The sequence below is a fragment of the Symphalangus syndactylus genome, chromosome 21 (genome assembly GCF_028878055.3).
Source record: "Symphalangus syndactylus isolate Jambi chromosome 21, NHGRI_mSymSyn1-v2.1_pri, whole genome shotgun sequence".
Taxonomy (NCBI): domain Eukaryota; kingdom Metazoa; phylum Chordata; class Mammalia; order Primates; family Hylobatidae; genus Symphalangus; species Symphalangus syndactylus.
The window spans coordinates 39,344,603-40,498,035 of NC_072443.2; the positions used below are offsets into that span (position 1 = coordinate 39,344,603).

Here is a 1,153,433-nt window from a genome sequence, read left to right on the forward strand (position 1 = left end):
TGAGTCATTTGTTCATTAAAGCTGTTTCACAAGTTTAATATTCAGACATAATAATGTGAACAAATCAAATTAAGGAATCACCAGAGTGATAAAATCAGAATTTCTGGGTTGTTAGATAACTTATAGGTCAGCCAATGTAAGCTCTCATTTAGTGGTTGAGCACCTATTACTGCAAGGTACGGAACTCTTTGTACAATACAAGAAAGTATAAGTGGCCTTTGCTCTCAATGAACTTAGATAGGGGAAGTGAGGTATAAACATGTGAGATTTAACTAAAAAGCTTTAAATCCTAGTGAAAAAGACTACTAAAAATGATAGCCTAAGAGAGCATGATATTAACTGCCAAAACAATTAACCAATCTAATTGATCTTTTCAGAGGAAGCTATCCAATCTATCCCACAGACTGTTAATGGAAGAGAGTTCTATGTACATTCTTTAAAACCTGCAGCACATCCTTTTTGATAATCCAACTCAGGTCTCTCTTAATGCAGAGGTTTTGGTGACATTTATATATAGGGTATTCCTTGAGATACAATATAGATTTTATTATATTACATTAGAATTTACACATAGTTCAAAATAACATTAGACTCTCAGGTGTAAGATCTTTTTTGGTTCATGTGGCAAGAAGAGCCAGGAAGATGTAACTAATATAGGAGAAGAAATAGGAAAAAAAAGGGAGAGAAATTTCAACTGAAGCTTTCTAAAATTTTTGTGGATCACGGGTTAAATCTAAGTGTTAAAGGACCATGTTGTAGTAAATAATTAGCAATGAGGCTATAGTGGTGGTGTTGGGACCAGGTAGATAATGATTCTTCTAGTCAAAGGTTTTGAGCTCAGAATCTTCCATCCTCTTTGCTCTCTTTTTCTAATTAATAAATTAAGATGAAACAGTTTCTCTTTCTATCTTTCTGTTCTGCTTTTCCCATCATTCACTCTGCCAAAAAGAAATCTCCCTAGATTCTCGTGTAAGTTTTTATTGCCACTACTTTCTGAACTGTGTTAAGTTCTCCTCCAAAGAATGTGATACTGAGACTCAAGGTCTTTCCCCTTTTTATATCTTTTCAAACATCACTATCTTGTGTTGTTTCCTGCAGTATTCTATTGTAATGGGCATGACGATTTCACTTTACTGCAAAGGAATATGAGGGTTGAAACTATAATTGGATTAAGTTACAGTTATGCATTATTCAATTACTGATTCTATCTTAGCTTTGCAAGCTAAACCTGCAATCACAACTATGTCTTCCTCTCTATTTTCTTCATTAAATAACTCTATGGTGAATCCACTTTTACCCTACACTTCCAACATTTCAGCTCTCTGCATTAAGAGATTTAAGAAATTATCCTTCAAAGCACAGACACACACACACACACACACACACACAACTATGTAGTCTTACAGATGTAAAGAAAGACACTGCCTAGTCCATCTTTTTAACTATAAAATTGGATAAGAAAATTTAGACTCAGAGAGATAATGATTATAGAGAGTGGTAGTACTGAGATTAAGCCAAAGCCACCTGGCTCCAAATTCAGTGCTCATCCTTATCGTTCCTTTTGTCATCAGAAGAATTTTCCTTTCCCTATAGTATTAAATTGTACAAACCCCAATAATTATTATAGAAAAACTTCACCACTCTAGCCTGATGTAAGATTTTCCAGAGCCTGGTATCCACTCAAATAATCTGGTATTTGGGGATTTTTCAGAGTAATAGAAAATTAAAACCATATATAAATAGCCATTCTTTAATCATTAAACAACAAATTTACTTGATCCCATAGTAGGTTGTTCTGAGATTAGACCTCAGAACTTCTGAATCATTAATAACTAGAAGCAGGGATAAAAACATTTTTCTAAAATTTCCATATACTTGTCTCCCCTGGTTCTGGGGTGGAGGCAGGAACTTGGTAAATACAAATACATTCTTGCTGCAGGTGTATTCATAATTGGGCCAGGCACATTTTCCCTCATTCCTTTCTCATAGTACATAACACAGTTGTTCAGAAAAACAAATCCTCCCTTCATTTGCTTCCTTATTATAGCTTCCCTTTCCCACCAGCGCTTGCTCTTGCACCTGCCCTGCCATTTCTTAAATGCCAAGGTGATTAATGAGTGCCAGAGGCAGCAGATGGGAAGGTACTTTCCCTGTCTGCACTCTTACATTAGCCAGTAGGAGTTCTTGTTCCTTCCCATAACACTCCATTCAGTTGATCACCAAACCGTCAGATACAATGTGAGAGGCATTTGGTACTTGTTCAATACAAAGATCTGAATCAGTGATTACCTAAAGTTCAGCTGAAAACAGTGTTTGTGAATTTACTTACCAATCTCACGCCTCAGTCATGAAAGTACATTTGAGCCCCACCCGTGATGCAATGCACCCATAGCTCACCTCCTAAGTTTTGCCCCAGACTTGGCCATTGGAATTTTGTTAGAGATTATAATAAAATTTTGTAGTAGATCTACCCTAATCCTGACCTTAAAATTAGCATCATCATGCTATAGACCATATTAACTTCCTACTGGATTTGTAAAGGAATCCATCCTTCCAATTGTGTAAAGGAGCTCTGAATTATGGTGGTCATGCCTTCCCTGATGTAGTTCCCAATTATTCAGGGACTTATTTTCAAGTCAGAGAATCAGTGGGGTCTTTAAATTTTTTTTCCCTTTCTACAGTAGCTTTCCTTTTGGTCTTTTTGCTGCTCATTAGAACCCCCCAGTATGCGGCCAGGGAAAAAAGATGTAAAAATCAATTCTGTCTATTTTGCTGGTAGTGAATAAGAAAATAAGCTATTGTGACAAAGGAGAGGGTATGGAAGCTACTGGCTATAATGAGGCTTATGGATTATCCACACATTGATTATCTAGGCTCATCTTACAGCTGCAGAAACTGGGTGTAGTCTACAGTCTATGTAGAAACAAATTTTCACTTTTCTAGCCCATCTTGACTGGTTTTTTAAATCATAAAAGCAGTGGTAATAAAAATCCAAGAATCATATATAGGCATGAAATAAGAATAAACTCTCTTTCCCTCTCCCATAGTGTTACTTCAAAGACATTTGTGGACACCTTTGTTTTTAGATTTCTGTTGGTAAGCTACATTACTCCAAATACTATATCTCTGCTATTTTATTTAGCAATTCTAAACAGTTATATCTTGCCTATCAACTATGAAAGATGAAGAATTTAGCCCCTTGATACTATCCTGTTCCCTCCTCTCTTCGTGCACAATTTAGTTTTTTAGCTTTTCTATTGGTTACCTTTATAACTTTAAACAGTAGATTTAAAGCCATATCAGATCGATCTATCTATCTATCTATCTATCTATCTATCTATCATATCTGTCTATCATCTATCTGTTACTTATCAAATTATCTACCCATCTTTCTATCTAATACCTACCTACCTGCCTAGGTCTACCATAGACACTATTTTTGACTCTTTACCATGCAAGGTAAAATGTAAGTGTCCATTATATATCTATGCTTTGGTTATGAGTGTGACTGATTGTAAAAATTAGAATTACATAAATTGTGTAAATGTTATTCACTGAAGATGAATGACCTGTGGAGAAGGTGATGTTTTCTTTGGGTCAAAAGCCAAAGAAATTCCTCCTGAAGAAGAGTATCTCTTGGAGGAACATCAATTGCTCAAAATCCTGCCTCACTTTTATTTACTTCAGATACGTACTATGACTTTTATACTTTCACATATGCTTCTCTTAAAATTTCTAATTGTTTTTATTTTTTATTGTAGTTAAAATAATCATATAACCTTACTTTATCCTCAAATTTCCTATGTATACTGCTTGTTACAAAGAATCAATTTTCTTTATGAAAATATATTTTTCAGAGTCCTCTAACTACCTGTTATGATTTGGCTAGCCTGCTTTTCAGCCTTATTTCTCAGTAGCCATGCCAGGATTTTCCCATTACCAATCTACATTATTATTGTATTATCTCAGAATTTGATCTTTTATTCATCAAGCTTGCTATAATAATCCTAAATTTTCACACCTTTCATCTTGTTTCTTCCAATCCACTCTTCACAATAGAATTCTTTGCAAAACTCATGTGAAATGAAATGTTTATCTGTTTTAAAAATGAAGAATTAAACTTGTTTTCTCTTCTGCTTTATACCACTATGAAAAGTGATTTGACTCACTCTGTAGGAAAGGATGAAGCCATTTCATCTCCTAAGGAACGGAGGCCAAGCAATTTTTATTTTTATTTTTGAAGATACAGTCCATCCTGCACTGAAGGAAAGAAAGCCAGCTTTCCTCATGCTAATGGTTTGGACTGTTTATAGTTTTAATCCACCAAGGTAGGTAGTGTGACAGAATAGAAAGGAATGTCATTTTCAGGAGAATAGAAATTTGTCTGTATCTTTTTACTTTCTTTGTAGTAGCTAGAACAATGGTTCTTAAGGGGTGCTCCAGACCAGCATGTTTATCCCTTGGGAACTTGTCAGGAACACAAATTATTGGTTCTTACCCCCATCTACTGCATTAGAGATTCTGACGACAAGATTCTGGCAATTTGTGTTTTAAGAAGTCCCCCAGGCAATTCTGGTGCAAGTTAATGTTTGAGAACCACTGGCCTAGAATGATGTCTTCCATATACTGGGTGTTAAGTCATTATTTGTTAAGAACATACATAAACATTGATAAAAAGGGATAGAAGAGCCTTGAAGTTGCTGAGTTGCTGTGAAAGGCACTGTGGAAACCCCTAAGAAACTTGTTGAATTAGAATTCTTTCCAGTAAAAGACTGTCTTCCTATGGGAGGCACTTTCAGGTTGCCTTCACTTAGGACTTAAGTACTTCAATTATCTGGTCTTTAAAAGAGTAGACCTGTCTCTTCATCTGCACCCAGAACTTTTCTTTGCACAGTCTTCCAGGACAGCCATACTCCAATAACAGCCCCTGGATACCAATCAAGGAATTTGCAAGGAGTTTTGGCTTGGGAATAGCTGTGAAGAGACTGAGCTGGGCCAGTAGGGGACATATCCTGTTATTGTATGTAGCCACCATTCATTATAATATTAACATGTCAGTCTGGCTGAGGCTTAAGTTACATCGCAGGCATACTAGCACAGATAGACTAGAACAAAGTATTTTTTCCAACACCACTCTTAATACTATATAAGACTCTATTGTCAACAGAATGGTTTAGGAGGACAGAAAGAAACTCTTTCTAGTTGCTTTGGATGTCAGGGTAATCTTCAATTTATAATTAAGACTAGAAGATAATTAAGACTTGTGGCTAATATATGAGCGGGATAGTGATTTTGATGTAATTTTTATAAGGTACCTCAGTCTGTTGACTCTAATTGATTTTCCTAAGAGGGCCATGAAACATGATCCACAAATCCATCCCTCTTCATCCATCTTAAAAAAGGATGACCTCATTTTTGAAGGGAGAGCTCTAGACCTTGGATGACATAGTAAATATAGTTAGAGAGAAGGACCCTATTGCAAGTAGCAAGTTAAGATTTGGTGAGGGGGAGTGCTTTTCTGGTGCTAGTGAGGAAGCATGTAAACCTTAACTAGGGAATAGCATTATAATGCTACAAAAATACCAGATTCATGAGCTTAAGAAATGATGAAGGCAAATGACATCTCTCAGAGCCGTCAGCCTCCCACTCTCAGGGGTTGAGGTCATCAACTTTCCCAAACTGAATTAACGTTTTGGTCTTTGGTCTTAATGCCTAAGCATTGTTGAGCAAATCTTTGGACAAGAAGAGAACTGAAAAGCTGGATAAGCCACCCTCCAGAATGTCTGTGAGGTTAGTAAGAGCTGACCTGCATATACCCTGCACTGGAGAACTGGCTCAGAGAATACTAGTGCAAGGAGCTTTAAACATAGGAATTAATTATTCTACCTGGGATTAACGTGGGCTGGGGTTTCTCAGTGAACTTTCCATTCTAAATGAACTCTGTTAAAAACTAAACAGTCCCCCAAATTGTTAAAGACTGCTCAAGGGAAGGGAAAAGAATAAAGTGTGGCTATTCCCTGCAAAATATTTCCTTCTGCCCACCTATCCACAGGAACTGGTGTGAAAGAAAAGTACAACAAGAGCTGAAAAGGCCTTGAGCATAGATATATAGGCTGTCTTGGAGTCAGCTGCTGGTGTACTTGGCTACAGGCTGTTAGATAGCTGCCGAGGTCAGTGGATTCTGATATCCTCTGAGAGGAAACCAACCCAGCCAGTTCTCACTGGCGTGGTTCAGAACACCTATAGTGGGAGGGTGACAAGGAAGGTCCTCCAGGCCCAATATCACTGGAGGACTTGGGGGTTTGAGAGCAGATCATGAACCTTTCCTGGACAGCAAGGAAAAGAGATCCATTCTAGGCTGTCTTGAAAGCTTTAATTTTTTCCAGGACTACTGGGGCCTCTGAGTAGAGGTAGCAGGGCAAGGAGAAGGCAGTGGGCATTCTTACTGGGTGACAACAAATCACTGTATTCCAGACATTGTGTGGAAAACAAATGCATCCTAAAGACTAACTTGCCTAGGCCAGAATTAGGTGACTATTGAGCCAGAATTTCCTGAGAAGAGAGTGGTTGGTGGTCAGTGGTTGAAGTCAGTAGGTTATAACCAGAACTTGAAAGCAAGCAGGGAGTCCCACTGTGGTTGGAACCAAGTGCAACCTGTTTAGAATGCTAAGCCCACGCCCTTGGAAGCATGCAAAATGAAGGCCTTCCATATCTTCCCTTTTCATGTTCTATGTTTTGATGTCTACAGAGAATCCAAAGCACATGCCATGACATCCTATCTCTTTTCTAGGGGGTTATACTTCCCAGATGTCTCAAATTAAGCACCAATAGCTTTGATTTCAGAGACTTCACAATACCCAAGGAGTGAAAAGAAATGAATAATAGAACTTTCAGCCAAGCGTAATGTTTTCTCTCACCATAATTAAAATGTGGAATGTGTTCAGACAGAGAACACAAATAGACATGAATAACCCTGACTATGTGAAATATCTCATTTTATGAATTAAGGACCCAAGAGTGAACAAATGAAAGAGTTGCCAAATACTGACATAACCTCTGAATCTATGTAATCCTTTTGTGTTCCCCACCATGACAGTGAGTATGAAAAGAGTTCTGAGAAACCCATCCTATGATTCTCTACTCACAAAATCTTCAGATATGAAGGCCAAAATCCATACACAATATATAAGGCCTTCTAAAATTGAAAGCCTAACAACTCTGCAGCCTTAGGTCTCATCATATTTGTAGTTTCCCAAACAATGTAGCCAGACCAGGATGAGCACTCAGTACAAAGGTGTGTAAGATAAAGTCTCCTGTCTGGAAAATACCACATCTTTAAATACCATTCAGGGCTACAAACACTCAGCACTCTCCTCCTTCCCCAGACATTACAATTACTATTGTATGCTTCTATAATAGTACCCATGAAGCTCCTTATGCAAAAACAAGATCATTCCACTTTGTATCCCTAGAACTTAGCATAGTCCCAAGTATTCATAAAATAAACAATAAATATTGAATGCATGAGTAAATGAATGAATGAACAAGTAGCCTAGATACAAGCATGTATAGTGCCTTAACTAGGATAACTTTGTAGAACCAAGACCAGGACCAAAAATTAAATACAGAAATTTAAGCCCCTGCTTTCCTCAAAACCCCACCACAAAGGCTATGTTACGTGAGTCCATTTATTCTTTGTTTTGCATTGAATATCTATAGCTATGTATAAAGTGAACGCCTGGTGAGTGGGTGGGTAGTGGTGTTCACTCTTATTTAGTGGAATGTGAATATGTCAGAATCACAGAAAATAGAAAGAAAGAGGTTTATTCAAAGCTGTCAGTTCTCATGCCTGCTTTTAAAATCTGAGATGGTGCCTAGATGGTTCAAATTTAATATTCACATCCACTTTATCACATCAAATATGATCATTAGCAAATAGTGTTTGAATGGTAGCTATTTCCTGACTGACAATAGCCATCCGGTGGTACCCACTTTCCCATATGCCTGGGACTGATACAATTCAGATAGTCTGGAAAACAGTGGGAGGAAGGAAGTAATTAAAAATGAGGGGGAAGCTTGGGGCAGGGGATAAGCATCAATTTTATCTCACACAAGAATATCCCTATATTTATTCTCTTAAAAGTTATCGGTGGGGACAGAAAGACTATTTTTAAACCTATTTTATATCCTCAAATGGACATGCAGTCTTGCCCATAGAGTGTCAGGAAATCCTGAGGATGGGCACTGGTATTCAAAATAAGCTTACACTGTAGGCTAAGAAAACAGAAAGAAATTAGCTCTGGAAAACCATGGAAGTGGATGAAGCTGGAAAAGTGGACAGTGGTACTATTATAGTAGGTTGCCTGCCCCACACCCACCCAAAGAAACACTTTACTGTCATCAGCAGTACCTTTACCATGTCGGGGGCAGGGGACAGGGGTGAGTGAGTAGGAGATATACTTTGCCTTCAGGGGTCTGTAAGCACTGTAGAATCTTCTCAGGCAGCAGCTTTACCCAGAAAGATGGAGGAAAACGTGTTCAGCAATAATTTGTAAACAATGAAGAACCAAGGTAAGAACACTTTAATTGCATTCTTAATTTTAGGACTAACTGGTTGCAAAAACTGTCCTGTTCATTACATTCCTATCCTGTTTATTTTGAGCATTCACCTAAATTATGTTTCCCAGCCATCCCCTGCCTCCAGTTAGGTGGGGTCGTGCAGTGAGTTGTGGCCAACGGAATATGGGAAGAAGTGATTGATGCCATTTCCAGGCCTGAATCAGGATACCCTACTGTCTCTTTCCTTATCCATAGACTGAATGGGGAGGAATCTGAGACTCTAGAGAAGGAAAGTGCCCCAAGACAGATAGAGTCTAAGTCCCCTTATATGAACTACTCATAAGGCAGTCTACCAAACAAGAGGGTCCCTCCCCTGCAGCCATTTGGATTTTATCCCTGTCTATAAAGCCACCCGACATCTGGAGTTTATCCATTACAGTAGAGATAAAGCTGCTGCTTCCAACCCTTTCACAAAAATGACTCAGATGGTCTCACGTACCATGTCCTTCCATGCTTTCTGTCACTCTCAGGACCATCTTCTTGACATTCCTTCTCCCATTTGGACCATGCAAGCCAATTGTTGATTCAGAATGTCAAAAACTCATTTGTGGCTAGAATAACAATGACATTTAAATAGTCAAAAAAATCAACAGAGTAATTTTTTGGAGAAAAGGTATAAAGAATTGAGGGAACATGATGAGCAATGCTTTTAGTCACCATGGCGTTCTTTTATTCATTGATGCACACAAGTAATTTCAATTAAAGTGCCAGGTCCAATTGCATGTAGCCTTCCCTGTGGTTCCTGAAAGCACCAGGATTTTACTAGCGTAATGGGGCTATTTAAACAGCTTTGGGCTCTCAATTTAAAGCTGGGATGTTGAAATGAGGTTAATAAACAAATAAATAGATGAATAATGAACCTCTGTATGTTTGGAGTATAATCATGGGAAGCTGGAAGTTAGTTAGGGACTGGGGAACAAATAAAACTGGGACTCTCATGAGTAAAGAATTTCCTCAAGATCCTGTTCCATATTTGAATCTTAATATAGATACACATCCCTCTTATTTACCCATATGATGAGTTAGGATGTAGAACTCCAGTTCAGAGAAAGAGTAACCTCTAAAAGACTGACAGCTTCCCCAGGTGCCTTATGCCTATCACTTGCTGTCAGTTTAACTTTTTCTATTGCTTCTACCTAAAAATAAATGAGAAATTCTTTCTTCAAAAACAGTAATTCTCTGGCTTACTGCCTTTCCTTACTTTTCTAATTCTACTGTGGCAACTCTGGCCATTTAATAAACATAAAGATAAAAGTTCATTTAAAAGCAGAACCAGTCAGGATTACAGAGTAAAGGAAATAGGTGTACCTGCCTGTGCAGTTGAGGGAACCAGAGGATGGGCTTCAACTAGAGATCCTCCCTGAGCAACTTGAGTCAAGGAAAAGGAACTCTGTCTACTCAATCTTACCTGGGATAGCTAGTGAGCTGTTAGAAACAGAAAAACATATTGCAGGTGCCTCCTCCCTGTCTAGTGTTTAGAAAGATTCCCCTGAGTGTCCTGAGTGACCCAACCCTCAGCGCACCATGGTAATGGTCAGTAATTGCTAAGCCATGTTTTGACTGGTACCTCTTCCCTCCTTTCATATATATTTTTTTGAACTTCCTTTTGGATTTGGACCTCCCTTGCCCCCAAACACAGAGCTCATGTCTATTGTTTTCTCGAAGGTTTCCTACTCACTACTTTTATCTTTTTCTCAGAGAGACCCTAGACAATGGTTTTACCCTAAGATGGAGGAATGATATCTGGGTGACAGTTTGAAGAAATGTTTTCCAAGACAACAATCCATCATAAGTTACATCATAACTCACAGGTATATTCACTTCCCTGGAAGAACCCCTGCCTATTGATGTCAAGCTCAGCTGTGCGATGTGCTTGAGCTAATGCAATGTGAGCATACATGATACATGCTACCACCTTCCAGAAGCTTTGGGAGGCACTTTGAAATTCTGCCAGTTCTTTTGCTTCTGCCTCCTGCTATGAAAATGGTACATCCCACAGAGAGATTTCTTCTTTATTCTGGACCCAGGAATAAAAACACACTTGGAGTACAGCCAAATGGAATCAAGCAGAGACAAAACACCTGCAGCCACCACTATATAATGTGGACTATTGTTGTAAGAACTAGGATTTGGGGTTTCTATATGAATGCAGCAAAGCTGACTAAAATATCACCTGACTAGAGGCATTAGAAATGGATTTTGTGAATGACAAATGAACTTTAATCCCCTAAGGTTTTTGAGTTATTTGATACAACTATAAGTACCCTCATATAATAATTCCTCCCCACTTTCAATATCTTAGGACACCCATTAGCCCCTCAAACAGAAGGGCTATGACATGAAAGGGAAAGTCTCAAGCTCCTCAAACTGGGTAGGATTAAAAGGATCCAGTTTGAAATTTCTCCAAAAAGCTGGACAGTGGTGACCATCCACCACCCCCATTTTCTGTAAGTCAGCACATTACAAGTAGAGAATAGTAGCTTTAGACTTTATCTTTGTCATAGCCACATAGATAAACTTGAATTTTCTTTTTACCTTTACCCTAATTCATTACAGATTTGCTAGGTACTATTTCTTAGAAACATAATTTTAGAAGGAATAACGTCCTTTCAAGCTGCCACTGCAACCAGAAGATGCCCTTTCAGATAACCTCTATATTCTCTAAAAAGTTTCTTATACTTTGTTTCCCACAGAAAGCTTTTGAGTTATTTTCTCTCCATGATTTAAGCATAGGTCAGCTGTTCTACCTGCATTTCTCTAGCTCCTGCTCTTGCTTAATTAGACCTAGGATTTTTTATTTTAGCTGTGTTTATTTTTTGGTATTTTTTTCTCAATTTACTCTTCCTTTTAATTGTCCTCTTCTTTATACATCAAAGGTAACACTATACTGTATCATTATACTGTTGGAAAACAGTTCTCCATGAATCCCTTGAGTTTCTGCACATCTTGAGAGCGGAAGAACTGACAGATTTTTGTTCTAGACTTTTTCAAGGATGTTTATATAGCAAACAGCCTTGGAAAATATACTGTCATGCTCCAGAGCAAAGAACAAAATTGTTTGCTGTCCATTATAATAAAAATAATACCTCTGACATGGTTTATCTGTGTCCCCACCCAAATCTCACCTTGAATTGTAATAATTTCCATGTGTCAAGGGCAGGGCCAGGTGGAGATAATTGAATCATGGGGGTGGTTTCCCTCATACTGTTCTCATGGTAGTGAATAAGTCTCATGAGATCTGATGGTTTTATAAGGGAGAGTTTCCCTGCACAAGCTCTCCTGCCTGTGACCATGTAAGATGTGCCTTTCTCCTCCTTTGCATTCCGCCATGATTCTGAGGCCTCCCCAGCCATGTGGAACTGTGAGTCCATTAAACCCCTTGTTCTTTATAAATTACTCAGTCTCATGTATGTCTTTATAGCAGCATGAAAACAGACTAATATAGTAAATTGGTACTGGTAGAGTGGGGTGCTGCTGTAAAGATACCCCAAAATGTGGAAGTGAATTTGGAACTGAGTAACAGGCAGATGTTGGAACAGTTTGGAGGGCTAGAAGAAGACAGGAAAATGTGGGAAAGTTTGGAACTTCCTACAGACTTGGAGAACTCAGAAGACAGGAAGATGTAGGAAAGCTTGGAACTTCCTAGAGACTTGTTGAATGGCTTTGACCAAAATGCTGATGATGATATGGGATATAAAGTCCAGGCTGGGGTAATCTCAGATGAAGATGAGGAACTTGTTGGGAACTGGAGTAAAGGTGACTCTTGCTATGCAAATTGACTGGTAGCATTTTGCCTTTGCCCTAGAGATGTGTGGAACTTTGAACTTGAGAGAGATGATTTAGGGTATCTGGCAGAAGAAATTTCTAAGCAGCAAAGCATTCAAGAGGAAGTAGAGCATAAAAGTTTCAAAAATTTGCAGCCTGATGATGCAGTAGAAAAGAAAAACCCATTTTCTGGGGAGAAATTCAAGCTGGCTGCAGAAATTTGCATAAGCAACAAGGAACCAAATTTTAATCACCAAGACAATGGGAAAAATGTCTCCTGGACATGTCAGAGACCTTCACAGCAGGCCCTCCTATCACAGGCACAGAGGCCTAGGAGGAAAAAATGGTTTCTTGGGCTGGGTCCAGGGCACCCCTGCTTTGTGCAGCCTTGAGACTTGGTGCTCTGCATCCCAGCTGCTCCAGTCATACCTAAATGGGGCCAACATACAACTCAAGCCGTGACTTCAGAGGGTGCAAGCCTCAACCCTTGGCAGCTTCTATGTGGTGTTGGTTATGTGGGTGTGCAGAAGACAAGAATTGAGGTTTGGGAACCTCCCCCTAGATTTTAGAGGATATATAGAAGCGCCTGGATGTCCAGGCAGAGGTGTGCTGCAGGGGTGGAGCACTTAGGGAAAACATCTACTAGGGCGGTGCAGAAGAGAAATATGGGGTTGGAGCCTCCACACAGAGTCCCCACTGAGGCACTGCCTGGTAGAGCTGTGAGAATAGGCCACCATCCTCCAGACCCCAGAATGTTTGATCCACTGACAGCTTGCACCATGCACCTGGAAAAGCTGCAGGCACTCAATGCCAGCCTGTGAAAACAGCCAGGAAGGGGGGATTGTGGAGGGTGTACCCTGCAAAGCCACAAGGGTGGAGCTGCCCAAGGTTGTGGGAGTCCACCTCTTGCATCAGCATGACCTGGATGTGAGACATGGGGTCAAAGGAGATCATTTTGGAACTTTAAGTTTTAATGACTGCCCCATTAGATTTCGGACTTGCAGAGCACCTGTAACCCCTTTGTTTTGGCCAATTTCTCCCATTTGTAATGGCCGTATTTACCCAATGCCTGTACCCCCATTGTATCTAGGAAGTAACTAACTTGTTTTCAATTTTACAGGCTCATAGGCAGAAGGGACTTGCCTTGTCTAAGATGAGGCTGGGCTGTGGCCTTTTAGTTATTATAAAAATTTTTTTATAGCCCACTATAAAAAAATTGTGGTTTCATAAGCTCAGATTTTGTCAGCTGTTACAAAAACCAACTGTATCTAACCCAAAGCATTTATCCATAACTACCTATGTCACCTTTGGGAGTCTTAGAGGACATGGAGAGCTGACACAAATATGAATCTCATGCTATCTGCTGTGCTGTTAGTAATAAAGTCCTTTCTCTCTGAACCAGGAGTTTCATATCTTCTGTCAGCATCCATAAAACTATGCAGACTAACATATTATTTTGCAAGTAGGGCAAAATCATGGATCCTTCACAGTACTTGACATATACCACCTCCTGTAAGGTATATGTGTTGTAAATTAATATCTGTAAATACTCATGTTTACTTGTATCATGCATGATAGTTCCTCATTTTAAAAAGGTTATAAAATCACAATCTATCCACAACACACACAAACACAATTATCACTTTATTCCCAAATGTTTAGCACAGTCCCTTGCTCAAATAAAATGTTTGTTTAATGACTGAATGAATTTAGAATTGGAAAAATGATGGTACATTATTCACTATAAAATGATCAACTCATTGATACCTCTAGTTACTACTGACATTCTTGATAAAATGAAAGAAAGTTAACATTGACTTCAGGTCTCCAAAACAGTAACCCAAATCTAGTCAGTATCTTCCAGAAAAGGGCATGTTGGTTTTAATAAGAATGTATAGAAGCATTTCATTCTTACATGTCAAGGATTAGGGTTGGGGTTTTTTCGTTCTCTGTAAATATTTTTAACTTTTGACCTTCAGTTGTTGCCACACTATCAAGTACAGCACCAAAAGCATTGATTATTAAATCTCTCATTCAACCTTTTCTTTTTGACAACCTACTCTTTGTAAGGAAGTATTAGCCCCTCGTGATTAAAACAAATAAATGAGCAAATTACAATTCAAAAAGTAGCACATTATATAATACAATTAAAAACACTGCAGCATTAGAGAGAGGAACAACTAAGCCTAAGGATTGGGGTATGTGGTATGTACAATATTGATAGTGACATCCTAATTCAGTTTGAGGGCCTCGTTCATTTTTTTGTTCTACATGTGGCTTCTTAGAACTTGATTTCATGATGTTGATAAAACAATCCACTCCCTTTTTCTCTGTCCTGACATCCTACTTCAGTTTTTCCAACCAGCCTTTGATTTGTTTTTTATCCCTCAAAGAATTTCATTCCAGGCACTTTATTTCTTTGTTCTGTTTTTTTCCGGTGCAGATCATACAGGGTCACCTCCTGTTTGGATCTAGTGCATTCTGGAGCAGGGTATCTGTGTTTCTAAAAGACTGTGATGTAGGTCCTAACATGCAGACCTGTTTGAGAACTTCTGCTCTAGGGTCTTCTATGACCCCACCCATTTTGAATTGAAATGGATTACGCATACCAGTAAGCTCATCCTAATCCTTGGTGTTTACCCAGTTAGTTTCTCTCCACAATAGCCTAGACTCCTTTTCTCCCATTCTCCATTTTGACTAGAAGAGCCGGGGCTAGAACTGTGTGTTGTTCTGATTAAGACTTCACATCATCATTTTAGAGAAAAAACTAGAATCCAGGTGGTTTTTGTCTCTATCACTGCAGTTTGCAAAGACACAGACTCACAAGGAATGAACAATCACAAGCAGAATTTAGTGTTAACCTCTTGCCATCCTAGACCAAGTACAGAAGAAAGGGGAGGAGAGAAAAAGAGAAGTGGAAAAGATTACAGCTTTCTACCTCTCCTGGTAGAATAGCACACATAAAGAGTAAAGAAAGGACTGGGAGTTGCCATGGCAGCTTGAAGCTCCTCACTGAAGCCAAGAACTGCCTTGTCCAGACATGGGAGGAAAAACACTTTTCTCAGTGAATCTCAGTAGTTCCTATGGTGGCTTCATAGACCAGGGGTGTACTCTGCTTCAGAGAGATAGCTGTAGTGATGGGCCTCTTTATTTATGCAGAAAGCCACACCTTCCTGAGTGTATACAGGCAACCAGTGGTTAGGATGCTCAATCACAAGAAACCCACCCACGACTTTCTTAAAATCATGTGACTATAAATTGTGCACATTCTTACATTTTAAACATGTTTACATGTAAAGTCAAGGTGCTGAATTATAATCACGTTGCAGCACTCATTTATATTTATGTTCTTTAGTCTTTCAGCTAATTTAAGAGAAAATCCAACAACCAGAGAAAGTATCATTACACAGTGGAATTTATTTCGATATCCAGGCACTCTTTAAAGCACTGGCTTGAAGCTGTCTTTCATTTTAAGTTGCTAGTGGAAAGCTGAGTGGGGTGAGTGGGTTCAGGGGTTCTTACTTTCATGCCTCTGTAATCTGAGACCTAAGGGCTGCTGTTTGATTGATTAACTGATTTTATTCATTAATTCATAAAACATTTACTGAGTGCCTATTATGTGCTAAGCATTATGCAAAGTGGTAAAGATGAGAAACAAAAAATCACCATCTCAGTGAACTTTTGTTGTAGACAAAGAAACATGTAGTTACAGTTTCAAAACATTGCTCTAAGTGTTGTAACCAACAGAGAAATATATGTATGTATTTATAAAGAAGTGTAGTATGTATAAAAGAGTGAATACTCCTTTCTATGAGAAGAAGGAGAGATTAACTCAGAAAAAGATATGGCGCATCAGTTTTGAAGGATTTTGTAAGAATTTATCAGTTGCAAAATGTTTGGGAGCTTGTGTCAAGTCGCAGGAATTACACAGGCTGGAGAAGTATAAAGTTATGTGGTACAAATAATGCATGCAGTTCAGAATATGTGTGTGGCAAGGGGGCTGCTGGTGAGAAAGAGAGTTAGGGGCCAAATCAAGGGGGCCTTTGTCACCATGCTGAAGAGCTGGAACATTATTCTGCACATGATAGCAAAGCTTTAAAACCAGGGACTGCTTGGATCAAATGGTGTGTGTGTGTGTGTGTGTGTGTGTGTGTTAGGAATCTTTCAAACACTTGGGAGTGGTAGTAGTCAAGAGGCTCTTGTATTATCACAGAAAAAGACACCAATTCAGAGGTGATAGATGATACCACTATGACGTAGATCACTGGCGATGGTTGAAGATGAGAGAAGATATTTCTGAAAATTAACATGACAAGATGATTGTGAGGATGTGGGAATGAAGAAAGGAAGGGGTTTTTAATATCCTGGCTTGGATATTTAGGTGAAAAAGATGTTGTTTACTAAAATAGAACATTGGCAGTTGGAGATGATGAACGCATTTTGAATAGGGTGAATTTGAAGTGCTTTTGGAACATCTAGAGAAAGATGTCTGATGGATAGCTCAATATATGAGTTAAATCTGAAAAGGTTATATAGGCTGAAGATATAAATTTGAGGCTTATGGCCAGAGATGGAATGGTAGATCAGATCTTTCAGGGAGTATATTAAAGGATCAAGTATGAAATTCAAGACTGGTGTTTCACAAGTTTTAGTGTGTGTGCAAGTCACCTGAGGATCCTGTAAAAACACAAGTTCTGATTTAGTAGCCCCGGAGTGGGGTCCAATCATCATAATTTCCAGCAAGCTTCCAGGTGATGTTGATTCTGCAAGTATGCAGACCACACTTTGAGTAGCAATACTGTAGAAAACATTCGTGTTTAAGGACAGGAAGATGAAGAGAAGTCCACAAAAAGGATTGAGTAGAAGTCAAAGATTTAAGAAGAGAATTGGTGGGGCCGGGGGGTGGGTGGATGTGGAGAGGGCAGTGGGGGACAGTAAATAGGAGTATTCTCTCAGAATCCAAGAAAAGAGAATTTCATAAAGAAGACAATGTTCAACAAAGTCAAAGGCTACTAACAAGTAGAGTAAGAAGGGACTAGTAAATGTCTACGAAATTGGCAATTTGAAAGTAATTTTGAATTTTGACAGAAGAGTTTTTGTACCGTATAGAGAGAAGTAAATTATAGTGGGGAGCTAATTAACAGTAAGGAAATAAATGGTAGTTAAGGAAATAGACATAGTGAGAATGGATTTTTTGTTTGTTTATAAACAACAACAACAAAAAAACACTTGACTGTATTAGGAAAGAGACAAATTGACAATTTAGGAGAGACAAAGATTTTTAAAGTGTCATTATTTTTAAGATTATAAAAGACATGAGGTTTGTGGTAGGAAGAATAATTCCTTCTTTCCTAATCCCCTGGAACTGTAAATATAGTATCTTTGATGACAAACAGTACTTTGCAACTGTGATTAAATTAAGGATTTTGAGGTGGAGAGATTATCCTTGGATTATCCAGGTGTGCCCTGTGTAATCACAAAGATCCTTTAAAGAAGGAGGCTAGAGGGTCAGGATCAGAGAAGGAAATGTGACAACAGAGGTTGGAGTGATGCTATTGCTGGTTTTGAAGAAAGAGTGCTGTGAGCCAAGAAATGCCAGCAGCCCCCAAGAGCCAGAAAAGGCAAGAAACTGATACTTAGAGCATCCAAAAGGAACACAGCACTGCAGACACCTTGGTTTTAGACCAGTGAGACTTCTGACGTCCTTTTGGAACTGTGAGATAAAGATAAATTTGTGTTGTTTTCAGCCAAAAACTTTGTGATAATGTGTTATAGCACCAATAGGAAACTAGTACAAGAATCTTTAATATGTGAAGCAAAAAAACTGCAAGGGACAGCAAGTAATATCTTTCCTCCACCCATCAAAGGGTCACAGCTGACATTCCTATAACAAAGATAGATTTACAAGAGAAAAGCATAACAAATTTATTTAACCAAAGTTTTATGTGGCATGGCAGGCATCATAAATGAAGACCCAAAGACCCCAGGGAAAACTGGGTATTTTTACAGACAGCCATAAAGAAGTGTGATTGGAGAACAAAAACCTATGTTCTAGTGGTAATAAAATGGGGGGAATTCAGCAAGTCCTGTTTATTCAAATTCTTCTTTGCTTCCAGGAATAGGGCAAGACCCCTCTTCTGGAATGAGGCCTTATGATGTACTTTCAGAGGAATTTTTTTATGACCATGCTTGAGAGGAGAAAGATGGGAGAAGGTCAGGAGTGACCGCCAAAGAAGAAGGAGGATGAGAAGGGAAAATAAAGACTCTCCTACTCTGGAGGTGCAGAGTTTTCTTCAAGACATTAGGTGTAAGGCTATGGACAGAATAACTATAAACCACCCTCTCATGCGTATCCTTGTCTATGAAATGGGGGTCATAACGCCACCTTCGTGAGGATAAAATGAGGTAACATGTAAAATGGCTAGGCAAAAAAGATGAGTGCCAAGGTGTGGTTCTCTTGCCCGTTTTAAGTGCTTTCAGGAAGAATGTTTTGCTGCATGCAGTCCAGGGCATGGCAGCTGCTTCATTGCAACTAAACACTGGAAACTGGCTCCTCCAAATAATCTCCACATTAAGCTGAGATCTGTTGAGTACGTGAAAAATTGAGAGGAGGAAGACCCTGACCCTGGGGTGTCTTGGACTACTTCTCCTCTGAATGTTCCTAGGCTACAACCAAACATTTTTCATAATCTGTTCCCTTAGGCCCTTCTGTTTCTACCTCGTCGCGTGCCCTCTCCGCCTAAACGCTCTCTCCTCCTCCCCAGGTTCACATTAATAAGAAGGTCTCCCCGCAGCTCCTCTGGACCGAGCCATACCTCTGCCTGGGAATCCTGTGCTGGGGCTGCAGAAGCCCGCTGCGCGCCTCCTGGTTTCTATGGAGGCCCTGCTTGATGTCAATGGTGGCTCCGGAGCGCCAGGAAACCTAAGCGTTTGTATTTAAATGAGGGAAAGTGGGTGAAGGGGAAGTAAAAGAGGAAGGGAACAGAAGAGAGGATGGTAGAGGTGAGCGGGCGGGTGTTGAACTCAAGGGACTAGAAAAATCCGGCTGCGTTACTCAGTCATCTCACCCTCGCGGAGAAATCAGAGGAGGCAGCAGGGAGCAGAGGGGTGTTTATTTCTTGCTTGAGAAATATCCGACTTCTTTCTGACATCTGGGAGTAAGCGACAGGCAACTAGGAATCCCTTTTCATGTGGCTGGTTCCTGGCTGATAGTGCTGCTCGGTTTCATTTCCAAGAAGCAAGGGAGAGTTCTCTCTTTGCCCAGAGTCTCAAGTCTTAAAGATTCATTGCTGCTGTGGGAGGGCCACACCTCTGTCTTTCACTCTCGACCCTTTCCTCTGCAACATAACTAAATAGAAGCTCTGGAAAGACGGATTCCAAAAGCTCTGGGGTCTGGATTAACTGCTGTTTATTGGCTGACACCCTAGCAAGAGGCTGGGGGAGGAGTAGGAGGAGGTTGGGCAGAATGTATGCTACGATTGAATTGCACTAGGGTTCAGATGACGTCAGCTTGAATAAAGGTCTGACCTAGTGAATGTTAAATGTGGCTGAGTGACTGAATCCTTGGAAGGGATCGATGGCAGAAACCTCCATGAAAGGACCATGCCACTTCTTTAAAATATGAAGCATGTGATTCTGCTGATCTCCCCTGCAACTCCCAGAGCTCTGGTAGAATCTCAGCTTTCTGCTATAATCACTTGAACATTACTTACTGCCCTAGATAACTGCGGGTCACATGGAGTTTGCACCAAAAAAGGAAGTCTTTGAAAAAAAGAAAAAGCCATTAATCAAAGCGCCTGCTAATCTTACAAAGTGAAAGCAATTCAATTTAATAAACACTTTCAGAGGTCTACTTCGAGCCACGTGTATGCAAAATGAATGAGATGTTCTTTGCCTTCAAGGTGCATACATTCTGGCTGGGGAGGCGGATATGTTCACAAATGACTCATGGTGCCTGGCAGCAGGTAATATATACCATGGGAACTCCAACGAAAGTGAAATTAATTAGATACAAGAGGGGGAAAAGCAGTTTATATTAGTTGCCTCTGAGGTCTGGACTTTTATAATAGATGCAGAGGAGAGAAGTACAGGGAAAAGTTCTGCAGGGGTAGAACAGAAAAAGTTTAACCCAGTTGCCTATTCCATATAAAATTCCAGTTCTGTAAAATTGTCTGTCAAGTGACACAGCAAGCTAATTTTCCTATTTTTTCCCTCTCTGATGACGTATTGCTATTGCTGCAACTTATAGGAAACTTTGGCTTGGCCTCTATTCCATTTTTACCACTTGCCTAACCCATTTTATTTTGATATTAGAGGTTCAAGCTTTAATGGTTTCATTTAAAAATAAACTCAGAAGGTAGAATTGTGAGAAAGAATGCTTTAAAATGTATTTGGGTTTAGGCTGAGTGAGAACCATAGGCATATGAAGGGCATTGAGATTCTTTTGTAGTTGAGACAGGGATGAAATAAAGAAGGTATTTGTGCCATTTGGGGCTCATTTTCAGAGTCATGGCACGTAGGAATTAAGAGATGATTGGCAGCTCCATCACAAATATTCGAGAAATTTTTGAAATATGTAACACTTATGGTCTGAACTTAGTGCGTGTTGCTCGGTCATGAACTATCAAGTTTTCATTGGAAAATTAGGAGATATTCAGGAACACATTAAAGGACACAGAAGCCAAAGGCTAAGTCTTGGCCTTTGGATGGAAGATATCAGGCAGAAATGAAATTTAAGGAGGGCAATTATTTCTAGAAAGGACAGGAAAAAGAAGCCATATGTGCTCAAACTAGTCATAGTTTCTGTGTCATTGAGATATTAGCTACGAAGGGTTTGTTTTCAAGGCCCTACTCTCAGTTGGCTGAGGAATATACCTATATAAAAAACATCTTCCCAGAGTTTTGGCAATGAAGCAGAATATTAGCAATTTTTAATGAAAAAGGGCAGAAAGCCAAGAGTCAAATTATTTTATTTTTATTGTTTCATTCTTCTCACATGGTTCACTACAGAATCTTTGGACTCCTAATTTACTTTCTTTAATGCCATTCTGTCAAGTTTCTGGATAACTGAATATAACCCCCTAGCTTCTTTACTTCAAGTAAACACCCATAGACATGTGGGCACCTCAGTCATCTGAACATAGTCAAATGTATTTACATGGTACATTTTTGTAATGGTAGTCAATATGGCATGACAATTCCTAGAAATGAGTTTAGTAATTTAAGGAGTGACCACTTGACATCACTAATAGCTTAAAGAAGAGGCAGAAGGGATAAAATAAACACATAAAAAAGAAATTGAGTCATAAATAGTAGAAAAGATGGAGGGGGAAAAATAAGTCGTGAAACTAGACATTAAGGGAAAAAAGATACAGAACAGGACGTCTTAAGCCCTTGAAGAGGTTAGGATCCTTGTATTAGTCCGTTCTCACACTGCTGTAAAGAAATACCTGAGACTAGATAATTTATAAGGAAAGAAGTTTAATTGGCTCATGGTTCCACAGGCTGTACAGAAGGCATAGCAGCTTCTGTTTCTGCATAGGCCTCAGGAAGCTTACAATCATGACGTAAGGCAAAGGGAGAGTGAGGCACTTCACCCAACCAGAGCAGATGGAAGCGAGAAAGGTGGGGCAAGTGCCACATGTTTTTAAACAACCAGATCTCAGGAGAACTCTCTCACTATGGCAACACAGTACCAATGAGGAAATCCACTCCCATGAGCCAATGATCTCCCACCAGGCTCTACCTCCAACATTGGGGATTACAGCTCTACATTTGCAATTTCCTAGAGACTTGTTGATAGTTGTGACCCAATTGCTGATAGTGATATGGACAATGAAGATCAGGCTGAGGAGGTCTCATATGGAAATGAGGAACTTATTGGGAACCGGAGTAGAGATCACTTTTGCTATGCTTTAGCAAAGAACCTGGCTGCATTGTGCCCCTACTCTAGGGATCTGTGGAAATTTGCACTTGAGAGTGATGATTTAGGGTATGTGGCAGAAGAAATTCTAAGCAGCAAAGTGTTCAAGATATGACATGGCTAACAGCCTATGCTCATATGTATGAGCCAAGAAATGATCTAAAGTTGGAACTTAGGGTGAGATTTGGGTGGGAACACAGATCTGAATTATATCATTTTGCCCCTGGCCCCTCCCAAATCTCATGTCCTTCTCACAGTGCAAAATCCAATCATGCCTTCCCAACAGTCTCCCAAAATCTTGACTCTTTCCAGTGTTAACTCAAAAGTCCACAGCTCAGAGTCTCATCTGAGACAAGGCTAGGCACTTCCGCCTATGAGCATGCAAAATCAAAAACAAGTTATTTACTCCTAAGATAAAATGTGGGTATAGGCATTGGGTAAATACTCCCACTCCAAAAGGGAGCCAGAAGAACAGGCCCCATGCAAGTCTGAAACCCAGCAGGGCAGTCATTAAACTTTAAAGCTCCAAAATAATCTTCCTTGACTCCATATCCCAAATCCAGGACACACGGGTATAAGGGGTGGGCTCCCAAGGCCTTGGACAGCTCCACCCCTGTAGCTTTACAGGGATCAGCCCCTGCAGTTGCTCTCATGGGCTGGTGTTGAGTGTGTGCGGCTTTTCTAGGCTCAGAGTGCAAGCTGCTGGTGGATTTACCGTTCTGGGTCTGGGTCTTACAGTTCCATTAGTGGGGACTCTGTGTGGGGGCTCCAACCCCCACATTTTCCCTCTGCATTGACCTAGCAGAGGTTCTCTGTGAGGACTCTGCCACTGCAGCAGGTTTCTGCCTGGACATCCAGACTTTTCCATACATCCTCTGAAATACAGGTGGAGGCTCCAAAGCCTCAACTCCTGCATTCTGAGCACCTGCAGGCTTAACACCACGTGGAAGCCACCAAGGCTTATGGCTTGCACCCTCTGAAGCAGCAGCTTGAGCTATACCTGGGCCCCTTTTAGCCATGGCTGGAGCTAGAGTAGCTGGAATTCAGGGAGCAGTATCCCGAGGCTGTGTAGGCCAGTGGGGCCCAAGGCCTGGCCTATGAAACCATTCTTCCTTCCCAGGCCTCTGAGCATGTTATAGGAGGGGCTGTTGTGAAGGTCTCCTAAATGTCTTTGTGGCCTTTTCCCCATCTTCTTAGCTATTAGTACTTGGTTCCATTTTACTTATGCAAATTTCTGCAACTTGCTGGAATTCCTCCCCCCAAAATGGGCTTTTCTTTTCTACCACATGGCTAGGCTCCACATTTGCTAAACTTTTATGCTCTGCTTCCCTTTTAATGTAAGTTTCAACTTTAGGTCATTTATTGACTCACACATATGAGCATTGGTTGTTAGCCAGGTCACATCTTGAACACTTTGCTGCTTAGAAATTTCTTCTGCCACATACCCTAAATCATCACTCTCAAGTGCAAAGTTCCACAGATCCCTAGGGCAGGGGCACAATGCAACCAGGCTGTTTGCTAAAGCACATCAAAAGTGAACTTTACTCCACTTCCCAATAAGTTTCTCATTTCCATCTGAGACCTCCTTAGCCTGGACTTCATTATCCATATCACTATCAGCATTTGGGTCACAACCATTCAACAAGTCTCTAGGAAGTTCCAAATTTTCCCTCATCTTCCTTTCTTCTGAGCCTTTCACACTCTTCCAACCTCTGCTCATTACCCAGCTCCAAAATCACTTCCACATTTTCAGGTAATCTTTATAGCAATGCCTCACTCCTGGTACCAATTTTCTGTATTAGTTCATTCTTGCACTGCCATAAAGAAATACTTGAGACTGGATAATTTATAAAGAAGAGAGATTTAATTGGCTTAGAGTTCCACAGGCTGCATGGGAAGCATAGCAGCTTCCGCTTCTGAGGAGGCCTCAGGAAGCTTACAATCATGGTGGAAGGCAAAGGGGGAGTGAGACACTTAATATGGCTGGAGCAGGAGGAAGACAGCAAGGTCGGGGGGAGGTGCTACACACTTTCAAACAACCAGATCTCACAAGAACACACTCACTATCACAACACAGTACCAAGGGGGAAATCCCCTCCCATGATCCAGTCACTTCCCACCAGGCCCCACCTCCAACACTGAGAACTGCAATTTGACATGAGATTAGGGTGCAGACCCAGTTCCAAACCATATTGATCCTCTAGTTTACTCTCATTTTAATTTGAAATGGAAACCTTTTCATTTCACAGATGAGAAAGCAAGAGCCAGGAGGAAATGAGTTACTTTTCTAATATCACAGTCATTTAGAGACTGTGATAAAGGCAAGGTTAGAGCCCAGGTTTCCTTACTGCTAGTCCAGTGATAGTTCTGTTACATCATTTCTTATACCTATAAAGGCTCACTGAACCCAAAGTTCCTTTGAAATGTAAATACTATTCCATTTGTACTTTAACATCTAACTGTATTGTATTTTTACATTTATATTGTTTATTTGCAGCATGCAAAGTGTTGTATCTAATTTAACCCTTGTATCAATCTGCAATAAGTAAATATCAGCTAAAAAATGGCCTGCATGGGACTTATCTACTTTTTATATATGATATATTTTTTCTACAAATACCCGTTTCTTATTTGTGAATACTAGGTGAATTAAAAATAAAATACCATTAGAGCATTAAAAGACCATGCTCTTTCTACTCTTCTCCACCATACTATCAACTAGGAACTCGTTGTGCTTTAAGAAAATAAAACAGAAGTGGGAGGAATGGGCAGCCTGACAATTAAAGCAAGCAAGCAAGAAAAAATGGTGTGGACAGCTTTTCCAAGTTTGTGCCATAGATGATAGTGGTTAAATTTGCTTGTTATTCTAGACATCTGTAATAGAGGAGGTATTACCTCCAGTTGTTTCTGCAGTGGTGATCCTTGTTAGTTTGAGAAAGTTCTCTTTGAAGCTGATGAATTCAGTTCCCAGAAAAAGACATAGGACTGATGTTGGGGAATAGGAGCACCTCCTCCCTACCATGAACTGCACTCTCAGAGGCCCAACCATCCCTGGCAGGATGGTTTCAATCACTCCTGCCATCCAGTCATCGCTGACACTTCTTGGCAGGCAGCCTGCCTCTAATGGAATGTGTCCTGCAGCTGGGAATTAGGTCATCAGTAATTTACTTAATAGCATTTTATGAGCTGGGCTCTGACAAAAGAGAGTGATCTGGCCTTACCAGCAGGAGCTTTCCTTGATGTGAGGGGAAGGAGGGAAGAGAGTATAGCACTGTGAATAATCAGACACTATATTTCCTGAAAGTAATGGGTGAGGGTAAGAAAATCTGGGTGTTTCTTCAGACTTCCTATGTGATCAGGTAAGATATATACCTTGGGCAAGGTACTTCTGGTTTCTGGACTTTAGTTCCTCTAAAGTCTTATACAGCTCTAATATCATATACTTTTGACTCTAAAGAACTCTATGAAAATTAGAAGATACAGGATTTGACAGGTCATCACCCCCTGATGGTGCTGTATGGAAGGAGAGATAGATAATCCCACTCTTCTGCCATTAGTGTGCTTTGAAAAGAAAAGCACTGTGTTGTAGAGTTTGCTAATTTTCCTGGTGTAACTATTCTCAACACGGCTGATTTCAAGCTGTCAATGCTTTAACAATTAGCAAAACTTTTGAAAATTGAACAGTTAGCTTCTATGGGCTGGTATGAGTTGCTCCAGTACACCACTAGTTCTCTCCCATCTAGATAAAGCTACATCAATGAATAGTCTCCCGTATGTAGACACATAACTGGATTGTTCAGACACTGAGATATGTGCCATATATATCTTTGTTTTGGTTTTGGATGAAAAGATATTCACAACTTCTCTCTGATTCTATTCTAGTTGCTATTCTTAATTTATGTGAAGCCCTCTCAGAAAACATGTGAATTCTTATTAGGAGACTGTCCAGTTTATATAGCTCTTCATCTGAATTCCCATTTCTTCCACCACTGCTCTGATGCTCCCAGGGATGTTCAGGGAGCCATTTGACCCTTCATATTTTCTTCTGACCCCTAGGACTCCATATTCTTTCTGTTGGAAAACCCAATATGCATCTCATGAATGTTCAGAAGGTTCGCTGTTGCTATACAGGGTTTAAAATTTGAAAAAGAATCACTGGAATTCTTCCTTCTTTTCACTGGGTGTGAAAGAAACCCTTTTGGGTTCTGAAATTTTAATGTGCAAAATCTTCCAATTTCAAGAAAATTAGGGCTGGGTGCAGTGGCTTAGCCTGTAATCCCAACACTTTGGGAGGCCGAGGTGGGTGGATCACCTAAGGTTGGGAGTTCCAGACCAGCACGGCCAACAGGGTGAAACACCCATGTCTACTAAAAAAACTAAAAAAAAGAAAATTAGCCAGGAGTGATGGTGGGTACCTGTAATCTCAGCTACTCGGAAAGCTGAGGCAGAAGAATCACTTCAACCCAGGAGGCGGAGGTTGCAGTCAGCTGATATCATGCTACTGCACTCCAGCCTGGGTGACAGAGCAGGACTCCATCTAAAAACATAATAAATACAATTTTTAAAAAAGAAAATTGGGATGAACAGAGGTAAAATCACTACCCAGAATGCTGGTGGATACAATTATGAGTCAGTTCTGTTTTATCCCTTCAATTGAATACTATGTATAGAAAATATTCAATTAGCAACTATCTACTGAACATTTACTATATGAACTTAGCCTGCAAACTATTGTGAAATATAAGAGAAAGCATATGCTATAATACTAGCCTTCAAATTTATCATTTTGTTGGGGAGATAAGATTAACATGTACAAATTAATGAAAATCAGTTAAAAACATGTTATAATCAAGTGCTTAATGATGTGGCACAAATTCTAAATGAAGCAGGAGTTTAAAGAAAAGTAAAATTTCTTGAAGTAAATGTTGCCCAAGGAAAGTTAATGACAGAAATGAAGCATAAGCTGCCCATGATGTGAGGATAGTGTTTACGTAGTCAGATGAAGGTACCGGACTAGCCAGGCTGGGGGGATTGCATGTCAAACACTGGTGGCAAGAAATAGGGAGGAGGTAGAAACAGTAAGTAGTGGAAGGTGAAGAAAAAATACAACCTCTGGCCTAAAACTGGGTTTTAGTATATTTGTGTGAGAGATAATGTGGAGGAGGGGTGAGAGGCCATATACAAATAAACAATAGCCAGATCACATATGACAATAGAACCCTGATCTACAATCTCTGCAGCAACCAGTGTGCAGGAAGCCAAACCACAACCTCTGCAGCAAACAACCCAGAACAGGCAGGAAGCGGTGAATGACCACAAGCTTCCCTAATTTTTGCCTCCCTTCCCCTCCCCACAACCAACTCCCACCACTTCCAACTCAGGACCAAGAAGAGAAAGCCAAATATGCTCCCCAAACCAATCACATAGAACACCCCACTTCCAGTTAGGCTGCATCCAGCTTCCCATGCTAATAGCCTCAAATCAGAGCATACTTGTAACCTTCCCTTTTTCTCATTATAAAGTTTTCTTACTGCCTCTGCCAAACACCAGTGACGGTGGCTGAATCTCTTGTTATGTAGCAAGCTCTGAATAAACGGCCTCTGCTTGTTCTCATTTGGGTGGTCTGGGTGGTCTGGGTGGTCTTCATTTATTTCCACAGTGGGAAAGGCACACACCCATGACAGTCTGTTTCTCTTTTGCTATTACACAACTACACACACACACACACACACACACACACAGAGTTCTCTTTCTCTCTACCACTATTCCTCCTTCCTTCCCACTATCTACTTTTCTATAGGCTTCCTTACCAATCTCCCAAGAATGCTCTTAAAAAAGACAGGTGTTGAGGAAGCTATTACTTCCATTTCAAAGATGAATAGAATGAGGTATTCAAGGTAGTCTATGCTGAGAACATTTATATATTTTATTTGAATCTAAAGTGGCAGCTGAGCCAGGTGCGGTGGCTCACACCTGTAACTCCAGCATTTTGGGAGGCCGAGGCAGGTGGATCAGTTGAGCTCGGGAGTTCGACACTAGCCCGGGCAATGTGGTGAAACCCTGTCTTTACTAAAAATACAAAAATTAGCCAGGTATGATGGCACACGCTTACAATCCCAGCTACTTGGGAGGCTGAGGCAGAAGGATGGCTTGAACCCAGGAAGGGGAGGTTGCAGTGAGCCGAGATCATGCCACTGCACTCTAGCCTGGGCAACAGAGTGAGACTCTGTCTTGAAAAAATAAAAAATAAAAAAATAAAATGGCAGCTGAATGACTCAATTTTACCCTGACTTTGACTCTGGTTATCCTTTTTCTCTACAAAAGGTCTTTTATTGTTGTTTTAAAAATAATGGTCCCATATTTTAAAAGGTTTGATCTAACATTAGTTAAATAACAATTAATGTTTTTCTAGTATATTTTAAGACACCTAAAATGGTTGATCTGATTCTCTGATCGATGTAAGATAACCAGCATTGTTGCCATGCTAGACAATATATTTCCTGTCAAATCAAAGAACACAAGTATTTCAAATAGTGAGTGCTACACATTCTCCTATAGATATATGGATTTTATTAGGGCATTTTGAAATTTTGAAAATAGCTCATCAGCCCTCATCTCCATTTGACTTTTGAGAATTTATTATGGTGATCAGAATCCCAAATTGGAAACAACCCCTTAAATGATATTACCATTACAATAATTTTGTTATGATTTTACCAGTTCCTGAAAGGCCAGCCTTTTACTCCACGCTCCAAAACCCTAAAATAAAATAATTTTTGGGTTTTACAGGTAGATTATTTTTGAATATTTAAAGAAGTTGGTTCCCTACCTAATTTATATCAATAGACTGGAAGTTGACCAGTAGTTAGCCATGATTTTTTTCTGATATCCTCTTCTTTGTGAACATCTGATATGATTAAAAGGCTAGAGGCAGATTTAGCTTGACTATACTGAAGTTCTCCGTGTTTTGCTTTCCATTTAAACCCTGGGGTCTTATTCTCGGGTTTGTAGAATTAGAAACTTGGTTTTCCAGCTCATCCTGGAGCAATTATGCGTTGGCAATGTAATCACATCCCTGTTATATGTTCTTATCTTACCTTGAATGTTTCCTTCATTGCTGTTACTTCCAGAGCCCTGATGATACCAGCAATGAGTCTCCAAAGTACTTGTGTGAAGAGGGAATATAACTTTAGAAAATGACTCTTGTTGATGATAATCCTCTTTCATATCATGTATGATCTTGTCAAATGAGATCATAGGTCTTCCTCACCAAGGGTTTTGTCTCATTAAACTTTGCTCAATCATCTATTGTCATAAGTCTAGGGGGTGTATTTTGGGGTATATATTAGTTAAGATGACCTTGTCTGTTGTAACTAGCACATCTAAATTTTGTGGTGGCTTCACACAGTGAAAGCATATTTCTTGTTCACCCAAAAGTTCAAGATTGGTACCCCTTGTCAGCAAATGGCTTTCTCCATGTGGTGATTCAGAGACCCAGGCTGCTTCTATATTGTGGCTCTGCCATCCTTTAGGGATTTGCCATCTTCCATGGCTGAATACAAGTGGGAAAAAGAGGATAGAAGTAGTTCATTTGCTTCTTAAAATACCTTGGTTCTGGAAGTGGCACATATCCCTTCCATTCATACTGTTTGTGAGAACAAATGCAAGGAAGGCTAAGAAATGTAGTCTGTCTATGGACCAACATCAAAAAGAAAATGACAATTTGGTGAACATTTAGCAATCTCTGTCTTAGGTATTTGTGGCCTCTGCCTACCTCTTGCCATCCACTAAAGATATTGGAATATGAATTGAGATGCAAAGAAACTGTTTAAAACATGATCTTCCTTCCTTTCCCTTGCCTCACTAACTTATTCAGCAGGAAATTGTCATTATCTTTTTTTTCTGGGAAAATTGCAGTTGATTAATTATCTCTTGTTTTCTCTACTTAGCTATGTTAAAAAAGAGGATGGGTATCTCTACTGTAAAATGACATCAGCCATTCTCTCCTGGGTGACCTCTCAGTGGCTCCTCTCTGCTACTGTGACAGCTGCTCTTGGCAGAAATTCCTTTTGGATCAACTCTGCTTGCCTGAAAGCCCATTGGCAGTGGAATAGCTCAGGGTTATGCTTTCAGCTCTACTTCTTGAGAACCAACTCATGCACTCCGGGCCTTTAGATTCTCCCAGGACCAGCTATAGCTTAGACGGTGCAGGCAGGGCGTCTGTCCGATTTTTCTTGGAACCACAGAATTGCAGGCCTACCTCCCTGTCTCCCCTTGAACTCTCTGGGCCTAGTCATGCCTCAGCTAGCAGCCTGGGCAGAAAGGGATTTGATAACCAGATTCTCTCTAAGTGCTAAATGATTGTCAACAGCCTAATATGATTTTGCTAGTAGACAGACATTTACTATTTTAAAACAGACACCGTCTAATCATGGGATACAGGTAATGGGATGCAGGCAATGCTACAGGTATTTCTCTTTATTCCTCAGATTGGTAGCTTAAGATATCACCCATGTTTTCTACATGTGAGGAAGACCTTTCATGGAATCATTCATTTAATAAATTATTTATCCATTCTATGCATATTTTTAACAGCTACTATATTTCAAGCACTGGGGATATAATAGTAAACAAGACACATACAGTCCTACTTGTTAGGTAAGATGTTGTTTACAGGGCCCTCTGGGTCCCAACAAAATAAGAAGTTTCAGGGATGTGTGGATTATCTGGGGGCTTTTGAACAGCTCTATCTGTAAGCCACACAGGTTGTCTCTATCCTACCTTCTTTGATTCCCTCTATAGTCCATTGCACAGACTTTATGGTAACCCAGAGAATTATTCAATAAGTCAATATATTTAAAGCATTTAGCAAGCTCCCCCCATAGTAGATACGACAAATAATAACTGTTAATAATAGTACCATTATGGAAAAAGGAGCCAAGATGGCCGAATAGGAACAGCTCCGGTCTCCAGCTCCCAGTCCCAGCGACACAGAAGACGGGTGATTTCTGCATTTCTGCTTGAGGCCTGGAAAACGGCACACTAGGAGATTGTGTCCCACACCTGGCTCGGAGGGTCCTATGCCCACAGAGTCTTGCTGATTGCTAGCACAGCAGTCTGAGATCACGCTGCAAGGCGGCAACGAGGCTGGGGGAAGGGCGCCCACCATTGCCCAGGCTTGCTTAGGTAAACAAAGCAGCCAGGAAGCTCGAACTGGGTGGAGCCCACCACAGCTCAAGGAGGCCCGCCAGCCTCTGTAGGCTCCACCTCTGGGGGCAGGGCACAGGCAAACAAAAACTCAGCGAGAACCTCCACAGCCTTAAATGTCCCTGTCTGACTGACAGCTTTGAAGAGAGTAGTGGTTCTCCCAGCACGCAGCTGGAGATCTGAGAACGGACAGACTGCCTCCTAAAGTGGGTCCCTCACCCCTGAGCCGCCTAACTGGGAGGCACCCCCCCAGTGGGACAGACTGACACCTCATTCAACCGGGTACTCCTCTGAGACAAAACTTTCAGAGGAACTATCAGACAGCTGAATTTGTGGTCTCACGAAAATCCGCTGTTCTGCAGCCACCGGTGCTGACACCCAGCCAAACAGGGTCTGGAGTGGACCTCTAGTAAACTCCAACAGACCTGCAGCTGAGGGTCTTGTCTGGTAGAAGGAAAATTAACAAACAGAAAGGACATCCACACCAAAAACCCATCTGTACATCACCATCATCGAAGACAAAAAGTAGACAAAACCACAAAGATGGGGAAAAAACAGACCAAAAAAACTGGAAACTCTAAAAAACAGAGCACCTCTCCTCCTCCAAAGGAACGCAGTTCCTCACCAGCAACGGAACAAAGCTGGATGGAGGATGACTTTGATGAGTTGAGAGAAGAAGGCTTCAGACGATCAAACTACTCTGAGCTACGAGAGGAAATTCAAAACAATAGCAAAGAAGTTAAAAACTTTGAAAAAAAATTAGAAGAATGGATAACTAGAATAACCAATGGAGAGAAGGGCTTAAAGGAGATGATGGAGCTGAAAGCCAAGTTTCGAGAACTACGCGAAGAATGCAGAAGCCTCAGTAGCAGATGCGATCAACTGGAAGAAAGGGTATCGCTGATAGAAGATGAAATGAATGAAATGAAGAGAGAAGGGAAGTTTAGAGAAAAAAGAATAAAAAGAAATGAACAAAGCCTCCAAGAAATTTGGGACTATGTGAAAAGACCAAACCTACGTCTGATTGGTGTACCTGAAAATGATGGGGAGAATGGAACCAAGTTGGAAAACACTCTGCAAGATATTATCCAGGAGAACTTCCCCAATCTAGCAAGGCAGGCCAGCATTCAGATTCAGGAAATACAGAGAACGCCACAAAGATACTCCTCGAGAAGGGCAACTCCAAGACACATAATTGTCAGATTCACCAAAGTGGAAATGAAGGAAAAAATGTTAAGGGCAGCCAGAGAGAAAGGTCGGGTTACCCACAAAGGGAAGCCCATCAGACTAACAGCTGATCTCTCAGCAGAAACTCTACAAGCCAGAAGAGAGTGGGGGCCGATATTCAACATTCTTAAAGAAAAGAATTTTCAACCCAGAATTTCCTATCCCGCCAAACTAAGCTTCATAAGTGAAGGAGAAATAAAATACTTTACAGACAAGCAAACGCTGAGTGATTTTGTCACCACCAGGCCTGCCCTAAAAGAGCTCCTGAAGGAAGCACTAAACATGGAAAGGAACAACCGGTACCAGCCCCTGCAAAAACATGCCAAATTGTAAAGACCATCGAGGCTAGGAAGAAACTATAGCAACTAACGAGCAAAATAACCAACTAACATCATAATCACAGGATCAGATTCACACATAACAATATTCACGTTAAATGTAAATGGGCTAAATGCTCCAATCAAAAGACACAGACTGGCAAACTGGATAAGGAGTCAGGACCCATCAGTGTGCTGTATTCAGGAAACCCATCTCACGTGCAGAGACACACATAGACTCAAAATAAAGGGATGGAGGAAGATCTATCAAGCAACTGGAAAACAAAAAAAGGCAGGGGTTGCAATCCTAGTCTCTGATAAAATAGACTTTAAACCAACAAAGATCAAAAGAGACAAAGAAGGCCATTACATAATGGTAAAGGGATCAATTCAACAAGAAGAGCTAACTATCCTAAATATATATGCACCCAACACAGGAGCACCCAGATTCATAAAGCAAGTCCTCAGTGACCTACAAAGGGACTTAAACTCCCACACAATAATAATGGGAGATTTTAACACCCCACTGTCAGCATTAGACAGATCAACGAGACAGAAAGTTAACAAGGATATCCAGGAATTGAACTCAGCTCTACATAAAGTGGACCTAATAGACATCTACAGAACTCTGCACCCCAAATCAACAGAATATACATTTTTTTCAGCACCACACCACACCTATTCCAAAATTGACCACATAGTTGGAAGTAAAGCTCTTCTCAGCAAATGTAAAAGAACAGAGATTATAACAAACTGTCTCTCAGACCACAGTGCAATCAAACTAGAACTCAGGATTAAGAAACTCAGTCAAAACCGCTCAACTACATGGAAACTGAACAACCTGCTCCTGAATGACTATTGGGTACATAATGAAATGAAGGCAGAAATAAAGATGTTCTTTGAAACCAACGAGAACAAAGACACAACATACCAGAATCTCTGGGACACGTTCAAAGCAGTGTGTAGAGGGAAATTTATAGCACTAAATGCCCACAAGAGAAAGCAGGAAAGATCCAAAATTGACACCCTAACATCACAATTAAAAGAACTAGAAAAGCAAGAGCAAACACATTCAAAAGCTAGCAGAAGGCTAGAAATAACTACAATCAGAGCAGAACTGAAGGAAATAGAGACACAAAAAACCCTTCAAAAAATTAATGAATCCAGGAGCTGGTTTTTTGAAAAGATCAACAAAATTGATGGACCGCTAGCAAGACTAATAAAGAAGAAAAGAGAGAAGAATCAAATAGATGCAATAAAAAACGAAAAAGGGGATATCACCACCGATCCCACAGAAATACAATCTACCATCAGAGAATACTACAAACACCTCTATGCAAATAAACTAGAAAATCTGGAAGAAATGGATAAATTCCTCGACAAATACACCCTCCCAAGACTAAACCAGGAAGAAGTTGAATCTCTGAATAGACCAATAACAGGTTCTGAAATTGTGGCAATAATCAATAGCTTACCAACCAAAAAGAGTCCAGGACCTGATGGATTCACAGCTGAATTCTACCAGAGGTACAAGGAAGAACTGGTACCATTCCTTCTGAAACTATTCCAATCGATACGAAAAGAGGGAATCCTCCCTAACACATTTTACGAAGCCAGCATCGTCCTGATACCAAAACCTGGCAGAGACATAACCAAAAAAGAGAATTTCAGACCAATATCCTTGATGAACATTGATGCAAAAGTCCTCAATAAAATACTGGCAAACCGAATCCAGCAGCACATCAAAAAGCTTATCCACCATGATCAAGTGGGCTTCATCCCTGGGATGCAAGGCTGGTTCAACATACGCAAATCAATAAATGTAATCCAGCATATAAACAGAACCAAAGACAAAAACCACATGATTATCTCAATAGATGCAGAAAAGGCCTTTGACAAAATTCAACAACCCTTCATGCTAAAAACTCTCAATAAATTAGGTATTGATGGGACGTATCTCAAAATAATAAGAGCTATCTACAACAAACCCACAGCCAATATCATACTGAATGGGCAAAAACTGGAAGCATTCCCTCTGAAAACTGGCACAAGACAGGGATGCCCTCTCTCACCGCTACTATTCAACATAGTGCTGGAAGTTCTGGCCAGAGCAATCAGGCAGGAGAAGGAAATAAAGGGTATTCAATTAGGAAAAGAGGAAGTCAAATTGTCCCTGTTTGCAGATGACATGATTGTATATCTAGAAAACCCCATTGTCTCAGCCCAAAATCTCCTTAAGCTGATTAGCAACTTCAGCAAAGTCTCAGGATACAAAATTAATGTACAAAAATCACAAGCATTCTTGTACACCAATAACAGACAAACAGAGAGCCAAATCATGAGTGAACTCCCATTCACAATTGCTTCAAAGAGAATAAAATACCTAGGAATCCAACTTACAAGGGATGTGAAGGACCTCTTCAAGGAGAACTACAAACCACTGCTCAATGAAATAAAAGAGGATACAAACAAATGGAAGAACATTCCATGCTCATGGGTTGGAAGAATCAATATCGTGAAAATGGCCATACTGCCCAAGGTAATTTATAGATTCAATGCCATCCCCATCAAGCTACCAATGACTTTCTTCACAGAATTGGAAAAAACTACTTTAAAGTTCATATGGAACCAAAAAAGAGCCCGCATCGCCAAGTCAATCCTAAGCCAAAAGAACAAAGCTGGAGGCATCACGCTACCTGACTTTAAACTCTACTACAAGGCTACAGTAACCAAAACAGCATGGTACTGGTACCACCACAGAGACATAGATCAATGGAACAGAACAGAGCCCTCAGAAATGATGCCGCATAGCTACAACTATCTGATCTTTGACAAACCTGACAAAAACAAGAAATGGGGAAAGGATTCCCTATTTAATAAATGGTGCTGGGAAAACTGGCTAGCCATATGTAGAAAGCTGCAACTGGATCCCTTCCTTACACCTTATACAAAAATTAATTCAAGATGGATTAAAGACTTATATGTTAGACCTAAAACCATTAAAATCCTACAAGAAAACCTAGGCAATACCATTCAGGACATAGGCGTGGGCAAGGACTTCATGTCTAAAACACCAAAAGCAATGGCAACAAAAGCCAAAATCGACAAATGGGATCTCATTAAACTAAAGAGCTTCTGCACAGCAAAAGAAACTATCATCAGAGTGAACAGGCAACCTACACAATGGGAGAAAATTTTTGCAACCTACTCATCTGACAAAGGGCTAATATCCAGAATCTACAATGAACTCAAACAAATTTACAAGAAAAAAACAAACAACCCCATCAAAAAGTGGGCAGAGGACATGAACAGACACTTCTCAAAAGAAGACATTTATGCAGCCAAAAAACACATGAAGAAATGCTCCTCATCACTGGCCATCAGAGAAATGCAAATCAAAACCACAGTGAGATACCATCTCACACCAGTTAGAATGGCCATCATTAAAAAATCAGGAAACAACAGGTGCTGGAGAGGATGTGGAGAAATAGGAACACTTTTACACTGTTGGTGGGACTGTAAACTAGTTCAACCATTGTGGAAGTCAGTGTGGCGATTCCTCAGGGATCTAGAACTAGAAATACCATTTGACCCAGCCATCCCATTACTGGGTATATACCCAAAGGACTATAAATCATGCTGCTATAAAGACACATGCACACGTATGTTTATTGCGGCACTATTCACAATAGCAAAGACTTGGAACCAACCCAAATGTCCAACAACGATAGACTGGATTAAGAAAATGTGGCACATATACACCATGGAATACTATGCAGCCATAAAAAATGATGAGTTCGCGTCCTTTGTAGGCACATGGATGAAACTGGAAAACATCATTCTCAGTAAACTATCGCAAGGACAAAAAACCAAACACCGCATGTTCTCACTCATAGGTGGGAATTGAACAATGAGAACTCACGGACACAGGAAGGGGAACATCACGCTCCGGGGACTGTTGTGGGGTGGGGGGAGGGGGGAGGGACAGCATTAGGAGATACACCTAATGCTAAATGACGAGTTAATGGGTGCAGGAAATCAACATGGCACATGGATACATATGTAACAAACCTGCACATTGTGCACATGGACCCTAAAACCCTAAAGTATAATAAAAAAAAAAAAAAAAAAAAAAAAAAATAGTACCATTATGCTTTTTAAGAAATCATAGGGAAAAATTGGCCCAGCTGACAATTTTGAATTATTTTTGTTGTTGGAAAAACATGTTGGCTATCAATAACTCTCATGTGAATCTGTTGATCTCTTCAAATCATTTTCCTAATTCTGTACTTTAGACAGTAGTCATCAGTTGCTTCTGGGAAGAGGCATGAGGTCAGCAGACTTGAATTGGTCAAATGTCAGACTGCAGCTCAGTCATGGCTGGGTTATTTAATGAATTATATGGGAAGGAATAGTGAATATCTGTGGCAGGAGCACTGACAATATAGCTTAGGGATGCTCCAAGACTCTGGAAAACACAGCTAAGCACTGCTCCTTGGCATTCCCTATAATGACGCTGCATGACATGAAAAAGGACAAAGATTCAGAGACTGGGAGGTGGTAAGTTTGGAGAATAAAACTGGTTGTTTAGCTACTATTATTCCATGCTCCATCTTCCCCTATGTTGTACCTGCCACTGTACCCAAGGAGGGGTAGGCTTCTAAATAAAAGATTCATGAGGATTACAACCTCAGTGTGAAGATGCTATGCAATTATCACCAGGGATCAGAATCATTGATCAGCCTAAGTATTCAGTAAGGCCTCTTCAGTATCCAGAGCTGCATGAGATGCTGTGAAGTAGGCAAGAGAAATTTACAACACCATCACTACCGTTAAAGAATTTATATCCTCCATGTGAAGACCTGGCAAACACAAAAACATTTACAGAACAATTCAACTCTAAACTGTTTGGCACTGACTAGAATGACAATTTTAAGCTCTGTCCTGGCTTCTTAACTGCCTGCAGGGAGGCACTCTGAGATGGTATAGGAGCACAGGTTTTAGTCCAGGAGACCTAGATTCCCAGTCTCACTCTGCTGTTTGATGAACTGTATGATCTTGAGCAATTTACTCAGCCTCAAAGCTTCAGAGCCTTTATCTGTAAAATGAGGAAAATGTTTTCTCCTATGGTTAAAGTGACAATTTAGTGAGTAAAATGCATCAACTGCCTGACTCATAATAAATGTTAAAAAAAAAAAAAAAATAGGTATCTGCCCCACATCCACATGCTTGTCCCATGAGAACATCAGAGAATCTCAGAGACCAAGTGTTTACAAGTAGGCTATCATCTTTCACACATAATTTATAATTATCTGAGTTAAACAGTGGATGTTCATGATAGATCTTTCCCAGATCACCCATGATTAAGAAAAAGAAGAAGAAAAGGTAATTTTTGTCACTGTTTCAACTTAAAATTCCCAAAGAATGTTTTATAAATCCAAGTTTTTGACCAAAACTCTCCTTTTTGCTGCAGTTCCCTGCATTCTTTGAAAACTCGATAGCCTGTAGTAGATCATATTTGAGTGCCTGCTGAGTTCTGGAGCCACTCCCTCATTCTGAGAATGCCTGGCCAGCAGCCGTATTGCACCGCAGTATCACCTCCTTCCTCATCTTGGCTGATTGGACAATGGTGATACCTGACTCAACCTGGATCAATCACAGTTCCTTCTCACACATTTGGAATTGGAGTAGAAAGATTGTGAGACAGCCATAATATGCAGCTGAAACTCTTAGATGTAAATACAAGAGCTGATATGTGGATGAAAAAGCTGTTCTGCAGTGAGAAAGAACACAACAGATGATCTGAAAAAAGTAGAAATAAAAGAGAATTAAAGTGTTTTCATGTCCTTTTAGGTCCTGATCTCAGATTTTCCAGGGATCTGGCTTCCTCTCTTAAGTTTTCTGAGAGATACTTTTCCACCTCTACAAATCTATACCCTTCCCCCTTTTTTAAATGCTTCCACTAATTTGATTTGGTGTCTCACGCTGGCAATCAAAGAGTCCCAAATATTACAAAAACTTGATTCCAGACTAATTATTCTTTTTTAAAACCTTTTACGTTCAAGGGTACATGTGCACGTTTGTTATATAGACAAGCATGTGTCATGTGGTTCGTTGTACACATTATTTTTATCACCCAGGTATGTGGCCTAGTACCCCTTAGTTACTTTTCCTGATCCTCTCCCTCCTGTCACCCTCCACCCTCTGGTAGACACCAATGTCTGTTGTTCCCCTCTGTGTGTCCATGTATTCTCATCGTTGAACTCCAAATTATAAGTGAGTGTATGTGATATTTGGTTTTCTTTTCCTGCGTTATCATGCTAAGAATAATGGCCTCCAGTTCCATCCATGTTCCTGGAAGAGATACGATCTCATTCTTTTTTATGGCTGCATAGTATTCCATGGTGTATATATACCATGTTTTCTTTATACAGTCTATCATTGATGAGCATTTAGGTTGATTCTATGTCTTTGCTATTGTGAATAGTGCTACAGTGAACATATGTGTGCATGTGTCTTTATGATAGAACAATTTATATACCTTTGGGTATATACCCAATAATGGGACTGCTGGGTTGAATGGTAGTTCTGTTTTTAGCTCTTTGAGGAATTGCCACACTGCTTTCCACAATGATTGAACTCATATCTTTTTTTTTTTTTTTTGCTATTTTAAAGACTTTATTTTTCTTTTTTTAAATTATTATTATACTTTAAGTTCTAGGGTACATGTGCACAACATGCAGGTTTGTTACATATGTATACATGGGCCATGTTGGTGTGCTGCACTCATTAACTCCTCATTTACATTAGGTATATCTCCTAATGCTATCCCTCCCCCCTCCCTCCACCCCAGTTGAACTAATTTCAACTCCCACCAATAGTGTATAGGCATTCCCTTTTCTCTGAAACCTTTCCAGCATCTGTTATTTTCTGACATTTTAATAATAGCCATTCTGACTGGTATGAGATGGTACCTGATATGGTTTGGCTGCGTCCCCACCCAAAACTCATCTTGAATTATAGTTCCTATAATCCTCATGTGTCGTGGGAAGGACCTGGTGGGAAGTGATTAGATCATGGAGGTGGTTTCCCCCATGCTGTTCTCATGATAGTGAGTGAGTTCTCACAAGATCTGATGGTTTTATAAGCATCTCCCATTTCCCCTGCAAGCACTTCTTCCTGCTGCCTTGTGAAGAAGGTGCCTTGCTTCTCTCTTGCCTTCTGCCAAGACTGTAAGTTTCCTGAGGCTTCCTCAGCCATGCAGAACTGTGAATCAATAAAACCTCTTTCCTTTACAAATTACCCAGTCTCAGGGATGTCTTTATTAGTAGTGTGAAAATGGACTAATACAGTATCTGATTGTGGTTTTTATTTGCATTTCTCTAATGACCAGTGATGTTGAGCTTTTTTTCATATGCTTGCTGGCTTCATGTATGTCTTCTTTTGAAAAGTGTCTGTTTATATCCTTTGCCCACTTTTTAATGGTTTTTTCTTGTAAATTTGTTTAAGTTCTTTGTAGATATTGGATATTAGACTTTTGTCAGAGGCATAGTTTGCAAATATTTTCCTCCACTCTGTAGGTTGTCTGTTTACTCTATGGATAGTTACTTTGCTGTGCAGAAGCTCTTTATTTTAATTAGATCATGTTTGTCAATTTTTGCTTTTGTTTCGATCGCTTTTGGCATTTTTATAGTTTTTGGTTTTACATTTAAGTATTTAATCCACTTGAGTTGATTTTTTATGATGTAAGGAAGGGATCCAGTTTCACTCTTTTGCATATGGCTAGCCAGTTATCTCAGCACCATTTATTCAATAGGGAGTCCTTTCCGCATTGCTTGTTTTTGTATGCTTTGTTGAAGATCAGATGGTTATAGGTGTACAGCCTGATTTCTGGGCTCTCTATTCTGTTCCATTGGGGGTCTATGTGTTTGTTTTTGTACCAGTGCCATGCTGTTTTGATTACTGTAGTCTTGTATAGTTTGAAGTCAGGTAGTGTGATGCCTCCAGGTTTTTTCTTTTTGCTTAGGATTGTTCCAGCTTTGTTCTTTGTGTTTAGGATTGCCTTGGCTATTTGGGCTTCTCTTGGTTCCAAATCAATTTTAAAATTTTTTTTCAGTTCTGTAAAGAATGTAATTGGTAGTTTGATAGCATTTAATCTATAAATTTCTTTGGGCAGTATGGCCATTTTAATGATGTTGATTCTTCCTATCCATGGGCATGGCATGTTTTTCCATTTGTGTTATCTCCAGCATCTTTGAACAGTGTATTGTAGTTCTAATTGTAGAGATCTTTAACCTCCCTGGTTAACTGTATTTCTAGGTATTTTATTCTTTTTTGTGGCAATTGTGAATGGGATTGAGTTCCTGATTTGGCTCTCTGCTTCACTGTTGTTAGTGTATAGGAACACTAGTGATTTTTGTATGTTGATTTTGTATCCTGAGATTCGCTGAAGTTGTTTATCAGCTGAAGGAACTTTTGGATCAAGACTATGGGATTTTCTAGATATAGAATCATGTTGTCTGCAAACAGGTATAGTTTGACTTCCTCTCTTCCTATTTGGATGTGCTTTATTTCTTTCTCTTGCCTGATTGCTCTGGGATTCTAATACTATGTTGAATAAGAGTGGCGAGAGAGGGCATCCTTGTCTTGTGCCAGTTTTAAAGGAGAATTCTTCCAGCTTTTGTCCATTTAGCATGAGTTGGCTGTGGGTTTGCCATAGATGGCTGTTATCGTTTTGAGGTGTGTTCCTTCAATATCTAGTTTATTGAGAGTTTTTAACATGAAGGGGTGTTGAATTTTATTGAAAGCCTTTTCTGCATATGTTGAGATCACCATGTGGTTTTTCTCTTTAGTTCTGTTTATGTGATGAATCACATTTATTGATTTGCATATGTTGAACCAAAATTGCATCCCAGTGATTAAAGCCTACTTTATAGTGGTGGATAAGCTTTTTGAGGCACTGCTGGATTTGGTTTTCAAATATTTTGTTGAGGATTTTTGCATCAATATTTGTCAATAATATTGGTCTAAAGTTTTAATTTTTGTTGTGTCTCTCCCAGGTTTTGGTATCAGGATATTGCTGGTCTCATTAAATGAGTTGAGGAGGAGTCCTTCCTCTTTAATTTTTTGGAAGAGTTTCAGTAGTGGCAATGGTACCAGCTCTTTTTTATAGTTCAAGTAGAATTTCGCTATGAATCCATCTGGTCCTGGGTTTCTTGGTTTTGGGTTTTTGTTGTTGTTGTTGTTGGTAAGCTATTTATTACTGATTTAACTTCAGATTTAATACTCCTCTGTTAGCCTCCCTGCAGTAGCTTAGACAAAGAAGTAACTTTAAGGGATGTCCTCTGTCAAACATATGCACAAAATAGATACACATGGCAAATAAATGGAGGTCAAGAGGAAGAAACAGTCATTTTGAAAGTAAATGGTGCCTTAACTAAGCCTGAGCAAAGGGTTTATCAAGTGAAGGAAGGGAGGGTGCCCAGAAATTATATATATGACATATATAATACATATAATAATATAATTAATATATGATATATATTACATGTATATATTGTATAATTCTCCATGCAGAGAAGGGTGGCAAGATATATCAAGGCACCTGAGACAGATGTAGAGAGTGTTACTTTCCATATCATGGATTCTTTCTTTAGATAATAGGGGAAATCACTAAAAAATTTTAGCAGCAGATTTAAGACCTTATTTACAACTTAGCTCAAGCGCACCAACTTTGGATGGCATGTCCCAATATCTTACCAAATAGAAAGAAGCAAAATAGCCCTTGTTATTAAATACATTAAGATTTAGATGAAATTATGCCTGTGTATGTTTTACCAATTGCTTACTTTATGATTCTCTCTTTCACATATTCTAACTCCTTGTTTCTCTCAATTTCTCTTCATACAAACCCTTATCTTTTCAGTAATTCTTATAATTCTGCATTTTATTATCCTTTGTGATTTATCTCTTAACATAAATCATTTTCTAATTCATTTTACAGGAATTATTATAATTAAATTTTAATAATAACTACATAACAACTAATCTCATTACAATTAAAAATGATATAAAGCTGGGAGGGATATAAAATATTTTGTATGTCAAGTCAGGACCCAAAAGGATCTCTGCAAGCTGGAGTGATTACTGGACTCAAAGAAAATTCAGGCAATAGTGATAAAATATAAGTTCCTATATTTGAGTTGTAAAAACCAAGTACCCCATAATAACATGCAAGATAGCTCAAGCAAGAGAGCTTTTAGCTATTGTTAAACTCAATGGAAGAACTCTCCCAAAGCACAATTCCTATCATCCTGGTCAGATGATATGAAGAATGTTGGGCTCTTGTAGGCTCACCACATTCTAAGAAAGATATAGAAAAATCTTTACATGTTTAGAAAACTAAGATTGAAAAGACTAAAATAAGTGGGAATGTATGATATTTAGCTTAGGGAAGAGTACATTGTTTTAAAATATGCAGAAAACCATCATACGGAAGACGAAGAGGGGTCAGACTTGTTCTTTATGGCCTTAAAGAGAAGAAGTATGACCAAGGGAGTGAAGGTGGAGGAATTTATGTAGACAGATTTTGTTTTAGAATAAAGAATAATTTTCTAAAGGCTAAACCTGTCTGATGACAGCATGAGCTTCCTCAGAGAGGGTAATGATTTTTTTGTGTCTAGAACTGTTCAAGCACAGAATGAGTGACTTCTCATGAGGCTGCTAGACAAGGAATGCGAGCTTTATCATGATTTTTGTTTTAGGTTCCTGAAGTTTATTTAGGGGTACTATTTTCACTGACACGAATAACCTCTTACACTGTCTTCACTTTTAAAAATCATTCCTGGCTGGGCGCAGTGGTTCATGCCTATAATCTCAGCACTTTGGGAAGCAGAAATGGGCCGATCAATTGAGGCTAAGAGTTTGAGACCAGCCTGGCCAACATGGCGAAACCCCATCTCTACTAAAAATGCAAAAATTAGCCAGGCTTGGCGGTGCATGCCTGTAATTGCAGCTACTCAGGAGGCTGAGGCAGGAGAATCACTTGAACCTGGGAGGCAAAGTTTGCAGAGAGCTGAGATCCTGCCACTGCACTCCAGCCTGGGTGACAGAGCGAGACCCTATCTCAAAATAAATAAATAAATTCAGTAAATAAAATAAAAATAAAAATGATTCCTACCCTTTGAGACAAAGATAAAATCCTCCAAATAAGCTTTCTCTTCATGTAATTTAGAATTATCCTTATGTAATATAAATTCTTATTGTATTTATTGCTCTTTTCTTTTAATATTAGTCTTTTATGAACTATTTGAGAGTAAACTGCAAATGGTATTTCCTATCACCCCAGAATTTTCCCATTTACCAAGAACAAGGATACTTTCTTACGCTTGAAGTCAAGAAATAGTAATACCACACTTCTGTCTAAAACACAGATGCTATTCAATTTTCAAACTGTTCCAGCAATGACTCCTTTTCCTTCTGCTCCAGGATCTCATCCAGGAACTCAGTGCATTTACTTGTCATATCTTTTTGGTCTCTTCCAACCTGTGAACAGTTCATCACTCTTCCCTTGTTTTCATCTTCTCAACAGATAGTTGAGGGTTTATAGCTGGGCTGTCTAATATGGTAGCCACTATGCACATGTGGTTATTTAAGATAAAACTAATAAAAATAAAATTTAAAATTCCACCTCTCAGTCATACCAGCCATGTTTATGTGCTCAATAGCCACATTTGACATGTGGTTATCAAGTTTGACAGTGTAGCTAAAAACACAGGACATTTTCATCATTGCAAAAAGTTCTATTGGACACTGATAGTCTTCAGAATGACCCCAGACCTAGGTCTGCCTGATGTTTCCTCATGACCTGTTTCAGGTCACGGTCACACTTTCTTGGCAAGAATTCTACGGAAACAATGTTGTGTTCTTTTTAGTGCATCATATAAGGAAATATTATTTCCCTTTAATATCACTGTTTGGTTTGACTTTATTCCACACTACCATCCACAACATTTACTGAGTTCTGCTCTGTATATGACACTATGACCTCATTACAGAGTACATAATCCAGTCCTTGATATCAAGCAACTTCTCAACCAAGAAGTTACATGTAGAACACATATATATATGTTACATGAAGAACATATATATATATGTGTGTTACATGCAGAACATATATATATATATATATATATATATATAGAGAGAGAGAGAGAGAGAGAGAGAGAGAGAGAGAGTCTAAGCTTTAGCTACAGAGAGATCTATATTTGTGTTCTGGTACTGCCATTTTATAGAATAATTTCCCTCTTCAATCAACATGTATGTTTCAATTGCACACTTATGTATAAGCCATTGCAGGATGTGAGTTTATTGAAAGCAGGGACCATGACTTTCTTGGTATCTTTTACAGCACCTAAGCCAGGTAGGCCTCCCAATAGCAGTGGATTGATGGAGCAGAAAAACCCATAAATGCTGTGATGATTCAAAGGCTATATAAAGTTTAGTTGCAAATAAAGTTTAGGAAAGCTGTGTCGTGTTAAACACTTTTGGTAATTTTAAATGACAGTGGTGTATTAATGGAAAGGATTATATTGAATTCATCCATCCTGACTGTAGACCTATACTTAGGGCTGACTAAGCCCACCCAGAGCTGCCCATATCTTAGTATGCAGTGAGTCTGATAAAAAGAACTAGAGGATTAAATATTTATGCCCTTTTAAAGTCTTGGGAAAAAGGAAGAGTAGGATATTACACAGTTACACAAATTAGATTTCCTGATAAGAAATCAATTATGTTTTTAATCTATCATGAATACTTACAGGCCACAGGCTAGATCATCATTATCAGGTTGATGTAAATCCAGCCATCTTTTTGGGACTCTAATTATGCAGAGTACAAATCGAGTTGTGATTAAAAAGCCCAAATTCCTTAGTTAGACTAGCTTTGTGAACGCATCCAAGTTACTCACCTCCCTGTACCTCTACTTCTCCATGCATGAAATGGGGTTTCAATAGTTTCTGAATCACAGGGCTGTTGTAAAGAGTAAATGAGAAAAATGAAAGTAAAGACCTTGCTCAGCACAGTTCCAGGTACATAGTAAGGATTTAATACAACCTTACTGTTTTAGATTTTATTTCTTTTTCGATCTATCATGACCCTACCTCTCTCCTGCTCCAATAGTCACACTTACATAAAATCACAGAACTTTAAAATCAAAAATATTACTAGAAGTCAACTATTGACCCACTCGTTTTTTAGAAGAATAAATCGAAACTGGATTTATTGTGATGTGTGTTAGATGAATCTGCTTCTTAGGGGCAGAGCCAAGGGTAGACCACTTTCTACTATATCATACTGACTTTGAATAAGAAGTGTATTCTTTGGTCTGCATATTTATTAAGTACTATTATCTGCATAGCACTAGGCTAAGCACTGGGGATTAAAAACAAAAAGTGATAATATATATCATTGAGAAGCACTCTCAGGGGATGTGGGGATGGGGATAGAGGGGTAAATCCATGAAAATGCAGTAAGATACAGTGGCGAATACAGAGCTCTGCAAAGGAAGCTGCAAGACCATTTGACTCCTTCAGAAAGTCAATGTTTTAACAAATCTTCTTTTTCATAGATCCCAGGAATTCTGTGAAAAGCCACTTGCAATCATGGTTTTCAAGCAAAATACCCATCACCACCCAGGTAGTCAGTCCCTACCTATGTGTGTGTCAGTTAGGACTGGACTCAGTACTGCCAGCATCATATCCTCTCTTATCAGAGGTGTTTGGGTTGGAGATTACCAGTATTTTTCTATTACCTCTTCTGTTTCAGCCTAAATATACCTTTTATTTTGAGAGAGGAAACAGATTAAACTGTGGCTTTAGAGCACAGATCCATTTGGGTTCAATCCAGTAACGCAACAAGCAAACATGTCGTTTGACTTGGTAGGAATCATGCTGCATTTATCTACTTATCTCTATCAAAATCTCTTACTTCCCAGGATTATTGTGGGAAAGATTTTGCCCAAGTGATTCCTGATACTTGTAATTATAAAATATTTTACACTAAAAATGTTAATTGCTTATGTCAATTTATTCTGTTTGATTTAATTATGGTATTTGCAAATATACCAGGAAAGAAAGTAATGAAATAGTATTTGAAGAAACTTTAGGGTCTCTTCTGTGTCTGGATGAATATATTTAATCTGTCTGCAGGTAGAGTAAGAGTTTTTTTTTTTAACAAAGATTTGAAATTTGTGTTCAACATAATTGCAGCTTAATTTTGAGGCAAGAAGAGTTAGTATTTTTTGGAAGTCCTCAGGATTATGAACAATACTGATTTGGTGGAGCTATCATCCTGAATCTTATGTAAATTGCTGAACTCACATTATTCATTTATTCATACATTCATTCAAAAGTAGTACATTGAATTCTTATATGTCAATGACCAGGCCAGGTACCAAAGATACATGGTTGAATAAACACCTTGTCTAGCACTCACTTAAAAAGTGAATTAATACATGCATCTATGAATATCTATCTATCTCTGTCCCACAGAAGCCCTCACACTCTAACAGAGGAGGCAAAATTTTGCATAGATAACTATAATGCAATATTTAAAAGGCAATAATAGAATTATTTTCAAAGTGCCATGGAAGAAGGCACGTATTAATTCTGCCTAGCAGCAGTGTCAGGAAATGCTTCCTACCAGTGATGCTTAACTAGGATATCAAAGAACTACCCAACTCAAATCCCAAAATCAATGTAAAAATTCCATCATATACTGACTAATTTTATTTCAATATTTTAAAAATGTTGGTTTACTTGTAGCAATATGGTTAAAATCCAAGAGTCACAAAATGGTACATGCGAAAGGTTTTTATCCCATATTTATCACCTAGCTATCCATCATTCCCTTAGCTTGGAGAATCTAGTGTAATCAGCCTCCAAGGATACTTTACACGTAGACAAACAAATACATATAGAGAGTCTGTGTGTACATTTCTAGTTACATCCACATGCATGTATACACTGACAATTGTCCTCTTTTTTTTTTCCATAAATAGTAGCACAGGTATAGCTTAGAGATATCATAGGTTTGGTTCCATGAGTTTGGATCACTGCAACAAAGCAAATAGAGTCCTGTGAAGTTTTTGGTTTTCAAGTGCATTTAAAAGTTATGTTTATAATGAAGTCTATTAAGTATGTAAAGTACTATGTCTCAAAAAATATATATACCTTATTTAAAAATACTGCCAAAAATGCTTGCATTCATCTGAACCTTCAGCAAAACATAATCTTTTTGCTGACAGAGGGTCTTATCTTGATGTTGATGGTTGCTGACTGATCAGGGTGGTGGTTGCTGAAGGTTTGGTAAGAATAAAGGATAAAGTTTGTTACACCAATTGCCTCTTCCTTTCATTAAATATTTCTCTGTAGCATGCAATGCTGTTTGATAGCATTCTGCTCACAGAATTGCTTTCAAATTTGGTTCAAATTTGGAGTCAATCCTCTCAAACCCTGTCACTGTCTAACCAACTAAACTTACATAATATTCTGAATCTTTTGTGTCATTTCCAAACGTTCACAGCATCTTCAACAGGAGCAGATTCTATTTCTAGAAACCATTTTCTTTGCTCAACAATAAGAAGCAATGCCTCATCTGTTTAAGTTGTTCATGAGATTGCAGCAATTCAGTCACATCTTCAGCCTCTGCTTTTAATTCTAGTTTTCTTGCTATTTCCACCACATCTGCAGTTGCTTTCTTCACTGAAGTCTTGAACTCCACAAAGTTATCCATAAAAGTTGTAATCAACTTCTTCCAATCTCTTGATCATGTTGATATCTTGACCTTTTCTCATGAATCACAAATGTTCTTAATGGGATCTAGAATGGTAAATCCTTTCCAGAATATTTTCAATTTACTTTGCCCATATCCATTAGTGTAATCACTGTCTATAGCAGCTATAGCCTTATGAAATGTATTTCTTTAATAAGACTTGAAGGTCCAAATGACTGCTTGATCCATGGACTGCAGAATGTATGTTGCATTAGCAGCAATGAAAACAACATTAATCTCCATAAACATATCTATCAGAGCTCTTGGGTGACCAGGTGCATTGTCAATGAGCAGTAATACTTTGAAATAAATCTTTTTTTTTTTTTCCTGAAAAATAGATCTCAACAGTGGGTTTAAAATATTCAGTAAAACATGCTGTAAACAGATGTGCTGTTATCCAGGTTTTTTTTTTTTTCAGTTTATAGAACACAGTCAGTAGATTTAACATAATTCTTAAGGGCCCTAGGATTTTCAGAATGGTGAATGAGCATTGGCTTCCACTTAAAGCTGCCAGTTACGTTAGTCCCTAACATAAGGTAGTATGTCCTTTGAAGCCTTGAAGCCAGGCATTGATTTCTCCTCTCTAGCTATGAAAGTCTTAGATGGCATCTTCTCCCAATGCTATATAAGTCTGTTTTATCTACATTGAAAATCTGTTGTTTACTGTAGCCATCTTGATCAATGACATTAGATCTTCTGAATCAGCTAGATCCAGATAACTTGCTGTAGCTTCTCCATTAGCCCTTGTTGCTTCCCTTTACACTTTTATGTTACGGAGGTGGCATTTTTCCTTAAATCTCATGGACCAACCTCTGCTAGCCTTAAGCTTTTCTTTTGCAGCTTCCTCACTTTTCTCAGCCTTTATAGAATTGAAGAGAGTCAGGGCCTTCCTCTGGGTTATTACACTTTGGCTTAAGGAAACGTCATGGCTTATTTGATCTTCTATCCAGACAACTAAAACTTTCTACATATTAACAAGAAGGCCGTTTCACTTTATCATTCCTGTGTTCACTGAAGTAGTACTTTTAATTCCCTTTAGGAACTTTTCATTTACATTTATAACTTGGCTAACAGTTTGGTACAAGAGCCCTAGCTTTCAGGCTATTTGGCCTTTTGGCGTGCTTTGCCCACTAAGCTTAATCATGTCTAGCTTTTGATTTAAAGTGAGAGATGTGACTGTTCCTTTCACTTGAACACTTAAAGGCTATTGTAGGGTTATTAATTGCCCTAATTTCAATATCATTGTGTCACAGGGAAAACGGAGGCCTGAGGAGAGGGAGAGAGATGGGAGAATGGCAGGCCAATGGAGCAGTCAGAACACACACAACAGTGCAGTTAAATTCAATGTCTTATATGGGCGCTGTTCATGGTGCTCCAAAACAATTACAAAGTAACACGAAAGATCACTGATCACAGGTCACCATAGCAGGTATAACAATAATAAAAAAGTTTGAAATATTGCAAGAATTATTAAAATTTGACACAGAAACAGTAAGCAAGTACACACTGTTGAAAAAAAATGGCGCCAATAGACTTGCTTGATGCAGGTTGCCACAAACCTTCAGTTTATAAAAAACTCAGTAACTGTGAAGTGTAATAAAGTGAAGCACACAAAATAATATATGCCTGTATGGTCTACATATTGTTCTGTACTTTGCTTTTTCACTTAAAAACATTTCTTCCTATCAGATTTTTGTCACTTTAAGTCTTTTGCTGTAATAAAAAAGTCTTGCGCCAATATTCCCATATATGTTATATTTTTACTAATAATCCTGAGCAAAGACCTTTGCAAGGTCAAAGGGTAATTGCATGGAATTTGGATAGATATTGCCAAGTTGCAGCACTGTCCTCACAATGTATGAGAGTGTCTGTTTCTCTGTATTAGCACTGGCTATTCTTTAGCAGTTTGCTCTAAAATTCTTTTGATTTTTACTAATTTAGTATGTCCCTTTTTGCTTTTAAACACCCTAATTATGACTCATTTAATTCCCATATGTGACCCTGGGTCTTTTTTTTGTGTTCGACTGATGCCAAAATCACTGAAGCTTTATAGTAAATGTTTATATTTTAGAGAGCAGGCACCCTGAATGCAATTATCATGTATTTACTTTTTGGAAATTTAGTAACAACTGAAAAATTTACATTAAAAACATCACTTTGGCATTTTGTTTAGGACAGCATTGCACTTATAGATGCATTTGGGAAATGTATCTTCTATATAAAACCCAGTCTCCTTATCAGGAACATGGCATACCTCTCCTTACTCAAGACGTATTTTATTCTGTTCTTAAGGTTTATTTGTTTGTTCATTCGTCTTGCACATTTCTTAATTTTGTTTAGTTCATATTTAGCACTTTTATTATTATGTCTATAGAAATATGGCTTATAGTTGTGCTAATAAACTGTCACACTTTTATCTATATACAATGTTTTTGTTTTTCTGAAGCCATCAATTGCCTCATATATACATTTATATATAATATATGTAATTATACATACATAAATATATATAATATATATTTAAAAGTGTATTTTATATGCTAAGATGTCTGCTGGCTAAGTTTCCCCACGCTCCCTCAATGGCTCTATTAAGTATCTCTCAATTGTCCATGTGTTTAAACCTGTCACATATCCCATCAATTCTATTTTTTTTTCTGGTGATATGTCTCCTGGAGTCCTGTCTTCCTACTCCAATTCTACTCGTTGCTCCTAGGTCTGCTGCAAAATCACCACCCTGGACATTCCCTTCCCAGTTACCCTGGAGATTGCCTTTGCCTCTATACTATTGCATTTCTTGTCTCCTGTGCTTCATGTCTTCCTCATTCTTGGTTTTATCTACCATTTTTGGTGAAGTATAGCCTCTAGAAGCTCTAGAAAGAATTCCAAATCAAATGTGTCACTCTCAAAATGTAGAAGGCAAGTCTCCATTATCTTCCAGATTCTTGCACGTGTCTCCTAAGAAGTTTGAAATTTTTCTTTTCTATGTGATCTGTTTTTCTCTCTGGAAGCTTGGAAGATCTTGTTTTTATACCTCATGTTTGGAATTTCCATGACGGAAGTATCTTTTTAAAAATTGCTATGCTGGGAATTCAGTGGGCTTGAGACTCATGTATTTTCATTCTAGAAAATATTCTTGTATCACTTCTTTAAGAAATTGTTTCTTATTATCTCCTTTTTTCTTTTTCTGGGACTCCTACTAATTAGATTTTGGGACTCCTGGAGTGATAAGATGAATGTAGACTCATTCACCAAATGCTAACCCAGATGAATTGCATTATTAAATTTCAAAGAACTCCTTTTATGAAAGACGTACAGAAACAGTGTATGCTATAGTCATAAAACGGAATTTGTTAACATCAAGAAGTGGTTAAAACTAGAACTAATGATATGTATGTTTTAAGATATTTAAATGTGTGCGTGTGATATGCATAATGATTAAACCATCTGTGGAGGCCTACTGACCTGGACTGAGTTTACTTTGCCCCTTGGTACCTACTTAAACTCTCTAAATAGGTTTCCACATCTGTAAAATTGGGAGGATTATGGTACTCATGATATTTAATGGTGATAGTTAAATAAGAAAATGTATTTAAAGAAGCTTGCACAATGTCTGGCATACAGTAGTTACTCAATAAACATTATTTATATGTTGTTACTGATGGAATGGGTTACTAAGGGGAAGTTGAGAATGTTCAGAATATTTTGCCCACTAGGATTTTACTTCATAGAGAGCTGCCATGTGTTTCTACAAACATCCTGCTGTAACTCTGTATGACATGAACATTGCACAAAATGGGCCATTTGTCTGACTTCAGAATAGGATGCCTAATGCTATACTGCAGAAAACCCTTTTTGTTGCCATGCTGATGAATAGCTCAAGAAATTATTTATCAAGCTATGTGATTTAGTTACCCCAGTCAGATACTCATTTAATCTGTGAAGAAAGATGGGTAATCAAAGGAAGCAAGAAAGATGGGCCCGGCCGGGCGCGGTGGCTCACGCTTGTAATCCCAGCACTTTGGGAGGCCGAGGCGGGCGGATCACAAGGTCAGGAGATCGAGACCACGGTGAAACCCCGTCTCTACTAAAAATACAAAAAATTAGCCGGGCGCGGTGGCGGGCGCCTGTAGTCCCAGCTACTCGGAGAGGCTGAGGCAGGAGAATGGCGTGAACCCGGGAGGCGGAGCTTGCAGTGAGCCGAGATTGCGCCACTGCACTCCAGCCTGGGCGACAGAGCGAGACTCCGTCTCAAAAAAAAAAAAAAAAAAAAAAAAAAGAAAGATGGGCCCAAGCAGAAAGAGGTGGTGATGTCAGAGGAAGAAAAACAAATGTAGAGGGCACCAAAACCAAGAGCAGGCTATTAGAAGAAGGAGAGACCTCAAAAAACTATTGGGTTGAGATGTTGTTTGAGTAAAAAGGTTCTGTTAGTGTGATAAGTGACCTTCCCTGGAATACTCCCAGAAACAGTCCAGTGGGTTAATCTCATTAGAGATACAAATGACAAGACCATTGGAGATGGAGGCATAAATTCACTAGAATAGTTTTGGCTGTCAAAGCCATTCCGTGGTGCAGCTAAAACCAAGAGGGAGACATGTTAGTTTTTATGCCTAGGGTTTATTCACTGAGTGATAGCAGAGGATCTTCAACCTATTCACATACTTATATATCTGTGTAAGATTCCATGGGTCCCTGGTGCTTTGACTGTTGTCTAGTTATCTGATTACCCTGGTTTATCATGCTCTTTCTGAAACAAAGACTTAAGAAAAAGGAGAAACATAACCCGTGGAATAACATCCTAGTCCTAATTTAGAGTGATGTGATGTTAACACTAACTCACCTGATCACCCATGAGACCTCTAAAGTCCTTAGTTTCTCCTAGGGTTTTGTGGCAAAAGTGATGAAGTGGGACTAGATAGAATTGTTTAATTGTTTCCTAGTCATGGTTCTGCCAGTTGTTCTGAGGGAAATCTCCTAACTTCTCTAGGACTCCACTTTTCATATCTGTAAAATTATTGTATTCCTATAGCTAGATGGTTCTTAAACCCTTTGGGTCAAGTGCCATTTGAGAATCTGATAAAAGCCACGGATTCTCTCCTTAGATTTATGCATGTTGCAATATTACAGATTAGCGAGAAGTGACCATACACAGGCAGGCATCCTCTGCAAAGCTAGATTGGATTTCTAACTTATTTTCCCAAAAATACAAAATATTTGAGAAATGAGGTGGCCACACAAAGCGGAAGTATGTGCAATCAATCTCAGTGTAGTTTATCTTGGGCCTAAAGTGCCTAACAGGGTGCTGATGACACTATTTGTGCAAATTAGAATCTCACCTGATCCAAGAGGGAGAATTCTTGCTGTGTCACTCTCCTTTATATTCAAGGCTTGTACCTCCATTGATGAGCTTACACTAACAGCCTGTGAACTTCCAGTTAAGAAAATTTTTTACAGAAAATTGGTTCTTTATTCTTGAATCAAATGGTATCAGCTCAGCCACTGTCTTATCTAGGGAAAAAGCAAAATCAATGCCCTGATTGCTACATCTACTGTTTTAGACTTTCAATAAATAAATTATTTCTCTCCACACATACACACACCCCCACCCCCACACCCCCTTCCCCCCCACACACACACTCTACACACCGCACAATTTGGCACATAATTTCAGAGAGTTCAGACACTCCCCCAAATTTATCCCATGCACTCCAGATTAAGAGTCTCTGATCTGGAGTATCTTTATGTTGTTTCTGACATCTAAAATGTTATCATCATTTTTTGTTTTTTAGACAAGGTCTTACTCCCATTGCCCAGGCTGGAGTGCAGTGGTGAACTCATGGCTCACTGCAGCCTCAAACTCCTGGACTCAATCCTCATCCTTAGTCTTAACCTCCTGAGTACCTGTGACTATAGGTATAGGCCACCATGTCTGGCTAATTTTTGGTACTTTTTTTTTTTTTTTTGTAGAGATGGAGTTTCGCCCTGTTGCCTAGGTGTGTCTCAAACTCCTGAGCTCAAGGGATCTGCCTGTCTCAGCCTCCCAAAGTGCTGGGAGATTACAGGCATGAGCCATAATGCCCAGCTAAATGTTATCATTCTAAGCAAGCTATAATATTTTTCTTATCACCAATATTCCTTCAGACTACAGTGGGAGGATTTGGGGGTGGAATGAGTAACTTTCATCTTTGCAGCTTTCCGACCAGCAATACAGCTTTTTCTTTTTAATCTATTTTTTCCCTCTGTTTTAATGGTAAAGTTGACAGAGTGTTGAAGCTATCATGAAAAGTTCAGAACAATTTCATCTCTCACTCTTGTTCACATTAGAGATTATTATGTTCCAGAATCATATTTCTAAAATCCAAGATGAAATATTTTTGGGGAGTCATTCTATATTGACTTCAGCTGTGAATGAAGTAAAAGTATTGTGGTTTCTACCTCTACTTAATTTAATCTACCACTTTGTCTTGAGAGAAATGAGATATCCTACCTTTTATGTTTCATCTGAAATTTCATTTCTGCAAATTCCTATTTAACTAGAAATTGGTTTCATATTCACAGTCATCATTATTATTAGTTCATTTAATACTGTTCAACTAAACATCTTGTGGTGCCCTTACTGACCTATTTAGCCATTCATTCCAAAAATAATCCATGGGAAAGGATAACATTTACTGAGCATTTACTGTATGCTGGGCACTGTGCTAAGCACTTTGCAAATACCATCTCCTTTAATCCTATTTTGATTGCTTCTTTTCAGGGATCTGGAAGTTATATTCTGCTTTGCTATGATTTGAACCAGCAGGTTATAACTGTTTATGAGAAAGACATGCATTTCATTTCCCTGAAGCCTTGGGGTCACCCTGCTGCGCTACCTCGGTGGTTAGTAAGAGAGTGGAGATAAGGGCAAAGGCCATGTAGCAGCTGTATGGAAGGGAAAATTGCTGGGTTTCTGAGTGGTACCAGGAATTGACTGCTTTAACCTCCAACTGAGGATCTTGGAAAACCTTGGGAGGGAAGAAGGATCAGGGAAATAAAACTTGTGAGTGCCTCCTAAGTTATCATGCTTAGTAATATATGCTTTTCTATATTTCATCCTCACTTTACTATGTGAAATTGGTCTTATTACCTCTGTCTTCAGAGAAACATGAGGCTCAGACAAGTCACATGGCTAATGCGTGTTGCTATGGTTTGAATATTTGTGCCCTTCAAAATTTATGTTGAAATTTAATCTCCAGTGTGGTAGTACTGAAAGGTGGGCCTTTAAGAGGAAATTGGGTCATGAAGGCTCTGCCTTCATGAATGGATTAATCCATTCATTAGTTAATGGATTAATGGGTTATCATGGGAATAAGATTAGTGGCTTTATAAGAAGGGGAAGAGAGATCTGAGCTAGCACAATCAGCCCCCTTGCTATGTGATGTCCTTTGCTAACTAGGGAATCTGCAGAGTCCCCACCATGAAAAAGGCCTCACAAGATGCAGCCCTTTGACCTCGGAATTCTCAGCCTCCATAACTGTAAGAAATAAATTCCTTTTCTTTATAAATTACCCAGTTTCAGGTACTCTATTGCAAGCAGCAGAAAATGGACCAACATACGTGTGAAGCTGGGGCTTGAACTAGTCCTGTTAGCCTTCAAAAAAAAAAAAAACAACCCTTTTCCCACTGCTTCACAATGGAGAGGAAAGAAGAGAAAAAGGCATGGTGGGGAGGGGAATTGTGCATTTACAAAAGCAACGTGAACATCAGAAGTTAAGAGGTTAAGACTGACAGACAGAACTTGATCAGAATTCCTGACTTAGATGTTGGATTGATAGGAGGCTGCGTTAACAGCCTGATGACAGGAAAAATTAGATGCTGGGAAGCAAATAGAGAAATAAAAAATAATACATATCCTCAATTTACAGCTGAAATAATCCTGTTTAAATTGATTGTTTTAGACTGTGAGCCACATTCTTTCATAATATATGCTATAAACTATTTTGAGCAGCTGATGTTTTTTTTTTTTCATAATTCATGTGAGGTTTTTTTCTAACTGACCTTAAAAGTTTAATCACATATATCCAAGGGATGATAAAACCTAAGTAAGCCAGTTTCTGAAAATTATTTTGCCCTTTGCAAAACAAGTCTTTTTAGGGAGGGAGACTCCTCCTATTATAATTTAGGGTCTTTAAATCAGAGCAATGAGAAATCATCTTAATTAAGGAAAACCCTTAAGTCTTCCCCAACAGCTGGTTTGCTTGCAAGTAGGAAAGACTAAAAATGAATCAGAGAAAAAGGGTTTGCACAATTTCTAAAATAACTTGATATATTTAGAAGTGTGACTCTGTGTGTGTTTTCTTGTGCAAATCTAGAAAACCAGAGAGCTTGTGTGAGTTTTAACTACGTTGTAATTTTCAGAATCTTCAAGTATCACGTAAAATACACAGCATAGTTCTGCAGCTCTATAATGTTCCGTTATGCTTGGTTGTGAGATTCATATTGGCATAACAATGTATGAGAGTAAACATTTAATATTTTAAATTTATAAAATGCAGTTGCTGTATGTACAAACATGGTAAAAAGGTATATGATAGTGTGTTAGATATTTTAGGTATATGATACCTTGTGGCTATTAGTGCGAAACAGTACAGCAGAGAAGTGCTATTTTAGACAGCTGTGTGCATCCCTTTTCCCCTCTGTAATCTGTGATGTTATTTGGAGGTTTGTCCATAGAACAACAGGTGGTGCCTAATGTTAAACGCTGAAAAGCAGTTACTGTGGAAACCAGATGCACATTTAGATCTACGTCCACTTTTTACTGCATACAGAAAAAAAAAGCTATAATAGAAATAAAAAACTGAAATATGATTCATATCCATGTCTTCTGAGGCTTAAATGTCTGCCAAATACGGAGATGTTGAGTAAGCTACAACTTCTCAGCCTGAACTTCCAGTGAAATCTCAAAAATGATGAAATTAGAGAACACTTCAAAATGTTCTTTTTATTTCTTCATTTGTCAAAATTCCCTTTTCTAAATATAGATCTAAAATAATAGCAAATTTATTTTTGGACTATGTAAAATCTATAAATGTATAGATAAATAATATTTATGATACTAAGTGCTTATTATATATAATTTATAAAATGCTGAAAAGTAAAATGAAAACAAGTCATGTATAGTTCCAAGACACAGAGAAAAGAGTCTTTTTAATATGATTATTTAATATATTTGAGATCATGCACACATACGATAAATACATGCTGTGTGTTCTGTTTTTTTTTTTTTTTCATTTAACATAACATCACAACATCATAAGCCAATACACTAAAAATAGTTACTGGACATAACTTTAATGACAGAACAATACATGACTCTACAGATAGACTTTAAAGTACTTCATCTTTCCTGTTTTTTATTGACAAATTAGGAGTTTGAGCTTTTTTGTTATATTTTAACACTACAATGACTGTCTTTGTGCATAAATGTCATCCACATTTTAGATATATGCCTGTAAGTAGAATAGCTGGGTAAGGAACACAAATTTTAGATTAATGTATGTTCCTTTCTTACATGTATATAATATATATAGTATTATATATACATTATATATATAAAGAGAGAGAAAAAATTTTTTTTTCAGTTACAAAAGACAGAAAACCAATTAAAACTGAGGGAAAGAGGTAGGAGAAAGTTTTTGGTCCATATAACTCAAATGACCAAGGATAAGGCCTGACTTTAGGTACGGTTTGACCCAAGGGTTTAAACAATGTTAATATCAATAATAGCGAACATTTCTTGAACAGTTTCTACATGTCAGGGACTGTTGCGTACTTTATACAACTAACTCATTTAACTTTCACAGCATTCTATGAAGAAAATACAACTATGATTCCCATTTTACAGCTTTCTCTTGATCTCCTGTTTCTGCTCTCCTCTGTATGGCCCAGGCAGGTTCTCTCTCTCTGGCTGCTCCAGATTCATTCCCTCAGACCAAAGTCCACAAACTGACTCTTGACTCTTTTCCAGTTGCTCAGGCAAAAGTTCCACAATTAACTCTGGTCCTGCCTCCTGGATTGGCCTTGACCCCATTCTTGGCCCCATTGCTAGGGGAACATTAGACCCTGATATGTCATTCCTGAGCTAAACTGTTACCCACCCCTGGAGCTGGGAATGGAGTTAGCTGCCTCAAAGTACATGACCTCAGAGTAAAGGATGGAATAATTTCCCCCAAGATAAACCAAGCACTGTTTTCAAAAGCAGAGTAAATGGAAAGCAGATGGCCACTTCCACTACAGCAGCAAATTCCACTACAATGAGGACTCAGAAATTTTTGGTTGCATTTAGAGAAGAGAACAGTGCAACAAGCTACTTGGACGAAAAATATCATTCTGGTTCAAGTTTCTGAGGACGAGCAATTATTACATTTTCAGATTCACAATGCAGAGGAATAGTTTTAAATAGTCTGAAAGAACTATTTAGATGCCAGCCACACCTTAAACAAATGTGTTCGTTCTACATGCAAGTCTAAATATACATGTAAATGAAGAAATCTGAAGAAACCCTAGTGGATTCACTCTTTCCAGCTTAAAGCACACTCCATTATTTTCCTAAACATATGGGTGTGGTCCAAGAAAATATCTAGATAGAAGTCATTTTTCCCAACAATATGACAAAATATATGATTTCTTTGCTGCTTCGTCAGTGATTGGAGTGTGATACAGACTGTAACTTTCTACAATTAGAAAATCAGCCACGAGAACAGTGGCTTCAGTGTCTTATTACATTCACCAAGTATGTCTGTTTATTAATCTTGATGTTGTTTGCTATGTAATGGAGGTAATGCAGATAGGGAAAAAAAATATATCTGAGCTGTACATGGATTGCTATGGAAACAGCAGCTGACCAATCAATGGAGAGTAGTCAGAACATATGCCTCCTCTCCTCTGCAGTCCTGATGAATTGATGTCCTGCTATTGTAATCCTTTTGGCTCTGTTGCCACTTGTAGCAATAGTTTTTTGACATCTAAATATATGATGCACACCCATTATTTAAAAATCAGATGTATAAATGATTAGTCTTAAAATATTCAATCTCTCTGTACAAACACGCTCACAGTCAGTTATTTCTCCCTCCAAAGTATTTTCTAAATTTCTTGTGCATCCATCACTCCTAATCCTTTTACTCGCCATTTCCTCACACCATCCAGCTCACTTGCCTTCCCTCCCCTTTGCTATCCCAAACCTCCTTCGTCTATTAGCAGGTAGCATTTTCTTCAACATGGAGAAATATAAATCAACATAAGTCAATTTAAAACTTTGTCCAATTTTAGAGTTAATTTTTTTTAAAGTAGTTGAAGAAAGTATTCGGAACTACAGGAGGGTTCAACCACCAGATACATGAGAAAGGCAATTTCACATTTCTCTGTTAAGTCCAGGAAATATAAACGGATCTGTTTCTCAGGAAAGCTCAAGAAAAATGCGAAGAAAGAAAATAGAGCCATTAGAAACATAGTCTAAGTTTAAAAATGAATAAATTACATTTGACAATAATCTGCCAATTGTGAGACTAGTCACATTGATTAGAAAAGGTGGTTGTAGATTTCTCTGGGGTAGTGAACCCCTGATCTGCATAAAACTTCAGTCTCTTTTGGCCTTAAATAAATTGGGAAAGTGGAGAGAGGGGGAGAAAATGTTATCTATAGTAGCTTCAGTGAGCATGAAGGGATGTGTGCCATGATGATAAAGACCAAATAGGGCCCTCTGGTCTTTGCTATTGTCATTGCATACAAAGATTTAAACGACTGACTTCCATTGAGCAGATTGAACAATAAATAATGGCTGCTGACATTTAAACCTATCTCCAGATCACACAGTAAATCTGTGGGGATGATTGAGCACAAGTCCTAGAATCATTTAATATTCAGCTGATTCACTGGTAGAACAATGGGCTGGTTTGATAAATAGTGATGTTCTTATTATCTGGGCTCACTGAAGAAATAAGCATTCTTAAAAACAATTCTTTTTGTATATACACTGAGGCTTTAAAGAAAAGGCCAATGCTCATCTTCATGCCTTTTTCGGGAATTATTCTGGGAGCTTCGTATCATCAGTAAACAATGAAAGACTTCCTGACTTCATGGGGTGTACATTCTAGCAGAGGAAGCAAGCAATAGAAATAAATGGATTAAACAAATTCATTTTATAGTATGCTGGAAAGTAAATGTTCTTGTTAAGGTGGCCGGTAGCATCTTAATTACTAACACGTTACCTTTCTTGGTTTCCTCCCAGCATCTGGTATTGTTGAATCTATTCTTATTTTATCTTTCATCTCATAGATGGGCAAATGTTTTGGAAGTACTTACTAAACTCCAGGCATTGTGCTGGGTGCTGGGGATCCAGCCAAGCATGTGGCATGTTGTAGCTACCCCCTTATCTTCTATCAGTCCTCTCTCTTTTCTCAAGCCACCACTGATGGCCTCCTCTCCCTCTTTAGCAAGCCCCTTTTTTTCCGTCTGCTCCATAATTATTAGGATTTTCCTTCTATATTTTGTCCACACTCCTCTTAGATCCACATGCTTTATTTGTGATCTCACTGACTTTCTGAGCACAGAAATTAAGTGTCATTAATGTGCTAATGACTCTATCTCTCCATCATATCACAATAATCCATTCATTCATTTATTCCTTTTATAAATATATATGAGCATTTACTCTTTTCTAACCACTACCCTGGGGAATTCAAGAATACATAAAAAGGACATGATCTTTGCCCTCATGGAGATTACAGTCTGGTGGAGGAGACAGACAAAAACCAACTGAACAAGAAAATGAATGAAAACAATTATACATTTTAACAATTTTCATGCATGAAACAAACAAGAGGAGAAGAATAAGAATATACAAAATCTACTATCAGATAGGATGGTCAGGATGGACTCTGTGGAAGGAACATTTGGGCATAAATTAAATGATAAACATAAAATAGCTTTGTGAGAGTCTTTAGAGTTAAGACCATTTGAAACGAAGGGAATAGCATAAACTTATGCTAAGGAAGTGAGGGGGGAAAATGTTGCTGATCTTTGTGACTGGATGAAAATGAACTTGGGAGAGAGTACTGTGAGATTAGTTTGGAGAAAAACAATAGTGAGATGATGCAGGATCTTGAAGTCCTGAAAAATAATTTGGATTCCCTTTTAGGTAGATTTGACAGGAATTGAATTATTCTAAGCAAAGGATTGATGCAATGTAATTCACTTCTTTATTATTACTCTTGCTACTAAGAGGAAAGTGGACTTAGTGATCCCTTGAGAGGCTGTTGGAGTTCAAATGAGGGATGCGTAACCAAACTAGCTGATGGCAGCAGATGTGAATGGAAGCCAGTGGATTTGGTATAAATGTTTCAGTATAAGCAATAGGACTCGATGTTGTTGGATGGTGTGTGGTAGTTGGGAAAAATAGAGGAATCAGAAATCATTCATAAGTATCTTGCTCAAGAAAATTGGTGGGTGTTGGTGTCATTTCAGGGTTTGAAGGTAATCCACTTCATGAATTATTGCCACAGTTCGGTATTTTTTTGCTGGCCACCAGGCTCTTATCTCTCCATTCCATCTTTTACCATGCAGAAAGAGAGATTTGGCTCACAGACATAATTTGATTCTTTCTGGCTCCTGTTCAAAAGTCTCTTTTGATTACCCAGTGCTTATAGTTTTAAATATACAAACATGTTGGATTGGGATTCAACCTATTTTCTGGCCTCACTCTGCTGCTGCCCTCCATACACTGGGTTGTTGCCATTCTCTTGATGCCACCATCACATTTCCCACACATTTTTTGTTTTTTTTCCCCAAGATCTGGAATGTTCTTCATCCTCTTCTGCACCTGGAAAACTCTGATTCACCCTTCAGGACCCTAGTCCAATGTTTTCTTCTTAAGGGACCCTCCTTGACTTCTTTAGATAGGGTGACTTGACGGGTATCAATTACCATCTCTTTGCTAGAGCATTTACTGCATTTTGTAGTTTACCAGTTCATACATCTGTTTATCTTGTTAGACCTGCATTTCTCCAAGCATGATAATAAGACCACTTGCATTAGAATCTCCTGAGATATTTATTTAAAATGTAGATTCCTGGCTCATTCTCATTCTCTTTGCATCAGAATCTTTCTGGGTGGAGCCTGAGAATCTTTAGTCAACTCTTCAAGTGATTCTTACATATACTAAGCTCCAAGAATCACTGCAGTGGGTTTTTTCAAGGGCAGGGCCCTATCTAATGCTTCTCTTGTCTCCACAACTTAACACACAGGACATGCTCAAAAGATGTTTTTGGAATGGATACTGATTTCAAACTAATATATATTATTTATCTAACATACCAATTATTCATTCAACACATAATTAACTCTGATTAGTACTATATTATTAGCAAGTTTCTAACATTCTGGTTTTTCATTCATACTGTGTGAAGGTTTTTTAAAAACCCACATGATACAGCATTGCAAGAGAAAATTAGACATTTATTCCTTCACACAATCTTAAAAACAGAAAAAAATACAAATCTCAATTTCTCCTTAGAAATGATGTTTTCTATAATGTTAGCCAAGATATGCACAGACAAGAGAGGTAGAAATAATTAGCTAAAGTGTTTGTAAGAAGTACACATGTCCAGAAAATTCACTGAAAGCTAACCGTCTCATAGAAGCAGAGCACACCACAGCGAGCCCTCAAGATTACAATTAAATAGGCAAGTGAAATTTAGTTTGCCTCTTCTCGCTTGTTAGTGCTCATATATGTATGTTCCATAACACTTTTCTCTGGGAGCATTTTTTCATTATTCATCATTTCTTACTAAAAAATTATGACTCTCATAAACTTTGAAGGTATGAGTACTCATCTTCTCTTGGATTACCTTTTGCTTGGACCAACTCTGCACCAGGATTCCTGCCCCAGTCTTCCTGCCTAGCCCAGTCTCCCATGCCTCCCCTGCCTCTCACCTCCTACCTGAGGCTATATTCAGCCATGTTCTTCCACACATATGCAGCTGAACTCCTGAACAACGCAGAGTGGCTAAGAAAGCTGAGGTTAAAGGCTTTGGAAAAATTCTGATCTATAGAGACAAACTAGGGAATGGGAGATCCAAGTCCAAGACGGCCTAGGGGAGAGGACAGACCACAGGAAGAGTGGGAAGGATATCCTCTGCCTCAAGACATTTTGAGACAATGGTCAAACGCACAAGGAGCTAAGGTAAAGGAGAGATGGAGAGGCAGGACTTGGCAATCATGTTATTAACAGTAAAATTCATTTTCTAGTTGACTGTACCAGAATCAATCAATTCTGTACCAGGTAAAACACACGGCAGCCACTAAAAATACAAGTATATTCAGTCCCTCAAGAGAGAAATACCCATGAGCCCAAATTCTATTTGCATAAGAAGATAAATAGTATCAATATCTCAATGAAATCTTCAGAATGATAAAATTGTACTGAAAGACTCCAACATCTCCTTTGCCTCTTCCCTTCGTTTACATTCTATGTGAAGCTCTATGAATCTAGGGTCTTCCTGCTTTTTTTCATCTTAGGAAGGTTAAAAAGTAGGAAGACTACTGTTTATTACCTTGGACAAATAAACTAGTAACCTGGCCTCTTCTAGGCCACTAAGATGAGTCTCCAAGTCTAATATCAGCGTTGAGGCAAGAAGTAGATTCCCACTGAAAACAACACCAACCAAAAGCCTCTCTCACCTGACTGATATTGGCTGAAATTCTGACAGAAAACACAGAACTACTTTGCTCCACAAGAAGTATTAAAATCATTGCAAACAATAAAAATAGAAAGGAGGAAAGATCACCTAAATTCCTGACAGTGCGTTAGGTATGCTTATAAATTATTCATGCATTTTCAGTCAAAATACAATGTAAATATTTTCTACATAAATATCTACATAAATATTTCCAAATTTACATAGAAGAAAGTGAGATTCAAATAGAAATTGAGCACATAAGCACTTCTTGTGTTGAGGGACTGAACCTATTTGTGTTTTTAGTGACTACTATATATATTACCTGATATTGAATTGATTGATTTCAATTGAGTACTGTTTACTCAGTTGATTACAATTTACTGAAAGTGAATTTTAATCTTGGATCCCATTTTCTACTGGTTTCTACTTTTAAATGAAATCTTTGGTCTTAATGGTTTTTCAGTCTGTGCAGTGAAATTGTGACCCAGGCTTAGTTACCAGGAATCCAGTGATACTAAAACCATTCTAGTAACTAAAGGGAGAGATTGGAAACAGTGGGTTACCGTGAGCCATGAAAACAGCTGGATAACCAGCTGGATAGTTCTCATTTAATTAGGATGGTTTAGTGCTGTGTTAAATTAATAACCTTAGAATCTTCTTGCAAAAGTACCTGGGGTTAAGATTTTTCTTATACTATATGCTACTCTCAAGGAAAAACACCATAATTGTACCTGTTCATTTGATAAATACTCATTAGGGACCTAGAATTGTATTCCTGGGCATATGATAGTTCACAAATAGAAAATACTTGTGTTCTAGAGGAGGGATAATAAACAAAGCAAATAATAACAAATAGTATCAGATGCTGATAAATACCATGAAGGAAAATAAAAGCAGGAGATGGAAATGGAGAGGTCAGGGGTTTCAATTTGAGATTGGTCAGAGAAGTCATGAGAAGGTGGCTTTGGAAATAAGACAAAAAAGAGGTGAAAAGTAAGTCATGTGGCTCTCTAGAAGGAGGTCTATTCAGAAGAAACAAACCGTATAAATGCCCTAAGGTGAGATAAGCCTGGAATATTCAAGGAATAATAGAGTAAAGCAATGCAGAAAATAGTCAGAAAGAAAGTCAAAGAAGTACCAAGGGGCCTTGTAAACATTATAGACTTTTTCTTTTATTTGGAATGAGATTTGAAGCAATCAGAAGGTTATGAACGGGGTAACATCACCTGATTTATATTTTTAAATAATAGCTTCACTGTTGAGGATCAAACATAGTGGGAAAATGAATGAAACAGGGAGGTCAGAGTTAAGAGACTGTCTTGGCCTTTCAGGCTGTCGTAACAAAAATACCATAAACTGGGTGGCTTAAAAATAACAGAAATTTATTTCTCACAGTTCTGGAGGCTGGGAAGTCCAAGATCTAGGCACTGGCAGATTTGGTGTCTGGTGAGGGCCCTTTTCTGGTTCAGAGTCAGCTGCTTTCCCTCTGTGATCTCACATAGTGGAAGGAGCAAGGGAGATCTCTGGGGTCTCTTTTATAAGAAAACTAATTTTACTTGGAATGAATTTAAGAGAGGAAGGTAGCTAGAGAGGGAAGCAAGGCCAAAAAAATTTTTTTTTGTTTTTAATTGAAGGAATAACTCATTTTTCTAAGCTGGTAGGAATAATTTAATAGCAAGGAAAAATGAGATCTTCCAATAGAGAAGAAAATGCTGTATCTAAAGTACAAGTGGAAGGTTAATCTTAGGAATATGGACCACAGTGACAAAAAGAAAGGCAGAGTTTATGGACACAGGCTTTAGTAGGTTAGTTAAACACAGTGATGCAAGCTTATGGAAGTTCTCCTCTGATTATTTCTATTTTCTCAGTGAATAGGGAAGCAAAGTCATGAGATGAGATGGAAGATTGGATAGGAGGTGGCAGAAGTTTTAGACAGAGAAGAAGTTACAAAATAACCATCTTGGAGAATGAGAGAGTGAACAGGTCAGGGAAATAGGGGCTGTTTGAGAATAATAGTGAAGCATTTTGTGTATTTTTCTCTAGTCATATTCACCTCAGGAGTGCAGATAAAGAGTAAGTGCAGAGTTAGAATTAACCAGAGATGAAGTTTTGTTAAATTACTAGTATTACAAAGAAAGAGAGGGAAAAGGGAATGAAGAATGTTTGCTAGTGTATGAATGTATTCTAACAATAGACAATGGAATTAAGCTGAATAAGGAGGGAACTACTGACTTGAGAGAGGTGAAAGGCAGTGAGAAAGTCACATGATCTGGTGATATCCAAGGAACCTTGCAGGCACGGTTCTAGAAGTATGAGCTGCAGAGATGATGATAGCAGTCTGAGAGGAAGGGGCTTAAGACTGAAAAAGGGTCAAGGCATGGGGGTGGAGGACTTGGAAGGATTGTCTACATAGTTATTGAAATTGTCAAGAATTATAATACAAGTAGTGTCTAGGATAATGACTGATCCAATAACCGAAATCTCCAAGGAACTTGTTTTTGAGGTTAAAGTGGGTGGAAGAGAATAAAAGCTGCTCTTCTGGGTTTTTTTAATAATCAGTCTTGAAACTTTTGGGATACATTAAAACTGGCTTTCTTTCCTTATCCAGATTATTTTCTTTCCCCTACCCTGATTCTTCAAGGTCGAGATATCCTTCTCTCTAATCCTTAAATTTCCCTACCTTTTGCTTTCCCCCTCACCTGCACTTTTCCTTTTGCCACTATCTCTTCTAATACACTAATGCTGTCTTTGCTTCTTTTTATCCATAATCTCTCTCTCATAGCTCAAGTTTCATTAATGGGAGAGTGGTTTGGGATGATCAAGACCTGAAAGAGATCTAGGGCCAGAGACAAAAAATATGAGAGGAACATGGGGTGGACATATCTAATTTTTATCACCTCCTATGATCTATTCTACTCAACTATCTGTTAAACTCTGTTCAGACGTGGTCTTGGTATATTTACATCTTAGGTATGGTGTAAAGTTGCATGCATGAGACTCAACATCAAGGCATTACTGAATATATTCAAAATATTCTATGATATGTACAAATGAGTGAAGTAAATTTGATTACACATTCTGAAAATGTACTCAGAGCTTCTAAAATGAATGTCTTTGTACAGAATAGTAGCAATAATGATGACTACTATGATTTCTATTGCAATAACAACAAATAAAAAATCAGCTCCTTTTATGACTGAATTGAGCCCTTTGACTTTTGCATACAACATAGCACTGCTTAATAACCAGTAGAACCTATTATTTTCTACCTTACCTTGCATACCATGGAGCTTGCCAACTAGCATTTAAAAATATTTAGAGGATAGACAGCAGCCCTAATTGTAAAAGATTATTTTATGAGAGGAGCTAAGAGGTCATCAAATGACAGCTAATAAATACACTTCTTTAAGTTCTGGGTATGGTGAGTTATAGACATTTGCACCTGAAATAAAGTATCTAAAAAACAAGATATCGTTTTAAATTGTTATCTACTCTGTAGCACAATTATGGCTAAACATTTACATTCAAATTGTTCTTGGTCCCAAGACTTTAACTCAATTCAATTAGTTTGACATTCTTTGGTATCAGGAGTATGACAAATTCAAAAATGAATAATGAGCTGAGCTGATCTCTCACACAGCACTGGAAGATATTTTTTCTTTCCTTTTTCAATAGCTAGGAATCTTAATTCTTGCTGATAATCTTTCTGTATAATTTCTCCCAGCATTGTTACTGCTTCTTTGTCATACACATAAAATTTGTGGCAACATCATTAGTTGGTCTTCAAATGTCAGCCTTTCTGGGATTTCCCCGTACATTTATGGCTATATTTTCATCAGACCTAACACTGAAGAGAATTAAATTTGATCGATACTTATGTAGCAGATCTGGATGATTGGTTGTTGGTGGTGATATTTCAATAACTATATAATTCTCATCTTGGTGCATACAGATTTTGTGCCCCAGATTCTCTTTCCCAAGAGGCTAAAAAACAAGGATCTTTAAACACATTTTATGAAATACATGTGCTGAATTTCAGTAATAGGGTTCAACTTAAATGTGGAAGCCTGCATCTTTTGGGGGCTTGTTGACATCCTTGCTACTGAAAATGTGATCTGTAGACTCCTGGGGCATCACCTGGGATGTAGTTAGAGATGCCTTGCCCACACTTATGAAATTCAGACTCATTCTACATCTACTAAGACAGAATCTGTGTTTTATCAAGCTCCCCAGGCGATTTATATGCACATTAGAAATGGAGAAGCTTTGATCTATGAGATTTCCTTTGTAGACGTAGAGGAATGGAAGGGGAATGCAGGGAAACCATGCAATAAATATTCATGACATCTATTCATTTACTCAACTTGTATTTACTGAGTGCCTTCGATGGGCCAGTCACTGTGCTAAGAGCTAGCGCATAGCAAAGAAAAATTAAGACTGCATATATGGGGATTACAGTTGTGTAGATACTTTGCTATGGACCTAGCATTGTACCAAGCAATATAAGACTGCAAAAGAAGTAAAATTCATTTGGCCAAATATTTTTATGTAATTAGTACACGTGCAAGTACTCTAGAGCTACAGGAATTTATAGAGGTAAAAGCTCTGCCCTCAAGAAGTTTACATGTAGTAGCAAGACATGTTCCCAGCTCCTACAATTCAATGAGGCCAACAAGATTTACGTACCCAAAGCAGTTTGGGAATAATACAAACATAATAGTGTTATGTGAAGTGGGAATAATGTTGCAATTAGAAAGAGGGAAAGAATATTACTTAAAGAACTCATTAGATTACATTTCAGAATGAGACCTGCAATGGCTATTGAAAAACGCAAGGGAAATTCATGGTGGACTCAGTAAGGAATTATTTCCCAATGGATTATTTAGAAAACAAAATTGTAAAATAACATAATGAAGCTAGATTCAGAATTTGGGATCCACTGACTTTCCTTATAAAAATATATACAGTTAGATATATTAGAAAATACACTGAGGTACCTGTACCCAGATTGTAGTCTCAAAGATCAGCCCAAAAGAATATACTGTAAAAGGGTTTAACATTTAAAGGAATATAAAATGGCCATTAAGCCACTTCTTCACACAGGCCATGCAAATGTCTGAACCACATTTCCAAGTGTAGGAAGACCTAGTCCGTCGGAAAGGCAGAGGTTTAGAAGTCAAGAAATCTAAGGTTTTGCTTCCTAATACCTTGTCTAAGTTTTGATGTAATAATGCCCATCACAGTCCTCTCCTGCCTTACTGGTGAAAAAACAAATAATGTCATTTCTGCCTCTGTTTCAGCAAGCATATGATGATTCCCAAAGAGTGACCCTTACTCCGCCATCCATTCCCAAAGAATTTCACACATCGAGTGTGACTGCCTCTCATAGAGGCAGGTAATCCAAGCAATGTAGTTCTCTAGTTTGGTTGCTTATAAAGTTCCACAGAGTACCTACAAAAACCACAAGGCCTGGATTTTTCAGGATAGTTTTGTTTTAAGTATTTCATCACGAAGTCTCCCTAAACACATTTTTTGCACTATGTAATGAAACAGGAAAAAACTGAGCTTCAAAACCAGATGAATGTGAGTTCAAATCATGAGATAATTCATCTATCCTCTCTGAGACTTAATTTCTGGACTGTAAAATGAAGATAATACTTTACGAAAACTGTTATGAAGATTATGAATAATGTATGGAAAGTCTAACACGGTGCCACACAAGAGTAAGCCTATGTAAAAGGTAGATTGTATAGCCAGCTATAGCAACATATAATACACGCTTCCTATATATGTATGCACATGTTTTTCCCTTTAATGCCTTAATCTATCTGATAATTTTCCATTTCATTGTGCTCAGTGCCCATTCACCTTCACTGAAGCTTCTCCTCCCTTCTCTACACCCTTTTTCTCACCCCTATTTCATTCAGTACAATCGTATTTCTCATGGACATCAAATCTGTCACGGAAAGGTCACACATATCATGGAATAAAGCTAAAGACACCCTTGCAGCATATCTTTCCCTCTCCCTTACTCATTACCATATATGCCCCAAAGAAGGAAACTAAAGTCTAAGCATAATTAAATTAGCTTTATTCTTTCTCCAGTTCTCTTTTTTATGGAACAAGAGAGTAAAATGATATTTACAGCAGGTGCTCTATAAATTGAAAGGTGAATGATGAAATAAAAACATCATTTTTATTTACTAATTAATAAAGGAAATTTGATATCCTACTGTAAGTCAGTCATTGTAATATGCATAGGATGATAAAAAAATTTAAATCCCTTTGAAAGCTCACATTTCAATATAAGAAACAATTACAGTAAAATATAAAATCTATGAGAAAGATACACAATTTAAGCTAATTTTAGCTACTGTAATAAAAAAGCACATATTGGCTCAAATATGAAGTAAATATTTCTCATTCATAATATTTCATATTTTAAAATGGATGATTGATCAGTGTGTAAATTATCTCCAAGACAGAGTTCAGGGATCCAGGATCCTTCCATCTTTTAGTCTATTCTGCTCCTAAGTGTAGTGGTTAGCAACAGAAGAAGAAATAGATGCACACACATCACCTCTACCCACATCCCATTGGCTGTAACTCCATCATATGGCCACATCGAACTGCAAGAGAAGCCGGGAAGTGTAGTTATGCTCTCTACTCAGAAAGAAGATGGATGTGGTAATCAGTTAGCCAGAATCTACCACAAGAGGTACATCCAGAGTGCTATTGGACCATGAATTTCTCAAAGTGTGAAAGTTTTTCACCCCTTTCCAGGGGTGGCAATGAGAGTGAGTTGGGGTGGGGAGGTATCATAAAGTTAACTTCATTCAGAAGAGATGTATTAAGTACATTCATCTTGGCAGTCATTGTATTAGACATTAACAAGAATCAGCTGCTATCTTCAGAAAATTTATAGTTTACTATCTTGGACCATCATCTTCAGCATCACCTGGGAGATTATGGGCAACTCGAAACAACTGAATCAGAATCTAAATGATTCATGTGTAAGTGAAAGGTTAAGAAGCACTGGTGTAGGGCATTTCATAGCTAATACCTTCAGAGAACATTATTCTGAGCCCCACGAATTCAAGAGTCAAATTATACAAGGACAAGAGCCTGAGGTAAGGAAGTTAGTAGGCATGGGTAAGTGCTGCTGGAGAGAATGAAGCTGACCAGAAGCCCAAGAGAGATCACTAAGGAGGGCCCAGTGTGGGTATCTGGACAGGGCATCAATATCCACTGGCTTACACAGCGATGAATTCATCAATGTCTTCACAAAGATGTATGTCACATGTCTGTACACCCTTCTACACAATTACATATATGTCCCCAGACATTGAAAGTTACAAGCATTAATGAAACTAATGAGTTAAATATATTGTTTTCTGTATATTGGGAAGAGAAGGGGACGCCTCTCATACAAAGCAGTTACATAAAAGTTCTGCCCTGTGTATTTTGTACCTGAATGAAAATCAAAAATTCAAAATACTGGACCAAGTTTATACTTTCTAATACGGACATAAACGTGTATAGAATTTCTCAACTGCTTTTACACAAATATACTTATGAAAGCATTTAAAATCCTAAAAATATAGAGAAATTTATGCCAGCCCTACTTTGGTGAGGACTTATGACTTCACTTGCCTTATAAGTGTGTCTTATACCATTTAACAGCTTTACTATTACCTGTTCCCCCCAGCTTTTCTCTCTTTTCTCCCTTTTCTTCTTCCTTTCTTTAGGAAATATTGCTTGCTATTCTGATGTCTGGAGTATATGACTTGGTAATAGAGAATGACTGAAAGATTGAGATCTAAGCAAACAGCATACTTGATACAAGAGGAGATAGCTTAGAATTTATAATTAGGAGCCTATTTCAGCTTGCTTCATAGCAGTACTGAAATCCTTTTCAGGGGTATCTTGACTGCCTTGAAAGTGAATGTCATTGAGGATTTTTTTTGCCCTCTCTTGTTTCCTTGGTAACAGGTTGGTGATGCAGCAGCTGAAATCCACCGTGTCCCTGGAGATGCTGGTATGGGCAGGTCACAAGCCACTGGTAATGGCTGCAATGGATACTGAACTTGACCAAATCTTTTCATTCTAATCCTTCTAAATGCATTATACAAAGAAATCAACCTAATAGAAGAATGCTTTACAATATAATTATTGGCATGACTATCAGCAAGGAAAGTATTCATCCTTCTTTTAAAAAATAGCTTACCTTTGCACACATAACTTAATAGTGAGTTTTAATATGTAGAAGTTTCAGATAATTGTATACATTGATTCGTGTCAGAGCAATACTTTGAAAAAAAGTGTTCAGTGTTAATATAAAGTCTGAAAGAAAGGGCCAAGAGATCAAGAATCGGGACCCTTTCCTTTAGATTTATGTCAGGCATATGGTCCTCTTCAGGCAGCCACGTCCAACAGCTACTCTGTGTCCCTTGAATGTTCTGAAACAAATCATGCCTGTGATCTGCAGAGAAAACGTGGAGGGACTGTAAATGGATCTCATCTGTCAGTGTTATTTTCTAGAAGACAAGGGAAAGGGGGCAACTAGGGAAGAAAGGTCAGCTGGGGTGGGGCCACCCTTTAGGGAAAACATACAAGATGGCTGCGGGGACAGACATAAATGGAAATGGCTATAGCAGTCTTAGATGGACAAGGCAGCTGGAATACAGATGGGCCTACTGCCAAAGATGGGAAGACTTAGACATTCAGGAATGGGTGAAAGGGTCTTTATGTGAACATGATAAACAGAGGGAGATTCAGGTATCAAAACCATGAGGACCTATTAGTGGAACACGTGAGCAGGGAGGTCAGAATTTGACAAGGAAAAAAATTACAGTTTAATTCACTTAAAAAGATTTTAGAACAAAATAGATTTCTTTTTAAAATACTTGAATCCAATCATTTGCGGAATTTATGCTAAGAATAGATTCAGAAGAAAAGAAGGCATGAAAGAGAATGTGTTTAGCCTAAAAAATATGCAGGGGAAACAAATGCTGAGAAAACACAGTAAGAGTGAGGGCTGGGTGGAGACTGAGAGACAGATGAGCAAGATCACGTAAAGGGAAAGCAGGAAAAGGAAAGATGAGGAAGTCAGACTAGACAAAGATGCTATTCCAAAACTATCAAAGGAAAAAGAGTGCCTAATATGGGCAATTCAACTGAAGAAAAATACACTAAACATGTATACTAAACATGTGATAGTTATCATGAAGCATGCTGATAAGTGTTACTTTAAAATGATACATTTTGCAGTGGCCACATTGTAGCTTGTGAACATTCTGAGTGATGAGTTCCTTCTGAAGACTAGAAAAATGTACATGTAACTTGCTTTTTGTCATCCAGTACTAATAGCCAGTTCAGGTACTGAGGAATAAATATCTTGGGAAAAGACATTTTATTTATTTTAAGAACATGCTCACTGACCTAACCTTTTGCTCCCTCCATTGACATAAGCAGCATAGCCCAAATAAATCAAAAAGGTAGTTTTCCTTCATGTTAAGGTCAGAACACATAGCATAGGAACATGAAGAATAAAAAGGAGCAATCAAAGAATTCTCAGGCCAGGCGCGGTGCTCATTCTGTAATCCCAACACTTTGGGAGGCTGAGGTTGGTAGATCATCTAAGGTCAGGAGTTTGAGACCAGCCTGACCAACATGGAGAAACCCCGTCTCTACCAAAAATATAAAATTAGCTGCGTGTGGTGGTGCATGCCTGTAATTCCAGCTACTCAGGAGGCTGAGGCGGGAGAATCGCTTGAACACCAGAGGCGGACATTGCAGTGAGCCAAGATTGCACCATTGCACTCTAGCTTGGGCAACAAGAGCGAAAGTCTGTCTCAAAAACAAACAAACAAACAAACAACAAAAGAATTCTCTCTCTGTTGCACTTAGTGCTTAATTGCACTGGTTCTGGAGTCAGGTAGCCTGTGCGGGAATCACAAATCTAGTTTTTAATAGATGAGTGGCCTTGAAAGAGGAAATTCACTTGTCCAGGCAACAGCATTTCTATCTTTAAAATGGTGACAACAACAATACCGACCTCATATGGTTACTGTTAGAATTAAATCAAGAAATCCATGTGAAACTTTCAACACAGTTCTTGGCACATAAAGGAATCTTAGCTACTATATTTTATAATTGTCAAAATACTTGACTAATCAATGTAATTTTGAAACCCAATGAAATTCATTATTAATTTAACATCTGGATTGGGCAGCTATGTTGAACAAAATGGAGTAAATGTCTCATTCCAATTCTTTATCTGATAGTACATCTGATAATACCTCATATGTAAAATTAGGTTTGCTAATGCTTTCAGAATCAGTCTATTAATATTAAAATGTTAGGCAATCATAGGCTTAAATTATTTTTCTTCCATTTTCCCTTGGATGTTTCCATTTTAAAAATAGTATTCAAATTTATTTAATTCCGTGAATTTAAGTTATGCTAGACTTAGAGAAACAGTATCTTTTTAATCAAATGATAGTTCATTACACAGATTCACTGAAAATTTCTGAATCATCTTAAAATGTTGCCTGTGATATTCCTTTGCTATTTTCTTTTCTGTCTCTTTTTTCTTTTTTTTGTGGTAACCTATATGGATTTTATTGAAGTAGAAACAGAATAGAAAAGGGAATAGAATTGAATTCATCTTGGTCAAGTATCTTTTAATGCAGAGCAGAGGTCAGATACTTGATAAAATAGGAGTAAATGTTCTAGGTCATGCTGGCACCATCAACAGCAGTAGAGCCAGTGGATAAAGGAAGATATTTGAACAAGGAGAGCCCACAGGATGGTGAACAGACCAAAAGGATAGTGATGTTTCTACATGACAATAGACCATCAGCAGTTGGGTGATGAAGGAGATGAAGGAGACTGGACCTTCAATACCAGAAAAGAAGGGCAGAGCATAATGATGGCTTATAAATTAAATGAGTCATAACCACATATTCAGGCGGGCAGCAGGTGTGAAGAACCCAAGAGAGGAGCAAGCTAAGAAGTGGGTAAAGAAGTCTAATAAGCGGCCGGGCGTAGGGGCTCACGCCCGTAATCCCAGCACTTTGGGGGGCTGAGGCGGGTGGATCACAAGGTGGGTGGTTCACAAGGTCAGGAGATCCAGACCATCCTGGCTAACATGGTGAAACCCCATCTCTACTAAAAATACAAAAAAATTAGCCGGGCATGGTGGCAGGCGCCTGTAGTCCCAGCTAGTCGGGAGGCTGAGGCAGGAGCATGGTGTGAACCTGGGAGGCAGAGCTTGCAGTGAGCAGAGATGGCACCACTGCACTCCAGCCTAGGTGACTGAGCAAGACAATGTCTCCAAAAAAAAAAAAAAAAAAAAAAAAAAAAAGTCAAAAAAGCAAAAAGCAATATTTATTATTGAATTCTACTAAAACTTTAAAGAAGAATTAATATCAATTTTTCTCAAACTATTCCAAAAAATGAAAGCAGAGTGAATTTTTCTTAACTCATTCTATGAGGCCAGCATAACCCTGATACCAAAACAGAGCAAGTACACAACCTTAAAAAAAAACTACAGGCCAATATCTTTGATGAACGTAGACACAAAAATCTTCAAGCAAATACTAGCAAACTGAATCCACAACACATCAAAAAAATAATAAACCATGTCCAAATGAGATGTATCCCAGGAATTCAAGGATAGTTAATACATGTGAATCAATAAATGCTACATATCACATCAATAGAACAAAGGACAAAAACCATGTGATCATTTTAATAGAGGCAGAAAAAGTATTTTATAAAATTCAGTATTACATAATTTATGATAAAAACTCTCAATAGGCCAGGCTCAGTGGCTCATGCCTGTAATCCCAACACTTTGGGAGGCTGAGGCGGGTGGATCATGAGGTCAGGAGTTGGAGACCAGCCTGGCCAACATGGTAAAACCCTGTCTCTACTAAAAATACAAAAATTAGCCTGGAGTGGTGTCAGGTGCCTGTAATCCCAGCTACTCAGGAGGCTGAGGCAGGAGAATCGCTTGAAACCAGAAGGCGGAGGTTGCAGTGAGCCGAGGTCACACCACTGCAGTCCAGCCTGGGTGAAAGAGTGAAATTCTGTCGCAAAAACAAACAAACAAACCAACAAACAAACAAAAAACTCTCAGTAAATTAGGTATAGAAGGTAAGTACCTCAACACAATAAAGGCCATATATGACAAACCCACAGCTAACATCTTGCTGAAAGGGAAAGCTTTTCCTCTAAGAACTAGAACAAGATAAGGATGCCTACTCTCATTACCCCCAACTCAGCATAAAACTGGAAGTGCTAGCCAGCACAATTAGGCAAAAGAAATAAATAGAAGACATCCAAATTGGAAGGGGGGAGTCAAACTTTTCCTGTTTGCAGATGATATGATCTTATATATAGAAAAAACTAAAGGCTTTACCAAAAAGCTCTTAGAACTGATAAACAAATTCAGTGAAGTTGCAGAACACACAATTAACATGTATAAATCAGCAGTGCTTCTATACATGAACAACAAACTAGCTGAAAAATAAATCAAGAAGGTAATTCAATTTACAATAGCTACCAAAAAAAAAGTACCCAAGAATCCAAGAATAAATGTAACCAAGGAAGTGAAAGACCTCTACAAGGAAAACTACAAAAACAGTGATGTCAGATGGTTTAGCTGTGTCCCCACCCAAATCTCCCCTTGAATTGTAGTTCCCATAATTCTCATGTGTTATGGGAGGGAGCTGGTGGGAGATAATTAAATTATAGGGGCAGTTTCCCCCGTATTGTTCTCATGGAAGTGAATAAGTCTCACGAGATCTGATTGTTTTATAAAGGGAAGCCCCTTTCACTTGGTTCTCATTTTCTCTCCTTCCTGCCATCATGTAAGACATGGCTTTCACCTTCTGCCATGATTCTGAGGCCTCCCCAGCCACATGGAACTGAAATGATACTAGGAAAACCTGACATCCATATGCAAGAAGAATGAAACTACATCCCTACCTCTCACCCTAAAAAAAAATCAACTCAAGATGGATCAAAGGCTGAAATGTAAGACCTGAAATGATAAAAGAAAGAAAATATACTAGAAGAAATAGAATGATACTAGAAGAAACTATAGGGGAAATCCTTCAGGATATTGGTGTGGGAAAATATTGTATGAATAAGATCTTAAAAGCACAGGCAACAAAAGCAAAAATAAGGTAGGATTATATCAAACTAAAAAGCTTTTGCACCGCAAAGGAAATAATCAACAGAGTGAAAAGACAACCTATAGAATAGGAGGAAATATATGCAAACTACTTATCCAACAGGGGATTAGTATCATTAGAATAGACAAGGAACTCAAAAGCTCAACAGTAAAAAACAATCTGATTTTAAAATGGGCAAATGATTTGAATAGATATTTCCCAAAAGAAGACATACAAATGGATAAGAAATATATTTTTTAAATTCTCAACATCGTTAATCATCAAGGAGATGCAAATCAAAACCACAATGAGATATCATCTCACCCCAGTTAGGATGGCTATTTCCAAACAGACAACAACAACAACACACACACACACAACAACAGCAACAACAACAAATGTTGGTAACGATGTGAAGAAAAGAGTATTTTTATAACACTGTTGGTGGGAATGTAAACTAGTACAGCTACTATGGAGAACAGTATGGAGGTTACTCAAAAAACTACAAATAGAATGACCATATAATCCAGCAATTCTACTACTGGGAATTTATCCAAAGGAAAGGAAATCATTCTGTCAGAAACATTTGCACTCCCATGTTTATTGCAATACTATTCACAATAGCCAAGATATGGAATCAGCCCAGGTGTCCAATAACATATGAAAGGATAAAGAAAATGTGATATATATACACAATGGAATTCTATTCGGTCATAAAAAAGAGTGAAATCCTGTCATTCATGGCAACATGGATGGAATTGAAAGATGTTAAGTGAAATAAGCCAGGAACAAAAAGTTAAACACTGTGTGTTCCCATTTATATGCAGAATCTAAAAAAAAGGTGATCTCACAGAAGTAAAAAGTAGAACAGAGGATACTAGAGGCTGGGAAATATAGTGGGAAAGGAGGGATGGGGAGAGATTTGTTAAAGGATACAAAATTACAGCCAAATATGAGGAACACATTTTAGCGCACCATGCTACCTTAAGATGACTATAGTTAACAATAATACATAGTTTTGAATAACTAGAAGGAGGAAATGGAATGTTTCCAACACAAGGAAATGATAAATGTTTGAGATGATGCATATGCCAATCACTTTGCTCTGACCATATATTACAGGTATCAAAACATTACTATGCACCCCATGAATATGTACCATTATTGTCAATTTTAAAAAGTAAAATAAAAAAATAGACCCAGCAACCAGGGAACCATTAGTAGTTTAGAGGTGCAGCATCGTTCTGCCTCATCCAGAAATTTCTTGGAGATTTTTATTGGGAAAGAAATCTTTAATGTGAACAGCCTAGAACTCGCAGATTTGAGGAGAGAGGTCAGTCACCAGACCGGAAAGACGAAAAGAAGAGGTAGCAGCTCAAGGTAGATGTAGAACCAAAGCCTGTTTGATGAGCTAAATTCAGATAAATCACCAAAATCAGATGGCATCCACCCAACAATGTTTAGAAATTTTGAGGTTGTGAGTTTGGGAATCATGTTTAAACTGACATCCTGTCTCTGGAAATCATTGCTGTGAGGGGAATTTTCATTCTTTGTTTTTCTCCAAGACTCTCCCTACCTTGCACAAAATACCTGAAATGTTCACTAGGCCATTTTCAAACTTGTATTTTTCAATCCTCAGGAAAATCTCCAGAGGAAGAGATGCTTGCCAACCAGAATTGCAGGGAGCCAACATGGGCCATGTTCAGGTGGCTTTGAGGAAAGTAACACTGACCTCAAGCTGCAGGGTGGCACTGGTGCCACGGGAATGCAAAGACAAGGGAAAATTAAAGGAATGAGCCAGATAATGTGGGAGGCACACAAGTATAAAGCCTATTAAACACATGACTAAATAGTTAACCTACCAGGTCTACTTATTAATACATAGACTTTATATCCCCAATTTTCCTTCAATTATAGAAAAGTTGACTTTGCACTTTAAATGGCAGGATATGTGTATATATAAAAGTGTGTGTGTGTGTGTGTGAATGTAGGTGTGTGCTTGAATGTGTCCTTGGATTCCTGAGTCATTGAGCTGAGTCCCAGAAGCTAATAAGTAGACCAATATGTGAATTTTTTACTTCTCACTGTAAAAACTATTTTAAGAAAGTAAGTAACAATAGCAAACCAGTGGAAATTTTGCTAGATTGTGCTCCTGTTGGCCTACATTTTGAACAATTTAAAACTAATAAAAACAGTTACCAGTAATTATTGGTAACACAGAGTTACCAATAATTCTTCTAATATGCACCCAAGAAAAATAAAATAATAGCCACACAAAACATTGTACATGAATGTTCATAGCAGTGTTACTCATAATACCCCTGTATTAGTCCATTTTCACGCTGCTATAAATAAATGCCTGAGACTGGGTAATTTACAAAGGAAAGAGGTTTAATAGAGTCACAGTTTAGCATGGCTGGGAGGCCTCAGGAAACTTACAATCATGTCAGAAGGGGAAGCAAACACACCCTTCTTCACAAGGCAGCAGGAAAGAGAAATGCAGAGTGGAGGGGGAAGAGTCCCTTATAAAACCATGAAATCTTGTGAGAACTCACTCACTATTACAAGAACAGCATGGGGTAACCCCCTCCCCCGCACCTCATGATCCAATCATTTCCCACAAGCTCCTTCCCCTAACATGTGGGAATTACAATTCAGATTACAATTCAAGATGAGATTTTGGTGGAGACACAAAGCCTAATCATATCAACCTCAAAGTGGAAACAATCCACATGTCCACCTGCTGATGAATGGATAAACAAAATGTGACATATCAATACAGTAGAATATAATTTAGCAGTGAAAAATAATGAAGTTCTGATATATGCTTAACATGGATGAATCTCAAAAATATTGTGGTATATGAATTAAGCCCGTCCCAGAGGACCACATTTTTCCACGTTTCCATTTATATGAAATATCCAGAATAAGCAAACCTACAGAGACAAAGTGACAGTTGCCATGGGGTATGTGGGGCAGAGGAGAAATAAAGAATAACTGTTAATGGTTATGAGTGCTTTTGAGAGGGTGATGAAAATATTTTAGAATTAGATTGTGATTATAGTCATGCAACTTTGAAAATATACCAAAAACCTCTGAACTAAACATTTTAAATGGGTTAGTCATAAGGTACGTGAATTAAATCTCAAGTTAAAAAAATGAACCACTCAGAATTTAGGAAAAGTACTTCCCCTGGTTGTAAGCCAGTATGATGCACTGGGTGATAGTTTAGTTTCTGGAATCAGACTGCCTGGATTTGAGTACAGCTTTGCCACTTAGAAGCTATGTGATCTTGGGCAAGTTACTTGACTACTTTGTGCCCCAATTTCTTCATCTTTAAAAGGGGTGGATAATTGTACACACCTCTTGAGATAACCTTGAAGATTAATTAATAATGTAAGTGCTCGGAACAGTACCCTGCACTTTGCACAATAAGAACATTTACTATTATTATCATTATCATCTTTACTGATGTGTTGCCTTGTTGGGACCTGAGAACAGGGTCACACCCCAGTGAGTAGAAGGTGATAATTCTCTTACGGAAGGTCATTATTCCTGTTGGCAATCATCCTGGCAAGTGACTGACCTTTGGAGAGGTAACAAGATCTTGGAAAATAGGACATAAACATCTCACCAAGTCTAGGTTTTTCTTTTTCTCTGAGCCTTCTGACCCTTGGAACCAGAATTCTAGAGATTTTAGACTTGTTTGAGTAGGTTTCTGGTGATAGGGTTATGTTGGTCTCTACCTCACGGGAAGGCTTAGAAGGCAGGGAGCCTCATAGCTCACCAGGAACTATCTAAGGAATATTTTGGTGTGCAATGACTGGCCCTTGAGCTCAGCTCTGAGCACAACCACATCCAGAAGCAGTTGTGTTACTCTATGAGTTGTGACTCCCTTTTGTCAATGAGGAACTTCAATAAAGTCCTATTAAAAGACACAGCCTGCACTCTACTCTGCTATGGGAAATGAAGAAAAGGGTGCATTCCATCCATTCAATGAAATGTCATAAATGAGGGCAGCCTCTGGCCCCATCTCCATCTCACTCCAAAGTTAGTGGGATGGTTGCAGAATTCACCAGGGAGGTCAGGTGTCCCAGATCACAGGAGGAAATCAGCAGATGTGCAATAGGCCTACAGACAGAGCAGAATTGGTGAGTCCAGAGCACTAATGACTAGGAAAAGAGTTTTTGGACTGTCAAGTAAATAAAACAATGATAAAGGCAAACACCAGATTTTGGGGCCAATTGAGCCCTGAGAGATCCAGGAAGTTTTCTTCTTATGCAAGATGTTGAAAGAAAGTCTGAAAGTAGAAATTTATAGTAACCTAAGTACCTCAATTATGATGGTTCTCAGCGCCACCTGTCAGTGTAATAGGATGTCATTCCTTAACTTCTTTAGTACAGGTGAACTAGTCAAACTCTTTCAAAACCCAAGAAATGAGGCTAAAGCTTTCAAAATCAGTTCCACCACATCTTCCATAAGAAGAAAACTTTCTGGATCCCTCAGGGCTCTATCTACTCCCAAATCCTGTGCTTGTCGTTATCATTGTTTTATGATAAAGTCATAAAACAGTCCCAGACACTTGACAATCCCAAACACTGGGTCATAGGCTTCTTCATATAAGGACTGTGGAATTTTTCATACTTCTCTTTTCTTCTACTTTTTTTCTTTTTCCTTTTAGATTTCTGGGTCACCATTGCTTAACTGAACTTCTATTCTTATGCCAAGCACACAGAAAGTACTCGTTGAATGAATGAATCACCAGTTGAGGATAATTTATTTATGGGAAGTAGTCAGATTGCAACCACACTTTTGTGTTAAGGTGGGATCCAATCACAGTGCTTTTGTTCCTTTACTATCCCTGAGATGTACTGAGCTGTCTGTTCTGACTCTCTCATTTCCGCTAAGTTCAGCCCCTTCCTTTTTTGGACCCATTTCCTCCTGTTCTCTATTCCTTTGTGCCCTCTGAAGCTCCTGTTTTCCTACCAAGAACATTTCAGCTATGTTCAGATCTTTTCTGAAAAAGACCTTACACATTGTTGTTTAATGAATGCAGGACCTTTTACCTCTGAGGCTGCTTTATCTCAGTTCCACTGATTCCTCTTCTTTCAATTAACATTCAAATGTTGATGGTTCTAGAATTAGACCATTTAATTTTACTCTTCTCATTTTACATCTTCTCTCCTGAGGGGAACTGGAGACTAAGTAGAAGGTGAATATTGAGCAGAATGAAGAGACAAGGCCAGAACATTCAAGTTGGAAGCTGATTGAGGAAAGATGATAATGCCATGATATAGAGTCTAATTTGGAGGTCAGGGGTCATGGTGGGTATGGATGAAATGTTCTTAAGAACAGGAGTTGCATAAAGTTATGATTCTGAAAAATAATTGTTTGTGGGTTCTATATGGACTAGTGACAGTAGAGCTTGAGTCAAGGAGATCAGGTGATTTGAGCTGACCCTGGGAATTGGCAGTGGTATAGGTGGGCAGAGATGGATTTAACATATTTCCAAGGGAAAAAAAGTACAAGATGTAGTGACCTGTTAGACATAGCAGATAAGATAAAAGAAGTGAAAGATTCCTGGAGGTTTTGGCTTGGGTAATGCACAAATGGTGATAATGTATTAACAAGATGAGAAGTAGAAGAGGACAAGAATAATTAGCCATAATCTGACGTGGTGGTATTATTAATGTCTCTAGGTCTTTCACGGTCATTGTCTCATACGGATGCTGGCAGCTAATTAATTCTATTAGAAGTGATGTAGGCAGGGCCTCAGTTAACAGATGACAAAAATATTTCAACTTGAAACTTTATTTAACCAAGGCTTCATAGCTCTTTCCACATTAACCAGCATTACCACAAAGATATAGCGTAAGAGAACTAACATGAAAATCAAAATATTTATGTAAGTCCCAGTTATGCCACTTATCATCTGTGGAAGATAGAGCATTTCACTTCTTTGAGCTCATTTTTTTTCTCGTCTGTAAAATGGAAAGATAATACCTCACAGGGTGGTGATAAAAGTTACATAAAATAATGTATAGAAAATTGATTTGTGAGCTGCCAACACATAGCTGGCTGGGGGAAATTGAATGCCAGTCTTAGGAATCATTTAGACTCAGGGTTTGAAAAGGCAAGATTTAGAGTTAGAAGTATGCATCCAACATTCTATCATAACTACATGTCTATATTGTGATAAGACTTGGGAAGAAAACCCACCAAATAATCTAAATAGCTCCATGAGCTGTGATGTTATACCCTTACACTTCACACACAGATGGTGTGTCTAAGATGGAAGAGACCTCAAGGATCATATTGTTTTCTTTTCTAGTGATGAGTCTGAGGCAAGAGAGGTGATACAACTTATCTAAGATCACAGAAACAACTGATAGCCAGGATAAGACCCATGCTTCTCAACTAACTCCCAACTCAGGGCTCCTCTGCTGTATTACAGAACATTCCCCTGCTACTGAAAAAAGACATCTCATTCTGGCCAAGGAGTCATCATCTTTTTTTTGTTTAATTTCCGTTTCATAAAGCCAGAATAATTTCTGGTCCAAAACTATTCTTTGCTGGCCTGGCTGATTTACCCAAACTGTTTTTCATTTTATCTTGCCCTGAAAACTAACATTTTTCTTTCTTTGGGAAAAAAAAAAAACGGCAAAGCAATGGAAAACTTCTACTCATAACTTCAACATTTCTAAGCCCTGAGGCAGGGAGAGGAGAGGTAGAAGTGGCTTCACACTGGCAAGGGAATGTTAGCTGGAGCACTTTGCAGCCTTGTAGCAATGGAGAACTTGTACTGTGTGAAGTCTGAGATTCAAAGTGACAGGAAATTTACGTTTTTTGCTTTGCATGCCACTGCTCCAACCTGCCATGGCACTTGTAGAAATCCCATTTTGATGATCTGGTCCTTACCATCTCCATTCCGATAATAACCACTTCCCAATTCCTTATGGAGTGACCTCTTGACAGAGGTCACTCTGACACCAGGTTGGGCAAGGAAAGAAAGTGAAATGAGAAAGGACTTCTCTTGACTGCCATGGTGGCTAGAGGAGCTGTTAGATGATTCAGAGCAGGGGACCTTGTGTACCATCTTCAGCACTGACTCATTCAGGTACGTTCTCCTTTGAGTGCTGAAGTGTGCTCTAGGGATGTATTAAATGGAGAGTGAAGATATGAAGAAAGCTCTGATGATCTCCCATTCACATTCAGGGGGCAGGAATTGTGCTTTCTTTATCTTAATATCCTTTGCACTTATCTCAGTACTCTGCATATAGAAGAGTGCACAGTACAGTTCTGTTTGTGTGTGTGTGTGTTTAACTTATTGACATGTAGTTCACATAGCATATGCACAATACAGTTTTGCTGAATAAGTGCATCTGAAGGAAACAATGACTTCCTCAGACATCCAGCAGCCAGATTATCAAAAGCTAGCACTGGCTGGGCATGATGGCTCACGACTGTAATCCCAGCACTTTGAGAGGCCAAGGTGGGCAGATCACTGGAGGCCAGGAGTTCGAGACCAGCCTGGCCAACATAGCAAAACCCCATCTCTACTAAAAGTACCAAAAATTAGTTGGGTGTGGTGGTGCATGCCTGTAATCCCAGCTACTCGGCAGGCTGAGGCAGGAGAATGGCTTGAACCCTAGAGGCAGAGGTTGCAGTGAGCTGAGATTTCGCCACTGTACTCCAGCCTGGGCCATGGAGCCAGACTCTGTCAAAAAAAAAAAAAAAAGAAAAAAGCTAACAGTATTATTTCAAGCAAGAACATTTATTGAGTCCCCCTACCCCCAACAAATGCTCATCCATTTGCTTGTTGATAATCTTAATAAAGTTTTATTTTTCTTAAGTTCTGATAATACGCACACAGATGTTCCCAAGACAAATAATAATCATTAAACCTTTAATGAATGCATATTATGAGCCCATGCTATGTTAAGCATTTTGTGTGCCTTTCTCATTTATTCATTACAACACCCCTTTGAAGGAGGCACTATTATTAACCTCATTTTATAGCTGAAGAAACTGACGCTAAGAGAGGCCACACAATTTGTCCAAGCTCAAGAGAAAAGCAGGGAAAAGCAGGATCTCGATGAAGGTCTATAGATTCTGAAACCTTTTTACATTTATCAAGAACTTTCCAATTCTCCTCAAGTGATCATTTACGCTTTAGAAAAAAACGCAAAAATCTACTCTTTCATCAAGGTAGAGGATGCTGATGCTTGAGATAGACCAAAGGAATTGTTAACATAGAAATATTTGCAGAGCCGAGAGGATGAGGAGAAGCTGGAACCCAGTAGAATGCTGGTGCTCTTCATGGTTTTACTGTGAACCAGTCTTGCAAGCAGAGATTATACAGATGAGGATACTTGGAGATTTTTTTCCACTGACTCTCTCCAGAGTTTTAGAATGCCTCACATGAGTTTGACATGGTCATCTACAAAGCATTTCTCTGACTGGGATGAGAGCCAGCAAATAAATCCTTGTGTTTCCATTACAAATTGTTTTGAGAAAAGCTTCATATAATATTTGAAGTTGAAGTTGGAAGAAGGGGTTGCAATAAAAGAACTGATTGCAAATGGACCTTTCAAAAGATTTTTGAAATGTGTACCTATTATATATAGGTATATAACATCTATTTAACATGTGCATATTTGGCCTGAAGCTGTGGCTCATGGCCGTAATCCCAGCACTGTGAGAGGCCTAGGTGGGTGGTTCACTTGAGTCCAAGAGTTTAAGACCAGCCTGAGCAACATGGCAAAACTGCATTTTGACAAAAGTACAAAAATTATATGCGCATGGTGGAACACACCTATAGTTCCAGCTGCTCAGGAGGCCAAGGTGGGATGATCGTGTGAGCCCTGGAGGTGGTGGTTGCAGTTAGCTAGCAGTGATGGCAACACTGCACTCAAGCCTGGGTGACAGAGCAAGCCCCGATCTCAAAATGCACACACACACACACACACACACATATACGTATACACACACGTGTATTTACATTTATATTCATATTTACCTTATTTATAATTTTCTGTACTCCCAAGTATATCTTTTAACACCAGAATAATTTGGATAACACCAGAGAATCCACAGGCTTCATTCACACTAGACATAAATAGACTTGGGCAATCACATGTGGAAAGACCACAATCATTGCTCCAAATAGAGAGATAATTGTGTCCTGAATATTTTTCTAAAGGGAAATAAAAACAAGAAAGCTTATTTCTAAAGGGAAATAAAAATAAGAAAGGTTTAGGTTTAGGAGCCCAGAAAAGAATAAGAATAGACATGAGCACAAAGTTCAATGGATACAAGTTGAACAGCACTGTGGGACTTGCAGGTGAGGAGATTCAACCTACTCTCTTCTGAACCCTCTATACATTCCTCCCCCATAACCTTCCATACATTCCCAGCAGCATCCTTCACTGGAGACCTCCTAAAAATTTCAGATTCCTAGGCAACACCCATAGCTTGGTGAACCTGAGAAAGTCAAATTGTTTCTTATTTTTGCATCATTGAGTAATCAATGCACACAGGAGCTTGGGGAGCCCACTGTATTTTCTGAAGTTAAAAAAGAATGCTGTCTTGTTATGCTGTGAAGGTAGTGGGTTTACTTGCTGGAGACCTGAACTTGCTACAACTTGCTGTGCAATGGGTGGTAGATCAAGTGATGGCTTGTAACTTCTTCCCCATCTCTAAAATAGAGACACAAAATGCTCACTTCAGTGACAAAGGAAAGTAAAGTAAAAGGATATAAAGCAATATGAGTATTTTGGAGAGAATAAACAATACAGATAGAATACAAGTTCCACATTGTATTTAGGAAAACCAAACATATAGGCCATGTTTTGCCTACTGGTTTCCAGAACTGTGTACCTGAGAGTGGATGACATAAGCTTGAAGTATCTCTTTCACAGAGTTGTGTTTATTTAAGTATCCAGCGGATCCCATGTCAGTTCTTTGGGGTGCTTATTCAAAACACAGATTCTCCAGCCTGGGCAACAGAGTAAGACCCCTTCCCTACAAAAAAATTTTAAAAATTAGCCTGGTATAGTACCATGTGCCTGTAGTCCCAGCTACTTGCGGGGCTGAGGTGGGAGGATCACTCCAGCCCAGGAGGTCAGGACTGCAGTGAGCCTGTGATGGAGCCATTGCATTCCAGCCTGGACTCTGTTTCAAACAAAAGAAAACAGATTCTCAGGCCACCATCTACACCTTCTACACTGAGATAATAGAATCATAATATTCGAGTTATGGAGCTTGAGTGTCTTGTTTTTAATAGCCTCTCCAGGTGATTCTTATGTACAATGAAGTTAAAGAACCATTGTACATCTTCTAAGACAGGAACCAAAATACATTCATCACTGTAGCCTTTTCAGTGTATTAAATATAATAGGTGGCCAAGTAACATCCTTTGAGGAAACAAAGGCATAAAGAGAGAAATTATTTCATCCTTGATCCTTCTCATAGCATGTTTTTATAATCAGGGGCCTTGGTGAGCTGTGTCTAGGGTGAGTAAGCCAAGCTTTAAGCTATACCTCCTGATGGGGAGGGAGCTTTAGACACAGGAAATGCCCCTTTCAAAATGATCCAGAAAGACTTTCAAGAAAAGCCTCCTGGGAGCTAATTAAGGAGCCAGAGGCAGACAGTCTGCTGAATTAGATCTTTGGTAAGCCACTGAACTCAAAGACGAAAATCTTAGACCAGGAATAGCCATGAAAACCCCTGAGGCTGAAGGGATATAGGCTGGTAGCCAGAGGTCAAACAGATCATGGTCAGTAAACTGGTAGCTAGAGGGGAAAAGGAAGCCACATGTCCAGTTTCTACAAAGCATTAAGCTTCTGTACAAAGCATTAAGCTTCTGTGCAAAGCATGAGAGAAAATTGGGACTTGAGACACTTCTGAGTCTAATTTTAGTGAACACTGGGCTGATGGGGGCCCAGGAAAGAGGGGGCAGAATGGGCGTTAACAGACAAGAAATGCCTGAGCAGTAAAGTGCAAAACTCAGTGCTGCTGGCTCCCTAGTTTTAAGAGGACTTTGGCCATTTGTGGGTTTGGTCCCTTGGAAAAAAACACCTGAGGCTTCCACAGGGCAAGGTGGAAACAGGCCTCCCTGAAGAGTTAATTGTTACAAATTGCTTCTTATGATGATTGTATAATTACATTTTCTGTTCTAACCTTATGTATTTAAGGAGAATTATAGTACAACCCCTAGTAAACTATGTTTCACACTGATTTCCCACATACCTCCACATGCTGTAATATTTTCCAAACAATTTATTTTCAGCTTTTAGTTTGGTGAAAACTTTGAAAAATCCAATGTTAAAACTTCCTACGACAAGAGCTGTGCAAATGGCAGGGGACCTGCGGCAGCCTGATCACATTTATTGCTTCATCCACTGCTTCACTTGACAATATGGGAGCTGAGCCAGAGTGAGTGATGTAACTGCTCTGAAATAGATGGTGGAGTCCCAGTTTCCTTCTGCATGCTAATGGATCATCCTTGACCGCAGCTCTCTAAAACCCTCGAAGAGCATCAGAGAAATCCCTGAAAGGGTAGGGAGTCCCCAGAATCCCTTTAAGATGCAAACAATCAAGTTTAGTGTTGCAGAAACCATACAGATCATAGCCAACTACTGACAAATAAAGCAGCAAATCCCTCTAATTAGAAAGGCCAATTAAAGAATTAAAAGGGAAATTGTGAATCCCTTATCATGGATGATAAAGAATGTCTCTCTTCTTTCTTTGACGTTAATTATCTGTGTGGTATTGTCCTGGGTTAAGTACCTCAGGACTCTTTATGAGTAGCACTATGACAGAGTGTGAGTCAGCCGGAGTGACACAACTCGAGAGAGAGACAGGGCAATCTAAACCCCAGAGACAGACGGGGCAATCTAAACCTGAGAGAGAGATGGGGCAATCTAAACTTGTTGGGTGTGTGCTCTTTTTTTCTTTTCTCTGCTTATCTGGGTCTCAAATATGTTTGCTCGGTCTTTTAAACCAATGGCTTCTGAGAATCATTGTTTTCCTATAGATGGGAGAGTAGTAGATGAGAACACAGGATAGGTTTGTCAGTCTAGGACCTGCTGGTGGTGAGTAAAACAAAGAGATAATTAAACCATCATAGGTAGGTGTACTTGTTCACCTTGGTGCGGCTTCCTAATTCATATTCCTGACTTAGAACTTAAGAAGATTCTTCCTATTGAAACTGTCTTTGCAAAAATTGTAACTGAGAAAACGATGACAGTGAAAGATATCTGACCTAACTGACTCCATCTTGCTTCTAACCTCCAAGCTGTCCTTGTTTACCCCTGGGCATAGGGCTAACTGACTTTGGGAGAAACTTAGTTTATAGTTTAACTTTGAAACAAAGATGGTAACAGCCCTTTCCCAAAACAAACCCCCTTCCTGCCTGGGGACTAGACTGCTTTTGAAGGACTAACAAATTAGCCACGAGATTAGAAATTATGGTTTAGGGAGTCATGCAGCCGGAGGCTGCAAAATTCTGAACCTCTCCAAATTGCTCCTGTGGATAACATCACTATGGTAAAATCTAAGATCAGTGAGTGAGCTATTTTGCAGACCCTATATGCAATGGATCAGCTGGTACCATCCAGATCGGTAAACTGGCTCATCTGGTGTTGTGGTCCCCACCTGGGAACTGACTCAGTGCAAGAGAACGGGTTCAACTCCCTATGATTTCATCACCGACCCAACCAATCAGCACTCCCAACTCACCGGTCCCATCCCCCTAATTATCCTTAAAAATTCTGATCCCTGAATTATCTGGGAGACTGATTTGAGTAATAATAAACTCCAGTCTCCTGTATAGCCAGCTCTGTGTGAATTAAACTCTCTACTGCAATTCCCCTGGCTTGATAAATTAGCTCTGTCTAGGCAGTAGGCAAGGAGAACCCATTGGGCCATTACACTATTGACTCTATTTGGGTTCATAAATAGAAAAATGTACTAAATTGTCTTATAAGGGATGTAAAAAGAAAATATTCATTTGAGATATTGGAATGATACAAACCTCTGTCTTTGAATGACTTTTCATTACCTAACACTGACTGAGAGGCTTACTGAATACCAACCACTGTACTGGTCAGTGTGTTTTCCCTGAATTGTCTCATTTTATACTCACAATGACTTTTAGGATATGTTTCCTTTAGGGTATTATTTTCATTTGACAGATGAGAAAACTGAGGCCTAGAAAGGATAAGTAATTTGCCTAAGGGTACAAATCTAGTAAGTAGCAGTGGAGGAACTTGTCCTAGGCAATAAAATTCTAATTTTATGCTACCCTTAATAACATTGCCTTTGTAATGTGTTTAACATAAAGTCCTATTTATATGTAAGGTATTCTTCTTCTTATTATTAATATACATTTGGTTTTCCAAGCCATTGAGATGATACAACAGACCTATTAAAATGTAGACACATGGGCCGGGTGCGGTGGCTCACGCTTGTAATTCCAGCACTTTGGGAGGCCGAGGTGGGCGGATCACGAGGTCAGGAGATCGAGACCATGGTGAAACCCCGTCTCTACTAAAAAATACAAAAAATTAGCCGGGCGTGGTGGCGGGCGCCTGTAGTCCCAGCTACTCGGAGAGGCTGAGGCAGGAGAATGGTGTGAACCCGGGAGGTGGAGCTTGCAGTGAGCCGAGATTGGGCCACTGCACTCCAGCCTGGGCAACAGAGCAAGACTCCGTCTCAAAAAGAAAAAAAAAAAAAAAATGTAGACACGTGAGAAAATATAAAACAAATTAACATGTTTCTAGTAATATCTTCTTTAAGCTCAATCATTGAGGGGTAGACCTGGCTGTAGCTTCTTCTTACCTTTCATGTGTCTTTAAAAAATAAAATAGATTCTTTTGACCTATCCCCTGAATTTTTATTACAACCTACCATATGAAAGAATATACAGTTAAGGGTAAAAGAGAAAGGATTAGCATAAACAAAGCTATTTATAATATTATTCAATGCTTTCCTTAAATCATTTGAAAGATGCTACATGACGCTATAATGATATGATTTTCTTTGAAACAAATTGCTTATTTTCTTGATTCTTAGATGCAAATTTCTTCACATCTTGATGTTTTTGAAACTAGTAGATGTCTTATAATCAATGTGAACATTTAATGTGGAGTTTTTTACCCTCCTTCCACCCTCCAAGAAGCTATTATTAAAACTATGGTGCATCTTAGTATCTTAAAATAGAGGAAATGCAGTAGTATTTTACATTTTTGTTAAGATTTATAATACTAGGCCTGCCAATATAGATCACCCACTGTTTGACTACATGGACAATTAAATTTGTCCAAACTGGCACTTAACCACAACAGAAGAAACAGTAAATATCTTTTAAAATCTAATTTTATGTCTAGATTTGGGTTTGTAAATACCATTCCCTCATTAAACACACACACACACACACACACACACAGGACTGCTTCTAAGGTTGGGGCAAAGAAAATACAAGATGAACTTAGAATATCTTACAGTGCTACAAAGAAGTAATTTTTTTTAAATGAAAGATGTAGACCTGTTAAAAGGACACAATGACCAACTTGAAAGGGCTCTCTCTGATCAAATCTGTGATGATTTGTGCATTGAAATGCATAATTATGGTAATTTATTATAACCCTTGAATAAGAACTAATGAGTTCATATTGATAATAAGGAAACATGTAAGTAAACAAGAGGGGAGAAAGGAAAACCCTTACAGTAGCATGTTACATCATAAATGTGGAAAGAATAATAGAATTTAAAAATCACCATTTTTCAGTCATCCATGGAAATCAGGTAAGAATCATCAATGGGTGCTATAAGAATTGCTGAAAGTTTGATTAGAAAAAGGATATTTATATAATCTCAAAACCTCTCTCCACAGACTTTGTTAACATAAAGGAGAAAATGGTAACCTTACAATGGAAATACCTGACACACAGCACCTCAACCAAGCAATCACAGTTTACATCACCAGCAATGGGACAGTCTGACACCATGTCCCTCTTCATGTCATGCACTGGGAAGGACACAGCATTTCTTACACACTACACCTGCTGAAAACACATCACCTGCTGAAAGTGCATCTCCTGCATGGGAACATGAAGAAATACCAAACTCCAAACAGCTGACCTGTACTTTTATAACGAAGCCAATGTCATAAAAGACAAAGGCTGAAAAACTGTTCCAGATTAAAGGACACCAAAGACATATGACAACTAATTGAAATGTATTATCCTGGACTGGATTCTAAATTGGGAATGGGACAGGAAGGATTACCCTAATAGTGAAAGTTCATACAGTGACTCTTATAATATATAATAGTACTGAATAAATATCAAATGTTCTCAGTTAAATAATTCCACTATGTTTATGTAAAAGCATGTCCTTATTCTTAAGAAATATTGAAGTATTTAGGAGTAAAAGGGGCTGATTTATACAACTTAATTTCAAATACTTTGAGAGAGAAAAGGGAAATGTGGTAAAATGTTAACAATCAGTAAATTTGAATTAATAAAATACAAGAGCTACTTTTATTATTCCTGAAACTTTTTTGTATTTGAAATTATTTCAAAATAACGAGTTAAAAATTTGTTTAAACCTATGTGTATTCTGTTTGAATGTATTTTCAAAATAATTTTTGAAGCATTTTTGCCAGTGGGTTTTGATAGAGGCCAACCTGGAAATTTGTAGTTAAGAAGTAATAAATAAATAAACTTAATTTCTAAGTTAATGTTCAGCCCCAGGTTTCAAAAGAAGTTCTTACGTAGAGGAAAGTTGTTAGATGGAAATTATTTGGAAAAAGGATTTTACATATATCTTTGCAGTCATGTTGTATCACTGTTTTATAATACACTTTCAGAATTAGGAACAAAAAAAATCACCATTTTGAAATTTAAAGAATTTGAAGAAAAAACAGAACAATAGAAATATTAAATGGTATGGGTGCCAAGCAAAATGGAGTAAAGTTTTTTCAAAGGTCTTTGATGACAAGCCAAACACAGAAAAGCAGAAACTGTATATAAATTTTACCCCTTAAAAAAATTTCTGCATGAATTGTTTTTCAATTCTCCAGGGCTAGAATCAGAATTAAATTAAACATACATTGATAATAGTTAAGAGTTACATATTGGTATTTTATTATATCATGTATTTATATTTCTTTAGTATATACCTGTTTGTATTCCTTCGAGTAGTTTATTATTTTTGTATACCATCTTCTCATTAGTTGACTGATTAACTTTGCTGTCATGCTAAAGTTCAATTTTAAAGGAAAGACAAGTTGACTATAGAATATACAATAACCCAGGCCCTCAATTACTCATGATCATAGTCCAGAGAAAGTTACCTAATTTATTTGAAAGTTGCAAAGTGATTTGCTTTGGAATCCAAGTCCACATAAAGGGAGAAATGCCATTGATATAGTTGCTTTTCCTTATAAACGTGTTCCCCACATTAGAGATGCCAAATAGATTTGATCTGACATGTCAATTTCAGTTCATTTATTACGGCTGCTTAAGACTCTGTGTTCCAAAAGATTGTGAAGCTACTTGAGTACTGCACAGTAAGGCTCCCTGATGGAGCGTGGCAGTGTGTCACCTCTTTGCAATCCCTGCCCTCACATGTAACAGATGATTGTCAGCTACCCCTGATTGAGAGTGTTCCTCGCTTTGTCTAGTACATGTCTCAGGGGCACATTTTTAACTAATATCTTGAAAGATTAATGCTAGTATATACAGGAAAACTTTACTTTTGGTTCTTTTCACTAACAAGGATTATGATGGGTGTCTCTGGGACCTGTGGAGCAGCTGACATTTTTTAAACAATATATTATCTTATAGAGATGTGTTCCCCTTCTACCCTCTTGGTAAAATCATTTTAGTTATCCATGGCAATCAGGTAAGAATCATCAATGGGTGCTGTAACAATTGGTGAAAGTTTGATAAGAAACAGGATATTTATGTAACCTCAAAATCTCTCTTTACAGACTTTGTTAACATAGGGAGAAAAAGGTAACTTCACAATGACACAGCCCCTCACACAGCACCACACACAGCATTTAAAGCTACAGTTTTCAAACTGAAATGGTTAGAATCATAAGAATGCCAAATACTTGATAGGATAATGAGGCTGACCTTCACACAGGCATTAGTTAGTCCTGAATTAGAGCTCCAAATTACAAAATCATCAATCTACAAGTAGTTATTGAGTGCTAACTACGTGGAAAGTATTGTGCTAGCTGCTTTAGAGGAAGCACAATTAAATAAAATTGTTCTCCTGCTCTCCTGGAGCTCAGCTCTACTTGGGAAGATAATATATTCACAGAAGTAGCTGTGATACAGGCAATACATTCTCAGGGTTATGGGAGTGGTAGAGGATAAGGACCAATGAGCAGTGGCTATCTCTCCTTTCTGCATATCTCTGGACCCAGCCTCATTATTAAGAGAGAATTGAAGGCAACAGATTATCAGCCCTGGAAGGCACCCTCTAACATCACAAATACAAAAGCCAGACTCAGAGAGGTTGTTATTTGATGAGAAGCACATGTTATAATTCAGGTATCCTGCTTTTTCTGATGTAAATAGTGAATTTCTCCTAGTCTGGTTTCTTAAGGCAGCCATGGGGTGGTGGGGGTGGTGGAAAGGGCGTGGGACAGGAATGGATTCTCATTAATTACAGCTATGATACTTACTTCTGTGCTAACTTAATTTTCTAATTGTAAAAATGAGGATAATACTATTTACGTTGCATCTTATGCCTCATGGGTTGGTTAGGAGAGTCATGTGAGACTGCGTGAAAGTACTTTGAAAATAATTAAGTGCTATAAAGACGTAGAGGATTATTAATAGCATCTGACATTTATTAAGTACTTATGATGTGCCAGGCATTGTGCTGGCAGTTTATATTCATTAGCTTAGTTAACTCTTCTGCAACCCTCCGAGGTAGATGCTGCTATCAACATTTCATTGAGGAGGAGACTCAGCTTTACATCAATTATTTGCATAAGAGTAATTGTCCCAAAGAGATTTCAGACTTGAGCAACCATATTCTACAATCCCCACATAATCGTTTTTTTCTCATCAATTATTATGGAAGATGCCAAACGGCTGAGTGACCATTGTCTACAGATGGACAAGAACAAACCCTGCTCATTCTCCTAATGATGACCAGATTTATACTTGGGGTCAGAATGGGGTTAAAAACCAAGCACCTTGCTGGGGTTGGAGTGGGGCAGAAGTGGGTGGAGAAGGTAAGCCTTGGAAAAAAGAGCATTTCTCAGGAGACTTACTAAATCCCTTTCCTTCATGTATGCATGAACATGCACACTCCTGCCTTGGGTATTTAACCAAGCTAATTTCACACTAATATTCAAGGCTTGCTACAAAGGCACTGATTAATCCATTAGCCACCTTTGGTAACAAGCTGAGGAATTACAGCTTCAACTGCTCTCTTCCTGCTCAAAGCCCAGTGGGACTGCCTCACATTCTCTTCCTTGCCATGGATTCAATGGAAGTTCCCTGGTCAATGAACCAAGCCACTTGAGGACAAAGTTTGAAGCCAAAGCTGGAGAACCTGCGGAGCCAGCAGATGATTCTGGGAATCTTGGCTTCTTTTTATAAAGGTGAATCCAAATTCTGCTCTCACTCTCCAAAATTCTCTAGCAGAAGCCTGAGGCTGAGAGCAAAAGGTGAAATGAGACTTAGAAATAAAACCCCAGAGGATGTGTGCCTGCATATTGTGCGGAAGCAGAAAGAAGAAGAGAATAGACTGAAGGGGGAGGGGCGGTATATTTGATGTTGGAGTGTCAGCATTTCCTAGCTAGGAGAGAGCCTGGCTGGCATCGAGAAAGCATCTCCTGCAAGGCTGCCCTGTCCTCACCCAATATCTCCTGGAGCGCAGGGCCCCAGCGAGAACTAGCAATCATGCTAATTGCATGCTGGCTGGAGAAGCAGTAGCTAGAGAAGAAAGTCACTGTGCGATGAAGTAAATGCCTCAGTGCCGCCCAGTTTGAAGAGAAATATTTGCAGATTCTGGTTAGGCCAGTGTGAATAGCACAGGGACATCATCTATTCTTTCTTGCCACCCTTCCCTAATCCCTTCCAGAAAAATAATGCAACAGAGGAGATGGGAGGGACTTGGGGTCTTCTGACTTCTTTCCTAAAAGCCAAGAGTCCTCCCAAATGTATACTGAAGCTCACTGCCCTTTAATTTGATTTATTATGTATTAGGCACTGTGCCAATCACTCAGTATACATCATCTTATTTAATCTTCACAACACTCCTAAGAAATAAGTGTTATTATCCCTTTTTGCAGATAAGGAAATTAAGGGTCAGAAAGATTCAGTAACTTGTAGCAAGTAATGTAGATACAAAGAAATGAATTAGGGTCAGAACCCATTTTCTCCAACTCCAGAGCTCGAGCACTTATCCCTACAGCTTACTGTTGAACTGCCACACTTTGGGTATGTCCCAAGCAAGAATAGCAAAAGAGAAGTCTGGCTTTGGTGATCTCAGGTTGTGTGCATGTGTGTGTTTCTGTGAGTGAATGCATGCTTATTTTCATTCTATTTTCAATCTCTTGCTCTCAGTCCCCCAATTCTTTGCACCCATATACACCTTTTACCTATCCTAGCAGTTTTCTTATTCTTAATTATCTTGTCACCTACCTGAGAAATTAATTCATGAGCACGTGTTAAGAATTTAATAATTTAACTTTCCCTAGACTATTTGCATTTTAAAAGGAAATAAAGAGTGAGACGCTGATAAAAATGTACCAGTCCTTCAAGCAGGAGTAGGTCAAGATATTTTCTGGAAGAAGACAAAATGATAATTCGGGGACCATAAATCCCAGTTCTTTTCACAGAACAGGTGAACACAAAAACTCAAATGTTCAGACTAATCTCAGATACATATGGATTAAAGGAGGAAGGAGAGCCCAGGCTGATTCTGTTTGAGATTGCCCAAACATGCATGTTTGGGTCTCAAAATGGAAAATGTTCCTGGCCTTTGAGGAACAAAAACTTTTGTGTGTCACCGAGGCCCAAAGGCAGGGCTGGACTCAGGAGAGGGAGCATGATGGAGCATAGTCTCCCCCGCTATGTCACCTCATGCACCCCACCAGCCCAGGGTAAGCAGGCACAGCCTCTCTGTCTGCATGTCACCCATTCCACAGCAGACCCTGATGTACAAGCTCAAGATTTCTGTAGCATTCAAAGCGGATCAACCTATACTACAAGCTTCATAGTGAACAGGAAACAGTCTTCCTACCCTTGCATTTCAGCATAGAAATGCAGGCTGCAAAGGAAGAGGGGTTTGGGGAGACAGGAGGAGGGGAAACTGGAGAGTATCACCATGGTAACTACCTTCCTGGCATCATTTTTTTCCCTCAGACCAAGCCCATCCCCAAGAGCCCAGCCCTTTCTGGAGTGATAGCCCTGTGCAGAAAGGACCATGCACTGTGCAACTCTGTCATATATCATGCTCAAGTGGTTTTTCCTCCCTCCTCAATGCATAGTCTGAGTGTTTGTTCTTCTGTAGTTTTCTGCTAACCAGACTAGTCACGGTCTCTGTTTCCATTTCACCAACTGCTACCTCATTCCCACTCCCCAAATAGAATATAATAAACTCCATGAAAGCTAGGAATTTTGATTATGTTTTTAGCTGATGTATTCTCAGTGCATAGAACTGTGTCTGGTACCTAGTAGGTGCTCAATAAACATTTGTTTAATAAGTGAAAGAATAAATTTATACATTTGTCAGAAAATGCATAGCTTAGTTTTAATACAGACACCCATTAGCATTTGGCCAAATATGCCTAGTGAAACCATTGAAATTCCCATTCCTTGGCCACACATTGGGTTACAGCTACAGCTTGTTGCTTACTGAGGTAAATACATAGGGCAAGTGTTGCCCTGTCTAGAAGGTCAACTTTACCTTCCCAGAACTTTAAATCCAGATCTGAGTTTTTCTACCTTCTGAGTTTCTGGTGAGAGCCATAAAGTTAAAATGGGTTTGCTCATTCATTTATTCAATTAATATTTAGTGAGTCCTGATACACCAAACACTCTTCTGGGTGCTGGAGCCAGAATAACAACTGAAACATAAACATGGAGTTTATGCTCTTTGGAGTCATGTATGAACAAGACAGGGTTTCTGCAATAAGATGCCCTGTACTCATTTTTTTTTCCTGGAGATATTTAGCTAGTTGTATAACCAAAGAGGCTGCATTTTGCCTAAAACATTCCAGAGAGGGCTGAGGAGGGGAGCCTCTAATCCTTTGGTATAAAGAATTGGGAAATATTTATACAAAGGAAACTGGAGAGTGGCTTTAAAAAAGAGAGTGCTGGTATTGATGGTCGTTGTAAACGGGATAGCCAGAGGGCAGATGGGGGGACACTCAAGGACCTGAAAACCTAATGCCACTAACACGCTGATATGAATTAGTTTCTCAAGCAGGTGATTAGGGAGCAGATTTCAGTTTAAATCCTAGCTCTACTTTTTCTTAGCTCCTGGTATTAAACAAATGCTCATTAGCCTCATTTGCAAAATGGAGGGATGACACTGTTGCTCATCCCACAGGATTTAGTGAAGCCCAAGACCCAGTGCCTACCTCATAGTGGAAGCAGGGCAAATCATAGTACTGGTGAACTGTTGAAGAATGAAAGGGAGCAAAGATGAAAGGGAGACGAGAAGGTCCCCACAGACAAATCTCAATTCTGGATTTTGCCAAAACCAGATCTTGTCCCTCCTCTCAGAGCCAAACATAGACATTACTTTACTAGGGTTGGGTTTCATGCTCTGTTTTTGTCTTTCCCATTAGAATGGTGATTCTTGAACTTTAGTATCTACAAAAGCAAATATGGACACGTGTTAAAACGCAGTTTACAGAATTCAAACCTAAGAGACTCTGATGTTGTGAATCTGAGATCAGGCCCAGGGATCTATATTTTAAAATGGCAATTCAAGTAATTTTCATGCATGTTATTGCTAGATCCTACTTTGTAAAACTTGCAGAGGACTCCAAGACAGAGGTTATGTAAATTAATCTGAGACATAGAAGTGGCAATGCATTGTAAATAGAAGGTGTAAGCAGAGGTTAATTTACAGAGTGTAGTAGTAATTATATTTAAGAGAGGCCTGGCTCAGGACTACCTCTGGAGTGAGTTGTCTGATGAACACAGGCCCTGCTATTTTTCATCCTCTCAATAAAGCAGCTCTCAGTTTGAGAGCTTTCACTATGTGACTTAAAACTCTAAAGCTATCCCCAAGTATCTAGATGTTTGATAGTCAGATGGTAGCCTGGATTTTCCTCTATTCATCTCAATGATTCAGACTCATGTAGATGACCTTAATTGTCCAAGTCTTTACCACAATTCTAGGCTTAGGCAAGTTATTTCTGTAATCAAGTAACTCTTCATAAATAACCAACTTCACAAAATTAGCAAGACAGGAAACAAGCAAGAGCACACTGCCATAAGTAGTACATGTTTCCATGTGGGTAATTGCTGGGGACTATCTCTTCTCAGAATGTCAATGTAACGAGAGGAATCTATGTAGGAAAAGGGAACAGAAACAAATGACAATAATGAAAAACATTTTTATAACTAGAAGGAAAATCTTGTAGTCCCAAATATAGTTAGCCACAGTAGGCCTGTTTAATAGTGAAGGGGATATCAATTAAATAAAAGCTTACTGGCAGTGCAATACCAATTAATCCTAAATGAAGGCACATTCTTTCAAAATGCAAAGTTGTGTCTTTAGGGTGCCAAAATGCCCAGTTGAGTAGTAAAAAACCAAGGACTAGGGTTGTTTTGTCTACATCCTTATTTCACAGGTCTTTTGTCTTCACTACATCCTTGCATGTATACATTTTCTGCTATTGTCCATGGGCTATCCCCCAAAGCAAAAAGAAACTTGGAATAGCATTATGTATAGCAGTGTAGTAGACTGTAACAACATTAGTGGGCCCCAAGGACCCACACACCTCTTGATATTCAGCCCTTCAGTAGTTCCTACCCACATGGAGTTGGAAACCCAATGCTTTGGAAAATGAGGTATTAGCAAGCATGACTCAAGCAGGGGCCTAATATTTGCAGATTGAGCTTGTCTTTTGGAACATTTGCTTTTGAAAGCCAGCTACCACATTTTAAAGAAGCTTGATTTTGACAATGAATAATGAGAAGACAAGCAGAGAGGGGCCCTGAAGCACCACTTTGGACATCCAGCCCCAGCTGACTCCCAGCTGAATGCAGCCACTTAAGTGACCTCAGCTCTCCTATATGAAGCATAAGAATGCTCAGCTGAAACAGTCAACCCACAGAATTGTGAGAAATAATAAATCATTAGTGTTTTAAGCCATTGGGTTTGGGATAATTGTTATGTAGCAACAAATATTAACATAGCAATTATCTACAAAAACCTGAAGCAAATGGCATTGAATTGTCTTTCAATATACTTGGGATATGTTTTTGTTTGTTTGTTTGTTTGTTTGTTTTGTAATTCAAGTCTAAATGAAAGACAACAGAGATGTCAGGAAAAGATAATTGATTACCCACAGGTGTCAAGAGGAGATGGCATGCCATGCTACACAGGGCCACATTGGGAAGCACCAGGGTCTGTCAGGAAGCAAAAGAAGTGAAGGTAAAGCATGGGCAAAAGTCCTTATTATGGTTTTCATGGTACGCAATGAGTGAAGCAGGCTGATTAGGCTAAGCAGGTTTAGGATTGCAGAATCTGAATGACTTTAGTGGGCTCTGGGGTGTAGGAGCTGTCCTGAGTTGTCTCATATTTATCCCTGGGGCGATTAGGGCAGTGGATGACAGGTGAAATCTTCATAAAGGAGGTAACTGGGGAGTGGGCTCTAGATTAATTGGTATTATAGGTTGAATGCTTGTGTCACACCCAGAATTCATATGTTGAAGCCTTAACCCACAATGTGATGGAATTTAGAGTTTGGGCCTTTGGGAGGTAATTAGATTTAGATGAGGTCATAAGTGTGGGGCCTCCCAAATGGAATTAGTGACCATTTAAGAAGAAGAAGAAGAGACCAGACCTTTCCCCTTCCCTGCCATGACAGGCTGTGTGAGAAGGCAGCCATCTGCAAGCCAGGAAGAGAAGGCTTGCCAACAATCGGATCATGCTGGAACCCTGATCTTGGATTTCCCAGCCTCCCGAGTGAAAAATAAATGTTTGTTGTTTTAGCCACTCAGTCTATGATGTTTTGTTAGAGTAGTCCAAGCAGACTAACAAAGTTCTTCTGCATAGAAAAAGTGTGCTGTTGGGGGAATTTCTTGCCATCTCTAGGAATTAGCTAGCTCTGGAAGGGGCAGTCTCCCCTGTGTCAGCAAGGCCCTCAAGATGTCAAAGCATCATCAAATACAAAATATAAAAGACATGATTAATACAGGATTTGCGACTAGATAGAATACGGAGGCCTGAAAAGTGAGGAAATGATGGGTAGAGGCTGGAAGAACAGTAAAATTTCTACTGAAGGCTAGAGAAAAAGGAACCTGTGTTATATATTAGTAGAAAAGTGAAGGAGATTGTCACCTGTGGTAATGTAGAAGGCAAGATAAAAGAATATAACTAGTAACTTGAAATTTTAACTAAAGAGATTTCCAAGCAAAACACTGAATGTGTCAACTGGTGTTTTAAGTTAGCTGTGATAAGATATTGCAAGAAAAATGGAGAGAAGCTAGATTACTATTGAGTTTTCGATAGAATTTAAAGAAAATATTTCCAGCTCAGGACTTTCTGGGTTAGACAATACCACTGTTTCTCATTTCTTCTATCTCCAGCTGGCAAAATGTTTTAAAGAAAGAAATGTCCTCATGTGTAAAGATCAACTCTATGGGGCTATCAGTAAAATGAGGCCTAAGAGTAAATATCAGGTCAAAGATTTACAACCTCTCAGCTAGAAAAAAAATCTCTTCTGAAGATCTCATGGACATTTTATGCAACATACTTACTCTCCACCCAAATTAGGGAGAAACCTATGTAAAGAGATTTGTGTGTGCAAGATTTTGTGTAATGCAATGCATTTTAAATTTGATATATAGAAAGCCCGTACCATTTTTAAAGGCGTTGTATCAGCTTGGATACAAAGGGACAGGTCAAAATGAAAAGAAGCCTCTGAGTCACCAACTTACTCTCAGCAGTTAACGGCCTGAGAGTATACTCAGCTGCAGGCATGAGCCGTTCTTTAGGGAAAGGAAAGCCATCTCACAAAGTGGAGCCAAGAACTCAGACGATCACAGTTGAGGAGAGCAATGGATTCAGAAACCGCTCTCAGGAATCACAACAAACATTTCCTTTCCCCAAGTGACATGTGCTCAGTGGATGACAGAATTGCTATGGGGGCAGTAGTTGTGTACCTCTGGCCCTCCTCCTCACTTACATTTTTGGAAAGGAAGTGTCTACTGCAGTGATTATTTCTCTTTTTTATCATTGAATGTTGGATATGTGGGGGCAGATTTCTTGTTTTACTTCACATTTCTCTGTACCTAAGGAACCACACCCCAGGGATGTCATCTATGCAAAATTGTAACTGTCACCTTGTGACAATAAAGTTGGAACTGAAACTGATTTATATGCCAAGAGGCTAGATGCCAAGCCTGAACCTGATGCTAAAGACAAGACATTTTGTGGGTCCTGGAAAGAAGGTAAGTATAATTTGAATGAAGGAAAGACATGAATAATTGAGGGCCTGAAGGCAGACTGTGGTGGTCTGTCACATTGGTGGCCCCCAATGATCCATGCTTCCCAGGAGTCACATGCCTGTGTAGTCCCCTCCCACATTGTCTTGGGGATCATCCATGTGACTCTTGTTAGCCAATGAGATTTTAGCAAAATGATGGAAGAAGAGGTTTGATAAGCACTTGCAGTGTGGGGCTTAAACTCTTGGTCCATTCCTTCCTGGAAGCCATATTCCATGAGATAAAAGAGCTCAGATCAGACTGATTAATCATCAGAAGCTATGTGGAGAGAGGCCTTGGAGGATAAGGAGCCACCTTTGATGTTCCATCTGTAGTTAAACTATCAGCTAAATGCAACCACGTAAGTGACCTCTGTTGTGCTATGGAACAGAAAAACTGCTCTGCTGAGTCAGTCAACTCTAAAAATTGTGAGAAATGATATAGCCATTGTTGTTTTAAGCCAGAAATTTGCAAACTATAGCCTTGCAGGCCAAATTTGGCCTACTACCTATTTGTAAATAAAGTTTTACTGAAACCTGGCAGGCTCATTTGTTTACATCTTATCTATGGCTGCTTTTGCATTACAATGGCAGAGATTATATGGCTCATAAACCTGAAAATGTCTACTAAACAGTTTCTATAGAAAAAGTTAGCCCACCCCTATCAAACTTCAGCAGTGGTTTGTTATACAACAGTATGTAAATGGAGCAAGTGGCTAGAGAAAAGTGTAAGTCTTTACTAAGTGAGTATAGGATACAATAAGAGAGGCAAAGGGAAGAAAAGAAATAAGAAAACAAGAGAGAACAAATGCCTAAATGGGGAGATGAGATGCGGGAGATGTGACCAAAACAATGGGAAGATGAGGAGAAGGCAGAGGGAGAGAAATAAGAGGAAGAAGAACATTTCCTGTGGAATAGGTATAATAGTCGAATTGTGTTTGAAACTTGGAATTATTTGGTCAGTAACTATGAAGTCATGTTTTTGTTTTGTAGGTGGTCAGTGTTTATACTATAGTTAGTAAAAGGATCAGTGCTATTTGTTAGCACAATATCCATTTTCCCTTAATCTGTGCCTCAGAGCTATGGGGTTGTTTTTTAAGTATAAAATATGCTCAGCTAAAATATGAATGAACCCATACTTCCTCCAGCTATGAGTGGTCATGTGACTCAGTTTCCCCAGAGATGTAAGCAGAAATCACTGAAGGGTCTTTATGGAAATCCTCTTAAAAGTAGACAGACAACTGGCTTTTCAATTCCTTTTGCCCTTAGCTTTTGTCATTTCACTTTCCTGCCTGGAACATTGATATGATTTGCAAAATTGTAACCGTCATCTTGTAACCACAAAGATGGAAGCCCTGGCTAGAGATGGAGAAAGAAGAAAATACAATGAGCCTCAATTCATAAGAGCACCTTTGAATGGCCACATCAGCCTTGGACTATCTACCTTGATATTTTTTGTTATGTGAGATAAAGGAGTCCCATCTCTGTTTATGCCACTATTTTTCAGGTTTTTGTTACTTACAGCAAAAATAAATCATAACTGATATGGATAACACTCTTGCTTTCCTCAGTTATCCAGCCCTATCTTTGGAGAGTTGGCAGACAGAAGGATGAAGAATAGGGATACAACATGAGAACTGCTCTCTTTTTCTCTGTAGCTATAATTTACCGCTGATCAAGCAGCCCTTGCTTTTATCATTTTACAAGTGATAAAGAGTAGGTGCATTCTTCTGATACTTTGGCTTGTTGTGAGTGAGAAATGGAAATTAGACTTAATTGCTGACAAAATTACATTAGACTGCTTAAACTAATGTACCATAAATTGTCCCTAAATTGCATGTTCCTTATAATACACTACTCGGGTCGATAGAAGATTTTTCATGTTTTATTGTGGAAAGATCTATGGTACACTTAGATCAAATACTCTCTCTCTGTCTTACCATTTTTAAAACCTGTGAATTGACTGATTGAATCTGTCAATGACTTTCAAACTAATATTCCCCTCTGGGGCGTTTTCTCTGACACCAACCAGCTTTCCAATTTTATAACACCAACTTGGTGTCCAACAGTTCACTTCTGACACTATCCAGACCCCACAGTTTAATGGCTCAGTCCCATAAGACTTCAGGCACCAATGGTAAGTTTCAGAGACCACCCACACTCTAACCAACCAGCTATAAATCGGAAGTTCCCACGACACCCTCTTGATTTTTGATAATTTGCTAGGTTGCCTCAAGGTTGGCTCACAAAACTCAAGAAAACATTTTACTTACACCTACCATTTTATTATAAAGGATACAACTCAGGAATAGCCAAATGGAAGAGATGCATAAGGCAAAGTACGAGGGGTGAGGCGTGGAGCTTCCATGCCTTTTCTGAGCATGCCACCCCCTGAGCAAGTGGAAATGTTCACCAACCTGGAAGTTCTTCAAACCTCCTTCTTCAAGAGTTTTTGTAACCCATGGCCAGGCATAGTGGCTCACGCCTGTAATCCCAGTAGTTTGGGAGGCCAAGATGGGTGGATCACCTGAGGTCAGGAGTTCAAGAACAGCCTGGCCAACATGGTGAAACCCCATCTCTACTAAAAATACAAAAATTAGCCAGGCATGGTGGCAAGCGCCTGTAATCCCAGCTACTCAGGAGGCTGAGGTAGGAGAATCGCTTGAACTGGGGAAGCGGAGGTTGCAGTGAGCTGAGATTGTGCCATTGCACTATAGCTTGGGCAACAAGAGCAAAACTCCATCTCAAAAAAAAAAAGAAAGCGGGGTATGGGGTTGGGTGCGTTTTGTAACCCAATCTCCAGCTTCCTCCTTCCCTCCCCAGAGGTCAAGAGGCAGAGCTGAGAGTTCCTATTCTTTTAATACACATGTGGCCTTTCTAGTGACCAGCACTTATCCTGAGGCTATCTAGAAGCCCCAACATAAATCAACTCACAAAAAGAGTTATCCAAAGGGGCTCCTTATGAATAACAATAGACATTCCTATCACTCAATAAATTCCTAGGGTTTTAGGCACTCTGTGCCAAAAACAGGGGACAAAGAACAAATGTATTTCTTATATTACCACATTCTCATTCATTTTTCTTCCTCTAGCTAACCATAGCAATGGTATATACACAAAGTCCAGAGTATTTTCTCCAGCAGTTAATGAGATGAGTATGAACTTCATAAAATTCTCAACTCTTACATCATGATATGGTTTGGTTGTGTCCTCAACCAAATCTCAACTTTAATTGTATCTTCCAGAATTCCCACGTGTTGTGGGAGGCACCCAGGGGGAGGTAATTGAAGTATGGGGGCTGGTCTTTCCCATGCTATTCTCATGATAGTGAATAAGTCTCAAGAGATCCGATGAGTTTATCAGGGGTTTCCACTTTTGCTTGTCCTTCACTTTCTCTTGCCACTGCCATGTAAGAAGTGCCTTTGCCATGATTCTGGGGCTTCCCCAGCCATGTGGAACTTAAGTCCAATTAAACCTCTTTTTCTTCCCAGTCTCTAGTATGTCTTTATCAGCAGTGTGAAAATGGACTAATACACAACTATAAGAAGAAGCAATGGTAGCCAGTTTAAAACTCTTCAGATAATCCTTGTATTATCATTATAAAATTCATCTAATCCATGCTACCTAAGACTGGGTAATTTATGAAGAAAAAGATGTTTAACGGACACAGTTCCACGTGGCTGGGGAGGCCTCACAATCACGATGGAAGGTGAAAGGCACATCCTACATTGGTGGCAGGCAAGAGAGAGAATGAAATCCAAGACAAAGGGGTTTCCCATTATAAAACCATCAGATCTCATGAGACTTATTCACTACCATGAGAACAGTATCGGAGACAGTCTATTAAATTATGGAGATGATTCTTTAGTTAATGTATACTAATTATAAGAGGAAATCTATACAGGGACAACATTTTGGGTCAACTAAGCTAATTGGAGTTCTGCTCTGTAGAACAGGCATCCTCAGCACCAGGGCTGTGGACTGGTTCTGGGCTGTGGCCTGTTAGGAACTTGCCACACAGCAGGAAGTGAGCAGCAGGGGAGCCAGCATTACCGCCTCAGCTCTGCCTCCTGTCAAATCAGTGGCAGCATTAGATTCTCATAGGAGCGCTAACCCTATTGTGAATTGCGCACGTGAGGGATTCAGATTGCACACTTCTTATGAGAATATAACCAATGCTTGATGATCTAAGGTGGAACAGTTTCATCCTGAGACCATATCCACGCCCCCCTCTCCATGGAAAAAAATGTCTTCCACAAAACCTGTCCCTGGTGCCAAAAAAGGTTGGGGACCACTATTCTGGAAGAGACAACCCAGAAGTCCGAGATTTTGAGACTGAAAGTCTTCTCAGGCTGTCAAATGTGTTAAAGCTACTTCCAGGGAGCTGTCCAGACCATGGATAGATTCTGTCTGAAGTGCTCTCTTATACATCCAGAGCCACCCACCTATCTGACTGCCTTGCCTGGAACTTTGTCTCTCTGACTTCAAGCGCTCTTAATAACAGCTGCCCACCCTGACCCCATCAGATCCACATCTGTCCATCATTAATCCTTATAATCAGTTTCCTGATCCAATTGGTTGTCCATGACTTTATCTGACCTCAACTATCATCCATTCCAGTAGCATAACATGAGGCAATTGCACACTGCATCCGTACTGAAGTTGTCGCAGTGAGTCCCCTACTGCTACTATTTTAACTATGATAACTGCCATAAAAAATGCACCCACATATATGCATTCACACACATGTACACACACACACACATACATACACACACCAATAATGCAACACTCAAAAGTTATCAGGTTATAAGAAAAAAGATTAATAGAAAATGGAGATAATTCTGATCCAGCTTTCTTTTTAAAAAAGAAGCTATATTTTTTATATAAAACATTCTCTTTAGTCAAAAGTCTTTTCCGGAAACAAAAGTCTTTTCAGGAAACAAAAGTTTTACAAAATTATTTTCTGTGACTACATGTACCAAGCATTTAATCAATTCTAATCATTTCATTTAAAAAATCAGAAAAAAACTTAATTTTTCCCCAAATTCACACAAAAAGACAACTATTAGTTTACCAAAAATTTAACTTCTGGCTAATGAAGTGTTGTGTACGCTCAGCCTAGAAAAGCTGAGAACAAAGCAAGTGTAAAGCAGTGGAATCTGACCACTATAAAAAGATATGCAATATTAAAGCTGGATATTCAGTTAAGGAGAATTCATGAGGGAAAAAACAGACCAATCCACTTGCAAGATATGAGATGGCATATCTAGAATAGATGTTTAAGTATTTGGATGTGGATTACAGCTAATCTAAAAATACACAGGTGGGTATATATTTAAGCTAAGTACATTTAGGTAAATGCAAAAACGTCAGATGCATTTATTATATCTTTGCTAATGTGTAAAATATGTAATTTATACTAGTGTTTTGCTTGAGTTAATGCTTTCAAAGAGAAGTAGGCAAATTAGAAGGCTCATACAAATGTAGCAGAGAAAACTGAAACAGAAAAAAATAGTTTTTCTAATAAGACATAATAAATAACTAGGGATATAAAATGAAAGCTGGCTAAAAAAAAAAAAGTACCGATTGCTTTAAAAATCTGTCCTAATAGAATAAATGAAGAAAAGTAAAATCAACAGAAACTAACAGTAATAAGCAAGGTTGAAGATAAAAACTTGGTGAGTTGAGTATTTCTAAGCAATTGGAATGAGGGAAATGCATGTGAATCACAAAAGGCATAAAAACTAGCAGGCAGCATATGCCTGGCAATCTTGTCTGTGTACCTTTACTGAACTGACCAAAACACTGCCAATTTATTTTGTTTTGTTTTCTGCCATTATAATGGATAGTTACTGAGCAATTGATTGTATCATTGTGCACTAGGTTGGATTTGGTCATTAAGATGGATGAAATGATTGGAGCAAGTGTTTCATGGTCTGGCGATCTTAGTCACCTTAACGACCCAATTGCATTGACCGTAAAGAAGCCTGACTGCCATGCATTCCCTCCATCTTCAATGGATATATTCTTATAATCCATAAAGGATAGTTTTCATGTTGCCTCTATTTCTTAAAAAGGCTCTGAAAATTAAGTTGACACTAAAGAAGGTCTAAAATGAACATAAACTAATAACACAACTATATTAAGACATAAATCTGTAAGCATATTGTAGATAAAGAATTTAAAAATAGCACCTACAACTGAGATGCTTTAAAAAAAAAAAAAAGGTACAAGATAAAACTTCCACTATGGAATCATATGGAATCATTAAATTGAGATTTGTAGATCCCTATATGCCTTTTTCCATCCTCCACCCACAGTATAATTTTAGGTCAAACATTAAGTGTAAATTAGATTTTAGCAACTGCCCCGTATGGTGTCCTGATCTCCCAGCTGCATTCAATAGAGCTTCAAGCCTGTAGGCTTAGCCCTGTCTCGCATCCTGAGGCAGTGCTTATTGAGGCTGGTGAGGTCTTGAAATAAATCTAGACACCTAGACTGGAGGCCTGAAATTTTATCTATGACTGCTAGGGTTTTTTTCATGACTTACAACTATCTTTTCCTGCCCGTTTCACCCAAAAACTGTAATTTCAGAGTGAATTGTAGGTGTCCTTGCAGCCCATGTTATAGAGTACTCCCCCTGATAATTAGCCCTGGCTGTGCTATCTTACTTCTGCTTAACTTACTTCTTTTTGGTTTGTGACCAGTTATCATGAGACAGGCATCCCTCTCCCTACGCCCAGAGCCCAATTCTGCACTGTAGTATATCTGGCTAGAGCCTGGACCCCACCTGGCACCTGTCAGCGCTCCACACCAGGAACTGGAGCTTTGCCTGAACTCATCCTTCTGGAGGAGATTCTGCAACATATGGGCACATCTCCCAGAACCATGACTGCCACCTGCCTGGCTCCCAAGGGCTCACCCACTGCTGTGCTCTGTCCTACCACATTGGACCTAGTATCCAAGATTGCCTGAACCATAACTGAGCCTGCTCCATGCTTTTCAGCTGGGCTTTGTCCTTGCCATTTCGGGAACTAACCTTACAGTTCCATCTCCTTGGCTTCTGCTCCACTAGTCTGATGCTTCTAATATCTGACATCTTTCTCATACCAAATCCCTTCATACCTCAACCTACTAGAAGTAACATCAAACCGGAGGCCAAGAAGCCAGTTTATAGCATTATTTCAAACACTAACTAGTCGTTTTTAATTTTTCAGTCTCAGTTATCTGAACTATAAAATAAAGGGTGTTGGAGCACAATGCCAGAAGCTCCATTTGATTTTGATCTTCATTTATTCTACAGAAAGGCTTAATATTTGGTTTAGATAAGTGAAGAAATTGTAAAATGAACATTCATAAAGTTGGTGAGAAATGTTCCCATTAGGATGACATAAAGGTCAATATTATACATTCTGATTTGGTTCTATTTAGTGTTATATTCATGATCTAGAAGGGAGTATGCAGCACACAGTGAAATTTGTAAATTATATTAAAATTTAACTTATTGAAGACAAAATAATATAAATGGACCTAAAATGCTTAAAAGACAGGTAGAAAATATTAGTGTTTGGGCTGTAAAAATGCCAGCGAATATATCAGGGAAAATGTTATTCAAATAGATGTTACACAGGTGAGAAAAACAGTAGAATCCATGTCCAAACTATTCAAAGACAAGTTCCATAAAAATTTTGAATTAAGAAAGCAGTGGAGTAATATAAGATGAAAAACAATTCTAACTGGGAAACAGAGCAATGATTAGAGTGTGACACCTGATCTTATCCCCTATGGCAACCAGGAGCTGTTTTCCAACCCCCTTTCTCTTGCTTTCCTTCAGCTCTAAACACAGTGGGGAGAAAAGCAAGGTACTTACTTTTCCAACTTCCCTGCTGTCCAGGTGTGATCGTTCAACTCAATTCTGACCAACGCGGCACAGGGTGGACTGCTGGGAGGATTCTGGTGAAGCTGTTGAGAGGTGACAGCATGCTGGCAGTCCTCACAGCCCTCGCTCGCTCTGGGCACCTCCTCTGCCTGGGCTCCCACTTTGGTGGCACTTGAGGAGCCCTTCAGCCCACCGCTGCACTGTGGGATCCCCTTTCTGGGCTGGCCAAGGCGGGAGCCAGCTCCCTCAGCTTGCAGGGAGTGTGGAGGGAGAGGCGGCAGCGGGAACCGCGGCTGCGCGCGGCGCTTGCGGGCGGGCTGGAGTTGCAGGTGGGCGTGGGCTTGGCTGGCTCCTCACTCAGAGCAGCTGGCCGGTCCTGCGGGCCCCGGGCAATGAGGGGCTTAGCACCCAGGCCAGCGGCTGCGGAGGGTGTACTGAGTCCGCTAGCAGTGCCGACCCACCGGCACTGCGCTCAATTTCTCACCGGACCTTAGCTGCCTTCCCGCGGGGCAGGGCTTGGGACCTGCAGCCCGCCATGCCTGAGCCTCCCACCCCCTCCATGGGCTCCTGTGCCGCCGGAACCTCCCCGACGAGCGCCACCCCCTGCTCCACAGCGCCCAGTCCCATCAACACCCAAGGGCTGAGGAGTGCGAGCGCAGGGCACGGGACTGGCAGGCAGCTCCACCTGCAGCCCCGGTGCAGGATCCACTGGGTGAAGCCAGCTGGGCTCCTTAGTCTGGTGGAGATGTGGAGAACCTTTTTGTCTAGCTCAGAGATTGTAAACACACCAATCAGCACCCTGTGTCTAGCTCGAGGTTTGTGGATGCACCAATTGACACTCTGTATCTAACAGATCTGATGGGGACATGGAGAACTTTTATGTCTAGCTCAGGGATGGTAAACGCACCAATCAGCGCCCTGTCAAAACAAACCACTCGGCTCTACCAATCAGCAGGATGTGGGTGGGGCCAGATAAGAGAATAAAAGCAGGCTGCCAGAGCCAGCAGTGGCAACCCGCTCAGGTCCCTTTCCACACTGTGGAAGCTTTGTTCTTTCGCTCTTTGCAATAAATCTTGCTACTGCTCACTCTTTGGGTCCACACTGCTTTTATGAGCTGTAACACTCACGGCGAAGGTCTGCAGCTTCACTCCTGAGCCAGCGAGACCACGAACCCACCAGAAGGAAGAAACTCCGAACACAACCGAACATCAGAAGGATCAAACTCCAGACATGCTGCCTTTAGAACTGTAACACTCACCACGAGGGTCCGCAGCTTCATTCTTGAAGTCAGTGAGACCAGGAACCCACCAATTCCACACACGCTGTTACTTTCTTACAAAAGGGCCATGTATTGGTATTCCTGCTTCCTCTCTTACCTGCCTGAAAAGCATCTGTAATTCCTGGAGCTGTAGCAGCCGTTCTACCATCAGAGACAACACCCATAGGATGGGAGGAAGGCAGAGAGCGGGAAGGCACACACACAAAATGGTTAAATATATCCAAGCATACAAAAGTAAAGAGCTTGGGTCCCTAACGATGCCATCCATGAGATGAATGAATGCAAGAAATTATTTACCCCCATGCTTCTTATTATAGAATAATGTTCAACTCTTATTTTTATTTTGTTTGTTTGGTTTTGTTTTGTGTGTGTGTGTGTGAAAGAAGGTTTCGCTATGGTGCCCAGACTGGACTCAAACTCCTGGGCTTAAATGATACTCCCGTCTCAGCCTCTTTAGTAGCTGAGACTACAGGTGAACCCCATTGTGCCAGGCTTCAATTCTTAATTTTTTAAGTCATTAATAAATTGGGTTCAGTTACTTATAGCTCTAAAGCCTTCCTGGTACATCCCTTCTATGCCTGGTTTTGCACATACATACATACACTCCAAAAAATTTTACCCAACAGTGATGAGTCTTACATAAATGGCAGAGTATAGTAGCATTTCTGGGGCAAGGGAGTTGGGTTTAAGGAAATTTTGTTTCTGTTCTCAAAAAACTAAAATGTGGAGAAAAGTGTTTATTAATAAAACTAATGAATTTATTATTGGTTCATTAATCTAGAGCTGAATATTGCAATTATGTTTTGAGAAGAGATAAAAAAGTACTAATCCCAAAGAACCAGCCTCTGTTCATCAAGAGCAAATCAGGCTAGTTTCTACATTTCTTTCTTTAAATGGGGTATCATGTATTAAATAAAGTCATTCATTCAGTGAAGATTTACTGAGTTACCTAAGATGTGATGGGCCATGTGCTAAGAACTGGAGATACAAAGATAAAGACAATTTAATTCCTTCCTTTAACAAATTTGCTGCTTTTCAAGTTCCCATCTAGTGATGAAAATAGGCAGGTAAATAAATACTGTCAACATGTGATAAATGCTTGACAGTGGCCTGTACAAGAAAGAATTGTAACATGTAAGAAATGGTGGTATGAGGAATGTCATTTTTCACAGAGGAGAGTATATTTTAGCTGTTACTTGAAAAAATGAGAATTCAATCACTAAACAATGGGGAAAATTATTCTGTGAATTGCAATCAGTGTGTATAAAGACATAGAAATAATTAAGGCATAGATGTATTTAGAAAATGCAGTAAATTCGATATTTAGGGATGTCATTGGAGAGGTAGCCAGACAGGTTACGTGATGATGAGGCATTTAGACATGTTTCTGACATGAACTGAGAGCCACTGTGGGGTATTAAGTAGTGGAGGACCATGATCTGGCAGGTTTGTTTCAGAAAGATGATTCTGGTTGTAAGTAGAGGAAAGATTAACGAAGTGAGACTACAGGCAGTGGAAGTAATCAGAAAACTACCATTTAAAAAATCTGACAAAAAATGAGAATTTAAAGTATTGACATCTAGCAGGTTTCGTGACTTATTGAACGTGGGTGAAGAGAAAGAGAGAGGTTTCCGGGATATTTCTGGCTTGGGCAAGTGGGTGAGTGGTAGTCCTATAAACAAGAATAGGGATTGCAGGAAGAGGTGCATATTTTGGTGAGAGGATGCAGGGGGAAGAAAAAAATGTTCATTTTGGGAGAATGAATCATGCATATGGAGATCTACATTTGAAGCAAAATTCCAACAAGGTCTAGGCTGAAAATAGAGAATTTAGAGTCATACCCAAAGATGTGGTGGTGGTGGAAGCTGTGGGGATTGCTGAGAATGCCCAGGCAAGTGGAGACTGAGGAAGAGAAACCTGACAAAAAGAAAGGGAAGAAATCCAGTGATGGAGAAAGAAAATTAGGAGAGTAAGGTGTCATTGAAACAAAGGTAAGAGAAAAAGAAAAAGCCACATAAAACAGAAGTGGTTAGTCTTGAAGCTTCAGAGAAGTCATATAAGGTAAGAAATCATAAGCGTCCATATGTATGTATTTGTGTGTGTGTGTTGCAACTATGAACTTCCTGGTGACCCAATGGAGTGGTGAACCCAAAAGGCAAATTGCTGAGAGCTGAGAATTGAAGATGGGGTGAACAAGTGCAGATGGTAGGCAAAGGAGTACAGTAAGATGGAGAACTAGAGTTGAAGGGTAATATTTTACTTATAAAGAGAAGAAAGAGGCTAGAGCCATCTAAAGGATGAGGCTAAAGATTCAGTTGAGAAGAAGAGAGTGATGATATAAGAGACAGAATAAGAGAACCAATGTCTCTGAGGAATTACTGTGAGAAGATGATATTCCAAATATGGAGGGGAAACTTCCACCTCCACTTGGCCAGGTTCGGGTGCTGATCAGTCTGAAGGTGGCAAAGCAGCAAATGGGTGGAGTCCCTGCCTGAATGCATCTACTTTGTAAGTGGGAGCAAGGTCATGGTATTAGTCATCTGCTGAGAATAAAGGGGGACAGATGGAATAGTAAGCCCAAGGAGAGTGGAAAAAACTGAAATCTGCAATATGCCAAATGGGAGAAAAGGCAGAGTGGAGAAAAAAAATATTTTCAGGCACAGCTTATATGTTATGTTTATATACTAGAGAGTGGAGGTAGAAGGAGAGGCAGGTTGAAAAGAGAGATGAGAGGAGGTATCATTGATGCATCCTGGAGAGTGTGATCAGGTTTGCATAGGGGGAATGTAACCCTTATCTCTGACATAAGAAGGAATTAAGTGAGGGATTCGGGACTCAGTTATGCACTAAATAAATAATTTCTCCAGAGTCTTATGCACAAGGTGAAGAAAGAAATTTGGACTACATGCAAAGGCAATTCAGTAGGCAAAATACCTTGTTGAATCAATGTTTATTAATGATTTGGTGTTTGTGTGGAATGAGAATTCAATTTGCCTGGCCAAGGATTCTATCCTTGGCTATGTCCTGTAAGGTCTTTTTTTTTTTGAAAAATTCAATACCTTGGGTAGAAAAATATAAGGCTTGCTAATTAAATGTGTACAAACAAGCCAGAAGGGATAAAGATGATGGAGATCTGGGATGACAGAATTAAGATCTAAAGAATATTGACAGAGTGAAGTGATTGGTTTTATCTAAGGAGATAAAAATAAACAAGAACACATATCCAATATTTTACCCTGGTGAAAAAAATGAAACAAAATTATAATACAACTGAAAAGTTCAGGATGGTGTAAATAAATGTTTTGATATTCTAGTTGGAATACATTAGTGGTATTCTAGACATGGTAGTATGGGCTTTTGTGAGCCAATTTTTTTAAAATTTATTTATTTCAGTAGGTTTTTGAGGAACAGGTGGTGTTTGGTAACATGAATAATTTCTTTAGTGGTGATTTCTGAGATTTTGGCACACCCATCACCCAAGCAGTGTATACTGTACCCAATGTGTAGCATTTTATCTCTCACCCCCCTCACCCTTCCCCCTGAGTCCCCAGAGTCCATTGCATCATTCTTATGCCTTTGCATCCTCATAGCTTAGCTCCCACTTATGAGTGAAAACACACGATATTTGGTTTCCATTCCTGAGTTACTTCACTTAGAATACTGGTCTCCAATTCCATCTAGGTTGCTACAATTGCCATTATTTTTTTTCATTTTTATGGCTGAGTCATACCCCATGGTATACCACATTTTCTTTACCCACTCATTGATTGATGGGTATTTGGGCTGGCTCCATATTTTGGCAATTGCAAATTATGCTGCTATAAACATGCATGTGCGAGTATCTTTTTTGATTAATGACTTATTTTCCTCTGGGTAGATACCCAGGAGCAGGATTGCTGGATCAAATGGTACATCTACTTATAGTTCTTAAACAGTGTGGAATCTCCACACTGTTTTCCATAGTGGTTATACTAGTTTACATTTCCACCAACAGTGTAAAAGTGTTTCCTTTTCACCACATCCATGCCAACATCTCATTTTTTGATTTTTTTTTATTATGACCATTCTTGGCAAGAGTGAGGTGGCATCACATTGTGGTTTTGATTTGCATTTCCTTGATAATCAGTGATGTTGAGCATTTTTTCGTATGTTTGTTGGCCAACTACTTATCTTTGTTTGAGAATTGTCTATTCATTAGCCCACTTTTTGATAGGATTGTTTGTATTTTCCTTGCTGATTTGATTGAGTTGCTTGTAGATTCTGGATATTAGTCATTTGTCAGATGTATAGATTGCAAAGATTTTCTCCCACTCTGTGGGTTGTCTGTTTACTCCTTTGATTATTTCTTCTGCTCTGCAGAAGCTTTTTAGTTTAAGGCCCATCTATTTATCTTTGTTTTTGTTGCATTTGCTTTTGGGTTCTTGGTCATGAAGTCTTTGCCTGAATCAATGTCTAAAAGGGTTTGTCCAATGTTATCTTCTAGAATTTTTATGATTTCAGGTCTTAGATTTAAGTCTTTGATCCATCTTGAGTTGATTTTTGTATAAGGTGAGAGATGAGGATCCAGTTTCATTCTTCTGCACGTGGCTTGCCAATTATCCCAGCACCATTTGTTAAATAGGGTGTCCTTTCTTCACTTTATGTTTTTGTTTGTTTGTCAAAGATCAGTTGACTGTGAATATTTGGCTTTATTTCTGGGTTCTCTATTCTGTCCCATTGGTCTATGTGCCTATTTTTATACCAGTACTGTCCTATTTTGGTGACTATGACTTTATAGTATAGTTTGAAGTCAGGTAATGTAATGTCTCCAGATTTGTTCTTTTTGCTTAGTCTTGCTTTGGCTATGTGGGCAATTTTTGGTTCCATATGAATTTTAGAATTGTTTTCTCTAGTTCTGTGAAGAATGATGGTGGGATTTTGATGGGAATTGCATTGACTTTGTAGATTGCCTTTGGCAATATGGTCATTTTTTTGTAAGCCAATTGTTAAGTTTTCAGGAATTTTGAAAGCCAGTTGGTAAACAGTCATTATTACAAATTAAATTATATGAACACAAAATTAAATAATTATATTAAAACAATGATAAATACTGAAAATGCATCACTTCTTAATTATTTTATTTTACTGTTATCTATGCTTTTGAGATTATTTACATCTGTTTTATCTGTATGATAGACGTACTATATAATGTTATGCTGTGCATCATTTTCCAGCTCTGCATTTAATGATGCCACATTCACGGCTTGAAATATGTCATGGTGGGAGTGTTTACATCATGGAAATTGAAAAATATTACAAATAATATCTTCTCCTTCCCCCTGAAAGCCAGTTGTTAAACATTTAGCAGCACATACCACTTAATAATTTCACAATTAATTGGTATGATAGTGAGACACACACACACAGAGAGAGAGAGAGAGAGACAGAACAGAGCTCTTAAGTTCTGTGATATATTATTTAATATTTAATATTAATTATGGCAGTGATTTATTCACTTTTCCCATCTCATCTTTTCTCACCTCAAATACAATTATTAGTTATGGATCCTACATTTTCAAGGATATAGATAAATTATAGTGTGTTGAAAGAAGATAGGAGAGTAACCAAAATGAGGAGACTCAGAATCTTGTAAAATGAAAACTAGCTCAAGAGATGTGTAGCATACCGAAGACTTGGGGAGGATGCAGGTTTTGTATTAAACCACTTGCTGAAATAATATGTGAAAGTAATATTATTGTTGGTGGCCCCAACACATCCAAACAGGGCTAAACAGGTGAACTTTATAGGGAGACAAACATCAGTTTTTATAGGAAAGAATCCCAACAGTTGTTAAAAGTTAAAAATGAAAAGCTTAGAAGTAACCTGCTTTCCTTCAAGCACAGGATGTTTTAACTTTTAGTAACATCAAATAGGGAGCTGTGTGGATGATCTTATAGGTATTGTCTAACCTGGAATCTTTGAAGTTCAGCACATGCAATGTAAATGATTGAAGTTAAGCAGAGATAAATTTCTGTGAATCTAATTTTTCAAGGCTTGTTAAGAGGGAGTCCATATCCTCATTGTCATTCAGACCATTAAACACATCTACTCTGATGGAGGGCCAAAAGATGACAATTTGCTAACATGGAGGAAAGACACTCCTAATATATCAGATATTAGGAATGAGAATGACAAAACTAATGAGAGACTTCGTTGATTAAAAGAAAAAGTAAAACTTCAGAGTAACTGGTTGGTGACAGGAATATAGACAAGAAGATGTTCTCGAGCTCCAGCTTCAAAAATTGTAACCTTCCAATGCTGTATAGTCTAAAGAAATGAATTAAAAATATAATTAATGTATGTATAAAATCACCCTCTTGTACTCAACATTCATATGTGGATTAGGGAGACTGTGGTATGGATCAAAATACAGTTAACCCTTGAACAACATGGGGGTTAGGAGTGCTGATTTCCCACCCAGCTGAAAATTCTAGTATAACTTTTGGCTCACCAAAATCTTAATTGCTAACACCCTGCAGTTGACCAGAAGCTTTATCAATAACATAAACAGTTGATTAACATATATTTTGCATATGTAGCATATACTGTAGTCTTTCTTTTTTTTTTTTTTTTGGAGACAGAGTCTGGCTCTGTCCCCCAGGCTGGAGTGCAGTGGCACCGTCTCGGCTCACTGCAAGCTCCGCCTCCCAGGTTCACACCATTCTCCTGCCTCAGCCTCCCGAGTAGCTGGGACTACAGATGCCCACCACCACGCCCTGCTAATTTTTTTGTATTTTTAGTAGAGACAGGGTTTCACTACGTTGGTCAGGATGGTCTCGAACTCCTGACCTCGTGATCCGCCCACCTCGGCCTCCCAAAGTGCTAGGATTACAGGCTTGAGCCACCACGCCCAGCCCATATATTGTAGTCTTAAAGTAAGCTACAGAAAATAAAATGTTATTTAAAAATCTTAAGAAAAATATATTTACTTTTCATTAAGTGGAATGAATCATCATTATCCCCCTCATCTTCATGTTGAATAGGATTAGGAAGATAAGGAAGAAGGAGCAACAGTCTTGCTCTCTCAGGGGTGGCAGAGGTGTAAGAAAATCTGTGTATAAGTGAATCCATGCAGTTCAAACCCCTGTTGTTCAAGAATCAGCTGTATAGTGCAGTTGTAGATAGCTAACATTGTCTTAGAAGTTCAGTCAGGGACCTTTTTTAATCAACAAAAAATTTTGAAAGGCCTCAATGGTGAAGTTTTTGGTTGAATTTTAGAGAAATTTGGGATTTTTAGATGAAAAAGGAAGAGAGAACTTGACGTAGAGAACTTGGAAGTAAAGAACTGAAAACCAGCAAAATAATTTTGGAGTAACTAGTAGGTCTAGAAGCAATTTAAAGGAAGATCGAATGAAGATTATTGGAAATGTTTATCCCCATGCTTTAAGGAGAGAAAATGGAGAAGTTTGTTCAAGAAAATTCTGTGGCTGGGTTACATTAGACATTCTCGTGTGTTTCTGGTAGCTTCACTATGAACAATTTTAATTTAAAGGAGAAGGGTAGATGGATTTCAGGCATAAAAAGACCAAGGTTGTTAAGTAAAAAAGCTCAGTTTTTGGCTTGACAGAATTATAGAAGGGTGGGGAAAGGAAACAGTAACCCAAAGGATTAAATTACAGAGCGAACTTCCCTCTTTGAATGAGGGTTGAAATCAGTGAAATGTATCTGTGCCTCAAGCCAAGAAAGGAAATTAAGTAAAATCATGCTAAATATCTGAAATTTATTTTACCGTACAACTGTAAATTTTATAAATATGAAACCTCCCAATACTTTCCCAGTCTATAGACAATAGTGTATTTTAGAAAGAGGTATCATATGGTATTATAGTAAAAGAGGTATCATAAGACAAGAGAAGATAAAAGGTGATGCATTTAGGGATATGGGCTTTGAAGAAAAACACCTCTCTGATACCCCATGTGATGACAGTTAGTGTTTAATAGAACCCAAATGGAGAGCTTCAAGTTTAAAGCCCACCAGAAAGGCTGTGTTTTGTCATTTCTCCAAACCATGTGCATTCCAGAAGAAAATTTAGAGTGGGACAAATGCAGGATATGAGTGGACATGGTGAGAAATCTAGCCATGTCTGTGCAGAACAAAATAACAATAGCAGATTGAAACAATTTGGTATTCTGAAAATCAATGTTTGAAATTTAGCTAAAACAGCCTTCCTCCTTTTTTTCCCTTATTCTCTGGTTTTCTTCATCATCTCTTCCTTTCTTCCTCCCTCTTGTTTTTCTTTAATAATTAATTGTTTATTGAAGATTCAATAGCTCTGTACTCAATCCGAGAGGCCAGAATCACATTAACCAAGAAACTAATGTGGCCTGAGCTTCAGAGCTTCTCACTTGGATGGACCATGTGTCCATGGTTCTGCTTTTGTATAATATTTGAAATAGCAAAATATTTTAACAGCAATCCATTAAGACTGCTATCTCTTTCTGTTTAAACTTCCCCTCTGCAATATTTCCCCTCAGGTCAGGTTGTGTTGAATGGCTGTGGGAAATTTAGGAAATCAGCTAAGATGAGGAATTGTATTGGTATTACATGCAGATTAGGTTTAATGGGATATATTTATGTTGCAACTAGGGACTTCTATGTAGAGTTAAGTTATTGCTAGTTATCCTGGTGTAGGAATGGCTTCAAGTAATGCAACGTGCCAATGCACTGGGCATCGTGACCAGAAGGTCAGGACCAGAGGTTGAATACAAACATGTCATATGTTGCCTGGCATCTGAAACACATGGTAAAGATGAGAATCAAGGTTTGAAATGTATGAAGCCAGAAGCTGGTCTGGGAGAAATTCCAATCATTACCTGTGCCAAATTGTGAGTGGGAGAATTCAGTTCTTATCAAAGCCTGATAAAAATCAAAGATATTTTTGTCAGAAATAAGTTTGATAATGCTGTGTATACAACTATAAATATACATATTTTTCTCTTTTGATAGCAATTGTTTGAAATAGAATTTCTCAGAATTCCTGTGTTTTTGTATTACTGCTAGTGCCCTACACAACAAATACATCTGTACATGAAGTCTCCTGTTTTAAGACTCCCAACTCTCAATAGTAAAATCAAATCCAACTATTTTAGAGGAAACACTAGATTATCTTTCCATTCTCCCTTAAAAAATTATATTACAAAGTCATTTTCACATAAAGAGGTTATCAAAGAGCAGAGAGCTAAAAAAATGCAAAAAAAAATTACAGAGATCTGCCATGCAGTTATTAGAAAATATTACATTTATTAAATAGGGATTCCTTTCCCCATTGCTTGTTTTTGTCAGGTTTGTCAAAGATCAGATGGTTGCAGATGTATGGTCTTATTTCTGAGATCTCTATTCTGTTCCATTGGTCTATGTGTTTGTTTTTGTACCAGCACCATGCTGTTTTGGTTACTGTAGCCTTGGAGTATAATTTGAAGTCAGGTAGTGTAATGCTCCAGCTTGGTCCTTTTTGCTTAAGATTGTCTTGGCTGTATGGGCTCTTTTTTTGGTTCCATATGAATTTTAAAGTAGTTTCTTTCTAATTCTGTGAAGAATGTCAATGGTATTATAATTTAATGGGAATAGCATTGAATCTATAAATTACTTTGGGCAGTATGGCCATTTTCATCATATTGATTCTTTCTATCCATGAGCATGGAATATTTTGCATTTGTGTGTCCTCTCTGATTTCCTTGAGCAGTGGTTTGTAGTTCTCCTTGAAGAGGTCTTTCACTTCCCGTGTTAGCTGTATTCCTAGGTATTTTATTCTCTTTGTAACAACTGTGAATGGGAGTTCATTCATGATTTGACTCTCTGCTTGTCTATTGTTGGTATATAGAAATGCTAGTGATTTTTGCATGTTGATTTTGTATCCTGAGACTTCACTGAAGTTGCTCATCAGCTTAAGAAGCTTTGGGCTGACAGGATGGGGTTTTCTAGATATTGGATCATGTCATCTACAAACAGAGACAGTTAACAAATGGGGCTGGGAAAATTGGCTAGCCATATGCAGAAAATTGAAACTGGACCCCTTCCTTATACCTTATACAAAAATTAACTCAAGACAGATTAAAGACTTAAGGTAAAATCCAAAACTATAAAAACCCTAGAAGATAATCTAAACAATATTATTCAGGATATAGGCACAGGCAAATATTTCATGATGTAATTGCCAAAAGCAATTGTAATAAAAGCAAAAAATTGACAAATGGGATCCAATTAAACTAAAGTGCTGTCACACAGCAAAAGAAACGACCATCAGAGTGAACAGATAGCCTACAGAATGGGAGAAAATTTTTGCAATCTACCCATCTAACAAAGGTCATCCAGAATCTACAAAGAACATAAATACATATACAAGAAAAAAAAAACATTAAAAGTGGGCAAAATATATGAACAGACACTTCTCAAAATAAGACATTTATGTGGCCCACAAATATATGAAAAAAAGCTCAACATCACTGATCATCAGAGAAATACAAATTAAAACCACAATGAGATACCATCACACACCAGTCAGAATGGTGATTATTAAAAAGTCAAGAGGCCAGGCGCGGTGGCTCATGACTGTAATCTCAGCACTTGGGGAGGCCAAATTGGGCAGATCACAAGGTCAGGAGATCGAGACCATCCTGGCTAACAGGATAAAACCCTGTCTCTACTAAAAATACAGAAAATTAGCTGGGTGTGGTGGCAGGTGCCTGTAGTCCCAGCTACTCAGGAGGCTGAGGCAAGAGAATGGCATGAACCTGGGAGACAGAGCTAGCCGTGAGCCGAGATCACGCCACTGCACTCCAGCCTGGGCAACAAAATGAGACTCCATCTCAAAAAAAAAAAAAAAAAGTCAAGAAGCAACAGATGCTGGTGAGGCTGTGGATAAATAGGAACACTTTTACACTGTTGGTGGGAATGTAAATTAGTTCAATTCGACCATTGTGGAAGATAGTGTGGTGATTCCTCAAGACCTAGAACCAGAAATACCATTTGACCCAGCCATGCCATTTACTGGGCATATACGCAAAGGAATATAAATCATTCTATTATAAAGATACATGTATGCGTATGTTCATTGCAGCACTATTCACAATAGCAAAAACATGGAATCAACCCAAATGCCGATCAATGATAGACAGGATAAAGAAAATATGGTACATATACACCATGGAATACTATGCAGCCATATAAAAGAACAAGATCATGTCCTTTGCAGGGACATAGATGGAGCTGGAAGCCATTATCCTCAGCAAACTGATGCAGAAACAGAAAACCAAACACTGCATGTTTTCACTTATAATTTTGAGCTGAATGATGAGAACACATGGAAGCAGGGAGGAGAGCAACACACACTGGGGCCTGTCAGGAGAAGGGGAGTGGGAGGGAGAGCATCAGGATAAATAGCTAATGCATGCGGGGCTTAGTACCTAGGTGATGGATTGATAGGTGCAGCAAACCACCATGGCACACCTTTACCTATGTAACAAACCTGCACATGTATCCCAGAACGTACAATTAAATTAAATTAAAGAAAATAATACATTTATGTTTCTGAATGCTATGATGTTTGTGATAGATATCAATGTTTAAAAATATATAACTTGTGATTTATTTCCTTATTCTATATAAGTATTCATTTCATACTTAACTCGTATTCTTTTTCTTAAAGAAGGGCCCCTCCAAATCATATACTCTTTAAGCCAGATAAGGCCCATATATATCCCTGCTGGAAACACCAACAAATTGGTGTTTAAATGGTTTAAATTTAAAACAAATTTAAAAAACAAATTTAAAAACTGAGACATGGTGCTTGCCATCCAGAAATGTGCACTTTAGGCAGGATATAGGCTTGTAAATAAACTGTCACAATACTGAAAGGCAAATAGAAAAGAGGTATGCAAAAAGTTCTGTGGCTACTTCAATGACTAAGTCCAATGGAATGCTTTGATTTCAGCCTGTGATGGTGTGTTGGTGGTGGAAGTTGGTGTAATTTAATGGAATTTTTCACCTTACCTGCTTAATGCACTAGTAAGCCCCTGAGTTAGATTTTTCACTCAATCATAAACTTCCTCTGGAGCTGAGTGACAAGTTAAGTCTTAGCTTATGGGCTACATAGATGAAAATCTTCTCTTCCTGTGCCACCAGCACAGGGCTCCCTCACTAAGATTTCTTTATTATGGAATATTGGCTATTCAGAAATTCAGGTGGCTTCCATGGTGTGCTGGAAGGAGGAACTCTGAAAGGACTTGAGACAAGTCTGGAAAGATGGATGGAGTTTTGGAGGGTCCCCTAAATCATCCAGATCTTGGCTTCAGAAATCTTGTCTGCCTACAGGAAGCAGGGTGAATCCTGGCAGTGATGCCGTACTGAAAGGCTATCAGCCTAATTAATATGGTGACATCATATCATAGAGGCAAGCCTCTCCTTGGAACCAGATGCAGCCATGTCTGCCTGGAAGCTTTTGGCAGGCTCTGCCTGGCATCATCATCTCAGAACAACAATCCAGGTCTGGTCAGAAAATATTTGCTGAGTACTTGTTATGTGCCAGCCACCAGGACAGGTGCTAGGAGTAAAAAGACGAATAAGAGAGGGCCCCTGCAAACAAAAAACTTACATCTGAGTGAGGACAGTAAATAATATTAGTGTGGCAAGTGCCAATAAAATACTGTATCCTGCGTGTTATGAGACCCAGAGGAGGTGAGCAAATCTCTTCTGGGAGTTCAGAGAAGGCTGCTCAGGGAAATTTACTATTTGTCTGTTTACTGAGTTTTCAAGACTCATATGAACTGGGTAAATTTTTCTAAGTATATGGAACAGAATGGCTTCAAGAATGGAAACAAGATGGGGTGTTCATTGAACGATTTCATCATTACATTATAAAGTGTAAAATGGGGAGAGGTAGAAGATACCGCCAGAACAGTTTCAGGAGTCATTAATTCGAGCTTGAGCTTTGTTCCTCAGACCATTCTTTCTCGAAGTGTGATCCAAGGATCACTGTGCCAACCTTATCCCAAAACGATAACTATGCCGGGAGCGGTGGCTCACGCTTGTAATCCCAGCACTTTGGGAGGCGGAGGCGGGCGGATCATGAGGTCAGGAGATCGAGACCACGGTGAAACCCCGTCTTTACTAAAAATACAAAAAAAATTAGCCGGGCGTGGTGGCGGGCGCCTGTAGTCCCAGCTACTCGGAGAGGCTGAGGCAGGAGAATGGCGTGAACCCAGGAGGCGGAGCTTGCAGTGAGCCGAGATCGCGCCACTGCACTCCAGCCTGGGCGACAGAGCGAGACTCCGTCAAAAAAAAAAACAAAAAAAAAAAACACGATAACTATACACATTGCAGATTCTAAGCACTTCCTCCCATCTACCAAGTCCAATGATCTGTTAAAGAGGTACAGAGAATCTGCATTTTTAGCAAGTTCCTCAGGCGGTTCTTTTGTGTGCTGAAAGTTTGAGACTGACTAATTATGGCACAGGGATCCACAGAGGGATTTTAGGAAGGGGAAGGGTGTTGTTTGATTTTCATTTTAGATAGATCCATCTGGGTGAAGTGTGGAAGGTAGAACTAAATGGTGGGTAAATACAAAAATAGCAAAACCAATTAGAATGTTATTGCAATAATCTTGGCCAGAAATGCTGAAGGCCTGCGTTAGAGGAATTGAAGAAGAACGACTTAAAAAAGAATATTTCAGACATAAAGATGGGCAGAACATTTAGGAGGAAACGAAAACTGGTTGGTTGCGGAGTGGTGGTTGTCATGGAGAAGGAGGAGGTGATGCTGACTAGGGTGAATGATGAATCATGGGGTGCTCTACTAATACTGGGAATACATGGAGAGGAACAAGCTGGCAGCCAAGAGGCCAAGTTGAGTTTTAGTTTGAGATTGGGGTATCTATGAGCCATCTGTGTATATTCACAGCAAGTAGTTGAATACCTAGTTCTAAAGTTTCTATTTGAGAGAGATTTTATTTAATGTTGTACTGCTGGGTGCCAAGCCATGGAACAGGGCAAACATGAGGAATCCACATTTAGGGTGGTTTGGTGCTAACAGACCTTGAGAAATTTGTCCCAGACCAAGGTCATCTGAGCCCTGAATGCTGTTAAAAAGTATTTAAAAGTCCACAGGCGTATTGAAGATTTCCCAGTACACTCTTAGATATAATTATTATTTCAGCTTGATTTGTATAGAGCAATGATCTAATTTTATGATTTCTGCTGCTGCTGCTTCTTCACCTGGTAGACGCACATGAGGCATCTTCTACTGTAGAAAATGCCCCACTATAACCGAGAAGGTGTGGAAACCAAGTGCTGTAAGAATCTCACCACTGAAAAGTAAAGATTTTAATTTGGAGTTTTCTTTGTTGTGTTTTTTGTTTTGTTACTTTTTAGCTAAGAGGATGTTAGTTTAACGTCAGTCCACCTCCATGTTGTCCTACTTCAAATCTTGGGTCTTGATGATATATTGTTTTCTGACCAACTATTGTTATGGTTTTTGAATTTCAGTATTTCCATTCAGGATGTTTAAAATTAACATCTTGAGACAGCACAATGTAGAACGTTCCCTTCCTCTGGAAAGAGGTGTGTCATTCCATGAATAGTTCTCACTATGGATACTTATAAAATCACACCTGGTTTACTTGCTAATGCAGGTATTTAAATAATGACAAATCAATTGAATTTATAAATGACATTTTAAGAGGATAAAGGCAAGGAACTTTCTCAAGCATTTTTTAGGCTATTGTTACCTCTAGTTTACCCCCTTGATGGCTTCTTTTCTTGATCCTGTCTTTAAGTTCCTGAATCCTGAACATTTCTCAAAGTTTATTCTTTGGTCCTCTGATTTCTATAGCACACTGTAGCTCACAAAATGAATTCCCTTTGATGGCTCCAACAATGACCCATAGAAAGACAATTCTGACTCTTGTTTCTTACCATCTGATCCTGTATTGCTCTTGAACATGTCAATGCTTTCATAAAATGAACACTTTCAAGCTTGACTCATCACCTTTCTCACAAAACCAGGTCCCTTTCTGACTTTTATAATTCTCATTTTCCAGGCTGTCTAGGTTCAATCTCTGTACAACTTTTGGTTCTTCCATTCTTCTCTTCCTCCTAGATATTCTCCTGTGAGATAAAAGAAACAAAATATGTAAAGCACAAAATATGTGGTATATGGAACATATTAGGTACTTAACAGGTGACAGTTCACTTTTTCTCCCACAGTTCCTCCCAGATATATGTTTTTCTTACAGGACCCCAGTATATCTTTCTCACCATTTCATACTACAAAATGTTACCACAGGCATTCTCTAAAATGTCCCCATCCACAAATCTTAGGTCTAATCCCTTGTAGTAGGGTGACTTGCATTTCTCAAAAAGCTATGTCCAAGTCCTAATTCCTGGTACCACTGAATGTGAACTTTCTTGGAAAAAAAGTCTTTGCAGGTGTAATTTGTAATGAAGTTGAGGATCTCAAGATGAGATCATCCTGGATTTAGGGAGGGCCCTAAATTTGATGACAGATGTCTTTCTAAGAAAGAGAAAGATGGGGCCAGGCGCAGTGGTTCATGCTTGTAATTCAAGCACTTTGAGAGGCTGAAGCGGGTGGATCATCTGAGGTCAGGAGTTTGAGACCAGCCTGGCCAAGATGGCAAAACTAGTACTCTACTAAAAATACAAAAATCAGCCAGCCGTGGTGGCACACACCTGTAGTGTCAGCTACTCAGGAGGCTGGAGCAAGAAAATCACTTGAACCTGGGAGGCAGAAGTTGCAGTGAGCCGAGACCCCACCATTGCACTGCAGCCCAAGTGACAGAGCAAGACTCTGTCTCAAAAAAAAAAGAATGAAGAAAAGGGAAAGACACAGGGACACAGAGAGGGGAAGGTCTTATGAAGATGAAGGCAGAGATTAGAGTGATGCTTCTTCAAAACAACACCAAAGATTGACCACAGACACCAGAAGCTAAAAGAAAGATCTGGAATGTATCCTCCCTCAGAGCCTCCAGAGGGAACAAATCCTGCTAACTGATTTCAGACTTCAGGTTTTCAGAAATGTGAGAAAGTAATTTTCTGTTGTTTTAAGCTACCAAATTTGTTACAGCAGGCCTAGGAAACTAATATATCCCCTTAGCCTGATCTTGAAGATCCCTCTTAACCTGGCTTTAACCTACCTTTTCAACATTATCTCTTACCAGTATCCTTTACAACTTCCCCCACTTCTGTATCCTGCCAGTCCCTTGATCATGCAGTGACTATTTGTGCATTTTCTCTTTTCTAATGTCATCCCTTTCCCTTTTTTAAAACTCCTATGTCTTCTCTATTCATTCTAATCCTAATCCTGAAAAGAAAGGCCCATCTTAGTCTACAGTGGTTTATTTCCTATTTTGAATTCTTATCAAACACATTTGACATTGAATCATATTTTGTGCACACAGTGTTTGCTTTGCTTTTCATGTATGTGTGACTTTTCTTGAGGGCAGGATGATTTTTGCAACATAGAAACTATAGATTAAGTGAATGAAAACAGCAAGTATGGACAGAGAAAGCAGGTGTTTGGGTTGAATTATGTCCCCCTTATTTGCAAATTCATATGTTGAAATTCTAACTCCCAGTACCTTAAGATGTGACTGTATTTGGAGATCTTTAATGTGACCTTTTACAGAGAAAATTAAGGTGAAATGAGGCCATAGGTGTGGGCCCTAATCCAATTTGATTGGTGCCTTTATGAAGGGGAGCTTACGATACACAGGGACAGAGAGCAGGGGTGCACATGCACACAGAGGGACAACCATGCCATGTGCAGAGGCAGCAGAGGGCGGCCAGCTGCAAGTGCAGGAAAGAGGTTTGGAAAGAACCTTCCTTTAGGACTCTCAGAGGAAACCAACTCGGCCAGCAGCCTGATCTTGGACTTCCAGGCTTCAGAACTGTGAGAAATTACATTTCTGTTTTTTAGGCCACCCAGTCTGTGCTATTTTGTTACGGCAATGCTAGAAAACTAATGCAGCAAGTAAAAGGCTTAGATTAAGCACTGAAAAAATAAGAGAAGAGGCCGAGGTGAGAGAATTGCTTGAAGCCAGCAGTTTGAGACCAGTCTAGGCAACATGATGAGACCTTGTCTCTACAAAAAAAAAAAAATTAGCCAGGAGTGGTGATGTGTACTTCTAGTTCACAGAAGGCTTGTGTACTCAGAAGGCTGAGGTAGAAGATTGCTTGAGCCTAGGATTTCAAGGTTGTGGTGAGCTATGTTTGCACCACTGCACACCAGCCTGGGTGACAGAGAGAAAACCTGTCTCAGAATAAAATAGAATAAAATAAAATATAAAATAAAATTTTTAAAAAGGGAGAAATAATACTAACATATTTTCTACCTGAATTGATGACATTATCTTCTCTCAAGTACCAGCCATAATCTTAAAATGGTAGACTATTTGACAGAGCCTTTAGTAAAGGCCAGTGACTTCTGGGTTTATTATACAAGCAGTATCACTTTAGTATAAAGTTCAAAGAGATCTGATCATGGAACTGGGACCTGGCCTCCACCACTCTTCATTTTTTTCTAGAATGTTATTATTGTCTAACCTATAGTCAAGAAGTTAATTGATAGTATTATGAGTTAATTTGCCAATCTAAAATTGCAAAAGGTAGTCATGGGGCTTAAGCCTATGCATTTTCTAGGATTAGTTATAAAGTACAAGGATTAGTGGGTCTATTGTGTATTTGCTTGGCAAAAATGGGGACATCAGTTATTTTATTTTTTATATTTTTTTTGCAAAGCTCATATCCGTTTGTGCTTTTCTCTCCCTTATTCTTTTGCCGTCCATAACCACCATTGCTTAGAGAAAAAGATCCATTAGAATTGATTCCATGTTATTCAAATTAAATTTGGAAGTTTAAGCTCCCAAATTGGGAGGTAATTTTTAAAGTTTCATTGACAGAATGTAGTATGTCCAGAGGAAGTCATCCAAAATGGTGAGGACCTTACACACTGAGACACCTGAGGGTGGTTGAAGGAGCAGACATCTCGTCAGAAATACATGGAGGGCTCTCTATTGTATGCAGATATCAGCTTGTTCTCCATGGCTCTTGAAGTAAGAGTTGGGCCTAAAAGATGGATCTTGCTGATTTCATTTCAACATTGAATGCTGATTTCATTTCAACATTAAAACTGCCACTATGTAGTTTAATCTCTTAAGGACCAGAAGTAATGAAGAGTAGAGGCCTATTAACTGGTGATTGACGTAGCCTAGTGGTTAAAAGACTTTTAGAGTCCTAGCTTTACTACTTATTAGCTCTGTGACTTAGTCAAGGCACTTAACTTCCCTTAGCTTTAGCATCCCCATCAAAATGGGATTACTGCTTGTGCCTACCTCATTTTGAGTATTAGATAAAATAATGCATGTAAACTGATGAGGAAGCTGATTCTGCGCTGGGTGGTTTCACATATTTAGTCACAAAGTTCATTAATGCTTGTGCCCAGTTTTAAGCCCTAGCTTGTTTAACTTCATTATGCCACTTTGCTTCCAAGGTTCCTTCCCATAAATAAAGGGGAAAAAATATAAATGGGATGGCTGAGGTGAGTACAGGGAAAGGAGTTAGTCCCACTCTTTAAGTTTGGCCACATAGTTATGAAATGGTCTTATCAATGGAGTTATCCTGTTTAAACACCAAAAGGAGCAATTTCTTCTCCATCATCCCAAATCCCCACATTCTCTGCCTCCTCCCTTCATTACTCTTTAGCCACTAGCAGGCTAGGTAGGGTGTTCCTAATCTGCAACCGGAGTGTTTCTGGTAGGAGCCATTTCTCACCCACTCTTTGTCCTCTTCTATCACTTAAAATCATGGAAGGCTGTTCTGAAAGCAGCTGGGCTTTCAAAACTGGGCCCACTGTAACATTAAAAAATTATTAAACTCAGAAACTAATTCTGTTTTTTAATCATAAATATGAAAACTAGGAAGCAAACTGAGAAGAATGAAAGACCAAATCAGCGGATCTGAAGCAGGCCATTCTCAGGAAGACTCCCGAGGAATAATTAAGGCTAATTTTAAGTATCACCTCCTGGGTATCATCATCATCATCATCCCCAGGTACCTGTCTGAGATAGTCCATTTTGAAATAGATATACCTTAAATTATGTTAAAATGCACTAAGCACTTATTGAGCTCAGTGGTCTTGAAATATGCCTAATAATAAGCTGCCTAGTTGCCACTTATTAACTAGGTTTATGTCTAGGAGGGGACTATGAAGAATATGAGCTGTTTAATTAGGGGTACTTGTCATCACTAATGAACAACAAGAAATAGTTTGAAAACTTCTTTGAGACACTCACTTGCAAATGTCACCCGAGTTTCAGAAAAGTACAGTCTCTGAAGTAAAGCTATTATACACTCAGAGAGACTGTTGTGCTTTGCATGCGTTATATCATTTAGTCCTCAAAACACATTGTCAAGGTTGGCATTATTATCTCCATTTTAAAGATGAGAAAATTAGGTGCAAAGAGCTTCAGTAATACACTCAAACTCATTCAACAATAAATAACGAAAAATTGTGCTATACACACTTTAAGAGTCACATGTTCCTCCCCCCAAATTATGAAAGGCCATAGAAGGAATTTAAGAAGTAGGCTTCATGACATATCGTTTCTTCTCATCCCAGATGAATTCACTTTAATCTATCATGATCAAATTGTAAAATATCATTTTGATCACCATCAATATTACACAGACCTGTTTAAATGTGCTCAGCTTTTTCAGTAAAATTAGAAGAAACCACAAATTACAAACAGGTATATGTGCATTAAGAAAAATAAACTACCATGTGATTTTTAGATATGGATACCAATTATTAAACATTATTTATTATTTCTGAGCTCAAGTGCTTAGAATGTTTAAAATGCAATATATTTATGTGGATTTTTTCCAGGATATTGGAATATATATAAAATATGCTTGTGCATATCTAAGCTTTGTATTTATTTCAGGTTATATGTATACTGAGAAGAATATATAAACAGTGTATGATATTTACATATTATTTCATTTTTTGAGGGAAATTAACCTCAGTTATTAACCATGCATAAAATGTAATGGCAGATATGACTTATATTGTATAGGACTGACTACAGTTCCTCTTTAGAAATAGCTGTTCTTTGCTTTTATAATAGTAGGAAAAGAGGAGAAGAGTTCTTAAAGAAATACAAGGATTCCTCAAGCCCCTCTTCCCTAAAACATGCTCTATCCTATCTCCTGGATTGACTGGAATATCCTTCTGTGCCCCCACCCCATTACCCTCTCAATGCAGTGGAAAAGTCGGTGGGTAATTGGGTCCAGATTGGAGGTGTTTAAATATTCATGAGGCTGGCAGGGGACTGGGAGGGGGCGACTGTCTAGAATGGGGGTAGGGGCCAGAGGAAGTGATTAGTCACTGAAGGCTAGCGAACAATTCCGAGAAAGAGACGGAGAGACAGGGAAGAAAAAGACAGATAGATAGATATTGGGGGGGAGGAGAAAAAAGGAGAAGAGAGGGAAGAGAAGAGAGGACAGCGGAGAGAGAGCATCAGAGAGAGAGAGAGAGCGCTAGAGAGAGAGAGCGAGCATGTGCGATGAGCAATAGCTGTGGACCTTACAGTTGCTGCTAACTGCCCTGGTGTGTGTGAGGGAGAGAGAGGGAGGGAGGGAGAGAGAGCGCGCTAGCGCGAGAGAGCGAGTGAGCAAGCGAGCAGAAAAGAGGTGGAGAGGGGGGGAATAAGAAAGAGAGAGAAGGAAAGGAGAGAAGGCAGGAAGAAGGCAAGGGACGAGACAACCATGCTGTGCTGTATGAGAAGAACCAAACAGGTAGAGCTAAAGATTTTTTGCTTCTTGCCGTTGTGAAATAACCAGAGTACAGTATTTCCCTATAAAGGCAAACAATTTTTTTTACTGCTTCTGCTCTGGCCATGGTGCTCGCGCTTCCTTAGCATATGGTAACTGATGGTTGCATCCCAGCTTTTATTCTTTTCTGTCTTTCATGCTCTGGTTTTGGAATGCTGCTACTAATTAGGGAGAGGGTAGAAAAAACATGCCTGTTTGGCTAGAAATATATATATTTTTTTGCTTATTAGTGAATGCTCAGCATTTGAGGTCTCTGGTCTTGAGGGTGTGGACGTAGAAAGGGGTGCGGGGGAGATGATATGGGGTCTACCTACAAGATGGGGAGGCAATTCTTTATATTATTTGCAAAAAGCAGGGTTGAGGAAATAATATTCAGGACTGAGTATTGCCTCTCTCTCATACAATTTTCTCCCATGTGCTGCGGAAGATGCCTTATTTCGTACATGCATGAGCTTCGAAGGGGCGCAGGTATTTATGGAAAAACGTGCAGGTCTTATTTATTTATTTATTTATTTATTTATTTTTCAATGAATGAAACTGTGATTTGATAGATTTTTTTTTTAAAGAGAAGCTAAGACAACTGGGGCTGGGGGAGAAATTGGCCGTGCAGAAGGGGAAAATCCCCTTCCTAAGATCAGCAGCCGATTGTGCACCAGCTGGTCGGAGGAGAGGGTGGACCACGCCCCTAGGAGCTCCGATGGGATGGGAAAGACAGCCGGGTATTACCTGTTGGAAACCAGGTCTTTTCTCTTCTCTCCTTCCCTTACTTCTTTCCTGAGATTGTCAGTGACCAGAGACAGGCTAACATCCTGGATAATAAGTATGGTGACTCATTTTCATCAGGAAGAGGGACACATCCAAGATTAGCAAGAATCAGAGCCCCTCCTTCCCTCCCCCACTGCCCAGGTTTTACAGCCATTTCCAATTGCTCGCTTATTTCTTGAAAGACATTTTAGAAACTTGATTTGGGGTGAGAGTGGGAAGGAATGACGAGTGTGGTATTCCGCAACAACCGACCATGCCATGGCAGTCTCCAAAAGAAGCTTTCAAACATTTGTTGGAATGCATTTGAGTGATTTTGGCGAAGGTTAAGGAGAAAAATGGGTGTGGGATACGGGTGAGTGTGTGCGTGTGCTTGACCGTGGTGGGGGTGGGGGTGTGGTGGGGGCAATTTTGGTCAAAGAAGCCCTTTGCAGACTGATTGCCTTAGGGGTGGGGTGCAAGAGATAGAATTTGGGTATAATTTCCAGTGCAGGTATTGGAAATTGGGCAATTTGTAATGCACTCCCTGAATCCGAACGGGGTGGAAGAGAGTGGAGAAGAAGCAGCCTGCCAGCTTAGCACATTTAGCCAGCGCCCTGGAAGGAAGGGTGGGGAGTGAGGATGAAGGAGAAGGAGCAGGAAGAGGAAGGGAGACCGAAGCAGAGTGTCAGAGCAGTGAGAGTAGAGGTTTGGCATAAATAAATAAATAAGCAGACATCCTGGATTGTGTGGGGCTATTTGGGGGAAAAAGTCGGATAGTGGGGGATTGAGTTGATAGTGGGAGCGGTATTTGTAGCATCTCCTGAAACTGCCCTATGGTTACAGAGATTGATGCTTCTTCCATTGGCCCATTTTATCAAACCAGGGCATTTTCTCTTCGTGTCCTCCTTCATTCTAATATATAAATGTAATAAATACAGGTGTCTGGGTTAAGAACACTGTCAAAGAAAAGTCCTGAGGTTATTTCACTGGTGAGCTGGGGAAATAAAATTTAGGAAGGTGGAGCACTAAGTAAGCCAAAGCTATCCACTTAAAAAGCTTTAATTTTGGAAAGAAAAATATTCAGGTTCATAATTTGTTCCCACCCTATGTGTACACATGCAAGTATACATACATCTCCTTTAATAAAGGAAATCATGTATGATTTTTAGAAAAGGAATTAGGGCTAAAGGAATTCCCTTCCCCAAATATAGACAGCTGCCTTCCCTGGGGCTCTATCTCACCAACAGCCCCAAGCATTCACTCTGATGTGCAAAGTGATGAAGCTGAAATTGTGTGTTAAGAGTTGTAGAAATTCGCATGTAAATGTATACAGCATCCACATACTTCATATGCTACAGTTGCATGTATAAGTGGTTTCCACATGCCTCCCTGTGTTTTAGCATCATTTATATTCAAGAGAAAATTAAAGGTATAGAAATTGCCCTACTTTGCTCATGCATTCTATAAATGTGTACTTCTGTGTGAAATGGTCATGTCTCTTATATACCACTGTTGTGTACCATTCACATTAGCCAGTATTTAGGATACCATTCAATCAGACTAAAGGAAATGGTGTATTCAGGGCGTGGGCTCACACTACACTGACTGGCATTTATGTAGCATGAGTACTTAAGTCTCACGCAGGTTGCCTGCTTGTGGATGAAATTCTGTATCATTTATGACAAAATCCAGTGGTGTCCATCCTTCTGCTGGCATCTATTCATCATCTTAGTACTTAACAGGGAATAAAACAAGGGCAAAAACCTGCAAAGGTCTAAGCTCTGCCACACCCATAAAATCCAGCAGAAACGTGGGCGGGGGGCTGAAGGGCTTGCACTTCCTTCCTCTTCCACTTGAGCGGCATAAAGAAGCAACCTTGGATTTCTAAGTTGGAATACATTGCCAGTGGGTGAGAAGAAAGCATAAATAATCTCTATTAGCCATTAGTTATCACTATAGATTATTATAGCAGGAAGAAGAGAATGAGAGTGGGGTAGAGATGAGAATATAGTAAAGGAGTGGGCAAAGGAGGAATAAAATAAAATAATCCCTAAGATTGTATTGCCTTATGATTTTCATACATCTTGGGGCTTACTTTAAATAGCTTAATTGCCATGTGTATTGAAGATCATTAAAAACTTGGCAAGGTGTGACTTATGTCTACAAAGCAAGAAAACTATGAGGTGTTTCTTTTGTTGAAAAATAATGACTTTAGTTTGTAACTGAAGTGTAAAGAATTTCATGCAAGCAAGTAGTCCCTCTACTCCCCAGCCCCCTATCCATGCTTTTTTCCTCATGCAACAAATAAATCTTATCTCTGAGAGTGTGATCTGTGGTTTAGAATTCCGACCTCTCTGTGCCTTTTCCTTGCAGTGTTGGGAAGGTGTGGAAGGATGCTGCCTTGCTGCTCCGTGCAGGCGATTCTTCCTAGTGATAAATTGGATTCCTCCCAAATCTCTCTGAGCCACACCCAGTGTCACCCAGGGACTTAGTGAATTAATTAAGCTGAGCCATTTTACTTAATATAATTGAAGCTTCTCTTTTTTTTTTTTTTAAATAGTGATTTTCACCACAGGTTTCCAAATTTAAACAGAAAAAATATTTGAAGGGCATTTTCTTTCTTTCTTTTTTTTTTTTTTTTTTTTTTTTTTACCAAATTACCTGGACTTGCAGAGAACCTTAGAAAATTCATGGTGAGTCTAGAAAGTGTTCATTTCTGGTGACACTATAATTCCTTCTAACCCATGCCAGGGCGCATACACAATGAGCCCTGATCTCTCCTGCTGACAGAGTCTGTTTAACTCTCTTCCCCACCCCCTCCCCACCAACCCATGCTGAGGCAACTGGAATAAGAAAATGCAGAGTTAATTTTCTTTCTTGCTGAGCTGGCAAAACTACAGAAACCTCCTTTGATGTTTCATGCTAAAGGGCAGTACTCCTGTTCACCAAGAGGGAGAGTGGCTTGGGGTCTCCTTTGCCTCTGTCATAGTGAAATTGCCAGTGTTATGCCTGGGGCTGAATTAATTCACAGACTTCAGACTTTTACCTGGCCCCATAAGGAAGGGTACTGGGGTTCTTTCAGGCAAGAATAGAATATATATATTAACCAATCATACTGATAAAGTAAGACAAATCTTCCTCTATTAATAGTTCAAAGAATGCACATAACCAGGTCATCTCAAGAGAAGGTACAGCAGCATTTAACTATTCACTTCCCTATTAGTATTAATAAAGGCATTAGGGCAACCAAGCAGTGGCTGTTGCAAACCAAAGAAGTGATTTCATGCAGGAATTCTCCCTTTTGAATTTCTGAAGGGTGGTCAGCTGGCTTTTGTACCTTTGTAATTAAATCTTCATAACATTTTCAGAAGTGTTGGGAAGCATATTATACTGTGAGTCCTTAGTGGAGGCCACTTACTGACTGTGATCTTGAATGAATCACATCACCTTGGGCTTCAGTTTCCTTCTGTAGAATGAAGAGTAAAAACCAAAAACCAGACACAAATGAACACTTTGCTTACTTTAAGGATTTTTGTAGGGCTTAAACATACTTGATGTGAAAATAAAGATCACTATAAGAAATTTTTATTCTCCCCAAGTTTTGCAATGTGAGGCTTGTCTTAGAGCCCCCAGTTTTGCAGGATGATCTAGTGCCTGCTATGTCTACCTTTCCCTCTTAGAGATGAGTTCCTTCTAGTCTTAGTTGAGCCTTCTGCTTGTACTCTTGCTCCTCCCCCCATGTATTCCCCAGAACCCCACTCCCTCATGCCTTGCTCTCTCTTGAGATTTCATTTTCTTGTGCTGCACTGGCTCCTTTCCTTATAGCTTATGAATATGCTTTTGCCTCATCTATCTTAAAAGATCCTCTCCTGACTCTATGTCCCCATCTCTATAGTTCTCTGTCTCACTCTCCCTTTAGAACAAAGTTCCAGGTACTCTCCACCCTCATTTTCTCCTCTTCTTCACTCCCCATTCACTATTCCATCTAGTTTAATTTGGCTTTGGTTTTCATAATTTCACTGAAAAACATATTCTGAAAGGGTGCCACATCCAGTGACCCTTCATTTTACATATTATTTGATGTCTCTTTGGCATTTTGTGTTGTTGTCAATCCCTGTTCCTGAAACTGTCCTCTTACTGGGTCTGCATGATATTAACAGCTCTCCTTATTCTCCCTCTCAGATAAGACCCTGCTCAGTCTCCTTACAGGCTTCTCTTGCTCTCTTCACCCACTTCCCCAAATCTATGATCTCCTGGATCATAATCTTGATTCATTCCACTCTTCTTGTTTGACTCACTAATCCTAGGTGATCTCATCGGGTCATCCATGACCAAATCTTTAGCCACCTGTGTGATTTCCAGATTTGTAAATCAGATGTCTGTTTTTAGCTTCTGATCCATAGTTATCTTGGTTTAAGTGCTTCATTTCAGAGACACTCAAGTTTGTTAGCTACAAAACCCAACTCAGTATCTTCTGTTGTGTATCACACTTGATCTTCTTCACTACACTTATTGCTCTGATACTGTCCCTCCAGCCTCAGAGCTCTAGGAACCTGAGAGTAATCCTGAATGTATTTTATTTCAACTCCCATATCCAGTTTCTAAATCCTTTGATTCTTTCATTCTTGTTGAAAAGATTGAATAAACCCTCTGCTTTTCTACCCTGTTTATATAAATAACCTGGCTCAGACTTTTCATGACTACTCATCTGGACAAAAGCAGTAACTTTCTACGTGGAGTTCTACCACCACATTGTTCTTTAGTTTACCTTGCAAATAACACCACAGCTATTTTTACAAAATGCAAATCTGGTTTTGTTATTTTCTTTGTTAAAATATAAACTCTTCAGCATGAATGACATAATCTAGTTTTGCCTGCTTTTCTAGTGCCAAACTCCAACAATCCCCCCCTTCCTTTTTTTTTTTACCTGATGACACCATGCCAAGATTTCAGGCCTTGGTGCCTTCGCTTGTACTCTACTCTCTGCCCACGTTAACACTTCCCTCTTAGCCTGAAATATTCCCACTTTCCCTGAAAGAGTTAGCTCTTTGAAGCCATTCTTAACCTTCCTAATTAAGTTTTCTTCTACCTTCTTTTTGCCCATGCTGTATTTTGTACTATCTCTATTATCACTTACTGCACTATTTGACATTTATTTTTTTACATACTGGTGTCCACACCGTGAGCTTCTTGGGGAAAAGGATGAAAACATAATTCTTGTTTTATCTCTACCATAATACTTGGTACATAAAATAACTCATGTTAACCACGAATAATCTGTTTGCTAAATAAATATGGAACCAGGTTTACGGTCTTTTCACAAGCTGTAGCATATCTAAATGGATAGAATCACTAAGAGATTTTTTAAAAAATGTCTTGGCATGAAATTTTAAAGTGGAACTGACCATCAGTGATTCTTGTTATTCACTTATAGACATTGACAGCCATCAGTTTTTAATAAAAGCAGCTACAAAATGAACCCATTTATAGACTGTATTTCTCTGAACTCTCATAGCTGGCACTATCTCCCCTCCATGTCCTCCTCATCCAACAACCAGCATTACAGCCCCACCCTCTCTGGTTACCACAACCCTGGATCTTCACGTGCCCTTCTTTTGAGGCTCCAAGTACTTGCACTCACTGCTTTGCTTCACAACCATTACAAACAGACCATAAATCAATCTGTGTGATCCATATTTTTTTCTTTAACTGCATGTAGTGCTGGCCTGTGCTTAGGTGTGTGTGCTCAAAAATTAATTTTACCTTCATTTAGATTTCTTTTCTTCCCTCTGAAGTATCCACATAATAATATTTCACAAAGAGAAATCATGATTGGAGGTACAGGGAGGGTGAATGGTAAGTAGTCCCTCAAATGACTGTTAAATGAATGTTAATGTCAGATGAATTGGATTTTTCTTAGGTTTAAATAGACTGAAGGGACTTGGGTTCTGAAGTAGGCCTATTGTGCCCAGCATGGAACAAATTGCAACCACTGTTTTCCATGAAAACACTCTTGCCAGATGCTAAGTAGTGTATTTTCTCTGACTGAATTGGCATGTCCTTCAGAACAGCAGAAAGACTAAAATAATTTGTAAGTGAAGTTTGTCTTCAACTGGTAAGGTTCAGTAGTATTTGTCAATTGCCATCCCCTCACTTGATATCTTGCTTACTGCTCCCAATCTCTTTGGCATTGAGTTTTTCTGTTATTTTCTTCTCCTGTCAGAACCAGGTGGAGTTTTTCTGATTAAGTAATATCAGTTCATGCTAGTGTTTAGTAGGTGAGGCTATGGAAGGAGAACTTTAAGAAAAAGTGTGTTTCTTCAAACTTTCTAAAAACAATTCATAGAGAAGACAGGTATTTTAAGCTATGTCTGGCACATCTTAGATTCTCAATAAATATTTGTTGAAGTAATAAATGTAGGAAGGGAGGGAGCATCATGATGGGTCATTAGGGGAGATGTTTTGGGACAGACGACCATTTCTGATTACTTATTCAGCGTGGGCTTTGTGTAAGTGCAAGCTCAGCTCTATTAGTCCCCCTCACAAGGTGGATGTAGTCAAAGTTCAATTCGCTCTCCTGTCTGCTTAGATCAGAGAGACACACTTTCAGTCATTTCATTCAGGTTTATGATGGGAATGCGATCTTCCAGATTTCCTATCCTTAATTATTTACAGATCTTATTTTCTTAGATGTTGTTTGTTTAATGTCCTGTTTCATGTCTTTGTAGTGGAATAAACCCTTTCCCTGGGTTCTAGACCTGATTCTGCCAATTGCTTGTCATGTGATGTTGGGTAAGTAATTTAACCTTTCTGAGCCTAGTCTATTCATCTGTGTAGTGGGTACATAAAAAGAACCTCCAAATCCTGTCTTACCTTTTTTTTTTAAAATTAGGTTGGTGTGAGTCTCAAATAAAGAGATAACAATAAAAGTGTTTTGCAATGTGTTTTTGAAATGTAAGTATTATTAATTAAGGAATTTCATAGATCGAGCACTAAAGTACTCATGGCTCTAAGCAAACAAGAAGTACTCTTGCTCTCTGTATAGAATACACACATTCCCCATTTCCATCTGACTCCCATACTCTACAGAGTAAATTTTTTTTTTTTTTGAGATGAAGTCTTGCTGTCATCCAGACTGGAGTGCAGTGGTGTGATCTCGACTCACTGCAACCTCTGCCTCACAGGTTCAAGCAATTCTCCTGTCTCAGCCTCTCAAGAAGCTGGGACTACAGTTGCATGCCACCATGCCTGGCTCACTTTTGTATTTTTAGTAGAGACAAGGTTTCACCATGTTGCCCAGGCTGGTCTTGAACTCCTGAGCTCAAGTGATCCACCCACCTCGGCCTCTCAAAATGTTGGGATTACAGGCATGAGCCACCATGCCTGGCTCAGAGTAAATATTAACCATGCTAATGGATGGGAACATAGTATCACTTTATTATTTCCTTTGAAAACTTCAGTGACAGAATTTAGATAAGCCAATATACAAAGTGTTATAAGACCCAAGGATCACTTCAAATGCATTAGAAATACCCACTGTTTTTCTTTTTATCTTTTTCTGTTTTAGTCTTTTCCTCACATTTAGATCTCTTTTCTCCTCCATTTGCTAAGTTTGCTACTTCCCCCTCTATACCCACCCCCCCCTTCACCTCCAAACTGGGTTCTCAGCACTAAGATGGCCAGGCATGCTGTGCTCACATCCATCATATGAGGGCCCGGTCAGGCAGAAGAGTGGAGAGAAAATGCAGGGCTCATTGGGAGACTGAAAACCTAGACACAGTTTGGTTGGGGGAAGCACATTTCAAAGATGATCACTTGATCACCATTTCCACAACTTGACTTTAGGGCTCCTCAATACAACAGGAATAAACCTTGATTAGAGAGGTGATATGTAATCCTAAACCTTTCCAAACTCAACTCTAAACGCCATAATCTTCTGAGCCCTCAAGATCTCCACAAAGGACATTATAGTTCTTCTGCGTCCCTGGGTATGACTGGGATAAATTACCAACTTAAAACAACAAAATTTATCAGATTCTCCTATAAGCACAGAATTCTACAAACCAAAGAAAATGAGTTTTTAAACATATGCATAACATTTAGAAATACTTTAAAGTATAATAACTGGATCGAATAAGTCTAAGAGATTCTATTTTTCCTAGAAGCCAAAAGTTTAGCATAAAAAAATTAGTATCGTACATATTTTGCCAAAATACTTTTATACAAAGGGCTCATGTAGACTGCAATAGAAAGGTGTGTTAACTAGAAATTTGAAAATAAACTGGTGTCCAGAAGGAAATAATGATTTATTTAATTATATTTATAGTTGGTTAATGGTGAGTATCACCTTTAATCTTTCACTCTAGCTACGTCCCTTTCTCCCTCTTTCTTTCTTCTTCTGCCTCAGAACACACTACTTCTATTATATATGGGTTTTTTGATTGGGAACAAGTATCCAAAACCAACTTTAACAGTCTATAAAAGGAATTTATTGGAGAAAAAAAAGTAGCGATCATACGAAATTAGTAAGTTGAACAACAAAGCCTATGGGAACCAGGGTAGAATTTCAATAACAGGAATTCATAAACTCTTTCTGGGGCCCTGCATCAAAAAAGACTCAGTTATTAACAATCCCAGCTACAATTCTAAATTTTAAATGGTGAGAGAGAAAGAGAGAGATGAGAGAGACAGACAAAGGGAGAGACAGAGGGAGAGAGACAGAGAGAGAGAGAATGAGGATGAATGAATTTTATTGGGCTTGCTTGGGTCACCTAGTAACTGCCACAGGGCCAATATCTCTGACTGGAAAAAGGGCTGGGTGACATAGGTTAGAGACAATTTTGGTAAGCCCACACTTGTAAATCTAGTGAGAGGGTAAGCTGGTTGAGAATTAGTCTTCTGCATATATTCCTATATGTCCACATAGTCCACATGTGTGTTAGCTACCCGAGTCAGGAGGAACTTATCTGAAATGTGGTGGACTATTCAATTTTCCTTTAGGTTATTTTCAATTTGGTCTGTATTACATATTATTGGTAGGGTTATTATCACTGATGGCTCTAAAAGGAAGTAGTAACCACACAGATAACTGAACCTATGAGCATGTACACCTAAAAAAGAAAGGTCAGAGCAAATCTCCATACTGGTTTCAGTGTGGAGATGACAGACACTGGGTTTTCACCATCCTCCTGAGGCTTACCTCTGGCAGGTGCCACCTGTCTAGGAGGAATACTAGCTACCATATATTCTTGCTAATTTGGAATGGTGTAGCTTTGCTCTAATGTCTCTTTTTCAGGTTGTAAGATCTAGTTTCCGCAAAAAGATTGGACAATAATGGGTGTAAAACAGCTCAATTGGACTCATCTTACAGAAATGCTACTCCTTGACATTAGTCATCTCATTTTGAATGTTCTTGAATTAATTCCAGCAATAATAACCACATTTATCTATTTTTAGCAAATTGGCACTTTGTAAAATATCGAGCTGTTGTTTCCATATGCACCAGTTTGCTCTAAATGTAGAATATTGGTAATTAGCCTTACATCCATTATTTATAATTCCAGTTCCAATAACTATTCAAAAATGTTATTTTTAAATGAAAGTTGGGAAGACCCTAATATCCTTTCATTAATGACTAGATAAAACAGCTAGATGAGGCAAAGAAAAAAGTAAACAAAATGATCTCCAAAGGTTAAGCAAACTCAGAAATTGGTTGCTTTTCTTAAGTGGCTGCAGAACTTCTTAGTCAGCATAACTAGGCTTGACTGGAACCTGTGAGGATGCATATCCCCTTCCTATTCTTACTTTGCTTTGATTCTGGAACCAATTTATCTGCTTGGAATATAAGCGGAGAATTAAATTCCTCTTAATTGCCAAACTAGTTCCTATAACAGCTGTTTCCAAGGGATTTATTCTACAGGTCTACACAAATTTTAATAGAGGCAATTGTCTCTATTTACCTAAAAATGAAAGAAAGAAAAAAATTGACTGGATATGGTGGCTCATGCTTGTAATCCCAGAAATTCGGGAGGCTGAGGCTGGAAGATTACTCAGGAGTTCGAGACCAGCCTAGGAAACATAGTGAGACCTTGTTTCTACAAAAAATAAAAAAATTAGCTGGGTGTGATGGTGCATACCCGTAGTCCCAACTACTCTGAAGGCTGATGAGGAAGGATCTCTTCAGCCTAGGAAGTATAGGCTGCGGTGAGCTGTGATCACACCACTGCACTCCAGCCTGGGTGACAGAGCGAGACTCTGTCTCAAAATAAATAAACAAACAAACAAATAAATAAATAAATAATAAAAATTCCCCAGTTTCTAAATAATTAACTTGCAGTTAGATTTATAGGTCCATGTTGTACTGAGGGTAGCCCACTTTGGTTGTCCAGACTCTTACTAACATTCCAGTGGGGAAAGTAATAAGCATTGAGTTATATTTTGCATGGACACTGCATTTCAGTCTTTTCTCTTTAAATCAATTTTAAAAAGTAATATTTTATTGGAGAGGTGGGAAGGAATAAGAGACTTCATAAGGGAGAATGATATTGTCTTACTTAAAAAACACCAGTTCTTTCTTCAGTAAAATCCAAACTGGGAGTTTGATCTATTCAAAGATTATTTTTTTTTCCTGAAATGCACCATCTGAAATATTTCCTTAACCCTCAAGGACTTGTTTATCCTAAAGAAAGAGAAGGAAATTGTTTTCTCTATCACCTGGGAAAGTTACTCTGGAGAACTCAGGTTGGTATGAAATATTCATTTGAAAAAGTCTTTCACGATAATCGTCTTAATTCAGTGTGCCTCAGGGCTTTGATTGCCTTTGGTTGAAAGACGCAAGGTGATAGCTTTTTGATAACTCAGCCAGATTTGTGCATCCATAATGATGGACAATTAACTGGAGAACTGTATAGAAAACCTAAGGACAAGACTTCCTTGCTTACACATTCTTTCTTCCATCTTAAATTTTGTACCTTACACCTCTTGAGTGAAACCAGTATGGAGGAGGAAATGAGGATTTCTATAATTGAAAAGGGAGAAGGAGACTAGAGTTATAAAATAAAATTACTCAGTTTGGAATTGGGCCATAACCTTCTAGTAAAAACTGTCATGGGATCGTTAATGACCACAGATGGCTCAGACCTCACTTCTGAACATCATCTGGAAAACACAATAAGCCTAAGAGAAACAGTATTCAGAAAAGAATCCAAGAAGTATTCTGCAGGACTAGGTATGGAAAGAAAAAATAATAATAAGTGTGAGCACTAGTATGCTTAAATATGCATAACCAAACTTAGGACCCAATTCAGTTTTTATCTTCACTTAGTGGAAGGAAACTATTGATTCTTAGCTACAAAGAGAACTGCCAATTTTGTTGTCATAGTTGTTGCCATATCTTATGCTAGACCAAATCTTTCAGCAATGAACGGTTTTCCTGCAAGCGTCTACCATTCTCCTGCATTATCATTCCCATGTCATTGGAAACTGATTGGTTTGTGTACATACTTAAGTCTATTTTATTAATCATATCTTACAAAAATTGTTACTTTTGCTTAACTTGGATATATAGTAAAACTCCATCTGTAAAGAATCAAACCATAAGAACCATAAGAATACCAATAGGAAAATTAACTTTCCCATTATTCAAGGTCTCCAAATATTAAAAATATTATTTTTCCTTTCACTCTTTGTGGTTCCCTCAAAAAGTGTCATGTTGAACTAATTATCTTCTTTGCAAATTAGACTTTCTACTCCCCTACTCTTAACAATATCTTTTGGAGATCCCAGCACATTCTGAGTTTCCCAGCTCATAACAGAAATAATTGATTACTCTCCTTCTCTTATAAAAGTCATACTATCAGTTACCAAATTCTTTTTGTAATGTATTTCACATATGCTCTTTTCATCTTCTGCCAGCCTTTCTTAACCAGCATTCCAGAAGAGAGCCAAACTCAACCCTTAAAGCCCTAAGGCCCTAATGTCCATATGTATGTAATGAGTTAATCCCTCTCTTGTGCATCTAGATGGGTGCCAGTTATATACCATCCTTGGAAGAAGAGAAAATAGTCACTCATTTTCATGTTCTGTGGTTCAGATGAGAAACTCCAGGTGAAAAAAGGCTGGACAGCTACCAAAATTCTCTACATATTGCCTGCTGGCTCATCTTACGTTTAATCCCTCCTTTCCCCAAATGTCAATGGTTTCTCTTTGTTTACAAGGTTAATTCTAATTTATTTACTTATGGTTGTGTTTCAAGGCTCCTTAGGATCTATTACCAGTCTCCTATTCTTGTCTTATCTCCTAGTGGCTCTGGCATTGACTAGGCTTGTGAATTTAAATAAATTTAGTCTCTCTCAGTTGTCATTTCCTTTTACGTAAAACGAAAGTATTGAATGAAATCATCTCTAAGGCTTTCCAACTTTTAACGAACATGTTCTATAGCAAAATGCCTGTTTTACTTGGATATTGTGTCCCACCCAGACTTAGTATAAATTTAAGTATTAATTTTCCTATACTTTTGTTCATTGTTACTGCCACTACTTGAAAAGTCCCCTTTTGGGCCTAGGCCAATCTTGCCTAAACTCTGGGCCCTGAATCAAAACTTACCTCATTTGTGAGGGCTTTCCTGACTAACACAGTTCTCCATGACCTGTTCTGCCTCTTAGATCTTTTGCAGCACATACTACCTGTCCCCTTGCTTTGGCATTCATCAAACAGAGCCTTAACCATCCGTTTGCGTTTTTATGTACCTGCTTCCCCCAAGTAGTTTGCAAACTCTTTAAGGGTAAGATATCCAGTACAGTGCATGACTCAAGAAACACATATTGTATCTACTCTGTGATAAGCTCTGTATTAGACTCTAAGGGAATGTACAAGCCAAATAATTTCTCAGAAAGACAGGTGGATCTATCTTGCATTACCTCTCTGGGACATTTGACATCATGAAACATACCTTGCCTCTTTTTTTTTTTTTTTTTTTTTTTTTGAGACAGAGTCTCGCTCTGTCGCCCAGGCTGGAATGCAGTGGCGCAATCTCGGCTCACTGCAAGCTCCGCCTCCCGGGTTCACGCCGTTCTCCTGCCTCAGCCTCTCCGAGTAGCTGGGACTACAGGCGCCCGCCACCACGCCCAGCTAATTTTTTGTATTTTTAGTAGAGACGGGGTTTCACCGTGGTCTCGATCTCCTGACCTCGTGATCCGCCCGCCTCGGCCTCCCAAAGTGCTGGGATTACAAGCGTGAGCCACCGCGCCCAGCCAGCCTTGCCTCTTGAATCTCTTTTATTTTCTTGGCTTTCATAACACTTGTTTCTGCTGACTTTTCCCACCTACACCTTTGGTTGCACTTTTTTCCCACGCTTGGCTTCTCTTTTCTACTAATCTCTGAAAGGTTGGTGTAATTCAGTGTTTTGTCCTTATACTTGCATGTTCTTACTCAACACAAGCTCCGTGAATAATCTAATTTGTGCCCATAAGTCTCACTTGGACTAGTGAATCTCAAATTCTTCAGGCTCTCCATCCAAACCTACTTCCTCGGCTCTAGAGCTTTATATCTTACTGTCTACTGGAAATATTTTGCTGACCCACAGGAACCCCAATCTCAACAGGTCTTAAAAGTAAGTCACCATGTCTTGTTCCCAAATCTCTTCCCCTTTTTTAGCCAGTCATGTAATTCAGAAACAGAACCCTTATATCTTTTTTTCGTTGGTTGCTATTATTCTTTCTCTGGTTTCTATAAGTAAAAACCAAATAAATAAAAAACCTTTTCCTTCCTTCCTTTCCTCTTCTCAAAAATATGTCATTCATGCAAGATGGGGGCATAGTAAAAATATAAATAAACAAAAGAAAGAAATACGTCTTGACTCTATCCACTCCATCTCCAGTCAGCTCTAACCCAGCCATTTTTCATGGAGACTAATGCAATAGCCTCCTCCTATAATCACCTTCTTCTACCCTCAACCCTTTACAATCCTTCCCTCAGTAGCCAGAGTGGTCTTTTGAAAAGTGTCTATAAGATTGTGTATCTCCCCTATTTAAAAATCTTTGATAGCATCCCATTCCACTTAGAATCAAAACCGAACTTATTACAAGGCCTAAGAAAGCCTACATTATCCAGGCTTTGCCTCCTTTTCTAGCTTCTGCTTAACAACCGTGCGCCTCTTGGTCACCAAGTCTGTTGGCCTCTTTTTAGTTTTTAAAACACATAAAACATGTTCACACTTCAAGGCCTTTGCATGTGTTGCTCCCTGTGCACAGAATACTCTTTCTCTGGCTCTTTACTTGAGAAGCCTTTCCATCTGAGTGGTGTCCAAGTCACTCTCTAACACATCACACTTTTTTTTTTTTTTTATCTTTTTGGGATGCTCTCAATCTGTTTTTTTTTTTTTAAGTATTTACTTTTCAATATTCTGGTCACTGCCTATCTCTTCAAGCTTTAAAACTCATCCCTCTTCACATCCCAGACTCTATTGTAATTGTGTTATTTCATGGAATGGCCCATATTATTTCATCCTTTCTCCCTTTCTAAACACTGTTCCTTTTGTCTGTAATGTCTTCCTTCCTCTCCTTTTCTACATGACACATTTCCTGTTTATTTCCATGAAAATAAACAGGAAATATGTGGCTGCAGTTGTTTTCTTCTTTATGGAGACTCTCTGATCCTCCAGTCTAATACAATTATTCTTCCTTTTGTGCCTTCATTATGTCTAGTACATACCTGTATTACAACATTCAATAGACTTTATTATATGTATTCATGTATATGTCTATCTCTTTTGCTATACCAGGAGCTCCTTTCAGGTAGGAGTTATGCCATGTATAGATCTAGTTGAATGCTTTGCATACTATGGTTTTTCATTAAATTTGAGTTGAATAAGCACAGCCTATAAGAATGAACAAATACCAGTGTCCAGTGAGTAGTATGAGATGGCAAAATTTGGTTAGGACTAAGGCAAAGGTTGGCCAGCTTACAATGATCAGTCATGGAAACTGTTCACTTCTGGCACAGTCCATAATTGGGCAGCTAATAGATATTTCACACAGAGCTAAGACCACACAGACTTGGATTTCACCCAAGTGATACCAGCTGGTTGCTTCAGCAAATAACGGTCACCATTTTATAGAGAGATACTTTAGTATAGTCAGAAAGATAGCCATCCTTGACACTATAAACTTCTTAATATCTGGGCTAAGGATGAGTACTCACTGTAAAATATACAGCTATATCATTTTAGCCAATTATTCTGCTTCCTAAGCTTGGTGCTGAACAGTTAGCCTCTCCTCACATCTAAAGCTTGTATCTTCTGGTACTCCTCCCACAGGAATCCTGGTGAGGTTTCAGATCTTCCTCTTTGTCAATAATATAATTTATAGTTGCATGTACACTGTCTCTTACCTTATCTAGTTAAAAAACTATGTACAGTAACGCTTAGTTATTGTTATTTTTTCTTGTCCCCCTTTATTATGGGGGAAGTATCCATCTGTCTGATGTTATTGTATCTATCCCCAAACCAATAAACAAAGGAAAAGTACTAGTAGATTTTCCTATAGGGAAATAAAAGTACAAATGGCCAGAAAAATCAATGACTTCTCAACCCTAACTTGTATCTCCTACACACAAAAATATAATTCCTGGGGGACGGATCTGGGAAGGAATGGGCTTCCCCTTATAATTCTGGTGAGGGAAAAATATCTCCAATTAAATCTGTTCTCTTTGCAAGAATATTTAAGAGAATCAAGAAGGGAAAAGAATGGTCCACGAACATTAGGTAGCTAGATATTTTTGAAGTGAAGCTAAATAACATAGAAATTAAATATAACTCTTTGGGGTCTAGATGGGAAACAAACAGTCTCTTGGATTTATTTTTTTCAGGAAATGTTAGTCTAAGTTTCAAGATGGTAACTTGGAAAATAAACTTTGGAAATACATCTCACTTGTAGGTTGGGATAGTGCTCACTCAAAAATAAAATTGAGGAAGGACCAAAAGAATATAATTTTTCTGTTTAGAGAACGGATGATCATAAGGAAAGCAAGATGAGGTACACTTTAGCTGAAAATATACGTCACTTTTTTTCCATTGTACTTTAAAATTTTTAATTATGTCGAAGGTGAAGAAGATGCATGAGTAGTTTGGGGTGCCAGGTAAGACAGGCAAGTATTCAGTATTGAAGACATTGATTTGGTGGGATATGGTAGAATTTTGAGAGACCCATCAGTCATGGGTAAAACCACTTAAAGCCTTTTCTAGAAGATAATTCATTTGCTATTCCACTTCTCTGGTCATACATTCCTTTGCTTCCAGCTTGCACAGGCTTTTCTATTAGGCTGTTTTCTCAACAAAACTATATGTTGACAGAGTGGAAAACCATTTCCACCTCAAGGCTCTGGACTCCTCAATTGATGTACACCCAGAGACACTGCAGTGTCAGTCCACTGTAAATTCAAATTGCCAGTAATTATATGATATTCCAAGAATACCCAACAAGTCTGGGTTACTCTGATTAAACCAAATTTCTTCCAAATTCTCTGGAAGGAAGAAAGCGGTTTCCCTTGGATTCCAGTGATGGGTCAAGAGGTCAGGTCTATGTTGGCACAAGAAAATTGGAGATTAGATTAAGGAATAATGAAGTTTACTGGGCACTCTCCCTATGTATGAGCTTTTATTACCTCCTAACAATAAAACTGGTACTATTTTCTCCATGTGAAATTCTTTCCTTCTTTCCTTCTTTCTTTCTCTTTCTCTTTTTCTTTTTCTTTCTTTCTCTTTCTGTTTCTTTTTCTCTTTCTTTCTTTCTCTTTCTTTCTTTTTCTTTTTCTCTCTTTCTTCTTTTCCCTCCCTCCCTTCTTCTTTCTTCTATTTCTCTTTCTCTCTCTCTTTCTTGCTTTATTCTGTTTTTTTTTTTTTTTTTTTGTTTTTTTTTTTTAATGAGGTTTTACTATGTTGCCCAGGCTGGTCTTGAGCTCCTGGGCTCAAGCAATCCTCCTGCCTTGGCCTTCCAAAGTGCTGGGATTACAGGTGAGAGCTACCACACCTGGCCCTGAAATGTTTTTTCCTCCATTCTACCAAACCACATTCTGCCTTCAAAAATTCTGTTGAAAAATCACCTTCTTCATAAAATCATTTTAAACATTTCCTCATTCCATATCTGGTTCCATATGGCATTCACTATAGTAACCTCCTTAGCAATTCCCCTTTTCTCATATTGTCTATGTGTGTGTGTGCCTGTGTATGTGTGTGTGTGTATAGATACACACATAGGGGTGTGCATATATATATATACACACACACGCTATATAAAGAGTGCATTTATGTTTTGTGCATATATTATACATACACACACACACACACACACACACAGTGCTATCCTGTTTCCCTAGAAACAGCTAAAAGGCTCATTCCTGAGATTTCCTGTTTTAGATTTCACAAGGCACTATGCAATGCTTGCACATACTGGGTCCACAGTTGAAGCTACTAAATTTTTATTCAAGCTCCCAAGGAAAAGTTGTCACCTTCTTTGTCTTTATACCTGATGATGATAATTATCATTGACTAGTAGAGCTAAAGAGAGCTTAGGGCTTACCTAATTTGTTTTTCTTTTATCTTGTATTTATTTAACCACAGCATCTTTTTGACCCAGATTGAAATATTTCTCAGAATCCAAGAATGTAAAACAGATAAAAAGATGTTGTTGCGGCTGAAGCAGAGTTTGGTGGCCCAGAGATCTGTCTGGTTAGCTACCTCCTGTCTCCTCTGAAACCCCCTGTTGAAGCCTGGGGAGCAGTTTTTGAAACACTGATCTACAGCCAATCCTTCATGGTGCAGATGTTAGGAGGTTCTATGCTCAAGGCCATTCAACTCGAAAGGGCTTAGATGGAATTTCTTCCCACGTCAGTGCTACTCTTTTCAGAGGGGTGAAAGAAGACCATACTCCCAATTTCTAGATATACATATGCCTAAATTTTCTAAAGTTAACTCAGCATTTGTGTGATTCAGGAGTAAACAGGGCTCTTTTGCAAATGAAGACTTAGAAGTTTTTTTTTTTGTTTTCCACCTTTTGACTCTTACTCAACTTATTTTTCAATTAGGCTTTATCATCAAGACCAATTTAGGCACAATATCTCCTCTAATATTGTATTACAATCCTTTATTCATTCAAAAAACATTTATTAATAATGTACCATGAGCCAAGAACTTTGCTGGGTACTGGAAATTTTTTTTTTTAAAGAAACACTCTTTACCCTAAATTAGCTCATAGTATAGTGTGGTAGACATATGTGTGTCAATTTAAAAGTCTGTATTCTAGAATGTGCTCTTAAATAATTTTACTTAATCTCAGGTAGTATTTTCCTAATTGTTCAAGAATATTTCCCAGTATAGGCTTACACTAATGTTTCTTCTTGTGTAGATGTGACTATCAACAAGCCTTGGAGGTTTGGGGGATAAATTTTGTAAATAACAGAACATCCATAGATCTAAAGACTTAAGTACCACAACTCCAAAAGATTTTTAAGAATTAAATATGTTAATATTTACAACTATGCCTGCCACGTAGTAAGCACTTAACATTCGTTATTACTCGTTATTGTCGATGCTGTTGTTGATGATGACATTTTGTCTACATTAAGTGAATCATATATCTAAATAGCTTTTTGTGGTGATTCTTAAAGGACTAGTTTCTGGATTTAGGGGTATATGTGTGTGTTTGTGTGAATGTATGCATAGACATCTGAAGTTCAATGAAAATACAATTGATTAACTGAGAAATGAGTTATTAATGCCACTGACTTAAACTTTGCATGTCCTATGCTCTCAACACTCTTTAATGCTAATATACATTGTTTCTGGCAGTCTTAGAACTCAGAGATGTAATTAGCCTTATCTTACAGATGTGGCTAATAAAGGTTGAATAAAAATTTCAGGCTGCCTCTACTTAGAAACCAGAGAGGCTCATCATTTGCAAGCAGCTGAAATGTAGACATCTCAGTACCCAGACTCAGTCACTTTTTATCTTCAAGGAATGATGTAAAGATGCAATGGCAATTACAAATTATCCTCAGCGATGGTGGTATCCACAGTCTGTGGCTATGGTATCTACAGACCCATGTTCTAATCAGTTGGTGGTTTTGCCTTGACTGTGTTTCCTGGGTCCACTTTCACTTGGTTCCTGCCTAATTTTTGAGCCTGTTTCTCTAGCCTTGCCATTAATACTGTGAGCTCTCTGATACTATCCTCCATTTCAGGTTCCATTGCTTGCACTGAAAAATCTTACTGATGTAACCCTGTACTCAGAAATCAGGAGCAAGCTGCTAATATTTTTCACCTGGATTATTGCAATAGCCTGGGAGCTTTGCACTCACTGTTCTGTCTGCCTAAAATACTTTGTTGCAAAATATTCACATGAGTAGCTTCCTTACCTCTTCAGGATTCTACTCAAACTCACCTGTTTACATCTTATCAAGGAGAAGTTCTCTCATTACCCTATGTAAAACGGCAACCCACCCTAACACTCCTTATCTGTCCCCTTTTGTTCTCGTTCATTTTATTTTCTCTAGCCCTTGTATCTACTCAAGATACTTATTATAATCTGCTGGCACCAGTGGTATTGTAAACTCCATGAGGGTTCCATTACTGTTTTGGTGACTTATATTTCCTGGAGCCTAGTACAGTGCCTGGTACATATCAGGTACTCAACAAATATTTATTGAATGAATATACGAATGCACTTACATTATATTCAGAAGTAATAATAAGAATAAGCTAAACACGTGCTACAGCTAATGCATCCATTTCCACCTGCCTCCACGTCCTTCCTGATTGCTGTTCCTTAATCTGAACCAGCAGTAACCCATATATTTCTTTCAGCCTAGCTGTCAGTCTAAGGTATGTGATGCAGTGGATTTCCCAAGAGTGATGAAAGAAGAATTTGGTCCTGCTCACCACTACAAAATGCCTATTTATTTCTCCTTTTATATTTTAATTGTTTAAATATTTGGGGAGGATTGTCCTGCTGTGGTAAATTTATACTCATTAAATTGTCAAGTGTAACTGTATTATTTATTTATTTATTGCAGGCACTGTAGGGGAAATGCTTGCTTTGCCACTGGCACCATCTGGCTTTGAGTGATTATTGTATATTACCTGACAGTTTTTGGACAGGACTATCAGGGTGATGAATGGGTGAGAGTGGGAGGAGTTCAAACACTGGTTGAAAAAAGGATAACAAACCTGTAGCAATAAGTCCGTCACCATGAAGCATTGTGAGCACTGAATAAGACAGAACATCCATTCCATGCCCTATTTGCATTCCCGGTTAATCTTCAAAGAGTCAACATGGCAAAAACATTCTAAGATAAAAATAGCAAGATCTACTAGAAAAGATTAAAGTTTCAAGGCAAAAAGAAAAATCCTTTATGGTTACTGAGTATGCTGTGAATCCACATAGTTGTGGTTGTAGCTAAAATGCTGCATATTTCTTCTCTCAGCATCAGTGATTTATAAATAGAGAAATTTAAAAAAATGAATCTCTGAAAACATTCCAGAAGAAAATTTGATTTGTGGGAATTGAAGGATAAAATGTATAATGGCAAGTGGCACAATGTCAGACACTGGGTTCTGTGGTTATAATCTGATCTCAAATCAAAACCCAATGCCCCTGGCATTCTCAAAGCTGGATCATCAGAGGTTTTATTCCAGATAGAAGTGAGGTCATAGCTCTGCCAATGTAAGGTAACTTCAGCATGTCTGAATCCATCTAACAGTCTTGTTGAGGCAGGGAGCCTAAAGAAGCTATTCAATCTTTTATCTTTCTCCAGGGAGAAACAACTTTAAAGTGTATGTATTGTTTGCCCCTATATCATTTTTATCAACAGATCATCTATTGCTTTCATGGTATCTCAAGAGTTAGAAGAAGTTTAGAAGGCATCTTATCTATGAGTTATTCATTTATTCATTAGGAAATCTTTATTTAGTGCCTACTATAAATTAAAGGACATAGGGTAAATATATGAATCAGATATGTTTATTCCCTTTACAGGATTCATTAATTATTTTCTGTGACATCCTCGCTAGGTTGGAGTTCAGGCTTTGCGGCAGTATCTCCAATAATTTTTGTGTTGATGCTACTCATTTAATACAACACTCCTCAAGTGAGTAAAGGCAAATTAGCCTTCACTTAAAGTAGTGAGGCACAACCAACTCTTCTTTACCCCTCATTATTCAAAAAGTCAGTTGCAGAGACCAAAGAAGGATCAGAGTGGAAGTGCTGAACAGTTAACTTAGTGAACTCTTTCACCTTATCTTCTTGTTTTGGCTTCTGTCAAACTTCACTGTACCTGGTCATTCTCTATGCTTATCCAGAGATGGAAGCAAAATACTAAATTTTCATATTTGTAACCCAGTAAATACTAGTATCTTGGTGACAAAAAAACCCAAAAATGATCTAAAAGTCCCCAAACCCCTTAATATATTTTAGAACACTCTTTCTTTTTATTGAATGAAAACTTAACTCAGTTTAGTTTTGTTTGCATACACAAATCAAGCATTGGAATAAATCTTAAAGAGTTAAAATGAAATGACTATATTTGTAAAATGCTTAGAAATATCCCCAGAAAAATATTTCTTAAGGCTTTTCAGCATTGGCTGTGGCAAGACATAAGGCATTTCAAGGTCTCATAAAATAAAAAGTAAAGTAGCATGCAAACATATGCAGACACAAAACTCTTAACTCTGGAATTTTAGGGATTTTTGAGATTTCTAGTTTGGGTTTAAGATAATGGTCAATTGTCACTTCTCAGAACTTTGATTTAATAATAATTTTTAAAAATTAAGTGTTGGACTAACTTTTAAAATTTAAAATATACTCCTATAACTAAACCATATTGGATTATGCCTTTTGCCAAGATTATTCTTAAACCATGATCTAAGAATCTCCTATTATTCTTTCACTGTCAGGATCCAGAAACTCAGTGCCAAGGGTAAGTCAGCCTTAGATAAACAGATTGTCTGGCCTAGGCCACCAATCTGTCCAACATTTGTGACCTATAAAGATTTTTTTTCCTGCAAGCAACTCTGCCTATGCCAACTGTTTATATGCACAGTGGAAACTTCCAAAGCTGTCATTTCCTAGGTTTGCTTTGCTTATACAACTAATTACTACTGTGCTAGAAATTTTTTTCTATTTATTGGATCCCAGAAAGGCTCAATTAACCAGTGCCTTTTGGTCAACGATAGCAGCTGAAGAATAAGACCTCAAGATTATAGCATTTAAACTTTGCACAGTTCGTCTTGGTGATATGGCAAAGATTCAGGGATAATTGCCTGATAGGCAATATTGCCTAATAGGATAGGTGGGGGTTCAGAAGGGTTCTAATGAAAGAGAAAAAGAGAGAGAACTTCAAATCATACTGAAGAAATAGAGGAAAGCAGAAGTAATCTGAGACAAAAGAGGGAAAGCCCTTCGGATATCTCGAATTAAATATAAACCCTCAGAAATATTTGCAGTGCTCTAAGTTAGTAGATTGTCATTTCTTATGGAGAAGACATAATTAGAATGGACCCCAACCACAAGAGACCTCTCCATTAAGACTCATTTGCGATTTGGTACCATATTGCAAATGAGTCTTAATATGAAAGATATGTCAGAAACCCTCTTCTCACCCCACTTTATATATCAAGTATCTCTTTTCAGGAAACTAAACAACCAACATGTATTTCCTGAACCCCTACAATGAACTAAAGTCTATTAGAGGTAGTATGGGACATTGTGATGGGGGCAGAGGGATACAAACCCCACCAACAAGAAGGGTGCTATGATTTGAACGTTAGTTTCCCTCACATTTCCTCTGTTGAAATCCTCATCCTCAGTGTGATAGTGTTAGGAGGTCGGACCTTTGGAAGGTGATTAGGTCATGAGAGTGAAGCCCTCATGAATGGGATTAGTGCCCTTTTAAAGAGACCCCATAGGGCTTCTTTGACCCTTCTGCCATGTGAGAACATGAGAAGGCTTGGTCTATTACACAGAAGGCAGGCCCTCACTAGACACCAAATCTGCCAGCACTTTCATCTTGGACTTTCCATCCTCTGGAATGGTGAGAAATAAATTTCTATCGTTAACTACTGTTACCCAGTTTATGTTTGTTTTGTTTTTTAATAGAAGTGGGAACTAAAACAGAGAAGAAGGAAGGTTGATATTTAAGAAATATGTACAAATTAAGGAATAACACTCACAAAAATAACAAAACAAGGCAGTTTGTAATTAAAATATACAAGTACTATAAGAGTTCAGGACTCACAGGAGGAGGCAGGGGAAACTGAAAGCTTTAAAGAGGGAAAAAACTAGGAGAGTGCCCAGTATGAAGGGAGAGTAGAAGGCATTCCAGAGAAGTGGGATAACATGGGGCATAGTCATGGAGCTTTGAGGGGACCATCCTAAAAAACAGTGGAGAGTGCTTGATGGTAAGAATTAGAGGGGAGGGAAAATGAGCCTGTAAGATAAACCACAGCCCAAAAACAACAACAACAACAACAACAACAAAAACGGCCTGATAGGGCAAGAACTTTGTGCCATTAGCAGCTTTTGGCTAGGGGAGCAAAGTGAGGTAAAAAGCATTTATGGCACCTGTGCATGCAGGATTGCATGGAAGACTGGAGGCAGGAAGCAAGTTAAGAGGTTATCATTTGAAACATGTATACAGAAGAGAAAATAAAACCATGGACTAGAGTGTTCATAACTGAAATTTAAATGTAAAATGAATTGCAGACCTTTTGAAGAAAAATGGGTCATTTTCAGTGCCTATGACACATGAAGAAAAGTCTCTGCCAATACATGTGGTCCATGACCCTTTCAATTTGGCTAACCAGTTGTTTTGTAGTCTAGGCTGTATGACAGTGTGACAAGGCTCGTCATGGAAGTAGTCCTTTTTTTACGCAGTACTCTGGGCCCTTTTGCAGATCTACTTGCATTCCATTTTTATTTCCCTAATTCTTGGACTGCTGGCTGTATACTTCAACCTTCTTTTCTGCTTCTGACTCCTTCAGGTAGACCTTATCTGATATGCTGTCCTCGCCTCGAGACTGGGACTCCTCTGTCCACTGGGCTCTTTCTCCTGCTCTGTTCTCTAGCTTTGGACGCCATCTTCAGCATTGAACTCTATTGTCCTATTTCAAACCCACTGCACCCTATAAGCAAGGAGAGTCCCCCTAACTTGCCCTATGATGGGTGGAGAAATAAATATGATTATAAGATTTCTAGCTTAGATTTACTGGAATGGATGGGCTATTGGCAGAACTGATAAAAGGAAGAACTGATTTGGTGAGGAAGACAATGATTTTTATTTCCAGCATGGCCAGCATGAGGAAAACATCCAGAATGAAATCACTAATTGAAGGTCCAGAAGTGGAGGCAGAGGGTACAGGGGGCAAATGACTCAAAGGCTGATTGAGAGCTTATTCATCTTCATGGCATTAGTTGAGGAAGGGTTAGAAAGAAAAAAGCTGAGAGAAGGGCTTACTCACCCTTCAATGGCAAAAGATACTTCATTAAGAGAAAAAGAGCAGTTAGTAAAAGCATATGGGATCAGGGAAGCTAACAAAAAGAAAGCTCTAAAATAAATGGTCAGTACTATTAAATCAGAGTGATTAAGAAGGATGAGAATGGAGAATAGACCATTGAATATAGGAATAAAGAGACCATTGATAATCTCCGGGTGGGTAGTTTAGTAGAGTAGTGAGGATGAAAGCCAGAGTTTAAAGGCTTAGAAGAGGATTGAAGTGGAAGAAATACAGATAACTGGCATAGACCACAAATCTAGAAATTCGGTATTTCTCTCAGTCAATTCCTGCTGCTACAAAAAAAAAAAAAATCAGATTGGTTATTAGTAATAGAAATTTATTTCTCACAGTTCTGTACGCTGATCCAGGCACCGGCAGGTTTGGTGTCTAGTAAAGGCCTGGTCTCTGTCTCCAAGATGGTGCTTTACTGTTGCATCCTCACATGGCAGAAGGGCAACAAGGAATAAATTCACTTTCTCAAGCCTTTTTATGAGGACACTTGCTGAGACCTCTTGACCTAATCACCTCCGAAAGGCCCCACCTCTTAATACTATTGCATTAGGGATTAAGTTTCAACTTGAATTTTGAAACGACACAAACATTCAAACCATAACAGTGTCGAATGGAGAAAGAGAAATGAGACTGTAATAAAAAGGTGCTATTTTTCAAGGTAGGGAGAAACCTGTTTTAAAGTAGAGGGAATGGGGGGAGGGGGGAGGGATGTCATGAGGAGATATACCTAATGCTAAATGACGAGTTGGTGGGTGCAGCGCACCAACATGGCACATGTATACACATGTAACAAACCTGCACATTGTGCACATGTATCCTAAAACTTAAAGTATAATTAAAAAAAAAAAATAAAGTAGAGGGAATAATAGAGAAGGGAAGCCTGAAAGGGTAACAGAAGAAATCAATGTAACAGTAAAGAAGGGATAAGTTCAAATGTTTAGATCTCAGCAGAGATCCTTATAGAGAAATGATACAGCTTTGAAACAGAAAGGAAAAAGAAGAGGACAAGAAATGTATTGAAATGGGATGGTTTATATTCAGGGGATCCAGTCAAAATCCTGACTTTTGATGCTGCATGTGATGACTCCCACCTTTAATCCCAGCTACTCAGTAGGGTGAAGCAGAACTGCTTGAGGCCAGGAGTTCAAGAACAGTCTGAGCAATATAGTGAGACCCTGTCTCTAAAAAAAAAAAAAAAAGGAAAGAAAACGAAAGGAAAAGAAAATCCTGAAACCCTCCCCTCTTTTTTCCCTCAGTGAAGAACTTTGGTTGGCTGTTCAGAGTAAAAATGGGAAAGCAAAAACCTTCAAGGGAGTTTACTAACTGACAGGAATGAATTATCATGTTCCCAAGTGTTCTACGGATCACCTGACTTAGTGTCGCCTGGAGAAGGTTTTTAAAATGATCTCTGGAGGAGACACTTCATTCACAAGGTCCTCAGATAATTATGACGCTTGCAAACGTGCAGGAGTGAGTGCCTTGTTGGAGGTGGAGCCATCTTGAAAACACTGACTAATTTGGGAACCTAGCAGGAAGCTACGTTGTCTCTCATCCGGTGGTTATTTTTCTCTTCACATCCCTCACAGGGCTTCCTTCACTGGGTGTATTTCTATGGTAGAGTGCAACTCATCCCAGCATACACCGGCATAAGCTCTTGGTGAGGTCCAAAATATCAGCGAGGGCATTATAGTGTATCTACAACCGAAAAGAAAACCTCAGTACTGATTATGTGCACACATGAAGTTTCAGAAGAATGTAAACTATGTATTTTTTCTACTGAATTACCTTTCAGTCCATTAAGAGTTTATTTCGGGTAGTCATCTGGGATCCCCTTCTCTCTGTGAGCCCCCTTTCTTTTTTCTTTCCCTCCCATACCATTTCCTGATCCTCTGTTCGTCCTTCTCCCCAATCCCACTTCCATCCTTGACTTGAGGTGGGACATTAGATCTTTATGGTTCTGTGCATTGCACTGAGCTCTACCCTAAAGACTCAGCACTAGAATCTGCACATGTGGAAGATCCACAGGTGCTTTCTTGCTAATCTAACCATCTCTAGTAGCATAACTTTGATATATAACTATAATTTTTAAAATCATTCTCTAGTATTTTAAAATCATACTCTAGTCTTTTCTTACTCTAGTCTTACTCCTTCTAAAAATTAAAGGGGAAGGAAAAAGTGTGTGGAAGAAAGTAAAATCTGGCCAGGCATGGTGGCTCATGCCTGTAATCTCAGCACTTTGGGAGGCCAAGGTGGGAGGATTTTTTTGAGCCCAGGAGTTCCATACCATCCTCAATAGCAAGACCCTGTCTCTACCAAAAAAAAATCAAAAAATTAACTGGGCATTGTGGCATGCCTCTATAGTCCCAGCTACTTGGGAGGCTGAAGTGGGAGGATTGTTTAAACCCAGGAGATGGAGGCCACAGTGAGCTGTGATTGGACCATTGCACTCCACTCTGGGAGAGACCCTGTCTGGAAAAAAAAAATAATAATAATAATAAAGAAAGTAAAATCCAATTCTGTCACACTGAGAAACATTTTATTATTTGGAACCCATATGCCAGGAGGCCCTCAGTAAATGAAGCATGGTCATTGGAGGCGGGGTTCTGCAACATTATGAATTTCTTGCTAAATGAAGTCAAGTCTCCCTCTTTCTCTCTCACACACACATGCATGCACACTCATTGCACATACGAAATACCTGTTGTTTGAAAAGTTAAGTTAGTGTTTGAAAAATATATCATTTGTTTTTAATTTGTTGCATGAATTTTTTTGTTCATTTGGCAAGATAAATTTTACTACCAGTTATCTAGGATGAGAGGGCCTTCAACTTTGAACCCTCATTTGATGCCTAACCTTGGCATCAAGAGAAAAATCTATCTTAAACTCAGTTCATATGTACATTTCTATATTTTTCTTTTTTCTTGCTGCATTCCATTTTATTTACCAACACAGAAACAGAAGGTTGTGGTTTCTCTATTTCCTTTTTCTGATAAACACCTCAAAAGAATATAGTAATTTCCTCCATTTTTATCTGGCCCATGCTTTTCTTAAACACATGTAATCTGTTCTTCCCTCCCTCCCCGACTGTTCTAAAATTGCTTACCCTGAGGTCCCTGGTGGCCTTGTAATTTGCATTTGCAAAGACCTTTCTCAGCCTTCACTTAACATTTTCGCATTGACTCTGCGGAACACCCCTTCTTAGGATCCTCTCTACTCTTGGCCCCTGTTCTGGCCCTCTTCAATTGTGACTCCCCTCCTCTAGGCTGGTTTTACTTTCTCCTCTGTCTTCTAGATAGAGGTGATACAAAAACATGATCTTAGTTTTTCTGATCTTTTATTTTTAATTCTCTTCATTAGAATTTTCTCCCACCTTCATAGCTTCAACTATCACCTTCTCATAAAAGACACTCAAGTGTATATTTCCTGTACTAAGATGCTTCTAGTTGCTTACTAGGTGTCTAGTTCCTTCCAAACCTTTACCATTGAAACTGAGTCCACCACCTTTCCCCAAAATCCATCTTTCCTTTTGAATTCTCCACAAATAAACTGTACCGCTCATTTCATTCTGAAGATATTATCTTTTGTATTATTTATTTAATGATTTCATTTGTTGTTACCATATTTAAACAGTAATTATGTTGAGGGAAAGAATTGTATTTTCTACATCTCTGTATTCCTGATGGTTCTTAACCAGCACTTTTTTTTTTTTTTTTTTTTTTTTTTTGGTGACAGAGTCTTGCTCTGTTGTCCAGGCTTAAGTGCAGTGGTGGCACCATCATAACTCACTGCACCCTCAACTTCTGGGATCAAGCAATTCTCCCACTTCAGCTTCCCAAGTGACTGAGACTACAGGCATGTGCCACCATGCCCAGCTAATTTTTAAAAACTTTTTTGTAGAGATGGGTTCTCGCTCTTGCCCAGGCTGGTCTCAAACTCCTAAATTCAAGTAGGATCCTCCCACCCCAGCCTCACAAAGCACTGGGTTACAGTCATGAGCCTCTGCACCCAGCCTCCTGTGCAGTGTTCAATAAATGATTTTTATTAAGATGTTTCAGCTAAGTTCCTAATATTTTGCATATACTTCTCACTGTGGCAATTTTTGAAAGGGTTGACAGATTTTGATGAAAATGAATAGATATGAAGTGTAATTTTGGTTCAGAACACCATCTTGAGACAAAATAGTAGCTACTAAATGTACTGAGAGGAGAATTTCTGTAACTTATTAACAGTGGATTCTGTACAATTTTATATACCTCTGTAACTGAATGTGTTCTGCTATTCAAAACTTTTGAAAGAGGAAGTTACCAGCCAAAGAAATTATGAGGCAAGTTGAAGGATCTAGTTAGGTTAGACTAAGCAGACACTCAAATGAGAGGGCAGGCAGAGCTAAAACTTCAAGACTGGGTTTCCATACCTCATCTGGCAGAATACTGACAACAGGGCATATAAATTTTTGTCTTTTTTGCCCAAAATATGAGGTACTGGGCTAGGCGCAGTGGCTCATACCTGTAATCCCAGCACTCTGGGAGGCTGAGGGGGACAGATAACTTGAAGTCAGGAGTTCAAGACCAGCTTTGCCAACATGGTGAAACCCTGTCTCTACTAAAATTACAAAAAAAATTAGCTGGGTGTGGTGGTGCGTGCCTGTAATCCCGGCTACTTGGGAGGCTGAAGCACAAGAATCACTTGAACCTAGGAGGTGGAGGTTGTGGTGAGTGGAGATCTTGCCACTGCACTCCAGCCTGGGCGACAGAGTGAGACTCTGTCTTAAAAATAAAATAAAATAAATAAAAAGGTAATTTTTCCAATGTCAGAGGAGACTAGAAAAAGTTTTTGAAGAATGGTGTCTGCCCCTACTTTGTGTGGTGGGGTGAAATACCACTATTTCACCAAGGGTAACCTGTGCCTCCTGAAACTTTTATTTCTCCTAAGACTAAGTTTACAGCTTCTTAGAATTAATGAGTTGAAAAAGACTTGACCATCTAGTTCAAATCCCTTGTTTAGAGACATGCCACCTGCTTCTTAGTCCTGGTTGTATGTTAGGTTTTCTAATCTTGCCTCTGGGCCTTATCTCTGAAGTCCCCACTCTGCACTGGCCCTAGAGTTTGAGTAATTCCATCCAAATGTAGATATTGCTATTATATTAAAAATAACATTTTGCCTTGTTCATGTTTAATGAATTTTCTTATGAAAGATAGATTCATGTATCACTTTTCAGATACTTCACATCTGAAATTAAAAAAAAAAAATTAGCCCTAATGAACATTTTCTACAATACATGGATCAAGAGTAGAGAGGAAATACTGGTCTCCACATCTCCCCTTTCCACTCCCCCAACACCAAATCCACTGTCTATAGGCATTTACACATTCCTTCTGTGATTGGATGATTCTGCCTTTTTTAAGGCTGAAAAATTCAACTCAATTGACTCTCACAGATTTGAAGTTTTCTGCTATGGTGTAAAAAATACATCCATATTTCAATTGTTTTCACTTTAATTTATCAGTTGGCCACAATATATATAAAACAGAATTGCCTGGTGCTCAGAATGAAGTACCAAGTGATTCAAATATTGACTATTCTACTCAATTTCAATATAAACTTAAGCAAGTCACATACTTGTCCACTCTTCCAGTAGATGAAACAGCAAAGGAGGAGAGTTTATCTGAAAAGTTCTCTGGAGAAAGATACTTAGAAAATACAAATGGTCCTTACTGAAGACCCCAGCTCATCCCAGGAAGATCTGAGGAAAAGATGAGCAGACCCAATGCTACTTCAGCTCACCTCTCTTAGCAGTCTTTTTTTTAAAGCTCTATTTTAATTGAACACTATGTTCCTGAGTCAAAAGAGTGCTTCAGTAAATCCGCCTTCCTGGGGCATAACGAATCACACACAGTCACACTTTCAGAAAGACGAATCCTGCCAAACGTTGGCTGGACAAAAGATGGCTTTTTTTCCCCTCCAGCAAAAATTACTCACATTGCTTGAGAAAGAAACACAGTATGTTTATCCCTGTTTACAGATATTTAGCCAGTGCCCCTTCAGACGGTCATGTTCCTATAAACAGCATCATGATAATTATATCCACTGCTGCAAAGAACAGATGTGTAAATTGGTGGTTTCTTGGGGGAAAATAATACCAAGTCCATTTTCCAGAAATGTACACAGTACAGTGCAGCTGTAACATTCTGTGCAGAGGTCTCATTAATGTCTATTACTGAGTGAGGTGACATTTAAAGAATATGGAAATTCACGGGGGGGCATCTAGCAGGGAAGTCCAGAGACACCTAGGAAATGATTCAGATGGTTTGGTATATTTAAAAATTTCTAGTGATACTGGGCAAATCTCCACATCTAAAGAAAGTAGTAACAAATCTTTGATTATAAAGTTTTCCAGGCAAGAAATATGTATTGAGTAGAGGGTAGGAATAGGAAACTTCTCATGCCCCACACACCTCTGAGATCTGTGTAACTTAGGTATAGACTAAACTTTAGTGAGGCCGGGTTGCATCAATGTGGTCAAATTTTCGATCTGTGAGCACCAGAATATTTCTAAACTCATTGCTGAAGGGTCTGGCAGGGATCAGGGTTCCTGAAACTAGAGTCAATGGTTCCTTATTTAAAAAGCCAATGTTACCTTGGACACAAGAATTAGATGAAATCCTTTCTACTAATGAATTTATTTTGTTGTAGATACTTGCTTTTCCCCAGGATATATATTTATGTGACTACATGGTAATCAGTATTATCCCTAAAAATTAAAACACAACACTAAGTTCAGCTTATTGTATTAGAATAGCTATTGAACAGGTCTGTTATTATAAATATGCATATTACTATAAGCTTCACTATCTTCTCTCTGCATGATTCTCTTAAATCATGTCAAATAGTATGTGCAGAATATTATATACAGGGATCTAGTGTCTGCCTGAAGGATGAGATTTCTCCTGAACTGGGACTATCAGTACCTTCATAGGTACCAAAACTTTGCATAAGACCAATATGTATTTCATAACTTAGTAAATGTGACAAAACACTGAAAGTTAATTTGCATTTACACTGAATACTATAATATTCAATGACATTATGCAAAACTGGGGCATTTTGCTTCTGGGACAGAAAAGTATAAACTATTTTTTTTCAAGCTATGCTTGTATAATTCCACACGAACTACCCAGGAGGATCAAAGCATGTTAGAATGACTGAAATACAACAGGAACGGTCTAGTCTGTTAATCTGGATTTTTCAGGCCTGGGATGGAAGGATAATAAATTGAGACCTGCCACATGCCTTAGGCCAAAGCATGCCTTTGACACTAATGATCTAATTCAGTTATCTACTTTGTCCAAAATTCAGCCTTCTCATACTCTGTGCCCTGGGGACATAAACAAAAACACAGGAGGTGATGAGGGTAGCCCCAGCTCTATCTGGGGCTCTACTGACTCACTCTCTTGGTCTCAGTTTCAATGGCTATGAAATGACATGGTGTGATGGTCTCTTCTAGGCCTTGTGTCTTATGTTCAGTGGGTCTATGCATGCTGGAATTTAGAATAGTGATTCTTGGTCATTTGTGTGGGATAGCGGCTGCTGGGTATCCACTTGACTTGAAAGTAAAGAGGTAATGGGGTAGAAATAGAAAATTCTGAATTGTTTAATATAAAATCAAGGAAGCTGTTTCCAAACAGGACTGTGGTTCAGGTCTAAGGACCATAGATGCAGCCCACTAGCACATTTACTAAAATGCCGTTTGGGCTCTTTATACTAGGCTCCCTCAGTCAGCATCTCTGAAAGCTGAACCTATGAATCGGATTTAAACAAGCCTCTTTGGTGTAAATACATATACTGAGGGTGAGGAACCTCTGATCTAGGTAAAAGAGGACTTTTTCTGCTAATCTGAAATTTGGTTGGGAGAAAATTATGTAATCTACTTAAACTTTGATTTTGTAATAATAGAAATGTTAACTATCGTTCTCAGAAAGTAAAAGTGTGAGTATCAGTGGAACAGCCCTTTAGAGAAGTTTCTTAGAAAAGCAAGCAATTTCCTAGTAAAAAATGGATTGTATTTCAAAAAGAAATTGTTAAACTTGAAACATAAAACGCTTTCCCCACAGAAATAACCTAAAATTTCCAGACCTGTCTGTAAAACTCAGATTGATCCAAAATGTAACTGAAATTCTTTATGTTTGCAATGGAAACATAGAAGAAAATAATGTTACTGGGCTTCAGAGTGTAATAGAACCATTTCCTCATATATAATTTCATTAAAAATGCAAATATATAAAAAACTATATACACATATATTTGTGTATAAATATAATTTCCCTTTTCTAGTCTGCAAGTATTATGGTAGCCCACCTCCAACAGTACTGAGAATGAAAATTATAGCAAAACTCTTCTGTATTAGTTACTTTTGTGTCATAATGAGAGTCTCAAGATAAATGAAAAGAGGGATGGATAAAATGATTTTTTATGATGGGCAAAGGTTGGAAGAAACATCACGTGGGGAAAGCGCAAAGAGAAAACAGATAGAGAATAAAAGAGGAAATCAGTGGCTTATGTGAGCAAGTGATGAGCTAAAGTGGAAGTGTAGGAGAGGTAAGTTGCTTAGGTCTAAGGAGAAAGACTGCTTGGGTGTGTGTTCACCCCCAGGCCAAAGAAAGGAACACTGGGTGACATTTTGTCAACCACCCATAGTTACCACCAGATGGTGAAACTGATCCAGGGTCTCTTGGGTATTGATCAGTTTATGGGGAGATGGGGAGAAGACTATCTTTCACTTGTTAATTCATTAATTTCTTTCGCAAATATTTTTTCAGTACCTACTAAGTCCCACGGACTATGCTAGGAGCTGCTGTTAAAATGACAAACCAGATAAGGTCACTGCCCTCAATTAACTTACAGTTGGGTGAGAAGCTATCAGGTACAAGTATGGCCCCAGAACAAATTAGTCTTTTCTAGTTAACAATCTTATGTAATGAGATGTGGCCTTGCTCCTTTGGTGACTTGCCTCAAGGAGCCCCAGGCAAAACCAAAAGAAAGGCTCAGGAGTTCTTTTTCTCTACCATCCAGCCCATACCTCAGGGCAGCGCCTGGCAGGCTTCTCTTCCCTACCCCTTGGTCTTCCGTAATCCAATCTTCAGTATTCCCTTAAACAAAAACGTACTTGCCTTTGGCCTCCTGCCTTCAAAATGTTTATCTTTACTTGTTTGTTTTTTGAGACAGGGTCTCCACTCTGTCGCCCAGGCTGGAGTGCAGTGGCATCATCATGGCTCACTGCAGCCTTGACCTCCTGGGTTCAAGGGATCCTCCAACCTCAGCCTCCTGAGTAGGTGGGACCACAGGTGTGCACCACCACGCCTGGCTTTTATATATATATATATATATATATATATATATATATATACACATACACATACACACGCACATAAGATATACATATATATACATAATATATATAATATACAAATATATATATACACATTATATACATACATATACAAAATATATTATTTCATATATTATTAATATATGAAATATATAACATATATTAATAATATATGAAATAATATATTTTGTAGACACAATTGCCTTATGTTGTCCAGGCTAGTCTCGAACTCCTGAGCTCAAGCAGTCCTCCCCACCTCCGCCTCCCAAAGTTCTGGGATTACAGACGTGAGCCACCGTACCCAGCCAAAAATGTTTATTTTGATTAGATGACTGGTATTAATCTGATTAACCAAAGAGACAAGGTACTACTAAATTCCTCATCCCTGGTAACATTTCCATGTTAGGTGTTTTCTATTTGTTTTTTCTTTTCCACAATGGTGCGGCCTAGTAACAGCTAACCTTCTTTGGAGTATTACATACCTTCGACATATAAAAAAGCTATGAACATTCAACACTGAAATAATCATATAAACCAAATATACTGCATACTACTTCAGGGATACTCTGAAGCCCATCCTTAGACCCCAGACTCAAACAAAACAAAATACGATGTAAAGAACCTACACAAATCATGGGAGTTTAGAGAACAACGTGAAAGGCAGCAGAGGAGAGGAGAGGAGAGGGTTGAAGCAAACTTTTTTGTTTTTTTTCCTAAGTAGGGCTGTTTCTGGCTTGTCTTCCTTCTCCCCACTATGTTTCTTACTCTTGGGCTTACAAACTGCTTGGTTTCCCTTCTCCAAGTCAGGGCTTCGTTTCTCTGCCTTGGCCTTCCTACCCCACCTTCTGCGTTCTGACTCCATGAGGCCCTCTTCACGTCTCATTTTCTGCCTTCTTTAGGCGTTCCCTCGGCGGCTCTGCAGTGTGATCTCATCTCTTTGTTTCTCCCCGGCTGCCGTCAGTCACCGGCTCTCTGCGACCCCACCGCGCGGGCTCGCGGCCGTGCTGCGGGCGTGGCCTAGGCCGCTGAGACCCTGGGGACCGCAGGGCGTGGCGCGGCCTCCGCCTGTTGCCCGGAGAACCCCCCAGAGGCAGCGACACGGCGCTCGCGGTCCGCGGGGCCCCTCCTCCAACTCCGCAGACCTCCGGGGAGGCCTCTTGCTGCCCGAACACCCGGGAGTTCGCTTTCATTTTAACGAATCTCCACAATCTCTTGTTTGGGAGATAATTGCTTCTTTCAGGGGCTTGGAGAACAAAAGCGTCAGCCCAGGGCCCCAGGTCTCTCCGCGGGAGGAAGGCACCCAGGGGCGATGCTCCGGGCTCTCTCCTTCGCCCTTCTTGGCCCGCTCGCCTTCAGCTACCACCCGCAGCAGCAACCACAGCCTGCTTCCGGGGACTGAGCAGCCCTGGGTCAGCCAAGGTTAAGCAGCGGGTGGGGAAGAGGAGAGAAAGCTGGGTCAATTGGAAGTAACCTTCTCGTCCCGCCCAGTTTTTCCTTCCTTGGAGGCGGCAAAAAGCACTTTAGCATTCCTCGGGCTGTTTGCGCCTCTTTCTCTAACACGGCCAGGGGAGTGGAAGAGCGGCCGGCAGGAAGGTTTCTTTGTCAGCAAAAGCGGACCTTTGGAAACTAAACAGCAATGCTCTGTCTTTAGAAGACAGCACAGAAAAGAAAAAACAGCTAAGGAGTCAAGGTCAGAGACTCCATTTGGAAAACAATGGCCCTTCATGATTATTACTATTTTTAAAAAGTTTTCTAGGCTTTTTCATTTGAGCTTTCCATTTCTCACTATGAAATGCAGGTTCTATAGACAATTGCACACAAGTTTCTTTTTCGGGGTGGGGGAAGGTAAGTGAAGCAGGTGGAAAGAAGTGAGATGATTGTAGACGTGGCCAAATTTAGACTTGGTGTGAGATTTCCTCTTCGCTTGGAAACACATGGCACCAGCATGCATTTGTTCATTCATTCAATAATGTGAATGAACACTGAACACTACGATGTGATGGGCTTTGTCACAGGCTGTAAGTGGCTTCAGGTCCACATGAAAGGGGAGCCAAAAATTAAAATAAAATATTAGAGAGAGAGAAAAGGGAAGAGGGGCAAGGTGTCAGGCAGCAAGCTTCTTAGGGTCAGAATGGGTCTCCATCCCTAAAAGCTGATGACTGAAGAGACCAACGAGGGTAGACGAGCTGTAGAGAGACAATACTGCATCTGCCAGTGATGAGTGTAGGAAGCTCATGAGGGTTAGAACCTTCCCTCTCTGTTTTCTGACCTCTTTTTCTTTTTAAATAGGTTGAAGCCAACTGTGGTAGAGGATAACAGTGATTCGCGTATCTTATTTATTTATTTTTAGCAGCCCCCTCCCCTGCAACTAGGACAGTGAGTTCTATTCAGATTTTCAACGCTGCTAAAAACTTGGCTTTAAAACTTGTGAAGGAAGGCATTTCTTTAGAATCTTTCACTTTTTCATCGCAGAGGCTTTGGGGGAATGTTTAGCTTTTTGCTGAATCATGAAGGGTTTGTTACTGCATTCTGAGAGGGTAGGAATTAGATGCCTAAAGGATGGTGTCTGCTTTCCTGTTGAGGTGGTTTATTTAACAGTTCATAGAAGCATGCAGGTCAAGTCATCCTCAACTGTGCAGAGTCAAGGGTCTTGCCACATGGGAGGCTGGCCAGCGGAGAAGTTTGGTGCTCTCTCAGTTTGGAGATCCTCATGTTGTATACATATTCCAAAATTTCCAGTAATTATATACTTATGATTACTTATATATATGTAATTTCAAATATATATGTAAAATTTTAGAAGGTAAGTGACAATACAGGCCACAGTGTGGGGGAGACACTGTCCATTCCAGATACTAGAATAAGATCACAGATAACTTCTTAGATGATTCTTTTATAGAGAAATAGGGATGTTTCTTTTCTAGGGAAATAGGGAACTGTAATTTCACATATATGTGTAAAATTTTAGAAGGTAAGTGACAAAACAGGCCACAGTGTGGGGGAGACACTGCCCATTCCAGATACTAGAATAAGATCACAGATAACTTCTTAGATGTTTCTTTTCTAGAGAAATAGGGAAACAGAACATATATACATTTGCACACAATTCAAACTTAGACTTTGAATGTTTGTCTTAAATCTCCTAGTCAACTCCCTTAATGTACAGACAAAGAAACAGGTCCAGAGAAGTGAAGAGACTTTCATAAAGTTGGAGTCAGGTTGGGCTGTGTCAGGCCTGGCCTCCTTGCTGCTAATTATTTCTTGCTGCTAATTATTTCTCTGAATTTAATAATAGAGGCACCTCTGAAACTGTCTGAAACTTTTCATTTAAAGAGATAATTCAAAAAGAACTGTAGATTTCTCAGAATGGGTGTGTTTAGTCTGAGTGTTGTGGGCCAGTATATTTCATCATTGAATGTGCAAAAGATTTGTTAAAATGGAGATATTGGTTCAGTGGGCCTGGGCGGGGCGACAGTCTGCATTGCCAGCCCAAACTGCCCTTAGTGGTGCAGATGTTGCTGGTTCACATGTGGAACGGCTAGGCTGTAGACAGCATCTTTCCTCCTTGCCTTTCCTTCTTGCTGAGGGAACAGCCCTGGGGATTTAAGAAGCCCTTTTTGTTTCTGTTGCCAGGTCACTGTGCTCCCTTAGCTAATCTGGATACCTTTCACTGCCTTGTCTTCATCCAGATCTGAGATTGTTAGAAATAGTCCCTAGAGACAGGTGTCTTGAGCTGGAGGGTGTGATCCTTTGTCTAGTGACTTAGCATCATTTAACTTGGTTCCACAAAACGTTTCTTTCACACATAAGCAATTTACTCAACTCAGATTGTTAAAAAAAAAACTCTTTTTCCTGCCACAAGTGTCCTCCCAGCTGCAGCTCATTGCACTCCCTTGCAGCTGGGAGTGCAGCTGGCATGCTGCTAGCTCACTGGTCCGGCCCTTCCACTGGAACCCAGCAAGGTTTTTGTGCTTTTTTTCACCACTCTCTTCTATCCTGCACTTCTGCATGTGACGCCTAGATTTAGCTCTAAGTGCCTTTATGCAGCATCTGAGTTGAGCAAGCCGCTAAGATATAACTGGGCAGAGGTTCTTCTAAGGCAGGCAAACTTCAGTGTCACCCAAAGGGTGGTTTGACTTGGCTTTGGTTTGTCAAGCCCACTGGGCTTTGATATGACTTTGTTTTTGTTTGTTTGTCTTTGTTTTTTTTTTGAGAGGAATCTTGCTCTGTCGCCCAGGCTGGAGTGCAGTGGCGCGATCTCTGTTCACTGCAAGCTCTGCCTCCTGGGTTCATGCCATTCTCCTGTCTCAGCCTCCCGAGTAGCTGGGACTACAGGTACACGCCACCAAGCCCAGCTAATTTTTTGTGTTTTTAGTAGAGATGGGGTTTCACCCTGTTAGCCAGGATGGTCTCGATCTCCTGACCTCGTGATCCACCCACCTCAGCCTCCCAAAGTGCTGAGATTACAGGCGTGAGCCACTGCGCCCGGCGATATGACTTTGAATTGCAAGTTTGGCTTGGGGAGAAACTAGGGCTTTTTTTTTTTTTTTTTACCTGGGAGCTGTCAAATTGCAAACCACAGGGCGTGCTCACAAGAGAAGTGGGAAGATAGGGACCATTTCATGAATTTCTCAAATGCCAAAGCAATTCGTATTTTCTTAGCTTGATAAGCAATGGGAATGTCTAAAGTTTGTTTTTGGTGGGGGTTTGGGGGAAGGGAAAGGGCATATTGTAGTGAAACCACAATTCTATTTTAGCTTACTCTGATAAAATATGTTGCACAGAGTAGAAGACAGACTAAGGAAGAGAGCTTCTTAGATTGAATGTTATAGTGTTAGCTTTTATTGTCAGTTTTAAACCTTAAAATGTGAGAATAATACTTCTAGGTAGAATTTCTGACATTTGGTAAATGAATTTTCGTCTAGATCCTCCCTGCATACCCACTGCACTATCCCCACCAGCTACCTCTGTTATTGCCTTGATTCTCTGCAGTGCTTTAAACCTTCTGTTGTATGTTTCTTGGGTGCTTCCATATCTTCCATATCATGGCATAGTCACACAGATGCATACTCATTTACCAGAGGCTGCAGAGGTATCAGGTAACTTTGGTTTGTTCAACTTACTGAGTTTTGATATGACTTTGAAGTTTTTTTTTTTTTTTTTTTTTTTTTTTTTGAGACGGAGTCTTGCTCTGTCACCCAGGCTGGAGTGCAGTGGCGCGATCTCGGCTCACTGCAAGCTCCGCCCCCTGGGGTTCACGCCATTCTCCTTCCTCAGCCTCCCAAGTAGCTGGGACTACAGGCGCCCGCCACCACGCCCGGCTAATTTTTTGTGTTTTTAGTAGAGACGGGGTTTCGCCGTGTTAGCCAGGATGGTCTCGATCTCCTGACCTCGTGATCCGCCCGCCTCGGCCTCCCAAAGTGCTGGGATTACAGGCGTGAGCCACGATATGACTTTGAATTGCAAATTTGGCTTGGGGAGAAATTAGGGAATTTTCTACCTAGTAACTGTCAAATTGCAAACCACAGGGAGAATTGGCTACTGGATTTTTCTGGGAATCATTTATTCCTAGTCTTGGGTATAATTCAGAGCTGATACAGTAATATGGGGAATTCTTGGTTTCTGATAAGTAAATCAGAATCCTGGTAAGAGTGGTGACATCACCTCTTGAACTCAGGAGAGTCTCCAGGACTTTGCATGCAGCAACACATCTGTAAAGCTCCCCATTGTTGGAGTTTCGCTAATCTGGTGCCCTGTACATCCTTTTGGGCCATGTGATGTCACTTATGAGAGGGTTGTGGCACGTCTCATAGTGGCGTATATGTCAAGTAGAAAGTTATTTTCATAGATCTCAAGACTGCAGAATTAGACAATATCTCCCTATTTTTACCCAATTTAGTCAAATTCTTTCATTCAAAGATTAGATTATTATTAATCCCTGAATGCGGGTTCATAGGAATTAATTCAAGAGTTGTAAAATTTGCTTCCTGGTTTCCAAACTAAATAAAAGGGAATTTTCTTTCTTTGATGGCTCCAAAGGGTTCGGTGTTTCTCCCTGCAGAACCACAAAGTGGGAGGTGTGCTGGTGCTTTGTACCATGAACTACACAGTCATCAAACATATACATTTTCTCCACAACCTATGCTGCATAAATAATATGATACTTTTTGAGTATCATTCGATTCAGAGCAATTTGTATGGCATGCATGAAACAGTTCTAGATGGATTTCCTTATATACCTCACTACAATTGTGAAAAAAAAAGGAACAGGAATAGTTGGTTCAAGTAAAAAGCAATGTTTAATTCAGGAACTCAGGCTGAATTTAAATCCTCACACTCAGGAATAAATCGCAGAACCTTCTCTTTACCACCTGCTCAATCCCTTCCTTCTGATAAGAATGCATAAGGCTGACTCTAGTCCATTCATTTGCTTTTCTCATTTATTAAATAGCCGTAGTTCCTGACCTGATGCCCTCTCCCTCCCTCTTCTCCCAGTATTGCTTTCCCTGCTGTCTGATATTTTTCTCTCTTGCTTTCAGAATTAAAAGGGAAGCTGGTCTCTGGGTTGTTTTCAACATCTCAAGTGTGAATTTTCCCTGTCAAAATCTTCACAAGGAAAATGAGTCACAGCATCACCTGGGTGACGAGGTCATAACACCTCAGCTCTTGCTTAAAAAATTTATTTCTACTTTTCTATTGTAAAGAGATCTCAAAACAGGAAGATAAAATTGGACTGACAGCTCTGCAGCCTAGTCTTTTAGACAGTGAACTAGGCCAGCATTGGCAGACACTGGCGATGACAAAGTCCTGCTCTGAATTATGCCACCCTGCACTCCACTTTTTACCTTGCCTGGGAGGCTTGAGGAAAAACCTTCAGAGAGCAGATCGACCTAGTCCTTATTCACTTGGCTTCTTGACTTTCTGGATTTCAAGGGTAATTTTACCTCACATGTAACCTATACAAGTGTTTTAGGTTCAAACCCTGACTCTGCCACTTACTAGTTGTATGACTTTGAGCAAATTACTTAATTACTTAACTAATGTCCTTCTACTTAGTCTTTTCTTCTGTAAGATAATAGTACCCATTGCATAGTTTTGTTCTTAGAATTGAATTAGTTAATATACAAACTATATACAATAAATATGTTTAGGGGTGTGTATATATCATATAAAAGTGCTTAGAAGAGTGCTTGATGTATAGTTTTAAAATTTGTTATTATTACGTTCTCCAAGCATATGAGGGTATTTTATGTCATTACTTTTAAAGGTCGTTTTTTTATAAGTGTTAGTGGGAGGCATTTATTATTTTTTAAAGTGTGCATATCCCTGAAACATCCCTCTATGGAGCTATAAAAGAAAACTATAAAATGTTTACCATATAATTCACTCACTCCCCAGTCTCCAGAAAGTAGCAATTTTTACTTCATTTGTATTGTCTTCTTCCAGGCATTTTACAAATACTATTTTCTTTCATCCTCAAAAAAAATTCTGCACAATAGGTACTAGGATTCTAATATGGGGGATGAGAAAACTGAAATTTAGAGAAGTTAAGTAATTTATACCAGGTCATACATTTAAGCAGTGAATGAGCCAGGATTCAAACTCAGATCTTTTGACCCCAAAACCATGCCAGGTAACAAGTAATCAATGAGTGTCAATGACTGATCATCGAGAGAGAATCCAGTGCCAAAAATGAAGAGGGTGTCAAGAAAATAAGAGCAAGGACAATAGCAGCATGAGCAACAAGAACAAACTTAGATCCAAAATTAATAGTTAAAGATGTTTCTAGAGTCCTGCATATTTTTCCTTAAACTCTCCAGCAGCTTGGGGACAGAAATCTAATTAATTAAAATAGAAGCCTATGCATGCTCAAACCACATGCCTTGTACCTGATGGAATCCGCTTCCACCCCAGTCCTGAAAAAAGGCATTCAATTATTTTTTTCTACATGTGGAAGAATACAACAACATACCTTCTAGAATCAGGGAGAAATGTACTTGCTCTTTTTTTTTTTTTAATTTCTCAAATACTGTTCTATAAGGATAATCACTCACCTGGTGATTAATATAGAATGTTAAGGTGTGTACAAATTACTGCTGATAGATAACACTGTCCTTGCAAAATCATCCTATGGGCCCCCCTCAAATAAATAGGTATACTTCAAAAAGCAGTATGCTTGCTATACAAGTGCAGTTTTAAGAAAAATCACTCAGCTCTCCCTTGCAAACATGTTCTTTCCCCTAATGCCTCCTAGACGGAGATCCTGGAGCCATCCCCTTCAGAATATCTGAAATATAGACCAATTTTGCTCGTTAAAACTACTTCAAGTAGTCCTAGAGCTGATATTAGGATTGCTACTTGTTCAATCATACTTTTCAAGTGTTCAGTGTTGAATTCTTAGATTGAATTTTCTATTAGTTTCCTTAAAATATAAGAGGTTGGAGGGCTAAGTTTAAGACCCATTCTACTAATTGTGAGGCTTTCCACAATCTGTGTTTCCTTATTTTTTTAAAGGGGATGGCCCACTTGCTTAGCCTTCTTCATTATAATTCTCAGAGGAACTGTTTTAAGTTGAAAGTACTTCATAACCTATAATGCATAAATTTAAACCACTGTCATTTCCCCCCCACCACAGCCTTTGGCAAATGGGGTCTTAAATTCCTTCTCCCACCAACTAGACTTTTTAGCATGCATTCTGACACGTGTTGTGTATCCTTACTAGATATGAGGTACAGAATATTCGGGCTTTACTAACTATCCAATGGGGGTGCATTTGATATACTTGGCTTGGCAATTTCAAATTATAATGATCTTCAGTACCAGATGCTCCTCAGCTAGTCCCCTACAAATGTCTGGCAGCTTCATTTATAACTTTTATCAGGCTTGAGTATTACCACACACAAGCACATAGAGTAGCTCTCAGAACCTGCAGAGGCAATTGTTTTACTAGACGTGTGAGGGATATAGTTGGATCAATGGGATAGATACTGTATATGAAATAGTGGCTAAATGAATTTGTGTGTGTGTGTGTGTGTGGTTGGGGGATGTCAGGTGAAGGTCACATATTTTGGGGATGACTAGATTTCTAGTTTCAGTGAATTTCTATCTCACTAAGCTCCTACACTAGGTGAAGTTTTGGGGGATGGGTAAGTTAGAGAAGACTGAGAAAGAATCAGTTGGTGTGTGTCAGGTGATAGTAGAGTGGGACTGTGATTTAACTTTGACAACGTAAACAAATCTTCCCCCTTCCCAAGATAAGAAAGAACAGAGTTGAGTACTGTGGCACATTTTACATGGTTTTCTGCTTATCTCTTTGAGAATAGATAGCTCAGTAGTACTGTCGAGTTAAGAAATAGCTTTTCCACTCTCTGAGTGATGATACCTACAATCACGAGGATGAATACAGTCCCGTGACCAAATCTCCTCTGGTATTTATCTCATCAACATGCCTTAACTTAATGTCATGATGCTGTAGAAATTACTCTGAGAGAATAATGGTGATGGCAATAATTATGATGAGAATAATGGTAGCAGCCACCCCTTTCTGATTATGTACAAAGTGTCAGGGACTGTGCTGGGTGCTTTATGTACATTAACTCATTTGATTCTCATATCAGCCTAATGGGATAGTTTTATTATTCCCCCATCCTGCAGATGAGGAACCTAAAGCTGACTTGCCCAAGGTCAGGATCTACCAAGTAACTGGCAGAACTGGAATTCAAACTTACACGTCTAACTCCACAGCCCATGCTCTTAAGCACCAGGGAATATTGACTTTTATAGGAGGAGGACTAAGCATGGGCTTTGTCATTCAGAAGCTGGATAACATTGGGCTCCTTCCTGGTTCCTCATCTGTGTTGATTATAAAACAGGCACAGTGATGTATGTGTTCAGCTGGATAACATTGGGCTCCTTCCTGGTTCCTCATCTGTGTTGATTATAAAACAGGCACAGTGATGTATGTGTTCCTCACATGATCATGATGAGGATTGAATTGAAATACTAAATATATATACTGTGCACTTATAAATGTAAGAAGAGAGAGGAAAATGACTGCTGGAGAGTGGTGTGATGAAGGCTCCAGCATTAGTGACCTGGAGCGAGAACACCCAGCCAGTGAGCTGAGTGTTCACACACAGAGAGTTTACACACTCTCAGCACCAACACAGTGTGGCATGTGGTCATGCAACAACTAAAAATAACATTTTTTTTTAGTATCAACTATGTGCCAGCACTATTTTAGCCACTGAAGCTTAGAAGATTGTAAAAAAACAGATAAAGTTCTGCTCTCAGATTGTTTATAGCCCAAGCGAAGATTCAGTTAGTAATAAAATAAAAACATATAGCAGATGATCATAAGAACTAAGAGGGGAAAGACAGAGAAGTGGACCAAGAGTGACAACATTTAAAGAAGGGTGTGTGGTAGAGTGGGTGAGAAAAGTCTCTGACTCATTTATTCATTGAACAAAATGTCTCAAGTACCTACTGACTCAGACTGTAACTTATGAAGGGGGTTTAATTAAGAAAACATAGATGAACAATCATTATTTGTTATAGCAGGAAGACTGTAGTAATTTAAGTAAATACTTATCTTATTGCATCTCACATTTTTGAGTATCCAACAAAAGACACTTCGCAGTGTCTTACCTGGAAGGAAGATTGTTTTATGCTAAGTTCTCTGGGCTCTGGGGCTCTCTTCCTGCTGGTGAGCTCTGACCATCTTCAGGAGCTTGGCACGTGCTTTGCTCTTGGGGCCTCTCAACTGGGAAAGATTTGCTGCTGGTGGTAGTACAGGGGTTTATCTGCTGGTAGACTGCTTTTCTGTCTTTTTCTTGATGCATTGGCTTCCTGCAGCTCTTCTTCTGTCTTCAGTTGCTAGCAGAAGAGGCCTCACAGTCCCTCTCATGGACTGGTCTGTGATAGCCTTTTTAGCTGAGTGGTGGGGAGTTCCACCCTTTTGTTCCTAGCTCACAGTGGCTGCTAAAGGCATAGCAACCTCTCTGAGAGCAGAGTCTAGCATCCCCCTCACTTTGCCAGCCCTTCTGTCCTTTGAGCATGTCATTTCTTGAGGGAATCAACATGTGCTTCTGTAATGGGCAGTGTCCATCAGAGGGTTTGCTCCCATTGCTCAAGAGTAGAGAGGCTTCCTCCCAGGGCTGACTTCCCATAGGTATTTTCCTGAGTCTCAGTGATTTTGACCCTTGATTCAGTTAGGTAACTTATACCTATGTCTGCTACACCCAAAAGTTCTAGAGGAGTTTAGTCAAGTGATTCTGTCTGGCTTGTGCCTTGGTACATGACCAGTATGATTAATGTGCCTCGTTGCAACACTGGGCTCTTCCAACCCCAGTTTAGGGAAGGAGAATTCCTTCCTTGAATAACTAAGGGACTAGTTATTCCCAGACTACTCCCCTTAAGACTTGGAGAGCAATATACAGATTAAATATAAATAGTGGGGAGCAGAGATTCTTCAGCAATCTCCCATGAATATTTTCACCACTTTTGTTTATTTATTTGAGATGGAGTTTCGCTCTTGTTGCCCAGGCTGGAGTGCAATGGTGTGATCTCAGCTCATCGCAACCTCCGCCTGCTGGGTTCAAGCAATTCTCCTGCCTCAGCCTCCCAAGTAGCTGGGATTACAGGCATGTGCCACCACACCTGGCTAATTTTGTGTTTTTAGTAGAGACAGAATTTCTCTATGTTGGTCAGGCTGGTCTCAAACTCCTGACCTCAGGTGATCTGCCCACCTCAGCCTCACAAAGTGCTGAGATTACAGGCATGAGCCACATCACCTGGCCATTTTCACCAGTTTTGCTAGTGAAAACGCATATAAGCAGGGAGCTTATATGCTCACACCGTAACCCCAGCACTTTGGGAGGCCGAGGCAGGAAGATGGCTTGAGTCCAGGAGTTTGAGACCAGCCTGGGCAACATGGCGAAATGTTGTCCATCTCTACAAAAAACACAAAAATTAGCTGGGCATGGTGGCACATACCTGTAGCCCCAGCTATTTGAGAGACTGGAGTGGAAGGGTTGCTTGAGCTTGGGAGGTCGAGGCTGCAGCAGTCATCTCAGATACTGCCACTGCACTCCAGCCTGGGTGACAGAGAGTGACCCTGTCTAAAAAAAAAAAAAAAAAAGAAAAGAAAGAAAAAGCACACACACACACACACACACGAAAAATAATTTTATTGATATGACTCTAACAAGTCAATAGATAAATATAAATCAGTTGTCTTTATCTTAGATGTATTATTATTTTCAAGTGCTTGTTTATTATTATGATCAATGGCGTTTCCACAGCTTTGCTATTTCTCTCCTTGTTAAACCTCTGCTTACTAATTTCTATAATTGGGGAATCAAATACCTGTTGTAGTTAGATGCTCTTAAATTCCACCACTGAGAAGTGAAGGATTTTTACAAAAATTGACAAAATCGAATCCAGATTTCTTCACCTGTCATCATCTTTCTGAAATAGCACTAATAGAGATGCTCAGATTTTGGATTCATCCAACAAATATTAATTGAGCATCTACTTTGTGCCAGGCACCATTCTAGAAACTGGGCATTCAGCTGTAAGTAAAATAGACAAGGTACTTCTCAAAGGCTGACTTCTTTTCTGTTTGAAGGCATCAATTGCAATATGTTATTTGCCTCTTCTATGTCTTTGTGGGACATAATAGGGTTATAGATATACAAAATAAAATAAAACATAACTTTTCAGACTGGAAACTGAGTTCTACTCTGATAATGCTTTATACTATGTTGAAGATACCACCTCATATTATTTTGGAAGCAGGTGGGCTGTATATGTTGAATAAATAATAAATTAAAGTGGACCGAAGACCCATCTTTTGATCACCAGCTCTTATCTGAAAAGTTAACATTACTACTGCAGTTTCCAATATGAGATATTTTGTTTTCTTATATAGTTTCATTGCTTCTCTGTGCACTTTGCTTCCCATTCCCCTCATACCCTTAGTTAGGTCTTCAAACCAGACTGCATGTTGGGGGATCTGGTGTATGCCCGCTGTGCTTATTCATCTTTTTAAAGGACACTTTCTTCCTTACATCTGCACTGAAACCGGCAGTGACATTCTATCTATAGAACTGGAAGAGGCTGGCCCACTGTCCTCTCTCTCCTCCCTAAGGGGTATTTTAGTGTATTTTTTATTTTTGTCTAGGTTTAAAGAAAGTACAGAAGCTTCACTGTGAACTACTTTAATGCTTGCACATTTTCCCTAAAAATTGCCATGGTATCAATGATGCTTAAAAACAGATTGAAATTTTGTTATGTGAATTTCACCTCAATAAATTATTAATAAAAAAATAAAGTGAGCCATAAGTAGGTACTTCCTAGATTTCATTTATATTTATCAACACTTTATTCTGGTTCCTTTACCGGCTGTGCAAGATTCTGAAAACTACAACATGTTTAAAAAACATTGCTTAGGATATCTCTGGCCTTTCAAGTTTCTTCTCAAAAATAACTTTGCTTGATCAAATGGACTATATTTTGGTTTACTAAAGATGTTCTCAGAAAGAAGAATATGTGTACATCAATGATTTGTAATGCATTTAAAATTCAATACTGTTTTTTAAAAATTTAAGTATTATAATAGTACTATTTATAGCTAGCAGAAGTAGATACAGGGCCAAGTTTTAATTTGCTTGGAAGGTTGAGGCATTCCTATGATAACTGGGAAAAGTGAAATGCATTGAGGTATCCCAGATGAATGGATGATGTTATTTTTAGTTCTGAAAGTTAGCCATTCATGGATTTTTGCCTAGAGCTCTTTTGTAACATATTGAATGCAAACATTGGACATTTTAGAATAAATCTTAAGTTATCCATTCCTCCTTTCTCCAAAGGAAAAGAAGACCAGAGCAACAATGTTGGATATTTAAGTAATTACTTCTTATTTCTGGCTTTCTTATCTGTAATTCTTAAATATCAATTAAAATCATTGTTCATTCATCTAATGGATTTAGAAGTTTCATTAGTGTCAACAAGGTAGTGTAATGGTACTCTTCATTTTTTCCAACCAATATTCATCTGAGATTTTAATGTTTGTTTAAAAAGTAGGGATGTCCTACACCTTGGTTTCCTGTAAGACTTCGTAAATTGCAGAGCTCTCAAACAAATCAATCAGTAAAAAATATTAAGCCATAACAATAAAGATTCCTGAAAAACTTACGGTAACTTGTAATGACACCCTTCCTACCTATAATGTACTGCACTGGAATGTCCTCTTTACTTAATTCGCAGATATCAACAATTCTATGTAAGAATGAAATAACTTTGAAATTCCCTCAGAAACATTAGAGTTCATTACAAAGCTTATTTGTGGTAAGACTTAGTTTAAAAAATAAATCTATCTTTAGTGACATTTATGAGCTGACTTTTTAACCATTAGATACCAGGATTCCTTTTCTGGACATTTCATCTTAACTCACAGTTTTAGAGTATTGTCCTTACTTGAAAAGAGGAGTGTAAGATCAGGTGTCTACTGCAAATTCCTGGGAAGTTATTGATTGTTAAAGTACTATGATGTGGTTTAAGTGTATTTTCAAAAGAATTCTATGTGGGTAGACACAGTATCCTTCTGTTCAGTAGCATTTGTATAGTGCTTAACATAGGCTCTGGGTATTTTTAAATGAATAAATGAACGAGAACGCTGACGTGAAGCCTTGTGGATTATCTACTACAAGTAAGTCCAAGCTATTCCAGCCATGCAATAAAATTGGACTTGGAGGTAGGTGGGAGGGGAGAAGATTTGAGGTCAAATACAAGCTGGGCCGCTGCCTCCCTCACTCGCCCTTTGAATTTAGGCAAGTCACTTAACTTTTCAGGGCCAGGGCTGTCCCTTTTGGAAAGTGAAAGTATTGTGCTGAATGTGCTGAGTAGTCTCTGGTTTCTCTGGGCTTGAATGTCCTTCATCTTAAGTAAGCTCTTCTATTTCTAGTGGGGAAAGGGTCAAAGTGTTCTCAGAACCTGGGGCTACTCCACATAGCCAGTTTTGGGAAATGTTCTTTTTCTCCTTGTCTTAACAAAATACACAACAAAATACACTCCCAGTCCACTTACCTTTATACTGTACTGTGAAAAGCATTTTACCAGGAAATAACCTGTAGTTTAAGGAATATTAATAGAATCATTAGAAATACAAAAGAAAAACACACAAACAAAATCCAGTGGTGTCTAGCTTTGAACCCAGTTTTAACTGAAAATATTTTTATTTATGGATGTCTCTGTTCAATCACTGAAGTCTGACCTCTTCTTAGCCTGGTTTCTTTCCTTCCTTTTCCTCCCCTCTCCTCTTTCATTTCTTCATCTGCTCCCCACATCCCTTTCTTCCTCCCCCCTTCCCTTCCCTTCCCTTCCCTTCCCCTGGAAAAACTTCTATTATTTTTTTTCCCAACTAATCTCTAAAATTTAGTTTTCCTAAATCTCTAATGATGAAGTCCAGCAGTTTCTCCAGGATGAGCTACATGCCTGTAGAGTACCTTGAGCATCTTTTTGGGTATAGTCACTTATTTGGGTACCTGGCTCTTATAAGACTGTCTTCACCTCTCTCTCCTAACTCTTGTTTTTCATGGTTCTCCCCCTTTCTGCTCACTCCTGCTTCCCTTGAATTTCTTATACTTCTGGGTTGTTTAGGTGAGGTTTGTCTCACAATCTTGGCACCCTGGTCTAGTCTTAGCCTTTCTAAAAAGTCATTCTAACATAGATGCTGTGTTCAGAAGCTTAAATTCTGATTTTTTAGAAAATCAAAGTTGCAGATGCTTTAAGAAATTGAGAGAGAGAGAGAGAAAGAGAAAGAGGGGGGAGAGAAAATTGAGAGCCTTTCTTTATCCGTGTAGTTTCCTTCTTTATATCATGTAGACTCTCAGCTTCCTTCTCTTTGTGATTTCCAGCTTTTCAAATGTTTCATCCCCCTATGCCTTATGTTCAAAAGAAAAGACAGAGCTCTAAAATTTTAGCTTTCTTGAGTCACTAGAGAGTCTTTTGTGGACACCTGCTCCTGAAACAATTGACTTGTCTACTTTCACAAACAGCAGTATTTGTATTAAAGAACCAGTTGGCATCAATGCCCAAGTGCAGGTGTCCTAACATATAAGATGGTGCTTCATTCAGAAAACTCAATATAGAGTAAAATAAATTATCAACATCTTGGCTCCATGCTCCATTCACAACTGTTAATTTTACAGGGTTATGCTTCCATCTCTGAGCAGAGAGCTCCTGGCAGGGACAGCTGCTCTCATGTCTCAGATTGGGCTGTGCTCATCCCAGTAGGAGTCATCAAGAGCAGCAGGGTAGCGAGAAGGTGATAGTACATCAGAGAACTGAGCAGTGGAAGAGGGAGAAGGACGGGCCTCTCCAAAGTGCTTTTCATTTACTCCTTTAATCTTTGTATGTATACATGCATGGTTAACTAAGGAAAAAGGAAAAGTTGACTTGAATTTGACTGAGAAAATTATCAAACCTGCTTTTACTCCTACATGTAGCTCATTTTCAAAAATACTTTTGTGCATCCACTGGTATGTTGATGGTCCTATGCAGCAACAGGTCTGTACTCTTGTCCAAAGAATGTCTAACAGTCCCACATCATGATTAGCAGGAGCTGGGTCACTGGGGCAGAGCTGGTTTTACAGGTGGAAAACTTCTCCTGAGTTGTTCTGTGTTAGCCTACCTCCTAAACTGGAGCAAAGGTCAAGGCCAATCCAAGATTGAGAACAGGCGCTGAACATGTTACATGATAAACACCCTTTTATTAGTGGTCTTTTGAGGGAAAGTTGCTGTCTTGTTCTTTGCTGTTATTTCTGCTAGAACAGTGTTCACAAAAGTGAACAAAAGTTCAGTAATCAAAAGTTAAAGAAATCTAAGAATGGAGACTATCAGTAGCCATGTTGGGGCACCATGGTGAACAATGGAACTGGATAAAATTTTGTGTACTTGCCTACGCAATTCTTTCTATGACCATACCTGCTGTTCCTATCCTCTGATTTAATTTTCATGTGGAAAATAGTCATTTGCAGCATATATTAGGCTACAAATGTTGCCATCAAAAGTTAAAATTCTATATGCTAGTCTCTTGTCTTTAGTACTAAGATGGCTCTATTGATGATAATATGAACACATTTTAGGTTCCCAATTGCTTTGGGAATAAAGAATTGTATATATGTTGCTTTTTCAAAAGGAGAAACAGTGTTTCCCATCGTTTTTTAAAATTCAGGAATAATGGTCTTTTTTAATTCAGATTTTGAAGGTTTGGTATGTTTATTACTAATGTTAGACCACACGCAAGAGAAAGTTAGACATTATTTTGTGACCAGCATTGTGAGTTGTCACATTCTGAACAAATCCCTTAAATACCTGGAACTCATTTACATTTAGCATAAAATCCTGATGGGATTTATGGTTTAAACTTTTACTATACTCTTTGTCTTGAATTTATTAATTTCCTTATCAGGCTTAAAACTTTGGGGAAAGTAGACTTTTGCAAAATATTTTTTTAAACCATTAAGTTTTATACAAAGTCCTTCTCAAAAATCCTGAAAACCCTCTATCTTTCAGAGCTCTTTGATAAAAACCTGGGGTGAATGTGATTTGTTTTTTGTTTTTGTTTCTGGTTTGTTTGCTTTTTTGAGACAGGGTCTCACTCTGTTACCAAGGCTGAAGTGCAGTGACACAACAACAGCTCACTGCAGCCTTGACCTCCCAGGCTCAAGTGAGCCTCCTACCTCAGCCTCCTGAGTAGCCAGGACCACTGGTGCATGCCACCACACCCATCTAATTTTAAAATTTTCTGTAGAGATGGGGTCTATGTTGCCAGGGATGGTCTCAAACTCCTATGCTCAAGTGCCTCCTGCCTTCACTTCTCAAGGTGCCTGAATTACAAGTGTGAACCACTGCACCCAGCTCGTAAATGTGATTTGAGTTGTCAAAGCACATCTAAAAAAAAAAAAAAAAGGCTGGTTTAAGTTTGACATGGAGCGACATTGAGCTGAGGAAAGAAAATACGTAGAAAATAATGCCAGTGGCCGGGTGCGGTGGCTCACGCCTGTAATTCCAGCATTTTGGGAGGCAGAGATGGGCGGATCACTTGAGGTCAGGAGTTTGAGACCAGCCTGACCAACATGAAACCCTGTATCTACAAAATACAAAACTTAGTCAAGTGTAGTGGCACATGCCTGTAATCCCAGCTATTTGGGAGGTTGAGGCAGGAGAATTGCTTGAACCTGGGAGGTGGAGGTTGCCATGAGCCGAGATCACGCCATTGTACTCCAGCCTGGGTGACAGATTGAGACTCTATCTCAAAAAAAAAAAAAAAGCCAGTGATTCTGGAAGGTCCAAAGGACATTACTTTTCTCATACAATACTGTGGGAGAAAGATGAGGCTTGATTTGAACTTCCAGGGTACTGTTGAATTCTTAACTCCAAAAACAGTGCCTGACACAAAATAAATCACTTAATAAATATTTGCTGAATGCTGAGATTTAGAGGAGAAGAATGTCACTGAAGCCCTCTCCTTTTTTTCCCTTCTTTTGTCTACAAAGGTTGAAAAAAATGATGAGGACCAAAAGATTGAACAAGATGGTATCAAACCAGAAGATAAAGCTCATAAGGCCGCAACCAAAATTCAGGCTAGCTTCCGTGGACACATAACAAGGAAAAAGCTCAAAGGAGAGAAGAAGGATGATGTCCAAGCTGCTGAGGCTGAAGCTAATAAGAAGGATGAAGCCCCTGTTGCCGATGGGGTGGAGAAGAAGGGAGAAGGCACCACTACTACCGAAGCAGCCCCAGCCATTGGCTCCAAGCCTGATGAGCCCGGCAAAGCAGGAGAAACTCCTTCCGAGGAGAAGAAGGGGGAGGGTGATGCTGCCACAGAGCAGGCAGCCCCCCAGGCTCCTGCATCCTCAGAGGAGAAGGCCGGCTCAGCTGAGACAGAAAGTGCCACTAAAGCTTCCACTGATAACTCGCCGTCCTCCAAGGCCGAAGATGCCCCAGCCAAGGAGGAGCCTAAACAAGCCGATGTGCCTGCTGCTGTCACTGCTGCTGCTGCCACCACCCCTGCTGCAGAGGATGCTGCTGCCAAGGCAACAGCCCAGCCTCCAACGGAGACTGGGGAGAGCAGCCAAACTGAAGAGAACATAGGTGAGCAACTGCGAGGGTCAGATGCAACGGGAGGATGGGGAGGGAAGTTGCTATCCGGAAGACCAGGCCACCTGGGTCATCGAGGGAGAGGAAAAAGTCTAGAAGGTGTTTTCCAGAAATCAAGGGAAGCTGTGCTTAATTTCCCAAAGTGTCAGGACTAGGAGCTAAGGTTACATTCCCAAGTATCTCCATGCCTGAGAGAGGACTCAGGCAGGTCTATGTAGCAGCCACTACTAGAAAAATCTGGCAATTATCTTAATTGGATTGATATATGCAGTCAAACTAGGTAAATCTGCTTTAAAAAAGTATTCTGTGTGCTGATAGACTTAGTTTAATAAGTAATTACTGAGGCTACATATATTTTATGGATGGGAATTAGCTAATGTGATTATTTGGCTCTAGAAAATGCCTGGTATAAATACAGCCATCCTCTTCTTGATCCGGATTATCTAGTGTGTGAATTGCTGGCAGCAAAAGTATAATCTCAGACCACCCTTCCCTATCTCACATTATGTTTCTGGGCATTCTCTCCACCATCAGTTGGTGAGTAGTGTGTGTATATGTGGGTATGCTCGGAGAATGTTAATTGTAACATTAATTGGGGTCAAACATAATTAGGAAAATAAGTCTGTCGATGTTGCCAAAAACAAAAGAAAAACCCAAAATACAGAATATGTTGTGAAGTCAAACATAAATAATCATTTTATTATTGAGGACACAACTTTCTACAATATGCATAAATAATTGAGGGTTCCTATGATTACAAAAAGGTACTGGATTCTCTTCAGTTTGGAGCTGTAACTTGAAAGTTGGAGTGTTTTCACTATTACTGCTCAATTGTGCAGAATTGGAATAGAATATTCCCAGAGCAAGATAAATTCAAGAGAGCTTCGTCCCTGGAGACTAGATCCTTCCCTCACCCCAACACATCCACAGTGGTAAAGGAGGCCAACAGTTTCCATGATCTTTCTCTAGTCTAATATGACCCATAAATACTTTCCACCCCCAAAGATCCTCAAAGATGAAGTTTCTTCTGTGTCCATTTAAAAGATTGGGTTTACTCCTTTAGAAGTGCCTCGGATTAACCAATGACGTTTGTCATCCAAGGGTCTAAATATGGACTGAACCACAGTGTGCTCCTTGGGAGAAAACCTACTCCATGAGAGTGGTCTGAGGAATGTTTTGGCATTTGACCATCAGATTGAGAAAGTAATGATTGGACTTTTACCTTGATATACATTTCCCCAAAATCAGATACTGCAATATGGTAGGTGAATCTTCTAGATATTTTAGGTCTACTTCTTTCATCTTATCCCTAAAATTCTATGAGTAAGATGCCAGATTATGTTAATTAACATTGTTATTGGCATATTCCAGCTCTGGATAAATCGTATGCTTCTTTTCATTTTGAATCTTTATTCTAACACACAACTGTCCCAGGGGCCAGACATTGAGGTTTAGAAGATGGGAATTTTTCCCTGGAAAAGGTAAGGCATGTGATAAAAAGTGGGGTGTGGGTTTTAATTTACTCAGCAAAGCAGAACTTAACTACTTTTCTTTAGATTTAAGGTTTGAGCCTCAGATATGATGTCTGGAAACAATTTGCATATCCACAAGTTACTTAATGTGTCATTTCCATAAATCTTAGAAATTAATCATGCTTTTAAATACAGAACATATCTGACATGGCACAGACCATATTTTTTAACTGGGATTTCTAAAGTTGTGAGAAACAGAGACATGATGTGATTTTAGATATATGCTTATGATTTGGGTTGATAGAAGGATTTCTTGAATCTCTAGGAAGTCTAATATATATTTTAAAAGAAATTAAGTTTTATTATTTTTCAGGTTAGGATAACTCCAAATGAATTAATGAAATATTTTATGTAGTAAGTTGTCAACAAATGTCAAATATTGAATATAAATTGATGAAATTTAAATTATAGATAATAATTTGCTCACTCATTTATATATTTCTCTTGCGTATTTGCTTATTCTATTCATTTATTTGATTAAAAATATGTCTGGTCAGTGAAAGCAAACAGCACTCTTCTCTGCCCTAAATGTTACAGATTCTGACTGAAAAATATCTTAATTAATCAGACTTTATCATGTGCATTCAAAGGATTAAGTTCAACTTGAAGGTAATCACAAAGGGCAATTTACATTGTTTCTTAGAGTTGGGTAGGTATTGTCCTCTTGGTTAGATTCAGAAATGCTGCCTGTCATTTCTTTCTGGATTGAGGTATCTAGTAGCTTTGCCTGCTCTTATGTGACAAGCACAAATTACTCTGCTGTGATGAATCTCATGGGATCACAGAAGGTAGAGGTGACAAGGAGATCTATCACATCATATCAGGTCCAAATTCCCAGGTGCCCTGTACTGCATTTCCTCTGTCTTCCACTGTATTTCATTTTAACCTGGGTTAAAGTAGCAGCATTTTCCACCGGGCTGTACTGTTTGGAAATGGGTGGCTACCATGGGTTGCTTTAGGATTCTACGGCTGCCTGGAGGGGCATGGACAGACAATCTAACAGGGTGCAATAGGGTTAAGGGGAAAAAGAGGTACAAAGAGAAAATCTAAGAAAATAATTTCTGTCAATATCAGGCTTAAAAATTTTAGATCAGATATGATTATTACTTTAATACCTATGGAAATGTTGGGGGAATTATAAATGTTATTTATTTTACGTCTTTTACTATTTACTACCAACCTGTTTGTTATGGGGTGATGTCATTTGTATTTTGATCTTTGAAGTTGGTTGATTATTGTTATTGTTTTAAATTCTCCAAGTATGTCCACCTCTCCCTACTTTGCCACTCTGCCTGCCCAGCTCTTTACGTGCCTGGTACGAAAACATTTCAGTGCACCTCTGATAATGAGTCCTTTAGAGGAAGAGAAGCGTTTAAAACATCTGTGGGACACTGCCCCATTCAGCCATGAGTAGAGAACTTTGAAGCCCCCTTTAGTGATTGTATCCTTGGGGTCTCCTGCTGAGCAGTGTCACTGTGCTCATTGGCTCTCAGTGAAGGAATTCTCTCTTACGTCTCTTCTTCTCCATGGTAGCCTATTGATCTTCCCCAGTAGAGGACTCTGCTGTGGTCATATTCAGTGATGTGGTACTACCAAGGTAACCTATCCGGAAGGCTATCAATCAGTGATATTGATTGGGTGGCTGCCACAGGGTCCTTGACTGATGCTAGTTGGAAGTGTAGCTCTGAGTGACTTTAGATGTTCTGTATGTTGATCTTGGCTACATTTTATTTTCATGGTCTCAGTACACCTTGCAAATTGATGCCATCAGTAATGATCAAGAAAAGAGGGAGGAGTTTCTTATTGCCATTCCCTGAATAGAAAAATTAACTTAGTGTCTCCCTACCTCTCTTCCTCCTCTTTTTTAACCTTCCTTCCTATTCTCTCTCCTTTTTTTCTATTCTTCCTTTCTTTTTCCTTTCCCTTTATATTAACTTTCTTCTGTGCTAGGTATCGGGGTCACAAAGATGAATAAGATATGATTCTTTGGCCAGGTGCGGTGGCTCATGCCTGTAATCCCAGCACTTTGGGAGACCGAGGCAGGAGGACTTGAGTCCAGGAGTTTGAGACCAGCCTGGGCAACAGAAGGAGACCCCATCTCTACAAATAATAAATAATTAGCAGAGTGTGGTGGTGTGTGCCTGAGGTTCCAGCCACTCTGGAGGTTGAGGCAGGAAGATCACCCGAGCCTGGGAGGTCAAGGCTGCAGTGAGCCATCATTGTGTGCCATTGTACTCCAGCATGGGTGACAGAGTGAGACCCTGTCTCAGAAAAAATAAACCAAACCAAAACAAAAACAAGATATAGTCTTTTGACCTTAATGAATTCTTACTTGGTATGGGGGAGGTATGAAATTCAGGGAATGACATTGAAAACAATCATATTTATAATCTCAATTAAATTCTGCAAATAGGTACAGGGCACTTCCCTATGCCAATGCACTTTGGACAAAATATGAATGAAGCAGTGCTTCAGGGGCTAAGATGCAGTCTGCTGCTTACTATAAAAATGTTTTATATAACGTATGTCCTGATACTCAAATGATTAACAAAAAGAATAGATGCAAAATTTAGAATTTCTAGAATGATAATTGTGTGTAAGAAAATGAAATACCCAGCTCATATTTCTGAATTAAAAAAATTATTTACGTTTCCCAGAACAATATTTTCCCTAAGGCCCAAGGTAACCATCTATTTTTCAGCTTTCCAAAAGATAGGTCCACTTCTACCAAGCTGTGTGTTAGACGTGAGATTTTCCAAGGATATTTACACACATTTGGCAGGGTGCCTCATGAGCGGCTTTGATTTGAAATGTGGTTTCAACCACTTCCTAAATTTATACACAACTCACAAAGAATGAAAATTTTGGTTGTGGAAGTCCATAAATGCTGTTTATAAAACATGGGCACCCTGTCAGATACTCAGTGGTATACCTCTTAAATAGTGTTGATTATTAAGCTTTTATGGAGCACTTTTATATTGCTAGAGTAATCATTTTTATTGGCTTTTCTTGACAACAGCCCAACGTCATTTGATCATATTTTTCTTTCTATTTTTTTATTCAAAGAATAGGGACAAAGTAAATGGATATTCTGGCCACAAATACAGCCAGTGACAAAACAAGGATCAAACTGATTGAACTCTAAATCCTCACCTTAACTGTAGCCCTATAGTTCTTTCTCTCTATTAAGGTGTTATGTTTTGTCTCTGTTTCTGCATTTTCTTTTTTCTTTCTTTTTTTTTTTTTTGAGACGGAGTCTCTCTCTGTCGCCCAGGCTGGAGTGCAGTGGCGCAATCTCGGCTCACTGCAAGCTCCGCCTCCCGGGTTCACGCCATTCTGCTGCCTCAGCCTCTCCGAGTAGCTGGGACTACAGGCGCCCGCCACCACGCCCGGCAAATTTTTTTTGTATTTTTAGTAGAGACGGGGTTTCACCGTGGTCTCAATCTTCTGACCTCGTGATCCGCCCGCCTCGGCCTCCCAAAGTGCTGGGATTAGAAGCGTGAACCACTGCGCCCGGCCTGCATTTTCTTTTTTATCTTAGCTGTTGTTGTGATCTGATGCTTTTGGGAAATACCAACCAGGATCTTACTAGGATATTCTCTGTCCTACCTGCCCTGTAATACAAGGTAGGGAAAAGATCTTTCAACTGAAATAAAGAGACCAGGGTTCTAGTCTCAGTATTTCTACCAACCAGATTTTAGGCAAATTATTGCTTCTCTGGCCCTCATTTGTCTCATCCTTAGGAAAAGGGACTACGATAGTTGGTTTTTAAGGTTTTCTTTCAAGAGTTAAAATATAAAAGTCTAATAATAGGTAGCACTTAATGAGCATTTATTAACTGCCAGGTCCTGTGCAGAGTGCTAAGTGGGGATTGTTCCATTTAATCATCATAACCACTCTGTGGTAGTAATGTAGTAGTGTAATTTTCCCTTCCCTTTTTACAAGGAGAAATCTTAGCTTTAGGGAGACTGTGGGACTTAATCATTGTTGACAGCTAGCAATGTTGAGCCAGAAGCCAAACCCTGAGAGTCTGAGAGGTCACATGCTGAACGCTGACACTTATCCAAGTGCTATTCCGGAAGAAACAAAGAGAAGAGGAATGTCTAAGGACCCCAACAATGTGTTATAATATAAGAACATCTCTCTTTGGATAATTGGATATTCCAGACTCTTGTCTGGGAATTATTAGGGATAGCATTTACAGATGGGTATCTAGTAACTACTATAATTCCTGATCATAATTCCCTCACAGCCCTATCACCCCAGAATTATTAGGGATATTAAACTATTTCTGAGTCTTAGATTCTTATTTCAAAAACGCTCCAAGTACTGTTTTATTAGACCTGAGAGAGCTATAAAGATCAGTTGAAATTGATTGTTCTTAACACGCATATTACTGACTCCATCAAATACATCAGTTTTCCAGGAGGATCTGAAAATTAGAAATGAAAATTTTCATATCTCAATCAGATAAAAGTCATTTTATTTATTGTAGGCAATTGCTACCCTAAGTTTAGTTTATCAGAATTAGTATCTTTTTTATATTCTTGTTTAGGTCTACCGCCCTTTGGCAAGTGCATTTCCAAAGGATCTGGTACCTTTATAACTAAAACATTAAAGAACTTAATAGAAGAGACAAATTAAAGAGCAATCATTAACTTTTTTTTTGAGACAGAGTCTCACGCTGTAGCCCAGGCTGGGGTACAGTGGCACGATCTCGGCTCACTGTAACCTCTGACTCCTGGGTTCTAGTGATTCTCCTGCCTCAGCCTCCCTAGTGGCTGGGATTACAGGCACCTGCCACCATGCCTGGCTAATTTTTGTATTTTTAGTAGAGACGGGGTTTTATCATGTTGGCCAGGCTGGTCTCGAACTCCTGACCTCAGGTGATCCACCTGCTTCAGCCTTGCTGGGATTACAGGTGTGAGCCACTGCGCCTGGCCCTTTCATTAACTCTTTAGTTAAAAAAGTAAGCAGACACAAGAAGATGAAGGAATGTGTTGTGGAGTCACAGGACTCATACTGTTGAGGCCATTCATTCTTTCATAGCTTATATTAAATTGTTGCTATCACCTCATAAAAGAATCTGAAAAACAGAAAGACATGTTCTTCCCCCAATTTTAAAGTTGTGAAACTATATTTGGAACTAAAAATTAATATTTCTTAAAATATAGACTATCATTCAGATATTAACACATCTTCATAAAATATTTTTCTTTTTTCTCTACATACATGTGCACACACACACACACACACACACGACAATCTTGCAATGGTAGACCAAGGAGGCATCTTTGAAGTGTGGGACATATGGCTTCTTAGCCAACCATCCTCACTTTTCCATAGTCCCTTACTTTCTTAACTATTAGATAATGGGCTTAAGGGATGGGGTTGATAGTAGAGAAGTTTAGATAGAGGGGCAAAGAATCTAGAAGAGTCAATTCTAAGAAAGTTTATTATTAGACTAGAGGCCCAGAAGACAGCAAGAATATCTCCGTAGAGGTTTCTAATCCTGTCTTACACTTGAGATTGAATATAAAGAGTTGAAAATGATGTTTTCTGATATGACTGGACTTCTGATTCATAATCCTCCTAACCCTGTCTCTGGATGGAAAACTATAGCTATAATAGCTACAGTGGCTATAGCCTATAGACAGCCATAATTTGCTATCAATAGTTTCATTTCCATCTTACACTTAACTCAATATCAGTGTATTTTTATATGCTTTTATTTCATTAAAGTAATTAAACAGCTTCAAGGGTTAATAAAACCTTGGATGCTTATGTAGAGCAATGGATACATCTGATAGACATCTGATAAGCTTTTTAAAATTTTGTCAGTAGACTGTCATTAAAACATAAAGTATTATATGGATAAGCTAATACAAATCTCTTCCAATTCTTTTTTTTAAACTCTACATTCACAGTCATTGGATATTTGACCAATAGTGAAATTGCCTAACAGGCCTAAGTATTTGAATTGGGCTATGGAACGTCCCGAGAAAAGGTGGTATGGAAGATATACAAGTTAGATGTGATTACTCAGCAATCCTCACACTTATTTGTAATCACCAAATCACAAATTAGAGGATTATGAGAATTAAAATATTTCAGTTTGATCATCTCACACCATTCTACTTGGAAGGGAAATTGTAGTTCTTAAGATATCTTCAGGGGAAGAAAATATTCTAGGAAGGCTTTTTGCCTTTCTTTGTAAAACATGTTCAACATAAGTATTCTATCCTGGTGGCACATATACAGTGAAATAACCTTTGAAGGTTTTTTTTCCCTGTTTTATTTTGTTTTTCCAGTATGAGTTAGTAGAATCTTTTGGAATTTGAAATAGAAACCAGAAGCCATTTACCTAAAATGGTCCCTTCTTACTGGTGCATGATGAATGTGTGTGTCTCTCAGATAAAGTGGAGATGAACATTTCTATAGCCTTGAAAAAAATGTTCTCTTCCCTGGTGTATGACAAAGTGAAGGATATAATTTAGATATGTTTAAGCACTGTATCCATGCCTGTAGTATACCCTTCTGCCAGTTTCCAAGCACATATGTATACACACACATTCAATATGTAGGGAAAGGGCTGCCCAAGAGTTCAGACTGTAGGGAAAATCTGGAATAATGGTAAGTTCTACATTTTCTCCACCCTTCAGGCCAAAAAGAAGTAGAGAATGGCTCCAGGAACACCCCTCGTCTCTCTGAGGGTGTGTGTGAAGAGTAATGGTCGTTTCTCGGCTAGTCATGTAATCAGGATATGTTTGTGAACCTACAGTGGGTTGAGGAGAGCTAAGAGTTGGGACTAAAGCTATCTAAGATGAAATTTATAGTGCCTAAGAATTAAAACCCTGGTTTGGCTAATTAGGGGAACATTATCCAGGAAGTGTTCTTGGTGTAGAGGTTGCCTCAGCTGAATCTTAAAGGATAAAATATATCCAATGAAAAGGGATATCATTTATTTAAAAACTTGAGAAACCACCTTTCATTCAAATTAACACACACATATAAATAAATTGATTCAGGTCATAATTCTGCAGCAGCTTTTTAACCTTCAGTGGAAAAAGTAGCTTCATGTCTGTGTTGTTTATTGTTGCTTTTCCTGCGTTTATGACAATACTTTGAATGAATAATATTATGCCATAGAGAAAATCCTAAACCTACCCAGGAAAATGAATACAGAAGCTCATTGGAGAGTTTAGTTGTTACTCAGGCCCATAAGTCATCCCTGAGGTTGCCAGAATTCAAACCATTTAGGCCTTCATAGACCAGTGTGAGCATTTTGCATTATATTTAGAAACATATTGAGAACTAGAGGAAGTCAAGGCTGCTCCCTACTGAAAGCAGGTGATTAATTTCACTCCAGCCACATGAATGACCTGTGGGTGGCCCTTGCCAGTGTGTGACAGAAACACCCAGGGAAGAAATGATTTGCCAGCTTCCTTGGCTTCCTTTCCTCATCTGACACAATTAAGTAATCTTTGCAAGGTGTGTAAGAGTCTATTGAACCTGCTGTTGCTCCACTATAGGGTGAATTGTTAATGTGTTCCCAAACCAACAGTGTTGGGACACAGACCAGTAAACAGGCTTTCCCACTCCTTAGTGCAAACATAATTTGTGTACAACCTGTGAGCTATTCAGATTACAGACCATGAGGGACATTGCAGTGGAAGGCTGAAAGGATTCTTCCCTACACAAAAACTGCAACTTAAAGTCACCCTCATGTATTTGGTAAAAAGACAGAATGTGCCCCACTTTGTGAAATTCTATTCCAGTTTAAAGGGCTAAGAAAGCGCAGAGTTCAGTAATGTGGTTTCAGTGTTCTCCCCATTGGTGTAATCAAATCCTTTTAGAAGGAAAACTAGCGGTGAAAGATTTTGATTTCCTCTTTCCTCTTCCTTTGATACTGGTGGTTTAATTATAATAGATTCATAAAAGAACCTGGCCCCTATTGGAAGATGTGTTAGTTTTCTTTTTCTTTCCACCAAGGTGTAAACCATTCATTATGATTTTATCAGATACCTGCAGTGGCATGCTGGTAAACTGGCTCTCCAAAAAATAAAACAAAACTCTAAAAGCCTTTATTTGTAGTTTTTGCCAATTTCTATGGTATAAATACTCCTATCCTAGCTGATTTCAGGCTACCAATGTGTAATTTCCAAATAAGCAGTTGGGAAGAGGTGCTAAGATCTTGCTCTCAGCAGCCAATGTTAGTCAGCTCCAGCATACCCCAAATCATTATATTTTAGCAATTTGATTAATTTTATTTTGATAATTCTAAAATACTAAGAATAGTAATTATCAACTTCCAAATACTGCATCAGTATAGAAGCATATAAATATCCATTTGTAAAACCACATAGTTATGTACATACATATATATGTGATGGCATGAGAAGTATTTTCAACATTTGCAGTCATTTCTGTTGAGCATTGTACACTTGCTAAAGGCTAAGGAAAAAAAGTAAAGTTTCAAATTGGTATTCCTGTATTCAATTAGAAAAACAGTTGCTACTGAAGGAATTCGTACATTGTCCTCAAAATTTGATCTGAGCTGTATCTTTTTAGTGCATTGAAAGGCTTTTTATCTTTTTTTAAAGGAAAGTGCATAATTTATTACATTTATGAGGTTATAATAAAAGGCATACTTAGGAACTTTAAACATGAGTTAAAAGTAATCATCAGACATAAAATTCTCAAATCTTGGAACCCAAAATACTAAATTTTAGAATTTTCTTAAAACCCCTTTCTCATGATTAACTTAGTTTGAAAATTATTATGTTCTTTCATAAGAAAAGAAGGAAAATTTAAAAATAGACATGTTGATGGAGGCAATAGTTCTTCTCAGCTGGTTTTTCAGAGATGATTTCAGGGTTCAGATTGATTTGCAACCATTTAACATTTAATGCAGAGGAAGAGTTGACTATTTCCTTCCCTCATACTAATTTTTAGTGAGAAAGATGCTTTTAGTGCTAGGAGGAACATTGTGAAACAATGTCTTCACAGAGGTAGAATCAGATGAGTAAGTAATTGCTGAAGACAGACATTTTCAAAATTGTTAGCCTAGGCACTATTTGCTCAAATGAGTTTAAAATATATACATTAAACCCCAAAGCAGAGAAGCTTTGGTTGAGAATGATAGGGGAAAGTGGAGATGACTGAAGATGCCCTGAAATCCCTCCCCTACCTTTTTTTTTTGCATCTATCCCTACCCTCTAAGTGGATCATTTCTGAGCCCTGAAGTACAGTTTGAAAAATGCAAATTTCAGAAATTTCTCAGCTACTTATTTTCTACATGTGGACAGCAACAAAATAGTCAATGCCAATTGATCTCAGTTACTGTAAGCTGATCTTCACAATGAGTATGGATAACTGCACCCATATTGATGACATAGTAGATTATGTGTATTACTTATAAGGTCAACAGAAAATTGATTCATATTACAGTCCTATTGTGTAGTTGCAGATAGGACTGGTCTGAGTAACTTCTAAACATGGCTTTAGGTAACTAAGCACTGTTCCATTTAATTTTAGTTCCATTGGTATTAAAACTATGCAGAATTTATTTTCTAAATGATATTTTACAAATAATAATCCCAAGGAAAGTTTATTTTCTAGAATCCTCAATCAGTGAACTTTGAGTTGTGTTGCTGGAGCCTGGAGTTCCATGGAGCAGCATCTCAGCAGTAGTTTCTGGGAATTGGGGTTGTTTTGCAGAGGCCAGGTTAACAAGGATTGGGGTCCTAGGATTGGGGTCCTATCTCGCAATCCCCTACACCTCTACCAAACTATTTCGTGATCTTGGTTAAACTTTGATTTGACATTTTAACTAAAAATAATTAAAAATTACTGTTTTGGCCGGGCGCGGTGGCTCACGCCTGTAATCCCAGCACTTTGGGAGGCCGAGGCGGGTGGATCACGAGGTCAGGAGATCGAGACCATCCTGGCTAACGCGGTGAAACCCCGTCTCTACTACAAATACAAAAAATTAGCCGGGCATAGTGGCGGGCCCCTGTAGTCCCAGCTACTCGGGAGGCTGAGGCAGGATAATGGCGTGAACCTGGGAGGCGGAGCTTGCAGTGAGCCGAGATCGCGCCACTGCACTCCAGCCTGGGCGACAGAGAGAGACTCCGTCTCACAAAAAAAAAAAAAAAAAAAAAAAGAAATTACTGTTTTAAACTGAAGACCAAATTCAAAAGGTCTTCAATCTTGGCAAGATTAAAACTCAACATAATTCAAAACTCATCTTTTCAGGCAGGCACCCAATCTGTACTTAGCTTGAATTATTTAGTTTACAAACAGATACTGCTCAAATTCTAAAATTTGACTTGTAGTATAAATCATAAACAAATGGAATTTGAATGACTCACCCAGGGTTACTAACAAAAATTTTTTATTATTTATGTATTTATTTATTTATTTATTTTTGAGATGGAGTCTCGCTCTGTCACCCAGATTGGAGTGCAGTGGTGCAATCTTGGCTCACCGCAACCTCTACCTCCCAGGTTCAACGATTCTCCTGCCTCAGCCTCCCAAGTAGCTGGGATTACAGGAGTGTGCCACCATGCCCAGCTAACTTTTTGGATTTTGGGTAGAGATGGGGTTTCACCATGTTGGTTTCACCAGGTGTCAAGCTCCTGGCCTCAAGTGATCCACCCACCTTGGCCTCCCAAAGTGCTGGGATTGTAGGCATAAGCCACTGCCCCGGCCTCAAATTATTAAAATTATTATATCCATGGGTACTTTAACTTAAAAAATAGGCTAATAATGCAGTAATATTTTTTAGTTCTACTCCAGTGTGCAATATAATTGTATAAATAATGCATTCCTTCTGATGGGATACTACTTAAAAAATTCTATCTATACAATTTTGGAATATCCACAAAAATAAGATTTCTAGAAGGTTAAAGGCCAAAATCAGTCTCAAAAATTCTAAAAATATCTGTCGCCTTTCTTTTTCCCACTCCTTAGCCCTAGTGGACAATAGCTGTTTGTGCCTCTGTGGAAGCAAATGCTCCAAAGGGAAATATGCATGGGCAATGGGGCCAATTCTTATTTAACTCCACGGACTGACATCCTAAATGCCTCTTCAGTGATTAACATCACAACGTGACACAATTCAGCTGGGTAAAAGGGATAGGTCCCATAATGCCATGCTCACTCCTTATAAATTCAAGTAGACTACTTGAAAAACCACTCATACAAAGCTATGAATTTATACCTGTCCATATCAATGCCCCATGTAAAACTTCCCAATGCTTGCCTACCTTTTGCAACCTGAATGCAATCTAACTTATTTCCGCAGCATAGGAGGCCTCATGTGATCTCACGTCTTAGCTTTCTGATCAGATGTCCTTCTACTCTGCCCTTCTTCCCCATTCTCTAGCCCTAATAGCTTTCTTAAGGTCTCTTGAATGCATACAGCTTGCTCCTGTCCCAGGGCCTTTGCACTTGCTTTCTCCCTTGAGCTTCCATGGTCACCTCTTAGCCCTTGCCTCTTGGCACTCAGGTCTCCATTTGAATGTCCCTTGCTCAGAGAAGACTTCCCTGACCATTTGGGCAGAACAGCACTACCCCTACCAATGCCAATGGTTATATCACATTACCCAATTTATTTTCTCTGTAGCATTCTTAGTGCCTAAAACGACTGTGTTTATCTGTGCTGTCCTCAGTTTCTCTCCCTTTCAGTAGACTTTTCATTTCTTGAAGGCTGCATGGTAGCTCCAGTGCTCAGAATAGAGCACAGCACATAGAAGGCTCTCAATAGACATCCACTGACTGGCCAATAATATGGATTGCACTTATGGAGAGATTTCTTTTCATAAACAGCTTGAAAGGGAAAGAATCATTTAATTTTTTTTAAATTGGAAGCCCCACAAGAAAAGCTAAGAGTTTTTCAGGCAAGTGTCCGTTTTTATTGCTTGCGGCCCAGTTCTTTGGAATTTTATACATCAGCAACTTCTTTTCCATAACCCATTTCTAAATATTTCGCAGGCACCCAGACACTCTGAGTCTGAATGAGGGTATTTGACTCAGAAGGAAAATTGGTCAGAATGTGAAAAAGGAAGGTGGGCCCTTAGGAGGAACAAGGTGGGGATGTGGATAGAGATTCTTTACTTCCTATAGAGAAAAGGGAGAGTAGGAGGGAAGAATAATGGGGTAGAAAATGGAGAAAAAAGCAGGAGGAAAAAAAGCAGAAGAGGACCAGAAATTGATCAGGGGAGGCAGAAAGAATAAGCAAGGGCAAAGTGGAGAAAGAATAGATGGTAGAAAAGAGAAAGAAGGAGTAATAAGCGAGAAAGCAAGAGGCCTGGGAGAAGCAGGGCTGGAGGGGCGCTGAAGAGCAGGGGAAGACACTGACTGAGCTGAGTACCAAGAGACAGCCGTGGTTTTCTTGTAGCTCTGTTTCTGACAAGCTCTCTGGCCATGGCCAAGGCCAATTTACCTTCCTTGCTGGTAAAAGAAGATGGTTTTACGGGATCTTCCAGCACTAGCGCTCTCTGTTCTTGGCTTCACAGACAGCAGGCCCTAAAGGGTTCCTTGGCAAATGGATTTTCTGTCTTTGAGCAGATCTAAGTGGCAGATGGGGCACAGCTCCCCTAGGAGAGACCCCCCCGCCACCCCCTGCCCACCATTGTCTGAGCCCTTCTGCAGCATCAGTCCCCAGCCAGCGCTGCCTCAACAAACCAAGAGACATTGTCTCTGCTTGCTTCCAGACAGGAAAAGAAAAGGATTGAGTTTCATAATCTCACAATTTTAAATGGAGGCCTATTTCGATACAAAGTTTCAGATTACAAGGCATGTTTCAGAAACATTCTTTACTTGGAACACCTCACAGAGAGACAGTCTTGGAACTGGACAGTCCTGGGTTCAACCTCAGGTTCCTCACTGCATGGTTTTAATGATTTGTATAACCTTCAATGTCTTCATCTATAAGATGGAGTTTAAAATGTTACCCTTAAACAGTTGTGATGAGGATTTAATGAGGTAACATATTTAAAGAACCAGATATAGAGTAGGTCCTCAGTTAGTATCATTTTGCCTAAGTTCTGAAATAATCACTTTTCATCCTCATACTCTCCTCTCCCCATATGAAGATCCTCTGGGCAGTTCTTTTTTTTTTTTGAGACGGAGTCTCGCTCTGTCGCCCAGGCTGGAGTGCAGTGGCATAATCTCGGCTCACTGCAAGCTCTGCCTCCTGGGTTCACGCCATTCCATTCTCCTGCCTCAGCCTCCCAAATAGCTGGGACTACAGGCACCCTCCACCATGCCTGGCTAATTTTTTGTATTTTTAGTAGAGACGGGGTTTCACCGTGTTAGCCAGGATGGTCTCGATCTCCTGACCTCATGATTCACCCGCCTCAGCCTCCCAAAGTCTTGGGATTACAGTCATGAGACACTGCGCCTGGCCCCCTCTGTGCAAATCTTAAAATTGAAGATGGTAAAAGCATGGATAACCTGTCATCTTCCTACAGGTAAAATAGTGGAAGAAATTACTTCATCCAGCAAATAAAGAGAACAATGGTTTCTTGGTGACCCAAAGTAAAGTATTTCAGAGTATTATTTTGTATTCATAGTAATAAAAAAGACAAATATATTATTCAATGGATACTGCAACAATAGACAGAATTGCAACAAACATGAATTTAGCCAAATCTCTTGTTTGGAGGCCTGCAGTGGAGGAGAAATATCAGAGGGGTCTTGGAATCAGTCTTATCTATGTTTGAATCAAAGGTCCAGTCCCTAACCAGCTCTATGCTGTTAATTCAACATCAGCTTTGTCATTGTGAAATAAAATATCCTCATTGCAGAACTTGGTGGTTGTCGGTATTAAATAGATCATGTGTAAAAGGTGTCTATTATGGTATTTTATTGAACACATAGTAAGTGCCTAATAGAAAGTCACCATTGTTCCTGCCCTTTCAGCTGAAGCTATTGGGAAACTTTTTTTTTCTTTGGTACTACACCTGATTTTATGAAGGAAATTAACGTGCAAGTAGGACATGATTTATGGCCAGCAAGAGAGACACATAACGATTTGCAGTCTCTTTTGGGAGTCAGAGACTATTCTATTTGGCCTACCTTGTAGCTCAGCAACATTACCAAGTCCTTACATTATCAGTAATGATTGAGCCTGGAAGTCAGCCAAGGCTACCAGGTAGTGATGTTAGGATTAATTTGGGCTTCATGTAATTGGTCCCTCAGAAACTGCAATCTAGGGATTCAATAGGAAACGTTGGGATACCTTAAGGGAAATAGCTAACACACTCTTTCCAGGAAGATACCAGCTATAACTTATCACATCTTGGATTTCAATCCTACAGTCTTATACCTAAAAGGAAACTTAAAAATTGCCTAAGCCTGGGAACTGGATGGGCTTCAGGAGGGTTCTTTCATCTCCTAAGATTATTTGCAACATGTTATACTGTGTGTGCATATGGATGATATTCTTGGCAAAATGACCTTGTCTTTCATCAGATACTCTACTGGGACCACTGCACAAAAATATTATGATCCACTATGCTCGAACAATCTCCAGAAGAAGTTGTGTGTGCCTGTGGTTTAATGAGCGATGAAGCATGTTCTGGGATTCAGTTGCATGGTCTGGCCATGGTTCCACAATGGGTTAGCATCAGAATAGAGCAGATAAACCCAGATGTCGCAAGAACTGTATTCTACTGTCATTCAGTTAATTTGTCCTTATTAATACGTATAATTTCCACACTACACAGGCATTGTGAGGGATGTAGATTATAAAAGTGAATATCTGTTGTCATGGAAGTTACAGTCTGGATGGGGAGAAAAGTAAGGCTCTTAAAAGAAAACAGAAACAAAAAAAAACTCAGGACCAGTATAGAACAAAATAAGTTTGTGACTGCTTGCAAACTGCAGTCTGTAGTTGTGGCAAAGGAATTCAGAGGCCATGATAGTGGGTAGGGTCTGAAGAAAAGAAATGAGCATTATGATGAAGCATTGGTGAGGATACTGGCCTTAGTAGTTTGTGCCAGTGAGGAGAAGGTAGGGCATGTTGGACCTTGAAGTGGTCAGAAGTTTTCAGTCTTGGTCCAACAGCAAATAGAGGGTGGTTAAAATTTTTACTTCACCATATTATTTTGCTCCCAGAATGACTCTGATGTCTCTATGAAGTGTACACAAAGCACAATCCACACTTATGAATTCAATTCAGACTATTAATATTATTTCAGCATACTTGTTAAAGTGACTTAACAATCTACTTCTAGACTGAATTTTTGGTCATATCTGAAGGACCAAAAAATCAAAATTGATTTAGGATTAACTTCAAAATAGGACCCAATCACAATAGTTGTTCCTATTGCACTGCTATGCAGTTTGCCTGGGGTCATTTCTTCCTAGAGAGTGACGCCTGAAGTGCCTGCCTTCCACTCAGCCTCCACAGCTGGGAACAGAATTACACTGGTGCCCTCTGCTGGGATGAAATGGGAAGTTGATCGGGAAACAATGGTGTCTTCGTCTTTTCAACGTAGAGACGTAGGTGGCGATTCCCCGGTCCACCGCAGCCTCCAGGCTGGATTCATTTAGTGTTCTCTCCAGGCCTGCCTGTCAGGTGTCTTCTTTGCATCACACCTGAATTTATTAACCAAAAGGAGTAATTGGGTTTTTATTGTAAGAAGGTTGTCAGCTAATTTTTAAAAGTAGTCCAAGGAAATGCCGCCCCCTTTCCTCTGACAGTTTGAGAGCTGGGCCCTGGTTCAACACACAGGGCGACTCATCTTGGGTGGTGGCTTGGCCGTCTTGCTAGAGAACAATACATATTAAGAGCCACGGGGAGACTCTGGGACCGTTTTAAAAAATCCTGTTAAATTATTATTATTATTATTTATTTTAATGGTGAAGAAAGCACATTGATATTCATTGCTGATCTTCTTGGCTCAAATAAACAGCATTAATGCTATGGTGTTAAATTCGATTTAGAGTGTCTACTCAGGTGTGCCTTTGGTACCCTGCTCAGCTGATTTTTCTGCTAGAGGTGAAAAAACGTTCAGTTGTAATTAAGAAAGGGGTGGGGGAGTGCTGAGAAGGAAACCGAAAGAGAGAAGAGTTGTGAAGTCTCATGTGTGCAAATTGGTAATGAACTTCTAAAATAAAAGGATGGGGGCTGGGGCGGGGCGGGGCAGGGGAGAGGATGGATTGAAATGATCCTTTCCTGCTCCCCACTTTTATTTTATTTTATTTTGTTTAGGATCAATAATATGGACATGGAGGTCTGCCGCTGGTTTCCATAACAACCTGGCTTATTGAAAGACTGCAGGCTCCACGAATCCCCAATTATCAGCCTTCCAGGGCTTATTAATGGAGCTGAGCATCCCAGTGAGGCAGGCAGCTCGTTGTTGGCACGTGCCTGGTGGGTTGGCGGAGGGTGGAGGAGATGGGAAGAGGAGATGTGTGGTGAGACAGCAGCCATTTTTCCCCGTCACTTGCAGGGGGCGGGGGGAGCAGTCATTCAGGAGGCTGTGAGAGCCTCTCTTGAAGCCCTGAGTGGCTGCCGCTGCTGTTACAGGCAGCCCAGAAATCGAAGCAAAGCTTGTTTTTCCAGCTCCACCCCAAAGCCATCTATCTGGAATAAATCCATATGAATATATCACACGCCCTGTATGTTTATTGAGCTTCTGTAATTAGTCGGGCTTTCCTCACAAAGACAATGGTGACTCTATATTTCTAATATTAACTCAAGCCTTAATTAAAATGTGAAGCCAACCTAATGCATATTTGATAGCTTTGAATTACTCAGTCTTTGGTCTGGCTTCACTTATTAGGCCCTCGCCATAGAATAATTACAATAGCAACAATAATACCCATGATCATCAAAATACAGATAACATTTACTTATCTTGTGCCAGGCTTTCTGCTAAAAGCTCCACATGGAGTTTCTTGTTTAAGCTTCACAATGATCCTATGATGAGGGGTATCACTGTCCCTTTTTTACAAATGAGGAAACAGAAGCAAGAGAACTTAAATGACTTATCTTAGGCTACAGGGCTAGTGAGTACATCAGAGTCTTATTTCTGCTCCCTTTCCATAATTATTTTTTATTATTCAACATGGGTATCCTCAAGATAGAAAAAGAACAGCACATTTATAGTAAATTTTGTGCTATTCAATGTTAATTGGGGAATGAAACATTCTGGTTTATCAAATATTTTGATTAATAATTGCTATTCATGTCATGATTGGATTTCCAGTGGGAAAGATCTGGGATGTAATAAAACATACACAACATTAGAAGTATAGTAATCATAGTCATAAAATGCTTCAGGATTATACAAATGTGAATTTTCATTGTAGTGGAGAAGTGTTAGTTGATAAAGACTTCTGTTTGACAAAATGCCAGTTGAACTGTTTTTATAGCATGGAAATATCAGTGCCTTAACACTTTTGAATATTGTAGATTTCAAAGTGCTTTACATAAACTACCACGGAAGTTCAATGTGATGAGAAAAGAAAAATTTTAGGATCTTTCAGAGTTAAAGAATATTAGTGCTTGGAAAACCTTAAATGCATTAAATACTCTGGATCCTTAGACTATGCTTTTTAAAACTGGAACCTTAGAGTAACTGGGAAATGGAATGTGACACACCCTTGAGGTGGTTCAATGCAAGTCTGTCATCAAGCACTGTTAAAACAGATCAACATTTCCAGAAATTTCATCACAGTTGCTCAAATAACATTTTTTATTATTTTAGTCTCCAGAAGTGAAAATAGAACTTGTTTCCAAGGCCCCCAACTTTTTAAGAATTAAGAGAAGTGACAATATGGATTGTTTTATTTAATACTTAGCATATAATCTAAGCATTTTACATGTGTCATCCATACACAGCAACCCTATGAGGTAAGTACATCCCTGTTTATAGATGGAGAAATCAAAGTACAGAGAACACATAACATGCCTGAGGTATCACATTTGGGAAACACATTCAAACTCAGGCAGCCTAGTTCCTGAGTCTGTGTTCTCAACCAGAGTTGTCTATACTCTCTCCAATTTGTTTCTTCCTATTCTGCGTTTAATCCACAACAATCACATCTACTTCCTACCCACTCCCCAAACTCCCCATCCAGTGAAACAACTTTAGCCAGACTCACAAGTGACCTCCACATTGCCAAAACCCAATGGCCAATTCTAAGGACTCATCTTCTTTTACCTACTAACAGCATCGCAGAGTTGATCACTTTCTACTCTTTGAAACACTTTCGTGACTGCTCTTCCAGGATGTTGCCTATTCTGATTACTTTTGCCAACCTACTGGCTAGTCCCATTCAGTTTCCTTTGCCCTTCCTTCTTTATTTCCCTGATTTCTAAATGTTGAGTTACCCCACAGCTCAGTTCTTGGATGTCCTCTCCTCTTTTCTCTTCTACATTCGGTCTCTCTTTTTTTTTTTTTTTTTTATTTACATTTATGCCTTTGGTGATCTCTCCAAGCTCATGGGTTTAAACACTGTCTACCATGTGATAAGCCCCAATCTCCCATCTATAGCCCGGACCTCTCTCCCCACTCCAGACAACTGCTTACTCTACATCTCAACTTGGATATCTAACAGATATCTCAAATTAAATCACTTGAAAATCAAACTTCTGTCTTTTTTTTCTGAACTTACGCCTTCTCCAGTCTTTCTCATCTCAGGAAATGACAAGTCCATCATTTCCTGATACTTAGGCCATATGCCTTAAAATTATTCCTTTTTTTCTTTTCCTTTGACAACATTAAATCTATGAGCAAGTCTTATTGGCTCCACCTTCAACATATATCCAGAATCTCAGCACATCTCACTTTTTCTAGCACCCATTTCACTTCAGCAAAAGTCGTCCTTAAAGTGGCCTCAAAGCTCCATGTTCTCAGCATATCCGCTAGGTCACCACTTGGATTTCCTCTCCTGTTACTCTCCATTTCTTGGTCCTTTCTAGCAATACTGATTTCCTTGCTGCCTCCCCAACAAACAGGTGTGCTCATATCCAGGGAATTTGCAATTTACTGTTCCCTCTGCCTCAAAACCTCCCTCCTCTAGAAATTTATAGAATTCACTCTCTAACCATCTTCAGCTCTCTGTTCAGATATCACCTTCTCAAAGCAACTTTCTCTTCGTTTAATAGTCACCCCAGCCTCATCCCAGCATTTCCCCTTCTTTTTCCCAATTTTGTTATGTTCAGGAATTTTTGTTTGTTGGTTAGTTTTGTTTGTTTGTTTGTTTTTAGACAGATTCCTGCCATTGTTGCCCAGGCTAGAGTGTAGTGGTGCAATCTCGGCTCACTGCAACCTCCACCTCCTGGGTTCAAGTGATTCTCCTGCCTTAGCCTCCTGAGTAGCAGGCACTACAGGTGCCCACCACACCGGGCTAATTTTTGTAATTTTGTATTTTTGTATTTAGACGGGGCTCCACCATATTGGTCAGGATGGTCTCAAACTCCTGACCTCAAGTGATCCACCCACCTCAGCCTCCCAAAGTGCTGGGATTACAGGCATGCACCACCACACCCAGCCAATTTTGTTATTTTCATAGTGCTTACTGCCATCTAATGTATTATATGTTACATTTATTTATTTATAATAATAATGTAAACTTCATGAAGACAGAGTATTTTTGGTTTTATTATTATTTCGTACACTGTGGTATTCTCAGCAACTGGAACAAGCAGTAAATGCTCAATAAATATCAATTCATTCAATAAGTGAAGAAGATACCAAGCACATGTATTAAACAGGCAGTTCTGAAGGAACTTTCTCTCTGTCACCTAAGCACATGTTTCCTCACCTTCCTTTGTCCCTGTACATTCTTTGGTGACTCATAGAGTTCTCACATGTAATGCCATCCTCCTAATGACCGGAAGATGATGGCCGCTGGACAGCAACTATAACTGGGTTGTGTCTGTGGCATCAGGGCACTAGCCCCTTGTTTTAGCCTCACTGCTTCACAAGCCCTCCTTACATGGAGTCCATGCCACAGGGAGGAAATTGTTTCATCTTTCAATGCAAAGGATATATCTCTAAAAGCAGAGAACCATTTTAGCAAATTCAAAACCAGTGGGAATTCTGCCCAGACTGGAAATAGATGGCAAAACACACTTTTGCTTAGAAGTGAGCTGCCTTTCTTTCATGTTGAATCATCAAATCAAAGTCATAGAAACTTTAATGTCTAACAAAGAGTCTCTGGCAGATTAAAATTTTCCACTTATAAATTATAGTTAACTCAGCATTTACCTATTAGTAACCCTTTTGTAGTATGTTAAATTTGCTTACATATTGATTATAACTCAATGTGATTGGAACGTTTTTCCATACGGGAGTATTTCTTCAAAGGAACCACTGCATAAAAATTCACAGAGTACATGTGCGTGTGTGTGTGTGTATATTATATATATAATATATATAAAATATATATATATATAAAACCAGTTCTGTTGGTCATGATCAGAGTCCAAGGATTAAGTCTCATATCATCCATTAGCTTTGCACAATTAGAAAATAGTTTTGTGACTCAGATTACTCCAATAAAACCAGTAGGTCTTCTCTTAAGATTCTACCTGTGGTTGGTAAGAATAAATGCAGAACACTGTGAGACAAACAAATCTAGTTTGTATAGCTGTAGACAATCTTTGGTGAGAAAAGTCTGCTTATGTCTGTGGGGCTATGTTTTTATGTGGTGGGACTTAGAAAGTGGAGTGGAAAAGTGTGGGTAGAGGGTGGAAATGAGCACATACTTAGGTGACGAGAGAGATGAGGGTGTGGGGGTGTCAGTGCTACCTGAAAAATCCTAATCCCAAAGGAAAGTGGGAAGGGACCAGGGTGACAGCAAGCAACTATAAAACTTTAAAATCTATGGACCAGAACCCCTGATAATAGGAATCTGTTCATAAGTTAGATAACAAAATATGTCTGTATATATAATGACTTGGCCCTAAACTGGTAATCCTTCATTTCTTACTCATAGCCTCAACATTCCCACCACCATCCTCCATTGTTGGAACAGCTGCCCAGCCCTTACATATGACAAGAGAAAATGGGAGGAGCAGGAAGGCAGGACACCTTAGGCATAAAAGGCTGTGTTTCATCTTTACTGCTGAGTCCTCGTAAAAGTGGCAGCCATTCTCGTGGATTGGAATTCCCTGCCCCTGATCTTAGGTGGACAATTGTTGATTGTGTCTGTCTACCATGGAAAGATTTGGTTTACTGAGGAAGTACTTTGGCATTGGCAGGAGGTTGATAAGAATACAATCATTCTACCTCCGCTATTCATCTTGAACATCCTGCATCCTGACACCTGCTGAGTAAGACAGATTTGTACCTTGTCACCACATGTGTGATGTGCACGTGAGAAACATTAACAGGGTTAATGCCACTCTCTTACAAAGAGAATTTTGTTTTCACTTGTTCTCTCCCATATTGCTCTAACACCCTCTGTGCCATCGTTCCCAACCTTCCTTCCTCTTCCCCCACCACTATGCGCCCACCCAGATCTCCTGAGAGTCGTTACTACTCAGCCCATCAGCCAAAGTTAGTGGGTTTCCATGGTAACCAGGCAGCTGGTGTCTAGACACTCTGAGAGATGCCTTGCAATTGAGCTGCAAATCTAGCTTCTATCAAACACCCCTTCTCTTCCCTCCTCCTCTTTCCTCCCATTTCCTTTTTATTTACAGCAGGCATTAATGCCAACACTGAATGGAGTTTCTTTTTGACAGGCCATTAAAGGAAGAGGGGAATGAGAGAGAGGGTGAAAACCCCCAACTTGCTGTCTTGTCATATCAGTGCAGTGAGAAGACAACCGAGGTGACAGACTCTGATCTGGTTTGCTCTTTCTTCTTTAAGAAGGATTTTATTTAATTAAAATATTTTAAATTAGGAAACAGTGCTGCTAGTCCATTGGGAGTCATATGCATCTTTAAGAGCCAGTAAAAGCATTTTCAGGATAGAGCTTGAGCTGATGGCACTGGGTTGAGGTAAAATTTTTTTCACTGTGTCTGGGCAATCAATGTAATTTCTCTTTCTATGATGCTCGGGAGAATTACATGCCTGTAGTATTACTAGATGGGAAACTATGCAGTGGGATACAGGCAAGTATAAGAAAGGGCCTTAAATGACACCTCAGATCTGGAAAAGTCAAATTTAACTGTTCCTTATTTGTCTCAAGAAAGACAAAAGCAGCTTCTGACAGCCAGGAGCTGGCTTGGAGCTCACAAGTTAGCCTTAGTGTTCTCCTGTTATATATAAACAATTTTGCAGAACACCAACATCAGACAAGGTCACTTTGTGTGATGGATCAGGACAAACAAGACCACCATAATAATCATGTCTGAATGCAGACTAAATATGCACATTGTCCAAACCATAAAATGTCTGAATATTTCCTCAGCCTGGCCAATATGAATAATGATGCTTACTTTATTCCTCCCTCTTCCTAGATGATATTTATTGAGATGCCTAAAAATAAAATTACTCCTGTTTTGTGACAGCATTCCAATCCAGAGCAAATTTCTGTTTCCCTAAAACCACCTCCAAATCACCTAACATCTGCCCAAATAAAGCCCTTTCTAGTCCCTTCTTGTGAGACACCTCATGATTCTCCATGCATAGAGTCTTCCTAGCTGCAACATGTAAATAAACCCACCTTTGCTCAACTATGTATGTGTTCCTTTTAGTCTTGGCTGTAAGTGGTTGATGCTCCATAGAATTTCTCTCTATATTATTATGTGCACTAAAGTTAACTTCAGTGAAAAAGTGTTTTTCTCATTTTCTCCCACATCTAAATATTTTCTATACCATCTTTACCCCAAATTTATTGCTATACCTTCCTGAATTCACTAATTTTCTCTCTGAAATCTCATAAAAACCTAATGTAGAAGACAAAATTAACTCTATTTTTTCTATCTCTAGTATTTTCCCATTTTTGATCTCAATAATTACACAGGATGCCTCAGGGCACAGATGATTTTATAATTATCTTTACTACTCATTGAGAAATTTATTACCTGAATTAGCAGTGATGACAAGGCATGTAGATCAGACTGACAGGAGACATCAAACATGACCCAGTCAAATGACAGTAAGACTATGACAAAATGTTTAAATTTAGTACACTTTCCCTTAAATCCCAAGGAAAGTTATGTTCCCTGTTTCAGACTAAAGGGTGTCAGATAATTTGTTGGGGCAGCAGCCATCTCCTCTCCCGTTCATATTATGATCTGTCAGCTTTAAGTGACTATTTTAGCTACCACTATCCACAACAGAGAAGAAGTTTGGAAGAGGTCCACCTTGGGAACAGAATGATATGTTAAGATATGACTCTACTCGTTCTGATATTAGTATCTTCTCTACCACCCCCTGAAATGCCAGCTTGGTGTACTGTCATATATCCTCTGCGCCCCTCTGTGAGATCACTCACCACTCACCGTCTCTCTTTCAAGTGAGTTCTGTACCTGGCTTTGGAATCAGTATCATTGTTATTCCTGGGGTAGGGTCATTTAAAGAGCCCTACACACAATTGGCTCACCACCAAGTCAAATGGTACCCACCAATAATTGGTTTCTTACTTGGGAACAGTTCCATTAACTAGACTTCTGCTTGGTTTGCATTACCTACATCCCTATCTTATCTGTTTTAAATTCTGGTTTCTCCAAGGCTAAGGCCTAGCCTTATTCTCATCCATTCTCTTGGAGATGGTAATCCTGTTCTTGGACCTATAATTAGAAGGCTCTATTGTTGGCTGACGGATTTCCCCAAATGTCCATGGTTGGTTTACATTGGGCTTTTTTAGTTGCTGTGTTCTACCAACCTCCAATGTTTGTTGACTACTTCTGCTGTGGACCTTCTATTTTATTATTTCTCATAATCATAAGCCTCAGACATTCCACCCCCGCAACCTGTCCTTCCTCCCATTGGCTATTACTGATTCCATGCCCAAATTGTAGTAGTATTGCTAGACTCAATTCTCTTTGAGTCTGGTATATTTAACATCAATTATATTAGTACAGTTCCTATTTTTAAATCTTTTCTTTCCATTTCTTCGCCTCCATTAGAGAGATGTTCCTCTGAGAAAGAAGAATCAACAGATATAGGTGCATTTGGGAGAGAGGGTTTTAAGTTTGAATCACTGAGAGAATGTTAAGGCCAATCTGGTTACACTTGTAGAGATAATGGTCAGGTGATGTCTCAAATAAAGACATCAGATTGGAGCCAGGAGTGGAGTCAAGATTGTACTTACTTACTTGGGAAGTAAGAATTTGGAATTTAAGAATTTAAGAAGTCGGAAGCAGAATTTGGAATTTGATAGATATGAGACAAGGAGTTAAAATTTCATGATAAAGAAAGTAATATGCTTACAGTGATCTTTAAGGATTAATGATAGGACAGTGGTAATATAAATCAGGCAGTTACCTGGATAGAGGTCAGGATTGAAGTCATTAGAGGGAATGAGATTTTCTGATACAGAGTCTACAAGGATAATGTAGACTTGAATCTTGGATTGCGGTCATGTTAGGGGACAGAAAGAAAAAACTAGACCCAGAATGGCAAAAGAAAAGCTAGAAAACAGCAGAAATAAATGCAGAATATAGTGCTCATTGAAGCTAAGAAAAAGGAATATTTTAAGAAGGTGTCAAAGCCAAAATGCACCAACAGTTAAGGAGATGATTTTACTTAATCTGTTGCAAGAGACTCCAGGTCTCAAGATCATGTCTTGGCAGGGTGGTTTTCCATTAGACTTTTATAGGAAGGAGTAGACAAGTTATAGGTCAGGTAATTTTGTGTTGTTTTGCAATCAGGGGAAGTCCAGTCAAGTAAACAGGATTTGTTTCTCTGTGTGTGTAGCTCATTTCAAAGGAAAAAATTCTAATCTCAGCTAAACATCCATGAGACAAAGAATGGAAAGTTAGAGTATCTGTATCTATTTTGGTCAGCAGGTTCAGGCAAAAGGGGAAAGGTCTGTATTTGCCCTTGTTACAGGTAAAGGGGGGGATCATCCCTGAGTCTTACGGGAAGTTGATGCAAGTCATATGGAGAAGAGTGTTCTTCAAGGTTAGCCATTTCCTGGAGTACAAAAAGATGTGGGAGATTTAAGAAAGCAAAAGGCTAAGGGACTTTTCTAATTGTTGATGTTTCGGGAGTACAGTGCTCAGGTGAAGGTCAACAGTCAAAATAAAGAGTACTTAAGGAAAGATAAAGAGCAATGGTAAATGAGAAAAGGCCTTAGGATTGGGAATATGTATATTTATGAAATCAAGGAGAACACTGTTATTAAACACAGTAAAGCTAAAATTCAGTTCACAGAGAAATAAGGAAGGAGAGGTGAGGAAAAGATGGCACAATTCCAGTTTATTTTTTAGTGAAGTTTGATGATTGAAGAAGAAAATAAGATGTTTGTAACTTTATGAGGAAAGAGGCTATTTTTGCCTTTTTGAAGGGCTATCATGTGCCAGAGAATATATTTGAGATATGTTTGTTCTGTGTTATTCCAGAAGACAGAACTCCATAGAAACTTAGAGGGAGTAGATTTCAGCTGAGTATCTGGAATAATTTACTGAAGAGCTGGAATGCCTGTTAAAGCAGAGGCTGTCCATCTGCCTGGGGTATCATAGGGGATTCCTGCATTAGGTGGGGAAATGCTAGAGGATCTCCACAGCCTCTTTCTACTCTGAAGTTTCTGTATGTATTCTGATTGCTTTCAAATAAATAGGATTTTGAAATAAGGTAGATAATAAATAGGAGGCAGTTTCTAGATGTAAAGTATGTCTTGGAAAATGGCTTTATTGGAGAGGAAAAAAACATTGGGTTGAGAAAAGTGAGAGATGATTTTTCAAATGGCTGTATTATATGATAGGCAGAGCGTACATGACGCTATAGTGCTATCCTCTAAAAACATGGACTCTCCATGACTCTTTGTTCTTTAACTGTTTATTGTTTCAGTGTTTCCAAATAGTCAAATCTATAACATTCTTTGCCACTAAAAATAAGTAAAGAGCTTGGAGATCTTTGACTAAAAAATGAAAAATCAGTACAAATACTAACATCACTTTTTCAATATAGTTCTGGTTGTGTTCCAGTGAGTGCTATTAATTCCAAAAGTGATTTTTTACTCAAAAGCAGCACCGTAATTTGACAGGCCCCAGGAAGCCAAGGCACACAATGACTGCAAAATGGATTGTCCCAGTAAGAGATGGAGATTGCATTTATTTACACACATGCAAGTATATAATGCAAGGCTTTTTTGTTATAATAATATTTAAAAAATTAACTCCCAAACTGAGTTAAATCTTCACAGTTGGCTTTTTAACATTCTGCTGGCACTGGAGGTGAAGGGGGTGGTAGATGGGAGGAATTATCTGCACTTTTATTTCCTCTTCCTCAGGATAGTGAAACGATCTCTTAAATTCTTAGATATGATAGCATTTGTAGTAATTTTAGCTATCTCTGGATTTTCATTCTCCAGTAACTCTTAAGCCATTTAGTCTATGAAGCCTACCATAATCAAATGCTAACTATTCAACCTTAGTTACTAATTTTAGAGGTCTCCACTTGTTTTCTTTCTGCATAAAATATCCACTTCACCTCCCACAATTTGAACATAACATGTTAGAATTTGATAAAACAGTAATCCTCAGCCATGATTCTGCAAGCCTCCACAGTATCTAAAATTACTTTTGGTAGGCCTTAAAGCAAAATTATATTGAATTACCTTGCATTTCTCCAACAAAAATAGGAATGGAGGGATGGAAGAAAGAAGGGAGAGAGGAGTGGGGTAATACAGTACATTTAGGACTCTAGGAAGAGATGCAAGTTAAAATCAAGCAGTGTAATATACTCATTCCCCAAGGCTATGAAAGGCAATATGATCTAACGGAGGATTGCTGAATTCTAATTAGCTGTGTGTCTTTGGACAAGTCACAGAAACTCTTCATCTTTAGCTTTTCTCATAGAGAATAAGGAACTGAAATCAGATCATCTCTAAGGTCTCCTTCAGCTTCTGTTACTTTGTGATTTCATGAACAACTACAAGCTGAGTCTGTGACAATATATACAGATTTTGTATTTTTGTCCTGATTTATGTGGCTTAGCCATTTGCTTTGATAAAATTAACAAGACAACTGCCAACTCTCTAGTTTACTTTGTGCTGTGTAGATACAGCCATAAGGGAAAATTAAACAACAAAGACAAATAATTGTCTGGCTAATCTCAAGTACTACCCAAACACATCATGCCGAACCATGGCAAGGCATGAGCTGAATGAATATGACCCATAAATGCAGTGCTTTTATTTAAAAATTTAAATGTTACCCAAGCAATAGATATAAATAGGAAATATTTTTAGGCAGCTGTAGTCACTATTGGTGTCATTCTTACAGAGCTAAAATTATGTCTGGCTTTAGTTTCTGTATTTTAACCCTGGTGTCAGATAATTAAATCATTTAATCAAATATCAGATCATGGGATTTGGCAAACCTAGATCTGCTTTTGCTTTTAAAGGTAAGTATTGGAAATACCAACTTTATAATAAGGAATATTAACTCATCATATATTAAAACATTTAAAATAATTTATTGAATTTTTAAATGGAAATCAGTATAACTGAAAGATAGTTCTTTAGCTTTCTCAAAGTCTGGCAGACACGAATTACTACAGTAACACTTTTATGATTGATCTCATTAGATGAGATCTAGGGTGACATTGTTGAAAACAATGGGTATAATAGAAATACCAAAACATAAAAAACCCAAACTTTTGAAAAAGCTGGTACAATGCTTATGCAATCATTCGATGAATGTGAGAAACTGTGAGATGGAAAAGCTAAGAAAGTAGATTCAATAAAAAATTACCAACAAACATGATTAGCCTGTTTAATTTTTCCTCACCTCTTAAGTATGGACCTAAATAATTAACATCAAATACACGAGGTATAATTTTTTGAAAATTATTGACTTCCTCCAAAATGCAGCAGGAGGAATTATAGAAAATCCTTCGTGGAGGGTGGAGGTCGGTGCTAACTTCAATCATGTTTGAACAAGATTCCAAAAGAAGTATGACATCTCTTTGCCTAGAAATCTTTCAAGAGAACAGCCACTTCCTACCCCATTCTGATTCTTTATTCTTCAAAGTCTGCTGGGATTCCCTATTTGAGAAGGCCCAGAAACAAGAGTGTTTTGCATAAGGAGAAAGAAGAACCCCATCAGCGCAGTCTTCTCAAAGGATTTCTCCTTCATCATATGCCTGTCCCCAGATAACTTCAGTACTTCCTGGAAATGAGAACTTTCTCACAAAAAAGCTGAAAAATCTCATTGCATCTTGCCGTTTTCCTGAAACTTAAGGGATCAGTTATTAAAAAGAAGTCTTAGGGTCCTTTTCAAGTATAGGATTCCAGCATTATGATTGAACAAGGGAATTTTTCTTGAAGTTGGATGGAATGTCTTAAGCCTGGAGAATTGCCATCCTCTCTGTAACTTGCCTATTGGATGCAAGATTTACTACCCAGCTGGGGGTAGGCTGTGACTTGGCCTTTTACTCACTCAGTATGGTAAACATGGTTTTTCTACAAATGAAGCTAACTCAAAGGTAAGGTTTTTGTTTGTTTAATCAACTGGCTGCTGTTCTTTAGATGTGAAATAGAGAAGGCTGTTCTGCTTTTAAATACCATTGATATCAGAAAGGTCTTTGCCCTTGAAGGCATTACTGCTTAGTAGCCTTGATTCTTGTATTACTGAATCATGACTTTTCTTCTTTGCTGCCCTGCAAGTTTGGCCGATGGTCACCTTTGCCTTTGTGATCATTTTTGGACTTTGGTCCCTGACTTCAAAGCCTTTTTCAAAAAACTATTTTTTTTTTTCACTCCACAAGCAGAAACTTTACAAGTCAGAGACTCTTCTCTTTCTTTGTCAGGATATTTGAAGACAGTTTCTCTTTGGCTGTGAGTTATGATTGGATAAGCATAAGTTAGAAGGGAAAAGGTTGAAGATAACTCATTTATTAGGCATTCATGTGAGCAAAGAAGTGGCGTTTTAAAATTTTTATTGTCATTTAATGTTCATCACAAATTTATGAGGTAGATATTATTATTCCTATTTTACTTATGAAGAAATGGAAAAGCAGTGAAGATACATATTGATTACCTATATGTGAAACCTCTTAGCACAACGCTTGGCACATAGTAAACATTAACCAATGTTAGATCCCTTCTAGTCATATTATAATGGCCAACACTTATAAGCACTTACTTAAATACGTCATTTATTGATATGGACTTTAAATGAACACATTTAATTGTCATAACAACCCCACGAGGTGGGTACCAATATTATGAAAAATTAGGCAGTGAGAGGTTAAGTAATTTACTCAAGGTCGTCGTGTCAGAAGTAGAATTTATTTATTTATTTGTTTGTTATTTATTTGTTTCTATTTGAGACAGGCTCTTGCTCTGTCACCAAGGCTGGAGTGCAGTGGCTCACTGCAGCCTTGACCTCCCAGGCTCAAGTGATCCTCTCACCTCAGCCTCCCAAGTAGCTGGGACCTCAGGTACATGCCACCATGCCCAGCTAATTTTTTAATTATTTGTAGAGGCTGAGTCTCCCTATGTTGCCTAGGTTGGTCTTGAACTCCTGGGCTCAAGTGATCCTCCTACCTCAGCCTCCCAAAGTGCTGAGATTACAGGCATCAGCCACTGCACTCAGCCTGAGAGACAGAATTTAAATGTAAACACTCTGGCTCTAGAATCAACTCTCTTAACTACTACTCTGTGCATCTAAAAATAGTTATGTTTATAGTAGATATCTATTTCTTACTTTTTCTTTATATATGAATACTTGGTTATAAAATTAGAAGATAGGTATAAAATTAAAGTTAGCAAAAAATGGAGAATGATGGGATAATGATTTTCATGGCTATGAAACAGAATAGCATTGGGTTCCTTTTTATAATCCAATCTTTTTAAATTTACAAACTTTTGCTATTTCCTTTGATCATGGTAACATTATAGGACCATAGGTTTCCTTCCTGAGGTAATTGAGGTTACTTTAATTACTTTGGTGACATCTACATGTCACAAAGCAGTCAAGATATATATATCGGGATACACACACACACACACACACACATATATATACACACACATATATGCCAAGTACCTACAAACATACTTTCCAGGCATGTTTCTAGGTACTTGGTATTCACTGGTGAACAAAATAAAAAAAATCTCTGCTTTTGTGGAGTTAAAACACCAACAAATGTATACCTTTCTTTTGAGAAGTTAGTCCACAGTCAACTGAAGAAGACTAAAAAGATACCACAAACTATGATATAATGCAAGGCATATAACTTCCATATGAGAATGAAGTGGTGAATTCTGTTTAGTGTAAGTTTGGAGGTTGAAAATGTAGTTGAGCTGGGTCATAGGAATTATAAGCAGTAAATCCAAATGAGTCAACCTTGAAGATTTACTACATCCTTCGCTGATATCATTGGCTGGTCTGCCTCCCAACTCCAGTTTTTAATTTTTGGTTAAAGAGATATCTTTGGTCCAGATCTCCATAATCAAAGTCCAAGAAGGGAATTCTTGTGCATATAATTTATTGGTGCAAACTTATAAGAGAATGAGAAAAGAGGATAGAGCAGAGGAAGATACCAGGCAAAGACGAGAGTTCAGGGGAAATGTGGTCTCAGCCTGATCCAACAGAGAGCTCTGAAGCACAAATTGCACCATAGAGGTTGTTTTGTCCAAAAGCAAGGGTACTGGAGTGGAGTCACGGTAGGCAGAGGGGCGTGACCCCTCAGGAACCAGGTTGAGGTGGCTCCTATTTTCTATCCCTTACCCAAGTGGCAGGTGGGGCTGTTAGCAGCCAACACCTCCGGCAGCTGGGGGATGGGAGCATGGACCTGGTAAAGAAGATCCCAGAGGGCCACCAACAGCATCTACTACAAGGAATGTAGGACATCTGAAAGGCATGTGGAGAGATGTAAAGTTGTAGAATATTTGAGTGGCAAGTGAGGGAACAGATGATATTGACAACTGGCTGTTTTTTGTTTTTTGGTTTTTTTTGCTATCTCTTTTTGCTTTGGTGGGACATTTATAAAATCTGAAATAGGTATTATTTATTTTTACTTCACTGAAAAATCTTAAATGCCAGTAGTTTAAATTTAGTAAAATAGAAAAATCAGCACTGTCATTCAGAACCCCAGATTTGCAGTTAGTTCTTGTAGGCAAGTATGAGACTGCCTTTTATTCTGATTAGTTTTGATTAATGGGAACCTCTTTCATTTTAAGTCAGAGTCCACAAATTCACATGTCTTACTCCAGACACCCTGCCTCCTCTTGCTTTTGCAGCCAGAGTTCTTTAGCATTTTTAAATGACTTTAGGCAAAACCTGCACTCCCCAGTTCCCCACAGACCCCACTGCCAATTTTACCCTTGGCCAGATTTTCACATTAATGTTGTTTGCCTGGCCTCTTAGGCAATTGAGTTTGTGAAGGCTGGAGGCTGAAATCCCAGCTCAGGTTTTCACCTAGCTGGGATTCTTCTCAACTGGGATCCTGTGGAGTGAAATGGGGAGATGTAGAATTGAAATTACTGATGTGTTTCTTGTAAACTTCTTTTCAGAGTGGTAAACACATACAATTAACATTGACTTCCTAGAATTAAAGGTTGGTAAATGGATCATGTTCTAAAACAATAACATAAATTTGCTTCTTTCACTCTTAAATTTGCTTATTTCACTCTAAGGCCTGTGTCAAAGAATATATGCTAATGAACCAAATCATGAAGCACTTTTTCATTTTCAAGGTGATGTACAAACATTGACTAAGTAGCTTTTTAAAATGCTAATATGAAAAAAGGTTATTACTGGATAATCAGTTATATTGTAACTGTCCTTTATAGCAGTTTAAAGTCTCAAACGGCATTCTCAATTTTTACTGCATTTTGCAAGTATACATGAACATATATATGTATACACATGCGCAATTGATTTTAATGTTAATTTTAAACAGCTGTTTTCAAGCTTTTTCAGTTTATGGCTCGATAACTTTTTCATGGCACCCCTAAACCTCTGCTTATTAGATAGTTAGGTTCAAGGAGCTTAATAATAGTATATTGCACAGTATCCAACAGATAGTTTCTCCCAAATTTAAAAATATATATTGGCACTCCTGTGAGTTCACTGTAGCACCCACGGATTCATGTGTATGGTTTGAGAACTACAATTTAAAGTGCTGATTCACTATAATGTGCCAAGCAATGTAGATAACTTATGGTTACCATATAAAATAAAAGTTTCGCAAAAGTTTTCTTTCTAGGAAATCACATTCTAAGTCAACCTAGAAAAATTATTCACCTACTCTTTTTTTTTGTCTGTAGGTATCACAGGCTATACCTTGACCTAGTTTTTACTGTGAAAATTGAGAAGTTTGAACTGAGTGAAATAAGTGTTAAAATCAAATTTTGTTTGGAGATAATTTAGATATTTTAACTCAAATATTTAAAACATATTTGTTTATTTTAAACCTGATTAAAACTGATTTGTGGAGTTTTTAAAGAGGGAGAATAACAAAATCTTTTTCTGATTCATTGATCAGTATAAAAAAGCACTTATATAGTTGAATATCAGTGACATGGTTCTGCTTATTCCAGTCTTTCTTTTATAACTTGGTTTAGTTCAAATCTCTGAGAAATCCATTAAAAATTGTTTTGAACCAAATTTTGGGGATATATAAACTGTTTTTATTGAGACCAATTAGCTCTCCAACCTCTTGCTTGTGTCCATGGTTAGAGTTCATAGCAAAAAAATTTCATTATTTAATGTCCCTTCACAGTGAAAACTGGGTAAAAAAAATAGTTAATAATAAAATTCTGTTGAAAATGAACCCTCCCAAAGTGAAACCTAGATTTTATGATTTTTGTCCACTCAAATTATTTAAGAACGTAGCCTATTTTTTTCCTTCTTTTCCATTTTTATGTTTGGTAAGATAATTAAACCAAACTATCAGCTTCATTGTCTCAGCGAATCCAGCCTGCCAAGGCATAAAGATAAAGCATATTTTTGGGTTTTGAATGTCATCTGCACCAGTCTCCTAGAAAAATATCATAACATAAAGGAAAGAGTACTGGGCTATGAGTCAGGAGTCCTGGATTTCAGTGCTGCCTTTTTCAATTTTATGACCATAGAGAAATTACCTAATCTCTTATAGCTTCAATTTTCTTATCAAAAAATTGGGTGTTAAAGTATCTCTTACGTTACTTCAAGCTTTAGAGTTCTGTGGTTATACCATATATCAAAGTTCTTAAATAAAGCTATAAATTCTTCACGGTTATTTGTGTGTGTGTGTGTGTGTGTGTGTGCACGCACGTGCATGTATTTGGAATTGCCCTGGGAGAATAGAATAGTCCTTATTTCAAAAAGAATTCAGGAAATTATTTGAAGGCAAAGTGCTATGAGCCAACACTGCAACTGTGATAATGACCACTTGCAATCAATTTATGGCAAGCTCACAAGAATTTGAAAATGCTGAGAGAACAGAGCCCCTGAAACTCAGGTCTTTAGAAGTCCATGATAAAGTTTGGGCACACATGGGATTTTTAAGTTCTAAATACACACACACACACACACACACACACACCCTACAGAAAGGAGGAAAACAAAAATTCCTAGGATGAAATGTTTCTAATCATCACTATTAGTTAACAACACTCACTATCACATTACTTTTCTATTCTCAACATGGCATTTCTCATAATTTCTCAGTGCCATCGGAGCCATCCGTGTTTATCTTTAGGCTGACTCTGCATTCTACCTCTTCCCTCCAACCCCCAAACAAACTGAAGCAATGCCTCAATAGACCCACAGATTCCACTGCCAGCTCAGCATGTAATTTAGCTGGGAGCAGGGATGAGGGAGTGATTTTATTTGACTGTTATACTAAAGTGAGAATACCCTTAATTTATGTTTTAAATTTTAACCTTTAGAAGTTGACTTATTCATTGTAATAATGGTAAGAAATAAAGTTAACATCATTTAACTTAATATATTTACTTCATCTTATTCCAAAAATTATTGAAGGCAAGTAGGCAAGCCATGTAAATTATAATTATTGATGTTTCTGCATATTTCTAGTTGGAGAAGAAGAGAGAACACTAATTTTTGATGATTTGGTAGACATTCTTTATAAATAATGTTTTAAGAAGTTTTCAAGGCTAGTCAACTTGCACCTTCTTTGGCTTTAGTTTTAATTTTTTTAAAAAAACTCTGGTTTTTTTTCTCCATTAAGAAAAAAACACTGTCTTTTGTTCTGTAGACTAGAAATATTATATTCTGTCCTAGTTTTATAAGAGTAGCCGTCTTTAATTAATAGTCACTCATATCTTCTGAGTAGTGCTCTCTAATTAATTAGTCACTCATATCTTTGTTTTCTCATCAGAGTCAGACTTTACAGAAACATTCTAGAGAAGAAGGTCTCTTAATCATCTGGGAAAGAAGCTTTTTGGGGGGTAGTGGAAGAATTGCTTTTTTTCTGTTGAGACTATTAAACTTGGGCAGCTAGAATTAGGTTGAGTGAGTTTCCCAAATCCTTCATTTCCTGAAGGTTGGATTAAAATTCAGCAAACCTCAAACCCCATAAATTGGATTAAAATCTCGACAAACTACATTCTGCACTTTAGATTTTATAAAGCACTTTCAAATACCTCCCTTCAAACTCCAAACAACCAACAATAAGGCAGGGCAGGCATTATTATTCGCATTATGTGTAAATTAGGAAACTGAGACAAAGAAAGGAAAAGCATCTTCTCTGAGGTCATATGATTAGTTAGTGGCAAAGTTTAGGCTAGAATAGGAATCAGCCTGGTCTTAGGCCTAAACTTGAGGGAAAAAGTAGACATGTAGATGGCATATTGCAGATATCACTGGGACCCCATCATGCTGCCTCTGATTTTTCTTCTTGGTAACTCTTTGAAATCCGTAAGTATATAGTGTTATTAGCAAAAAGGTTATTCTCTCTTTCAAGTGCTTGGAAAGTAAGGAAGAAATGGGGGCAGAGGTGTTATTTGCATAATTCTCCTCACATCAAAATGAAATATACTGGCTTAGTGTTTTGAAAGAAACTTCAAATGTGAAACATAGTAATGAAATGAGCAAAATGTGGATCACAGTGACCACTGAAAGCCATGATCCAGGCTCCAGATGGACATCTGGTATACAGCTAAAGAAAAAGACTGTGTGAGCAACAAAAGGGCCATATGTGAGTTAGCTGCCAAAGATTTTTTTAATTATTATTATTACTTTCCTTTGAGCTTTTGAGGTGATGATGCTTAATATTCAAGAAAGATGAAAATAAAAAGAGAGGAAGCAAACACACAGCCCATTGGTGATTGGTAGAGTAATTGTGGGCATGGCCCCAGGATGACAGCAGCTTCTATTTAATCAATGTTGACAAGGCTGGGGAGAGCTGGGCAGGTCCCAAGAGGTAATGTTTTACTCGGAAATCCACTCAACCTAATTTCAGTAATGTAGGGCTGTGGAGGGGCCTGGACTGGAGCCAGAAAACAGGGCCATTAGAGCTCAGCATAGGCAAAGGCAGCTGGGAACATCGCCATCCCTCCAGCAGCATTGCAACCAGGCTGCCTGGCTGAGCGCACAAGCAGCCGCTGCTGCATATGCTCCTGGTATTTGCTCACCAACAGAATGCATCGACATGCTATTCTCATCCTTTCGAGGAAACGAATGGAATGCATAAAGGCAAGAACTGCTTCCAAACTCTATTTTAGCAAGAATCAGAGAGCAAGTTTGGCATATATCTTTCAAGGACCACTGTGAAATTGTCCACCTAATCCCCTGAATCCTTTAAGGCTACCATTACATTGTTGTAAATACATGCAGAGATAACTTAGATCTTTATTGCTGTCTTAGTGTGGTTTTGATCTTTCTTAGGAATTGTGGTTGTGGATCAAGAATATGGAAACTACTATGGTTTTTCCTTTTTCAAAACTTCTGAGATTCATTCAAGTTAGTCAGCTTTGCAAATCCAAGAGAAGTGACCCAGGACGAATTATGATCCTTAGGGCTGAGTGCTTCTTATCTAGCTATTCTTTCCTTTACCATTCTTTCTCCAACAAACAACACATTATTACAGTAATTTGCTAGCATATAAATTCCAAGAACTTAGAGGTTTTTGCTTTGTGTTTTCATTGCTGTGTCACCACTGCTATATTTGCAGTTCGTGGAACAGTGTGTGGACATAGTAAGACTCAATTTCTTTCACTGGATGAATAAATGAATGAACGAAAACATTTTCTTTCTTCCCTTTTGAAGGATCCTTGAGCTATCATGCATCAAGAATGTATGAATTTACTTTCTATGATGTTAACTTTCTCTTTTTAAGTTAACACAGAAATGACAAAATTCACGGAGGCTGCCAGTGAACGTGGTGGTAATCTCTAAGCTGTCTTTGGGCTTGGAAGAGCAATGTTTTTGTCAAGGCTAAAATGCCATGGCATGGGCAGATTACAGCTTTCTATCAGATTCTGACATTTTCTGTCCAAATGACTGAATATAATGTTTGAGACTAAATCTTGGCACAGCTAGAGTATTTAATCAACTTCATTAAATAATTTAATCAAGTTTTTGAGCCTCTAGCTTAAGCCTCTCATATAAATAAGGTTATTTACTCCTGAAAATATGACCATGTTCCATTTGAAAAATTTGTGTCTTGAAAAAACTTTTTTCCCCTAAAAGGAAAAAAAGCCTAAACTACTAAATTTAAAAACTAAATTTAAAACTAAAACATATCATCGGTTTTTGTTTATTGTTTTTGTTTTAGACACATTCTGTTTTATAATAGAACTGGATTTGGGGGATTGATTTTGCCCTCGTAAAGATGGATTTGGGGAGAAGCCATCACTAGGTAGATAATAGTAATAGTCTTAGGAAATTCATTCAATGGTCACTACACAGATACACGCACGTGCGCGTGCACACACACACACACACACACACAGCCCGAGTGTCTTTGGCTGCTATAATAAAACACCATAAACTAGGTGGCTTATAAACAACAGACAAATTCTGGTAAGGGCCAGCTTTCTCCGTACCTTGCTGTGTCCTCACATGGTGGAAGAGACTAGCTAGATCTCTGTTGTCTCTTTCATGAAGACACTAATCCCAGTCATGAGTCCTCTACCCTCATGATTTAACCACCTCCCAAAGATTCCTACTCCTAAGACCATCACCTTAGGGGGTTAGAATTTCAACATATGAATTTTGAAGGAACACAGACATTTAGTCCATAATACTGTGACTCATTTTCGTTTTTCCTGTAATGTCTTAAACAAATTAACAGTACTAATATTAAGTTTTAATGTTTAATACAAGTGAAAGTACTATTCAGAGGCAAACTGAAAAAGAACAAGCATATTCTACGCTTCACCTTGCTGGATTTCAGCCGTCACACTAGCACTTCAAGGCTTTCCTCATTTGCCAGCTCCAGGTCATTGCTTCTACTCACTTGTTCTATGTCACTTGGTGTTGAAAATCACACTTCAATCTTCTAGCCTCTATAGCCTCTTCCTAAGTAATAACTGTCTCAGAGGGAGGTTGATCCGCTAGATGAGGAATGTGACTATTTACTCTAATTGGATCATGGTAATTGGAGTGACCAGCTGGCCTCAGCCATTCATTTGTCTTTGACACTCACCATGATGATCAAAGATTTTGCACAAAATACTAAAGATTACATATTAACTCATCTCTAGCATTTACAAATAATACAATTAGTGCTGGAAAGTGCCAAGACCAGATTTTATATTACAGAAGACTAATCAGGATTCTTCCCTTCATTTTTAGCTGCTTTTAATGGTACAATTTTTAAACGTTGTAAGCTTCAGGCCTACATAGCTGTGGACTGGACTCCCTGCTTTAGTTATCACTCTGAACTCACCCATTCTTTTTGGGCAAAGGTAAAACCAGGGAAAGCAACTAGAGTAAAAGCTGCTGAGATAACTCTGTCCTATGCTGGAATTTACATTGTGGCCTTAGGTAAACCATTCAGTCTCCCTGTGTCTCAGTTTCCTCGGCTGTGAAATGGGGTGATTAAGGTAGATGTGAGAATTAAATGCAATGATACAGGCACACTTCACACTGTTCTGAGCACATAGTAAGAGCTCGAAAATGTTAACTGTAGCTAAATACTTTATACAAAGGACCAGGGAAGTCATAATCCATAATTCTTTCCAGGCAGTTGTTTTAAGCTGCTGAATAGAACAGGTAAGAAACTGTACATATAAACTAAACAGTCGACATTATTTATCACTGCAATGATTTATCTAGGGTTGACATCAGTGGGAGAATAAGCTAGCAATATCAAAATATTCCCTTTGGTATTCAGGCTTAAATGGAACTATTTATACAAAACTTGGTCTGTTTATAATAAGTTCTGCTTTGTCAGAGATTAAAACCTTTCCCAAACTCATATGCAGTCTCCTACCAAAAGTAGAGCTAGCTAGAGCAGGTGTATTATCCACATCTGGCTATTGTTCCTTTATTTGGATGTAGAATTTTAAAAAAATGTTATCATGAGTTCTTAGTTTATCTCACTTTGGAAGTTGTAAAAGATTGTTGCTTTACACTGTTTCCTCTGTCCATATTTTATTTTCCTCCCCATAATTTCTTGGTGGCCTATAAAACTTTCACTGCATCTATTGTCTTGACCCACTTTTTTTGCTGTCAACTAGTCATCCCTTCGCTTAAAACAAAGCAAATATTTTGCTTAATATTCAATAATATCAAGTAAAAAATTAGTTTAATCTCATATATATATATATATATATAGAGAGAGAGAGAGAGAGTTTTATATGTTCCAGCTAACTAACATTTCCTTTTGTAGCCATCTAATCAAGCTTCATCAATTTTAATTTTATGGTTTTTATTTTATACTTTGGAGCCAACAATTTTTTAATCTCTAAAATTTTATAGGTCACTAAAACCCTGTGGACTCTAGCTACTTAGTTTCTAGTGCTGAATTGGTAAAATGAGTTTGGCCACCTGATATAATCGGAAAACCTGAACAAATAGACCTGGGTTTTAGCTCTGGCTTGCTCATAAGCAAGTCATATGATTTAGGGAAAGTTCCTTTATGCACCTAGACTTAAGTGTCATCACCTGTAAAATGAGGCTGTCCAGTCATTCCTTCACTCAACAAATATTTACTGAAGGTCTTTCCTGAATTAGGTTCTGTGCTGGACACGGGATTCAAGGTTGAGCTGAAGTGGGTACTGCTGTTACCCTTGAAGAGTTTATGGTTTAGTGACTGGATGATCTTAAAGGGTCCACTCATTTCTAACACTCTATAATTATACATTTTATTGTCTTTTTTTTTTTTTTTTTTTTTTTTTTGACAGAGTTTTGCTCTTGTCCCCTAGGCTGGAGTGCAATGGCAGGATCTCTGCTCACTGCAACATCTGCCTCCCAGGTTCAAGCGATTCTCCTGCTCCAGCCTCCCTAGTAGCTGGGATTATAGGCATGTGCCACTATGCCCAGCTACTTTTATATTTTTAGTAGAGATGGGGTTTCACCATTTTGGCCAGGCTGGTCCCAAACTCCTGACCTCAGGTGATCCACCCATATCAGCCTCCCAAAGTGCTGGGATTACAGGTGTGAGCCGCCGCACCCAGCCTGAATTTTATTGTCTTTTAAAGGTATATTATAAAAGGCTTTAAGGACAGCAAGGATTTTGCTTTTTTTTTTTTTTTTCTCAGTACCTAAAAGAATGCCTGGCACAGTGCAGGTGTCCAGTAACAACTTATTGAACAAATAAATTAATAAATACTTACATTTAAAATACTTTGAAGCATTTGAGAAAATGAATATATATTGAAGCTCTCTTAATAGAGCTTCATAATTTCCCGTCATAATAAACAGATTTGTGCCAAATTTCATCTTTTGTCCTAGGACCAGGCAACGGATGACAAGAGAAAGTGGGAGAATTTGGGAGGATTTAGCTTGATTGTATTCCAACAAGGGAACAGAAAGTGCAGCTGCATCTCAGAACCACCTGAATGTTCAGGTTTCTGTTTCTGCATTTTTGAGTTTTGTTCCCTTTATTCAACAAACATGCAATTCTCACCTTTCTCAGTCTACTTCCTTTTTTCTCTCATTTCCTAATCTCCCTCTAAGCATACATAATAGCTCCCATGTCTTTATTTTGGAAGGAGAGATTTGAAGTCTTCTCTTGCTCCTATAACTACTATCTTTCTATATGTTTCTGGGTTGTGTAAATCAATATTATGTTTATTTCACAGTTTGAAAAGGGCACTAAAAACATTGCTTCTTGGAACTGATAAGGATGGTAAACTACCTTGGGCATACTTGTAATATCCAAAGATTTGAGCAGGGTTAGGGAACTAAGCAAGCTCTCCAAAAGAATTCCTGATTGTTTTAGAAGGACTTCACTGAAATAAATCTGGAATCTTTCTTCTGGTAGAAAATTAAATAACTCATTAGCACACCAAAATTTTTATAATTCCTGAGGAATACTGCTGATGCATAGAGTATTATAATGATCAGAATTGAGTTAGTTTCATGCAAAACTTAGATAGGTGCACTGTTGTTCAAGAGGTAATAATAGTCACTTTGGAAAGCTATAGCCTTAAAAAAATATTATGAGTAGTAGTAGGTAGCATCACTAGAATAACTATATTTTATGAATAGCTTATAGTGAGTTATGAACTCTATAAAATAAGTCAGACTTTAAAACCTTGGTCAAAAGTGAGTATTATAAGGTAAAGTTACCCATCATAGCTGCTTATTTACCAGACTAGTCTAGTTAGATTCAAAAAACCTAATCTATTTTCAAAAAGTAAGCATTTCTGCTACTGAAGAGCTCTAAAAGAATGTTTTTTGATAGGTGTTTCAGAGAAGAAATTCCAGAAATGTGTTGAATAATGGTGGGTATAAGTGTTCAGCTTTATCTGAATGTAAATATGTAGCTGGCTGATTTAAAAGAGACATATATTTTGATGAGCTCTTTTAATGGTCTCCTTAATGACCCCATTTCTCTAATCTCAACATCTACGTACGGTAAAACTATTTTGTTTAGTATTCCTAGTTTAATCTCCTCAAAGCATAGCTGTATTATATTCCTTGCTCAAGGGCTTTCAAACTATGTCTGTTATCTTCTAATTAAACACAAATTTGTTAGCCCAACAAAATTCCGTGGACTCCAGTTTACCTTTCCAAGAATAATCAGCACCTAGTAGTTGTTAAAAGGAGGACAAGCAATAACAATAGATCCATTTTAAGACACAGGCATCATCAATATCAGGGATTGAGAAAAAAAAACAGTTAATATAGTAGGCCTGGGACTGCTATCCTTAGAAAGGCTTGTTTGTAAAGTTGACCATTGGCTAGCATCTGGGATCTTGGATTTTGAGAAGATTCTCATCATTCCTTAACTGACAAGAGTGTTCACTGGCCATCAGAGAAATGCAAATCAAAACCACAATGAGATACCATCTCACACCACTTAGAATGGCCATCATTCAAAAGTCAGTAAACAACAGGTGCTGGTGAGGATGTGGAGAAATAGGAATACTTTTACACAGTTGGTGGGACTGTAAACTAGTTCAACCATTGTGGAAGTCAGTGTGGCGATTCCTCAGGGATCTAGAACGAGAAATACCATCTGACCCAGCAATCCCATTACTGGGTATATACCCAAAGGATTATAAATCATGCTGTTATAAAGACACATGCACATATATGTTTATTGCGGCACTATTCACGATAGCAAAGACTTGGAACAAACCCAAATGTCCAACAATGATAGACTGGATTAAGAAAATGTGGCACATATACACCATGGAATACTATGCAGCCATAAAAAAGGATGAGTTCATGTCCTTTGTGAGTTCATGTCCTTTGTAGGGACATTGATGAAGCTGGAAACCATCATTCTCAGCGAACTATCGCAAGGACAAAAAACCAAACACTGCATGTTCTCACTCGTAGGTGAGAATTGAACAATGAGAACACATGGACACAGGAAGGGGAACATCACACACCAGGGACTATTGTGGGGTAGGGGGAGGGGAGAGGGATAGCATTAGGAAATATACCTAATGTTAAATGATGAGTTACTGGGTTCAGCACACCAACATGGCACATGTATACATATGTAACTAACCTGCACGTTGTGCACGTGTACCCTAAAACTTAAAGTATAATAATAATAATAAAAAGAGTGGTTCCAGGTGCCTAAAATCATAGTACAAACAATGTGGTTTATGCTGAACATCTATTTTTCTTCTGGGAGTCTGAATTTTGTACCTGCTTGTACAGGTACAGGTAGGGGAGGGTGCCTACCTGACCAATTACCAATGCAAACTCAGTTAAACTTCCCTAATAGATGACATCTTCCATGTGTTACGGTAATTTATTGCTGAAAGAATTAAGCACATCCTGGGTGACTCCATGGGGGGAAGACTCTTAGAAACTTGTTTGGTTTCCTCCAAACTTTGCCCATGTGCAACTTTCTGCTTTGCTTATTTTCTGCTTTGCTTATTTTCTCCTTTGCTTATTTTGCTTTGTGTTCTTTCACTGCAATAAATTTTAGTTATGAAGCAGACTGCATGCTGAGTCCCATGAGGCCTCCTAGCAAATCACTGAACCTAGGGGTGGTCTTGGAGGACACTGACACAGGGAGTTGACTGTTTGGCAACACATATTGTTTCAGAGCAAATAAATTCTTTTTCCACAAGCTAGCATATTAGTAAACTATCAGATAGCATAAAATCAGTTGACTGAGTTCTGTTGGGAAACAAAGGAAAAATTTTCCTTCAAAAAGACATGATATCCTCCCTATTAAGCAAAGCAGTACTATCCCTATGGATAAATGTATTCAGTTGGAATGTGCTTGGCTGCAAGAAACTAAAAACTATTATATTACAATGCTTTAAAGAGGCTAGTGACTTGTTTCTGAGGGAAAGATATCTAGGAGTGGTACAGTCACTCAGTGATGGTTTTTTCTTTTTGCTCCACCGTGCTTAGTGTATAGTTTTTGTCTTCATGGTCACAAGGCAGCTGCTACAGTGCCATGTATTGTTTGATGTCCAAGTGATCAGGAATAGGAGAATGTGAAGGGCAAAACCCAACTCTGCCCTCTCTAGGGACTTCTATCTCTATATAATTGACTAGCACTGTCCCACAGGAGCTGAAAATTCAACTACTTCACTTTCCAATACTGGAAATGAGTGGTAAGAAACTTGGAATGGATGCTCGATGGTCCACATAAATTATCTGTCACAATTCTTCTGACACTAATAGAACAGCAATACAAGATTGTCGTTGATTCCCTGTGTGAAGATCCTGTATGTGGATACCTTGATTGTAAGGCTGAGAGATTAAAGACCACAGTAACTTCTGTTAAGTGGTCTCCTTGTCACTCACATACCTTTGCTCCTGAGTTCTTCCATAGGTGCCACTGAACAGCTTCCTTGAGGTAAATTCTTCTGAACTTGGAACTTATATTAACTGGGATATTAATAATCTCTTTTAATCTTAATGCTCTTATGAAATGACATAAAAAGAAGAAATGCATTGCACCGTTGTATGAGCAGATAAGACAACATACTAACTCTCTCCTTTTCCCCCCATCCTATCTTGTTTTCTTTCTCAGAAGCTGTAGATGAAACCAAACCTAAGGAAAGTGCCCGGCAGGACGAGGGTAAAGAAGAGGAACCTGAGGCTGACCAAGAACATGCCTGAACTCTAAGAAATGGCTTTCCACATCCCCACCTCCCCTCTCCTGAGCCTGTCTCTCCCTACCCTCTTCTCAGCTCCACTCTGAAGTCCCCTCCTGTCCTGCTCACGTCTGTGAGTCTGTCCTTTCCCACCCACTAGCCCTCTTTCTCTCTGTGTGGCAAACATTTAAAAAAAAAAAAAAAAAAAAGCAGGAAAGATCCCAAGTCAAACAGTGTGGCTTAAACATTTTTTTGTTTCTCGGTGTTGTTATGGCGAGTTTTTGGTAATGATGATTCAATCATTTTGGGAAATTCTTGCACTGTATCCAAGTTATTTGATCTGGTGCGTGTGGCCCTGTGGGAGTCCACTTTCCTCTCTATCTCTCTCTCTGTTCCAAGTGTGTGTACAATGTTCCGTTAATCTGAGGAGTCCAAAATATTGAGTGAATTCAAAATCATTTTTGTTTTCCTCCTTTTCAATGTGATGGAATGAACAAAAAGGAAACAATTCAAAAAACCCAGTTTGTTTTAAAAATAAATAAATAAAGCAAATGTGCCAATTAGCGTAAACTTGCGGCTCTAAGGCTCCTTTTTCAACCTGAATATTAATAAATCATGAGAGTAATCAAGGTCCAATGGCTCTGTGTTTCTGTTCTACCTTCTCATTAGTTGGTTGGACATGCTAGGGTCTTACATTTCATCTTTTTCCTCTCCTCTCAGTTTTACACCAACGACCCTGATAAAGAAAACACAGATGAAGCCTAAGGCTCTGGTCAAGACCAATAGCTCCAGACCTCAAGGGAGACATCTGTTGCAGGCCTGTCTCTTTGGCTTATGGGTGGCTTTTAACTGTGCCTCTTCACATCTTCCCTTTATGCCTGTCTTTGTGTCCAAATTTCCCCATTTTGTAAAGATACTAGTGATACTGAATTGGGCCCACCCTAATGACCTCACTTTAACTTAATTGCCTCTGTCAAAGCCTCATTTTTAAATGAGGTCACATTCTGAGGTACTGGAGCTTAAGGCATCAACATATAAATTTGGGGGATAGGGCACAATTCAGCCCATAAGAGACACTAATTTATGACCAGCCTATCCAACATGGTGAAGCCCCATCTCTACAAAAAATACAAAAACTTAGCCTGGCATGGTGGCAGGCACCTGTAATCCCAGACACTCGGGAGGCTGAGGCTGACATTGCGCCATTGCACTCCAGCCTGGGCTACTGAGGGAGACTCCATCTCAAAAACAAACAAACAAACAAACAAAAAAACACTAAGACTCACTCTTACTAAAATAACCTCAGAGTATTTTCATTATTTAAGAGAAGTTTAGTTTATCCAATGAAAAGTTATTCTAGGTTTTGCTAAGGTAAATATTACAAAGAGGAGCTGGGCGAGGTGGCACATGCCTGTAGTCCCAGCTACTTGGGAGGCTGAGGTAGGGAGATAACTTGAGCTCAGGAGTTAAAGTCCAGCCTAAGCGACCTAAAGTGACCCTGTCTGTAAAAAGTAAATTCATTATAGAGATGTCTACAACTCTTGAAAACCCCCAGACTTTTGTTTAATTAATTTATTTTAACCCAAGTATTGAGCCAGTCCATTGTATCTTTTTCAGCTTATAAGTTTATGTTGAATTTACAATTCCTACACAGGGCAGCTGTCAGATTCTTGATTAGTTATAATCATTGCACCTGCTGATGTTGATCGTATATAAGGAAAATGTGTACATTAGCACATCCATTTCAAATTTCTTTCCAGTTCCAGTTTTTAAAATGCCTTCTGTTAGAAGGCAAATAGTTCTTGTAAGAAACAAAGCAATATCTCTAAGTCCTGAAGTATCTATGCTCTGTATCCCTCCCTACATTTTCTAAATAAATTCTGGTGCAGATTCCTAACATGTCATGTTCTGCTCTGGCCCTGAGTCTCCTCTCATAGACGTGCATGGCTGGGGGTTCCCTTCAGCTTTCTACCCTCACCTGCAGATGGAGATTCCTAGCTAGGAAGAGAAAACTAAGTCAAAGAAAAAGTCCTCATACTAATGAAGATCAATGAAATAAGTCATCCTCGGAGTTTCAACCTGTACCTTGGTAACTAGGCTCAGCTTTGTGTAGAGCTAGTGCCTAATTAATCAAAGAAAGGTGAAGCCATATGAAAAATGAGTCCTCACTGAATCAACAGGGTCTTTCCTTGGTCACTGACACTAAGTTGAGTTTTCACTGGGAGAAACAACCTAAAGAAAAAGGTTAGAAAGTATCAATAACATATATTAAAACAATTTAAGAGTTTGATTTCATTCTGAGTTGGTCTGAATTTCATGGAAGACTTGGAAGCAAGAATGTCTGGGGCTCAGTCATGATCTGATTAGAGTCTCATCAGATGTGGAATAAGCTGCTGAAAAGATCATTCATAGATTGAAGTTATATCACATAGGATATCTGGCAACATACTGCTTTAAAAATTCTATTTTACCTCAAAGGTTTTTGTTTCATTTTTGTGTTTTGGTAAGAAATGCTTTAATCTCTTTCTCAAATCTATACCTGAAAGCAACATTCCTATGACTGGAAAAATTCAACTTCTTCAAAACACAATTCTAAACATCTTCTGCTGAATCCTTATTTATACTGAAAGCAATAGCCTATGATCTTTTAGGCACATGTTAGTATATACTGTTTAGTGGTCTTATTACTTGTGTTAGGGTTGGGAATTTTTTTTTACTTATTAGTATCTAAATTTATTTCATTTATAAACTTTTGGTTCCTTAATAGAATTGTAAAGGTGGAGGAAGACACATTAGAGAGGCTTGTAATAGAGCCTCTAAGACACAATAGAGAGGCCCCCAAAGGACATACCAAGAATCAATGCAGCCCTAACACTAAATGCAAAACAATGTGACTCAAACTTACAGACAATACACAAAGTCAGGGAGCAATTGGGATGAATAGGCCATTCAAGACACAGAAACATACAGGTTCTAAATTCTGTTCAGAAACAACCTAAGTTGTTGATTCTGAAACACCTAAATCTGGATTACTTTGAAAAATAAAAACTAGGTTGAGGACAAGTAAAAAAGACCTCAACACTGACAGGTGATATTTTTCAAATAGTAAAAACGTCAGACAGTGGGCTCCAGACCCAACATCTCATTGATAGCAAAATCATCTCCATGTCTGTACGAAATAAGGTCTTTTGACTGAGGTGTATTATTTGGGTCTAAAATGTTCAGTTATGATGTAATACAATTTAAGTCTCTTTGAAGATAAAAGGATTTCTAAAATAGAACTCTTTATCTCTATCACCCAATCCACATTTGGCTGATTTTCCTGTCTTTTACACCATCATCTACCCAGTGGCTTAGGTCAGAAATCTAGAAAGAAACTTGATTCCTCTTTTTTTTTTCACATAACATTTAATTCATGAGAGCAAATCTACTGCTGTGGATTTCAAAAGAGAATAAAGATAAAATTTGTGCCTGTTGCTCTGACGAATCCTGCACTTTTCTTGATCAGTTTGTGGTGATCTAAGGGTTCTTTTACAATGATTCCACCCCATACTCAGTTCAAAAGAAAAATCACAGAAGAATTAGAAAACTCTGTGTCAGTAACCTGGGTTAGAGACACTTGGAGTTCTCAAAAATGCATTATTCCCAATGTCAGACACCCCCAGAGAAGCCGGTTAGTTCTGCAGTTGGCATGGAAGCCCAGACAACAGGAAAACCAGATTAATGAATAAGTTCCATACAGCGTTATTAAGATCACCACAAGTTCCATTAATTTCTTTTTTTTTTTTTTTTACCTTCCCAACATTGACTGTTGTCATGGAAACACAGCTTCTATTAAGCTGGTTATAAAAATAACTTAATGATTGGTGATCCTCCTTGATAAATGTCAGCTAATAAGCATTAGAAACGTGGGTGTGTTTAATTTTAGATAGAACTCTTGCCTAATTTTTCTTCCTGGGGGGTCAAAGCCCATGTCTGCCTGTTATGTAGGCAAGGCCTGAATCCATGTCTACCACCATTTTCAGTCACATATTTACCCCGATATAACCTCATTTTTTCCCCTTCTTCATGGATAAAAATTCAGTCATCAGGAATGAGTACAAGATTGAGCTATGAGAATGATGAGTTATTAAATCCTCTTGGAGAACATTATCAAGGCAGCAGAGATATTTTGAATGTACATTTTCCAGCAGATTGGTTACCTGATTTGTTTTCTTATAGGTATGTGTCATGGTTGGTAATTACAGCATGTTTAGTGTTACAGATGTACCTTACTAAGTATATTTTCAATGAAGTGAGATGCCTCTCCATAGAGGAGACAAATTTCGGTTAATCTCATATTGTAAAAGATCTGGCTACGGAAGCACATAAATTGTAATTAAATTTTAAGTTTATTTGATTGTTTAATTATCCAAGCAATACTATTTTATTATAGAAAGGTAGAAAATATAAATAAGGAAAAAGATAAAAATAATCCACAGTTTACTATGCAAAATTAAGCCATATTTATATTTAAAGATTCAGCCTTAGATAATCTGTCTACCTGCCTAACTGCCTCCTCTCTTCCCATATATCATCCACTTATCTATTTAAGACAAACATGGACTTATGTTATACATATAGTTTTGTAAATAACTTTAGACTTTCAACTACAAAGTTTTAATAATGTGTTTATAATATAATTTTGTTAGCCAGATCCATAAAAATGGAAAAATTTGATCAAAGGACATGAGTACTTTAAATGCTTTTTATATAGATTGCCATGTTAGAGACACAGGACTTTAAATCTTGTGGTTTCCATTGCGACTTTCCAGTGCCATGCCAAGCCTCAGAAGCCTGAGACAAAAGGAAAAATGTGCAACCTAATACAAATGCTTTTTAACTTACAATTGGTTTATGTCCCAATAAACCCATTGTAAAATTGAAAAATCATAAGTCAACCTATTGTAAGTTGAAGACCATTTGCATACACTTATCAAAGTATTGTCCCATAGTTTGAATGAAGTGAGAAAGTTAAAAACAGATCTACAAACAAAAACATGATTATATATAAAACCCTGTGTTGCCCAATCCGTTGATGCGCTGTTGTCAACCCTCGTAAACATGACTCCTGGTGGACTGGTGGACTGTATTGCTTTGCCAGACCAGTAAACTGAGGGCTGAGTGGAAGGGATTTATTCTATTGCACAATAATATAGTCATAAAGCAAATAGTCTGTCTCTATTTAAAATTTTGGCATTTTGTTTTTCCATAGATATTTTTGCATTAATTTTGAATTTTGAAATATTGCATTAAAATACTTTTTTTTGTGTGTGTGAGACAGTCTCACTCTGTCACCCAGGCTGGAGTGAAGTGGCACAATCTCGCTTCACTGCAACCTCCGTCACCCGGGTTCAAGTGATTCTCCTGCCTCAGCCTCCTGAGTAGCTGAGATTACAGGTACTCGCCACCACACCCAGCTAATTTTTGTATTTTTTGGTAGAGATGGGGTTTCACCATGTTGGCCAGACTGGTCTTGAACTCCCGACCTCAATTGCCACCTGTCTCAACCTCCCAAAGTGCTGCTAGGATTACAGGTGTAAGCCATCGTGCCCAGCCCCAATGCTGTCTTGATTACTAATTTTTTGAACGTAACCTTACATTTCGCACTTAAGGCAAGTAGCCTTAACTTGCCTCACCCTGATCCTGGCCCTGCTGCTCCCAAAGGGAATAGTAGAATCATTGGTTCCCAAACATTTTCTGAGGACCATTAGGCAGCTGTGATTATGTGAGGTCTTAGTAATAACCATGGACTGTAATGCTTGAGAATGGGTGGGGCATGAGGACCTGGGAATTAAATATCTAATATTCCTAGAAAGTTAGTAAGATAACTAAGAAGTTTCTCTGCTTTTTAGAGAAGGAATTGCTATGAACTGACTGTTAGTGTCCCCTTAAAATTTATGTGTTGAAGCCTAATTTCCAATGTGATGGTATTTAGAGGTGGAGCATTTGGAAGTAATTACACCATTGAGGGTAGACCACCCCCCCACCCCAATAGAATTAGTGCCCTTATTAAATGAGGAAGGGATATGAGATTTCTCTCTCTTTCTTCCATGTGGAGATACAGCAAGATAGCGGCCTCTGCAACCTGAAAGAGGGCCCTTACCAGAACTTGACCATGCTAGCACCCTGATCTTAGACTTCCAGTCTCCAGAATTGTGAAAAATAAATTTCTATTGTTTATGTGTCACTTGGTCTTAGGTACTTTTGTTATTGCAGCCAAAACTGACTTAGAAAGTATAGATTATAAAACAGCTGGATACAGACAACAAGGAATGGTTAGAAACTGGTTTGGGCTATGGAGAAGTGAGAATTCATGATCTATCTAAACCCTCTGAAAATACATTAAAAACTAAACTAGAATAAAACTGGGTCTATCCAACCAAAGCACCAATTTATAATGCCAACCTCTCTTCAGGGTTGCACTTGGGAAGAGTAAGTTATGAAACTAGATGTGGTCATTTGAAAATTGTGCTCTACATGGACACAGGAGGGGGACCATCACACTCCGGGGACTGTTGTGGGGTGGGGTGAGGGGGGAGGGACAGCATTAGGAGATACACCTAATGCTAAATGACGAGTTAATGGGTGCAGCACACCAACATGGCACATGGATACATATGTAACAAACCTGCACATTGTGCACATGTACCCTAAAATTTAAAGTACAATAATAAAAAAAAAAAGAAAAATTGTGTTCTTACTATGAAGCCATAAAACAGAATGAGATCATGTCTTCATAGGGACATGAATGGAGCTAGAGGCCGTTATTCTTAGCAAACTCACACAGAAACAGAAAACCAAATACCACACGCTAAATGATGAGAACACATGGACACATAGAGGGGAACATACACTGGGGCCTTTCAGAGGGTACAGGGTGGGAGGAGAAAGAGGACCCGGAAAAAATAACTAATGGATGTTAGGCTTAATTCCTGGATGATGAAATAATCTGTATGACAAATCTCCATGACACAAGTTTACCTATGTAAAAAACCTGCATTTGTACACCTGAACTTAAAGTAAAAGTTTAAAAGAAAAAGAAAAAAGAAAAATTGTACTCCTGAAGAAGCTGATCAAGTAGAACCTTTTATAAATTGGAGTGTTGTGGAAAGAAGTGCTAATTAATTAACTCACCATGGGTGCAAATTTACGTTTAATCTATAGATAAGAATATGGCTATTTCATTTTACATTTAGAAGTAAAAAGGATATAACTCTCTTTTGGAATTAGAAAAAAAGCATGGGAGGAAAAATACGCTTTAAAAATTTTTTTTCTGCCACGTTGGAAAAATAGAACAAACATAGAAATCAAAGGAGAAACATTGGCATCTGTTTTTCTTTTTCTACCTTCCCCTATGCCCTCTCCTTTCTTCCTAGAGTAAGTAAAATATGCAAAAGATCTCCAGCCTATGGACACTGCAGTGTTCATTAAGTAAGGGGAAATGGAGAGACAGCATGAGGGAGGCAGCACCCCTGTTCCAGCTTTAGCAATCTCAAGATTCAGTGAAGGTTGTAACTATTACATCCACCTGAAGGGGAACAGCAGCCTTTGCCTTAGCATCAGAGGTCACCAATAGGATTCCACAGTGCTGCCTTTGCCTACTTTCTGACCTCCTGCCTCTGAACCACACTGCCAGCCTAGACTTGTGAATCCTGTCTTCTTCTCCTTGATTTAGCCCACCCCGTCTGCTTGGATGACTCCTGCTGGACTGTAAATTCCTTAGGCATGGCATGGGATATTTTGTCCTATTTGGTTCTGTACTACAGAAGCATCTGAAAATAGCAGGCCAAACTAAATAAATGGATGAATGGATGAATGAATAAATGACTTCTAATTCTTGTCTATCAGTCTCTATCTCTTTTTCCCTTCCTTTGGCTTCACAAACTTCCCATAGGGGTACCAAGATACAACTCAGGCCCCTTGTCCAAGAGTGAGAAGTATTTCCCTGAGAACTCAACGCTTTCACATATCATACCTGATAATGAACTTGGGGCAACAAACTACCACATGAATCTAAGTTTTATTCATTCACTAAATGACCAGCCGAGAGATTCAGCCACAATGACCTCATCGTTATCCTTGTCTATTCCACTCTTGACTTTGCACTTTCAGCTCTCCATTACTTCATTCCTGCCTTTGCCTTTCTGCTTTTTTTCTAGTTGGAATGCTCTTCCACAGATATTCACATAGCACTTCCCAGGTCATTTCTTAAATATTACCTTTTCATTGAAGCCTTCAAAGACCAGCCCATTAGTATTTTCTACTACCCTTCCTATAAAAATATTTCAAATAGACATAGGCCTTAATTCTATTTAAAATACTATATCCTTTACTGAATTATTTTATTTACCTATCTTCCATTACTAGAATATAAGCTTTATAAAAGTAAGAACTTCACCTGTTTTGTTTATATCTCTAGCTCTTAAGACACTTCCTAGCATCCATTAGGATCTCAATAAATGGGATATGAACAATTTTTATTTTAAGTATTTTACTTGCTCCTTAAAATTGGTTCTTTCTAACTGTAGATTAATCCATGGACCACTGTCTTGTTACATTCCTTAGCAGGAGGCATCTGTGTTCTGTCCCACCCAGCATCTTTTCACATTCCTCTGATGATAAGTTACCTCTTCCTATTCTATTTAGCTTCAATGGAGCCGACTCTGATTCTTCTCCTCACCCTCAACATAGAAGAGATACAAGAACCAGGTCCGGCCAATCAGACCATCACATCTCCTGGTACAATGATTGATTTAAGCACAGACATGTGACTTAAGACGTGCCCTCCCTTGGAGTTTTCTGCCAAAGCTAGCAAAACAAACAAACAAACAAACAAAGAAAACAACCCCTCCCCATTCATTTTGGTGGGATTTCTAAACAAGGGAATGTGAGTCTTCTATAGAGAGTGGCTGTTTGCTCACCACGTTGAGAGAACCTTTCCCAAAAAAGGAAAGAGACAGTCCTGGTAACATTTGTCCTCTAGATGTAGCAATGCCTGAAGTAAGTACTATTCTTGGACTCTTAGTAATGTGTGTTGATACCCTTTTGTGCTTAAACTTGCTTAAATTGTATTTCCATCATTTACAACTTAAAAGATTCATGATATATTAGCCTTTCCATGTTTGCCCCGGCGCCAATAAACCCCTATGCATAAGTCACTCTCCAGGGAAGCTCCCACCTAGCTGGTCCTGACTTCTTGGCTCTCAGAGATTTTCACAATATTTGTAGGATAAGAATAACATTTGTTGTCTAATGCAATGTGCATAGCATATCATCATTTCTCCCCCATTAGTTTGATAATATATTTTCTTTTTTTTTGCTATTATTTTATTTATATTTTATTTTATTTTAAGTTCTGGGATACGTGTGCAGGATGTGCAGGTTTGTTACATAGGTAAACGTGTGCTATGGTAAGTGTGTTGCTGCACCTATCAGCCCATCACCCAGGTATTAAGCCCAGCATGCATTAGCTATTTTTCCTGATTCTCTCTCTCCCCTTTTTCCCTCCACCCCTGCAAAAGGCCTCAGTGTGTGTGTTGTTCTCCTCCCTGTGTCCACGTGTTCTCATTGTTCAGCTTCCACTTATAAGTGAAAACATGTGGTGTTTGGTTTTCTGTTCTTTTGTTAGTTTGCTGAGGATAATGGCTTCCAGCTCCATCTATGTCCCTGAAAAGGACATGATCTTGTTGCTTTTTTATGGCTGCATAGTATTCCATGGTGTATTTGCACCACATTTTCTTTATCCATTCTATCATTGATGGGCATTTGGGTTGATTCCATGTCTTTGCTATTGTAAATAGTGCTGCAATTAGCATACATGTGCATATATTTTTATAATAGAATAATTTATCTTCCTTTGGGTATATATGCAGAAATGTGATTGCTGTGTCAAATGGTATTTCTGGTTCTAGGTCTTTGAGGAATTGCCATACTGTCTTCTACAATGGTTAAACTAATTTACATTCCCACCAACAGTGTAAAAGTGTTCCTATTTCTCCACAGCCTCACCAGCATCTGTTGTTTCTGGACTTTTTAATAATTGCGATTCTGACTGGTGTGAGACAGTATTTCATTGTAGTTTTGATGGGCATTTCTCTAATGGTCAGTGATGTTGAGCTTTTTTTCATATGTTTGTTTTCTCCATAAATGTTTTCTTTTGAGAAGTGTCTGTTCATGTCCTTTGCCCGTTCATGTACTTTTTAATGGGATTGTTTGGCTTTTTTTTCTTGTAAATTTGTTTAAGTTCCTTATGATTCTGGATATTAGACCTTTTTCAGATGGAGAGATTGAAAAATTTTCTCCCATTCTGGAGGCTGTCTGTTAGATCCCATTTGTCAATTTTTTCTTGAGAAAAGCAACAAGCAATTGCTTTTGAAGTTTTCATCAAGAAATCTGAATGATACTACCTAGATTTTCTTCTAGGGTTTTATAGTTTTGGGTTTTACACTTAAGTCTTTAATCCATGATAAGTTAATTTTTGTATAAGGTGTAAAGAAGGGGTCCAGTTTCAATTTTCTGCAATGGCTAGTCATGTCTTCCAGCACCATTTATTAAATAGGGAGTTCTTTCCCCATGGCTTGATTTTGTCAGGTTTGTTGAAGATCAGATAGTTGTAGATGCATGGTATTATTTCTGAGTTCTTTATTCTGTTCCATTGGTCTATGTGTTTGTTTTTCTACCAGTACCATGCTGTTTTGGTTACCGTAGGCTTATAATATAGTTTAAAGTCAGGTAGCGTGATGCCTCTAGCTTTGTTCTTTTTGCTTAGGATTGTCTTGGCTATTCAGCCTCTTTTTTTGGTTCCATATGAATTTTAAAGTAGTTTTTTTCTAATTCTGTGAAGAATGTCAATGGTAATTTAATGGGAATAGCATTGACTCTATAAATTGCTTTGGGCGGTATGGCCATTTTCACAATATTTATTCTTTCTTTCTATGAGCATAGAATGTTTTTCCATTTGTTTGGGTCCTCTCTGATTTCATTGGGCAGTGGTTTGTACTTCTTGAAGAGGTCCTTCATTTCCCTTGTTAGCTATATTCCTAGTTATTTTATTCTCTTTGTAACAATTGTAAACAGGAGTTCATTCATGATTTAGTTTTCTGCTTGTCTATTGTTGGTATATAGGAATGCTTATGATTTTTGCACACTGATATTTTATCCCAAGACTTTGCTGAAGTTGCTTATCAGCTTAAGAAGCTTTTGGGCTGAGAGGATGGAGTTTTGTAGATATAGGATCATGTCATCTGCAAATAGAGACAGTTTGACTTCCTTTCTTCTTATATGAATACCCTTTATTTCTTTCTCTTGCCTGATTGCTCTTGCCAGAACTTCCAATATTATGCTGAATAGGAGTGGTGAGAGAGGGCATCTTTGTCTTATGCCAGTTTTCAAGGGGAATGCTTCCAGGTTTTGCCCATTCGGTATAATATTGGGTGTGGGTTTGTTATAAATAGTTCTTATTATTTTGAGGTATGTTCCATCAATACCTAGTTTATTGAGAGTTTTTAACATGAAGGTATTTTTAATTCTATTGAAGTCCCTTTTTTGCATCTAATGAGATAATCACATGGTTTTTTCCCCTTTTTTAAAAAATATATTTTAAGTTCTAGGGTACATGTGCACAACGTGCAGGTTTGTTACATAGGTATTCATGTGCCATGTTGCTTTGCTGCACCCATGAACTGGTCATTTATGTTAGGTATTTCTCCTAATACTATCCCTCCCCCTGACCCCCACCCTATGACAGGCCCTGGGGTGTGATGTTCCCCCCCATGTGTCCAAGTGTTCTCATCGTTCAATTCCAACCTATGAGTGAGAAAATGTGGTGTTTGGTTTTCTGTCCTTGTGATAGTTTGCTGAGAATGATAGTTTCCAGCTGCATCCATGTCCCTGCAAAGAAGATGAACTCATCCTTTTTTTATGGCTGCGTAGTATTCCATGGTGTATATGTGACACATTTTCTTAATCCACTCTGTCACTGATGGACATTTGGGTTGGTACCAAGTCTTTGCTATTGTGAATAGTGCCGCAATAAGCATACGTGTGCATGTGTCTTTATAGTAGAATGGTTTATAATCCTTTGGGTATATACCCAGTAAGGATTTGGGATGGCTGGGTCAAATGGTATTTCTAGTTCTAGATCCTTGAGGAATCGCCACACTGTCTTCCACAATGGTTGAACTAGTTTCACCAACAGTGTAAAAGCATTCCTATTTCTCCACATCCTCTCCAACATCTGTTGTTTCCTGACTTTTTAATGATTACCATTCTAACTGGTGTGAGATGGTATCTCATTGTAGTTTTGATTTGCATTTCTGTGATGACCAATGATGATGAGCATTTTTTCATGTGTCTGTTGTCTGCATAAATGTCTTCTTTTCAGAAGTGTCTGTTCATGTCCTTTGCCCACTTTTTGATGGGGTTGTTTGTTTTTTTCTTGTAAATTTGTTTAAGTTCTTTGTAGATTTTGGATATTAGCCCTTTGTCAGATAGGTAGATTGCAAAAACTTTCTCCTATTCTGTAAGTTGCCTGTTCACTCTGATGGTCATTTCTTTTGCTGTGCAGAAGCTCTTTAGTTTGATTAGATGCCATTTGTCTATTTTGGCTTTTGTTGTCATTCCTTTTTGTGTTTTAGTCATGAAGTCCGTGCCCATGCCTATGGCCTGAATGCTATTGCCTAGGTTTTCTAATAGGGTTTTTATGGTTTTAGGTCCAACATTTAAGTCTTTAATCCATCATGAATTAATTTTTGTATAAGGTGTAAGGAAGGGATCCAGTTTCAGCTTTCTACATATGGCTAGCCAGTTTTCCCAGCACCATTTATTAAACAGGGAATCCTTTCCCCATTGCTTGTTTTTGTCAGGTTTGTCAAAGATCAGATGGTTGTATATGTATGGTGTTATTTCTGAGTCCTCTGTTCTGTTCCCTTGATCTATATATCTGTTTTGGTACCAGTACTGTGCTGTTTTGGTTACTGTAGCCTTGTAGTATCATTTGAAGTCAAGTAGGTGATGCCTTCAGCTTTGTACTTTTTGCTTAGGATTGTCTTGGCAATGCTAAGACATATGAACTTTAAAGTAGTTTTTTTCCAATTCTATGAAGAAAGTCATCGGTAGCTTGATGGGGATGGCATTGAATCTATAAATTACGTTGGGCAGTATGGCCATTTTCACCATATTGATTCTTCCTAACCATGAGCATGGAATGTTCTTCCATTTGTTTGTGTCCTCTTTTATTTCATTGAGCAGTGGTTTGTAGTTCTCCTTGAAGAGGTCCTTCACATCCCTTGTAAGTTGGATTCCTAGGTATTTTATTCTTTTTGAAGCGGTTGTGAATGGGAGTTCACTCATGATTTGGCTCTCTGTTTGCCTGTTATTGTTGTATAGGAATGCTTGTGATTTTTGCACATTGATTTTGTATTCTGAGACTTTGCTGAAGTTGCTTACCAGCTTAAGGAAATTTTGGGCTGAGATGATGGGGTTTTCTAAATATACAATCATGTCATTTGCAAACAGGGACAATTTGACTTCCTCTTTTCCTAATTGAATACCTTTATTTCTTTCTCTTGCCTGATTGCCCTGGCCAGAACTTCCAACAATATATTGAATAGGAGTGGTGAGAGAGGGCATCCCTGTCTTGTGCCAGTTTTCGAAGGGAATGCTTCCAGTTTTTGCCCATTTAGTATGATATTGGCTGTGGGTTTGTCATATATAGCTCTTATTATTTTGAGGTACATTCCATCAATACCTAGTTTATTGAGAGTTTTTAGCATGAAGCGTTGTTGAATTTTGTTGAAGGCCTTTTCTGCATCTATTGAAATAATCATGTGTCTTTTGTCATTGGTTCTGTTTATGTGATGGATTATGTTTATTGATTTGCATATGTTGAACCAGCCTTGCATCCCAGTGATAAAGTCGACTTGATTGTGGTGGATAAGATTTTTGATGTGCTGCTGGATTCAGTTTGCCAGTATTTTATTGAGGATTTTCACATTGATGTTCATCAGGGATATTTGTCTAAAATTCTCTTTTTTTGTTGTGTCTCTGCCAGGCTTTGGTATCAGGATGATGCTGGCCTCATAAAATGAGTTAGGAAGGATTCTCTCTTTTTCTATTGATTGGAATAGTTTCAGAAGGAATGGTACCAGCTCCTCCTTGTACCTCTGGTAGAATTCAGCTGTGAATCCGTCTGGTCCTCGCCTTTTTTTGGTTGGTAAGCTATTAATTATTGCCTCAATGTCAGAGCCTGTTATTGGTCTATTCAGAGATTCAACTTCTTCCTGGTTTAGTCTCAGGAGAGTGTATGTGTCGAGGAATTTATCCATTTCTTCTAGATTTTCTAGTTTATTTTTGTAGAGGTGTTTATAGTATTCTCTGATGGTAGTTTGTATTTCTGTGGAGTCGGTGGTGATATCCCCTTTATCATTTTTTATTGCCTCTATTTGATTCTTCTCTCTTTTATTCTTTATGAGTCTTGCTAGAGGTCTATCAATTTTGTTGATCTTTTCGAAAAACCAGCTCCTGGATTTATTGATTTTTTAAAGGTTTTTTTGTGTCTCTATCTCCTTCAGTTCTGCTCTGATCTTGGTTATTTCTTGCTTTCTGCTAGCTTTTAAATTTGTTTGCTCTTGCTTCTCTAGTTATTTTAATTGTGACATTAGGGCGTTGATTTTAGATCTTTCCTGCTTTCTCTTGTGGGCATTTAGTGATATAAATGTCCCTCGACACACTGCTTTAAATGTGTCCCAGAGATTCTGGTATGTTGTGTCTTTGTTCTCATTGGTTTCAAAGAACATCTTTATTTATGCCTTCATTTCATTATTTACCCAGTAGTCATTCAGTAGCACGTTATTCAGCTTCCATGTAGTTGTGTGGTTTTGAGTGAGTTTCTTAATCTTTAGTTCTAATTTGATTGCACTGTGGTCTGAGAGACAGTTTGTCATGATTTCTGTTTTTTACATTTGCTGAGGAGTGTTTTACTTCCAACTATGTGGTCAATTTTGGAATAAGTGCAATGTGGTGCTGAGAAGAATGTATATTCTGTTGATTTGGGATGGAGAGTTCTGTAGATGTCTATTAGGTCTGCTTGTTGCAGAGCTGAGTTCAAGTACTGGATATCCTTATCAACCTTGTGTCTCATTAATCTAATATTGACAGTGGGATGTTAAAGTGTCCCATTATTATTGTGTGGGAGTCTAAGTCTCTTTGTAGGTCTCTAAGAACGTGCTTTATGAATCTGGGTGCCCCTGTAGTGGGTGCATATATATTTAGGATAGTTATCTCTTCTTGTTGAATTGATCCCTTTACCATTATATAATGCCCTTCTTTGTCTCTTTTGATCTTTGTTGGTTTAAAGTCTGTTTTATCAGATACTAGGATTGCAACCCCTGCTTTTGTTTGCTTTCCATTTGCTTGGTAAATATTCCTCCATCCCTTTATTTTGAGCCTATGTGTGTCTTTGCATGTGAGATCGGTCTCCTGAATACAGCACACTGGTGGGTCTTGACTCTTTATCCAGTTTGCCAGTCTGTGTCTTTTAATTGGGGCATTTAGCCCATTTACATTTAAGGTTAATATTGTTATGTGTGAATTTGATCCTGTCATTATTATGTTAGTTGGTTATTTTGCCCATTAGTTGATGCAGTTTCTTCCTAGCATCGATGGTCTTTACAATTTGGCATGTTTTTGCAGTAGCTGGTACCGGTTGTTCCTTTCCATGTTTAGTGCTTCCTTCAGGAGCTCTTGTAAGGGAGGCATAGTGGTGACAAAATGTCTCAGCATTTGCTTGTCTGTAAAGGATTTTATTTTTCCTTCACTTATGAAGCTTAGTTTGGCTGGATATGAAATTCTGGCTTGAAAATTCTTTTATTTAAGAAGGTTGAATATTGGCCCCCACTCTCTTCTGGCTTGTAGAGTTTCTGCCGAGAGATCCACTGTTAGTCTGATGGGCTTCCCTTTGTGGGTAACCCGACCTTTCTCTCTGGCTGCCCTTAACATTTTTTCCTTCATTTCAACCTTGGTGAATCTGATAATTATGTGTCTTGGAGTTGCTCTTCTCAAGGAATATCTTTGTGATGTTCTCTGTATTCACTGAATTTGAATGTTGGCCTGTCTTGCTAGGTTGGGGACGTTCTCCTGGATAATATCCTGAAGAGCATTTTCCAGCTTGGTTCCATTCTCCCTATCACTTTCAAGTACACCAATCAAAAGTAGATTTTGTCTTTTCACATAGTCCTATATTTCTTGGAGGCTGTGTTCGTTTCTTTTTACTCTTTTTTTTTTTTTGAGATGGAGTCTCGCTCTGTCGCCCAGGCTGGAGTGCAGTGGCGTGATCTTGGCTCACTGCAAGCTCTGCCTCCTGGGTTCACGCCATTCTCCTGCCTCAGCCTCCCAAGTAGCTGGGACTACAGGTGCCTGCCACCACATCCAGCTAATTTTTTGTATGTTTAGTGGAGACGGGGTTTCACCATGTTAGCCAGGATGGTCTCGATCTCCTGACCTCATGATCTGCCTGCCTCGGCCTCCCAAAGTGCTGGGATTACAGGCATGAGCCACCGTGTCTGGCCTCTTTTTACCCATTTTTCTCTAATCTTCTCTTCTCGCTTTATTTCATTGATTTGATCTTCAATCACTGAATACCTTTCTTCCACTTGATTGAATTGGCTATTGAAGCTTGTGCATGCATCACGTACTTCTCGTGCCATGGTTTTCAGCTCCATCAGATCATTTAAGGTCTTCTCTACACTGTTTATTCTAGTTATTCCTCTAATCTTCTTTCAAGGTTTCTTAGCTTCCTTGCAATGGGTTTGAACATCCTCCTTTAGCTCAGAGAAGTTTGTTATTACTGACCTTCTGAAGCCTACTTTTGTCAGCTTGTCAAAGTCATTCTCCGTCCAGCTTTGTTCTGTTGCTGGTGAGGAGCTGTGATCCTTTGAAGGAGAAGAGGCGTTCTGGTTTTTAGAATTTTCAGCTTTTCTGTTCTCGTTTCTCTCCATCTTTGTGGTTTTATCTACCTTTGGTCTTTGATGTTGGTGACCTACAGATGGGGTTTTGGTGTGGATGTCCTTTTTGTTGATGTTGATGCTATTCCTTTCTGTTTGTTAGTTTTCCTTCTAACAGTCAGGTCCCACAGCTGTAGATCTGTTGGAGTTTGCTGGAGGTCCACTCCAGACTCTGTTTGCCTGGGTATCACCAACAGAGGCTGCAGAACAGCAAATATTGCAAAACAGCAAATATTGCTGCCTGATCCTTCCTCTGGAAGCTTCATCCCAGAGGGGCATCCGTCTGTATGAGGTGTCAGTTGGCCCCCACTAGGAGGTGTCTCCCAGTTAGGCTACATGGGGGTCAGGGACCCACTTGAGAAGGCAGTCTGTCCATTCTCTGAGCTTAAACACTGTGCTAGGAGAACCGCTGCTCTCTTCAGAGCTGTCAGACATGGACACTTAAGTCTGCAGAAGTTTCGGCTGCATTTTGTTCAGCTATGCCCTGCCCCCCAGAGGTGGAGTCTACAGAGGCAGCAGGACTGGTTGAGCTGCAGTGGGCTCCACCCAGTTCGAGCTTCCCTGGCTGCTTTGTTTACCTACTCAAGCCTCAGCAATGGTGGACGCCCCTCCCCCTGCCAGGCTGCTGCCTCGCAGGTGGATCTCAGACTGCTGAGCTAGCAGTGAGCAAGGCTCCGTGGGCGTGGGACCTGCAGAGCCAGGCATAGGATATAATCTCCTGGTGGGCCATTTGCTAAGACCACTGGAAAAGTGCAGTATTTGGGCGGGAGTGTCCCATTTTTCCAGATACCATCTGTCACAGCTTTCCTTGGCTAGGAAAGGGAAATCCCCTGACCCCTTGCTCTTCCCAGGTGAGGTGATGCCCCACCCTGCTTTGGCTCACCCTCCATGGGCTGCACCCACTGTCCAACCAATCCCAATGAGATGAACCAGGTACCTCAGTTGGAAATGCAGAAATCACCCATCATCTGTGTCAATCACACTGGGAGCTGCAGACTGGAGCTGTTCCTATTCAGCCATCTTGGAACAGACCAATCACGTGGTTTTTGTCTTTAGTTTTGTTCATGTGATGAATTATGTTTATTGGTTTGCATATGTTGAACCAGCCTTGCATCTCAGGGATGAAGCCAACTTGATTGTGGTAGATAAGCTTTTTGACGTACTGCTGGATTTGGTTTGTCAGTATTTTATTAAGGATTATTGCATTGATGTTCATCAGGGATATTGGCCTGAAGTTTTTGTTGTTGTTGTTGTATCTCTGCAAGGTTTTGGTATCAGGATGATGTTGACCTCATAAAATAAGTTAGAGAGGATTCCCTCCTTTCCAGTTGTTTGGAATAGTTTTAGAAGAAATGGTACCAGCTCTTCTTTCTAGTTCTGGTAGAATTCAGCTGTAAATCTACCTGGTCCTGGGCTTTTTTTTGGTTGGTAGACTATTACTGCCTCAATTTCAGAACTTTTTATTGGTCTATTAAGGGATTCAACTTATTCCTGGTTCCGTCTTGGGAGGGTGTATGTGTCCAGGAATGTATCCATTTCTTCTGGATTTTCTAGTTTATTTGCCTAGAGGTGTTTATAGTATTCTCTGATGGTAGTTTGTATTTCTGTCGGGTCAGTGGTGATATCCCCTTTATCATTTTTTGTTGTGTCTATTTGATTCTTCTCTCTTTTCTTCTTTACCAATCCAGCTAGCAGTCTATCCATATTATTAATTTTTTTTGAAAAAACAGCTACTAGATTCATTGATTTTTTGAAGAGTCTTTTTTGTCTCTATCTTCTTCAGTTCTGTTCTCATCTTGGATATTTTTTGTCTTCTGCTAGCTTTGAGGTTTGTTTGCTCTTGGTTCTCTAGTTCTTTCAGTTGTGATGTTAGTATGTAGATTGGAGACCTTTTTAGCTTTTTGATGTCAGCATTTAGTGCTATAAATTTTCCTCTTAACACTGCTTTATCTGCATCCCAGAGATTTTGGTACACTGTTTCCTTGTTCTCATTGGTTTCAAAGAACTTCTTGATTTCTGCCTTAATTTCATTATTTATCCAGGAGATCTGTTGGAGTTTGCTGGAGGTACACTCCAGACCCTGTTTGCCTGGGTATCACCAATGGGTATGATTCAGGAGCAGATTGTTTAAATTCCATGTAGTTGTGTGGTTTTGAGTGAGTTTCTTAGTCTTCTTCTAATTTGATTGCTCTGTGGTCTGAGAGACTGTTTGTTATGATTTCAGTTCTTTTGCATTTGCTGAAGAGTGTTTTACTTCCAATTATGTGATCAATTTTAGAGTAAGTGCCATGTGGCACTGAGAAAAAGGTATATTCTGTTGTTTTTGGGTGGAGAATTCCATTGATATCTGTCAAGTCCACTTGATTAAGCTGAGTTCAATACTGAATATCTTTGTTAATTTTCTGTCTTGATGATTTGTCTACTATTGACAGCAGGGTGTTAAATCTTTCACCATTATTGTGTGGGAGTCTAAGTCTCTTTGAAGATCTCTAAGAGCTTGTTTTGTGAATCTGGGTGCTCCTGTATTGGGTGCACATATGCTTAGGATAGTTAGCTCTTCTCGTTGCATTGAACCCTTTACCATTATATAATGTCCTTCTTTGTCTTTTTTGATCTTTCTTGGCTTAAAGTCTGTTTTGTAATAAACTAGGATTGCAACCCTTGTTTTTTTTTTTCTGCTTTCCATTTGCTTGATAGATTTTCCTCCATCCCTTTATTTTGAACCTATATGTGTCTTTGCATGTGAGATGGGTATCTTGAATACAGCACACCAATAAGTCTTGACTCTTTATCCAGCTTGCCATTGTGTGTCTTTTAACTGGGGCATTTAGCCCATTTACATTTAAGGTTAATATTGTTACATATGAATTTGATCCTGTCATCATGATGCTAGCTGGTTATTTTATAGTCTTGTTTATGTAGTTACTTAATAGTGTCTTTGGTCTGTGTACTTCAGTTTGTTTTTGTAGTGGCTGGTAATGCTTTTTCCTTTCCACATTTAGTGCTTCCTTCAGGAGCTCTTGCAAGGCAGGCCTGGTGGTGTGAAAGCCCCTCAGCATTTGCTTGCCTGAAAAGGACTTTATTTCTCCTTCACTTATGAACCATAGTTTGGCTGGGTATGAAATCCTGGGTTGGAATTTCTTTGCTTTAAGAATGTTGAATACTGGCCCCTAATCTCTTCTGGCCTGTAGGGTTACTGTTGCAAGGTCTGCTGTTAGTCTGATGGGCTTCCATTTGTAGGTAACTTGGCCTTTCTCTCTGGCTGCCCTTAACATTTTTTTATTCATTTGACCTTGGAGAATCTGATGATTATGTGTCTTGGGGTTGATCTTCTCTTGGAGTATCTTACTGGGGTCCTCTGAGTTTCCTGAATTTGAAGGTTGACTTGCCTTGCTAAGTTGGGAAAGTTCTCCTAGATGATATCCTGAAGTATGTTTTCCAACTTGGTTCCATTTTCCCTGTCTCTTTCAGGTACCCTAATCAGTCATAGGTTCAGTCTTTTTACATAATCCCATAGTTCTTGGAGGTTTTGTTCATTCCTTTTCATTCTTTTTTTTCTAATCTTGTCTGTCTGTCTTATTTTAGCAAGATAGTCTTCAAGCTCTGATATTCTTTTCTCTGCTTGGTCTATTCTGCTATTGACATTTGTGATTGCATTGTGAAGTTCTCATGTTGTGTTTTTCAGCTCTGTCAAGTCATTTATGTTCCTCTGATATTTTATGATGGTTCTTAACTTCTTTGCACTGGGATAGAACATACTCTGTTAGCTCATTAAAGTTCATTATTACCCACACTTTGAAGCCTGCTTCTGCCAGTTCATCCATCTCAGCCTCAGCCCAGTTCTGGGCCCTTGCTGGAGAGGTGTTGCCATCATCTGGAAGAGAAGAGGAACTCTGGCTTTTGAGTTTTCAGTGTGTTTTTTCATTGATTCTTCACATCTTCACAAGTTTATCTACCTTTGATCTTTGAGGCTGCTGACCTTTGGATGGAGTTTTTTTGGGCACTTTTTTGTTGATGGTGCTGTTTTTGTTGCCTTCTGTTTGTTTGCTTTTCTTTTAACAGTCTGGCCCCTCTTCTGTAGGGCTGCTGTGATTTGCTGGGGGGGCCACTCTAGATCCTATTTGCCTGGGTCCTTCCCACACCTGGAGGTGTCACCAGTGGAGGCTGCAGAACAGCAAAGATGGCTGCCTGCTCCTTCCTCTGGGTGCTCCATCCCAGAGAGGCACTAGCCTGATGCCAGCAGGAATGCTCCTGTATAAGGTGTCTGGCAACCCCTGTCAGGGGATCTCACCCAGTCAGGAGGCACAAGGCCAGGGACCTGCTTAATGAAGCAATCTGGCTGCCCCTTGGTGGAGGAGGAGCTCTGTGCTTGGGGGAATCCCACTTGTCTGGACTGCCCGGATTCCTCAGAGCCAGCAAGGGAAAAGACTAAGTCCGCTGATCTGTGGGGACTCCAGCTGCCTCTCCCTGCAGGGCCTCCATCCCAGGGAGACTAGAGTTCTGTCCCTAAACCCCTGGCTATAGTTGCTGAAATTCCCAGGCCCTGTCTGATGAGGTGGGATGGCTCCTGGTACAGCCTAAAGAGGCAGTCTGGCCACAATCTGCCAAGGCTGCTGTGCTGCACTGTGGGGAATTCCTCCTGGGGCCAAACCACCCAGTCTCCCCAGCACTGGCAAGGGAAAAAGGCCAACTGGAGCTACAGTGATGGCTGCTGTCTCTCTCCTCAGGAGCTCAGTCATCTTAGGCAGCAGGCAGCCACAGTGATGACAGCCACCCATGGCCCCAGGAACTGGGTAGTCTTAGGCAGTCTCCAGCCAAGCAGCTACTGAGAATCTGCACAGCTCTGTGCTTAGGACCCAAGGCCCTGGTAGCATGAGCTTACAAGGGGATCTCCTGATGCACAGGTTGCACAAATCCATGGAAAAAACATGGTTTCCTGGGTGAGGCAGCACAATTACTCAACCCCTCCCTTGGTTGGGGGTGGGAGTTCCCCTTGCCCCATTCGGCTCCTGGATGGGCTGTCACTCTATCCTGCTTTTCCCTGCTTTCCTTAGGTTGTGCCAACCTCCTAGTCAGTCCCAATGAGAGAACCTAGATACCTTAGTTGCTGGTGCAGGATTCACTCACCGTTTTCATTCTTCTCAGTGGGAGCCTCCAGCTGCAGCTGATTGTAGTCCAATATTTTTTCAAGATTGAATCCACAAACTAAAAATGACAGCAGCATTATGTCTGCAGAGGAAGGAACATGTAATAATATACAACCAAAATTGGAACTGAGGTTAGGTGTTACCAATGACACTTCTCCCATCTCCAGACTTTCAGTGAAAGTCATAAAGCACATTTTATGCTTAGAAGAACAGGATATTCTATGCAATCTAATTTTGAAGCCATAAGTGTCTCTTTAAAAACTCTATTTTACATCAGAAGAGCATATGGTGTAAAAGTAATTAATGAACGTGAATTCTTTCCTATTAGCAAACTATGTTGAAAAAATATTTTAAAATATTTACTCTGGATATATTTATGTTATGCCACAATAGAGTGGGTGTTTAATGAAATGAAAATTGGTATGGTTTTGTTGCTTGGAGTAGAAAACACTGTGTATCTATGTACATAGATACACATATATGTGTATATGCATGCAGGTACATATATAAAAATGTGTATATATACATAGTATATACATGTATGTAATAATTTGATAAGATATAGAAAAATGAGATGAGAAATACAAAATTGAAAACAAAATAAAACAAAACCATTGAAGCTTCAATTCAACATTTATAACACAAAATCAAGTCTCATTTGTACTTATTTTGAATCTTTTCCAAAGGAACTAGGATACAGGAAGAGCTCATTTTACCAGAACATCTTTTTAAATAGGGATCAGGCTGGGCACGGTGGCTCACGCCTGTAATCCCAACACTTTGGGAGGCCGAGGCGGGTGGATCAAGAGGTCAGGAGATAGAGACCACCCTGGCTAACACGGTGAAACCCCATCTCTACTAAAAATACAAAAAGTTAGCCAGGTGTGGTGGTGGGCACCTATAGTCCCAGCTACTCGGGAGGCTGAGGCAGGAGAATGGCGTGAACCCAGGAGGCAGAGGTTGCAGTGAGCCGAGATCACGCCACTGTACTCCAGCCTGGGTGACAGAGTGAGACTCCTTCTCAAAAAAAAAAAAAAAAAAAAAAAAAAAAAATTAAATAGGGATCATTAACCAGCACCAAGGACTGCCTTGGAAAGGGGTTCTATTGTGTTTCTGAAGAGGCAAAGTCATGTTGTTGTCCCCACCTACCTTTGCTCCTTTTCTCTAGATAACCCTTGCAAGCACTAAATTGGAGGTATCACATCATGCTGTGTGTTACTAAGTTCAAGTCTTCATCTGCTGCTTTAAAGCCATGACCTCGGCAACTTGGATGGACTCACTTCTCCAATTTATACATGCTCAATATCTGTTTCCTTTTCTCTTTCTTTCTTTCTTTCTTTCTTTCTTTCTTTCTTTCCTTCTTTCTTTTGCTTTCTTTCTTTTTTTTTTTTTTTTCTGAGACAGGGTTTTCCTCTGCTACCCAGGCTGGAGGCTGCAGTGCAGTGGCATGATCGTGGCTCACTGCAGTCTCGAACTCCTGGGCTCAAGTGATCCTCTTGGCTCAGCCTTCTGAGTAGCTGGAGCTACAGTCATACACTACCACACCCAGCTAAGTTTTTCAACTTTTAGTAGAGATGAGGTCTCTCTATGTTGCTCAGGCAGGCCTCAAACTCCTGAGCTCAAGCAATTGTCCTGCCTTGCCTCCTAAAATGCTGAGATTACAAGCAGGAGCCACTACACCTGGCCTCAATTTTTGTTTTATAGGTACTCCACAGGAGCCTAGAAACTACTACAAGTTCAAGACATCATCAATTGAATCCACAAAAACCTATTAAACACTTGTACTACCTTAGATACAGGAGATAAAAGAAGATAAGATAAAGAAGTCATGGCCCTCAGGCAAGCAGACTTTGGGGGCTCTGGAGAAGGGAAAGACTGGGCAAATTGAATGCCTAATAGGGCTTGCTTTCAGTGCAGTCTACAAGGACACTTTTAAAAAAAGATTGTCCGAATAGAAATAAGCCACCCCCTTGTCCATGCCTCTTACGTCAAGGGAATCACTGGAAGGCCCACTGCCCCAGGGGATGTAGGTCCTCTGAGTCAGAAGCCACTAACCAGATGATCCAGCAGCAGGACTGAGGGTGCCCGGGGCAAGCACCAGCCCATGCCATCACCCTCACAGAGCCCCGGGTATGCTTGACCATTGAGGGCCAGGAGGTTAACTGTCGACTGGACACTGGCGCAGCCTTCTCAGTCTTACTCTCCTGTGCCAGACAACTGTCCTCCAGATCTGTCATTATCTGAGGGGTCCTAGGACAGGCAGTCACTAGATACTTCTCCCAGCCACTAAGTTGTGACTGGGGAACTTTATTCTTTTCACGTGCCTTTCTAATTATGCCTGAAAGCCCCACTCCTTTGTTAGGGAGAGACTTCCTAGCAAAAGCAGGGGCCATTATACACCTGAACATAGGAGAAGGAACACACATTTGTTGTCCCCTACTTGAGGAAGGAATTAATCCTGAAGTCTGGGCAACAGAAGGACAATATGGACGAGTGAAGAATGCCCATCCCCTTCAAGTTAAACTAAAAGATTCCACCTTCTTTTCCTACCAAAGGCAGCACCCCCTTAGACCCGAGGCCCAACAAGGACTACAAAAGATTGTTAAGGACCTAAAAGCCCAAGGCCTAGTGAAATCATGCAATAGCCCCTGCAATACTTCAATTTTAGGAGTACAGAAACCCAACGGACAGTGGAGGTTAGTGCAAGATCTCAGGATTATCATTGAGGCCGCTGTCCCTCCATACCCAGCTGTACCTAACCCTTATGCTCTGCTTTGCCAAATACCAGAGGAAGCAGAATGGTTTAGAGTCCTGGACCTTAAGGATGCCTTTTTCTGCATCCCTGTACATCCTGACTCTCAATTCTTGTTTGCCTTTGAAGATCCTTCAAACCCAATGTCTCAACTCACCTGGACTATTTTACCCTGAGGTTTCAGGCCATCTATTTGGCCAGGCATTAGCCCAAGACTTGAGCCAGTTTTCATACTTGGACACTCTTATCCTTTGGTATGTGAATGATTTAATTTTAGCCTCCTGTTCAGAAACCTTGTGCCATCAAGCCACCCAAGCACTCTTAAACTTCCTCGCCACCAGTGGCTACAAGGTTTCCAAACCAAAGGCTCAGCTCTGCTCACAGCAGGTTAAATACTTAGGGCTAAAATTATCCAAAGGAATCAGGGCCCTCAATGAGGAATGCATCCAGCCTATACTGGCTTATCCTCATCCCAAAACCCTGGATACTGCCAAAGGAACCCGAAAATGCAGGAGACAATGCTAGCTATTCCTGTGAACCTCCAAAGGATCTGTGCCTGCTCTTCAAATGACAACCGTGAGGAAAGTAACTAGAATCGTAGATCCCCATGGCCCTCCCTTGTCATATTTTTCTCTTTACTGTTCTCTTACCCCCTTTCACTCACACTGCACCTCCTCCATGCTGCTGTACTACCAGTAGTTCCCCTCACCAAGAGTTTCTATGGAGAATGCAGCTTCCCAGAAATATTGATGTCCCATTGTATGGGAGATTTTCTAAAGGAAACCCCACTTTCACCCTCCATACCCATACTTGCCCGGTAAGCCTATTTAATACTACCCTCACTAGGCTCCATGAAGCCTCAGCCCAAAACCCTACTAACTGTTGGATGTGCCTCCCCCTGCACTTCAGGCCATACATTTCAATCCCTGTACTTTAATCTCCTTGTTAAGTTTGTCTCTTCCAGAATCGAAGCTGTAAAACTACAAATTGTTCTTCAAATGGAGCCCCAGATGCAGTCTATGACTAAGATCAACTGCAGACCCCTGGACTGGCCTACTAGCCCATGCTCTGATGTTGATGACATCAAAGGCAACCCCCTCAAGGAAATCTCAACTGCATGACCCTGCTATGCCCCTTTTCAGCAGAAAGCAGTTAGAGCAGTCATCAGCCAACCTCCCCAACAGCACTTGGGTTTTCCTGTTGAGAGGGGGGACTGAGAGACAGGACTAGCTGGATTTCCTAGGCCGACTAAGAATTCCTAAGCCTAGCTGGGGAAGGTGACCACACCCACCTTTAAACACAGGGCTTGTAATTCAGCTCACACCTGACCAATCAGGTTGTAAAGGGAACTCACTAAAATACCAATTAGGCTAAAAGCAGGAGGTAAAGAAATAGTCAAATCATCTATCACCTGAGAGCACACGGGGAGGGACAATGATCCGGATATATAAACCCAGGCATTCGAGCCAGCACTGGCAACCCCCTTTGGGTCCTCTCCCATTGTATGGGGGCTCTGTTTTCACTCTATTAAATTTTGCAACTGCAAAAAAAAAAAAAAAAAAAAAGGAACGAAAACATATGTTAACACAAAGAGCTGTACATAATGTTAATAGCAATTTAATTTGTGATAGACTCAAGCTGGAAACAATGAGAAAGTTCAAAAAGTAAGTGGATGAATAAATTAGAGCGTACCCCCAAAACAGAAGATATTCTGCAATAGAAAGATTTAGACTACTGGTACATTAAGCAATACGAATGACTCTCCAAAACATGCTGCTCATAAGAAGCCAGACACAAAAGAGTATATGCCATATTATCTCACTTATATGAAAATCTGGAAAAGACAATGCAAATGTAAAGTGATAAAGTCTCAGTGGTTTCCTGGGTGTCGGGGTACAAATGAGGATTGACCAGAAAGAAGCAAAGTTACCTTTGGGGATAATGGAAATATTCTATATCTTGACTATAATGAGAGTTACATATGTGTATATATTTGTCAAAGGTTATTGAACAGTAAATTTAAAATATGTGCATTTCTCTTCTTACACTGAATTGTAAGATACACACATATAAAATCTGATATATCTAGATATTCTAGATACATATATATCTATATATTGTTACATATATAGATATAGATATAATCTGATTAAAAAATATCATCTGGGATATATAAAAGTATTCTTATAATTCAATGGTAGAAGATAAAGATAAATGATCCAAATGGTCAGTATAGTTCTAAATAATAACTTCTTTTGACAGAGCACCTGGAGTAAGGGGCGTCTCTGGGTTTAGCTTCAGCAGACTTAAACATTTCTGCCTGCTGGCTCTGAAGAGAGCAGCATATATCCCAGCACAGCACTCTAGCTCTGCTAAGACACATACCGCCTCCTGAAGTGGGTCCCTGACCCCCGTGCCTCCTGACTGGGAGACATCTCCCAGCAGGTGTCAACAGACACCTCATACAGGAGAGCTCTAGCTGGCATCTGGGAGGTGCCCCTCTAGGATGAAACTTCCAGAGGAAGGAACAGGCAGCAATCTTTGCTGTTCTGTAGCCTCTGCTGGTGATACCCAGGCAAACAGGGTCTGGAGTGTACCTCCACCAAACTCCAGCAAACCTGCAGCAGAGGGACCTGACTGTTAGAAGGAAAACTAACAAACAGAAAGAAATAGCATCAACATCAACATCAACAAAAAGGACATCCATACAGAAACTCCATACAAAGGTCACCAACATCAAAGACCAAAGGTAGATAAATCCATGAAGATAAGGAAAAAGCAGCACAAAAAGCCTGAATATTCCAAAAACCAGAACGCCTCTTCTCTTCCAAAGGATCACAACTCCTTGCCAGCAAGGGAACAAAACTGAATGGAGAATGAGTTAGACAAATTGACAGAAGTAGGCTTCAGAAGGTGGGTAATAACAAACTCTTCCGAGCTAAAGGACCATGTTCTAACCCAATGGAAGGAAGCAAAAAACCTCGAAAAAAGGTTAGAGGAATTGCTACCTAGAATAACCAGTTTAGAGAAGAACATAAATGACCTGATGGAGCTGAAAAACACAGCATGAGAACTTCGTGAAGCATACACAAGTATCAATAGCTGAATTGATCAAGTGGAAGAAAGGATATCAGAGATTGAAGATCAATTTAATGAAATAAAGTGTGAAGACAAGATTAGAGAAAAAAGAATGAAAAGGAATGAAAAAAGCCTCCAAGAAATATGGGACTATGTGAAAAGACCAAACCTATGTTGAATTGGTGTATCTGAAAGTGACAGGGAGAATGGAACCAACTTGGAAAACACTCTTCAGGATATTATCCAGGAGAACGTCCCCAACCTAGTAAGACAGGCCAACATTCAAATTCAGGAAATACAGAGAACATCACAAAAATACTCCTCGAGAAGAGCAACTCCAAGACACATAATTGTCAGATTCACCAAGGTTGAAATGAAGGAAAAAATGTTAAGGTCAGCTAGGGAGAAAGGTTGCATTACCCACAAAGAGAAGCCCATCAGACTAACAGTGGATCTCTTGGCAGAAACCATACAAGCCAGAAGAGAGTGGGGGCCAATATTTAACATTCTCAAAGAAAAGAATTTTCAGCCCAGAATTTCATATCCAACCAAACTAAGCTTCATAAGCAAAGGAGAAATAAAATCCTTTACAGACAAGCAAATGCTGAGACATTTTGTCACCCCCAGGCCTGCCTTACAAGAGCTCCTGAAGGAAGCCCTAAATATGGAAAGGAAAAACTCATACCAGCCACTGCAAAAACATGCCAAATTGTAAAGACCATCAATGCTAGGAAGAAACTGCATCAACTAACGGGCAAAATAACCAGCTAGCATCATAATGAGAGGATCAAATTCACACATAACAATATTAACCTTAAATGTAAATGGGCTAAATGCCCCAATTAAAAGACACAGACTGGCAAACTGGATAAAGAGTCAAGACCCACCAGTGTGCTGTATTCAGGAGACCAATCTCACATTCAAAGACACACATAGGCTCAAAATAAAGGGATGGAGGAATATTTACCAAGCAAATGGAAAGCAAACAAAAGCAGGGTTGCAATCCTAGTATCTGATAAAACAGAATTTAAACCAACAAAGATCAAAAGAGACAAAGAAGGGTATTATATAATGGTAAAGGGATCAATTCAACAAGAAGAGATAACTATCCTAAATGTATATGCACCCACTACAGGGGCACCCAGATTCATAAAGCAAGTTCTTAGAGACCTACAAAGAGACTTAGACTCCCACACAAAAATAGTGGGCAACTTTAACACCCCACTGTCAATATTAGACAGATCAATGAGACAGAAGGTTGATAAGGATATTCAGGACTGGAACTCAGCTCTGGATCAAGGGTACCTAATAGACATCTCTACAGAACTCTCCACCCCAAATTGACAGAATATACATTCTTCTCAGCACCACATTGCATTTATTCTAAAATTGACCACATAATTGGAAGTAAAACACTCCTCAGCAAATGCAAAAGAATGGAAATTATAACAAAAAGTCTCTCAGACCACAGTGCAATCAAATTAGACCTCAGGATTAAGAAACTCACTCAAAACTGCACAACTACATGGAAACTGAACAACCTGCTCCTGCTCCTGAATGACTACTGGGTAAATAACTAAATTAAGGCAGAAATAAATGAGTTTTTGAAACCAATGGGAACAAAGACACTACGTACCAGAATCTCTGGGACACAGGTAAAGCAGTGTTTAGAGGGAAATGTATAGCACCAAATGCTCACAAGAGAAAGCAGGAAAGATCTAAAATCAACACCCTAAGATCAAAATTAAAAGAAATAGAGAAGCAAGAGCAAACATATTCAAAAGCTAGCAGAAGGCAAGAAATAGCTAAGATCAGAGCAGAAATGAAGAAGATAGAGACATGAAAAACCCTTCAAAAAATCAATGAATCCAGGAGGTGTTTTTTTGAAAAGATTAACAAAATAGACAGACAGCTAGCCATACTAATAAAGAAGAAAAGAGAGAAGAAGCAAATAGACACAATAAAAAGTAATAAAGAGGATATCAACACTGATCCCACAGAAATAAAAACTACCATCCGAGAATACTATAAATACCTCTACACAAATAAACTAGAAAATCTAGAAGAAATGGATAAATTCCTGGACATATACACCCTCCCAAGATTAAACCAGGAAGAAGTCGAATCCCTGAATAGACCAATAACAAGTTCTGAAATCAAGGCAGTAATTAATAGCCTACCAACCAAAAAAAGCCGAGGACCAGATCGATTCACAGCCAAATTCTACCAGAGGCACAAAGAGGAGCTGGTACCATTTCTTCTGAAACTATTCCAAACAACAGAAAAAAAGGACTCCTCCCTAACTCTTTTTATGAGGTCGACATCACCCTGATACGAAAACCTTACAGAGATACAACAAAACAAAAAAACTTCAGGCCAATATCCCTGATGAACATCGATGCAACAATCCTCAGTAAAATACTGGCAAAATGAATCCAGCAGCACATCAAAAAGCTTATCCACCATGATCAAATTGGCTTCATCCTGGGGATGCAAGGCTGGTTCAACATACCCAAATCAATATACATAATCCATCACATAAACAGAACCAATGACAACAACCACATAATTATCTCAAAAGATGCAGAAAATGCCTTCGAAAAAATTCAATACCTCTTCATGCTACAAACTCTCAATAAACTAGGTATGAATGGAACATATCTCAAAATAATAAGAGCTATATATGACAAACCCACAGCCAATATCATACTGAATGGGCAAAAACTGGAAGCATTCCCTTTGAAAAAGGACACAAGACAAGGATGCTCTCTCTCACCACTCCTATTCGCCATAGTGTTGGAAGTTCTGGCCAGGGAAATCAGGCAAGGGAAAGAAATAAAGGGTATTCAAACAGGAAGAGAGGAAGTCAAATTGTCTCTGTTTGCACAGGACATGATTGTATATTTAGAAAACCCCATCGCATCAGCCCCAAATTTCCTTATCTGATATGCAACTTCAGTAAAGTCTCAGGATACAAAATCAATGTGCAAAAATCACAAGCATTCCTGTACACCAATAATAGACAAACAGCCAAATCATGAATGAACTCCCATTCACAACTGCTATATTTATTAAAAAATAAAATACCTAGTAATACAACTTACAAGGGATGTGAAGAACCTACTCAAGGAGAACTACAAACCACTGCTCAAGGAAATAAGAGAGGCCACAAACAAATGGAAACACATTCCACGCTCATGGATAGGAAGAATGAATATCATGAAAATGGCCATACTTCCCAAAGTAATTTATAGATTCAATGCTATCCCCATCAAGCTAACATTGACTTTCTTCACAGAATTAGCAAAAAACTACTTTAAATTTTATATGGAACTAAAAAACAGCCCGTATAACCAAGACAATCCTAGGCAAAAAGAACAAAGCTGGAGGCATCACGTTACCTGACTTCAAACTATACTACAAGGCTACAGCAACCAAAACAGCATGGTACTTGTACCAAAACAGAAATATAGATCAATGGAACAGAACAGAGATCTCAGAAATAATGCCACACATCTACAACCATCTGATCTTTGACAAACCTGACAAAAACAAGCAATGGTGAAAGGATTCCCTGTTTAATAAATGGTGTTGGAAAAACTGGCTAGCATATGCAGAAAACTGAAACTGGACCCCTTCTTACACCTTATATAAAAATTAACTCAAGATGGATTAAAGACATAAACATAGGCCGGGCGCGGTGGCTCACGCTTGTAATCCCAGCACTTTGGGAGGCCGAGGCGGGCGGATCACAAGGTCAGGAGATCGAGACCACGGTGAAACCCTGTCTCTACTAAAAATACAAAAAAAAAAATTAGCCGGGCGTGGTGGCGGGCGCCTGTAGTCCCAGCTACTTGGAGAGGCTGAGGCAGGAGAATGGCGTGAACCCGGGAGGCGGAGCTTGCAGTGAGCCGAGATCGTGCCACTGCACTCCAGCCTGGGCGACAGAGCGAGACTCCGTCTCAAAAAAAAAAAAAAAAAAAAAAAAAAAAAAGACGTAAACATAAGACCTAAAACCATAAAAACCCTATAAGAAAACATAGGCAATACCATTCAGGACATAGGCATGGGCAAAGACTTCATGACTAAAACACCAAAAGCAATGGCAACGAAAACCAAAATTGGCAAATGCGATCTACTTAAACTAAAGAGCTTCTGCACAGCAAAAGAAACTATAATCAGAGTGAACACACAACCTAAAGAATTGGAGAAAATTTTTGCAATCTATCCATCTGACAAAGGGCTAATATCCAGAATCTACAAAGAAACAAATTTATAAGAAAAAAACAACCCCATCAAAAAGTGGGCAAAGGATATGAACAGACACTTCTCAAAAGAAGACATTTATATGGCCAACAAATATAGGAAAAAAGCTCATCATCACCTGTCATCAGAGAAATACAAATCAAAACTACAATGAGATACCATTTCATGCCAGTTAGAATGGCAATCATTAAAAAGTCAGGGAACAACAGATGCTGGAGAGGATATGGAGAAATAGGAATGCTTTTATACTGTTGATGGGAGTGTAAATTAGTTCAGCTATTGTGGAAGACAGTGTGGTGATTCCTCAAGGATCTAGAACCAGAAATACCATTTGACCCAGCAGTCCCATTACTGGATCTATACCCAAAGGATTATGAATCATTCTACTATAAAGACACATTCACACATATGTTTATTGCAGCACTGTTCACAATAGCAAAGACTTGGAACCAACCCAAATGCCCATCAGTGATAGAATGGATAAAGAAAATGTGATGCATATATATCATGGAATACTATGCGGCCATAAAAAGGATGAGTCCATGTCCTTTGGAGGGACATGGATGAAGCTGGGAACCAGCATTCTCAGCAAACTAACACAGGAACAGAAAACCAAACACCATATGTTCTCACTGATAAGTGGAAGTTCAACAGTGAGAACACATGGACACAGGGAGGGAAACATCACACACCGGGGCCTGTCAGGGGGTGGAGGGCTAGGGGAGGGATAGTATTAGGAGAAATGCCTAATGTAGATGACGGGTTGATGGGTGGAACAAACCACCATGGCATGTGTATACCTATGTAACAAACCTGCACGTTCTGCACATGTATCCCAGAGCTTAAAGTATTAAAAAAAATTCTGAAAATATATAACAAAAAAGAGCATTATCACATTAGGTATATACATTTTTGAAGATGAATCCCATTTTACAAATATTAACATACTATTATATCATTTTAGGAATCCAGGAAATGAATAATGTATAAACATATACATTAATATAATGTATTATATATTGTTATAAATACGTATATTTATAATATAAATGTGTAACATAGATAGGGCCCGTTTTCCCACTTTCAAGTCATCATTGTCCTGTCACTCAGGGAGACCCTGATTCTCAGTTCCTCTACAAATCTTTCTTAGATATATTGGAGAGGACCTGTTTGTTCTCATTTTCTATGTGGATTCAGAGCTGGCACTGTTCCCAACATCGCTGAAGGCCTCCAAAAATCTGTCATTGGAGATTGTTTTAAATATTGCCAACCTAGTTTAAAGGCCATCTTCCAGGTTCCTTGCACCTACCTACCATACATGCAATTGCTTAGAAAACGGATAAATACAATGCCACCTGCAAAATAGCACCACTCTTCATGTCTTTAGCAACTGCTTAATAAATATTCCTTAACATGGGTCAGCTCTTAAGTGAGAACGTTCCAAAGTAATGCAAAGTAATAGCAAATGGAATTGTTCATTATTGACAAAATTTCCAGATTATTTTTAATTGTTTGGTCTTTATTTCATACTTCATTACAAGCAAATGAATGGGTAGATTTTCCACTAATGGATAAAATGCATAATGTTGACCACTGGAGAAAATAAAAGAACATGTTCTCATCAGAATGACTAAGTTGAATTGTTAAGAGAGTGAACAGAGCATAAATCCAGAGTTTCCAAAATATATATCAATATTTTATATTTATTCTTTTTTAAATCTCTTTTTATAAGTTAAATTGGCTCATTTAGCAAGTGGAAATGGAAAATTTTTAAAAAGGACAAAAATCTCTTCTATTTCTGTAAGGAGCTAAAAGAAGGAAGCATCTGCAGGGAAGTACTGAAGCAACATTATTATAAATGGGGTTACCTTTACAATTATTCCAGCTTCAGGCTTACACCTTTAGAAACAATTCATCACATTGCATCCTTTCTCATTCCTTTGCCAGAATCAGCCAGAGATAAGCTTCCAGTTGCTAAAGCTGTGTGAGAAAAATAGGATTTCTTTATCCCCTTGATATGACTTCAGCTCTGCTGATGTTGAAAAAACCATAAGCAGATAGAAGGTCCATGATTACACCAGGCAACATTCCTCTCCTCCAGACAACCACCCTCTGGGATCTGGTCATGTAGTGAAGTTCTGAGAAACAATGCAGAGAAGAATTTGTCTAAATTTGGCAATAGATTCACAATGGTATGTAAAGGTGAAAAAGAAAGGAATTGAGGGTTGCTGTGAGGTTATGAGTCTGAGATTTTAGAAGGATGTTGGTGGCAAGGAAGCCAGATGGAAATATGTAATTGCAGGGATATTTGACATTAGATAAACAACTTGGTTGTTTGCCTCTTTAAGCCCCATTTATTACTACTTAGACTGAATTGATTTCTGCATGGCAAATATTGACTCATCTTTCAAAAACCCCAGCTAAAATGTCACTCCATGGAGAAGCCTTTCAGATACTCCCCAGGCATTTAGTTGCATCTCCAGGGTATTGTGAAAGTACACAATACATAAACTGTTCATATTGCTATCATAATATTTCCCATGCTGTAATTTGCTGCTTATATATTTTCTCTTTTTGACCAAGGGATCCATATGACATGATGAAAAAAGCACAGCTCGTGAAGTAAGTAGACAGACCTGGTTCCATTTCCAGCTCTGTCACCATAACATTGTGACCTTAGAAATGACTAGGGTACATATGACATGGGGAGAACAGTAGCAATTATGCAGGACAGTGGTAGAGACTAAATCAGAAAGATACCCCAGACTTTGACACTTAGTGGCACTCAATTCATCCTCTTCTCTCTTTCTACATCTTGTTAAGACCATGTGCTCCTTGAAGGCAGGGACTGGTTTCTTGGGATCCCTGGTTCCTGGTACTATGCAGGTACTCAATAAATGTTTCTTGCATGAATGAATTGGTCCACTATCTGTGTCCCTTAGTTCATGAAGTCGCCCCTTACTATACTCATTGTGTGGTCTTTGTCCATCTCCTTCACTTGGCTGAGGGCTGTTCAAAGGAAGTAGACCATTCATATACTGTGTCTTCAGAACATTCTTCCTATTCACCAAATCTTTATGGCTTTCTGCCTTCTGGGCACATAGTCAGATTTTACTTCTTGTTCTCCTTGTGACTGTATGAGGTTATGGGACTAATTTTAGTCATTGAATTGTAAGTAGCAGTGACTTCCTGGCATGAGCAAGTGTGTGCCCATGTGAGACCCTCAAATTCTCTTTCTGTCATTGCATCTGGCAATACTCAAAATTGTGGTTGGCCAACAGCTTGTGTTTCTGAGTGACTGCAATGAGCAGAGTTCCCATTCTCTACCCACAATCTGGAAGGGACAAGTTAAATAATCAAGAATAAACCCTAGTTGATTTAAGTCACTGATATATGGGGATGTTCTTGATAACAACCTACTCTCACCTGTTCTAACTGATACAGCGGACAACGAGCAGAGTGTCTAGCATTATGTTCAATAAAGGGCAATTATCAGAGGCCTGTTCCGTAAGCCATTTTACAGAATTTTACTACTTAAGTGTTTTTAGAAGTAGTCTATCATTAATATTACACAATCCCATGTGACAGCTAGAAGAGAGATATCATCCCCATTTTACAGATGGAGCAACTAAAATCAGCAATTGCTCTCTATGAGGATTTCAGCAAGTCATACAAACACTTTCAGAGTCAGGAACGGATCCCATTGTTTTTGCCTTCCAGATAGGCAACCATTTGATGAAACTACACAGGAATCATTGGAAATATAAAATCCACATTAATAAAACCCCTAATCTTGGGAAACCTGCATTTTATTTAGGATTGAAAAGACTGAAAATGGTTGGGAAATAGCAATGCAAGGTTTGGTTTTGTTTAGGTTCTAAATTATAGGTGTAAATGAATAAGCTATAGAATATCAAAAAGAGGTGAGATTATCTTAAGTAGGAGATGAGATTTGAGAGCAAATATATAGCATTCTATTTGAAAGAATTTGCTCTGATAAAAGTAGAAATTGTGTATTGTACCAAACAATTGGTTAATTCTTATTCATATTTTAGGGCTCAGTTCAGATGTTACCACCTCTGAGAGGTCTTTCCCGACTCCCTCATCTACTTTAGGGCACCTCCTACGTATGTCTTGCTCTGGCATATAACTGCTATACTAGCTTTCCACTGTATCATAAGCACCCATTTAGTTTTTCTACCTTCTCTATTAGACACTAAGACACTAAGGGCTGGGAGCACGACTGCTTTGCATAACCAGCATCTAGCACTGTGGATGACAATTTAGTGGGCATGCAATAATACTTGTGAGTAGAAATTGCAGGTTTTTTTAATGACTCAGAAAATTCTGTAATCTGGAGAACATAGATTAACTGATTCCAAAATATCTTGGTCAGTGCCTTTGTTATCTCTGCCCTCAAGAAATTTATACAGAGAACCTTAAAGAGAATATTTCTCACGTTTCCTAATCCACCAAGGTTGAAGTTCAAAACAGATATCCAATTGCACTCTGAGGTGATAATGAAAACATGAATGGTCTGAAACTCAGAAGCAACTTTTCTATTTTGTGGAGGTAGCTAAAAAAAGGGAAAGAAAAGAGACCAGAAAGCAGCCCAGATCACAAAGCAGAAGGTACTGCCTGTTACACACCAACTGACTTAACTGGTCCTGACAGCGCATGGGCCATTAACAAAAGCTTTCTAGCCTGTCGCATACACGTACAGGCTTAAAAGCCCTGTTCCCCCAGGGCCATTAGAAACAGGACTGGGTCTGCTACAACATATGTGTCTGCTGGGCAGACTGGCTGATTACCACTAGAAATGCCAGGGCTGCCTAGTGACCTGATCGATGTGGCAGGTGCCTAGCACAGCTGTGGTTTGTAAAGAAGTTGGGAGAAGACAATTTTTATGAAAGTAGAAAAAATGTGGATGAGGAATATATAATAATAAGAAGAAACATTTAATAAGTGATTAGCCCACGCTCTGAGATTTACGTGCTTTGCCATATGTCATTCTCATCTAAAGTGAGCACTGTATTACAATCTCTCTCTCCCTCACTTTCTTCATCTTGACACCATGATAAAATAACCTACAATTCTACAGTAATGCAGACAATCAGTGTGAGACACCAGATCCCAGCCACGACTCTTGGACCAGAAAGTTTCTATCTTTAGCCACTGTGCAGTATGGCCTCTGTGCCTTTTTGTAGTGACAGGCATGAGGAGTTGGAGATATAAAAAAAATTGGCTGAGAGAGAAGGCTAAAAAATAAATTTGAGAAGTCATCATGGTGAGAAGCATTTTATTTTATATCTGCCTGTTTTTCTCTGAAATTGCCTCAGTACTTCTGAGCATTTCATTATTCAGCTTCTTTCTCCATTTACAGAATAGTGTACAAGGTTTAATGGAGCCTTTAGCAGTTTCTTTCATGCTCACCTTCTCCTCTATTAGGAAAGAAACATTGGAGGAGCTAAAGAAGAAGAAACTGGTGCAGGAGATAGATGTGTGTGTGTGTGTGTGTGTGTGTGTGTGTGTGTGTGTGTGTGTGTGTGGTGGCTGCCTACTCCCAGCTCTAGCAGGGAAAAGAATGTGCTTATCTCCCAAGGAGCAGGTCTTCTTTCCCTAGAGCTGATATGTCTACTTTCCCCAGATAAAAGGGAGTGAAGAAATGGCACATCCTGGGAAAAGGGATTTGACTATGTCATTTCTCAAGCTGTATCTTCTCTCTTCATTATATAAGAATCTACCCAGGTCCAAAAGAATCATGAGAAGTTCTCTTCATGGAGAGGTTTGATGAAAGGTCAGCAAACAAGAAAACAGCATTATTTGACCTCACACTTCTCAAAATAGCACCTTTCATACCTTTTTGGGGGCCTTGCTCTGCCTTCAGACCACTCACCCAGCTCCTTTCCCTCCTATCATCCAGCTGTTCCCTATCAGGACCTCTCAGTGATTTTAATCCTGGTTTACTAAAATGAAAACAGAAAGCTATCCTTTACTGAGTGCTTACTATGAGTACTACACTGAGTACTCTGTGCCAGGTACTATAACAATCTTATCAAATAAATATAATCATCTTTGAGAGATAAGGAAACCAAGGTTCAGAGAAATCAACCTCTATTGGAAGAGCTATGATTCCAACACCCAAGATCTCGACTTTTCTGCCTCTCTTGCTAAGGGAAGTTTGAGAGTGCTAGCCTTTAATATCATTAAAAAATTAATAATCAAAAATTGTTTTTCAAGCCAAATGGGGCTACTCTAATTTTAAGTTTCAGGGAATTCTTTGATAACCACAATTAGATAAAGAAGTTAAAAATAAATTAACAGCATAAACGAAACAAAAACCAAAATAATTATTCCTTGTAATCATATATATATGATTTATACTTATTATAAATCAGACTACAAAACATGTTAAATGGAAGAATTCCTAAGAGAAGGAACTGTAAAACTGCACTGATGTGTACAAAGAAAAAGCGAGACAAAACTTAAAGATGCAATAAATGCTGGCTGGGAACAGGCTCACACCTGTAATCTTGGTACTTTGGGAGGCCAAGATGGGATGATCATTTGAGGTCAGGAGTTTGAGACCGCCTGGCCAACATGGTGAAGCCCTGTCTCTACTAAAAATACAAAAGTTAGCCAGGTGTGGTGGTGCACACTTGTAATCCCAGCTACTGAAGAGGCTGAGGCAGGAGAATTGCTTGAACTCAGGAGGCAGAGGTTACAATGAGCCAAGATCATGCCACTGCACTCCAGCCTGGGTGACAGAGCAAGACTTTGTCTCAAAAAAAAAAAAAAAAAAAAAAATGTAATAAGCAAGCAAGACAGGAAAAGAGTACCTAAAAAAACCTGAGATTAGCCCTCAATACTATTTCTTTTCACTTTAAAATTTCTTCTCTCTTCTCCTAGTAATTCTTTATAATCTACAAATTAAGTTATTATTTAACATCATCTGTAGTCAGATTATATGATATTAATATGGCATTTCTATTCACTGAATATATATTTCAAGCAATGATAAGTAATGTTGATTAAGTACTTATGTTCTAGGCACTGATCTAATTATTTTAGATATATTGTTTCATTAAATTCTCAGAGTGATATGAAGTAGATAGAGTCTCTGAACTACGCCACAAGATGACAAAGACACATACAGCTCTCTCCTAAGGATGTCACAGTCTCCTAGGAAATAAAGCCTGAGATCAGACTGTTACCTATCTCCTCCAACCCAAGCCCCCCAAATATCCTGTGTTATATTGATATCCCAGTGAAGAAAGGCCCCAGAAGCCCAGAAAAAAAAAAATGAGTTTATTCCCCAGTAAAGAGCTAATGTTGAATTGCTACCAAATTATTTGGGTAAAAAATGTCCAATGAGTATAAAAGATCATTATTTTGCACCATTCTCTGTAATGAACCTCCTAAGGTAGAAAGGTGAAATCAACGTTAGGTCTAAAAATGAGCTCTGATTTTATCTGAAAAACCATTTGCCTCACTTGCCCTGATACGCTGAAAAGGCAGTTCTGTCTGGACATATAAAAATAGAGCTTTTCTCCCTTGGTTCTATAAGGAGGGGGTAATGCCCCTGTTTTAGCTACTGAGATAAGAGAACCAGAGATGAGAAACAGCACAGCAGATTAAATGAGCTGGTGCAGGGTCAGAGTCAAAGTTCTGTCCCTCATTGCTATGTATTTCTTTTCTTTATAAAAGTTAACTTTTCTTGCAGAGACTTTAAAACACAAAATGATATTACAAAACCATCCTGGCTGGATCAGAGGTTTGGTAGTTTTCCTAATTACTCCCCAAAGGTCAGATAAACGTAATCTTCCAGTTTCCCACCTCTAAGTCCTAAGATGGGGCCAAACATAAGCATTGGGCATCAGCTGCGTATGTCCCACTGTGTCAGACCCACTGCAATCTACCTGGATGAGGATCATGTTAAATGGAAGAATTTTGTGAGATCTAAATGAACTGAATTTGAATGCTACCTCTTCTTTCATAAAATATCTTCATCTCACATAATCAGTGCATTTCCACTTATAACAGACCCTCACTGCCAAATGGGTAATAATCTCATCTTCTGCTGCCCATTTAAGTTAAAATGTTTATCTGCAAGGTACAGCCGAAGCTCATCCTTATGCATCTTTAGCAACTGTTTTACCCTTCCTGAGATTCCTGAAGTCCTTTGTTTTTGGTAAAATGTAGCTAATACTACATACGTCATCAGATTATTGTGACAATTACATTAAATAATTTATGTAGAAACGTTTAAAAAAAATAGATGTCCGAATCTGGTAGGTTTATTGTAAAAATGGCTGCAGTTTTTGACCTCTCCCTATGTCCAAGTTTTTTGTAGTGTGACTTTGGGGCACCTCTCCTTAAGAGATGAAGTCTATTTCCCAATCTAGGAATCTAGACTAGTCTTATTTATTTTTTATTATAATTTTTAAAACATTTATGTTCAAGAGTACATGTGCAGGCTTGCTATGTAGGTAAAATTGTGTCCTAGGGGTTTGGTGTACAAATTATTTTGTCACCCAGGTAATAAGCATAGTACCCAACAGGTAGTTTTTCAATCCTCACCATCCTCCTACCCGCCACTCTCAAGTAGGCCCTGGTGTGTGTTGTTTGCTTCTTTGTGTCCTGAACTGGTCTTTTATTTGCACTGGACAACAGGATGTGGCAGAAGAGATGATGTGCCTCTTTATTGCTTTGCTGCTTTTACCATGAATAAACCTGGACTAGTTTGTCAGAGGGATGTAAGACAAACATGAAAAAGAACCAAAATTGGCCCAAACCAGGCAACAGACAGACAACAGCTAGTCAGCACCCAACATGTGAGAGAATCCAGCCAGCTTCAGCAAAGACAATACCCACCTGATTGTAGATGCATGAGTTAAGCCAGTCAAGAACAGAAGAACCACCCATAGACTTCTGAGCAATAATAAATGCTGTTCAAAGCTATTAAGTTTGGGGATGGTTTGTTATGAATCAAGGAATTATGCATACATTGAGCCTTATTTTGATCCTCTGGATCAGAAGGCCCAGAAGTGGAACCCAGGCTTCTGCACCTTTATAGTATCACAACCCAAATCTGGGATGTTTGTTTAATATGCATGTTTCTAGGATTTATCACAGGCCTAAATCATCAATTAGAGGTGCAGGCACCAGGAATTTATTTGCATGTTTAACATGCTCCTCAGGTGATTCTTAGTGACAGATAAGAACCAATGCTCTAAGTCTTCCCTTCTCATACTTTAAAGTGCATACTTTCTTTTGAGTGAACTCATCTCTATCTAGTTAGAGTCATAGAACTTAGAACTTAAACTAACAAGTGTAATTCCTTCTTTTGAATTAAGAAGGAAAATCTTCATAGCCAAAACTATGCAATAGTTTACAAACAAACACATTTATACGTAAAAATCCATGAATCAAATTTTGGCAAGACTTATTGGCGAGATTCTAAGGCCTGGTTCAAAAGCTTGGCTATATACTGGAATCACCAAGGGAGCTTTAAAAATTACTGAGCTTGGCCAGGAGCAGCGGCTCATGCCTGTAATCCTAGCACTTTGGGAGGCCAAGGTGGGCAGATCACGAGGTCAGGAGTTCAAGACCAGCCTGACCAACATGGTGAAATCCCGTTTCTACTAAAAATACAAAAATTAGCCGGGCATGGTAGCATGTGCCTGTAATCCCAGCTACTCAGGAGGCTGAGGCAGGAGAATTGCTTGAACCTGGGAGGCAGAGATTGCAGTGAGCTGAGATCGCACCACTGCACTCCAGCCTGGGTGACAGAGCGAGACCCTGTCTCAAAAAAATAAAAATAAAATACTGAGCTTGAGCCCAAGCTGCAGAATCTGTAATTTAATTGGTGTGTGGTGTGGCCTGGACACTGGGATTGTTTAAGGCTCCCCAGGTGATTCTAATGTGCAGCCAAGTTTGAGAACCACAACTCTACATTTTTCTGTGCCACACCATTTCCAGTTGAGAAAAAAAATTAAAAAAAATAAACTAAACAGGTGTGTGTGGAATGGTCATTAAGATTCCCTGTGATCGCCTAAATTACCTGCTCTTCAGGAAGCCTCGTAGCTCATTTGACATCATTTATTGGCAAACTGTTTTTGTTCTGATTTAGATTTTAAATTGAGGGAATAATGGGACAAAGAAATCTGGCCAAATCTTTCTTAAATTGAAAACCCCTTAAATTCTCCCACAAGGTTGGGTGAGTTGGCAGTTGGATATTTTACAGATATATTTCTTAGGAATGTGCCTTTATTCTGAGAATATTTTTCATAGTACAGGTGCATAACATTAAACTTACTGTCAATAACTGTAGCATGAACACACACTTGGTGATAAATCTTAGTATGATTTTAAGTAAAGAACAATCCTGCCATGGCCTTGGGTAGTTTTAATCTGGGTTGACCATGGTCCAGCTTTATAAAGTATCTACCATCATGAGTAGATACATGGACTACAGTGTCAACACTATTATTAATAATATGTGTTGATGTGATACACAGGCCTTACCACTGTTTCTGTTTATTAGTTGAAATCAAATTTAGAGAATTTCCCAATATAATCAAGGATAGGTAGGAGTATAAGGAGCATTGCACAGAGTTGATGCTTAAATTTGTTGCTGATCCGTTAGCTGTTAACCAGGTATTTTAAAAGTTGTTATTTTAATCACTCAATCAAGCACAGTCTGAAACAACTCTTCTTCTACTGGGCTGCTTCTTTCTTGCTGAGTCCTGATTGTGAAATGGAAATTGAAAAACATCAATGCTTGTGAATGCCTTACCTGGGATGGTTATAGTAATATCACCACCACCAACTACAAAACAATAGTTGAGAACTTATTATCTTCCAGCAACGCTGCAAAGGTCTATATAAGTATTAGCTTATTTAATTTAATTCTTACAATTGCCTTGTAAGGTAGGAGCCATTATTGTTATCTGCATTTCATACATGAAGAGACTAAAGCACAGAAAAGCTAATTTCCATACGGTCCCTCAACAAATAAGAAAATCAGTGCTGTGGAGTCAAGATTGGATCTTTGGCTAATGGACCCCAGGAGTCTTGTCATTAACCATTGTACCATGTTGCTATATTCAGCATGCAATAGTGTACTGTAAGGGCACTTACATAGAGTTGGGTAGAAACTTGGAGATTTTTTCAAACTCTCTGATTGATTTTGTGAATGCGAACGCTAAATTCCAGAAAGATGGAGTGATTTGTTTCAGGTCACCGTGAATGTATCTGGAACATCATGGATTCTGAGGATTCATGATTGATCAGAAAACGTACTTACAGTCCCACATTTTAGAACTAATTTCTTAAATCTTGAATTATTACCCATAAAACCAGTTCTGAGAATGTTGTCATGTTTCACCACACATGCAAGGTGGTTAGCTCAATGCCGGATATACAGTGGGTACTCAAATAACATTACTCCTTCTCTTTGGCACTTTTACTAAGATAGTTTCTCTCTTTATTATTTTGAAAAACAAAAAATACGCTTATTTTTACCCAGTGTGCCCACTTAAAACCCCCTCTCTTCTTGACTTCTCTTTATTACTTTCCACCTCTGAAAAGATCATTTTCAGCCTTCTTCAAGACTTCTTAATCAGCTCTTTAATTCTGATGTTTCTGGACTTTGTTCTAAATCCTCACTCCTTCCCAGACTATACATTCTCCCTGGGGAATCTCCTCCTCCTCTATTGCTTCATCTACTTCCTATGCCAATAAATTTAAAGCCTTATCTTTTTTTATTTTTAATTTTTATTTTTTTGAGTCAGGGTCTCGCTGTCTCCTCCAGACTGGAGTACAGTGGCATGGTCATGGCTCACTACAGTCTTGACCTCCTGAGCTCAATTGATCCTCCCATCTCAGCCTCTTGAGTAGCTGGGAGTATAGGCGCATGCTGCCACACCTGACTAATTTTTGTATTTTTTGTAGAGACTGGGTTTTGCCACGTTACCAAGGCTAGTCTCAAACTCCTGGGCTCACTACTGGGCTGAAATAATCCACCTGCCTTGGCCTCCAAAAGTGTTGGTATTACAGGCATGAGCCACTGTGCCTGGTCCCAAAAGCTATATCTCAAGGTTAGACTATATCCTGAGCTAAAGCTTTATGGTTCAAACTGCCCATTATATACCTAGATATTGTCCTTTGGTTTAAGGACAATATAATTCAATGTAGAACATTTGAGTTGGTAGGGGTGGTAGATTTTTTTTTTATTTTATTTTAAACGGAGTTTCGCTCTGTCACCCAGGCTGGAGTGCAGTGGCACGATCTCAGCCCACTGCAACCTCCGCCTCCTGGGTTCAAGCAACTCTCCTACCTCAGCCTCCTGAATAGCTGGGATTACAGGCACACGCTACCATGCCCAGCTAATTTTTGTATTTTTAGTAGTGACGGGGTTTCACTATGATAGTCAGGCTGGTCTTGAACTCCTGACTTCATGATCTGCCCGCCTCGGCCTCCGTAAGTGCTGGGATTACAGGTGTGAGCCACCACGCTCGGCTAGTAGGAGATAATTATTTGGGACAACTAAAGCTTCAACTAGTTGTCTGAAATGAATCACTTCCTTCCCCCATATTTATCAGCAAAACAGACCAATTCAAATCTGTGGAGAGATATTCAGTAGGCTAGTCTACTCTGCTTGCAGGTAGAGTCCAGAACTCATCATTTGAAACATATATTTTAAAGCCCCTACTTTAGGATATAAGAGTCTTTTCTTCTTTCATTTCTTTCTAAGCACAACTATGTATTTATATTTATGTGGAAGTGTGTGTGTATGTGTGTGTGCGTGCACTTACATACACATGCATATACTTACACAGACTCATGTTCCGCCCTCCCCTTTTCTCATAACAAGGTTAGAAAGTAGTGTGGTGGAGTGGGGGCGAAGGCCACGACATTCACATATTCATTCATATCATGAAAATACTCATCTGACTGCCTACACAGTCTCCAAGAGGGAAATGTTTATCAAAGCATTCACAGCTTGTGCATCGCTGCCATGAAATCTTCCTAATGTTCCCAGAATCATCCCAGTTATCAGGTATTCATATGCCTTCTATGCTTCCCATAGATTGTTCTACAGGGGTATGTCGTTGAGTGAGGTGGCATGTTTCTGTCCACCTTGCCTTTTAGAGACCCAGAGCCGTCCAGAAGTGAAAAGCAGGTGGAAGGATGCACTTTCCTGATGAAGACCAGAGGAAACTCCCAAGGTTGCAGAGTGCCTTAGCTCATGGGAAGGAAATGCCCACGCCAGGTGGTGCGTGTCAGCAAATAGATTTAGTTTTATATTTTATGAGGGTATTACTTCTGGGTCAAGTTTTCATTTTCATTCTGTGTAGGTGCATGTTGTTAAATTCCATTTCCTATAGGCACAAAATGTATTACCTCTGTTTTACCATCCTCTAGATATGGAAAACCATGTAAAGGACTAAGACAGCTTTTATTGTGGACACACTGAATGTAAACATGCTCTTAGACTCTAGCAAGCAGAGAGAGAACAACAGGTTTAGCTCCAAGTTCTAAGTTTATAACTGAAAAGCTGTCCTGCAGGGAAGGAGGCACACAAATCCAGCTCTGAGCTTCCAACCTTTCTCAGGTTTTGTTCTTGCAGAATAGAATTGGAGAGTGATTTACATGGTAGTAAGACAAAAGAAGTATAAACAGCTCAGCTATGGCTCAGCTCATCTTGACTCCTTCACACAGGACACAAAAACAGTCAGATTCTTCAAAGTTAGAAGGACCAGAAAAGGAAAATCTGCAAAGGAAAGCCTTTGAAAAGAAATTTGGCAAAGGGCCTGATCTACAAAGCTGATTTTCCCTGGTATAAAATGTCCCCATAGCACAAAGCTTTTTATTCTGGATGAAGTGGGCTATAGAGAGGGTGACAGATGACTCACTCACCCTGACAAATTAGAGCTCATGACTTGATATGTTCACGTTAACCAGAAAAGGTAAAAAGATGGGAAAGGTAAGGCCCTGTTAATTCACTGTAGGGATTTAGGGGGAGGATAGACAGGGCCAACATCTTGGTGAATCCTTTTTCTCACAGTAGTCACTTGTACTCTCATTGAGCACTGAGACTAAGGAGCTGGCAGATCAGAAAAGTGATTTCTCATCCCACTCTATTCAGCATTAATGGCACAAAATCCCATTAGTGCACTCTAGGGGTTCATTTCAAAACAGACAATGGCCTCTGAATCAGCCTGCCATGCATAATCATCCGGCAATAGGGAAATTACACAATCAAAAATTTATCAAAGGACCATGAAAGGCAGCTATGTGAGGTCATGCCCATTCCTTCTTTTGCAGGGAGTAGGAGACATCACTTTAAGAGCAGCAAGATCGATTTTCGTTTCATAACCATGGCTGGATTCGCATGATCAGTCCAGAAAAGATAAAACTCTTTTGAAGGAGAAAGTGAAAGGAAGGAGTCTTGTTATTATAATTATTTTATAAATAGGTGAAAATAATTTTATCCCCCTTAGGCATTCTTACTTTCTATATCAACCTTTTTAAAGAAAATTCTCCCATATTCCCTTTTATTATAATTGAAATTCAAGTCCTAGAGGGTTGTCCAATGTCCTATCTTTAGCCTCTACTCTCTCCTAACCTTGGGACCTGATTTCCCAATAGTTTGTCAGACTTTATCACATGGATTTTCTACAAATCCATGTCTGGCATTAAAATATCATCATGCTTATCCTTTCAGACACACTTATTGGTACATTTATATAGTTCTTTTTTGGTTTTAACATGCATTCACACGCATTATCTTGATTCCTACAACCAGGGTGTAGCCAATGTTATCAGTGGGATGACTCCCAAATCCTTCTGTCTGTTTTCTATTCTTACTACCATCACCCAGTTTAAAATTTTATTATGCTGAACTATGGTTATTGCAGTTTTTATCCTGATCTTTGTGTCTTCAGTCATTCCCTTCTTCAAATTCTCCTGCTGCTAAAGCAATCTTATAATAGCAATGCTTTGTTTAACTCTCTTTTGCCTAAATGGTTTGAATTATTGGTTTAAATGAATGGATTAAATTATTTGCTATTTAAAAATTAAAGCCCTTCTGCCTAGCATTTAAAGCCCTCAGTAAAAAGGCCTAAATCACCTTTTATAAATCTTCATTTTGTCCATCATTTCCCATCTACCTGTATACTTCCTTCTGTTAGATCTCCAGAGTCCACCATGCCACATCTCCCTGAGTAGCTGGCCCCATCTAGCTGAACACAGCTGATTGGCAGGGATAGACACCTGACCCAGCTGGATTAATCAGATTATCTGCCTAAGGAATTTGGATTTAAGACTCAGCAGCTCGGCCCAGTTGATTACCTAATGTTACTGGGCCTGGATGACATTATAGATACAAGTGTATGACTGTCATTTTGTAGCAGCTATTTGTATGCTGAGACCTCAAAGAAAGGAGCAGTCTGCAGATAGAAGCAGGTAAGTGGGGCCAAAATCCAGAAAAGGGTAAAAATTAGATGCTTGAAAAGAGAGACAAGAGATGGAAAGTAGATGGCTTTGTTCTTGAAGGCATTCCTGCTTTCGGTTCTATACAATAATGAGGCTTAGCTGCTGTTCCTGCCCTTTTTTTCCAGGGGTTCTAGTTCTTAGAATACATTCCCATTAACTTATGGTAGTTTAGGTGAATTTCTATATCTTGCAACCAAACAGCCCCTGGCTAGTAAATATTCCTTAGGGACAGCCAGATCAGCCTTTTCCAGACCTGAAGTACATCTTGCCATTTCTCACACCATCTGTCAGAAAGGCCCTCTACTTTCATCTGCTCACATTCTTTAGCATTCACTTCAAATGCCATGTTTTTAACCATACTTCCATAATCACCCGTCTCTCATGGATAAAGCAACTTCCAGCAATTCTGCAACCTGAAAGCAACAGGAGAATTTCAGGAATTAACTTCTGATCTATTGGATTTTTAGACAAATGAGAAGAACCAGAGCAACCTTCTGTTTTAGTGGCGCTAAAGATCTGAAGGGGAGCACACTTTCCCAGACACAACTTCTGTGGGTGCTCCCTCTCCTCCTGTGTCAAGCATCCCAAATTGGCCACTTTTGACTGCTAGCTCCCACTGAATTTGCTGCTCACCATCACCTCAAGGTCGCTTTCATTATCATTATTGTTCAGTGTTCTCCTGTTCAATCATTGAATATGTGGTGCTTTCGATACTTTCCCCAGATGATTCAGCTTGCATCGATTCAAGCTAAAACTCATTTCCCTCCTATTTTCACAGATCCTCCTAATCAATTTCATGCTGCAGAACAATTTCATCTTCCCTCCTGTTGTGCATGTTAGAAAAGCCTGCTGAATCATGTGCTGTAAGTATTTAGCTCTGGATTGCCCTGACAGCTTTGTGGTTATGTCCTGGACCAGTTTCGAAGCTGGTTGTTGTAGTAATTTCTCCTTCACCAGAGGCCTCATGAGGATATCTCATTTGATGGCAAATATTATTCTGAGTCCAGGATTCACTAATTTGGAACTTTCTTTTAAAAAATCACTTATAGATTTGTTCATTCAAGTTTTCTTTTTAATCTTTCTTTTCCAGATGAAACTTTAATTCTGTAAAACATCATACTAACGATTTCTGGTTGATTTCACCACTTGGTTTGCTGAAAGGATGTTCCCAGACCTCATACACTCTGACCCTTTGACAGTCTAGAATTGAAATATTGTTGCTAAATTCTTCTCCATGACTTTCTAGAGTGGAGGACCTATCTTTCTAGCCCTGTTAGATCCTCTTGTTTTTCAAAGCTCCCTTTTCTGCTTCCTTTTGATCATCCTGTTCCTAAACTTCCCATGCTCTCTTATGATCAAACTCTTTCTGAAAAATAGTCATGTAATAAATATACTAGTGGTATCTAATCAGACCATTTTCTCTAGCCTTCTACAAGCCAGATTTCTACTCTATGACCTTGCTACCTTGGCCACAGCTAGGTAACAAATTCAAGTTCAACCATTCATTCTTTTTTTTAGGGTGGGGGAGGATTTGAACAGAGATACAGGGAGTAGCAGCTGGGTGTGGATGATAATAGTGGTAGAACTTCCTTAAGGAAGGTCTTCAAACTCCTGTGTCTGAGGTCATGTGAGTTTCCATAATATGAGTCCCTACAGGGGCCTAATTACTAACCTTTCTTATAGTCCATGGGATACTCAAGTATCTGTTTAGCCATGCAAAATACTCTTAAAAATATAACTTATAATTTTATAATTACAAACCTTACTCCCCATTCCTCTAAGGACTGTCAAGTGATTCTCAAGAAACCACTTTTAGGGGAGCATAAAACTTTATAACACCAGTCGTAGTCAGACAACCAAGGATTGAATTCTGGCTCGATCACTTACTAGTTCTATGACCCTTATAATAAAATGGAATAATAGTTGTATCTTCTTCCTAGAGTTGTGGTGATAACTAAAGTAATGAATGATGCATGTCATTATCATTGCATTATATTCAATAAGTGTTAGCTGTATTGATTATTGTTACTATATTAGCATTATTATCTATTCTTTGCTTCTTCTCTTATCACCCCTACCACTGAGTAGATCTCTGTTTGCTATATTCTTCTTCTACTGACAGGAGATGTTCCCGTTGCTTTATAGGCATCAAAGTTCGCTAATATAACTGCTAGAACTTATCTATGATATCATTCTAGTTAACACGTAACTCCACTTGTCTGCAACAAAGATTCTACTATTTTTGCTAAATTCTACTATTAAACTAAGGAGCAGAGTGGCCTTTCTTTTCCAGGTTCTTACAATGATTTGAATTGATAATACTTTTATATTTTTCCATTTTATGTGCTTTTTATTCCATTATACCATGAGTATAATATGAGTAGAGGAGGAAAAACATAAGAAAGTACCAAGGAGGGAAAGAAATTGAATGGTTGAGAGAGACATCAGAGAAAAAGGAGAAGGGGCATTCACAGATTAGGTTGATGGTATGCAGACTGTTGCTGATAATGACCATGAGTTCCAGAGGGCCCAGTGAAAGGATTTTAGAAGGTTTCACTTGGAAGGATGGTGTGATGGTTAATTTTATATATCAATTTGGAAGGTGTTTTGGGATGAGATTAACATTTAAATTGGTGAACCCTGAGTAAAGTGAATTGCCTTCTTTAATGTAGGTGGGCCTCACCCAGTCAGTTGGAAACCTGAATAGAACAAAAAGGCTGACCTCAGTGAGCCAGAAGGAACCACCCAGCAGACCCCTTTCTAGACTTCACCTGCACCACTGGCTCTCCTGAGTCTCCAGCCTGCTGGCCCACACTGCAGATCTTGGACTTGCCAGCCTCCATAATTATTACATTAGCCAGTTAGCTATAATAAATTTTTTAAACATATATCTCTCCTGTTGATTCTGGTTTTTTTTTTTAACTCTAATACAGGTGGAGTTAGGGGAAAGAGGTTGAATGGGTGGGGTGTGTGAAGAGTTTTACGTTGATTAGTGCTTGAGAGGTAAGAAGTGACCTAAGAGAGACGAAGGGCTGATGTGATTAATCTCAGGGATCTCAGGACTCTATGTTTTGTGCAGTAGGAGAGAACACTGAAGCTCACTCCTCACCCATGATGATGGGCTCAGAGGGCCTTCAAGGGTCGTGAGATTGATCCCAATTCACAATTCTCCTCTTAGCCTTGGATGCAGAGATGGAAGGTTTAAAAAGGTGTGATCTTTATTTACTGCTCAGATTCACACCTGAACTTTTGGTGGTAAAGAGGTGATCTTTCTCTGAGTGTACACACCAAATTATGAACCCTGTTGATGAACTAAAGGAATTTTGGTAAAGCTGGGTGCACTATCAACAGCTTGAGTCTCTTCTCCCTATCTAACAGAGAGTGAAGAGCCAGGAAAGCATGACCTCAGACCCAGTGCACAACCAGTGTTCTAAGTGCTGGGAGAAGAATAAGGTAGGAAAAATTCTGCCCTTATGAAGCTTACATTTTCATGGAGGAAGACAATAAATAAAGCATTAAACAAAAACTAAGAAATTTCAGATAGTACTAAAAACTATCAAGTAAATAAAATAGGCTGATTTTCTAGTCAAAACGTAGTCAAGGAAGGACTTTTTGAATATAACATTTGAGGTAGACCCTTGGAAGATTCAAACATACACCTTTTTTTTTTTGCAGAGAAGTATAATGTTAAGTAGGAGAAAAGGTAATAAAGCTGATAATTAGATATTTCTTGTAAGAAAATCATCTAGAGAAGCCAAATGTATCAGGAGTTTCAGCTGCCTCTTTCCTCAGGAAGCAAATGAGGAATGGGTTCATGGAGCAATTGTGTCCTCTAAACTCCCTAGACTGGCTCAGTAAAAGTGGGAAAAGTGGGAGGAGAAGTCCCTGTTGACTTCCAGCAGAGAGATGGGGTAGCCAAGTGCATCAGAAAGAGAAGAAAGAATATAGGGAACAGCATGGTGAGAGGCCACTGTTTGGATTGGAGTAGGAGGGAGCAATGTTAGAGGCAGCTGTGAGTTTGGAACTTTGGGGAAAGGAAAAATGACTAAATAGAATATTTGAGAAAAGTCTTTAAATTGGATGGCAAAGACTAGGATAAGCTTGGTTTGTTCCTGGGTTAGTTTCAGTCTATTCCTATTGGTCCAACAAGATTTTTAAGAGAAATTTCTCATTTTCAAAAATACCGCACTTTGGACAGTAGATTATATGTTTACATTACTGTATAAAACCCCTCAGCTGCCTTCTATGAAAACCCACAGCAAAAACTTACATCACTTTTGAGAGTTTGTAGAGTTAAATTTATGGTCCCTTTGAATGTCACTGTAAGAAAGACAGGACTATTTGGGGCTATGACTCATGTGGATTATAAAAGCACTGTGACATTTAAAACTGGAATTTGTCCATCTTTATTTGATTTTTATAGAAATAGTTTATGATCATCCTGCAGTGAAGTAAAGGTGAAGCAGGCCTAGGAAATAAACACATTTTTATATGAAATACATGTTGGATATATAGGTAATTGTGGAGCATGTACTGAAGAAAAGAGAATAGAATCAGGGAGGGAATAAATACAACCTCTGGTTTACCTCTTTATTTCAAATGTACTTATTTAACATCTATTAGGTTGGTGCAAAATTAATTGTGTTTTTTGCCATTAGAAGGGGCAAGTTTATTATATAAAAACTAGAATAAATGCATTTTAGTATAAAAATGGATTTATTTATTTCCTAGGCCTGCTTCACCTTTACTTCATTGCAGGATGATCATAAACTATTTCCATAAAAGTCAAATAAAATGGACAATCCGCAATTACTTTTGCACCAACCTAATACTATATGCATAGCAGTGTGCTAATCTATATGTGTTGTGTATGCATATGTGTGTGTGATATTCAGGTGGTGTGTGTATGGTATGTTGTGTGTATGTGTTTATATTAAAAGTGAGTGTTCTAGGGGAAGTGGGGTCTAGCAAGATGAATAAAATATGTCTGTAGTTTACTGGAAGGAGGGAAAGTAGAAACATAGCTAACATCTATTTAATGCCTACTGTGAGTCACTGAGCTTTACGAGGCACTTCACACATATCACTTAATCTCACAAATCCATAAATATTATGTTAATATTCATTTTATATAAGCAAATTGGCTTAGCAACAATAAGTAACTTGAAGTCAAGTTTCAAGCACAAATCTGAAGTCAGGTAAACACGTCTTCAGTACCTGAGAAGTCTGCAATAGAAAGCCAACTACGTGTTAAATGATCCGATAAAGACAAAAAGTATTATGGGAGCATGGAGGAAGGCAGGAAAAACAGAGAAGATAAAGAAAAATAGTCAATAAATATTGAGCTTATTAAGCACCAAGTACTGTCTTAAGGTACTAATATATTTTTATTCATTTAATCCTCATAACCATTCAATGAGTTAAACCCTATTATTAACCCTGTTTTAAGCATGAGAAAACAGAGACACAGGAGTATAATTTGCCCAAGGTCATACAACTGGCAAGTGGTGAACCAGGATTTAGCTCTAGGCCGACTAGTTCCAGGGGATGTGGTTTACAGAACAAAAACAAAACAAATCCCATATTCCCTTTACTTGGCTTACCTAATGTTAGCATGTTGTATAACCATGTTACACTTATCAAAACCAGGAAATGAACATTGATACAAAATTAGTAAGGAAGGAACATGTTTTACTAAATTAGTGACTAAAATGTCACCAATTTTTACCCTAATGCCTTTTTTTCTGGTCCAGGATAAAATCCAGGATCCCATATTGCATTTAGTTTTTGTGTTTCCTTAGTTTCCTTCAATATGCCACAGATTTTTATTCTTTCCTTTTATTTTTTCCATGAACTTGACACTTTTGAAGAGTATTGGTCAGTAACTTCATAAAATATCTCTCAATTTTGGCATGTCTGGTGTTTCCTCATGATTAGATGGAGGTTATGCATTTTTTGGTGTGAATACCACAGAAGTGATGGTGTGTCTGCTGTAGACTGAATGTATTCCCCCCAAATTCATATGTTGAACCCTAATCTCCTATGTGATGGTATTTACAGGTAGGGTCTTTGGGAAGTGATTAAGTCATGATGATGAAGCCCTTATGAATGGAATTTGTACTCTTATAAAGAGACCTCAATGAGCTACCTGGCCCTGTCTGCCTTGTGAGGACACAGTGAGAAGCCAGCCATCTATGTACCAGGAAGTGGGCCCACAATAGAGACAGTCTGTTAGCACTTTGATCTAGGACTTTCCAGCCTCCAGAACTGTGAGAAATACATTTCTGTTGTTTAAGATACCCAGTCTATGCTATTTTCTTATAGCGGTGTAAACAGACTATGACAGTGTCCTTTTCAGGGTATTTTCAGTTGGGTAAGTAGTAGTGCCTGCTAGATATCTCTACTATAAAATTATTTTTTTTTGTAATTGATAAATGTCTTGGGGGAATATGCTTTGAGACTGCAAATATCCTATTTCTCCTCAATAACAGATATGCTCTTAACCATCATTCTATACTTCCCCCACTTAGAATAACTTTTTGTTGGGAATCAGGGACATGATCATAGAAAAGAAAGAATGTGATCTGTCAATAAATTGAAGGAAAAATATTTTAAAAGTATTAATTCTTTTATGAATTTAGAGTGCCTTCAGAAATATCAGCTCAATCTTTCCCCTAGGCATTGGAAAGAAAAATAAAAGGGCCCTGAGATCAGCAGTTAACAGGGTTTCCTAAACTCACTCAATTCTATTATCAAATGGAGTTTTGTAGACAGACCGTATTGACAGAAATAATTTTCTGTTGCCTTCTTTTTATTGCTGAATGCCACTCTGCTTTATAAGAGAATCCCAGACTGATGTTAAAATTCCAGATCAATGTGAGACAAACTATGATAGACTGTCACTAGGTTTTTTGTTTAATTTCTTCCTTGGGTTTATTCTGTAATGACTTTCTCTCTCTTGCTCTCTCTCTCTCTCTCTCTGTGTGTGTGTGTGTGTGTGTATGTGTGTATAGGGTGGTGTCTTTGATAGCTCCCTGATGTAGAAACAAGCAACAATTTTGAAACCTAGCAATTCTCTGAATTGTTACCTTAGATAGCTTGTCTTATATTAAAAACTAATTAATGTTTGTATGAGTCTGACTCTTGTGATTTTTTTCAAGACTATTATCATAAATAATATCATAGGTTTTTGCTATCTGTGTTATCAGTATTGGAGATATTTTATTTTGTATCTTCACTACTCCAGAAAGCATTTAAGATGGGTTCAGTGACATATGTCATACAATAGGTAACGTAAATTAGAAGCAAATTTTAAAAAGTTAAATACTGGGTCAGGACATAAATTAGAAATGAACCTAATATAAAAATAGATTCCTATTCTATGCTTTCTAGCATTCATTTATATAAATTCTGAAACTATTTCTATGTCAAAATATGAGTTTTTCTCAGCAAGAAATAGGTTTATTTCTTAGACTAGAAAGATATTTCTCCTGAGAGGTTTTTTGTTTGTTTGGGTTTTTTTTCTTTTTTTTTTGAGACAGTCTTGCTCTGTTGCTCAGGCTGGAGTACAGTGGTGCCATCTCGGCTCACTGCAAACTCCACCTCCTGGGGTCAAGCAATTCTGCTGCCTTGGCCTCCCGAGGAGCTGGGATTACAGGTGCATGCCACCACTCTGGGCTAATTTTTGTATTTTTAGTAGAGACGGGGTTTCCACCATGTTGGCCAGGCTGGTCTTGAACTCCTGACCTCAGGCGATCCACCCGCCTCAGCATCCTGAGAGTTTTTATAAGAAGAATACCACAATATCATGAGCATATTCCTCAACAACATTCATATATTTGAGGCAATGCATTTCATTGCTTCTTAAAGAGTCCCTCAAAACAGAGCTGTTGGTATAACCCTAGACACAATTTAGAAGAAGCTATTCTGTGGAAATTGGAAAGAGATTGACAACACAAAATACATCCAGTTTGCAGCTTTCTGTTGGCTTGACTTAATCCAGAGGTGGATTTGTATAGTATCTAGAGAAATGGATGCACTGCAAACTCAGGCTTCACCTGCACTCTCAGCTGAGCTTTGGTAGATATTGGGTAGCAAAAACACTTTAGTCAGGGACATTTTTGGTTGGAGGGAACAGAGACTCATATAAATTGATGCAAGAAAAAGATGTAGGAATACAGACAAGACTACCACAAGGCGAATATGATAAATAAAGAATAGTTGGGCCCCATGGGAAGTGTATCTGGGAACTGCAAAGAAACAAGGCAGCTTCTTTATCAGTCTCCCTTTCTCTGGGCTTATCTAGCCATTTCTACCCTCATCTTTATGTCTGCTCTTTTCTTTTTTCTAGAGAGGTATTACTACCATGGCCCAAAGCAGCCACTTCAGCCCTCAGAATTAACAACTCCAGTACTCACAGACAATAAACATCATTCAGTTGAATTGTCCAACCCGAAATTCCCAGGAAAAGAAGCAGGCCCAGCTTTTCTTTTTGACCTGCTATAGGCAGCTGTCCAGTAGTGGAGAGATGGCCTTGAATGTTTTGTCCAAAGAGTATGGCTGGAGGTGTGTGAATACTTGGTTCAGATCTCAGGTGTGACCCTTCATCATAGGGGCTGTAAGTGGGGGTACGTTCCAGATGTGACCAGACCATCTCTGCAAATGTGGCATGTTACCAAGGTAGCCACACTTCTTAAGAAAACACAGCCCATTGCTCTGTCACACAGCACAATTTCTGAACAAGGGAAGGTGGACCTAACTAAAGCAGAATGATCTCTTGGAGGGAAGAAGAAAGAGATTTATCTGCTGGCTCCTTTCCCTTTTCTATATCTCGTTTGTCAGAATTAGCCCCATAGTGTTACTTACCCCCCACTTTAATTCCTGTTACCCAGGTGCTTGGTGGAGCTGCTAAAAGATAAATTCTATGCTGTGAAGCAGCTTCATTTAAGCCCCAAAGCAATAATAATTGCCATGGTCCTAACTGATACAAATTTTTATCACAACTCAGTCCCTAGCCCATTTTTCCAATCCGGATCCCATATTCATTGTCTAGTTAAGTAAAGAGAAAATGCCTGATGTCCAGAGTGAGTTTATGTGAAGTCTTTTCTCCTCTTATCTTTTTGCTGTACTTTCTCCCTGTAAAGTACAGCACAGAATGGGTGATGGGGTGGGTGTTGGGGGAAAGTCATGGATCCACTGATCCACTCTCACCCCTTTTCCTTGGTCATATCAAAACACAAGACAGTTTACTTGTGTAATTGCTCATTTGTTAACATTTTGCATGAATTTTTCCACCTGATAAAAATATTTAAAAACAACTAGATCAGTAATCTCTAAAATAGAGTATGTGCAAGATGATCCAATAGAGTACAAAAAGAAAAGATTCAAATTTCTATTCATGTATTTTTACTTCATTCTTTAAGAAGGTTTATTATCTGTGCATGTTTTAAATGATATATAATTTATTAGTCCAGAAATGCAGCTACATACTTTGTAAATAAATATACATGAGGATATATGCCCAAATTATTTTTTTTCCAGATTGGATGCGTGATCAAAAGTTTGAAGCCCACTAGTACTGAGACATCAATGAATGAGCATTACCGGTTTTATATCTATAGAAAAAATAACAGTTCCCATTGAGGGCTTGTGGCCAATTCTGACTTTAACTTCTTTGATAGAGCCTGGTCCCATAGTACATTACATTATTCAGCATGTTATGCTTTCAAACCACTTACCCTTTATTTAAATATTTATTTAGTATGAAATACTAGCAGATGGATTGAATTACGATAATTTATTTATATGTTTAATTTTGAATCAGAAAGTATGAAAGAAGTTCATTATCACCACAGGGTGATCAAAGGCTGGTGCTTTTGAGTATCAGCATATATGAGTTTAAACAGTTCCCTGGAATTCTTGTTAAAACAGTGGAGCCTTAAACACAGAACCAGAATAGCAGGCATCTGTATCTTGTGATCACTCCATTAGATATATGTACCTCATGACTGGAGATGTGTCATACAGGCCCTCTACATGTAGAACAATTCTTTACTTATGTCAATAATCAATGATTATTGATGTGGGTGAGGCTGGAGATCAAAGGGGACTCCAGGATGACTCTTTGAGTTGTTAATAAGGGAATGGAGAGGACAGAGGGTGGCAGGGCATGGGAAGAAGGGAAGAACGCTGATACCTATGTTGGCACTTGGCATTTTATTCTTACAAAAATTCTGTAAAGTTAGTGCTATGGTCCCCATTAGACAAGTCCCTGCATCTCTCAAAGCCTCAGATTTCTTATCTATAGAAGGTCACATTGCAGGCCAGGCATGGTGGCTCATGCCTGTAATCCCAGCTCTTTGGGAGGTCGAGGTGGGCGGATCATGAGGTCAGGAGTTCGAGACCAGTCTGGTCAACATAGTGAAACCCCATCTCTACTAAAAATACAAAAATTAGCCCGGCATGGTGGTGCATACCTGTAGTCCCAGCTACTGGGGAGGTTGAGGCAGAAGAATTGCTTGAACCCCCTGGGAGGCAAAGGTTGCAGTGAGCCGAGATCATGCCACTGCACTCCAGCCTGGGCAACAGAGCGAGACTCTGTCTCAAAAAAAAAAAAAAAAAAAAAAAAAAAAAAAAAAAAAAGAAGGTCACATTGTAAGTAAGTGGTAAAGCTGGTTTTTTAGTGCATGACTCTCATTCAAAGCCCATGCACTTTCCACTGCAGCATCATTCCTTTCTGATAATGTAGCCCACATGGTGGATGAGTAGATATAATGACAAACTGGCTCTGAAACTGTATAAACTATCCCTGACTAAACTCTGTAAAATATGTATTCAGACATTTAGCATATATTTTGGGGGCATTTATTATGTGCTAGACACTGCAATGTGCTTTTGGTACACAGTAGTGAACAAGAAAAACTCCTTACTCAGTCTGGTTGAGAAGGCAGCCATACATAAGTAAATAATTCCCTAAGTAAGATTTTTTCATAATCCTAATTGGAATGAAAGAAGTAAAACAGGATGATGTAATAAAGATGCTGGCATGCTGTGTATTGTGGATGGTCAGGGAAGGCCTCTCTGAGAAGTTTTATTTGAACTTAGCCTTTAATGATGAGAAGGGGCCAGCCTTGCAAAGAACTACTGAACAGCAAGCACAAAGACTCTAAGGAAGAAGCGACTTGCATGTTTTAGAAAGAACAGCAGTGGGGGCCGGGAGCAGTGGTTCACACCTGTAATCCCAGCACTTTGGGAGGCCGAGGCAGGCGGATCACGGGGTCAGGAGATTGAGACCATCCTGGCCAACATGATGAAACCCTGTCTCTACTAAAAAAATGCAAAAATGAGCTGGGTGTGGTGGCATATGCCTGTAATCCCAGCTACTCGGAGGCTGAGGCACGAGAATCACTTGAACCGGGGAGTGGGAGGTTGCAGTGAGCCAAGCGGAGATTGTGCCACTGCACTCCAGCCTGGCTACAGAGGAAGACTTCATCTTAAACAAACAAACAAACAAACAAACAAAAACCAAAGACCAAAACAAAACAAAAAAACAAGAACAGCAGTGGGAATGGAGCACAGTAGAAACAGAAGTGAAGTGAGAGAAAAGTCAGAGACAAGGCCTTGAGTACGAGGCAGATTTTTTTAATCGGGAAGTATATTTGTTTACATTTCAAGGTGTGATAAGAACCGGGACCATGGAGACATCTCCAGGTTGCAAGGCTAGACATGGGTGGACAGCTGCCCCTCTTTCTCCTACATAAATGTCCAGATTCATGTGGTCAGCCCCCTTGTCTGCAGTAAACTCCCTCACATGTTTCATGACATGCAGTTTTCACTATATTGCCCTGGGGGTAAGAACTGGGACAAAGGGTAGCTGGTGTGTCCTGTGTATAAGCAAATAATAATATGGTCTGCTCTAGAACCCGTATGTTGACATCCAGCCTAATACTATCAAATACAGATATTATGCACTTAATACATAGTATGATTCCTCTTTTTATACTAGCATGCTGGCTGCTGTTCAGATATTGGATTAGGAGGAGAAAAATGAAAGTGGGAAATCAGTTAAAAAGCTGTAACAGTAGATCAGGTTTGTGTTATGGTGGTGGCAGTAGAAGTGAAAATATTCAAGATCTATTTTGGTGATAGAGTTGACTAAGTTAGCAGATAGAAGGAGGGAAAGAGAAACCAAGGTTGATGCCCAGGTTTTTGGCTTGAGAAACTGTGTGGACGCAGGATCGGTTTCAGAGAGGGAGAAGCCTGAAAGAGGGGCAGGTGGTGAGGGGCAGAATTAAAAGTGCAGTTTTCAACGTGGTGATAAACATCATCCAGCATCATTGTTGGTGGCTGGCCTTTTCTGTGTTTGCCATTTATGCCAGAGAGATAACAGGTAGTTTTTCTTCATGTTTATTTTTTTCTTTTTATGATGTGAAGCTACAGTTCTGTCTCATAGGGCTCTACTGAGTTCCCCTTGTCTTAAATCCTATTAAAATGCCTGGCCTATGTGACTCCACCCAAGTTAATCTGTGATATCCTCTGGAGTCCATCCTCTCAAATCACCTTGAGTACTATCCTTCTTGCTGTTCATTCTGGACTGAATTCCCATGCCCCCAGATTAAGAAAGTAATCTGATAAATAACTAAAAAATATATTATTTGGGTCCATATATTTATGAATTATTTTTGAATATTCAAAATACCCTGCTTTAGCCCAAGTATCACAGTGATTTTTATGCTGCGATCTTAAAGATTCCTTTATTATGGCTTTGTGTGTGTCTGTTTTGCTAAACTGGAACCACATGTCCAAGAACTCCTTTTGTTTCCGGGTCAGGGCTGGCCACAAGGTAAAAATGGACAAGATCTGGAAGGCAGAAAAGAAGCACCAGCTATCTTTATGATTTGAAGGTGGGTGTGAAACCAGGCTCACCTAAGTTGTCACTGATCTGCTGGTGCACCCTGTTGGCATGGGCTCCTTCAAGTCCTACTAGATTCCCCTGCTTCCGCTTCTCTGAATCCCTGGCTAGGTGTGTGTATGTTTCCTTGGTGAAAAGCATCAGTTTATGCTGCAAGTCATTTACGTGGAGGCCATGAGAAACAACTATGAGTTTCATTTTTTCCTTGCTGTATCCATTTCGTATGCATCTTTCCTTCTTGATCGTCAGCCCTGCAGACTTCACGCCCAAGAATAGATGCAGAGGCCTTAGACTACTTAACACATTCTCATAATTGCATAGAATCTAAACCCTATAATAAATCCCTGGTTTTATATCACTCACAATGGTTCTACTTCCCCAATAGAACTGTAACTGATACATATGCAATGTAGTATTGCATAGCTAGAGTTTCCATACAGTATAAAAGAATATTTGTTTTTCACTACGATTTTGATTTATATTTTTATCACATCATATCTCTTTTACCTCTATAGCAGGCTCAAAACTTGCTATAGATTGAAATGCTTGTAAAAGAGTATTTCTATCATTCTTTAGTGTTTCTCAGACTATTACTGTGTCTGATTACTAAGAAACAAAAATGTTTATTTTTATAATTAAATACATATACATTAATTTTGTTGTACATTTTTTTGCTTTCAACATCAAATTCTGTTTATGCATGCACGTGTAGCGGAAATTGTTGTGCCTTGTATGAATGTTTTTATAGTCCTTAAAAATAATGGATGCAATATCTGTGGTAGCCTGACACTTTAAATAATGTTCCATCGCTCATTTTTTTCAACAAATTTCCGTTCAGCAGTTCTTAGTGGTATCTACAATATGTCCAGATCAGTGAATTTCTATGAGGGATTCAAAAGAAATATAAGACAAAATTTCTTCTCCGGTGAAACTTATAATCTAATATTTACTTTGATAAATAAAGGAGAGATTGAGAGACAGATTGTGTGAGAGAGTGAGAGTGTGTGTGTGTGTGTGTGTGTGTGTGTGTATGTTAGGGGAGAGAGGAGGGTTGACTTGTAGCCCTCCCCCAGGGGTGCAGCTTCAAGTAATAACAGCTCGTATTAGGGCAAGGTGGGTACTGTGGCAAACTGGAGAGCCACTTGCTCCTTCTAATGGCAGTAAGAGCTCCTCAGCTCCCACCAATGGGGTTACCATTTAGGTCAAGTCTCTAGATGTTCTCTTGTTCAAGGGATGCTGTAAATTAGGACAGTTACATGAACATTCCCATTTAAAACATATGCACGGAGTGGGCCGGGCATGGTGGCTCACACCTGCAATCCTAGCACTTTGGGAAGCCGAGGCAGGTGGATCACCTGAAGGCAGGAGTTTGAGAATAGCCTGGTCAACATTGTGAAACTCCGTCTCTACTAAAAATACAAAAATTTCCCGGGCGGGGTAGCACATGCCTGTAGTACCAGCTACTCAAGAGGCTAAAGCAGCAGAATCGCTTGAACCTGGAAAGCAGAGGTTGCAGTGAGCCTAGATTGCGCCATTACACTGCAGCCTGGGCAACAAGAGCGAAACTCCATCTCCAAAGAAAAAAAATTGCAGAGAGGGAAAACAGCCTGGAGGCTGAACCCTGTCCAACTGTAGTTATAACCCTAGTTTTTTCAACACAAATAAATATAAAGGCATCTTGCTCCTCTGGAAATAGGGAGAACCAGACCTAGCTATCTTCTTGAAAAAGAAAAAAAAAATACTTCTGCATCCTCTCAACTTCAAACGAAGGAAATAAAATAGTTATCAATCAGCATCATTTGGGCATATTGCTATTATTTACTATCTTTCGTGAGTGTCCGTCCGTGTGTAGAGATCACCAAACAGGCATTGTGTGAGCAGCATGGCTGTTTATTTCACCTGGGTGCAGGCGGGCTGAGTCAGAAAAGAGAGTCAGCAAAGGGTGGTGGATTATCATTAGTTCTTATAGGTTTTGGGATAGGCGGTGAAGTTAAGAGCAATATTTTGCGGGCAGGAGTGGATCTCACAAAGTACATTCTCAAGGGTGGGGAGAATTACAAAGAACCTTCTTAAGAGTGGGGGAGGAAGTCAAACTGTCCCTGTTTGCAGATGACATGCTTGTATATCTAGAAAACCCCATTGTGTCAACCCAAAATCTCCTTAAGCTGATTAGCAACTTCAGCAAAGTCTCAGGATACAAAATCAATGTACAAAAATCACAAGCATTCTTGTGCACCAATCACAGACAAACAGAAAGCCAAATCACGAATGAACTCCCATTCACAATTGCTTCAAAGAGAATAAAATACCTAGGAATCCAACTTACAAGGGATGTGAAGGACCTCTTCAAGGAGAACTACAAACCACTGCTCAATGAAATAAAAGAGGATACAAACAAATGGAAGAACATTCCATGCTCATGGGTAGGAAGAATCAATATCATGAAAATGGCCATATTGCCCAAGGTAATTTATAGATTTAATGCCATCCCCATCAAGCTACCAATGACTTTCTTCACAGAATTGGAAAAAACTACTTTAAAGTTCATATGGAACCACAAAAGAGCCCACATCGCCAAGTCAATCCTAAGCCAAAAGAACAAAGCTGGAGGCATCACGCTACCTGACTTCAAACTATACTACAAGGCTACAGTAACCAAAACAGCATGGTACTGGTACCACAACAGAGACATAGATCAATGGAACAGAACAGAGCCCTCAGAAATGATGCCGCATATCTACAACTATCTGATCTTTGACAAACCTTACAAAAACAAGAAATGGGGAAAGGATTCCATATTTAATAAATGGTGCTGGGAAAACTGGCTGGCCATATGTAGAAAGCTGAAACTAGATCCCTTCCTTACACCTTGTACAAAAATTAATTCAAGATGGATTAAAGACTTAAATGTTAGACCTAAAACCATTAAAATCCTACAAGAAAACCTAGGCAATACCATTCAGGACATAGGCGTGGGCAAGGACTTCATGTCTAAAACACCAAAAGCAATGGCAACAAAAGCCAAAATTGACAAATGGGATCTCATTAAACTAAAGAGCTTCTGCACAGCAAAAGAAACTACCATCAGAGTGAACAGGCAACCTACAGAATGGGAGAAAATTTTTGCAACTACTCATCTGACAAAGGGCTAATATCCAGAATCTACAATGAACTCAAACAAATTTACAAGAAAAAAACAAACAACCCCATCAAAAAGTGGGCAAAGGACATGAACAGACACTTCTCAAAAGAAGACATTTATGCAGCCAAAAAACACATGAAGAAATGCTCATCATCACTGGCCATCAGAGAAATGCAAATCAAAACCACAGTGAGATACCATCTCACACCAGTTAGAATGGCCATCATTAAAAAATCAGGAAACAACAGGTGCTGGAGAGGATGTGGAGAAATAGGAACACTTTTACACTGTTGGTGGAACTGTAAAGTAGTTCAACCATTGTGGAAGTCAGTGTGACGATTCCTCAGGGATCTAGAACTAGAAATACCATTTGACCCAGCCATCCCATTACTGGGTATATACCCAAAGGACTATAAATCATGCTGCTATAAAGACACATGCACACGTATGTTTATTGCGGCACTATTCACAATAGCAAAGAGTTGGAACCAACCCAAATGTCCAACAACGATAGACTGGATTAAGAAAATGTGGCACATATACACCATGGAATACTATGCAGCCATAAAAAATGATGAGTTCGTGTCCTTTGTAGGGACATGGATGAAACTGGAAAACATCATTCTCAGTAAACGATTGCAAGGACAAAAAACCAAACACCGCATGTTCTCACTCATAGGTGGGAATTGAACAATGAGAACTCATGGACACAGGAAGGGGAACATCACACTCCGGGGACTGTTGTGGGGTGGGGGGAGGGGGGAGGGACAGCATTAGGAGATATACCTAATGCTAAATGACAAGTTAATGGGTACAGGAAATCAACATGGCACATGGATACATATGTAACAAACCTGCACATTGTGCACATGTACCCTAAAACCTAAATTATAATAATAAAAAAAAAGAGTGGGGGAGATTACAAAGTACATTGATCAGTTCGGGTGGGGCAGAAACAAATCACAATGGTGGAATGTCATCAGTTAAGGCTGTTTTTACTTCTTTTGTGGCTCTTCAGTTACTTCAGGCCATCTGGATGTATACGTGCAAGTCACAGGGGATGCAATGGCTTGGCTTGGGCTCAGAGGCCTGACATTCCTGCCTTCTTATATTAATAAGAAAAATAAAACAAAATTGTGTTGAAGTGTTGGGGTGGCAAAAATTTTTGGGGGGTGGTATGGAGAGAGAATGGGCGATGTTTCTCGGGGCTGCTTCAAGCGGGATTAGGGGCGGCGTAATCTCCTAGAGTGGGAGAGATTAAGCTGAAGGGAGGTCTTGTGGTAAGGGGTGATATTGTGGGGATGTTAGAAGAAACACTTGTCATATAGAATTATTGGTGATGGCCTGCATATGGTTTTGGATAAATTGAGAAACTAAATAATCTTTGCTGGCAGGACTATGCTGAATCTCCTTAGGCACTCTCTAATCAGATGTGCTAGGTCCTCCCAATTCTTAGACCTTTTATACCTGTTTTTCTCCTTCTCTTATTCCATTTAGTTTCTGGAATAAGAGAAGGAGAAAAACAGGTATAAAAGGTCTAAGAATTGGGAGGACCTAGCACATCTGATTAGAGAGTGCCTAAGGAGATTCAGCATAGTCCTGCCAGCAAAGATTATTTATTTACTTCAAGAGTTTAGAGTGGCAGTTTGGGGATAGCACCAGGAGATACCAGCTGTGATGGCTTGGAGAAACAGTGTAAACCGGCAGTGTAAACAAGAGCAGGGCATGCATGAGTAGTTGAGAACGGTGAATAGGAGTATGACTAGACAGAAGATAGTAGGGATGACAAGTTTTTTGGGGCACAGTCTAAGTTGGTCTGGTGTCGAATGAGACTGGGGCCTAATAAAAAGAGCGTCTATACAGGAGCTTAAATGGGCTTTACCTTGTAGCATTCTGAGGACAGATCTGACTTCTGAGAAGGGAAAGTGGTAAAAGTATTTTCCAGTCCTTTATAAGTTGGTGGCTGAGCTTGGCGAGGTGTGTTTTTAAAAGACCTTTAGTCCATTCTACTTTTCTTGAAGATGGAGGACTGTAAGGGACATAAAGGTTTCACTGAATACTAAGAGCCTGAAAAACTGCTTGGCTGATTTGACTAATAAAGGCTGGTCTGTTATCAGACTGTATAGCGGTGGGAAGGCTAAACTGAGGAATTATGTCTGACAGAAGGGAAGAAATGACTGCGGTGGCCTTCTCAGACCCTGTAGGAAAGGCCTCTACTTATCCAGTGAAAGTGTCTACTTAAATTAAGAGGTATTTTAGTTATTTGACTCGAGGCATGTTGAGTAAAGCTAATTTGCCAGTCCTGGGTGGGGGCAAATCTTCAAGCTTGATGTGTAGGGAAGGGAGGGGGCCTGAATAATCCCTGAGGAGTAGTAGAATAGCAGATGGAACACTGAGAAGTTATTTCCTTGAGGATAGATTTCCACGATGGAAGGGAAATGAGAGATTCTAAGAGGCGGGCTAGTGGCTTGTACTATAGCATAGCCTGCCTTTGCTGGTGTGTGGCAATTAGGCCTGGTGGAACTGCCATCAACAAATCAAGCATGATCAGGGTGAGGAACAGGAAAGAAGGAAATACGGGGAAATGGGGTGAATGTCAGGTGGATCAGAGAGATACAGTAATGGGGGTCAGGTGTGGTATCAGGAATAATGTGGGAGGCCAGATTGAGGTCCGGGCCGGGAACAATGGTAACTGTGGGACTTAACAAAGAGTGAGTACAGCTGAAGGAGCCGGGGAGCAGAAAGTATATGCATCAGGTATGAGGAAGAAAACAGATTTTGGAAGTTATGAGAAATGTAGAGAGTGAGTTGAGCATAGTTTGTGATTTTTGGGGCCTCTAAAAGTATTAAAGCAGTGGCAGCCGCTGCACACAGACATGAGGGCTAGGCTAAAACAGTAAGGTCAAGTTGTTTGGACAGAAAGGCTACAGGGTGCGGTCCTGGCTCTTGCGTAAGAATTCTGACCGCACTAACCATGCCTAGGAAGGAAAGGAGTTGTTTTGTTAGGGATTGAGGTTTGGGAGATTAATCAGGCACGATCAGCAGGGAGAGCACGTGTGTTTTTATGAGAATTATGCCAAGATAGGTAACAGATGAGGATGAAATTTGGGCTTGACTGAAGTAATGGGGGCTGTCTGTGAAGCCTTGCGGCAGTACATCCCAGGTAATTTGCTGAGCCTAATGGGTGTCAGGGTCAGTCTAAGTGAAAGCAAAGAGAGGCTGGGAGGAAGGGTGCAAAGGAATAGTAAAAAAAAGCATGTTTGAGATCCAGAACAGAATAATGGGTAGTAGAGGGAGGTATTGAGGATAGGAGAGTATACGGGTTTGGCACCACGGGGTGGATAGGCAAAACAATTTGGTTGATAAGGCGCAGATTCTGAACTAACTTTTAAGCTTTGTCTGGTTTTTGGACAGGTAAAATGGGGGAATTGTAAGGAGAGTTATAGGTTTTAGAAGCCCATGCTGTAGCAGGCGAGTGATACCAGGTTTTAATCCTTTTAAAGCGTGCTGTGGGATGGGATATTGGTGTTGAGCGGGGTAAGGGTGATTAGGTTTTAATGAGATGGTAATGGGCATGTGATCGGTTGCCAGGGAAGGAGTAGAGATGTCCCATACTGTGGGTTAAGGTGGGGGGATATGAGAGGAAGATGCGAAGGAGGCTTTGGGTTGGGGAGAAGGGCGGCAAAGAGATGTGGCTGTAGTCCAGGAATAGTCAGGGAAGCAGATAATTTAGTTAAAGTGTCTCAGCCTAATAAGGGAACTGGGCAGGTGGGGATAACTAAAAGGAGTGCTTAAAAGAGTATTGCCTAAGTTGGCACCAGAGTTGGGGAGTTTTAAGAGGTTTAGAAGCCTGGCCGTCAATACCCACAGCAGTTACAGGCCCTTGAAAAGAAGGTAATGTGGAGTGGGTAGCCTCCATATTGATTAATAAGGGGACAGGCTTACCTTCCACTGTGAGAGTTACCAGAAGCTCTGCGTCCGTGATGGTTTAGGGGGCTTCCGAGGCGATCAGGCAGTGTCAATCTTCAGCTGCTAAGCCGAGAAGATCTGGGAAGGAGTCAGCCTCGGGCCAGAGTTCCAGGGGCCCTGGGAGTGGCTGCCAGGTGAGTTGAACAGTCCAGTTTCCAGTGGGGTCCCGCACAGATGGGACATGGCTTAGGAGGAATCCCTGGCTGCGGGCACTCCTTGGCCCAGTGGCCACATTTCTGGCATGTGTAGCAAGCTCTTGGGGGAGGAGGTTCTGGAGGAACACCTGGCTGCTGCGGTTCAGGCGTTTGGAAGTTCTTGTGTGCTGGAGATGTGGCTGGGGTTTGTCTCACGGTGGAGGCAAGGAATTGCAACTTTTGTCTATTATTGTACACCTTGAAAGTGAGGTTAATTAAGTCCTGTTGTGGGGTCTGAGGGCCAGATTCTAATTTTTGGAGTTTTATTTAATGTCGGGAGCAGATTGGGTAATAAGATGTATATTGAGAATAAGACGGCCTTCTGACCTTTTAGGGTCTACGGCTGTAAAGCGTCTCAGGGTTGCTGCCAAACAAGCCATGAACTGGGCTGGATTTTTATATTTGATGAAAAAGAGCCTAAACACTATCTGATTTGGGATAAAGAAAAAGGAGCATTAACCTTGACTATGCCTTTAGCTCCAGCCACCTTTTTAAGAGTAAATTGCTTGGCAGGTGGGGGAGGGCTAGTCACGGAACGAAACCGTAAGCCTGACCAGGTGTGCGGAGGGGAGGTGATCAAAGGATTATAGGATGGAGGAGCAGAGGCTGAGGAAGAATTGGGACCTAGCTTGGCCTGGCGAGGAGGGGAGAGTACAGATGGGTCTGTAGAACCCCTGTAAAACAGGGGTACTTACCCCTTCCCCAGAAAAGCGGGACTGGCCGCTAAGGGTGAAGGACCAAGGCAGGTGTCCCTGCTTGGTCTGACACCTTTGAAATGTGGGTGAATAATCAGAGAGGCGTCCCTGCAATGTTTAAACACCAAGGGAAGGCTGCCTTCCCAGTCTGTGACCGCGCCGGAGTTTTGGGTCCACGGATAAAATGTGTCTCCTTTGTTTCTACCAGAAAATGAAAGGAATTGAAATTAAGAGAAGGAGGAGATTGAAGTGTGGCGCCAAGATTGAAAGGAGAAAGAGGTTGAGGGATAGTGAGGGAGGTTGGAGAACAGAGTAAAAAGAGGCCGCTTACTGGATTTGAAATTGGTGAGATGTTTCTTGGGCTGGTCGGTCTGAGGACCTGAGGTTGTAGGTGGATCTTTCTCACGGAGCAAAGAGCAGGACAGGGGATTGATCTCCCAAGGGAGGTCCCCTGATCCGAGTCACGGCACCAAATTTCATGCGCGTCCGTGTGAAGAGACCACCAAACAGGCTTTGTGTGGGCAACATGGCTGTTTATTTCACCTGGGTGCAGGCGGGCTGAGTCCGAAAAGATAGTCAGCAAAAGGTGGTGGATTATCATTAGTTCTTATAGGTTTTGGGATAGGTGGTGAAGTTAAGAGCAATGTTGTGCAGGCAGGGGTGGATCTCACAAAGTACATTCTCAAGGGTGGGGAGAAGAACAAAGAAACTTCTTAAGGGTGGGGGAGATTACAAAGTACATTGATCAGTTCGGGTGGGGCAGAAACAAATCACAATGGTAGAATGTCATCAGTTAAGGCTATTTTTACTTCTTGTGTGGCTCTTCAGTTACTTCAGGCCATCTGGATGTATACGTGCAAGTCATAGGGGATGCAATGGCTGGGCTTGGGCTCAGAGGCTTGACACTATCATTTTATTAAAATTAATAATAAATTTACTATAAAAAGAGAGCCTGCCTGGCGTGTAGCACTCGATAAACGCTTTTTATTATTCTGCTTGTTGACGCTGTTACCCCTCTTTTCGAGTAAGCGGGGCGGAATCGCAACGAGACCCCAGGACCCCGTGTGCACTCGCGTGTAGGGGGAGCTGACCTATGACAAACATGTGCAGAGCTGTAGTCCCCAGGCACGCGGAGGCTGCGGGTTGACAGAAGCGTTGCCACCCCCTACCGCCCAGTTCACCCTGCCGTCACTGCTGGAAGCCGCACCCCCGGGAAAGGCTGCAAACCCACCCTGCCCCCAACACACCCGCGCTCCCTCTCTGCAGGCCAGCTTCATCCCTGCCCCCCGGTGGCCCAGCAACACCGCCTTCTAGCTTCCTCCCGACCCGGCGGCGCCTGCAGCTGCCTGGGGAGGGAGCCTCGCAGCAGCGCGAGCGGGTGGGCGGGTGGTCTGCGGGGTGCGCGGGCCGCAGGGCAGGAGGGAGGCCGCAGGTAGGCGGGCGGGGAGAAGCTAGGCGGCGGGACCCGAGCGGGCGCGCCCAGCCCTGCCTCTCTCCCTTCTCGAATCACAGGCGGCCTGACTCACTCCTTTGTTTCTGGAAAAGATCTATCTGTACTAGCCCGAGGCGGAATTCACCCCGCCCGCACTCATCAGAAATCGTTTGCTTATTCTCTGCGCCCCTCCGTGCTCGCCTGGGACGCGAGTGGAATCCTGACGCAGGCTGTCAGCCGCGGTGACGGGTGACACCGGGTGAGCAGCCGTCCGCGCCGCCTTCCCTGCGCCGACGGGCAGCGCGGCGTTCGGCGCGCACTGCTGCCTCCTCGTGGCAGGAGCAAGCATCGCAGCAGCGCCGACAACACCGCCCACCTGCAGCCCGGGGAGCATTACTTCTGGGTGTTTTTCAAAGGGAGCGTTTTTACAGCTCCATTCAACTGCTGGGATTAGGAGATGTGGCTCCCAGGTTGATTACTAATGAATGAGAAGGGGTGTGGTCTGTGCGTGTATGTTCGTGTGTGCGTGTACGCGTGTGAGAGAGAGCAAAGCGGGGAGAACAACTGTAAGAGCATGTTTGTGGTGACAGGATAATGGAGAGGGGAGGAAGGAAGGGGAAAAATGAAAGAGATTAAAAAGCAGGAGAGGCAAAGTGACAGTGACGAGGGAAGAGAGTGACAGGGAAGGATGCAGAAAGAATGCAGGGAGCAACAGTTTGATGGGAAATGGGAGGGGACTTCTGCATGAGAGAGAGGGGAGGATTTGACATCCGTGAGAGGTAAAGTTTCATTTTGGTGAAGTGAACCTTGTGAACATTTCAATATACCTCTCTCCTGCTTTACGTCCCATTTTGTTTGGCAGCTGCTAGAAATGAGTTTCCATTTTTCTGTCTTGTTTTAATATTCGCATGTCTCCCACATCACTAAGATCATTAGAGGCAGAAACAATTATGCCATGCATTCCCTGCATCTGACAGAACCCTCTGTGCGCGCTGGTTTATTAACTCCAGCCTTGCCCCTCTCCCATCAGCTACATCTGCTTTTGTTATTCTGATCCACGTTTCATGAGCATGCACACACACACTCTCTCCCTCTCTCCACTGACCTCTGTGGGCTCACTCGTCCTTTGGGAAATAGGCCAGTAGCTGCTCAGAATCCAAATGTATGTGACAAACACTCTTGAAAAGGCTTCTGCCACCCACTTATCAACAAACAAGCAAAACAAAGCCCCAACAGCAACAAATAGCCACAAAAAAAGGTTCTTCTGAATCACATCTGTAGCTCTTGACCTAATCCTTTCATTTTCCCTAGAAGAACAAAAGAGAGAGGTTTTGCAGGATCTGTGTTAGGCTATAGCTTGTTATGGTGGCAAAAAGGTTAAAAGGGATTTTCTATACCCCATTCTTAGTTACTATTTTGCCAACATTACCCCACACACAAGTATGTGTGTGGGGGGTCACATTTAGAAAGTCTGGACAGGATGATAAAAATTGTTTTGGCAGAAGATAAATCATTGCATATGGGCGTGGGCAGTAATGCCCAAACTCATTTACCGTAACAAATGGTTTCATGAAAATATTTTGGTCAGTACAGCTTATTTTGGCATACTGAGAGGTGGTTGCCTATCTGTGTGATTGCATAGAGAGGATGGACATCTTGTGGGTCAGCATTGCTTAATTCATTCAGAGGGAGCTCTGAGGAGAGTGGCCATCCTTGGTGTTTGACCTTCATACTGAGGCGTGCCCAGGGATTATTGAGGACAGGAATTCAATTTGGAGATAAACCATTCTTTTGTAATTTTAGTAAATGGATTATGATGCACATAAGCAACAACAAGAGAAAAATGCATTGGGACTTCCAAATACAAAACCTTTCTCTGACATGGTTATATCAGAGGGGGAGAGTTATAATATTTTTGCCGCAATCAGTTGTTCTGAAGTTCAAAAGAGAAAATATAAGTGAACATACTTTGCAAACTCAGAGGATGCTCCCTGGAGCAAAGGCAAAACAATGCCATGGAGAGAAAGGATGTTTGCCACAAGTGTTTCAGAACCAATTAACTATGTTATCTCCAAATCATTAAATAATTGTTTAATTATCCTCTTAATATGCGAACATTTACGTTTCACTTCCCTAGTTTCCTTTTTATTCCTCCATGATATGTCTTTCTGCTTGAATCTGTTTAGTGCCTTTGCTTAGGATCCTCCATCAAGGTTTCAGCCAAGGAACCCCTACTCTTAGTTGGGGTTCATTGAAGCTGTGGCCAAGTTGAGTCTACAGTAGCAGTCAATGAGTGCTTCTCAGTTCTCTGCTCACCTGCTCACATCCATGCTCTGCTGCTCTGCCCTAAAGGGAGCTCATCACAAAGAACTTATATGTATCTGTGAATCTAGGTCTTTATGGGATGGGGATGTGAACTGCATTTTCTATTGATAGTAGAAATGCAGTGATTTTATATATATTATATATATATATATATATCACACATGTATGTAAACTGTGTATATATGCACACACATATATCCATATATGTATATAAAATCTCACAGTATGTATATTCTCCCACCCTGACACACACTTACCAATGTTTCTTACCCCTACACACAAAATTTATCACTTTATAAGACTCAGTGGTTTGTGTTCATATTTGGAGTGAGAGTAGAATACATGTCTCCATAGTAACTGTCACCGTAGGGTTGAAAAGTGAGAACATTTAACAAAACCTCACATAGAGCGGTGAACTTGCTCTTTGAATTAGTTTGCTAGGGCTACCATAGCAAAACACCACAGTGCAGCTGGCTTAAACAACAGAAATGTATTTCTCACAGTCCTGCCTGGAGGCTGGAAGTCTAAGATTAAGATGTCAGCAGGTTCGTTTTCTCCTGAGGCCTCGCTCCCTGGCTTGCAGATGGCCGCCTTTTCATGGTGTCCTCACATGGCCTTTCCCTTGTGCATGCACATTCCTATGTCTCTTCTTCTCATGAGGACACCAAACAGAGTGGATTAGGAACCACTCTTAATTGATTCATTTAATCTTAATTCCCTGTTTAAAGGTCCTATCTCCAAATAATAGTCACAGATTTTCTAAGGCACTAGGGGTTAGGGTTTTGACCTACAAATCTGGTGGGACATAATTTAGTCCATAAGATTTTCCAAGCATATTCACATGGGCTACTGAGAGTAGTCTTCCAGGTTCCACAGGGATAGAAAAGTCTATATCAGAAACAACACTCATATTAGACCCAGAAGTCCCAGAGATTGGGTGCTGGAGTCCTATTATTCAGCTGGCTGTGTGATCTTGAGTCAGAAAGTTAATTTTCTGAGTCTCAATTGGCCTTGCCTGTGAAACATGAGCTAACTGTTAGTGTTTTGCCATTATTATTAATTATGATTACATGTAATTATTAGTATTTGGTTGCCTAAGATAGCTGTATGAAGAAGTTCTGTGAAATGATATGTACTGCTTCGTTGCATAGCATTTTTATAATCTTCTGACTGGCCACTTTTCTTAGTGTTTGGGAGATAATGTAGTGTTTAAGAGCAATGTCTGTAAAGGCAGACATATCTGAGTTTGAATTTCAGTCCATTTACTTCTTGTCTTAGCCAATTTTGTTAATGAACAGATGTTTTTTGGCTTATGGTTGTGAAGGCTGGGAAGTCCAAGACTGAGGGGCTGCACCTGGCAAGGGCCTTCTTGCTGCATCATCCTCCTTTTATTAACAACCCTCTCCCATGAAAACTGCACTAATCCATTCACCCTCATGACCTAATCACTTCTCATTAGGCCCCATCTCCCAACACTGTTACTTTGGAGATTAAGTTTCCAACACATGCCTTTGGGGGAACAGATTCGAACCATAGCACTTCCTTGGGTAATTAATTTTAAGAGATCCATTTTTCTTTTATGTAAAATAGTACTAATAATATAAACAACACACAGAATTCATATGAAGATTAAGGAAAAGAATACATATAAAATGTGAGGGCTTGGGCCCTGCGTGGTGGCTCACACCTGTAATCACAGCACTTTGGGAGGCCAAGGCAGATTGATCAACTGAGGTTGGGAGTTCAAGACCAGCCTGACCAACATGGTGAAACCCCGCCTCTACTAAAAATACAAAATTAGTCGGGCATGGTGGTGCATGCCTGTAATCTCAGCACTTTGAGAGGCCAGAGTGGGCAGATCACCTGAGGTTGGGAGTTCGAGACCAGCCTGACTAACATGGTGAAACCCCGTCTCACCATGTAATTTGTAAAAATACAAAATTAGCCAGGCGTGGTGGTGCATGCCTGTAATCCCAGCTGCTTGGGTGGCTGAGGCAGGAGAATCACTTGAATCAGGGAAGCGGAGGTTGCGGTGAGCTGAGATCATGACATTGCACTCCAGCCTGGGTGACGGAGTGAAACTCCGTTAAAAAAAAAAATGTGAGGGCTTGAAAATAGTTTATCATCATCATTAATTTATTTCTGTAAACTCTTTCCCTTTCCTCTTTCCTCTTAGCACAACTGAACTTCCACATGGAGGTCAGTTCTATTCCTGATTTGAGTTTTGTAAATAATCTTTGTGGTGTTCTTTTGTGCCAACGACAGCAGTTTATCCTTCAGTTGATCTTTTTGCCTCTTCTTCTTTTCCCTCTGCCAGGTTTCAATGGTTATGTCGCTTTGGCCTTCTATGAAGATAGAAAAAGCATTCATATACTTTCCTTTGCAGATCTATCATCTCCTTTCCATTAAAGCAATTCCTTGGTATACCACATACTCGAGTCTTAGTCATTTCTTTCAATATGCAATGCTGACTTGTTGGCATAAGTTCATCTCACTTACACATTTTCAAACACATTCTTCTTAAGCTGAAGTCTGAGTAAGCTGGTAGAGATGAGGATAAAAACAGTATTCACCTTCAATCACCATTGCGTCCCAGCACCTAGTGCAGTGCCAGCCAAATAATAAGAACCCACAAATATTTGGGTAATGAATGAGTAAATGGGCTGTGTGTTGACAAGAGAGTAGCTAAAATGCTAAACCCATTTGTTTTTTAGTGACAGTTACTAAATGGGGAGAATTCCAGGGGGAATAATGATGGAAGACAGTGTGGAGCCTAAAGCCAAGGAAACACTGACATGGAGGGGTGTGTGTGTGTGTGTGTGTGTGTGTGTTTGCATGTGTGTGTGTGTGTGTGAAAGAGAGAGATGTCGAGAGAGTAGCAGGAAGTACAGTTCAGAATCAAATAGCTTAAAGGAAAAGGAGGGATTGGGACATCACCCATGGTAAAGGGTTCTGAGAAGCTGCCCTGTTGATTCATAGAGGGTGTTCACAGCTCCATGTTTTAGTGACCCCACTTCCACCTAAACCCAGCTCTAGGCATAATGCGTTTGACAAAAAGGCAGGACAATGAAAGGGTCATTAAAGTACTTTATTTGTATCATGAAAAGATTGACTTATAAATCTTCATTAAATATGTGCTTTCCTAGCCAGACATAAGCTCCATAAAGACAGGAGCTGGCCCTCAGGGAGCAAGTGGACTAGCATGGTGCCTGGCCCCCAGCAGTTCCTTCATGAAGATTTTAGAATGACCAAGTGAGTGAATGCACAGCACAGGCATCTGTGTTTTCACACCTCTCCAGGTTCTATTCCATTATTCACGTAGAAAAACCTGTTAACTATTGTGAAGCAGCCTTGTATCTGTAGCTGCCACACACTTCTCAATGACCTTCCCTTTTCAAGTTGAGTTTTGCACCATGTCAACAAGTGGCAGCTTTCTAGCATCAAATTATTTATCCAGGGTTATCAGCATTACTTTCTTTTCTTGTCCTCACTACAACACACATGCCCATCTCAAATTAGTTCCATTGTTACTTAGCCAATAATATTTTAGGGTGTCTTTACTTCAGAAAGAATGATATATTTACCAAATGTTACAGATATAGGAGGTTTTAGGTGGGACTAAATGCAGCAATTAATGCTAATAAGTCTGCTGTTAGCATGTAATATTCTTGGTGTTATAATCATGCATCACTGAACGCAAAGCCTCAGTTTGTGCAACAGATGCCGATCTTAATGGCTATATTCTCTTCCCATGGATAAGCTAGCTTTAGTTAAATGAATCATTAAGAATAACCATTTAAAATGTTAATGAAAACAGTGATTATAACCACCAAGATTTTTCTTTTAACTTCTGGCTCTATTACTTTTTATTTTCAAAAGGACTTTGGGAAGGTGAGAAACTTATTGCCTATGTATGTTGTTTTAAACAGAGAAGGCCGATACAGTTTCTGTTCACAGCAGCCCTGAGGCCTCATGCCTGTATTATTAACACCAACCATACTTGGAGACTAACTCTCCTTTGTTCTCATTTGTCATTTCTATTAAATATTCATTTAGGATATAAGACAGAATTGGGTAAGTAGGATCCTTGACAGTCTAACTAGTTGGTAAATAAATATTTTGTCTTCCTGAAAGTATCATTATACTATCGCAAATTAAGACTGAAAAGGAAAAAAATACCAGGATATTGATATTTAAGAATAAATACTTTATCTTTTCAGAACAACAATAAGAAGGCTGGTTTAGGCTTTATTGCTGGAAAATGGAGTTTGTGAAACAAAGAAGTAATAGATGCATAGCAAGAGCTCAGTGTCCTTCCCCATTGTGTCACCGGTTATACCCTGAGACAGATTCTCCAAGTCTTAGAACATGGATATGCAGTGAGAGTGAGGTTAACGTAAAGAAGCCTTTGTGTCTTGGGAGTGCCATGTGTATTGAATGCATATGACCCATGTCTCCCCTTGACTCACTTCTTGGCTGGGCTACATGACTCATCGGGCCTGGTAGGTTCAGGGCAGTGTAGCTGGTGGGGAAGGGCTAAGTGAAGAGGGGCTGACTAGACCTGGGGAGCATGGTTAAAATGAGTTTTTCAAACGTACAACTCAACTCTCTTGCACCTAGGAAGTGTCTTCATCCAGAAGGAGTTCTCAGTCCTTTCCCTGGTGAGTTGTCTTGATTCTGGAAAATAAGTTTGTTCTGTTTTTCTTTGAAAATTGGCCCAAATATTAATATATCTGGGTAAATCAACGCTACTTGAAGGCTCTGTAATCTCATGATTGCTAATATAGAGCCTGGGGTTTATATATTAAGAATAGTAAGTGCAGGTTGAGTTAATTGTCTAAGAACCAGAAAATAGAGAGGAATGTTCATAGTCCAAGGACTTAAAGTCCAAGGGTTAATACAATAAATATTTCTGAATGAGGTCTGTGGTTGCAGCAGCTGAGGTAGTGCTGTAGCACTTATTTTTCAGTGACAATTGCCTGGAAGCTTCTGATGACTCTTACTTAGGGCTGCCCAGGGTTGGAACTGCACTATTTCTCTTAACCTGACCAGCATCCTCTCCCACTTCCTGAGTTTCTGATCAAGGTCCATCTCTGATGTTTGTTCCAACTAGTAGAAACATCTCTTTTGGGCAGGCAGAACCTGAGACAGAGGTTTTTTGTTTGTCTATTTTTGAAATAGGGGGTCTTTGCTGTAAGATTAATTTCTAATTTGACCTAGGAAGCCAGGCAGGGGCAGGGCAAGCAGGTAAAATGAAAAAGATAGTAAAGATAACAAGGCTAAGTCAAATTTTTATACTTCCTGTGATGGTTAATACTGAGTGTCAACTTGATTGGATTGAAAGATACGAAGTATTGATCCTGGGTGTGTCTGTGAGGGTGTTGCCAAAGGAGATTAACATTTAAGTCAGTGGGCTGGGAAAGGCAGACCCACCCTTTATCTGGGTGGGCACAATCTAATCAGCTGCCAGTGCAGCTAGAATATAAGCAGGCAGAAAAATGTGAAAAGAGAGACTGGCCTAGTCTCCCAGGCTACATCTTTCTCCCATGCTGGATGCTTCCTGACCTTGAACATCAGACTCAAGTTCTTCAGTTTTGGAACTTGAACTGGCTCTCCTTGTTCCTCAGCCTGCAGATGGCCTATTGTGTGACCTTGTGATCGTGTGAGTTAATAATAACCTTCCTTGTTTTAAAAGCACATGGCAAATCAGCAGCACCTTACATTCTCTGGTAGCACCTGAGAATGGTTGGGATTGTAAAAGGTGAGTTAGAAGATGTCCCTCAATGAACGTTCTCAGACACAGTCCCCAGTGCTCACCAAAGATCCTCAACAGTTTGAAATCCATTGACCAGGACATAGCTTTGACTGATAAAAGGATATCCCAATTGGCCAGTAGCCAGTCTGGAGAAGAGTAGAGAATAATCTAAAAAGGAAAGTGAAAAGAAATTCATTTCCTCTTCATACCAACAACCAGTAAGACTTCAGTCTTGGGCTTATAGGCAACCATATTTTCCAAGTTTGTGTAATAATTTTCTTTTTAGCAGGTGAGGGAGAGATAACACTTTTCGTTTCGTAGATTTGGATTCTGGTATCTTCTACAGCTATGGTGAGGTTACAGTGATTGATGATAGAAAAGAATTTCAGATGTAGTGGGTTGGTGTAGTTGGTTGAATTGAATACAACTTAATTCTATATTGACAAACATTTGCAAAACTCTTTCCTTTAGAATCACAGACCATTTTCTTTTGAGCTCTCACATGCTGTTTTAGGCATACTTTAAAATAGATGGATGTAAAGGGAGTATAAAATGGAAGTATAAGTGAAATAATTTCTTCTGAGGCACTAATGATGGCAAAGCCTCAAGGTGGTGTTGACTTTGTAACCCTGAAGCTTCTATGGCTTAAAAGAAATAAAATCTCAGGCCATCTTTGAAAACTTAGAGACTCCAAGTAATTTTTTTATAGATTGGTAATATAAGGTATTGTAGCAGGACGAGCTGCAGACAAGAACCCCTCAGACACCAAATTGTAGAAGGAAAGGGCTTTATTCAGCTGGGAGCATTGGCGGACTCACTTCTTCAAAAACCGAGCTCCCTGAGTGAGCAATTCCTCTTCCTTTTAAGGGCTTCCAACTCTAAGGGGGTCCCTGTGAGAGGGTCGTGATCGATTGAGCAAGCAGGTGGTACATGACTGGAGGCTGCATGCACCTGCACCGGTAATTAGAAGGGAACAGACAGGACAGGGATTTTCACAGTGTTTTTCCATACAATGTCTGTAATCTATAGATAACATAACCGATTAGGTCAGGGGTCAATCTTTAACTACTAGGCCCAGGGTGTGGCACCGGGCTGTCTGCCTGTGGGTTTCATTTCTGCCTTTTAGTTTTTACTTCTTTTTTTCTTTGGAGGCAGAAATTGGGCATAAGACAATATGAGGGGTGGTCTCCTCCCTTAGTATATATTAAAGACTGGCTGGCTTTTGTCCCCAGGTCTTGGGAGATAAGCTCTAATTCCTGGGATTTTCCAAGTAAAAGTTCTTTTTTTCGTTATTCATGTTGAGCTCCTTGGACCACACCTAATAGTGCGTACCAATAAGATGACTCGGGATGGGCTGGGCACTGTGGCTTATGCCTGTAATCCCAGCACTTTGGGAGGCCAAGGAGGGCAGATCACAAGGTCAGAAGATCGAGACCATCTTGGCCAACATGGTGAAACCCCATCTCTACTAAAATACAAAAAATTAGCCAGGCGTGGTAGCGTGTGCCTGTAATCCCTGCTACTTGGGAGGCTGAGGCAGGGGAATCGCTTGAACCTGGGAGATGGAGGTTGCAGTGAGCTGAGATCACGCCACTGCACTCCAGTCTGGCGACAGAGCAAGATTCTGTCTAAAAGAAATATAAATAACATAAAATGACTCAGGGTGGGTCCCTAGATAGTTCATACTAACTTGATGACTCAGGACGGTGGCTGCACATATTAGAAAGACCACCCGTGTAATTCAGTATTGAGGCATTGAATCACATGATATCAGCCTGACCTCTGGGCAGGGGAGGGGGCTTGGACATTCAATCAATCATGCCTAGGTAATGAAATCTAGAAACAAAAACAAAAAATCTAGATGCCTGGTTGGTGATACTCTGTTCGTTGTCACATATCAATGTGCTAGAAGGTTAGTACTTCTTCAGTTCACAGGAAGAGGACAATAGAAACTCCCCCACACTAGGGACTGTCTCATACCTTACCCTATGTGTCTCTCCCTTTGACTGGTTCTGATTTGTGTTCTTTACTATAATAAGATTGAAATCCTAAGTATAATTCCCTGAGTTCTGTGAGTCATTCTAGCAAATTATTGAACCTAAGGGGTAGTAAGAACCCTGGATTTGAAATGATCAGAAATGAGAGTGGTTTGAGAACCCTAACCTTGCAGCTGGTGTTTGAAGTGAAATAGTCTTTGAAGTGAGACTGTGTCTTCAACCTTGAGTTTGAAAAACTCATTGTAGAAGAACATTTTCAGAGTTTTTGTTTGTTTGTTTGTTTTTGAGACAGAGTCTCGCTCTGTCCCCCAGGCTGGAGTGCAGTGGCCTGATCTCGGCTCACTGCAAGCTCTGCCTCCCAGGTTCACGCCATTCTCCTGCCTCAGCCTCCTAAGTAGCTGGGACTACAGGTGCCCACCACCACGCCTGGCTAATTTTTTGTATTTTTAGTGAAGACAGAGTTTCATCGTGTTAGCCAGGATGGTCTCGATCTCCTGACCCGTGATCCGCCCGCCTCGGCCTCCCAAAGTGCTGGGATTACAGGCCAGATTTTTTTTTTTTTTTAAATAAAATTCAAAATGTGGAGATTGGGCCCATAATCTGTTTCTTTGAGCCAGAGGGGTCTAGGAATTTTGGTTCTGTTTGAGATCCTTTTCCCATTATTGAAGCCCATCATGAGTGCTCATTCCTCCATTCTATCCCTCAGTCGCCTAACTTGGGATTAATTCTCATGGAGGTATTTCAAAGCCGATTTGACTCCTAAGAGTAGAACTTCAGACACTCCTAGCCATGCCTGATGTATGATTAGCCAACCTCACCTCTTTGGACTATAGATTGCTTATTTCTCATTTTCTTTCTATGTGTCCTGTGTAATGCAGTAGGGCTTCTATAGAGATTCAGGAAACATTTCGTGAAGATAATAGGTCTCAGCAGTAATAGAAAACAAACTGCATTTTTGTAAGTAGAAATAATAGTTGGCTGTAGAAGGTACCTTAGTTCCTTCTGCTGCTATGAGGTAGCATCTCATTAAAACTAACCCTTAAAGATAACCACTACTATGGAGACTTTAAAGAAAGAGCATATTTTCTAATGTTTTTGGTATCATAACCCAAGGTCACACTCAAGTCTAACAATCATAAGTGTCTTAATGCTTTATTTATAGCATTTCAGTGGTAATTTATACTTATTTCTTTTGGTCCCTTAAGGGAAAAAAAAGAAAAAGCAAAAAAAAAAAAAAAAAGTTCACACAATCTCCTTGCTTAGGTGAAGAAAATTCTTGTAAATACCACATTCCTTTCTGTGACAGATGAAGCATTGTTAGAACGGCTTCAAGTGATTTTTCAGTATTATTTCTGCTCTTCCCTTACATGATATTCATATCATTGGCTTCATTTTCTAAAACCTCCAAGAAGCAGTGCAGTCAACCACAAGATCACTGACTCAGGTCAATGAAGACACATCTCCTTTTCACGTTTATTTCATTTTGTTTTAAGATCACAGAAGAGCAGAGCATTCATACGTGTAAAGTAACAGAAGAGAGAAACAGAATTTAAATACATTTAAAAAGAAAAGAAAAAAAGCTTTTTTTAATTTTAATTTTTTTTTTTTTCTACACACATTGCGCTTTTTATTTCCTTCACAGAGCTAGTACCCAGGGAAAAAAATCCACCCAATCAGCAAAAATGAAAAACCTTGAATAACGAAAAATCCCAAACAAAAAATGGCCATGTATTTGTATCTTCAAGGGAAGTTCAGTTCATGTCTACAGGGCTGAAAAAAGGAATATATTTATATATATATTTATATGTATATAACACTGTTAATAAGGAGAATTCTAACCAAGAGCAGGATTTATACACCCTTCAGTAGAGCAGTGATAAGGAAGGTGGGGAGCATTGGGAGATGGGGGAGGGAGTTGGAAGTGTTCTCCTTTGCTTCTCTCCCCCTGAATTTCTTCCCTTTAACCTCCTCACTCCAAGTAAATACTTAGGGAGGAGAACTTGGCCACAGTTCACCAGGATGAACAATTTCCATTCTCTGGTGAAGAGCAAAGACTTATGGAAGTGGATTCAAAAGAGGCTCCTGGTAGCCTGGGATTGCTGCAGCATGCCATGAAGCTAGGACTTCCATGGTTTTCTTCACTTGCAAGAAGCATATTTGTGCCGTGCCTGGCTTTACATAGGAAGGGCTTGTGCAGAGAAGAATGTGGCTGTAGAAGTAGATCCAGGAGCACTGCCCAAAAAGAGGTACTGCTGAAATGACCATGAAAACGGGGAGTTGTCCCATGGACAGGTCATTCTCCCACTTAGAGAGAGCTTCGTAAGTAATCTAAGCACGTCATATATCCCTACCTACACAAAGTGATGTGATTGCTGGGAAGTGATGAACAAACCCTACTCTTCAGTGACTGGAAACTCCGATGCCTTCTGTTCTTTCAGACAATCAAATCAAACAACAACTTTGGATAGATGCTAACCTGAGCCTCTAGGACAGCTTAGGACAAGAGGATCTGTGCTCAATGCATCCAGAACATGGCACAAGAAAATAATTCCTTATTAATTGCTTGAGAAATCATCCTTTCTGCTTACCCTCTTCTCAGAGAACCTAACTTTCACATTTGATTTTGGCCTTCACAAGAATTCATACTGTCTTCAACGCTGTAACCTCCTAAATTGTGTTTATTTTTATTTTCAGCTTGTCTTCTTTAAATAGAATTGACTTGTACTTTCTGAAAACAATACTTGTTTTCTCCCCATCTATTTGCTTTATTTCATAGCCTATAATTCAAGCTTTGGGAAACATCCCATGAGAAATTCCTTCCAAAACAAAATGTATTGTCTTGCCCATTTCTTATAGATCAGCCTTTGAACCTGACTGGGACCCCATGCTTACCGCCATCAGCACAAGCAAAGTGTTTCCAAGGACACACATTTACTGTAATGAGGTACTTGGCCCAGGATGAGAGAAAACTAATGTTTCCTTTCTTATGCACAACGTCCTCATTTGTTACATGCATAATACCCAGTCTGGCTATTTTCCTTCCCATGAAAGATTATTAGAATATAATTCCACATTTAGGTTTTATAATATTATAAACAAGGAAACAACCACAGCTATGTCAGTATCCTTAGTGTAATTTGAATGTGTCCCTTCTCTACACTGCTATAAAGTTTTGATCAGAAGAAATTTACAGACCCAGTCCAGAGTCCCTGTATTCTAGCAGTTTTGGGTTTAGAAATGAAGACGGTAGAATGATAGTTCTGAGAAGTGATGAGAATACAGAGACCAAACTAGAGATAACAAACAGCTGCTGTTTACAAACAGTGCTGGGCACAGCACTAAGGGAATATTAAATTCTTATTCAGAATAAAGGTTACAGTTAAAAGAGATTTTAGAGATGTCAACGGAATCCCTCACTTTCAGGATGAGAAAACCAAGACTCAGGAAGGTTAAATGACTTGCCAGTGTCTCACAGCTTTATTTGTGGCCGAACTTGGGGTTAGAACCCAATTCTCCTGACTCCCAATTCAATACACCTTCTACCTCACTTTAAAGTTGTCAGTTTATCTTAGATGATGAGGAAGCAGTACCAAGAAGACACTTGGGAGTTGATACAACAGGCACATGAGCCCTTAAAACTCCTTCCTGTTTTTTTTTTTTTTTTCTCTTAGGTAGATTAGTGTATTTAAAGCCTGAAGTTAATTTGACCTAAAATTTTTATAAGTCTTTGCGGAAAGTTCACTTGTTTCCTGAAATCATCTCCTTGATAATTTTTTATGTAACAGTTGTTCATATTGTAGGAATGATATATATGTCATCCTGTTACACGCGTCAGGCACTTCAAAAAGACTCCAAGAGAACATGCTTGAGAAAGATAACTCCCAATTAAAAATGATTCAGTCCCTCACTTGCAATATTCAGGATAAATGTGTGGAAACATTAGGCTACCAGATAAAGAAAAGGTAGTTATTTCCTAGGGTGACTCAGCAAGATATTTCTTGAGGATGTAACATTTTTTATATTGCACAATTTCTTAGAATCCAGATGGCAAGCTTTCCCACTGCTTTTGTTGAATGGAAAATAAAAACTGAGTAATATTTTGCTCATCATGGTTTAGGTCACTTCCTTGGAGCTATTTAAATAAGACATCTTAGATGGTGAGAAAGGAGTAAAAAGGAGATAGCTGGGAGTGGATACAGCAGACATATAGCCCTTAAAACCTTTCCCTCTCTCTTTCCCTTTATTTCCCTTGCTTTGGGGTCAGGTGAGACAACTACAGCAACAGTTGGGACAATCTCCACTTAGATCCTGAAAGACCAAAGAGGTGACTTGAGCAGGATATAAACCTTGAACTGTTCCTGTGGGTCTGCTTCCTTTGGCTAAGGCAACCTCCTATTTGGAGCTTTAGTCATAATTCTTCCCATTCTGAACTGTGAAACGTTTCGATTTTTATTTATTTTTATTTGATTTCTTTTCCTTAAGAATCATAGGTTTAGCAGTAGTTGGGCACTGCATGAAAAATGAAGTTTACATAGTTTATATTATGTACATAAACTAGTGATTTACATTGATTTACACATGATTGGTGCCTAATTTATTAATCAGCACGCAGCATGTAAATGTGCTCAAAAGAAATCAAGGTTTAAAATAAATTTTCCATAATATTCATAAACATTTTCACTGGTGTAAATGTTAAACCTAAACCCAACGTTAACACCAGCTTCCTTGCCAAGAGAAAAGTGAGATGTACATTCTGGGTGAAAACAAATTCTTTCCTAAATTTTGGTTGGCGACATTTGAACAGCATAGCTACATGCAAATGAGAATAGTTTACTTCTTTTCTGCTAGTATGCACATAAATGTAAACTCCATTTTGCATTTAGTGAGATGTTTACAGATATTATGCCAACCATGATGGAAAATTTACATCACTGAGGCAAATGCAGTCTTTGGAGAAGAAATATTCTAAACATTTAAGCAAGGAGGAGGCTTCCTAAACTGCATTTTTGTTTCTTAACTCAGGGTCTTATCTCACCATTTTTGTGGTATGTTTCACATTTGTCTTCAAAATATTAATAGTTTACGTAGGTCAGATATAGCATTGTACTTATATTTCTCTTAAAAAATGATATCGGTAACCAAGACTAAATGCAGGCTAAAAGGTTATGAGGATGAAAAGAAAAATGAGGATATGGTTAATCCCATTAAACACAGCCTATAAGCAAATTTCTTTTCGGCAAATAATTACAAAATGGAAAAAGTGGGGCTCTATGTCTTTCTACATGAGCACAGATTTTTTTTCTAAACAACCAAATTCAGTACTTTTCTTCCTTTTAAGGTCAAAACATTATTCTTAATTTGTCTTATAATACATACATTATTGTAAATATAGCATCTATAAAGATAAGATAAAAAATGCACACACATATATATTACTGTTTTCCACAAATAATTCGAGCCCTGCAAAGAACAAAATGAAAAATTCAGGGAGAATAGCCAATAGAAACAGTGAAACCACAACCAACTCAGGGATGGAATCTGCGACTCTGGAGGATTCAAGAAGCTCACAACTTGGTCAAGTAATAACTCAAACAATTTCATGCTGAGGAGTTTAGCTTTTGTGTGCAAAGGAGGTAAGTCCATTTTTGGAGGAGAAACAGATTTTTGTTTGGTCCTCCAAGAACGTGAAAATCACGAGTACTTTTACAAGGTCTCTATGAGTAGCCCCAGCAGTCTGACTATGTAGTAAAAAAATGCCCATGGCAAGTGAGAAGTCTGTCTGACTTGGAAGAGAAGGCAAAGGTCAATGGGGCAGTCCTTCCTGACAGAAAACCCATCTGCTTTTCTATAAGCCTTAGTTCTTTTCAGACATGGGGATTTCATGTCTCAAAACAAGCAAGCCTTTTTATCCAACAAGGCAAAACCTTTGCTCAACAATTGCACAGAGCATAATTACAATTCTGCAGTTGTAAAGCCCTGGATAGTTCTCATTCTTCAGGAAGCACCCTGGGTCAAAATCATTTCTGTTTTTGTTAACTGAAAGTTGGGTCTAAGGATTTCGTTTTACGAATGGTGGAGTTTTACTTTGTATACAAAGGATATTAAATATATTAGCCACTCAGATTAATTGATGAATTTCACTCCTCTCAGTATATTATTTCCAACCAGTTGGTGCTTTTCAGTGCAGGGTTTCAAACTTTGATTACCAAGGGACAAGATTCTTGAAGGAATTTATTCCAATATGATTAACTAGATTCCAAGAAGTCTTATGTTGAGATTCAATGATTCTTGGTGGCAGTCCTCTGGCCCTACCTTTCCCTGACCTTCCTCTAAACTATATTTTCCTCCATTGTTCACACTGCTTAGGGAACACTTTCAATCCTATGAGATTTCTGGGGACAATGTTTTCTCTGAAACAGGAGCCAGAAGCAAATTTTTAAAATTCCCAGATCCTGCTAGAGACATAGGCAAACACCACATTTAAGTATATGTTTAATTATGTTTAATATATGGTCCATTATATTAAAACTGAGGGAACAAATGGTGCTGATATGGCAGACATTTATTTCAATGGAGAAGTTCCTCCCGTGGAACCAAGACCTTGTCCTCATGATAAAGTGGAGACAATAAGAAAGCCAGGTATATAATTAAGGCCTGTGACATGCCATGGGGATCTGTTTCTGAAGCTAATACTAACATCCGACTTCTAACAACATCCAACTTAACTCCTTCTACTTTTCTCTTCCTGTATATCTTTAAATTAGCATGCACTTTTCTAAAGCCACACACTTAAGTGTGTGCCTCTTCAATTTTTGGGGAATGCTTATTATTAAAGATGATACCCTTTATTCTTGAACTAAGAAGACCAAACTGTTTAGAGAACTACCTGATTGTCAATAAATTGATGCTGTGTAGGAATATGGCTCACCTTCCCTATATTTTACTAGCTACCTTCTTGGATGAGAATTTGTTTTCTCCCCTATGTCAGAATCTGCTATAAACACTCTTAACCATCCCCAAGCTGAATTTTTCCTTGTTTCAAGCCGAAACTGCAAAATCATGAAAGAAGGCTGTGATAAGCTTCTAAAACAAACAATACAATCCCTTAGAAGAAATTAACAATGCTACTTAGATCTTTCTCCCTCCTTCCTTCCTTTCCTTTCCTTTCTCCTTCCTTCCTTCCTTCCTTCCTTCCTTCCTTCCTTCCTTCCTTCCTTCCTTCCTTCCTTCCTTTCTGCCTCCCTCCCTCCCTTCCTTCTTTTCTTCCTTCTTTCCTTTTTTTCCAGTTACAAAGTTTCTCATTTTATATCATGGAACAGCTATTTACAAGGTTCCAACTTAATGACGTACCATATTTGGCTCTGCAAGATTATATTCAAATATAATCTCAAAATAATCCTCTGTCCTCTCATGAACTGAACCACTTTCAATGCTTACTACTGTGTAAGTGAGAGCAAGGGTTGGTTTTCTGACAAGGATATCTACATGCAGAGAGCCAGCTCTCTCTGCAAGACATTTCCTAAGAAGAAATCCTTCTGGTGATGCGGTAACTCCAAGCTTTGTGGTACTCATAACATTTCTGTCTAAATTTATTCCAAGTTGCCCAGCAATTTTGGTTAAGGACCTAGATCACATTTCAGTGTTAATGTCGAGATGACTCTTATAGATGTAAATTTAAATAGAGCAGGGAAGGTGAATATCATGCAATTCTTAGCACCCTGGCATAGGATAACAGTGGACCACCATGAACAGTGGTGCTGCAAACACCATCAGTGAAACAGAACAGCGATTATGCAGGCAACCAAATAAAACGTTAACCTAGAACACTGGGAAAAACATCTGCAGAGGAGCACAAGGAGTGAACTGCTTTTCATTATGGCCAATGCTCTGTATTAGAGCTCTGACAGTATCTCCAGGATACGGTAGGAGCCTGGGCATCTGTTGACTTGTTCTGCCTTGCTCACTTTCACTGTATTTTATCTGAAATAGGAAACAATCTCTGCTCAGGGGAATTCATGGGACAAATGTTATTTGAAGATTAGGGAGGAGGTAAAACAGGGCTGCTTAGGATCTCCAAGTGGTTCATCATTCTTCCACTGGGAGTTGACACTTGGAGACCTTCCTGTTTCTGGGGATTTACTCAACACATGCTGCTCATTTTCACAGTGGAGCAGGGCCCACCCTGTTAAATGCCAGGAATTATATGAATCCCTCAGACTCATGAAATGAGAGTAAAATCTGAAATTTTCTCTCCTAGGTCACCTCGTCCACGTCATAATTCCTTATACTGTTTGCTTACCCCATCGATAGTAGGCACTTTCATTTACAGTGATATTCTGAGTGACTCCCCACTCGGTTCTGATGATGGGACTAGGAGGAATATGGGGTCCTGCCCTTGGAAGGGGCACAGCTTGGTTTGAATACACACTGATGCCATGTGACAGCCATGGATGGGGGGAGGACTCTGCTCCTTGCCTCTTTCCCCGCCATCTCCCCCAGCAATTTGTTACAGCCGCATCTCACAATTACAATGCAGGACAGTATCTACAGCACAATGAGTCTATGTACACATGGACCATTCCCTTGGCATGCTTTAGAGAGAGACACACACACGCTCACACACGTACACCCACGTGAGAGTGAAAGACTTGAGCACACACGCACAGTGGAGAAAATTAAAATGGCACTTCCTAGCATTTGCGGCATGACTAGTGCTCTGGGGAGGGGGTGGGGGTGAGGAGAGGTGAGGGAGGAAAGGTGGGTAAAAAGGGAGTATCTCTGGTGGGTGTGGGGGAGATAGAACGCACTGGAGGGAGAGGGGATGATCTCTAATGTTGGAGAGATAGTGGAGGAAGGAAAGCCAGAGAAAGGTTCAACATAAGATTCCATTGATAGTCTGAAGTGGCTACAAGTCAGCTCAAATGAAAAATAGAATTAAAAGGTTATGGAAATATAAACACCAAAGGCAAGACATTATTTTTTTCCCCACAGATGAAAAAAGATGAAGGAAGGATAAAGTGTGTGTTGGGGGCTTAATATCCATCTGGTTCTTCTCTTATTTTTACAGCATCCGGATGTCCTTAGTGTGATGTAGTCTTTACACAGCATACATTTGCTTAGTAGATATAAACACATCCCAGTAGAACCTTCTCCATCCTGAATGATACATAAATTTTTAATGATGGACTGTAAAATTGTTTTAAATGTTGTATTTTCTTCTTCATTTTCTTATTTCCCCCTTCATGTATAAACACACAAAGTTGTGAAATAAACGGTCTCCCCCATCTCTCTCTCTCTCTCTCTCTGTCTCTCTCTCTCTCTCTCTGTATTCTGTGTGACGCATTTTTGTGTGTTTTTTAAATTATTTTTAAATTTTTATTCTATTAACATTTGCTGAGAAGGCAGAGCAGAGATGCTGCCAGCAGCCACAGTGGTACGGCCAGACTGATGGATCCATTTATTCCTCTCACCGACCCAGGTCCTGCAGAGCAAAAGAGGAGAGAGAAAAAGAGAATGAGTTACATGGGCCCACTGTATGTTATAGCTGACTGCTGATGGTATCAGAGGTAAGACCTGGCCGGGTACTAGCGTCTCAAAGTTACTGCACTTACGTGCAGCCCAAGAAGGGCTCAAAACCTTTCTAAATCCTTCTTCTCCTTGGGCTACAAGTATCCTAAGGGGCATCATTGGCTGAAACACTTCTAAATATAAAATGCTCTTGCCAGATAAATCCTTAAACTGGCTATCACTAATGTGTCTGATGGTCAATAGGCTCCTGTTCACCCAGCCTCCTCCTGTTGGCCCTGCCTGAAGTAGCCCTCTGGGGCCAGCACTCATAAGGGTTCCAAGCATTGGTGAGAGTCCTTCAGCAGTCAGACATGGGTCTTCTGGCCAATTCATCACGGCATCTCCACCAATAAAGCATGGAACCAATCCACAACTCCCTCTGTCCCCGGGGAGAGGCAGTAATTACTTATTTGCTAATGGGGAGGGGGAACTGTTTTAAAGTAATGCTTATGGCTAGATGGTACCTTAGCAAGGGAGAAAATAAGTCAATACATCTTAAAATCTTAAGAGGCAGCAAAGGATCAACTCCTCCAAACTCTTCATTTGTCACTTTAAAAATCAAAAACAAAAACAAAGACGGTAACAACAAAAATAAACAAACACACCTAAAGAGGTTGAGAGGCAGGTCCAAACCATGAGCAGAACTGAGATTTGAACTTACCCGGATTAACCTGGAATGGCAATCCGTGTTTCCTGCTGCCACCTTAGTTTTCCCAATGTGGACACAATTTGGGGGATGTGAGTGTGGGTCTGAGAGGGGAAATAGGATGGATAGGAAGCTGGAGAGGCGGCTTGTGTGTTCATAAAAGAGAGGATTGGGGAGGAGGAAATCAGTGGTCTGGCAGAAGAGCTTATCGTTGGTGCTTTGCTTGTTCCATTTTCTCCTTTTGTATAGTTTTGCTCATATTCCATTAAAGGGAAAAAATAGTATTTTTCACTACAGGGACTTTCGGATTTAAGACTACATACTTAAACAATGATGTTCAAAAAAGAAACTGGTGTGACTGTAATTGTCAGTCACTTAAAAATTTTGAGAGTGCATATGCAGATGGATTATGTGTGTGTGTGTGTGTGTGTGTGTGTGTGTGTGTGTGTGTAAAACTATGATGGTTTGCAGGTATTATGGAAGCATCCCCTGGTATGTGAATTTTTCCAAAACTGTTTACAAACATACCCAGTTGGAGATAGGATAACAGGGAAAAATGCCAAATTCCGTGGTCTCCTAATCTATGCTTTATGTAAATAATAAAAGCAACAACAACAATAAAAACAAAACCACAAACAATTATACAGCACTTACTACACGATTTTGTCACGACTGCCTTATAAGCACACAACCATGCTATAAGGTAGATACTATGATGAAACCTGTTTTACAGTGAAATGATCCAGGCACAGGGAGATTGGATGCACTGTAGAAGTTTACACAACTTGTAAGCAGAGGAGCTGGGGTTTTTACCCAGGTATCTGGCTCCAGAGTCTTTGCCTGTCACTACTACACAGTAAAGGGGTGCCTGTAAGTCTCCTGTCAACATTCAGCAAATTAAACTTGGGTTTGATTAAAATGGTCAGCACAAATAAAAACAAGGAGACAACTACTATCATTGCAAAGAAGATTTTTGATAGGAGAGTTTTGGCTAGAATACCTTCTTGAGAATATTAAAAACATCACCTAATATAAAAATATGAACATATACAAACTTTGATCAGCATACAGTATAAAATGAGCTGTATTATGTGTAAATCTATGGAAACACAGAATAAAGATTCAATAAATATCTAATTTTCTGAATTGTTATAGGATCATATTAACAAAAGACACCTTAGCTACCTTCAGGTTCATGCATTTCATGAGGAATTAAGGTTCAATGAGATTCTGTATCTTGCATGAAAGCACCCGATTAGTAATTGTTGACCAGGCGCTTAAATTCAAGTGTCTTAAATCAGCTCAAGGCCTTTCCTAATCCACTTCTATGTCTCCTACTCCCACCCTTTTTGGACTTTTGGGACCTTCAAGCTATCTTAGCGGCAACTTGCCCCAGGGCTTTTGGGCTGGTAGGAATGTTACTTTCCTAACCTTTTAGTCTTTCTATGTACACTAGATGGCAAGAGCTCCTTGGCATGTTTGGTTGTATTTGTGTATTGATGAAGTTTTCAAAACAGAGAAAAACTACACAAAAATTAAAGCCATAAAGGGTTAGGCAAAAAATACTTGTGTTTGCACCAGAGATAGTGTAAAACGAAAGGTTTTCAGAAAGGGTCCAATTCTGCTGATTTCCTTAATCTCATTTTTAGTGCACGGACAGGCTAGATTATCTTGTAGACATCCTGGGGCTGAATGATATCTTAGGAAGGTTAAGACTAGTCTTATCATTTTATTTGACCATGGTAAGTATTTGAGAAAGCCAAAATTCCATTATTGAAAAATATATTACAGAATATATGAATCTAGATAAACATGTTCACATATAACATTCTCGATAATACATGTATACATACACATACATACAAAGTATATGTTATATACTTATATATGCACGTGATATACACACATATTGATCTTTTATAAATAATTCAGAATTAACTGTTATTTTCACATGCTATTCTGTTATAATGAGGAACCTCAGTATAACTATGTTAATAATCTTTAATTTTATCCTTCCTAATATTATTATATACAGTCATATGCTACATTACATTCCAGTCAAAGATGAACCATGTATACAAAGGAGGTCCTATAAAGTTATAGCACTGCATTTTTGCCATACCTTTGCTGTCTAGATAAGTTTATATACACAAATACTTACCATTGCCCATAGTATTCTGTGTAGTAACATGCTTGCAGGTTTTTAGCCTGGGAATCGGCTATACCATATACACTAGGTGTGTAGTAAGCTATATTATCAAGGTTTGTGTAAGTATATTCTATGATGTTCACAAGAATGAAGTCACATAATAATGCATTTCTCAGAATGTATCCCAGTCATTGATGTATAAGTATATTTGAAACTTATTTTGTGCATCAAAGATATCTTCATCTCTATCAATTATTATTTATTAAGTGCTCTCATATAGCTATTTAGTGTACTTATATGACTTACTGTTTTCATAATTGGGTTTGAGAGTAAATAAATAGGCTTAAAAATACAAGGGTAAATGGGTGGTAATTGGGAAATCATCAAAAGTGTGTATGCAATTATAGATATATGTGACTGCATAGGAGACTACTTCAGTTAATGGCTATTTCAGGGAAGAATAATCAGCAAAATCATTAATTATGTTTTACTTCAGAGTTATGAAATTTCTGCTTATTTGTGGAAATGCAAATGATAAATCTTATTTCCCACACCAGATGGCCAAGCTCAGCAAGTGCTTTCATATACTGACAGATAAAATGAAAGCAAGAGTCTGCAAACATAAATTAGCCTTAAGAATAGATGGGCAAATAGAACCACAATTCAAATTTTGCTACGTCTTTTTCATATAACAGACAAAAATCATATTTTAGTATCCAACCACATTCTATATGTGTGTTATATATGTGCACACCCACTGATGTATGTGGTATCTGGTAAACATTCAGTAAATTGTATTATTACTAATCCAAATGCAGAAGTTTGGATTACAGAAAGAGATGAAATACCAACCTGAATCAAAGGCATTGATTTGTGAAATGGGTCAAGGCTTTTAATGTTGACTCTAAGGAGCAAAATTCAGCTGCAGCAGGACTGCAAATCATAAGTCAACATGCCAGGTCAAGGTTCTCAACCCCAAGGTAGAATAAGAGATTCTGTGTCCAGGTGAACGCTGGATTGCAGTTTCCCATAACAATGAAAGGGAATTTGTGATTAAGGGCAAGATTGATAAAACATTCTGAAACTGAGGGATATGAGAATTTTTTGGCAAGTCTCTAGACTATAAATTTGATTCAGGATCTGGAGCCAATTGATTTGTCTTTCAGTAAAATCTCAAGGAAAGGACCAGGTGATTTTTCAACACCTGTTTTAGAGAGCGTATGCTTAGAGACACTTTGTAATTCAAATCTGGTCAACAGTTTTCTGTTGCTCCTCCTAAGAGCCCATTTCTTGGATTTAGGACTAAATTCATTCAAAGGGGTTGTTAATTATGCTCCTAGTGATCCTTGGGTATTCCTTCCAGCCACTAAGAAATCAAGATAAATCATAATTTTATTCTAGTTCGTAGTTCAGCCATACGAGAAAAAAAGCCAGAGGAGTTAGTTTGAATTCTCTTAGAATTATTAGGCCGGGCGCGGTGGCTCACGCTTGTAATCCCAGCACTTTGGGAGGCCAAGGCGGGCGGATCACGAGGTCAGGAGATCGAGACCACGGTGAAACCCCGTCTCTACTAAAAATACAAAAAATTAGCCGGGCGTGGTGGCGGGCGCCTGTAGTCCCAGCTACTCGGAGAGGCTGAGGCAGGAGAATGGCGTGAACCTGGGAGGCGGAGGTTGCAGTGAGCCGAGATCGCGCCACTGCACTCCAGCCTGGATGACAGAGCGAGACTCCGTCTCAAAAAAAAAAAAAAAAAAAAAAAAAAAGAATTAAGGGCTGATTGAGTGACTGAAAATAGAACAAAATTCTAAACAATTTGTAAAACACTTGTTTAACAAAGGAGAACTGTAATCTACACAGTCTCCTAAGAATCTGCCTCCCGTGTCATCTAGCCCAGCCGACTAAGGCATGTTCGGATCCTGGGAAGACATATTTAAAAGGAAGCCTGATAAAATTGACTTTGGCGCCACCTGCTGTCCATTTTCTGCCAGTACAGCTTCCTCTGGGTGAATGAACTGGAGATTAAAGCTCAGGCTGGAGCAAATTAGAGGGGAAATAACGATAGTCCCCGCTTATCAGTGGCTTTGTTTTCTGCCGTTTCACTTACCTGAGGTACATACAGTACAATAAGATGTTCAGAGAGAGAGACAGAGACAGAGAGAGAGAGAGAGAGATAACATTCACATAACTTTTATTACAGTATTTTGTTAGAATTGTTTTATTATTATTGTAGTTAAATCTCTTACTGGGCCTAATTTATAAATTAAACTTCATCATACGTATGTATACGAAAAAACATAGTGTATATAGGTAGGGTTCTGTACTATCTGCAGTTTCAGGCATCCACTGGGGTCCTGGGGCCATATCCCCTGCGGATAAGGGGGAACTACTATATCGATGTTTACTTTGAGTAATGGGTCTTAAAATCAATTGAATGTGAGCTCTTCCTACATTTATCTCTTTATGCATTTTCTCTACTCTCTATAAAGTGAGATTTTGGTAATACTCTCACATTAAAGTCAGAATCATCACATCTTTTTCATCAACACAGCAGCAAGTATTTTAGCATACACATTTTTAAAATTTTAGTCCAATACATAGAACTCCTGGTGACACTGGCAGTTTATTTTGTCTTTGAAATAAAAAAAAATGCTATGGCTTATTTTTTCAACCACATATCAAAGCCATAATGTGTCACATATAATACTAGCCACTTAAGATTAAAACATAATTGGTAATCGTGGCATTGGGAAGAAAAGAAGGGCTGAAAGGGACAATATTTTATGCCTTCTTGAAGGCCTCAAATGATCCTGTTTCCAAGTATATATTCATGGCTGCCTCTTCCCTGTTGCCTTCAGTGAGGACCTTCCAGCACTGGCCATAAACACGGTGCTGGCCCTTTCTTGGGAGTAAGCAACAAAGTGTCCGTAATCTGTGTGGCTCTTGTTCACTGGTGGGACATAAGTTCCACAAGAATAGGTTTCCACAATTGAGAGTGATCTTGGTTGTCTCACCCCTCTGAGACTCAGAGAGGAAGATGCCTTCATATGAGACAATTATAATCATGTAGATGACCGTCAGGAAGTAAAGAGGGTGGGATCTGGCCACATAGGTGCCTCTGTGGCTCTGGTCTGGGGATAGACACTGTTAGGGACTAGGATTTATTGGACTTGTAAAGACAGCACCTCAGATTTAGTAACTACTTGCATTTTAGGGTCTGTTTTATGAAGCCAACAAGTGAATGTAAAATAGGCTCTGCATCTCTTCTGAGAGCCCTGTCACTGGGCAGTGAACATTTCCAAAATTGCAGCTCTGTCAGAATGAACCATGAATACTTAAGAAAGGGAAAGTAGGAACAGGGAGTAGGGCAAAGCATTACTTGCTCTGTTCCAGGGATTTAAAAATAAATTACTGTTAAGAGCAATATAAGGGTCATGGGTTTGATCAGCAACTTTTTGTAAATGAAAAAGTTTACAATTTGGAAAAAATAGTCCCAGATGTGTTATGGAAATTATCACAAATTATTCCACTGAAACTCAAGTATATAAAACAACAACATATTGCTGTGAAATCTTAATTTTGACATATGGAAGGTAACCAAAAATAAGAACCATACCTTTTTGCTTGAAGTGCACGGTGGTACCAATTTCTAAAATAAGAAACATTAAGCAAAACAAAAACAAATAAAAAATCTTTATCAATTAAGAAGAAACACAAAGGTAGTCTGATACTCTCCACTGAAAGGAGAATAAGAGAAAAGGAGGAAAGAACATTTTAATAGGAAAGAATATCGGTAGAGATGGAAAAAAAGGCAAATGGAAAGAGATTGTTTTGTTGGAACAAATGTTGTGCAGTTGGAGGTGGCAAAAATGATTTGCAACTTCAAATACCTGATGCTACATTGTATGCATGTAGACAAGTTCAAGAACTCTGAGTATGGAATGTAAAGGTACTCTTGACTGCAATTTAGTGGAATAATAGAATGTGTCTGATCCATAACTCCTATCATTTTGCCCTGGTTTATTCCACTCAAGCCAACTGGCCATCCTGCTCTTCTTCCAACAGATTAAGTCTATTCCAACTTAAAACTTTCACACTTGCTTTTCATTTGCTTGGAATATTCTTCCCCTAGATCTTTGTATTGATCACTTAGTCACTTCATTCAGATTTCTGCTGAAATGACACCAACTCGAAAAGGACTCCTCTCATCATCTTGTTAAAAATAGCATCTTCTGTTATTTTCTCTATTCCTTTACCCTGCTTTACTAATCTAAATAGCACTTACCTCTAACCTGACATCATGTTATGCATATACTTTTTGCCTATTTATAGTTTTGTCTTCTCCATTAGTCTATATGCTCCACGAGGGCAGCAACAGTGTATGCCTTCTCAAATACTGTATCTCTAGTGCTTAGATTAGAGCTTGGCAGGTAGTGGATATTCAATAAATATTTGTTTAATTTATAAATAAGTCTCAAGGTCAGAAGAGCTCAGGTAGGTTAAATATTTGGTTTCTCTTTTAAGTATCTTTATCAAGTAAACCACAATGCTCTTAGGTCTTTAGTAGCAAATATGTAAAACTTCCATAGGATACCACTTTGAAGCTCACGAACAACTTAGTGGGTGCTCAGATAGAAGATCCCAAACTGCTGGTGGAATACAGAACCGTCTTTTTGTCCTTGAACCCATCACTTGCAGTTATTTCTATTTAACAAATGCAACATGTTGCAAGTTCATACAGAAAGACGGAGTAAGAATTCTCCTCTCTTAGCAGAAGCCAGCACTCACCCTGGAAGTGAAGCCAGGTTCTATTAATATATAAAACAATGGTCTCTAGCTGTTGACAACTTTCTGTATATGTCTCATCATCTAACCACTGGTGTTTTAAGTTGTGTATTAAACATACTGCCACTTGTTTCCTTTCATAATACCAGCTTTGATATCTTTTCTTTGGGATCAACATATTGCATTAAAAAATATTGAAAGGCAGTGTGGAGAATATGTTCATGAAAACATGAGGAAACTGAGGCCCAGAGAGGTCATTTGCAAAGTGAGAGGCAAAGCTGAGACCGAAATTTAGGGCTCCCACTTCTCTAGACAGAACCTAGTCCATTATTCCACAATACCCCTTTGGCACTTTTTATGAAAGCAATGCCTGTATGACTCAAGAGGTATCACTGGGGTATTTAAATGATTCAATACTGGCTGGAAAGGTATGACTCTTGTGCAAAGTGCAACTTCCCTTCTTTCTTGCATCAAGCCTCTTAGCTTATTATGATAAGAATTTTTAAGAACCCCTTAAGGCCACAGAGCGATGCTCTTTCCTAAATGAGGCCTCAATCCTCAATGAGGCCATCTTCAGTTAAAGAACACTAAGTTTCTGGTACACAGGCTTCATGGGAATGATTTCAAGCAATTGTTCAGAAATCCAGACAGGTAGGAAGCCCAGTGATTCTGCTGAAAGCTTTCTCTTAACCTCTCTTTGCATCAGTTTCATCATCTCTAAAATGAGTTTACTTACATGCACCTCATAAATTTGTGCTATGAATTAGATCAATCAATCAACATACTATATTTACAATGGTGCCAGACGCATAATAAATGCTCAATAAATGAAAGTTGTCAGTTTTGTGGTAAAATCCCTTCTAGACAGGATTATTAGTGCAATTTTAGTGGAGAGAGAAAAATACATCTTAACAAGCAAGTCATGGCATTACAAGTCTGAAGAATTTATATATATAAAATTATATATATATATATAAGAAAGAAGGAAAGTTGCATATATATATATATATATATATATATATATATATATATATAAAACTGCAGCAACATGATGAACAAACACTGGGAGATTCTAGCACAAAAAAAGTGATTGGAGGCTGGGCGCGGCTCACGCCTGTAATCCCAGCACTTTGGGAGGCTAAGGAAGGTGGATCACCTGAGGTCGGGAGTTTGAGGGCAACCTGGCCAGCATGGTGAAACCCCATCTCTACTAAATTAGCCCAGAGTGGTGGCATGTGCCTGTAATCCCAGCACTTTGGGAGGCCGAGGTGGGCAGATCATGAGGTCAGGAGTTCGACCAACACGGTGAAACCCCGTCTCTACTAAAAACACAACAAAATTAGCTGGGTGTGGTGGTGTGTGTCTGTAATCCTAGCTACTTGGGAGGCTGAGGCAGGAGAATCGCTTGAACCTAGGGGGTGAAGGTTGCAGTGAGATTGCACCACTGCACTCCAGCCTGGCGACAGAGTGAGACTCTGTCCAGAAAAAAAAAAAGTGACAGGAAAGCGGATTGATTATGGCACATTTTGATCAGGAAAAGTCTAGCAATGTGCCTGCATTAACCTGTCACTGGCATAGGTGTGGGTAAGAATCTACATGTGCTAATGGATTCTAATGGATCTCTTAGGAAACAGATGCTCCCCTATGAATCAACTAGAGAAAATTGATTACAAGATGCATATAAAAAATTCCCAAATATTTACTCTGTGAAGCTAATATCAGAAAAATTCAGATATGAAATATACATTTGCTTGAAATATCTTTAAAAAGCAAAACAGGTTGCCAGTTAAATGTTAAGTACTCCTCCCTATGCCTGTAATAAATCAACTTCTTTGTGAAATCCTAAAGATCTTAACACTTGGGATTCCATTTTTCTTTAGGAAAAGAGAATGGAATGCTTATTTTGGACTCTTATTTCCTACCCATCACCTTCTGTAGGAGCAGAACATTCTGAGCACATTTTTGAAAATGTGGTTATGGGTTGCCATCTTGTGGTAATACTAAGACATGCTCCTATGTGCTGTCCAAATGAATCACCTTTGTCCACGAGGTGGCAATAGTGGGAGAAATAAACACTTTTTTTTTTTTTTCCAGTGTCAGGCCAGGCATGAAATACTACTCTTCAAGAGGGGACTTTTCTGTTGTTATAGACAGAATTTTTTTTTTGCATTTAACACCTAAAAATTGTTGTTACTTTTCTTTTTTTTTTTTTTTTTTTTTGAGACGGAGTCTTGCTCTTTCGCCCAGGCTGGAGTGCAGTGACGCAATCTCGGCTCACTGCAAGCTCCGCGTCCCGGGTTCACGCCATTCTCCTGCCTCAGCCTCTCCGAGTAGCTGGGACTACAGGCGCCCGCCACCACGCCCGGCTAATTTTCTGTATTTTTTAGTAGAGACGGGGTTTCACCGTGGTCTCGATCTCCTGACCTTGTGATCCGCCCGCCTCGGCCTCCCAAAGTGCTGGGATTACAAGCGTGAGCCACCGCGCCCGGCCAGTGTTGTTACTTTTCTAGTGAAAATGCAATCTCATGTTTATGAATCAAACTGCATTGCCAGGGATATAATTTTTGCAGCGATTTCCAGGGCACCGCACTGGAACCTATGATTTTTATGCCTTTCAGGAAAACTTCTAACTAAATATTAATATTGCTTCAGCAAATACACTTAACAAATAAGTATGGCAGTGAAGGTACAAGGTATAACAGAGAAAGGTAAATCGACTGAAGCAATGCAAAACACAACACTGGGAGATTCTAGTATGGAGAATGTACTAGGCTTTCTCTTGAGAACCTTACCATCATATGCTTAGATCTTAGCTCCTGATGAGGTGGTAGAAGGAGACAATGGGGAAATGATTTAATATTCGGAAAGGCAAGTGCCTTGAGACATTTATTTAAGCTAATGGGTCCTTTTTTTTTTTTTGAGACGGAGTCTTGCTCTGTCACCCAGGCTGGAGTGCAGTGGCGCAATCTCGGCTCAGTGCAAGCTCCGCCTCCTGGGTTCACGCCATTCTCCTGCCTCAGCCTCTCCGAGTAGCTGGGACTACAGGCGCCCGCCACCACGCCCGGCTAATTTTTTGTATTTTTTAGTAGAGACGGGGTTTCATCATGTTCCGCCTGCCTTGGCCTCCCAAAGTGCTGGGATTACAAGCGTGAGCCAGCGCGCCCGGCCAAATCTGTCCTTTATTTTTGACTTTCACATTCATTACACCCAGCCACATTAGCCTGCACCATTAAAAACATTGATTCAACCTCTCTTATTGGCATAGACAATGTATCTGCCTCGTTCACTACTCTGTCCTCAGCTTGGTATTTCTCTAGCACAGAAGAATGATCCAGTAGATATGCTGAACAAATACCTGAATGCATAAATAAATAAGTGAATGAGAGACTGAATGAATCAATTAATACCTCAAGTGTTACCCTAGATATGATTCTAGAGAGGGGAGATTCTATTTTCTTTTTAGAACCACAGTGCCTGAACCCAAGGTGAGATTATTGTTGGGAATTCACAGATATTTGAAGAGTCACATGGGGCCAGGAGGTCCTTGCCTTATTTCCCAAATCCTGGCAGGTAGAACATTTTCTGGAGGGCTGAGCTTTATTTTAAAATACCTTCATGACTAATGAAAAAGTGAACTTTAACAAATAAAAGCCCAAGTTTCTTTGGAGATTTATTCTTCCTCTTCCCCTTTACTATGTTCTCTTACTCTTATCTCTCACTACGTGACATGATTTTTTTCTCTTTCTCTCTCTCTCTCTCTCCCCCTCCCTCCATCCACATCCCTGAAAAAATTCAAGTGAGTGTTGCAAAGATGAAAGATGCTCCATTGGAAACTCTACAGTTTATAGTTTGGGAACTCCCTCATTATCTTAGGAAATCTTCATATCTTTATGTGTGGAAAATTTTGGCATTTTGCTTTCTTTGAATTCTATCTGGGAGATGAAGTGAGGGTACAACACATTCATAAGGAAAAGAATTGACGTTTAGTGCTTTGAATCTTGACTTTTGACAACTTTTCTCTAATCCTCTACTTATGAGTTCATTCGCATTCACATGTAGGTAACATAGACTTTGGGGAGTTTATATTGTTTGCACAGTTGTTCTAATTCTAGGGTATTTACTTGAACACAAATGTCTTATTTTCCAACCTGCTGTAGCCATTTGAAAAAGAAAACATTATCTCTATGTATGTGACATAAGTCTTTCTATAAGGCCAACCCTCTGATGTGCTGCAGGTTTTGAAAATGACATAAGAATAATTAATGGCAATTTAAAAATTCTGGGCCAGAGTTAGTAAGAGTGTGTGTTTGCAGAAGTGGGACAGGAAAAGGTCCAAATTCAATAGGGATTTTATCCTCCAGTTCCTGGAAATTGCAGAAAGGGACAGGGTTAAAATTATTAAGAAATATAATAAAAGAAACAGAGGAGGAGATCATACCTGCTGCTGCTTCCTCACTGATGCCAAGGACCTGGGTTAAAATTATTAAGAAATATAATAAAAGAAACACAGGAGGAGATCATACCTGCTGCTGCTTCCTCACTTATGCCAAGGACCTGAGGTATAACATTTGTAAGATTCTGCTGTGGAAATTTATGGGTTTTGCCCTCTGACTTTTGTTTATTTATTTATTTATTGGCCAAATTTTTGAAAAATAAAACCTTTATAATTATAGTGGCTTAAAAGGGAGCAATTTTTATTAATTCAATTTTCAGTCCTCACTTTGAAAGCTATTAATTTCTTTCTCACAGACTTCTTCACTCAGAGGCTTTAGGGATTAGCAGCTTGTACTTGCAAATATTATTTTTTTCTTTTGCCATAGAAAAGTATTTGCCCTGTGATTCCTATTTGAATTATTAGAGCTTTTGATTTTCTCCCATGTATGATATTCATGTTGTATAAACTTCAATGTCAAATGTTTCTAGAATAATGTTTTCTGAGAATCAGAGTATTCATTCTGGGGCTAGTGAAGAAAAGAGTCAAAATAGAGAAATGGATTTGAATCTCAACCTTAAGATTCTTCCTATTTTTTTTTCTTTTCTCTCTCTCTTTCTTTTCTTTCTTTCTTTCTTTCTTTCTTTCTTTCTTTCTTTCTTTCTTTCTTTCTTTCTTTCTCTTTCTTTCTTCCTTCCTTCCTTCCTTCCTTCCTTCCTTCCTTCCTTCCTTCCTTTCTTTTTCTTGCTTTCTTTCCTTTCTTTTCTTTCTTTCCTTTCTTTCTTTCCTTTCCCTTCCCTTCCCTTCCCTTCCCTTCCCTTCCCTTCCCTTCCCTTCCCTTCCCTTCCCTTTCCTTCCTTCCTTCCTTCCTTCCTTCCTTCCTTCCTTCCTTCCTTCCTTCTTTCTTTCTCTCTCTCTTTCTTTCTTTCTTTCTTTTTCCTTCCTTCCTTCCTTTCTTCCTTCTTTCTTCTTCTTTTTTTTTTTTTTGACACAGTTTCGCTCTTTTTGCCCAGGCTGGAGTGTAATGGCGCCATCTCAGCCCACCACAACCTCCATCTCCCAAGTTCAAGCAATTCTCCTGCCTCAGCCTCCTGAGTAGCTGGGATTACAGGCATACACCACCATGCCTAGCTAATTTTGTATTTTTAGTAGAGATGGAGTTTCTCCATCTCTACTAAAGATCACCTCAGGTGATCTGCCCGCCTTGGCCTCCCAAAGAGCTGGGATTACAGGTGTGAGTCAGCGCCCCCAGCCTTCCTATTTTCTTAGTTAATAGGTGGACCATTGTCCTCGTGACTAAGAGAATTCATCAAACCAGCTGAGAAAACTAAGCAATCTTAGCATGTCATCAATATTTGAGAAAGGAAGTTGGCCTCTCTTAGCTAGATTTGGGCCAGCAAGGAATGCTACACTTTACTTTCAAATACCGCTAAAGGCTTTTCTTCTTTATAGTTGTCTGTGACTAGAAATGGACTTCAGTTTGATGCTCTGTAAATAATGACATAGGCATAGAGTAAATAATGACACAGGCATGAGAAGACAGTACCAGAATACTGCAGCCCTAGACAGATGGTGTTAATTCCTTGTTGAATGAATGAATGAAACCAAACTAAAATAATGCTGGTATAATTTCTTGTTGAAAAATGTGAATAAAATATTTGGGCCTCACTCCTTATATCAAATATTCTTTAGTGAATAGAATGTGAAAAAATGCTTAAATTGTCATTGCATTAAAAAGAACACATCTGCCGGGCGCGGTGGCTCAAGCCTGTAATCCCAGCACTTTGGGAGGCCGAGGCGGGCGGATCACGAGGTCAGGAGATCGAGACCATCCTGGCTAACACGGTGAAACCCCGTCTCTACTAAAAATACAAAAAATTAGCCGGGCGTGTTGGTGGGCGCCTGTAGTCCCAGCTACTCAGGAGGCTGAGGCAGGAGAATGGCGTGAACCCGGGAGGCAGAGCTTGCAGTGAGCCGAGATTGCGCCACTGCACTCTAGCCTGGGGGACAGAGCAAGACTCCGTCTCAAAAAAAAAAAAAAAAAAAAAAAAGAACACATCTATTAAAGGGACAATATTAATACGCCAACTTGGAGAGAGAACTTATGAGCCCCCACATCTGAAAGGAGGACCCTTACTGGGGATCCTGGAGGTGCATGAGGGAAATCCTTTGTGAGTCAATATTTGACTTAGACCTGAAAGCACTTTGGGTGTGCACATCACTGCGGAGAGCTCCCTTGCCCGGGTAGGAGGGAGGCTCTTGGGCCTGCCTCTGCTAAAACCTTGAACGAATAACAGAAACATGCCCAGCTTCTGAGAGCATGGAAAAATAGAAGACATTTTATGTTTTTAACTTGAACATTCTATAGTACACTAGCAGCTCAAACATTCAGACAAAACATTTGTTTATATTGCATTAATGGTGTTATCTCTAAGGAGAGGGATTACATAGGAGCTTTATTTTCTTCTTTATAGTTTCATATTTTTCAAATTCTTCCATAATAAGAATGCATAACATTTATTATCAGAATAGAAAACTACTTATAAAAACAAATCAATGCATTTTTTAAAAAAAAAAAACCTTTAAATGTGGAGAAAAGGAAATAATCACTTTCTGATTATTTGCCATTGGCATTAGGTTGACAACATTACAAGGAGAATAAATTTTTTCTCCATTTTTTCGGTTGGGGGATACCATATAGTAAAGCAAAAGAGAAGCTAAGATGGGTGAGTCTTAATTTCCAAAGCAACATGGTCAATAGCATGAAATGGCAATGCAATAAAAAAATGTTATCATCCAGGTTGATGAGGTCCTACTGACCAGAGGCTTAATGTACTGGGTAATTGTCGTATCAAGTAAGTATAGGTGCATGATTTGACTTTAACATTATGGGCTTTGCTCAATGGTGATACGGATTGTTACAGAAAGAGCAGTCTCACTAAACACTCTCAACATAAAGAGAATGCTTTCTTAAGTCTCTTGCACCAAGTCAGCTTTCTTACATTTTGAGAGTTTCTTATTTAGCCTGAGAGGTTTAGTTTTTAACAATCAATGAATTGAAATGTTCCAGAATGCCAAAGAGGCTAAGTTTAATAAAGGGGTTTCTCTGGGCTATGCCACCTGAAAATATGTGTAAGATTAGATAAATCCCAGAAGTAAATTTATTTGGATCAGCTGTCAGTAAGGTACTCAGTACTAGATATGCAGTTTCTGTCTTAAAGAAGAAACAGGTTTCTCTGCCCTTGTGCCTAAAATGTACCTTGGCCCTTGTCTATGGGTGCAAGCTGGCCCTTTGACCTTTGTTGTAATTAAGATACCAGCCAACTCATTTAATAAAGAACTATATTCCAGGCCAGTTGCTGTGACTCATGCCTGTAATCCCAGCACTTTGGGAGGCCAAGGCGCACAGATCACGAGGTCAGGAGTTCGAGACCAGCCTGGCCAACATGGTGAAACCCGTCTCTACTAAAGATAGAAAAAATTAGCCGGGTGTGGTGGCAGGCGCCTGTAATCCCAGCTACTCAGGAGGCTGAGGCAGGAGAATCGCTGGAACCCAGGAGGTGGAGGTTGCAGTGAGCAGAGATCGCACCATTGAGTCATTGCACTCCAGCCTGGGTGACAGGGTGAGACTCCATCTAAAAAAAAAAAAAAAGAACAAGCTTCCAGACCTAAATCTACTTAGTTGTTGATTCTTCTTAGTTGTTAAAACATAAAATAGATTATATATGCCATAGTTGTGTTTAAAAACATAAATTTCATGTATACTCTAAAGCCTTTTGTACTTTCATTTATCTGACTAAGAAAGATTAAAAACACAGGTTTGCATAGGTCTCTAGAGATTTACATTCTTTCTGGTCTTATTCCTCACTTTCTATTTTCCAGCCCCAAATTGTGAATTTCTGATTTATTTTAGAATACATTTTAAATTCAAAATCCTAAGGCATGCAAGCCCATCTTTAATCAATGTAATGTGCCTTTTCATTTTGTATGTTTTAAAATCAAAACCATTCAAATACCATGAAACAAGGTAACTGGCCTGCAGAATTTGAATGCAAAGATAACAAGTGAATTTGTGAGATTTTCCAGGGTTTTTAAAGCTCCTGGAAATAAGGAGATAAGGGATTAAAAAATATTGGTATGCTCTGAGCCACCCTTGGACCTACCTCTATGGCACTAACCATCGCAGTGCAGAACTTGGTAAATGTAGTTCTGCTTTGGACTACTTCCAGCAACATTATTCCTTGGAGTTCCAGAATGCTTCAATAACAAGTTTGGTTTGTCTATAACTCCTGCTATGTCAGTGACTCCAGATATAACATTACAGCCAGGTTCTTGTGCAACTCTCTGAAAATACTGATGGCTCCTTACAACCGATTTCTACAACTAAAATAAAAACCTACCATCAAACCTCCTTACTGAAAAGCCGCAAGTTTTCTCTAGACATTCTGCTAAATAACAGGCTGTCAGTATCCTCCAGAAAGCTAAACCTAAATACTGCTACCTACCACACAGTACATAATATCCATGTTTGTCTATACAATTAAGCCCACAAGTGCTCTTCCTGGTCCTGAGTGTAATATAGGTGAAAATGCCCAATCTCTAACCTTTATTTTTATTTTTCTAGAAATTATCCTTATTTTTTAAACTTGATATATTCGTATAAGGTATAAAGATCAGATCAGGATGATTGGGATATCCATCACATTAAATATTTATATTTTCTTTATGCTAGAAATATAGAAATATTTGAAGTATTCTAGCTATTCTGAAATGTACATACATTGTTGTAAATTATGGAAATTCCTCACCTTTAACTCCACTGGTTTATCATGTTTATTTCTTTTTGTAAACAGGCAGATGCAAGAGAGGATAAACTATTAGGTAAAAAATATTATTTTTCTAGATTTAAAAAATTTATTAGGCTTTATAGTGGATCCCTGTGAGTTAAGTTCTTTCTGGATTCTAGACCTTTGCAGGTACTGGGTTGTCCTTCTCTTCCCCTGCTTCTTCTCTTTCCTTTCTTTTTTTTTTTTTTGAGACAGAGTCTCCATCTGTCGCCCAGGCTGGAGTGCAGTGGCGTGATCTCGGCTCACTGCAAGCTCCGCCTCCCGGGTTCATGCCATTCTCTTGCCTCAGCCTCCTGAGTAGCTGGGACTACAGGTACCCGCCACTATGCCCAGCTAGTTTTTTGTATTTTTTAGTAGAGGCGGGGTTTCACCATGTTAGCCAGGATGGTCTCGATCTCCTGAACTTGTGATTCAGCCTCCCAAAGTGCTGGGATTACAGGCGTGAGCCACTGCGCCTGGCCTCTTTCTGTCTTTTAAACTTCACTTTCACCTGGAAGTCTTCCCCCATCAGCCCAGACTAGCTAATGTGCCCTGGTTTGTTCTCCCCAAACACCTCACAGTTATCTTTACATGGACTTAAAGTTTACTGTGGTTGCTTAGTTCATTAAGTACTTCTCCATTTGGTCTGTAAACCCTGTTAGTGCAGAGGCTGTACCTGCTTCATTCTCCTTTGTCATCCCCAAAACCCAGCTCAGAGCAAATACTAAGATATTTCTTTGAGTAAATGAATGGTGTCATCAAGAAAGTGTGCATGTCAAATTAACTTAACCTGTGCCAAAAAAGTTTTAACTGCCTATCAAGAATGAAATCTCTTTTCTTGTGTTCCTAATGATTAGAAATCATAATGAAAAGAAAATGTGACCTCTAAAAGAAAATCTACAAAGCAAAGGCAAGAGCAAGTGGAGAGTATATCTAAATACAGAACAAAAAAATCATACTATTTACGAGTTAGAATGGGAAGGTTGATCCCCCAACGGAAGACCAGCCTCCAATTAATGGGATCATTCCATCTTTTTTTTTTTTTTTTTTTTTTTAGCACTGCTGCACTTAACAGATGTCAGTGATAAACTTACCTGTGTTCTGGAACTTCAAGGGAGAAAAATAAAACAAATTTCCCAAGTTACTCTAGCTTGCAATTCAACAGAGAAGTGCAAGTTACTTCTTGCTTTCATTTTGTTTGCTTTGTTTTGTTTCTAGCTATTTCTGCTCTCCAAACATCCCCAGCTTCCAACTTATACAAAACCCACATGTATAGTTGAAAAACCACTATAGAATGGCCAAGCAAGTTTCCAACATAAAACATGGCTGGGAATGCTTGCTGCTGTGTGAGCTAAGGAGCACGGGATGGTAAACAGAATGGACACTTGGCCAAGGCACAGTTACCTTCTATTGCTTTTTTTTTTTTTTTTTCTACAGGATGCTACTATTGCCCCCAAATGTCTTTTTAGGCTTTTTAGGCAGTTAAAAAGGTCATACTGAGATTCCGAGGTTTAGAAGGTGGGTGCTTAAGTCAGAATCTTTATTGCGAGTATGGGGCAGATAAAAAGTAGAATGAACTATTAGCTGTGATTGATAGTAAAGAGACTATGTTAGTGGTAATGTCTGGGTGCTAATCATACGTATGTGTTACAAAGATGTGGGAAGCATTTTCTTTTACAACCAGCAAAATGATAAGCGAAACTGTAGAGTAAACTATGGCAGTGCTTGGCTCCCCAGGGTCCAATTAGGAAGCATGATAAATGACTTGTAAGGTCTCTCCCCCACTGATCTGTGGTGGATATAAGCTGACATTCTCCGTGGAGTCCTAGTGAGTAGTCTGCCTACTCCCATCATACATCTCAGTACATAGGAACACCTTAAATTGGAATTCCAAACTCATTATGCCATGATGTGTTCTTACTTGGCAGGTGTGTTTCTTCACAGCAGTATAGAAGGGGAGGTGTAAGGTGGGATCTCTTATACTGATTTTTTCCCCATCAAGGTGCTTGTTTAGTTTAATACATACAAATAACTTGTGATGATGAAAGAACGTCATGAGGCTGGAATGACTGTATAAGGGAAATTTTTACTAAGCTTAATTTGAATGTTGCCTCTTCAGAAGTCGATGTTTTCTCCCGACAGGTGGGATAATGGCTTGGTGGTGCTTGCATGGCTGGTAACCAGTGTTTAGAAGTGAATGTCAATACTATCAAAACCTTTTCTTTGGTTTTGTTTGAAAGATGTCAAAAAGAACATGCATACGTAATGCCTGGTAAATATGGTGGAAAATGTAGAGAAAGGAGCCAAGGAACAGGTTAAAATTAAGGTTCATACTTTTTGGGTTATGATAAGACATTTGTCAGGGGCTGGGACTATCTTGATGATTTAATACTTGGAAGAGACTTTTTTGCTGTTTTTTGTTTGTTTGTTTGTTTCCTCTATGTACTACCACTTTTTAAAAAGGACTCTCACTCCATACAGTCTCTGAATCCAGAACTAAGTTCCCAAAGGAAGGACTTCCTTCCTGTCTACACACAAAAATGTTTCTCACAGTCGACTGCTATGCCCATGTTAACTGGCACATGAGGCAGACTCGAGAGCAAGCAGTGCTGCCGTGCACTCTAAAGACCAGAGGAGCCTGTGTCAGTTTTCTGTCCATCAAGATCCTGGTCTTCTCACCCTTTGGGGCAGCATGCCAACATTTTCTGCTGCAAAGTCTCATTGAGCTCCTCTTACACAGCTTTATTCCTTTTAATTAAAAAGACAAGACTGCCAATTACTTAAACCTAATCCCCAAATTTTACTGTTACTTTGAAAATTTTTTTTTCTATAAAGCTCATAGAAGAGCAATATTTCTATCAAATTAAAATTTAGTGGAAGCTTGGATTTTTTTAAAAAAATATTCATTTTCAAATCCCTGCTGGCTCTAGACATCTACATAGCACAGCAAGGCATTTAGGACAGGGAGATCACCGGGAAAGGCTGACTGGTGCAGGCAGATCCAGACTCGAAAAGCAGGAAAAGATATTAGCAGTTCTAGGACTAAACACTCTCCTATCTTTAAATTGACTCTGTAGGATTTTTAGTCATTTAGCTTGAAGCGAAGTGTAAATTTTGAGAGAAATAACACTTCCAAGCCCTTGTTGAACATTTAAATAATGATGTGAATAAATTTTGGATTTATTCCTTCTAGCAACTTTTAGCAGGGGAGAGAAAAACAGTTTAGGAAACAGAGTAGAAGGAAGAGTAAAGAGGTTGGGGGGAGATAAGACATAGAAATGGGGAGAAAACCTCACCTATTACACGGTCAAAATCACTGGATTGATGAGTGAACTATTGATTCCACATGAAATATTGGTACAATTATCCCACTTGAGTCTCTAACCACTAATGAAAATCACAAGGAAATCAGACTATTGTTCCCATAAAGGAGCCAGGGAATTAGGTATGAAGGTCAACTCAATAATTTTCATGTGTATTAATCAGAGCCAATCATTTTGTTGTAAATTGGTGCTGACATGGCTGCCTACATTCTATTCGTAGAAACAAAGTCCTTGTTTCTGCCAACCAGTGGGAAGGAGAGGCGTATCTAAAAAGGGAAATCCCTCCTAGGACATACTTTATACCCTTGACCAGCAAAAAGGGCAGGTCCTTTAGGCTGATGGGTTGGCAGTCATGTGGTAGTGTGTATGAAGGACTCTGCTGAAAGTGTGTGAGTGTATATGTGTGTGCCACACAACCAGGAACTGTGCAATTTTGCAGCCCTTCTTAAATGTAATATTATGATATTGGTAAGAAAATAATGAAAAATATTTTTTATTTGGCCTTAGGTTGCTTCTACATTAAAACTTTAGCAGTGTGGGGATTTCAGAAATCTTTAGAATCCATAATACATCAAAATATAATAAGAGTACATTGAACTTATATCTAGCTGGTGTCCATGTTATATGAGTATACCTGTAAATATCACTAATTTTAAAAATTATAAAACACATGTGTATCTGAATATGATTGTTTTAAATTCAATACGCCTTCTTTCTAGGAACTTGAAGCTCTCTTTTGTATATTATTTAAAATACCACTTTGAGCTTGTGGGCATGAAAAATATAATTTCTTTCCCATTTCACAGTTGGAAAAACTGAATTACAGGAACAATGCTAGTAATTATCCATGATTAATAGAGGTGTATATGTAAATCAGCCTGAATAAGTGTGTGAAATTAGATGTGCCGATGCCAGATAGCTCTGCTCATGTTTTTAAAGGATGAATTTTTTCATATAAATCTGTGTGAGTTGGGCATACATCTCACTGTGCTAAGCATATTTGAAAATAGATTTTGTAAAAATGTATGGACGTTAAAGTAACTGAGTGTTATAAGCATTGTAATACATAAAACAAATTAGATGAACATTTAAAATTCATTGGAAAGATGCATATCTAATGAACATGAATGTATACACAAGGGTGATTATTAATATACTATAGATTTGTATATGTGCCTGGGTGCAGTAAGGGGTAGGCTGAAATGTAGGTGTCCTTTGATCATTAAAAAGTGTGGGAGAAAGGTGCACGTCTCTTTCTTAGGGTTTTGGGAGTTGAGTTAATACAGGCAAAAGCCCTTAACACTCTAATGGTATATGAGAAGGTCATTACGTATGTTAGCTGTTGTTATTATTAATATTATTACCATTATTAAACATAGCAAAATACTGTTGTATTAAGGAGCAGAAAATAAGCTTTTTCTTTTTAATACTAAGGATGGTATTCTACAGAAAATAAATGAAACTGGAAATTATTCAGTGATCTTCACAGCATGGGATATGTTCAAAATTTTTCTCCCATTTTACCTCTCATCCTTTTGGAATTTGATTTCAAGAACGTATTACTGGGAATGCTAGGTGAGGGTGGGTACACCCACTCCTCTAACTGTAGATAGGATATGGCTGTTCTGATGCCAGGCCTGCCTGTAGGAGCATCAGTCTCCCTTAGGGAGAAAACATGCCAGGACGACTTCAGATTTCTGCAAGCCTCGCTTGTTTGTGGTTTGGATTTTAATTTCTTTCTAAACTTTAATTTTGGGAGTGGGGGTTTGTTTTGTTTTCTGAAAAAGCTTTGGACAGCTGTATTAATCATGCAAACCCAGCCATGTGCAATGCATTTTATCAATGGAAAAACAGGGATGGAATGGCAAGCAGCTGTGAACAAACCCGGTGCCATGCCTGAACCTGGAAGATAATCTCAACATTTCCCAAACCCACTTGCCACACGGGGTTAGTGAATGGAAAGGCTGTTCACTTGGGATAAATAATCAGATGGGAGGCAAACAAGTGAGACACATTCCAGGATTTGTTGTTTTGTTTTGTTTCAAAGTGGCAGTGATCAGAAAGGGATAGGCTGATTGAGTCTAGAGAGCCCCATGCTCAAGGGAATTTTTCGCTTGAGAGTTACATAAACAAAACGGTTGTTTGCCCTTGTCCTTGCCCCTTGTTTCATTTCTTTTTAATTTTATGAGGCTGGTTTCAACACTTCATTCTGAATCTACGGTCCTCAATATGAGAATGTCTCTGGGCGCACTTCCATTATGAAGAAGAGCTAGGCACAAGTAAACTGATGGGGAGAAATGTTATCATTGCTCAGTACCCAGAAACCTCAGGAAACAATGTCAATCTCACAAAGTGAGAAAAGTTCCCCCAGACATTGAGAGCTGATTCTTTCCTCATTTTGCAATTCAGTGGATTTTCTGCAGCAATATAGTAGGAGGTATTTATGCAAATTTATGCAATTCAGGACTCATTTCAGAATAAATAAAGCTAAATTAAAATTAATGGAAGAAAACACCTATCAGAAACAGATCAAGGATAAAACACTATTTTATTTATATCTTTTAAAATAAGGAGCAGGGAAGCAAGCTGGTTTTATATTTTGTTTTGTTTTTGGCAGATGGGGGAAGGACATTCGAAAATTTCTGATTGGACACAGCCAATATAAATTACCCGTTGGTGGAATTCCAGTATTATTATTATCACTGCAGAAAATCAAGCAATATGATGAAGGAAACCCAAGGGAAATGCATTTGATTTATTGAGGCTTGTTTTTGTTTAACCACAGCTTGAAGGGGTTTAGGACTGCATTCATGCTGTGACTCTGCTGTGCATCCCCAGTCATCTTGATGAGCCATGTAGAGTGGGGATAGGAGGGAAGATCCTCCAATGAGAGATATTAACAATAAAGCAGCTGAAATGAAACATATATCTTTGTGAGGCTGGAAATTAGGACAGAAATTTCTCCTTTTTATAATGGGAAGGCAGAAAAAATCTTTGTAACTTGAAACACCCACTTTCAAAACACCTTAACAAAATTAATTGCCTTAAAATTTTTAGGACATTTTATACCAACCAATCTCTAAGAGACAATTGATATTTTAAGAATGAAATTTAAGAGTTCATAAAGATGGTGACAATATATGATATTCAATTAAATGAAGATAACTTGCATTATAGCTATGACCACAGTGAGGCATGCTTCTCATAGATATTTGGGTACTTAACTGGCACCATAAAAAGGCTTAAGCATCCTATTGTTAGTATTTCTTTCAATGGGAAGCTGCATTTCGCTTGGGTTAACCTTGATTGGCAAGTGGAGAAGAAAAGTGATTCAATCCCTAAGAAGTTAAAGTCCTTGTAAAGAACAGAAAACTTAAGAGGGGACTATCTTTGTATAGCAAACTCTCACACCAGCCATCCCAAGTCTTAATGAACAGCTTTTCAATTTCCACTAGCAGAAGACCAAAGTATTAGTATAAGATAAACTATATTCTCTAAAAACTATTGGATCTAAGAAAGCTAACTACAGTCTACCTACAATGTAAAATCAAACTAGGGTCATTCTCCAATCAACAGTTCAGTTTGTGGGAAATATGAAGTTCAACAAAATCCCTCGTGTTCCATCCCTAGTCCAGACTGTTTTTCAGTATCCGGCAGCTGTCTTTTGTGAACGGTGTCTGGCTTCACTTTGTTGAAAGTTACATATATCAAAATGTGTGATCAGATAAATATTTGAGTTGGTGGCTGCAGAACTGCTCTCACAAAGGATACTTAGAGTCACAGTGATAATGTACAAAGCTCATCTCGGATGGGGCATGACCTCTTTGAAAATGCTATCCAATGGTACAAATGCATATGTGTGTGTTTTTCATATCAATGTATTTGCAAGACGGCAACATGATAAAGTGATGTCAATCTCTGCAGCAACACCAGAACATAAATGTGTTAAAATAATTGTGGCATGTCAGGAATTCAAAATGGGATATTTTCCAAGAACAGTAAGTATCGTGTCAAGTCTAAAAAACAGGCACATTTTAACAGTCTTATTTTTAGTGGCTGGGATTAGAAACAGATTTCATTGTTTTAGGGAATTTTTTTTTTTTTTTTTTTTATTCAACAGAGTTCTTCTAAGCTTTCATACTAAAAATAGTTTGTCCTCTTTTAAAAATTTGATAATAACTCTTATTAAACTGTCTAGTTGATCCTTGAAACCTTGCAATCCTTAGTTCAAAAATAATTAAAATACATTTGCATATGTGAATGCATATACATTCAAAACATTGCATTATTGACACTGAATATCTACACACAAGTTTGCAAGAATTTATAGTTTGGACAAATGTTAATGAAACATGATTCATCTTCAAACTTATAAAACAGCAGCTTTCTACCTTTAATTCTGAGCACACTGCCTTTATAGTATGTATGATAATCTTGCTTAATTGGATTTATTTTTTCCACGCTAGGCCCCGCATGGCCTAGTTTCCGTTTTTTTCTCAGGTCTTTGAGTGCTATTTGCAAATCACTTTTCTGGAATTTAATTTCAATGGTAGGTTGGTTTCATTTCAGATTTTTTATATTGTTTTAATTTTATTTGCCAATTTCCCTTTAAATAACCTTAAGCTAGAAAGTTGTGGCTGCACTTTGCATCTAAATATGATGTAGGAGGCAAAATTTAATTTGATTGAGTGCATAGAAAGTTTATGAAAAGGAATTCTGAATGATTATCTTGTTTTTTCATTTGCGTTTTCGAAGACAGGTATATCTAAAAGGAAAGAAAAAAACCCATGAATTGGCCAAGATTTTAAGAAAAAATAACATCTTTGTTATAATCCAGTTGAGTTGATTAACCTTTAGCAGTATATACATTAATTTTTACAAGTAATACCAATGACTTCAGATTCAGATTGTACAAACTTCCAACCGTGAGGGTAGTCAGTCAGAGAATTGGTATTTTTGTCGCTAGAGAATTTAACTGGCTGTGTCCCAAATATGTGAGTTCCTAGTTCCTTGTAATAAATATTGACTGTAGAAAAAAACTGCTTGCTGAGTTTAGTATTGCCTTCGCAGCTACTGACCAATTTGAAGATGAGTCAGATAATAGTCTTGTTCTGTGCCTATTCAACTGGTGTTGGAAGCAACTAACTGGCTTTTTAAAAAAGGTTTAAGGGAAAAAAATGATTTATATTGTATATGAATTTTTTGAATGTGTTTTCCCCCCTTTGTGTGTTTTGCATGTTAAAGATGATGGAGAATGACCCAGGAAGAGAGCTACAGTGATAAAAATCATACTGACCTTGAATGGGGTGGGGGATTGTGGGTAAAACACGTTCTAAAGGGGAAAAAATAGTAATCGTCATGGAGATTTTAAATATTATATATATGTATCTTTCTCATGTTTAGTTTATTCAAACGATTATACAACAGATGAATTTCCATGCTTACAGGATCATATCTCTCATAAAACATTTGTCTGTACTTCCTATTAACATTAAACTATCAAAGAAATTTATTAACAAAATTAAAAATGCAGAGCCTTTAAAAAGTTTAGTACAGGAGGACAATATCAGATTGTGATAACTGTACATATAGAATCCTACTGGAAAAAACCCACCACCAAGATTTTAGATCTTTTAGAGTTGAAGTTGAGGGTGTTTATAATCGTGATCAAATTCAGGTGATACATCTTGGTCTTGTTTCTCGTCTCTTTAGCTCGTGACAGATGAACGTGTGTCAGCTACAGACTTCTTTCCTCTCTCTAAGCCCTATAGTTCACATCAGCTTTAGCCAAGCATTTGAAAAATTTACTGTGGACAATACTAGCTCAACTTTTCCCTGAGGTTTTTACTTTACATTACTGATACCAGTATAGGAGTAATGTCAAGGTAATAAATTCTTAGCATGTTATAATTTTATTTTTAGTCTATTCCTTAATTCCCCCTCTTTTTATAATACATTCTCACCCGAAATTTGATTAACCAATCAAATTTGCTTGGTGATACAACTTTTCTTTTGAACACTAAGGTCTTAGCTTAAAAGTATCTGACAGTCCCACACATAAGCTGCTAACCATAAATAGAATGTGCTGACAGAGTTCAGAATTTAAGATGGCCTTCATTTATCTCATGAAAGACCTAAGCTTAAATTCTCTTCTGCGGCTTTTTCAGAAATATAGAATAGAATAGTAGGGATAGGATGTATTATTTGCTAACTCCCAAATTAAGTGATAGTGTAACATAATTAGCACACACTTTTCTATGTTTCTCCTAGCAGCTTGATTAAATAAAGATCAGTGAGAAATGAAAATCAACAAAAATCGAAACCACAATGAGAAAAGCCTATGTGCATATTCAAATCTGATAGCCTACTATCTTGTGCCTTATGCTTAAAAAGAGTAGATTTTTCCTGGACTTTGGGCACTGGATACATCTGGACACTGAGAAAACTCAGTCTCCTTGCAGAGTCAGCTTTTCTCCAGCTTGGCTGAAGTTGTCACTTAAATATGAAAGTTTCCTAAGTCCATTAAGATGGAGCAGGTCAACAGCAGCCCAGTGAACAATTGTGTGTTAGTTACACAAGTGTCAAGTAGAAAAATGGTTTAAGCCTCCACTGGTTATTTGGTATTAAGTTTCCAGCTTTGAAAATAAATAGCTAAACTGCTTTTAGCATTTGTCTAGCAGTTGGAGACCACTGTCCCATATTATACTCTTTCTACTGAATTTTATTTTTCTTATTACTATTATTATTCAGACTGTTTAAATGACTCAGCTTAATATTTTCTCATCATGCTGTTCGCAGCTGGGTAAATGCACTCTGCCGTTATTTCCACATGACCATTTATATTGCTAAACCATCTCACCCACACTCCTTCCAGTGCCTTTCAACTGCTTCTCAGCTTATTACCATCTTAGCTCCACCCTGTTATCATCGTCTTAGGCCTATCACGCCCCATTAGTTATTCTGATTCTCTTAATTCCATCCTATTCACGTATCTTTCCTTAGATGCTTCTCCATCCCAGTTTTTATTCTTATTCTTCGAGTGTTATTCTGCTGCTGTTTTACACTTCATGCTAGGGTTTGCAGGATCTTGTAAGAGTGTAAAGTGAAGTAAATACCACTTATAAGGAAAAAGAAACTTTCCAACTTTTGATTTTCAAACTAAGGGAGGGCAGAACCCTTGGTGCTATGCACTTCTCCTTTGGCAGCTGCTACTTGAGGAGGAAAACACGCTTAGCAGCTGATTGGGAGATTTCGGGAACAGAACTATAAGGTTGGCCCTAGTACTATATGCTGTGGCTCTTAGCAAGGTCTCTTAACTCTCAGCTTTGGTTTCTTACCTGCTAAGTGGGTGGGCGAGGGGAGGGGAGATGTATCCACAGAGCCCATTTAAGGAGTTTGCATCTAGTGCTTCAAACTACATGTGGGTAGATAGCAGCTTAAGCTGTTTTATTGTGTGGCATCTAAAAGTAGTTGGTTAAAAGGCTTTGCCAAGTCTTCATTCTGTTAACCAGGTTAGAGTGCAGTGGCCTGATCTTGGCTCACTGCCTTCTGCCTCCGAGGCTCAAGGACTCCTCCCACTTCAGCCTCCTGAGTAGGTGGGACCATGGGTGCATGCCACCATACCTGGGTAATTTTTTGTATTTTTGGTAGAGATGGGTTTTTGCCATGTTGCCCAGGCTGGTCTCGAACTCCTGAGCTCATTACAGGCTTGAGCCACTGTGCTTGGCCTAGGCTTTGCCAAGTCTTGACTAGCATCATCCAGTGTATGTTTAAACAGCAAGCCTTTCCGATAACAAAATGCTTTTTAAAGAAAATGGGGAGGCCCTCATTATAAAGACTCCCTCTAGTGCTGGATTACTCAGGTAGTACTTGAAATTTGGTCAACTATGGCTTTACAACTTAATGATATTTTAAAGTTTAAAAAGAAAATTAAAAACACCTCCTACACACGGATGCAGCAAAGCCCAGTGTAGATTTTTTTTTTTTTGCATTTTTATTCTTTTGTACTCAAAATCCTCAAAAGACCTTTATAATCCACACATTTCTCTAAAGTAAAGTACAAGGTAATCAATCAGTGGTATTGTTCTTTAATGTGTGGGAATATTCTCCTCCTTATTCTCCTCCTACACCAAACGCTGACTACTAGGCTAAACGCTGACTACTAGGCTGGAATATTCACTGAGAATGTCAACATGCCAAAGAGAAGCCAATCATCGAACTAACCTGGTGGTAGCAGGCTACTGGGAGTTAATGAAAATGGAAGTGGGAGGCAACACAAGCAGTGCCCTTGGGTGGGAAGGGATGGAGCAGTATAAAGACAGTGGAAACGCCTCGTTGAGTGAAAAAAGGAGAAAAAAAAATAGATTCTGCTCACCTCCTAACTTACAAGATATATCTCCTAATATTTATGCCCACATACGCAAATGCAGATAATGTGTTGGCTTAGGGCCTAGACTCTTGAAATAGACTACCTGAATTTAAATCTCAAGCTCAGCCTTACTTAGTTGCACTAGTCACTTAACTTTTCTATGTAATGGAGAAGCACAAGTACATAGTAGGGTTGGTGTGATGTATGCCTGTAGTCCCAGCTACTCAGGAGGCTGAAGCGGGAAGATTGCTTTATCTCAGGAGTTCTGGGCTGTAGTGTGCTATGCTGATTGGGTGCCTGCACTAAGTTTAATATGGTGGCCTCCCAGGAGTAGGGGACCAACAGGTTGCCTAAGGAGGGTCGAACTGGCCCAGGTCAGAAATGGAGCAGATCAACTCCTATGCTCATCAGCAGTGGAATCATGCCTATGAATAGACACTGCACTCCAGCCTGGGCAACATAGCAAGACCTGTTTCTGACACAAAAATACAATTTTTAAAAATCAGATCATGTATGTGAAACATTTAGCATAGTACATACTGCAGAGTACATTGCACTCACTTAATAAGAAGTGACAACATTTAAATCACTCATCACCGTTTCTTCCTCCATGTCTATTATTTTAAATCTAACTCAACAAGAGCATGAAACAAGATAAATCTATCACCTTTGTAGGTGCATTTTAGTTATCAGTCTGGAAACACAGTCTGTTATGTTACTTATGCAGCTGGCGGAACTTGTCTTGGCATCACTCGAAGTCCAAGTTTTCATCTATGTCATGCATATCCCCCTGTCTGACAGACTAGGGAGCTGAATCCTTGCCCATACATTGTGCCATTGGATTAATGTATTCAAAACGTTAATAAGGTAATGCTTAGCCCAAGGATGAAGAAAAAGATATACAAGGCATTACTTGGTTATACCGACTAAGGTAGTGTAGATCTTTGACAAACACAGTGCTAGAATGTGTGGAGAACTAGATGAATGAGAAAGGAATGCTTCCACCAGCTCAGGAAAAATTTACTATGAATACAATGTATTCTTACACCCTCATTCCATGATTTTGACCCCTCTGGAGATCAGTATTTGAATAGAGAGTGGGGAAGTGTATGTATGCATGTGACTGCAAGTTTACACTGTGTGACAAGTCAGCTCATCACTGTGGTGGATATGCCTGAAAATGCACTGACACACCAACGAAGATGAATAATCGCCATCTCTTCAGGGGCTCTGGCTCTGGGTCTCTACCTGCTGCTGCCGCTGGCTGGCAGAGGCTCACGAGCTGCCTGTTCTTCTCTGGACTGGCTTGGTCAGCAGAGCACCCTGCTGCCCACACAGTGCTTCCATCAGGGCCGTGGCCACAGACGCCTGCCCCCAAGCATTTCTCCCCTCCTGACTCTGTTCTGTGGAAAATTACCTCTGCTGACACTTGCACAGTGTCTTCCTTTTCCAATTAATCCCATTTATTTGAATGTAAGTAATAGACGATTGACCCACACGTGTACTGTTATTTTTTCCCTCCCTCCCTCCCTCCCTCCCTTCCTCCCTTCCTTCCTTCCTTCCTTCCTTTCTTTTATCTCCCTCCCTCTCTTTTCCTTTCTTTTCTTTTAGAACTCTGTGAAATATAAGGTTCTAGCTATGCAGGTTGTAACAATAGACCTCTCAAAACTAACTGGTGGTGGGTGGGTGGATGGGTGGAGGGAGTGCCATTCCTGCTACAAAAGAAGGAGAGCTTCTCCCCCAAAATGTTTGTTCTTAGGCCTTGGATCTAAGAAATAGTGCAATAGATTCACCAGTATTCTGCAATTTGAATAGTTCCTTTTAACCTCAAAGCTTAATGATCTTTCATATTCTATTTTTCAGTAAGTATTATACCTCCTAACTTTCCCATAAATGTGGGACATCTATTCTAAACCAAACGCTGACGCATGTGGTGCCTCCGCATGCTGCCAAAGACACAAATATGGTAGTGCCTATGTGGGACCACCAGGAAGTACATCATTAATCACTGCACCACACAATCCTCAAATGTATAGTGGAGGATGACTTCTACTAAATCATAAAGGGCAGTGTGATAGGATACACTTGTCTGATTATTCCCTGATTCTCATTATACAAACAGAAACTCTGTAAGATTCTTGACATTTCTCAATTTTTCTGGGTTAAGTCCTTTAAATGGACCTCTGTTATAGGGCATTGGTATTGTAGGGCTTGATGTTACCTTCCATGACCACGAGCAGTATCTCATTGCCTTTGACCAACTCTATGCGCACTTTCCCTCCTCCCTCAAGTATTCCATCCTTCCAACCTCTTTCTTTTTCCTCTCTCTCAGGCTATAGATGTTTTATTATTTGAAATATATCATTAGCATAGTTCTTAGTCTAGGTTAAATAGGAAGAAAATATACTTTAATGCAAATGTATAATTGCTTGCTTTTTGTAACATCTAAGTGTTCTATCTTCTCTTTACTAATCTCTATACAACCTTCTTTTTAAGTTTTTAAGTGCATGTTGTTCTGCTTAACCAGGTCAACTTAGATTTGGTAAATCTTAAATTCCCAGTTGAGGCTGGTTCCCCCGGCACCCCTGCTCTCCCGCCATCATTTATGGAATCCTTAATGTTAGGAATGAATCAGGTAACTACAGTTCTTAAGAAGTATATTCTCAAGTGTCTTAGAGATATTGATGTCTCTAGTTGAGGCAAAGAATACTTATGTTTGGTCTTTGGAGACAAGTAAACATGTTGTGAATTTTAAACTTCATATGGAGGCAGCATTTGTATAACTGTATCTCATCAAACTGTCACAGACTGAAGTCAATGAGAGTTACGAATGAGAAACTAAAAGCTGAAGTTAGAGTCATTTGTGGTTGTTGTTTTTATAAATGGAGTTGGATCTTAAGGAGTTTTCAAATGGCTTTAACACTACATTTCAAGAGAACTCTCACTTAAATTGATTTTTTTTCTAAAAATATTTTTTTCTTGAAGGCTCATCTAAATGGAATATAGCAAGGTAGAAACATTTCTCCCGGCCATAGTATTTCCAGTTCTTCCAATAGAATCTGTGCAGAAAAACAAACTTAGTGGTTTGTTATTCCAAAATAATAACAGTACTTTTTTTGGACTTTTCCCTTTAGTCCAAATGAACTTTCTGATTCAGCATGGGCTAACTTTTTGGTTTGTTTTGCTTATTCTGATAAATGTGTCTCTATTCCAAATGTTATCATTTTCCTGTGACTCCATTTAGCATCCTTCTGTTTCTCTGAGGGCATCTGTTTCTGTGCTCATAGTCACCTGTCCAACAAGGTAGGGAGTTAGAGACTTTAACTTGCTGCTAAAGAGCAGGACTTCAAAGTGGGGTCTCCTATTAACATCAGTGACTTTAGAATGACCGTTCTCTCCTTGTTCTACTTTCAGGATCTTCTCTGGTCTTCAGAAATGTTCCTCTTTCCTACCATTCTATCTCTGTTCCAAAAATATATCAGAAAAGTAATGTCTCTTACTGTCATACAGAAAGCTTTCTGCAACCATTTTTCCTCCTTTCGATTTTACATTATGTTTTTATCATTTATTCCACCCTTCCTCTTGTGTTGTTAAAAATATACTTTCTTTTTCCAGCCTCTCCCTTCTCTCACCACCTTATCTATTCTCACTGAATATTTCTTCCTCAATCACTTATCACTGCCTTCAAAAAAACACAAAAAACAAAAAACACTGTTATCCATTTCCAGGCTTTTACATCACCTCTGCTTCTTAAAGGACCATTGCCAAAGAGACTTGTGTTCTCTGCATATTATTTCATTTAACCAGGAAAAAACAAAAAACAAAAACAAAAACGAAGGAAAACAAACAACAAGGCAGTTATCAGAAGTAAGACTATAGAGAGAAGTTGCTCCATTTATAAATCTCTGCTAGGCACAGGGGTTGAGAACCCTGTATTTTCGTTTCAGTGCATATATCCTTATTTGTTTTTAAGTGAACTTTTATAGCTAACGGAATGGTTTTCACGTTTTTCATGTGAAAAGTCAATTTAATTCCATCAAGTTGGGCCCTGCTTTGGCATACTTACTGAAAAGGACTAGGCTGGCATTGGTGACCCCCAGCTTGTTGGCAGCCACGCAGGTGTAGTTGCCATAGTGCTCCTCAGTGACGTTGGTCACCGTCAGGGAAGACTGGCCCTCTGTGCTCTTAATCTCAAGGCCATTGGCACTATTTATCCTAAGAGTTCAAAAACAGAAGAATAGAAAGGATCACTGGTGAAGATTTTAGCTTAGGAATTCTTTCCCCATCCTGACACTGGAAGAAAAGGAGAGAAAGGAAGTAGCTAGAGTTTGTTGTTCCATGCCCAGTTCCTATTTTAATTGTGCAATGCCATATTATCAGAATCAATGTCCATCAACAGAGAAAACTAAGGACTAAGGAATGGGTTTGAGTTTCTGTTACAGGCAAGAAAGACATGCAGGTGAAAGCTACCCATTGAACCATTTTTATATTTTACCTGACTGCTTTTGGGCTTCAGCTTAAGAGCTGCAGGCCCCAAAGAATTTGATAAGAGATATTAAAAAGGAAGAGTGTGAGAATATAGTTCTACATAATTACAACTGGCTTGGCTTTGGCTTTGTTGTGGGGCTTCTGGTGCCCCCAGGCCCATGCAGTGGAGTTATGGGGGATGGTAGGTTTGGCACATACCTAGTGTCATCCCGGTACCACTCAAAGTCAGGTGCAGGCACTGCTGAGGCCTCACATTTGAGTGAAGCTTGTCGTCCTGTGGTGGCTTCATTGCTCTTGGATTCTGTGATAGTGGGAGGATCTGTAGGAAGGACAGGCACACAGGTTTACATGAGGGTCGGGGTGCTTAGAATTTCTATTCAGGAAGGAATGAAGAAGGACAATCTGATTAGAGAGAGGCAGGAAGGGAGCCATCTTAAAGCTCCATTTGTATGAATTATGTAAACAGCTGAATGGGGTTGATCACCAAAAAAGTAAATAAAAATAAGAGATAATTAATGAAAACATAGACTTGGTTTACTTAAATGAGACACTTAGCAGGGTTTTATGGAAATGGAATCTAGAATTTCTTTATCCCTCCTCCAATAGGTCGTGGTATTACAATTATAGATTATAAATATTTGTGTAGTTTTTTCTTTTTATAAATGAAGCAATGATACCAAACGATTTAGGAATCTCAACATATAATTTGACCATTTTTCTTTTTCTTCTTGTCATTGTAGTTTGAGATGGCCTTGAGGGGTCTGATGAAAATAATAGCCAGCTAAAGCCTTTCCAACCCAAGTTTGGTCTGATACTGTTGCAGGATCCAGAAACAAACAAAGAAAACTAGGATTAAGTGACTACCTTCTTTTATTTTATGTGTTCCCTTATCACCACAACCCAGGTAAATTTCGCTTTTTTGTGTGGGGGTATGGTTTAAAGTCTATCCTGGTGCATAGAAGACTTACTGGTATATCAGCCTTCTATTCTCTCTGCCAGTTGGGCCCTTGATTTTTATGCCCAGGAAGGGGCCTACAAAACTATCACAGGCTTGAAATCAGCTGGGAAACACATTTGACACTCTAATTTTCCATGACTCATTCAAACAATCCTATGAGGATGGAAAGAGTGTTTGCATGTCCACTTGACTGTGTTAGGATTGTAGACTCAAGCTCCTGAACTGGATGATGCTGTGTTTGTGCAGGTTATGGGCCTTCAAGGAGAGAGGGCCTTTCCTGTCCAAAGGTCGTTTGCCAGAAGATGGCAACTTGGCTATGTACACATGGGAAAAACAGACCCAGACACTCTGTTTAGACTCTGTAGAGGGAAAAGCTCATTTAGGAAAATTAGTAAAGTGAACGTTAGTGGGTAAATTCATTTAAACCCTGCCCTTCAGCACCTGGTCTATACTCCTTGTTTCTGATTTTTTTAATATTAAAAAACTATCACCTAAGTTTTCTACCTATAGAAGACTGCAATTCTCTGAGTTTAAACGAATGTACGAGAAAGGATCTGATTTGTCTGGAATTTCCTTCCTGCTTTTATTTTCCCATAAGCTTAGACATTTTTAAATCACTGTCAGAGTTAGAGCACATTTGAATAAACACTTGTATGTAAACAGGCATGCTAAATGGGGTTTTGTTGTTTTACTGCTGCTGGTATTGTTGTTTTGCTTTAGACTTACTGCCTTATTTCCGTATAAGCACTAAATGGGAAGATGCTGTCATAAAACGAACCCTGGATTGGAAACTAGGAGTCCTGGGACTTAGTTTGAGTTTGGCTGTTTGGACTTCTCATCATACATTTTCTTTCTGGGTCTTGGTTTTATTACCTATAAAATGAGGGAATCCTATTTTAATGATTTATAGCATCCTTTCCAACTGTAAACTATCCCAATTCTAGTTAAAACTGCTCATTCTTTACAAATGGGTGGTTGGCATCATTATGATCCAAGTGTATTTTCAAACCCTTAACTAATTTAACTCTCAAATTGCTAACTTTCCAAATTATAACTCATTTATCTATTCCATGGCTTAAGAACCAGGATTAGCAGTCAAGAAGAGGAAATCTGAGGTCCGATTTTGACTCTACTCTTAACCACAGCTGTGGTCTGGGAAAACATCTATACCAGTTTGAGCCTTTTTCTTTTTTATCTTTTTAAAAAAGAAGCTAGCTTCTAAAATTGGTTATGTAGATCATTAGAGCACATCAGTTCAAATGATAATGCAATAGTTGGTAGTAGTGGTGCTGTGGGGGAGATATTCATAAAGGGATGGGACACAGAATAGAGGTTCTGGGCTTGGATTTAAAATTTGGTAGACATGAGCTGAAATCAGGCTCTGTTCCTCATTGTCCTTCCTCATTTGAGAGTTTAATACTTTGCTAATAGTCACATTGCTTCCATTTCCTCATCTATAAAATGTTGGGGCTGGGCATGATGGCTCATGCCTCTAATCCTAGCACTTTGGGAGGCCCAAGTGGGTGGATCACTTGAGGTCAGGAGTTTGAGACTAGCCTGGCCAACATAGCAAAACCCCATCTCTACTAAAATACAGAAAACTAGCTGGGTGTGGTGGTGTGTACCTGTAGTCCCAGCTACTCAGGAACCTGCGGCACATGAATTGCCTGAACCCAGGAGATGGAGGTTGCAGTGAGCCGAGATCAAGCCACTGCACTCCAGCCTGGGCAACACAGCAAGACCCTGTCTCAAAAATAAAAAAAATGTTGGAACTCAAGGCAGGGAAGTGCATTTGAAGGCTGAGAGATACTAGGCCTCAGAACTGATGAGACTAGAAATGGATTTCATAAGGGTGAGGAAAAGAAGGAGTGTTGAAAAGGTAACACTGTGATTTCTGGCTTGGGCATCTGGGTAATGCCATCCACTGAGATAAGATTCATAAGTAAAGAAATAAGATGACCAGCAGTAGAACACTAAATAAATATTAGTTTCCAGTCCTCATTTCTTCTCACTGTATTGTGTACTTACGCTGCCAATGACTCCATAATCTGTAGCACATTGGCCCATTGATGTTGGCTGAAGATAATTTTGCTTATCAATTTTGTTTGTTCAATTTCCCAATTTGTAAAATAAATTTCAACTACTGTTTGTGAGTTTCTGGAGCCACACAGTTATAACTGCCAACTGGTGACTATTTACCCTTGGTCCCCTACCACTTTGGGACCCAGGGGAAATAAATGATTTTTCTGATTGAAAAATTTGGGAAGAAGAAACTGGGCCTGTTTGGCTTATCTCTTTCGTTTCTTCCTTTCGGGACCAAGCTTCTGGCCAGTAGCAGAGGTTCTCCTCTGTTTCTCCATGTCAGAAGGCTTACTTGGGCTCTCTCCTTTCTGCTCTCATGTGGGCAGGCCCGTCCCACCCCAGGGCTGCCATGACTAGGGAGGTAAGTCGGCCACACTAAGCTGCTATCTCTAGCCACCTTGATCTCTAAAAATGGGAACATTTAGGTTTCCCTGACCACTCTTTTCCTTACTTCTCAATTTGTTTGGAACCTGAATTACCAAGCAGCAAGCTATTTATTAGCCCCTCAGAGACCCCAGCATGGGGAAGCTGGCAGTAAACTAGGATTGAGCACTTACGAGTGCATTAATCTAGTCAGTTACAAAGGCCAACTACTTCTCTCTTTGAAAACTTAGGAATTTTCTTGTACCAGGGTAAATATATGAATACTGATAAATATACAAAGAGCTCATTGTTTCTAATATTTTTCAAATGACACCATGGTGCAAGTTTATCTTTTCATGGCTTATTGAAATGAACATTTCAAAATTCATTTGTAGTGAATTCTGCATAGGTGAGGCTAAGAAAGACTATTACAAATCATACTGCAGCATGCCTTGTGTAGTTAAAATAATAGATGTCCTTATTCAAAATATGGTTATAATAAAAATGTGGTGTCATAAAAATGCTGCACAGAGAGGTCCATTGTTATTCTTTATGTGACTTTGGAAGAGCTTACAATTGTCAAAGGACTCTTCCAGTTTATATTAATTCAAAATTCCATGTTCTGAAAATATTAATAGGACCTTTCTTCTTCTGACATCACTAATAACAAGACTTTTTCAATCAGAATAAATAGGGTAACAAAACAGAGGACTGGGAAATAGAATATAATTCATTTACTCTTACTAATATTGGGAATATTAGTATAAAATAATAACATTCTGAATAGAAAAATTAATGTATAGTCATTTACTGCATGTCAGCATTCTACTAGGTTTTAGATATCCTCTTTATCCAAATAATTAGTCCTAGGAGGTAAATATGATTAACCCTATTTTATGAAAGAGAAGACAAGTTTATAGAGGATTAGTAAGTTGTCCAAATTCACATGGTCAGTACTTGACGGACCATGGATTTAACCCCAGGTCTATCATGCTCTGAACCTCTCTGCTCTGGTACGTCTATTTGAATGAATTCTTTTGGAGAACAATGAATGTCTAATAGGAAAAAATACCATTCAAGGGAGGGAGCATGCTGGTAGATGGAAAGGTAAATGTTGCATATTTCTGTTATTTACAGGGTACGAACAATGGCACAACATGCAGTGACACAGTGGATATAAACCTGTATTAGGAGTCAGGAAATGCAGACTCAATCTCTGCTAGTGCCACTTAGATTGTTACCATGGGACACAATGCTCCCTTGCAGCCCCTCACCTAGGAATATAGACAATGTTGCCTGCCTGTCTGTCTCACAGGTTTGATGTAAAGATCAAATGAAATCATTAATATGAGAGCACTTTTAACGCCTAACGTGATTGCATGTATTATTTTATAGTATTATTATTCACTTGGTATCGTGGATAAAGAAAGGACTTTGGAGTCAGACCTGGGTTTGAGTTCCAAGTCTACCACTCACAAAAGCTGTTTAATTTTGTGTCACAGCATGCTTACACTCACTGAGCTTTGTTTTTGTCCTCTCTACGTTGGGATGATATAGATGGTCTCCCATGGGTAGTGTGCAGTGGTATAAAAAGCAGCAGAGGCAGAGGATGTAGGCAATAAGAAACACATTGTCTGTAGAGAATTTAGAAATGATAATAAGACTGATTTAGAGTTGCTTTTTTGTAAGTTACCATGTGCCAGCAATATTAAACAATGTATATTAAACAATGCCAGTGATTAAGTAAATACTTCTCACTGGGGCAGACCAGGCCCAATACACCTTCCAATTTGGTTGGTGATATGGTTTGGCTGTGTTCCCACCCAAAATCTCATCTCAAACTGTAATCCTCATAATCCCCACATGTCAAGGAAAAGACCAGGTGGAGGTAATTGAATCATGGGGGCGGTTCCCCTGTGCTGTTCTCCTGATAGTGAATGAGTTCTCGTGAGATCTGATGGTTTTATAAGGGTTTGGTAGTTCCTCCTGCACTCATTCCCTTTCCTGCCACCTTGTGAAGAATGTGCCTTGTTTCCCCTTTGCTTTCTACCATGATTGTAAGTTTCCTGAGGCCTCCCCAGCCATGTGGAACTGTGAGTCAATTATACCTCTTTCTTTCATGCGGTGACACAGTGGATATAAATCTGTATTAGGAGTCAGGAAATGCAGACTCAATCTCTGCTAGTGCCACTTAGATTGTTATCATGGGACACAATGCTCCCTTGCAGCCCATCACCTAGGAATATAGACAATGATGCCTGCCTGTCTGTCTCACAGGTTTGATGTAAAGATCAAATGAAATCATTAATATGAGAGCACTTTTAACGCCTAACGTGATTGCATGTAGTATTTTATAGTATTATTATTCACTTGGTATCGTGGATAAAGAAAGGACTTTGGAGTCAGACCTGGGTTTGAGTTCCAAGTCTACCACTCACAAAAGCTGTTTGATTTTGCGTCACAGCATGCTTACACTCACTGAGCTTTGTTTTTGTCCTCTCTACGTTGGGATGATATAGATGGTCTCCCATGGGTAGTGTGCAGTGGTATAAAAAGCAGCAGAGGCAGAGGATGTAGGCAATAAGAAACACATTGTCTGTAGAGAATTTAGAAATGATAATAAGACTGATTTAGAGTTGCTTTTTTGTAAGTTACCATGTGCCAGCAATATTAAACAATGTATATTAAACAATGCCAGTGATTAAGTAAATACTTCTCACTGGGGCAGACCAGGCCCAATACACCTTCCAATTTGGTTGGTGATATGGTTTGGCTGTGTTCCCACCCAAAATCTCATCTCAAACTGTAATCCTTATAATCCCCACATGTCAAGGAAAAGACCAGGTGGAGGTAATTGAATCATGGGGGCGGTTCCCCCGGGCTGTTCTCCTGATAGTGAATGAGTTCTCGTGAGATCTGATGGTTTTATAAGGGTTTGGTAGTTCCTCCTGCACTCATTCCCTTTCCTGCCACCTTGTGAAGAATGTGCCTTGTTTCCCCTTTGCTTTCTACCATGATTGTAAGTTTCCTGAGGTCTCCCCAGCCATGTGGAACTGTGAGTCAATTATACCTCTTTCCTTTTTAAATTACTCAGTCTTGGGCAGTTCTTTATAGCAGTGTGAGAATGGATTATTATAGTTGGCCACTGTTGGTGTGATGATTACAGTGAATTGATATGAAATCTCTAGGAGAGTCTTGGTACTCTGAAGGTACTTAGAAAATTATGGTTCTTGTCCATATTGCAAAATTATAATGAAACATTGTAGTACTCTGGGGTGTTACTGAATATTTCCTCTGAAGCCTTCATAATAGATTCATAAATATTAGGATATGTCTTTACCATTACCTACCCACAGGCAAGAATAAACTAAAGATGAGCATGGAGACTGAATAGGTATAACTATGAAAAGCTAGAGAAGCTGGTCAGTCTGGTTCCATATTAAACAGTTATTTTCCTGGCCAAGACAGGCAGATCTCTTAAGGTCAAGAGTTTGAGATCAGCCTGGTCAACACGGTGAATCCCCGTCTCTACTAAAAATACAAATATTAGTCAGGTGTGGTGGCACGTGCCTGTAATCCCAGCTACTTGGGAGGCTGAGGCACGAGAATTGCTTGAACCGGGGAGGCAGATGTTGCAGTTAGCTGAGATTGGGCCACTGCACTCCAGCCTGGGCAATAGGGTGAGACCCTGTCTCAAAAACAAACAAAAAAGTTATTTTCCTAATGTTTTCTCATTAGGTGATTTTTGAATCAAATCACTGAAGATACCAGTTAAAATACATATACGTTATCTGGAGGTAACAGGTGTCTCCGGTCCCAATTGTGTATTCTGTGGCAACCTCTGCTTCCTCTAAATAAATGGCTATCAAATATAAGGCAAGCTCACATTTAGAAATGTCAGCTCCCCAAGTGCCCCAGCATGGGTGTTGGTTGGGTTGATTAGCTCTGGACACCAGGGTGGAGGCAGAACTGAATTCAAAGAGACAGACAAATAAAGGGAAAACGAGTTGTGAGGAGTGACAATGTGAACCTATTTGGAGAGACACGTGGGAAAGTGGAAGGTGGAAACGTCAGCTGGTCAATGGGGCGGGGACAGCCTTGAGAGCTGGGAGCAGCTTTTTTTTTTTTTTTTTTTTTTAATGGTGAAAAGATATATATATATATATTTAGAAATAGGCAGCTGGACTCAGTTTAGATGATCCCAATTTTGTTGGCAACATCCAAAGCATCGTAATCAGGAGCCAGTGGAACATATGCCTTCTTCTCTCCATCAGGCCGAATCAGGGTGTTGACCTTGGCCACATCAATGTCACAGAGCTTCTTCACAGCCTGTTTAATCTGGTGCTTGTTGGCTTTAACATCCACAATGAACACAAGTGTGTTGTTGTCTTCTATCTTCTACATGGCAGACTCAGTGGTCAGCAGAAACTTGATGATAGCATAGTGGTCAAGCTTGTTTCTCCTGGGAGCGCTCTTCCGAGGATATTTAGGCTGTCTCCGGAATCGCAGTGTCTTGGGCCGCCGGAAGGTGGGTGACGTGCGGATCTTCTTTTTTTTGTGGCTGTGGACACCTTTCAACACTGCCTTCTTGGCCATTAAAGCCTTCACTTTGGCTTCGGCTTTAGGAGGGGCAGGAGCTTCCTTCTTCGCTTTCGGCGCCATCTTGTGAAAAGGGGAGCAGCTTTTGAGAAAAATTTCTCCAGGAATAGGAAAAGAGTCCAGTATTGAAAGAGTCTAGATAAAATTAACAGTTTGTACTTGTTAAACATTTACTAGGTGCTAGGTACTATTCTAGGTGTACTGGGCACTAGGATGAGACAAGCTCAAAGGTAGTTACATTTAATGCACTGTGAACTGAAATTGAGGAACTGCACCTAGAACCTGCAGTGAAAGAACAGACTGTCCCTAGGACTGGTATCTGAAAGAAATTAACAGCTACATTGTGGGTAAGACACAGAAAGCTGAAAGTCCTGTCTATTGTCTAAATTATACTAAGCTTGTTTAATTGAAGAGATTTTGAGCCAACATTTTAGCTTTCTGGAAATTCCAGGACCTCCTACCACTTAGAAAACAGATTTTGCATGTAAAAGTGGCTATGTGTAATGCTGTATGCCTACTGCAGAGAAGTGCTATCCAAAAGAAATAAAAAGGAGAGACCATAGAGTCCAGCTTGTGAGCTCAACAGGAGAGACTGTTATGTCTCTCTTCTTTACTGCTGTAGTCTCTCAGTGCCCTGCAACAAACATCTGTTGGCAACTGAGTAAATGAGTCAAGGAAGTGCTGGTGGGAGAAAGTTAACAGCCCTGAGATTTTTTTTTTTTCTTGTAGTGGTACTCAGGGTCTGTTCATTACAATAATCTATTTGGCCAGTAGTTGTCTTAACCATCCTGATCCCCCGACCTAATTCCAAAGCCTGTGTTTTGAAAGGGAAGCAGAATCAGTTTAAATAATGGATTTTATGGCCGGCAGGATTAGATGAAGTGACAGAGGTGATCCTGGGCATTTCTCTGTATACAAGAGTGTTGCTAGGCAGACTTGGTTCCATAATTCAATCTGAGAGACTTCATCTACTTAATACAACTATATTTAAATTGGATGAATTGTTTGAACAGGACAACTGCTGTGATGACTAGTTTTAATATAATATAAACACAGCTCATGAGGTTTTGGTAAAAGGTGATTCCAAAGGAAATTGATAAAATATTTTTCAAGATTTGTGACCATATTTGCAAAATTTGGAGAAATGTTAAGAGGGCAGAGTTTATCTGTGAATTTTTCACCTACTTATTCAATACACATTTACTGAGCAATTTTTATAAGATCAGGCACATGCTAGGTCCTGCTTGTTAGGACATATTGGATGTGTGACTAAACTCACTATAGTTTTCCATATAATTTGTTATGAGGGTATCTTTTTAGAATCTGAAAGTTCTGTCCATATTCTGTGGTTCACTCATCACTAGCAAAAGCTCACATTTTCATAAAAGTCTTTTCTTGAAAATTATAAGTATTTTCTTCTGCTTTAAATTACACTTTGGGGACAGTCAAGAAGAAGCAATGTCAGACTAATTGCACTAATAATAATAGGACCCAGGCGGCTAGCTTTGATCTTGGGAACCATCTGCAATCCAGACCACTTTGATGTTTCACACAATGGAGGCGTAAATATTTTCTATGTACACCATGATTGGACTTTCAGAAATCTAATTAAGATGAAGGTCAATTAAGAGAAAATGAAATCTTAACTCCAAAAGTCAGGGAAGAGGTGGAAGATGATGGCATGATTGTGTGTACATAAAAGAAGCTAACCTAATTATAAACTTACACAAACAGCCAGAGAAGTTGCCTTTCATGTGACAAAAAGGTCCTAAAGCATTTTATAACATTGCGATCATTAATGTGTCTTTGAAACACACCCAACACTAGAAAATAATAGTAATAACTGGTATTTCAAAACTCTATTACTAAAAAATTTGAAGATAGCTAGGGATAGAAGCACTTCAGAACTCATGAAATGCAGCCCCTTGCTTCTTGGAAATGAGTACCATAAACTATAGCAGAGTCAATTGTTTCTATTAGATTCCTCTAGGTTTGGTGTGAAAGAGATTTTGCTGCTTGTTTCAGAGGTCTGCAAGGCTGGAGAAGGCCACAGGTAATGGTGTATCCCAGCACAGGCTGCGTAAACTTTAGCAAGTTTCCTCAGCTTTCCAAGCCTCAGTTTCCATATTTCTAAAGTAAGACTAATGATGCTTATCTCATAGGTTTAAAATGGCTGTGGGGATTAAACAACAAATATAAATCTCTCTCTCTCTCTTTTTTATTTTGAGACAGAGTTTCACTCATGTTGCCCATGCTGGAGTGCAGTGCTGCAATCTCGGCTCACTGCAACCTCCACCTTCTGGGTTCAAGTGATTCTTCTGCCTCAGCCTCCTGAGTAACTAGGACTACAGGCACCCGCCACCACACCCAGCTGATTTTTGTATTTTTAGTAGAGACAGGGTATCATCATGTTGGCCAGGCTGGTCTCGAACTCCTGACCTCAGGTGAACCACCGGCTTCAGCCTCCCCAAGTGCTGGGATTACAGGGGTGAGCCACCATACCCGGCCAATATAAATCTCTTAACTCAATGCTGCACGTAGTAGGTATGTGAAATTGCAAATTCTTTATCTTCCTCCTGAGAGCATGGGCTTTAGAATCAAATGGACCTGAGTCTGAATCCCTTTTCTTACATTTACTTTCTGTGTCACTTTGAATGGGCAGTTTTACCTCCTTGGGTTGTGGTTTTTCAAACTCTAAAATGATCTCAATTGTTTCTACCTTGCTGGGGTTGTTGAGTAGAAAAGAGAGAATTTATGTAAAATCTCTGGCACATAGGAAGACATGAGATGACAGAAAGTACTCATCACAGCCTAAAGGATACTTTCAAATATGGATTAAGATGTTTGTACATGTATGCCTGTGTGCCTATGTGTGTGTATGTAGGATGTGTGTGAATTCAATGCATAGAAGGGAAGAACTGTCAAAGCTTCCCTTTGTCCCTGCCACTAGCCACAGCTGTGTGATGTGGGAAATTGAATTTGAACGATGCAGACTCAGTGCTAACTGAACAGGGTAAACGAATTCTCTTTATTCCTTTGCTGGGTGACACACATCATATAGATCCTCCCCCCACCCACCCTCTTTTGAACTACATCTAAGAATCCTTTCATCCGAGAAGTTCAAAGTATGCCCACTTACCTATGCATCTTAGTGAAATCTTCCTTTCTAATGCCCATACTTTGGGACAAATAGGTAACTGAAATTAACTTATCAGACATTCCTGTTAGCCATCAGGGACACATGGTATCTGACCAGAGTGGCAATAATTTGTTCCCAAGGCCAATTATTTAAATAGCAGAGGATAAAATATAATCTTGAGGCATTCCCTCCTGACAAACAATGCATTAAGATGGAAATTCCAGTTAAACCAGATACAAATTGTTGTTTTTCCTAAGTAGTATGACCTTGATTTCCACGAAGACCAGCATAGTGACCGCCAGCAATGTTAGTGCTGTCTGATCATGTTTTCTTAATTCTTTAGTCTGAGTAAAAAAGGGTATTGTTAAATGTATTATGGATTACATTTAGAGTTGATTTATGAAATTCAAAGGCCAAGTCCTGCCCTTGGATGTGTTCAATGTATAAATGTGCATTCCTGGCCAGAGGAGCATCTGCTTGAAATACAATGTTCTTTTGCTAATGGAATCTTTAGAGCTCACTGGAGGTAGAGGTGCACCCTGGGCACCTAGCACCTGCTGGCTCCTGCCGTACTCACAGTTCACAGTGACCTTGACTTGTTTGACATCCGCCGAGGAGACCTCATTGGCAGCTTTGCACTCATATTTGCCTGACTGCTCCCTGGTGATGCCGAGGATCTCCAGATATTCTTCTTCTCCTTCAAATTCCCTTCCTGAAAAACAGAGGTTTTCATGATTCTTTTTTAAAGTCTGAAATAGGCAGTAGATCCTCTCATTATTCTTTTTAAAAGCAATAAATGCACATTTCTTTTCAATGATTTGAAAATGTACTTTGTCTGACATCAGATTCCACAGAAGCAGACCTCAAGACAAAAATCTTGTGAAAGTGATTGAGTAGAAAATACTCTCAGGAAAAACCAGAAAGAAAATGGGAAAATGAGACTTGGAAGAGAAAGAAGCCAAGCAAGGGTGCAATGCCAAGCTAAGTCCCACAGAGAGCAACTGTGGCTCAGTCTTTCAGGGAGGCCTGGGGATAGCTCATATCGCACTTCAAAATTATTCTGATCATGAGGCTTGGAGCTGGGGTGTTTATAGGTGCATGCACTCACTAGTCGCTGGTTAAGGGTTTTGAACAAAGTGGGAGCTGGCGGGAGGTACATGCAAATCATAAAGTGCTCTGAGGGGATATGGCACCAACATCATCTGTTACACCATGCTGCAAAGCACTCCTTTTTTGTTGTTGCAAAGCACTCTTTACACCAACGTTGTTATTAGACAAAGTGGCTTCCTTTTGAGAAACCACCACTCTTCTCCAGATTCTGTTAAATTCTGTTCACAAGGATTGTATGCTAAACTGTCTTGGCAGTTGTGATCTCTGTTCTATAGCAAACTACGTCATCCTAGAGGCTTTTAGGCCATGGGCCAGATCCATGAGAATGTGCTGCTGATGGTGTGTTTGTGATGGACTGTGTCATCTGGGGTTTGGGGTAGGGAGTTAAATATTATTGGCTTAAAAGTTGGGATTAGGAATAGGGAGGTCCTGTTTGGAAAGATCTACATAGTTGAGTGTGTGCATTTTAGTAAAGCAATCTCAACTTAAGAAACTTTGTTTAAATTCCCCTATGTGGAGTGTAATTGATTAAACCATTTTCTTCCTGAAGAGATGGAGAGAGAAATAAGGAAGAAGTAGAGAGGGAGAAAAATGAAAAGAAGAAAGAGAAGGTGATTGAGGAAAGAGAAGGTGAAAGAAGAAAGAGAAGAGAAAATGAGATTGGGTAGCAGGAAGAGCCTAGCCAGAGCTTGGCCAGAAAGGCCCAAGGACTTCAACTCTAGCTAGACTGAACCCCCTCACCCCAAAATTTCAAAACTCCACTGTTAGTTAGGATAGAGCAGCTGGGGAGGGTGTTAAAGAACACAGTCCTGCAACCATGATGCTCCTGGTCATTCTACATCAGCTCTGCTCAAATGCCATAAGCTATTTTCCTTTTTTGGAAATTCCTCGATGACCAAATCAACATAACAGACAGTTAGCAGGCAGACAAATTTACTCTAAATATGTCAGCTAAACCTGTTAACTAGGCTCCCGACAGAACATGGGGCTTCTTTGCTAGCATTCTATAACACAACTCTCTGGATATTCCAAGCTCCAAGTCTTCTTTCAATTGTCAATATCACTAGTTTTGAGGAAACTGTACAATCTTGATTAAAAAAACAGGCAAGAGTAATATAATATTATTTGGTTCTGAAGTTCTGCACATTATCTAGCCCATGCTTCTACTGAGAATGTTTTAGAATTAGTCTATAGCATATAGTTAAATATTATTTTTAAGAGGTTAATTTTCTCCTGTCTACATTTTTCTCTTCTCCTTTTCCAACATTTAAAGCAAGTACTTAGATCTGATTTTACATGTTATAGAAGTAGAATGTAGTAGAGAAGAAAACAGTAATCTCAGAAAGGGTAACTGGCCACTTTTCTGGATTAATTGGGCAGGATTTAGGATTGAAGGGATAAAAAGATCTTTCCTGCGCATTGTTTCTATGGACTAAGTGTCATGCCAACTATTTGATGCTAAGACTCTTCTAGCTGAACATAAATACCCTGAAGGCTAATGGCAATTTTGACGATTAGTTTTTTATTTAGCAGACAGAAATAGGTGTAAGCTCATTGAAAACCTAGAATGCAGAGGTGGAATAGAAAGTAAGATAGCATTATTTATTTTGAGAATAATGGTAAATTTTAATAAGAAAATAGTTAATAATAATTTCAGAATGTTTTAGTATTTCTTCCCATACTGCATATCCCCCACCCATAATCTTAATCTTGGTTGGGGACAGAACTGTCAGTAGAAGAAGGAGAGAACAAGGATAATCTTAGAGATGGTTGGCAACACTGAATTCTTTCCAATTCCCATGAAATACCTAGAAATGGTGGATTATGGGTCCCTACTTTCCTTTTTGAATTTATAAAAAAACAAAAACTAAACAGTTGCAGGAGAGAAAAAGATTATTTTTAGCTGCACCAACTAAAGCTCTACCAATTCTGGAAGATGGCACCTATGAAAGTAAATAGTAAGATGAATGAAAGAAAAACAAAACAATATTTATTGTGTTTGGGAGCCTGGGATTCTTACATGCCAATACAAGTATTAATAATCTCATTTGTTCTTGATAAGCAGATGATAAAACATATCCTTATCAGATAAACTTTCAATCTCATGTCTCTAGAATTTCCCCTAAACTACCTGAGGATAAAAGGAGAGTTTTCCCTTAAGTGACCCACATGGGAGGCAGAGACATCATTTTTGCTTCTCCTGTGATAGCTCTCCTCCTCTCCCATGGCAGCCTCTGCCTCTAGCACATGATGTGCGTAGCTATCTCAATAAAGTGGGAGCAGGCTCAAGGTGCAAACCAACTATCGGCAGGGGAAACTACACAGTATTCTATCATCCAACCAATCTCATCCAACAATTCTCCTGCTCCTTTCTTTCCTTTGCCCCGGTGTGTCTGTCCTCATAAGAGCAAATTTTCTCCAGTTCTTTCAGTTCTGACTGGCTGTTCTCAACCCAAGGGTCCTGCCAATATTTCCTTTCATTCTCTCAACCTTAAGAAGACTTTCAGGCCAGAAACTGAATTTAAAACATTGAGAGACACCCCTGGGCCCTCCCTGTTGTCATGCTTCCTTTCCCTATCCGCTGGATCCTCCAGTTGAAACTCTTGCATTCCCTGGCCCTTCCTGATTAGTCTGTTCTAGTCACACCCAGGAGACTTTTCCCACAATGCATTATCTCTACTGCTTCACTTGAGAATTTCTTACCAATTCACAGAAATTTAACAGGAAATGGGAGCTTTTCTGTTGTTGGAAAGCCAAAGCTCCAGATTGTTAGCATCACAGGGACCATGCCTTACTCATAATATCCTCATGAACTAGCACAGAGTTTGGCTCAGATTAGTCACTCAATAAATGTTTGTTGAGTTAGCTTGCTACAGACCCAATGCTTGTGCTTCTCCAAAATTCATATGTTGAAACTTAAGCCCCAAAGTGATGACGGTATTTGGAAGTGGGGTCTTTGGAGGTGATTAGGTCATGAAAATGGAGCCTTCATGAATGAGATTAGTGCCCTTGTAAAAGAAACTCCAAGCTGGGTATGGTGGCTCATGCCTGTAACCCTAGCACTTTGGGAGGCCAAGGTGGGCAGATCACTTGAGGTCAAAATTTCAAAACCAGCCAGGCCAACATGGTGAAACCCCATTTCTACTAAAAATACAAAAAAATTAGCAAGTGTGGTGGCATGTGCCTGTAATCCCAGCTATTTAGGAGGCTGAGGCAGCAGAATTGCTTCAACCTGGGAGGCAGAGGTTGCAGTGAACTGAGATCAAGCCACTGCACTACAGCCTGGGTGACAGAGCAAGACTCCATCTCAAAAAAAAAAAAAAAAAAAGAAAGAAAACAGAAACTCCAGAGAGTTCCTTTGCCTCTTCTGCCATGTAAGGACACAGAGAAAAGACAGCTGCCTCTAAATCAGGAAGTGGGCCCTCATCAGACAGTAAATTTGCTGGCACCCTGATCTTGGACTTCCCAAGCTCCAAAACTGTGAGAAATACATTTCTATCGTTTATAAGCTACCCAGTCTATGGTATTTTTGTTATAGTAACTTGAATGGACTGAGATAAAGCTGAACTGAATTAAGAAATTCAAAGAGATACTAGAGTTATTTTCAGCACTTCATGTAGTTTGAGAGAATAGAGCTAAGTACTGAAAAGTGGCTAAGTATTTCTGTCAGAGAAGTTGGCATAAAACTCCACTGCCTTTTAATGATCCTAATAAAGTTCTCTTTTACTGGGGAAGAAAGGGTATGCTGAGTACTCTGTTGTTGAAGGACTGCACAGGGGCATTTCTGGCCATGTCCCGAGGAATTATCTGCCATGTGGAATTATCATTTTGGAACCCAACAGAGCTCCCAGTGGACACAGGCACGATACAATCTCAGCAAGTGCTGTTTCTTGTTTTAAGGCATGGAATATACCACCTGAATCTTGAGTCACAAAACTCTAAAATGCACTCAGATTCTCCTGTTCCTTTCTTTCCATTTGCCCCCATGTGCCTGTCCCCAAGAGGGCAACTTTTCTCCACTTCTTTCAGTTCTCTCTGACTGGCTGCTCTCAACCCCAGGGTCCTGCCAATATTGTCTTTTATTCTCTCAACCTTAAAAAGACTCTCAGGCCAGAAATGGACACAAAACCTATTGTTTAAGTTCTCTGGTGGACGAGTTCTATGGCCACAATTTGGGTCTTTCTCTTGTCCCTATTATTTTTTGCCCTTAACAGAAATGTTTACTTGAAATGCAAATTTCAGTATTTTGGTATTTTAAACACCTCAACCAATTTCCACAAGCCTGCTCACATCACTGAGTGTTATGTTTATTCTGGGATCTAGTGTTTAGTTTAAATCTCCCTTTGCTTAATGTGTTTTTGTGTCTCCTGGCAATACTCAGCTACCGGGCTAAATAACTTCTCATCCTCCTCAGTGTATGCACCTTTTAAACTCTTGCACATAATTAGCCTATCCCTTCTTAGTCACTGTTTACTCAAGTTGTACATATTAGTTCTTTTAAGATTTCTTCATAAGTCAGAAAGAAGGGCCTAGAGCTAATGGCAAGAGAAAAGTGTTCTCTCCTGTGTTCCCCAATGTGGAGGCAAATCAGCCAGGAATAACTCCAATTAAAGTATGCCAGGTGCTGCCTTCTGAGTACAGTGCCTTCGGAGTTCCATACTTTAGTGAGCCCTGTAGTTGCTATGCAAAATGTTGACTGATTTAGATTTATAAGGTCAACCAGGCATTTGTAACAAGGAGCCATTTGAAATTAAATATATTTCCGTGGTGTTGCTTTCTCTCATTCCCTTTCTTTCTCTCCTCCCTCTCCCTCCTTCCATCCTCCCATCTCTCTCTCTCTCTGTCTCTCACACACACACACATGCCCACACACACCCCCCCCCCCCCACAGAAAAAACTAGTTATTTACATATAAGATTTTACTGTTAACTTTTAGGGAGCAGCACACACATTTCCTCACCCTCAAATATTTGCTCACTAAGCAGAGCAGGACTAGTCTCAAAAACTTCCCAGGACATGACAACCAGCCCCATATTTGGAATTAAATTTTTTTTAAAGACTATTACTGTAATAATCATTATAGTACCTGTCTTTCCTTTTATTTGAGATACAAAAAATACAATTTAGGAAACTTGCTAAATTGGAGCATTTTGTGACTTTAAAAATATAGAATTCCAAGGAAAGTATGTTAGGAAATGAATGGATCATTTTTTTCACTGTTCTGAGAAAACTTTTGTAAGTATAGCATCTCAGTAGATCAATCTTTCACAGATGGAAAGATGTGCTTGAAATAGGGTTGCTATTCCCTTTACTCACCTACGTTTGAATATTTACATGTAAGTGGCTGTAAACACACTAGCTATAAACACAAACATACAGTTTAATGAAAAGCAAAGAACTAGAATTTATCTTGCAAGGTGTATATGTGTGTATATTTGTGTTCGTGTGGGTCTGTGATTGGAAACGTGAGTGAAGTAGGTAAGCAAGAAAAGCAAGCTATGAACTTCTACCTATGAAAATGAAAGGAAAAAAGATCACGAATCAATGATGCCATTTGAAGTTTCCTGTGAGAACTTCAAATGCTGTACCATGTTTCTGTTCTTAAAGTATGTTTCATGTTTTCCTTTTGTTTTCCCCTAAGGACATGCTCACCTGTTCCTGTTTTTGCTTTCTTCCCTGCTTTCCTGCACATCATGTTCTACACAGAAATGCTAAGGAAAGGAAGAGAGAAAGAAACACAAGAAATCTAGAAAAGATGCCTGCAGTAGGGCTCTGTTTGTATTTGCAGCCATGTCTCTCTCCAGATTATTTGACGTTTTTGCTTCTCCGCTTCACATTTCACCTGAGAGATCCCTTAGTGTTTGACAATGTTGCTGTCCAAAGGCTGAAACCACTTCTCATCCTCTCTTTTCACCACTGGAAGGGAGGGGTGAAGAGTGGTAAAATGATCCCTGATTGAAAGAAGGCAGGGAAGGGGTAGATGCAGTCCTCAAAAGTGACAACCACAGGAGGATAAGGAGACAAAGGGAAGAACAAGGTATTGAAGGGGATGAAGAAAACAAACAAACAAAAAAAAAAACAGATGTGATATAATGAAGATGATTTTAGGGAAGAGTTGGAGGAATGGAAATGAAAGGAGAGAGAGTTTTCTGAAGAAAGAGGCATATGACTATTAAGACATTTGAGCTGCATGCAAGGGAAGGGGTGGTTACTCTGCTATAGAAATGTTCCCTATTTGAATAATAAGACACAACAGGGGGTGGATTATGCAAATTGGCCCCATGCCTTCTGCAACCCCAAAGGATGTAGTTAGTACGCAGAAACCAGTGACAAGAACAATGCCAGGGAAGATTCACAACTGGCTTTGGCTCTATGAATGAGCATGGGCCAAAAGAAAAAGAACGCCCTGGGATTATTTTTCCTGGCATCCAGAGAGATCCAATTCATTTTGATTTGCATTTTTGCTTTCACATATAAAAAATAAGCTAGCTGAAATAGTTTGAGCTGAGCTTCCAACCTGAGGCTACCATGCATGCATCCTTTTTTCAGTCCTGGGCCATGACATTCTTTTATTGTATTTATACTAAACCATTACCCCCTACTTGGTGTCAGTTTTTAGAAACTGCCCTGCCCTTCTAAATGTGATGCTTGAAGTCAGAATCCCCTATATTTAGTTCTCTGAAGGGAATTGTACTGAGAATAGCTATGGTTACATTGTAAGGCTTTACCACTGTAAAAACCACATTTGGTTTTGATCATCACTGTATCCCTTCCCTAGTGTGTAGCACAATGTCGGAACCTATTAAAAGTTCAAGAAATATTGTAGAGTGACTGTTGAATGAACTACTGCTTAATAAACACTTGATAGGCACTGTGCTAAGTGACTCAGATATATTATCTTATTTAATTCACAATAGTTTTAAGATTGCTTACAGATGTGTAACACATAGGAACACAGGTTTAGAGTGGTCAAGAAACTTGCGCAAGCTTATAATGTTAGTAAGGAAGACATGAGCTTTGACCCAGGTCTGTGGACTTTTGGGACTCATGTTCCTAACTAAGCATGCCTACTTTTATCATTAGAATGCTGAAAGATGCTACAGTTGGCTGAATTCTTAGCTCTCAGAATCTGCTTTATTTCTTTCTTTCAAGTATAGAATAAGACATTTGAGAAATTTCAAAAGCAATGCAGCTCAATTATTGATAAAGAAGGTAAAAAGACAGGCTTCATCTTTTATGAGGTTTGTCCACTTCACTTCCTTATTGAAAAGATCCAATAAACCAATAAATGAGGGGAAAAAAAGTTGATCTTTAAAAATTTAGCCTCTTAACCATTTATTTTTAGGAGTCCCTCCATTAGCAATAAAAACCTATTGGTACACACAAATGCCAGCAACCTGCAAATGAGCTACAGAGACAGTGTAGAGCAGACTTAGTGGTAGAGAAGATTTCTGGGAGAAATAAGTTTTCAGGAACTTAAGAAATGCAAGTGGAGAAAAAATTAGGGCTGGCAAATTGCAAAAGGGTGTGGCAATCTAGAAGTCTCCGAGCAGGAAAAATGAGGATGGTGATGTGTGAGGACGTGCACAGGGATGTGGCGGGTGGTTTGAGGACTCTGGATTTGCTATGTTAGGTACCACTACAACCCCTTTAAGCCTGCCAGCACCCACAGGGTACTGAGTACAATGGCATTATTCTGTAATTTGTTTTCTTCCTTTTTTCCTCCCCTCCTCCCCTCCCTCCCTTCCTCTTTCCTCCCCTCCCTCCCTCTTTCCTCCCCTCCCTCCCTCTTTCCTCCCCTCCCTCCCTCTTTCCTCCCCTCCCTCCCTCTTTCCTCCCCTCCCTCCCTCTTTCCTCCCCTCCCTCCCTTCCTCCTTCCCTTCCTCCCTCCCTCCCTCCCTTCCTTCTTTCCTTCTTTCCTTCCTTCCTTCCTTCCTTCCTTCCTTCCTTCCTTCCTTCCTTCCTTCCTTCCTTCTTACACACCATATAGGAAACGTGATGTGTAAGCATAAAATCATACGAAAATTCTATTTGTTTGAAGTCCTTTATACACCAACACTATTTACTCTCAGTGCCTGTTTCTTGACACTGAGTATTAACATGTATTTTGATGAGCCTTCCTGTGAATTACTGTGAAAGTGGAGATGGGCTCTTCAAAGATTTCAAAAAATTGCGATCAACCTTGTTTAACTGACAGTGGCTGCCTGGGGAATGATGTTGAGAAGGGTTCTGAGGCAGTGTCTGGGCTCAGTGGGAGAGAGTGGCACTGTCCCCTTGGAGGGCAGGAGAAGGAATGTGGACCCTGTACACAGACCCTCACCTGCCCTGAATTTCCTGTAGTCCACTTGGTTTTCTCAGGTATGAAGAAATGTATTCTAAATGCAGTGTGTAGGTTGGAAGCTAATGACTTCCTAAGTGTGAATGCAGGTGGCATCACTTGGCGAATTAGGAGGGGGTACTTATTTTGGAGTGAAGATAATGAGTTCCATTCTTGATATGGTTCGTATTAGGTTTTCCTGGGACATACTGTGGAGTACATTTTATAGGTACTGGGAAATATGGGGTTGGTAAGAGATTTGAGCTAACTGTGGATTTAAATTTGTAATCTACACATGGGTTGTAATTCAAATCACTGGAGCAGGGGCTGCAGAACATTTGTAGGATGTAGCTCCCAAAGCCAGCACCCACTCTCCTACTTCATTTTTATGACCTCAGGGGTGTGGGGAAGAAGAGGCAAAACTGAAAACAAAGGATTAAAAAAGCCCCATATACTTAAAAGAGTCCTGTGGGAATAAAGTAGAAGTAAAGATTCCTGCAGATGTTAATTGCTTTTTAGACTTTTTCCTAAAACGTGGGGCAGGGGGTTTGGCAGGGACAAAGATTAGAATTGCTGGACAGAGTCAGTAACAAACAAGATCACTCACCATTGTCATCAGAACTGTGGGGGTATTACCAGACCTGTTATTAGCAACTCTGCCATGGCTCAGGATTAAATATCAAGAGAGATGAGAGCAGCAGTTGCTGTTTTTAAGAGTCACAGAAATCAATTGGCATTTAGTAAGTGAATGTGTTAAACTCAGCAGGGTGATTGCACTATGGAAGGATTGCTAGGCAGAGTTTTGAAGCTGCCACAGAAGCCTTTGAAATGTAATGAAAACAAAACAGACAATAACCCCATCTAGCCCTTCACCCTTTCTTAACAAACCCTGATGTTGCAATGACCTCATATGGGTTCACCCTAAAATCCCAGATCTACTTCTTCAGCTAGGCCCAGTGCTGAATGAGCTATTTGATCCAATTTGGAGAACTGTTCTTGCTTAAAGTCAATACATAAGTAATGAAGAGAGAAGAAGGGTAAGGAGTGGCAGCAGGGCAGAAGAGGAAAATGTTTAAGTATGAACTAAATTGATGTTCTTGGAATGTTTCCATTTAACATAAGATGGGCAGCTCAGGGGTCAAAACATATTATTAGTAAAGGGTCCAGCCATTGGCTTCTTCATTTTGACCAAAATGTACAAGCTAAAAATTACTCCATCAACATTCATTCTGGGTTGCAGGCTTCTGTTTACTAGCACTCCTCAATCTGGGCTAAGGATTTTTAGCCTTTCTGGAAAGCAGATGGATCACAGTGGGAGTGGGGGTCCCAGCTGCAGTGTCAGGAGCACAGGTAGAGGTGGAGTGGAAGAGAAAAGAAGAAAGCACTTGCCTGTTCTTGAAAGCAGTCCCTCTCCCAGGCTGGGGCCCATGCGCTCCTAGAAGGCTATGAGGCCAGTGGGCCAAAGCTTAATAGGAAAACAGCAGCGATTTGTCTCCACTGCTATTTATGTTTCAAGTGCTCGACAGGCTGTCAGTGCAAGTGAGGGTCGCTAAATTTACTGCCTTTCAGATTACTGCTACAGTCTCGAACTTGACAAGTTACTTCATTTAAAAAGCGCTGCATGAGGGTGTTTCCTGCACTCCTTTTTAAATAAAAACAAGGGGAGAAGAAGAGGCCACCTCAGAGGTTTAAATGGTTGAAATAAAGAAAGTCCACAAGACTGTCTTACCCTGAGGGGTGGACCTCAGAGGGAGAGTGCTACTTTCATACACTCATCTCTAATTAAAATGGCAAGTGAGGGAGAGGGATGACCCCAAGGTTCTTGGTTTGATTGATCTGTGTACTGGATGACATTTTTATGGGTGGTAGTGGTGGGGGGGTGGGAGGGTAATAACTGAGTTGTTTTATCTATTGAATTGGAATGCTTAAAGGACATTCAAATGGAGATTCCTTCTAAACAATGGGATACAAATAAAGGATAAAAATACTTATTCATATACAACACATTTGCATATATATAAATGTTTACATAATGTTAACAATCTTACTTCTGGGTTATGGGATCAGGAGGCCCAGAAGTGTGCGGTCAGGGAACTTCTCTTCATTTGATGCTTTCCTAACCTGCTTGAATTTTTGACATAGATTATATATATATATATATATTACCTTTATAATGCAATATTTTCAAAGAAAACTGAATTTAATAATTTCAGTGTCAGTGAAAGACATACCTATTCTTCTGGCTGTATCCTAAGGGCAGGTTTCTCAGAATGAAAAAGAAAATCTCTACGATTTTTCTATTTCTGGCATAAGGGAAAAAGAATGATTAGGAAAATTAGACACCAATTCCAAATGACAGGAGGCATAGTAAAAAGCAAGTTGATATTATATAAAATCAGAACAATTTTCTAATTAGATGGACAAAAAGTTTTCATGACTATCCATGGGCATTGTGTGTTGCAACCTACCACCTGTACTGTTCAACTGTGGCTATTAAAGAATTGTAACCACAGGTCCAGTCCACTTGGTCCCCAAAGCAGTGAGACTTGAGCCTGGCCAATTGTTAGAAGCACTTTGCTCATGATTGAGAGGTGTCTGGACTTGAGAGTGCTGACTCTGAAGGTGACAGGTAGCTGTATGTGCACTCCAATGAATTTTCCTTACTATTCTCCACTCCATGGCACCAGTTTGCCTGATTGCTCTTTGATCCTTGTTACTGGCAGTCAGGTTGCACTCCAGTTCCCAGCTGGGACTAAAGTTGAGCTAAATTATAAACTCGACCCATCATTTAGTTGTCACCATCACTTTTCCTACAGGGCTGGACCCTTCTTGCTGTATTTTATAGCTAACTAATAGCCTGCTCACATTGGTGCAGCATCATTCCCTAGAAATCTCTGTGCTTTGGTGTTATCCCTTTGGATCTGAGTATTCTGAGAACAAGCCCAACCTGAGTTTCCCTAATGATATGAACTATAAATCTTACAGGAAAGGGGAAAAGTTCTGAGGTGGAGGTAGGAAGAACTCATCCTTTATTCTAACTCAAGTCTTCTAAATTCCCTCAGCCCAGGAAACACTCAGCTTATCTTCCTGTCTCACGGGGAACTTCTAAGTTCCCTAGTGTCCTAGCACCACCCCTTAACCCTCCCAGCTTAAAGTATGAACCTCAAAATGATTTTCATGAAAGTGTATGACTAACAGAGTGTACATAGAGAATTTTCATGGACAGAGAGAGCCAAATAATACCTGCCATACAAAGTGTCAGGCTGTGCAGTATTTTTTATTAATATAGCACAGAACTTTGGATCTCAAACAAGCACTTAAATGTACTCAATCATTTGTTTATATGAGAGAAATACATTATTATGCAACGTCTTAGCCCTGTGCTGAAGCTATTTCATCTTATTCTTGGTGGTTGACCAGAAGATTGACCCCCTCGCCTCCTGTATCCATCACATAAGATCTCATTGCAACCACTCAGAATAACTGTCTGGAGATTACTTGCTAATGGATGTCAATGTACAACCTATCAAATGCTTGTTTAAGACACTTAATAATTGCAAGCCATATCTATTTGGTATGCTACTATCAGTTTATTCAAGTCTTTGGATTCTATCCAAGAATCACATATTTAGAAAGCAGACCATTTTGACCATAATTATTTCAGTACTTCCTAGAAATGGCTTTACTGAAGTGAGACCATGGACATTTCTATAAAGACTATTTAAAAATTACCCCTTTGAACACATTTTCTATGCATTTCATAAATTTCAGTCAAACATATTGTCTAACATATTACTCAATACTCTTTATAAAAGGATCTTTTTAGTTTCCAGAAAATATGTCTCTGTAGATGCATTTTTCAACTCTTGCTACTATTTTGAAATAAAAAAGAAGCTATATGAATCTTTATTTTCTCTCTTGCTTTCACTTTAAAAAATTACACAAATATAGTATCCAGGTGTGGTGACCAGCTTATCTCAGATTCTGATCAGCATCTGTACAGGTGTTTCTCAAACTGTGATCCATGGACCACCTATATAATAATCACATTGGAAACTGCTAATACATGCAGATCACTGGGCTCTTTCACAGACTTACTGAATCAGAATTTCTTGGGATGAGGCTCAGGAATCCATTAGTTTATAAAACCTACCAGGTGATACTCCAGAACACCTATATTTGGTAAGCATCCTTCTGATCTTACTAGTTTGGCATTCAGAAACATATACCTTTTCTTTTCTTAAGGGAGTTAGGTTAACTCCAGACACAGAAGCCATCTTGACCAGGGATCAGGGATAAATCCAGTATTTAGGTCAGGAAGGACTGAAGGACACAAGTTAAATTATGAGGAGAATCAACATTCTGCCTTGAACTCAATTCCCGTTTCTGAACTAACAATTCAGTCTCCATTTGTCGGGTAGCACTTCGTGTCACATGGATTGTTTACATCTTCTAGTTTATCTATATAGGCTTCTTCTTTTCTCTCTCTGTGTCTCTTGTTAACCAATGAAGGAAGTGAAGTTTAGAAAAGTTAAGGAACTTTCCCAACATTACACAGATAGTAAATGGCAGAGCTCAGATGTCTGCGTGACTCTGGTGTTTTAATCAATTATATCTTACTTGTAAAGTCTCAGCTCTGTTCCTGAGATTGATCCTCATTTGCCTACCAGTTCTAGACACTAGATTCATGACAAAAGCCAATGCTGACTGCTTTCTGGCCTACCTGGAACTCCAAAAAAGCCTGGATCTCAACTCCCAATTGTGGATTACCCTTTTCTTTCCTCTCCATCCTACAGTTCTCAGTGTTGCCTGGTATAATCACTAGATTTCCTTACTGTAAAAATCCCTGAGAATAGGTCATTTACACCCAAAGTTGAACAAGAAAATGTACATTACCTTTCTTGGTTTCATTATGCATGGATTTTGTTACAAAAGCACCTTTGATGGGTAGATAAGCTGTTGGTGAACTTGGAGAATGACAGACGGAGGGCTACTGACCTTCTCAAGTGTTGGAAGATCATTAAGAGTAAGTTAATCTGTAAATAGGTGAGAAATTTAAAGTTTCTTTGCATCATGCTATGAAGAATTCTGAGCTCTCTTACCCCACACTCAAGTCTTGGTTTGCAAAGTTACATTCAAATGACATGTGGCCAACCTGAGGTGCAGTAAAGGGAAGGTGATGTAAAGTGAGCAGAATTGACAGGTTGCCAAGCAGGATAAATTGCCTCAAAGATATCAAACTTTAAAGCTTAATTATTTTCCCATTAAGACTCCTTTTGCAATGCAAATATTAATGCAAGTGGTTATACCTTTTATCAGCTCACGTCTTAATTCTCAATTAACACCTAAGGGATTTCGCAGCCTGCAGGCAATCAGGATGGGTACTTGCGGGAATAGGTTCTGTGGAACTGGAAAAAGACTGGAATGAAAGAAGAGGATGCTGCTAGGGGAAGAGGGGGGTCATAAATTCATTTTATACAATGCTGGCTTAGTGTATCTAACTGTTTGGGGTAGCTAGGAATTGAGTAGCAAACACAGACAGAAAATCATTCTCACTAACATGTAAGTCTTGGTGGTCTTTTAAACTTGTGAATCCAAATATTGATAAGCACATTAATGCTCAGTTTTTCAGAAGATAATTGGGTAAGTTATGAGCAGGAGGCCTTGGAATATTTTCAATAAATTCCTACGCTTTCAAATCTCCTCAGCCTTCCCAACCTTCTATACTAATCTAAAATACTGTCGGTTTCTGGAAGGGTAAACCTTATTGTATCAATAGCTCAACATATCATATACTGATGCAATTTTAATTTTCTAGTGGGAAAAACTTCACAATTTCAAGATGAAAAAAGTTAAGCCCCACAAATCCTCCCCTTTTGACAGATGGCTTTACCCGAAGGCAAACTTAGCAGTGGCTCTCAGGGAACATTATCTGACCCGCTGTGCTGAGGGGCAGAGGAGACACAGGAAAAGATGTGGAAGCAGAAAAACATGAGGGAGAAGCCCTGGGCAAACAAGAAAGTAATAGGGTGGGACACAGGAAGATCACAGAAGAAATCAAGCCAGCCAAACCATGGGGAAGAAGAAGAGCAGGAAGAAAATGCCACTAGAATTGCAAGAGCCTGAAGTAATCTCACAGATGCCTCTAGAAAAGAAATCAGTTTTGTTGGTGGTCAGGGCAAACAGAGAGGTTTGTTTTGGTTGGTGGAGTCTAAAGTCTATTTGCTGAGAGACTTCGTTTTGATATGACGTATAATAATCATTCTAAGAAGTGCTCTCCTGGCACTCTACATATCTGAGAGTAAGTAAATAGATAAGCATGTGATTGCAAAGGCAGCTGAGTGAGGAAAACTTACAACTCACAAAACGGGAGTTTTCATTCCTGACAATATAGTGATAAGCTTTTGTCCTCTTTAAAGGACTGGAGGTCCAAAATATATTTGTTTACTTGTTTCTAACCAGTATCCCTAGTCCTAATATAGTTACAGTTGGTCTAAGGGCTTTAGATTCAGGCTTGGGCAGGTTATCAAGGCATCTTCTGCACATCAGGGATAATGGAAAATTTAGTTGCTACGTTCAACTCATGGCTAGTGTCCTGTCTACCTGGAGAACAGTTGAATGCTATCACAGAAAAAGCTGTGGGCCATTGGCATGGGAAATGGGGTGCTGGCCACATATTAAACTTCATGTGCTGTGATGGAACTAGTTAGCCATTGGTTAGAGGATGGCAAGGTTGGATCCACACTAATCAGAAGACACAATTCCAAAACAGTCATGTGCCTGACCTCCCACTCCCTGAATCCAAGCACTAGCCGTTGAGAAATCTATCCCTCTCTCCATCAAGTTGTCAAAACAGGAATATTATAAAGCAACTTAAGGATGAGAAGTATTTGGAAGAAAACAGAGGTATGTGTGTGTATGTGGGATGGGTGGAACATATTTAGAGCCAGTTAGAGAATGGTACCTGACTGAACTTGGATTTTCAGGAACATGGAATTTTCCCCTAAATGAGCATAAGTATATTTTTCACTAAAGAGTTGAAGATATGAAACTTAATTAACTCATTTTAAATACACATATTTAAAATGAGGTTGACATATATTTAAAATGAGGTTGAAGGAAAGCTCTAACATAATTTAATCAAAACCATACAGATTTAATCTTCTTTTTCTAGAAAAGATACTAACTTTTCCAAAATACAATCCAGGACAGATTCTCAAAATTTTTCAAGTGGTAGGTCCAAATACAAGAAGAAAATACTTGATTGTGCTTTTTCACATTAGATTGTTAGATTTTAATTGAGAAAAATGGTGCAGACAGTAAAAAAAACTAAGAATATTTTATGGTAAAAACTTCAAAACACACAATTCTACTCAGTAATATTTGTCTTTTATAAATCAGGAAAAAAATACCCATATTTTATTTTAGTGACAAAGATGTTAAGCTCAGTTTCTAGAATGAGTGTTTTCTAGCACACAGTTTGAAAACCATTTAACTCATTTCCAGAAAGAGAAATCAATGCAACTATGCTCAATGGTTAAACTAAAATAAAAATTTCAGAAGTATAGTAAAGAACATGACTGCTGCATAGACCAACTGACAATTGTTCAAACTTTGATAGCCACAAGCAAAAAGCCGGATTAGGTCAGGAGATCATTTGACATCTCTTGGGTCCTTCATAACCTCTATCTTGGAGGGCTAGAGAGAGAGAGAGAGACTGACTGAGAGAGACTGCTTACAAACACAAAAAGAATGGCTCTCCCTTTGAAATCTCTACTTGATGAGTACTAGCTCTTTGGAGTAAAAAACATAATACATAATTTAACTTGACAACTATTATATGTCCAGCACTAGGCTGGGGAGATAAAACAAGGCATTAGTATTTTAGACAATACTAAAAAGTAAAGAAGATGCCACTATGTGGGAAACTATCATTATATTGATAACAGTTAGTAATTAAATTTGCTCTTACCATTAATATTCATTACTTGTAGATGTTCTAGTACTTTACTTTTGAAAATGATGAACAGTGCCCAGACATAGTAGGTACTCACTAAATATTAATTTCTTTTAAATCTCTCATTCTCTTTCTGTTACAATCATGTTCAAGAGTCTTTACCTCTTAGACTTTGAGAAACATTTTCTATGTCTGGTGAATCACTTGTAAAATGTTAGATTGTAGATTAAAAGCATACGTCTTTTCTGAACAAAAATCCTGTGGTGCTAGGCACAGACATTTATAAGGATATGTATATCCTTATATATATGTGTATATATAAAATTATTTCCTGAGATTTTTGTTTATTTTTTCCCAAATTTGGGAACCAGGAGCATTATAGAGCAGGGCTTGGCAAGCTATGTCTCATGAGCCAAATTTGATCTTCTGAGTGTTTTTGTATAGCTCATAGCTAAGAGTGAATTTTGCATTTTTAAAGTTAAAAAATTAAAATAACAATATTTTTTGACACATAAAAATTATATAAAATTTAAATTTCAGTATTTATAAATAAAGTTTTACTTGGACACAGCCATGCCTATGCATTTATATATTGTCTATGGCTGCTTTCAGTTACAATGACAGAATTTAATTGCAACAGAGACCCTATGGCCCACAAAGCTTAAAATATTTACTACCTTGTTTTTCATGGAAAAGTTTGTTAACCTATGGTGTAGAGAAACAAGCTCTAGCATGCAAGTCTGAAGAAGTGTATTTTTCACCAGGCTGTTGTACTTCCCATTTTTTTTAAGTTGGGGAGTATAGTAGATGAGAACAAAAGTATATTTCAGAAGTAACATTCTATGACCTAGGCTCCAATAAATTATTTTCAAATAATTACGATGTCAGTATCTGTCAGTACATTTACATTTTTAGCTCTTCCTAAATATTTTTCTAAAGCTGTGGCTCCCAAAGTAAGAAAAATCACCTAGGGAACTCCTTTCTTAGGCTTACTTCCAAAAGTTCTAATCCATTACGTCTAGGGCAAGCCCCAGGAATCTGCATTTTAACACTCTGGTGGTGATTTTGATGTACACACTCACTGCAAAAGCTTCACAAAGGTGGCCCAACTCACTGGTTCCTTTGCTCTGGCCTCAACAAACTAGCCATGCTGTAAAGAAAGCTTTAAACACTCCAGCTGCTGATATGAACTAAACTATTTCAGCATGTATCCTGAGACTTTCTAGGGAAGAGATTGCTGCATTTGCCGTGGAGTTGTTCCCAGGAGAAATGCAGTAAAAGTTTAGAATCAGACTAACAGCCTTATACTTGTTTCTTTCTAAAAAACCTAAAAAGGCCCCAGGCGTTTCTTTTGCTTGCTGGAGAGATGGTGATCACAAACCTGTAAGGTGCACAGTGTTTTCGCTTCCCACAGCAGAGAAAGCTCATTACATGAAATCACAGGCAAACTCCCAACAAGAAGATGGGAAAGAAATACATAGGAATCAGCCATGGAGCTTTCAAATTACGGAACTAGAAATTATATTTGCAATCGTTGAAAAGATTTTCCTCTGAGAATAGTATTATTCCAAATTCACAGTAAACCTCTTTCTCATTTTATGCTGCCTGAGAGTTCTTAAAATTGATAGACCATACAGAAAATGGCATTGCATTCTCATAGGGATTGGCAGCCTGGAATGGCCATGCAGTTTAAACCCTGAAACATAGAGATACTCATTTTTCTCCCTTCTTTTAAATTGTCCTCTTTACCCAGGGTCAAGACTCAAGACTAAGTTTATTCAGCAGAGACAGAAAAAAAAAAAATGGCTACAGGGAATCAGAAGACAATCATCCTTAGGTGTATTCCTGGGAAATGAACCTTACCGTCGAGGGTTTCAAAGGCCCTTGAAGGCCTCAGGAAAGGCAGAGTCAAAGGAAAAAAAATATTAGCAGTGCAGTGCTGAAATGAAAGATACAAAGATATGATAACCTTGTTTAAATTGTTTCAGTGTGCAAAGAACAAAGCTACCTAAAGAAAACCAACGTGTAGTGTGTGTGTGTGTGTGTGTGTGTGTGTGTGTGTGAGAGAGAGAGAGAAAGAGAGAGAGACAGAGAGGCAGAGAGATAGATGGCTTCAACCTCCTACTCCTTGACTTTCTTTCTAACCTGAGGGTTCCCTATTGCTAGACTTTCCTTGGTTACTTTTGAAGCTTTGTAAGACTCTAGGAAGAATTAAACCTCCATGCGAATGAGCAAAGCAGGAATACCATCTGAGTTATACAAGCTAGAAAAAGTATAGCACAAACCAGCAATCCTTTTGCCTCAGGATATAAAGTGATCACCAACTGGACTCAAAAATATTCCTACACTCTGTAGCAGAGGGCCTTGTGGGAAAGAAGAAAGAGTTGCAAACAGCTTAGAACAAATGTACAACTCAGCTGGTATAGTTAAGAGGGTGCTGATTCTCAGAGAATTAAAATGTTCATGTCTAGTTGTCATTTACATCTCAGCATTTCCCTTTTTATCTCCTTTTTCACTCTCCTTAGATTTCTGTTGATTTATGGGCCCAATTATTTTTGATGCTCTGAAAATGAGTGAATTAGTATTAAATATAAATATAAAGAAAAAAGGACCACAAGAATGGGTGAAGAAGTGATAAAATGCATAACTCTTGGGTGGGCGTGTGTGTGTATGCTAATGGGAAAGGTTATGAATCAAGAGCATTTCTACTGTTAAATATATTTTCTTGCCTCCATTCTCCTAAATCAAAGATACCTAAATCACTTATCCTTTAGTAGTTATAACTATCTCAAGAGTCGTCCGAGCAGGTTCGGCTGCCCCATGTGCCTCCCTGCGGCATTGCCTGCACCTTACTATAGAGCTCAAAGAGTTAGCAAAGGCAAGAGGAAAGGCAGAAGGGGATCAAGGAAGGAAAACTACAGAAGAGAGTGCAGGAGAAAATAGCAGGTAGAAGTCTAGAAAAGAGGAGGGGTATGAATCCGACAGCAGGAGGCTGATAGGAGGTGGGAAAGAAAAAAGAATCGAGCCTCCTGAGAATGGAAGAATGGAAACAAGTGTTTAAATGGTATGCAGAACAAAAATGCAGAAACAAAGAGGAAAGAACATAAGTATTTATTTAGTGAAAACTATGTGCTAAGAATTCTCACGTGAATTATTTAACCATTTTGAAAACTCTGTAGTACAAATATTTTAATCCCTGAACAGATGAGGTAGCTGGGGCTCATAGCTCTTAAGTATCTGGTCTAAGATCACACAGGTAGTGGGGAAGGAGAAGAGAACTAATACTTATTCACCAAATAAATATTTACTGAGAATTTATTATGAACTAGGCATGTGCTAAGCAACATGACACATACTAATACTAGTTTAAGGAAGTATAACATGATATATATGAAACATATATGATACATACATACATATATGTAAACATTCCCATTCATAAGTGTGGTTGAGACAGAGAACCGAATTAGTTTTTCACAACTATAAAGCTACAAAGTAGTGAAATCAAGATTTAAATTCAGGCTGGGCGCAGTGGCTCACACCTGTAATCCCAACACTTTGGGAGGCCGAGGCAGGAGGATCATCTGAGGTCAGGAGTTCAAGACCAGCCTGGCCAACATGATGAAACCCTGTCTCTACCAAAAATACAAAAATTAGCTGGGACTGGTAGCATGTACCTGTAACCCCAGCTACTCAGGAGGCTAACTTGGGAGGCTAAGGCAGGGGAATCATTTGAACCCGGGAGGTGGAAGTTGCAGTGAGCTAAGATCACGCCACTGCACTCCAGCCTGGATGACAGAGTAAGGCTCTGAAAAAAAAAAAAAAAGTCTATGCTTTTTTAGGCTAGGGTAGAAATTCTGTTTCAGAAAAAGGACTAGGCTAAAAGGAGATCTATGGCATAAGACAGAGCAAATCTAGAAAATAAGGGAAAAAAAAGAGAGGAAAGTATTCTAAAATATGAGCTATTTAGTAATGAATTTTTCTGGTCATTCTATTTTATTTTACTGTTTCATTTTGTTTTACAAAATAATCCTGTATAGTATAATAGAGTATTAGAACTCAATTTGAGGAACCTGAGTTCATCGCTTGCCACTAACTTTGAATAAGTTATAGAAAATCTCTAAAATTTAGTTTGCTGTAAAATAGAGGTTATAATATCAGTTTTGATGACCTATAAGGTTGCTAAGAAGTTCAAAAGAGATAATACATGCAAATTACTAAGTATTTTATCTGTAAGTAAATGCACACAGTTATATTTAATAGCTTCCTTGTGCTAGCCTGCTGGAGAGCCTCTAGCTTGCTTCCCATTTGTTCCCTCTAAAGGTTACCCCAGGATTTGACCTTCCACTTAGGAATCAGTCTATGATGGTGCATTTCTGAAGGCACTGACCACTACCCATTTGCAGGATGCCAGAGCCTCCATGTAATAAGAAATATGTTACACTCTGAGCTTCTGCTCTTTTCTAAGTTTATCTTTCTCTCTTGGAGCCTTTTCATAGTTTTTATTGTATATTTACATCTAATGAAGCCTTGAATATTGCCTCTGACTATTGCAAAACATCAGTTTTGTTTGATATAACAGAGTTGGAGCTTTTAGATTTCAGCACATAGATTGATTAATGCAAATGGCACATGCTGTCTCTCCTCCTCCAAAAAAGACCTTCCTTTCTCTTTCTGGGTTCCTTCTCCTCAGTCTTTGGGAACCGGCTCCAATGCCCTCTCCTTTAGGAAGTCTGTCTCAGCATCTTTCCTTATCCTGCTTCTTCTTCCTAAGCCTTGCTTGAAACTATCCCTATTCTCAACCCCTAGGTTTTTGTCTTGTTTTGTCTCTATTCTCTCAAAGAATTTTGTTCATGCAGTGATTGTAACACAAATCAGGCTGCGCTATCATCATTTGTATACATTTTGTCTCTCCGGCTATACCATAAGATTTGTAAAGTCTGTGCTCCAGGCCCATTTATCTATATATTCCCCCATTGCTTCATTGACTTGTACATTTATTTATACATACAATTAAATATATTACTGAGTGCCTATTACAAGCCAGACCCTGCACTAGATGCGGAGTCAAGACACAGTGATGAATAAACCAGCCTGTCTTCAATTTCATGAAGCTACCATCTAAATGTATGTATGTATGTTATTTAAGCCTAAGTTATAACTCTGTTCAGTGTGAATCAGGCAAGATATCTCGAGTGAAAGAGTGGATGAAAGAGAGGTTTCCCTTGGTTAGGGAGGTTAAGAAAGATCACCTAAGAAAAAGCCACTGAAGTGGAGATCCGAAGGAGAAGTATTTTGTTATCAAATGAGGAGTTTCCAGCACATAGTAGGTACTTTAAAAAAAAAAAGAATGAAAGTTTTCTTCAAATTAAACAGACACATTTAATAAAAATAGCTATTATTTACCTAAGACTTTCTGCACACATCAATATTATCTCAGGTAATTCTCAACCATATGAGAGAACATTGTTTCTTTTATTTCTTTTTATAACAAATTCAAAAGATAGATTAGGAATTGGATAGTGAGTAAAAGGTAACACAAACTATCTACTACTTTCAGTCCCAATCACAAATTATGCTAGAGGTCCTTACCCAAATATTTTCCTCAGAAGAGATGTTATCTTTTTCCTTTTCATCAGAAGTGAAGCAAGTAAACTTAGCCTAACATTTGAATGTATTTGTCCCAACTGTATTCTTTAACTTCACTTCCTAAGATTTTCCTCCTGCTCTCACTCATTGCTGTACTGAAATATTTAATTGAGTGAAATATTAAAGTAGGGGTTTGATAAGTGGCCGCTGCATTTTATTTTAACGAATGTGATGGGTTATCAAAATTGCTGCACTGTAGCCGCCTTTCTATAAATAGAAACCTATTACTAAAGGGTTCAGAATAATTAGAATATTATCCCAAATATCACTATGTGCTAGGCCTGTCACATAGTAGATACTCAATAAATGATGACTCCTTAATGATGACTCTCAAATAATTTTTCTTTGACAAGCTATTGCTATTGTGACTGAATATTCATGTGAGGGGTCACTTTCAGGGTTAAAGACTGGTTAAAGGACCAGGCAAAGCTCACTAGATTAGGGAAATTGTCCTCATTGTTCTTACCTCATTAGCATTATTTCCAGGTTTCTTGAGCCCAATACCAAAAATAGTCCTTATGATTGTGTTAAAAAAAAAATCATAGTTCCCATCTACATGAACACAAGCTTGGCAGGGTGGAAATAGATATTTATTTTGAAATAACTTTTAAAAATGTGATCCTGAATGAGCTCTATACAACAATATTTTTCTACTGAAATTTAGAAACAATATCCCTAATGCCTTAATTACCATTAACAGCAGGCTTCTGGTGTATTTTTTTTTTTTTTTTTTTTTTTTCAGACGGAGTCTTGCTCTGTCGCCCAGGCTGGAGTGCAGTGGCACAATCTCGGCTCACTGCAAGCTCCGCCTCCTGGGTTCACGCCATTCTCCTGCCTCAGCCTCTCCGAGTAGCTGGGACTACAGGCGCCCGCCACCACGCCAGGCTAATTTTTTTGTATTTTTAGTAGAGACGGGGTTTCACCATGGTCTCGATCTCCTGACCTTGTGATCCGCCCGCCTCGGCCTCCCAAAGTGCTGGGTCTGGTGTATTTTTATAAAGGCAAAATTCTCCCCTAACTTCCACAAACAGGTAATTGATTTTTTTCTTTTATTTTAATTCTTAGAGCACTGAGAAATTTCTTTCTGTTCCCAACTATAATGAGAGCTCTGTTGAGGAGATTTGTCTCTATAGCTAATTTTTTATGCTTATCAGTCATAGAGTTATCTTCATTTTAACACCCTTACTGATTCAGATATTTTGCATGAATTATCTGCATTAGTCCTGTAGAGGATTTCAAATGTACTCAGTAATGCCTGAAGTTCCTCATTCACTTTTGCTAAAAGAAACTTCTGATTTAAAAAAAGGAAAAAGAAACCTTCTTTTTTTTAAGGCTACAAATGATACTCTTAGTTTGCATAGGGATCATTAACTTTACCTTGAGAGAGGTTTAATTTCCATCAGATAGTTTACACACTCTGACCAGTAATGCATTCAGACTCACCAACCAGTCCTGCTAAGAAATGAGTGTGTATTGGTAGTGTTTAACTGTAAAACGGGACCAAGAAGCCAAGCACTGTCTGCCACTGAGTACGAGGTTACTATTGATTTCTGTCTTACCCTTTTGCTCCACTGATTTGATTTCTGTTAAAATTCTGCCACAGGTTCATTCTCTGGGTCAACTCTGCCATCACAACCACGTGCAGTGACTTCACCCAGGTTTCTGTCATCATGATTTCACTCTTAAGATCTCCTCATCCAGCACTTTCTAGTTATTCCAGAATTCTTGTTACAACCACCCCTCAGCAGGTTTATCTGCCCCTCTTTCATTCTATTTTTTTCTTCCTATATTCTTCTCTTCTCCATCGTGATCATAAATGTGTGGGAAAAATATGTTGGGATTCTAAAATGCCATCTAAGTCCCTGAGTTATGATTCTGAGAAGACACGGACAGTTCTTCATCATCAGGAGAGCAATTTTAATGAATTCTTTCTTCTTATAGTTTTTCTTCATAAGCACTGTCCACACGCTCTCCCCTCCCTAACTCGCCCCTTCCATTTTGGAAGCTTTCCAGCAATAAAGCAGAAGGAGGCAGTCTGAGAAAGGTTAGGCAAACACAACAATATTACCGGAATAAGTAACATATTGCTCATTAAACATTTAAAATCAACAGTTGCTTGCTCGATCTGCCAATATTTTGAGAAATGCCAGTTTTACTGCTAGGTGCCACTTGGCTTGAGCTGCTTAATTCATGATTTGTGAACTGACATCCGGGATAACAAAACCTTATTCCAGTTAGAATTTTGCCATCAAGAGAAAAGCTGAAATATCACAACACAAAGCTCCCTGTTTTTTTTTTCTCCTTCCTGCCTCTTTCCTCCCTCCCACCCTCATGCCTCTGCCTTCATTCCAGAAACAAATGGATGTGTTAAAACAGTGAAATGTGTTTGTGGAAGATAAATAGTTTATCTTAAATATACTGTTGTAGTGTCAAACCGAGTCTCAAATACATGTACATATTTTATTCACAGACATAACATTTCAAAATGAGTAGTTTTTTTCTTTTTCAAACATTTATACATGAGCGCAATGCCTACAAAAAATAAAAACAGAATGACAATGTAGCTCAGATCTTATCAGCATTATGTGCTGATCTCATCAAGATCGCAGGCCCAGAGTGTAGTATTTTGTTTCAAAAAAGGCATCCCTTCCCTACTAGAAGCAGAGGAAAGTTTCTGGACTTTTAACACATCTCTCTCCTTTCTCCCAAATATTTTGAAGCTTTGTTTTATTTTCACTTTGCTGCCACAAATGTGATATCCTGGCCAAAGCTTCTAATCACGTGGGCATGCTTTTTGTGTCCTTCAGCAAGGGAATAATTTAGTCTGTTGGAGCATCAGAAATTATGCATGTGGTGCTATGATATTTTGGGGAGGGGGTTGCAAAAATTTTTTAAAATGTGATTCCCATCCTTAGGTAGATCGCAGGCTACTGAAGAGACAGCTAAGCAAGCAAATGATGACATGTAGTAATAAGCACAATAACCAAGCTGTTTTGACCTTCTACTACAGTCAGGATTTTAAACTTAATGGGAAAGAAGGTGTGCCATCAGGCCAATGAGCTCCATCTCCCTGGGCCATACCTGGAGACACGATTGTTCTGCAGTGTATGTGAAGTGTGGGAGTACCAATGCTGATTTGGTAAGGTGAGGATTCTCGACATCCACAGTCGTAAATGTGGATAATCAGAACTCAGAAAGGGAAATATCACAGGAAAGTGAGACTCTTAATGGATGTCTTCCCAGAACAGCAATGTCTTAGCATGAGGCCATCTAGAAAGATGGAGACCAAGGGAAAGGTGACAGAGGGCACTTTGTACCAAGCTTACTACCACTGGTTATGGGACACGTTACATTTAAGAAACACAATGATGAAGTATTGTTGTTCTGGTTATAAAGAGTGACAAACAAGGAAGAGATAAGAAAACGCATCTGCCTCAGACATTATTAACCAATAAAAGATTTACTTGATACTTTGAGAACACGCTATTCTTTTTTTTTTTTTGACAGACTCTTGCTCTGTCACCCAGGCTGGAGTGCAGTGGTACTATCTCAGCTCATTGCAACCTCTGCTTCCTGGGTTCAAGTGATTCTCCTGTCTCAGCCTCCAGAGTAGCTGGAGATACAGGCATGCACCACAATGCCAGGCTAATATTTGTATTTTTAGTAGAGGTGGGATTTCATCATGTTGGCCTGGCTGCTCTAGAACTCCTGGCCTCAAGAGATCCACCCGCCTTAGCCTCCCAAAGTGCTGGGATTACAGGTGTGAGCCACCACATTCGGTTGAGAACATGCTATTCTAATAGAATTGTAATAGTAATAACAACAACAATGGTGGCCTATGTCACCAATTCCAGGAGTTAGAATTACTTGGCAATGCCATGTGTATGGCAGCTATAAAGGATATGATGGATCTGATTAGTTTTGGTGAATTTTGGGGTCAACTTGAGTACCGGAGACCGATGCTTCTGAAGCCTTGGTATTTGCACTGTCTGTAAGTTGAATACATTACTCCAAAGCTGCAGGACACGTGTCTCAAAATGTTGATGAAAGTTACATGACAGCAAATTTATAATAGGCCCCACATAATCACTCTCACGCCTTTGGGGCTGCAAGTTCAGTCAAGTTTATATCATTATTACCATTCCTTGGGCTTACAGAGGATAAATCTTGTGATCCAAGAAGTACAAGTCCAGCCAAGCAGGCAAATGGGTTCAGATTTATTGTGAAGATATACTTATCTACCCTTTTCTGTTACCCATGACACAGATCTACAAATGTGTACATTTAACAATATTAGTGGAAATTGTCAATTTCAAATTACCCAAGCCATTGGAGACTTGGAATATCATAAATACATAAATAAAACCCAAAGATAAAGTTTAAACTTTATACTAGTAAAGAATTTCAAATTCTACCCCAGTCACTGAAACATTTATTAGTTATATCAGGTGGAAAAACTAATATGGGTTTTATAAGTTTATATAGATGTTGTATGTATTGGTTTATGCTATAAGTAATAAATAAAAAGCTGACATTAGAAGGTAGAAAGAGATGTAGTCATTCACTCATCCATTAAGAAAACATATCATTAGTGCCGAAAACATATCATTAGTGCCTATAACATGCTTCATTAAGCATGGGCTGTACCAATGGAGGGCAGGGTTCTTGCCCTTCAGGGACTCACAGTTGAGTGACAATTTTAAGGCTAGTAGTTACCCCCAAACAATTTAAAATTGGCTAATTGGCTAAGCCAATGTGTAGATGAGAAATAATGGCATCTTATTAAGAAAGAGGCTAACTTTGTAAAAAGGAGGCCTGGGTAAAACTCAGAGCCATGGGATATAAGCATTGGGTACTACAAATATAGCCTTTCTTTTCAGGTTCTTCATTAAAAATGTTTATGGTAATCCCTATATCACAGATCAAAACCCTTAATGGGAGTTTAAAATGTTAGCATAAAACATAAGCTTGGTGTTTGTGAATCTAAATTCATTCAACTTATCATTGAAAAAAATTATAATTAAGTGTAAGAATTAAGAACCAGCAAAGAAACACAAAGGTAAAAATAAAAAGAATACACTGAATGCAACAGATATTCCAAGGACAAACTCTAATGCCTAAGCCAACATATACTGGGATAGCAGAGTGGATATCAGTGATTTCTCTGGCAACCATTTCTGTGTCACTATTCTCTGGACACACTGATTGATCCAAGAGAGAAAAATGACTTAGGCTAGACTAATAAAACTCTCTCCTGGAAACGTGAAACTTGAATGGAGTGTCTCAGATAATGAGTTGCATTAATGGCATCATGTTATAGAGAAATTCCCCAAACAACTCCTTCTTAAGAGTTGCCTTATTTTGCCTTATAAAGAACATATTGTTCCATTTTTCCTTTAAATCTATAATTTACTTCAAATTCTTAAATTTTGTTTTGCCTTTTGTCAGGTGAGTTAGTTTCTGTTGTTTACAATCAAAGGACATTAACAAATATAAATATTTGACAACAAAATTTTCCTCTTGAGATGCTCTTGAAAACAACTTTAATATCCCAGAGTCTCTATTTTAATAAAGGACTACACTGAAAATTCTGTTTGTTTACCAAAAGTTCTAAATCACTGGGAAAACATAAAGTCAGGGTTATGAGTAAAATTAATGTAATCACTGAGTAAATGGAGAATATTTTTAATTAGTTTGAAAATCAGATTAAAAGATCATGGTTACTTTGAGGCCTAAACATTTAAAATCTGCTGTATTAAAATAATGTACATAGGCTGGGTGTGGTGGCTCATGCCAGTAATCCCAGCACTTTGGGAGGCCGAGGCGGAAAGATCAGTTGCGGTCAGGAGTTCGAGACCAGCCCGGCCAACCAACATGGTGAAACCCTGTCTCTACTAAAAATACAAAAAATTGAGCCAGGTGTGGTGGCGGGCACCTGTAATCCCAGCTACTTGGGGGGCTGAGGCATGAGAATCCATTGAACCCAAGAGGCAGAGATTGCAGTGAACCGATTGCACCACTGCACTCCAGCCTGGGCAACAGAACAAAACTCTGTCTCAAAAATAAATAAATAAGTAAATAAAATAACATACATAGTGCCATGATGTGCCATTTCCAGTAAGATTCTGTCATCCTTACACCCAAGTTATTAATATACTTCAACAAGTAGTATTTTTACAGTTTGCCACTTGCATTCATAAATGCTGCTGCTGCTAAGGGTGGCATGTGACTGTGTTCATGAAAAGTGTTATGCACATAACCGTTGCTCTTTGCTAGCCTGGGCATTCTTGAAAACCTCCTGAGCATTTGTAAATCAAATTGTCACTCCTGTGCCTTCTAACATTTGAGGCCTAGCTTGGACCCATTTAGAAAAAGCAATCCATATTTGGATGTTACTTGTCTACTCTGTATTTCCGATTCTTTTGTGAGTATTACAGAGTCATTCTGCATTGTTTTCAGCCTTGCAGTGTGCTAGGTTAGTATTTCTTCTGCCGACCTTGTTAATCATCTCATCCATACAGTTGCTTATGAATAGTGTTGCCTTCCCTGTCAATAAGAGCTATATTAAGAGCAAGCATCCTTTTACTGCTTCTTGACTGGTTGTGTTCTTGGATTTGGTAGTTGTTTATATTCACTTGCTACTTAAATGCGGGTTCTAAAATGACACTGATTAAGCCAGATGGGATATGTGCAGTATGTTGAATAAGATTCATTGCCATAAAGACAAATTGGAAAATAGTACGCTTCCCATAAAATGTGAATTTGTTTTAGAGTCAGATTGGGTCATACCCATCCCTTCACTCATCTAATAAATATTTATTGATTATTGCAGTAGATGCCTTAAATACCCAGTCCAGATTCACCTTCCTGAACACGCACCTGTCTCTCAGCTGTTCTTAGAACTGTGATTAGTAACATCCACCTGGGGCCCTCTCTGGAGAATTGTTGGTGGAAGATAGCCAATATGTCCAGAAATTCCTGACTGGTTACAATTTCCCTGCTCCCAAGTGACTAATGATAGACTGTTTCAAGGTTCAAAAAGTGAAGCCCCTTGTCTCAAGGTGAGACAACTCTGTAGTGCTATTTACAATATAGAGCATCACCATGTATCACGACAAGGTGAGAGTTTTCCTAAGGCAATATTCTTTTTTGAACCTTTCCCCTTTCCTATCCCACTTCTCTCCTGCTTATAGGCTTTTCTGAGGAACACTCCTCAATAACTCACATACACCTAACACGCTGTCTCAGGCTCTGTAACTAAGAAATCTGACCTAAGACAACTACCCACCTTGTACCAGGTACTGGACTAGGGCTAAATATTTTAATAAGATTTTTGCTCAAGGATCTTTTTAAGACTTTTATAAATAAGACAATCTTTTCAATAAGATTGTCCTTTCATTCAAGGGCTTGAGGTTTCCTTCTGAATTTTTCCAGATACATTCTGATTCAGTAATTGCTGAATAATAAATGGTTTTCTTGATTCACAATTTCCAGTTTCTCTGAATCCATACATTTTTGATATACCTTACTTTATTAAAGAGCCATTCTCCTAAAAACTTGCCTAATAGAGTTCCCATAGACTCATATTTGAAATGGTATAAGAGAGTATACTATTTAAGCACTATTGTTAATTTTTCCATAAACTGAATTATTAATCACTAAACTCATCTGTTTTGAAATATGAATTTTCATATGTCACATTGACATAAAGAAGGGACTACTTTACTGGATAATGCATCGATACCAAAGGAATTTTCTGGCATCTTCTCTCCCTCATCTCTCTCCCTCACCCCCTTCTTATTTTTGGACTCCTATACCTGTTTTTATGGTTGTAACAAGCTGGCTCCAATTCCTCCATCCAGCCGAGTTTACCTCATGGTGATAAAAAACAAAACAAAACCCAAGCAGCTTTCCCCCAATTGTATCCTTATGCTCAGGTTATGTGATAGATAACTATCTGAAAGATAGTTAACTATAGTTACTATAGATACTGTAGTTACAATCTTTCATATAGATAACTATATGGAAGAATTTGTGCAGAGATAATGAAGCAGATAGATTGAAGGAGAAAGAGAACTAGAGGTCAATTCCTGTTCCACTAAATTCCAAAGCATTATTTATATTTTTCTCAGTTCTTAAAACTTTATTTCATCAATTGCCACTGGTAACAAGGAGGCAACTGGGTGGGGCTGGGGAACACATTGATTAAACAGGATTTTGTACATTGCCATCTATTAGAACACATTTGGGTTAGAGAACAGGGAAGTGACTAAAAGGGATAGGAAGTGTAAAGGTAAGGAGGTGAGAAGATAGACAGAAGGGTAAATAGAATAAAAAGTGATTGGGAACAGAGAGTGAGGATCAATAATAAGGAACGCAGAGGAGCCCTCTCATCGCACAATGTAGATGCCTTAGTGCCAACCTGTGTTTGGCCAGTGATGGTCCTCAGGAAGGTTAAAACAGTAGTCCTAATGTGATATATTTTGATGGAACCAGGACTGGAAAATACACAATAATCAGACTGAATGCACTGGAAGGGATGGGCATATTATTGAGCCTACAGTGTATATAATGTAGGCAGTGTATATAGATGGTAGATGCATGGAAATCAGGTTCAAGTTGTAACTGATTGTGTCCTCAAGCAACCACTGAATCCACATCTGTAGGAATTCCAGATCTAAATCTAGTGAAGGGGAGTAATCCTGACTGTTCTCTTTTTATGCATTATTGTAGCTGTATTTATACACAAATGGTAGGGTATTATAACATAGGAAAAAATGGAATCTTACAAAAGAAGAATGAATCAGGATTTGGCACAGATGGCTAAAGGTAAAAAGAAATATTTTTATTTTATGAGGGGACACAGTGAAAGATAAAATAAGAGAGGGAATGGAATAGAAAAAAATGAAAAACATTAATGATAAGTCAAACTGAGAAACTCAACTAATTTCTTAAATCTTGCTTTAATAAGAAAACAATTACTGTGTATGATTAGGATATAATTAAGATTATGCAAAAACAGCTTCTAAAAGCAGAGAATATAGTAATCGGAAAATTGAACATTAACAAATCAATGATTCTGGGACTATGATGCCCACAATTGACTTGATAGTAGGGTGTCACCGTGATTGAATTTGATTTTTGCAAAGGGATGAAGAAAAGAGAGAGCTCTATGTATATATAAAAGATGTAGTAATAATGGATGAATGGAACTAATCTTCATAATACATAAAGAGAATGATTTTGGAGGCTGAATTAAGCAGTTTTTGAAAGGAACAGATATTCTTAGAGAACAATCTTAAACATCAAGATGACAGGTAAGCAATATTATCCCGAGAAGAACAAACAGTGGACATCATTTCTGATAGCTTTATGGTGGACAGAATTCTAAGGAAGTAATAAAAGGCAACGAAGGGCAACTCATAGATGAATTTCAATAAATGTAAAATAGACATTAAATATTCTAATTCAATTCAAATTCAATCTGAAATTAATGCTGTTGGATTGGCAATTAGTAAAGGGTGATCATGGATGATTAGAGATGTGGTTCTGGTGATCTCTCTAGTGAGTCTATTATAAGGTCCATCTGTATAGAAGATGACTATGGAGGGGTCGCAGATGGCACTGGATGTAAAGATATTGTAAATATTGGGGAACAGAAAACAATGCAAGGAAGGCCAACAAGTTTACAAATATGAGCAGAAATAATCTAAAATAAGATTGAGCTTCGAAAAATACACGCTTTAGCAGAGGATAAAACAATCTAACAAACACACATATTCACTAAGAAGATGGACCTGGAAGTCAATAACATAAAAAAGAATAAACATGAATGATTATAAGAAACACAAGTATATTCTGCATATAGCAAATGTAATAAAAGAGGTATTCCTTTAGATGTAGAGTGTAAGGAAGTACTCTTCAAAGGTCAGGCAAATTGATTTTGAAAAGAAATGTCATTAATAGGTAGTATGAACAAAATACTAAAAAAGGCGTTCACAGAAGAAAGTATATTAAATATACAAAATTGAACTTGGTATCTTTATAATCCAAGTAAAAACATTTAGTGAACTTACAGAAGAGAAGAGGAAGGGAAAAACACAAATGAGAAGGAGAACTGCAAGAATAATGCAAACTCGTTCAACAAGTACTTAAATTTAATACCTGCAATGTGCAGTGCCATGTGGCTGGTGTTCTGGGTGGGAAAGAGGCAGAATTTGCATTTGTCTGTTCCTGTCCTTCAGTGTTTCATTCTTCTTTAGGAGAGAGATTTATACACAACAGAACCTATTTTGTGTTCAAGAATTTTAAGAGTTGTAAGTGTGGAAACTGCAAAGAGGACAGTTGGAGTGACAGAGATCCAAGGTTCATTATGATTATGAGATTGTTTACGTGCCCAGGAGAGATAATCTCAGTTCCCTTCTCTATTACAATTTCATGGCTATTGGTTCTGAAGAAAAACTAGAAGACTAGTGGGGAAGCTAGGTTATATTGACCAACAAAATATGAGGACAGATTGAAAGAGGTAAGTTTAACATCAGCTGAAGTCTTGGGCAGCTGGTCAGAATCCAGACTGGATTCATGCTGTCACCAGCAGAGGTCAATTTGAAAGGTAAACAACTTGTGTGTGTGCGTGTGTGTGTGTGTGTGTGTGGGCGGGCGGTGGGACAACTATCTGCTGCATAAAGCTGGGTGATGCTTCTTATCAATCAGTAAGCATTTAGATATTTCTTATCAATCAGAATACTGGAAACAACTTAGAAATAGCAAGGCTTAAGTTAGAGTCAATAATCATGCAGGCTGATGCTACCAGGATCTGAAACAGTACCATGGACAGCTCTCATGAGGCTGGAGAGCCTGAATTAAAAAACCATTGTCCTGTCATCCCGAAAACTACAAAGTGAGTACTTGACCTCTTAAAGCACTGAATAAAAGACAACATTGGAATTTTCGTCTGCAACACAGGTTTTCTATCCAGATATGACTTTTAATGGTTAATTGGTTTCTTTAAGTCTTTGGCAAAGACTTATTCTTTGAGAGCACAGATTCTCTTAGTGCTTCAGAGAACCAGGAGCTCTAGTGTCAGGGCAAGGGAACAGCTATGCCTAAGCTCAAAAAAAGAGGAAGAAAGAACTTGCCCTTCCTCTGCCTTTTCATACTAATCCACATCCGTGAGGAGGCATCTTCTTTACTGGTGATACAAATGCTAATGTCTTCTAGAAATACCCTTACAGACAGACTCAGAAAAAAATGTTTTAACAGCTATCTGGGTACGCCTAAGCCCAGTCCAACTGACACATAAAATTAAACAGTACGCCAGGTATGTGTGCTTATCCAAACATGTATCCTTAATTTCTATATTTATCTCATTGTGAACTGTTAATAGTTTACCAACTGGCCATGACCCAGTCCATGGGTTACACTTTAAGTGGCAGTGATGTAAATGACAACATGCACTATTTAAAATCAGAACAACCAAAGGTGGTTATTTAGTTGAAAGAATCTACATCCAAGCAAATGAAGTTCCAAAATTCCAAAACTCAACTCTAAATTCTGCATGTTTTTCTTTCAGACTTGAAATACTGGTAAGTATTTTATTCCTAATTTTCCCCAACCAAAATTGTTATTGGTGCTTTCACTTCTGACCTTTAGTGCCTCTAGCTAATCTAGTCCTTATCCTCTATTGAGTGTTTGTCAGGAACAAAGTGGGAAAATAGAGCCAGCTCAATAGGCTAAAGCTGCATTTCCACCAACCCACTTCACTTGTGGCCCAAGATGAAATGGAGCAGTTGTTTCTGAGAATGGGATATCATCTTAGGTTAACAATGTGTTATCTTTTTTTCTGTATTTTGGAAATTGGAAACCACCTTGAGATACTAAGTCTACTTCTTTTTGTTCAAATGGTTGAGTGTTTCATTGCTGCTTAGAGTTCAGCAATAATGTTCTCTTAGATAAATATGCTCAGCTTTAATTATTTTCTAAAAACTATTCTCCCATGACGGAGGCCTAACATGAAATGCCATGCCAGCATCAGCAATAATTAACATACAAGGCATTTTATACGTTCTTGATATTAGAACAACAGGTTTTCTTTGAACCCCCTTGACCTTAAAACATGGGACAAAGGAATAGCCTATCTAAACAGGAAAGCCTAAACAATTTTTATGTTTTAGCAAATTCCTTTTTTTTCCAAGTGACTCTTAATACTTTCTAATATTAAATATTCTATGGTGAGACTGATTATTAGAGGGGTGACTATGTAAGAGCAAATTTTCTCCTTCCCATTATATATATCATTTTATAATTTTATTATGTCTATATATTTATGCATATGTAAGAACAGCTTGTAATTTTTATCTTATAATATGAAATCAAAGTAAAGAAATATTTTATTTTATTAAGTAGCAATAACAAAGTTCTGCATATTAAGACCACTACCTTGCTCTTGATGAAATGAATGAAATACTTTAACAAGTGTCTGCCATTTAATAATTTATTTGGCTCAAATGTTGCTCTTTTGGTTTTGCATTACGTAGAACAACTATATTGAATGCATTCATGCAGGAAGATGCATATTTTAATTACATTTAACCCATTTCTCTGAATTGTAGTCAATTTGTTGGGGGACAGAGATAAGATGTGGATTAAACATTTTCTGAAATGTGTTTTTCAGAGCCACAGGCAGAAGCTGAGGCCACCCTGTCATTTAATGAATTATCAGTTTAGCAGGCATTGGGTATCTATATATATCCACAATATTTTTAGTGACAAGGAGCAGTGGGTAGAAAATAGGTGGAAATTTAGAGCAGGTGACCTTGGGGAGATTTGGCAATTCACAGAATCTGCCTCACCTGGCTACAGTGAGAGCATAATCACACTTAAAGACTGCAGAATGAAGTATTCATTGATATTTCTGAAGTAATATGTATTTTAATATATTTTTTACCATTAAATCTAAAATCAACCTGTTTGATGGGCAGTAAAGGCAGTCAGATCCCCATGTCTCAATGGCTAAATAGTGGACACATTTTAGCAAAGTACAGTGATATTCATCTTGTCACTGATTGAATTTATGTCAGGCATTGATGAGTAAGGCAAATAGTTGTCTTTTTATATTCTCACTCAAAATACATTTACGTGTGTGGGGATGTGTGTATAACTATTTATATATACAACTATTTTGATTTAGAAAGCAGCATAAAAATCATTGTTCCATTTTCTTCTCATAAACCATGAAACACCACCACAAGACTAAAAGAAGTAAATGCTTTTTAAGTGTCAATTAATTATTTTGTCATTAACATAACTGTAGAAAAACATCCATCTCTTAATACATTGCTGTTTGTCTTTCTATAACCACCCCAGGCCTTTTCTTTTGCTTCTAGTCCCATCTGTTCCCAAACCTAGATTTACTTGGAATATTGTTGTTAATTACCTCTTTAACACCTCTCCACTACTTTACACAGCATTTAACTTCACATCATACTCAGTCTTCTGGTATAAATCATCCCTCATGCTGTTCGCAGTCCCAAGCATCTCCATTTTCAATCTTAAAGCAACACCTTCCAATTACATTTTCAAAAAGAAGTGAGGGATATACTCAAACTGATCCAAATCCACTCCAATGTTTGGTCCACTGTTTTCTCTGAGAACCGGACTTCCACACTTATTGCTTGGTCTCTTGAAGCTCATAACCCTCCTTTTTGTTGTTTTCAAAAATTCTCCCAAGGAATGCCTAAATTGAACAAATTTCTATTTTTTCTTCTTAGTTCCTTCCCATCTACTATCCTGATCTCAGACTGTTTGGAGGTATAATAAGTGTAGAAAAAAGGAAAGTCAACTATGTGGCAAATTTGGTTAGTGAGATTATTTAGAATGGAATCCTAGTTTATTCTAAGTCTGTGGCTAGAAGAAGTAAATTCTGAGGAATAAGAGACAGCCACCCCATACCAACCCTAGAGATATTAGTCCCCCTCAGAGGTAGGCTCTTTCTTCAACCACACAGAGAGAATAGACAGGAAGGGAAAGAAAGCCAGCAAAGTGGAACCATGCCTTGTTTACACCATCTGTTGAGATTCCTGTGAATGTTCTCCCTCTCTCTAAAGCACTCACAGCACACATGTTCCAGTTGGGTAGGAAGTTGGGGTCCTTTTCATCCAGTATAGGGCTGGAATGGAAAGGTGAGCCTGAAGATGGGCAAGGTTCCTTGTGGTGAAAAACTGGATATGAGTGAAGTTAGCTGTCATTCTACCTAATGAAAATACTACTCTTTTGAAATTAAGTATAAAACTTGAAGTGGAATATCTGCAATCTAAATGCGCTTATGCTGGGTGTTGTGTTGGAGAATTTTCAGAGACCTATGAACTGATAAGAATGGGTGTGTTTGCCTGTGTGTGTGCAGCGGTTACTAAAGAATGAAACTTGGATTCTGGTGCTCAAATTGGGGTTATATTTAGGTAAGGCTTAAGAACTTGAGAGGGAGTCATGCTGTAGAGTCTGGTGGTAGATCCAAGTCCAGGCAAAACTGATATTTTCTAATATGAACACAGCACTGGATTGAATCTCAGAAGGACTGGTTTTCAGTCCTGCTTTGGCCCCCAGTTAAGTATAACATAGAAGGTGGCATTGGAGTATCAGTGGAATGGCCTTTGAGAGTAAAAACTAGCAGTGTCCTTAGAGATTAATAGTCTGTAACTCTATATGGTAATCCTACAAGAAAAGTTTCCCTCTTTACTATATCTGAATTCTCTGTAAACAAATATGGCATTAGTGACTGTGTTTAGGCATTTCTACAAGGCTAAGACATAGTCCTAAAAATTGAGCACTGCAAAAAGAATCCTGTCTGTGCTTCCATCACTACTAAAACAATGTGAAAAACATACAAATCATATTAAGAGCATCTTATATTGCATTTAAATATAGTAACAGTGGAGGAAGAGATAATTTTAGTTACTCCCTCAGAACTAGCAAAAACATACTCTTTTGCAACTCTCCCATTTGTTATTGTTTGCAGACACAGTGCATACCTAACACTTGTTTTATGCAAACAAATAAAAAACTCAATAAACAGTATATCCCTTCATTCTCTATAGCAGTAAACTTCCATTTTAATGAGATTTGAGTTCAGTACAGCAATTTTGATTTCTTTTCAGGTTGGTTAAAATAAGATTTTACATGAATTCCTAAATCTCAAAAGCATTCACGGCTCTATATGCTGGCTCAATACAGACAATGTTAATGTGCTCTCTCTGGGACATTTTGCAAACAAGTTTCTGAACTTATACAAAGAATATTGGAGCATCAACCAGCTAAAATTACCCGTGACCTAACAGATAGTCATATAGCCATGTAACTATATGTCATATAATAGTCATGTAACTCTACATGATAATCCAACAAGCACAATTTTCTCCTCTATTATCTCTAAACTGTCTATTAATCAACATGGAACTAGTAGTTCAGGTTAAGCCTCTCTTACAGACCACATTACTAGTTTGGAATGATGATATTCCTCACTTTTCCAGTTAAGAATAAGATGTTCTCACAGCCGGCTGAAGTTGAATCTGAATTATGAGAGATATTTGCCTTCTAAGTCCTCTCACTTTCTATCCATTCTTTCTTCTCTACATTGCAAAACACATATTCTCCTACTCTGTCCTGCTTAAAGTCTTTGCCTGTTTCTGTTTCCCTTTTTCCCAGGAAACAAAACAAATGAAAATGACACCTCAGCAAAAGATGTAGCCAGTAAGCCTTCATGTACTCATATGTAAATGACTGATGAGGCTTATGTTGCATCATCCCAGAGGTGCTTCTGTGTGAAAAGAGTTTCATGCAGCCAAAGGGTAGCTATTGTGGTGAAAGCCTGAGCAGTCTCAGTCTGAATTTGTTCCAGGTATATAGAGATATTGGGATCCTCAGCCCTTAGAGGATCTATCCAATTTGCATTGCATCATGAGCATCCCATTTCAGTATCCTGTAAAAATATCAACATTTTCCATGTGTGCCTTGATGGGAAAAAGTTTGTGGGAGGCTTAGCTGGGAATAAGGTTGATAAGGGTGTTTCCATCATGACACACATTATACTACATTTCTGCCCTCTGTAAACTTTGCTCACTGAACTGTAGCTTACCCCTAACAATACTTTCAGTTATATGTGAAGGGAAGGCTGGGAACCAGAGGCAGATTTACTGGATACCTAATTGTCGTGACATAATGTAAGGAACAGCCCCAGTCTTCCTCTGTCCATGTGTACATATTCATTGCAATGGAAGTTTGTAAGTCCCTCCCACTTTTGACTCTAGGCTCAGCCTTGTGATTTGCTGTACCCATCAAGATGCTGGTAAATGTGATATAAACAGAAGCCTAAAATGGGCATGCACACTGGAGCTTGTCTTCTCATGCTCTCTGATACTGTCACGAGAAGAAACAAGCCTGGGCTGGCCTGATAAAAGATAAAGGACATGCGAAGAGCTGAGCCACATCATCCCAGTCAAAGCCTTCCTATGTAATTTGACCTCACAACATATGAGCGATCTCAGGTGAGATCAGCGGAGTCAACTGGCCCACCATCAGTGCTGACACATGAGCAATATGCTTATTGTTGAATGCCAATGAGTTTTTATAGTTGTTTGTTATATGGCAGGGTTCAAGCACAGAAAAAGAATAGTCTAATGAAGCTTCAGCTTCAGGGCCAGTCTTTTGCCAAGGCCGTATTCCAAACCACTCAGGAGAGGCCTTAACTATTTGTTCAATTTGGTCAGAGTTTTGTAAATTTTGCAAAAATATGATATTTTAATCACAGGATTAGAGTTGTTGCCTCCCACCATCCCTCTTCTCTTCCATCACACTTCTCCTGGTAGTAGGTGGCATTTTAGTGGCTTCAGTTATCTTGGGAATCCTGCTAAAGGGAAGTTCAGTTGGTGCTGCATATAGTTAAGTTGAAAGTGATATGATTATGATGTTCACAGTCGGTTCTTTGAATAGGTAAGTTATTATTAGTGCCCCAGTGCTGGAATGTACTTACTTCTCACTGTACTATATCACTTAACATTGCAGGAACAAAGGTTGTAATATGATATGAACATGTCTTAGATTACCCAGTACAAGAATTATAAGAGTAGCAGAGGATAAAATGTATAAAGTCAGAAGCTGGTCAATGAAAAATTCTTCCAAGTATCAGACCTGTAAATTTTAAGCAAAATGGTTCAAACCCTTGGGAAAATTATTTGGTAGAATCTACTAAAACAGAATAGCTACATATTTTAGAATCCAGTGATCCCACCTCTAAAAACATAACCAACAGAAACAGGTTCATATGTTCATTAAATGACATGTACAAGACATTCTCAGCAGCACTATTTACAATAGTCCCCATATAGAAACCACCCAATGTTTACAAATAGTAGAATAGACTCTAAACATTGCAGTATATTCACACATTGGAAAACCCTACAGAGTAAAATAAACTATCCAAACTATGTGTATATCACAAACACAAAGTTGAGTGAGAGAAGCCAGACACAAAAAGAAGTATTATAGGTATGATTCCACTTATGTCAAGTACAAAAGCAGGTAAACAGGGGTTACTCTTCTAGCAGGTAGGGACTGGAAGAAAGCTAAGGGGGGTTTTGGGAGTGCTAGTAGTGTTCTGTTTCTTGATCTGGATATCAGTGTCATGCTATACATTTGTGAATGTTCACTGAGCCATACAATTAAAACATGGACACTTGTTACTATGTATATACTTCAATAAACTATTTGAAAAATTATAAACTGAGGATACAGTATGTGAAGCTGTATGTGAAATCTCACTGTATCACTCAATCAGGAAATACTTAAATTTCTTGTCAACTTTATACAAAACATAAAAATCTTCTCAGCAAACTGACACAGGAACAGAAAACCAAACACTGCATGTTCTCACTCATAAGTGGGAGTTGAACAATGAGAACACATGGACACAGGGAGGGGAATATCACACAATGGGGCCTGTCAGGGAGTGGGAGGCTAGGTGAGGGATAGCATTAGGAGAAATACCTAATGTAGATGAGGGGTTGATGGGTGCAGCAAACCACCATGGCATGTGTATACCTATGTAACAAACCTACACGTTCTGCACATGTATCCCAGAATTTAAAGTATAATAGAGAAATCAACAAGAATAAATAACTTTTGGTTTGCTACCAGAATGAGAACACTGACGGCAAACTGGTTAATGAATATCGTCAACTCGAGTAATATTTAAGAGTGATCAGCACACAAGAAAACTTGAAATGCACTTAGCTCTTGTAGCTCATATACAAAAGAGTCTCAGTAGAGGTTTCTTTGTCCCCAAATTGTTGACAGTCCTAAACATTTGCATAATATTGGCAGAAAGAATTGTAAAAATCAAAGGACCTTTTAAAACTATCAATATTAACATACAATTTTTGATCAATCATAGTAGAGAAAAATTGAGTTGCCTCTTCATTTGCTCTACAAAATATTACAAAAGTGTAGTCTTATGAAGAAGCAATCAAAATATGTTCAAACAAAAAAATTAGGAATAAAAGTGTTAGATGTATATCAGGCAATTAATTCATATAATGATGGTAATATTCTCTTGATTTTATGTTTAACTTCTATTTTTACTCTAAATAAAAATAGACTTTTACACCCAATTTGTATTCTTCTTTTCAAGAGGACTTACAAATTATAGAACTTTCAGGTACCACAGAATTGAGATAGAAGACCATGCTGGGAATCAACATGCATATTCCATAGCCATGTGACCCAATTGCAAGGCTGTCTCCTGGCAGACAGATTGTCATCACTTCAAATCCCCTTTCAGTTTCTGACCCCTCCTATGTCACAGGTCAAACCTCATTTTCTCCTTTTTCATGTCTGCTTTCTCCCTTTTCACTTTCTTACTCTTAATTTAGACAATCCTATTCTGCAGTATTATTTGAATTAGAGAAATATGCATAACCCTTTATTCCATCAACCATACTGCAAGAATTTAGACCATCTGTCTTCTAACCTGGTTGGACAAAAGTCTATGATGCACCTATTTTCATCCAGGGTAACCTTGCCCAGATCTCTGACTTGTCAAATAGAGCTTTAACATTTTACTCACCACTAACAATTCCTTGCCTTTGGCCACTGCCTATATCCTAATACTTCCTTCTATTAGCATTTTTGTCCCTATTTACATGCAACACCTAAAGGGCAAAGGGAAATAAAGTATGTGCTCACAATGCATGAATTGGCCCAAGACCCTCAGTACTCTCTGGATGAAAGAATACTCTTCTATTAAAATACTATGTGAGTAAGATGGGAGAATGAACTCATTCTGAGCTCTCTACCTTTATGCTAGAATTTGGGGATGAAGAAAACATAATAAAGTAAGAAGAAAACTGCTTCTTTGGCAGACCATCTTATTCAGAAATACCATCTTCTGAGTTAAGACCACTAATTCAGCATTCAGATTTAATGCATTGTTCATGAAAAATGAAAACCATTGATAACATATTTTTTTCTATGAGATGTTCAGAAAAAAAATCTCAAGCCACTGAAAGAAGAATTAATTTGCCTGTAATGAAACTGACATGCAGGAAAAATTTAAAATCAATCTTGTGCTTAAAAGCAGAACAACGCTGATGGTGCCTCAATATTTCCTCCCTCTTCCCACTGCTAGCTTGTTACCAGTGAACACATATTATGCATATTACCCACAAATCTCTCCTTTATTTAAATTTTAAAAAAGAAACACCATGTTTTTAATCAATCTATTTGCGCTTGGCTGTCAAAACTCACAAAGGCACTTTGATTTCCTTTCATTATTCTCAAAAGAACCAAATGCGGGTGAATAGAATAGAGAATAAAAAGGAAGAAAAATTAAGGGTTAATACACCTTGTTAAAGTCAGACAAACAAAAGGATGCGTTTATTCACGGCCTATTAAAAAATTCTTGCTATGCTTCCTTCCCATTGATAATTACCAGAATCATCAGGTATAAATGCAGACTTTTGTCCTTTAACTATCAGATTGTTCTTCCATGGTTCTTTGTTCTATTTCACAAATCACAGCTCTTGTTATCAGAGCAGTTCAATCTCTTGACTGTGAATTGTAAGGGTTTAGAGGCGGGATAGAAAAATCACTGAAGACTTTAGGGATGTATCATTTTGGTATTGTTGGTCAAAGCTCTTCTACTGACAATCAAGAGACCAAACATTCATTAAAGGACCAAACAGATGGGGTCAGGTGACTCCTAGCAAGTTTTGGGTATTGGGAGCAAGGGTCTCCACAGGGATGGCAGAAACTCTGTTGGTTTCACAAACTGGCTGATTACTAGAACTTCCTGAGTGTGGTTTCCAGATTTAGTAAACAAAAATACAAACAGCCCAGCTAAATTTGAATTTCAGGTAAAAAATAATTTTTCAGTATAAGACCCCTTTGCTGGAAGTGCATCAAGAGGGGAAATATTTCTTTGAACGGATCTATGGAATGGAAGGAGAGTAGTATGATGAGGAGGGATGAGTGCATTTAATACATAAGAAGAATATGTGACAAATTTGTGATTTCCTTTCATTGTATTTATTCCTGGCAGAATACAAAGTGTATCTGTAAGACCATATTTATCCAGGGCTCCTTGGAAATGATTTACTCCGGAAAGAAACGTTTTGTTTGTTTTCATAATTGTTGAGGGGCTACCTCTTTAAGTAGTAAAACATTTTACATTCTAACTTCTAGGGATGAAAATCTTTCTTAAATGTGTCACACATATATTCTTGCCATTTCAAAAAGAAAACACTGCTATGAATTATTTTTCCCTGAAGAGCCAAGGTTATTATTATGAACATCTATTGTTGTACAACATTGATACCTTTAAAATTAACTGAAGGATCTGCTGGGCTATTTGCCCTTTCACTAAATGTACCTATGCTTGTGGGAGCTTTAAGTTTTTTGCATCTGCTTTTGTTGTTTATGGTTTTATGTTGTCATTTATGTTTTCTCCCCAGTCAAGCTAGTAACTGTTATTCTTTCTCCTTTCTAATTTTTCTAAAATTCTCTACCCCTTGCTAAGATTTATAAATAAGACAGCAAGGAAATAAATCCAGTTCTTAGGATTGTTTGTAAATAAAAAAAAATGCCCAATTTAAGATCCAAACAGGGTTTCTGTGAACAAAGTACACTAGTAGCTAAAAATAGTGGTCTTTAGCTGTTAAAATAGTTTGCCACATACGTATTCAACTGAAATTGATTGCTACTCAGTTCAGGTAGGTGTAGTTATAAGGTGGCCAACTCCCAGGTAGTTGAGTGAGGTGTAATATACTCCTTGTGGATATATATAGTGGTATCTGAGATAAAAATTATCAGAGTAGAAAAAGATGAAATCAGTAGCTGCAAGGCAGGTGATTCTGGATCCAAGATACTGGGGCCATCCTGCACTGTCAAAAACAGTGTAGAATGAGATCTGTCTCTTGCTGGCGTTTATGAACTTGTACTGTTCATTTAGTCAAAACTGTGCCTTGCTTTTCTCATTTGCAAAACAATGTAGATAATCAATACCATTGATTTGGGTATTGAGGAAGTGAGGATAATTTCTACTGCTCTCCTCATTTTTCTAAATTGGTCTCATGGTACGCAGCTTTTACTATTTTTACATGTGGTCCACACATCGTTATCCTCAGTGAAAGGACTTTCAAATTTGAGGGAAGAGGGCTTCTTTTTTTTGTGGTCATGATTTATAAGTGCAGGATTTCTATGCCCTGAACATGGGTTCCTAAGTTCCAATGTGCTCATGCATGGAGAACTTCTTGTCCTCCTTGGAAACACATTCTGAGCAAGGCCTGCCCTTTGGGGTTGTATCTATTCCCACTACTTTCTTCTGTCAGTGATGGGTAAATGCAGTCCTAGACATTTAGGTATGAAGGCTAGCTGCTGGGGAAGGAATAAGAAGCCTCGCTTATCATTCCAAGATTAAGCTTCTTATTGGTGACCCTTACCAGAGAATCTGTGAACTGGGTAGGGTTCGGCTATGGTATGTGTGTGGCAGGGGGAGGGAGGAGGTATCGCTTAGATGCTCGCCCAGCCATTAATAAGGCTGATCATTTTTCCCCTCATTTGGCCAGGGTTGTTGTTGTATATAATTTTCTCTATAGCTAACTTGGAAGGAGAAAAGCAGAGCAGCATGAAACTCACTGAATTCCATCAAGAAATCTTATTACTGTTGGAGGATTATGGTGATTACATGATTTTTTTTTAAAAAAGCTTGACATACAGTAGGCCCTCAGTTATTTAGTTATTTACCTCCCTCTTCTCTCCATGAAGAGAAGAGGAGAGGAACTGAATGGAGGGCTATGAAATGGTAAAAGTGGTAAACCACAGTGTTCTACCTGATAAAGAAGCTGGGAGGAATAACTAATGAATAATTGTAAAGCCTTTCAGAAGGACAAAGTCTATAGAAATGCAAAATAATAATATCAGGGAAGTAGAGATGTCAGTTGAATATAAAGAAGACAGCTTTTATTCCCATACAAATATCTTGGTCACCATCAGCAGCGGTGGACAAGAAAACGGAAAAAAAGGGTGTGTGACAGTTTAATAGTGTTTTGTTAAAAATAGAACGTGTTTTAAGAGTGTCTGGACTTTCTTTAAAATAAAAAGATGAGCACTGACTCACTTCCTGTTAGAATAGATTCAAAAGAGCCTCTGGCAAAAATCACTGGCTTTCCCACCTCCAATTTCCTATGTTAATTAAATTGGGAGGGCAAATTTGGTATATGAGAGGAACAATGTCAGGAAGCCATGCTGGCAGGCAAAATACCGCTTCATGTGGGAGCAGTTCGTGAGCTCTGGCCAGCTCAGCTTTCCACGCTGAATTCAAATCTCACTCCAGATCCAAAATGCTAGTCCGTAATATCCCTCCTAAGGAAGTCCTAGGGGTTAGGATAAGCTCAAGAAAGACCATCTGCTTAAGGATTTATATTCAGAAACCTGTGACAATGGGGAACTCTTGGCTCATTCTCAGGGTGTTAAGGGTTTAGTGTTTCCCCAAATTTTGGATGATGATAAATGCTGTGCAAAAAAATAGTTTCTACATCAAGATAAATTTAGGAAACACTGGATTTAAAAAAAATTAACGGATTATTTTTCAACTATAGGAGTTCCTAAAACCTTTCATATGTTAATGTGAGCTGTAAATTTCCAAAAGATAAAGACAGTGTGTTCTCCAAATTTATTGGATTATAGAACTGTTTTACAGAGTGTTCATCAGGGCAAGCCATAAGGCACACTTTGGGAAACACTGTTCTGGGGCCACCTACAGATTTTGCTTTTTGTTTTGGGCATCCTAAGGATTTTCTAGAAAGAGTTGAATCTCCAGAAGAGCCAAGAAAGTAGATTTGAGAATTCAGCTGAAATCTGAACAACCTATTGATGTTGCATCTCAGTCTACTTTAGTACCAATATATGATTGCCTCATTTGCATGAAGATGCATATATATATATATATGCACCCAAAAGACATTTCTTTGATCTTAACAAGGTACAATTAGATTGAGACTCACCTAGTACCTAGCCAATGGTCCAGGCTCCCTGGCTGTGACTGAATCAGGCAGACTTCACTTAGTAGAAAGTTCAAAGATGGGGGATGGGAGCATGGTGCTTCCTTGTTTGAAGGTTGTGAGGCATCCCCAGTGGTGACCACCCACTACATAGCCACAAAGGAAGTTAGAGAAAAGGAAGAAAGGGACTAGTGTGTGGTAAATTCTCTTTGGGTGCTATGAGCATGCACACTTAAGTCTGGGTTGCAGTGGCCAAGGGGCTGTCACGCAATGACCATTTGAAGCCATGCATCAACGTGTACAGCCATGGGTGTCTCAGATGGCACCACAGTATAAATATAGTCAAATCAGTTCAGTATCCAGAACTCAAAGGAGAGAATTGTGCTGAAATCATGGAAAAGGATAAAGAAGCCTCATTTTAATATGTTAAACACACACACATAACTAAGGCAGCCAATCTGAAACAGAAGCAGATGTATTCAGGGTACAAAGAATAACATTTTTAGCTAGCTCGGCTTCCTTTCAAACAGTTTTTTTCAACAGTGAGAGCTTTCTGAGAAATACATTTATATAGGTACAAAGCATGTGTCTCTGTGGCAGCAGGAGTCCTTATTTGCATCAGATTTTCTTTAACACCTGTTTGTTTCAGAGGGCACTGCCTTCCTAGGAAACATTCCAGAAAAGGAATTACATAAAGAAAGGATGCTTTAGTTTGGAAAGATGAGGCAGTGTAGAGCATTCACAATTCCTATAAATCACCAAGTCTACTTTCCTTGGTGAATAAGAGAAAGGTACTTTAAAAAACTATTATTATGAGAGCTGTGATTACCCTTGTATACGTAACTGCCTGATGCCTATTTTTAAACCATGTCCTTGGGACACAATGAGTATTCAATACGGGATGTAGACTTAACTCTTCCAATAACTCAATCCTGCACATCCAATAAATCTTCCACGTCAAATTGCCATAAAATCTAGATGTGATGCTGTTTTATTCTGTTGATTAGAATGATTTTGTATCTAACTCTATACATAGTCCAAACATCAACTTTGCACAGTCAGCAACAATCTAGATTCTTAAATATCCTGAGAAGGGGACATGGCATCTGGCTCTGCTTTAAATTGTGCTTGCTGTCGACAACAGAAGTCTCTAAAAATGGCATGGGAGTTTATATTTATTCACATCTAATTTATTTCAGAGGGACAGACCCAGTTTCCAAATTGAAAGATGGTCTTCCTGATGACCATTAGGAATGACCTGCTTTCTTAAGATGTGAGGGAAAAAAGAAGATGAACGGCCTCTATGTACTATAATCCTTCATGTCCTCACAGTGGTGCTGTAAGCATGATCAATAATTTTGGATGTAGAATTACACTTAAATACTTGCTCTTAGGATATTTGTTTCTTTACCTGTCTTCCTACATTCAATACATCAGAGAATTTCAGTGTGGGTTGTGACCTTAAAGATATTATTCTCTAGGTCCAAATGCTATAGATGAAGAAACTGGAGCAGGACAAAACTAAGAGCTTCACTTAAGTTTAAATTGCTATTTGAGCTGGGCATGGTGGCTCATGCCTGTAATACCAACAGTTTGGGAGCCCAATGTGGGCAGATCACTTGAGGTCAGGAGTTCAAGAGCAGCCTGGCCAACATGGTGAAACCCCGACTCTACTAAAAATACAAAAATTAGCTGGTTGTGGTGGCTCATGCCTGTAATCCCTAGCTACTTGAGGGGCTGAGGCAGGAGAATCTCTTGAACCCAGGAGGTGGAGGTTGCAGTGAGCCACGATAGCACCACTGCACTCCAACCTGGGCAACAGAGTGAGACTGTCCAAAAAAAAAAAAAAAAAAATGCTAATTGATACCAGAGCCAGCTTTTGCCACAAACTCTGACCCTAAGGCTAAAAGACCAGGGATTTGCGAACTCTCAATATTTGCTAATGTTCAGCATCATGAAAGGATGAAAGGGTACATGAGCAGGCATATGACCAAAAGGAGAGAAGTTGGCTGCTCCATCTGTTTTGTTTCCTGTCTCTTGTCTTCAGCATCAAGGGAAATGTTGACAGTGAAAGAACAACGGTTAAATGGAGAAAAACCAGTATTCGCTTTCAGGTACCTTACTGGGCATTTGGCACTCACAGTGGATTCTGCATCAGGATGAAAACAGCTGATTTTGGTTCATGGCTATAGATCCTGGAGTTAGAAATGTGTAAAGCAGCATAAACAATTTTCTCATTTATTTGGAAGTATTCTTCTTTGCTGAGATTCTTACTTTCTTCTCTCTCAATTTTGGCAAAAACAAATTTCATTTCCTCCACCAACACATATTCTCCCTGCTCTTCCTATATTCACCTTTGCTTGGTAGTGAGTGGCAGGCTCTGCTATGCAAGCTGAGTAACAGAAGGTAAAGCAGTAGGAGCATGCTTATGGATACATTCTCTGCTATTAGCTGCTCTGGACAGACCTTTGGATGCTCTGCCTCTAGAATCATCTGGGGTCTGAGAGTCTGTGCTTAACCTGTCAGTTATGGCAGCCAAGAGCAACTTATATAATCACTGGCTTTTGACAATTTAGCAGTAAAATACTAGATAGGAAGGCATGTGAGGAGGTAATATGTATAATAATACATTTTTGTAGGTTTCAAAGTGTGTCCTTGGTTGCCTTCTCTTCTCATTCTACCTACTTTACTTGGGCTGCAATTACTCCTTTGATGTAGATGCTTCCCAAAATAGTGTTCAAGTCCAGGTTACGGATACCTATTTTCAACTGTCTCCTACACATATTAACCTGGATGACACACTAGCATTTCAAAAGCAACATGTCAAAACCCAACTTTTCATTCTACTTCCACAAACCAGTTTATCTCCCACAAAACCAGCGTATCTCTCTGTATTTCCTATCTCAATGTATAGCATCTAAATCCACTCAGTAACCTAAGTCAGAATATTGTTAAACCATCCTGGATTTTTAATTGCCATAATATTTAACATCCAATTAATTACCAAATAAAATCTTCTAAATACCACCCCAATACATTCTCTTCGTTTCTCCCTTATCAAGGCTTTAGTTCAACATCTTATCTCATATGAATGATGAAATTTAATTCCTGGGCATATATAAAATATACTTTACAAGTAAAGTATATAGATTCTCTAAAACACATATGGGTTGTTTACAAAAATTGACCACATTCAGAAATAAAAAAGCAAATACCAATAAACAGAATTGTTATCTACAGATAACTATTTCTGGTAAAAATGCAATTACATTAGCAATCAATAATAAAATTTAACTAGATAAGAAAAAACCCTGTCCATTTAGAAACTAACTCAAAGGCAACAGAAAAAATCACAATAAAGTAAGATGAACAATAATAAAAACATACAAATCAACTCATGCATTTTAGTTAAAGCAGATGTTAGTGGATAATCTATAACATTAAGTGTTTATATTATAAAGAAATACTTGTTAAAAATGAGCTCATGCATTCTAAAAGCTACCGAAAGAATAGCTCATAGAAATATATAGTATCACATATTACTATTATTCTATAATAAACTCATTGAAAGTAGGAAGAAAATGATAATAAAGGTAAGTGCCCACAGTATTGGAAAAGACAACAATAGGAAACAATATAAAAATTAACTAAAAGTTTACTCTTTAAAAAGGCCATGAATCATGCAAAACTATAAAAACCCTGGAAGAAAACCTATGCAATACCATTCTAGACATAGGAACGGGGCAAAAATTTCATGACAAAGATGCTAAAAGCAATTGCAGCAAAAGCAAAAGTTGACAAATGGATCTAATTAAACTAAAGAGCTACTGCACAGCAAAAGAAACTATCAAGAGAGTAAACAGGCAACCTACAGAATGGGAAAAAATATTTGCAAACTATGCATCTGTCAAAGGTTTAATATCCAGCATCTATAAGGAACTTAAAAAAATTTACAAGAAAAAACAAACATCCCCATTGAAAAGTGGGCAAAGGACATGAACAGACACTTTTCAAAAGAAGACATACATACAGCCAACAAGCATATGAAAAGGAGCTCAACATCACTGATCATCACAGAAATGCAAATCAAAACCACAATGGGATACCATTTCACACCATTCAGAATGGCTATCATTAAAAAGTCAGAAAATAACAGATGCTGGTGAGGTTTCAGAGAAAAAGGAACATCTATGAACTGTTGGTAGGAGTGTAAATTAGTTTCAACCATTGTGCAAAGCAGTGTGGCAATTCCTCAAAGAGCTAAGAACTACCTTCAACCAGCAATCCCATTACTTGGTACATACCCAAAGGATTATAAATTGTTCTATCATGAAGATACATGCACACATATATTCATTGCAGCACTATTGACAATAGCAAAGACATGGAATCAACCTAAATGCCTATCAATGGTTAGACTGGATAAAGAAAATATGGTACAAATACACCATGGAATACCATGCAGCCATAAAAAGGAATGAGATGATGTCCTTTGCAGGAACATGGATGGAGCTAGAAGCCATTATCCTTAGCAAACTAACAGAGGAACATAAAACCAAACACTGCATGTTCTCACTTACACGTGGAAGCTAAATGATGAGAACACATGAACACATAGAGGGGAACAACAGACACTGGGGCCTCCCTGAGGGTGGAGGGTCAGAGGAGGGAGAGGATCAGGAGAAGTCACCAATTGGTACTAGACTTATTAGCTGAGTGATGAAGTAATCTGTACAACAAACCCCAGTGACCTGAGTTTACCTATATAAAAAACCTGTACATGTACCCTTGAATTTAAAATAAAAGTTTCAAAAAAAGGTATCAACAAAGTGGTTGGCTTGAGAGATGGAATTTGTTGGAAAAAGGCATAAAGAACCCTCATAGGAGGATGGAGATGTTTTATATCTTCTTCTCAGAGATGTTCACTTGGATACATTAGCTTTTTTTTCTGTATAAATTTTACCTTATTGAAATGCTATTTGGAAAGAGGATAAGGTAAGTTAGCCTCTGATAAAAATGTATCTCTAAAAGGAACAATTTTACAGGATCTTAATAGGTTTAACAGATTTTAATAGGTTAGGCAATACAATATATTTTATCAAATAATATCCTATGGGATTACTATGCCTTAAGACACACTTTGGGAAACTCTTATTTAAATGGTACTTAATATTTAAAGAAGACATTATATTATAACTTGTTTTTAAAAAATAAATTCTTCCCTCTGAAATTCTTTTGAAAAACTGTCTTGGGTTTGCATAGCTCACTGATGAGTGATTCCAGATGAATGACACATTACTGCAGAAAGTTGAAGATGTGGTTTGAATTTCACTATCTGAAACATAAAACTCATTCTCAAAAGTAGATGTTAGTGAATGGCACAAATTGAAAGATGTTATGAATCATCTGTCGAGGGTAGCCAAAAAAAGTGAAGCAACAAATAAAGATAGGAGTTATGAAGTGGACATGACTATAGATGTTAGTCAAAAATTGGATGGCACTATAGATTAAAAAGATAAAGAGCTATTAAACATTAAACATATTTTAGCAATTATTTATTGGAAAATTAAAAATGCTTATGTCAAATATTTTTAAAAATGTAAATGAAAAATTTTAATTTCTAAAACAATATAACTTAGAAAAAGGGATCCATGAAGAAATAGGAAATATTTACAGTTTTATAGTAACTTAAGAAATTGATCTAGTGGATACAAATCTTCCCACAAAGAAAACGTCAGTCCCAGATAAAATTATAGAAGAGTTCTACTCAACATTGAAGGAAAAAATAATAAAAACAATCCAAATTTACCATACAACTCTTGCATTTATAAAAATAGCAACCACTTTACAACTTATTTTATTAGGCTAGGAAAACATTAAAATTTCTTCCTAACCTGTGTCCATGTCCCCTCTCTCACCTCTCCCAGATCTCCCCTTCACTCTCAGTGTGATCTTTCTAAAATGCAAATCTGATCACTCCAGTCCTTTAGGGACACTCAGGGGTTCTTCATTATCACCAGAACAAAACGTCAATGTTCCTTCCTCTGGTAACCTGTCTTCTCACTCATTTCATCTCTGCCTACCTTTCCAACCTCATAATTTGCCACTTCCTGTTGTGCTATTGTTGCAGTTTTTAAAAGATGCCTCTGATTTTTACTTACATGTCCTCTGACTTCACACTCCTGCCTTTCAAAACTAGGTTTTGTTGGTCCCTCTTTTGGACCCGTAGAGAACTTTTGCCTGTCTTCACAATACCTATCCCACCTTATTGAACTCTGCTTATTATAATAGTTTGTTTTCCTCATGATGTTTTAAACTCCTTGAAGGAATTTGTGAGTCTTTAGGGTCCAGCACATGGCTGGCACATGGTGGGGTACATGCTCTACTTCAGACATATCTTGGATAAAATGCTCTTTTGTACAGCTTGTCAGTCATCATCAAGTAGAATCCTGTATCTATGGGAAAATACACTCCAGGTTACAATGAACAGCCAAAACTGCTCTTTTAGAATATAACCTATTTCTAAGTCAGAGTCTGTCTCTATTAGTGATGAAAAGTTTCTCACTAGTTTGGTATATGGAGAGACAATAAAAGCATCACCTCTCTCTCCTAGGTACTTTCAAAAGACAGGAAACTCACAGTTGCTCTAATATGAGATACCGATGATATTGGGAAACATTATTTAGTGCACAGACACATGGCATCCTGAAAAAAAAAAAATCAATGTTTTACCTTCCTCCCTGCTGAGTTTCATTTCACAATAGAGAACTATCATTATAAGCCCCCAAAATGTATCTGTTCAGTTTTTCATCTGTGAACAACACTGATTTCAATTAAATCCAAAATAATATCCCAGAGTCCTCCTTAGAATTTTTAATATTTGGCCTTGAATATAAATTGATCCTTTGCTATTGAGTCAGTAACACAAAACCAAAAAAAGGCTTTAAGAATTATTAAAGTCACAGGCAGTGCACAGGACATACTTGAGAACATGTGCTGTAGAAAACACAGCCTTACGTAAAGAAGTCACTTATAAGGCCGATAAAAGATGCCAAGATGCTCATTCCCCTCCCCTTGCATTGGTACCTACAGTTCCCAGCGGAAGAGGGGGTCCCATCCTGGCTGCTCCTCAGGAGCATCTCTCATTCTAGGGCATCAGGAACTCAAAATACATAAGGACATTTTTGTGAGGGGTCTTGATAGCAGGAAATTACTGGGTATTCCTATTTTTGGAGAATGCTGAAGAAGTGAGATGAGGCTAGGGGACACTACAATGCCAAGGTCATGAGACTAGTACAAGACTGGAAACAGCAAACACGACTTTTGGCATTCAGTCTGTTCCTCTGACCACTGGACCTTGAAAACAGGTGCTGGTACCTTATGGAAAGCAATTAGAGCTTCCATCCAGACTACAGGTTTTTGCCAATGTCAAAAAGGTGACAAGGTTACCAGCCCGAGGAATTTCACACTGTGGCTCTCTTCTTCAGTATTGTGCCAGAAATGCATTTAATGATGGAGTTCTGCCATTTATAATATGTGTCACTTTGGGAGAGCAGAAGAAACTAATGCTACTTTTATTTATGCTGTTTCATCTATCTGAGACCAGCATTTATTAAGCATGGTGCTGAGATGACACTTGATTTCCCCTCAGTTCTCTTTTATTGTTTTTGCATGTAAGTCCTGGGAAAAATAATACTGCTTTGGACAGCAAATGACTTAAACGAATCAGATATTGTCTGGGTGTACGTATTGCTAAGAGACCAACTTAATTATTAGTTGTTATCATGGTTATTGCAACATCTAGTTTCCTGCAGACTAGACTTCGAAGAGAAGGCAGTTGACAGCTCTGGAATCCAAAGAAGGGAGGCAAAAAGGAAGAGCAGACAAAGCATTAACTTTAGAGTCCCATTTCTCTTTCCTACTGGCTGCATATCCAGGAGCAAGTTACTTCCACCATCAAAGCCTTAATTTATTCATCTGCAAAGTAAAACTAATAGTTTTGTTTGCTGAAGGCTTTAAATAAATTGCTATCTATAAAGCGTTTGGCACAGTTTTTGGCACACAGCAAGTGCCCATTGAATGTTAAGTCTTGTTTCCTATTTTTAAGACATACTTTGCTAAGAGAGCTCAGAGAAAAGATGTGGTCCAATAACCAGGTATTACATATTAAACTGAATTAGACTCAGCTAATTATATCTTTGTTAGCTTAATTTCAGAGAATGAGCAGTATAACTTTTGGGGCTTTGTTTGAATTCTTGGTCAGGTTCTACATAGATTAAATCCAAGAGGTAAACGACAATCCTAATAACTTAATGTTAGTCCTATACTAGAATAATTTGAATATTTAAAACAAACTCCCTTTCTTTTAAAAACTGCACCAGTCAGCTGGTTTTCTATCTCAACCCTGCACTGTCAAACAACTCCAGCAGACCCAGCGTTATTTGCTACAGTCTCCCTCAAGCCTTGTTGCTTGCTTCCAGTCTGTTCCCACTTGGATCTAATTCCTGTTTAATTTCTGACATTGGCTTCAGTTTTTCTTCCTGATTTTGCCTATCCATTGGTAAGGTCTGAATGTTTGTGTCCCCCGTAAAATTTATATGTTGCAACCTAATCCTCAATGTGATGGCAGTAAAAAGATGAGCCCTCTGGGAGGTGATTAGGTCGTGAGGGCTCCACCTTCATGAGTAGGATTAATGAAGAAAGAGGTAGCTTGTTTGCCCCATTCCACAAGTAAGGATGCAGCAAGAAGATGTCATCTATGAAGCAGAGAGTGGGCCTACAGCAGACATCGAATCCACTGGTACTTTCATCTTGGACTTCCCTGCCTCCAGAACTGTGAGAAATAAATTTCTGTTGTTTGTAAATCACCCAGTCTAAGGTATTTTGTTATAGTACCCTAGACAGACTAAGATATTCATCTTCTGACTTTGATCTCTTGTTCAAACTCACTGCAGGCTACTTCCCGAGTCAGACCCATCTGACCCTGCATGAAAGAAAATTCACTTAGGAACAGCCAAATAGCAAAAAGTAGTTCTCAAATAATTGAGAAATGGTTTATGAGTCTATGGTAAACTCAAAAATAAAAAGTTTTCATTGAAATTATTTAGTTTGTAATCAAAGTAAAATCACAGATTTTTGTGTGAAGTATCTTGCTGAAGAAACAGAGAGTTGTATGCACCAGCTATTGCTGAGTAAAACGTGACATCATTTAGGGGCTTCTCAAAGCCTTTTTATTATGAAGATCAACATGACACTTACTGGGCAGTTTCCAAATGGGCAACGTAGCCCCATCTCATGTCACAGATGACTTCATCTGTCTAAAGTAGGATCTTTAATGTTGAAATAGTGCTAGTAATCTACACTTAAATCATGGGGAGATTTGAGCCCAATGTATGAAATCCTGGTGTTTGACCATACAGGGAAGATAAGAAAGCTACATATATATATTCTTTGCTGAGATTCTTACTTTCTTCCCTCTCAATTTTGGCAAAAACAAGTTTCATTTCCTCCACCAACACATATTCTCCCTGCCCTTCCTATATTCACCTTTGCTTAGTAGTGAGTAGCAGGCTCTGCTATACATATATATGTATATATATGGAAAAAGATCACCTATCACTCAAAACCTACCCCTCAATATCCAATCAAATGATTTTGGTTTACCCTAAACTTTACAAAAGAATATTGTAGCAAGCTTATTCAGTTGTAGACTTAGTACATCTTATCCTGCTATTATTATCTAGCTAACAGAGAAGCTTTAGTATATCTGTCTACCTGCAAGGCTCAGAACAAAACTTTGCAGATGGCCAGATTTGCAAAAACCTGAACACAGGAACCTACCTTGGTATTCAGCAAAGTGGAAGATGAGGTGGAGTCCTGTTCTGATCCTCCAAAAGCCTGATTCTGAAGTTGCTTATAACATGACCTTTTTACTCTGTGATTTTTCAGATATGCAGCCTCTGATATTTATATAGAACCTATTCCTACTGTTATCAGAGCACAAAGGAAGAACATAGGAGGAAAAGCACAAGAGGTAGCATTATTACTCTGATCGTTGTTAATATCTTACCTCTAGTGCAAAAAGCATTAGTTTTCAGTCATCTTAGACATGGAATTTGCAGGAAACAAAGTACAGGTGTCAGAGACTTTACAGCTTTCTTTACAAAAGCCTCTCTTATTTGCAGCTTGCCTGTCTTCATCTCCAACCTGTCTAGATGTTTGACCTTCTGTCCGGCACTTCTGTCTTCAGTCAAGAGTTAATAAGCTGTTCTAGGTCACTTTTTAGGATTCCAAACCAAGTCATCCTTGCTGTTTGTCTTGTATCCCATGATCATGTACTTAAATTTAGATAACATAACTTTTGGCTTTTTCTCAAAGTCTCAACTTAGAGCCTAATTCTGAAAAATAACTGAATTCCTATGTTGTTGCTATACTGCCTTCCCTGTCCTAATGCCCGTCCCGTTCAATACCTGTCTAGGACTGGGAATCGGCTTTATCATAGACAGTCTTTGCTCCTCCTCCATCCTTAGTTTTCATCTTTCTTTAGCCATCCCAAAGACACAGATTTCGGATCCCAGATGCTTTCTGAAATTCCACATGTTTTGGTTCTAGAGTTTTGATTCTCTGCCTACCTGCCCAGGCATCACATCTCTGCTAGTTCTCCATCTAGGCTGTTCTGAGTCTGCACAGTCTTGCAGGTGGTCCTTTCATGCTCGTCTCTGTCTTGAGATATGAGTATAAGAACCAGTTGGAAGAGCTCCAAATGAATGGCAAATGCTCTTTTGTGGTTGTTGTTGTTCCCTTCATATCATCATTCACCTAGCTTACATTATTTCTGGTCTTTTCTTCAGCAGCAATGTAAGAATCCTGCTTTTTTCAATCCCCGTTCAGTACATCTTGGTTTGGGAACCACTATTGCTAGATATTGGTTTAATCTGTGGGTTTCTGTTTCCTCTTTTTTCTTTTATTTAAATCAAGAAATGTATCACTTGTTAAAACAGGCAGCATCAGGCCAATATTTTGAATGTCTTCCTCTATTGGAGTTTTGAGGAAGAGTGCCGCAAAGATAAGGCTTGACGTGTTGCAAATAACTAAAGAGATAGTATAATCTGTGCTCTGTCAGTTTTGGGTGGGGAGTAGTAAGAAGCCAGTCAGGATAATATACTTTAATGAGAAGTTTGCCTTATTAGTGAGGAGATAATTTTGCTCTAATCTAGCTCCTTTTACATAAGTTTAAAATATCTGTGTTTCACCCTTCTAAAAAGAAAACAAAAATTTATCGTGTTTGTGCAAATATGTTTATGGTAGTTATTTTGGGCTTGCAAATTCATATAAGTCATTGATGCAATGTGCTCATATCAGTGTTGTTTGTCTCAATAATAACAATATTTTTCAGATTATGGATTTTTTTTCTCATTTGATCATTATAGTTACCAAGGGAGAAAGGTAAGAAAACGTTGTTCTTATTCCCAATTTAAAGTGGAAGCAGAATATCAGAGAAATTAAGCAAAGTGTTTAAAGTCCCATAGCTAGTAAGAAGTAGAATCCAGGTCTTTTGCTCAATCTTCTCTTTTTTTCCACCAAGCACTCTTCAAAGTTTTTCACCTGGGAAACAGAGTTATGCAAATATTTGCTCCTAAGAATTTGGAATATAGTTTGAAAGTTCTGTTACAGATGTAAAATTTCTTTGATGTTTTATATTTTATTTTGAAAAACCAGGCAAAATTTGCTTTCTTCCCATAATATATCAGTATGTGTTTTAATATAAGTAATGCCTCCTCTAGCTAACTACTCTACCCCCATTTGATTTTTTAATTAAGTTTTCCTATTTTGAGACAGCAAAAAAGACAAAAATTCACATGCAGTTGTAAGAAATAATACAGAGATCCTTCTGTATCCTCTACCTAGTTTCTCCCAACGTTAACATCTTGCATAATCATAAGCTCAGGATTAAAAAAGCAGATATTGAGCTTGATATAGTTAAGATACAGAATTTCCATTACTACAAGGATCCTGCATATTGCTCTTTTATAGCCACACCACTTCTCTCCTGTCCGCACGCCCTCCTCAGTGCTGCAAACCACTAACCTGTTCTTCATTTCTATAATTTTGTCCTTTCAAGAGTATTATATAAATGAAGTTATAGAGTATGCAACTGTTGGCATAGACTATTTTTCTTTCAGCATAAGACACTGGAGAATCACCCAGGATGCTGCATCTGTCAGTAGTTCATTCCTTAATGAGCTACTCAACGTTCAATAGCAGAGTAGGGTGACTATACTTAACAATGACATATATTTCAAAATAGCTAGAAGAAAGGACTTGAAGTGCTCCCAACACTTAGAAATTATAAATCCTCAAGAAGATGATGGCCTAAATACCCCGACATGATCATTTACACATTCTATGCATGTAACAAAATATCACATGTATCCCATAAATATGTACAAATGTCATGTATCAATTTTTAAAAGGAACATGTACTTTGAAGAGTTGTAAAATTAAATGAAATTATATATAAAGCACTTTACACATGGTAAAAGCTCAACAAATGACAGCTATAGTAAAAATATAAACAGCTGTTTCTTCTTATTGCAATGTAGTGTTTTGTGGAATGGATGTACCACAGTTTATTCAATCACTGAGAAACGTATGGGTTGTTTTTGGTTTATAGCTATTATGAATGAAGTTGCTATATACACTTGTGTATGGGTTTTTGTTTGTGTTTTTCTGAGACAGATTCTCACTCTTTCACCCAGGCTGGAGTGTAGTGGAGCAATCACTGCTCACTGCAGCCTCGACCTCCTGGGCTTAGGTGATCCTCCCACCTCCTGAGTAGCTGGGTCTACAGGTGCCTGCCACCATTCCTGGCTAATTTTTTGTAGAGACAGAGATTCACCATGTTGCCCAGGCTGGTCTCTAACTCCTGGGCTTAAGTAATCCATCCTCCTTGACCTCCCAGGGTGCTGGGATTACAGGTGTGAGCTACCGTGCCTGGCCTACGTATGGGTTTTTGTGTGACCATAACTCTCTCATTACTTTGAGACAAATGTCAATAGTACAACTGCTGGAGCATATAGTAGCTGTATGTTTAATTTTTAAAGCAAAAGCCAAAATTATTTTCCAAAATGGCTATGCAGTTTTACATTCCCACCAACAAAGTATGAATTATTCAGATTCTTCACATCCTTCTCATCATTTGGTGTTGCAATATTTTTTATTTTAGCCATTTTGATAAGTGTGTGGTGATCTCTCATTGCGGCTTTAATTTGCATTTCCCTAAACGGCCAGTGATGTTAAACATCTTTTACTTAACATCTATATAACTTCGTCAGTGAAATGGTTGGTTCTTTTGTCCATTTTAAAATTAGATTTTGTTTTGCTGGTGAGTCTTGAGAGTCTTTTATACATTTTAGCTATCACTCCTTTGCCTGATATGTAGTTTCTCTCACTTTGTACCTTGTCTTTTCTTCCTTTTCACAGGTCTTTTGCAAAGCAGAAGTTTTTAATTTTGATGAAGTCAATTTATTGACTTTTCCTTTTATGGATCATGCTTTTGATGTCAAGCCTAAGAACACTGCCTAACCCTAGATCGTGAAGACTTTTTTCTAAAAAGTTTTATAGTTTTACATTTGCATTTAAGACTGTGATTCATTTGAAGTTAGTTTTTGTACCAGGTGTTAGACTTAGGTCAATGTTTAATTTTTTCTTTTTGCGCATGCATGTCCAATTGCTGCAAACCTCTTTGACACCAACCCCACTGGGAGGAGGAGGGGCCCCTTGTTACTCTTGGGTGAGTGTGGAAAGCCAGACTCTCCGTGTGGACTCCACTGAAACCCAGAGTGAGAGGTGGCTCCTTACTGGTCAGGGGATATGAAAATCTCAGCTCCATCCTTGGCCTCCTCTGACACCATCTTGGCAAGGGATACTGTGCTGCCTCATTGCAGCCACATGAGTGTAGAAGTCTGGGCTCCATACTTGACCTTTGCTGGCATGAGTGGAGTTGTAGCCAGTTTTGTTTGTTTGTTTGTTTTCCCCTGTGGTATTTGGCTGGTCTAGAGTGGTTATTGTTTAAAAAATTTTATGTCTTCCTATTCTGCCTCTTTTTTGGTCTTTTGGCTTTAGAGAGCAGGCTTTTGTTGAGGCTTCCTTTGTCTGTGTCCATTGGCATTTTCAGGTTGCTGGCTTCCTCAACTCTGGGATATACAAGACAAAAAGAACACCCAGGGAACTTATGGTCATGCTGTTCCTTACATCCTGAGGTCCCTACCTAGTCTATTCTTCTCTCCAACTTTCAGAGTCTTTTTGGGTTTGTTTTATGTGGAATATTCAGGGGTTTTAGTTGTGTTTTTCTAGAAGTATAGGGACAAATATATGTATTCCATCTCCTCAAAACTAGATTTCCCCAAGTTAGATTTTTAAGTAAAACTTGATGGTCTAGAAAACATGTGATGTTTATTCTTGCAGGCAATAATTATTTTAATAAGCTCTTCAAAGTCCATAGCACAAGTCTATAGCGAAGACAGATGCCTCAATAAATTACAGAATTTTAATGTTGGTGATTAAGAGAAAAAAAACTGGTCTTTATCAGTTGTATAATCTGCCTATATAATGACACCTAGTGGAGAGAATGTAAATGATACTATGTTTCTCTCTGACTTCATATTCCTCTACATTTGTAGTACAGTGTTTCTTGTCTATCTCATGCAGTTGGTTTTATTGACATCTCCAGCTCACCTGGCTGCATGACAAAGCCATGGTCTTTTTGACCTGCAAGCTTCTGACAGGCTACAAATATTTATTGAATGCCCCACAGGGTAGGGACTTTTGCTGGGTGCTTAGCAGACTAGCAGGAGCCAGTGTACTGTGGCCCTCAGCCTCCCCAGGGCAAGGAATGTCAGAGAGCTAAAGGGTGTACAGGTATTTTAGGTTAGAAAAAAATGCCCTGGAAATGCCTTTCTTCAACAAAGTTCTTTTGAAGCTTGGTTTGAGTATTATCTTAAGAAAATAAAAATAAGTACACTCACCTTAATTGATGTGGAATCTCTCTTTGACATGGAAATGAAAGAGAAAACAGAGTAATGCCTCAGTTATGTGGGCTCTGTGACAAAACCTGAGTTTTCCCATGAGGTTCTTCCATAAGAAGAGGACCTATGTCTTTTTCATGCATGTGTCCCAAGTGCCTACCATGATGCCTGGCACAGAGTAAGGGCCGAAATCCATCTATGTCACGCTGAATGAACCATGTATTAAATGAATCATGTATTAAACCCTGTGTAGACCTTGAGAAGAGAATTCCAGGGAACTGTATTTTGTAAATCCAAAAGCATAATTAAATCTTTAAAAAAATAAAAAGATGAAAAGAAAAGAAGGAAAGTCAAGATACAGAAACCAGAGACCATTAAGACCAATAAGTTTCTTAAGATAGTCATAGGACTGTGGCAGCTCTGCAGATACAAGTCAGAGTGATTAAAAGAAAAATGGGCCCTCAAAAAAATGGAAGACTTAGAGATCCTTGACCATACTTTAGTCAAGCTCCTCTGAGCCCTCTTTGAATCGATGTTGACTTTGCTCTGCCACCTCCACAACCCATTCCCCTCGCAGGGCTTGCACAGATCACTTTTAGCAAGAATCTTCCTAAGCCAGTTTAGAGGGAATCCTCTAACCCTCAGTATCCAATCACCCTCTATAGCTGATCAAATTACTCATCCCGCACCATCCCAACCATAATATCTGTTCACTCTGGCTTGCCTTCAGCAGGAATCCTGTTACGTTAGTTTAGCAAGAATCCCCCTATCCTTGGTGTTTCCTCTAAATAATTTTCCATACGCTGACCGTGCTTTCCACCCAGTGTCTCTAAATCTCCACTTGTTCTTGTTGCATTCAGAGTTGAGCCCAATCTCTCTTCCCTATTGTAATAGTCTTGACATTGTTTTAACAAGTACCAGGATAATTTTTTTGTTTACTAGTGGACTAGAGAGGCTGCCTCTTTCCTCCATCCCTCTCTTATTATGTTTCTTTCTTTTACCTGTAATAGTTAGAAAAACTGAAGAGATAAGCATCTGTCTCATAAACAGGCAGAACTGCTCCTTGTTACCCCTAGATCTTTCTTTTTAGCTGCATATCACATAAAACCCTACCTGTTGTGTCAGGAAGAATGTGATGCTAAGTACTCTCAAGCACATAGATTTTAGAGGCTTCTTCATTCTTCCTAACCTTTTAGGATTCTTCTGCACTGCTGCGAAGACGGAATTGTGAAGTACATTTTTATACTTAAAAGGCCTGTATCCTGGGTTAGACTCCAAAGGGGGTGCAAGAATAATCACCTTGAAAGAGGCAAGGTGGGGAGGGGTGTGTTAGGTACTTCTTTTATTTTCCTGGAAGCCAGAAAGCAGCCAGAGGCTGGCATCTTGCTGCGATATAGAAACAGTTTGAAAAGGGATGTCCTCTTACCCTTTCCTTGCTGTTACGTCAGTTAAACTAAAATTGGGGCACCTGGGATTTGCTGCACCTTTCCACTCCCTTTGGTTTTCTTTTCCATTCCCTTTGGTTTTCTTCAGTTGTGACCAAACACTCGAGTGAAGTTTGACATTCGTAACTTTTCTGAGACAACTCCCATGCTATTCAAGATGGCTAACTCAGCTCACTTATATTGGGCAATATCTTGTTGATGACTGAAGTGACAAATACGAAGTAGAGAAATGAGATGGAGTTTCTCTAGTGTCTGCTTGCCTAGTTGTAAAAGGTGTTGTTGACTATAGAATTTCTCTGCCGGGAAAGACCTTTGATATCACCTAGGTCAGTTCCTTCCTTTTTTATAGATGGGAAAAAGAATTTTAGAGAGGTGAAACAATATGACTTAGATCTCCCAGCAGCTAAAGGCTGGAATGGTTTAAGAATCTGTAACTTCTCACTCTCAGGATTTTCTTCCCGTCAGTGTACATAAAGCTCCTGAGTTCACTTGCTGCAGCCTTTTAAGTGGCAGTCTTGGGATATGATCTGTGGATGGAAATTAGGAATATCCTTTTTTTTTTTTTTTTTTTTGACAGAGTCTCGCTCTGTTGCCAGGCTGGAGTGCAGTGGTGCGATCTCAGCTCACTGCAACCTCCGCCTCCTGGGTTCAAGCAATTCTCCTGCCTCAGCCTCCCAAGTAGCTGGGACTATAGGCACGCACCACCATGCCCCGCTAATTTTTGTATTTCTAGTAGAGACGGCGTTTCACCATGTTGGCCAGAATGGTCTCGATCTCTTGACCTCGTGTTCTTCCTGACTTGGCCTCCCAAAGTGCTGAAATATCTTTTACTAGATACAGCCCCTAAAACACTATGCTAACTTTGGCCTAGAAGGAACAGTGCTTAACATATAAGTTACCAGAAACGCCTTGCAAAGGCCATCCTGTTTTCAGTCAGACTCATTTGGCAGAGCATGAGTGAGATTTTTTTACTTTATAGATGAATAGGCTACATCTGAAATGTAGAATATTAAAGCTTAAGTCCAACACCGATCATTCAATAGAGAAATAAATGCAAGCAGACAAAGAAGGCCACAGAGAGTACTTGGCCCCACTTTAGGGGATATCTCCCACCTGCCTTTTCTCTTCAAAGCCTGCTGCTTAATCAGCTGGGGTGTGAGCAGTAGAGGGATTCAGAATGAAAAGCAATGGAGAGCTGCAAGGGGCTCAGCAGCCAAGATAAAAACAAACAGACGTTTATGCAACGGGACATGAAATTCAACATATATGAAATGTACAATAAGCAGATAGAAATTTAATACATCTGCCAAATGTCACCTCTTCACCTCAAGTGTCAATTCCCATCATTTAACAGATCTCAATTGTTCTGTATAGCTCAGATCAAGAGAAAAGAGGCCCAATCACTTATAATACTGATATATAAGGTATATCAAATTAAGAAAAATCTCCATGGTGTTTTGTGGTAGTCACCTTTACCTTCTCTTGCACTCATTTCATTCACTCATTTATTCATCCATCCATTATTTCATTCATTTTAAATCCAACTTTCCAGGTATTGTAGCCTATAGGAACTTGAAAATATTTCTCGAGTAAAGAAAGAGATGAATGTAATTTCATTTATTTCTCATGACAACAATCTGATCAAGTAGATACTATTCTCCTATTGCAGATGGGAAAATTAAAGCTGTGAGATTTTGTCACTTGCCTAAGGTCAGGAATCATATGCAAGTCTGTCTCTCTTTCTCTGTCACCCAAGCATTACACACATTGCATGAATGCCTTTATATTTCTGAAATCCTGGGGAGGATAGAAATAGAAAGTAGTAGGATGGAAAGTAAGTGGTAATAGTCTCCTTATAAGCGCTAGCTTCATTTTTCTATGAATGAGATCCCTAATGTGTATATTATTAAAAAGTCTAAGTAAGAGGACAAAGTTCTGCAAAATACCAAGTAGAGGAACAAGGGCCTCTGCTAATGAGTTCCTGAAACTTGCCTGGGGCTTGCAGCTGGAAAGAAGGAAATGATTGCATCCCAAGGCACAAAATGACTTACTGCAGATGGTTTCAGATATTTCCTAGGTTGGGAAACTTAAGAGAAAAATAAAATATTAAGGTGAGGGTTGAACTAGGACATTGAACAATGCTCAATAGCTTTGGGCAGTCCCTCGACACTTGCTTCCATACTTCTTACTTGCAAGCAACCTTTCCCTTTCTACCACTTTAGCCTATTGTTTATTATGTACCTTTGCTTCTGTATTGTTGCTGCCTTCTGAAACAAAATGTTTCAGTCCAGAGATCATAGAACTTCTGTAGCAACAGGACCCATCTCTCAGTGATTTCCTCTTTATCACTTTTCCAGAGGTAGCTCCATTACCACCCCCAATTCCTTCCTGATATTTTTAAAACTTATTTCCTTTTACTTTTTCCTACTCTCAGAAACTGCATAACTCACATCTTTTTATTTTTCAGCATCCCTAAAGGTCATTATATATTTAAATATTTTCCAATTTATTCCATCCCTTCCCGTTTTGCATCAAACACGCTTTTAAATTAATGAACTTTTTTTTTTTTTTCGAGTTCATAACTACTAAATATCTGAAAACATGCTTTGGAGGAAAATAGCACCCCCAGTAGGGAGATGGGTTAATTTGGTGTCTTTTAGATACTCAAAATGGAATGGGATTTTCTTTACTTGTTCCATTTTTACAATTTGCTTGAAAAATTATAAAACACTTTATTGAGCATAGTACATTAACCTTGCAAATATGCTAGTAAACCTGCTGCCTCACCAACTTCCATAAATACAAAAATTATCTCTGTCCTTCAGAAAGATTTTAATTACCTACTATTATTTTCTAAAAGCACCTACTGTTTCAAATTGAAACAGTCCTTAAAATGCAAGTACCCTTCAGTTAAAGTTGCATGAGAAGCAGAGCAGAATTCGGGGCCAGTGCTGTGGCTGTGGGCAGGGGTCAGGTCAGGTTCAACTGCACATTTTTATCTACTGACCTCTCTGGCCCTCTGATCCTTCAGGTCACTGGCCATTGCTTCTTACTGGGGGGACAAAGAAGGATTTTTATTTTTCCAGTGACATTGAGACCCTGGGTCTATTAGTAGCTTCTTACGTAGGGAGATTACTAGCACATATCTAGGATAAGATCACATTATTCCAAATGATGCAAAGGTTATGGATTATTCTTCTTGGCCTGGATAAAAAATAGCCAAGGGAAATGAAATGTACAGGATTTCTCCCAAAGCTGAGAAATGAATGATGTTATCTGTTATGATATTACATGTTCTTTCAGTAAAACAAATCCAGATTCAATCATTCAGGCAACACTTTCTGAAATCATGATAACCTCTTTGAGGTGGGAGAAGGGGGCATTTTGTTATCTCTCTGGCCAAGACTCTTACCTACATCAGTCTCTCACTGGCATGGCTGTGATGGAAAGCAGAGAAACCAGCCCCATAGTCAGCTCAATTATTGTGGCCCTGACTGTGGCTTTGGCTGAGTGATGATGAACTGCAGCTCTCAGTGGCTGCTTTGCTCAGAGTAAATCCCTCAATAGCTTCATTTTTAGATTAGGGACAAAATCTAAAAGAACAGATTTTTTTTTTTTTTTTTTTTTTTTTTTTGTCCCTGCTTCATGGTACTTATAGCTCAGAGAGATGGGAGGTACTCTTAACTGTCTCAAAAAGACTTTGGAATGAGTTAAATTTGGTCAGATCAGATAACGCTATCATTTACGTACAGTTTTCTGTGTGCCAACCTTTGTGCTAAATTCCTTACATGTATTTTTCTCATTTAATCTTGTAACAATCCAATGAAATAGAGGCTAAATGATTGCCTGAGGCTACAAAAGTGGCATAGGGAAAACTCAGACCTAATGGACTCACACCTCTAATCTTAACACTATCTACAATATCTCTTGGGAGATGGACTAAGAGAGATGCAATATCTGCTCTAGAAGAGTTGATGCTTCTCTACTTCCTGTAGGGCAGACCACACAGCACTTGGAAAATTATGCTTCCTCCCTCCCGACTCCTCACCCTCACTGTCCTGCCCGATATTGGGTTGTCAATAGGACATTCTAAATTTAGCTTCCTGAATCTAGAAATTAAATGCCAACATGATCCATTCAGAGTCCTATTTCTATACACCTGGGCTTTTTTTGGCCCTAAGGGCAAAAGAGTTGCAGGTGACCTTTCTTGTGCTTGCTAGACTCATAAATGCATAGTCTAGGAAGATTTAATAACTAGATAGCTTCTCAACTAATTAAAGCAGCTCAACCATACCAGCTGAGAAAGAGGGTGTAACTGTCTTACATCAAGCCCAGGCTTCTGCTGGCCAACACTTTGTTTTCACTGTAATTCTAGAGGTCAGTTTTGGGTTGAGCATGTATGTGCATAGGTAAATATGGTGTGTATGTATAAATGAGTGTGAATGGGGGTCTGGCATGTGAACATTATCATCTCCGTTGCTTGTATCTTTCTTTTCTGCATATGAAAGTGTGACAAAACGGGTTATTTATTTATTTATTTTTGAGATGGAGTCTTGCTCTGTCACTTAGGCTGGAGTGCAGTGGCACAATCTTGGCTCACTGCAACCTCTGTCTCCCGGGTTCAAGTGATTCTCCTGCCTCAGCCTCCCGAGTAGCTGGGATTACAGGCAGGCACTACCATGTCCGGCTAATTTTTGTATTTTTAGTAGAGACTGGGTTTCACCATGTTGGCCAGGCTGCTCTCAAATGCCTGACCTCAGGTGATCCACTCACTTTGGCAAAGTGCTAGGATTACAGGCGTGAGAAACCCACCGTGCCCAGCCCTTTGACTACTTTAGATACCAATATAACTGAAGTAGCATTTGTCATTTTGTGATTGGCTACTTTCATTTAGCATAGCATCCTCAAGCTCCAACCATCTTGTAGCTTGTAACAGAATTTCCTTCCTTGTCAGTAACTGAATAATATTCTCTTGCATATATGCCACATTTTTCTTATCCTTTCAATGAATATTTAGGGTGTTTCTACCTCCTGGCTATTGTGAATAATGTTGCAATAAACATGGCAGTAGAGATATCTCTTAAAGATCCTGATTTCAGTTATTTTGTATAAATACTCAGAAGTGAGATCACTGGATCATATGATAACTCTTAATTTTTAAATTGTTTTGAGGAACCTCTTTACTGGTTTCCATACTGGTGGCACCATTTTACGTTCCCACCAACAGTGCACAAGTTTTCTAACTTCTCTACATCCTATCCAACACTTGTTATTTTCTATTTTTTCCTCTCTCTCTCTCTCTTTTTTTAATATGACCATTCCAACAAGTGTGGGACAATGTTTCATTTTGGTTTTGATTTGCATTTTCCTAATTATTGGTGATGTTGAACATCTTACATATAGCTGTTGGCTTCTTGTATGTCTTCTTCAGAGAAATGTCTATTCCAGTTCTTTGTCCATTTCTTAAATCAGGTTTTCTGTTATTGAGTTCAATATTCTTAAATTTGTTAAGGCTTGTGTGTGACACATTATGGGATTTATCCTGGACAATGGTTCATGTGCACTTGAAAAGAATGTGTATTCTGTTGCTGTTGGGTAGGATATTCTGTATATGTCTGTTAGGTCCATTTGGACAACAGTGTCTTTCAAATCCTCTGTTTTCTTATTCATCTTGTATATGGATGTTCTATCCATTATTTTAAGTGGAGTATTGAAGTACCCTACTACTACTGTGCTGCTGTCTATTTCTCCCTTCTGTTCTATCAATATCTGCTTCATATTTTTGGGTTTTCTGATGTTGGGTACATATGTATATATTTTAATTGTTATATCTTCCTGGTGAATTGACAGTTTTATCATTATATAATGTTCTTCTTTGTCTCATTTGACAATTTTTTATTTAAAGTCTATTTTGACTAATATAAATATGGCCACTCCTGCTCTCTTTCAGTTACTATTTTCATGGAATATCTTTTTCCATCCTTTCACTTTCAGCCTGTATGTGTCCTTAAATCTAAAGTAAATGTTTTGTTGATAGCATATAGTTAGACCTCATTTTTCTATCCATTCAGTCATTCTATATCTTTTGAGTGGTGAATTTAATTCATTAACTTTCAAGTAATTATTGATAATGAAGACCTATCACCATTTTGTTCATTGTTTTCTGCCTTGTAGCTCTTTTATCCTTCATTTCTTCTTCTTGTTTTCCTTTATGTTTCATTGATCTTGTAGTGACATGCATTGATTCTTTTCTCATTTTCCTTTGTGTATCTTCTAGAGATATTTTCTTTGTGCCTACAAAAAGCATCTTACAACAATCTATTTTAAGCTGACAATTCAATTGCATACAAATTCTCTACACTTTCATTTCTCCCCTCCACACATACGTATGTTATTGATGTCACAAATTATATCCTTTTATAGCATTATTCATTAATGTATTTTTGTAATTATAATTATTCTTATACATTTTATTTTAACTTCTATCAGAATAAAAAGTGATTTATGTACTGCCATTGCAGTATTACAGTATTCTGTATTTATTAATATATTTACCCTTACCAGCGAGCTTTATGGTTTCATATGCTTTGATGTTGTTATATGGCATTCTCTAATTTAAACTTCAACTAATTTGAACTTTTTAGCTTTCTTATAAGGTAGGTCTGGCAGTGCTGAACTCCCTTAATTTTTGTTTATATGCAATGTCTTTATTTCTGTTTAATTTTTAAGGAATAGTTCTGCTGAATATAGTATTCTCTACTGATAGGATTTTTTTCTGTTAGTACTTTGCATAGGTCATCTCACACTTTTCTAGCTTGCAAGGTTATTGTCAAGAAATCTGCTAATAATCTTATGATTACTCTCTTGTATGTGATATGTTGCATTTCTCTTGCTGCTTTCAAAATTTTCTCTGTTTCTGACTTTTGGCAATTTGCTTATAAAATGCCTTGTTGTGAATTTTTGTTTATAAAATATTGCAGTGTGAATTTCTTTGAATTTATCTTAGTTGAAGTTCATTGGGCTTCTTGAATCTGGATGCTGATTTTTTCCTTCAGACTTGGGGAGTTTTCATTCATTATTTCTTTAAACAAGCTTTTTGCTTCCTTCTCTCCTCCTTCTGGAATTTCCATAATGCCTATATTGCTTGATAAAGTCCCATAAGTGCCTTAGGTTTTCTCTACTTTTTTAGTTCCTCGTTTTCTTTTTGTTCTTCTAACTAGATCTTTTCAAATAACCTGTCTTTGAGTTCATGGATTCTTTCTTCTGCCTGGTCAAATCTACTGTTGACTATCTCTAATGAATATTTCAGTTCAGTTATTGCATTCTCCAGCTCCAAAATTTGTTTGGTTTTCAAATATATATATATATATATTTCTATCTCTTTGTCAACATTCTCATTTTGTTCATCATTATTATTTTGAACCCATAGAACATTTTCATGATGCTTATTTTGAATTCTTTGTCAGGTGATTCATATACCTCCATTTTTAAAGAACTAATTTCTGAAGATTTATATTGTTTCTTTCCTTGGGCCATGTTTTCTTGTTTCTTTGTGTGTCTTACAACTTTTTATTTGGATCCACACATTTGAAAAGACAGCCATCTTACCCAGTCTCTATAGACTTGCTTTTACTGGGGAAGATCCTCACCCATCAGTCAGACTGGGGATTAAGGGTGCTTCTGAAATCTTTTGTGGGAGATGCCACTTCTCTGTGCTTGTGAGTTTAATTTCTCATGTGAAGAGGAGAGAGGTATGCTGGTTTCTTTTGCAGGAGCTTATAAGCTCTTCCTCCATCTGGTGTCTGTTGGTGGCACTGCAAGTTCCCTGGTTTTATAGCAGCAGACTACCAAGCTCTCCCTCTTTCTTAGTAGCTACCAAACATCTAAATTATACTGATTTTCTGCCAGTACTGTGAGTGAGGCAGTATACCTATCAGTTCCTCAGGAAACCCTCTGAAAAGCTTGAACACTGAACACACATTCTATTCCTCTCTCTCTCTCTCTTAAAAGAGAAGCCTCAAATTGTGTTCTCTTTCCTGACCACAAAAGCTGTAGCAAGCTCCCTCTTTCCATGCTTCTGTGTTCTCAGTTGCCCAAGACACTCAAACAAGGCCAGTTCTATTAACACTCTAGGTGAGATGAGACAGAAACCAATCCTTTGGGCAGCCTCCAAAAAGCCAGATCATTGGACTCAAATTCCACTTTTCCTTTTTCCCCTTGATGAAGAAATTGCAAGCCAGTGTGTTCTCTCCTGGGGGTTCTGAGTTGTGTTGGCTTGTGGCAAAGGCTGATGCATATAAGATGAAATTCCTCTTCTTGACCATTTGAATGCATCTATTTTTGGCTTTGTGCTCACCTATGGTGGTGCAACTTCTTAACTGGATTCTGCATTTCTCATAAAGATATTTTGGTGCATATATTGTTAAATCAGTGTTTCTCTGGAAGACAAAGACTGGGACTTCCTATTTTGCTATCTTGTTGATATCACTCCTATGTAAGTCTTAATTTAGATAATCTATGTGAGATGCTTAACATATTTTTGATACATAGTATCTGCTTAGTATATCCTATTGGCTACTACTATTATCACAATCATCTTGAAATGTATATCATTCCCTGAATACACTACACTTCCATTTTTTTATTGTCTCTCCTACCTGGAACGACTTTTCCTTCCTTTTTTGCCCAGTGAACTCCTACTTAGATTTCTAGAACAATCCTGAATTTCACTTGTATTGTGAATTACCAGAGAATTACTCCCCCTTCTAAAATATTGATAGCCCTTTTCTCATTTTTATATTAGCATTCATATAACATTGTATTATAATAGGTTTTTATCATTATGTGTCTCCAAACATTTTCAGGAAAGGAGCACCACCTAAATTTATCTGTTTCTATTCATGATGCCTATTTTTTTTTTCTTTTCGTCCAGTGTCTAGCAAGGCAATCAGTATAAAGGGCTTATTAAATGTTTACTGAGTGAATTGTGTAGAGCGGTTATGCGACTTTAACTTGAATTCCTAGGAACCTGATCCTAATTCACATTAGCAAAGATACTGAAGTTTTGAATTTTTTAGTTTGTTTTTTTCTAATCTGGATTTTTTTACTTTAACAAATTTTTAGCTGGAGTGAAATGGTGAGCTCCTTGCTCTTTTTAATCACCATTTGTGCAGCCTTATTCTAATTACCTTAGGCCCCTTCCATTGCGGCCATCTAATCTTCTTTATTTGGATCAGAAGTTCATTAATACATTTAGTTTCCATTTTCATCTTCTCTTCTGGTTCTTCTTTGTTTCTTCTACATGTGTCCTTCATTAAATTTTACAATTGCCAATGGACTTATTTTGTAGGCCTCTAGGAAAACAGTGAATATATAGGGTCACAGACAGAATGTTTGATTGGAAGGGACCTTACAGATTGTCCAAATGTAGCCTTCGTACTTACCAGAGGGACAGAGAAACTTGTCTAAAATCACTTGGACATTTAGAGACAGAGAAGACATTGCTTCATTATATGTTTAAAAGGGAAGCCAGTTTTGAAAGATTATTTCATTTTACATAAGATAGGCTGGTAAAGTAGGGAGAAAGTTTGTTGTCCTGCAGAATTCTTTGAGTTTTTAAAAAAGGTATTACGGGGAAATACAATATCCTTAAAAATACCTACATTAAAAATTATGCTTAAATAAATGTTGGGTCAAATTGGGGATAATCAGAAGCCCATTTTATTTGAGTCTTTGCAACTAAAGTCCTTCTAAACCTAGGGTTCTACTTCTCCCTTAGTACTATAGTGCACTTAGACCCAGGCTAGAAAATCCCCTACACTTTGACAGGCCCTGCTCTGGCCTCTCTCTTGCTATGCTCTTTCTTATAAGAAATTCATAAGACCATTGGGGCATTCCCTCCCACAGCCAATACCCACGCCACAATACGTTCTAGACCATGTTCTAGGTATATGAGACTCTAAAACTCCCTGCCTGTGGGGCTCATAGTCTGCTCCTTGGTTCTGCCTGGGTTTCCTTCCAAGTCCACTCTTTGAGGGGTGGGCCATATCCCAGGTATGTGTGTGTTCCTAGGCCTGGGGGGTGAACAAGGGGGAGCTATTTGTGCAGAGTGCAGAGGGAGCTTGGACACATGGGCTAAGGTGTCCACACATGTGTTCGCAAAGCTCCTTGTGCTGTGGGACAAAGTCAAATGTAAAAAGAGGAGAGGGATCACTACAAGCCAGGGTTCAGAATTCAGCTGTTAACATTACCACTTTCTGGCACAGAACTCAAAGGTATCCAAGAATTCTAAATTCAAACCTGACTTCTATGCCATTTTGAAATAATTTTATAAGTTAGAAGATAGAATTTTTTGAGCTTGATTTGTAGTTTTAAAGTATGAGGCAATTAAATGATGGGCCTCGATTTGCAGTTTTGCTCCAAGATTCACAAATGTTAGAGAAAGCCCTATCTGTCTTGGTAATATTAAGTATTATAAAAATACTATATTTGATATTGCAAACTGTATAACAATAAAATTATTTGAGAATGATGGATCAGAGGCATTGCAAAAATTTTTGGAGTGTAACTAATATTAACTGACCCTGAAACACATTTTGAAAGTTCTTTTGAATTAAACACTGAGTTATTGGCTTATTTATTAAAATTTCATTTTTAATTCTAAAAGTGGAATGCCACTGATTGAGTGTTCCAGTTAATTGGGTCAATTAACCTTTTTCTGAATAACATTATTTATTAATGGATAGAATATGTTGACATGCCTAGTGCAGAAAAACAGGAATATGATGGACTGAGTCAATGGAATGGGTTTAATAAGGCAAACCAAAACTGTAAAATGGCATTTAACCTTGCTATTTGGGAGAGAACTTCAGATCCAAAGGGAAAAACAATGAAAGAGAATTGAAGAATATAAATGATGATTACATGTGATACAAAGAAACAATAACAGAGAAGGATAACAGTACATCCTAGAGAGCATTAAAAAGAAAAAAAATAACTTGTAAGGGAGTTTGCTAAACTGTTATGTGAGATGTATGAAGAAGTGCAGAAAGCAGGTGTCTGGAGATGGGCACATGCTGCCTCCATGATCATAAAGGGAACCTCTGTCTTAATTCTGGGCACGGCACTTAAAGAACAGTCTGGACACATGGGGCAAAGCTAGATGAGAGTGAATGGAATGGTAACATGCCTGATATCTCTCATACAGAGGGATTAAGGGAACTCATTGGAACAAGTGCTGCCTTCAAATACCTGAAAGACTGCCACGTGCAAGGGGATTGAACTTTGTAGTCTTAGAGAACATAAGAGCAGAGGACAGGAAATCACAGGGAAATGGTTTTGAATCAACATATACACAAACATTTTTCTAGCATTGAGAGCTTACCAATAAAGTGTCATGAGGACAGATAAAATTTTTGCTGTGTTCGCAGTTGGATTGCCAGTGCAATTGTTCTCAAACATGGATGAACATCTGGTGGAGCCTTTCGAAAAAAATAGGCATACTCAACTTCCCTCATGAGAAATTCAGATTTGGGAGTCCTGTGGGGGTGTGCTCCTTTGGAGTCCTGAAATGCTCCACAAGGATACAGACGTGCATCAGGAGTTGAGAACCACAGTCCTACTGTGAAATATGGGACCTGGCACATGCTAAAGGCTTATTAATTTCTTGATTCTAGATCTTTGAATTTGTTTTCTCTCTCAAGAACATTATTCCCCAGGCTTCTGAAAGTTTTACCCTCTCACTTCACTTGACCTAAAATAGGACCATCTCCCATCTCTTCTTGAGTTTTCTTTCTCTGGTTTGTACTCATTCTTTATCTACAATTCTATTCATCTATCTGATAATTGGTCTCCTTGCCCCTACAATATAGGCTCCATAAGCACGGTAACTTTGTCTTATTCTTCGTTGCATATTCAGTGTTTAGAATGAAGTCTGGAAAATAATAAATGCTTAAGAAATATTTGTTAAATTAATGAGAAGATAAATGTATGAATGACTGCTTATTTGTTGACTGTTTGACTGACAAATTGAATGGTACTCTTCTTTATGGGAAATATATTCAACCCCATGCTTGCTGACCAAGCAAGGGTGCTTTGGGAGAAACCACACATCATAAAGGACATCGATCTCAAAAGTTTCCCGGCCACAAAGAATAGATAGGGCATGGTGAAAAAAGAAGATGAGGAGAGACTTGGCATAAAAGACAGCAGAATTAAGAAGGAACTAGAGAGCAATGGAGTGAAACAGCCTGCTGAGAAGCTGGCTATGGCAGCTGACTTGTTGAAATATTCACCACACTCTGAAATAACAGATGTGCATTGAGGGATCTGTGAGAGCATTTGTAATCTGCAGCTTTCTATGCCTCCTCCTCCTACCTGCCTCCCACACACAGCAGCTTGCTGCCTGGCCTGGCCATCTATTCCCAGAAAACCCTTCTTCTTTCCAAAAGGGAGAAACAACCCAACCCCACATAACCATGGTTATGTATTATTTTATTTCGGATGGAAAGGTTCTGCATTCCTCCTTTTCTTAACTCTTCGGCATCCTATCTCCTCCTCTGGTACTCCTGCCCTTGCTCACTCTGCTTCGGCCACATTGGACTTCCTGCTCTTCTTTAAACACGCCAGGCATATGCTCACTTCAGGGCTTTGCACAGGCTGTACTTGCTGCCAGGAAAGGCCTTTCTCCAGAAGGCCACCTGGCCCCTTCGTCCCCTCCATACACTCCCACTGCTTCAAGTCTTTGCTCAAATCTCACCCTCTTGTAAAGTCTGACTTTGACAACACCATTTAAAGAGCAAACTTGCTCCAGCCACATACCTCAAGACCATTACTATGCTCTACATTTTTCATTTCTCCAAGGAATTATTACTTGATAAGTATGCTTTTAAATTTCATTTACTGTGTCTAATTGATTATCTGCCCTCCCACAACAACCACTAGAATGTTTATGAGGGCAGTGAAAAATTTTTGTTTTGTTTAAAATTGCAATCCCCATGCACAGAAAAGTGCCTAGCATATAGTATATGCTCAACAAAATTTGCTGAATAACAAAATGAATAAATGACATATCAAAATTAAATAAAATCAAGAAGAAATTCATTAAATAACACTAATTCAAATGAAAACACCTGGGAATCTCTGGTCTTTTTTACTTTTTACTTTAGCTTCCCCTTTCCCCCTTAGCTTTCGCCTTTGCTTCTCATATTTGCTTCTCTTCTTCAATGATTAATTTATTCAAAAGGCTCTTATTTAAAACCACTGTTCATAGAACATCTCACTGAGCTTGTGAAGGCGGCAAAAGTAAAAGAAGACAGTGCCTAGTAGTTCACAATGTGGATATGAAGAGAAGACATTGATAAAAATGTCCCTTCTCAAAGACTGTGGGTTATAAAAAAGGCTTACACCATATTTCCTCTGCTAAAATGTAAATGTGAGAAACAAAATAGCTTTAATGGCTTAATGGAAGTCAGGGATTTGGGGGAGAAGATGAGAACTTCCTTTAAAATGTTAAGTGCATATTGTGAATCTCTAGAGATGTTTTATAGGATTTGTTGATTTATTTCCCAGTGAAATGATCCCTGGCAGGAAAGACTGCAGAGTCTTACAGAGTGCAGGGTGGGTGAGGAGGAGCTATAAAGGAAAAGGGTGAGAGAAAGAAGAGCATAAATCAAGAATATTGAGGAAACTTAACCCCAAGGTGTGGGAATTATATTCTGTAACCGTGGATCCCAGGTCACAGACCAGTGAAAGGAAATTAAGAGAAAATGGGAATTCTGAGGGAATGTTAAGGTATTTTCATTTGAAATGCTAAGGGCATAGGGAAGAAGACCAGTTTCATGAATGTTGGGATGTTAAGATACCTTCTTTTTTCTATGTGACTTATGGCTTATCATGCAGGTTTTTTGTTTGTTTTATAGGGCTAATTAGGTAGCGCGTAGCTGTAATAATATTCTATGTGAATATTGGCTGATTAATGTGGGCCCTAAATATTACTAGATAGAGGGGTGTCCCTAGAGCCTACCAGGAAGGTATCTTAGTCTTTTAGTTCATCAAATGAAGAAAATAAATGCAATTGATTAACTCTGCAATGAAGAGTAGAAAGATGGGAAGACTAGTCAAAACAAAAAACAAACAAGAAAACAAAACTCCAAACTAACAAAACAAAACCCCACCTTAATCCTAAAGAGCCAGGAGCAGAGGCGTAGATATTTCAAGAGGCAGGAAAGGTCTGAAACGATTGGTGAGAACTATAAATCTAGGCAAGCTAAGAAGGTCACGTGGAATTCTACTTGTGACACTACTTTGATCCTCAATTCTCAAATAGGTGGTATTTCAACAAATTGTATATTCTGTACATAAGTGGAGAAAATAAAAAAAATTCCCTTCTTTAGTTTCTTGGTGGTAGCTCCAAAGAGAAAAAAAATTCTTGATCTACTGAGCAGGCAGGCGAAAATACACATCAAACAGGGAGAATATTGTTCCTAAAATTTCTTGGCAGCAAGTTGCTCATTAAACAAGTGTCTAACCTTAGCTAAATAAATTTTACCTGTTGAATAGGTGGATTGTAAATTCCTTTCCTACTCATAAATGCTATAAAATTCTAAATATGTTTATAAAGAAAAACAATGTAATGAAGGCATAAAAGAGCCTCTCCTGAGATTCACAGGGCTAATTCTAATAAAAGTGGCAAATTTCAAAATAACTTGAAAGGACTGAGACATTCCCTTCCACCATGCACCCTCTAGCTTCTTGGAGTTCTACTCTTTGTTTCAATCTTTTGTGATTAAGCATAGTTCTATTTTAGTGACTACCTTAAAAACTCTGGCAAAACTTCTGGAAGAGACAGTGACTGACAGATAATAGATACATACAATAAATGTTTATTATCCAGATCTATAAATTTAGCAGAGTGGTTTTTTTTTTTTTTTTTTTTTTTTTTTTTTTTTTTTTTTTTTTGACACAACAGATAGGTCTTATGAAGTATTGAAGCCTATGGGCAGAGAATTAGACTGGGGAAAGGATTAGCTATATAACCAGTGACTTTGGGTGGAACTCTATACCAGCTGCATCTGTTTTACAGTTAGTTCTGATGCCATGAAGAAGGGCAATGGTATGCTCTTCTCAGCACATTGAATTACCAAAATAACCTCCTTCAACAAAATTACAGATTTATTTTTGAGAGTCAGAATGCAACTTTTTAACCTGTAGCTCCACAGCTAAAAGAAAATAATAAACAGCCAATAAGCATGGATTATGGGCCAGGCACAGGGTTAGGTACTTTCACTTCTATTATCTGAGCCCCTCCTCGAGGAGGGATACTGGGAAATTCAACAGTAACAATATGACAATGAGGTGGCTAACATGGCTAACTTGCTACTAGGGAAAGGAGATAAGTTTTCTTAGCTAGGTTAGTCTCCTAGTCAGTATATTCCTAGAGAAATCAGGCTGGGAAAGCCAGTCCACAGTAAGTAGAAAGAAGAGGTATATGGTTGAAGAAAATCTACTCCAACCAAATGAGACTAGCATTAATTATTATCACTTCTTAACTTTGGATCATCCAACAGCCTACAGTCCAAGTGAAACATGCACCTGTGTAAATCTTTAGATTTGAATGACTTTAAAATGCAGTAAAGCACTTCATTAGTGGTCAAATGCTAACCTTTGCATTTTTCACTTTGGGAGATGAGAGGAGATTAACAGCAATTTGGGTCTTTAGAGGTTCCTCTGCCTAACACCCTGACACCACAGGGCTTCCCAGGCTTGTTTTGTGGAGATCATCTGGTCTTCCTTGGGATGAGGATCTAAGCCTGAAAATCTTAATGGCATATTTAGTTTTATTTTTTCTATCACATTTTATAAAAACAAGATAAAAATTACATAAATTGTTTGCAAAGAAATACTCTTAAATTGAAGCCAGTCCTAGGTTTGTTAATGAACACTTCTATTTTTACAGAAAATGTGATAAGGTCATTGTTGACTGCAGATGATGAGCAATACAGTCGGGTGTTTATTCTAAATATGTCACTGCCAGTGTAACCCTTGGCAGCTCCCCACTTCCTCCTTCCACCCGGGATTTCCCACCAGATGGGGAGAGAGCTCATTACTAATCCAGAGGAGAGAATTGACGCCAACACCCACAGCAGCAGTTCAGTCAACCCCTTCATTACTCTTCCTTCTCCCTAAAATCCCAGCAGCCTCTGGTGAAAACCTTGGCCATAGAAGGCTGTAAATCCCAGGATCCCTGACTAACGCTTCACTTTTCATGGAGGTCATGACTAAGCTGAGAAAGACTTTCTTTGCCTGCCCCCAGCTGAGTGACCTGCTTTCTCAGCAGCACGATTTCTCTAATGAGATTGTTTCACAAAGAGAAGAATGAAATCAAGTGTCAGGGGGTTGGATCAAAGTGACTCTTATTCTCTGAGGCACAGGGTCAGACTGCAGGTACAAATGAGCCGTTGGGTCAGAGAGGGTCCTGTTGAGAGCATGTCTCCACCCCCATCATGTCTCTTCTTTCTCCTTGTCACGACCCATCTTTAAAACTATGGAAAAGATCTCTCATGCAAATGTTTAAATTGATTTCAAGAAAGATGCATGGAATATCTAATATGTATAGCTATTCTTTGGAGCACTTAGCTCATCATATATACATTCCTATAACAGTCATCCTGTACACCTTGTCTTATTAACAGTAATCCCATGAGGTAGACTGTTAACTATTCCAAGTTTATTGAATAGAAAACTGTGACTCAGAAATGTTGAGTAACTATCTCCAAAACAAAGGACTAGTAAATAGCAGAAGGGAGATTTTTACCCAGTTTTTAATCTGTCTTCAAAATATATAAGCCCAACCCTCTGATACAGCAAGTAATAGATGTCTAGCATTGAGCTGGGCGATGTGGGGGATTCAAAGATGAAACAGGCCGTGTTATGGACTCGAGTAGTTTACAGTGTAATTGTTGAGACAGACATTAACGTAAATTATATATTAAAAAAGAGATAATGTGAAAAGTGTTATGCCATGGTAGGAGTATAAAAAAATGCTTTGATAACATTAAGGTGAGAGTAAGATGATAATAAAATAGCTATCATTTATTACATTATTTTAAACCTGACAAGAACTTATAAGAAAGATACAATGACTGTTCCCATGTTATAGATACTGAACTTGTGTCTTACTCCAAATCATTAAGAAAATGGGAGAAAGGAAATTTGGACTTTTGTCTTCTGACCACAGAACCTGCGCTTTTAACTTTTACGTTACACTAAATGGTTGTCAGTGAAAGAAACTATTTTATAGAGAAATTGTAATTTTAGTTAGACATGAATGGATACTTTTTAAAAAAATAAAAACGTTTTCTGGCGAGAAAGGGGAGTATGTCATTCCAGGTAGTGGAAAAAATGTGTGCAGAGGTACAGAGGGATAGGATAGCAAGGTGGATTCCAGAATCACAGAATAGACAATGATGTGAAGAGAAGAGAAACAGTCCATTGCTAAAGCTAAAGCTGAAAAGATAATCACATAGATTTTTTTGGCAGGTATAGTATAACTTATACATTACAAAAATCATAAAGTAGTCAATTTGAAGGAATAATTATAACCCATGGAATGGTTCTCTTGACTATCTTTAGTTACTCTTTTTTTACTAGTCTTTTCCAACATAGTAGTCATTTTAAAAAATGATATATATCTAATGACTTCATTTAGTAGAGAAATATTATTCAATTATTATTCAATTGTTTTCCAATTCCTAGTGCTGTTCAAGTAACTCAATAAATAAGAGAGTAATGGCCAAGGAATATATAATCCAAATGAAGAGAACGCACTGGCAGAAACATCTCTTCATGCTGAACAGTGGGCACGCAGTGGAAAGAGGTGGTGACTTGGGTGTTAGAGGAGGGAAGCGAAACTGAACTAGCTCTTGGGCATCAGCTAATAATGTTTCAGGAGGGAGAAAGAGAAAATAAAGTGGGGAAATGGAATAAGCGAAGTGAGAGCTAGTAGTCAAGGAAGGCCGGAGCATAGACCTCGCAAAAGTGAGTGGTTTCACTCGACATGTATGGAGAGACCCTGTTGTGGCCAGGAATGTCAAGCTTTTAAAAAGGCATTGGGAGCCCATTGAAGGTGGTTCATAGGATAGTGACAATAGGAGACCAGCAAAGCATTAGAAAAAATTACTCTACAGTGGTGATTTTGAATGGTTCAAGAGGGGAGAGACTGGAGATTTGAAAGACTGGTTGGAAGTCTACAGCATTTGCTCGGGTAAGTGGTAATAATAGTGACAATGCAAAGGATGAATGGGTTGAGAGATGTTACAGAGCAAAGATCCGCAGGCTTTGTGAATGACTACATTTAGGGAATAAAGAAGAAAAAAATCAACTTAATGCTGGATGAGTAGAGGAAAAATTATTAACGTTAAAAGAAACTAGTTGTCACAAAATTAGAAGTTCTATTGGCCATGTTGAAATTGAGACCTGTAACATGAGCAGGCACCAAATAACATGGCCAGCAGGCAGAAATACTTATATCTAGAGCTCAGAACAGCCTGTTGTTAAGCGCTGGTCTGTATAAGCATAGGAGCACCCCTGGAAGAGTGTGTAGAGAAAAGATCAGTGGCAGAAATGTAAGGAGTATCTCCATATTGTGGTGACAAGAAAATGATCAGCCATCTAAGGAAACAGTAGAACCTTAGTAAGATGTTATTGAAACAAACAGAGGAGAGTCAGCAGAGTCAAAGCTGCAGTGCCATCAGCGAGAATGTGCCTGCTGGTGTTGTCAGTCTTCTGGGAAGGAAATACTATAGTAGAGTGTTTGGGATAGAAGTCAGCAGGTTAGACTTAACACGGAACAGGGGGCCAGAGGCAACAAATGTAATTCATTCTTTTAAAAATGTTGGCATTAAAAGGAAAGGAGAAGGATTGACTAGTGACTTGAGGAAACAGCACTGATAAAGAAAAGTTTTTGCTATGGAAAACATAATTCTATCAATGTGTTTTGAAAGGGACCTTGCAACTCAAAAGCTTCAATTTATTTACCTTAAAATAATTTCCTCAAATGGTTTTCTCAAATGTATAGTTGATGTGGTGTTTTATTTTTTATTTTTATTTTATTATTTTATTTTTTTTGAATCAGAGTGTCACTCTGTCACCCAGGCTGGAGTGCAGTGGTGCCATCTTGGCTCACTGCAGCCTCTGCCTCCCTAGTTTAAGCAATTCTCGAGCCTCTGCCTCCCAAGTAGGTTGGATTACAGGCGCCCGCCACCATGCCTGGCTAATTTTTGTATTTTTAGTAGAGATGGGTTTCACCACGTTGGCCAGGCTGGTCTTGAACTCCTGACCTCAAGCAATCCACCTGCCTCGGCCTCCCAAAGTGCTAAATTACAGGTGCGAGCCACTGTGCTCAGCCTTGTACTTGACATGGTGTTTTAAAAGGGTTATGGAGCTGAAGAAAAGTCTTATGTAAAATACATATATACTATATTTTATTTGAACCTCTGGATCATGATAAAATGGACACTGTATTATGTAAGATAGCAGTACTTGATGAACTAATGGTTTGAGTAGATAGAACATGTGTTTTGACATTAAATGAGAAAATTTATTTTCTTTTCTACACGGATTGCTTATATCAGCTTGACTCCATATGTAGAAGAATGATTCTGTGTTTGTGACTGACCAGATTTGAAGCCTAGGGAAAATTAATTGACTTTTCTGGGCCTCTGTGCCATTTTCTAAAAATCAAAGTTTCAGACTTGAAAAGTTCTTAGGCATATTACGTCTAGGAAATGTTATGTATCTTCCCTTCCTTGCTCTAGCTCTATTTTGGGGAAGATTTTAAAAACACTGTGTACAAGTGATGGATAAGATTGGAATACTGGTCAAGCTTCAAGAAAATGTTTCAAAATTGAGTACTAAATTATTTATTGGGAAATAAAGGAAGGGCATGAATGAGACCTAATACAAACAAACAAACAAAAAACAAAACAAAACAAAAACCAAAAACACTCACCAAATAATGAAAAAAAAAGGAGAGATAATGATGGCTTCTGAAATGTTAAATATAATCTCGAACAAGAAAATGAAAGAAAAAGGTAACTCGAGGAATAAAATATGAAAGGAAGGAAATAGATGGGATAGAGGCAGTAAAGTTCATTTAGTACAGGCAGTTTTGTACTGTGCTCAGTTTTAGATGGAAGGAAGGCTTGATCCTGAGGATGATGAATGAACTTGAGGGATCAGAAGCCCTGAAGGATGACTTCTCTGCTTTCTGAGAGAGTGGTGTGGGATAAAGAGGCTCTTGAGAGAGTCAAGTGGAATGAACTACAGACAAAGACAAGTCACAATCTTGCCTTTATGGTCCTTGAGGACAGTGGACAGAACCTGAGTGCTGTGCTTCACATGCTGCTCGTCCCAGCAGAATGAAAGTTCACTAGGCATCGGAGGCTCTGCTATTTACTACTGAGTTATCTCATCCTGTTCTCTATTCTCCTGGGAAACGATTTAAAAGTCTTATCTTATGGGAGTTGATTGGGTAGTCACTGCCTTATTTCTTTCTGGGTTTGAGACATGCTTCTGCACCTTTTGTCTTTTAGATGAAAAGAAACTCTCATCTCAGAGTGGCAGGATGGGGGTATGTCTTCAGGGAAGCAGAAAAGAGACAAAAATTTTTCATATCATGACAATTCCAAGAAATAGCAAAATGTTTGAGTGTCCGTAAAATCTAGCAAGGTGTCATGACACTTCTTGGCTGTAAATAGCACTCTTTCAGAACCTGGAACGAAGTTTGAAGCGTCCTGCCAATCTCCTCCCTTTCCTTCCCACCACACATGCTGTAATACCTGTCTCAGGCAATACTGTCAGCTGTGACTTTATGATCTGACCACACTTCTGCTATTTTGGTATTAAATTGGATTTGAACTTGGGTCTCAATTCAATTCAGTTCAGTTAACATTTCTTGAACACCCATAAGCCAAGGTCTTTAACCTTCTCTATAAGTGACATCCAAACCTCTCTAAACAAGCAAATCAATCTGGAAGTCTGAGAGAACCACACTTTCTTGCAACCCTTCCACTATCTTTCGGTGTTTTCCTATTTAAAGTATCTCAGGTTTGCTTTAGCGAGTCAGTATTCTTTGGTAGCTAGAATAGCTAAGGGACTAGATTTCATGTGGATCTTTATTTGAACAGGGAGAGTGTATCCTGCCAAATATGCTGTAAGTCGTATTTAAATTGTTAGTAAAGACTAGCGTGGATTTGGGTTGTTGCCTCTGACACTTCAGAAATTCAGAACAAAATAAATCCTCACCTTGATTGCATCATGCTTTTATTACTTTGGTGTGCTTTTTCTTTAACTATTTATTAATCCATTCTGAAAATGCAGACAGAGCGAGGTGTCATAAAAAGAGAATCCTGGACTGGCCATATAATGATTGTGGGACTCCGGGAGTAATGCTAGAAGGTCATTTTTACTTGGACCTTTCAGGGAGGTGACAAAGACCTATCACTATACCTGAGTTAAGGAGGAAAAGTGAGACATTTAGGTGGTAAGAGAAGCAGCAATCTAAAAAATATTAGCCTTTGGGAACCTGGAGGGAATCTTTAAGCCAAGGAAGAAGTCATGTCCAAAGTTCATTTTTTCAACTCATTCATTAAACATTTTGAGATTAAGGTCCTGCAATATTCTGGGCACAGTTGTGGGTGCTGGAAATACATATAATGAAGCAAAGAGTAGAGTAGCCACACTAAAGTCAGCGAAAGTAACAGAATTCTGACTCTAGGAAGGAAGTTTGGAGAAATGCACAGACTAGATCTGAGTAACTTCAGATTTAGATAGAGCTGCAATTAATATTAGTTTTCATTTAGTTAAGTGCATAAACTATATTAAATATTTTCATTACTTTAAAATTGTCTTTACATTGTACTATATTGCTTTCATATACTCATGAATTATAATAAAGGTACCATTAAAATTGTAGTATTCTTTAAGATTTATATGTTGCATCACAAGGTCCTATAAAAAAATACATTGTTTAGATCACAAAGTATAATTTAACCTGAAAACATGTGCTCTATCTATCCAGCTATCTACTTTTTATGTTTTATACTTAAAATTTTTCTTTGAAGAGAACCTACCATTTAATCAACCAAACCATTAACAGCAGCACCTAGTGTCAGCCTCTAGAATTTCAGGCACAATGAATAAAGGATATAGTCAAGGCAATAAGATTTTATATGGATTGTAGTTTAAAAAATCAAAACATGGTGGCATAGAAATGTAATGTCTTGGCCAGGCATGGTAGCTCATACCTGTAATCTCAGCATGTTGGGATGCTGAGGTGAGAGGATGGCTTGAGCCCAGGAGTTCAAGACCAGCCTGGGCAACAAAGTGACACTCTATCTTTATAAAAAATCAAAAAAATAGCCAAACATGGTAGTGCACACCCATGGTCCCAGCTACTAGGGAGGCTGAGGTGGGAGGATTGCTTGAGCCCAGGAGTTCGAGGCTACAGTGAGCCATGATTGCACCACTGTACTCCAGCCTGGCAACAGAGTGAGACCCTGTCTAAATAAGAAAAGAAAAAAAAAAAAAAAAAAAAAAGAAATGCTTTGCATCATGTAAAAATTTTAAAGTACAGTGGTTCATCTCTTTACACATGCTAACTTAACAAACACACTATTCCTTTGTTAAAAGGGAAGCCCGCAGCATGCTAAATGATATTGGCTAATCCTGTATGGCCAGCTACTTCTTCCACACTGAAGATGTATACTTACTATGATCTGGTTATGTTTACTATGAAATCTGTTTCTAACAGTTGTACTATTAATTATAATTAAGTAATTTAATTTACTATTGTGTGGACTGTTGAAATATATGTGTGGAAGAAAAGGTTTTTATTTAAACTATAGTCAATATTTTGAAAGCATTCATTAAAGGCAAGTAGCTTAAAAAGTACTCTTGCATTGAATGTGGGCAAGACAACAGTAAAAGAATGAAAACAACTAAAAAGAGATAAAAAGACTGCATTCATATTATTTTACAAAGGTCTTTAGATTTTCACTGCATTCAAAAAAGTCCAAAACAGAAAATGAATAGATAATTTATTATGAGTGTGGTTTATGAGAGAAAAATGACCCAGAACTCTACTGAGCAGACCCATACTTGCCAAAATTACCTTGATTCTAAATCGCAAAATAAATATATCATTGTACACTCATTTGCCTACATTGAAATAATGAAATGTTTACGGAATACATTTTTTATTATTTCCATGTTTGAAATGACTTTTCCAACATTTAACCATTTAGTTTTCCCATTACATTCTTTCTATAATGAGTTCCTTCTTTAATGAGTATCACCTAAAGTATTTAACAAAAAAGTTAAGCATCGTATTTCTCAGAAATAACATGTTGAATAAATTGTAAACTATATTTACGACCTTATAACATGGAAGTACAATTTTTAACTAAGCAAAATACCAACCCACTCCATCTTTGGTAGAATTAATCCTGAATAACATGAGTTTTGATTTAGAGGAGTTTTAAGAAAAACTTCCCTTGTATAAAATTCAGGTACTAAAGAAGATGCATAATGCACAAATTAAATAAAATCTTATTAAATGTAGACATGTCAATATAGAAGGACAAGTAGTGAATTTCAGTATGTCAACAACTGCAGTCATGTTGCTGCATAAGGTCACTGAAACAAGCATTTGTACAAGTCTTCATTCAAACTGAAGTGCATTTTTTGTTTACGTAAATATCTTCATTAAAAGACAAGGAATTCATCCATTTCAGTACTATGCCTAATTTTTTGTTGAATCCCTAGCACCAGAGAGCAGGTATTTAGGAAATGTCAGTTTACTGTAACAATATAGGACTTGATAGTTTTTATTCTGTGTGTTTCATTGGCTTTCAGATGTTGGGTCTATGGCTTTTGAAATACGTAGGAACATAATAACAAAGGGAATGCACTTTGACCTTAGAAACTGGTATTGAAAGTTATAAAATGACTTGATACCTGTCACAAGATTAGTTTATTGTATACGAGTAGAAAAGTCCAACTAATAAAAAGCAGGTTCTAATAAATAATAAAATAAATTTACCATCGAGATGTAATTTTTCACTGAACCTCCAGTCTTAGTTTCTTCACCTTAAGAAGATTTTTTATTTTATAATAAAAAGGGGAAAATATATAACCTAAAGTAGAACAAACCAGGTAGGCATTGATCTCATCTAGGGACGCAGCATTGTACTTTATTCACTACATTAGATGGCAGCCTAAACGGTAATAGTTTACTTCTGTTTAAAAAACTATTTTTGTTTGATGTAGTCCTACTTGTTTATTTTTGCTTCTGTTGCCTGTGCTTTTGGTGTTATATTCAAAGACTCTGTCATGATCAGTATCAATGTCAAGGAGCTTTTTCTCTGTTTTCTTCCTCCCTTCCTTCCTTCCTTTCTTCCTCTTTCTTTCTTTCTTTCTTTCTTTCTTTCTTTCTTTCTTTCTTTCTTTCTTTTTCTCTCTTTCTCTCTTTCTCTCTTTCTTTCTTTCTTTCTATTAGGAGACAGGCTGGAGTACAGTAGTGCCACATAGCTTGCTGCAGCCTTGAGACTCACTTGGGCTCAAGTGATCCTCCCACTTCAGCCTCCCAAGTATCTGAAACTATAGGCACACACTGTTACACTTGATCAATTGTTTTATTTTTGTAGAGATGGGGTTCTTGCTAGCTCTTCCAGGCTTGTCTCGAACTCCTGGGCTCAAGCAATCATTCTGCTCCTCCTCTCAAAGCACTGGGATTACAAACCCTATGTTTTCTTCTAGGAGTTTTATGGTTTTGTATCCAGAATTGATTCCTTCCAGTGGGTTCTTGGTCTCTCTGGCTTCAAGAATGAAGCCACGGACCCTCATGGTGAGTGTTACAGCTCTTAAAGGTGACATGTCTGGAGTTGTTTGTTCCTCCCAGTGGTTTCGTGGTCTCACTGACTTCAGGAGTGAAGCCACAGACCTTCGCAGTGAGTGTTACAGCTCTTAAAGGTAGTATGGACCCAAAGAGTGAGCAAGATTTATTGTGAAGCGCAAAAGAACAAAGCTTCCACAGGTAGAAGGGGACCCGAGTGGGTTGCCGCTGCTGGCTGGGGTGGCCAGCTTTTATTCCCTTATTTGGCCCTGCTCATGTCCTGCTGACTGGTCCATTTTACAGAGCGCTGATTGGTCCATTTTACAGAGTGCTGATTGGTGCATTTACAGTCCTTTAGCTAGACACAGAGTGCTAATTGGTGTGTTTACCATCCTTTAGCTAGACACAGAGTGCTGATTGGTGCATTTACAATCCTTTAGCTAGACACAAAAGTTCTCCAAGTGCCCACCCGACCTGGAAGCTCAGCTGGCTTCACCTCTCGGTTTCTGATATTACATTTAAATCTTTAATTATTTTGAGTTAATTTTTGTATATGATATAAGGCAAGGGTCCAATTTCATTCTTTTATACATGGATATCCAATTTTACCAGCATCATTTATTAAAGAGACTTTCTTTTCCCCATAGTGTATTCTTGTTGTCCTTGTCAAAGATTAGTTAACCACATATGTTTGGGTTTACTTCTGGGCTCTCTGTTTTGTTGCACCAGTCTATGTGTCTGCTTTCATGCCAGTATTATGCTATTTTGATTAATATACCTTTGTAATATTTTTGATTACTATAGCTTTGTAATATAGTTTGAAATCAGGGAGTGTGATACAAAGAAGCTTTGTTCTTCTTTCTCAAGATCACTTTGGCTATTCAGGGTCTTTTCTAGTTCCATTTCTTTTTCTCTAAAAAGCTTTTGTGCATAAAAGGGAATAATCAACAAGACAAATAGGCAACCTACAGAATGAGAGAAAATATTTTTAAGCTATATATCTTATAAGGGGTTAATATTCAAAATATATAAGGAAATCATACAGCTCAATAGCAAAAACTCAAATGACCCAATTAAGAAATGAGCAAAGAACCTCCTGAATAGATATTTTTTCCAAAGAAAACATACATATGATCAACAGGTATATAAAAGCATGTTCAACCTCACTAATCACCAGGGAAATGTAAATCAAAACCAAACTGAAGTATCATCTCACACCTATGAAGATGGGTATCCTTAAAAAAACTAACTGTGGAAAAGGGTTTGGAAAAAAGGGAACCTTGCACAATGTGGGAATGTAACTTGGTATAGCCATTATGAAAAAGAGTATGGAGGTTTCTCAAAAATTAAAAATAGAACTGCCACATGATCCAACAATCCTGCTTCTTGGTATGTATCCAAAGGAAATGAAATTATTACCTTGAAAAGATATCTGCACCACCATGTTCACTGCAGCATTAACAATCACCAAGATATGGAAACAGCTTAAATGTCCATCAACAGATAAACGTATTTAAAAAGTGGCACGCACACACACACACACACACACACAGATACACACACACAATAGAATATTATTCAGCCAATAAAAAAGAATAACATCCTGCCATTTGCAGCACCGTGGATGAAAGTAGAGGACATTATGCTAAGTAAACTAAGCCAGGCACAGAAAGACAAATACTATACGTTCTCATTTACATGTGGAATCTAAATAAGTAGAACTCATAGAAACAGAATAGAACAGTGGTTGCCAGGAGCTAGGGCATGCAGAAATGAGAAGATACTGATCAAAGAATGGAAACTCAAATATGAGATAAACAAGTTCTGGGGATCTAATGCACAACTTGGTGGTGATAGATACGTTAATTAATTTGATTGTGATAATCAGTATACAATGTATAAATACATAAAATCACCACATTGTATACCTTGAATATGTACAATCTTTGTCAATTAGATATTTTAAAATAATTGTTTTAATTATATTTTTTCTATTAATTGTACAATAACTTGACAATTGTTTTTAAAATTTTACTAAAAGAAATATATTACAAAGGGGAATCAGTAACCTGGCTAGTTGGCTAGTTAATAAAGGAAAAAGTAATAGATACATGCTATAAAAAGACAAAAATGAAAGGAGAAGTTAAGGAAGCAAAACAAAGAAATAAATAGTTTTGCAAACAAATGTAGTATCTCTTTTGAGTTCCATCATAAATGCTGCCCAGCTTCAAGTGTGTGTCCTTGCTGATTTCTCCTTTATATAGAAACCTGTATCCCTTTTAAAAGTGCAAGTATTTCTCATCACCAACGGTCATAATTCAAAGGAGCAAAAGGTGTCTACTTGTAAAAACTTTGTCATCAGACAAAGCCAGACCGTGATGACTGGGTCAGTTTCTCCTCTCTAAGCTGATAATTATCTCTCACTGTTACAGAAACACTGTGGAGTGGAAAATAAGTACTTTAAGAGACTACAAATGTGAGAAAAGAGTTTCTTTCTCTAAAATTTGAACTGCAATGTTTATAGTTTCATTCACATATTTTTTGTGCATTTTATAAGCATAAACATGATTCCATCATTTCATGTTTTAGTATGTACTAGATATCTCTGATGTGCTAACGTTGTTAAAATGCATATTTCCAGGTCACATCCTTAGAGATTCTGATTCAGTAAGTCTAAGGGAAAGCCTAGGAATACGTATTTTTAAAGCCTGCCAATAAATTTTCATGCAAGTGATCTGCAGACCACATTTGGGAAGCTGGATAAAAACTTATCTTGAATGTTTAGGTTTATGTTAACAGTGAAAACAGAATCATGGAAGCATCCATGGCTTTAACAGACTGCTCACATTCAATTGTCAACATTAGTGCTTTAACAGATCAATTTTATAGTGTAGTAGAGGGAGATGAGCTAGGCTCAAATAAAAACAATACAATGCAATAAAAAGGTTAGTGACTTGCATGGATGCACAACATACGTTAAGAAGAACTCAGATGAAGAAAAAATTATTTTCAGTTATAAGGAAATAGGATTTAAAAGATGAGCATTTATGAGGGGGGCACATTTCAGTAACAAAGAAAACTATGAATAAATGTCTTGAAGAAGAAGGTTTCACCATGTGGTGCAGCCGATGAGCCAGTTAGGCAGCAGCACTGGACTCGTGTCAGAGAGTACTGGGAAGAGAGCCTGGGGAGGTCTTCCGGGCTGAGTTACTTTATGGGTCTATTCTCATTTCTCCTGATTTGGCTCTCACTTCTTTTCAGAATACTTTATCCAGATTGGCTCTTCAGGGAGACCAGCTAGAAACATATTTCTTGGGAGTTGGGGAGCTGGTAGTTCCTTCCTCTTTCATGGGGAAGTCAAAATGCACCTCTCTTCCCCTTCATTTAGGTGACCACCCTCAATTAGAGAATAAGATACGTGCTGATTTCTTACTGCTCTGCTCCTATAGTTAGGCTAATTTTTCCTATAATCAGGGAGATCATGAGCACATGCCTGACAGGCTATCTGTTCTCAACTCCCTGTGATCTTACTTCCTTAAACTCCTACTGAGTTTTCCTTTAACTAATAGACATCTCCATGTCCTGATTAAGCTATTGTCACTTAAATGGGCATTTGCCCGAGAGATACTACTTCACCTTCTCAAATCTAATCCGAACCAGGAACTAAACTGTACATGTGGAGATTTAGAGCTTCCTGCTCTTCATCAGTCCTCATCACTTCCTCCAGAGAGCCTTTGGTAGGACCCTGCGTTATGAGTATCTCTTAGAGGATACTACTTCACCAAAAACAGCTGAACCAGTCCTCAAACAAGCCTTTGGGGAAATCTCCAACTGCTTTCGAACTGCTTCTCTCTCACCCTGTGGAAAAATACATCTTGTAACAAGCTGATTTAGAAACAAGTCCCCAGAAGCTATCCTGGTGGCTCAAAATCCAGGGATTCCTTAAGAAGAAAATGATACATAACCAAATCCACAGATTTACAATGCAGCATTAAAAACAATCATCAATGCAGTTTTCCCACAGTACTTAATGAGGATGATGGCTGGTGGTAATGATAAATTTCTGACTGTATACTCTTGCCAGGGACTCTCTAGGGAAGAAAGCTGCTGCTAGCTAAGACATTTAGAATTTCTGCTAAACTCTTCTCAGTAGGAATGTCCTTGCTGATGCTGCTGAGGAGATGAAGTTCTGAAAGTGAGGTATTAGCTCTCATTGAAAGTAAGAACATATCGACCCTAGGCAATTAAAGACAATCTCTTTGGATACATGCATTGTTATCAATAACATGACAGTTTTGCCTATTTGGAATTCAGCCGCATGTTTCACATTGAACCTTTGGGTGACTGTCGATTGAAATCTTTAAAGGGGACTACATCAGTTAAGTATTAGCTCCCTGAAACTCCATCCTCTTATAGTTTAATTGTTCCTGATGGAAAAAACAAATGGTGGGTTTGAAAGTCTCCGAGGTCCTAGTGTAACTTGTTCTGCCAATTCTGAAATAATTTTAGCTACCATTTATGAAGTAAGTGCCATTTACTCCATTTTATGGAGCAAAACTAAGTATGCTTTTTACTGTGGCAAATATTTTATAAATTATCTTAGTTATTAATTGCAATTGCACTCTGTGTTAGCTATCATTATTCACATTTTATGAATCAAGTAATTGAGGCCCAATGAATTAAGATCCTGCTCAAGGTCACATATCTTAGAGGTGGCTGAGCTAGAATTAAAACCCAAGAATATCTAACACCATAGCCAGAGCTCTTTAACCTCTGTGGTATAGTGCCTCTCTCCAGTCTACTGGGAGGGCATCCATGTTCCCTCCCACTGTGCATTTGCTCAGGTTATTTGTGCCACCCAAATAGTTTCTCTGTCTATATTCCTTTCCTTCCCCATATCAGTCTATAAAAAGTTTGTATGTTGCTTCAAGGCTGATATTAAGTGCCATTTTTTTTCTAGGAAGCTTATTCTAATTTTTCTTTCCTCTTCTTTACATCCCTCTAACCAGATACGGATTCCATCTTTGAGTAATCTCAGTACCTTCCATAATACTCATAGGGTTCTTATTTGCTTGGTTTTCTGGACTATTCAACATAAACTTTCAAATTATGGCTCACATACATTTCCATATTTGCTTTGTTTACTTTGCTATTCAACATAAACTTTCAAATTATGGTTTACATACATTCCCAAAAGACAAATCAAATATTTCCCATAGGGTAGGTGCTCAAAAATATCTATGCAATGTAATTCACTGGAAGCATTCCTAGGATTAATCTAGGTCAGAGCTTGGACTAAGGACTTGCCCTAATTAGGTATTCACATATGGGAGCCTGGGATTATAGGTCTGTCTCCGATGTGAAGGACAGAGGGTTGTGATACGAGTTTCTGAGCTCTACAAGGCTGCAGATATTGTAAATGGGTGAGAAATGGGAGGTAGGAGAAAGTAAATACCAAAGGTCACACAACTTTGAAGGTTCAGGGCCACCAAACTAATTCAGATCACCTTCATACTCCTGCAATATTCTTTTCACTACATCATGCTGACACAAACAGAATGACGACGGACATTTAGAATATCTTGTCATCAATTTTTCTGGTCCTAGCATCCAACCACTTTTCCCTTCTAATGTGACTGGAAACTGAAGGAGATCAGACCTCAGCTTTAAGAAAAAAAATTGTTTAACAGCTTTTAAAAAGAAGTTTCCATCTAACAGACTGTACTGTCACTAGAACTCTGCTCAACTAGACACCTCTCAATTATTCACAGATGGATCATCAAGAACAAATTTGGCTTTTGAGTTCTTATTGACATTATTACCTACTTAGTTCAGTTAAATCCTTTGTTAAGGCAAAGTTAGCTACCATTTCAACTGAAGTTTTTAAATACAATAAGAGTTTGAAAGAAAGACTGTTTTAAAGTCAAACTCTTAAATAGAACATCCCTTGAAAACTCTGCTTACATATTTAACACATTTTGATTGAACAAAGTATTACAGTCAATATAAAAAATTAATACCATAAGGAGACTTCCCATTTCTAGGTATGACAAAGTAATTGGTATTATATTAACCCTCCCACTGAGGAAAATTATAAAAGCTGGGTTAAAAAAAATACAATACTGCATGATCTCACTTATGTGTGGAATGTAAGAATGTTGAAATCATAGAAACTGAGAGTAGAATGATGGTTACCAAAGGGCCCAGTGGGTAGGTAGGGTGGCAGTATTGGGGAAATGTAGGTCAAAGAATAAAAACTTTCTGTTGGCCAGAAAGACTAACAGAACAAAGGGAATGGAGTGTTACCAAAGCAGCCAAGGCATGGGCTGTGATCCTGGGATCTACAAGAAATTTTCCCTATAGGCAGATGTCAATTTCCAAGATGTCTATGTGAGGGCAAGATGCCAAGAAGCCAGGCAGAAAACAGCTGCTAAGAGGCTAGAAAATATAAACAGAGATTTTGCGCCAGTAAATTAAAAAACCTGAGTGAAAATAATGTATTCCTTGAGAAACAGTTTACCAAAATCGGCACAAGATATGCCAGAAATTCTAAATAGCCCAATATCTAGTTACAAAATTTAATGCATAATTAAAATCTTTTTACAAAGTAAACTGCAAGCCCTTCATTGGAAAATTTTTGCAAACATTTAAGCAAATAATAAAAATCTGAAGCAAAAACTCTTCTAGAGAATACAAAAAAAAAAGGGAATCATTTCCAAAATTATTTTTTGAGGTCACTATAATCTCAATAAGAAAGCCTGACCAAAAAAATACAAATAAAATAAAGAGTAAAATAACAGGCCCATTTCTTTTATAAATGTAGACACTAAAATATTAGCATGTCAAACATATATGTTTACATATATAGGTATGTATAATTGTATATACATGGTAACATGTCAAAGTTAGATTCTTTCCTAAGAAATAAAAAGTTGGCTTAGCATTTGAAAAAAAAAAACAATGTAATTCACCATATTAACAGAATAAATAAGAAAGACAATATGATTTTTCTCTACAGATGCAAAATAAGGATTTATTAAAATGTAATTCTCATTAATGACAGAAATCTTTAACAACTAGGAATAGAAAGGAATTTCCACAATCTGATACAGAGGATTAACCAAACATCTACAGTAAATATTATATTTGATTATGAAATGTTGAAAGTTTTCCCTTAGAAATCAGAGATGAGACAAGGATATCTGCTTCTAATAATATTATACTGAAACTCTCAAATAATGAATTAAGGTAAGAAAAATAGTGAAAATTAGGAGAATTATAAAGGAAGAACTGAAACTCCCATGATTTGCAGACGGTATGATGCTGTGCATGGAACATATACATAATACTACTGAGTGAAAGATGTCAAACATGAAAGAGTACACACTATGAATCTCATTCATATTAAAATAAAAAGGGGAAGCCTATTTATGGTGACAGTATTTATGATAGTGGTTATGTTGGGAGAAGTGATACCACAAGGGTGGCATTTGGGTTTCTGGTAATGTTTTATTTCTTGACATGGACTGTAGTACCTAACACTAGCATGCTCACTTTGTGGAAAGTCATCAAGATTATAAGATTTTTTATTTCTATTGTATGCACATTATAATTCAATAAAAAAAGTTTACAAAAATAATTTATAAATTATAGCTATATAACCCATGCTGAAAGACTCCAACTGGCAATGAAATGTGATACAAGTTTGTGCATGAGCTGATGAAAGAGTAAGAGAGGGATGAACTTGAATGAGCCAGCCTCATGGGTAACATATTATTGACTGTGTTTCTGTGCATTCTTGTGATATAACAGCTTCCTTAGGCACCTCCAACCAGGTAGCTGGCTGATGGGAGGACCACTTTCTGGGGTCTGTCTGAGAATTGCACACTTGAGAGATTGTTAAGGAACAAACTCAGAAATAAAGTACATCTATGTATAGGTGAAACCTTTGAGCTATGCAGAAAGATGATAATCTTATTACCCTAGCATGAGAGTGTGCAATAAAGAAAATCTGGGGACAAAATAGTAAAGTCCAAGAACATTTCAATCTCTTCTGAATCAGGTCTAAATAACATACATGCCCTAGTTGAAATGATGTGAATTTCCAGATACACTCATCCTCATAAGTAACATCATATGAAAAAGATATGATTTTATTGAATGAAGATTTCATTCATTTGGTTTCCAGTTCATTTCTGCCTCCCTTCTTCCCTATTTATTTAAGAAGTCCTGATTTACAGAACATTCTACCCAACAACTGCAGAATATACATTATTTTCATTAGCACATGGAACATTCTCCAAAGTAGACCATATGATAGGCCACAAAACAAGTCTCAATAGATTTAAGAAAAATGAAATCATATCAAGTATCCTCTCAGACCACAGTGAAATGAAACTGGAAATTAACTCCAAAAAGAACCCTCAAAACCATAGAAATATATGGAAATTAAATAACCTACTCCTGAATGATCTTTAAGTCAACAATGAAATCAAGATGGAAATTTAAAAAATCTTTTAACTGAACAATAATAGTGACACAATTTATCAAATCCTGTGGGATACAACAAAAATAGTGCTAAAAGGAAAGTTCATAGCATTAAATGCCTACATCAAAAAGTCTGAAAAAACACAAACAGACAATGTAACATCACACCTCAAGGAACTAGAGAAACAAGAGCAAACCAAAATCAAACCCAGCATAAGAAAAGAAATAACAAAGATCAGAGCAGAACTAAATAAAATTAAAACAACAACAACAACAAAAAATAATAATTGTAATACAAAATATAAATGAAGGCTAGGCATGGTGGCTCATACCTGTAATCCCAGGACTTTGGGAGGCTGAGGCAGGCAGATCACTTGAGGCCAGGAGTTTGAGACCCCCCTGGCCAGCATGGTAAAACCCCATCTCTACAAAAAATACCAAAATTAGCCAGGCATGATGGCGCGTGCCTGTAATCCCGGCCCTTTGGGAGGCCAAGGCAGGTGAATCACCTGAGGCCAGGAGTTCTAGACCAGCCTGTCCAATATGGCAAAACCCTGTCTACAAAAATTACCCAGGCATGGTGGTGCATGCCTGTAATCCCAGCTACTTGGGTGGCTGAGGCACGAGAATTGTTTGAATCTGGGAGATGGAGGTTGCAGTGAGCCAAGACTGGGCCACTGCACTGCAGCTTGGGTAACAGAGCAAGACCCTGTCTCTAAATAAATAAATAAGATTTATTATAATATCTTCCATTTAGTTTCTACTTGAGTTTATTCGGATCTTTTTTCTTCTTTTCTTGGTTAATCTCACTAATGGTCTATCAATTTTGTTTATCTCTTAAAAATAGTTTTTTTGTTTTATTTATTTAGATTTATACAAAAGGTCATTCAAGGCTACTATGAACACCTTTATGCACACAAACTAGAAAATCTAAAGGATCGATAAATTTCTGGAAATATTGGAAATATACAGCTCTCCTAGATTAACTCAGGAAGAAATACAAACTAACTCTGAACAGACAAATAACAAGTAGTGAGACTGAAACACTAATAAAAAAAATTGCCAGCAACCAAAAAAGTCCAGGACCAAATAGATTCACACCTGAAGTTTCTAACAGACATTCAAAGAAAAATTAATACTAATTTTATTGAAACTATTACAAAAGATAGAGAAAGAGGGAATCCTCCATAAATAACTCTAAGAAGCCAGTATCACCCTAATACCAAAACCAGGAAAGGACATAACAAAAAAAAAAGAAAACTACAGACCAGTATCGCTGATGAACATAGATGTAAAAATTAGCAACAAAATGCTACTGAATCCAACAGCATATCAAAAAGATAATACACCACGATCAAGTGGGTTTCATATGAGGGATGCAGGGATGGATTAACATATGCAAGTCAATAAATGTGATACATCACATAACAGAATTAAAAACAAAAATCGTATGATCATCTCAGTAGACACAGAAAAAGCATTTGACAAAATCCAGCATTTCTTTATGATAGACACCCTCAGCAAAGTTGCCATAGAAAGGACATACCTCAAGGTAATAAAAGTTATCTATGACAAACCCACAGCCAACATTATACTGAATGGGGAAAAGTTGAAAGAAATCCCCCTGAGAACTAGAATAAGATAAGGATGCCCACTTTCACTACTTCTATGCAACATAGTACTGGAAGTCCTAGGCACCACAATCAGACAAGAGAAAGAAATAAAGGGGACCCAAATTGGTAAAGAGGAAGTCACATTGGAGCTCTTCATTGATGATATAATCATATACCTAGAAAACCCTACAGACTCATCCAAAAGCCTCCGAGATCTGATAAATGAATTCAGTAAAGTCTCAGGATACAAAAATCAGTGTATACAAATCAGTAGCACTGCTATACACCAACGACCAAGCTTAGAATTAAGTCAAAATGAAAAAATCAATCTTTTTTAGAAAAGCTGCAAAAAATAAATAAATTGCTTAGAAATATACCTAATCAAGAAGGTGAAAGATCTGTACAAGAAAAACTACAAAACATTGCCGAAAGAAATCATTTATAACACAAACAAACGGAAATATATCCCATGCTCGTTGTTGGGTAGAATCAATATTGTGAAAATGACCATACTGCCAAAAGCAATCCACAGATTAAGTGCAATTCCTATCAAAATATCATCATAATTATTCACAAAACTAGGAAAAACAATCCTAAAATTCATATGGAACCAAAAAACAGCCCACATAACCAAAGCAAGACTTAGCAAAAAAAAAAAAAAAAACTGGAAGCATTACATTGTCCAACTTCAAACTATACTACAAGGCTATAGTTACCAAAACAGCATGGTACTGGTATAAAAACAGGCATATAGACCAAGGGAACAAAATAGAAAACCCAAGATAATATTTACAGCCAAATAAAGCCAGATACTTACAACCAACTGACATTTGACAAAGCAAACAAAAATATAACGTAGGAAAGGACATCCTGTTCAACAAATGGTGCTGGTATAATTGGCAAGCCACATGATGAATAATGAAACTGGATACTCGTGTCTTACCTTATACAAAAATCAACTCAAGGTGATCAAAGACTTAAATCTAAGACCTGAATCCATAAAATCTCCAGAAGATAACATCAGAAAAACTCTTCTAGACATTGGCTTAGGCAAAGAGTTCATAACCAACACTGCAAAGGCAAATGCAACAAAAACAAAAATAAATAGTTGGGACCCAATTAAACTAAAAAGCTTCTGCTCAGCAAAAGAAATAATTAACAGAGTAAACAGCCAACCCACAGTATGGGAGAAAATATTCACAAACTATGCATCTGACAAAGGACTAAAATCCAGCATCTATAAGGAACTCAAACAAATCAGCAAGAAAAAAAATAGTCCCATCAGAAGTGGGTGTGATGGTTAATATTTAGTGTCAACTTGATTGGATCGAAGGATGCAAAGTATTGATCCTGGTGTGTCTGTGAGGGTGCTGCCAGAGGAGATTAACATTTGAGTCAGTGGACTGGGGAAGGCAGACCCACCCTCAGTCTGGGTGGGCACAATCTAATCAGCTGCCAGTGTGGCCAGAATAAAAGTAGGCAGAGGAATGTGGAAAGACTAGACTGGTTTAGTCTTCAGGCCTACATTTTTCTCCTATGCTGCATGCTTCCTGCCCTCGAATATTGGACTCCAGGTTCTTCAGCTTTGGGACTTGGACTGGCTTCCCTGCTCCCCAGCTTGCAGATGGCCTACTGTGGGACCTCGCCTTCTGATTGTGTAAGTCAATACTCCTTAATAAAGTCCTATATACATATATATACATACATATATCTCCTATTAGTTGTGTCCCTCTAGAGAACCCTAATACAGTGGGCAAAGGACATGAATAGACAATTCTCAAAAGAAGATTATACAAATGGCCAAAAAACATGAAAAAATGCTCAACATCACTAATTATGAGGGAAATGCCAATTAAAACCACAGTGAGATACCACCTCAGTCCTGCAAGAATGGCCATAATTTAAAAATCAAAAAACAACAGATGTTGGAATGAATGTGGTGAAAAGGGAACACTTTTACACTGCTGTTGGGAATGTAGACTAGTATAACCACTACAGAAAACAGTATAGACATTCCTTAAAGAACTAAAAGTAGAACTACCATTTGATCCAGCAATCCCTCTACTGGGAATCTACCCAGAGGAAAAGAAGTCATTATCTGAAAAAGACACTCGCATGTGCATGTTTATAGCAGCACAATTCACAATGGCAAAGATATGGAACCAGACTAAATGCCCATCAACCAACGAGTGGATACAGAAAATGTGGTATACAAACACCATGGAATACAACTCAGCCATAAAAAATGAATGAAATAATGGCATTTGTAGCAACCTGGATGGAGCTGGAGACCATTATTCTAAATGAAGTAACTCAGGAATGGAAAACCAAATATCATATGTACTCACTCATAAGTGGGAGCTAAGCTATGAGGACAGGAAGGCATAAGAATAGTACAACTTTGGGGATTCAGGGGGAATGGTCGGAGGAGGGTGAGAGATAAAAGACTACATATTGGGCACAGTGTACACTGCTTAGGTAATGGGTGCACCAAAATCTCAGAAATCACTACTGAAGAACTTATCCATGTAACCAAAAACCATCTGTTCCCCAAAAACTATTGAAATAAAAAAACTAGAAGTCCTGGTGTTCTCTTCGGCTCAATAAGCTTGTATAGGGCCTGATCTATTGCAGAAAACATTTGGGAAGTGGATAAAGTGATATCAAAATATGTAAAAGTAAAGAACAACAGGAAAAAATCAGTTTGAGATGTAAGAAAAATTATTGTAATAGTAAAAATAACTACAGACGGCTTATTGTATACTATCTCTTTGTAAAGTGCTTTATTATTTCATTTAACCTTGCCAAAAACACTATGCAAAGGCAATGTTAATTCCATGTTACAGATGAGGAAATAATTTGCTGAAAGTCATAAGAGATAGTGGTAGAACTGAGGCTTAAACATTTTTCAGTCTGATTCAGAGCTTCTTCTCAGCCACTGCACCTCATCAACCTCCTCATCAAGAAGAGATGGCCATGGGGTATGTCCTTCGTGTTTGCATCTCAGATCTCCTCATCCAATTGCTGCCCAGTTTTTCCACATGTACGCCTATTTTTTAATTTAATTTTTGCTGATATAGTATAACCAGCTTTGATTTAGGTGATTTTCCAAGGCAAATTCTCATTTTGAGCCATTTTCTACATATCCTAGTCATGAATGTATGTATGTAGTAGAATCAGACCAATGTTAGTTAGCAAAACTGATTAGTGAAACAAATTTAATGGGATGACACAAAATGTAGTGTGCGTACACACACACACACACATATGTCTAAAACCAAATAAAAATTCCTTGTAGATCAGCAATTTTGGGTTTTCTGCAATATTATCTGCAGTCATGCTTTCCCTTCCCCAAACTTTTCCCTCATCGGGATAACTAAGCTGAGTGATGCACTGAGCAAAATGCTGGTGACCAGGAGAGATGCTGCCATAAACGTGATCTGAAGAAAACTTGGAGATTAAAAGGGCAAGGTTTTAAGGAATCCTAATAACAAAACAAGATCTTGAAATTTGCAAAATTCTTTACCTTTGCTACATTCTTCTACCCTGCAGAGTCTGGCTTCTGCCTACTTCTCCAAAGTCTTTTTTATAAGAGGGAGTCCTCTCACTGTGCTGTAACCACATTGTCCAGTTTTCCATTTCTTTAGTCATTTCCTGCTTTAGGACCCCTTTGGTCCTCTTGATCCCTCTGCCTGGAATGCTCTGCCCTATTCTTTCCCTGGTTGGTTGGTTCTTACCTTTCATTTCTCAGGTCAAATGTCTCCTTCTGTAAGAGGCCATCCTTGTCCTCCTTAGCTAAAGCAAATGCCCCTGCACTCTTGACCGCCTCTTATGACATCCTAGTAATTTTAATTTTTTTCTATCACAGAAGACGATCTGAGAGTATCTTGTTTGTTTTTTAACTGTTTATTTTCTGCCTTCTTCCCCACTCCCTCATCCCGATTCCCAGTTGTTATGTTATATCCATTTACTTATTTATTTTTTTACTATATTTTCTGGGCCTGCTCATTTGGAATATCTGCAACTTTCCCTCATTCATCTCTGGCATATGGGCTTCTACGGACAGCCAGCCTGGGAGCACAGTTTTACTGTGGATAGCCTACACTGGGTCTGCTGTTTGCTGAAGGACAGGCCCTACCTCCATATCTCCACGCTTAGCCATTCATGCACTTAGCTCTGTGAGATCATCTGATGAGATGAAATTGACCCATCTACTCCTCTAGATAGACAGGTACAGGGATACTACCATAGGGAGCAAGAAAAATTAAGTTCTGAATTTGCAGGGACTTTTTCAGCAAGAAGATAGAGAAGTTGAAATGGACATGGCAAATGGAGACAGAAAAAGTACAAAAGTCTAATACATTCCTCTTTGACACATCAGCTGCTGCACTGAGAGCATTCATTTGCACTAAAGCCAAGCTCTTTCAATGTTGGGGCCAAATATAGATTAGAATAAAAGAGCAATGTGTTTTTAACCAAATATATGATTTTAAGATGGCTGGCAAAGAAAAGGCGTTCTCTCTCTAGAGCCCAACATTTATTAGATGCCACTTTTCTAGTAGTTTTTAATCAGGAAGATATTGGCTCAAGCTTTTAAAATAGTTCCATTATTATTTATTTCTCAGTGCACCAGATCCTGTTCCAGATTGGCTTCTGTGGATTCCTGAGCCCATGGGTCCCCTTAGTCTTTGGTAATTTTTGCCAGGCTTTCTGTACTTGAATTTGACACCACCCTTCCACCTATTTGCTTCCTAATGTTTTTGATTTTTTTTTTTTTTTTTTTTTGTGAGATGGAGTCTTGCCCTGTCACCCAGGCTGGAGTGCAGTGGTGCGATCTCGGCTTACTGCAAGCTCCGCCTCCCGGGCTCACGCCATTCTCCTGCCTCAGCCTCCCGAGTAGCACCATGCCCGGCTAATTTTTTGTATTTTTAGTAGAGACGGGGTTTCACTGTGTTAGCCAGGATGGTTTCGATCTCCTGACCTCGTGATCCACCCGCCTCGGCCTCCCAAAGTGCTGGGATTACAGGTGTGAGCCACCGCGCCTGGCCATGTTTTTGATATTTTATTTGTAACTTGTTGGTAAACCTAAACCTCATGCTAAATCCTTACATCCTAAATAGGATTTTTCAGGTTTCATATTTCTCTAGAATTATAATTTGTTTTTCCCTTGCTCCTGATATTGTCCTGATAGTGTCTTTACTAAAATATCTCAGCAGACCGTGTTCACTTCTCATGAAAGTAGTTGTGGTATTAGACTTAATTCATTCCTTTCCAAATATTTATTAAGCACCTACTATATGCTAGACACTGTATTAAGTGCTAGGGATATAACCATAAACAAAATCAGCATGGTACTTTTTCTTAGGGAACTTATAACTGGATGTAGGAGACAGGTATTTAAACAAGCCATTGTATTAACTGCTCATGGGTAAAGAACGGTCTGCTAGCCCAGCAGGTAGTTGTGTGTGTGTGCCCTGTGTGTTATCAGATAAAACATTTAGTCAGAATTACCCAGGTACTTTTAATAGACAGCAGCAAAAGAAAACCTCTCTGGTTGCTATTCTTAGAGCATCCACAACCCTACCTGCTTAGCTGGGCAGGGAGCTCATGAGTTTTTAGAGTTGCCGCCAACAAAAATCTCTAACATGAATGCTGTTGGTCCTGAGAAGGTCAGTGGCATCCCTCATTTAAACATTTGGGCAGATGAAAGGAGTGAAGTCCTATGAATAAACTCCCAAAGCCCTCATTAGGCCAGCATCAGGCATTTTTATTTAAAGAGTTTTTATAGAAAATTCAAGCTACTGCCAAGGATAAAAACTTTAACCGAGCCATAGAAGAGGCTTACCAGTTCAAAATGTGACTCAGTTCAAATGTAGAAGACCATGATTGACCTCTTTGCTCAAAACTTCACCTAGAGACATACTATTCTTTATGATAACTTTTAGAGCTTGTGTGCTCTCTCATGATTATTATCTCCATATAGCCGTAAAGGGAAACTTACAGTCTGACCAGAGAGCAAGAGTTGGGAAAGCACTAGGGTATCTGAGGTTATCAGGCTGGGACCTGAACCTGCATATACAGAGTTCTGCAAGACAGATCTGATCTCATAGGCCTTCCATCCAGGAATGAGCAGCTGTGCATCACTTTGACCAAACAATTATAGAAGAGAGACGTTCCAATTGTAGTCCAGCTAGTCACTTCTCAGTGACCTTAATCCCCATAGAGGAGAAAAACTCTGACATGGCAGATTGACACAACTGAGAATCTACCCCTATTAAATCCACTCCTTCTGTACCATGGACTTCAACTGACTTTTAATATCCAGTTGGTTGCCCACCTCTATTCTTAGTTCAGACTATTCTTTGGTAGAAGATACTTATGTTTTAAAGATGTCCTCCCTGAGAACTGAGGCAAGTGTACTTATCAATCACCCAGAAAATAATTCACTAAAGATTTGGATTTAGGTTTATGTCAGTTTATTTTCAAGATAAAAATCCAAAAGGCAACAAAGGAGAGAAAAAATTGGAAGCTTATATAGTTAAAATTTTATAATTCTTTAACTATTTCCAAATAAGAGATATCAGCATATCAAAAGTCCTCAATATCAACAACCTTAAATGAGGATTTATTGTATATAACCTAGCGTGTTAAGGATGTTCAAGGGTTTCGTGAATTTAGGATCTTCATCTCTTCAGCCCTCATCTCCCCTTACAGGCTTCTTGAAGAAATCATTCCAACATTCTTCAGGTGCTAGGCGGCTTCAAGAACCTGAAATCTAGCTTTTCTTTGACTTGTTGTGAGGACCCATTTAGTATACCCCAACAGTGATTTATGGTCAAAACTAATACCTCAAACTTTTATATTTGTCACATTTTTAATGAAAGTACTCTGATTCTATCTCTACTCCTCTTTGTGAATATCTTATAAGAGTTTAACTCAAATTAACTGAATAATTTATGTAGTAAAGATATCTATGATAGGCATGAGAATCCTGGCATTTTCATTTGAAGAAATCAAGTACCCATAGAGGTCAAAACTTACATCAGACACTCAGGAAGCCCCTCTGATTATAGATGTAGAAGTCCCTTTCATACCACATCCATCTCCAAGGGCTAAAGCCACTACACAAATGGCTCATGTTGAAAAACAGAGCCTGTTTTTTTAGGAAACCCTTATAAGCACGTTGTGGCCATATACTAATATTTAATGATGCCTTTCAATACTGTCCTTGCCCCAAACTTCATCCTGACCAGCCTGAGGCCCCATCACCTAATTTTTTTTTAAATCCCTTATTTGAGAAGACCTAAACCCCAGTGCAGCTGTGGCAACCTAATGGAACCACATGATCCTCAAAGGGACATTAGGACAACAGCTAATTTATCAGTATTCTTGGTATCTATGATAAGTATGTCACCATTGTATGCTTTGAGCTAAGGCAAAGGAGCTAGGAAATTTGTATCTTCCACATCAGCCTCAAAATGCCTGCATGGTATAATTTCAATGACTGTAATGATTCTCTTGCTTCCATCTCAAAGCTCTGGTACCATTATTGTAGTTTTAGTGTATACAGCAAGACCATTTTGTACCTTTCTTTGGAAGACATGGTGACCCAATTATCCAAAACATGCTCTTCTCAAACCATAGGATTTCCAACTGTGAGTTATCACCTTGTTGTAGAGGCTTTTTGTCTACTAGCTCTATACCACCTCTATTTTTTATCCAACATTTCCAGCTATTTGCTGCTCAGGTTTCCCAGGAGTGGAGTAAAAGAGGTGGAAGGTTTTCTGGCCCCAAATGAAAGGGGATAGAAAAACTCCTACTCTTGCCAGGAATGTAGTCATAACTAGTTGTGAGCCTGTTATATTTTTTAGATGAACATATTTACATTTAAAAAAACCTATTCATGCATGCACACATACATACGCACATAGTTTGGCTCATTTTAGGAAGGACTTGAGGTGCCGCATAAAAACATTGTTATAGGGGTTGCAAAGTGCCTATTTTGATGCCTTCTTAATTATGACTAATATAAATTGAACTTCTTAATCAAGACTAATATAACTTGAACTTTTAAGGGAAAATGTCTATAATTATTGAGATGCTAATTTTGACAAATTTTCCAAATATATGCTCAACTTTCCAGCTAGATTACAAATGACTATAGGGTAAAGATCATTTATTTAAGGCTCTTTGACAGCCTTACAACTGTGTTTTTAAGTAGAGGTTTTGAACTGTAAAAGTTTCAAAGATGTTTGTGACATTCTATGCCAATATCCTTAGTATTTTTCTTCAGTTTGCTCAGACATTATAAATCCTGTGTGAGAAATGAGGAGAAAATGGAGGTTGATATGAGGTTGATATAACTTGCCCGAAGGTCAGCCAGCAAGCGAGAGGAAAAGGACGGAATTAGAACTCACACCCCTCAATTTTCCAGGCTGTTGCTTAGCCCACTGAACCCCACTGCCTCTGACTCAGTGTATTAATATAGACTGAAACACAGATTGCTTGAACATATGGCAGAGAGGATGAGAAGATAATATTCTGTGGCAGGATTCATTTCTCCAGGCAAGTAGATGTAAAGGCTGTTTTTCTGCACAGGATTCAGCAAGTGAAGCGTTAAGCACTTAAAAAAAAAATTGTCTCCAAATGATACAACTTTTCCCCTTGAATGAGATCTGTTTCTGGGCATTCATTGTCAGGGGAAGCCGGTGGAAGTGGGGCCAGGAGGACTGTAGGCCACCCATAGGCTATGGTAAAAAATAAATCAGGATCTTGCAGAGCCCCAGAATTGTGCCTAGAGGGAGGAGTGCCTAATAAATGCCAGTTCCTTCTCCTTCCTCAGCAAACCACACCCTATAGTTAGGACACAAATTATAGATTTGTCTCCTGATCTAGATGTTTCTATCCTCTTTAGCAATAATCTGCAATATTCTACATTCTTAATAAGACTGTCTTTTCTCGCTGTTACTAGATGCCACTAAGGGCTTCATTCAGTACATTGGGCAAGTTATTGTGGATTTTTGCCTGAGATTTTTTCTTGGGAGACACAGCAGTATCAGGTTTGTAAGGAGACAGAGCTCAATGCATTCAAGGCATAGAGTCTAAAGGTCCAACATTTTAGGCATGATTTAGGGTGGTGGTTTTCAAATTGGTGGATCCACCAAGAAGACGGAAGCAAAGAGGCTGCATAGGGAAGGTTCAGTACCCCTCTTCTCTTATATGTTGTAAATCTGTGCTGTATAAGAGTTTAATGTAAAACTTGGCTGGAAAAGTTGAGGGTTTTATAAATGAAAGACACTTTTAAAAGCCTGATTTAGGAAATGGTTGCTTTTATACAATAAAATGTAATAGTTCGGAGCATGTGTGTTGGTTATAAGAATAATCTTACTTTGCATCTAACTAGCCTTGTGACCTCAGATAACCTGCTTAGCCTCCCTATGCTTTAGTTTCCCTATCTACAGTAACTGCACCTATCTCACAGGTTTGTAATGAGGCCTAAATGAAGTGATACATAGATGTGCTTGACACTGAGACTGGCACACTAAACACTCACTAAAAGGTAGCTGCTGTTATAATTTTATCATCATTATTACTATTATTTTTGCTATTATTGTTAGATCTATTCCAAAGTTTGGATTTATTGCCTTTTTCTAGTTTGCAATTTAGGTAGAATGGCATGGGATTTCGATGATCTGAATGTGAATGGCAGGCCCCCCAACTCATGTAAAGGGAATATGAAATATTCTGGTGGCAAAGGGAATATAGAGAGAGTCCATGGGGAGATGGTGTCTTGGGGTCTGGGCCATGCTGACTGGTGAACATCCCTTATACCAAACTGAAGATTTGTGTCCCTTACTCTTATGAGCTGAATTGTGTCCCCTGCACCCCAAGTTCATACGCTAAAGTCCCAACCCTTAGTACCTTAGAATGTGGCTGCATTTGGAAGTGAGGTGTGTAAAGAGGTTAAGTTAAAATGAAGCCATTAGGGTGAGCCCTAATCCAATATAACTAGTTTCCTTATAGAAAGAGGAGGTTTGGACACAATGCCCACAGAAGATGGACAATATGAAGACACAGGACAACCTACAAGCCAAGGGAAGAGGTGTGAAGCAGAGTTAGCTTCCAGGAATGTGAGGAAAAACATTGCTGTTTAAGCCACCCAGTCTGTGCTATTTTGTTATGTCAGCCTTGGAGATTTCAAATTTTAGTTTAATTCAGAAAACAGGCTTTTCTCTACCAATCTAAATGCAGAGAAAACACACCACGGCCTGGTACTCCTTTGAAATTCCAGTTCTGCTCTTCTTTTTTCCTAAGTAAAATTCTACTGGTGCATGTTGTCATCTTTTAGGCATCCCCCAAGTCAGCATGTTAATTTTTTCCGCCAGAGTTTCATCTGGTGTTCCCCACCACTGCTATCCTTTCTGAGCAATTGTAATGGCCTCTCTAGCACATGGTTGGCATGGCTTTCCACCTGCACTGTGGAACCTGGCATATTCACCACCTACAAGAAGGACTTAAAAGAGTTATCAATTCAGGTTTATATCAGATAATAAAATGCCTGCCAAAATAATGCCCCTGGAATACTCTGAAATCAACTGTTAATAAAAGGCAAACAAAAAAAAATCGTTAATTTTTTTCCCCCATGGAGAACTTTCTTTAAAAATCCAGCACAGTCAAAATGAAACAGCTATCAAAGAAAGCTCCCCCATTAGCTGTCAGTTCACAGCAACTTCAATCAGCTGGTGTGCCTGTGCCTGCGGTAATATCTCCCCAGCATCCTCCCACACGCCCAACTTGACTGCTCTGTGCAAGCCACATTAAACCTGCCTGCCATCAATCCCCGGGTATGCTTTTCAGCAGCAGCTTAACGAGGTAAGGGAGCTGGCATCACCAAGAGGCAAATGCTGTTTCAGAGGGACTGGGAGAAGCTGAGAGAGGAGTGGAAGTGGAGAAAAGCTAGATATAGGCCATTAAGCAACAGGGTTTTTCTCATAAGATCTTCTCATATTGTCATTTTTATGCAGATGTGTTTTCCAGCCTCCTAAAGTCAGAAGAGACAGCGGGAGATGAGTTAGGAAGCACCAAATCATAGCAAGCTGGCCACATTCACACAATTTTATCTTATGGAGAAACTGGAGGACACTGCCAATTCTCCTCTTCTCCCAGGATGAGCTACAACTTTAGGTCTGGGGCTTCCTTTAGAATTCGTGGCAAGAAGCACGAAGAAAAGCATAAGTTTTTGTGTTTGTTTTTTTTCCCCTCTTAGACAAATCTGGCTTGAAGCATATTCACAGTGTATATCACCACTAGGGAAGCTGATCTAGCCTTCTCCCCAGTGCTGCCAGTGAAGGGCATAAGCCTCTGGCACTGAGAACAAAATGAAAAATGACTCAGTAACTAAACCGAAAAACAGTTCCCCAATCAATTCCCTGAGGTGGCAATGAGAACACCACGTGGGGCAGCTCAGCCTCCTTCCTCCACTCTCTTCTGAGAGGCCAGTTTCACAGATTGCTTAAAGACCACAGTAATTCTGGATCTGGTGGGGCTTCTGGGAATAGAAGCTAAACTTCTATTTGAAATGCCTCCCCCCTGCTGCTCTTAAATAACACTGACAACAATAATCGGCATTTCTACCAAGAGGGTCCTTCAGAACCTTTATTAAATCGTTTCAAATATACTCTCTCGCTTCTATCCAGCAGAGAAAATATGCTTTGTGACAGGTGCCTAAAAGATAGCTGCATAGCTTTTGGGTCCTGGAACTACCTGTTGTCTAAAATAACACCCTTACTTGTGTCCAGACTCTGACAAATGACCAGCAAAAACAATGGCCTGCACATTTTCTTGACCCAGCAAAGTGGTCTGCTATTTATTTTTTCTTCAAAATCACATAAACAGTAAAGAGACCTTAATGATCGACTTGCCCAACTGCACAGCTGACGTTTGAATTAGAAGTGCAATCAAATGGCCATTCAGTCTCGGCTAGAAATCCTGGGATGAAGAATTGTAGAAGTTACTGTCTCCTGCAGGCTGGCTGTCACTGACCACCATTTTTTTTCCTTCATGTGCCTATTAGGCTCTGTTTTGACTAATTCCATTGAACTGACTGCTTTCTCCAGAGGCAATGAGTATGATAGTACTTTATACAAAACAGGGCCAATGTTGGAAGAGAAACATTTTCTTCATGTCTTTTATTATACAATTTGAGATAATTCTCTAATGACACACCGTGGCATAGTGAAGATTGCTCTGACCTTGGAGAATGAAGATCCAGGTGTGAGTCCCAGCTTGATCAATTACTACCTTGTAAATAGGGAGGCCTATCAATCTCACTATCTATTTGCAAAACGGGAATAAAACTGTGTATGCTCAAGAGGGTTGTGAGAGAGTTAAACAGGATAATATACGTGAAAGGAATCTCTAAGTGGTAAATTGCTACATATACATAAGCTGTTTATTCACTTTTCAACTTTTAGGTTACTCCCTGGAAAATTGTGCCAAAGTGAGTAGAAACGGGAAAGGGCCAAGAGCATAGTGATTTAATTAGATCCACAGGACATTGCCTTCGCATGGGTAGATGGAGCCCCCAGCCCTTTGGATTTCAGCACATTGATATGTGGTAACTTAATATGCAAATGATAGGCCTCAGAGGGCACCCAGTCTCCACATGTGCCAATTAATCAAAGGAAACAGTATCATCCTCTAATTCCACTAATTAGAGGAGGATCATCCATAAGCTACTATGTCCTGAGCTACTGAGGCTTAATAAATTTGCAATAAATTATGAGTAATACATTAGCGAGGGACCAAATTACTACTGAGCAATAGGATGAGAGAGGGGTTCAGGTTATTTATATATTTAAATGGTTTTTTTTTTCTCAATTTTCGTCTTCTGATTTTCTATCCTAAAAATTTCCGAACAACTTGGTTGTGTGGGACCACAGGATCTCCGTGTTTCATTGTAACAAGGGGTCCAGAAATCATATATAAGTACAACTACTAAATAATGTGATTAGAATTTTAACACATGTACCATAATTAATCCAAATGATTGGTTACTTCAAAACTGCCATTGTGTAAATGTCTATACTTGTTCTAATGCTACCACTATGACCCTAAATTAGAGAATCCTTTGAGAATTGCCTTCACAAGCTTATTTATTCTTTTGAATCTTCTCAGAGGTGACAAATTGTTCTCTGAGAGTATATTTGAATTTGGAGGCAGTTAAAAGAAGTTTGAAAGTATTGTACTCTGGTTATTAAGGGAGGTAATCAAGCAGGATAATCCTGTTTGTGGTCAGTTGAAGAACCCATCCCATTACCCATGTGCTTGAATGAGGGGATAGATCATGCTAAGACAAAACTCTGACCATTAGATGTGACTCCAGTATGTGATTGAATTTGAGGGAATGGTGGGTATGACTACTCGAAATCTATGTAAGAGGGTTTTAACTTCACTTAGAATACAGACATAAGAGGTAGAAGCTTTAGTTCTTGCTATCTCTATACCCAGAATGTTTTTTCAATTAAGACTCTACCCATTCTTTAATGTTGGTTTGTTTATTTATTTCTGAGATGGGGTCTTGCTGTGTTGCCCAGGCTGGAGTGCAGTGGCACAATCACAGCTCACTGCAGCCTTGTCCTCTTGGACTTAAGCAATCCTCCCACCTCAGCCTCCCAAATAGGAGGGACCACAGGCTCACACCACCACACCTGGCTATTTTTTAATTTTTTGTAGAGACAGAGTCTCCCTATGTTGCCCAGGCTGTTCTTGAACTCCTGAGCTCAAGTGATTCTTCCATTTCAGCCTCCCAAAGTGCTGGGATTACAGGTGTAAGCCACATCACCCAGCCTTCTTTAGTGCTAGTTTAAACGCCATCTCAATTACTAGAGTTTTCCTGATAGTGTTCAATTGACAGTTTTTGCTCTGTTCTTAATAGCTTTTATTGTATCCTGTTTGAACTCTTATGGCACTTATTTTTTGTGTTTTATTGTATTTGGTTTTAAATAGTTATCACCTTTTATCGGTAGTAAATTATTTAGGAGTAGGATATGTGTCTTACTCATGTTTGAATCTCACATATGAACTAGAGTAAGCTTTGGGTGTGATGATTCATCAATTAATATTAGTTGAACAAATGAGTTATGGTACAGTCCAGCTGTCACTACATAAATGCAGCAATAGCCATATATACAGAAGTACATCCATGTAGGTACCTAATTTACTTACATGAAAATTACTCTCAATGGTGAAGGGTTAGTAAGGATTTCTTTTAAAATTAGAATGGTACAAGAATGCCCTCTATCACTACTTCTATTCAGCATTTGGCTGCTGGTTCCAACCAGTAGTATAGGACAAGAAGAAAAAGAAGTATAAAAACTAGCAGGAAAGAAACAAAACCTTCATTATGCACAGATGATAAAATTGTCTATATAAAAACCCAAAAAATTCCATACATTTTTGGGATTTAGACAGTTTAGAAAATTGGGTGAATACAGAATGAAGAAACAAAAATCAAATGCATTTCTAGATAGCAGCAAAAACTTAGCTTGAATGGGGATATTTCTAAAAAGGTAACGTTAACAATAGTAACAATAGTATACCAAATGTAGAGATAAATCTAAAACACTATATGCTGAACCTTTAGGCATAAAATCACAAAACATTATTGAAAGCCACTAAAGACCTCCACAAATGAAAATTGTACCATATTCATGAGTAAGAATACCTGATATTATTAAGATGCCAGTTATTCTCAAATTGACCAACAGATTTAATGTGTGACTTTTTAAATTATTGTTGAACTTGAAAAAGTGATTCTAAAATTTATGTGCATGAACAGAGAGCATAGAGTAACTAAGAAATACCTGATGGCAAAAAATACGATATGAGAGAGGGTCCTGATTTATTAAATAGCACACCTACTTATAAATATTAGGCAAGTATATATTTAATATATACAGAGAAAGTATAAATAGACATAGAAATAGATTACTACTTCCCAGAAACACATATCTACAAAGAAAGGAAACTTGAATATTACAGAGTTGGCATTGCAGATAAGTGGTAAATGTTTAAATTATAACAATTGTGCTGAGACTATTAGTTTTTAATTTTCCAGAGGGGAAAAAAATGAAATTGTAATCTTACTCAAAATGTACAGGAAATATCAATTCTAATTCATTGAAATGCAAAAAAAAATCAAAACTTTCAGAAGAAATCATAGGAATATCTTATAACCATGGGGTGGAGAAGGATTTCTCAAATAAGATACAAAAAGTTTAAGTCATAATAGAACAGATTAATAAATTCAGGTAAATAAGCAAAATATCTCTTTTCATCAAACAGCAGTTGAAAAAATAAAAAGCTGTGATACCAACTAGAAGATTTTTGTATTTTAGGTTTTTTTTTTTTTTTTTTTTGCAGTTTATATAACTGGTAAAGGGTTATTTTCTACATGAACACAAAACTCTTAAAGTCCAAAAAAGAAAGATAAACAACACAAAAACGAAAAATATAAACAGGTAGCTTATTTAAAAATTAAAATAATAATTATGAAAAGATGAAACTTTATTATTAATCAAAGGCATACAAGTTTTTAAGATGGCATAATATTTTATAAATAGCATTTTGACAAACCTTTAAAAGGCTGATAGTTTTGAGTGTGGAAAGTATGCAGAGAAACACAAATTATCTTTAGTTGTATGTATGTATAAATTAATATAAATTAGTAGAATCACTGTGGCAGAAGCTGCTAGTTATCTGCTAAAATTGGTGTTTCTCTTCTTTCTCAGTAATAAGATTTCTCTATTGTTAGCTGGCTCCATGGCAAACTGGCAGAAAACTACATTTCCCAGTTTGCCGTGTGGGGCAAATGTAACCACATGGCCATGTAAATTCTGACCAATAGGATGAAAATAAAAGTGTTCTGTACATCTTTAAGGAGGGGACTATGCACCTATTGATTCTTTCTCCTATTGCCAGCCAAAATGTGGATACACTGGCTGGAGTTCCAGAAACCATTTTCGATCTTGACAGATAAACTTGCGAATGAAAATTGTTCGTACAAGGTAAACTACACAGTACATGAAGCCTTGATCTCGACACTGTGGAGTGCCTTACCATCTCTGGAATAACCACCTCCAGGCTTCTTGAACCTGAGATGGAAATGTATGGCTATTTTATTTAAACTACTGTGATTCTGAAATTTTTATTAGCCACAGCAGCCTCAACAAATCTTAACCGATATAACCTCATTAGAAAAATATTTGACATTCTTCCATAAAGTTAAAAGTGTGCAAATTCTATAGTCCCACAGTTTTCTGCCTTAAGTATATGCCTTGAAGAACTTTATCCTTATATGCATCAGGAAACAAAAAAAAAAGTTCATAACACCATGGTTCTAACATCAAATATTGGAATAACCAAATCCATGGATGGAAGAATAGTTAATTTCATTATGTTTTTATCCAATGAACTACTAATATGGAGCTAGGAATAAACTCAATCTCTGAAGAAACCATAAGCATAATATGATCCGTAAGCATAATGTTGAATAAAAATACAACAACAAGAAAATTTAAACAATTTATTATTTGGAGGTTACATACATATAGGCAATTTATAAGTAAAAGCAATGCAATAATAAACATAAATTTCAGGATAGTGATTAATAAAATAGAACCTTATCAACATCTTTGAAATTCTGTTTATGCCCCTCCCTGGTGGCATCCTGAAGGAAGGGGAAAGGGATGTAACCGGGGAAGGGCATAAGCAGAACTTTAAAGATATAGGTAAGGTTCTATTTTTCTTAATCTAGGTGCTCCTCATTACTTATGCAAATTTCTGCAGCCAGCTTGAATTTCTCCTCAGAAAATGGGATTTTCTTTTCTTTTTTTTTGAGATGGAGTCTCGCTGTGTCGCCCAGGCTGGAGTGCAGTGGTGCAATCTCGGCTCACTGCAAGCTCCGCCTCCTGGGTTCACGCCATTCTCCTGCCTCAGCCTCTCTCAGTAGCTGGGACTACAGGCGCCCGCCACCATGCCCAGCTAATTTTTTTTTTGTATTTTTAGTAGAGACGGGGTTTCACCGTGGTCTCGATCTCCTGACCTCGTGATCTGCCCGCCTTGGCCTCCCAAAGTGCTGGGATTACAAGCGTGAGCCACCGCGCCCGGCGGGATTTTCTTTTCTATCGCATTGTCAGGCTGCAAATTTTCCAAACTTTCATGGTCTGTTTCCCTTTTAAAACCAAGTGCCTTTAACAGCACCCAAGTCACCTCTTGAATGCTTCGCTGCTTAGAAATTTCTTCCACTAGCTACCTTAAATCATCTCTCTCAAGTTCAAAGTTCCACAAGTCTCTAGGGCAGGGGCTAAATGCTGCCAGTTTCTTTGCTAAAACATAACAAGAGTCACCTTTGCCCCAGTTCCCAAGAAGTTCCTTATCTCCATTTGAGACCACCTCAGCCTGGATTTCATTGTCCGTATGATTATCAGCATTTTGGTCAAAGCCATTTGACAAGTCTCTAGAGAGTTCCAAACTTTCCTACATTTTTCTTTCTTTTTCTGAGCCCTCCAAACTGTTCCAACCTCTGCCTGTTATCCAGTTCCAAAGTTGCTTCCACATTTCCATTTATCTTTACAGCAGCGCCCCACTCCTGGTACCAATTTACTATATTAGTCCATTTTCATGCTGCTGATAAAGACATGCTTGAGACTGGGAAATTTACAAAAGAAAGAGGTTTAATGGATTTATAGTTTGACGTGGCTGGGGAGGCCTCACAATCGTGGTGGAAGGCAAGGAGGAGCAAGTCACATTTTATGTGGATGGCGGCAGGCAAAGAGAGAGCCTTTGTAGGGAAACTCATTTTTAAAACCATTAGATCTCATGAGACTCATTCACTATCACAAGAACAGCATGGGAAAGGCCTACCCCCATCATTCAACCATCTCCCACTGGATTCCTCCCACAACATGTGGGAATTATGGGAGCTACAAGATGAGATTTAGGTGGAGACACAGAGCTGAACCACATCACCTCCCTTTTTCACAAGCAGAGGAGTCCCTCCCTGTGGCCACCACCATCCTAGGCCCACAGTGAGTACTGCCTAGCTACCACTGATGTTCACTCAAGGCCTACGGGCTCTTCAGTCAACTTGTGGTAAATGCTGCCAGGCCTGAGACTCTCTCTTTAGAGAATCTGCCCCCCTTCCAGCCCAGAGCAGGTCCAGAAATGCCATCCAAGAGCCATGTCCTAGAATAAGGAACCCCAAGAGCCTGCTTGGTGCTCTACTGCACTATGGCCTAGCTGGTATCTAAGCTGCAAGACAAAGTCCCTCTTCCTTCTCCTTTTCTCAAGCAGAAGGATTCCCTCCCTGTGGCCACCACAGCTGGGAATGTGGCTGAGTTAGACCTGAAGTGAGCTCGCCTCTGAGTCACAACCAAGGTCCATGGCAATTACTATCTGGGTATTGCTGCTGATTATTGAGGGTCCAAGTGCTCTTTAGTCAGAAAGTGATAAATCCTGCTAGGACTGGGTCCTTTCCTTCAAAGCAGCAGGTTCCCTTCCGGCTCAGGGTGTGTCTAGACATGTCATCCAGGAGGTAGGACCTGGAATGGGGACCTCGGAACTCTACCTGATATCCTATCCTACTGTGATTGAGCTGGTATCCAAGTTGCAAGACAAAGTTCTCTTTACTCTTCCCTCTCCTCTCCTCAACAGAGGGAAGGAGTCTCTCCCAGAGCTGTGAGCTGCACTGCCTGGGGTTGGGGGAGGGATGGTGCAAGAACTCCTTTGGCCACCCCAGCTGATGTTTCACTAGGTCTCTTGTCTTCCAAGTTCAGTGGGTCTGAGCTTAGCGCAGCACCAGGACTTGCCAGGGAATTGCAGTCCTTGTGGCCTAGACTGCCTTTCAAGTTTATTTAGGACTTCAGAGTGCTTTGGTCTGCAATGGCAAGGCTTGTTGGCACTCAGGTTCTGACCACTGGGATGGGCAATTCCCCTCTGGCTAGGACTGATCTAAATGCTCCCTCCAGCAGCACTGGCTTGGGTCTACCCAGTCTTGCTTTCTGCTGTGACAAGCAGCACTGAGTTCCAATGCAAAGTCCTACAATCACTGAGCTCACCTTCCCCTAAGCACACAGATTCTCTGGCCCACACAACCACTGTCAGGGGTTGTGTCAGCAAGTCAAGAATGCCTTTCCTACCTGCGTCAGTGCCTCTTTCAGTGATATGAAGTTAAAACCATGTACTGTAATTGCTCATCTGATTGTTGGTTCTTATAAAGGTGCTTTTGTGTGTGGATAGTTGTTAAATATGACATTTCTGTGGAGAGGACAATTGGTGAAGGCTTCTATTCAGCCATTTTTCACCACTTCCCCTCACGTGTATGTTTAAGTATTCTTTTGAATGTATGAATAATTTTACAATAATAGTTGGAAAAAGAGTAGGCAGGGCAGAGTAGCATTTAGAGTTTGGTATGTGTGTGTGAAGTGAATCTGTCTCTAGGAACATGAAGAGATTTAAGCCTGATCATAACCTTCATATTGAAGTACAATTGATACAGCAGAGCACTTCTTCCTCTGCTTTTAAATACATGATGTTTATCACAGACTTGCAATCCAAATGGATGAAGGTGACCCACCCCTTCTGGCGAAAAAATTCTTTAAAAGCTCATGCCTATAATCACCATAATTACAGCTGCTTCCACCACTGCTACCACCTTCACCACCATCTTGATATCATTCGTTTGTTTTAAATGCTTTCATGTTTCTGACATTTTACTCAGTGTTTTATTAATATTATTATCTTTATTAATCCTCAACAACTAGTGAGCTAGATATTATTAATCATAAGATCTTCTGGGGTAAGGCTCAGCAAAGTGAAAGAACTAGTCTTATCACTGCTAGTAAATGGCAGTTCTTGGGTTCAAATGCACACCAGCTGGGGTCCAAAATGTTACTTTTTAACCTCACATCATACTGCCTAATTTCAAATTCATATATTGTACCGTCACCCCTTCAGTGACAATAATGTGTACCATGAATTCTCCAAAGCAATATTCATAAGGATGTTTTAAAGGAGTAGTAGCAAAAGAACAGACTGAATATATAACTGATTAATGACAATACTTCTGAGAGGTTGGAAGATGAGACATAGAGAAAAGATGCAGAACATTTTGAAAAATTGAGGGTGAAAGGACAGAAACAGAGTAAGACAAATTAAAACCAGGGAAATAGGCAGGAAGGGGAGAAAAAGAATCAGGAGAATGAACGAAAATAATAAGAACATCCTAAAGAATTTATTTTTTCTTTTCCCCAGAAGCCTCTTTCCTCACCTTGGAATAGGTGTTTCATCTTTTGAAATGAGTTGGATAAATAAGAAGAAAAGGTTGAAAAGTAATTTCAAGTCCACAGAGCGAACCCTAGGATAGCTTGTATTTCCCTTGCAAGACTTTCAGCCAGAAAGCTTTAAGGTCTTATGGTTTTGGCAATAATTATAACAGTAATAATAATACTGCCTAGCTGGTGTTTTCCCCTTGGCAGTATGTCTGTACCAATCAGCTTGGCAGGATAATATCTTCAAGTTCACACACTAATTTGCATGAATCTGTTTGTTAGTCTACAAAAGTGAGGGCTTTTTCATGCCCTTGGACCTTAGTGTACTTGGGGCTGTCTATCTTGGACAGTTGTGCTAATGAGGTACTTTTAGGTCAGAACGAAGAAGCTCTTGCTTAGACTTATTATGTATATTTGAATATTTTAACTATGCATTTGAATGTATATATCACAGATATATGTACAAATTTCTACGGGGTGTGAAAGTTCAGATTTTTAGGGTGGAAATGTGACACTTCTTTAAAAATAGGATATTTACCTAGTTATTAAAACAGTAATTTTGGTAATGCTGGTTAGCAGGTGGAGTGCACGAGAGAACTTTTCTTCCGCTGAATTCTGTGACATATATGTTGTCATGAGACCTATTATTGATATGTGTTAGGGGTTTTTTATAGTAATCACCATACATTATAATTCATTTAATCCTTTTGATTTTAATGACTTGTTACGGGAGCTGAGGATGGGAGAGAGGAAGGTGACAGACACAGTAACGGGAACAATTCATTCAGCTTCTCCAAGGCATGCCAGGGCGAGAAAGTTCAAGTGCTGATTCAGATTATTCAGAGGCATAAGGATTAATCCTAGCATGGATAGGCAGTGCATATAGGGCTGGAGGAGAAGCTGTGGAACTGTGATCCTGGAGTGATGAAAGGGCTGTAAAACAGGTTTCTTACACTTCCTTTTAAAAGTTCAAAAATTGTGCCTGTACAATTAATGAGGAATACAGTATGACTAGATATGCCTGTACATGTTGTTGTTTGTTCCATTAAAAGTTTCATAATAAAACAGAGATCCAAAACAAGATGATGTATTTATGACTATACTGGCAAGCAAAACTTGCTTCATGATAAAGCTTTTAAAAGGGCTTTATCTTATTTTTAAAAGCCCACAAGGAAAATACTTTTTCTTTTGCTTCACAATACTGAAGGACTCTTGATTTTATATAAAAAGAGTCCTCTTATTTCTAGTGCACTGACTGACCTAATACTATGAAGCTTTGAAACCATTCTTGGCTTGAAACCTAATTATTATTTCATTGCTGCTGAACATCAGTGACATGTCAGATATTATTGTGTTAACTCTTCCTAAAAGTTAGTAAAAATCGTAAAGACTTCTCTATCGTTTGGTAACTCCAATACTTAAATAACTTAGCCATTAACTATTGATAAGGTGATTATCACCATGGAAATTTCCTTTTCCTACTGTATATAACATTAAGCGATTGTAGATGGTAAGCTGCTTAAGGGGAAGTTTCACATCAGTAGGAGCTCAATAAATGAAGCTTATTCAATGAAGGAATGAACAAATCAATTAATTTTATAGGCTTAGCAGAAATATACCTTCTGATAAAGTAGATTCCATTCTTCTATTATTTTCTTTTATTGCATTCAATTATCACTTGAGAAGGCACATTTTCCACATTTTTTTGGCTACAAATCCTATACATCTATTAAATAAAGATGTAGAAAATAATTTTCAAGAATATACATTTCATCAGGTTTAGCACACTAATAGAAAAGCTCTAGTGGAAGAAAATCTATAAACTCTGGCTATAATTATAGACATCTTCTCCTTCCATGAACAAACTCTAAACTCTTTATTCTATGAACAAGCTTGAGTTCATAAAGAAGATTCAGAGAATTACTAAAAACAATATTGATAGCATGCTGCATTTCCAAAGAAATCGTAGGATAAAAGGAAAGCCAAAATTTATAGCAACTAAATCATATGAAAAGGAACTGCGTAAGTAAATTATCTGCTTCTAAAAAGAGAGCATAAAGTTAGAAAGACCAAATTAATAGAACTGTACACTAAAAAGCATGGATTTTACCATATGTAAGTTATGTCAATAAACTACTACTAAGAAAAAAGACATTTTTATTAGTGGCTAATGTCGTTATTAAAATTTTTGTATTTTAATACATTTAAAATATTTAAAATTTTTAATATATTTAAAATATTCCCCACAAAGTATTTCCATTTTGTCAAGGGAATAAACTTTCCTTTATCTGAATTCAAATAAAATTCAAATTACTGAAGCCCTGTTACTATGGCTTCAGAAAAGCCAAGAAACTCATTGTTCTATGTTAAGGGGTAAAGATAAGATTAAAAATATTTGAATTAAGGTTAAGAACACTGACTTTAGGCCGGGCGCAGTGGCTCACGCTTGTAATCCCAGCACTTTGGGAGGCCGAGGCGGGCGGATCACGAGGTCAGGAGATCGAGACCACGGTGAAACCCCGTCTCTACTAAAAATACAAAAAAATTAGCCGGGCGTGGTGGTGGGTGCCTGTAGTCCCAGCTACTCGGAGAGGCTGAGGCAGGAGAATGGCGTGAACCCAGGAGGTGGAGCTTGCAGTGAGCCGAGATCGCGCCACTGCACTCAGCCTGGGCAACACAGCGAGACTCTGTCTCAAAAAAAAAAAAAAAGAACACTGACTTTGAGATTAGATTAATATGGAAAGCTACAAGTTATGATACTGTTGGCTAAATAAACCCATATAAACAGTAGCTTATTCGTTGTTAAAATATAGAAAATAGAAGATATGTGATGCAGTTATTGTGAGGATTTAGCATGACAATGCATGTAACACATTTAATATATTAGCCCAATACGTTTTGAATTATAGATTATTAATATTTTCTGCTGGGACAATCAAAAATCTCCACAATGAAGAGTGAGAAGAAAGGACATTACTGGCAAAAATAGTGGAATGAATGAAGAGATTGAGGCAGACAAGAGAAGGACATGATGTAGTTTAAATGCAGTATTGGATCTTTGAAAGGGAGAAATGGGAGATACATCTAGAAATATGGGATATCACCAGATGGTGATGGTGTTAAACGTTATTTTAAGGAGTTTGGATCTTATTCAATGGGTAATAAAAAGTGATTAAACATTTTGGGGTAGTAGAATTACATGATTTAAATTGTACTTTAGAAAGATTAATTTGGCAGCAGTCTATAAAGACAAATTAGAGGTGAGAATGGTTAGATGTGAGAAGTCCATCTAGAAGAATAATGCAGATTGAGTGTCTCTTATTCAAAATGCTTGGGACCAGAAGTGTTTCAGATTTTGAATTTTTTTCAGATTTTGGAATATTTGCATATACATAATGAGATATCTTGAGGAGGGGATACAAGTCTAGGCATAAAATTAATTTATGTTGGCCAGGTGCAGTGGCTCACGCCTGTAATCCCAGCACTTTGGGAGGCTGAGGCAGGTGGATCACCTGAGGTCAGGAGTTCAAGACCAGCCTGCTCCACATGGCAAAACCCCATCTCTACTAAAAATACAAAAAGTTAGCCTGGCATCGTGGCGGGTGCCTGTAATCCCAGCTACTTGGGAGGCTGAGACAGGAGAATCACTTGAACCCAGGAGGTGGAGGTTCCAGTGAGCCAAGATGGTGCCACTGCACTCCAGCCTGGGTGGCAAGAGTGAAACTCCAACTCAAAAAAATTAATTTATGTTTCATATACACCTTGTATACAGAGACTGAAGGTAATTTTATGCAACATTTTAAATAATTTTGTTCACAAAACAACATTTGTGTTAAGTACTTATGTGTGAAATTTTCCACTTATGATGTTATGTTGGTGCTCAAAAACTTCGGAATTTTTGAAAATTTCAATTTTGAATTTTTGGATTAGGAATGCACAACCTGTACCACTTGTAAAATAACAATGAGGTCTTGAATAGGAATGATGGTAGTTGTGAAAAATATAATGTTGAAGGTATGGATCTGGAATATGTTTTGTGGGTAAAATTGATAAGATTTGGCCTTAGAAATGAAGGGTAGTGTAATCCCAGCACTTTGGAAGGCTGAGGCTGGCAGATTACTTAAGGTCAAGAGCTCCAGACCGGCCTGGCCAACATGGTGAAATCCCCCTCTACTAAAAATACAAAAATTAGCCAGGCATGCTGGCAGGCTCCTGTAATCCCAGCTACTCAGGAGACTGAGGCAGAAGAATTGCTTGAACCCGGGAAGAAGGAGTTGCAGTGAGCTGAGACCATACCACTGCACTCCAGCCTAGGCGACAAAGCTACACTTTGTCTCAAAAATAATAATAATGATAAGATTAAAAGAAAAAAGAAATAAAAAAGAAATGGATGATAGTGACAACTAAAATGAGTGACTGAGGCAGATGTCCCAATCAATCGAGCTGTATTGAGCCAGCCTGAGGGTGCACCCAGAAAAAATTGTGAATCCTAGACACATCTATGACTATTTTTACAAATAGGTTCTCAGGAGGCTTAGTATCTACACATTTTCCTTAAAAGTAAGGGCAGCAATGAGACAATGATTACGTATTTATGAGGTTTTAGTTAGTGCCCAAATTTTCATTTCACATAGAATAAGGTGAATCTTTGAAGACAAGGGGAATAGAGGAAGCAGATATCTCAGGAAGGGGTGGAAAAATGACTAATCTCGTCTTGTCTTTGTTTTGTACTGGGAAGATAAGCTAGTAGTAGATATTAACAGTGTGGAGTTTTTTGAAAGGGCTGGATTCTGTTTAGCCCTTAAGAAAAAAAGTCGAATGGTGGTTAAGGAGGGAGGTGGTTATAATGAGGCGTGTCCAACCTCTCAAACTGTCATGGCTGGGAACTCAGCTTCCAAGGTTTCTCTGGGGTACCCTTGGCCAAGAGGGGATCTGTTCAGTCAGTTGAGGGCTTAGGATTTTTTTTTATTTCTCAACAGTAAGGGGCAAGAGAAGAACAAATCAAAGCTATGTTGGAGGTTTACAACGTGGACATCTTGGAGTGTTCCTAAGCCAATAATGAGATTGTCCTGGAAGATTATGGATCTTATTTAGGATACTTTGTGTGTGAGATGCAAACATGAGAGACTGGCTGAGCACAGTAGTAGCTCACTCCTGTAATCCCAGAACTTTAGAAGCCTGAGGCAGGTGGATGGCTTGAACCCAGGATTTTGAGACAAGCCTGGGCAACACAGTGAGACCTCATCTCATAAAAAAAAAATAGAATTAAAAGAACCTGACAAACAAACAAAAAAACAAAACATGAGAGACATCCAAGTTGATTTTATGGCACTTAGCCTGTAAATACAGGTCTTGAACTAATGAAAGAGGTTGGGGTAAAGTTTTAGCATTTTCCCAATTTATGCAGATGATCAAAGCAGGGACAGAGCTTCGGGGTGTTCTTGCAGTTAGAAGACAACAACAAAAAGCAAAGGAGACAGACAGTAAGTTATTTTCTGAGAAATCAGTTTCAATATCTGTAAGGGCAGGCGGCTGGTTATTCAAGAAAGCGAGGGGAGATTATAGTTTGGGGATAGTGAATGGAGATGACTCATTCAAAAACAAACACTTCACTCTCCTGACTCCTGTATTTCTGTGCCCTCCAAGTTATCCTACTTTTCTAACCACAGAGATTTCTAAACCGCCAAAGCATTGACTATTTTTTTTCCCTGTATCTTACATTACTGACCTCTTGAAAATCTCTAACCAATAATCTTCTGTGTAAATGAGACACATGTCTATGTTTCTAGTCCCTGTCTCTTTCCTGAGATCCATCCTATCATTTCTAACCATCCACACAGCCATTTTCACATCCGTATACCTGACATTCAAACTCAAAATGTCCCAACAGCCCCCTCTTTCCAAAGCAATATCTCTCCTTGGTTTTACCATTCTCCCAGTCACTACAGGTTGAAACCTTACAGGGAACTTTACTCTTCTCAGCTCTTTCACGGTAATCATTAATAAGTTCTTCAGCTTCTTTCACCATGCTTAATACCCTTCTCCATTTTCTTTGACACCACTCCAGGAGGCAATTGAAATCTCCAAACTGCATTCCTGTTTCTTCCCATTTTAGTCTGTTGTATTTGTGGCTGCATGATTAGTCTCCTTAAAGAGAATCTGGATCATGTCAAAAATTTTCAGTGGAGTTTCACTGTCTACTTAACTAAGTGCAAACTTATAATACTTTCACTAAATATTCTCCATAAAATATTTCCATTTTTTCCAGAGAATAAACAATCCTTTGAATTCAAAACAATTAAATTCACAACGAGAAGATTAGGGGAGTTGGAAAGGAGTGGACAGAAAAAGCCGATTTAGCAACTGCAAAAATAAATTGCTAATATTTTTGGAGACATAATATATACACGACAATAAACTCAATCTGAATCAAAAGAGGCTGAGCATAAACAACAAACAAGAGAGGTCATCATCACTGTGAAGGGACTTCTATTTGTCTGAGGAAAAAGATTTCAGAAGCAATTTTAAAAAGATGATCTCCAGGAGACAAATAGTACAGTATTATTTTATTCCATTTGGTCAGGATTCATAGTGAGTGATAAGGTTTGGCTCTGCGTCCTCACCCAAATCTCATGTTGAATTGTAATCCCCAATGTTGGGGAAGGAATGTGGTGAGAGGTGATTGGATCATGGGGGCAGATTATCCCCTTGCTATTCTCATGATAGTGAGTGAGTTCTCATGCAACCTGATGGTTTAAAGGTGTGTGGCCCCTCCCTCTTAACTCTCTTTCTCCTCTGTTGCCATGTGAAGATGTGCTTGCTTCCCCTTTGCCTTCTGCCATGATTGTAAGTTTCCTGAGGCCTCTCAGTCATGCCACCTGCACAGCCTGTGATACTGTGAGTCAATTAAAAACTTATTTTCTTTATAAACTACCTACTCTCAGGTAGTTCTTTGTAGCAAGGTGAGAATGGACTAATACAGTGAGCATTTCATTCTGTACTAGATATTATCTTTTAGGACAGAACAACTGGGGAACAGCCTTGGGAGAGGTAGCATAACATTGAGCGGAAGAAATGAAATCTATTTCATATTATATGAAATATTATTGAATAAAGGAATACTATTTGGCTTGAAAGTGAGAAGATTTAGAATGACCCGAGATGCCTTTTACATATATTAAGAATGATCAAGAAGAATGGTATTTTACCTTTTTCAGTATGGCCCAGACTAGCATATTAAGACCAATGGATAAAAAGAAGATAGATTTATGCTCAATGTAGAAAAGAAAATTCTCATAGTCACTGGTTAAGTTTTCTGTCATCATAGGTTTAAATTTACTCTGAGTAACAACTCTGAAGAAATATTATAGGGTTAATTCAAGCATCAAGAGTAGAAATTGATCCACATGATCTCTGGGGTGTTACCCAAATCACAGAATCTAGTATGTACCTTTCTAAAGCAGATTTGGCCCAAACACTATACTTTACCATAGGTTCCTGCCAGACATGGCTAGTCACTGTCCCTTGTGTTTACTTTACATCTTCCCAATTCAATTCCTTTGCTCAGATTTTGTCCTTTGCCTGAAATGCTCACATACTCCACCAGCTGGTATTGTACTGATTCTTGCAAGTCCAATCTAAATGACTCTTTCTTACTAAATGTCTCCCAACTTAAATATCTCCTCCCTATTGTCCAAGCTGGGTATAATATTTATTAAACGGCAGAGCAGGAATGAATAAAACAGAACACCGGAAAAAAAAAGTCTTTGTCTTTTCTTCTCACTGTCTCTCTTTTTCTTTCTTTCAGATTTAAATACGAATAGTTGACTAAAGCAAGTTCCAATTTTGAAGGAAGGAAAGAAGGGCAAACTAAAATAGACAGAAGACATAGTTTTTATGGCACTGAAGAACTGAATAAATTAAATTTATCCTGTTATTAAAAAATTGGTAGATATTATGACAAACCCCATAGTCTTTCTTTCTTCCTTCCTTCCTTCCTGTCTCCCTTCCTTCCTCTCTTCCTCCCCTTCCTTTCTCTTTCTATCTTTTGAAACATGGTCTCTCTGTTGCCCCTGCGGGAGTACAGTGGTGCAGTCATGGCACACTGTAGCCTCGAACTCCTGGACTCAAGTGATCCTTTCACCTCAGCCTGTAGAGCTACAAGCACCTGCCACCATGCCCAGCGACTTCTTTCTTAAGGCAAGGAAATGGTAGTTATTTCCTTCTCATAGCGGAGGCAAAATCTATGCCCTCTATAAAACAGAAAAGTAAAGGACAACTTTGGTAATATATGGATCTACTTAATATTGGTTCCCAGTAAGAAGAGATTATAGATTGAAATAAACATGACAATAAGGGAGGGCAGACATTATAATCCTCATTTACAGGTAAGGAAACTCAAGGTAAATGAGGCTAAGTTACCTGTTCTTCACCACCAAGATCTTTAACATTCTAATCCAGTACTCTTCCCACCACATCAAAAACTATTCATCAGTAATTTACTATGAATGTTTGAATAACAATGGTGTCAAGCAAGAAATTTTGTGTTTTTTTAATGATAATGACAAATTACAAGGAGAAAACAAGCTCAGAAATGCAGTCTTATTAGCAGTATTCCTACTAAATAAACAAACTATCCTACAGTGAGTACCTCCAAGGTAACAAATAAGCAGATCCCATCTTATTTCATAGATGGGAGACTAAGAAAAGAATCAATGAAAACAAAGTTAAGGAGTTGGCAGAAATGATAAAGTGGGGGAAAAAAATAGGGCAGGCTATCAACTTACGGCCTATCAGTGGCCTTGCTGATAAAGGCTTTGGTTGAGAAGTTGAGTGCTACCATGATAAAAGGAGAATTAAGATGATGCCAAGACTATTTGATTTTGCAGTTAGGAAGAAAGCAGTGATAGCCAACTTTAATTGAAATCAAAAGGAGGTGAGTAAGGAGATGAAGTCAACTTTCTTGAGAAATTTGGCACTAAAGGAATAAGAAATTTATTTATTGGTAGAGTGGGAAACATTGTAAAATAGAAAAAAAATCAATAAAACTGAGTTTTATATATTTAAGGCAGAGAGCTATGCATGAATAAAGAGATATTGAAAAGGCAAAAGGAGATCAATATCTAAGGGTTGAAGATGTGGAGTATCTTAAAGATTTTTTTTAAAAGGAGTGCACAGATAGACTAGACATGGGGAAGAAGAGCAAAGAGGGGGGAGAGGGAAGAAAAAAAACAGATTAAGTTGGTCGTATTGAAGCTTCTCCATCAACCCTAGAACAATTAGCTTCCACCAGTATTTGTTTTAGGAAGAATAGTTTAAAGAGGAGAAAAGGAAAGGTGAAAATGCCCGTGTCCAAGGGCTCAAGTTTATATGGAAGGACGTGAGAAGAACAACAATATTGTGAGATTTACCAATTTGAAGAGAATGCAAAACTTTTATTATATCCATTATGAAATATATATGAGATATTCAGAAAGAGATACAAGTATTGCTTAGCAGCAGGATTCAGTTGATATGAGAAAGCATGGCTTTGATGGTTCTATGATTTTCTTTAGGAGTACCTTTGGGTCCAGAAATATAAGCAGAAATTAGACAGTGGCTAGTATTCAGATTAGAGGCTTAGAACATAGTTTCCTCATGTAACCTCGGATTGAACTTCCAAGGGAGATTGAGGAATCTCCATTGCCTAAAATCTCAAAGAATATGAGGTCCCTTGGAGTACTATGGTTCCATGAATAGTAATTCTCATCACCATACATCAAGTTTCTCTGCTCTAAACAAAGAACAGAGATTATTCCTTCTAATCATGGTGCATCTTCCATTGACTCAAATACTTATAGCTGCATATAGTAGTTGTTTAATAAGTGTTTGCTAACTAATTCTAAATGGAAATAGGTTTTGGACAGATTGAGATACTTTAGTGAGGCTTATAATTTTTCTGCTTAAAGGTGCCCTTTAATCATTAGCATATTTCTTTACATAGTCTGTTAAGTTAAATTAACATACTTTTTGACTCTAAAGTCAACTTGTATTTGAACTTTCAGTAAGATTAGTACATACAGTTCACATAACTTTTTTAAAGTTACATTTATTATTAAAAAAATACTTAAGATACCCCATTACATTCTGGGAGTTTAGCCTAGAATTGGAAGAAGATATTTTAACATGCATGAAGTAAAATATTCTTTCAAGTTTTCAGACTATTAATCCTCTGTGAATTCATTTCCCTCTTAACAAATGATCAGTTAATTTAAACTGTAGATTTGTTACTTAGAGTTTCATAAAAATACTAAAGAAGATTGTAAGTTTTTTTGTTAAATTTAGCTGTTGACATCTTCTCTTTATTATTTTGAAATTTTTCAGTTTTCAGAACTTCAAAATAGGTACTATTTTCCAACTCCTCAATCTTTTTTCTGTGTAAAAGGAAAATAAGCCCTATGGTGATCTCTCAGTTTGGAGTTTGGTTTCTATCTGTTAATGTAAAAAGAAAATAGTCTTAACTTCTACTTTGAGATTATAGATAGCAGAAAACATTTCTATATTAATTTTCCCACATATTCCCTTTGATTGTGGTTTTATAAAAGTATAATGGAAAATACTGAAATACAGCAAGTTGGCAATCCATTTTGGAACACTTAGATACCTTGAATAATTATTGAGATATTTGGATTATTACCTGTACTGAGTCTTTTGAGATTCATCCACTTCTATTTTCCATTTAAAGGGCACCTTGGTCCTATGACTTCAGAAAGGACAAGCCCCAAGGTCTCAGCTGTGTTCCCCTTTTATCTCCTAATCTAGTCATTTCACTTACCTCCTAAGGTCATATATCTTTTGCTGTTCTCTGTTGCATGAAGTAGGCTTTATGCTTCAGAAAATTTAAAGGTCATTTTCCTTTCTTTGAAACCTCACTACGTTTTTTTAACTTACAGTGTCAGTTTCAGTGAAAGAAAACAGAGAGGTGAATTGTCATTTCACTGGTGATAACCAGAGCTTTGGGGAGTAGTTGTTTTCAACCCTGGGTCATAATGCCAGTGTTCCCTTCCCATTTAAACTTCATAAACTATAACCCAGCAATGACATGGCATTCATGGTGTGAAATGAATGTTGTTTCATAAGAAGTTGCTGCATCATGGAAAATACACTTAAAATGAAAAAAGGAAGTAAGTTCAGTGATCAATCAATCAGGGTGAAAATTTGGATAGGGCTAAAAGGTCCTGCCCTCCAAAGCTGAGTTCTCAGAAAGATGTCAGGAAACTAATACCCACTACACCTTTATAGTAAAATTATTTCTCAGGCAAGTCCTTAGATATTCATGTAAAGCTAGACCTTTTGCAATGAAAGCAACAGGTGTTGTGAATTCCTTTTTGTTGGCTTTGAGCTTCTGTTTTTTTCCCTATTGTTGACAGTACGATCTTAAAAAATTGTATCTTTTGAAAGCTACAAAATACATTTTCCAATCCTCTTTAACCTTGTATTTTTTATAGAAATGCACTCTGACCTATTATTTTATAATCATATTACATACCTGAATGCTGCCTTTCATCCACTTTCTGACATCAGCAGGTTACTAGTCACATGAAATGAATACTGATTGGATGTGGATGGCATCTACTGGCCATGAATTCTGATTGGCTAGTTGCTCAGAAGCATGAAGGTCACTTGCTGAATTGTTTGTGCTTTAGTCAATATTGTCCCATGTTCTCTTGCAGACCTGATTTCTGAGAGCATTATTTAACAACAACAACAAAAAACAACCAAATCCGCACATCAGAATTCTAATCAAGGGCCCTTGTTTCCTTCCAGCCTCCAGCTATGAAAATTACATTATTCTTTTTATGCCACCTTCCTTCGAATGGTCTCACAAGAAAACCTTTACATGGTTATCTAAAGAAGCCCAATCCATGTGTGACTAGGTGTCTAAGGGCAAAAATGACAAGAGTCACTAACAATGGAAAAGTCTAAATTGGAGGTCCAAAGTGCACCCATCTTAATCTCTTGTATGCTTCTTGGTCAAAATGTTTTTCTTTAGATAATTTAACATCAATGCCGCCATATTTTATTTATCTTTGAAGGAAGGAGGAAGTATAAAATAAAACTTAATCATCACTATCAATTCATTCTATGGATAGAGAAAGGATAAAGTTGAGACATCCTAAGGCTTTCATCAGCTGTTATTGATGAATGAGAATAACACCTTTATACAACTGGTGGAAGTTTGAGACTGAACTGTGTATGAAGGAGATATTTACAGGCAGAAAGTCAGGGATGGGTGGTGATTGCAAGAAATGTAGATGGCACGACTCCCATTTAAGAGATAAGCTTGCCAAGTTCTCTAACTTCCTAGTTTAGTAACAGCTTCCAAATCATCTGGATGCCTGTTAGTTCACACTGATTTTGAACTTAGTCTCATAGGATACAGACTCTTCATTTAAATATGTATTTACTTGTTTATTTTAAATAAAAAGGGGAAATCCTCAAGTTGCCCAAGATTCTTCTGGTACAAAAGTTAATAAAACAGCTTAAGTAGGACCCAAGAGGTCCTCAGTGTCTCAATTTCCCATTTTCTACACTCTTTGACTAGTTTCTCATGTTTTTAAAAACCTTTTTTTATGTTCCTTTTTCCCCTGTATTGTGCATTTTCTCTCTTTTCTTTTCTTTCAGTCTCTGAGCCTCCATCCCCCATTCCTCCAGCCTCTCCAGTTACCAGCAGTGCTGATTGTATTTCTCCTCTTTCTCTTTTTATCTCCATTACTGTCTCAGCCAGGGCTTTTCAAGTACCTGAGATTTATTTTTATTTTTATTTTTAATCACTTCCTCTTTTTCTGTTTATCTGCCTGTCACCGTCTTTGCTTTTCTCAGCCTCCTCCCATGGGTGTACCATTATCTCTTTTCTCGGTCTTAACCAATCATTGCCTATGGAGACTTTTTTTTTTTTTTTAATCCAGTCTAAGGCAAAGTATGAATAGCTTGCCAGAGAGGTCAGTTGAGACTCAATTTAAAAGTAATGCTATGGAAAATCCAACTTCCATATCTCACTCCTTCATTGCTGCCCCTGCCAATACCAAAATATAGCAGCAATAACAACAAGAAAAACCAAACACCAAGTTAAAAACTTGTCTTTCCGAGACACAAAAAGGAAAATGATACGGGTCATCTGGGTCACTACAGGAAAATCTTAACATTTGACGTGGTATTTAGCAGTGTCAATAAAGAAATTAATGGCCAGGCATGGTGGCTCATGCCTGTAATCTCAGCAGTTTGGGAGACTGAGCGGGGAGGATTGCTCAACGCCCAGAGTTCAGGGCTAGCCTAAGCACTATAGACTTCATCTCTAAAAGAAAAAAATAATAATAAATTAAATTAGCCTGGTGTGGTCGTGCACACCTGTAGTCCCAGCTACTTGAGGCTGAGGTGAGAGGATAGCTTGAGCCCAGGAGGTCCAGGCTGCAGTAAGCCTTGATTGCACCACTGCCCTCCAGCCCGGACAACAGAATGAGAGCCTGTCTCAGAATAATAATAATAGTAATAATAATAATTACTAAATTACAAAAGTACATTTTAGTTTTGGGTTTTATGCCCCTCAGTATTAAGATTTTTGATAATCACACATTGAGCCAACAACTATTTACAGAAAGGTCTGCCTAAAAAGAAGATTTTCCAAAATAAGTAATTAACATCTAGTCAAAGAAAGAGCCACACAGCGGGGAGGGCAGAACATATGAGAGGACAGTGCCTAGTGGAAAACACAGATGATTAACACGATATGGCTCCCTACACTGGGGCCTGCAGGAAGAAGGAGAACAGGCAAGAGATGAGTCTTCAGAGATAGGCAATGGCAGAACCACAGAGTATTCTTGATGTTGGCACAAAAGTGGCAATGTTAACATTAAGAGACAATGGGAAATTGTTGCTGCCATTTACACAGAAATAGAGGTTGCAAATTTGTGCTATAGAACAATCATTTGACAGCACTATGGGAAATAAACTGAGGAAATGTTAGAGAGGAGGTAGGGTGACCAGTTAAGAGGCTCCTGCCGTACTCTAAATGAGACATAATACCAAGTTGAAAAAAAAAATCAAGAAATAGAAACAGTTCCAGAGATATTTAAGTCACAGCTTAGAATCAAGCTGGGTATGGGGAGCAAATAAATAGGAAGAGTCTGGGATGACACCCACACTTCTGGCTTGCCTGAATGGGGGTGCTATTCACAAAGAAAAAAAAATCCAGAGTAAAAATGGATATGAATGGGAAACATGATTAATTCAAATTTTCTACATATTAAAATCAAGTTTATTTTGGGAATTATAAATAGAGATTTCCTTCAAAGAGTTGGATATATGGGCCTTAAACTCAAGATATAGGTCTAGGCTAGATGTATGCTAAAATAAGAGCATCCAAGGAGAACAGGTACAATAAGAAAGAATCAGTGATTTTCTTCCATTTTATAGTTGCTAAACATTTACTGAGAGTCTACTATAGGTACAAAGTGTGAGGGATTTAGCTATGTGGTGAGAATAAAAAGAATGAATGAATGATCCTTGTCAATTCATTTATCTAATCATTTATGGATTCAATGAATGTTTATCATATTACTAAAAATTAAATAGTATACTAATTAGTAAATAGCAGTACTTAGTATTAATATTAAGAATCCAGTTAGAAAGTAAGATTAATAAAGCCCCAATGATAATGGTAAGTAATTTCTAGTGTAGCTCCTTTGAGGAGTACACACTATAGTGCAGTAGACATAATTCATTGTAAAGACTGTTACAGTAAAGTTATGCATACATTGCAATGGTAAAATGAGTGAAAGGGTGACATCAGAGTTCTATATAGGTTTGAAGGGAGGACATGTAATCCTAGGTAAAGTGATTGGCATGTACAAAACACAGAGGAGTAAGAGTGCTTCTTACATTCCATAGATGGTGAGCAGTCTTGTGATCAAAGCTTAGATTATGTATGGGGAACAGTTGGAAATGAAGCTGGAAATATAGTTTAGGGTCAGATTGTAAAGGGCCTTGTAGGAAGCAATAATAAGAGAAACTTTGTCCTGAAGGTATCAGAGCCAAAAGGCTTTTATTTAGACTAATATGCTCAAACAGGTATTTTACAGAGGAAATTCTGGTCACTTTACAGGGGAAGGATTTGTTGCAAGAAAGCCTGGAAATAAGAAACATTTAGGATAATTTAACATTTATTGTGACAGCTACTATTAAATATCCCAGCTAATAAAAAATCAGTACCAAAGCGTTGCTGGAACAAAAATATTAAACGGAATATTGGCTTAGTGGTTAATTAGTGGGCAAACTGAAAGGTTGGTGGTCAGTTAAGAACTAGATATATGATCTATGATATGAAGCAGCAAAATAGTTGGTAAAACTGTCACCTCTATTAACTTGTGAGTTAGGCTACATGCTTAACCGAGTAAGCAGATTGAAAAGAAGTTCAAAAACTTTGCGTTTGCTACTATTGGCTGCCTGTGGAAAACAGTCTCAAAGATAATCCCCAGTGATCCTCATCTCCTGATGCTCATACCTTGTACCCATGTTATCCTAGAGTTGGTATGAGTGACCAATATCATATGGCATGTCACTTTCAAGGTTAGGTCACAAAAGACTGTGGCTTCCGTTTTGGGTGTTGTCATGCTCACTCACTGGCTTTCACTGTTTTGGGATAACAGATGCCCAAGGAAACCCCATTATGAGAAGCCCTGGGGCTTTTCTACCGGAAGTCCCACAAGGTGAGAAACTGAAGACCCTTGCCAACATCTACAACCATGTAGGTGAACTTGGAAGTAGACTCTCAGTGCCAGTCAGTTCTTCGCAGACTGTAGCCACAGCTGATGGTTTGGTTACAATCTCATGAGACTCTGAGGCAGAGTCACCCAGCTCCTGGATTTCCAGCCCACAGAAATTATGAGATAATAAATGTTTGTTGTTTCAAGCTGCTAACTTTTCGATCGATTTGTTACCCAACAATATGTAATGAATACAGCTGCTTTTGGAAGAGATGATCAAAGGAGAGAATTGCCAAGTTTGCAAGTAGAAAAAAAAGAAGAGTCCGAAAGTTTGGGGCTTTGAAGGGTTAAAAAAGCCAACTGCTTCTTGATCTGAAATGGTAACAGATGGAATTTTTAAAGACTTAGAATGACAAAGGGCTAATGAAACCTCTTAGTTGATAAAAGAAACTTAGGGCAAAGACCATATTAAGGGTGAGGCTCAAGGTAGCTACGATTAGTTGGCTGGAGAGGGAATGTAGGTGTTAGAAAGCAAAAGAAATAAAACAGGCTTGAGAACTATTTGAGTTAACTGAGTTCAAAAGAACATTGAGCATAGTTAGCACGAGTTGCTGACTAGAAGCAAATAGATTAGAAGCCTACTAAGACATATTTCACCAGTACATCTTTGGGATACATATATCACCAAAAAAATAATGAGCCCAGATAAGAAAGCCAGAATTTCTGGGAAAAACATGAGATTTTTGAATTCTTATTTAATTGAGAAATTGGCCGAAGAATTTGCTTTTCTTTTTAAACCCTGGGCCACCACGAGAAGAATGTGAACTGAAAAAGTTGTGCAGCCCCTAAGGAAAGCATATATTTCCAAATACCCACTTCAGATGTGATTGAGGAAATAGTAGGTGAGTGATCATCTCTACCCCCTAGATGGCAGATCCAGGAGCCACCGAAAAAAAAGCGGGGGACAATGAGGAAGAACACAAAATCAGAAGCTCAACAACAATCGTATCTCACCACTAGGTGGGAGGAGGGAGCTTTCATAATACCCAGTGGAATTTTGGAATTGCTTTGGACCAATGACTAATGTTTCTCCCATTTATACCTTTTTCCCAAGTCGCCTCATTCCATTTCTCTTCTATCATTTTATATTAGGCATACATGTGATGGAGAGGGGAGGAGACAGACAGCTTATCCTTTTATTTCCTTAATTGCTGGACTAAGAGGAAAAATATCTGAACCTCATGAGTAAGGCTGTGTATTTTGGTAAGACTGTGGAACTGGAGGTGCCTGCAGTTACTGGGTTTTCTCCCTTAAGGAGAAGGGGACAGTATGCTATGTGAAAAAGGAAGTATATGGCTCTCTGGAGGTCAGAAAAAAAATGTTTTGTATTTACCATACCTCATTTCATTTTCTTCTTCCTGATCACAAACAAGATAGATCACATTTCTAAGCCTCCCCTGTGGTTAGTCTCTCCCATAAGAATGAGTTCTAGCCAGTGAATTGTGAGTGGAAGTGAAACATGTTTCTTCTGGTTGAGGTAGTTATGAGTTAGTGCCTTTCCTGTCCTTTCCCTCTTCCCCCATCACAGTGACCTTGGAGACCATGTTTTTCCAATGGCAGAGCTGCAAGTTAGAGAAGAATGATACACACAGGACTGCAATGTAAAGGAGGAATACATTTTTATTGTGTTAATATTTGTTTAACATTGTGTTACTGAGATTTCAGGAACTACAGTGGCAGCTGGGATTAATTATCCCAATTAATTTAGATCCCTTTCCCTTCACTTCTCCACATTATATAAGAACAGTAAAATGTCTACTAAATAAGTAACACTGTTTAGGTCAACATCTTCAAAGTTTCGAAAACATTTATCAGATGGAATATAATTTTACAAGGTTTCACGTATAGAATGGTTTATGACGTGTGAATTCATGTATATGCTATCAGATGATTATGAACTAGGACTTATTGTATATACTGAGTTCTGGACCACACATCCAAATTATACCTCTGATATAGGACCTTTAATGCAAGCATAATTTGCAGTCAGGAGAAAATTCTTGAATATAAGATTTCCTATTTAAAAATTGCATGGAATGACTTCCTATCATTGCATAGCTAAAGTTCTTCAGACTCTTCAAATTCATCCAGCAGGTCAGACTTCTTTCCTTCTAAGCTTTTATGTACATGAGGACAATTTTATAAACTATAGGTGATTTATATAAAGCTAAATATGTAATTTTTTCTCTAATCTTTCTCTGACTGGATGACTTTTTATTCTGCTAATATCTTCATGATCCCATCTACTCTGCAAAGATGAGAAGACTCATCTCATCTAAAAGCTTTCTAACTATAAGTAAACCATACAAAGGTAAACTACTCCAATGAGTAACTTCTTTATTTCTTAACGTTTGAGATAACAAAATCACATGCACATTTTCACTACAATGCTTCAGAATATTATATAAGTGATGTATTTCCATTCTGATCTACTATATTTCACTTAAAATCACATAGTTAACGCTTTTTACATAGTGTTTAATTTGATTTCATGTGCACATAGAAACAAGCATGCCTAAAAGAGTAGTGCCAAGACAAGAAACACTGTTTCTCAAGCTTGCTTCTGGAACAAAATTTAAATGGTGGATATCAGGGTAGGGAATAGAATGTCTGTAGAACAAAGTGTTTTTTGTTTGTCTGTTTGTTTGTCTGTTTGTTTTAAGAGAAATATGGGGTCTCACTATGTTGCCCAGGCTAGACTCAAAATTCTGGGCTCAAGTGACCTTCCTGCCTCAGCCTCCTGAGTAGCTGGGATTACAGGTACACACCATTGCGACTTAGAGAGTGCCTTGATAATAATTGTGGGTGGATGTAGCATGAACTCTTTAGACTGGGCTAATGTTGAAAATTAGTGAACTATAAATTTAAACATATATTTACTTTATATTCTTTTTTGATTTCCTTCATTTTTAATAGCAAAACAACACTTTCAGTTATCAATGTGGCTGGTATTTTCTAAGCCTTGTTCTTTCAGTTGAGATACAATAAAAGTGGTCCAGATGTCATCGCTTATTTTCATCAACATTGTCTATTTTGTTCTCTTTCCCATGTTGTTATGACAGTCTTAACATATACTTGAAAACAATTAAAACTCTTTCATTCTTGAGGATGTTTTGACTCCCTTTCTCTTGCTATATTCCCTTCTCACCAATAAAACCACAGCATTTTTCTAAATGAGAGGAGCACAGTGATATCAAACACTGACAATTCATTTCTTAAAGGGCATTCAATTTTCACACTAAATGAGTCGTTCAGAGGATGAGAGTATAGTTCAAGTTATGTGGTAAATAGAACTGAAGAAAGTGAAAGCAATTCATAGGAGAGAAGAAAAGAAAAAAAAAGGAAAAACAGAAAAGTGAATAGCTTACGTCCTGTGTGCAATATGAACAGAGAAAATAAATGCCAACCACATTCCTGGTGATTTTCTGTTCCAATGAAATATCAACCACCACAACTATAATTTGCATTGTACCTCACACCACATTCTTAGAAGGGACTTTTTAAAAGAAGATATTGGTAATTAGAAAAATATTAGTATTCTGTAAATAGTACTTTATTTTTTATTAATAACAAAGCTTGATATTGCAATGAAGCTTGGTAGTGGTCACTACATTGGTATTACATCTAGCTGCTAATTTCCCAAAGTACAATAAAGGCTTCTTTATTTCTTTCTCTTTCCATGTTCTCTTTGCCCATCTGTCAATAATTGAAAAGTACTCTACTCTATCAAGAAACGGAATTTGTATGAGCTGTCTCCTCTACAGTGCTAAAGAAAAAAATGCTTGACTCTGTGTTAGACTTTCTTGGTCTGGTATATCTTTTTGTCACTAATCCAGGCATATTTTTGAAGGGTTTTTAGTGTGTACAATTCCAGGAGGGAACCATTGTCTTTTTGGTAATGTACTTAGTCTCCGGAATTATTGTCCTCAATTCTTCGATGTAGATTAGACTGGGTAGAAATAGCTTATTTCATAGCCCTCTTTTTTAGCCATTGCTATTATTAATGATAAGTGACTCAAATGAGCACATCCAGGCTGAGGACTTGATTTAGAGCGAGTTAGAGTAACTCAGAATAAACCCAAGATCATGTTAGAGGCACCTGACACTTAACAAATGATCAGAAAAGAACTATCCCATGTACATTCAGCATTATAATGTAAGTGGATAGATTGTTGCATAGGATTGGAATTTAAAATCAGAGTTAAGAGCTGCAGAGATTTCTGAACTGCGTGTGTTGAGATGAGATACAAAAGAGATTTGAGTAAAGATCAGGAGAATCTGGTTCTTAACCAGCCTCCACACACAGCTGACTGTGGTTTTAAAAGTATTCCTTCTTTGATTCTTCCTTGAAATGTAATCCAGTCAGTGAGATAGAAATCTCCCTGCACTTGAGTCTTATTTGTCATAATTATGCATCTTTAGGGTTTCATAATGATCAATTTAATCGCTTTGCCGTTTAGAGGGCTATAACAGCCAATCATGATAATAGGTTTGGTATTTGGGAGGAACCATTTAACGCCCAAGAGCCCTTATTCTGAGCCTCTTGATGCTACTTCAACTTGACAGGCAGCTTCTGATTAGCACACATTGCAAAATCTTTGGTAAAATGCTCATTTCTTTTAAATAAATTCCGTGACCTAGTAGTAGGCATCTTAGCTTGCATACAAGGTCATGTGTAAGAGAATGATAGTCATACATGTATGTGGTCACATACAGCACAAACACATATATGGCTTAGCAAAATACCCGACCCAGAGTAATATTTTTATTGTAAATTGATAATTTATAATTGTATAGATTTGTGGGGTACAAAGTGATAATTCATGAATACAAGGTGGAATGATTAAGTCAGAGTAATCTTACATAGTCACAGTAATCAAGGGGTTAAAAACAAATGTTAACATCTCTGAATTATTCTTCCAAAATGCTTATTTTCTTTCTGCCATCCATTAAAACAGTCTGAACACACCAATCAGCTTCTATTTTCTCAGAAATTCCAAATGTAGCTTGGTTCTAACTGGCTGGGGAAAATGCACCTGAACTTCCCAAACTAGCTCTGTTACTGTCATTGGATGATATCGAAATATTTTTGAACTATATCTACCTAAAATTTACCATTTTCCTATCATCAACTGCCTTGTCTAATACCTGTCACACTAACATGAAGAGAAACAAGGCAAGGTCTTAGGACATTTGTTTGTTCTCAATCTTTAGTGAACGTTAAGATCACAGGGAGAGTATGCGTATTTGAATGTAGATTCCTAGGGCTAATCCTCAGAGGCTTTTATTTGTTATGTCTTGGATGGCCCCAGGAAACTCCATTTAACAAGCACCCCAGTGATTTTGATATAAGTAGCCCTGAATCACATTTTGAGAAATATTGTGTAAGGCCAATTACTAGTAGATTGGCTACTATAAAGACATCTCAGCATTTTATCTAAAAACATTAATAAAATGATTTTCCTTTTCTTCCACCTCGACTATGCCTCCATTTCTTCTAAACTAAATAATCACTTTATAGAAGTATTTTGTAAATGAATGTTTGAGTGCATTTACTTCCTTGGAAAAAAAGAAGATAAAAAAATACAGAGTTTTTTCATTCGCATAGCATGATTTTAAAACTAAACAGGGATTAGACTTTGGAAAGGTTTGCCAAGATTGTAACTCACAGTATAGCAGTTTGAGCATGAGATGCGAACTGAAATATCACCTACAGTATGTAGACTTTACTTCTTTAATTTCCTAATCCTCAGTATCCTCATCTGTAAAATAGGGATAGTCATACATGTCATATAGAACTCAACTTGTATTTAATAAAATTAAATACAATTATATATTATACATACATATACATGTGCATGCCTGTGGTCACATACAGCACAAACACATGTATGGCTTAGCAAAATACCCGACCAAGAGTAATATTTTTATTGTAAATTGATAATTTATAATTGTATAAATTTGTGGGGTACAAAGTGATAATTCATGAATACAAGGTGGAATGATTAAGTCAGAGTAATCTTACATAGTCATAGTAATCAAGGGGTTAAAAACAAATGTTAACATCTCTGAATTATATCTATCCGGGAAAAGAAAATGTGGCTTCTAGTCACTCTGTCTAACCTATTCTTCTTTATAGGTAAAGTAAAAGTAGAAACCCAAAAAAAGGGAAACTGCCATTTAAAGACAGGCAGGCTGTCACTATGAAAGCAATGCCACGGACTGCACTGCAGGTTGCTAAATGTGCTGAGGTCATTTGTGCCCAGCAATAAATACTGTTGCAAGCTCCAATGGCAGGAATAAGGCCATGCCATGCTCCAGGGTAAAGGAGAAAGGAAATGATCTGGAACTATTTTCTGTTCCCCACCCATGTTTGCTCTTGCACATGCTATTAGATTTTTTCCCCCTCAATTATCCCAATGTCTTGTTTTGAAGGGGGGCAGGTGGACAGCATGGATGTAGAAACTAAGTTATTTATTGTCTTTGCCTCCAGTATAGTTTGAGAAGAAAATGTGCAGCACACACATTCTGTATAAAATATTTTACAAAGTATTCAGCTGAGTAATAATACTTTGGATTGTTATTGCCAGATTAGATGTCCCCAGCCCCCAGCTCCAACTTTACACCAGCATCAGCCTGTGTGATACAGATGGGGACCCAGTCAAGATGGCAGTCTAAGCTCTCATTTGCAATGGCAGCAGTAGTTAATGAGGGCCAGAGGAGGGTGAGGGTGTCCCAGTGATGATTCCCATCTTGCTACTCTCCTCTTCCAGGTCAAAAAATCAATCTTTATTTTTAAATTTTTTTTCCCGTGGCTGCTGGTCTTCTTTATAGTTTTGAAGATACATGTTTGGGCTCCTACAAGTGAGTAGGACGATCAAAGACACCCTCCCTCTTCTATTATCGGGGTTAAACCAGCATACAGATTAGATGATACCACTGAGTAGATTTGGTCATTTGAAACCACAGAGTCAAATCTTCTCATAAGATGCAAATAAACATAAAAGTAAGACTCATTACACAAACTTTTTAAATAAAAAGCTTTTCAAAAATGCATTTATTTTTGTGTATTGATGGCCTTTTTACTATTGTAGAAGACTGTCAGATAATGTCGATACAGTTCATAAAGATGACTAAAGGGTAATAATAGAATATATTTAATAAAAAGTAAATTTATGACAACAATACCATCTAGAAATGGATAATTAAGAAGTTGCATTGATATGACTGCTCATTAATATATCTGCTGCTCTAATTAATGCTGTCAGGGTAACAGTGTTCTCCCTTGGATGCTGGCTGTCTCTTCAGTCACAGGACTTTGAGGGCTTGGGAGAGCCCTCTTTTCTGCATCTCTTTCTCTCTTTACCTAGCTGATACTGGATGTATGGATGGCGCCAATTTCTCCTGCATTTGTTTTCAGCTTTCTGAAGTTCGATATTGCATAGACATCTGGCTTCAAAGCTATGTATGCCCACGTAGTTTTTACTCTGTAAGCTAGGAATACATTTATATTTCTCCTACATACTCTACATGGTTAGTATTATTTGTAAGTCAAATGTTTATAAAGCACAGAGATTTTTGGGAGAAGGTGATAAATAAATGCTTGGAAAAAGAAGCAAACAAGAAGCCCCCCAAGTTTTTCTAGTGGCAGTTGGATATGTTAACAGAAATCTGAGCTCAGAGCCACTGTAAAATCCTACACATCCTCATAACAGTCTTGAAAGTGTTAGAAAAAAATTCATCTAGCATTTCCATTTCTACTGCTGTATTGCCTGTGGTGGTGTATTCATCCTCTCTTTAGTGCATCTAGGAGAAAGAATTTAGTATTCCATAAAGGAATCAATTCCTCAAAATTTCTGACTATATTTTGTATGTTCAGATAATCTTATTAACATTTAATGATTATGTAAAATAAATTCATCTATTCCACTTTTGAAATTTGATCATAACTTGTCTACTCAAAGTTTTCTAAGTCATGACATGTTATGCTAATTTGATTATTTTTATGATATTTTCCTTGTGTTCATAAAGAAACAGACTTTGTTTATCATTATAGACTTGAACATACATATTTTAAACCTTTTGCCCTCAAAATTATGACATCTGCAATAGTGGCTTTTTAAAAAAATTTTTTTAAGTAAAAAATGTAGTATCTGTATAAAATATAAAATGATCAAGTTTTCCCCATCTCATTACATTTTCAATTCCTTTCCTTTCTTATCAGTATGCAATTTTTTATTACTGACAAGTGGATGAATCAAAATGAGAATGTTGATTTATCTCAGCAAACACTTTATACCTGTAGAGAATGGTGCTGTTGGGTCACATCAGTACACTCTTAGAAAAAATGCAGAGATGTCTTCTAGGTTTGAACTTTGTTTTGGAAGACTAAAAATTAGTGGTTCAAGTTCTAGAGCTTTTACATGGTAGAAGTTGGGAAAAAGAAACTTTGGTGTTTGTTTGTTTTTTCTCTACCTTTGTGATTTGAACCTGGCCTTTGGAAATGACCACTGACAACCTGGCATTGCAGCACTGACAATAGCAATGAAGAGAGTGACTTCCTGGATGTCAGTATGGCATCTGCTCTTCAACTCTCCTGCTCTTATTGTTGGCACGTTCGGGAAACAAACAATAACCAAAAAAAAGAAAAAAAATCAGCTTCAGGGAAAGAGGGAGGAACCAGGATGAAATTTTATAAGCCTACCACCTGGGGATTTGTGAGGAGTGACTTCTAAAGAGAAGAAAAGAATAGTCTCACTATAGATAAGAAGGGAGCTCTAGTCATTTTAATAAAAACAGTTACTACCCTCAAAAATGCAACTTCATTTGGTGATGCAACCTGAGAAGTGGGTCATATCAGTTACAAAATTATTTATTTAATTATAAAAAGTCATGATCCTTGTGATCCTTTCATGAAGCTTGGTTTCTCTTAATGTGTTTTAGTCTTTGTAACTGATATAGTGTGCTGTTGAATAATCGCTAGACTAGCCACATTTAACTGCTGAAAGGTAGCCTCATTTCAGCACGGAGTGAGTGATCCCCAAATACTGGTAGTGGAATGTCTTGGGATTTCAATAGATAAAAGAAACAATGTTAATGTAGAGTCATTAAGATCAAATTTCTAATTTGAGAACTTTGTTTTATACTAGAATGAAAAATGAAATTTGGCCACAGGTGCCTTCACTTTTCTTTTAGCTTTAATCTGTGGACTCAAAAGAAACTATAGTCAAGTTTAGCAGTTGTCTTTTCATTCTACGTGGATAGAGATTTGGTTGATAAACAGGCATTTGCATGTGGAGATGCTGGGCTGATAACCTATCACAGAATGGCTTTTTCCTCATCCCTTTCTGAAACAGATGTGTCAAGTCTGATACAGGTATACGTGAGAATGTAGATGCTGGGCATCGCACAATGCCCGTATTTTCAGAGACAAGTACAAATAAAGATTTGTGTAAAGCATTCCTAGAAGCTTTCCTGTACTTGTATATCAAGCATCTTTAAATCTTGCTGGTCTGTCTAAGCTTGTCAACTTTCCATACATAGTATTCACCAAATGACATTTCCATACATTCTTTTTTTAAATAAGGAAAGAAGCCTGTCCTGTCCCAGGGGCCATCCACTTTCTGTGTAATGTCACCATTATTCCTGTCAGTAGCCAGGTAATTAAGGATACACATGATCAATAGGCTTGCCCCTTCCAGAGCTTTGCTATCTTCACCTAAAAGTGCCTGTCCATAGTGAAGGCCAGTACTGATCCAGACAAGGGGGACTTTTTTCTCTTGTTTAATTTAGTGCCCTTCCTCTTCCACAGTGTTCAGGATCTAGAGTACTGCATGGCACATTGATAGAAGCCACTCAGGGAATACTTGATGATGATGGTGATAATTATTCTGTACCACAGACCACTAGTGCCTTCTCTGATTAACACCAGTTTCTAATGATTGAATTTATGTTTTTGTTGTCAATGAATTAAAAAACTGCATACATTTCAGAGGATGTTCAGAAGACAGTTTTAGGGTTTTTTTTTTTCCCCCCAATAACCTATCCAATGACCAATGTTTCACTAGACTTAAGGAGGTGGAGAGAAAAATAATAAAATGTGAAGATATATGTTTTAGTTCAATTGACTTTACATGTTAGTAATAGGACGGAAGTATCATTCAATACTAAATTAAGAAAACTCACGTTACATTTGATCCCCAATGACTTATCCCCATGATCAAATTTTCTTGGAAAATTAATGGACATTTATTCGGAGCTGGTGAGGAAACTTGTATATATTCATATTTTCCTAAGTATAACAAGTGATTAGTCTATGGGGACATGTGAATAATCATTAGAGAAAACTTAGCTTGAGATACAATATATTAACAAGCAGAACTCTAGATTGAACGGATACCTGAGATTAATTTACTATGATTACCCAACAACTGGTTAAAGAAATACTTTAGAATATATTTTAAATATATACTTTAGAATATATTTAATTTAGAACCTATTTTTATAATCAACAAGGAATATGTGAACTGGATTATAATAAAGTTGATTCATAACTGATTAAAATTTTTTCCTAAAGTGTGCTAATTGAAAGAATGATATCAATTTGAGGGACTTAGAAAAGAACATCATAATCAAATTTACTGAGAATAACCAATTAAAATAGCCAAACCATAGAATAGCAGTAATAATAATAACTACACATTGAACATTTACTACATGTTAGGAATAGTTGGATGGTAGAATAGTATCCAGTTAATGAGTTCTAATTCTGGGCTGACATATGCAGATAATCCCCCCACCATCTTTTATTTCAAGAGAGATCTACAGGGAATTGGGGTTATCCTTGGTCTGTTGTAACAAGAATTTCAAAATCATTGCTTTACAGTATTATGACCTCAGTAATAAAACAAATCTGCTAACATGTAACAGGGATAAATGTAAAGTTTTCCCCTTAAATTAAGAAAAACAAATGATGTAAATTCAAAATGGGAAATACATGGCTCATTAGCTTTGTGTGTGAAATGACTCACAATTTTTAGTTGACTATGATCTCACAGACACTGGTATGGCTGTGGGGAAAAAAAACAACAATTTTTTTCTAAGTCCATACAAATCTCATTATTTGAGGTTAAATTCATGTAGTTTTTATTTATCCTTTATTCATTTCTTTATTTATTACTATTTGCTCAGGAAAGGTCATTTCCTCCCCTCCCCTCAGGCTCCCTTCAAGTTATCAAGAAAAATAAACCAGGTCTATTCAGCCTCAGGGTAAGGATGGATTGGAACCTGGCCAGAATTGTCTTCCCAACTGGGAGTCGTCCCAGTCTCCCACCCACAGAGATAAAACCAAAGACAGTATTGCTGGCCTTTTCCAAGCGGAACAGAAGATAAGCTAATTGGCTGGCAAGATCCATGTACAGACTGGAGTGACCATGTGACTCACTCTCTGTTAGCCATAAGAGTTACTTAGTTGTTATAGAGCCCTGTGGACCTCCCACGCCAGTGTGTACAGAAATCACAAAGGATGCTTGTTAAAATGTAGATTCCTGAGATAGTATTTCAGTACATCTGTAATGGGGCTTAGAATGCTATATTTAAATAATATATAGTAGACTTACTTTGTGTTCATTTATATGCTAAGTAATTCAACATATATCTGTGAGCAGTAAATATGCCCTGGTCACCCTTCTATAGTATAGTAGTATCACCGAGGGTAAAGCGGTGAATAACATGGACAATGTACATTACATTGTGGGACTATGAGATTTATATTCTACTGGGGGGCTATGGACAAAAATCTCACAAATAATAAACTTTCAAATAGTGACAGTGCTACAAGGAAATAAAATAGCACAATGGGAAAAGAGTAGCATACGGGGTGTGTGTGAGCTAAGGTGATCAGAGACAGCTTTCTTTAGGATGCCATGTTTGAACTGAGGCCTTAATGATGAAAAGAATGTGTGTGTGTGTGTGTGTGTGTGTACATATAGTGGGTTGAGGCACAGGAGGTACAGCACAGAAGGCATAGGAGATACAGCAAGTACAAAGGCCCTGAAGTTGGAAGGACCTTGGTAAGCTTGGGGAATACAAGGCAGGCCTGTGTAGCTAGGGTGGGGTTTCTCAAGAGGGAAACTATTGACATTTGGGGTTTTATATATATATATATATACACACACATACATATATATTTAAATATATACATGCATATATTTAAATATACTAATATATGTATTACATATTAGAATATATAATACATCATATACATATAATATATACATATGTCTATACATATAATATTTAAAATATATTATATAATACATATATATATTGTGTGTGTGATATGGGGCTTTTCTGTGCATTGTAATTTCAGCAGCATCCTTGGCCTCAACCCATTAGATGCTGGTTTTACCTTCCTGGCTGTAACAATCAAAAAAAGGTCTCCAGCCATTGACAAGTCTCCTGGGAGGCAAAATCATCCCTAGTTGAGAACCACTCAACTAGGACACAGTGAGAGAGGGAGAAAGATAGGAGGGTGGGGTGATAAGAGAGTGACCAAATTATGTAGGGCCATAATAATCCCTGGATTTCATTTCAAGAGATTCTGGAAGTCATTGGGGGGTTTTAATTGGGGTAAGGGGTAAATATGATCTGATTTATGTTTTCAAAAGGGCTCTATGATGGCTGGGTAGGGAATAGAGCGTGTGGAAGGTAGAAGAAAGGATACCAGTGGGTGGGTTGCTGAATAGTCTAGCAGAGAGATGATAGGATTGAACTGGTGTTTAGCAGCTAGGATAGTGAGAACATGTTGAATTCACAAAGTGTAATGGGAGAAGCCCTGACGGGACTTTCAGTGGTCACTAGACCACGCTCAGAAAAACAACATCCTTGACCCTTGCATTGTCCTTGACCCAGAAGTGCTGTCATCACCTGGGAGCTTAGATGTACCATCTCAGGACCCACCCAGAGATGCTGAATCCGAATCTGCATTTTACTAAGATCAGCAGGTGACTGATATGCAAGTGAAGTTTGAGACACACAAGTCTAAGCTAAGTTTATCGTTTTACTTATTAAAAACATAGATGCTTTGAGACGAAGAGTGATCTATATAAGATCACACAGACAATCAGGAGCAGAGTCAGAACTGGAACCCAGTTCTCCCATCTCCCGCCTGTGTTCCGACAGCCTGCCTGGTAGAATGACATCTATCTCCTCTTAGGGTCCTTACTTAAGAGAGCCAGGAATTGTAAGTCTGTCCGTCAATTCTCATAGGATGAGGAAAAGTCACCCTTCAAAAAATAAAAGATTGAAATTCCTCCAGGGAGGAAGAATGAAAGACTCACGGTATCAATTTAAAGCAAAAAGCATTTAAAAACCAATTACCAAGCTGTGTTGCTGCTGCTCATGGGGCTGTCATCCTTTCCCAGCTCAGAGTGTTAATACTGAAAATACAAAACAAATCCCTTGAAAAGCGATGCCAGGATTGGCGTGTGGGCAACGATGATGAGGCTTTGAGATCAGCTCTTGCAAAGAGGGCTGCTCAGCTGCATATTCAGTGACAGGAATCTTCCGGATCACAAGCAGCAGGATTTGCAACTTGAACAATGTTTCTTTCCCCTCCATGGGAAGAGAGATTTTGGAAAGCTGAATATCAGTTTTCCCCTTGTCTTTATCATTCTCCTCTCTGGCTACCCTAGACTTGCTGCTTTGTTATCCCCCAAGGACATGGGCCATTTGTCAAATTCTCTTTTCCTCAAAACCTAAAGCACAAAATAGCTACTGTCCTTTCTGGCAGCTCCTGCAGAGCTAATACGTTGTGCTTATCCTAATATGTGGACCCCATCATGTCCTAAATTAAAGAGCCTGGTTTGAAGGATGAGCTTCAGGGGAAAGAAGAGTAAAACAAAAAGATTCAAATCCCTGAGGCTACCATTCATGGGACAAGGTACCCATCTCCATCTCTAACCCCTGGGCATGTGAAGGAAGCCCTGTTTCCTTAGAATCCTGAAGGTGGTTTGGTAAACCACTTCTGCCAAGGGTTTTTTCCATTACCTGGAATTAGCAGGTTACTGAAGGGCAGATAAAACAACCACTGTATGAGCACAGTGGTTGGTGGGGAGGGAGGCTGCCTCAGGCTCTCATGGGAAGGAGGAAAAAGCTGAATGCCTTTCCTAGGACTGGGTGTGAAACTGCTCCTCTCAGTTGGAGACTGGCCCCCAAAAGCACACAGCTTCTGCCACTGCACAGCTGTCAGCTGCCATTAGCAGGTTCCTGACAAGAACATGTGGCGTTCTCCAGTCATTCTCCCCAGCAACTCAAACTGGGCAGTGATGCAAGGGTATGTGTGGTGTGTGTGTTTGTGTGTGTGCATGTATCTGTGCACACTGGGAAGAGACAACAAAGAAAAAAGAGAGATTAAACAATGGTTTCTGGACTCAGATATTTACCCAGTATCAAGAGAAGATTCAAGCCAGATTTTCTCTCTTGGTATTAGGGACTTTGAGTAAGTCACTTAATGCCTCTACTCTTTGTTTTCCTGCACCAACTGAGAATAGCAAAAAATCTATGATTTATACACTCCTTTGTAAGTGCCAGGCTCTATGCTAGAGCCCATTGTGGAAACCATCTCACTTAATCATCACAACAACCTGACGATACAAGAACTGTATATGTATATATATTTGCAGATGAGAAAACTGAGACTTGAGAAGGTTAAGTAAATTTCCCCAGAACCCCTAGATAGAGATGATGGAACCAGAATTCCATGGCAGACTATGTGACTATGAGTCATCATGAATCAGCAGCTGTACCTCCTCAAACGTGGATGGCCACCTCACTGTATGTTTGAGTGATCAACCAAAGCCATGTGTGGGAAAGCACCTGGCACACTGAGGGCTGCACCAATGTCAGCAACTGCTATTTAAAGAACTCAACATTAGCTTAGTCATTCATTGAGTACTTGTTGTGGACCTGGTTCTATTCTATGAATTATAACACATGGAGAAGGGAAGTGAGGAAAGATGATATTGGCTCTTCCTTCAAGTAACACATGTTATCAGGTGTTGGCAATAAAAATGTTGTATCTGTATGACAGGTTCATAACCCTGAAGTCGAGGACACCCCACATGCTCACCAAATGAGACTAAAACAAAACACCTGCTTACCTAAACCCTTTTCTAGTAGAGACCACTGATGAGGAGTTCTCATATCAGTATTCTAAGAGCTGCATTTAATAGTAACCATGGAACCTCCTTTTATCTCTCATTCTATTTCTGTCGTCATAGAGTTTCAAAGCAAATACCTGAAATAAGTAAATTTTAATTCTGAAACAGTTATGCAGTGTTCCCAAAGTTGTAATTTAACAGGCATAATCGAGGCACTATATCATAGTAAATGATGGTTTATCTGGTGCTCATCACCTAGAAATATTATTACTAGCGGATGCTTCTGTGCTTCAATGGTACAATGATAATTGATGTTCACAATGATTACCCCGAGGCAGAGCAAGTTCCTGAAGTGCTATGTGGATCATACAAAAAAAGAAAAGAAAAAAAGAAAAAGAAAAAACAGAAAAGCTTCCTTTGTCGTTTTTTGCATTACAGTTGAACATAATACAATTCTTTGAATATTAGTCACCAGTAATAAAATATGTGCTAACATCACTGATCAGAGCATTTCAATTCCCCATTATACACCATTATGCCAAAAAAAGGAATTCTGTACAGACATATATTCCGTATCTTTTATTTCCTTCCAGAAAAGCTCAAGCTAATTTTACATAACTGAGTGTCTGCCCGTGAAGAACTCTGAGGCGAAACTGCTTGTGTTAGTTTTTTATTGCTATGTGAACTTAGTGGCTTAAAATAATATAAGTTTATTATCTTAGAGTCCTGGAGGTGAGAAGTCCAAAATGGGTCTCACTGGGCTACAATCCAAGTGTCAGGAGAGCTGAGCTCCTTCTGTTGGTTCGAGGGGGAGAATCTGTTTCCTTGTCTTTTCCAGTTTCTAGAAGCTGCCTGCAGTCCTTGGCTGTGGCCCCCCTCCTCCATCTTCACACCAGCAGCGTAGTATCTTCAAGTCTCTCTCTCTAACTACAACTCTCTAACTACAACCCTCACTTCCATCTTCACATCCCCTTGGCACTCTGACCTTCCTGTTTCCCTCTGATAAAGATCTTTGTGATTACATTGGGCCTATCCAAATAATCTAAACTAATTTGTTCATCTTTAGATTTTAACTTAATCACATCTGCAAAGTCCCTTTTGCCATGTAAGGTAACATATTCACAGATTTCAGAGGTTCAAATACAGACATCTTTGGGAGGTCAGCATTCTGTCTATTACCCTCCTCTTAAACTTTTCATCACAATGTTATCCTTTTCTTTCTTTTCTCTTTGACTTTAACTTTTGAAACAATATCATCTTTCTATAGATGATGAGTAGAGTGATCCTGAAATCAAAATTATAGAATTCCTTAAGGTCATGGGAATCAAGTTCACACAGAAGCTCTGCTAATATTTGTCAGATTCTCACCTTGCCCTGGTCCAAGCCAGCAGGAGAAAGGCTCCCCTGGCAATTGCCCACTCCACTGTGTGTGGCTTACTAGCACTTATGCCCTAAAGAGGGCATTTGCTTCGTCTTCTGTTTCTTAGAGCTTTCACTTAAAGATGAGAAGAACTTGAAGTTAGAGCATAAAAGGAAAAAAAAAAGATGAAGAATATTTTCTTGGTGCCAGACACTGGAGAACACACGGGGATATTAGGAAGGAGAAATGCAAAGGCAGAAAGCCAGGCTGAAAGAAGCTTTGGATGCCATCTGACAGGCCTTTTGAATGCGCAGTTTTGGCTGCCTTCCCAGCTGCCCCACATACCCCTACATCCCTCTGTACATTGCTGGAGGAGCAGGAAAGCAGCCCTTGGAAAAAAAAATCCCAGTGCACTCAGAGAATAAGGGGAAGTCATGATTAAGGTTATGAGAGAGATACTAGCCAAGGGGTAGTGGAGGTTACAGCTGTGTGGACAAAATGTCCAGACAGGAAGAAAGTACATGCAAATGGAGCCAAAATGGGCTTCTGTTTCTCAGCTGTAGACAAATGTCCTCTCTGCTAACCTTTTGCCCTCAGCTTACTTTGGCTGCTTGCCTCGGAATTATGTTAAATGTTTCTCTTTTATCTCATATTTGGGTTTTCATAAGCCCTGATATTTGCAAAACCATTAGGGTTTAAATAGGATACCTGACACATCTATTATGAGCAATGTTTGAAAGAACAAAATCCATCATTTCAAGACTGGTTAAGAAGAAGTGCTATAACAAAAGCGCTAGGGTGAAGGAAAGATGCAAACGTTACTGTTAACTGTGATCGTATTTTTTTAATATTTTACTTCAGAAATTTTAATGGAAGAACAATACAGCCACTATCTTTACCGAGAGCTTAGCAGGGCAGGTACCGTGGAAAGTACTTCATGAAGATTATCTCTTTACAGTGTGCAACAGTAATGAGAAAGTTCTATGATAGCACCATTTTGTAGATCATTATGTGACTGAAGGAAGTCACTTTACTGAGGTGGGTCACACAGTTTGCAAATCATATCTAAAGCTCAAATGTAGGTTAGCCTACTTCCTAATTGTAACCTTTCAGTTGCATTACGTATTTCCTCTGTTTATCTAATAACTTTGACTTTATAGATAAACTCAGAGAACTGTGTAGTATAGAAAATCTCTTCTCACATTATTTGATAATAAAGGCAAGATCTAATTACATTTGATTTCAATATTACAAGAGTTGGAGCTCCCCACATTTTGCCTTTCAAAAGTCATTTGGGTTTGTTCCACTCAAATCTCATTATTCTCTAATCTTTTTATTCTGTAAAGCAGATTGTAGTAGGTTGAATAGTGGTCCCCCAAAAGATAGATCCAAGTCCTTACCCCCGGTACCAGCGAATGTGACCTTATTTGGAAAAGGGGCTTTTGCAAAGGTAATTAATTTAAGGATCTTAAGATGAGATCATCCTGGATTAAAGCTGAACCCTAAATCCAATGATGTTATTAAGAGAAAGGGAAGGGAGATTTGAGACACGCAGATACAAAAACACAGAAGACAAGGCCATGTGAGACAGAGGCAGAGATTGGAAATAAGCTGCCACATGCTAAGGAAAGTCAGGAGTCACAAGAAGCTAGAAGAGGTAAGGAAAGTTTTCCCACTAGATACTTCAAAGAGAGTGTGGCCCTGCCAATACCTTGATTTTGGAATTCTGGCCTCCAAAATAGTGAGATACCATCTTTCTGTTGTTTTAAGCCATGTATGTTTGTGATTATTTGTTGTGGCAGCCCTAGCAAACTAATACACAGACGTAGTTAGTTGATGATGCAGATGTCAAGATAGTTTGGCAAACATTACTGAGAAAAACTGTGTGATTAATGACTGCAACTATGTCTCAGGGATACATTTTTGTAGTTTAGTTTCTTACTGATACAAACTGAGAAATCATAAAGTGTTATAATATTTATTACTAAAAGTCTAAAAGTCCAATTGACATGCAGGGCTTCAATATAATATTCAGTGTGGTCCCAAATGGTTTCTTTTCTAGTACAGGAACACAATGAAAACTCATAGTCCTTGTGCTTTCAGAGTAAAAATTCTGGCCAAGGCTAACAAGTATTTCATTGTAATTGAATATTCATCATCATAGTGATACAAGCAACAAATTTTCACTAAAACTAGTAATAAAAATAATATCAAGTTCATACAAATAATCTAAGCAAATGTATATATATGTATACATACATATACACACGTATACATATATACACAATTATGCATACATACATGAAACCAAATGTGTGTGTGTGTGTATATATATATATATACACACGTAGGTGCATATATATATACATATATACATATATACATTTGCTTTGATGTCTATATATACATGTATATGCATATATAAACATATATACATAAGCATGTATATACATATATGTATATATGTATGTACTTTTATACCATTTTTGTACTATTTCTTGCCCATTTGATGGATTTCTTATGAAAGGTCAATAGGGAAACAAATGAATATGGAATCCCTACTGGTATCTGGTAGATTTTGCTCTTCTGATAAAACCCAGGAATACCCCTTGGCAATTCTCTCTGGACCCAATTCATGATTTATACCTGATTGCTTGTAGAACTCTGGGCTTGGGTTCTGAAAATTCATAGAATCACACATGGGTGGCTTCCTAATAGCTCCTACATATGTGAGAAATTGTCAATGCAGAGTACCTGGGACATGACTGACATGAAGTAGGGACCCCAATTGACACCAGTAGTTGAAACTAATGTGACTGTTCTAGTGGTGGTAGTAATAGTAGCAGTAGTAGTAGTAGTAGTAGCAGTAGGTAGTAATAACAATAGTAGTAATGGTGGTGATAGATACTATGGTGAGAAAAGATCTGAATATTCATTACGGTTTGTCCGAATCTTATGGAATTCTCTTATAGAAAGAAGCCCTAAAGAAAGAGAGCCAACTCCCTATCTTAGTGTTTCCATGGATACTGAGAATCTCTTCAAACCCAGAAAGGTACCACCTCAGGCAACTGAGATCAATAATACATTTTCTGGATCTACTGAAATAATTCTTCACCTATCTCCATATGAGGACCGTATTTATGATCAGGTCAGAAGCAAGATTCAGTCCTTACAGACTGGCCATCGTAGCGGCGCTTTATCCCATCCCAGTCCCCAGTCTCCCACCCTTACACAGCATGATAGAATAACATTACGGGTTACTCGTGCTGTCAGACATTTCCTTGGCAGAACCACACCTTTGACAAGAAATAGAACCAAGTGAAGATTCACATACATTCTCAAAGGCTTAGCAACATCACGCACTAGCCTCAGCAGAGCCTGTGATCCACTCTGACACGCAGCAGCTGAGTCAGCCTACTGTGGCGAGCTTAGAGTGCTTAATCGTTCCTGGGGGAGTTATCTCCTCTAGCAACAATCAGTAACATAACTGCCAACGGTAGAAAGTTATAGCTGCTCACACATGCGTAAAACAAATTTTCCTTTCAGGCTGGCCTTGGTATGTTACAGGAATAACCCAATGGGGGTGTTCTTTGGGTCTCCTTCTAGTTTTCTGGCATTATAGAGAAGACAACCAGGGTTGGCTGTACTGATAGGCCATTCAGACTTTGGGGTGAGGAGCTAGCAATAGGGTGGCAGTACTGGTTCCAATTGGTCCTTTGGTTATGGCTGCATATTCTGAGTTTAAGAGAGGATTTACCTCTAAGGTATAGCAGTCATAAAGAAACATGATAACAGGGCAATTAAAAATCTGTGACCACAGAGCTCAAAGAAAGACAGATGAGCCAGAAGTCCTGATGATCAGCATCACGTGAGCAGCTATTATATGCTATGTGCTGAATTGTGTCCCTCCAAAATTCCTAGGTTGAAGCCAAGATGCCCAATGTGATGGTATTTGGAGATGAGGCTTTTGGGTGATAATTAGGTTAAAATGAGGTCACAAGGCTGAGGCTATCATGGTGGGACTAGTGCTCTTTTAAGAGGGGACACCAGAGAGTTTGCTCACTGTCTCCACACACACACAGAAGTCATGGGAGGCTCTAGGAAAGTGGTGGTCGTCGACAAGCCAGAAAGAGCCCTCATCGGAACCTGAGCATGCTGGCACCTTGATCACGGACTTCTAGCCTCCAGAACTGTGAGAAAATACATCTCTGCAATTTAAATCCCCCAGTTTATGGTATTTTATTATAGCCCACAGCTGATGGATACAACGTAGTAACCATTTTTAAAAATAAATGGGATTATTTAGTTATATTAAGTAGGTGGGCTTTTAGAAGTCATATATGTAGCAGCCATAGTTACCACAACTAATTACAAGAAAATAGAAGATGTTTATCTCTGGTCTCTTCGGGAATCCATCCATCCATCTTCACCTAGGTGACTCCAAAAGTAAGCCTGTCTAAATTCCAGAGTTACTCAAATAATCGCCCCCTGCCTACTTCTGTGTCCATTATCACAGACGTGACCATAAGCAATGGGCAGCTAAGTCCTCAATACTATGTATTATCATCAGAATGACTTTTGTTCTGAGGTGAAATTCTTGAATATATAATTTGGTGCAATTTGAAGCAATTTTCCTTTTTTTGAAAAACATAAAATGTCTCCTGGATTGTTCTATGAAGACTAAATTTCTGTGACTGTTTTCCCATCTGCTTTTCAAATCTCTCATCCCCTGATCTGGATCTGTCTTCCATAGCCCAAACAGCATAAAGACTCAGCTATCGGGCCAAAAAAATTAAAGAAAAAAAGAAAGACTGATGTCATTCAAAGACTGACATTTTAGTTTTTATTACTAGAATACCTTAAAGAATTAGATCTGATTTGCATTGATATTTGCCAACTGAATTATTAGTTTTTTTTTTCTTTTTCTCTTACCTTCCTCAGATTTTAACACTCCAGTCAACTGCAGACAAAGCCGCAATCTTGTGACTTCACAGAGCCTCATAGGCTTTTGAGTTGACCAACTTGAGAAAAATTTCTGACTTGATGCATGACATGAAACGAAGGCAGGTGACACATAAAGGAAATGACAAGGTATTTTTTTTTTTTTTTTTTGCCAAGGAGTTTGCTTCTCACAAAGTTTCTTAAGTGACATGGGGTAATTTTATTGGCATGTCTTTTATGGGCAGCAAGACTCCATTTGAATTACCTATTGAGGTTTCTCTTTTTTATTAGAATGAATTGCAGCCTCAGTGTACTGGGAGACTTGCAAATGAATATGCCAAGAGAATGATGAGGATTTCAGAAATGTGTGCACATTTTAAGTGATATGTTAGACTCAAACATCATTAGAATGTAGATAGAAAAAGACAAAGTGGGAATTTCTGCACAGTTGTTACTTCTAAACCTCTTCATCTAAACTGACAGAAATTCTAACCAAACAAATGTGATGGTGCATATATATCAAGATATTTTTATAAACACACACACACACACACATAGTCACTGAAACATTTCCTGTTGATTTCTTATTATTGCACAGGAAGAATCTCAAATGCTCCTATACTTGTGCTTGGTAGAAACAGTACACAACACTGACTATCTCAAAAAGAAGTGTTTTCTCTAGTGCAGGGGTTCTCTAAGTTTACTTTGCATCAGAATCACCTGAAGGGCATGTTAAGCTACATTTTTGGGCCCCACACCTTGAGTTTCTGATTCATGTAGGTCTGGTGTGGAGTCTGATAACTTGCATTTCTAACAAGTTTCCAGGTGATGCAGATGCTGCTGGTTTAGGAATTATACTCTAAGGACCAATGTTTTGGACTATCCAGAAACTCTGGTTTTATTACTTATTTAATCAAGTGGAGTGATTTCCAGTCTTGAAGTTAGTTCTTTCTACTATCTAACCAAAATGATTGTAATTTAAGTCTTTATTTTGTTCTGTGGAACTTAAGACAATAACAACAACAAACACTTGAATAATGCTTTTTCATTAATAAATCACTCCCGTATGGATTTTTTCACTTTAGGCAATGCAAGGTTTATGGTAGGTGAGTAGGCATTCTATTATTCATGTTTTACAGATGGAAAGTAGAGGGTTTAAGGAACTTACCCAAACCCCTATAAAAGTAAATTATGGACAGCAGGGCTTTCTGACTCCAAAGTCTGTATTCTTTCTATCTAATCATTCTTCCTCTCAATTCTTTACATTTGTAGAGAGCTATACATTTTTCAAACTACTTTCATATTCATTATCTCATTTGATCCCTGAAAGCAACAGTCTGAAGCAGGCAGGGCACATATTATTGTCTACATTTTGCAGATAAAGCTATTATAAAAGATGATGAGAAAAGTAGCTACTGTCATTCAGACTGCATCTCTTTGTACACTAGGCAACATGTTTCCTCCAGTGTTTAGTAGCAGCATCTGATGTAGCAGGTACAGCATTAGATGCTGTTCTTTGCAGTGATAAGTATTCAATGACAAAGTATTATAACCCCACCCCAACTCCCCACCAACACTTTTTTTTCTCTTTTCATGGTAGAAATGCATTTGAAGGGAAAGGAGGTAGGGATGAACTTTGTTGTTACCAGATTGGTAGGAATGTGGGGAAAGGTCCCTACTTGCTATACTTCGAATACTAAGGACAGCAGCTTTCTCCACCTGTAGCCCAGGGCTTTTCAAAATTTAATGAGCACCTGGGGATCTTGAGGAAATGCAGATTTTCATCCAGTGGGTCAGTGATGGGACCCAATATTCTGCATTTCCTTGTTTCTTCTACCACTTCTTCCAGGAGAAATATTCTATATTTCCACAGTGATGCCAATTCTGATGGTCAGAGTCCAACCTTGTAGCCAAGGAACAATCTTATTTCTCGAAACTATTGTTATTTTCATTCTCTGGACCACCTCTCAATCTCTAGGCTGAAACAGAAAAATCGAAAATATAAAACATTGTAACAATATTTGGTGAGTACTACACAGATTGTGGGACTTACCTAGGTGTTTCTCTGTGCTAGACTACTTAAGTATCCCACAATCTTCCAAACTATTTTGTTCTGAAGATCCTGGATGATGCTCAAACTGTGGCCCATAGAGAAGCAGTGCTCACATTACCTGAGGGCTTGTCAAAAATGCAGAATTTCAGGCCCCACCCAGACCCACTGAATCAAAATCCACATTTTAATAAGATTCTTCAGATCATTTCCTAGCACCGTTGTAAGAGAAGTCCTTCCAATCGTCTTGGCAATCCCCCTGTAATTATAATGTCATCATTCTGTTCACCTGGCTTGTAATCTAACTCGCTGAGAGGCTTTATTCTACAGAATCCTAAAATTCGCCAAAAGAGATAATTTAAGTGTGAGGTTAGCTAAGGAATCTGTATTGTTTAATACCTTTGCTTCTACTCTGGGTAATTCCGATGATCAGCCAAATTTGTAAATCCAGCGGCCATCTAATAGTGGCCACAAAAGTTATGCCACAGGTGGCCACCACCAGAAGGGTTTTAGAGTAAATTACAGGAAGTGTTATAAAACTTCCAGCTCTTGTAATGGGGGCTCCTTCTTCTGTTTGACTCAACTTATTAACTGTCAGAATGGGACTGAACCCTTCCCTACCACACCCTCACCCCCACTATAGCACAAGTTCATTGGAGTGATAGTGTTGAGATCCTTGTCACCACATACATAAAGAAAACAAAATCCTTTCCCAGATAAGAAATTTGCAATAGACATTTCACAGTGTTTTGTTTTGTTGTTGTTGTTTTGAGATGGAGTGAGTCTCACTGTGCCACCCAGGCTGGAGTGCAGTGGTACAATCTTGGCTCACTGGAACCTCTACCTCCCGGGTTTAAGCGATTTTCTTGCCTCAGCCTCCCAAGTAGCTGGGACTACGGGCACATGCCACCACACCGAGCTAATTTTTGTACTTTTAGTAGAGATGGGGGTTTCACCATGTTGGCCAGCCTGGTCTCGAACTCCTGACCTCAAGTGATCTGCCCACCTTGGCCTCCCAAAGTGCTGGGATTACAGGCATGAGCCACTGTACCCAGCCCAACATTTCACAGTGTTTTCAGGAAAGGAAATGTCCTATACTTTAAAGATGTACATTATATAGTACTGTAAAACTATAGTTTATGAAGACTCTGTTCTTTAAGTGTAAGCTTTAAGCAGGTTGCAACAGAGTCTGACTTTTCCCTAGAATAAGTAATTCATTTATTCCTTCAGCAAATATTTATTGAACACTTAGTCTGTGCCAGGCACTACAATGGGAACTAAGGACATGCAGGTGGCTGCTTTCATGAGGAAAATAGACAGTAAAAAAGTAAACAAATGTTTAAAACAATTACTGAGTGTGATAACTGCTGAGAGGAAAAGAACAATTGCTGATAATAAATGGGTGATAAAAGACTATGAAAGGGCCAGCTACAAGAATGTTGAGATTTGGGAGGATTCGCCATAGAACATTGGAAAATGATTCAAGTGGGATGGAATGCAGGTCAGCACATCAGAGAAACTCAAGGCAAGAAGAATCTCAATTGGACCTAGAGAGAGAACTTTCCTGAAATGTCTGGAATCTTCTTGGCAATAAATTACTGAAACTATTAGTTGGATAGGCTTAAGTTCTATAATTCTATTGTATCATTTGTAATTTGCTTTCTATTCACTCATGCTTTATTATCAGTATGTATTTAGTTTATACTTCATGATATAAGTTAGGTTTTTCCCACTATTTCTATTTTTTTAGAATGAAATTCTTAATTCAATAACTTAGTTGATTGATTGAACACCTGTAATATGCCAATTAATATCCTGAAAATATACACATGAATAAGGCATAGTTTATGCTTTTTTTTTTTTTTTTTTTTGAGACCGAGTCTCACTCCGTTGCCCAGGCTGGAGTGCAGTGGCATGATCTCAGCTCACTGCAAGCTCTGCCTTCTGGGTTCATGCCATCCTCTTGCCTCAGCCTCCCGAGTAGCTGGGACCACAGGCGCACGCCACCACGCCCAGCTAATATTTTGTATTTTTAGTAGAGATAGGGTTTCACTGTGTTAGCCAGGATGGTCTGGATCTCCTGAACTTGTGATCTGCCCACCTTGGCCTCCCAAAGTGCTGGGATTACAGGCGTGAGCCACCACACCTGGCCAGTTTTTGCATTTTTATAGATCTTATAAACTAGGGGGAGAATGAATGAGCACATAGTTAAAATGCAGTTTTATTAATTTTACGATGTTCCTTCCTGGAGGAAGTGTCATCTTGAAGGTCTTGCAAGAATAAGTTATACTGGTAAAATGATGGTACAAATGGGATAAGCAATCATGTATCAAGTAGAAAGCCCGAATTATGAAGGCCAAAAAGCAAGTGAATAAAGTACACTCTTGAAATATAAAAGGAATATAATTTCAAGAGTGTTCCAGGGATAGGATAATCACTTGAATTAGGGATTTAATGCCATGCTAAGTAGTTTGAACTTTATTCCAAAAGTGCTGGGAAATAGGAAAATTAAGCAAAAAAAAAAAATTAACCTCACCATTTCCATACTTAGAAATAGTAGCAAAGCGTCCAATTGGAAAACTGATGAAATGCAGGTGAGAGGAAATATTGGCTGAAATACATTGTGACAATGACAATAAGGAAAGTGAATGAATTTGTAGTTACCAAGGAAAATACTCAAGATAATGTGTGAAATTAATCATTGCTGGGGCAAAGGAAGAAAAAGAGGCCAGGATCATTCTCACCTTTCTGACTCAGACAATTTTTATTTCCTTCCCTGAACATCTCTTGGAACTTGTCCTCTGGCCCCTTTGCTTCTGACAACCCTGGGTACATATCTATCTTGATTCATGAGACCTGAGATTGTCCCCCTTGGCAAGGATCTAAATCAGACCTGCCCTGGCATTTCATGAGGGATATTGGAATAGATCTTAGCTGACATCCATAGACAACATTGGAAAGTCCACTGTGGACAGTCCACAGGAGCGGTACAACCAAATGAGACTTTTTCCTGTAATAGATAAGCCATTTCAACACAGTGTGAATCCTTTTGCATCCTGTTGCTTAGTGGCTTGGTTAACTCCCAAATAAATCTACCTGCACTTACTGTGATGAATTTTATTGTGCAAGTATCTGCTCATTTCAACAACTCCATGGTCACTTTGATTTTTAAATATGCTTCTAAAGAAACTATAATGTAGTATTTGTTTATTTGCTTATTTGTTTGCTTGTTTATTTTTCTGTGTAACTCCTCTCTGTTGCTGTTCAATGGCTCACTCTTGAACATTGCAGGTCATTTTTGTGTGTGTGTGAGATGGTAAAATCATCTCTTGAAACACCAGTTTTGAAAAAAATAACAAGGGTTGTAATTCACCATTATAGGTTCTATATAGCTACAGTTAATAAAATATTTACTGTTGTTATATCACCAGACTGTGGGAAAACTATCTTCTCAGGTGAGAATGGATATATGAATAAGCCATGTCAGAATTTCTCCCTCTAACAAACAAGAGACTGTCAGTCATTGTCATGGCCTTTTGAAAAACAGACCTTAAGCTGGTACATTGGAATGAAATGTAATATAAGAAAGATATAAAATATTAAGGCTAACTTGGATGTTAGCTTTTTTAAAATCCCCATGGTTATTGTAGCTGTAATGAAGGATAGATCTGTATAAAGAAGAGACTGAGGTGGTTTTCAGTCAAATTATTAATCTCACCCAAAATGATTGCTATAGGCAGCTAATATATAGTTAACTATAATTACAATAAATAATAATAATATCAAGAACAGCTAACACCGCACTGAGAACTTTGCCTACGTATTATTTTAATTTTCAGGATAATATATGATACATATTCTATTTTTAAATGTATTTTAAACATAGACTACTTGGAACAGTGGCAAAAAGTATTTGAAGGAGTGAGATGCTGAGAGATGTGGACTCTGTATTTCTGTTTTACTAGGCCATGTACAAAGTTTCTGATTAAGTTATCGCCTCTCCCCACCCAAGGTTCCACCATGTCTTGGAGCACTGACGTCCAAACTAGTTCCCCAAGAACACATCTAGGCTGATTCACTTCTCTTCAGGCAGAGTGCCCTGGGAATCTGATGACACACGTGTGTAGTGTAGGAGTGGGATTGTAGGGCATTTGTCCAACACTTGCGAGAATAGCCAGCACATTAAAGAATAGCCAGCACATTAGGTTGTGCAGATCTTCTCAATGACTTAAAGGCTGACCATGTCAGTTACTGTGAGCATCTCTGGGATTTTTAAAGTTTGGGTTGTGGAGGCCAGTAATCATGTGGTTAAATTTTGTAGTCATTTTCTAAATGATCCATTTGTTTTTTTTTTTTTTTTTTTTTTTTTTTGAGACGGAGTCTCGCTCTGTCGCCCAGGCTGGAGTGCAGTGGCGCAATCTGGGCTCACTGCAAGCTCCGCCTCCTGGGTTCACGCCATTCTCCTGCCTCAGCCTCTCCGAGTAGCTGGGACTACAGGCGCCCGCCACCACGCCCGGCTAATTTTTTGTATTTTTTTTTTTAGTAGAGACGGGGTTTCACTGTGGTCTCGATCTCCTGACCTCGTGATCCGCCTGCCTCGGCCTCCCAAAGTGCTGGGATTACAAGCGTGAGCCACCGCGCCCGGCCTGATCCATTTGTTTTAATAATAAAGTTACCAAAAATGAATTTGTATTTACTTGATTAGGCCATTATGGAGCCGTCTGTATTGGAAAGATATGTTTCAAATCTAAATTTAAGATATTTTATACACACAAACAGCTGTCTATATACCTGCTACTGATATACTGAGACTATACTGGGAAAGTATATAACTTTCTCTGTGAGTGTGTGTGTGTATAATGTAGTAGATACACTGTTATTTACTACAGTATATATAGTAGTTGATACATTGGTATATATAATATCAATATACAAGTAAGGCACTGAAAATAAAATATAGCAAACATTTTACGCTTTTGGAAGAAGGAAATGGATATATTAAAAAGTAAAAAAAAAAGTGTGATAAAAAAAGAGATTTAAACATTAAAAGAAAAGTAGCATAACAAAACCCCTATATCATGATTTCACATACAGATAAATGCATTATCATTCTAGGCCATTATATATGTTGTTTTCTATACCTGGGATAATCTTCCTTCCCCTATTTTCTTGGCTATGTCCTATTAATACTTCTCAGGTGAGCGTTGCTGGTCTTGCAGATTTTGCTACACGGCCCTGCTTTATGGTCTCATTGAATGCCATAATTTTTCCTCATAATGTATCTAATTGCATGAATAGCCCCATAATTACAGATATCCTGACTTACGGTGGTTCGACTTACAATTTTTTGACTTTACAATGGTGTGAAAGTCATATGCATTTAGCATGTGCACCAATTTAGGATGGGGTTATATCTGGATAAGCCCATCCTAAGTCAAGAAGTGTGTGTATTAGTTTAATGCTTTGCTTTCTTATTGAACTATAAGCTTAATTTGTGCAAGACCATGTCTGTCTTGCTCTTCCTTGTGTCTGTTTACAGAGTGAACACTGTAAATAATTCTTGCCAAATGAACAAATTGTGAGATGGAGGTGAAGATAATTCTGTATTGATGGATGACATATTTTAAAACCAATATACAACTAAGACTGAAAATAAAACATAAGATTGTTCTTTATCTACTTTCTCCTCCTTTAAAAGAAAAAAATGAAAATATTTAAAAATAAAAAATGCAAGAGATAAATGAAAGCAATTAATAGAATAAGTTGAGTCATTATTCTATTTTGAATGTTTGTTACTGCATGGTCAACAGCCTTTACCTGCAAAATGCATACCTGCATACCTTTGACTATTCCATATGCATATGCTACCAAGTTTGACTCACCGAATCTTCTGGAAGGTCCACACAAGGAAGCCCCAGAGAAATAATTTCCTGAAACTTAAACTGTAGATAGATAGATAATGTGTTCTTTGTGCTAAATATGAAATCATACTAATTCTAACATGCTCACTTGAAGGACCGGGTGTTACTTGCAACAGGTACTTCTATAATGCAACTTAAATAAATGAGTTCAGTTTAACATTACATATTTCTCTCAAACCTATGAGGTCAAAGTCTAGGCTGGTCATATTGGGTGAGTTACATTTAGAAGTAAAACAGATGGGAGTAATAGCATTAATAGAATTAAAAAGTACCATCAGTCAAGGGTTCAGACTTGGAAATGAATTGAAAGGGGAGTCTCAGATCAAGTGGTTAAAACTCAATGTCCAATAAGAAAATGGGATTTCACACTCTTCAGACTCCTCTTAGCTTCTCCAAGCACAATATTTTCCCACTCACTCCACCAAATTGCAAAATATTTTTAAAGAAGTGAGATCTGGTTTGTGACTGAAAAAGAAAATTACACAGTATCTCTTGGGTTGTTCTCAGCCTAAAGGGTTAAATCCTCAGTGTGCCTTTTGAGCTTTTCAGTGATTGATAGAAAGCTGCGGAGGTTGTGAAAGCCTCTGCAGAAATGAAATGCATAGAAACTCTTTCTTTCTGTGACCCTGAGCAATCCTGACAACACATGATGCACATTTGAGAAAGGGACTTCCTCATGAATGTGAGAAGAAAGATGTAGAAACAAAGTTAAATGAAGATGGGAGCAGCATGGCTCACAGAAGGAAGATCAAACACTCCATAGAAAATACACGTTACAGTGCAATTGCCCTCTGGGAGTCACAGGATTATGAAAGTCTAACTTAATTAAGGGAGAAAATAGGTCACATTTAATAACTACATGTGTGACACATTTTGAACTATATAAAACTGAAGAGGGGAGAAAAATTAAGAAATCAGAAATATAAGAAGGCACCCAGAGAATGCATAAATGTCTTCAACTTCATCTAATTCAGATGTTTTTTATTTTGTATGTATGAAAAATTCACCATTCTTCTAATTTACCTTTTTAAAAGCACTTGCAGTATACTTGAAAAGGAAATTTCAGATGCAAAAAGAAAGAAACAAAGTGGCCTTACCAAATTTGTTTGAACTCAATTAAGAGGTAACAAATATTCTCCTCATAAATATATATCATGCATATTTCTTTCTTTCTCTCATGTCATCAAATGACAGATAATCAATCAGGTATTGTGAACCCTGCGTAGAATCTTCCCCTATCCAGGGCTCAATGTCCCTGTGGGGTCGAGCTAATTACAGGTATATTTCCTTTGCAAGACAGTCACACTCTGTACTGTTGAAGGCACAATTAATAATTGAACAAAGCTAGCCGTTTTTTTTTTTTTTTTCTCTCACTTGGCCACGGGTTGCAGGCAGCTTTGTTGTCACACATGGAGCAGAGTCTCTTCTTTGGGGCTCTTCCACATAGCTTGTTTATACTCTCCAAGAAAGACTTCACATTACAGGCTGAAAAGAATCACCTACTGTTTCCATATTTTGAAAGAAATTTTTAAAAACCATGAAAACAAAAATCCTAGTTTCCTTTATAAAATAGAAAGTTCTCTCTCCTGTCACCAGGAATATGATTATGATCAGTTGGTTATTTAGGTCAGATGTGAAAGAAATGAAAGAGGAGGCGTGGGAATGTAAGGCAGAATAGTAGTCTGCCCTCAAGTCTGCAAACGCAATAGAAAGCCAGTTTTGTGTGTGCCAGAATAAAATCTGACCTACAAAGTGGGCCTAGATAGAAGATTGTAGAAGAGTAAAGTTGTTTCCTTTGAGATGTCTGAAGGAGCTTGGTGGGGGATATCCCCAAAGCCCTACTTGGCTATGGATGAGTGCAGCAAATCCTTGTCCTATGTCCCAAGCCATGGCCTTGAGCAGGAGTCTATAAACTTTTCTGTAAAGGGCCTAACAGAAAATATTTTACATTTGTGGGCCAAGTGATCTTTACTGCAATTAATTATTCAGTGATGCTGTTTTAGAACAAAAGCAACCATAGAGAATTTGTAAATGAATAAGCATGGCTGGGTTGCAATAAAACTTTATGTATGTACACTGAAATTTGAATTGTATATATATAGATATAGATATATTTTTGCATGTCAAAGAAATAAAATTATTTTGATTTTTTCCCATTTAACAATTAAAAAACTATTCTTCGCTTGCAGGCAGTACATAAGTGGAGCAGACTAAATTTGATACACAGGCTGTGGTTTGCTGACCTCTGTTATTGACTACTGAGAATCCCTGAGAGTTTATCTATTTTCCTGGTTGATACTGAAGCCTCCAGGGTCCTCTGAGTTTATGTAAATACAGCCTTTACTCTTGAAGACATGGCTTGTCCTCTGGTCTTTTGTTGACTTGAAACATCATAGAAAAACAAGCTATTAAGGGGTCAAATCACATGTTCATTATCATGGGAAAGTTTATGAGAGTTAGTTATGACTACCCAAACTCCTAGACAAGGTGGGAAAGGCTCTGAAACTCTGGTTCCACATCAGAAGTTTCATAAATTCAGGGGATAAAAAGGAATCTATCTATCTATCTTTAAGTTCAGTTCAGTTCAGTTCAGTTCAGTTCAGCCATAGCAAATTTTTCTTGAAAAGCCTATTTGCTAGTCAATATTGTGCCAAAAGAAATAGTGTCTTTCTATTAATGCAGTTCATTATTTGATTATAACTTGAATAGAATCTTTCTTCCTTTCTAACTCCCATTTTCCTTCTTAGATCTACCACCTTGTTCCACATAAGAGTAAGAAATTATAAATAGTATCTTTACATAGACATTTAAGTTAATTAGAAAAGGTGAGACAAAACAAAAATAATGGTAAGAAAACAAGATGATAGCACAAGTGTGATCTGAAATGGACTTGATCCCATAAACTTCTATATAGCTTGTTTATAATCAATTTTTAATGTGTAATTTATGTATAATAATTTATATATTTTTACAGATGGTCCATAAATTTGGCTCTAAGTTTACTAACAAACAGTCAAACAATAAAGGACATACATACAATCACTTATGAAAATTCACTGGGTCCTTTCTTTCTTAAAAAGCAAATGATTGCTTAGGAAAAAAGAAAGTAGAGATATTGAAAAATGAAACAAATTTCCTCAAATGGTCTTTTCAAAGGAAAACTATGTAAAACAATTAACAATCTCTCAATTACAACATTACAATAAACACAATGATTTTAGAAGCTGTCTTTTATAACATCCTTAAATATGAGCCAATAGCTTCTATACCAAATTGCTATTCAGTAAAAGCAATGCTACTTGGGACAGGGGTAGGTGGCATGGGATTGGAGCCAACACAATGCCATCCAAGTAGAATGTGCTCTGAAGGTTTAATTCATTCCAAGGGAAAGATATAATATCTATCTGCACGTTCATACTCAAGACAATCCTTTATACATTTTTTTTTTCCTTATGAGGTCTAAAATAAGTATGCGAGTCAATGAGTTTAAGATTGCTCTCCCAAACCAAAACAGAGCCCGCATTGCCAAGTCAATCCTAAGCCAAAAGAACAAAGCTGGAGGCATCACGCTACCTGACTTCAAACTATACTACAAGGCTACAGTAACCAAAACAGCATGGTACTGGTACCACAACAGAGACATAGATCAATGGATCAGAACAGAGCCCTCAGAAATAATGCTGCATGTCTACAACTATCTGATCTTTCTTTGACAAACCTGACAAAAATAAGCAATGGGAAAAGGATTCCCTATTTAATAAATGGTGCTGGGAAAACTGGCTAGCCATATGTAGAAAGCTGAAACTGGATCCCTTCCTTACACCTTATACAAAAATTAATTCAAGATGGATTAAAGACCTACATGTTAGACCTAAAACCATAAAAACCCTAGAAGAAAACCTAGGCAATACCATTCAGGACATAGGCATGGGCAAGGACTTCATGTCTAAAACACCAAAAGCAATGGCAACAAAAGCCAAAATTGACAAATTTGATATAATTAAATTGATCTAATTAAACTAAAGAGCTTCTGCACAGCAAAAGAAACTACCATGAGAGTGAACAGGCAACCTACAGAATGGGAGAAAATTTTCGCAACCTACTCATCTGACAAAGGGCTAATATCCAGAATCTACAATGAACTCAAATTTATAAGAAAAAAACAAACAACCCCATCAAAAAGTGGGTGAAGGACATGAACAGACACTTCTCAAAAGAAGACATTTATGCAGCCAAAAAACACATGAAAAAACGCTCATCATCACTGGCCATCAGAGAAATGCAAATCAAAACCACAATGAGATACCATCTCATACCAGTTAGAATGGCCATCATTAAAAAGTCAGGAAACAACAGGTGCTGGAGAGGATGTGGAGAAATAGGAACACTTTTACACTGTTGGTGGGACTGTAAACTAGTTCAACCATTGTGGAAGTCAGTGTGGCGATTCCTCAGGGATATAGAACTAGAAATACCATTTGATCCAGCCATCCCATTACTGGGTATATACCCAAAGGACTATAAATCATGCTGCTATAAAGACACATGCACACATATGTTTATTGCAGCACTATTCACAATAGCAAAGAGTTGGAACCAACCCAAATGTCCAACAACGATAGACTGGATTAAGAAAATGTGGCACATATACACCATGGAATACTATGCAGCCATAAAAAATGATGAGTTCATGTCCTTTGTAGGGACATGGATGAAACTGGAAACCATCATTCTCAGTAAACTATCACAAGGACAAAAAGCCAAACACCGCATGTTCTCACTCATAGGTGGCAATTGAACAATGAGAACACATGGACACAGGAAGGGGCACATCACACTCCGGGGACTGTTGTGGGGTGGGGGGAGCGGGGAGGGACAGCATTAGGAGATATACCTAATGCTAAATGACGAGTTAATGGGTGCAGCACACCAACATGGCACATGGATACATATGTAGCCAACCTGCACATTGTGCACATGTACCCTAAAACTTAAAGTATAATAATAATAAGAAGAAGAAGAAGAAGAAATGCAAGTAAAAAAGAAAGATTGCTCTCCCAAATAAGTGTCTCATGTATATATTATCAATAAATGAGAAATTGCTTGTGTTAATAAGGATGGGTTTTGAGTGACACTTTCTCAAGAAAATAGAGGCCTTTAATAAGAATACCTGCCTAAATATAAAACCATTCTATACATTGATCCAAATTTTACTTGAGAAATTAATTTGGGATCTAACATCAGACAGAGGACCCATCTTTTCACACCACAAAATACAGATAGTTTTAAAGACATTATAACCAAACACTATCCTGGTCTTTTAGAAATGTCTCAGTTTAGCTCCTGTTGTACATACATCTAGTCTTGCATAATACTTTAATGGTGTTCATTTAAAAATGAATATGTTGTAACAAATCTCTAGTTACATGAGAAAATGTTAAGTGACTATAAGATATAAATCAGTTAAATTTGTGGGTTCTCTACAAAATCAATAATATTTTATAAGAATAATTGACCTATTGCCTATCTTTCTGGAAGATTTAAATAGAAGGCTACATTCTATAAAGACTGTGTTATTTGACAAGACATAGTTTTGCATACCAGAAAATGTAATTGGTAGGGTAGAGGAGTATGTATGTACCTAATCTTAAATAATTTGCTCAAACATTTAAATAAAGTTCAAAAAGCAGGAGGCCTGGGAACCTTTTTGTGGCGATGGTGGTGAGAGGGGGAAAGAAAGGATGTTGAAGACATTCCTGGGAAATGAGTTTCTGATTTTGACTGAATTAGTATCAATAGCTGGGACTCATAATGAGTTCATGCAGCTTAGTCCGTGTCTGATGCACAGAACCAGATGCCAAGGGCAGGACAATAAAAGTCAGAAACAATTCTGTATTTTCTTGATAGATTTCTTCACAAGGTGCTACAAGTTAGAAAACTGTAGTTCAAAGCAAAGCAAAGCAAACAAACATACAAACAAACAACTATGTAATATTAATTCAGACAAAATATTGCCCCAAGACACTCAATCACCAAACTGGCATGTATTTTACATATAATATCAAGCCATTTAATGATCTGTATTTGTTGCATTGTGGGGGCAGGGGGGTGTTCTATTGAAACTGAAATTTTACAGATAGATAGATAGATAGATAGACAGACAGACAGACAGACAGACAGACAGATGATAGATAGATCTACATACATATTCAGTACAATGATTGTAAACTTTATAGAGATTAACATATTAGCAAAGACCATGAGGACCCTAAATAAGACCTATGTTGCCATTCTGTTAGTATTTTAATAACAAGATACATGCATGCCCTTCTGATTCAACAGAATTTCAATTCTGATTCTGAATTGAATTGAAATTTCTGATTCAACAGAATTTCAGGAGCATGAGCATATTTTAAACAAACAGTATGTGGCATATTGGAACCTGGAGTATTGCTTACCAGTTGGTGTAAGGTGTCTCCAGGTGATAACAGGTTCAGGACGGCCATTGGCCATGCAGACCAGAGTCACATTGCTGCCCTCATTCACAGTGACATCCGAGGAGATGTTGGAGATCTTTGGTGGGACTGTGAAAACAAAAGGAAATGGAATATGTAACCATGTCAGTAAGATTAGGCTTGTAGCCATACAACTGGAAGTGGCAAATTCAAGGTTTTATAACTTAATTTGAATTTCTGTGTTAAGAAGTAGGGTGCTTTTAAGACCCATGCTTGTCATCTGCTTACCAAATCCATAAGTTTTCCTAAAGCACTACTAGAAGGTAAGAACACCCTTCACAATGGCCATTTGAGTGCTGCAGGAAATACACAAAGTAGTATGATGAAAATATCTTAGCTTTTAAAAATACTAGAACGGACCTTATTTAGATATTAGACAGCATGCACATTTATGCAAATTAATATTATTATTTAAATGTATTTTCTTTTGTATGTATAAATAAATATAATCCAATGTCTTCTCCAAGTACCAGCAAAAGAAAAACAATGCTATTTAGCGTAAGATTACATTACTGTATTATTAAGCTGTGGCAATACCTGGTTACTTATAATCTAGCAACATAATGAACATGTATTAATCACCACGATAGAAAGCATTTAAATATCATCTTTGTGTATAACAGGCTGCATGAAGTATCTTAGAACTTAAAACGTGAATTAATAAGGCCTATGTCACAGACAGGTAGACATTCAAAAATACTATTCCAGTACTTCCAACACCACTACTACTAACAATGTAATTAATAGCTAGCTTTAATTAAACATTTATTATACCTAAAACCCAACATAGAGTATTTAACAAATATTACTTCAATAACTTCTTATAATAAAGAAATGATATCCTATGAAGTTTTTATTTATGGGTAGGAAACTGAGGCATAGAGGGGGCTAGGTGAGGGGCAGAAAATGAGTTTGAATCCCAGCCAATTCTGGGCCTTTGCTCATAAGCACTACTTGAATGAAACTTCATCTTCACAACCCAGGCTACCAGATGGCTGAAAACAACAGAAATTAGTTTTTGGTGATGTGAGAAATGAGTCCCCAAGGGCAAGCTGTACTGCCGTCTGACTTCCTTCATTAGTGTTCAGGGTGGCAACATTAGATCACACGTCGGTAGGCTTAAGTGGGGAGTGAATTACTCACAGATTTCATCACAGAGGTTATGCACTGATTACAAATAGCAGGGTTTATTGTTTGACTGTGAATTTCTTTTTTTTACTCACTTGTTTAGGCTGTCCCTGAGAAAGTATGTGTCTGGGGGAAGGAGGAGGACAAAAGAGCACGAAGGAGTTCAATAATGAATTGTATCTTTTCTCATTCTTACTGCCCATTAGGGACTCTGTGTAGTGACGAATAAAACAGGAACATTTTCTGCTTGCAGAAGCAAGCACCTGACAGCCAAACGATCCCTGCAAATCTTCATTAGCAGACACTGATGGTACTTGGGCAACTGACTGGTTCAGAGTGTCACAAGGAGGAAGCAGGATGAGGACTCTCTCCACCTCAGCATTCCACTCTTGTAGGGCCTCTGGGTAGGGGACCGGTCATTACCAGTCAAACCCAATGGCAGCAGACTGTAGTTGATTCCAAATATTTAGCAATCTCTATTTACAGAGTTCCTAATCCTCCTTTTAGCTATTGGGGTTAAGGGTCATTTTCTCATATTCACACACTGTCTTGCAATATGTTCTCACAGACTTTGGCAGTGAAAACCTGAAAGATCATATACATTTTACAGGGAAGAATATCAGACACAGAGAAAAATAATGGCTTGTTAAGGATGAGCCCACCAAGAACAATGGCTGGACTTAGAATTCAGAGCTCCTGAATGTCCAATTATTCCATTATTTCAAGTTCACAGTTAGTTACTAATTCCCAGGTAAGTAGGCTAGTGCTCTGAACATCTTCAAAACAACTGCAATGAACTATAAATCAATGACAGTGTTTCAGAACATAATGTGGACATACTAGGTGCCATCCTCAACAATCCAAAACCTATCATCAAAAGCTATATAGTAATTCTAAGAGTCCGCATTACTAAAGTTGTAGTTACATGTGAATTGCAATGCAGGACACAGTGTAAGAAGAAATATACATATGTTCTGATAAAAAAGGCTCTATATCCCTAATATAAAACCATGCAAATTTATAAAACAGAAAAAAAATCCACAACAAAAAAAAAAATCCCAGAGAATTATTACCTGTGGTACAATTGACTCACAATCTCTCTCTCTCTCTCTCTTTTAAATAAAAGGAGATACAGCAAAGACTTTGCATTTACATGTCACACCAGTTAAGCCACTTGTTCAATTTCACATAGACAGGTACTGATAAACTTGAGAATAAAATCTAGAATAATTGACTGCAGGGCTATGTTCTGGCCACCAAACCACACTGCATCTCCTAATTAAGGACAATCTATTCAAGTACTGAGACTCAGAGACTGGAGATACAGAAAGTGTTTGTGCTGAATAGTTAGGAATGCAACCACGTTGTATCAGTGTATCCCATGTGCCTCTGCATCACTTTCAATGGGTCTTACTCCATCATTTGTTTTCATACTTTATTTTGTACTAGCTTCTTCCCATAAGCATGTACATATGATGCAGTCTTTTTTGCTTTCAAAAGAAATTTCTCCCTAAACTCTTATTAACTTCTTTTTTTTTTCTTTTTTCCTGTGACACAGCTTTCAGGAGACCCTGAGAACATGTGTCCCTTTTTTATTTTTTATTTTTTTCCCATCTTATTTACTTTCAATCTCTCTTTCCAAATCTCTTGAGGGAATTGTTCTACACCACATCATCATCTCCCATCCACACTTCAACCTTCAGTGCAATCTGGATTCTCTCCTTAACCTCAGATGAAATTACTGTCAGGAGGCTCACCAATTATCATATTGTTTCTAGGTCTATGGACAATTTCTGTTATCTTGTTTTTCTCTGAAGTATTTGGCTCTGTTGATGCTCCTTCCAGTTGTTATTTTTTATTTCCCTTGGTTTCTAGGACACCAAACTTAACTGTTTTTCCTCTTATCCTTGTAGTCAGCCTTCTCAGATTAACTCTTAAGCTTACCTTGTCCTTTCTTAACTGTATTTAAGAGTTTGATCACTTACCTCTGTCTTCATCTCAATCTATACATTCATTGAAGGATCTGACCTATTTTCTAGCTTCAGAAGCTAAAGCAATCACCACCTGCAGCCCAGATATTTTTCATGATTGTTATACCTACATGCCAATGGACTATTCTGTATCCCTATTGTTTGCCTCACAGACACCCAAGTTTCAACAAACTCAGGACTAAAGTCATTACCTTCATTCCCACAAAACACCTGTGTTTTATTATCTTAGTTAACAGTGTCATCAGGCAGAATTGTCTAAGCAAACAAAGCAAAGCGTCTCCCTTGACTGCTCTCTCCCCTTCATCACACTCATAAAAAATTGATCCTCATGTTCTGTGGTTTATGTCATATTCTGTGGTTTATGTCATGTATGGAGGATCAATTTTATATGTGTGATGTATATATACATATATATATGTGTATATATACATATGTCTTTGTCTCTCTCTATATATATGTATATACACATATCAGATTTATTCTTTACTCCCAGTCCCTAATCCCACTAACCTTGTTTCAGACATCAACATTTCTTTCTGGGAGGGCCTAAATTACTGAAATGAGAAAATATTAAAAATGGTTTCGGCCAGGCGCGGTGGCTCACGCCTGTAATCCCAGCACTTTGGGAGGCCGAGGTGGGCGGATCACAAGGTCAGGAGATCGAGACCATCCTGGCTAACAGGGTGAAACCCAATCTCTACTAAAAAAAAAAAAAAAAAAAAAAAATTAGCTGGGCGTGGTGGTGGGCGCCTGTAGTCCCAGCTACTCGGGAAGCTGAGGCAGGAGAATGGCGTGAACCCAGGAGGCAGAGCTTGCAGTGAGCCGAGATCACGCCACTGCACTCCAGCCTGGGGGACAGAGCGAGACTCCGTCTCAAAAAAAAAAAAAAAAAAAAATGGTTTGTCTCTAGCCTTCCTCTCTTCATGCTCACTGCCACACATTCACCACACTACAATCAGATATTTTTTTCCTAAATTGCAAATGTGAATATAATATCTCTTGATTAATCTCACTGTCCGCAAGATAAAATCCAAACTTTTAAATACGGTTTAATAGGTCATTCATGACTGGCCCTGCTTATCTCTCCAGCCTCATTTCCTACTCCATTTGCATCGCATCATCTGGTGGGATCAGGCAAATTTTGGCTTCTGAAATGTGGTCTCCTCACACTCTGGCATTTGACATTATATTTCTTCCTACATGAAATATTCTTTCAATTCTTCATGCAATTACCCTCCTTCCCCTTTCAAATTTCAGCTCATCAGCTTGTCTCCTTACTTGTTTGCAAACGACTTTCCTGTCATTCCCCACCCTGCCTCCCACTCTGCTCCTGGATCCACACTGGGTGAAATGCCCCGCTGTGTTCTCACCTCATGCCCCAGTCCGGAGGCCATATTGGGTGAAATGCCCTGTGTCTCACCCTCACAGCACTGAATCGTGACAGCTGGGTTACTTCCCTTTATCTTTCACTAAACTGTAAGATGCACACAGTGTTTTCTAAACCACTGAATCTTACAGAGCATGGTGCTTAGAACATAGTAGGGGCTCAAAAAGTGCTTGGAAAAAATTCACTTAGTTTTTCCCAACTCTTCACTTCACTCAAGAAAGGTATCTCACAGAATTTTTGTCAGACAGGAATAAGTTTTCATTTTGAACCAGTAAAATAGAGCTCTTATCAATATTTATTTAGCTATCCCTTTAGTCATCTATTTCACTATCAACTTATTTGACTCTTAATAAGAAACATTAACCATGAGGCAGAGGAGTGTCTGTATATTTCAGGAACATAGGAACCAAGAAGAACTTGGTGTCTAACTTCTTCAACTACAGGCTTTTCTGAGTTTTAACGTCTTTGTTTCTTTTTCTGTGAGGAGGGAGAAGTAGATAGATAGATATAGATATACCTTTCTTAGTGTAATAGTTTACTATTTCTTTCCTAGTTTCCCATAGCCCTCCATAGAATTAAGTTTAGATAATCACCAATAACATCAGGTGGCAATTCAAAAATGTTATTCTATTACCCTATAAAATCTTTATAAAAATCCTGGGAATTAAAATGTATTATTATTATTATTATTATTATTATCATTATTACTACTACTACTACCATTTCCCACATGTGGGCAAAGGGGACAAAAATGGGTAAGTATCACATAGCTAATGAATAATACAGCTAGAACCAAAACCTACAATTTGTATGTTTCACAAACTTTACTCTTCCTCTAGATCATATTCACTTCCGCAAAAGTGGTAGAGATGGTATTTTTTCTTTATTTTAATTCTCAGTAGGAATGACTGCCTAGAAAGTACTGTTTAACATAATACTCTTATTTGAATCAGCAAACGTAAGTTGTTTATTTTTCAAAATCACTGTAATATTGATTTATGCTGAATTCTTGGAACATCATAGTACTCTGTGTAGTGTTTCTTTTTCTTTCTAGACAATCCCTTAACAATTCTTATTTACAGACTATTAGTGTGATTTATTATATTTTCCTATACATAATGCCATGAACCATTTATTCAATGTTTTCAATCTATTCAGTTTCAGTGATAACTACATTTGTCTGGATTATTTTGTTTTTCTTACTGATTAATGAGAGCTACTTATATTGTAAGGAATTGACCTTTTGTTGTCATGTAGTAATATTTACAATTTATTCTTTGGCTCTTACTTTTATGATTATTTTTGTTTTGCTGAAGTTTAAAGCTTCCTTGTTGTTGTATCTATTGATTGCTCTTTTATTATTTCTTCCATCGCTTTTGTGCATAAATAATGCTTCTCCAACATAAGAACAGTTAAATACTTATATCGATTTCTTCTTTTTATTTTAGTTGTTTTTTTTTATATTGAATTCTTTAAATCATATGGAATTTATTTCTGGTATGAGAAATAATCAGAGTTTTTTCCTCCCTATAATTTTTTAGCCAATGTCCACAATACCATTTGTTGAATGATGTAAAGTGCATACACTCTTTCGGTTTTCAGAATCACCCTATAAAGTGCTACCAACCTCGCCAGCCCAGTATTTCTGGGAAACATGTAAATATAGACCTTACTTACCATGCTAAATAATTCAACCAAAATATTTTAAAAATATATCATTAATTTTTTGGATACCACACTATTATGTGTTAATTTTAAAATCTGAATTATTAAATGGGTAATATTCTTTATTGAAATGCACATAAATTCTGCATTAAAAAATACACATTTCTTTCTTTTGTTTTTCTGTGCGCATTGGTGTGATCATAGTTCACTGCATCCTCAGACTCCTGGGCTCAAGCGATTCTTCTACCCTGACCTCTCAAAGTGCCGAGATTACAGGCACGAGCCATTGCATTGGGCCTACATATTTTTTTTCTATTTAGTAAAAATTTAATGGTGATTTCTGAAATAATGCCAAAATCTAGGTGCACCTAATAATATAGACTCCCTCAGCTGTGCAATGGGGCAGCCTTAAGTAAGATCATGACACAGTCAGTCTGGCTCTGCCACCTGTTTTTCTGTCCCTCCTTATTATCTTTGTAGTTCCTTTATCCACCCTCTGCCAGATCTCCAGGGTCTGCCCTGACTCTTACGGACCCAGAGTTGACTGTCCAGAGTTGTTTGTACAGTTCTCTAGGTTCACAAATCATCCCTTCTTCTTTTTGTATAGACTAACATTTCTTATGTAGTCTATGCCAAAAAGTGGAAATGGAGTCAAAGTCAGGGACATAAGTGGAATAGACATATACGATTTACTTGCCCAGAATCCAAGCCTCTTTCTTCTGGTAAGACATCCTGGTTTTTCTTTGGAAAAACCACTGTTCACCCACAGCTATTGGTTTGTTGGGACTCTTAATCAAGTGACCAATTCTTGGACAAGGAGTGGGTACACGACCTAAGCTGGACCATTCAGACATCCCCCCTTGGAACTTGGTTTCTATGAGGAATGATTCAAAAGAGGATGAAACTGACTTAAATCTCTTGTTGGCAGACTGTGTTAATGGCCTCAAATCTGTACTCCTCCCTCTATCCCCATCCTTTGCCACATCCATGCCCTCCTACAGAGGGTGACATACTTCTTCATTCCTGGGCCATGTTACTTGCTTTTGCCAACAGGATGTCAGCATCTGGAACACAAGCATAGTTTTGAAAAGTGCTGGCACCATTGAATTCACTTGTGCTTATGCCTCTGCCGTTGCCACGAGAAGAACATGCTCAGCTGAGCCTCTTCATCCCAGGAGAAGGATGGGAGATGCCAGACAGAATTGTCAGATAAAATAGTGTACCCAGTTAAGTATAAATTTTTGACAAATAACAAATGCTTTTTTAGTATAAATGTGTTCTAAATATTGTATGAGACACATTTATAAGCAAGATTATTTGTTGTTTGTCCCAAATCCAAATTTAACTGGGCATCCTTTATTTTTACTTGTCAAATCTGGAAACCCTAGGAGAAGAGTCACCTCAAGAAATTCAGCCTGAATCAGCTGACTTCCCCACTTGTGCAAAATAAAGAATAACTATTATTTTATGCTCATGATTTTGAAGTGATTTGTTCAGCAGCAATGCTTAGTACACATCGTGAAAGGGTAACCACCTAAAAGGACCATTATTCTTCACTAGTTTTTGCCACTAATTATTTGAGGTTATTATTTGGATATCCAGAGATACGGGGCTTGTGTACTTGCTGAAGTAAAGTTTTTCTGTTTGTTTTCCTTCAATTCAGTGTTATTTCATATTCTTCCAATGGACCACCTGCTTTATATATCCGACTAGCCAGTCAATTTCTATTGCTTAAATCAAAGAATCCTAATTTTTGCAAAGTAAGGATTAGCCATAATAAGGGGAAAATTTGAAGAGGGGACTTTCCACAGAGGTAAACTGTTGTCCTCTCTGCCTAGATACTCCTTTGGCTTCCACATGCTAGCTTTGTTGCAAGTTAAGCATTGGTTTTGTATCTGTCAGTTTGGTTGCTTTAAAACAACCTTAGATCTACAAAGCCATTTAATTCCAGCTGTGAATGTTTTAATGCCTTTATCCTTGGTTCCTAACTGAACAACCATCAGAAGGAAACTAATCAGTTCCAGAGTAGGAGAGAAAAGTTGTCAGTTGGCTCATTTCCCTAACCTCAAATAATTAGCAGTTATTATTTGTACTCAATTCAAAGTGCCATTTCTAATGGTACAAATTAGCAACAAATGAGTCTCATTAGTTATTGTTCATTCAAAGATGGGGCAAGGTGTATACACTACTGTATATGGGGTGATGGTGGGGTCTTAAAGAAACACCATCAACTCCCTAATTTTTAACTGTTCTTTGGTACAGCAGGAAAAGCTTAAGCCCTGTTGATTTGCATATGTCACAGGCTATGAAAGAATATGGTGTGTCTATGTAAGAACTGGGTTCAGAAATCTACATAATGTTTCTTGAGCAGCACTTGCTGCATTTAATAAGCATACTCCCAGGATTCAACAATGAGAATAAAAATACACAATGCAACACATAAATACCATCTAGTGAAACATCAAACATCCATCTAACCTGGCATTTTGTTTCTGAAAATGCCACTAAAGCATGTTTTGCTGCATGGTGTGAGAGTTTCCAGGATGGATGACAGGGCTGGGAAATGTAGCACAGTGTACTAGATTGAGAGCCAGGGGATTTGTGATCCTGCCCAGCCACTAGCTCACAATGCAGCAGAATATTCTTTGACATCTGCTTTTGAATCTCCATCATCAGGCACTCTGTAGGCGCTTAACCAATTTTGAGTGAATAAATGACCAAACTATAACAAATTATTTAAATGCTTTAGTTTCCTCACCTAGCAATTGGAGGTACAAGGTTGGCATTAGGCAATATTACGGGATTGACATTAGGGTCAAATAAGATAATGCATTTGAACTTGGTCTATCTACAAAGCAATAAGAAGTCTGACAAATGTACCTACTATTTATTACATACTAAAACTAGCTAATAAAGAAGCGCTGGCTTGAGCCCTCCTAGGATAACATGGTAAAGTAGCCTATGCATTTCTGTGGCTAATGGCATTCTAGTTATATTTTTGCAGACTCCATGATTGCCAAAAGGTGTAGGTAATTACTATAATTTATAATTAATCATTAATTGTGGCATTAACAATAAACTTCCCCAAAGATATGTATTGAGCTTTTATCTACTATTATGGAGAGCTCTGCCAGTATGTTGAGCCATTTAATAGATGTCTAGACACTTTATATCTCCAATAAAAAGTGACACAAAAATGCAAGAATATATACCATGAGTGAAATAATTTTCACCAAATTTTTTAGAAATTTAGCTGCCTCCTTTTTCCACGAAAAAGTGGCCCAAATAAAATTGTCACAATTTTACATACTTTGTCATGTCTCCATAAAAAATTGGTCTTCTTTAATTTGTTGTCCTTGTAAACAACAGATGTTGCCAGGTGATTTGTGGCTGTCATTGGAGTCTCTGAAGCCTTAGACCTTGTAGTAGAATACAACTGGCAGTGAGAATATCTTTTCCACTAGCACTAGTTCCCACTTCTATTAGGATCCATTTGCAAAGCAAGAAACATCAGCCTGTGGGGTCAGCATTTGAATCACATTTTACCCGAACATGATGTCATTTAGACACAAATTTCATGGGAAAGTAGAAAAAATACAGAAACTATAGCTTCTTTGAGTGTCAGGTGAAGCTGAGGGTAGAAAAAACTCATTATAAGTATCAGTTACTCAAATATGTCTGCCAGGAGTGATTACTAATGCTACATTCATGCAGGCATTAAGTGATGATCCAAATAACTCAAGGTAAGAGAGATAATATGCTAACTATTTAGACGAAAAGATAAAATGTATGCACAAAACAAAGCAATGCTAGGTACCGTGTGTGTTAATGTAGTAAACTCAGGGAAATTGGAGCAGGAAGCTAATAAAAATGACATATTAAGACAATGTATGGTCAAGAAAAAGTCATCTCCCTTTAATCCTCTTTTCATCAGACAGGAGCAGTTTCTGAACTGCACAAGTAACTAAAAGTTAGTGCTTGAAGCTTCAGTTATGAAGTCCTCCGAGATGTAGCCGGCATTTTACTATGGTGGCTAAAGGTGTAAGCTGGGTAAAGCATACTCTTTTGGGCCTTTGAGCCCTATATTATTACATTCTCAAGTGGCCTTATGAGCCCCAAGCACTGTCCCAGGAAGTCAGATTTACAACAAAACAGTCCCTAGAGACTCATCCAGACAGTTGCTACCATCAAAAGGAGGGTTAATTTGAATTAGATGGCTCTAAATAACTTAAACATGGTAGCCATGGGACAAAGAAATGTTACGTAGCTCATTTATATACCACCCAGTGGTGAATGTTCTCTGCTGGTGACACATGTGTAGTGTGGATATCTGCAAACTGAGAGTCCCTCAGTCTACCTAAAATCAAGGTATATTAAGTTGAAATTTTTCTATATGTATTAAATGTTTGTGATCACCCCAGAATCTAAGCGAGTGTTCTAGTTTAGAAAAGGGATAAATTATCCAGACACCAGCAAGTGCATTCAGCTAAGGGTGTCCATTATTGCTGCTTCAGCAATAGGGGCACTCTGTGGGATGTCAAGTGGCTGTTCCCATGGACGGGTCATTGCCTTGCTAAATAAAAGCAAATGGAACCCTTCTGACTCTGCTCACTGAAGCTGCTGTTACTCAGCAAGTCAGCAACTTCTCTGAAATCTCATATTCCCAGACTCTTATTCCAGCCATTTGGATATTTGTTTTTGCTAATTTGGGAAAGCATACAGATGCTGATTTAAGTAGATAGAATGAATAAAATTACTATCTTTCCTTTACCTAGGCAAAATAACTTTTATGTTTCTGATGCTAACAGAATAAGATTTAGATACTGTCCAACCAGAGCAGATGGTTTTACTTGGCAGAAATATGGGTAGCAAACAGAGGGAAGCTCAAAAAATATCAGGCTACCTCGGGTAGGTGGCAAATAGCAATTGAGTGAATTCCGACTGCAAAGTGGCACCCTAAGACGTTATCAGAGAAAAGAAAAGTGTACTTTTCCCCTTTATACTCTAAAAGATATATTTTTCTATGTGAAAGGAAGTTGCATGGTATAATTCTTAGAGCAGATGAAAATTTGGGTTGCATTCCTGGCATCTACCAGAAATCTACTCCTTATTTCAGGGGAAGCCAGTAGGAATTAGCCCTAAAACATGACATATCCTCAAAAACTTCAAACATGTCATGGGCAACCAAAATATTTTTTTCTGTGTTCCATTAATTTTTTTAAAAAATTGAATGTGAGGAAATATTGCCTATATCCCCTGAATGAATTATTTAGCTATTAAGATAATATGATAAAAGATAAGTCCTTATATCAAAAGCAAGGAAGATTTTAAACCAGACAGAAAGGACCCATAAGTGAATAGAAAATAGAAGTATAAAGGGTTCGGGGACCAATTCCCTGTCTATTATGCTTAAGAATCATACAAAACAACATTTATTGAGTGCCTACAACACATAAAGACATTGTGCTAGGCATGAGAAAAGGTGAGGAGGGGATAAAACAATAAAAATTATGACTTAGATCAACCATGTTTTCTTGTTTCAACAGAAGTACCAGTAGGAGGTTATCATGAAAATAATATGAAGAGTCACTCTTACTTTTTCAAAATGGCTTACTGTTCATCTAATTTTTCATTTCATTTTGGGAGTCAGAAATGTGTAGAGATAACTCTGGTGCTTGTAAGGATCTCTTAAATGTAATGATTTCATGCCTACATAACTAGCCTGAATTCTTTTTTTTTTTTTTTTTTTTTTTTAGTTGCTTAAGGCATATAGTGTTCTTTGCATGTAGAGAAGGAGGTAGATTCTATTAGAAACAACTAGGGTGAACTAAAACATGCCTAGAATACAATGAAAATAATAAAAGTTGTTTTTGGCCACTGCTTAAGGGCCCAGAAGATAGAATATTTGGACAAAGAATATGATTCACAGGAGGTTTTAGAATTTCTTTCTTTGCATTGCCCCTGCTCAAAGCTTACCATGAACCATTTTAAACAGAATGTGGAACATACACATTATTTCCTTCTAAACAAATAGAGTTACCATTGTGAATTAATTAATACATTCACGTCAATTTTAATTGTTTCAAAAATTATAATAATGATAGAAAACACAGTAGTTGCTGCAAAGGTTAAACATAGCTAGGAGAGATAGAATTTCTGTAATTCTAATTAAGTTTGAAAATTCCAGAGAGGTACATAATGTCATGCAGCGTGTGGGATGGGGACAGGGGAGAGAAATCCCAAACGAAACCTTGAATTGATGAATATGAGTTAGATTTTTTTTTCCTTTTTATCTTTGTTTGACCTTCTTTGGAGGGGCAAATCAACATTACATAATAAAAGAAAATACAAACAAGTAGAAAAGTGAGAAGAAATAATAAAAATAATAATGACAGTAATTAATAACAATAACATCTAAGGTAGCATAACATTATACAGTTTGCAAAGCACTGGTCTATGCCTTACCATAATTGATCCATACCACATGCCTGTGTGATAGCTCAGACAGGTATCATTACCACTATGTCTCACCCTTACATTGGTTGGACAACTGAGGCTCAGTGAGTTTCAGTCTCTTGACTGAAATCATAAAGCTAGAGAGTGAAAGTACTAAGTTCATGACCAGTTCTTTTGATTATGTCAAGATGAAAGGAAAGCTTTGATATTTCACAAACTAAATTATATACCACTGACCGGGCATGGTGGCTTATGTCTATAATCCCAGCACTTTGGAAGACTGAGGTGTGAAGCAGCAGCTTGAGACAAGCTTGGGCAACATGGCAAGATCTCATCTCTATGAAAAATTTATGGAAAAGAAATCAGCTGGACATGGTGGCACACGCCTGTAGTCCTAGCTATTCAGGAGGATGAGGTGGGAAGATTGCTTGAGCCAGGGAGATGGAGGCTGCAGTGAGCTATGATCATGCTACTGCACTCCAGCCTGGGTAACAAAGAAGACCCTGTCTCCAAAAAAATTTAAATAAATAATAAATAAATAATTGACCACTGACAAATTAGATGCTATCATATTGATTAAATTAAACAGAGGCCAAGATAACTGGGGCACAACTAGAGATAAGAAAGTCTGGGTAGGTGGGTAGTTGTGCTCAGCATAGAAATGGAAATGCCACTGATCGCGTAGAAGCAACGGGAGCTTCGTTTACTGAAGTTAGTTTTTTTCCTGCATTATTCAGTTCTAAGATTATGTGGTTAAGGATTTACTTTCTGATTTTGAGGTATTTTTCTAAATAATGGTGATAATATTCATATGCGCAACCTGAAAGGCTTGAAGAATTTTGCAATGGAAATTAGATCCATTTCTATGAGCCTATTTACTGCCTGTATCACTTCCCTCAATTTGGCCAACATGAAATGGTATTTCTCCTGTCTCCCTTCTCTTTTTAAAACTCAAGAAGGGAGGCATGGCGATGATGGTGAGAAGGAGTATTCCATCTTTGCTTCCACAAATAAGTCCCAAATGGGGCAAGCCTCTCATTAATCTTGAGCTAAATGTGAAGTTAGACATGGAGGGGCCTCTTGTTCCACCTGTTTGTTGAGAGCTCCTGGGCATGTTATGGAGAAAATGTCAAAAGATTTCTCTTCTCTTACTTCTGCACCCTGCCGTGATGTTTTATTCAAACCTCTGTGTCCTAAGGAAACAAACACTGCCTATAGAAATCTCCCCCTCGTGGCTCCCAGTCTCACACATAAACATGCACAACACCTGTATTTAGGAGAGCTGATCAATTCTCACAAAAAGCAGTCTGTCCGTAACATGCTGCGGGGCCAGAGCACTCTAGCGAATGATTTCTGTGGCAGCCGCGACCCTCTGTGACTGTGTTCGTATCCATCTGGTAATGCTTGTGCTTATGCAACATGATGTGTCCACTGACCCTTCCTTCCAACAAGAAATGATTTTAACTGCCACTGGAACTCTGGGTTCATATAGAAATAAAACCTGACTGCTGGAAAAACAGGGCTGGGTGTGGGGAGAACGTGATGCAGATGTGCCTGAGAATGGGTCGGAATCAGCAGCTCGTCCCCAAGGGAAGAAAGGAGGGATTTTTCTTGCTTGACTTTGCATCAGCTCTATATTTGGTACTGCCCTTGTGGCCAGCAGGGATAGTAGCTTTTCCATAGGGTCTGGGCTGGAAGTCTACAGAGACTACATTTGAGTTTCTATGGAAACGCTAAGGAAATTGAGCACAGGATGAGGAAAGTGAGCAGCTCCTACTGTCTCTATGTCCCATCACAAGCACGTGAGACAGGTTACAAAGCAAGAATTAGGACAAGATGGTCATGGTGGTCATGCAACTGGATGCGCATTGGCACAGTCAGTTAAGGTACCTGACATGATGGATCCTTTGTTCTCGATGAGCCACAGACTGCACAAGGCAGAGACACATGCAGCAGCAGTGAGTAGGATTCCTGTTTTTATCGGTTCCAAACAGCTCCAGATGGACTGAGAACCAGGCCTGGTGGCCACCAGGAATATTCTTGATTCTCAGCCCATATCTCTTCCTTTTTAATCCATGAGGAAACGGCGAGCTGCTCCCTGTCTGTTCCTCTACCCATCCTCCCTCGGCCTTTGGCAAGTCACTTAACCTCATCTGGAATATAACTTGGCCCCCAGAGACTTTGGACATAGGGTGTTTTATTTCCAAGAGTCAGGCTTGTCACACCAGCAGAAAGCACAGTGCCTAGTTTGATATGGCTTTTCATTAACTGTGTGATAAGGGAGTTAACGAATCCTCAATACCATGTGTAAAATTACAAGGTAACAATACTCAGGGCCACTTGTGATTACTTTGCTCTCTTAGCCTTTTGCTAATGCTTTTTCATTAATTATACAGCCATCACATTTCTCCTGATGGTAAAATACCCCAAGTGGCTCAACTCCAAACTGCAAATGTTTAGCTATTTGCCCTTCCTCTAATGATTACAGGCTGTGTGAGAGAACATAATATTAGCCTCTTTCCATGTTATGAAAATTGAAGGTATGCCCAGAGAAGCTAAGGTTTAAGTCTCAAAGAAAATCTTCTCTAACATACTTAACATATATATAGTGTTACCAAAGAAACATAAAAGAATGCAAAACATCTCCTCTCTACTGACTTTTCATGAAGGTGCACAACACATTAGGCTTTGCCTTATGCTGGTCCCTCTGATGGCTTTGGGAGTCAGATCAGGTTTCAGCTATAAGCCAGCTGGTGCCATCCATTTAAGGGAAAACAGTTATGTAAGTGAAAAAGATTCTAATCACTAAGTCTAATTACAAAGTAGAGTAAATTATTATAGATGTTTTTTAAAGTATCTTAAAACACCGTAAAAAAGAAAAATTAGGAACCAAACAGAAACCTGCTATGCTGGTAATTGATAACATGTTTGGGATTAAGACAGTCACATGTTAAATTTTATATGCTACGGCTATTTGTGAAACATGAATCCTCATTCACACATTAAAAACTGTATAACCTTTCTCTCTGTTTCAATCAGATGCTACCTTGTTTGACTCAAAGTACACCTTAGATTATAGGTCCTAACTGGGAGTAATAGAAATGTTTCACTTACACTGGACAAAGGGAACATCAAATTAGTCTACTAATATGATAATAATTAGTCAAAAGAAGAAAAGGTGGTAGGGAAATGAGTGACACTTTACATAGACATGTGAATTTTCCTAATGCAGGTCTAGCCTCTCCTATTTAACATCTTTCATTAAAATATTTCAAATGCTACATATTCTCCTAATTGATGCAAAAAAACAAAGACAAACACATTAACATTTAATCCTTGGTTTATAAACTAGGCTTCCACCCAGATATTTCTTAAATTAGCTCTGTTTATACTCTGTCCAGCGACCATGGACCTCACCATTTAGTCCATCTGCTTCCTGGAAAAATGAATGTGTGTGCTCTTAACTTTCAATGTGCTTCTGAATGGTATTCTCAATTTATTTTCTATTATGTCACTGGACATCGTGGAGAAGGCTGTCAGTGCTCCCCAAGTATCTATGTTGCTTCTCGACATTCCCCAACCTCTTGGGGTTCCTTTGGGACCATACAACTGGGCTGTAGCCAAGAAAATGTTGGGAAATGTGAGGTAAGCAATATGGAAGCCTAGCCCTTAAATAAAAGCCCCTTCTTACCTTGTCACAGCGACTGTGGTGGATACGTGATCAAGAAGGCATAGCTGCTGCGTAACAGAGGCATGCATAAACTGAACTGGACTACATGAGCGAGAAATAAGTCATGAGAACTCAGCAATATCTGCTTCAGCCACTAACATTAATGACTACAATAACTGATGAAAGCATCATTAAGAAGAGAAAATTACACAACTTTTATTTAGGAGTGTATGGGTCTGAAAATCAGAAACTTGATATGATGTCCTCTCAGAGTCCCTCATGTTTCCTGACTATGACCATTGAATAGAAACCCTTTTTGCCTCCATTCAATGGAGACTTTGGCTGTTGTTAATGAGTATACAATTAATCCTCCAGTCTACTCATCCATTTCTTCTTTATTTTCTGACGAGTTGTAGCCTCCTGCCTGACATAGGCCATCACCTTGTAAGAGATATAGGCCTTATAGGAACTTCTCTGCTCTGTGATTCCGAAGCCACAGTTCAGAGTCAGAAATTGATGTCTTTGAACTAATTCTGTGCCTCACTTTTGTCTTCACCGCCTGTCAGGCGTTCGTTATCTGTGAGCCCACCCCGATTATAAATCTTTGGTGCTAAAAACCTGTAAGTGGCTACTCCAGGCCCCTAACGTATAAGTCACTGAGCCTGGAAATTTGGCAATCTCAAAATGGAATTTTATAAAATGCACAGTGTCACAGAAAGTATTCCGTAAAATCTAAACAAAGATAATATAAAAGAATATTATTTGAATTAGCAAAATGGCCTTCTCATCAATAGAGTCACAACTCCCATTCACAACTATTAAGATAACGAACAGTACCAAATATTTCTAGAAATTGCTTGAGGAAATATTGTACTAAACATTCTTACTTTGCAGTCCAGGTACTACAACCAAGTTTCTCTCCATTTGCATATGCTAGCTAGTAAATAGCACAGCTGCTGGAATAAATGAGTCCTGGATAATATTTTTGGCTTTCTCTCTGTCTTGGTATCTTTTGTACCTGCAGATCTTTTTTTTCTTTCTCCAGCTAGAGGAGAAAGACAATACCTCAGGAATTATTTAAGGAAAATCTGTTACATAATCAATGCAAGGACTCAGGGACCTCTGTATTAGTTTCCTTTACTGAAATACAAAATTATACTTTATCAGAACAAATAAGATTTCAAACATAGGTTAAGTATGTTCCCATAGTGAAACAATTCTATATTTGGCATTTTGCAGGTTTCCTTATTATACAATCACTTCTTCATAAGAAAAACATAAAGGAATTTCACTGAATATATTTCTAGTACAGAAGCTATTTTTAAGGCCAACCAGGGAGGATTTCAGGATAATAGTCAGAGGGACAAACTGAAAATGTGTGACTCTGAATAGAAAATAAGATCTGGCCTACATAAGTAAGCAGTTATCTAAGAGCAGTCCCATTCACTAAATGCAAGGCTTCAGGAGACCTAGATTTTGAGCCCCATACCTTCTCTGACTCTCAGTAGGGCTCCTTCATGCTACGAAATCTCTCCATAGCTCAGTCTCTTTATCTCCAAAGAGACAAAAATAACATTCCAATTTTCTAGATTCCAGGACAGACACAAGGATTAACTAAATCATTTAGGGAAAGTATATTGGGTATATATGCTTAGAATATTTTCTTTTATGTAACCTTCTTTTCAGAAAGCACAAAAGGAAGATAAAATTGAGCCAGAATTGTATGGTAACATTACTGATTTTTATGTAGAGCTTGCAGAATATGTCCCATGACTATGTGGTTATACTTGGCCTAGCACACCTTTATAGTTTGTGTATATATATATCAGTAATGTCCTATATGACAAGATTGTACTCAACTTCAGTGGTATAAGCTTATTCTGTTTAGATGAGCATTTTAGAAGTGAACCAGGAGGACTACCCCTTGAGCTGAACTTCCATAGTCGCATGGTTAATGCTTCCTTATGTGGATGAACATAAGAGGCCAGGGATCTGGAATAAAAGATGTGAGTGTGATCAATGTTCTGAACAAAGGATGTCTGAAGATTCAGGAGGATGGGGACCATCTCTTTCAATATGTATTCATAGTGTATAATTTGGTGGTTAGATACTGGGTTTCAGAGCCTTGTTTCAATCCCAGTTCCTCAATTTACTGGCTATTTAATCTTGGGGAAATTACTTAGTCTTTCAGTTTTCTCATCTGCAGGATGGGAAAATTAACTTATAGGCCTTTACAATTTTTAAATAAAATAATGCATGTGAAATACATGATGCCTGGAATATAGGAAGTATTCATAATAAATGTCACTAATCTCTGAAGACGCTAGTACCACCTGATTGGAACATCAGAAATAGTGATTTGAAATATTTCTCTGGAACACAGAAAGGGAAAGCATGAATAAATGTACCAGTGAAGGCCAAAGACCTCTCTCTGGACATACACTTTTGGGAGGTAACAGGTGACCAGCAACTTCTGTTTACTTTAATCTGTGGCATCTCTGGAGAGAAAACTGAAGCATTAAATAGGATTTATTTTTTGAACCGTGGAATGCCTTCAATACTTTCTTTTTATTTCTAATTCCTTTGCTCTCAGCTGAGAGCTCTCTCCCCTTCTCTGGGATGTATACTATATATATACATCCGCCTCTCATTCTCTGAGATACACACTACAGTCACTTAGCACTTCCATTTTCAATTGAAGGCTGTTCATTTGGCTGGCCTAAAGCAAGAGAGAGAAGTGCAAGTCAGAAAGGCCACAAAGGGCAACAGAATAGAAATATTGCTCAAATGCTTGTCATTTTCTGCATGTCATAAGACAAAAGACTGAGATCTTCCCTTATATTGGGTAAGAGTTATAGTTGATTGAGAAACCGCAATTGAATAATGTTTCTTTTGTGCAAATAAAAATACCAACCTTAAGGCAGCATTAGAATACTTTGCATAACATTTACTTCAGGTTTTCATGAGAAAAGGGAGGATAAAAACGACCTATATTTGATGCAGTTCCAAGGTCTTTCTTTTTTTCCCTGCCAGTGTTTGCAATAGCCTATATTTAAATGTATAGAGGTGTCTTCAGAGAACCACAGGCATAGAGAATTAGAAGTCTGTAACTGGAAGTATCTTTCAGGATTGAGAAATGTAAGCTATTGTGAAAGCTCAACAATACATGTTGAAACAATTAAATCTTTTGGAAATGATTGAATTGAAAGTTTTCACATAAGCAAATCTACATTTGTCATTCTGAATTCTTTTTATGGAAAGATGGTGTTTCCCCCTCCTGTTTAGGTAATTAAAACTAGTCACTTGATGATCATTCATTATCAAACATTTCTGCACATGGCAAAAAATGCCTTGGGGATGAGACCCTGCTTATACAATTTCATCCTTCAAAGGAAGTCTTTCTCCAGAAGCTATTATTCACTCTCTGAGAGTACGTTTAAAAGCATTACTTCACACCTAAGTAACGTGTTAACAGCACAGAGTGTGTCTCCCTTGGTGGCTAGGCTCCAGTGCCTGTATTTTATGGAGGCATCATGCACCATCTTGAAAAGCTGGACAGCTTCCAGCAGCATTAGGGTTTGGAGGAAGAGCTGTTGCTCCTTAGAACTTTACTTCTCTTGGGAATATTAGTGTTTCAATTTATTTTAACGCAATGAGTGGGAGAGAAGGTGGGAATAAAATGCCTACACAGAAGCCTCTATCTAACAGTCCTGCTGGTTGGGGCATTACAAAGAGAGGCCACAGGAAAACCTTTGAGAGTTTGGAGCCTGCTGCGTGAGACAGATAAAAGTAGAAACAGCAAATTGGATGCAATACGAATGGCAGGTGCATTTGTTCACTGGAGGCAAGTTTGGCAATTTAGTTTTCAATGACCAGCTTGTCTCTTTAAGGTTCACCTTTCAAAGTCCTCCTTTTTGCCCTCTACATACATCACTAAGGCCCTGTCTCATCTTGAGTCCCCATGCTCCAGGTAACAGCAACTCTTTACTCTGCCTCTCTTTGGGAGAAAAAAAAAAAACAAAAAACTGGTCCCCTTTTCTACTTACTGGGAGTGGAATTAAATAGAAGGCAATGGAAAGCTCGCTGAAGCACAGTGCACAGTGGAATGACACACCCAAAGAGAAAGCAAATTCCTGTTATGCGTGGATAGTTTTGTCCTTCCTGGGTAAACACAGTTGAGGGGAGGGGAACTCTCAGGCAAAACACTATGATTCTGACCTCACTCCAGTATTTCTATAGATGGAAGAAAATTCAATGCCTATGTTTCCACTGCCAGAATGGAACTTAAGAGACACAGGTCAAGGGAGAAGAATTCAGAATGGAAGGCTGATGAGAGCAATCTGTCTTTGCTGAAAGGAGATGAAGGGAGGTGACAGTTGTCCAGTGGTCTCAGATAAGCAAGGAGAAATGACTGCTGTGTAGAGCTCATCTGGACAAAAAAACTACATTCATTTTTCCCTCTACATAAAGCACACATAACCTTGAAATGCACGTGCTGTACACGCCATCTCTTGTTTATTTGTGTACCCATCATTCTTATTCCATTGGTTGTTTCTCACTTCTGTATTTCTGTCATTATTATCTGCCCTAGCAATTCCACTAAAGAAGTGAACATAATCTCAAATAAAATTATGATAATACCATTTGGAATACCTTTGGTGGAATGGAGGTGGCCATGGAGGAGTCTCCCAAGGCAGTTTCATGTTAGGAAACCTGAAGTGGCTAGAGTAAATGAGGTCACTTTTCTTTTCTTCTATTTTTTTTTTTTAAGAGACAGGGTCTTACTCTGCTGCCTGGGCTGAAGTGCAGTGGCATGAGCATAGCCTGCTGCAGCCTCAAATCTCTGCACTAAAGCAATCCTTCTGAGTTGCTAGAACTACAGATACATGCCGCCATGCCTGGCTAATTCGTTTTCTTAATTTAATTGTATTTATTTATTTGCTTTTTTGGAGACAGGGTCTCACTCTGTCACCTAGGCTAGAGTGCTGTGGTGTGATTACAGCTCACTACAGCCTCAACCTCCTGGGCTCAAGTGAGCATCCCACCTCAGCTTCCAGAGTAGCTGGGACCACAGGTGTGAGCCACCACACCTGGATAAGTTTTAAATTTTTTGTAGAGACTGGATCTCACTATATTGCCCAGCCTGGTCTCAAACTACTGGCCTCAAGTAATCTTCCTGCTTCGGCCTCCCAAAGTGCTGGGATTACAGGCATGAGCCACCATACCTGCTCCTACACATTTTTAAGGCCCATATTAGCCAACAAAATGGTGAACTGATTCTGAGGAACAATCAAAAGCAGAGTATATAACAAATAAGTGATTTCTGAATTGCACAGCTGCTTGTTAATGACCATCAATTTATCAAACATGCTTGTCCAAGGTTTAGCCAAAGATTGATGAAACACATATGATCTCAAAATTATCTCTCCCCTTTTATAGAATCAAAGGCCTCTGAATTTAGGCAGATGAATATGATTTATATTCAAAATTCAGTCCTTTTGCAAGTAAATGATTGAACTGAGTGTCCCTGGGATGAAGCCTCTTCTGCTTGTTCCTGCAGTGGAGAAAGAGGGGAGGAACTTAGGTGCTGTACTTTCAAACAGCATTGATTTCAAACATTGATCGTGCCATAGAGATGTGTACCATAAAAAATGACAGTAGAAGCAAATGGTTGATACCAACCAGAAACCTCTCAATCCTCTCAATATATTACAACTCCTGAGATAACACTTGATTTTAATTCAGCAAGAAGGAAGCAAAGTCATACATATGTTTTGGGAACCACAAAAGTAAACAAAAGCACACAAAACAAACAAACAAACAAAAAAAGCCTTGATTCTAAGGCTGAGGCAGGAGAATGGCGTGAACCCGGGAGGCAGAGCTTGCAGTGAGCCGAGATTGCGCCACTGCACTCCAGCCTGGGCGACAGAGCGAGACTCCGTCTCAAAAAAAAAAAAAAAAAAAAAAAAAAAAAAAATGGAATACATCGTTTTATATAGCAGCCAGTTTTGAAAACTTCATAAATGTGGGGGCATTTTTTTCCTATGGTTATTTTACATGGATATGTTTGGACGATTAATTTATGCTTGAAGTAAACTATGTTACTTATTTTTCCTTGATATATATTTCAACACACTGCTATAATAGAACCAACATATGTATATATTATACAATTCACTTAGATTTAATTGTGCTCTAAGTTTATGGATAATGTTAGGTGATGAATAGGATCTTCACTGACTTAAAATTTTATCTATATTATCCTCAGGCATGTGTGACTCTATCAAGTTTAGGATTACCTAGTATCATGTTCCCACTATGATAAGATATGAAGGGTTATAACAATACCTAACATTCACCGAGCACTTACTAAGTGTTTTGCACATAATAGTTCATTTAATCCTCTGTACTACCGTAGGAGCTTTTAATGGTACTAATGGAAATACCAAATATTTTTATTTTATGGATGAAAAAATACTCTGGGTAAGAATCCTATATCTGTTCTTTTCTATCGGTCTTAAGACTCCAGCAGTATCAGTATCTACCAGTCTAATAATGAGCATTTCTTTTCTTTTCTGTTTTATTTATTTAATTTTTTTTTCTGAGACAGTGTCTTGCTCTGTTGCCAGGCTGGAGTGCAGTGGCGCGATCTCAGCTCATTGCAACCTCTGCCTCCTAGGTTCAAGAGATTCCCCTTCCTCAGCCTCCCAAGTAGCTGAGATTACAGGCACATGCCACCATGTGCGGTTAATTTTTTGTATTTTAGTAGAGACGGGGTTTCACCATGTTGGCCAAGATAGTCTCGATCTCCTGATCTCATGATCCACCCGCCTCAGCCTCCCAAAGTGCTGGGATTACAGGCGAGAGCCACCGCGCCTGGCCTAATGAGCAGTTCTTAATCAAGTAACCTGGATGCGTGATTTCTTTCTTTTTCACCATTCTGTATGTATGTGACTCTGTCAAACACACATACTTGGTAGCAAAGAATGATGTTACTGAACAAGGTGGATAATCATTCAGCCAGAGTTGTATAATCATCAACTGTGTTCCTATTCTAGAAACTCCAGGAGTATAATGATCCAGTGCCTTTTTTTTCCCTCAATCTATCCCTGATCTGTTTGGAAATTTTACACCTTTCTAGTACAAAGATTCTCAACCTTGGAAGTATTGAAATTTTGGGCTAGATAATTATTTGTTGTGGGAGTTTTTACATGATATAAAGCAACATCCCTGGCCTCTATCTATTGGAAACTAGTAGTATTCACCCATTTAGATGGAATTTCATTCTTTGAGATGCTGTTCCACTTAATTAAAAAGTGATGGTTTTACTTATTACCATTACTTTTTACTTTTTAAACACTCATCTCTGGTTATCATATTCTTTTTTTTTTTTTTAAAACAAACTAACCAACTCATCAAAAACTTTCCAATTTAGGTGACTGCAGACAAGGGTCTAAGACAAGCATTCTGTTTACCTTCTTCCATGTAGAATGTGAAACATGAGAATTCTGGCGGGATAATACATAATTATGAAAATCAGCTTAATGCCAATGGACACAAAAAGGTTGCTTCTGATTCTCTACTTTGCTTGAGGAAGGAATGATGGTAGTATCTACCTAACTCAGAGCAGATGTCACCCCACACAAGGCAACAAAATGGCATTTCCTGGGCATCTTACAAGCAGCATCACAGTGTGAAATGCTATCCAACAAAACTTACTAGGGACACCACTAAGTTAGCTTGCTGCTCTGTGAAGCAGACCTGCCAATAACACCTGGTCTGTTATGTGCAAATGGCTCTATATGAAAATCAAAATAAAAAAACATTCTTAATGTCTTTCTACTTAACGCTCTCAAAAGTTGCTCTACTCTTCCTCCCTGAGCCCTCTTTACCAATTGAATGCAGAGATAACATTATCCCCTTTTTAATTAATATATTACCTATTAAGAATGCTCCAGATAGATGGACAGATAGAAGGTACTCGAGGAGAATGCTCAGGCTTGATTACCTGCAGTATATTGAGTACAGAGAGAAAGGCTGCTTTGCATTCTGGATGGAAAGCAATGGGAATAATAATATGTAAATTGATGTATCAAAATTTCTGAAAGCTCAGCGTTATTTCCCCTTGTCCAAAGATTTCACCTCGCCTTATTAACTATTCTAACAACCCTACCTTTTTTTTTTTGTTTGTTTGTGTAATTCTTGTTTCCTCCCATTTAGCACATAGAAAAAAGCATTAGTAACACTCCTGGTTTTAAATGAACCCTATTAATATTCGTCTCTGCAAGGGACTCTGGGATAATTTTGATAAATGTGGCCATGAAGCTGATCTGACAGAGCTGAGTGTGATGTTTGTGTGTTCATGGAGAACCGCTTCATGCACAAAACGGGGACAGACTGAAATGGGGAGTCTGACAGGTCTCTATTTCTGGGCCACAGTTAGCAGCTAAAAGTAGAAATATAATTGTACCTAAAAAAAAACTAATGCAAAACAAAACAAGCAATCTTTACGAAGATAAAACAACCCCACTGGTTTCTGATTAGGATGTAATTCATATTATCACAATCCTCAGCTCTCATAGCCCCAGCTGGCCAGACCTCCAAGGCTGTACAGGAGGGTAATGTGAACAAAACTTGTGCTTGTAGAAGGAGAGGTGAGTATGGGGAGATCAGGCTGTGTGGAGTGGCTTCCATTTCTTTCTGTGTCTCCCACTTCCTCCAACAGTGGAAGATGCCCTGAAAAGACTAGATGCCTTTCAGTCATGATTACATTTCCAGAATGCAAAGACGAAAAAAAAAAAGAAAAGAAAACCCAGGCTGCCATTTCTGAAAAAGCTTTATAGCAAATGTCAGACGTTCTTGAAAATAGGATCATTTTATATACATGGGTTGCCTGAGGTAGGCTTCACAAAGGTTCTTAGCTTTAAAATGGAATACATAAATAAGCAGTATGGTATTGAAGGATTATGAGCAGCATAAAGACAGTTATGTTCAAAAGGATCCTCTAACCTAAGCAAGACGAAACTCCAAATATAGGCATGTAGAATAAAAAAGAAGAAATTTAACTTCTTTCTACAAGTGCCTCTAAATTTTGCACTTTATTATCTTTACCATTCATTTATTAATTTTTATTATGAGAATTGGCCCTATTTCAGGGACAGGTATTTATTTCCTCAACATAAAAGTTTATAGGAGATCACAATGAATGTCTTTGAAGAGAATGTGGCAGGAAAGAAGTAGGGAATGAAAGCAGTAGTGGTAGTGGTTAGAGGTTTCATTGTTATATTTTGGAGAGTCAGCAAACCTGGGAAAAGATGATAAGAAAAAAAGTGTAAAACCACAGACAGCTCAAAAATATTTTTCATTGGGTGGAGGTGGTAAAAAAAAAAAAAAAAAAGCCTAAAATGGCTGATTAGGTCAGAGTTTTTCAAATCATCTCCAATTGCAAGGCAGTGAGAAACAAGCCCTGTTTTATAAAAGGTGAGAATTCTTCATAAGTTGGATGTTACTTAGGTGTCTCTGAGAACAGAATGTAAAGATTAATGATTATATGCCTATCATTTATTGAGCATATACTATATAACAGGTCTTGTTTTAAGAATGTTTTATTTAATTACCAGATTCCTCCTTGAGATGTAGATATTATTATGCCTACTTTACACATAATTAAACTTTGCCCCAAAGAGATCAAATACATTTCAATGTAAATGGCATCTCTGTTAAGGAAATAACCTAGGCTCAATTTTTAAACTCCCCAAAGTTTCATTGCTTACAGGGTCAGAGTCCAGGTCTGCCTAACCTTGGAATAGAAAGTCTTTACTCCACTTACTCATGCTTTTGAAAATTTGGCCTTTGTATTAGGAGACAGGAGGTAGAAATCCATTTCTATGAGCTAAAGTAGGCATGTTAGCTAATCAAGTCATTCTTCATACATAAAAATTGTAGTCTTTCTCTAATAAGTCATATAAGGCAACTCAGTCAACATAGCATTTCCTAGAATTTAAATACACACCAAAGCTGTACTTTGAAGCTGACATTCTGGGCTACATTGCCTTTGGGTTGAGGCCGCCCTCCTGTTCTTAACTTGTTTACTGGGAACTGCACCTGGTAGAGGCATCTCCATCTGGTGGTCCAATCAGAACCCATTAAGCACTGAGGTAGACTGCCTGGAAGTGGAAAATATGGACTAGGGAAGCCGGGCCTGAGCTACATGACTTCACCTTTGGAAAAAAGAAACAGGAAAAAAAAAAAAAATACAGCCCATACAGCTTGCAGAGCAATTGTTCCTGCACAGAACTCTGGTCTAATTGATTTGGACACCACAGCTAATTTTCCCTCAGACATCTGTTAGCACACATTAGTGGATGTCGTGAGGTAGGGAGGCACCGATTAGATGGGGAGCAGAGCTCAAAGGCCCTGGTTTGGGAGGCTGGAGCAGACGGAGGAATGACAACAGATAGAGTTTGCCAGCACCCCAGCAACGTCAGATACTTCTGCTGCAGCAACCCTGAAAGGAAGCAATAATTGCTAGGGAGCCTTGGCAGTTGTGCATAATAGTCTGATCCTTTCTTGCATTTGCCCAAATAATAAGCATCTTCTGAATTTCTAAAGGCAAAACAAGAGTGCTCCAGATACCAACAGGGCCAAAACACACATGAAATGAAGATAATCATTGTCAATACCCCTTTCGCTTCTTTCTCCAAATCTCATTCATTCCTGTATTTTAGACATTAGTATGCAGCAACTATTCCAGGGGCTCACTCATACCCAAGTCAGGCAGATGATAAAATGGCTGATCAGGTCAGAGTTTTTCAAATCATCTCTCATTGCAAAGCGCTGAGAAACAAGCCTTGTTTTATTTATTCTTTCTTATGCAGCCATGCTCAGATACTTAACTGATGCTGGAATGCAGTTCCTATCCTTTGGGACACGTATTTTGGTTAAGCAAGTCAGAAGAAATAATCTGATGCCCTCAAGAAAATCCTCCACGAGCTAGTCTATACTGATGACTACTCTCTCAACAAATACATTTAAAAGATTATGATCCTCTTTCAGAAGCAGTACAATGTTATGCATCACAAATAAGCTGAAGAAAGAAAAGGTTGCAACTGAGTCCGAAACAGAAAAATCCTATATAGAGGCAAATATTTCAAAGAGTGGTATAGACTTAATCTTTTCCTTACTGTTCCTAGTGTCTTTCTTAAAATACGACTCTAGTCTAAAAAAAAAAAAAACAAAACAAAAACAAAAACAAAAACAAAACTTACTCTAGTCTGTAAGGTAAAGTCAAATATTTTAAGGTGTTTAAAGCCCATCATTCTGGACTCAACCAATTTTTTTTCCAGGTTTATCTCTTCCAATTCCTCTCCATGTTCCTTTTTCTCTATTTAAAACAGACTATTTGCTATTACTTGAACATCCCAACCACTTCTACGTGCATGCATCTCTTTCTTCTGATCCTTTTGCCTCCTTGGACAATTCTGACTTCAAGGCCCTGCCCCTATTTTCCTCCTCAGTGAAATCTTCCATATTCTAGGGAAAGAGCCATTTCCCCTCTGTGTGCCAACTGGGCCCTGTTCACATTTCCATAGATATTGTTATTGAACGTTATAAATTTTAAATTATTTTTGAAATTGACAGGTAAAATTATATGTATCATGTACAATGGATGTTTCAAAGTATATATACATTGTCAAATAGTTAAATCTAGCTAATTAAAAATGCATCACCTCACATAGTCATCATTTTTGTGATGAAAATACTTAACATCCTTTGCATTTTTGCAAAATGCATTTTTGAAGAAAAAATATACTGTCTTTGCATTTTTGAAGAAAAAATATACTGTCATTGACTATAGTCACTTATTTTTGTTTGCATTTCTGTTCTTCCCTCCTTGGCATCCATGCACCTTTGGCCTTTGATGGCTGTTCTTGGTCATCTTTGAATTTCCAAAATCTGACACAGTGCTTGGCATATGATAGGCCCTTACTAATAAATATCTGCCGAAAGGATGAATTTGTGAATAAACTTTGCCACTGAATACAACTGTCTGGGTAGCAAATGGTAAAGGGATTTGTTGTTAGAGAAGAGTATCAATGACAGGGCTTCTGAATGATCATGTATGTTTCACTTCATAAAGTTCACAAACATATACATCTTGAATAACTTTGTTCTGTGTGTGCATTCTTTACATAAGATGTCAAAGAATCACCCAACAAAATGTCTTGTAATATCCAGTCTACCAAGGAAGGAATATTTTGTACAATATAGTTGTGAAGGCTAAGTAATGATTAGTTATATCTGAGATCTTGAAATATAGTGCATTAAAGTGGGGTGATGACAGGCAATGCTTAAAGTATCCACAAAAGCACATCTCTGTATAGTGTGACTTAGCTATGGACTATATATTTGGACAAGAAGAAATAAAAAGAGTCACATGACTTCAATTGTGAGTAAAACGAACAAATGTAAATCTAACAAGTCGTTTGTGTGAGCTACTTTTGCATTCACACTACCCTAACGATAAGGGAGGACACAATCAAATTGAACTATCATCTATTTAGCACTTATTACGTATTAGAAACTATGCTATGTCCTTTCATATTATTTAAACAGGGTCTTATCATCATATCAATATTAAATACCAGAAACTGAGGTACAATGAGATGATATAACTCATCCTAGTCACAGAGCTAGAGGTGTAGACCAGAATCAAACCAGTGTTCCGGTTTCAATCCATGACTCCTTGCACTATGTAGTACTGCCTGTTTCTTTCTCCATCACAATATGAGACAAAATGTAATGTAAAGAAGATATGGCAATTAAAAATAAAGAGGGCCAAGGACTCCTGGAGTTGAAGAGGTGAAAGAATATGCAGGAATGAATTAGCTGAATTTCAATGCTGCAAATGGGAGCTGATACTATAGAAGTTCAGTTGAGAACAGAACCTCCTCTAGGTTCACTCTCAGACAATGATTAGGAGACAGTAAATACAGTGTCTATGTTACAGAGCATTCGAATGCTCAACCGGAGCTTGAAGCCAGGGTTGTCCATCTGTCCTAGCTTTAATGGGATTTACTGGGCTTTGCTATCTCTGCTTTCTGCCAAACAGAATCAGAAGGCATCAGTGTTGGTAATTTAGGAGCAGTTTTTGGCCACATAAGTGGCTGTTAGTAGAATTTATGGACAGTAAAGCTTGATTCAGGGCCAGCCTGTAGCAAAACCAGGGAGCAAGCCATTCATCATCTTCAGTAGTCTCTACATTCTTAAGTATGCCATTTTTCCCAGTGACCATTAGTTGGGAAATTCACTATTTGAAAAATTCCAGTAATTAATTGCAAGGTGTTGGTTGCATCTGTCCCCTGTTCCTCCAATCTCACCCAACAAAAGATATTTGCCTTTTAAACTCTGTGTTTGTAGGGTAGTTACAATGGTGATTACAATAGGGTGGTTACTTACATAATATGGTGGTTACCTTTGCTGACTACTCATAAAGTTACCATTTTGTTTTGAATGGATATAAGAGGTCTCTAGCTGCCTCATGCATGACGCTACTCGTATGTTCCTGGATTAAACATTTTTTTCTGAAGGATAGTTCTGGATTTATAAAAATCTATAATATGAATTATAAGCCCTCAGAAATTAGAGAAAAATATGAATCTTTTCACTTTATATTTCTATCACATGAACATTTTAATCAACATCAATTGCTGAATCAAAACAGACGCGCAAGATTGAGTTAGACACCAGATATGATTTTTACTCAAGGGAAGCCAAAGGTTCTGTTCACTTACCCTGTTTGACAGAAGTTGTCCCTTCAAAGAAAAAGTAAAGGTTACACAAATCCTGGGGATCATTCTTTTGCTGGACACCCTCCATTTACACAAGGTGGCCCATACCCCGATGTCCCCTGCTCTGTGTCCTGGGAGGCTGATCACCTGAATTATATCAATGACATCCTTGTCTCTGGCTTCCAATTGGGATCAATCATCAATGAGGAATATAAAGATCCGAAAGGGGGGCAAAGTGATATCTGGGCATTTATTTCCCTGGCTCCCACAACACAGCATCTCCGTGGGCTGCCTGTGTTCTCCTGGTACAAGTCCCAGTGCTTGTCAGAGGCTCTCTGCATACAGTGCTCTGTTTCTCTAGCTCCTGGTAACCACTCCCTCCCATTACCCTCTTCAGACCTAAAGGTGTTAACAGCTTCCTGATGTTACTAGCCCCAGAGCACCGCACTATCCCCTTTGATTTCCTCACCCCCTGCCTCTTGTCCAAACATTAAAAAAATTTTCGATTAAACTCCTTTGACATTATCCAGTTTAAGTTTGCCATCTGTTTCCTGCAGGGAGTCTCACCGAAAAAGCCCTAAAACGCAGGTTTACCTTTATTCTGAAGCCTGAATATGGTCCTTGGGAAAATTAGGAAAAAAAAAAAACAAAAAAAATGTATCCACTAAGTCACATGGCAAAAATGGGTGCTTTAGCCTAGAAAAGCACCAGGAAACCAGATGAATTTCTTAGGACAGATACTAGCTGTTATGCTGTGGCTTACATTCACCCACTAAAGCTTGCTTCCTAGCCAAGGTTTTAATAGCAAAATAAAAGGTTTGGAGTCAGCTTTGCTCTCTCTCACCAGGCCAAGGGCATATTTCCCGGTTACTTCTAAATGACTTCTTTCTTAAAAGATCCAAATATGAGTTGCTATGAAATGCTGTCTTTTTTCCAAGAACCATATAATTCATTTGTATCTGCAGTATGATCAATGACATCTTGTGGAAGATAAATTGTGCCTTATAAGGCCATAGTACAGGGCACACCAGAATGCCAACAGGACTCCCAGCAACAGCTTCAGAATTCCAAGAAAGTGTTAAATAATAAAAACTAGCACAGAGTATTTGAAATGGTGATATAATGAAATCTTCTTTCATGTCTGCCTCCAGCAGAAACCTGGTGGCGGTAGCAATGAGGGACATATTTGGGAGCCTCATTTTCCCCTCCAGAGGTAATGGAATCTACAATTCAAAAAAAGAAGGAAAGAAAGAAATCACTTCAGTACCTGGCACAGCTAAAAGTTGTGAATCATCAAGGCCGGCCCAGGAGCAGCAAGGTGAATGACGGTGACCTCCCTTGTCAGGTTTTAGCCTCCCATACATTTGGCACGCAAAACATCAGTTTAAAATAGCTTTCCTGCAGGTTCCATGTGACTCGTCACTGGACCCAGACAGCACAAAAGGGTTGATTAGTGCGGCAAAAAAAGAGAATCTTCTCCTGAGATGACTTCCAAAAGCTGCTTCTTGCAGCACAAATCTCCCTTTGAAAATGCAGAACTGGCTAGGAAAGGCAGCAGCATTCTCTCCTTCAAATGATTGAATTTTTCCTTGGGAATCCTTTATTATTGTTGTTTTTGTTTGTTTAAAGAGTTTCTCCTTCCAGCTCCAACAACTCTTACTTTGGGGAGATATCAGGATGTGAAAAATCAAAGGGCAATCCCTAAAGCCATCACCCTAGCTTTCTTACCCACTAGCTTTGGGCAGACAGAATCCAGACCCCTCTTTACAGAAAGTAGAAAGTTTTGAGCAATGGCTTCTTGACCAGATCTGGCTGTCAGCAGAGGCACAGGGATGTCATTTGTACTTTGGCTGCCCACCCAGAAAGCGATGGAGGCCTCTCTTGTCATGGCTGCCAGTTGGAAGGCACTGGCAGGTGCTCATCGGTGAAATGGCGCAGGGGGCTGGGGAGGGGGTGATTTAATTTTCCTCTCCTGATGGAGTAAAATTGCTCCCTGGAGGAATACTAGTGGAACAGCTGTCATATCACCACCAACTGCTTCAGAACTTCTTTGTATCCAGTATTATTCTTTAAACGTTGAGCAAAGCAAGAAGTGCTAAGATGTGAAGTAAGAAAGAATGTAGAGAAAGGTAAAATTTAAATGTAGAAAATTGTACAGTAGGGAGAAGAGCCATGAGCTGAAACTTGCCATTTTTGGGCTGGCCAGTGATCCAAGTACTGTAGACAGAGGGCCAACAATGAATGCTTCACAAGGATGCTGTGACTGATAGATGATGATTATGAATAAAATCCTCTCTGGTTAGTGTCAGCAATGAAGAGAAAGGAGGAGAAAAGAAGGGAGGAGGACAGAAGTAGAAGTGGATGATAAAGAAGAGGTGGAACACCAGCAAAAGGAGAAGAAGAGAGAGACAGAGAAAGGGGTAGGGGATGAACACTCCAACTGAAAATTTAGAAGAAAAGAGTCAGAAGAAACCGTTGTATGTGTTTTTCAATTTCCCCTTTATTCTATTAAATCTCTTGGGTTGCAGCTTTCACAAATAAGTATTTATTTTAAATGAAGAAGACAATCATATAAAATTTATATTTTTAATATAAATGTACTATAAGGATTTCTTCCTTCCTGGAAACTCCAGACTAGCTTTAATGCCTCTAGGTCTCTGGTAGGTAAGCACTGTCCCCGTGAGGCCAAGAAGTTCAAATTTAAAGGATGATGGGCCAAACAAGACAAAGCATTCCTGTGTTTAACCTCTGTTGAGAAGAAATTATTTACCTGCTAGCTACTAGTTTCCAGGCATTTGGGCTCAATTACCCAGGAAACTTCTTTCACAGAGGGCCTGCACTCATCCATTCTGGTAGCAAACAAGTCAGTGTGACATCGTTCAAGGTGCTCCTGTGCTCCCAAACCTATTTCACATCTCATTGCTTAGTTGGATGGAATTTGATTGTACATGCTCCCTGGACTCTGTAACCTGGTGCAGAGAATCAACCAGTTCTGAAGCAAAACTCGGTTTCATTAAATGGTGCAAAGTGGAATGCAGAGTGAAACCACTGGAAATAAAATCTGGGTAAAACGTCTCTATTTATAAGTCAGCCTGCTCTGAGTTAGGGGAGGAAGGGAGGACGTTCACTCTTAAGCCCAGTGGCACCAGCCATCACCTGATGTTTATTGTCACCCAAAGTAGAAATTCTTATTTCACACTTGAAATATGGATCTCAATAGTAAAACTGAGAACCATATCTCAGATCCACAGACTACAAGGATGCTGTGACTGATAGATGATGATTATGAATAAAATGCTCTCTGCTTAGTGTCGGCAATGAATGCTTAGTGTCGGCTTTTCAATTCAATTAAATCATTGTTATTGAGCTTCTAGCTCAAGGTACGTCAGGGAAAAACAGGCAATTTGCTCATCCTTCTTTCCTGCCCTCAGTGTTCTTACAATCCAGGAAGTGAGACAGGAATATAGGCAACCATGGCACAATGAAATGGGTGACACCATGGAATAAAAACAACAAGCTAAAAGAGTTTTGAGGAAGGAAAGGTAATTTATGAATTGTGCAAAAGTCTCTTTGAGGATACAGCATTATACCGGACCTTAGGGACAAGTAAGTTGAATGAAAATGTATAGAAGGGGTGAAGAGGAAATTCTAGGCTGAGGAATGCTTTGGGCACAGGTTCAAAGGTGGCAAACTTAAATGAGTTTTCAGAGATTGACAAGTAGTTTGATATGACTGAAACATGAAAAATGTAAATAAATGAGAGACATAGAATGTAAGGAAGTTCGTTGGAAAGATGAATGTCAGGCTGAAGTGGGTATTATATTCAGTAGGTAATGTCGAGCCATTCAAGTGTTTTTGCATGGGAGAGTAACAGTCAGTGGTGTGTCTTTGAAAGGCAGCTCTAATAATGAGGTGATAGGTGGATTGGAGGATTTTAGAATACAGGAAACTGGTAAATCTGTTTTCCTTTTAGTTCTATACATTTAACACTTTGTTTTTAAATACCATATTACTTTCCTATTTCAGCTATAGTCAATTAACTCAAACTTCGAAACTTAAGGCAGCCCAAACATATTATCTTACGGTTTTAGAGGAGATCAGATGTCCAAAATGGGCCTCACTGGGCCAAAAGCAAAGCTGTGGCATGGCTGTGGTCCTTCTTGAGGCTGGAGAAGGAATCAATTCCTCGCCTTCTCCAGTTTAAAGGCTCTGTGCATTCCTGAGCTCCTGGCCACCTTCCGTCTTCAAAGCCAGCAGTGCATCATCGACAATCTCTTTTTGGTTTTGACTCTGAAGCTATGTATTTGTCATCACTTCTCCTTCTCTGATTCTTTTAAGGACCCTTGTGATTACACTGGGCCAGTTTAGGTAATCCAGCATAATCTCTTCATCTCAAGTCCTTAATTTAATCATATCTGCAAAGCCCTTTTTGCCATTTGAAGTAACATAGTCACAGATTCCCAGGATTAGAAGTAAACATCTCCAGCGTGGGGGCATTATTCTGCCTACCTCAGACATACTTAGCCCAGAGAATAAAGTAGGGGTGAAATGTGAAGCTCTAAGCACGGGCTCCTACAGACATCTTCTAGATTTCAGTTAGTGAAATTGGTCCTATTCATGGTCTCTCATAGGTGAATCAAAGTAGCCCTAGAGGAAAGGGCTTCACTCCTCCACCAACACCTTCAAGCCATTTTATATTACTTACAGTCAACACTGAATAGAATAAAGATTTAATAAATATACAAATGATTACATGCACTAAACATAAAAAGTAAAAACATAATTTTTGCAAAAAATGTATGAAATATTTGGAAGACTAAAACCATTTTTCTATCCTTGACTGAAAAATTAGCAACACGGTCTGACATTTACAGTCACATTTACCACCACGTGGTTATATTCTGCTGCAAGATTGAAGAACAAAAGTGCCCTGTTTTTGGGGTACTCATTTCTAGGGTTTGGTGTTTTGGAAAGGTTGTCTTTTTTCTTATTCTCTATTCTATTTTCCATGTTCCAGGTACATGAAAATGTATTCTATAGTCTGAATACAGCTGATATAAGAATGTAGCACATCTATTCTGAAGTCTGATTATAGATGATATAAGAAAGTAGTACGAAGATGTTGGGCTTGGAATTCAGGCAAACACCCTATTTTGTCCCTGATTTGCTGTGCAATCGGGAGCAGAGTAATACACATTATCACACCTCAACTTTTCTGTTTCTCAGAGATTTAAAAAAATTGGCTCTTGATATGCTATGGAAATGTGTTATAAAAAGAGATTGCCTATGTGAAAGTCCTTTGAATAAAGTTCAAAACTGATGGTGGTTACTGTCCATGGTTACTGACATGCGCTATTTGTCATGCACAGTGGTACACTAGGGATACCATGATAGTAACATGCCACCTAAAGCCAAAAGTGGGCAAGAGTGACCTGGAAACAAGCACAGTGAGTTGCGATCATTGCCATAACAGAAACACATCAACTGTGTGTTTATTTAACCTTATTTGGTAGTTTAATAATTAGAAATGAATGTGAGGATTTGAGGAGTCTATTTAGAATGACATAGGTAAGTTTTCTCTAGAAGTAAGACTTGAAGGGTTAGGTAGCCCTGTCCAGCCTTTGGAAGACACTGCTCTGCCTCACACAAAAATGAAAATGACTACATTTGACAATGCCCTCTACTCACAGGCTCTTTGGGACTCATTGCAAACCATGTTTCCTGGTCCTGGCTCACCCGGGGACCTATTCCAGGATCAGTCATTTTTGTAATCCTTCAAATATATGTGGAAGAAGTGAAAGTGATTGGAGAAAAATGACAGTGAATTCCATATGCTTTCTTTGTAAATCACTTATATAGCAAATCTGCTTAGTCTATATGTCAAGAGAGGATTTTTCAAGCTAAGGTTGCAAATTCCATGTAGGTTCTAAAATTCTGCCTGTTCCTACATCATCACTATTTTCAAAGAGTTTGCACTTGGAGTATAACTAGCATTATAACTAAGCAAAAGATGGAAAAGGATCCCTGCTTTTTTGTCCCCCAGCTCTTCTGATTCACACGACTACTGAGGGAGCAGCTTCATTAAGCCTGGAGGCTTGCCTCTTATAAAATAAAGGCAAGTTTCTAATGCCATGATAATAAGGAAGGACATGGGTTTCAGTCCCCACTGTGATATTAATTTTATTTATTCATGTGTTATTTATTTATTTATTTATTTATTTATTTATTTATTTATTTTCATCCTAGAATGTATATCTGCTACAAGAAAGACTATAAACTTAGGGACAGAATTGCTATGTCATAACAGTTAGTAGGCATAATGTTCTGGATACTAACACAAAGATGGTCTGCTCTCCTGAACTATTGTCACTAGGCCACATCTTTCTCAAATTAGGGATGAATCAAACTAAGTTATCCACACTCCTGTCCATTCTCTTCTGTGATCAAATATAAATATTGAACTAGTTTGGGCTAAAGTGAAATCTGGTACAGACCTACCTAGCTAATTTAGGAATAGAAACCCAAACTAAATATATGATTCAGACAGAGAAATTGGCCTAAGTAACCCAGATATGTCATAATGGTACTTCTTATTAGTAGAAAGCAGAAAGCACAGCATATTATACAACCATATAGTCAGAAACACATTCTGGGAAGAAGACCAGTTCTAATTAACTCTGAGCATAATGCTTATTTTTAATAACAAAGTTATCTTTAAGTTTAGAGAGGCAACTTCATGAAATATGATTTTAGCACCCCTTCTCTCCATTTCCTGCGTTTTCTTTGCTGTTAATGTCTCCTTCATCCCCCAGAGATACCTAGTACTCACAATAAACCTTTCTTTCCTGTTATGGGAGAAAAGGTAACCAAGAAATAAATCCTCATCAAGACAGTGGGATCTAGATACAATACCATCTGAGAAGTTATTATTCATTGATTTGCAGATTTGCTAAGTGAATTTTTAGTGACTAGCTAGTATGTACTGAGTGGTATCCCAGATGTGGCATTCATAAAGAGAATGACACAAAAAAATGGCCTGGTGTGCAATACAAAGGAATGTATAGTAAAATTAAGCTATAAAGAATTGTGGGTGGATCCTTTATGAGGTTTGCATATATCATTTACCCAAAGCCTGACCTTGTCTATAACAACTTCTGTGACCTCTTCTTAACAGCTTTTCCACTGAATGTCAAGATCCTTTGACAAACTACCCTATTTGTGGTTGTTGTGGAGCCACTGGTTCCTAAAAACTCTCACTTTGGATATTGCTTTGTTTAGTGGCACATTTACCAAAAAAGTAAAGATGAAACAGAAGAGAAACAAGACTGATCAACCAGGTATTAGATTATAGGTAAAAATAACTAGAGCAGGTAAAATCCTATCTTGGCATTTTTAGCCATACATGCATCTGGAAATTATCTTCATGTAGAGTTGTCTTTCACTTTTATCTGAGTAGCATCTTTTCTTCAAAGAATTGTACTCACTTGGTGTGGCTTTTTATCATACAACTTGACCTCCCCTGATATGGCATTGGTCATCAAACTAGTCAATCAGAGTACTATTTCCCTTAGCAAGAGTACTTGGTTAATGAGTGAGCATTGACTAAATCAGAGCCAGTCAGATTATTTCTTTCAACAAACTGAAATGGCTGAAAAAAGAGGAAGAGAGAAGGAAAGGGGGAAAGATAGAGGAGAGAGATTGGCTCTTTTTTCTTCTGAGATCTCATATATTCTCTAGTCTGGAATTTCCAGGGTCATCTTTCCCATTGTATGTAGAAGCACTTAGGTAGAGAGAAAAACATAATTCTTATGACGTCATTTGAACTTCCAGATTCAATCATGCCTGAAATTCAACACCCTTGTGTTTTCCAGTTACATGGGGCATACTTTCCCCTTTCTACTTAACCTATTTTTATACATTTTTGCCATTGAATCATTCACTCCAAAAAATTAAAAGACCATGACTTGTGATTTGAATTCCCTTCAGCTTGAAGTTTGGCACTGTATAGTAGCTACACACACACACACACACACACACTCACACACACTCACACACACTCACACACACACACACACACAGAGTGAATGGTATTTATTCTAGTGAGCCTACAGTGCAGCAGCATGGTACAGTGGAAAACAAAATTCTACTGGGCGTTAGATGCCATACATTTAATGTGGAATTATCTATAATGAATATATTTTACTTTTTAAATAAAGAAAGGAGCGAAGGCAGCTTTATTATGGAAGCAAAACAGAGAAGGTCTGGGTTTTATCTTCACATCTGATACAAGCTAGCTCTTTGGTATAGGTAAGTCATTCTAACATTTTAATCCTCAGTTTCCTCCTTTGTAAAGGAAAGAACAGTGGTTCTCCCACTAGACTCTTGTGATCTCTATATGTTTCACATAACACCACAAGAAGTGGAATATGAGAGGTGGAATATGAGACGGAATGTGAGATACCCAACCTGTTTTCTAAACCAGAGGAGCACTTAACATATTTGCTCTATCTACAAAGCTTGAATGTCAGTTTCCAAGGGTTTCTGTAGTACAAAATTTTGAAAAAAAAAATTAAAAAGTTTTTTAAAAATGGGGCTTGATAATTCCTAAGTCCTTTTTAGTTTTAACACTCTTCGAAGTTAATCCCCAAGTCAAAGTTTCTACTAGAAATATAGTAATTTACTCACAGAAAATAGTCATCTTCTGTAATTGCTTTTACTTAATCCAAGCCTGTTGGTCACATTTGAACATTTAGAGTCTTTACTTTTGTGAAGTATGCTGCATAAAAGTTAAGAAAATTTAGTTTGGGTGTTCAAGTTCATATTTTAGATACTCAAATTCAGAACGCTTTAGGAATAGAAAAAGCACAAATCCTATTTATATCATTGGGACATAAATGTTAAACTGAGAAGACTGATAAAGACTCACGTGTTTCTAAGACACATACAGGTCTTCAGCTTCTTAGCCACTAGGAAAGGAACCAAGTAAAGATGAATAATATTCATAAACTAGTACAAAGGTTTTGTTTGTTCGTTTTGTTTTTTTATCATTTCCAATCAACACTGACTCCATGCTTATGCTGTGCTAGACACCATGGCAGATGCCTTCAATACATAAAGGGCTGTGACACATTCCCTATCTAGTTAAGAACAGACATGTGCCTTAAACATAATTATAGCTGCAAAGTTGCAAATGATAAATCTCCAGAGATTAAAATTTCTATGTCCAAATAAGAGGGTAACTCATTTAGAACCTGGCTGGCTGAAATTACAAATGATTTATGTTTCACCCTGGAATCTTATTTTACTTCTTGGTGGATTAGAGAGGTAAATTATTTTTATTAGAGGACGTTTTGCATCTTGCAGAGATAAAGTATCAAAGCTTTTTGCCTTATGCAACTCTTTTCAACTACTCATATTTTTGAACAGATTAATGCAAGAAAATATAATCAGGAGAAGATGTGTTCCTTTAGCTCTGCTTCTTCTGGAACCCCCTTGGTATTTTGCTTATCAAGTTGGAAGAGTTGTGGCAGAAGATATCTAGCTCCTGAAAATTCTGAAGATGAAATAATTATCACCTTTGTTCTACTTTTCTGAGCTATCTTTTTTTTCTTCCAACATTTTCCACACCAAACACCATGGTTCACCTGGATAAAGGTGCAGCACAGTTCCGCCAAAGGAGCCAAGGGGCTGAGTCTTTTTCAGCAGGTAGAGCTAGTGTATCCTAACACAGGAGTTTTCATAGAAACTTCAGCTTAGACAATCTATGAGCCTTCACACACAAGCAGCCAAGCAGATACGAATGAGGTCTTTTAATTAGGTATCTGGATTTATATTGGCTGACTCAGCTCCATCTCAGCTTTAGAGGATGAAAAATCACCTGAACGCTCTCTAATGAAATACCCCTTGCCCTAGCATGTGAGTGCTTGTCTGAGTCACCAGGAAGTGTAATAAGGAACACTCAGGGATCCAGCTGTGTATGCAGCCCGCCTGCTGGAGGTAGGGCTGGCTTGTCACCACCACTTGGAGTTCTCCCTGAGTCGCTCAGTTCCTGGCTGAGCACAGCCGTTCTGTGATTTATGTTACATACCAGTGCTTCCAGGCAGAAAATGCTGACAATTGCTTGCTATGGGGGATTAGGAAAAGGCAAAGGCTTTCTTGGGATTTCCTTTTCCTTTCTTCTCTCCTCTCTTCCCTTTTGTCTCTTTCCCGCCTTTCTGCTTTTCTAACCTCCCCTTCCTTCATTTCCCTTCTTCCCCTCTCTCTTGCTTAAGTCTTTAAAGCAACATACTTTTTTTTTTTTTCTACTAGCAGTATTGTAAAGGTAACCAAATAAGTTCTGAGTAAGAGTAGTTCTTTATTTCTCTCAAATCAAAGTAGAAAGTTGTAAAAACTCACAAAGACATCAAATATCCCTTAAAGAGGTAAAGCAACTATTCGGTGAAATTTTAATAGCTAAGAAAACCCAAGTGCTAACGAATAGGTAGTTTCAAAATCTGAGATGGAATCTCTAATAAGGAGGGATTTCTTTTAAAACAGACACGGACACATATAGACATAAAATGTATTCATTTGTCTGGGTGCGGTGGCTCACGCCTGTAATCCCAACACTTTGGGAGGCTGAGGCGGGCAGATCATCTGAGGTCGGGAGATTGAGACCAGCTTGACCAACATGGAGAAACCCCGTCTCTACTAAAAACACAAAATTAGGCGGACATGGTGGCACATGCCTGTAATCCCAGCTCCTCAGGAGGCTGAGGCAGGAGAATCGCTTGAATCTGGGAGGCAGAGGTTTCAGTGAGCTGAGATAGTGCCATTGCACTCCAGCCTGGGCAACAAGAGCGAAACTCCGTCTCAAAAACAAACAAACAAACAAACAAACAAAACGACAACAACAAAAACATATTCATTCATTTTGCAAAATTTTGGACCTATAAAACCTGAGGAACTTGACTTTGAGAGATACTCAAATAAAAAATAAAATACCACAATGAGAAATAAATTAAACAAAATAAATAAAATAAAAATAAATAAATAAAATTAATTTTTAACATTTTGCAGTTTACTTTCTAGTAGACAGAAATCTATCAGAAGACATGAGAATACTCATCCTCAAGTTGCTAGGGAAATGTAAACATATAGAATGGAATCAGGCAGTAGGAGACTGCTGGGACATCTAACATACTTTAATCACATTTCATTTAGTAGCACCTGTTCAATTCTTACAATAATATTTTAATATTAATATTTTCATTTTGCAAATAAGCAAACAGAAGCTTTTCTGTATTAAGTAAATAGCTAGTCATTAGCAGAGTCAGCATTTGAATCCAGGTCTCTCTGCTCCAAAGCTCATGCTCTTTCTAGCATACTACACAGGAAAGAGAACTGTGTATAATTCACTTAATGGAATATGATTTATTAACTATGAAAAGCTGCTTAGGTTCCTTTTCCTTAGGGGGCTGAGGGAACAGCCTGTCATGGCCGGGCCTTAATTATCCTCCATGCGTGGGCATGGTGCTTCTGTGATACAGCCGAATCAGATGTGGTGAGAGGCATGGTAGGTGGTGGTGGTGGTAAGCAAACTGTGTTCATCCTCACTTCCTTCAGGTCTTTACTCAAATGTCACCTTACCAGGGAGGATTTCTATGTCACACCATTGAAGACTGCAGCAGCCCCTGCCCCTAAATTCCAACACCCCCAGTATTCTCTCTCCTTCCTTTTCTCCATAGCACTATCACCATCAGAAATATTGTGGATTTTTCTTGTTTATCTTCTTTGTTAATTATCTCCTGGTCTGGAATCTAAGCTTCATGAAGGGACAGTTTTTGTTTTTTTGTTGTGTTACCTTAATTGTTTATATTCACTGCTCTGTCCCCAGCATCTAGGAGGCAAATAGATATTAAACAAACATTCATTGAATGTATAAGTCTTCAGTAATTTTTAGGCAGCAAGGTGTAAGTAGAAGGAATTCAAGGATATTACTGCTATTTCCATAACCTATTTTATTTGTTCTTCTTGAAAGACAATGTGACTCTGTGAAATACGGGCACTTACTCCAAATAATTACAACATTTTTTCCTGAGAAATTGGACTGGAAATTGTGGAAAATGGAGCTTCCAATCTATCTGTGTTGTTTGAATATTTTATATTTAAAAAACATGTTCATAAACTACTTATAAAATAAAAACAAAATAAGTACTAATAAGCCAATGAAATGGAATCAGCTTCATTACTTTACTGGGTCTCAGCTCTCCTGCCCACCCATTAATGATAGATGGCCACTGATTTATACTCAGTGTGAAATCCAGGCCAGGCATGGTGGCCCATACCTGTAATCCCAGCACTTTGGGAGACCAAGGCGGACAGATCACTTGAAGTCAAGAGTTTGAGACCAGCTTGGCCAACATGGTAAAACCCCGTCACTACTGAAGATACAAAAATTAGCTGGGCGTGGTGGTGCACAACTGTAATCCCAGCTACCCAGGAGGCTGAGGCAGGAGAATCGAGAATCGCTTGAACTCAGGAGGCGGAGGTTGTGGTGAGCCAGGATTGTGCCACTGCACTCTAACTTGGGCCACAGAGCGAGATTCCATCTCAAAAAAAAAATAAAAATTAAAAAATGTATACTCAGTGTGAAATCCAAAGTGCAGGAGGGTCTCTCTTTCTCTCTCTCCCTTTCTTTTCCTTCTTCAGACATAGATGGGATCTGTGCCAGTTATGTAACAGTCATCTGTGAGCTTTTCAGAAAATTTATTTTTCAAAAATATGTTCTTATTTCAATAACATAATTATTGTTCAAATTATTCCTGCAATTTATTTTCGAAATTGACTTCAAAGACCTTGATATCTTGGTACCAAGACAACAAATATTTACTCACAGAGCCCAAGTCCAGATATTAATAATTAAATTGTGTAATTAACTTGGGTAACACTGTGTTCAGTAAAGAAATAAACTTTCACAAAATTGTAAAAATGTATTTCTTATTGTTCATAAATTTATCAGTAAATGAAAAGTTCTCCAGAAGGGTGAAAGGACTACAACACGAGAAGAGTATTCCATTCAAGTCGTGTGAATTATTTTGAAGAATTAAACTAATTTGGGGTGGAGCCAAGATGGCCGAATAGGAACAGCTCTGGTCTACAGCTCCCAGCATGAGTGACACAGAAGACGGGTGATTTCTGCATTTCCGTTTGAGGTACCCGGTTCATCTCACTAGGGAGTGCCAAACAGTGGGTGCAGGACAGTAGGTGCAGCACACCGTGCGCAAGCCGAAGCAGGGTTAGGGAAGGGCAAGGGGTCAGGGAGTTCCCTTTCCTAGTCAAAGAAAGGGGTAACAGACGGCTCCTGGAAAATCGGGTCAGTCCCACCCTAATACTGCGCTTTTCCAATGGGCTTGGAAAACGGCACACCAGGAGATTGTGTCCCGCACCTGGCTCGGAGGGTCCTATGCCCACGGAGTCTCGCTGATTGCTAGCACAGCAGTCTGAGATCAAGAAGCAAGGCGGCAGCGAGGCTGGGGGAGGGGCGCCCGCCATTGCCCAGGCTTGCTTAGGTAAATAAAGCAGCCAGGAAGCTCTAACTGGGTGGAGCCCACCACAGCTCAAGGAGGCCTGCCTGCCTCTGTAGGCTCCACCTCTGGGGGCAGGGCACAGACAAACAAAAATTCAGCAGGAACCTCTGCAGACTTAAATGTCCCTGTCTGACAGCTTTGAAGAGAGTAGTGGTTCTCCCAGCACACAGGTGGAGATCTGAGAACGGACAGACTGCCTCCTAAAGTGGGTCCCTGACCGCCGAGCAGCCTAACTGGGAGGCATCCCCCAGTAGGGACAGACTGACACCTCACTCGGCCAGGTACGCCTCTGAGACAAAATTTCCGGAGGAACGATCAGACAGCTGAATTTGTGGTCTCATGAAAACCCGCTGTTCTGCAGCCACCGCTGCTGACATCCAGCCAAACAGGGTCTGGAGTAGACCTCTAGCAAACTCCAACAGACCTGCAGCTGAGGGTCCTGTCTGGTAGAAGGAAAACTAACAAACAGAAAGGACATCCACACCAAAAACCCATCTGCACATCAACATCATCAAAGACCAAAAGTAGATAAAAACCACAAAGATGGGGAAAAAACAGAGCAGAAAAACTGGAAACTCTAAAAAGCAGAGCACCTCTCCTCCTCCAAAGGAACACAGTTCCTCACCAGCAACGGAACAAAGCTGGACGAAGAATGACTTTGACGAGTTGAGAGAAAAAGGCTTCAGACGATCAAACTACTCCGAGCTACGGGAGGAAATTCAAAACAATAGCAAAGAAGTTAAAAACTTTGAAAAAAAAATTAGACGAATGGATAACTAGAATAACCAATGGAGAGAAGGGCTTAAAGGAGCTGATGGAGCTGAAAGCCAAGTTTCGAGAACTACGTGAAGATTGCAGAAGCCTCGGTAGCCAATGCGATCAACTGGAAGAAAGGGTATCAGTCATGGAAGATGAAATGAATGAAATGAAGCGAGAAGGGAAGTTTATAGAAAAAAGAATAAAAAGAAATGAACAAAGCCTCCAAGAAATTTGGGACTATGTGAAAAGACCAAACTACGTCTGATTGGTGTACCTGAAAGTGACAGGGAGAATGGAACCAAGTTGGAAGACACTCTGCAAGATATTATCCAGGAGAACTTCCCCAATCTAGCAAGGCAGGCCAACATTCAGATTCAGGAAATACAGAGAACGCCACAAAGATACTCCTCGAGAAGAGCAACTCCAAGACACATAATTGTCAGATTCACCAAAGTTGAAATGAAGGAAAAAATGTTAAGGGCAGCCAGAGAGAAAGGTCGGGTTACCCACAAAGGGAAGCCCATCAGACTAACAGCTGATCTCTCAGCAGAAACTCTACAAGCCAGAAGAGAGTGGGGGCCGATATTCAACATTCTTAAAGAAAAGAATTTTCAACCCAGAATTTCATATCCAGCCAAACTAAGCTTCATAAGTGAAGGAGAAATAAAATACTTTACAGACAAGCAAATGCTGAGTGATTTTGTCACCACCAGGCCTGCCCTAAAAGAGCTCCTGAAGGAAGCACTAAACATGGAAAGGAACAACCGGTACCAGCCACTGCAAAAACATGCCAAACTATAAAGAGCACTGAGGCTAGGAAGAAACTGCATCAACTAACGAGCAAAATAACCAACTAATATCATAATGACAGGATCAAATTCACACATAACAATATTAACTTTAAATGTAAATGGGCTAAATGCTCCAATTAAAAGACACAGACTGGCAAACTGGATAAGGAGTCAAGACCCATCAGCGTGCTGTATTCAGGAAACCCATCTCATGTGCAGAGACACACAGAGGCTCAAAATAAAGGGATGGAAGAAGATCTATCAAGCAAATGGAAAACAAAAAAAGGCAGAGCTTGCAATCCTAGTCTCTGATAAAATAGACTTTAAACCAACAAAGATCAAAAGAGACAAAGAAGGCCATTACATAATGGTAAAGGGATCAATTCAAGAAGAAGAGCTAACTATCCTAAATATATATGCATCCAACACAGGAGCACCCAGATACATAAAGCAAATCATAAGTAACCTACAAAGGGACTTAAACTCCCACACAATAATAACGGGAGATTTTAACACCCCACTGTCAACATTAGACAGATCAACGAGACAGAAAGTTAACAAGGATATCCAGGAATTGAACTCAGCTCTGCACAAAGTGGACTTCATAGACATCTACAGAACTCTCCACCCCAAATCAACAGAATATACATTTTTTTCAGCACCACACCACACCTATTCCAAAACTGACCACATAGTTGGAAATAAAGCTCTCCTCAGCAAATGTAAAAGAACAGAAATTATAACAAACTGTCTCTCAGACCACAGTGCAATCAAACTAGAACTCAGGATTAAGAAACTCACTCAAAACCACTCAACTACATGGAAACTGAACAACCTGCTCCTGAATGACTACTGGGTATATAATGACATGAAGGCAGAAATAAAGATATTCTTTGAAACCAACGAGAACAAAGACACAACATACCAGAATCTCTGGGACACATTCAAAGCAGTATGTAGAGGGAAATTTATAGCACTGAATGCCCACAACAGAAAGCAGGAAAGATCCAAAATTGACACCCTAACATCACAATTAAAAGAACTAGAAAAGCAAGAGCAAACACATTCAAAAGCTAGCAGAAGGCAAGAAATAACTAAAATCAGAGCAGAACTGAAGGAAATAGAGACACAAAAAACCCTTCAAAAAATTAATGAATCCAGGAGCGGGTTTTTTGAAAAGATCAACAAAATTGATAGACCGCTAGCAAGACTAATAAAGAAGAAAAGAGAGAAGAATCAAACAGATGCAATAAAAAATGAAAAAGGGGATATCACCACCGATCCCACAGAAATACAATCTACCATCAGAGAATACTACAAACACCTCTACGCAAATAAACTAGAAAATCTAGAAGAAATGGATAAATTCCTCGACAAATACACCCTCCCAAGACTAAACCAGGAAGAAGTTGAATCTCTGAATAGACCAATAACAGGCTCTGAAATTGTGGCAATAATCAATAGCTTACCAACCAAAAAGAGTCCAGGACCTGATGGATTCACAGCCAAATTCTACCAGAGGTACAAGGAGGAGCTGGTACCATTCCTTCTGAAACTATTCCAATCAATAGAAAAAGAGGGAATCCTCCCTAACACATTTTATGAGGCCAGCATCGTCCTGATACCAAAGCCTGGCAGAGACACAACCAAAAAAGAGAATTTCAGACCAATATCCTTGATGAACATTGATGCAAAAATCCTCAATAATCCAGCAGCACATCAAAAAGCTTATACACCATGATCAAGTGGGCTTCATCCCTGGGATGCAAGGCTGGTTCAACATACTCAAATCAACAAATGTAATCCAGCATATAAACAGAACCAAAGACAAAAACCACATGATTATCTCAATAGATGCAGAAAAGGCCTTTGACAAAATTCAACAACACTTCATGCTAAAAACTCTCAAAAAGTTAGGTATTGATGGGACGTATCTCAAAATCATAAGAGCTATCTATGACAAACCCACAGCCAATATCATACTGAATGGGCAAAAACTGGAAGCATTCCCTTTGAAAACTGGCACAAGACAGGGATGCCCTCTCTCACCACTCCTATTCAACATAGTGCTGGAAGTTCTGGCCAGGGCAATCAGGCAGGAGAAGGAAATAAAGGGTATTCAATTAGGAAAAGAGGAAGTCAAATGGTCCCTGTTTGCAGATGACACGATTGTATATCTAGAAAACCCCATCGTCTCAGCCCAAAATCTCCTCAAGCTGATTAGCAACTTCAGCAAAGTCTCAGGATACAAAATCAATGTACAAAAATCACAAGCATTCTTGTACAACAATCACAGACAAACGGAGAGCCAAATCATGAGTGAACTCCCATTCACAATTGCTTCAAAGAGAATAAAATACCTAGGAATCCAACTTACAAGGGATGTGAAGGACCTCTTCAAGAACTACAAACCACTGCTCAATGAAATAAAATAGGATACAAACAAATGGAAGAACATTCCATGCTCACGGGTTGGAAGAATCATTATCATGAAAATGGCCATACTGCCCAAGGTAATTTATAGATTCAATGCCATCCCCATCAAGCTACCAATGACTTTCTTCACAGAATTGGAAAAAACTACTTTAAAGTTCATATGGAACCAAAAAAGAGCCCGCATTAAGTCAATCCTAAGCCAAAAGAACAAAGCTGGAGGCATCACGCTACCTGACTTCAAACTATACTACAAGGCTACAGTAACCAAAACAGCATGGTACTGGTACCACAACAGAGACATAGATCAATGGAACAGAACTGAGCCCTCAGAAATAATGCCACATGTCTACAACTATCTGATCTTTGACAAACCTGACAAAAACAAGCCATGGGGAAAGGATTCCCTATTTAATAAATGGTGCTGGGAAAACTGGCTAGCCATATGTAGAAAGCTGAAACTGGATCCCTTCCTTACACCTTATACAAAAATTAATTCAACATGGATTAAAGACTTACATGTTAGACCTAAAACCATAAAAACCCTAGAAGAAAACCTAGGCAATACGATTCAGGACATAGGCGTGGGCAAGGACTTCATGTCCAAAACACCAAAAGCAATGGCAACAAAAGCCAAAATTGACAAATGGGATCTAATTAAACTAAAGAGCTTCTGCACAGCAAAAGAAACTACCATCAGAGTGAACAGGCAACCTACAGAATGGGAGAAAATTTTTGCAACCTACTCATCAGACAAAGGACTAATATCCAGAATCTACAATGAACTCAAACAAATTTACAAGAAAAAAACAAACAACTCCATCAAAAAGTGGGCAAAGGACATGAACAGATACTTCTCAAAAGAAGACATTTATGCAGCCAAAAAACACATGAAAAAATGCTCATCATCACTGGCCATCAGAGAAATGCAAATCAAAACCACAATGAGATACCATCTCACACCAGTTAGAATGGCAATCATTCAAAAGTCAGGAAACAACAGGTGCTGGAGAGGATGTGGAGAAATAGGAACACTTTTACACTGTTGGTGGGACTGTAAGCTAGTTCAACCATTGTGGAAGTCAGTGTGGCCATTCCTCAGGGATCTAGAACTAGAAATACCATTTGACCCAGCCATCTTATTACTGGGTATATACCCAAAGGACTATAAATCATGCTGCTATAAAGACACATGCACACGTATGTTTATTGCGGCACTATTCACAATAGCAAAGACTTGGAACCAACCCAAACGTCCAACAACGATAGACTGGATTAAGAAAATGTGGCACATATACACCATGGAATACTATGCAGCCATAAAAAATGATGAGTTCATGTCCTTTGTAGGGACATGGATGAAACTGGAAAACATCATTCTCAGTAAACTATCACAAGGACAAAAAAACAAACACTGCATGTTCTCACTCATAGGTGGGAATTGAACAATGAGAACTCATGGACACAGGAAGGGGAACATCACACCCCAGAGACTGTTGTGGGGTTGGGGGAGGGGGGAGGGACAGCATTAGGAGATATACCTAATGCTAAATGACGAGTTAATGGGTGCAGGAAACCAACATGGCACATGGATACATATGTAACAAACCTGCACACTGTGCACATGTACCCTGAAACCTAAAGTATAATAATAAAATAAAAAATTAAAAAAAACTTATTTGAATTTTATAAAGAATTCTTATACTGCTTATAAATTGGTTTTATTATATATTATCACTCCTTATGTACATATATATATATATATTGTGTGTGTGTGTGTCTGTGTGTGTCTATACATAAATACCTTGGATTCAGGGATAGTAAATTTTCTTATCTAATTTAATCTGAACACCAAATCTGGATATCTATTTATGGTGGCTTGATCTTTGCATTTGACAAACCTCATTAAATATTTTACAACAGAAATTGCTACAGTTTTTAGAACTCCTTCTGAATTAGACACAATACAATTCTTATAGTACTTTAACAATTAAGCTTGTTGGTACACCCTGAAGAACAAAATCCAGCCTAAGCCTTTTTTTATTAATGGGAAAAAGAGGTTTATTCTCATCCATTGTCAAAGGCACCTCAATTTGTATTATGATTCCAAGAATAGGCTTATCAGTCCTATAGGAAAAATAAACAGAATAGCTGTATATCCTACTTTCAGAAAGCCCAACATTGCATTGAAAACACGAACGCAAAACAAATAAATTGGAGAATGTTGTTACATTAAAAGTTAAAAATAAAGGTTTCATTTTGAGAGATATTTACCAATATAATTTTGAATACTGAAAACTGTTCCAAGGCATTTATGTGTATTTAAAATTGTTAACTACTTGATCATGATGAGGTACAAAGATTATTAGAAATTATTATGAAATAAAAATAAACTAGGAAATAAAACATTTTAAAATAATAATGACAGTTTATCAAAAATAAAGATTAAGTTTAATATAGACTGTAAAGTAGGTATCTATTGCAAAAAAAAAACCCTTTTCTTCAAAAAGCATGGAACCCTATCAAATCTATTATGTTGCTTCTAAACCACTTTCCTTCCAACGTCTAATTTTTTCTCTTCATTTTGAGCATACTTTAAACCGCTGTTATTTGCTTTTCTGTCTTTTGTCCAAATTCTGAGTAAACATGATAAAGTGGGTGGTAACACAGAGTAATGAATTAATAGATTATTTTCCCCTTTTAGGGGTTTGGTATCAGAAGAGAGTTCTAATGAAACTCAGTAACTTACTAGAGCAAATCTTATTAATAGTCTTCAGAGGTACAACCTCTTCCTCTTCAACATCATAAGCATTTGGAGTTTCCTATGCAAGATAAATATAAAAACTTTCAGGAACACAGAAAATGATTTTGTACCTTTTTCCTTCTCTATGGAAAGTCAGTCTGAGGCCAGGCATGGTGGCTCACGCCTGTAATCCCAACACTTTGGGAGGCCAAGGCAGGCATATCACCTAAGGTCAGGAGTTCGAGACTAGCCTGACCAACATGGTGAAACCTCATCTCTACTAAAAATACAAGCGTAGTGGTGGATGCCTGTAATCCCAGCTACTCGGGAGGCTGAGGCAGGAGAATCACTTGAACCTGGGAAGCACAAGGTGCAGTGAGCCAAGATCGCACCACTGCACTCCAGAGTGAGACTCTGTCTCAAAAAAAAAAAAAAAAGTCAGTCTGATGAGTTATTGAAAATAATTTTCTTAGTGTGAAAAAGCAGTAAAGCATAGCCCATATGTGACTAACATGTTTTTAAAGTATTAACAGATACAATTAAAATGAAAACAATAATGATACCTAATAAAAAAATTGAGCACCTACTATATCAGGGAGTCTGGTAAAGACTTTAGATTACAGTTTCTCTTAATGGTTACATACACACACAGAGACACACAAACAACTATGATTGTTACTGTTACATTCTTTATAGGAAAGGAAACTCCAGCACAAAAGGTAATATAATTTGCATGGTATCACACAACTAGTAAATGAGCCAGACTGGAATGTAATTCATATGGTCTGACCTTAGAACCTACGGTCTTAAGCCACTACGTACTAAACATTAAGGCTAGATATGGGATTTTGGCAAGTCCATAGTCTAAAGCTCTAAATGTGAAGTTCAATGCAATATAAAATTATAATAATCATATTTTTAAAATTATTTAGCATGTATGAATTGATTTTGTCAGATGGACATTTACCTGATGCATATGAGTGGAATTCAACTGTAGCCACTTTGTCAGATATTACTTAGAAGATAACATATCCCAAAAAAAGTCTCCCGTAAACATATGGATAACGTTTAGTTTGGATTTGTGACTGAGCTAGCAAAGGATTCTACAAATAGCTGTTCACTCCGACTGTATGAGCAGTATGCTGAAGGTAGGTCTGAACCATGCTTATGTCAAGTGAAATAAGAAGAGAAATTGGTAATTTTAAAACAGTTAGATTTATATATCATTCATGATATTTATCATCATTTCATCAGACAGTAATGCCTCAAAGACAATTTCTAGTTTTTTGCAGCTATATATAATATTTTAGTTTTTATATTTGGTTGATATTTGTGAAAAATTATTGTTTGCTGTCCAGACACTCAAAATGCTTTTCCAGTGATCTGTACTGTACTAGAGGGCTATACTTGGAATAAATACAGACTGGTCATGTGGATCATCTTTACTTTCAGCACTTTTAGCATAAACTAGTTTTGTTATCATAATCCACTCCATTTCTTAAGGTCTTAAATTATAAAATAGGGACTGTAATATCTAACACCACACATTTCACAGGTATGCATGGAGCAAACCCAGCAAGTATTTTGTCTCAGCAGCTTCTCCAGATGGCTATTTCCTTGCCAACTCAAATTAAATATGCCCGAGAGAACTGTTCACTACCTTTTGTTTTTATTCCGCCTCTGTCTAAGGAAGCAGCATGTTAGCAAAATGGGCAAACAAGCAAATAAACTAAAATAACTTGTGGAATCCAACAGACCTGAGCCCAAATCATGACACTGGCATATATCAGTTGTATGAACTTGGATAGTTATTTATTATTTTCTGTTTCCATTATTTTATCTACACTAGGGATGATAATATACACTCGTGTGTTTATGTAAGGTTTACAGATAATGAATACGAGTGTTTGGAACATACAGTAGTGTCTTTATGCAGGCTGCTATAACAAAATACCATAGACAGTGACTTATACAATAGAAACTTATTTCTCACAATTCTGGAGACCGAGAAGTCAAAGATCAAGGTGCCAATAGGTTTGGTGTCTGGTGAGGACCCACTTCCTGGTTCATAGATGGCTGACTTTTCACTTTGTCCTCACAGAGTGTGGAAGGGGAAAGGGACCTCTCTGGGGCCTATTTTACAGAGGCACTAATCCCATAAGTGAGGGTCGAGCCTAATCACTTCCCAAATACCACATTTCCAAATAGTATCACACTGGGCTAAAGTTCTAACATGAATTTAGCAAGGACATAAACATTCAGTCTATGGCAAGAATGTTCTTCAACACAGGAGCTGCCGCATCAGCAACCACCTGATGCTCCAGGTCATGACAGAAGAACGAAGTATAGAAGACGTCTTCACTTCACCTGTAAACTCTTTATTATTCTTCACACAAAACTGCAATATTTCTGTCAGATATTATAGTCTTCATTTGTTGAAAAATTACCCCATCCTCTTCACTCATTAGAATTCTAACCTGGTTACCTTTTTTTCTGATACTGCCGCTTTCCAGAAACTGCCTTTGCAAACATCTTGCTTCAGATTATGTTTTCCATTTGAAGACCCCACCCATCATATTTACTAAATTAACATCCTCAGTTGACCTTAAGAAACTTGCAATCTCACAGCAAATAATGGCTAAGATTCTCAACCACCTCTAAGTTCTTTATATGACACCTCCACCCTAATAGATCTTCTCCTATTCACCAACCACTGTCACTGTTCCTAAGACCACTTTATTTCCACATATTCATTGTTTATTTATCCAACTCCTATTTCCTTTAAGCTACATTCTTCACGTTCTTTTTATCCAAAGTGCCTGTCCCCATTTTTTTGCAAATAAATATTCTATATTTGATATTTCAAACTACTGTGGAAATCTCATTTGTTACAGAATCCCTGTGACATTACTATTTAGAAAGAGAAGCCTCAGCTTAGAAGTTCATTTATCTTACTTAGCAGAGCAGTTCTTACCTTCTTAAGTTCTCCCCAACTTAAGGAGAAACATCAGTAACTCCCTTCAATGTGCAAATCCCACAATTCTCACTTCAGGCTTCAACTTGAATAAATATATTCCTTTAATGTCTTCCTTTCTATATTCCTATGATGCCTTAATATCTGAGCTTGTACCCTCCTAGAGAGCATATAATGTGTCTGCTTCAAATGGTAGCCCATGCATATAGATGACTCAAAAATATTACTGAAGTTGATGAAGAGAGAGATGAACAAAAATGTGGCATTACTGGCTACTCTGCAAAACACAAAAACCTAAAATTCTCATTTTACTCAAACCAATTCTACCATCTCATGCCTAGAGGCACTCAAGCAGTAAGGCTGCACAGCTTATACACACTGCTGTGAAATGTGGACCTCATACAGCAGCCGAGGTATATAAATATGCAAATCATAGATGTATACAGAAACAGCCTTCCAATAGAGAACACCAGCTGTCACAAGCAGCAAACTCACTCTGAGGACTTGGCACTGGTGAACTGGCAAATACCCCCTGGTTGTTGCTGCCCCATCAATCATGGGCCATTTGGCTGGGCAGCATTCTTGAACAGGTTTTCTCCCCTTTTTAACTCCGTTAAAGAACATTATTTTAAGGTGATGAAATAAGCTGCTGTAAAACTTGATATGACTGTCTGATACAGGAGAGTTTATCTCTTGATGTACACCTTTCTGTATCTTGTCATTTTTTAAAAAAAATCTGCATCCCCCAAAACAAAACAAAAGCATCAAATTAATGTTATATTTATGGTTTTTTTTTTTTTTTTTTTTGAGACGGAGTCTCGCTCTCTCACCCAGGCTGGAGTGCAGTGGCGCTATCTCAGCTCACTGCAAGCTCCGCCTCCCGGGTTCACGCCACTCTCCTGCCTCAGCCTCTCCGAGTAGCTGTGACTACAGGCGCCCGCCACCACGCCCGGCTAATTTTTTTGTACTTTTAGTAGAGACGGGGTTTCACCGTGGTCTTGATCTCCTGACCCCGTGATCCGCCCGCCTCGGCCTCCCAAAGTGCTGGGATTACAAGCGTGAGCCACCGCGCCCGGCCATATATTTATCTTTATTAAAGAATTATTAGGAAAAGTTTTGCCGATATATGCTTGATGAGCAGTGTACAGAATTTGATAGTTTGTTAATTTGTTTTTCAGACACTATTGAAGACTATTGACCCTCAAGTTATCACAAATGGTTATGAAATGGAAATGGAATGGGAAGGAGTATGAAAAAATAAGCTGAATACTGACAAACCTAAGGTACCCTGAAGTCTATGGAAACTCCAATTTAACGAGGGGATGAATAAGAAATTTACTTCTCAACAAACAACAAATAATGGTTTATAACCACGGAAGCATTCTGAGAGAAGTAAATATGTCATCGATTTTAAACAGCAGTATCATCCAGCAGAGAGCAGATCAATGAGAGCTGCATAGGTTTTCACATGCTTCAGGATATTAAAGAACAATCCCATTTCCCTCCTCTATAAACCATTCCATCCAGAAAAGTAATTTTATATGTGCTATAAATCATTATCTGTTCAACAACCAATCTGCATTCAGAAAAGTTATATCCATTCCTATTCTTCTTCCTTGGAACAATTTAAAATGCTCTCATTTTTTGCTAACTTCTAGGCCTGCTTTGGGTCTTCTGACTGGGTATGTGGTAAAAAAAAAAATATGTTATTTCTCAAATTTAATATAGCAAATACTAGGAGAGAAAACTGACGTATTTTCTTTAGAAAACTTAAAGTACTCAATGATTATTAGTTGGGTAATGTTTATTACAACCTTGTAAATGGGTCGATAAGATTTATTGCTGTTTCAAAGATAGAGTGAACAATATCTAGATAATTACAAAGATTTGCTTCATCTACACAAAGGTAGAGTGATGAAGAATCATAATGAACAAAGACTAAGATTTTCCTCAACTATCTCAACGTTCTACACATGATCGCATCCTCTCCTGTGAACTTGAATGTTAATGTTAGAAAGTAAGATAGTCATTAATTACTAAGTATTTTGTGAAGTTCTGTGTCGTTTCAAAGAGAAACAAGGCACATTCTTTACACTCTGGGAGCTTGCACTAGTAGAGGAAATAAGGTGTGTAATGAAACAGCTATGTTATAAAGTGGAATGTGATGTGTTTTAAGAGAGAGGTAAATTTGCTTCCCATATTAGAGAGAAAGAACTTGCTTGTGGATAGCAAGATCAAGTAAGCCATGATCAAGATATCCCTTTACATAAACTATGCTTGGTGATATGTTTAAAACTTCAATGGGAAGTCATTGTTACTCCTCTGCATAAAACCTTCAGTCAGTTTCTATTACACTTAGAATATCCATACACGCCAGAAAAGAAAAAACACAAAACACACACCCTAACAGGCCTGCAAGTTTCTGGGTACCTCATCAGCCTCCTCGTTTTCTATCTGCCCCTTCTTATCACATTTCAGCTCACTGGCCAGGCCCTTTCCACATGTCCTAGTTCTGCCTGCAATCCTTCTCACACTCCATGTGTGGCTAACTCTACCTTCACAATTTTGGGGAAGACTTTGATTATCAAGGATATAAAGTATGCACATACAAAGAAGTAAATTTGGAACAACGTTTGGACTCATTCCAGATCAGACTCTCATGTATGGGCAGGCTATCACTATTGTGAGCAGCCGAAAGACTTTTAAGACAAGAAATGAAAATGACAGAGCTATATTTCATAAATATCTTGTAGGGATGTTTAGGACAGTTTAGAATACAGAAAGGTGGGTGTGAGAGATACCACTTTCCTCAGAAAAAAAAATCTGGGAAAGAGGTAATGAGGGTCTATGTTAGAGAAGGTAAGAAGGCACGGTTTACAAAAATGTTATCACTGACTGAAAAGAAGAGATAAATGGAATGGAGATGTTAGAAATAACTCTGCTTTCAGGGAGATCAATTGTGCCATTATCAGAAATAGGGACATCAGAAAGAAACAAAAGAGATATTTTGGAGGCAAAGATTAATTTTTTTTTTTAGTATAATAAAAGTGAAGTGGCTGATAGATAGGCAGAAATGCTTATAAGGTATTTCTGGGCTAGAATTCAGAAAAATAAAGGGAAAGCCTGGCAATGAAGACTTGGAATCAAACTATATAGATGTTACCGTTAAAGATGAAGTCCTCAATGGACAAAATCGGAAAGGGAAGGAGAAGCAAGGACAGCAAAGCAAGGACGGCTCTGATGAAACATATAGGAATATGAAGATCACACAACTAAAGGAGATCAAGTTGACACAACCTGTGAGATGGAAGGAACATGAGAATATTGCATTATTTCAGGAAATAAAGAGAAAAGGAATTACAAAAAAAGGGAATTATTCTTAGCGTGCTTAAACAGAGGTCAAAGAGAATGACATAAGAAGTCTGGCTATTTAAAAAGGGAGGGACACTGGGAGGCTAAAGTAGAGGATATGGAACACAATAAGATAGGCAACTGAGTTAAAAATTAGCAAGTGATGAATGGAGAGACTGACTGAAAGCATACTCAACTGAGATTAGCGGGACTTTGTAGGGTACACAGCAAAATGTTATTATATCCAATTTTCCAGGAATATTTAACACCCTTTAAATAAAAGGGAAAAGAGAATTATTAGAGTTGCTCGTGGTTAGAGACAGAATAGTTCAAAACAAGATAAGATCGAATAAGAATTCTGGATACCAGTAAAGTGGACACTGAAATGTCAGACTATAAGCTCTAGCTTGGCTACACAGGCAAATTATGTCAGTAAATGGTTAAAGGCACATCCACGAGGTCCTGATTTAAGTGTTCTTTTTTAAAATTTAAATTAGAAATTTTATGCAGGAAATTGTTTATTCTGCAATTTTAATTGAGTTGAGGAGATTGACAAGGTCCTACCCACACAAAATCTTTGCCTTTGTTCTTCCTGCCTGAGACTTGTGTGTGACTGTGCAGGCAGCATTATCTGTATGATATCTCTTTTAAAAATAATGTACCCTCCGGGCATGGTGGCTCATGCCTGTAATCCCAACACTTTGGGAGGCCAAGGTGGGCGGATCACCTGAGGTGGGGACCAGCTTGACCAACATGGAGAAATCCCATCTGTACTAAAAATACAAAATTAGCCGGGCATGGTGCACAGGCCTGTAATCCCAGCTACTAGGGAGGCTGAGGCAGGAGAATCGCTTGAACCCTGGAGGCTGAGGTTGCAGTGAGCCGAGATTGCACCATTGCACTCCAGCCTGGGCAACAAGAGTGAAACTCCATCTCTAAATAAATAAATAAATAAATACATAAATAAATACATAAATAAATAAAATAATGTACCTACATGAGGTGTAATAACTTAAAAACTTGGGGCCTAATCACTTTAGCACAGATGATTTTGTGAGTTCGCGTGAAGAAAAAAGAAGAGTATGAACGCTCAGGTGAAGAAATGATGGAGGGCTAAAGAAGAAAAAATAAAAAGAAATATAAAAGAAGGAAAACGGCATCACAACAACTTTTACTCTCTGAAAAGTTTTCTGAAAGGTCATCCTCTCAATAATCATGAGGGTTTTTTTTTTTTTTTTTTTAACAGTTCTTCTTGAGTGGTTCTCCAGGTACAACACACAAACACACACAAGTTTATAAACTAAATAATATAAATTTCTACCTGTAAAGCCAATACCCTTCTCCCCAAAAAAACTGTAAAAAATATTTTGTTACATTTTATTCTTTTTTTCCCGTGGAGGTATGAGTACATATGATATATTGACCATTGTTGATAAAATTTAAGTTACATATTTCACTGTTTTGTAAACTACCACTTCATTTTTTTCTTGAACTTTTAAGTTCTGGGATACATTGGCAGGATGTGCAGGTTTGTTACATAGGTAAATGAGTGCCATGGTTATTTGCTGCACAGATCATCCCATCACCAAGGTATTAAGCTCAGCATACATTAGCTATTCTTTCTGATGCTCTCCTTCTCCCTGGCCCCAACTAACAGGCCCCAGTGTGTGTTGTTCCCCCTCAAGTGTCCATGTGTTTTCATCATTCAGCTCCCACTTACAAGTAAGAACATGCAGTGTATGGTTTTCTGTTCCTGTATTAGTTTGCAGAGGATAACAGCTTCCAGGTCCATTCATGTCTCTGCAAAAAACATGATCTCATTCCTTTTTGTTGCTACATAGTATTCCATGGTATATATGTAGCATATTATTATTTTTTTTGAGACAGAGTCTCTCTCTGTCGCCCAGGCTGGACTGCAGTGGTGCGATCTCGGCTCACTGCAAGCTCCGCCTCCCGGGTTCACGCTATTCTCCTTCCTCAGCCTCCTGAGTAGCTGGGACTACAGGCGCCTGCCACCATGCCCAGCTAATTTTTTGTATTTTCAGTAGAGATGGGGTTTCAATGTGTTAGCTAGGTTGGTCTCGATCTCCTGACGTTGTGATCCACCTGCCTCGGCCTCCCAAAGTGCTAGGATTACAGGTGTAAGCCACTGCGCCCAGCCAGCATATTTTCTTTATCCAGTCTATCACTGATGGGCATTTGGGTTGATTTTATGTCTTTCCTATTGTGAATAGTCTTGCAATGAACATATAAGTGTATGTATCTTTATAATAGAATGATTTATATTCCTTTGGGTATATACCCAGTAATGAGATTGCTGGGTCAAATGATATTTCTGCTTCTAGATCTTTGAGGAATTGCCACACTTTCACAGTGATTGAACTAATTTATACTCCCCCCAACAGTGTAAAAGTTTTCCTTTTCCTCTACAACCTCCCTAGCATCTGTTAAGTTTCTTGACTTTTTAATAATTGCCATTTTGACTGGTGTGAGATGGTATTTCATTGTGGTTTTGATTTGTATTTATCTAATGATCAGTGATGTTGAGCTTTTTTTCATATGTTTGTTGACTGCATAAATGTTTTCTTTTGAGAAGTATCTGTTATTGCTATTTGCTTACTTTTTAAAGGGGTTGTTTGTGTTTTTTTTTGTAAAATTGTTTAACTTCCTTGTAGACTCTGAATATTAGACCTTTGTCAAATGGATAGATTGCAAGATTTTTATCCCATTCTATAGATTGTCTGTTTTCTCTGACAACATTTACTTTGTCAATGTTTGCTCTTGTTGCAATTGCTTTTGGCATATTCAACATAAAATCTTTGCTTGTGCCCACGTCCTGAAATGGTATTGCCTTGCTTTTCTTCTAGGGTTTTTATAATTGTGGGTTTTACATTTAAGTCTTCAATCTATCCTGAGTTAATTTTTTTATAAACTGTAAGGAAGTGGTCCAGTTTCAATTTTCTGCATATGGCTAACCAGTTCTCCTAGAACCATTTATTAAATAGGGAATCCTTTCCCCATTGCTTGTTTTTGTCGGATTTGTCAAAGATCAGATGGTTGTAGGTGTGTGGTCCTATTTCTGAGTCCTCTTTCTGTTCCGTTGGTCTATGTGTCTGTTTTTGTACCATTACCATGCTGTTGTGGTTACTGTGGCTTTGTACTATAGTTTGAAGTTGGCTGGTGTGATGCCTCCAGCTTTATCCTTTTTGCTTAGGATTGTCTTGGCTATTCGGGCTCTTTTTTGGTTTCATATGAATTTTAAAATAGTTTTTTTCTAATTCTGTGAAGAATGTCAATGGTAGTTTAACGGGAATAGCATTTAATCTATAAATTACTTTGGGCAGTGTTGCCATTTTCACAATATTGATTCTATCCATGAGCATGGAATATTTTTCCATTTGTTTGTGTCCTCTCTGATTTCCTTGAGCAGTGTTTTGTAGTTCTCCTTGAGGAGGTCCTTCACTTCCCTTGTTGGAATGCTAGTGATTTTTGCATATCAATTTTGTATCCTGAGACTTTGCTGAAGTTGCTTATCAGCTTAAGAAGCTTTTGGGCTGAGACCATACTACTACTTCATTTAACCATATATTGCAAATATTTTTTATCATTTATTAAAATGTTTCATAAAACATGATAGTTAATGTATGCTTAGTTGTATAACTCAATGTTTTTATTTGGAAAAAATAGAAAAAAAAATATTTGGCTATGTAGAAAAGGAAATCATTGCAACCCACATCACTGGGAAGAGTCTAAAATAAAAATTATGCCAAAAATCATATAAAGAGGGCAAGACCACTGTTGAATCTGAACAAGAATGCCATAGCTCTCACCACCACCAACGTGGCCCTGGATCCAGGCCTTACTGAAACATCAATGATACAACCACTTCCATATAAAACTCATTGGTACAAGTGCCACCAATTACCTGAATAGATTCTCCTTGGTTTTGAGTTCCTTGTATCAATAATATCTATTAAAAATTCTAATTCTAAGGTAGGTGCACTGGAATCTTAAAGCCTGGATCTCATGCTGAAGCCTCAGTTTTGAGGATGCTTGGATTTTATTTCAGCATTTATACTGGGTGGTAACATCTGCCTCCCAACCATATTGACAAGGAGGAAAATCTCCCAAAACAGGGAAGAGGTTTGAATGCTGGGCAGCCACTATAATGTTCATTATAATAGTATTTCTCATGAAATGACCTTAATTTAACTTCCCAATTCCTTATTCTGAATATTTATGACATTTTCCATTTTTTTTTTAAATAATTCTGTAATGACCACTTTGCCCAAAAACGTTTGTATTTCAGATTGTTTTATTTCTATACACACGGAAGTGGAATTACTGGGTGAAATGATACAAATATATTTTAAAACTTTCATAGATATCCCTACATTACCCTAGGGAAAGTTTCCATTAATTTACACTCTCAACAGGGAGATATAAAAGTGTCAGTTTTCCTACTAACTTGTCAACTCTGGCTATCCTCATTTTGTTAACCCTTTCCTAGTATTACGAGTTTTAAAAATAACAATTTATTGCTGTTTTACTTTGCATTTCCTTGATTATTAGTGAGGTTTTAATAATTTTCCATGTTTGCTATTTCCATGTGTCCTTTTGTAAACTGGCAATTTATGTCTTTGACAAAGTTTAGTCATATTTTCTTTATTCTTTTTTTTTTTTTTTTTTTTGAGATGAGTTTCACTCTTGTTGCCCAGGCTGGAGTGCAATGGTGTGATCTGGGCTCACCGCAACCTCTGCCACCTGGGTTCAAGTGATTCTCAGCCTCCCAGGTAGCTGGAATTACAGGCATGTGCCACCACCTCCGGCTAATTTTGTATTTTTAATAGAGACACGGGGTTTTTCTATGTTGGTCAAGCTGGTCTCGAACTCCCGACCTCTGGTGATCTGCACGTCTTGGCCTCTCAAAGTGCTGGGATTACAGGCATGAGCCACTGGGCCCAGGCTTTTTTTTTTTTTTTTTTTTTGAGACAGAGTCTTGCTCTGTTGCCCAGGCTGGAGTGCAGTGGCCGATCTCAGCTCACTGCAACCTCCACCTCTAGGGTTCAAGCAATTCTCTTGCCTCAGCCTCCCAAGTAGGTGGGACTACAGGCATGTGCCATCACGCTTGGCTAATTTCTTGTATTTTTATTAGAGATGGGGTTTCACTATGTTGGCCAGGCTGGTCTTGATCTCCTGACCTCGTGATCCGCCTGCCTCGGCCTCCCAAAGTGCTGGGATTACAGGCGTGAGCCACAGCATCTGGCCTTTTTTCATTTTTTTAAAATTGTCTTCATTAATCTGTTGTAATCTATTCATATACAAAAGTCATTAAAGCTTTATCTGTTTTTTTATTTTGTTTTTAAATCACTTTATCGCTTTTTGTTTAGATGGAGTCTCACCCTGTCACCCAGGCTGGAGTGCAGTGGCACAGTCTCAACTCACTGCAACCTCCGCTTTCTGGATTCAAGTGATCTCCTGCCTCAGCCTCCCAAGTAGCTGGGACTACAGGCCCACGCCACCATACCTGGCTAATTTTTGTATTTTTAGTAGAGACTGGTTTCACCATGTTGGCCAGGCTGGTCTCGAACTCCTAACCTCAGGTGATCCGCTCGCCTCAGCCTCCCAAAGTGTTGGGATTACAAGTGTGAGCCATCGCGTCCAGCCTATAGTCTTTTAATTTTATATATTTATATCTGTTTAGCCAAATTTGTTTTTTATACTTTTCATTTACTTTTATGCTAAGACAGCCTTCCATGCTCGATTGGAGAGACATATTTATTGATAATTCTTTCTAGCCTTTTTCTTTACTTTTTACTTTTAAATCTTTAAGAGATCTGGTGTTAATTTTCATACATGGCTGTTTAGTAAAAATACAACTTTTTTTAAAATTAATTCATTCAAAACCATTTGCTGAATAATGACACTTTCTCCATTACGTTAAACCTGCATCAAATGTGACATGACCATATGCAGGAGAGTTTTGAGCCTTTCATTTAGATCCACTGACTTGATGGTTTTTAAATATGTTTTGCAGATGTAGTTTTCTAGCTATAGAAGTCTTTCTTCCCAATAAAATAATAATTTTTTTTTTTTTTGAGATGGAGTCTCGCTCTGTCACCCAGGCTGGAGTGTGGTGGCGCGGTCTTGGCTCACTGCAACCTCCGCCTCCCGGGTTCATGCCATTCTCCTGCCTCAGCCTCCCAGGTAGCTGGGACTATAGGCGCCCGCCACCACGCCCGGCTAATTTTTTGTATTTTTAGTAAAGACGGGGTTTCACCGTGTTAGCCAGGATGGTCTCGATCTCATGACTTCATGATCTGCCCACCTCGGCCTCCCAAAGTGCTGGGATTACAGGCATGAGCCACCACACCCGGCCAATAATTATTTTTTAAAGTTGGTTATTTATGCCTGCCCATTCTTCATAATTAATTTGATAAATTTGGTGTAATTTCAGTTTCAAAAGCCTCAAAGTAATTTTTAGATACATAAAAAAATTCAGTTTACCTTGGGGATCATTATATTTTCATTTTAAACATCTTTACATCTTTAATGATATTTGTGTTGCCATTCAAGAATTATTACATTCTATTGTAAAACAAACAACAGCAAAAAATACCCAAACAAACAAACAAAAAAGCCAGTTCTTTCATCCTTTCAATTTTTGCATTTATGTTCTCTACATTGTTTATTTAATTTATTCTTAAGTGTTCTTATATTTTTGCGGTTTTGTGAATGACCATTTTTAGTATATTTTATGTGTTTATTATAACTATATATAGAAACTATTAATATATTTCTTCAGATAAATGCACAAGTTATCAAACTATTGTTAGTATTAATATATTTGTATTGTTAATACAAATTAATAAATTTGTTAGTATTGTTAATATATTTGTATTGTTAAGTATTGTTAATATGTTTGCTTATTAATTTATAAGTGTTTTTCTAGTTAATCATGTTAGCTGGAAATATTGATAAATTTCTTTCCTCCTTTCCCATATTTAAACCATTGTATTTTATTATCTTGTTTCATTGCATTGACTATAGCCCCTAAGCTAATGTTGCGTAATAATAATGATTGCTGGTATGCTGGCATTAGTCCTGACTTTAACTACCCATCTTTTTCATGTTAAGAAATAAATCATCTATACTTAGCTCACTAAATTTCAGAGTATTTTAAACACATCAAGAATAGAAGTTAAACTATATCCTATGTATTTTGTTCCTCATGGGATTATCTCATGATTTTTATCCGTTGACTTTTTAATGAATTATATTTTATTCATACATTTCTTTATAATGGATTGTGCTTGAAAAAACCTGCTTAATTATGCTGTATTTAATATTTAATATAATTTTTTACTTTATTCACAAGTTTTCAATCTTAATGCCTGCCTTAAGTATTATTGCCTTAAGTATTATTGTATTTCACTTTGAAATAATTTCAAGTTTATAGAAAAGTTATAATAATAATACAAATAGTTCCCATGCATTCTTCACCCAGACTCTACTTAAGTTTTGTCAATTGCTGCATCATGCCTTGTCTAGAAAAAGGTCACATAGTATACCAAGTTGTCATTTCTCTCTTATCTCCTTCAATCTTGGGCAGTTTTTCAGTCTCTCTTGACTTTTATAACCTAGACATTTATGAAGATTAGAGGCCAGTCTTTCTATAGAATGTCCTTTAATTTGTGTGTGCCCAATGTCGTCCTATTATTAGACTCAGGTTCTAGGAAATATTTCACAGAAGTGATGTGTGTTTAGCTCATTGCCTCTTATCTTTTGGCAAATGATGCCAATTTGTCCCGTTACTAGTAGTGTTAACTTTGATCACTTGATTAATATTGTGTCAGGTAGGTTGTACTATGTTTTTAATTAGTCTTTTCTCTCTTTGTATTTAACAAATATTTGTGGGCAGCTACTTTAACATTATTCCTTATTTCATTTTCACTTGCACGTTTGAGTATCCATTGATATTTCTTGCTTGAATTAATTATTTCTGTGATGGTTGCCAAATAATATTTTTCAAATTCCATCATTCCTTTTATTAGTCAGCATTCTATAATACAAAAGGGCTTTATATCCTCTTTATCTAATAAATAGTGTCTAATTTATATCAGAATTATAATATATTGTAATTATTTCTTTCAATACCCAAATCGTCCTATATTTGGCTGGTGAAAGTCTCTCTCAAGCTGGCTTCCGTGTACTTTTGGCATGACTCATCAGTTTTTTTGAGTACATTCTTGCTTCCTGGCCCAAGAGATGCTCCAAGTTATATTGTTCCTTCCTTGCCCCAGTCCTGGTACCAGCTGTTTCTCCAAGTAACCCTTCCTTTTAGTGGATAGTGATATTTTAAAACCAACATGAGGATGCTAAGTATTAGGTATATGAATTGCTACTGGGGTGTCAGTGCACCAGGGCCTCTTAGTGGAGAAGGGCAGGGTTAGGAAACATATGTACACACTTCTCTCTCTCTCTCTCTTTCTTTCTCTCTCTCTCTTCTATTAAAACTTGTGAATAATCATTAAAAACTTCAATTTCAATCCAACATCACAAGGTTCATTTTAGCTTTCTCCCTGTCCACATTTATGCTCTCTTCTCCAACAATAAGAAACTTTTTATCATTATCCACAATATTTTTATTTACTTCCTCAATTCTCTTCAGTGTAGCCAAGGTCCCAACTTTCCCAGATGTTTTTCCCTTCAGCTGCTCTCTTGGGTAGGCCTGGCCCTTCGGAGATGCCTCCTCACTCAGAATCCTTTCTTCTTCAGGCCTTGGCACAGGTTGGGCTGCTCTTCCACAACACTTCAGCCTGCCTAATAGCTTTTTAACTAATGAGAATGAAAGAAGCTGGCTAAGCGCGGTGGCTCATGCCTGTAATCCCAGCACATTGGGAGGCTGAGGCAGGTGGATCACGAGGTCAGTAGTTTGAGACCAGCCTGGCCAACATAGTGAAACCCCCGTCTCTACTAAAAATACAAAAATTAGCCGAGTATGGTGGCGCACGCCTGTAGTCCCAGCTACTCGGGAGGCTGAGGCAGGAGAATCGCTTGAACCCTGGAGAATCAGGCCACTGCACTCCAGCCTGGGCAACAGAGTGAGACTCCGTCTCAAAAAAAAAAAAAAAAAAAAAAAGAATGAAAGAAGCCTTATTGTATTTTGTATACTTAAATTGTTTGTTTTTCACTCAGGCAGACCTAGGACTGGAAACATTATAAAGACAACCCATGTCATACAGAAGAGTTTTGTCAAAAAAAAAAAAAAAAAGTTGCCTATTTGTAGCAAACTGAAAACAATAGAAATAACTATATATTAAATATACATATGCCATCTTTCTTGACTTTTTAAATACATAAATTCAAAAAATTGCCTTTAATATTTTTAAGAGTACATTTTTAAGGTAATGTGTAGAAAACACAAATGCTACAGATAATGATAATTTATAGTGGCTTATGGTACTATTTAAACATATTTGAAAGGGTAGATATCCTTATTTTAATACTTTTTTTTTTTTTTTTTTTGAGATGGGGTCTCGCTCTTTCACCCAGCCCAGAGTGCAGTGGCACAATCTCGGCTCACTGCAAGCTCCGCCTCCTGGGTTCACGCCATTCTCCTGCCTCAGCCCCCACCGAGTAGCTGGGACTACAGGCACCCGCCACTGCGCCCGGCTAATTTTTTTTTGTATTTTTAGTAGAGACAGGGTTTCACCGTGTTAACCAGGATGGTCTCGATCTCCTGACCTCGTGATCCGCCCGCCTCAGCCTCCCAAAGTGCTGGGATTACAGGCGTGAGCCACTGCGCCCGACCATTTTAATACTTAAGATTAAATATCTGTGTAAAAATCAGATCATGTGTGAATAGCCACATATGATATTGCGTAAATCCAAGTAAAAATAACTTGCCACAGACCGGATGTAGTTACAATATTTAGCAGAGGCAGATACAATAAGAAATAAATCTCTACCTCCACATCTTCCTAATAACTCTCAACATTCTCCCCATAAGGCATTAAAATCTTCAGAGATTCAATGATTCAAGATTTGAGTATAGGTGAATTATTAGTTAATCTCTGTCTTCAAGTAACTTTCTTTTTCTTTCATGAAGTCTAGATTTTTATACTGAGCCAACTCTCGTGCCACTATTGGTACTAAGATAACTTTTTCTCTTTTCCCTTATTTTCTCTCCTTTGAAGAAGGACAAAAGCAGTTTAGATTAGAAAGTGTGTGGATGTATATAGGTTATCTAATTTAATAACTAAAAGATGGACTACAGGTATATAAAAAGGGTTTGGAGATAGTAATTAATTATGCTTGGATGGGATTGGTTTAGATAAAACTTGAAATCCTTTCTACAGGGAAGAATATCAAGTTAAAACTCCATGAGGCAATATTGCTAACCATCTTAACTAAACAGTTTGAGTTCTGCCCTTTCATTAGCTGTCTGGTTGCTGATGTGAATAGTGAAGTCTTTCAAGTCTGAACCTGACCTATTAACAGCCAATCAAGAGGCTATTGTCTGAAAAATTAAGCTGAAGAGTAGAAAAATTAGTAGACTTCAGCATATAAAATTAATTCAAATGAGAAAATTCCAGTTAATCACTAAGATTCTCAATAATCAACAAAATTAACACTAAGAACAAATCTAAGACTTCTAATTCTTATTTTATTAGAATGCCTTAAAATTTAAAAAGGCACTATAGGCTAAACTTTTGAATAAAATTTTATAGGCAATGTACAATTATTGAAAGAATAATCAGTGCAACATGATGTTTATTAAGAAAGGGAAGGAAGAAGGGTGGAAGTGAAGGAAGAAAGAAGAAAGTAACAAGGAAAGGAGAGCGATTCTGAGAGAAAAACGAGATACCCTCTTGGAGTTCTGGGTAACGGATTTTGGTCAGCATTCGGAATGGTTAACAGAATTGTAAAACTTGCTTCTAAAAATTTAAATCCTAGAAACAATAAGCTCTAGACTAATCACTAAAAATGTAAATTGGGGGCCGTGGAGGTGGCTCATGCCCGTAATCCCAGCACTTTGGGAGGCCGAGGCGGGTGGATCACAAGGTCAAGAGATGGAGACCATCCTGGCCAACACGATGAAACCTCATCTCTACTAAAAATTAGGCAGGCATGATGGCATGCGCCTGTGGTCCCAGCTACTTGGGAGGCTGAGGCAGGAGAATTGCTTGAACCTGGGAAGCAGAGGTTGCAGCGAGCCAAGATGGTGCCACTGCACTCCAGCCTGGCGACAGAGCAAGACTCTGTCTCAAAAAAAAAAAAAAAAAAAAAAAAAAAGAGGTTGGGTTTCCTAATATTTAAGTTTTCAATTATTAAATTTAAAGGGCATCTAGAGACATTACAATTTTAAGCCATTATAGATTTATAGATATTCTAGCATTAATGAGATATAGGAAATGAGGCTTTTTAAATGTGGAGATTTTAAAAATCACACACCAAACATGTTGGTCTTATAAGGAGTCCCACTCTCATATTTTTTCACAATTATATTATTTTATATAACATAATTATGCAATAGATTTCCTGGCAACTAATGGATAAGGTCCGACAAGCCATGTGTGTGATTTGAATCACAGTGCTGAGAAAGATGTATGGGATTCTATTTAGTACTACAGTGAAATGTAAATCTTTATTTAGAAATACATTTTAAAACTTCAAAATGTTAAAAAAAAAAATCTCCAATTTTAGTATTTGCAGATTAGGCCATTTTGAAAACAACATTAGCCAAATTAGAATAGCATAAAAATGGGAGCAAAAGATTCAACATAAAAATGACCACTCTATTATTGGTACCAACTTAACAATTAGGCAGTACGTAAATTGAAAATACGATAAAAGATGCGTTGTAAAATATGGTGAATGGGATATTTAAAAATAAGATTCTCGTTTTAAAAATGTTGTCATGTGAGCATTTCCTTTGTATTCATACACACATGAAGGTTTTTAATGTAACATTTAAAACAAATACCCTAGTTTTTGGAGCCAGTATTCCCAGGGCTCAAGCAGATGAGATTAATCTACGTTTTTGATGAGTCTACAGGTATTTTATATGATTTACTGTTATAAGGCTCTGGTACCTGCTCTGTAGAGTTTTATATATAATTTGATTCAATATCATACAAGAAAATGAGCAAGCAGGGAGAGTAAATCCCTCTCACTGACTGCTTAGATCCTTAGAGTAGTAGCTCTTGATTTTTGTGTGTGTGCATCTGAATCACCTGCAGAGCACAATGATTCAGAAGTTTAGGTCCCATTTTTATAAATTCTGATTCCATTGTTCTGGATGTGGTTCTCTGGAATCTGCATTTTGACAAGCATAGTAAGCCAAAATGTTGACTTTGCTTCAGCCTATACAAAAATCACATCTAGAAATGCTAGTTTAAGAAGCTCTCTATGGTAGAATTCTGCAAATGTTTGTTGCAGCACTGTTCACAATAGCAAAAACATGGAATCAACCTAAATGCCTATCAATGACAGACCGGATAAAGAAAATGTGGTATATATAAACCATGAAATATTATGCAGCCATAAAAAAGAACAAGATCATGTCTTTTGCAGGAACATAGGTGGGGCTGTAGGCTATCATCCCTAGTAAACTAATGCAGGAACAGAAAACCAAATACCACATGTTCTCACTTATAAGTGGGAGCTAAATGATAAGAACTTATGAACACAAGGAAACAACAGACACTGGGGTTTATTTGAGGGTGGAGGGTGGGAGGAGAGAGAGGGTAAGGAAAGATAACTATTGGGTACTGAGCTTAATACCTGAGTGATGTAACCCTATGTACAACAAACCCCTCTGATGTGTTCATCTATGTACCTCCAAACCTAAAATAATCTCTTTTAAAAAGAAGCTCTCTAGAATCCTAAGGAAGTAAAGCTGAAGACTAGATGCTAAGGAAAAGGACAACTGAAAAAAATGGGCTAGAGGGACCCAGAATAAAAACTGAAGGAGCCTACTGCAAAGATAATAGGCAATGAGTGAAAGCGTCTGTTAGATTCTGGGTAGCACCTTAGGACAGGAGTGAGCTTTATGGAAATACTGGAGCACCAGCAACATCATAGTTTTTGTCATCATCATCATCAATAGCATTGTTATCAACATCATCATCAACCTACTGGGTGAGAAAACATGATCTCCAGACACTGGACTAGAGGTTTACATAGATCATCTCATTTAATCCTTACAATAAATTTAGGAGGACTTAAAATGTTAGTTTTATGTATATTTTTCATACGACAAAACGGAGCCTTAGAGAAATTAAGTGGTTTACCCCCAAAGTGTATTTAAATAGCAAGAATGAAAACAGATTTGAATCAAGCAATGCAACTCTGCAGAGCCCACCTTCTAAACTGCTACTCTTTGGTGATATCTCATAGCACCTTTGAGCTCAGGGTGGCCTCACCATTGTGTAAGGAAAAGGAATACAGTATTTACATAATGAATAGTTGAACTGAATTTGCAGAAACCATGGAGGATGATCATGGCAGGACACAAAAAATCAAAAGTGTCTTAGAGTCTAAAGGAAGGTGCTGTGAGGTTAGGGAAAAGGGAGATGTCAGCCATTCCTAGAATTAATATCTTTGATGTGGTGAAAACAATAGAGAGTTGAAGAATGGAACAGAAATAAGTGGGAACAGTGTGACTGGATGGAACCTCCGATGGCCACAAGGCTGAATGCCCCAAGGGGAAGTGATTCAGCCATCTGGTACTTGAGATCAAATTATCTAATATGTATGTAATTGTCCAAAAATTCCCCTTGGCGACTCAGGCTCAAGGAGGATACCATGCTTTCTTTATCCCCTTGTAAGTACAAGCTTTGTTGTTGATTTTTTCTGTCAAAACTATGTGGCTGAGAATAAAATACAATAATATCTTGAATCAGACAAACATGGGTTTGAAACCCTGTCCTAAGCCCACAGGAGCCTTTGGCAGACTCCTTCCTGTCTCTGAACTTTAAGCTTTTGCATATATATAAAATAAAATGAGAAACATCTACCTAAAAGTAATATTATTAGAATTAAATGAGATAGTAGATAAACAGTACTTGGCACTTCTCCATCCCTTAAGTTAAATTTAATTTCATTTGCACTGCCATGTCAGGAAGGTACATGCAGTATCTAACGTAATTTTAGTTCTAACCCTTGTGAGATGGTCATGTTTGTAGCTTAAGAGTAGAAAGGTAAATAAGAAAAAATAAAGAGGAACATTGGGCATTTGGTGTTAAGAGCTCAGACTTAACTATAAATTCTTAACTATGAATCCTTAAATTAGTCTTTAAAATCATGGCCAAAAAAAAACCCAAAAAAACAAAAAACTCCATTCCAGTGGAAAGTGCTTTAGATTTACAGATCTGCTTGGCACTCAACTATTCTCTGAACTGTCTTGTGACCTTGAGCAAGTAACCTAATAATGAACTTCGATTTGCTCATCTAGAAACCAAGGGATATAGTGCTCAGATTGTCAAATTTATTCAGTATAGGATAATACACAATTTCTAGTTATGGTCTCTAGCGGCTTTTTAGTGACATCAAAGGCCATAAAGCTACTAAAATTGTGTAGAAATATCATAATATAATCAAGCAGTTTTTTTTTCAAGCATAACCCATTATAAAGAAATATATGAATAAACAATCTTACATCAAAAATCAAAGAAGAAAAATCATGAGATAATCTCAATAACTGGTCAGTAGGTAAAATCTGTTCTAAGGGGTCCTAAGTAAACTAGTTATCTCTCCTCCTTCTGCCATTGAATTTAGTAGAATTTTTTCTTTTGTTTTGATGTGTGTGTGTGCGTGAATAAATGTACACTTATATTTCTTTTGAGGGAGTTGGTAAATTAACCCATTGGCATATTTACGTATTTCTAGTTATGTTTACAAATTTAAATAGGTTGCCTAAGATCCATACCCTGGTGTCTCTCTTGTAATGGAGCCTAAGTACTCTCTGCTAAGCTACAAGAAAAGCATCCTATGCTTTGACTGTGACTGGAACTTTGCAAGCTAGTAGACATGCCTTTTACAAGCAATAAAATGAAGCTGTCAGCCATTGCAAATGGACCAAAATAGAGGCCACATGACTAAAGCACCCCTGCACCAGGCAGTCTCTGATGTATTTTATTCCAGTTTCAATCTATTAATCAGAGGAGTTGGGAGAGCAATAATTTAAACACCACAATAATCAATTCCATAACACGTTAGTAGAAGCTACAGTCAAACTTTGCCACACCACTGACTGCCTTGGAACCTTGACAGGAGCCCTAGGGCCATGCCTAATTTGCATTAAATTTACATAGAATTATAAATCAAGAATACATGAACACAGCCCTAATGTTTGTTAGTGCTTAGATCTTTCCTGATAGATACATTAAAACTGCTGGTGGTTGGACTTCACTTGCAGTAAAATTGTGCAGCTGATCAGCTTTGTTCTCATTCTGCAATTATGGGGAAAGAAACCCAATTGAGCAATAGTTTGGGGGTATGTGAATGCCATTTGAGGTTTTTATCCTGTAAAACTATGACTCAGATGTGCCCTTGGAACCCCCAATCTAGAAGCAAATTGTCCCCAATTACTTTGCAGATCCTTGTCACTGGATTTCACCACTAGTAACTTGTCATTAAGTAGAGATACAAACCACATAGAAACCTGAACAGCTGAAAAAATAAGAAGTCCTCTGGGAAATTTTATTTTTTCAGAAGAACTTTGCTATCACAAAAAAGATAATTAGTGCTAATCTTCAGGGTGAGGACAGATAAACCCAAACTTTCTTAAACTCAGCAAAGCATCTGGTACCTAATAGGGTGGAAAAGCGTACTTCATATGGCTCTAGGCATTCTGTGTGTTCTGGTATCGCTGATTTACATTGTTCCAACAGCTGTGGCTTTTGCTATGTGTTTTCACACTCAGGGATAGGTGAAAACATTCTCACCAACGTGACTGGCTCTCAGTAACAGGAGTACACTCTCTATATTGTTTTTGGTCCTCTCGTTTTAAGTCTCTTTTGAGACAGAAAATCGATACTTAAGTCCAATAGTATCTTTGGGAATATTTCTTTTCAGGAAGGATTCTGCAAATATTTTGTACATTATTATTCTGCAACTCCCACCTCTTTCTTACCACCCTTCTATCCCACACTTTCCTTACCTTGTACGATCAAGTAAACTTGGGAGGTCTTGGGCTCATGCTGTGTCTGAACTGAGCAAGTGTAGGAACCCTCATCATAGACATCCACCTTCTGGATTCGGAGGCTGTATTCCAGAGAATGGCGTTTCTCCAGCTCAACCCGTGGGTCCAGAGACCACTTGTCATGTCCAGCAAAAATGATGCCAGAACGGTTCAACCAGGCCACCTTTGAGTTCTTGTCTTCTACAACGCACCTGACAGAGCAGAGTAACAATATTAGTGCCTTAACAACAACTATTTCTGCATTTCTTCTCTAGGTGATCAGACTCAACAAGTCTAAATAAGGAAAATAATTATATGCAGAATGAATTATTGCCATGCCATTCTCGGAGTCCTTAGAATTTTCGCTATTTCATTTAAGATCTAATTACCATCCAGTGGATGGATGTCATTATATTAGACTCAGTTCTGCAATAAATAATCTGAGTATGAGTAATGAAGGCAAAGTTAAATTAGTATTGACTTCCCATTATCTTCTTCTTGTTTAGGAAAAGGCCACTCACTCAGAACTCCGTCTGTTTAAGTAATTTTGAGAATTATACAATTGATATCATAACACTTTTACTCCATCTTCAACTGTGTTTACTCTTTTATAAGTATTTCCTATAGTATCGTGTAATGATAGATTAAAGTTATACTCCACCATTATAGGAATTAGACTAGACTTCTGAGTTTACTTCTAATCTTTACAAGTTTGGAATGCCACTCCCAGGAGTAAAAATTGTGTGAGCAGATCCAAGCATAAGGGGATAGGTGTTAATGACAAGGAAATCAAAGCAAACGTCATCTGGCATAAGTTTGGTTCCAGCTGCTGAAGGCAGAAGCTTGTTTGGTGGCAAGTTAGGTTGCTACCAGCATTTCTAGTCACACTGAATGCAGGCAATCTTTAACAAAGATGAAGAAGCCAATTTTGTAGTTTATAGACCAATAGATCAAAAAGGGTAAAGGAATAACGCTTAATTGAATTACTGCTTTAAAAAACTTAAAAGAGTCTCTTTCTGAAATTTGAAAGGGGCAAAGAACATGCATTAGTGAAGGAGGGGTAAATACTTTTTGGTGAGTATGGTTTTCTCCTTCAGTTCCAGCAAGAGTCTTGCGATGGAAAAATCTAGCAGAAAACAAAAACAAAAAAACCTTCTGTCTGCATCCCTGTGGCAAGATTTATGTCTACCCCATAGGGATATGTCCCAAACCCTGTTCACAGCTGCAAAGCCAGCTGTTCAACACTCTGGGGCAGGAGCGAATGAATAGAAAGAGCCACGAGCACCACAGCAGGACTATTAAGACACCCTGTTCCCCTGTATTTTCTAAACCAAGTAAAATCCAGTATTTCTCTCAGGTCAAAACAACGAAACATAGACAGAAAATTGATGCATAACCCATAGGCTGTCCCACATGAGGCCAACTGTGTCTCTTATAAGAAAGAGAAAAGTTAAGTCTTTTTAAATACTCCATCTATAGTATAATACAAAGACCTCCTTATCCTATTAATTTCAAATGAATTGTATACGTTATTTATAGGGAGATTTTTTTTTTTTTTTTTGAGACAGGTCTTGTTCGGTCACCAAGACTGGGGAGCAGTGGCCTGATCATAGCTCACTGCAGCCTCAAACTACTGGGCTCAAGCAATCTTCCTGCCTCAGCCTCCTAAGTAGCTAGGATTATAGATGCATGCCACCAGGACTAGCTAATAAAAAAAAAAAAAAAATTAGAGATGGGGTCTTGCTGTGTTGTCCAGGCTGGCCTCAAGTGATCTTCCCAACTTGGCCTCCCTAAGCACTGGGATTATAGTCATGAGCCACCATGCCTGACCCTAGAGTAAGAATTTGACTTAATAAGTTGGGTGCGAAGATACACAGGTCTTACTTTTCTTCTTTACCTATTTATTTTCATAAACATAACTAGATTTAGGTATCATTTCATATCTCTATTTCCCAGTATGTGCTTCTCTGCCATGCATATATTATTGAGTATAATTTATGTGTTTAATAATTTAGAGGCCTTTTATCATGAGCACCAAACTAACTTCATGAATGCTTGCTGCCTCATTCCAGACTCAGTTTTACTTTTGCTGTTCTCCTCTCTTGTGGCATCATTTCTCTGTTCTTGGTGATGTTTGCAGCATCTCTGAATTTAAAATCATAGATGAATTAATTAATAGGATGTTTGGTGTCTTACTCTAGACCATTATAAATTGTTGAATGTAGATTTACCACGTTTTTTCTATTCTAGTAAGAAGGATAGAAATTTACCTGTGTAAATGTGTTTTAAATCTTCTATCATTTTTCCCTGTGCATGTTTCTCACCTGCACAGCTTAACGCAACAATGGCCAGATTTGCTATATTATAGATGTATTCTGAATGCCTCTTAGCCCCAAATATGGCTCCAATCTGTTCACTTTAAAAGAAAAAATACCATATAATATAGCTTACATAAGTATGGCCTGTGAATCCAATAAAAACAGCAAATTTTTACCTTATTCATTTGGATACCACCAATAACTAATCTAGGATAAAACAGGCATTTGATAAATGCCTGTCTTGTGAACTAACTGGGTCACACATGCAGATACAGGACATTTGGTAACCTATTTTCCACGTCCCCATCCCAAGTCCTATAGCATCCACAAATAAATTGGGCAGATTTCCTTAACAACATAAGGTAAAGTTTATAAGTCGGGTCTTTATGGTCCTTTGACATTTTAGCAATTTTCATTCATGGAAAAGTTAAAATCATACAGATCATTATTCCAAATTATTCTTTGAGGGTGTTCAGCTCTATCTTACCTAAAGAAGTAATGGACTATTTCAGCAAAATTGCCAGATGCATAAAAGTGCATCTAATGAAACAATGTATTATGTGGAAATTTTGTTATGACAATTTACATAGCACCTTATTTTTGCTTTGGGTTTTATCCATATATATATTTTTTATTTTATTATTGTACTTTAAGTTTTAGGGTACATGTGCACAATGTGCAGGTTTGTTACATATGTATCCCTGTGCCATGTTGGTGTGCTGCACCCATTAACTCATCATTTAGCATTAGGTGTATCTCCTAACGCTATCCCTCCCCCCATCCATATATTTTTTTAAAATTTGTCTTTTGCTGACAAACAAGTGAATAGTATATTAGAATACACATATGCTATTTTTTTTTTTTTTTTTTTTTTAGGACGGAGTCTCGTTGTGTCGCCCAGGCTGGAGTGCAGTGGCGTGATCCCAGCTCACTGCAAGCTCTGCCTCCCAGGTTCACGCCATTCTCCTGCCTCAGCCTCCCGAGTAGCTGGCACTACAGGCTCCCGCCACCATGCCCGGCTAATTTTTCGTATTTTTAGCAGAGACGGGGTTTCACCACGTTAGCCAGGATGGTCTCGATCTCCTGACCTCGTGATCCGCCCACCTCAGTCTCCCAAAGTGCTGGGATTACAGGCGTGAGCTACCACGCCCGGCCTAGAATACACATATACTTTTTACTAACTCAGATGGTTAGCCAAACTCCAAGCACCAGAACACAATACAGTATAGTGTTTTTAAAAAGGAAACCACTTCTCCAGATCTTTCAGGGTTCCTTTTTATGTACTGACTAGTTGCAAAATAAATGTATTAGCTCTATAAACTGGAAAATAATCCCTTCTACAATGTGACTAAAACTTTCTTAATAAAAAATGAGTAAAGGAATAATGCAATTTCAGAACTAAATATTTTCTTAATTTTAAAATCTTAATTTAAGGTGGCACCTTTTTTTTTTTTTTTTTATCATAAAAGGTACACGTAGAAAAAGATGGTAGGACCAGGCACGGTGGCGCATGCCTGTAATCCCAGCTCTTTGGGAGGCTGGAGACAGGAAAATCACTAGAACTCAGGAGTTCAAGGCTACAGTGAGCTATGATCATATCACTGCTCTCCAGCCTGGCCAGAGTGAGACCTTGTCTAAAAAAAAAAAAAAAAAAAAAAAAAAGAAAGAAAGAAAAGAAAATATAGTAAACCAAAATCAGTAGTTTCAATTTGTAGAGGTCTACGTTTATTAAGATAATAACTAGTCATACAGTGTACTGACAGACCACCTGGCTATCTGAAAATGAGAAATACTGATATAAATAGAGACCCAGGTTCCCAGCATTTACTGACTCATCAATAAGCATCATGGGCTTGCATCTCAGAGGTATGCTGGCTCAAATGTGCATTAGGCAGTCTTGTGGAGTAAATGAGAATTCTCGGGCCATGCCATTATAATATGATAATAATGAATTATCACCTACCTAGAATGTTGCTGCAATTTAGTTCTAAACTTTATACTTAATGCTTTTATCTCTAGAATCAACCTGGGCTAAAGCAGGAAGATGAAGAGATGTATTTCAAACACCTGTTAGTGTTATGTGTTGTTTTAATAGAATGTTGTCTCGAGGAGCACATGATGTTGCAAATAATTCCCAGGTTTAGAAAGAACTGGACCCTAATGACAGTGGGTGTCAGTGCCACGAGGAGAGGATCAGAGAATATCCTTCCACTTTGGGTGGGTTTTATGGAAGGCAGCTGAGGACATGGACGTATGCTATAAAGTGCCACCTCTCCAGAAAATCTTCTCTTGTCAGTGTAACCTTGTTAAAACTTCCTTTTTATGACCTTATCATACTCCACATTGCATTAGAGTTATTTGCACTCATCTTTTCTCATAAGCTTATTAAGACAGTGACCTTCTTGTAATTCACCTCTGGAGCCCTCACTGAGCCTAGCCGCATAAATACCATGTGCATAGTAGATACTTGCTGAAATGTGGAATAAACAAGCTGAATTTAATTTAACAAATTGCATTAGGTAAATTATAAAATATTCATTAATTATCTAATAGGTACAGTAAACATGGATAACTATTTTAATATTTCTTAAGAAATAATTAAAGTTATCAAGTATAAAGGGAAATTTAAAGAGAATTATTGAGTGTGGTATTAAAATGAAAGTAAAGGAGAGAAAAAATGTGTTCCTGTGTCCACTATGAAGAAAGATCATCTCTAGGAACTAAATGATCTATGTTGCATGTGAAAAACTGTGAAAAAAAGTATAACATCCTAAATAAGTGCTTGGGAAGTTGCTCACGTGAATCATGAACCCTCCAATATCAGATGGGTTACCTACCTGAACTGCAAATCTATGATTTTTTAAAAATCATCTCTAAAAAAAAATAGGAAAGGTAAGCACACAAATTTTTATCTTCCCTGTTTAGTATATTTGATTCCATAAAATTGTCACAAAAAATCAATGCACCCATATAAATCTTAAGCACTGAATTTCTTCAAACATTTTACATCAAGTCTATTACGCAGACTTATACAAACAGGTACATTGACAATTCTAGTAACATTGCACAAGAGTGGGGGTTATACTGCTTAAAAAATGAATATAACTGGAGGTAGAAAAGAAATGCTAAAATCAGTTTGTACCAACAGATTACTTAAGAGCATATGTACTGACAAGATATCTATGATGTAATTGATACATATCTACCAGATATTAAGCCTGTTCAATTGCTGCTGGACACATTTCATATTTAACAAGCATTAATGGCTGCTAAAAAACATACCAACTTAGGATTCAAATTTGTCCAGACTTAGCCTTGCATAAATTTCCTTCTTTTCTCAAGATAATAATCTGGTATTTATTCACTGATAACAAATAAATATATTTTATGTAATCTCTCACCAGTTATCTACACTCATATTTATACATTGCAGAGTCTGGGAGCAGTGTAACTTGATGGGTAAGAGAAATCTATTTGTTTCTTAAGAAAGAATAGTTAGATAAGTGGTTTCAAAGTGAAGGCAATTTGTGCCCCTAGATGACACTGCCAATATCTGGAGACATTTTTTGGTTGTCACAACTAGGAAGGTGGTGTTGCTACTGGTTTCTAGTAGGGAGAGGCCAGGGGTGTTGCTAAACATCCTGCAATGCCGTGGACAGCCCCCATCACAAAGATGTATCTTATCCAAAATGTTGACAGGATCGAGGTTGAAATATCTAGATATAGACGTCTGTCTCTTGGTTTACATATCCAGAAGCATAGGACAAACATCTAAAGTGCAGTAGTGTGTTTTCATAGGCTTATGCTTTTTAATTTATACATACTTTATTGTCAGCAGCAAAGTTCATGACAAAGGCACAGCAATGAGGCCTAGTGAGGCTCTGGTTATAAGTTGATAGTTAATGACTATAAGTTAGTAGTTAATCATGCCCCTTTTGTTCTTTTATTTTAGTTTCATAATCATAAAATGATGTAATCATTTCATAACACCCAGGATAGGTAAAGGAGAATCAGATGGAGAAAAATTGATTTTTTAAAAAAATATTAGTCTTCGTTCATCAGAAAACTTTTTCATTGACCTTTATTATTTTTCACATTTGTGAATCTCCCTCTTTTGTAAGATGTGGAAAGATTCAAGATATGGATGGGAAGGATGTCTTCAAGAATGTTATTTTGATGCTGTTTGCCTTGTAACTTCAGTCCTACAAATAAAACCCTTAGTGAATCAGCAAAACTATCATAGAATCATTTCACTCTAGAAGGAAAGATAATTGGTCTGGGAAGTGATGCTATATATTCCCAGCATTAAAATGTGGAATCAGAAAAATTCTAAGCAGAGAATGGAATAAAGCATGAAAATATCCCAGATTCTCCTGAGTCAGAAGTCCTCAGTCTGGTTTTATAACATTATTTTAAGTATAATGAATTCCAACAACTATGCAAACACATCAAAAAAATAAATACCAAGTTAGTTAAAAACGAAATTTAAGGAATTTTAAATCATCAATCATTTTGAATCATCTTTGCTTCATTATCATTTTCTAAGATTAGACTCAATTAGAAATAAAAAAAGAACTGTGGGAATTCACTGCTGACACTCAGGAGCCCTGTTAGCCTTTGCTGCAACGAAAAGCTTCAGCTCCTTACCTTCCTTGCTCCTAGCTTTAGTTCTTTTCACACTTGACCTCTGGTTGGACACCGGTCTGCTCTCTTGGTGTCATTCTCTTGCTCTTGTGCATGTCTATTCTCCTCATCTTCATCCCCTTGACCCAGACCCTAATCTTAGTTTGGTAATGGTTGACTTCTCTGGATTCATACCAAATTACAGACCAGTTAACACTATGACAGCATCTACATGATCAGATTATCTCCCCTCACCCTTGCTTCTTTGCACACATTCATGTACAGATGGCTACATGCACATGTGTACATGCACACACAGAAGTAGTAATGGATGTTCAGGGCAGGATAAGAACACCGAGGTAGTAGAACACAGAGGTGGTAAACCCACAGGAACTGAATTCATGTAAATATATTACCGGCCACAATGATTCAGAAATCTGTATACTGCTGATGGCGTGCTAGTGTAAAAAACAAACAGTTTAGATCCTGAAGAGGCTCATTTTAGTTCTGGCCTTGCAGCCTATTTACTATTGGAACACAGATAAGTCATTTAACTTTTCTGTATCTTAGTTTCTTCGTAAGTAAAATGCGGCTAACGATACCTGTTCAACCTCTTAGAACCATTCTCAGGATAGTTCTTTAAATCAAATGAGGTGACGTACATAGAAACATTTCATAAAACAAAGCAACATATATGCTTATATTCATAGTCTCTCATTGTAAAGGATAGTAGATAAAAAGAAAACAGTCATATAAGAGAGATAACTAAGGGAAAAACATTGATTTCTCTAAGTCACATTCAAAAAGTTAATCTCTTTATATTTTGTAGTGTGATGAAACCCACTAAATATATATTATTACCCAGACTCTCAGATCAATCACGTATTTCTCTAAATGCTCAACTTTTATTAGTTATTCACATGTGCTCTACTGTGAAAGCACCCTTTCTGTGATTAGGCTACCACTTATTACAATGATCATCACCCGAAAGTGCAAAAAGTTCACCATGGCAAATGGCAAAACCCAGATAAGCTGTGCAATTTCTGGAGCAATGAAAAGGCCTCCATAGACATGCTTTTTGTCTCTTACCATCACTAAAGAACACCTTGTCCAGTCATATATGCATTGTTATATATGATACATGCATGACTACATTTCAGAATCATCTTTTTGAAGAAGCACAGATGCATATCCATGCAGATGGCAGAGGTTAAGAGAAGAGTGGATGGAAAAGAAACAGGACCACCCAACTAAGCCCTGAGTGTGTCTCAACAAACTGTCTCTTCTAGGACCATCTGTATTCCTATTGCTGTCACATCAACTGTGCCATCTCTACATTCACATAGAAGAAATAAATGGGAAAAAATAAGACATAAATTCTAAAAAGAGACAAATATTGAGACTGAGACCAGGAGAGAACTGATTTCTATCCCAGTCACAGTTGGAGTTAGAGTCAATCCCAGGAACATTTATTAGTGGTTGGAAAGAGCTCTTCTAGGATCTTTCCAAGAGTCTGGATCACATCAGAAAAATAAATCATTCTCTTCTTAATCACATCTCAACTCAAAATTCCTCCTTATGAAGTGGAAAAGTTATGAGTTCAGTAGTTTAGTAGCTTTAGGCAAGTTACTTAGCAAAGAAAGGCAGCGTGGTGCGGTGGTGATGGGTTCAGGCTGCAAAGCCAATTTTCTGCTCTAAATTCTAGCTTCATCACATACTTGCTCTGTGGTTTTGGGACATTTGTTTATCCTCTCTGTGCATGTGTTTCCTAAGCTATAAGACGAAGATGATCATAGTATCTACCTCGTTTGGCACTAGTAATGTTTAAAAGGGTTTTAAAAAAACATATAGAGCAATGCCTGGACCTAATGTGTCCAATATTTTCGAAGAGCTTCAGGGTTTTTCTTCTGCAACACAGGAGTAGTAGCTACTTCCTCAGATTGTTGTAACTATTAAACAGGATATATTTGGAGTACACAGTGAGCTCTGGAAGATCCTGATACATTTTTATTTTCATATCCTTCCATAATTCAAATCTTGGTCATTCATTCTGTAGAAAACCCATTTTGGGGATCAATCCAGCAACTCCCAGATATTGTGGCTCAATCCAATCCTCGCTTACTAATAGGCATTTTCAGGGAAACCCCCTTTTAGGGGCTTGGGCTGTCTTGCATCTGATAGCCCCTTGGTCCCCTCTAGTTAGCAATCGGCCTCTTCTAGCCCACAGACTTTAAATCAAGAGCAGGATGATGCAGCATGGTTATAGTGCAGTGGTGTAGATTGAGGCTCTAATGCCATCTCTGGAACACTTTTAAAGGATTTTTGGGATACCTGTGCATAGGCAGCATAGGCCTTAATTGTCTCACCACTTTCAACCGGATCCACTTAGTTTCATAAAGGGCAGAACTCATACATGGCTGTCTCTCTAGGATAGCTGAAATAGAGGCCCATGCTGCGCTTTGTGATCCCCTGAGATCTGCTAGCTGAATTGGAGTTCCTCCTGAATTGGATGAAGCATACCCTATGCTTTGAGGACTCTCAGGTTGCAACAACAAGGCCTATTCTGTCTCCTCAGTGACTGAGTGGCAATTATACGCTCACTAAACTAGCAAGAATCTACAACTTTTTTCTTCCCTTTGAACGACAAATTCTCCTCTTTCCTCCCTATACAGTTGAGAGAGGATGAGAAACAACTTTAAATTTTGCTTTTGTTTTGATTCTCCCTATGAGTCTTTGTTCTCTGTGAAAAATACCTCTCATTTGGAAAGAGAAAAAACTGCCTTTGGTTGTACCTTTGAAACAGTAAAATTAGTCTTGGAATTCTGGCTCAGATTTGTAGTTAAAAACTTCACTCACTGTGCAATTAAAAACAATTCCACAGCTATTTGAAGAAAATTGTGTCACCTCTGCATCATTACAGATACCAAAAGCATGCTAAGTTCTAGATAGAAAAAAAAAATATGGTCTTTTCCATGTAGGGTTTATTCTTTATCTCATTCCAGCAGTAGGGAGAAAGAAAAGCGCTTGCAATAAACCACAATGCACTTAGGATGAGCATTGTGATGTATGAGGCATGGCTGTAAAGTCAGGAGACTGTTTTCCACAAGGCTCACTTGAAAACCCAGCCCCTTACTTTATAGTCTTGTCATATACACCATTATGTAAATGTTATCATTGGAGCAGAACCACATTATAATATGACTTATCATTACATTACATGCATTTAGACATGATTCAGATCAAATTATGCCTTCTAAGACATGACAATTAATAGATACAACATGTATGCTATAATGAAGTTAACACATAATAAGAATGTAAGTCCATAAGTAAATAAATAAGTAATGAGACTGTCTTCAGGACTACCATTAGGAAATGGCTCTACTGTCTGGTTTGCCTTCACTGGTAGAGGTAGAGGTAAAAGAGAGGCAGGTGCATATGAAGAGCAAAATAAGTCTTTTTTTTTTTTTTTTTTTTTCTTTTAGACACAGTTTCACTCTTGTTGCCAAGGCTGGAGTGCAATGGTGTGATCTCGGCCCACTGCAACATCAGCCTCCCGGGTTCAAGCAATTCTCCTGCCTCAGCCTCACAAGTAGCTGGGGTTACAGGCATGCACCACCATACCTGGCTAATTTTGTATTTTTAGGTAAGATGGGGTTTCACTATGTTGGTCAGGCTGGTCTCAAACTCGTGACCTCAGGTGATCCACCCACCTTGGCCTCCCAAAGTGCTGGGATTACAGGCATGAGCCACTACACCTGGCCAGTCTTTATTTTTGAAATGTATTTTGTGGAAACAAATGTGAAATAGGGGACTCCAGTAGCTGCAAACTGAAGGAGATATAATCAAACAGATCTATTACAGGCAAAGGAAATATAGTGGTCTCCTCCCCCAGATGACAAGAAGCCGATAGATCACTGACAGATGCGTATAAATCACAAGGAGGCTGGGCGTGGTGGCTCACGTCTGTAATCCCAGCACTTTGGGAGGCCGAGGCAGGAGGATTACCTGAGATCGGGAGTTCAAGACCAGCCTGATCACCATGGAGAAACCCCATCTCTAGTTAAAAATTCAAAATTAGCCAGGCGTGGTGGCACATGCCTGTAATCCCAGCTACTCAGGAGGCTGAGGCAGGGGAATCACTTGAACCCAGGAGGCTGTGGTTGCGGTGAGCCGAGATTGTGCCATTGCACTCCAGCCTTGGCAACAAGAGCAAAACTTCGTCTCATAAATAAATAAATAAATAAATAAATATAAATAAATCACAAGGATACTTCTCACATGGAGAATTATAATCATAAGAATTTTTATGACTTCCATGTTTGCTTTTCCATCACACACTTTCCCCCACCTCACCTCCTATTTTTTTCTATTTCCAGAATTATTTATTTTCTTCAGCATTGTCTTCCAAAGGACAATGGTGTGAGGAGGACTTCATCTTTGTGTGACAACCTATGTGTGTGTTTTTCTTCTTTCTCTCACCAAAGCATTTTTTTTTCCTCCCTTTTGTTGGAGGCCTGTCTGTTTCTCTTGAACAGATCAACAATCAGGTCATAAATGGGAGTTGGAGCTGGATGATCATAAAGAACTTTAGAAAAATGGGAATAAAAGCAAGAGCTGATGAGTTTGAAATGAGAGCCCATCTGGGAGAGCTCTTCTAATGAACTCAGCCTACTCAAACTGTACAAAGAAAGCTGAAGAATGATTGCAACTGCAGTCTCCAACCTACATAAAGCACTAACGCTGGTAAGGTGATGAAAGTGAAGGGAGGTAACTGGTATCTGGATTTGGAAGAGAGAAGAAGTCAAAGGCCATCAGCCCCTTGTACTACTGCATTCACCATATAAGTTCCTTCGGAAATTTCACAGCCAGTCTGAATTAAAGAGAGAGCTGCAGATGCTTCAGGATGAAGGTCACACTCTGAATTCTAAGAAGAACCCTATGATTCAAAAGTACCATCTCTTCAGCCTCAGAGCAGTTGTATACCACCTTCTCACTTGCTCTGTCCCTGGGCTAGTATGGCTTTGAAATTATGTTAAAGAAGAGGCATTTTCCCTCACAAAGACTCCCAAAATATGACTATTAAGTGAAAGAACAGGTAGAGGGAGGGAAAGAGCTGAATCTAAGTGGAGATTAATAAAGTGTTGTTTTGAAATTGTTCCTTTATTTTTCCTGGGTTAATTATTGCTGTTTGCAGTCAAGACTTCTTGACACAGCACCAGAAATTTTGTTGAAATCTTAATATTCTGCAGGAAACTGACCTGACAACCAGCAGGAATTATATTGACTAATTAATAACGTCCAGTCTCCCTCAAGGATGAGTCACCTTTGTCTGGCTCTTATCACGACCACTCTCAGAATGATGGTGATGGTCCACTGATTGTCACATCCAATGAATTTATCTGAAGTATTTGTCCTATGTAACCTCTTCAAAGCTTTCAGCACCGGTCACCACCGCGTCTTCATTTTCTTGTTTCTCTTCCTAACTCTCTCACAATTTCTCAATTTCCACAATTTTCTCCTCTTTCTCCATGCACGCTTTTACACACTGTTTTTCTCCAGGATTCTACTTTTCTTTTCTCCTGACCTCACAGAGCACTCCTAACACAGTGTTGGCTTTAATTACATTTAATATAATTGAAATCTAAAATAGCATACTCAGCTGCTCCATGTAGATATTTGAAGGTACCTCAAATTCAACATGTCCTGAGCTGAAACTCATCATCTTCCACTTTACTCTGGTTCTTCTTCTAAATTCCCTGTTATCAGTTAATGGAACTCTAATTCATCTATAAATTTAAGCTAGTATCCACAGAATTATTCTTTTTTTGGGGGGTGGGGGGTGGGGTACAGAATCTCACTCTGTTGCTCAGGCTGGCATGCAATGGCACGATCTTGGCTCACTGTAACTTCTGCCTCCCAGGTTCAAGCAATCCTCCCAGCTCAGCCTCCCGAGTAGCTGGGAATACAGGTGCATGCCACCACACCTGGCTAATTTTTGCATTTTTAGTAGAGACAGGGTTTCAACATATTGGCTAGGCTGGTCTCAAACTCCCGACCTCAAGTGATCTGCTTGCCTCAGCCTCTCAAAGTACTGGGATTACAGATGTGAGCCACCGCGCCCGGTCAAAGTTATTCTTATTTCCTTCCTTCTCTTCATGTGTCTTATGTAGTCATATATTATTTTACATTTTTTCTAATTTTTTAAAAATTATTTAAACAAATTTTTAGCACACACCACCTTTGGTATTTTCATAAATTGACCTCTACTCTCCATCGTCACTTCCACTGCCATTGTTCAGCGCCTTGTCATTTGTTACCAGCATCACTACGTAGATTTCCAACTGGTGTTTTGGTCTGCGATATTGCATCCCCTTACCCACAGCTATTCCATCTGTTTTTCATAGTGAACAGAATGTACATACATAAAGTTGATCATGTACTCATGTTATTTAAATGCTCATGGTCTTTTTACCTGTAGAAATCCAAATAGATTAGTAAAACATCAGTTCACTTAACCTAGCTTTCCAGCTCGATCTCTTGACATTACACTCTTTTTGCTATGAATTTTATGCGTTATTCAGACTTCAATCTCACCCTTTCTAGCTCTAGTTTTTCCTTTTTGTTTAAAATGTCTTGTTTGGCAAGCTCCTGCTTACTATACAAAATCTATCTCAGATGTGCCTTTCTCTGTGATTCATTCTCTCCAATTTCCCTAGTTGATTCTCAGCTTATGCTAGCATTTTAAGTCTTTGTTTTTCTGCCTTTCATTACTATTTTAAGAGTGGGCCCAAACCATGTCTTCTCAACTTTTGCATCTTTATTGCCTATCAAAGTTCCTTACACAAAAAAGTTTCTAGATAATTACTCAATGGATGAACGAATACACGAGAGTCTTTTGCGTCTCATCTCACATTCATAAGAGTGTCCCCACTCTGATGTATCTTGAAGGTGGAAGAAATTTACTGTTCCAAGTGGCGTTGAAAGTGGAGAAGTTGTGACAGGACAAGAAAACTTTTTCTAATTTAAACCAGGTATCTTATTTCCCTATATTTGCTCCTATCATTTTCTCTACTCCTCTAGGTCTAGAAAAATGATGATATCTATGATACATCTATGTTATGCTATAATAGATATGTGAAAGTAAATTTTTTGTCACTCTTTTGTTTTAAATTGACATGTAATAATTGTGCATATTCATTACATGTGATGTTTCAATACATATAATGTATAGTGATCAGATCTGGACAATTAACATATACATCATCTCAAACATTTGTCATTTCTTTGTGTTGAGAAGGTTCAATAACCTACTTTTAGCTATTCGAAATTATATATTATTGTTAACTCTAGTCATCCTATCATGGTACAGAATGCATTAGAACTTATTTCCCAGGCTGGGCGCGGTGGCTCACGGTTGTAATCCCAGCACTTTGGGAGGCCGAGGCGGGCGGATCACGAGGTCAGGAGATCGAGACCACGGTGAAACCCCGTCTTTACTAAAAACACAAAAAATTAGCCAGGCGTGGTGGCGGGTGCCTGTAGTCCCAGCTACTCGGAGAGGCTGAGGCAGGAGAATGGCGTGAACCCGGGAGGTGGAGCTTTCAGTGAGCCGAGATCACGCCACTGCACTCCAGCCTGGGCGACAGAGCGAGACTCCGTCTCAAAAAAAAAAAAAAAAAAAAAAAAAAAAGAACTTATTTCCCTTATCTAGCTGTAATTTTGTATTCTTTAACAAATCTTTTCTTATCATCCAAACGGTAAATTAAAAAATAAATGCAATATGCAAGGGAAACTTCATAAATCAAATAAGTTCTAAAAATATGCTTAAGAGTAAAAACAAAAACTGATTTCTAATATATTGATGCCCCTTCTGTCTTTGGTAGACTTAAATGTGAACCTTTGTATTATCTTTTGTTGGTGTCTCTTGCCTTACAGGCTTATGTTTAAGGATCCAATAAATATTTTGTAATCCATACTCAGATGTCACACTGAGGACTAACCACCTATGAGTTTATAGAGGGATTGTGATTAGATCATAATCAGTTTTCTCACTGATCTATTGAAGCAGGTTAATTTGGTCTCACAGAACTTAAAAATTTTTTCTTTCTCTACTTCATTTCACTGTGAAATTAGCAATTATTTTTTCCCGTAAGGTAATAATATGATCAAGAAGAAAAACAGGAAAGCTGATAAAGAGATACATAAAGTAGAATTTTCTCCACTGATCCTTTATCTGGGAGGCAACTAAAATTTAGGCAGTCCAGATTCTTTCAGTCAAGAGGAGGCACTGTAGTTATTCAGATAAAACTATGTTTCATTCCTTAATTTTGGTAAATATCATCCCATATTTATTTTCTTGGATTATTATAAAACACAGTCTCAGAATTCTGTATATCACGTCTGAATCTGCAATCTGAATTAAGCAAAAGAAAAAACTTAGAATGAGATTAATTTTATTTGTCTAACTGACTGGGCTAAGTGGTGCTTAGATATTTGTTTAAACATTATTCCTGGATGTGTCTGTGAGGGTGTTTCTGGATGAAATTAACATTTGAATTGGTAGACTGAGAAAGCAGATTGATCTTCCCAAATGTGGGTAGCCCTCACCTAATCCACTGAAGGCCTGAATAGAATAAAAGGCTAAGTAAGAAAGAATTCTCTCTCATCACCTGCCTTCAAGCTAGGACATTAGTTTTCTCCTGCCTTCACACTTGGACTTGGACTGAAATTACTTTTACACTATCAGCTCTCCTGAGTCTTCAGCTTATTGGCTGTAGATTTTGAGACTTCTCAGCTTCCATAATCATGTGAGCCATTTTTAAATTTTATCTATCTATCTATCTATCTATCTATCTATCTATCTATCTTCTATGGGTTCTGTTTCTCTGAAGAAATCAGACTAATACAGTAAGTTTTAATAAAATATTTTTAAGTAAGCTGAGCTTAGCTCAATCAAGTGAACAATTATACTAATAATTATTAGTATAATTATACTATAATAATTATAACAATACATTATTGTCTTTTATACCTTGCTCTTTATCACACTCTAAGAAAATATTTCTTAAAGTCCTTATTCTCTTATCCTCAGTCACAGTATTCCCCCCCACCAAAAAAAACTTTACTAAAAGAAGTTACTACTCTAGCTCATCAACATATGTCCTTATATTTAAACTTAAAGAATATTGGTGTGTATATCTTTAGTCAGAGGTGGATTATCTAGCTTCTTTACTATATTAATCATTGTATTCTGCCCTGAGACTAGAATATACTGATATAATAGACAGAGTAGACTGGGCACAGTGGCTCACGCCTATAATCCCAGCGCTTTGGGAGGCCCAGGTGGGCGGATCACTTGAGGCCAGGATCACTTGAGACCAGCCTGGACAACATGGCAAAACCCCGTCTCTACTAAAAATACAAAAATTAGCCAGGCATAGTGTCACGTGATGATAGTCCCTGATGCTTAGAGATTGAGACACAGAATCGCTTGAACCTGGGAGGCAGAGGTTGCAGTGAGCCGAGATTATGCCACTGCACTCCAGCCCAGGTGACAGAGCGAGACTCCTTCTCAAAAAAAAAAAAAAAAAAAAAAAAGACAGTGTACATATCTATATTTTTGTTCATGTGTTCTTTCTGTGTCACTTCCTCTCATTCCATCTTTTTTTTTTTTTTTTTTTTGGCTATATTCTTTGCTTTGAGGACATGAGTGAATGCAAGAAAATGGCTTATTTATATATCCTTCCCTTTTTGCTCTTATGCAATGTGAGTCCCTTAATCTTTATGAACATTCTTCTGTCGAAATAAGACCTTGTGCCATGTCACACGATGCTTCACATTAAAATTATACCTCTGCTAGACTGTAAAATTAAGGAAGTCAGAGTCCCTAATTTATTTGTTCTAAGTGTATCAGTGCAGTAATGATTTGAGTGCACAAAAATCCTACGGGTATTCAATAAAAAATTCTGTAACAATAATTTCAAAAATTAAATTTCTGATTTATCATTCTACCTTTGTATAATACCGGAATCACAGAATACTGTGATAGAGGGTAAGAAAATAGGAACTTTATGAAATATGCCCTGAGAGGACAGAATCAGAGCGAAAGTGGGTAAAGAATGCATTGTTTATTAAGTAGAATGCTTTCTCTAAGTGAGCCCACGTAGATTTCTTTCCCCATCACTGAGTTCTACACAGGGCCTCCGTGGCCCACCCAGAATTCAGTATGAATACTGGCCAAAGAGTCCAATCTCATAATTTCAAAACCTTTCTGGCAGTTTTCACTTACTGATTTTTTTTTTTTTTTTTTTTTTTTTTTTTTTTTTTTTTTTTTTTTTGAGACAGATTCTCGCTCTGTCGCCCGGGCTGGAGTGCAGTGGCGCAATCTCGGCTCACTGCAAGCTCCGCCTCCCGGGTTCACGCCATTCTCCTGCCTCAGCCTCCGAGTAGCTGGGACTACAGGCGCCCGCCACCGCGCCCGGCTAATTTTTTGTATTTTTTAGTAGAGACGGGGTTTCACCGTGGTCTCGATCTCCTGACCTCGTGATCCGCCCGCCTCGGCCTCCCAAAGTGCTGGGATTACAAGCGTGAGCCACCGCGCCCGGCCACTTAATGATTTATTCTAATCACCAGCTCTTAACAGCAACAAAACGGTAAGAGGAACATAAAGCAAGATCAAAAGCTACATATTCAATGCAAAACAGCGCAGCCCGTTAGCCCCAGGCAACGAATAAGTGAAGAACACTCTCCATTGTGTAGTAAAGTGTGTTTCTGGGAGGCTAATGTTGTTAGATGCAACCCTGCCCAAGGCAATGTTGAAAAAAATCAACCACCCAACAAAGAAAACTAGGCTTGCACCTCATGTTCTTCCATGCAGCTCACCCAGGCTTTGTTCAATCACAGAGAAATCTAATATTATGATAAAGAAAGATTTGAAGAGATTAACAACCTTGCACCAAATATTAACTGACCCTTTCTATTATATCATTTTTGCCCAAATCGTCCATTTTAAAACAACATAAAAGGTCAGATACTGGAGCTGCACAGGACTAAGATAGTGTAGAAAATAATATGTTTCTTACAGTATGATTCTTTGCCATCCACTCACAAGTGAACTACCTCACATCTCTCTAAAATTGAGAAATGCAATTTCTCTTAACGTTACTTCATAATACTAAGTCTGCTCACTCTACCTTTTTAAGAGTTGGTGCTCATCTGGGACCTAAATCTACACAAAAAGACCTTACAGACATTCCTTGTCTGTCAGATGAAAAGTTAATAAAGATATATTATAAGCCAGAATTTTTCTAGACTTATCACACACACTTTTACCTGTCATCCTCATAAAACATACAGCCATGGCAGGAGCACAGCAGTGGAAGAGAACTGTTGCTTTGGCACTTTCATAGCAGGCACCAGTGTCAAACACAGAGCAGCAAATGTGTTTGACCATCAGCAAGCACTAGCCTAGAAGAGCCAGCTATACTCTAAAAGATTTTGAAAGTTTGACTTGGGTATAGGATAGTTAGCATGATGAAGGCATTTATAGAACTCTTGGCTACAGAAGACATATTTTTCAGTTTGACTAGGGAAAAAAAAAAACAAAACTGCCACAGCTGGTGATATACAGTCTGGGATAAAGAAACAAATATTGCCAGCCAATTCTTTGAGACTCTGTTCCAGCCACACAGTAGAAGCATGATGTGAGGGGACTAACTGCCGCAAAGACCTCCCAGCTTCTCCTGCAGTCTACTGACTGCCAGATATGGTCACTGTCAATAGAAACAGTTTTGGAGTTGACTATAGGACAGTTGGCTCCGGACTGCCAGAGTCAAACAGGCACTGTCATTGAGAAACGGTAGGACAGGTAGTAAATATCTTCCTTTGATCGATAGTAAGTTTTGTTCTCTCTGATTGGTGCCTAACAGAAGGTATTTCCAGATACTTGTGAGTTCATAAATTTTCATTGAGACATGAGTCAATTCCTCATTTCCATCAATGGCATTAGAGTGTTCAAAGGTTTATTTAGAATCACTTAATAAATATTAATTTCAAAACGTCTTCATTTTTGAAGCTTAGGCTTATCATACCCTCTGCAAAAGTAGATTTTCATAAAGTGATATGGTTTATCACCTTAGCAGTCTATTTTTTCCTTTTCCTTCCTTCTCGCCCTTTTAACACTCATTTTCTTGCCATAAGTTATGAAAAATTTGTTTAGTATATTATTGCACAGATTTGCAAGACTATGTTTCTTTTCTGTTTCATTAATTCTGCTAATTTATCAATTAATTTGGCTAATGACACTTATTCCCTTTTTACTACTCTTCCGACAAAAGTTTTCTAATGAAAGAGATACATTAGCTAGTTGTTTTGAAATGTTCTCAACAAGGTTAAGATGGTCCCTGCAATAGATGTTGGAACAAAATCAAGGGGACGCTAGCCACAAGGTGGAGGCGTGTGAAAACCACTCTGCTTCTGCTAGCCTGCACTGAATTTTCAGAGGCAAAGGTAGCGAGACAATAGAAGGTTTAGATAGGTAGGACAGCTCCTTCTCCAGCATGTAAAGATAATTTCTCAATGGGATTAACCTGGACAGAAGCCATGTGTTCTTGATGAGGCCTGCTTTCTTGCAAGGGTAAAGCTTCTTAGCTGAATAACAAAATTGAAAGTTTTATTCTAACCTGGAATGCTAAATAGCTATAACAGAGAAATTAGAGTCCTAAAAATGCTTTTTGTGTGGAAGTTCAAGATTAGTACAGGGATTCTCCTTAGAAATGTGTGTCTTGGGACTGCAACTGATCAAAACCAACCATGCTTTTAATAATAAAGAGTATGATTGTGTGCACCTCAATAAAAGGGTGCATAAGTATGATACAGGGCAGGATGGGAGAGAACAGAATTCAGCCCGGCTGCACAGTTTAACATAGCCAGCTAGTACATTCTTTTTCTAGAACTCAAAGGAAGGGTGTGGAGACGGGTAATGAGCTTGCGAATGACTATGATAATAAAACTAATAAATGATCTACAAATTAGAATCACTCACAATCTGAAAAAGAATCATTCATTTAACAATCAGATGTTACAATCCCTACTCAGCCCTACAGTATTTTAATAGATGGCTCTTTTGGTCCATGGCTGATACACATCTTAAAGAATTTGGTAGCATAGGAACCAGCCTAGGAAGTGTGCAATTGGAAAGAGTGCATCTGGTGGCATCCACAGGCAGGTTTAGGATCTCCTGAGAATTAACAATAACTGGATAAGGAAGTGGGGAACGAGTTTGGTATGAAAATAAAATTAGGTGAATTAACTATACTGTCTCCCCAGGGAAACTTCTCACAAATGTCTTGGCTACCCTACCCAACAATACTGTTATCTGCCATGAATTTGCCCTTGACATTTTACATTTGAATCTCAGTGTTGCAGACATGATCCCTGAAAATTCTGTGGCTCTGACAGGAGATTGCAAAATATTCTCTTAAGTACTAATGAGTTCAAGCTTTTGGAATTCCAGTACTCACTTTTTTTTTCTTTTTTTCTTTTTTAGTAGATTCAGGCAGATGGAAAAAGACAGAAATATGTCTACAACAAATAATGAGTAAGGAAAGCATAAGAGAAATATGAGGCAGAGAGAAGGATGCATACACAAACTCAGCGTGAGAAACAGTGAGAAGTGAAGAGAGAGAGTAACAGTGTGGCTACAGAGCACCTACTAAAGAATCAGATAAAAAGACATGATATGAAAAGCCAAAGAAAATTCTCTAATACACATTCAGAATTTTTTTTTAAATAGGAGATTTAGAAAAAAAGAATAAGAAGGTTTGTATTTGGCAATGTTAAGTCATTCTCTCTCTTTATCCCAAGTCGCAACCTACCAACATCCTCTGTAAAACAACAAACTTGAGGGGATAGGCAAATGATGTTCAGTAGAGAAGTTTAGAAATTTAGAAATATGTTTGCCCTATATTTTATGATACTTGTTACACACTATTGCTGATACTGTCATTGCTATTGTTGTTATTATTACTGATATTATTATATTTACTACTCACAAAAAATGACAAAGAACGGATATGAGACTGTTTTTTCTGAAAAGAGTGGATCAATAACTGCAGGCTACAAAGAGCAATGAGGAGAGTCTCAGGAATACTCGGAGGATTAAAACACTGATTGAAGCATGATTTACTGAGTTGAACTTCTAAATGGGAAACATGGAAATAGTAGAAGACTATGTTGAAAATGTTGAACTTTATTTAAGCCCTGTGCTTCCAGGAACCAAGGATTGCTAAGAAATCCCCCACCCTTTTGTGTTCCAGAAAATGGCTAACCAACCAAAGGACCCCAGCACCCTCACATAACGTGTCTCAATCCTTCCTTATCACTCCTATAGACTCCAAAGACTCCCTATACCTATAGCACCCCATGCTCCCTTCTTTCCTGAGGTATTCTTCACTAATGAATATCCTTATTGCAAGAGCCTGAGTAAGAACATCTGGTAACTATCTGGTGCCTTTGGTTTTTCACATCCTGTATCTCAAAGCTCTCTGTGCTAGCTTACCCTGTGGAACAATGGGCTGGGAACAGTGTCCAGAGCAATCCTAGGCAGTGCATGGGTTGGGAGGAAGAAGAAAGAAAGGGAAGTTTTTATTCTTATTTGTGCTGTATAAGGAACAAGGTCTTCTTCATTATATTATCACTTATTTCACAAAATGTATGCATTCCAGAAATGCGTTTTTTTCCCCTGGGGACTTAGGGACAGCTATTAGAAAACCAGAGAGCCTTGGGTATAATAAAATCCTGAGATGTAATAAAACCAGACACTTAAGAAAGCAGTAGTACTACTTTTTACATTCACATATTTAAGAGAAATACTAACGTTGCTTTTATAAAACACTCATAGTAGTATTCTCAACATTTATAATCTTGTGATATCCACTAAATAAATCTCACAATGAAAGCACTGAAAGTGAATCCCTTGGGTAGGCTGCAGACTCTAATAGGTCTGCCTACACTTTGTATCATTCTCCATGTAAGTCATAAAGTCAGGAATTTCACGTTCCTTGTCTATTTAGTTCAGCTATTATGTCAGTGGGATGCAAAGTCTCCTACATTTTACAATGTTTTCCTTTTATTTTATGCCACTGGGTTAACAGTCCAGTATGGCAGCTCTTAGAATCTAGAATAATTTGCAAATGTAGATGTTTTTCAATAGTATTTTATGAAGTGCAAGGAATTGTTTTGCATGTTATTCACCTCTTTATAATTGTTTGCAGGTTTTGTAGGTTTTTGGAAACACTTTAAGAAGTGGAATTTTTAGTCTAGCTCAGGTTTTATGAAATTACAAAATGAAAACTAAATGTGGCTTACATTTGGGGAATTTATTTTTTCTTGAAATAAGCCAATACATTTGCATTACTGTCAACACAGAATGAAGACAGCAAAGCTGAAAGGGGCTTTAATAATAAAGGGTAAAGGCCAATATTTGTTGAGCATCTATTTTGTGCCAGGCACAGCTCAAATATATTTACATGTGTTGTCAGGTTTAATTCTCACAACAGCCTATGTAATGAGGTACCCTGATGATCCCCATTTTTCAGAAAAGAAAAGTGAGTCACAGATAGGTCAATTATTTGCTCAAGGAATTCTAGTCAATAAATGGTAGCACTGATAATGGAATCTAGTCTGTTCTGAACTGTCTGCTCTCTACATCTGCATAGGGCTATAATCCTGGAACCTCTCTTTACCTCTGTCCTGTGTTCAGTCTCCTTTCTTCTCTTGTCTATTTCTTCTTCTTTTTCTGTTTATTTAATTACTTTGGTGGAAAACATCCTCCAGTGGCTTCTTAAGATTTGTGAGATAGAAGTTAGTTCATGAATTTTGTATCTATCCATTAAAAGTGAAGGCAAAAAAACAAAACAAAACAAAAAAATCTTTGTTGAGTCAAGAACCCTAAATTAAAAAGCATTTTCCTGTAGAATTTTGAAGACATTTTCCCATTGAATTCTAAATTCCAGTGTTGCCATTGAGAAGTCCAAAATGATTTCTGGTCCTTTGAGTATGACTTTTTTGTTGTTGTTGTTTTTTGTTTCTTTTTTTCCTACTTAGATTTTTCTTGGTTCTTCTCCTTATCCCATTATTCTGAAATTTTATGCTTAAATGCTTTGAGGTGGGGCGGCTTCCACCCCTTTCGATCCTTTCAACCTGGAAACTCATATTCAGTTCAGGAAAGTTTCATTGAACTATTACATTGTTAATTTCCTATTTTTTTTCTGTATTTATTATTAATTGGATGGTAGACCTCCTGGACTGGTCCTATACTATATTTTTTTCTTCTATTTTCCTTTTTTTTCCTTTTGGCTCCATTTTGTGAGACATTTTCTCAGCTTTTATATCATTATGGCTATTGGGTTTTTTATTACTACCGTCGTGTTTGTAATTTCCAGCACCTCTTATTTCATGGGTGCAATATCTTCTCTTGTCTAAGAATATTAATAATATTTAAAAATTTTCTCCTGCTCAAATCCTTCTTTTTCTTCAAGTTGTCATTATCATTTGTTTATCTGGTTTCTTTCATGTTAGAGGCATTCCTTAGGTCTCTGGAACTCTTCATAGGCAATTCATATTTAAAACGAGGAACAAAGGCTGGGCGCAGTGGCTCACACCTTCCAGCACTTTGGAAGGCCGAGGCGGGCGGGTCATAAGTTCAGGAGATTGAGACCATCCTGGCTAACACGGTGAAACCCCATCTCTACTGAAAAAAAAATACAAAATACAAAAAACTAGCTGGGTGTGGTGGTGCTCGCCTGTATTCCCAGCTACTCAGGAGGCTGAGGCAGGAGAAACGCTTGCACCTGGGAAGTGGAGGTTGCAGTGAGCCGACATCGTGCCACTGCACTCCACTCTGGCAACAGAGCGAGACTCTATCTCAAATAATAATAATAATAATAAAATGAGGAATAAAATGTAGGTGGGTTCTTGGAAAACTCTCTAGGAGCCATGTCAAAAGTTTGACTACGGTGAGGATACTGTACTACAGAGGCCATGCATAGGTTCTCTGGCCAACAGTCCAGCCTTCTAACCAGCCCTATCAAGCTTCCAGACAAGTGAGTGAAGCCCACCTGGACCCTCCAGAACCAGCCCACCATGGGCTGAACAGCATGGAGCAACCTCAGTCAACACCACGTCAAATAAAAGAATCACCTAGTTAAGTCCTGTCCAAATTTCTGAATCTTGAGATATAACAAAATGGCGGTTGTCTTAAGCCACTAAGATTTGAGTAATTTTTTATGCAGCAAGGGATAATCAAAACATTCGACTTGTATGGGCAATCACAGAAAGGTGACATCTAGAATACTGGTATGGTAAGATAAAATGCAACTTGTATAATTATTTTTAAAATGATGATTGGAAACTCTGAGTGTGTGGGTGGGACTCCTTGGCTAAAGGCTTCACTGCAGGGTGACCTGGCTGTGCTATTTATCTCAGGAGCCCCTCATGTCTGTCATTTCCCGCCCCCCAATTCTTCCTTTCTATATTATTTTTAAAATAAACTTTATTTTAGAACAGTTTTAGATTTACTGAAAAACTACGAGCAGCACAGGGTTCCCCATAAGCCCCATGCCAACTTCTCCCTATGATTAGCATCTTACATTGGTATGGTACATTTCCCATAATTGATAGGCTAATACTGATAATTCATATTAAGTAACATTCATACCTTATTTACATTTTCATAATATTTTACCTAAGGCCCTTTTTTCATTCCAGGACCCCATCCAGTATGCCACATTGGTTATTATGTCTTTTTAAGCTTCTCTTGGCTGTGACAGCTTCTCAGTCTTTTTATGTTTTTGATAACTTTGATAGTTTTGAGGAGATGTGGTCAAGTATTTTGTGGTGTGTCTATTTAATGATATTTGTCTAATTGTTTTTTTCATGATTAGACTAGGGCTATGTGTCTTTGGGAGGAAACCACAGAGGTGAAGTGTCACTTTAATTATTTCTATTAAGAAGGGTATATACTCTCAACATAACTTGTCCTATTGACTCTGACCTTGATGACCTGCCTGAGGTAGTGTTTGTCAGTTTTGTCCACTGTGAAGTTACGATCGGTATGGACTCAGCAATATTTATTTCGTATATCTTTTTTGTAAGATTGTTTTTCTTTTGAGTCATTTATATTTCTCAAGAAAGAGTCTTACAATACTCTGCAGAGAGGGAAAATCCTGGCTGCCAATACTATGGAGTCTCAGTGGAAAATTAAGGCTGAGTTTGGGTGTGGGTAGGGTCTTAGTATTTAATATGCATACGTCACATATCATACCTTCAACTATATCTGGGGTCCCCCAGTATAGAGACCTTGTTTTCCCTCTCCAGAGAATGAACCTAAATTAGGGAGAGTCAGCCAGAGGCATGGGAAGGGGAAATGTCCCTTTAGTGAAATCTATGGATTTCACTGACTCTTAAATGTCATTCAATTTCTCTTATTTTACTTGCTCCCCATCCCAACCCCAACCTTCCTTCCTTCCTTCCCCCTATCTCCAGTAGTATTTGGTGCTGTCAATTCCTGAACTATCTGTGGGATGAATTGCTTTGGTTCTCAGCTTTTCCCATTACTGGCTTACGCTTCAGCATTTTCACATCTGCTAAGTCAGTTTTATTCATCCATCTGCCCTACAGCTTCCAAAATTGTTTTTGCTGTGCTCTTCTCTCTTGTTCTTGCCATTCTTGTATATTTGTCTTTAGAAAAAACAAATCCCTTTACAGCAAATTTAGTAGAGTTTGCAGGGGGTGGGTGAGAGTGAGCAAAACTGGATGTGTGTTTGATCCATCATCTTTCCACAGATTTGCTCAGGATTACAGAGTTAGCTCCGTGAGACCAGAAGCTCTATCTGCTCATCTTTGTATACACATCGCCCACACACATGCCTGATAAAGAGTAGGAGGTAAATATTAATTGAGTCTGGTAGAAATGAAAATAGGAAACCAAGTCAGGACTCAAATACAAATCCAAATTTAAGTTAATTTTTATTTTTTACATTACACTAAACTTCCACCCCTCATCTATTATAAAGCTTGTATTTTTAACATTTAAAATGAAATTTATCATCCATGTGATCATGCAGATCAGTGCTTTTCAAATTTTTTATGTGCATACAAATGCCCTTGGGATCTCTTAAAATGCAGATTCCAATTCAGTAAGTCTGGGTGAGGTTGAGACTGCTGGTTTGAGGACCACAGATTTGTATAGCAAAATGTTTAGTAATAGATTTATAGCACTATATATTCTGACATTATAAAATGCCATTTCACATTTTATTTCTATTATAGAGGTACTATTTGCATAACAACTTTGTCAGGGCTTGGATAGCAACACATTGCCTCATTCCAGAGAAAGGGAGCCAGAGAAAGGACTCGGGTCAACCTAAAAGTTAATTACGGATGTAGGGAGAAAAGCGAGAGTAAAACATGCTTTTTAAAAATTGTATCTTTCTTCTTCCAGTGGCAACTAGATTCTATTAGATAGCCATAAGACTGTTACCTGTTACAGAAATGGTTGGGATAGGAAATACTACATGACTATATAGACATATGTATATGTATGTTTACATCATAAATTGTACCAAACTAATTTAAGATGATTTAACTTTGCATGCAAATAATATTTACTGAAGGAAATCAAAGCAAAGAGAAAACCATCATAAGAAAGATAAAATACAAGAAATATTGGGGTTAGTACATAAAATATATACCATGAATACTACAGTTAATAGCAGGGATATTATAGATAGAGCACTGGACATTCAGCACAAAAATGGATACATAATCATTTATATATGTTACTAAGGCTAAAGAGATAATTTATTTTTTCTTTTCTTTTTTTTTTTGAGATGGAGTCTTGCTCTGTCACCCAGGCTGGAGTGCAGTGGTGCGATCTCGGCTCACTGCAACCTCTGCCACCCCGATTCAAGCGAGATTCTCCTGCCTCAGCCTCCCGAGTAGCTGGGATTATAGACGAGTGCCACCACACCCAGCTAATTTTTGTATTTGTAGTAGAGATGGGGTTTCAGCATCTTGGCCAGGCTGGTCTTTAACTCCAGATCTCGTGATCCATTTGTCTTGGCCTCCCAAAGTGCTGGGATTACAGGCGTGAGCCATCGTGCCCGGCCAAGAGAATTTATTTAGTTTACCTTTATAAAAAGGAGGCCTTGTCATGTTCCACATAATATTTTCAAAGACAATCTTAGGATGAAATTTTATAAGGCAGCCAGAAAATACACATTTGTTCAGGCATGAATTTAGATGCTGATGATGGAGAGATAAAGACATATACACTTTTTAAAGGAGCTCACGGTCATATGGAGGGACATACATGGCCAATAAATTTCAAATAAGATATTTTATAATAGAAGTAAAAGGTATCTTGATGGACCAAAGGAGGAAGAAATCAGCTCAGCCAGGGAAATATTGGTGGTGGTGGGAGGTGTGAGCTAATTTACAGTGTAAGAAATAAAACTGTGGCTGAGACAAATATTACATATTGCCAAAATCTGTAAGAATACAATATTTTAATCTAAGTGGGCTCTGGATTGGGGTCAGTAGAAGAAAAGGAATAAAAGAAAGAGGGAGGGAGGGAGGGAGGGAGGGAGGGAGGGAGGGAGGGAGGGTGTTGAGATAGATGTTTCATTAAAACCATTGTGAATCAAAAATGTTTCCTTGGGTTATGTTTTTATTTTAAATGGATAAGGGTATCATGATGCTAGGTTTGATATAGCTAAATTTTAAATTTAAAAAGTCACTATCTGCCTTGAGACTTTATTAACACAGTAGATATTAATCAGACTTATACAACCCATATTTGGAGTATATGCTAAGTGCCTTGACTTTGATGCTGTATGATGTCCCATAAATGTTTGAGATGACTTAATTCATTGGGTGCCAGAAAATAAGGCATGATTTGGAGAAAAGACTATTCACTAAGAAACTATAAGAATACAACTCTCAAACAAGAGAGTATATGCCTTCCTTACCATGAAGGAACGGAAGGAGGGAAGGAAGGGAAGGAAGGAGGGAGGGAGGGAGGGAAGGAAGAAGGAAGGAAGGGCCCGGGAATTTTGGCAACAAAAGTGTGGAACACACTTTCTCTGGGAGACTGAAGTTCATGGGTGAGGGACAGTACTCACAGAAAATAAAAGAGCCCAGTTATTTTTTACTTGCAGTAGAAGTCAGAGGAACAAGCTTCTAGGGTGTCAAGGTGAGGGCAGTTCCCAGAGCAAAAATCACATAAGGCTAGGGCTAGTCCCAGGTTCTGGAGCAGTTAAGCAGGCTGGATGAGTGGTCCATAACCTGCTTTGATTTCCAGGTATCTTTGAAAATATAACTAAGGCTATTTACCTTCTACTTAGAAAAACTCCAAATAACAAACACATGCAAAGTTTGGGTTTGGGTTTAAGAGTTTTAAGGATATCACAGACCTTTTTAAGCTCTTCATAAACCCTGAGTAAAACAAACTTGATGGATGCATCAGGGCCATCACCATAACTGGAGGCTAGGAGCCATTTAGATATTCTTGCTAACTCCCTTTACTTTAATTCTATGCTCATCAAGTGACCTTCTGATTACAGAATGTCAACAATTTCAGGTGGATGACAAACTCTGTGAAACCCATTACAGGAACTCCAGGTTAAGAACACTCAGACTAGGGGCAATGTGATGGCTTAGAGTTGAGAAGGTCCCAACATCTTCAGTGTTTTCATCTCAATCACATTTCATTTGTGTGCATTTTTCTCATTACTTGAACTCATTGGCCTTTCTGCAGAACTTTCCACCCAATAATAGTTATTTACTAAAAGACCTAAAGCTAAAACTGAAATACTGCATTCTTGCTTAGCATTGAGGCCTCAGTGAGCAGGAGATAAGCATGTTATTAACATCCAAATATTAGGCCCAGAAACAAGTTTGCAACATTTCTGACCTTCCCAGAAAATACAACCATGAACTTCACAGGGCCTGAAAATGTGTTTATTCCTGAGTAAGTTCCTAGCAGAGTATAGTGGGATGTTTCTTAATCTACACAATTTTAACTTTATCAAAACTTTCTTATAAACCTTTAAAAATAAATCACAAGCTTCTTCTGTAATTAGGATACTGGCAGTGTTGGTTTGGGAACATGTATTTCATTCTCCACCAAGTTCTCTAGAACCTGAAATTTTTAGCTCACATTTATCAATATGCTCATTTGGCAGCAGGCACTCCTCTTTAGGCAATACAAGTACTAACTCAGTGAAGTTTCCTACCAGCAACTTTAGAGGTAGGTATTACCATTATGCCCATTTTAGAGATGACAAAACTGGAGCACAGATAGGTTAAGCAATTCACCTAAGGTAATACTGATAGTAGAAGGTAGAGCCAGGTCAAGACTCAGGTAGACTGGCTCTAGAGCAAGTTTGTCCAACCCGCGCCTTGTAGGCCACATGCAGCCCCAGATGGCTTTGAATGTGGCCCAAAACAAATTCATAAACTTTCTTAAAACATTATGAGTTTTTTTGTGATTTTTTTTAAGCTCATCAGCTATCAGTAGTGTATTTTATGTGTGGCCCAAGACAATTATTCTTCCAATATGTCCCAGAGAAGCCAAGAGATTGGACACCCCTGCTCTAGAGTCTGTGCTGTTCATTATTTCACTATACTCTTTTTTTTCAGAGGCTATGACTGCGCAAAAATAAAAATCAAGGCATCAAAGCATTGGAGATAGGGTAAATGCAAGAACAATAGGGGAAGGCTAACAAAATAACTTTATTTGCAATAAATGGAATTCTATGCCATCACTAATTTAGAAATACATTTAATAAGCTGGTAAAATGTTCACAATATATTGCTACATGAATAAAGCAAAAACGTTCTATAGTAAAACCCACTTATACATATATGCACATGGAAACACACACACAAATAAAGGATATGTTGATGATGGTAACTACCAAGTGATGTTTAAATAGGTTATATTCATTTATTTTCTCAATCATGATCTGATCTTTACACAGCTGGTTCCCTTTTGCTTTCCAGAGCTCAGTTTAAATGTCACCTTATCAAAAGGTCTTTCCTGACCCCCTGTCTGAAGAAGAGACCCCATCACTCTATCTTCTTATAAAGTACTTACCATTCCTCAATACTTATTATTATTATTTGTTAGTCCTTTTTAATGTTTTTCGCATTCAGCCATCTCCCCTACAAGTAATCTCTGAGTGTGAAGATTACGTCTGTCTAACTCGCTTTTGCGTTGCCACCACTTAGAAAGTTGTGCGAGTGCTCTTTAAATATTTATTAAATAAATGAGTTAATGAGTGTTAAAAATAAATATCTCTAAGATTCAACATACATTTAACGTATATTATTTTACCACAGCAAATCTCAACCTCACAGTAAGCCGAAAAGAAGCTCCTCGATTCTCTCCCTCTGTTCCATCTTCACTTTCACTCACATTATCACAGGTAACCGGAAACCTTGGGTAAAACGCTGGGTCAAGAGCTATGGTATCCATGGGAGACATGGAAGCAATGCTCCCTGCCCTAAGAAGGTTATGTCTAATGGCTTTGAAAGACTTTTAAATAAATAGCTGTGTAGTGATAAAAGATACACAAGAGGTACTATAAACTGTAGGCACTGAGGAAAGAATAGCTTTTTTTGAGTTACTTTCTGATCGAGAAAAGTCAAAAAAATTATTTTGTTTTAAACAGTTGTCAAAAAATGCCAAAAACAATTTTCATGAAAATATCAATAATAGGAAACGAGCAGTAAATTATTAGTGTTTGATCATGTCTCCTCTACCCACATGTAAACAGATATAACCAAGGGTGGAGTGAGCTGCCTTCTCATCTGGATATGTGTGATCTGTGTCTTAAAAGGAGTTTTGGAAAAGTGGTCAAAGGCCACCAGAGGAGGCCATGACACCTCCTCCAGTCGTGGCACAGCCAGACATTTTTTGTTTAGAGATACAGTTTACCCTCTGCATATATTCTGAACTTAACTTGTGCTTCTCACAATGCATGTGTAAAAAAAATGGCAACAAAAGTCTAGGTTTGTCAATTTAGATGAGATTCCAACAATAGGCAACATTATGCCATATGGAAAACATGATGATGTCGAAGGAAGTTTGGGTTGAAAAACAATTACAAATTGACTACGGAACTTGAAGAACAAAAGCCATTCTGCTTTAATTGCTACACTCTTTCCTTTACATCTTTCATTAAAACCAGTGTGAATCAAAAATGTTTCCTTGGGTTATCTTTTTATTTTAAATGGATAAGGGTATCCATGATGCTACGTTTGATATAGCTAAATCTTAAATTTAAAAAGTCACTATCTGCCTTGAGACTTTATTAACACGGTAGATATTAATCAGACTTATACAACCCATCTTGGGAGTATATGCTAAGTGCCTTGACTTTGATGCTGTACGATGTCCCATAAATGTTTGAGATGACTTAATTCATTGGGTGCCAGATAATAAGGCATGATTTGGAGAAAAGACTATTCACTAAGAAACTATAAGAATACAACTCTCAAACAAGAGAGTATATGCGTTCCTTACTATGAAGATATGATGTGGATAAAAAGACTGTTCACTTAGGAACTATAAGAGTATAATTTTGGACCAGGCATGGTTGCTCACGCCTGTAATCCCAGCACTTTGGGAGGCCGAGGCAGGCGGATCACGAGGTTAGGAGATCAAGACCATCCTGGCTAATACGGTGAAACCCCGTCTCTACTAAAAATAAAAATAAAAAATTAGCCAGGCGTAGTGGCGGGCGCCTGTAGTCCCAGCTACTTGGGAGGCTGAGGCAGGAGAACGGCGTGAACCCGGGAGGCGGAGCTTGCAGTGAGCTGAGATCGCGACACTGCACTCCAGCCTGGGTGACAGAGCGAGCGAGACTCTGTCTCAAAAAAAAAAAAAAAAAAAAGTATAATTTTGGGGCAAAGATTTCCTTACCATCTTATATGGTTGACTCTCTAGGCAGAGAAGCAACAAGTGCAACATTCTTTTTAATGTGTTGTGAAAGACAACCCTTTCATCTGGAAAGAACAATGGAATCACTCTGCATTTTCCACAAATGTGCAAAAATGAGAAGTACCTCAGCAACTTGGATGGAGGTACATCCTCAACAGTTGTGGATGGCCCACAAATGTTGTAAAAATCTTTTTCCATTGAAATTTGCCTAGTTTGAATAGAAGACCTACCACTTATATATCCTTAGGGAACCAAATACATCACTGCTTCTCATTCATGAAAACTGTCTGTGGGCTGCCTCTGAGCTGCTCCAGAATCATACCACAGTATCACATTCTTGTCTGACACTGATCCAGTCTTTGAAAAATTATTCGGTGTATAGTCTTTGTCTCAAACTTTGAAAAGTTGATTTGTATTAAGTCATTTGGGAAAAACCAAATCTAAATATATATCCTTAACATTTAAGCATTTTAAATTCATTAAAATGTAAATAACTGTGAAAACATTTTAAAGACTGATTGTATCACCAACCATATTTTTAAAAGTAAATTACAGTTTGGGAAAACGTTTCTGGGCAGGAGAGATTTGAAAACACAAAATGAAAATGCAAAAATATGGAGAAGAATAAATATTCTTCATTAAACTTTAAAACTGCAGAATATGTGGAATTAAGATCCAGTTAAAGAAATGAAGCTGTTTACAGCAATCAGATTGCTGTAGACATGGACATGGTCATACACACTCAAAGAGAAAACACAATTGGGCTCATAAATACATGGAGGTTTTATAAGAAATATTCATTTTACACACGCAAAGGGTATTGTATTCATTTGTAAACTCCAACTCTGATCTTTGCATAGTAAATAACTGACTGGTTTTTGCTGATTCTGGGTGGATAAATCCGATAACAGTGTTTGGAAGAATGTCGAGATCTTGGATTTTGGAAGGAAGGAGAGTAAGAAAAGAAATTCCTCTCTGCAGTACTTGGGGTTCTTTATTTCCCAGGGACCTCTAGCTTTGCCTGATGTGCTCCTATTGCATGTGGTGCCCTAGCCCTGTTGTCTCTCTCCTACTTGAAAGTAGAGAAAGGCTTCTCTTATAGGGAACAAGACAGTGACAAATTCATTTTCATATCTAAAGCCAGTTCTGAAATGTCAACATATAATGAAGTTTTAACAAGAACAAAATAAGACTTCATCTGCTTTGTGCATATTTTTTCCCAGACAAAATCAAGAGTCTCTTTTGGGATATTTTGTTAGCTTCCTCTTTCTCTACTTCTTTCCCTTGCATAGTTATTATTATTCATGGCAGTTCCCCCGCCCCCTGCCACGAGTTTCCTTCATTGTTTTTTTTTTCAGTGTGTTTCTTTATCTTTCCTTGGTTCATTTCTTGTGATCCTGCTTTCCTGGTTGAGAGTTTTATCCAGTGTCAGTATCCTTCATTTATTCTCCTTCACTACCTTGACTGTCTTTTCCCCTTTTCCAACACTTGACTGTCAACTCTTTTCTTTGACTTCCCTCAACTTGACTGTCCTGAACTCAACAGGAATTGGTTTTCTGCAGATTGCTTATTTGCTTCCCTATTTCAGTTGGATAAACAATGATATGGAAGAGCATTTTGTAAACTAGTTCCTAGAAATTTTGTTCTGACCTCACCTTCAATCCACTACTCATAATAGGCTTTATAAATTAGGGCAGTTCAATAAATAAATAGAGGAAAAACTCAGCAGAGTGTACATGATGGTATTTTTTTCTGGCAACAATGAAAACTGAAAAAGATTTATAATTAGTAACCAAAAGAGAAAAGACAGTAAAGGTTAGATTAAGATTTGTGGTTGTGCCTGGGCTCATTGCTCTTTCATGGTAAATAATGTTCCTTCACACGTTAAGAAATATATCACTGTGGAGAAAGAAATAGATAATGAAATCTGGACTCGGTCTTCATTTCTAAGCTTCAGCATTTCATATCCATTTGCAGACAGGATTCTTCTGCAGTCTTCAAGAATGAAGGGAAAGGTTTTTACTTTGGAAGATGGGAATAAACATAGCTTTGGACTTTAAATATGTTGATCCAAAGCTTCTAAACTTTGGTCTACGTGAAAAGAAAAGTCATGACCAAACAGGAAAGCTCAAACATAGAGCTAAAACATCTGGACCTCACACTGAATCTTCTGTTGGCAATGTGTAAACTCAACCTGAATCTCGGCCACATCAATATGAGACGTGACCACCCTAGGTACCACAGTGAAGCTGATGAGTGTTGAGAGTATATAGAAGCAGATAGGCCAGAAGACAAGACCCTCTCAAGAGTGCTATAAATGGGCCATGCCCAAAGTATATCAATTCCCTTGCCAGATTTCTCTTGGAAATAAGGAGTGTTGATTCAAGACCTAATGAATGATAGAAAAATTTACCATGGATTATACCCCTCATTTTTGTTTTTTGAGTACCTATGTCCAGAGTCAGAGCACTATGCTGCCTACTTGCAGATAAGAATAGAATTTTGATCTATCCCTTAAGAGGTTAAGAATCCAGCTAGGGGCCAGGGGCAGTGGCTCATGCGTGTAATCCCAGCACTTTGGGAGGCCAAGGCAGGCAGATCACTTGAGGCCAGGAGGTCGAGACCAGCCTGGCCAACATGGCAAAATCCCGTCTCTACTAAAAATACAAAAATTGGCTGGGCATGGTGGTGCATGCCTGTAATCCCAGCTACTCAGAGGCTGAGGCAGGAGAATCACTTGAACCCCAGGAGACAGAGGTTGCAGTGAGCTGAGATCATGCCACTGCACTCCAGCCTGGGAGACAGGGCAAAACTCCATCTCAAAAAAAAAAAAAAAAAAAAAAAAAAAAAAAAAGAATCCAGCTAGGGAGATGAGGAAATTATGTTAATAAATTCTAGTACTTGCACATGCTATTTATCTGGTTCTTAACTCTTTTTTGCTCTGAAAATATTTAAGGCATTTTGTGAAGTAGAAATCTAGCTAGAATGAGAATTACTGGTTTAGACTTTAATTATTTATTTCTATAAAATTCTCTTATGCCTGGATTGATCTACTGCGGTTTATTTACAGGGAATAAACCAAGTGATAGAGCAGGAATCTCTGGGATTTTCTAGGAATTTCCTACTAATAAAATGCAAAATGCATAGGGTTTTATTATCTAATTTACCATACGAAGTTTTAATTAATTTGGATATCAAAAAAGTTTGGTTTATATTCTCCATTATGTGGTGACTGATCTGATTATTTTGATAATTTTCTATGGGTATTGACAGTAACATCCAAGTGACACATATGTGTTTGGTCAAAATATATGGATATACTCTTCCCATCTATACATCCCATCTTAATCAAAGAGTAGGATTCAACTAATGTTCTTTCTTTAACGCAGTAAAGACATTTTTAGAGAAATGCAAGAATGCCCAACAGGTGACAGAAAGGACAGAAAAAAGAAGATAAACACATTTTCAAAATAATACTATCAAAGTACATTTGCAAGTTTTAAATCATTTTCAGAAGATGTGCAAATTCACAAGTACAAAAATACTCACATTTAAAAATAAAAGCTGAGAAAGTAAGTTCCTTTTAAATATACCTTCTCTCAAAGTGAAAATTAGCATCTTTACAAAGACTGAAAGCTGAGTCGGCAAATGTTTTCAGTGGTGTTTGTTCATTTTTTTTTTTTTTTTTGGTAGACCTGTTGGATCATGAGGCAAATAGCACAAAAAACCCTTTGACTTTCCTTTTTTAAATAATGGGAATATTAAAAAATGGGACATTTCTATATTTCTGCCTTTTATTCATTAGGGGAGTTAATTTAATTTTAAGCAACATTTACCCTGAAACCACTATTTTTAAAGATTAACTTAATATATCACACTGCTTAGCATTTCTAGTAGAAGTTTTAAAATCTTTACTATGAATTGTTCATCAGGTTCTTCAAGTCTTAGTTTTGCCTTCATTATCACAACTAGGCCAAATTAGGTGATCGGAACCCTTGGAGTATTTTTATTGGCTTGTTTTAATTTGAATGCCTGGTCGGATGTAATTGTCAAATTTTAACATTAACTCATTAATTCAATTAAAACTTACGGAATAGTTTCTATGTCTTAGGAAATGTCCTAGGGCCTGGAAATGCTGTTGGTAAAGGTATAATTGTTGCCCTAGCAAGAGCATTACATAGTTGAAGAAGAATCATATTGATGGAACAACTATGATGCTCAAGCCTTTTTACAGAAATCTCTTCACTTATTTATTCCAAGAAAACAAGGAAGATGATCAGAGAATTTAGCCAATTTCTCATAGCTGGATAGAAGTAGTAATGGTATCTGAGCATCTGACTTCAGAAGCCTTACTTTTCCCTGACTAAATGATGTTCTTAGAAGTTGGTAGAACAATTTCTCCCTTTTATGCTTAGAAACCCACACATTCCCATACTATATCCACGGGTGAGAAGTTAGCTGGGTTTGATCATGTTATTCATCCTCAAAACAAATCATCTTGGTAATGGCTCCCATAATTGCATTGTGGTATGCATCACATGATAGAATGGACAAAATCTAGAAAATGTCTGTGCTGCCACTCACTTGTATTGCACATTGGGATACCCCTTCAGTATTCCAAGGAATGAAATCATTTAAGTGACCGTTGTCACTATACTTGAAATCTCTTTCATCATTACAATTGCATGAATCATTGTTCTCACTATTTGATAAGCAAACTTAGAGAAAAGACCCAGTGTACCTCTTCAGCTACGATTAAGAAGTAGGATAAGAACACAATGCAGAAAAAGAGGGAAAAATTAATTCTCACTTTCATGTGACCTCTGCAAAGAAAAAAACATTAAAACAACATGTCACTAATATTTTTGCTCAGTGCCATTCATATATCACCTGAGTTAAGTAAAAACCTTTCGGCGATGTGACAACATCCTTGAAAGGTTTTATTTTCAAAAATAAATGTTCAGGCTATTGAAAAATATAAAATCACAAATAGACTGTATTTGGTGGGTTCATAGATGTGCATGGTATGACAAGAGTATGTAAAACTAACTATATTTACATTACATTTATGATACCCCTTGAAAAACATAAAACGTGAATTCATAGGATCTTGATATGACTCCTTTGCAATGAGGAGTGTTAATAAAACCTTTTTATCTGGCAATACAGAGGAATGTCAGACCATAGACTAGGTGCACAATGTAATTAGAAATACTGAACTTTCTATTGCATACCCAACAGGTTGTGGCAAAGCTCTGAGTAAATCATAAACATAAGAATGGCACTGCATTGCACTTCATAGAACATCCTTGGGCCAAAAAAGACAAACAGGAGAGGTTCTGATTAAATATTTGCTCAGAAAATACCCACTGATAATATACTGCCAATTTCCTACCTTGGGTAAATAGCATCCCCCTCTCCCAAGGTAAGTAGGTCTCTGCTTATATTAGATTTTATTTACAAAAAGGAAATCTGGCCACAAAACACACCACAGTTATGTGAAGGGTATGGCCCAGCTTGTCTCAAAACATTGTCGGTGTGACCTTTGGCAAGGACCCAGTAGAAAAGCACTTTCTCTAAAGGAAATGAACACCTTTTCCCCTATAATCCTGCTAGCAAGATGTGGCATTAATGAAGCAATCCCTGCTTCCAGTGGCCATAGCACAAATCAGCTCATTTGGCTTGGTCAGTGGAAGAATGAATGCCAGGTAGATATGTGCACATAGGAGCATATGCAATGTTTCCATGGAAATACTCCTCGTTCTGCCCAAACGGCCTTGGGGATGAATCCAGCCCTTCGGGGATGTACTGTCTCTTTCTGGAGGTCAGCCCAGTGGAAAGTAAAGCCTTAAGAGAGGCACTGGACTTCAGATTTTATGTGTTCATCTGGAGGGTGATTTGGGGACTGGATTATCAATCTCACTTTTAATATTCACTGTATTCTGGACACCAATTCCAGAAACAGCAGCCCAATATTCTTTTATTGCAGAGTCCAAACATAAAGACGACAAGCTTTTCCAAGCATATCTAGGAACACTCTCAGTAGTTTCAAGGACAGTATTTTAAAAAGACAAATATTCTGGGTAATTGTGCTGAAAAATATGCTTTCTAGCTCATTTCATGGCTGCCCTACCTACCTGACTTTCTCTTTTCCTTTACTTCATACATCCGCCACTATCCTCTCCTATCCCCTCATTACCTGTTTCCCTTATTTACAAAATTGTCTGTCTGTGTCCCTGGAGTCCTTTGGAAGGTCATTTGGCTAATTAAAGAGTCCAACAAGCCGATGGCTAATTTAGTATACAAAGACAAAGATTATAAACGTATGAAAAGAAAACTTGTGTTGATTAAATCTCAACGGTATAGGTACAAAAGTAGGTAGACAAAGTTCTTACGTGAGGTGGCTTGTCCTTTTGAACATAGCTCGGACATCTAATACCTGATTGGAAAAATATTAAGCATTCAATAAAAAACAACATGGATTACAAATGTCGTCATTTTAAAGGCTTCCGAGCTGCAATGAGAGATACTTGTAATTTTTCTCTACATCATTAAGTGTGTTGAAAATACAATTTGAATATGGGCTTCTTTTTGATGTTAATAATGGGAATCCAAAATAATCTATTCTTATTCTTACTTTTTAATTCTCACTCTCCCTATTTTTAAGTATTTTGTAAATATAATTTTAAAAATAAAGTATAGATAGTACAGTTTTTAATACAGTGTATAGCTACAGGTTTTTCCACATTGAAAAAATTACCTACCCAGAAATCCTAAACATATATGTAGGTAGAGATCATATCTATATAGATATTTTTCTTCCCCCTTTTCCCCTCTTTTCCTCTTCCTCCCTTTTCAAATTCTTCTACTTCTCTCACTGGGTGGGTCTTGCTCTAATGAGTGTAAGTTGTTCTTTAGTTATTCAAAATTCATTCACTTCGGGTAACAACCATTTAAGGTTCCACACTTTTTTTTTTTTTTTTTTTTTTTGAGACGAAGTCTTGATCTGTCGCCCAGGCCGGAGTGCAGTGGCGCGATCTTGGCCCACTGCAAGCTCCGCCTCCTGGGTTCACGCCATTCTCCTGCCTCAGCCTCCCAAGTAGCTGGGACTACAGGTGCCCGCCACCTCGCCTGGCTAAGTTTTTTGTATTTTTAGTAGAGAAACGGTTTCACCGTATTAGCCAGGATGGTCTCGACCTCCTGACCTCGTGATCCGCCCACCTCGGCCTCCCTCAGAACTAGGATTACAGGCGTGAGCCACCGCGCCTGGCCTAAGGTTACACACTTTTATCATTCTCAGCGTTTGTAGGTTGGCCGAAAACTTGCTGACCGCAGGGAGGGTACTCGGGACTGAGCCACCAATCAATGAAACTATTATGAGTTGAGGGACAGGCATGTGACCCAATCAGGGTCAGTGAAATAAAATGAGATGGTTTGAGACTTTTACTGTCTTCTGGGAAAGAGATACTTGCTTTTCCCCAAGGGACTTAAAGCCCAGAAGATGTAAGGCCTGGAGCTTCTGCATGGCCATCTTCTGACCATGTGTAGAGAGTCTACCAGGGAACAAATCAATAGAAAAGCAAGTAAAGCAAGGCATAGAAAAAGTGGTCATCCTACATTTGCAGATAGCCCCTCCATTTTTTCTTTTAACTTACACAAACCAATAATCTTCCTCGTTGCTTAGGCTCTTTAAGTTTTCTGTGTCTTGTAGCCAAAAAAAGTACTTAATGATAAACCCACCCCACAGTATCAAATAGAGAAAGGGATTGAGTCCTATAACAGTAGCCTCCTAAATTTCTTTTCTTTTCTTTTTTGAGATGGAGTCTTGCTCTGTCTCCCAGGCTGGAGTGCAGTAGTGCGATCTCAGCTTACTGCAGCCTCTACCTCCCAGGTTTAAGTGATTCTCGTGCCTCAGTCTCCCGAGTAGCTGGAATTACAGGTGCGCACCACCACGCCCAGCTAACTTTTGTATTTTCGGTAGAGACGGGGTTTTGCAATGTTGGCCAGGCTGGTCTCAAACTCCTGACCTCAAGTGATTCACCTGCCTCAACCTCCCAAAGTGCTGGGATTATGGGCATGAGCCACCGTGCCCGGCCTTGCCTCCCATATTTCAAAGTCCAAGAACTCCTTTGAACAACTGCTGCTATACATTGAAAACTACTTTTCTAATCTTTTGTAGCTCAATAACATGTTAACTATAGAACTATCCAAAAAAAAAAAAAAAAAGTCCAAATGGCTCCAAATTAACATCCCTGGAGGCCTTGAAAGACAAGCATCTTTAACCTGGTAGCACATACCATTCCTCATAGGACACTCAGCAGCTGTGATAAGCCTCAGCCAGTACCCCTTAGCAATGAGGATTGGGATAAAGAAAATGCAAAAGGTCAAGTGGCCTTCCTTCCACTGCTCCACCCCTGATAATTATTTGTAATAAGCCATGTTGATTCATCTTTCCTTTGTGAAACAAGTACTGTAAGGACTTGAGCACTAATAAGGAATATAATTTTCTACCACATAACATGTTTCGCATGAACTTCTCATTAATGAAAAGTCCACAAATTTTTAAGGTGGCAAGTAGTCTCAGCCAATCTTTTCTCTCATTTTTTTCTTAACAAATGTCCCTTTTTTCTTCTTCTCTCCTTTTTCCCTTTAGTTCTCTCTCTTACATCTCATAATAATTTAGCACTTTTATTTCTCTGAAAATAGAATAACTTTTAAATTTTTAAACAATTAGTAATTATGTCTTGGTTTGCTTCAGTGAATGAGCTTATAGTTTATGTTGGTCCTAGAATACATATGTCCCAAAAAACATATGCTTGAATTACACTGTGATGTTCACCTGAGAGAACCTCTGTCTCCCTATCAATCTAGTCCCTGTTCCTTCACACCATCTCCTACACCTCTTCCATGCTGTTATAAATAAGGTATCGGAAAGGGTTTGACAAAATAGAATGAGATCTTGGTTATAAATGGTGCCTCAGATCACTAAACCAAAGTTTTGTGACACAGCCAAGCCTCTTCTCTGTGTTTGAAGGAAACAGACATTTTCATAACAGGAAGCTGCACAAAAAAGATTTAAAAGATTAGCACTTGCCTTCTTGTTCAATCAGCTATAGGCAGGACAAAAGATAAATTCAAATACTATCTCAGGTGCACAACCTAGGAAACTTTGAGCAGTTAGCTTAAACTTGGTGAAACTCTTTCCACATTTACTATTTTTCCTTTTTTGTTGTTGTTGCTGTTTTGTTTGTTTTGCTTTGTTTTTGTTTTTGTTTTAGAGATAGGATCTCACTCTGTCACCCAGGCTGGAGGGCAGTGGCGTGATCACAGCTCACTGCAGCCTCAATCTCCTGGGCTCCAGTGATCCTCCCACCTCAGCCTCCAAGTAACTGGGACCACAAGTGTATGCCACCATGCCTGGCTAATATTAATTTAATTTTTTTTTTTTTGGTAGAAATGGAGTCTCTCTATGTTGCCTAGGCTGGCTTTGAACTCCTGCATCCAAGTGATCCTCTGCCTTGGCATCCCAAAGTGCTGAGATTACAGGCATGAGCCACAGACCCAGCCTCTTTCCATATTTAAATTGAGGAACTAATACCTACATAATTATTTCAACACGTATTTTTGAGCACATAGCTAGGCATTATTCTAGGGTTCTATAATACACTTTGATTAAAATAATCAAAATCCTATTTTCATGAAGTTTATATTTCACTTAATAGCATTTTTGAATGAACTAAATGATATCATTTAAATAAATCCAGAGTGTAGTATATACCACAAGGTAAAATTCAAAATATGATATCCAAGGTGAGTTCTCCTTCCCAATTTGTGTATTCCCAACTCTTTTTTCTGTTGTGAATTTGGATATTGATTTATGAGGCTACAAGGTGGCAAGACCCACATTAGTGACACAGATGGAACAAACTATTTTTCCAGTCTCTTAGAGGTTTTTGAAGAAGCTGGGAAGGAGGAATAAGCTTTGGACTGAGCTAGAACATGATCTGAACAGGCCACAACATTACCTAGAATAAAAGACGGGGTCTCATTTGGATTGATTTAGTCCAAGCTGAATATGACAGGAGTTATTATTGGTTTAAAAAAACATTTTCTCAAATAAACTATTTTCAAGCCATAGTTGATTCTTCTCTTTTTAAAACTTCTCTTTGTGAAATTAATCAGCATATCCAACAAGGAAAATACACCCCATGCCCATTTACATTTACTTCCCTTCATCTCCACTGATACAGCCCTAGTATACATTTCTGTAACTTTAGTATAAATCACCGCCATCTTTTCTCTTCCCAGCAGTCAGAATTACCTTAAAAAAAAAAAAAAAAAGAAGAAGAAAGAAATCAGACTGTGTGATCCCTATCCTCACCAGCTCCAAAAATCTTCCAGTGGCTATCCAGTGCATTTAAAATAAAATCAAACTGTCATAATTTTCAATGTCCTTACACAACCTCGCCTGTAACTCATATTCAGCCAACCCATCCCTTGTTCACCATGCTTCAGGTATCCTGGACTTCCTCATCAGGCTTGTTGCTGTCTCAGAGACTTTGCTCTTGCAGTTCCCTTTGCTTCATGTGTTCGTCCACCCTGTTCCTCAATATATGCATTGGTTGTTCTTTCTTAGTTCAAATCAGAGAGGCCTGTGCTAACCACATGGCCTCTTTCCATCCTCCAATCACTCTCTTTCACATCACCCTGTTTTAGTTACTTTATAACAATGCATATCCTTCTTTGAGATCCTAAGATCCATGAGCAGAGAACTTACCATCCTTGTTCTTCCCTCTATCCCCAGTGTCTCCCTCCAGGAGGTACTCAATAAATACTTGCTGAGTACATGAATAAAATCTATGAAATTAATAATTCTATGGGAATCCACATTGATATATCTTTCTGAAATTTTGCTGGGCTCTCAATAATATAAAAATGTTATTGATGAACTGTTTATGATGTGTAAGGCACTACAGGAGTATAGAAAGCACTCAACATATATTACTAAAATGAATTTTCCATTTGGTTTTCAGTACTTTGAGGGGGTGCATTATTATGTTCATAACCATTTATAGCTTAGGGAACTAAAACTTGGGAAATGAATTTATTACTCAAGATCTCACAGCTCATAAATGGCAACACTAGGATTCAAATCTAACTCTGACACTAAAGTCAATGCTCTTAATATTATAAACATTACCATCCATGTATCTTTTCATATCAGTCCTAGATACCAACTAGAAGCAAACATCTGTCAAAATTAACAACATGTATAAAGGGCATTCACTGAGTGCTTACTATGCACAAGGCATTATCTATGTTAATTTCACAATTGTGCTATGATGTAGATACCTTGTTATTCTGATGAGAAAATTTCAGCTCAAGTAGGTCAGATGGAATTTGAACCCAATTTTGTCTGGCTCTGGAGACTGAACTGTTAACTACTATGGGATTGTATTTTCCTGACCCAGTGAAAGACAGTATTTCTTGCCAAGTCACAGACAACAGGAACCACTAGACTAGGCCTCTGCTGCTACAAGCTGGGTGCAGCCCTACTGCCTGACCAGTACATTCATCTTGGTCAAATGACAGATGTATTTTGTCACTAACCATGGAAACTAGAAATCACTGCCGGCTGACCACCAACTCCCTGTCAAGTAGAGGAAAAACAACCAGAAGCCTAAACTTTCATGATTACATTAGTGGTACCTCCTTCATTTATTTTAAAAGCAATAAACTGTGCTTGTCCGTTGTTTCGATTACGAAGTTTCAAATGAGATTGAAGATAATGCATCCCATAATTTCTCATCCTTCCCTGTTCCACAGGCTCAGGCAAGCTGATTCCAGGGTGAAATTTACACTTTCCTGATTGATGTGGCTAATAAAGTGCCTTTATTGTGATATAAATAGCCTTAAAAATGTCCTAGAGAGTCAATACCCATGCTTGATGGCCTCACACAAGCAAGGTCCTTGTCTTAGGTAGCACTAAAGCTTAATGAGTTATGTTTTTGAAAAGTTTGTCATTGAATTTGGATATTGATTTGTGAGCCTACAAGGTGGCAAGACCCACATGAGTGACACAGATGGAACAAAATATTTTAAAACCACCCATTTCTTTCATATACCTAATATATCAATAATTGTAACATTTTGCTGGATCATATAGCTTTGGCAAGGGATTGCAGCATGTTTGGAACAAATTACAAAGGTATTCATTCAGCCAGACCTATAGCTAATTTCTTAGCCACATTTTGTTTCTAAAAGAGTGCAGCAGAGGCTTCCTAGAAGATAAGAGTGTGCTTTTAAACCTCATCTCTCAGTCACCCAGGTCTATGCACATGCACCCACACACATGTGCACAGAGGTCAACCCAGGTGTCATAAAAGAACAAAATTGCTATAACTCTAATGACTTCAAAGTCCCTGGGTTAATCTGTGATTGTTGCATTAAATTTATTAATTTGCTTGTGTATTGGAAATATCACAAGCCACAGGTTTTGGCCTTTATTAATACATCTATTCCAGATCTTTGATTCTTTTAAACATCTGCCCTCCCAATTTCAAAAGTTGCTTTAAAAATCTTACTTTGCTTTTCTCTTTTCTGCCAATTTTTCCATTCCTGATGGTATCGCCCCTTCTTATCCACTTGTTCACTTCTTATTATTTTCTCAGTCTTCATTCATGTGTGCATGTGTCTTGCCTTCTGTACCTATGTATGTGTCTCTACACTTGCAGAAGGAAGATCAGAAGATAATATATGAAGTAACGTAAGGGTGCTATGGTGCCAAGTAAGAATATCATCATGTCAAAGTCACTTACTCAGTCTACACCACCAAACAATGAGTTCATTTAGCTCATTACATTAGTTTCCTAGGGACTGCCATAAAAATATACCACAAACTTGGTGGCTTAAAACAAGAGAAATTTGTTTTCTCAAAAATATCGAGGCCAGGAATCCAAAATCAAGGTTTTGGCAAGGTTCTAAAGGTTCTAGGGAAGAATCCTTCTTTGTCTCTTCTGGCTTCTGATAGCAGCTGGCAATCCTTGGTGTTCCTGGTGTACAGACATAGCATTCCAATTGTTGCTGGATTCTTCAGGTGGCCTTCTTCCCAGTGTCTCTCTTCTTTTTTTTTTTTTTTTTTTTTTCTTCTGTCTCCTATATAGACACTTGTCATTGGGTCTGGATTAGGCCCACCCTAATCCAGGATGGTCTCATTTTGAGATGCCTATCTTAATTACATCAGCAAAGGCCCTTGTGCCAAATTTAGTTATATTTTGAGGATCCAGGTGAACATCTTTGCAAGGGGGGAAGTTAGTAATCATTCAACTCACTACACCTATTTCCAGACTTCCAATGTAATTAACTAAACTATACTGAGTTTTATTTTAACAAGTAATAAACATTTCATTTGTCGATGATATGGATGCTAAGACTAACCAAAAGTATAAATTTTGGATCATTACATGGAAATATTAAGAAACTTACACTAGTTACTTTTTCCTTTATCCTTCCAATGGATTTACATATAACATATACATCCTTTGAGAAATAGTGAAACATAATCTTTAATGCTGAAAATAATCACAAGGCTTAAACTGATTTATTTTTATGGCTGCCCCAGCTAATCAATTTATTCTGAAATTATTGATTGATCTTCAGTAGAGTTTGAATCAGGACAGAAAAATTTGAATACTTATGAAATGAAATATTTTGTATTTTAGAGATGAGACCATTGTGCTTTGTGTTAGAGATGATCAGGCTGATATTAACCTAGATAATGATGTCCTTATCAAAGGATAATGAATATCCTCAAAAAGGGGAGGGTATGTTTCTGTTTTTGCCTATTGGCAATGAATATAAACAGGTCCTCTCTGCCCGTTTCACTTAAGGATCCCATAGGAATCAACATAAAACTAAGAAATATGTTCAAAGGGCAAGAGCTAAGGAAAACAAAGCCTGACCAGCCTAATACAAGAACAGGACTTATATAGAAGCAGTGCTGTTCACATACAGATCACCTAGGAATCTTGTTACAAAGCAGATACTAGTATAGTAGGTCAGTGGTAGGTCTTGAGATTCTGTATTTCTCACAAGTTCTCAAATAATGAACAAGGACTACACTTTGAATATCAAAGTTGTAAAGAATTAAATTATTCCAACAGGGCTTGCAAATTATTATTATGTCACACAACCTAAAAATTATGCTGCTTTTAGTCATTCAACAAACATTCATTGAGCTCCTATTCTATACAACTTGTGCTAAAATTAAAGACATAAGAAACATAATTCATAATTCAATCCTCAAGTGTTTCTCTCTCAGTCAATTGTGGATATTTTCTTTCAGTTATAAAATTTGGCATCAACTTTCTATTTTAAATATTAGGGAAATAGTAGAAATACAATTTTTATAAATAAAGTTAATCTACCTTAAGCAATTTTCTAAAAATTGATGCAATTGATCTCTATTCTAAAACATACAACTTTTCAGCAATGAGGACAGTGTCTCTTTTAGGGACAGTTGTCAGAGAGATGCCATGGCAATACAACTCTTGCTTGGATTCTGGGAGCAGCATTCAGGATGGCGCTGTGGGTTCCAGTCTGGAGGTCTCAGTAGGTGCAGCAATGAGTAGGGATCAGTCACAAAGTGAAGATAAAACACTTTCAGAAGCGTGTATTTAATTTATGGAAAAATCAATATGTTCTTGTTTTCTGTTTAATTTAATTTCATGCATTGCCAAAGAAATGTGCTACAGAGTAATGGCTCTAGTTGCTGAAGTCTTACCTTATGCAAATTGACTTTTTTTTTTTTTCCATTTTAGCTTGGTTTAATATTATTGAATTCATGGGCAGGTGGCAGCCAAAGCAATTTACGGTTGTTGTTGAGTCATTTTCAGTAAGAATCCACCAGAGAATATGGTGATCATAATAGTGATCCAGAAATTTGCACTGTCTACTAAAATTATACATTGAGCATTATATACATATATAATATATAATGCATATGCACATTACATATGTATATAATATGTATAAGTATATATAACACACATTATCAGGAGGGTCTTTAAAGGGCTGAAACTTGCCTTTTTAGGAATCTGCTCATAATTCTGCTGTGAAAGGTAACAGTACTTTTAAATTTTTAGGCCTGAAGAGTCAAAGAAAGTTGTAGTATCCCGACTTTTACCAAGTAAATTCTCACAAAAGAGCAACTATTATGCACCATGGAAAGCGTGGGCCCAATTTTGAAAGGATGACTCTTTGCCTTTAAACTTATTTTGATCAGAAGATTTTCAGACCACAAAATATTCTGTTCTGACATTAAACATGAATCTCCACCAATTAGTGGACCAAGGTTTCTGAGGCCAACCTGGAGTTCTTCATTATGACATCAGCGAAGTTGGCAAATGATTGTTTTTACTGCCATAAATGAATCTCACAGCAGAAGGTGAAGACTAAATTCTGTCTTCAAAATTTTAACTGTATTTCTTCATCCCCACAACAGATATAGTGGTCTGAAATGTTTGTATTTGCTATCTTCATTGGTCAAATGAGCCAGTTAATTGCCAAGTAGATGCTGCCAGATTCATTGCACAGTTGTATTGCCTAAGTCATTCATCGTCAACCTATGGGCCGTTATTTTCCTCCTTAAAGGCATATCCAGATCAATATATTATAGCACACATGGGGCTTATTTTTAGACCTATAATGCTTCTCCTGATGCCTGCTTTGAGGGAATAGGAAAGATGCAGCTAGAGACAACAAACTGCTGTCTGTTCTCTCGCTAGCCAGGCACTCTATGACTCATTTCAGTATAGAGAGGGGAGCATTGTCACTGTAGACAGAGTTTTCTATGGGGTTACAGTATCTTGTCTGTGGTTCTTGTAGAATTTATGGCCTACTTTTCACAAACTAGCAAAGGGGCATAATAAGCAGAGATGGTTTTATCAGTCCAAAATGTTACCAAGATCCCTTCAAATTTCTGCAAGTTACAAATGCATGTGATAAAAGACACAAAAGGGTAGACACAAATGGTCCCTGAACACTAGGTTAGACTTCTCAAAATAAGAAATGGTCTTAGGTCCTATAGTCTTAAAGTCTTATGGCATGACAGAAAGGGTTTATGTAGTTCCGACTCTGAAATACACTTAGTAAATTAAGATGTGGTGTATAATTTCTTAGATGTGGATTTATTCTCTAAACACGGACATCGAAAAACTTGAAGAAAAGCCAAGTGCAATAACTCTAACGAACCACCAGATGACAGTGTTTCTAAAATTAATCTTTGATTCTAAAGACACCAGACTTGTTTTTGTTTATGGGGCCATATTTTAACAGACATATGAATGGACAATCACATGACTGCTTTTTATACCGAAAGTCAAACCATTAACTGAATTTATTTTCATGATTACAATTATTTAAATGCGATGAGATCCCACACCCAAGTGGCGGTGGTGGAAGATTAATCTTGTTTTGAATTGGCCAGAATAACTGGATCATCTTAGAAAAATAAAGTGCTTAAGCAGTTTGAAAAACTAACATTCAGTAATCCGTCTGAAGCTCTAGATCAATTAAATTGAATTAAAAAGGTGGAAAATGTAATCATATTTGTTATATGATGGCAGCAAAATGCAACAACAATGATATTTTAACGCAATAGGTAGTAATCAATTCACAGAAAACTAACATTCATGAAGCTTCATCCACAATATGTATCTGCTCAAGGGTGTATGTTAACTGATAAGATAAAATGAGTATCTGAGATTCATTTTCTGAAATGGTCACAATTTTAAGAAAGTAAAATTATAGAGCGAAAAATGTTTAAACCAACCCAAAGGAAATTCGGTTTTCTGGAAAAGAAGAATAGGAAGAAAAGAAGAGGGAGGAGGACAAAAGATCAGTGGTTTTCTCTGTAGGCTAGGGTTTGACTAAAAGGGACTTATAATGGCCTAAATGGAAGAATTATGAAAATAATACCCACTGGAGCTAGCTTAAGCACTAAGGCATCCTTGTTATCTAGAAAGAAAATGCCATTGCCCACTGTGTTAGAATTGATGACTTAAGTCCTATTCCTTCCACTAAAAATGGCTCATCTGCATTGACTGCCAAGGGACTAAATTTTATTTATAGTTTACTTGAAACTATATATATTTTATATAAAGATGTATTTACGGTAAGTGATGGAGTGAAGATACATATCCAGACCTGCTGATTATAAATAGTGTTCTCTGCATTGCACCTCATACATCTGTGATCTACTGCCTCTATTTTTGGACAATTGGAAGAGACATGCAAAGACGAGGATGTGGAGAAGGGTGAGAAGAAGTGGAGGGGGGACTGCTTCAGAAAGATGTACATTAGTAAAGAAAGGTGAAAATGTAATTACAGCTAGAAAAAAAAGTAGCACATTCTCAGCCTTCTATTTCACCTTTCTTCTTCCTCTCCTCCATTTCCATTATACTCTGCGATTTTCGTTACTACGTCCTCCCCCAAATCCCAAGTTAAATTACAGAATGTGGCAGGAAAGGTCTTAGGTCCTAGGTCTCAGGTCCTCTTTAACACTTTTGAATGACTGTAGCAATGCAATCATGGCACCTGGGAGTCACCATGTGATTGTGTGGGTCAGCCTAGTGTACATGCCACAAAAAGGAGCCCTGAAGACATAAGAAATCACGCTTTTTTTTTTTTTTTTTAAATCTCAGATTCCCCAAGAAACAGCCTCAGAGACCAAGATTTGCTTGTGAGAGCTCTGGAGCTAAAATGGCCTTTCAGAATCATACAATCTTTGGGCCAGGGAGTTTTTAAATACTTTATCAGACAATCATTGGTTGTGGACTGTCCTCAAGGAGAGAATATGACTTAGGCAAGTGGCTGTCTTTTGTTGAAAGCAATGCCAAGCGAGGAGATTGGTCGAGGGCAATGTACCAACATTGGCAGCAGCTGGGCAGTCAGATCCCTGACCTGAAAAGGGGATCTGGGCAGTGCACTATAACATCCAAACTACAATCTGGATTTCCTCAATGAGGCAAATCATGCTCACGAGTTTAGTATAGTGGTAGGTGAATTGGTTATGACTAAATTAATTCTTCGGGATTTAAACACTTATAGCATGGACACTAATGACTGAAGTAGTTTATTTTTTTGGACACCCCACACCCGCCTACTGTAGGAGTTCAGTGCATTCATTCCAGACATTGAAAAGTTGTTAATTGCAAAGGGTGGCTAGAGATTTATTTCGCATTTGCCTAGGCAAATCATAAATTTGCACGGGATGACTGAAACCGTTTCCCAGGAATGACCCACCTAGGCAAACCCAGAAAGTATAGTTTTTATGTTCATAAAATTAAACTCCAAAAGACATCTCATTCCAACTGTAATCTACTGTTTTCGTCCCCTCTGTCACATCCTAACTAAGTGACCATCCAGCCTGTGCAGGTGCAATTCTAGAGTTAAGAAGGTCATAATCTCCAGCCATAAGTCATTCCATGTTGGGACAGATCCAACTGCTAGAATGTTAGCTCAACATAAAGACAGGCTATTCATTTATAATTTTCATACATTGGTCTTAGTTTTCTTTTTAGGGACCATATTACATATATTCAATTATTCTGCATGTTCTCCCTTCAGATAGTTGAAGACAGCTCATAACACTTTAAAATCCTCTCATCATTTTAGTCTTTCTCCTTAGAATATATTCCAATTTGACTATGGCCTGTTACAGGGTGATATTCACAGTAGAATAGAAACATCAGGTGTCATCTGAATAACAACAAATTCAGGTGCTACATTTTTATTAAGGCAGATTGAAGGTGACATCAGCCCTTTAGGCTGCTACTTTATGATGGCTGAACCACAACCTTTTCACAAAGTTTGTGTCCTCGTTCATATCCTCTGCTGTTATTTTAGGATAGGGATCACCTGAGGAACTGGTGTTTTAATTTTTTTCCAAAGTTTAACATTATATAGTTATATATAACTTATTATATATAAAAATAATTATCTATAATTATAACTACATATGATATAATGTATATATTATATATACATTACAGCTACATAATGTATTTATTTGTTTGTCCAACATGATATAACATTTAAGCATGGATATTGGATAGCACTCGTAGTCCCTCCACGTGTTCCTTTTTGCCTTTTCAATAAATTATAAACTCCTTACAGGCATAGTTCCTATTGACCACTTTCTGAATAAAGTTATTAAAAAATGATTTAAAAAATTTTCTCATTTCATCATGTATCAGTTTTGCCATTTAGTTTTTTTCTAAAAATATCCATTTGATCTGTTTTCAAATATGTTTGCATAAAGTTGTTTATTTGACACTCTTATGTTTTAAAATTTCTACTAAATGGGCACAAAAATAAAAAGAATTAATAAGACCTACTACTTAATAGCACAACAGGGTGACTATAGTCAATAATAACTAACTGTACATCTTAAAATAACTTAGAGTGTAATTGGATTATTGGTAACTCAAAGGGTAGATGCTTGAGGGGATGAATACGCCATTCTCCATAATGTGCTTATTTCACATTGTATGCTTGTATTAAAACATCTCATTACCCCATAAATATATACATCTACTATATATTCACAAAAATAAAAGTCTACTGTATTTTAACTATGACCCTTTTCACCTAGCAGTGATTTTTCTGCCTTGTCTTTGTTTTACTTGATTATTCATTGTGTATGTTTCCTATTTTACTAGCTTTTCAAAAAAGTAGCTTCTGAATTTATCTTCTCTATTGTTTTCTTATTACTTATTTCATAAATTTGTTGCCTTGTCTTTTATTTCCTTCCACTTATTTAGGTTAGCTTCCCTCCTCCTTTGCTACTTTCTATAACTAAATACTAGGCTCATCAATTTTCAATCTTATTTTAAAAATACAATTATTTATAATATTGCCAAAATTTCCTTCTAGACTCTCTTTAGTGCCATACTAAAACATTTGGTATAAAGTGTTTTCATGAAGTCTAAATATTCCAAGTTTTTCATGATAAATTTTGCTCTGACGAATTCTATTTTTAAACTGTGATTTTTAGATTCCAGGCAGATAAAATTTGGAAGTGGGGAAGTCATTGCATTTTTATCAGTTATTTTTGGGACATTTTATGTGGTCATGTTTTTTTAAATGAACCATTCCTTCTTGAAAAGAATATATATTTTCCAGTTGCTTTGTGCAGGGCTTTATATATGCTTCCACTTAAGCTCATTAACTCTGTTGTTCAAATACTTTATATCAGGCTGGGTGCAATGGCTCATGTCTGGGATTCTAGAACTTTGGGAGACCAGTGTGAGAGGATTGCTTGAGACCAATCTGGGTAATATAGTGAGACCTTGTCACTACAAAAAATTAAAAAATTAGCTGGGCGTGGTGGTGCATGCTGAAGGTCCCAGCTACTTGGGGGGCTGAGGTGATACGATCATCTGAGTCCAGGAGGATGAGGCTGCAGTAAGCCATGAAGGTGCCACTACACTCCAGCCTGGGTGACAGAGTAAGATCGTGTCTCAATACAAAACAAAATAAAATACTCTGTATCATCACCTTATTATTATTATTTTTGTATTCTGCATCTACAAGTTTTAAGTGAAGGTACATTAAATTTTCCACTATGTTTATATTTGTCAGTGTTTTTTATTAAGCTGGTCAAATGTATTTGGATATAAAGTTTTCATTTGGTTACATTTCCCTTCAGATTTATTATATTCTGTTGATGAAAGTCTATTTTGTTATTTATTACATCTTACTTTTAATTCAAATTTCCCTGGTGCTTTTGTTTGTTTCAAACTTTCTATGTTCTAGGTATGACTGTAGTTTAAAAATTTTTCTATATCTATTCACATACAAACACAGAGGCTCAGTTGAACTAATCATGTAAAACAATATAGTTGGGTATAGAACTGTAGAAAATTTGTTTTCTTTCATCATATTGAAGATAATCCTTCATTGTCTTCTCGTCTGTATTGTTGCTGATGACACATAAACTGAATTGATGTTTCTTTTTAAGTATTCTGTCTTAATTTTGTTTGATTGATTTTAATATTATCACTTTTTCTTTGGTGATCTTTAGTTTAACTACAAGGTGGCTTTGTGCAAATTTGCTTTTGTTTATTTTGCAAATAGACTTTTTATATTTGAATCTTAAGACCTTCTTGTTCTTTATCATTTTGAATATTTTTTCTTCTCCATTTTATCTATTTTCTTTTTTTGAAAATTCTATCAGGCCATTTTTGGAATTCCCATTTTGTATTAGTCATGGTTTTCCAGAGAACCAGGACTAATAGCATATGTGTTTATATATGGAAAGAGAGAGAGAGAGAGATCGATTTTAAATATTGACCCACACCATTGTGCTGTCTGGCAAGTCTAAAATTTGCAGATGAGGCCAACAGTCTACAAATTCCGGCAGGCATTAATGCTGTAGTTGTGAGTCCAAAGGCAGTCCGGAAGCAGAATTCCTTCTTTGGAGGACCTCAGTCTTTTCTCTTACGGCCTCAACTGATTGAATGAGATCCAATCACATTAAGAAGGGTGATCTATTTTATTCAAAGTCTACTGATTTAAATGTTAATCAGATTCCCCCAAAAAAATACCTTCACAGTAATATCTGGACTGGTGTTTAACCAAGCAACTAAATACTATAGCCTAGCCAAATTGACACCATAAATTAACCATCATACATTTTATCTTTTATAGAATATATAACAATATATAGGAATATTACTCATTGAATATTTAATGTCTTTACTTTGATTTGCTATATTTTATATGACTTTTGCAGATACAACTTCTAGTTTATTAATCTTACTTTCAGCTGTGTCTCATCTGCAGTTGAATTTATGCATAGATTTTTCAATTGTATTGACTACAGTTTTTATGTCAAGAAACTTTAGTTGTTAGTTTTAAAAATAAATATCTTTTCTTTTATATTATCATAATCACTTAGAGGTATTTATAATCTTTTTATTGCTACATTGTCTCCATTTTAAAATTATGAATTATTTAAGTCAGTGCAGTCTTCGTTTCAATTTCACGCAGACTTTTTTTCCCACTGAGGCCTGGCTAGGTGGCAGAGTTTAGTGCTGGCTTTTGCACCAATTAGCAAAGGGTTCATGGCTCCCTTCTTCTAGGGAGCAGACTTTTTAAAGTTCTAGCTTTATTCAGTAGTGACTCTTCCTGCTTTCTGATTTATATTGGCCTATAAAGCCTGACTCCACCCAAGTACCCTATAAACCATGTATCTCCTGTCAGTTATCTCTTGTGATGTATGGCATCAACTCATGTTATCCTCAGGCTTTGAACGTCCTTGTTTCTTTCAAAGATTTCTATTTCATACTTTTGATTCAGCTCTTTGCTACTTTTAAAATTGGGCTTGGAACAGAACTATTAGCATGACTAAAGTAGGTGAGACATGGCTTAGCAGCTGCTATTATTTAAAAAGCAAAAGGAGCCTTAGAGATGTTAGTTGACCAAAAGCTCAATATGAGTCAATAATATTTGTTGACACCTTTTAGAAAAAGTGCCTCTTCGAGAGCAGAGAAAAAATCTACTTTTTCTATCACCAATACTAGCACACCAATTAGAAACAGTAACTTTGTGTTGCATGAATAAACAGTAATACTAACAAACAAGAAGATGTTAAGAGAAGATGTTGACATGATAGTGTATATTTTGCAGGGAAATAGCATCTGATTAGGATAATGAGGTGATTATCAGATAACTAAAGGATTGTCAAATGGAAGATGGGTTAGGACTATTCTGTGTGGTTCAAGGAAACAGAGTCATATCCATTTGGTAAAAGTTGTAGGCAGATCAATTTGGACCTAAAGTAAGATATTTTTCACATTTTTTACTAAATAAAAATGGAATGACCTGTTTTTATGATATTCAAGAGACTGGAATACTACTTATTAGAAATATAGTTGGTTATACTAACCATAAACAAAATTGAGCAAGATGACATTTAAGTGTCCTTACAAACTGGGGGTCCCAGGATTTCATGGTTAAGAAAAGTCAAGTTGGATAATCATCTTCCTTAATTCTAGTACAACTTAATGTTCTCTTTATTGTTGACATAACTATGTCAGACTATTGATTTGAGCTGAAATTGCAGTCAACTCAAAAGCCAGTTTTTTTACACATACCTAAATGCTAAACTTGACCTATGTTCTATTTGTGTCATTATTCTAAATTCCTGAAAACTTAAAATTTCAAGTCTGCTATTCAGCATGTTATGTGCTTATCCACATTCCTGTTACATATATCATCTCTGTGTTTAATATTTCCATACAATCCACTGACAGAAACATTGATCCTTATAACATGCCTTAAGAAATTTGCTCCAGGTGAACTCAGCTTTATTAACATTGCATTCATTGTTCGCTGTCTGTCATTGATGGTATCACGGCATATATTCTCCAATATTTTGCTACTCCATTCTTCTAATTAATAGTCTTTTAAAATGGTCAAGAAGGTATAAGTTTAATTTGACATAACATAATTTTTGGTGACTCTATCCTGGCTCATGGTGATCATCACTTTTCTTTTCTCACAATCAAGTTAGCAATTTGTCCATAATATTTTTCAAGAAATGACAAGAGGCCCTACATTTTATGGTTAGAACATCCAACTCCTTACTCTTTTTACAAAACCAGGGCTGAATTTTCCCATGTTTAGTCCTCAAGTCCATTATCCTTGATCTTCCAAAAAATCCCAAATAAGTGTCATTGATTTTATCAGGAGGCAGTGGGGCATATTTCACCTGGCCAACAGCAATTGACCTCACTCAAGTTAGTCAGATGGTGTCACGATTTCTATGTTTTGAGCTTCATCTTCTGCAATCTTGAAATCTTTCTCCTTTACCCAGCTGACAATTGCAAAATAGGAAAAATGTGATACCATTCTTTTCTTTTTGTCTGAGTCTAACTCTTCCTTATTCTTTCACTTAATATGAGTAAAACTAATATATACAATTTTTTTGTCCTTAGAAATTATTCCCAGAGTTGACCTAATTCTATATCAAGACTTCTAAACACTATTCTGGAGGTTTGTGCTATGTTTAAATATTTTTCCTTTATCATATCTAGTTCTTAATTTGCTTGTTCTACAAAAATATGTGCTTTTTTTCTTTTTAATTCATGAGGAACGTTATCCAATTTGCACTTGTACTCTCAGAGGTTAGTTAAAATAACAGCAACAACAAAAGAAGCAAAAAAGAACAGAGGATTGTATTTGATTCATTAATTATTTATTCACATAAGTTAATCATTTAGTGGATGTCCTTTTAAAAGAAATAATCATTTTGCAAACCAGTATTAACACTTATATAATGTCACACAGGTGACTCCTGCTCCCCTTCTCTAGATTATGATTACTAGCGAAGAGCTCAAATTAGTAGAGTGAGTGGCAATACAAGAAATTTGCCTTTGTTTTCCTGTATTTTGAAGCAAAAACTCGACATTTTGCTACAACATAAAGGACATTCCTCATATTACTTTTATAGTCATATCCAATAGCAAATAAAAGTTGTTTGGGGGCACAAACCAGTGATCAAGAAGTAAAGAAGTAGATATTGAACCCGTAATAAGTTCAAGGCAGTTTCTAGTCCTATGGGAAATTCATAGACATATAAGTTCCAGTGAGTTAATGACACCGGAAGCTAATGATAAGCCATCCAACATCTTTGTTCCATGTAACCTCAGACTAAATTTAGTCGCTTTTTAAAATGCATCTGTCAGCGTAATTTAACATGTGATTGGTAAACAGAGAGGGGCCTATTGCAGATTCAGAATAAATCAGTAACAATATTGGACAATAGTCCCCACTATGTTTCAAAAGAATGTCAGTAGTTTGCATTTAACAAACTACTGATTTTGGACAACAGCACCTACTCTCTGCTATCTGCAATCACAGAAGTCAATAGAGAAAATGGCACAGGCTATGAAAAGACTAGTTATAATAGGAGGCCCACTGCTATGCTGGGGCACAGCCACAGAGCAACTGATTGCACAAGATCATCTATTCAGCCTTTAATGAGCTGTTGTTAGCGCTTCGTTCAACCTTCCACTAGTCACCAATTATGTTTACAGTTAGCGGTTTGAGTACATATTTACTTCTCTAGAGAGTGGGTTCATGTGCAGAACGGTGGTGAACAGTTCACAGTATGGCCCTCATGCCCTCAATGTGCAGACTCCAGGAGACCCTGCAGTATAGTTAGATTTTCACTAGAAAAAAAGGGAAAGAAAAAAAGAAGGAAAAACAATATGAGGAAGAGGGTTGGAAAGCAGAGCAGAGTAGGAGTGGAGGGTGTGCACTGCCTTTGCTGTCCCTAACAGGAAATTACAAATCCAAAAGGCTTGCCCTGTGACTAAAGAAGCATTTGTTCCCGACCATTAAACCTGGCTTGCTCACCAGAAGGATTTTACAATCCCTTTGACCATGTTGAAAATTTGAGGATGGAGATAATCCCTTTTGCTCCTGTTTTTGTTGGTTTGCAAAACCGTTTGAGAGATTGAACCTTGGGCATTTGTCAGCGAGGTCTAATGCACATTTTGCTCTCTTTCAATGGGTATTCAGCAGATTTCAGATCTATAAAAATTCTACTTAGTTGTTGCCTATTTTCTGATCTATGGGAGCTGGGCAGCTCAGCGTTATCTGAGAGGTGCCAGCTGTTGCTATTACAGACAGCATTCAATGGTTCATTTATCTGAATATGTACTGTTACTCGGCAAGATCTCAAGGAAGGAGACTTTGTTGTAATGGTGATGTACTTCTTTTTTGATGGAGCTCTTGAATAAATATCTTTCATAAAAGGCTCTATGAGTGACTGGAAGCATTTCTTATACACATACTGACTTCAGCAGCTGAGAGATATATGAACACCCCTTGTATATCCTTACCCGTACCAAAAAATATATGTTGTTGAAATAGCAAATATCTTTCTAACTGTAGCATTGAATATCACTCAGGTTATGTAAGTTAAAAGCAATAACTACATTCATTAATCTGATTGCAAATAACAAGTTCAATTATTAGATGACTTACAGAATGTGGAACAGAATGTACAAAGCTGATTCAAACGTATGTGGACTTCATTAAAGCCATTTAGTGTGTTTTAATTAGTAAATTACAGTCTTTTGACCTCATGAATGTTAGAATTTAATACACTTGCTTTTCACAGCAGGGGCCTGAGTTTAATCATCACTTTCATTTAAACTAACACAAGAAATCAAGGCCTAGGGTTTACTTAAGTCACCAAATATTTTTGCTTTAATTCCTAAAGTGGAAGTTCTTTAGTCATGCTAATAGTTCTTTATTCATAAAATAGCTATTCTCCCCTCTCATGGATCTTAGCTATTGTCTAATAATTGTCTGTAACACCCATGCCTGTAGATTTAAACATCCTTAGACACTTGGTTTGAGGAAACTTTCAAAAGTTTCAGAACAGGGGGTTATGATTGTGGCATTTTTACAATAAATGCCTGCTTTAGGTGAAATCATTCAAATATCAACTACACAGCAGCAGAAAGAAAAGTGAAAATGATGTTTCTATTATCAATAATAAAAGCCTGGCCAGAGAAAAAGCTTGAGTGGGGAAAAAGAGTTGAAGTCTAAATGGGGCTGAGGGCCAAGGAAGAGTTTGATAAGTGATGTGCAGTGATAGGAGTCAGGGTTATCAAGATGCAGTGAAACAAGAAATACAGCTACCCACCTGAAGGGCCGGAAAATGCCCTATGAGGGGACCAGCGGTTTTAACTTGACCCTGAAATGCTAGAAGCAAGTTTTAAAACAGTAGATATAAAATTATGAGGATGTAATGGCATAATAAAAACTACTAATTTAGAAAGAAGAAAAACCTGCTGAATAGGCAAAATTCTAAATTGCTAAATATATTATAGAAATGTCATTTCACGACCTTAGCATATGCAAAGTAAACTATCTTTGGCTAATAATAGTGTTCTCAGGCAGTGCCTTACTGGATCTGTTTTAAGAAGTGGATGAGACATTTCACAGAATCTCAGATGAGGGAGGGGACACAGCCACTACCTATTTTCCATTCTGAACTTGTGCTTACAGAACTGTTTGCCACAGCCCATTTTAAACCCTATTATTTCAAAATCCTTTCTTATATTAAGCAAAGGTAAACCTCTAGGATACACAGCAGAAATTCAAAGTCATTGGTATGAAGAATCTTACTTTAAATGAGGAAAAGAGAAAAGTGATAGAATTTATGACCATGAGAGAAATAACGCACAGAGTGCCCCGGGTTACAGAAAAGGGGCATTTATGTATCTCAATCTGAGCAGTCATGGAAAGGACATAGTAAGAAGAGGTTTACTATGGGGGATCACAACATGTGAGCCGAGCTTTTAAGAATGCGCAGAGGTTAACCCAGTACAAGAAGCAGGAATGAGTGTCCCAACAAGGAAAATAATATATTCAGAGGCCTAGAGATCAGAGGGAAATTGTTGTGGTGGGTGAACATATAATGTACTACTCTAAATAGGGAGGCCAGATACCCTTCTGAAAATGCTTCTGCTTTTTACATACAAAAATTGAGAGATTGAAACTTGGGCATTTGTCAGCGAGGTCTAATGCACATACAAAATATCGAATGCACATACAAGATATTTTACATACAAAAATATCTATTATGGCTCTTCCATACAAGAGTTCCTTCTCTTCCCTCAAGTTGCTAAGAATTGGAGGTAGGAGCAGGGTGGAGGAGAGGCACGGAAATCTGACATTGCTATTGAACCTTGAGTGAACACGATACTTGGCATGTCGCTGGACTTGTCTGTAAAGACCAAAACCCAGGAACTTGACCAAGTTTCCTCAAAGGAGGAGGTCCTCAACTCTCTGTCACTGCTTCATTATAATGCAGTCCATAGAACCCTGTGCTCCCCACTCCCCAAACTCTGGTAGCCACTTGCTTCTCAATACACGAAGAGGGTTGACTAGGCACATGTTTCTTTTTAAATGAGACACCCAAAAGTGACACAAGACTCTGGCCACAATGAGACCAGCAATTAGTTGGAGTACAAAATAATAAAAATGTACTTATATTTGTCTCCAATGTTTTCTTTTTACCTTTTAAATTTATCTGATCTATCTGGTCTTGACCTCAGGCCTACCTAACTTATTCCTTACCTCTAGTCTAAGCAAATTCTTCTGTACTAAGATGGTTTTGTTTCTGCTTCAATCAGGTCTGACATAAACTCTTGAGGCATACATTATTATTTTGGTTTCATGCTTTAAATGTTGTAAATGCCAAGATATTTTGGGGCTTTTTCTCATCCCTAGTCTTGCAATACACTCTACTATTAATAGACAGAAAACACACTGAGGGCATACTACGTGCCAGGAACCCTTCTAGGTGCTTTCCATGTACAAACGCATTCATTTCTGATAATCACCTAAAATTTATCTGCAATCGGTACCCACGCTTTAATATCTAAAAAGTAGTTTAAAAGCTAAGGAATGTGCAGAAAGTCACACAGCTAGTCAATGGTGGAGCTGGGGTGCACATCCAAGCAATCTGGTTTCACTGCCTGCACTGTTAATCATGATACTGCACTGCCTTGGCCACTTTGCTATACTGCACTTAAGTGTACTAAACTGAGCTTGTATAATTTAGAAAGACTATTCATTTGTTCTCTCCACTTAGGACATTTATTGAAACAATTAATTGATTAACAAATATTTAATGAGCAACATCTATGTGCCAGGCTCATAGATACATGCGGAGAGAAATCACATGGTTGATGTTTTTCTGCCGATTAAATTCTTATGGCAGTAATTGAAATGAAAGAAGATCATGTGTGTTGGGATGTATAAGAAATCCAAAGCTCATCAGATTCGATGTACACAAAACAAAAATAAGGCTCAAATAAAATTTGTTATAAATATGTACACACACACAACTGATCTAAAGTTATAAACAGACCAGTAGAAAATGAGAACTAAAATCGGGTCTCTATTTCACTACATTATTACTTACACACTGTGAAGGGCATAAACAATGTCTTTATTAAAGAAGAGCTTCTGTGTATGGTCTCAGCTATACAAATATATAAATAAATACTCAAAAGGATAATAGAATTAAGATGTCAAAATATTCTCAATGTTTACTTTCTATATTTAAATAATTTTTAAAAGCTATCTCTTATCCCCTGAAAAATATCTATATTAAGAATATACTAGTATAATGAAAGTATAAACTGAAAAAATTTGCCTTAAAACAGAAAAACAACTGAATGCTTAGAAACACTACGTGTGCCATTACGAAATTACTTCAAGTTTGATTTCATGCTCTACTCAAGTTCCTCTAAAGTTGGAGCCCTTCTATTATCTTTTGGCTCACTCTAGACCATCTGAGAAATGCAAGGGATTTCTCAGACTACACCTACGTGACATCCATGATTCAAGCTGACTGTAGGAAAATGAGAGTGATTCCACATTTAGGAGCTCAGCTTTGCAGGGTTTCTCCTGAATAATGGCTTTAAATTATGCCACATGCTATAGAGAGCTTGCTTTTTCTTAAGAAAGGATGATTTATCAAACCGTGCTATCTCTTTAGTAAATTGACTAGGCAAAAGAACTCAACAAGGATAAAAATAGTTTCAGGGCTGGAAAGGCCACACGTATCTCCCAATTCCAGTGTTCAAGGAAGAAGAAGAAGATCAACCAGGAATCTTCAAATTCTCCCATTTTACTAAACACTACAGTCTATTTTATCAACTTCAGTGTAGCAGTGTATATAATTATTATTCTTATTTTGTATAGAATGATTGTATATAAAACTTACAGGAAATTTAATTGAAAACAATAAAGACTTATAGGCTGGTAACAACAATGTGTTCACAAATTCATGGAAAACTATGTGTCCTCTTATATTATTTAAAGAGGAATTGGCATTGGATCAATTAGATTGTCTCTCACTTTTTCTTTAGGGTTCAGAAATTGTTCTAGGGGCAAGAGATACTCTACTTAGAAATCTTTTAATTCAATCTTGTAAAAAAAAAATAAAACATAGTTTTAACTCTTTGGCTTTCACATAAGCTTAAATTATAATATCTACAGTACTTAGCGACTACTCATTTTTTGCCTTAGCTAATGAGATGTAATAGATTTGCTAGGTAAATAAGAGAAAGTAGAAAAAGGTAAATTTCATATAAAAATTATTTTATACAAAATTATTGTAAAAAACATTGGTTTTAGGGCATCAAAACCAACCAAGCAACTCTAGCTCTAGTGAACTAAGCATTCTAAATCTGTGTTTATTTATTCAAAAAAATTGACAATCTCCCAAAATACTTCATACAGAATAATTTGTAACAATAGTCTATGACATAAGCAACATGAGAGTTATCCTGAGCCTATGTACCTCATGGAGTGGCTGTGAGAATTAATGGAGCTGTTCCAAGTAAAGCGCTTTCCTGCTGTTTTGTTATATACTTTTAGACAATAAAGCAGTGTGCTAAAAGAAATGTGATTCAGAATGATGATGATGGGCCTTGTCAGGATAATTATTAATCACAAATATCTGTTGGCCTATCTTGAGGAGCTGCAAGACCAAAGATTTAATTATGCTCATTATGCTACTTGGTACACTATGTACCTTGACTAACTTAGAAAAGCAATTTTAATAACAAAAGTTGGAACACAAATAATATTCCCCTAAAGTTTAATTCACCTTAAGCAAAATCAGTTGCCTGAGATTTAACATGAGCTCTGAAAATCCATTCTCCACAATAAGATACAATAACGCTTTAAGACTCAAATGGAATCTTCTAACCCACTGATGAAACATTTCACAGCTTGCCATTGGGTTTAGGTTAACGCTCTAAGACTTCACTGGATTCTACAATGCCCTGCCTGGTCTGTAACCTAAATTCTTTAGCCTCACCTAAAGGCATGCCCTCCCTCCCATGTGCACTCAGCTCCACTGGGCTCTTTTCAGCTTTTCAAGCATATCTTGCTCCCTTCTTCTCCAAGGCCTTCACACATATCCTTCCCTCATCCCTACTCACTTTGCTTAGTCATTTTATTGATAACCTCAAAGAGGTCTCCAAAGTACGATGTGAGCATTCTTTGAGGAATATGAGACAATTCTTTTGGGGACTGGAAAAAAACCTTAGAGCTTTTATTCTGCTTACTTTTACCTAAACTTAAAAGTAAATTATGCTTTAAAGATATTGAAATAGCCATCTAGGTAGGAGTGTATACAATTTATGCATAAACATATACATATTTGGAGAATATTGTAAAAAAAAGTTTGTAATCCACTGCTTCAGATCTCAGCTCCACTGTTATTTCTTCATGAATTTTTTTTTTATGTCAGACCAAGAGAAAAATCTCACCCTGTAGACCCACATAACACCAGACACTTCTGGGAAGCATTATGCTAGTTATAATCATTTATTTCTGAAACTATTTGATTAATGTCTGTTCTCATTCACTGGACTCTCTTATGAGGGCAGGTATTGAGGTCTATGTTTTTTTGTTTTGTTTTGTTTTGAGACAGAGTTTTGCTCTTGTTGCCCAGGCTGGAGTGCAATGGCAAGATCTCAGCTCACTGTAACCTCCACCTCCTAGGTTCAAGTTATTCTCCTGCCTCAGTCTCCCGAGAAGTTGGGGTTACAGGCGCCCACCACCATGCCTGGCTAATTTTTTTTGTATTTTTAGTAGAGACAGGGGTTCACCATGTTGGCCAGGCTGGTCTCGAACTCCTGACCTCAGGTGATCCACCCACCTCGGCCTCCCAAAATGCTGGGATTACAGGTGTGAGCCACCGTACTCAGCCCTATTTTTGATCATGTTTTACCTTCATAATACCTAGCATGTTGCCTGGCTTATCACAAGTACTTGATAAGTATTTAATGTGAGGTATACAAGAGGGTGTGTGTATGTGTGTGTGTGTCTGTAAAACATATATACATATATATACACACATATGCATATAAAAATTAGCCAAGATGAAAGCTCTGTAAGTAGAGATTTGCATTTTTTTACCTCTATATTTCTAACCAAAGTGCTTTCCCCACTTCTTTAGTTCCTTTTCCATTGATTTCAGTTGACTATCTTTGTGTCATATGTTTATTTGCCACAGATTTGTTAGGACAAAGCTCAAATATCAGCTGGGTCCATGATGCCCACAGTAATTGCAAAACTGTTTGCTGTAAAACAGATTAAGAGGCCCTACTCAGCAAGCAGTGAGCCAAGTTCTTCCCTGGTTGCTTCAGGAACATGTAGCAGGGCTCTGTAATGTGATGGATAACATATGAAGTGCAAGGGGCCGCCCATATGCTGCTGCAATTTTCCTGTACAGGATGTGCTCTTTGGACTTAATAATGGTGATTTAGGACACTGGTGAAAATTCCAGTTCTCTTTAGATCTCATTCAGAGTCCCCAGGCAGGGGGTGGCAAACATATAATCCCACACTGCAGGAAAGGAAATGAGAGAAGGGAAAAAAGACCTCCAGGACTGACTTATATTAGAACTGATCAGATCAGCTTGTACTACCTGTTACAGAAAGGAACAGATATCACTGCTGAAATCCTAACGTTGAGTAAAATGCAGAAAGTCACATAAAATCCTTCTAATTTAGGGTGGGGTCAGAGGAAGGAATGCTATTTATTTCCATCTGAACACTTATTGATACATACAACCAACAACTAAATTAACAAAACACATATTTGGGATTAGGTGAACGGCATGACATGGTGAACAGCAGTGTACATAGAAGGATGCCTGGACGTTGGTGGACAGAAAGTGTGATGTGATGGTGATATTGCTACTAAATGGTATGAATTAAGTCAGGCTTTATTGATAGAAAAAATGGTTCAAAGTGCTACATTTTTTCTGTACCTCAGTACTACATTCAACAGTATAACAATCTTCTACACGGTGACCAACATAGAATGCTACATTTTAAAAAGATGAAAGCCAACCAAAAACTTTATAGAAGAGAGGACCGGTATGATGAGATGACACAATACCATGCCTAAAATGAAATGGTTTACAAAAAAGCAAATCATAATCAGGACATAATCATAGGAAAAGAAGGCTCTGGAGCAATGTGGTTGGTTGTCTTAAGTAGAAAAATGTGTCGTGTGAAAGGAGCATCAGGTAGAGAATTAGGCATATTCTTTGGATGCTTAATGAGCAGCACTGGGACCTGTGGATAGATGCTTCCAAGATGAGTTTAACTTCATATAAGGAAGGATATTCTAAGGACTCTAATGATTGAGTAGGCAGTCTCAGGAAGGAGGTTATATGTGGAGCACTGGAGGTGATCAATCTTAGCCCAGATTAGTGGTTTTCAAATACTTTGGATTATCAGAATCACCCGGGGGAACTTCCTAACCAGGCCCAGACCCAAGTTCCAGGGCGGTTCTAATGACTAGGCAAGTTGTGGAGCCCCAGTGCTAGATGATCATTCTGTGATTATACAGACATAATTCAAGCAGGGAGGGGAAGCTGATTTCTAAGGGTCCCTTTAACACTGAGACTGTGATTCTGTCTTTCTCCATAACTTATAGGGATAGTAATACTAAAGGAACTGAAAAAAAGGAAGAGGGGCATTTCTGAAGTTGAAGAAGATTTCAGTGGAAATGTTAGTTTCCTCAGGTGCTCCTATGTTCATTACTTTATTCTCTGGTTATGTTCCCTAATGCTGCAACCATTGGTAACAAGGAGGAATAAAGATCCTTGCTAATCACTTCAACCAAATCATGTGGTAATTACTCTCCTTACGAGAATTACAACTCCAAAATACACGGCAAAAACATATTTCAAAAAAATAGAGAAGAAAACATAAAACAGAAATAAGTAAGGAAAGAACTATTTTAAATCAGATATACTTAGGATATCCTGGAAACATACACCTCTCCAAGATGAACCCAGAAAAATTAAATCCCTAAACTTATCAATAATGATTTTGAAACTGGATCAGTAATAAAAAGCCTACCAACCAGAAAAAGCCTATGGACCCGATGGATTCACAGCCAAATTCTACTAGATATATAAAGAAGAGCTGGCACCATTCCTACTGAAACTATTCCAAAAAATTGAGGAGGAAGGACTCCTCTCTAACTCATAGAATGAGACCAGAATTATCCTGATACCAAAACCTGGCAGAGACACAATAAAAAAAGAAAACTTCAGGTCAATATTCTTAATGAACATAGATGCAAAAATCCTCAACAAAATACTAGAAAACCAAATCCAGCAGCGCATCAAAAGACTAATCCACCGTGATCAAGTAGGCTTTATTCCTGGGATGCAAAGTTGGTTCAACATACACAAATCAATAAATGTGATTCATCATAAAAACAGAACTAAAACAACAAAAAAAGATCATCTTAATAGATGCAGAAAAGGCTTTTGTTGAAAGTCAACATCCCTTTGTGTTAAAAACCCTCAACAAACTAGGCATTGAAGGAACATACTTCCAAATAGTAAGAGCCATCTATGACAAACCCACAGCCAACATTACACTGAATGAGCAAAAGCTGGAAGCAACACCTTTGAAAACCAAAACAAGAGAAAGATGCCCTCTCTCATCACTCCTACTCAACCTAGTACTATTAAGTCCTCTAAGAGCCATTAGGCAAGAGGAGGAAGTAAAAGGCATCCAAATAGGAAGTCAAAGTATCTCTGTTTGCAGATGATATGACTCTATATCCAGATAACACCATAGTCTCTGCCCAAAGGTTGCTTTATCTGATAAACAATTTCAGCTAAGTTTCAGGATACAAAATTAATGTATACAAATCATCAGTAGCATTTCTATACACCAACAACATCCAAGCTGACAGGCAAATCAAGAACACAATCCCATTTGCAATAGCTACAAAAAGAATAAAATACCTAGAAATACAGCTAACCAGGGAGGTGAAAGCCCTCTATAACAACAATTACAAAGCATAACTCAGAGAAATCAGAGATGACACAAACATATGGAAAAACATTTCATGCTTATCGAGAGGAAGAATCAATATAGTTAAAATGGTCATACTGCCTGAAGCAACTTACAAATTCAGTGATATTCCTATCAAACTACCAATGACACTCTTCACAGGATTAGAAAAAACTATTTTAAAATTCACGAGAACCAAAAAGAAGCCCAAACAGCCAAGGCAATCATAAGCAAAAACAAAACAAAACAAAACAAAACAAAAAACAAAGCTGGAGGCATCATGTGATCTTCGACAAAGTCAACGAAAACAAGCAATGGGTAAAGGAATCGCTATCCAACAAATGGGGCTGGTATACAATAAATGGGGCAGTAGATTGAAACTAGACCCCTTCTTTACACCATATACAAAAATCAACTAAAGACAGATTGAAGACTTAAATGTAAAACCTAAAGCTATAAAAATCCATGAAGACAACCTAGGAAATACGATTCTGGACATGGGACGTTGCAAAGATTTCATGACGAAGACACCAAAAGCAAATTGCAACAAAACAAAAATTGACAAATGGGACCTAATTAAACTAAAAAGTTCTGTGAAACATAAGAAACTATCAGCAGAGTAAACAGACAACCTATAGAATGGGAGTAAATATTTGCAAAGTATGCATCTGACAAACATTTGATATCCAGAATCTATAAGAAACTTAGACAAATTGAAAAGCAAAAACCAACTCTATTAAAAAGTGGGCAAAGGGCATGAACAGACACTTTTCAAAATAAGACGTACATGTGGCCAATAAGCATATATAAAAAAGCTCAATGTCACTGATCATCAGAGAAATGCAAATAAAAACCTCAAGATAATATCTCACACCAGTCAGAATGGCTATTATTAAAAAGTCAAGAAATAATAAATGCTGGTGAGGTTGCAAAGAAAAGGGAACAATTATATACTGCTGGTAGGAGTATAAATTAGCTCAGTCATTGTGGAAAGCAGTTTGGTGATTTTTCAAATAACTTAGATCTACCATTATTGGATATACACATAAAGGAATGTAAATCATTCTACTGTAAAGACACATGAATGCTTATGTTCACTGCAGCACTGTTCACAATAGCAAAGATGTGAAGCAACCTAAATGCCCAACAATGGTAGAGTGGATGAAGAAAATGTGGTACATATACATAATGGAATTCTACAAAGCCATAAAAAAAGAATGAGATCATGTTTTTTGCAGCAACATTGATGGAGCTTTAGGCCATTATCCTAAGCTAACTAACACAGGACAGAAAACAAAATACTGCATGTTCTCACTTATAAGTGGGAGCTAAACAGTGAGTACATATGGACACAAAGAAGGGAACAACAGACACTGGGGCCTACTCAGGGGTAGAGGGTGGGAGAAAGGTTATCACCTTTTCGGTTGTCACTGAAAAACTACCGGCTGGGCACAGTGGCTCAAACCTGTAATCCCAGAATTTTGGGAGGCCGAGGCAGGTGGATTACTTGAGGTCAGGAGTTTGAGACCAGTCTGACCAACATGGTGAAACCCTGTCTCTACCAAAAATACAAAATTAGCCAGGTGTGGTGGTGCACACTTGTAATCCCAGCTACTTGGGAGGCCAAAGCAGGAGAATCGCTTGAACCCGGGAGGCAGAGGATGCAGTGGTCGTGCCATTGCACTTCAGCCTGGGCAACAAAAGCAAAACTCTGTCAAAAGAAAGAAAGAGAGAGAGGGAAGGAGGGAGAAAGGAAGGAAGGAAGAGGCCGGGCACGGTGGCTCACGCTTGTAATCCCAGCACTTTGGGAGGCCGAGGCGGGCGGATCACGAGGTCAGGAGATCGAGACCACGGTGAAACCCCGTCTCTACTAAAAATACAAAAAATTAGCCGGGCGTGGTGGCGGGCGCCTGTAGTCCCAGCTACTCGGAGAGGCTGAGGCAGGAGAATGGCGTGAACCCGGGAGGCGGAGCTTGCAGTGAGCCGAGATTGCGCCACTGCACTCCAGCCTGGGCAACAGAGCGAGACTCCATCTCAAAAAAAAAAAAAAAAAAAAAGAAAGGAAGGAAGGAAGGAGGGAAGGAGAGAGAAAGAAAAGAAGAGAAAAGAAAAGATAAAAGAAAAGAAAGACTACCTATTGGATACTATGTTTATTACCTGGGTGACAAAATAATCAGTACAACAAAACACCTGTGACACTCAATTTACTCGTATTACAAACCTGCACATATACCCCTGAACCTAAAATTGAAGATAAAATAAAATATATTTGGAATATATTTGGCAACACTTGACGACTGGTATGTGAATATGTAATAGATGTGAGGACATACTCTATGAAGCAGTCTGAAACTTCATTGCACATAAAGAACAGTTAAGAAGTTTGTTTACACGCATATTTTAAGGCTACACCTTAGAGATTCTGATTTAGTAGGTCTTGAATGAGGCCAGAAATCTGCATTTTGAATAAGCAAAAGGAGCAATTCTACACATTGCATTTAGAAAAAATAATACTTTACATTGCTTTCCAATAAAAATTTTTGCAATGATGGAAATGTTCTACATATGTGCTATTCAATGAGGTAGTCTCCAGCCACATGGGCTATGCAATACTTAAAAAGTAGCTAGTGCAAGTGAAGAACTGAGTTTTCAATTTTATTAATTTTAATTATTTTAAGTTTAAATAGTCACGTGGCTAGTGGTTGCCACATTATAGAGTTTAGCTTCAGAATATACTGTACTTTTTTTTAGGGACAAGAAGCATGCAAAGGTTTTTGCATTGTACCCACCACAGTGAGGAAGCAAGAGAAGCTATACATATCTCCAAAATAGCACGAAATAACACTTTCTGCAGAGTGTTTCTATCCAATCCATGAGTGAATATAGCAAGATGATTTTACATTAGTATTCAGAATTATCGGAGTAAACATGTTTATTCCTATACTAGTCTGTAAATAGCGAGTAATATCATAGTCATAGTGTGAACTAAATGTGCCATCTGTGGTTAACTCCATTTATTTGTACTTGAAATGACTGAATACTGAGCAGTGGGTATGCCATTAGATGATGTGGCAGCCTCACCAGTTAGCTCTATGACTGTTCTGCCTGAGGCTGATCAGATCAGGTACATAAGCCTGGACTAGGTGTTAGAAATGGCTATGTTGTAGGCTTCAAGAGCTCCCTAGATCCATTGACCTCACTGTTCTAAGCAAACAGTAGGAATGCTGACTGCCAAGAAAGTCACAAAAGAAACTGAGATTCCAAACTGTCCACAGATGGGCTTAGTGCCAATAAATATTCTAAATTAAAGCACCAATATGTAGTATCCATGCACCAAAAAAGATGACACAGCAGTTCTTCTTCTTCCAAAAAAAAAGTTGGATTCCCATGTCAGGCTTAGTGGGAATAAGAAGCCTCATATTTATTGGATCTCTGTTGGGAAGCATTTAGATAGAAAACGCTAGAAAATGCACAGACAAAAACACACACATATACACATAGATTCAATAGATGGAGGTTGGCAGGCAAGGGTGGGGAATAGTGGATTTGGATGCAGAAATAGAGTACATAATCATGTCAAAATAACTCACCCCCAAGCAGAAAAGAAAATGAAAGGGAAGTAGGGCAGAAAAGAAAGAACATTAATGGATCCACCGCCTCCTTTACCCCTAGAGACAAAGGTTCTTTCTGCACATTCACATTAGCATTTTGGCATATGAAAATGAATTCCAGTGCTAGTCTATAATAAATTACTGCTCTCCAAACTAAAATCTTAGGCAAGCTTATGTGGCTGGTAATAAGTGGTCTTAGAGAATTGTTTTTAGAAATTCTATGTTTGGCAGTACACATGCCTCGTGCATGGTTTGGTGTCGGTGAAATTTCATATCCTGCACAGCTTGGTGAAGTCACCTTGACCCTGGGAGAAACTCCCCTAGAAAACCAGCTCTGGCCGGAAAACAGGAAGAGGGATAGATTCTGGAACCAACACCTCTAAATCTTTTTCTGATGATGTTAGGATATAGTGAGGACTCAGCACATACATTTGTTTCTTAAGACTCACTTTGTTATCAGAGTTGGGAAACTATTCCCTATTAAAATGTTTCATTAAGCTATCCTCCACATATTATTTTCACAAATACGACTTTGTTTTTCTGTCTATACAGGTGTGTGTGTGTGTGAATATGTGTATGAATGTGTATGTTTTATATGTGCGTGTGTGTGTGTGTACATTATATATACATACATACATATATATATATGGTGGCTCTTTACTGGTTCTCTCTCTCTCGCTCTCTCTCTCTCTCTCTCTCTATATATATATATAGCGTGAAAGCAAAGTGTGTGAGAGTGTGTGTGTGTATATATACATATTGTATACACACACTCATATACACACACATGCACTTTGCTTTCCAAGGCAGTAATGTTCCTGGATGTCCCAGCCTTGATAAATATCTGTGACCTACAGTTCTGGAAGAAATTGTAGGCTTTGTTCTCCCTCTCAAGGTGCTCCTTGACGGGATCAATTATGGTTGCTGTGGCTTGGCCTTCAGCCTACATGTTACCCCATCCCTGGACCTGTTGCTTACTATCCTCACTAGGAACACTAGAAAGAGCTTGGGAAAGGGGGCAACAGCAAAATGAAAATAATTTTAAAAACAAAGATCACACGTATATACTTTGGAGTTTTCAAAATGCTTTTGCATTTGGAAATAAGGATCATACATGCATGTTGAGGAGTCTCTGAGTTATCCAGACAGATTCATAGCTGAGGTGAAAGTTGGCTAGAAAAATGTTGTATGTATTACTGACTTTCATTTTGTATTTTAACATTGTACCTACTAAATTATCAGCTTGAGCTGGGTCCTTTGAATCATGAATATGCCAAATATTTGAACAGATATTGGGTAATAGTGCTTTTTAATCCAAACATACACCATGCTTCTTAAATCCCTGTCCTATTTATTGATTCAAAATGCAGTTAGAAGCATCTGGTTTCCACAGTTAGATTATTTAACACTCACCAATATACTATCAGGATGGACAGAGCAACAGAATCTGCTTAAAACTTTTTGAAATTGTGCAACAGAGGCAATCATTCTTCCTTTTCATTCCTGACTCCATCACATAAGAGTTCTGCCAAATACTAAATAAAATGAGGAAAAGCAGAAGTGTCTATTAGGTTGGTGCAAATGTAATTGCGGTTTTTGCCATTAAAAGCCATGGCAAAAACCACAATTACGTTTGCACCAATCTAAACAGATGAAGATAAGAGTGTGGAGAATAAACTGTTTAGTAAGTAATCTCGTTTCATTTGAAATCAACATGGGGTCACTAATCCAACTATATATATATATGTGTGTGTGTATATATATACATATGTGTGTGTGTGTGTGTGTATATATATGTATCTATATATTCTCAAGTAACATCTAGCTTAGCAAGGCTGATGACAAGGAAACAATGTCAGTGCCAAGTACATGGTGTTGGGGGAGTATGAAGGAGCCATTCCTAACTAGTACTGAGGTATCAGCAAAAGGCTTCCTATAGGAAGAGAACTAAACTTGTCTATTATTTATGAGATAGATTGTCTTCATCAGGTTATCTGCCTCTCTGAGCCTGACTCCTCACTTGTTACTTTTTTAAAGGCCCCCACAGCTCAAAGACTCCAAGATACTTGATGTAAACATTCACTGAATCTGTTCTCTCCATATTAATCACTCAATGCTTTATCCAAGTGTACAGATAGTATGTCTGAGCAGACCATGCTTCTAGGTTGAAATTTTGCTCTTATAGCATTTGTACCAAGTCTAGCTTCCTTCACCCTTTGGCTGTGGGAAGGAGTTGATCTCAGACGTCTGGACTTGGCTGTGGGCAGTCATTGCTGACCTCTCCCCAGACACAGTCCAGCTATACGCTGCAGTTGTGCCCCCATCATTGCAGCTTTCTCCTCTTGTGTTAAATCAATAGTTTATGACATCTACAAGGGAAAGCTGTAAATTTAATTTTGTCCCCTGCAGTGCAATTCCTGTCTTGTTTGCTGGCAACATAATGAATGTGTTTGCCCTCCAGACCCCCCACCCAGTGGAGCAATTGGAGGATAAAGAAAGAGAAAATAGCAAAGCACAATGAGGTAGACAGATTAAAACTTGGTTAATCAGAAGCTTAGCTATAGATAGGTAGATGTCTGTTGTATTTAAACACACACACACACACACACACACACATTTCTTTTCAGAAATCCACCAAAGAGGAAATGATAATTAAGGAAAATTTAGATCTATCTGTGCCTTGCAAATTAAAGATGGTCCAGATAGATTGTGTTTAATTATGAGAGAAATGTGACCAGGGCAGGCTAGTCTTAATGGGTTAGTTTTTCTCTACCCCATAGGCCTCATCTGCTGTCACTCCCGTCTTGTTCTTAATGCTACAAACATGCCAAGCTTCTTATCACCAGGGGCCTGCATGGCTGAACCCTGGAATATCTCTCCCTGGTTCTCTGCATAATTGGGCTTCTTCTCATCTTAGAGTTCTCAGTTCCCTTCCCACCCCATCCAGGGTAACCTGATCCCTTTAGCTCTGTTGCATAATCTCTAAAGCCCTTATCACCAACTAAAAACATCATATGTGTGTGTATGTGTGTATTTCCTTGTTCTTTATATGTTCATATGTTTGTCGCAATAGAGAATGATAATTTTGGTGGGCCAGGGAACTTGTCTATTTTATCCCCTATTCAGCCCCAGTGATTACCATAATACCTGTCATGTCATTGCTCGATTACATGCTGAATCAATGAATGAATGACTGACGTAGTAGTAAATACTCAGAAAGAAAAACTTTCAGCAGCCTTCTGCCATTGGAACAATACCCCGATTTATCTCCTCACAACTGCTCTCTCTGTAGCACTTGCCATGTGCCAGGCACAGTTCTAAGTGCTTTGCATACTAACATATTTAGTCCTTACACAAAATTAAGGAGCCAGGTACTATTATGATTCCTATTTTTTAGACGAGGAAACTGAGGCACAGAGACCTTCAGTGACTTGTCTGTATTCACAAAATGACAAGTGGCAGAACTAACAAGTGGACCCAGGCAGTCTGGTTCCACAGTCTATGCTCCTAGGAACTATGCTATACTGGCTTTCAATTTGTAGCATTGTTATAAGCAATCGCAGGCACTCAGCACTGAAACAAGAATAACGCCATTTTGTTATGCCTGTGAGTGTGTGTCTGTGTATATATGCATGTATATATGTACATATATATGTATGCATTTTTTATAATTGCATTGGACCATAGGCTTCAAAAATATATAGTCATTGTATCCAGAAAAAAATCTAGTATATACATTTAGAATCCATTTGCAGAATTTTGTGACCTGATGTCACGTCATCAAACCTATCTGGATCACAACTTTTAAATCTAAAATTTTTAATTTTTAAAAATTTTAATAGTTTTTTGGGTACAGGAGGTTTTTGGCTACATGGATAAGCCCTTTAGTGGTGATATCTGAGATGTCAGTGCGCCTGTCACCCAAGCAGTGTACACTGTACCCAATATGTAGTCTTTTAGCCCTTATCCCCCTTCCAACCTTCCCACCTAGAGTCCCCAAAGCCCATTATATCATTCTTATGCCTTTGCATCCTCATATCCAGCCACAATTTATGCAATTGTATTGCACATAAGTGAGGACATAGTTCTCCATAGTATTATTTGGACTGAGAGTTTATTACACAAATCCACTCATCCAAAAGGATAGAGGAAAAGATGTGAGTATGTAAACACAACGAAGCTGAATTGAAATGAGAAAGGATAAAGGCTCTCATAAAGAGTGTAGCTGGCCTTTGTATCTGATCTATATACATCTCTCCGATTGTCTATCTATCCGTCCATTTATCCATCCATCTGTTCATTCTTCCATTCTTCTATCCATTCATCTGTCCTTCCATCCATCTATTGAATTCTTGTCATGGACCAATTACTATATAAGTGACGTAAGTAGAGAATATAAGCAGTGATCAAGGCAGATACTGCCTCTGCCCTCATGGAGAAACATTTTGGCATATGCTGTTCTCAACACCTCTCAGCCCACACCCCTTATATTCAACATACTATATATAATACTGTAGGGTTATTATGCATTGCCAATTCAAAAACAGGCAGAGATAAATCTGTGTGTGAATATGAAGACCGAAAGCTGAGTAGGAACAGAGGCACAGCCATCAAGAGAAGCACTGGGCAAGGGGTAAAAGAGCAGTGAGAGTAAAGTAGCAAGTACTAAGCCAGGGGATGAAAGAAAAGGAAGGGGCCCAGGGAAGAGTAGAATTGAAGAAGGAAAACCAACTCTGTCCCAACAGACTCAGCAGGTTGAGCCCATATTCCTAGGATAAGCAGAACTATCCATCTTAAAGTATTTTTTAAAAAATATTTCAAGATATATTGGTGGAAATAAACAAGTTATTCAAATTGTTCCTTTTTCTAAATAATACAAAGAACTCCACCAGCCCATCACCACTGTGTTTGATTTGGGAAACATACCTTGAAAGCTTTTATTGTTATTATTTTTTTACTGACCAATGGATCTGTCAGGTATAAGAGATGATATCCCCGGAGGGGAGCTCTCTCTGTGCCATGGTGGGAGGCAGAACTATAGCTGCATTTCCCGAGAATCGAAGAACATTCATTTACATTTGAAACAAAAGAGAAAAAAATACCATCATTTTATTGTCAGTTTTGTTCCAATCGATCCACCCCTTGTCATGATTGCCAAGTTGTCCTTTGATAGAAATTCATCCCAGAGATAAGACGTAAAATTTTAATGAGATTATTTTGATGTTTACAACCTCTAAGAATGTCCCCCAAAAGTCTTGTGGAGAAAGGCATTTCCTTCTGCTTTTTCTCAGCATATATCTGCTTCCTAACTTACGGAGTTCTGACACAAATTGATTGGAATACCCCTGGCTATACAATAGGTGTTTGCTCCCATGGTGTGAGTTGACAGGGTGCAGGGCAGCCTCAATGACCCGAAACATCTTCCCCAATGATGCCAACAATTCCACCATTAGTGATTAATGCTTAGGATAAATCAAGGAGCTATTATGGATTAGATATTGGTAGGTACCAGTTTTTAATTTAATTCCCCCAAAGCATAGTACAGTTCATTATATATTTCTAAACACTAAATCTAACTCTGCTATCTTACCATTGTCCTTTCTTAAAATGAAGACTATTTTGAGAGAGACAGAGATATAAACCAGAGCTAGGCACATGCCTGTAATCCCAGTACTCTGGGAGGCTGAGGCAGGAGGATCACTTGAGGCCAGAATTTTCAGATCAGTCTGGGCAACACAGCAAGACACGGTTTTCACAAAAAATTTAAAAAACCATTAACTGCGTGTGATGGCACATGGCTGTAGTCCTAGCTACCTGGGAAGCTGAGGTGGGAGGATCCCTTGAGCCCAGGAGTTCCATTTACAGGGAGCTATGATCACGCCACTCCATTCCAGCCTGAGTGACAGATTGAGACCCTGTCTTTCACAATAATAAATAAATAAATAGCTCTACTCTCTACTATTGGGAGTCAGGATAAGTCATATCGGGGAAAAAAAGCAAGGAACACCAAAAGTTACATTGCTTTTCTCCCAAAATGGCTGTAGTGAATCTAGAAGTGGAACAGTTGTGCTTTGCTTGAGGACCTGTTCCTGTTTTCTAGTTCACATCCTGACCAGAGAAAAAAATGGGAAGATAGGCTTAGGAAAGGGATGGGTACATGTGCTAAGGTATTCATCATAGGGTAAGCTTCCAGAGCCTGCTTCCCTCCCATTCACACTCTTCTTCCTTTCTGCTTCACCTTATTATGAAGGATGTAGCAGTGAACAATACACAGCCGTATGAGTGTGTTCAGAAGGTCCAAAGCCCAGCAATGCCAACAGAACAATCCCCATTCCTCACAGAGGAAGCCATCACTGTTTATAAGGCAGGACTTCTAAAAATTAAGCTCATTTTATAAATTCTTCATTTTAAAATCACACCCTCCAAAGACAACCTTATTTTCTTAAATTCGTTTCATTCTTTGTAGAAACAGAAGAATTACTGGATTTTTCAGCTGGAAGTATTTTTTAAATCTAATTGATTTTTCTCGCCACTCATGCTGTTGATTACTGACAGTGGGTCTTGTGAAAATAGAACCATTCATTTTTGATGCTTACTATTCACGAAACTTTTAAAACAAGTGGGCATGAATGTGAGAAAGGCTTGTGCCTCTTGTTACAGGCTGTAAACACCAATGATGGGCACTAACAACTTCCAGCGAATTAACGAGCTTAAACCTCACCTATGATAAATCATAATCATACACCCAGCCAGCTTTCTTGATAATTATTAATCTATATATTGTGCTTGTCTGTGTACTTTGCTTTAGTGTTTAGATTTTCAAGATGCCAACATTTTTTAAGTTCCTCTTCAATAAGGCACCGTGGTACAAGCCAGTATATATCAGATTAGACATAACTAAATAAAATTCAATTTGGAATTTTTTTTCCAATCTGCATACAAAGCAAGAAAAAAGTAACAAAGAAGTCACAATGCCTATCAATTGCCTTGACTTGTTTTATAGGCCAATCAGAGGAAGCCAGTATTTTTTATTTAATCTAATTGCTTAGTGGCATAAGATAGCAGAATATATATAATATACTCACTTTGTGGCTACTCTGTGAAAATTTAACAACTGAAAACATCCAGGTTTTATAATTACCTTTCCTATTATAAGAGGTAAAATTTGCTTTGTATAACAGGCACTGGATAAAAAAGTTATTATTATGAGATTATGTTTATAAATGGGAAAATAGACATAGTTGTGGAGAGTGTTTAAGAACATGTGTTATAACATCTAGCATACCAGCCTCTGACATTACTTGCTATATGATTGTGGCAAATTAGTTAACTTTTCTAACCCTCAGTCTGGAAAGGGGTATCATAAAAACGATTTTAGTTTGGAAGGTTATATGAGACACTACATGTAGCACACTTGCTATGTGAGAAGCGGTGAAATTAGCATTCAGTATGTTAATAACTACTTGGATGATTTTGGCTATAAAAGAAGAGAACATCCTGACTCAAACTGATTTACACAATGAAGACTTTTATTATCTCACATAATAAGAGGTACACAAGTTGGGCAGGCTCTAGGGTGGCGTGTCTGACCATTACTTTGCCATCTCTGTGGTTCCTGGCCCTTCTTTCTCTACGTTCATTCAATCCTGAGGTGCAAGAAAATTAAGAAATTTTCAACAGTTTATTTTTCTCGTATCTCATGGACAAGAATTGGGTTGTATGCAGGTTAATATAGTGGTGAAAGCATGAAAACTGGAATAAGATGACTGAGTTTGAATTCCAGCATTGTGTGTCAGAACTATTTAACTTTGGGCTTTGCTTTATTTCTCTATGCTTCAAATTCCTTATCTATAAATGGAGGTCATAATATTGCATTCCACATTGGATTGTTGTGATGATTACATGGGTTAATACAAATCATGTGCTTAGAACACTAGCTGGCACATAGAAAATGTTTAACAAGCATTTGATTTTTAAATTCTATACCAATTGCTGAGAAGGGGAATACGATTACTATTATTGGTTTGGATTAATAAGACTATATTAGCTAGAGATAAGATCACATTTCATTGAATCATGCAGGAATATAGAAACCTCACGACAAAATTGAGTTATATTAAATAGAAAACAAAGTCTGATCACTACCCTCAAAGTATTATCACTCTTACTACTGCTCCTATTATCTTAATAACATCATCATGTTTCCTCCCCAAATAACAATCAAATGACAGAATCGTAGGTGGCCCTACCTGATATTTTTTTAATCTGTTAATCTGAACCGTGAACATATTTTTGCCAGCAAGTATTTGGGCAAATAAAAGCGCAACTTCTTATCACCCATAATATCAATAAAACAGGATTTTATTTTAGCCTTGAGTCATCTCCAAATCCAAAGAATCCAGAATCTCTGGGCCCTACTGTCCTCTGAGGAGCCATCATCCATGGGACATTAGTAAGGTGAGGTTTTGCTAAAAGGAAACTATAAGATACTGGAGTATAAGGAGCAGGTGGAGAAGAGAGGATCAACTTTTAGGAGCAAAAGAGACCATTTATTTCTCTCTATCTCTTTGGATTTCAAAGTGACCAGTTGATTGTGGTTCCTCAAAAAAATGACTGATCGATAAAAGGAAGACTGAATAGGCAGGCATGGATCCTTCATGAGGCGAGCATCCATTCACTCAAAAACTTTTTATTTACATACAATTACTTATTTTTGTGCACAATTTTATTGGTTTCGATGAATGCACAGTCATGTAACCACCAACACTATAAAAACAGAATAGTTTTATTGACCTTCTCCCAAAAGGTTAAATAAATAAATTTATATATTTAATAAATATCAAGTGAGCTTCTACATCATGTCAGGTACCGAGTTTCTATGTACAGATTAATGATTAAAAAAATATGACTGCTGGCCATGCGACAATTACAGATAATAGTTTATATATTCACAACCGTCTACAATCTCACAGCAAAAAGGGTTAAAATTTCACCAGAGAATTGGTAAGAAGTAAAACTAGATCAATTATATTATTTTAAGGCTTTCCTTTTTTTTTTTTTTACTTGAAAGCTCTTAAGTTCTTTTACCCTAATTTTCAGTGTCTCTTACTTCTTCCGGGCATGAGAATATCCATAGAAGGTCAACATAAATATCTGGATTTTGTTACTGGGGCTTCCCAAACAACTAATATTTTTTGCTTTAGCTTGTAATAGAGCATAAAAGATGCAGTAGGGATAAAGACAACTTCAAACCTAGATTTAAGAGCATTTGAAAACTCCCAAGAAAGATGGTAGCAATGTTGTTGAGAGGATATGGGATAGAAATATAAGCACCTAGTTTCTCTCAATTCTTCTCTCAAGAAGACCTGCTTTCAGGATCATTAGTGTAATGGACGTTTTGTGTCATGATTCAAGTTTTGCTTGATAACCTAAAAGTAAGGGTTGGTTCACTTATATTGGCATTGTTGAGTGAAGTGTTTTTTCCCCCTCTTCAAGAGAGGAAATATAACAGTTTCCACATTGACAATGGCTACTGGAAAAGAGGAAGGGAAATGATAGAATGAGAGAAAAAAAAAAGAGTCCCACCTTCTCAAATAAAACACAGGCTGAGCAAATTATAAATAGTGCTATCCACTAAATTCTCAAAAATCTTAAGATCTACTTATTTCAACATACATGAACGTTATGATAACTAAAAGAACCAGGTTAGTGTTCTTGCTATGGTCAAAGTCCTTTATGGTTAGGGGTAACTTGCACATCCCTGCAATCTTAGCACAAAAATAGAGCTGAGTACAGAACTGGCATTCAGTAAGTGTTGGATGAATAAGTGACAAAAAAGGAGGCAGGTTAGCTGTCCTGGACGCAAGCATGGACCTCTTGTAACAAAGCAGACCTCTATTTGGGTAAATCCCACTACATTTGTTTTAATTGCTTCATCCAAATGTTGGTGCAACAGAATGTGATACAGACCATGGCCTTTTCAGTTTGCCAATTAAATGGCTGAACACTGATCAACTTGGGGATAACAAAGATCCATTAGAAAAATACTAATAGTAACTCTAGAATTTATAATCCAGTGGCAAATGCCCACTAATAATTCAGGAGTTAAAAAATGTGTAAATCGTTTTCTGTCACCTTCTGTTACCACTTTCTTTATAGTAGAGATAGGACTGTTAAGACTTAAAAATGGAAAGCATGTGTGTGCAAACCTATACACATACTGGATTTCTATTATGTGTATAATACTGCTTTGGCAACAAATATTTTGAAACCCCAGAAATTTGAATCGTGGACTATAGAAGAATTACAAAGGCAAGTGCTTTAATTGAAGATAAGCGGGAGTATATTTAACATTTTATGTTCTGCCATAATTGAAGAAATAGAAGAAGAGGGGAAAACATTTTCTTTTTTTGTGTTAACAACTGGGAAAGCAATCTCCAGTTTCTCTTGCCTTCTTACTCTTCTTCCATCTCTCCTTGTTCCGAAGATGCATTTCACACAGTTACCATTGTTATTGGACAATCTATTTCCTACCCCTTTTGAAAAAGTATCCAGCACTTTGATTAAACAGTTTTTGGTCCTCACATTCCTATACTTTTCAACTCTGACAGTTTAATTTCCAGACTCAGAACTTTTCCAAATCAGAAAATGCCAGACTTGTGCATTGTCACAGGTAAAAATCAAAGCAGCCTCATTTATTTCCAAAGGTTGTTTAGCTGCCTTTGGACATTTTTAATATTATGACTCAAAAGATTATTTCTACAGCTTATAGCTGCAGTATGAGCTGCCACTGCAATTAGTTCTTATAAACTTCCCAAGACAACAATAACAACCAACACTGTTATGACTATTGATAATGACACCTTGCTTTTTTATGGTAACTTTTATGTGAGCTGATCCCCGAATATTCTGCAAGCCATATTCTTGGGTAACACTTCACCCATCTTTGGGAAGCAGCCACTGTAGGGTAATAAGTAATAGCTGTTTAACACAGCACTGGCCTACCAAACACCACATGAAGACTATTATTCTCTCTTGAAATCTCGAAACAGATATTATAAAAATAGCAATCATAATAGCTATGTCTTTTATTGTGCTTATTCTTTTGGCCTACTCATGGACCAGAGGCATTTTTCAGTAAAGAAAACTGATAACTTCACTAAAAAGCACCCAAAGAATTAGCCTATAAAACTACTGCTCATCAAAGCTAGCCATATTTTATATTTGTCCCTTCTCCTTCACTTCAACCAGAAGACTAAGCAACTTATTACCTCATAGGGTGATTTTCGTGACCATCTTTCAGCTGACTTTCTTATTGCTGTGCTCTTCCTCTATATATAGCTAAGTCCATCTCACAAAACAGTACACGCTCAATCCAAATCATGTACAATGACTCTCTGCTGTCTACCACATCATATACAAAATCCATCAATTTCCCTTCAAAATCACCCATCATTTAGCCTATCCACCACTCTCTCTTCCATCCTTGTCTTTGAACCTGGCTATATGTGTGACCCTTTGCTTCAGTTCATTTCCTATCACCTGCCCTTATTCTTTTGTGCCTCACTTTTGTGCACTGGCTTATGCCAACTTCTCCACTATCCACCTTCTCAAATGTCTCCTCCATCAATATGAGGACAAGTCTAAACTGTAAGAATTCTTCTTTAATATGTATATTCACCACTGGAATTGTTCTTTAACCTACATGAAGAGCCTTTACTCACAGTATATAACACTCATCCTGAGACAGCTGGGATTATTGTTCTTTAGTTATTTTTTAGGTTAGACTATTCAAAATGTTTTTTTAGACTATTCTCTGCAAGGCCAAGAGTATGCTTGCTTTCTTCTTTTTCTTTCTTTCTTTAGGAAGTAAACTTTTTCATTTTTAAAAATTCTTAAATTGACATATAATAGTTGGACATATTTATGATACATATAATGTATTGTGATCAGATCAGTGTAATTAGCAAGTCCATTATCTCAAACATTTATTATTTCTTTGTGTTCAGAACAGTCAATATCCTCCTTCCAGCTATTTGAAACAATAGAATATATTATTGTTAACTATAGTCGTTCTACAACGGTATAGAACACTATATAACTTATTTGTCCTATCTAGTTGTATCCTTCTTTGATTTAACCAAAGCATCCAGAGCAGTGCTGGGAAGGTAGGAAGTATAAATATCAATAAATATTGACATCAATCAATAAACATTGATTCAATGTAGGAGAGGTGTATGCCCAAGGAAAGTGAAGAGGAAGCAGATCTATGGCAGCACATACCCATGCCCACATTACATCATACATATTTACATTTTATAATCTATCCCTTTTTTTTCTTAAAAAAAGAGACTGGGTCAAAGTGAGTGTCAGATGGGTATAAGTAGGCATATTTGCAGGATGATTTGTGAAAAAGATATTTCTATGCTAAGAAGCAGAGCCAACGTTTCTGGTACTTTCAGTACAATGCAGACAACACTGTGCTAATGGTTATAGTAAATCCAATGAAAACTCACACTGAAGGATGTGAAAGCCTAACATCCAAAGGCAAACTTATTTTTCTGTTTATAAAATTGCATCCTTGTGCAATAACACAGAATCATAAAAATTAAGAAGTAGAGGAGCTTTGGAGGTCACCCAATTTAACACTTTACTTGATATATACAGTCCTGACATAATATCCCTGGTAAGGATAGTCTCCTACCTTGACAGAGCTTGGCATGAGGCTCAAAAATACCTGCAATAGTTCAATCATTATCCTCAGTCATAGAACCAGAAATGCAGAAGTATAACTGGCAATTTCAGACACTTTATGGAGTACTCTATCGGTGTAAAGAATTGTACCAGAAGCAGTAGAAAGTGGAGGATTTCATGAATTTATAAAAAATAACCTCTGCTATCAAAAGAGGTAGGGAGGTATTAGTTTGCAGGAAAAACAGGGAAAAATAAAAGGGAAATTCTAAGTACAGTACTAGTACAGAAGTAACAAGTCCACATTTAAAACTGGAACGCAAAGCACCATTGCCAAAGATTATTGCAAAAGGAAGAGCAATTAGCACCATTTCATGGTGTTGCCCTGCCTCAACCACTGCCATGATCTTACTTGTCACAGTGAAAGGATGAAGCAACCAACTAAAGAGGCCAACAACTAAACAATCAACCAGGCAACCAAAGTTTCTATGTTAGTGTCAGGAATGATGGGTATGAAAACACAAGCTCCATTAGATAATAAAGTACATAATGTTGGGAACCATACCAAATTTTTGTTTGTTTGTTTTTTTAAACTCGTTGTTATAACTGGCATCATATCTAATATCTGGCACATGGAGAGATTCAGTAGATACTTACAGGAAAAAATAAATCCTGAGTCATTTTTTGAGGGGAAGTGGTGTGATTATCATACCAATAGGAACAGAAACCAGTAACATCTGGTCTTCATAAGTGACTTTCAAATGGGGTGAGTATTAAATAAAATGAGAAATAGGTGTTAAAAAGCTTCCAATAATCGAAGCGTTCTTTTAGTATTAGGTTTCTATATCTTTCTATTTATCTTCTAACATAGTTAATTTCACTTTTTTTGTTAAGGTTTGAAAATTGTGGTGGTGTGTTTTTTCCAAGGTAAATCTTACTTGGAACCCAAGTTACATAATTAGATAAAAGCAAAGTTGGCAAAAGTAGTAGCTTTTCTTATAAGAAACATCTTGAGAAGTCTCTAATGAATGCTAGAAGTCCTTGGAATAAAGTTTAAAAACCACTGCCCTGAGATTCAGTAAGTGCACTACATATCTAAGGTGCAGTGCTTGTGTGCTTCTGTTAGGGCTTTATATAACACTGATTATAGGAAGGAACAATAATTTCCAAGGCTGACATCTCCGAATCGTAGTATGTCTCAGAGATTTAAGATAAGGAATGCTTGGATCCTACATTTTATAAGTGACAGGGAAACTAGTCAAAATCAAACAAGAGACATCTTGCCATGGTGGAAGTTAATAGGAATCTGTGTAATATAGAGCACATGAATACTCTACATAAGAAATCTCCCACAAGGCAAGCAGGATATAGGCTTCTTGAGATTCAATAAATGTAAAATAGGTTGGTAAGTTTTAACAATGTAGCCACAGATGTGTTATGTGCATTTTACAATGTGAAATGCCACATGTGACTAAACCAAAAGAGAGTGAAAATTTAAAAACTAAACTAAAATAACAAAATAATACAATAAAAATAATTCTTTAAAAATTATCCAAGGATGAGAAGTATAATCAACCTTGTGGAAAGTTTTAAAAATTAATTTCATGAGAAAAAAAAGTGAGGGGAGGTGGTATTTTTATCAGGTTTCTCTTGTGGCCTAGAAGAGATTGCCCTCAAACTCAGGAAAAGTAGTCACCCCTTCATTTAGCATTTATTGAGCCCCTACTATATGGGATCACATCCTAGTTATTATGGGGATGAAGCAGTTAAAACAATGTCTCTGACTTGTAGAAGTTCAGTCTAAATGGAGAGAATTATGCTTCTATAAAACAGCTGCTAGGATATATGACAGATTGTGCTAAATTCTATCAGAGATAATAGAGTTAAATCAATGGGCAGTCTTGAAAATCTAAAAGAGGAGCTTAGAGCTTAAATGATGAAATGAGAAAACACTGAAAGCAGGGTTACTAGGTAATAATACCTGTCTTTGAGGGCAATTGCTCTGATAGTCCTGTGTACATGTATGTGTGTATGTGTGTGTGCATGTGTGCTTGCACATGAATGCATATGCATGCAAAAGGGAAGAGACTTAATTTTTATTTATTTAGACAGGGTTTCACTCTGTCACCCAGGCTGGAGTGTAATGGCACAATCTCAACTTACTGCAACCTCTGCTTCCCAGCTTCAAGCGATTTTCCTGCCTCAGCCTCCTGAGAACCTGGGACTACAGGCACACGCCACCATGCTCGGCTAATTTTTTATATTTTCAGTAGAGATGGGGTTTCACCACGTTGGCCAGGCTGGTCTCGAACTCCTGACCTCAAGTGATCTGCCCACCTCATCCTCCCAAAGTGCTGGGATTACAGGCGTGAGCCACCATGCCTGGCCCAAAGGGATGAGATTTAAAGCAAGTAGATCAGTTAGGAGGCAATGATAAATCTAAGCCTTAGTACCTAAACCAGCAACATACAGAGAGAGTAGAAAGCACAGTAGGAAATAAAGGAAATATACTATGAATGCTAAGAAGGAATAGGATGGTTTAAGATATGTAGGTAACAGATAATCTACACCTCTTTAAAAAAAGGCTACCAAGCAAAGAAACAGATTCTTGTCACTTGGGAGCCCAAGATAAACCAAATCTATCTCTCATCGGGCTCTCTATCCCGCCCTTCAAAATAGATAATAAAAATAAATAAACTTTATAATTAAATAAAAGGAATTCAGCAGTCATTTTAGGCAAAACTGGAAGTTCTATCTTGATAAAACTCCCTACCTGAAGCTCCTTTAGTGCTATGTTATCTCACTGTCTTTTCTTTCCTCTTTCCTGCTCCTGTAGCAGCCTCAGTCTTTGTGATTTTATCAAATTGGGTTTTAATCACTTTACATTTCATGCGAAGATATTGTATCCCACTGCCTCTGCAACGGTCTCAGCTACCCAACTTTTACTACCTAAAAAAAAAATGCCTCTTAACAGCGGTGGCCTCCTCCTCCTTCCTGCAGGATAATCCCTATGATTGTGATGCAGTTTAAATTTGTCAAGAATACAATTAAACAGGGTGAAAACAAGGACTTACACACTAAGGCTTCTTTCTGTTTCCTTGTGCTGCTTCCTGCTGTACTTCAGTCCCCACAAAACCCAAAAACCTTTGTAGACATCTGGAAACAGTTTCATCTATGCTCACTTCCTCAAATAATTTCCCTGCTTAGAAAATAAGCACACTAGTAAGATCACAGGACTGCATAACTTCTGTACTCAAGCACTCCCCATTGGAGAATACCATCTAGGCTTGATGGCTGCACATCAGAGGATGAATTTGGGTAGAGGGAAGTGGTTAGAGAGGGAATAATTGATTAGGTGAGTGTATCAGTCCCTTCTCACACTGCTATAAATAAATACCTGAAACTGGGTAATTTATAAAGAAAAGAGGTTTACTTGGCTCACGGTTCTACAGACTATACAGGGAGCATAGCTGGGGAGGCCTCAGGAAACTTTCAATCATGCTCAAAGGGGAAGCAGGCATGTCTTACATGGCCGGAGCCGGAGGAAGAGAGTGAAGGGGGAGGTGATACACACCTTTACACGACCAGATCTCATGAGAGCTCATTCACTGTCATGAGAACAGCAAGGGGAAAATCTGGCCGTTGAATCAGCTCCCACCAGGCCCCTCTTCCAACACTGAGGATTACAATTTGACATGAAATCTGGGCAAGGACAAAAATCCGAACGGTATCAGTGAGTATGTTAACAGTCACCAAGAATATTAATGTCAGAAAATGTATCTAATTAATTGCTGCTAGAAAGAAATACTTTTGACCTCCTAGTCTTTTTAGTAGTTTTTGTTCTTGTTGTTGTTGTTGTTAAATGGAATGTTTGTGCTTGGCCAAAGAAGTAGTATTTGTTCTAAGTACATATAACATATTTATAATTGCATTATGACAAACAGCTTGGACTCAGATCTGGAGATGTTTCCTCATTTTCATTCAATCGTTTTTTCAAATTACAAATGTTTTTGTATTTGTATACCCATATACTTAGTCTCCAGAATGGCAGAGGTAATATGTAGAATGAATATATGTCAGCTGCTATGCTTTGTCTTGGGGGTATATCTGTGGATTACATGAATACAGTCTCTGCTCTCATGGAACTTAGAGTTCAACTGCGGCAATGGACATTATTCAAATAACTACCCAAATGAACATATAATTATAACTATAAAGGAAAGACACACAAAATACAAGATGCAATGAGAGTTCATTACCTGAATGTGGAGATAGGAAGATTTGGATTTTTTTATCCCAGATGTTTTTTTTAAACATTTTTCTGTTAAAAGCTACAGCATTATAAATGATATTAAACTAGTTAAATACCTGTTATGGTGAGGAAAAGAGCTGTTCCACAGGGAAGATTTCTGGGAGAGTGAAGAACATAGGTGGTGTGATTTGAAATGACTTTTGGCTAATAGAAAAAGGTCACATAATTCTTCTTATGATGTAAGAAATTGCTTATTTTCAAGGTTGAGGAAGTAGAGGAATAAGAAGAAATGTGAAATATGCCTGGATTTGATTACCAATAGTTTTATAGGCTAATTATTTTGTTACATACAAAAGTTATGCTTTCTTTACTGAATTACATCTCTAGCTTATAAGTAGGGCAAAGCAACCAGCATAATATAAAATATAGCCATTATGATGGCTATTACTATAAAATTTCTCTAAAGTTTTGAAGAGATAATAATAACCTCAATGGAATGTTTTGTGGGCCAGTGCTGTGTTAAACAGCTATTACTTTTTACCACAAAGATGGTTGTATCCTTAACATGGGTTAGGTGATTCCATGAATATGATCTGTAGAATATTGAGAGAGCTGCTGAAATAACAGCAGCATATGAGTGCTGCTAAAAGTTGGCCAAGAACAGTCCAAGATAATTTTCATAGTGTTTTGTACTCCAAGTGATTCTTTTAATCATTAGTTTTGCCCTGTATGTAGGAATTGTGCTTGGCCAAAGAAGTAGTATTTGTTCTAAGTACATATAACATCCTTATAATAGCATTATAACAAACATCTTGGAGTCAGATCTGGAGATGTTTGCTCATTTGGTCTATCATTTTTTCAAATGACAAATTTGAAAAATTCATACTTCATCCAGGTATAACTTAGTTGTAAGAATCACAACACTGCCAAACAATCCAAACACCTTTAGCTGAGTCATTATGTTTAAGCTTCTTTGATCCTTCCTTCTCTAGAGTTACACTAACATAGTAACAAAGGGCATATTTACAGTCCAAACTGAAAAGTCACAATTCAACACATAATTCCTCAGTTGTCAACCCCAAGTAGAAGATTGATGATGAAGTTTTGAACTGGCACAATTATTTTAAAAATACTTACTTCCAAATCTACACAGGAAGTTTATGTCTATAATGACTTAGGACATCAAAAATGAAACTGTTTCCTAAGGAGGCACATCATTCACAGTATCAGAAACCCTTGCAAGTGTTGCATAATGATGACATCAATATAACTTATGCAAAGTAAAAGCATTAAAACAGGCCTAAATACTTAGCCTTTATATGTCCCCTTATTTTCACAAAGCACTTTCAGACAAATTATTGTTATTATTCATCACAATATCCTAAGATAGACAGCCATTATCGTCCAGATACCACACTCCCATCTTCATTGCCACCGTGACCCAAGACTGATTTTCCAATCACATGTCTATGCATCTGATTTCCTTAGAATGAGATTTAAGAATTTAGATTTACAGATCCCATCACAGACTTGTTGAATAAAAATCTCTTTCATGGGAATCAAGAATCTATATTTTTATAAAGATCACCCAGGTAACTGTGTTTCAGTCTATCCAATGATTGCATTTAGGAACCATTGTTGTAGAACAGTCATGGAAGAAAACTTAAAGACAAAAAGACACAAGTTTTATTTAAAATGAATAGAACATGTTGTGTTTCAGCGTCAATGGGAATTGCTCGCCTGATCTGTGCAGATAGTCTCCAAATGTGTTATGTTTGAAAAGTTCTTTTAAATTAAAAGGACTAGAAATCATTCTCCCATGGAAATAACTTGGTAGGTACTGGTAGATTCCAAGAGCATTCATGACACCTCTGTAGCAAATGAGGCAGCCAAATAATAATGCTATGAAGAACTATTTCAGTTATTCCTAAGGTTCTTTTCATAAAATACATTTTCTACAGGAAAATAGATATCATAATTTAGAAATTAGTTACCTCATTTATTTGTTTATAAAAACATTGGATTTTTAAATTAAATATATATTGAACTTATATATATAGAAATATATATATATATATATATATAAAAGACGGTGAACAAAATAGAAATAGTCTAGCACTCATGAAACTTAGAGCCTAATCCAGAAGTCTGCCAATTAAAACAAGCAATTAGAGCATCATGGGTGCTATGAGAAGATGCTATGGAGATGCCCAAAGATGGGACTCGATTTTTTCAGGGTAGGTGTTTACATGTGGGTGAAGAAGGGGTAGATGAAAGGTTAAAGAAGATAAGAAGACTGTCTACAGAAAATCTTTCCTAATATTTCTAAACACAATGGAGCAAAGGCAATAAAGAATCACCTGTTTTTTTGATATTCTTGTTACTTGCTTGTCTTTTTAGTAGAGATGTCCGATTCCCATAACAGACCTACAGAATCTGAATTTTAGGAGAGAGTTGAGCCTCGTAATGTATATTTTTGTACATTCTCATAATAGATATATTTCTTGAGTTTTTATTTTATAGTAACCATTGTGCTATATATTGGTAATACGCAGATAAAAGTCCAAATTTTACCATCACAATGACTATTGTAGATTTGCTGAGAGATATCTGTAAACAAAGAACACGGGGTGGAGTTGAAGCTTAGGTCTAATTGCTGGTCTCTGTTTACACCTGCATAATATATAATAAATATTCCTTTGATCAGTATCTCCTTTGAGTTTTCAAATTTGGCCTTATTGATAGATTTTTGACTTTAGGCATATGCAGGCTATTAGTTTTGATATACATTGAAGTAGAGAATTATCCATATGTGACCTCTAGAGACAGAATGATTGAAGTGATGGGGATAAAACTAAACTGATAGATGATCTCCTTTTTAAGGAAACACCCTAGATTTAAAACTGAGGAAACCAGACATGGTTGCATCCCATACCTCCAGCATGGCTATGCACACTTTTGTTTAAGTACCAGATAAATTCAATTCAATTCATCATGATTGCATGCTTACTGCATGGAAGGCACAGCATAAAGTGTTGAAAGATATGTACAAGTAAGAAGACAATGACCTTGGAGAGTTTTTTAACTTGTGGGAATAGAGGATAGTGTATCAGGTAAGAAATAAACACATACACAGGTATTAGGGCAGTGTAATGGGTTAGTTAGAGCATATGGGCCCTTGAAGTAGATAGAAATGGGTATGTACATCAGTCTCAACTTTTTGGTTGGGTTATTTTGAACAAGTTACTTTACGTTTTAGAGCATAAGTTTCCTTATTTCTAAAACGATGATAATGGTAGTATTTACCTAATAAGATAGAGTTTCTGGCATACTATTATTCAAATAAATGACAGTTGCCCATTTAGTATTAATATAGGGGTCATCTTTATATTTTAGTGAATGGTCACCATTTCTGATTAGAAGACCTATAAAGGTTTCTAATAGGCAAAGATTAGATTTAAAAGCATCCCTGATAATAAATATAGCAAGAAGAAAAATAAAGTGGTATCAAAATTAGGACACATTTTGAGGAAGAACCAGTAGGACACATCAGAGTAGAGAGGAAAATACGCAAATGAGCAGAGGAAAAGTTGTAGATACTGGGTTGATTGATTCCTAATGATGGAGGACATTAAATATCATGTGAACGGATGCAGGAGCAATTCTATAAGCAATAAGGCTTTTGAACAGGAGGAAAAAACATCATCATATGTGCTGTACGATGTCAACTTTAGTACAGATATAAAAGTTGAACTCGAGAGAACAGAAAGTAGAATCTGGGAGACTCATTAAAAGACTAGGTCACATGAAGGATTAGAAGGCTCTGAAATCATTTTTATCATCGTCATGTCTTCATCGTCAGCTTCCTTATCATCATCGTTATAGCTAAATGTATCAAACTTTGCATGTATCAATTAATTTAACTTTACCACAACCCCGTGATAGATTTTACTACCATTATTTCCAGTTTACAGATGAGAAAAGAGAGGCACACAGAGGTTAAGTAACTTGATAGCTCTTACTAAGTGGAAAGACAAGGGTATAAATCCTGGCAGTCAACTCTACTATTTGCATTCTTAGTCATTATATTACACTGAATCTTGGAGGTAAGTACAGAAGTTCGCTGTCATTTCAAGACGGAATCAATATGACCAGGTAACTGAGTGAGGTATAGAAATGAGGAAGAATAAGGGAGTCAAAAATAACTCAGACATTTTGACCTGGGGTAACTGGGATTTGGGGGTATCTTTAAAAATATAAAATTTGGTGCAATAGAGTTTATTTTTTAGCAGAAGGGTTTGAAGATTGTGTTGCAGGTACCTGCAGGCACACTTGAGCTTCAGATACAATTGCTTGCTAACAGACTCAGTTAACTGATTGAAAGACATTTTTAGTATGATATATATTTTTAGTGCCTTTTATGGGATCCTACTATATTTAGAGGCCTTCTAGAATTCTGCTTGCTTGGTGCTGAATCTTGCTGGCTGATTTTTCCCAGTTCCTTTTCTTTGTTTTTCTCTTTCTCAAAGATTTTATTTTTCTCTTTCCAACAAGAGATTCTTTGACTTCACTGGATATTCACAGTTTTGTCTTCCTTTCACCATTCCATGGTCTGTTTGATTCTCAGAATACATATATATTGAATTTCTAATGAAGTCTTCTAAATGTTTCCAGATTCCTTGTGGTTTAACTTTGCAGATTTTTTCTTTATTTGTTTTTTCAGTTCTCACATTTTGGCACAGTTTCCTTTCCTGGAGATTAATAGCTGGGTGATAGATTTCTTCATTTTTCCCCTCTCCCTCCAGAATTTTGTGATTTTATTTTTTACACAATTACACATACCTCCAGCATCAGTTTTTGTTTAAATATAAGGATCATCTCCAGACATATTCTTTTCATTTGAGTTCTAAACACCTACTGTAGAATGTAGTTAGTCACTTACCTCATCTGAAAATCTTATCATGTCTTTTTTCCCCAATGTGGGTATTTATGCACTTCATATGTGGCCAGCTCTTAACCCTGAATATTAATACTTGCTCTTCTTTTACAGACACTCTGGGTTCCTTCATATTTTAAGATCAGGCTCACTGTTTTGAAGAGACAGGTTAGAGTGTATCCCTATGACCTCATTTTATTATTTACATTCTTCCACACACAGGGATTCTATCATACAGTGTTTCCTTTATACTATAAGGTTTTTACTCTGTTTTCATTTATACTCTCCTTCATGTACAAGATCTCTCTTACGTATCTTCCTTATAGATTTTGCAGGCTACATTTATTATATGCTATTGGTTACCTTTTCTCCTTCATGCCACCTAGTATTAAATACAGTTATCTTAACATATTCAACAGATGTTGAATATAGTGCAGTGCTTTGAAACATTCTAATTATCTATTGTCATTCTTTAACAGTAAATTAATGTTCAGGCTTTTTAAATTCACTGTAGTGGCATGAAAGCTTTCCAGGAGAAAATTATTTATCTAGCTGTTTCCTGTTCCACACCCAGTGCTATTACTTACTGCTGAAAATGGAGGAGTTGGGGTAAAAGGTGGGAAGGAGGAAAAAGAAGCAAAAAAAAAAAAAAAAAAAAAAAAAGACCTCTTTAGTTTCTCCTTTAAAGAAAAGTAATGATTTTCTCCTGGAAGGAAATCAAAGGCTGCATGAAATGTCTACCCCTTTAAAAAAATGTAAGCTGATTTTTTTAATGCTAGGTACTTTTATCTTTGTAGCTTAAAGGCAAAGAATGAATGAAATGTGGAAAATGAAGGACATGTGACAGCATCAAAGAAGTGAAGCAAAGCTGGAGATTGTGTGTCTGGCTATGTCAGGCCAGGGTGGCCCTTTTTAGGCAGACCATTAAGGCAATCTGGCTGCCAGATGAAGTCTTTATGAAAGGGCAGAAAAGATGTATAAAGTCTTTTTGATGTTTTAAAGGAAACTCTTCTTTATACCTACCCCTCCCTCTTTTCCTCCATCATCTTGTCCTGACCAATGCCATCTCCTCTTGCAAGGCAAACCACAACCATCTGTAGAAGTGTTTTATGTTTTAGAGCATTTGGATCTTAGCTTGATCTCTATCTTGAGTGATACAGGGTACATTTTTAGTTTCTGCTGGGAGAAAATGGTGAATTCCTGTGTAGAATCGGTAGAAGCCTCTAGGACATTTTGAGAAGCAGTGGTTAATCAGAGTAGAATTAATCAAGTTCTATTTACCTAATCAAGATAAGGATAATTTCTTGAATAGACTTAATTACATCACATTGGCACCATTAGGACATCCTGACAAATTCCCTCATATTATAAAGAGAAAACCAAGCTTCAAGGACTCACAATTAATCCAATAAAATTATAGGACTGCAATCCATTTCTCCACACTCTTGCTTGTCACACGATATAATCTTTCTCTTTACTTGCAGAAGACCTAAATTACCATTTCTACTTGTGGCTTCTCTTCCTTGGTATTTTACTCTTACTCCTTCGCTCTGTCCTAGAAAATCATTTGACCAGCAGGGCTTACATCAACTGGATATTATACTTGAATCAGTATATTCAAGCCTGTGGCTTTGAACATAGCTGGGTCAGCATAGAAGAATGGCCTTGCTATGCATGAGACTATTTCTAATAGTGGTAGGTGGAAGGAGGGGCAACCAGGTGGTGGGAGGGGTGGTGATGTGTGTATGTAACAATGATCATATTCACTGAGACAATAAAAAACACAACAAAGAATGTATTATGCTCTTATCCTGATGTCTGTGATCTTCATAGTTCTTCCAAATTAAATGTTTTCAACCCCTTTGTCCTTCAGCTCTTGTCAGCTTCTTGGCCTATTTTGCACTCTTTTCATATTGCACATGGTGCACAGGTGGTGCAGGTGGTGCCACATTACTTTAGCTGAATATCCTAGTGGCGTGTAATGAAAAAGTGGACTGGCTTAAGGGGAAACCAAAGATACCATAAATTTAAGCTCTAACTGCCAATATCCATGTGGGTATCTTTGAGCAAATTACAGACGGTAAACGTGGCCCAGAAAGATGATGAAAAAGGAAGATGGTATTAGATTTCCTGAATTTTTAAACTGCTTTTCAGTACTAGCTATCTCAAAGAACCAGAACAAAAGAAAAGAAAAAAAACACGTAGCCTTTTATTCCTTGTTTGCCTGGTCTCTACTTTCCACTCTTCTTTCTCAATTACAGTGATCTTTCTATTACCTCAAAATGTCAGCAGCGCATTTTTTCAAAGTATCAAGAACCCAGCAAACATGAAAGTTTTATATTCTTCCTATTCCTTTTCCACTTGAGAGAAACCTCTTCCTTCATAGATATTACGCAGTAAAGTATTGAGTTATGAAACTTCCCTTTGACTCACACAGCAACTTTCTTTTCCCAGCACATAGCTTCTTTACAATACCCACACCAAAGCTATATCACATTCTGATTTATTTTATATAGTTAAAGAAGGGATAATCTTCCCTTTGTACACATTTTTTTCACTTTTATTTTAAGTTCAGGGGTACATGTGCAGGTTTGTTACATAGACAAATTTGTGTCATGGGGGTTTGTTGTACAGATTATTTCATCACTCAGGTATTAAGCCTAGTACCCATCAGTTATTTTTCCTGATCCTCTCTCTCCTCCCACCCTCCATCCTCCGATAGGCCCCAGTATGTTTTGTTCCCCTCTGTGTGTCCATGTGTTTTCATCATTTAGCTCCCATTTATTAGTGAGAACATGCAGTATTTTGTACACATTTTTCTATGCAAATCATTCCAACACATAAAAACAACAGGCCCTTTCAAAGTTCATTGGTGCTCCTTACTGGTGTCAAATATCATATCTATATGACCTTAAATGCCCTCCCCATCCAGACCACTTGTTAGTGGGAGTTCTTTGCCTCACTTAGTGATCGTGCTATGTATAAGGAAAAGCAGATGTACAAAAGCCATGGCCTCTAAAGGGCCTCCTGTCAGACCCATGCTTTTCTAGGAAGACCCCCCCCAGGAACAGTGAACTTTGAGATCATATGCAGCTCTATCGATTAAAGGTCTAATTTGATACCCTACAACATATTTATGAATGCCTGGTATCTGCATGTTTCCTGACGGAAGCCCCTTGGGAGCCATTAATCTGTGACGCTTCAGGGCTTCTTCCTTGGCCTAAAATCCCAGGGAATTTGCTGCTTTTCATTGGCAGCTGCCAAAACTGACTCCATCCTCTTGACTTTCTAGTCTCCCTTTAGCCTGTTTGTGGAGTAAAATGCAGTCTGTTTATTTGCTCTCAAGTTCTTGCTGGCCCTGCTAGATTCACACAAGCTTCTTTTATTGTAACCTAATGATATATGACGAACCACTCCTGGGAAACAGGGGATAAGAATAATAAAACAAAGTGATGGATTTATTTGCTCAGTTAACATGTATTTCTTGAGCTTCTACTATATTGTGGGAATGGGGGAATTCAAAAGTATTAAGAAATGATGTCTTTCTCTAAGAGGCTCCCAGTCTAACACAAAGCTCACATATACTCAGCAGAAACTACGACAGAAAGATGAATGAGGAATGGGAAAAGCACAGTCAGACTGACCGTTGATTAAAAATCTTCCAGAACTATTAAAAGTCTTTGCAGTCTTCATCTCATCAGTATTGATCAGTCATACATTTTATTCATTAATGCAACAATTACTTCTGAGGAACTACTACAAGTCAACTTTATTCTAGGCGCTGGAGACACGATAATAAAGACCAACTAATTCATAAGCGTCTACTCTAGTAGGGGAATAATAAACAGATAATAAACAAGTAAACATAGAGTTTCAGTTCATGATAAGTACGATGAACAAAAAGTGGATAAAGATTAATATATGGTCAGTGAAGGCCACTCTGAGGAGGGGACATTTCAGTGGAAGCCTGAATGAAGTAAAGTAGACAGAACTAAGTGATGGTCTAGAAAAATAATTTTCCTGGTATAAGGAAGAGCAATAGAAATATTTCTGAGAAGAGAGTGGTGTTGGCATTTTTGCATATCACAAAGATACCCTGCGTAGATACAGCAGAGCCTCTCAACTGGCTGTAGTGGGAATATTTACACCAAGGAAATTGGCAAGTGCTGTGAATCAAGGCTTCCTCTGGGTCTGGATGACATTCAGAAAATACTGTGTCTGGGCAATGCCACACATCTAGAGAAAAAGCCCATTTATTTCTCAGACCTCAAAAAGTAAAACCACCTCAGTTCTAGGGAAGGCCTTCCACAGAGATGGACAATCCCAGAAACTCAGCCCTGTGAGTACATTGCCTGAAAACTTCCAAAGCTGCTTGGATTCAGGGTAGAAGAAACCATTAGAGAAGGTCCTACAATGCATTTTGGTGTAAGTTTTTAAATGGCCTATATCATTACAAAAGGAGTCATGATCCCCCTTTTTAATAATTGCGGAACCCCAATTTTCCTTTTGTAATTTTTGTCATGGTGTGATATCAGATTCATCACATGTAAATGCCAAGTAAAAGAGACATTGGCCTGTACAAGAGTGGGAACACAAATAAGTTGTACAGAAAGATAAAACTATCATTTTGTAGTTTAAAAATACTGAGCAAATTTCCTGTTTTTAACAAGCATGAGAGATTCAAAAACCAGACACCTAGATTTAGTGATTCCACAATGCATATATACATCAAAACATCATGTTGTATATGGTAAATACATATAATTTTATCTTTCAATGTAAAAAATTAAATAAGTTTTTTAAATAACAGAACCAAAAACCAGACACCACAATGAGCCTCAGGTCCAGTAGTAGACACACACAGACACACACACACACACACACATGCATTAAGAAATCTCCACAGCTAAAATCTTTTTAAGTCTGCTGGATGATCTCCCCACCTCCATTCCAAATTCCTGGATGGTGCACTTGTCACGCAAGAAATTGAAACAATTATATGTGATATGTAATTAAGCATCTATACTTCCAGTGAGTGATAGATTTACCTTCCTTTCCCCCCTTTTTATTAGACGCAGCCCAGAGATAAAACCTTCAAGTTATGACTAATTATACCCTGCTGAGAAAAGTGATAGATAGAGTGCTACACTCAGAAGGACTTATCAAGCCCTGAAAATGTGGAGTCAACACTTAAGACTTTTTTTTTTTATTATTATTTTCCCCAACACTAACAGTTTCCCAGCTTGTTCCCAGAGGGAGATAAACAAACAGTGTGTACCTGCATTTTAATGGGAATAAACAGGACTGGCCTATTCACTTTTTTACAACACTGGCTTCATATTTCCAAACCAGTGGGATACAGTAAAAAGTGTATGCATCATAGACAGTGGAAAGCTACAAGGAAGGTAATATTTTCTATTATTATATATGTAATTTTGGAATAAATGGGATCATAACATTTTGTTAACATGCCTTCTTAGCCACCCAGAATCCTCTTTCAATTGGTGCTAGACAATGGAGAATTACCCTTAGATGCCTTCTGAGGCCTTGGTAAGTCAGATACCCTCCCATCTTGGGCATCTTTGGTGGAGAAAAACACAAGAACAAAGAACCACTGGTCTTCCTAGAGTTCACATCTATTCCAGCTTCAATATGTGCTACTCTGAAACCTCATTTAAGGGTGGAACAAAGTAGTTGAATTTGTGAGGCAGTGTCAAATTTAGTTTTCTAAGACTCATGGTTTTATGCCAGGCTCAGTGGATACTTAAAACATTGGTTGTCACACTATAGTTTGTGTAAAAATTACCTGTATTGCTACTAAAAGTACAAAAAATTAGCCGGGCATGGTGGCTCGTGCCTGTAGTCCCAGCTACTCGGGAGGCTGAGGCAGGAGAATGGCGTGAACCTGGGAGGCGGAGCTTGCAGTGAACCGAGATCACACCACTGCACTTCAGCCTGGGCAACAGTGCAAGACTGTGTCTAAAAAAAAAAAAAAAAAGAATGCAAATGTCTATCCTCCATACACAGAAACTGTTTTGATTGGCTTGGGGTGAGGGTCAGGAATCTGCATTTTAATAAGAATGCAACATAAGAGATACTGATGAAGTGGTCCAAGGGGCACACATTGAGACATCACCCTAAGGGATCTACAGGTGGGTTTTACGAAGCCCGTGAATGCCGGATACTGAATGATATTGTGTGAGTTTTTAGGACTGCACATTTTTGGTGGGATTCCCAAATGACTCTGCAGCCCAGGAAGGTTAAGAACCTTTCAGGGCATGAGACAGTTTAGGGCTGAGGATTCCAGTCAACTTTTGGATCCCAGCCAGCTTCACTGAATCCCAGGACAATTCAGCAGCTTGGTTTAGGGAATGGAAGTAATTTCCTCGGCCCGTCTGGTTTCCAGGTTTAGCTCTTCTGTCTTGAATCAGGTTTTTGTGCCATTCCATTTTCCCAACGTTCCTGCATGGTATTCCTGCAATTAGCCAATGACTTATTTCAGGAATCTAATGGGGCTTCTAAAGAAAGATTTTCTAAATTATAATAGTTTTTTTATTATTGAATAATAAATGTTAAAAATGCACAAATCACATCTCTGAATTCTTTTCATCCATATCCAAGCATCAGATTTAACTCTTTCATCACTTAGATAAACATGACTAACTTGAAGTGTGATCTCCAGTAAATTACTTAGTAGCCACAGGCCTTAGCTTCTCCATCTACATACTAGGAAGACAAATATCTGTCTAAATGTCTGAATTACTGAGGGAAAAAAAAGAGATAACAAACATAACCGAACCTAATAATCATTTAAAATATTTTATTACAGCAACGTATTATTCTTGTAACTAAAACATTTGTGTGACTTCTATGGCTTCATGATTGTTAAATTCACGGGAACAGATGTCATTGTATTGGATATTAACACAACAATTCATGAGCCAAACAAGGGATTAGACAAGGGCTTTCTGATTGTTCCGATCAGGGAGAGGTAGCTTGAGAAGCACCTCTTGCTGCAGTGATGATGCAGGAGTAAACATAAGAATTGGAAGGAAATGAAACAAGAGCAGATGTATGAGGAAATGCCAGACACCAGTTCTAAATCCTAGAGCTCCATCTACTTCTTATTCTGTAATCACTTGCTTCTTTGCCCAGCCATCCTCACCAATATTTGCATTCCATTACTCTCTCTATTTCTCTATCTTCTTTAGTAAACCTTTCTCTCTTTCGTTTTTCTTCTCTCTGCCTGAGTCTTTGCCTCTTTCAGTCTCACTCATTTTCCCTGTATCTCCCAATACACTGGTGGGAATGAGATTAGAGAGAATGAGTTGGAAGATGTCAAGGCATATGAAAATACTATTAATAAGTGACACCTGGAAAGATGGAAAATTAAAGAAAAGTATTAGGTGATGAGTCAGCAAAGATAGAAAGATGGTAAAGTTTCTGCCCTACTCCAAATCATTTCTGTTACAACCTTGTTAATGGTTAGTGCTGTGCTACTCCACATTTCCAGTGGTTTTTCTTATGAAGCAATTAGGTTATTGGAATAGATGATATCTAAGGACCTTTCCAGCTCTGAAAGCCTGGCTAATGATCAGGGAGCTATTCATGACAAAGACTAAATTTCCACTCTAATTTCCTCTACCTGGCAAATGTAATTGGATTACATTGGTACCAGAGGTGCTTCAACCACCACTTAATTAGACAACCTTTGTAGTGCTTTGCCAACAACTGCACTGTACTAGAACAACTCCATGGTAGATGAATAGTTTCCTGTACAATTACAAATGTTATTATTCTTTACTTTTCTAATGCTTTATTATTTATAACGCACATTCACATACATAAACTTACTATGTCCTCCCTAAAATCATGAGTTAAAGGTTTTACAAATTTACATTTTCTAAATGAGAGTGCTATGCTTGCAACTATTTGATTTGTTCAAGGTTAAACAGGGACAGTAAGGCAGTCTTTTATCATAGAAAAAGAAGGTAAATCAATGCCTGATTGTCCAACTTCTCCTCTGGTGTTAGAGTAACTGGAGGACTTGAGCTCACTCAGGAAGGCTCTTCTTCAAAGATCCTGTCTATGGAGTTATTTGTCATAATAGACATGACTGACAAGCCTTGGAATCATTAATTCCTGGTAGAGAAGTTCGGAAAAGCATTTGTTTTTGAAAAGCAGGATACCATTTGTCTTGTCATGTAATGATTTTTCAAAGTTAAATGAAATGCTCTCCATCTGAAAGACTTGGTGAGCCTTGTAAAAAAAAAAACAAAACAAAAAAACAAAAACAAAAAAAACAAACGTATATTTACAAACAAACAAACAAAAACAATGCTTGCAGTAAGCCAGACACTGTGCTAGACAATGACTGATCTTGTTTTGCAACACATGCTTCATTTTGGTATTGAAACAAGCTCAAATTCATATTAAAACAGAAGCTGGAGGAGACCAGAAATCCTGGCCACCAAAATGTAGGAAAATACATCTAGTATTTCCCACCCTTCCATCATAGTATCTAACTAAATAAAACATTACAGTGAAATGAAGACTACAATGCCACGAAAGTTAAACATTAAAACACTAGCTAAAACGACAAAATAAGTCCAGTGCTTTTTATGAATTAAACACCACATCATCACCAGCTCTACAGTCACCATCCCTTTGCTGACCCTAGTTCAGTCACACATCCACTTCTTTAGTTGTGCACAGTGTTTGCTAAGTCATGACGAGTTTCAGACAGAAAAAGGAAAGCCAGTTGCATTCAAGGTGCAACTGGAACTGACCATTCTAAAGCTTACCAGTTAACGCAATCCGACTCCTATAGGAGAGAAATCAGGGTCAAAAGCACATTACATTAGGAGGAGATGGCAAAGGTGAGAGAGGTAAGGGGTGACGGCCATTAGAAGATGAATGCCAGATTTTTCCATGTAAACTAGGATATAGGAAGCTGAAGATGGACAAACGCTCATGGCTCCCATGGGAGACCTCAGATAGAAATGCAGAGAACGGTCGAGGAGCAATATAGGCAGCGGAAGAGACAAACCGAAAAAAGCCATCATCCTTTTCAGTTTCTCCTGTGGATCCCAAAGAATCAAACTGCAGTACTGATGTGGGGAATTGTTTTTCGTTGTTGTTGTTGTTTGGTTGTTTGTTTGCTTGTTTGAGACAGAGTCTCGCTCTGTCGCCCAGGCTGGAGTGCAGTGGCACGATCTCAGCTCATTGAAAGCTCTGCCTCCCGGGTTCACGCCATTCTCCTGCCTCAGCCTCCCGAGTAGCTGGGACTACAGGAGCCCGCCACCACGCCCGGCTAATTTTTTTGTATTTTTTTAGTAGAGACGGGGTTTCACCGTGTTAGCCAGGATGGTCTCGATATCCTGACCTCGTGATCCACCCACCTCGGCCTCTGAAAGTGTTGGGATTACAGGCGTGAGCCACCGTACCCGGCCGGGGCATTCTTAAATAGCCCACTAAGCCTCCTATCCTTCCCAATTCCTGCCTAATGCTCAGCTAAATCATTGATCAAGATTGAGGTCTGGTATGACACCAAAAGGGGCTTATTAAGATTATCAGAGACAATCATAGGTCTTGACATTAAAGTAGATTTGAAAAAACAAAGTAATTTGGGGAAATCATTAAAGTAGATTTGGGAGAATATACACTTCCATGCTGGTCCTTCACCTATTATTCTAAAAGTTATTCTTCATTCTTTCCCTTCTTTTCTGAATCACTGTGCAGCAGACTGGTACAGGCTGTATTTCCCAGGATCCCCTGCCAACTCGGTTCATTCAGAGAGATGTACTAAGAGAAAACTAGAGTATGAGGGCAGGGTATTTATCTCCCTTTTCCTCCGCCTTGGTCACAGTCTTTGGCGATGGCTGTATTTCCTCTAGAGATCAGTCCCTTGACTCCAGTAACCCAATTCCTCTCCTTTGTCTCTCCAGTTGATGCTACTCACTGGGTTACTTACTGCCCTCTAATTGGCTTTTCAAAATTTCATCACTTCTGTGTTACAAATATTTGAATTGAGTGTTCTTTATTTTAAAACTGAGTGATTTCTGTCTCCTGTTTCCTGAGTGTGTCTGCACCAATACAACCATCTTTTTTTCAGGCTTTCTATTATTAAAAGCAATTTTAATATTTCTGATTAAATAACTTTTCTCATATTAGTATTAATCAACATACCACAAATATAATTAAACAACCAATATATACAATTCAACTGTCTCACCTAAACAGTTCTGCTAAATTTCTCCTAAATTGGTATGACAATAAACCAACATCAGTTTGTAATGTACCACAACTAATATTGTCTAAACTATGAACAAAAGCAAAATAAATCGACAGAAAGAAAGTTGAAATAGCACATACTTAGTCAGTTTTGGTAAAGATGGAAGCCCAAAAGTAAATGAATATATTTTTAAAAAACTGTTCTAGGATAAAAGTCTTTTAGAAAAAAAAGGAAAAAAACATTTAAGTGAAAAGTCTCTTCATAAAGCAGTGTTTTGCAAAGATTTTTTCATACATCAATTACGTTGGAATCACCCAGGTTCTTACTAACAATATTAGATTGTTCCTAGTCCCTACCCTAGACTGACTAAATTAGAATCTGTGGTGTGTTGGATCCAAGAATCTATTTTTAAAATAAGCATACTTAGCGATGTTTCTATGTATTAAGTGCTGAGATTCATTGCCCTAAAAATGAAAATAGAATACTATTTATTGGTCACTAGAAATGATTGAGCTAGTAATTGTTTGATAGTTAGTGTAAAGTCCACATTTCAGAAATTTAAACACTTTTTTTGCGTAGAGACTGAGCCATAAGGGTCAGTGCCCTTCACCTCATCTTCTCATTGATTATCCGAGGACTATCAGGAATATTCAGCTAAATTTTTATATGTGGAGGTCTTTAGCTATATTCTGATATAATTTTGACTAAGATTACTAGTAAGTACTCAAGGGGACAGATTTTAATCCTCAGTTAGAGTGATGTTAGGCTTCATTTCATTATAGCAACTAGAATAATTCCTGGCTCTGTTAAGTCTTCTGTAAATATTTGATAAGATTAATTATTTTATTCATCTCTTTATTCACAGAACCTAATACAGTGTCCAACTATAGATATATATTTTTTGAGAACAATTGATGAGGATTCTACTAAACTCACTCACATCATGCGAATTGACCAGTGGTTAGAAACATTTGAGAATCCTATCTCAAGTAGATCATAACTAGTAATAGTATTGATTTTATTTCTCCCCAATATACTATCTAAGCTATAATGTTCATTATTCAGGGATTTTTATTTGAGCTATTCATTGCCAGGATAAAACTTCAATTTTATATGAAAACTGTAGGGAAAAAGAGGTCAGGGAAATAATTTAGATTTAAAAATGTAGCAGAAATTTTTTCCTCCCAGAGACCTGCCTTATCATGTGTAGTCAAAATATAAAGCTAGTTCCTGTTATGGGTAAAATTTTAAAGTGCTGAAGTGTATCAGTCTCACTTTGCTCCCCATTATTTCATTCATTGTACTTTCCGGGGCCCTTTCCTTTGGATTACCCTCCCGCCAGGCACTCCTTCATTCAGGATCTCACATCCTCCTTGGGCTCCCACTCCTTTATGCCTGCTTCTGCAGAATAACTCCTGAGAGCATCCATTAACTGGTTTTTCATTGCTATGTCTCTCATTCGTTATTCTCATCTTGAGCCCAAACCGTCTGCACCTCCCAAAAGGTCCATTAAATGAAAGGGCAGACTAGAAGCCATTCAATGATTCTCTTCCAAATAACAAGTACTTTGTATCAACAGACTCTGATAAAATGGGGGTCCCCTGGTGAGGCCTAAAACAAAAGTAACTCCCACTCGGACACACACACACACATACACTCACTCACTTTGTCTAGGTTCTGTCACCCATTCCCTGTTGTAACATTTCTCTGTTCTCTCTTTCCAGTATAAGTTTAGGAGAGAGACAGAAGAACTGCATGAGTGCAGATTATAGGTCTGAAATTTGTAACTTTGTCCTTGTCACTTCTCCTTCCAAATGTCTCACCTCCAAAACTCAGATGGAGCCAGCTGCTTCAAGGTGCAGACGACATCATCTTTTTTTTAAACTATAGTGCAGGCAATCATGGTTTACAAACTAGTTTGAAGTATACAAACTCACCTTACTCAGCTAGATCGGATAAGTTACAACTCTACAGACTCAGCATATTAAGTTAAAAATTGCTTAAAGCACTGTGCCAACTCTTCAATGTCTTCCTTATTTCATTTTCTAGGCAGGGCAGCAGATTTTCTCTCAGTCATTTTGAATTACTCTATTTTCTTGTCATTATAATCTTAATTCTTGTATTTCAGTATCAAGCCATCTATTTTAAATTATTCTTAATAATGAGAATCTCTGGTTCTGCAGAAGAACACTGGGAAACTGACAGTCAGGGATCCATATTTTTATTTTACAGATGTGTTTTCTGGGCATCTACTGAGCACTGGTACGAGATCCAATCCTTGTTTCCAATGATATACGGTTCAGTAGTGGGCAAACACATTTATAGACAACTTTATTATAATAGGATGTACAGTATTGTTTAGATATTGATATATAGATATAAATATATATGACATTTAAGCTGGAACATAAAGGATAAATCCAATTTCACCAGTCAAAGAAAGGCAGGCAGGTTACTGCACAAAGAGAAACACTGTGAGAAATGGCATGGAGATACAGACATATCTTATTCAGGTAAGCAAGAGCCATTCGTTGTGAATGATGCGCAAAGTTGGAATAAAAAAATGAGGAAAGATGAGGTTGAAAAGATAAGGGCAGAATGATATGCTAAAAATGCATGAACTTTCTTTTGTGAGCATTTCTGCAGGAAATCAGATGGGAAGTTGCTACTGTTCATAGTGAGAAATGGTGAAGACCACAGTTTACAGGGATAAAAAGGAGAAAATAGATTTGATGTTCCTTTGGGAGTTAAGAATCTCCAGTAGTCGGTGACTAATGTGTTATGTAGGTTAAGGGAGAAGAATGAGAACCTCGAAATGCCTCCACAGTTTCAAGTGTTAGTGAATGATGAAAGAGTTTATTATGAACTGAGATTGAGTACTCCAACAAAAAAGATTTCTGGGTGGGAGTGATGTTTAGTTTTGCTATTTAGAGACAGAAATTTCTATTAGAAAATCAGAACTGAGCTGGGCGCTGTGGCTCACGCCTGTAATCCCAGCACTTTGGGAGGCCAAGGCGGGCGGGTCACGAGGCCAGGAGATCGAGACCATCCTGGCTAACACGGTGAAACCCCATCTCTGCTAAAAAAATACAAAAAATTAGCCAGGTGTGGTAGCGGACACCTGTAGTCCCAGCTACTCGGGAGGCTGAGGCAGGAGAATGGCGTGAACCCGGGAGGCGGAGCTTGCAGTGAGCCTAGATGGCGCCACTGCACTTCAGCCTGGGTGACACAGCAAGACTCCGTCTCAGAAAAAAAAAAAAAAAAAGAAAGAAAATCAGAACTGGACTGGGCGCAGTGGCTCATGCCTGTAATCCCAACACTTTGGGAGCCTGAGGCAGGAGGGTCACTTGAGCTTCGGAGTTCAAAACCAGCCTGGGCAACACAGGAAGACGCCATCTCTGCCAATAGTTGTTTTTAAAAAATTAGCTGGGCGTGATGGTGCATGCCTGTCATTCCACCTACTCAGGAGGCTATGGCAGGAGAATCACTTGAGCCTGGGAGGTCCAGGCTGCAGTGAGCCATGATTGTGTCACTGCACTATAGCCTGTGTGACACAGCAAGACCTTGTCTCAAAAAAGAAAACGAAATAAATAAAAATAGAAAATCAGAACTCAGTAGAAAAATTAGGGTTGAGATGTTTGCTCGTGAATTATCAATATTTTTTCTTTAGGTTAAAAGCCACAAGGAAGTTTGGAGCTGGGTGGGAAGAAGACTGAGTAGGAAAGCTTAGTCGACACCTACTGTTAAGAAATAAATGGTTAACTATTCCTTAAAACTTTAAAACTCAGTTCAGTTAACACTTCTTCCAGGATGCCTTTCCTGATATTCAATCCCAACAGTTAGGTGTTCTTTCTTTCTGCCTTCAATCTTACCTCTTTTACACTAGTATTATACTTAACCATAATATTGTTAGTTCATTTGCTTTTGTTTCATCCCCACTGAAGAAAAGTGTCTAAGAGTGGGACTGTGTCTTATTCAATTTTGTGGTCCCAGAACATATCTCAGTCCTTAGCACAGAGTAGAAGTGTAAGCACTAGTCTTAGCACCTAGTCTGCTAGGATAAATGAGTGAGCAAATAAATGAGTGAGACAGCCATTACCAGGCAAATGTGTAGGCAAGAAGTAGAATGAAGACAAGACAGAATTTCCAGAAGATGAACAGTATGAGATGTTAGAGAGCAGTCGAGTAGAGTGAGATTAGAAGAAGGACTCTATTGTTAGATTAAGCAAATAATATTTAGTTGCAGGATTTATAAAAAATTTCAGGGGAGAGGGGTCAGAATTTGGTTCTTTGATGAGTTTATGAAAGGGAGAAGGTGGTTGTGGCAACCACTGACTATACATGGATAAATTTAGAAAAATAAGGAAAAGTGAATGTACAGATGTTTATATTGGGTGGCAGATCTTATATTTTAGGAAGAGAGAAGCTTAAAAATGCTTGACAAATGATAAATATTTGCAGGTGAGGGAAACTGGAAATGAATGTAGAAGGAGCTAGGAATGAAGACTATGATAATAGAATAATCAAAAAATGGGGAGAAAGGTAACTTATAGTTTTACTGATTTTCAGTCTTACTTTACACACACACACACACACTCACACACACAGAGCTACATGTATAGCAGGAATTTCCTAACAACTTGTTGATCAACTAATAAGAGGTTGAACAGTTCATACTAAATTCTAGCAGAAGAGAGGGCACCATTTTCTATGGTTACTCGGAGATTTCAGGAAGCTTCAACCACACCACTGGGAGAGGAGGAATAATGACTGGCAAGCTATAAGAGGTGGTTGTCCAGCCACATGCTTAGGTTGAGGATGGTATCGTCTGGATATTGTTCCCTAAGTATAGAAATGTGGAATGTGCCATTCCCAATTAGGAGTCTGATACATCCTATCTGTTTTCCTAATAACAGTGGAATTTTCAGAGTCAGGTAGTTGTGACATTCTCATCTACTGTGCAATTCAGTTTATCAAAGACAAAGTCTAGCTTGCTGGACTTGCTTCTCTCTAGCTTCGAGACAATCAGCTCATGACCCCAAACAGGAGACACACAGCCCCCAGGGGCTTCAAATATCATTTGTCATGAAATCACCCAGTTCCCTTTAAAACCCTGCCAGCGAGCTTGGTTCAGTGACCTCTGCAGCTGTGACTTCAACAGGTTAAAGCTACATCTTGTGAAAAGTGTTCATTTATTCCAAATTTACGACCCACTAATGCCATGGAGTGACCCTTTGTTCTCCTATGAAGCAACCAAACAAAAAGCAAGAGAAAGCAGCAGCCCAGCTCAGGTAAGCTTGATGCTGCAGTGTTTTCCCCTTTCTTGTTCTCTTCTATTTGTAGGTAAATAAGCATCCAAGCTCCTGTCTGCAAAATTCATCCCAAGCTCCCACTACCTTGTCAAACTCTTCAAGGGAAACATTATTGCCTTAATTGCTTAAGCCCAATTTGCATAATATGGAGCTCTGACAGCCACAAAAACAGGGATGCAAAAAGGAGATTAACAAGTGAGGAGCACGCTTAGCCAACCCTGTGCAGTTTGGAAATGAGAGCAGAGAAGAATTCATCGGATGGGTGGGTTAGCTGTTTGATCCGCTCCCAGTCCCTCCCTGCTGTACCTCCTTCTCCCCATCCCACCTTCAGGTTTGTTTGTTTTTCATTTGCACGCATTGGCTCCTAGTATGTGTCCATGTGCCCAGACTGTTAATTGCCATCCTAGCAGGGCCTCCTTCAGGCCCTGGTAAAGCTCAGGCAGCATTAGCCAGTACAGATTTAAATACAGCCTTTCCTCTTTACACCAAGCTCATCCAAATATCCAAAATGTTAACACTGCTTGGGAAGGCACGGACAGTGTCTTAGTCACCTTTGTGCCTTTAGTGTCTTTTTATAAAATTAAATTGATATCTCTTTGGAAGAGTCATGGATAGTCAACTCCCATCAGGAGCCTCCTGTGCATGGCTGGCAGAGTGCCCCAGTCGCCACAGCAGAATTCTGTCTGTGCCATTCTCCCTCAGAGTATTTTGGGCTCCTTGTTGCCTACAGGTTAATGGACCCCTTAAAATAGCCTCAAATCCAGATCCAGACACCCTGCATTACTTCCGTAAAAGGAGAATGATCTACTTACTAAGGCTCTTGTCCAGGAGACATAGAAACTGAATGCTGTGTTTCATAGCCACTCATATAACCAACTGAAGCTGTTCAAGTACCGTGGACTTTGAGTGACTCTTTTCCCCTCAATATTAATACCTTGACTGGACCTAACTGAAGACTCTTTCCTGACCAATGAAAAGTGGGACTTATTTGAACCAGCTGTGGAGAGATCAACAGATTCATTCAGTCCTCTCAAAGATGCTAGTTTTTCATATTTAACTGGCACAAACACCACTAGTGTTTTTCATTCTGTTACTCAGAAAACCCTAACATTTCCTCCTCAGCCAACCACTTAGTGGTGTTTCTTGACAAGTTCATAAACTCCTCTCTTCCCCTGTGGTCTTTAATTTATTCTCTGACCCTTATGATTCCAGATTTGCCTACTTCAGTCATGACTACCCTTGTCCCACCAGTCCATACTCCTCTCCTCTCCTCCTCTTTCCTTTTTTCTTTTCCTTTCCTTTCTTTTTTTTTTTTTAGGCAGAGTCTCACTCTGTTGCCCAGGCTGGAGTGTTGTGGTGCAATATCAGCTCACTGCAACCTCCACCTCCCAGTTCAAGTGATTCTCGTGCCTCAGCCTCCTGAGTAGTTGGGACTACAGGCACATGCCACCACACCTGGCTAATTTTTGTATTTTTAGTAGAGACAGGGATTCACCATGTTGGCCAGGCTGATCTTGAACTCCTGACCTTGAGTGATCTGCCCACCACAGCCTCCCAAAGTACTGGGATTACAAGTGTGAGCCACTGTGCCCAGACCACACCCTTTGTTTCCTTCTCTTTTTTTTGAGACAGGATTTCGCTCCATCACCCAGGCTGGTATGCAGTGGTGAGACCATAGTTCACTGCAGCCTCTACCTCCCAGGCTGTTCCATCTCAGCCTCCCAAGTAGCTGGGACTGCAGATGTGAGCCACCACACACAGCTATAGGGGTCCCACTTTGTTGTCCAGGCTGGTTTAGAACTTCAGGGCTCAAGTGATCCTCCCAACTCAGCCTCCCCAAATGCTGGAATTACAAGCGTGAGCCACCATGCCCAAGCACCCTTTTTTTTTGACTCATTCCTAAATATATTCAACACTAGTTCCAGTAACTCCTGCTCCAGGAAGGCTTTCCTACTCTTCAATAAACTCCCCAAGGATGCTACCTCTTTGCCTTCTGGCCTGGAAGTTCCCACCTCTGCAAATTAAGTATTTAAGCCCCCAATCATTACGGGTAAGCAACACTGAAGTTATAGAGGAAAAGACACATAGAAATGTGTTCTTTGTTGCTGAAGTATATAAACACGATTCATTGTTGTGTATTGATTTTGTGTCCAACCACATTTTAAAACTATTTTAGAGGTTCTAAGAGTGTTTATATCTTCTAGTTTTAGAGAATCATATTTTCTACAAATAATAAGAGCTTTATTTCTTGCTTTCCAATCTTCATGTCTTTTATTTTCCTTTCCTGTCTTGCTGCACTGGCTATGAAGCTTTCAGCAGTATGTTGTCATATTGAGCATGTTTGTCTTATTCCTGATATCCAAGGCAATATTTAATTTCACCATTAGGTATTTCATTATGTTCTCTTCAGTAGATTTCCTTTATGAGGTCAAGAAGTTCCCTTCAATTCTAATATACAAAATGTTTTTTATCATAAATATATATACAATTTGATTAAATGTCTTTTCTCAATTTTTTATATATACATTTTCTCAAATTTCTATATTTTTAGAAGTTTGCAAGTTTTTGAAATAATTTAGCTTGTTCCTATGCATATAGTTTTCCAATCTTTTTGAATATGCTGGATTATGGAAGCCAGTAAGGTTCAAACTGATGTGTCTTGTGTACACTGTGGTTTCAGTATGTGTGTATGTGGGAAGAATAAGAGGGGCTTTGATGTCGGAGAACTAAGACAAGTTAAGGTGGAGCCCAAACACAAACAGTGATCAATGACTTGGCTGGTATTTCATCTTTAGGGTCTCAGATTGAACAAATACATTTTGGGATTTTTTTTTTTTTTTTGAGATGGAGTTTCACTCTGTCGCCCAGGCTGGAGCGCAGTGGCGCGATCTCCGCTCACTGCAAGCTCCGCCTCCCGGGTTCACGCCATTCTCCTGCCTCAGCCTCAGAGTAGCTGGGACTACAGGCGCCCGCCACCATGTCCGGCAAATTTTTTTTGTATACTTAGTAGAGACGGAGTTTCACCGTGTTAGCCAGGATGGTCTCCACCTCTTGACTTCGTGATCTGCCCACCTTGGCCTCCCAAAGTGCTGGGATTACAGGCGTGAGCCACCGTGCCCGGCCGAGATTTTATATTTTTTTAATTGTTCATTCAATAGGAACCTGTTTACAAATAAATAATGTGCCTTTGGCATTGGTGTCTCACGTTTCATTTGTGATGCTGTTGATGATGGTGATTTTGATGATCAATATTGATATTGAGTGTCAACTTGATTGAATTGAAGGATGCAAAGTATTGTTCCTGGGTGTGTCTGTGAGGGTATTGCCAAAGGATTTTAACATTTGAATTAGTGTGTTTGGAGAGGCAGATCCATCCTCAATCTGAGTGGGCACCATCTAATCAGCTGCCAGCAAGGCTTGAATAAAGCAGTCAGGAGAAGGTGGAAGAGCAGGCTTGCTGCGTCTTCCGGCCTCCATCTTTCTCTGTGCTGGATGCTTCATACCTTGAACATCAGACTCCAAGTTCTTCAGCTTTTGGACTCTTGAACTTACACCAGTGATTTGCCAGGAGCTCTCAGGCCTTTGGCCACAGACCGAAGGCTGCATTGTTGGCTTCCCTACTTTTGAGGTTTTGGGACTCGGACTGGCTTCCTGGCTCCCTGGCTCCTCAGCTTGCAGACAGCTTATTGTAGGACTTCACTTTGTGATTGTGTGAGCCAATTCTCCTAATAAACTCCCCTTCATATATACATATATCCTATTAGTTGTGTCCCTTTAGTGAACTCTAATATAAGGACGGTGATATGGGAAACATAAATACACGAATATAGGCCAGAAGTAGAGAAAATTTCTAATAGTAAATAACAATGAAAAGTCAGAGACAGATAATAAAAAAAGCAGTAACTACAAAGGAAATGAAATCAGTATGTCAAAGAGATATCCAGCTTCTATGTTCATTGCAGCACTGTTCAAAATAGCTAAGATAAGGATTCAATGTCTATGTCTATCAACAGACGAATGGATAAAGAAAATGTGGTACATACACACAACGGAATACTACTCAACCTTAAAAAAACAACAACAAAAACAAATCCTGACATTAACAGCAACATGGATGGACCTGGAGGACATTCTGTTAAATAAAATAAGCCAATCACAGAAAGACAAATAACACATGATCTCACTTATATGTAAAATCTAAAAAATGCTAAACTCATAGAAGCAGAAAGAAGAATGATGGTTACCAGGGATGGGAAGAGGGGGAAGGATTGGCAAGATGTTGGTCAAAGGATACAAAATTGCATTTAGATAGCAAGAATAAATCTAAGATACCTATTTTATAATATGATGACTATAGTTCATAACAATGTATTGTATACTTGAGAATTGCTACAAATAAATGATAAATATGTGAGGTAATGCATATGTTAATTAGTATAATTTAGCCATTCAAAAATGTATACATGTTTCAAAGCATCATGTTGTTCAGCATTAATATGAACAACTGTTATTTAATTTTAAAAAATTGATAAATAATAAAGCAATAACCAAGACTCTATTAAGCTAATTGGGTTTGTACTCTGTAAATACAGAAATATGGGAAAGGCAAGGGATTTTAGGGGGTCCGAAATGAATACTGAGAAGCCAAAAAGAGGATAAGGTGGGCAGATCCATTACTTACAGCTTAAATATGTTAATGGGCAGCAATATGCTGATTTTACATGTATGCGATTGAGCTCTTATTAGACATCCCATATTTGGGCCCTGAATTGAAAAGAACTAGTCAATCTGGCAAAAACAATGAAAGGTAATTTTGGGTCAGAATTTATCATCACAAAGGAAGAAGCCTATATCATTTCCAGTCTAATGAGGACTATGCCACCTTCCAGCCCTTAGTTTTAGATAAAAACAAAACGTGAGGGATGGCCAGCAGATAGATGATAGCAGGAGATGTTGGTTCCATGGGTTAAAGCTTGTGTCAGTATTCTGACTGTGCTTCCATACATGTAACAGAAGAGAGAGGTCAGGTTACAATTGGGTTCTTCTTGTGATAAAGACTATGAAAAGAGTGCTAAAGAAGGAGGCTTTTTCCCAATCCAGTGACACAGAATTTTATTGCTTGACAGTTTGCTGAGCAGCCATGAGGCAATTCACAGCCTACTACTTCTGGAAAATAATGAACCATGTGTGGTGTGATATCAAATAAATGGAGTTGGGATTGAGAGAATGCTTATGATCAGCCAATTGGAAAGATGCACAAAGTTCAGTTCTAGGTGCCAAGTGATTCAGGAGTAATAAATTACTCGCTAAACAAATTTTAAAGATGCTAAAGGTGAAGGTTTCTTTTCTTGTTTTGTTTTTCATTTATGGCAATATCATAGTGCTTCCTGATAAAGATCAGATTAAGTGGAAAAGCAAATTTTAAACAGAATAGAGAAGGAAGTAATTGAGAAATTAGTCTATGAAGACCGACATTCTCCTGAGGATATTCACTTTGCAATTTCACTTTTACCATTTACCCTGTTAAGGCTAAGATTTAATTTAAAGAATTTTGTTTAGAGACAAAATAAAACTTAAAAAAAAAAACTACAGAAGTAAAATTATCTTCAAAGACACCCTTCTGAGTTGATTAGATACTAAAAATGTTCATTTAAGCATTTAATGAACACGTAACTAATGTAGGACCCTTATAAAAATCATCAAAACTTGTTTTGGAGTTATAAGTTTTTGTAAGTGCTATTTCCTTATGGCATTCTTCCCAAGCAGTTGGATGACAGTATAACATAGGGTTACTTTACATATGTACATAGGGTTACGCTCTCACCCAACTACTTGAGAAGAATGCTACAAGGGGGATGGGAGCAGTAGACCACAGGGAATCTGATTTATTTGTCTCTGTAAGTACAAAGTTATACTATTTTACTGCAGTAAAGGTGTAATCTGAGTAAAAATATACAGACTTTAAGTTTCATCAGTAAGTAAGAAGTTCCAGTAATGTAAGATTTTGCAATGGGTCACTTTGTACTGTGTGCATTTTTTAAACTATATTCAAAGATCCTGAAGCTTCACTATCCATGACCAATTTTGCTCTTACAATATTTATAAATAAATATCCAGAGGTGGGATAAATATAGTTCCATTTTTAATTTTTTGTGAAAATACCCTAGTGTTTTCCACAGCGGCTTTATCATTTTGAGTTGTGATATGGTTTGGCTGTGTCCCCACCCGAATCTCATATTGAATGCCCATATGTTGCAGAAGAAACATAGTGGGAGGTAATTGAATCACAGGAGCAGCTCTTTCCCATGCTGGTCTTGTGGTAGTGAATAAGTCTCATAAGATCTGATGGTTTTATAAAGAGGAAGTCCCCTGCACAAGCTCTTTCTTTGCCTGCTGCTATCCTTGTAAGATGTGACTTGCTCCTCCTAGCCTTCTGCCATGATTGTGAGGCCTCTCCAGCCATGTGGAATTGTAAGTCCACTAAGCCTCTTTCTTCTGTAAATTGCTCAGTCTTGGGTGTGTCTTTATCAGCAGCATGAAAGTGAACTAATACAAGTTGAAATCAGGACCTTCAGGTGATATTTGCATTTTCATGTTTATTATGTGGAAACAAACTAAATAGACAACATGTGGAAACAAACTAAATATCCACTGATAGATAAATGGACAAAAGTAATGTGGTATACCTACATACAATGGAATACTATTCAGCCTTAAAAGAGGAGATTCTGCAATATGGTACAACATGGATGAGTCTTGAGGACACTATGCTAAGTGAAATAAGCCAGGCAGATGGACAAGTAATGCATGATTCTACTTATATAAGGTATCTAAAATATCAAATTTAAAGAATCTGAAAGTGAAATGATGGATGCCCAGGGCTAGTGGCAAGGAGAAATTAAGAGTTACTAACCAATGGGCATAAAGTTTCAGTTGAGCAAGATGAACCAGCTCTAGAGATCTGCTGTACAGTACTGTACCTATAGTGAAGGATAATGCATTGTACACCTAAAAATCTATTGAAAGATATCTCATGTTAAGTGTTCTTATCACAATAAAATGATTTTTAAAAAATTTACGGGATATTTAAAAGCATACACATCTCATACTGAAAAAAGCAAATGTCAACATTATTAACCAAGGGCTACAAATTTTCAACATATAAATTCACAGTTAAAATTTAATGGAATTTAATGGCAAATTATGACTCAAAATAAAGTTGTTTGCCTTCTAAAAAGCTTATCATTATTTCAGCTAACGTGTGTATTAAGCTCAGCTCTGTAGGTCAGGTCCTGTTCAAAGAATTGATCATATTACCAAATGCTCTATAACTCTCCAGCCCAGAGTGAAAGTGCACTGCTGACCTCTTTATGAGAAAACGTTTCCCTGCTAAAAAGCCAGGAATCAGGTTATATCCTGTGGCACAAGGCCCTGAGTTTTCTGTTTATAATGTGAGCCCTCAAAAAAAGAGTAAAAATGGGTCTTTTTTTTTTTTTGAGACACAGTCTCACTCTGTCGCCCAGGCTGGAGTGCAGTGGTGCAATCCCAGCTGACTGCAACCTCCGCCTCCTGGGTTTGAGCAATTCTCCTGCCTCAGCCTCCCGAGTAGCTGGGATTACAGGTGCCCATCACCACGCATGGCTAATTTTTGTATTTTTAGGAGAGATGGGGTTTCACCATGTTGGCCAGGCTTGTCTCGAATTCCTGACCTCAAGTGATCTGCCTGCCTCAGCCTCCCAAAGTGCTGGAATTACAGGTGTGAGTCACCGCACCCAGCCAGGATGGGTCCTTTAAAATATACGAAGGAGCCATCAGGGGAGAGGTATGACAGGGTCATCTCCAAGCAGTAAAGAGAGTAATGGGAAGAGGAGAAATAATAAATTTCAATGAACTGTGACTAAATATATTTTAAAAGTCTTAGAAAGACTGGAAATTAATGAAATAACCATCCTCTCCAAGAAATACTAATTGGACTTTAAAATGATACTTTGGGTTATCTATTAATTCAATAAACATCATTAAGAACTCAGTATGTACATAACACTACACTGGATACATTGCAGATGGATGGACCAAAAAGAGAGGACATTGTCCTTATTCTCAAAATGCTTATGAAATGTGCCATCGTAATAAGGAAAATGAAATAAACAAATACAGGAATAAATTGCTGAAGTGTGCTCTGGTCAACTGTGAGATGCTCTTCAATATTCATTCTCCCTTCCATCTATGATGAAGTCTTAGCTGGTCTTTAGCCGCTCAGGTAGGACCCTATCTCCCTGTGTTGTTTGCCATTGGGTATAAACATGAGACCGATTTCTGGCTAATTCCACGTGAGTGCAAGTGATATCTGCCACTTCCAACTTTGCTTTTTAAAGTATTGAGCACTCACTGCCTTAGGACCTTATTTTTTGGCCTGCTGCTGCAAGAAGGAGAGAAAGGAAACAGCTGCCTAGGTCCCAGAGGTGGAGGCCACTTATTGAAAATGCAAAACTACCTTCATCAAGACCGCCTACTTCTGAACCTCTACTTGAGAGAAATGAACTTCTATTACATTTCAGCCACTGGTTTTTGTCTGTCTGATTTTCTGATGTATTTGTTGCAGAATCTTACCCTAAACTTTAATTAGCTGCCAAGCAATCAGAGAGATGCATTTAATTAGAGAAGACTCCTTGAGTTGATTTTGAGGGAGATGATAGGGATGAATTGCCCAAAGTTGGATATGGTTGTACAATGGCACAATAATCAGGATACACCATGGTAGGCGGGGATAAGGGAGTTGATTAAAGCAAAACAGAGGCACAAAGAAATTGGCAGTGAATAACATGCTTAGATGATTGTAGAAACACAGTTATTCACCACTGTAAAGGATTCCAAGGTCATGTGGTCTATTTCTCTTACCTACACATTAATATTGTTCACCAAATTTGAAGTAACCATGCAACAGCTCCTTGAACAGAAAAGACATTGTATCACAAAGGTGCACATTCGTTTTTTATATAGCTCTAAACATTAAGCAATGTTTTTAGATGAATCTGAAATCCACCTATCCATAGTTTCCAGTGTGATTCATGATTCATGATTTCATGAATCACTTGATTCATGATATCATGAATCACTTGATTCATGATTTCATGAATCACTTGATTCATGAAAGTGACAGAAAACTAAGTTTAAGCCTCTTACAATGTGATATCCCTTTAATTTAAATTCTAGTCATGTCTTCTTTTAACCTTTTTATTTTCCAATAAAGTTCCTCAAGGTTTTTCACTTGTCCCTCATCTCCCATGACTTCCAGGCCCATCGCTGTCTGGACCACTCTGTAATGGGTCCTCTTCAGTCTGCTGACATTCTTGATGTGCCAGAATTGAACATGCTACCCTAGGTATGCTCTGATAAGGACAGAGAAGAAAAATGACATTAATTGTCCTTGTTCTGAGCAGTGTACATCTTGTAATTGATCAAATTAGTCTGTTTTTCCTGAAAGTACTTCTAGTATTTAAAACCATTTACTCTTATATCTTGTATGATGGTATGGGCATGGGAGGATCCAGAAGCGAAGAATGAGAAAAAAAACATTTTTTGTAATAATATAATGCATGAAGTGAATAGGAAGTGGGAGACACAAAAAACTGTTTAGGAAAAAAAATTAGCAGGCATAGTAATGAATTAGATGTGAATAGTGAAAAAAAACATCTTCACTGAAATAACTATGAGTTTAAAACAGGAGATTTAGGAAGTGTTGGAGAGGTAGTATTAAAAAGGGGTGAAAATTCTTGCAGTTCTGTTGAAATATTCACAGCTAGTTTCTGCTTTACTTGATGGGGGAAAGGAGAGAAATAAAATACTTTGGAAATAGATCGTGTTCAGATGCAAAATGGGACAGGAAGAGGAATGCTTGTTCTTATGTACTGTTCAGAACCATGATGGAAGAAGAACAGATGGTTTGGTGGTTAAGATAAGCACTTAAAGTGAGGCTGTTCTTATTCTAAGCTTATTCCAAACACCCAAGTTTCTTGACATTGGAAATATCACAATCAGGAAGCTTTCAAATGAGATTTCTGGCACATTCTGAGGCAGTTGTATTCTCCAAAGGGTGTTTTAATTAAGACTCGGGAGATTAATTCTCACTGCTGGTGGCTGTTCTGGTACGAGCCCACACCTTCACCAAACAGATAAATTCATGCAGGTGATTGAGCCAAAACACTTTAATATCAAGTCCCAAGGATTTATGGCTGTTTTCATCACCAAGCCTGTAGAGCTCAAGGAATCATGCTTGAAAATGCAAAAGTTAACCATCCACAAACTAAAGAAACTGAAGACACATTCATGTTATAGAAGAGTGACTGGCAACTTAAAATAACATATATCTGGACTCAAATACTAGCTTTTCTAACAATGGCTAACTTTGAACAAGTTAATTATCTGAGATCCAGTTTTATGGTTTGTTTACAAATGCACGCATTCTTGCATTCATTTCTTCCAAATTAACCAAGTGCCTACTATGTTCTGCACAGATATTAAAACATAGTCTCTGCCTCGAGGCATTTTCCAGGCTTGTGAGAAGAAGTACGTTGGATTGCAGTTTTCTCTTCACTTATTGTAAAGTGTTCTCATGTGCCAATTACTGTGCTAAACATTTTGCACAGTATTTGCTTATTTATTTCACACTAAGGTTCTATGGAGTATTAGTGTCTTCAACTATGAATGAGAAACTGAGAATTTGAAAAATTAAGTAATTTGCCCAGGTTAATGTTTAAAATCAGGTATTTTTGATCTTGACACTTTTGTTCCCCATCTGTGTAGCACACTGCTTATATATGCATAACTGCTGAGGTAGGAGGTGTAGAGGAGACCATGAGAACCCTTGAGGGGCTCCTACCTCAGCCCATAACCCAGGGAGTCCTTTATAGAATCTGAGGAAGGCTTTTATTCCCACTGTGGTTCAGGTGAAAAGAACCACAGTTTTAAACTTGGTACAAAGCATGTCTAGTCTTAAACTTTTTCAGCATGTGAAGTTGCTACTGAGCAGTCTGTTGATGCTGAAAAAAATGGGCGCTGTGGATCCTGTGGTCCTGGTACTCAGGAATGAAAGACAATTCTGAAGAGTTCAGGTGGGAGAAACAAAGAGAAGGAGTGGGAGTTTTCCTTCCATGCTGTAATTTTTCAAGAGGAGTGGGGCCCATTAGATATTTGGCAAGTCAGACTTACATACTAGATTTAGGAGAAAGAAGATGCAAACTACTGATGTAATCAATCTCAGAAGGAAATGAAATGATCAATTATCAACATTCCACCTATGTATACTACCTGTGATTTGCAATAAATTGTGACAGGCTTTATCTCATGAATTCTGTTTTAGAAAGTACAGCAACACTGGATTTTTTCCTGGTTATTTGTCACCAGACTATATTCACAAATTTACTGTGTAACTTAAACCACTCCTTGCCACCACTGAATTTCCATTTTCCCCTCCCACAACCTGTCAACGGTTTTGATATAGATTTGTCAAATTCACTTCTCAGTGTACAACATTGAGGACTTCTCTGGGCCCAGCAATAACGTATGGAGTTCACTGATAACCTTACATTACCAGGTGTTTCTCTACTAAATGGACTGCCTCTCCCTTTTATTTTTTTGAGCTGACAGTGTCGCTGTACTGCCCAGAATGGAGTTCAGTGGCTATTCACAGGCATGATCATAGCACACTGAAGCCTCAAACTCCTGGGCTGAAGTGATTCTCCTGATCCTTCTACCTCAGTCTCCCAAGTAGCTAGGACTGAAGTTGCATACCACCGTGCTGGGCTGCTTTCATTTTTAATGCCATGAAATCAGTCCTCAGCTTTTCAACTTATTCTGAGTGGGTTCAGATTTTCTATTGGTAACAATGTATGCCTCTGCTTTTGAACCCAAGTGGAAAAGAACCATATACGTTTTCTACTTCATTGTGGTAAGAACACTTAACGTGAGATCCATTCTCTTAACAAATTTTAAGTGTACATTATTGCTTGCTGTAAGTACCATATCATATAGTACAATACAGATCTCTAAAGCTTATTAATCTTGCTTAACTGACACTGTATGCACATTGATTAGTAATTCCCCATTTTCCCCTGCTTCTGATCCCTAGCAACAATTACTCTTTGATTCTGTGAATTTGATTATTTTAGATACCTCAAATAAATGAATCATGTAGTATTTGTCTCTCTGTGACTGGCTTATTAACTTAGCATAATATCATCAAGGCCCATCTATGTTGTACCATATTGTGGAATCTCCTTTTCAAAGGCTGAATAGTATTCCATTGTATGTGTATATGCCAAACTGTCTTTATCTGTTTATCTGTTAATGGACATTTAGTTTGTTTCCACAGCTTGGATATTGTGAATAGTGCTGCAATGAACATGGGAGTGCTAACTAGTATCTCTTTGAGATCTTGAATTTACTTATTTTGGATACATACCTATAACTCAATTTCTGGATCATATGGTATTTCCATTTTTAATTTTTTGAATTACCCCCATACTGGTTTTCATAGTGGCTACACCATTTTGCATTCCCACCAACACCTTACCAAGAATCCAGACAACAAAAACAAAAGTAAAGAAGTGGGACTACATCAAACTAAAAACCTTCTGCACAGCAAAGAAAATAATTCATGAAGTGAAAAGGCAACCTATGGATTGGAAGAAAATATTTGTAAACCATATACCTGATAAGGGGATAATATCCAAAATATATAAGAAACTAATACAACTCAAAAAAATAACCTAATATTAAAAATGAGCTAGGTACCTGAAGAGACATTTCTCCAAAGAAGACATAAACATGACATATATATAATCTTTAATTACCAGAGAAATGCAAATCAAAACCACAATGAGCCGGGGATGGTTGCTCACATCTATAATCCCTGCACTTTGAGAGGCCAAAATGGGTGGATCACCTGAGGCCAGGAGTTTGAGACCAGTCTGGGGAAAATGGTGAAGTCCTGTCTCTACTAAAAATACAAAAATTAGCCAGTGTGGTGGCACATGCCAGTAGTCCCAGCTATTCGGAGCTACTTGGGAGGCTGAGGCAGGAGATCACTTGAACCCAGGAGGCAGAGGTTGCAGTGAACTGAGATTGTGCCACTGCACTCCTGCCTGGGTGACAGAGACTCCATCTCGAAACACACACACACACACACACACACACACACAGAGATATCACCTCACACCTCTCAAAATAACTATTATAAAAAAAAAGATAAGAGTTGGTGAAGATGTGGAGAAACTATAACTACATTCATTTTAATAAAGTATCTTGCCATTTTGCCTTGTCATTTGCATATGACACACACACACACACACACACACACACACACACACGATACTTCTAAAAGGAAGAAAGTACCAGAGGAAGGGTGGCACATGGCTGGGGGAGCTGAAGTTAGAAAAGGAGCCATAAGTGGAAAAATGTTTAATAGAGGATAATTTAACAGTCATTGGAAAAGTGACTATTGGGACTTAGGGACATTTTGAGTTGCCAAGCATTGGAGATGGTACATAATTTGCAATACCAATTTCTTATTCCTTTCAGGTGTCAGGATTTGTTGTACGACGGAGCAATCATTATGGATTCTCAAGCATCATACATTTAAGAGTTTCAGGATCAAACTGGAATGGAAGAATGAGATAAGGGATTTGGGGGCCACTTATCTACTGCTGTAATCAAGCACAGTGGATAGGAGAACAATATTGACACCGCCAGAATAAGCAGCCATTCTGTAGTCAAAAGAACATTAAGTCAGATTCAGGAAGCATGGTTCCAGTTTTGGTTCTAGACTAAGAAAAGGGGAAGCGGCTGAGCGCGGTGGCTCACGTCTGTAATCTCAGCCCTTTGGGAGGCCGGGGCGGGCGGATCACGAGGTCAGGAGATCGAGACCATCCTGGCTAACACGGTGAAACCCCGTCTCTACTAAAAATACAAAAATTAGCCCGGCGTGGGGGCAGGCGCCTGTAGTCCCAGCTACTCATGAGGCTGAGGCTGGAGAATGGCATGAACCCAGGAGGCGGAACTTGCCGTGAGCCAAGTGTGACACTGCACTCCAGCCTGGGTGACAGAGCGAGACTCCGTCTCAAAAAAAAAAAAAAAAAAAGAAAAGGGGAAGCAATATATATATAACCGAAACATTTATTTAAAATATACAAATTACTTGTTTAAATATACTGCTTCATTTTATCTTAAAATTTGCCTACAGAAAAATGCAATTAACCCCATTTTGTATACAAGAAAATTGAGACTCTGCAAGTTAACTCTTGCCCAAGTTAACACACGTGATGAACTAATTGAGGCAAGTGGTGAACCAAGAACCTCAGGATTCCAAGCTACAGCCTTGCCCACTATCCCTCCTCTGCCCTGAACTAGCTACGCTCTGAACTAGCTAGGGAAGTCATTCAGCCATTCCCCCTGTATGAGCCTCCACTCATTTGTCTGTAAAGTGAGATAGATTGTCTAGATCAGTGATTTCCAAAGACATGTGTTTGTGTACATGCCCGTGTGTGTCTTTCTAGACAGAAAAAGTTTAGAAAAGTCTCTCTGTTTGTGTGAGAAAGGCAGAACCTTCATGAACACAGATTCTTACACATACCATTGATATATGCAATATATTCTGGCAGAGCTGGTCTGATTAACGCACCAGTGAAGATCCTGGTGTCTCACTACTTCCATCCTCACTCTCGCCCTGGAGAGATGCGAAGGGACACTTACAATTAACTTTACAGAGAACAGATTGAAAATCTCTATGTGCAACATTCTGTGATCCTAAAAAGAAGTGTGTGTGTGTGTGTGTGTGTGTGTGTGTGTGTGTGTGTGTGTAGGTGAGGGGTGGCAAACACATTGTCCTGATCTTTTACTGTTTATTCTTCTCAAAAGACTTTTTGGTCGAAAGACAATTATGAAGCATCTCTTATGAGCTGGTTCTGAGAAGCCATTCCCACTCCACTGGACTCACCTCCATTCTCCATCACTTGATATTGGTGGCTGCTTCTCTTTCTAGGAGTAAGATCCCTAAAGATGGGGTCACACAAGCCTACTGATCCGGGTTCTAATCCTCCTCCAACACTAACAAATTGAGATCTTGAGAACCATGTTAACTCTCTGGGCATGGTTCTTCATGTGTAAAAGGAAGGCGATTCCTAAGACTTCTGGCTCAGATATCCTATGATGTTATCCCTATTTTATGGCTTCAAAAAAAAAAAAAAAAACACAATTAGATACTCTTTTTTTTAAATGCCCACAGTGCTGCATCCTATGGGTTGACAGTTGCTTGCCATGGATGAAGCTGCTTTTTAATAACTACTGGCTTGGTGCTCATTTTAAACTTTTAAAAAATGTCCCCTTCAGGGCATGAACACTTTTTTATATCTACCAATTTAAATGTGAGGTAGGAAAAAGTCTTAAACTCATAATTTTCCATCCTACTTTTGTTGGTTGGACTTTCGGTCTGGGTGTGAAGTCTGTAAAATAAGAGCTAGGTTTGAGAGTTTTGTTCTGTGAACAGAAAGTATAGGTTGGGGCATGGGAAAGGAAGAGAGGAAAAGTTAACATGTACCATTTTATAGAAGCCAGGAGGGGGCTCTCTGAAGGAAATCAACATCTTCTTTGAGTCTGCTGCTCTTTTTTGCTCACCTTTCATCTTCTTTTTTTTTTTTTTTGAGACAGAGTCTGTTTCTGTCGCCCAGGCTGGAGTCCAGTGGCACGATCTCGGCTCACTGCAAGCTCCGCTTCCCGGGTTCACGCCTTTCTCCTGCCTCAGCCTCCCGAGTAGCTGGGACTACAGGTGCCCGCCACCACACCTGGCTAATTTTTTTTTTTTTTTTTTTTTGTATTTTTAGTAGAGACGGGGTTTCACCGTGTTAGCCAGGATGGTCTCGATCTCCTGACCTCGTGATCGGCCCGCCTCGGCCTCCCAAAGTGCTGGGATTACAGGCGTGAGCCACCGCGCCCGGCCTCAAAATACATAAACTGCACAAAGGGTGTAAAGTATTCTCTAGTGTGATAGACACAATGCCAAGCAAGCAAATTAAGGAAGTTTTAGCCCAGATGCATTTTTAAGCGTTTAACAGATAAAAAATACTTAAGAGGTCGAGACTAAAGAATACAGATACAATCTGGTGACACAGTAATAGTATATGATCCTTTGAATAAGTAATAGGAATTCCAAAATCAGAATGACATTTCTAGAAATATTAGCTAAGAAAAGACAAAAGTAATTGCATTTAGTTCCTTATCAAATATTTATTGAGCACTTACATTATATCAGGAACTGTTTTAACCCGTCAAAAATTAATTACAAATGTAGCTATAGTAATAAAAAATTAGAACTATTCTAAATGTCCAAAATTAGGAGATAAATTTAATGTGACTTATCAGTTCATTAAAATAATATGAAGCCACTTAGATTTAAAATATGTAAGAATAAGAAAACTACTGAAAATATTTAGACTATCATTTTAAATAGAAAAACAGACCATAAAATAATTTTCATGCTAGTATCTCAACAGTATTCACATAGAGATTTGAAAGAAATATGAAAATGTGAAACTTAACAGTTTTTATTAAAGTGGTGATACTGTAGGTCATTCTTCTGAGGATGGTATTTAATGTTGACACTATAGTACATTTGTTTAATGACAAAAAGTGCCAAGTTCCCTAATGACAGGTTTGAAAGTGACAGCATTTAACTATATGAGAGTCTTCTTAAGGTTCATGGTGATTCCAGTCCCACAATGTTGCTGCCTGAGGTCTGACCCTTTATGCATACAAACTATATAGAAGATTGTATAACCCTTTGGAAATTGCTGATACTTTCACAGCTCTAATTCTTCCTCCAGGGGAATATTTTAAAGTGGCTTCTTTGCTGATTTAATAAATTTTCATTTCAAACTTTTCCCCTCAGTCTCTTTCTAATGAACTTTCTTAAAAAAAAAATCTTTCCTGAAATTCCATGCTGTAGTACTACCTGTGGGTCTGATTCCGCATGTGAGTATGTCAAATTTAATTAGATTGCGCTCTCTGCTGCTTAATGACTCAACTAGGCTTACAAGTTCAAGATCATACCCTCCCTACTAGGCTGCCAGGTTAGCTGTTTCAAGGAACAACTATTCATGTTATCCAGCCATAATTATTTTACTCCATGCCCAGAAAATAATAAAAATAGTAATGCTCACTTAATTAGACCCTTCACCCAAGAATCCTCAAGCATTTTACAAGATTTCGTTACTCAGTCATTTGCATAACACATCCAAGAAACAGGTGAACAATATTAAAAATCATGCTTCTAAGGACTTCTTTTTAAAAAACGCATAGACTCATCCTTGGTTGCCACCTTTCCTTTTAGAATAACTGTTCAACTCACTGGCAGATTGCAATGGAATCTGATAGAAGGACACAGAACTCAGAACTAGGTAACGCAACTAAGATTGGTGTTTTTTAAAAAACAAACATAATGGGGATATATTTTTCTTGGTCTAAAAATGTTTCCTTTTTTTCTGCATATCTTCACAACCTGTTCACGTTCTAGTTCATAATTTATCATTTTGGTCTATAAAGTGCCTATAAACATGTAACTAATGAAATAACACATGACAAAAATTTAGACACCTGAGAGAAAGTCTTGTCAAGCTTATACCAGTCAAAAGGTACAATGGAATAGGCAATCTTAAATCCCTGCATGAAAGCCATATTTGAACTTATTCAGCTTGAAGCAACACTTGTGGGGTCATGTTACTCTGTGATAGTCCCACCAGCCCTGGAATGATCTTCCAAGTGACTCTCTATTTTGTTCACCACTGTATGACCAGTGCCCAGAACAGTAAGCCTTAACTATAGCAAGTGCTTAGTTTTAATACATCTTTCTCAAATAATGAACCCACACATTTTGATTTATTGATCAGCAACAGATCTTCTCAGATTATAACTTATTTTGTTTCATAAAATAAGGAATTTGACAAGAATGTCAGGAAACCAGCTGTAAAGTGGATATTAAGGGACATTTGGGGGAAATTTGAATATGGAAAATGTGTAGATTCACTAGTGGCCCCCACAAAAGATATGTGCAAGTGCTAACTCCCAGTACCCATAAATGTGACTTTATTTGGATGTAAGTTCTTTGCAGAGGTAGTTAAGAATCTTGAGATGAGATCATCTTGGTTTTAGGGCGGTTCCTAAATTTAATGACTGGTATTTTTATAAGAGAAGACACAAAGAGACATAGCAGAGAAGGACATTTTAAACCAAGGTTGAGATTGGAGGTATACTGCCACAAGCCAAGGGATTCTAGGAGCTACCAGAAGTTGCAAGAGGAAAAGGAAGGATTATCCTCTAGAGCCGTCAGAGGGAGCACATCATTGCCATACCTTGATTGTGGACTTCAGCCTCCCAAACTATTGTTTTAAACCATCCAGTATGTGGTAATTTGTTATAGCAGCACCAGGAAACTAATACAGCCCTTCTAGTAAACGTTATTACAAATAACAAAATTATTGCTATTTGTGTTAGATGTGACATGGTATTGAGGCTATGTAGAAAAATATGCTTTGTTGACATTCAAAATTTGATTACTTTGGGTTAACTATAATATCTTTAATTGACTAAAATGCATCATCAAATATCGATTATATGGCAAAATAATAGCAGTTGTTAAGCCTAGGAATCAAATATTTGGGTATTTAGTATATTGTTGTTGTTGTTTATTCTGTGCAATTAAAAGTATTTAAATACAATGTGAGCAAAAAGTGTTCCCCTAAACACTCTTATATTATGATGTTTGGTTCTTTAACTAAAATAACAATCAGTTTCGCAAATAAATAAACAATCTTACAAACCATCTTCCAACATCTAAAAGAAAAGCTTTAAACCTCGTGGTTTTCACCTCTATACCTTGTCATTGGCTCTTTTTGCAACTTATGTTCTGTGCATCCTTCTGTCTGGTTTTCAAAATCAAATTGAAAGCTTTTCATGGTCCTCCTGAAATCTTCCTTTTCCTCAGGTTAAAACTAGTGATTTAACTAATGAACAATCAATAAGTTTCTCCCAAATTCTATTTCTAATTCTTGCCCGCCGAAACTTGGTAAGCTGCCATACAAAACAGCAACCATGATTTCCTTACCCCGCCAACCCCCAACACACCTCTTCTCCTGACCTTTAGGTCCTGGGCTGTGCCATTCTCATGCTTTGCAGTCAAGTTCTTTCCTCAGATAATAGTCTCCTCAGCTTCTGAAAATAGCTGATTATCTATTCCAGGGAGAGCAAGATCAAAGTTTGATAAATTGCCATTTATTTCACTTCTACTAGAAAGTGATCCTAACAAATAAACTTTTCTTTCTGACACCCCTTGGTTCCTTCTCATCTCATTGCTGATCTTTGCTAGAGGGATAAGGCCATCTGTTTGCTCTATTTTATCACCAGAAGCTGTTCTCTGTCAGTGACACCATCCTCTGGCTTACAGAACTTATCTGTTGATCACTGAACTAGCACTCAAGGCCCCAGGAATATGGACAATCCACTTCTCTGGAATCAGTGACATTTAACATTGGCTGTTCATCTTTTTAAGGCCCACATTCTTGCAGAATTACATATTAGGTAGTTGAACCCCTTCAAGGGTTACTGTTCTCTCTTTGTTGTATGTGTAATAGACATGTCACAGATAGGCTTCACTTTGTGTGTGTCATGTAGACATGTCACAGTTAGGCGTCATAAAGTGCATGGCTGCATATGATAATAGGAAGACTACCTCTTCCAACCTGTCCTGCAGTGGATCATGAGGAACTGGGCTCCATGAGTTTCCTCTCACCCAAGCTCCTCACACACCACCACTGAGTTGCCTTTTATAGCCCTTCCTTCTCCCTCCACTTTGTAATAAGGTGAAAGCTGGGAAATTTTTTGCAGAAATACATAACCAACATTTTATTCCGATTTTTTCTGTCCCTGACATCCAAGGAATTAAAGTTTTGTTTTTTTTTTTTCCCTTGGAAGTGGCCTTTGGTTTTGCCACTGTGCTTCAGGTTCCTCTAAAATCAAGTCCCCTTTATAGTGATGCATCTAAATTATCACAGAGTCACTTTTTTAGGATTCATAAAATGACTCTGCTACCATTACTAACATTTTCAAGGAAAATCTACCCATATGCTTATAAACTACACCTACATAGCTTCCCTTGTACTGTACTACACTCAAGTAGAGCCTACTCATCTTTCTAGTCTCAATTTAGTCACTCTTTGGAGTTGTCTTATCTGACCATTTAATCCCAGGAATATCTCCCAGCTAAAGTCCCATCATAGCACTAATTATAATATATATTTATATAGTATTTGTGGGTTAAATTTTAATTCCTTCTCTTGGCTTCAAGCCATTTTCCATATCCATTTTCTTCATTACTATAAACTTAGCACAATACCAAATACATATCAGACGGTAAACTAATATTTGTTAAATCAATGAGTATAGCTTACATCCAAAGTCCAGCTTTAATCTGCTTAACTGACGTTGAACATATGTTTTTCGGTCAATCTATTTTTTCTCTCACAATAAAATTTCTCCTTTTCTTACTCTTCTCCATTTTTCTTTATCTCTCCTCTTATTTTTCCTATTATCATCTTGCTCCATAGTTCCCTTTTTTTTCCTTCTCTGCCAATATATGGATGACTTTTTGAGTGACTGCTCACATATGGAAGAGATATTCCTATTTGGAGTTTATTAAATAATAAACAGAAGAATGGAAATAATTGATTCGCATTTTAAATGGTCATAACTTTTAACTACATGATTTTGCCTACTGTCACAATAACTGATTTTAAACATCTTATGGAAATTCAGTCAGACCGATACTGGTCTAAAGGAGACTGAAGATAAAACATTCTACACTTGTCTAATTAATATTAACCATATACACGGCTGTAACTATTTAAATGCATTGCTATATGCTTGTAAATAGTGACCACAGTCTAAGTATTACTTTTTAAAGGTAGCCTAAGTCTGGCCCAAAATAGAGGATGTGAAATATTAGTAGACTTTGTCTTCTAACGGGAGAGAGGAAGGACATCATTCCTGTTGATTTCTTTAAACCTTTAAAAATTGTCCTTAATTTATGTGGGCCACAATTTTTCTAATATTCATCAAAACTCTTCTTGTAGAGATAGCAATGTATTAGAAAAGATACCCTTCATAAAGTTTTCCACAATAGTACTTATTGATAAATCCATATTGCTAAGACTAAACATACATTAATTGTTCTTAAAGGATACGCCAAAGTAGAAATAACATCCCTAAATGTAGAATGTACAACGCTATCATTACTATCACTAGAATAATCACAACTCAGGCTCTGAAATCTGACAGACCTAGGCTTGAGTTCAGGTTTTACCCCTACTAATGCCCAATCATGTCAACCTTAGACAAATCATTAAATTCTCTGGATCTCAATTTCCTCATATGTAAAATGAGGGTATACGTAACGCAGTGTATACCTGATATGAAGATTAAATGAACCTAGAAATTGATTAGTCCAATATAGTGGTAAATATATGGAGTAAGTACTCAATAAATGATAGCTGTAACTATTATTATGATTCTTACCAGTATTGCTGTGTTGTTATTGTGGTAGAAGCGGAGGTCACTTTGTTATTAAATGTAAAAACAATTTGGCAAAATAAGAGAGGCCAATTCTAAGTGTTATCATATGGAAAAAATGTCAAGTAAATCAAATGTGGGTACTATAAGAAAACTAGCCTGGACTCTCAAAGGGTGATTAGAATTAATCTCCTCTGTACTCATTGAGAAACCTGGAGGCATTAGGGAAAGCAGGTGGTATATTCAATATCTCATCCAGTATTTCCTACAGGCTCTTTCAAATGATAACTTCAGGAGCCACTTGGAAAATATCAGTTCTATCACATTTCTCTAGGGATCAGTGAACTCACTTGGATTAAATAAGCAGTAAAAACACTTCACAAGTTCAAATCCAAATAAATATCACATTTCTCAAAAATTAGAACAAAGTCAGCAATTAATTTTCTTTATTTTCTGAAGTATGGTTTGTAAGCTTTTTCATGGGAATTTTACAAAAGAAAAGACAACAGAACTTATCTTGAAAGTGTTTCTTTTGGGAGAAGTACAGTGTTATTCTATGAAATTCAGATATTCAGAGAAAAACAAACAAAAATACTTGCCTCTCCTTTCTCTTACATCCTTTGAAGATGATTTATTTACTTAAGAAAAAAGAGGAAATCTAGAAGTCATAATATATTCTCAGAGTCTAAGTAAAATCTAAACCATGGAGCTAAAATTTTTTGGAAATCCCTGTTTTTTAAAAATTTTGATAGGCTAGAGATGAAATTGCTAGTGGATATCACTAAGTGGAACTCTTGAAGAACAGATACAGGCAACTGCCAAAATACAAAGCACACATTCCAAAATTTCATTTACAATTCAGTCGTTTGGAACTGGCAACACAGTTTTCCCACAGGAACACTTATAATTTGTGTTTAAGTTCACAGATAAGACCACAAATGCTACTTTTACATGAAATCACTATGAAATATCTTAGATCTACAGAAGAAAATTAATATACACTCCTTCAAAAATAAAAATAGAACTCTAAAATAAAATTTAAAAGTACCATTTGTATTTATATTTCACACATTTAAAAAAGATGACAAAACTTAAAGAAATCAGAGATATGGTATCTTTGGTAGAGGTTCCAAAGATTTAAGGGTATTTTCAAGGCCCTCAGGAGTCATTAGGCCAGATTTTCTTTTTCCCTAAATAATTTCAGATTGTACAGGGGGCACAGTTATCTTTTCTGAAGCGTATCAGTTATTGACTAAAAAAGTAATGGAAAAGAAAGAGTGACTGAATTACAAGGAGATGAGGTGGTGGGTGGAAGATTATAACAAGCATTTACAAATATTTGGGAACGAAGAAGAATGACTGAAAAATGATTACTGTGCTGTAAGCAGAGAAAGAGGCACAGAAAAATCCTTTGGCAGAAGAGTAAGAAAGTGTTGAGGCAGAAACAGGGGTCCACTTGTTTTATGAGCTATCTCTAAAGTGGCAGGAATATTTACTCATGACATTTTGATTGCCAAAGAACACACACAAGTTGCAAGAACACAGATACTTGGGCTGTAGAATGCACTTATTGAGTCTTTCACACTTGTGGGTAGAATACTTTTTTTTTTTTGTCTTTGATAGATTAGTACAGAAACTTTCTGATCTCAGAAATACTCAACGTTGGGCAGTCCTTCCTAGTCAGGGCTTCAGTATTGGGTTTTAGCTTTTTAGCACATCATGAGATTGCTTCTTAATTAGTACAGCAAAAAGTGAATGGATGGTAAAAAGAAGGATGTTTGACATTATATTTATACCTGTCATACTGCTACGCTATTGTAACTGTTTTCATATATTTCAAAACTTGATTTCTTGGTTCCCATATGACAGTAGACTCAGCAAGAAGTCCAGAGAAACTCTCTGTGAATAACCTTTTTCCTGTAATGCAATAGTGCTGTCTCTAGTCCATAGGCTATGTCACCTTCAATTAAACAGTGGCTCAATCAGTGTGAAGACAGCTTTCATATTGTTACCATAGAAAGGTTTCTCCTTTGTGACTAAGCCTTTCCAGTTGTTGAAATGTTCACCAATTGCTGCCTCAGCTCCTTGGAACCCACTTGGCTTTTGTGCGCTGATGCATTTACTGCACTAGTAATTAATGCCGTTAGCTTTGTAATTAAAAAAAAAAAACTTTTTGCCTTTATACTCTGGGTGATAATGCTGCAAGTAAAAATTAATTAAAATGAGATGAATTGCCTTCAGTTAAACGAAACGGAAAGAGAAAAGGAGGGGTAAAGGAAGGAGGAACCTGAGGAAGAGTTTGTAGCCTTATTAATGAAGCAAACTGAGGAGGATGGGCTTTAAATTTTCTCCTGACTCTTTTTCCTTTGTGTTAGACCCTGGGTTAATGGAGCCAAAAACCTTCAGCTGGTGAGAGAACACAAAGAAGCTATACTTTCTCTGATTTGTCTATGGGTCACTATGAAGACCACAAACGTGAACGCCCATGTTTGTTTAAGCCCCCCCTTCAATTTTCTAGTACCAGGCTGCTTGAAGTAATGGGCTGTGAAATTGGCTCTTATACTATTATTAATTAGATCTGATGCCTGATTTTCTTTTAACATTTGATGCAGCGAAAAGTTCTGGTTCTTTACATAGGACACAGTTCTTATATGTTCAATCATTGATGGTAAGAGCTTGGGTGTGAAAATCTGACTGTTCTCCATGCTGAAGCAAAAGCCCAGTGAGAGCCAGGTTCTTCATCTTCTGTTGTCCTGATTTTTCCTAATTTCGCTTCCAATTTCTATTTGAGGGACACAACTTCTTTTAAATTAGCACAATGGCTAGGGATCTAAATTTTATAAAGGAGCAGCAATTAGTTAATCAATAAACATGTGCTTAATGGGATCCTAGTGTGTATCTTAGGACTATGTCAAGGTGCTTCAGTGGGCACGGTAACAGTGAAAAACGTAACCCTTGTCTTCAAAGAATTGATACACTCACCAGAAAAACAAAAGCTACGCTGCATAAATCACAGAGAAGTGGGCAATTAAGGGCTAAAGGCTCTGGCACTTGGAGAAAATAAGAGTTATGTTAAAGAGAAGGGACACTGTGGGCTGAGGAAATGAGTAATGACTTCACGGAGAGAACGAACCCAAGTAAGAAAAAAGGACACAGTTGAGGAGAAAAGAATTTCCTCGGCGGCTCAGAACTTAGAACCTTTATATATCTCAGTCACCCATCAATGGGGGAAAATATTGTCAGCAGGTAAATAATTGTGAAATTTTTCTAGCTCTCTTTATTGCGCTTTAACAATATCGGAGATCTCTTAAGTTCTGTTTGGTGTTCCACAGATTGTCACACCTTGAAAATTCCACCTTCTTAAGTCTTGTATCCCTGATACGCCTCTGTTGTATTTTCAACCAGAAACATATTTCTACACCTTATAAATGGGAATAATTACATGCACCATCTTTCAAAGTCAGGGCTCTAGTCTTGGCGCATGAAATAAGCAAATTTGGAGAAATACACATTAAATCAATAGCTCTCTGCATGGGTTTTAATGGTAGTATAAGAAGAGAGGCTGGAGAGCCTCCAAACAATCTTTGGGAGTACTAAAATGAGGCCTCCAAATTCTACAGCCATCCCATGTTTAGGGCCATTTCACTAGCATCACCAGGTAACAGCTTTCCAGGAAAACGATAGTAAGTGTGATCGTATGACTTACTTCTCCTTCTGTTCTCAGTCCCACGGATTATAAAATTAGATTTCCTTAGATTTAAAGATTTAAAGTTGATATTCTCTTAGTAAAACCATCTGTATTTGTACAAGAGAAATTTGTAAAAGTCCCGTCAACCTAAGATGTTTAGAGAAAAATGTTCACTTGGTCCATTCAGTATGGAGATAGAAAGCCTGCTGACTGTTCAGCCCTGTAGAACCTACCTGGTTGCTTTATAAAGGTTTTGGCTTTGCTGTGTAGCATTTGCAATTTCCAAGTGCGGAAAATCAATCCTACCTCCAGCTAGTTCAGCCCGAGAAAGAGACAATTAAAGGAGCATTTTCTTTTTCTTTTAATTTTCTTTTCTTTCTTTCTTTTTTCAGCAGGTAGATTTGCTGCCAGAGGCAAGGAAGGTCCTAGTCTTAGATGAGCATAGGTCTTAAACACAGAGAAAGTAGAACTATTAGGTTAAATGAACCTAGCTGGGTTTTGATGGATGTCAGATGGGGTTCTGAGCAGCTGCTGAACTACTCAAACTGGGGAAAGGCCCCTACCAGTTGCAAGACTTCTTTTGCCACTTTAGTAAGAAATTAGCAAGCCAGGGAAATTTATTTAATACCCCCCAACCCCAACCAGCCTTTCTAATATTTGTCAATTTTCTGTCAAGTTTTGTGGCATTGACAAAGCTAAAATACACAGTTGATTCTTTTCTCACTGCCTTTAATTATTTTTTAGAATCTTGTATTATAGAAAAGGAAACTGCCATTTAGAACATCTGAGAGCTTGCAAGAAAAAATGTGCAGGCACATTTTAATTAAGAAATGATGGCACTTTGGGAGGCCAAGAAGGGTGGATCACGACGTCAGGAGATCGAGACCATCCTGTCTAACACAGTGCAACCCCGCCTCTACTAAAAATACAAAAAATTAGCCGGGCGTGGTGGTGGGTGCCTGTAGTCCCAGCTACTCAGGAGGCTGAGGCAGGAGAATGGCGTGAACCCAGGAGGTGGAGCTTGCAGTGAGCTGAGATCGCGCCACTGCACTCCAGCCTGGGCGACAGAGCAAGACTCTGTCTCAAAAAAAAAAAAAAAAAAAAAAAGATGGACTAGGTAATACTTATATATAATGTTTCTTTGTGTTTGGGACATTCAATTCCACTCTTCCAGTTATTTTGAAATATGCATTAAATTATTGTAAATTATAGTCACCCCACGAAACACTAGCTCTTATTCCTTCCATCTAACTATATTTTTGCACCTATTAACCAACCCCTCTTTATCCCCCACTCCCTGCTTCCCTTTCCAGCCTCTGATAATCATCAATCTACTCTTTATTCCCATGAGATTACATTTTTTAGCTCCCCCCCATCCCCCCGAAAAAAAGAAAGAAAAGATGGCCTTGAAGTAATGAAGCAGTATAGGAGAAAATGGGACAGAATAGAAATGACAGTAAACTACCAGTTTAACGGGAATTACTGATATCCTGTGACCTCCAGTGTATGAATTCCACACTGCAGTTCAATTTTTTTTTTATTAATTTTTTTTGCATACAAAAACAATAAACATTTTCTAAAAATACATACAAACAAAAAGATGCATATCAAACATATTAGGAAGGTTGCACATGGGAAGTCGGGGAATAGAAATGGGGGTGGGAGTTAAAATAAATGAGAGAGGGACTTTATGTGGATCAGTGATAATAACTCAATCCTCTATTTGACAAAGAAGAGGGAGAAGGAAGAGGAAGAAAAAGAAAGTGGGATAAAGGATCAGAAAGGGAGGAAAATAGAAAAAATTAGAGTATGACTCCAGGGTAGACCTGTTTTGTTGTCATTGAGTTGGTTGGTTGGTCTGTTGTATTCTTCATGTTTCGCCAAGTTGGCCAGACTGGCCTCGAACTCCTAGCCCGAAGTGATCAACCCGCCTCGCCCCCCAGAGTGCCGGGACCACAGGCGTGAGCCACCACGTCCAGCCCCAACATTGCTTCTGGCCTCCGTGGTAGACCTCCCAGACGGAGTGGCCAGGCAGAGGAGCTCCTCACTTCTACCCAGACACGGGGCGGCCGGGCAGAGGGGCTCCTCACTTCCCAGACGGGGCGGCCAGGCAGAGACGCTCCTCACTTCTTCCCAGACGATAGGTGGCCGGGCAGAGGCGCTCCCCACTTCCCAGACGATGGGTGGTCGGGCAGAGGCGCTCCCCACTTCCCAGACGATGGGTGGCCGGGCAGAGGCGCTCCTCACTTCCCAGACGATGGGCGGCCGGGCAGAGGCGCTCCTCACCTCCCAGACGATGGGTGGCCGGGCAGAGGCACTCCTCACTTCCCAGATGGGGCAGCCGGGCAGAGGCGCTCCTCACTTTCCAGACGATGGGTGGCCGGGCAGAGGCGCTCCAATTTTTAACAGTCACATGGTTTATCTGATTCTCCCCTCCTCCTTCCAGAAGGCATAACAACATGCTCTATGATCTGCAGAAAATTCTCCTGCTGACTGGTTTGTAGACCTTCCACTTGAAGTGCTGGACTTAAAATCTGGTTCAAGCAAAAAACTTCTGACTAGCAGCTGGAACTTGCTCAGCTACTGGCTCAAATACTTTAAGACGTGGCTTTCAGAAACAAACACAGTGATATCAAGGATCACGGAGTTGGCTGCACAGGACACAGCCTGTCTCTATCTATGCATACTCTTCCTGTGATAGTTCAGTCTTTTTCTGTTGTATATGTTGAATAGGGGCTTTTCTTAGCTTTTTACAGGTCTGATCACAGATCCCATGGATTGGAGAACACAAGCTCATTCATTTTTCATTTTAACTTCTCTTGGGATACAAATGTTAGGAGAAAGAAGAAAGAACGAAAGGGCGTACACAGGGAATAACTCATGAAATGACCAAATGCTGCCTGATTGATAAGGAGGTAGAACTTAGTAACAGAAGCACATGGTGAAGGACACTGTAGCCAGCTTAGAGATTTGATTCATTCATTCATCTATTTATGAAATATATAGATATTTATCATATATCTACAAAATAAATTCATCTATTTATTTATTAAAATAAGAAATCCTGTTACCACCAAAAGAAAATTACTCTTGCTTAGAATTCAATAATAAAATTAACATCAAAGCTGACCACATTAGTACTGATAGAGTAGTTTCAATAGAAAATTTAAAAAAAATTAAACTACAGATTTTAACAGAAAGATAACTAAAACAAGCCCTCTAAAAAATGAAATGCATCTTTTCTTCTCCATTTGAATATTTAATGCTCTGCTTTTGAATTGAGGCCCTGAGTATCTAGATTTCTTGATGTTGCTAATGGAAACAGCTAATTTTTACAGATTTTTTTTCTATTACTTAAATTCTGAAGTGGAATGTACCTCCCAAAATTATATTTCATGGCACATGTGCATTCTTTGGAAAATAAGTTTGGAACACTTAAATAATAATATGCTTTCTTCAAAATTGATAGCTGATATAAAGATACTAAAGGCACTGAGAAGTCCTATAAGAAAGACTTTAAATCAGTATCTACCAGTTTGACAATGAACTTTTTTTAATGTAGCATTATATTTCTGCAGAAAAAATATTCTAAAAGACATAATTTGGAACATACCATTATAGTATAGAAAATAGAGTGAGACTCAAATAAGTCAACATTCAAATTCTTGTTTTCCTGTTAAAGTGTGTTTTTATTAACTTTGTTTATTATTTATTTATTATAAATAACAAACAGCTCACTGTAACTTTGAATACCTAGGCTCAAGTGATCCTCACACCTCAGCCTCCCAGGTAGTTAGGACTACAGGCACATGATACTATGCCCAGCTAATTTTTAAAATATTTTGTAGAGACAGGATCTCACTGTGTTGCATAGACTGGTCTTGAACTGCTGGGCTCAAGTGATCTTCCCACCTAGGTCTCCCAAGTTGCTGGAATTATAGGCATGAGCTACCACACCCAGGCTTTATAAACTTCAAGAATTATACATACTCATGCATGAGTGCAGAAAAGGGAGAAAGGGAAGGAGAGAGAAAGAGAGAAAGAGAGAGAGATACGATGCTCTAAGTGTTAAATAATTGTATCTCCAAACTTTTTTGTCAGTGAAAGTATTACTACATATCAATAAAGGAAAAGGAAATGACATTCCAATAAATATCACTGTCATTCAATTTTTCAGGCAGTTTTTATGTTATTTCATGAAACTACCAGAATAATTATTGCAAAAAGCATATTTTTCTCTGAAGAAATCTAAGTAAGTTCAAAATACGGTCTTACTATATAGAAAAAAATTAGCATAGCTCTACAATTCCTGTAACTTCTATATTCTGTTCTTGCTTTTGAAATAAATAAAGAGCTGAAGAATAAATCCCACTGCATATTTTAACCCAGATACTGTGATGGAGTTTAGACTAAGAAAGATGCTTTACTTTCTAGCGTTATGATCTCACTTCTAAACACTAGTCTTTCACGTGTTTGTCAACATATGTGAAAATACCAGCAGGGACATTACAGGTGCGGAATAAATTTATTTGGTGCCTTTTATTATTAAAATTGATTATACATCTTTACACTGCTTGTGTTTTTTTCACTTTATATTGACTAAAATCAAAGAATGAATAGTGGGACACAATGGAGCCCGATTCATTGGTAACTAGAAGAAAAACCCAACTTTGTAGTGAATCCATTTTTTTCATTTTATCTCCAAAATATATTTTCATTATTCTAAAATCATGATTTGCTTAGAATTTGATGTTTTTTAAATATTGTTAATTTATTAGTTTTAATGGGCTATGCATTTCCATAAAACTCAAAAAATAAAAATAACCCAAATCATACTTGTCAGAAGATTAGGCAAATGATTCATTTCCAGGCCAGTAATGTGTAGTATAGAGGTGCAACTACAAGGTTTCCAATTTGTTTTAAGGTTCATGTTAAAATAAAAGAATACTAAATGTAAAAAGAAACAATGAAGAAAATTATTCTCAATGCTCCATACCCCTTCATCTGAACTTCATCTTGATTTTCACTCACTATTGGTGCCCACCTTGATTTCACTTCTGAAATACTAAACCACATAACATTGAATCATGGCTTCTTTATAGCCCCAGGCTATAAAATTAGGTAAAATAAAAAGTATCCTAACCAAGATCATAAGAGGACAGCAAATGAGAATTACAATTGAGCCAATTATTGTACACTGCATAATGCTTAGTTAACACCTTTGGGCCCACAAGTTGCCTTTAGTGTTATAGCATTTGGCAAAGGTCCATTGTTTAAAGTTCTTTACCTCAAGATATTTGAATAAAACACAATATATGAATTCAAGAAATATTCAGACATATTCTTTTGAGATAGACTTTAAACATTAGTCTGCCTATATGGGCCTTAGATTCTTTATCTGTAAAACAAAATAACTATACTAGATGATTTATAAGATCATTCCCTACTCCAAAAATGCAATGTCTTTACAACATAAGCCATATATATATGCATATATATACATATATACACACACATAGGTATATTTATATTAGACATAATGTTTGAAATAAATCATTTCAAAGTTTGGAAGTTAAAATTGAAGACACTAAGATGACTTTCTGATCATGACATCAAAAATATGCCTATATGATTATAATTCAGTTGGAATATAAGGCCTAGTCCTATCTTAACATGTAATAAAATCCACTTTCTACTCTCTACAGTCTTCCGCACAAAGGCTCAAACAAAATGATGAATGCCATTCTCACATCAGTATTAGTAACAATACATGTAAACCCTATAAGCACTGTGTTCCTTTCATTGTAATATGTGCAACTCTTTGTTCAGTGTGCTTGTAAGTAAGTAAAACATTCAACTCAGCAGCAATTTTGTAAATGTATCCTTTTTTTCTTCCTTTCTTGGTTTAACCTCTGTGGTTATGGTGGCAATGCTAATGATTGTTGGTAAGTGAAAAAATCAGGAGAGAAAAAATGAGCATGAAGCTTTAGCAATACATTCACGGTAAGGAAGTATGAAGTGGAACACCAGGCACAGGGCCAAATACTTGAGCTTCATGCATATCTGCTTACACAATAATACAGAGGTACTGTTATTACAAGGTATCTATTTCCATCCCTTTTATTCATTTTCACCACAATTCATTTAATACTTTTGCTAGCACTGAGTCCTCGCCATAAACCTTAGAGTTGTTGTTAGCCCTATTTTGTATATGAAGAAGTTGAAGTTTGGAGAGGATGATAAGTCAGCAGTGGTCACACATCTTATTGACCGGGACTCAAACACATGCCATTCAACTCTGAAGCTCACGCTCTTAATTACTGCATAATTCAACAACACATTAACCAAGTTCTCATGCATATTTTAGAATTGATGAGGGAATAGTTTGGAGGGCAGACATCCAAGGGCCGGTACAAATAAATCTCTTGAGCAGAATTTCTCAGCCTTGGCACTATTGACATTTTTGGAATGAGTAATTATTTGTCGTGAAGGACAGTCCTACGTATTGCAGGATGTTCAACAGCATCCCTGACTTCTACTCACTAGATGAATGTAGCATCCATCCCTTCCCCCGCCAAGTTGTGGTAACCAAAGATGTCTCAAGATATTGCCAAATATTTCCTGGGGGGCAAAATCACTCCATATTGAGAACTTCCTTTTGAAAGGAATGATGTATTTACTATGAACACCTGAGTAACCAATCCTCATAGGATCCCCATATTTATCACCAGGTCTTCTGGGGCTTTTACCTTTTTGATTGTCTCCTATGAAGTTATTGGCTCCCTCAAAGGTTCACACACAACATTTTGGTCTTTACTAAACTAATCTAAGCTGTTTTAGTCATTTCATAATATTTTGATCCTGTCTGACATTTTTGAAACATGGTTGAGATTCTAGAACAGGAGCATAAAATAGCTGCCGTTTTGAAAACATTTTTCAAATGTTTAAATATTCATGCATAATTGTAATCCACACAAATACCCATTCTGACTGATGCAGGAGTTACTCACATATGGGACTATGACTAGGCAGGCAGCACATTTTGAGTCCACCTGTCTGGAACACTTTCCCTGTGGCCCTGAATTGGGTGCAACATATCCAGGAAGGGAGGACAATGTAGGAGAGGAAGAAATTGCCTAACATCTCTATACAAAGCCTATTTCATCACGGTAGTAGAGTCTCTCCCCAATTTGTCATGTAAGTTTCTATTCTGTCTTTGCTATGACCAATAAATTCAGTCCATAAGATTCCAGTCCATCTGCCCCTCCTCTAAAATTAGATAAGAAAAGATAAACCTGATATCAAAGCATTCCATATGTATTGGTATTTTCTGACTTCAGCAGGAAATGTGCTCAATATAAAAATGAAATAATGACATGGTTATCTTTTTTTTTAAGTTGCAATACTAAATCACTCCTCTGCAGTCTGAGAAAAAGACTGCATTGTGTGCTTTTATTTTTCCCCTCACCCCATGTATCACCAACACTATGTCCTATAGCCATAACCCAAGTGACAAGGTTTTGATGATTCACAAGTTGAGAGTGTATTTAGCTTAGTTCTCTCCATGTGGCTAGGCATAGCTATGCTTTTAGAAACTATGAGTAGTAGACATGCATTTGTGTCATGTCACCTGTGATAGTCTAAGCCTAGAATAAAGAGAATCTGTTCCAGGGTTTCTTCTGTGGGGTTGCTGACCTCACCACAGGGCTATGAAATGTATAGAGTCTCTCATGAGTAAAGGGGATGACTTGGTGTCCCAATCAGTTGATGCTGCTGAATGGTCAAGTAGGAACACACACCCCTATGTCTCTGTCTTGATAAAGTTCACTTACTAAACTATGGAAAACTAAAGTGGCTTCCTGACTCACAAGGCTTTGGAATTATAATTTCAGTTCCAAAAATCCTAGCGAATACTATCCAGAACATACGTTAAAAAAAGAGAGAAAGAAAAACATTTCAGCAATAAAAAGATCTATTGAAATCCATGAATCCTATTCTTAAATTACTGAATAGCGTTTATAAGACAACACAAGATAGTATATTAGGGAATATGTTGTTTAATTCAGTAAATAAATTAACATGTTGTACCCTAAATTAAAAAATGATTTTAAATTATAAATTATTGAAGCATGGAAGATAAATTAACTTGCAGAAAATCAGGAAGGACCAAACAGAACAATGTTGGGTCTTTTAAATAGTGAGCTGTCTATCCCTGGAAGAGTTCAATCACAGGTTAGATGACCGTTAGTCAGGAAGTCTGTTAAATGCATTCTACATTTGAGTGAAATAAGAATTAGATTTAAAAATTATTCTAAATCTAAAATGTAAAACTCTTAGTATACCTTCTATTCTACCACTAATAGGGGGTAGATCAATTTTTTATTGTTGCTTAATCCTTTTGTCCTTCCTCATTTTCTGCAAGTTTAATCAGTTAAATTACATTCCATACTTCTTTATATGAATAAATTTACAACCTACTCTGCCATTTAGCTGTCAATGGTTTCTTCCAATTTTAAAAAGTTGTATCATAGTATGTGTGTGTTCAGTTACACATAGAACACTTAGCATCATATAGTAATTCTTCATGTACTTACAAAATCTATATACACACAAAATATTTCCAAATTATACAATTGATGATTATTATAAGAAAGTATGGTTCTAAGAACAGGTCAGAAAGTTTTATGGATATAAGTATCCTTGAATCCTTCCTTTGCAACCTACATAATATGAATACTTGATTTGACAAAAATGATATCTAACATGCATGCTATTTATAAGATCTATGAAGGCAAGGTCTTTTGGAGCTTTTGTAAGATGGCAGACTTTAGTGAGAAAACCATGTCAGTGGACCTGGATCTGCGGCTTTGTGGTTACAAAAATAAAACCTTGGCAGTCAGTTCAGAGTTAAAAAGGTCAGGGGAGCAATCCACACTAGCAAGATTAAAAAAGACAATAAGGAAGAATGTTATGTTCTAAATTTACATAGAGATATTAGTCTGCCAAGCAAACAAAAACATTTGTACTAAGTATGGTTGGCACGATGTCTCCCCTAGAGAAAACACTACAGGAGAAGAAAAAATGAAATTAAAAGTTCACTTGGCAAGCATGAGATTAAAGTAAAGCCAAAGAGGAAAAATGATCCATATAGCTAGCAGCACCAATTGTAGAAGTTGCATCAGGAATTTTTAACCTCATGTCCATGGACTCTTGGACTTTTAAGTTATCTGTGGAACCCAAGTTGTTGTAAGAAAAAAATGTGTTTTTATGCACATATTTATCTTCAGGAGTGAGAAGGCAACAGTTTCATTAGATTCTCAAGAGAGTTGATAAAACAAATAATAGCATTAAATAACATGCTATGCCAGGTAAACAGGAAAACATGTATCATCTTTGTAAAATTTGTTTTCCTTAACCTGCAGACAGCTGGGTGCGGTGGCCCATGCCTGTAATCCCAGCACTCTGGGAGACCAAGGCGGGCAGATCACCTGAAGTTGGGAGTTCGAGACTAGCCTGACCAACATGGAGAAACCCCATCTCTACTAAAAATACAAACAATTAGCTGGGCATGGTGGCGCATGCCTGTAGTCCCAGCTACTCAGGAGGTTGAGGCAGGAGAATCGCTTGAACCCGAGAGGCAGAGGTTTTGGTGAGCCAAGATCGCACCACTGCACTCCAGCCTGAGCGACAAGTGCGAAACTCCATTAAAAAAAAGAAAAAAACTTGCAGATATTCCCACTTTTTCTCTTTTGCTTCCTGTCCAAGGTTTCATGTAGACCACCCTTTCTGTTAACATATTCTTTATGTTGGCCGGGCGCGGTGGCTCATAGCTGTGTAATCCCAGCACTTTGGGAGGCTGAGGCAGGCTGATCGCCTGAGGTCAGGAGTTTTGAGACCAGTCTGGCCAACATGGTGAAACCCTGTTTCTACTAATAATACAAAAATTAGCTGGGCTGGTGACACACGCCTGTAGTCCCAGCTACTCAGGAGGGTGAGGCAGGAGAATCTGCTTGAACCCAGGAGGTGGAAGTTGCAGTGAGCCGGATTGTGCTACTGCACTCCAGCCTGGGCAACAGAGTGAGATTCTGTCTAAAAAATATATAGATAGATAGACAATTCTTTCTGTGGAAAATGTCTTAGTATACTTTTCTTTATATTATAAACTTCTGCCCATCAAAATAAATAAAATTATGACACAGATCATGCCATTCTAGACCTAATTATTTCCCCAGTTTGCTAGCCATATACTTAAGGTCCATTTCTGAGGGTTGGGTGCATCTACAATCAGCAAATGTCATCCACTGCATATCCTCATGTTGTAGAGGCATTGTAGAAAAGCTTCCAAATATGTTTCCTCACCACTATCACTGTTACAGGAAGAACATTGCCAAAGGCATAGCCATTGGAATTGGGGGTGTAACCCTATGCAGAGAACAGCAGATTTGGATTCATCACCTTTCATCTTTACGTATCACTTTTGGTTACTTGTATTCCCAGAAATATGACATAACTACCGTAAAAGTGAGGCTTTCTTTTTAGACTCAACTTAATCAGATGGGTGGAATTTCATTCCTCTCTCAAGTATTCTGACTGCACATTCCCTCCCATGTGCTATTTTGCTCTGTAGCTTCTATCTCTGTGGAACACAGGAGCAGAAAACCACCAAAAGAATGAAGAGTAAAATAAAACAAACTGCCAAGGAAAAATATCCAAAAACCCATCACAGAAAGAAGGGGAAAATCGAGGTCTCCACAGATGAGTGCTTTTAATTAGAAAGAGGGCTGAACGGCAAAGAGTTTATGCTAATAAGCAGCCTCTTTTAATCAGCTTATTAAAAAGAAACATTTTTAACAGCCAAAATAGTTTAAAAAATGGTAATTATTAGAAAAGCATTAGCAGGTTGATGGTGGGGGAAGGAAAGGGCTGGTCGAGAACTGAAATGAAAAAGCTTTCTGGATACTCCAGCCAGGCCCAGTTGTCCTGAAGAAGTGGGACAACACCCCAAGTGGGCATGTTTGGTGTCAGCTTCATTTCTTTTTCTGTTATGAAAGACTCTCTTTTCTTTTCCAGGTCCCCTGCTTTCCCACTATTCCGCCTTTCTTTTGGACTTTATTTTCTCTCTGCCACCCCTTAATCATTTCTAACATGTTATTCCAAGTACTGTTTCTCTTCCTGCTTTTTCGTTCCAAGGCTTTGGTTCCACTTTCTTTCCCCTAATAAATTTGCTTTTCTTCTGTACTGATCTTTGCAGCCCAAACATGTTCAACCTATCCAACTTGAGTTTTAACATTAAAAAAAAAAAACACTGAAGATCGTCTTCTAAAAAATATTTCCAACACTTTCACTCTTACCTGCCTCATAGATAGAAGTGTCCAAATGGTTATTGAATTATCTTCAAATACGAATTAAAATATTAAGATTCCTTATCCTGACGTAAACTCTTGATTTGACTGAGTTAGTCAGGTCTCATCAGGAAAATATCATTCTCTATGAGTCATTAAGAGAGACAGAAATTAATGTAGAGACTTGATTAAGAGAGGATGGAAGAGAATGAGAAGTCAACCAGGGGATGCCAAGGCAACGAAGTGATTAGTCACGGCAGGAAGCTACTTCTACTCTCTAGTTAGAAAGACAGAGAAGATGATATTACTTGAATCCAGGGGCAAAACCTAGAGCAATGCACATCTGTCCTGGGGATCTGGAGCCATAGAAGAGATTCAGCAGTTGCCCAAGATATCAACTGAGGCAAAAAGGACAGAGAGAAATATTCTAACTGTTCCCTTCCTCCTGCCCTCTAATTTCCCACCATGCCTTCCACTGGGTGAGCCCAGCATGAAGCCAGCTTAATAGAGGAGTCTGGGAACCAAAGACATGAAAGCAAACTCCTGCCACAAAGAGAGGAACAGGGCAGTATGGAGATCAGATCTGAGGACTAACTGCCCCGGGGCTAGCACAATCTAGCTCTTTAGTATTAGAAGAAAATGGATTATTCTATTTTTTTCACTTTTCATTTTCTCTGTGTTAGCATTTTATCAATGACTGGATTGAAATAGAATTCAAACACCTGTAAGAGCTCCAAAATCTAAAATGTTGAAAATTTTCTAAGTTCTCCAAGTCTTAACTACTCAATGCGTGTTTTAGCTTTGAATCATCTACCTTGAAACAGTGAGAGCTCAAGAATTCTTATGCTTGAAGACAAAATTTTCTCTCTGCAGCCACTCAATTTGAAGAGAATCAGGGCTAAGAAAAGGTATCTGTGCAGCTATCACCTTTATTTATTTCAGAAATAGTATGCTGTTACTGAACTAAATGTCTGTAGGAGTGTAGCAAGGAGATATATGGGAGTAAATGAAAATAACATTTATGACAGTTTTTTTTTTAACTTAAAGCCAGGCTTAATTTATTAAAAATTGTTTGAGGATTCACAATTATAAAATTTGTATTTCTAAATTATTAATCTGGGCAGTGGTAGAAGAAAACAAAATAGGATAGTCTTATTTCGGTAGAACGTTCCCTGTGCTTGGCAAATCTTTTATGTCTCCCTAGTAAATTCTCTTGTGCACTTCCTGTAGTAGGTTTCCTAAACTTTTACCACTTTGCTTTAAAGTCCACATCCCAATGACTTTTAAAATAAAGACCTCTAGGTAACAGACTTTCCTTAACTTCCCTTCCATCTACTTTAACACTAATAGGTTTATTCATCTTCACTTCTTCTCTAGGAAGCACTCTATTCCTTCTCCCTTGAGTCCTGTGCTATCCTGAGTCTTAGGTCCTATCCTTTCTCAACTCCTCCAGCAACTGGTTACATCAGCCCCTTTCTTTGAAATGTTCCACTTTATCTCTTTTTCAATGACAATACCACTTCAATTTTCCTCTGTAATCTGGTTATTCCTAAATTTATGTCCTTTGACCTAATCCTTCATCGTGTACTGAATATATTTCCCGAAGCCTATCAGACAAACCCATGTCCTCCCACCTAACATGTCCTCTATGAAGTCATTATCTTCCCTTCCAAACATTTTCTAGTACCAATTTAACTTCTAAGATTGGAATCCGTTCCTGTGTCTGGAATATGTTCTTCCTGCTCTTTGTGTGACTGGGTCATTCTTGTCATTCTCCCCTTTGCTGCAGCGAGACTTACCTAAGCATGCTATCTTCAAATAGCTGCCCAGGGACTCTCACACAGCATCTTGTGTTAATAATCCACAGAGCACTCTCATCATCAGATAGTGTTATTTATTTGTTTATGTATGTTCTGTACCCTCCTTATTAGAAAATAAACTCCAAAAACATCAGGGACTCACAATTACTTATTGCTGACACATAGTAGGTGTTTAATACTTTTGAATAAATGGGCAATGACCTCATTCTATTCGTTATCCAGTCAGTAACTGAATTTTATTGATCTTACTCAGAAATATATTTCTCCTATTTTTCCTTTAGTTGCTCTTCTTAGCATTGTTTTCCTGAACTATTTCAAATGGTTCGAGTGTTCAGAGTCCAGTCTGTAAGTAAAACTTCCTTTGTATTATCATCAAATCACATCATCATAGCTATTATGTTATCAGGGGATTTCATTCCTCCAAAATGTATATGTTGAGGTCCTCATCCTCAGTACCTCAGAATGTGACTACACTAGGAGATAGAGTCTAAAGAGGTAATTAAGTTAAAGTGAGATCATTAGGGTGGGCCCTAATCAATATGACTGATGTCTTTATAAGAAGAGGAGATAAGGACTCAGACCTGCATAGAAGGAAGACCATGTGAAAGCACAGGGAGAAGATGATCACCTGCAAGACGAGGATCATGGCCCCAGAAGTTGTCAACCCTGCTGACACGTTGAACTCGGACTTTTAGGCTCCAGAACAGTGAGAAAATAAATTTTGGTTGTTTCAGTCACCCCGCTATGATATGGCTGCCCTATCAAACTAATACATGTTACAAACAAATAATCTGATCATGTTACTTAGCTTTCCTCATAAAAATCTCTATTTTCTTATTGCCCAAGGAGTGAAATTCAAATTCTTAGACAGGAATACAAAACTCTTTAAAATTTGGTCCATATCTTACTCTTAGCTTTTAACTCATGTCTTTTTCATCTACATCCTATATGCAAGCTATATACAATTTCTCACTTTCCCCCAAACATGCCAGAACTTTTCATGACCCTGCATCCTAGTATGTATTGTTCCCTCTGCATAATTTTTCTTTCTTCTTTGGAGAAATTATAAATTATTTTTAAAAATCAAAATGGATGAAAAAGTAAGTTAGTTCATTAAACACCTGAGAGATTATAGCCACTTTCTTGGAAATTGTCCCATTATCTTAAAGAGAAGCAAAACTGAGGCACACAAGTTTTGATTCTAAGGAAAGAGAGAAAGGAAAAAGAAAAGAAAAATGGGATGTACTTCAGAAATAATATGCATACTGAGTCCTATGGCCATTTTCATTATGTTCTTTCTCCTCTAGTACCATGATTCTTTAAGCTAAAAAAAGTCCCAAAGTAGGCCAAAAGGTAGGTGGCCTGCATTATTGCTTCACTAGTTCTCAGAGAAAGAGCAAATCAAAGAATATTAGAATTAGAAGAAATCTCAGCAGTCATCCAGTCCAAACTCTTTACTTCCCAATGAGAAAAAAATGAAAAGTCAAATAGGTCTGACCTGCTTAAAATCACCAATTAATGAGTAGTAGAACCTTAATTCAAGTTTCCCAAACAAAAGTCGACGCTCCCTTTATGACATCCTATTTGTTTCAAGACTTTGATAGTTCCTAGAGTGTACAACACATTCTTATTCTTCCTTCTATCATTTTTCTTTCTATGTTTTCAAACATTCTCTATATTCCTGAATGCAATCTTCTGATGTATCACTGCCAGAATACATTTATGGGAATACATAGGAACATAGATATATATTAAAAAATTTTCATATACAATATATTCTTGACACAAAATTTCAGGCGTGCAACCGTGTTATGTGCACACAACGGCAGTCCACAATGCTTAAATACATGTGATTTAAAATCTCCATAACTTTCTTTGCAGTACTACCTTATTTTCATTGTTATGTTTTGATGTGAATGACTATAGCAGGCAAATGACAGTATTCACAGCCTTAGTCCTAGTTTGTCTGAGAAAATTATGCCAAGCGTGCAGTGCCATCTGCTCCTGTAGCGATGCCATCCTTCCATTTTTCAGCACCGTGATAAACAACCCAACTGCACATCATTCTCTTAGCTCCACAAGCACCTCGGGGCAAGAAGGGAGGGCATGTCATCCTCCTAAGTTACATCCAAAGTGATACATATGGCAGGGTGAGGGAAGGGAGAAGCAGTAAGTGAGCACTTGGACCAGTGATAAATGGGCTAGCAGCCCTAGAAATTTAAAACAGCTACATGACCGAGAGACTTTCTCATACTTTTCCAATGTCCTGGTAGTGGTGAAGATAAGTCATAAAAATGGTAGAGTGGGGTGGGGTGGGGTCGAGACAATGTTCATTTCAGGACACTTTGAAATCAACAAGGCTCATATCAGCTTTTCCATTCCCCAATTTTTTTGTGACTGTGGTCATCTTCTTACTGATAAAGACATGGTCAGGAAATGGATATGTGATTAGAAAACAAGCTGGTAAAATTATATAGAACAGTATGGTATTAATAATTCATGCAGGGCTTACATTCCATTTTCAGTTAGACATAAAAGTAAGGTCATGGAACTCTGATCTCAACAAAGTAATGTGAAAGTTGGGAGAATTATAAGTCTGGGAGTAACCACTGCCTGATATTTAAGTTGTTTCTGTTAATCTACGTCTGTATTGTGCTGGTTTCTGCTTATCCACAATCAATGACAGAGAACTCACTACTATACTCTATCAGACCAGAGCCTTTCTATATACATTCAGACTGTCCAGCCCTTTTTCAATATGTACCTGTCACACGGTTTCTTAATTTGTGAATAAAGAAAATTGCTATACAGGATCAATGTTACCCTCTAAACACACTAATTGATAGGTTGAAAAAGTATTTAAGAATATTTACATGTCAAGAGGCATTTTTGCCTACTTGGGAATGAAAATCTTACAAATATGACATAGAAGAATAACATTATGGAGATTTTTAGAGGTATTTTTGAAGAAATTGTTGGAACAAAGTAGATAACATTTTAGAAAGAAAGAAGTTTTGGGACTATGGTAAGTTTACGAGTGGACTCAGGGAAAAAGTCTTTCTGTGGATAAAAACCAGGGAGAAATACCAAACTGAATTTTGGACTGGAACCAAGTATGGAACTCAGAAAGAAGAGACTTCAGTAACTAAGTTTTATCACTAGTTTTCAACTATTTTATTATTATTATTATACTTTAGGTTTTAGGGTACACGTGCACAATGTGCAGGTTTGTTACACATGTATCCATGTGCCATGTTGGTTTGCTGCACCCATTAGTTTTCAACTATTAATGTACAGTTGAATTGTGTAAACATAAAGTGAAAATAAGAACCTGGCCAATGTTAATCTTTATCAGGCCATATTGACTCATCTGAGACAGTTTAACATCACTTACTTCTCCTCAGCTAAATTATAGTGAAACATCATGCCCTCATAAAGCTTTTCAGATCATGTCAGGTTTAAGTCCACACAGTACAGCATTGGAAGAAACCATGGGAGAAAAACAAAGAGTATGGTGCCCTTGGGAAGATATTTTCAAGGACATATTCTATAATGCTGACACTATTAATCATCTGGCTGGTAGCAGTTACCAGATTCTGTGCCAGGTAATGTGTTACATACTACAGATACAAAGATGAAACAGATAAGTGCCCTATTTCTACAAGCTCCCAGATTAAAGGGAAAGATTTATGCACAGGTAACTAATTCACTTGGGAGCAGGGAAGGGCCATCCTTCTGGAGAAAGAAATGGTTTCAGAAAGGAAATAGAATCTTACCTTTCAGGGCCTTGAAGGATGAGTAGGATTTTAACAGCTAGAAAAGGAGATAGGGCATTTTAGGTAGCTATCATATCTAAGCAAGAACTTTGGGGCAAACTGGACACAGGTGCACACACCTGTAATCTCAGCTACTCAAGAGCCTGAGATGGGAGGATCACTTGAGTCCAATAGTTTGAATCTGTCTAGCCTGGGCAATATAGTAAGACCCTGTCTCTAATGTGTGTGTGTGTGTGTGTGTGTGTGTGTGTGTGTGTGTGTGTGTGTGTGTATCAGACTATGGGGACAGAGTAAACCCTTTAGTTTATTCCTCCATTTAGCAAACGTTAGCTTGACCTGTCAAAAACTCAGGCAAAGGAGACAGGGCAGTATTCTCCATCATGGCCAGCCTGCTCAATTTCCAGGCCAGCCACTTTGGAACCTTTTGGCCTTCATTTCTCCCCTTTCCTTTCCCCGACTCACTGAGGTTTCTTAAGCAAGAAGCCAGGCCAAGGATGCCTGTGCACATATGTAGGCATGAGCACACCCATGTCTGTGTAGACTGATGTGTGAAAGGCTGGCATTTGGATATAATCCCCATCAGTTTATTAAAATGGACTAAACTGCCGGGCGCGGTGGATCACGTCTGTAATCCCAGCACTTTGGGAGGCTGAGGCAGGTGGATCACAAGGTCAGGAGATCAAGACCATCCTGGCTAACATGGTGAGATCCTGTCTCTACTAAAAAATACAAAAAAATTAGCCAGGCGTGGTGGCAGGCGCCTGTAGTCCCAGCTACTTGGGAGGCTGAGGCAGGAGAATGGCGTGAACCCAGGAGGCGGAGTTTGCAGTGGGCCAAGATCGTGCCACTGCACTCCAGCCTGGGCGACAGAGTGAGACTCCGTCTCAAAAAAAAAAAAAAAAAGGACTAAACTTAAACAACACTTTTGATACTATGAGAGTCAAGGGAGAATCAGTATTCATCTAAATGTGTCCAAAATAATATCCCCTAATTTCAGAATTAACAGCTCATGTGAACGCTTTATCTGATATTTTTTTCACTTCCATGCCAAGATGACAAGACAAGTTTTCTGCCTTATCCTGGAAGCTAGTAGTTCTCAGAAGCTTTGGAAACTAGTAGAAGATTCTTTATTTTTTTTTTTTTGAGATGAGAGTCTCGCTCTGTCACCCAGACTGGAGTGCAGTGGTGCGACCTCAGCACGCTACAACCTCTGTCTCCTGGCTTCGAGCGATTCTCCTGCCTCAGCCTCCTGAGTAGCTGGGATTACAGGCACATGGCACCACACCTGGCTAATTTTTGTATTTTTAGTAGAGTGGGGGTTTCAGCATGTTGGTCAGGCTGGTCTCAAACTCCTGACCTCGTGATCCGCCCGCCTCAGCCTCCCAAAGTGCTGGGATTACAGGTGTGAGCCACCACACCCGGCCGGAAGATTCTTTAATACATAGTCTTCTGGGTACCGTATACCCAAGAGAGCCCCGAAAAATTAGTATTTTCAGCAAAATCAATAATAGATCCCATTAGATCATACTTAGCCATAGTTACGGGCCAGCACTACTCTTTAGCATATGTTTATTTTTATTATTGTCTTAATTATTACGAATGACAATATCATACTGTCAAAAACTCTTGCCATTAACATTCTAATTTAGAATTTACAAAGTGCTTCTAAGAGCATTATCTCATTTATTTTTCTCATGACCCATAGGATAGCCATTATTATAAATCCTATTTTATTAACAAAGGTTCGTAGATCTAGAAAGATGACTGACTTGCCTAGGATAACTTAGCTATTTCATAGTAGTGTACAGAAAAATCCAGATCTTCTTAACATTATGTCTTTCGTTGCCCCAGAATAATGAGTTGTGCCATCTAGAATCATATTCAGTGAAGTAAATAACAGAGTGCTTGACAACAAAATTCATGCTGTATTTCTTCCCTAATCTTAGTTTAAATAGATATAATCATGGTATTGTTATCTTTCCTACAAGTACTTGTTTCGAGTAAGGTAACGTGCTTTTTTTTTTTTGCTGCCTGAAATATAATGTCAAATACACAGTACCAGGAGCTTGGGGACTATCTACTCTAAAAGAACACATTCTACTCTTCACTATGGATTTGGTAACATTTCCTTTATTAAAGAGTTGCCTCCTTTATCTTGACTTTAATTCATTTTCAATTCATCCATCCCTACAAAATATTCAAGAAAGAACCATTTCTGTATAGAAATTAAACACAAATTACTATCAATACTGGAACAGCTATTTTCTACCTCCATAAATGTCTAAGGTTGTGATTTAAACAAAACAAAACAAAACAAAAAGGCAAAAATGTCGGGCCTGGTGGCTTATGCCTGTAATCCCAGCACTAAGGGAGGCTGACATGGGTGGATCGCTTGAGCTCGAGAGTTTGAGATCAGCCTGGGCAAGATGGCAAAACCTTGTATCTACAAAAAAAAAATACAAATATCAGCTGGGTATGGTGGCATGCGGCTCTAGTCCCAGTGCCTCAAGAGGCTGAGGTAGGGGATCACATGGGCCTGGGAGGTGGCGGCTGCAGTAAGCAGAGACCGTGCCACTGCACTCCAGCCTGGGTGACAGAGTGAGACCCTGTCTCAAAACAAAAGGGAGTGTTGGGGGGAACAAAAGAAATCTATGAAAGAAAACGGAAAGTAAACTCATTGCTGTCCATGTGTGTACATCTGTCTTAGAGGCAGGACAAACTCTTTCTGCAAAGAATGGATGACCTTAGCTGGAATCCACTGAAGGGACAGAAAGTTAATTGACCATGTGCCCACCTTGTTGTCATGAGTTCACTACCCTCTTTGCTAAGATATGCTGCCTCCTTGATAAGACATGTGGTTTCAAGCAACTGTTTCCCTTTTCACAAAACGTGTCCCTGCCATTCAGACATATTAGCCAAAACAATAAACTGTTGAATAAATTATTGTTAATTTAAGGCCCAAACGTCTGATTAAATGTCAGTTTAACTTATGATTTCTCTGATGAAATCCTCACTGGCATTCTGTAATCTGAAACCTGGAATTCCTAATTCAGTCACAAAGTTTGGTGTTGATGTTTTTGAGGAAGCCATGGTTAGCACAAAAGGTAGAGACAGAAAACATGCAGAAAATACCTCAGTACCAAGAACACCTTTCTAACAGAAGTTGTTCATGGGAGCCAAGGCCACCCAGCAAATGCTTTACCCATAACGTTAATCACAAGCAGGTGAATTCATTAGCAAAGGATAGGTCAGCAATACAGATATAGACAGGTGAGATAAGATAATACAGACCCAGAGGGTCATTCCTTTTAATGTCAAGATACAGAGGGCAGCTCCTTTAAAGAAACTAAATGAAGCTGAGCAAAACGTTACATCAAGAATAGATAACTGACCCATTCCTCAGGAGGGATTACTGCAAGGAGTGGGAGCTTAGGCTGAAAGACATTTAAGAACAATTCCAGTGCTTAGATTCTATTAAAGATTTCAATTTGCAAATATTTTAATTTTATCTTATGAAAAACTTGCTTTTCTTACACAAGCCAAAATTCAGCTATGTAGCACTTAAATCATGTTGTACCTTTAAATTTAAATGGATGGTAAAAAGAATTATTTCTTAAGCCTTAAGTCCTAAAAGCTGAAAAACTCATTCTGCTTCTCATACATTTGACCAATAGTGACAAATCACCAGCTGTAGGCAGCCCAAGAGGCCAATGTTTATTAAATGTCTCACTCGACCCCAAATCTCATGAATTGTTTAACATACAAGACAGACAAAAAGCCAGTATTTCTCCTTGTGTCAGCTCCCGTTAGGAGCGTCTCTGCTTCTCTCACTGCTGGCTAGAAACAACATTAACATTCATTGTTTTAAAACACAGGGGAGACCCGGAGGTCTCTGTATACACAGCCTATCCTGTGCCACATGTGTGCAAATGTGCACCTAGTCCATAAGCACAAAGAAGCAAATGTTAAGGCCACATTAATGGTACCCACTTAGGAGGGCAGGGCAGTTGGCAGTGTGTGCTGTCACCACGAGGGGCAACTGAAATGTGCTGAAGAAAGAACTCAGTAATCTCACACCAAAAAGAAAACCTCATGAAATCAATTGTGTAGACAAAGTGAGACTTTTCAAGCCATCCATTTAAAGCCAGTCATAATAGAACTGGCTTTAGGTGGCCAGTGACCTGCAAGACAGATGCTTATCCAATCTTTGAAGTAGCTAAAGAATTTTGTCACTGCTTTTTTCTCATGCTGCCTTTCTCAATAATGCATGAAAAAAAAATAGAAGGAACACTATCAGCATGATGATGGGTGGTTCGTTTGGAAAATCTCTAGAGGCTCTTGTAATCTTATGAATTCCCATGATTCTAAGTGACTAAACATTTTTAATGAATAACAATTTTCTCAGCGAAGTAAATATTTCAGCATTATGAATGTGAATAACTCAAGGAAAACCTTACTGCACGAAATGTCTACTTAACAGGCATTCAACTCTACCATTTCTGTAAATAGTGGGGTTTCAGCTAGCTCCACAGATGTCATTGTGAACTTACGGGATGTTTTCTTCTTTGCAACAGCCTCCAGAAAGGCCAACTCTGATCCCCATGGGCACACTGTACTTAACTGGAGGCATAAGTACTGATCAACAAAGAGACATATTTGGTTCACAATAACCTGACCATCTTAAGAAAGAGGCTTTAAACATTGAATCAGTCCAGCCCTTTCTGGACTTCTTGAATCAACACGACATTCAACTAAACCAGCAGTTCCAAAGATGTTCTAGCCTTGGATTATTATCAGAAATATGAAGCACAGCACCTGGCCCCACCCTTTCCCCCCTTTCTTCATAAAGAGAGAGCTAGGAATTTTCTCGATATATCACTATTGCAAAGGGGTATAAGAAATGAATGCCTTTTTCAACTTAAATAAATACAGAATAGAGAAAATAAATACAGAAAAAAACCCTCTTCACCATTTGCACATACTGACCAATGTGATTTGTAGTAATCAGTTGTCACCCATGGAAATACAGAAAACAAGAGGTGACATTTTCCATTAGCCACATCCAAACCCCAAACAAAGAGTTCCTTTGGTGGTGGTTATAAACATCAGCTAAACTCCCTGGAGAGACACATTTTTCCTAGAACATTACATATAGGTGATACCTATAGCATGTTTTTTATTACTATTATTTGTCTTTTATCTTTTACATATCTTTGCAGATGGTAATTCACAGCAACCCAAAATAAGACTACAGAGGCAACAGAAAAGAGCACTACAAAATGTTAAGCAGAATAAACCTTAATAATTTTCTCTCACTTATTCACACAGCTGGAGCTAGGCTACAAGAAGGCCTGTGGAGCTTCCTTTTCTAGGCATGGACATTTCTCATTTGTTTAACATTGTGAATCAGCAGTTATTGTGCTTCAGTGAACCCAGAAGTTTTAAAGCAGGAAGAAAGTAAATTAATAAATCTGGCAAAGTTTAAAACTTAAGAATGAAAGACAATGGCAGGAAAACGGAGTAGAGTGGTATGATTCAAGTTGCTGTAAGGGGCAGGATGATAGCTCTCTTTATTCAAAGGGGCCACACAAGCTCATTCTCATTTCCCAATAACATATGAACTGCATATGCATTTTCAGACTATCAAGTTCTTCCCAATTTAAATACCACGTGCTTCTTCACATTATTTCCTTTCCCTACAGTTCCATGGGGTCTTTTATCTTCTAACGTCCAGTAGCACTGACTGCATATCCTTCATAGAGGATGTTTAATTTGATAACTTATGGAATAATTTACCTTTTAATATACCCTAAATATATGTGGAATACTCTCTAAAGACAGGGACCGTCATTTGGTATCCCTAACTTCTTGTACCACCCAACACAGAGAAGGAGGTAAAAAATGATCTGTTGATTAAAAAAAGCTTCTGTATCAATTTTATAACTATTAGTCTGTCCACAAATTAGAGCTGCATTTAATAGTCCACGTATTGATTCATGCAACATACAGATTTATATACAATTTCACTCACCACTGCCTACTTGCTTTCCAGAAAAGAAATATGATGTAATGTGGGCATGCCAAAGATGGAAAGTGAAGATATTATTAAAGAGAAAAAAATAAAGAAAGAGGAGGGGGTGATAGAAGGAGAAAGAGAAAGGGAAAGGAAGAAGGGAGAAGGAGGAGGAGGAAAAGAAGACCTAATGTGCCACAACAAAGATGGCTGTTAGGTAGTTTCTGCCATGTCTGCCTCTCATGAATAAACAAAACCAATTCCCTCTATTAACACTGTTTTGTTTCCGTAAGGTTATAGCATAGTTCTGCTAGGACTCAAGCTTAAAAGTGAGGGCCCCTGACATCATCAGATCTGGAAAAAGCCAACTTTTGCCGATGGCTTGATCCAAGCCTCTGACTACCATCTGTTTAGTGATTTGACTTTTCAGTTTTAACTTTTTGGAAGACGCACCAATGGTTGACAGTATTTCCCAGAATCTCAGACTGCTCAACAATGCATTTTTCCACAAACCTCCCTGTATAAAAACTCATAATTTTGCCAAGAATTTTAAATTTTGCACTGAATGTTGTGCAATCTCTCAGAATTATTCTATATCCTCGGAATTGATTTCTGATAGAAAATTAACTCCTAATGTACTTAAAGATTAAAGGGACACTTTTCACCAGTTACTGAGATTGGATGTTAGGAAAGCATCTTTCTCTTTTGCTCTTTGGTCTTAATATATCTTTATACAGTACTTCTGCCTGAGACATGAGACTGCATTTTCTCTACATTTCCAGCTCATTTCAACGAAGAGCACTATTCTACATTTTTGTAGACAAGGCCCTCCTCTTCTTGATCCACCCATCACCATCAGTAGTGATGTTTGTTTTAATAACATGCTTATGTACTGACAGGAGAATTACTGAATCAAAAAAGAACTCAACAACTGAGTGCACTACTAACTAAAGAAGAAATTCCAAAAGGGCAGTTATATTTTATCAAGTAAGTGAAGGAAAGGAATGTTGGCCAGAGAGCTACAAAGTCATACAAGAGAGAAAGAACATGGTGCTTTAAACATGAATTTATTGACAAGTTTGCTACAGCTTGAAAGTCTTTGGTTAGAGCAGACAAAATGCAGGAGTCCACAAGCTAGAACAGTTTGATTATGTGCCAGAAGTCTTTTTCAACAGCCATTTTGAAACATGTGTATTTATAGACAAAGAGAACCATAAAAATTGCATATGGTCTTCTGACCGCTGGAGCACTTAACTTTAGCTGGAGAAGTGAAGTGGAAGCCAATTTAATCTTTTTTCCCCTCTTATTTTTAATACTTTGGTAGCACATTATCACACCTACCATTACAATTTGCTACTCTTAATTTAAATCCCTGAAGGCGAGGCACTGGGAGACCTAAAACCAGATGCTGGTGAATGTAAGGAGGGGAAGGGCTGAGCTTCTATGACAATTAAGCAAGAAATCCCTACAGAAATCCAAATCAGCTTTGGCTGTAGGGGGAAAATAAATGTATGCTTCCAGGAAAAACAAAAACGTGTTACTAGCCTATCCTAGAGGCAAAAACTACACTTTAGTAGGAGATACTGCTATCTGAGAGGTTTATTTATTTATTTATTTTTGGTGACACATTGAGTAATAATGGAAATAGTCAGACACCAATGGATTGTATATATTTGGCCATTTTCCTTCTTTTTGGGTTTTCCTTTTCCTTGCTGGTCCTTCCTTGTTTATCCGATCTAATGCAATAAAATGCGTAATTAATTTCTAAACGCTTCCATTGAGCGGTGCAATTTGTCAAGTCGAGTTGTTAATAGAATTAAGCTTTTTATCAGCGATTAGCAAAAGAAGGTTAAAAAAAATTAATTACGAAATTGTATGCCTCCCTGGTTCAAAGCCAGGTTTTGGATTAAATATTCGATAAAGGTTTCCTGACACGTTATAAAACATTTAGCAAAAGCTGCTTTCCCCTAGTGCATTTAAAACCTGTCTCTGAGCAAAACCAACCAGCAAAGCAAGAGCATTTGCACAGACCTCAGTAGTGCACACAAGCGTGGAAAGATAGAATATCACTTTTACAAAATACTGAAGAAAACACTGGTTTTCCTCCCCCTACTCAGGAAAAAGGACAAGCCGTGACCTCGCAAGTGTTTTTCATCTTTACCTTTTGATAGTGAGGTTTGCAGCTTGAGTAAAATTGAAGAATTGGTTGAAAGAAGTAATAAAACAGTCCATTGATGATATAATTAATATATAACATGCCTTCATCTGTAATTATATACGACATATCCACAAAGGTTAGTATGTAAAGGATAGAAAGTAAAGAGTTGAAAGGCTGCTCAAAATATCTGATCCTCTCTAAATTGCTGTTATAATTTATGCATTTCTCCTGTACCTGGTCCTCTCTTTTCTCTCTCTCTTCCGTGTGTCAGTCTCACCTCACTTTTCTATGAGTGGAATAATTCAATCCATTTCACCCTATCACTGTCTCCACTCCAAGTGAGGAGGAGAGAGAGAGAGAGAGGATGAATCCGATGAATCAGACCCTGACATCTATCCACTGAGTCACGTGTCATGAGTGGCAAAAGCTATTGTTCCACAGTCACAAAAATCAAGTCCTATTTCATTTTTCTTTCCAGCTGCTGCACTCAGGTGCAGCAAGCACTTTTACCCTGCTTTCACATCTGGGGCTGCTATGCTTAGGCTATCTGCTTCCAAACCCTATGTTGGAGGCACTTCTGGGCAAGACCCGGAGAGTGGTTTTCATGGGAAGGTGTGTGCTCTTCAAAGGAGGTACACACTCTGTGGCTTTCAAATTCTAATTTAGAATGGGAGGTCAGAGGATGCCCTTCAGCCTTAGATCTAGGTCGTGTTCTCTAAACTCCCTTTTAGCAGGGACCCAAGCATTATAGTTACAGGGAAATTTTACTAATGTACTTGGTAACACATTTACAAATGGAGTATGCCCAATCTGTGCATGTATACTCCAACCCTCAGAAGGCTGGGGGGCGAAGGCATGAATAATAAGCCAAACACTCACTATGCAAAATGTTCTTTTTCTATTAAGTAGGGTTACTCTTTTCTTCTGTTTTTCTTAGTCCTTTTTCTTTCCTTTTTTTCTCTTGAGTCTTTTCTGCTTTTTAACATTGTTTGGATAATTTTCTTGAGCAGTCATACAAGATTCAATTTGTAAGAAGTATTCAAGGAACGGTGCAGTGTGACAGTTTTATGAAACAAATTTGGATTATAGGAAACAATAATGTTATTGCACTTTCTGATACAAAATTAAAGATTTTCTTTCTGAATATTTGCTGTTAATGATAAAATAAACAACAAAACAGAAGAAAACAGAATCAGCTTAGAAATCTGGTAGAGAATTATAATGAGCAATGTAAATTTTTTCTGGTTGCTTGAATTTAAGCTCTATCACCTCCACGGAAATTTCTAGTCTTGTTTATTCCTGTTACCTCATTACACCTACAGAGCTGCTGATACGTGGTGGGTACTCTATATAAAAACCAGTTAAATCAGTGAATGGTTAAGTGAATGTTATTCTTTGTGTCATTTTTCCTTGTTGCACTTCCCTTATTGAAATTTTAAAGAAGAAGTATTCTTTGTTTTCTCAGTAAACATGGAAATATACTTTGACTTTCCTTAATGACTCAGAATTTTGCAGTGCCTCATTAAGTATGAGTAATATTAATTAACACTACAAAATTAATAACCAGGCAATTATCAGGTAAAATAGGAGGAATTAAAACTGATCCTCCTTGATCTTAGCTTGTCACCCTTTTTACTTTTGACTGATTCTTTGATTTCAGCTTGTTTTCTTGTTCTTTATCTCATTCTCATAAAGGAAAGAAGAATGTTCAAGTCTTTGGCGTCCTAAACTAAATTTAACAGCATTGCCTTTCTACGAAATTGATGAGTGAATCTAAGGATTAATCCATCTTCTCCCAAATTATTTTCCAACCCATATTATAATCTTTTTTTACCATTTATATCAGTCTCCTTTGAATTCTCAGTAGCTTTCAAAATATCTTTTATTATCTGAGTATTACCAACAACTTATTTAAATATGGATGTTTCATTTAATTCTTCTGTATCTTTTTTAAAATCAGTTAATAATTTCCTCCATTTTAAAAATTAATGCTAGGCTAGTATATTAGAAACCCATAATCTTTAAAGTAGTAAACAGAATGTCAGGGATAAATTTTTCTAAGCTTTTTTAAAATTAAATTTTAACAGAATTCTAAAAGAAAATAATATTTTTAAGCAATCATCCTTTGTAATTGTGTAATATAATCAGGTGATGGAAATTTCTTTTAAGGAAATGTATCACATTCTAAGTAACAGTGAGGTCCACAGTTTTAATCAATAGGAAAATTATTTTTAAAATCATGTGTTTGCCCTGCTTCCCAAAGGTGAACAAAACACTTGCCTAACAGTAAAACAGAGTTGTTATTTTCAGGTAGGCACATACTTCTAAAGTGACCTCTTATTATTTGTATAATCATAGAGACTGCCCAATTAAAAAGAGGCCAGGCGCGGTGGCTCAAGCCTGTAATCCCAGCACTTTGGGGGGCCGAGGCAGGCGGATCACGAGGTCAGGAGATCGAGACCACGGTGAAACCCCGTCTCTACTAAAAATACAAAAATAAATTAGCCGGGCGCGGTGGTGGGCGCCTGTAGTCCCAGATACTCGGGAGGCTGAGGCAGGAGAATGGCGTGAACCCGGGAGGCGGAGCTTGCAGTGAGCCAAGATTGCGCCACTGCACTCCAGCCTGGGCGACAGAGTGAGACTCCGTCCCAAAAAAAAAAAAAAAAAAAAGATAGAAGAGAGTGACATCTACGCATAAGCTTGTAACTTCTTATCAAAAGGTTTATGGGTAACACTTGAAAACTATTGGGAAATATTTTTCATCTTTAAAAATACGTTTTTAAAAGAACTCCTACACATAAACGTACACGTTCTGTCCTTGTTTCACCAGATCTGTAGACATTAGGATTTAGCTTGACCCTACCCAAGGACTGTCTTTTTATTAAATCAGAACATATCAGTTCATTGGTGGTGTTAACACTGTTCAACATATTCAGTAATTAGAACAAGAGAAATTCTACAAAATTGTTCAGTGGCTCTGCAGTCAGCTGTTAGATTTTCACAACCATACATTTAGCGATTCGATAACATGTCAGACTTGAAATGCCAAACTGATCTTACCAACAGTGCACATGCCTCAATCAATTGCATTTACTCAAAAACCTTTTTTAGCTTATTTATGAGATATTGGCCCAGAGACAGGAGTTAAAAACACTCATATAAAATATGGTTTGTTTGTTCTAACATTGCTCTAGAGGTATAAGACAGTATTCAATGGCTATACCTTGTTCATAAATGGTGAAGAATTTAGACTGGTTCATTTTCAGTCTTGACAGTCTACAAGATAAACTAAAATTGGAAAATTTCACCAAGGCGTACTTCTTACACCCATTTTTAAAAATAATTATATATGTTTGTGTTATCATATTTTAAGACTTATTTCATTTTGCTAGATTACTTGTCTTTCACAACCAGAAGCCAATATAATAATGATGTGCATGAAAGTAGTTTTAACTCAGAAAGCACTACATAAATGTGTGATGTGTGTAGCTGTGGTGCTGGTGGTATTGGTATGCAATCATTTGGTAAAGCTGCTTGCAAAAATATGTTTATCTCCTATTAGTTGAGTGTACAAGTGACTAGATAATACTTTTGATAACAAAAACTCTCAACTAAAAAAAAAACAAGAAAAAAACAACAAAAAAAAACCGTGGTTGGGTCTTCTCTTTCTTAGCTCTCTGCCTTTATAACAGCTATCTTTATCCTCTGCAGCAGCATCACAGCTTGCTTTCTCCTCATTTTTCTCATTTTACTTCATCTCAAAATACTTCTTCTATCCTCATGCTATGCATCTTCCAGATTCTCTTCTTTTCTTTTTTCTACAATCTTTCTTCTCAATATTCCCCCTGCAATTTCCCAGGTATGTTCTTTGGAGACGTTACATTTCCAAGATTTGGTATTTGCCTCACATATAGGGCTAAATCTTTCATTTACATTCAGAAGATGGTTTTATGTGATTGTCTTTTTCTAAGGAAAGGAATGCTAAACTTTCCCTCCTTCTAATCCTTTCAATAAGGATCCTTCTTTACATTTGTATAGTAAATTTAACTTTCCAAAGGGCTTAAACAAACACACTTGATCTCATTTGATATTTACTGACACTGCCTAGTGGTAGGTAGAATTCTTTAATCTCCAGGAGTCTCTCTTCTTTCCAGTAAAAACAGATTTATTAAAATAATAGTAATTGGTCACATGACCTCATAGACACATTTTTTTTAATTTTTGAATAATATGTAAGTAATAATGAACTGCTATATCAACTTACTATAAACTATACTAACATATTATAAATGCAAAGTATATAAAAATAGGAGTAAAGATGAGCGAGATAAAAAATGCACAGGGTTTCTAATAATTTCTTCAAGTTCTCATTGTGTAATCTTGGGATCCTCTTTGAGACCACCACATGATCTTCTAGGGCTTTAGTAACTGCACTCGGACACCTTCTAAGAGTACTGGTTACCTGGAGGAGGTTGAGGGAGAGAGCTAGGATAGGACTTCTTTCCTGCTACACCAGCATAACTTTCAGGTTTCTAAATCTGGCTCTCTTTTCCTTGGCCTGAGTCTTCAACCTACGTGAGGCTTAGAAGGGAGAAAGCCAATTAGTGTGTATCTGTGCCTTGAGGATAAAGAAGGAGAACCTAATCCTAAGGCCTAAAGTCTAAGGCAGCATTTCCTTTGGGAGATTTAGACTTTAGCTAAGTGCTTTTCCTTGAGTGTTTGTTGATGAGGTAGAGGTGGAGGCAGAGATAGAGCATCACCTGGGAAAGGATGCAGCTGATTAACATTCTGGGCATGTAAAACAGTTTGTGCACAATTAACTTTTCTAAAATATATCCTAAGCTCTCAAATTATATTTTGCAAAGTGTAATTCTATCCTATTACCCTTAGCCACATACACCTTGGTATCACAATACTGTAAATTATTCCTTTGCCTCCTTAGTGTTTACAACTTTCTGATATAGCACTTGTAGATAGTGATCATGCATATTCTTTCCTAGTTATCACAGTAAAACTAGGGCTATTTTATTCCTCTAATCTTTCCTCATGCACCCTAAAGTTCTTTAATCATTTTTGTTGTTGGTTTCTTCTTTCATTTCCAGTTATCAGCATCTTTCTGATCCTGGGGCATTCAAACCTAGAAGGGGGATGCTAGATAGCAGCTCACTTTACCTTATAAATAGGAGCTATAGGGTACAGCTTTCCTGTTCCGTAATAGCATGTGTCTGTTTACGAGGCCAGTGCTCTTATGCATTTTTATTATCTTGGCATCACATTGAATTATCAGCATGTCACCTCGCTACTTAGAAAGCTGTCATCTGATGCTCTCTTCTTCATAGCATCCTTCCACTTTAGCTCCGTCTTTCTCATACCTTTGAATTCCATTTTCTTTTTCAGTTTTGCTTTGTTGAAAGTTATCTGTATTTTAAACAATTTTCTGATTAAAAAAAATATTTATCTAGGAAATTAGCACAGTGTCCTGCATCCCATCTTTCTGAAGACTAAGTTCTTCAAAAAATTCTTAGCCAACTAGAAGCAGATTCACAAAATGTGGCTGATCTTGGAAATCTTTCCAAAATCCTCTTAGATCATTCTCTTTTTCACTTGAATGTGTGTTATTCTCTATGTGACAGGTGTGTGTGTGTGTGTTATTGATATGTTATGCACATATATGTTATTATTATAATAAATAATACAAAATATATTCATTATATATTAATGCAATATATTAATAAAATATTATGATATAATATATAATTACATATATATATCTGCATTCACATCTTTTTCTAAATTAAAGAGACCAGTTGAGCAAGTGTTTTTATACTTTACGTGGCTGATCTCTATAGCACAAGAATAATTTAAGTATGTAATAATTAATAAATCACTTCCCTATTGAGCCTAATGGATCCCCTTCTTTACCATTTTGTTTTCATTTTTCCAACCCAAATTTGGATAGAAATATTCATATTTTCTTTGCCATTTTAGGACCTTTTTACCTAAATGCAATGACTATTGTATTAAAAAGAAAAGACTTTCCAGCCTCTCCTCCATTCCGTATGTGAATGAAGTTAATAGTTACTACCTGTTGTGCCTGTTGCTGTTATTAACTTGGTGATATTGAATCTGGAATTTCATTTTAAATATCAAGGAATTGGAAATTGTGAAACAGTAGATCCTAGACTGTGATGTGAGAACATTTTAGGCTTCTTGGGTGGTAAGGTTTCTAGGTATTATGGGATATGTGACACAAATGCTGATAAATTTCTTCTCTGACTCCATATTGAGGTCTTAAATCCTCCCATGAATGCATCTTTTTCTGTTGATATTTTGTCCACTTTTGACTGTATAAGATGCCCAAGCCCTGATTCTAGGCTTTTGGGCTGCAGGCATGTGACTCTTTTCACTTTGGTGTTCTCTGTAGGTATCAGATAGGCAGCAAGCACTTACGGGTGTACGCAAAACAGAGCCTCTAAAACTCAGACTATTGTATCAGGGAAGCTATCATTGCACAGAAAAGAATGCAATAAATTTCAGGTCATAAATCATTCAGCATATCTTGATAGAGGAGCAAGGAAAAAGTTGAAGAGGATATCATGTGCTTAAGAGGACAGACAGAAGGAGGGAAAGGACATTTACAAGGGAAACATGAAATCAACAAAATCAAAGCAAGCCACATAACTTGCAATTTTCTGCACTTGGAAAGCTCTTCTTGTTCCTCATGTGGCAGGTGAAGGGATTGAGGACTTCAGATACATTCATAGAAACTGTTTTCCTCAGTGCTCAGTGAGAAGAAGGCTAAAAAATCTTAATTTTTAGGCTCTTAAAGCAAAGCTTTTGTTTCTATGTGTTGAGCTCTGTCACTCTACCTACTTTCCCTGGGGAAGCCTGTCTGCTCTCCAATGGTCAAAGGGAAGATAACACTATAAAAGAGAAAGACAAAAAAATGTTAGCGTGGGACCACTTGTTTAATTCACGAATAACAAACACAAAAAAGAATTTAATCAAGACAAAAGTAGGAAGGTGATCATAATGAACTATGTCTGCTCTCAACTGCAGTAACTGATTAACCTACCATAAAAAAGGATGGGGCTGGGTGCGGTGGCTTATGCCTGTAATCCCAGCACTTTGGGAGGCCAAGGTGGGTGGATCGCCTGAGGTTAGGAGTTGGAGACCAGCCTGGCCAACATGGTGAAACCCCATTTCTACTAAAAATACAAAAATTAGCTGGGCATGGTGGCGCATGCCTGTAATCCCAGCTACTCGGGAGGCTGAGGCACAAGAATGGCTTGAACCCGGGAGGCAGAGGTTGCAGTGAGCCAAGATCACGCCACTGCACTCCAGCCTGAGTAACAGAGTAAGACTCTGTCTCAAAAAAAAAAAAAAAAAGATGGATATTTTTATAGTAACATATATAAGAAACTGTATATTGAGTGATATGGTTAAATATTTTCAGCTTCACTCCTATAAAGCACACATCAAGATTATACCAACTTTTATATTGCATTTTATTAGAGTAAAATGTTATGTTTTTAAGTACTTATCTAGATAAATGACCTTGCATTTGTAAGATAAGGCTGAGTCCAAACAATTAATGGTTATATCTACTAATATCACTTGTATTAATCTTCATAGAAAAATGTATTCTCTGTGTTGCATCCTTTGACTTCTAAGAATATATGGTAGCATAGTTTTAAGGCCAAGAGTTTTGCTAAAAGTCTCAGGGAGTCATCTATGGCTTCTTAGAGGAGAAAGGTACACATGTAACTGCTTACAAGAGTGAGAACTAAGTGTGGAGAAAAGTACAGAACATCTCCTAGAGGCTTCGTCTGAAAGTGATATTGTGCTGCTTCTAAACAGGACAGCAATAAAACAAGTCTGCCTGCACTTGGTTGTTACCACAGGCCTGGCATATTTAAGGGTTAAAGGAAGTATCACCGTTTACTATTATGTTGTCTAGTAGTTCAGCAGAATCTAATTAGGTGTACTAGCTCATCAAATTAAAGACAGTATATTCTGCTATCTCCCTGGTCTCTTACTCAATTTCTAGGTGAACCCTAAAAATGTACTCTTCTGAGATAAAGAGATAAAAAAGCTCTCCCTCTGTTCTTCTTCCAGATTACATTCTTAATCTGGACTTTATTTTGTTCCAAGTTGGAGCGTTGTCTGGAATTGCTTGACTGCCAAACTTGGGCAAAGAAGTAGCCTTATGATGTTTCCCATATGCTAGTAGGAGGCGGCTTCCAAGACATTGAGTCATGGCTTTAGTACAGCCTCATCAATTGCTGCAGTTCACCTTCTGAGGCCAGACTCTCTGAGAGGCTCATGGGCGCTCAGGGGCATTGTATAGTGTTTCTGCTTTACTGTGACTGTCAAAAAATAAGAGAGTTAAGGGATAGAGAGTTAGAGCAGAGAAGATGGTGGCAGTTTTGTGGGTTTTTGTTTGTCTGTTTTTGAGACAGGGTTTTGCCCTGTTACCCAGGCTAGAGTGCAGTGGCATAATCATGGCTGTCTGCAGCCTCAAGCTCCTGGGCTCAAGCAATCCTCCCACCTTAGCCTTACCAGTAGCTGGGACTAATGGTGCATGCTATCTTGCCCAGCTATTTTCTAACTTTTACTTTTTGTAGAGAAGAGATCTTGCTATGTTGCTCAGGCTGGTCTCAAAAAACTGAATTTAAACAATCCTCCCACCTTGGCCTCCCAAGTGCTGGGAGAAAAAAAAAAGAGTTTTCATAGGGGTCTGCTTAATCTCTAGCAGCGCCTTCCTTCCCTGAGGTCTGTGGGTGGAGCTGAACATTCCAACCTTAGAATTATTTGGTTTTTCCTGTGAGCAGCCCCATCCTAAGGCTCTCTAGATGCGCCTTCCTAAGTCACCTCATCAGCATAAACTCAAGAATGATCAAAAGGGACGTGTTATGAATAACAAAATACATTCCAATTACCCAGCGATTTTGAAGGGTTTTAGGAGCTCAGTGCCAGGAATGGGGACAAAGACCTAATATATTCTTCTTATGTCACAACATGAAAAAGCATATGCTGAAGAATATGAAGCTGTGGGATCTGCTCTTCCTGAGAAAGGGTCACTTAGGCTAAGGCATGTTGGAATTGTTTTTAATTGGGAGCTTGGCGCTTGTTTGAAGTAGATATGGTTTGTGAGAGACTGTATTACTATTAAGCTCAATGTGGGACTGCATTTGGTGTGTTCTATCATAGCAGATTTACATCTATCCTTTGGACAATGTAGTAACTTTTCAAATCCACATATAGACGGTTCATGGCCTGCCATCTGCTCTCCTATCCAAAGAAACTCGATAGCATATACCCTGCCAGAACATGACTTCAGTTTATATGTTCTGCTGCTCTGGCCATAAGAATCTAAATACTCGTTCCAGGATGATGAAGTCGTTGGGAACGGCAATTTCTTTCCCCAACGCCTTGTCTCACACTAATGGCATAACAGCAGTCCCAAGAGGTGGTATACCATCCTTCCCACCTGTGAAAAGAAATGATTAGATTGAACAGGGTAACAATTGTGGTTAATCTTTGGGACTCAAATACAGGCTTCCTGAAATGTTTCTTTGTTGAAATATCAAGATCCCATTAGGATTCTTTGGTCAACTTAGAATGATGGCAGTCATCTTCCCCTAATCCTCTTGACCTGGACTAGTCCAATAACATCAGTTGTGCTCTTATCTCAAAACATAAGACAGAGTAACAAAAGACATTCTTTGGATCTTATTCATTTGTTTTGATCTTTAGTTTAAAAAGTTGTGTTTTTTTTTTTTTTTTTCTTCAAATAACTATTATCGAGAACGGGGGAGGAAAGATTTGTCCCTTGACTTTTTGTTAACAGAAGGGAAGTACTTTATTTTCTCCCCTTGAGAATTTGCTGACTATTTTGTCCCCAGGGTCGCAATTACTTAAAATTTCATACTTAAGCTTTAACACCCCTTTCTGTTGCTAGCCCACCTCTTCCCTCCCTTTCTTCCCCACACAAGGGGAAACTGCAGAGAAATACTACTTAATTATCACACCACGTAACTAATTAAAAGCAGGATGCTTGTGTATGGTATGCTAATGAGCTATTAGAGATTTAGCATGCTTTAGTGACAAGACATGGGTTCCTATTCTACTCTTCACCTGGCTGTGGATTTCTAGTTGACAGTTAATGATGATGAGATGGGAATTTATTATGCTGCTTGCAAGCCAAGAACTTTGAGAGAGGGCAGAAAGGTCAAGTAACAGAATCACTCAGAGGAAACAACACCTGAGCTGAAACCAAGAGACAAAAGGAATGTATTTGATTTATAGGAGACCACAAAGAATATGGAATTCATAGCAGAGGGTGTTCAATAAATAGAGAACTTTTATTATTATTTCTGGTAGGCCCAGTGATGGGAGATGAGCACATTGGAAGAGAACTATTGATCAGCTACTTGTACGTATGCCTTATGTCCAGATTTGAGTATATTAGTTTAGAAGTCACCAAAGACAGCCTGAAAAGATTGGCATTTCATGCAGAAACAGAGGCAAGTGCAAGCACATAAGCGTATAGAGAGGTAAAAAAGATGATACAGGAAGAGAGGAAAAATGAAAAAGATTAGTTATATAATATATATGATTAGTCTGTGAGAAAAAATATTACAGAGCGTAAACAGGAATGTTAGCAAGAGGCAAAAACACAGCAACACTAATACTAACAATAATAATAGTGAACGCTAACACTAACAATATTAATAACCAACACGTACTGGAGTGTTCCTTTTCTGTGTGGCAGGCACCCACCAACTACTTTGCACTTTACATGTGTCAACTCATTGACTCTTTATGACATCTCATCCTAGAGGGAAATGTGATAAGATCAATGCAGGTATTTGTAACTACTATCCCTAAGCAGGGATTCAAAACTAAGATCTTGTGAAACACAGCAGGAAAAGTAGACTCCCACTGTATACACTGAGCTGGAATGCAAGGCAGATGTTACATTTTTTTTTTTAAGTTGGCGCCACTTGCATCCAGAATATAAGAGATGCTCATTTAAGAGGAAATAAAAATGAACAATGGAATGTTAGAAATGTAAGTGAACTTCGAATAGATCCATCCCTTTTTGTGAAAAATAGTAGGGGCATCCAGTGGTAGGATAAATGGCTTTCAGAAGCTGATGACATGCATTTTGGATCTATTACTCAACTTGCAGTATGGGATGAATTTTGAAGCAATAGAATCAGCATAGCAAGGAATTTTATGTTGCTGTTTCCCCCAGTGCATTTGTACAATGTTTCCTGTTGTACTTCTGCTGGTGCTGCCTTTACATCAAGAAGAACTATACTCCTTTTTCCCTGGAGTCTTAGTATCAATGAACTCACAGGAGGAAAGCAGCAGTCAGGATGTATAGAGAAGTTTCTTACTTGCCAAGCGGAGAAGACAGTATGCAGGCCCTATCTCTGTCCCTCTAAGAATCCTAGATTTAAGCTGGCAAAAAAAAAAAAAAAAAAAAAAAAAACTGTCACTGGAGCAGCCACAACCTCAGAGAACTGCTCATTAGTTTAAGACCCTCTGTTCTGACGCCATCCTCTGTTCGTCTGTTTTTTAGACATATGAAAGGTACTCTCCACCTGCAGCAGAGACTGACAGTATTCTCCCCAATATTTCTTCTTCCTATCTTCATCTGTCGGAGAGTATCTGTATTAATGGGTGAGCAATGAGCCAAGCTAAAATCCCCCAGTTTATAGTCTCCCTTGCTGATGGAATGTCCAATCAGATGTAAGTAAAAATCAACGGAGAGAGTCTCAAGGGAGGAATGGAGGGTAATGACTGGAGCACCAAACTCTTCCTTGCACCAGGGGGATGAAAGCGACACATTCAAGATGGCAAACTTAAATGATATGCCAGGGCAATTCTGATATAATTTCTGCTCTGGACATCTCTTCTGGGCCATTTTACATTAAAGAAAAATAAAAACCCTAACTTGTTAAAGCCACTTTATTTGACCTTTCTGTAATATGCAACTAAATCTAATCCTAACACATCCTTTTTCCAGTTTCTTTGTACTATTCCTAAACTATTAAGGGTGGCCATTAAAAAAAAATGTGTGTGTAGTAGGCAAGACGCAACCATTCCTTCTTACTTTGTTTATAAAGGGAAGTCTTTTTGGTAAGTAGAGTGGTCATGTACACCATGAACGCTCCTCTGCCTGGCCCACCCAAATGCCTTTTATTTGCTATAATGGAAATATAAGGCATAAATCCATACCCTATCCTTCATGGAAGGCACAATTTAAATTTTTTGCCTCTTCTTTCTTTCTCAGCTGTATCTGAGGCATGGGCGCGGGATGGGGGAAGACAACCAGCTCTTTATATGCTGCTGTTTCCAGATGTGAATCTGGAGGCTCATGCCATTTCTTTAACATCCTTAGAGCACTGTAACTGGTGGGGATATGTGAAAGAACTATCACTTTTTGGTGAACTTGGCAAACATAGAGTCTCTCCCCTTTTGGTTAGACCTCAATAATTTCTGTGTGTTTTAAGATTTCCAAAGTGTTTTTGATTAAACAATTTTTTTTTATTTTTCTTTCTTTTTTAAAAATTTTATTCTTATAATTTTAGATTATAAACTATATAATTTGTTGCTCATTTGTTGCTTATAATTTGTTGCTCATTAAAAAAACATTATTCTCTTGAAGGATGAAGGACAGCTTGGTAAGAGGGCAGGGATTTTCATGGAGAATAGAAATGGAACTAACTTTTTTGGGAATTTGAACAGTCGGTGAAATAGCAGTCCAACCAGTTTAAAGAATCTATGTAACATCATGTCGCTCAGTGGGCCCAGGTGCCACACTGACCCTGTTAGTGATCAAGTAATTATTTCTCTGGCAGGGCCTAGAGAAGCCCTTCTGTTGGGTGGTGCTGGCAACTCAGAAAGCTGCTGTATAGAATAGTAGTCCACCCATTCCTTTTTCATCATCACCTCTGTTCATCCCCTCCCACACACCAAGCACAAAATGCTTTAATTACTCTCTCAATTATGCCTTCAAGGGAAAATGATGAAGAGATAAGTGAAAGAATTTAATAGCAAGTGAGTTTGAATTTCAGCATTTTTATGTATAAGCCGTGTGATAATAAGCAAGATTTGAAATGTCTGCAAGCCTGTTTCCTCATTTATATAATGCTAATGGCAATCTCTCTTATTAAATGTTAAATAAAATATGCAACACACATATTATATACCCTGTTCACATTTACAATCTATCCTGCTTATGAAAGCATTTAAGAGAGTACTCACAGTTGGATCTCTGGCATCCTACACATTGCCTGGTACACAAGGCTCAACAAATATTTGCTCAAGTTTGAATACTACATAATGATCTGTTGAATGAATGATGCTAAACCTAATGGCACTGCTGTGAGTGCTGGCTGAATTTTCTTTACGTAATTCTGTTCTATATTCAAGCTAACATTGGGCTTATTTCATTGTACAGCAGCCATATAAATAAGTGACCATATAATTTATCATCCAAACCAGGACGCTTCTGAGAGTGAAGAGGGGCACTATTAATAATTACTGTAGGACAACTGGTATAAATTTGGACTGCCCTGAGCAAATGGGGACATATATGTGATCACCTTACTAAAAGGCACATGGTTCTTTGTTTGATCAATTGATCAAGATCACAAATGAATTTGTGCTTATGTACACACAGGTTCAATTCTCTCACAGTTTAAACCAAAGAAACTGCCCACATTCTATAAGCATACCTTATATTGTACAATGAATTTGTTCCTAAACAACTGTGTTTACTGGATTTCTAATAAATGAATGTGTGTCTACATGCCCATGGGGGCATTCTATTTAAAGATTCTTCAAGCTAAACCATTTTTAACATGACAAATTATTCTAAAATTCGAATCATCAACCCTACCTCCCACCTGCAATCCTGTTACCCAATTTACTTGCCTTATTCATAAAATGTTATTTTCTTTGGTTTTATTTTGTGTTTTCCAAAGCAATATATATTTTAGGTCAGATTTTTATATGAAACATGTCCTAATAAGTATGTCATTGGTTAATTAGTCACTGCGGACCCCTTTAGTCACAGAAAATTTTCACTGTGATGATGAACACAAATGATAAAAGACTGCTGCTGTACAATAGGAAAAGTCAATTCCCCTTCCAGTTAACACTCCATTTATCTGGATGACCACAGAGTTAACATCCTTCTGCCCAGTACAACTCAAGCAGGGTTGTCTGGAATTCAGGTTGCAGTGTCAAATGGACCCTGAAGCTTCTTTACTTCATTTGAGAATGATTGTGATTGTTTTAGCAGTTGAGTTTGCAGAATGACTTCAGTAATACCAAAGATGGGTCTGAGGCCATCAGCAGTAGCCTCGGACCTTCAGCCACCAACAAGGACTAATAATAAAATGAAACACTGGTTATGTTGATCTCAATTAGGTCCAAGATAATGTATTCCTAGAAACACCAGGGCACTATAATTGCTGGAGCCTGGACAACTGTGAATTGCCCAGGGGGCCTTAACGTTTAATGTTGGAGGGTTCAGGAAATCTTTTAGCTATAACTTTTCTAAGGGCTCCCTGTTTATCCTGTACAAGCTGCAAACACAGAATGTCACTTCATAGAAAATGTTCAAGGTAAACCCAGGTTCTACATAAAAAACCAAATATCCCACTTGAATAATTATATACAATAAGCAGTAAAAAATACTGTAACTTAAGTCAGAAAATGCAGTTCAGGCTGTGTTAGTCACTAGCTCTGAGATCTCAGCAAAGCTTGCTTACTTCTCTAGATTTCAATTACTTCATATGTAAAATTAAGAGATTGGAACAGATATAGTACAGATTCTTTTCATAAGTAACATGCTAGAAGTGAGTCCTTAGACCTTTAAAAAGGTAGAAATATAGGGTTATGTAAATACACATTAGATAATGATGTTGCCATGGTTCCACTTTAAAGAGTTGATGGCCAAGAAAGAAATTAATTCAAAACTTAAGACAATAAAAAACAGAATTCAGCTATTTCATATACAACAGCTTATTTTTAGTATAAAAATATAAGGTATCATGTTACCAGTACTATAATATTTTTTTCAATTTAAAAACAACTGTCTAGTAAATAAGTTAATTATACTCATTGGATTACTCTACCCACAGAACAGTAATGAAAGCCCAGCTCCTCTTGTAGATTAACTACAACTTGGCACACTATCCCTCAGCAAATTGTATTTTATGCTTTGTCCACAAAGTAGATTATATTTCTGTGGTGTACGATGGGAAGAGAGAAATAAGACTTCAAGGAGTTAAATATCTTCCTTAAGATTGCTAGAACTTGATATAATACTCCCAGGTTCTATCACTCCCAGTTAGTTTGTTTCAAATTTTAGATTTCTTTGGTGGAAGAATCAAAATAACAAAACTGGATTTTGTTAATAAACAGTTGGGGCCACATGCTTTAGGAATATTGAGCAAAAACATTCTACTCTACTAACAGTAGAAAACAAATGGCAACTTTTTCCTTTAAACTTCCCATCTTACATCACAGAAATACAATCGACTTTGTGGACAAGGCATAAAATGCAATGTGCTGAGGGATAGTATGCTGATTTGTAGTTAGTCTAAAAGAGAAGCTGGACTTTCATTACTGTTCCGTGGGTACAGTAATCCAATAATATGCAAACTTATTCTTGGGCTCCTTTCTGCTATACAGAAGGATAGCTAGAAACTAAGAATAGAAGGAAGTAAAATGAAGTATTTCCTATTTATTCTATCTGAAGTGAATACAAAAAAAAATGGGCTAGTATTCACTTGTGAAGGGAAAAATAAATTTAAACCCCAATGATGAAATAGAGATTGGATTTTAGGAAAGCAAGTAGAATGACAGAAGAGATGGATGTAAAGATGGAAGGAATTCTCAAAGTCCTTTTTATCTCTTTGTCTTTGGAAGCGTTGATCACCTATACAGCATATGTCTCACTAAAGTACAGTTTCATAAACAAATAAATATATATATAATAAAAACAACACAGAAACTATGAACACTTCTGCCCAGTGATGCATTTGTGTATGAACATGGACTCATCCTGAGTCCCGTTTTATCATGGGACTGAGACAACTAATTCAGTATTTGGATAAAGGCAAACATAACACTGGACAACAAAACAACTATAACACCGAGGCTCTGAGTTGGCGTTCGGTCACTGGGCAAGATAAGTCTCATGGTTTGATAGAAAGGCCATCTTACTGCACTCATCGAAGCACTGTTCCCTAGTCAATCCTTTGATAATGGCTTGAGAAGTAGCAGTTTAGTACAACTCCTTAAGTTGGTCATATCATGCCCACTGGCTAATAGGGAGATGCAATTTCTCAATGAAGAATTAATCTAGGACTATAAATCATGCTGCTATAAAGACACATGCACACGTATGTTTATTGCGGCACTATTCACAATAGCAAAGAGTTGGAACCAACCCAAATGTCGAACAACGATAGACTGGATTAAGAAAATGTGGCACATATACACCATGGAATACTATGCAGCCATAAAAAATGATGAGTTCGTGTCCTTTGTAGGGACATGGATGAAACTGGAAAACATCATTCTCAGTAAACTATCGCAAGGACAAAAAACCAAACACCGCATGTTCTCACTCATAGGTGGGAATTGAACAAGGAGAACTCATGGACACAGGAAGGGGAACATCACACTCCGGGGACTGTTGTGGGGTGGGGGGAGGGGGGAGGGACAGCATTAGGAGATACACCTAATGCTAAATGACGAGTTAATGGGTGCAGGAAATCAACATGGCACATGGATACATATGTAACAAATCTGCACATTGTGCACATGTACCCTAAAACCCTAAAGTATAATAAAAAAAAAAAAAAAAAACCAACAGAAGTAATATACATCACAGTACAGTTTTTAATAATAAAAAATTATAAACTTAAAAAAAAAAAAAAGAATTAATCTAATTTTTCTTGACTATTTTTGAAGCAAAGGCCTTAAACTACATTGATGATTTATGTTGCTGTTAGCCATGGTGTTTTCTTGCCTTTGCTTTGTTTTTATTTAAAGACAGTAGGAATAACTCTTCATCTCCTGGATAGTCCACTATTTTCTGCATGATATTGAACCCCACAGGTTCAGGACACAAAAATAATGTCCTCCTGTATGTGTGTAAGAATCTGTCCTAAGTAAGTGGCAGAAAAGACTATTCTATTAACATGTTTTAAAACATAAAAATGAAACTTTGGTTTGCTATTTGATTTAAATGTCTTGGCTATAATAAACTAATTTTTGTTGTTTAGTTTTCTATTCTTTTATGAAAGGAGCATTTTGGGCATAAATAACCTTTCAGAGTCAGGTAAATTATTTCTGGGGTTTATGACATGCTAATATGTTCTCTTGGATTTCCTGAGTCCTTCTGGTAGTATTAAGTGCCGTCATTCATTCTTTGAACGCTACTTAGAATTGCTCACTGTTCGCCCAAAGGTCATCAAAGCACTTAATAATTTCAGAAACAGATAAACAGGACAGAAGACCTTATCTGTATATCAAATGTGAGTTCATGTGTGACCTACTATACCAGCCAAACTGCTGTCCCTATCAATCCTATCTCCACCTCATCTTATCCTTGACTGACACAGCACTGGATAAGAACTCCCACGGTTTCCCATTCTCATCCTGGCTTCCAAGTTGATTCCCTGTGCAACCTCTGACCAGCCACACTCTACCTAGTTCTTTATTTTCTTCCCTCAAGTGGGAAACCTGCCTCCATCTTAATAGAAAACTGAGAGAAGTAGAATATTCAAGAAGCATTTAAAGAGAGATCATAATTACACATCAATCAATTCAAAAATTAAACCTCAGAAATACTTCTGGGTTTGTAGTCTTAGTCCAAGAAAGAAAAAGAAAATTAAACAACAAAACAACTTTAACACCAAGACTTTGAGTTGGCATTACTGATCTCTTGGAGTAATCTATTTTAGAATATGGAATTACGATCTTTTTATTTTGAATTCACGTAATCCACGGTAGGAAGATGTTTGACCATGGGTTAGAGGAATACCCCAGAGGATCACCAGGAGAAAGAGAAAGAGGCAGATATATATATAATTTTTATTTTGAATTATGTAATTACAGATATATATCTTTCTCTTTCTCTTTCTCTCTCTCTCTCTCTCTCTCTCTCTCTCTCTCTCTCAGTGGTCGTCTAGGCTTATTCTTCTAATCCATGGTCAAACACCTTCCCAGCATGCATTGGTAAAAGGTGTTTGACCATAGGGTAGAAGAATAACCCCAGAGGACTGCTAAGGTTCCTCCAAGTTTAAGATTCTCCACTGCTTCCTGTTATTTTCCATTTACAGCACTTCTTCTCTGTGTTCTCATTAAGTGTTACCTCTTCATTATAAATTATTTCAGAGGAGTTTTCTGGAGTGTTCTCTCTCACATTTAGGATACTATTTTCAAAGTTAACATTTCTCCCCACCCTACCTTCTAACTGCCTTTGAACTTCTCTCTGAGTTTCTATACTTGGTTCATGCGCTAGAATTTGGCAGACATATAGTTTCTATTTTAACATGATTAAAAATAATTGTTATTCTGTTGTGTAGTTTGTACTTTCGTTTCTTCATTATTATCTTCCTACTTTTGTCACTGGAATTTAGGTAATGGAAGAATAAGTAAATGACAGGAGCTCTCCAGAGTTGGGAATACAAAAGAAACAATGCTCATAAAACTGTTCATTTTCTATGTATCAAATGTTATCTGACTGAAACGAATACCACTGTATTATTTATTTTTCATTCATTATTTTTCTTATATCTTTTTCTAATGTGTAAAATATGGGTTCAAATGAAATAAACATCCTCAAACCATGTGCTATAATTTCAGTAAATCGTCTAAAACACACATATTGAAGGTCTACAAGGTGCTGAACTAAGATTTTTCTCATCCCTCCACCTACTTAAAACTATGGTTTATGTGAAGTTAAAATAATGAAACAGTGAGACAGAAGATATTTGTCACTGGATTTGGTAAATAAGGTGTTTTACTTCCTTGGCTTTTTTTTTCTTTTCTCTTTTTTGTTAAACCATTTTCTAATCAAGGGCAATCTAGGCAAAAGGTTTTTTTCCTAAATGTAGTACAAATAATTTGAAGGGACGATATAATTTATAGGCATGCTGTAGTCTTTTCCCCCCTCACCATTAACAAATTAAATGGGCAAAATTCATTTAATTTATCAGGTACTGGTGTAGTTATATATAAAAAGTATATTTTTATAATTCAGAGGAATAACATCGAGTAAAAATAGCCAAAAAAAAAAAAAAAAAAAAAACTGCTGCCCAGAGCAACTTTTATTTTTGTGCAGCTTAAAACTTTTATTGTCTTTCTTATAAACATGGACACAAAGGATTTAAAAAAATAATAAATAAATAAACAGGCTCTTGCTCTGTCACTAAGGCTGTAGTGCAGTGGCACCATCATAGCTCAGTGCAACCTTGAATTCCCACACACAAGTGATTCTCCTGCCTCAGCATCTTGCATAGCGGGGACTACAGGTATGCACCATCATCCCTGGCTAATTAAACAAAAATTGATAGAGACAGGTCTCACTATGTTGTCCAGGCTGGTCTGGAACTCCTGGGCTCAAGCAATTCTCTCTCCTCGGCCTCCCAAAGTACTGGGATTACAGGCTTGAGCCACGACACCCTGCCCTGCCGCCCACATTTTTGTTTGCCCTATTCTTCTCTTTAAAATAATGTCTAAAAAAGTTATGTTTAAGACACCTTGGTCATTTTTATAGGAAAAATCCAATGTCTGTGAGTGTGTGTGGACATTGGGGGGAGTCTATAATTTAAAAGAAATGTTATTTACCTAATTAATTATTAAGCATGACAACAATAGAAAAAAATCACATAGAATTTCATTGCATTTTCCATTTTTTTTAAAACCTCACTCTTTAGGTTTCATAGACTGCTGCAGAAAAATTGTGAAAGCCAAATGATATTCTTCCCGGACTTTTGCAGGAGGGACTGTGTGTAGAAATTCAAAATCTGCTTTTCAAGACACCTAAATCATTGCTAGCAATAATGAGGTTGTCTACACTCCCCTTCTCTCCTCTCCTATATTTCCATCTCTAATTCCTACTTCTCTTATCCCAATTTGAGAACTATTCATCAATTAATTTTATTTCCATAAATGACAAACTGGTAGAAGATCTAGTAAGTGATAGAATCATTCTATACGTAACTGAATAAAACCAAATCAGGGAAAGATAGAATGGGTGAAATTGTGTAAACTTTTCATTTCATTATGTAAAATTACATAAAGTTTTTGAACTATGTATAATCACACGTATGAGGAGACAGAAAACAACCTTGAAAAACACGTTTCAAGGGTGACTAGACTTACACCAGGCTATGTTTTAACATTAGCACTAATTGATTTGATGGATTCAACAGGCTTTTTCTTGTTAGATGTTTCTTTGCATTCTAATTGGTTTATACTTTAATACATAAAAAAATCTTGCGAAAAGGTGCAAAGAGAGAAGGATCTTTAAGTAGTAAATGTCTGGATTGGAAAGAAAACAAATGAACCCACCTGCTTCATTATGTTATAGTTGAGTGTGCCTCTGAAACCCTCAAAAACTACATTTGGAATTCAAAAAGATCAATCTTTACACAATTAGTCAACATTCAGAACATATAGATTGTTTTAAGAATTAGTTTAAGCTGGAAATAAATATAGTTCAACAATTTAGAAATTTCATAAATAGCAAACATACAAAGTATTATTAAGAAAACATTATATGTTCTCACTGATATGTGGGAATTAAACTATGAGGACACAAAGGCATAAGAATGGTACAATGGACTTTGGGGACTTGCAGGGAAGGTGGGAGGGAGGCGAGGGATAAAAGACTACAAATAGGGTGTAGCATATACTGCTCGGGTGATGGACGCACCAAAATCTCACGCATCACCAATTAAGCACTTACATAACCAAATACCACCTGTACCCCAATAACCTATGGAAAAATAAAAAAAGAAAACAGGGTCCTTGTAGCAGATATTTAAGCTAAAAGATTGAAGTCTGCAAAGAAAACCCATAAAAAATAAAGGGTGAGCCCAACCACATGGGGCTGGCCCAGTAGGACAATTCTTATTGAGAGCATCCTAGACAACCTGCTGAGAAACGCAGACAGGCAGAGTGACCATTACTGAATGGACCAATTAACAAGGGTCCCTAAGGAAGGGCTTTGGAATGAACAGTATTGAAGTGCACTCACGTTTCTCAGGTTTGTTGACAGTCATCATTGTGGCAGATCCTGTCTGATTATAAGTGAGTACACATGGAGCAGAAGACCGAGCTCTAGATGAATCAAGAACAGAGGCAGTAGTGGCAGTAGGACACTCAGTCCATGCATCAATGGACACTTGAGGGATCATCAAACACCATAAAACAGAACATGGCCTCTGATAAGAGATGTCAAATAATATTAGCTCTGTAAAAATAAATTAATTATAAGGCTCCAGTAGGGAGTTTCATGTGGTCAGCATGGGCTGATATTACCTAATTATTATCAGCTAAACTTCTTGATTCAGATAATTAACTGAAATTTCCAAGTATGTAGCACCACTCTAGGCATAAGAATTTCCAGGGCTGTTTGGTCCTAATATTTGTTCAACATTCTTTGAATATAAGAATTCATTTGCTCTTCTTCTTCTTTTTTTTTTTTTTTTTTTTGAGACAGAGTCTCGCTCTGTCACCCAGGCTGGAGTGCAGTGGCATGATCTCGGCTCACTGCAGCCTCCATCTCCCAGGTTCACGCAATTCTCCTGCCTCAGCCTCCTGAGTAGCTGGGATCACAGGTGCCCACCACCACGCCTGGCTAATTTTTTTATATTTTTTAGTAGAGACAGGGTTTCACCGTGTTAGCCAGGATGGTCTGGATCTCCTGACCTGATCTGCCCGCCTCAGCCTCCCAAAGTGCTGGGATTACAGGCGTGAGCCACTGCACTTGGCCTGCTCTTCTTATTTTTATACATCTGTTTAAAGAGCGTAACCACAATCTGCCTATTTAAATACTGCATTTCAGAGCTGTTTAACAGTTACCTGTTATAAAGGTTGTGGCTGTCCCTGGACAAATATACCGATTATTTAGAGAACCATGAGAGACTCAGCCTGTTCTTATTTTCATCACATAAAGGAAGAAAATTATGTTTGCTGCTTAATAAAAGAAGTTGTCCTATCTTTCAGACACTTGTATGATATTAGTACTGTAATATACAAGATGTCACTGCAATGTCTACTAATTACTGTTAACACTATTTAACATTATCTGTACAAGATATTGTGCTGATGAAACTGCACATTTAGGAGAGAAACTGAAAGCGATAATCCTATAATAAAAGTGTAGTGTATTAAAGATGGAAAGCACTATTACTACAGGTAAAATCCTTTCAGAATGCTCTTATTTATAATTTAGTCCTAGCAGGACAGCCCTTCTATGTGCTGATTATCAGAGCAATTCTAGCTTTGGGGAGCAAAAAATGTCACAAACACACCCAGAACCTGAAATAAGCTTTTCCTTTCATGTGATTTAAGAGCTATTGTCACTTTGTGGAACTCTAAACATTATTCCATTCAATAATTCGCCTCCTAGATTATATATTATCTAGGTTTCCTCTTCCTGCTATTTACTACTAAGGACATTTAAATGAAACTATCAGCTGATTTTTTTTTTACTGCTTGTTCTCCACGTGAAGTTATTATCCTCAATTCATAATATCATACTCATCTGCAAAACAACCAAGCAGGAACATAAATTCAGTTGGGAGAAATAAACAAGAGAAATGGAAAGCAGAAAAAGCCAGGAGGAGCAGGGTCTCTGATGGGCACACTTATGACTGTTTTCATCTTTAAATTGCAGAGTTTGCTTTAGCTTTGAAGTAACTGAAAGTTACTTCCAAGGTGACATAACTGTGGCCTTAGATGATGACAGGAACCCCTTTTCTATCATGAAAATATCTAGCAAAGTTAGCTCTTTCGATGATAATATTATCCACGCTTAATGTGAATAAAGTTAAAACTCAACACCTAGCATGTTGCTGTTGCTCAGTAGATTTTTGTTGAATAGATATTTGATAAATACAATTTTATTAAATAGATTATAGTGGATATCTGTCAAATTAAGTGTTTTGTTGATACTTTTATATTTACTCATCTCTCTCAAAGAAGATGGATAGCTATGTTAGCCTAAAGTCACCCACTCCAGGGGCAGCCAAGGAAACTTCTGCTCTGCTAGTGCCCTGGGAGAATACATATGTAGCTTCATTCTATAAAACTGTCGCCAAGTTTTTGTACCTAGTTTTTGCTTTTTCTGTAGGAGAATTTTCATTAACATTCTTTTTGCTAGTACTTGTTATTTAAATAAAATCTGGACACGAGTCACAGGAATGCATTCACCAATTTTTCAATCCTACATTTTAAAAGTATGTTAATTCTATGTGTCGTCTCTGGGAAAGAGAGGGACAGAGGGAGCCCTGAGAGAGTGAGAGAACCTTCTGCCTTGTCCTCAAACAATACATATCACTTCTTAATAAGTTACCAGTCACAAGGAGTTTCTCTTTAGAGGAGAAAGTATAATCACACAAGAGCACTGCCTAAAGCAAAATGGCCTCCTTCTCACTGAAAGGCCTGATTTCCAACTAGGCTTTCCAAAATGATGGCATGCCCTGGCTACCAGCTTTCTTGGCTGTCCAGAAAGTATACATCTCTCCTTGTATAAACATCACATCTTCAATATAACTCTATTCTTTGACTAAAGCCAGGTGTAGAAGAGCAGGGAGCCTATTCTATCTACTCTCATGTGAAGGATTCTCTACACTGACTTTGCTTGTGCTAGTCTCAAATATTGAAAAGTGGTATAAATTTTTCATATTTTGAAAAAGAATTATGTGCTTGCCTAAAGAAACAATATTCTTGGTTATATTTTATTGCTTGTAATTATTGTAGACATAAAATTATGTTCAATAATACTGTTACATGTAGATTGCTGACTGCTGAGTATATATTATCTGTATTGAATTTTGAAAATCTGTTTTTATATACAACATAAAAATTTCATTGAAAATGATAAGCATTTTCCCAAAATTCCAAAAGTTAATGATTATTGAACTCTGCTATAAATGATTTTCATACATCATATGATAGACTAGCTGCACTTGCCCATTTTTTCAATGTCAACTGTTCTAGTAAATGTTAATAATACATTGAAAACATTTATCATTATTTAAGTTCAATACTAGTTAAGAAACAATCATTAAAAAATCCGAGTTGGGCCAAATATTATGTCTGTAATATAGGCATTTACATGGGATTATTCACACGTAAAAAATTAAATACTGGTGGCTTTAATTACTGATGATGCTTGTAAACTTTTCACTCTGGCGTAACGTAAAACAGAATCTGACCAGAAACATTTACACCATGAAGACAAAAAAATAGAAAGTACAGTAGTATTAAATCAATACATAACAACTTTGTAATCTTCACATATTTCACCGAAATCACATTAGTTCCCACCATGATAACTGAGTGAAGAAAGCATGGCATGTATTTTCACTATAGAGACGAAGACATGGAGGTTCTGAGCAATGAAGCATCTCAGGATCACATGACCCCTGAGCAGACCTGAAGAGACCTCGACTCAACTTCCTGAGCCCTAGTCCTCTTCTTTCTTTCTTGTACTAAACTGAGAAAGAGGGACATTTTCAAGGACTTGGCGACTGAGATTTTCAATTGATATGCACCACATTGCTCTCCTTCCCTAAAGTAGCTTGGCTGTGGGTCAGGATTCAATCAACTGAAAAGAGACCCAGAATTGGCATCTATTTCTATGGTGCTGGCCAGGGAGTTTTTAAAATGCTGTGCTATTCGATGATACTTAGGGCCTGGGGTTTCTAAACAAACTTTCATACACTTGGAAATAAACATCTTCTGAGAATGTGATTTACTTACAGGAGAGGGCAACTGACAGCATTTGCTAGGTGACTGGCTAATATCCAGGGGCTTCTCTTTCTTTCCAACAGTCATAGTTCACTCTATCATGATTCTCAGTTTGTTCTTCTCTAGACAGTGAAAGTGACCATTCAGCACAAACTTAAGCAGTGGATTGCGAATAACATGCTGCCTCTTACAGAAAGCCCAGAATAGTGTGATAGTTTTTTTTCTGACATAACACCCATCTAATGAGTGAAAGAAATGATTCTATCCTCAATAAACTGGAAGACATTGAACACACACATAAAAAAGAAGGAGAAAGAGAAAGAAAAGGGAAGGAAAGAAAAAGAATGGGAAGAGACAGGAAGGAAACAGTGAAAGGAAAATAGATGCAAATGATAGAATAAAGGTGAAAGAAAAACCAACAGTTGCAAACTTGGAAACAATACAGGCATGAGAGCGAAGGGATTCCTGAAACAAAGGAAGACATGAAGTACAGAAAATTAGAACTGAGATATTTGTGAAGGAGAATTTTGAGGGTGTTTGAAGAGGGGAAAAGAAGGACATTAAAGATGTACGGATGCCGAGGAATAGAGGCAGGGGAGGATAAGTTATATCTCCTTTGAAATTTTGCCTTCTATTTTTCAAGTTTCACCTGGGCTGACATCTTGCTGTTTTCAAAGAGATGTGCTTATTAGAAAAATTGGTGAGACAATCCTCAGTATACCTTCCTTTGCATTCATGACAATTACTCATTTTATAATTAGACAGAATGACAGCTATCATAACTGATAAATGCAAACAGAGGAGCCATATTTCATCTTTACAACTGCCAGATTCAGACGTGGTAGTTAGAAGGTGCATTAAACCACCAACTGTAAAAATAAACATGATGACACCACCTTACAGAACTTAGTTGTGGGAACTAAGCATGACTATGAAAGCATGTTGTACTATAGAAGATACACAAATAATATAATGCTATGACTATTATTACTTTAAGCATAAATGCAAATCTAAGAGCCCATCTCTTCATGTTAAATAGATACTCTTAAATCAAAAGCCATTAGTTATCTTTTGAGAGGAATATGATTTCATTTAGAGTGTGACAGCATTCTGAAGCATATTGCCCTCCTCCCCACATTTAAGTTTAAATTTTCTGTGGCTGTTGGGTATTTCCCCACGTTGTCTATGACATATTTTAGTACTAACCAACAAATGTTAGTTACTCTTACATCTTGAGAGGTACCAATCTAAAATGAAAACATCCATCTTCACATTAACAACTTTTTAATTAACCTTCTGACACTGTCAATAAGAAGTTTCACTGTTGTTGTGGAAAGGGACGCTATTTAAGTGATTACGCATGTGCTGCTGCTTTGTTTATTTTCTGTAAGAAAATCAAGATGCTCTTTAAAAACATCTTCACCTATTACTAAAAGTGAGGGTAATTTTGGTAAACTTCCATGCTCAGAAAACAAACTGTGCTCATGCTGGGCAGGACTTAATTGAAATAGTGAGAGTTTGGTTTGATGTTACAAGGACAGAGGGAAAAATGCAGAGAAAAGGGGATAGCAGCGAGTGTCAGAGTCAGTTGCCTTTGATTTCCCTCCACCCCAGTTTTGTAAGAGCAAGAATACCATGTAAATATCCAAAATATGTCTTGGGGAGGCAGCCCCCTGGAAACAGCCTATAGTGGTAGGATTTGAAAAACACAATCTGTTCTTTTAACTAGTGGCAGATAAATTCTTCATTAAAAGTAATTTAACTGACATCAGTCTGTCATTGTAACATTCTTTTTTTCTTAATATGTTCTTTTCTTTGAAGCATCTCCTTGTGAAACACGCAGTTGTGATACACCTTTCTTAAATGGCTTCAGTGTAGCAGTAACAGGGAACACATCTTCCATGTCCCTTAGTCTCTATACATGGATGCCTCCAGTCTCTCAATCCCACATTTTCTGACATGTGGATTTTGACTATAAGCAGACAACACCGGAGCCAACCACAGCAAAAAAAGCTCTGGAATGTAACTAAGCTAAGGATGTTGTGATACATCTTTTTACCAAATAGAAGGTTTCCCATTAACTTAGGAATCCTAGTGATACTCCCCCCACCCCCCAAGAAAATGAGAGGCTCATAAACCATTTTACAGTTGACACTGAGACCTAAATAGAAGCTGATGTCTTTCTGCTAGGCAAGACAAACCTGAGGCAAATTCATGAAAATGCTGGGCTCCTTGTCAGTGTCCTTCTCAGGGCCTTGCTCTCTCCCCTGTCTGTCTCCCAGCAAGGTGCTTCTTACCCTCATCCTGCTCTTGCCCACCCATGACCCTATCAAGATTCCATAACAAGTTGCCCTTCCTTGGCAGCTGGCCACCTTCTGTAAGCATCTCTCTGCTCCCCCACCTATGACAGGAGGGTAGTACTAGCAGCTGTAACAGTAAGTAAGGTAAAATGTTTCCAGTTCTTCTTACTCTTCCTCCCTCCCCAAAGTCCCAATCCCAGAAAAATGATTTAGAAAAGTAAAGAAAGAGAGAAAAAAAGTACCTAGAATTCCAGTAAAATAAGAAGAAAGAAAGAAAGGAGGAAAAGTACCTATAATTCCAGAATTTCGAAGTACCTAGTTACGTGTTCATTGGTGCTATCTGAAGAAATATATGATACAATTATAAAGATAAAATAAACCATGACAAGTATATAGTTGTTGAGTAGGAAGAATGGGAGAGGGAAATAAGGAAGAGGCATGCCTTTTCCCTGACTGAATTACACTTTAGCATGAGATAGAGGAAAAAACTATTGACTAATACGGCTTGACAGTTTACTTTTCAATCAAGTCTAAGTTTTGTGCTTAAAGTTACCTTAGGGCTGACTTTTTCTTATCTAACCTCATCTGGCTATGTTACCTTAGGACTAGCTTTGTATTATCTAAGGGTGACCAGAAAATTCCTGGTAAGGGGCATAAGAGAATAATCGCAGTGAATAAATTTTAAAGAGATTCTGGGAATCAAAAAATAAAGATGGCTTATAATGAACCCTATGAATCTTGTTTTTTATAAGAGCCAGATAGAGGGTTGTGACGGTATGTGCCTAATGAAAATGGCACTTTACTCCTCAGTCCTCCTTAGTTTTTATTTTTCTGCTAATTAAGATAGTCTCACCAGCCTGGGAAACATGGCAAAACCCCATTTCTACTAAAAATACAAAAATTAGCTGGGCGTGGTGACATACACCTATAATTCCAGCTACTTGGGAGGCTGAGGTAGAAGAATTGCTTGAACCCAGGAGGCAGAGGTTGCAGTGAGCCGAGGTTGCGCCACTGCACTCAAACCTGGGTGATAGAGTGAGACTCTATCTCCCAAAAAAATAAATAAATAAAATTAAAAAATAGTCTCAACTTTAGATATTTCTTTGATATAAGTTTGTGATTGTTTTAATATGTGGTCAGGAGGAGAAGACTGGGATGCGTGTAAAAAATATTTTCATAGTTTATGACTTCCAAAATTGAAGATGGTAAAGGTGATTAGGAGGTTGATTTTAGAGCCCCTCCACTAAGAGATCTATTGTTTCATGCCTGAAATTGCTTACCTGTAGTCATGTTCCCTCTTGTAGGGCAATTTACTACCTTGGTGTTTAAATTCAAAGTTCTATGCCAAAAATAATGCTTTTAAAAATATAGGCCGGGCGCGGTGGCTCACGCTTGTAATCCCAGCACTTTGGGAGGCCGAGGCGGGCGGATCACGAGGTCAGGAGATCGAGACCACGGTGAAACCCCGTCTCTACTAAAAATACAAAAAATTAGCCGGGCGTGGTGGCGGGCGCCTGTAGTCCCAGCTACTCGGAGAGGCTGAGGCAGGAGAATGGCGTGAACCCGGGAGGCGGAGCTTGCAGTGAGCCGAGATTGCGCCACTGCACTCCAGCCTGGGCGACAGAGCGAGACTCCGTCTCAAAAAAAAAAAAAAAAAAAAAAAAAAAATATATATATATATATATATATATATATATATATATTAATCTCACACATCTATCATTATGAAACCAGTATAGTTTTGTGATTCGTTTTTAAAAATAATTTTTATCTAGGAGACAATGTATACATTCTTTCGGCTTCAAAAGGACCTTGGAAGGCATGCAATTTGCTAGTAATGCATTTGCATGATTCCAGTTTAACAATTAAAATAAATTTGATCATCTCCAAGGCTACTATATCATAGAAGCTGTGGACCATTTCTCAGAAATGCAGCCTTTCTTCTTTTTTCCCATCAGGTCAAATCTCTGTGTTTCATCCTTAACTCCAAACCAAGGCATTTACACTTTTTGGTATTGATGGAAGGATAACCCCTGCATTTAATTCCTTGGTGGCTGTCATCCCGCTGTATATAAGACAGCCCACCAGGAAATCACCTCTATCTCATGGGCTCTCAATCCAAAGAACACAAAGGATGGTTTCCAAACTTCAGAATCCTTCTAAAATGACCAATTCCATCTGAAATTCAACTATGTGATTTCTAAAAATGATCAAGTCCACAAGTTCATCCAGAGTACCAAAGCATCTAGTTGTCTCTTCATCAGTGCTATTTGAAGAAATATAAAATATGACACAATTATGAAAAGAAAATATACGATGGCAAGTATATGTTCTAAGACATCTTTGCATTGTGGTAAAGTACCTTTGATTAGTAAATGACTGAATGATCTCGCTACTTTCAAAGACAAATAACAGAAACAACAAAGAAAGCAAAGGTCTAAATCTCAAAGTCAAGACTGAAATCACTGATCCCTAAGACTGGTTTGAAGCTTGAGTGTTAGGGCTGGCTCAGCCCCAAATTGGCTGAGTGGTTCTGAACTCCCTTCAACTTCCTCATCCCCATTTGCACCACCACATCTTTTAAAATGTAAATAATCTCATATCACTGTTCTGCAACGGCCTCCCGTCACTCATGGAATAAAATCACAACTTCTGATTGGCCTATGTCTCTACAGGAGGTGATCGAGGCCTATCGCAGGAACCCCATCTCCCACCAGACTCTATCTCCCTTTTTCTCTTAAAGATATATGGGTGAGTCTGCCAATCTTCAGGCAGCCCAAGCCTATCCATGCCAGGTTACCTTCGTAAATGTCATTTCTTCTCCCTGGAATGTTTTACCTCCAAACTTCTGCATGGCTCATTCCCTCTTCTTTCAGGACTCTGCTCTAATGTAACTGCTCCTGAGAAATGTGTATTTGTTTTTTAAAGAAGGATAGTTTCTAAAACATCTCCCATTCCTTGTGCTTTCATTTTCGTCCCAGAATTTATATAGAAACAAGTGATGGCATTTGCTATCTTTTCTCATTAGAATGTAAAAGTCATGAAAATAGTGACTTTGCTTCCAGACTGTGGCATTCCCTAGTATCTAGAATCAGGCTAGGTGCATAGCAAGTGCTCATTAAATGTCAATGGAAAATAAAAAGAAATGCCTTCTTTTTTTTCCTTCCACTCCTCACCCCACTACACAAAAACAATTAGTTGTAAAACCCTTAAAAGGGAAAAAGGCCTGTGCATTTGTGTGTGTCTTAGGAATTTGGGTGACAGCGAAGCTATGTGCCACTCCAGGGTAGTTTCATTGGGGAAGAGGCCTAGAAAGGATACAGTTGTTTAAAAGAGAAAACAGGCTTCATCTCTAGAGCTTACAAAAAGGAGGACAAAGACTGTAGGGGAGCCAGTCTAGGTCTGAGACAAAACCCAGAGGACTTAACTGCAGAAAGCTTCCTGTGGTTCGCAGTAGTCCTGGACTAACTTTGAAATTCCAGGAGGAGAAGAGGGGCATTTGAGGCAATGTCCTTTCTGTGTCCTAGGGAACAGGGAAGCTTTGCAATGCATATGGAATATACTCTGCAGCTCTGGCAGACATCCTGCCTTGGGAATGACTTTCTTGCTTAAGCCAAAGACCTTGAAATGGAGACCTCATGTGTAAATATGTGCAAATGTTGAACTAAATTTATCCCATAAAATTTTTAGGAAACAACCTTGCCATGGATACAAGCTGTTGAATACATTATCTGCTGGGGTTAACAGGGTTTCCTTCAGCAGAAATAAATAAATTAAGAGGAAGCACCGAAGGGTTGACTACTCCAGATTTGTCTTTAATAACATTCCATTAAAAATGACGGAAAGGCACAGCTCTCATAGCAATTCAGGCTCAGAGTGATGCTGTTCTCTTCCAGGCTCATGTCCTCAGATGAGGCTTCTGTGGTTTTAATCACTTCTCTTCCTCTAACTCACCCTCCTCCAGCTTTTTTTCCCTTTCATTTTTTGGTCTGTCTTTCCATCTATCTGACTACGGCTCATTTACCTTGATTAGCAGAGGGACTAGTATCACATTTTTCAATAAGAACTAATGATTTTAAACTATTTAGATCAAAAGTTACATAAATCATCTGTACCATGCAAAAGCAGAGGTTTGTTATAAAAAATTATGTTTGGCATCTAGCTAATTTTTATCTGTAGAAGAGCCTACTATTAAATATTAACGTTTCTAGTTCTGCACTGCCTACCTCCCATACCATGTGTATTATCTCTCAAGTTAAAAAAAAAAAAAAGGTAACTAGGGCCTAAAAGGTCTACGGAAAGGACACTGCCATCACCAGCTGTGATTCCCTCATCCCTTTCTATCTATAACCATCTAGAGATAAAATGGAATATTCCTCTCCAGTCTCTCATTGCTTGCCTTGTAATAGTCACTTATGGATATAGCAACAATTGGATGAAGTTGGTAGTGCTTTCTTGGGAGGTTTATGTGTAATTTTTTTAAAGTTAACTGTTTAAGACTTGGTGATGTGTGTGTGTATGTATCTCTATATGTGTGTGTGTACATGTATATGGAGGATAGTGTGTCACATGCAGAGAGAGTCATAAATGCATGTTTGCAGCTAACATGTTGGCATGGTTTTGCATTATGGAGATCAGGCCAAAACTGCTTAGCACTCCTCTGTGATTTTCCCACCTATAGCTCTCACAACGTGACCCTGTAGTATGAGAAGATGCACTCCCAAGCATGAAGACTTAATTTGCAATCCACACAAATCCCTCTGTCCAAGTGGGTTGAGGGCATAATAATCAGGCTCTCATACAGTAATGATGAGCTTGTGTGCATTCGGAAGAGCAGCTGCCTGTAAAATGTTTATTCCTTTTTGTGTGTGTTAAATCTGGCTCTATAACTTACTACAGCTTGGTGGATTTAACATTTCCTAAGACAAAAAGGTAAAGAGTAAACTATTAAGGATTCTGAAAGCAAAATCCACTAGAAGAATAAACCTGAAAAAGATAAATGTAGAAAAGGAATGAAATGTTAAAATATTCTCTCATTACCTAATGGGAAAAATAGAAACCGAAATAAATGGCCATTTATCTAACTTTGCCAACCTCATCACCAGCATATCCCAAAGTCCCACCTCCAGTTTGATCATTTCATGCTCCAATCATTAACCTCACAATGCAGATTTCTCTGCCTGCTCTTATAGAGCTGTTAGTTTGCCCTCAACAAGAAGTGTTAATGGGCAGCCTCCCCGACTAAGAAGAACACTGCATAAGCCTCAGACTTTATGCAATTCCAAACCAGCTTGCTCAGGCTCAGGAAGCATATTTCCTCTCCATTTCTAATAAATTTGACCTTGCAAGAGGACAGAGAGTGCTGCCTCTATGAAGGGAGGCAAAAAGATTTTAAAAAAAGTAAGACACTATGACTATATCAAAGAGGGCAGGTATGTTTCTTTTCTTTGTTTTAGAGTGAAGGAGGTAGAGCCTATGATCCTGGTGTCTTCAGTGTTTTGTTTATATTAGACGGAACGAATAGGGAAAAGAGTAAGAAAAAAATGCAAACTAAGGCACATGGAGGTGGCACTCATGCTCTCTTTGGAGTGGACGTAAACTACCCTTGAGCACCATCCCTGTCTTTCTGCCCATTCCCATCTGCTGCTGCTTCTGTTTTCCTCTCTGAATGGACTCTCAAAGAAGAGACAGATGAAAGGAGGTATCGTTAATTGTGGGCAACACAGAACAGGTGTTAGAGAAATGCCGGAACTGCCACTTAGCCAGCGCCTGCTCCCCCATCATGACCATTACAAGCAATGGATTAAAATGTGTGTTCATTGCTTCACATATGGTTACTTTTACATTGTTGATTCTTCACTGGGGACCCACAGAGTGCAGGTCAGTGAAACTTCTAATCTTCAAACTTTAAAAAGCCGATTTAAAACTTCATTCCATTCATGCTGTTCTCTCCCTCACAAAGTCAGAAGGTTTCCTGTGATGACGTCCCGAAAATACTGAGAGTTTCAATTTGCTAACTTCCCCAAACATGCAGTATCTAAATTTTTTCCGAGCCACTTTGATCTCTTGAGTTTTCAGCACAGCACTATTCATTTTCCTGGCATAGGCAGTGAGAATTTCTTTTGCTACCAAACTACCTGGTAGAATGTTTTTCATAAGGGGACCTCAAACAATAGCTATACTCTTCCAAAACTGTCTTAGTATTTATTAAGTTATTTCAATACCAAAGAGAGACAAGCAGTATGCCAGTCAATCTGAGAATAAATGAAGTTCAATTTTTTATAAATGTTTAAACCATTTCACACATAGTAAAACCAGATCTGTGCTTTCCCAGTTTTAAATTCCATGAGTTTATTAGGTTGGCTTGAAAGGATTTATGTTACAATACAGTGCACACTTAGAGATGAAAACTGAATTCATAGAACCATGAGTTTTGTTTATTTATCTGTTTTATAAAATTTCATGAGAGAAACAATCAGTAGCATCTATAGCAATCAGAGAAAGCCTAACACAAAAGAAAGCACACCAATTTATAAAAGAAAGGAGTAAATCAAGACTGGTATGTTCTGAGACATAAATAAGCAGTTCTCAAAAACTGAAGGTGGGGCTTTCGTTGTCAAACATTTGAAAACTGCTACACATTTTATTTTATTTTTTAGATATTCACAGTGTACAATAACATATGAAAGGCTCTGAAAAGCCCTGTTTTCCTAAAACCTGTTTAATTGGCTTAATTTGTTTAAACAGCAATTTCTACCTGTATTTAACTTAGAACAATTTTTTTTTTCAAGAAAACAGAATATCCACTAACATTTACAGCATGCCTTAGTTTGTCATAACAAACTTAGGAAAATGTTTGATTAGGTCAATAGCCAAATGATGCTGCAAAGGCTGCTGAGGACCCATTGACTTTGCAATCTATTTCCCCTACCTTTCTACTCTGTTCCTTTTATATATGCCACTACCTAACTACAGGCCCAGAAAACCCTTCTATTTGACCTTTTGTAAAGTCAGAGTGCCTCGGTAGTAAGATCCTATAAGTGAAATACGTCATTCAACAGTCACTTTGTGGCACATTTAAATGGAAATTTTAGTTCACTGTCCCAGCACAAACCTGCTTATTAAGTTTTTAAGTATCAAGTTGGCAATATTGAAAATTAACTCAATATGCTTATCAGTTTGCTACAAAGAAGAGAGTCACTCATGCTATATTAGGAAAAGAGGATTCCTTGTAAAGACACGTATAGCCTGAAGCTAAACCTGGATTAAAAAGCTATCACAGTACAAAGCAGCAGTATGAACTAGTTACTTGCCTCATCTCTTTTTCTCTTTGGATTTCTTCTAGTTTCTCTTTTCATTAGTTGCTGGCTTATCCTCTTATATTTCCTAGCATAAATACCAGAAATAGCTACTCTGATTGATTAGTAAATCATTAATTACCCTACTGTATAGAGCTTTTTGTATCAATCAATCTGATGAATTCTAGAATGGCACCTTTGAGTGGGTATACAACTCTCTCATTTAGTCAAAAAGATCTCTAATTCAAGTAGCCTGTGGTGACTTTCAAGAAAAGGAATTGGAGTAGTAGCATTTTAGTTTATAGGAGACACCGTATGTGGTAGTTTCTTTCAATGTCACGTCCCTGCACACTGCCCCTTGTTACACTGACACAGGGAAAATATTAAATTTCACTCCTTATGTTGTAACGCATTCAAAAATAAGTGGATATTAAAAATTGAAATCTGTAAGTTGAAGAATTTCCCCCCCCAACTTCCCCACTGCATATGTAAAATTATCTAGATATAAAAGTACTTTTGGCTGGGCGTGGTGGCTCACGTCTGTAATCCCAGCACTTTGGGAGGCTGAGGCAGGTGGATCACGGGGTCAGGAGTTTGAGACTAGCCTGACCAACATGGTAAAACCCCGTCTCTACTAAAAATACAAAAATTAGCCCAGTGTGGTGGCGTGTGCCTGTAATCCCAGCTACTCAGGAGGCTGAGGCAGGAGAATCCCTTGAACCCGGGAGGCAGAGGTTGCAGTGAGCCAAGATTGTGCCATTTCTCTCCAGCCTGGGCAACAGAGTGAGACTCTGTCTCACAAATAATAATAATAATAATAATAATAATAATAATAATAAACTTTCGTAGTTGATCTTTATGCCTCTAACTTCTCCTTGATATAATCAGCCTTATTGTCTGCTATTAAATTAATCAAATTAATAATGGTTAAGACAAGCCAATGTTCTCTTAAAAAATCTCCTGTATCTCTTCTTGCACACACGGTCCCATCCAAACTCTAAGATTTCACTGAAGATGCTTCATATCCTGACTCTGAACTACGCCTCTAAGTTTATGCGCCCCTTATGTCCAACAAGAAACTGTTAATCTTTGCAATGGTTGCAAAGGACACCAGTCAAATTATCATGTTTATGTCTTTTCTCAAGTCATTATCTGTACTGGACATGTTCCTCTTTGTCTCCTTACCGCAATCTAACCTATTTACTCCTCTGAATATATATCCTCCAACTTATAAATCTGTGCCTTTCTAATTAGAGTTCACATATATGGATAGGTGAATTGGAAACAAAATTGAAGAGAAGATAACAGCCAGCTTAGATTTTCTGGGAGTATAGCTAGGTCTTTGAGGACTCTGCCATATGGTTTGGCCATATGGACAGACGATGTTGAATTTGACCAAAAGCACTGGCTTAGAAGTCATGAGGTCTGGGCTCTAATCCCAGATATGCTACTAACAAACTACTTAACCTTGGGCAAGACACTTAACCTCCGTGGGTTTCAGCATCTTCATCTGCAAAATAAGTGCTTTGGCCTAGATGATACTTGGAATGTTTTCAATTTCTCACATTCTATGAGACCAGGATGGATGTTTTGTTCTAATTATTAGTTGGCTTCAACTGGTTTGCTACAGATAACATTGGATTGGGAAATGACCTGAGTTAGAATAGGGGGCAGGGATCTATCCAAACTTTCACTTCAGATCTATAAGCAAGCTTTGATGGTTTCTTTCTTTCCTCCCTTATGGCCCAGGTGTTTCTGATGCCCCATTGTAACTTCCCACACTCATCACGGCTTTAGATAGACTCTAAGGTACTTGAAACATTGGCAGTGACCCCCATTTGTAAAACAGACACATCCATTTTCGGGCCACACTTAAGAAGTTGCATAAACCTGAAGTTTTTCTGGAAAAATAATCCTTAATTCACATACAGAAGTGCCCAGCAGAGCTCCTGTTTTTATAGAGAAATCTGCCAGGCAACAACTGTTTGGACTTTTGATCTTTATCTCTTCTTATTCTCTTCTTCATTACTACAAATTTCCCAAGCTTTAAGATCACCACTCAGCAATCATCAATGTAAAATGGTACCACTCACAAAAGATGTACAAGAAACAGTATTTTTTCACCTGACTTGCAGAGCAGTGAGTTAATTTAAAATTTTCTTTGGTAATCTCCCCTACATCCTTTATTTATTTCATTTCTGCAGTTTAGATGGAATGTACATTTTATAATTAAATACAAGTAGGAAATAATATCACACTGACAAGGCTCCTAATCTCCTCAATATATTAATAGTCAGTGCATCAAGTCAACTCATCTTTAATCCTGGGTTTCACTATGCAAAAGCAGCACATACGAATGAAAAGAAGATGATTCCAGCCATAACTCCTCAAATGGTGATTTCAGGACAAAAACTGTGTGGAAGTGATGTAAACAAATCATTAATATGTATAAATGACATTGTATAAATGTGTGCTGCCTATCTCAGAGGGTTAGAAAAAATACTATTAGGAAACAGAAAATCAGGTTTCTAACCTGAACCCAGCCATTATTTAACTATAAAATCTTGAGCAAATGCACCCAGTGAATTTTCCAGAGTTGTCCTGAGAAATCAATAGGGCAAGAGGCACCATTGGAGTTTATAATTTGTAGCAGGCTTTACAAATGTATGATTTTGTTTATAGATCTCTTGTTCAACTCAGTGTACTTGATCTGGCCTCCTGACTGGTGATCCACAGTATCAAAATTAACACTAAAAAATGACTTCACAAATGATTTTGTTTCCCAACTTCATTTTCCATGGAAGATAACTGAAGCTCTCAAGGTTAAATGGTTTGCTCACGTAGTTTCTTTGTTGTCCTGAAAGTGTTCATTCACAACACAGTGAACCTAAGGGCATGTAAGGGTAAAACTCAAAATAATATGAATGTGCAATAAACCAAAGGCTATCGCATTAACCTTTTTTAGTCCATATCCTGTGGGAGGGTTACCTCTTGAAACCTGTTGCGTCAACCTTAACAAAAGGAAGCAGAAACGATTCCTTTCTCTATTTATTTTCTTTCCATGTCATGAATGAACACCAGCCCAAAGAGGTTCATTTTAACACCCTCACCCTCTCATATGTACCATCGTTTTCTTCAGAATGCTCATGTTTGGCTTTTTTCCCTGTGAGATAAGAACATCTCTTCTGGATGTCCAATGCTACTGACTTTGCTACCAAGGTGATTTCTATTTCAAAGGTCTTAATACTCAGTACTAGATCCATATTGTATTCACACCAGGGAACTTTACCAAGGATGTATCTAATATCCATATAAGAATATCCCTTCATTTTAAATTCTAGTAGTGGGCATCAGTTGTCCTGACGATTGCCCTGCAACCTAAAAACTTTGCAAATTATGAAGGGCTATAAAAAGGTAGAATAATAATGTTTCATTTTCTATTTTCATTAAATACTTTTTTTAAAGGTGAGAAACAAAGTAGAGAGACAGGCAGAAATCCTGACTGTTCTTAAGTTACAAGATGAGGGTTAAGAAATACTGTATATGGTTCATAGAACAAAAAAATGGAGGTTTGAATTTAGTCGCAGACAGTTCATACAGAGGTGACTAGTAAAATAATTGAGAAGAGATTTATTATCATATTGAATTAGGAAAATGAGGGCATAGTTTGAATAAGCAAAGTTGTTATCTATTATAACATGAAATCAATAGATATTATCTAAAGTTAATAAATATACAGGCATCAGCATAAGCACTATAGTGAGCTATATGGAGTTATTCAGCATAATAATTAAACCAGAACCGAAACTGTTAAAAGTGGGAAGTAAGATTCTGAGTGGGGGTTAAGGCAGGAATTGTTCTATACTTGATGGTTTTAGTTATATGCATGTATGATTTTGAATGCACAAATAAACACTAAAAAATGTACTCTTTTCTCTTTCAGGTGACATGTAACATAAAGATATACTATACGTATATACTATAGGTATATACTATATACTACATGTATGAGGACAGCTATGTGTCCTCAGTATATGTTAGTCATTTACTTCATTGGTTGTTTGATTCTCTAGCTGAAAGGATGAATAAATGAATAATTGAATGCATGATAGAGTGTGTAATAATGATGATGATCATCATCACTTTCAAACTACACTTCCCACACACACGCCCCTACTAACACCAGGGTGTAAAAAAGCCAGACCCATACTCGGTTGCTGGGGGTACAACTACCTGACATTGAACGCTGGCAACAATCAGTCAACTCAGTGGATTATTCACGTGAAGATTGTCAACTATTAATGGTTGAATTTCACAAAATAGGCTGGAAGGACAATGTTTGGAAAATAATATTTCTATGCAATTTGGGGTCTTGATTTTACTACAATTATTCCAAATGTTGACTGCTGAGTCTTACTACAGTTTACTAAAGGATTTGAATGTTCTAGGATTCAGAAATAAGAACAATAATCACCTCTATTTCAGAAAAGTCATTTTATAAAAAATGAATAAAAGCATATGAAAATCCATCTGAAATAAAAAGAAATCCTTTAACAGACTCTTATAATAAAGAATAAAGATTTTTTTTGGTTACCATAGCAGCAGCGATTTTTAAATACTATTCCTACAGATTTCAGCATTATAGTAATCAGTGTTTCCTATTGTGCCTCAAAATATTAAAAGTAACACACAATGTTACAAGCTTAGATCACCATTTAAATTTAAATATTAAGAAATGTTATGAAGCTAAAATTAATTTATATGTTCTGTGGATAATATCTGATGTGGGATATTTATTATAGAAGCAGCCATTTCACCATTAACATCAAATAACATAGGTAACCTGCACTTAGCTTTCAAACCTGCAGTGATTAGGCATGGGGAACAGTGAGGGAGGGTGACAGAGTGTGTAAAATTCAATTTGTCACCAACTGAACTTACAGCATTTATACTGACTACAGGCCGGATCAGAGGAGTTATAGCAACTGCATAGTTCTTCTTACAATCTTTTCCCAAAGTTCAATTAAAACTCATTGTCAAGAGAGCAGGAAATAAAAAACTAAGAGAACTGACTTTATCTTTTGGCTTTAGGGGGTACTAGAATGCCCCTGTATGGAACACAAAAGATTGATGAAATACTAAAAGAAAGAAAATGATAAAATAGGACATGAAAATCATATCCTGATAGTTGAGAGGAAAAGAAAAAGTAGCCAGAACTGGCATTGTGTATTTATCCTACTCAAGGGGGAATCATACATCTGGCGAAGGCTAAAGGAATTTTTAAATTCTGAATAAAAGTAACGATGAGGGGAGCCTCTTTTTGCTGATTTCTATTTTTCATCTGGAAGAACTTCCAGTACAATAATACCTTGGCCTTATGACTCTCCAAGATTGAGTTATTTCATATCAGGTGACATGTGTGGATCCACATTTCCTGACTGGCTGGAACTAATCTATTTAAAATTTGCTAGCTCTAGGAATTTATTTTTTCCTCATCTTGAACAGCATAAAGCTATAATTCTAGGTAAGTGTACACATTCTATAGATTTAAACTTTCTATTATGTGGTCAGTCCCAAGGTCCAGTCACCAAGAACAGAGGGAATTGGAGGGAGATAGAAGGCGCAGAAAGTGTTAGCATGTCCTTCTAGTCACAGTTCTATAGCTCCATTCTTTAGTTGGCGTTATTGCTAATACTGAAATCACCATCTCATATCAGATGAGACAGAGGAGGTATTTGTCTTCGTGTCTTGTGTCTTAATTGAATTAGAATTTAGAAGGGTAACAAAAAGGTATTATGTATTGACCCTCCAAGTCCCGAAAAGGAAGCTTCTATGACTATTTTGTTATGTAAATAGATGCATAAATGAGATACCATGTAAGAAAACATAATAAACTCCCACAGTTCAGACTTCAGATTAAGAAGGGGACTAGAGTATTATTTGTGCCTTTAGAATAGTACATTAGGAAATTTATGTACTTGCTTGTATAAATTTGGATGAGACATTAAAATCTAGGTTATAATAAAACACTCATACCTGCTAAGTTTGAAAGTCCATGTCTGTGTGTGCCAGAAGAGCTGAAACACTGTGAATATGAATATGGTCACCATAACCAATTCATAGATGGAAAAATCAAATCAATTGCTAGAGCCTGAAATGAACAGCTATTGTTGTAGCTCTCTACTCTCTTAGCTAATTCCCTCCTAGTCTTTGAAACTTTGAGTGTAAAGAAGACTTTCTTCTTAGCTGTATTGAACAGGGCAAAGCTGCTACATTTTCTAGATTATTTAAACCCCAAAGGCTTTATTTTACTGTAAAAGTATTCCACAAATAACCCCCACTGAAAGGGATTTGGTTAAGAGCAGCCCAGAACTATACTGTTTGACTACAGCAACATTTGCTTTGTTCAAGCAAGGTGGTGTCCACAGAGTTCTTCAGGTGTCAGGCTTATACAGAATAATGATTTATCTTTAAGAAACCCATACTGGCAGGCCGAGGCGGGTGGATCACGAGGTCAGGAGATCGAGACCACCCTGGCTAACACGGTGAAACCCCGTCTCTACTAAAAAAATACAAAAAATAAGTCGGGCATGGTGGTGGGCGCCGTGGCGGGCGCCTGTAGTCCCAGCTACTCGGGAGGCTGAGGCGGGAGAATGGCGTGAACCCGGGAGGCGGAGTGTGCAGTGAGCCCAGATCGCGCCACTGCACTCCAGCCTGGGCGACAGAGAGTGACTCTGTCTGGAAAAAAAAAAAAAAAAAAAGAAACCCATAAAGGTCTGCTGAGGCTCTACTCCTATGGGTAATACATTATACCCAGAATTGTGGGAAATTCAAAGTTGAAGGCATAACCCTTATGCCATGGAGGACCTTGGAATCTACAACCATGAAAGAACATGGAAAAATAGTCCAAATTTCTTATTTCATAAACAAGAAGGCAGTCCTGTGGAACTTAAATGACAAGCCCCAGATCATAGTTTTAGCGGCTGATCTAAATTAAAAACAACATGTTCTGAATGTCCTCATAGGATTCTTTTCCTCGTATCTGTTGCGTATCTTTGAAGAAGTAAAAAGTATAGCAAGAAACATGTCAGGATTCTGAGCATCAAGGACTGTGCTTCTTAATTTTCTATAGAGTCTACAAACAAAACAAAATGTTGTGACTAGGTTTCTTGTGGATCCCAGTGAAGGGACTGAATCCTGTATTTAAATTGAAAACAGGTGAAAGAGAGATTGGCTATATAGATAGAAGACGTAGAAGTGAAGAACACTAAGAAAATAAATCCATGGGAATTATTAATAATCTTCAAAAGGGGTCACTGAAATCTTGGAGAGACCATTGAACTTTTCCAGGATTGGATATTATTGGGGTAGTCAAAGAAATTCACCCTAGATAACAAAGGATAGTGACATCCCTAGTTGACATCAGAGGTATGACATAACATTGTCTTCTAAAGAAAATACTGTACGATTATTTAAAAACATAGACTTTCTTTGATACATGAAACCTTTATGTTATTCCTTTGGAAACAAAATGACATTTTTCCTTGTACAGGTGATAATATATGATACGATATTTTCTATTGACATACTGTATCTAAAATTTAAATGCCAAGTTTGGGGTTGAATATATACCATCCTACATTTCAATCCATTTACCTTATTTTTGTCAGTCTTATCCTGGAAATGTCTTTCTGGATAGACTGAGAAAAACAAAACAAAACATGGGGTGATTTTAAGAGGCTAAAAAATTGATAAAAGTCAACTAACTTCTCTGTACATTGGTTTATTTGTATGTAATAAAAATAAAATAGGTGAAAATTATTTTTTAGGAAATAAATATTCATCCTTTGCACTTATAGGATGAGTGAAAAAAACACAGTCTTTTAGTTTTGCTTATGTTTTCTAATTCTATCTTCATTATATTTCTTCAGTGATACCCTGTTGACCAACACTCTTTTGCCTCTTCCAGAATCCACTAATTCTGTAGTCATACCAGCTTTCCTGCTTCTTGGCTTTATCTCCTTTATCTTCCTTATGCATGGCATCTCTGGCAGCCAAATAATCTTCCAGAAGGCATGCTTCTTCAACAATTCCTCAATGTATGTTCTGTTTCTCTTTATCATTCATCTAGGTGTCTATCTATAAATCCATCTAGCTATCCATTGTGCTTTTGTTGCAGACACAGATACCTAAAATATAATACAACAATTGACTTACTATCTCTTGGAAGCTAAAGAAACCTTCTGCCTAATTCTTCTCTTCTGGTTCCAACAGAAATCCCTGCAGAGCCATGGACAGAAGGGAGAGACCCTCCTTCTGTTTCTCTCTCTAGTTTTCTGCCCAAAATCATGCCCAGTTTTAGCAAGTAAATCATGGACTTAAAACCAGCAGCTTTATATTTGCTGGCTCCAACATGTCTGAATGCATTTGAGAGATGTGTGTGCTCAGAAGGGAAAAAAAAAAAAACGAAAAAAAAAACTGGGAGTTAGGAGGCTTTTCTCTGATATCTGGAGTTTGCTGGAGAAGGGGAGGAGGAGGACAAAGCACAGAGATACCAAGGATCTTGGACAACACTGTTCAGTAGAAAATGTATTTCTGTGGTCTCTTATCAATCTATAAAGATGTAGCCATTAATCTGTGACATAGGGAGAAAAATAGCTCCATAAAATTGTTTCCTTATCTGTCAAAGTATGTTATATATGTTCTGAGAACTAATTTCAAGGCAGTTTCACTTTATTTTCTATTCTTTTTCTTGTTGGAGACGGAAATAATTTTCAACTTGGGCTTAATTAAGCACTTACAATTTTTGAATTCACACGAGCCTGTCTAGAGATACTGGTTTATTTCCCGTTATATTTAGAGTTTCTGCTTCTGTGCCAGGTCCTTATAGCAAGCAGAAGGAACAGACACAATCTATCTTTATAGAGGTTTTCAAAATTGAGCAATGTATACCCTTACATATGGGTATTTGCCAACCACTTAAGGACTTACGAAGAAAGGGGTGTGGGGAGTGGGAAAGAGAATGGAACCGAAATTTAAAAAATATATATATTTTTAGCCAGCAGAAATGATAGAGTAACACAGCCTTATGCAAATGTCTCAGAGCACAGAGTCTTTTTAAGTAATGTGCTGAAAGTTGTTTTTTGTCTTCACTATTTAAGTATTCTGCCCTTTCAACGTCCCCAGACAATGACCACCCACGAGACCTTGAACTGGGGAATTGGGAGAAGTAGAAACAAAATGACTGAATTCTTCCAAAACAGCTGTGGGTAGGAGAAGGATTACTGTTGACATGCTAAAAGGTCACTGATGTATAACCTGAGACAGGTAGAGCCTAAAGGAGACAGAGTCTCACATACTGGAAATAGGACTGATGGAGAGCAAATTCTTAGCAAATATTATGAAAACGCTGTCAAAGGATTCTGCAGAACCACACGACCATGGTCACTCTTTCAATATCCACTGACTGAGAAAGTACGCAATGACAAAAAGTCACTATGCCTTCAGAAATATTTTTAATTAATCTGAATTGTGCTCACTGTAAAATGTACTTACATTGAGAATAATAGCAATACAAATATAAATTAGGCTTGCTCTTTATTCCACATACAGAAGTTTCTGGGTATATAGATGGTTTCGAGACTCTGAAACATTTATCTGGCTCTCCAGGTTTCAGAATCACCGGACCATCAGACCACATCAGCACTGGACCCAGCTAAAGGGCAGAGATTCAGAGATCCCCAACTGTGACTAGTTGTGCAGGAAGCATGCAGAATGATGAGAAACCTACAGCTCAGAAAAGAAACAAACTGTCTATACGGAAGTCCAGTCTTGCTCTGGAAAGGCCCAGAAAGACAAGACCCTTAGCATATCTCAGGGAACTAAAAGCCTGTGAGGAAACCAACAGCTTGCCGCAACCACAGCCACAAGTCAGGTAAGCATTGAGCCTGACAGCTCAGGAAAATGACCCACTTCTTGCCGACTCAGACAAAAAGGCTTCACTTAGGCCTAGCGAAACTGTCTCTAATAAGGCCATCTGTTAACCATGTCGCTTGAGTCCCTCTCAGCAATTCCTCATTCCCTCCCTTTCCACCTTCCACCCTGAAGCCAGACATTAAGGCAGCAGAGACTGAGTAAAATCAAGCTGTTGGGCTCAGTAAACGTTACTGACCTCTATGAGGGAACACGGTCCCATTATTTAGGTTTCCATGTCCAAAACACATTTTGATCACACTCATTTAGCAGGGAGCTGAAGGAAGAAAGCATGCTGGCTGTGCAGCAGCACTGTGCTGCATCCCCTTGCTCAGGCAAAGTCATCACAGAGTGCAAAAAATAAGAGCTTGGCTACAGTTCCCAAGGGTTTCAACCTGAATACACAGAACATGAGAAACCACACAAACTCAGGAAGAAAGCATTGGGCAGGTGTTCAGAGGCCTTATTGACAATGGGCCCACTCTCCTACTGACTTGATTTGTAACACATAAAGTCACTTAAACCAGGGGTCTCCGGCCCCATACAGGTCTGTGCCCTGTTAGGAACCCAGCTGCACAGCAGGAGGTAAGGGGCAGGCCTGAGCTCCGCCTCCTGTCAAATCAGCAGCAGCATTAGATCCTCATAGGAGCGTGAACCCTATTGTGAACTGTGCATGCGAGGGATCTAGGTTGCATGCTCCTTATGAGAATCTAACTAATACCTGATGATCTGAGAATCTAACTAATACTTGATGATCTGAGGCTTCATCCCAAAACCACTCCCCCTACCCCAGTTTGTGGAAAAATTGCCTTCTATGAAACCAGCCCCTGGTGCCAAAAAGTTTGGGGATGGCTGACTTAAACTTCTAGCAATGATCTGTCAAGTCTCTTCATCTCATCACATAAGTCAGCATGCAATATTCATGAAAGACCAATCCAACCTCTGAAAACAAAATGCTCATTTTGGGGAAGTGACTTAACTCTTCCAGGTCATCTCTGTCCATCTTAATAAAAAAGGAAAAATAAAAATAAATATAATAATTATTATTTTTAATACATGGTTATTCAGTCTCAGAATATTATTGTACCTTAAAATGAAACAAAGCTAATATATTGAGTATATTTTTCACATATTTCAGGAATTAAAATAACATCTTTAATATTTGGAAATGAAAGGGAAGAAAGAAAATTTGATATCTCCTATAAGCAGGATCATTTTAGTGTAAATATGTCAACGGAAATGAAAATCCAAAAATAGAAATATGCAATAAAAAGCTACACACATATGTCTCACCTAAAGTATTTTACCAAGGCTGAAGAGTAGATCATTAAATAACTTGTAGGCTACAGCTGAAAATATGACCCTCTGACAACCAAACTTACTGTTAATACAACTGACACTGAATTTAGGAGAAAGATTAATTCAACTGTCTGTACCTGACATCCAAAAAGCAAACAAATAAAAATAAATAAAATAAAATCAATAATGAAGACTTAGAACACTTACAATCAAGGAAGATGATAGAAGATTGTGGCAATAACATGTTTTAATGTTCTTTATCTGAAAAACAGGTAGACTGCTGATTTCCAAGACTATACATCTTTCCCAAAACAGTTTCTGGAGAAAGCTGTCCATCCTGAAGGGAGTAGGAGATATTTTCAATAATGGCCTAAAATTTATGCATTTCACTGGATTGAGTCACTGGAGATATAACTGGGCCCCATTTCTCATGCATATACTCATGGTAAAATGTATTCCTGCCAAACCATGGGAAATTAAGGCTTCAGAAGGTGAATAGGTGAATAAAAAACCTTAGAATACAAGTATAAAATTATGAGTTTAAAACTTATAAAGATAACAGTTTTTTTTCTATAGATAGAGCAAGCAAGACATTTTCTTGACACAAATCTATCATGATAGAACTGGCAATCTGATCTTAATCACTCCTCCCAGTGAAAGAGTAAACAAAAATGGTTGATTGCGGCTGTGTGGATGTGGTAAACATTCACCCACATTTCCATTACCCAGAGCAGCTCTGCTGGGCAAGAATAGGCACACGCTCTAGCTCAGGTCCCTTTTTTGTAACAGACACTGCTCAATGGCTTCAAATATTAAATCAATACTCATTTACTGTAGAGACCATGGCAATCTGTCAAGAAGGAAGAAGGTGTTCTGAAATGAAGGCACTGATAATTGTGACCCAATAATGCAATAGAAAAGGTCCACTTGTTATGGTAATCACCAGTGGCATTCTAAATAATGTGTTCAGTTTATTTATTGCAGCACATTTTCAGAGACTGTTGCTTTCCAAATAAGCATGCCTGGGGTGGCTCTAGGCAAAATTGTATATAAGTAACTTTTTTCCCCCATGACTCACTGTCCCTCTGTAAATATGCTCATTTTACCTGTTTCTCTTTTCATTCTCCAGTTCTCAGCCGTCATCTTTCTAAGCCCATAAAATGTTGGTTTTTCCAACAGTTATTTAAAACAGTAATCACCTCCAAAAACTCCACCCCCTACAACACAATTTATAGAAAGACCTACATTCTGCTAACTTTCTAAAACAGAAAGAACAGCACATCAATGATTAATGCATTGTCTGACACATAGGAGGTAGTTCACAACTTTTTGTAGACTGTTGAATAAATACCTTTCACTAAAAATATGAGTAGTATTTGATTTAGTCCAGATGGCTATGGTGTTTTATCATGTGTTTGCTTTAGTAAAACATAACAGTCATTCAAAGTTACAGATCTGTTTTCTTTGAAAACCATTCTCCTATAATGGCATTTGTGCATGGAACACAGTAGAAGACAAATAGCATGATGTGGAATCAAAAAAATATTGGGATGGATGGATGGTTGGATGGACAGCTGATATCACTCAGGGTGAAAGCTGACATTGTAGTAGCACTGATCTCCCAATGTTTCCATTAGGATATACAAAATGGGAAGGACTAGCCTGTAAGTTAGTCAATACATTTTTGTCAGCCTATAAAATAAATATATCCCTTTTCAAAAACAGAGAATCTACAATTTTAAACTACTTTGACATTTGCCATCAGTGATTCTAAGTTCTAAATTACACACATCCTGAGCATTTTTATTTTTATTTTTTTTAAACTATGAAATTAATGTGCGCACATGAATGCCAAAAAAATGAAATAGCAAGAGAGGGCTTCTCAATCTCAGGCAAAGGCCTGGCTTCATCTGCAAAGAGGGTAAATAGTAACTGAAATGTCAAGTTGTCTCTGGCTTAAATTAAGCAAACAATGGAAGTCTTACTTCCTAAGAAGATATTTGGGAGAAATAAAGATTTTTTTAGAAAATTGCCATACATCATTAGAGTTTAGAAGTGAAATTAAAGATGCACATCATTTTGCTTACTTCACATTGTAAACATTGAAGAAGTAGACTTTAAAAGGACTGGCTAACTTGGTGCCAAATAATTGAATGTGTGGCTATGAATACAGAAATGTTGGCATGTAGGCATTACATAAGTAATCTCAAATAATTTTTTTCTTTTCTTTTTTTTGGTTTGAAATTCAGTGTCTAGTATCTCTGAGATGAAAACAAATAAAGCTAGAGAAAAATGCTATTTTGACTCTCCTTGAATTTGAAGAGCACTGAGTTATTCCACACTGGTAAAAACTATGTCAACAGATATTCAGCAACATCTCAGTGATTTAGGGCATCTTCATGATCTGAACATGGCCCAGAGTAAGTGCTTGTGAAGTGTACAGAGAGGTTAATCAAAAATGTTACAGTCACTAACCCTGCGAGCGAATAATCAGTACGTGCAGATTGGCACGGGCATACTCGGAGCACAACAGATTTAACAACTGGACGCGCAGAACAATCTTTTACATGGTGTGTGATATTTGGGTTGTTATCCCTTATATCATTGTGAAAAGCAAGTGTGAACTGATGGAACTGTTAAAGCAGCCAAAATAACTTAAGGAACAGAATCACTTAAATAACATGGCTGGTGTAATGCCTATGGAGGAGTGTGATAAGGGGTCAGAGTAGATATAAAACCTCCCAAGAATCATCCTGAAGGGGTAATAAATGATTTTTACATTACTGAATGTGACATGGTTAATTGTATGTATATTCTGTCATTGGCTGTGCTAACTCAACTTGGTCTGCTTACTTGGTAAGACATTCTCTGTGGTTCAACAAAGATACTTAGCTATCGCTATGTGCCACATCTTGAAGACCAATAAGTAAAATCGTGCGCCCTCAAGGAGTTAAGAGTTAATTAGAGGGAAAGCAGACACGAAAAAGATTTAATCCAATATACTTATAATCATAAAAAAAGAATAAGATACAGGAATACTATAAAGAGAGACAGAAATATGTAAAGATGTTGGGCTTGGGTTTGAAAGGGAAGTCATGATCAGGAGGTTTCCCTTAGTAGGTGAAAGCCAGAAAGACATTCAGACATGAAGAAGAAGCTGTTTCAGACAAAGGAAACTACAGGGAAAACCTTTTGAAAAATCATGGTGGCTACAAGGAAACATGTGAGCCAGATCTACTGAAGTTCACAGTATGAAGGATGAATGAGGATAAGGGTGCGGAGACATTGGAAAGGAAACTGAGCTGGGAAGTGTGGGTCAGGATGACACATGTATTCATCCCAAATGAAGACAAAATAAAGGATTTCAAGCAGGTGCGTGGAAAGTTAGATGTATATCTGACTTTCCAGAAGAAAGATTTCTCTAGCAGCAGTTAGGGAAAATTAATTTTGGGGTATGGAGAACATCAAGAATACTATCATAATAGCCCCGGTGCCTGCTGATGTGCACTTCAACTAAGGCCATGGTGCTGATGGTATCTACAGTGAATACACATATGATGCTGAAGTAGATTGAACGGAAATTTATGCCAGGATCTTGTTGGTGGGGAAGATGGAGGATGGAAAGGTGGAAAGGAAAGAGAAGAGTTACTTCTCTGTTTCTGAATGATTTCCTCATGGAAGAAAAGGAGGAAAGTAAGAAGCTGAGTGACAGAATCCAGAATGAAAAGGGAGATAAGTCAAAATACACTACTAAAGGTGTTTTTAAGACTTCCAGATGCTACCAGATATCTAGTGCTAATTATAGCAAGTTTGTCTTTTAAAGAAAGATCAAGAACAGGCAGCCTTCTTGTTTGAGTGCGTAGCTCCAATATTCTTCCCTATTCCCAGAGAAATACAAATGGGGATGCACCTTGCACATAATTCTACTATAGTTCTCTTATAATATGTCCTACCTATAGTTTATTGTATTTATTGGAACAGCCGGTAGGTTTCATTTTAAGATCAGCTCATTTACACAACTGGGTCAAAAAAAGGGAATAGAAATGAGCAAGAAGACAGCCATAAATCTGGTAAAGTTCTAAAATCTAGGACTAAAATATTGTATGGTTTATTCTATTCCAACTTAGTTCATCTTGAATAAAGAGGCCCAGGAAAACCTAGATTCTGAGACAAGATGCCCTTGAACCAAATAGAATCTGACTCAAACAAAAACGACCACCTCTAGTCTGATTTTCCATTTCTACTGTAATCCTTCATCTCCTTCAAATACTTTAAAATAAAGTATGCGCCAGCTTGCATGAAAAAAAAAATACAGAAAGTATGCACCAGCTTGCATGAAAAAAAATACAGAAAGAGAAAAAATAAATAACATTGATATGAAAGTACAAACATCAAAACAAAAATTCTCTTAATTCTACAAAAATTCTATTATTTGTATTAATCACAATTCTATATCCATTTCCAAATTGCACTCATAAAGTTTTGTAATAGTATGTTGAAAAACAGAGTTACTTAAACTAGAGAAGATAATAGAAAAAAAGGACTTTCCAAGAGAAACCTACATTAGAACAGATTGAAGCGTGACACAAATACGAAACTTCTCTCCTTCCCCAGTTTGAGATGATCTGAACTTCATCAGAGTAATATTTTACCTCTGCCTCTTGTAATGAAATTATTTCAGTGCTTTTTTTTTTACTATATAATCACTTTTTCTTCAGTTTTTTTTTGAATTTGTACTCTGCACCCAGTACGTTTCTAAGCTTCAATGTGAAGCTAATATCTCCTATAGCATAGTTAATGTTTATTCAACAAATATTCATGAAAGACTATCATGTACCATTAATTGTGCTAGACCCTAAAGAAAGAATGGTATATGGCTAGCAAACTGGCTAGCCATATGTAGAAAGCTGAAACTGGATCCCTTCCTTACACCTTATAGAAAAATTAATTCAACATGGATTAAAGACTTACATGTTAGACCTAAAACCATAAAATCCCTAGAAGAAAACCTAGGCAATACCATTCAGGACATAGGCATGGGCAAGGACTTCATGTCTAAAACACCAAAAGCAATGGCAACAAAAGCCAAAATTGACAAATGGGATCTCATTAAACTAAAGAGCTTCTGCACAGCAAAGGAAACTACCATCAGAGTGAACAGGCACCCTACAAAATGGGAGAAAATTTTTGCAACCTACTCATCTGACAAAGGGCTAATATCCAAAATCTACAGTGAACTCAAACAAATTTACAAGAAAAAAACAAACAACCCCATCAAAAAGTGGGCAAAGGACATGAACAGACACTTCTCAAAAGAAGACATTTATGCAGTCAAAAAACACATGAAAAAATGCTCATCATCACTGGCCATCAGAGAAATGCAAATCAAAACCACAATGAGATACCATCTCACATCAGTTAGAATGGCCATCATTAAAAAGTCAGGAAACAACAGGTGCTGGAGAGGATATGGAGAAATAGGAACACTTTTACACTGTTGGTGGGACTGTAAACTAGTTCAACCATTATGGAAGTCAGTGTGGCGATTCCTCAGGGATCTAGAACTAGGAATACCATTTGACCCAGCCATCCCATTACTGGGTATATACCCAAAGGATTATAAATCATGCTGCTATAAAGACACATGCACACGTATGTTTATTGCGGCACTATTCACAATAGCAAAGACGTGCAACCAACCCAAACGTCCAACAACGATAGACTGGATTAAGAAAATGTGGCACATATACACCATGGAATACTATGCAGCCATAAAAAATGATGAGCTCATGTCCTTTGTAGGGACATGGATGAAACTGGAAACCATCATTCTCAGTAAACTATCACAAGGACAAAAAACCAAACACCGCATGTTCTCACTCATAGGTGGGAATTGAATGATGGGAACACATGGACACAGGAAGGGGAACATCACACTCCGGGGACTGTTGTGGGGTGGGGGGAGGGGGGAGGGACAGCATTAGGAGATATACCTAATGCTAAATGACGAGTTAATGGGTGCAGCACACCAACATGGCACATGGATCCATATGTAACAAACCTGCACATTGTGCACATGTACCCTAAAACTTAAAGTATAATAATAAAATACACCATGGAATAGTATGCAGCCATAAAAAATGATGAGTTCATGTCCTTTGTAGGGACATGGATGAAACTGGAAAACATCATTCTCAGTAAACTATCGCAAGGACAAAAAAACCAAACACCGCATGTTCTCACTCATAGGTGGGAATTGAACAATGAGAACTCATGGACACAGGAAGGGGAACATCACATTCCGGGGACTGTTGTGGGGTGGGGGGAGGGGGGAGGGACAGCATTAGGAGATATACCTAATGCTAAATGACGAGTTAATGGGTGCAGGAAATCAACATGGCACATGGATACATATGTAACAAACCTGCACATTGTGCACATGTACCCTAAAACCTAAAGTATAATAAATAAATAAATAATAATAAAAAAGAAAGAATGGTATATGAAAGTAGATACAATCTTTGTCCTCAAATAGGTTGAAGTTTGGAGTGGGATGGGAGGGTGAAGGAATTATTCTTAAATAGAAGGTAGCACATTCTCCCTCTTCCCATTATAATAGGAAGTGGAGGATGAAGGGGTGAATAAAAGTGTAGTCAGATTAGAATGTTTAGAGTCAGGCAGTGGAGAATATTCCCGTATGCAAAATTCTACAAGGGATAGTCATTTACTGAGAGAGCTGGAGAGAGCAGATCAGAATGTTTTATTCATGTCTGTATTCTTGGCAACATGTAACACAATTCTTAATGCATACTTAGTTCTTCTGAAATTTTGATCATATAGATGGCTTGTAATGGGAGTGAGGGAGTGAAGAATTGAATGAAGGATTCTTACACTTGTACTTAGAGGGCCTGATGCTGGTAAAAACTTAATGAAGGGTTTAGAAAATGTTAGTTCTTTAACCTGAGCACCATCTCATCCCTGGGCTTAGTGGAATAAATGTCCACAAGATTTTGCTGTCCAGATTCCACAGCTGCAGGGAAAAGAGATGAGTTGGAAAAGAGAACTATAAAACAAAAGTCATAATACACAGTAACAGAATCACTGTTTTCTGCATGACTCTTGTTCTATTTTCTGAAAGCAGGAAAACTTTGAGTGAAAACAGGTTTTATGTCCCATCAATAAAGGGGTATAACTATAAAAATATATGTCATATCAGCAGGCATGTCTCTAAATAGAATGTTTTACCAAGTTTCCCAAAAGGAGTCGGAGGCCCTTTAAATTATAGGGTATATGAGCTTCCCTGCAGGGCAGCCTTTGAACTACAACTCATTGTCAGTCTAAAGTAAGAGTGGGAAATGAACTTTCGGAAATGAAGGGTATGTGTTCTTCGCTCAGCATTTCCAGGTTTGTCCCTTAAAATGGATGCCATCACTAAGCAAGAAAAGAGATACATAATCGGTATGGGTGAAGTGAAGCTTAATAATTTAAATTGCATTTATTTAGAAAAAAAAAGTTAACATTTTAACCCAAACCTTCGCATTCTCTTTGCCAAATTTGACTTAGGGCGAAGCAATCAAAAGCTGCCAGCAGTCACTTAAACAGACAGAACACTATAATAAGCAATTTAGAAGAGCAGATAATCCAAAGTTCACCTCTGTTTGGGTTTGTAATAACATTTTCAGCTGATTTACTTTTTAAATTATTTTAGGTTGATATTAAAACTGATTTGCAATACTGTAAAATATACTAACTGGGTACCAGAGGTCTAGAAATATTCAAGACTTCAAATGGAGCCAACTTGGGTTGTTCAACATGCTGGGTATAATTCCCAAAGCAAATAATCCAAATAGAGTGCACTTAGTCTGTGCTTTTGCTTTCTCTGACTGCTCTTATTCTTGGTGATAGTACCAAGGAAATCTCGTGGTGTTTTCCCCTTTAGATTGGGCCTGTTAAGAAAGTCCTGATACACAAAAATAGTCATGCACTATCATTCAAAATAGTAAAAGATTGGAGACAACTTAATGTCCAACAATAAAGGACTAGTTAAACAAATTATAATGCATCAATAAGATGGGTTTCTGTACTATTAAAATAGCATTTATAGAGAATTTTAATGACTTGAGAAACAGCTTATGACATACCATAAAAAGAAAAAAATTTTCACGTTATAAAATTGACTATACAACATTATAACTACTATGTGGTTAAGAGCAAAATTGCTGGAATCTAGCTGTGTACCTTTGAATTCTGCTTGTGTCAGTTATTAGATATTTGATCTAGAATAAACTTCTTAACCTTTCTGAGCCTCGATTTCCCTATTTATAAAATGCACATGATAATAATCTCTGTCTCACAGTGTTGTTATGAGAATAAAGAGATGTTTAATGCATTCATAAAATGCCTAGAACCAAATAAGCACAATAAATGGTACTATTTTTATTTGTTTTAAATCAACAGAAACTTGCTCACGCTGTTTCTTCCACCTAAAAACCTTTCCCCCTACCATCTTTTAAAATTGCCTATTAGATCCTACTTTTCCTCTAAGATACATCTTACGTGTCATCTATACAAAGTATGAAGCTTTTGCTCAGGACAAGCTCCCTCTAGACAAAATTAATCACCCCTTCCTTTTTTGTTGTCAGAGCACTTTGCAATAAACCCTTTCTCAGCATCTATGTCATAAGATGTGAATCAACATGTATCTCTTTCCCCGGAGGAATGTGGAGTCCTCAAAATTAGAGGGCATGTCTTGATCTTCTTTGTATCATCAGAGCCCAACAAGTGTGGCAGACAATAATTGCTCAGTCTACATTGGATTAATGAATGAATTAATGCAAGATAAATTCTGTGAATGAAGCAGGCAGAGAGGAAAGACGAGACAGCAGTTTCTTTCCCTGTGACTTCCAAAGGTTCAGGTCTACTTTTTGGCCTGGAGGAACAATATTTCCAGTCTATATTTCAGGACTCCAAATTCTCAGATTTCGATTTTCTTTCTATTGTCACCTTTCCTAAAACATAATACATGTCCTAACAACTGAAACAGAGTGGAATAACAGAATAAAACATGAACGGAGGGGTCAAAAGCCCAGGTTCTATTGCTGACATTACCACTACGACCTTGAATAAATAACTTTTGAACGTGTAAAATGGGCATGATAATATACTATTTCAAAAGGTTATTTTAAGTATCAAAGAATGCATGTGAGAGCATTTCAGAAAAGCAGCACACAAATGTAAGATATCATCATTAGTTCTTTTGCTGGTAAAGCTTTTCTTATTTGAAAGTCACATTTAGTAACATACATTTTACAAATTTACAGTAGCCTATAATTCTTTGACAAGATTAAGAACAACTTTTCAATATTTCCCTTTGCCTCATTCTACAGAAAGGCAATTGGAAAGATGGAGAGGTTTAAATTGTTAAATAGAGTTCCTATGGAACACAATAAAATGGGAATGTGATTCACATTAATATTTAAATACACAAACTATTCTTTGTTCTATTTATAAAGCATCAATTAGCAATTACATTAAAATGCCCACTTAATTCCTATTTTGTTGACAGCATCCTTCTTCCCATTTCATAGACATGCTGAGGCACAGCTAGGTCTAAGTCTATCATTGCAGATTACCAAGTATAATCTGGTAAAGGAATTGAGAATTACTTTCTAACCTAGAGCTGCACAACAGAACTTTCTGTGACAATAAAAATGTTTGATAGTCTGCATTGTTCCATATAGTAACCATGAGCTATGTATGACTTTTTAGCACTTGAATTGTGATTAGTGAGATTGAAGAGCTTAATTTTTAATTTAGTTTAATTTAAATCAGTTTAAATTTAAATAGCTACATTTGGCTAGTGGCTACTTACTATATGAGGAAGTGACTTTCTAACCAGTCCCTGTATTCAAGAGGACCACCCCCCAGTTTTCACATGCAATCTAAATATAAACTTTGTATTTGTTTCTTAGCCAAATTAATGCTTTAAAAAGAACAAGAGTTTATCACTTTATGATGTGAAAGACAACTCCCACACAAACTGTCGGGCATGGCCAATGTCTTTTCTCCATGGGAAGAACATTATGTTTAGAGGTTGATTTAGGGGGCCTAGAATCAGAACAAGGAAGGTGATTGGATGATGAAAATGCTTAATGACATCTGGTTACAATAGCTGGCCAAAGACATGGACTAGTGCTATTGCTAGAATACTTAGTCTGCCAGCCAAGACTTTCCTTTGATAGTGTTTTTGCAAGCATTGCTGCCCTTGTTTTTGTGACTCTTCTTTCCATGGTCAACCTTTTTTGATTGGCACATCCTTCCTTCTCTATTTCTCCAAACTCACACTTGATCTGCACTGGCAGAGAGAAAGGTTTCTCTCATCTCTTTGGATTTGATTCCCCATAACTCTCAGTCCAATACACATTTCCCCTTTTATCTACTGCAGAAATGCTAGGAAGGCACAAAAGAGAAAGAATATTTATTTTAACCCTTCTGATAAGGAAGGAACTCAGCCTATCTGGGAACAGACATTCCTTCTTTTCCTTCAGACATACCATCAAGAGCATCTTAAGGTCAGACTGTAAATCATGTAAAATATCTTTATCTTTTCAAGGCAGTTTTTTACTCATATTATAATCAAGGACAAGAGAAGTCACACAACTCTGGCAATCCAAGTCCTCGCAGCAGCAGGTGAGAGTGAAACTTTTAGCTACTAAAACTGCTCTTGCAAAACTAAGTCAGGTTCTGGAAGGCGCCGATTCTCAGTCAAGATGAGATCCGTGGCTTCCCAATTTGGTGTATGAGTGATTTTGATATTCATTAAAATGACAGACTGACAGAGTGAGGCACAGGCAACCTTGACCCACTCACCAGCTGTCCAGTCCTGAAATGCTCTGGACTATTTTGATCCTTTAGGCTTTCTGTATATATAGCTATTCTGATGCAGACCTTAAATCTGCCCAGAAAGATTCTCAGTTATTCCAGAGCTGGCCTTTGAAGTTGTGATTCTATATTTACTAAATGATGAGTAAGTTTCCCAATGAAAGAAAAATTTCTCAAGGCAACTGGGTTCCTAATAAATGAGGCCTAAAGATCTTAATGTCATAACTTTACACAAAATTGAGGTCACTAAGTTCAATTTCCTCTTTACATACATGGAAAAATTTGGGTCCAGAAAAGTTAATTGACTTCACCAAGAACATAAAAATGTATCTAAACAAAATATTGAATAGTTAAAATGGTGATGATGACGGTGAGGAGAATGATGATGATAAGTTGTTTTTTTAAAAAAATCATGGATATGAATAGTTGACGGATAACTAGATTACTAGAATAGGTTACCTGAAAGATCATACTATGTAGTTTTATAGAGAAGTTTGTCAATTTAACGGCACATTGAAATAACAAGATCTATTCAAATTAGCAAGGGTTGAGGATCATCACTTACAGAATTAGTAGGTGCTAGTCTAAAGCTACTGATGATCATTTGTAGAAATCATTATGTAATTTCTAAGACCTGGATAACCCTGAAAACCATAAAGATAACCTCAAACAGCCATTCTCAATTCCCATTCCTTCTCGTTGGAACTACTTCATCCTTTCTTATATTACTTTCAATATTAAAGTCAGTAGTTTCAATATTAAAAACAGTAGTTCTCAAAATTGGCTGGACATTGAAATTAGTAGAGATTTCACTTTTTTTTTCTGTTTAATTTACAAATTCCTTAGTCTCATCCAAGAGTTCTTGGTTGCAGTCTGGGAATCTATGTTTTTAATAAATTCTCCAAAGCGATTCTGATGCAGCATTTGGGAATATCATTTATACAGAATTGGAGTTATTTATACTTCTGGCTTTTCAACCACTACATTTTAAAAGCAGGAACAAGTTTTAATTTTATTCCTTTGTGTATCTGTGTTTGAGCTCCATCCTCATTCTTTATAAGGTGACCTGTAGAAAGGTTTGGAACCAGACAACCAGACACATCTCAGCTTGGATTCCAGCCCTGCCACTATGAGCTGGAGCAAATTCTACAACTTTTGAGACCTAGTTCCTCATATAATTGTATATAACTTAAAGGTTTGTTGTAAAATTTAAATAAGGTGATGCACCTTGAAGGCAGCCTAAAACACTATGAGACCAGTCATTGCAGTAGTAGAGACAGTAGTATTAACAGTACCAGCAGTAGCAGTGGTAGTATTAGCAGTACTTGCTCAATAAATACCTTTTGATTTAACTAAGAAAGAAACTAAATCTGTTAAATAAGCCATTGGAATAATTTGAAGAAATAAAGCCCTGAGCAAGATGAATGCCTATATGAGGAGAAAATAGTGACAAGTCAATTTAATTTTCATCTCTGGTGGAGTGGAAAGCCATACAGAAAAGGGAAAAGCAATAGATACAATCCATTGATCAATAATATTTTTGACTCAGTTCTATTTGGCGTTCTTATCAAAAAGCTAGAAAAATGTGGTATTGATCTGTGTAGCCAAAAATTTTTTCTTCACCCTAAATTAGCATGTACTCCCACATTTTCCTCTCTTTATTCCCCTCCCCCAACAAATAAACAAACAAATAATCCATCAGGGTTGATCACAAAAGGTGTTTATATGGAGGCTGGCTGCAGATGGTAGGTGAATCGGACAAAAAGGGCTCCTTAGAAATGTTGGCTCAGCAACCCTGCCCATCTTTGGACTTCTCTTTCACCTCTCTAGAGGCAATGGCATAAAATATGAGCATTAATATTCTAAGATTCATTCTGAGCACCTTTTACAGAGTCAGACACTGTGCAGCTGTGAAGATAATGGCCAGTAGTGTGCTCGCCTCCTTCTCTTTCCCCCTTTCCATTCTGAGTTATTTACTCTCCCCACCTTCTTTGCATTTTTAAAATAATCCATTTAATTTTTTCTTTTGTATTTTTTTTCTGTCATCTATGCCTTTAACCTATTCACAATTCTCGCAGACATTTCTTAGATATGCCAGAGCATGCAGGGCTTAGCAGCTATCTACATTCCCCTCAAGAAGGGGTGCAGGTCTCTAGCCTCATACCCACGCTACGGGATGTCTCTCAGGAAACTAAGGTCAACTGGAGAGTGAAAGAAGCCACCATAATACAGCAATAAGAGAATAATGTTTTCATTCAAATGTTCCAAAAAATCCAATATTTGTCTTTGCAAGTGCGTGTGTATGTGTGTTTCAGCGTGTGTGTGTGTCTTGATCTGTAGACACATATATAACTCACAAAATGCATGCATTCCACTCATGACATTGCTCTCCAACAAAATTTTTATCTAAAATGTCATTCCTTACCTTATTTTTCAGTGATGGTCTTACTCAATGTTAAGGACACAGTTGCACAAATATAGATCCTAAGTTCTTTGGAACGAAAACATTCTGATGAAGACCCCATAGCACAAAAACACCTTTATGAATATTTTTATTTCTAAAAATCTCAGATGCACTCTTAAACCTCTTGCTTTGCTTAACCCATGAAGGCCTGGTTATGGAGACAACATACTATTCCATGACTTTCTAATTTGTCCTTCAATTAATCACCCCAGCTCTACAACACTCAGCAGTACTCTGTTGGAGTCACATGAAACAAAATGTGCCCTTCTGCTGATGAAACTTTGCTGTCTGTGGAGCTATTTTAGCCTGCTGCCTGGATAATTACATGTGTAACTCACATTAGCAATACAGAGTGACTGCAGGCGGGTGCACCCAGCAAGGCCACATGGGACCCCGTATGGATGTGATGGCCCCTTGCCATCATGGGTCACTGAAGGGCAGCTGCAATAAACCTCACCCAGTTCTGCCCTCTCAATAATCTCTGGCACTGCCTATGTTTTCTCTTATTCAAGTGAGGGCAAGCACCTTCTAGTCCATAGGGGTTGGGCACAGATTGAGACACAAAGTCATGTGCCTTAGAAAGGTCAAGTTTGGTTCATAGGCCTCTTAGAGCAAACAAGGGCAGGAGAGAAAGAAAAAACTAGCATTTATTAAAAGTTAGAATGCGGCCAGGCACAGTGGCCCACGCCTATCATCCCAGTACTGTGGGAGGCCAAGGTGGGTGGATCACCTGAGATCAGGTGTTTGAGACCAGCCTGGACAGCATGGTGAAACCCTGTCTCTACTAAAAATACAAAAATTAGCCAGGTGTGTTGGTGTGCACCTGTAATCCCAGCTACCTGGGAGGCTGAGGCAGGAGAATTGCTTGAACCTGGAAGGCAGAGGTTGCAGTGAGCCGAGATCACACCATTGCACTCCAGCCTGGGCTACAGAGCGAAACTCAGTCTCAAAAGATAAGTAAATAAATAAATAAATAAATAAAAATGGACTGTACGAAGTCTTGTGTGAAGCACTTTCCCACAGCTGTATAACTTAATTCTCACAATAATACAGTAAAAGAATGCAGTTACTATTTTACACATAAAGAAATGTAGTACAGAGAAGTTAAGATAATTGCTTAAGATTGCTCAACTAGTTTGTAGCCAACCTAGAACTAGAGATTCAGTGTCCTAGTTCCTAACCCAATGTATTTAAGAACTCAGGCTCTGGAAATAGATTGAGTCCAACATCTAATAATTATATAACCTGGATAATTTTCTTACCCTCTCTATACATCAGATCACTAATTTGCAAAATTGAATTCATAATAGTGTCAACTTCATAGAATTGTTATGAAGGTGAATCCACGTAAAATCCTTAGGACAATGCTTAGAAACATGGCAAAAGATTTAAAGAAACTCCTGGTAGAACTCTTAGGCTGGTAGGAAAGACAGATGTATGAACAGATTAATTACAGGACAAACCTGCCAAACACTTTTCAATAACATTAAAAAGAAAATGGTGTGAGATCTCATAGGAGAATTTCCTTAGCATCCCCCATCCCGTAAAATGTGAAATGAGCCCATGTGAATGAAAGGAAAATAAAATTCACGATGGTGTTTGTGGAAACTGGCTATGTCAGAATATAGTTATGGGTTTAACTGATAAAGACAGATAAGGTAGTTCCAGGAATCATGTTTTACTTAGAGCTCCCCTGCCTGCGTCTAGAAGCCCTTTGGGGTTGCTGTACTGAGTGCTTAGCTCGACCATTAGTACTGCTATTTTTAGAGCTGTCAACATTTATAGAAAACTGAGCTCATCCAAAAAGACCATATATAGGTTCTAAGAATTAAACATTTTTCTCTTACAAAAAGAATAAAGACTCCCCCACTATTCCCAGGAATCAGAATGCAATATCAATTCTTGGGGGGTTTTTTGTTTAATAAACAGTGATAATGTTTAAGCACTGTATATTGAATAAAAACATCATTGGCCCTGAAATAGAATGACCCTCAATTTCAGAACAGAATGTCCCTTCAGTTTGGCAAATCACCTCAATTTTCAGGTTTTTGCTTCAATACTGTGCTCTGATACTACAGGATCATTACCTACCAGCTAAACTGAATGACTTTCAATTTCCCTAAACACACTTCCAGGCTTTCTAGCCTCCAGGCTTTTGCTTATTCTATCCCCTCCACCTGTATTGTTCTTACCCATATCCCAGTTTCTATCTATCAGATTCTACCTACCAAGTCTCCAAGATGCACTCAGAGGCCTACTTCTTCCTAAAGCCTCTTTAAGGCATCAAAACTTTCCTCAGATGCAATAGGGGCCCAGTCTTATGTACACTGTATTCTTCCAAATCCCCTTCGTCCTGTGTTAGTTCTAGATACCCTCTTAAATTGAGACCCACAGCATGTGGCACAATTATTTTAAATGGTGGGGAGGGAAATTTACATATCTATGTTAGAAATGGGGACAGAGTTAAATGGAAAAAAAATAGCTGTTAAACTCTTCAATCAGTCAATTTAGTATCCCCTATCTGACAAAGACCTAGAGAATTCTCCATTGATTACAGAAAAAGACAGTAGCCTGCCTTTAAATAATTTACACTTTAAGAAATGACACAGGTACCCAGAGAATAATTATTTACAAATGTAAATATAAAATAGCATCTACTATTTTTCTAAGTGTTTGCTATGTTTTAAGGACTGTTCTAAGTGATAAAGTGATATCTTTACCATCTAGCTATCTACCTATCTCCTCATTTTATTCTCTCAATAACTCCAGGAGGTGTGTACTATTATTATCTCAATTTTACTGAGGATAAAATAGAAGCATGGCACCATCACTCAATTGGTAAGTGATGGAACACTAACTCCAGAATTTATGTCCTAGATGTACTGTCTTTGGTATATGATGAATAGTTAAATTTTTGAATTTCAACTACATGTTCAGAAACGAATGGCATTCAGAGGGAAAAAAAGTTATTGAATTCAAATGAGAATCCAAGTGTTCAAAAAGAGGGGGATTAAAACAAAAAGTACAGCTTGAATAGTTAGAGAAGGTCAAGTGTGATATTTTGGATAGAGAAAGAAATGTTAAAAAAGTTACAAAAGTGAGAACATCCACAATTCCTGTAGCGGGACCTAGAAAGAAATAGGTGAAAAAACTGTATTTGATTCAGGGCCTTGACGATAAGTTAAAATGCTGAACAACTCAAATAATTGGGAAGCATCACAGGTTCTAGTGAAGCAGTAGGATACTGAATTGAAACTACTAATCATTAGTAGTTATTGGCAAGTAGGATTTCATACAACCCTATATTCTCCACAAGGCTCTGTTTGGGTATGCTTTTTAGGTTGTTTTAGGAGTTATCATTCATCAAGGTACCCTCCATGTCTAGCAAAGTATCTGACAAACGGTAGATGATTATAAGTGATTGCTGAATAAATGAACATATATGAAAAGAAAGTTGGTAGAAAACAGGATAGAGCAGTATAGAAAGGCAAGGAAAAGACCGGGCACCGTAGCTCACGGCTGTAATCCCAGAACTTTGGGAGGCCGAGGCAGGTGGATCACGAGGTCAGGAGTTCGAGACCAGCCTAGCCACATTGTGAAACTCCGTCTCTACTAAAAATACAAAAATTAGCTGGGCAGGATGCCAGGCACCTGTAATCCCAGCTACTCCGGAGGCTGAAGCAGGAGAATCGTTTGAACCCGGGAGGCGGAGGTTGCAGTGAGCTAAGATCACGCCATTGCACTCCAGCCTGGGTGACAGGGCAAGACTCCATCTCAAAAAAAGAAAAAAGAAAAAAAAAAGGAGAAAGAAAGAAAGGTAAGGAAAATAAGTGTGCTTTAAAAATGAGGTGTCAAGCATAAAAGTTATTGCCAAAATGAAATAAAAGAGCATTAAACCTGAAAAGAGGTCACTCAATTTGGCCAGAGGGATGTTTTGGATGATTTTCAATAGTACTGCTCCAGTGATACTGAGAGGTGAAGCCAGCTGGACTTGCCGGCTTGAGTGCGGCTTTGGAGAACATTTCTGTAGCTAGCTAGAGGTTTGTAAAATGGACCAATCTGTAAAATGGACCAGTCACCACTCTGTAAAAGGGACCCATCAGCAGGACAAGGGCAGGGACAAATAAAGGAATAAAGTTGGCCATCCCCAGCCACCAGAGGTAACCCACTGGAGTCCCCTTCCACGCTATGGAAGCTTTGTTGTTTGGCTCTTCACAATAAATCTTGCTGCTGCTCACTCTTTAGGTTCGTGCCATCTTTAAGAGCTGTAACACTCACTGTGAAGGTCTGCGGCTCAATTCTTGAAGTCAGCCAGACAAGAACCCACTGGAAGGAACAAACTCCAGACACAATACAAAGAGAGCCCAATCTCTTTCTTTTTTTTTTTGAGACGGAGTCTCGCTCTGTCGCCCAGGCTGGAGTGCAGTTGCGCGATCTCGGCTCACTGCAATCTCTGCCTCCCAGGTTCACACCATTCTCCTGCCTCAGCCTCCCGAGTAGCTGGGACTACAGGCGCCTGCCACCATGCCTGGCTAATTTTTTGTATTTTCAGTAGAGATGGAGTTTCACCGTGTTAGCTAGGATGGTCTTGATCTCCTGACCTTGTGATCCACCCCCCTTGGCCTCCCAAAGTGCTAGGATTACAGGCATGAGCCACCGCGCCTGGCCCCAAAGTCAGCCCAATCTCATCTGCGTGATGTTAAGGGGGAAAGTGGGGGCAGTAGTTATAGTTCATGATTTTTGTTTTTAATTAGTAGCAAGAAAAGAGGTTTCTAAGTGAGCGATTGGATCAAAAATCCATTTAAGAGGCCAGAAGTCTCTTCATTTAACCAATTAATTCAAATGTCTTATATAAAATCAGTAATAAGGCCAGGCGCAGTGGCTCACGGCTGTAATCTCAACACTTTGGGAGGCTGAGTTAGGCGGATCACTTGAGGTCAGGAGTTCGAGACCAGCCTGGCCAACACGGTGAAACCCTATCTCTACTAAAAATAGAAAAATTAGCCAGGCATGGTGGTGGGTGCCTGTAATTCCAGCTACTCAGGAGGCTACAGCAGGAAAATTGCTTGAACCCAGGAGGCGGAGGTTGCAGTGAGCCAAGATCGTGCCACTGTACTCCAGCCTGAGCGATGGAATGAGACTCCATCTCAAAAAAAAAAAAAAAAAAATCAGTAATACAACATGCACTCTTATCTCTGATCACGGCAAAATGTGTCATGTCTTTTAAGTTCCTTAGACAATCTACATCACATTAATCGAAAGTTGGAGTTTAGTAATGGATTGTATGAGCCAGACATTAAGAAATTAAATTATTCATTTAAAGATTTCACAGCAAGTCACAGAGAGATGTAGCAGCTAGTGTGCTCCAGTTAGTCTCTACACCAGGAGGAGAAAAGGGTTGGGCACAACCATCTCTGATGTCCTTCCAGTCTGACATTCTCTAAGTCTACACAGAGTATATCTCCTTACTGCCATTCACTACCCAGTAAGCCTCTCACTTGTCCCAAGCCAACTGTCAGCCTGACCTTTACAAATGATCTTTAGTCATCTAATTAGCTCCAAGAGAGGTTTCTATTATCCCATGGTTATAATTTTAACTAACTTAAAATTACAAGAAAAGTTAAATAACAGAGGTAATTAAACATAATGCAGCTAGCATTCAATGTACACATCTAATTAACACCAATACCCACATGAAGGCAAAATTCATAAAAACAAAAATCAATACAATATATTATATTTGGATACTGTAACCAAGGCCTCTTTAAGTATTTTCTCTGAAAGTAGACGTTTTTGGATGATAAAGCTAATTAAATGCTGTAAGAGTAGTGATCCATTTGACAGAGAGAATTAAAACTATGAGCGATTTCTAACAGAAGCATGAACTCCCAACCTCGATTCTATTAGGCTGACACTCTTTCCACAAGAAACAGGAGTAGAGAATGAAGAAAATAAAAGAAGTGAAAGGCCGACTTCAAGAGCCTCAACATTTTACATTCTAAGCTAGTTATGGATGGCTTCCTTTGGTAAGGCAAAATAGTGTTGTATAGAATTGGGGGGGTGGGGATTACTGGGGGAAGTTGGGGAATAATGCAAACAGTAATTAGTAAACTGAATTCATGGATCATCAACCATTTTTCTTTAAACAGTGGTATTTATTTAATGCCACAGAAATATACTTGTTTTACCAAAAAGTCAAATGCAAATTAAACTAAATTTACTATGCTTCCTTTCCTCTATAAAGAAGTGAACAGATTAAAAAATGAGATTTTCCTGCAATTTGGGTATACATATTCCCAGTTGAAAGCAGTGTTTTGTCAGCTGTGTTGGAGTGATTAGTTTCACTACGTCAGGCATCACCCCAGATTCCCCATTCAGTAGTATCTTGTATACAGATAGTTACATGATTTCTCTTTCTATTCCGTACCTTAAATCGGCACCATCAGCATTCATATTATATACAGAAATCTAATCATACCAGCTTATGTAACACTTGGAGGGGCTTTAGTCACCTAGCTAATACACCAAACACAAACATGAACGAATAATAAATTTTTTAAATATCACCAATTTTCCCAGTTAAATAAATATATGAAAAAGAACACTAGCTGGAGAGCGTGTACACGAGAAACAAAAGGGATGTGTGTTAAATTCCACATATCCCTCTGGATCGGCACCTCTGTAAAGGTCAGCTCACTAGCCTCAGGTTTAATTCCCTTTCTTGCTGCTACTGTTCAGAGGTAAATGCTCACTTTTTATTAAAAATCAAAAGCACAGGCGCTTGTAATCCTCTAGACTCAAAGTTTTTTTTTTTTTTTTTTTTTTTTTTTTTTTTTTTTTAATAAAAATGGAAAGTTTAGCTCAAAGCAATAGCAGCTAAAATTAGAGTGAAATCAGCAGCTGCTCCCCAGGGAAGATGGAAAACCAAACAACGGTCTGTTTTTTCCTTGACTACAATTTATGTTGTATTTTTTTTCCTCCTTTAAATGTGGAAGACCTTCCAAACATTTGCATATGTTGGCAAAGCAATATATGTGTAAGCCCCTAACTCCTACTCCCATCAAAATGATGTCAGACATTAGTGTTTCAGGTAAATGTACAAGAAAACTGCTATTGCATTTCCAATGTTGCAGCCTTTGGAAATAATAACACTAATGAGGCAGGACGTGGTGGCTCACGCCTGTAATTCCAGCACTTTGGGAGGCCAAGGCGGGTGGATCACGAGGTCAGGAGTTCGAGACCAGCCTGGCCAACATGATGAAACCTCGTCTCTACTAAAAATACAAAAATTAGCCAAGCATGGTGGCGCACGCCTGTAGTCCTAGCTACTCAGGAGCCTGAGGCAGGAGAACTGCTTGAATCAAGGAGGCGTAGGTTGCAGCGAGCTGAGATCATGCCACTGCACTGCAGCCTGGGTGACAGAGCGAGGCTCTGTCTCAGAAAATAATAATAATAATAATAATAATAATAATAATAATAATAATGAATAGCATTAGTGAGGTGTTCATCTGTACCACCAGTTAAACTTTCCTCCATTTCTCTCTTTGTACAATTATGTCATTACATATAACAACTGCTGTGAGACAGAAGTATTGGATTCTCCTAGGGTGTTGTACCATATAGCTGATTGTGTTGCTCAGAAATCCCGGTCAGAATGAGTTAGGAACCAAATACTAAGATAAAGCTTAGATTTAGTAATTTATTCTCACTTTTACCTGCTTTTCTCTACCCCGTCTTCTGCTTCATTCATTCACTGTCCTCTCGACATATTTAAGGATGCCTTAATTTTTCTCTCCCTCTCACCATTTACAGGCCAAACCCCACCTTCATTATAGTGGCAGCACTAGCACGGTGACGGGCACATCATAAGCAAGCAGTGAATGCAATTTCACACTTGGGTAAATTTACTCACAACATTTTATTCTTTACTTGCCTTCAGAGTATTTTCTTCCTCCCTTTAGGATCATTCTGAAATCATCTGGGCTGTGCATTTTTATTCCAACCTGCTTTGATGCAAAAGCTTCCTCCCCAAACATGTCCCTTACCCCTTTCAGTGGCTCCTTTGTGAGGGTATCTTTGCACAGAAAATATTAAAAGAAAATATCCTTCGTTCTATTTATATGAGCCAGTTTAATCACTGTGACTATATAAAGAATAGTTGCCAGGCATGGTAGCTCACACCTCTAATCTCAACAATTTAGGAGGGGTGGTAGGATCACTTGAGCCCAGGAGTTCAAGATCAGCCTGGGCAACATGGTAAAACCCTGCCTCTACCAAAAATTTGTTTTAAAAAATAGCTGGGTTTGGTGGTGCATGCCTGTGGTCCCAGCTACTTGGGAGGCTAATGTGGGAGGATTGCTTTAGTCCAGGCAGTTGAGGCTTCAGTGAGTCATGATCTTACCACTGCACTCCAGCATGGCCAACAGAGTGAGGGTCTGCCTCAAAAAAAAACAAAAACAAAAACAAAAAAAAAGGAAAAACAAAATAGTCATGAAAATAGTCATAATCATTATGGGATATTCACCTTTGCATAGTGCTTACCATGTGCCAAGTAGCGTATTAGGGGCTTTTCAGGCTCTTTCTCACTGAATCCACACAACATCTAGAAAGAAGCTACTATTATTCATGTTTTTTTTTACTGCTGGGGAAACTGAATTGAGATGGATTAATTGTCCAAGATCATATAGCTAGCAAGTGATGAAACCTGGGTTCAAATTTAGGTACTTTACCTTTCACTGTTTCTATCAGTGCTAACGTTTTAGAGTGCCTCTCTGACACACAAACACACACTCATTCTTAGGATCATGAGATAAGAGAGAAAATAGCTTCTAGAACTGTCCTTCTCCTTCAAACTCAATCAATTTAGTACAGTCTGAGGCTGGTGGTGAGAAATTGTTTGGACTTTTCAGTTTGGTCTCAATTATTTTCAACATGCTTCCCTGCTCTTAAGGCTAGTTCCTTTCTAGTAGTTATTCTCCCAAATACATTCATTTTATATATGGTTTAGTGATGCTTATTTAATATGTGAAATAATAACACTAGAAAATAATTTGAGGAAGACACATGATGAATACAATAATTGTTCAAGGAAAACATGGTATTTATAGGACAATAAAAGAAATCTCTAGTTACATTGTCCACTGAAGCAAAACTATGTTATAAGGTTCATCAACCCAGGTGTCTTATAACATAAGCTGATCAACAGAAAGGGTCAGGAGAATACTTCTCTTGTGTGTACAGCTTGGGATACTTAGACACATCTAAGAGATTTCACATCTTTCTCAGTAACATCCTATACTAGCTGCTCTAAGAACTGATAAACTGTTGGACACTTTTGGTATAGTAATTTTATGATGGAACATAAAAGTAAATTTTGTTATATTATTGAAGTGGCTATAACCATTCCATTGAGTCATTACATGAAAATAAGCCGGCTTATTCAACCAGAAACATGCAGAGACTCAACCAGGAAGGTCCAAACATTTTTTAAAAATAGATTTTTTGGTTCTGTAAGCATGGTTACGCTTTTAAAAAACAAAGGAAATGTTAGTGATAGATAGATTATTGGTACACAAGTCACATGCAAACACCACCCCTATCTTAACACTGAGAATGTTTATTTTATGTTATATGTGGAAGCATTTTGTTTACCCAGAAGATTCAGGTCTCATATATTTGGGCAGGCAATTTCTTTTTCTCTGAAATTGACTAACATTTCTTTTGACAGATGGTAACTTTAAAAGACTTGTTGTAGGTAAACAAATCTTAAACTCCAAACTCAAGGGAATTTGCTAAACATCGGATCATATTCTTCCTATCCAAATCTTTCCATCTTTTAATCTTTATTTCTTTGTCTTTTTTCTCTCCTTTTCTTCCTCCATCTTTTCCTTCCTCTTTCTCTGCTTCTCTACTTTCTTTCGTCCTTCCTTCTCTTACCCTCACCCTTCTTCGTAAATTTTATCAAGCTAGCTAAAAGCATGGGGTTTGTATTTTCAAAACCACAAATAGAACTGAACTTACTGTGAATTGTGTGTGAACAATGTGACAAAATATCTAAAATTGAGAAAGTGCCAATGAAAACTGGCTTAGTTACTATACAGGTTAAAATCTGGTACTTGGTCATAAAGTAGGTTTATCACAAAGACTAGAGCTCCATTATAAGGATATACTTTCTAATGAATTTTTTACTCTAAATTCAGAATGAGCAGGAATTATAACAGAGCAAGGTTGCAGAAAGAGCAGGAATTGGTTAATATCTTTCTATCACAAAGATGACTTAGCTACTTTCCACAAATATCCATCCCTGAATATCCATTTTTCTTCCTAGTTCCACCTTGACTGTGATTATTTCCTCTTACTTTTGCATATGCTTTTTCACCCAAACTATATTTGGTCAATCATAGCATCACAGAAAGAGCAGGAATTGGTTAATGTCTTTCTATCACAAAGATGACTTAGCTACTTTCCACAAATATCCATCCATTATTCTTCCTAGTTCCACCTTAACTGTGATTATTTCCCCTTACTTTTGCATACCTTTTTTTCCCCCAAACTATATCTGGTCAATCATAGCATCTGTTTTCTCACAAATCAAGCTTCTTACGAGTATCAAGTCATGGGTTCTTTGCATGATTCAGCTTCAATATTCTTTTCTAACTAAACCATTTTGTGGTAAAACATACATTCAAAGTCCAGAGCAAATCTCTTTGACCCAATTAATCATTTTTAATTGGCTGTACCCTAGTCCAGTTCATATTTTTTCAACCTCTCTATTCCTCAGATGATTTGATAAGGATGTTTCTGTACATAGATGAATTATCTTCCATCTTGGTAACTTTACTTATTTCTTCCATCAGTAAAGGACAGAACTGTTTGTCTCAGATTCATAGGTCCTTGGAAAAGCAGAATCTTTTTCCACCTAAGATCTAATTCTACCATCTTCTGCTGGCTCTTCCAACAAGTATGTAGGCTCAATTGCAACCTCTAATCATGGCCCTCAAAAGCTTTTAGAACACATTGTCCTACTTTCTGAGCATAGACACCACTAAAATGCCTTGTTTATGGTATTCTTTCAGCTTCATTGCCCTTCTTTATGTATTTCTCATGAAGATGTAAGAACTGAAGATCCAAAACAATCTTCAACCCTTCCTTCCAAGCTTAAAATGCAATTATTCAAAAAATGATTCACTGTCTTTTAGGTTGAGACATTGTTTCTTTTCACAGAACATTAACACATTTCCACCAAAAGAAACTATGTATGTTCACTGAGGTGACTTGGCCTTGTTAAGACCAGGGGAACCTGACTATGACAATTGACATTTGGGTAAGTGCTTTGGTATTGTTTATTTGACTCATTTTTGTGTATGTCTTGTTGGAAATTACTATTGGAAAGTAAATTGTAATTGATAATGCTTCTTTCTGAAGTTCTTTATGAATAAAAGGAATAAGTTTCTTTATAGGGATAATGCAAGAGTATTCATCTCAGAAGCAATAACAAATTTGAGGATGTTGTGATGTCTAATGCAGTCCTCACATTGTTTAGTTCTCTGTATATTAACTGAGTGTAAAACACAATGTTATGATACTATTTCTTACCTCCCTAAACGTCTTACATCATCATGCATAATAGTCATTCGTTTACTCACTTAGCAAGAACTAATTGAGGATCTACTTCTGAAAGCCGGGAATTGTGGATATAATGATTAGCAAGGACACAGAAAGACACAGTTTCTACTCCTGATCTATATAGACCTTTACAGAGTATGTAGTGATAAAACGTTTCATTAATACTAGAGCCATAATCTATTCATTCCGAGTTCTTACACACCTGAATCACAACATAAGGCTTTAGTCTCCCCTGGATGCTCTTGTCTTGCTTTCCTTGAATTCATCCTTTTGCAGCAAGTCATGCTGGGTGCCCATAGCCTCTGTGTGAATAGCACTTTCTCATGAGCTAAGAGGAATTATTTTTCTCTTCTTCAGCTTGTCTTTTCTAAGCTGGGTGACAACAACCAGTGTATCTTGTCAATGACTAGAACATTTAAGATTTTATAGCCAATTACATTCCCTCATAACTACCTCTTTTTTTCATAGGCTGCAAGGATTGTGATACTATTTTTAGCCCTTCCAGGGTTAGTTGAGCCTCTCGTCCTCTCATGTCACTTCTATTGCCATCCTTCATAGTCTCTCACACTAGCAAAGTGTTGATACACACATCTACTGGCATTATTCAAGATGATAGCTTTAAAAATTTTTGTTTATGCTTCTTGGCCATATTAGAAGATCTGACCCCAGATGACTCTGTTTCCACATAATATTAAATGCTATTTCATATATATAAAAATATATGTAACATAATATATATTATTTCACATATATACTAGAGATGAGGTCTCACTATGTTGCCCAGGCTGGAGTGCAGTGGCTATTTACAGGCATGATCATAGTGTACTGCAGCTTCAAACTCCTGGCCTCAAGCAATCCTCCTGCCTCAGTCTCCTTAGTAGCTGGAACTACAGGTGTATGCCACCACACCTGGCCTAAATATTATTTCTTAAACAAGGAATCGCTACCTCTTTCTTAGAGCTACTTTTTGCTATATTGCAATCTTATCTTAGTCATATACTCTTATCCCTGTCTTAATAGTGTCTCTATGATTGTAAAGTAAATGACAAGGTAAGGAGAGAGAGTCACATACTTGTCTTAAAAGCCAACATCCCTGATTTCAATGAGGGCATACAGGTCCCTCAAAGTTTGAGATGAATTAAGATTTTACTTCCACTGGAGGTAGAACTTCCAAAGCTGAAATGACATATATAATAGGAACAAACAGAAGATCTCACCATCCTATTTCTACTTTCTTATCCTCAAATATTTTTCTTCTCCCTCAGTTTTTTCTGCCCTGAATTTATAGCCAATATTGTACACTTCAGACGCAGAGTTTTAGGGTTTAAGTAACATCATTTGCCTCTGAGCTGAAGGTGTGAAAAAACTGAGTGTAGAGCTACTTTGAACCCTCAGTGATCAAATTATTATTGACCACTACAGCAGAACGACATCTCTATTTTGATGATGAAAAGTCTCTGCTTTCTCTCTATCAGCCAAAGAGAAGTTTAGGATCTGACACTTTCAAAAGAAATTGAGTGAAGAAAGCACAAGCATATCCAAAGACATTCATAATTTTCTTCCCATGGTTCTCTTTTGTCCATTTTCAATTGATGATCAAAAGCTGAATAATTGAGGAGTGGGGAATTTTATTCTACTCACATTTGAACATTCAGTTATTTCTCAGTATGATCTTTATTTCTAAATTAATTATTTTAGTAATAACTCATCTCAATTTAATCAAACTATCTATATAGACATTTTAATTCAATCATTAAGATGAATTCTCAACCTTACCCTGACCGTGTTCCAGTGGAGTGGTTTTTACCCTAAAAATATGGTATCTTGTATCCTTGAGCAGTAAAAAGGAAAAAAAAAAAAAAAGGCAACTTTCATTAGGATTTAATCCCTATTCTCAATTAGAATTAATACGAAAATAACGTAATTGTTTTTCTTGGCTATTTTTATTATTGTTTAGGGCAAAAGAACCAAACTTCTTTAAGATTCATCAGATCTGACTCCTTTGAACAGGCTGAACAAAACCATCCTCTAGTTGTCTCTCTGGAGTCTCTCTCAACTCCAGTGTCCTTGGATCCTCTGTCCCACAATGGCACTAGAGTGCAATGCAGCAATGGCAAACAGGTGGGTCAGGGATAGGGCAGCACAGGAGCTTGAAGAGCAACCTGAAGAAGCAGCAGCAGCACTTAGCCTAATATTAGAAAAGCCAGGGTTCAGTCCCTATTTTGCTTCTTCCTCAGCCATGTGACTTTCCACAGTTGATACCATTTTTCTCAATTTCTTCGTCTGTAAAATGAGGAAATTGATCATGGTCTCACAGGCTGATGTGAGAAAAATGTATGTGAAAACACTGACACCATCATGCACTGAAAGAATATTAATTCTTCATATGAAGCTTCAAGGTTTTTCATAACGCCTTTGCCACCTTCCTTTTACCCTTACACACCGAAGGCATTCCATACTCAGGCTTTTAATGGTATGGGGATGTGGTCGTGGGTGTCACGAAAATCAAGCAGCACAAAGCAGGAATTCAAGGTCCAAGTTGAAACTGAAGCTGCTGTAGGGGGGTTAATCTTGGTGAGAAAGGAAAAGAGAAATGTGGAGACCATGGCTGAGAGGAGCTTGTAGTCCCCAAACTTTCGGTTAGGTTTTTCTTAGATCTGTCCACATCTACTACACAAGTGCTTTTGCACATTAACGTGCAAATGAATCACCTAAGGATCTTGTTAAAATCCAGATTTTGATATAGTGCTTCTGGCCTGAGATGTTACATTTCCAATAAACTCAAGCAGTGGCCAATGCCAAGGGCTGTGGATAACACTGAGTAACAAGGAGCCACATGTCCCTCCAAGACCTGTTGCCTACAGTTCCTACCACCTGTCATGCCCATGTTCCTGCATTTTACCTTCTAGTAAGGCCAAGTTGTTCAGAGTTGCCAGGAACACTCTAGTGTTTTGTTCTGTTTTGTTTAGGCTATACCTTAGTTCATCTTATTCTCTATGTATGGAATATTCTTCTTACTTTTTTTTTTAGACTTCACGAAAAGATTATCTTCTTCAGGATTTTATCCTCTAAATCTCTGTTATATGACACTTTCATATCAAGGTTTAAGATTATATGGCCATTTCTCCTCTACCAGATTCTGAAGCTATCAAGAACAAAAATCCATTTGGTTCTTCACTGTATAACCTTATTTTCTAGTACTCTCTGTGATACGCTAAAGTATTTTGCAGATATTTTTTCAACTAAGTAGTGTATAAAGAACACACTGAATTTTAGATCCATTCCTGACTGAAAAGTTGAGTATCGGGTAGAATGTCAGTCCCTAATGACATCTTATTATATGTTTTACTAAGAAATAACACTCATTTGGCAGCAGGATGTGATTGTGAGAGAGGTAAAATAAAACAAAATGAATCTTGAAAAAATGTTAACAAGCAGCATAGATTAGGCTGGAGTCTATATGATATGCCTTGACATCAGTCAATCTCTCTTGTGCCTGTCCTATTTGTGCTGAGATATTACAAATGGTCAGGACTCCTGACGGATGATTGTGTGATCACGTTCTGACATTTCCTCAATTCTGTTCCTTATTTCTGAGGCACTGTTTCACACACTTTCCTTCTCCTTGCATTCTTCTTTCTACGGCATTGTCTATAGTCTTTTTGGCGCTCATTAGTTGAGCCCCCAAGTGTTTAGGCCTGCTTCTCTACCCTTGTCCTTCTTCCCCAAAGCTGGATAGAAGGAAAACTAGTAATCCATCATGCAGGGAAAGTGATCTTCTCCCATAGTCAGTTGGGCAATAAAGCAATGCAACGTCAAGAATATATTTCCCTTTGCCACCTTCCATCCCTTTCCATTACGAATTACAGCTATGCTGTTCTTCTCTAAACCACAAAGAGCTCTCTTTCAAGCCTGACACTGATGATGGGAAATTGGAATCAAAATTCTTTATTGATTTAAATTAATAGGCAAAAGACTGAGAAGGAGATTTGTAGAAATGCAAGTGTGTTTACACATATATATTCATTTTCTTCTAAATAGCATATTCTATTCCCAACATACGAAAGAAACTCAAATTAGAGATTAACATTACAGGTAATATATTTTGGCATTGCATGCCTAATATCCTTCTATAATCATTAATTATTAGAATTGTCATATAAAATGAGAACCATTTGTTAACATTTAATATACTGAACTAGGGGGAATCAGTCATAATAAATGAAAGTGGTTAGACGCTAATGAGAAGAGCTGAAAAGTGATAGGGGCATCATCATTACTGCCTTGTCAACAAAGAAGGCCCATCTGTACAATGACATACCAAAGTAAGATGGGAAAGAGAGGATGCTGTTATACATTATCAGTGCTCTAGAGAAAAAGCTAATTGTCATTCATCAAAATGGATAACTTTTATTTAAGGTTTTTTAGAAAAATTAATGTATGGTTTCTATACACTTATAAAAATTAACAGTATTCTTATTTAAAATTAAATCTTTATGACTCAACTATATAGGAGTATAGTTTGATGTATGTGGAAATAAAAGCAAATGAGTTTGAATTTACAGATCTTTTTGGTATAGAATTTCATTGTCATTAAGATGGGTTTACAATTATAAATAATGTAAAACATCACACAACTCAGAATAATGCAGGGTAAGAGACTTATAAATTATTGGGTAGGTTTTAATAAGAATAGGCTATTGCCTGTAGGTAGAATTTCATAGATAAATAATAAAATAATTGGAAGCAGGTATTGAGCTTTAATAAGCGCTGTGCTAAGCACTGAATGTACATATTCTAATCCTTACAACAGCCCAGTAAATTTTATCTATCTTTTATTGCAATTTTAGCGTTAGACAAACTAAAGCAGAGAGTCACCCAAGGCAGCTCATGTGTAAGTAGAGAAGTTCACATGCAGTGTCTTTTAAAATTCAACTATAATTTTTTTCTGTGAAAATTGGTAAATGAAAGAAATCTCAGTTGTTTGTTTCTGACTTGATAAAAAGCACTGAAATTAAAGTAGTTCTCCTTTTTAAGAGTATGATTGAAAATCGTTGGCAGAAAAAAATACATTTTAATAAACATGAACTTTGGACTTTTGTTTCTTTGCTGAAAAAGTGAATGTTTCTGCTAAATCAAAATTTGATGATGTTATATACGTAAATTCTTAGCTATCAAAAATTACCAATGAAGTATGGTCCAAATTTTCAATATTCAAAAGTAATTATTCCAGTACCAAGTATTTACATATTATTCAAAAATTTTGAAGGAGGACTTTATGATATAATGATAAAAACTGGACTAGAACAAATATACCATCTACCTACGCTTCAAATGTTATAGAGCAAAATATCTAATTTTGGATTTCCAGTAACTTCCATCCCATTTTTAGTGGATGTATGAGAGAGAAAAACCAGTTCGTGTCACAGAATAAATAAAGCAGAAATAAAAGCTAGTTAACTAATATAAAAGGATTTAAAAAAAAATACCGATAACTTACATTAAATTAAATTAACTTTTAATGTGTCATTCAATACAGTGCTTGGCACATATCAGTTACCAAATAATTACTACTTACCGTGTCTCTTTTCTACATCACTCCTCCAATAACTTTAATCAAAAGGGTAATTAACTCACATAATCTTTGCATAGTGTTCACTTATTGAAACACGTAATACAAGAGAGGATTCTGGGAAGATGGCACAGTAGGAAGCAACAGGAATATGTTTCCTCACTGAGACAACAATTGCACTGGCAGAACTTGTCTGATGCAATATTTTGGAATACTGGAGTCTACTGAAGGCTTGTAACTTCCAGGGGAAGGCTTGGACAGTAAAGTGCAGTTAATTTTGATTATTTTCAGCCTTTAGTGCAGCAACAGCTACCCATCCCACATCCCCAGCTCTGTGGCAGGCAGCTGTGCAGGTGTTCCTGTAACAGCTTGTGGGGACAAGGGTGAGCAAAAAAGACCTTGTCCTACAAATATAAGGAATCTTTGGTCTGATCTCCGATTAATTCTTCTGATCACAGGGCACAGACAAAGAAGCAGGTAACCGTTATTGTTACATCTGCCTCCATTGTTGCAAGCCCCACCTCCTGTGACTGAAGAGATTTGCAGAGGACTTAAAGAACCAGCATGCTCCCCTCACCCAATCTTTTTATTTTTCTTTTTTTTCTCCCTTTTGGAAGCCAAACATTAACAACTAGCACATTCAAAAATAATTGTATATCTGGGAAAATTAGAAAGTGACAACACATGCCCAGGGAAAAGCACAGGCTCAGAAAAGACCTGAGGAGGGCCCAAGTTTTAACTCTCAGGCTGATCCATGGCACAGAAACAGCCTAAACAATTTTTAAAAACCAATAAACAAAAACATCAAACTAAGTATGGGAAAGATTTCCAAAGTTACCATGTTAGTAGATTCAAATGTCCAATTTCCAACAACAAAAAATCGTAAAGCATACAAAGAAAGAAGGTAGTATGACATATTCAGATATATAAAAATGAGTCAACAGAAACTGTCCCTAAAAAGAACCAATGGTAGATTTACCTGACAAAGACTTTAAAACAATGGTCTTAAAGATACTCATCTTTAGGAAGATGTGGAGAAAGTTAAAAAAATATGTATGTATGAACAAAGTATAAATATCAATAAATAGCAAACCTAAAAATAAACAAATTCTGGAGCTGAAAATTTCAATAACTGAAAAAAAATTACAAGGGAAATTCAAAGACATAGGTGACCAGTTATAAAAGAATAATATCTGAAGTTGAAGATGGGAAAATAGAAACTATCAAGCCTGAGGAATAAAGCAAATAAAATGAAGATAACAGAACAGAACCCAAATGATTGGTGGGACACCATCAAGTGGACCATCTACACATTACGGAAGTTCCAGATAGGGAAGAGAAAGGGAAAGAACCAGAGAGAACATTTGAAAAAATAATGGCCAAAAACTTCTCAATTATTAAACACAGAAATATAAATATACAAGAAGTTCAACAAACTCCAAGTAACTCAAAGAGACTCAAGATAAGACACATTATAATCAAACTTAGAAAAGACAAAGATAATTTGAAAGCAACAAGAGAAAATGACACATCACATATGAGAGCTCCTCAATAAGATTAAAAGTGGATACCACATCAGAAACTTGGATACCAGAAGGCAGTAGCCTGGAAGAAATCGAAACATGTCCAAATAAATGAAATCTAAGGAATTTCCTTACCAGTAGAACTGCCCTGAAAGAAGTGCTTCTTGGAGTTCTGCAAGGTAAAATGAAAGGACACCAGATAGTAACCTGAAGCCATATGAAGAAATAAATATCCAAATGAAGATAAATATCTGGAAAATTATAAAAGATAATATTATTATAACAATGGATTGTAACTTTACTCCTTGTTTTGTTTCTTTTTATGTTCTTTCTTTATTTTATTTTATTTTTTTAGAGTCAGGGCCTCATTCTGTTGCCAAGCTAGAGTGTAGTGGTGCAGTCGTAGCTCACTCACCTTGAAGGTCTGGGCTCAAAAAGTCCTCTCACGTCAGCGTCCCAAGTAGCTGGGACTACAAGAACATGCCATCACAATCAGCTATTTTTTGCTTATGTTTTGGTACAAATGGTGTCTCGGTAAGTTGTCCAGGCTGGCTGGAACTCCTGGACTCAAGCAATCTTCCAGGCTTGGCCTCTCAAAGTGCTGGGATTACAGGCATGAGCCACCACACCTGGCCTTCACTCTATTGTTCTGCATGATTTAAAAGTCATGATTTCTGCATGATAGAAATTATTAATATAAATGATAGTATTATTGAAACTTTGGTTTATAACTGTACATTTTATTTACACATAATTTTAATAACTAATGCACTTAAAATAATTATTAGGTTATATTTTGGGGCACAAAATGTGTAAAGATAAAATTGTTTGACATCAGCAACTGAAAGAGGTGGTGGTGAAACTGTAAAGGAGCAGGGTTTTGTATGTCACTGAAGTTAAACTGATATAAATCCAAATTAGAGTGCTACAATTTTAGAATGTTAAATATAGTTCCCACGCTAACCACAAAATATTCTATAGAATATGCACAAAAGCAAATGAGAAAAGAATTTAACACTTCTTTAGAGAAAAAGGAACTAAATACAAAAGGAGAATAATGCAGAAAACGAGGGACAAAATCGGTTATGAGGCATATAGCAAATAAGTCGCAAAAAGATAGAAGTAAATCTGTTCCTATCTGTAATTACTTTAAATGTAAATTGATTAAACTCTCAAGTAAAAATATATGGATTAGTAGAATGTATAAAAATACATGATCCAATTATATGCTGCCTACAAGAAACTTACTTTAGATTCCAAGACACAAATAGGTTGAAAGTGAAAGAATAGAAAAATATATTCCATGAAAATAGTAATCAAAAGAGAGCCAGGATGGCTCTACTAATATCAGACAAAATGAACTTAAAATAAAATAGTTTATAAGAAATAACAAAGGGAATTATATATTAATAGACTGTTCAATACAGTAGGAAGATATAAAAATTACAAACATTTATATAACTAATAATAGATCTTCAAAATACATAAAATAAAAATTACAGAATTAAAGAGAGAAGTAGACAGTATACAATAATAGTTGTAGACTTAAACACCTAACTTTCAACAATAGGACAATCAGATTGAAGATAAGTAAGAAAATATAGGACCTAACACAATAAACCAACTAGATCTACCAGACATATTCAGAATACTCTGTCCACTTAACAACTTATATATTCTTCTCAAGTGCCCTGGGATATTTTTAATGACTGACCTACATTAGGCCACAAAGGAAGTCTCAATCAATCTAAGAAAATAGGCCAGGTGTGGCGGCTCACACCTGTAATGCCAGCACTTTGGGAGACCGAGGCGGGTGCATCATGAGGTCAGGAGTTCAAGACCAGCAGGGTCAAAATGGTGAAACACCTTCTCTACTAAAAATGCAAAAGTTAGCAAGGTGTGGTGGTGGGCATCTGTAATCCCAGCTACTCAGGATGCTGAGGCAGAGAATTGAACCCAGGAGGCAGAGGTTGCAGTGAGCAAGGATCATGCCACTGCACTCTAGCCTGGGTGACAGAGCGAGATTCCATCTCAAAAAAAAAAAAAAAAAATATCATACAAGTATCCTTTCTCAACAAAATAGATTGAAGTTAGAAATCAATAAAATAACTAAAACTGGAAAATTCACAAATTTGTGGAAATTAAATAACACACTCTTAAATAATCAATAGATTGAGGAAGACATCACAAGTGAAATTAAAAAATACTTAGAGACAAATGAAAACATAAACACAATACATCAAAACATATGGGACATATTGAAAGCAGTGCTGAGAAAATTTACGCTATGAACACTTATATTTAAAAAATTAAATAACAAACTCATTTTACAAATTTTGAAATTAAAAAAAGACAAATTAAATCCAAAGCTAGAAGAAAGAAGGAAATTAATAATAAAGATTAGAGATAAACTGGAGATAGAAGAAACAATATAAAAAATAATAAAGCAAAAAATGTGTTCTTTGAGAAGATGAATAAAAATGACAAATCTTTACCTATAAGGACAAAGAAAAAAGAGAAAAGATCCAAATTACTAAAATCTGAAATGAAAGTGGGGACATTACTATTGATTCTACAGAAATAAAAAAAATTAGAAGTCAATACTGTTAACAATCAGATGCTAACAAATTAGAAAACCTAGCTGAAATGAACAAATTTCTAGAAACACAACACCTACCAAGACCAAATCATGAGAAAGTAGAAAATTTGAATAGATCTATAACTAGCAAGGATATTAAGTTAGTAATCAAAAATCTTCTAAGAAAGAAAAACCCTGGAACTTATGTCTTTATTCATGAATTCTACTTAAAAATTTAAAGAACTAACACCAATCCTTCTACATTTCCAAAACATCAAAGAGGACGGAACACCCCAACTCATTCTACGAAGCCAGCATTACTCTGATAGCTAAGCCAGACAAAGACATTGCAAGAAAATGAAACAAAAGACCAACATCCCTTATGAACACTGATGCGAACATCCTGAACGAAAGTCTAGAAAACTGAATTTAGCAGCATATTGAAAGGATTTTACACCACGACAAAGCAAAATTTATTTCAGGAATACAAGAATGATTCAACACACACAAAAAGTCTATCAATGTAATATATCACAGTAACAGAATGAAGGAAAATAAAAAACACCTGATTATCTCGGTTGATGTAAAGATGATAGTTTACAAAATTGAACACCCTTTTATGGAAAAAGAGAAGCAGTCAACAACTAGAAACTACATCCACATAAGTAAAGGCATATATGAAAAACACACAGCAAACATTGTCAATGGTGAAAGACTGAAAGCTTTTCCTGTGTAAGAATCAAAGCACGGACTTGTACTTTCACTATTTCTATTCAACATAGTACTGGAAGTTACAGCCAGATCAATTAGGCAAGGTAAAGAAATAAAATGAATCCATATTGGAAAGGAAGAAATAAAATTATGTCTATTTGCATATAATTTTATATATAGAAAATCTTAATAGTTCCACAAAAAAACCTGTGAGAAGAAACACGTTTAGCAAAGTAGCAGGATATAAAGTTAACACACAAAAATCTAGCATTTCTATGTAATAATAATAATGAGTAATCTACACAGGAAATTACAAAACCAATGTTATTTACAATAGCATAAAATAAAATGTTTAGCAATTAACAGAGTCAGTGAAAGAATGTATGATGAAAACAATTAAACTTGGCTGAAAGAAATTAAAGAAGACATAAACAAATGAAAACACATTCCATGTTCGTGGATTGGAAGATTTAATATTGTTAAGATGTCAATACTAACTAAAGCAATGTACAGAATGAATGCCATCCCTATCAAAATCCTGATGTCATTTTTGCAGATACAGAAGAAACACATCCTAAAATTTATATGGAATATCAAAAGGATCCCAAATAGTCAAAACAATATTTAAAAAAGAAAACAAAACTGGAGGACTCACGCTTCCTGGTTTCAAATATTACTACACAACTACAGTAATCAAAAGTGTGGTACTATATATGTGTATATATGTGTATATATATGTGGCATATAGACGGACATATAAACCAATGGAATAGAATAGAGAGCCCAGAAATAAATTTTTGCATATGCAGATGTCCCCTAACTTATGGTGAGCACCTGCTAAACCTATCATACGTTCATCAGGATTATGTCTTGATAAATCTATCATACGTGAAAATTATCATAAGGCAAACATGCGTTTTTCACACCTGGCCTACCAAACATCAAAGCTTAGCCTAGCCTACCTTAAACACGCTCAGAACACTTACGTTAGCTTAAAGTTGGGCAAACTTGTTTAATATATATCCTATTTTATAATAAACTGTTGGATATCTCATGTAACATTGAATTCTGTACTGAAAGCGAAAAACACAATGGTAGTATGGGTATCGAACTTACAGTTTCTACTCAATGTGTTTTCCTTTCACACTGATGTAAAGTCAACAAATTATAAGTTCAACTATTGTTAAGTTGTAAACAGTGTATATGGTCAAATAATTTTTGACAAGGCTGTCAAGACCACGCAATGGGAAAAGAACGGTCTCTTCAACAAATGGTGCTAAGAAAACTGGATATTCACATGCAAAAGAATGAAGTTGGACCCTTGCCTAATATCATATAAAAATTAACTCAAAATTAATAAAGGACCCCAAATATCAGACATAAAATTGTAAAGGTCTTAGAAAAAAACATAGGACAAAAACTTCACAATATTGGATTTGGCAATGATATCTTGGCTATGACACCAAAGGCACAGGCAACAAAAGAATAGACAAAAAAGACAAGGTGGACTTTTGGAAATTAAAAATAATTTTGTGCATTGAAAGATAGTATCAGCAAAAGATAGCCTACAGAATGGTAGAAAATATTTGCAATTCTGTCTGATAAATAATTAACGTCCAGAATATGGAGAAAGCACCTAACATTTAAAAACAGAAAAATAAAAATCTTGATTCAAAAATGGGCAACGAATCTGAACAGACACTTCTCCAAAGAAGTGGCTAACAAGCACGTGAAAAGATGCTCAGCATCAGTAATCATTAGTGGAAAGCAAATAAAAACTACAGTGAGATACCCTCTCACACCCATTGTTGACAAAGTATTCACTTCTTCATAGCTACTCTCAAAATAACAGAAGGCTACTGTCAAAATAAGAGAAAATAAATGTTGGTGAGGATGGGGAGGAATTGGAACCCTTGGGTACTGTTGGTGAGAATGCAAAATTGTATAGTTGCTATGGAAAACAGTATGGCAATGCCTTGAAATATTAAAAATAGAATTATCATATGAAAATACAATTCCACTTCTAGGTATAAACGCAACATAATTGTAAGCAGGGTCTCAAAGAGATAGTTATATACCCATGTTCACAGTAATGTTATTCACAACAGCTGAAATGTAGAAGCAACACAAGTGTTCATTAATAAATGAATGGATAAGTCTAATACATACATATATATATATGTGGGTGTGTGTGTGCGTAATGGATATTAAGTCTTGAAAAAAAGGATAAAATATATATATATATATGTAATGGATATTAAGTCTTGAAAAAAAGCGTAAATTCTGACATGTTACAACATGGATGAACCTTAAAGAAATTATGGTAAATGAAATAAACCAGTCACAAAATGACAAATACTGTAAGACTGCACTTACGAGGTACTTAGAATAGTTAAAATCATAGACAGATGGTAGAATGGTGGTTGCAGGGCCTGGAAGTAAGGAAACATGGAAAGTTATTGTTTATTGAGTATAGAGTTTCAGTTTTACAACATAAAAAATGTTACAGAGATGGATGGTGGTAACTGTTGCACAACATTATAATGTATTTGATACACTCAACTACGCATTTAAAATGGGAAATTTTATGCGACATATATTTTGACACAATAAAAAACCTAGGGAAAAAAATCATACATAATTTGATATCTGTTTGAACCCTACATTGATTAGAATGTTACACAGCCTCCATTGCTCCATCTAGTGCTGGGAAAATTATAACAGCCATTTGGACAAGCAATTTTACTGGGTTGAGATATAGCATATAATCTCTAACTTTTAGTCAAAAACCAAAGAGTATTTTTACTATATGTTGCACTCTAGCTAGCTCTGTCCTTTAGAATGCTTGCTGACCCAGTGATTAATTAATATCAAAGAAGACTCTTACTGCCTATAACAGTCAACCACTTAACAACATCAAACTTCAAAAGACCCTCTTAGTGCCCCTGGGTCTCCTTGAGAGTCAAGGACAGAGAAAAGGTAGGTGAATGTTAACAAAAACATTTAGGAACACTCTTTCCAGATCCAAGCAATAGCAGGATCTAGGTCAATCCTTCTTCAATTCAAGTATGTAATGGAGTCAGTGAGCAACTCATTACAAATTCTTATTCTAGGATCCCACTCCCAGAGTTGCTGATTCAGTAGATGTAAGGTGGGTTCCAGACATCTTCGTTTTTCCCATAAAGGATTATGATATAGGTTGTCTAAGAATTACACTTTAAAGAAATAGATAGCTAGGCCCAGTATGAAATCACCCAAGAGGAAAGGAAGGAAGAGAAAATGTTATCTATTTGCTTCTTTTCCTCCACAACCTTATTCCAGTCCTACAAATAATTAAACTTGGCTTTCACTGATTTTTGCTTGTTTTACCTACCTTTTCCAAAGACACTCAACTTTGTGAAAGATTTGTGGAAAGGATTCTCCTTCATCATCACCTTTTATCCTCCTCTAGACATAGCTATGAAGAAGTGACTGGAGTTTAGGATGACTGTGGTCTAGTGAGCTTAGGAAGCTGAGTTTGCCTTTCCTATCCTGTGGATAAATACTGTAGGGTTTATATGGTACCCTCTCTATTGAATTGCAGGACAATTTCCTTAGTGACCTGCTCCTTACTCAAGATAATTACCAAGTGCCTGAAAGCCTCAAATCTACAGAAATATCTTTATCCTCCCCAGCTGTTCCTTTATAGTCTCTTCTCTCCCGTTCCATGTATGGATAGTAGACATCTCCACACACAATCTTGATGTGGAGATGAATTTGTTTGTAAAATTCACAATCTGAAAACCACAGATAGGCAGGTAAGCTAGAAGTATCTTTATTCTTTTATTTTCAATTCAAGTAGTGCTAAAATCCTTACTCTTTTATTTTCAATTCAAGTAGTGATAAAATTTCCACTGAGGGGACTGGTTGCCGCTGCAGCTGAAAGATGGATGTGTAAGGGGAGAAGGAGTTAACAGATTTTATCAGGGTTCTTTCTGAGGTGTGGACTGTCACTCTCCTCTAAATCTAAACCTGAAAAGAATGCTGAAGGAAGCTGACAAGGCTCTTTGAAGATGCTTTGAAGATGTTTTCATTGGACTGGAGCTGCTGCAGTGGCACCCCAAGGTGGCACTTCTGTGAATACATCAAGTCATAAATATTCAAATCGAATCGCTGGGTGCTACTAGCCCAACCATTCACAGTAGAGTGATTATCAACCAACAGCTTTAAGCTGGTACACCTCCTGCTGTGATAGTTTCAGCAAAGACTTTGTTAGAGTCTTGTCATCCATTCCGGATGAGATGAAGAAGGAAGCTCTCAGGATTCTACTTGCAAATGTAAAGGTGATATTTTATAAAGGTTCAGGTGCCTTTCCTAGGCAGAGGGAAACTATGAGAATGATAGGGTGCGTTAAAAGCAGAGGCCAGGGAGTTTACCAGGCAGGCTTTTGATAACAACCCTATCTGTAGAGAGTGGTGTAAGTAAAACTTGGCGCATAGGTCAGGCCAGCTGCCTGAGAATCACCAGGAACTTGGTGAAACTACATATTCCTGTACTCCCCTCCTATAGATTTTTTTTTTTTTTTTTGAGAAAATTTGAAGTGGATTCCAGGACTCATAGATTTATCATGCTCTCCAGAGATGACTTGTAGCCATGGTTAAGAGCCATAGTAAATAAATCAAAGCCATAAGAAAGAGGGTTCTTCAAAAATTTAAAACATTCAGCAGCACTGAATGACCATCACAGCCACTAATGAAGTTTTTTTAAAATTATTATTATGATACTGAATTGTAAAGGTTTTAAACATGTCTGAAAATTGACACTTTCCCATGGGCAAGTAGGGTCTACATTCTCTCCCTTGGAACCTGGACTAAACTTAGGGAATGATTGACTGGTAGAGCACAGAGGAGGTGATACTCTATGATTTCCAAAGCTCGATCATAAAAGGCAATAGAGTTTCTGCCTGATTTTCTCAAAATACTTTTCCTTCAGAGCTCTGAGCCACCAGATGAGAAGTCTGAGCTTTGTCATGCTTCACATGAAGACGTCACCGTAAGCATTTTGGCTGACTTCCCCAGCTGAGATCCCAGCCAATAGCTAGCATTGATTGCCACATATCTAAGTGAAGATGCATCCAGATATTACCAGTTACCAACCACTGAGCCATTCAAAGCCACAGAGTATCTCCTAGGCTTGAGTGATGAATTTCCAGATATCACGAAGCAGAAACAAGCTGTCTCCACTGTCTGCCCAAATTCCTGACCCAGAATCTAGAGTATAACAATATGGTTATTTTACAGTTAAAAGTTGAGGGGTAGAACATACAGCATGACTAGAAAGTTTGCGAGGCATTGGGAACAGAGCAAGGATTAGAGAATTTGATATTTCTAGCTCTGTCACTCAATTATCCCTATCATTCTGTTAAAACCTGTGTGACTTTGGGTAATTTAGTCTGCAGGCTCTCAGAAGACAAGTTTTCTAAAATGTAAAGTAGAGGGAAAAGCACATCTTGAGATTGTAATAAAGATTAAAGTTGGCACTGTGTATGAATGTGCCTGATATATTGCCTGTTACATATGAGAATAAATTCTCACAGTCAAAATTTAACATGTATTGCTGTTTTCTTTTTTGGTGTTGTTGCAGACACCATTCCAACTAAATAACAAAGATCTCTACATACCCCAGTGTAGATCAAAGTTATTACCCCTTATAATTGAGGAAAATCAATAGAATGCATCTAAATTGTGTCAAACAAATCTCAAGATGGAAAAAATTACCATCTGTCCTTCCCAACATATTCCTTACCCAGATGAGATATTCTATTGAAGTATTTATTGCAGATCAGTGAACCCAACATTTGCCCATATGAGGAGTCATTTTTAAGTATTAAAATAATCTCCAGACATGCATATAATAGTAGTATTTATGTTAGAAAAAAACTACGTATTTTGTTACTAACCATGGCTTCTATGTACATAGAAAAATATCAGTATAGATCTGTCACACAGCCTACAGCCAATACTGTGTGTAAACTCAGATCCAAGGCTCTATTAGAAAAGGTGCTTTTACTGCTCAGTAAACCTCAGAACCGAGGAATTATTATAACACATCAACGTCTCTTTCTAATTCTCCCTGTCTAGACTCTCTGAAAGTGATACTACATAACCACATCCAGTTGGGCAATTCTTTGTAATTTTCTCTGGCTCTTTCAACATAGGAGAAGAAAACATTTCTGATGAGCTCTATATGTATCATCCTCAGTCCCCCTATAAAAGAGTTGATACAATTACTTATGTGGCATATGGAGACAAGAGAAGCTAAATGATCCTTTTATGGATCCAGATGGCTTCCAAGTAGCTAAGGTAATGACATTTAAACACTTTAAAAATGGATTTTTGTTTTAACTACTCCAAGTTATGCATAGATAAAATGGAGTCTCTATGAAAATATATAAATATCAGCAAACTCTCAAAACCTTTATTAAGAATGTAATCCAAATTAACTTAGGTAATTTAAACTACAAAGAAGTAGAAAAAAACTAATATTATATATAAAAATAGTGTTAAAAAGTGTTTTTTGTTGTTGGTGGTGGTGGTGGTTGTGTAGCGTTAGCTCAGGTTCTGTTAAATCTCTTTAAAAATTACCTGGAAGAAGGATTATTTTCATTATTTTAATGATCTCCTAGATAAGGAAACAGTGGAAATAGCTTATTAATGAACTTTACAGGTGATAAGTGAAGATGTATGGCAGGCACCTTTGAGGCTCCTCAGATGTCATATAAATTGACCAGAGAGGATAGTAATATGACTTGAAAATCACAAAATGAGATTCAGCCTAGAAAAATGAAAACCGATACATCTTGAGCAAAGTAATTCAATGGACAGGAGAAACCTGGTGAGTGGTAATGCTGAAAAAAGACCTGGAGCTGATAATGGAGGACAAATTAGATATCAGTTTGCAATATGATATGGCTGCCAAAGGGGCTGATGCTATTTCAAACTGAATACAATGATCTATTATGTTGGGGCAGAGCAAAAATACAGAGAAATGACTCCCGCCTTCCTTGACTCTGGTTCAGCTAAGGTACCATCAGGCTCCTCGACACTTGAAATGTGTTGATAAATTGAACTGAGTACGGAGAATAGCACTGAAATGATGAAAGAAATGGAATGATGTATTTATGGAAAAAGATTAAAGGAGCTAAACGTGTGTTGGCTGGATCAGCAATGACTAACAGGGCTGGGGTAGCACTAAGTCAACATTTGAAAGGTGTAATTTCCCTCAGAGAAAAGGGCTATATAAATGTAAAATAACAGTAATAGTATTAAAATGCCATGGGAAAGCATCTAATAGGGATAGGGCAGACTTAGTATGAGGTTAGTGATTTAGATAACATCCTGACCTCAGCCATACTAACAGTAGTCCTTTATTTGCCATGATGTCATTGGAAAGTACTGGAGAGACCCTCTTCTCAGTTGCAAGGTAGAGAAACTTGAGCAGTTGGGAGTTGTTACTGGGAACAATTGCATTTTGTGTACTGTGGTTTCAGTGCCTTTTAAATACTGATCTCCATTACCCCACTCTTTAGACTAAATTGAATGTCCTCATCCTTATTTCCAGAATGCACATCAAATCTTTCTTTTGATTATCAATCTCTTGGAACTTTCCTCTTCTAAGTAAAACAATAAAAGAAAGAAAATAGAGGATCTGAACCAATTTATACCAAGATGCTAGTATATTAGTTATCAGTTTAATACATTTCTCAAATGTATGAACAAAGGATAATACATTTTTTTTCTCCACAAAGAAGTCTCTGTTCAACAGATGAGGAATATGTTTTGATATGGATCATCCCTGTGACCTTCAAATGACATTCCCTAAGCTTTCAGTTGGAAAAAGCTTGTATTTTGAAATGCCTTCTATACTATTCAGAGCTGTGAAAATAGCTGCAGCATAGTCTTAGAGATTGAATGGGCTCAATTTAATAGATATTTGGGGTTTTCCATTAAAACCCCAAACATCAAGAGCGTGTGACATGCTTTATGACATAGGAAGCTGCATGGGGGAAATTTTCATGCAGTTACGTCGATCCGAGATATGCTCTACTGGAAGCATAGATGCAAGAGAAATACAACTTAGCTTCTTTTCAGCTCTAACTTTCTATGACTCTATAATTCAGTGACTGTAGGATCATTTTCATGATTCAAGACTAAATATTGATGGATTCTTTCCAAAGTGAAAATGTAAGAAAGAAAGTGAAAGAGAGATGAATAGTTGTTCCATTATGTGTTAAGTATTTACAATACTAAAGAGGTACAATTTAGGAACAAAGGAGTGAAGCATAATGGGTTAGCACACGAAAGTGGAAAAATAGAAAACAAAAACAAAACAACAACAACAACAAAAAACCGCCTTGACCATCCATCGCTGATCCCGGGAGTGGAAAGAAAATGTGAAATTTCTGCACCTACTTGTGATGGATTTGGAAAGACAGGATATCTTGCTCAGGGGAAACTTTAAAAAGTCAGACATCTGCTGTAGAGCAAACACAGTGAAACACGGGTCACTAAAGTTACAGAAAGGACAGGTTCGTGACCCTGAAAGTAGGCAATGCAAGCAGAGTAAAAACTCACCCTAGATCTGCCACTGACTGGCCTAAAGGGATTGATGGGGAATGTGGAAGCAATATAATAATCACCAGGGTCCACTTGTTATTTATATTCTAATAGTAAAGAAAATAGCTTCTTGGGTTTCAGGTAATTTCCTAATACAAGTGCTTTAATGGAAACAGGATAGTCACCTGAGGCAGCCAGTTTAGCCAAACATGGCCAGTAAAATGCATCATGCCATGTATAAAATGGCCTGTACTGCTGGCCACAGGCAATCTTTATGATAGATTCAGGTCATTCCTGGTTCACTGATAGCATGGGTCTCTGTGTTGATTATTAGTGGCTAAACATAAGAACTATTTTGGCCATATCTCATAAATTTCTTTGTCTTCAAAAAGCATGGCCTGGATCAACACAACATAAGCAAAAGCTGGAATGCAGGTCACCGTGAACTGCATAGACACACAGAAACCTGAATAGTCTAGCTTCATTTCAACTATGTCCAGATAGGGTAGCCATCTGATTTTTTTCAAAGAAACCTGGTAGTTTGCAGTTTTCAGGTTACAGCATCACTCCACAAACACTATAAGACTGTAAATGTACTATTCCTGAGTAAAAGAGAAACTGGACAATATATGAAAATCTCCTTGTCACGGTATTTAGATAATATTCATGGAAAAAGAAAATTCTCATGAAATACAAGGAATTAAACTACAGAGTAATAAGCTCATCCTGTGGGTACCAAAAGCAAGCAAATAAAAACTTACCTGGCTCCTATGGCAGCATGTGAATAATGGCACCACATTTCCCCAAATGCTGAGTAGCTCTGCTGTATGGATTGGCTACAAGTTTTAGGTCACAAATGTGCTGAACTTTCTCCTTAAAAGCCTAACTCTGCTGTGATTATACTGGTACAGATAAGAGGAATATATGAAGATTAGATTGAAAGAAAGAAATTGTAGAAGAAAATGCAAATAACCCAGAAATCCATTAATCACTTATGGCTTTGGGGTAAGAAAAATCTAAGTACAAAGCAGAATAAATGATTAATAGCCAAAGATGGAAGAAGGGGGTGATGAGGGGGAGAATATTATTTTAATTTAATTGCATGCAAACTTGCAAGGAGATTCCAGAAATCATTCAACAGAAAAGATTTTATACTCATAACCCTACCTTCACCATACCATATTTACTAAAGAAATCTCCTGCCTCTAGCCTCTTCCACTCTACCTCCTTTAGTTGTCACATCTGAAAGCACCCGGTGCCAACACCCAAAAACACACCCCAAATGATCTCAATTCTAATTCTCATGCAAGCTCTACAACCATTAATCTAGACACAAAATGTGTTAGGAGGTTTCTATGCATATTTAATCAATACAACAACCCTAAGAGGTTAAGTATCATTACCCTAATGTTAAAGAAGAGGAAACTGGGAGGATAAATATTTACTTTGTCAGTCTGGCACTGAGGTTCAAAGCCAAGTTTGACTAACTCCAAAGTTTCCAGCAAGAATCAATGAAAAAGAGATAGGTCTCTGTAAATCCATTTAGATCCCACTCTCTGATTTCTATATTATTCACTGTAGGCATTCCTTAAAACTTGTTTTGATCTCCTTTAGGATATAAGCAAATAGATTGTAATCCCTGTGTGTATGTATGTGTGTGTACCTGTTACATATTTGATTTGTTTAGCACATATTTATTGAACACATAATTCTGCACTATGTACTGTGTGAAGGACTGTGGATAAAATAAAAAGGATGCCCTCTGCTCTCATGGAGATTACTATTTGTCTGCTTTGCTTGATGAGGCAAGATTCCTTAAAACCAAATAGCAGCCAATGTACAAAAAAAAGGAAGAGATTCTTAGTAATTTATTAAAGAAAATTTGTGGCTACATAACAGAGCAACTGAGTATGAGATATCAACCTCCCATTACTACTGTTGTCATTATCATTATACTATAGTTATAAAGTAACTTAATATTGTAAAAATGCAGAAATTAGAATTCTGTAGGGCTTTCAACCCCTCAGAGCAGGGGTCATCTGGAGAAATGAGAGGAACTAGATATCGGCCCTGTAGTTCAGGACTTGGGGTGTATCAATCTTCTCTTTTCTGTAAATGAACAGAGAAATGACTACCTAATGTACATGGCAATCATTGGAATGGTATTTCTCCAGTAAATTTCAGAAACTACAACTGGGTGGATACTTAGTTACATTCAGTAATAAAACTGTTCATAATTTCATTGATTTTTAAAATTTTATTTTTTAGATATTTATTTTTCTCCAGTTTCATAATAATGTTATTTTTTAGAACTTCTGAGATTTGTTTGGGTTTTGTTTGTTTGTTTATAGTGACCTAAAGAAGAAAAAAATATATTTTGTTAATATCTAGCCCAGGAAGTTTCCCTAAAATTAGGTATAGCAGTGTCAGTTGCTAGTTCAGCTACTGGGCCTAGAGGAGCTCAGGCTCTTATGTGATAAAACAAAACAAGACAAAACCAAAACAAATAAACAAAAACCCAGAGAAGCAGAAAAGAGAATTAGAGATAATCATAATAATTACGGACTGCTTCCGACTAGTGTTTTCCATTACTGTGAATGCCATACTTGGTAAAGAAATAAATACGGTGTGCCATGCACATAATCTAAAGGCAGAATCTGTTCTGAAATGAGACGAACGAAGACGCCAGGGTATATTCTACCAATTAAAGTGTCTGGGTGCAAATTATTAAAATTACTATATATCCTAAAAGGATTAGACTCTAGAATCTCAGTCAAAACTTACGAAAATATAAACTAATTTTTTCACTGCAAATAACCGTATCTCCATTTCAAGAAGATGGATTCTACTTTGCATTGTTATATGTTTCTACTGATAAGATTTTAAAATTTTATATGAGCATATATGCCCAATGAGATTTTTTTCTCTTAAATTCAGGAAACATGATTTTTTTTTCTAAGGGTTAGTTTTATCTTTTTTTTTTTTCTTTTTGTGACAGAGTCTCACTCTGTTGGCCAAGATGGAGTGCAGTGGCACCATCTCAACTCACTGCAACCTCTGCTTCCCAGGCTCATGCAATCCTCCAGCCTCAGTGTCCACAGTAGCTGAGACCACAGACGTGCACCACCACATCTGGCTAATTTTTGTATTTTTGGTAGAGACTGGGTTTCACCATGTTGTCCAGGCTGGTCTCAAACTTCTGAGCTCAAGCAATGTGCCCGTCTTGGCCTCCCAAAGTGCTGGAATTACAGGTGTGAGCCACCACACATTACAGAATTTTAGAAATAAAACAGTTGCTAGAAATCCTTGTCTAACACCTTCATTTTTCAGAATATGATACTGAGTACCAGAGGGGCTGTATGTGTCGACACATGTCACATAGATATTTCAGGCAGGCCTGAAAATTTATTCATTCAACAAACATTCATTAAGTACCTACTATGTGTCAGTTTTGTTTCTACACATATCCTAGAGCAGTGGTCTTCTAACATATCAAGAGTCTCCTTCTCTCACTCAACACCTTTGAATCCATATGTTCATGTATCCACCAGAGTAAGATTAAATAGCACAACTCATCCCTCTACCCCTAAAATCAGTTTCTGGACTTGATAAATAAAATGATAAAATGATTTATTTATGTAAATTTGAAAAATATGCAAATGATACTTGGTTTATGATAATACAGAAAACCAACTTTCCACAAATGTAGGGCAAACCCAGAGTGTTGCTGGAACAATATACAGCAAGCACATTTTCTAATCTTGCTTATGGCTATACTTTGAGCATTAAAGTGTTGATACTTTTATACTTAAATAAAACCAAAGTCACAATAATAACAATCCTTCCTTCTATTCACTCTTTATGACAGGAGCTTTGATGGTGAGGGCCAATCTTTTGCTTGTGCATACAGAACTTGCTTCTTCTTCCCTATCCTAACCCTTAACTTGAAGAAGTATTTTCATGGTTAGCAGGTCAGTCAAATAACTGCTTCAGAAAACAAATATTGGCTCTCTCCAGACTTACAGGCAAATTAATTTGGGTCTCATTTAACACGGTCAGGCAGCAACTTAATGTGTGTATAGAGAATTGATAGTAACTGTGGTTGAAGGATTTGATAACTTACATCTGATATAAACTTCCTTGGGCTCTCTTTCTTGTACTAGCTAGTTAAGTCACTGTCTCTCTCTCCCCCAACCCACCCCCATTATCTTTTAAAATATTTAGATATATTTGTTTTCATGGAATTCAAGAATTTCTATTTTAGAATAACTATGAGGCAGAAATTGTAGGCAACGTGACAGTAAAATAAAAGGGTAACCACAGGAAAAGCCAAGAGGACGGGACCATAGCTCCATGATATATCCACACTAGAACTCAAGAAACCCACAGCCAACTTCAGCTCATCTTTTGCTTTTATTTATAATCTTATCAATCAGAAATAGAAATATTATATTTTGAAATGAAAGAATATGGCATGGTAGAAAAATATCGAATGAGAAAAGGGAAGAGGGACAAGGAAAGACAGATATAAAAAGAGAATGAGATGAAAAATACTACTGTTCGTCACTTAGCCCATATTTTTTTTACAAGTAGATTTTGAAGCATCAATGTGGGAAAAATAAAAAATCAAAATCTGGGGTATGTAGAGTGACTATACATCTCTGCTTTCCAGGAAAGGTCTCAGTGCATATCTGGTACTCCAGAATAATTATCAGTAGCAATCCTTCCACTCTCAAAGTTTCACAGTTTGAACCATAAACTGTACAGTCACCCTAAGGATAGAAATTATTCACGATACGTTGGCAATTTTACAATTGAATAAATTTGGTCTCATTTGTCATTCATGACCTGTTGTTTGTAATATAGACCCCTTTGCTAAGGGATCATATTCTCTTCATGCCTCGGTACAATGAATTTGATCCAGGTCAGAATAAACTCAGCTGTAATTGCATTCTTAGAAACCTCTCATATGGCAGACTAAGTGAATAACGAACCCATACCAAAACAACAGCCCAAGTGTATTTGGCATTATGATTTCACTGTCATGCATTTACCTTTCTTTTTCTTTAACAAAGCACCTGACATTCAAGGTTTGTTTCATGCTGTCCTATGAGAAGGAAGGGGAAGTGGTGGTTAGAAACAGCCTCATTGTTAGGAATAGGCATTTTTTAAATCCCTGTAACCTTAATAGTAACTTAGACGCCATGACTGTGTAACCACCAGAAATTAGCCTTCATTTCCATTTTACCGAAAGCATTGTGACAGACATTTTTTACCTGTAAAGCAATATATACAAACTCGTATTAATTCCCAACCACAGAATTAATCCTCACTAGAAGCTGCATTCAAAACATCTTTTCTTTTAACCTATTACTTCTGCAAAAATTTAAAACATCCTAAAATGAGATGAAAATATCAAAAATCTCCTGAAGAGGATAAAGGGAAACAAATACTTATATTTATTATTGGTGACACTCTTATTTATAGCTGGTGACAAAATTAATATTCAGAAATTACCTGGCCAAAGCTATTACATTTAAAATACGTATTATCTTTGACAAGCCAATCCTACTTTTGTAATGTGTATAATTTTTAGGAAAGCAGTCTCTTGGTTCAGACTGATGGAATTTCAATCTTGACTTAGCTTCTTGGCAGACCTGTGACACTGGGCAAGTTACTTACACTCCCGGTGCCCTGTTTCCCTCAGTCGTATTCCACTGAATGTGGATAATACCTATATCTAATGAATAGGACTATTGGGAAAATTAAATGAGTTAGTGGATGTAAAGTGTTTAGAAAAGTTCTGCACTAAAAGCAATCAATAACAGCTACTATTATTATGCTTTAGAAATAAAAGCACCAGGACATAAGGATAATATTGAAAGTGTATTATATTGTTTCTCAATTTAAAAAAATGAAAACAACTGACTATCCATCAATATTAGAATAATTAAGTATGATGTGAAGTCCATACTGTGGAATATTATGTATCTCAAAATTTAGAAAATATACTAGATTTGTGTCTATTCTTGCTGGATTTTTTTAGTACGAGAAGCAAACTGTACAGTTATTTACTTAGTATCATCACACTTTAAATTAAAAAAAAAAAAAAAACAGAATAATGACCCCCCAAAAAAAAACTACACATACACACACACTCTCTCTCTCTGTCTCACTCACACACACACACACACACACACACACACACACTCACATATTCCTTCATAATTTTTTAGCATTTACTGTCAGGCACTGTTATAGCATTGGGTTGCAGCAGTAAACAAAACAGACACAAATATTGACCCTCACAAAATATATTCTAAGGTGTGAGGACTCTCTCACACACAAATAAATGAATAAATAAAATATCTATTATATCTCGTGCTAAGTGTTATAGGAAAAAAATAAAGCAATGTAGTCACAAGCCTGGGATTTCCAATGAGGCAACGATGGTTAAGGGGATACTAACTTCAAACAGGGTGGTGAGGAAAAGTCTCTCTGGGGAAATAAAAAGAGAAGACGTTTGGGCAGAATCCTGAAAGATATGAAGAGGTGAAGTATATTTACATGTTTTCTGAACATGTGCATGTGTTTGTATATTTTATGTGAATATGGAAGGAAAATATATGAGAATATACCAAGTTGTTGAATGTATTACATTTAATTACTTCAGGGAGGCTACATGTTGGGGATGCAAAGCTGGAAGAGGTTTTAAGTCTCTTCTTTATACATTTTTATTTGTACATATGTTACTTTGGATATTAAAATAATTAAGAAGATTAGAGCTAATAAATAAAAGAGTAAGTGGAGGGTGGAAATGAGCCCAGGAATCAGAAGAATTAATTTCCAGTCACAGCACACAGCAGGTGCTAAATAAATGCCAGTCTAACGAAAATTTGACTGTATTCTTTCATCATTTAAGTATTCTGCAGATAAGGCATCTGAGCCCTGCAGAGGTACAACTATTGGTTAAGGACACAGAAACATTAATTGCTGACACTATGTACCCCGTATGACTGTCCTCCTTTATCTGTGGTTTCACTTTCCATGATTTCTGTTACTCTCAGCTGCAGTTAGAAAATATTAAATGGAAAATTCTAGAAATAAGCAATTCATAAGTTTCAAATTGCACTGCATTCTGAGTATGGTGATGAAATCTCAGATCAATCTTGTTCTGTCCTACCTGGGACATAAATTATCCCTTTGTCCAGCTCATCCCTGCATTAGTCACTTAGTAGCCATCTCGGTTATCAGATCAACTACCACGGTGTCACAGTGCTTATGTCAAGGAACCCTTTTTTTTTTTTTTTTACTTAATAATGGCCCCAAAGCACATAAGTAGTGAAGCTAGCAATTTGAACATGCCAAAGAGAAGCCATAAAATGGTTCCTTAACGTGAAAAGGTGAAAGTTCTTTACTTAATAAGAGAAGAAAAAAATTGTATGCTGAGGTTGCTAAGGTCTACGGTAAGAACAAATCTTCTATCTGTGAACTTGTGAAAAAGGATAAAAGAAATCCGTGCTGGTTTTGCTGTCACTTTAAACTGTGAAAGTTATGAAGTGCCACAGTGCGTGGTAAGTGCTTGGTTAAGATGGAAAAGGCACTAAATTTGTGGATTTGGGATCATCCATGGTTTCAGGCATCACTGAGGGTCTTGAAACATTTCTTCCACAGAGAAGGAGGGATGACTATACGCATTTTTGCCAGGGGATTTGCCTTTAGAACATCCTCGGTACTTTTTGTCAAGAAGGCTTTTTTTTTTCAGCCCTGAAAGTTTCAATAAACTGCCTGAGAGTTTATTGAAAGAGTTTGCATGAAGGAGGAAGGACTCAAAAGTTTGGATTTGGGGGAGTAGAATTGAAGAAAGAGCTGCATTGCTGAGAGTGAAGGCAGTGCACCTGCTGTGTCCTACAAACAATACCATTGATTAGTTTAAATTTCTCTTTGTTTATTTCCCACACCCTACCTTCCAATGGAGATGCCATTAAACAGGCAAATGATCAAAAGCCAGACATCTAAAGGGAGAAGATACAGAATGAGGACACCTCAGCAGCATTAGTCTCTGAGTAACGGAGATGTAGCTTTGGAACCTGACAGAGGAATGGCAGGAGAGTTCACCATGGCTATGTTGGAAAGGGATTCTGAAGAATTTTCCAGAGTCAGCAGCATATTCACATATGTACCCATACATTCTGAGCTCTCATATTACATGTAATTATGTTCCTTGTCAACTCAATACAGTAAGAGTTCATCAGCCTGGACTAAACAGACTCTTCCCAATAATTATAAGAATACTCCACTGGAAACTACAGAATGGATGGTGGTGATGAACTAATGAAATGAATAGAAGCATAGCCCTAGAAACTGTTGTCTGTTTATCTGGAATGCAGCTGAAATGTGAAAGATTCTTTTGCTATCCAGTATCATTCCCTTCAAACTAGCTGGCTCACATGTAATGTGAATAAATACATTTGGAGGTCTGGAAATCTTCAAGGAAGTTCAAGGAAATATTCAACTAGAAACCAAACAAAAGTATATCTCGTTGCTTCTCAGGGACAAATATCAACTAACTCCTTATTTCAATGTATTAATATCCCCAACATGTGGATATACATCATCCTCTTTCAGTGAACAAAGTGTGTAAAATAGCACTTAGAATGTCAGAGGAAATTTTAGTTAACCTTTCAAATATTGTGTCATGCTTCTTCATCAGCTCCACAGTTTGGTTAAAAGGTTCACCACTTCACCATATGTACAGGCAGTGGAAGGAGACACCAACTCTAGGTATTTAAGCAGAAAGTTTCATTTCTTATAAAATTATTCCATGACTTCTCTGACGTTTCCACTACTAGGGTAGTCAACACAAAGGGATTCTTTAAAATCCACACATCACTCCACGAATACCTGATCATCATTGATGTGGAATTAGTTTATCATGGCAGCTAGCGGAGAACAAAGTTCCAAAGTACATACTATGAAAGAGTTGGGTTGAGGAAAAAGACAATGAGATAGATCCAGAGCATGGGATCTTGCCACTCAACCCTAACTTACATGAGCCCTAAGGGACCTGATATGGTGAGCAGTGCAAAGAGAAACTGAAGGCAGCAAGAGAAGTCACAAGTAGAGACAGAAGAACTGAGGAAAGGCAAGCCAACCTCGTTTACTTTATACTGTCAGCTAGGGACAAAACTGAGTCTAATGATGGGTCATTAAATAAATCTCCTTTGAAGTTTTGTGCTCTAATATGGAAATAGTCTCTGTTAGATACACAGTAATAGTTCTTTTACCTAGTCTCTCCAGAGAATATGATGTACCTCAAAGTAAAACATTCAAATAACTGAAAGTTATCCAGTTGATCTTAAAAAACATGCTTTTGTTTTAACAGTTTTTCTTGTAACTAATTATAAAATATATCAATCACTTTCTTTAATTCATATCTATTCCACTTCAACAAGCACTTGCTGCATTGTATAATAATGACTATTTTGGGATGTCTTGAATATTGATATAGGGTTATTTGCCTCCATGTGGAAAGGTTCAAACACTTGTCCTAAGTTTATAGCTGTATAGTTTCTTCCCTGTGTCACTGGTTGTCTGAACAAAGAGATGTTTGCTTCTTTTTGTAAAATGTAGAATTTCATACCTAACTTCATTAAGATTCTAAATACAGGTCAGCTTCCTCTACAACTCATTCAGCTGGGCTCTGTGCCCTTAGAGTTTTCTCACTTGTTCTTGTGTTCAAAGACATGTTCTGGATGGAAGTGATTAGCTAGAATCTGACCTCTGGATAATCAGCATGGTATGCTTAAACAAAAACATCAGGTTCATGAGACAGAGATACAGCTGCAGGCAAACCAAGAGGAAATGAGGGTTAATAATACTGCATGCCTAGAAATATGATGAAGTTATAAAAAGGGTTAGGTGACCTAACTGGGAAAATTTAGACAAAGATAAATTTTATTCGTCTACTTTTTTAGTGAATTACTCAAAATGATCAATTAACTCTGGCTAGTTCTGCACAAGAGTTATAGTTGGAACCATAAAATTATAGTACTTGATAATATTTAATTTAGCACTTTATTATAAACTGCCTTGGTATTGTTATTTAATTACTTCATATGCAAAAGTTATATTTTTTAAAAGGACCGTACACTTCTTGAAGACAGAGATCCTGTCTTCTCACCTAATTTGGGTTCCTCTACATCCTCCTACCCAGATAATCCATTACGTGCAGCGTACACTCCATAATTCTGTACTGAATTGAATTGTTATATATAAATCTTTAAAATTAGGATAATATAAACCTCTTTCCAGAACTATCTAGACCAGTGACAATACAAAAAATGGAGGGAAGAGGTAAAGAGTATAGGGATATTATACAATAAAATCAAGCAATTCATTTTCCATCCCATATTTTAATATAATGAAATGCATTGATTTTATAATTTCCACTGGAAGTTTACATATATGAGCACGGTTGACACGAACACTGGATTATAAATTATTAACCTACTTCAGGAAATAGTCATTTGTATCTATTAACTTAATGATTCAACTAAAATAAAGTTCATAAAAATCATTGTAGGAGAGCTTATAAGATTTCCCAATTGCCTTTCCATTCAATGGTTTTGTAAAAAATTGTATTCTGAACTTGACAGCTATGAGCATTACTAATAGAGTTTGACTGAAGAGAGTATTATCAGGATCTGCTAAAACCCTTCCCACATTTTCCTTTTCCCCCTTGAAGCTGGAGTCACTTAATGCCAACATGAACTTTTAATTGTGATCAGGGGATATTTAAAAAGCTGTTAGCTAATAGAATAGTTGGTCTTGCTTAACCCTCATACCCAGATCTGAAATTAACTGATTGTCCTGTCTTTTCCAGTGTTCCAGCCATATACCCTTGGTTCTTTCCAAGACATCCCTGAATCAAAATCCAAAGCAGGTATTCCCAAGGTCAGACACTTCTATGCAAACTCCACACCTTGTTGATGCTACCTGCCTCTTCATGCGTACTGCTATTTATAACCACCTTGTTACAAACACCTTAGTTCAGGCCTAGCCATTTCAGCCTTCACTGTCTCTACCATATTGGAGACATGGCTCTGGCAATTACCAAAACATTGCTGTGAGTTAGTCTTTGTTGAATTTGCAGAATCATAGTCCCAGTGGCTTTCCCTTGGCAATGAAGAAGCTTAAATATTTCCTCATAGCTAGAATCACACAATTATAAAATTTTACAGCTCACAGAGATGAAGGAGATCCTTCAAGTTTAAAGCTGACTTGGGCATTGCATGCAAACGCAATGTTTTATGGTAGGTTGCCATACAGTCTGCCAGAGGAAAGACTAAACATAAATCTACTACCTATACATTCTCAAAAGAAAGTAATAGGACCAGGATAGACACTGGGGCATCATCAATGGTTATGTACTTCCAGAGGGAAATACAGAGAAAGTAATCAAAGACTTTAAAACTACATAAAAAGCTCTCTCTCTCTCTCTCTCTGGGTATATATATATATGTGTGTGTGTGTGTGTGTGTGTGTTTGTGTGTGTGTGTGTGCATGTGTGTTATATTTTCTTGAGGAAGAGGGAATTTAGAAGACTGAGATGAACACAACACATATATCAAATGGCATGACTGATTCTCCAGCATTCCAGTATAGATGCTGTTTGTTTATTACATAATAATATATAACTGGCTTCGACAGTGATTCAAATAAGTAGCTCATTGTATTAGCTATTGATTCTATAAAATAAAATCCATGACATAACATTAACTTGTTCTTTACCATATATATATATATATATATTTATTTGTTTTTCACATTTATATGTGCATATTTTAAGATTTGAGTAATATCTGCAGTAAGGACAAAAACAGCAAGCAAATTTATACAGCCTGCTTCACATTTTCAAGATAATTCTTTTCTTAAAAAAATAAGCATGCCTGCTGATCGGGAATTACTGTATAAAAAGGTCTCATTTATTTGACAAAAGTGCAAAGAACATGCATTGGGAAAAAGACAATCTCTTCAATAAATGGTCCTGAGAAAACTGGATATCCATATATAGAAGAATGAGACTTGACCCCTGTCTCTCACCATATACAAAAATCAAAATCAGATGGGTTAAAAATTTAAATGTGAGACCTGAAACTATGAAATTACTAAAGAAAACATTGGATAAACTCTCCACAACATTGGTTTGGGCAAAAATTTCTTGAGTAATACTCCAAAAGCACAGGCAACTAAAGCAGAAATAGACAAATGGATCACATCAAGTGCAAAGGCTTCTGCATAGCAAAGGAAACAATCCACAAAATGAAGAGACAACCCACAGAATGGAAGAAAATATTTGCAAACTATCCATCTGATAAGGGATTATAACTAGAATATACAAGGAGCTCAAATAACTCTACAGGAAAAAATCTAATAATAATGGGCAAAAGATCTGAATGGACATTTCTCAAAAGAAAACATACAAATGGCAAACAAGTATATAAAAAGGTGTTCAACATCATTAATCATAAGGAAAAATGCAAATCAAAACTACAATGAGATATCATTTCATTCCAGTTAAAATGGCTTTTATCCAAAACACAGGCAATAGCAAATTCTGGCAAGAATATGGAGAAAGGGGAGCCATGATAGACTGTTGATGAGAATGTAAATTAGTACAGCCACTATGGAGAATAGTTTGGAGGTTCCTCAAAAAACTAAAAATAGAATTACCATATGATCAAGCAATCCCACTGCTAGCTATATACCCAAAACAAAAGAAATCAGTGTTTCATAGAAGAGATAACTGCATTTCAATGTTTATTATAGCACTATCACCAACAGTCAAGATTTGCAAGCAATCTAAGTGTCCATCAACAGAAAAGTAGATAAAGAAAATGTACATATTATATACAATGGAGTACTATGCAGCCATAAAAAAAGAAATCCTGTCTTTGTAACAACATGGATGGAACTGAAAGACATTATGTTAAGTGAAGTAAGCTAGGCACAGAAAGAAAAACTTCATATGTTCTCACTCATTTGTGGGAATTAAAAATTAAAACAATTGAACTCATGGAGAAAGAGAATGGAATGATGGTTACGAGAGGTTTGGAAGAATAGAGGTGGTGGGAGTGGGCAGTGGGAAATGGGGATGGTTAATAGGTACAAAAATATAGTTATATACAATGAATAAGACCTAGTATTTGATAGCACAACAGGGTAACCAGTTAGCAGTAATCTGTTGTACATTTTAGAATAACTGAGAGAGTACAATTGGAATATTTGTAACGAAAAGAAATAATGAATGCTTAGGGTGATAGAAAACACATTTTTCTCTGTTGTGATTAGCAACATCGTATGCCTGTAAAAAATATCTAATATACCCCATTAATATATACACCTACTATGTATCCATAATCATTTTTTAATTAAAAAGAAATCTCACTTAAAATTAATTTTCTATAGGAAGTCGGTTTCTTTTTTTTTTTTTTTCTTTGAGACGGAGTCTCGCTCTGTCACCCAGGCTGGAGTGCAGTGGCACGATCTCGGCTCACTGCAAGCTCCGCCTCCCGGGTTCACGCCATTCTCCTGTCTCAGCCTCCAGAGTAGCTGGGACTACAGGCGTCCGCCACCACGCCCGGCTAATTTTTTGTATTTTTAGTAGAGATGGGGTTTCACCGTGTTAGCCAGGATGGTCTCGATCTCCTGACCTCGTGATCCACCAGCCTTGGACTCCCAAAGTGCTGGGATTACAGCGCAAGCCATCGCGCCAGGCCAGGAAGTCAGTTTCTTACAATAGTAGACTTAACACTTAGGTCCTTATTTTACCTTATAGCAAGATCATTAAATTGCCAAACAAGATTACCAGGTATGACTACCCCAATATTACTTTTCAGAGTCAATGTGAAAAAACTATAATTTTATAATGAGTGAAAACCAGAATTCACTCATTTAATTAATATCTATGTAATTAAATGAAAACACTGTTTTATTAAAAAGTAATTATTTCTAACATTTGTCCTGAAAAGCAAATGACCAGAATTTTCTTTGAGAAATAGGAATATTTTGTGAAATTGTTGAAGACTTTACAGAATCGAAGTCTCTTCAAGTTTAAAAAAGGCAATGGAGAATCTTGCTGAGGTTATTCCAAAGCATGTACAGATGACATCTATAGGTTTAAACACTAATTAAATAATATAATTTAAAACCTTGCACATGGTAACTAAATTATTCCCACAATACTAGGTATAGAGGATTGCAAAATATTATTTACCCAGTACATTTTAAGACAATAAAAAAAGTTCAAATACAAAGTATACTCCTCAAAGAGATGATCTAACATGCAAATTGAAAAGCTTATTTTGAGACACATTTTAGATATATGCCGCATATGTTTTAGGTAAGATTTACAACATTGAGCCCAATTATCTTGTTCCAAAGCTACTATAAGTAAATAATAAATAAACCCTAAAAGGAAGAGTCTAAAAAGAATTTGCATCAGTTCACTCTTCATTGAAAGCAACAGAAAATCTCCCCTGGGGCTTACATAAGGAAAACAACAAAACTGACTTGTTTTCGCAAACAAAGTAAAACACAGAATTTAAAAAAAAAGAGGTTGTACACCTAGGTCTTAGGAAAGTAAAACACCAGGAAACTTTAGGAAACTTGGAGGCAGAAACTCATGAATCTCTTTGGGTTTCTTCCTTATGATACATGAGTTCCAATTACTTTCTATCCTTGCATGAGAGTGCTTCGTATTCAAACTGCTGGGAAAGTATTGTTTAGTCTAATCGCCTTAATCTAGATAGAGAATGCCTCATGGCTGACAGGCAGAATGGCACCAGGTAGAACACAGGAGTGTCTGTTCCCCAAAGGAAAAACTAATTGCTTTTACTGGAAAGAGGGAAAAGAATTCTAGCAGGCCAAAAACACTAGAGTCCTCTTAAAAAGGCAACACAAGAATTGATTCTTCATTTTTTCCTCAATGGAGGTGTTTGCTGGACTTCAGCAGTGAGTAATATAGTAATATATAGTATATAGTAATATAGTTTGAGGATATATGGATATAGGGGAGTTGCTGGATGACAATAGTCCAGATGCCTTGGGAACACTGCATCTGAGGTTGGTGACCTCAGATGCAAATGCATACAAAAAGGAATGGCCTAGAAGCATAAACCCCTCCCCACACTTGGACAGAAGAAAAGCTTTGTTATGCAAAGTTACATCTGATAGCAATTTTTTAAAACAATGAAAGCCTGTTAAATATACTCATTACTAGAGTTTCATAATAAAATCCACCGATCAAAATGCTTTTTTCACTTTAATATGACTGATTTACTAGGCGAAAGACATTCTATCTCTTTATGCATACTTGTTTCTACACAGAAATGCTGACTGAATCATTTGTACCATAAAGTACAAAAATGTGAGTCATTCAAATATCATATCTTAATGAAAGATACTACTGGTTTTAATAAAATTTTGAAAATGGTAATATGTACAAATAGCTAAAAATTGTTAATAGAACAAACATGTATTTCATAATTATTCTCCATCAAAAAGTGTTTTTGGAATAATATAGAGTATAAAGAAATAGTTATTTCCAGTTATAAACTTTGGATTGCATTTAAATGTGGGCCTATTTGCCTTTGCTATCTTTACCACATATAAAATCTATGGGTTATTTTTGTCATACTAAACTACACTAAACCTAGTTTCTGTGGAAGAAAAGTTTTCTTGATTTGACCTTTCTAAATGTGGTTACTATAAAATATTATGTTTAAAATTATATATTAAACTTACTGAGAACAGAGTTTATGATACATACTACTTTTTGGTTAAGTCTCTCCTAAGATAAAATACATTTGTACTGTGTGTATATTTTTAATGAATTAATCAGTCCATCAATCAATAAGGAAATTTTTTCCCTTGAGTTAGCAGGTAGTGAAAAAATATAAGTTTTGTATGTGATACCAACTCAAAAAGTGTTCAAATAAGATCAAGATGCTGAAACTTTTCAAATGGTGATGATAAAAAAATGCATAGGCTTGGCCTCTCTCCAACAAAGCACTATGGAATCATATCCAGATCAACCATAGTCATCTTGGTAAAACCAACTGGATGTCAGAAGTGTAGCTGGTTCCAATGTGTAAATGTTGCATAGCCTATGCATTAAGTAGCTTTTTAGGAAACTTGACTCATATTACCCTGGACAACAAGCTGCAGTTTAATTGGAGTAAACTTTTTATTTTTATTTTATTTTTAAGTTCAGGGGTACATGTGCAGGATGTACAGGTTTGTTACATAGGTAAGCATGTGCCATAGTGGTAAACGTGTCATGGTGGTTTCCTACACAGATCCTTGACAAATCTGTCAAAAATAAGCAATGGAGAAAGGAGTCTGTATTTAATAAATGGTGCTGAGAGAACTGCACCATTTTCTAGCCATATACAGAAAATTGATACTGGGCCCCTTCCTTACACCATATTCAAAAAGAACTCAAGATGTACTAAAGACTAAAATGTGAAACTCAAAACTATAAAAAACCTATAAGAAAATCTAGGCAATACCAGTCAAGACATAGGCACAGGCAAAAGTTTCATGATGAAGACGGCAGAAGCAATTGCAACAAAAGCAAAAATTGACAAATGGGATCTAATTAAACTAAAGAGCTTCTGCACAGCAAAGGAAACTATCATCAGAATGAACAAATAACCTACAGAATGAGAGAAAATTTTTGCAATCTATCCATCTCACAAAAGTCTAATATCCAGAGTCTATAAGGAACTTAAACAAACTCACAAGGAAAAAAAATCTCATTCAAAAATGGGCAAAGAACATAAACAGACACTTCTCAAAAGAAAACATACATGTGGCCAACAAACATAGGAAGTAACTTTTTGTTTCCCTACCAAACTGAGCAAGGAGAGACTGGATTGCCTAAAGCCAATATATGAATCAACATGTGACTTCTGTCAAAAAGCACCTCTTTTTTAAGACTAATCAACTTTTCATGAAAATGAAGGCCAAGATTGATAGGCAATGAGAATCAGTGTATTTTTTCCAAGCATAGGTATAGTCTTTTGACACTGATTACTTTTAGTGGCCATCCATTCTTAGCTGCACAAAGAACTCACTCGGGGTCCTCCCCATAGATATATTTACACGAATGGATAAAAGGTCTCAGTGAACATGGAGGAAAGCATCTAAGGATTAAAGAAGTCCTGGCATGTGGTCCCCAAGAAGGTATGGAGGAAGTGCCTCAGAAGTAATGCATTTTTATTCATTTATTTAGTAGCTGGTTTGTACTAGGGGCTGGGAATTCACAAATGATTGTTAAACTCTGTGCTCTTAAGGGTCATCATCCTCTCTGCTTTACTACAATAAAAGTGGCCAGGATTAAGGAATGATGCTATGTACAAAAGCCAAGGCCTATTGATTTGGACATTTTATAATATTTTCTTAGTCTTCCTTATCAATGACACACATTCCCTCCCATCCCACATTGTCTTCCTGAGCCACCGCATTTTCTAGCCCTTCACAAAATATGGGTGGTAGGGAAGGGTGGATTTATGTGATTTGCCAGACTTTAGGAGTCCATTCAATAACGCCCATTCAATAACGATTGATCAGATTAATGCTAAGATAATTGGATCGTTTCATTAGAAGAGTCATAGGAATAGAGAGAGACCAGTAAGATCCTATGTTTCTTGAATATGAGGCATTACGTGAAAGAAATCACACCCAGCAGCATCTTCAAATTAGTATCAGTGTTCTATTGCTTAAACTAAGTCATAAAATATGTATATGCTAAATACTTAGTAAAAGGTAAATAGAGAAATCAGGAAGCCATCCACTACTAAGGCAGTAGAATATAAATAAATCCCACTTGAATCACAAGTTTGTGTATCCCTTTTATTTCTTCTATAATTTATCGGATGTACTCTCTCACCACCTGTGTTTCTCTACTTCTAAACAGGTAGAGAATGTTGCTTTCTCTTCTTTGTATTTATTTTCTTCCTTTGTTTTTGTTTGTTTTTGTTGTTGTTGTTGTCTTTTTTTGAGACAGAGCTTAGCTCTTGTTGCCCAGGCTGGAGTGCAGTGGTGCAATCTCAGCTCACTGCAACATCCACCTCTCGGGTTCAAGTGATTCTCCTGCCTCAGGCTCTTGAATAGCTGGGATTACTGGCGTCGTCTGCCACCACGCCCAGCTAATTTTTAGTATTTTTAGTAGGCACGGGGTTTCACCATATTGGCCAGGCTGGTCTCGAACTCCTGACCTCAGGTGATCCACCTGCCTCAGCCTCCCAAAGTGCTGGGATTAGAGGCTAGAGCCACTATGCCTGGCCGGTTTTTCTTCCTTTTTTAAAAACAAACAAACAAACAAACAGAAAAAAAACTTTACAAGAAACCCACTCCTTACTAACAGGAGTAATGACAAAACTGCTTCTCTTGTATTTGCTTCTGCACACATTCCTTTCAGGTGGAATGACTGTGGCTCTGTGCCATCTCGAAATCTACTGGTCTCCAAGCACAAACGAACATTCTCTTGAATTAATGAAATGAGTGGCAGGCAGGTAAGTAGAAGCAAAATTGCTTGTGGTAAATGTGGGTGGGCGGAAAATATTAGCTGCTTGATAGGTTTTTAAAAATGCTGTAATAATATTTCTCATGTAATTAACAGTGTGAGCAGAGCACCAGCAAAGGCTCAGAGGGATGCCCACAGAGTTCCACTGCAGCCGTGCACAGAGGAGGCGGAGAATGCTCCCTACAGGTGAAAACTAGGCTGATACACAATGATTGAAGACTAAAGGTAATCTTGCACTCATAACTCCAAAAGACGCATTTGCCACAAGTGAGGCAGGAGTTATGTTTACTCTGCTGTAAGCCCCCAAAACCACTTTTGTTAATATTTACATAGCTCACCTGTATCTCTGAAGATACATTGTTTTGTTTTTTTTTTTCAGTACAGAAAGAGTGAGTGGGAAGTTAATATCCATTGCTGACAGTGATTGTCAAGATTCTTGAAACAGTAAAGGATCAATTGAAAAGAAAATAATTTTAGATTTATGTAGTAAAATAGTCACAAAGCTACATGAAGAGTCTTTGGTTGGAGAAGCCTTGCTCTGAATCTACTTCATAGGCTTCCTCTTAAAAATGACTGGTTTCAACAAGCTGTTTCAGTCAAATAGGCCAGTTAACCCCCAAATTCAAAGGAAAAAAACAATATCTACAATCATGCTGGTCTGTTTGATGGGATTCACCAGCTATAAGTGTGAGATAAAAGAATAATTAGTGACCAAATGTTGCAATAAGATACGTTATAATAGAGATCATATGTCACTTAACAAAAAATTCATCTAGGGTTGTTTCTAAGTCTTCCCTTTTTAAACTTTTAGAAAACAAGCAGCATTTTAAAAGATGGAATATAAAATTCATGGCTAAGAAGTTAGAATTTTACTTCACTGGAAAAGAAAGTTTATTTTTGATAAATAGAAATGAGATTAACAAACATTCTAGGATGAGTATGAGGTAATTTGTATTATTTGAAGTACATAGGTAGATTTTAAGGACAATTCAAGAACAAAGCTTAAGACCTAATGTGTAGAAATTATAGAAGAAATAATTGTATTATGTTTATTGAAGGAAATTCACAGCTTTTCCATAAAGAAGAAAGCAAGAAAAAAAAAAAAAGAGAAGATTGATCCTGTGATATGAAGGCTTCAGCTAGGGATTGTAAGGAATACAACAATAAATAAGACAGAGCTTCTGCCTACGAAGACCTTACAACCTACTGGTTGAGGGAGACAGATGCAGCAAATAGTTTTAATAGAAGGCTGAATGTGATACACATTGAGCAGTCAAGGGAAAAAATGTTATTTACAACACGGGCTGCAGTTTGAGCCACGATGATAGAAGTATTCATTCCAAGGAGAACATTGCTCTTACCTTCCAGAAAATATTTTTATGTAACTCTTCTGGCTGTGTCTCTTCTTCCCACTCTGGCAGGTCTATCAAAGAGAAGAGAGACCAAGAGATATAAAGCATAGAAATATGGGCTTGCCCTCTAGCCACTCTAGAATGAATAAGTTTAGAGGAGGGCACAGAGGTTTAAAGAAAAGGAGGAAGAGAAGGGTCACCGGAGAAACAGGAAGTTACTAAAATTAGAGGCGTTAGGGAAAATAGAATGTTATTGACTGGAATTATGTCTCCCCCAAAAAATCCATACATTAACATCTCAACTCCCTCCCCTCCCAAACCTCCCCCACCTCAGAATATAAATAACCATACATGGAGCTCAGTTCTTTAATGAAGTAATTAAGTTAAATGAGGCCTTTAATGTGGGCCCCTAATCCAACATGACCGCTGTCTTTATAAGAATGAGAAGAGCCACCAGTGGGGCGCATTCACAGAGAAACGGTCACATGATGAGGCAGCAAGAAGGCAAAAATTGCGAGCCAACAAGAGAGGCCTCAGAAGAATCCAACCCTGGTGCCGCCTTCATTTTAAACTTCCAACAACCCCAGAACTGTGGGAAAAAAATTCTGTTGTTTGTCTGTGGTATTTTGTCATGGCAACCCTAGCAAACTAATACATTGAACTGGTGATGTCAGGGTGAAAACAGAATATTAAAACGAACAAAACATACTGCTATTCATTTTTAGTATGTGCTATAGTCTGTATCTATTCATCATCATTAAGCTTTTAAAAATTCTATACACACAACAATTTTGTAGTTATAGTGTTTTGGAGAATAAAAGGGAAAAGATGTTTGAGGGAACATAAAACAAGACATCAGTTGTAAGGAAGGAGTCTATAAATATGTAATTAAGAATTCAAAAAGAACAAGAATTTAGTAAAGCTAAGAGAAGAATGGGAGGATTCTAGAAAGATGATGGAGAAGGAAGCATCAGAAATCTGTCCCTTTACCAGATAACAATTGTACTGGCAGAATCTTTCTGCTTAATTATTTTGGAACTCTAGAGTGTACTGAAGGCTTAGAAATTTCCGGGAAAGGCTTGAAGAGTAAATGGTGACTAATTTTGTTCAATCTCATCAATTAGCAGAGTAGTAGCTACCCTTCACCCAACCCTCAGTGTCTTGGCAGGCAGTTGTACACGTAGTACCTAAGCAGCATGCACACATTTCGTGGGGAGTTGAAGGGAGGGTAAAAATGGCCCTGCCATCCAAAATATCAGGGATCTATGCACTGATCAGTGATTGCTGCTTGCAATCACAGAAGTACAGACAAAGAGGTGACATTCACGGTTGTTGCATGTCCCTCTACGGGTGCAAGCTGAAATAGAGAACAGAAATATAACAGGGAAAAACAACAAAACCAGAAGTTGGTTCTTCAAAAAGATCAACAACATTGACAAACTTTAGCTATAGATGGACTCAGAAAAAACAGAGAAAACTAAAATTATTGAAGTCTGAAATAGAAGTGAGGACATCGCTACTGATTCTACATAAATAAAAAAGATTATAAGAGAGTACAGAGAAAATTGTATACCAACAAATTGGATATTTCTAGAACCACAAAACCTACCAAAACTATGCCATAAATAAATAGAAAATCTGAATATATCTACGAGCAGTAAAGAGATTGGATCATAAATCAAAAATCTTTTGAAAACAACAGTCCAGTACTGATGGCTTCACTGGTGAATGCTACCAAACATTTAAAGAAAAACACTAATCCTTCTCAAACTTTTCCAAATATTTGAAGAGGAGGGAACATTCCCCTTACTTATTCATGAAGCTAGCATTACCCTGATATCAAAGCAGAAAAAGACACTGCAAGAAAAAAACTACAGACCAATATCCCTTATGAACGTTGATGCAAATATCCTTAACAAAATATTATAAAACTACATTCAGCAGCATATGAAAGGATTATACACAATTACCAAACAGAATTTATTCCTGGAATAAAGGACAGTTTGAAACAAAAATTGATCAATGTAATATACCACATTAACAAAATAAAGAGGAAAAAAACACATTATCATCCCATTTTTTGCATTTGTCAAAATTCAACATCCTTTTACAACAAAAACAATCAACATACTAGTATCAGAAGAAAACTACCCCAACATAAGAAAAGCCATATATGAAAAACCCATGGTAAGCATCATAATCAATGGTGAAAGACTGAAAACTTTTCCTCTCAGATCAAGAACAAGGCAAGGGTGTGTGCTTTCATCACTTCTATTCAACATAATACTAAGTCTCATCCACAGCAATTAGGCAAGAGAAAGAAATTAAAGTTATCCAAATTGAAATGGAAAAAGTACATTAATCTCTCTTTAGAGATATATGATCTTCTCTATAGAACACTATAAAGATCACACACACACACAAACCTGTTAGAACTAATAAACAATTTCAGCAAAGTAGTATACAAAATCAACACACAAAATCAGTTACATTTCTATACACTAAAAATGAACAATCTGAAAACAAATTTTTGAAAATAATTCACTTTCCGAGAGCATCAAAAACAACAAAATACTTAGGAATAAACTTAATAAGAAGAAAGACTTGTACAATAAAAACTATAAAACATTGCTGAAAGAAATTAATTAAAGAAGTTATAAATGGAAAGACATCCCATGTTTACAGATTGAAAGACAACATTATTAAGATATCAATACTACCCAAAGTGAACTACTAGTTCGATACAATCCCCATCAAAATCCCAACGACATTTTTTGCAGGACTTCAAAACTTACTACATAGCTATAGTAATCAAAACAGTGCAGTACTAGCATAAAGACATATATATATATAGGCCAATGGAATAAAATAGAGAGCCCCAAGATAAACCTTCGCCTGTATGATTAAATAATTTTTGACAAGGGTACCAAGACTATTCAATGGGGGAAAGGACAGTATTAGCAAATGGTGCTGGGAAAACTGGATGTCGAAATTCGAATGAATGAGGTTGGACCCTTACCTCACACCGTATACAAAAATTAACTGAAAGTGAATAAAGGACCTAAATGTGAGATGTAAAACTGTAAAACTCCTAGAGAAAGACAGGGCAAATCACAACACTGGATGGCAATGATTTCTTGGATATGACACCAAAGGCACAGACAACAAAACAATAGACAAAAAAGGCAAGTTGAACTTTATAAAAGTTTTTGAAAATGGCCCTGAAAGACACTATCAACAGAGTAAAAAGGCAATACACAGAATGTTAGAAAATATTTGCAAATACTATCATAAAAAGAATATTCAGAATATTAATTGAATATTGCCCTTATTAAAAAGTGGGCAAAAATCTTGAATAGACATTTATCCAAAGAAGATACAGAAATTACTAATAAGCACAGGAAAAGATACTCAACATCACTAATCATTAGGGAAAAGCAAATGAAAACTACAATAGATGCCATCTCACACTCCTTATATAGCTGCTATTAAAAAAAAACAACAGAATATAACGTGTTGGTGAAGAAGCAAATAAATTAAACAATTTTGCACTGGTGGTAGGAATGTAAAATGGTACAGATGTTGTGGAATACCGACACCTGTACCATTTTACATTCTTACCACCAGTTTGGTAATTCCTCAAAAAATGGGAAATACACTTACCATATCTAATCCAGCAATTTCACTTCTAAGTATATTCAAAAAAATTGAAAGCATAATCTAAAAATATATTTGTATACCCATGTTAATAGCATTATTCACAACAGCTAAAACATGGAAGCAACCTAACTGCCCAGTGACAGATAAATAGATAGGCAAAACGTGTTTATATATATATACATATATATATGTATATATATATATATGCACACACACACACATACACAATGAAATATGATTCAAACTTAAAAACAATATTTCTGACATAAGCTACAACATGGATGAACCTTGAAGGCATTATGCTAAATGAAATAAGCCATTATTCCACTATATGAGGTATATAGAGTACTCATAATCATAAGGACAGAAAGTAGAATGGTGGCTTCTAGGGACTAGAAAGAAGAAGGAATGGGGAGTTATTTTCAAATGGGTATACAGCTTAGTTTTAGAAGATGAAAGAGTTATGGAGATGACAGTAGTGATGGTTGCACAGCAATATAAATGCACTAAATGCCAGCAAACTGTATATTTAAATATGCCTAAGGCAGTACATTTTGTTATATGCATATTATCATAATTTTTTAAAAACTGGAAAAAAGTTATGAGAAGTACCTAATTTCCCCAACTCTGCCCAGACCTACCAAAATGATGCCCTTGATATTTTTTGGAAATTTTGAAGAAGACTCTGAATGTCTTCAATTATATGGAATTGGAACTGAATAATTTTATTTGTATATTTAAGAAAAAGGGATTCCAGTAGTGTGGGCAAATGGGAGGATCTGGATTCCCACACACCCTAAAGCGATAGTCTATAATCAATACTGAGGTTCATGGAGCTGTTGACTTTAGAGTTAGTTTCTCACATATCAAGGCAATGGAGAACATACTAGCTGAGTCAGCCAACATGATCAAAGACAGTATCTGCAAACCTCTTAAGAATCCCAGAGTCCATTACATAAAGCAAGTGAGAACATTCACATTTTATTATAATGACCTCTTCAGGGTCCTCCATGTAATGTGCAGTTCAATGTTCCATCACTAATATCTTATATGAAAGAAAACGCCATCTATATAGTGCTCAAATTATGTGGTGAAAAAGGTCAGCAGTAAAGAGATTGAACTGTGGAATTCATTAACAATCACTTTTTAGAAAACATGATTAATACCTTGCAGGACACTGAAAATTTCTTTATTCTGCTGAGGATAGCAGTGATTCCACAGGCATTTTCAATAAAATCACATTCAGTTGTAATACAAGAAGAAGCTGTTCTTATATTGCATTCAAGAGATTTACTTTTTGCATGGAGACATTTGATTTTCATGAAACACTTTGAGAAAATTGGTAGGCATTTCCCATTCCATAAGAACAATGCCATTTGAAACTTAGCACCTCTCTCCTATGAGTTTTAATAAGCTTAATAAGTATTTTGACAACATTAACTGCATTTTACTAATAATGAATTGAGATACTAAAAGATTGTGTCTGACTCCATGACACCAAGAATGTCAATCACATAGAGATGAAATCCAAAACCTGGTTAATCTGCACTTTACCTACTGGATTTCTGGTTGTGTTTTATTATCTCTGAATTGTACAAAATTTCATTTAAAAAACAAAAAATACAATAGTGAATAATCAGTAAATCTTGTCAGCACTCACTTCTTATTTTTCAAAGCCACTATAACTGTCACTATTTCATTTATTGATGTATTTTTCGTGCCATCCAATCTCTACAATCATCCTACAAATTTCTCTACAGGCTATGCAACTGACCCTAGACTCAAGAACTGCAAGATCACAAATTGAGCTCTCCTAGGACCCCAGAACATGAATTGCTACCAACAGAGATTCTGAGAATGAGGAAATGGTGATAAATATACTCCCTAGGTAAATAAACAATGGTTCAGTCAAGATTTAAGATGTCTTTCTTCCAGGCTGCATAGCTCCTTTAATCATTCTCCTGCCTTGGGGCCCAGGCACAAAAAAGAGTTGATTCCCTTTAATAAATAAGTCATCTACTTCACAGAGTTCATATCATGAGGAACGAATCAGAAAATGTATGTGAAAATTGCTTTGAAGTCATGTTATGATTTTCAAATGCATGCTATTTTGTGTTCTTTGTCTATCAGCACTATTCTAATCATTATTATATGCTGACTAAGAGAAGAAAGGGTGGCTATTTCAACCACTGTTGGAAGAAAAGGACTCTGAACAGGGTTCCACGCTGAACATGTTTGGCTGCTGTTTGTTGCTGGGAAAGTATTGGAAAAAGAAAACAAACTGTTAATATTAAAAAACAGGCAAACTATTTTTTAAATTTTTTAAGTATATGCATCCATGAAATTTAGAAAATTTATTACTAGTCATATTGGATTAGAAAAAAAGGAATTTAGGAAAATTTTTAATTAGTAAAAAATAAAAATAATAAAAAATAAAACCCACAGCCTGTCATCTAATGCTAAACACCACTAACATTTAATATTTTTTCCCACAGGATTTTTTTTATATGCTTGAGTTTGGTTTCATACTACAAATGTCATAGTATACATAAAATATTGCATCCTTCCTTTTTACTCATTTTTTAACAAAAGTATTTTTTGTTGTTTATAGTAAGTACAGTGCTCAATGATAGATTTTATTTGTAATATCTATAAGATATTGTATTAACATTTACAGTTGAGGATCATAAAAATCATCTTGAAATTAAATGTTGAAAAGAAACTGAACATAATTGATAAACTTACTTTGAATAATTCTAGATTTTTATTTTCATCATTTGACTCTTGTTAGTGTTTTTAAGATTAAAATCCGTACATATTTTCCATGCACTGAAGTTTCATTTTGTATAAAAACACTTCAAAATGTAGACTTTTATGTAAACTGTACATCGTTTATGACAACTTTCTTTGTAGGATTATAACTGTTGTGCGTATTTTTACTCTGTATATAATTAACTTTTAATAATTTTTATTTGACTTCGTCAATGCACTGCTTGCTAATATTCAAAGAGGCCTGCTCTAGTACAGCAGGATGAACTTTTCAGAACTTCAGGATAATTATTCAGAATAATGTCTGCCAACAAATGTTTGGAACACAATCTGTAAGTTGAAGAGGTGCTGCAGTTGAATATTTTGAGTCTTATCAATTCCTTATAAGGAATGCTCTTTGAATTCTGTTAAATGCAACCACAATAAGGTAAAAGAGCTACTGGGCCCATTAATTTTAAACAGGGATGATGAGATAATCTTGCATCTAATTACCTATTTCTCAAATACAAAAACTTTGTGTCTCTTATTTTGGATAAAAAATGTGACGGAAAAGGGATTCCTTCTTATTACAATAACAAAATATTTCACTTTCACAGGCCATACCAATGCTTGACTTGTTTCAAAAGCAGACAAAAACAAACAACAAAACCTCTTGTATCAGGGGATTGCAGTGGGATTGAGGTTTATCCTTGAAACCCCACAAACACTTCAAGAAAGCCATAGTTTAATTCTTGCTATTGATGGTTCTTTGGGTTCATCCAAAGAATAATATTTTTGTACTATTAATCTGTCTGTAAGCATTTTTTCTTAGTGCAGTTTTTACATTTAACTAACAAGAGTAGTATTTTTGATTTATGTAACTGGATATCTCCAGATCAGGTATTTTTTACTGATGCCAGAAGGGAACTTAAAGGAAGCTGAAGAAGGAGAACACATTTCAAAGACACCCCAGTGGGGGTCAATTAGCACCTATAAATGTTTATATAATTCACCACTTACTGCCAAATTAATCGTTTTAAAACAGTTTTTTGTCAAATCAGAATCTTGTTCAATAACTTCTCCACAGATATTAAATAAATCCCAACTCTTAACTCTGTATTTTAAGACAGCCATCAACAAAATTTGTCTTATCTGTTTGTACTAGTACTAAGACAATTTCAGTTAGTTTTTATTGAAATAAAAATACCCTCTCTTTTATTTCCCTCTTTATTCCCTCTTTTCTTCAGTCTACCAGTTCAAATACTATTTTATTTACCACATACACCTCACTATTTTTTTATTCTAATTTTTATTTTAAGTTCCGGGGTACATGTGCAGGATGTGCAGGTTTGTTACAAAGGTAAATGTGTGCCATGGTGGCTTGCTGCACCTATCAACCCATTACCTAGGTATCAAGCCCAGCATGCATTAGCTCTTTTTCCTAATGTTCTCCCTCCCCCCACCCCACCCCTTAACAGGCCCAAGTGTATGTTGTTCCCCTCCCTGTGTCCATGTGTTCTCATTTTTCAGCTCCCACTTATAAGTGAGAACATGTAGTGTTTGGTTTTCTGTTCTTGCATTAGTTTGTTGAGGATAATTGGCTTCCAGCTCAATACATGTCCCTGCAAAGGACATAATCTCATTCCTTTTTATGACAGCATAGTATTCCATAATGTATATGTACCACCTTTTCTTTATCCATTCCATCATTGATGGGCATTTGGGTTGATTCCATGTCTTTGCTATTTTGAATAGTGCTGCAATAAACATACACATGCATGTGTCTCTGTAATAGAATGATTTATATTCCTTTTGATCTATACCTAGTAATTGGATTGCTGGGTTAAATGGTATTTGTGGTTCTAGATCTTTGCAAACTCACTATTTATTGGTCAATAGCCTACAATTTCTCCTAAGTCGTGGTCCATTCACTTATTTTGTTTTCATGCTCTTCATGACTTCTAATAATATTGAAATCCCATAGAGCCCTTTATATATGTATATGTGTGTCAATAATATACAAACACACACACGATACTGGGAGTTAGATAAGAAAAACATCATTGTTTCTTTTAAGCAATTAGAAGACAGAAATACATACAGTTGGCCTGAAAATAACCAGTTAATTGGGAGCGAGAATTACAGCCAGGATCTCAGTTTAGCATACTCCTCTGATAGTACTATGCCCCAGGCATCAGCATGGCTCCTCCACCTCAGTTTCTAGAAAGCAGAGCCATAGTCTGGCCCCAGTGCTTCAGGGAGCACCTAAACTTTAGAGTGACTTCCTCAAATTTTCTGTCTCCTTCTAGGGCTTAAACCTTGACAGAACTGTTTCTCTCCTTCACATTTTTCTCCAAACCTCTACTTTGTGTGGGTTTGACCACATGTTCACAAGAGCACCAAGGCTCATGACAATGGAAACAACCTAGGGTCCTGTGGCCGTGCTCAGTTCCAGGTGAATGGTCAAGCTAATGGATTGTTCCTGGAAGCTGTTGTAGTGTTTTATTCAAGGGATCATCTCAGTCTGGATTACCAGACTTGCTGGCACACTAATTTTAGGTGATTTTGCAACCCATATGGACAAAGCCTCCTGCAAAAAATAATTTCCCAGAGCCTACTCGCCTGAGGGGCAGCCTTTCTTTCGTAGGTGTGAAGAGCAATGAGTAAAAACATCTCTCTCTGGAAGAGTTTAGGTTCCAGTGTAGAGAATAATTTAATATTGTACATTTGTAGTACATTTTAGAAGTCATAAAGAGCGATACTGTATAACATTTTATTTGATCTTTACAATAAATTAATTATTTCAACAAGTATTATTGATGGTCTTCTATGTCTTGGCACTGAATTAAATGCTGAGCATTTATAGATTTACAAAATAGATACTATTCCTGATGACATAAGACATACAGTGGTGAAGATAAAAAGTTAAACTAATTACATAAATAGTCATTGCTTACAATTTTGAAAACTGAAGTAAGGTTGACATAAGAAACCTCCTACTCCTCCTTCCTCCCAATTAGTGGACAACCTCACCTAGTCTGTAAGGTAGATATGTCTATAAGATAAATAAGATCAATTTAATTTTACAGCTGATTTAATTGAACTTCACAAAGATAAATTGACCTTGGTCAAGGTCACACAGTGAGTAAAGGGCAGAAGTAATGCATGTCCCAGGATTTATGCTTGATCTGTTCTTTTTCCTATTGGGAATTGCTCAGAATACACACACACACACACACACACACACACACACACACACACGAGTCCTACCATGACAATTTGATTCTTGAGAACAGCATTTGTGAGTCTACAGGCATTCTGAATGCTGTTGTCTTTCAAGGTAAATGTTAAAGAAATAACAGTCACTATTAGTGAATAATTGAATTGTATTATTGACTATACATTGTATTGCTATGGTAATTGTAAATTAAAAAGATGATTATTTTTAATTAACCTAACAAAGATATAGTCGCATATGTTCTCATTGTCATGCTGAGAATTAAAACAGACCACTGGGATAAAAAGTGATGGGGTAGCCAGAGCAGTTTCTCTGAGTAGGTGAGAAGGACAAGAAGAATCACGACTCTTAGAGATCCAGACATGGACATTTCAACAAGAGTACAGTTAGTTTGAGACATGGAGAGTAGAGTATATATTATTGGAAACAAGGAAAGAGCCAGATCATGTGTGGTTTTTGATAGGCTGGGGCAGAAATGTCGATTTTAACAGCAATGGGACGACTTTGAAGAGTTCTAAGCAGGGAAGTGACATGATCTGACCTATATTTTTGGATGATTGCTCAGATCAAAGTCTGTTGGGATCAAGTGGGCAGTTGAAATGGAAATAACAGCTGGGTCAACTGTAAATAGTATTTAAGAATCCTTTATAGGAAGTCAGAGGGTACAGAAGAAAAAAATATATATATTTATAGGGCCAGAGGTGAAAACCATAAGAATCAGCATAATCAAAAAGATCTGTGGTAAGCAAGAGAGTGGAAATTAGAAGAAATATTTGAACAAGCAAGAGAAATAGGCAGACATGGATAACCTGATAAAAGACACTTACTTACAGGCAAACGTGGGATTGAAAGTGGAAACTTAGTGATTGTCATAAACCCTTCATTTCACTCAGATCCCCTCTGTGTTTGGAGTCTCTGATTTGGCAAACTATCTATAATCACGGGCTTTCCTATGTTTAAAATTCTATACCCTCAGAGTCATTCTAGAACACTACCATATACTGTGTAATAACATGATTTTGCCGAGAAGAAGGACTTTAGATGCAGGCAGACCATGGTTTAAAATTCCATGCTACCCATTTCAGGCCATATGAATGAGCTACTGGCAACCTCACTGATCCATGGTTTTCCCATTGGTAAAAAAGGATTATCAATAGCACATACCTCTTGGGTTGCTATAGGCAGCAAAAATTATAATCCATTGAAAGGGCTGAACATAGTGTTTGGAGCACATAGAGATACTGTGAGCTGTTTTTAATATTATTATTAGTTATATGTCAAAACAGAATTATAGAAATCTACTTTTAATGTTTCTCACGTGTTAGTTGGCATATAATTGATTTATTGCTCATTAAAAGGTAGTATCTATTTAAGATCAGTGATATATAATTATGCCCTATATTTCCTTTATCTATGTGCCTTTCTTTATCTTTATTTTTGTTGTTAATTTGATAAATAAAGAAAAGTTTCACAATCTCTGCCCATTGTTGCCTGCCCACCTCACACCCCCTACCCCACTCCCCGTCACTGGTACTTTCCTGAGGCAACCAATTTAACAGCCTCAGTATATGTTTTTCCTCATATTTCTCCATTTTGTATAAACTACACAAATAAATTGTGGAGTTTGTACTTACAAAGTGAGGCTCACACTATATAAAGAGCTCTATAACTTAATGCATTCTGGACATTCTTCCATATGAATAGATTACAATCTAATTCTTATCAATGACTGCAAAATATTTCATAATATGAATATATTACAGTATCTTCAAGCATTCTTCTATTGATGGGTATTTCCATTGGGTAGAGCTTTGGTTTTTTTGTCTGTCTGCTTTGGTTTGGCTTACACTGTTACAAGTATTGTTATACTAAACACAGCATGAACTTATATACTTATGACTGATAGAATTAATTCATCAAAATCAGAAGCTAAATAAAAGGCTGCTGCTTCCTATGTTATATTCCTTACAGGTATATAATATATGCACATTAAAATGAATTCTGACAAAATGTATTTAGGTTTTCAGTCTTCATTGTCACTCATATGGAAAGAGGTATTTATTTTCAAAGAGATATTTACTCCCTCTTTTTGTTTGTTACTCCATTTTGGTTTTATCAGATCCAAATGAGAGAAAAATTTAACCTAGATTTTATAAATTGGTGCTTATTTTATAGAAAATATTTCCCTTTGTCTCTTTTGACTAAAAATTCTTTATTGCAAATATACAAGTTCAATGGATCAGTAGACTGTCCAATGAAAAAGTTATTAACTACTTGAAATCTGGAACTATGTATTTGTGCATATACACATATGTATTTGTGTACATTATAATGTACGTGAAAGATCATGTGGATTGGTTATTTCTTGACAAACTTTTCTCATTGAGGGTTGTATAAGGAATGACGGGAATACAAATTATTTGCCACAAATGAATAAAACACCAGTATTATAAAGAGAATTCTCTATTATGTCCCACAATAAAATATTTTTTTTCCAGGGGAGTTATCAGTAATATTATATTAAAATGACAAGAGAAAAATGATTCACTCAACAAACTTTCAATTTTAGAATTACTTTTCGGAAACTATCAGTTTTATAAGCTGGATACAACCTAGACAACAACATATATCTTGAGCCCTGATGAACTTTTGATAGAATTTAGAAATCTGCTACTCAGGTTTATGTTGCCTATTAGAGAGCGCATTCCTTCCACAGAATGAATCTTACTTTCATAAAGTTGACTACCAGAGACCACCTTTTAGATGTGGACTTTACTTATCTGGATATGTTAACATCCTCTCTTAGCAGCGTCGGCACGTGAACATCAGTGTTCCAGTTGGCCTAAGTGTCTTAGGATCATACAATATGGACATGATTCTAAGGGGGAGGTTGGCAAACTATGTTTTGGAGGCCAAATTTGACCATGGCTTGTTTTTGTACAGCGTTTGAGACAAAAAAAATAGTTTTTCTATTTGAAAAAGGTTGCAAAACATAAAAAGAACATATAGCTAAGAGAGGATGTGGAGAAATAGGAACCCTTTTACACTGTTGGTGGGACTGTAAACTAGTTCAACCATTGTGGAAGACAGTGTGGCGATTCCTCAAGGATCTAGAACTAGAAATACCATTTGACCCAGCCATCCCATTACTGGGTATACACCCAAAGGATTATAAATCATGCTGCTATAAATGTTTATTGTGGCACTATTCACAACAGCAAATACTTGGAACCAACCCAAATGTCCATCAGTGATAGACTGGATTAAGAAAATGTGGCACATATACACCATGGAATACTATGCAGCCATAAAAAAGGATGAGTTCATGTCCTTTGTAAGGACATGGATGAAGCTGGAAACCATCATTCTCAGCAAACTATCGCAAGGACAAAAAACCAAACACCACATGTTCTCGCTCATAGGTGGGAATTGAACAATGAGAACACTTGGACACAAGAAGGGGAACATCACACACCAGGGCCTGTCATGGGGTCGGGGGAGGGGGGAGGGATAGCATTAGGAGATATACCTAATGTAAATGACAAGTTAATGGGTACAGCACACCGACATGGCGCATGTATACACATGTAACAAACCTGCACGTTGTGCACATGTACCCTAGTACTTAAAGTATAATAAAAAATAAAATAAAATATTTACTCTCTGGTCTTTAGTAGGAGAAGTTTGCTGACCTCTGATCTAAGGTCATGTTTACATATTTTTTAAAAATCTTTTAAAGTCCCCAAGTTTGTTAAATGTTACAGCTTCTGTCTATTATGGGAGTAAAAGTTGCCTCCTTCCCTTTTTGACTTCAAGGTGAAAAAGGGCAAAGTGTTTTACAATGCTGAATTGCATTTACTGAAAATATCTTCTGTAAACACACACAGAAGGAAAGAACAGCCTTAAGATAAAGAATGCTTTCAAAAAGGAAATGTGTAATGCGAAATTGTTCTGTCCATAAATGTTAATTTCCCTTTGCCTATTTTAGTTATTATCTGCCCAGCTATCCAGCTATCTCACTAGGATGTTGCAAACTGAGATAAAAAGGGGTCTGAGCTCTTCACTACGTGCTATATTGATCCAAAGCATTGCTATGGTAATTTATTATTGAAGAGATTATAAATGAGAAACTATTCTGCAAGAAAAACTACTCTAGGAGAAAGTTTGGAGGCAACAGTGTTACCTTGCTATGTATAATACTTCGAAGTATTTTTTCGTATCTGAAACCTCTATTTTCTACTCCCTCTTCTAAATCTCTATAGCAGGTGAGCTCCATTTTCTTTGCCATTGACTAACAGTAGCCACCTTGCTTGCTATATGCCCCATAGCTCAAAAGTAGATTTCCATGGTGATGAATAAACTTGAAGGAAAAAAAATGGTACTATGGACAAAAACACTGAGTGGACATAAAAGGGAAATGCAGAATTCTATTATTTTAAAGCAGCAAGTACATTATGCCTTATCTAGTTCTTTATTACTATAAGGATAAAATGCCTTGCTCTGACAGTAGTGGACCAGGACCAGGTCCTAGGGCTCTTAAGTGCCTGTCCAGTATTCTCGTCATTACTTCTTGCAATAAAAATAAACGGAAACAGGAGGAAAAGACAAAACATGGAGCTTGAAAAACAAGAAAACGAAAGAAAAATGAAGTATGTAAGTACATGTTTAAAAGTTTATAGAAAATGACACACAGGATCTCCATGTGAGGAGAAATAGAAAAGTAGATATAAAGTGTGTGACACACTGGCAATGTATGTTCTTATTCACCAAGGCCAGGATTATCCCTAGTGAACTTGGGCCAAATTGCCATGACAATAATTAGCTCTAGCACTTTGACAGATCATTATGAGAACATTAGCAGGGCATTAGTGAGCATCACCCATTTTTCACACATTGATTAGATGCCATAGTTGGCTCATTAGTGTATTGGTGTCTAATAGCTGCAATCTAACTAGCACTTTCCTCCTTCAGCTGAGATCTAAACCTACTAACCTCAGACCAAGCCATGTAAAAGGACTTTGTTAAACAAGTACATGCTCATTTCACTTGTTTAAGAAAAAAACTCATTAATTAAGCCAGAGAATTATTTGGCCTATCTCTTCTTGGCAATGCACAGTAATCTACCATCTTTCTTTGATTAAAATGACAGGTTAAGCAATTTAGAAAAAAATACCACACCAGTATCCTCCACAATATATCTGATTACTTCCTAGCCTGCTGCTGCCTCATGTCTCAATTCGGGATGAGGTTACCTCTTTATTCTGAAGAATATTCTCATATTTTGACCATCTCATTCATCAATTGCTTTGGCTTCTGAAATCAGTAGCTTAGTTGTTCTCAACAGTCTGTACATTAGGATCACCTAAAAGTATTTCATAGACACCCTATGATGCATGGCCTACATCTCAGCCCAATTGAATCAGAATTTTTGGAAGTGGGACCTGGGTATCCATATTGATTTATTTTCTTATGCTCACAGAGTGAGTCTGCAGCACACTGGGGGTTGAGAATTACTGTATTCTGAAACATATAATTAGACTCATTAGCCTAGGATACAGAGTGAGGTGGGATATATACAGTGATAAAGTTAACAAATCAGCTGGATTACTCCCAATATTGATGACAGATGGTGCATTGTTCTCAGTACATGCAAACATTCTAAAAATTAGAAGCAGAGAAAAGGTAACTTTGAGGAGGTGTTTCGTGATTTTTTTCCCTTTTCTTGCATATCACCACCTGTCCACCCACACAGAAAACACATTTAATTTTGAATCACATATTTTAATAGGTACAATTTTCTCACACTATTTTATGAGTAATTATGTTTTTCTAATTCAAAGCAGTCCAGCATGGATTACCAGGGCAGAGCTCTATGCTCCGTTTCTTACCTTTCACTTTCGAAAGCTGTATGTCAAAACAACACTGACTAGAATATGTGAAATAAATTAGTGAGGTGCTGGGCACTAAGCAGTCACTGAGTCTGGCTGGATTATAGGACAACCAGGGGTGCATGTAAGTCACTAAGCTTCACTCAGTCACAGGGTCAGAATCTAGCTCCTTTTATTTCCATAGGAAACTCAAGAAGAAGGAATGAAAAAAAACCACAAAACCAAAGAGAAAGAACGTGAAAAGGAAACACTGTGTTTATATGACTCTTTCCCTAACAGTCTAAAGAGACAGATTGAAATTAGGGAGACTTGAAATCAGCCACACCACCTTGGCCAAGATATTTCCCATATTCTGGATTCAGTTTCTATATACATCACTCGAGAAAGTTGGTTAAAATCCTTTAATTCTCAGCAAGCTTTAAAGTGTTATGATTCTATGAGACAACTTCTTAGAACACAAATAGTAAGGTGCACATAAGCTGACTTCAGCAATGTAAGGATGCCATGCAAGGATTTATTTTTTATTATTCCCACTATTTGGGAGCACTCTTAAAGATGCAAGGAAAACAGTAAACTGTAACTTCACAAGGGCCAAGTTGAATCTCAAATCCAAAGAGGCTGCTGTGTAGGGAATTTGAAGCCTATCCAGCCTCTACTTCAGTGTGATGTTCCTATTCTCTATGCATCTTTGCAAATTTAAGGATTCACAAAAGTCTCAGTCTATGTCTCATGATTATTAAGAGACTCTTGTAAATCGTCCTGTATTTTATTGGAATGTCTTTCCTTAATATGTCTGCCTATTTTTAAATATCTACTCTGTCTAGGTACCATTTGGGAAATTGAACACAACAGGCAATTTAAAAGATAATGAATGCTTGAGTACTGTTTGGGGTAGTGTTTTATAAAAGCCAAAGAAGATTAGCCTTTGTGGTGTTAGTAGGTATGTGTATATTAAAATTTTTGAGTTGCATATAAAAGAAATAAAGCAAGGAATAGTTATTATTACTGACATTAATACTACTACTAGGATTACAAATAGCCACCATTTACAGAGTAGTTACCATGGGCCAGAAACTGCTAATTACTTATGTATTATCTTATTTAATCCTCAAAAAACTTTGGGAAATTCTTACTATTATAACTTCATTTTATAGATGATGAAACTAATTTTGAGAGAAGCCCAAGATCATATGAATAGTAAAGCAGTAGAGGGAGGTTTGCAACCCAGATCTGCTTAAAAACCCTAAAGCTCCTAGTACATAGTAACTGCCAATAACACAATGGTTAAGATCATGGGATTGGAGTCAAAGGGGTATCTGAGAACCTCTTCTCTCTCCAATAGATCCTACATTCACGTACAGAGCTAATTTTTCTGAATCCAGTTCTGAGCAGAATTTTCTGATTAAAAGAAAATGCTCATGCCTTTATATCTCAACCATCTCAGGTAGACATTCAAGGTACTCCACCATCTGGTCATAGCCTACATTGCCAGTCTTATTGCTCACTAATCCTCCACAGTATCCTAGCACAGTAATATAGTACACATTCTTCTCTCTCTTTCTCTAAGAGAGATGGGGTTTTGCTCTGTTGCCCAGACTGGAGAAAAGAGGTGCTATCCTAGCTCACTGCAGCCTCAACCTCCTAGGATCAAGCAGTCCTCATACCTCAGTCTCCCAAGTAGGTAGGAATACAGAGGTACATTACCACACTTGGATAACTTTCGTATTTTTTGTAGAGATGGTGTCTTGCTATGCTGCCTAGGCTGGTCTCAAAGTCCTGGGCTTAAGTGATCCTCCTGCCTTGGCTTCCCACAATGCTGGGATTACAGGTGTGAGCCACTGAACCTGGCCAGTACATTCTTTTCATTTAGGTAAGTTGCCATTTTCTATTTGGAGCCTGCAGGGAAGCCTTAATGGAAGAAGTGACATTTAAACTGGATCTTGAAGGATGACTAGAATTTTGACAGATGGAGGCTGAAACAATGAAGGAGGAGAAGTAAACATCTGAGAAGATGTGTCTGGTCAAATAAACCCATGGGCTAAGATACAGAAGAACAGAATATATTAGGACACAATGTTTATCTTATATAGAGAGTCAAGGACAACAGCGACAACTACATTTAGAAATAAAATTTGGGATCACATGAGGGAGAACACGGATATCAGCCTAAGAAGTATTGACTTTATACTGTAAGCACATGTAACTAATAAAGGTTTCTAATAATGTAGCATTGACAGGAGTAGCATTTAGATAGGGAAATTAATCAGGGTCTGGCACGAAGGATAAATGGAGAGGTAAAAATCTAGACCCAGAGTGACTGTTTAAGAAACTCAGGGCCGGGCGCGGTGGCTCACGCTTGTAATCCCAGCACTTTGGGAGGCCGAGGCGGGCGGATCACGAGGTCAGGAGATCGAGACCACGGTGAAACCCCGTCTCTACTAAAAATACAAAAAATTAGCCGGGCGTGGTGGCGGGCGCCTGTAGTCCCAGCTACTCGGAGAGGCTGAGGCAGGAGAATGGCGTGAACCCGGGAGGCGGAGCTTGCAGTGAACGGAGATCGCGCCACTGCACTCCAGCCTGGGTGACAGAGCGAGACTCCGTCTCAAAAAAAAAAAAAAAAAAGAAAAAGAAACTCAGGAGAGGCTGTAGGAATAAAGGTATATGGACAGAAAATACCCAAGCCCGACTATTTATAATGCCCAGCATTATAAATAAGGAATCACTACAATTAGAACTATTTAGATATTTAATGTCAGATAGAAAAGACCCAGAGAACACCTAATATACAGAGGTGTTCAGTAAATGTTAGTTGACAGGGTAAATGAGTTTAAGCATTCTAGAACCATAGTCCAAATATCACATGTATCCTAAAAATATGTGCAACTATGTATCAATAAAAAACTAACAAACAAAAACAAACAAACTTAGTCCGAAGGTTCCATACACAAAAGACGGAATTGAAGCAGGAAAGCAGTGTTTTGGGGTTCTTTCTTCCCCATGGAAAAGATGGTAAGTTAGGGTTAAGATGTGAGCATCTAAATGAGAAGGCAAACAACATCGGGATTTCCTAGTGAAAATAAAAAAAAATACAGAAACTGAAATTGAGTCACTGACACATCATACATGCATATAGATGTAGATACGGAAATAGCTATAGATTTGATGTGATTGAAAATATCTACTTTTGCCAGGCACGGTGGCTCACGCCTGTAATCCCAGCACTTTGGGAGGCCGAGGCAGATGGATCATGAGGTCAGGAGATCGAGACCATCCTGGCTAACACGGTGAAACCCCGTCTCTACTAAAAATACAAAAAAAAAATGAGCCGGGCATGGTGGCGGGCGCCTGTAGTCCCAGCTACTCGGGAGGCTGAGGCAGAAGAATGGCATGAACCTGGGAGGCAGAGCTTGCAGTGAGCCGAGATCGCGCCACTGCACTCCAGCTTGGTCAAAAGAGTGAGACTCCATCTCAAAAAAAAAAAAAAAAAAAAAAAGAAAATATCGACTTTTATAATTGGAACTAAAAAGAAAGTGTAAAAATAAATGACCATAGGAAAATACCCATATTTGAATTGGTGGTGGAGGCAAGGAGAGAGAGAGGGGCATTGTAGCCAAGAAAGAAACAGACATGCTGAAGCTGGTGTAGTAGTGGAGCAAATATCACAGAAGCATGAAGAAGAAAACGGAGGCTACTTGACTGAGAAATTAGGAAGTCATTAGCAATATGCATACATTGACCCTATTTTTCAGATTTCAGAAAACCTTTTGGTTGATTCACCTAAAGGTAAAGGTGGAGGGACTGATGTTGAGTGTTTTCTGTTTGTTTGTTTTAGCTTTTGATTCTCAATTGTTCTTGCCATTTTACAGCTCTGGGCAATTTACACCCAGAGCTGCCTCTATCACTCAAAGGCACATTACTATGGAATTGGCTGGATCTAACGAAAGGACCTTTCTAATTTCAGAAATCTTTCTTTAAATGAACATAAGGGCTCTAAAACGCATGAAAATATTTTACTAAATGCCAACAGAAAGCTCTGAGGAAGAAGAGGCAGATAGAATATACGCTGCATCTCTTTACTTCTTTTCCAAAGTGTTTGCCCAATAATTTGGGGAAGATTTGATTTTCAGCTTCACTGTCTTCTTTCTCTGCTCCTTATTCCCAATAAACAAAGTAAAGAGACTGAAACATTCAAAATGTTCATTTGAAGATAATGCCAAAGTAATCTGGCAAAATATAACTATAGATCTTTTCACCAACCCTATAATGTACATTGGGACCAGAGTTCTGAAAGTTCTGGGCACAAGCATATTTGAAGGTAAATCAAGGCTGACGGCAGGCATCTTAAAACAACAACAACAACAAAAAACAAACAAGAAAACAAACAAAAAAAACCCGACAAGAACAAAGAAAAAGATGAGCCCAACAGAAAATAAATTGGCATTAAGAAATAGGAGGGCAGGCCAGAGAGAGAGGAGGTGCAATTGCAAATCTCCAGGAGAGCACTGCTATGCGAAAGCAAAAGGAACCAGTCAAGAAACCCAAGTTCTAATTGCAGATGTTACATTTGTGTCTTGGAGGGATGGGAAAAAGGTTTTTAGCAGTCAGACGGGATGCTGAGACTTCTCTCCTGACCTTGGGCCAAGACAATCTGCTTTTTAACTCGAGGCAACTGTAATCCATTCTGTGAACAGATGGCATAGAGGAAAAAATGCAAACACAGGCGCTCTAGTGTCTCTTCCAAAAGCTAGCCTACTTCCAGCTGTGGTAGAATGGGCAAAAGATGATTTTTTTTTTTTTTAAAGGTGCTAGTCAGTATGGGAGAGTCGTGTTAAGAACAGAAAAGATACTGTCTAACAGACTGATAGGCAGAGAGGAACTGCCTTGGCCACAGTGATGCTGGATAAATTTGTATTGCAATCATTTTTATATCAGTTATATCTCTTAACTCTTTTGGATCATCCATGATTTCCCCCTCCAAAACAGGCCTGTATTCGTTGTCCCTCTAACAATAACAAAACATTCTGGGTATTTCTCATTTGGACTACTTGAAAGTCAGAAACTTCATTGCTAAATTTGCTCAGATGATTTACTAATGCACAGCAGGGTCACAGGAAAAGATGTAGCAAGAGAAAACCCTTCCCTGGACATAAATCAAAAGGAAAATACACATGCAAGAATGAATGCCCATGAAATGTCCAGTGGTGGATAGTATCAGCTTTGAACATGATGTTCATTTATCTTCTGTGTTGGAATTCTCTACTGACTTCTGAACCTAGAACATATTGACATCAATATAACTATCACTAATTCCATGAAATTTTATTTTATTTAAAATAATAAAAAAGTAATATTAGACTTAATATAAACTCTAATTACTATGAGAAGAATGTGAAGATTTTAGCCCAAGGAATGAGCACTCCCATAATTAACTCTTACTGCTGCATAATGTATAGTTAAACAAAAGGTGAGAGTTTTAGCTGGAACATTAAATGTCCACCAGTTGTGAATGCTACAGATAGAAATTTCTATAATGGGTGGCAACTTGGACTTGATTACCTCAGAAGGACCTTCCAGGTAAAAAGGTCAATGTATCTTCTATACTTAAATTATATATGTATGTATGTGTATGTATACACACACACACACACACACATTTAGTTACATTCAGCAACATTCATGAATAGCAACCTGGTGCCAAACATGCTTTGAAGGATCTAGGATTTTCAAAGATAAATAAAGACACCATAACCAAGACACTGTAAGCAGTGGGATATGTTTCATGTTGGAGACTAAAGGTGCCATAGTTTCCTGATGAAATGAAAGCCAATTCTTCCCGATTCAGTTAGAGAAGACTTCACATAGAAGGAAAAGCTTGAGTAGGATCTGCAAGAATGGGGGTTAGTTTATCAGGCAATCAAAAGACAGAGGTTAGTTAAGGGCATTCCAAAGAATAGTCAGGTATGAGGGCAAGGAAATGTATACCAGCATGGTGCTGTTGAGATAATGGAAGCAGTTCTGCAGAGTTGGAAAGGAATGCAAGTAAGCAATGGAAGAAAAGGCAAGGACCACTAGCTGGGCATGGTGGCATGCAACTGGAGTCCCAGCTATCCAGGAGGCTGAGGCATGAAAAATTGCTTGAACCTGGGGATGGAGGTTGTAGTGAGCCAACATGACATTGCACCACTTGTACTTCCAGCCTGGGTAACAGAGTGAGACTCTGCCTCAAAAAAAAAAAAAAAAAAAAAAAAAAAAAAAAAAAAAAAAGCAAGGACCATGCTTACAGTAACAATAATATCCATATTCTGCAGACAGTTGGGAGCCTATGAAGTGTCATTCCTTCTCAGGAGATTTTTGTCAGTGGTCTGCTCATATCCCTTCCAATCTCCTACCATTTTCATGTACACTGCCTTCCAGTGGGGTTCACTCAGAACAGCTGACACTTGAAAGTCTTTGCCAGTGGGCTGTCCTTGGGCTACTGGTTTGTTCTAACATGTAGAGCTCCTCAAGTGAACAGGATTTAAATTTCCCTTAGAACTTCTCTGTGGAGTTGAGCCAAAGTTGTCCACAGCAGGATTTTTTATCATATTGCACTCCCATTTGGGATTCTTCCTATTGGTTGTCAATTTTTCTACTTCTGTACTGATTTTTCCAGGGAATGATTCCGGGGAAATCACTTTGATAGTACTGATGTCAGCAGCGGACCGTCTGGAGCGGCTGCTGCCATCGCGCTGGCAGTAGCGGCAGGAGCAGCCGCGGGAGCAGCAGTGGCGGTGGTGGGACCCCTGTGCCCCGCGCCCCTTGTGCCCCATGTCCCCGAGGCAGCTGACTGCGCCGTCCCACCCTTGTGCAGCCAGGCAGGACCCACCAGCAGGCCAGGAACCTCTGCTGCTCCAGACTCTGGCCCTGCATCGCCACTCTCGCAGCCGGCTGCTGCTCCGGGGAGGGCATGGGAAGGAGGCGGAGCCTGCCCTTGGGAGACTTCTGGAGCCCACCACCCTGGGGGCCACCACAGCGGAGTTGGGTGGAGTCGCTCACTAGCGGGGGAGCAGTATGACTGGGCAGGAAGCGGGGCGGGGGGCGGGGGGTGGCACGGAGGGGCCCAGAGGCAGAGCTGAACCGGGGTGGTGCTACGTTTGTACTGATACTGATTTTTCCAGGGAATGATTCCGGGGAAATCACTTTGATAGTACTGATGGCAGCAGCGGACCGTCTGCAGGGCTGGAGCATGGGGGCTGGGCCCGGGGTGAGAAATGGGAGCGGTGACTGGTGCCCACTTCAGGGATCCGGCCAGCAGTGTGGCCACTGCACTCACCCCCAACTGATGGTGTCGGTTTCTTGCGCCTCGGGAAGAAGCTCTCTGCCTGGGAAGAGGCTCTCTGCCAGGCTGCCCAGGGCCACATCCTGAGGCCCACCCTCCATTAGGGTGACTGCCAACCCTGACACTCCAAATGGCCAGGCCCAGGGCTGCAATCCACTCCCAAAGGCACCCCATGGGCAGGGCCATGAGCCTGGTGACGGGGAGCCTTGGGCCACAGCATCCAGACCACAGAAAGAAATTGTGGAGACATCACACCTGCCCTGAAAGCCTGCCCAGGCCCAGCAAGGACCTGAAGCTCCCACACCAGGCTGCAAAGAGGCATGGCCAGGGGTTCACATTCCACTGAGCCAGTGGGAGCTGGGGACAAGCGGGAGCCCTGCCCGTTCTGAGCTGGGAGAGTGGGAACTCTCCAGGTGCGGCTACAGCCACCCTGCCACAGCTGCGGACTCAGGCATCTCTGCACTCTAGGGGGCCTGGGAAGGTCCTCCTACCTCCCACAGGCTGGAGGGTGTCTGCTCCCACTGCCTGGCTTCTCCCCACTGTTAGCACTTGCTCCAATTTCAGAACAAAGTCAGGGGCCAAGCCCAGGTGCTGCTGTTGCAGCCCAGCTGGGGGTGCACACACTCAGGGCAATGCTGACATGCCAGCCCCCTGCCACCTTGGCCTCCTCTGGACTTAGGGCACTGACAAGTACGAGAGAGGCTGAGGGGGTGCTGAGGACAGCCTGGGGCTGACCTGAAGGCACCCCTTGGCATGAACAGCCTGGGCATCAGCAAGCAAGCTCCTGGGTGGAACAGGGTGGGTCCCTGGTGAAGCTCCACCTTCTGGCTGGGGAGGTTCTGAAATGGGGGGGGAGGGGCTGGGCTGCCAGTCCCATGGACCAGAGGGGAAACTTCTGGTGCTTTTCCCTGGGCCTGCCCATGGGCACCCATGGACCAATCAGCATACACTTCCTCCCCTCTGAGGCTCATAAAAACCCAGGACTCAACCAGACGAGCAGAGGATGGAGAGACAATGGGGAGATGACAGGATGACAAGCTACAGAGAGGAGCTGCCGACCCCAGGGTCTCCTCTCTGTTGAGAACTAAGGAAATGATGGGACAAGTTGCTGCAAAGAGGAACCACCCTCTCTGCTGAGAGCTGGACACTTGATGGGACACCTTGGCTATGGAGACGAGCTGCCCACTGGGGGTCTCCTCTGAGCTGTTCTATTGCTCAGTAAATCTTCTCTTCATCTTGCTCACCCTCCACTTGTCTGCATATGTCATTCTTCCAAGTTGCAGGACAAGAACTTGGGACCTGCTGAATGTCAAGGCTAAAAGAGCTGTAACACACACAAACAGAGCTAAAACATGCCCTTTGCTCATGACATTGTGGGCAAAGAGAAGGAGAGAAGAGCTGCAAAGAGAAGGAGAGAAGGGCTGCAGCCCTTCAGAGAGCCCAGAGCTAGGAACTCCCCAAACCAGGGCTGTGACTCCCTCTTTGGACCCCTGTGGTTCCTGGTATCTCCAAGTGCCCAGGGCCACATCCTGAGGCCCACCCTCCATTAGGGTGACTGCCAACCCTGACACTCCAAATGGCCAGGCCCAGGGTGCATTCCCTGGTGCCAGCTGGGTAAACTGCTTGCAGTGCATCTGGTCTAACTGAAGCCTTACAGAAAGCCAGTGCCCATGCTGGCACCTGGAGCTGCCCTCCCTGAAGCAACAGCCAGTGCATCTGACAGTGCAAAGTGCCTGGACTCCATGCTTGCTCACATACCCCTCACTGCCCCATGCCTGACTTGCAGTCTCCCTTGGAGGTGTGGGACCCAGGCTGGTAGTGTGAGTCAAGTGCAGCCCACCAGGCTGAGTGGGTGGAATGAGCCCAATGGGCCCAAACAAAAACTCAGGCAAAGGCACCACCGATCACAGAGTTTTCTAGCCAGAAAAACAGTACCCCAAAGATCCCATAACAACACAATTCCTCATTTTAGGATCTACTTTTTAGGGATGTCCAATTTATGATATCCTTTTAGCTTATAGATGTGAGCTATTAAGTAAGCCTGTAGAGAGAAGGTTTTATTGATAAACTAAATATAATGTGATGAAATGGGAAATGTGTTTCTAACTAGCTTTTGGTATATTTCAATGTTGGTGGCATTAAGAATAGATGAGATTATATATTTACACTACGTTTGCGTGGAACGACAAGGAAGCAAGGATTTTGCTGTATCACTTACATTGGAGTACTGTTTCATGAATGAGTTTTTAGTTGGGACTGATTTTATTATGGCTGGAAGACCAGTGAATCTGCTCTTCTAACTCCAGTATTAGTGTTTTGTCCATATATCTAAGGCACCTGTTTTTGTTTCCTTTCTATATCTCTCTTTTTATTGTGGAAAGCTTGTGTTAACCCCCACACATAACGGGTTAGAGGACAATTAAATAACGAGGTACTTTGTTCCACAGGCTAACATTCAGATTCTGTGTCCATCATCAGCATCGCCATAGCCCCAACTCAAACTCAACCTTATGGATATTTCACTGCATAAGAAGACTCAAATTTCTTATAGATGAAAGGCAACTAAATGAATGGTTTTTGATATAGATATGTAACATTATCTGTGATTATAATAACATTGAGATAATATTCATATAAGCCATTAATAGACCTTAATCCTGCCCTAGTGGTCCCTCTGTTATCCCTGACCCAGGCCAATGAAGAATTCTGTCAACACACCTTGAGCCAGAGGAAAGCTTTTTTGACATTCTCTCCTGAAAAATGACACCTTCCTCCCACCTCCACACACACAAGTCCTTTCGTGTAACAGATGCCAACCTGCTATAATTTTGACTCATTAGAGCATGACTCAGACCAGCCCCCTCGTTATGCTCACTTTCCAATTACTGGGACTGGACAATGTTACGCAGAAAGAAAAACCACACACTGAGATCTTTGATGCTTGATATCACGTGACTTTTTATTCTGGCTGTGACTCTTTTCTCCTCCCAAATCCTTGCCCCATTCCTGCTTCCTCAATTTATTGAACTAATATGTGTTTTTCTTCCACATCTATTGGTAGAAGACACAATCTCTCAGCAAGTGTTAATATGTAAAATCTTTTCCCCTCACCTTTCATCTTTCCTTGATTATTAGCTTTTATAAGCCCTGTGGCTGTCGATATACAGTTGCAGTTATGTAGACTGACAATTATTTAGCAATGAGATTTCAAATCCACTTATTTTTAAATATTATCAAGAGCTGTGCACGAGCTTCCGACAAGGCAGGCCATCTCTGTGTTTCACTCTCATTTCTACAGTTATTTTCCTCTTTGCAATCACTGTTCCTATTTTTCATTTCTTCTGTCATTCTATTTGGGTTTTTTCCTTTTTACTCTCACTACCTACCTTGCTTCACATGTAGTGACCTGTACATTCATTTCTTTTACTGGAAATGAAATAAGAACTTCAAAGGAGCATGAATAATCTCTCCTATTTTAATAATTAAAGATGAATCCACCACAAAGCTTTCTCTGCCATTCCCAGTGTTCACATTAGATCAGAAATGGCATTTGTAGCCCCAAAAGAAACAGAGCAGTTCCCACCCTGAGATGCATGGCACACAGCTCAGCTCTTCCCTGGATGAGCATGTTACCAATGAGTTTGTTTCAAAGTAAGTATAGCTTGAATATGGGCAGACAGGATTTGATAGTGTTTGATAATTCACAATTTAAGGGCTAAGGAAAGACGGCTTATTATTAAATACAAATAAAACGAAATGAAGTCCGGCTGTCTGGGTGCAGATAGAAATTACACAAAGCCCATAAGCCACACTGGAGATCTTAACTACTAGGCAGAACAGAGCTCTGGGAGCTGCGAGCAAGCACAAATCCTGTCTTTGAAGAGGATTGCAACCAGTATTATCTCTAGAGAAAGACTCAGATTGTACAGTCTGCTTGGAAATCTAAGGTGTGACTAGAAACAGGGCAAGTAAAGCCACTTCATGCAAGGGGAATATGTTTTGATTTTTAAAGTATTTCAACCTCTTTGGTTCCCATTGTTACTTTTCCCTTCTGTAGGATGGCATTTACTGGCCACAGAAAAATTGCCTGTTTTCTTACAGGGTTGCCAGACAGCCTGCCTGCCTAGAGCAAAAAGATATATATTGCCCTTGACTATCCAAATATACAAAAATGATATGACAGCTTCATAATGGACAGAAGTGTGAACTCAAGGACACATTAATAATTTTATATCGATATTATTTAAACATCTTTGCTAGGTGGACTTATATTTTAAACCAGTGAAAGCACTTCAAAAGCTATGGAATTATATTTTTTGGTTGTTTATTAATTAGGCTCCCGGGCTCTAATGGACAATATTTTGGAGAAACTACTAAAGGTGGATTTATAAAACTGAATATATCCAATGTGGCTACCAGACTAATTTACTGAAAACAATGCATTAATCTGTTATTCACTAAGAAAAAATCTCTAGTGATTTGTTTTATCAGATCCGTTTTCTTATGCAATTCTATCCTCTAAAATCTCATTTGAGACTTCCATACATACATTTTTAGATGGAAGGAAAGAGCATATCTGTTTCAACAGTTTTGTGTTTTTCTTACTTCTTCTGGGCCTGGGATTCACCTCTTTTTTTAACTACTAAAATTCAGCACCTGCTTCAAGTCCATTTCAAACCCCATCTTCTCTAAGGACCTTCCCCTGGATGTCTATCTCCCATCTCTGAAGTGTTATACACTTATTTTCTTCAGCACTCATTTTGGTACTCACATACTTTGTAAAAATACTACATCTACTGCTTTGCATTGCTTGTTAATTACTTTCACATATCTATTATATACAGCCAACAAATTATACATCTCTAGAAAGCAGAGATGGTATTTTAGAGCTACTTTCTATTTCTATAGAATCTAGCATTATATTCATTATATCTTCATCCTGGACATCTCCCTTGGACTCTAGACTTGTTTGTCCACTGTTCTACTCAGTATTTTCCTGTGGGAGTCTAATAGACATATCAAACTTCTGATATCCAAACATAACTCTCAACCTTTTCCTCTCAAAATCTGTTCATTGTTTTCTCTAACTCAGTTTTTGGAAGCTCTGTTCTTCCAGCTGCTCGGGCCAAAATACCTTGGATTCATCTTTCTCTCATACTTCACACCCCATCCATCATGACATAATATCATTTCTATCATCAAAACAAATTCAAAATACGATCAATTCTTCCACTTGTACCACTATAGCTTTTGTCCATGCTACCATGATTACAATGCCATCACAATATTCATCTAATGGGCCTTCTATTCTCAACATAAGAGCCAGGTTGTTCTTTGAAAACATTAAGTCATCATGTCACTCCTCTTCTCAAATGGCACTTATGGCTTCCCATTTCAGAGTAATTGTAAGTCTTAATAGGATAAGCGTTAACGTCCTAGCAGTAACCTATAAAGCTCTATAGACCTGACATTTGCTTATCTCTTTGATCTCATGTCTTTTCTCCACCACTCACTCCACTTTAGCCACGTGGGCTGGAGAAATCTCCTTGCAATTCCTTGAATTCTCTAGGTAAGTTCCTGCCTCAAGGCCTTTTCACTTGCTGTTCTTTCAACCTAGAGTGCTTTTCCCTCAGCCTACCCTATTTAAAATACACCCCCCCACACACACACATACACACACATAAACCCTTGACAACCATATCCCTTTTCACTTAATTTTTGTTCTTCATAGTACTTATCACTATCTAACATAATATTTACTTATTTATTTATATTATTGTCTATCTCCCTACACTACAATGCAAGCTTCTTGAGGACTGAAATTTCTTTGCGTTTTGTTCATTGCTTTAGTGCCCAGTGCTAGAATACTCCTAGGCAAGAAGTGAATGCTCAATAATTATTTCAACGAATGCACAAATGAAGAAATGAACAGCCTGGTAATATAGTCTTGCTAAAGTTCTTATAAAGTGAATATAGGAGAAAATAAATGGGAATTGCATTGAAGAAAATCGCAGAGGAAGGCACCACTCAGAGAAAGCACATTTTTCTTGTAGCACGAGTCATAGTATGTGTCCCACATGGCCAGAAGTGGTAGGCTGTAGGCCAAGCTCAAGCCATTGGTTACCTGTGTAATCCCAGGAAAGGCCTGAAATTCTTCTTGCCTTGAGCACATATCTGTAAATTTGTTTTGATGCCTGCCTTCCACTTGAGTGCTTTTTACATTGTTTTGTAGATTTTTCTCATGCTGTCTTTTATGGGAATATTTAACTTCTAAAATAGGGTTGAATATACTTTTACATAGCATTCTGTATCTAGTAGTAGATATATGATACAAGATTGGTAAATGTGATAATTTCTACCATACCAAAGTTTACTCTCTGATGCAGAAAAGCAAATAAAATACTCCGAACCATAAATTTAAGACGTATAATAAAGACATAATTAGGATTTCTTAATATTACTATAGAGTCCTGAGCTCCACACTTGTATTCTCAGTATCTAACACTGCTTAGTTAGATAATAATATCTGTTCAATGAGCAAAAAGTAAAAATACACATAAAACACTGTGGAAAGTGAATATTCATTGAGGAAAGGAGAAATGAAGACAGAGTGAGATTTATGTGTGATTAGAGACATCGCCTCTCTAATTGCTAAATCCCCAGTCCATAGGAGAGAATCTGGCTCAGTAGGTATTCAAATACTCATGAATCAATGGATAACTTCAATAATATTGACTGATTAGCTGACAAAGCTCTATGAAGGATAGAGGTATTTAAGAATTCTTATTTGTTTTGATGAAATAGAAAGAGACGGTCCTTGGACTATGCAGGACCTAGACCACATGGGAAAATCACTTGAAGAATGAATGTTTGGAAAAGCATTAGAAAAGTGTATTTAAGGAAGGTGAAGAATATTCAGCTTTTAATTGGTAGAAGCATAAAAGAGTCTGTAATTTAGAAAATAAGTGTCTTGAATATGTTGTCAGTATAATTGGGCCATTCATGTATTAAGAATCTATATGTACCAGCCTGTGCACTAGATGCTAAAGATGAATAAGACTTCACTGTTCTCAAGGAATTGGCAGTTTTGTGAGGCAGAAACATGACAATATAAATGAATCCAATAAGAATCCAATAGACAGGGTTGAATGTAAAAGGGTTACCTAACCAAGAGAACTGGTGGGTTAGGGAAAGCTTTCCAGAGGGAATGAAAAGTGAGATAAAGACTGAAGGAAAAGTTGGAGTTAGGCAGGGGAAAGATTGGAAGAACTGTGAAAGAGAAACTTGCACATTGAAAGGCATGGAAGAAGTTCAGTGTGATTACATTTCAAATGGACTGGAAAGCAAGAGAAGGTAGAGGTGGAAGGAGAAAGTAGGCAGAAAATGATTTAAAATAAGACTAGAGAGGTATGTAAGCAGGACCAAGATTACAAAGGACTTGTTCATCTTTGGAAGACATTTTAATTTCATTCTAAGAATAATGGGGAGCAATTAAATAGTTGTAAGAAAAGCCATGATATGATTAGAGTAGAATCAACATTTAGAAAGCTGTAACTACAAAATGTAGAGTAGATTGGAGGGGCAACACAGAGCATTGAATACCATTGGAGGTGCTTTTAAAGATCTAAGCAAGAAATAATATGGGCCTGTGTATGGGTAGTAACAATGGGGGAGAAAATAAGAAGAAACAGAATTGAGATGTTAAGGAAGAGAGATGTTAAGTGAAATTGTCAGGGACACACTATAGAAAACACTGGCAGAGAGGAAAGGTGATGTTGCAAAGTGGTTAGGATCAAACACAGAGGGGCAGCACCAAAAATGTGCAATATAGAGAAAATTCTGTTGACTGATGAGATCGCAGAGGTTTTGTCAATAAGCAGAGGTGGGGGCAGTTAGTGATAAAAATACTGTGCATGGGTCTTCCCTTTTGAGTCTGCAGGTTGAAGTCATATGCTCTGTGAAGTCATGGAGAGAAAGAATTCCTTTTGATCCACAAGTTTATATTCCATTGAGCAAAAGCTACTGACCAGCAGTCTAGAGGCTATGTGAATTGTCAACTCTGACATCTCATTGCACATCTACAAGCATAAACTTATCCGAATTCTGTCTTCAGCTCACTTATGTAGAAAGCATTTGCAAGATACAGCAAGAGACTGTATTCAGAGTGTTGGGTGTGTGTGTTTCTGAGCTTGGTGGCCAGAAGGAAAGAAAGGAAATAGAAAATCAAAGAAAAGTTGCAAAACTGATGTTTAAAAAACTCAGTTCTGGTATAAATATTTTTGTCTATGCTTCATTCCATCTGAACTACTCAGGAAATCTGAGGACTAAATATTAAGGCTACAGTAATACTTTCTACAAATCTAAAAAACCCCTAAATTTCCTTGATTCTCTCATATGTACCAGGAGGAGCTAGCTGACTATTTTGTTCTTGCTTTGCGTTATTAGGCTTTGGTTTTCTAATGAGGTTTCCCTTTTTTCTCACAGCTTTAGTCCACTAGATAGGCAAACATGTCAACATTTGAGATAATCATTACACATCCAAAAAGTCATGTGCCTTCCATGGCTGGCTTGTCCACATCAGCACCACTTTGAGCCAAGTTTGATCTTTCCTCTTTCTTTCTTCCTTTTCTTTCTCTCTTTCTCTCTCTCTCTCATTCCTTCCTTCCTTCCCTCCATCCCTCCCTCCCTCCCTCCTTCCTTTCCTTCCCTTCCCTTCCTTCCTTCCTTTTCTTTCTTTTCTTTCTTTCTTGAGTTGGAGTTTCCCTCTCGTCACCCAGGCTGGAGTAAAATGGCACAATCTTGGCTCACTGCAACTTCTGCTATCCATGTTCAAGTGATTCTCTTGTCTCAGCCCCCAAGTAGCTGGAATTACAGGAAACTTCCGCCACACCTGGTTAATTTTTGTATTTTTAGTAGGGACGGGGTTTCACCATGTTAGCCAGGCTGTTCTCAAACTCCTGACCTCAGGTGATCCACCCGCCTCGGCCTCCCAAAGTGCTGGGATTACAGCGTGAGCCACCACTCCCGGCCTGATCTTGTTTCTTTTAGATACCACTCTTGTTTGCTGAGTGCTTTTCTTTTCCATATTCCACCTTTTATTCCTTTTTCAGTAATGTATTTACTTTTCCTTATTTATCTCTGCAGTGGTTTGGTTGTACTGCTATTGTGACCTGTGCATATATACTACATACCACAGGATGGATCTACTAGCAAATAGTGTCCCACCTCTCTTTCAAAAGAATCATGTAAATTCAGATCCCAACAAGAGAAGACCCATTGATAATAGTGATGTTGTTCTGCTTTAGCTGCATATTTTCCTAGGTAAACCCTGGCCTCCAGGACATCCAGGATATGAGCCAGATAAGGGCTAACAACAAACTATTGCTCACCTAATAGCTCACCTAATATCCCTCTGTACTTTACCACGTGCTGAATATCTCAGAGCTTCCATATAAAACCCCAGAGAGATTTATTAAAGAGAAACTTGTTGCCCAGGCTGTATTCAACATCTGGAATGATTTCTTCATTCATACTACAATCTCCCTTGGTGACTTTTTTTTTTTTTTTTTTTCTGAGATAGGGTCTCACTCTGTTGCCAAGGCTGGAGTGCAGGGGCACAATCATTGCTCACTGTAGCCTAGACCTCCTGGGCTCAGGTGATCCTCCCACCTAAGCCTCCCGAGTAGCTGGAACTACAGGCACATGCCATCATGCCCAGTTAATCTTCGTATAATTTATGAGACGGGGTTTCACCATGTTGCCCAGACTGGTCTCAAACTCCTGCGCTTAAGCCATCCACCTGCCTTGGCCTCCCAAAGTGCTGGGATTACAGGTGTGAGCCACTGCACCTGGCTGTCCGTTGCTGACTTGATCATCCCTGCTAATCCTTCAAAGACTCATGTGTAATATTCTCTTTCAAGTTTTACCTGACCAGCTTCTGACTCTTTTTTTTGCACAGAATCGGATTTATCTTCCTCAATTCACACAGCAGCTCATAGATATAATTAGTTCACTATTCATAGAGATAGACCAAGTTAAGGCTATATATGTTCTGTCATATAATATCATCAAATATATACATAAAGAGATATATACACATTTATTAAATTGCTTAAGTCGGTTCACTGTGTAGATTGTTATTTTCTTGAGATGAAAGGCTAGGTCTTATCATTTTTGTGTTCTGACTGCCTAGTAGTACACTAGTAGGTAGTACTGGTAGGTAGATACTACATAAATTTTTAAGAAAATAATTAAACCACTTGCTATTTTATGAAGAATCTTATTTCATGCTTCCATTATCCAACATAGCAACCCAAACTAGAAAATTCAACCGTTGTCATTTTCTAATAATACATTTCACTACACCATTGTGAAAAACATTTGGTGACTCACATCTCAAACTGAGAAATAGCTGATATTGTGCTATTTTAAAGTGATAATTCTGTATTTTATTTGTGATTTCACATGCTAGGGCTAAAGACCAATTTAGGCTAATATATCTAAAGCGTGAATAGACATTAGTACATCCATTCATTAAGGTATGATTTGCAATTTTATTATGATGAACAATCACTTTTCATTTAAGAAAGATCTTGACTTTTCCTGCAAACTGTTATCTTGTGAAACTGCTGAGGATAGGCCTGGCTAGGAAAGCAAAATGTGTACATGTTACTTACACCTGTGCCACTCTAATTTAAAGACAGTGTATGTCAATATCTCAATCAGCAACAGTAAGAAAATTTTTAAAAACATACAGACAAAAACTGCCAAGATCTTCATTCAGTCATTTTAATTGCTTATATAAATACAAACATAATTATAACCCTACAAAGTATGCTAATAATTAATTCACTATTTATTGGCATTAAATAAGGTTAAGGCTGTGTGTTTTTATACACACATATACAGACATACGTATACATCATCAAGCATATATACATGCGAGTATATGTACATAAATGACTGGGCTGATTTATTCAGAGTATGCACTATGACTGTCTTCAGTTTTAAAAGATAAATCTACTATACAAAATACTAGATGCAGTAAAACCTCCCTGCTCAGCATTCTTTGCACTCTGTTATGACTCAATGGACATATGTGTGTTTTACCTGTGCAGTAAGTACATCTTTACACCATTTGTCTAGTGAAAACCACTCTTGCCTTCAGGAAATGCTCCTCTGAAATCCACCTATGTTTCAAGTGGAAGCTGCCAAATTCCCTAGGTTTCTAGACTCAAGTGTTAGCATATGATCCAGATATGCCCAATCACTGTATCCTATTCCTCTGATCACAGTGATTAGTCCAGAGAGGTCATAAAACCTAAACCAAGTTAATCAGTCTTCCCGAACTTATAGTCATAAAATAATTGATTGCCCAAAGTGGATTTTTTGAAACTGAAAGAGAATGTTATTCATAGTTATGCTAGAACAAGAAGTTTGCAGACAGTGCCTTGGACAATAAACTAATGCTAATAGTAACCCTCTTCTGAGATTTTTCGACGTGGCATTTGCTTGAAAGTTTCCTTTTCTTTATAGTTAAAACTACAAAATTGTGAATGTAAGCTCAATAATAAACAATATATTTCTAGTTCCATAAAAATCACTGTGAATGTATTAAGATATTCATCTTAAGGGTTTGCTTTTGCATCTCTTGTTTACTGAACACTTAAATATATACTACTGATGGTAGATTAATTTGGGAGATATTTGTGAACTTTTAAAGGACATTCTTAAAAAGAAAAAAAATCCCTTGGTAGAAATTTAACAAATCTACAACTTGAAGAGCATACATTAACTAAATCCAAATTAATAAAATTTAGCTAAAAGTCTAATTGAAATAATTCCGTGTGCTCTCAAAAATTTATGAGTTGAAATACATATGAGTTTATTATTTTACATATTTTCTGAAGATTTATGCAGTGAATGTGTCTCATACATGATTGATGAACCACATTAAAAGTTGCAAAATGTAGATTTGGTGTATAATTTTTTTTTTTTTTTTTAAACAAAAAAAGGACAGGGTCTCATTCTGTTGTCCAGTTTGGAGTGCAGGGGGGTGATCATAGCTCCTGCAGCCTCAAATTCCTGGGCTTAAGCAATCCTCCAACCTTAGCCTTCTGAGTAACAGGGAATACAGGTGTGTACTACTACACTACTATGGCTACTTTTTTAATTTTTTTTTTTTTTTTTTTTTTTAACTAGAGACAGAGTCTCCCTATATTGCCCCGGCTGGTCTCAAACTCCTGACCTCAAGCGATCCTCCAGCCTTGGCCTCCCAAAGTCAGCTTAGAATTTTTTTATATGTTAAAATAGGAGATTGAAGGGGGAAGTATTTATCCCCTAAAGTTTTAATTCATAAAGAAATCAGAAAAGAAAAAAATCATGGTAAAAATTCACCATTTGAAATGTTACCATGTATTTTTAGATGCCAAAAATGGGTACAAATAATCTATGTGTTCCATGATTATATTGATTGCAAATTTTAGATTCAGTTGTAAATACAAAATCAAGTTTAAGGATCTAGTTACTGTGATCTAATAGAGAAAGTTAGAATTCTCTCTATTTTTAATGCTTCAGAAAATATTACTTTTTCCCTGCTTTGGAAGGGTTTCTCATAAGGTAAAAATATGCCAGTTAGTACCAGATTGGCTTAAATAGATAGTTATAGTAAACTATAAGGCACTTTCTAGTTCCTTGCAAAGTGCCTTACATAGAATATATGCACAGAAGACATTCAAGAAATTAACAGATTAATGATGGATGGTGAATGCATGAATGTGGTCAGTAGATGAATGGACAGATGGGCGAATAAATGTAAATAAGTTGCAAAGTCAAAGGAAGACATGCTGTCATTATTATTACAATGATAATGATGACAATAAAACTCTCTACAGATATACTATCTCACAAAGAAATACTATAATTTAATAAAACAGATGGCTTTTTCTTCTCGTTAGCCAACCTCAGACAGATCACATGATTCTAAGGTGACAAAATTGGTTTTGTTGTGGTAAATATCAAAAGCCACACTCAGAATTTACAGGAGAAATATGGTTCATATTTTTTTCCTAGAATTTTTCTTTCTCTTTTCTTCTATACAGATATTCAAACATGTGACCAATTCTGTTTCTCCTCCTCTTCCTCTAAATGTCTCATTTTCTAGTCTCTGAGGTCAATGTAATAATGCACCTCAGGACTTGAGATATGTTAACATTGAACAAAACCAGGATTTACTGAAAAGGGGCAACTCAATGAGAAATTGGAATAAAAAGAGCCCAAAATCATTGGATTCAGAGGCTAAGAGTTTATTCAAATTGGACTACCTATAAGTTTTCGGTAGTACATAAGTAATATATTTGCTTCCTAGAGATAGGCAGCTTGAAAAGATTCAAAATAACAGGCATAGATGCATGGTACTCACCACAATATTTCTATGAGTACGAGGCTGGAGTAATTCACCACTCTGAACAACAGGGCTGTCTGGGTTGCAGTTTGGGGGTGTCTCGTTTCCTGTTACGTTACACTATCAAAATTGCAGGAACTACACATGCTATGCCATTACCTTCTAGACAGACAAGCTGCTAAATTATTTCTATGAGGAACATGAGCTACTTACTTAGCTTCCTGATAAGAACAGAAGACAGGTGGAGAGCATCTGGGAGACAGACAGTGTGAGAAACTTCTTTGTCTGAGTTGCAAAAATGCCACTCTGAGATGTTCTGTCTGACTGACACACTGTTAGTAACAGTCACACTGGCAATATGAAATGCTTCCAATATGATAAATAGTTAAAGAGGAGATGTTGCATCTTGACTTTAAATGAACAACAAGCAAAAAACATGCAAAACTCCAAGCAAATGAACAGTGTTGTGATCAACAGAAGAAGTAAGTTATAAAATAAGAAAAAGGAAAGAAAAATAAGAAAGAGGAGAAAAGTTTTTAATGAGCCTCATGAATATTGAGATCTATAAGGCTCATTAGAGGTGCTATTGATTAATTATTTTCTGCAGGTGCTGATATGGAATCCACAGATTTTGAAACCTGCCCAAGATCATGCAGTTAGTTAATAACAGAGAAGTAGAATCCACCTTTCTGATCTGTTGGGAGGGAGGTATGTGTGAACCATAGTGGGAAGAAAGAGAAATAACTACCTGAACATGGAAAAACTAGAAATAGGTAAGATTTTAGTTTCTCACTGGTGTATGAGCCTAGAAAATTATCTGGACTCTCAGCAAGAACTTTATAAAATTTCTAGTTGTTTCCTATATTCACTTTGCTGCAAATTCGAATGATATAATTTTTGCATAGCAGTTACATTTCTATCTTTTTAAATATTCTCTTTTAGCTCTGGTAAAAATCTGGACGCGTACATCTGCCAAAAAAATTAAAGGTCAACAAACAACACGGTATATGAAATTCCTTTCTATTTTGAAGACTCACTTATTCGAGACTTGGGGAACTCTGAGGATGTACTGCATGAAGCAGTACAGGCCACAACCACCAACACTGAATAAATTAGCATACAAAGAGATTTATCCAAACACCCAACTCTTTCTACGTCTTGGAAATCATACCATAGATATAGGTTAAAGTTTATGCTACCCAGTATAGCTTGGAATCAATAAGCAGCGTTAAAGCTTTATCACCAAAGAGTTTAAATTTTCAGAGGCATGGCTCTCTTTCAGGAGGCATAATATAATTACGAATCCTTTCTTGGTGATTTCCCTTTTGGTTATCCTCTCTGAGCCTCTTTTTTTACTCTGCTGTCTTACATTTGCTTCCTGCCTTATTTTTAATTGATATTTAAATCAAATACTTCCACTTAAACCTCACAGTTTTTCTTTGCATCTTCTTCTCATTCTTTGATTAGGAATTGAGTAGAAAATGCTTGCTATTGCAATAGAGAGAAAAAATGGCAAATTTGGAACAGCACTTCTATTTCTTTTTGAAGGCTTATCTCCTCCTGTTCTCCATGCACACAGCACCCCCATAATAACAAGTAAAAACTAAAATAAATGTTTGGTCGCTTTTGACAGAACTAAGGTAGAACAAAATAAAGAGAGTAACAGGGAGACTGAGAGAAAAAAATAGCAAATAGGGCAGTAGAAAATGTAAGTATAAAGAAAAGGAAGATGAGGCCTAGAAAGAGGTAAAAAGAGAAAGTGCAAAGGAAGAAATTATGGCAAGAAGAGAATGGAAAATAAAAAAGACAAGTGATGGCTCCTTTTAGTAATTCTTAAGCCACCTGTCTTTGACTCTCAAAGCATCTGCTGCAAGAGTGTGAAGAAACTTTAACTTTCTGCCTTCACTAATTGAATTTTTTTAATTTAAATTTCAAGTTCTTTAAGAAGACCAATAAAAAAAATAGCCAAGCATATCTGTCTGTGAAGGGAACACACAGTACATTTTCATCAATTCATAATCCATTTATGTATCCTTCTCTCTATTCATCTTCCATCTACTTGTCTATACCCTATAATATACATACAGGTGTCTTTCCAAACATGCATCCATCAAACACCTATGTGAAGCAGATACAGAGAGAAGCCTAAAAGACTATTTTGAATAAAGCAGAAACAGTTATGTTATTAGAGGCAAAATGTGAAGGTAATTAAATAAAAGTCAAATTTGAATGACCTTTAGTTGATTCTCAATACTGATTATTGTAAATCTTAAATATAGATTCTCAATAGTAGTAAGGTTTTAAGGAACCCCTATGCCATTCCCCCCTATATCCATCAGTAAGGATACAGCAAGATTCTATTCTTCATCTTCAAGCCTTTGCAAGGAATGCTTATGTTAGGAAAGAGGTCTAAGTATAGCCTGAGGATGTGCATAAAAGCAAACGGTGACTTATGGAAGCAACCTTGGGGTTGCTCAATCTTAAGAAATTGTTGTTTATTGTTCATGTAGCAATCTTCATGACTACGGCACATGATTTGCATGCCTGATTTACCTTGTCATGGAAAATGATGAATTTGCATGTTAAAATTTGTAAGCTGAACATGACAGGAACAATCTAGAGGCCAGTGTCTACTAAACCCAGCTTCCCAGGTGGCCACTGATGGTATTTATTCTTAACTCCAGACCCAACTATCATTCACCAAGTGGACCAATTCTTGTGACAAGTGACAAGCCATAAGCTTCTAAAAACACAGTCAGGCACTAACAAGTTTCATCATATTTTATATAGTATTAAAATATACTATTATAGAACCATGATGAATAAGAAGGTACATCAGAGCCTAATGTAAAGTTATTAAGGAGTGGGCTTGAGGTAATCATCACACAAACTTCTTATCAAAATATTTCCAATAAAATAAATAGGGACAAAACAAGGACTCTGAGAAATATGTTCTTGGAGGAGATTGTAAAGAAAGATGCATCAAATACTATTAATGTTTTCCATCTTTACACATATCTATGTCATTTAAATTTTATGTAATGATTATATATTGCCTACAATTGGAAAATGTGATTTATATAAAAGCTACAGTTATAGTGAATGTTACTGTAAGTAAATAAATGGATAGATGAGACATTCATCAATGCTATATGTTTGCTCTACAAGTGCAAAAAGTGTTTATTTTCATTCTTTGGAGAAATTAACTAAAATCAAAAATTTATTTGAAATTGACAAATCTACAGTGTGGAACTTCTGAAAATAAACTCTGAATGAGGAAGAATATTTAGCATTCTTATACTTTGGGCATTTTATTTTAGAAAGAAGCAGTGGGTATTAAATTGAGTTTTCCTGCCTAGCAACTTAATCACACCTGAATGACTGGTACAATCTTTCAATTTACATTCAACACATTGAAAAACATCCAGTCTTAACTATGGGCAGAATAAAAATAGGCATGTAATCCTCATAGCCACCGTGCATGATAGATACTATTTTCCCCCATTTAATGGGCTTGGAGAAGCTAGAGAGATTGCACAATGTCTCAGAGCTAGTTAATGGCTGAGTCTATCTGACTCCAAAGTCAATGCTTTTCTTTCACACCGAGAGAATAATAACTACATAAAAACACAAGAACTGGAAGTTTGAAAATGAGTTGGCTTACTGATTGTCAGATACACAGTGACTATAAAGCATAAACCTTTCTTTGCTTTAGTTGTACATACGGTCTTTCTCACAAGGAATTCCTCATTAAGTATGTGGTCCAGTGCCTACCCATGTGGACTATAGTCAGGAGATATACATTCTATTCCCTGCTGTTGAGTCATTGTGCAGAAACAGAAAAAGTGATTTGCCCTTTTTCTACACTGGTTTCCCCATCTGAGAACCAGAGATCATATGGGCTCCTAGTTGCCTGGGAGGGGTGTTGGGAGTGCTAAAAAGTGTCTATCATGTGTAAAGCTCTCCAGATTTCTTGAATGAGAGAGGGTTATCATAGACATTGTTATGAGACACAGTAAAAGTTTAACCACCAGCTGTTTGTTTAAGCATTTTCCTTCTGCATCCATCAGGGATGATGTAAGTCTGGTGTGGGCAAAGTGTAGTTTTTCAGGCCAAATTTGGCACAGAGATGCTTTAGGATGACTTCAGTCATCTTCCTCTTTACTGCTGAGGGACATCTCTAGGAGATGCAACATGTCTTTTTGTAAGGTCTTTTTCTGATCAGTACTATCAAGTTGCTTTGCATGATGGGATCTGTAGTTTTCACTCATCTCATTTCCCTTTTAAAGATGAAAATAAAGGTAATCTGCTCCAATTTATACCTATAAGAAATTGCACTCATGACCTGAGGAAGTCAGGACAACTGGTAGAATCTGCCCCCTCCAATCCATCCTTTAAAAATAGCATTAATGGCGACTGGAAGGGTGAGCCATAGATCCATTGTAATGCTGATGACATTGGCTAGCTCTGAGGCACTTCTCCTGCCATCATTTAATTACTCCATATTAATGTATAAGTACAAGGAGACACAACCGAAGATGAGGTAAGTAGAGAAAGAGCTGTGCTTATTTACTTAATAATTAATTACTAGAAATATTCAACAGTGGGACATTAACCACTTGCCCTTTTAAATGGTAATAAATAGCAGACATATGTCTAATTAAGGAGCTGTAAATGCTTTGGAGGAGCTGAATGGAAGGAGAAAGATGCTTATTTACGGAGGCATGCTGAAGGAAAAAGAGAATTATTGGCACGTTTAGAGCCAGCTCTCCCACTAGGTGTCTGCTCAGATTCCTAACTCTGCCTCCTCTGCCAGGACATTTCTCACTGAGGCTAGTGCCACAGGGAAGAGGACTTACAGGATTCCTTAAGTGTTTTGTTTGTTTGTTTCAAAAACAGTCCTTTAGTTTACCTCCAGTGAATCTCACTTTCCCATCCTTTCTGAGTTTTCATTATGAGAACACAATTTTCATCACATTAAGACAATTTCTGCTGCTTTTGGTAAATCTCTATATAGCACCTCAATCATGACTCTAAGTGATAAGATTCTTGGCACTCTTCATAGACAGTTATACCGAATAGGAGGGACAGAATTTTTTTATAAGACTCCTGATTCTTGACCTCACTAAATAGAGGCTTAAATATTGTAATGACAAGGGGAACTCAGAAAAGGGATTTTTGAACAAAACCTCCAGTGTCATGTTATTCTAATGGACTCTGGTGAAGCTGAAGGACACTGCACAGCAGAAGGATTAACATTAGAGGAAGCTCCATCACCTGCTAGAATCCACCTCTAAAAGTAACTGCTAGTTTTAAAAATCTTTTGTAGGATTACCTAATTAGCCATTTTTTTTTTAAACGGAGAACAAACTTCCTTTGCTTTCTTCTACTTCTAGCTTCTATTTTAAAACACCTCCTTAACTTCTTTTCTTACAGAAACTTTTCACAGCAAAATTCAGGTCACAGAAACAATACGCAGTCAGACAAGTGCACAACGGTTGTCCTTTGGTTCATCCATGAAACTCTATGATGCTGCCTAGAATTCTTTTCCTGGAGATCCAACCCCATAGCCACATCAGGCCTCTCCTCTTCATTCCTTACCCATCAAGCTCAGTAACTTGCCAGGACAGATGGAATTTTTTAGCTGTCCTTTCTCTGGTCTAACTTGTACTTCCAAAGCATAAGCAGAAAATGTTACATAATGACTTTTTCACTTTTTCACAGGGGCTTCTTTCTTGCAAACGGAGGGGTCACCCTCTCCTATAGCAGCTCTATTCCTCCAGGCCATAGGTGGCTGGCTATAATGTTATTGCTGTGGTTTGAATGTTCCCTGCAAAACTTGGGTTGAAATTTAATCGTAACAGTATTAAGAGGTGGGACCTTTAAGAGGTGATTAGGTCATGAGGGCTCTGACTTAATAAATGGATTAATGCTGTTGTTGCCAGAGAGGGTTAATTATTGAGGGAGTGGGATCCTGAAAAAGGGAGAAATTTGGCCCCCATTTCTCTGTCTTGTATGCTTACTTCTGTCTTTTGCCATGGAACAACGCTCACCAGATGCTGGTGCCATGCTCTTGCACTTCTCAGCCTCAAGAACAGTGAGCAAAATAAACTGTTCTTATTAAATACCTGTGGTAGTCCATCATATCAAGAGAAAGCGGACTAAGGCAGTTATATTGCTGATACCATTATTACCACTAATTCTGCTTCCCTGAAACTATTTCTCCTGAGGGACTTCAATGGACACAGGTAGAAGCTGTAATTATTCATACATGATTATTCTACCCAATAGCCAGAATGAACATAGACATGTATGAAATGAACAGAAAGGCAAAGCAATAGACTAGATTAAGTTAAAAAGATCTGTTCTCTAGAAAGCATCACAGAGGATTCTCTCGGTTCTCTCTGCCTGGAACTCCCAAAAAACATGCAGTCTCACTATGCAGGTTCCCACATCAAAGGCATTATAAAAACATGCTTTCCTCATGATTGTGTCTACATCTCTGATCACTCACTTGAAGTCTCTTTCCCCTCTATAAGAAATGTTTTGAGAAATCAAAGACCTAGGTCAATGAAAATGGTTTTTAATGAGAAAATAAGCCATCTAGCAAGCAAGAATTAAACAAGTACTGACAGCAAGTTCCTTTAGAAGCATCTTCAGAAATCATGAATTACATTGCATTTGAGCTTGGGTCAAAGAAAGCTGTCACATCAACAGTCTAAAGAAATACTAATCCCCAAATTCTTTTAAAATGGGAGATTTTATTGTTTAATGTTATTATTTAACATCGTTATGGTTTGGTGACTTTCTGAACATTTCAAAAAAATGAGATAAACCTAAACATCAAAAAGAAAATTCAGAGTCCTTTACTTCCTGAGAATAAATGTGAGGTGGAAGCATCGATATAGTATTGGAAAGAAAGCAGACATTTACTCTTTAAAGTTAATTATTTTTTTCCATTTACCAGGCAGAAAACAATAAAGACACTAAATACTCACTAAATCACTGCTGTAGCCAGATGCTGTTGACTATCAGCATTTGGCTACCACAGTGATTCTCAAAACGTGGTTTCTCAGACCAGCCACAAATTCCCCTGGGAACTTGTTAGATATACAAATTATTGGGTTCCACCTAGCAATCCAGTTTTTTGTTTGTTTGTTTTGTTTTGTTTTGTTTTGTTTTTTGAGACGGAGTCTCGCTCTGTCGCCCAGGCTGGAGTGCAGTGGCGCAGTCTCGGCTCACTGCAAGCTCCGCCTCCCGGGTTCACGCCATTCTCCTGCCTCAGCCTCTCCGAGTAGCTGGGACTACAGGGGCCCGCCACCACGCCCGGCTAATTTTTTGTATTTTTAGTAGAGACGGAGTTTCACCACGGTCTCGATCTCCTGACCTCGTGATCCGCCCGCCTCGGCCTCCCAAAGTGCTGGGATTACAAGCGTGAGCCACCGCGCCCGGCCGCAATCCAGTTTTAACACATCTTCCAGGTGATTCTGATGTAAAGTTTGATAATCAATGGCTTATAATGATTTCAGCAACCCTATGATTATCCCATTAAAACCACAAATTTCTTGTAAAGAAAATTATAAATGACTTCAAACTATCGTGCTTTAGCATACTTTCCATGACATTTTATATATATATATCATATTTCTGTATTTCATTAAAATAAATTAGGTTATTCAAAAGAATAAGCTACTTGGAAATCCTGAAAACTACCTAAATGCCTAATAAAATAACATTAAAAACCAAATAAACATTTTCTCATTTATTAAGGACCTATTTTATGTTAAGCACCGTCCTAGTCTTTGCAGATATTCTATATAATCCTTAAAATATTTATACAAGATGCTCAAAGGCTCTCCCCGTATGTTTATGTGCTCTCTGCTTGCTTGCCACAAGCGGTGGAAAGGTTTAATTTGACTATTCATAGCCTAGATACTCACTTAACCCAATGATTCAGTCACCATGAGCAAGGGCACTATACTGCAAATTGGATCAGCACCAAAGTCCTGTATTTTCTCATCCACTGGTTCCTATACACATGCAGCAGGCGGAGAAAGGCCACTCTGCATCAAAGAGTATGGGTACAAATTATCCACAGAAAAAGTCTCAGATACCAATTGTAGTTCAGGGCCTCCTCTATACAGTAAACAAAGAGAAAAATTCAAGAGAAAGAACATCCAGTGACAGAAGCAAAAGTCTTCCTAGCATATTGGTGGTTCTGGTAAGGACAAGAAAGGACAAGAAAGTTGAAAACAGTCACCTGGTAATCTCACAGAAAATTACAAAAAAAAAAACAACAAACCGAGGAAACTGCTTTTTGCAATCAGTCCTTTTTGTTCCTTTACCCTAATGCATGTCTCTAATAGTTAATCAATTCTAAGAAGGTGGAAAAGGAAGGAGGCAGGAAAGACGGCTGGATGAAAATATCCAATTGAAGGAATGGACATTATTTGTTTTAAACAGCACTTTCTGCATCTTTAAGCAGGCTGTTGTACACTGCCAGATCATTATACCAACTTTCATTTTGGAGAATTTATATTTTTGGAGGGTAAATTTTATACCTCATCTGGGGATCATTATCACTGCAAAAATGGCAGAAGCCTTCACTACAGGAGAAAAAAAGCCAGCAGACTCTTTTTCTTTCCCTAAAATACCCCCTACTCCTTCAGTAACAGGTTTCTCAAAATTCCCTACCCTGCAGCGCAGTGGATTTCAGTAACACATCCATCCTCTGTATTTTACAGCACAATTCCTTTTGCATATCACAGTCCTGCCCTGCCCAGCTGGTGTCTTCCAGTTCATTTGTTCATTCATTCATCTATTCATTTATTCATTCTTCATCAGACATATTTTGAAAACATAGGTCTGACCTCAACAATCTTACATCTCACTGAGTTGAAGCAGACAGAGCAATCATCCAACGTTTCGTTCTTCTCATCTCAGTGGAAATTATATTTCAGCTAAAACACATCTAACTCACACAAAAGCCTGACTAGACTCTTTAGTGTATCTTGAGGAACTGGAGGAAAATGGAGTCTGAGAGAAATCAAACTAATGTTTGTCGAATATTTTTTCTGTTTGTCTCATGGAACATCAGTGAGTTCTGTGATTTCTACTCTGTGATCTGTGACTTTTTGCATATGCACTGCCATTTAATTCCCACAGTAATTGTAAATAATTGTGACATAGTGACCAAGTAGTCATGATTGCTCATTTTTTTACCCTCTGCTTTGTATTGACCAAATTTTACTAAGGTTTCTCTCTCTCCTACAGGCCCTTAACTCTGCTTGTCCCCAAGCCTGAGCAAGCAATAAAAAAGTGGAGCATGCTCCCTTAGTTTCTCCAGGCAAGTGGCTGACCACAGCATGGTAATTCCCTATCAGACTTCATTGGCCATCTCCTCTTGCTTGTCCAGTTTTTCTTCCAAAGATTCTGCTTACCTCTGCTTGCCCCTCCTTCACACTAAAAAAGAAAGAAAAATCTGCTTAATTTGAAGATGCTTACAGATTTGTGAGATCGGAGCATTCTCTCCATTGTAATAGTCTTTCTAACTAAAGGCTCTCCCTATCTTAGTCCAAATTTGTTTTTATTTTACAATAGTTATTATTATAACCATTTTACAGAGGAAGAAAGTGAGACTCACAGAGATGGCTTGAGCTCATATGACATAAAAAATGACAGAATAGTGATTCATAGATTTGTCAAAAAAAATGGTTGCTGGACAAGGTAAAGGTAAGTATTTCAGGCTTCACAACATTGCTGAGGGAGGGCTATAGATACAAAGACCTATAGGCCTAAATGACAAAGTTTGGAGGACAGAGTTAAATGTGCTATGATACAGATTCATTGGCCACTGGGCTGAGAACAACAAATACATTCCTTGATGCTTTTCAACGTGCATAACAAAATGATCTAGAGGAGGGAGATTGTTCTCTTTGGTACAGTGGCAGGAAGAATTACCCAGATCATCTTGGTTTTCTCGTTTCATCTTGGAGAGAGCTTGGCATCCCTCAAGTTAGGTGTATAGATGATTATGGGAAACTGGCATGATGCAGTCATTTGAAACTTCCCACAGGTAAAGTATAAACTCAAAGCACAATAAATAACAATAGTGTTTTACCCTTTATACTGCATTATAATGCTGCTGACACTGAATTAACATAGGCCCTTGCAGAGGATGCAAATGAAAGATTCTGGAATATATCAACAACGCTTTGGGCATATGAGGGGTGAGAAGCTGCCAAGGGGAAGGCCAGCAGTGTACTTAGGGATCGGGGTGAAAGAAGCAGCGCTAGTGAAAATGTACTTCATAAATTGTATACATTTTAAAATGAAATGTTTATTCCAACTCAAACATTTTCCTTAAAGTGATGACATTCACAAAGGCTTCACTGTATATTCTTGCAATTCTAACATAGAAATAATACATAAATTCAAAGAAGCAGAGTTATAATTCACGTGAATTTTATTTCCATAGATGAAAACTTTATTCTGCAAAACTGAGGTAGTATGGGAAATGGTTCCGGGCCATTTGCCTTCAGTCAGCATTACTGAAATAAACAATACAACAAGCACTAATTGAGCACTTCTGTGTGCCAGCTAAGCCATACTTAACTGCTCTCTCTCCAAGACATGTGTTGCCTCTCCCTGGTGGGCACCTACACATGTTTTGTACCAGAACTGGAAAAGGAGTAAGGCATTTTTACTCACAGGTGCAGTGACATGTAAACGTTAAATACAGAATCTTAAGGGAGCACCATGATTAGAGTTGGAATAAACTGAAAACCTAGATCATTAGTTTAAGATACTACGTTTGGAAGGAGAATGGGTTATAGAAGTAAAATGCGGATAAAAAGAACAGTGGAGTTAGAAAGTGATTGAAAGTGTCAAGCTGAGTGGTGAATATGCTGCAGTTGTCAAGGCCGGAATACAGGTGACAAACCACCTCAAAACACCTCATTCTTTCATGCTTACTTTTGGAATGCTCCCTTCCTTGCCTTTTGGTGACCACCTGACCATCCTTCAAGGCCAGGACAAACCTAATGTCTTATATGAACCTATGAACCCTTCCCTGGTATCTTTCTGCTCCCATACACATGGCTTATCACATTGCTGTTTTGTGATTTATCACCTCCTGGGTCCCTTGCTGAGTTAAAGGCAAGTGCATGAGGGCAGAGACTACTTCTTCTTCTTTTTGTTTTAAACCTTGTTGTGTCCTCAACAATTAGCAATTGTCTTAATAATAAGTAATACATATTAAACAGAATAAAAGACAGAGAGAAGGAAGTTAGAAGGGTAAGAGAAGAGGCAGAAAGGAAGGAAAACACAGGAGGGGTCCAAGAGAGGTAAAAGGAAGGCAGGGAGAGGGGAAGGCAGGGAGGAAAAATGAAAGACTAAAGGAATCTCTTTTTTCTTCCCCTACTTAAATTTGGATGCAGTTTGTAATTTATTTGCTCTTTTCAAGATTCTATTTGTTCAAACCTCCCACATTTTTCTCCATCAAAAAATGTGCATACCTCAGTCCTGAAAGTTCAAGAGCAAATGGTGTGTATGTATAACAACCAAAAATTCAGAGAAAAGACATCTTTATTCTGAGCACCATAAATTAAGCCCAGAATCTGGCCTTACTACAGTGGATTTCAAAGCAGAGGTAGCTGGGTTTTCCGTTCCTCCTCCTCAAAAGGAAGGGATTCCATTGCACATTTAACAGGGTTGTTTCTCTGGGTCAGTCTCAGCCACGTGGAAACCCATTTGGGATGCAGCCAAGGGGCTGTGCTGTCCATGCTGGAGGATGGCTAACCCAGAGTGAGAGAAGAGATTAATCAATCCAAGACAACATCTGTCAGGATATTGAGTTTGGCTCTTGTTATCAGCTGCCTGCACTTCGGGGGCTGTGTAATATTTAATTTGATTATCTCTCACCTGCAAAGAGTAGGTTTCTTCATTTGCTTAAAAATCACTGGTACTGGCCGGGCGCGGTGGCTCACGCTTGTAATCCCAGCACTTTGGGAGCCCGAGGCAGGCGGATCACGAGGTCAGGAGATCGAGACCATGGTGAAACCCCGTCTCTACTAAAAATACAAAAAAATTAGCCGGGCGTGGTGGCGGGCGCCTGTAGTCCCAGCTACTCGGAGAGGCTGAGGCAGGAGAATGGCGTGAACCCGGGAGGTGGAGTTTGCAGTGAGCCGAGATTGTGCCACTGCACTCCAGCCTGGGCGACAGAGCGAGACTCCGTCTCAAAAAAAAAAAAAAAAAAAAAAATCACTGGTACTAGCTGAAGAGGAATCGACCTGCTGGAGAAAATGCTGACAAGAAAACACAAATCAGAAATACGACAAGGGGGATGAAAAAGGGAGAGAAAGAGAGTTTGGCTTACATCTTGGCCATTTTTTAAAAAACCAGCTGGCTTGGTTTCCTATTCTTTTAATAATAGGGGTCTTTTTGTTTCACTTGTCAGTCCTGATTATAATAAATAAATGATGACAAGAGGACAGTATAACACTTTTGTATATCTTCGAGGCTCCATCAGTAAAAAAATATTTTGCTGTGTCTCTAAGTATCAGTGCCTAGGTCCTGTAGGTCTTACGGAGTTCCTGCTGCAGGAGTCACAGAAAAGGCCTGCACCCTTTTACACTGCAAAGAAAATGTTTACATTCTAGAGAGATAGAAGTTTGAGACTAATTACAGTGGCTTTAATAACCTAAACTCCCTTGAGTTATCAAAGATGCAATCTTAAAAAGTTGTGCCATTTTTAGAATATTTGTTTTGTAAATATGTGTTTATTCTGTCTCTTTCCTTCTCACTGGTATCTGGATTTTTTAGTTGGTCACTTTCCTGTATAGCCACAGTTGAGCCAATGTATTTTTATGCCATTTATGCTTATTTTAAAGTACAAATCTTTCTTCCACTATACCGCAAACCTTCCCAATCCAATCTTTAGCACTGATCTCACTTGTGAAACTTACTTATCTCAGTCGGCCAGCAAAAATGGTCTATTAGATATTTCAGTGTCATCTCAAACTCAGCAGGTGTAAAAACCCAATTTGTCATCTTTCCCACACCAAAAATGCTCCCTTTGCTTAATTCCCTATTATTTGCAAGCTTGAAATTTCAATGACATCTTCACTCACACTTGTCACATTAAGCCAACCAGCTACAAATTCTTGTTTATTATTTTTTCATTATATTTCTCATTTTTTAATTTATTTTCAATGCCACACTTACTATTCTAGCTTATCCCTTCATGTCATGAAATACATACTACTTCAGGAAGCTTCTGGATGATCCCCTGCTGCCAGCCATTCCTCACCTTTAAACTATGCCATGGGATACAATTATATCAATGTGCATTAACAAATTACTTTCCTTTGCCCAGTAAAATTAAAATTAAATTCAGAAAGCTGAACTTGGTATTCCAGGTGGCTCAAAACTAATCCTTGTCTACATTTTCATATAGATAGATAGATAAATAGATAGATAGATAGCTTAATTTTCTCTGCAACCTTCATATTTACCAGGTAAAGAGATTCGCTATTTCCTAAAATCGCTTGAGCTTCCCCAGGTTTACCCCTTCGCTCATGGTAACGTCCATACTATGCTTCATCCATACCATCTCACGACTAGTCCCCTGAACTCTCCATAAACCTGTATGTACCTGTGCCTTTGCATGTGCTATTTCCTCTCCCCAACATATCTGTTCTTATTCCTTTTAACCATCATAGGCAAACTGTTACTTGAGCATTAAAGACACCATATTGATGTTACCTTTTGTAGAAGTGCTACCCTGTGTCTCCTATTCTGGGTAAGTAATTCATAAATATTCTCCAAAATCACCCTATGCTTCCTGCCACTATGGCATTATACCTGGTGATGACTGAATGGATAAATGAAACGATACTGCCTGGAGTTCCCTACTTTTCTATCCCCTACCACGTCACTACACAATTAATCTCATCCTCCTTAAAGAAGCTTCATTTGCCACATATTTTTGAAGCCTTTTTTGACAATTCCAGTTAAAAGTGACTTCTTTTTTTAATCCCCTGAATGTGTACTCAATAAATCATTTACCAATTTCATTTGGAAGTTATAGAATAGATCATCCCCTGTGTTTCTAGAGGCTTGAGAATAGGTAATTGAGATTTTAAATAATACTGGTTTCAGAATTGTTTAAATTTCTTTTTTTAGAAAATGGGTGCCCTGAGGTCTAGACAGTGGGGAGCTAGAAGCCAGGAGAGGAGAAAAGCAGGGCAGAGTGGGTCAAGATTCAGTGTACAAAGACAAGGAAGATCTAAAAGACACTTATTTGGGGTAAAACAGTAATCTTTTTTTAAAATCCAAAACAGGTATCAATAGGGACAAGGCAGACTAATGGAAACCCAGGTCTGTGAATTCACAGGGAAAAGATAAGAAACCTCAAAGCAAAATGAGCCAACTTGGGCCAGAAGAGATAGGATAAGTTGCTCATTGTCCAACACAGAGATGTGTATAACTCTGAGTATTCATCTACTTGTATTAGCCATTTAAAAAAATAGAGGAAAGTATTTTAGACATACAGCCAAACCACCAGTAATATATTTATCATAATACCTTTTACAAAAATAACTCTCACGTCAGTTTCTCCTGACTTAGAAATTCTAAGTTTTGTTCCTACAACATCTAAGTGACACTGTACCTATTCTTGTTGAATGTTAAGGCAGATACATCATTTCCTTCCTGAAAACTGAGAGCAGAAAAAGGGTTTATGGTTTATAGCTATCTGTGCCTAGTACAGACCTATTTTTTCTTTCTTTCTTTTTTTTTTTTTTTTCGAGAGAAAGTCTTGCTCTGTCACCCAGACCGGAGTGCAGTGGCACGATCTCAGCTCACTGCTACCTCTGCCTCCTGGGTTCAAGTGATTCTTCTGCCTCAGCTTCCCAAGTAGCTGAGACTACAGGCACCTGCCACCACGCCTGGCTAATTTTTGAATTTTTAGTAGAGATGGGGTTTCACCATTTTGGCCAGGCTGGTCTTGAACTCCTGACCTCAGGCAATCTGCCTGCCTCTGCCTCCCAAAGTGCTGGGATTACAGGCCTGAGCCATTGCACCCAGCCCAAACCCATTTTTTCACAGTAGATTATCAAAAGACTATATCTTATACATCTTTCGAAAACTCGGCATGAAGTACTAAAAATTTCAGCATCAGATAACAAGGACTGATCTAAGGACAAACCAACATTTCAGCTTTCATGAACCATTGTTTTCTTCTGAAACAGAGCAATTAAAAATAAATAAATTGGGCCGGGCGCGGTGGCTCAAGACTGTAATCCCAGCCCTTTGGGAGGGAGGCCAAGGTGGGCAGATCACTTGAGGTCAGGAGTTCGAGACCAGCCTGGCCAACATGGTGAAACCCCATCTCTAATTTTAAAAAATACAAAAATATTAGCCGGGCGTGGTGGTACGCATCTGTAATCCCAGCTACTTGGGAGGCTGAGGCAAGAAAATCACTTGAACCCGGGAGGCAGAGGTCACATTGAGCGGAGTTCACGCCACTGCACTCTAGCCTGGGTGACAGAGACTTGTGTCTTAAAAAATAAATAAATAAATAAATTGGCAAAGATGCCAAAGCAATTATATAGAGAAAAGATAGTCTTTTCAACAAGTGGTGCTGGACTAATTAGATCTCCGCATTGAGAAAAATACAAATTTAGAACCTACCTCATAGCATACATAGAAATTGACAAAAAATGGATCATAGACCCAAATGTAAGAGCTAAAACTATATAATTTTAGGGAAGAAGGTAAGAATAACTCTTTGTAATTTGAGTTTAGGCAAAAAGTTCCTAGCTACAATGCCAAAAGCAGAATTATAAAAGAAACCTTGATAAATTGAACTTCATCAAAATTCAAAACTTTTACACTTTAAAAGAAAATAAAAAGATAAGCCATATCCTGAAAGATAAAAGACTTATATGCAATATTTATAAAGAATTATCGGGGCCAGGCATGGTGGCTCATGCCTGTAATCCCAGCACTTTGGGAGGCTGAGGCGGGTGGATCACCTGGGGTCAGGAGTTCAAGACCAGCCTAGCCAACATGGTGAAACCCTGTGTCTACTGAAAATAGAAAAGTTGGCTGGGCATGGTGTTGGGCACCTGTAATCCCAGCTACTTGAACCCAGAGGGCAGAGGTTGCAGTGAGCAGAGATCGTGCCATTGCACTCCAGCCTGGGCAACAAGAGCAAGATTCTGTCTGAAAAAAAAAAAAAAAGAAGAAGAATTCTCAAAATTCAATAATAAGGGAAAAAATTCTCAATCAAAAGTGAGGCAAAATATTTGAATAACACGTTACCAAAGAAGAGATACAAATGGCTGATAAGTACAAGAGAAAATGCACAACATTAGGCATTAGGTAAGTAAATATTAAAACTATAATGAGACATCACTAAACAGCCACTTGAATGGCTATACCCAAAAGAGAGAGAACCGTAAGTGTCGATAAGTATATGAAAAAAACTGGAACAGTCATATATTGCTGGTGGGAACCTAAAATGTTGTAGTTACTTTGGAAAACAATATGGCAGTTTCTTAAAAAGTTAAGAGATTTACCATACAATCCAATAATTCCAATCCTCAGTACCTACGGAAGAGAAATGACAATATATGTTCCCTCAAAGAATTGACCATAAATGCCCAAGCAACATTCCTCATAACAGCCCCAAGCTGTGTGCAATCCACATGTCCATTAACTGGTGAATGGTTAAACATAATATGGTATATCTACACAATGGAATACTATTTAGTCATTAAAAGGGAGCAAACTATGAAGTCATGCTACAATATGTATGAATCTCAAAAACATTATGCTAAGTCAAAGAAGCCAGTTGCAAAATACTTCGTAGTGTATGATTCTATTTATATGAAATGTCCAGGAAAAGCAAATACAGTTAGCCCTTCATATCCGTGGGTTCCACACCCATGGATTCAACCAATCTCAGACTGAAAATATTGAAAAAATGAAAAATAAGAATACAACAATAAGAATAATGCAAATAAAAAGCAATATAGTATAGCAATTATTTACGTAACATTTACCTCGTATTAGGTATTATAAATAATCTAGAGATGATTTAAAGTATATTGAGCATATGTGTAGGTTATATGCAAATACTACCCCATTTTATAGAAGAGACTTGATTTTGGTATCAAAGGACGTTCTGGAACCAATCCCCCAGAATACCAAGGAACAACTGTATATAGAAACAGAAAGTAAGTTGGAGGTTGCCCAGAGTCTGCAGTACAAATGGGGACTGACTAAAGGTGGGCATGAAAAATATTTGGGGAATGATGAAAGTCTTCTAAAACTAGATTGTGATGATGGCTGCAAAACTCTGTACATTACTAATAATGAATTGAAATGAATATTTTACACAAGTGAATTTTATTATATGTAAGTTATACCTCATTAAAACTGCTAAAAATAAATAGTGCTGCTAAGCTTATATAAGCAGCTTTTAGGTCTCAACTGCAATATTACCCCTTCGGAAATGTCTTACCTGGATACCTTCTCCAAAATATCCTTTTCATAGTTTTGTTATTATAATCTGTTTATTTTCAATTTTACCATTTACCACAAGCTGTAACTGTCTTATTTATGTATTGACATACTTGTTTAGTGCCTTCCTCTTCAATTAGAATGTAAGCCCCATGAGAGTTGTTAGTTTATTTCTCTTATTTACTAGTTTATTCCCACCATTTTGCACAGTGCCTGGCACAAAGACATGTTTAACAGCCATATGTCAAAGGTATGAACAAACAGATCAATGGATGACTAGACAAATGGCTGAGTAAATAGATGAGCCATATTTGCTAAGCAAATTAGTTTCGTGCATCTTTAGGAGACACAGAATATAATCTTTCATTTTAAGAGGGGAAAAAAAAACTTGCAACAGAAGGAAAACGGTATTTCCTCATGATCAAGAGAGTGGAATTCCTTCCCCAGATCAGGCATCTGAGACTTTTATTCCCAAAGAGGACACGATGCCAGAACTGAGCACAGCCAACATCCACCTCTCTTTTCCTTTTACCATCCCATTAGCAAAGTTGTTTTCTCTAGAGTCTAGATCCAATTAAGAGCAAGGGTGGCAGAGAGGAGAACACTGAGGAAAGCAATGTTAAAGACGTTTGCACACATTCCTCTGGGGGATAGAGAAAGCTTTATTGGCATTCCTACCCCTCCTCCTCTTTTTCCCCTCCATCCCCCACCTCCTAAACTCCTTTGCAGAAGGCATCAGGACAAAGAAGCACCCAGCATTCAGCTCAGGAACAGAAAATAAATACACTGGGAATACTCCATGGTCCGTGACTGAATACAAAGCAGTGATTCAGCAGAGAAGCTGCAACCTCAATGGGAACAGAGAGCAAGTAGTGAACATAGCACCAGAAACACGAGAGAAAGAGAGAGACTGAGAGAGAGAGAACATCTTAATGTTTTCACTGTGTTCTCCTCCTGTGATGTCTCCTATAATAACAGTTTAAAGGCAGTAGTAAGTGAAAAGAAAAAAGAAGAGGAAATAGATTCATAAATAATACTGCACAAAGGGAAGAAGAACACAGCAAGATCAAAAAGAAAGTATCAATATTTAAAAAAATAATTTAAGACATGAATGAACCAGAGTCTAAAACCAGAGTCTAAAACAGGTGATGGAAACAAATGATTAAAAAGGGAATAGAGAGAGGAAAAACAAGCAATGTACTTTATTGGTCAGTTCAGAATGAGTGTTTCATTTATGTCCTGTGGCTCTTTGACTTCAATTATCTTGTTAAAAAGTCTGAGCTTTATTTCCAGTGTGTGTAGTGGGAATAATGTGCATGTCCTCCTTTCCTCCTTTACTCGGGTCTGGTGAGGACTAATTAGGCAATGTATGTGACATGTCTTTAGAAGTTTAGAGTGCTAGATAAACAGAATGCTTTTTTGAAGTGGCTGTACATTGTTGGTGCTGAATAAACATTAAATCACACTCAAGTTTTGAGGCTGAGCAAGAGAGAGCGGTTTATAGTTCATTGGGGAAAGATTTACATTTCATTCCAGCATTTCTAAGCTAGTGACAAAACACAAACAATTTTCCATAGTCCTACCTTCTCCAAGGGGCAATTATTGATGGAAAAAAAAAATCAGAGGAAGCTCTTATTAATGAAGGCCGAATGTTTTATAATCAATTTACGGTCACAGGACAACACAGAATATGGCAGTACATGGATAAAAAGTAGAATCCAGATAGATATGAGGCAGAAATTATAAAGAATACTTCTAGGTCTTACATACAGACTTAGTCTTACACAGAAGAGAGGACATAGTGTGGATTAAATACCACATTACTTACACAATAAATTCTACAGAACCTAGTAAGTGAAATGCAGTATTGAGAGTCTTGGAATGCCAGGCTTTCCATTTTTTCTGATCGATAGAGCTCCGTATGCAGCAAATAAGGCTGGGTGCCAGGTTTATACTCTACATATTAGGAAAACTTTGGGGAGTGTGCCATTTTATTATAATTTCATTTATTCTGTATGCAGACTTCCATTTTTCTTTCCTTTCAACTAGATTAAATACTGTAAATCACAGCTTTATTGATAGGAAAGGAGGTATCTGCATTACTCTTAAAAATGCCATCTCCAAGAGGCCAACTTTACTAGAAGTTGAAGAAGGAAAAAAAAAAAAAAGAGAGTGGAGTTTGCCAAGCCAAATAAATTGTCTACCGTGCAGAGGCTGGGCATTTAGATCTGATGGTGCCTCTAGATGTCTAAATCATAAAACATTTGTTAAGTCACCAACTCAGGAAATGCAATTATCACCCAAAATTAGCAAGAAAATAATTTTAAAAGAGTTGCTCACCTATAAAGAACAGCATAGTGAGGTTACACGCTGACCTTTGATATTTCCATTGACCCTTCGTGTTTCACCATCCCCTATTTACTTATGACAAGGGAAAAATAGATCCTCTATTGTCAACCTTTACCTTTGGCCATGTAACCATAGAATGAGGCACAGCAACAAATATACTTCATTTTGTACATACCATTAAAAGAAATTATTGAGCACCTGCTACCTGTTCAACCCTGGCCCAGGCAACACGTGGAACACGGAAGATAAGGCTTAGTGGAAATAGTACTGATGCAAATATGGCTCTGCTAATAACTAGTTGTTATTTTTCCTTGGAGTTTTATCTCTTCTTCTTTAAAATGCAGAGAATGTGATATACTTGGGTGAGTATGTCAATAAAAATATTGATTCAAATGTTACTCAGACCAAGTTACTCCTGTAATCTCTAACCATCTATGACTTAGGGAGCTTACAATCTGGTTGAAGATACAGAGCTAAAACACAGAAAACTATCGGCAAACATAAGCACAAAATTGATACTGACTATAAGTCCATAAATAATAAATAATTAATTAGAGGGGAAAACAATAAAGATGAAAAAATAAATACTATTTATTTAGAGGAGGATAGGCTTAAAATGAGTAAAATTTAGGTAAATAGATGGGAAAAAACCATACATCCTGAAGCAAAGAAAACATTAATACACACAAAAGGAAAGATGGACATGATATATCAGGAAACATTCCTAACAAAAAGACAGGGTGAATATGAGACAGAGATACTTTAAGACCTGATGGTGCCTTTAAATTGAGGCTGATGCAACAAAAACCGGAGGCCAATTTTAGTTTATTAAGCAAAAACAGAAAAGAAAAAGAAACAGATGAAAAGGTATGTTTAAAGAAGAATATAAACAGTAGTGAAAATCTAAAAGGTTAGACTATAAACTGCATCTCATTCACTGCTCATCACCAGTACTCAACTAAGTGCCTACCAAAAAGTAAGAACTCAACACATGAGGCTGGGTGCCATGGCTCACGCCTGTAATTCCAGCACTTTGGGAGACCGAGCTGGGCGGATCACCTGAGGTCAGGAGCTCAAGACCAGTCTGGCCAATATGGTGAAACCCCATCTCTACTAAAAATACAAAAATTAATCCCAGCTACTCGGGAGGCTGAGACAGGAGAATCACTTGAACCCGGGAGGTGGAGGTTGCAGTAAGCTGAGATCACGCCACTGCACTCCAGCCTGGGCAACAAAGGCGAAACTGCGCCTCAAAAAAAAAAAAAAAAAAAAAAAAAAGAAAGAAAAAAAGGAACTCAACACATGAAAAGACTGAGGTTGCTAATACAGTCATGCACTGATAAGGATTTGGAATAGAGTGATAGCAGTGGGAATAAAAAAGCACCATTACTTAGAAACAGCTCATTAAATTTACCAAGTGTAAAGAAAAATAAAGGCAAAATAATTAATAATAAAACCCAAACAGCATTGCAGCACAATTGGGAAACCAAATCTGAAATGTGAATACATCATCTGTGGCTGCCTGTATCTTCTCTCTTTGTCCTGAACCCTGGGGCCATAATCTTACCATATTTCCTAACTCTGTAACAACATGGTGCTGTCAACAGCATAGTGAGGTTATATGTAATGGTAAAGAATTATAAGCCAAAGTAGACCATAGGATGGGGGAGTGTAATTATTATTATTAATACTAATCTGCCTCGAGGTTAAAAAAAAAAAAAAAAAAAGTCCACCAAGAAACTTGAAAACAAAAATCTCCTGGGGTTTTTCTGGTAGCATACAACTTGAGATTGATTTATTCTGTTTATTGTGTCCTCACTTCCTTATTGAAATGCCTGCATTTCTATTAATTCTCTATCTTCATTCATTCATTCATTCATTCATTTATTCATTTAAGTGTCATTGCAACCCTTAAGACTCAGCTATTTCATTAAACATGTCCATAGAAACACACCAGCTCAGGCCGGGCGCGGTGGCTCACGCCTGTAATCCCAGCACTTTGGGAGGCCGAGGCAGGTGGATCACGAGGTCAGGAGATCGAGACCATCCTGGCTAACACGGTGAAACCCCGTCTCTACTAAAAATACAAAAAATTAGCCGGGCGAGGTGGCAGGCGCCTGTAGTCCCAGCTACGCGGGAGGCTGAGGCAGGAGAATGGTGTGAACCCCGGGGGGCGGAGCCTGCAGTGAGCCGAGATCGCGCCACTGCACTCCAGCCTGGGTGAAAGAGCGAGACTCCGTCTCAAAAAAAAAAAAAAAAAAAAAAAAAAAAGAAACACACGAGCTCACAGCATTTCTTGAATAGCCATCAGAGCTACAATTAGAAACAAACTGTTTTTATTGTTACTTAATTTTTTATTTGTACAGGTTCCTTGAGGGACTAGCACATGTATGGATCCAGATTTTTGTGGGGCCTGGAATTTTTAGAGTGTGAAGTCTTTCTTTTAAAAAAAAATACAAAATGATAAATTAAAAATAAGAGCTATTTAGAGGTAAACCTTCGGAATTGCCCATGCAAGTAAGGAGCTCCAAAGCTAAGCTTCCCTGTAAATCTACTTCTGTTGAACATTTATTTAATCCTCACAGAATTTCCAGCAGAGGGCTATGCATACTAACTACCCATGTTACACACTCTCTCTCTTGGCAATTTCATCAAACTCACAGTTTAAACTATACCCTAATAGGAAAACAGTTGATGTTCCCAGGTAACTCAGAGCCTTCTCTTAATCAGGTCCTCAGAGTCACTTGTCAATGGGCTCTACTTGAATACCTGATAGTCTTTCAAACTCAATTTAGTCAATGAAATTAATCTTTCTTTGAAAATCTACCATTTCATTCCATATGTCTTTTTGTATTTGTTCCCCATCTTTGCCATGTACATATTTCCATTTATGCTCTACCTTATTTACTTAGGACTGTCCGTCTCTGTACCCTCCTGCCAACCTTCTCACGTGAATTTCCTACCTATATTTGAACTGAACATAGCATTACCTGGTATAGAATTGTCTGCAAATTCTTTTATTAAGAAGATCTTTTTTTTGGAGAGGCCGAGGCAGGCAGATCATGAGGTCAAGAGATCAAGACCATCCTGGCCAACATGGTGAAACCCCATCTCTACTAAAAATACAAAAATTTGCTGGGCTTGGTGGTGTGGGCCTGTAGCCACTCGGGAGGCTGAGGCAGGAGAATTGCTTGAACCTGGGAGGCGGCAGCTGCAGTACGCTGAGATCGCACCACTACACTCCAGCCTGGTGACAGATCTTCTGTCATCAAACTAATTTTCTTAACTGTTTTTAAGGAAATGTCCACTTTTTAAAAAACCTACCCTGTATTTAGGAAAAAAATGCATTTTTCATTATAGAAGAGACTACACAGACTCAAAAAAGAGGAATACTTTATGTTGGAGAGATGTAATGTCTACATATAATGCTTAGGGTGTATATGGAAGTTTGGAACCTTTGTACTAATCCTGCAGCTCCCCAGGAGCCTGTGGCTTGGGAACTGACTGCCTAAAGCTTTTCTCTTGGGATTAAAATTGAGTGAAACTGTACTTTATTTTCAAGAAATGAACTCCGATATATTTAGGACTTTATCAGTTAATTCTTAGGATCCCTTGCATTATCTTTTCAGAAGCCCCATTTTTATTTTAATATCCATAGATTTTTCCACTGGGAATTTGTGACATTCTTGGGAGTATTTTCAGGTTTACAGACAAATAACTAACTTTGGGATGAGGGTATTAGTGTTTTACTGAAATCCTGATACCTGATCCACTTCCCTAATCTGTTATTTCCTAAACTCTGTTGATTTTTTCACTCTTTTTGTAAGTCCTCAATTTTCTTTGTTTGAGCTTTCCGAGCTATTTCAAAACTGTTACCCAAAATGCTATATTATGTATTTAACAGTTGCCTGGCTCCACAGTAGCCTGGATATATTATGTATGTAACAGAAAGCTGTGCATAAATGCTTCTTTCACTGTAAATACTGCTAAGGCAATGATGAGGTAATTAGCTAAGTACATGTCAGCTCCACAGGAAAGAGACTGGTTTCATACTCTGATAATTGCTGTTTATAAGTTTTAACAGTTGCACTTTTAGGTAAATTAAAGTCACTTTACAAACAGAGATAAAATAATGAACCATGCATACAAATAGTAAGAAAGCAAAATACTGGTGTTGGAGAAAGAAATTGGGTTCAGCAAGAGGTGGAGATATATTCAGTAAAATAATTGACGGATGACCTCCATTTGTTGGTTGACCTCATATTTTGTGGAGGAAAAGGTTTTTTTTTTTTAATTATAAGAACAGAAAACCAGAAATGCAAATTATTTTGCTTCATTATTGCTGATGAGTGCACTTGATATGAAAAATAAAGAAGTCACACAAACAAAGTATTCCTCAATTTAGAAATAACAGATTTACTTACAGGCAAATAATATCTACATACGACCACTGCCACTACATTCTACTGAGATCATCTCTGATGATACTGTGGGAATCAGTAGACAGAAGGATTACATCAAATATCTAGGGAGATGGCTGAGTACTGGCAGGGTTCAGAGGGGGCCAAAATTGCAGAGGGTCAAGGCCTGGGATAACACAGGCCTTGGAGTAGGAAGACAGCCAATATGAGACATGGATTTGCAGATGACATCATGTTTTACTCTTTGGGGGAGTAAATAGTTCAAGCCATATTGACCAAGAGGTTGACAACAGGTAACGATATCATGGTTAATGTAAGAAACCCTGTTATCATAATTTCCTAATTCAGATGGTAGCAAAATGTTCACTTAGAAATGTGATATACAGGGGTGGAGCCAAGATGGCCGAATAGGAACAGCTCCGGTCTACAGCTGCCAGCGTGAGCAACACAGAAGATGGGTGATTTCTGCATTTCCATCTGAGGTACCAGGTTCATCTCACTAGGGAGTGCCAAACAGTGGGTGCAGGACAGTCGGTGCAGTGCACCGTGCGCGAGTCAAAGCAGGGCAAGGCATTGCCTCACTCGGGAAGCGCAAGGGGTCAGGGAGTTCCCTTTCCTAGTCAAAGAAAGGGGTGACAGACGGCACCTGGAAAATCAGGTCACTCCCACCCTAATACTGCTTTTCCAACAGGCTTGGAAAAAGGCACACCAGGAGATTGTGCCCCGCACCTGGCTCGGAGGGTCCTATGCCCACGGAGTCTCGCTGATTGCTAGCAAAGCAGTCTGAGATCAAAATGCAAGGCCGCAGCGAGGCTGGGGGGAGGGGCGCCCGCCATTGCCCAGGCTTGCTTAAGTAAACAAAGCAGCCAGGAAGCTTGAACTGGGCAGAGCCCACCACAGCTCAAGGAGGCCTGCCTACCTCTGTAGGCTCCACCTCTCGGGGCAGGGCACAGACAAACAAAAAGTCAGCAGTAACCTCTGCAGACTTAAATGTCCCTGTCTGATAGCTTTGAAGGGAGTAGTGGTTCTCCCAGCACACAGCTGGAGATCTGAGAACAGGCAGACTGCCTCCTAAAGTGGGACCCTGACCCCCAAGCAGCCTAGCTGGGAGGCACCCCCCAGTAGGGACAGACTGACATCTCACTCAGCCAGGTACTCCTCTGAGACAAAAATTCCAGAGGAATGATCAGACAGCTGAATTTGCAGTTCATGAAAATCCACTGTTCTGCAGCCACCGCTGCTGACACCCAGCAAAACAGGGTCTGGACTGGACCTCTAGCAAACTCCAACAGACCTGCAGCTGAGGGTCCTGTCTGGTAGAAGGAAAACTAACAAACAGAAAGGACACCCACACCAAAAACCCATCTGTACATCACCATCATCAAAGACCAAAAGTAGAAAAAACTACAAAGATGGGGAGAAAACAGAGCAGAAAAACTGGAAACTCTAAAAAGCAGAGCACGTCTCCTCCTCCAACGGAACACAGTTCCTCACCAGCAACGGAACAAAGCTGGATGGAGAATGACTTTGACGAGTTGAGAGAAGAAGGCTTCACACGATCAAACTACTCCAAGCTACGGGAGGAAATTCAAACCAATGGCAAAGAAGTTAAAAACTTTGAAAAATAATTAGACAAATGTTTAACTAAAATAACCAACGCAGAGAAGGGCTTAAAGGAGCTGATGGAGCTGAAAGCCAAGTTTCGAGAACTACATGAAGAATACAGAAGCCTCAGTAGCCGATGCGATCAACTGGAAGAAAAGGTATCAGTGATGGAAGACGAAATGAATGAAATGAAGTGAGAAGGGAAGTTTAGAGAAAAAAGAATAAAAAGAAACGAACAAAGCCTCCAAGAAATATGGGACTATGTGAAAAGACCAAACCTACGTCTGATTGGTGTACCTGAAAGTGACGGGGAGAATGGAACCAAGTTGGAAAACACTCTGCAAGATATTATCCAGGAGAACTTCCCCAATCTAGCAAGGCAGGCCAACATTCAGATTCAGGAAATACAGAGAACGCCACAAAGATACTCCTCGAGAAGAGCAACTCCAAGACACATAATTGTCAGATTCACCGAAGCTGAAATGAAGGAAAAGATGTTAAGGGCGGCCAGAGAGAAAGGTCAGGTTACCCACAAAGGGAAGCCCATCAGACTAACAGCTGATCTCTTGGCAGAAACTCTACAAGCCAGAAGAGAGTGGGGGCCGATATTCAACATTCTTAAAGAAAAGAATTTTCAACCCAGAATTTCATATCCAGCCAAACTAAGCTTCAGAAGTGAAGGAGAAATAAAATACTTTACAGACATGCAAATGCTGAGTGATTTTGTCACCACCAGGCCTGCCCTAAAAGAGCTCCTGAAGGAAGCACTAAACATGGAAAGGAACAACCAGTACCAGCCACTGCAAAAACATGCCAAATTGTAAAGACCATCGAGGCTAGGAAGAAACTGCAACTAATGAGCAAAATAACCAACTAATGTCATAATGACAGGATCAAATTCACACATAACAACATTAACTTTAAATGTAAATGGGCTAAATGCTACAATTAAAAGACACAGACTGGCAAATTGGATAAGGAGTCAAGACCCATCAGTGTGCTGTATTCAGGAAACCCATCTCACGTGCAGAAACACACATAGACTCAAAATAAAGGGATGCAGGAAGATCTATCAAGCAAATGGAAAACAAAAAAAGGCAGGGGTTGCAATCCTAGTCTCTGATAAAATGACTTTAAACCAACAAAGATCAAAAGAGACAAAGAAGGCCATTACATAATGGTAAAGGGATCAATTCAACAAGAAGAGCTAACTATCCTAAATATATATGCACCCACTACAGGAGGACCCAGATTCATAAAGCAAGTCCTGAGTGACCTACAAAGAGACTTAGACTCCCACACAATAATAATGGGACATTTTAACACTCCACTGTCAACATCAGACAGATCAACAAGACAGAAAGTTAACAAGGATATCCAGGAATTCAACTCAGCTCTGCACCAAGTGGACTTAATAGACATCTACAGAACTCTCCACCCCCAAATCAACAGAATATACATTTTTTTCAGCACCACACCACACCTATTCCAAAATTGACCACATAGTTGGAAGTAAAGCTCTCCTCAGGAAATGTAAAAGAACAGAAATTATAACAAACTGTCTCTCAGACCACAGGCAATCAAACTAGAACTCAGGATTAAGAAACTCACTCAAAACCACTCAACTACATGGAAACTGAACAACCTGTTCCTGAATGAATACTGGGTACATAACGAAATGAAGGCAGAAATAAAGATGTTCTTTGAAACCAATGAGAACAAAGACACAACATACCAGAATCTCTGGGACACATTCAAAGCAGTGTGGAGAGGCAAATTTATAGCACTAAATGCCCACAAGAGAAAGCAGGAAAGATCCAAAATTGACACCCTAACATCATAATTAAAAGAACTAGAAAAGCAAGAGCAAACACATTCAAAAGCTAGCAGAAGGCAAGAAATAACTAAAATCAGAGCAGAACTGAAGGAAATAGAGACACAAAAAACCCTTCAAAAAATTAATGAATCCAGGAGCTGTTTTTTTTGGAAAGATCAACAAAATTGATAGACCGCTAGCAAGACTAATAAAGAAGAAAAGAGAGAAGAATGAAACAGACACAATAAAAAATGATCAAGAGGATATCGCCACCAATCCCACAGAAATACACTCTACCATCAGAGAATACTACAAACACCTCTGCGCAAATAAACTAGAAAATCTAGAAGAAATGGATAAACGCCTTGACAAATACACCCTCCCAAGACTAAACCAGGAAGAAGTTGAATCTCTGAATAGACCAATAACCGGCTCTGAAATTGTGGCAATAATCAATAGCTTACCAACCAAAAAGAGCCCAGGACCTGATGGATTCACAGCCGAATTCTACCAGAGGTACAAGGAGGAACTGGTACCATTCCTTCTGAAACTACTCCAATCAATAGAAAAAGAGGGAATCCTCCCTAACACATTTTATGAGGCCAGCATCATCCTGATACCAAAGCCTGGCAGAGACACAACCAAAAAAGAGAATTTCAGACCAATATCCTTGATGAACATTGATGCAAAAATCCTCAATAAAATACTGGCAAACCGAATCCAGCAGCACATCAACAGGCTTATCCACCATGATCAAGTGGGCTTCATCCCTGGGATGCAAGGCTGGTTCAACATACGCAAATCAATAAATGTAATCCAGCATATAAACCGAACCAAAGACAAAAACCACACGATTATCTCAATAGATGCAGAAAAGGCCTTTGACAAAATTCAACAACCCTTCATGCTAAAAACTCTCAATAAATTAGGCATTGATGGGACATATCTCAAAATAATAAGAGCTATCTATGACAAACCCACAGCCAATATCATACTGAATGGGCAAAAACTGGAAGCATTCCCTTTGGAAACTGGCACAAGACAGGGATGCCCTCTCTCACCACTCCTATTCAACATAGTGTTGGAAGTTCTGACCAGGGCAATCAGGCAGGAGAAGGAAATAAAGGGTATTCAATTAGGAAAAGAGGAAGTCAAACTGCCCCTGTTTGCAGATGACATGATTGTATATCTAGAAAACCCCATTGTCTCAGCCCAAAATCTCCTCAAGCTGATAAGCAACTTCAGCAAAGTCTCAGGATACAAAATCAACGTACAAAAATCACAAGCATTCTTGTACACCGACAACAGACAAACAGAGAGCCAAATCATGAGTGAACTCCCATTCACAATTGCTTCAAAGAGAATAAAATACCTAGGAATCCAACTTACAAGGGATGTGAAGGACCTCTTCAAGGAGAACTACAAACCACTGCTCAATGAAATAAAAGAGGATACAAACAAATGGAAGAACATTCCATGCTCACGAGTTGGAAGAATCAATATCGTGAATATAGCCATACTGCCCAAGGTAATTTATAGATTCAATGCCATCCCCATCAAGCTACCAATGACTTTCTTCACAGAATTGGAAAAAACTACTTTAAAGTTCATATGGAACCAAAAAAGAGCCCGCATTGCCAGGTCAATCCTAAGCCAAAAGAACAAAGCTGGAGGCATCACGCTACCTGACTTCAAACTATACTACAAGGCTACAGTAACCAAAACAGCACGGTACTGGTACCACAACAGAGACATAGATCAATGGAACAGAACAGAGCCCTCTGAAATAATGCCACATATCTACAACTATCTGATCTTTGACAAACCTGACAAAAACAAGAAATGGGGAAAGGATTCCCTATTTAATAAATGGTGCTGGAAAACTGGCTAGCCATATGAAGAAAGCTGAAACTGGATCCCTTCCTTACACCTTATACAAAAATTAATTCAAGATGGATTAAAGACCTACATGTTAGACCTAAAACCATAAAAACCCTAGAAGAAAACCTAGGCAATACCATTCAGGACATAGGCATGGGCAAGGACTTCATGTCTAAAACACCAAAAGCAATGGCAACAAAAGCCAAAATTGACAAATGGGATCCAATTAAACTAAAGAGCTTCTGCACAGCAAAAGAAACTACCTTCAGAGTGAACAGGCAACCTACAAAATGGGAGAAAATTTTTGCAACCTACTCATCTGACAAAGGGCTAATATCCAGAATCTACAATGAACTCAAACAAATTTACAAGAAAAAAACAAACAACCCCATCAAAAAGTGGGTGAAGGACATGAACAGACACTTCTCAAAAGAAGACATTTATGCAGTCAAAAAACACATGAAAAAATGCTCATCATCACTGGCCATCAGAGAAATGCAAATCAAAACCACAGTGAGATACCATCTCACACCAGTTAGAATGGCCATCATTAAAAAGTCAGGAAACAACAGGTGCTGGAGAGGATGTGGAGAAATAGGGACACTTTTACACTGTTGGTGGGACTGTAAACTAGTTCAACCATTGTGGAAGTCAGTGTGGCGATTCCTCAGGGATCTAGAACTAGAAATACCATTTGACCCAGCCATTCCATTACTGGGTATATACCCAAAGGACTATACATCATGCTGCTATAAAAATACAGGCACACGTATGTTTATTGCGGCACTATTCAGAATAGCAAAGACTTGGAACCAACCTAAATGTCCAACGATAGACTGGATTAAGAAAATGTGGCACATATACACCATGGAATACTATGCAGCCATAAAAAATGATGAGTTAATGTCCTTTGTAGGGACATGGATGAAACTGGAAACCATCATTCTCAGTAAACTATCACAAGGACAAAAAACCAAACACCGCATGTTCTCATAGGTGGGAGGTGAACAATGAGAACACATGGACACAGGAAGGGGAACATCACACACCAGGGACTGTTGTGGGGTGGGGGGAGAGGGGAGGGACAGCATTAGGACACCTAATGCTAAATGATGAGTTAATGGGTGCAGCACACCAACATGGCCCATGGATAGATATGTAACAAACCTGCACATTGTGCACATGTACCCTAAAACTTAAGGTACAATAATAATAATAAAAAAAGAAATGTGATATACAGTGGGAATTAAAACCATAGTGTAGACTTCAGGCAAAAGTATATCAACATGTGTGGCCAAGTAATAGAGGGAATTAGACGACGTAAGAGATGAGGTCAGCATTTGACCCGATTAATCTTATGCATGTATATAAGCTGGCTGACGTTAAAAGTTAACTCTTTGAGACCAGATTTGTCTTGATACTGCTCTACCTAGAAAGATGAAAGGCCTAAATAGATCTTCAGTCTTAATGATATACAGTCCCTCTCTTTTGACATGTTTGCAAATTCTCCAGTGGGAAGAAAATAATAGAGGCATGAATATTAAAACACACTGAAAATTATTAGAGAATGTATTTCCCAATGAAATTCTTCATCAGCAAAGTAATAATAGAATTCCATAAAAAAAAATACCCAAAATCAACTAGAGAGGGAATTCAGAATATCACATAATTATGAAATATAAGTACTAGCAGAGACCTGAGAAATCACCCATTTCAATCTTCTACTCCATAAAGATGTTTTTATTTTTGTTTTTATTTTAATAATATTTCCTAATAGAGGTCTACTTAAATACTAAAATAGATGAAAATGTAGTTCCTTAACAGGAAAGCCATTCCGTTTGGCAGAAGAGAAACTGACATTTACAAAATAAATACACCTATATCCAAAGGTATGCTTAAATATAATTATAGATACTTCTAATTCCTTCTTATAATGACCTTAGGTGAGAAGTTTAATATCATTATTATAATTTTTATTTTATAAATAAAGAACCAGAGGCCTAGTAGGGATAAATAATTTATCAATGTTTGCAGAGCTGGCAATTGATAGGGGGATACTTAGAGGTAGGTCTTCTGGCCCAGAAACTGTGTTATTTCTACTATGCCATTTGAATGGTCATTTTTATGTCATTCAACTAGATTTGCTTATTTAATTAAATTATGTCCTATTTAAATTATAAACTACCGTATTTTTTCTTTCTTTCTGTTTTTCATCTTCCTTTTCTTTTTTTGAATGAGATTCGGTATAATCACAAATACACATAAATAACATTTTTTAACTTTAACTAAAATTTTCTTCCCTGTAGTTTTCATCCATATTTACCTTATAATTCCATCAGCAAGCACCTCAGCTATCCCCTTATCTTTGTCTCATACACATGATGGAAAGTTTGCTTCCTATGGTTTTATCCAAGTGTTGATCCTGGCCTGAGAGAGAATGAGAGAGACCTCTACCACTATCAGTCAGTATTCTTTTGGCATAATTGCTTGAGAAAAAAAATCTAGCTAATTTTTGATCCATAATATATTAATAAGTCTATTAGAAGCCTGTTGAAGTACAGATACTCAAAGTAAATGGCATTTCCTTGATCCAACAGCCTGGAATTATATTTGCTCATTTTAAAAAAATCTATTTGCCATGCTATAGTTTGTTCCCAGGGAACACATGTTGGCTTCTACTGATCACTCCTTTCTTTTCAAAATCCATTTAACACTACATTCTAGCATGTAGGCTTTTGGTGGGTAGAGTGATTTAATGTGATTTTCTCCTTGTAGTTATAATTAGGACAATATTTTATGTCACCATTATGAAACTGTTTCTGTTTCCTACAGATTTTCTAATGTTAGTAATAGTGTTTGTATAATTATGCTCTCAAGTTATATTAGTGCCCTGGGTATAATGCATATCAGTCTTACAGCTGAACTTGTTTATATTATTCTAATCACATCTTCATATGCCTGGATTTTAAAAATTGCAAAGGGTATAATAGCATAATTTTGAGAATTCCACTTGGTAAACATTATTCTTCTCTTCTAGTGGACACTAGTCATCTTCATTAAGCATGCTCATTAACAAATCATTAGATCTCTTTGTGACTTTGAAAGAAAATAGAAATTTAGTATGGACTTGGAATCAAAAATTCAAAGAATTAAATTATATTTTTTAAAAATAGTTATTTTTCCTTTAGCTAAGGCAGCATTAATTTTTGTCCTATAATAGCAAATAGAAAAAGGAAGTGTTAGATTTCCTTTTGCTTTTTATGAACTATATGATTGCCAAGATCTAACAGAAACAAAAAACATTGTCTGACTCCCCTTACAATATAATCTTAGCACCTTGCATGATTACTTAAAAATAAAACATATTAATCAAAAAAATTAAGGTAGCCATTGTGTGGTGCCTCTTATATATTGTATCTGACATGCTTGATACCCTTAAAAATTTGGTTTTCTGTATAATGGATGCATCAAATTAATTAGGTTCCTATAAAAGTGTGACGTGACCCAAGTTCAAAGTAATATTCATGTCCATGTTTTGTGTATGTAAATTGTATGTACATATAAAAAGCACATTTATGCTTTTACTTTTTTACATATAATTATAAATATATACAAAAATAAAAATAAAGTTAAGGCCTTGTATTCAAACACAGTCACACTATATAGATTAAATATATTCATGATACAAATTAATTATACTTCATAACAGATCCTGTACAAATACGGACACTTGTTTTTAGAAGAATTAGATTTTGAGATCTGTTTTATTTTTATGCAAGAATGAAGGCATTAATGTAAACATATTTTTAAAGTTTTCTATATTATGACATTTATAATATAATTTAGGAGTTTTTAAAAAAATCGTGCATACTATCATTCTATTTATAACTTCTGGCATTTCTTCTTCTTGTGAATGCAGCTATATTCAAAAACATAAAGCCACTTCACCAGACCAACATCTTTGCTTATTAGACAAGTAGGAGTTGGCACAATGGATGCTAATTCCCAACTTTACACAGCAATGGTTTTTGCAGAACTAAAGGCTAAGTTTTTTCATGCCCAATCTAGAGGTTTATCCAATCAAGTAATACCTTGTAGACTTTAAGCAGTTTATTGTTGTGGTGATGATCAGTGCATCATATTAGTGCCAAAAGAGATAGAACAGAGGTCAGAAAGAGAGACAAAGAAAAAAATCCATTCTCCTGCTAAGTTAATGATTCAGCAATATAGAATGCTGATCTTTAGATATGCTTATACAATTACATCATGAACTTGTATAAGGTGACAGCGATCTTTAATTATCTCAAAACAAACACCAGCTACAAATTGGCAACCATATGTGGCTTACGTCTCATAAAATGAACAGCCCTAACACACATGTGCTAGAGTGAGGTGTGTGTAATGAAACAAAACAATCAGAAGTCAGGAAACCAACTACGTTTCCCAGTCATCGTTTTCACATGTAGATACTATGCATGACTTAGTGTTAGGCTGCATCACTTTATTTTTTTAATATTTTGTTTCTAGTAGGATAGGGTGGCAAACAGTAGCATAACGAAAGTACAACTTTAGAAAGGATAGAATTAATTTTAGTCAAATTATAGAGGTTCAATATAGAAATGCATCATTAGACAATTACAATAGAATAAACAGTAATGCATTATTTTATGGAAAGCTAGGTTGCATTTTTCCTCATGGTTATTGGTTTCCCTCCTATCTTACATAAATAATACCCTTGTACATTAGGGAAAGATATACAGAAGGAAATGTGGGATTATTACAAATTCCACTGAACATTCCAGTTTTAATTTTTCCAGGAATGTGTAATGAGCTCCAAGATGCAATGCCCAGGTAAGCATCACTATCAGTATGAATAACCAGTTTCAGTCAAATAAATGTAAGTGATATGCACATTGCCTCATTTCAAAAGAAACTAGAATGGATTGATGGAGATGAATATACCTGTTGCACACAATCCTGCTATTTAAGTAACTCCCAAATCCCCTATTTAATCCCTGAAAATTCACGGTCACCCCTAGAGGGAGAAAGCCACCTAGCACTCCAGGAAGGTAGATTCCTTCTTCTCAGAGCTACCCAGGATACTGACCTCTTCACAGATATCTCACTTCACGGCCATTGAGTGACTCCTTGTTCTGTCAGAAACTACTATTTTACCTAAGAAAGGGGCATGCTTTGTCTAGGTCCCTATGTCTGTAACTCTGAAGCTTTGGGATCCTTCCCAAAATACCCCCATTTGCCCTTCTCATTTTCTAAAAAAACAATTCCTGAAAAGAATTACTGCAATGGGAAATATCGAAGGTATTTCTAACCAAATCTCTTTACCTTACCAATAATCAGAGAATTATCTATCTCTGATTTTATGACTAGATCCTCTTCAACCCCACATCCACAATTACTCCAGTGGTGGCTGACTTCACCAAAATATCTTCCTTCAGTCTGATCTTCTTCTAAGGTGTTTCCTCTTTTATAAATCAACTTTAGTCAGCTTGATTTATAGTACAACCATCTTTCTCCGTCCAATTCAGTAGGCAAATATTTATTTGAGCATCCACGGGTACTGAGCTAAATTCTGGGATGAAAAGGTAAAGCAAATGAAATGCCTGTATTTGAGGCAAGACACAAGTAAACAAGATGTTTTTAAGACATGTATACATGCAAAGTTTAAAGTATTCAGAGAGGCTAGCAGTGATAATAAACAGGATACTTAGCTTAGCTTGGGAGAATTAAGGAGGATTTCCTGAACGAGATAGCACCAGAACTGAGCCTTAAGTCTTGAAGGAGGAGCAAAGAGGTAACTAGTATAGATGTTTGGTGGAGTGAGGGGTAGAAGGAGACGGAGGAGTCTTGCTCTGTTGCTAGACTGGAGTGCAGTGGCACGATCTCCGCTCACTGAAACTCTGCCTCCCAGGTTCAAGCCATTCTCCTGCCTCGGCCTCCGAGTAGCTGGGGCTACAGGCATGTGCCACCACGCCCAGCTAATTTTTGTATTTTTAGTAGAGACGGGATTTCACCACATTGGCCAGGATGGTCTCGATCTCTTGAACTTGTGATCCGCCAGCGTCACCCTTCCAAAGTGTTGGGATTACAGCGTGAGCCACTGCGCCCGGCCGGGGCTTTGACTTTATGCTGTGGATGTTCTTTGAAGGATCGAGTGACATGTTTAGATGCGTACTGGAAAACAACGGGCCTTACAGAGGCCATCTCAGGTCCTTCATTCTGCCAACTCCATGAAGTCTGGAAGTTCTAAGTAGACTGAAGATGTGATCTGGTAAACTTAACTAAGACAGGAAGAAGCACGAGTTCAGTTCTTACTTAATGTCAGAACTTTGTCTCCGTCTTTTCCCCACAGAGCTAGACCAGGTTTTAGGATCTGAGACTATACAGTAAGAGTTTTAAAAGATGGAGCTCCGTGCTCTGAGATTAACCTTCAAGTCATCCCTGGGTTACTATAGCCTTGGTACAGAGCTTCAGCTCTAAAAACTGGGACCCTCTCTTTTACTCCTTAACTAAGTTACCCATCTTGGTAATGTGCTCAGGTCTAAGTCCCTAATTCCTGAAGACTCAAGTTCAAGTCAGCTCTTGTCCCAAGGACTCTGTTCCTTTCCCAAACTCCTGGGGCTTGTAACTGAGTCTTCACCATCAGCTGACAACCTCTGTGTCACCCCTGCCCGCCTCCCTGTGGGACTAACTAACTAGGGGGTGCTGGCCTGTTATTTCTCCTTATTCTGCTTTGTCCTCTTGATAAGACTTTGTTGGATGTCTCTAGCTCCAACTCTCGCTCTCACTGCTCAGAAAACCTCAAGAGATCTTGTCCTGTGTGCCACACCAGAAACCACTAGACACATGCAAGAGGGCTTTTTGCACACTGCCTTCACCACTCAGGAGCCAGAGCTGGATCTATACCCAGTACCTCCCAACTGGCCACCATCAGCTTCATTGTTAGCCCAAGGTAAATTTTGTATCTATTGGGGGAAAAAAGTTCTGCCTTCCTCAAAGGATTTTAAATAATAAATCTACAGGGACTGTAATGAGTAGAGAACCTCTTGAGGGTGTTCAAAGAATATCTACATCCATCCTAATCAGGGTCCCTCTAAGAGGGACAGTGGTAGGAAACTTAACCAGGCAGAAGTTCATAAATAACAATAAGAAGGCAGCAGGTTTAGAAACTAGGCTGTAGTAACTGGGAGAAAGGGTCAAATTCAGATGAGAAGACTGAGTAACAGGCAGAGGTACCAGAAACAAGAGGAAAAGAATTTTCTTAAAAGGGGACCTGGGTTGTGAGGAACAAGGGATCCTTGTAGCGGTTCTACCAAATGCAAAAACAGCTTTGGGAATGATCTTTGACAAAGCAAACAAAAACATAAAGTGGGGAACGGACACCCTTTTCAACAAATGGTTCTGGGATAACTGGCTAGCCACATGTAGGAGAATGAAACTGGATCTTCATCTCTCAACTTATACAAAAATCAACTCAAGATGGATTAAGGACTTAAACCTAAGACCAGAAACTACAAAAATTCTAGAAGATAACATTGGAAAAACCTTTCTAGACATTGGCTTAGGCAAGGATTTTATGACCCAAAACCCAAAAGCAATTGCAATAAAAACAAAGATAAATTGCTGGGATCTAATTAAACCAAAGAGCTTTTGCACAGCAAAAGGAACAGTCAGCAGAGCAGTTCCCACAGACTGGGAGATAATCTTCACAGTCTATACATCTGACAAAGACTAATATCCAGAATCCACAATGACCTCAAACAAATCAGTAAGAAAAAATCCCATCAAAAAGTGGGCTAAGCATATGAATAGACAATTCTCAAAAGAAGATATACAAATGGCCAACAAACATATGAAAGAATGCTCAACATCACTAATGAAAATCAAAACTACAATGCGATAGCACCTTACTCCTCCAAGAATGGCCATAATCGAAGAATCAAAACACAATAGATGCTGGCATGGATGCAGCAATCAGGGAACGCTTCTACACTGCTGGTGGGAATGTAAACTAGTACAGACACTATGGAAAACAGTGTGGAGATTCCTTAAAGAACTAAAACTAGAACTACCATTTGATCCAGCAATCCCATTACTGGATATCTACCCAGAGGAAAAGAAGTCATTATTCAAAAAAGATACTTGCATACGCACGTTTCATGCATGTTTATAGCAGCACAATTCACAATTGCAAAATTGTGAAGTCAACCCAAATGCCCATCAATCAACAAGTGGATAAAGAAAGTATATATATATATATATATATACATATGCATATACACAGTGGAATACTACTCAGCCATAAAAAGGAATGAATTAACAGCATTTGCAATGACCTGGATGAGATTGGAGACCATTATTCTAAATGAAGTAACTCAGGAATGTAAAACCAAATATCATATGTTCTCACTGATATGTGGGAGCTAAGCTATGAGGACACGAAGGCAAAAGAATGATACAATAGACTTTGGGGACTTGGGGGAAGGGGGGCGAGGAATAAAAGACAACAAGTATGGTGCAGTGTATACTGCTCCGGTGATGGGTGCACCAGGATCTCACAAATCACCACTAAAGAACTTACTCATGTAAACAAATACCACCTGTATCCCAATAACTTATGGAAAAAAATAATAGTGAAAACCAATAAGCTGGATGCTGCAAGTGGAGGAAGGAAAACCCATGTGGTATAGACAGATAGTAGACATGTGAAAGATGCGACATTGCCTTAAAACAAATCCTCCTTGACCAGCACTAACTGGATGATCCTCCACAGGTAAATGCAGATTTGATTCACAGGGAGGAGAGAGAGGGCAAAGCGGAGAGGAAGGAGAGAGGAGAAGGGAGGAGAGAAGGGAAGAGGGAAGAACTGGAGGGAGGAGGAGGGAGAGAAGGGAAGGGGAGAGGAGAGAAGACGAGAGGAAGGAAGAGGAGAGAAAGACATTTTTAAGCATACATTTATGTATAATAAAAATGGCATTTCATCAGATAAAATGAAAACCAAAAAGGTAATCTCCGTGGTACTGTGAAATGAAAATTAAAATACATGAGTTCTAATTCTCAATTGATCACTCAAGTTTTTGGATAGCGAACTAAGTTTTTCTCTTCTCAGTTACATCACTTTAAAATGAGATGGTGGACTGCCTAGTCTCCGAGGCCTTTCCTGTTCTACATATCTACGGTAATTAACAAAATCTGAAGCAAAGGGTTTTACTTTGTAAAGGTTAATCACACATTAACTGGAGATTAAGTTTTAATTACAGGTAACCGCAAAAAAAAAAAAGTCTACTTGCCCTACACTCCTGATAAGAAACTCAACTATATCATAAGATACTTGTGACTTTAAAAGACTTGAAATGAAATAATAAAAACATCGTAGTGCAAATGGCCTGTGTATAGCATAGAAATAAGAATAAAAGGCTTGTTTTCTTACATTTTTAAAATTTTCTAAAAGTTATATCCTGCTGTAAATATATGACTATAGTCTTAAGCGTTTATAGTTTATACCATTATGTAGTTTATAAAATACTTTGATACATACAATATCATTTGATCACAAAAATAGCTTGTGTAGTAGGCAAAAATAGTTGTCAGTTATCTTTATTTAATAGATTACAGTATTTCATGCTATTAAGAGGTTGATCTTCTGACTACTTATTGACCATTTTGAACTTATTATATCTTTTATGAAAAGTCTTTATCTATGACACAGGCTTGTCTATAAGTTTCAACTAAAGAGAAATCACTATATAAATTTGAGATGAATTATACAAATACAATTATTTTGCAAATCACATACTCATGTATATAAGTGCACAGAATTTACCGTGCTTGAATATGTTGGCACAGAAGCCATTTTCCTTGTCTAAATATTGTCTGTTTTCTCCCTTAGTGATGGCATTAGAAGCAACAACAAAAACAACTTAGAACAGTTCTGTACCTTGTCTAACCCAAATGAGAGACAGCACAGAACAATAAGCTTTATGTTATTTCCATAGACATTATGTAAATCTGATCCATATTAAATAAAGTCACCCCATTTTCCATGGCTTCATAAGGATGAAATTGTGTAATAAAAAATGGATTTACGGTGGTCTATTTCCTCTCTCCTGTTTGAATTTGTTCATCTTTGGCTATTGACATATTTCTCATACGATACAACATTGGCTCCAATTTTTTTACTGACATCTATTTAGTGCTGCCCTGAAAATAATTTGTAAAAGAGATTCCTTATCCAGTTAGGCATTGCTTTTTACCTCTATGTACATAGCAGAGTCATTAAAAAACAAAAGAACAACAACCTGTGCCCAGTCCCTTCCCCAAACAAACTACATCAGAATTTCTGAGTGGAGAGGATATGTGGCATCAGTATTTTTTAAAAGTTCCCCAGCTGACGGTACTGTGTTCCCATGGCTGTGAACTATCGAATGCAGTGCTTCTCTAACCTCAATACACTAGCGAATCGCTTAGAAGTCTTATTAAAATGTGGACTTTGATTTAGTCTCTCCAGCATAGGTCCTGAGATTTTGTTTTTTTAACATGCAACTATGTGATACTTAAGATGCCCATTTGTGGATCACACTTGTAGTATCCTGTAGTATCAGCATCACCTGAGAACTTGTGAGAAATGCAAATTGTCAGACTTACCAGGGACCTACTGACTCAAAAACTCTAGCGATGGAGGTCAAGCAGTCTGCTATAGCCAGCCCTCCACATACACACTGAAATTTGAGACACATTGGCCTAAAAAAAAGAAAAAAAAAAAAAAAAGAATTCCCTGAAGTCTAAATAACTGGCTGTATGTGGATGAAAAGCCATTGATTGTTTCCATTTGTGTAGCAGTTTACAATTCAACAAACTTCTACCTTACCTCCTGTGAATGTCTTAAAACAACCCTGTAGGGTAACTAAAATAGATAGTTTCAGCATTTTGTTTGTTTGTTTGTTTGTTTATTTATTTATTTATTTATTTATTTATTTTTGAGACAGAGTCTCGCTCTGTCGCCAGCCTGGAGTGCAGTGGTGCGATCTTGGCTCACTGCAACCTCCACCTCACAGGTTCAAGCAATTCTCCTTTCTCAGTCTCCCAAGCAGCTGGGACTACAGGTGCACGCCACCACGCCCAGCTAATTTTTGTATTTTTAGTAAAGATGGGGTTTCACCATGTTGGCCAGGATGGTCTCAATCTCTTGACCTTGTGATCCCCCCACCTCAGCCTCCCAAAGTGCTGGGATTACAGGCGTGAGCCACCGCACCTGGCCGATAGTTTCAGCATTTCGTAAATGAAACTGAAGCTCCAAGTATTCAAGAGATTTGCTTAAAGTTATAGCATGCAAGGATAGATCCAAATTCAGAGCCCAGATCTTCTGAGTCGTACAAACTAACAGGCAGGATGTTGAGAGAAAAACAGGACCAGTGGCTATAAGCTGTAAGATACGCCCTGGAGGAGGGATATCTCTGAGGCTCAGATGATGACAGCAAGAGGGACAAGGATACTGAGGCAACCTCCTTTCAGGTGAGTCACAGCCCTTCGTATTTGGCACTCTCAGAGACCACAGTAAAATGCACTAATCCTTTTTGGGCAGAGTTTGCTGTTATATGGAATCAGCTTTGAGAAACACAAACGTTTAACCCTCACCAGTGACTTACTGGATGAGTCAGTCACCTTTGGTTCTTTCCACAATTCTACAAATACGTCATTCTAAGTCAAACCACAGAAAATAAAAATCTCCTGTGTACTGTATGTGTGTATAGACGCACTTACATGTCCCATACTTACAGAAACACAGATGGCCACAATTTGCTTTTCTTAGATTTGCCCACTGTGTTTCTCAGGCCATAAATGACAACAAATGATAAAGTTCACAGGTACATATTCTTTAACAAAATGTATATAATATGCCATATTCCTAGATGATATATAGGATGCTATACTCCATTATTTACTAAGTACATGTGATAAAGGATTTATCCGCAATGCACGATACTTAAAGTATCAGGGCTAACCAACAAATTTTGATAACATTTAGTGATTTAACTACAGAAAAAGAAAATTTCATGATGGTCACAAACTTACCCAGTAGGCCCATGCCCACAGTTTGTTTCAAATAGTGAATTGTAAGTCATAGAAAATCACATACCGTATCAAGAATTTGAGTGTTGACACTTTATTAGTGAATTTTGCCATTCCACATGACTTACAGAAGATAAACAGAAATTTGAAGAAGATCTTTATATTTTACTATCAAATAATCAAATCTGCTTTTGTTTTTTCTTCTTTTCCGCCCTTGGTGTAGAAACAAGCAGGGAATTAAAGACCTCAAATTTGAAAAAACTAAACATTAGCTATTCTTCATTTAGATCCTTAGTTTCCTTGGGAATCTGTAATACTTGTTAGGTACGCTGACATTTAACTGGGAACAATGTTATTATCATTAAAAGTATTATAGTATCCTGTAAACATCAAATAGGGTCAGAATTGTGAGCTAAATAAAATTTTGTTACCTTGAATTTAGAGTATTTAAAATCACAAGTGTGAAGTCCCTGTATTTTATCACATGCCCACTTGTTTTATATCCAGATACGCATGTGTATGTACGTTTTACAAAGTTGCCTTATGAATAGATATGTGATAATATAATGTATTACAAAACTAACATGGCTCTTTGTGGCCAAATATTTTATTATTATCCTTTCAGAAATCTGCCACTCATGTTGAAAATATGGTCAGTAGGACTATTAAAAATGAAATTTTAAAGGTTGGTTTGAAATACTCTCTATTTCTGCTATTCTTTGACTTGTAAGAGAACTACTAATACATAGTCTCAACCTTCCAATATTATGCAGGAGGTGAATCTCTATGGGTATGAGGGTAGGAGGGAAGAAACAGTGTTAGAAACTCATCCAGTAATTGAACTCTTACTCCTGTGGGAGCTGGTAATGAGGCAGGTAGACTCTGTTTAGAAAAGCACCTGAGGCAGCTTCATGACTGAAGTCCTGTGGATAAGCGTGTCTCACTCTTTCCTGTGCACACAAATATAAATGCAGATTCTGGTTGTTCTATTTAGGGAGGACCTCCAAGGCTGCTGCTGCTGCTGCCACTACTCTGTGAATCACACTTTGATTCTTTGTCGCTGGGATAGAAGTTGGTATTGTGGTTATCTTTAGTTCTTTATATAATTTCTCATACAGGTCTGTAATCTCCTCTAGAAAATAATTGAGTTAGGTATGTATACATGAGGCTATCTCTCTCTCCCTCCAGTTTTGTCATCATAAGTATATAGTTTTTATTATTTTCAAAATGATAGAAATTGCAGGGTAAGACCTGAAGCCTAGTGTGCACTCTCCTATCTGATGCATAATTACACTAAAGATCATAATTATACAAAAATGAGCACCAATCCCCAAAAGAAACTCTTGTTTCACAGAAAACTTTAAGTCAGTGAAGGTAAATGTTTTGGGAACAGCCAGCCAAACTCCTTTCACTGGATTACCAGAATTACAAACCTCCCTTGTCTCCTGTTGCCATCTCATATTATTCAGGGCCACAGACTCACTAAGAGAATTATTTTTTTCTCCTAGCCATTTCACTTTCTCGGTGCCAGACATCTACTGTGGCTCCCAATGAATCAAGTTCTCCTTCCTTTCCTTCCCTGAAAGCTCATGCACTCAGTAAAATGTCACAAATAAAGTGAAAACACGCCTTTCCCAGTCTGGCCTTATAAACAGAAAGCAAGAGCACCATTCTTCACCAGGAAACTGACCCACAAAGCTTACTGGATTTAAAGAGAATGAGAAGAAGGTCAGCTAAGAAGACAAAGGGAATTCTCTCCATAGTTAATTCTGATGAAGCTCCACCAACCCCAAAATAAACCCCTGTCCAAGGCAAGGAAATAAAAAAGAGGGCATGTAAGGTGAGGTCTGGAAAAGAAATGGTGTTTCATAGGCGACTTATTTGCATGCTCTGTTTGTCTGTCTTTTCTTTCCCAGAGAATAAGTGGTTCTGTGTTCATTTTTTCTCTCAAAGTCCCTATTTCCACACTGTAATGTCTCCTAAAGCGTAATGTTTAAAACTCTGTTTCTATTGCGCCATAGACATACAAAAGCACATATGTATCATCCATAGATATGTATACAGTGAGACTGCCTCTGTATGAAAGTATAAGAATATTTTTATTCTTCTGAATTAACATTTCTATACTTATCTAACTCTTGGACAACTATAGTTTAAGGTATAGGAGATGCTAACTTAGAAAGACCTTACAAAGCTCAAGGACACTGAAATAAAAAACTTATACATTCAAGTTACTCATTTTTCTCATATTCAATCTTGTAACCAGTGAACAAAATTTCTAGGGATAGCATATATTTATATAGAGTGCTTCACCATTAAAGGGTTAATGATGTTAGAGAGTGTGAATGTTAGCAATTGAAATGGCATGCTTGTGTGTTTGCAAAAACATTTTCTGCACCATGTCCAAATTCCTTTGCAAACAGATAAATTACTCCATAAATCTTACTACTCCATGTGGATAAATCACACATGCAGGTTTATAAGGCTGAAGAGCTAGAAGGGAAAATCTGCTTTGGATAGTAGGATATTTGGGATTCATAATCACCCAATGCTCAGGAAATGAAGAAAGGAGTGCTTACACATTAGCGTTTTCTTATTTTTTACAATCTGGAGAGACACGTACCCACACAACACACACACATGCAATGCACGGCACACAACACACACTTTCCTCTCTAACAAGGCTAGGGCTCCCAAAGCAGGACACTGTGACAACCAACCAAATTTATTTCTGAGAAAAGGAAAGAAAACTTTGCTGCTGTCGGCAGCTCTGCCAGAGAACTGCTCCCTGATGCCCCAGGGTTTATGCACTATCAGCTCCTTGCACACAGATTAGAGGTTTATTTTCTATCGTATACTGTGTTTTTATTGCCACAACAAGCAATATTAGCTAGATAGACAGACTGACACTGGGTCATTTTATTTGGAGGAAATGAGATTTTAAAAGATCTCCAAGGAGAATGATTCTTTCTTTTTGTTAGCATCTGCCAGATATTCAAGGAAAGCTAGAAAAAAGAACAAGGGGTAGGTACAGTTGATGGAGAGGAGGAAGAGAAAAGAGAAGCACAAAAAATAACCTTGGAGCATTTTAGAAATACAAATATGACTACGTCTCATTTGAGTCTCTCTAGCTCACAGTACCTGATAGGGGTCAAACTCCCAAGGACTTGGGACTCTTCCTTTCCAAATTTCAATCTCAAATTATTTTAGAGTTTGGCAGAGCTGCACAGAAAAAAAGACTTTGAAGTCAATAATCAATTTGAAATATCCATTTCATGCCAGGTTAATTCTTTCCCAACCTCTGTGTTTAACACTCCTACTCTTAAATATCAGCAATTTGGCAAGTTCCTTTTCTTTCTGCTCTTCATATCTTGTGTTGATTTATATCCACATTCCAGAAAAGGCTCACTAACCAACCAAAGTTCTAAGATTGATTTATTGCCCTCCATGTCAATTAGAAGATCCTTACAGAAAGTCTTCTATCAGAAACCCTCACACACAGCCTTGTGTGTGTGTGTGTGTGTGTGTGTGTTGGCATGAAAACACACACACACACACAGACACGGGAGGAGCAAGGAGAATGCAGTACTGTGTACTACTCTCTGAGAGCCATAATCCAACAACCTTTCTTTAAGAATTAAGGACTCCCAACAAAACTCTCAAGTGCAATGCAACAGCAATTACAATAGCAAGAATACTGCCCAGAAGTCACTAATGCCATGGGTGAAGTTAGGCTTCCTTGATAAGAGAAACAAGGTCCTAAGAACCGAACAACATTTAACCAACACCACTGCTGCTTGACAGGGACCAGAATTCCCTTGAATTTTGTTAGCTATAATGCCAACCAGTCAGTAAAACGGGGACACACACACACACTCACCACACACATACACACACACACACACACCACAAGCCTGCAGCATCAGGAGCTGGAGTTCAATGAGATCGGGCACACACACACACACATACGTAGACACGCGCAGCAGAAAAGTTGCCCGAAAGCCCTACCTGAGGATGGCTGTGTCCCCCTGCCTCACGGTGATGTTGTCCGTGCCTCGGTTAAAATCCACGCTGCGAACAGGCAGTCCTGTGGGAAGAAGGCAGAGCAATCTCAGTAGGACCAGCGGCAACTGTTTCCGATCTGGCTGAACTCTCCCGACCATGGTGGCCACGCCGAGGTGCGGGTCCGCGGGGTGCTCTGGAGGGGTGCGCGCTGCTCGCGAGGAGAGGCTTCACCAACACGGGGCTTTCATCCACAGCGAGCGCAGAGCGGGCTTTGCCAGTTTATGGTCCTTTCCACTTTGCCTCTCTCTTTCCCTCGCTCAGTCTCTTTTCCCTCTAAGACTTAACAAAGCCCTCATAAAACCCAAGCAGAAGGGTGAAAAGTAAAAGCAACACAATTTCAAAAGAGTGAGTGCAAATAGCAAGCCCTCTAGAAGAGCTGAAGAGGAAGCCAAGGAAGGGGTTCTTGTTTGGTCTGTCTGTGGCTGGATGCTCCTCTGCCAGTGTCTGAGCTGAGCTCCTTCGCTCTGTAACCCACTTTCCCAGGCTGGCGGGCGGGCGGGCGGATGAGGGAGCCGGCACCAAGCCTGCCAGTGAGTGTACAGAAACAGCCACACAGCAGCAGCAGCAGCAGCAGCAGCAGAAGCAGCAGCAACCCAGAGCCTCTCTCCCCCTCCTCCCTTTCCTGTTTCTCCCAGTCCTTGGCGCTCTCCCTGCTCAGCAACTCCCCCCACCCTCCCCCCACCCTCCCCCCACTCTGCTGGTTTTCAACAGCCCCTCCACGTCATCCCCTCCGCCCTCCCCTCGACGTGGCCCCTCGCTTTGCACAACTGCCCCCTTCAGCAGCAGCCAGCCTCAATGAAAGCCTGATGCGCCTTTGGGTTGTCAGGACGACAGCTCCATCCGAGGCCTGGCTGATTTCTTTAAGAAGGGGGAATGGAGCTTAGAGATACTGTTCAGGAGAGATGGGAGAAGAAGAGGGACTTAAGTTATAAAAGAACAGGAGAAAGAGTCCAGGAAAGGAGAGGGAAGGGGTGAGGAAAGAAGAAAAAGGAGGTGGGAAGGAGAGTTGCAAATGCGGGGAGTGGGACAGAGAAGGACGGGAAAGCACTGAGGTTGGGAGTGAGGGTGGGGAATGTCCAGAAAGATGGGAGAAGGAAACTGAGGAGAAACTTGACAGTGGAGTCTAAGATTAAAAGCCAAAGTTGATTTCAAACGAAAACATTCTTGGCAACTGGCTTTGCGTGTTCAAATCTTATTCATTCTTTCCTCTTTCCTGCACTTTCTCTTACAGGATTCAAATGGTTTATTTTCTCTCCTTCCTTCATCCCCTCCCCCTCTTGGAACCCTCTTATGAAAGATGGATTGGAGACAATGCTGGTATTGAGTGGTCTGGGGTGTGAATGCTTGGCTTGTTTTTTCCAAGTGCCAGCCTCAGCAGCTGATCCCTGATCCCTAAATCAACTTCACTCTCCAGGAAACCCTCACTCAATCCTACACATGAGTAATGGTATTAAAGATTACTATTTAAAGGGCACATTGAATTGCTACCCAAGTTCCTGCTGGCACTTACTTCTCAAAATGTTCATATGCAAGGAAGGAGATTTGTAAAATCAGAAAGCTTGTCATTTGCAAGGAGACACTAAGTAAGGTTGTGTGCAGTATTCCTGCTAAAGGCAGACAGGTTACCATCATTTGTCACCCTTTTTATTCTATGAGTCAAGCAAGTGATGAGGACCATAAAGACCACTGATAGTCACTCAAGTGAGAGCCCGACACTCTTGGACATCTCCCTCATTACTGATGTTGAGGATAAAAAATGTGTTTGTACCAGCCAAGGACTTTATTTTTCTCTTTTTTGATTATATTTATTGAAATAATGATAGTATTCATATGGTACAAAAACCAAATGGTACAAGATGCTATAGAGTGAATTGTAGTTTTTTTTTTTCTTTTCTTTTCTTTTTTTTTTTTTTTTTTTTGAGACAGAGTCTCACTTTGTTGCCTAGACTGTAGTGCAGTGGTGCAATCTTGGCTCACTGCAAGCTCCGCCTCCCGGGTTCACGCCATTCTCCTGCCTCAGCCTCCTGAGTAGCTGGGACTACAGGCGCCCACTACGATGCCTGGCTAATTTTTTCTGTATTTTTTTTTAGTAGAGACGGGTTTTCACTGTGCCAGCCAGGATGGTCTCGATCTCCTGACCTCGTGATCCACCCGCCTCGGCCTCCCAAAGTGCTGGGATTACAGGCGTGAGCCACCGCGCCGGGCCGTAGTTTTCTTCTTATTCCTATCTTTAGGCAACCCGTTTCTCTTTTTTGGAGGCAACATATATTTTCAGTTTGTTATATATCTTTCCATAAATATTCCATATATATAAAAATAAATATGTCCATAGAGAGATATTCTACCCATCCCTCTTATGTAAGCAAATGTTTAGCCTAGGACATTTGCCAAAAATAAAATAAAAAGAAAGAAAGAAACGTGTTTAGGAATCCTTATCAAACCCCACCAGAGCACAAGCCTTAAGGAAACACTGTGCTGAAACTGGCTTGCCCTCAGAATACTCAAAGCACTTTTTCTGCCGCATGTTTTCAGTTTAAAAGATAGATGAACTTTTACAGATTACATGAGGAAAAAAAAGGAAGACCTATTTTGCTTTTAAGAAAAGACTGAGGATTGGAATCTGAATTGTCACAAATCCATGACTGATGGAGTTCAATTAATTTTATGTGTACTGTGCATTCATTTTATATAAATCAAGGTGTCCTATGTCAGGGATTATACGCAGTGCCTAGCTAATAAACCAATGTTCGACCACTAAGTTATAACTCAACTGTTTAAAACTTGGAATCCATTTTGCCATGGGAGAAATAGTTAGGCCAAGTGGATAGTGGACTATAAAACTCATAATCCTGTGAATCCCAGTATCAATGGACAAATGAGCTTCAAGTGCCAAACAAACAAACAAACAAACAAAGATCAAAGATGCAAGGATTACATAACTTTCTGCCAAGATTGCAGAGAAAAGAGCACCCTCCCTTTCCCCACACCACCAACAGACTTGACCATCCTTGTCAGGCTAATTTTAAGCACTTAGGAATGAAGAGTTAGCTTAGACAAAGGCTTCAATTAACATATATCCTTTGGTCTGGTGCTTCTTCCATGTCAAGTGGAAGAAAAGAGAGATAAAAGGGACTGGTAGCTATGAGAATCATCTGTTTCCATTGCTGATGCTAGGTGAGAGCAGAGATACTCTGAGGGGAAGGATTAGACATTTAAAGAGTATGAGTATTCTCCTGTGTCAGTCAACTAGATTTTGTATGAAGAAAGAAAAGTTTTTTTCAGGACAAGGAGGAAGTATGGTGGCTGGTAGCATATTATAAACAGAAGATGTTTATACATGATTGTTAGCTAATACCTACGTTGGTAACCTCATACTACCAGAAGAACTTGCCTGGTGGTGCTTGGAGAAAACATATGTTTAACATACTGAAATATGAAGTAATTTACATCAAAGTAGTAGGAATGTGGAATTTGTAGTAACTCAATCAGATCTGGAATTTGTCTCTACATTCACTCTGAGAAATGGCTATATGAGAGTAAATCTGGATTGTAATCAGAATTATAGAATTGCCTAACCTACCTAATGAGAAAAAAATTATAAGCATATATGTGTATAAAAATCATATAATGTAATTAAAGCTTTTTAAAAATATCTGTATTAAATAAAGTCCATTTCTTGGCAGCTTTTGTTAAACTAAATTGACTTACTATGACAACTGAAAGTAAGATGCAATTTTTTAAAAAGACTATGTTTTAAAAGTTCTCTAATTTAGGCTGTTTAGAAATTATTTCTAATTCAGTTAGACTGAATCTCTCAACAATTTCAAAATTACAAAGTTTGTTTTATTCATTTAAAATTTATTATTTACATCCAGGTAGCACTTCAAGTACAACTCTTTAACCCAGCCCTTGGCCCAGAGGGAGTACTCTATACTTGATAAATATAAGAAAGGAACAGTGATTAAATGCTTATGCTCACTTACTTGGCTTACCTCACCATTTACGAAATAATAAAAGTATTTGAGGGTGCACCATCTACTTCCATTTCAACATTACGCTTTCTCAGAGTTCTTCCTCTTTTCACTGACTGATAGAAATCTTCTGGTATTTTGTCCTCCATGATCTCTTGTTTTCTAAGAAATCCAACAGTCAGTAGACATTGGATAATGTATCTCATCCCAATGGTCACTCCCCTAAATCTACCCTGATATTAACTTCTCTGCTTTCCTTCTTCGGAAATGTAGAGAAGGAAACAAATAAACGTGTGGCTGAAATTTACACAAGCTATTTTTTTGTAAACCACTATATATATTTTTCCAAGAGGGTTGGCAAAAATGAACATACTTTCAGGTTATTTGTGAGGCAAGTATGGCTGTTAGCCATGTGAAACAGCCATCATCACCCAAGTAAGATGATCTTAACTACTACTTTAAAATAACATACTGCCTTTCTAAAAGAGGCTTTAGAAGATTCTGGCACTCTCCAGGGACAAATGTTGCAGGGAAAACAAAAACTGGCTAACGTCTGAGTGCCCTAAGAAGCATGAAAGGTTTATTCTTCAGTTTAGCTTTGTAAGGTAATAGGCTCACATGAAATCCAGATGTAGCCTGGAATGTGCAACTAATTTAGCAACACTGCTTGCATTTTATGCTAAACATGTCTATAATATTAATATACTACTCTACATTTCTACAGTTGTAAGTTCTTAATCATAATAACACCATGCCTGTACCTTACTTTTCTAAGTGGAATTAACATTTCCATATGAACTAGAAATGCAGAATTGTTAATACTTTTCCTTAGGATCCCTGGTATGACATTTTCAATGATTTCATCATAATTTAGCAATATTCAAGTAACCCAGTTTATGCTTATAAACATAGCACTATCTTATATGAGTTTTCTCTGGAATCTAGCCCTTCCAATACAGACACTTCATTAGCATGTGTATCACTGCCTAAGAAAATCAGTCGGCTGCAAGTCAGTTAAATATTGTCCAAATCTTTACTATAGACCCCCTCCCCCAGTGATGTAAAACACGCGGTCCACATCCTGCACAATTAAAAAATCACTCTTCGGTTTGCATTTAGTGCATGTCTTTGTGGTCTATTATTATCATATCAGTCTTTTGCTTCTAAGTAAGTATACTTTGGTCACTTGTTCTATTTCAATAGGCATCGATGTTTGGATCTGTCCCGGTTTTTGAAAGGTCTTTGGAATTCTTAAACTGCTACCTGCATCCTCACTTCTTGCCTCTGCTCCTGATTATGCATAAACATAAATGTGCTTATACTTACCGATGCATTTGCACATCAGAAAAGTAATTTTCATGTACCTTATTATTTCCCAGAAGTATATACACCAGCCCTTGGACCTTCCTCTTTTCTAGGTTTTCCACTCTGCCACCATGTACAAGGAGGTGGAAATAGCTAAAAACTGCTGCATCTGCATTGCTACTACTCTTTTTGATCTACCCCCCAAAAACAGGAAGAATATTGCAACATCTGGAAAGATGACAGTAATGGCATCTTCAGTATAGCAACACGTTAGTATAAGCAGGTAATCAGGAAATTCTACCTTCTATCTGTGGTTGTTGTGGTAACTTCAATTCCTACAATCTGAAAATAGACCAAGGAGAACTGAGGAATAGTGGAGGTGGGTGTACAATTCCATATTCTGACATGCCCAATAGGTTTGTAATTCATTCATTTGATCAATATGCTTTTACTGATACAGTAGTGAATCAAGACAGGCCAAGACTCTCCTCTACTGAACTTGTATCCTAGATGCAGAAGTGAACACTATACAAATACATACATATTAAGATTATTTCAGAAAGTAAATGCTATTAAAGAAAAATGTGTGATACAGAGTAAATGGCTTGGAGATGTGGTGATGGGAACATAAAGAAAAGTGGTCGGCCGGGCATGGTGGCTCAAGCCTGTAATCCCAGCACTTTGGGAGGCCGAGGCGGGCGGATCACGAGGTTAGGAGATCGAGACCATCCTGGCCCCGTCTCTACTAAAAATACAAAAAATTAGCCGGGCGTGTTGGTGGGCACCTGTAGTCCCAGCTACTCGGGAGGCTGAGGCAGGAGAATGGCGTGAACCCGGGAGGCAGAGCTTGCAGTGAGCCGAGATCGCGCCACTGCACTCCAGCCTGGGGGACAGAGAAAGACTCCATCTCAAAAAAAAAAAAAAAAGAAAAAAAAAAAGAAAAGTGGTCAAGCAACACCTCTTTGAAGAGGTTGGTATTTTAACTAAATCCCAAAATCTAAGGAAGCTTCCATGCAAATATCAGCACGAAGTCTTTTCCGGGTAAAAGAAATGGCATTCGCAAAGGCCCTGAGGTAGAACTAAGTGTGTCATACACCAGGAACCAAAACAAGGACAATAAACCTGGGATGTAGTTTGTGTGTATGTTATGAGGGTAGTTGGAAAAGACAAATAAAAATTAGAAAGTGAGGAGGGGTCATAATGAAAATGTTCCATGTAAGAAATTTAGATTTTAGTCTAGTGACCTGAATAAGCAAGGGATTGAGATGATCTGATTTACATCTTAGAAAGATTGAAGAATGGACAGTAAAAGAGCAATAGCAGAAGCAAGGAAACAAGCCGAAGAAAATCGTAGTCATCCAGTGGCAACTGGCTTAGACTACGGGGTAAAAATGAGATGGAAAGGAGATTGAGTTGACTAGATTTGCTCATAATGGGAAAATCTTCCCCAAAAGGCCATCTGCTATCACAAGTGCTCAGTGCTTTCCATATACCAGCATTCCTCCTCACTGTATTAATTCAATTCTGGTATACTCTTGTAGAAAGCCACCACTCATCAAATTATCAAATAAGAACTGACAGAATGTCAAGTAGGCTGTTACTAATACCAGCTAGTCAAAAAAAGTGTTCCAGTTGCTGCTTTTCTTTAAGTATAAACTTTGCTTGCCATTAATATGTTTATTGTATGTTAATTAAATTTCAGTGTAATAAGCCAGTGTGTTAGAAATTAAGAAGTGCATAACAAGAGGAACAGATGCTATATAATTATTAAACTTTACTAAATATTTCCTTACATATCTATATTTATCAGGCAATAGTTATCCTGCTGAATCTAAGTAAAATGCCTAGTTAAATATCTTGAGGCTATAAGTCATGTAAATAACACTAATATGTTTTCTCCCGAGTTTACTGACAATATCGAGCTGCAGGGCAATTTCAGTATTAGGTCATTATATTATTCAAAGGGTCCCAGAAGTCGACCTGCTTAAAAGTATCTTCCTTTCTTATCTTGTCTGTAATTCACATTCTCAGCCCTTCGTGCTTTTAATATTGAGTCTAAGAGCATTGCCTAGATGAGAGGAAGAGGATTCATAAAACCTGCCAAATCAGTTGTGTTGCCATATATGAGAAAGTTCATTAAATTAATGAATAATTATTGAGACCTATCATATAACAGGGACTGTGCTAACCTCTAAGGGAACAATGATGTACAAGACTGACCACCCTGCCCTTCTGCAAGTCTAATGGGGAAATGGCATTTGAAGCTCTTAAATATCGTCTTTGTAAAATTATAAGGCAGACCTTTCAAACCTGCTCTTCAGTACAGAACAGAGGCAAACTAATCAACATATATGTCCAGTCTTCTCTTTGATGCTGATTAGTACTGAAAATACCAAAAATCAGAGTCCTTATTTTCAGGAACCCAGAAACTCATGAGATAGAGCAATAAGGGGAACACACATGAAGCACAGAATAAGATATTTCCGTGAGTAACTGAGGACTGAATTGTAAGAGAGCAGAATCGAAATGCTATGGGAATTCAGAAAAGGGAATCCAGTAAGGGGCTTTGTGGAGAAAATGGCATTTTAGGTTATCGTTGAAAGGTGTGTAAGAAGAGAATGGAGGAAAACCACACTTTAAGCAAAGTATGGCCATGAGAATCAGTCTGCAACAAGAATGGAGCTGCAGGAAGACTCACCCAACTAACAGAAGGAGAGGAGAGGAGCAAGAAGGTGGGTTAGAGAAACTGCCTAATGAAGAATCCTGAATGCCTGAATGAAGAGTCACGCTTCATCTCATAGTTAGAAGGCTACTTTAGATTCTGGAGGAGGGAGGAGAGATACTGACATCTTAGGGAGCTTATTTTGGCAACGGGAAATTAAAAAGTAGAACAAAGATGTAGTAGAATAACTAGTTAGAAGGCTAATAAAGTTGTTGATGAAATGATGAGAGGCAAACTTTATCAATTATATATACTGTTGCTTCCTAATAATGATGAGGAATGAAATCCTTCATTCAGAGACTTCACATTCATGGGGAAGGGCAAGTTGTAGGAAAGTGTATGAGGGTGGAGACGGCAAAAAGTTAAAATGGAAAGTGACTCTGCTTCTGTAAGTTGGGGCTAGTGGGGGTCTTGACAGGCATGTTAATGTGTTTGGCCTTTATTCTGTATGCAATATGGAGCCATCAAAAACTTTGAGCAAGGAGTATTTTAAGAAGATAACTAACTGGCAATGGAATGGAAGATAGATTGGGACAAGTCACAGTCAGGGAAGACCAGTTATAAAGTTTCTGAAATAGCACAGGCAAGAAATGAAAAAAGCAGACTACAGGGCAATGACAGTGAAAAGAGAAAAGAGGTGAAAACTTTTAGAGAAATTTCTCAGGACTGATGGGACTTGTCAACTAACTGGATATGGAAGTTGAGGAAATAGGAAGGGCAAAAGATGCCTCTCCTTTTCTTTTCTTGAAGTCCAGGTTGGTAAAATAGAAACGCTGAGTTAAAAAAAAAAAAAAGCTAGATTCAGAGGGAATTTGGAAATTCTACTTTTAGAATTCTGGATTGGTTCCTAAATTGGTACTCAAATAGCCTGCACTTCCAGATGGACAGGCTCAGGAAGTTGTCTTAGGAATATGACATTCTTCACAGGAGAGCTGTCTCTGCATTCTGTAATCAACTAAGACCAGAAATTCAGATTCTTTCCCCCATATTTGTCTGCATTTTTTTTCTTTTTTTTCTATCACATGTTTCTGTTACTTTAATGTATTTATATATACAGCATGTTGGCAAGTGACCTATTTGCCAATAATGAATCTCATTTTGATTTTTAAAAACACGTGCATATAACAATTAACTGATTCTATGTTTCAAGAAGAAATATCATCTGAACTTGTCTCCCTCTGCTGGTTGCATATTGAGGTATCATGAATCTTTTAAAACCATAGTAATATTAGAAATAGAAATATCCAATGATAATGTGTTTTGTTCAAGTATAGAGCTTTAGAGTTTGCAAATGTATAGTGACACACATGACTTAATATGGTATCTTCCTGCAACTTTGTGAGATAAACAGTACAAGTATTATCACCCTACTTGTCAGAAAATTACTTTGAGACTTTAAGCCAGTAAATCTCATATGAAATTAAAGGAAAATCAGGAAGCATATGTAATTAGAAGAATTGTATACTGTTAAAGATAGAAAAGACCCAGAAAATCTTCTTGTTCAATCCTCTGATTTTACAGCTGAGACATGGAAACTTAGACTTTACACAGTTATTTAGGATGACTGAGATTAGTATTTAAAAAGCCCAACTCTCAAAACAGTGCCCTTTCTATTATATCATGCTGCCTGCCTAATAATATCAGGATATAAATCCTTTATAGCATAGCTGAAGCATTTACACAGGTAGGCTGGGTTGTAGATTGAAAATGTCTGTTTCTCTGAGGCCAAATCTACATTGCATCAGAACACCCATAGCTATGTCAAACTTACGATAAAGTAAGAAACAATAGGAAAACAAAACCAAAATAAATGGAATTCACATCAGTTGGACAAATAAGTAAAGCAATCCTCAATCACCTGTTTGAATAGACTACTTGTCTGTCCAGGCTGGGGCTCTATAACCATAGGCAAGGCTTGAGATGATTTTCAGGAATGCCAGAGTATTATAGAATGTGTTAGTAGAAGAGTTGCAGTGGAATTTTCTCACCCTCCCACTGCCTGGGGCACTCTTTTCTTCTTCCCTATATATCCCACTAGAGAGTCTACTATGGCTTTGTGGCTTTCCACCTGAGTTACTACTCCTTAAAGTTACTCCCATTCTTAATGGATGTCACTGTTCTCTCTTGGCAGGAAATAAAATTTGATTGAAATAATTTATTCTTGTGTGTGAGCGACTGGTAAGTTCCAACGTCTGAAGGGACAGAAAGATAATAAAACGGAGGGTTTACTAAACTCAATATATTTCTAATAGATAAAATATTAGGAAAAATATTTTTGTATAGAAGAGTCCTTTAATAGCTCTTGCTTCTTTCTAGCAAGAGATAAAGACTTTTGTTTTTTAAAAATTTCAGGTCCACAACTCTAAATACAAACATAATCTACATGATCTTAATCCTTCAAGTCATAATAGCCACTCACATATGAGAAAGCTCAGCTTAGATCACCAACTCAACACATTGTGTCTATTAAAAATTTTTATATAGATACTAGGCATCAGTCAGGAATAGATAAGTTAAATAGTGAAACTTTATATAATATGTATATATAAATGTAAACAAATAGAGACACTATAGACAATTCACAAATATACCTACTTTCCAATACGCTTGGTAAATATTCCTGATGCCCATATCCAACAACAATTTATCAGTTAAAATTTTCACATGGCTTTTTTTTTTTTCAGTAGCAAAATTAGTCTTCTTTCTCTAAGGTGTTCTTTTCTGTTTCAAGAAAGCATGACAGAGTGTTGATCCTAGGATAAAATCAGTCTGGTAAGTGGCTTTAGAAGACATTTGTGATGTTTGGAAGCAATGGGAATGAGATGGTATGAGGAATATTGGCTGTTTCAACAGAATTGGGTTACAGGTAGAGCTTTGATCTAGGAAATATCTACCTTGGATATATGGACAAGACACTTTAAAGAGTCAGGAAGCTAGGTGACAGGATAGTCAGGGGAGAAAATTTGGGTTGTGACAGCACTAAATGAAAAAGAGGGAGTGTGAGCCAATATAGGTAGTGAAAGAGAAGGATATGAGGCAATGAAAGGAAACTTGCAATGTGGTCAATTATTTCTTGAGATAGAACATTTTTATTCCTAAGCTGATGTGAGACCTTCTAATGCTGGTGCCTGCTTTAATGCATATCATAACTGGCAAAATGATTTTTCTCGGGACAAAAATGACCACCTTTCTATTAAGGAACAATATTGAGTAATAATTCACAACTTCCTTTCATTCCTACTAATCTGGGTTACATTATTTTTGGTCTGTGATAGTATTGGCAATAATGCTTGGTTACTTAAATCAAATAACAAAAATTGATCAATGATCACCTACTGTGTAAGTGGGTACTCTGAAAGATCTGTAGGAACTATTCTCTATGATCCCTGAAATAAGATTCTTCTGTAATAAGATGATTTTAATAATTAGAAAAAGAAGATCAACACATAGAAAGAGTGATTTGAAAATGGTATGCAATTAAGTCTGAAACTGTGAGAAAAGAGCTCCAAATGCCCGGAAAGCTCACTTCAACCTTCTAAGTGGCATTTAGGATACTAAACACTGAAGTCACAAAGTACCTCAGGTTAAGATTCTTACACTCAAAGAGTGAACAGCCTAGAGATAGATGCAGATGAACAGACAGTGAAAATATAGTATTAGCTTTGCAAATACTCACATGATACTCTGTTCACATAAAGGAGGCCACCAAATCCAGACTGAAGGGAGTTTTCTGGAAAAGATAATAGCTGAGCTGTGTCCTAAAAAAGTCATCTGAGAAAGTGAGACTTAGGGATGGAACTAAGGAGTTGGTGTTGATGGTTAAAAAAGAATGTGGGAGAAATTTCAAGAGGGTCAACAACAGAGATAAATGCTTGGAATCAGGTGCCAACACCGTAGAGCAAGGACATGGGGCAGGAAAGGAGGGGCCCTGACCAGAGAAGGATCACCATGGAGTAGCAGGAATCTCTAGATAAGGAGGATGGAGATGGATTATAAAAGGCCTTAAAAGACAGGAAGAGGGAAATCTGAATGTAATGCACTAGTAAACAAGAAGGGCTTTAATCTCTTGGGCAAGTTATTGAAAGTGGCACTTGGTCTAACAGCTGTCTGAAATTGAGGGCCCAGCTAGGACATTTTCTCCATAATTCAAGCCTAACAGGTAATGATCTGGCAGTCAAGAATAGAGAAGAAAGACAAATGTAACATATATTACAAGTGAAGACTCAAATGGAATTGTTGGCCAACTGTGTATATGAAATGGGTAAGAGGAAGGTATTCGAGATGACTCCCATGAATCTCCACTTCCTCCCCACCCTGGTTTCTGAAGAATGGAATCATCATTGATAGGGATCAAGAAGTTGAGAAAGCATAATGAAGTATATCGGGGGTGGTGGAGTGAGGAACTAACTCCTCATAAACATCATGCCTGCTATCTAGTTAGCTACTTCTATGAGATGGAGTGTGCCTGTTACTGGGTTTGGCTGCATTAGCTCAACCAATATGAATTTCTCAGATGTGCACAATTAAGTAAAAATTGCAAAAAGAAGCCATATGATCCTTTCAATGTTGATGCTTATATTTGTTAGTATTAATAAATAAAATGACATTAATTATTCTCTAATATCCACTCTAAAAATGTGATACACATAATACCTGGGCTTAAGTGGACTTTATCCACTAAAGTTTGATTGTCATCAACTTATGTTTAATATAACCCTAGAATTTATTTACTTTTATTAACTAGGTCTCATCTTCAAATTCTTAGGGAGTCCAAAATATTCTGGGATATGCTCACTGAATTTGATTGTGCATCATTATCATCTGCCCTTGGGCGTCTCATACCTTTCTTTATTCTAATCTATTTCTAACTGGAGCCAGACCATTTCAAAAAAAATGTGTTCTGTATATTTCAAAATGCATTTTGAATATCAAATAAAGTTATAAAACAGTTTTCCTCAATATTAATAAATAATAAGATTTATGTTGGGAAGGTTAGATTTAGGTTTAAATATTAAAGAATAAATTTACAAAATATAGTTATAAATATGGAGCTGGGCTTTAAGAAAGTATCCCATAGTGGAACACAGATTTAGAAGTCACCAGGGTAAAGGTGAGAGGTAAGGGTTGAAATGCAGGGGTGTGTGTGTGTGTGTGTGTGTGTGTGTGTGTGTGTATGTTTGAGAGACTAAGAGAACAAAAATAAGAGTAGAGCCTAAGAACTGCATCTTGAATAGGGTTTGCCATGTTGGAGCAAGAAGTAAGAAGCAAGAAAAGTTGCTCCTCAAAAGCAGCAGGACTAAAGTATATCTCTTTTCATCTGTACAGCACAAAATGCTTTCACATTCATTTGTCTTCACTTGACACCTTATAGCACTCCAGAGAGCTTTCTGGAAGAAAGATGTTTTAAATGTCAGGTATTAAGATAATAAACATAAAAACAATAATAGATACGCAAGACCTTTAAATAGAAGGAGCGTACTGCCTATATTCATCACTAAGTGGTTTGGATCAGTACCAAAGGCTGGTGGGAAGCCAGAGTAGGAAGAGTCTAGGGTATCCCTAAGTGTGTAGTGAGGTGATAAACACCCTGTGTAAGAGGGTGGTCTCCTCTCCAAATATGCCCTTTTGTCTCATCCAAAGTTTTATTAGTACCGACACTAATTCAATAGTTTATTGCTACATGTATAGTGGGACTCATGTTCCCAAGAGAAATTCTTAGATCACAAACCATCATTATTATCATCAAAGTGGAAGATCATGGACTTTTGTGAAGGGAATTGTTTAAATACATGAGGGATTTTTTTCTTGTAAACAACTGAAATGAAATCATTCCCCCAAATGTCATTTTATAATGGTTACTCTGATTTGCAAATACAATATGAGATTCTGATGTTTTCCAAGCATTTCACAAATGAAATATTAATATATTACCTCTGGAAACCGGCAACAAATTATCATTTATCCCAAGAAATATTTAAAAATTTTGAAAAGATATAGAACATCACCAGCACCCCCAACACACACACACACACACACACACACAAATACATATGCAAACATATTCATTCAGTAACTCATCGTATTAATTAAAGCCTTACTATAGACGTTTAGATTTCAAGGCTGGTTCTTAGTTATGCTCATGTTGTTTCTAGATGAGGCAAATGCAGAACCGGAGAACTGAAGACTGAAACCTTGAGCTCCAAGTTTTGTAGGATGTTTGCAGAAAGAAACTTATGTGTCTGGGGCTATCTTTGGTATTATGCATAGGTTCTGAGCTTGAGTTTCATATTTGACAAATAAAAATCCTACAGATACTCAGATACAAGAAGAAGATTTGGTACATCCCCACTGTATTTCCAGCCATTCAATTGTGTCACCTGAAACTTGGTGCTGAATACTGCACTGATTCTTTATCATCTCCTCTCGCCTAGACAGAGCCAAAGTATTATAATGTACTACATGTCAATGTCCTGACTCTCAGCAGTTTTTTTAATCTGAAATTTTGAGGGAAAATGTCCTTAATTTATATAGAAAATGCCAAATTTATATCCAAAGATTTGTGTGTTGTAAAACAGAAAAAACATTCAGAGTGAAGGCATAATTTGCAACTATTTTTTTTTTCTGTTGATCAAAGTTTAAAATGTTTTCCCTTACAAGAAATAAAAAGGGGTAGTTTTGATCACTTCTCATAAACTATAATTATATCCCCTAAATTATAAACTTTAAACCACACAGTTTTTATTGTATCTTCCTATTTTTTCATTGGATCGGGCCATAGCGTCATAGGATCCAGCTCTTTCATTTTACAATTGGAATAACTGAGGCCCTAAGACTTTAAAGATCTTCCTCAAGGTCACATAATAGATTGTAGGAGAGCCAGGATAAAAAAGCATTTCTTCTTATTTTCAGTTCAGAACTCTGATTTAAATACACTGACAGCCTGTCAAAGGAGGACATCATATATGACCGCGTGCATATGTGTATGTGTTTGTGTTGGTGTGTGTGTATGTGTGTGGGTGTATGTATTTCTTTGCTTAGTCTGTTTCGTGGGTAGAGTCCTCCTACTTCCGTCCCCCATTCCCTTCAACCTTTCTTTATGTAGCAAATTCTTGTTTTGTATATTATTTTTATTTGTGTTAGAGAGCAGGTTATTCAGGTTAACCTGTTCATGTTAGTGAATAACCTGTTCACTAATACAAATAATAATATATAAAACAAGAATTATTATTATCATTGTATTATAATTTTTAAATTTTAGGTTCAGGGGGTACATGTGCAGGTTTGTTACGTGGGTAAATTGTGTGTCACTGAGGCTTGCTGTATGAATGATCCCATTATCAAGGTGCCCAACAGGTAGCCTTCCAATGCATGCCCACCTTCCCACCCTACCCCCTCAAACAGTCCTGTCTATTATTCCCTTACTTGTATCCATGTGTATTCAGTTTTCACCTCCCACTTATAAGTAAGAACATACAGTATTTGTTTAGACAGAGCCAAAGTATTATAATGTACTATATGTTTGCTTAGGATTGCATTGGTTTGCTTAGAATTATGGCCTCCAGCTGTATTCATGTTGCTGCAAAAGACATGATTCCATTTTTTTTATGGCTGCATAGTATTCTACAGTGTAATTTGCGTCACATTTTCTTTATTCAATCTACCACTGATGGACATCTTGGTTGATTTCATGTCTTTGCTATTGTGAATACGACTTATGTAGCAAATTATTACTCCTTAATCAAGACCCGTTTAAATACCATCTCTTTCTGCTTTCTGCTCCATCTTGGGTAGTGTCCCTTGCTGTACTCTCATAGAAAGCACTTGAATCATTTCAAGTACACAGTAGCCGAGTTGTCTGCACTTGAATCACTTTGGTAGCAGAGCTGTCAAACACATCAGAGTTCTTTGAAAATACATCTGTATACTATTTTAGAGTAGATCATGGACCATTTTCACTATTTTACAAACTCCTTAAGAATATGAATCAGGCCGGGCGTGGTGGCTCACGCCTGTAATCCCAGCACTTTGAGAGTCTGAGGCGGGCAGATCACATGAGGTCGGGAGTTTGAGATCAGCCTGACCAATATGGAGAAACCCTGTCTCTACTAAAAATACAAAATTAGCCAGGTGTGGTGGCACATGCCTGTAATCCCAGCTACTCAGGAGGCTGAGGCAAGAGAATCGCTTGAACCCAGGAGGTGGAGGTTGCGGTGGGCCGAGATTGTGCCATTGCACTCCAGCCTGGGCGACAAGAGCGAAACTCTGAATCATAAGCTGCTTGCCTTTGAATGCACAGGGACCAGCACAGGGCTTGATTACGGTAACTATTCCATAGGGGTTTGTAGAAATGGTTCAATTTAATTTAGACAAATTTAGCAAAATCCTACTCTTTATTTAGTTTAACTAAGAAGTATATCTTTACTGTAGACATCATATTGTACTTCATTTTAATGTTTCTGAAATTTATGGAAAGTATAAGGACCTAACTTTCATAAATACTAGTACTGGAATGTTAGGGGTGAACCAAGTGTTGTTTGTCAGAAGCGATACTGGTAGCTACACTTCCCATTAAGTATTATCCTAAAGAAATAGTACCTATAACTTCTTATGACTTTTTGAAATCTTCACCTCTCTCTGTGTAAAGATAATATTTTATATCCATTTATACATAGTTTGTTAAACTCATCAGAGATCTGGAATTTCAGGACTAATCTTAAATGGGTTATGCTTTAGTTAATGGTCTATTCACTAACCTGAAGATTTGCTACTGGGGAATATCTGAACTGTTACACCTATTCCTATATGACTAAAAATACATTATTTAGACAAGGCTACAATTTTGGAATGTGTGAATGAGACCTTTGAGAACAAGACAAAGTAGGACCGATCATCTAGTTCAACTATTTCTCCAATGACAGATAGTGGAAGGTTATTTCAGCTAAGCTGCATATCCAGGCCTCTCTGGGCTGAATTATGACAGATTTTGATGAGTAGGGAAATTAGGGTGGTTACTCATAGTCTTTGCCCTTTTTAGCATGTGCGTTTCTGACTTTGCCCCAGTCACTGTTTCCACTTTGTTTTCTCTCCCTTTCCCCACACTTCTGACTCACATTCACTCTAATTTCTTTTCTGAAAATTTTCCTTTTCTGCACTCCTTTATCTCTTTTTTTTTTTTGAACAATCTCTTTCTTTCATTTCTTCACTCTCACTCTACACCCTATGCCCCACATTGGATTATTAAAAAACAATCGAAAATTTAAAAATTATCTAATATTTGTACTGAAAACATTTTCTGGAATTTTTTGTTCTGAATTTTCCATTCGGTATTTAGTCACCAAGCACTCTTGATTAGGAGGGTTTCAAGAAGAAAGCAATAAACAAATCCTGAATTTTTACCTTTGACAAAAGGGAAAAAACAGAAGCCAGAAACTGCAAAGTGCTAGAAAAGTCCTTGTCCTCAAGAACATCCCACTGTAGTGTGTAAGGCACACGCACAAATTGCTTTTTGCTTATGTGTAATCTCAGATTGAATTTTCGTTTTGTAAGTCATTGGCTCCTGGAAATTCAAGGATATCTATTCTGCATTACGATATATTTAAGTGAGACAAAGAATGGAATCTTAAATAAGAATGCTAAATGTGGGAATGTAAGGTAATCCTCCTAGTCCTTTATTAAAATCGGCATAGACTTTGAAGGCTGGAGACTTTAGTGAGAAGGAGGAGATTTGGAAAGGTTCTAAAGCAAAGCCCCAAAAATGATTAAAGCAGTTAGAAAAATTAGCAGATGCCCATTAGTTTGGAGCCAAGCAGACATTTGCTGGATCACATTAGAATCTGTCCAGAGGCCTTAGGAAAATAGTTTTGTAAAGTAATGATTTTAAACCACGAACGTCAAATACAGCTTTATTTTCTTAACACTGCCTTAACCAGCCCCATGCAGCTCCCTTCTAGAAATCCTTTTCCAGCTCCCTTCTAGAAATTCAGGTTGGCCTCATTCCTAACACCAGCTCAGCAAAGGCAGGATGTGCAGCAGTCTTTCCCGGCAGTCCTTCGTATCTTGACTCTGTGGCCCTGCCACAAGTTCTGGCTTCCCAGAAGGTCCTCTCCCCTCCCTGCTATATTCTCCCAGCAGTGCCCTCAAAAGCCAGCCAGTCCTAAAATCCAGCATAATAGAGGCAGAACCCAAATAATCATCAAGTAACTAGATGCTCTGAGCCTTATATAAAATTGAGATTTGTCACAATACTGTATATGTAGTGATATTGGAATATGACTATAATAATAAATATATTATTTATATATTATAGATGTATAAAACTTCCAGGTCCAGATACTTGGTCAGATGATGGGAACATGTGAAGGAATCAGGTATACTCCTACTTTCACAGTTGATACTTTCACAGAACAGGAAATATCATACCAATTAACACATTAGCACACTAGAAATTTGAGATGCAAAAAATTTGAGATATTTGCAAAAGGAAGGATGAAGGCACAAAGGTGAAACTGATTAAGTATTCTCAAAGTTTCTGAATGGGGCAAATAATTTCAAGTAAATCTTCGTTGTAAAAGTGATGATGAAGCGAAATAAATTTCTTATAAATTGAGAAGAAGGAGGAGTGAGAAGGAAACTATACATTATCCTACTCATTTGGTAATGCAAGCTTTTTAGTATGTCTAGAGTAAGGCTATCAGTAGGAGAAATCGTTTAGAGAGATACACAAGAGTCAAAACACAGGGCTTGCACTGAACTTACTAGCAGCAAAATAGTTGTGGAGACACATGTATAATTATATGAGACACATTTTCTTTGTAGCTGCACACAGATCTATCCCACACACTACACACACACACACACACACACACACATACACACACACACACACACTCCTTAATCATTTTCTTTCTAAATTAATGAGGTATAGTATCAAGTATCCAAATTAAATACTCATTTTAGGTGGGGCTCAGTCTGGGACATAGAAAAGGACTTGACATAATGAAAAATAAAATTAAAATTATTTCTTCTCTTTTCTCCTTAAAACTCTAAGCTAGCCGGGTGTGGTGGCTCATGCCTATAATCCAAGCACTTTGGGAGGCCAAGACAGAAGGATCACTTGAGCCCATGAGTTCAAGACCATCCTGGGCAGCATAGCAAGATCCTTGTCTCTACATTCTTTTTTAAATTAGCCAGGCATGGTGGTGTACAACTGTAGTTCCAGCTACTTAGGAGGCTGGGGTAAGAGGATCACTTGAGCCTGGGAGTTCAACACTGCAGTGAGCCACTGCACTCAGCCTGGGTGACAGAGTGAGACTCTGTCTCAAAAACAAAACAAAACAAAACAAACAAGCGAAAAAAAACCCTCTAAGCCTAATCCTTACTCCTTTCTTCTTAATCTCTCCATCTCTCCACACAACACACACACACACACACACACACACACACACACACACACACACACACATAAGGATGCACAATAGAAGAACAACAACGAAAGGATGGAAAGACAGAAAAAAAATGAAAGAGAAATCGTTAGATGTGAGGTCTTCAACTGCTTGGATAAGAAGGAACTAAAAATATTAGAACACCACTTTCTCTTACTCATCCTTTGCCCTTTCAGATATGAACCATAAAATAAGCTGACTTTCCAAGATCATCAGGCATGCCAAGTGAGATTTCAGCCAAATGTCTGATTTACAATCCTTAGTGAGTAGCATCTGATCTGAAAACCAACAAAAGTGGGTGTTATAGAAACTTGAAACATTTATATTAATAGACTTCTAAAAATTCAGAATATTTAAAATTCCTTTTGAGATAAAAAAATATTTCAACATCAAGCTTCATGAGCTTGTTACTGCATCAATGATATACAGACGAGAGCTGTCAGAAGACTATCAGAGAAATGTGTTTTCCCACCCAAAGCTGCATTTCTCCATTTCCTCTCTCAACTGTATAGCCCATCTGGCAGTGCATGTACAGACCACTGGGAGAACTCAAACTTGGAAATTGAAATTTCAGGCTCAAAGAAAAGGTGAAAATATAAAGAATTTCCCCAAAGCTTTAAAACCCCAAACAACAGTAATCTTATTCTGAAACTCAGGAAAGAGTTGTATGAGCTTTCTTGTAAAAGAATTGTGTGCGTGTGTGTGGCATTTTGCATAAAACTTTGGTAGAAACTGATGACTTCATTAGAAAGGCAGGTGGATCTTGTCCCCCCAAAACCCTCCTTCCTGTTTGTTTGCAAAAGATTGAATGAACCTTGTCAGAAGTCTGTTCAGCTGCCTCTTTTCAAGAGTGGACCAATGCATATGCTATTTCTCTTTAGAAATTTCCCTGAATTATTGGGCAAAAAGGGAAGGAATATAACAAAGTAGGCTGTGTGAACGAGAACTGGCTAAGATTACATCCCTATGGACCCTCTACTCGGGTGTATTGGGGTGTTTAGCCCACCTGAGTTGCAAACATGATCAGCCTGCATTAGATGTCAATGAATATGGAGAGTTGAGGCTGCCAATACAAGTTATTTTCATAGACCCTTTAATGGCTCCTCTTCCTACTCTGTTTATACAAATGTTCTTAGAATAGTATTGATTTGAGGGACATTGCTTGCCCATGGACTCTTCTCTCTTTTATGGTGACTATCATTTCTAGATGTTTGTTTTTTGGACCAGCTCAGTCAACAATAAGTTACTTTTTCCACCTGAGTCATCCTTTAATTTCTATTTTAATTTCCTTCTCGAAGGAATTCAGATTTCACTAGGAGTGTTTGAATCTCAGAAGCAAGAATGGTACAGTTAGAACACTAGATGCCATCCAGTTCCCTGGTTTTCAAGCTATGAAGTTCCAAATTCTTAGATTTTTAAATAATGTGTCCCAAGACCACAATGTGAAGTGGGAGTAAAGAAAATGCTGAGAAAGCTTTCAACAAAAGAAACAAGATTTTTAGTGATTTTCATACACCCAGGTTCCATTTTCAATTTCATTTGATAAAAGATCTTTTTGTTAGAGGATGAGAACTTCCAGTTGGAGAGAGACTCAGCAGCTTGTTTTAGGCCACTCAGAGAGTGACAGAGCCAGCAGTTGTCTCCAGAGTTGTCAGCAAGCATCCTTCCTGCCCCTCTACACCCCCCTCTACTCATGCCTCTTTCCATCCCGTTGGTATCTACTTTTTCCCTTTTTAAATATTTCCCATAGTTCTTTCTTTCAGTATTTTATAGTAGTGTCTAGAGCAGTCTTTTTTTAGTTTCTCTACGTATTTTATTCAATATCCATTCTTAATCAATTCTGAGAGTACTCGTTCACTCTCAAAAGACAGGAGGAGTCATTATTAGCATTATTAATATTATTATCTTTTACACTGACAATATTTTATTTAAAAACATTCACCTTTTATAGATTTTACACATTAATTATACAGTTAAAAACAGATACATCCTTATGAAGTACATAGAGGGGGAATATGAAAACTACGGCCTTAAAATGAGAAATGACTTGCCCAATGGTACACACATATTTAGAATCACAAGCAGTTTTGGGGTCCTGTTTCCAGTTTCTGCTCTTTCCACTTGAACACGCTAAATGAAGACAAGGTTTGGGTGGGGTGGGGGGCAGTTAAATTTTCACCTGTATAGGAAATAAGTCTGTCTCCTTTCCCCTGACATTACAAATGACTTGATTCCTTATTAAGTCAATCACGCACACACTTAGAAATTACTCATTCGCCTTGCCAACCTCACTGCCGACCTGCTGGAGAAAGACCAGAGGACCACGAGTTCTCCTATAAACCTTTCTCCACAATTCACATGGTTGATTATCCTTTCATTATCAATGTCAACACTTAGACATTCTTTGCAACCATTAAATTATGACAATGTTTTGAGCACAATTGATTCTCTCTTGACCTCTCATCAGTCCTATATCTTCTTTTCCGCTAGATTTTTATTCACATGGTCAACTCTGCTCATGCCAGAATATCTCATTTTTGGGACCAATCTGTGTAATATGCTACCCAAGACCCCCACCTTATCTCTAAATCCCTATCTGAATATTTAGACTAACAAGCATGAGAGATTGGAAGGACTGATAGAAACCAAACATGAACTAGACACTTTCCACAGAAAAGAACAATGCCAAGGAAAGGACACATTCCCCAGCACTAGAATATGCATAACTCTAAGGAAACATGTACATATATCTAGTTATATATTATACAAAATCTCATTCAGCCTCTGAACACCCTTTCCTTCTATAATGTAATGAATGCAGAGATCCGGAAACAGCCCAAGGTAGAAGGAACAATATACTCCAGCCACCAGCACGATTTTCATCAAAACCTAAATATTTGCAAAGAGGCTCATTCATTTCCTCTATTCTCCAGCTCAAAGTACATAAATAGTAAGAATACTAATAAATCCCGAATTAGTTACTCTTGGTCTTAAGCTAATATTGTTTGCCCCACAGTTGACAGCTTGAGAGATTAAAGGTATCAATTTGAATACCCTTTGAAGGGAAAGGAAGATCTTTGTGGTATCAGTAATTCAATTTTCTGTTGAAAACTAGTGTCTTTTAGAAGGCATGGCAAAAGCCATTTCTGGGTAAGTCATGGCAAAACAATTACAATCACATTCCTCTGTTGCTTGGGTAGGTCACTGTAACTTATCCCTGTATCCATGAGCTTGTTTGGTATCTGCCATCTCATACCAGATACCACTTGTGGTGAGCTTCTTTATAACTACTTTGGAAAACTAGTTGAAGGCAGAAGGTAGTTTTCTTTCTCTATTATATAATAAGAGCTTTGGGTCACTGGTGGTTGCTTTCTTACTGTGCTTTTAAAAGGAAGAAATGCCTGCAGTTTGTTGGGAGCAGAAATATGTTTTTTCATCTAAAACCATTCCTTGCATCTCACTAAATATTACTGAGCAAACCACAAGTAGCTTATCATCTTATCTATTTGCAAGAGGAAATTGAATGTATTAGGAAAACCTCTTTAGAGCAGTGGAGCCCAGGAGCCCAGGAAGCTTTCAGGAATAAAATATCTGACAGCAGGTGGCCTGGGTAGTAGACCAGCTGTGTGGCTGTACATAGGAACTGCCACTTAACAAGTTAGGGCAGCCTGTTCCCATTGCTCATGGGAAGTTGGACACAATTCTATTCCCTTTAGACACTGTGGGCTGCAGGAGAAAAGGCAGCATTTCATTATGTCCTATGGTTTCCTTTTCATGTGATTTTAGGTTGTGCTTGGACAGAACAGTTTCATGTGCAGGAGTAAAAACAGCAGTCCCAGGAGGTACTGGACCATTGGCCCAGAGTCCATATGTCAGTAGTCTCTTTCCCCTTTGGGACATGGCTAGTTACCATGGTAGCTGGCAGCCAAGGCTTATTAGTACTTGTTAGTGTTTAAAAGGTGATTTATAAGCATATAAACAATTGGCAGCTCTTTAACAGGTGGGGCTCCTGAACTCAGCTGCCTTTGGCAATTATCTACAGGATTCAAGAGCTATGCTCTTGTCCTCTGCAGCTGCCTGCCTGCCTGTCTGGCTCGGAGACCATCAACCTTGAAAACAAGGCAAAGAGGAAACAACCCATTAGTGGAGTGGGTGGAGCAGATTGTATGACCGATGGTGGTCGTTCGCCCAGCCTAGTGCACAGGGACAGATGGGAGGGAGTACAGGTTGCCCACTTTCAACTTTTCATTTAGAAAATATACATACTGCATCCCAAAAGCCCTTATTTCTTGGAAAATTCATTAGAAATAGAGCCAGACTTACATATATGTGGTTGTTTATACTGGAAGAGCCCCTTATCTAAAAATACCTCCTTGAACCAGCAACTACAGAACCTGAAAGTGCATCAGAATACATGTACTGTATTGCATTATTTTCAGCTTTCTCCTTCTCTCTCTCTCTCTCTGTGTCTGTATGTGTGTGTGTGTGTGAGAGAGAGAGGTACAGGAAGAGAGAGACACAGAGAGACAGAGGAGAGTTGTGTGAGGGTATCAGGGAAGAATGAAGCTGAGAGAAAAATGGAATAGTTCAATACTCCCAATGTTATTAAACGCACAAACCTTGTTTTTTGCCATATGTTTTATAACTGAAGAAACCCAGGAGACCATGAGAAGACTGAGAATACAGAGCTATGAATGCCAGGGATGCAAGAGTTTGTGATCTGGAGACACAATTTTGTCAGATCACAAATTTGACTGGGTAGACACAACTTAAATAATTCTGGGTTTGTTTGTTTGCTTGTTTGTTTGTTTTAATTGATAAGATCTTTTTCAATACCTCTTTTTTTTACAGTTTTGAAGTCCTAGATTACTAAGAAATACATTTTTTCGAAGAATGTCATGCATTCATCTCTCTAATACATAAGTGATACTACATCAGCTATTATAATTATTTTCACTTTAAGTACACAAGAAAAAGAGAGAAAAAATGAGAGGATATTTGAGAGGTATTATGATGGTAATAAGAAATAAGGGGTGAGACTTTGGAGAGGAAAGACTTTGAAGAGAAAGACTAAAAGGGGAAAACACTGGAGGCTCAAAAGTTGTTGCCTCTGGTTTTTGCAGCTTATTTCTTTCATTTGTAGAGAATCTCAGGAGCCTATAACCAGGCAAAGTCAGCTAGTGCTGCTTGAGGGATGGCATAAAAACGGTGAGTGTATCAGCTGTGCATTGTCCTGTAGGGCATTCCATCAACTCTAGGAGTTACACAGGTCAGCAATGATTATTTAGACCTTCAAGCAAGAGGGGCTGATTGGCACTTTTATTTTAACTTATGTAACAGCATATTTTCTCCCCCATTCAACTAAGTGTCTAATTCCAGTGATGAAACACCTCACTCACCAACAACTTGAAAGTGTTATTCAGGTTGATTAAACACTACTCTATTTATGGAAATACTTTTTGTTTTAGTAATTGGTAGTGGTTTTTAAGTCTACCCTCTACAAAGCAGGGGGTAATTATCCTGATCCTTTCTCTTCCTTGCTGAAATTTTTGAACACGTTATATGCTTTCTGAAGAAAAATCCTATTTGAAATAAAAAATAAAAATAACAAACATTTACACAATTCTTACTATGCTCCAGGTATTAGTCAAAGTGCTTTATATATAGTAATTCACTTAATTCTCACAAAATGTATATAACTTAGGCATAATTATTATCCTCTTTTTATGTTTCAGAAAACAGAAATGTTAAAAGAAACCTAGTCATGGATATAGCACGGAACAAATTAGGAACAGACCTAGAATTTGAAAACATCGCACAATAGAGACTGCCCCCCTGCTTCTTTCAATTTTGTCAGCAAATGTGTATTTAGTGATAGCTTCCCTTCCAATTACGAAATAGAAAGTTATAAGAAAGTGCAACTCTCATAACAAACAAAACAAATTCAGTGAGGTACAAAATCAGATTTTCTGAACCCATCAAAAAAGTGACAATGCAAAGAAACTTTAAATAAACTAAACTTCAGTGATGAACACTTTTGGGAGAGAAGACATACAAAGCTGCTCTCCTCCCTGGCTGCTTGGCAGAAAAAGAAAAATTCCCTTACGGACAGACAAAAGGAAAAATCAACCAAATCTTCAACAAAATTTTAAAGCCTATGTGTGGACTGCTAAGAAAAACTGGAATTCTGAGCCGCTTAACTGCAGAGCAAATCTGCATTCACTTGCCAACTCTATTGCCTGAGTCTTTACCAAGTGTTCAGGGCAGTTTTCCAACGACTTGAAGGCAGGAGAGAAGAGCTAGGAGGGATCAATTTCAGTGCAGGATTTATCTTCCAAGGGCTGGGGGCAGAGAAGAGTTCTAAGAGAGACTTATCTGAAACATTTTGGGAGGAAGGAGGCCTTCCTGGCATAGAAAGCCTCAGGGAGGACTGAAGGAAAGCAAAGAGAACTCCCCAGCAACCCATAGAGCTGGCAGCCACGCTGCAAAAGCAGAGAGAGAGAGAGCTCCATGTTTTCAGAAGCCAACATTTGGGCAGAAAAACATAGAGACATATGCATCTCAGTAGCATTTAGACCCCAAGCCCACTAGAGGTAAATTCTAACTCCACTCTCAAAACATTGAAAGACTATGGTCAGATTAAAGTTGCAACATAGCCCTAACACATATCAACCACATATAAGGTTTATTTGGTGCTTAACTCTAGCTATTTTCTGGAAATAAATATGATTTATTTTCATTTCTACTGTTTTTTGAATGTAAAATATCTCTAGTACCATAAAAACTTACATGACATTCAAAGAAGCAAGTAAATAAAACTCACGGCCAACAGAGAATATACAAAGAAAAGTAGAGCCAAAGGTGGCCCAGATGTTAGAATTGTCAGACATATTCTTAAAAATTTTATAATTAAACATCTAAAAGATCTAGTATAAAAAATAGTCAACAAAAGTGAGGACATGGAGAAATTTTTCCAGATACAATGATACTATATTAAATAAAAATATCTGATGAAAATTCTAGAAAACAGTACGCTATCACAATGAAGTTTATTAGATTAACTTAACAGCAGACTGGAAGAATAGAAGAATATAAAGTTATTCTCAAAGACAGGCCAATAGAAGGCATTCATTTTGAAGTACAAAAAGAAAAAAATAGACAAAAGTGCTTGAGATCTGTGGGACAATATCAAACCTACCATGGGTGTAGAAAGAGATGAAAGAGAATATGATTTTAAAAAAAGAATCTAAAGAAATTTGCATGGAATGATTCAAAAGGATTAAAAGACATTAACACACATATCCAAGACACTCTGTGGTATGGTTTGGCTGTGTCCCCACCCAAATCTCATCTTGAATTGTAGCTCCCATAATTCCCATGTGTTGTGGGAGGGACCCAATGGGATACAATTAAATCATGGGGGTAGTTTTCCCCATACTGTTCTCATGGTAGTAAATAAGTCTGATGAGATCTGATGATTTTATAAGGCTCTTCCCTATTTGCTTGATTCTCTCATCTCTCTTGCCTGCTTACATGTAAGACATGCCTTTTGCCTTCTGCCATGACTGTGAGGCTTCCCCAGCCATATGGGACTGTGAGTCCATTAAACCTCTTTTTCTTTATGAATTACCCAGTTTTTGATATGTCTTTATCAGCAGCATGAAAAAAGATTAATACAGTAAATTGATAACAGTAGCGTAGGGTGCTGCTATAAAGATACCCAAAAACATGGAAGCAACTTTTGAGCTGGGTAACAGGCAGAGTTTGGAACAGTTTGGAGGGCTCAGAAGAAGATAGGAAAATGTGAGAAAGTTTGGAACTTCCTAAAGACTTGTTAAATGGCTTTGTCGAAAATGCTGATAATGATATGGACAATGAAATTCAGGCTAAGGTGGTCTCAGATGGAGATAAGAAACTTGTTGGGAACTGGAGTAAATGTAACTCTCGATATGTTTTAGCAAAGTGTCCCTCCCCTAGAGATTTGTGGATCCTTGTACTTGAGGGAGGTGATTTAGCGTATCTGTAGGAAAAAATTTCTAAGTAACAAAGCATTCAAGATGTGACTTTGGTGCTGCTAAAAATATTCAGTTTTAAAAGGAAAACAGAGCAGAGAAATTTGGAAAATTTGCAGCCTGACAATGTGATAGAAAAGAAAAACCTATTTTCTGAGGAGAAACTCAAGCTAGCTGCAGAAATTTGCATAAGTAACAAGCAGCCAAATGTTAATTGCCAAGACAATGGGGAAAGTGTCTCCCGGGGATGTCAGAGACCTTTGAGGCAGTCCCATCACAGGCCTGGAGGCCTAGGAGGAATAAATGAATTTCTGGGCTGGTCCCAAGGGCCCCTTGCTGGGTGCAGCCTAGGGACTTGGGGCCCTGCATCCCAGCTGCTCTAGCCATGGCCAAAAGGTGCCAAGATACAGCCCAGGCTGTGGCCTGGGTGCAAGTCCCCAGCTTTGCAAGGTTTCACATGGTGTTGAGCCTGCATATGCACAGAAGTCAAGAATTGAGGTTTGGAAACCTATACCTAGATTTCAGAAGATGTACAGAAATGCCTGGATGTCCAGGCAGAGGTTTGCTGCAGGAGTGGGGCCCTCACAGAGAACCTCTGCTAGGGCAGCATGGAAGGAAAATGTGTGGTTGAAGCCCCCACACAGAGTCCCCACTGGGGCACTGCCTAGTGGAGCTGTGAGAAAAGAGCCACCATCCTTCAGACACCAGAATGGCACATCCACTGACAGCTTGCACTGTGTGCCTGGGAAAGCTGCAGACACTCCACGCCAGCCCATGTAAGCAGACAGGAGGTTGTACCCTGCAAAGCTACAGGGGCAGAGTTGCTCAAGAACATGGGAACTCATTTCTCACATCAATGTGACCTGGATGTGAGACACAGAGTCAAAGGAGATCATATTAGAGCTTTAAGATTTGACTGCCCTCCTGGATTTTGAACTTGCATGGGGCCTTTAGCCCCTTGACCAATTTGTCCCATTTGGAATGGGTGTATTTATCCAATGCCTGTACCCTCATTGTATCTAAGAAGTAACTAACTTGCTTTGGATTTACAGGCTCATAGGCAGAAGGACTTTCCTTGTCTCAGATGAGACTTTGGACTGTGGACTTCTGAGTTAATGCTGAAATGAGTTAAGACTTTTGGGGACTGTGGGGAAGGTATGATTGGTTTTGAAATGTGAGAACATGAGATTTAGGAGGGGCCAGGGGTGGAACGATATGGTTTGGCTGTGTCTCCACCCAAATCTTATCTTGAGTTGTAGCTCCTATAATTCCCATGTGTTGTGAGTGGGGCCTGGTGGGAGATAATTGAATCAGGGGGGCAGTTTCCCCATAATGTTATCATGGTAGTAAATACATCACTCAAAATCTGATGATTTTATAAGGGGTTTTCCTTTTTGCTTGGTTCTCTCATTCTCTCTTGCCTGCCACTATGTAAGATGTGCCTTTTTCCTTCTACCATGATTGTGAGGCCTCCCCAGCCACGTGGAACTGTGAATCCATGAAACCCCTTTATCTTTATAAATAACCCAGTATTGGGTATGTCTTTAGATGGAGTTTTGCTCTTGTTGCCCAGGTTGGAGTGCAATGGTATAATCTCAGCTCAGTGCAACCTATGCCTTTCCAGTTTCAAGTGATTATCCTGCCTCAGCCTCCTGAGTAGCTGAGACTCCAGGCACTTACCTCCACACCCAGCTAATTTTTGTATTTTCAGTAGAGACGGGGTTTCACCATGTTGGCCAGGCTGGTCTCAAACTCCTGACCTCATGATCTGCCTGCCTCGGCCTCTCAAAGTGCTGGGATTACAGGTGTGAGCCACCACACCCGGCTTGGTATGTCTTAATCAGCAGCATGAAAACAGATTAATACACTCTGTGAACTCTATACAGATATTACAAAGCAAAACACTCCTGGGCACTTCATAGTCAAATTGCTAGAAACTAAAGACATTGAATGTGACTTAAAAGTAGCCATTAAAACTAGACACATTATATGCCATGGACCAACAATATGCACAACAGCCAGAATGGCTATTATTAAAAAGTCAAAAAGCAATAGATGCTGGTGAGGCTGCAGAGAAAAGGGAAAACTTAGACACTGTTGGTGGGAATATAAGTTAGTTCAGCCACTGTGGAAAGCAGGTTGAAGATTTCTCGAAGACCTTAAAACGGAACTATCATTAGACCCAACAATTGTTTTACTGGGTACATATATTCAAAAGAAAATAAATCATTCTGCCAAAAAGACACATGCACTCATGTGTTCATCATAGCACTATTCATAATAGCAAAGACAAAATAAACCTAGCTGTCCATCTACAGTGAATGTTATAAAGAAATGTTATACATTGAGTACTTATGGACATAAAGATGGCACCATAGACACCGGGGACTACTAGAGGGGGAAGGAAGGAGTGGGGGAAGGATTGAAAATTATTGGGTACTATGCTCCATACCTGAGTTAAGGTATCAATTATAATCCAAACCTCAGCATCACACAACATACACAGGTAACAAACCTGTACATGTGCCCCTCGAATATGAAATAAAAGTTGAAGTTATTTAAAAAGCAAAAATAAATACAAATAAAAATAATCAACAACATATTATTGGACAAAGTAATAATATATTTTAAATGCTAACAGAAAAAAACATCAACCTAAGTATGATCTATCTATCTATCTGTTTATCTATTTATCTATCTATCAGTTGCCTTTAAAAAGGAAGGTAAATAAGGTAATTTTCAGATGATATAAACTGAGGGAATTTGCTTCTCGTGGCTTTGCACTACAAGACATGGTAAAATAAACTCTTAAGGATAAAAACAAATTAATCCAAATGAAATTCCAGGTCTGCATAAATAAAGGAAAGACACAAAAATGGGTAAATACAAAAGATCTCCAATCTATATTTATATTTGTATGTACATTTCTATACTTTTAAAAGACTACAGAAGATATATATATACACACTGAATGTATTAAGAGGCTCTTAGCATATGCAGAATAAAGGTATGAGAAATAAGGTACACAAAGCACAGGAAGAGAAGAAAATTATACTTTCCACAAAAATTCTACCACTAATATCATACTTAATTGTAGTAAACTATAAGCTTCCTCATTAACATCAGGAACAAGGCAAAGATGTCCCTTTCACAACTATTCAATACCATACTGGAAGTCCTGGCTAATACAATGATACAAAAAAAAAAAAAGAAATAAAATATCTATAGATTGGAAAGGAACAAATAAAACTATTTTTGTCCAGAGATGACATGATTTTCCATGTAGAAAATCAAGAGTCAACAATAACAACAACAAAAAAACCTCCACAAACTAGTACATGATTATAGTAACGTTGCAGGATAGAATGATAGTCTTCAAAAGTCAATCTCTTTCCTGTATACCAACAAAGTTCATGTGGAATTTGAAATTAAAAACTAATTACTATTTATATTAGCACACTAAAAATGAAATACTTGGACATTAATCTAATAAAATATGTACAAGGTCTAAGTAAGGAAAACTAAAAAACTTTGATGAACGATATAAAAATAAAACTACACAAATAAATGGAGTTGTATTCTATGTTCATGGATAGGAATACTCACTATTGTCAAGATATCTGTTTTTCTTAACTTCTTCCTTAGATTCAACACAATCCCAGCTGAAATCCTAGCAAGTTATTTTGTGGCTATTTACAAACTTATTCTAAAGTTTATATGGGAGACAAAAGATCCCAGAAAGCCAAGTCAATATTAAAAGAGAAAAATAAAGTTGGAGGACTAAAACTACCTGACTTCAAGACTTACCATAAAGCTAGCATAAACAAGACAATGCTGTATTACTAAAAGAATAGACAAATAGATCAACAGAACTGAATAAAGAGCCTAGAAATAGACCCACATAAATACAGTCAACTGATCTTTGATAAAGGAGTGAAAGCTGAATGAAGCAGAGTCTTTTCAACACGGTACCAGAACAACTGGACATCTACAGTCCAAAACAAAAAATCTTCACACACAATGTACACCCTTCACAAAAATTAACTCAAAATGGATCACAGACCTAAATGTAAAATAAAAGCTGTAAAACTTTTAGAAAAAAAATTAGAGAAAATCGAGGTAACCTTGAGTTTTAGATGGCTTTTAATATATAACACCAAAGACGTAATCCTCAAAAGAAATAATTGATAAGTTGGAGTTCATTAAAATTAAAAACTTCTGCTCTGGAAAAGAAAATGTCAACAAAGTGACAAGACATCCACAAACCGGGAGAAAATATATTTGCAAAAGATTCATGTAATAATGGATTGTTATGCAAAACTCATAAAGAATTCTTAAAACTCAACTATATTAAAATGAAGAACCCAATTTAAAAAATGAAACAAGTACCTTAATAGTCACCTCCCCAAAAAGAATATACAAATAGAAAGTAAACATATGAAAAGAGGTTTAACATCAGATGCCACTAGGGAACTGCAAATTAAAACAATGAGTTACCACTAAATCCCTATTAGAATGGTCAAAACCAAGAACACTGACAACTTCAAATGCTGGTGAGGGTGTGGAGCACCAGAAGCTCTCCTTCGCTGCTGATGAGAATAAAATGGTACAGTAACTTTGGAAGATAGTTTGGCAGATTCGTAGAAATATAGAAATGCTCTTGCCAAGGGATTCAGCCATTGTGCTCCTTTTTATTTACCCAAAGCAATTAAAACACTAATGTCAACACAAAAACCTACAAATAGATGTGTATAGCAGCTTTATTCATAACTGCCAAAACCTGTAGGCAACCAAGATATCCTTCAGTAGGTTAATTGATAATTAAACTGTGGTACATCCAGACAATGTAATATTATTTAGCATTAAAGAGAAATGGGCTATCAAGCCATAAAAGGACATGGATGAATCGTAAATGCAAACAGAGAAACGTAACAAATGGGGTAAGTAAAAAGCAAATATAAAAACAGGAGATTCAAATCAAACTATGTCAATAATTCTATTAAATGTTAATAAACTAAACACTTCAGGTAAAGGTCAGAGACCAAAAGATTATGTAAAAAAAGAGAAAAAACTCTATGTCATTTATGAGAAGTAAATTGTATGAATAAAGGCAGAGGTTGAGGCTGGGTATGGTGGCTCATGTCTATAATCCTAACTGGAAGATCAAAACAAGAGGATTGCTTGAGGTTAGGAGCTCAAGACCAACCTGGGCAACATAATGAGACCCCATATCTATGAAAATGTAAAGTAAAAGAAGCCAATCTGAAAAGGGTACATACTGAATAATTCCAACTATATAACATCCTGAAAAAGGTAAAACTATTGAGACAGTAAAAAAATCAGTGATTGTGAGGAGCTGTAGAGAGGAACAGATGAATAGGCAAAGACCAGCAGATTTTAAGGGCAGTTAAATTGTTTTGTATAACATAGTAAAATGCTGGATACAGGTCATTATATATTTTTCAAAACCCTCAGAATGCACAACACCAAGAATCAACTATAATATAAACTATGGAATCTGGGTGGTAATGATGTGTCAACGTAGGTTCATCAATTATAATAAATGTACCACTGACCACTGTGGTGTGGGCTGTCAATAGTGGGCAGGCTGTGTGCTGGGGAGGTTGGACGGGGAGAGGAATTATATGGAAACTCTGTACTTTCCACTTAATTTTTCTGTGAATCTAAAACTGCTCTAAAAGTCAAATTCATTAATTAAATATACATGTTAATATATATTTAATGTGTATAAACCATTTATATGTACTGCCTGTGAAGTAGCACAGTATTATTTGAAGGTGAGCAGTAATGAATCTAGGATTTGTATTGTAATATCAAAATTTGTATTGTCGATAGGATGGATACTTGCTATACGTTTGCATTTATATTTAGATAAAAATTAATTAAAATTAGATAAAAATTAAAAATTCAGTTCCTCAGTAACACTAGTTACATTTAAAGAACACAAGCGGCTATTATATTGGACTGAACAGATATAGAATATTTCCATCATAGCAGAAATCTCACTTAGAGAGTACTTCTCTAGATAAACTCCTAAAATACAACATAAAGGCATATATATAAATATTAAAAATAGGAATTAAATGGAATTCAAGTATCTGTGATTTACTTTGAAGAAGGCAGGAAAAAGAAACAAATCATAAATGGAATAAGTAAACAACAAATACAGACAGGAAATTTAAACCAAACTATGTGAATAATTACATTAAATGTTAATGAACTAAACACTTCATTTAAAGGTCAGAGATCATAAGATTATATTTAAAAAGAGAAACAATTCTATGTTATTTATAAGAAATACATTCTATGTATAAATCCAGAGGTTAAGGCTGGGCACAGTGACTCACACCTCTAATTCCCACATTTTGGGAGGCTAAGGTGGGAGGATTGCTTGAGGCAAGAAGTTCAAGTCCAGCCTGGGCAACATAGCAAGACCCCATCGCTACAAAAAATAAAAATAAAAATAAAATACAAAAACATTAGCCACTTGTGGTTGCACACACCTGTAGTTCTAGCTACTTGAGAAACTGAGGCAGGAGGATTGTTTTAACTCAGGAGTTTTAGCCTGAAGTGAGGCTATGATCATGTGACTGCACTCCAACAGAGTGAGACCATGTCTTGAAGAAAAAATAATGACAGGTTGAAAGTAAATGTATGAAAAATATGCCAGAGGCTGGCCAAGATGGCCAACTAGAAACAGCTAGTGTGTGCCGCTCTCATGGAAAGAATAAATGAGGGGATTTTAATGGGGTGAATAAATACAGCACTTTGATGGAAACATCCAGGTTTAAACATTGGGATTCATCAAGAAAACAACTTGATACAGGAAGAATGAAGAAAAGTAAGGCAGGAGGACTGTCCACTTGAGAGTGACATGGAGCCAGGGGAGCCTCCCCTGCCCAGGGAACTGGTGAGTGAGTGAGCGACCCCAGGGACCCATGCTCCTCACATGGATCTTTGCAACCCTTAGGTCGGGAGATACCCTCATGAACCCACTCCACCAGGGCCTGCAGTCTGACATGCAGAACTATGTAGAGTCTTGGCAGAGCAGTCACTCAAGTACATGCAGAGCCCAGGGAGCTTTACGTACCAAGGATTCCCAGCAAAAGTGGATGCAACTCAAGCAAAGCAAGAGGTTAGACTCCCATACATACCACTTGGAAAGGGGCTGAATCCAGGAAGCTGAGGAGCTGTGGTCTGCAGGCTCTGCTTCTACGGCACCTCATAGAATAAGACTTGCTGACTGGGAACTCCAGCCAGCCAGTGTTACACCTCCCTGAGACGAAGCTCCCAGAGGGAGGAGTGGGCTGCCATCTTTGCTGTTTTGCAGCCTTAGCTATTATTTCCTTCAGTCCAGCCACCCTACAGAAAGCAGCTAGACTGCTATTTTTATGCAGGTCCCCGACCTTGCTTCTCCTCACTAGGTAGGACTTCCTGACCAGGGTTACCAACCACCCTCACTGGTGTTTTCCAGCTGGTAGTGGTTCTGAGACTCCCTGGAACTGGGCACCATGTTTGCTGTTTCACAGCCTCAGCTGTTGTTGCCTGCAGGCTCTAGGGAGTCCGAGGTGACTAGGTCCTTGGGCAGTTCTCCAGCATAGAGCAGCAGCTCTACAAAGAAGTGGCCAGACTGCTTTCTCACATGGGTCTTGGGTCTCGTTTCTCTTCCCTGGGAGAAATCTCCCAACTGAGGTCTACAAACATCCTTGCCAGTGTTTTCCATCTGGCATCAGTTTCAAACCTCCCTGGGATGGAGCTCCCAGAAGGAAGGCCAGGCTACCATCTTTGCTGTCTCTTAGCCTTTGGCATTGTTGCCTTTGAGATTTGGAGAGTACAAATTGACTGGGGGCTGGAGTAGACCCCTAGCACAAACTGCTCCACAAAAAAAGTGACTAGACAGCTTTTTTACATGGGTCCCCAATGCCATTCTTCCTTACTGGGTGGAACCACCCAACTGGGGTGTCCAGTCACCCCCATCAGTGTTTTCTGGCCAGCAGCAGTTTCTTTTTTTTTTTCTTTTTTTAAATTTTATTATTATTATACTTTCAGTTTTAGGGTACATGTGCACAACGTGCAGGTTGGTTACATATGTATACGTGTGCAATGTTGGTTTGCTGCACCCATTAACTCATCATTTACATTAGGTATATCTCCTAACGCTGTCCCTCCCCCCTCTCCCCACCCCACAGCAGTCCCTGGTGTGTGATGTTCCCCTTCCTGTGTCCATGTGTTCTCATTGTTCAACTCCCACCTATGAGAACATGTGGTGTTTGGTTTTTTGTCCTTGCGATAGTTTACTGAGAATGATGGTTTCCAGTTTCATCCATGTCCCTACAAAGGACATGTACTCATCATTTTTTATGGCTGCATAGTATTCCATGGTGTATATGTGCCACATTTTCTTAATCCAGTCTATCGTTGTTGGACATATGGGTTGGTTCCAAGTCTTTGCTATTGTGAATAGTGCCGCAATAAACGTACGTGTGCCTGTATTTTTATAGCAGCATGATTTATAGTCCTTTGGGTATATACCCAGTAATGGGATGGCTGGGTCAAATGGTATTTCTAGTTCTAGATCCCTGAGGAATCGCCACACTGACTTCCACAATGGTTGAAGTAGTTTACAGTCCCACCAATAGTGTGAAATTGTTCCTCTTTCTCCACATCCTCTCCAGCACCTGTTGTTTCCTGACTTTTTAATGATGGCCATTCTAACTGGTGTGAGATGGTATCTCATTGTGGTTTTGATTTGCATTTCTCTGATGACCAGTGATGATGAGCATTTTTTCATGTGTTTTTTGGCTGCATAAATATCTTCTTTTGAGAAGTGTCTGTTCAAATCTTTTGCCCACTTTTTGATGGGGTTGTTTGCTTTTTTCTTGTAAATTTGTTTGAGTTAATTGTAGATTCTGGATATTAGTCCTTCGTCAGATGAGTAGGTTGCAAAAATTTTCTCCCATTCTGTAGGTTGCCTGTTCACTCTGATGGTAGTTTCTTTTGCTGTGTAGAAGCTCTTTAGTTTAATTAGATCCCATTTGTCAATTTAGGCTTTTGTTGCCATTGCTTTTGGCGTTTTAGACATGAAGTCCTTGCCCATGCCTATGTCCTGAATGGTATTGCCTAGGTTTTCTTCTAGGGATTTTATGGTTTTAGGTCTAACATGTAAGTCTTTAATCCATCTTGAATTAATTTTTGTATAAGGTGTAAGGAAGGGATCCAGTTTCAGCTTTCTACATATGGCTAGCCAGTTTTCCCAGCACCATTTATTAAATAGGGAATCCTTTCCCCATTTCTTGTTTTTGTCAGGTTTGTCAAAGATCAGATAGTTGTAGATACGTGGCATTATTTCTGAGGGCTCTGTTCTGTTCCATTGGTCTATATGTCTGTTTTGGTACCAGTGCCATGCTGTTTTGGTGGCCAGCAGCAGTTTCAAACCTTCCTGGGACAGAGCTCCCAAAGGGAGGTGTGAGCTGCCATCTTTGTTATCTAGCCGCATTAGCTGTTGTTACCTTCAGGCTTTAGAGAGTCCAAGGCAACCAGGGGCTGGAGCAGACCCCCAGGAAAGCACAGCTGCCCTACATAAAAGCAGTCAGACTGCTGTTTTACATGGGTCCCTGATCCCATTCATCCTCAGTGGGCGAGATCTTCCAACACGGGTCTCCAGCCACATCCTGCTGGTGTGTTCAGGCCAGTAACAGGTTCATACCTCCTGAGAAAGAGTTCCCAGGGGGAAGGGCAGGTCCCCATCTTTGCTGTCTTGTAGCCTTCACTGTTGTTACCTTCAGGGGCTGGAAAATTTGAGGTGATTAGGGACTGGAGTGGATCCCCAGCATACTGCAGCAGCCCTACAGAAAAGTGGCCAGACTGTTATGTAGGTCCTGATCCTGTATCTCCTTGTTGGCAGGTCCTCCCAGCCTGGGTCTCCAGCCACCCCTTGCTGGGGCTATCAAGCCAGTAGTTCCTCTGTAACTCCCTGAGGACAGAGCTCCCAATGGGAGGTGCAGTTTGTCATCTTTGTTGTCTCATTACTATCTCTAGGCTCTGAAGTGTCCATGAGGACCAGAGGCTGGTAGAGACCCTCAACACACAGCACCCACCTCACAGAGAAGTGACCAGACTGTTCTACACACAGGTCCCATCCTCACTTCTCCTCACTGGGCAGGGCTGCCTGACCTGAGACTCCAGCACAACCACTCTGCCTCCAGCTTGCCACTTCAATCAGAGGCAGCTCAGCAATCAAAGGAGCATGCAAATGAAGAGAAGAGAAAGAACCAGCAAAAGAAGACTAGCAATTCAAATGGCCAAAATATCTTATGTCCTCTAAATGACTGCACTCCTTCTCCAACAAGGGTCTTTAACCAGGCTGAGTTGGCAGAAGTGACAGAAATACAATTCAGAATGTGGATAGGAACAAAGATCATCAAGATTAAGGAAGATAGCAAAACCCAATCCAAGAAAAATAAAAATCATAATAAAATGATACAGGAGCTGACAGACAAAATAGCCAGTATAAAAAAGAACCCAACTGAACTGATACAGCTGAAAAACATAGTACACGATTTTCACGATGCAAACACAAATATTAGCATTAGAATAGAAAAAGCTGAAAAAAGAATCTCAGAACTTGAAGACCAGCTTTCTGAAATAAGACAGTCAGACAAAAATAAATAAAAAAGAATGAAAAGAAATGAATAAACCTTCCAAGAAATATGGGACTATGTAAAGAGGCCAAATCTATGAATCACTGGCACCCCTAAAAGGGATGGGGGAAAAGCAAACAACTTTGAAAACATATTTCAGGATATTTTCTACAAAACTTCTCCAGCCTCACTAAAGAGGCCAACAGTGAAATTCAGAAAATACAGAAAACCCCTGCAAGATTCTACACAAGAAGATCATCCCCGAGACATATAATCATCAGATTTTCCAAGGTTGAAATGAAACAAAGAATGTTAAAGGCAGCTAGAAAGAAAGGGCATGTCTCCTACAAAGAAAACCTCATCAGGCTAACAGCAGCCCTCTCAGAAGAAACTACAAGCCAGAAGACATTGGGGGTCTTTATTCAACATATTTAAAGAAAAAAAACTCCAACCGAGAATTTCATACTGAGCCAAAGTAAGATTTCTAAGCTAAAGAGAAACAGGATTCTTTTCATATAAGCAAAAGCTGAGGGAGTTTGTTACCACCAGAACCACCTTACAAGAGATCTTGAAAGGAACAATAAATATGGAAAGACCATTACTAGCCAACATAAAAACACAATTAAGTACACAGACCAGTGACACTATAAAGCAACCACACAAAAAAGCCAACATAACCAGCTAACAACACAATGACAGGATTAAATCCACACACAAATATTAACATTGAATATAAATGGGCTAAATGCCCCATTTAAAAGCACAGAGTGGCAAGCTGAATAAAAAAGCAAGACCCAAGGGTATGCTGTCTTCAGGAGACCCACTTCATGTGCAATGACACCCATAGGCTCAAAATAAAGGGAGGAAAATCTACCAAGCAAATAGAAATCAGGAAAGAAGCAGGGGTTGCAATTCTTATTTCAGACAAAACAGACTTTAGACCAAGAAAGATCAAAAAAGACAAATTACATCACATAATGGTAAAGGGTTCAATTCAACAAAAGACCTAACTCTCCTAAATATATATATATATACAATTTTATATATATAAAAATATATATATAGAACTTGAAGACCAGCTTTCTGAAATAAGACAGACAAAAATAAATTAAAAAGAATGAAAAGAAATGAATAAACCTTCCATTTATAAATATATATAAACATATATATAAAAACATATATATATAAACATATATACACACACACACACACACACACACATATATATATACATACACGCAGCACAGGAGCACACAGATTCATAGAGCAAGTTGTTAGAAAGCTACAAAGAAACTTAGACTCCCACATAATAATAGTGGGAGACTTCAACACTCCACTGACAGTATTAGGCAGATCATAAAGGCAGAAAATTAACAAAGATACTCAGGACCTGAACTCAATATTGAACCAAATGGATCTGATAGACCTCAACAGAACTCTGCACTCTAAATAACAGAATATACATTCTTCTCATTGACACATGGTTTGAAATCAACCACGATCAGATATAAAACAATCCTCATCAAATGTGAAAGAACCAAGATCATACCAAACACACTCTCAGGCCACAGTACAACAAAAATAAAAATCAAGACTGAAAAAAAATCACTCAAAACCATGCAATTACATGGAAATTAATCAAACTGCTCCTGAATGACTTTTGGGTAAACAATAAAATTAAGGCAGAAATCAATAAATTTTTTGAAACTAATGAGAACAAAGATACAGCATACCAGAATCTGTGGGACACAGCTAAGACAGTGGTAAAAGAGAAATGTATAGCACTAAACGCCCACATCAAAAAACTGGGACTATTTTACATGAACAACCTAACATCACAACTAAAAGAATAAGAGAACCAAAAGCGAACCAACCCCAAATCAAGCAGAAGACAAAAAATAATCAAAATCACTGCTGAACTAAAAGAGATCAAGAGACAAAAAAATAAATAAATAAATAAAAAAGAAAAAAACATTAAAAATATCAATGAGGCCCAGCGCCTGTAATCCCAGAACTTTGGGAGACCGAGATGGGTGGATTACCTGAGGTCAGGAGTTCAGGACCAGCCGGGCCAACCTGGTGAAACCCCATCTCTACTAAAACATACAAAAATTAGCTGGGCATGGTGGCAGGCACCTGTAATCCCAGCTACTCAGGAGGCTGAGACAGGAGAATCGCTTGAACCCGCGAGGTGGAGGTTGAGCGAGCCAAGATCATGACATTGCACTCCAGCCTGGGCAACAAGAGTGACACTCCGTCTCAAAAAAAAAAAAAAAAAAAAAAAAAAAAAAAAAAAAAAATCAAAGAATCTACATGTTGGTTTTTTGAAAAAATTAATAGGATAGATAGGCCATTAGCTAGACCAATAAAGATGAAAAGAGAGAAGATCCAAATAAACACAATTAGAAATGACAAAGGGGATGTAACCACTGACCCCACAGAAATAAAAACAACCCTCAGAGTGTGTTATGAACACCTCTATGCACACAAAGTAGAAAACTTAGAAGAGATGGATAAATTTCTGAACACATACACCCTCCCAAGACTGAACCAGGAATACATTGATTTACTGAACAGACAAATAATGAGACCTAAAATGGAATCAGTAATGAATAGCCTACCAACCATAAAAAGCCCAAACTAGACGGTCTCACAGATGAATTCTACCAGATGTATAAATAATTGCTGATACTATTCCTACTGAAACTATTCCAAAAAATCAAGGAGGAAGGACTCCTTCCCAAGTAATTCTATGAAGCCATAATGATTTTGATACCAAAACCTGGCAGAGACATAACAAAGAAGAAAACTTCAGCCCAATATTCTTGAGGAACACTGATGCAAAAATCCTGAACCAGCAGTACAACACAAAGCTGATCTATCACAATCAAGTAGGCCTTTCCATTGAGATTCAAGGTTTGTTCAACATAAACAAATTAATAAATGTGATTCATCACATAAACAGAACTAAAGACAAAAACCACATGATTATCTCAATAGATGCAGAAAAGTCTTCTGATAAAATTCAACATCATTTCATGTTAAAACCTCTCAATAAACTAGCCATTGAAAGAACACACCTCAAAATAATAAGACCATTTATGACAGACATACAGCCAACATCACACTGAATGGGCAAAGACTGGAAAGATTCCCACTGAGAACCAGCGCAAGACAAGGATGCTCTCTCTCATCACTCCTATTCAACATACTATTGAAAGTCCTGGCCAGAGCAATCAGGCAAGAGAAAAACGGGCATCCAAATAGGAAGAAAATAAGTAAAACTGTTTGTAGATGACATCATTCTATATCTAGAAAACCCCATAGTCTGTACCCAAAAGCTGCTTGATCTGATAAACAACTTTAGCAAAGTTTCAGGATACAAAATCAACATACCAAAAATCAGTAGAATTTCTATACACCACCAACATCCAAGCTGAGAGCCAAATCAGGAGCACAATCCCATTCACAAATGCTGCAAAAAGAATAAAATACCTAAGAATAGAGCTAGCCAGGGAGGTAAAAGATCTCTAAAATGAGAACTTACAAAAACACTGCTCAAAGAAATCACAGACAACACAAACAAAGGGAGAAATATTGTATGCTCATGGATAGGAGGAATCAGTATCATTAAAATGGCCATATTGCCCAAAGCCATTTACAGATTTAATGCTATTCCTATCAAACTATCAATGACATGCTTCAAAGGAGTAGACAAAAACTATTTTAAAATTCATATGGAACCCAAAAAGAACCTGAATAGCAAAGCAATCCTAAGCAAATAAAACAAAGCTGGAGGCATCATGTTATGCAACTTCAAACTACACTACAGTGCTACAGCAAGAAAACAGCATGGTACTGGTACAAAAACAAACACATAGACCAGTGGAACAGAATAAAGAGCCCAGAAATTAAGCTCCACATCCACAACCATTTGATTTTTGAGAAAGCTGACAAAAACAAGCAACAGGGAAGAGACTCACTATTCATTAAATGGTGCTGGGATAACTGGCTAGCTGTATGCAGAAGATTAAAACTGGACTTGTTCCTTACACTGTATACAAAAATCAACTCAAGATCGATTAAAGACTTAAATGTAAAACCCAAAACTATAAAAACCATGGTAGACCAGCTAGGTAACATCATTCTTGACATAGGAGTGGGCAAAAATTTCATGATGAAGATGCCAAAACAATCACAGCAAAAGCAAAAATTGATAAGTGGCATCTAATTAAGCTTAAAAGCTTCTGCCCTGCAAAAGAAACCATTAATATCAATAGACAACCTATAGAGTGGGAGAAAATTTTTGCAAAGTATGCCTCTTACAAAGTTCTAACATGTAGCATCTATAAAAAACGTAAACAAATTTGCAAGGAAAAACAAACAACCTTTTTAAACAGTGGGCAAAGGACATGAACAGACAGTTTTCAAAAGAAGACATGCATGTGGACAAGAAGCACATGAGAAAAAAGTTCAATATATTGATCATTAGAGAAATGCAAATCAAAACCACAATGAGATACCATCTCACACCAGTCAGAGTGGCTATTATTAAAAAGTTAAAAATTAACAGATGCTGACCAGGTTTTAAAGTAAAAGGAAAACTTATTCATTGTTGGTGAGAGTGTAAATTAGTTCAACCACTGTGGAAAGCAGTGTGTTGATTCCTTAAAAAGCTAAAAACAGAAATACCATTTGACCCAGCAATTCTATTATTGGGTATATAACCAAAGAAATATAAATCATTCTATCATGAAGACACATGCACATGTATTTTCACTGAAGCACTATTCACAATAGCAAAGACATGTAATCAGCCTAAATGCCTACCAATAGCAGAATGGATAAAGAAATTGTGGTACATATACACAATATGGAATACTATGCTGCCATATAAAGAATGACATAATGTCTTTTGCAGGAACATAGAGGGAGCTAGACACCATTATCCTTAGCAAACTAATGCAGGAACAGAAAACCAAATATTGCATGTTCTCACTTATAAGTGGGAACTAAATGAGAACACATGAATGCAGAGGAAAGCAGCACATACTGGGGCCTACTTGAAGGTGGAGGGTGGGAGGAAGGAGACTATCAGAAAAAAATAACTATTGGGTACTAGGCTCAGGACCTGGTTGATGAAATAATCTGTAGTATAAACCCCTGTGATACTTGTTTACCTACATAACAATCCTGCACATATACCTGAACCTAAAATTAAAATTAAAGATTAATAAATACATGTAAAAGGAACAGAGAGAAAAAGGAATAAAGAAAAATGAACAACAAAAAATAAAAATATGCCACTTAAACACTAAGATAAAAAATCTTAATGTTCAGATCATGATTCGTTGCGTTAAATATATCGTATACAGTAAGACTAAGAAATCTGGTGTGGCTATAGTGATATCAAACAAAATGGACTTCAAGACAAAGAACATCACTAGAGAAAGAGAAGAACACTGTACAATTATGAAAAGATTGATTCATCAGAAAATCATAACAATTATAAGTGTATATGCACCCTAAATAGGATTTCAAAATATGTAGGGTGAAACCTGATAAACCAAATGGAGACGCAATCTACCTTTATAATCAGAGATCTTCTATAACACATTGCTAAACAACTGTGTGTGTATAACACTAAAGCAGCAACTGTACATGGTCTTTGCATGTGCACATAAATTATTAACCATAATAGACTACATACCAGGCCATAAAAATTTTTCAAAATATTAAAGGATTAAAATTATAAAGAATATATTCTCTGGACACAATTGTATCAAATTAGAAATTAATAAATATATATAAACTTCAAATATTTGGAATTTAACTAAAAATTTCTAAATAACCTGTGAGTCAATGAATAATTAATAAGGGAAATTAGAAAATACTATGAAATAATAAAAAGCTGTCAATATTTGTGGAATTCAGTTAAAGGTAGACTAGAAGGAAGTTTATAGTTTGAAATGCTTATATGAGAAAATAAATGATCAAAGCTTCTAACTTAAGAATCTAGACAAAGCAAAATGAATTAATCCAAAGTACATGGAAAAAGGAAACAATGAAGACAAAAGCCAAAATCAGTAATATATAAAACAAGCAACCCAAAACCAAAATGTCAAAAGTGGGATAATTAAAAAGATTAATAAACTTGACAAACTTCTAGCAAAGGTGATCAAGAGAAAAGAGAGAAAAAACAAATTGCCAACATCAAGAACAAGAAGGGGACATCACCAGACATTCTACAGGAAACAAAATAACAATAATAATAAACAATTTTATGCCAATACATTCCACAAGTTTGATGAAGTGAACCAAAAGTATAAACAGCACACTTACCTAAAGTGACATAAGTAATAGGACAGCTAAATAACCCCATAATTACAAAAGTAATTGAGTTTATACTAAACAGTTCCCTACAAAGTTACTCAAGGCTCAGATGGCTTTACTGAAATGTTATAAAATATTTAAGTAATAAATAATCCCAACTCTACACAAATTATTTCGAAAAGTGAAATAGGAAGAAATACTACTGCATCTTTTTTGTATGACCAGTATACGTCTGATGCTAAAACCTGGCAAAGATTTTACAAGAAAAAAATATAGACCAGTATATATTATCATCACAGATACAAATTCTTTAACAACATAGAGACAAATTGAGGGTACACACACACACACACACACACACACACACACAGAGTGATGCATCCTGAACAGATGGATTTTATCACAGGTATGCAAGTGTGCTTGAACATTTTGAAAATGCAATTAAAGTAATTCACCATACGTTAGAATAAAGGAGAAAGGCCATATAATCATCTCAACTGATGTAGAAAATAACATGACAAAATGGAATATAAATTCTGAATAAAAACTCGGTAAATTAAGAATAGAAGGAACTCTCTTTAACTTAATAAACAACATCCTCAAAAACCCTATAGCTAACATTTTTAATTGTAAAATATTTTATACTTTCCCTTTTTCTTTCCTAAACAGAGCAAAAACATCTTGGTTCATCATTTATGTTTAATATTTTCCTGTCATTTCCCTCTTGTGCAATATGACAGGAAAAGTAGAACTGTGTTATTTGTAGGCAAAATTATTATATATGTAGAAAATCACATGGAATCTTCAAAAAGACAAGAACTACTGAGTACATTTTGTAAGATTTCAGGACTCAAAGTTAATTCACAAAAATCAAGAGCAATTTTAGATACAAACAATAAAAAATTAGAAAACAAAATTTAAAATACCATTTACAATGCTATCAAAGAATATTAAATATACAGGCAATAATTTATTGAAAATATGCAAGATTTTCACAGTGAAAACTACAAAACATTTCTGAGAAATTTAAATAACTCAAATAAATCGAGACCCATGCTTATGTTCACTGACAAAACATAATGTCTTAAAGTGGTCTGTTCTCCCCAAATTGACCTATATATTCAATATGGTATCTATCATGTTGCAAAGAGCCCATTTTGAAGCCGTTGGCAAGATGATTCTAAAATTCGGGTGGAAATATGAAGGATCTAGAATAGCCAAAATCATATATATATTTAAAGTTAGAGGACTTAACATTACCTAACTTCAAGACTTACTGTAAGGCTGTAGTAAGTAAGACAGTATAATAATTAGCTTAAATATATAATATATGGATCGGTGGAACAGAATAGAGTCCAGAAATAGACAATACATATAGTGTCAACTAATCTTCAGACAAGGCATTGAGTTCATTTAATGAAGGAAAGGAAAGCCTTTTTAATAAATGGTGCTGGAACAACTCAACCCTTATATTTTGATTTTAAAAATTAGATGAATCTTAGACTTAAATATAAAACCTAGCACCAAGATGCGTAGAGGAAATATAAGATTAATATCTTTGTAAATTTGGGGGCATGAAAAGAGTTTTCAAAAAGGTACAGAATCAGTAACCCTAAAAGAAAGAAATATGAAATTCATCAAAATTAAAATGTACTTGTCACTAAAAGAAACATTTTCAAGAAAATCAATAGGCAAAAAACATTAGGAGAAAGTTTTCATAGTACATATATTTGAAAAGAAATTATATCCAGAATATATAAAGAATTACTACAAATCAATAATAGAAATTCAACCTGATTACAAAATGGGTAAAACAATTAGGCAGCTACTTCACAAAGAAGAAATATAAATGACTAATAAGTGGACGAAAATGTGCTCCAAATGTCCAAAAAACATTTTACAAAAGAATATTTTAGCAATCTTTATAGTCATAATTGTCCCCAAAAGTAAATAACACAAATATTCATCAATGGGAGAATGAAGAAGCAAAATGTCGTAGTCACACAATATAATGCTACTGCGTAATATAAAGAAAGAAATAACTGATAAACGCAATAACATGAATAAATTTCAAAAACATTATGAGGAGTAAAAGAGACAGCAAAGAAAAATGTATTTGCTGATTTATTTTATTTATATAACTGCCAGGAATAGACAAAATTAATTTATGGTGAAAGAAATCAGGTGGAAAGATGGACAACTATAAGCAGCTAGTGTGTATGGCTCTCATGGAGAGGAACGGAAGGGGCAAGTAAATACAATACCTTCAGCTGAAACATCCAGGTACTCACACTGGGACTAATCAAGGACATTTTTTAATTACCTCCCTTGGTGTTCTCTGGCTGACAGAGATTTGTAACCTCCCTTGGATAGAGCTCCTAGAGGGAGGGGCATGCCACCATTTTTACTTTTTGGGGGACGTAGCTTTTCCAGCCTTCCAGCTTCAAAGTGTCTGAGGCGACTGGGGCTGAAGTGGACACAGCACAGCTGCTCTTCTTTTTTAAGTGGGTTCCCAATGTGTTCCTCCTCACTGGGCGGGACCTTCCAAGTGGGGTCTCCAGCCACCTCCTACAGGTGCCTTTGGGCCAGCAACATGCCCATACCTCCCTGGAACAAAGCTCCCAGAAGGAGGGACAGGCTGCCATCTTTGCTGTTTTGCCGCCTTCACCAGTGATACCTCCAGATACTGAAAAATTTGAGGTGACTAGTGACTGGAGCAGGCCCTAAGAATATGGCAGTAGCCATATGGAACAGCCCTATGGAACGGTGGCCAGACTGTTATGCAAGTACCTATTCCCATATCTCCTCACTGGGCAGGTCCTCCAGGCCTGGGCCTCCCACCAGTCCTCACCAGAGTTATTGAGCCAGTAGCAACTCGGGAACTCCCTGGACAGAGCCTCCAGGTGCAACTGAAAGCCTCTCTGCCACCACTCCCTCCGTAGTGGAACTGCTCTTGCCACCCTTGGACTAATGAAGGAGCAAAGATCCGAATTGCCTTATTCACACCTACAACAATCTGCAGTTGACCCAAGGAGAGGAGGCCAGTCCATCTCCTACAGGGTCCCAAACACTCTGAAGTGCTTGTCACCAGACAGGGAACCCCTGGCTTGGGCCCACAGCACACACCCTCCACCCTGGGCTGATTGCACTGAGTGAGTACTGATCTGCATCTCTCTGGAGTAGAGTCCCCAAGAGACAAGCAAACAACCCTTGGCCACTACCACTACTAAGATCTCTTCGTTTGTTGCCTCCAAGTTAGAGAAGGAACATAAGCACTGAGATTGCCCCAGAGATTCAGTGGGCAGCCCAGACGTGCCAAGTCACAGACTACAGCCAGCACTCAACAAAGAGAGTAACCCTCACTTTCTGACCGTTTAGAGAGAACATGGCTGTAACTGTGAGGAAACACAAGGGAGCCACACAACCAAGCAAGAGTCTACCAACTGACCAGTAAGCCTAGGTGTCATCTGCTGGATCATACCCCAAAGCTTCAGCAGCAAAATACCTAACATACTCCCCTCTGAAAGCAGAGACAAAAAGTCAGCTTCAAATAAATATACTCTACAAAGCCTTGGCCCAATAAAAAACATCTAGAAAAGAAGTCTATTGACTGTACTCAATCTAAACTGCAGTTAAGGGAATACCCCACACGCAGAGATCAGAAAGAACTAACACAAGAACTCTGGTTATTTAAACAGCCTGAGTGTCATATGTCCTCCAAATGACTGTACCAATTCTTCAATAAGATTTTTTTTTTTTTTTTTTTAACAAGGCTGAACTGGCTGGAATAACAGAAATAGAATTCAGAATATAGATAGAAACAAACATCATCAAGATTCAGGAGGATGCAAAACCCAATCCAAAGAAAATAAGAATCACAATAAAGTGACAAAATCTGAAGGACAAAATAGCCGGTGAAAAAGAGAACATAATGGGTTTGACAGAGCTGAATAACACAATATAAGACTTTCACAATGCAATCACATGTATTAACAGCAGAATAGAAAAAGCTGAAAAAAGCAGCTCAGAACTGGAAGACTGGTTCTCTGAAATAAGACAATCAGACAAAAAGAAAGAAAAAAAAGTAGTAAATAAAACCTCCGAGAAGTATGGGATTATGTAAAGAGGCCAAATCTGTGAATGATTGGCCTCTCTAAAATAGGGAATGGGAGAAAGCAAACAACTTGGAAAACATATTTCTGGATATCACTTATGAAATCTTCCCCAACCTTACTAAAGAGGGTAACAGTCAAATTCAGGAAACACAAAGAACTCCTACAAGATTCTACACAAGAAGATCATCCCTAAGTCAAATAATCATCAGATTTTCCACAAATGAAATGAAAGAAAGGGTGTTAAAGGCAGCTAGGCAGAAAAGGCAGGTCACCTAGAAATAGAATCCCATCAGCCTAACAGTAGACCTCTCAGCAGAAACCTACAAACCAGAAGAGATTGGGGCCCTGTATTCAACATTGTTAAAGAAAAAAAAAAAAATCTTTGGCAGGGGCAGGGGTTGTGGGGGGGTTGGTTCATGCCTGTAATCCCAGCACGTTGAAAGGCCAAGACACACAGATCGCCTGAGGTCAGTAGTTCCAGACTAGACTGGCCAACATGGTGAAACCCCATCTCTACTAAAAATACAAAAATTTGCTGGGTGTAGTGGCATGTGCCTGTAATCCCCGCTACTTGGGAGGCTGAGGTGGAAAAATTGCTTGAATCCAGGAGGCAGAGGTTTCAGTGAGCCAAGATCACACCAGTGCACTCCAGCCTGGGCAACAGAGTGAGACTCTTTCTCCAAAAAAGAAAAAAAATCTTCAATCAAGAATTTCATATCCAGCCACACTAAGCTTCCTAGGTGAAGAAGAAATAAAATCCTTTATGGATAAGCAAATCTTGAGAGAGTTTGCTACCACCAGACCTGCTTTACAAGAGATCTTAAAAGAAGCACTAAATATAGAAAGGAAAGACCACTACCGGCTAGTACAAAAACACAAATACACAAGTCAGTGACACTATAAAGCAATCACATAAACAAGCCAGCATAATAACCAGCTAACAACACAATGACAAGATCAAATCCACACATACAAATACAAACATTGAATATAAACAGGCTAAAAGCCCCACTTAAAAGGTATAGAGTGTCAAATTGGATTAAAAAAAAAAAATACCAGATGGTATGCTATCTTCAGGAGACCTGTCTCACACATAATGACACTCATAGGCTCAATGGACTGAAGAACATCTACCAAGTAAATGGAAAACATAAAAAAATCAGGGGTGGCAGTCCTGATTTCAGAAAAAACAGATTTCAGACCATCAAAGATCACACACACACGAAAAAGATGAGCATTACATAATGGTAAAGGGTTCAATTCAACAAGAAGACCTAACTATCCTAAATAAATATGCATCCAGCACAGGAGCTCCCAGATTCATAAAGCAAGTTCTTATAGACCTACAAAGAAATTTAGACTCCCGCACAATAATAGTGGGAGACTTTAACACTCCACTGACAGTATCAGACAGACCATTAAGGTAGGAAATTCACAAAGATATTTAGAACCTGAACTCAATATTGGACCAAGTGAATCTGATAGACCTTTACAGAACTTTCCATCCCAAAACAACAGAATATACATTATTCTCATTGACACATGACACATACTCTACAAATGACCACATAATTGGACATAAAACAATCCCCATCAAATGTAAAATAATCAAAATCATACCAAACACACTCTGAGACCACAGTGCAATAAAAATAGAAGTCAAGACAATGAAAATTTCTCAAAACCATGAAATTACATGGAAATTAAACAACAGGCTTCTGAATGACTTTTGGGTAAATAATGAAATTAAGGCAGAAATCAAGAAGTTCTTTGAAAATACTGAGAACAAAGATACAACTAGAATCTCTGGAGCACTGCTTAGGCAGCATTAAGAGAGAGATTCATAGCACTAAATGCCCACATTGAAAAGTTAGAAAGATCTCAAATTAACAACAACTTCACAACTGAAAAAATTAGAGAAGCAAGAACAAGTCAACTCCAAAGCTAGCAGAGGACGAGAAATAACAAAAATCAAGCTGAACTGAAGGAAACCAAGACATAAAAAAACTGGCACAAGACAAGGATGCCCTCTTACTACTCCTATTCATTATAGTATTGAAAGTCGTAGCCAGAACAATAAGGCAAGAGAAAAAAATAAAGGCATCTAAATGGGAAGAGAGGAAGTCAAACTATCTCTTTTGGCAGACAACATGATTCTATATCCAGAAAACCCCATAGCCTGGGCCCCAAACCTCCATGATCTGATAAACAACTTCAGCAAAGCTACAGGATGCAAAATCAACATGCAAAAGTCCTTAGTATTTATATACACCCACAACAGCCAAACTGAGTGCCAAATCAGAAAGTCAATCTCATTCACAAATGCTACAAAAAGAATAAAATATCTAGGAATACAGCTAGCCAGGGAGTTGAAAGATCTCTAAAATGAGAATCATAAACACTGCTCAAATAAATGAAAGAAGACACAAATAAATGGAAAAACATCCCATGCTCATAGATAGGAAGAATCAATATTATTTAAATGGCTATACTGCCCAAAACAATTTACAGATTCGATGCTATTTCTATCAAATTACCAAAGACATTCTTCACAGAACTAGAAAAACCTATTTTAAAATTCATATGGGACCAACAAGAGCTTGAATAGCCAAGACAATTCTAAACAAAAAGAACAAAGCTGGAGGCATCACATTACTTGACTTCAAACTATACCACAAGGCTATAGTAATGAAAACAGCATGGTACTGGTACAAAAATAGTCACTTAAACCAATAGGACAGAATAAAAAGCCCAGAAATAAGGCCACACAATTATCACCATCTGATCTTTAACAGAACTGAAAAAGACAAGCAATGGGGATAAGATTCCCTATTCAATAAATTGTACTAGGATACCATTCATCTAGGTATAACTAGATAGATGTGCTAGGATAACTGGCTAGCCATACATAGAAGATTGAAACTGAATCCTTTCCTTCTATCATATACAAAAATCAACTCAAAAGGGATTAAATACTTATATGTAAAACCCAAAATTCTAAGAACTGTGGAAGACAACCTAGGCAATACCATTCTGGACATAGGAGCGGACAAAGATTTCATGACAGGACATCAAAAGCAAGCACAATAAAAGCAAAAATTGACAAGTGGCATCTAATTAAACTTAAGAGCTTTTGCCAAGCAAAAGAAATTATCAACAGAGTAAACAGACAACCTACAGAATAAGAGAAAATTTTTGCAAGCAATGCATCTCATAAAGTTCTAATATCCAGCATCTATAAGGAACTTAAACAAATGTACAAGAGAAAAACAAGCAGCCCCATTAAAAAATGGGCAATGAACATGATCAGACAGTTCTCAAAAGAATATATACATCTGGCCAATAAGCATATGAAAAAAAGCTCAATGTCACTGATCATTAGAGAAATGCAAATCAAAACTACAATGTGATACCATCTCACACCAGTCAGAATGGCTGTTAAAAAGTCAAAAAATAGGCTGGGCACAGTGGCTTACACCTGTAATCCCGCACTTTGGGAGGCCTACGTGGGTGGATCACGAGGTCAGGAGTTTGAGACCAGCCAGGCTAACACGGTGAAACCCTGTCTCTACTAAAAATACAAAAATTAGCTGGGCGTGGTGGCGGGCACCTGTAATCTCAGCTACTTGGGAGGCTGAGGCAGGAGAATTACTTGAACCCGGGAGGTGGAGGTTGCAGTGAGCGAAGATCACTTCACTGCACTCCAGCCTGGGCAACAGAGCTAGACTCTGTCTCAAAAAAAAAAAAAAAAAAAAAAAAAGCCAAAAAATAACAGATGCTGGTGAAGTTGCCGAGAAAAAGGAGTACTTATACACTGCTGGTGGGAGTTTAAATTAGTTCAATAATTGTGGAAAGCAGTATGGCAATTCTTCAAAGACCTAAAAGCAGAACTACAATTCAACCCAGTAATCCCATTACTGGGTATATACTCAGACAAATATAAATTATTCTACCATAAAGACATATGCATTCAAATGTTTGTTGCAGCCCTATTCACAATAGCAAAATCATAGAATTAACCTAAATGTCCATCCATTTTCACTGGAGAAAGAAAATGTGGTACATATACACCATGGAATACCATGCAGCCATAAAAAAGAACAAGATCATGTCTTTTGTTGGAACTTGGATGGAGGTGGAGGCTATCATCCTTAGCAAACTATTGTGGGAACTGTAAACCAAATACCACATGTTCTCATTTATAAGGGGGACCTAAATGACAAGAACTTATGAACAAAGAAGGAAACAACAGACACTGGTATCTACTTGAATAGGGAAGGTAGGGAGATGGACAGGACAAGGAAAGATAACTATAAGGTACTGTCCTTGATACCTGGGTGATGAAATAATATGTACAACAAACCACTGTGACACATGTTTACCTATGTAACAAACCTTCATAGGTATCCCCAAACCAAAAATAAAAGTTAAATAAAAAGAAAGAAATCAGAAAGTGGTCAACTCTGTGAGTGGGCAGAATGAAGGGAAAATTGACATAAAAGGGGCATGAAGAAATTTTCTGGGGTAGTGTAGATGACATCATTAAGAAAAAGAATAGGCATGCCACAGATTGGAAAAATTTCTCCTAACACAGATATCTGACAAAGGACTCATATACTGAATATTTGTATTCCGTACATGGCTACATGCATACATAAAATTGCTAAGATTTATCAAACAATACTTAAAATCTGTGAATGTTATTGTATGTAAATTATACCTCAATTAAAAATAAATATGTATTGGGCACCTACCAAGTGCCAGATTCTGTGCAAACAAGTGTAAATACAGTGATGAACCAGACTTTGCTTTCATAAAACTAGAATATCCAATAAATGGCCTTTTCTAGGCTATTCAAGGATTTAGACTTCAACCATATCCTTCTTTTTATCGTCAATGTAATCAACTATCTTTTTAAAACGTACATCCTGGAGTAAAAAAGTGCTACATAAGGAGTCAGGAGTCCTCAGTTTTCTGTCCTTGAGTAGTTTCCTGAACCCCAATTCTGTATTTCTCCTTAATGTCCTAATTTGCTAAACAAGGACATCAGTGCACTATCTTTTAAGCCCTATGTCTTTACTTATTTTTATTCTTATTGTATATAATAAGGATAATAATATCCATTTTCTATAAAGCTATAAACATGGGGGGGGGGAATTGTTCATCATAGAAGGAGACAGCGCTATTTTCTTTGGCCCTAATATGATACCTGCCATCACCAGATGTTCTATGGTGCCTCCATTGACTAATTTTTGGTGAGTTAAGCCAAGAGACTGACAGGTTTATTGGATTTTGAAGAAACTGAGGTGTAACTTGTCTTGCCTTTCTTTGAAATCTAACTGCCTTTTTAATGGCTTTTTCAATTATTTTAATTCTGAGACAGAGTAATCAACCCAGAACCCCTATCTTCAAATCAAAAAGCCCCAGCCATAGAAAGACCTTTTTAGTTTTCCAAGTGTAGAAACTTTTTGTTTTTAAGATAATTAGTTAAGAGTCAGAGATGGGAAGGAATTCTAAAAAATCAGTATGCCCATAAACCATTCTCTCTCATAAACATTTAGAGAACATGCAAGAGTAAATTGCCCTTTTATGAGGTCTGCAGAGAAACATAATACATAACTTGCATTTGTTGTAATTTTTTAAATTTAATTTCTCCCAAATTGCTTAAACATTTTTTCATTAGAGAAAATAAACTCACACACAGTATTACCAAACCTTTAAACAAATACCCCATTCCTGTCTCCCATGCTGTTCACTTTCTGTAAGTCTGTAATCCCTTCTCACCCTTTCTTCATATCCATGCAATGTCTTTCCTTGCTTCCTATGCAATTTTTAATTTACGTCTATCAGTTATTTTCTCTATCAGCCTCTACCCATAACTAATTTTGCCTCATTCTTAACACCTCTTTTCAATATCATTAATTCAGTAATAGATTCATCAGCAAAATCTTATTAAAGCACAAATAGTATTTGCAAGGTGTGAGCTCGGTGCCAAGGATAGAGTGGTGAAGAGTTTTCCTGATGTCTTAAAGCTCATAGTATAGGACACATTAAAAAGAAATAATTGCAAGTGTAATCATTATTCCTTAATCAGTCCTTTTGCAACCTTTAAGTTTGATCTGTGAGTGTGTGTTTAGATTTGTTTTTCAGTGGCCTTCCGATTCAAGGTATTAAAGTACACCAAGCTTCTCTCAAGGCTGCCAAATACCACTACCATCTTTTAACAGATAAGGTATTTCTTGCTTAATAAATAGTTTCTCAGCATTCTAAAAATACATCTCCCCAGGATCTCCCTGTCTAACTAGCTAAAGGAAAACAACTGGTGAGAAAGGAATGACAGGTGTGGTCACTGCTGTGTTCCTTTTGTGGCTTTCAGCATTTAACGTTTTGCCTTTCATTCTCCTATTCATATATTCACTTATTGATTTACTTAATTATTTATTTATTTATTCATTCATTCATTCATAAATACATATGAGCCAGGGAGTATGCAGGATGAGTAATACCCAGTTCTTGTCTTAAGAAGCTCAAAATATAAAGTTCTATCTCAAAGTTATTTTGCCATTCAAAAAAGGTCAATCTCTCCACTTTCATTAAGTGGAGATTATATATATATATATATATCCTATATATATCATATATATATATATATCCTATATATATATCCTATATATATATATCCTATATATATATATATCCTATATATATATATATCCTATATATATATATATCCTATATATATATATCCTATATATATATATATCCTATATATATATATATCCTATATATATATATCCTATATATATATATATCCTATATATATATATCCTATATATATATATCCTATATATATATCCTATATATATATCCTATATATATATAATCCTATATATATATATCCTATATATATATCTCCTATATATATATATCCTATATATATATCTCCTATATATATATATATCCTATATATATCTCCTATATATATATATATCTATATATATATCCTATATATATATATATATCCTATATATATATATAGGATATATATCCTATATATATATATAGGATATATATATATAGATATATATAAAGAGAGAGAGAGGTGTGAGAGAGCAAAACACATTTAAATGTAAAAAATACTTTTTTTTAGTGATGGAGTATTCTACTAGATAGTATTTGATGTATATGTGTGTATGAGAGAGAGAGTGTGTGTATGTTTATGTACATATAGGTATCTTTACCTTACACTTCTATTAGTATCATACTCCTATAGGGATGTTTCCAAGCTAGCTTTGATATAAACCACATTCTAAAATAGCCTTTCAATTATGCAGAAAATAATAGTTATAAAATAATTTTAACAAGATATTGCATGAGATTTTTAAGCCACAGATTTAAAGTATCTTCACAGCATTCTCCCAAAACATCAAAATATAAATGTGTGAGTGCACACACACACACGCACACACACACTTCATTCAATTTAGAATAAAGTGGCAATATTTTGGGATTATTTAATTCATATAAGTGATTATTTTATTATCAGAAATAATAACAGATATTTCTCAAGGAGTATTTTTCATTCTTGAAGTTTCTTTAAGGTAACAATTCATTTTGATATACAGTACTCTAGGAGCTAGTTAGTATTATTATCTAGATTTCACAGATGAGAATAATAAAATAAAATAGAGGTTAAAGAATTTGATTTATTGAGTTCTGAGCACAAAATACCATATAAGATAATAAATAAATTTTGATTGAAAAAAGACAAAACCTGTCCAAAACAACCTTTAATAATTGGTAAGAATTATTTTAAAATAGTGAGTATTAGTAAAAAAAAAAAAAAAAGTTATGGAAAACTGTTGAAAGGGCATGACTTTTTTCCTGAATGAAAGATGACAGTGGATAATATTTATCTCCTTGTATTCATCTCCCTCTTAGCATTTTACCAATTCTGAATTCCTCCTTATTTTCTTCCTTTTCTCTTGTGATTGAAAAGTTTTAAATGACTGCTGAAGAGTCCATCTGCGTTCTATGAGAAGATTCCAAATACAGAATTTTAAACAACCCCCTTGCTGCGTAAGAGAAATATAGCACAATGTACTCATGTGGAAACAAAAAAGGGATCACTTATTTACTTTTCTGTAATTATACAGAAAAATTATAGTCTTCTAATCTTTTCATTATTAATTGAACATATAAAACATGTTTCAAACTTGGAGCAATAAAGCCCCTTGCTATCTCATTTTGCATTCCTCTGAGATTTCTCCCCCCTATTGTCCTGTGGAAATTCCCTCTGTTCTTTGTCATTTTCCCATAGTGGCCTTATCTACTTATGCTACACATTCGTTTCTCCTAATCCTCTTCATATACCCATTATTTTTCATATTATTAGCCTGGTTTATTTGACAAAAGCCTTAAAAGCCACTACCTCTTTCTGCCTGTGTTGCCAACTTTTCATGTCCCTGTCATGGTAACACCTTAAATCTCTGACAGCAAATGACAAGATCTCCCGAACTGTATTGTAGACCAAATTCAACTAAATTTAATAAAGAGTTGGGTAACGCTAATAAAACAATTGGTGCTTGTGGGATAAATGGTGTTGATGGAGTCTGAATCCAAGGTATTAGTTATCTCAAAATATAGTTTTAGCTTTGCATATTATGTTCACAAGTTAGTTCCTTCCTTATATTTTACCAATAATTTTAGTGACTGCCTACAGGTGAGTCAGGAATAGGCTTGAGTAAGCTATCCTGAAAGTTTAAGTATTTTCCACAGTTATATAGCCAATGATGGAGCTTGGATATAAAATAGAAAAGGTTAGAATTTTAAGAGTAGTTAGAAGTATAGCTAGTCTTTGTTCTCTACCAATTACCTGCACGCTTTTGACTTCTTTCTTCGGATCTTGATATACTTATCTGCAGACAAAGGTCTCATTCCCTTCTCTATTTTCTATTTCTTTGGCATTTTAAAAGATTCCCCCTCCTGTGTAATTAATAGTAAATATTGAAGGAATTTTTTTTTTTTGGAAAAGAGATCATGGCAAATTTGTATAACTTAGTTACAAACCACAATACAATCTTTTAAAATGTTTTCTGAGTCTTGGTAGGAAAATTGGTTTTTCTTTTCTTAACCTTTAAAAATGGTTTGAATATAAAAGGACAAAGTGATCCTTAAACACAGTCACAGTAACATCTGCCAAAACTAAAAATACCTCATTGATTTAACAAGCCAAATCTGTAGCCGTGATAAAGCCATAACGTTGTTGTGAATGCCCTGTAATGGGTTATGTGGGTAAAGTAATGTGTTTGTAGAATTGCATGGTTACTCAAAGAGACACTGATAGGCTATATTTTGCTCTTTTGTTCCAGATCCAGGAAGGAAACATTTATTCATCTGATTTGATCCAAAATATTGTCTTAATGACATTTGGAAGGACTTAATGCCATTTTTCTGGGTTTCAGCTCCACTATTCAGCCATACTTCATTCTATATGATCAGGCTGGGCCTTTGTAGACATAGCCATAGTACCCAATGCATCGAGTTCATACTCAAAAGGCAAACCGAAAAGAAGTTGAATTTTGCAAAGTACTCCTTTCCAAATAATTGTGACTACAACTCTCTCTCTGCTCCCTGCTGGAACCTACTCTGTGATGCAATTACTTGGTTGGGACTCTCAGACTTGACTTACCCTAGGATCTGTAATAACTGCTTTCATTTCCCAAATTCCTGCTATCATTCAGAGGTCACCGGATACTACATAAAGTAACAAAGGTATAAGAATGTAAGATTCAGTGGTGGCCTCTCTGTAGGATTCAGAGAGGGCCATAAATAGAGCACTGGGTAAATATTGGGGCAGTGTTATGGGTTAAAATATGTCCCTCCAAATTTAGTACTCAGAAGCCCTAATTTCCAGTACCTCAGATGTGAACTTATTTGGGAAAAGGGGCAGCATTGTAGATGTGATTAGTTAAATAAAGATGAGGTCATTAGGATGAACTCTAATCCAGTATAACTGATGTCCTTATAAAAAGGGGAAATCTAGACAGATTCACTTCATATGAAGACGAAGGCAGTGATCAAGGTGATGCTTCTAAAAGCCCAGGAACAGCAAAGATTGCTAGAAAACCACCAGAAATTAGGAGAGAGGAATAGAACAAATTCTTCTTCACAACTTTCAGAGGAAAGTAACCCTGCTGACACCTAGATCTGACTTTTAACAACCAGAACTGGAAAACAATACATTTCTGTTGTTTAAGCCACTCAATTTGTTGTGCTTTTATTTTTAGAGCAGCCCTTACAGACAAATATAGGCAGTCAGCCTGGGAAAACAGCAGAAGCTGATAATTATAGACAACTGGTACAAGTACAGTATTCAGAGGAGAAAGACAGCCAGGTATAGGCCAAGCAAATACCAAGTGCCATGGAAGAGACCCAGCCAAGATGACTGGTCTTTCTTAACTGTGGCAGGGAAAGGTTAGATTCTCATCACCTAAAAACTAAGAAGTTCATAAAGTGGGAGAAATCAAGGAGTTCTTAAGGTGGGAGAAAAGGCTCAGGTATTGGAAAGTATACGTTATGTGGAGACACAACGAGAGGAGAAGAGAAAATCAGCTGGTTCCCGTGAAAGTAGAGGCTGAGACGGCACCAAAGTATGGCCCAGACTCTAGGGTCTCAAATCCATCACAGAGTTTTATTTTATTAAGTCAGCAATGGGGGCCATTGGAACAAATCAGTAGGGATTTAAATTCTAATCAAAGAAGTATTTAAGGTTTCTCTGGCAGTTACATACAAAGCCCATAAAGTTTGGAGAGACTGGGGACCGAAACTGTGTGACCTTGAGCTCATTACCTAACTCTAGCTGCTTCATCTGTAAAATGGAATTGAGCATATAATCATCTCACTAGATTTTTGTCAGACTTAAATGAGATAGTTCACGTACAGTACCTGAGGTCATAGGCAGAATCAGATACGTACATGACTGTACTTTGCCTATTTCTTCAAATTAAATGTAGACATTATTAGCACTTCTTCTTGCTCTTTCCTGACTGGAAGATCCTCGAAAGTAGTTCCTGGAACTCAAGTTTTAATGTATTCCAAGCAACACTTACCCAAGTATTATGAACAGTGAAGACACAGATATCTGAGGTATAGGAAAATTATTACCAAATAGAAGATGGTGGGTGCATTCGGATTTCCCTTTGGCCATTTGTGTTATCCTCGTAATCTAAATCTGAGTTCAAGGCTGAATGCATTGCAAGAGAGTCAAAACATGCTTGTAAATTTGAGCCTGCTTTGCTTTAATGAGGTCTTGCTTTCCTCAATTTCTAGGGGAAAATAAAGCACTGAATAACATGATTCAGAGGGCGGATAACATCTCTTTAATATCTCTCCACATGCTGACCTATTTCAATACAGTGCACTTCTCAGGGATGAGAAGCTATGCAAAGCCTGAGAGGCAGCCTCCTCCTGGGAATGTTTCAGCTTTTCAAGATTCTAGGTCATTTCTCTCCCTGATATTTGGAGCTCATTCCCACTGGGAAACCAATCTGTTCACACAGACTTTTTATTTTTCCAACCAATTATTGTTTAACCACAGTCTAATAGAAATCACATATAAAAATAAAGCCTTGGCCAGGCGCGGCGGCTCACATCTGTAATCTCAGCACTTTGGGAGGCTGAGGCGGTGGATCACCTGAGGTCGGGAGTTCGAGACCCGCCTGATCAAGGTGGAGAAACCCCCATCTCTACTAAAAATACAAAATTAGCCAGGTGTGGTGGTGCGTGCCTGTAATCCCAGCTACTCGGGAGGCTGAGGCAGGAGAATTGCTTGAACCTGGGAGGCAGAGGTTGCAGTGAGCTGAGGTCACACCATTGCACTAAAGCCTGGGCAACAGAGTGAGACTCTGTCCCAAAAAATAACAATAAATAAATAAAAAAAACCTTGTATGAAGTTTTTCTTTTTAAATTTCACTGAGAAGAGAGAATAAGGGGCATTCATTTAAGGCAATTTGATTAATTTTGAGTTAAAAAGTTGAGCCACCTCCTGAGAAAGGCATGTTTATCTGTCTACAAAAGACCAAATAAAGAAACCACAGGTTGGGTAAAGTTGGTTAGGGACAGGTGAGCTTGTTAGGAACTAAGAAGTGTCTCAGATGGTGGAGACAGGAAATAGTCCTGGCCTCTGGTGGCTTTGTAGCTTCTTGTAACAAAAAATGTTGCTCCTTGAAATGACCAGGCAGGAACTTCATGAACTGCCTTCAGGCATTAACCAATTTCCTGTTGGTAAGCACATGAAGAAACAGACACAGGAAAATATGAACTGAGACTGATTGGGATCAGAAGCAGTTCCTTTTGTGAAAATGACAGACAGTGTGTCTTCACATGAGATGAAGAATTACCCACGGATAGAGTTTCTGGAGACAAGGAACTCTTTCTCTAAATTAGCTTGTCCTGCAGGCATTTCAAGTCATAATCTTAAGCACATCTTCATGGCTCTCAATCTTGCCATGTTTCTGCAACAAATGCATACATTTCCTAGAATGAGGGACTATGTTCTTCAGGATGTGGTCTTGATTAAAACCACTATCCAGGAGGTCTCTGCACAATTTCAAAATGTTAGAAAAATAAAGCAGCTTCAGAATATGGCCTCAAGACTACACTTACAGGCTCTTCCTCCACTTAGTTTTATTTCCCCCACGTACTTTTTACTTGGAGTGTGTGAATGTGTCCTGTGTCTTTGTATGCAGGTGTCCTCATATTCAGGTGTGTATGTGTTTGGTATGTATACAAGATGTGAATTCACCTATGTTTATAAATAATATTTTTGGATCTTTCCAGACAACATTTCCTGTTTTTTTCCTAAAACCCGATGTGGCAAAAGGCCAATACTGAGAGACGTCAGTTTCTGGCATTTTCGTACATTTTAAATATCTACCTTCTCACTTCTTGTTGCCCCATCACACAGAGATATCAAAGGGATCAATTTTAAAATTGAGATTAGTGATAACTCTACTTGTGACATTTTAAAAACACTTCAAACAATAATTAGCATTCTGTCCATAATGTTTTTGGAGGATGAGTTCTTTTAAAACAAGAGAGATTTGACTTTAGTGTAGTTTACAAAACATAATCAGATGTGCAAATGCACAAAAATATGAAAGCCGCTTTCCAACTTGACAGTAGTTGCTGTGATCTGTGTATTTTCAGTGCCACACAGAGTGTTGGAAAAATAGTGAAGGTGCAATCAATGTTCAAATGAATTCAAAGCTTTACAAATAAGCTTGCAGATTTTTCCATTAGAATAGAAAAGCTAACTGCCTGAAAAATCAAATGGCTGAAGGAAGAAGGAAAATGGCAGTTGCATCAAGCTGGAGAACATGTTGCGTCACAGGACCGTGTGTTGCTTATATCCACAAAGAGATCTTGACAAGAAAGAAATTGCCTGGAGGTGGATGAATGCTAAAGCATACCCACTGTAGTAGGGCTCTCAAGGGGCGAAAGGGGACAGTTACAGCACATTTACATTGAAGTGACATCAAGGGACTCTGGACAAGAAATGTCTTACAAACAAAGAGTGAAAAACATTTTAAAAAGCAAGGAAAAATGACATGTGTTTGGAAGATATTTGATAGTAGCCAGAGACGGTATAGAAGATCTATTCAGCACATCTAGGGTCCAAAACTCGCTTAAGACATCTGGGTTCTAGGATGATATCTTTCCTGGTCTATTGGCTACTTGAAGGAGAACAAAAACTGAATTTAAAATTACAGGTCACAGTCTAAATTAAGGATTTTCCACAGTGTTACCCTGACTTCCCAGCCCCCACCATTTCCAACTATTTCTGGTGACTTCTCTAATTATCCTAAGAAGACAAGAAGAGAAAGGAAGAAAAGTAGGTTAAATACAGTTGTAAAAACTAGTTTTTTAAGTACGAGAAAGTAGACATTATACTTATTTTAGTAAAGTATTTGCATTGTGTGTTTTTTATTTTATTTGCCACATTACACGTCTTAAACACCCACAGGTAATTGTACAATTACAGCATTTGAGGAACAAAGTTTATCTTCAACCTCAGTTTATTTAGTCAGAAAGTTGTGTGTGCATTTGTGTTTATGCCTCTTCTTTTTCCCAAAGAGATTGGAGAGGGGGTCGGGAAGATAAGAAAACTTTTAATTGGTGCATTCAGCCAAGCAGTTCAGCAACAGAACATTAATTTTTATTTTAATAATGTGATTTTAATTGAACACTTTGCTGGTGCTGCACTAAATTGGGTCTGTTATTTAAAATTAGACCAAGAAGGATTACCCCCCCTCTACAACTAATGCCACCCACACTCCCAAATAACGTGTTTTGCATATGGGAAGAGGCAGAATTTAAATTACTATTCCTTGAGGGACTCTTTAGCAAATGACACTAGTCAATGTATCAATAGAATAGTAATTAGTGTTTTAGAATAAACAAACATACAATTGAAATAGTTTCTTTTTAATACACTGTGGCAGAGATCTCTCACTGCCCACTGCACCCTGTTACCTTTCTCCCCCAGAAGTAGGTTTCCGGCTCAACACCTCCCCTTATAACTAATGAAGTGTGTCTTTATGACTACGTCTTGACAATGGGTATGAGCATATATGAGTGTATAGCTCCCAGACTGAGCCTATTCTAAAGTGTGGTATATATCCTCCATAATTGCTTTTTATTCTTTCTCTGGCTGGAGATTATTATCATATGGCTCTATAACATGATAAAACAAGACAGAAGAAACTGGCATCCCTTAATGACCACTTGGGATAGAATTTTTCTGCTGATCTGAGTACCTACTCAGGCATGGATAAATGGCTATAATATTGAACTACTAAAAACGGGATGTCTGCTACTGCAGTGTAACATGCCCTCTCTATCACATACCCCCCCAACTGGATTATCTTTCTTAGTAAGTGTAGAAAGTAGAAAATATCCATTGATGGCTTGTCTGTTTCTTCCAGTATTTCCAAGAAGGACCACCTTTAATATAGAAAATGTGTAGTAGCAGTCAAATATTGTGGTAGTCACTGGAAGTCCCAGGACTTTGGGAATCAGAATCTTCTCATACTCATAACCACTTTTTTAAAGTGCCAAATATTTTGACTGAAAAAAGAAAATGCAAAAGAAAGCAGAATATAATGTACTTCAGTAAATGTCAAAATAATGAATGAATGAGTAAGTAAGGGAGTAGATGGATGGATGACAAAAGAAGTAGGAAGACAGTCCAGGATCTAGATGAGGATATAAGAGGGTCAACTCTTTTCTCAACCTGCAAGTACAAAGGATTCAATAATGGTCCATCTTTCCATGGAATAATCAAGGAGAGTATGGAACATAACATCATGCAGACAAAAATTGGCATTAATTAAATAGGCATAACATGTCATGCACTGTGCTACATCTTTTCACATACAAACTTGGATTTTCATAGATGTGGTTTCATAAAAACCTTGCAAAGGAAAAACTATGCTGTCAACTTTTCACAGTAAGAGGCTGCTGAGACTCAGTTTCAATATCACTGGGTTGTATTGCAAGCATGTGGCTGAGCCAGAATTAGATTTAAGTCTTTCTTATTTTAGGGCCTATGTTGTCCAAAGTGTACTACTTATTCCTGGGAACTTAGAAGGCAATTCTCTAAATTTTATTTTGTCAGCTATAACATAAAAATGATAACAAAGTTAACATAATAATACATGTTCATATGTTTTATTAAAATTCAAAGTGATTATTGTTGATATGCTGAGTAAATTTTACTATAATTTAGAAACATCAGATCTCCTATGTTTCATATGAGAATATTTTGAATAAGACAATATTATTTGGATTTCAGGAGACATAGAGGGAGTAGAAAATAGGAAGAAACATGTAAATCTGCACTCCAGGCACCCTGGTCTTACTGGGCTTCCAGGATTTAATTGCTGTACTGCTCCCAAGTCCCGTTCTCACACACATGAATCCTCACTTCAAATTCTAGACTTTCCATGTCCTTCAACTTCATCTTTTTATCAGTCTATCTTTTCTGTTGTGTTGTGCTTATGTATGAAATGGAGGTAAAATCAGCTAATTTAACAAATCAGACCACACTAAGTGGGTGATGTTGTTTTCCTGTTAAATGCCTTTCTAGCTAGGGTCAGTACCTCAGTCCTAAAATTACTGTGAAGAGGATATTTTAGGTAGTACCGAAGGGCTGTGAGGAGCATGCTTTTGGAGTATGATGCTGGCTGTGATTAATAACTATAGTTATGAGGTATTGAGCATATAGCAGCTACCAGGCCCTGCACTAAGTGTTTTACAATGACAGTCTCATTAAATGTAACCAATAAACCTGTGGGTTGGTGCTATTAAGGAAGGAACTGAATAGGTCAGCTAACTTGACAGAGTACAGATTTGATTGAAAATTCACTGTTACTCTTTCTAAGATATGTGGCCAACATATGTGTCTGTCCTCCAAAACTGTGCTTTTAACAACCATCCATTGTTGTATATTCTTTGGGTAAGCTATCTAAGATTTATTTTTTTAGGCAATGGGACAAAAAATAGGCCTTTAAAACACACTGAACATAAAGAAACATTAGTTACGAGCAAGAAAAGGGAGGAGGGCACTTGGCTACAAAATCTTAAATCCAATTAACGAACCATGAATAGTACTAAAAAGTTGGTGCTGAAATATCTGCGTGGTAAGAACTTCTGTGAAATTCAATGTGATGTCCAAAAGGACTACAAGAGAAAATATTTGTGTTGATTTCTTAATATTACTAAATAGTCACCAAATCTTCAAAATACAGGTGCCAAAATGTAAGAGCAACACTGTATTCTGAAAGACTGCCACCTTGAGGTCACTTATTGTTAAACAGAAAGGAATACCATTGGCCTGTACCTCCTGAAAGAAGGAAGATGCCTGCTGGAGTCAGGATGCTAAGGTTAAAGAACAATACTTTTCATGCATCTGCATGTGCTTACTATTTGAAGCAGGGAGCATGTGAGTCAATGTTTGAAAATAAAAACTAACCAACCACTCTGTACATTTTTATGTCATTTGCATAAAAGGTGTTTTGCACCTTATGTCCTCTTAACACAGGTATGGAATGGAAATGTAATATTCAGATAATAATATAATATTTTATAGAAAATAAAAGTGATCCTTGAAAGAACAGAACAAAGGACTATCAACCTCTGGGTTAGAAATGACAAATCAAAAATCAAACTTGTCATATTTCTTATTTTTTAATTAATTAATTTATTTAAGTTCTGGGATACATGTGCAGAACCTGCAGGTTTGTTATATAGGTATACATGTGCCATGGTGGTATGCTGCACCTATCAACCTGTCACCTAGGTTTTAAGCCCTGCATGCATTACATATTTGTCCTGATGCCCACCCTGCTCTCGCCTCCAACCCCCACCAACAGGCCCCGTGTGTGTTTTCTCCTCCCTGTCTCTATGTGTTACCATGGTTCAGGTCTCACTTACGAGTGAGAACATGCGGTGTTTGGTTTTCTGTTCCTATGTTAGTTTGCTGAGGATGATGGCTTCCGGCTTTCATCCATGTCCGTGCAAAGGACATGATCTCATTCCTTTTTTTGGCTGCATAGTATTCCATGGTGTGTATGCACCACATTTTCTTTATCCAGTCTATCATTGATGGGCATTTGGGTTGGTTCCACATCTTTGCTATTGTGAATAGTGCTGCAATAAACATATATGTGCATGTATCTTTATAATAGAATAATTTATATTCCTTTGGGTATATACCCAGTAATGGGATTGCTGGGTCAAATGGTATTTCTGGTTCTGGATCCTGGAGGAATCGCCACACTGTCTTCCACAATGGTTGAACTAATTTACATTCACACCAACAAAAGCCTTCTTATTTCTCCACAATCTTGCCAGCATCTGCTGTCTCTTGACTTTTAAGAATCATCATTCTGACTGGTGTGAGATGGTATCTCATTGTGGTTTTGATTTGCGTTTCTCTAATGATCAGTGATGATGAGCTTTTTTTTCATATGTTTGTCAACTGCATAAATGTCTTCTTTTGAGAACTTTCTATATCCTTTGCCCACTTCTTGATGGGGTTGTTTTTTTCTTGTAAATTTGTTTAAGTTCCTTGTAATTTCTGCATATTAGACCTTTGTCAGGTGGGTAGACTGCAAAAATTTTCTCCCAGAAATAACACCACACGTCTACAACCATCTGATCTTCAACAAAAACCAGCAATGGGGAGAGAATTCCCTATTTAATAAATGGTGCTGGGAAAACTGGCTTGCCATATGCAGAAAACTGAAACTGGACCCTTTTCTACCTTATATAAAAATTAACTCAAGATAGATTAAAGACTTAAATGTAAAACTCAAAACCATAGAAACCCTAGAAGAAAACCTAGGCAATACCATTCAGGACATAAGCATGGGCAAAGGTTTTATGATGAGATCACCAAAGGCAGTTGCAACAAAAGCTAAAATTGACGAATGGGATCTATTTAAACTAAAGGCCACAGCACAAGAAACTGTCATCAGAGCGTCCGGGCTCAGTGGCTCACGACTGTAATCCCAGCACTTTGGGAGGCCGAGGCGGGGAGATCACGAGGTCAGGAGATCGAGACCATCCTGGTTAACATGGTGAAACCCCGTCTCTACTAAAAATACAAAAAAAAAAAAAAAAAAATTAGCCAGGCGTGGTGGCGGGCACCTGTAGTCCCAGCTACTCGGGAGGCTGAGGCAGGAGGATGGTGTGAACCCGGGAGGTGGAGCTTGCAGTGAGCCAAGATCGTGCCACTGCACTCCAGCCTGGGTGACAGAGCGAGACTCCACCTCAAACAAACAAACAAACAAAATAAACAAAAGAAACTATCATCAGAGCAAACAGACAAACTCCTCATATTTCTAAGGATGCTTTCATGGGCCATGAGTGAAAGTTTGACTATTGTAGAAAGGGAACAATGTTTAAAAACTTTCAGGAATAACAAAGCCATTTTATGGGTTCAATTACATATTATGGCATTTTCCCTCTCCCTCTGCAAAAGTAGCCAATAATTACTTTAACATGTAAGCATGTTAAAGTTTGAATGGTTATTCCACAAATCTCCTTTTCATGACCTTGCTCTTCTTTTCATAAAAACATTTGACTTTCACTATTTCTCTAGGACTTAGAGTCTGGGTTTAAAATAATTTTGATATTGTACGCCTACAGTGATAGGATGCTGTTCCATCATACCACTGGCGATAATTAAGGATAGATTCAGCAAAGAGAACCAGCAGAAGCAATCTAGTAATCTGAGCCAAGAAACACCTAATAACTGGACAAAAAAAAATGTTAATCATTTCTGCTTTGCAAATACACAAGGCTATAGACACTGTTCTGATAGAACACAAAGGCATGGTGGCCAGAAAAAACAGTGATGCAAATATATAGTAAGCCCTCCAATTAGGTACAAGCACCTTGAAGGCAGGCACCACATACTAGTTCTGCATCTTTCCTTTAGTATTCAGTTCTTAGGAGTCAATAAGTCAAATTCATGTATTAAGTAGAAACTTAGTAATGGAGAGGGTGCAAGAAATATAGAAAGATGATGTGAGGGGGCCTTGCCCCCAAGAAAGGAAGTTAATTCACCAGGAAGTTCATAGGGCTTTTATGGACAAAGGGCCACCCCAGAGAGCAGGACGAGTCCCATCAGCAGGTTAGTATGCATTTTGGAAGGTAAATCAGACGGGGAAAAAAGCACAATGAGATAGGAAATTAGGTCGAGTTTCCAAGTATAGAGAAACACAGGGGAGCAGATATTTTGGTGTTTGAGAAATAAAGATCAAAAAGGTCAAGGCCAGGCAAACAGCACAAACTTCAACCTAACGTGGAATGAAAAGAATGATTCTGGGATCTCTGCCTCTAAATAAAAATACAAAATAGGTTATGAGAGAGCCTGAAGATCAAAATATTTATTAAACCAATGAGGCTTTGGGTAGCTGTTTGAGTGTTTCAGTTAAGTGTGTATTCCTCTACATGGGATTATCTTATATTTGAGGTGAGGGAAATTAGCAGCTTCCTGAACCAAGCTAAGGTAAGACCAATTTTAGCTAACGAGTCAGTCCTGAAATCTTTGCTTTTTAAAATCCACTCACTGCTCTTATATTTTGTTTTTATTTAAAGTTAAAATATCAGTAAAGCTTAATCTTATTTTAGTTAAATGTTAGGAAAACTTTATTTTTCCACACACTGTTTAGGATATGTAGGGGGATCAATGAGCCCCTGAAGCCAGATATGGTAGCATGAGTGGGAAGAAAGGGACATTGAATCAGGGCAGAGAGTGCCCATAATCAAGGAAGGAAGGTTTCTGAACATTTCTAAAACCTCCTGTGATACAGTTTGGATGTCCTCTCCAAGTCTCATGTTGAGATGTAATTCCTAGTGTTGGAGGTGGGGCCTGGTGGGAGGTGTTTGGGTCATGGGGGCAGATCCTTCATGGCTTGGTCCTGTCCTCACCAGAGTGAGCGAGTTTTCACATTATCTGGTTGTTTACAAGTATGTGGCACCTCCTCCCTGCTCCCCTCCCTTGCTTCTATTTTGCCATGTGAAATGCCTGCTCTTGCTTTACCATAGGCCATGAGAAAAAGCTTCCTAAGACCTCCTCAGAAGCAGATGCCAGTGCCATGCTTTCCATATGGCCTGCAAAACTGAGAGCCAAACTTATTTAATTATAAATTACCCAGTCTTGGATATTTCTTTATAGCAATGCAAGAACGGCCTAACACATACCAAAAACAAGTAGGAGTCACCTAAAAGCAGGGGAAAGAGTCAAGTGCAGAAGGAAGCCATCACCTAGAGTAAGATCCCAGGAAAAAAACTCTATCTTAATTTCTCTGCAGTTAAAACCTGGGCACATTGCACCAACATTATTTCATGTGTTACGCATTAAAATATGCGCAAATGGGCTGAGTATGGGGGGTCGTGTTCAGGCCCAACTGGGCAATATAGTAAGACCTCATCTCTATTGAAAAAGAAAAAATAGCTGGGCATGGTGACGTGGGGCTTGTAGTCCCAGCAACTCAGGAGGCCGAGTCAGAAGGATAACTGGAGCCCCAGAGATCAAGACTGCAGTGAGCTATGATCATACCACTGCACTCCAGCCTGGGCAACAAAGTGAGACCCTGTCTCAAAAAAATATTTATATACTGTGAGCTGATTGTGCTTAAGATAGGGCAAAGAGGGATCTGTCTCCAAAAAGTGATTCATTAGGATTGTAAAGTTGTAGAGAAAGTTCAACTAGAACAGCACCATTTTTGTTGAAGAACTAATATATGGAAAACAATCAAGGCTGATTCAGAAGCTACTTAATGAAGCCTAACAATCTGTAATAAACAAAAAGATCTATATATTTGCAATCATCACTTATTTAAATTGATAATCAAATAACCATCATTATAATATATAATGGACCTTAGACATTAGCTAACTAAATACATTTTGAGAAAACAAATACTTTATTTTTCTCAAGACTCAATAGAAAAACTGCCAATTTATTATCTCTAAAATTGTAACAACTTTAAAAATTTTAAGCATACATCAAAATGTATTAAGTTTGAAATTTTTAAATACATAAACTTTTGTGTCTATATACACACACACACACACACACATGCACATACATACATATTTGGTGATATAAAATTAAACAAATAGTTCAGAGTTCCAAAGATTATATCAAAAAGCATTTTAAAATTAGAAAAGTGAATTTATTTTTTCCAAGATGTTTTTTATCCAAGTAATAAATTTCCTACTATAGTTGGATAATTTTTTTTCTTATCTATGGGTTCTCCTGCCTCATTTTCCCTACCTTTCATCATACTTGCCAGCAAATTTAAATGCATATAACACAGATAAAAGGGGGGTTCTTAGTCACTTGCTTGACCCAACTCCCTTTTCAGCATCTTTTTGTTCTCTCACAGTCTCTCCCCTCTCCTCCATGAACTTATTTGTTATTATTATTAGGTCTTAACTAATACAGTTCAGGTGCCCTCTCCTCCCGGACTGCCTCAGATTCCTACAGCTACAGGTAATTTCTTTCTATTTCAGTTTTTTCGTTGTTGTTGAAATTTGTTGACTGTAAAATTTGAACAATATTTTTCACATACTACCTTTTACCACACTTCTTACTCAAATGCATTTGTCTTAGTTCTTCAGTTGGATTACAAGTTATTTGAGAGTAGGGATTTTCATTTCTCATATTTAACCCTTGCAAATTACACAAGAGATACTTAATAAACCTTTATTGAATAAATGAATGAATCTTCGTAATCTCCAAATGTGCTTAAGATAGCATCTGACACAAAGTAGACATTAAGTATTTGGTTGAGAGTTGTAGGTGAATTGAGTGGGAGACACTCCAAAGAACAAAAATCTGTTCCATTCCTCTGTTGTAGAATTAAAAACTATGACAGCAGATACCTTAAAATGAATGCTTTCATAGGGTGGTTAAAACTGTTACATACAAATATGCAATCTACTTCTCATATTGCCCTAGTGATTCTGACTTTTGATATCCATGAAATGAATGTTATGTGACTCATATGAAAGTGTAATAAAATATGTCATCTGACTGTGACCAAATGGAAATGTTTCTTTCTATTTTTTGGTACATCTTTATTATGATTTCAAAAGTATTTCATACATTCATTCCTCATGTTATATTTGTCTAGCTCCACATTGATTTTGTCTGTAACGGTATACTCTTCTATAAGAAGATAAATTTAAGATTGCTCAATTTCTCTAAGTGTGTGTCATCAAAGATCAGAAAATCCAATGATGAATTTACTTTGTCTTACAATGAAACATGCAAGATAGCCACAGTGTTGGGAAAGAGAATGAGTGAGTAGTCAACAGCAGTGACAAAGGACTCAAAATAACACTTTTAACTTCTGTTATGTAGCTACTGAGAAAGACATAACTTCCTACAGGATGTCCACACCACATTAGTCAGCTCTTAGCACTTATTTCATTCTTGTTAAATGTGAACTTAGTGGAGAATCAGAAAGAATTTAAATATAAGCTTCTTGCCCTTACAAAGCTTATAATCCTCTATTTGAGACATTTCTAAGTGTTTCTTTTTAATTACCGCTATAGATTTTGCTACCTCATTTGCCATATATTAGATTTCTTAGGCTTATCGTTAGTGTCAGATTATTCAGTGATAGTTCACGTTGGAACCGGCTTGATATTAGCAGTGGTTGATATTATGGTGGTGGCCAATATTACACTTTGTTTTCAGGGCTCTTTTCAATAGAGGAAGTTTGTTAAAAACAGTTACTAAAAGTCAAAGTGTCAGAGACCAGTTAAGAGAAAAATGTCTCCGAAGTCTAAGAGAACTACAGGACGATTTGCTCACAGACCTGCATTGGTATATTTTGTCTCTTTTACTCAAGGGAATTAAGTATGCAAAGTGAACACATCACTACACTGGCGAAGAACAAATGTGACACGGAAAAAGAAAGTGGCTGTGAATTGAAGAAAGGAGTAAAATAGAAGACGATAACACATAGTAATAGCAGTGAAATCTTGAATGATGTCCTATTAAAATATCCTGCTATGGAATAAAAATAGAGATAGTTTCCAGGACAGGTGAAGAGGCCAATGCATGAAAAATTAATCAAGAGAAATGTTTTTTCATGTTATAGACAGTACTCACACACACACACACACACACACGACTTGCTTAAATGCTACGGCAAGAATGGAAAAGGGGCAGGAAGAAATAACTACAGATAAATATTATATCCTCATGGAAATGAGGACAAAATACACATTAATCAGTTTTTTAGAAATGTGCAAGCTGCCTTTGCATAATAATGTTGGATTCAAGGAAAATACTTTTCTACATATGTCATGACATTTGAAAATTTGATTAGGATTTCAGATTCCTGTTTATGAAGTATGAAGACTAACATCTTCTGACCAGGATATCAGACTAGAAAATAGTGGGAAATACATAAAGGTTACCTTCCCATTGAATCATAGCTTAAGCCAGAGGCCAGGAACCTTTTTTGTAAAGGTGCAGACAGTAAATATTTTTTAATTTTTAGTAAAGTTCCAACTATTCACCTCTCCTGTGGGAGCACACAAGTAGCCATGGATGATATGTACATGAATCAACATGGCTGTGTTGAAAAACAGCTTTATTTACAAAATCAGGTGGCCAGACAGATTTGGCCCATAATCTGTAATTTCCTTTTCCCTCTCATAAGCAAATAATAATAGTGGCTAAGGCTTTCATAGTACTATTACACATTATTTAATTTTCTTCATAAAAAGGGACCAAGAAAATGAATTCACTACTTTTTTAACATAATAAATAATTGAGATAGTTCAGATGCATTTATTTTACAAAAATAAATGTGTTACGGTATTTGACTGTACAGCTCATCTGAAAGAAAGCACTTTAAGTAATACATAGTCATGAAATTGTGGCTAAGTTTGAAAAAGCCTAACAAAAAAGCAATAAAAAATACTATTTCCTAAAGATATTTGAACTGTTTGCTGTTTCTTAACCCTCAAGAATTAATGACACAATTAGCTCATAAAGTTCAACAAACTTATTGCATTTCTGACATAATATGTTTTCCTATTCATCAAATACTGTATGAGGCCAAAGGCTAGTTACAAATAACAGTAGGTTGTTTTGTTAACTATTCATTACAAAATAAACAAAAAAGTAAATTTAAAACTTAAAATCTGGTAGACAGAAACTCTTGTATCCTTAATGGATGTACAGAATGAGCATTATCTTAGAACTCCAGAGTTGGAAGTGTGCTTAGTAAAGGGAAACTAAGGCACCTTATCCAGAGGTCTCTCTCCACAGTTGGCTTCCTCAAATTTTATTTTCCTTTATGAAAGATTAGATGCTCCACTTGTGCCACATGTACCTCCCAGTAACCTGGAAGAATTGAGGCAGAATGTCTATGTGATGTTATGTGAAAGACCTTGCTTCACTGCCCATAAGGAACAAGGGGCATGTCCTATACCAGCACAATTTGTGAGCTAGGGAGGCAGCATCTCATTTATAGAAACCAGTCATTCCATAGTTATGACCAAAATATCAGCTAAATGTCATGTACTCTGTTGGGAACTTCTGAAGACATTTCAACCTTGGCTACAAGGAGACATAAGTCGATAAAAAATTGGTTACAATTGTTTCTTAATCTAGGATCAGAAAACTTTCTGTTTGGTACAAGTTAATTAAAATACTATTTTTAACACTAAAAAATCATTATGGCTTCCTGTGATTATTCTAAGTCCTTCACATACTGATGGAAATCATAAAAATATAGTATTACTGCATTAACCTTAGCTTATTACATGACTTTTTCAACTACCTTACAAAAAGAGCTGTCAACTTCTTTGCAAAATACTCTATTTTGATAGGCAATATATTCTATAACTCTTGATAAATACATTTCAATGTATTAATCATATAAAATTTGCTTTTTCATCTTGCTTTTGCTCATAAGAGTTAAAATATTAAATATAGAAGAAATAAACAAAACTTGATAACTTTTCAACTGTACTTGTACTTGCCCTTCATTGTTCCCTTTTCTAAAAATGCTTCTGTACTTTATAGTCATTTATATTTGATTTATGTTTCTCCTAATAGAGGAAGAACTTTTAGATTTAAGCTGGGGTGGAGGGAAAGGATTATGATTGACTGAAGATCGGGGAGTGGGGGTGAGTATAGGATGCAAGCTCTGCTATTAATGGTAGTGTCACTTATAAACTGTCCAAGCTCTTGATGACTTCCAGGAGCCTTACACCACAGAGTTATATGAAATACTTTTGATATTGGAAATCTTGGACCTTGCATTGAGTAAAGATGCTGAAGAAAAGCTAAAGTTTATATATATATATATATACAAACTTACAAATATTATATATATATATATATGACACACACACACACACACACTCAAATACATGGGATCTTAAGGTAGACTCTGCAGGAATTCAGTTGCCCTACCTCTATAGATCCTGCCCCAAAAGTCATGCCGAATTTTCTGAGCTCTCAAACCTATCTATATACTACACAGGATAGATAAATGATAGGCAGCTAGGTCAGTAAGTATATACAGATAGAGAAAGATAGATGAATGGATAAATAGATAGATAGTAAATTGATAGGAAACCGAAAAGGTAGACAAAACTGCAGTGAAACATTTTGGTGATAAACTCTTTCTACCCATGATATTGAACAACTAGTAGTCTCTCCATTGAGACTCTTCTATGATGCCAAGAGGCTCTGCTGTTTCCAATCGTGTACTTTAAAGATTATGAAATGGGGATAGATCAGGCTAGAAAGCTAATCTGTTACTAAGATTTTTAGTGGCTTTACTTTACGCCCAGAATACTTGGAGGAGATAAAGGTAGTTCTGTTGTGTCAGTTAATGTCAATGATTCATCGTAGGACAAGTCTATAATCCCTTGATACATTTTGTAAATTCTGTGATGTTGATCTTGACAATCCAAGAGTAGGATGATATACCATGTAAACTAAAACGAGAAGGAGGTGCCACAAACATGGTAAATCCTTATTATTTGTTCTTTGTAAGTAAGGAGAACATGGATGAAGTAAGTAATGGAGAAGAAAAACTTTCTTAGAGACGCAAATAGAAGACAGAACCACAGGATTAAAATAGCTCTCACTGTTTAACAAACATAACCATAAACAACCAGGGTGAGGAGCAATGAAAATCTGCCTTAGTGTGTGTTTCTTTTGTAATAAAATCTCACAATTTTTTTTTTTTTTTTTTTTTTTTTTTTTGAGACGGAGTCTTGCTCTGTCGCCCAGGCTGGAGTGCAGTGGCACAATCTCGGCTCACTGCAAGCTCTGCGTCCCGGGTTCACGCCATTCTCCTGCCTCAGCCTCTCCGAGTAGCTGGGACTACAGGCGCCCGCCACCACGCCCGGCTAATTTTTTGTATTTTTTAGTAGAGACGGGGTTTCACCGTGGTCTCGATCTCCTGACCTTGTGATCCGCCCGCCTCGGCCTCCCAAAGTGCTGGGATTACAAGCGTGAGCCACCGCGCCCAGCCTAAAATCTCACAATTTTGAGGTGGACTCACAATATCTGAAATCCTGGTAGACAAGCCTTATGTAGCCATTGGCATTTGTCTCAAGTAATGAAATACTTTATTCATAATACAGATTTTTCTTTGACTAGCTACACTTTTATGATTTAGAATCAAATAGAGCAACACTATTATTTCATGGTGTTACGTGGTGAAATATCCTACTACATTCTGTCTGCTTCTGAGCATGCTTTCAACATTTTAATCTGTAGCTTTTGCAGATTGTATCTGAAGTATCTTAGGAAGTGTAACCTTACAATTTTCCTTTTGCACTGTAACAGACAAAAAAATGACTAGAGCTGATTGTATCTAGATTTAGAAGACAACGGAGCAGGTAATTATCCACAGAGATCTCTATCCTCCCCACTTGCTATGATAAAGAGATAGCTGTTTGATTTTCCTAACATGAAAGATCGATTTGTTTAACTTGGTTTATTCTGTTGTGTGCTTTATTTGCTGTGTGTTTTTTCCTTCTTATTCTTATACAAGACCTATCTTTATTGTTTGCTCAGTCATCTGGAAAATGCAATGAAAAAAGGAGAAAGATTATGCCACATTGAGGGTAAATTAAGTTAATCTGTCTAAGAAAATAAAATTTTTTAAAAAATGATGTACTATGTAAGAACTTTGAAGATGTTAATTTAGAATGGTCACTGCTCTTTAATCCAAATTACACCTACATTTCTAAACTAGAAATACTTGTGCTTTTTAAAGTCTAGCAGAAAAAATGGAGCCCCACTACTTCTTCAAATGCTTAACATTTTTAGAAAATGATAACGTATTTCAGCATGGTATCAATTCGTATTGTCAATACAGTCTTCCCTATGTTGAATTCAATTGCATTAGCTTATTTTTACATGCTCTTTTTTAGTAAAACCAGGAAATAGTTAAAATCAATAATTTGGTCTATATGCGATTTTCACAATGTCTCCCTTTCTATAAGAACAAAAGAGAAAAGTCAGGGACTTGTTTCTCCCATTCAGACAGTTAAAGGAATGCATTCACTACCTTAGAAGGAAGAAGATGCTATGAAGATGGGTTTCTTGACCCTACCAGCAATCAAGGTTCCACATCCTAAAGAGTAGTATGAACAACCAAGAGCCGTGTTTTGCAAACCATCAGTGATAGGCTGCATGATAAAAGCCTATCTTATATCTGATTTTGGACCTAGTGGTATCCATGGTTGCACAATCTCAGGAAGAATTGCGATTTTAGCTCATCTTAACGATACTTGGGACTGAAATGCAGGGAAAAAATTTGAAAGGAGCCTGTACAGGTAGAAGTTTAAAGGAAGATTAATAGACTAATTGGCTGGGTGAGACCTTAAAAGATGGCAGTTAGTTCCAATGCCTTACCTTTGAAGAAAAATATGTTACCGGATTGACTGTAACTTGGTTTTCAAAATACAAAGTCTATATTTCATTTCTCTAGTGTTGTTTTGTTATAATTCTAATTGTTTCATATCAATTAAATTTTATCATTCTATGTGTGAATTCTATAACTCCATAATTTAGAGTCCAGTGTTACACAACTTCTCTCCTCTATATATACTTAATTCCCAGGTAATCTCTTTCAGTCCCTGGAACGCCACCTCTATGCTAATGGATTCTGAATTTATATCTCCACACAACACCTCTTTCTTTATCCGGAATCCTATAGCTCCCTAATTAATATCTTTACATGAGAGTTTAACAGGCGTTTCAAAAATAACATCACAAAGAGAACTCTGAATTTCAACTCCTACCACTGCTGAACCAGATTCCTCTCTGGCTTTTCCCATCTCAGTAAATAACATTTCCATTACTCTAGCTGCTCATGTGAAAAAAACATACTGTGACTCTAGACTCATCTCTTTCTCTTATACCCTACATTGAACCCATGCACACACCATGTTGTATTTTCCCTCAAAATATGTAAAAAACTGATGAGTTCTTACAACTAACATGCCTATAAACATGATCAAAGCCATTATCTTATTTTGTCTGAACAATTGCAATGATCTCAACTAGACTTTATCCTTTCATACTGAATTCTCTAGAAGAGAGTCTATTCTCCACTCAACATAATTCTTTTTTTTTTTTGAGATGGAGTCTCACTCTGTCGCCCAGGCTGGAGTGCAGTGGCGCAATCTCGGCTCACTGCAAGCTCTGCCTCCCAGGTTCACGCCATTCTCCTGCCTCAGCCTCTCCGAGTAGCTGGGACTACAGGCGCCCGCCACCACGCCCGGCTAATTTTTTCTATTTTTAGTAGAGACGGGGTTTCACCATGGTCTCGATCTCCTGACCTCGTGATCCACCCGCCTCGGCCTCCCAAAGTGCTGGGATTACAAGCGTGAGCCACCGCGCCCGGCCTAATTCTTTAAATATATGTCAGGTCTTATCACTCTGCTTAAAACTACCCACTGGCTTCCAATTTCAAACAAAATCTTACATTATCTACCTCATGCTACTCTTCGACCTAATCTATTAATTTTCTTTAACTTACTCTTTCAGACACACTAGCCTCTTTGGTACTCTTTGCCTTCTGCCTCAAAGCATTTTTACTCACTATTTTCTGTTCCTGAAAACTCTTCCCCCAGGTATCTTGAATGGCCTGCTTCTTCACTTTCTTCAGGTCTCCATTTAAATAACATCAAGAAGCTCTTCCCTGAACATCTTGTTTTAGAGGTGCTACCTCTTTCCTCTCTATGTCTCTTATCCTACGTTATTTTTATTCATAACAGCTTTTACTATTTGACTTTTATTTAAAACCCCATAAACTCTTTAAGGGAAGAGTCATTTGGGTTTATTTACTATAATATCAACAGAACCCTGAACAATGTTTAAATATATGAAATAGTAGTTTGTCACATATTCTCAGGTATTGCCTCTGGGAAGAGAATGGCTATTTTGAAGGCTGTAATAATGAGTAAGTATCCTCAAAATCACTGACTACTTTTCTCCACACCAAAAAATTCAAGTAACAAATACATCTCATATTTTCAACTTGTAATTCTAAATCTAGGGAAGTTTGGAAAATGGTTATTAAAGGTGGCCAGGACTCTCTGTTGTACTCATTGACTAAATAATTCATTTATTCATTCATTGCTCATTTGAAAAATATTTAATACCTTCATATAATATGCTTGGCCCTGGAAGATGCAAAATTGATTCAAGATTGTCCTCAAGGAGCTTTTTCAGCTAATGCAAACATGGTGATTTACAACAATCTTGTTTCACTTCTCAACAGCTACTCATCTTCTAGATACTCCTAATACAAATTCAGTGCTCTACAAATAATGAAAACCCAATACATTTTATTATAAAAATAGTAATAACAATAAAGCTCTTAGACTGGAATTCAAGAAAATGTGAGAACTTAAATCTTAATATATTCTAGCTTGACCTCTAGGATGATGACAGTTTTCAAAATTGTTTAGTATTTTCATTTGTCATTTACTAATTAAAACCTAGGAACTGTATCAAATACAAGATAGAAAATAATATTATTGATTGTATTTTTTTCTATATTATAACTTTATATAATTTTTTCAATATTGGGAGGCATAATTATCAGAAAATACCTTTACCTAAGATGAACTTCCTAGTCCAGCAATAATTAGTGCCATGTCTGCAATTTGTTTTTGCCCTATAGGACATCCATACCAAAATGATGTTACCATTAATAATTTAATTGTAAAAATGTAGAAATTTATATTTAAAAATTAGGAGAAAAGAATCTTAATTAAATCTCACAGAAGTGAGCAAAGGGAATTTGAGTGATAAAAATAAAATAAAGATGTATAGATTACTGCAGAAATGGAAGTCATATCAAATAAATATTGAAGTGAACTATTTAGAGAGATGAGACCACTGAAACACACTAAATGATGATTAAAACAAGATAAATATTTATTAAATGTGGCTGTGATTTATTAAGCTGTGCTGGACTAAATAAATGTAATTTGATATCTGAGTCATATCTTTCTGATACAGCCTTCATTAAATCTGAAGTCTCAGCTTTGAGGGAATATTATATGTTCCCTTCAGTTTTTAATCTCTTTGAAATATCAGTTTGATTCTGGGGAAGGCTCTGAAAGTCACAGACTGAAGTCTCTTGCTTGTCAATGAGGTTGTTCTGTTCTGCCAGATAGGACAACCCATCAACCTCTGTGAGGGCAGGGATTGCTGTCACTACCAAGGAGCTGGACTGGTGCTTGCCACGTGGTGCTCAATAGATAATACTTATTTACACTTACAAATGAAGTACCTCTTTATTTCTTCTTCTCTAAAATAAAGTGATTTAACAATACAAGTTTTTCCCAAAATGAGAACTAGGATTCACTAATCAGCTATTATTAGGCATTCTTTGAATGCCTAGCACAGAGAATACCTAATAATATCTAAAAGATTTAATTTCTCTGCCTCAAGTCTCTCATTTGTAAAAGAAGTGTAATTATGATTTTTACCTCGGAATTGTTGAGAGAATTAAACAAGAAATGGCATAAAGGGACTTAGGAGATAGTTTAGCACTAAATGAGTTTTCAGTGAATGTTTATTATTAATAAAATTCTCAATAATAGTCCTACTCTCTGGCACTGTATTGACATCACCACTAGGGATCTACATTCTTTTAATCTACTCTTCTAAGAATCAGAATAATAGTGCCTTACCTAAATTAGATAGAGGCAGCTGCTGTTTTTTTCTATTAACATTTAGTTATAGTGTCAACCATATATAAACAAACTGACAGCTTTGGTTCCTACCAAAGATAGCATGTATTCAGATAGCACACATTTGAATAGCACATATTGGGATAGCTCATATTCAGACATATAAAAAGGAGGATTGCTGGGGAGAAGGGAGGAGAGAGGGTGGTAGTCTTTGAGAAAATCTGAATTTCCCACACTGGTGGTTTACACTGATTAGTCAACACTTAATTATTCAGCAAAATATTTTATCTTGAGTCTATAAACCCAAATTTTTGCTAAGTCTATATGACATGCCTAATCTGCAGCTTTATAGTTGATTTTTTTATCTTGCCATATTAGCAAGTGATAGCCAAACAATTAATCACAGATAGACTACTGTGTGCTGAACAAGCTGTCAAAGAAGCTAAAATAACTAGACCAACTATGGTACAATCTGCTTATTTTCAGATGTCTAAGCATGGCCTGAATCTCTCACTCCATTTAATTCTTTGTTAACTCTCACTCTCCTGGAGTGTTGCTTTTCTATTTTTATTGAATAATTAGGAAATGGCAAAGGAAACAGGAGTAGAAAAAAAGTTAAGCATAGTTACTTGACAGAATTGTATAGGAAATACTCAGGAGACAATGACAATTAGTGGTGTCCAAGGGCAGCAAAGACACATGGACTAGCACTGTCCATCAGACTCATGATCAAAATCTTCCTGCTATACTAATGAAGTGTCTGGCTTAAGGATTTGATGTGTCCGCACATCATCCTTTCTTTTATCATTTCTTTTCTTCCCCAGGAGAAAACAAAGGAGAAGGCTGCTCACCTCTACAGGAACCATGCATGACAATTTTATTTTAAAAGGTAAATTTGTAAGAAAAATGTGTGACACCAAATGTGTGGAGAGAGTTGGAAAGTGAGCAGCTCGTCAGCCAAAACTATAACAAAGTAGCTAATGAATAGCAGCCTTCTTATGAGTAAAGTGACAGAAGAAAGTCGTGATTGGGTTGAAAATGCAATGATAGTCAAGTGGCCAGTAATAGAATAAGCTGAATCCTAATCTTTATTATAAAAACTCCAGAATAAAGAGATGTGAGCTTTGATTTCCACTTTCTGCAGCTGGACTAAATTTTTTTTCCCTTCCTCAGGTTAAGAGTCGAAAGCCATCATGATCATAGGAGATGCAGACACTGCCTGATCAATGTTATCAAAGGTGTTTTACAAAGTGTCCAGTGCCCCACTCTGTGTATCTATGAAAACGCTTTTTTCAGAACAAATTTCTTCCTGCCAATATGATTTATTTTATACCTGTTATATTTGGAATCTCGTTTTGATTTATATTTATCTTAGTCTGGCTCTTCCCAGAAGCACACGCTGAGACAAGGATTAAAGTAAAAGTTGTTTATTTGGGAAGGGCCATGAACACTGGCAAAGTAGTGGAGAGGTGATACAATCTGTGAAAGATGGATGTAAAACACTACCAGAGTGAGCCACGGAGGCTCAATCCCAGTGAGAAACTCTGAGAAATGATGGAAAACATATGCCTTAGAATGGTCATTCCCAAGTGGTGGAGGAGTAGACAAGTCTTTGAATGAAGTTGCTCTGGGTGATAAGTTCTCAGTACTTCCATCTCCTTTCTTAAGCTGTTGAGGAAAGAATCCTAAGCACGGATGATCCCTAAGTGAGCTGAATGTTGTCAGGAAAACACAGAAAGGTTTAGGCAATATGGCAGGGCACTGATAACATCAGCTACAGTGTTGTTGTTTCATTTTGTTTTGGCGTCTAGAAAATACCTAGTAAAAAGGGGGCTTATATTTAACAACTATACAAGACTGTATTTTATATAGTTTTGTCTGCTTATCCTTTGCTCAAACTCTGTACCCATTTCCCCCTTTCCCTACTTAAAAATACATTTATTTTCTACAGGTTTCCAAGTGTGTAAGTTTCCCCACATCATTTTAAAAAGTGAGACTGGGTGTAAATCAACAAAAAGGCTCAGTGAATAATTCAACAATTATGTACTAATTGTCATTTTATAATTCATTCAAAAAATATGACAGCCTAGTTGTTGTTGTTGTTGTTGTTTTGAAATGGAGTTTCACTCTTGTTGCCCAGGCTGGAGTGCAATGCCGGGATCTCAGCCCACCGCAACCTCCACCTACCAGGTACAAGTGATTCTCCTGTTTCAGCCCCCCAAGTAGCTGGGATTACAGGCATGCGCCACCAGGCCCGGCTAATTTTTTTGTATTTAGTAGAGACGGGGTTTTGCCGTGTTAGCCAGGCTGTTCACGAACTCCTGACCTCAGGTGATCCACCCGCCTTGGCCTCCTAAAGTGCTGGGATTACAGGTGTGTGCCACTGCTCTCGGCTGACAGCCTAATATGTGTCAGGTATTAAGTTACATTCTGAGAATAGTGTCAAAGATGAATAATACATGCTTCCTACCTTCAAGGAGCTTGCAGACTAACTGGAAGAATAACAAGCAAAGACACAAAAATAAGATTAGTGCCAGAGCTAGGATGTCCAGTAAAATCTTATGTGACCCACATTGTTATACTGATAGCATCCAATATTATTTCTGTCAGCCCAAAATTTGGGGAGGCAATATTTTTAAAGCAGAAATATTTATTGCCTTAACTGTGGTTGAACTGGGTTGGCCATTATTGTGTTTGAAATGAGATGGTTCTGTCGGAATAATAATTGATAACCCTCTTTCAACATCTGTGTGGCTGGTACAGATAAAACAACTGTCCCCACCTTGTTTGCACAAAAGTAGATTTAAAACCCCACCATAAGCCTTGCAGCCTCATCACAAATTATTCTCCTCAACAAGTCTCTGACATGGCACTTAGATGTGGAAAGGTTGGATAAAGCTGTTTATTATACCTTCAGCCAAAACTACATTATAATCTTCATTTAGAAAGTCTTAGTCAGAGTCCAAAACTGATAATCACAGAAACTCAAAACTATAGCACAGGATTTTAATGAGAAGGAGATCTATTCTACCAATGTCACTTCTGAGTGTCTGGGAAAGGAACATGACTTTTCCATGAAAACAGGGTTTGCTGCATTTCAATAAGTTAAATATACAACTGATTCTGATACATTCCAAAATAGATAATGGGATCAATTTTTAGGCAAACTGACAAAAATTACGTGGTTAATTATTGGATATGCACATTGGTCAGAACACTTTCCCCTGAGTTTTCACATTTATTTAACATCTGGGGGCCTTGATAAGATTTAATAACAAGCTCTTAACAATTTTAAAGAACGGAAATGGAAGTGTGGAAGTGGTTTCCTCCCTTTAAGATCTCAAAATGAATATATAAACACTCATTTAAAAAAAAAAACAGACAAAGGAGTTTGAGTAGTAAGTGGAGATGAAGTTCTAGATCTACTCTTCAGTTTGTGACTTGGGCCAAGTCAAACACTCTCTCTTCAAGGATTGTACTAAAGGGTTCCCTAGTTCTCTCCAACTCTAATATTTTATTTCTTGCTGATTTTCAGTACAGAGATATCAAAATCTAGATTGAGTATGTTTTTTTTTGTAGAAAAGAGCAGAGTTTTCCTCTAATATAGTAGAGTCCATACCAGACCTGACTTAGAAAAGTAAAGCCTCATTGGGAAGGAGTCTTAGCAATTCAGCTCTCTGAAGGACCCAATTAGGAATTCTAGTTTAACACAAGGAAATAGCCTTTCACAGATCTGAAAATTAAGGAGTAGAAGAAGAGAATTGTGTGCCCAAACCTGAGGGGCACTGATACACAGCATTTCATTTAATTTTAATAAATGGTGGATTTGTTATCCATGTTTGGTAAGTGATAAAATCAAGGCTCAGAGAAATTAGATAATTTACCCAATAACATAAACTAGTGAGTTTCAGGACAGATTAAATCATGGCATTCAGGTTCCATTATAGTGGTATAATACACCTACTGTGCATCTGGAGCACTCGTTAGAACTAAAAACTTTTGATGAAACAATACAAAACCTCCAACTTCTGAGGACTCAAATATTAGTCAAAATCAGGCAGGATATGAATAAAAAATAAACCTTGGAGAGGTGATGTGGTTTGGCTGTGTCTCCACCCAAATCTCATCTTTAATTATAGCTCCCATAATTCCCACATGTTGTGGGAGGGACCTGGTGGGAGATAACTGGATCGTGGGGGCAGTTTCCCCCATACTGTTTTCATAGTAGTGAATGAGTCACACGTGATCTTAAAAGGTGAAACCTCTTTCCCTTGATTCTCATCCCCTCTCTTGTCTGCCTCCACGTAAGATGCGCCTTTTGCTTTCCACCATGATTGTGAGGCTTCCCCAGCCACATGGAACTGTGAGTCCATCAAACCTTTTATAAATTATCCAGTCTCGGGTATGTCTTTATCAGCATCGTGAGAACAGACTAATACAAGAGGCACCCTTCATGGGCTGAATTTTCTTCTCTTTTATTCCCCCTCATAGCTCTGACTCAGGAAGAGGCCCCATTCCATAGTGAGCTGCATGGATAACTAATGCCCTAATAAAGAATCTGCTTGCCTTCTGTCCAGAGAAACCAGAGAAGAGAACCTAAGCAGTGGAGAATAGGGAAGAAATCACGGAAGGATCAGTACAGGAAGAGGGAACTCTCCAGTTCTGTATAGGAACACATACAAGTCTTAGCCTAGACCACGACCCACACATATGTGGACCAACATGAAACAACACAAGCAAGTCTAAGATAACTAAGCTGAGGCATGAACACCGAAAATTAAGTCAAATTTATAATCTTACCGTGACAAGATTAATTCCTACAAAAACAAAAACCTCAACATTTTCCACAGGATTATAGCAAGACCCAGAACGTACACATCACATTTAAAATTACTCAGCACACAGATAAAAAGAAAAATATGACCTAATCTCAAAATTGACAGTCAAAACAATAAAGAGGTAGTGAACTTGAAAATAGAGCAATGGAAATTATCTACTATGAACAGAGAGAAAAAATTGAAAATTGGTGGCAAACTATCGAAAGATTTTAACCCCTTTCCTGTTTAGGAAAAGAAGGTGCAGCTTGCTGCCATGGCTCATTTAATTTTTATATAAAAACGCTCTTTGAGGCTAAAGAAAATCTGACTGATTTCCAATGTGAAAATAAAGTATAAAAAACTGTTCTTGAAGTTATTTCTAACATCAGAATTATCTGAATCAGCAGAATCATCTATTTCAGAAAAATCAGATCCATCAAATGAATCTTCAGCCAACAACTGTTCGGGAATGATGCTGCATTTTTCTAGGATTTTGTGATTGAGATTTACTATATTTTGTAAATGAAGATAACACTACTAAAAACAGAATGCTATAAATAGAATGATGCCTTTTGTTTCCAAAGTCCCTATGCGAGAGCAATGTAAAAAATATTATGTTGGTGCAAAAGTAATTGCAGTTTTTGCCACTGAAAGTAATAATACAAGCGGGATATTTTGTGGCAAAATTGTCTTTGGGTAAACGCTGCAGCCGTAAGGACCACCAGCGAGTATTTTGCGGGCAAGCAGGTAAAGGGTTAAAACTGGAATTGGAATCTCAGCATGACAGAAAGACATAAGGGTAAAAAATATAATTTAATTAATAATTGTCCAAGTCTTCCCAATTTTGCAAAAGCCATAAATGTGTAGATTAGGTTAACCTCACTTAAGATAATTTTAAAAAACGATGTGTAGGTACATTACTATCAAACTGATGAAAATGAAAGCTAAATAATGATGTCTTAAAAGTTAGAGACAATTTAGGTGTTGTATAAGAGAACAATATTTTCATAAAACACAGATTGAATGGTTTTATTTGAAAAATAATGGAGGCTAGAAGACAATGAAAGAACATGCTTAATATACTGAAAGAATTAAACAAATAAACAACAAAAAAACCCTGTCAAATTAAACTTTTTTGTTTAATATCTTTTAGGAATGAAGGTAAAATAAACATATTTTACGAAAAAAAAAGAAAAACATGAAGACAATTTGATGAAAGCAGACATTTTCTATAATAAATGCTGAAGGGAGTTTTTCAAACTGGAGGAAAATTATGCAAAAACAACTGGCAACTTCAGGAACTAATGAAGAGCATCAGAAATGGTAAATAAATATGGGAATATATATAAAATACTATTTTCCTTTTATGTTCCTTAAAATACATATGACTACTTAAATCAAACAATATAAGATTGTCTGGTGATGTTTTAAATATGTATGGATGTACATTATATATGTATATAGATGTACTTTATAAATGACAGCTATACGATAAAAGACTTGGGGGGAGGAATGGGATATTTACCCTTTGTGATGCCAATATTTTCACATTTTTCATAAAGTAATGTAATATTAACTCTATGTAAAATGTGTACACACATTATAGTGATATATATACACGTATGTGTACATACACTTAAGAAACACATATGTGTATATATATGAAAAGGAACTGTCTGCTCCACCAGTGCTGTAGTGAAAAATACACACACACACACACACACACACACACACACGTACACACACTAAAACAATGATACAAAGATATAACCAAAAGTCAATAGATAAATTACAATGTAATATAAAAATACTCAAGTCATCCAAAGAAAGGTAGTAAAGTAGAAAAGGGAAAACAAAAATAGATGAAAATGCCAAACAGAAAACAAATTTTAAAATGGCAGGGCTAAATCTAACAATATCAATCATTACATTAAATGTTAATACGTTAAATGCTTTAATTGAAAATCATAGATTATTGGAGTGAAGAAAAATGTAAGACTCAACTAAATGTTGCCTATAAGAGACACACTTCAAATACAAATTTAAAAACAGGTTCAAAGAATGGGTGGAAAAATATATACCATGTAAACAGTAAGTAAAATATGACTAAAATGGCAATATTTATATAAAAATAAAATTATTAAATGCATAAAATATGTGAATAGCCCTATCAACAGTCTTTATCCAAGTCAAATTTATATAATAAATGTTCACATAGGCCAGGCACAGTGGTTCACACCTGTAGTCCCAACACTTTGGGAGGCTGAGATGGGTGGATCACAAGGTGAAGAGATCGAGACCATCCTGGCCAACATGGTGAAGCCTCGTCTCTACTAAAAATACAAAAATTAGCTGGGCGTGGTGGCACACACCTGTAGTCCCCAGCTACTTGGCAGGCTGAGGCAGGAGAATTGCTTGAACCCAGGAGGCAGAGGTTGCAGTGAGCCAAGATCACGCCATTGCACTCCAGCCTGGCAACAGAGTGAGACTCTGTCTCAAAATAATAACAATAATAATAATAAAAATAAATAAATGTTCATATAATAACTTTGGGATACACATCTTTTTTCAAGTTTACTTGGTGTATTCATTAAGATAGACTTTATGTTGGGCTATAAAACAAATTTCAAGACATTTAAAAGGTAAACATATATATACTATGAATATTCTCTGAACACATTGGAATTAAATAAAAATCAATAAAATATCAAGGAGACTTCAATTATCTGAAAATTAATAATGCCATAGATCAAATAAGAAATCATCGGATAAATTGGAAATACAGTCATATACCACATATAACTACATTTCTGTTAACAATAAACCATATATATAATGGTAGTTCCATAGAGTTTTAATACCATAGTTTTACTATACATTTTCTATGTTTAGATACACAAATATTTGCCATTGTGTTGCAATTGCCTACAGTATTAAGTACAATAACAGGATGTATTGGTTTGTTGCTTGGGAGCAATAGGCTACACCACATAACCTAAGTGTGTTGCAGGCTATACTATCTAGATTTATGTAAGTACATTCTGTGATGTTTGGCCAAAGATAAAATCTCCTAATGATGCATTTCTCAAAATGTATCCCAACTGTTAAGTGATGCATGATTATACATTGAATTAAGTGGTAACAAAATGACAACATATGAAAATTTGTGAAAGGCAGAGAAAGCAGTACTTACAGGAAAATGTATACCTTTAAATATATATATTAGAAACAAAAACCTAAAATGATCTAAAATAAATGACCTATCCATCTGCATTGAGAAATCAAAAGAGAAGAGCAAATTGGCCCAAGATAAGCAGAAGTAACAAAGAAAATAATTTTTAAAAATAAGAGCAGAAATCAGTGAAAGGGAAAACAGATAATATAGAGACTATTTAACTTTCTATATTAAAAGTTGGCTGTTTGAAATTATCATAAAACTTGGTTTTTATCTCTAGATGAAATAAGAAACAGAAAGAGAACTCATATCATCGATATCAGCAATAAAGAAGAATCTACCAACAAAAATCCTACAATCATAAAAACGACATTAACAACATGGTAATAACCAAGAACAACAAATTCATTATTCTGGATTAAATGGACAAATGTATTGAAAAATACATTTTAAAAATATAAATTAACACAAGAAAAAAAAAGAAAACATCAATAGTTCTCTAGCTATTAAAGAAATTTAGTTTAATCTCAAAATTAAAGAAATTTAACTTAACCTCAAAAATCTTTCCTAAAAAACGCAGATATAAGTAGTTTCACTAATGAATTGTATCAAAGATTTAAGGAAGAAACTATATAGGATAACATAAGGCTTTCACATACTTTTTAAAAATAGAGAGATGGAATAAACACTGTCAAGTTGTTTTCGGAGGCCAACATAAACCTAATACTAAAACCTGACAAAGACATAATGAAAAAGGAAACTTAGAGGTCAATATCACTCATAAATATAAACATTTTGATGGGAGCCAAGATGGCTGACTAGATGCAACGAAGAGAAACATCTCCCATGCAGAGGCTGGGACATCAGGAAGATGGGCACCCTCCAAGAAGAACTTTACTGGGAAGGCATTGAGAGTGGATGGAGGCAGAAATCCGACACTAGGCTGAAGAGGCTGGGAATACTGCATGGGACTACCAAGCACTGGGACTCACTGCTGGCCTCAGGTGACTCCTGGGGAAGGAGTGAGTTGAACAGATGAGAAGTGGCCTGCTCTTACCACAGAAGTCTGGAATTCTAGCACCAAGAGACTCCACAGCCCTCACTTGAGCTGGCAGGGAAAGCGGCTTGGAGAGGTGGTAGGAACATGACTTCAGTCTGTGCAAAGCCCAGAGGGTTTGGTGAGGAATGGCTGGAGAGGGGTATGGCCAGGGATGCCCATCCCTCAAGGCTCACCATGCTCCTCTAGGAACTTTGGCCTTTGGGTGACTGTAAGACCTTGACATAGCAGGCCTGTGAGACAGAGCTAGTCTGATTTTAACTACCGTCTCTTCTGGCCTCTCTGGCCATCCCTGCTGCTGCAAGCACAGCCTCAAATGCCTAGCCAGGGTGCTTAGTGGGGGTACACATCATCACTCCTTCACCAGCAAGGCAGGCATGACCACTGGAGAGCTCCAGCAGACCAGCCTTGGCCAACACACAAAAATCCATTTGCAGCTTGCCCCTACTGCAACTTCCACCCATTACTTTCTCAGCATGAACTTGCCCATGACATCCCCTGCCACTGCTTTGCCAGCACACAGGCATGGGCCGATCTTGCCTCCCCTCCAAAGCCAGTGCACATGTGCATGCAAATCCTGTCACTCCACCACTGCTGGTGTAAGTGCACCTCATAGCCCCACACCTGCTAACACACAGGCACCCCACTACCCCACTACTGCCAGTGCAAACACTGGTAACTCTGCTGTCATCAGCACCACAACCCCACTGCACCACCACCACCACTAGTGCAAGAACATGCAGGAATGCCACTGCTCCACTCCCACAAATGACCTGCCCCAGCTGATGCATGGGCACCCCACCACATTGTGGCATCAGGTACATGTGAGCAAGCACAGATCCTACTACCATCACCCCAATTAAGCCCGTTGGCCTGCACCCCCCATCAGACTGTTGTGGCCACTGAACTGGGAACACCTCAGCCCCTCTCACACAGCAGGTTTGTAACCTTAAGGGGCCAGGGAACAAAGCTTGGGGCACTTTACCAGCCATCCAGAGTTAGAGCACACAGCCCAGGAGATCTGAGTTCAACCTTGGTGCCCTAAAATCTTCCAGAAATGAAACCAGTCACCTGAACTCATCTTATGCCACAATCAAAACCGTGAATGCATCAAAAAGATTAAAAGAAAAATTCCAAGGACGGCAACTTCAAAGGTTAAAGTAACATCCGCCCACAAAGATGAGAAAGAACCAAGGAAAGAAGCCTGGCAACTCAAAAAACCACTGTGTCTTCTTATCTACAAATGACTGTACTAGTCTCCCAGCAATGGTTTTTAACCAGGCTGAAATGGCTGAAATGACAGACATAGAAGTCAGAATATGGGTAGGAATGAAGTTTATCAAGATTCAGGACAAAGTCAAAACCTAATCCACAGAATCTAAGAAAGACAATAAAATGATATAGGGGCTTAAAGATGAAATGACTATTACAAGAAAGAACCAAACTGATCTGATACAGCTGAAAAACTGACTATAAGAATTTCATAACACAATCTCAAGTATTAACAGCAGAATAGACCAAGCTGAGGAAAGACTCTCAGAGCATGAAGACTGGTTTCTGAATTAGTCAGACAAGAATTAAAAAAAAACGAATAAAAAAGATTGAACAAAACCTGAAAATTATGGATTAGGTAAAGAGACTAAATCTACAACTCACTGGCACCCCTGAAAGAGAGGGAGAGAAAGCAGGCAACTTGGAAAACATATTTGAGCATATCGTCCAGGAAAATTTCCCCAACCTCACTAGAGGGGCCAACGTTGTAATGTAGGAAATGTATTTAGATACTATATAATACGACCACTCCCAAGACACGTAGTCATCAGATTCTCCAGAATCAAAATAAAAGAAAAAATACAAATGCAGGTAGTGAGAAGAGGCAGGTCACCTACAAAGGGAACCCCATCAGGCTAACAGCAGACCTTATAAGAAGGTCAGGAACCCTACAAGCCAGAAGAGATGGGGACTATATTCAGCATTTTTAAAGAAAAGAAATTGCAACAAAGAATTTTTATGTACAGCCAAGCTAGGCTTCATAAACAAAGAAAAAATAAGATCTTTTTCAGACAAGCAAATGCTAAGGGAATTCATTACCACCAGACCCACCTTACAAGAAAGAGGTCCTTAAGTGAATGCTAACTATTGAAATGAAAGACCGTTACTGGCCATCACAAAAACATACTTAAGTATACAGACCATTGACCCTACATAGCAACAACAAAATCATGTCTGAATCATAACCAGCTAAAATGATGACAGGACCAAATCCACACATATCAATATTAACCTTGTCTGTAAATGGGTTAAATGACTCAATTAAAAGGCACAGTGTGGCATGTTAGAAAAGAAAGCAAGACCAAATTGTATTCTGTCTTCAAGAGACTCATGTGTCATGTAATGACACCCATAGTCTCAGAGCAAAGAGAGGGAGGAAAATCTACCAAGCAATGCAAAATAGAAAAAAGTACGGTTGCTATTCTAATTTCAGACAAAGTGGACTTTAAACAAATAAGGGTCAAAAAAGACAAAGTATAGCATTACATAGTAAATGGTTTCTTCCAAGAAGAAGACTTAACTATACAAAATATATGTTTACCCAACACATTAGCACGCTGTTTCATAAAACAAGATCTTAGACACCTATGAAGAGACTTGGATAACCACATAATAATAGTGGGAGACTTCAACACCCCACTGACAGTATTAGAAAGATTATCGAAGCAGAAAACAAATATATTTGAGACCTTAACTCTACACTTGACCAAATAGCCCTAACAGACATCTACAGAACTCTTCACTCCAAAACAACAGAATATACATTATTATCATCGGCACATGGCATGTATTCTAAAATTGAGCAGACAATTGGCAATAAAACAATTCTCAGCAAATTCAACAAAAAGCTGAAATCATACCAACCATACTCTCTGAGCACAGCACAATAAAAATAGAAATCAATAATAAGAAGATTGCTCAAAACCATACAATTGCATGGAAATTAAGCAACTTGCTCTGGAACGATTTTCAAATAAACAATGAAATTAATGTCTAAGTCAAGAAATTATTTGAAACTAATGAGAAAACAGGTGTAATATATCCGATTCTCTGGGACACAGATAAAGCAGTGTTAAGGGAAAAAAGCTTATAGCGCTAAATGCCCACATCAAAAATGTATAATGATCTCAAATTAACAACCTAACATCACACTTAGAAGAACTATAAAACAATAGCAAAACAATCCTAAAGCTAGGACAAGAAATAAACAAAATCAGAGCAGAACTGAATGAAATTGATACATGAAAACCCTCCAAAGGATCAACAAATCCAGGTGGTGATTATTTGAAAGAATAAAGAAGATCGATAGACCACTAGCTAGACCAATAAAGAAAAAAAGAGAAGATCTAAATAAACACAATCAGAAATGGCAAAGGGGACATAACCACTGATCCTACAGAAATACAAAAATCTCTCATAGACTATGATGGACACCTCTATGCACACAAACCTACAAGAAATGAATAAATTCCTGGAACTATACAACCTCCTGAGATTGAACTAGGGAGACACTGACTCCCTGAAAAGACCAATAACAAGTTATAAAATTGAATCAGTAATAAAAAGCCTACCAACCAAAAAAAAAAAAAAAAAGTCCAGGACCAGAGGGATTGATGATCGAATTCTACCAAGTATATTAAGAAGTGCTGGTACCATTCCTACTGAAATGATTCCAAAAAAAATTAAGGAGGAGGGACTCCTCCCTAAGTCATTCTATGAGGCCAACATAATGTTGACACCAAGAAATGGCAGAGAAACAACAGAAAAGAAAACTTCAGGCCAATATCTTTGATTAACATAGATAGAATAATCCTCAGCAAAACACCAGCAAACTGAATGCAGCAGGACATCAGAAAGCTAATCCACCAAGATCAAGTAGGCTTCATTTCTGGGATGCAAGTTTGGCTCAACATAAAAAAAAAAAATCAGTAAGAGTGATTCATCACATAAACAGAACTAGGAACAAAAATCTCATGATCATTTCAATACATGCAGAAAAGTCCTTCTATAACATTCAAGATACCTTCATGTGAAAAATCCTCAACAAACTAGGCAGTGAAGGAACATACTTTAAAATAGTAACAGCGATCTATGACAAACCCACAGCCTACATTATGCTGAATGAGTGAAGCTGGAAGCATTTCCCTTGAGAATCAGAACAAGACAAGGATGCTTACTCTTCCCACTCACACTTGACATACTACTAGAAACCCTAAACAGAACAACCAGGCAAAAGAAAAAAATAAGTGAAAGGCATCCAAAGCAGAAGAAAAGAAGTCAAACCTATCTCTGTTTGCAGAAAATAAGATTCCATACCTAGAAAACCCCATAGTATCTGCCCCAAAGCACCTTCAGGTGATAAACGACTTGAGCAAAGTTTCAGGATACAAAATCAATGCACAAAAATTATTAGCATTTCTATACACCAACAGTGTCCAAACTGAGAGTCAAATCAAGATGCAATCTTATTCACAATAGCCACAATAGAAATAAAATACCCAGGAATACACTAACCAGGGAGGTGAAAAATCTCTACATCGAGAATGCCAAAATGTTGCTAAAAAAAAGTAAGAATTGACACAAATAAATGAAAAAACATTCCATGTTCATGAATGGAAGAATAAATATTGTTAAAATGGCCATACTGCCCAAAGCAATTTACTGATTTAATACTATTCCTATCAAACTGCCAATGACATTCTTTACAGAATTAGAAAATAAAAAACATTTTAAAATTTATATGGAACCACAGAAGAGCTTGAATAGCCAAAGCAAACCTAAGCAAAACGAACAAAGCTGGAAGCATCACATTACCTGACTTCAAACTATACTGCAAGCCTACAGTAACCAAAACAGCATAGTACTGGTACAAAAATAGGCACATAGACCAATGGGACAGACTAAAGAGCCATAAGTAAAGCCACACACCAACAACCATCTGATCTTCAACAAAGTCAACAACAACAAAAAAAACAATGGGGAAAGCACTCTCTATTCAATAAATGGTGCTGAAATAACTGGCTAGCCATATAAAGAAGATTAAAATTGGGCCCCTTCTTTACACCACATACAAAACAACTCAAAATGAATTAAAGACTTAAATGTAAAACCTAAGACAATAGAAACTCTGGAAGATAACCTAGGAAATAGCATTCTGGACATTGGCCCTGGCAAAGATTCTGTGGCAAAGACATCAAAAGCAATTGCAACAAAACCAAAAATTGACAAATGGTACATAATTAAACTAAAGAGCTTCTGTATAACAAAAGAAACAATAGAGTAAACAGAAATCCTACAGAATGGGAGAACATTTTTGCAAATTGTGCATCTGACAAGGTTCTAATATCCAAAATATGTAAGAGAACTTAAACAAAGTAACAAGCACAAAACAAACAGCCCCATTAAAAAGTGGGCAAAAGACATGAACAGATATTTTTCAAAAGAATACATACATGTGGACAACAAGAATATGAAAAAATATTCAACATCACTAATCATGAGAAAAATGCAAATCAAAACCACAAAGAGATGCCATATTACACCAGTCAGAATGGCTATTATATTAAAAAAGTAAAAAAAAAAAAATAACAGATGCTGGTGAGTTTGCTGAGGAAAGGGAACTCTTATACACTGCTAGTAGGAATGTAAATTAGTTCAGCCATTGTGGAAAGCAGTGTGACAATTTCTCAGAGAACTTAATTTAGTTCTGTTGAACTATCGTTTGACCCAGCAATCCCATTATTAGGTATATACCCAAAGAAATACGAATCATTCTACCATAAAGACACATGCACGCATATGTTCACTGTAGCACTATTCACAACAGAAAAGACATAGAATCATTGTAAATGTCCATCAGTGGTACGCTGGATTAAAAAAAATGTGCTGTATACGCAGCAGGAATACTACACAGCCATAAAAAATAATGAGGTCGGCCAGGTGCAGTGGCTCACGCCTGTAATCCCAGCACTTTGGGAGGCCAAGGCAGGCAGATCACCAGGTCAGGAGTTTGAGACCAGCCTGACCAACATGGAGAATCCCCGTCTCTACTAAAAATACAAAAAAATTGGCCATGCATGGTGATGCACGCCTGCAATCCCAGCTACTCAGGAGGCTGAGGTAGGAGAATCGCTTTAACCCGGGAGGCAGGGGTTGCGGTGAGCCAAGATCACACCATTGTACTCCAGCCTGGGCAACAAGACTGAAACTCCATCTCAAAAATAAATAAATTAATTAATTAAGTAACAAGATCATGTCCTTTGCAGCAACAGAGATGGAGCTTGAAGTCATTATCCTTAGAGAACTAATGCAGGAACAGAAAACCAAATACTGCATGTTCTCACTTATAAGTGGGAGCTAAATATTAACCACACATGGATACAAAGAAGGGAACAACAGACATCAGGTACTACTTGACAGGAGAGGGTAGGTACTATGCATATTACCCGGGTGACAAAATTATCTGTACACCAAACCCCTGTGACATGCAATTTTACCTATATAATAAACTTCCACATGTACCCTTGAACCTAAAATAAAAGCTTAAAAATATTCTTAACAAAATTTAGCTAATTTAATTTGACTATATATAAAGGATAACATATAATGAACAAGTGAAGTTTATCCTCAAAATGCAAGGTTGGAGTAATATTTGAAAACTCATTCAATACAATCCACCACATTAACAATATAAAGGAGAAAAAATGATTATTTTAGTTAGGTACAGATAAAGAATTTCACAAAATTCAACTTTTTATTTATCTGAAAAATCCTCAATTGCTTGAGCCCAGGAGGTTGAAAATGCAGTGAGCCATGAGAATACCACTGCTCTCCAGCCTGGGCAACAGAGCAAGACCCTGTCTCTAAAATTTTTTTTTTCTTTTAAAAAAGAAGAAAGGTAAGCAAACAAACAAACAAAAAACACCTGGGTTTTGTTTGTTTTGATTTTGTAAGACATAATGATTGGAAATAAAAAAGTAACATTGTCCTATTTGTAAATGATATAATGGTTTATGTAGAAGGAAACCATAAATAAAGGAAACCAGAAATAAATTTCTAGAACAAACAAATTTAGCAATATCACAGGGTTCAAAATTAATATAAAAATCAATAGTATAATTATAAATTAGGGACAGACAATTGGGAAATAATTGACTTTAAAAATATCATTTATAATAGTTCCCTTACCCCCAAAAATGTATACTAAGGATTAAATATATAAAAGATGTCTGGCTGAGTGGTGGCTCACGTCTGTAATCCCAGCACTTTGGGAGGCCTACGTGGGTGAATCACTTGAGGTCAGGAGTTTAAGACCAGCCTGACCAACATGGTGAAACCCCATCTCTACTAAAAATACAAAATTAGCCAGGCGTGATGGTGCATGCCTGTAATCCCAGCCACTTGGGAGGTTGAGGCAGAAGAATCGCTTGAACCTGGGAGGTGGAGGTTGCAGTGAGCCAATAAAGCACCATTACATTCCAGCCTGGGTGACAGAGTGAGACTCTGTCTTAAAAAAAAAAAAAAAAAGTCCTAACTTTTTTCTACATGGAAACTAAAAAGAATTTCTTGGAGAAATTAAAGGAGATCCAAGTGATGAAGAGATATACCATGTTGATTAATTAAAAGACTCAATATTTTTAAGATGGTAATTTTACTCAGATTTACCTTTGGAGTCAACACAATCCTAATCAAAATTCCAGCAGATTACTTTTTTAACAGATATTGATGAGTCAGTTCTAAAATTTATATGGAAATGCAATGGCTCTAGAAGAGTGAAAGCAATATTTGAAAAGAAGAACCATGTTGAAGTATTTACTTGACCTGATTTCAAAACTGCTTATAAAGTTAACAGTAATCCGAAAGCACAGGCAATGAAAGCAAAAATAAATAACAGTGTCTACATCAAACTAAAAAGTTTCTCTGCAGCAAAGGAACTGACAAAATGAAAAGGCAACCTTCAGAATGGGAAAAACAAGTTGTAAACCCTATATACAATAAGGGACTAACATCCCAAATATGTAGAGAATCTCATACAACTCAATTGCAAATAATAATAACCCTCTTAAAAAGTGAACAAAGAACTTGAATAGAGAGTTTTCCAAAAAGGGCATACAAATGGTCAACGGGTATATGAACAGGTGCTCAACATCACCTATCATCTGGGAAATGCAAATCCAAACCATAATGCGATATCAACTCACACGTGTTAGTATGGCTATAGTTAAAAAATCAAAAGATAAGGTGTGTTGGTAAAGATTTGGAGAAAAGTGTACCCTTTTTCATTGTTGGGAATGTAAATTGGTACAGTCAAAGTAGTATGGAAGATCCTCACAAAATGAAAAATCGTATGATTTGGCAATCCCACTTCTGAGTATATATCCAAAGGAAATGAAATTACTGTTTGGAAGAGATGTCTACATTCTCATGTTTATTGCAGCATTATTCACAATAGCCAAGATATGAAAACAACATAAGGGCCAGGCGCCATGGCTCATGCCTGTAATCCCAGCACTTTGGGAGGCCAAGGTGAGCAGATCACCTGAGGTCAGGAGTTTGAGACCAGCCTGGCCAACCTGGCAAAACTCCATCTCTACCACAAATATGAAAATTAGGTGGGTGCCTGTAATCCCAGAGACTCTAGAGGCTGAGGCAGGAGAATCGCTTGAACCTGGGAGGTGGAGGTTGCAGTGAGCCAAGATCGTGCCATTGCACTCCAGCCCAGGCGACAAGAGCAAAACTCTGTCTCATAAAACAAAACAAAACAAACAAAAAAAGAACAAGTGTCTGTTGACAGATTAATGAATTTTTAAAAATTTGGTTGGTTATATATATATGTGTATATATAACATACACACATATATATGCTATGTTATATATATAGCATATATGTGTGTGGTGTGCGTGTGTATGTGTGTGTGTGTATATATATACATATATACATATACAGAGTTTTTAATATCATAATAAAAGATTATTCAGCCTTAGTAAAAGAAGGAAATTCTGCTATCTGCAACATGGGTGACTCCTGAGGACAATATGCTAAGTGAAATACACAGAAAGACAAACACTAAATAATCTCACTTATATGTTGAATCTAAAAACAAGTCAAACTCTGGGTAACAAAGAGTAGAATAGTGGTGACCATAGGCTGAGGGCGGGGGGAAAGGGGGAGATTTTGGTCAAGGGTACAAACTTTCAATTATAAGATGAGTAATTACTGGTCTTAATGTACAACATGGTGGCTATCGTTGTTTATAATGTATTGCTACTTGAAATTTGCTAAGAGGGTAGATTTCAAATGGTCTTATATTGAACCTGTGGGTGTAGAAACATATCAGAACCTAACCTAAAATTGCCCACTTCAAATATGCATAATTTACTACAATCAGTTATACCTCAATAAAGTTGTTCATATGAATCCAGAACATCACTACACATACACACACACACACACACACACACACACACACACACACACACAAAAGATAACTGTGAGGTGATGAACATGTTTGTCAATTTGACTGTAGTAATCACTGTACAATGTATACATATGTCAAAACATCACCTGTACATTCTAAATATGTACAATTTTTATTTGTCAAGCATACTTCAATAAAGTTGGGGGAAAAGTTAATAATCATAAAGACAGTTTGATATAGGCAAAAGATAGACAGATATCAATGAAATAAACAGTCCAAAAATTGACCCACAAAATATTTGATTTTCCACAAAGATGACAAAGAAATTCAATAGAAAACGAAATCATCTTTTCAACAAACGGTAATGGAACAACTGGATATCTGTATAGAAACAAGTTAACATTTATTTCACACCATATTCAAAAATTAACTTGAAAAGTTATAATCCTAAATGTAAAATCTAAAACCATTGAACTTTTATATTAAAACATATTTAATAAACCATGTGATACCAGGATAGTTAAAAGTATCTTAGAACACAAAAAGCATGAAGCATAAAATAAATAATTGCTAGGTTGAATTTCATCAAAATTAGATACTTTTACTTTTCATAAGATTCATTAAGAGAAAGAAATGGCAAGCCCCACATTGAAAGAAAATATTTGAGACATGTATCTCAAAGAACTTAGAGTGTATAAAAAAGTCTTAAATTCAGTAAGTAGAAGGTGAAAAACAAATTAAAAATAGACAAAGATTTGAACAGACAATTTTTAGAAGAAGATATATACATGACCATTACATGCATAAGAATTTGTTCAATATCATTATTCATCAGAGAAATGCAAATTAAAACTGCAATTAAATTTCACTACATATTGGATTGCCTAGGATGTGGAGCAGCCGAAATTCTCATATACTGCTACTGGAAATGCAAAATGCTTCAATTATTTTGCCAACATGGTTTGGCAGTTTCTTAGAAAGTAAAATGTATATCACTCATACAATCCAGCCATTTCACCTTTAGACATTTTACCCAAGGGAAATGAAAACATGCGTATACATAAAGCCTTGTATGTGAATGTTCATAACAGCTTTATCTATAATAGCTTAAAATGGAAGCAGTTTACATTTCCATCAATAGGTGAATGAATAAACAGATTGTAATATGCGCAAACATGTACTACTATTCACCAATAAAAAGGAACAAGTTATTGATACATAGAAAAACATGGATGCATATAAAAATCATTATGCTGAGTTGCAAAAGCCAGGCAAAAATTAATACATGTAAGGTGAGTTCATTGATGTGTAATTATAAAAATATAAATCAGTCTATAAACAAAAGTGAGATCAGTGGTTGCCTAAGGATGGAAGTGAAGCAAGGAAGACATTATGAAAGGGCATGAGGGGACCTTTGTGGGTGACAGAAATGTTAGGTATCTTGATTGTAGTGATGTCTTTGTGGGTGTAGAAATACATCAGAACCCAACAAATTGTCCACTTTAAATATGTATAACTTATTACAATCAATTATATGTCAAAAAATTTGTTCATATGAATCCAGAAGCAATATTGTTTTTCTATATCATCATTTTTTTGCTGAAGTTAAAATATGCTCTTATCATGTTTTGAATAAGTTCTACACACTCAAGTAATACTTTCTGCAGAAGCCCACCGAAATGTCTTAGCTTTATTTCCATTTAAAAAAGTCAAATATGTAATTTATAAAATTTTTAAAATTCAAGTCAAATTTGAATTTCCAAGCAGATAATTCTTTATAGTTAGACTTCTGAAGAAAATAATAATAATCTGTATCTCTGTCCCTAATTTTTAAAATTTATTTTAACAACCTTGGCCACCCACCATCTCATAGACATTGCTGAGTATATTTTTCATAATTTACCTAAAAATATAAAGTGGTATCAAACCCCAACCTCCCTCAACTTCTGGGCTACAGACCTCAAAACCTTAGATGGTTTTTCTGCTACTGTTGAGTGTTATTTTGTTCTTATAAGGGATCGTTTTCTGCTTATCCTCTGATCCATCAAGAGCCAAGTAAGAACACCAGCCAGCAAAAACACAGAAAGAGGATAAAGAATTATGAAGACATTCAGAAATTTATTTAGGGAGAGCTGGGAAATGTCAAAGAACACTAAATCCTGGGTATTTTTGACCTGTGCTTTTGAAGTGTTATGGTGTTTTCTTTAGTACACACTGGAGACCCTGATAGTATTACACATATACATCTGCCACAACCAGTAGCTTTAAAAGCTTCTCTAGGCCTGGATTGCTGCTCTTTGTTCCTTGTTTACTCTATGGCTTTTCATAAATAAATATCCATTTTTCTGATTATAAAGATATGTATATAAATATACATATAATGAAAAATAAGATGATACAGAAATGTCCAATGCAGAATACTTAAAATCCCCTATAATTCCTGAATAATTATCTGTTATTTACCACCTTTTTTTCTATGCAGTATTCTGTTTTTGGGAAACACACACATTTCATCTTATTCAACATTCACAGAATGAAATAAGACTGCACCTCCTGCTCTTAGTTTGCTTCTTTTCGTTTAACCATATATTTTGGAAATTTATCTGTATCTGGGCATAGACTTATTTTTTATAACAGTTGTTTAGTAGTCTATTATATGCATCTAATTTACTTCTTTTTTAACTTTTATCAGGTGTACATGTGCAGGTTTGTTATATAGGTAAATTGCATGTCATGGGGGTTTGATATACAGATTTCATCACCATGGTAATAAACATAGTACTCCATAGATAGTTTCTCAGTCCTTACCTTCCTCTCACCCTATACCCTCAGGTATGTCCTGGTCTCTGTTGTTCCCTTCTTTGTGTCCATATGTACTCAATGTTTAGCTCCCACTTGTAAGAGAGAACACGTGGTATTTGATATTCTGTTCCTGCTTTAGCTTGCTTAGGATAATGGCCTCCAGCTCCGTCCCAGTTGCTGCAAAGGACATGATCTCATTTGTTTTTATGGTTGTGTAGTATTCCATGGTGTATATGTAAAACGTTTTCTTTATGTAGTCTGCCATTGATTGGCATTTACAATGATTCCATGTCTTTGCTATTGTGAATAGTGCTGCAGTAAACATACACATGTATGTGTCTTTATGGTAGAATGATTTACATTCCTTTGGGTACATACCCAATAATGGGATTGCTGTGTCGAATGGTTGTTCAGTATTAAGCTATTTCAGGAATGGCCAAACAGCTTTCCACAATGGCTGAACTAATTTACATTGCTTAATTGCTTATTAATTAGGTTTATACACAATTTTGGTCATTGTGATGAGTGCTGGAATGAATATGTTTACGTGTATGTATGTGTATGTGTGTATATATATGTATGAGGACACAAAGATTATACCTATGTAAGTATACATTTCACAAAAATAGAAAATCACACAGGTGTGTATATATCTTTATGTGCTTTTATGACTATTTCTGTGTGAATGTTATATGACTTTCTAAATAAAACATGTTTTATATTTTAATAAGTATATTCTAATTGCTTAAAAAATAATTGTACCAATTAACACTTCTACCCACAGTAAAAGAAGTACTCATTTCTCCACATCACTGTCTGGTTGTTTAGATGCATATTTAACAATAAAGCTAAGCCACTACGTTTGTGGCTTTTTTCACAGAATTTAAAGTAAACTCTTCAGATAAAATGTCTTTTGCATGATGTACTTGAACTCTACAAAATCCACAGGTGGTTATGCTAATGTTCAAAGGATATCACACATGGCCTGAGATGTAAGTGGGTCTCCCCTGCATAGTCAGTTCTAGAACACCAAATTACCTTTATCTTCCTCTTGCTTCTTTTTTTAAAAGTCTATTTCATGTCCCAATATACAGAAGAACCACCAAATTCCATATGTCACATAAAAGTACATGAGACCATTAAATCTTGCCTTAAACTTTCATCCTTCCACCTTTTGACACACAAAAAAGAAAGGATTCAAGTAATGTTATTTCATTAGCTTCTCTCCTGGACAAAGATGTCTTTACTGATGGAGCGGAAACGCTTTGCCAGCCCATATTCCATTGTCTTCAGAAGCTATTCTGAATGGGAGCCACTGCCATTATGTGAATAAGTCATGCATGATCCCTGGGTATATTATCAGTCCCTTGTGGAACATTTTTACCAATGATGAAATGTTATTGTTGTCACTGTCAGACTTTCAGTCTTTATCAGTCTCCCTCATGACAGCCCTCGTTATTCAGGCAGTCTTGGGACAACTTCAAGGTGAGAACTTTCAACACAAGGTCAAGTGGATCAAATTTCTTTCCTATTCACCACTTAACCATTTCCTTTCCCTTTTATCATGGCTCACAGACCAACCCCTCAGGACTGCAGTGGGAGGAATGCAATGGTAAGCTGATTCTGCTGGGACTCTAGACACATCTAAAGAATTGAAATTTATAGTTTCTCACTGTGTCTTCTTTAGAGACTTTAATTATGTCCTTAAATACTGACACATATTTTTATCCACAGAATTCCTGATGAGGCACTGCTATGTACTAAAAACACTCATGGGCTTTAGAATCAGAAACTTGTCTTGTTTTGTTTTCTTTTGTTTTGTTTCAGATTTCAACCAAGTGAATTTTGGTCAGCTACTTAACATCTCTGTGCCGTAAGTGTCATCTCCAAAATGGATCAAATGCTACCTGCTCTATGAAACTGTTCTGAGACTTAAATGTGATAATGTATATAAATACCTTGCTCATTATCTAGAACACTGTAAGAAGCCAGCAAATGTTCACTTTTTGCTTCCACTATATTCTTATAATGCTTTCTGTCAAGTAATGTCTCAACATTTTTATGATTATTTTGACTCAAAAATGGAAAAAGCATAGTCTTTACCCAGTTGTATCTGGTAGTTTCCTGAACACTGGAGCTTAAATTTCAGAGCTAGGGCTGGGCGTGGTGGCTCATACCTGTAAGCCCAGCACTTTGGGAGGCCGAGACGGGCGGATCACCTGAGGTCAGGAGTTCAAGACCAGCCTGGCCAACATGGTGAAACCCCATCTCTACTAAAAATACAAAAAAATTAGTCGGGCATGGTGGTGCACGCCTGTAATCCCAGCTACTCGGGAGGCTGAGGCAGGAGAACTTCTTGAACCCAGGAGGCAGAGGTTGCAGTGAGCCAGGACTGCACCATTGCACTCCAGCTTGGGCAACAAGAATGAAATTCTGTCTGAAAAAAAAAAAAAAAAAAAAATTCAGAGCTAAGACCTTTGTATAACTGCTCCTTTTCCCTATGTCCCCATTCTTTTTGCACACCTAATTCTGACTTAAAGCACTTTATGGATTACTCACTAGCTACGCTGAAAGGTGCCACAGGGTTTAGAGAACTGGCTGGAATCCATGCATAAGCATGCCAGGATGTCAGCTCTCCACATTTAGACTGGCGGATTGGACACATATTATGTGTAATTATGCACATATTAGAATGATGATGACAGCCCTTCAGTCTCAGAGGAGCATGGCAGAATTGGTGTGTTCACAAAGACAGAGTGGAAGCGAATGGGAGCAGATCCTCCATGGCAATAGATCCTACATGGGAAAACCCAGAGCTCAGGAAAACATTGATTTTCTCTTATAGACAATGTGATTCACCACTTTCTTTTACTCTTACTCATCAAAAATAAACACATCTATCAAAAACCTGATGGTCCTCAGAAATATATTCTCTGCAAGAAACTTCTGATCAATGATCTGATACATATACCAAAATAAGGCCATATCAGATAAGATATTAAAGTTCAGCACTACATAAATTTATTTAGTAGAAATATATTTTAAGAGCATAGTATGATGGAAAAGATTAAGTAATTGAGTCTGAAAACAGTCATTATTAATAATTTCTCAAGAGCAGTCTATGTCATATATTAATGTCATGCCTGCTATGTATGGATAGTGTGTTTAGTACTTCACATATATTATGTGATTGTGTTCTTCTAGAGGTCCTCTTAAGTAGTAACTATTACCATTCATGAAGAAAAGGTGAAGGAACTTAGTTTGGTGGGAAATGAGTGATCATCCAATATCACCCAGCTAATAGCCATGAGATTTGAATCCACGTCGTCTATCTGATTGCTAATTTTTAAAAAAGTTTTCTAAAGTAAATGTAAACTTATGATGAAATTAATGTTGCAACAGCTGTTGTGTTATATGAGAAGGCAAAGTAGATGAATTTTCAAAACTGAATTTCACTGAGGTGTGCAGGAAATTATCTGTCATTCAGGCAACTCCTTCATTCTTGAAAAGCTTCCTTGGTACCTATTGTATACAAAACACCTTGATAGGAATCTCTAAATTAGAGTAAAAAAAATTCTAGATGCGCAACTACAAACACCCAAAAAAGGCATAATGAAAATATTCTTTACTTTTAGATATTTTTAGTTTTTCCATGTGTTGTTTAGTAAAAAAAAAAAAATAGTAAAAAATAAACATCGGTTATGGAAAATATTATAACTAATATATTATGATAACTGCATTATAAATTGAGACATTAAAATTTTGTCATATGGGAACATTTCTTTGGAACTCAACAATCTAGGAGCAAAAGTAAAAATAGTATTGACTCACTTCTTCTCTGGAGATAAAAAGTGAACTCGTATCTTATTCAAAGACAAATAGTGTACTCTCAATTCCACCACACACACACAAAAGAGTTGAGAGCTATAGTCACCAAAATTACATGCCAAGCTCTGAAGCCAGACTCTCTGGGTTGTAATCCTGACTTCACTACTAACTAGCTAAGAGACCATGGGCAAGTTATTCAACCTCTCTGGGCCTCAGTGAGACTGTTGAGAGGATTAAATGATATAATATATTCAAAGTACGTTAGAAGCACTTTAAATTATTAACACAAAGGAAAAACACAATAGAGGTTGGCTTTATTATATTATTATTAGTAGTATTTCTCTCAATTCTTCTTCTTGCTAGGGTCATACTACCACTCTTAATTCTAAAATACCCCTTCTAGTTCGAATTAAAAAGAGAGAGACAAGAGGGAGGGAAGGTGAGAGACAGGGAGAGAGAGAAAGAAAGAAAGAGAGAGAGAGAGAGAGAGAGATCTCAAATGTAGTTATCTACCGAAGTATTGAGATGTAGGATTATTGAATAAATAAAACTTAATGAAGGCATGTGCTCATTAATTAGGTAGGGTTTTCAAAAAAAGGTGAATAATATGACTCAGTAGCAGTTATTTCTATAGATCTCTGTAAAATGTCTCTTATGATAATTGCTAGTTAAAAAGTTGTTGACAACAATAACAAAATATGGGCTAATAATCACAGGAGGCAAATATAAATGTAAATGCCATGGTCTGAATGTCCCCCATAATTCGTGTGTCAAAAGTTTATTACTGTTGTGGTGGTATTAAGAGGTAAAGCCTTTTGAGAGATGACTGTCATGAGGCCTCAGCCCTCATGAAAAGATTAGTGACTTATCAAGCGGCTGGAGGGAACTAGCTTAGACCCCTTTCTGCTCTTCCACCCTGTGAGGACACAGCATTTGCTCCTTCTGACATGTGAGGACACAGCAAGTGGGGCCTTACTAGTTACTGAATCTGCCAGCACCTTGATCTGGATTTCTCAGCATCCAGAACTGTGAGGAATAAATTTTTATTGCTAATAGATTACTCAGTCCACGGTATTTTATTACAGCAGCACAAATGGACTAAGACAGTAGGTACAGACAGAAATCAAACTGGTCAACACAGGTTGAACAACCCTTATTTTAAAAGTTCAAATTTCAAAATACTCCAAAATCTACAGCTTTTGAGCACTGACATGATACTACAAGGTGAACATTCTATACATAAGTACTTAATGCAAACTTTGTTTTATGAACAAAATTATTTAAAATATTGTATAAAATTACCATCAGATTATATGTATATGGCATATAAGAAACAAATGCATATCATGTTTAGACTTAGGTCCCATTCTCAAGAAATCTCATTATATATATGCAAAATCCCAAACATTTTACAAAAAGATCCGAATTCTGAAACACATCTGATCCTAAGCATTGCAGGTAAGAAATACTCAACCTATATATATTTGTGTGAAAAAGTTTGATGGGTTTACTCATTTATGTTTGTTGTGTCCCGTTTCAACTACTGTTTGTCCTAGAAAATGAGATGAACAATAATATTTCAGATTTAGGTTTTATAACTTTTTAAATATGCACTTAAATGCACACACACACACACACACACACACAGTAGCTAATAAATGGCTCCTACTTCACCATGTTCAAGTTCCTTTATAAAAAGCTTCAGAAGTATAGTATGGGCCTTTCATTAAGGGTATACCTAAAAGGTACGATCTAGAAATGATGTTAGACTCTGTCATGATTAATACTTAGGAAACCTGAACTAACATTTCTTTTCTGTAGAATAAAAAGATAAAAAGAGGCTGATCTTCATCTGGAAGAGGGTTATAAATAAAATCCATATCATCATCATTTTACTTATGACAAAAATCACAATTTTTTTCTCCTTTAAAATGGCATACCTTATTTTGTCATTTTCTTAAAGAAATAAATACAGACCTCGGTGGTTAAAATTGCCAAGGGAATGGAAGTGAGTAGTAATGTGCATGCAGTGTGATGGCAGACCAGAACTGCAGGAGCTCTTCACACTGCTTCAATGAGGTTGCTGAGGGACATGAGCCCTAAACCAATAAAGGTTATGGATCAGATAAAAGAGATCTTACCTACGTAATTCCCATATAATAAAACAGAAGACACCCTCTGAGGCTTGAAGTAGCTTTTAAAAAAGTACTGTCTTAGAAAGGTAATAGTAAACATTTCAGCTTGCTACCCTAGAAGACACAGATTGAGAATAGTTTAGGTAAAATTATGAATGACAGATTCATAAAGTGTATTTAGGAGGGAGTTACAGGTATTTAGAATACATCCCTCACACTTTGAAGCAATTATAATTTAGAACAATAATTATATTCTTCTAAGTGTACCTCTTTATCTCTTTTTAAAACTATAATACAAAATAATCACTGAGATAATAATTCATAGTTTTATCCTCTGTAGAAGTTCTTATAGCATTCCTTGCTTGTTTAGTTATACACCGACGCATTTTTAAATACCTTCTATGCATAAGCTGCTATGCTAAACATGAATTAGACAAATATCTGTCCTCTAGAACTATATACTTTAGTGAAGGTAAGAAACAGAAAAACAAGTTACAAAGTGACAAGTATCAAAACAAAAGGGATGTCAAATGTGGTATAGAAATATAGAAAAAAAAATTTTGCTTATATTCATGAGTTTAGAAGTAGACTAGATGTCCACCAAGTAAATGTATAATCAAACTGTCACTAATAAGTCTGAAACACGGAAAGAAGCATTTAGGAGTGTCTTTGGGTAATAGCAAGAGAATTGGAGGAGTGTTGGGCCAAGACTGCCAGTATTATTACTCAACATGAGAACAAGAATAAAATAACTCAGAGTTACTTTAAAAGGATTCCGTGGAGAACCTATTTTAAGGCTGTAATTTAATTCAGGTGTAAATTACTAGACTATATTTTAATTACAGGAGTAAATGTCATCCATATTCATGACTAATGAGTAGGAAGTAAATGAATGATATAATACAACATTAGCATTCCATAAGTCCAGGCTGTGACAATATCTCCCTATTTAAAAATCAACTATAAACCAAGGGAACTATTAAAAACACAACACTCTAAAGAGACTTCATAAAATTATTTCTTCAGCATTTTTGCTAATCTTTTTTTTTTAGTATGGTGTTTTCTGCAATGTCTATTGTTTAAACTTCCTTCCAAGTAGATGTAACCTTCTAATAAGGCTTTAAATCTCAAAATAGAGTGCGCTTGATACATTTGAGAACAGAAAATTTAAAAATTCTTTTTTTAAAAAATATTTTGATAACTTCTTTGATACAAGACACCTGAATTTGTAAGACCAAATCCACAACTCTCAAGAGGAATGAAGAGACTGAGGAAATTAGAGAAGTCTTAAATTTTATCCAAGATGTTTTACTATTAAAAAATGGCTTCGTAAACAATGTTTACCATATGTTGTTAAATATTAATAGAAGCATGAGAAGTTATATATACATTGGTACAGGGCTGATTTTTCAACGAGCACACCAATAAGTGCTAGTGGCTTTTAATATATAATGAAACTTCTGTACAGGTGAGCAAATAACCACTGTCCTGAGGTTCTCAAATGCCATATCCCTTAAGGACCACTGGAGCCTAGACCAGGAGCCCTAGGCATGCATCCCAGGGAATCATACTGTGTTACTTGTTAATCTCTCACCCACCAGCAAGCCAGCTGTTGATGTTAGCAACAGCTCTCCTGGAGGTGGCTAATGAACGTCCTAGTGGACATGTGTTTGACACTCAGCTGGTCCACTTCTGAAATACCTGGGGTCTGGGGTTAGGCGCCGTGGCTCACGCTTGTAATTCCAGCACTTTGGGAGGCCGAGGCAGGCGCATCACTTGGGGTCAGGAATTCGAGACCAGCCTGACCAACAGGGGGAAACCCTGTCTCTACTAAAATACAAAAATTAGTGGGGCGTGGTGGTGCACATCTGTAATCCCAGCTACTCAGGAGGCTGGGGCAGGAGAATCACTTGAACCCAGGAAGCAGAGGTTGCAGTAAGCTGAGATTGCACCAGCCTGGGCGACGAAGCGAGACTCCGTCTCTAAATAAATAAATAAGAAGAAATATCTGGCGCCTGGAAAAGCCAAGGAAAAAAAAAAGAAGAGGAGGAAGGAATAATGGGAGCTGCCACTGACACAAATCAGAGCCTAGTATTTTAGGCTCTGATAGAATGGACGACAATCAAAAGATAGGAAGAAGGCTGAAGGGGACAGATGGAACATGTGAGCATCTATTCCACTAGAGACAAGTGGAAGGCTCATGTGCAAGTATCCGTTTTTCCACCTTTTGAATGTAACAACAATTTGATGGGACAGTTTACCTCTATTTAATAAAACCTTAAATCATCAAATGTTTGATGGTCATGGGCATTAACATTAATTTTATTTATAACCTTACAGCCAGTCTTATATAAAATATGCTTTATAGGTACCTGTTTTAAAATACATTCACTTGAGTACTATAAATTCAATCAATACTCCCATATTTTGGGTAAGGTAACTGAGGCATAGAGAATTATTTAAAATTTAAGTAGCAGAGAAAGAATTTTAGTCCAAGAAGCCTAACAAAAGATCTGTTTTCATTGTCTTACTGTACTACTTCTTGTTTGGAATAAAAACGCAGGTTCCATCAGTTCAAATATGTCTTTCCAATAAAAGGTATTTGGGAATGAGTCAATAATCAAGGTATTTACTATATTTTTAAAAGATCAGGAAATATGTTAAGGGCTAGAATACTTTTATTATCCTATCTAGTTGAGCACAGGCTGAAAACAGATTAAGCGCTATTGACAATATAATAGAAGTTAAGAGAAACCCTCTAACTGGGACTGCAATCATCCAATGACTATCACTTTAACAGGAACATTACTGGAAGAATTTGATAGGGTTTGCTATGTCAAATCATGATGAAGATTGGAGTGTCATTTCCTTTTTGGCAGAAGCATAAAATAAAAGGCCACAGGTGAGAGAGCACAGGACAGCAGTTATCTCTAAAAATCCACTTATTTGGAAATGATTAAGAATGAGTTAATGAAAAATTTATACCATGGCTTGTGTTGCTTGGTAAGCAGATTTGTAACATATACCACTGAATATATTTAGGAAATATGTGCAGTGGCTCACGCCTGTAATCCCAACGCTTTGGGAGGCCGAGGTGGGCGGATCATGAGGGGAGATTGAGACCATCCTGGCTAACACGGTGAAACCCCATCTCTATTAAAAATACAAAAAATTAGTTGGGCATGGTGGCATGTGCCTGTAGTCCTAGTTACTTGGGAGGCTGAGGCAGGAGAATGGCGTGAACCTGGGAGGCAGAGCTTGCAGTGAGCCGAGATTGTGCCACTGCACTCCAGCCTGGGCGACAGAGTGAGACTCCGTCTCAAAAAAAAAAAAAAAAAAAAAAGAAAATACGGTGGAATTTAAATTTTGGGGATTGACGTATTGATTTATTTATTAATGTATATTTCCATACTGATTGTTACGTAGTATTAATAGCACCACTGCATATATGCATAGAAAAAGGTGAGAAACTATACACAAAAATGTTAAGATTGGTTATATCTGAGTGTCGAGATAGATATATATTTTATACATACATCTATGCACATGTATTTGGTGTTAACAGAAAAAATATATACAAGGTATATTATAAAAATATGGCTTCTCTCTAGCCTATCGTTTTATTTCTTTAGTAAATGAAAACATAGATTAATGCTTTAAAGTTAATTTAAACTTATTCTTAAATAGTTCATAGGCCGAATGGTAATTTCTCTTGAGTTTTCTGCAGGTTCCTCAGCCCACTATTTTGACCACCTTCTTCAACCCCATATTGACCTCAGAGGTCTTAGTCTCACCTGGAATTCTAACACAAACATGGAACAATTGAGTTGACTTTTTCTAAACACTTCCATTGTCCTGTTTCCTCTTTTTCTCTAGCAATCCTCATTTTCCCCAAACCACCCCCACACATGCACCAATCAAATAAACAAAGAAATAAAGAAAGGAGTGCTGTTTTAAGAATGCTTCTCACCTTAGTGAGCAGAATATTCTACAATGTGCTAAGTCATGAAAGACAAAGTTGCCATTTTGGGAAGAGGCTCTTTTCAGATAGTTACCACAAAAGGGGTGACCTTGGATTTTTGATATCTGATTGCATGTTCTCATTTTCTCCAAATAGAATCACAAGATATTCACATGGTCTGAATTGTCATTCCTGCTTTCGTTAGAAAATTGTGAAGTGGCCTGAGAAGACAGGAGTGGAGAGTCAGGGTAATGTATTGTCTCTCCACTCCACCTTAGCAGAGCCTTGCTCTTGGTTAAAGGTCTCTGCTTATTCCTCATGGAAAAAAATCTTGTTGCAGTCTCAATCAGCTCAGAATACAAGAATGCCAGTAATTAAAATAGCTAACAGTTACATAGCATTCACTATGTGTCAGGTACTGCCTTAAGTACTATATAGTTATTTACTCATTTACTCTTCACAACAAATCCATGACATGACGACTATCACTCTTTCCACTTGGGTAACTTGCCCAAGACCATACACTAGTAGTATATGCACGGCATGACTGGGATTAAAACCTAAGTAGTCTGGTCCCAGTCTTTAACCACTATGCTATACTTAAGTAGGCTTGGAGAGGGAGATCCAGTAGCTCCAACTTGAACTCGCTGGAGAGTACTTTCATTGCTGAGTTGTTTCCAGAATGCTCTAGCTAAGGGAATTGCAGTAAATCACCATATTAACTCTCAGTTAATTGCTATTTTCTGTGAACCAAAGTCACACTCTCTCTTATCAATGTTGAGAAACAAATTTATCAATATTGAGAAATTCCTTAAGGATTCAGCAACCAATCTTTCCCCCAACTTTTCAGCATCTCTAAAATGGGACTATTAAGAAAAACTTCTTAAGAATGTTTGAAATTCACTAAGATCTTGAATACATTAAAAACAAATAGCAGAATGGCTCCCATATAGTAGGCGTCCATAAATGGTTATGTGTCATACAAAAACACAACAGAATATAGATGATGGCACAAAGTTAAGCATTTAGAAACTAAAGAATATAAGTCTCACACATCTAAAGAAAGGGAGTAGAGAACTAGCCATTTGAAAGCTAGAGAAATAATTGTCAAATAGGATTACAACTACAGCTATCTTGAAGTGAGGCTGCTAACCACACCCCTGTATTATCTGTCTCTTCTGTATTGTTTATAGCCAAGGATTACATTGTCCTATTGATCCTTTTTAGGTTGCCATGACATCAAAATGCCATTTTCAATCTAGGTTTGAAAATGCCATTTTCAAACAAGGGTGAGTATCTCAACTCACCTTTGTTAAAGCTTACACCTCTCCTATTAGTCCAGAGCCATTTTCAGAGAGATTTCTTATGCTGAATCAACAAGCTGAATATTTTTAAATTATGCCTTATTCACACTTATATAGAACCACCCATAAAAGTGTCCACATACATTACTACTAGCAATTGTATTTTACTTTGACAATTCTAAATGGTTTACATTTGTATATTCATTCACTTTACATGTATCAGTGTTAATATATATAGATGGACATATTTTCTACTTCTTAATTATTTTTATTGACTATTATTCTCAAATTTCTAACTTGTTTTTCTTTCCTTCAAATATCTTGCACATACATGACACTACAGTATTTAGCAAAATACATGTCAACTCTGGGCCGCAGGTCCCTCATTTGTAAAATACATTTTTATTATGTGATTACTGAGGTCCCTTCTAGGCCCAAAATTCTATGATTTCACATAGGCCTTTCAGTTATGTCCAAAAAAAAAAATTAAACAATAAAACACCCTTATTGGGGAAAAAAAAAAAAATACATATCTAAACATGATTGACGATAAATAATTATCAGCACAAGCATAATCAAGATTAGGAGGAAGGTATCTGCACCATGTGGGTCTTTAACACCTTAGGAATCTCCTAGAGTATTAGGTGCTCATCTCTTTACTACCAATAAAAATCTACTTGCTTCCTTTAAGGGTTTCTTGGATTTTGTAGAATAGGGAGTTCCTACTCATTCCCCTTTGTGAAAGATGCTGGACTGATAGATTTCCATGGTGAATTCTCCCACTTCTGAGTTTTGAGTGATTTCTAACACCACGATATGGAAACGAAGAAAGCAAGTGAGGAGAAATTTTGAAAAAGGGTTATGGAAATAGCTAGGAGTCTTCCTGCCGAGCCATCCCAGAACTAGAGTTTTGAATAATGCATGTTCCATAAATCTAAGTGTCCCATTATGCCACATTTTAGAACAGGGAGAGAAAATAATAGCTACTGTCCACACTTATCACCAATAATAAATTGCAGGGCTCCTGTGTGTGGCAGTGATTAATGCAAAATGCAACCTAAAACACATAACTAAATAAATAGATAGTTTGACTTTCTTGGGGGTTATCTCTCTTCCTCTTTCTTTCTCTTTCTCCTTTCTAAGTAGAAAATACATTTTTAAAAAATCTCTAGAACACCTACCCTATTCTTTCTGAGATAGATAAATGGGCTTTTTTTTTTTTTTTTTTCCTCAGGCAAGAGCAGGTAAGTGTCTCTCTCTTGGGCGCTCTCTCTCTCTCTCTGTCTCTCTCTCTCTGTGTGTGTGTGTGTATGTATGTGTGTGTGTGAAGGAAAGACAGATAGAGAGAGAGACATACAAAGAGTACTCACTGGCAGGAAGTACTGCAGAATTCACTTGAACTAGTAGGTTATAAACGGAGAGTGGCAATTGGCAGGGTTACTGTACAGCTTTGGCAAAAAACACAGGAGTACAACAAGCAACATTTTAGAGATTTAATTTGCAAAGAAACATCAGCCTTGATAGCTTTCTATTCGATTATGAAATATTTTACATAAAAGCAACCCCTAAGCCTTTCAGAAATTTAAAACATATTGAAATTTACATGAAAATTAAATATTGATCATGCATCTAGACAATGAAAACACTTTTAGAAAAGTAGAGAATTAAACTCCATCAATAATAACTGTTATCAGTTTTCATAGGACCCTCTGAATGCTGCTGTGTTCCAGATGGAGCTATCATTTATCAAGACTTCAATTTGCAGACATTCCACCATACAGCTCATGTATTAGCTTATTTAATCCTCTCACCAACCCTATGATAGATATTAATATTATTTTCATTCTTCAAGGGAGGAAATAGGCTCAGAGAAACTAAGTAATTTCTTTAAATGCACACATCTGCTAGGTAGCAAAGCTGGCATTGAAATTCATGTTCTGTTAAACACAAAGGCCTATGCTATTTCTACTCTGCCATGTACAGGCAGGACTGCCAGATAAAATACAGGGCATTCAGTTAAATTTGAATTTCAGATGAATACGAATTATTTTTAGCATCAGTCATGTCTTAAATATTCCATGGGATATACTCATGCCCCCAAAGTACTACTATCTGAAATTGAAATTTAACTGGACATCCTTTATTTTTATTTGCTAACTCTGGCATCCTCCACTATATATCTTCTTTGGATCCAGGTTTCTATTTTTGAGAGGAAGTAAAGCAGTGAAAGAGAGGATGAAATGAGGCACCTATCCCACTCAGCGTCGGCATGTTTCTGCAAGGTGTATTATGCTCTTGAGAAGATTATCAGAGTTTGTAAGATAATGCCTGACAGCAGATAAGGTGACCTATTCCATCAAGGATAGCAAAACATGTGAAGGTTACACCATGCATTGTGGGGATAACTGAATTGACAGGGTAACCCTGGATCTGAGACGCAGTGGAGGGAACTGGATGGCCTCTAAACTCTAACATTTTCGGACACTCTCTACATAAAATCAGTCAAGGAAGACATTTGTAACCCAAGATTTGTTTCCTCCCCATCCTGCCCCTTCAGGATGTAGATGATTGTCCCAGCTCCCCACTCACAGGAAGAAAAAGATTTATTTCTTTCTTTTTGAAACTATATTTCCAAGGTCAACACTCCTGGGCATTTGAGTACGTTTGGTTACAAAACTAAGACTGTACTAATGCCCTTGCCACTGCCCCTGACCCAGTGCCGTTGCCCATTTCAGCCTGTTTCAGCACCCATGGAGAGGCCCTTTCCTCACTGTTTTCTTCTCCTCTCTGATTTTTACCAGTCAGAACATATTTATCCTCTGCCTCACTTGCCTAGCCTTAGGCCGTTTGCTCTCTGCTAGGGAACTGATAAAACTAATGTGAGCTAATGTGTTGATGATCATCAAAGAGCTTATTCCTTCCAGATAACATCTTCTGCCTTAAATGGTGTAACACGAAGGCCTAAGTAGGGTGGTAGTGGAAATATTTTACATCAGGTAGATGTTTTCTTATCAGCCCTATATTACATCAAATCAATAATGCCCACCCCACTCCACCACATGGAATTGATCAACCAGACTATTTATTTCCTCAATCCGTAACAGTGGCCAATTTATTTAAGCGTGGCGTGTTAAGAAAAAAATGTTTTTCCTTGTCCTTAATTGAAGTGCAGTTAATTGAATAGAAGAAGCCAAATCTATTGTACGGAAGCCTTGGTTGGTAAAATAAATTATTAACAAAAATGTCTCTGCCCAAAATGTAGATCCCTCTTTTTCCTCTCTACCTGGCCCTCTTATTTACATATTTTTAAAGAACAAACTCAGTTTTATTTATCCTCATGATACTTTTAGTTACTCATAACAACTTCCCTTACTTAAATTCCCACATTTTTCCATCATTAAATTGTGGTTAAAATTACCTAGGTGCACATACTCACTCTATCATTTAATAGCTGTGTGACTTTGAACAAGTTAATTTCATCTGTCTGTGTTTCTTATCTGTAAACTAGGATAACATTGTTGCCTCCTCATAGAGTCTCTCTGAGGATTGAATGAGAATATATAAGAACAGGACCTGGCACACAGCACACATGGCACACATACTTACTGTTGTTATTAACTTATACATGTGTTTGCACATCTATCTTTCAACTGTTTGAGATTTCAGAGCAAGAAATTTGTGCAATTCAAGGGCATATCTGGAGCATTAAGTGCCGTACAAACATTAGTCACTCAATCAATGCTTGTGGAACAGATATATACCCATATATAGCTCTCTGAACAATATGAGAATAGGCTAGTGTCCTTGCTTTAAGGTTAGAAATGCCAAGTAACTGGCAACAGAACTAAAAACATATTTTTTTTCTGTTAAAGTCTCAAGGTCTGTTGAAGAACCACATTTTTCCTTCAGACTCCAAGTACAGAAGACGGCTGTTTAGTTGATTGATTTGAGTATTTATCTATGTTTATGTAGTGTCTGGCCTGAAGTGGCTGATCTTGATTGTGAATCATTTTGTTTCTATATGAAAAATCCTTTTCTAATCAAGAATTGTTTCTCTTTATATTACCATTCATTCTCAGACAAAACCTTACCTATTCAAAGAAAAAAAAATTGAACCATTCATATGCATGTGGGTAGATATATAATATAGAAACTTGAATCCTTTATTATGAAACATTTAATAGTAAATATTAGGGGTAAAACGACTCAAGGGAAGACTTACATGTATATGAACTCAAAACTAAGTCCCAAGGATACCTTCTTGAGGTATAACTAAAAAGTAGGTCACATCTGTTTTTCCTGCTCCGTTATACCCATGGGCAGCCAAGGTCTCCATAGTTCTCTCTTTTTCCCCAACCCCTTTGCTTGCCAGCTGCTTCAGCCTCCACTGCAATAGTCCAAGATCATTATCTTTTTTGCTCCACTCTTTGAGGCTTTCTTTTTATCAGAAGTCTAATCCACTATTATGAGCTAACTCATGTTTATGTCTGGCACTAATTTAGTCTTCTAAGATAAGGAACACACTAAAGTTTACATAACACCCAATCACATTTCCATCAAAAAATGTCAACAGAACTTCACCCTGAGTTCAGAGGAAAAGAAGAGTGAGAAAGGAGATAAAAGGCCTCTTATATTTTCTTAAATTTCATGAAATCACTTTAAATTCAACAAACATATTTGGGCTCTGCATGATGAGAATGCAAAGGTGGCTCCCAGCACTCCAGGAGTTGTTTCCTAGTAGAAGCTGATGGCCCTGCTCTGGTCTATCCAGGAAGTGATTAGACTCCAGCTGTCACCCATCCAACTCAGGGTGGATGACACCATATAGGTGTCTACGGCCTAGGAAGTCACACTTATCCCTAAGCATTCTACTGTACCCATTACTTTCAATGTGGAGTAGGGCAGGGATGGCAGAGCCAAGGAGAGGTGTTGGGCAAGATGCTTACAATATAAAATCATGAGATATTTCTTTTATGAATATGAAGTTTGATCCCTATCAATGTTTCCTAAGTTTAACTCTACATTCCAAGGTCAGAAAATGATATAAAACACACTTCAAGTACGTATATAATGCCCTTAAAATGCCACCCTATGAATTTATGACAAAGACCTAATTTGTATGACCAGTTTGTCAGTGCCATTCACTCCCATTTGAGTCTGTCCTGAACATAAGACAACTTTCTTTGTAGGACGAAGTGATACTCAGTTCCATGTTGTCACCACCACATAAAAAGATTTGTTCTCTTGTAAAACACAGCTATACATTATACTGCCTTTTCTTCTACAGTGAAGAGGAAGGAAGAATTAATTTACTCCCTGGAATATTTGTGGACTGAGGGTTTGGTAAAATAAAATGCAAGGGGTAACAAATTTCTCTTATTATAAAAGACTTGTAACAAATTATTTAATCTTGAAAAAAAAACCAGCAAATATATACATTTATAAGACTTAACAATGAGAAAAAGGGTAAAAATAGAAAAAAATTAAGATAAAAGGAGAATCAAATCAAATCAAATATCTCTCAGCCTGTTGGCATATTTCTCAGTGAGCTGACTATGGCTAATTTATGCTGGGTCCTGACTGTATTTTATACTACTGATTTAATCTCAGTCTAGGCAAACTTTAACAGTTTTACTTATTATAATTACAGAAACTCAGTGTTTTTAATCTTTTGCTTGGGAAGCACAGGAGAAAAATTCCAACATTCCTTTTAATACCACGCCTTGTTGAGCCATTTCCAGGTAAGTGAACAAACAATCCAAGATTTATCAATGGGATTTTCTTCTTTTCAGCAGGAGCCCATTCTTCTTTTCTGGTTCATGTACTCTAATCAAAGACACCACTCAATAGTGCACAGTGTGTGGAGAAGGAGATGGAAGATGGAAGGAGTATGAATGTGGGCATTTTTTAAAAAATTTCACCCAAGAGAAATATACAGTCATTTGTCAGACCAGTGATTTCACACTGTCATATGCTATAACTGCCAAGAAACACATACACACACAGCAAGTACTTCATAGTGAGGTATATAAAAATATCAGAAGGGATATAATTGAGTGACTATGGCTAATCACATACACTTGCCAGCATGCAGCATGGCATTTGAATTTTTCTAATATATCAGCGTTATGTAAATATATCAAGAGAAAAGGAAGTAGTAGAATATTACAGGAGAAACAAAGAGAGTGAGAAAAATGGAAAAAAAGAGATAGATTTGAAAATGTATGCTGTGCATGTATATATGTGTCTATGGTTTTTAAAAGTTTCTACTATAAACAGCACTTGTGAGCAGGGCAGTGTTTGGTGCCAACTGCCCGGGGTATATATTTGCCCTTGTTTTTCATTGACAAGATACAGGCCTATGTAGATGCTATCAATGCTACTAGTAATAGAAGATCAATATGCAATCCAAATGATATATTTTGTCTATACTATTAAAAATATTTGGTTTTTAGACTGAAAATTATAGCATTTTTAAAACATTTATTCAGAAAGTCTCTTCTCTGGTGGCGTAATATTTTCACTCTAAATTGGGTAGGTGAAAGGAGAAAAGTCATGCCACTTGTGGGCTATATTCTACTATCGTTATTAGAAAATCCATTGGCCTTTACATTAACCATCCAATTTATTAAACAACAGTGGGAAATTAGCGAAGTTAATCCAAATCTAGAGCTCTTAAAAACTACTCTTTGCTAATTCCTTTAATTTTTTTAAAAAAGTGTCATATAAAGAATTTTGTTTTCTTTCACAGAAAGCCTCTGGTAGTGGAAGAAGATGGCTTGTAACTGATGACAGGTGGTGTTTACATTTATAATTTCCCTATTTTTTATGTTTTGGAATGGATTCAAAGTAAAGAATTAGCAGACAACAGTTGCAGCTCTGGATATCATTTATGGCTATTTTCCTGGACATGTGAGATATACTTTTAGAACAATCATTCTGTACATTAGTGATAATGAGATAATTCAGGGGCTGAATCCAGGAAGGCAGGAACAATAATGCAATGCTTTGGTCAACAGTCCCTGAAACTTGCCTACTCAGGGTCCTCATCTTCTTAAGTAATGTGACTTTCTTTCTTGATCCTTAGATCATTTCCTAAAATAAAAACTGTAAACCCTCTATATAAAGCTGGTTAATAGGACTTCATATAGAGGAATTAAAAACAATTTTTTTAACACAATAAATTGGATTTCAGCATTCATGATATTTGTTTTAAGAGGTCTAATGAGATTTTTTTGTTTGTTTGTTTTTAACCTAGGATGCTACAATCTTCAGAGCCTTATGCATTCAGCACTCCTAAACATCTGTTCAGCCTCCAAATGATTAGGTTGTTTGACACTCAAATGCTGTCCCCTGGCAATAAAAATCTGACTATATCCAGTTGACCATATAAAAAAGGAGGATCTGCTGACTCGTTTCTCACAAAATCTAAGGTAAATATACACACAGTTGGCACATGCTAATGCTGTGGTATCTGCCTGAGACCTTCTTCCAGACTTCCTGTCTTTCCCTTGACTTGTAGTGAAATTATTTAGTTCTCTGAGGACTCTTGACTTTGTTAACATTAGCATGTTAAAGTTACTGTTAGTTAGCACTAACATTAGTGCCGCCCTGAAATGGATAGAAACCACAGCCCTTAATGCATTCCCCTCTTAGGAACAGCTCCTTTTCTTCCTTTACAGTGAGGTGAGGATGTCAGGAGGAAGCACTGAAGTTGGCTTGTTTTCTTTTTACTCTTCCATTATCTATGAATAAACCTCTCGTTGTAGATGATCATATATCTAAACAGAAACAAATTACTCTAAGGTCAATTTACTAAACTGTTCATTTTTATACCATATAATCCACCCATTTAAAATGTAAAATTCAATCATTTTAGTATATGCATGGATATGAGCAACAGTCACCATAGTGAATTTTAGAATATTTCATCACCACAAAGAAAGATCCTGTACCCTTTAGCTATCCTTTGTTTCCTATTCCCTGCCTCCAGCATTAAGCAAGCAGTCATCTACTTTCTGCTTCTCTGTATTTGCCTATTCTGTATATTCTATGTGAATGGAATCACAACATATGTGGTCTTTGGTGACTGGCTTCTTTCCCCTAGGTTTACCCATGTTGTAGCATGTATGAATCAGTACTTTGCTCCTTTTTGTGGCTAAATAATATTCTATTATCTAGATATACCACATTTTGCTTATTCATTCATCTGTTTAAGGAAATGTGGGTTGTTTTCATCTTGTACATATCATGAATAATTATTCTATGCACATTTATGTACAAATTTTTATTTGAATACCTGTTTTTAATTATTTTGGGCAAGTACTTAGGAGTTGAATTAGTAGGTCATATGTAATTCTATGTATAACTTTTAGAAGAAGCATTACAGTTTTTCACATTGACTGCATTATTGTACATTTCCACAATAAGCTCCATTTTGAAACTAGAAAATTGGTATTTATTCATATTAATGCAGCTAGGTATAAATGGTGACTTTTATTTTTCCTATCCAAGCATTAGTAAAGAAAGAGTTTCATGAATTCTGGCATCTTCTGTGACAGAGACAATTTTTAGCTTTATATTTAAAGGTTAAGTTACAGGTTGGGGAACTAGTGAAAGGTTTAGGTGTTGCAGGCTATATAATGAAATGGAATGAAACATAGGGCTGGGGTAGACATGAATAGGGCATACAGTGATCAGACCAAAGTAATTTACCACCACTATAGCTTGAAATGGTTCCGAAATGGCATAAAGGAAAGAAATATTAGACAACATTGATTAGAGGAATATTATAATGGGGAGCTTGAACAGAGTATCACAACTTGCTAAACAATATTAAAACAAGTAGAGAGCCCAGATATAAACCAGTATCAGTTTTGTTAACTTAAAGCCACGAATAGCCAAAATGCCTACCCCAGTACTGATTCATTGTTTTGAATGCTTAACACCTAAACAGTGAATACACTTATTTGGAATGTTTTGTATTAATGAAAATTAGAGTATCTCATTATCAAACATTTTCATTTATCAGTGCATCTATGCTTATGCGTCTAAGCATACATTTCTTCCACAACCCCAGCATTTTGCTGGATGATTTGAGTACAAGACACATAGAAATGCTGGGAAGGTTTTAGTTTAGATGATACTCAGGGAGAAGTACTTACATAATAATCAAAGGGGGGAAATAGCTGAGAGAATGAATAACAAAGGCATTGACTATGAGATTACCCTGTGAAGTTATTATAAGAGTAGGCCTCATAAAAGACAAAGATGAGGGATAGGAGCTTATGTTTAATGTTTATTGGTAAAGGGAGATGGGCAGGGAATCCAGGCCTAGAGCATACCATGAGTTCAAAAAGACAAGGGGTAAGGATGAAATGTTCAGTAGATCACCCATGGAAGACTCTATACAAAAGAATGAACGCATGTGAATGATTAACACAATGAAAGATTGGGAAAACAGGTAGTTGTTACATAAATTTAGGTCTTAGAAGTCATGTTAAAACATTTCACAAAAAAAGAGGAATCCCCTTAAACATTTTAAGAGAAAGCGAATTATCATCAAAATAGTGTTATATAAATGCCATTTAACTCTGGGGAGCAGGATAGATTTAAGGCCACATAGAAAAGTGAGAGAAAAGTGTTTCAGGGGCATTGCAAAAATTCAGGATTCTGGTATGAGCACCTCCTTTATGGAGACAGAAGTGAAAATAATGGAGCGGGAAGAGAAATAGCAGTTGTTAGTGAATGGATTAAACATAATGGGTGGGAAAAGTGAAGTCAAAATAACTCAAACTCAATAACAATCAATAAAAGCAGTTGTGTTGGTTAATACTGAGTGCCAACATGATTGGATTGAAAGATGCAAAGTATTGATGCTGGGTGTGTCTGTGAGGGTGTTGCCAAAGAAGATTAACTTTTGAGTCAGTGGGCTGGGGAACGCAGACCCATCCTTAATCTGGTGGGCACAATCTAATCAGCTGCCAGCAGATATAAACAGGCAGAAAAATGTGAAAAGCTGAGACTGGCCTAGTCTCCCAGCCTACATCTTTCTCCCGTACTGGACGCCTTGTGCCCTCAATCACTGGACACCCAGTTCTTCAGTTTTGAGACTTGACTGGGTCTCCTTGCTCCTCAAGCTTGTAGACAGCCTATTGTGGGAACTTGTGATTGTGCAAGTTAATACTTAGTAAACTCTCATATACATATATATATATATACACACACACACACATATATATATATATTTCCATACACATATATGTATCTCCATACATATATATATATCTCCATATATATATATATATCTCCATACATATATGTATATCCATATATATGTATCTCCATACACATATATATGTACCTCCATACATACATACAGATACATATATCTCCTGACCCTATAGTTCTGTCCCTCTAGGGAACCCTGACTAATATAGATTTTGGTACCAGGAGTGGTTCTAAGAGAAGAGAATATTAAAGATGGAACTCTTTCATTGGTTTTGGGGTTTCTGGTGTTGGCCACTTAATATGATTAGACCCCAAAATGCTAAGGACTCTACATTTAATAGTATGAAAAACACTAATAGTCCTTGGCATGAACTGTTTAGAGAGTTATGCAAAATAAATGCTTTTGGCACTCCTGATTCACCACTCATGAGAGGCAAGGAGTTTAGTGACTCTGTATATAATGTCTTTGACCATATGTGGAGAACCAAGGAACATAATGAAGCTGGTTGCTTGCTCCTAAGTTCAGCAGACAAAGTGATGAAGGAAAGTGTTGAACTCAGGGATTATATCTCCTGGCTTCAGAAGCAGATACTGAGCATCAAATCTGTTAAGAATGCCTTGAGTGAGAGTCTTATCCCCAGTAGAGAAAGAGTTGAAATTGTAGAAAAACAGACACAAGCTCTTATCATGTAAATGACTGACCTGCAATGAAAGGTGCATGCACAGCCTTGCCAGGTGTCTACTGTTAAAGTGAGGGCATTGATTGGAAAATAATGGGACCCTGCAACTTGGAATGAGGACCTATGGGAGGACCCTGATGAAGCTGGGGATACTGAGTTTGTAAACTCTAATGAACCTATCTTGCCAGAAGGAACAGCTTCACCACCCCCAGTAGTGGCAACATTCCCTCCCCAACCCATGCTACCATCAGCCTTTCCACCTTTGTCTGAGGAGATAAACCCTGCGCTGCCTGAGGCAACAGTGATGGCCTCCTCTGAGGCAAGTTGCCAGGCAAAATAATGTTGATTCTCATCAGGAGCCACCCCGAAGACCCCTGTTTGCTTCTAGAACTCTATCTAGACTAAAGTCCCGGTGGTCCCCTAGAGGTGAGGTTGAGAGTATAGGCTACACTTGAAAAGAACTGCTTGAGTTCTCTAATTTATAGAAACAGAAATCTGGAGAACAGACATGGGAATGGATATTAAGGGTATGGGATAATGGTGGAAGAAACATAGAGTTGGATCAGGCTGAATTTTTTGCTTTGGGCCCACTAAGTAGGGACTCTGCATTTAATATTGCAGCTCAGAGATTTAAAAAAGTTTCTAATAGTTTATTTGATTGGTTAGCTGAAATATGTATTAAAAGATGGCCTACTGTGAGCGAGGTGGAAATGCCTGATCTCCCTTGGTTTAATGTAGAGGAAGGGATCCAAAGGCTTAGGGAGATTGGGATGGTGGGGTTGATGGCACTTTAGACCTACTCATCCCGGCTGGGAGGGTCCAGAAGATACACCCTTGAACAATGCCTTGTGAAACAGATTTGTGAGGGCAGCACATGCATCTTTGAAGAGCCCTGTAACTGCTCTTCTTTGTATGTCAGATCTAATGGTGGGAACCACAGTCACTCAACTAGAAAATTTAAATACAATGGGAATAACTGCATCCCAAGGCGGCACGGGCCAAGTGGTGGCACTCAACTGTCAGAAGCAAGGTGGTGTAGCTACTGTAATGGACAGCAGAGGTCTGTCCAGAATAGTCTTGACTATTCTGATTGCTGCTTTGCCTCTGCTCTCCATAACGGTACATTTCAGGGACTACTGGGGCTCTGAGCTGATGTTAATTACAAGGGAGCCAAAATGTCATTGTGGTCCTCCAGTTAAAGAAGCAGCTTATGTAGGTCAGGTAATTAATGGAGTTTTAGCTCAGGTCCAACTTACAGTTGGTCCAGTGTGTCCTAGAGCCCATCCTGTGGTCATTTCCCCAGTGCTAGAATGCATAATTGGCATAGATATACTTAGCAGATGGCAGAACCCTATCCCCCCATTGGCTCCCTGACTGGTAGGATGAGGGCTATTATGGTGGGAAAGGCCAAATGGAAGCCATTAGAGCTGCCTGTACCTAGAAAAAATAGTAAATCAAAATAGTAAATAAAAAATAGTAAATCAAAAACAATATCACATCCCTGGAGGGATTGAGCATTAGTGCCACCATCAAGAACTTGAAAGACATAGGGGTGGTGATTCCCACCACATCCCTGTTCAACTCTCCCATTGGCCTGTGCAGAAGACAGATGGATCTTGGAGAATGACAGTGGATTACTGTAAGCTTAACCAAGTGGTTACTCCAATTGCAGCTGCCGTACCAGATGTGGTTTCATTGCTTAAAAAAATTAACACATCTCCTGTTATCTGGTATGCAGCCATTGACTTGACAAATGCCTTTTTCTCATTCTTGTCTATAAGACCCACCAGAAGCAATTTGCCTTCAGCTGGCAAGGTCAGCAATATACATTTACTGTCCTACCTCAGGGGTATATCAACTCTCTGGCTTTGTGTCGTTATCTTATTTGGAGAGACCTTGATCACTTTTTGCTTCTGCAAGATAGCACACTGATATGATGACATTAATGACATCATGCTGTTGGATACAGTGAGCAAGAAGTAGCAAACACACTGGACTTATTGGTGAGACATTTGTGTGCCAGAGGATGAGAAATAAATACAACTACAATTCATGGACCTTCTACCTTCAGTAAAATTTCTAGGGGTCCAGTGGTGTGGGACCTGTCAAGATATTCCTTCTAAGGTGAATAATAAGTTGCCGCATTTGGCCCTACAACCAAAAAAGAGGCACAATGCCTAGTGGGCCTATTTGGATTTTGGAGGCAACACATTCCTCATTTCAGTGTGTTACTCTGGCCCATTTATTGAGTGAACCAAAAGGCTGCCAGTTTTGAGAGCGGTCCAGAACAGGGGAAGGATCTGCAAGAGGTCCAGGCTGCTGTGCAAGATGGTCTGCACTTGGGCCATATGACTCAGCAGATCCAATGGTGCTTGAGATGTCAGTGGCAGATAGGAATGCTGTCTGAAGCCTTTGGCAGGCCCCCATAGGTGAATCACAGTGGGGGCATCTAGGATTTGGGGGCAAAGTCCTGCCATTTTCTGAAGATAACTACCCTCCTTTTGAGAGACAGCTCTTGGCCTGTTACTGGGCTTTGGTGGAAACTGAACATTTGACTATGGGTGATCAAGTCATCATGCAACCTGAATTGCTTTTCATGAACTGGGTGCTTTCTGACCCATTCAGCCATAAAGTGGGTCATGCACAGCAGCATTCCATCATCAAATGGAAGTGGTATATATATGATCAGGCTTGAGCAGGTACTGATGGCACAAGTGAGTTAACTGAGGAAGTGGCTCAAATGCCCATGGTCTCCACTCCTGCCCTCCTGCCTTCTCTTCCCCAACCTCCACCAATGGCCTCATGGGGAGCTCCCTATGATCAGTTGACAGAGGAAGAGAAGACTAGGGCCTGGCTCACAGATGGTTCTGCACGATACGCAGGCACCACCCAAAAGTGGACAGCTGCAGCACTACAGCTGCTTTCTAGGACATCCCTGAAGGACAGCCGTGAAGGGAAATCTTCCCAGTGGGCAGAACTTCTAGAAGTGCACCTGGTTGTGCACTTTGCATTGAAGGAGAAATGGACAGATGTGCAATTATATACTGATTCATGGGCTGTAGCCAACGGTTTGGCTGGATGGTCAGGGACTTGAAAGATGCATAATTGGAAAATTGGTGACAATGAAATTTGCGGAAGAAATATGTGGATGGATCTGAGTAGTCAAAAACTGAAGATATTTGTATCCCATGTTAGTGCTCACCAGTGGATGACCACAGTGGAGGAAGGAGTTGAATAATCAACTGGATAGAATTACTCATTCTGTGTACACCACTCAGCCTCTTTCCTCAGCCACCCCTGTCATCGCCCAATGGGCACATGAACAAAGTGGGCATGGTGGCAGGAATGGAGGTTGTGCATGGACTCAGCAACAAAGACTTCCAGCCACCAAGGCTGACCTGGCTACAGCAACTGCAGAGTGCCAAATATGCCAGCAGCAGAGACCAACACTGAGTCCTCGATATAGCACCATTCCTTGGGGTGATCAGCGAGCTACCTAGTGGCAGGTTGATTATATTGGAACTCTTATATCATGGAAAGGGCAGAGGTTTGTCCTCACTGGAATAGACACTTAGTCTGGATATGGGTTTGCCTATCCTGCTCTCAATGCTTCTGCCAAGACTACCATCCATGGACTTATGGAATGTCTTATCCACCATCATGGTATTCCACACAGCATTGCCTCTGACCAAGGCACTCACTTCACATCTAAAGAGGTGCAGCAGTGGTCTCATGCTCATGGAATTGACTGGTCTTACCATGTTTGCCATCATCCTGAAGCAGCTGGCTTGATATAACAGTGGAATGGCCTTTTAAAGTCACAATCACAACACCAACTAGCTGACAATACTTTGCAGGGCTGGGGCAAAGTTCTCCAGAAGGCCATGTATGGCTCTGAATCAGCCTCCAGTATATGACACTGTTTCTCCCATAGCCAGGATTCACAGGTGCAGGAATCAAGGGGTGGAAATGGAAGTGGCACCACTCACCATCACCCCTAGTGATCCACTAGCAAAATGTTTGCTTCCTTATTCCCACAACATTACATTCTGCTGGCCTAGAGGTCTTAGTTCCAGGGGGAGGAATGCTGCCACCAGGAGACACAACAGCAATTCCATTAAACTGGAAGTTAAGATTGCCACCTGGACACTTTGGGCTCCTCCTACCATTAAGTCAACAGGCAAAGAAGGGAGTTACAGTGTTGGCTGGGGTGATTGACCCAAACTATCAAGATGAAATCAGTCTACTACTCCATAACAGAGGTAAGGAAGAGAATGAATGGAATACAGGAGTTCCATTGGGGTGTCTCTTAGTATTACCATGCCATGTCATTAAGGTCAATGGAAAACTGCAACAGTCCAATCTAGGCAGGACTACAAATGGTCCAGACCCCTCAGGAATGAAGGCTTGGGTCACTCCCCAACAACAACAAAAAACATGATCTGCTGAGGTGCTTGCTGAAGGCAAAGGGAATATAGAATGGGTAGTAGAAGGCGGCAGTCATCAATACCGGCTACAACCACGTGACCAGCTGCAGAAACTAGGACTATAACCATTATAAGTATTTCTTCCTTCTTTTTTAAAAAACATGTTTGTGCATGTATACACTTGTACTAAGAAAATATCTTCATTTTATTTCCTTTTCCTTTATCCTGTGACTAAGATTTATTGACTTCATATCAGCATTGAAGTATTGTTAATTTTAGGTAATAATATTTGGGTTGGGGATTGGTGCATTTCTGGTTGTATGAAGCATGTTGTATTATGTTAGGTGTAATTATGACATTATTTTTGTCTTTATTTGAAGATTATGTATGATCTCAGGAGATGCGTATGGGCTCAGGTTGACAAGTGGTGGACTTGTGGTGGTTAATACTGAATGTCAACTTGATTGGATTGATACAAAGTATGGATCCTGGGCGTGTGTTTGTGAGGGTGTTGCCAAAGGAGATTATCATTTGAGTCAGTGCTGGGGAAAGCAGACCCGTCCTTACTCTGGTGAGCACAATCAAATCAGCTGCCAGAGAATATAAACGGGCAGAAAATTTTGAAAAGGCGAGAGTGGCCTAGCCTCCCAGCCTACATTTTTCTCCTGTCTGGATGCTTCCTGTCCTCAAACATTGGACTCCAAGTTCTTCAGTTTTGAGACTTGAATTGGCTCTTCTTGCTCCTCAAGCATGCAGACAGCCTATTGTGGGACCTTGTGATCATGTAAATTAATACTATATATATATATATATATATATATATATATATATATATATATCTCCTATTAGTTCTGTCCCTCTAGGGAACCCTGACTAATACAGCAGTATTTTGATTATTTTGAAATTGTTGTAGACTAGGTGAAAAGTGATCACAAGTCACCAAAGAAATAACATACTACAAAAGTGTTTCATGAACTAATGGCATAAAAAAAGTTTTTAAAACTATCTCTCTGTCTGAAAGTATAAGCTCAAAAACTCAAAGGAAGAAGGATAGGGCACAGAATCATTCCAGATTATACTTTTATACAAAAAGTAGTTTTCCTTCTAAATCCTGCATTCATAACATGTACATTCCTCTAAGACATAAGCCAAATAATGGCCGCAATGTCCTGAAATCCTCAAACAAGCCATATAACATTTCTCTGTTGTTCTATATAAAATAATGTCAATATTCTCCAACAATTTTGGCGTTGGAATTTTTCCTTTTCAAATCAGTTTTAGGATTATTCAGAAATATTAGGACATTTTTAGGAGACTGAGATTTTTCCAGAATGGTAAGAGAGTATCTGGGACCCTTCTTCTTTAAATATTGCCAGTGGCTTTAGTGATAAATAGAAGTCCTGTGTTCAAAACCACTCCAACTCTGAGGCTAATGAAAGGACTGTGGTTAAGAAGGAAAAGTCAGCACTGAAAAACAACCCCATGAAATAAATAAATAAAAAAAAAAAGCTTAGTCATTTTGGAGACATTTCTTATCTTCCCTATGTCATTATATAGATTCTTCTTACATATTCCTCCACAGTAATTCTTTAATATGCCAAGAGAAAGGGTGGTAGGTAGGTTTCAAAGACAGAGAAAAACACAGTATTTAAAAAACTGATTTGGAAATCCACACAGTAGGAAACACAATTTAGTCAGTGCTCATTTAAAGATGAAGCAGGTACCATCTCAGCTTTATTGGAATACTCGACAGGTGGCATAAGAATGTACTTTTCTGTTTAGCAGCCCCCTAGGAGAATATTTTATTTTCCCTCCCCATAAAGAACAGAACTGCTTTAAATTGATGCATTAAACATTTCTGCTGCAGAATCCATGGATCCTTACCACTGGTATAGCAGTTAGGATCACTTGAATATTTTAAATTAAGTTTCATAATCCAAGTGTCACTGAATATTTTGAGTGCAATTATAAAATAGCAAAGCTGTTTCTCTTTTTGTTCTTAATTCAAACTAATAAACAGCATAAAATCTGCACAACTCAATTAGTAATGTTGTCAAATTTTCTAATTGATGTGCTTTGAATATTCAGGAAATCAGATAATGCTTGTACTACCTTTATTTTAAATGATTTTATAAATTTAGAAGCTAACACTGAATGGTGTATTCAACTGAGCATCCGTTCTAAGTGCATGTCAAATTAATCTGCTAAATTAGCATCTATTGCAACTTTACTTTTTTCCCCCATTCTCTGTTAAACATCTCTAAACTAATTTGAAGATTTCACATTCTGTTACAAAACACGCAATTGCCAACATTTTTGTTAAACAGTGTTTAACTCTATTGTGGAAATCTAAAATTGCATGGTTTGTCTGTTTTTGCTTCAGGACCACGGACAGAGATGCAAAGTGTCATTCCTGCCTGTTCGAGATGGCGATAATCACCACAATACTCCTGTTCTGGTAAGGATTTGGCATAGCGCCAAAATGAAGCAAGCGGTGCTCTGATTTTTCCTCAGTTCTAAAATCTTCGTTACCTACTGTATGAAAACAACTTCAAAATGAACCAGGCCATTATAATAACTCTGATACCTGTTTTGGTCCAGCAACAATACGCAAACACAGAATAAGTATGAATTTAGAGGGAGTTTTTTGTTTGTTTGTTTTCTTTTTTTTTTTTTTTTTTTTGAGACGGAGTCTCGCTCTGTCGCCCAGGCTGGAGTGCAGTGGCGCAATCTCGGCTCACTGCAAGCTCTGCCTCCCGGGTTCACGCCATTCTCCTGCCTCAGCCTCTCCGAGTAGCTGGGACTACAGGTGCCCGCCACCACGCCCGGCTAATTTTTTGTATTTTTAGTAGAGACGGGGTTTCACCGTGGTCTCGATCTCCTGACCTCGTGATCCGCCCGCCTCGGCCTCCCAAGTGCTGGGATTACAAGCGTGAGCCACCGCGCCCGGCCCAGAGGGAGTTATTAAGATTCATATTTACTTCCTGCTGGATGATCATGGAGTGTAGTTCATGTTGACTCAAATAGGCCACCCAAGTCCCATATGGAAAGAGCTTCTCCATCGGTAACACCATCCATCCTGAAGGCAGTCTATCTTTATAGTGACTGTTAGCATGCGGCATTTCTGGCAGATTAATTTTAGCTCAAAGATAACCATTACCTACAATACTTTTGGAGTTTTCAAGATTCCCCCTAGATATTGGAGGAAATTGGAACCTTATCCTTAACAATTTCTTGTGGGAGAATTTGTTTATTACTTCCAAGAAACAGAAATTATCTCTGCTGAGCTCTAAAGTGAGGTATCATTAATCTTAAGAAAACCAGAATAGGAAACATGGGCATAAGTTCTATTGCAGAATCCCAACAGTGATTGTCATATATATTTAAGGTTACGCATAAAAGAACAGGTGAGAAATAGTGTTTCTTTTTTAAATCATTAAACTGCTTTGTATTCTTTAAACATGAGTACTGTATTTGAAATAAAAGGTATTATTGCATTATTACATTTTAAGGTGGTTTTAGTATTTTTTATACCAGTGGGAAGTTTTAATTAGAAATCTTAGCTTATTCTATTCAAAAATGAATGAGATAGAGGTAAATGCAAATGAAGCATTAATCTGCTAAAAGTTTTTTTTGCTCTTCTTTATATATTTTGTTTTCTTTTTGTCTTCCGCCAAGTCAAAGAGCTCTGTGTATCAGTGCCAGGAGGAGCCTGGTAATGATTAATTGACTGAGCTGTCAAACTAGGACAGTATGTGTATAAGCAGGTGAGTAGTGTGAGGGGCACAGGCTATCCCTCTTATGAGAGAAACTCTGTTTGAAAGTCATTTGTAATTAAGAAAGGGTAGGAGGTGGTGGATGAAAAAAGAGATGAGAGAAATGACGAAATGAATGTTCCCATTAAGAAGTTCATTATTAAGGGAAGTTTTGAGCTTTCAAATATGCCCTAATCCTTCTCTACGTTAGCATGTTTTCTGTATATTTTAAGAATTATATTTTATCTAATTAATAGGAAATTTACAATGTTCCAATGGTCAATCTGACAGTGTCCATTAAGTCTTCTCTGGGCCTCGGTTCGCCTTTCATTTTGGAAAATTTACTAAATTTGCTTTATTCTTATTTTTTTTTCTGAAAATGAAAGTAAAACCTACCACAGAGAAGTACTATAAAGAAACATACAATTAACAATTTGACATAAAAACAATATGCAGTCACACTAAGTACTGTTTAAGATTTCATTCTCACACTGAGTGGAGGAGGATCTTCATAACAGATATAGACTATTTTCATCAATCAGGTTTCCAAAATCAGGCTTGGAGTTGCTCAGTCTTGTTTTAATGGAATTAATACGATAGAAGATACAAGGCTTTTGCTCTGTTTTTGTTGGGTTGCCAGTTGCTTGAACTTACGGATATAAGACTGTTCATGAAACCATATTACAATATTAAATTTTCCTTCCTTAAAAGTAGCCTTGTTGTTAAAATTTGAAATGCCAATGTTTTTTCTATTGGCATGATGAAACTCCTGAACTTTTCAAAAGCACCATTTTTATTTATTTTTAGGGGCTCGGTTGGGAAAAGAGAAGAATACAAATAAACCTTGTGTCTAATTATTTTCTAAATTTATGGCTGTAACTCAGTAGTCTTAACTTTAAGAGGGCCATTCAGTGTTAGATATCTTGAGAGATCATACATGAAACTAACTCTAGTTGCACGGTCTGTGTTCACATAGACGTTAGTTCACCATGTTCATCCACTAGCAGTGAGAAGACTTACGTTGCTTAAGTGTAATCTTTTCTTTTAAAATACTGATGAGCTTTGAACCCAGAACCTAATCAAATGCTTAATCATAGAAAACCTCAAAACAGAAGACATATGTTTCATATAATTAATTCAGTTACAAGGATAGTTCATCATTATTTCATTGTATCCTGAACTAACTGTACCAAAATTAATTTTTTCTGTAATGAAGAAAGTACCTTTTAAAGAATACAAGTTATATGCAATAATAAATTGGTATACACTCAGAAAATAAAGTGGTTCTATAACTATATGAACATCAAATAATACATTTCTAGTGGCACCTCTATTTGGATATTACTTAACAAGGGTCTATGGATCTCATTCTCAAGAATTTTGTGAAATTGATCTATTAAGATTATAGTTACATTATTACACTGCTTCCACTAATGAACCTATATCTTATCTGCTCTAATAATGATAACAATTAACATTTATTCAGCAGTTATTTATGCCAAGCATTTAAGCTTCATAGCAGCAGTCAGAGGTAGGTTTCATTTTCCACATGAGGAAACTGAGGTTGAGAAAGATCCTTTTACTTTCTGATCAGCACAGTTTTGACCTGCTCTGTTTCTAACCTGGGCCAGCTCACCACTCCTTGGGCAACCTGGTGGTTCCCTGCTCCTGGGAGGTCACCATATTGATGCCAAACTTGGTGTGGACACCTGATCCTGCTAGCGAACTCCTAGGCTCACGCGATCCTCCCGCCTCCGCCTCTCAAGTAGCTGGGAATACAGGCACGTGCCACCATGCCCAGCAATACTTTAACTTTCTAAAGACATATTAGTTGCTGAATTGGAATTAGAAACCAAATTCAACTAATCCTAAATCACATCCTATACCACCAACCACCAACAACTCTCCCCTCCACCCCCCCAACCTAGGCCCTGGATACTTTTCCTATTCTGCTCTTTATGACTTCTGCTTTTAAGCCTTTAGCTTTATGTGAGCAAACGTAGTTGGATTTTTTTGTGTGGTTTACGTCATTCCAACTTTTTATATAGGTAGCAGACGTTACTAAAGAGTTTTGCATGTATCTTCCAGAAGACATCCTTCATTTGTAAGATCTTTGTAAGTTCTCATTTTCTGTTCTAATTAATTTTTAGAAAACATTTCTTATCAATACAGGATTCATGCTGTTGGTGCTTTTTATTTGATTTCCCATTCAACAAATGAACAATATTTTTATAAATGACTTAAAAAATCAATAAACAAAGAAAAACAAAATAAAAACATTGGATTGAACAGGCAAAGTGTACTGGAAACTGGGCTGGAAACTTGGGATAGAGAACTTATTAAATTCCAGTCCATAAAGTAACTAAGTCGAAAGAAGACAGGCATGTAAACAAATAAATTAGAACACAGGTAATAAATACAATGACAGGAACATGGGAATGTAACAGAAATAGTTTTGAGAACTGATTTACTTTTGGGGGGGTGCAGGTAAAGGTGGAGGGACAAAGAATTACAAAAATGACACCTGAGTTGAGTTTTGAAATATGAATAAGATTTTGCCTGGTACGTAGAGGCATAAGATGGTTATGGGAGGAGAAAGGGATTCTGGGCTGAGGGCAAATATATCATGCATGATCCAGCTAGTCAGGGCATAAGTTCAAAGTATAATTTCCCAAGAATAACTCTAAAAAGGCACTTCTCTGCAAAGCCATCATCCAGAAAATGTCAATGCCCCTTTTTACACACCCTTCTTGTCAAGAGGTCAGAATACTGCAGTGGCAATTTAAACACTAGTTACATTTATGCTTTGTAGGTCCATCTTTTGTATATTCTCTGAAGATCTTATTTGATTGTACTATTTATTTTTGTTATTTTATTAACTACATTCCTAGATCTGCTTATATGAACAGGATCAGCTCAATCATTAATACCGTTCTACAGAAAAAAGGGCACAAGTCACTATTAATGCTGTTATTTCTTTACAATATTTATCCATAGGGAAAAAATCCAAAGTAGAGTCTGATTATCCTAGCCATCAAAGATTAAAATAAGGTTCAGAACTACTCTACTGGATTACAGTGCTGGTGGACAAGATATATTAGCAAATACATTTTAGCAATTGTTACACAACCAGTTTTTTTTTAATAAATATTTTACATACAGTAACTCAATTTAATCTTTACAACAACCTTGAGAGGTATTATTGTGATTTCCATGTTACAAGTGTATACACTGAGGCGCTTGGTTTAGTAACTTGTCCAAGTCACACAGTTTAAAGGGATAGAGTTCAAATTCAGACTCAGACAATTTTGCTTCAGAGTCCATGCTTCTAAATGCTGATTGTGTTATGTTGTTGACAAACAAAACAAAGGTTTAGTAACTTGGCCAAGTCACACAGTTTAAAGGGATAGAGTTCAAATTCAGACTTAGACAGTTTTGCTTCAGAGTCCATGCTTCTAAATGCTGATTGTGTTATGTTGTTGATGAACAAAAGAAAAGAGAGCCTTGTTTTATTAAGATTATTCGGCAAATTATTACTTAGAATCTGCTACTTTTCCAGCCCAACTTTTTCAGTGATCTGAAACAAAACAAAACAAAACAAAAACAGAAGTCAAAGTTCTGTTGCTAAAGGAGCTTACGGGGGTGGAGCTAAGGTGGCCAAATAAGAACAGCTCCAGTCTACAGCTCCCAGTGTGAGCGACATAAAAGACGGGTGATTTCTGCATTTCCATCTGAGGTACCGGGTTCACCTCACTAGGGAGTGCCAAACAGTGGGTGCAGGACAGTCGGTGCAGCGCACCATGCACGAGCCAAAGCAGGGCGAGGCATTGCCTCAATTGGGGAGCGCAAGGGGTCAGGGAGTTCCCTTTCCTAGTCAAAGAAATGGGTAGCAGACGGCACCTGGAATATCGGGTCAGTCCCATCCTAATACTGCGCTTTTCCAACGGGCTTGGAAAACGGCACACCAGTACATTGTGTCCCGCACCTGGCTCGGAAGGTCCTGTGCCCACGGAGTCTCGCTGATTGCTAGCACAGCAGTCTGAGATCAAACTGCAAGGCGGCAGCGAGGCTGAGGTAGGGGCACCCACCATTGCCCAGGCTTGCTTAGGTAAACAAAGCAGCCAGGAAGCTCGAACTGGGTGGAGCCCACCACAGCTCAAGGAGGCCTGCATGCCTCTGTAGGCTCCACCTCTGCGGGCAGGACAAAGACAAACAAAAAGACAGCAGGAACCTCTGCAGACTTAAATGTCCCTGTCTGACAGCTTTGAAGAGAGTAGTGGTTCTCCCAGCACGCAGCTGGAGATCTAAGAACGGGCAGAATGCCTCCTAAAGTGGGTCCCTGACCCCTGAGCAGCCTAACTGGGAGGCACCCCCCAGTAGGGACAGACTGACACCTCACTCGGCCGGGTACTCTTCTGAGACAAAACTTCCAGAGGAACTATCAGACAGCTGAATTTGCAGTCTCACGGAAATCCGCTGTTCTGCAGCCACCACTGCTGACACACAGCAAAAGAGGGTCTGGACTGGACCTCTAGCAAACTCCAACAGACCTGCAGCTGAGGGTCCTGTCTGGTAGAAGGAAAACTAACAAACAGAAAGGACACCCACACCAAAAAGCCATCTGTACATCACCATCATCAAAGACCAAAAGTAGAAAAACCTACAAAGATGGGGAAAAACAGAGCAGAAAAACTGGAAACTCTAAAAAGCAGAGCACCTCTCCTCCTCCAACGGAACGCAATTCCTCACCAGCAACGGCACAAAGCTGGACGGAGAATGACTTTGACGAGTTGAGAGAAGAAGGCTTCAGACGATCAAACTACTCAGAGCTATGGGAGGAAATTCGAACCAATGGCAAAGAAGTTAAAAACTTTGAAAAAAAAATAGATGAATGTATAACTAAGAAAACCAATGCAGAGAAGGGCTTAGAGGAGCTGATGGAGCTGAAAGCCAAGTTTCGAGAACTACGTGAAGATTGCAGAAGCGTCGGTAGCCAATGTGATCAACTGGACGAAAGGGTATCAGTGATGGAAGATGAAATGAATGAAATGAAGCAAGAAGGGAAGTTTAGAGAAAAAATAAAAAGAAACGAACAAAGCCTTCAAGAAATATGGGACTATGTGAAAAGACCAAACCTATGTCTGACTGGTGTACCTGAAAGTCACGGGGAGAATGGAACCAAGTTGGAAAACACTCTGCAGGATATTATCCAGGAGAACTTCCCCAATCTAGCAAGGCAGGCCAACATTCAGATTCAGGAAATACAGAGAACGCCACAAAGATACTCCTCGAGAAGAGCAACTCCAAGACACATAATTGTCAGATTCACCAAAGTTGAAATGAAGGAAAAGATGTTAAGGGCGGCCAGAGAGAAAGGTCGGGTTACCCACAAAGGGAAGCCCATCAGACTAACAGCTGATCTCTCGGCAGAAACTCTAAAAGCCAGAAGAGAGTGGGGGCCCATATTCAACATTCTTAAAGAAAAGAATTTTCAACCCAGAATTTCATCTCCAGCCAAACTAAGCTTCAGAAGTGAAGGAGAAATAAAATACTTTACAGACAAGCAAATGCTGAGTGATTTTGTCACCACCAGGCCTGCCCTAAAAGAGCTCCTGAAGGAAGCACTAAACATGGAAAGGAACAACTGGTACCAGCCGCTGCAAAAACATGCCAAATTGTAAAGACCATCGAGGCTAGGAAGAAACTGCATCAACTAGCCAGCAAAATAACCAACTAACATCACAATGACAGGATCAAATTCACACATAACAATATTAACTTTAAATGTAAATGGGCTAAGTGCTCCAATTAAAAGACACAGACTGGCAAATTGGATAAGGAGTCAAGACCCATCAGTGTGCTGTATTCAGGAAACCCATCTCACGTGCAGAGACACACATAGACTCAAAATAAAGGGATGGAGGAAGATCTATCAAGCAAATGGAAAACAAAAAATGGCAGGGGTTGCAATCCTAGTCTCTGATAAAATAGACTTTAAACCAACAAAAATCAAAAGAGACAAAGAAGGCCATTACATAATGGTAAAGGGATCAATTCAACAAGAAGAGCTAACTATCCTAAATATATATGCACCCAATACAGGAGGACCCAGATTCATAAAGCAAGTCCTGAGTGACCTACAAAGAGACTTACACTCCCACACAATAATAATGGGAGATTTTAACACCCCACTGTCAACATTAGACAGATCAATGAGACAGAAAGTTAACAAGGATATCCAGGAATTGAACTCAGCTCTGCACCAAGTGGACCTAATAGACATCTACAGAACTCTCCACCCCCAAATCAACAGAATATACATTTTTTTCAGCACCACACCACACCTATTCCAAAATTGACCACATAGTTGGAAGTAAAGCTCTCCTCAGCAAATGTAAAAGAACAGAAATTATAACAAACTGTCTCTCAGACCACAGGCAATCAAACTAGAACTCAGGATTAAGAAACTCACTCAAAACCACTCAACTACATGGAAACTGAACAACCTACTCCTGAATGACTACTGGGTACATAACGAAATGAATGCAGAAATAAAGATGTTCTTTGAAACCAACGAGAACAAAGACACAACATGCCAGAATCTCTGGGACACATTCAAAGCAGTGTGTAGAGGGAAATTTATAGCACTAAATGCCCACAAGAGAAAGCAGGAAAGATCCAAAATTGACACCCTAACATCACAATTAAAAGAACTAGAAAAGCAAGAGCAAACACATTCAAAAGCTAGCAGAAGGCAAGAAATAACTAAAATCAGAGCAAAACTGAAGGATATAGAGACATAAAAAACCCTTTAAAAAATTAATGAATCCAGGAGCTGGTTTTTTGGAAAGGTCAACAAAATCGATAGACTGCTAGCAAGACTAATAAGAGAGAAGAATCAAATAGACGCAACAAAAATGATAAAGGGGATATCACCACTGATCCCACAGAAATACAATCTACCATCAGAGAATACTACAAACACCTCTATGCAAATAAACTAGAAAATCTAGAAGAAATGGATAAATTCCTTGACAAATACACCCTCCCAAGACTAAGCCAGGAAGAAGTTGAATCTCTGAATAGACCAATAACAGGCTCTAAAATTGTGGCAATAATCAATAGCTTACCAACCAAAAAGAGTCCAGGACCTGATGGATTCACAGCCGAATTCTACCAGAGGTACAAGGAGGAACTGGTACCATTCCTTCTGAAACTATTCCAATCAATAGAAAGAGAGGGAATCCTCCCTAACACATTTTATGAGGCCAGCATCATCCTGATACCAAAGCCTGGCAGAGACACAACCAAAAAAGAGGATTTCAGACCAATATCCTTGATGAACATTGATGTAAAAATCCTCAATAAAATACTGGCAAACTGAATCCAGCAGCACATCAAAAAGCTTATCCACCATGATCAAGTGGGCTTCATCCCTGGGATGCAATGCTGGTTCAACATATGCAAATCAATAAATGTAATCCAGCATATAAACAGAACCAAAGACAAAAACCACATGATTATCTCAATAGATGCAGAAAAGGCCTTTGACAAAATTCAACAAGGCTTCATGCTAAAAACTCTCAATAAATTAGGTATTGATGGGACGTATCTCAAAATGATAAGAGCTATCTACAACAAACCCACAGCCAATATCATACTGAATGGGCAAAAACTGGAAGCATTCCCTTTGAAAACTGGCACAAGACAGGGATGCCCTCTCTCACCACTCCTATTCAACCTAGTGCTGGAAGTTCTGGCCAGGGCAATCAGGCAGGAGAAGGAAATAAAGGGTATTCAATTAGGAAAAGAGGAAGTCAAATTGTCCCTGTTTGCAGATGATATGATTGTATATCTAGAAAATCCCATTGTCTCAGCCCAAAATCTCCTTAAGCTGATAAGCAACTTCAGCAGTCTCAGGATACAAAATCAATGTACAAAAATCACAAGCATTCTTGTACACCGACAACAGACAAACAGAGAGCCAAATCATGAGTGAACTCCCATTCACAATTGCTTCAAAGAGAATAGGAATCCAACTTACAAGGGAGGTGAAGGACCTCTTCAAGGAGAACTACAAACCACTACTCAATGAAATAAAAGAGGATACAAACAAATGGAAGAACATTCCATGCTCATGGGTTGGAAGAATCAATATCGTGAAAATGGCCATACTGCCCAAGGTAATTTATAGATTCAATGCCATCCCCATCAAGCTACCAATGACTTTCTTCACAGAATTGGAAAAAACTACTTTAAAGTTCATATGGAACCAAAAAAGAGCCTGCATTGCCAAGTCAATCCTAATCCAAAAGAACAAAACTGGAGGCATCATGCTACCTGACTTCAAACTATACTACAAGGCTACAGTAACCAAAACAGCATGGTACTGGTACCACAACAGAGACATAGATCAATGGAACAGAACAGAGCCCTCAGAAATGATGCCGCCTATCTACAACTATCTGATCTTTGACAAACCTGACAAAAACAAGCAATGGGAAAAGGATTCCCTATTTAATAAATGGTGCTGGGGAAACTGGCTAGCCATATGTAGAAAGCTGAAACTGGATCCCTTCCTCACCCCTTATAGAAAAATTAATTCAAGATGGATTAAAGACTTACATGTTAGACCTAAAACCATAAAAACCCTAGAAGAATACCTAGGCAATACCATTCAGGACATAGGCATGGGCAAGGACTTCATGTCTAAAACACCAAAAGCAATGGTAACAAAAGCCAAAATTGACCAATGGGATCTAATTAAACTAAAGAGCTTCTGCACAGCAAAAGAAACTACCATCAGAGTGAACAGGCAGCCTACAAATTGGGAGAAAATTTTCACAACCTACTCATCTGACAAAGGGCTAATATCCAGAATCTACAATGAACTCAAACAAATTTACAAGAAAAAAACAAACAACCCCATCAAAAAGTGGGCAAAGGATATGAATAGAAACTTCTCGAAAGAAGACATTTATGCAGCCAAAAGACACATGAAAAAATGCTCATCATCACTGGCCATCAGAGAAATGCAAATCAAAACCACAATGAGATACCATCTCACACCAGTTAGAATGGCCATCATTAAAAAGTCAGGAAACAACAGGTGCTGGAGAGGATGTGGAGAAATAGGAATACTTTTACACTGTTGGTGGGACTGTAAACTAGTTCAACCATTGTGGAAGTCAGTGTGGCGAGTCCTCAGGGATCTAGAACTAGAAATACCATTTGACCCAGCCATCCCATTACTGGGTATATACCCAAAGGACTATAAATCATGCTGCTATAAAGACACATGCACACGTATGTTTATTGCGGAACTATTCACAGTAGCAAAGACTTGGAACCAACCCAAATGTCCAACAACGATAGACTGGATTAAGAAAATGTAGTACATATACACCATGGAATACTATGCAGCCATAAAAAACGATGAGTTCATGTCCTTTGTAGGGACCTGGATGAAACTGGAAACCATCATTCTCAGTAAACTATCACAAGGACAAAAAGCCAAACACCGCATGTTCTCACTCATAGGTGGGAATTGAACAATGAGGACACATGGACACAGGAAGGGGAACATCACCCTCTGGTGACTGTTGTGGGGTGGGGGGAGGGGGGAGGGACAGCATTAGGAGATATACCTAATGCTAAATGACGAGTTAATGGATGCAGCACACCAACATGGCACATGGATCCATATGTAACAAACCTGCACATTTTGCACATGTATCCTAAAACTTAAAGTACAATAAAAAAAAATAATAAATAAAGGACCTTATGACTTTTCTTTAAAGATCATATTCCAAACAATTGGAAACTACAACAAGATCAATTGTGGAAGTAATAATGAAAAAGCAATAAGTCTTTTTGCTAATAATGAGAACGTGATAAAATCATAATTAGTTAACTTCGCTGTTTTATTTTAGTATGTCAAGACAATTTTGATTACTCATTGGGTGCGGAACCCTAAAAAAGTTTAAAAATATACAATTGAGGGGTTAAGAAATCTAACTGGAGGTATTTTTCACACCTATGCGAAAAGAAACAGCAATACAAGGAATGTATCAATAATGAAGTGAGAGAAGAATTAGTTAAGAAACATTCATCTAGGTCTATTATGTATACAATTCTATACCAGGCATAGCAAAATGCAAAACATTTTCTAAGCAAGGTCAGTGATAAACACTAGTTTATAATTTAACAGGAAAAAGAAATCACATATTCCTTGAGAAACACTGCCAGGTAACAGAGCAACAAATGAAATCTGGCTGCCAGCAATGTTGATACATAAAGCAAAACTATGTAGAACACTCACAAAGGTATAAAAATCCCCTGAAACACTTCCAGGAAAGTGAGAAGTTTGAACCACTCATAAGGAAATGAAGCATGCGTTGGCAGGGTACCACAGGACAATCTGTGCAAAGTGCTCCAAAATGCCATGAAGAAAATGAGTTAATGGCAGGAGAGGGTGCAAGGCAACTGGACTTGGCGCAATAGAGATAGGCAAAGGGTTAGTGTAACAAATGATGCTACTGATGGTGTGGGCAGTCAATAGAAAGTCTTGAATTCTGGGCTTGGAGCTGAAACATGACTCATTAGGCATTTAGGAACCACACTGGTAACTTGAGATAGGAGATGAAAGAAAAGATTGTCTGGAAGCTGCATGGAGGATGAATAAGAGTATGTGTGACAGATTGATGGCAGGTCAACAACTCAAAGTGGTTGGACACCAAAGCTAACATAGAAGCTGTGATATTTAGAAATAGAGCTGAGGTTGAGAGATTTAGCAAGGGAATTAGCCAAGGGACTGATTAGAAGTTATTAAGACAACCCTCAATTTTTCATTTGAAATGATTTATTAGAGAAGAAATATTAAGGGACCAAGGAAAAAGCCATTAGAAAAGGAGTTGAAGGACTGTTTGGAAGAGAAGGAAGAGGAGGAGGAGGCTGGGAGAGGGGGAAAAAGAAGGAAAAGAAAGAGGAGGAGAAGGAGGTGGGTTAAGTGGAAAAGAAAAAGGAGGATTTGGTGTGTGTATGTGTGTGCGCATGTGTGTCGCGATTAATCTAAAAGAATCATCACGGTCGTGATAAATACTGTTAGTTAATCAATTCTACAAAATTTCCTTTTATCTTTCAATTGCCTCAGCAGTAGCCTAATATTTACTGTACACCCACATTATACTGGGTACTGGTAGAAAAATCTGTGTGTTGTTGCTGGCAGTATCACAGTATGTGTGGTGTTCAGGTAGAACCAGTAGATGTTAACTGATAATTGGGCTTTATGGAACAAGATTACGTTTTTACTGTGCATATTTGCCTCCATAATATCAAAAACATGATGATTTTTCACATAAATTGAGAGGCTTTTTTGAAATATATGTTGCCTGCACTTAGTATTTCTCATGAATATTTCTAATACTCATTCACAATGCATTCAGGTGTTAACTACAGCCTAACAAATGCATAGGTGAATATGAACACACTGTTTGTAAATTGTAGCCTTTGTAGAATGCCTACATTGTTTAAGTCCCTGTAGCATTGAATGTGAAGCAGAGCCCTCTCTGCTCTATCCATCTCTTTTTTTTTTTTTTTTTTTTTTTTTTTTGAGACAGAGTCTCGCTCTGTCGCCCGGGCTGGAGTGCAGTGGCGCAATCTCGGCTCACTGCAAGCTCCGCCTCCCGGGTTCACGCCATTCTCCTGCCTCAGCCTCCGAGTAGCTGGGACTACAGACGCCCGCCACCGCGCCCGGCTAATTTTTTGTATTTTTTTAGTAGAGACGGGGTTTCACCGTGGTCTCGATCTCCTGACCTCGTGATCCGCCCGCCTCGGCCTCCCAAAGTGCTGGGATTACAAGCGTGAGCCACCGCGCCCGGCCTACTCTATCCATCTCTTGACAATGCATCCGAGGAAAATGGAAAATGATGGCCTCCCAAATCTGCACGTTAGTGAACACAAACTCAGCCATACAGTGACATCTTTCTCCTTAAAAATAATGATGCAGGCTGTCTCCATTACTTAAGAAAGCCAGAGCTCACACTGAAAGGTGTCAAAAAACACTGCATTATCCCACTTTGCCTGGAGGTGCCTTGACAGCACCTTTCCTGCCATAAGAATGGATTACAGGCAGGGTGGTAATCAGCCAAGAAGTTAGTAAAAATAAGTTCTTTTAAGAGCAGAGTGTGAATCTGTGAACATAATAAAAGGAGTTTACCACCACACTGACTAAGGGAACACTTAGCTCCTTGCTGCCTTAAACTAACCAGGAAGAGCATGACCCCTTGCTACAGGTTAGTGAAGGGCAGCAGGGACTTAATTGTCCTTTGATAAAAAACCTGATGAGTGCTCTGAGAAGCCCACTGACTAACAACTATGTTGAGCTCCAAGGATCTCTGGTGAAAGGTGCCATAGGGAGGCGTAGAGACAAACTGATATAGGGAAAAGTGAGAGACAAACAGAGGAAAAATGAAAGGGAGAGAGAGGCAATGAGAGGAACTGGATGATGCTTTACACAGGCAACAGAAGGAGAAAACAAGGGTCAAAGACAGAATAGGAGAGACACCAATCTAAATTCAAAGAGTTTAGTTGAACAGATTTAACACAGTCTAATTCAGCAGGATTCTCTGAGATGTCCACCCAATGTGCACAATTCTTTCCAGGATAGCACTAAAGAAATCCCCTAAAGGCCCACAATAGCAAGTGTTCTATTATTCTTCTAAGTTTTCCACCTGCTCACCTAATTAACTCAACAGACTCTAACTAGCTAAAACTGATACCTTAACGAGAAGCAGAACTCAAGGGAGACTTCAGATGAAGGAGAGCCAACATTATCACACATGTCAAGTGCATAGAAAGTGTTGTGAAAGGAAGAAAACCCAGGCGTGAAAAGAGCCATGATTTGAAATCTTTCTTCTTTTCCTTTTTGAATTAGATTTGTCTGTCTGTAGGAGACCAGTTCATTTCCTTGGTTCTCCATCTGGAAGTATGGCTGCTGCTACCATGTTGGTCTTCAGGGCATTATATTCTTCTGTATATGCTCATACCTTTATGAGGATACCTACTGATTAAAAACTTACTACATGTCACTTGTGGTGTTGGATGCCAAAACTATGTGACTTCATTTAACTCTTACAAAAATGCTATGAGAATGATATTATTAGCCTCATTTTTCAGAAGATCGTGCTGAAAGTTCAAAGAAGTAACTGTCCAAAGTCCAGGTAAACAGGAGGTTGCGGCCCTGACATTCAAGCCCAGGCGTGTGGACCCCAAAGTTAAAATTTCTTTCACTCATTTAATATTACCCCTCATTTTTTGGTAATAAGATGATGAAATTTTACTAAGTGACATATTATTTAAAGAAATTATAAAAATAGACAAGTAGATAGACTTACCAAGCAGAGTTCATAAAGCATAACGTGGACTGGAATCATCAACTTGTTTGGATAAAGATACCAAGTTCACAGATTTCCAGGGCTTTTTTCTCAATCACTTTCAACTAGTTTAATTTTTCTGCAGTACATTCTCTGCTTAGGCACACAGGCTAGTCTTACTCTCCAAAGAAATTCTTGTTGTTAATCCACAGTTTAAAGCTAGCATCTATGCCCAGATGGGGAATTCCTCTGAGCTTCTCAATCAAAGGTCCTGGCCACTGACATCTTCTGATTTCTAAATGTTACACTTGCACTGGGGCTTTTTCTTTAATTTGAGTTTTTTTTGTATCTAAAGAGTATCCTGAGGTCTCAGCTCAATTGCATAACAAATTTGACTGGGATTCCTAAAGAATAATACATCCTTTTGAAAATTGGTTATATACAGATTCTCAGATTCACCAGTAATCTACCACTTCTCATCAACTTCCCTGCTAGCTCCCAACCTACTAGTCAAAGTCACCATCATCTGTTGTATGAATTGTTTCAATAGCTTCTTACCCTGTTGTTCCGCTTTCACCATTTCTCCCCTATTGTCTATTTTTCAGAGTGGAGAGTAGCCAGAGCGATTCCTTGAAATTCTAAATGAGATTATGTCCCCATCGTCTACTCAAGGCTTCCTCTGGCTTTCCTTGACACTCAGAGTAAAATCTAAATTTCTGGTCATGGTTTAGAAGGCCTTACAGAGTCTGCCCCTTGTCCATTCCTTCCAGCTATACCAGCCTGCTTGCTGTTCCTCCAACATAAGAATTCCAAGCACCGAAACTGGAAAACATCATTCTCAGTAAACTATCGCAAGGACAAAAAACCAAACACCGCATGTTCTCACTCATAGGTGGGAATTGAACAATGAGAACTCATGGACACAGGAAGGGGAACATCACGCTCCGGGGACTGTTGTGGGGTGGGGGGAGGGGGGAGGGACAGCATTAGGAGATACACCTAATGCTAAATGACGAATTAATGGGTGCAGGAAATCAACATGGCACATGGATACATATGTAACAAACCTGCACATTGTGCACATGTACCCTAAAACCCTAAAGTATAATAAAAAAAAAAAAAAAAAAAAAAAAAAAAAAAAAAAAAAAAAAAAAAAAAGAATTCCAAGCATGTTTCCACCTCAGGCACTTTGCACCTCCTGGTCTCTCTGCTCAAAATGCACTTCCTCCAACAGTCACACATTTCCCACCATCCATTATTCTTGGGTTCTCTACTTAAATATCACTTTGTCAGTAATGCCTTCCTGGCAACCCATTCTTCTTTGATTAAGATTTCAAGATGATCTTTTTTACTTTTTAACATCTCTGAGAATTGGATGCATCTAACGATTGATTATCTCTTACAATTATAATTGCAAGCTTTTCTTTTAGTTGGTAGATGTAGTTATGTATTTGCAACTGTTGATGTCTTTGGCTTAATGAAATTTAACAATTTAGCACTACCTGCTTCTTTCTGCATCATCACCTTTTTTGCCCACTTTATTTTTCTTCATGTCATCCAGATGTATGAGCAGTAACAGATTATGCCACTCCAAAATATACCTCTTGGGCATATCAATTACTTTGAGCCAAAGGTCATTGAGAACCAGCAGACTCAAGAAAAGCTCTAAAACAGGGGCCCAAGTTTTCCCTTTGTAAATAAAAGTTATATTTATTTTTTAAAATGTCATTCGTAGAGATGTCTCCCTCTTCTTTACCAGGGAAGGAAGGAGTCTTAGCTTTTATTAGTGGATAAATTTAAATTTGCACAATAAAACTTATTTAAAAAAACTCTTGTTTACCAGACTTTTTTTTCAACTTTTATTTTAGGTTTGGGGATACATGTGCAGGTTTGTTACATGGGTAAATTTCATGTGGCTGAGGTTTGATGAATGAATAATCCCATCACCCAGGTAGTGAGCATATAATCCCATAGGTAGTTTTTCAGTTCTCACCCCCTCCTGCCCCACCCCCTCTGTAGTCGCCTGTGTCCACTGTCCCCATCTTTATGTCCACGTAAACTCAATGCTCCACACTTGTCTTGATCACCTTCCTATAATTTGGCTACCCATCTAGAAGCCCCAATCTCCTTTTTGTTGGTTATATCCTAAGATAATATGTCCATACAAGTTCTAACCACTGCTTTGAGTTACACATCTCTGAGCACTCCCATTTGTAAGTACAATGCTCAAGTTAATAAAATTCTGCTTGTTTTTCTCTTATGAATATGTCTTTGGTCAATTTTATTTGCAGGACCCCAGCTGGAGAACGTATGATGGATAGAAGAAGAGATTATTTCTCCTTCTTTATAGGTAGGTATACTATATATTTATTAATTTAATTGTTTACTTTCTTCTTCAACTAGAAAGCCAGCATCCTAAGGGAGGAACTTTCTCTTTTGGATCACAGTTTTACTTCCATGTCCAAAATCGTGCTTGGCGTATATTGGAAACTCCATAAAATACTTGTTGAATGAGTAAATTAAAGATTCTCTCTGATGCTTCTCAGATATCAGTCCTGCTGTCCTACCTACTAACGTGATAGTTAATAGAGAGACATGAGACACTGTCCTGTAGACAGTATCAGGGGAATATAGTCTCTCCTGAAGCCATATGCAAAAAAGTTGGAAATAAACTGCTAAAAGTCCAGTAAAACAGCATAGGCATCCTTTAAAAATAATAAAGTCTTAAAATACCTTTACAGCTTAATGGAAAAAAAACAAAACAAAAAAATCCTAATAACACTGATAGCTAGTAAACCTTGACAAAGGGCTGTGTCAGAACATGACAAATGCTTTTTAAATAACGATTTCTAAGGTAATTCATTTGGGAATATGAAGAACAACTCAATTTTAATAATGGATTTCTATTTTCAATTGCTCCTGAAGACTTGCTGTTTTTACTCAGAACACCAACCACAAGAGACAACAATTCCTTCTCTGTGTGTGCAGCCACCAAGAGAAAGGAGGAGTTGCTAAAATCCCTAGGCTGCCCAAGTACATCCATTAGCGGAGAATCAAGTCTATCCACAGATTTCTAAAAGGTGTGAACTATTTTACAGTATTTATATTTTAAGGGGTTTTTGTCATAAGCCTTTGTAAATAAATGATTTACTAGTGTAGCCACTGACCCACGATATTATTCCCTTTGTTTTTGTAACTCAGTGAAAGCTTTAAAATTCTCTAAGTTGGGGCTCCAGGGAGTAGCCTCCAATTTGTTCAAACAAAGGAATCTACAGCAAATCCCATGAACTCATCTGCTGAACAGTCTCCAAAATTTGATGTTCAGATGTTCTTCTATGGACATGGGCATTTCAGCATGTTACGGACAGCAGACTTGTCTGTGGAAATGTAGTTGCTTTGATTGGCAGATGTCCCTGTGAATGTATCTCCCTCACTAAGGTTATATTTTCTATCTTCTAACTTAATATCCAGACCAATTTTAAGAAAAATTGGGCTGAGAGAAATATTCTGAGACTGAAGCTTTCTCTCTCAAATACTGTACCCTGGGGCCAGTTTATACAGCTGGGGGAGAATGGGCAGGAATATGATGATTGACAGACCCTTGGGAACAAGATCGTTTTCTAGTGTCACAATCATCTGTATATATTTTTGTCTTGGTTTAAGAGGCCCTTAAATAAAAACTACCCCTGCCCAAAATAATGTACTCATGGTGATTCCAGAAGACACTATTCTCCTTTGAAAATAAAACAAAAACCATGCTCCTCTCTTTCAACTCTGGGTCCTAGCTCTCTGGCATTTGCACTTGAAAGTTTTCCAACACCTTTGAAGTGAGAGACTTGAGATTTTTCCGGCTGCTTAGAGCACATGGTTCAGTAGACCTCAATGTTCCTGGGATGGTTGATTTTTTTTTCTATCCTTTTAGTCACAGGAAAAGCTCCTATGTTACAACTCAGTACCGTGTCAGAGCGACACTGCTTCAATAACCCCTCTCCTCCTGCTCACTGACTGCTCATGAATCTCGTCAGACTTAGAGGAAGGCTTCTTTCATTTCTTGTCTGTCATGTGCTAAACAAAGGGAACATAAAAAATTACAGCTTTTAAAAATAAATATCTCTGCACATTCATTAAACTTTTTTTCAGGGAAAATGATTTAAAACAAAGTTGCAAGTGAATCAACCAGCCATCTCCCCAAAATGCAGCTAAATAGAACAGTTGGGTTTGCATTACTGGTTTGTTCCAAATAAGATGCTATGCAAGCCAACTATAAATGCTATTTGACCACAACTAGGAAAGCAGCCTTTTAAATGAATGGATCATTTCTATACATTACACAACTCATCTACTCCATCATGCAAGATGCACACACACTTTTTCCTATAATGCTTATCCTGGACAGTCAACACTCTTCTGAGCAAACTGGCCCTGACATCCCTCATGAGAAATACCTACTAATGTATTCAATAGTCTGTAAGAGATTATAGAGTGGGATCTATAATTAACTCTAGAGCAGTTGGCATTAAACTATAGGGTGTGTAAGATTCAACTAAGGCTCTTGTTAGAGTAACTGAATCAAACTCTCGAAGTAGGGCCTGAGAGTCTAAATTTTGATCATACATACTAGATGAATTTGACGGAAATGGTTGAAAGGCCAGATCCGAGAAAGCCCTGGCTCACAGAGTTGACTTCTCCATGAAAAGTTTATGGAATAACTACACTAACTTAAAGATAAGTTCCTCCTTAGGCTTATCATGTCATGCAATATATTGAGGTATTGGGAGGCTATCAGGCACTGTCTCTTAAAATGTGAGTATGTTAACCTGAAAAATAAATTTATTTGGTATATCAGGGACTACCAATATACTGAGCATAGAAAACATTTTGCTAGGCATCAACCAGGAATGGAACTGTAAGGAATTAGAATAAGCAAACATTAATGGAAGGGGGTCAGAAACATTTGGATGGAATGAGTTACTGCAGTAGGAGTTCAGGCAAGCAAGGGAAGAGTAAGCAATCAATGAGGAAGCATGAGGAACAGGACTTCTAGATATGACTAAATAATATATTAACCATACCTCCATATTACCTTCCAGTTTACAAAGTGTTTTCATGTATTAAAAAATTTTGTTTATGACCATCCCATAAAGAAACATGTAGTATCAGAAGTGTAATAATTAGCAAAACGTCTCAAGTCAAATTTTTCTGGGTTTAAATTGCTTTTTAATAACTTCCTACCTTTGTGAGTTTAGACAAAAAAATTTAGCCTTTCTGGATTTCAGTGCCCTGTCTGTGTGGTAGGAACAATGATAATGCTTACCTCATGGGGCCGTAACAAAACTCAATGAAATGAATGCAAAATATTTAGTCATCACAATGTCTGACACTTAACACAAGTTCAAATGTAAATTTTCTTATTTTTTTTTACTTGAAAGGGAAACAGACTCAGAAAATTATGTGACTGGCTCATTACACCGTGATTACATGCGGGAGGACTGAACTCCAGTGTTTCTGACTCCTAAGTCACATTCCAGCTCTTTCCTCTATACTAGATTTCTTTAAAAGGACAAGTTAAAGATCAAGAAATGAATACCTCACCTAATTCATAATGACTTTAAACAGTACATTTATAATCTATACCTTGCTTATTGTGACAAAAGCCGCTGTGAAACTGTACTAGCATATTGTCTCACATATCTTTTACAAATACAGATTGAGCATGTCTTATTCAAAATGCTTGGGACTAGAAGTGTTTCAGATTTCGGATTTTGTCCGATTTTGGAATATTTGTATTATGTTGGCTCAGCTTCCCTACTCCAAAAATCTGAAGCCCAAAATGCTCCAGTGAGCATTTCCTTTGAGTATCATGTTGGTGTGCAAAATATTTCAGAATGTGGAGGATGATTTTAGATTTTCAGATTAGGGATATTCAACCCATACAATGAAACTAGAATAAATTCTGATTCATGGTTTGTAAAAATCCCAGATCTCTGGGACTATCCAACTGCGATTTTATTTATGTATATATTTATTTTAAATTTCCATTTTTATTTTAGATCCAGGGGGTGTATGCGCAGGTTTGTTACAAAGGTATATTAAGTGATGCTGAGATTTCGGCTTCTATTGATCCCATCACTGAGACACTAAACATAGTTCTCAAAAGGAAGTTTTTCAGCCCTTGCCACCCTCCCTCTCTTCCTCTCTCCTTTCAGAATCTCCAATGTCTATTTTTCTCATCTTTATGTCTGAGTGAACCCAAGATTTAGCTCCCACTTTTAAGTGAGAACATACAATATTTGATTTTCTGTTTCTGTGTTAATTAGCTCAGGATAATGTCCTCCAGCTGTATCCGTGTTGCTGCAAAGGACATGATTTCATTGTTTTTAAGACTGAGTACCAGTCCATGATGTATATGTACCACATTTTCTTCATCCAGTTTACCATTGATGAGCACCTAGGTTGATTCAATGTCTTTGCTATTATAAATAGTGCCACAATGAACATATATATGTGTGTGTCTTTATGATAGAATTTATATTCCTTTGGGTATATACACAGTAATGGGATTGCTGGGTCAAATGGTAGTTATATTTTTAGTTCTTTGAGAAATGTCCAAACTGCTTTCCACAAAGGTTGAACTAATTTGCATTCCCACCAAAAAGCATATAGGCATTCCCTTTTCTCTGTATCCTCACCAACATCTGTTATTCTTTAACTTTTTAATATTAGCCATTTTGACTGGTGAGACAGAATATCTCATTGTGCTTTTGATCTGCATTTCTCTAATGATTAGTGATGTTAAACATTTTTTCTTCTGTTTATTGGCTGCTTTCTTCTTTTGAGATGTGTCTGTTCTTGTTCTTTGCCCACTTTTTAATGGGCCAAGTGTTGTTTTAAATGCAAGATTTCAAGTGAATCCTTGAATATTACTAGACTCAATGAAGCCCTTGGACATGTCCTGAAGAGTTCAAATTAGAATTTATTCTGAGCAGACACTGAGTTCTCCTCATCACTCTAGGGTTTAGATCTGTGTTGCAACATCCTTGTTGGCCCTGGAATCCCTGGCTTCCTGCTTCCTTGGAGCTGCCTTAGAGGCAAGAGTCCCCTGGAGTACAAATGGGGACACCACAAGTATGACATTGCTCTGCCATTTGCACCACCAGCTTCCCTTTGGAAAAATCCAAGAATAATAAAGTAGACAAAGATATCCTGATTCTTGGAGCCAATTAGGTGATGCCCTAAAAGATGAGATTGGCTGCAGGCAAAGGACTACCTGATCTATAGACTCTTCATTGACCCTCCAGCTATTTGTGCAGTGTTGAGTATATTACAGCTATCCAAAATAGCTTGCTAAATACTCAATCAGATCTTTTATTCCATACACACATAGAATATATGCATGTACATATTATGATTATGAGAAAAAAACCAGTGGTGATATTATCTGTTTTTGCCAAATAAGAATGTACAAACTACAGCAATTTGTGACCAAGAATACCATAGCCAGCATTCTCTCTTCCCCACACCACCAGCCCCACAACAATCATACAGAGCATGAAACTTTTTAATACCTCGGCCTAGCTACTTCTTTTCATGGGGAATACACTATAATAGAAATAAATCACCTCCAGCCATTCCCAGGTAAGTAAAATGCACTGAAGTTGTGATCACCATAAAGCTTTTGATCTAAGTGTTAAACAGCGACGGTTATAAAGCATAACGTGAGATTTTCCTTCTCTCACTTTTCTAAGTATTGACTCAAATTACCCAGTTAGGACTTGGAGTGTGTACTCTGCATTATGTATGGAGGAGAAATATTGACAGTAAGCGCACTTAACTAAGCCCACCCCGTGCTCTGAGGTTAAAACTAGAGAGTATCTGTGATTGATTCCCTCAAGGAGCTGTTACAAAGCCGATGTGTACAAGACTCTAGTCTCCATATAAGCCCCACAACACGCTTATTAAGTAAAAAACAACAACAACAACAAAAAACACTGGACTAATGCCGAAAAAGTAGCTAAGTGCAAAGAGAACCTGGTCTGAAAATTATTTTAACCTCTGATCTGCAGTGTTCTTTTTTTTTTTTTTTTTTTTTCGTCCTGTGGCTTTTTAGTTAAGAGCTTTGACAGATAATCACTGATGGTCATCTTTCTTCAACTAAGTAGATGTGTTTTTCCTTAGGCTTTGTTTTGTAGTCACAATTCAGGATTCCCATTTATCTCATGCTATTTATATGTAAGTCTTTGCACCCCACACAGCTTATGGTGAAGTAGTAGAGGGTAGAGAAGCAGTGGTATAGGATTAAATTTTAGGCCCCAAGCAAAGCAAAACTCCATAAAAAAGTCACTCTTCCCAACTATGTATTCTTGGCATAAACATAAGACCATTTCCTGCCTTGATTCAGGAAACACTGCAAAATTTTAGTGCAGCACATAAATTGTGAGCACAAACTCAGGCCCATTGAATTTTTTTCTGCAAAATACCTTCAGATTTTAGTATTTCTTACAAAAGTAATTACAACCTCCAACTACAAATATAGCCCTGCTCACTCTCACTGAGTATTTATTTCCCTGGTTAGTGTTACCACTGTGCCAGGCCCTGAGTTCAAATTGCATTGCCATGAAGTATTCTTCTGTCAGTTATCATAGAACATAGTGTTAATGAGGTCAGAAGCTGCTGCAGGTTTGACATAATAACAGTGATGAGATCATTTAAAGACTCAGGTGTGACACATTTAGCAGTTCTGGATTCCTTATGTCACCGACAATATAGCCAGGCCATACCCAAGCCAGTTTCTGGTTTGGCTTGCTATATGATGTTATTTTGGCTGTGTTCTAAAAACCTTTTAAAAGATAAGCCAGTGTTTGGAGTTCATTGTGCTTTCAATTTTGTGTATTTAACAGTATACCTGTAATTTCAAATGAGAGAATCTCAATTCAAAATAGCTTAGAAAAAAATCTCAGCATTAAAAACCCAAAGATAGATTCAGGATCAACTACAGCTGACTGCAGCTTTTGAAATGATTCATAGTCCCTCATTTTCTTTCTTCTCCCACCCCACTACCCCATCTCTCAGCTTTGCTTTTGTCACCATCTACTTCATTCTCAGGCTCATTATCCTTCCATGCAGACGGAAAGATTGTTACATGCGGCTCCAGGAAGCATTTTCACCTCATAGCTTTCATAAATGTCCTGGTGAGGACTCTGAGACATCAGACATCAAGCTGGGTCACATAACCACACCTGAATCAATCACTGTGATTGGGGTGGGGCATAAGTTTTCCTAATTGACTAATTCTGAGTCAAATCCCTACTCCTGGGTTTACACAGGTAAGCAGGGATTATGAGAGAATGGGATATAATGATTTCTCAAAGAAAGTGATGGTTGACAGGCAAAAAATCACATTTCACTTTACTGGCCACAATCAATCAGTTTATCACCATCCAAGCCTCAACCTAGTTTTATATCCCAAGCTGTACTTTATACAAGTTTTCTCTTATGTAGGTGAATGTACAGTCTCCTTGTTTTTCAGTTGTACATTGAAGTAGTCTGCATGTTTTCATGTTCTGGTATATAGACACTACTAAAGAAGCCTTTTGTCTACAGACATCCCTGGCGAAATGTCTCAAGGGTTTATAATGTTTACATTCTTCTTGAGCTCAAAAGATTTCCATTCACACCGGGAATGTGTTCTGGCGCTGCCCTTTAAGCTTCTTGTGGCTTGCAGTGTAGTCGTTTAAATACTAGCATACTAATGTATCTATTGTGTCTGTGTTCCACTTTACCAATTATGGGGAGAAGGCAGGCAGGGCATCAATAGTGCTGGATGAAAGCCCATCAAGTTGTCTTGGTGAGTTTTTTGGGGCAACTCAGCTTGCATGAGACCTATAGTTTTCTACATCTACTAAAGGTTCCTGAAATTTAAAGCAAATTGATAAGAGTTGATTTTAATCCTTCTATTTTCCTGCAATTGGAGTTTATGGAAAATCACATACTAAACTGTAGCCAACAGCATTCTGTTATCCCATGGGTTTCTGACTAGTGACGGTCTACAGAAATCTACAAAGATGCTAACCAGAACTTACCTAATATCCAGTACTGGACATGATGTCAATCAAATTAATTCACTTCACCAAGACAATCAGACATTGCTTTGGTCTTGGTGGTTACAATAAAAAATGTAAAGTTGTTCTAATATTAAATGCCTTCAGCTTCTGGAAAAACTTGACAACCTTTTCCTATTTATGAATCCAGGTGCTAAGAGGTAGTTCTATTTCCATGGAAACAAATACCTTAATTTTTTTTAATTGACATTTAAATTGAGACAGGTAGGGCCATGCATGTCTATGGTCCTTACCAAGAAGTCTCAAAGTGCACATATGCAGCCTCACTTCTTTGTAATCCCATAGATCAAGCTGCATCTAGGGTTACTCCCACCATTCTACACTTAACGCCCAAGAAGACTGATGAGAAAAGAAACTATAGAAATACATCCTAGGCCTTTGCTAATATAGGTAGTTCATTTTGCTTGTTTTAAAGATCTCTCTACACAGTACTTTTTCCTCCAGGCTGTTCTCTCCTTTGTATACTAGCTCTTCCTCAATCACCTTTTAAATCATGTAACTAGAGCAGAATTCTTGCCCTGCAAGCACTATATACTAACCATATAGATGATGCTACTGCATTTGCCACTATGGATACAGATAGCAATTGTTAAGCTCATGGGTAAATACAATGAGATATAAAGGACATGACTCTATTACCACCATCAAATGAGCAGAAAGTCTTTATGCACACAAGTTAGCTTGTATGTTTCTCTTCAAACCTATAGGAAGCACAATAGTGGCTCTTGTAATATTTACAGATCCAGCCGAGATTGGCTGCCTACGTGAGAGTCATAGTTGCTAATTGCAGTGCTTTCGCCATTTATAATTCATCTAGATACAACTACTAATTAGCTACTGGTGGTAAACTTAGATGTGTGCACAAGTCAATGCCTTGCTGGTCTGGTTCTTCTTATTTGCTGATTTTTATAGTTACAGACATATCAAAAAAAAAAACCATGATTTGGATGGTTTCTGTTCAAGAAACTAAATATTCCTCAACTAGAGTATCTAATGAGAAAAGCCAGTTTAACACTAAATGCAGTCATCCTATTTGGGAACTGGCATATTTGGGTAAATATAAATGTTTCATACACCTGTATCTCTGCCACCAGATGTTGGTGACTGAAGTCTCAATGTAACAAAAATGTTGGTGCCTGATTAGGGAAAATTACTCAATTTTAAATGATTTCATTGAGACTCTAGTTTATGACAGATACTTTAAATCAACTGCCCAAATTCCCCCCACCCACTTTTTTTTTTTTTTTTTTTTTTTTTGGCTAAAAATCCCAAAATCCCAAATTAAATTCAGAACAATATTGTACTTAGGTAAAAACTTTTTTTTTCATTCCCCTTTGCACCAACAGGTGGCCCCAGTACTTTGCTATAATCAATGGGTAGAAGTGAATATCTGCTGAAGTTTTCTGGAAAATCTTTGACTGATGAAAGAAGACAAATATCTCTGTATTTGATAGATTCATTAGAAAAAGTGGCTGTCATACCCTTCACTTCCCCCCACCCTTTTTTTTTTCTTGTTAGAGACAGGGTTTCTCTTTCTGTTGCTCAGACTGGCACACATCCCTGCGCTTCTTTCCACCTTGAATGGAATCTGATACTGAGGGTTGATGACACCATTTTACACTCATAAAGGAAAGTCAAATAATATTGCAGATGTGCTAGAACTGGCAGCAAGGAGATACAGGGGCCAGAGCTACAGCCTCCTACATCTAGCCTTCCTGATTTACAAGAAAAAAAATAAAACCTTATTTTAAACATCACTACAAAATGAGTATTCTGTTACTTGCAGTTGAACACATTAAACTGACACATGGACCTGACTTTCTTTCATTCTGATGAAAAGCACAACAAAAGTCTCTAATCACCAGGCAAAAGAATACAGCACCAGGCACGATGACCACAAAACAGCTTCTGAAGTTCCATCTAAACCCATTATAACTACATGACCACTCAAGTCATAGTTTTCAGCTGAGTTTTCTGATATACATCGCAAAATTGGGGATTGCTTATTTAATACAAGCTATAATTAGCCTCCATTTCTAAGTAAAACAAACTAAGGGTGATAGAGGACAAGCATTGTTTTACAGGACAGCAAATAAATGGCTAAATGAAACTCAAGCTCAAATTTTCTGGTTCCAACTAGCTTTTCTCTGTAATACACTGCACATGTGTCAAAGAGAAATAATAAAGATAATGTATTCCAGACTTCAATATCACAAGTAGAAAATTTTGCCTCTCCAAACCTGTAAGTGTCATAAGGTCATGTCAAATTGTCAAAATGAGAGAGTTGGGTCTACGTAGGGGTGTGCGTGTGTATGTGTTTGAGTGGTGGGGACAGGCTTCTTAATTAGAGCTCTGGAAGGTCTCTAAGAGTCTTGATGTTTTATGCTCTTTTCAGCAGTGTGACCCCTTCTACGTGTGAATCCTTTGCTCATTGGAGATCTACTGAAAACACTGTTGACTCTCCATTTCATTTATAACTTGAGCTAAAAATATTTTCACATGTTCTCTCTGTCATTTCCCTGTTTCTTTTCTTTTTGGCTGTTATTTGTTACTAGAAAACTTAACTACATTATTGAATTCTAGGTAGGAGTTTGGAGAGCCAGCTTATGTAAATATAATAAATAAATCAAGTCAAAGTACAGCACATTATAATTTTCTAGTATTTGTAACCAAAACTATCAAGTTATTAAAAAGCATTTATTGTGAATAGCGGTCGGATACTGTAACGAGGTACCTCTGCTATGTGCAGAGAGTTTTAAATTATGATTCCTAATTTATACTACCTGTGTTGTACCCCAGAGACAAGTGACGATTTCAGGACACTCAGTGTGATGTGTCAACCCAATGGCTCTTCCAAAAAACAAATCATTAGAGGTGAAGTCATTTACGGTCATTTCTTATTTTTAGTGTGCTCATCTGACTCACAGGCAGATTTGGTGACTCTCAGCTACATAGAATTTGGAAAATATACCCCCACTCTAAACTGGCCTTCATTCTCAGATGCTATAATGTTAGAAATGTCACCATTAGCTATTTAGGTCACAAAAGTTCCTCCGGAGCAAGAGTATGTCGTATAATTCTTCGGACGTTGGTATAACCTTCCCCACAGTGTCTAGCATAGTATAGGTCCTAGGCAATAGGAGAAAGCCTAAACAAGAGAAATGGAAAACAGAAAGGTAGAAACCAAAGACCAACCTCAGACTTCAAGTATTTTACAGTTTTGCCTATGGTTAACTCAGACTAGAAGGAAACATAAAGGCAGCTTACTGAGCCATTCCCGTCCTGTATTTTGCCTGAGGGAGTGTGAAATATAGATTTTCCCTTTGTAAGTCAGTGACCTCTGTGTGTCTGGCATTGACCTGAAGGCATAACAAGGCTGTCAAGGATAGTGTCTCTTTTGTAGAGTCATATTCCTTGAATAAAAGATAGAGAATGCCTGAAGGTAGGGTGATGAGAGTGAAGATGACATAGCTGCAACACACAGGAAAATATTTCAGTGGCAGGTGTTCCCCCATCAATCTAGTTAGTGCCACTTCTGGTCTACTTGGCCCTATACCTATACTAAGAGAGAAAGCAGTGTGGCCAGAGGAGGAGTATTCTAGAGAATTAGCCAAATCTCAGTTTGAATGTTTAGCCACTTACAGGTTTTCTTATGAGTACCACATGTACTGCACAGAAGCACATCAATGAGGCATTTCTATTGGTGATGTCATCCCAGATCTCCCTGCCATTTGAAGTGGATAGGAGATCTTCCATTCCTGTGTAAAGAATTTACATAGACATGTATCTGCTGAAGAGCGGCCATGTTGCTTCCCAAAAGTGGCTGCATGTCAGAGAACTAAGTCTAAAATAGAATATACCAGATCATGTGCATCACTTAATGAGTGGTATGTGAATATAACTTGTAACACAATTTGGCTATGAATTTTTAACATGATTTCTCCAACACAGTGAAAGATATTGCATTGACATTTTAATAAATGTACAAAACGGGTTAACCATTTCATGATCCATTTATGAAACATTAGTTTGTAGATTATTTTTGTAAAACTGAAACCTTTATTAACTTTCCTTAAGACTTAGTTGGCTTCTAGGCCTTTATTCCTGCCTCCTTTGTCTCCTTTTTTCTAATAGATTTCTATTCTTTAGCTGTAGAAATTTATATCAAAATCAGCTTTGACTACATAAAACTGCTTGGCGTTGTGTAAGTAACATATACTCACAGAATTATTGTAAGCATCAAATGGCATAACGTATGTGAAAGTGTTTTGTAAAATTTAAATATTATGCAAATGTGAGTGGTTATTATTGTTGCTAACTTCTGTGGCTGTGCACAGTGGTCATTAGGTAACAGGCATTGTGCTAAGTGCCTTGCATATATTATCTTGTTTAACATAATTCTCTCAACAATACTGTCAAATGAGTATTATTATCCTAGTTATGCAGAAGAGGAAATTAAGTCTTAAAGAAGTTAAGGAACTTGGCCAGTGTTATGCAGCTACTAAATGATGAAGAGGTAAAACTTGATGCCAAATCAATATAATATCCTATAATTAAGAACCAAATACAGATGAAATTTTGTATTAGTTGCTATTTGGGATTACCATTACCACTTTCCTCTTCCAAAAGCATGATGAATGGAATTTTATTTAAATAAATTCTTTCTACCCTATGAAAGCTTCAGGAAAAGTCATCCTGTGACAATTAAAAAAAGAATAATGGATATCCATCTACCATACACCCCACGGGTGTAAGGGTAGGCTGGGTTGTTGGATCCTAGCCTGTGGGAGGGCCATCTAGGGCTCAAAATACTGACATGACATCTTTAACCACCGCCCACCCTTCTTAAAAAAAAAAAATCAAAATTCCTCATATACTAGCTCTAGAGGTTTCGGGTAAAGGGCCTACCAAAAACTTACATTGCTCTATGGCTTATTACCACAGCTCTTCTTTTAGATCAGTAACTTCTTACCTTCTCTCATCCATTTTATTCAATTATCTCTCCTGTCCCAATGTATCTGCTACTTATAGATTCAAAATAAGCATGAAATCACAAATGGTGAATTCCTCATCTTGGTCTACCATGTCCAATATCCTTGTCTCCTTTTCTGACATCATCTCCTACCACTTTCTCTTTCTGCTGCGTACCCTCTGTACCCTGGTCTTCGTTGTTGTGTTTCAAATGCACCAACCTCTTTCTAGCTTTAGGACCTTTGTGTCTACACTCACACTATCTCAATGGCAGCCCCCTTAGTACCCAGGGCTCAATTCAGAAGATACTTTCTTCAAGAGGCTTTCCCTGAATACCACATCAAACCACTGCCCCCACCCTACCCCACCATGTCACTTTCTTATATATCCCCTTCTGTTGTTTTCCTTCATAGAATTTATAACTCCTTAAAGCTACCCTATTCATTGTCTATTTGTTGGTGTACTTTATTTGTCCTATTCTATGGCATGTAAGCTTCATGAGAGCAGTGTTTCATTGACCACTACATCTTCCACCATCTAGTTTCTACCTAAAACAGTGCTTCATAATTTTAGTGCTCAGTAAATATTTGTAAAATTTAGTAGCAAACTGGTTCAACATCTAGCACTGATAAAGCAACAATTTTCGTGAATTATTGCAGTTTGAGATTGGCTGTATATAATGTTATGGTATGTAAAGAAAAATTAAGTGGGAAATAGTACTAAATTCTGTCTCTCAGTTATTTTTGCCCACAAAAATCCCACAACCCAGTCTTCTGTATTCTCTTGGTAGCAGTGTACTGCATTATGCAGAGATTAGCTTTTGAACACCATCAATAAACATCCCATACTCATTCCTTTAACAAAACTCAATGGAAAAATTTGAGGCCACAAAATAAGAAATAAAAATTCACAGCATAACCTACAGGGGAAAATGTTTAAGGACTACGATCTTGAAGCCCTGTTAAAATAACTACGTTTAATAACTTTAGAAATGAAAGGCTTGAAGTTACTCCAAGATCACAGCATTCTTGTTATATCTTTCTCAACTAACAGTTGAGAAACTTAGGATCAGATTCAAAGACTCAGGCTTAAATTTGAAAGAAGGAAAGGAGTTGGTTAGGATGATATATTCTCAAACAACACTCAAAGGGTTTGAGAAGAAAAAGTACATGGCAATTGAGTCAGGCTGAAGAAAAAGTAAAAAAAAGAAGTGGAGTCAAAGAAGGCAGAAAGAAAAATCAATGCTCTTAATAAGTTATGATCAAAATGAGGAATAAGTAATTTGAGTAACAATGCTTGAGGTCCCCAGTGAGATACATAAAAAAAAAAAGAAAGTTCTTAAGACTAAACATACTCATTTATATTGGTGATGATTTTCCTTTCCACACTGCATTCTCATTGTCTCTTCAATCTCTAGAATAATACATAGTGTAATCTTCATAGATTACTTTTTAAAGGATCCTGCTAGAATGGAATGTATCAGATGCTGCAGTGTCTCAGGTTCGTCTCAGATCTACAATTGTGCAGCATTTGGAAACATCTAACCTCTGAAAAACCCAAAGCAAGAGTTATATATATTTCACAATTGCATCATCTTTCTCAAAGAGTAATCATGTTAAAATCATTTCTGGGACAATTATAACATAAATGTACACATGCGCGCACACACACACACACACTCACACCCTAGAAGTCATATGTACATATGAAAACTCCGGTAGGTGGCCATGGGGTATTATATTGATGGTGGCCTGAGATGGATGCATAATATTTCTAATGGCTTTTTAAAATTATTATCTTGTAACTTCAAAAAGGACTTTTCAGGGGAAAGCTCTGCCATCAAACAGATTAAAGTGTCTCTTTTCAGAAAAGCCTTTGCAAGATTGGCAAATAGTGCACATAATATATATCTGGGCACAAACTGATTTTCTTGAAAGAAGAACCTTGTGGTACATGTCCCATATCTACCTTTCAAAGACCATGACAGAGTAAATAAAATGAAATCCTTAAAGTTATCTTAGCTGCTGGTGACATCACAAATACAAGGTAATATACAATTTGTCTGGTCAGGATTGTTAATCCTCATCATCCGTACAAGATGTAAAGTCAGTTCTCACCAGAGTGGAGGCCCCTTGGAGGCGCAGAGAGCCATCTGGTTCCTTAGGTTGAGTAAAAAAAAAAAAAAAACAGATTTGGGGTTGAAAGGGAAAAGAGCCACTGAAGAAGAATGACCTGGGAATCTGCTCAAGCTATGAGGCATTTGTACACTTGTGTTCTTCTGGGGCCCTCCACTGCACTGTAATAATTCAGGGTAAACAAATGGGGAAGCACACACATGCCCACAAATCACTGTGCTAAAAGGCAAAAAAGGAATTGAGAGAAAAGAAATACAAAAGGCAACTGATCTAATGTGAAAAGAAGAGATTTTAGAGGTTCATCCAAACAGGGATCTTTAAAGTAATGAAATAAGAAATCTCCATCTACCTTGCTGCAAGCCAACAATTTAAGGACTAATTCCTTGGAAATTTAGCCCTTTCTTTATTTTCCTGGGGCATTCTCTTGTATAGTAAAGAATTCATAAAAGTCCATCATTTTTTAAATTCTAATTTTGAAATAATTTCAAACTTGTAATGGTTGCTCAATTAGTATAGAGGACTTCTGTATACCCTTTCCCAGTTTCACCAATTTGTATTATTTTGCTACCTTTGTTCTTTTTGTCACTAAATTATATAATTTAATATTAAAATACATATTATAATATTAAATACATATACATATGTACATTTCAAATTCAAGAAATTTAACCTTGATACAATGATTGTCTAATCTACATCTTATCTACCAATTTTGTCAAATGACCCAGTTTCTGCCCTTCATAGCATTTTTTCCCTTCAGTATAAGATCCAGCAGTTCATGGTCATTCATTGCATTTAGTTGTCATATCTGATGTTTCCTTTTAACTCTATTCAAGTAATATATGTCCAGGTGGAATATGACATAAGTGATATATTCTTTCTATGGTCTCATATCTGAAGGCATCTTATTCATCTCCCAGTTAGTAGTGATGTTAATTTGGATTCCCAGGTCAAAGTGTTGTCCAGTTTCTCCACTGTATAGTAACTACTTTCCCCCCTTGCAAGTAATAAGCAATCTGGGGGGAAATAGTTTAAATTATACAAATACACTGTTTCTCAACAAATTTTTCTTCCTAGACTTAGTATCCATGAATGATTCTTGCCTATAGCAATTTCTTCTGTGATGGTTGCAAAATGATGTTTTTCCAATTGCACTATTCTTTTCACATTTATCAGTTGCTAGTCTACTGTTAGGAAGAGCCTCCCCCATTCCCCATTTATTTATTTGTTTATTGTTTATCAGAATGCACTCATAAACTCCTGTTACTCACTGTGTTTTAACCCATTATACTCCTTAAATTTTGACGAAGATATTACCTACATGCATGCAAGCTGGCTTCTGTGTCCTTTTAACACACCTCTTTAGGATTTTTATTTGTTTGAGGCTTTTTTGTTTCTGTTTTTGTCTTGAGTACTTCCTGAACAATAAGCTGTTCCAGACTCAGACTTCTGATAGAAACAGGGGGCAGAAAAATTCTAGGTGGAAGATGAAGCCAGCTGGACTCTCTGGGTCAAGTGGGGACTTGGAGAACTTTTCTGTCTTACCAGAGGTTTGTAAAATGCACCAATCAGTACTCTGTAAGAACGCAACAATCAGTGTTCTATAGCTAGCTAAAGGTTTGTAAAACGCACCAATCAGTGCTCTGTAAAAACGCACCAGTCAGCACTCTGTAGCTAGCTAGAGGTTTGTAAAATGCACCAATCAGTGCTCTGTAAGAACGCACCAATCAGAGCTCTGTAGCTAGCTACAGGTTTGTAAAATGGACCAATCAGTACTCTGTAAAATGGACCAATCAGCACTCTGTAAAATGGACCAATCAGCAGGACATGGGTGGGGATAAATAAGGGAATAAAAAGCTGGCCACCCTAGCTAGCAGCAGTAACCCACTCTGGTCCCCTTCAAAGCTGTGGAAGCTTTGTTCTTTCACTCTTCACAATAAATCTTGCTGCTTCTCACTCTTTGGGTGTGTGCCATCTTTAAGAGCTGTTAACACTCACCACGAAGGTCTGCAGCTCCATTCTTGAAGTCAGCGAGACCACAAACCCACCAGAAGGAACAAACTCCGGACACAACAGGACTCTGACAAAACACCACCCTAAATCCAAAAAGCCTGAAACTGTGGCCCAAAGTGAGAACTTATATTTCTGTTTCCCCACTTGAATGTTGCCTTCTCCTCAACCACCCCTGGCCCCACCTCACCCCCATCCTGTGCCTATAAATACCCCAGACTCAGCCAGCAGATAGGACTACAGCTGGACATTGGAGAGAAGCAGCAGCTTGCCTTCAGAGGGACAGATTTACAGTGTAACTACAAAGAAGAATCCAGCTGGAGAAGGCTGGACTTCAGGGGAAGATTACCTATCCACCCCATCTGCTTTTCAGCTCCCTTTTCCTCTGAGAGTCACTTTCATCAACAATAAAATCCCCCTCATTTACCATCCTTCAATTCGCTCACAAGGCCTCATTTTTCCTGGATGCCAGGAAAGAGCGTGGGAGCCACGAATGTGGATAGAAAAGGCTGTTACGCTGGCCTCTGGCCCTTTGCCCTCACTCGTGGAGGGCAGCTGCCTCACACAGAAAAGCAAAAGGCCCACTGAGCTGTTAACACTTAAGCTGTTCATGGAAGGCAGAGCTAAAAGAGCACCATAACATGCTCTCTGGGGCCTCAGGAGTCACAGGCACCCCTGCCTAGATGCTGCCGCACGGCCTGCACAGAGTTTGCTACTGCCAGTGCCCAAAAGCAGCTGCTCTAGTTCCTGCACCCATTCACCTGCATGCTCCATCCCATGAGGGGAGGAAGGCAGCAGGCCCAAGTGAGTGAAGTTTGATCCCACTGGCACCAAAGCAGGTGGCTGGCTCCAGTGCTCATTCATTCCCATTCCTGCACTCATTCACTCACCTGCACCCTCCCTGGAGGAGTTGAGAGCAGTGGGCTGAGTAAACAAGGCATCCCCATCACAAGTCTTAAGAAGGGGTCAGGGAAATATCCTGCTTCACCTCCTCTGCCCCAGCCCTGGTATTAATCGTATCTTCAATTATCTCTTGTTTCATTTAGTGAAGAATGACACTTAGAAACCAACATCTGTGCGTTAAATATGCTCATTCTTCCTGAGGATGTTATTGTGTCTTGCCCTTTCAGTGGACACAGAAATATATGTTTCTATTGATATCTCCCTTTCCAATATAACCCCACAGTGCTCCTCTTTGCCTTCCCTTATTCCAACGTCCCTTTCATCATAGAAAAACAATGGTTTTCAACAACATTGTCACATTTATTAATATTTATTTGCTTAGTCCTACAATGCACACAAAGTAATTTAAGAATTGTTATACTGATATCCCTATCAAAAACAAAAAGCTAGACAACATAAAAAGAATTTGGTTTGCAGTTTTTCCCTCTAGATTGAGGATATCAGTCAAAAGACTGTATTTAATACATAGTTATAGACACTTGTTATGGACTAAATGTGAGTGTCCCTGCAATTCATATGCTGAAGCCCCAAACCCAAATGTGATTGTATTAGAAGGTGGGGGTTTAGAGATTAATTAGGTTTAGAAGAAGTCACCAGGGTGGGATCCTCATAACAGGATTAGTGCCATCCTGGGAGAGCAGAGAACTTGTTCTCAACCTTGCTCGCTCCTTGCCATGTGAGGACACAGCAAGAAGATGGCCGCCTGCAAGCCAGGAAGGGGATCCTCACTAGGAACCAAATCAGCGGGCACCTTAACCTTAGATTTCAAAGACACCAAAACTGTGAGAAATAAATGTCTGTTGTTTTAGCCACCTAGCTTATGGAATTTTGTTATAACAGCTCACACTGACTAAACCAACACTTATAGAAAATCAACCATTCACAAATCATAGTTCCCCAAACAATTCATTTTATTAAATGAATAAAAGTATGCTCATGGCAATCATACTAAGTATAAACATAGAAAAATACACTTACCATGTAATAAACTATTTGAAACAATCACTGCCCTGAGAAATCTAGGACAAATAGTATTTTTTGATATACCACAAAAAATTTAAAGGCAAACTTTAACATGTTATTTTCGTTGGTATGTCTTACAGAACGACTTGTTATTGCCATGTCTTTTTATCTATTTTCTATCTCCATCACAAATATTGTACCAAGTAAATTACACATGAACTAAATTAAATGAATAAGGGGAAAATGATAATTTTATTATATGTGAATTACATCTTGATAATTATATAATAATCTTAAAGCACCTACATTATTGCTTTGTTTTTTCTTCTAAATGTCCTTATGCCATTCATTTAAAAGACAGTGGAAATTGCTTGTTTGTAGCTAGTCATTGGTTTTCTTCTTCCTATTCTTAATTTTTATTTTTGAATATGTATAAGTTTCCAAAAGTTAAAACTGTACCAAAAATTATAGTCAAAGAAGTGTCTCTTTCTCCTTTACCCCTTACGTTTTGTTCCTCCTGCCAATGCCTTATAAACAACGTCTTTGGTTGTTCAGTTTATCTCTACTATATTTCTTTTGTAAAAATAAACAAATGTGTGCATGTTTTCTTATTTGCCCTTTTTCCTTATACAAATAATAGCATGAGATATATGTGCTTTTATAGTAACCTACTAGGATGAAAGATATTCTACTATGATACAAGGATTTTTCAGATTACCCATTGCCTACATTAAATGAATAGACACAAGATGAAGAAACTTCTTATTGAACTATTCTTAAATTCTGAAGTCTTCTATCCAGTTACTTAACTCTACTGTCATCTTCAACTACACTTGCTCAAAATCCTCTTAGGTTCATTAAAGCTAAATCTTCTCTAATTTCCTGTACTATCCCTTTTTTAATCTTCCCCCAAATCCTGTGTTGTTCTTCTTGAGTTCCCAAGCCCACCTATCTTCTACTTCTCCACTCATCACCCCTGTCTCTTTACTAATAGATTTGTCCTGATTATTAGGCTCCCACTCAAACTTGGATGAGGTCATTGTATGGAAATTAAGTCTGACAGGTCTAAAATCAAGAATCATCCTATCATTGCCTTATAAACTGTGTATTTTTCAGGATAGTTTCCTGTAACAGCTGACATGGAGTAAATCTCACATCCTAGTTATAATTTTGGGCAGTAGAGAAAAAAAATTCTGGACAGGAGCCAGGAGGTATTTCCCCGAGATCCAGTTCTTTCCTCTAACTTACTTGAATTCCTTAAAGCAAAGTAGCAATCTGGGCTTGCATGTATGTAGGAAGAAATTAGGCCTCATCTAAAATAGAAATCTATTCATTACCCTTGCTCTTAGGAGGCAGCCTCTAAACCCTTGTAATTTCCTGAAAGATAGATGTGTCTTTGTTATTGATCGTGGGCCCCTCAATCATACCCAGTAGTTTATGCTAACATGGCAACTCATGGTGGAGCCCTAGAAACTGTATACCAATGAGATGACTCAAGCTGAGATCCCACCACATCAGAAAGACCAGTCACGTGATTAAAGGGTTGGAGTTCAAGGCATGGGGGTGGGAGGCTAGGGACTGAGTTCACCCACATAGGCAATAATTCAAATAATCATGCCTATGTAATAACCACCCCCCGCTCCCCCAAAATTCTGGAAACCAAAGCTCAGGTGAACTTCCCTGTTTGACAATATTCCTTGCATATTGTCACACATCAGTGGTGGGAAGAAAATGCGTTCCTGAGGACAATGTAAACTTTGCATTTTGAACCCTCCCAGATTCTGCCCTATGTTTGCATTTTGAACCCTCCCAGCATCTTTTCCTTTGGGTTGTTCTAAGTTACGTTATTTCAGTATAATAAGGCTGCAGTCATAAATATAGCACTTTCCTGAGTTCTGTGAACTTTTCTTGTTAAGTTACCAAACTTGATAATGGTCATACGTAGAAATCCCTGAATTTCTGACCAGTTTGAAGTGACGGCGATCCTGAAGACAGATGGATTTGTGGCTGTTGTCTTCAGTTTTGGCAGTATTGTGGGGACTGTCCCTTCATATTGTACATTTTGCCTAATACTTTGCAATGCATAAAAAAGAAATTAAAATGTGATCATCGAAACTTTTCACAGCCCTAAAACATCAGCTCCATGACTCCATGCTACTTTTCATTTAGATTTCCATTTTCCCAATATTTTCATTCATTTGGAACCTGAGAAAAACATGCACGTGAAATAACAACACATAATCCACAAAATGCTCATAAGGCATAGTGTTGCTCATGGAGATGGAAATGTACCTCCAACAATGGGACAAAGGGTTAGATAAGAGGGGCTTTGCTTTCAAACTATGTTGCCAGTTTATGAATGCCCTAAGAGTGGTAAAATGTGTGCCTTTCAAGCAGGCAATTCCCTGCAAGTGTATGTCTGTTAAACAACATCACCATTGCTTCTCCAAGATTATGAACCTTTAATTATTCCTATTCTAAAAGCAAGGGTCCATTTTCTGTCTAGTTATGACCTGCTTGTGTTAAACACTGCCCAAGACCATACTCTGTTCTGCATAATTACCTCACAATGAAAAGTTAGTAGATGAAAACAGTGAGATCTGCTTTTTCTCCAAGCAATTCAAAACCTGAAAATTAGATGTCAACATTCACTCAGACCCAGTTCTGTTTGCTGCAGTGCAGTAATTACTAAATGAAAAAAAATTAATCCAAATTTTTTTTATTCATTTCCTCATGCCCTCTCTAAACTAGTCCATCATCCAGGCAGAGAAATGAAGCACAAAGTAAGAATATGTACTCGACTGTGGGTGGCAGCTATACAAAAGCAAACTTCGCTTTCTAATAATAACAGCCCCCATTCCAGCCCCTGCCCTAAAGCAAGCTTTGCTGAGATGCCTCCAGGTGGGCTCCATAAGGTTGGGCACATGTCAGGACTCCAAGGATGGCAGTTGCCTAGCGAAAAGAAGGTGAGTAGAAAATACAGCACTAGAATGTAGGAGAAACATTATTGAATTTTTCAGAAAGACTCCTCAAAACCATTTTCCTTAACAAGTCTATAATTATAGCAAGATTCATGGAAATTAAATCTAATTACTAACCCTTTTCAGGTTAATGGGCAGTTTCTAGAAATGAGGAATGAAAAAGAAAAATGACCAGTCTGCATGCAACCAGTATTTCCCGAAGTTCATTCATTCATTTTTTTCACTTATTCTACGGTATTTATTAAATATTTGCTAAGTTCCAGGCCTGTTTTAGAAACAGTGGATACATAGTAGTTGGCTAGATTGGCATATTAGTACCTAAAGATCATGTTAATAATTTATGGACTATTGAACACATAAGCACTCCACAAATGAACAAGCATGGGAGGGCAACTCCTCTCCCCGCCCCCAGGAAAAAAAACAGTTAGTTGACCTTCACGTTGGTAATTTTAACAATAGAGAACTTTTTTTGTTTGTTTTTTGAGACAGAATCTTGCTCAGGCTGGTTGTACGGGGGTGCAATCTTGGCTCACTGCAACCTGCACCTCCCGGGTTCAAGCGATTCTCCTGCCTCAGCCTCCTGAGTAGCTGGGATTACAGGCATGCACCACCACGCCCGGCTAATTTTTGTATTTTTAGTAGAGCCAGGGTTTTGCCACATTGGCCAGGCTGGTCTCGAACTCTTGACCTCAGGTGATCTGCCCACCTCATCTTCCCAAAGTGCTGGGATTACAGGCGTGAGCTAACAACAGAGAACTTTAGTTCATTTTCTAATCTTGCAGCTGGGCACAGTGGCTCATGCCTGTAATCCCAGCACTTTGGGAGGCTGAGGTGGGAGGATCACTTAAGATCAGGAGTTTGAGACCAGCCTGACCAAGATGCTGAAACCTTGTCTCTATCAAAAATACAAAAATTGGTTGGGCACGTGGCACAAGCCTGTAATTCCAGCTACTCGGCAGGCTGAGGCAGGAGAATCGCTTGAACCCGCGAGGCGGAGGTTGCAGTGAGCTGAGATCGCACTACTACACTCCAGCCTGGGCAACAGTGCAAGACTCCATCTCATAAAAATAAATAAAAATAAAATAAAATTTCCAATCTTAGGAATAAATAAGGAACTCATTTTTGTGTTTGAGGGCATTTCTATCACATTAGTGTTCTTGCATGAGCTGTCCTTTCTATGTGAGGGCATAGGAAAAAAACATGAGGAATACTCTCTACCCTCTCACTTACTTAAAAAAAAAAAACAAAGTCTTCGTAGGCTACCTACAAGAAACAATACAGGTAGAAAAGACAAATAATAGTCGTGTTTGACTGTTTTGAAAGCAGAGACTTGAATGCAGAGACCAAGTCTATCTTATTCACTATTTTATGTCCAGTGCCAAATAAAGTGTCTGCAATGCATTAGGAGCTCAATGATCACTTGTGGAATGAATGCATGAATGGGTAAAGGAGATTTAAAGCGTTGTAGAGGAAGGACATGACATAGACAATAGGGAGAAAAAAAATCCGTCTCACATAACATAAAGCTATTATGTGTCTCTTCCCATAGTAGTTAGAGAAGCAGCTAATTCCCATGAGCCACATTATATAATGAAAAACGTATAGGCACTAATAAATTCAAGACATCTTATTACAGACCTGAGGAGAAAGATATGAGGACAGTCACTTGTAGAAATGTCTTTTACGTAGATTGACAAGGCTGATTGAGAGGTTTGTTATTTTCCCAGAGCATTTATCCAAAGATGATGCTGTGCCTCCCAAGACTCATCAAACTCTCCATTTGCTACCTACTTCTGTTGATTCAAATGAGAAAAAATAGTTGAGCCAGAAAACAATTCTAAAACGTATATTTAATGACTTGGCCTTGGACAAATCATTTCCTATTTCCAGGCTTTATTTTTCTTATTTTCAAAATGGGAGCATTGATGCCAACGATATTTAGAGTCCATTAAAAAACTCCAATTTTTTTTATTTTTTAAAAACCTGAGTAGAAATTATAAAAGTACAAGTATAATTTTTATCTAAATTTCAAGATTATTATTTTGGATTCTTGAATGCAGATATCAAAGTGAAGATTATTATGTGGGTGTTTAAAAATACCAAACAGCAGCTTTTGATACCAAAAATGTGGATTTTTGAAATGATACAATACATCTCACAGAGTTGGGAAGAATGCCTGGCAGAAGTCCTCTGGATATGACTGAGTGAGCTTTATACTGAAATCTCATAAGGATGAAGAAGAATGTTTATAAAATATCAGAGAACCACAGAACTGATAGATAAAGTAGAAGAAAGGGTGGAAAGCGGAATTTTCATAAGATTCTCTAAAAATAAAAAGTGACAAACAACACTTATGACTTAAGATACGACAAGTCGATGCACAAAGTGTGGAAAATAAAAAGTAACCTTTACATTTTTAAATACAAGAATTTAAATATGATCTTAAATTTCAGGGTATAAGACCCGTGGCAAGAACGTGGAAATAAAAATTTCTGATTTGGAATAGAAACATGGGTGAAAAGAATTTTAGCGATAAAATTAAGATTATTAATCAAAGTGATATTACTATATGTGCATATGTCATTATAGTATATATTACATTGCATTGTAGTCACTGTTCAAATATCAATTTTCTCCACTAGATTGCAAGTATCATAAGGGCTGAAACTTATTTCTCAGGATACTATAGTAGTTAGAATGTAAAAACTCAATCTTTGTGGAATTAGTGTTAAGTAAGTATTAGCTACTTATCAACTAGTTAAGTAAAATCACAGAACATAGAAAAATATTGTATGATTCTACTTGCATGAGATATTTAAAGCAATCAAACTCATAAAAACCGAAAGTAGCCAGGAGATAGGGGCAGAAGGTAAAAGAGAGTTATTGCTCAACGGATATGAAGTTTCGGTCTTGTAAGCTGAAGAAGTTCTGGACATCTGTTGCATAGTAATATGAATATACTTAACACTATTGAACTATATGCTTAAAAATGGTTACAATGGTAAATTCTATGTTATGTGTTTTTTTATAATTTAACATTTAAAAATTATTTTACAAAACCACAAAACATAATCAATAATAAACTACTTGACCAAAGAGATCAAAGTCTGTTAAGGATCCAGATGGATCGCTGGTTTTAGAAGGTAAGGATTTAATTATTTACTCAGCATATCTATACATTTTCTTACTACAACCACCAGGGGGAAATGTTTAAAAAATGAACAGTATTTGACTGGCTAGACTGTCAAAAGCATCCTAGAAATGTAACTCCGTGCTCAAGGACTCCAGCCATCTGACCCTTCCTAAGGAGGCATGGACAATCTTTGTGAATAATGCTCTTCTCATCCTCCACTTCAGTGGCCTTCCAGAGCCATGAAGGGCAATGCATCTCTTTATAATTCCCTTGTGACAACTGGACTCCCATGTGTGAAATAAGCTGAAACTCAATTAAAGAAGCTGTGGCTCCTGCAATCTTTCATTTAGTCTTTTGGCAGCAAACACAGCTGTAGGCATTTCTTCTTTTTTCTCCCTGAGAAGCACCTCCCGAGTTTTAATTCTGAATGAAGAGAGATGTAGGGGCTTCCTTAGGATCCTGTCCTGAAAAATAACTTCTTGAGTTGAAATTTAGAGAATGTCAATAAGTGACCTCATGCTCTTGTAGGAAGATGAAGAGGAATGGATCTGATTGCATTTCCCACAGATACCGTAAAAGAGAAGGGAGGGGCTGAAGGGAGGTGTTAAGTTTGACAGTAATAGTTTTCAGCAGCTCTGACAAGCCAAGAAACTTTATCTGTTCATCACACTTTCCCTTCTCTGCTGATTTTTAATGCAAGCCCCTTACTTCAAGCCTGACTGACTTCTCTCTTGATTCAGAGTAATTGGGATCCTCAGAGGCTTTCCAAAAGGAAACATTTTCTGGTTGTATCATCTCTGGGTGTTAACACTAGACAGTGGTGTGGCTTATGTTCAGTATCTTTGGGAATCACATTAGGGACTGAGAGTGTTGGGCTGCTGAAACCCCAAAAGCCCACAATGGGGGAAAAAGTCACATTGCTAGCTTCTCCTCTCCTACCTAGATCATCACCCATTTCAATTACATTGTGTAATAGAAACAGGGATACAGTCTGAAATCTTACAGTTCAAAACAATCTTGAAGTATTTCCAGTGTCTCCAAACCATGCCACATGCAAAAGCATTAAGTGCACATTGCAATCACATTGATTACTACTTGTCATCATTACAGATGGGGCTTGAAACATCTAGGGTTTTAATGAGCCAGCATGAATTTTATGTTCTACTTTTGGTCTGAGAGACAGTGTAGCTCCTTTCAGAGATCGATTCTAATGAACCTAAAAATTTCAGGTCAGCTTGTTTCCTTTTGGATGGAAGTCTTATTTTGTCAAAAGGAAAAAGCACAAAAATCCAGATTATTAGGGTAAAGGGAAAAAATAATTTTCTATGAAATCTGATGTATTAGGAATTTAGCATGGACAATTCAGAGCTCTTTTGCCAACAGCTTTCAATATCTAGCTGCCTCAGCTCTTTTCTTACATTGCCTATATAAAATATTAAAGGAAATATTACTTATAATATCCTCCAGTTTCCAGAACATATTTTCGTTGAACTTAGCTGAATGCTTTTCTCTTCACCTATTTAATCCCATTTTCAACAGTAATATTCATATGGATATTATATTGTGTATATATGGTGAAAAAATTGTAGATGTGAAATATCATCAGTTTCATGTTTAGCTAGTAACACTAAAAGGCAAGACCCTTTGCACTGCTGGACTGGTGTGATTGTACTCTCTCAACACTCCTTTCCTATTTGTTGTAAGTAGTTTAGTAGAATTGACTAATATGTCTTCTCTCTGACGATGTTTCTATAAGCCTCAATCTTAGAAATATTTCAGAATCAAGAAGGGAATCCGTGATAAGTAAAACTCCTAGGTTATAGGTCATGTGAGCACACAGACACAGAATTGTGCATCTTTTCTCAAAGAAATGCATGTAGAGAGGAGATGGTGTAAATTCTATGTTTTCAGGAGACTGGGAGAGTTTAACGTTGACCCGAAATACCTTTGACTAGGAGCCAGCTATCCCCAAGCCATTTGCATGCCATGGCCCTACTTCCCTCTAACTTGGGAAAAGAGGGCTTTGCATTTGGGATGCCATTATCACAGCAATCAATCCATCAAAAGGTCGTTCTTTTCTTTTCCTTTAGGAGAATAAAAAAAAAAATACGGAAGCTTCTGAGTGAATGTAGGAGACATGAAAACCAAAAAACCTGTATCAGTTAGACTTGTCTTCTAGCTTTTGGCCAAAGCTTGCAAACCTTCATATTTTATTTTTTTTGGCTTTCCCAATCACCATGTGTTCTGATTTTTGCTTCTCTGGCCAAGTCGATTTATCTTTCTCTCTCTTTTTATTCTCTTATTAAAATTAATTTTTACTTTTACTTTTTCCTCATCCCTCTCTCATTTTTAAGGCCCCGTTTTAATTAAGGTGGAAATATATAGAAATATTGTGTCTCTTACAGAAATTATGGAAAGAACAGATGCAAAAATACAGCCCTCAAGACACAGTGTTCTTATCAATAAGGTTCAGAGACTTTCAGAAAAAAATGACTTAAAAAAATAGACTGCATTTATTTCCTCCTCTACCTTTGCTTGAAAATAGGAGACAATGTTTCCATTTAACAGCAGAAAATTTTCTCTCCCATCTAGCTTTTGGAATAGAGTTCGTAATAAAAGCTTAGCTGAAGAATTTGGGGAGGGGGTAGTGAAGAGATAAGGGTAGCAACAATATTTATTTTATAGTCTCTAACCGTTAAAGAGGGTGTGTGTGTATCTAGGAGTGTGTGTGTGTGTGTGTGTGTGTATGAGTGTGAGTATATAGCATATATGTGATTGTATCAGACATAGTGAGAGATGTATAGAACTGACAGCTATAAAAACATCCCTAAGTGGGGCCGGGCACGGTGGCTCACACCTGTAATCCCAGTACTTTGGGAGGCCGAGGCGGGTGGATCACAAGGTCAGGAGATTGAGACCATCCTGGCTAACATGGTGAAATCCCGTCTCTACTAAAAATACACACACACACACACACACACACACACACACAAAATTAGCCGGGCATGGTGGCAGGCGCCTGTAGTCCCAGCTACTCAGGAGGCTGAGGCAGGAGAACGGTGTGAACCTGGGAGCAGAGGTTGCAGTTGCCACTGCACTCCAGCCTGAGGGACAGAGCGAGACCCCATCTCAAAAAAAAAAATCCCTAAGTGTTGACTTCCTACCATCAATGTTTTTTATTTCTGATTATAAAATTATTTCAGAACTCTAAAGTAGGCACCTTGTGAGAGAGAAGAGAGGAAGAAATTGGTCAGGCAGGCAGTTAGGGTGAATCCTTGGTCGAATTCTTTCAAACAAACAAACAGCCTAAAAAATCAGGCCACAGGTACAGATAAGGGAAATTGCACAGAGGGGCTTTCCTGAGACATAGCCATAGCCACACAGATAAGAAAGGCTACACAGGTGATTTGCCCAGACATGCCTGCAATGGAAAATTTTGTTCCCTAACACATGCGCAGTAAGGGAAACAAAGCAACACGGAGTAACTCAAGCTAAGAGTCCGCATGCACACTAGGAGGATGGAGTGGAGCTACCAGAAATTTGTGCCTTATGCAAATGAGACACCCAGCCCTCACTGGTGTCTTATAAAAGCCTCTACATTCAACTATAAAAATGGCAACCCATTCAGGCCCCCCCTCTGCTGCAGAGAGCTTTCTTCTTTCGCCTACTAAACTTTCACTCCAGCCTCACTCTCTGTCCATACTCCTTATTTCTCTTGGTCCTGAGACAAAGACCTCCAGGTGATACCTCACAGTGTGAGACTGCTACACTATGGTGCATTGGCGAGACTGTAACACTTGCATTACTCCCAACCTCCATAGGCATTTCCTTTTCTCCTTCATTGCCCACAGAGCCACCACTTCAGCTGCTAACTCAGATCCACTCTATCCTGGCAATGCTAAGAACTCTTAAAGTTCTGAAACTTTGCATTAAAATTGGCCTTTCCATTCTTTCATGCATGAAGCTTGACTGTTTTCTAAGACAAGCTTGCCCAATGAACTAAGCTATGTTATAAAGTATAAAACATTGCAATGAAGTAAGATAGCTCTAGATGATATTGCTGAAATAGACAATGTAGTTTTTACCACCCGCCCATATCATCACCAGAATTTCAGTCGAGAGGCTCTAGAATCTGTACTTGACAACAGCAACCCTGATGGTAAGTTGTGTTGAATACAGTGAATGTGCAAATAGGCCAAGAATGTGTCATGGCTTGCTTGGAAGTGCAATATTACTAATTTGCATATTTTGCAAGTTATCACTGAGATTTGATGATCTGTCCAAGTAAAGTGGTTAAAAATATAAAGTTTAATGGGTTCTTAGTCTATTGCATTTTCTGACATTGACTGTTGACACGTCCTAGTATATTTTAATGCTTTTTCACACTTGACATGGCACTACTGTACAATAATTAAGTTTCCATAAATATATTCAGTAATGATTGCTATTTAAACTGATTAGCCATTGATATGTTCACATCAATTCAAAGAAAACTTGTCTTCTCAAATTAAACAATCCAACAAAAATTTGACATACTAATTTCACTTAATTTTAAGTAGAAGAATAAGAACATACTAAGACAATATTCTTGGCATTGATCAGTGTAAATTCATTTTAAATAATAGTTGAGTTTTATACAATATGTGTACTTAAGTTTTCTTACATTACCAGAATGAAAAATCAGAATTCATGTGAATAATACTCAATTTACAAAAATGTCCCTGGCAATCCAAAAATAAATTGCAAAATAAATCTGAAGGACATACAACACAGATTTACTTCATCTCAGGATATTTACCTTGGCTAAGCAGATCAGATAAGTTGATGCTATTTTACTTGTACATATAACTCTTAAGATAAAAAAAAGTAATTATTTTTCCCAAAAGCATCCCCTAACTGCTTCCCTTCACTCTTCTAAATTCTCCTGAAGATGTTACTATCTCTCAAGTTTCTATGCAGCCTATTGATGATATCCAAGCTGAATATTCTGACATTTGGGAGACCTATATATTTGGTTTCCCACCTTGTCATCTACCTCTCCCCAGCATGAGCTCTCTTTGAGATGATCTCATCTACTTATACTCTCCTCCAAACAAAAACATCTCAAAATCTCCTCACAAGTCTCTTCAGTCACTGATTCCTTTGCCTTATCTTTCAAAATAAATATTTGGGAAAAAACACAATGCCTGTTTTTTTTTTTTTTCTTTCCATCTGTCTTTTCCCCACATTGGAGTATAAGTCATTCAGAATGATTCCCTTCCACCCTAAGCTGCTGCAAATGGTCACACATTTTATGCTGCACAACTGTAGGCAACCCTATTCACAATGACCACAATGCAACATGGACATCAGTTTGTTTCCACTAACTTTATAACTTATAATCAACGAACAGCAGAGCAAACACTGGACACACATCCAACACTAGGAAGTAAACTTGTGCATCATTTTTAAAAGCAGAAAGTGAGAACAAAATTAATGAAGAAAATGTTGACTCTTCACCCTTTATCTGCCAAGGTCACATAACTTTCTTAATTTCAATCTTCAAATATCCAGTTGCTTTGTATCAAATGGTGCAATGGTGAGCCTGGTTGATAAGCCAAAACACAGAGGGTTTCATGGTTCAATCTTCCCCTTGATGCAGGAAGAATCTGGCAACTGGGAGTTTGGCCTTAATTATCTTCTATTGCAATTATTACTGTCATTTTCCTCATCTTTCTAGACTGCTCATTAGCACTGCTGACAACCTCATGTCAACCTCTTTTGTTTGTTATTGTTGGTCCTGTAAAACAACACAATTTAACTTCTGCTTTCAAATACTCCTGATTATAAAAAAAAAAAAGCCCCAGAAAATTGTTTTCAAACGATTTCTTAATTTGTGCTGTCTGATATTATATTATCTCCCCCGACTCCCAATTCTTTAATCACTCTTTTCTCTGTTCTTTATATTTTTCTGATTTCTTTACTCTTTTCATTCCCCTAATGATCATCCTTTAAGGTTCATATAAAAAAAACACCCTTTGTTTTTCTCTGTATATGCTGTCTCAGACAATTCATCCAATTATTATACTTTCTGATCACCTCTGTGTGGAAGATGAACTGAATATATGTTTATCCATATATTCCTGGCCCTGTCTCAAGTTTTGTGGAGGATCTTATCTACTTATTCTCATTCAAAAAAAAAAAAGAAAAACCTCAAAATCTGTTCACAACTCTCTCTAGTCTCTGATTCACTTGCCTTACCTTTCTGTAAAATAAATATTTGGGATTTGCCAGTGATTGTGCGTGCCACTGTTAGCTACTTTCACAAACAGGGAGTGTTTTCCTATATTCTCTCTCTTCCAAGATACCCTCAACCCAACTTTTAGATTAATATTAATAAAATGGTAATTTAACCACCTCCTCTTTCCCTTGACAAAATCCCTCCAATAGCTCACTCAATCAAGGACACCTGACTATATTTCTCCACTTCTTCTCAACATAAACTCTACTCTGTCAAAACTACATCTTTGCTCACTGCTTTATAGATTCTGGTACATTGAAAAACATGGCCATATATTTTTCCCATTCTCACATGAATGTCACTTTGCAAGGTGAATCAGTAGCTCCTCTAATCAAAGTATGGCATCTGTTTCTCCACTTTGTTTTGCAACTAGCCTTGGCTCATGGAATAATATCAAACATATCAAGCAGAGACTTGAAAAGTAGTTTTGCATTAGGACTTGTCCACTCTTGCTGCACTTGGAACCTTGAGAACACCCTGTTAATGAGCCCAAGCTAGTATACTGGAGAAGTCTTCCATCTGACTACAGAAACTACTGGACATGTGAATGAGTCCATCCTGCACTACCAGCCACCAGCCAAACACTAGCTGCCCATTATGAATGACCACACATGCATGGGGGACCCTGTAGAAATCCACAGTAGCAGCCTGGACTCCGCCATCCACAAACTCCTGAACTAAATAAATTAGTAGTTTTAAACCAGTAAGTTTGGGCATGGTTTTTTACGTAGCAAAAGTTAATCAAACCTATGATTTAATTGCCCTCTATTTGATGTCTTTTTTAAAATTTTTAATTATTTTGGATATATAACAGGTATACATATTTATGGAGTACAGGTGATGTTTTTATACAGGTATACAATGCCTAATGATCAAATCAGGGTCACTGGGGTAACCATTGTCTCAAGCACTTATCATTTCTTTGTGTTAGGGGCATTCCAGTTCCACTATTTCAGTTATTTTTAAACATACAATAAATTATTTTTAACTATAGGTGCCCTATTGTGCTACCAAATACTAGATCTTATTCAGTCCATCTGTATTTTGGTACCCACTATCTCCTCTTTATCACCTCCCTCCCCACTACCCTGCTGGCCTCTGGTAACCATCATCGTATTCTCTACCTTCATAAATTATATTTATTATTTTAAGCTCCCACATTTGAGTGACAATATGGAATATTTTTCTTTCTGTGCTCAGCTTATTTCACTTAATGTCCTCTAATTCCATCCATGTTGTTGCAAATGACAGGATTCTATTCTTATTTTTTGGCTGAATAATATTCCATTGTGTGTATGTACCACATTTTTTAATCCATTCATCCATTGATGGACACTTAGGTTGCTTCAATATCTTGGCTATCGTGAATAATGCTGCAATAATTATAGGATTGCAAATATGTCTTCAATATTATGATTTTTTTTCTTTTGGACACATACCCAGCAGTGGGATTACTGGATCATATCATAGGTCTATTGTGTTTTTTTGTTTGTTTTGTTTTGTTTTGCTTTGAGGAACTTCTATACTGTTCTCCACAGTGACTATATCAAATTTGCTTTCTCGCCAGTAGTGTACCATACAAGGGTCTCCCTCTCTCCACATCCTTGCCGGCATTCATTATTGCCTGTCTTTTGTATAGTAGCCATTTTCATTGGGATGAGATGACACTCATTGTAGTTTTGATTCGCGTTTATCTGATGATTAGTGATATTGAGCATTTTTTCACATACCGTTGTCATTTGTATGTCTTTGTTTGGGAAATGTCTATTCAGATCTTTTTGCCCATTTTCAAATTGGATTACTTGTTTTTCTACCTATTCAGTAGCTTAAGCTCTTTATATATTCTGGGCATTGATTCCTTGTCAGACAAGTAGCTTGCAAATATTTTCTCCCATTCCGTGGGTTATCTATTCACTTCACTGATTGTTTCCTTTGCTGTGTATAAGGTTTTTAAGATTGATGTGATCCCATTTCTCCATTTTGCTTTGGTTGCCCATGCTTTTGAGGTTTTACTCAAGAAATCTTTGCCCAGACCAATGTGCTGGATGAAGGGCATCCAACCCTTTTAAAGTGAGGACTTTTTTGCTTATTTGTGGTGGTGAATATCACAAAAATTATTCACTAACCTTTTTTTTTAAACTCATCAGCTTGTCAGTATTAGTGTATTGTATGTGTGGCCCAAGATATTCTTCCAATGAGGCCCAGGGAAGCCAAAAGGTTGTACACTCATGTCCTGGATTGTCTCTCCAAAGTTTTTTTCTAGTAGTTTTAAAGTTTCAGGTCTTAGAATTATGTCATTAATCCACTTTGATTTGATTTTTATCCTTCATTCCATTGATATAAAGTATCACACTGATTTATTTGCATATACTAATCACCCTGGGATGAATCCCACTTGGTCATGATGAATGATATCTCTAATGTGTTGTTGAATGTGGTTTGCTAATATTTTCTTGAAGATTTTTGTATGTGTGTTCATCAGGGATATTGATAGTTTTCTTTTGTTTGTTGTGTCTATCTGGTTTTGGTATTGAGGCAATACTGGCTTCATAAGATAGATTTAGAAGTATTCCCTCCTCCTTCATTTTTTAGAATAGTTTGAGTAGGATTGGTAACAGTTCTTCATTAAGTGGTTGGTAGAATTCTGCACTGGAGCCATCAGGTCCTGGGCTTTTCTTTGATGGAAAACTTTCTACTACTGATTCAATCTTCTTACTTGTTATTGGTCTGTTCAAGTTTTGGATTTCTGCATTATTCAAACTTGGTAGGTTGTATGTGTCTAGGAATTTATTCATTTCTTCTAGGTTTTCCAATTTATTTGCATTTATTTATTTATGTGTTGACTCATAATAGTCTCTAATAATCCTTTGAATTTCTGTGTTATCAGTTGTCTCCTTTATCATCTACGACTTTATTTGATTCTTTACTTTTTTTTTCTTAGTCCAGCTATAGGTTTGTTGATTTTGTTTATCATTTCAAAAAACCAACTTTTCTTTTTGCCCTTTTGTACTTTTTAAGATTTTATTTATTTATGCTCTGATCTTTATTATTTCTCTTCTTCTACTAATTTTGAGTTTGGTTTGCTCTTGCTTTTACAGCTTTTTATGACATATTGTTATGTTGTCTATTTAAAGTTTTTCTACTTTTTTATGTATGCATTTATTGCTATAAGCTTCCCTGCTTTTGTTGTATCCCATATGTTTTGGTATGTTGTGTTTCTATTTTCATTTGTTTCCAAAAATAATAAATTTCCTTTTTTTCATTGACAGAGTGGTTATTCAGGAGCATATTGTTTATTTCCCGTGTGTTTGTATAGTTTCCAAAGTTCCTCTTGTTATTGACTTCTAGTTTAATTTAATTGTGGTCAGAAAAAATGCTTGATATGATTTCAATTTTTTTAAAATTGAAACTTGTTTTGTATCCTGACATATGATCTTCCCTTAATAATTTTCCCTGAGTTGAGGAGAATGTGTGTTCTGCAGCTGTTGAATGAAAGGTTCGATAAATGGCTATTAAGTCCCTTTGGTTTATAATGCAGATTAAGTCTGATGTTTCTTCATTGCTTTTCTGTCTGAATGATCAGCCCAGTGCTGTTAGGGGTGTTGGAAGTCCCCAGCTAGTATTGTATCTGGGTCTGTCTCTCTCTTTATCTCTAATAATATTTACTTTATGTATCTGGTTGCCCCAGCGTTGGATCCACACATGTACAATTGTTTTATCTTCTTGCTAGATCCACCCTTTTGTCATTATATAATGACCTTTTTTGTCTTTTGTTATCGTTTTTGTCTTGAAATCTATTTTGCCTAATATAATATAGTCACTTTTGCTCTTTACCTTTCATTTGCACGGAATATCTTTTTCCACCTCCTTATTTTCAGTCTGTGTATGTCTTTATAGAAAAAGTGAGTTTCTTGTAGGCACCACATCGTTAGGTCTTTTTTATGTATTCACCACTCTGTTTTGATTGGATAATTTAGTCCATTTGTATTTAATGCTATTATTGATAAAGACTTACTATTGCCATTTTGTTATTTGTTTTCTCATTGTTTTCTTGGTCCTCTCCTCCTCTCTTTCTCTGCTTGTCTTCCTTTGTGTAAAAGTGATTTTCTCTGGGAGCATGGTTTAATTTCTAACTTTTTATTTTTGCATATGTATTATAGGTTTTTGTTTTGTGGTCACCATGAGGCTTGCAAATAACATCTTATAACCAATTATTTTAAACTAATGACAGCTCCACTCTGATTACAAAGAAAATACAAACAAGCAATGAGAAAGGCAGAAAAAAAAAACCACTAAATTTCTTTTTTTTTCTTTTTCCTTTTTTTTTTTTTTTTTTTGAGACAGAGTTTTGCTCTTGTTGCCCAGGCTGGAGTGCAATGGTGTGATCTTGGCTCACTGAAAACTCCACCTCCAGGGTTCAAGCAATTCTCCTGCCTCAGCCTCCTGAGTAGCTGGGATTACAGGCATGCGCCCCCACGCCTGGCTAATTTTGTATTTTTAGTAGAGATGGGGTTTCTCCATGTTGGTCAGGCTTGTAGCAAACTCCTGATCTCAGGTGACCCACCTGTCTCGGCCTCCCAAAGTGCTGGGATTACAGGCGTGAGCCACCACACTCAGCAAAAAACACTAAATTTCCACTCCATTCCCCCTGTTTTTTGACTTTTTTGTTTTTCTACTTATATCTTTTTATATTGTCTATTTCTTAAAAAGTTGTTGAAATTATTGATTTTTGATAGTTTTTTATACTTCCTACAAAATATATGAATGGTTTACACACTGCATTTACAGTGCTACAGCATTCTGTATGTTTCTTTCTTTCTTAATAGTGTACTTACTACTACCAGTAAATTTTACACCTTCAGATGATTTCTCATGGTTCATTAATGTCTTTTTCTTTCAGATCAAGAATCCCCTTTAGCATTTCTTGTAATACAGTCTAGCTGACAAAATCCCTCAGTTTTTGTTTGTCTGTGAAAGTCTTTACTTCTTCCTCATGCTTGAAACATAATTTTTCTGGACGTAATATGCTAGGTTGGAAGAATTTTTTTCTTTAGTAGTTTTAATATGTTATTCCAGTCTCCCCTGGCCTATAAGGTTTCTGCTGAGAAGGCTGCTGCCAGACCTACTGGAGCTCCTTTATGTGTTGTTGTTGTTTTTTTACTCTTGCTGCTTTTAGGATCCTTTATTTATCTTTGAGCTTGGAGAGTTTGATTATTACATGCCTTGAGAATTTGATTATTATGTTGTCTTCTTATTTGGGTTGAATCTTTTTGGTGTTCTATAACCTTCTTGCACCTTAATATTCATATCTTTCTCTTGGTTTAAAAATTTCTCTGTTATTATTTCTTTGATTAAACTTTCTACCTTAATCTATTTCTGCTTTAGGACCTGTAATTTTTAGATTTTCCCATTTAAGACTATTTTCTAGATCTTGTGGTATGCTTTATGCTTTTTTACTTTTTTCTCCTCTGACTGTGAATTTTTATATAGCCTGTCTTCAAGCTCACTAATACTTCCTTCTGCTGGCTAATTCTGCTCTTGGGAGACTCTGGTGTATTTTTTAGTTGGTCAATTGAATTTTTCAGCTCCAGAATTTCTGTTGGATTTTTATTTTAACTCAATCTCTTTGTTAAATTTTCCTGATAGAATTCTGAATTCCATCTCTGTGTTATCTTGAAGTTCTCTGAGCTTCCTCAAGATAGCTATTTTGAATTCCCATTCTGAAAGGTCACATATCTTTAACACTCCAGGATTAGTCACTGGTGCCTTATTTAGTCCATTTGGTAAGGTCATGTTTTCCTGGATGTTCTTGATGCTTGTGAATGTTGATCAATGTCTAGACGTTGAAGAGTTAGGTGTTTATTCCGGTCTTTGCAGTCTGGGCTTATTTGTACCTATCATTCCTTATGGAGCTTTCCACATATTCAAATAGGATTGAGTGTTGTGATCTAAGCCTGTGGCCACTGCAGCCTTATTAGCACTAGGTGAAGGTATCCTAAATCCAGGAATGCTGTGACTCTGGCAGACTTCCTTGCTGGACTTTGGTGAAATAAGGGACAATTCTCTGAGTTATCAGGCAAAGTCTCTAGCTCTGTCTCTCCTTCCCTTAATCATAAGGGGTCTCTCTCCATGCTGGGCTGCCTGGAGTTGGGGCAGAGGTAACATGAGCACTCCCATGACCACCACAGCTGGCGCTATGCTGGGTCAAACCTGAAGCCAGCACAGTACTGGATCTCACCCAAGCCTCATGGTGACTACTGCCTGGCTACTGCCGATATTTATTCAAGGCCAAGGGCTTTTTATTCAGCAGGTGGTCAATCCCTTCAGGGCAGTAGATTCCCTTCTGGCCCAGGATGGGTCTAAAAATGCTGTCCAAGTGCCAAGGTCTGGAAACAGGGGCTTCAGAAACTGCTTTGTGCTTTATTTTACGGTGTCAGAGCTAGTACCCAAGTTGCAAGACAAAGTCTTCTGTACCCTTCCCTCTCCTTTCCTCAAGTAGAAAGATACGCTCCCTAAGCTTCACTGCCTTGATGCAGGCACTTTCTTGATTGACACAGCTGGTGTTGCACTAGGTTGTGCACACACGAAGTCAGTCCACTGCCTCTGAGACCAATGCAGCACCAGGGCTTGCCCAAAGACTGCAGTCCCTGTGGACTGATAACCACCGAACATTTTTTTCTGGGTCCTAGGCCATTGTGTTAGAGCCAGCCTATGGTAGCACCAGCCAGGACTCAGATTACTTTTGCTGGTGTTGAGAATTATCTTATGGCCAAGGGCTGGTTTAAATGCTCTCTCCATGGGTGCTGGCAGAATTCTGTCCTGTGTTGTGTTCTGCCATGACAGAGCAATGCTGAGTCCTAATGCAAATTTAATATACTCACTTCACTCTCCCTCCCCCAAGCATACAGATTCTCTTTACATGCAGCCCTGCCTGGGGTTATGGGAGGTTGGTGTAGGCAACGCAAGACTGTCTTTCCTATCCTCTTCAATCCCTTGTTCCTTGATATTATGTTGAAAGAGGTACTTTGACTGCTCACTTGATGTTTTGTTCTTATGAAGGTGCTTTCTGGCATGGATAGTTGTTCAATTTGGTATTCCTGTGCGGAGAAGATGCCTGGAGGTTTCTATTCAGTCATCTTGCTTTACTTCCTCTCTCTCTATTCTATTTGATGTCTTTCTTGAAATACTCTGGCTCCACAATGTGCATGCTCACTCTCTTTTTCTTTTATGAGTTCTTATGACATTCTGACTGTACCAGCAATTTCAAGAGATTCTGCTATTTTCTTATACAATGCCACCAGTGCCTCTTTCATAGGAGCAACAGTTCCATACCACTTATCAAGTACTTAATTGTATACTGTCTTGTTGTTAATGTCTCATAAATCTATTTTCCCCTCTAAATAATTAATCTGATTTATCTTCAAAATCTGTTAGTATATCTTCAGAATTTATCAGCATTCTATTGGCAAAGTAGGCTTTCAAGAAATATTTATTTGGCCAGGCCTGGTGCCTCATGCCTGTAATCCTAGCACTTTGGATGGCCGAGGCAAGTGGATCACTTGAGGTCAGGACTTTGAGACCATCCTGGCCAACATGTTGAAACGCCATCTCTACTAAAAATATGAACATTAACCAGGCATGGTGGCACATACCTGTAATCTCAGCTACTCAGGAGGCTAAGGCACGAGAATTGCTTGAGCCCAGGAGGCGGAGGTTGCAGTGAGCCGAGATTGCACCACGGCACTCCAGCCTGGGGACACAGCAAGACTCCACCTCAAAAAAAAAAAAAAAAAAAAAATCGAATATTCGTTGACTAAATGAAAGTTCCTTTTATAATTAAAAAATATGAAGCAATTTTAACTCAAAAACCAGGTAGATAATTTATATTACTGAAAAGATATATATTCAACTAAGTGGTACATTTGAGTTGAGTTCTCTTCTCTGCTCTCCTCCGGAGCTCATCTCAGAAATCTGACTTTAGAACTCCCTGCCCAGAAAGATACACAAGAACAAAACCGGGGAAAAAGTAAGACCTCAGCTTGCCCTGAATATGTTTTTCTAATCCTTCATAATAAGTAGTAAGATGAAAGTGGCTTATCTTATTTATCTTTCAGCTTTATGTCAAACGCACATTGTGATATGCAAAGGATACACAATGAAACTGAGATTTTTCTTCTCCAGGATCATTAAGTTAGAAATTTCTGGCTTTTATTTTCTAGAGTGCCTACAGCATTTTTACTTCAGTGCTGCATTAAAGTAATTGTTGCATTTAATATGGAATAAAGGCAAAGCTGTCTCACAATGCCCTAACCACAGGTACGTGGGCGAACAGTTGTCTACAGATTATGGCTTGGAAACAGATTCAAAGGAAAGCTAAGAAAGGCAAAACAACTCGATTTGGAATATGAATCAGCTTTGGAATTGGCATGCTTCAGTGAGGATGGCGTATTATTTTTTTCCTGTTTCAGAGATGGTGTCCCAAAGCAATTTCTGTTTCCAAGATATAAGGGGTGTTGCATTCCAATTTGGAGAGATTTTGAGGGTCTCTGAGAACAGAATTAAAGAAAAACTAGACAGCATAGCATATGCATTTTTCTTCAATGTGCTATTAAAGGTAAATGTTTGATATAATAATTATCTCCATGTATTTTACCTCCTATTCACCTGACAACTTTTATACCTTAAAATCCTCATCCATGAGAGTCCAGAAATAGGTAATATTAACTGTAGTATCCAAAGAGAAATGTAACAGTTTTAGTCCTTTTGTGATTATTCATGATGGCTCTATGTATGGCTTGTTTTTCCTTTTTATGTTTAATAGGCCTTATATATTTTTCAGGGCAAACAAAATAATGCAGCTTTCCTTGTTTTGGGGGTTTCTGATTCAATTCAGGCTACACATAATAGTTCTGTGAAAAATCCTCTCTGATAAGTGGTAGAAATAAATTCCCAGTTAAGTAGGCATGGGGTAGGCAAAGAAGAAGAAGCATCAGAGAAGTTGAGGTTGAAATAAATTAAAGAAGTTAGGTTCTTTCCTTTTTTTTTAGTTTTAAGCCTGAAGACACTGTTTTTCTCATTCAGTACCACACTCCATTCTTTTATGGATCAAGATATAACTGTGCTAAAAACGCAAAGCAATGAGATGTTGCTTCAATGGTAAATAGACAACAAAATTGTGGTATATTCATACAACAGAATACTACAGTGATAAAAGAGAAATGAGTGATCAAGCTATGTGAAGACATGGATGAATCTTAAATGCATATTGCTAAGTGAAAGACATCTGTCTGAAAGCCTACATATTGTATAATTCCAGTTATATGACATTACGGAAAAGGCAAGCTATAAAGACTTCAAAATGATTGGTGGTTGCTAAGGATTCAGGGGGATATGAGTAGGTAAAGTACGAATGTTTTTAGGTTAGTGAAACTATTCTGTATGATACTGTAATCATGGATACATGATATTATAAATTTGTTAAAATTCATAGAACTTTACAGCACAAAAAGTGAAATTTAATGTGTGCAAATTTTAAAAAATTACTTATAAGACTGAGAATACCAAGATGGAACACAGAAAATGAAAAAAAAAATATCTAGCTTTGTTATAGCCTCTCTGTATGAAATTACCTCATTGAAGAGCGTGGGTAGGAAACATCATGATCTAGGTAACTTTGGAAGTTGATAAAGCCGCTTCTCAGGAGGGGACACGTTAACAATTCTCAAACCACTATATATGTATACAGGAATTGAAAGTAAAAAGATGGAAGGCAGATGGTAGAAGCAAGGTTTCTTACTGTTGGAGTGAGAATCTACAGATAACCACAAGTAAGAGGCTAGGATGATCCAAGTAGCAATATATTAGAGTTAGAAGCATAAAGAAATATTTACAGGTTTGTACTTGGTATTAGCCCATTTTCATGCTGCCAATAAAGACATACCTGAGACTGGGAAGAAAAAAAGGTTTAATGGACCACAGTTCCATGTGGCCAGGGAGGCCTCACAATCATGGTGGGAGACAAGGAGGAGCAGGTCACATGTTATTTGGATGGCATTAGGCAAAGAGAGAGAGGTTGTGCAAGGAAACTCCCCCTTATAAAACGATCAGAACTTTGTGAGACTTATTCACTATCACAAGAAGAGCATGGGAAAGACCTGCCCCCCCGTGATTCAATTAACTCTCACTGGGTACCTCCCACAACATGTGGGAATTCAATGTGAGATTTGGATGGGGACACAGCCAAACCCTATCATGTATATATGTTGGTTAGCTAGTGGGCACACATATATTTCTTTGTCTTGTGAGTTGAGAGGGTTAGAAATAGGGTACTCTATAATAACTGGCACATGTGACACAGAAATCTTGGTTTCTAATACTATTTTGCAATAAAGGGAACCTTGGATTTTGGATAAATGGCTAATTCATTTATCCAGGACATATATAAAATAAGCCTGGAGCATCTTGTAGTGCTAGACGGTGAAGAAGTGCTAAATACACACACAAACACAGATGGGATTATGTTAAAGGGACACAGTAGGCAAGTGAAGGAGTTCAAAGCTGGAACAATTTGAGCAGCAGAATAAACAAAGTATGTTGCATTATAACCTGAAGTAAAAAATAAATAACTATGAGTTCACATTGATATAAATAAACAATTGCATACATAAATAACAGAGAAGAGACTATAATGGTCAGCTGAATGTTTTAACTTGGTTTGGTCATAGTGCCTACTTATTCAATTAAACACTAATCTAGGTGTTACTGTGAAGATACGTCATAGATGTAGTTAAAATCTACAATCAGTTGATGATCAGGAAAGGAGTAATAATCACCTTTACTTAGGAGATTATCCTTGATAATCTGGATGGTCTCATTCAATGAGTTGAAGTATCTTGAAAAACTGAGGTTTCCTGGAACAAGGAGAAATTCTAATTTTGGACTCCCTGGGCTGCAGTATCAGCTCTTGTATGAGAACTTCCAGCATGCCTTCCTGTCCTATACAAATTTGAGACTTGCCAGCCCCCATAATCACACAGGCCATGTCTGTCTGTCTGCCTGCCTGCCTGCCTGCCTGCCTGCCTGTCTGCCTATCTATCTATCTATCTATCTATCTATCTATCTATCTATCTATCTGGATAATCCTATTGGTTCTGCCTTTCTGGTAGAACCTTAAAATCCCCCATGCAGAACAATTCCATACCATATTTAGATACTTCACCCTCAAGGAGGTAGAATATAACTTCTCATATTTAAAGTGTGGGCTGTAGATTGTGATATTCTTCAAAAAGAATACAATATGAAAAAGGGAGCAAAAACAGTAATTTTATAATGGAGAAACATGACAAATACTACCTTAGGCAAGGTCAACAATAACATTGATAAGTCACTGATAATATGTACCCTTAACATTATGATGAAAATCCCCTTTACTTCTGTGGTCCTCCTCTCAGAAATACATAACCTCAGTCTTATCGTAAGAAAAATCAGACAAATTCCAGTTAAGGGACATTGCAAAATACTGACCAATAATTCTCAAAAGAAACAAAGTAATCAAAAAAAGGGAATATCTGAAAAACTGCCACAACCAAGAGGAGCTTGAAAAGATATGATTAAATGTAATGAACTGTGGATGGGATTTTAGAAAAAAAAAAAAAGAACATTAAGTAAAAACTAAGAAAATATGAATAAAGTATGAATTTAATAATGTGTCAATATTGGTTTGTAAATCGTAACAAACGTATCATACTATTGTAACATTAATTGTATGGAAAACGTAGTGGGAAGTAAGTGGGAACTTTCTTTGCAATTTTTCTGTAAATCTAAAACTGTTCTTTAAAAAATTTTAAAGATATTGCATACTGATTTTGTTACGTTTTGCTCTAGACTGAAAAAAAGAATCTAGAAGCTTACAATCTAGTGAAACGGACACAGGTAGAACAGTAAAGTTTATTGAGATTTTAACATATACCTGCCACTACACTAGGTACTTTTTAAATAACATTTGATTCAATGTTGCACATTATTATGTCCCTTTTGCAGATGAGGAAAATGAGTCTAAATTAAATCATATAATTTTCTGAAGGATAAATAACCATCCTGAGACCCCAAATCTGTATGATTCAAAGCCCAAAACCCCTGCGCTGCAGAGTTCCCCTCACCTAATTTGATAGGCTAGGTACTCAGACCATGGAATTCCAGATAGCTGTCATTATGTGACATGAGTGGTACTGAACTGAAAACAACAGTGCTATTGATATTTGAGGAGGGAGCAATCTACTATTTGAACAAGTGAGGGTTTATACTGGAAGGGGTTTTTAGACTGGATAAGTGAGAGTGAGTTTTTTTTGTTGTTGTTGTTAAAGAAAAGAAAGTCATTTCATGAATGAAAAGGAAGCAGAAGGATGCAAAGGCATACAGCTGAAATCCTGTGAAATAGGGTCTGGGAATTACAGTTGGTTCAGTTTGGACAGAGGGTAGTGTGTATCTATGAGAATACTGAGACAAAACCAGTAAAAGAAAGTTCTTTTCCTTCACCGTCCTTCATCTCTCAAATTTAGACTGAGCCTCAGCAAACATAAAATAGAGATTCCTTGATCCCTCGGTGAACATAGTCAGATCATTTGTGAAATACCTGGTAGAAGTGCTAAGAAAACACACGCACCAAACAAAACCTGAATACGTTGAGATTTTCACCATTAGGAGAAAAGTGAAAGTGGTTATTTATTGAACCTCATTATTGTCAGGCTTATGCCAGCTACTTTCAAATTCATCTGGCAAGTACTTACTCTAAGCAAGCACTATTTTAGGCAATGAGAACCCAATGACATAGTCTCTTCTCTTTCTCACTGCATTGTGACGATTTGTTTACATGTCTACCTTCCTGCTAGATTATGAATTCTTTAAGAACATGGAAAATTTCATCAAGGGAAGCAGCTTCCTCTTCTGATACTTAAAACACCAGCCCCTTCTATTATTTAGACCTGAAAGAGGCTGAAAAAGTTATTAGTTTACAGAGAATTTTTTTTCTCTTCTGCCTTAAAACACAGTTTTTCAGTCTTGGACTAATTATCACTATAGACAAATTATTCCTGTGGCCAAGTTTTCTTGGCCTGGAAATGTAAAAAAATTGGATTTGAAGAGAATTTTGGAAAAGTGGAGAGAGAATGTGTTAAACTTGCATTTTCTTCTCTTGAAAACCACAAAGAACTTGTATAATTTTTCATTTACTGAAAAAATATTCTAATCCATCTCCTGTGTATTAGGAACTATGCTTCATGCTATGGTCTCACTGATGAAAAGGCACTTGTTCTGGCTTCAGGAAGAGTGAAGTCTAGTACAAAACAGACACACGAATAAAGAAATATAATGGCAATCAAACATTCAATCAACTTTTAACTGAGCATGTACTATGTGCCAATAAGTAGCTGAGGCAATGGCAATGCCTTAGTTAACTAACTGACTCAATCTTTCCTTACAGAGGTTAGAGTGTAGTGGGGAGCTATATACATAGAGAATTATATTAGACTCTGCACCAGGGCTTCACAACTTCAAAACTATTGACATACTGAGCTGAATAATTCTTTGCGCATTTTAGGACATTTAGCAGCATTCCTGGTCTCCACCCTCCTAGAAGCAAGTAGCACCCCTCCCTCCATCCCCTGCAGTTGTAACAAAGATAGTTCAGACATTGCAAAGTGCCTCTGGGAGGAATACTGCCTTAAATTAAAAACTCTAGCTCTGTAATATGTAGTGTCAAAAGATCTTGGAACTAAGGAATTTAACCTAACCCCAGGGTCAGGGCCCGCTTTCTTAAGGAAGAAACACTTGGGTTAAGAGTTGAATGTGAGAGATTTAATTAGGCCAAGAAGTAGCAGGAGAGTTTACTCTTGTAACCAGGCTATCAGCAAGAACCTTCGTGCCTTTGCTCTAAATATAAACCTTCTTCTCCGTACCTCTTTCCTCTCATCTGGGCCCTTTACACACTGTATTTCCTGTGAAATTCAGCCCTTCCTTGATGCTTCCGGAACCCTTCACCAACTCCCTCCAAGACACCTACCATGTACAAAAGACAGCATGCAGCAACATTTCTTGACAATGTCAGGCGGAGGCAGAGGAGAGGTTAAACATTTAGCAGGTCTGGCCAGGTGCGGTGGCTCACACCTGTAATCCCAGCACTTTGGGAGGCCAAGGTGGGTGGATCACCTGAGGTTAGGAGTTCACGACCAGCCTGGCCAACATGGTGAAACCCTGTCTCTACTAAAAATACAAAAATCAGCCAGGTGTGGTGGCAAGCACCTGTAATCCTAGCTACTCGGGAGGCTGAGGCAGGAGAATTGGCTTGAACATGGGAGGCAGAGGTTGTAGTGAGCCGAGACTGTGCAACTGCACTCCAGCCTGGGTGACAGAGTGAGACTCCATCTCAAAAACAAACAAACAACAAAAAAAAAAACATTTAGCAGGTCTGTGCATAAATATCCTTCAAACGCCTCTACAAATGTATGTTCACTGGGCCATCATCCGGAAACTCCTTAATCTCACACTCACTAAGTTTTCCTCTCTTTCTTGTAGGATCCAGTTTAAAATAAAACCCCAGTTTCTCACATAGAAGAACTGTACTGACCCTTTGATACTTGGGTTCCTACTGGCATCTGGACACTCAATGTTTCTACTTTTTTTTTTTTTTTTTTTGAGACGGAGTCTTGCTGTCCCCCAGGCTGGAGTGCAGTGGTGCGATCTCGGCTCATTGCAAGCTCCGCCCTCCGGGTTCACGCCATTCTCCTGCCTCAGCCTCCCGAGTAGCTGGGACTACAGGCGCCCACCAAC

General features: G+C 38.0%; 3 protein-coding genes, 1 long non-coding RNA gene and 1 pseudogene across 6 annotated transcripts; 2 read left to right on the forward strand and 3 right to left on the reverse strand.

Moving 5' to 3' along the window:
• Positions 1-133,140: 133,140 nt before the first annotated feature.
• GAP43 (growth associated protein 43) lies at positions 133,141-233,265 on the forward strand. 2 transcript variants are annotated; one of them, XM_055259648.2, is made up of 4 exons: positions 133,331-133,494; positions 174,752-175,146; positions 186,773-187,370; positions 232,573-233,265. In XM_055259648.2, the coding sequence occupies exons 2-4, from the start codon at positions 175,009-175,011 to the stop codon at positions 232,659-232,661; spliced, it is 825 nt and encodes a 274-aa protein (XP_055115623.1). In that variant the 5' UTR covers positions 133,331-133,494; positions 174,752-175,008; the 3' UTR covers positions 232,662-233,265. The 2 variants fall into 2 exon arrangements, with proteins under 2 accessions (XP_055115624.1, XP_055115623.1); XM_055259649.2 differs by lacking the exon at positions 174,752-175,146 and having other exon boundaries at positions 133,141-133,494.
• On the forward strand, positions 188,480-210,741 carry LOC129471261 (uncharacterized). Its single transcript, XR_008653524.2, has 5 exons — positions 188,480-188,637; positions 188,748-188,857; positions 189,446-189,517; positions 209,873-210,209; positions 210,621-210,741. It is a non-coding gene; the product is annotated as an uncharacterized lncRNA (long non-coding RNA).
• A 33,769-nt stretch (positions 233,266-267,034) lies between the features above and the next one.
• LOC134735406 (embryonic stem cell-related gene protein-like) lies at positions 267,035-302,391 on the reverse strand. Its single transcript, XM_063630109.1, has 2 exons — positions 301,664-302,391; positions 267,035-267,059 (listed from the first exon to the last, which is right to left on the reverse strand). Exons 1-2 carry the CDS (start codon positions 301,931-301,933, stop codon positions 267,045-267,047), a joined length of 285 nt encoding a protein of 94 aa, XP_063486179.1. The 5' UTR covers positions 301,934-302,391; the 3' UTR covers positions 267,035-267,044.
• An 11,899-nt stretch (positions 302,392-314,290) lies between these two features.
• On the reverse strand, positions 314,291-960,309 carry LSAMP (limbic system associated membrane protein). Of its 2 annotated transcripts, XM_055259226.2 has the most exons (9): positions 959,644-960,309; positions 609,558-609,790; positions 536,627-536,752; positions 367,141-367,275; positions 355,621-355,741; positions 355,001-355,149; positions 347,863-347,898; positions 328,817-328,849; positions 314,291-322,322 (listed from the first exon to the last, which is right to left on the reverse strand). In XM_055259226.2, exons 1-9 carry the CDS (start codon positions 959,796-959,798, stop codon positions 322,225-322,227), a joined length of 1,086 nt encoding a protein of 361 aa, XP_055115201.1. In that variant the 5' UTR covers positions 959,799-960,309; the 3' UTR covers positions 314,291-322,224. The 2 variants fall into 2 exon arrangements, with proteins under 2 accessions (XP_055115201.1, XP_055115203.1); XM_055259228.2 differs by lacking the exons at positions 328,817-328,849; positions 347,863-347,898.
• Positions 362,992-363,502, reverse strand: LOC129471042 (large ribosomal subunit protein uL23-like; annotated as a pseudogene).
• Positions 960,310-1,153,433: the final 193,124 nt, after the last annotated feature.

What these genes read in the sequence shown, in the direction of transcription:
- LOC134735406 (XM_063630109.1), bottom strand. Translation starts at nt 301,933, where the DNA reads ATGATAATCCACCACCTTTTGCTGACTATCTTTTCGGACTCAGCCCGC.
- GAP43 (XM_055259648.2), top strand. Translation starts at nt 175,009, where the DNA reads ATGACAAAGTCCTGCTCTGAATTATGCCACCCTGCACTCCACTTTTTA. An exon ending in TGACTTTCTGGATTTCAAGG is followed by an intron (nt 175,147 to 186,772) that starts GTAATTTTACCT and finishes TTGTCTACAAAG; the next exon opens with GTTGAAAAAAATGATGAGGA. An exon ending in CCAAACTGAAGAGAACATAG is followed by an intron (nt 187,371 to 232,572) that starts GTGAGCAACTGC and finishes TTTCTTTCTCAG; the next exon opens with AAGCTGTAGATGAAACCAAA.
- LSAMP (XM_055259226.2), bottom strand. Translation starts at nt 959,798, where the DNA reads ATGGTCGGGAGAGTTCAGCCAGATCGGAAACAGTTGCCGCTGGTCCTA. An exon ending in AGTTTACTTGATCGTACAAG is followed by an intron (nt 536,753 to 609,557) that starts GTAAGGAAAGTG and finishes TTGTTTTCACAG; the next exon opens with TCCCACCAAAGATCTCCAAC. An exon ending in TGGTACCGGGATGACACTAG is followed by an intron (nt 355,150 to 355,620) that starts GTATGTGCCAAA and finishes TTGAACTCTTAG; the next exon opens with GATAAATAGTGCCAATGGCC.